Below are 1,153,433 nucleotides of genomic sequence, written 5' to 3' on the forward strand. Positions count from 1 at the left end.
TGTGTCCAAGAGCCACCATTTTAATTCCCAACAATACCCTGGAGCAATGCTATGACAGAGGCATTCTGGATAATTGAAATAGCACTTCCTGTATCTAGCCATTCAGGGGGGGGGGTATTGGTGGGGCTACTTATTACTGCCATAGGAAAGGCCCACCAGAGGACTCTTCATCAAAGTTCCCCTCAAACGTGGATCTGATCCTGTCGGAGTTCTGTACTATATATTCCCAAGTGTCTTATTCTGCATGTTTTGCATAAACAAGAAATGATAAGGCATAGGAGGAAGAAACACACTTGCAACCCACTCTGCAAAGCTCAGCGTCCAGGAAAACCCCATAGTACTAAATGGGATTTGGCCTGGCAGAGCACTCTGAAGAATGCAGTCTAAATCTGCTAATTAAATCACAATAAATAACAGGGATTGATGGTTGGTTTTACCATTTCCTTTATTGTCTCCGACCCATCCTCTTGCGTTGACAAATGGATCTCCTTAACCTCTGGTGGCAGCATTCATTTGAGCCTCTTTAGACAAAGATGAATGAGATGAAATCCTGGCAGTCATTCCCACACTCTTAAAAAATCAGTCATAAATCTAAGAACGCATAGGATTGTGTTTCCTGCAGATATAGCCTTGCATTTCTGCGAAGGCTGCCCCTAAAATATATGATATATGTATTCTCTTTGTTCTATTCTTGTCAGCTATAAATGTGACTTCATTCCAGTTTTGTCTTTGAAGGTTTGTTGAGAGGTTCCTCTGTTTGCTAGGTGCATCTCTATTCTCCCTTTCTGTATACTGATTCTCACTATTCTGGCACAACTTCTAGACTGTTTCCTTTTGGATATGCAGCTGCATATTACAGAAGAAGACTGGCGGTATGAACAAACAACCTTTCAGGTTAGCAGTCCACCACTATTGATTAAACCCAATAAACTTGTGAGAAAGCACATTTTATGCTAGGGATTTTATCATATGCATCATAGCTTGTTTCCTGCCCAAAATACACATGGGTCTGTGGGAATGGGTGGGGCTAGCTCTACCCTCCCAGTGCCACTGCATGTGCTAACATTTTTCTGAACCTAGAGTAAGATTTGCCACCTTCATCCCACAAAGAGTTTCCAGCACAGGAACAGCCCTTGTGGTTGAAATGCTTGGCATGATTCAGGTGGTTCCCAATGTGAGAGCCAGTGTGGTGTAGTTAGGAGCGGTAGACTCGTAATCTGGTGAACCGGGTTCGCATCCTTGCTCCTCCACATGCAGCTGCTGGGTGACCTTGGGCTAGTCACACTTCTCTGAAGGGTGTCTGTTGTGGGGGAGGAAGGGAAAGGAGATTGTGAGCTGCCTTGAGACTCCTTAGGGTAGTGATAAAGTGGGATATCAAATCCAAACTCTTCTTCTTCCTTTCAGTCTCAGCCAATCACAGGCTGGCTTGCTGTTGCTGGCGCATGTAGTATAATTGGAGGGGCAGGCCTAGGCTCAAGCATTCTCAAAGGCCCCTTTTGCATGTTCAGCAGCAAATGTCTGAAGAGTCTGCTTATGAATCTGCTACAGAAAACAAGGGGCTCTGCAGCATTATTGGTGTGTGTGTAGGAGAATATCTGGGATTTAATGGCAGCTATAGTGAATGGTGGCTGTACACTGCAATAGGATGGGATGAATTGTTCTCTGCATCTTCTAATCCTGTCTTTTATTTATTTATAAAAATATTTATATACTGCTATTTCATAAAATATATTTCTCTAAGGAAGCTGATCTCAAGAATTAGACCTGTTGAAAACTACTAGAATGCACTTTAGTACATATAATGCCAAGTTAAATAGTATGAAAAATATGAAGCATTCGTCAGAATGTTTTCCTTAGTTACCAAGACTGAAACTGATGGTATCCACAAAGAAGTACAAGGACACTCTGTGATATAAACTAGGACAATGGGAAGGTGTGTTTTTCTTTACCCAGTTCAGGAAATCCTGTGCGTCTTGCAAGGGAAAGTAACATTTTCCTTCTCTGACCTACAGCCTAATTTGAGGCAGAATTTCACTGCTACGAACGTCCCAGGCCAGGTTGGAAAAGGCCTGCAAGGCAGGGGGAAGTTCTCCCAGGACTCACAGCCAAGATACAGTGAAGGACAAGGTTCCTTAAAAGCAGCAGAGTGAATTTCAACAGGTGCAAAATTTCTAGACCTTTGCCCTTGCCAAAGTTGTATTTTCTTTACACTTGTTAAGAGCACAGGGACCCTGTCATATTTTGCATATAGTCCTCCTTGAGAGAAAGGAACACCGGTTGCTGGAAAGCACAGGAAGAGAAAGTGCTGTTTTGCTCAGGCCGTGTTTGTTTCCCACAGGTATCTGCTTTGCCACTGTGAGAACAGGATGCTGGACTAGATAGGCCATTGGCCTGATCCAGCCAGCACTTTTTACGTTCTTAATCTGCTGCAGAGGACTGAGTAGCATGGAGAATGGGTGAAGGGGGTGGAAAGCTGAGAAAACTGCCTCTTCCACTTCTGTGAGTAGTTGCCTCCATTGAATAGAAACCCCTTCCATGAACAGAAGGGTACCTTTACATGGGCCGCTGATCAAGCAGGCATTTCTTATGTTCTTACATTTAAGGATGCAGGTGAACATAGAATGTCTTCAAACAGATTATAAGTGGGCCCTGTCTTTCAGCTGAGGGTTAAATGCAGATTCCTTGATTTGAAAAGGGCAAGCGCAACTGTTCCAGAACAGAGGGCAGCCCTTCAAAGGGGGGGGGGAACATAAGCAGCATTTGGCAAACATTATCTTCAGCTGAAGTATCATTGTTTAGAATTTCCCGACGCTTGGGAAATAACTGGTGAGCGGAACAGAGGACTGCGAAAGTCATGGGAGATGCCTAAAGCAGTCCTGAGCTGCTTACATTTCTTCCTTTCCTAATAGACGAGCCTCAACGAAAGCACCTGGCTATTGCTTCAATATACCGCTATGATGATCTGTTCATACATGTATATGAAAGGGGGGGAAATCTGCCAGATACACTCATGCAAAAAAGGGTTATGTTGCATGAATGCCTCCGAATGACATTTTTGTGCCCCAGTGGAAATTACAATGATAATTTAAACACAGCTGTCCTGCTGTGTGTTTGTATCTGTGGCCCTGGAGGATGGTGACATGTCTTAATAGCAATGGCTGTCCCAGAACAAAAATAATGAGAGAAACATCTGTCTCCCTGTTACTCTTCGTCCTCCCCCCCCTCCCCGCAGACAAATGGCATTTCTGATTCAGATTTGATATTTGTCCTGGGCTGTCAGGAAACAAAACCAAACCTGCCTCGCTTTTATTTTCCCAGAGTCTTTGTTAAGAGCATAGCAATGGTTCCCACTTAACACTGCCATTTCTCTTATATATATTTAATATTCATTAATTTGGAAAAAAAATATCATTATTTCCTGCCTGTGGCTAGAAAGAACAGCTGAAACGTGGGAGACCAGACTGCAGCTGGGTGAAGAGAAGTTCTGAAAAAGATTCGGCAAGTGGAAGCTGCTGAGTCACTTTTGCTGATATTTGCGACCTCTTTTTATTAGTGAACTTCTGGAGTTTTGTGTTGAAGAATGTTAATGAAAGGAAAAGCAAAATAGCACAAGCCCACCATGTTCTCTCAAGATGTGTATGCATTGAGTTATCCTTTCACGTTGCTGATTGCTTTGCGTTCTCTCACATTTTCTCCACTTTAGTCAAACTTCTATCTGTACTATTATCACCTTCGTTCATTTCCTGTCACTTGCAGCTTGTATGGTTGCATGCTGGATACCAGCCCAAACGAGGCTGACGCATAAATGCTCAAAATATAGTGTGTGCTCATGCAAAGTATATAATTCTTTCTATGTATGGAAAACACTCATCCCTTCCATTAGCTACGTTTATATGCTGTATTTATTTATTTATTTCATTGCATTTTTATCCTGCTCTATCTAGGGATGGGTGAATCTGCCAGCTTTGGTTTCCTCTTCGTTTCTCATTTTTCCAGTTCTTTACATTTTCACATCAGTTTGTGGATTTCTAAAATAATGTCCTCATGAAAATTTATCAACCTTTTATTGCAAATTTATCCTAATGTTCACATATTTGTATGCAGTTTTGCCTAATATGGTTGTTGTGAGTAGAGAACTACACTGCAAAATTCAGAGAAGTGTGGATTTTGAAGGATAGGCTTTGTTTTGGGTTCTAAGATTGTATTGGACAGCACAGATTCTGTAGGTTTATTTGTCTTTAAATGTGAACTGAACTAAATCTCTTCCCCCATACCTAGCTCTATCCCAGAGGCTTGCAGGGATTGGATTCCAGGAAAACACCTTAAGTGCCATCTTTATGCTAATTCCTGAAAGCCTGCAGAATGGGAATGGGAAAAGTTCTTCAAAATGCTGGGGGTCTTGTCTTTATTAATAGACTTTTCATGGATCCCCATCTTAACCGTATGCTGTTGCATTGACTTGCCTTCTACCATATTTGGGGGGACAGATTTAGACAAGAGAACCCTGCCAACTTGGTCATATGATCATGTATGTGGTAGGATGCAGAGACAGCTGGCACTTCCCTTCCAAGAAACACAGCTGCACCTTATCCAGAATGAGGGCCGACCCACATAGGAGGCAAAGTGAGACAACTGCCTCAGGCAGCAGGATCCACAGAGGCTCCAGATCTTTCTTTTCCTTTTGTTCCTGATGTAGATCTTCCCTTACCCCTTCTTGCCTGCTGGGGAAGGGGACGCCATTTTGGTGTCCACCTCTGGTGCCAAAATGTCTTGGGCCAGCCTTGTCTAGCATCAAAGGAATGCAGCCACTCACATAAAGGCTGGATCTAGACACATCCAAGAAGGGTTTCAGTTTAAAGCATTGTAAATTTAAACAGGGAAAGCAGGTAGAGAAAAACGGGGCTCCATGTCACCATCTGGTGGCACAATGTTATATTCCACATACAGCGCATATAAATAGCTTTTTCTTTACCAGTCTAGCTGAGTCCAAAGCTTGGCTTCAGGGCCGTCTTAAGCGTATCCGGCGCCATGATGCAAATATCCCTCCACCCCCCCACACACATTTCCCTCCTGGCGGGCAGTGGCTGGAGGGTGGCTCCTCCAGTGGGGAGGAGGCTCTGGGCACGGCGCGGTATGGCAGAGGTGGGCGAGGAGGGCACTGCCGATGAGGCTGGAGGAGGCGGGCAGCAGCTGGAGGGCAGCTCCTTCGGTAGAGAGGAGGCTCCGGGCGTGGCGCAGCATGGCAGAGGCAGGTGAGGGCAGCGAGCTGACACCAGGAGGTGCCGTTTCCAGCCTCCACCTCTTCCCTGGCGCCCTCCAGAACTTGGCGTGGTGGCGCACTGTGCCAGTAGCCTCTATGGGTAAGACGCCCCTGCTTGGCTTACACAATCATTCCTCCATGCAACAGAGACCTTACATATGTACTCACATAAAGATACGAAGCAAGGCAATGTAAGCCGGCTCCAGAGTATGTCTTTGCTGCATCCTGGAAGCTGGAGGCTGTTCACTTTCCCAGACTCTAATGTTTACAAATGCTGGAGTGATCTCCTGTCATTAGATTCAATTAATGAAACCTCAGCAGATCATGCTGGACTAAGGAAAGGTGGTCTCCCAGCATTTTTGTTTTAACCTGTATCTACTAGTTTATTTAGGGACGCGGGTGGCGCTGTGGTCTAAACCAGAGCCTAGGGCTTGCCGATCAGAAGGCCGGTGGTTCGAATCCCCGTGACGGGGTAAGCTCCCGTTGCTCGGTCCCTGCTCCTGCCAACCTAGCAGTTCGAAAGCACATCAAAGTGCAACTACGGTAGATAAATAGGTACCACTCCAGTGGGAAGGTAAACGGCGTTTCTGAGTGCTGCTCTGGTTCACCAGAAGCAGCTTAGTCATGCTGGGCACAAGACCCAGAAGCTCCCTCGGCCAGTAAAGCGAGATGAGTGCCGCAACCCCAGAGTCGTCCGCGACTGGACCTCACGGTCAGGGGTCCCTGTACCTTTACCTTTTATCAGTTTATTCATTATCTGTTTTCCTGATTTTATTACTTGGGAAATCAGGTGACACAAGGCAGCTTTTCCTCTCTGACCGTTTCCCCTGAGTGCCGTTTTCCCATTTGGAAAACCAAATAATATGACATGTTCAAAGCAAGAAGACCTCTGGTTTTAGATAGTTAATATGAATTAAAACACACACACCCCAATAAAATAACCTAGCACCGAGAACTATGTTGTGTGACCAAGTCCTGAAAACTTCCCATGGACCCTTAACCTTTGCCCCCTTTCTATCTAATCTGTCATCTCCCCCCCTCTTTTTATATACTTTCCCTCTGTCTTGGAGATGAAATAAACTGTAGGAAGATAACACTTCAATCACAGATGGTACAACTGTAAAAAAGTAAAAAAAAACCTTTGCATTTTAGACAAATATAAATTAAGTCCATGTAATATGTATGTGTGGTGACATTTATATTCACACTCTTAACAGCCTTCTAAACTCTGAAGTACACTGACAAAAAAAACTTGTGAGATTTTCCATGGTTTTTTTTTTTAAGTTAACTTGGATTTCAAAGAAGGGACAGGAAAAGAAACCAAGTAAACATCCAGTTTTATACTTGGCTTGCTGAATGTAGGTCTGAGTCACATTTTTGTGTCAGCCTCAAGACCCTTCCTTGGGAGGAAGAGTTGCTTGTTAAGTACATCTGAGGAAACAAGATTTGGGAGGCTTAGTTTCAAGTCTTAGAACATTGGGGGAATTCCTCTTGTCAGATTTCCTGTGTGAAGTGGCATTCCTCTGATGGAGCTATGAAGTGGATGGACTCGGGAACCAAGGCAATGGCATTGCCTCTTGTAGAGCTTCTGAGGGCAGACCTTATTCTTCCTCTCAGGTCTTAAGGAGTAGAGTCCTTTGGGAATGGTGAGGAAATTTTCCCTGCCACACGAGACACAACTAGTTTGCGCGAATCTAGTTTCCTCTGCTTGAATCTAGTTTCCTCTCCTTTCCTAGTTTTGTTCAGTCCACTAGGTAATGCATCAGGCCATCCTTTTAAAAATTAAGGAAGCAAGAGTTCCTTCAGAACTTCCCTGAAAAAGTGCTCTGGTGAAATGAATTATATGGATTTTACAGAATCATGGGGACAGTAATTCAGCTTCCCTAAGAATCCTCTCAGAACTCAATGTCTCTGCATTTCATAGTTTGAGCCTTTGAATAGCTGTAAGGTAGGACTCGCAGTTCAGCTTTGCATTTAATGTGTGTGTGTATATATATATATATATATATATATATATATATATATATATATATAATATTTATTGGTTTTATAAAACAAAACATACAACACAAAAAACACACAAATTATACACAACAAAGCAAAATACAAACACTACAATAAAAATAACAAATCAATCTTCTATCATAAATCTTTATCGACTTCCTTAATTTTATATTTTTGTAAACAGTTTAGAGGTTTTCTTACAATCTAGATTTTGTGTAAATAAATAAGTATGGATGGTTCTGTGTGGGTCTAGCCCCACAACTACTGGAGTGCAGGCTCCCAAACAGTTGTCTACTGGGGTAATATAGCCCTTGAACCCACTCTGCATCCCAAATATTGCATACATACCACTGCAAAATTCTTGAACACTTTTCTTTGTATTTGCAAGGAACACACGTCTATCTCTCTGCTGAGCCACACACCCCAACCCACTTTGAACTTCTTGCAGATAACTGTGGCGCAATTGCACACTTTGCATAATACCGAAGGCTTTTTTCTCTGCCAGCTGCTCCCTGGGTGTGAGGGAGGGAATCCAGAGGACCAAATGAAATATGGCTCATAGACTAAGGGTTCCCCACCCCAGTATAGAAAAATGGCAAAGAATGTGAAGGTAGAAAACTTGTTGAGAGGCAGCAACTTTGGAGGATAGCATGAGAGAGGAAAGAGAGCAGCAAAGTTCAGATTTTAGAAAAGTGATGGCTAAAGCAGATCGAGGTTTTGAAAGCCCGAGGGAAAAAAGAAGTGAAATGAAAAACAATGAAATGCATTGGCTTGTTTTTTGACTGATATCCTAACAGAAAAGAAACCTCAGCTAAGAACCAGATTTATTCTTATAACAAGCGAGAGCAGAACTTCTGCCATACTTCATCCAGATATTGCCGGGTGGCGGTATAGCAATGTAACTTCAGGCACTGGGTTGCAAGTTGGTATAATTCCTGAAATTCAGGAAAGGTTAGGAAATCTATTGTGTGCAGATGCCCTCACAAACATGAAAACTGAATACTTTCTGTTCCTTTATACAATGAAGATGCCACAAAATCTGCTTAGTTATTTCTGCTGTTTCAAATTATCTTTAAAGCGGATGGAGTTGTTTTAAAAAGCCAGAAAAGAAAAGCAGCACACAACTGACACATTTAGGTGGGATTCATACTTTATTTAGGGAGGAAAGGAATTCATGATTTGGAAAGAAATGCAACATACTGTTTGTCCTTTAATGCTCATTACTTAAGCATAAAGGCGCATTATGAAACCGGATAAGGTGGCTCCCCATTGTGAATAGGTATTAGAGGACATATGCTAGGCATTCCTCTTAATGGCACTTTTTGGCTCTTGTGGGCTTATACTTATCGTGCTATACCTTAAAGATAATAGTCACTGGTATCTCAGTGGGACTGTTATATGCACACACAAAATTACAGGCAACGATCCCTTCTAAGTCTCTGAATAGCTGGTTAGGAAGTCACTTTGTAAGGGACAGCAGTTTTGCTATGAAAGGGATTTTCCCTTCCCAAAATCATTTTAGTGCATATGATTCTGCTGGGCAGGAGCAGAGAGACATAAAAGTGAGGTGGGAAAATCTAGGGGTTTAGGAAAGTGTGGAATGGCCAGGCATGGGACTCCGGGGTGGGAGAGAAATTTGATTCAGCTCACATTTAAAGGTGAATCTACCTAATTTGCATTTTCCAAAACAAAATCTGTGAACTGAAACACAGCCAGTGTTCAAGATTCACACTTGAAATTTTCCAGTGCAGTTCTCCAGGCAAGTAATGTGCATGAGAAAATGCATATATTGGGATGAAGTGTGCCTATAAATGCATATAATATATTGGTGTAAGTAACAGATAAAAGCACATTGTTTTAGGGGGAACTGCTTTGCAGCAATGTGTACATTAGTCAAAATGTGCATTTGGGGAGAAATTCGCACTAAAAGGCTTCTTCTTTTTTTTGAAGCCTTCTTTTTCAAAGGCTTCTTTTTTAATAAAAAAAAGTTGTAAACTGATTTAAAAGTGCAGAGAAGTGAATCTAAGATAGGGAAAGCGAGATAATGCACAGTGTACATGAACCAAAGCAGCCAGCTTTGTAGAATTTGGGCAGCAGTGTTCCCAGCCAAGGGAAGAAACAAACTATGGAGCTGAGCGAAAGATAAGCAGGTGTAAGCTGCAAGCAAATAGAGGGGCCACATCTAGATAAAGGAGAAAGCTAAGTGGAAGGACTGTGAAGCAGGACCTGCCCAAGACTTGTGAAGGACAAGATAACACCTCCAATTCCACAGAAAAAGCCAACCAGATTGTTAGTTTATTCCCCCCCCCCAATACTGACAGTATCCTTCATCACACCAGAGGGCAGCAGGTTAGCTTAAGGGTTGCAAGGCAGGTTGTGTAATGACAAGCACAGATCTTTCCCCCCAACACCTTGCTGCCACTCCTTGCTTTCCATTGTCTGCCGTTTGAGGTGATCACATCACCCTGCCAAGTACCGTATTTTCCTGTGTATTAGACGAGGGTTTTTTGACTCAAGAATCATGTCAAAAAACCAGAGTCATCCTATACACGGATAGTGGCATAGGGCGGGGGAAGCTGCGCACTGCCAGCCAGGTGGTTGGTGGGTGCGCAACTCTCCCCCCCCCATGTTTCTGCGGGAGGCGCGCGCTCTAGGGAGTGTTTCCCGCAGTGGTGTGGAGAAGCTGCGAGCCGCCAGCCAGCTTGTTGGCGGCCCGCGCTCTAGGGAGCTTCCCGCCCGCAGTGGCGTGGGGGGAGCTGCTGCCCACTTTGCCAACCCCCAGCAACGGCCCTGCTGGGGTGATGGCGCATGTGCAATTCCCGCTAAAAAAAAGCTCATCAACTTTGGGCCATCTCCCCTGATTTTCTTTAAATTTAGTCCCCAAAAATGTCCGCCTTATACACGGGAAAATACGGTATTAGGATTGACCTTGTTGAAAAATGCAGGGAAGATGAGGAAACAGGTGCCATTTAAGAAGAGGTCTTTGAGGGCATCCACAGAGATGAGGTTGTAAAAACCTTTGGATATGAGATCCTTGTTGTTGCAGACTGGAAAAACCCGACCCTATTTTCCTAGGCTCAGGTATCATGCGTCAATGGAGGCTGAGGAAATTGATGACATGCCAGAACTCGGTGCGAGCCTGGTCAGATCCAGTGTGCATGTGGGTTGGTGAAGAGTCACTTTCCATACTCTTTTCATGACTAGAGAAGATTCTGGAAATTTGCCCAGGAGCCCTCCCCCAAATGTGCTAGATTTCAAGTACCTGCAGAATTCGGCAGTATGTAACTCCAGATCTCATTTCAAAACAATCCCATGTAATCTCTTCTAGACAATTAGCAAATCTTTACTAATGAATCCAATCAGATGGCTGTGGATCTCTAGTGGGAAATCAGGATTTGTTAAAGTTTCACCACCAATTATATTATAACTGCAGAAAGCATTTGGTTGCATTGGTGCAACCCTAATTAAACATAGCCAAAGCACAAGTTGATTTATGTTCTTGCAAATAATCTACGGTACAAATATTTCAGCATACTTGTTAAGACAGAACACTTTGAGGTCAAGCTAAAATATTTCCATTTCAATCTATGCAACTGATGCATCAACTTTACTTGCCTCAAATTTTGTTAGCAGGTCAGATCTCTTGCATGTCTTTGCACCAACATTTTCTTTCCTGAAACTTTTGCATCCAGCTCTACTCCTGGCACATTTTTCATTTTACAGTACTTCTGTTTCACTCAAACTAGGAGTATTCATTTCTAGACATTTTGAAGCCATGGGGGAAAGTGGTTTTTTTTTGGGGGGGAGGGGGTGTTCATGGGAGAAGTGAACTTTATTGAGGATATTGAAATATATGCAATACCTGCTTTCATATCAAACCAAAACTTATTTTACTGCTTTAAAAACTTAAAATGCACATAAAATTATATTTTTCTGGCATGCTTATCACATTTATGAAACAATCCTATGTATGTTCACAAGGATGTAAGCCACACACTGCTTAGCAGTGCTTACTGTTAGGTAGGCATGCATATAGAATTGCAGCCTCAAAAGTATAAATGCACTACTGTTCAATTCTATACAATTTCCACAGAGTTCCGTTGGAATTTAATCACAGATAACTGCATATAGGATTGTAGGGTTTCGCTATGCAGGAATTTAATCATCTAATGCTGTAGATTGCCTGTTCAAAAAAATATTCATACTATATATTTTGAGTAAACCTTTGTCTTAAGCATTTCACTCATTTTGAAAGAGAACGTATTTCTTACAAGTTTCCTCTTCTTTTCAGTGTTCCCCAAATTTCATATGAAAAATGAGGGAAAGGTCTGGAGGGGGGAGGGACTCTGCCTTCTCCCAATTGCCTGCCCTTTTCCTCGATTTTATCAGCTCTAAATTACTCTCAAGCCCTGTGTGTGTGTGGCTGAGAGACAGTACATTGATAAGGATTCTACAGTTAACCGGTGACACTGGCAGGTTTGTGGTGGCTCCTTGTCAGGTACCTTCTTGCAGGGGGGAGACATCTTGCCCCCCCCTACTTTGACATCAGCAGCAGCCTGGTCTTTCCCCTGTACCTTTGTTGGGAGTTGGGGCTGATCCACTCCCACCTACTGCCAGTCGCCTCCCACCAATCTCCCCCTGTTGCTACCACCATGGTTTTGGGCCTACGATGATGGATAGATGTGGGCAAGTTATGCTGCAAGGCCACCTTCTGCTGCTCAGGGCCAGCAGATTCCTGCCACCATTTTAAATTACTGAACTGCTTGGTGCATGGTGGTGGTGGTGGTGGGGACGATGACTTATGCCCCCAAATCTGGGGCTAATGGTGCCATTGTAGTCAATACTTACAATTCAAGAAGCAGAGAAAGTTGGTCCAAATCTTCACTAAACCTAGAGTAAAGTTATTTCTATAGAATACATGGGACAGCAGTTAGATTTTTGAGCGATTAGCTGGGAATCTATGCTAACCCTGCAGAGCCAAACAAGTTCTTCATGCTGCGATCCTACTTAGGAGAAGAACAACCAGAGCCAATGGGGGTTGTACCAGTTTGTATGCATGCCATCATTTAGCAGGGACAAATTAGATCTTATTCCATATTGGGATATTATACAGAAAGAAAACAGGGAAGAACAGAGTTCCAATCTAACCTGCTCCTATCTTACTTTCAGTCTTTACCTGTCCTTGCTATGTCAAGGTAGAATGGACCTTTTGGGAATGAAGGGAGGGGTGGAATAGTGTTCAAGGCATGGGAAGAGCTTACCAGAGTGCTTCTGTCCAGTACGAAGCCTAAGAGACCATCTTGAGCTATTCTATATCTAGGTCACATTGCAAATTTAGAAGACCTCGGAAATCTGTTTCATCATTTTCAGACGCTTTTGTAGCCACCCACCCAAATCCACTAACAGTTTTGAACATTGTATGGCTCTCCTATCATCGAGGCCTCTCTTTCTTAAAAGCGCCATATGGAGTCATGAGACAGCCTGTCTCTCCAGAACTGGGGAGCGGGGAGAGAGCAGATTGGTGCTATTTAGCCCCACATGGCAAGTATTTCTTAATTACCAATGGTATGATCGGTATCATATCAAATACAGAGGTTAAGGGCTTGCCCCACATCTTGCCTGGTTGGGAATTGTATTCTGTGATGGCTCTCTGCCAACTTTGGTGGGGCAAATGGTCTGTCTCCTTCTTCTTTCCAAACTATGCCCACATCCCCACGAAGATATAACAGAAGACTGAGAATTATATCAGGATTTTCCAATAAAATTATATTCAGTTATCAAATTTTCAGTATGCCAAAAAAAAAAAAACACCGCTTGTATTTTTTGGCTTGGCTATTCCATACTAAAGTAGTATGCTAGAAGAATAGCTAGGAACACAAAAGGACACCTGTGCAGTGAGTGGAGCACATGGCATCAGAGGAAAGCATCTCTCTTTGGGTTATGGCAAACATGTGTCATCCTCCTTCCCTCATTGTAATCATGTATCTCATTAGCAAGTTTCAGAGTTACAGCACATTTAAAAGCAGAAAGTGAGTTAACACCGCCTAAAATCTCCTCTCTTTCTTCCAATCCTCTATATTTTGATAGTCTATGTTTTTAAAAAAGAATAAGGCTCTACTGATGGGGGCAGGGGCTAAGCCAGAGTCAAACAACTTGAGGCTTTTGCAGGAGAAAATAGGGGCATGAAATCCTGAATAGCAATAAAGGGCAGAGCATGGAATAGACTCAGTGCTTTTTTTTTCAATGGTACGCAGTACCAGCACTCCCCCCCCCAAAAAAATAAGGTAAATAGAAAGTGGGGTCAACAGGTTGCACTGTTCCCCCTCGGCTGCCCCGCAACGCGCTCTCTCCTGCTGGATGCGCTTGCCTCAATGTGCCGTGAGTGGCTAGGCGAGCATGAGCACGGCTTCCCTTTCATCTCTGCTGATTCTTTCCATGTCTGTTCAGCAGGGGAAGGGGAGGGGGAGAGAGAATGAAGGGGAAGGAGACAACAGCCTCGCTTGCTAGCACTGCTGTCCACCACCCTGTGACTGGGGCAAGCCCTAGAGGCTAAGCATGGACGGTGTGGCTGGTAGCTGGGAGGAGGGGAAGGGAGGAGAATATTTTGTGAGAACTCAGATATTGTCCAGCTGTTTGTTGGATGTTGACTATCTGTAACAGGTATGCTAGAAGGCATTGGATTTCAGTATTGGTAAGTTAACAGCTGGTATTTGGCATTATTTGATAAACATACAGTAGCACTGATAGTAGGCATCCAGGCATATCTCATTGGTGTTCAAACTTTTGACCTTCATGGAACACCTTTTGCAACGACCTCTCTCAGATTTATTTGTGCCTGCCATAGAATATGCAGAATTGGATTCTGAGGCACGTTCTACATTCATAGTACACACAGATGTTGTGAGAACTCACAATTCCAAGCTATGAAATGAGACTGTCCTAGAATGGGGAACAGGCTGAAGAAAGACTGGGCTCTACTATCAGCAGGTGATTTAGAGTAGATCATCAAGGATTTCTAAGAGTTGAGGTAACCCTGGAAGGAATTATTATGTGAAAGATTGGCGAGCACAGTTTTGGTACTGGAAACAAACTACTGGGCTGAGCATGTGCTCAGAGGCACCCAGTTCCTTACTTTAAAATATACGTTCACCACCTTGAACCACTATTTTGCACCTGGCTCTGGGCGATAGGCCTCAGGTTTCTAGTGAAAAACGAATGTTTGACTGCACATTACAGAGGAAAATCATTTGCGGTGGCCAACATGTTGAGAGCCTTCTGAGAAACTTTCAGAGAGCTTGAGGCACCTCGGAAAATAGCCTGAAAACCACCAATATATCAGATTTCACTGCTATTTTAAGACTGGCATGCAATGATATTGACAACTGACATTTAACAGCTTTTTAAAATCATATGCATTTGACAGATAACATACTTCAGCATTTAGTACCTGACAGCATTTAATAAATAGCAAGCAATGATCATTAGTATTTGATGACTGTTTGTAAGACTCCATATTTGAAGCCTGCTGCAAGTTAAAACAATCAAGCGTTGCTGACATCTACAGCATTCGATTTTCAATTTTTGAGCTGTATTTTGAATGTGAATTTTGAAATGTAAGATTGACCATTGCCTCCAAATAGTTTATTCTAAATTGGGAATTGCTGGTGAATTTTGAATATTTGCAAATATTTGTTTCAGCTCCAGCCTATGCAAATCAGAGAATTTCTGTTGGACGACCCTCTGAAAAGTGGCGGGAGTCAAATATTGTCTTTCTTTTAGCAAGTTAAATGTATGCAGGCATCAACAGACGGTGATTATGAGAAATCCTCTTGAACAAAGTAACAGTATTCCCTTCCCTCCTACCTACTGCCAATGGCACAAGAGTGGGTGGGGAGCTGCCCATAAATAGTCTGGCTGCTGTTTGTCAGAAACAACAGTTGAAACATCCTTTTAGAATTGCTACTTCAGCATGTGCTAAAAATGACAAAGCCGTCCAGATTAAATGGGTCCCCTGAGAGCCTTCATTCCAAGGCACAGCTATAAAACTATTGGTGGGTGGCCGACATCGCTGGCCCCCCTCATTATAATTTCATTGTGTTTATATGGCCTACTGCACCATGGAAGTCTCCAGTATTTTAATGTATTTCATTGACTGGGGCAGTTTGACATTCGTATTTATACATCCTTGTGGCATTGCAATGCACTCTTCTGTTCTTGGTGTCCGAAGCATTTCGTAAAATGGTGTGAGGAAGATGAACGTTCACACCTTGGCCCCATGAACTGGGTTATATTGTCATGAGGTAACTGAAAACTGTGCTGGTTTGCAGCATACCTATTATAACCCCACCTATTATTTTCAAATTAAACCAGAAGTAAACATAATATAAACATGTTTGTACCTTAGTATTAGTACCAAATTAGCAACCCATCAGCAAGAATACAAAGTTTTATAAAGTTATAGTTAGCAAATGCGCCTTTCTCTTTTTCTTTGCAGAACTTTTATTTCAAGTTATTTCTTGTCATGAATGTGGAGCAGTTGCCACCTTTGGTAGGACTGCCAGGTTGGGGCAATGTTGTAGGAAGAGGTTTTTCTAGCAATAAGCCAACTCACTAAGCGAGAACTTTTGTTAATCCCCACATTAGCTCTCCTCAGTATTTGGGAACAACAGAGAGGTAGTTAATGTTTTGCTTAGAACGAACATTACCCAGCAGGAGTGGCAACTTGAATGAAATATTGCGGGGACCCAGGTAAGCCCCACCCTGCATAATCGGTCACATGACACAGTGTGCACACACACACCATTTGAATGACAGTGCCCATCAACTTTTAGGGGCTAGGCCCCCTCAAATATTTCATCGTGAGAGCCAAAGCCCCCACAGACCCTAGGAGTTGACTCCTATGTTACTCCTACATCAGTTGGTCTGTTTATTTATGAATACTGTACAGAAAAGAAAGTACACTTGATTTCAGTATAATGTGTTTGCAAGCACATGGAACTGTTAGCTGACAGGGGTGCATTCCCCAAATATTGATATCAGTAGACCCTGTGAAAGGAATCCAGCAGGTTAAAACTATGGTGTTTTTATGTTTTTCCTTGGCAATCTGCCATAAATAATCCTATTATTATTATTATTATTATTATTATTATTAGGCTTTTTATTCCTATTACCAATACATATAACTATCTGTACTTTATTTCTGTATAAATAAAAAACAATAACAAATAACTGAGATTATGAGGTTGAATCCTGACAAGACAGAAGTACTGTTTTGGGGGGACAGGGGGCAAGCGGGTGTGGGGAACTCCTTGGTCCTGAATGGGGCAACTGTGCTGCTGAAGGAGCAGGTGCGCAGCCTGGGAGTCATTTTGGACTCACAGCTGTCCATGGAGGCACACGTCAATTCTGTCTCCAGGGCAGCTGTCTACCAGCTCCAACTGGTACGCAGGCTGAGACCCTACCTGCCCACAGACTGTCTCGCCAGAGTGGTGCATGCTCTAGTTATCTCCCGCTTGGACTACTGCAATGCGCTCTACGTGGGGCTACCTTTGAAGGTGACCTGGAAACTACAACTAATCCAGAATGCGGCAGCTAGACTGGTGACTGGGAGCGGCCGCCAAGACCACATAACACCGGTCTTGAAAGATCTAAATTGGCTCCCAGATGTCAAAGAAATAAACAACTTTCTGACGTTTAGAAGATATCTGAAGGCAGCCCTGTTTAGGGAAGTTTTTAATGACTGGTGTTTATGTTTATTATGTGGAATAATGAACTGAAGAGCAGAAGAGCATAGATGGCATCACAGGAAGAGAGACCACCTTTAGGTTCCTATGTCGATGAGTCTAGGTGCATTTATCCAAATACACTTAGTAGCCCCTTTCAGACCTTCACACACAATGCAAGAAGGTTGGGTTCAAGCTGGTACATGTGGGGGCATGGTGCGGGGAAGCAACCACATGCGTAGTCCTGCTTCCCCCTATGTGAGTTCAGGAAATAACATCTGTCCCTAGCTGATTCATCTTACGAAAGGTAAATTCACCCAACTGAGTATTCTTACAGTAATACAAATGTGCAGAAAATGATTTTTCCAGACCTTTGGCATAAGGCTGGAGTGAAATGGAACCAGTAGTGGAATTCTAATCCAAAAAGGTTGTTCCTGGCCCTCACAGATGATACAGGGTTGCACTGTAAAACCACCATAATCCGCACCACTACAATGTGCTCAAGAGCGAGAATGATGTGCAGAACCAGAAACTCGAGCATACGATCTCATCCACAGACTACACATCAACTCACAAAACATATATAATGTTCATCTATGAAATGCATCACGAGGGAATTGAACATTCATAAAATTAGTGCATTTTAAAAATTTGTCTTAGAGGGCAGGTCAGAGTATAGTAAAGAGTTCCAAGAGCAGCTGGTGAATCCTTGACAAAGAAAAGAGTTAAGAAAAGTGAACCAAGAAGTCACAAACTGCTCACCAACTTCACACACACATCAGACTGCTTAAATTATTGCCTGGCCTAGTCAAGCACTCAGCTGCACCCAGAAGCTTCGCGTTCCATTGATCAGCTTGCGCATTTGTTGCACTTTCCAATATTCTAAAACTAACTAACAGAGGGCTCATCCATATTGTTGTTTCATGTGGATTGTAAGCTTCCAGCAGCTCCATTAATATTTAAGAGGGTGTGGGCCATGGTGGGACAAACTAGGTAAAGGTAAAGGGACCCCTGACCATTAGGTCCAGTCGTGACCGACTCTGGGGTTGCACGCTCATCTCGCATTACTGGCCGAGGGAGCCGGCGTATAGCTTCCAGGTCATGTGGCCAGCATGACAAAGCCGCTTCTGGCAAACCAGAGCAGCACATGGAAACGCCGTTTACCTTCCCGCTGTAGCGGTTCCTATTTATCTACTTGCATTTTGACATGCTTTCGAACTGCTAGGTTGGCAGGAGCTGGGACCAAGCAACGGGAGCTCACCCCGTCACAGGGATTCGAACCGCCGACCTTCTGATCAGCAAGCCTTAGACTCAGTGGTTTAACCACAGCACCACCTGGGTCCAAACAACTCTTTGTTTTAAAAATGAGCAATCCTTTATACAGGAATGAAAGAAAAAACCCTCAAAAATGTACCAGGTAGCCAGGACTTTGGGCTAAAATATCATCAGTGTGCTGTGCACATTCTCAACTCCTCCAGTGTCCTGATGTGACATCAGGACATCACGCCAAAGGTCAGCCTCCCTCCAGTCTCCTTCACAAGCTGGTGCTCTGCTGTAAGGGATGGCAGATGAGATTCTGACAATAAAATAAATATTGTGCTTTCTTCTCAGTAACGGATGCTTAAGTGGTATATGGATAGAGGTGAGAAAGCCAAAGTCCAGCAGGGGAAGAACTATGGCTTTTCCTATCCTTTGTCACCAACATATTGATAATTCTAATTTTCTAGCAAATGGCACACATGTGATCTTAACTGGGTTTCCACATCTCTTAACACAGCAGGAATATCTATTTCCACTTAGAGCTGCCAAACTGTCTCATCTCTAAGCTTAAGCACACCAGGCAGCAACTCCTGATCTTAAAAGGCGGCAGGGGGGGAGGGCTGCATATATTAATACTGTAAACATAACATTTTATTTCATCAATAAAATATTGAGGGTGATATCCAATGTTAGTCACACTTAGAGGAGACCCATTGAAATCAAAGGCCTGCAAAAAAAATTACTTAAGTTTATTGATTTCAACAGTGCTTTTGTTGTTGTTAAAAAGGAGGTGCTTGTTCTCCTATCTTGATTGTGAAACGCCTCTCCCATCCCCTCTCCTCTTCCTGTGCCCCCTCTTCCCTTCCCTATAATTGATAATAACAATTATAAAATATGCTGATTTTAACCTTGCATTCTTCTGATCGTTCCATCAGCACAAACATTTTGTCTTGGCCAGATGGAACGATCCCTCCCTTCTCCTCCCCACTCTCTGCTGCTCCATGGGTTCTCCTGACCCCTCCCCGGCCAACTGGGGAGGAGGGGAAGACCATCCACAGGGTTTCTGCTGATAGGATTCCCAAAATATCTAATCATTTTTGAACAATGTTTATTACTTCGAGTGATAAAGAATTAAACATCAATGGTCACATTGCAGTGTGTAGCACAGCACACACTGTCTGCCATGGGTGTGTGGAATAGTTCAAAATAAAAAAGAGGTGGGTTCTTGATGCTCACCCCTGCCCCACCTCATGCCTACCAAGGGAAGCCAGTGCTACGTCTTGCTGGTCCTTGTTTGTAGCAATCACACAATATTGATTTTCCTACGCACACGCAAAAGCACACGCGGACGCTGTTGTTGCCTAATAACAAAAGGGAGCATTCCCAGGAACCAGGGAAAAGATACAAGGTGCACACTATCTCTTGCACACACATACCCACACACCAAATGCATGTATTCACCATACACATACAGGCCACAAACGTGCATTTCCCTGTCTCTGTCTCTCACTTACTCGAACGCCACCTAGATCTCTCCCTCTGTCCAAGTGCACCTCTTCAACCATCAGAAACCTCACATACGTATTTCCTTATCTCTCACATGACACAGATAACATCCAGATCTCTCCCTTCCTCCATCCCACACGCACATGCCACAAATACATCACTACCTATCTTGTGGAAATCACACATACGTACGTAGCTTAACCAATCATACACATGCTACATGAGCAGTCCTCCCACAATTGAGAAAAGCTCTTCCCTGAGGCAAAGGAAGTACAGTACCTGCTATGCAGGGATACCCCCACCCTGCTCCATCCTTCCCTCTTCAACCTCTTTTTTCTAAGCAAGCCCCAGCACAGGGCAAAGGAGGCACCTACCAGCGGCTGGTGCGACATTCCTGCTGCTCCTCCCTAGCTACTTTCCCTCCACTCCAGGTAGTCCTGGCATGGGATGAAAGAGGCACCTATCATAGGCAGGCAGCAAGAGGGATAAACCTGCCACTCTTTCCCTCCCTCCCAAACTTTTTTTTTATATAGAAAAAAGCTCCAGCAGAGGGTGAAGTAGTCATCTGTCTCTAGCAAGCAGACAGTAATGGCTGCTTACACAAAGGTGTTCTACCTCTGTTCAGTGTTAGGCAAGAAAATAGCATTTTGATGGTCTACTCCAGTGTTTCCCAAACTTGGGTCTTCAGCTGTTTTTTGGACTACAGTTCCCATCATCCCGACCGCTGGTCTTGCTAGCTAGGGATGATGGGAGTTGTAGCCCAAAACCAGCTAGAGATCCAAGTTTGGGAAACATTGGTCTACTCTAACATTAGATATTAGCCAAAATGTTCAATCCTTTGTTTTAAATGCGTAATTTCAAAATGAAAAAAGAACACAATAGATTGATACAGTGCCCTCCAGATGTTGTTGTGATTTCAATTCCCATCAGCCCCAGCCACCATGGCTGATGGTCAGGATTGAGCTCCTGGTTGAGGAAGGCTCCATTGGACTATCTGCCTGCCTTATATCTCCTCTTCCTGGACGGAGAGAAGCATTTGGCTCCACCTTGAACTTCACTTTCTTCCACCAATAATGGCATGACGTTATTAAATGGAAACTTGTATGATTATGCTTTCTAGGTCGACACTAGCTCAAATTCATCACCATGAGTAAATAGATAATGACTACATTGGCTTCATAGGACAAATTTCTCATGGTGATTAATATTGTGTCCATTTATTTTCTGAGGTCCCAGTGCACATATACTACATCAGCACAAAACATTTTGTTTTCACCAACAATAGACTTCACAGCTAGCTTTGTAATACAAAGATCCTCATATTTTGTCCTGCCTGCCCCTGTCTTCTGTTGTTCTTAAACCTGGCCTTATGTTTCAGTCTCACAAACTTCCAAGTATGGCACAACTTCTAAGCACATAGTAGAAAGTAACTCTCATTGAACTAAATGCTGAAATAAATGAAGGACAAGAAGCATATTAGAGTGTGGGTAATATTGAACCTAAGCTCAAATGAAGCTGCCTTTCAGTCCAATTTTATTGCCATAGCAGAACTAAGGAAACCAAGCATGCTAACTTTCTGACCCACTGATGGCACATTCTGAAATATCTACAATTGGTCTTCCAGTGCGTTGCTGTCTAAGATTTAACTTCTGTGCAAGAACAATGCCACTTAGTTTTTTAAATCTATGAAAAATAAATGGTTCTAACAAATCTTTGCTGCTTGACTATTTTGTTGTATTCTTTTGACCACAGGAATAGCAGTCTCTTCATCCCCCCCCCCCCAGCCTCAGTTCTGAATAGCAGGATCGGTTTCATGAGACATTTGGATGGGCCTATATTCACAAATGAATAAAAATGAGTAAAGTCTTCTGAATCAAAGGTAAGCCAAAACTGGAACCCAGAAGCACAAGGCAACCCAGAGAGCCCATCTGCAGCCAAACCATGCAGCAGACCCAGACACAGCTTAAAGGCTGGCAACAGGACTGCCTGCAAAATCTGCCAAGGAGCCAGATGCTGTTGCTTCCAAAGCTTGGCATGAGGGTCCCCGATTGCCATCCAACAGAGAGGGAAAAAGAGGAATGATATAATGTGGTGGGATACAACACATCCCACCTCAACCTATTTCATTGCTCATCAAAAAAAAATGTGGAAGATGGTATTGGAAACATATCATTGTTTTTGGAAATACATACATTAGCCACAACAGAACACATGCCAGTTTGGAAATGGAGTACTTGCTTAAATGTATGTGTGACTTTTTTAAAAAATAAAAGATTTGGGTATATCTAGATGTAAGGTGCATCCTCGTGCATTTCCTTACTATCACAGTGGTTATTGTCAAAACAAACACATACATATATCACAGAAACAATGCTGCCTTCTTGTGATAACATTTCAAAATTGTCTACCTTACTACAGCTGCCCTTGTTCAATTTATCTTTGGAACAAACAGAAGCAAGCGGATGATTTTAAAATGTTCGAAAAGAAGAAAAACAATTGCCATCTGAGATTCAGTGCAGGGAATAGCATTTATTAATGCTGTTGCATTGCTATCCTTTCCAATGCACCATTGAAATGCAAACCTATTAGGTCCTTTTAAAATATATATATTGTTTTTAACAGCAAAAAAAAAGTCTCAAGGCTATTATATTTGTTGCTTTGAAAAATTATAAACAGCAACCGATTCCCCACTAATATATCCACCTATTATTTTTCTTAATATATTCTCAGAGGATTTCTATAGCATAGTGTGAGATATGAAACAAATATTGTACATGGGAGCATATTAGGCAACCTGCTGGAGCAGTAATAATGGGTGCCCATTATTACTTTGAGAGTCCAAATGTTGGTACTGCTTCCAGCATAGCTGGTTCCCTGTGTGAACTGCTTGCCCAAGAATTCTCTGCAACCTTGAAGGAGTTATGAGGGGCACACTCAGACTTTTTCAGGTTACCTTGCCTAGCTTGTTGGTGCACCCTTCCTGCATGCATTGGAGCTGGTGTGTGTCTTGTCATAGACTTGTATATGAAATGGGAGCTGTTTGGCTAGGAACAAATACTAGTGCATGCATCTAGGTCACAAATGCTGAAACAGGAATGGAAGTCTATATAGCTGGAGTACATAATATGGCACCACAGGTGTTTATATAAGCACAAACCGGGCAGCTAACTGAGGTTACTTATATTAGGCCCTGCAGCCCCACCCTTGCTGGTCCATCATCAGGAGCAGGGCTTGGCGAATATGTCTCTAGTCTCCAGTACGTTTCCGAGCACAGTTCAAAGTGTTGGTGCTGACCTTTAAAGCCCTAAATGGCCTTGGTCCAGTATATCTGAAGGAGCGTCTCCACCCCCATCGTTCTGCCCGGACACTGAGGTCCAGCTCCGAGGGCCTTCTGGCGGTTCCCTCGCTGTGAGAAGCCAAGTTGCAGGGAACCAGGCAGAGGGCCTTCTCGGTGGTGGCGCCCACCCTGTGGAACGCCCTCCCATCTGATGTCAAAGAGAAAAACAGCTACCAGATTTTTAGAAGACATCTGAAGGCAGCCCTGTTTAGGGAGGATTTTAATGTATACTAGATTATTTTATTTCATTTTTCTGTTGGAAGCCGCCCAGAGTGGCTGGGAAAACCCAGCCAGATGGGCGGGGTATAAATAATAAATTATTATTGTTGTTGTTGTTGTTGTTGTTGTTGTTGTTGTTGTTGTTATATTATCTAGGTGAGTGGTCCACCATAGAATGTTTGGCAGTCTCCTGGCTCTTGAAGGCCAGGAAGTGATTGTGGGTGTCCCGAGTTACAGGAGGAGCCCAGGAAAGTAGAAGGGGATCTAAGGGTGGGATCTAAGCATGGAGAAAGGGCAAATCGTCCTGGTCTTAGGAAGTACTGTGGCCTGCAGGGACCTCCCCTTCCACCAAGGCTGCAGTCCTAACCCCACTTTCTTGGGGGAAAGCCTTATTGAATTCAACAGGACTTACTTTTGAGTAGACATGCTTAGGATTCTGCTGTTAGTTGACATTTTCATCCACTATGAGCCCAAAATCTTTATCCTGGTAAAGGTAAAGGTAAAGGGACCCCTGACCATTAGGTCCAGTCGCGGACAGCTCTGGGGTTGCAGCACTCATCTCGCTTTACTGGCTGAGGGAGCTTCCGGTGGCCAGCATGACTAAGCTGCTTCTGGCAAACCAGAGCAGCACACGAAAATGCCGTTTACCTTCCCGCCGGAGCGGTACCTATTTATCTACTTGCACTTCGTGCTTTCGAACTGCTAGGTTGGCAGGAGCAGGGACTGAGCAACAGGAGCTCACCCCATCACGGGGACTCGAACCGCCGACCTTCTGATTGGCAAGCCCTAGGCTCTGTGGTTTAACTCACACCGCCACCTGGCTAGTCATTACCAACTCAAGCGTTTGAATCCTGCATTTGAAGTTAAGATTTTTGCCTCAATGTACTTAATGTAGAATCCTGTTTTGCCATTTTGTTGCCCATCCACCAAGTTTGGAGAGATCTCTTAGGAGCACTTTACCGGCCCTCTGTGTTTTCACCATTTCTAAATAATTCGTTATAAACTGCAAACTTGGGACTTCACTGCCATATCATTTATGAAAAATTAAATAGCACTGGCTTTGATACATATCCTTGGGGAAACTCACTGCCCTCCATAATGAGAATTGCCATTTTACATCTAACCTCTTCTTCTTGCACAGTTGTTTGACCTAATATGTAATAGGAATACACAAACACTATTAAATCAAACTGTCATTATAAAACATCATGGTCCAGTGTCTCCTTGTGAGATGGATTTCTGAATTCACCACAGCTAATAAATGAGTAGGAGGGCTGACATCCTTTCAGCTTCCATTGGCATCAGTAGGTGTTTTGTCTGAGTAAAGGGTTAAAAGGGATTTTGGGATTTATCTCAGTAGGAGATAGATAACCTGGGCTTATACCATGATGAAATGGATGAAACCTGTCCTTAGTTGAACTGCTTTAATGGCTACTTAAGAAAGCAAACATATTCTCTCTCTTTTTTTTATCACAATAAACTGATTGCCACGTGTGCATTTACACTGACAACTAAAGTATATGCACTTTATTAGTTTACCTATCGTTTAAATATGAGGAAGAACTAAGGCCCCTTAAAAATATAATCGTGTAGTGACACTGACACCTTCCCTGAATCTCTGAAATGTTTTGAAGACAAATAGGGGGGCAAGTTAAAATCAAAGTAGGCAGAAACATGAACCTCCTATTTTCCAGAGCGGGACTGATATAGCTGCTGCTCATTGGATTAGATCAGCTCCAACCCAAAGAGCTTACTCTTCTCTTTGTTCACAGCTTGAACGTGGGCTTGTTGTGTCGGAATAGGTCTACTGAACCCAAACAGATGAGCATACTCCAGTGCTTAGGAGAACATTTTATACTCATTATGCAAGCAACAGAATGCCAAAATGTGTCCCCCTGGGATCAGAATATAAGGTAAAGAGGACATGCTGTAGTCAGAGGCCTGTAAATTTATGAAACCCAAACCCTATGCAGGGAAAGCTTTAAAACTCACCGGAATATGCTATCCATAAACACACACACACACACACACACACACACACACACACACCTGGCTGAAGATACTGCATTTGCTTATTACGGGACATGGCGTGTTCCTGGCAGATATTAAAGTGGCATTTGGGAGGACTGTGAATCTGGAGTTGATAAATGCTAGGGAAGGAATGTGATGGTGTCTTGATAGAGCCCTGACACTACCAGCATCGTTATTTTCTGCGGGAATTTTGACACGCTTGTCATACTAATTGGCACTTGACACGTTCTATGTCAATCCCTGTGACCACAGAATTTCAGAATCCAAAGGTCCCTGATTCCCGTAGAGATGGTGGCAAAGCAAGGGGATACTGAGCTAATGATAAACTGAGCAGATACTAAATAAGTACTGTAAATCAGACCTCCAAGTTGACTGCTCCAGGCGTGGTGTTGCTGAGAACATTCAGAGAAGGGCTTTCTGACATGGTAAACAAGGTGGTAGTGGGTGGGTGCATTCTCGTGTAAGGCCAGCCATATTTTTAAAAAATAGATGGAAGCGAAACATCAGCTAAACATCCCAAAATGTTATGATCTAAGCTCCAAATTCATCTCTGCCACAACTAAGGGACCATACATTCTGGAATGTCATGAGCTATCCATGATTTGTGTCATTGCAGAGGATGATAAATCACTGCTAAGGACATAACAACCAGCCTCATCACCACAACATAATAGATCATGATGTATCAGGATCTTCTCTGAAATATTATTTACAGTTAGCAGGGGGTTGGAATGTCAATGCAGAAACGGATATTAATCTTCCCTGTACTGTGCCAATGTGCACAGCCAGGTCCCTGCCTTAAGAAGAGCAGCAGCCATGATTTTCGGCTGCAATAAGGCATCTGAATGGAATTTAATGTTAATATCTGTGGGGAAAGTGGAGCAAGCTAAAAATAACCTCGCTAGTTATAGCTTCTTAACTTTTATTGGTATGGCATGATATAATTCTCTGTCTCATCTGAGGTATATATAACAAAGATTATACAGTATATGCTGAGAAAAAGCTTTCTTTTTCAAGCATCACTGTGGAAGTAAAGGTGGAGTGAAAAGGCTAACCTCACAGAGGGTATTACTGTAGCACTCTTAAGTCATGGAGTCATATTTCCCTGTGTGACAGATTTGGGAAGCATACCTATAATAATGTTTATCAGGGGTGCCAACGTGGTTCCCTCCAGGCACTGTGGACTACAACTCCTATCATCTGGGGGGAAACATCTGGAGGGCACTACATTGGCGAAGGCTGGTGTATACACTTTCCCCCATCTTTTCCTTTCAGCTTAATCAAAACTGTCGAAGTGTGCATGCACACGAAAGCTCATACCAAAATAAAAACTTAGTTGGTCTTTAAGGTGCTACTGAAGGAATTTTTTTATATGGGTCAATATCTGTGGCTACACTAGCTTTCCATTCATGGCTCCCTTGATGTACAAGGGATGTATGAATTCATTGTTACACAGATGCGTCATGAAATTCTCACAATAGTTCTCCCACCAAGGACACTGATTCACTATAATGGAGGTCTCACCTTTGTCTGACTGACCACATTCATGGTCACTCTTCCTACAGGTAACCTTTACCGGGTTTAAGAATGATCTAGAAGATAAATCTATAAATATATTCCCATTCTAAGTATGGCACTCTGACCCATAACATTTAACTTTTCTGTTTCATCGTAGCTGGAGTCTCTGTGTCATGCTTCTCTTCTTATATAACTTAATTTATGCCGTGTTTTCCTGAAGAAAATTTTAGTTTTGTTTAACAGTACTTAAGTAGTTTTCCTCTGGGATCTTAAAAGATTTTGTCTCGTGCAAAGTCTGTTTAATGCATGATCAAACCACATTACAGATATGCAGAGGACAAATTGCTCAATAGGTTAGAACAGCGTTTCTCAACTGCTGTTCCGCGGCACACTAGTGTGCCGCGAGACGCTGGCTGGTGTGCCGCGACGTGCGGCGACGAGAAGGGCGATTTGCATTGTCACGTGCCTGGTGGCCGCCAATAGACAGCGCTGACCCGCCGGAAAGTAATATTTCTCATCCTCTTTCCCAAAGCTCAGTGCAAACGAGCCTGGCGGCCGCCAATACACACCACTGGCCCGCCAGAAAGCAATATTTGGCAAGTGTTTCTTACAGTCATAATTATAATATAGGGCGGCACAGAGTTAAATTTTTTAACTTTTTTAATGGTGGTGTGCCTCGTGATTTTTTTCACGGAACGTGTGCCGTGGCCCAAAAAAGGTTGAGAAACACTGGGTTAGAAAGCCCTCTCTTGAAAACTGAGGTATACTGCAGCCCTAGCTCTCCAGTCTGTCCCATTGACCAGTCAATGACCAATCAAGATGACATGACTCTGCCTCTAGCACCAGAATTTATGCTTGTTGGCTAGATGTCAATGTCACACCTTCTAACTCTTTAAGGAGGGAAGTGCAGAAAAGGGCTCATCCTGCATAGCATTGTCTAGTGTGAACTCATTCTCATTTGCACACCAATGTGTAACCTCAGAGGGGACGGGCACATCTCAAATGCTGCTATTAGAAAGAAGGGTGAAGCCATGACTTTACTGAGGTAATTTTTTTTAAGGGGGCAGGTGATGAAGAGAATATTAACTACATTCCTAACTGTGAATTCCTGGGTCCCGTAATCCACCTGGATATAAAAACAGGTGTAGCAACAGCAGCAACTGGAGTTTGCCTCCAGTTGAATACTTACATTTACCCCAGAGTAGTTTTGAGAATGAGCATGTAGGCATAACTTTGCTCCTGTTTATTTGTTTGGGAAAGACCTAAGCACATGTTAATCTTTCCATTGACAGGAATGCTTTCGGGTCTGGACAGCAAGGTATAAATATTTGCAGATAAATAAATTAAAGCTGCGGGACATGGGTGGCCCTGTGGGTTAAACCACAGAGCCTAGGGCTTGCCGATCAGGAGGTCGGCGGTTCGAATCCCCGAGACGGGGTGAGCTCCCATTGCTCGGTCCCAGCTCCTGCCAACCTAGCAGTTGGAAAGCATGTCAAAGTGCAAGTACTAAGTTAAAGCTGCAGCCCTATGCACAGTTACTTGGGGGTAAGCCCCACTATGCTTGATTAGATTTACTTACAAGTAAACACATATATACGGTTGCACTGTAAACATACTTACCTTTTAATTAGTTCACTGCCACTGCATTCTGCATAGATCTCATAATTAAAATATGGATTATTATGTATATCTCAGCCCACAATCTGTCAAATTCACACACTGGCAAAGTAGTCTGGGATTTAGGCAGATGTACCTGTTTGTAGGATTACACCTTTAATCCATACTGTCATCATATAGGAATTGAACCCTTATTGTGAAAATGTTCAGGGGGTTTTCAGACCTTTGATATAAATCTCTTTTCAGAGCAAGAAACAAACACTGCCAAAATATGAAGAGCAAAAAGAAACTGTTTGGTCTAATAGTATTTAAAATACTCCAGTCACCTACATTTCAAAAAACATTTTTTGCTGTTTAGATGCTTCTCCAGAGATTTCAGATGGGAAAGCACACAAGCATTCTCCAGAATTTCCACCCTTGCTTTCTAATTGGATAGTATTCCTCATTAATGATGCTGCTTGAGCCTGGACAGTGCTAATTGTCTATGGTCCCTCACTTGTTTTCCTCTAAATGATCGGTCTTTTGTTCAAGCTCACAAAGGTTAATTTTTGTTCTCCCCACTGGAGTGTGGAACACATCCAACTTTTGTTTCATTTCACAAAGAGCTGAGTACAGAAAGCCTGGTGTCACGTCCCTAGACCAAATTTAAGTTGAAGAACCAAAATGCCCAACCTGTATTCAGAGTTGGCTATTCTACAGTTGCTGGCATTCTTTCAAATGTTCGATTTGCCAAAGAACTGGTGGTTCCACCTAGGCCTCCCAGCAGTCGATGTTTCTTTGAAGCACTCAAGTAGCCACTCTGAGGCAATCAAAACTAGTCTGAAGTAAATGGCGGAATGCAGCCTTGCAAATCTAGCATCCCAAACAAATACAAACTAAGTGAGATTCTAGGATTGAACAACCTATCCAAATTCTTCACCAAACTGTACATCTTCCCTGTCACTTGATTAGATTCATTCTCATCAGTTTACAAATTTGCTTAGGTACATTAATGAACATTTGATTACTAGTCACTCCCTTGGTAGGATATTTGTAGTATATATATATATATATATATATATATATATATATATATATATATATATATAATCTGTAATATATTCACTTATATATGAGACAGTAGTTGTCCTCATCACTGGGGATTTGACTGGCTATTTCATGATTATTTTTTAATCTACTTGTTTCATCATGAACTTGGGATGGTCAAGAATCCCAGCCTCTAAAAAAGATACAGCAAAGATTTTAAAAGTGTAATGCACACACACCACTTTTCAACATAGCACAAACTTTTGATACGGAATAACGGCTAAGGCTGCAATCAAGAGAGTTCATCCTATTTGAACTTCTTTGGACTTTTCTGAGTAAACATGTATAGGCTTGCATGGTACAAGTGTGAGCAAAAAGCCTTCAATTCAAATCTAATCTCAGCCACATTATCTCTAAGAGGCCTTAGTCAAGCTACCATTCTATCATCCTCAAGCCCCTATCTGATAAATGGGGATAATAAGTAATGGCAGCCAAGAAAGGGAGGCAATGCCCCCAAATTGATGATTTAAATGAAGATGTTCAAAATGAATCACATCATCTGCACCCTCAGGTGAATTATCTCCAACTTATCTGCCATGATATCAGAGACAAAGAGGTCTACCAGCTAAACTTAATGTGGCATCCCAGTTGGAATGGACACAAAATACTACACTCTGTTTTACAAGATAGCATGAAACCTCTCAACTGTCATGGCCCCAGAACAGGAATCCTCAGAGGCAAAGTCTTCCAATGGTGGTAACCCCATGGAACAGATGGATCCACACTCTTGATTGTCCCATTGGAGCTGCAGACCATGGAGCCTGCATCTCCTCCCCTAAACCCCAAGGATATCCCTATAACCCCACAACTTGAAACTCCAGGGCAAAGGAGAAGCCAATAGCTGTCCAGATGCAGCATTCAAAGAATGGGGACAACTAGTCAATGAATACTTATCCCAGGCTATAATGATTGTGTGTGTTCTGCCTTTGCTGCAGGATCATCAACTAAAATTCACGCTCTAGTCCCTCTCCAAGGTGCTGATCTTGGCTTTCCCAGATTGCTGGAAGGAAAATGTGCTGTATACCGTATATGCTTTGAACTGCTGATTTCATAGGAAGCCACTTTATCCCACGTCAGACCATATGTCTGTCTAGCCCAGCATTATCCATTACAATTAGCAGAAACTTTCCAGAGCCTCAGGAAGAGGTCTTTCACATCACCTCCTACCTGAGGTTTTTAAATGGAAAGCCCATGGATGGAACTTGGGATCTTCTGCCTGCAATGATGTACTCTGCTCCTGAGCTATGATTCTCCTTTGTGGTAGTCATCTGAAGGTAGGAAAATGCATCTTTCCAAACAGACTCCACTGAATGACCAAGAAACACACCAAGATGACTCCAGACCAATTGCTGAAGCAAAAAGCCATAGCAGGCATGTTGCATCACTGCTGGTTGAACAGGAACTAGCATTATAGAAAACTACATTCCAGCCCATTCCTCACCAAATTGGTGCTGCAGTGGCACAGGCTAAAAAATAAGTACCCAACCACAAGCCCCAATAAAGTTATTAATTCTTTAATAACCTGTTGGAGTTGGGTGTGAGCTCTATGATGCAGACATTTATCAGGCAAATGGGCCATGATTCCCTATCTCTTCTAGTAATTGGAAAATTCTGATGCAAGATTCCATTAGTTTTACTATAAGCCAACCACTTTGGTTTTATTATAAAATTGTTGTCCCTTAAGACAGGGTTATCCTCAAAAACATGTCAGAAATAAAGAACATTGGCCTTTTTAACATGGAGCTTCCTTGTTGGTTTTTCTTGTGTATTTTTATGGCTAGTTGATCTCCCTCATTATATTGGCTTAATAAGCCACCATGCCTTTCAGTCAGAAGAGAACCACACAGGGTTTGTGTTGTTTAATGCTGTACCACAAAAAGATAACTGCCCTCTACAAAATTATCTCTTGCTCTTCTGACAGAAGAAACAAGGCTGGAATGGCTGGAAACATATTTCTGCCTTTGACAGGGCACTAGACTATTCTCCAGTTTCCTAAATCTGCAGCTTTGTGCTGTATATTAGTCCTGCCAGTTATATAGGCTAAATGAGCTTGCATTTAGTTTCCCAAACATTATCTTTGCTCCATTGCTAGAAGGCTATATTTGGAGGCCTACAGTGTCTTGATTGGTTATTATCCAGTCACAATCACATTTACTCATAGTATGTCCCAGCAGTCACCAGCACAGCCAAACCTGGCAGATTAGTCTGATGCTGGCTGGCTTGATAAGAGTTGGAGTCTAAAACAACTGGAGGGCATGAGGTTTGGGAAGATTGCTCTAGAATGCTCTTGGGCAAGAGAAGTCTTGTGTAGAGAAGATGTGGTCACCTCAAGAGAATTGGGTCAGGGCAGGAAAAAATAATAGTGGCAGTTACAAAAACTGTGGATGGTAATCAACAAAGTTTTACTCAGAGGAGACCCACTGAAATAAATGAACATGATTAAGTTAGATCCATTGGGTGGGATTCAACTAATGAGTCCCATTAGCAGAAGCCTGCACAAGGACTTCTGCTTGCACAGTGTGGCTTTCCTCTTCCAACGCCCCTCAAAATTGGATTTGGGGGTTCAGGAGAATCTCAGAACAGTGCACAAGCGAAGAAGAGGGGAGGATCAACGCTTCTAGCTTGCTGAACTGCTTGCCCTGACAGAATGATAAACATAGCACAACATTAAATTCCTCCCAATCTATCAATTTCATTTCTCCACAGTTTCTCATTTTGCCAGTCGTAAGTTTAGATCTCCACATTACAATATCTGATTGCCTATTTCTCCTAATATACATATTTTTCTATGCAATTTTGTCTAAGGTACATATTTTTTGCAAAGCAATTTTCCCCCAATCCCCCAATCCAATGCTTTTTCGTATTTTTTCTTCACTTATATGCAGCTTTATGGATACTTTGCCCTTGTACAGTATATGCATATTTTTGTATGCATCCCTTGACTTACTTGGCTGGAGAACTGCATTGGCTGTGCTTTGATTTGCATGCTGTTGCAGAAAGTGCAAATTAGGTAGGTCTGCCTTGAAGTGTGAACGGAATTTCTCCCTGCATCCCTAACTCCAGCTGAAGACCCAGGTGAAGTAACTGGGGTCCAGAAGACTGGTGTTGCAAATAACTTCCAGATGCATGAAAGGAAAGGAATACTTACCTGCACCTGCTGTGAGGATAGTTGGTGATAAGAGAGTGAGATGCATTCCTCTAAACTGGAAGCCCCAGGGTCGGTCTCAAATGCAGGAAATTACTTTAGGTCTAACTGGAGTGTAACCTCAAAGTCCAATCCTATATGTATGCTTACTTGGAAGCAAGTCTTATTCAGCTCAATGAGACTCACTCCAAAGTGTGCACAGGACCACATTGGCTTAACATTAAAGCTGAATTTTGAATCGTCTCACTTTGAGCATGTGCCCTTCATCGCGTTCCAAAAATAAGTCCAAAAATATGGTCATAAGCAATGTGTGATGTCTGTTTCCCCCTTTTCCTTTTAGAAAGAGAAATCACTTGGATAAGAAGTATTGGGTCTATGGATGTCTGAAAGCCAGGAGTAGCAGACCTGTGCACATCCTATTGGTTCAGCTGCCAATGTATAAAGTGGCATATCTGTGTAAAAAATTTCCCGTGGTTCAACCTGGAATGGTGTGAGCTAAAGCCTAATAATACTGTGCTGAAGCGTATAGCAGGAAAAGGAACTGGTTTTTCCCCATCCCCACTCTTCTTGTGATACTCTCACATTTCTTTTTCATTTCATTTAGCGACAAGAGCTGTGAATGTTGTTGAGACCAGTCAATCTACTGTCCATGTGGTGAAATATGGATGTGCTCTTCATAAAGAATGGTGTAAGCTTTCATCCGTGTGCCTCCCCCCCCCCCACACACACACAATGTTATGTATATAGCTGTGGTTGGTTAAATCATATTTTTGCATTTTAACACTTACCTGGTCCTTTTTTAATGGATGGTAGTTGCAGTTTCAGAAAACTAAAGTGCTAATGAAAATCAGACTTCCTTTTTCCATCTAGAAAATTGGTCGAGCTTTGCATGATAAATATTTATTCAAGTAAAGCAGAATAGGCTGGCTATTATTCCAACAGAATTCTGAATCACTTTCATTGTCAGTTAAGCACGGGCTCCAAAATCTAACATGGAATTTCAATTATCTAGAGAACTACCCAAAAATTATAACCTGTCCAAGCAGAACTCTAGTGTACAAGCTGTGAACTCAGCAAGACAATGACCTGGAATGTGTTGATTTATTTTAACCTTTCTCCACAACGTGAATGCCCCAAAATGTAATTTAATTGATCTTTGGCAAGAAGAATGAATAAGCAGAGAACAGAGGCCACCTGAAAAGGGTTTTCCTTTCAACTAGTGGATGGGTGGCTTGGGCTAAAATCCCCGTGGAAGCAAACATATAAGAATAATAGTTCTCCATGTAGCAAACCTTAGCTACTCTGGGACTGTTGTCCTGTGGAGAAAGGACATCATGACTCTGCTTTTATTATCTAGCTGTGCTCCATGCTGTCTGTTCCTCTATTAATCTCTATGAATATACAGTATTTATAACTAACAAATCTTTCCCTGTGAGCCAGTGGTTGACATCATTTCACCAAAGGCAGCCCATAGCTCTGTGTGAGCTGACAACCTAAACTAAATTAAAAGCCAAGAAAACAAATCAGAAATGTCACTGGGGAAAATATAAAATCAGTGCATACGTTTATTGCATTTTATCATAGGATAGTGCCACTTCTCCTGAGAGGTGAAGATGGTTGTCTTTTTCTCCATCACCTTTGCTTTTCTGTCCTGAAAACCACACAGAACCAGTCCTTGAGAATGGATAATTGTCAAAACAGGGTGGGTGTTCTTTTGAAAAGGTTTGCTGTGTATATAACATAATTGTTTGGCATTTCATATTATGAGATTAGCACCCATGGCCCCAAACACTCAAGCAGCAACCTTTCCGGGACTTTTATGTGAAAATCACATAAAAATGAGTGTCTGAACCATCCCCTTTGACGCATCATGTGCATGGGCAACAGACTCAAGCTGCATCAAGCTATATGTTTCATGCTTCTTGGAAACCAAGCCTGGTCACTGACTCATATGCAAACGTCAGAATAAAGCCTCATTATTGGAGCTATGTGTGGAACACATAATGCCTGACCACACCAGGCAGTGTTATCACTCATTCTTTTCCATATGCCTAGGGAGAATTTAGATAAAAATAAATTAAACACATATGTACATTATGCAAAGAGTGTTCTTGAGCCTTGCTATATTTGGTTCCTGTGATGTGTGTCAAGTTTTGTAGGCCAAGGATGACACACAGCGATGTGAAGGATGGAAGGAAGCAAAGTAACAGTGACATGGGGTAGGCTTTAATGCCATTGTAGCTTTAAAAGCACAAGGAGCTACAGACAGGATGCTGGGTGGCATGCAAATGAGAGGACTAGATAGAGGGTCTGACTGACTGCCATATTTGGAACCAACATCTTAGCTAGCAATATGGGGCAGTGGTGGAAAAGAGTGTGTGTAAGGCATCCATAAACACACTTACCTAGGAGTGAGCTCCACTGAAAACAATAGGTCTTGCTTCTTAGAAATGTAAAGGTTTGCACTGTTCATGTATTTACTGCAGTGTAATTATTCTTCACTTGTGGCATACTTCATTCTACATTGTAAGGTTCACCCATAGCTGCCAAGTCTCCCATTTTCCCCGGGAAATCCCCATTTTTCCAGCTGTTCCTAGCTGGAAAACAGATTTTTTTTGTTTTTCCCCGGTTTATTCTGGCGCTGCGGCCATTTTGGAACTGGGCGGAGCATGCTCAGAAGCGACTTTTGATGCTGCTCTGCCCAGTTCCAAAATGGCTGCAGTGCGATTTCTGGCGCGGTGGCCATTTTGGAACTGGGCAAAGCAGCATCAAAAGTCACTTCTGAGCATGCTCCGCCCAGTTCGAAAATGGCAGCAGCGCTACTTCCTACTTCCGGTCTGCTATTTCGGCCCGGTCCCTTATTACTCTGACAGCAACTTGGCAGGTATGGGTTCACCGGAGGGGGAAGTTGTACAAGATGACCTTTTGCTTACTTCCTGTTCCATCATTCCATGAATTTTCTAAGGATCCATTTAAAACGGAAGGTTACTTATTTAGGCCCCAGCTGCATGCAGTGGTGAAGCTGCATGCTCCGCTACCGGGGGAGGAGAGCAGGCGGGGGCGTGGCTGGCATCCCCGGGGAGCGTGATGCACGCCAGGGGGCATGGTACGCCGCCCGCGAGGTTGTGGTGCACCACCCACAGGGGCATGGCATGTGTTCTGGGGGCGCGATACGCCACCTGTGGGATCGTGGTGGCCGGTGCGTGCGGGGGTACGCAGCGCCTGTCAGGGGGGTGCCGCAATGGCACCCTACCGGAATAGTGGTGCCGGGGGCAGTCCGCTCCCTCCGCACTCCTGTTCCTCCACCAGTGGCTGCATGATACATTTAAAGCAGCATCATACCACTTGAAACAGTCTTGGCTTCCCTCCAAAGAATCCTTGAAACTGTAGTTTGTTAAGGCAGCTGAGAGTTTTGAGGAGACTCCTATTCCTCTCAAGCAACTACAATTCCTAGAGCTCCGAGGAAAGAGGGACCAACTGTTAAACCACTCTAGGAAGGGGTTAATCTAGGGATGGAGAACACATGGCCCTTGAGATGTTGTTGGCCTCCAACTTCCATCACCCTCAGCAAGCATGGCCAACAGGGAGCAAAGATTGGAGTTGTCACACACCAACATCTGGAAGATTACAGGTTAATCACCCCTGGGCAGCAGGCAGCACATTCAACTGAGTGCTGTAGCATATTTCCAAATCAGGGGCACTCTGCCTTTTAGCCTGTGACCTATCTACATGGCAGTTAGCCACAAGCCATGTAACACCCTCATATGCCTTGTTCCAATTCCCCAACCAGGCCAATCCAAGACCCAATGAATTATGGCCTCTGTATAGATAGCATAAGCCACACAATTGCCCCTGCAATATGAATTGCCCACATGTAGATACTGTATAGTCATTTGCTTGGGCATTTTTATGCTACCCAACATACAATATACCTATCTCAGGGCAGTTTACAATACAAATATCAGTCAAGAACAATAATAAATCTACACTAACACCCTGGAAGAGGGGGGGCATACAATTAGAACATAGTATGCTTAATTTGTGGGTGGTGCTATGGGTTAAACCACAGAGCCTAGGGCTTGCCGATCAGAAGGTCGGCGGTTTGAATCCCCGTGACAGGGTGAGCTCCTGTTGCTCGGTCCCAGCTCCTGCCAACCTAGCAGTTCGAAAGCACGTCAAAGTGGCAGTGCAAGTAGATAAATAGGTACCGCTCCAGTGGGAAGGTAAACGGCGTTTCCGTGTGCTGCTCTGGTTCCCCAGAAGCGGCTTTGTCATGCTCGTCACATGACCTGAAAGCTGTACACCGGCTCCCTCGGCCAATAACACAAGATGAGGGCCGCAACCCCAGAGTCGGCCACGACTGGACCTAATGGTCAGGGGTCCCTTTACCTTTACCTTTATGCTTAATTTGCCTAGTTTTATGTTTAGACTTCCAAAAAGCCTGGCATGAACAATACATTGTGCACATTTAATTCATGCCCTATGATGAATGCCTGCTCCATTGAAAATATATCTTAAGTGCTCCTCGTTGTGAAGTTCACCTTGCTATATATATATATATATATATATATATATATATATATATATATATATATGTCCCTTATATTTGCAACATTCCACCTGCTCCCAGAGAGTTTCTGGGCTGTTGGATTTTCCATCCACGAACCGTTCCTCTTTCAGATGGCCATTTATCTGCATTTTAGATCCTGGAGGTTGAGAGGTATAGTTGAAACTGTGGGGACAAGAATGGCTCAAGTGCCAAAGAGTGGGTGCCATAAATATGGGTTCCTCTCTGCCAAGTTCTACTAACTCCCTCCTGTGACTCTTTCCAAAATGGAAGCTCCACCTTATTCCCATTTAGTTAGAGCTGGATCTAGCCTTGAATGCTGTGTGGAGATTTGGCAGCCAGTGGATTTTCATTGTTGTAAATTGCCATCCAGACACAGATGCCAAGAATCAAACTGCGGTCCACAAATCTGTGCTCAAAAGGCCCTGTCTCTGGCTCCTCTCACTCACTTGGAGCATGAGAGGGGCCTCCCAGGAAAGACCTGTTGAAGCTGATCTTGTCAATGTGAACAAATGACCCTCTTGAGCTCTGGTCAGAAATTAATAACAAATGAAAACCCAGAAGGTTCAGGCTTGCTTTCCTGTGACTTGTACACTAATCTCATTACCAAAATATTAACATTTATATCTAATAGTGGTAGGTGACGGTGGTAGGTGACGGTGACATATTGGAAAGGTATGCTGATCATAATCAGTTGAATTATGTGGTTCCGGTTTCACTGAAATGCATTTAAGCTTATTTAATGCATATTCTGTTTCACAGTTATCTTCACTACCTCAATATATAGCTTGATTTTGACACTTAAACATCTTTTTCCTTTTTTTTCTTGAAGGGTGGAGATCTTGCTGTATGCAAAAGATAAGTGAAATTTGTTCTCTTTTTGTTTAACCTGATACCGCATGATAGTCTGTTTTAGAGCATTTTTGTATGAGGCTCCTCATATAATCAGTTTTTAAAACCTCCATTATGTTGTTCACTGAGCTGTAAAGGCGCATTTGTGGATGAAACTAGTCAACAGACAAAATGCACTGTATCCAAACCAGCCCAGACAGAGTGCAGTGAGTGAGCCTGTGGCTTGCTAGTTATTAGTGAGGCCTAATCACTCACCCAGGTCTGACAGAGAACAAGAACTGCTACACATAATTCTACTGCTGATTTGAGAATGTGGTCTTTATATCAAAGATGAGGAGGACACTTTGAGTATGGATACCATTTGCCTCTGCCACATCAACACCAATGCCCTGTGACCCACTGATATTATGTATTTTTCGGAGTGAAGTCTCAAAACAATTCAAACAATTATGCGTCCTTGCCAAGTTTATTAATGATATCTACAATTAAATTGTATTAACCATCAGTATATTTACATTTTATGTACTGGACATAGGAGCCAACTCCTACGGTAGGAACCAAGGTCCCTTCTCTCTCTCTCTCTCTCTCTCTCTCTCTCTCTCTCTCTCTCTCTCTCTCTCACACACACACACACACACACACACACACACACACAATATAATATTTGAGGGGGCTGGGGGGTCCCAAAGTTGATGGGCATTGCCATTCAAAGGATGTGTCTTGTGTTTGATGATGTGAGACAGGCTTACCTGGGCCTCCCCAATATTTTATTCAAGTTGGCACCCCTGGTACTGGATGTTTTTGTATCATTTCATAAATTGTGTGTCTTCCCCACCCCACCAGTCTAAAATAAGGTAGGTCTGTGTTGTCGTCTTCATCTTACATATGAAAGCAACTTCAGACCCGGGTAAAATCCTGAGAGTGAACTTTCACATGTTCACGAACACATCGAGCAGTTTTCAGTGTTCAAAACAGGAGTCACAGTATAACATTTGGATGACATGCTCTCTTCTTCTCTTACGCCTCATCCCACTCTAGTTCCATACACACAAAATCCCATTTACCTGTCCAAAAGGAGTATAGAGATTCTGGGTCTTCCTTGCATTTGTAGTGTCTGAGTTGGGAGAGCATCTGATGTCTTCTCAGCCCCTTGTATGTTCCCCCCCCCCTCATTTCCCCACAACACATTTACATGGACGCACATTCTTTTCTTGTTTTTACCTTTTTTTCCTAGAGAAGTGTGAAGAGTTTGCTCCCAACCCTTCTCTTGGCCACAAATTCTCTGGCTGCTGCTTGGCAGCTGGCAGGCACACAATCAAACACCTGTGTGCCAGATATGTACAGCTGTATGGGTGACACATGATCCATCTGCAATCCATATCAAATGCCATTGCCAGTTGCTTTATTCTGGGCGGGTTGAGGGGTGTGTGTGTGGAAGACCACGGCCGCGCTCTGGAAAAAAATAAAATCACATTTTCCCTTATAATTGATTTCTTCCTCTCTTTTCATCTCATCATGCTTCTTTGTTCACATTTTGTTTATAAAGTGGCAATTGTGGCCATGATAAATGTGCTAGTTATATAAAAGCTTGCTCCACATTATGCCAGCCAGGGTTTGTCTGCTTAGAATGAGTAATGACTATCTCGCAGAACTATTGCTATATGGCTGGTCAGTTGAGTTAGGCTACCTAACTGGATTTTTACAGTCAAGCAGTGGGGAATGGGGCGGCTGCCTAAAGAGTGTGCCCAAACCTGTGTTTTAGTCACAATTCATTTCAGTTTGACCCCCGCTGTCCTGTAACAGGTTCCCCACCCCCATGCATAGCTGCCAAGTTCTCCCTTTTTTTAAGGGAAATTCCCTTATGCTGAATAGGCTTCCTCGCGAGAAAAGGGAAAACTTGACAGCTATGCCCCCATGTTTGGAATGCATAAGTGCTTCAACTCTCAGACTTGTGTCCCTGCTTTTCGTTATCTTAATGAAGAATTTATGCAATTGACCAAATATCCCCCCTCTCCTTTATTTCTTTTTTATATAGGAAAATGTATATATTTATGCTTACATGACATTTATATGTGTAATCAGGGAGACCAACAATCCATGCCTCATACCTCCCAAGGGACAGATGCCAATTATACATTCAAGTCAGCTTCTATATCCTCTTAGAATAAAAGGTGGGATGCATTTATTTTTTACTACTACTACTACTACTACTACTATTACTACTACTGTCTTCTTCTTCTTTTTTACTAAAAGTTCTGTCCAACACAGGCATATCACCAGTGTTAGAAGCTGACATATGAAAGCTAAATGGCACCTAGGTTATGGGCAAAACAACGGAATGTCTAGGCACACTTTTTAATAACAAGAATACAAAGCTGAAAATGGATGAACTGCAGTTAAAATCTAGGGTTGCCAGACTCAATAGAGGACAGGACTTCTGTGCCTTTAATTGCCCTGCTCTCTTTTGAGTCTGGAAACCTGAAAGAGAAACCAGCAAAGATGAAAGAAGAAAGCCGTTTCCCCTGCCTGCCTGCCCGCCCTAATAGTCTTAAGAGGGTCCCTGGGTGGCTGAAAATGGGGAGGCAGAAAAAAGTCCTCCTTTCCTTCCACTCTGCAGATAAGCCCTGAATTCTCCCTACACCCCGTTTCCTTCATATAAATATATCATTTTGGCACCACAATCAACACATATTAAAGGCCTATACAACTGATGACAAAGACACACACCGTGAGTATCCAGTTCGCAAACTCAAGGGTCTTTCAATGATCCCACTCCAAATTTTGTTTTGATTTTAAGCATCACTGTGAGAGTCTAGGGTAGATGACACTTTAACATGCACTACTTAAACCAGCATAAGTAGTATATTTCAAATTAAAAGCACATCACACATTAAAAGTACATCAAACAAGGCAACTAAAAGCTAAACAAAACATGCTGGGTTGAAAATAAAATAAAATAAAGTTTTCAGGTGCCCAATCCATGCACATTTTTCTTGGGTGGAAACCCCATTGAACTTGGTTGGGATTTACTTCTAAGTAACAGTGGCAATTTTAATCTGAACTCTTAGGCGCAGTACTGCAGCCAGAGCTCAGAAACTTCTCACGTTTATGAAATTCCCTGTCGCAATACGCTCCTAGAACAATTGGAGTTTTGAACGCTGCATATCACTACACCAAAAAATGTGTGGCCCGATACAAATTAGTTTTCCTAATTTATATCTTGGATCAGTAAAACAAAAACACTGTGCATGTCTTATGGTGGCACTTTTTAGTCTGCATGATTAATATGGGAATATAATGTGGTGTTGGGCTTTGAAGGAAACAGGAATATAATTTGGTCCTGTCTTAATCAAAATGATCTTCTGGTATTCAATTTTAATGGGAATATATTGTGATTGAAGTAGCAAGCACTGTGTTACATTTTGGGAAGCTTATAATTAAGAGGACCTTGTTATCGCCATGAATAATTATATTTGCTCCCAAAATCTCCAAATATTACTCATGCACTGCAAGTTGAAAGAAGTAATAATCATTCTTTTTTCCTAGGATTTTTTTAAAAACTCCTGCCTCTGGCCCCTGAACTATTTCTTTTTCTTGTGGTATTAAATAGCTTGTTAAAGTTTCCAGTCGACCATCCAAGAGTATATTTTAGTTTATTTTTAAGTATTTTCTCCATTGTCTAATGGGTCTTGAACATCGTCCTTACACCAGCCACCTTAGCACCTGAAGCTTTGTTGAATGCTGTCACGCAGAGTATAATTTACACCTGGTATTGGAAAATCAATATTAAGAGGTTTTAATACCAAAGATTTGGGTTTTCTAATATAAAAGTGAAAATGAATCTCGGCATGATTGCACCAAATATGTTGCAACAGAGCTGGTCACATGGAGGAAGAGAGGGACATGGGGAAGAAGTAAGGAGAGAGTCAACACATGATGTGCTCTTGTGAAGGGCTATCTATGTAGTTAAAGAGAATGGAGTGGCAATTAACTAACATTTCGTGGGCTCATTATGGCGTTAAAGAAAGCAACCTAGTCCAAATGCTAATGTAAGGGGGGGATCCTTATCATATCAACCAATAGAGTTCACATCATGACAGCCAACTGTATCGCTGAGTTTATATTTGTTGATACTGAGCAGCATCAATGAAATAAATGAGAATAGCAAATGAGTTCTTGCTCTGCAGCTCCCTGTCATTTCTTCTTATTTTTCTCTTCTTTACTTTTCACCAATTGTTATGTTAACAACATATGGAACATATTATTATTATTATTATCATCATCATCATCTTCATCATTAGTAGTAGTAGTAGTAGTAGTATTACATATTATTCAAATGATTATTTGTTGTTCTTTAGTCGTTTAGTCGTGTCCGACTCTTCGTGACCCCATGGACCATTGCACGCCAGGCACTCCTGTCTTGCACTGCCTCCTGCAGTTTGGTCAAACTCATGTTCGTAGCGTCGAGAACACTGTCCAACCATCTCGTCCTCTGTCGTCCACCTCTCCTTGTGCCCTCAATCTTTCCCAACATCAGGGTCTTTTCCAAGGATTCTTCTCTTCACAATATTACAGCATAAGAGAGAGAAAACCCATGCTTTGCATGGATCTATCATATTTCAGATTCAGCAAACACACACACAGAGGCTACTGAGACAGACCATTGGTCCATCTAGCTCAGGCATCCCCAAACTCGACCCTCCAGATGTTTTTGGGACTACAATTCCCATCATCCCTGACCACTGGTCCTGTTGGCTAGGGATGGTGGGAGTTGTTATTCCAAAACATCTGGAGGGCGGAGTTTGGGGGTGCCTGATCTAACTCAATGCTGTCTACAGCCCATTGATTTGCAGTAGCTCTTCAGAATTTCAGACAGGGGTATTTCCCAGCTCTACCTGCAGGTCTGAACCTGAGATCTTATAGATGTGAAACAGATGCTGTACCACAGAGCTACAGCCCTACACACACACAAAAGATGGATGCAACACATCTACCATTGACTGTCTCTTTTTTCTACCTTGGTACATATAAACCTAATGGGGTCCATCCGCAGATCCCTGGGGCAAAATTTCCACCCATTGAAGGGGAGAAAGCTTGAATTTGCTGGTATGCAATTGAATCCCACCCACAAAATAGCAACAGTGTGAAAGCAGCCCAGAGACACCATCATTCAATGGCAGAAATGGAGCCGGGCCTCCATGGAGGGTGTTGGCATGGTTTCTACTGCATAACTGCTGTGAGCAGAAGCATCCCACTAGACAGGCTTGTGTGTACTCTGAACCTGGCTTGCCCAGGGCTGGTGGGGGGGATTGTTCTTCTCAGAGAATGTAATTTAATGCCTGAATGGCAACCCACTGTGGCCAAACGGGAGGCATGACCCTGATCTGAAACAAAAGACTGAATCCAAGTAGATGGCAGAGAATGGCAGTGATGGAGCTTGCATGCTCTAGTCCCCCACGCCCAAATCAGGATCCCTGCTAAGAAGATCCTGCTGGATTGGACCAATGGCCCATCTAGTCTAGCACTCTGTTCTCACTGCGGCCAATCATATGCCTGTGGGAAACCTTCAATCAGGATCTGAGCACACAAGTATTATTTCTCCCTGTGGTCTCCAACAACTGGCATTTGGAAGCATTTCTGCCTCCACCTGTGGAGGCAGATCATAGCCACCATGACTAGTAGCCATCAATTGCCCACCATTAATATGTCCAGCCCTCTTTTAAAGCCATTGCTGCCTCCTGTGGGAGTGAGTTCCAAAGTTTAACTATGTGCTGTGTGAAGAAGTACTTTCTTTTATACTGTATATGTATTCTGTTGAGCTTCCTTGCTTCCTTCCTCAAGTGATCTGTTCTTCAGTTGGGACCTTTTCTTTTCTTTTCTTTTCTTTTCTTTTCTCTCTCCCCTTGTAGCCGGGCTCTCTATCCAAAGTGGGCTTTTTTCTTCTCTCCTTCGCCACCCTGCCTAGTCAAGGTCTCTGTTTAACTTCCCAACAGCTGAATCTACCTAACCTACAGGTATGTCTTCCACCTGTTCTCACAGCACAGATATCTCCACAATGTGCATGCCACCAGGGAACCAAGAACACGTGTCTGTTCATCAGCTGGTGTGATTGTGTGCCACCCGGATGACACAGCTGTGAAATAGCCAGCAGTTCCCTTGAGGGAACCTTCCTCATCTGTGTTGCTGGGCTCACCTACCCCTCCTGGGCATGCTGAGTCAATAGGAGCAGCTGTGTGTGTGTCAATGGGGTGCCTGAGGATGACAGTTCAGGAGGAGGAGGAGGTTGAGTCCAGCTTCTCTATCAGGGATACAGACATGGCAAGAGGGTTAAATTGGGAGTTAGGTTCCCAACTGCCCTGCTGCTGTCCACTTGGTGAGGGTCAGATGCAGCCAAATGAGGGGAGGGACCGTTGCTAAATGCCAGGTACTCCTGAATTGGAAGCGGGTGGGTATAAGCAGAGCCCCTGATGGCTCTGGAGCACTCAGTCAGACAGGATAATGCTGATGTTCGCAAGTGGACAGGCCATGTTCTGGAGATAACTTGTTGATGACATCAGTACTCTCAGCTTTTGGGCTAGGATGGCACAGGAATCCAAGCATTAAGTGCTGTGACTTATGGAAACAGCAACACATTGCAGCAGAGGCAACTTCCTGCCAGAGACCAGCCTGTCCTCACATGATATTAGTATTGCCCAAGTGCCCCAGATGTCAACACTTTGCTGATTTACCACTGGGCTCTCCCAGTCCCATTCTCTCAGGCTGCTGCAGACAAAGGAAGTAGGACTACCCCATGAGCTCTGCTGACAGCCAAACTCTGTTAGGCTCCCAATCCCCTTGAACTGTTTCCATTCAAGCTGGTCATTATAAGAAACACGAACATTTAAGAGCTGGTGCCTGAGTTTATTTGTTTTCCTTTTCCCTCCTCTTCCTCTTGTCCTTTTCTGCCATGTCATTTAGATTTTAAGCAGGAAGACAGGGACTACCGTCTTTGTTACTGATCTTATGTAAGCAGGTCTGGGGCCCTTTTTGGTTGAAGAGCAGGGTAAAAATGCTTTTAACCAAAGAAATAAAACTCCCTCTCGTGTGTCTCGCACAAAGTTGAGAACAGGAACTGGGCCAAGATTATGGACTAGCTGGCCTCTTTCTCACCCCCCTGTCCTGCAGTTGAATAGCAATTCAATAAATGTTGGATGCTCATATAGCGCACTGATTTTAATTCTTAGATCAGGGAGGAACAGATTAAAAATAATCCGTAAAAGTGCCCCATACAACAGAAAACCAACCAAAACACATTAATTCCTCACCTACAGCTGTCTTAACACTTCCCACCCCAATGCCACTCCATCATGCCCAAATTAAAATGTTAATATTTGCTTCTGAAGAATGCAAAAGTTCATCCTTAGGCAAGGCTCCAAAGACACCAAGTTCAATAGATGGAACATCATGTTGTCAGCTTACATCAGCTTTGTCTTTAGACTGGGATGATTATTTGGTATCAAAAAAATCATTTTTGTGTTTGTCCTTTTAAACTGTTGATACTCTTTACATTTAATCCTGTTTATGCCCTCTAGCTGTGACTGAATCCGTTTATACCTTGTAGGTTCTATCAGCAGCAGCATTAAAAACATGTGGGTTTCATTTTGTTTTTGTTTTGTTTTTTACAAAGCAGTCAGGTGGAATATTTTCCTTCTTTCATAACATCTCAGTGGTTTATCACATGTCACAAGCCAACTTATATCCAAAGTTCAATGGTTCAAATCAAAATGCACAGGTCTTTAGAAACCAGAGTTACAAGCCAACAAGAAGCAGATCTAGCCTATTAATAGACTTCCTGATGTGTCAAACCAAGACAATCTCAAGAAATACACCAAAAGAGAGCGCACCAGTATAAAACCCTTATTTGGCACCATCTTTTATGGTGTCGTCTAAGTTTTACTTGTATCATCTCTTAATGGGCAATCTGATTTCAATGGCAATATAATACAGAAATTGTATTTACTCTTTACTCTTAAAGGTAAAGGGACCCCTGACAATTAAGTCCAGTCGCGAACGACTCTGGAGTTGCGGCGCTCATCTCGCTTTAAAGGCCGAGGGAGCCGGCATTTTTCTGCTTCCGCAGACAGTTTTTCTGGGTCATGTGGCCAGCATGACTAATCCGCTTCTGGCGAAACCAGAGCAGTGCACAAGAATGCCGTTTACCTTCATGCCGGAGCGGTCCCTATTTATCTACTTGCACTGGCATGCTTTTGAACTGCTAGGTTGGCAGGAGCTGGGACCAAGTAATGGGAGCTCACCCCATCATGAGGATTCAAACCGCCGACCTTTCAATCGGCAAGCCCAAGTGGCACAGTGGTTTAACCCACAGCGCCACCCGCATCCAGGAATACCCCCTACTAGGATGAAAAAGCTAATGGGAAAAGCCAGAGAATCCATAATTTATTTGCTGAACACCCCCAATCCACCCCGTTTTAGATACAGTATTGAAATATCTTCCTCTTTTCCAGTTCATTACAATGGGATATTCCACCCAAGCAGTAATAAGGATAAATTATTTCTAGAAATCTAAATAAACCCAAACTCTTAATGACTCATGCTGGCTGGGTTTCATGGATATGGGTGTCCAACATCATCTGGAAGACCATAGGTTCCCTACTGCTGGTATAATATATTCTGACTTTTCTAAAGATTGTCTATCTGGATATATTTGTACTGTATTCTACAAATTTCTGGTATAGCCAATCCATTCTGTTTTAGTTCCAGGCACTGTAATTCACTCCTTTGTGTTGGATTTTCAGGACAATTCCTCACTTCCGTGAATTTGGAAGGGTCATGGTCAATGTCGCCAAACAACTCAACAATGCTTACATCTTACACCGGATCCTAGATGCCACTTGGAGTGGAAATGCCAGCCCAGAAGCATCCATGAATGCTCATAACAGCTGCGATGCAAGTGCTCAAGGAGAGGTCTGATTCAGTCCCTAGTGTTTCAGCACCTGTTGCGTACAGCACCAGCAGAGGAATATTTAAATCAGATCCTGTGTACTTCAGATGCAGAACACTGAGTCATAGGATCAGACTGTCAGGAATACACAATGAATACTCTGAATCCCTGAGAGACAGATGGGCCCAATTGTTCAAGCAGTGACTCCAGCAACTATGGGTCATGTGTCACGAGGGTCAGCCGGCTGCATGGTGTGCTTCACCACTGTATGGAGAAGCCATCACCTTCCATACAACAATAGATGAATGATTTCCATGCCCTCTCCTTCTTTGAGCTGGCAATGGGTTAACCTGAGTACAAAGAACAGAAATATGAGAGCATTTGGTCAGTTTTTCTTGACACTTTTATGTACATCATAGCTGACAGCCCAATACATTCATTTGTCCCATTTATGTGGCCAAGACGCCTTAAACCATGCCCTCCTTCCCTATGTTAACTCTCCCTTTTTATTTAATTTTTGTTTGAATTTTTATTTATTTGCATAGTACAGAAAATGGCAATTAAACATCCTCACAGGTTTTTGTTATTTTAATTCTATTTTATTGCTGTTGTTAAAAGCAGTGACCCTAGTGGTGGCTTCATAAATTTTAACACGTGGTGAAAAGCGGATGAACAAGAGCTCTCTACAAAATGTGGTCATGCACAAAAAGTGAATTTGTACACCTCCTCCGTGAGGAGATGGCATGCCTGAGTTTCCCTTTCAGATATGCATTTCCTGGCTACAGGGAGATGAACAAGTTTCTACACGGCAACATGAAGTTAAAAGTCATTGTGGTATTGTAGTTGTGCCAGATATTTAATTAGGAGACCTACCACACAGGGTTATTGTGAGGATAACATGGTAGAAGCCCCATGTGAGCAACCCTTGAAGGAATCATGGGATGCAAATGTTATTAATTAAAAGCCCAACTTCACTCACAAATCTGCCTCTTGCCAATTTGCAATGTGTGAACACACTCCGATTCATGTCCATGCAAAAATTTGCCGCTCAGATTCAGAGGCAAGCTTGTCTCCGTTTTACTTCTATTGTATGACAGAGAAAAACAACCACTCATTTACATCTTTTGTCTTTGCCAAGCTTTACAGATTTATCTTAAGCTCCTCGATCATGACTCTCCATGACGGGAAGTAACACTTTGACAGTTGATGTGATCGGCTGTCAGATCAGAACTGAACACACTGTGCTGCCTCTTGGGCCAATGAGAACTGAATGAAATGCTTCTGTCTGCCTACGTTCAAATGCCAACATGGCTTAGATCTGGAAACCTACCAGAAAAAACAGGGAACAAAAGTTCTCTATGACAGTAGTACTCCATGCTCCAAACTATGTTTTGATGTTTATTGGCAAACAGAGCCAAACCAAACAATAACTACACTGTTTTCAGTCTTCAGCAACTTCATTTATTTGCATTTGCTGCAGCCAGGGTGGAGCTGGACAAATTAGACAGAGTTGGGTTTGATTCATTAAACTTAGCAATGTCAAGATTTGTGGGTTGTTTTGGTTTTTTTAAGCAATGAAAAAGCAAAAAAGCATCTACTTTAAAAAGTACTTTAAAAACAATTGACTACAGCCCTCTAGCGCTACCAAAACAAGACTGTGTTCCATCTTTGAAGCAACGTCACCATCTGGTGGTCAAACAAATGCACATTTTCTTTTCGTTGGCATGTTAAAGTCACCAAACATTTCTTCTGTGCCCCTTCAGCACGGCTTTCCAAGTTATTTCCAGCAAACACTGAGGTTCCTCAATCAATGTTATCAGGTGTCTTCATGGAGAGGATTCCATAATGGAGGTGGACACACTTCCCTGAAAGATAATGGCAGTTTTGCCATACAGTTTTCACCCGTGGTGGAAACTTGGGTGTTGCTTGCAGTGGGACAAGGCCCAACAAGCCTGGAAAGAAACTCCTTTGAACCAACTGGACAATTTAGAATGCTTCCCAGAATCCTCTGCCATATAATAAGTTCCAGGACAGAGACAAAGAGAATCCTTGAATGGCAAGCTGGCACAGAAAGGGTCCTCTTTAAAGTATAAAAACATTACCTGTTTCCTCTACAGCGACCCTGTTTTCCAATATAGAACCTTACTAGTCTCATTTCTATAACATTTATTTATGTGGAGAAACATTATGTCACCCAATATAATAAAAAATATATCTAGGTGGCTTACATAAAAACTAGTTCAAAACAGAACAAAACGGATAAAACTGGCAGTACACAAAAACAGAGAATTAAAAATTAAGAATCAGTCAGTGCTTTTTTTTCCTTAAAAAAACGTTTAGGGGTACTCTCATTTTGACTCAAGAAAATCGCCATTTTAGAGTTCGAATCAGGAAAAATAAATACAGTAAATGGACAAAAGTACAAAGATTCACAGGAAAGGTTGGGTAAGCATGCAAGTCTTTAGGAGGTGCTTAAATACTTTTATTGTTTGTGCCTCGGGAATTACCCAAGGGTGGACATTCCAGTGAGGAGTTGCTATCACTGAGAAGGTCCACTTCCATAAGTCACCAAGTGACCATCTGCTGGCTTGGTCTGTAATGGTACAGATAGCCTGCTCCCAAGCTGTTTGGGGCTTTCAATGTCATCAACAAAACTGAAGTTTGTAGCTAATAGGCAACTAGCAAATCTATCAACACTGCAGCAATATGTATGTAAACCTGGATCGTCCCACAAAGCACCCTAGCAACTGCTTTTTGCACTTAGCTGCAGCTTCTGAACCAGGCGGAAGCGTAGGCCCACATATAGCACATTACAGTAGCCTAATTCTCAGGTCACCCGTTCATAGGCTACTGTAGGAAGGCTATCCCCAGGGCCGTCTTAAGCGTAGCTGGCGCCCTGGCGCCGTGGTGCGAACTATCCCTCCGGCGCCCCGCCCCATTTCCGAGCGTGCGGCTGTCTGTCGGGTGCAGCGCGGCACCCCCCTGGCGGCCCGGTGCCCTGTGCCACCCAGCCTTGCCTTAGGGCCGGCCCTGGCTATCCCTGTCCAGGAATGGTTCCCTCCCTAACAAAAATTGGTAATGGGGATTCCTAGCCACTAGTGACAGTGGTGGATGTAAGAACACCACCAAAAGATACTCTTTCAGAGGGAATGCAACCACATCCTGGGCAGGTGCCCAAGCCAGTTCAGAAATCTTGGCGCCACACATCCCTAGAATCACAATTTGCCAGGTCTCACCCAGCCCATGACTGCATCCTGACACCACTTTAGGTTTAGGGCATTCATGGCCTCCCCTGGTTCAGCTGTTACAGAGAAATAGAGATGAACATGCTAAATGACTTTAGCCTGACATGCTCCAAAGCTCACTTCCTCCCTTAACATCCCATCACAATCTCGGAGTTTAACCAAAGAAGGAGAAATTCACATAATACTGGTATATGCCATTGCGGTTGTGGGGAGCTCACTATGGAGCTTGCAAGCTGAGTGGGTGTTGAAAAATGCCTTTTCTTACTAACCTTCACTTGTGTTCAACCCCAGTTACCTAAAACATTCAGCAATCACAAAACTGGATAGCAAGGACTACCACCACTCTAACTGGATACTTAATAAATCATTTTTTTTTAAAAAAAAACATCCTAGCAAATCTCAAAAGCTATCTGGCTTCCAGAAGTAGATACACAAGCAAGTACCTAAGTATGGATAGGCATAGACTATGGTATAAAACAGTAAAGCTTCACTTTTAGGAACTCAGATTTCATACCAATTTCTCCTAATAAAACACATTTTTGTATGCAGTTTTGCCTTAACATTTTGCAACCAATTTTCCCTGATTTGATGAATTTTTAAATTTTATTTTCACCAATATTTTCATTTTTATGCACACTTTTACTTAATACGTGCATTTTTGTAAACATTGTTTGGTTGGAGAGATCCACTTACCTTTAATGGTCAGGTGACATTGCAGCCTGGCCACAGCCACATTCATGATCTGGCGGCTGGCTGGGGAGTATTGCAGGCCTGCCTGCAGATTGGCCAATAGCAGGCAGGCCTGGATGTGGGGATTCTCCAGGGGGCAGTCCTGGTCGGCCAATGGGCTCAGGTCCGCCTTGGGGGGGGGGGGTAAATTGTGGACACCACTACTGAGAAGGCCTTTGCCTGTTTTCCTGTAACCTCACTTCTCGCAATGAGGGAACTGCCAGAGGACCCTCTGAGGAGGACCTCAGTGTCCGGGTTGAACGATGGGGGTGGAGACACTCCTTCAGGTATACTGGGCTGAGGCCATTTTGGGCTTTAAAGTAAGGTTACCAGACATCCCCGTTTCCCAGGGACAGTCCCTGGATTTACAAATCAGTCCCCTAACAAAATCCATCTGTTTAGCAGGAAGTTGAAAAGTGTCCCCAGGTTCATTGAAAAAAATCTGGTAACCTTACTTTAAAGGTCAGCACCAACACTTTGAATTGTGCTCAGAAACGTACTGGGAGCCAATGTAGGTCTTTCAGGACCAGTGTTATATGGTCCCGGCGGCCACCTCCAGTCACCAGTCTAGCTGTTGCATTCTTGATTAGTTGTGGTTTCCAGGTCACCTTCAAAGGTAGCCCCACGTATTGCAGTAGTCCAAGGGGGAGATAACCAGAGCATGCACCACTCTGGAGAGACAGTCTGTGGGCAGGTAAGGTCTCAGCCTGCGTACCAGATGGAGCTGATAGACAGCTGTATGGATTTGATAGATTTGCCTTGAAATATGAACTGAATTGAATTTATCCCTCATCCGTACCCATGACGCATGATGTCATCTGTCAAAAAGTAAGCAGAGTACTCCTGTCAGCGGGTTTCATCTGGACAGTGTACCATTCAGCACTTTGTTTCCTCACCAAATCAAGAAAAGCTTCTGGCATTATCAAATATTTGTTTCCTTCTGCTTCTCCATATTTTATTTTGTTTACGGTAGTAGGAAGGGATTACTCTAGCATGGCCAGGGATTATGGGAGTTGTAATTTAACAATGGAGGTTGAGGCATTTAGAGGCACTTCTTTGTGTACTTTCCTATTTTGACTTCTAGTTTTGTTACATTTTGATCCAAGTCTTCATCTAAACAGCTCAAAATGGCATATCATGTTATTCTCCCTTGGCTGCTCACAAAAGCCCTGTGCAGTAAAGGTGAGGCTTAGAGAGACTGACAGGCCCAAGGCCACCTAGGAGGTAGGGATGGGCGATTTGACTCACTGTTCCTTTAAAGGTGACCTGCCCTATTCCAGACTTTCTGAAACAATGCACAAACTGAAACACAGTCATCTTTTGACATTTGCGCTTCTCTAAATTTTGCAGTGCAGTTCTCCAGCCAACAGATGTGTACAAAATACTTACACTGGGGCAAAGTGCGTATAAAAATACATATATTGAAAACAGCATACAAAATTCATTATATTACAGGAAATTTCTTGCCAAAATACTTATATCAGGCAAAATTGCATTAAAATTTAAAATATTAAGAGAAAAATGTGCTAAACACTAATGAGTTTTGATGAGGACTTTTTAAAGAAAAGATCCTCAAACTGATGTGGAATTGAAAGCAAACTGAACTGAGGAGAAATGAGAAACTGAGAGAAACCAAAACAGATTTGCCCACCCTTACCCAGCAGTCCAATGTTTTATACACTATGCTACACAACTTTTATTTCTATGCAGGTCTGGCTGCATTACTTAAATTTGACCAAAAGAGGCCACTGTCCTCTCTCCCACCATTCTGGTTTTTAAGCACTGCTGCTCTGATTAAACATCTCTCTCGCTCTCTTTGTACAGTGGTACCTCAGTTTTCAAACGTCTCCATTGCTGAACATTTCGATTTTCGAATGCTGTAAACCCAGAAGTAAATGCTTCGGTTTTCAAACATGCCTCAGAAGTCAAACATGCCACATGGCTTCCGCTGAGCGCAAGATCCAGAGGCCTAGCTGTCGGCTATTGAGTTTTCTGCTTTCGAACATTTGAGAACTCGAACAGTCTTCCAGAATGGATTACATCCAGAAGCAGAGGTACCACTGTATCTTTAAAACTGTTTAAATGCCAACAAACTGTAATGAAGTAACTTATTTGTGTGATCTTTTGTACATGCCCTAGAAGTCCTGCCTCCAATCCTTGAAGTCTCACCTGGATCTTTCAGACTCTGAAGGCTTCCAGATATCTTTGCATGCAATCCTTTTCATTTTCAGGTTCACTTAACAGGGTGACCAAGGATAACCAAGTACCTGCTTATGGAACCAGGTGAGCAGGTGTTCCAAAATAATTTTCGCAGTTTTGAGACCTGATTTTTACAGAGTGTACTAACCCTTTGCCTCCTCCAGATTTGGGTATATCTAGCCTTTCAAGTGAGGCATTTGGAGGTTTTGTTATAAATAGTTCATCAAAGTCCCACATATTCCGACAAATTGCAACAGTTGCCATGCCAGTTCCCCTTTCCAAAGCACCTACCCCCATCCCAGCACATTAACCCATTCCGCAACTGCAATTCAGTAACATATTCCAATTTCAGATAGAGAAAAGTCATTGCTAAATTAATAGCTAATTCATCTTTGTCACAAATGTGTAGGTCACCATGTGTACAGATTAGCCTATGAAGTCAGCACCAGGACACCTAATTATCCCTACCAAAACATTATTGCCAGAACTGTGTTTAAGGAGTCTTTGTATAGAAAGATGCTAGTATAGAAAGATGGGTGGTTTTAACTGATCTGAAGATAGATGTAGGTGGAATTACTATTAAGAAGGTGACATAATAATGTGCACAGTACAGTACTAGAATTTCCTGTTACAGTATTAGTAATTTGGTTATGTAATAAATCAGCAATTCTGCTAAGACCCACTCTGTTGATATATTCAGTTCATAGTTTGTGAGCACTGCTCTTTGTGGATGGACTAAGAAAACCAATATTCAATACTTATCGAGGGGGGAAAACAGAAGCCCCTTTCACACACTTACCCAGAGTGCAGCAGCCATATCCCAAGGCTATAATTTTACGTTACTTATAAAATCATAGAATCATAAAATTGTAGAGTTGGGAGGGATCCCAAGGGCCATCTAGTCCAACCCCCTGCCATTCAGGAATCTCAGCTAAAGCATCCATGACAGATGGCCATCCAACCTCTGCTTAAAAACCTCCAAGGAAGGAGAGTCCACATGATGAGGATTTTACCAGGACAAGGGGTGACAGCTCAACCAAATCAAAAACAAAAAACACCCCACCATGTGATTTGAAATATTGCCACATATTCCTGAGCCACTGTGGTGTAGTGGTTAGGGTGTTGGCTTGGGACCTAAGAGACCAGAGTTCAAATCCCCACTCAGCCATGAAGCTTGCTAGGTGACCTTGAGCCAGTCACAATCTCTCAGCAGTTTATGGAGACAGTTGTGTCTTCATAAAGCTGGTCAATTTTCATCATTACAAAAATGCAACATATTCAGGTTGAATGAAATAGATATGTATCCAGAACTCCCAGGACAGGATTTGTTTCCGTCTTAATTCATGTTCATAATCACGGCTAATGCACTGCTACTAGATTCTGATTTATGCTGTAAGCCGTTTAAAGTTCTGTCTCATCAATTTGGCAGAAAGCTGTGTTATGTATAGGTGAAAGCAACTGTGAAAAATGGGCCTACAATGTTTTATCCTTGAAATCTAACCTTTAGGTTTTATCATTGTTGGGTGCCCCTAATGTACTGTGTAAGCTTCAGTGTGTAATTTAACGGGTGAATGGGATTTGCACATCACTGAAATTGGTGAAATTCCACCAATGTTATGAGACTGCATCACTGCTAGTCATCTGTGAATCGCTCTTTTACAGCTTTGCCCTAAAATTTGTTGTGCCAGCAAAAATGTGCTTAGAAGAACAAGGCAAACCAACTGTTGTGTCAGCACATCGCTGGCCATAATATTGTGGTGCTATTGGCAGATGTTCAAGTATAATTGTGGGTGGATAGACAGACACACACACACACACACACACACACACACACACACACAAATAGTTAGCATTGGCATCTAAATGTGAGCTGGTGCTTCACCATCCATCAAATGAAAACTTTTGATTCCATCTATTTTGGGCCCTCTCAATGAAACATGACACTGAGGGAATCCTTTGACAGGTACAGTATGTGGGTGAGGCAAGCAAGAGAAAAGCACATCTTTCCTCACTTGGTTAAAATCCTGAAAGGCTTGCTAGCCAGAGGTGGGATAAAAAGGGCCAAAGAAAGCACTGGAAGGAAGGGACTGAAGCCTTTTCCTGACTCTATATTTTGGTATTCGGCCAAGCCAGAATGACCGCTCCCCACACGGGGGGGATTTTTGCGTGGTTGCGCGCAGCCCCCTGGACCATGCAGCGGCTACCTGGTAGTTCAGATCTGGCCACCACCTCTCCAGGCTGGATACCTGGGGTCTCCGCCTACCCCAGCCAATCATCCAATCCCGCCTGAGGAGGTGTTGCCAGGGGACAGGCCAGGTAAGGGGGAGGGACTTTCCAGCTCCCTCAATAGAATTTGAATCTAACTTGCAAGCAGCAGTTGGCTCCAGTGCTTCTCCCACCCTCCACACCCTAACTAAAGTTTTCTTTGCAGGTTAAACTTTTTTCCACAGGTACACGGGCGCTGCTACGTCAGGGTCTCTGTTGAAGGGCCGGAAAGGAATTTTCCTACATTGGCAGGTTTTGCCTTTCCCGTAGCAATACTGTGAGGAGTAACAAGTAACCAAAGGGTTAACTGTGTTCTGTATAGCACCTGACCACTGAGGAATATCATGTTACAGAATGTACCAGAAGTGTTTCTGTATGTAGCAGTTGGTTTCGTTTCTGCCTGGGAGACGGTCGCAAGATGTCTGCGCTCTCACCAGGTTGTTTGTTATTTTTCTCTCTAGAATAAACTTAAGTAGTTATTAGAACACTTTGGACTCTGTGTGTTCTTAAGAGGCTTTTTATCCAACGGCTATACAAGCTTTCGCTGTGTGAGAAGAAGAAGAACTCTGCTGTGTGTGTTTTACTGCCAGCCCGGTTCTACGGAAGCAGAGAAGCGGAGAGGAAGCGCGCCGGGCGATAATCAGTGGCTCCTAATTGAGTCATAAACAACTCAACGGAGCCCTATACCCGTCACAGGTTATGGGAGATAACAGGTCATGGACTCACCTGTCACAAGTTCTGGGTGACAGGTTATGGGTCATAGAACCTAATCAATCACCAAAGCAATAAAAGGTGATTGCAGCTGTAAAAGCCGTGGAGAAAGCCGGTGTAAAGAGCTAGCTGGGAGAAACCTGTTGTTTTGCAGTCGGCAATCAACAGATGCACTCGCTAGCAGAAAGACCCTGTACCAGAAGGCTGGGATCCGCAGTCTACCCGGAGGAGCAACGTCGGCTATTCTGAGTGAGTACACAGACACGGAGCCCGGGGGTGGACAAGATGGCGGAGCAGCTACAGGAGTCATTTGTCGTGCCGTTCCAGAGGTTGAATGGCGACAACTATGCAGAGTGGAGAGAAAGGGCCAGAATGTGGTTGCTAGGAAAGGATTTGTGGACTTGTGTGTTAAATCCTCCAACCCCTGTCGCTGATAATTCAGCAGCTGAAGCACAGAGGTTTGCAGCAGAAACCAGAAAAGACAATAAGGCTCTATGTGCCATTGCCATGAGCTGCGATGCTACGCAACTGCCCTATGTGCAAAATGCTGAAAATGCCAAGGAAGCCTGGGACAGTTTGGAAAGGGTCCATCAGAGAAAAACAGCTGGAGCTAAGCTGCATGCTATGAGGCATCTCTTTGAGTTGAGACTGAGACCAGGGCAACCCATTAAGGAGCACATTGCCAATGTGATTGATGCATTCCATAAGCTGCAGCGGCATGAGCTTGTGTTCAAAGAGAAGGAAAAAGTTTATATTTTGCTGTCTAGTTTGGGAAACACCTATGAACATTTGTGTTTAACATTTGAGTCAATGCCTGAAGCTGAACTCACGATTGCTTACGTTTCTGGGCGTTTGGCGGATGAGGAACTGAGACGCCAGAAAGAATCGGCTGAGAAGGGGGGCCATGGGCGCAGAGAAGCCAGTGGGGGTGCAGTAAAAAGCACTGAGGAATCCACTGTGAGTGCGTGCGCAACAAGGCTTTGCTATCGGTGCCAGCAGCCTGGGCACGTAGCGAGATTTTGCCCAGCTCCGGAAGCAGCCAAGGTCACTCAGCCAGGTGCCAGGCAACCCAGCGGACGTGGTCGTGGGACCAGCCAGCAGCGCCGAGGCAGAGGACGTGGGAAAACTCCAGATAAGCCTGTCAGCCGTCTTTCTGCTGCCTTAGCAACGATTCGAAACAAAGGACAGGACAGTTTCGCTTTTATTATCGACTCAGGCAGCAGCCATCATCTTGTACCGCCTTCAGGACAGATCCTGAACTGCAGGCCACTTGAAGATGAAAAAAGCCTGCATCTTGCTGATGGTTCTTCCGGAACAATTAAAAGCAAGGGTGTTTTTTATATGCAATGCTTAGACACTAACCTTGATGTTTATGTTGTACCAGGCATGGAAAATGGTCTTTTAAGTGTGTCTTGCTTATTGCGTGAGGGCTTTGAAATAAGTTTTGCTAATGGTGTTTGCAAAATTGCCAGAGATGGGGCTGAGCTGGTAAGCGTTACTGTTGGGTCTGATGGTCTGTTTGTCCTAGATGGGAGGGGGCAAGCAGGTGGAAGTAACACTGGTGATGCTCAGGCTAAAAGTGCCAATACCCCAAAGGGCACAGAGGGCGCTATCCATAAGGATTGTATTCATGCTTGGCACAGAAAATATTGTCATATGTCTTTTCCTTATGTGCAAAAAGCCCCTGATTTTGTCAAAGGTTGCAGGTTCAAGCCATGTCAAAAACACCTGCAATGCCGCGCATGTGCTAAAGCGAAGACGAAGAGATGCTCTTATCCTAGGTCTGAGAGGAAGAGCACAAAGCCATTTCAGTTAGTTCACTTGGATATTTCTGGGCCTATGTCAACGTTAAGTTTAGGTGGTTCAAAATATGTTTTGTGTCTTCTGGATGATTTCAGTCATTTTTCCTGGGTCATAACACTGAAAGAGAAGGGGGAGGCTGCCAGAGTGATACAGGAGTGGGTAGCCGAAGTAGAACTACAGTTCTCCGTCACTGTCCAGTGTTTCCAGAGTGACAGGGCGGGAGAGTTTTTGAGTGCAGAACTACAAGGGTTTTTCCGTAGCAAGGGAATTAGGCACAGAAAAACCGCTCCTTTTAGTCCACAGGAGAATGGTTTAGCTGAAAGGAAATTTAGAACGCTGTCTGAACTGGTGGAGGCAACGTTGTTTGATGCAGGACTACCCCAGAAGTTTTGGGGGGAATGCTATAAATTTGTGAATTATTGTTCAAATCGCGCTTTTAATTCAGTTGTGGACAACACACCCTACTACATGTTGTATGGCAAAGTTCCGAAGGTGCACTATTTCAGAACTTTTGGGTGTGAGGCTTGGGTTCTAATTCCAAAGCAGAAGCGCAGAAAGGGAGGATCAAGATCCAGAAAAATGATCTTCTGTGGTTACGAACCAAACTCAAAGGCTTGGAGGTTTGTACCAGCAGAGGGGGACCAAACCCGCGTTCACATTAGCAGGAGTGCTACGTTCTGTGAACAAGAGGGCTGGAGACGCATTCATGCTAACCCCGAAGTTCTTCTTGACTGGTCTTCAGGTTTTGACCAGGAAGAGGAAACTCAGGTAGCTGATGCTGGAGTTCCAGGTGCTGCAGGACCAGATCCAGGTCAGGTAGCTGGTCCAAGTGGTGTAGCTCCTAGGGAAGTGAAGCAAGAAGTCAGAAGCGCACCGACTTCACCCCAGGTCAAGCCTGGGAAGTACAGCAAACGTGGTAGGTCACCCACTTCACCCAAAGCAAGCCCAGAGGGGGCTGCAAAGCGTAGTAGGTCTCTTGACAGTGCTGCTAGTCCGAGAGAGCCACAGTCAGAGACAAGCAGTTCGGATTTAGAGGGGGAAGATGTGGGACCAAGGCGTTCAAAACGCACCACGAAAGGTAAACCGCCTGAAAGGTTTTCAGCTGTCAGTGTATGGGCGACCCTAGCAGTGTGTGAGCCTGAAAGCTTTGAAGAGGTGCAACAGTTGTCAGTAGAGGAAGCTAGTAAGTGGAAAGTTGCAATGGAGAAAGAGTTGAACTCCATGCAATCTCTTGGTGTGTATAGCCTAACACAATTGCCAGAAGGCAAGAAAGCAGTCAGTTGTAGGTGGGTCTACAGGCTGAAACCCACAGTGACTGGAGAGCCTCAGTACAAGGCTAGATTAGTGGCTAGAGGTTTTACTCAGAAGAAAGGAATCCACTACACAGATGTCTTTAGTCCGACTTCGAGAGCGGAATCTTTCAGGATGCTTTTAGCGACTGCAGCGCAGAGAGGCCTAGTGGTCAACCATTTTGATGTGGACACCGCTTATTTGAACTCTGACCTCCAGGAGGAGTTGTACATGTTGCCTCCTCCAGGGTTTGAGAGTGACGTGCCAGGTCAGGTGTGGAAGCTGCACAAGTCGATCTATGGTCTGAAGCAATCCGCTAAAAATTGGAATTCATGTCTTGATTCTGTTTTGAAGAGCCTAGGTTTCAGGAAGAGTCTAGCTGACAGTTGTCTGTATCTCAGAGGTGAAGGAGAACAGCAGGAACTGTTGCTTGTCTATGTTGATGACTTGATCTGCTTAGCAAAGAGCCAGATGCAAGTGCAGAAGTTTGCAAAAGAGCTAGGCAAGAGGTTCAAACTCAAGAATCTAGGTGCAGTGAATGTTTATCTAGGTGTGCAGATAGACAGAACTGAGGATGGAAGTTTTTTGCTCAGTCAGAAAGGCAAGATTGAACATTTGCTGGAGAAGTTCAGAATGTCTGATTGTAAAGGGGTCAGAACACCCATGGAGACAAACTTTGTGAAAGAGTCACAAGTGAAGGACAAAGTAGCGTTTGAGAGTCCTGAAGTGTTTCAGTCAGCGCTAGGGAGTCTGTTGTATTTGTCACAATCGAGCAGACCAGATATTGCTTTTGCAGTCAATTTGCTCAGTAGAGAAGCATCGAAACCTAGCGTGCATGCTTGGAATGGCATTAAGAGAGTGCTTAGGTATTTGCAGGAGACCAAAGAGTATTGTTTGGAGATGTCAGCGCAAGGTGAGCCACAACTCACTTGTTTTGCAGATGCTGATTGGGCCAATCAGGAGGACAGGAAGTCAGTGACTGGTTTGGTAGTCAAGTTTGGAAATGCCCTGATTGGTTGGCGGTCGCGCAGGCAAAGCCTAATAGCAATGTCTTCCACGGAAGCCGAATTCTGTGCGTTGTCTGCGACATGCACTGAATTGGAGTACTACAGATGTTTGGTCCAGGAAATCTGGGGTGATTGTAGCCAGCCCATCACTGTTTGGGGCGACAATCAACCATCTTTGAGACTGGCGGAGTCTGGACAGTTCAAGGCCAGAACCAAACACTTAGACATCCGCTTCCGAAACGTATGTCAGAGCATACAGGTAGGCTTGGTAAAGTTGAGGTATTGTCCAAGCCAAGAGAATCTAGCAGATGGGTTCACAAAACCCTTGAGTTTCCAACGGCATGGGGAATTCTGTGAAGGGTTGGTTTTGGGGTAAGTTTGGATACCCGCTGTGAGGGACAGGGGATATCGCGAAGTCCCTCCCCTCCTGAGTTCAAGCCAATCACCGAGCACAGGGGAAAGCAGAGAGAGTTCCGATTCCAGTAGGGAAGCAGGAAGTCGGGTCCGAGGCTCAGGCAAGGTAGAGGAGCCAGGGTCCCAGGCGGGACAGGAAGGGGCGAATAAGGGAGGGAGACCCATCCCCCCAACGCCAGAACTACGCAGAAAGAGGAGGGGAAAGAGGATGGGTCTGCCAAAGCTTTTGTGTTGGAGAAAGACGCGCCAAAAGCCATTAGGAGGTTCTGAAACCGACTGATCACATCACTCCGTGTAAATAGCAATGACTTTAGCACTGTAAATACGCAGCACCAATAAAAGAATAAAATGCAGAGCTGCGTAGCGTCGTTACTCTGAAGTAGTCCACTCCGGCCACTGTGACACCCGCTATCCCCAGTGTTCAGGTGAGAGGGGGTGTGAGGAGTAACAAGTAACCAAAGGGTTAACTGTGTTCTGTATAGCACCTGACCACTGAGGAATATCATGTTACAGAATGTACCAGAAGTGTTTCTGTATGTAGCAGTTGGTTTCGTTTCTGCCTGGGAGACGGTCGCAAGATGTCTGCGCTCTCACCAGGTTGTTTGTTATTTTTCTCTCTAGAATAAACTTAAGTAGTTATTAGAACACTTTGGACTCTGTGTGTTTTTAAGAGGCTTTTTATCCAACGGCTATACAAGCTTTCGCTGTGTGAGAAGAAGAAGAACTCTGCTGTGTGTGTTTTACTGCCAGCCCGGTTCTACGGAAGCAGAGAAGCGGAGAGGAAGCGTGCCGGGCGATAATCAGTGGCTCCTAATTGAGTCATAAACAACTCAACGGAGCCCTATACCCGTCACAATACATCACAACTTTGGCGGTTTCAGACCTTGGGCGGTTTCCTTTTGGCTATCTTCCTAAAGGGGTGTGTGTAAGGTGGTGACCTCACCCCCTTTGCGGCGTCAAGAACATTGGCCATACACCGAGTGGCTATCATTGCTTTCCCCCTCCAGTGGCGGCAAATGGGGGCGGGCTCTCTCTGCTTGAACATATGTTCTCCAGAGCTAGCCCAACCCCCATACATTCTGGATAACCCTGAAGTCCCCCAGATCCCCGGCTGAGGACTGGGGAAGGATAACGCCCAATTCCTGAGCCAAGGTCTTCCTACACTTGATAATCTTAATAAAGTTGTGGCCAATTTTAATCCCATAACACATTGCCTTGAGTCTTTATTCCGCTCAGAGCGTCACTTGGGGTTTGGGGGGGACTCTGCCTGTCCATGCAAATGAGCTATGGCTCGCAGGCTTGCTTTGGAGAACAAGTAGTTTTGAAGGAATTGCAAAACAAGCACTTGTACTATTTGAATTAGAGGGGGGAAGTGTGCAGGTACATAGCTCATTCGTGCAGCAGCAAACCAAGGTTCAGTTTATGCCTGAACTAAACCAGAGTAGGTAAATGGTGGCGGTGGTCTGTTTGAAGCTATGAAATCTCAATTAAATTGTTTTCATATGTGGCCTGCGGTTGGCACTGACTTCAGCCCCAGGCTACACATGAAAACAAAAAATAAGCTTCTCTATGCACTGGTTTTTAAATTTTGATGATTTTGCCTGTATATTATCGATAGTTGTTTTCTTTATTTTTGTGTGCATGAAACAGTTGACAATTACTCTCATTTAGTCCTAATCCTTTAAGCCAGTGGTAGGGAACTCATGGCCCTCCAGATGGGCTCCATCTCCCATCAGCCCAAGCCTGCATGGCCAATGGTCAATGATGATGGGGATTTTATTTTCCTACCCTTAAAGGTAAAGGTAAAGGGACCCCTGACCATTAGGTCCAGTCGTGACCGACTCTGGGGTTGCGCGCTCATCTCGCATTATTGGCCGAGGGAGCCGGCGTACAGCTTCCAGGTCATGTGGCCAGCATGACAAAGCCGCTTCTGGCGAACTAGAGCAGTGCACAGAAACGCCGTTTACCTTCCCACCGGAGCGGTACTTATTTATCTACTTGCACTTTGGCGTGCTTTTGAACTGCTAGGTTGGCAGGAGCTGGGACCAAGCAACGGGAACTCACCCCGTCACAGGGATTCGAACCGCCGACCTTCTGATCAGCAAGCCCTAGGCTCACGATGTACTATTCACTATGTCATACTGATCCCATATCTAGCTTTTCCTAACATGAACGTTTCTGAATAAATTGCAGCTGTGCTGACTCTGACTTCTTCCCAGCACTTCTTAACTGATTGTATCTACTGCATCACAATAGCACTTGCATCACAATGCTACACAGACCTTGAGTTCATGGCCTCAGGCAAGGATGCAATTTTCTTTCATCATCCTGCAGAGGTGGGTGGTTTACACCAGCGTTTTCGCATCTTTCAGCTTCAAGCGTGTTGAAATGACCCACAGTTAAAAATTCATTTCCAAAACTATAGGGCAGAGAGGTAAGAGAGTCTATCCATACACAACCTTGTAGAACGAGGAAATGTCACTTTAGAAGATTACTTGTGTCCTGCATCTAGACATATTATTAAATTGTACCGTATGGACTTTTAGTGCTTAAGAAAAATAAAGTGATGCCAGGCTCTCAAGTCAGTCTGGAAACAGCACTTTCTGATCTGCAGATCCTTTAGTTGCTAATGTGCTGGGATTCTGCACTTCCTCAGTGGTCATAAAAATGTGCTCAGCTTATTCAAGGGAGGTTTTTTTTCCCTTTTCATGTATCTCATGATTAAGCCCTGGCATTGAAAACAAGGTGTCAGGGCTGAGTCCCAGTACAAAATTTAATACATATTATCTTCATGAAAAATTTAATCCTCTCCCACAAACTAAGTTTGAGAAGCTACGTTTGTATTCGTTCTTTCCAGCAGTTGCACATTAGAAGCGAATGCTGCATCAGCAAGAATTGTTATTCTGGAACAAATGGTCTTGTATCACAGAGCCAACCTGAATTATTTGGTTTCTGACATCCTCTTAAATTGCTTCTCTCCACACTGCAAACTCTGCCAAGAAGTGCACCAGTGACGCATTTTCCTTCCTCTTTCATAAGTGAAACGACACAACCTTCCTGTTCTTCCGTCACAAGAGACTTGTCCAAGTGGACCAAAATTCTGCCCTGCACTCCCCCTCCCCTGTGAACCTTCAAAATCAGCATGGGGAGGGGGGAGAAGTACAGCTGATCTAGAACTCTGCACTAGATACAACTTGATGTGATCAACTCCACTCCCCCCCACCGTATTTTATTCAAGTTGGCACCTTTGCTTGCACGTAAGCCAAGGTCTGTTTCTGCTCTGGAATGGTAGGGATGGTCACATGGGGGTGGTTGTGGGGCCCAGGGCAGTCTCGAGCAGGTCGCGCGCCCTGGCGCTGAGGGGCGGAGATTGCTCCGGCGCCCCCGCCCTCGCAGGGCGCAGCATGGCTTCCGCGCGGCTTCGCTGTGCAGCGCCCTGCCTACCGGCCCTGCGCCACCGGGACTCTACCTAGAGCCGGCCCTGGTGGGGCCGCTCTGGCTATGCATGATTTTGGATTTACCTGCAGTTCCCAGAATGCAGCCTCAATATCGTCAGAGATATTTTGTCCCATGGATTTTTTTTTATTGCAATAGCTTGAAATTGGAACCTTTTCAAGTCAAAACTTTTTAAAATTATAGTCACAAGATACAATGATTTCAAGGTATCATTGAAGACTATGGGCACTGGTATTCATTACTGATATCTCAAATAAGCACTGGAACCAAAAGGAAATGCAGACCATTACAAATGGATTGTTTGGTGAGCAGAGCATTAACCCAAGGTTCTGCTGATGCACACTGCAAAGTCCAGAGATCTATCAAATGGCTGCTTTTGAATTCAAGCAAGCTGGCTACTATGGGCAATATTTTGCCTGTGCCCTTACAAAATAGCTCACTCCAATGACCATGAGTCATAATTGAGTCCGGCAGATAAGTGTGGTAAAAATAACTTCATTATGGAACTAATCCCCCCCCCCAAAAAAAGAAACCACCCAAAGAAGCAGATAACTCTGGTTGTGATAGAGAACAGAACTTTATTTAGATCAAAAAGTTAATTGGAGGGCTTATAAGAAAAGATGGCAAGCCAATGGCACAGTTCTGTGACCCCATTTAATCCATTCCACCTCTATAGCAATATATAATGGGTTGAATAGCTAGCGAGAGAAATATAATTTCTGTGAAACCTGCCCTGATTTTTTAAAAATTGTATCTAGTGCTGTCCTTACATGAGCAGAACAGCCTAGTGCTTCCACCTTCCAGAGGATTGGGAGACCCTCAGAGAAGCGTGCTTTCTTGGGGGGTGGGGGTTCGCAGAGGGTTGAAAGGGGAGGTGAAGCCTGCTCAAGTAACACTAGGTTACATTAATATAGCCATAAACAAACATTTTCTTGTGGCTTACAAGAACATACTGAAAACAATGTAATAATTAAAAACCAACAAATAAGACAGCAAAAACCCAATCATTACACTCACAAACATGTACATGTACATGTACATGCACACACACACACACACACACACAGAGAGAGAGAGAGAGAGAGAGAGAGAGAGAGAGAGAGAGAGAGAGAGAGAGGTGTGGCACAAATTATTTCTCAGACAATGCTCCTAAGAGTTATATATACTCCTAAGTGATGGAATGCACTAGTTTAAAAAAAGGAGTATGTTGACCAAGCAAGTGGACATCATTTCAAGATTTTATGAAGTGCACCAAGAACTTTTGGGTAAAATCTGCAAAGGTTTCAACCCATCATTTGTGTATAAATACCCACATATGACTTTTATGATCTCTTAATTTGTATAGCATGACATTTACTTGTACAAAATCGTTATCGGTGCATAGAAGTGTCACACCAAAAATGACACTTGACTAGAGAGCATGTAAATCAACAAGTTCTTCTTCTAGAATTTACAGGAAACGGGTAAAAGCTAAATCAGAAAATGTTGATGTGTGGCATGAAGGGGAAATGAAAGCTCTCATGGCATCACTGACAATTATGAAGGCAACTGTTGAGCATAACTGGCTGTCAGGAACATGAAAATGTTGGTAAATATAACAGCAGATCTCAACAGCTCACACTGTGTCTGTGTTTGATTGGAGTTGTCACTTTTAAACACCATCCTGCTACATGTTCCAAGGATGACTGAAATAACAAAACTTGAAAATATTTTGTAGACTATGGGTTGGATTCAGACCTGCTGTTCCACAAATGGAAGGGCTCCTTCTGCTCGTGGAAGTATGTTGGACCCAGTGGAGGTTTCTACTCCATGTGTGGAAAGGGGAGAAGCCCATTTTTGCCCATACCACACTACACCACTGCCCCATTGTCACTTCCCATTCTGTCTTAGGGCCACCAAATTTCCAATGCTGCTTTTTGGGAGGCATTTGGGAAGGAGAACCAACAAAATAACTTTCTCCCTCTACCATGCATCCAGTTTGGGAAGTTCTACTCTGACCAATGACTGCACTCCACACAACAGTTAAGGTGCATATTAAGAACCAAAATGTCACATTATTTAGTTTTCAACTGGGACTCTGTTTGTGAAAGATGGAACAGCAATATTATGTCATCTGTTATTTAGAGCCAACATAGGAAGAGCTTTTATTTACTTAGGACAGAGACCTAGAATTTTCTACAACTTGGCCTCTGATTCATCCTAGACACAGAGGTTTAAACATTTGCCTGTCTGGAAGCTGCTGTGGTATGGCCAAAACATAATTCGCTGGTGCAGTTGACAGACAGCATAATCTATAATATTTTCCAAATGCTAGTGAGTCAACATTTGTACAAGCCAGCCATGACTCATTCTTCCAAGTGAAAGCTTGTTACTGATATGTTAAGATATAAAGTAAATGGTTCTAGTAATTCATCCAATTCCAAGGTCTATAAACTCTAGATCTTTTTAGAAACATATAAGGCAGCTGGCCATCTCTTAAAATAATGGCTGGGATCCAAAAAATCTGGCCTTGAGACAGATCAGGAGATTTTCCCCTCTTGTACTAAGATACAGCACCTAGCATAGAATAACAGTGGCATGTTTCAAATGTTCCTACAGGAAGAAAGCGGTCAGGGCTTGGATACTGGCAGAAATGTCAAAACCAGCCAAATGTGTACCATTGAAACAGACAGCAATTTGAAACTTGGGCAAAATGTAGTCTCTTTCTACTTGTTTTATAAAGAACAGGTACAACTTAGAGATGAATGTTTATCAAAAATTATCTTCAGTCTTCACATGTGGGTACAAAACAGGTGAAGGGGCTTCTGAGAAAATACCAGACTAGCTCCATCCTCTAAATAAGGAATAGTCAATGTGTTGCCCAGCAGATGCTGTTGGACTCAACTCCCATCATTCCAGTTCATTGACCATGTGAGCTGGGGATGATGGGAGTTGTAGACTGATAACATATTGAAGCCACATGTTGGCTATCCTTGCCCTACAGGCATGCACCAGCTGATATCATTGGCACCAGACTGAAGGGACCCTATGGATTTTATGGGTACAGGCTCCCCTCATGTCAATCATGTGTCACTCAGAGGGCATGGACAAAATATGTTTTACTGTCTAGGGGCCAGAGCTAGTTGCAGGAGTGTTCTTCAAAGCCCCTTCATGAGGTCGGTGCCCCCCCCCCCAGTGCTAAGCAATTGGAATGGGTAAAGCTATTCTGTACTTTTAAAAACTGGTGGTTAACTGGTGAAGTATGATGTCAGTTGATCATATATTGCATTTATGCTTATTTATGCATTTATTTCTAGGTTTGTGAAATAAGACCACCGTCTAACCTACCTCCACAAAAGAGTTTTCAGTAAAAGTACAGTTTTAGAAGGTGAGTTTCTGGGAAAGATGTTGATTTTCACTCAGAATATTAATTTACCTAACCCAAATAGTTCTTCCAACAGATTTCCAAGTATACTTGTAACTGTGACTTTACATTTTGAATAAATACTGAATTAGTAACAAGAGACATTAATGTTCTATACTCTTTTTTTCCAGGGGTTAAAATGTCAGGCACAGCAATAAGACTGCGACAATTTGTAGATACATCACCACAAATGCCTCCAGGGTAAAGTATCAAAAACAAAGCCCAGTTCCTTCAAAAACAGGTTCAGGATGTCACAAAACATTACACTAACCAAGCAAGTTCAAGCCTGTCTGACAAATCCTTATTATAAAGGCTCAAGAATTATATTTGAGAACATCTAAACATTAAAATTTGCATTTCATGTACTTTGATAATCCCTGTACTATCACCTGGTAATCTGGAGAAAAAATTAATAAAAAAACTCCAGGCCCAATTAATTAATGTAAAAAAAATGAAAACATTTAATCTTGTATATAACAATCAGAAAAGTGCATCTACAAGGAACTTGAGAAATTTGCAATTGTCCTACACAGAACTTTACAATATACTAACAAACACAGCTACGGAAGACAACAAATGCTAGTTGTGTGACATATTTAAATAGTTCACGAATAATTATTTGTAGAGATTTATAGAGTTTCAGGCAGCAAATCTCAGCACAGAATTTGAATACTGAATCCCAATAATGATTTTTCCTTGCTTTTTCTAGGTATATTCTACATCAGGGAAAGGATGTCACTGGTTTCTATCCAGGGCAAACGGCAAGGGTCCATTATGAATATCCTCCTGAAAATGAGAGAAGGTATGAAATGTATTTTGAACAGCTGCTCACCCCTTAGGTGGTGTTCTAATTAATTAAGGTATGAGAAGTTGGCAGCAACTGCACACCGAGACGGTTCTGCATATGGCCCTTTACTGCCTTAACATTAGAAATTAATTGTGACATGTAGGAGACACAAAAGCTTTCCCCCTGCCTGTCTTGCACTCTTCCCATTTATCAGACGTTGAAAAGGTCAACATTGATAGAGCCTTTGTTACTCCCACCATTCGGCTCTCAGGCGACTGGAACACCTTATTAAAATACTCAAGAACCCCATTATTACCTGGGGGTGTCATGCATGTGCACACCACAGAATGGTGATGTGGATGGGAATAGCTTGCCAGCACAACCACTAGATCAAGATGACGCAAGCAACAGTCCAACATTTAGAGGCCACCATGTTGGCTGCCTGGTTGTTATTATTTATTGACCCGTGACAATCTTTTCAGTAGTGGTTTTCTCACTTGCTGAAAGCCCTCCATATTGTAGTGCACCTGCTTCCATCGTCATAAACTTTCAGAAAGAATTCGAAAACAGTCTTTCTTTATCCAGGCATTTGGTGGCTGAAGAATACCATTCCTGGCAATTGCTGGATGGAATAATGTTTTCAACTATGGCTGCTTTTATTTAGAATGTTTTCTAACCCGTACTAGAATGTTTTGTTTCTAAATTGTGTATCTGTTTGTGGCCTTGGGCTCCTTTGGGAGGGAGGTTAGGCTATAAATTCAATAACATAATAATGTCTTTGCTTTCCACGCAAAGAGAAAGTGTATTTGAAGTAAGCACTCGGAAAGTCCTAAGCCGTTAATTTGGCATAAATAGAGTCACTTCACACATCTAGAGGAGTCTGAATGTAAATTCCTCAAAAGTGTTCACAGAATACTTGGAATTAGTTAGCATCACCTGAATGGGGATTTGACCCTGGAGTTGAGGAACACACACTGACACACAAAAGAAATTTAATGCACACACAAACTAACTACCAGAGTGCTAAAGGAGGAGAGATGAAAGTTTGGGGATCTTGAAAAGGGATTGTAAAGCTTGGTCTATTTGACTCATCTAGCCAATTTGTCACCCTATCTTAAAAAGAAAAATGAATCCTCGAAGAGAGGAAATGTGGACTAGTGGTTAAAGCATAGGGTTCCCCCTCCCAACCAGAACAATTCTGGTTTGAATGTGCATTAGCCCTACATGACTCTCCATTAGTTACTGTTAATACTTTCGAGTATAAATGCGGGCCTTTTGTACTCTCATGTAATTCTTGATACATAAGTAAAGGTTTCTCACGAGGATACTTAATTTAAAAAACAAAACAAAAAAAAACCTCCAGCTAGTATTGAAAGCTATTTATTATATGTTACAGTAAGCTTCCACAACAGAATAAAATCAATGCAGTTTACTCTGCTGTAAGTGCAAAGTGCACAGCCTCATTTGCACTATCTCAAGAACCCGATATTCAGTTGGAACAAACAATAGCTTATTATGAGTCCGGCTGTAAGCTGCCATGCTGCTAATGCCTATTAGACTATAGCTGGATTAAAACTGAATGGTCCATTTCAATAGGATATTAGAATAAGTATTTAGATATTTGGCTACTCTTACAGGCAGCTCATGTTTTACCAAGCTGGGTGTCAACACAAGATTACTGATTTGTTTTATCTTTTTCATAAAGCCTTTATAGAAAAATGCAGACAGTCCCAGTAAAACATGAAACTGTACTTCAGCATGGCTATGACTATTTAGTTCTGAAGCAATATATTCACTACCAGAGGACCAAGAAGAAAGTCAGTGACTGGAGTACAACAACAACATACAGAGAATCATTCACATTGCCATTTTACAAATCAGGTGGGTAAATTCTTAGCCAGATAACATACACAACCTATGTTTTAGGTTAGGAAAGCTCTTCAATCTTATAAAAAATAACTTTATGTATTGATTTGCACATTCACTGTCGTATACTTTTTTTGCAATAAAAAGGCCAACAGAAGCTTTTGACCTTACACAGAAGCAAAGCACAGTAGTATCTTCCTTTTTAAGAAATAAATGTGGAAGGTAGCCATTAGGCTGGCTTAAAAAAAAAAATCCTTCACTGTTAGACATATTTATATAAATGTTGATGTGCATTGCATGCCTTCATCACAGCTTGGAAGGGAGCTAATCGTACTGTTCCCCACCTAGAGCAGGAGAGTAAATGCAAGAATATAGCGAGAGGTTTAGCCCAACAGTTTTCATGAAAATTAACCCTTGCATTAAACGTTAACAAGCATTTAACCAGCAATTTGCAGGGCTTTATTTCTTAAAATGAAAAAAAAAGTTTCAATATTTTAAAAATACATACGCAATTGAAATTAGTGCCAAAAAAGAAAAAAGAAAAAGACCTTCAGTCCTGCAAGCTCTGCGTATCAGGTAAAGTTATTAGCTCATGGATTAGCAGTCTACTATGAGATAATCCCAACGCTGGTATTTTGGCAGAATGCCCTTCTGCCCAACAATGGCCTACAGATTAAAATATCCTTCTTTGCCCTTTCCAGAAGGATAAACTTCTCTGAAGTATGCAGTGCTTGTCATCCTCTGAGAATATACAGGTCTGAATTCAAAGAACTCTAACGCTTCTGTGAACCCATGGGAGTTTTGGACCTGCTTCTCACAAGAAGCAGGGCCTTAAACTACAGGACCAAGTAGTATAATATGGCACCAGGAGTGGGGATGGGTGCCACACAAAGGGGGAAGTCAAGCCAAAGCTCTTTTTTAGCTCTGCAGAGGTGTTCCAAGCAATCATGTGGCTTTATATTTGAACTGGTGGGCAACTAAATTCATTTTCTGCAACAGTGCTCGATACAACTGTTACTGTTTCAATGTCTCTAGGTTAAGATCAGCAATGGTTTAATAGTCCAAGCTTTGTAGTTCTTCTTCCACCATTGGGCTGCGATTAAATAATGATTTATCAGTTCAGAATAACCAATCAAGTGGATGTGGAGGAGGAAGAGTTAACACACAGATCGGATGAGTCAAAGGCTAGAATGAGAAACAAAAAATGCAACAGCCATAGCAGGGCACATTGTTTTTGTTTTTTAATGTGATCTACAGAGCCTTCAGAAAAAGGCACATTGCTGAGGAATAGTTACATGAAGCGTCTGGTATATGCTTTTTTATGTGACTGGGGTATGTGGGATGGAAGTGTTAGAAGCTGCCAGCCAATTATCAACAGGTTTTGAATTCATTAATTCCCTCTGAATTCAAGCAGCAGGGCCAATAATGATTTTATGTTTAAATTATAGACATTGCTGAGGATTATCATCCAAAAACTGATGCTGAATCACAGTCTGTTTGGAAAAGTTTTTCTGCAAAGAAGAAAGACAAAACTAAACCTTCATTTATGGGAGTTTGATAAATTCTTTCAGCCAAGCTGTGTTTTTTTTAAAAAAAACACACACACACCGAACAACAAGATGGAATAACCTTTCAAGACTGCCTCCCACAAAAGTACTAAAGACGACTTCTTATACTATATGGATATTGTTTCAATTTTAAATATGATCTGAACTGCTTTGAACACTTCTGAAACTTGATTTTAGAGATAGAAAAGCTTGAAGGTAAATAGTATCAAAGTGGGGGGATACATATCTTTCAGAGCTGCAACTGCAAAGCACAGGCAGAAGTTAATCAGTGTTACAAAAGGCGTCTTCTCCCTCCCCCCCCCCAAACAAAATGATCATGGCTTCTTTGTCCCAGAAAGGCAGGAGTAAAAAGCAACGGGAGGTGTACTTAGATCACTTCTATCCCCTATGCATATTTCCAGGGAACTTACAAGGACTACCGTATATTCACTTCTGAGTGCCCCCGCCCCTGTCCCACAATAGTGCACAATGCAGGGCAAAATAAATCATACTAGGACTAAATGGGGAAAGGGATAGGATTCCATCCCCTCTTCCACCCCACTAGAGCAATACCGCTCTTCTTTCACCTTGCTCTGGAGATGTGGAAGCAAGCAGGATGGTCAAGCTAGAGCAGGCATAGGCAACCTTGACTCTCCAGATGTTTTGGAACTACAACTCCCATGATCCCTAGCTAACAGGGCCAGTGGTCAGGGATCATGGGAGTTGTGGTTCCAAAACATCTGGAGAGCCAAGGTTGCCTATGCCTGAGCTAGAGAGACCAGAAGCTTGAATGGCATTACTGTTTTGTAAAACTCTGCAAACTGTTCCCTCTTTACCCATACTAGTATGTTTAATACTGGAAAGACGTGTGATGCAGGGTATCATATATAGACCTATCCCAATTTTTGCAATATAGGAACACCTACAGGTCACTGGAAGAAGCAACCGTTCAAAGCTGTAAGGAAAAGATGAGGGAATGATACAATATTGTTTTAGGGCTGCTCCCTCCCTTCCTCCACTTGTAACTTGGGATAACACTTTAATGAATGATGGAGTGTTGTCTACGAGTGGTTGGAGTCAAAAAGATTAAAGAGAAAGTGAACACTTACTACCTCTGGAGAAGCAATTTGAAAAAGAGGGTTGTGGGTCCAAGGAGCTGAAGTGAGGAGGGAAGACAAAAAACCTGTTGTGTGAGTGAATAGCTACTTATGCAGCTCTGGATCCATCTCACTCTTTTCTTAACAGAAAATGTTTATTTTGGATTACCTACCCCTGGATTTCTGCATAAAGGTCTTCTTAACCAATTGTACACCAATTGTACACACCTGAAAGTGGTGTATAGTGCAATGTACCTCACAAGCAACAGTGGATGTGAAAGACCATGGTTATGTACAAACATACTCAGCAAGTGCATCAAAAATATTCAGTTTTTTAAAAGCTATTATGGCACCATGGTTTGTTTACCTGTTATATGGAAGCCCAAGCTTCCAATCGTATTCTAATCAAAGTTTGTCCTGATTATGATTCAGCATACACATTCAATAGTTAATGATATTCTCCTTAGGCTATTTTACTTTTACTGTCCCACAAGCTTAGTGAAGCTACACTAAAGCCTGTAATCAGTTTCCTTTCCCTTTAGTGATCTGGTTGCATTGTATTTTTGTTGCCTGTATGATTTCAAAATAAAATTCATTTAAAGGGGGTGGGGTGGGCATTGTAATTAGTGCTAGTATGTCAACAGCAACTAGCAACCATTATCTCATACAAAATGCCAGTTGATAAAAATGTAAACACAGCTCACATATTTAGTAGAGTTGTACACCAGATCTGGCTGAAGACTGAATCAGATTGGACCTATTCAGACTGATTTGTGCCCTATCCAGATCAGGCTGAAGCAGCTACAAACCCCTACAGAGTTGGGTTGTCCCAAACAGATTTGTACTGATCTGTTGCTCGAAACAGTCTCAGAAAAACAGATAGGACTGTGAGAAAACAAAGTTACAGCCATGTTGGTTTCACAATTCAAGCCAATGGGATTTCCAGAGATTTGTAATTTCCGCATTGCTATCTAGATTGCAAATCAGATGGGGGGAACCCCTAAAAATTTATTTCTGTGTACTGTTTCGGCTTACCTCTCTTACAGTAACTCTTAAAATATCACTGAAAAGAGGCAAGGTATGGAAGAATTTCAGCATAAAGGAGTTAGAAAGCCACCATTGTTCACCTTATAAAGCTGATGAATGATGTTGAGAATGTTACGGCATATAATAGGGACTGAAAATACTTACACATCTATAACACCGATAACTGTTGGAAAGAATGACTGACATAGCAGGCATGCAATGGAATCAAAAGAAAAGGCTTCTGCAAAAACAAAACAAAAGCCACAAAACACATACCAACAAACATGATTTGTACATCCTGTTATGTTAGGGTATTTGCCAAGATGATATATTTTTTTAATCTATTTACAGTAAAGTATTGGCTTCAGTATTTATTTACCTAGGTAGCCCAATGTGTCCCTAACAGGACTGCCAGTAGCTCGTGTATACAAGGACCAGACTATGCATCCAATTTCCGATAATCCTCTAAATATTTGAAACTTTGTGGATTTGGCACTAGGCTAATGAACTTATGGATCATTGGGCAGAATGAAAAAAAGCTGAAACGCAGAAGTATCATAACAGCTAAAAATGTATTAATGAACTCCTTTCAGTAGTGAGTATAATACACCTACAATATGTTTTCAGTATCTTAATTTATAATTTAAGTTGTTGCACTGTTTACATATTAAACATCCTTTCCAAACTATCATTTCATAATAGTTTTAATAAAAACCTGTAACAAAAAAGAGTTTTCTTCATCATTATAAAATCATCTCTCTCTTTAATCACACACTACTACAGCAGCCATACAGGTAACAACAGCTTTAGGAGTACAAATGAGGATGTAAAACTCTGTGCAAAACTGCATTAATTATTTTAAGCATCTAAAATTTCAGGAAGTAACACCACCAAAAGCAGAGACAATAAAGACATATGGTCATGAAAGTAATGCACAACCTTTGATTTAGAAAGATACTGTTGGGACAAACATCTGAAGGGGGTGGGGAAATCTGGTGGCACCTTGACAAATGGTGGCAATAGTGACAAATGCCCTGGAATTTGTGAAGTGATACTGATAGTTGCCAAAGTCTTTTACAGCAGTAACAATTGTTTGTCCAGACCATCTTTAGCTCTTAAATACAAGGTCCAACTTCCAAAAATCATTGCTGCTTAGGTTAAGAATAATAGATACAAGAATGGACAGTCTCTTTGTGGAGTGTGCTTTCTTTTCTTCCATTTATCTAGTATCTTTAGAAGAGCTGGATCATCGACTCCCTGGATTTTCCTACTCCAATCCATTTAACTGCAGAAAGAAAAATATATTTTGCATGATACTTTGAAGGAACAGATGACTTAGGATACAAGTGCAAATCCTACACCTGTCTACTCAAAAGAGTCTTACTCCCAGGGTAAGTGCATACAGAACTGTATTCTACAGATACTCTCAAAGACTTACCAAAATAATTGTTTTTCAATAGTCATGCAGCTACTTAAAGCTAACTGTGTGATATCCTGCTCTTTAATGTTATTTACCTGATGTCAGTAATTCTGTTCCCCCAAGGCCAAAGCTTTTCAAGCAATTTTGAAAAGCATTATATAATTGGTTACTCAAATCAGTAACTGGCATTTTTTTCAAGATATAATGTAAAAAAGCTCAGTATATTTCACTAAAACACTCCCTTTTAAATATTATTTCTATTTTTTCAGTTTTAACAATGACATCTAGCCAGAATGCAGAAGACGAAATATCAGAAATATCATGAGTAAAAACTTAGCAAAGCTAGGAGCATAATCTAACACATACAACTAGAAAATAATACTTTGATTAGAGAACAACAACAGCAATTACAGAATTTTATTCTCTAGTTACTCAAGGTGATTCAAAAGGCTCTTCCAAATCTATTTAAATTAATGTCTCAAGTTAAAACAATTTCATTTTCAGGACTCAAGATCATGAAGTGATCTGGAAACAAGTGAACAGGTTTACAATGAAACAGAAATGTTATCCATACTAGTCACTAGCTTGAAAGCCAAGACCTCAGATTCCTTGATTTATCTTTCACTGAGTGTGACTCTCTATAGGAATGACTAGTTCTAGAAATAGCTACCTACACAAATTATGAACTACTGTGAAGCAGTATACAGACCCTCAGAGCAACTTTACCAATTATGATGTTTTGCATTACAGACCCAAGTCTACAAACCGGCAGTTACAGACATAGTGATGAGTAATACTCTCAATGACAAAGCATTTCCTTAGAAGTACTTCTGCTTCTAATAGATCCCTGAAAACATTTTTTTTTTTAAAAAAAAACTGCTTTGCTTACCAGGAATTCCTAGTTCCATTTCTATAAATCGAACATAGTTTTGTGCATTTACAGGCAGTTCATCAAAAGTCCTTGCATTTGAAATGTCTGTGTTCCATCCTGGGAGGGTCTCATACTGAACCTCTACTTTATTTAAGACTTCTTGGTTTGCTTTATAATTAAAAAAAAAACCAGCAGTGTAACACAGATAATTTTACTGTTGCCAATAATATCAGACTTGTTTAATCATTCAGATAAGCGAATTTTACAACCTCAAGTCACCCAAAGGAATAAAAGATGAAGAAACAAAAGTATGGCTGTTCAAAACAGCTCAGTAACCAACTTAAACAGCCATCCCAAAATCCTTTGCATAAGTGAAATATAGGGAAAGGAAGTTGAACTACTGTGAGGGAAATGACAGATTCCCTGTAAAGCAGGGATGACGAACCTTTTGGGCCCAGAGGGCCAGATCGTAATCTCCACCACCATGCATGACAGGTTGGTGAACCTGTCAAAGTTGGTCCATGGGGAGGGAAACTCCCCATGGAGTACAGCAAGGCTGACTCCTCACGCAAAATTTCAATCCTGCTTTATCCAGGTATTGGCTGTAAGAGTAGCCAATGCAGCTGTATCTCTGCCTGTCTTAACACCCGATACCACATAGAGTGAGGGGGGGGAGTATTTGATCCCCTGCTAAATTTGCTCATTTGCCCTCTGACGAAGAAATTTTGGGGATTCATCTAACAAGTTCCATCAGTGGAAGCCTTGCATCATGATTTCAGCTTGTCCAACATTGTTTCTCCTCTGCACTCCCCAAAATTGGCTCAGGGTGTGTGTGTCAGAAGATCCCACGGAAGAGGGGAGGAGGGAGAGAAAGATGATTGTTCCATTTGGCAATTTGCCATGCTTGCACAGACAGGACAACTGAAAGAGTATAATGTTGAATTCCACTCTGACTACTCTTCTGAGGTGTAATGTATGATCAGTTGGTACAGCATGGGACTCTTAATCTCAGGGTCATGGGTTCCAGCCCCACATTGGGCAAAGGACTCCTGCATTGCAGGGAGTTGGACTAGATAACCCTCCAGGTCCCTTCGAACTCTACTATTTTATGATTCTGTTAAGTATTTATTTACTGTGTTTTAATATTTCCCGTAATTTTGTACGAATGACATTTTACATACTGCAAGTTGCCTTGTGACTTTTATATCAGTTGATGAATAACTTATAACAGAAGCAACAATAAAAACAACAGTAGTGAACCTACACTATAGTGAGGGGATACATCTAGCATTAAATATACCACAGGAAAACTTATAGTATGGACACACACATGATCACACGCACTCACCTGGAAAATGAGGTATGATTTTATCATTTATTCTGTAAGCAACACCAACTTTAATTTCTGGAAATACATCCAAAATATCCAATTTGGTAAGAGCCAATCTGTTTTAAAATAAAATATTGATGTGTTAGTTAGGTATAGACAAATACAAACTATAATCTTGAGAAGTAAATTTGTTTATTTTTAAACCCAGGAATTCCAGAATAAAAGCGAGAGAGACAGACAGACTGTGAACATTTAACATCAGATAACTTTCTTCCAGAAGGGGTATCATAGTTATTAGCATGGCAGCTGGCAAGTCTTACATGTCAAAGAGAAAAACAGCTACTTTTAGAAGACATCTGAAGGCAGCCCTGTTTAGGGAAGCTTTTAATGTTTGACACACTATTGTATTTTAATATTTTGTTGGAAGCTGCCCAGAGTGGCTGGGGAAACCCAGCCAGATGGGTGGCGTATAAATAATAATAATATTTATTATTATTATTATTATTATTATTATTATTATTATTATTACATCAGTACTGTGACCTTAAAAACCATTTTGTGTTTCACAGTGAGTCTTCAAAACATTGTTCTTTACTTGAAGGGTGTTAGTTTCATTACCATTACTTTGTATTGTTTCTAAAAGTATTATACTGTACTCTATTACGGTGCACTTGCTACCACTACAAACTACTCACGCAGTAAATCCATTGATCATGTGAGCGTATCTAAGCAACACAAGATCCAGCCAGCCACATCTTCTTTTCCGACCTGTGGTCACACCAACCTCTTTCCCACGTGTCTGCAGTAATTCTCCAATTTTCTAAGAAACAGAATATAGTCATGTTATACACTGAAGTAATATTGTTCATTTCTATGTAAACACAATTTAATGACAACAGAAAACAAAATATACATTTCCAACCCCACATAGTGCACAAAACTTTTAACAAGGATGAAGATACAAGTACAGGAGCCACCTTTAATGCCAGGTATCAATGTGAAAATACCATTGAGCAGGCCATTTTCTCAACACTCCATGTTGATTCCATTGTATAATGCCTACCTGCTACCTCACAGGAGTGTTGTAGCTCAGTTATTGTTTGTGAAGCTCTGAAATCCTTGGCAATCTTAAATTGCTAGTCCTGTTAATTCAGCTTGGAATCAAAAAGGCAAACTGGTTCACGTGCATCGTCACTAGTAATAAAGATTCTGCAACTGGAACTTAGTTAACAATTCTGCTGCTGATTCATGAGCAAGAACAGAATTCAGCTTGCTCTCCGACAGAAATATAGGCTCTGCAGGACTGAGGAATAAGCAGTAGTTAAAAAACTTTTAAAAGCACATATAAACCCAGGCAGCAGATCTGTGGACTGAGAAACTTACATTTCAGACAGAAAGCAGCAGCACTTTAAGGTATGTGGTATACAGAATCTGATGCCTGGGAGAGTACAGCCATGCATACCTTAAATCATTGGTCTTCAACTGATGGGTCAGGAGCCACTACAGGGTCACAACCTGTTCTGAGGTGGGTCATAACAAAAGCACTACCACCATACAAATATATGGTAAAAAAAAAAAGGATATGGGTCCCCAAATGCATATTTGGATTAAAGGTGGGTCCCAGGTGTGAATGGGTTGGAAGACCACTGTGTTAAATAATATTTCTGAGAAATGTACATTCATTTACTTTGCTCCAATAACTCACATTAATGTTAATGCTATACTTACATTATCTTGTTCTGTGGGAAAGGCACCAATTCCAACTCTAGTTGTGTATGCTTTCACAACTCCATATACTTCACCAACGTTCTGTGGTGGCATACCCAAGCCAGTGCAAACACCTCCCACAGTACAATTTGATGAGGTCACAAAAGGATAAGTTCCTGTATCAGATGGGCAAGGAAGAGAAGATAGGAATGGACTAAGAGTAGCACAATTATATAAAAGATTATCATTGCATCTTTCCACTGAAAGGTAATTGTATAGCAAGTAACACTGGTTGTTATTTAAAATGACAACACATCCTTAAAAATAGTGGTATAGTTTCAATGCCAAGATGTACAATTCAATGTACAAGAATGACTACAATGTAACCAGTCTTAAACAGCTGTATTCTGCATAGTCCTTCAAATACATGTGTGACAAATACTTCACACATTGTGACTATGATTAAAAAAAGACTTTATACATACCAAAATCAATGTCCAGTAGTGCTGCATTTGCACCCTCTACTAAAATTTTCTTTGGTGGGCCATGTAAAGCTTCATACATAAAGTATACACCATCTCTCACCATTGGTTTGAGCCTTTCAGTGTAACCCTAAGACAAATATGTACTAGAGATTAGAATGTAGTAAACTACAATATTCAAAACATACTGTAGACACTCTACTAAATAGGCAGGCAAATAATTATTCTAGTCTTGTAATAAAATAAAAGTTTCATTTGCTATTTGTTAGCCATGTCAACTCTAAGCTATTCTTTGTCTCAAGGAGAATGTGCATAAGAACAAAGCATATATATGTCATTCAGTAGTTCTTTCTTAAGTTAAAATTATTAAGAGTCCTGCTGGATCAGACCAAGAGTCTAACTAATCCACTATCTTGTATCTAACGTTTGCCAAATATCTGCAGAAAGCTCACAAAGAGAGCAGGAAGAAAGGTCTTCCCTTCATTGTCCCCCCTGCAAGCACTATTTAGGGATACACTATTTGTGAATTTTGAGTGTCCATTTAGCTACCACAGCTAATAGCATTGGTAGACCTATGCTCCACAAAATTTGTCTACCACTGTTATTGCAACACCTTGCGACAGCAAAATCCTCAACTGAGCTATGCACTGTGTTTTCATGTTGTCTGTGAACAGAGCAAGGTGGATGCTCCTGAGGAAGAAACCCAATAAAGGCAGAAGTTGCATGACCTGTTACAAATCCACTTCAGTCAGTGTACCTCTCATGCAGTAAGAGGAAGAGTAGAAATGAATGTGCTAGTTACTTCACTGTGTTGCTCACAACTATTATCCTCCACACGCTGGAGTGCAAACATCTGCAGTGGGGCATCTGCTGAACCTAGTAAGCCCCTTGTGAAATTGAGAGCCCTGCATAAGCAGAATTCTAAATCTCACAGGGAGGCTGCATAAGTATGACAGCCTCCCTGCTGCAATGACTGGAGAATAGCAAGGTCAGGCATGATGGGGCAACAAAGGTAACAGGTAGCACACCTGCCCCATTTTTGCTCATGTGATTCTACCTGTGTCAGGGAAACTTTTATCCATTTCCCTTGGGCCAGACTATCCCTCCTAAGTTCTGCCTACTTTTTGAAGAGCAGAAAGCTTTACAGGTCTAGTCCTCTGGCATGAAGTTTAGCACTCTATTACATCTCAATCAGCTTCTGCCTTATGCATTGTCTGTATTGCTGAACAGGCATAGGTTACTGTGATGTTCAGGGTTAGGGTCATGTCAAGTTTCAGTGGGTGACCCTGAGTTCCAATAGTATGAGAGAAAATATGTTTTGATCCATATATTTTCCCAATAACAAGAATGACTGTATGCAAAAAGGCTTTAACCAATGATTTTCTGATGTAGGGCACAAACCTTTACCAAGCTATACACTAGTTCTCAGCAAAATTGTCACATCAATGTAGAATATGAGCTTCTAAAAGATAAAAAGACCACAGGGTTCCTTTTCTACATGAAATGTAAGATTCAGGAAACAGGTTTAATTCAGTAAATAACTGACCATTGTGATAAAGCTACTGGGCCATTTGTTTCTGACTTATGATAACCCTAATGCAGGCAATTTGCTAGTTAAAGCCACAAGTTAACTGACTGCTGCTTGTATGTCAGAAGCAGTGTTTCTTTATATTTTTATCAGAAGAAACATACAAAGATAAATCCTTCTGTGTGTGTGTGTGTGTGTGTGTGTATATATATACAGTGGTACCTCGGTTTATGAACACAATTGGTTCCGGAAGTCTGTTCATAAACCGAAGTGTTCATAAACCGAAGCAAACTTTCCCATTGAAAGTAATGGAAAGTGGATTAATCCGTTCCAGAAGATGAAAAACACCCCCTAAAACAGCAATTTAATCCCCCCCACACACGTTTCTCGGCCTTTCCTGGCCCTGGGGCTTCGGGCAGCCAAGCGTCTTTGGAGCGACAATGCAGCAGCAGGGCGATAAGGCTGAGGCTCTTCGCCTCGCAAGGTCCCTCTCCCCTCAGTTCTCCTTGTTTGGAGTGGCGGTGGCGGCCTTCTCGGTGGGTTCCGGGCTCCCCTCGCCCTCTCCTCCGCTGCACCGGAGTTCCACTGAGCACATTGCCCTAGGCCACGGGGCTCTGGGGCTGCTCCCGGCCAACGGCCGGGTGCCGATGGTCGGGCGCTCTGGCTCCGATCCCGGGCTTGTGCGTTCGCCGGGGGTGTGTGACGACCCCTGAACTGAGCCACTGGGCTCCCCAAGCTCCCCTACCTCTCGTGGGATGGCGGCGGTGGACTCCGCGGCTCGAGGCCACTCGGGGGAAGTGCTCCCGACATCCAGCAATCCACCTCTCGTGGGGCGGTGGCGGCGAACTCCGCGGCTCGAGGCCGCTGGGGGGAAGCGCTCCCAACATCCAGCAAAGCAGCCGGCGTGTCCGCGCCCCCCGAGGGGCCCCGAGCCGCGGAGTCCGCCACCGCTCGTGCGGTCGCCGGGGCTGTTCGGGGGGCGCGGACACGCCGGCTGCTTTGCTGGATGTTGGGAGCGCTTCCCCCCAGCGGCCTCGAGCCGCGGAGTTCACTGCCGCCGCCCCACGAGAGGTGCGGGAGCTCAGGGAACCCAGGGCTCAGTTGAGGGGTCGCCACCCCTCCCCCGGCGACCGCACGAGCGGTGGCGGACTCCGCAACTCAGGGCTGCTCGGGGGAAGCGCTCCCGACATCCAGCAAAGAAGCCGGCGTGTCCACGCCCCCGAGCAGCCCCGGCGACCGCACGAGCAGTGGCGGACTCCGCGACTCGGGGGCGCGGACACGCCGGCTGCTTTGCTGGATGTCGGGAGCACTTCCCCCCAGCGGCCTCGATCCGCGGAGTTCGCCGCCGCCCCACGAGAGGTGGATTGTTGGATGTGGCGGCGGCGGCGAACTCCGCGGCTCGAGGCCGCTCGGGGGAAGCGCTCCCGACATCCAGCAAAGCAGCCGGCATGTCCGCGCCCTCCAAGCGGCCCCGAGCCGCGGAGTCCGCCGCCGCCATCCCACGAGAAGTGGGGGAGCTTGGGGAGCCCAGTGGCTCAGTTGAGGGGTCGTCACACACCCCCGGCGAATGCACAAGCCCGGGATCGGAGCCAGAGCGCCCGACCATCGGCACCCGGCCATTGGCCGGGAGGAGCCCCAGAGCCCCGTGGCCTAGGGCAACATGCTCAGTGGAACTCCGGTGCACCAGAGGAGAGGGCGAGGGGAGCCTGGAACCCGCCGAGAAGGCCGCCACCGCCACTCCAAACAAGAAGAACTGAGGGGAGAGGGACCTTGCGAGGCACATCCTCGCGCCAAGGACGCTTGGCTGCCCGAAGCCCCAGGGCCAGGAAAGGCCCAGAAACGTGTGAGTGGGGGGGGGGAGGGAGAGGCCTTGGGAGTGCTTCCGAAGCTGCGGAAGGCTCCGGGCCTTCGCGGAGCCATAAGAGTGCCTCCGCAGCTGCGGCCCAGTCTTCAGGCCTTCGCGGAGGCCTCCGTAGGCCTTGGACACCTCGGTTTACTTACTTCCGGGTTACAGTCGTTCGTAAACCGAAAGTTCGTAAACCGAGGTGTTCGTAAACCGAGGTTCCACTGTATATATATACATATATATATAGGCAAATAATTCACAACTCCCCTATAGTTTACCTTCAGTCTTTTCAATTCTCCTTCAATGTCTATCTCTAAGGTAGGGTAAACAGACTTGTACTGGTTGGCCAACACTTTGAATCTAAAAAGTAAAAAAAGTACAAATAAATTATGCTTGCAACATTTTTTAAATAAACTTGATAAAGATTTTAATTTTACAAATGTGAAAACAAAAACAGACTCACAAATGAGAGATCCAGTAAGGGATTTTTTAGAATATGAAAATCAGAATATACAAGCCCTAGTAATAAATTTATCTGAAATATTTACATTACTCTAGAGAAGTGGTTACCTTTCTGAAAATTCATTGAAGTCAGAAACTAGATCACACATTCTGAGCCCACTTCGAGCTGCTTTAGAAGAATACACTGGACCAATTCCCTTTTTTGTAGTTCCCAAGCTTTAAAACACAAAAATAAAAAACATACACATACTACACAATCTGTGACTATAATTCAACTAGGTTGTTGTTAAGTTTCTAAAAATATAATTACTCTGGAAGTCTGTTGTACATACTTGGTAGTTTAAAATTATCATTCACTGAGGTCAAACATTTCCCCCAGTGGGCACCCAGGAGAAGAGGGAAGATTAAGAAGAAACAGAATCCTGGCAGGTGGTGCAAAACATCCTCAGAAGTGTTATTTGTAATACTGATATACAAAGTACTTAAAAAGCTACAGTCTAAACATTATTTAGTATTTACCTTAAAGGATGAATGAACATATTATCACATTGTTTATATGTATTTCATATGCATTTCTTCTGTCCAAATCTCAATGAGTTTTCTTAACAGAGACTGTAGTGGTGTGACTCTTAGCATGCTAAAAGTGAAGAGCTTACTTAAAAGTAAAGCAACATACAGGGTATATCTCAAACGTGGTGGAACACAGCTGAGATCTGAGACAATACCAACACTATCATTCAATGTGGTCAGAATAGTTTATGCCTTTAGACCAAGGTTACTTGTAGTAAGGAGCTCATTATTTGCTGTTATATGACCTGCACTATACTTTTCTTCTCAGCATGGATTGGCCACTGCACATGATAAACCGTTAGCCTATCTCCACCCAAAGGCTATAAAACTGCTCTGCGCCAATCTTCAATTAAAAAGCCCATAGAATTGAGGAAACCTATTCCTGGGCAAATTATGAATCAAGGATATTGGATGCCTAACTGTAAAGCCTGTCTTAGAACTAACTGTGTTGCCTGAACCAAGGCTAACTAGTCCTTCTGTCATAGCAAGAGGTCTTAAGACAACTCCAACAATTGGTTTAACAAACTACAAGTTGTCCCACAGATGATCAAACAAACCATGGAATGTTTTCCAAATTTTTGTTTTGTTTTCCAGCTGCTTTTGCCTCAAGCCTTTAGTAGTCTGGTGAAAATCTGGGGTGGGATGAGCAAATACACCATTGTTAAGAAGGGTTCTGGGTTCATATGTAACAGCAAGCCATAATTTAAATCAAGGTTCATAAGCCATCATCAATAAACCATGATTACAGATTGTGATTTGATGGCAGTGAACAAACCATAGCTAACCTATTGGGGAGGTTCACACAAGACTAAGTTAAGGTTTAATAAACAATGGTTAGGCATTATTTGCAAAACAGACCAATGGTATCAATCAAGAAGTAGGACAGGTTGAGATTTGCAATGTTAAGAGTAAACAAATCACAGAGGAAAAGGGTGATGGAGAGGAATGTAAACACAGCCTGTTATGAGTCTCATACAGTGACCCAGTCAGATTTTGTTTTGTCTATATCACATTCTGTGATACTAGCAAAACTTCAAATATGCAAATTTACAATACAGACAGGCCAAGTTCTGTAAAATGGAAAATGTTAACAGCACAACCAACTCTTTCACAAAAGGAGAACATTTTCCTTAAAAGCGCCACTATCATTAATGCAGCAGGTTCATTCCCTGTCAAAGTAGAGCAACAACCTAGACTTCTAGAGTACATTTGCTATACTATTCCTAAGTATCAACGACAACCATAGAACTCTTGAGGTAATGCAGGAGCCAGGTTTGTGCTATTTTGATTTATTTTAAGAAGACATTATCAATAGTTCAATACTTCCCCATTCCATCCATATTCGCAAAAGGCAATATGTCAAGTTTGATTCTCCCCTTTTTAAAAACAATTAGCTGTGCAATTTAAAAAAATACTAACTGCATGGATGGAAATGAAACCAACATCTTTATGTTGTACTAGTGCCTAGGAATATACCAAGGGAGGGGATACCCTTAGATCTACTGATTTAGCACTGTCACCATTATTGAGGAAGGATACATAGCGAATAAACAAATCGCACCCTAGGGCAGGCTGACAGGATCCTGGCCAAGAATATTTCCTCTTTTGCCCATGACCAATCTAATTCTGAATGTACAAAGGAATCAAATGTGCCAAAACCCAGATATCATTCAGTATCATACCACTATCATTTCATTGGATCAGTGTGGCGTGGAAAAATAGAAAGCACACACACGAGCATTTTCCTAGTTCTGACCTTAATTCATTCATCATAACCTTATCACATGACATCACCATTACACACATTAGGTAACAAAGCTTAAGAGCCTTGAATCTCTGGAAGACACCCAAAATGTTCTGTACTCATTATGCTGTAACATGATCCCAGAGATTCAGATACATTTCCCATTTCTGCTGAAGAACAAGATTCACATCAGTGATAAAGAGCAACAGTTTTGCGGGTAGGCTACTTGGAATTTAATATATACTCTGCAAAAAAAAAATCCTAGTGAACTGCAAAGGTATTGAGGCTTACAATTTAAGAACAAAACTGTTGTGCAAAAACTTACGTCTTAAGTGTATTCTAAAGTTGAAGAGAATTTTGTTGCGCCCTTCGGGTTGAAAACAAACTAACTACTTTTGAATCCTTGACTCACATGTCTTAAAGTACGTACAAGTAAGTGGGAACGTACAGGTGTCCCAGACCTCCTTGCAAAAACATTAAGAAAGATTCTTATTGCAAAGCATTCTTAACAGCACACTCTATTGAATAGATTCTGGAAGTGCATTGGCTGAAATGCCCTCCCTGTCACTCAAAATTTTCTTCCAGTATTTACAATTAAGACATTTGACAATACACAACATACTTCTTTCCTGCTTGCTCTTGTCTTTGTTGTTCCTGGATGCCATCAGCAGCTTGATGGAAGTCAAATACTAGGAATTTGAAGGGTACAAAATGAACTCTGTTGTATTAATACCTGCATGAAGTACCAAACTAAAGTAAGCTATTTTTTCTTATTAATGTATGCCAAAGTATTTTGGAAATCATTATTTGCACTAGATATATAAACTTTAAGTAACAAGCACCTGGAGAAAATACAGCTGTTTAGTAAAATAATATTTTAGAAAAAGCACTTCAATTAGTGAAGACAAAAGTCAAGGCAAACAAAGTATGCCAATAAAGCACTACAGTATGCTGCAACTCAAGAGATGTCAGTCAAACCATTTCTGTTCAAAAACATTTGCATTTGTCAATGGCCACATGTGTTGAAAGGGGCCATAAACACACAATTATCTGAAGTGGAAACACATTCATAACATTTAAGTGAAAAGACTGGTTTTAACATACCCTGCTTTTATCAATATTAGGTAACTTTTCACTGCTTAACAATCTTTGTTTAAACTGGTTAATCTCTGTGATACAAAAGCAGTTGCTAGTGTTTTAAGGCAGGGAGGGGGGAATTGTTCCTGAGAAACTACTTAAGAACCAAGCTATTCATTGATGTTTTGCAGCACAGGAGGGGACAATCCAAGGGTAACACAATGCTTTCTTGTCTCCTGATCAGCTTAACTGGATAGATTAAGGAAATGTCCTCCATCTTCATCTGTTATGAGTTTGCTAGACCTTTGATGGTTGCAGTAGAAATCATTTTATGTGCAGAAGAGAAAGCCAAGATACTTCCTCCCTTGCATTTCTTGTTTGATGGAACACCAAAAAGGTAGATGGATAAAGACACGCTTTGGGCTAGATCAGGCACCCCCAAACTGCGGCCCTCCAGATGTTTTGGCCTACAACTCCCATGATCCCTAGCTAAGAGGACCAGTGGTCAGGAGTGATGGGAACTGTAGTCCAAAACATCTGGAGGGCCAAAGTTTGGGGATGCCTGGGCTAGATGTTGCTCATGTTGCCATTTGGTCACCCCTGGTATAAATTGCATTAGTATACAGTATAGAAGACATAGTGCACATTTATTTATACATAAGGCAATAAATATGATGATCCTCCAATCATTCATCTTGACGAGTTCTTGACATAAACATTCATTTGTGGAAGAACACATTTACTATAAAACAATTACCAGTTTAGATAGAAAACACCTCTTATTTAAGAGTTTGATTTCCACTTTGATAGCCAATGCAGTATTTGATAACAGAAAGCTAGCTTTAGAACCCTGTCTATTAGAGTTTTCATGCACAACCAAAAGGGGGAAACAAATGGCTGACAATCCAGACCTCCTTGGGAACTGACAATCACTTGTATTCTATTGTGCTGTTCTCTCATGTTGAATAATGTAGGGGGGAGTCTACATTTGAAGTGGGCACAACCAAAGGCCCCACTATGTGCATGGAACATTCCCCCACAGCCCTTTGTATTCTAACCTATACTACTGCTAGATATTTACAAATGAAAAACAAATCAGAGCTAGAGATTAAAAAAACACTTTGAATCATTTAATATTTTTAAATATTTTTTACTTACCAATATGAGCTCTGTCAGATATAATTAATCTTTTTTCCCAACCTTCCAATCCTTTGAAAAGCAACAAAAAATATGGGGGGGAAAACACATTTAGAAATCAGTTCCTTTTAATGGCTAACTACAAAATCCTATGCATTTTTAAAGAGAAGTAAATTCCACTGATTTGGTGGTAAAGGTAAAGGACCCCTGACCATTAGGTCCAGTCACGAATGACTCTGGGGTTGCAGCGCTCACCTCTTTATTAGCCAAGGGAGGCGGCGTACAGCTTCCGGGTCATGTGGCCAGCATGACTAAGCCGCTTCTGACAAACCAGAGCAGCGCACGGAAATGCCATTTACCTTCCCGCTGGAGTGGTATCTATTTATCTACTTGCACTTTTTGGCGTGCTTTTGAACTGGCAGGAACTGGGACCAAACAACGGGAGCTCACCCCATTGCGGGGATTCGAACCACCGACCTTCTGATCGGCAAGCCCTAAGCTCTATGGTTTAACCCACAGCGCCACCCGCGTCCCAAGTACTTACTTACTTACTCCCAAGTAAGTGTGCAAAGGATTACAGCCTAATTTGATCAGTTGAATGAAGAGACAGTTTAGAAAATATTACAAAACTAACTCAATGTATCTTGGAAAAACCAAACAAATTTCAGTCATTGCTATTTGTCTCAAACATACAATACATTGAAAATGGATCTACAGTATATAAAACATTGGCTTATGAACACTCTAACTCGCAATAAAAACTCTAGATATTTATTTACTATTACTTCTTCCATTTAAATTCTATTTCACCATGTAGCTTTTTAAAAAGTGGTGCATTTAGATAATTTGAACACTAATCCAACATTCTTGGTCACTGAAAATTTTAAAATTATATACAGTGTGTATTTGCATTTTAAAGTGTTGTAAACACCACTTACTTTAAGGTGTTAAATAGAAATAAATGAACAAAAGAAATAAATCTTTGAGAATTGGTTACGTTTTCCCCTCAATGCACCAAGTAGTACCATCAGGCAACTCAGGAGCAAAAACACATTGGTAATTACCAAGTTCTGCTATATACCAATGCAAGAGAATCCTTGCCATCTCCCTACAATACCTTAGTTGTTCTTACCTTTCCCTTTTTTAACATTTTTCTCTGCTTCTTCAAACAATCCTGGCAAGTGAATTACCACACCATTTCCTGGGGAAAGCACGAAAAGAGAGTGTTCAATGAGGAATAGAAGGTTAAAAGTCTCAAAACTCCCAATTTTGACTTTGCAAAAAGGAAAGGCATTTAAATACTAATATATATATTATATTACTTACAATTCAGTTAAAGTCTAGGGCACAGGTGTCAAACACAAGGCCCGGGGGCCAAATCTGGCCCGCCAGACCTCGTCATGTGGCCCGCCGAGCGCCCCAGCCAGCGGGACCCAGCAGCAGGACCTTGCTGCTGAAGCGCCGCGCTGACAAAGCGCCGACAAACAGCTGGGGGCGGGGGGGTAGAAAGGCGGCCAGAGCTGCGCTGCGTGTAGCGCCCTGAGCCACAGCAGGAGAAGGAGGAGGAAGCTTGCCGGGTCAGCGCCCGGCAGCGCCGCACAGAGAGTCCCGAGCCTCTGTGACGCAGCAGTGCTCTGTAGCACTTTGAATCCTCCTCCTCCCGCCACGGCTCGGCGCCTGGAAACGGCTACTGCTGCTGAAGCACAGACAAAGCACCCAGCAGCGCCGTGTGGAGGAGGAGGAGGATTCAAAGTGCTACAGAGCACTGCTGCGTCCCAGAGGCTCAGGACTCTCCGCACGGTGCTGCCGGGCACCGACCCGGCAAGCCGCCGCCTCCTCTTGCCTCACCTCCTCCTCCTCCTCAGCCTCATGAACGTGAGCTCAGCAGTGGCTCAGCCTCATGAACGTGCAACTCTGAGGCTTTACGCACTTCTCCTAAAACGGACACCCGCTGCCGCACGCTGCACGGGAAATGCTTTTTGCCCCTGGGTCCCTTCACGCTCTTTTCTGGCGCTGAATCAAGGCGGCGACCCCCCCCCTTCCCTTTCTTTCTTCCTCTCTCTCGTTCTTATTCTTTCTTTCCCTCTCCTTCCTTCCTTCTTTATCTCTGTCTTCTCTCCCTCTTTCTTTTTCTTTCCTTCTTTATTCCTTCTTTCCTACTCTTCTTTCTCTCACCTCTTTCCTTCCTCTCTCCCTCCTGCTCCCTCTTTTCTTTCTTTCTTTCTTTCTTCCTTCCTTCCTTCCTTTCTTTCCTCCGTCCTTCCCATCTTTCTTCCTCTCCCTCATTCTTATTCTTTCTTTCCCTCTACTTCCTTCCTTCTTTCTCCCTTTCCATCTTCTCTCCCTCTTTCTTTTTCTTTTCTTCTTTATTCCCTTCCTGATTTCCTACTCTTCTTTCTCTCCCCTCTTTCCTTCCTTCCTTCCTCTCTCCCCCCCTCTTTTCTTCCTTCCTTCCTTCCTTCCTTCCTTCCTCCCTCCCTCCCCTCCCTCTCCCTCTCCCTCTCCTCAGAAACATAGGATGCTGCTTTATACTTCTGGCCCTTAAACCCTGGAACCAGGAGAGCAGCTCCAGTGAGTCAACCTCAGCCAGTCCCTTTGGTGAAGGGTGGTGGCTCACTGGCAGAACATCTGTCCTGCATGCAGAAGGACCCCAGCATCTCCAGGTACTAGTAGCTCTGCAAAGGTCCTGCATGAAACCCTAGCGAGCCTCCACCACCCAGTGCAGTTACCAAAAATCATTTTTCAATAAATTGTACAATAATTGTACATTTGAATATCTACTTGCCGTTATTCTGACTATATTTCTGCTTTCAGAGCTAGTTATTACTTACATTATTACAAAAAACAGTAATAATTGAATGCAGTGACAATAATTTATGATAATAAAGAGTGGACACATAGTCCTACAGATACAACCGGCCCTTTCAGGATGACCAAACTGCTGATGCGGCCCCCGATGAATTTGAGTTTGACACCCCTGGTCTAGGGCTTCAATCCAATGGTGGCTTTGTAATCACATGTATAAGGCACTGAAAGCAGCCAATATTTGCGTAGTAGGGCGGGGGGGGGATCAGGCCAAGGGAGTTGGTGTTTGTCCACAGACAGCTTTCCGGGTCATGTGACCAGCATGACTAAACTGCTTCTGGTGCAACGGAACACCATGATGGAAGCCAGAGTGCACAGAAACACCGTTTACCTTCCAACCACATTTATCTACTTGCACAGGTGTGCTTTCAGACTGCTAGCCTGGCAGAAGCTGGGACAGAGCAACAAGAGCTCACCATCATCATGCAGATTCAAACCGCCAACCTTCTGACTGGCAAGCCCAAGAGGCTCAGTGGTTTAGACCACAGCGCCACCCGCGTCCTTTTTCCACTAAAATAAGCATCCATTGGATATAATCTTAAAAATTTGGAGTATTAATGACTGGACATATTTATTGACCAATGAGAACTGTCAGAGTTATTGCTCATAACTAGGCACAATGGTTTAGCCAGCAGTCACATCAGTGAAATTACGAGTTTCTAGGTTTTCTGGCATACTACCACCAATACTTGGTAACTAAGGTAATTCTACTGAATTCCCACAATTATATGGGCCTAACCCTGTATCTTGTTCAGGGGTGGGAATGTCTGGCCCATTTGACTTGTGAGGCCATTTTGGGCAAGCCAAACCCATCTGCCCTACAGCTGACGTCGTTAAGGGCATGTCTTGGACAAAGTCCCCTTGCATAGTTTTGAAGCTTTGAACCCAGTACTAAACAGGGTTGCCTTCCCCAGGCATTGGCCGATGCAGAGGGAGGACAATTCGGCTTGGTCGGGGTATTAAGAGGGAGCTGCCTGCAGGAAAATCTCTGGTGCACTCCAATCAGCTCAGTTTGGCCGCACTTTTGACTTCAAAAGACAAAACCCTAATGTCTTTTGCTTCCTAACCATTCATGATTAGATTTTAATTTTTTAATTTTTTGCATGTTGACACTCAGAGAAGCTCAGTATGTGTAAGGTCTAATTGAATGGTTAATTCCTACATTTCATGCTGGATACAAATGGTGTACCGTAGTTTGAGTCAATACAAGCTGGATTTTTCATGTGTGGGTCATATGCAGATGACATGCCCATATGTGGATATCCAATGTCCAAGAGATGAGACAATAATAATTCTACTTCTACTCCTTGCATCACGAGTAGATTTGCAAGGACTGGCACAGTTATTTAAAGCTAAATATATTGGTGGGCTGACCTAAGAATTCAGGTAATGCCAACAGCAACATTATTCACTAGGGCACTACAGAAAAAAGTTCATTTTCTTTATCCTCAAGCTAATGATATCCGTTTCATTGGGGGGGGGGGAGTGTTTCGAGAGCCTGACTTTGTCCACTATCCATAATGCTTAGTAATTATTTCCAGGAAATTGGATGGGGGGGGGAGAGATGCACCTTAAATGATTAGTCCAATCAGAAATAAACTGATGATTGGCAAATAGTCTTGGGAGAGGGATATGAGAGAATGAAATGAAACAGAGTCACTATACATATTTTGTTTTTTATGCATACAGTACATTTAAGATTTTTTTTGAGTTTATATTTGAAGTGTGAATACAAATATATTTGCAAACACATACATTGTACTCAAATCAGATCATGCACACACACGTCTAGTAGCCCCACGGTTGACTAAAAAACAACAACTCAGTGTGTGTCCTCCTCACTGGGACTAATAAGAGATCCTCTGATGGGATCCTCCTTCCCTGATATTCAATTGATCAAGAGACTAAGCCTTTAGTGTGGGAGACCTACTGTTAGAGGTTCGGTGGGAATAATCTCAGACTTCCTTCAAATTCTTTTGAACACTTTGGGGTTGTCAACCTGTTCCCTACCACCCGCTAGTGGGCATTTCAGGATTCTAGGTGGGTGGGTGGGTGGATTCTACAGCACAAGCTGAATACTCCTTCCATCGAGCGCTGGTGGGCAGTAAGGAAATTTTACCATCAAGAAAGATGCATTAGTGGGTGGTAGGTATAAAAAGGTTGACTATCCCTGGACTAGATTATCAGACTAAACTCTTCTGGATGTGACCCTACCCTTCCAAGTAAGCAGGGGTGCCAACTTGAATAAAATACTGGGAGGAGGGCAAGGATGTCAACTTTGGAGGGCACCCACCAGCGCTCAATGGAAGGAGGATTCAGCTTGTGCCGTAGAACCCCCTACCGCCCACCTAGAATCCTGAAACGCCCACTAGTGGGCAGTAGGGACCTGATATAGGGGTTAACAACTGGACAACAAAAATGGATTTTACGCACTCTAATGGTAGCCAAGAGGCTGATATTGATGAACTGGAAAAACAAAGACATGATCTCCTTTAATCAGTGGACTGATCATATGAAAAGGCTTGCAACCTATGAACACACTGCTTACAGACATAGACTCTGCTTGGATAAATACAAGAATATTTGGAACAAATTTATACAAAATGTAGTAGGCTATTAATATTTACATTAGTATTAGGATAATAATATCAAATTTATAAAATAATGTATGGGTTAGGGTATTTAAATATATATTCATATATTTTTTCCTTTACACAGTTGTGTGTTTTGTTTTTTCTCTTTATGTATCACTTACTGCTTTATATTTGAAAATTTTTCAATAAAACAATTATTTTAAAAAAAGACTTCAAACTGTAGAGGTACAGTATATTTTGAAAAATAGCACTTACCAATAAAAGCCGTAACTTTTGGATTGATGATACCACTGGGTAAGAGATGGAAATCATATTCCACAGAATCTACCACGACAGTATGCCCAGCATTGTTGCCTCCCTGGAGGTAAGATAGGATTTATTATTCTTCATTTTTTTCTTAAAATAGTTATTAAGAGCTCACATTAGATTGAACTATCAAGCCTTTCATACATGTTGTTCTTGTCTGTTACTTGGAATAAAACCAAGTCAAGCTACTTTTTGCTTAACTTGACAACATAAACAACAAATCTCAAACCTGTTACTAACAGTCTTGAATGTATTGACAGTTGATTGGTCAGTGATTTAAACTTGCTTCCAAGATGTATTTTCATTTACAAATACACCCATAGCTGTTCAATCAAATTCACAATGCAAAAACTATTTATAAATAAACCGTTAGTTCCAGTCGCGGACGACTCTGGGGTTGCGGCGCTCATCTCACTTAAATAAATGCAAAAACTAAGCTTCACTATGTGTGTCATCTGCAGTCAGTTGTTTTGACCAATGAAATACCTCATTACTCCTAAAGCATTCATCTATATATATATAAATGTAAAAAGGCCATGTTTGTGTGTTTCCACTTTTCTCCGAAACCGCTTGACTGATTGTGTTGAAATTTGGACACAACATGGCTTCCGCTCGTGCTCGTCGGGAGAAATGGCTGACCCGTAACATCTCTCCCGACTCCACAGGGAAATTTGGCGGCTGCTTGGGGAGTAGGCAGTCTCCCTACCCTCCTAGGATGCCGGGAGGGGCCGCTGGCCCGCTGATGCCCCTTAACCCACTCCGACCCTTCGGGGGAGGTGGGGGGGCCTGGGCCGAGCACCTGTGGGGGCCAGAACTCCTGGAGGCCACCCTGTTCGTGCACAAGTCCATGATTTAAGAGGAATAATTGTATTTAAATTCATGGACATGCTTCAAATGAAGAGGAGGAGGATACTGCCAGAAAATTCAGCCGTTGAGACACAAGAGAGTCAAGGAAATACTGTATTAAAGAATACAGTACTGTATGGACCGAACAGAAAGGGAACTCTTTTATTTTTATGTTTCAAGATTACACTTAACACCTTCCCTGGATGGACTGTCTAAAGTACCTAGAACAAGCGAGAAGTTATAAAAATATAAACTGTGTGGACATTGAAATATATACAATAGAGTATTTGAATTTGCTTAGATAAGCCTGTAAGATGAAAGCTTCCCTAAGGTGGTTACATCAACAACTGGAGCTTGTTAAAATTCTTTGTGGACAGTTTTAAGAAGATTTACGACTTGTGCCGCACTTTTAATTGAGCTTGCTAAAAATGAAGGCCAGGGAGTGGAGAGCAGTCAAGGGGCGGGGGGAGCCATGGGTTTGTCATAAGATGTGTGTTAATATCTGGATTTGGCTGACCCTGCCCAGAAAGACTGCGAATCTGCAACCAGAGGAATTATGATTTATTGGATCTTTAAGATGGCGTCTGTCCGTGATAAACAGTTGGTGGGGCTTGGAAAACATTCCAGTCTGGAAAAAGAATGCAAGGACTCATGGGGAAGCTGGACAGAAAAATCCTCACAGAAACATAGGCTTTGTGGTAAATCTCACTTGAAAACATTTCAGAGGCTGTGATAAGAGGAAGAGAACAATATTATTAGAACTGTTAGAAAAAATCTGGACTGTTGGATTAAAATGACTGGAAAGAACTTGGAACTTTGATTAGAATGGCAGCAACTATCAATATTCAGAACCCTCAGAATTTGAAGCATGGGGAAGCAAAATTTTTATAATTTGGCATAATATTTGGTTTAATAGATATATATTTGTATAATTTGGAATAATTGGTTTGATATGATTGATTTGTAAGTGAAAATTTAATAAAAATTGATTTAAAAAAAAGAAATTTGGACACAACATCACATTTGAATACGCAAATGTTTGTATATACTTAGATTGGACAGGTGTCACACCTGTGACAATTTAGAACATGTTTTCTAGAAAAACATGTCAAAGCAGCACAACTGAGGATGCATCAGCTGCTGCCATTGGCTGCAGACTATCTGTGACATGACAATAGCATGGCATTGCCTAGCATAACACAGCCAGGGGAGCAGGCCAGGCCCAAGATGCACATGGGGTGTGTGGGTGGGAGGGGGGGTCGGGTTGATGGGTGCCATCACACGGGTGGAAGATGACCAGAGATGAGCATAGAGAGCTGGAGGGAAGATGACCAGAGAGATGGGAGGGACCACAGAGATAGAGGTGTCGTGACGTCCGGGGTGTGGTGCGGGGCTAGGGTAAGGAATGGGGGCACTGAGTGGAGGTGGGCCATGCCTTTGGGGAGGAGGAATGTGTTGTGGTGGCAGGTGCCCTCACGCGGAAGGAAGGTGACGTCACGTGGCAGGAGGACCAGAGACAGGGGTGTGCGGCCGGGGTGGGGAACGGGGACACAGTGGAGGAGGCCCATGCCTTACGGGAGGATAAATGGGTGGGGGGATTTGCCAGAACCCATGTGCGAAGGGGGGGGGGAGAGAGAGCACTCAGGGTGCCGTCACGCGGGAGGAAGATGACTTCACACGGCGGGGGGACCAGAGACAGGGGTGTCTCAACGTCATGCAGCTGGGGTGGGGAACGGGGACGCTGAGTGGAGGAGGCCCATGACTGAGCCACAGCAACGCGTGGCCAGGTACAGCTAGTATTTTAATAAACTGTCATATTGAAACACTAGTTCAGAACCAGTGTGTTATGTTAACTATATTTTAATATATTTATATCTCATAAAATTTATACACCGCTTGATTGTAAAAAAACCCCAAAAACTCAAAGCACCAAGCAAATTAAAATGAATCCACTTGAATTGACAAAAGTGCCACAAAGAAAATTCACAACTTCTGCAGTGTGATTTTGATTTTGGAAGATATTCCTTGTAAAAATTATGAGAACCCACGCCTTGGATCCATGTTTTCTGGCATGGCAGCACTGGCAAATACTAGGTTTCTTATTTTTTTTTGTTCAGTCAACTGAAAGAAAATTGTCACATTTTCAGGAGAATCCATTTTACTGGCTCCAACCTGAGTGTGTGTGCCAAAGAAAGCGCACGTTGGTTTTTCATATTCTTCTTTCTCCTTTCCTCTTTCTTACTCCAGCCTCTCTTCCCCAACTCCTGTGTCATCCAACTTCCAGCCCCCTCCTGCTTCCTGCCAGTAATTCTACTTTCCTTTTGCAGTCTCCCACCCAGATAGTTATCATTTCTCCCAGTTTTCTGTTCATTTGCTCAAGTGTTGTTCTGAGGTTTAAAAACCATACAGAAATGAAAGAGGAAATGAGGAACACTTTCCCTACATTTCCACTGTTGTGTTGAACTGAAGCACACTTGGCACTTCTTTCAGCATTATGTATTTTTCAAAGAAAAAGCACAAGCACTATCGCCCCCTCAAGAAGAAGGGGGCTGCAGAGACTTTACAGGTGGTAGCTGAAGGAGTCATTACTGAATTAGTAACCAAACTTTACCATTTCGTAACCAATTCTAATGCACAGGTAAACCAGTACAAGGATGATTATTTTAACACAGGAATACTAATAATTTGGAGCAAATAATTGGACAGCCCTATGTGTGCCTCCTAAGTCCTGGTGCTTTCAATGGGATTTATTCACAGGTAAGTGAGCACAGAACAAGGGTCACACAGTGCAATTTTAAGCATTCTTGTTTAGAAGGAAATTCATTGTGTTCAATGGAATGATAAGAGCACATAGTCCTCTTTTGTTAATTAGATAATAGAGTACAATCCTAAACTCACTCAGAGTTAAGGATTGTACTCTATTATCTAATTAACAAAAGAGGACAATGCTTTTTTTAAAAAAATTAAGCCAGTTTAACTGTGCTGTGCAAGAAACACACAGAATGTTCAGTGAAGTTCGTGGTTGAATAGCTAGAAAAATATGCAAGCACAGCCTTCCAGTTATGTGAACATACTGGGCATATTTTTTCTGACAAGATTTACCTTGCAGTAGTCCACAGTGCCAATATTTATAGAGGTCTAGCATGCCATTTCTGTCATGCCTTAAAAGTTCAAGAGATTCATAAAGCATCCTATTGGCAGACTAAACCATTAATTCATTTGCCATGCCTATCTTATCTTTTTCATACATCTAGAAATTTAGAATCACCTTTTTAATCACCACATGAGAATTAGAAGGGGGTCCTATACATGAGTTTAGAAAAGAAGGGTGGTGTTCTCTACAAACTTTTATAATTCCACCCTATGTTACTTCATATTCTTAACTAAAGTCAAAAGAATAGTGGGTAAATTTCAATGAGTTGTGTCCATTGAAGTTGTCACACTCGTGCAAGGGTTTCTATTCATGCAGTAATACTTCCACTGCCATACGGAGGGGGGAAGCGCACCGCACTGGGTACCGTTTGGGGGGAAAGTGCCATTGCTGCCCCCCAGGACATGTGCCATGCCCTCCTGGGACACGCACCACATGCCGCGCAACCTTGGGACACATGCCACGCCCCCGCTCCGTCCGTCAACGTGCCGAGTGTCACACCCCCGCAGGCAATGCGCCACGCCCCCAGGACACGTACCAGCCACACCCCGCCTGTTCTCCGCTCCGGGAGCTGCAGCATGTTGCTCTGCCACGGAATACTTCCTGTCCATTTTACCTCCTCCCCATGCACCCCTCGCAAATATGTTCTGGACTTTCCCTAAGTATCCAGAGCGGACTGAGGTGGGGGGTAGGGAGAGCAGAGGGAAGGAAAGTTTTGTTATGTAAGCAGGAGTCCTCACAGAAAGAGGATGCTTTATTGATTCCCAATATTTGCCTACCCATCCTACACCATGGAAAACTAACTTCTTCATTCCAGTAGTTTTACATCTTTAGTTTCCACTTTTATCCTGGGCTGTGGAGTAGCAAAGCCACAGGTCTCTCAGAGACCTTAAATGGCTTATTTATAGGGTGTCTAAGAGAGGAGACAACATCAAAACTGGAAGGAGAGAAAGAATAGTATTCACACATCACTACCAAAATTTCCACAATGGCACCTTCACAAAACAGGAAATGATAAGCCTTGTAAAGCTCCAGCCTCCCCTGACAACCACATATAGTGAATTCAGACTTATTAGGAGTTCTATACCCTTTAAAACTCCCTGGAAAAGACCCTGATGTTGGGAAAGATTGAGGCCACAAGGAGAAGGGGACGACAGAGGACGAGATGGTTGGACAGTGTTCTCGAAGCCACCAACATGAGTCTGACCAAACTGCGAGAGGCAGTGGAAGACAGGGGTGCCTGGCGTGCTTTGGTCCATGGGGTCATGAAGAGTAGGACACGACTAAACAACAACAACCCTTTAAAACAATTTAGGTTTTATTTGATCTGGAAGAACTTTGAAGTTTAAGAAATGTATACAGAGCAAAGCCTTCTGCAAAACATTAGATTCAAAATTAGAAAACTATATTTGGCCTATGTGCATTGGTAGGTTATCTCTGCAACCATGTTATCTCTGCAACCATAAGGACTAAATGATAAGAACAGCGTCCAAAGCTCATCCATCATGCAGCTCTCCTGCCTATGCTGTTCTTGTAAGACATGATACTGTCTTGCCCCAAAATGGAAACTAGACACTCCATTTTGGCAACTGTAACCTTGGTTTAAACAGCTATTTGGTGCCTAGCTTATATATCTGCATTTCTAATGCTGAACATAGAAATCATCTCAAATTTCAAAGGGCGGCATACAATGAAAACCATATTGTAAACAGCCCTGTGACCCTTGGCTGAAGGGCAGCATAGAAATTTAACAACAACAACAACAACAACAACAACAACAACAACAGTAAATGAAAGTAACAGCCACGCCTCTGTGGGGAGGGAATTCCACAAGCATCCCTTTCTTAAGGAAATTAGTGATCAGGAATCCCTTATACTGTATCAGTGCCTAGACAGTAAATCAATACCAATGTTATTTTCAGGAATCTCAAAAAGACTAACTTTGGATTCCAAGTTTAAACAACATTGATCTGAATTTGTAATGCTATCATTTGATCCCATATTATCTTTTAAAATTGAAAACATTTTATACAAATAAGAAATGTTCTATTTCTTACATTCAAGAATAAGAAATGTTTCTCAAGTCTCTCTAGAGTTGCTCATCCAAAAAAGCTACAAAGTTCATGTCCTTACTTGAACTTCTTTCCTAGCAGTAACCTAATATACCAGTTTCTCTTGCTGATGAATAGTTTGAGCTACTTGAAACTGTGCAGGCATTTCATACATTCAACTTCTGGGGTGGGAGTGGTGGGGTGGGGAATCAGTCTCCAGTATTATCTCCCTTTAGTAAAGTGGGTCTCCGGCATCGAACCACACTGGGCACATGCAGCAAGAAGAAAGCCAGAATGGGTTCCTGGGAAACAAGGATCTCTTTAAAAATCTTACATTTGGGGAAGGGAATCTGCCTGCCTTCCCCACTCCAAATACTAGCTTAAATAAGAGTTGGCATGTGTGCACTTGCTTCTGTCACAGAAAGAGTTTCGCAGATACTGTGTTGAGCTGCCTTGAATGTACCTGTTAGAAAAAGAGGTATAAATTACAGGAACAAATTCATTCAGAAATTACTTTTTCTGAGCAGTTGCATGGGGCTAAAATCCCTGCCTCAATTACCATGTGTGGGCAAATGGAAGCAGATCCTCTCTACTCCTCTAAAGTGGTTTTTTGGGATATGGATTTCCCTCAAGAATTTTGCAAGCCAACATGCTTGTACTTCCTATTAATAGTTATTTGTTTAATGAATTTTTATCCTGCACTTCCTTCTTGGGGCTCAGAGCAGCATTAAAATAAGCTAGTGCATGCTACTGAAATAATGGAACTTTTATTCCTTCTTCCAGAGACGGATTTAGGGCAGTGTGACAGATTCTGCCACACTGGCCACCTAGCATAGTGGCCGCTGCAAAGCATTGCAACTATGACATAGTGAATTGAGCAGAACAGAAGGTGAGATGCATGGGGTGCCAAATTTTGGCCTTGCAGAGGGCGCCACTAAATTCTGAAAGATCAAAGTTCGCCCCTGCTCCTCCATTCCAACTGCTGCCATGTCAGGGAGGAAACAACTCTCTGTCTTGTTGTCACATGTGAATGTGGGTTTCCCCAAGCAAACAAGACTGTGGGTACTTTTCTCCCTGACACAGGTGCCTGAGATTTCAGCAATGGGCAGAAGCACACTGATTCTTCACATTAAATCATAGCTTATTTTAACTATGGTTTAATGTGGCATGCAAACTGGGCCAATGAGTTGCATTTAGATTTTCGGAGTGCACACAGTAGAGGAGGAGAAGGGGAAAGACAAGTCCGCCACCAATGTCACCCACCAACCGCTGCTCAAACTATGCTCCCAGACAAATAATTATGATAGCCATGTGGAAAACAATCACACAGCATCAAAACTAGCAGAGTCTTAGGCAACATTCTAGAATCCTTTCGGTCCCCTGGTCTCTACATTCCCACATAAGCAGCCTAATATAGTAAATAGTTAGAAGAGGAGTAGAAATGACAGGCTGCATAACATGTGTCAAATCCAGAGGAGCACTATAACTATTCTAGTATGAGCTGCACCGCAACTTCAACCATGCACATCTATAAATCACATTAGCTACGCTTATTATGGATATACTAAGTATCAAGTCTCCTGAAGGCTGCAGCTGAAAGGACACATGTGAAATCTTAGCCAAGCCTATGGATCACAACTACACTCTCTTAGTAAATTTCTGTTGAAAAAGTTAAGAGTATTTTCCATGAAATGGAACAGGATCAGACTTCAGAACAAGCTTTAAATCCAGGTTTTCCCAAGCAGCCAAATTCTAAATCCTATCTCAGAATGATTAGAAACCCATTTATTTATTTTACTTGTAGTGCTTATGCCAGGCATCCCCAGACTACAGCCTGCGGGCCGGATACGGCCCAAAGGGATCATTTATCCAGCCCGTGGCACACACACACACTCCGCTGCCGCCGCCCGCTCTTACCAGCGTGGCATGGTGCGTCTGCCCACTTCCAGGTCACAGGAGCATCAGAAATAGATTGCGCGCATGCACAAGCATCATTTCCGGCGCATTTCCGGGTCGGAGAAGGCCCGTGCACATGCGCACCAGCTATTTCCAGTGCTCCTGCAATCCGGAAGTGTGCCAGAAATAGCGTGTGCACACGTGTATGGGCGCGCACTCCCCTGCCCTCCAGTCCGCCGCACGATCGGCGCTGCAGGCACCGGCCCAAAGCCCGGTAAGTTTGGAGACCCCAGGCTTATGTCATGACCACTTAAGGCAACATAACATTTAAAAATAATTAAAACACTATGAAATAGATAATAGTTACTAAGATTGGTTAAATATGTAAATATGTTCCCCCCATCTCTTTCATGTTCCAACTTCCACTCACTTCTGAAACCTGCTGAGTCAACTAGATGTTACATCCCTCAAAGCTGCCGCTTCTTCACTGGGCTGCTGCTAACATCCCTCATAGCCTCTGTTGGCAGATGAAGGGGCACCAGAAGAAGCAAAAGTCTAGATGCCTTGGGGTTCAATATATTCCCTTCACACCATTTGCAGAAAAACAGTGAAGTTTTATACACAAAATAGACTGCAGTTATGGAAGAAACAATTTTTAAAAAAAGAATTGCCAATTGCTCAGATAATGTTTCAGACATGAATGCAATCCCTGACCACAAGCTGATAATCCTAAAGTATCTTAACTGCTATGCATGCTGTCTAGTTAAGTAAACATGTCAAAGGAAAAATGAGATAATATTTTAACAAATTAACACTTTACTGCAAGAAAGCCTGTTGATTTCTGGCATGGTACATTACAAAGATTATTTTACCACTACACTGTTGTTTGCAATCATATATGATCAAATAATCTGACAGGTAGAAAGAGAGGCTTTTTAAAAAACTGCAGATGTAATCACTGGGACTCATAAAAGAAAAAAATCTACACATTGGAAGCCCTTAGGATACCTAGAAGTAAACTACCTAAGAAAAGAAGTTTGTTTGTTAGTTTACACAAAAGTGTTTAGAATTAAAATCATTTCTATTTTTAACTTAAGATACTGTAATGGTATCCTATCCAGCTGAGCAGTCTGATCACTCCAAATCTGTGATATTTGTATCAGTTTTGAAGGGACCCTGAGCCACATAGCTCATACAAGGAGAATGTGATTAGCAAATGGATTAATGTGAGCTATTGGATCTGTTTCACCCTCAAACGACTGCATAATGCTACCCGTGATGACGAGCTTTTCCCATTTCCTAAGTTCATTAGCAAAAATGAATGGATGTTAATTGCACATAAAAATTAGGCAAACCTGGCAGTTGTGAAATTGTTGCTTTCATTTATTAGATACAAGGAAAATAAGCCTGATAATTTAAATCACTGGCATCAGACCATTTTCCAATGAAAAATGAAAATTACTTTTCACAAGTTTGATAATTTTCCTATACAAATTAAGGTAATTTTTCCAAAAAAGAAACACCAATGAAAACTACAGTTGAGGCTCATAATTTAACAACCTGAGAAAGTTAAAGTGGTGCATGAAGATGGCAACTGATTCCACTTAAGAACATATAACCACATTGGTTCAGTGCAGCAGAAAACCATGCACCAGTTCTGCACACTGTTGGAGGCATACTTCAAATCAAATTAACACACTTTTTTATTAAAAAAAGAAATTATTTTAAAAAGAAACCTCATATTTTCCCATGCTCACATGCTAATTTGAAAGCAACTGGACTTCAAAGCCAGTTCCTCTGATGTCACAGAAATAAAGCATGCTTACTCATGAGGCAGTCTGCCCAATTCACTAAGTCTTTGGCACCTGATAATTTTTGTCCACCCATCTACTTTATATGAACATAGGCAAGTGTTTAATAATAATAATAATAATTTATTATTTATACCCCAGCTTTGGATCCTATATAGATAAGTAGATAGGTAGGATGATAGAGACAAAAAGTCAAAGATCAGGTTACGCGTATGATAAAATCTGCAAAATGAAGGTGCCACAAACCCCTCTGTGGGTGGCTGCCACAGAGAATGCTTTTTCTCAGGGTACCTCACCACCTCAGCTTTTGGGGGCAGAAGAACTACCGAGAGGGCCCAGTGTTCTGATCTTAACACCAGAGTGTGTCTGTTGAGGAGGAGGCAGCTGTTCAGATATTTGGGGCCTAAGTCATTTAAGGCTTTAAACTCTAGTGTGAGCACCCTAAATGATGTATAAAAATGAACTGGCAACCAATGTAGGTGTTTTAAAATAGGAATTATATGAGTTATAAATGGAACTCCAACAAGTGGTTTGGCCTTTGCATTTTGGACCAGTTGATGTTTCTTCAAGGGCATGTGGGACAAGATGAAACCCTGCAGGACACCACAGAACAACTTTTTTTGAAACTATTCCTGGAGGTAAGAGCAGAGCTACTGAAGAACAGTGCCTTCAACTCCAACCTGCCTGAGAAGCTCCAGAAGAATACCATGGTCAACAGTATCAAGGCCACTGAGATCAGGAAGAACAAGAAGGGTTGCACTTCCCACATCTCTGCAACTAAATGTCATCAGCCAGTTTCATTGCTATGACTGGGCCTGAAGCCAGACTGGAATGGATCCAAGCCATCTCTTTCTCCCAAACATATCTGAAGCTGTGCCACAACACTCTCAAGCACCTTGCCCAAAGAGGGGATATTTGCTACTGGGTGATAGTTGTCCAACACATCTGACTGCAGGGAGGTCTATTTAAAGACCACTTTTTAATGCACCACTTCAAGGCGGGTACTACTTGCTCTCCTCCAGGGAAGCATTAATTCTCAGACACACCTAATCAACCCCCTATAGCTAAGTCCAAGAAGCCAAGACAGTCAAAGGTGAAAGGGGCAGGTGGTTACGGTAGTTGCATATTTTCCAATCAGCTTGCCACATCCTCAGACCACATTAATTGAAACCAATCCAGTACAGAAGGATCAAACAGCGCTCCATTGGACTTGTTCTGTGGCATCCAACTCTGTCCAAATTACAATTTGCCCATTATATACACAAATGCAACAGCTATCATTTCTTTCCAATGATGGCTGCAAACAAGCAAAGCATAATATGAAGAGATGCTCAGGGTTAGAGATGTGGTGGTTGGGGGCAGGGCAGACAGATTTTTTTAAACCCACCGCTTGCCTGCAATTTTTCCAGGCCTTCACATCTCTACTCTACTTGTTCCTAATGCTAATAACCCCTCATAGCCTAAGGTGCAATGGTTCTGTAAAGATGAATAGGAGAAAAAATATGCTTATGAAGTAATATAGCCGATGACTTGGTAGTATGTGATCTGTGTAAGAAAACACAGAATGTTGCTCAATGAGAAACTGATGTGTGGTTCTTTTTCCCTATTTCAACAGTTAAACAGACTTCAACGTTTAGCCTTTAATTGCACTTCAGTAGAAATCAGACTCACCACACTGATTTTTAGACACACTTTATGACCAGATTATCAAATGTACACATTTATACATTTTCATTTCAAGCAAACAAAAAAACAACGTGCAGCATATGCTGTACTGTATTGTAACACTGGCAATATGTTATCACTTCAGCAAATAATCTAATTTGCTTTCTCCTTATCTGAAAGTTGTTCCATCAAAAGCAGGCATTGGAAACCACCATTTTAATAGAACAAACTGGGATGAGAATTGTTAAGGTTTTACTATCAGATTTCTGTGAATAGGACTATTATTGAAGCCAGAGGTGGGAACTTGTGGTCTTCCAATGTTGTTGCAAAACAGAATCCTGTGAGAACAGAATACTTGGACTAGATAGGCCTTTGCTCGAATTCCGGCTTTTCTTATGCCCTTAACATTCAACATGAAGAAGTGTTCTACAAAGTTTGCCAACCATTTTACACTTTTTGGTTGTCCTAACAAAAGTGTATTAGCCTTTCAATCTTTTCCCTTCTTTCTCAAGTGATCAATTTACTTGAAAATTTTATTTTTCTAGTATTTTTCATGGGTTATTTCTCAAACCTTATTTATCTTGCAAGTTCATGCTAGACAGATAAAAAGCCAGGATCTTAACTGTTTTTGCCCCAAAGTAGCTAACAGTTCAGGGACGTGGGTGGCGCTGTGGGTTAAACCACTGAGCCTAGGGCTTGCCGATGAGAAGGTCGGCGGTTCAAATCCCTGCGATGGGGTGAGCTCCCGTTGCTCGGTCCCAGCTCCTGCCAATCTAGCAGTTTGAAAGCATGTCAAAGTGCAAGTAGATAAATACAGTAGGTACCGCTACAGCGGGAATGTAAACGGTGTTTCTGTGTGCTGCTCTGGTTTGCCAGAAGCAGCTTTGTCATGCTGGCCACATGACTTGGAAGCTGTACGTCGGCTCCCTTGGCCAATAACACGAGATGAGCGCCGCAACCCCAGAGTCGGTCACGACTGGACCTAATGGTCAGGGGTCCCTTTACCTTTACCTAACAGTGCAGCTTTTTATAAATGTTAAGACTTGCTATTTTTTTTTCAGCTTCTGCCAGTCACTGACAGTTTGCAAAAGATACCGTGTTTCTCCAAAAATAAGACACCGTCTTATATTTATTTTTCCTATAATAAAAAAAACCCCACGGTGGCTTATTTTCCGGGGATGTCTCATTTTTTTATTAAATATGGTACAGTTTAACCTACAAGGTTAAACTGCCTATCACTATGGCTAATTTTCAGGGTATGGCTTATTTTCGGGTTATGGCTTATTTTGGGGGTATGTCTCCTTTTTTTTTTGGAGAAACACGGTATCTTTATGAGGGCTGCCCTTGAGGAAAACTCAGAAACTTCAATGGGTTCAAAATGCAGCAGGCAGATTATTGTCTGTGTTACCATGTTCTAAAACAGTTGTTTCTGGGCTACCAGTTTGTTTGTTTTCATGCTAGGTTAATACTACAAATGACTTCAAATACGGTATGTGAAGGACTGTTTCCTCTACAGGCTCCCGCCCCCTTGTGAAGATCTGCAGAGAGCGGCATCTAGGTAGTTCTTCCCTCAGAAGTTGGGGGTGAGAAAAGGCATGCTCTGTGGCAGCCCCTAAGTGATGGAATTCTTTCCCCCAGAGGTGCATCTGCTTTCTTTTACAGCTTTCAGCAAATGTTGAAGATGTACCTCTTTACCCTGGCCTTTAACACCCAAGGTGTGTGTTTTCAGTACCGGACCTATTCTGTAATTGGTTCCAAATGTTTATAATTCTGAATTTTAAATTGCTGTAACTCTTCTGGTGAAGGGTAATAAATTTAATAATACTAATGACATGTAACTGAACCGTAGCATATTAAGTGGACATTTATTCACATATATTTGGGGCCCATTAATCCTACCAGCAACACTGGCTTTCATTGTCCCTCGGATCAATGTCAGCAATTATTGTGGTGTTTTGTCTCTCCCACCAGTCAATACACAAGGAACTTTAGGACTGGTAGTTCTCAAGAATCACACAGAAAGATTGGTGCTTCCCTGTCCCCCCAACTCTTAAGTCCTAGTTAAACTACACACAGGCCCGGCTCTAGGGGTAGTCTCGGTGGTGCGGGGCGCCAGGGCCAGCAGGAGGGCACTGCGCGGCAAAGCTGCTTGAGAAGGCCCTGACTACACAAACATATTATCTTTTAGAGAAGAGCATGGGTCAGCAACTCACTTTTCAAAATGTTGCTTCATCTGCCTTAATGTAGCTTCTTATTGGCTTCAACAGATCTGGTAAGATCTGGTCAACAAGTACATAAACACAGGGAAATAAATATAGTCAGGCATAATTTACAATTTACTGTAGTCCCATTTTCTCACTTAGAGTAAAGGGGTTGCAGCCTAAGCCGTCACTCCTCCAGATTTTCAGGCCATAGTAAAATAGGGTGAATTTACATTATTGGATACTGTTGTTAATAACCCAGGATAGTCAGGTGATAGATTTCCACCTGAAAAGAAGGGCCATAGTTCAGTGGTAGAGCCAGAGCCGGCCCGGCCACTAGGCAGAGTAACACCGCAGCCTGGGTGCCTTGCCACCTCTACCAGAAGCAGAGAAGCGCCACCACCACATTGGGCATAATCTCACCCCCAAATTGGCACTGATGGCGGCAGCACCTTGAGTGGCGAAATGGGACGTACTGCCCCTGGGTACAGCATATGCATGCCAGATATCACTGGTATCTTCAAAGCTAGGCTGAGGAAGGCTTCCTGAAAACACCTTATTAACCAGTGTCAACAATGCTAAGGTCAGACTTGGTACAAAGTAGCTTTCTATCTCATCCATCTACCTACCCTACAGCTTGGGATAATGCATTCTAGGAGAATGCATATCTGGGAAAGGGAACAAAGCGGACAGATCCATAGTTTTCAAGTAAGACACTAAATATGGGGTGGTAGGTATTCAAAGTAAGTCCTGCTCAGAGTAAACAGCCATGACTAATGTAGGTTCATTAACGTCAAGTTGATCTACTTTTGAGTAGAACTTAGCTGAATACAACCCATCAGTATTTGTGGCAAATATATGTACACAGGATTATGCACATACTTTCTTTTTTACATCTGTATAAGAGAACTGTCATGTACAAAGCAGTTGATTCAGATTCTTAAAAACAACAATATGGCAGCCTTAGTTTTTTCTAAGTAGTCTAGGTATGGCAAGCCTTTTGATTTTTTTCAACTCCTAAGCACAGAATTCCTATTTCATTGTTAAAGATTGAGAAACCACTTCTAACCTGAGCATGTTCTGAAATACACAGACTACAATTTAGAAACAAAGCACCCAAAGAATTGTGTGTGAACTTTTATGGATTCAACAGGGCACTTTGCATCACCACCTCTTGAGCTTCCTGCTTTCTCCACCCCTCCCCTGCCCTTCTGAAGACTGGAGAATCCTAAGACTGTGTAGGTAAGAGGCTGCATTAGTAAGATGAAAACAAGCCATGTTTTGTGTATGCAAAGCAGAGTTTTAGGTATGCACATGGTGCACTTTGGATCCTAGGTAGTCTCGGTTCCAATTCTGATAGAGACTGCAAGGCCATTACCTGTTCTTCGGATTATCCGTTTCCATCAAAATCACTTAATGAAAGAAAACAGACCTTTTAAAAGGAATTTTCAACTGAATTTAGTATCTTACCATTACCTGTATTATTTAAACATCATTATCCATGTACTTGGAAGAAATTAGCTATACCAGATTGACCATAAGAAGAGGGAGAAAAAGAGAGAAGCCAGGATCTCTGCCTTTAGACCAGGCATCGCCAAACTTAGGCCATCTGGAGGGCCGAAGTTTGGGGGTGCCTGCTTTAGACATCAAGTATCACACAGAGGTGAAGAAAACAGGAGGACGTTTGTTTCTTATTTTGGGCAGGCAACACAACAGCTGAACACCTGAGATTAACCTCTCCTCCCGCCAGTAAACTCATGATGGAGCCTCAAGGAAGACAACAGCCTCCTGGAGAAGGAGCTGGCCAAGGCCTTGCCAGCAGCTCGTTCAGCCGCCTCTTTTCCGCCGCTGCATTTCGTTAGCCTGAGTAAAGAGCTGCCGCTGCTGTACTGCAGGGCTGCCCGAAGAGAAAAAGAAGCGGACGGCGGGAAATGGCCGTAACCGTCAGAGTAGAGAGATAAAAGAAAGACGGGGGCTGGGGAGGGAGGAACAGGTCGCTGCAGTCCTTCCCCACTGCCGTCCGTCACAAAGCACCGTCGTCAGCAGGGTGGGGAGGCGGCTCGGCGGCTCCAGGCGCTTGCAAAGAAGAAGCAGCCCAGCTCAGTCACAACAATGGAGGAAGCGGGAAGAACCGGCTATGGGGGGAACGAAGGGGAGAGGCTCGCCCTGACGGCCAGCTGGTTAGACGGCGGCGGGTAAAATGCGCGGCGCCTGGCCTGAGCGCGGCAGTTACTATAGAAACCGAGGCGGCGGCGGGAAGAGCCGCGGGGGGTCCGCTCTCGCTCTCTCTGCGGCCCGTCGCCTCCCCGCGTGCGCCTCCGGGAGAGTTCAAGGTGACTCGGCCCGCCCGGCTCCTCACCTGGCACCTGCAGACGATGTCCGCGTCCTGCGCCAGCAAGTCCACCACTTTCCCTTTGCCCTCGTCGCCCCATTGTGCCCCCAACACCACGGCCACTTTGTTGCCGGGGTGCCGGGAGGCGGCCCCGCCGTTGAGGATGGTGGCGGCCGCGGCCGCGGCGGGCGTGGAGCCGCTTTCAGACATGGCTCCCGCAGGCGAAGGTTCCCGTATTGCTCTTAAGGCACATGCGAGGAGCAGAGGAGGAAGCGGCGCGCCCGAATCCGCCGGCGACGGCTACCTCATCCCCGCCTTCCCTCACAGTTGCCGCATCCCTCTCCGGCTCCTGCTGCCGCCTACCGGCCTCCCTTTGGCATCCTGCTCCTACGCGTGTCAGGAGGCCCGCCCCTTCATCTGCATAATATGTTAAATGCCGGCGCTTCGTGTCCATATATAGAAGGAACTACGCTGCCCATAGTGTCGCGCGGCTAACTTCGCAGTCTCGCCGTGAAATGACCGCGGGTCATGCTGGGAAACGCAGTCGCCCGGGATCTCGCCTCAGCTGGCGGGACGGCGCGCTACTCGCTCGCCCCAGTGTGGCCATCCGCGCTGTTATTGGTAGACGCAGAGCGAGCGCGAGGCAGCGTCGGTTGCTAACGGCGGTTTGGGGCCGTTCTTTCGGCAGCGCTGATGGCGCGCTTTTTGTCCCCGCTTGTGTGGGCCAAGCCCCTGCTGCTCTGCCTCTGGTTGAAGGGATGCTGGGCAGTGTGGAGGTGCGGGAGAGAAGGATGGCCCAGGGGGCTGAGCGGGTTGGGAAGGGGATGCCAGAGATGCAGGTTTAAGGGTGCGAGAGGAGAAACGAGGAGGTGGGTGGGGGTCATGGCTCAGGGTAGCGAGCGGCCCTCATGGTGAGTGCAGGTTGCATCTTGTGAAAAGAAGAGTAACAGACAGCCGGTCGTCCAGGGGCCGTTACCTTGGTTTGCTCACTCTACTCAGTCTGAGAGCCGCATTTGGAATCCCCTCTGAGGGTTGCATGCCAGTGGTGGGCATAGTGAAAGTGAGCACAGCCAGTGTGCCCACTCTCAGACATGGAGGGCTGCTGACAAATTAGGTGAAGGGAAGGTCCTCTGGCAAACAATACACTCGCTCTGCAAGGTTCGGAGATCTTTGTTGCTAAGATATGTTAGGACCTGACTCCTTACTAAGATACATTATTTGTCTGTAGTGAATAGGTTTATTAATGGAACCATGTTACCATGTTGGCAGAGATGAACTAAAGCAGGCAAAGCATCTTATCCAGTTAGTTCTCTGTTATACTTGTGCTGGCATGGCAGAAGTGAGTACAGAGTGGCATTTTCCCTCCTGCTGTTATTCCTGGTTTTTATTTTTGCAGCCAAATTCCCTCCCGTTATTTCCAGTGGAAGGGAAACTGCATGCACACAGGGCTAGCATATATTTTCCCTATTTCAGAAGCATGTCAGGGGGTGGAGAATGCTATGGATCCATTCATTGGAAACATGCTATCACCAGACTGCCCTCAGCATGCACCCTCTTTGCATCTACAAACACTGGAGCTTGTAGGGTTGGAAGGCAAGGAATAGAATTTTCCATGACAGCAGTGTGGGAACTCTCACAACAGACCTCTCTCTACCCTCAGAGAAGGATCAGTGGTCTCTGGGATGTCCTCCCAGGACATCCCTGGGACTGCCTTATCATGTGAGATCAGCAGAGAGGCCTTCAAATATTTTCTGCTTCTTTGTTGTTTTATTCAATTCATACCTGAGCAGGGGAAACAGGCCAAAAAATCCAACAGATATCAACAGATAAAGCAGACATCTGGATACAGTAATTCTTTGAGGAAGCAATGAATATCTAATTGATCAGACCAGGGTTCCTCAAGGAAGCCAAGATATTTAAATCACAAGCTGCATGTATAGTATAGAGGTGTGCGTGTGCTCATTAACATCGAAAAACTCTGAAGGGTTTTGCCTTTGTTAATGAGCACCTTGTTTTTTACTGTTTTTTCAGATATGAGACTGCAGTAGGACATTATATTCTATTTACTGCAAGAACTGGTGTAAGTACTTCATGTTTAAGACTACTGTCCATACATAGGCTAAGACCTAATTTGCCAAGTAGAACTGGGTCAAACCTTGAACCACCTTGTTACTGTAACTTTACACATTCCCACCACAAAAGTCAAGTGACTTTTGCCTGCCCCAATTTTCTCCCTTGCGAAGGGCAGGGAGGTCTGGTGGGGGCAGTGGGAAACAATGACACATCCCTAGTAACAAGGAACATCCCAGAATTTGGTCATTCCTCTGTCATATCTTTCAAAAATTTACAAAAGTAGGCTGGAGAATTCACTGCTAAATTCCAATTCATGCAGAAATCAACACAATAATTTGTGCCAGCATTCCCAATATTTGATTAAAGTGATTTTGGCAGCTTTGGGCTTGAGTGATTCCAAGTTATCTTTTCTTTGTCTAGATACGTTTAGTTTTTGAAGGGCCTGCATTTACTGAATGGGAAATTTCTGCATTATGTTCTATTGATGATAAAAGGTAAGGAATGCAAAAACGTGTAACACAGATGTGGGGCTGTCCGGGGGGGGGGGGTGGCTCCATGGGGAATATGCTCAAACATGAGCCCCGATTGAAGACAATACATGCTATATTGTCTACGCTGGGGTTAGCTCAGTTATTAGAGCATGAGGCTGTTGATCTCAGGGTTGTGGGTTCAAGCCCCACATTGGGCAAAATATTGCTGCATTCCAGGGGCTTGGATTAGATGAGCCTTGTGGTCCCTTCCAACTCTACATTCTATGATTCTAACTCCAGCTTTATTGGGCTTTCGCCCACAGTATAGACTCAGGCCCCTAATCTCACACTCCCTTCTTCAGGCAATACAGTCCCTTTAGTGATTAGACCGTTCCTACTAAGCTTGGTTAGGGACATGGGTGGCGCTGTGGGTTAAACCACAAAGCCTAGGGCTTGCCGATCAGAAGGTTGGCGGTTTGAATCCCCGCAACAGGGTGAGCTCCCGTTGCTCGGTCCCAGCTCCTGCCAACCTATCAGTTCGAAAGCACGTCAAAGTGCAAGTAGATAAATAGGTACCGCTACAGCGGGAAGGTAAACAGTGTTTCTGTGTGCTACTCTGGTTCGCCAGAAGTGGCTTTGTCATGCTGGCCACATGACCTGGAAGCTATATGCCGGCTCCCTTGGCCAATAATGCAAGATGAGCGCCACAACCCCAGAGTCGGTCACGACTGGACCTAATGGTCAGGGGTCCCTTTACCTTACTAAGCTTGGTTACTCAGTGAAAAGGTTTCCCCACCTTATGGTGGCTACAGCACAACAATATCCCCCTTTGAAAAGTTATGAGACTTGGGCAGTGATAAATTCAATGATCCTCTTATTAGCCCCTTCTGCAAACAGCCTAGGGTTACACATAGTTAGAAACCATTCTGTCAGAGGCAGTCTGCTGTGCATGTTGGTAAGAGGGATAGGCAGGAAAAAAATACGGGAGTGTGGAGAAGAAAAGAAAATGGAATTTGCCAGTACTGAAATCCTTTTGTTTTTTGTTAACAAGGAGAACTGAGAATTTTTCCGGACCCATAGAGCAGGTGGAATATTGATTTGATTTGTTAATGGGCGTGCTATACACACAGAAGACAAACTGCCACATGGAAACATGGAGAGGAATGTTAGAATGTTGACATGTTCAATGACACAAATTGTCCTTTAAATAATCTTGGTTTGGATAATAAGCTTTTGTCATAGAGATTTCTATCCTGTTACCTCACAGCTGTGTGATAAAGGTTAGATTAGGTCTGTGATGAAGAAAAGTCCTTTTGCAGGAGGTTATTGGTGTTACAGTTCTTCCACAGTGACTTGCAGATGGAAATAATGCTTTTTCAGGAGCCTCCAATTAGGCTTTCTCCCAGTTGAGATCAAACACCCTGGGATCTCCATCTCCTGCCTGCCAGTGGTGCCACTCAGGAGTGACCAGTGAAAGTCTCTTGGAAAGCCAGTGAGGGTTGGAAAGGAGCTGAACATAGGTAGTTGCCTCCATTCTCCTAGTGAAAATGGCAAAGATGTTTAGGAAAGAAAACAACAGATGCTGGAGATGTAAGGAAAAAGAAGAAACATTTTATCATATGTTGTGGAAATGCAAATGTATTAAAAATACTGGGAAATGAGATATAATGAATTGAAAAAAAATGTTCAAAATGAACTTTATTAAACACCCTGAAGCCTTTTTGTTAGGTATCTCAAACCAAGAGCTGCCCAAAGAAAAATGGATACTATTTATGTATGCTACAACAGCGGCAAGAATCTTGATTGGACAATATGGGAAGACGGAAGAAATACCATCAAAGGAACAATGGCAAGAAAAATCGATGAACTATGCAGAATTGGCTAAGCCAACAGATAAACTACGAGAGAATGACAAAAGGGACTTAAAAGAGTCTGGGAACCATTTAGTCTATTTGCTGAAACAACAAAATGGACTGGATTCACTGGCAGGGTTCAAATAAAAGTTCACAAACTTTATTTCAGTAACAAATATTTTAGAGAAATGATAAGGGAAATAAGGGAACTTGTATATAAGAAAAGCAGGATACAATAAATAAAGCTAAATAACTCAGAAGGGGAGTTGAGGGAAGTCTAGAGGAGGGGAGGGAGAACAATGGTATATAACATGATATATATATATAAATTCAATAAAATTCAATAAATATTCATAAATAAATGGCACCTTAAACCTAGGTTATGGGTGCAACAACAGGTAGTTGCCTCCATTCTCGAATGACATACAAGGGCTTAGCTGTTCCCACAGTTTCTTTTCCTGATCCTAAAAAGAACGTGTGGAAAGGGCTCAACTCCCCGATGGTGAAGACATGGCAGGGCAGCATGAGAAGGGTGCAAAAGCCACGCTTCCTCCGATCCCAGCCAACCCTGCACCGCTTTGTGAAGCTGGGATCTGATCTGAATGATTCGCTCAGTGACAGGATTTTGTGTCAGGCCTGCTAATAGGTCAGAGTTAGAAATCTGAGTGGAATAAATGAGTCAAAAGTACTGGGAACGTCTCTTATATTATCTGATTTCGCAGGTATTTCCTGTGGTAGGCAGACCAGGTTGATCATTTCTGCTACAGTATTGGGATCTGACTGATTGATGGAATAATCAGTATCTTGGTCACCTTCTAAGTGGGGGGGGGGTTGTCATTTTTATTTTTAGAGGGAAATATGTCCAGGACCTTATCAGAGTTGTTACAATTATTATTGGTCAAATTAATATTGCCAGCTCCAAACCTGTTAAGGGGTGTTGCAATATCCATCCGTTAAGCTGAACATTCTCTTAGGCAGTTTAACTGATAGAGGTCCCATCTGCTGGACTTTGCTGTGATTTCCTGTATTTGTTATAGTCTGGGGACTTCTTGAGTATCTTTTCTGTTTGTTCCCCCCTCTTGAGTGTCACCCCTATAGACTCAGTGTCACCCCTATAGATAATGATTTTCTTCCTTCATCTAAGAGCATTCTAATTGGGCATATAGGAAGGGAAGCAATAAACCTCTTCATTCTGAGCTGCATTCTGGGTATGATGGAACTTTCGAAGTAATTAGCAGCACTGTTCAGGTTTGCTTAATACCAGGGAGTTTCTCATACTGTTCAAGGTCAACAGAATGTGAATAAATGCATGGTAGATAGTTTAATTAATGAATAATCATACTTTTATTTTCCTATTTTCCTTGGCTTAGAGGCAGGGGTGTTGACTCCCCCCCCCCATTGATCTTCTCCCTCGCTGGTCCCAGCCTCCTGGGCTGCTGGGCGGGGGCTAGGGGGCAGGAGGATGATCTTTGCCTTCGCTCATCCCTGTCCCTATCCGGCTCCTGGGCGGGGGCACACAGAGGATGTCAGCCCCCTCAATATATGGGTGATGAGCACTCACCCGGTGGTGGGGGTGGCGGCCCCCTCAATATTGAGGGTCTGAAGTCCCTTCTGCCCCCTATACCCAGCACCCCTGTTTAGAGGGATATTTACAATTTGCAGCATTACTCTGTTACTTTGTAATATTAAAATGCTAGGAATTATCTCAGTGGAGGTTTGTCAATGCAAATATGGAAATATGATTCTAAAGCTGTTGATTATAAAATGTATAAAACTTAAAGAGGATCAAATTACAATTGAATGGCTCAATATATTTTTATGTAACTAATACATATACTTATATTTAGGGCTATAATATGGTGTCAGTGCTAAGCAACTTCACACTAGACATGTTTTTTTTTTTATTATGCTAGTTCACGTACCCCAGAATTGAATTGTCCAGTTGCTGGAACTCATATGGTTAAACCAATAATTCCGGGGGCTCTGGTAAGTTGTGAATAGTTTCTGTTTAGTTCCTGAATTACTACTGTGGTATACACAAAGTTCCCTCTTATAATATATTTAATTTTCAGGAGCATGATGTGGAGAAAATCCTGAAAATAAAATGTGTCTCTTTAAAACTCCAGTGTACCTGTCACAGTGGCCTCCCCTCCCCATTACATAGTGACCTGACTGACATGTTTCAAGCATTCTACAAGCACAAGTTAGAATTCTGCTGCCAGTACTTCTGTCAACTAGGAGTATCTTGGAAATCTCTCTCTGTCCTCACCTTTTACTTCTACTGTATCTTCCTGCCATTTCCACCAATGTTCTTTTGCCTACATGTTTAACATGCCATGTGCCAAGGGTCAATACTCTTCCCCTAGAGGTGTGCTTAAGGCTACATGGCTATACCTAATTTGAAAATCCTTCTTCCCATCAATCCTCTCCCCTGATTCCACAAGTTAAACATGGGGATTACCAGTATTTCTTAGGAAATCATATCATCTGTTGAACATCATGTGTGATCATTCCTTTCTACAAAAAAAGTTTGAGAATCCTTTTTAAGATTATGCTGTAAGTAGCCTATGTTAGACAATCCTCTACATGTCTGCTCAGATGTAAGTCTGCCAAATTCAGTGGGCTGTAAATTGCTGTAGGTAAATTGCTGTAGAATTGGAATATTACCGTAGATAGTAATGTGTTCTGTTTCTTTTTTATGCTACCAATCTGTTTTCTCCTTCATAATTTATATTTCCAGCTGTAATCTGAGTAAAATTTAATTTGGAAACTGGGGGTTGATTATATATATTTAACAACTCAGGGCTCATCCTATGGGCCAGACTACACTGTCATACTACATGATTTGGGTGGGGTGGGGTGAGGAAGTGGAAAACAGGCTGAAAACTTGCTCTATAGTGATTGAGTTAGCTAGTAGTAGCTCCCTATTCAAAATTAACCTACAGTTCTTGTAAGTTTTTCTTGCTCAAGTGGTAGGGTGAATTGAGTGGTGGCGTATATATATGTTATATATATGCATGTGCGTGTGCACACATTCCCTTAGGCTTTTTAAAGACTTTTTATGTATAATCCACTTTTAATATGTACCTTCAAAAAGTGATCGTGACCCAGAACCAACAATTTACTTCCATCTCATTCAAACATAAGTTGGAACTTTTGAGCAAGCACGTAAAGAGAGTATATTCTGGATACTGAAAAGGTTTTTTTAATGTATTTAAATGTTTTCTACTCATCTTAAACATCTGAGATTTGAATTACAGTAAAAAAGGCAAAAATAAAATAATAGGACAACTTAAGAAATACTCAAGACCATCGAAGGAAACTATCAACCAAAGGGATAACACATTCTTAGTTGGTGTAGAATCATAGATTCATAGAGTTGGAAGAGACCACAAGGGCCATCCAGTCCAACCCCCTGCCAAGCAGGAAACACCATCAAAGCATTCTTGACATATGGCTGCCAAGCCTCCACTTAAAGACATCCAAAGAAGGAGACTCCACCCCACTCCTTGGCAGCAAATTCCACTGTCGAACAGCTCTTACTGTCAGGAAGTTCTTCCTAATGTTTAGGTGAAAGCTTCTTTCTTGAAGTTTGAATCCATTGCTCCGTGTCCGCTGCTCTGGAGCAACAGAAAACAGCCTTTCACCCTCCTCTATATGACATATGACATCCTTTTATATATTTGAACATGGCTATCATATCACCCCTTAACCTTCTTTTCTCCAGGCTAAACATACCCAGCTCCCTAAGCCGTTCCTCATAAGGCATTGTTTCCAGGCCTTTGACCATTTTGGTTGCCCTCTTCTGGACACGTTCCAGCTTGTCAGTATCCTTCTTGAACTGTGGTGCCCAAAACTGGACACAGTACTCCAGGTGAGGTCTGACCAGAGCAGAATACAGTGGTACTATTACTTCCCTTGATCTAGATCAGGCACCCCCAAACTGCGGCCCTCCAGATGTTTAGGCATACAACTCCCATGATCCCTAGCTAAGAGGACCAGTGGTCAGGGATGATGGGAATTGTAGTCCAAAACATCTGCAGGGCCGAAGTTTGGGGAAGCCTGATCTAGATGCTATATTCCTATTGATACAGCCCAGAATTGCATTGGCTTTTTTAGCTTCTGCAACACAGTGTTGACTCATGTCAAGTTTGTGGTCTACCAGGACTCCTAGATCCTTTTCACATGTACTACTCTCAAGCCAGGTGTCACCCATCCTGTATTTTACCAGCTTCTTTACAAGAATATCATGGGGCACCTTGTCAAAGGCCTTGCTGAAATCAAGATAGGCTATATCCACAGCATTCCCTTAATCTACCAGGCTTGTAATTCTGTCAAAAAATGAGATCAGATTAGTCTGACATGACTTATTTTTCAGAAACCCATGCTGACTTTTAGTGATCACAGCGTTTCTTTCTAGGTGCTCAGAGACCGTTATCTGCTCTAGAATCTTTCCTGGTATTGATGTCAGGCTGGCTGGGAGGTAATTGTTTGGGTCCTCTCTTTTCCCCTTTTTGAAAATAGGGACAACATTCACCCTCCTCCAGTCTGCTGGGACTTCGCCTGTTCTCCAGGAATTCTCAAAGATTATTGCCAGTGGTTCTGAAATCACCTCTGCCAGTTCTTTTAATACTCTTGGATGTAGTTCATCTGGCCCTGGAGACTTGAATACATCTAAATTAGCCAAGTATTCTTATATTACCTCCTTACTTATTCTGGGCTGTGTTTCCCTTGCTGAATCATCTGCTCCATATTCTTCAGGTCGGGCATTGTTTTCTTTTTTGGAGAAGACTGAGGCAAAGAAGGCATTGAGGAGTTCTCCCTTTCTCTGTCCCCTGTTCGCATTTCACCATCTTCTCCTCTAAGTGACCCCACTGTTTCCTTGTTCTTCCTTTTGCTACGGAAATACCCATAAAAGCCCTTTTTGTTGCTTTTAATCTTTCCAGCAAGCCTGAGTTCATTCTGTGCTTTAGCTTTGCTGACTTTGTCTCTACACGTGCTGGCTATTTGTTTCAATTCCTCTCTGGTGATTTCTCCCTTTTTCCATTTTTGGTACCTATCTCTTTTAAATCTTAACTCAGTTAAAAGTTCTTTAGATAGCCACCCTGGTTTTTTAGGCACCTTCCATGTTTCCATCTCATTGGTATTGCCTGAAGTTGTGCTTATAATATATCCCTTTTAACAAACTCCCAACCATGATGAACTCCCTTCCCTTTTAGTATTACTGTTCATGGGATTTCACCCAGCGTTTCCCTAAGTCGGCTTTCTTAAAGTCTAGAATTTGAGTCTTAGTATGCTTGGTTGCTCCTTTCCGCTGTATAATAAACTCCAGAAGAGCATGGTCACTCCCACCTAATGATCCTGCCACTTCTACCCCACTAACCAGGTCATCACTATTGGTTAGGACCAGATCTAAAATGGTTGATCCTCTAGTTGCTTCTCCCACTTTCTGGACAATGAAATTGTCTGCAAGGCCAGTGAGGAATCTGTTCGACCTTATGCTCTTGGCTGAGTTTGACATCCAACAAATATCAGGATAGTTGAAATCCCCCATTACTACTATCTCACTTCCTTTTGAATGCTTGGCCATCAGTTCCAGGAAAGCATCATCTGTGTCCTCAGTTTGGCTTGGGGATCTATAGTAAACTCCCACAATGAGATCACTGTTATTTTTCTCTCCCTTAATTTTGTATCCCTCTATTACTACATTCCAATCACGAGACTCATCCCACCAGGTTTCAGTGATGCCTATTATGTCGTATTTAGTTTGCTGTACCAAGAGCTCAAGTTCATCTTGTTTATTTCCCATGCTCTGTGCATTAGTATACAGACATTGAAGACCATTGATCATTCCCCCATGTCTCTTATTTAAGGATATTTTCCTCCTACCATGTCTTAGATATGTACCTCTAAATGTTCTTGGCATATACCACTTGCATATACCACTCAAGTATTGCACTCTTCCATTTGGAACTGACTTAATCCATTAATTGCTTTGTTATTCAGATAGAAAGATCGATCACTGGTGGTTCTTCATCTTAGAGAGGGGGAAATTTTGATTAAGCTTGTACAGCGACTTGACAGCATTAGAACACATTATGAGATTTGATGGCAGAACAGATACCAGGCCACATGTTCTGTTACCTTAAGGGTATAGTCCTCAACGGTCATACATTGACCCTTCTCCTTGCATCTTCTGATGTAGTACAAGCAACTCCCCGTTTGCACATAAGCCTGTTCCACCCCCTTCCGGGGCCGAAAATTGTCATTCTCTGTAAAGAGAAAAAGAAATGTAGATAACAAAATAGGACATAAGACAAAAGTATTATTGGAGGACAGGCAAAAAAGGCAGTTGTATCCTTCTTGGGATTGTGTACAAATTTAATAAATAAATAATTGACCAAGTCATACTATAAGTTGACCCAGTGATCAGAGTTGGGAATGGGCCATAGCTCAGCAGGTCAAGCATATACTTTGCTTTCAGGTTCAGTCCTCTGTATTGCCAGGTCTGGAAAGATTCCTGCCTGAAACACTGGAGAGCTGCTGCCAGTTATAGTAGACAGTGAAGGTAAAGGACCCCTGGACGGTTAAGTCCAGTGAAAGACAACTATGGGGTGCGGTGCTCATCTCGCTTCAGGCCAAGGGAGCCGGCATTTGTCTGCAGATAGCTTTCCGGGTCATTTGGCCACCATGGCTAAACAGCTTCTGGCGCAACGGAACACCATGATGGAAGCCAGAGCACACGGAAACGCTATTTACATAAACACCATTTATGTAGACAGTACAGTACTTAGCTACTTAGTTAGTGGTCTGACATGCAGCTTTGTATGTTTCTATCTTAAGTCCATTGATTTCTGTGGATCTTCTCTGACTATGAGTGACTTAATTAGATAAAATTTGTAGACAAAACAGAATTGTAACATGCTACAGTATGTGAAATGCAAGATTACCAATACCAGTGGATTTCAAACTCCTTATACTCTAAAGCAAGATTATTTTATTTGCAACAGAATGAAATATCTAACTTCCTTTCCTTTCCCTTTTAGACATTTCAGGATAGGGAACGCTACTTGACTATAAATGCTGATTTAAATTGTTTCTTGTGGTATGTGTATACTTCCTTCGCAAGGTAAGATTAAACATACTTTTCAACATAATATATTCAATCGCTTACAGTTGCATTTTTCCTTTGAGAACATTTCCTCATTATACACCTTAACATGATAATGTATATGTGTATCAATAATGGAGATGTATTAAGCAGATGTATTAAGTTGAATTAACAACGTTCATTCCTTTTTAAAAAAATAAATTTTTATTGATTTTCTTTTCTACCATTACAGACATCACATATCAATAACATACATATTACACATCATCATCCCCTCCCTTCCTTTGGACTTCCCTCAGCTTCCATTTCTGATTTGTTGTCCTCCTTATTATATACTGCTGTTTCTTACAGTCCACTATATCATTCCTTCATCACATTAATTGTTCTCTATCAATAATGGTGTGAATGTTTATTTAAATCCTACCATCGAGTCAATATTCTTTTTTTGTTTCTGTAAATATAATATAAACGGTTCCCACTCTTTTTCAAAGTCACTGTTGTCCTTTTCTCGCAGTCTATCCGTCAGTTTTGCCAGTTCTGCATAATTCATCAGTTTTTCTTGCCATTGTTCATTTGTTTGAATTTCTCCCGTCTTCCAGTTTTGTGCTATCAAAATTCTTGCCACCGTAGTAGCATACATAAATAGTGTCCTCTTCTCTTTTGGCAGATCCTGACCTAAAATACCCAACAGGAAGGCTTCTGGTTGCTTAACAAATGTTATTTTGAACTTTTTTTTCCGTTCATTGTATATCATTTCCCAGCATATTTTTTACATTTTTACAATCACACCACACCTTCAGCCTTACACCTCCAACACTCCTTCTGTTCATTTTTATAAATTTTTACTAATTTAACCAGTGATACATACCATCTATATACATCATCTTTATATAATTTTCTTTCAACAATATACAGTCCATAATTTCAGATTTACTTTCCATAGTTTTATCCAATCTTCAAACTATATATTGTGACCTATATCTTGTGCCCCTTTTATCATTACCAACTTTACTTCTTCATCTTTAGTTTCCATTCCAAAAGGATGTTATATGCCTTTTTAAAAATAACTTAGAATTTTCTTCTATCACCTCCTTTTGGAATTTGGCGACTGTATATGAAAAACCTCTCTTATTGTCTTCTTTAAATATATCTTTTAGCTGTCTATGGTGCAACCAGCTTTGAATATTTTTTTTTTATTTCTACATATTCTTTGAATTTTAATTTTCCTTCTTGTTCTACCAATAACTCTCTATATGTTGGCCATTCTCCCTTTCTTTCCAAGATTTTAAGTGATAGTGCCTCAATAGGTGATAACCACCAAGGTGTCTTAGCTTCTAATAGTTCTTTATCTTTTTCCCATACTTTAAACAATGATTTCCTTGTTATATAGTTCTGAAATCCTTTAAGTATTTTTGCTTTTCCATACCATAGATAAGCATGCCATCCAAACCTTTTGTCATGTCCTTCCAGATCTGTTACTTCCTCTTTATCTAACTTGATCCAATTCCGGATCCATGTTAGGGATGCAACTTCATAATACAATTTTAAATCTGGAAGTGAGAATCCGCATCTTTCTTTCACATCTATACTATCTTGTTTTTTATCCTTCACCTTTTCCCATTCCAGATAAATCTTGAAATCTTTCTTTGGCATTCTTTGAAGCATGCATTCCCTGTTATTATTGGAATTGTCTGGAAAAAACAATAACATCCTTGGAAGTATATTCATTTTTATTGCTGTAATTCTTCCCAATAAGGAGAGATTCATCCTATTCCATATTTCCAAATTTCTTTTGACTTCATACCAATTTTTTTCGTAATTATCTTTATAAATATTTATATTTTTTGCTGTTAACCATATACCCAAATACTTTACCTTTTTATGTACTTCTATCCCTATCATTTCTGTTATTTCTTTCCTTTCAGGTTCTTTAAGGTTTTTTTAATAACAGCTTGGTCTTGCTTTTATTTAATTTAAATCCTGATACTTGTCGAAGCTCTTGTATTATATGCATTACTTTTGGGAGAGAATTTTTTGGCTCTTCTACAGTAATTACCAAATCATCTGCAAAGGCTTTCAACCTATGTTCACTTTTCTTTACTCTTATTCCTATTATTTCTTATCTTCTCTTACTCTTCTTGCCAATACTTCCAGTACCAGAAAGAATAACAGTGGTGACAACGGACATCCTTGTCTTGTTCCCTTTTGATACTACTTTTGTTTGTTATCACCTGAGTTACGATTATTTTTGCATTCTGTTCTGAGTAGACAGCCTGTGTCCCCCTGCTAAAGTTTGTTCCAATTCCCATTTCCTCCATCACCTTCATGAAGTCCCATGAAACATTATCAAATGCTTTCTCTGCATCTGTCAGGCTGGAGCCAGCAAGCGAGCAACAGCAGCTGCCAGACTTTGACAGCAGCCCAGGGGACAAAGGGAGGTTTGTTATGGGAAGAGCAAAGGAAAGTCCAGGGGGGAGTTCACAGCCCAGAGAAACACAGGACTTATCAGACAATAGCTTGTCCAGGCCAGTTTCCAAACCTGCAAGAACGCAGGAGAGGAGGGGTACAAGAAAAGGGGAAATTGACATCACAGAAGCGACGGAAGAGATTTGTTTTCACGTGTTGTTTCCATAGGAAGAGGAACAACACTGAGGATTTTGTTGAGTCATCATCAGGGTAGCCATAAGTCACGGGGGCAGGGAGCTCCAGACAAGTGGCATGTTTTTCTGGAATAAAACTAACTTTTAATTGACTGTACGTGTACGCGTTTTACTGCCGCCGCCACAGCATCTATAAACATCAACGCTGCTTTCTTCTCATTTCTTACTTCCAGGTATTCTTTGATATATAATACAGTTCTAATATTATCTTTAATTTGTCTACCTGGAAGGAATCCAAATTGATCATAATGAATATGATCTTTTTTTAAAAAAAATCAATCTGTTTGCCAAAACAAATGCAAACAGTTTATAATAATTGTTTAATAATGATATAGGCATATAATTTTTTTGCCAATATTGCATCTGAATCTTGTTTTGGTATCAAAGCTATATAGGCTTCTTTCCATGTTTCTGGGACTTCACCTGATTTTAAAACTTCATTCATTCGAACCGTGTTTGCATTCAACTTTAGTTGTAAAAGTAAATTCTGTTCTTCCAATTCATTTTGTCTCTCCGTCAGGCCTCCTGTTGCCCCAACCAAAGCCTGAGCCACCCTCATACCTTCAACCTTCTCTGCTGTTTTTTCCAGTTTTGCAACTTTCACTTCCAAAGCATTTACCTTTTCATCCAGTTTGTCAAATATCTGTGATAAAACCTTGCTATTCTCTATGTCCAACCTCACTTCCATAAATTGTTTATTCATTGATTCCTCCATTCCTTTTCTAAATTCTGCAAAATGCAAGGCCATAAGTTCTGAAATATCTGGTTTTGCTGCTTTTTCTGTATCCTCCTGTGCTGATGCTCTCCTCTTTTCAGCAGCTTTCTGCTTTGCTAACTCTTGTTTAAGTTTTTCTGACATGTCTGTTCTCAAAACAATTACTTCAAAACACTTCTAGCTCAAGGTCAGTATTCGGTCTTATCTCTATTTCACTCTTGGGCTTGTATGTGGAAATTTCCACTCTAAGCCCTGTCGTTACTGCTTTTTATCCCCAGCAGTTCTTCAAATGTATACAGCTCTAAAAATATATACAGCACTTTTTCAAGAAACCTATCCCTAAGGCAGTCCATATATATATATATATATATATATATATATATATATATATATATAAGCAATATCCAAAAATACCTAACAATTCAAAATATCAGCAATCAGGCTTTTTTTTAGCTGTTTAAATAAACAGGCAATGCTATAATCAAGTAAAATAAAAAAGTTGCAAAATAGAGTTTTTGAGAGCCTTGGTAAATTACCACATTTATTAAAGACTTCTCTTAATAGTGGTTTTGTCCTTAGGCATTCCAACTTTCTATTTCCTTAGAATATTTTCCAGTTCTCCAGTTCTGTTCCTGTATTTTAAATATTTTAGATGTAGCTTGTAATCAAAAAGTTTCCAAACAAAAGAAGACAATTATAATCCAAATGGTATTTATAATCCAAGTAATATTTGTAATCCAATATGTGATATTTTCAACAATTGTAGTTCCAATATATGGCCCGGCTCTTCCAAAGTTCAATTTTCTGTTCCTACTCCCGCTCTTCCAGGCACTTTACCTCCCTGAGATTACTCCCAGTTATGGCAAGGTGTTCTCCTGCCAAGCTTCAGTAGGACTTGCAAAAATCCAGGGTTTTTCTTATTTTATTTTATTCCCCCCCCCAATCAATTAGACCACCTCCATTCATAAAAACAGCCTCTTCATTCATAAAAAGCTTCACTCCTTTCCTAAAGGCTTCACTTTGAGCTCAAAGGGGCAACAGTTCAAGATCCAACTCTTTGTATCCAATAGAGAGAGGGTCTGTTAATATTTAGCTAGATGCAGTTTTAAAAGTAACAAAAGACTGATGTATTTCCAAGTGCTCTTTAATTCCATTCACAAATCTGTGCTGCAGAATCTGTCCTTCAGAAAACAGAAGTTGACTTCCTTTTTAGATTCCGTCTTCGCCAAATTATTTTTGGGGGTCCTAATTAATTAATTAAACAGTCAGAGAATTTGGCAATAAATGCCTTGTCTTGGAAGGTCTGCTACTTCAGGTGACAGATCGTGGCTTCAGCTTTTGGACTTTGATATAGCCATGAGTGAACTCAAGCTGCTTCTCTCCCCCCCCACCCCACCCCACCCCACTTGCCAATGCAGCGACGAGGCTCTATGAGCGTGGTGAGTTTTCCTCTCACTCAGCTGGTCCCATCGAGACCCCACTCTTCTGTGGGGCTTTTTAAGGGGGGTGTCTAACCTTGGCACGCACCTCTGACGTCCAAATAGCCTGGTAGCTGTCATCCCTTAAACAGACGATCCGCTCCATGCCACCATTCCGCTCCGCAGGCAAACCGGAAGTCTGCTATAAGCATTCCTAAATGATCTTTGTTTTGACCAGTTTTTGAAGTGTTTTTATGCTCACTAAACTTAATATTCGATTTTTTTACTTTGTAGATCATCAATAGATAGCAATGGTGTGGTAAGAACTCTGAGATATGTATGTGTCTTATTGCTTTATGTTGTGATTCTAAATACATGCCCCAATCTCAAATATGTTTGCAAAATTGCATAACCATCAGTTCTGTTGTATGCCCAGTACCAGTTAGTGGTGCTTTGCAATCATCAGCAGCACATCCCCACATCTAGCTAGGAGATTTTACTACTTCTCAGAAATTTAGAATCAAACTCTTGGGAAACAAGACCCATTTGTTTTAATGCGGGGAGGGCTACCCTGTGATTCTCCTGATATTGGTGAATTGCAGCTTTCACCATCTCTATCCAACATGGTCAATGTTCAGAGATGATGGGAGCTGTAGTTTAGCAATATCTGGAGGGTGAAAGGTTAACCACCTGTTTTAAAGGAATTTGTTTTTTAGAAACAAGCATCTAGGATTGAACTGGAGTTTGGAATATATGTATAGTGACAATTAATGGATTTCTTTATAGATAAATCGGTGATATGAATGCATTAGAAAGATAATGCATTTATCCCAGTAATGTTGATCTAGTGAATTATTCTATTATCTTTTGGCTAGGTGGCAATTCAGTGCACACTTCTGCCATGACTGAATCACGTAACATTTTGAATCTTTAACTTCGAAGTCCCAATTTTTGGGACTTCCAGCACTGTTTGAAAAACTTTTGCTGTATGCAAAGAGCTTTCAGACAGTCCTCTCTGGAGGCTCAAATGTGGCAGGGATGGTCTATCTGAAAGCCCATTGAAAAGACAGCTGTTTATTCTTCCCACGTCACCATATCAGGAGGGAAGAAAAAATGTGCCTTTTTGAATGATTGGCTGCAGACATCCTGCATGCAACTGATCCTTCCAAAAGGGTCTGCTTTGTGTGGCTGTGCATGCCTTTTCCCTCCTGTTTGCAAACAGCCCTTTGCAAACTGCGCCATGCTGCTCCTTCTAGAAAAGGATGAGCCCTTCTTGCATACCGTCTCACCTTTCCACCTATGAAGATTAATTTCCTAGCTTTATTAATTTTTTATGCTAAAACTAGAAAATCTATTGGATAAATTATGGCTCCATACTCAAAATGGCAATATATTGTTTTAATGGAGATTTTCATCACTATGTCCTGTTTTCTGTGACTTCACTAAACCACAGAATTATCTGATGTCTTTTTCTTAAAAACATAATGTTATCTCAGTTACTCTTTGCACCTGTTTTCAGCCATGAAATGCACTCTCAGTACTTTTGCACTTGGATTTCTTTGTTACAGGAAAATCAAATTTACCTTAATTCTTTTAAAACTTAAAACTTTAAAACAGCGACTATTAATTTGCTTTTAAATAGTCAGCTTACATACATGGTTAATATAGTTCTGTAACACAAAATGGCCTATAATTCACAGGAAGAAACAATATCGTTCAAATTCATCGAAATTTGCAACGTTTATCATTTTTTATTTGCCAGACTCTGGTTGTATGGATTTTTGACCCAGAAAATGCTGATAGTAAAGAAAAGAGCCATACTGCGAAAGTACCACCAGAAGTACGTATGTTATCCTCCCTTCATAAGCTAACTTGAAATGGGAAGTAAGGAAATGTCCATAGTCCTATGGAAACAAAGGGCTATATATTCAACTAAATAATTGCACCAGTATATAATTGTATTAATGAAACTTTAAAATATGTTGTTTATGTATTAGTTGTATTTTTTCATTTTTTCATAAACTGTCCTGGAAGCTCTGCCAAAGGATGGTATAAAAATATTTTAGATAAATAAATAATCACACCTTCTATTTAAAGCAACTTTCAGTGTAATTTGTTTGCCCAGTTTATTAAAGTATTAAGGTCACTAATTGCTTTCACTAGCAGGCCATTGATTCACATCACTGAAGCTAAAATTTCCTCTGGTCCAAGATAGCTATATTAGTCTCTTCCAACCCAATCAATTGATTGTTGACATGTAGAATTATCTGAAGGGAATGTCAATATCAGTATTTTTAAAAAAAATTAATATTTCAGGTTTGAGCTTGGTCCTGGAAAATATCTATTTCAAAGATAGCATTTTAGAAATGAAAACAGATAAGACTTTAAATATATCTAAGCAGATTTTGAAAATATGCAACTAATTCCATTTTCTAAACAGCATTCTAAGACACTTACCAGACAGTTCTTGAATTTGGGACAAGCACCTTCAGTTAAGTTGCTTCACATCAGTGAACACAACGGACACTATGAAGAACAATATACAGATGGAGGGTATTGCTCATTTGCATTTTTCTGAATTTGTCTTTTTAAAAATAATAATAATTAAATATTTTCTTGAATTACAAAAGTACATACAGTGTCTCAGTTCATAGCATTTTTTCAACAAATCAGTTATATTTGATGTGAGACACTAATGTTATAGGCAGTATAAGTTTGGGGAAGTTCACGTCCTCAGATCCGCACTGTGGGTTGCTGTGAGAGCATCATCCTTCCGGAGATCCACTTTGGGGACGGGGTCAGTTAAGGTCTCTTTCTTAGGCACCACCATTTATTTATTTATTTATTTATTTATTTATTTATTTCTCAAATGGGTGGGGTGAGACACAGAATGAGGGGGGGGGGTATCTCCTACCCTTTTCACAGGGCTAGTTCTGGGCCAGTGTGCGGCTGAGCCTCTTCTGTGCTTTGTAGTCCCTCTTCTTGCCTCTCTCCTTTTCCCTTCCTTCAAGGGTTAGATCCGCCTTCTCCCGTTTTGCACCCTTGGGTCCTGGGGTTCATCAGGTGATCTGGGAGAGAGTCTGAGGGTGCTCTCCTTAGTTTGCCATCTTGGCGGAAGCCTTTAGTTGTCTTTTATTTTTAAAAAATTGTATATAATCTTACTGTACACAGAAGACTGCTGATTTTAGTATATTGTGGGTATAATATGTATTTATTTCTTAAATTTCTATACTGCTGTTCATCTGAGGATCACAGGGTGGTTTACAATATAAAAACACAAAAATACCTAGCATAGTAACAAGCAAAAACAATAACCCCCAACACACACACACACTATTGAAAGACCATAAAAGGTAGAGGTAAAGGCCATAGATTGTTTAATTAGCTAAAGGCCTGGTAGAAGAGGAATGTTTTTGCCTGGCATCTAAAGATAAGTAATGAAGACACCAGTCAAGCCTCCTTTGGGGGAGCATTGCACAAACGGGGACCCACTACAGAAAAGCCCCACTCTCATGTTACTCTGCGGACCTCTCATGGAGAAAGCACATGAAGAAGGGCCTCAAATGATGGTTGCAGGGTCCAGGTCAGTTTATATGGGGAGAGGCAGTCCTTAAGGTATTGCAGTCCTCAGCCATTTAAGGATTTTTAGGTCAAAAGTAGCACTGTGAATTAGGAAACTAATTGGGAGTCAGTGCAATCAGGCCAGGATTGGATTTATACACTTAAAGCAGCCTCACATAGAACTTGGTAATCTAACCCAGAGGTATATGTGGCCCAGTATAGCAAGGGAAATCCATATAGGCATATCTGATGCACCTCCTAATGAGAATGTATATTGTAATTCATATGCATTCTTAACATGAGGAAAAGTCACTTGAGTGATGATGTGGAAGAGGATCAAATAACAACTTTTTCTTCTCCTGATTGCACCCCTAAAAGCAAGTTTATCCTGATCTTAGTTATCAAGCTAAGCATTACCTGCATTTCTGTAGAACAAATATTTGGGCCTCATGCACATTCCCATCAAGTTCCAGGAAGCAAAACATGCCTAGAGCCTTGATAATGGTCTTAATCTTATAAGCACCTTCAAAAAAAATTTCAAAGAGATATATGTTAAAATTGCATAAATTGCAATCCAAACTCTGCCTCCACCAGGCTGGAGGAAGGTGAGAATTTAGCACAACCTCCCAGTCCCCCAAAGAAGGGGAAGCCAAGGTGAGAGAAATCCAGCTTCCACCAACAAGCAGCTTGGTGGGCAGAACTCACATGCACTGCTGATACTCCTGGCGTAACAGTAAAAAGGAGGGTGTGCTACGGAGAGGTTTCCTAGGCGCCATTTCCAATCCCATTCAGACAGCAGCCATGCCTTCACAGCCAGGTAGACTGTTCTTGAGATGAGCCTAATTATCAATAAGCACAGCTCAGGCCAGGTATAAACCCTGTATGAGCCACCCACAATTATATGACACCTCTTATGGTGTGGGACTTTATTTATTTATTTATTTATTTATTTGCCACATTTGTGCCGCACTCTTCAGCTAAAAAGGTTCCCTGAATGACTCACATGCCTGTGGAAGTGGGCAGGCCCGGCTCTACGTAGACCCCCAGTGGCGCAGGGCACCATGGCGCCGGTCCGCTGCGCACGGCGCCCACCTGCCCACCGCGCTGGGAAATGGGGCGGGAGGGCGCCGGAGAGATTGTGCTGTGCCTGCCCGCCCGCCCGCCGCGCAGCAGCGCCGCGCCCACCCGCCCACCGCGTTGGGAAATGGGGCGGAAGGGCGCCGGAGAGATTGTGCTGTGCCTGCCCGCCCACCGCGTTGGGAAATGGGGCAGAAGGGCGCCGGAGAGATCCGGCGCACCATGGCGACAGGGGCGCTTAAGACGGCGCTGGAAGTGGGGGCCCAGCCTAGTACACTTGACCCAAGCCTCAGAGGACTAAGCTTGCCTGGGGGCACATCTTGTCATGCCAAAAACACCCTGGGGCTCCCAGCCAATTGAGGACTCAACACCCTGGGCCTCAGACAAGCTCTTCATGGGCCTACTCACAATCAATTAAAGCCTACCCACAGGCTTACAATCTAAAAGAATGTGACACACAAGGGAAACAGATCAGGGAGGGAAGGTTAGGAATCAAACTCAGACACCAACTGGGCCCACAAATGAACTGGCAATCAGTGCAGCTGTTTTAAAACGGGGGTTATATGATATCTAAATGAAACTCAGCTAGTAATCTGACTGCTACATTTTGGACTGATTGAAGTTTCCAAGTTGCCTTCAAGGGCATCCCCATGTAGAGCACATTGCAACAATCCAGTCTGGAAGTTACCAGAGCATGGAGTACAGTGGTGAAGGCATAGCTGGTGAACCCGCCGAAGCTGAAAAAAAGCACTCCTGGCCATCAAAGCCACCTGAGGTGACAGTGCTGAATCCAGGAACACCCCCAAACTGTGAACTTGCTTGTTCTAGTGGACTGTAACTGCATCCAGGACAGGCTGCCTCCCCACCTCCCAGACATGAGAACCTGGGACACATAACTCCTCTGTCTTTTCAGGATTCAGCTTCAGTTTTTTGGACCATTTGCAACCAACCCATCACGGCTTCCAAGCACTGGTCCAGCACCTCAGCTGCCTCTCCTGATTCAGATGGAACAGAGAAAAAAAGCTGGGTGTCATCTGCATACTGGTGACTCTTCATTCCAGATCTCCTGGTGACAGCTTGTAGAGGCTTCTTATACATCTTAAATAGTGTGGGGGATAAGATGAAACCCTATGGGATACTACAGCCCTGGATTTAGGCATTGAACTGCTGAAATACAGTGTCCCCAATCCCCACCTCTGGGATATGCCTCAGAAGGATTCTGTGGTCAACATAATCAAAAGTCACCAAGAAATCAAGTAGAATGAGTAGGGTTGTAGTACTACTCCCATCTCTCTCCCCATAAATGTCATCAATAAAGGTGACCAAGACAGTTTCAGTTTCAGTGCCATAACATGGCCTGAAGGCGGACTGGAATGGTTACCAATCCTACAGACCCAACCCGCTACGGCTAGTATTCCAAGATGGACAAGGATCAAGGAGACAGGTGGCCAGCCACACTTCTTCAAGCAATTTGTCCACACCCTCAGACTGCAATAATCTAAACTGATCCAGTATAGATGTCTCCGGCAAACAGCACTTGCTCTTTAAATCATATATCTAGTCCTGCCATGCTGCTATGATAGGTTTCATAACATTATACATTGGAGTGTCTCCAAAAACAGATCTTAATAAAATCAAATGTAATTGTAAATTAAGTTTTGCTCTGCTTCTTATCATAGAACCTCTGGGATGCAAATTAAAATAGTTAAAATGGTTTTTTAATATCAAGTTTGTTTTCATATATTGAGGTGCTCTTTGGAAGTTTTAAAATAGTGTTTCCGTGTCTGCTTCATTTTTTAAAAATTTTTTGCTCTGTTGCTGTTTCTTGATCTGTGGCCCTCACATCCATATATCCCCCTTTGATTCAACTCTTGAATCTTCCCAAATGTGCAACAAATGCCTTCTTTAATTCTGATCTGGTTACAACCGCAGAGTTTAATTGCTGCAGCCTCATCTTTATTCTGTTTTGTATTGTAGCTTTTGCCTCTCCATTTTGGCTCTTGCCTTTCCAGTGATATCGTTTTTTCATTTTGTAAAGGGCTGGGAGAGGATTCAACACAGTTCTTACCTGAAGCTAAATTGATCAAATTCATGCTTTCCAAAGCAATATGTGTACTGAAACCAGTCACCCTTCAAAATTCACACTTACTGTACAGAATTTGAAATTTGGTATGCAGATCTCCAACAAAACAGTGTTTACAAAAATGCATATATTAGGGGAAAGTGGACATAAAAATGAATATAGTTATGAAAATGACATACAAAAATGCATGGCATTAGGATAAATTGCAACAATGTGTGTATTAGTCAAAACTGCACACAAAAACATGTTTAGTAGGAGAAATTAACATTAAAATGCCATGAATTTTCATGATGATTTTGAAAAAGAAAATTCACAAATTGCTGCAGAAATATGGAGAACCTAAGACTGGAAAAATGAGAATCTGAAAGAACTAAAATTGACAGTTCTTTCATTCCTAGTTTTGAGCTTGCTGAGACTGTTTTCAGTATTTCTAAAGAGCTTGTTGTTGCCTACAGGACAGTGTGTAATCATATGATGCTTTTTTCTATTTTTAGATACTGGGAGATTGACGTGCCTAGCATTTCAGATTACATCATTGGAGAAGTCAGGGGAAAACCAGTTACTTTTCAGGGTTGTTTTGTTTCCCGTACTCCTTTTATTGTTGCAAAATCAGAAATTCCTCCAGTTGACATACATGATGTCTCTATCTCGACTCCAGCTGGTAGTGAGCTCATGATAACATGGTCTGCATGTCATCCAACTACAGTAGTTGTGATGACAGATTATGGAGCTTTCCTAACACATGATGAGTTCAGAAATTCAAAAGGAATCAAGTTTCCCTCCACTGTATTAGATCCGGCTGTAGCTCAGAAAGTAAATGATATAGCCATAACAGAGGAACACATGATATTTTTAATAGACGATTCTATTTATATTATAAACAATGACGAGATATTCAGAGCTGGAAGACAACATAAACTTCCAGAGAGCGGAATTCTTGGGATAGAAGCAAGAACCTGGTGTCTAAGGGACTATCCAGTTCAAGTGAGTTACTCAAAATATTTTATATTTTAGAGGGTTCATATGGACTTATTTTTTACTCATACCACTTAAAAGACATTGTGGCCTGTTGCTGCCCGGTGCTTCCGGGATGTGGTAGTAAAGCATTTCCTCTTGGTTGACAGGTAGCACACTCAGAAAGCACTGGCTGCAAGGGGAAGGGCTTTCCGTCAGTTCTCAGACTCACTCTGTCTGGTTAGTAGGCTAGCAGCCACAAAATAGCATTCAGCAGCAACTGAACTTAATGAATGTCAAGAAAAGGGGAATAATGTGACCAGGAGCCCAATGGCAGCAGTCCGTTGAAGCCACTCAAGTATGACCTTCCTCCTCCTGACCAAGAGCTGAGGCACATAGCTGAGACAGGCCAAACAGCTTTAGGGAAATGACTTGGACAGTTTATGTGCAAGGTTTTCCCTGCAGTTTCAAAAGGTTTCCTCTCCTTCAGGATTTTTGAGCAAACTCTTCATTATGGGATTTTTATATGCGTACCACTTGCCAAGTTTGTGCAGCATCACCCTACTTCCCTACAAATAGCCATTCTCATTAAGCACACACACCACTCTTATAGTGATGCAAGAAGCATCCAAAATGCAACTTTTCTATAATGTAGAACCAATTACCAATTGTAGTCAGGTACTGCCAAAAAAACAATATCCAGAAGAATTTTTAACAGGTGCAGTGTTTAAGGCTAGTAGAATAAAGTGAAAGGAGGATTCTAAATCCCTACTAGTATAAAAGTACATAGAGCCAAAGAAATGGGTTGTTGCATAATAGAAAATCTCAAAACAAGTATAAAAGGAACGGAGAAGGAAAAAATCCTAAATGTGTATTCACAGTAAAGGGAGGAAATAAATTGCCATGGCCAAATTTATAATTGTATGATGGCACTAGTGCTTGTGCCTGCAAGGAGCCCCAAATTCCAAGCTATAATTTTCTTTTTAAAATGTAGGCCTCTAGACCTACTGGATGGAAAGTTATAAAATAAAATGTGCAGGCATCCTTCTAATCAATTTTTCTAAGCCTGGCTGCTTCTATTGTTCTGGCAGCAGTTCCCTTCTGAAGGCTCCTAGGGCTGCAAGGTGAAAGGCAGGTGGAAAAAATCCATCCCCTGATGATCCAATACAGACTCTTTCACCTTTCCCAAGGTAGGCTGGGCTGGGAATTGGTGCCTGACCCAAGTTAGAAAGTGAGCAAAAGCAATGAGAAGTGTATCTAAATTTGAAACTGCACTTTTTCAGAGTATTTTCTTTTTGTTTGTGAAGGTTGCAAAATATTGTGTTTTTCTGAGAGTTCTGAAACTACATATGCTCAAGATGTTTTATGTGGTCTATGAAAGCTTATGTAATAATAAACTTGTTAGTCTTTAAAATTCCCCAATCCATATTTTCTGGGATCTTATTTCATGATTTCCTTTTATTGGGAAAGGATCCACTACTTTTTGGAACTGCACCTGGAACTCCCCACCAACTTAACCTCATTTTGTAGATTGTTTAATATCCCATTTCCTGTGAACATAGGAACATTATTTGTATAGTGCTCCTGAGGAAAATTGTTCTGAAATATGAAATATCCCTTTGAGCATGAAATCTTCCTTTAAGCATGAAATCTTCCTTTGAACATGTGGCATTTCATCCACCTTATCAGTTTAATTGGTTTCCCTGCTGAGCCCGCAAAACTGTTATTGTTAGATATCTGTAATAAATAGGAAGAACTTCTGAACAATGTCATGTTTAAAAACCCTTAAAAGGACATTATTTTATAATCCTATTAAGTACTAATTCTGCTCCCACTTGAGTCAATTTTAAAAATCCACTGATAATGCCTACAGTTAAGAGTCAAAGAGGAGCCCCCTTTGGGCAGATATGTTGATATAGATGAGAATGCCTCAAAGGAGCAAACGGAGATCTGTGATCAGGTCAGATTTCCTTACATTTTGGCAAATAGGAAAAATGCACGTGTATAGGCACACATTTTTCCTAATATGGCAAATAACAGGGTTTTTTTTGGGGGGGGGAATACTATTTATATTGGGGCTGACTCTCATCTGCATGCAACTCCATGCACTCATCTGCTACCAGCTGAGTGTTTAAGTGCAAGTCTGTTACATTTCAAACTGTTTTTACCGTATTTTTCTGTGTATTAGATGAGATTTCTTGACTCAAAAACCGTGTAAAAAAACGGGGGTTGTCCAAAACACGGATAGTGGCATGGGGTGAAGAAGCGGCGCACCTGCCAGCCAGCCGGTTGGCAGGACTGCAACTTCCCTCGATGCCGCAGCGAGTGGGAAACAATCTAGGGGGTGTTTCCTGCCCGCAGCTGCGTGTGGGGGGAGAAGCTACGTGCTCCCAGGCAGTTGGTTGGCAGGAGCGCAACTTCCCCCAATGCCGCTGCGTGCGGGAAACACTTCCTAGATCCTTTCCCAGGTACAGCGCCATTGGGGGAAGTTGCGCCCCTGCCAACTGGCTGGCCGGCAGGAGCACAACTTCCCCCGATGCCACTGCATGCAGGAAACAATCTAGGAAGCATTTCCTGCCCGCAGCTGCGTGGGGAGAGAAGCTCAACAACTTTGGGCCATCTCCCCTCATTTGCTTAAAATTGAGTCCCCAAAAATAGGAGGGGGCCTTGTACATGGGGGCGTCTTATAGCTGGAAAAAATATGGTACTTTTCAGTGAATGTATTGATATTGTTTATGATAAATTTAAGAAATACCTACAGTGTCTGAATTTTATTAATTATCTCTCCCACCGCTTCTCTCTCTATCTCATCCGACGCCCACGGTGCAGGAATCAAATTTAAGTGATGCACTCCTGTGGACACAAAGAGAAATATTCCTCCTGTACCCATCAAGAAAAATAACTGATATGTTTATTCTAATCATGGAAGTAGATGTCTTAAGGAGTGTAATAGGATTCGAAGACCACGTTAATTTAGCTGTAATAACTGCTTGCTATGATTCAATCCCTTCTGAAATTTCAGTCTTACTGGCTTGTACTGGATGCAAGACCTCCACACAATTATATGTGGTAGGATATAATGAAGACGACCCCCACTGGTTCTTGAGAGATTTTTCCCTCCCAGCTCCTACAAGTGACCCTATGCACATGAAAGCTGTGTTTGCAGCGTCATCATCTATGCTGCTGTGGTACAGTGACAAGATTTTTTATTCTTACAAAGGAAGCAAAGTCACCGGATATATTAAAGAAGCTGATACAGGCGCGGAATTATCAGCAAGAGCATTAGGAACAGTTATTCATCAAGTTGTTATTGGTTAAGTATAGTATATTTTAAGATAAATTACTAATGGAAATTGTAGTTATTGTAGTTGATTTTGGCAATTATAGTTTGTAACCTAAGCCATAAATGCATAGTGTTTGAAAGTACTACAGGTGACTCCCCATTTACACGGGTTATGTTCTGAACCCCTGCACATGTCTGTGAAATTGCATAAAATTGAGAGTGGCCTGTCAACTCAGCAAAGCCCCTCTGACTCGCAGGGAATAAGTGTCCCCACGTCTGCTGAGCCTGTCAATGAAGACCTGCTGCCCCTCCAGCTCCCGGGAGCCAAAGAGACAGTGGGTCTTGCACAGCTGATGCACGAGGAAGCTTCTTTCCTGCACGTCAGTTGAGCTGGTCAACCAAGCCCTGCTGCCCCAAAGCACAGCTAGGCTTTCCAGCTAACAGCTGATGCGTGGGAATGCACACTAGCAGCAGGCGCTTTCCTGCATTACAGCTGTTAGCCGGGAGCCTCAGCAAAGTCCCACTGCACCTCCGGCTCATGAGGAGACCCTCCCCGAAGCCCAAAGAGGGTGTCCCCTTCAGGCTCTGGCAAGGGTCTCCTCATGAGTCAGAGGCTCAGTGGGGCTTTGCTGTGGCTCATCAGGTCTCCCCCCCACACACATATCTGGGTTTCCAGGGCCACACGTATGCACAGTTGTGTGAATTGAACACGTGTAAATGGGGAGGGGGTACTGTATGTCACTAGATATGCAGGTGTTTTTATATTAAAAAGCTTCCAAGGAGGATGACACAGCTATGGCAGTTGGATACATCCTGTTCAATCCCTAGGGGCTGATACTATAATTTTCAGGTTGCTACTTTTTGAGTCCATTGTAAACAAAGTTCTAATGTGTGAACAGTTATATGAATTAAGCCAATAATGGCTTGGAAAAGCTTAATAAAATCCATTAAATTTACTATACATATCAGTGGCAGACCACTGGGGCTCTCCCCGTAATGTGTTCCTGTTATGTATCAGAGATTATGGCTATTAAAGCTGTAAACAAGATTCTGAATACAGTGGCATTGGGGGGCCCTCAAAGGAGGGGAGCTTAAGGCAGTATACCTCCATCTGTTCACCAGTGGTTCACCGGGTGGGTGGAAGCCACAACTGCCACTAATCTGCCTGGCATCATAATAATAGTAGTAGTAGTGGTGGTGGTAGTAAAAAGCTGTGTTGGGGTGGATACTCAACTGCTGCATCCAAACCCTGCTCAAAGCACCCTTGCAACTTGGAGTTAGAGTTGTTCAGCAGAATTCCTGATCTTTATCTCATGTAGAACTGGATTTTCTCCACTTCAAGAATGAGTTTCAAAGTTTTACTGTAGAACAGTCTTAAATACTAGTTACAATAAGATAAATGTTACAAGACAAGAAAATAACACATTGTAAACAAGCAATGAGGTTTAGTTCTTCCTCTCTGGTCCAAGAGGAAGGTCTTAGCTTGCTCATCATTGCAAAGCTTCTCTTTAGCTGCTGTTGCTACAACCTATCTCCAAAAAGCGCATTCTGGCTTCTCAAGTTTCAGCTTCTTGCTGTGAGAGCTCTGCAGCTCATGCTTCTGGTGATGAGTCATAGAATCATAGAATTGTAGAACTGGAAGGGATGCAAGCTCCTCAAGTGCTTTCACGTGGCTGGAATGTATCCAGGGCCATCTTAAGCATATCAGGCGAAGATCGCTGTGGTGCGAAGATCGCTCCGGCGCCCCGCCCCGTTTACCACTGCAGCTGTCTGGCGGGCGCAGCCGTACGCCGCCCCCCTGGCGGCCCGGCGCCCTCCACCACCCAGCCCTGCCTTAGAACCGGCCCTGAATGTATCTTTGAGTTCTCATAATGTGAAAAAGGCTGTGTGGCTTTTACATGTATGGGGCAAGTTTGTGTACTCCTGCTCTTGATGGTAGGACCTGAACCAATGGATTCAAGTTACAAGAAGGGAGATTCCAACTAAATATCAGAAAGAACTTTCTGACAGTAAGAGCTGTCCCTTGGAAGGTGGTGGACTCTCCTTTATTGGAAGTTTTAAAGCAGAGGTTGGATGAATATCTGTCAGCAGATTTGTTAGTTGAGATTCTTGCATTGCAGGGGGTTGGACTAGATGACACTCAGGGTTATCCAAAATGTACGATTGATCTTCTGTCACACAAGGCACAGTTAATACCTTTCTCTTTTGTCAGGGTACACATACTGATGTGTACCCCCACCTTCATAATAAGATAGTATAACTGTTAAATTATAAGAAAGTATCACAAACATTAGTTGAGGGCAGTTCAAACTTGAGAGAAAGAACATACTACAGTGGTACCTCGGGTTAAGAACTTAATTCGTTCCGGAAGTCTGTTCTTAACCTGAAACTGTTCTTAACCTGAGGTACCACTTTAACTAATAGGGCCTCCTGCTGCTGCTGCTGCTGCTGCTGCTGCTGCCGCCGCACAATTTCTGTTTTCCTGAGGTAAAGTTCTCAACCCGAGGTACTACTTTCAGGTTACCGGAGTCTGTAACCGGAGGTGTCTGTAACCCGAGGTACCACTGTAATCAATTACACATCTGCATGCACGTAATTAACATATAGTATATCATCTTAGTGTTGACATACATTCCAAGATCTCTCCCCACCTAGCGCTTCATACAGGAGGAGTGATCCTAGCTAACTTAACTTCATATACCAACTTCTGGACTGTGTACCTCAATTCTTTCCAAAATTCTGCCAGGGTCACTAGTATGTTTTCAGGAGCTTGTATACCTGAAATAAATAAAAGGTGTGGCGATTTGTGCCTTGCAAATTTTAGCTACCAGATGTATGTAGTGACATTATCCTAAGTAAGGGAATAACAATACCCCAGGTTTCTCTGGCAGAGGCTGCAATATAGCTCAGTTACAGGAGACTCACATTCATCCCTGAACCCTGGTTTGCCTGCATGCTGGGAGGGTGGCTGCCAGCAAGTAGCATTAATTGGTCATCCTGCAGCTGAACAGGATGTTTGTACATTGTTGTTGGATATGAGAGAAGAAAATGTGGCCTTTTGAAAGGAAGAATAATGTGTGTTCCCAATTTTAATTTAAAACAATGTCTCCCAGAAATCACCTTGGAAATGAAAGACACTATACAAATAATTTTAAGAAATAAATAATGTTTTGGAATCACAAGCATACATTTTCTATAGATAAGTTTTGCCACAATGCAAGGCAAATTTGTACTAAGGACAAACGTTTGGTTAAAACAATCAACCAGTATTACTGAAAAGATAAGAAAGAATTGTAGTTTTATTGATAACAGTAATATAATTATATACATAAACCAGATGTTATACTAAGCTCTATCTGTTTTTCCCCTTTTTATAGGCAGTGCTGGAAACACTGTGATCAAAATGAGAAACAATGCCATGTTTTTCTTAAAGTTTAATATGAAAGATGTTTTAAGGCTCAATGATTGGGAAACTGAAGCCAAAAACTTTGCCATATATGTGAATGCTCATGGTGACTTCTATTTGCTCATAAGCAATGGTACTCATGTATATTTCGAGGCTTATCCACTGAAAACTGAAGTACTTAGTGCCACAAATTCTTTAGGAGAGGTCTGTCCGTATATATCATTTCAGCACAATATGGAAGCAGCGACTTACTATCTGGATATGGGAACAAATATGACCTTTTGGACCCAGATTGTCTTTCTGGAAAATGTGGGGTTGTCCTCAGAAGTTACAATCTTTAGGTCACACTTGCTAAAGAAAAATAACTCTATTCAATATGAAATAGCACGTGGAATTTGTACTAAGAATCAGGTAGGTGGATCTTGCATTTTTCTTCCTGTTTGTTTCTTTCTTGGGTCAGGCTGTCTGGTTCAGACACGTTTCTGGCTACAGACACATGCAAGGCTACTAGCATGTTTCTAATTCAATGGGAATTCCATGGATGAACCAGATTTATGAACTCACACTTCTACATGAAACCTAAAGATATGGCTGCAATGATTTCCTCAGTCATAACAAAATAAAAAAATCATTCCAGTAGCACCTTAGAGACCAACTAAGTTTGCCATAGGTATGAGCTTTCGTGTGCATGCACACGAAATCTCATACCTATGACAAACTTAGTTGGTCTTTAAAGTGCTACTGGAAGAATTTTTTTATTTTGTTTTGACTGCGTCAGACCAACACGGCTACCTACCTGTTCCTCAGTCATGATAGCTCAGAAAGGAGCTATTATAGTACAATGGTACCTCAGTTTACAAACTTAATCCATTCCAGAAGTCCGTTCTTAAACCAAAACTGTTCTTAAACCGAGGCGTGCTTACCCTAATGAGGCCTCCCTCCGCCAGTGCCCTTCCACCATTCCGATTCTGTTCTTAGACTGAGGTAAAGTTCTCAAACCAAGACATTTCCAGTTTTGCTGAGTTTGTAAACCAAATCGTTCTTAAACTGGACTGTTCTTAAACCCAGGTACCAGTGTAATATTTTTATTTATTTATTTTATTAAATTTTTATTCACTCCCCCCCCTATCATTACATACATCTCATATCAATAACCAAACACCTCTGCCCTCCCCTCCTGGGCTTCCCCCAACTTCCACTTCTGGTTTTCCCCCCCCCCCTTATTTCATACTGCTGTTTCTCAAGAATACACTATATCATTTCTTTATTGTTTTAAATGTTCTTTGTTGATAAAGATGTGAATGTTTACTCAAATCCTACCATCAAGTCAATTTGTTCCTGCAGATATATTATAACCTTACTTACATTATAGGGATTCAAATGTCTAGGATAAAGTGGAGTTTATATTTTATATAATTTGAAGTTCTTTTAACTTTTAGTATCCTGTTTTATTCTAATATAATGAGTAATGTTACCTGCCTGCAGCCCTTAAATATATGGTGTTTTAAGACTTATTAATTATTGTTGTTTATTGTATCTTAAAGACTGTAACACTTTATCATGACTATGATTATTCAAACGAGGAAGAGTATGAAGATGCAATGTAAGTATAATGATAGTTAAAATATGAAAATGGTTAGCAATTTATTGGTTATATTTACATTTCAGAAGAGTCAATAGCATAAGCACACTGAAGGCTTATTGGAACTAGCTCAGGGCTGGGAAACTTCTTTTTAATTCCAAAGACCATGTTCCATCATGGGAAGCCTTCTGGGAGCTGTTAATTTGGGGGTCCTATCTATTCTTGGTTGTACAAGTGGGGCCATGGGTTTAGTCCAAGTGCCCTTCTGAGATGGACCACCATTTTTCTTTAAGATCTCCCTTTTTTACTATGATGCATTTTCAAATCATCAATTAATACTCTCAAATGAGGTAAATCAAGCACAATATCTTTTTTCAGTGTATCTATTTCAACAATGGATGGTTCAAAATTACACATATCAAAATATCAATACAGACCCAGCCTCCCAGTGAAATTTATTTTTGTTCCAGCCATATAAGTAGCAGTTCCCACAAATTAAATTAAAGGTGTTTGGTTAACCACAATAATATTCACAAGTTGTTCTCTGAGTAAAGTACATTCAGCAGCTGAATCATAAGGTGTCCTTTGCAGCTCAGTTCCTACCGGTAACTACCCCCTCTGTTGTCCACAAGGACTTTAAATATGATGTAGTTGTAATGCTGCTATTATCCAATTATGACAGGGGCCACTGGAGTTTAGGCCTCCCTTTCATCTAATCAGAACATGACCATAAGAAGAACCTGCTGGATCAGGCCAACAGCCCATCTAATCCACCAGACAAGTGCCTGTTGGAAACCAGTAAGCAGGATTCAAGCATAATAACACTCTACCCTCCTGTGGCTTTTCAGCAACTGGTGTTCTGCTGCCTCTGACTGTGGAGGCAAAGCATAGCCATCATGGCCAGTAGCCATCAATAGGCCTCTCTTCCAGGAGCTTATCTACTGTAATCCTCTTGTAAAGCCATCCAAGCTGGTGGCCATTACTGCTTCCTATGGAAGCAAGTTCCATAAATTAACTATGTGGTGTGTGAATAAGTACTTTATTTTATCCATCCTGAATCTTCCAACATTCAGCTTCAGTGGATGCCCACAAAGTTGTAGTGTAATGGAGAGGAAGAAAAACTTTTCCCTATCCACTTTACCATGCCATGCATCATTTTATAAACTTCTACCGTGTCACCTCTAACTTGTGTCTTCTCTAAACTAAAAAGTCCCAAATGTTGCAACCTTTCTTCAAAGGGGAGTTGCTCACCAAGAAGCAACCAGAACTGTACACAGTAACGCAAATGCTATCACACTATAATTCATATAATGCCATTTTGATACTGGCAGCTTTATTTTTAATCCCTTTCCTAATGATCCCTAGCATAGAACCACAATGTTCCAATGCAAACCAAAGATCTTGTGCTGGGGGTTAATGCACAGACATTTTTCTATTCTGAATTGCAGGCTGAAACCAAGAGCCTTGCTGTGGCTCAGTACATAATACAGGAAGAACAACAGTTCTCTGAATGGAAGGAAGTAGAAAGTGGAGTCCCCCCAAGGATTAGTATTGGCACCTGTGAGCTTTTTAACCTGTTCATAAACAAACTAAAGTTAGAACTAAGCAGTGAGGTGGCTAAGACTGATGATACAAATTTGATCCGAGTCATTAAAACAAAAAGCTTGCGGAGAGCTCTGAAAGCATCTCTCCAAACTCAGTGAATTTTACATATACTGTATGCTCATGGGGTCTGGAACTGGAGGTGACTGATCAGGAATGAGGCATTGAGGTCATGGTAAATAGCTCAATGAAGGTGTCAACCCAGTGTGTGGTGGCTGTGAAAACAGCAGATTCTTTACAACAGTGAAGTACTCTAGAAACAATTTATAAGTCTTTTTTATATAATGGAACTCCATCAAGATGTTTTATCTGACACCCAGCTTTCAATAAGAGATGCCAGCCTTGACCTTAATAAATAATCCACTTCACCTTCTAGCAGATGTACCCCACAGTCCAGCATATCTATCCATTTATCTATTTTCACCAGCAATTTCACTATTTTCACCATTACAATTTCTCTGTTGCTGTTTATCCTTGTTGTTGTTGTTTAGTCGTTTAGTCGTGTCCGACCCCATGGACCATAGCACGCCAGGCACTCCTGTCTTGCACTGCCTCCCGCAGTTTGGTCAAACTCATGTTCGTAGCTTCGAGAACACTGTCCAACCATCTCATCCTCTGTCGTCCCCTTCTCCTGTTTATCCTATCCCCCCCGTAATCTTTTATTGTCAATACACCCTGTACTGTTAAAATATGTGAATGAATATCCTTGCTATCACACTCTTGTTTCCACTCTTGTTCCCACATATAATCATTATCCAAATAAGCTCCAACAATTCAATAAATTGGCTTCTGAGCATGGAGCTGTTCCTTCAACACCTCTCCAAATTTCTATTAGCAACCTGTTGCTTTTTTAAGTTATTGTGTCAGAACTTTCACAGGTCCTTGCAATTCTGCTTTTTCTACTTTATGACCTCCAATTGGCATTGTAAATGTTCATTACAACTCTCCCGTTCAGGTCCTTAGGTCCTTCTCAGTTTTCTGTTCTGCATGCTAAATATACCCAATCCCTTCAACCTTTTCTCATAGGACTTGTTTTCTTTACTACCTAACATCTTCATCACCCCATTCTCATTTATCTATATTATTGCATGCCACCCTAATTTCCAAGCAGTGTAAGATTCCAGGCTTACCCAGGATTCAGTATCCATGAGGGACACTGGAGACTGTGGTATCTTTATGATATATGGTTTATTTACACATATATACAACATGAGCTTATGATGGACACCGCATTAACACCCCAAGAAGGTGTTGCTTCCCCCATTGCCACAGCCTTGGATTCAAGCAGAAATTAGGCATGGCTCCTCCTCCCAGCTGCCCAGCCTGCAGCCTTGCTTCTAGCTTCTAGCTCACTTAACTTAGACCTTCAACTCTGGCTTTTGTTTTTCTAACGACCAGTGAGTTGAAGTAAGGGGTCTCACCTATTTGTCATCTGGCACAGAGCCACTTCCTTTGCTGCCTTAATGATTCATACTTAGAGGGACACTACCCCACCAGAAAGCGAGCCTGGCTATTTCGGGAATTGAATCTACTGGTTTCAGGAATTAGGAGGGGCTCAGGCATACAGCCTCCCGCCTCCCCCAGCAAACCATATCATTCTTAAAGTGTGGTGTGCAGAACTGGACACAATACTCCCATGTGAGGTCTAACTAGTATAGAATAAAGTGGAACTACCACTTCTCATTACTGGGACGTTATGATTTGATTGAAGCAGCCTAAAATCACATTAGCCCCCTCGCAGCTGGATCACTTTGCTGACTCACGTTCAGCTTATGGTTTATTACAATCCCAAGAAATGTGTACTACTGCCAAGCCATGTTTCCTGCCATCTTTTACCTGTACATTTTAAAATGTATTGCCAAAATGCAGGTATTTGCATATGTCTCTTGAGTTTCATTTTGCGATTTTTGACCCATAAGCTCATTCTGATATGTTAGGTAGCAATTCTGAGTTTTGTGCCACTGGCAAATTTCATGATTCACTCCTTCCTTTCATCTATATAACTACAAAAAATGTTGAAGGAAAGCAGGCCCAGACTAGAGCCCTGCAGCAGCACATTCAAAGTCTCTCTCTGGGTTAATGAGGAACAATTGATGAGCACTTGTTCACACTTAATCAGTTTAGTAACCAAAATAATATGGAGACCTTTGTCAAATGCTTTTCTGAAAGGAAGATAAATAAAAAATCACAGCATTTCCAAAATCTGTAATCTAGTACAGTACAGTGGTCCCTCAGGTTAAGAACTTAATTTGTTCTGGAGGTCTGTTCTTAACCTGAAACTGTTCTTAACCTGAGGTACCACATCAGCTAATGGGGCCTCCCACTGCCGCCGCGCCGCCGCCTCACGATTTCTGTTCTCTCTTTTTTTTTTAAACATACTTTTTATTAATTTTACAAAATACAAAAAAAAGAAAAAAAATGGTACATACATAAACACCTTTTCCACCTCCTTCCTACCCACCCACATGGGTCCTCCCCTGCCACAGAAATATCCCATGTATGTGAACAGTCAGAGATGGTCCATTTTATGCTTGGATTTCTGTCCTCCTCCCCCTCCCCTGACCCCAAAGCCCCCCCCTGCCACCAGGGAGCTCCAGCAAACCAGGGCAGTACGCAGGAGGCCATCCATCCAACCATCTATTGTCATACCAAAAAAAGAGAAAAATAGAAATAAGAAAAAAGAGAAAAAAGAAAGGGCAAAAAAAGAGAAAAAAAACAATACAAAACAGAAAAAATTTTCTTACATTCATAATTGTAAAACCATATTTTGTGGGCTTCCCCTCCCCCCCCCCTTCCCCGGTTTTCATCCCTTTTTTATCATCTGCAACAGTTTCTTACTTTATAAAAATACACCTTTGTAACTTATACAACTTATAAATCAATTGTTAACATTTTCATCTAATATTCAAATCACTGAAAAATCAAACTCCCATTTTATCTTCCCGTGCCTAATTTTTTCTCCCTCTATAAGCCTCCATATTTTCACATTTTCCAAAATCCATTCACTTTTAAAACTATAACTATTCTCAATTTAACCTTACATCCCCGATTACCGGCTCCACCCCCCCAATCCAGCAAATTCCATAATCAGCAGACCAGTTATAAACCTGTTGATCCATCCTTATAATCACAACATCACTTTCCCTTCACCCCACCCCCTGTTTACAGTCTTTTGCCATCCAGGCCACCATACAGGACCCCTGAATTTCTTCTCTTCTCTGCATATTTTTTCCTTCTTCCCTGTGGGCGTTCTGGAGTTCCAATAATACCAATCGTGCCCCCCTCAAAGGCAGGGCACTCCATCCAACTTTTTGTAGAGTAAAGTCATCATTTTTTTCGTGGTGTGCTTCATTTTGTGTTGAATCATCACAGTCCTCATCTTCATCTTTTCCTTCCAAATCACAGTCACCATCATTGTCATTCTCACATTCATCTTTTTCAGTGTCAAAAGCTTCATCTTCTAAAAAATCATATTCTGCCATCACCATCTGAAATTTTTGCTGTAACTCTTGCCGTCGTGTCTCCTCTTGACATAGCTCTATTCTTGTTTCCCACATTAAGGTCAACACAGACCGCTGGAACTCAGGGGAACACTTTTTTGTTGACATAATTCAATCCTGCCAAGGTCAAAACTTGTCACGTGGGGTGGAATATGATCACAGTTTATTTTCTCGACTCCATTTTAACAAGCTGGCTGCATTCTTCAAGTCTTATTAACAATAAAGTTCGAACTCACATTTCACAAACATTTAAACCAAAAAAGAAATTCCACAAAGTCCAGAAATACAAAGTGAAATAAAAATTGACTTATAAATCCTGATCAACTCACTGGGTTGTCTGGGCTGCCGGCTCCCGAGGAAAAGAAAGGTTTTTCTTAGCCTTTACCTCTTGCTGCCGGGCAGTCATAAACCACAGTCTCTCTCCCCTTTCACCCTGCATCAAAGGGGAGATTCTCTTTGATGCCTTTGAGGGATCCTTTTGAATTGCAAATCTTCTGTTTACGGCTTCGGGTTTCTATTTACTGTCTCTTTTGTTGCCGTGGGGGGGGGGGTGGCTTCCTCTTTTCTCCCCTCTCTCCCAGATCCAAATTGTTTTATAATCCAAATCGTGAGGTTACTTACAGTCTTTTCCAATCGTTTTATTTTCGGAAGAATCCAGCGCTCTCCGCCTTCGGCTTGAAGCTTCTCCCTGCTAGAATAACGTGGGGCAATAATGGGGCCTCCCACTGCCGCCGCGCCGCCGCCTCACGATTTCTGTTCTCATCCTGAAGCAAAGTTCTTAACCCGAGGTACTATTTCTGGGTTAGTGGAGTCTGTAACCTGACGCATCTGTAACCTGAAGCGTCTGTCACCCGAGGTACCCCTGTAACCTAATTTTTAAAAATGAGTTTAGTAGTCTGGCAGGATTTATTTTTGATAGATTCATGTTGGCTTCTATTAATCACTGCTATTGTTATCAAGATGCTTACAGATTGATTTCTTTATAATCTTTTCTAGTAAAAAGGTAAAGGGACCCCTGACCATTAGGTCCAGTCGTGACCAACTCTGGGGTTGCGGCGCTCATCTCGCGTTATTGGCCAAGGGAGCCGGCATACAGCTTCCAGGTCATGTGGCCAGCATGACAAGCCGCTTCTGGCGAACCAGAGCAGCACACGGAAATGCTGTTTACCTTTTCTAGTATCTGCCCATAAATCTGAGTCCGACTATTCTCTATCCTTTTTGTGAAGATTAGTACATTTGCCTGTATGCATCCACCCTAAAGCAAGAGGCTTGCACTAATACAAGATTTGTTTATTTTTAATAAAACTAAACCCTTTGAACAGCTTGCTTCTTCCATGACACATCACAGCCTGTTTTTTAAAAAATTTGTCTCAGTTTGAAACACAATCTGTCACATGGCATGGGGAGCTGTTATAAAGTCTGCCTAGGCTCCAAGAACTAGTTTCACATTCTTTGGATCCAAGCCATAGTTTACAATGTGAAAACTCTGGGAAAATTGCATACCAGAATTATGCAACTTATTAGGGCTGTTTTTCCTTGGCACCATACGTAATTTAAATATATTTCTCCAGGACACCAATTTAAAACCATTTCTATTTGGGCAAACTGGGCTCTAGCATAAGATCCAAAGCCTAAAACTATTTGCATTCACAACTTTGGAAATCCAATATTTGAGGAAGCTTTAGAGAATCCTTAGACACATTTTTTTTATAAAAAAAAGTTTACCAATCAGTTTCTCGTGTACAAACAAGAGAAGGAAAAAGGTACTCTATGAATGGTGTTGTCCTTGCCACATAAACATAAATTGTATTACTTTTGTCTATAATGATTTACCCCAAACATATTGCTCAAACAACATTCAAGAAATTCCAAATTTATTTTATCTCAGCTCGGGTCGGGCACACATCTCTGAATAGTGAGTCTCCAGCTGATGCCACTATGTAAAGATTATAGGGTTCAGTGTCCAACCAAATCCCCCAAATTGTATGCTACCACCACTCCTGTTAAGAGTCCTTTCCTTCAGGCCCAGGAGACGCCTGTGGCTCTGTGGGATCCCTGGGAGGTTCCAGGAAGCAGGAGCTAAGTCACCATACTTTGCTGTCTGAAGCCTCCAGCAAAAGCAACCATTTGTATGGTAGCTAAGAATAATAAAATAATAACATGGAAGGAACCCTGTTACTAAATAGGAAGAAAATATTTTGGGAGAAGGTCAATTAAGAATTTAGAAACATAATGGAAAATACACTAAAAAAAAACCAAAAAAATCGGACAGCCAAAGCTAAGATACTTAATCATCACACTCTGACTTTGCAAAGAGATGTGGCTTGACAAGTCAGTTCAGCAACCAAAACTCAGAATACAAGATGGGGATAAACAGGAGGCTAGCAGAGGGGCTAGTTTGGGGCAAGGAATACTACAAGGGAGATGGCTTTTATATATTTTTGCCTGTTGTCCCACTTCTCAGCCAATCACAAGGCTACTTAGCTGCAAATTACCAGAACATTGGTTGGATGAGAGAGCCCTACGACAGCACAGTGGAAAAATGTAACTTTTGTTAGTAAATGACCATTTCTGTCCTTGTGATACTGGTACAAAATAAGCAGATGCAGTATATCTTGGGCCTGCTAGCAAGTAACTAAGGGTCAGAAACTGCTATCTCTTGCTTGAAGGCCTCACCCATAAGTCTGAACTTATTAATTTTTTTACCCACAAAGAACCAAAATTTGACACACAGATTCCCAAGTTGGGCACAAACCTGACATGGGATCTAAAAATCTTGATATCCTCATCCTGTTGCTTAGCACTGGATCCCTTTGGGGATGTTACTATAAAAGCTTGAGGTCATTATTTCAGATAGGAAATCAATATGTAGAAACAACAATTCTTATGCAAAGGGGTTTTTAGTTCAAAGGTCAAATGAATGATAAATACAAGTGGCCACACTGACAGTAAACACCACCACCAGATTTGTGTGGGCTCTTAGCATACCCCCAGCCGTGTCTGTGCGCCATGTTGCAATGGGTAGCCATGCTTCCACTCTCATATTCATCATCTCTATCCTGTTTTGGCTGCTTTGCCAGTGTATCTTTGCTTGTGGTACAGCTCTACTGACAGAGTGCTCTGTTGGCAGATTGTGGGAGTTCCACTGGCACATTGGTTATGCCAGCAATATATGTTAAATTCTGCCAGTATTGCGGTGCTTCCACCAGGTCCTGAAGCCCCCAGCCAGAATCTCAAGTATAAGACTGAAGTTTGTGGATTTGAATTTTTGGAACTGATAATGAAATAAATATCAATTGTGAAAGGAACATACAAGTATTATATTGAGGATTAATTTTAAGTGTCTTAAATATACCTGTTTTATGGCTGATACTTCCTTGTAGAGTTAGTTCAACGGGTATTATGACAATTGAAGTGGAACCTTCCCTCACTGGAAGAACATGTATGACTCCCAACAAGGTAAGCTTTTAGCATGAGATGCTAATATTTTTTTTTTAAAAAAGGATGAAAACAACTGAATACCATAGTACTGTACCTTAAGCACTAACAAATACACTGTTGCATAAACTTTCATTAAAAAAAAAACCCTGATAGATGTCTTTAATGTCTGACTTTATATCAAATGAAGATAAAGTTGGCTTGGAGGACCACATGGTTTGCAGAAGTAAAAAACAACAACATTAGAGGGGAAATCCTAAAGGGAACCCCCCCCCCCAAAAAAAAATTCTCAATAAGGACAGAGCTGCATACTGCTGCTTGAAGTGTGTAGGAGGATTACAGACATTCCCGGTGAGAAGAGGGATGGAATAAAGTATTGTGAGGTACAGATGGCTGATTGAACAGAACACAGGTTCATTCCACACATTTTGTTAAAGATTCTTTTTATTCCCCACCCCGGGGTAGCCCATTTCGCTGCCTGAGTTTAAATGGGAATTGCTGCCCCCCCCTCCACCACTTCTGCCGTCATGGTGCCCCCCTCTTACCGAACTTGACAGGAGCCAGGGTGGTGTGGCCCCTCTTGAAGAGGCCCTTCCTGAATCTAGTGGTTTTTAGAAAACTACCACCCAGTCAAACAATAATAGCTGATAGAGGTTGCTAACAACCTGCTCCCCATTTTTCAGTATACAGTTCTGCCATTCATATGGCTAGATTGGCCTCTACTAGAGCCAGGGCCTTTTCAGTACTGGCCCCAACCTGGTGGAACGCTCTTTCCCAGGAGACCAGGGCCCTGCGGGATTTGTCATCTTTCCGCAGGGCCTGCAAGACAGAGCTGTTCCGCCTGGCCTTTGGGTTAGACTCAGCCTGACCCCTGTGTTTTTCTCCCTCATGGCTTGGATTTATGGCCTACTTGAAATGAGGCTGCACTTTAAATTTTAATACTGTATTTTAATCTGTATTTTAATTAATTGTTTTTATGTTTTATTGTGGTTCTGTTGGTGTCAGCCGCCCTGAGCCCGGTTTTTGACTGGGGAGGGCGGGGTATAAATAAAAATTTATTATTATTATTATTATTATTATTATTATTATTATTATTATTATATTGGGTGGATAGAAGGACAGAGGTTATATCAGATATAAAAAAATATCCTGGCCACAACCTGGATAGTCAGGAGCAGCTGTACACTAAGCAACATTTGGCTGCATACATACTCTATCAAGGAAAATGCCACAGTCAGTGGCAAGGGCTCCAGCTTCCTTGCATCCTCCATCAACATCAGCTCAATTTTATCAAGGTGCCATTTTAGTCTTATTCTTCTTATCCAACGGACCGTAGCCTTCAGACACCAACGAGTTCAGGACCAAGGATGTTCTGGTTAAGGGACAATAAAGAGAAAGAATGAAACAGAAAGTTAGGCAATGTCATTATATTAAAGATATCAAACTCTAAAATTCCACATTCTCTCCCCCAGCAGTTTTGCATAAATATTAAATAACAAACATTACCAAATAAAAAGAGCCCCGCAAGACACAGTTCTGTCTCCACTATCTGGGTATATATTGAGAGGTTAAATTAAAACCATCTCATGTACGGTATTTGTCTTGGATAATCACTAGCACTATAATATCTGATACTTCAACGATATCAGGGACAAAAACCACTGAGAAGTCCAATAAAATCAAGATGTTGTTGTGACTTTCAGAGATTGTCCGCCAAAACGATCAAAATACTCACTGTTTTCAGGTAGCTGTTTGTTGAGCTTATTGAGTTTAACCTGATTTATTCACACTTTTTGTGGTTGTGACATATGACATTGTCATCTGGTGGTTGTTAGCATACACTCACCAGTGCAATTTTTGTTAACTTTCCCCTTTTTGACCTTTTTATGGTAAGATAAGTGGTGGAAAATTACACAAGATACCAACTACTAAATGGCAGTGCCATATAACCTCTTCACTAATTATGTGCACACAAAAAATCAAGATGAATGCTCAATAAAATGCCCACCTGGAATCACTGTCAGTCTAAAAATATTGCCGTCATATGATAAAGGGTTGAGGAGGACTCTCATCAACAAATGTGTTTGTTTTTTGTTTGTTTGTTTAAACATTTTTATACAGCCTTTTGCCCAAAGGCTTCAGAATGGTTTACCATATAACATACATCATAACATACATTCATAACATAATGTAACAATCATAAAATAGAAAAGATAAGAACTATTCATAATAAATGTCAAGTTATTCATAAATTATTTTAGTCATGGATATCTGAAACTGCACCACAGTCGCCTGTTCAATCAAATTTTCCCCAAGAGAGAAGTTGGAGCCTGGCCTAAAGTTAGAATGGCCATTCAATCACATAGATTTAAAGTTAGGGTGAATTTACTCTTTCAAGCACTTTCTTGAGCAGCAATGACACCACATAATTTTCTCAGCAATACATTAATGAGCCCTCCCAAAAATTGATTCAACCTCTTATCACTTGATTTGATCACCCTCATTCAGTTCAGTTTTTGAATTAGTAATCTGTAAGAGATATAGCCTGCTATTGTAGGTTTAAGATGTTTCAGTTTTCCAGGCTCAGTCTTATATTTAACTAACTCAGTGTAGACCCATTGAAATTTATAGCCATAACTAATTTAGGTCCATTAATTGCAATAAAAGTTAGAAAAAAATAGTTAAAGACAAGCCTAACCCCATATACTTGGAAATGAAGTGATCAGTGAGACTTATTCCAGAGTAATTATACTAAGGGTTGCAGCCAGAGTATTTTATGAATTTGCTTTCTAGCAAGAGTCATAGCTGCCAAGTTATTCCTTTTTTAAAGGGATTTTCCCTTATGCTGAATAGGCTTCCTCGCGAGAAAAGGGAAAACTTGGCAGCTATGGCAAGAGTAAGCAGTTTCTGGGAGAGTGAACTGCTTGACACCTCCAAATGAGGCAGAATTTAGCCAAAGTTATACATTGATTTCTTTAGGAGATAGTTAAGTATGTGATCAGTGGGACTTGAGTGCTTTTCTTTAGCCATGTTGTGCATTGGAATGCACATAAAATGCCTTATTTTATTTGTTACATAAATTTTAATACTGCATGCATGTACTGTAAATCACAAAAATTGGCTTTCAAATGTCAGCTTTTAAACCTAGATCTGTGCCGTCTCTCCTCCCTCTCTCTCTCTCTCTCTCTCTCACACACACACACACACACCGAGGGAGAGAGAGAGAGAGAGAGAGAGAGAGAGAGAGAGAGAGAGAGAGAGAGAGAGAGAGCCATTACAGTGGTGCGGGTTTGAACAGAAATTATTCTTTACACTTATATTTTGGCCATTGTGTGTGGTGGCAGAAACTGTCAGCTTACTAGAATGTGCTTCTTTTCAGGTAGCGCACATAAATGTTGGTTGTCCTGTATTTCGACACGTGGCTGTTGAAAAGCAAGTAACAATGCTATTTTTTCCTCCTTCCATGTTCTATATTGCAAAAAATAAAATAAAATAAATGTAGATACTATCATCAGATTGGGTGCTGTAGGGTTCTCTTTGACGTTGACTGTATTGTCTAACTTGTGTATTGAGTCAAAGGATTTTATATCTGTATTATTATTGTCTGTATTTGCATTAGGATAAAGTAACTGCCTTTTGGTTCCAGAGGGTACAGCTACTATTGGTTCATTTAAGCTGCTGTATTTGGATCCTCTGTCTTATTGGTTTCCTCCAAAAGGCAGCACTGTGATTGCCTGATATTGTTCCCTCCAAAATGTATCCCTTTCTAGCTAGTCCCCTGTCCCTATAAATGTAGCTTTGCTCTCCTCAGACCTCAGTCTTGTTTACTTTAATAAAGAAGTGTTACTAGAGAACTGTCTCCGGCATATTATGTCAAGAGAGCTGAAATCACAAACCCCACGTCACAACACTAACTGGTCTTATTTTGTTTATTAATTGCCGTTCACTATGATTAGTATTCCCTCTGAGAAGGCTTTTCGGTGGCACCATGCTTCCAAACTTGGGGGTTCAAGTTCGCTCTCTCAGCTAATACCGTAGCTGTTGATTGACTTAGCTTTCATAAACTTGCCTTGTCCCTTTAAGAGCCATCTAAGCCAGTGACTGTCACCACAGCTTGTGACAGTGAGATCTATTAATTATGCCCGCTGTGAAGTACTAACTTTTAGCAAATTCAGATAACTTAAAGTTCCTCCATATTAATCCTAGGCCCTCTGAGCCGGATTTTCCTGCTGCGGGAACAGTTTTTAAGCCCTTCACCTTGCTTATTGGGCTCTGGGGAAGTCATGCAAGGCCTCTGGAAGGCAGTTGGAGGCTCCTCAGATTTTGGACAGCCCACAGCCTTCCAGAGGTCTCATACATGCTTCCCAGAGCCCAGTAAGCAGTGCCTGGTGGGGGGCATGTCCTGCAGTCGGGGGCGGGGTGATCCACGCCCATGAGAGTGGGGCTTGGAGCCTCTCCACCACCTCCCCCTCAGCTGTAGGGCGACTGAGGGAGAGGCAGTAGGCACCCGCAAGTCCCACGCAGGTGCCTAAGCCACCACGTCACTCCTAAAAAGTTTTGTGAGCCCAATTTTTTTTAAAAAAAACCCCTCATTTTGTCACACACACCCCTCAATGATGACACCTAGGGCAGACCACACACCCCGCACCCCTCTTCCTCCGCCACTGCCAGTAAGATAGGGATAGTCAAGCGGTGGCAGTTTCAGGGGTCTTCCTGCCTTTGCATGCAAACTCTTGGAATGTTACCTGTGTGTAAGTTGCAGTCCTACTGAAATACAATAAACTGCATTCGTACTGATATTCTTCCAGCTTTAGAAGATGCTTCTGCCTATGTAGGCATTCTCTTGAACTCTTGACCAGAGTCCTCTGTTTAAATTGCTGTGTTATTTTAATTGGATTGTTTTATTGTGTATTTTAATTATGGATGTTTATATTTTAATGTTTGTGTAATTGGTTTTATACCTCGTAAACCTTTTAGAACCCTATTTTGGCATTCAGCTGTATATAAATGAAATGATAAGAATATTAATAATGTATAAAATGTAGAAGGACCATAATGAATTCTGTGCTATATTTTCAAACTATCATTTAATCATAAATATATTTATATAATTGTATTTCTCTTTTTTGTGTCCACAGACCCACAGATTGTAGCAATGAAACTTTTACAGTCAAAATACCCGCGTAAGAAACTTCATACAAAATATGGACAGAAATAGATTGTTTTCGACTGCTATTCTAGTTTATTTAAGTGTTTTGTATGTGGTAGAGTACAGGCATCAATTTTGGGTGTTTTTTATGCTGTCATACATCAGAGCTGCCAACTCTGATAGTGCTGGTTATCTCTGAGACTGACATAGTGAATCCAGATATACAATTCCTCCCTCCAAAAGATCACCCAAGCAGGCAGTATTTTAACTTTGCTGGCAAACCCGTTTAGTCTGTCCCAAAACACAATAGTGAGCTTGCTACTAAGTCTTTTGCTAAATTTATATTCTACCATATCCTTTTGCTATATGGAAAGTAAAGGTACATATATGTTATTTTATTGCCCACTAGCTGGCACTGCCACGCATTGCTGTGGCTAATCCCTGTGACTGCCCCCACCCTGTCCCGACCCATGACGTATCACGCCCCCTCCTCCCCCCACCCCGGCTTATCCCTGTGATTCCCCCCCACCCTGTCCCAACCCATGACGCATCACACCCCCTTCCCCCCCACCCCCAGCTCATCCCTGTGACAGGTCCCACTGTGTCCTGACCTATCCCGTCCCCTCCTCCCCCCAACCCTCACCCAGGTGAGTCAGTACCTCCATTCGGCCTAGTCTGTAAAGGCTTCGGCCTAGTATGTAAATGGGAGCCAAGGTGCTGTTGAGAGGAAAGGTTTTATAAGTGCAGTACCAGTGTAGTCTCCGCTAGAGGGCACTGGTTTGCAACCTGGTTATTTTCCCATAATGCATTTTCGTCTGAGTGGTGTGTTTTGAAATACGGGATTTTGGGGTTTTTACGTGGCACAGGTGTGACATCTGTCTTTGAAAACGGTATGGGCTTGCTCTCATTTTCGCATGCGGCATTGTGTCAAAATTTGAACGCAGTAGGTCAAGCAGTTTTGGTGAAACGTGGATACTAACGGACATGGCCAGTTTACATTTTTATATATATAGATAAGCTATAACAAAACTAACACATCAATAGAAAACAAAACTTTAAAGACATTAACTGCATAGGTATATCACAGGCAGATATGATAGGAACAATGAATCAATATATATGTTGTCAAGACTTAGATAATGATTCATTAAAACACTCCACTTTTACTGTACATGTTCCACTGCAAAGGCAAATACAGTGGTGCCTCGCTAGACGAATTTAATTCGTTCCACGGGTCTTTTCTTATAACGAAAAAATTCGTCTAGCGAATCCCATAGGAATGCATTGAAATTTTTTGATTATTTTTTTTTGCCCATAGGAACGCATTAATTGAATTTCAATGCATTCCTATGGGAAACTGCGATTCGCTAGACAAAAACGAATTCGTCTAGCGAGGCAACCTCCGCTAGAAAAAAACCTTTCGTTAAGCGAAAATTTCATTAAGCAGGGCATTCGTTAAGCGAGGCACCACTGTAAAGCCATCTTTCCAATTCTTTTTTTACTGTTGAGTGTTAAGATTTCTGTTTTGAATTGAGTTGTGCAAAACAAGTTTTGGGAATAAGCTATTTCATGTGTGTCTTAAGTCACTGTAAATAGAACAACTCAAGAAACAGTGGGATAGATCTTCTTAAGAAATATAGAAACTTGTGTAAATAAAGCAATGCTAATATTTCTGCATCAGGACAAAACCCATGCTTGCCATTTCCTGCCTTGCTAGTTGAAGTAGTCCAGCCCCTCCAAGTGTCCCTATTTTCCAGGGACATCCCTGATTTAGAGAAGTCATCCAGGTTTCTGATTTGATCCCAGAATGTCCCACTTTTCCTTAAGGTGTCCCTATTTTCATTGCGGCCTAGGACCCTCGTACCTACGGGACCGCCTCTCCTGGTATGCCCCACGGAGGACCTTAAGGTCCATAAATAACAACACTTTGGAGGTCCTGAGCCTCAAGGAATTTAGATTGGTATCAACCAGGGCCAGGGCCTTTTCAGCACTGGCCCCGACGTGGTGGAACGCTCTGTCACAAGAGACCAGGGCCCTGCGGGATTTGACATCTTTCCGCAGGGCCTGCAAGATGGAGCTGTTCCGCCTGGCCTTCGGCTTAGACTCACTCTGACCCCTTATATGGGATTTGGTATATAAATTTTCCCTTGGCTTTTTTGCTGGCCCATGTAGGGCTCGGGTGAATATCTGATGTTTCCTCCCTTAATGGTATTGATCTATGGGCCACTACTAAAATGAGGCTGCATTTCAAGCTGTATTTTAATTAAGTGGTTTTTCCCCCTATTATGTTTTATTGTAATTTATATTTGGTGTTAGCCGCCCTGAGCCTGGCCCTGGCTGGGGGGTGGGAGGTGGGGTATAAATAAAACTTTATTATTATTATTATTATTATTATTATTATTATTAGGGAAATTTTGGAGGGTATGGACTTCTGAAGGCAACCCTATACTGTATAGGGAAGTTTTTTAAATGTTTAATGTTTTACAGTATTATGTTTTTTTATATGTTGGAAACTGCCCAGAGTGTTGGGGCAACCCAATAAGATGTGTGGAATATAAATAGAAAAATTATCATTATGGAATGGGACATCCCTATTTTCAACAGAGAAATGTTGGAGGGTATGGTAGTCATTATCAGGAGTCTTCCTTAGTCATCAGTCCTGCATGACCTTTTTATTAGATGCATCAACAGCATCACTCCTGTAATTGCCCTTGACTAATCTGGCAGCTTGCCTTTTATCTGGAGCCAAATACAGCGATTCTACAAAACCAATACTCACCAGTTTGTTACCAACCTAAATGCAAGGTGCTAATTTTGTACTTAAATAGCCCTGAGTCTCAGATACCTGAGAGAATATTTCTTTTCTTAAGTAAACCCCACAGTCACAGATCAAATGGAGAGATACGACTTTGGATGCCAATGTTTCTTCAACTAAAAGCAGGGCGTTCTCTGTGGTTGCTACTTGTATTTAGGAGCTCCCACTCAATGGACATAAGGACATAAAATGGAAATTTTTAAGTGGTTGATGAAAACACTATTGTTTCAATAGGCTTTCTGAGATTGAAGAATTTTACTTCTGTGGGAAGACCTTTATGGAGGAAAAACACTTTACAAGTTTAATGATAAACAATAGAGAAAAAGCAATTAAAAATTTAATTCAATTTTATTTTACAGAATGCCTGTTCTCAGCCATGTCCCATAGCCTGTTTGTTTGTTTGTTTGTTTGTTTGTTTGTTTGTTTGTAGAATTTTTAAATTATTCTCTAGTGAAAAAAGGCTTCCAGGATGGTTTACAAAGATCAGTCATAAAATACCCTGGTCTTGGGTTTAAAATCTAAAGGCCATGACACAAAAGGGAAAGGAGGGTGGGGAAGCAAAATCAGAAACTAGTAGTTCTTAGTTACAAAACTCCTTATAATGAACAGCTGAAATGGAGGGGGGGGGGACAAGGAGAGAAGGAGCTGGAAGTTGCTGGTTTGCCAGCTAAGCTAGAATGGCTCTGTTTCCCTTCTCATCCTCAATCTGCTAAATTTTTACTGCTGATTTTCTCATTTCACTTCTTCCTTTTGAGGACTGAGCATTCAGGAATTGCAATGGAGTCCACAGCTATTTAGTACTGAAAGATGAGGAGGCAAATGGTGGAGCAGTAGTGATTCTAAAATTTAAAGTGTGAGACCTAATCATACACTACAGTATGGGCAATGACATCTATTATGAAGCTGCTGGGAGAGATCATCAGGCGGTTTGGGCTGGGCGTTCACCAGTATGCGGATGATGGATGGGTGGCGGCTAACGGATTGAGGTTGAATCCTGACAAGACAGAAGTACTGTTTTGGGGGACAGGAGGCGTGCAGGTGTGGGGAACTCCCTAGTCCTGAATGGGGTAACTGTGCCCCTGAAGGAGCAGGTGTGCAGCCTGGAAGTCATTTTGAACTCACAGCTGTCCATGGAGGTGCAGGTCAATTCTGTGTCCAGGACAGCTGTCTACCAGCTCCATCTGGTACACCAGCTGAGATCCTATCCGCCTGCGCACTGTCTTGCCAGAGTGGTACGTGCTCTGGTTATCTCCCGCTTGGACTGCTGCAGTGCACTCTATGTGGGACTACCTTTGGAGGTGACCTGGAAACTACAATTAATCCAGAATGTGGCAGCTAGACTGGTGATTAGGAGTGGCTGCTGGGACCATTTAGCACCAGTCCTAAAGGAACTTCATTGGCTCCCGGTGCGTTTCCGAGCACAATTCGAAGTGTTGGTGCTGATCTTTAAAGCCCTAAATGGCATTGGCCCAGTATACCTGAAGGAACGTTTCCTTCCCTTATTGTTCGGCCCAGACACTGAGATCCTCCTCCAACGGTCTTCTGCTGGTTCCCTCACTGTGAGAAGCGAGGATACAGGGAACCAGGCAGAGGGCTTTCTTGGCAGTGGCGCCCTCCCTGTGGAACACCCTCCTTTCATATGTCTAGGATGTCAGCCACTATCTGACTTTTAGAAGACATCTAAAGGCAGCCCTGTATCGGGAAGATTTTGATGTTTGATGTTTTAGTATGTTCTGATATATGCTATGAGCCACCCAGAGTGGCTGGGGAAACCCAGTCAGATGGGCAGGGTATAAATAATAAAATTATTATCATCATCATCATTAACATTGAATAACTCTGTTTTTTCCTCACATTAGGAAATATCGGTGGGTCAAAACAAAGGGGAACTACTGGGTAAGAACAACACATTTAATTTTCAGTTGTAGCTCCCACTAGTGGAACACTTTCCCTAACAAGTTATTGCTTTTGGCACCAGGTAAAACATACCGGTACCTCCAAAGCATTTGACAGATTATAATGGTTTTGCTATTACAGTCTTACCTTGGAAGTCGAACGGAATCCATTCCGGAAGTCCGTTCGACTTCCAAAACATTTGGAAGCCAAAGTGCAGCTTCTGATTGGCTCAGAAAGCTCCTGCAGCCAATCAGAAGCCGTGGAAGCACCGTCGAACATTCGGCTTCCAAAAATAGTTTGCAAACTACAACAGTCACTTCCAGGTTTGCGGCATTCCGGAGCCAAAATGTTCGAGTACCAAGTCATTTGAAAACCAAGGTACAACTGTACAGTAATGGCATTTTTCTGCTGAAGGTTTCGCTGCTGTTTTGTGGAGTTTGCATAGCTTTTATTGTAATACAATGTACTTCTTTCTGATTCTCTGCCATGCTTTATGCTTTTAAGTTTTGTAAGTCACTTGGAGATTCCTTACGTGCCAAGCAACTAATAACGTGAATACCGTAAATAAATATGTTAAGTATACTATTGATGCAAATAGAAGGCAAGGGGAGATTTATGTTAACCTACCTTTCTCCTAGGAGCAGGAGTACGATCTGGCACTATTTGGTTGCCCAATAGAGGTCTATCACGGAGATCCATTTCGTCCTACTGTTCTCTTGTAAGCAGCTTTTAAACACTTTAGACCCATGGGAAATATGTATTTGTTTGTTTGTTTGTTTGTTTGTTTGTTTGTTTATATTCATTAAGCCCTTTCTTTGATCATCCCAAATAGGATGAAAGATAAAAGAGTGATAATGCAGCTATTATCTTCATTACTACAATTCCCCACCAGTTCCATATTTTTAAAAAGTGCCTTCTTGGCAAGAACTCTGGCCCACAAAGTTCTATCTCCTGACTGTGGAAGTGGCACTTTGCTGAATGAAAAGCAGTAGTGTACACCCTTAGTATGGGTTTGTTTGGGGGGGGGGGTTGTGTCTTTTTTGTCCTTTATACAGAGACGTGACACTGTATTTCTATTCTTTCTAGATATGAGCATGAAGACATGATTGGGACTGTTGAGGCAGATTATATTTTGTGGGAGATTAATGGCAGGAATGACTACTATTATAACACAACAGTAGAAGAGGTGAGCAGACATTTGTACACTAACCTTTCAGGTTAATCAAGAATAAGAAACCACCTGCCCCATTTTAGACCTTAAGATCATTTAGATCAACTGGGGGGGGGGATATCATGGCACCACACACCCCATAAAATGTCTTGGGGCAATGACTTCAAAATCAGCATTTTCTGCTGTTGCTCCTCAACTGCGAAATGCCCTTCCATCTGCCATTCATGAAACAGCAACCACCAGTTGCTTCAGATAAATGTATTGTGAAGACTTTTTTTTTGTCCAGGCTTTCCCCGACATCTAAGATTGAAACTTGTTTTACATGTTTGAATCTTATAAATTTCTGCTTTATTCACTTTTGAATGCTTTTATATTGCCGTTTAACTGGTTTTAGGTTGTGTTTTTATTTTGGTGATATACTGTATACTGCTTAGACATCTTTGAAATAGTAAGTGGTATATAAATGCTTTTAATAAATATGAATTTGCATTTACAATAGGGTTTTTTAATGGATGTTGTTTGAATCAGTCTTTTATACAGCTCTTGACAGTGGTAAATTGATTTAATAGCAAATTCTTCAAAACTTTAGAAGCAACATGTTTTATAGACAAGATGCAAGTATTGAAATAACTGAATCATAGAATTGCAGAGTTGGAAGGGACCATGAGGATCATCTAGTCCAACACCCTGCAATGCAGGAATAGGCAGCTGTTCCATATGGGGATTTAACCTACAACCTTGGCATTATAAGCACCATGCTTTAACCAGCTGAACTTGCCAAATGCATTAAATTCCTTTTTTGTGTAGTATGGTGAACTACACACAACAATTTATTCAATACATGGTTTTTAATAACAGAACAGTTGTATACAGCCCAATAGATATAAACTACCGTATAAGCTGCCTGCCCAGAAATTGGTTAGTTCATTCCAATTAGTATGTGAAACTTAGCTGCCACTCAGAGTTATCCTCCGGCTTCTGGACTTCACTTCCCCCTTAAAGGTTATCTGTACTGAGTATAAATGTTAAACTGAGGGCCAAAACGTATATGCTATTGCATTTAACATGACATATGTAATATTTACATCTGCACTGTCCAAATTTGAGAAAACACCAAATACGAAAAATCTAAGGATCCATGGTCGGCACACTCTAACTGACCCTTCTAACCTCTAGACCAGGCACCTTATCAACACTACATTTTAAAAATTACCATGGGAAGAAATATCAGAATCTTCAGAATTTTTAAGGGGCACAAAGTCCACCACAGATTCCTAGCCTGGACCAGTGCCTTAGTTAATTGTTGCCCAAAGGTTTTGGAGGCAGTGTCCATTGGATATGGCAGACATAGGTCCAAACAGGCAGTGGAATGCAAGGAATACCTCTGTGTGTGTGTGTGTGCGCACACACACACACACACACACACACTATCAGAGAAGCAAGGAGATGTGGTGGTGGCTTCTGGCAAGCTCTTGTGAAAGCCCCCACGAGACCATATAAGGCTTCCAAATGCTGCACTGCACATGACCTTACCTGAGATGCCAGTAAGGTTGACAAAGTGTCAGGAGGCAAAACAGGATGGCCTGAAACCTATGCAGGGTTGTATTTGTGTTACAATGCTTTAAACTTTTATATTTTCCAGTTTCATCACTATCAAGCTTAAGAGATTGATAAAAAATTAAATATGCTGTACAGCTGAGACTTTGGGCGAGACTGTACATGTGATTTCTGTTTTACTTTGTGCATTTATATTCTTTGAACAGGTACGCTGTTTGTCCAAATCACAAAATATGTCTTCAATGGTTCCTCAGGATCTAGAAAAAATCACTGCACATACTATAGATCGCTATTGGGGGAGACATGTAAGAAAATGTATATAATAAGGAAATTAATAATATGAATTCTGAAGCTCTCATGGTATTTTACCTATGAATATTGATCTGGACACACAGATTAATATTCAAGAGGCAATGCAATAATACTTAGGGCACAATCCTGTGGTCACTGGCAGTGCATCTCTAGAGCTATATGATGTTTTGGATCTCCTTCTCCAAAGGCAGCAGGTGGTGCCCTACCTTGAAACAGGAAATCTGACCTTGTACCTACCGGTACCTTATCTTACAGATAGCAGTAGAGGTAAATAGGGGGCATGAATCCAAAGCCTTCCCCTTCACACGCCAAACAGAACAAAATATACCCCATGGAAACAATAGGTGGGAAATTGTAATGTTACCCCCACCCTCTCAAAAACGCCCAGAAAGGGAGTTCCACCCTTATATCCACCCTGTTTGTGTGTCCCAAGCAGAGCTTTTAAGTATTTTGGATCTTCCGTATTTTGTCTTCCTTCTACCTACCAGCTTTACTGGTGTTCTGGATTGCATGATTTGCCAATACTTTAAATATTGTAGTGTCTTAAGCTATACATAATTATTTTTTGCAACCCAACAACTACAGAATCAGCTACTACTTATTTATTAGGCAAATACTTTGGGACATAAAGCAGGTATATTATTTGTACTTACCATATTCCTCACGTATTATGGATGTGTGTCTTATGGTAAATTAATTACATTTTCCCACCCAGAATTACATATCCTGTTTTGTGAGTGGTGGTCCTGGACTTCTAGGAACACTACATAATCAATATGAACTCATGAACCATTCTGGCATCAACTCTATCATTTGGCCTGAGGACTATGCTGGCATTTTCATGTTCAGATTGAAGATAATTGATCCAAACTACAGGTTAGCTTTAACATAATAATTATTATCTGTATGGTTAAGTATCTTCTTCTTTCTTCTTCTTTGGTGATCACTCGTAGCTGAGTAAGATTGTCTTCCATAAACATGGTTTTAACAATGAGTCCGTAAGTGACTCATTGTTTTTCTTGGGAGAAAAGCAATGACAAACCTAGACAGCATCTTAAAAAGCAGAGACATCACCTTGCCTACAAAGGTCCGTATAGTTAAAGCTATGGTTTTCCCAGTCGTGATGTATGGAAGTGAGAGCTGGACCATAAAGAAGGCTGATCACCGAAGAATTGATGCTTTTGAATTATGGTGCTGGAGGAGACTCTTGAGAGTCCCATGGACTGCAAGAAGATCAAACCTATCCATTCTGAAGGAAATCAGCCCCGAGTGCTCATTGGAAGGACAGATCGTGAAGCTGAGGCTCCAATACTTTGGCCACCTCATGAGAAGAGAAGACTCCCTGGAAAAGACTCTGATGTTTGGAAAGATTGAGGGCACTAGGAGAAGGGGACGACAGAGGACGAGATGGTTGGACAGTGTTCTCGAAGCTCCGAACATGAGTTTGACCAAACTGCAGGAGGCAGTGGAAGACAGGAGTGCCTGGCGTGCTATGGTCCATGGGGTCACGAAGAGTCGGACATGACCGTAAGTGACTGTGGAGGCCAATTCTGGATCCATACGTCCTTCCACAGTGGGGACATTGGTTTCTGGGCAGGAGCTGATCATGGTGTGGATATGCCAAGCGTGCCTTCCTTTTAACACGTTTCTCCCTTGTGTCCTGAGTTTGAATGTCTTCAAAGCCCATGACACCTTTGGTAAAGGCTGTTCTCCAGTTGGAGCGCTTGCAGGCCAATGTTTCCCAATTGTTGGTGTTTATACTACATTTTTAAAATATTTGCCTTGAAACAGTCTTAAGAAGGAGGAGGAGGAGGAGGAGGAGGAGGAGGAGGAGGAGGAGGAGGAGGAGGAGGAAGAGTAGTAGTTTGGATTTGATATCCCGCTTTATCACTACCCGAAGGAGTCTCAAAGCGGCTAACAATCTCCTTTCCTCTCCTCCCCCACAACAGACACCCTGTGAAGTGGGTGGGGCTGAGAGACTTCAGAGAAGTGTGACTAGCCCAAGGTCACCCAGCAGCTGCATGTGGAGGAGTGGAGACGCGAACCCAGTTCCCCAGATTACAAGTCTACTGCTCTTAACCACTACACCACACTGGCTCTCTTTAAACCTCTTTTGTTGAATATAATTATACCTGAATGGAACATGTTTATAAAGTTGTAATTATGTTAATTCCTAAGTGTTTGGGACACATATTCAGAGTAGATCCATTGAAATCAGTGGGCTTAAGTTACTTAAATAGTTTGATTTCAATGAGTCTTCTTCGAGTATATATAACTAATATTGAGTGTCATATATGGTGTACATGGATCAATGCCTTGTCGTGGCGAAGGGGCTTGAATAACTCAGAGAAGCTATGAGCTATGCCATGCAGGGCCACCCAAGATGGACAGGTCATAGTGGAGAGTTTTGACTAAACGTGATCCACCTGGAGAAGGAACTGGCAAGCCACTCCAGTAACCCTGCCAAGAAAACTCCATGGACAAAGACAACAGGCATATAAAAGTTATGACGCTGGAAGATGAGCCCCTCAGGTTGGAAGGCGTCCAACATGCTACTGAGGAAGAGCGGAGGACAAGTACAAGTAGATTCAGAGCTGATGAAGCGGCTGGGCCAAAGCCGAAAGGACGCTCAGTTGCGGATATGCCTGGAAGCGAAAGGAAAGTCCGATGCTGTAAAGAAAAATATTGCATAGGAACCTGGAATGTAAGAACCATGAATGGAGGTAAGCTGGATGTGGTCAAAAATGAGATGACAAGAATAAATATCGACATCCTGGGCATCAGTGAACTAAAATGGAAGGGAATGGGTGAATTCAGTTCGGATGACTATCATATCTACTACTGTGGGCAAGAATCCCGTAGTAGAAATGGAGTGGCCCTCATAGTCAACAAAAGAGTGGCAAAAGCTGTAATGGGATGCAATCTCAAAAATGACAGAATGATCTCGATACGAATCCAAGGCAGACCTTTTAACATCACAGTAATCCAAGTTTATGCACCAACTACTGGTGCTGAAGAAAGTGAAATTGACCAATTCTATGAAGACCTACAACACCTTCTAGAAATGACACCAAAGAAGGATGTTCTTCTCATTACAGGGGATTGGAATGCTAAAGTAGGGAATCAAGAGATAAAAGGAACAACTGGCAAGTTTGGCCTGGGAGTTCAAAATGAAGCAGGGCAAAGGCTAATAGAGTTCTGTCAAGAGAACAAGCTGGTCATCACAAACACTCTCTTCCAACAACACAAGAGACGACTCTACACATGGATATCACCAAATGGGCAGCATCGAAATCAGATTGATTATATTCTCTGCAGCCAAAGATGGAGAAGCTCTATACAGTCAGCAAAAACAAGACCTGGGGCTGACTGTAACTCAGATCATCAGCTTCTTATAGCAAAATTCCAGCTTAAACTGAAGAAAGTAGGAAAAACCACTGGGCCAGTAAGATACAATCTGAATCAAATCCCTTATGAATACACAGTGGAAGTGAGGAACAGGTTTAAGGATTTAGATTTGGTGGACAGAGTGCCTGAAGAACTATGGATGGAGGCTCGTAACATTATACAGGAGGCAGCAACGAAAACCATCCCAAGGAAAAGGAAATGCAAGAAAGCAAAATGGCTGTCCAACGAGGCCTTACAAATAGCGGAGGAGAGGAGGCAAGCAAAATGCAAGGGAGATAGGGAAAGATACAGGAAACTGAATGCAGATTTCCAAAAAACAGCAAGGAGAGACAAGAGGGTCTTCTTAAATGAGCAATGCAAAGAAATAGAGGAAAACAATAGAATGGGGAAAACCAGAGATCTGTTCAAGAAAATTGGAGATATGAAAGGAACATTTCATACAAAGATTACCATAATCAAGGACAAAAGTGGTAAGGACCTAACAGAAGCAGAAGACATCAAGAAGAGGTGGCAAGAATACACAGAGGAATTATACCAGAAAGATATGGAGGTCTCGTACACCCCAGGTAGTGGGGTTGCTGACCTTGAGCCAGACATCTTGGAGAGTGAAGTCAAATGGGCCTTAGAAAGCACTGCTAATAACAAGGCCAGTGGAAGTGATGATATTCCAGCTGAACTATTTAAAATTTTAAAAGATGATGCTGTTAAGGTGCTACACCCAATATGCCAGCAAGTTTGGAAAACTCAGCAATGGCCAGAGGATTGGAGAAGATCAGTCTACATCCCAATTCCAAAGAAGGGCAGTGCCAAAGAATGCTCCAACTACTGCACAATTGCGCTCATTTCACACGCTAGCAAGGTTATGCTTAAAATTCTACAAGGCAGGCTTAGGCAGTATGTGGACCGAGAACTCCCAGAAGTGCAAGCTGGATTTCGAAAGGGCAGAGGAACCAGAGACCAAATAGCAAACATGCGCTGGATTATGGAGAAAGCTAGAGAGTTCCAGAAAAACGTCTACTTCTGCTTCATTGACTATGCAAAAGCCTTTGACTGTGTCGACCACAGCAAACTATGGCAAGTTCTTAAAGAAATGGGAGTGCCTGATCACCTCATCTGTCTCCTGAGAAATCTCTATGTGGGACAAGAAGCTACAGTTAGAACTGGATATGGAACAACTGAGTGGTTCAAAATTGGGAAAGGAGTACGACAAGGTTGTATATTGTCTCCCTGCTTATTTAACTTATATGCAGAATTCATCATGCGAAAGGCTGGACTAGATGAATCCCAAGCCGGAATTAAGATTGCCGGAAGGAATATCAACAACCTCAGATATGCAGATGACACAACCTTGATGGCAGAAAGCGAGGAGGAATTAAAGAACCTTTTAATGAGGGTGAAAGAGGAGAGCGCAAAATATGGTCTGAAGCTCAACATCAAAAAAACCAAGATCATGGCCACTGGTCCCATCACCTCCTGGCAAATAGAAGGGGAAGAAATGGAGGCAGTGAGAGATTTTACTTTCTTGGGCTCCTTGATCACTGCAGATGGTGACAGCAGTCACGAAATTAAAAGACGCCTGCTTCTTGGGAGAAAAGCAATGACAAACCTAGACAGCATCTTAAAAAGCAGAGACATCACCTTGCCGACAAAGGTCCGTATAGTTAAAGCTATGGTTTTCCCAGTAGTGATGTATGGAAGTGAGAGCTGGACCATAAAGAAGGCTGATCGCCGAAGAATTGATGCTTTTGAATTATGGTGCTGGAGAAGACTCTTGAGAGTCCCATGGACTGCAAGAAGATCAAACCTATCCATTCTTAAGGTAATCAGCCCTGAGTGCTCCCTGGAAGGACAGATCGTGAAGCTCAGGCTCCAATACTTTGGCCACCTCATGAGAAGAGAAGAATCCTTGGAAAAGACCCTGATGTTGGGAAAGATTGAGGGCACTAGGAGAAGGGGACGACAGAGGACAAGATGGTTGGACAGTGTTCTCGAAGCTACGAACATGAGTTTGACCAAATTGCGGGAGGCAGTGCAAGACAGGAGTGCCTGGCGTGCTATGGTCCATGGGGTCACGAAGAGTCGGACACGACTAAACGACTAAACAACAACAACAACAACATATGGTGTACAGTACATACAACAGGTCAATAGCAGAGATGACATCTAGCTGTTACTTAGGAACACAATAACATAACAGATTTTCAGTGCAGTGTGCTGAATATCACCCAGAAAACTTTAGTTATTGGATGACAAATACAGTAAAACAATTTAAATAAAATAAGCTACACAGAACTCTGAATCTTACCCATTTTGTGTTATGGGAGGGTCCTGGCATATCGCCTCTGCACATGTGCTAAACTGATTGTATCCAAGGAGGAAGACAAATTCAGTCAATCTGCAAGTATAGTTTGTTATTCTTTTACACACAATATTTTCTTAGAGTAGAAAAACCTCACACACACCCATGCAGAGAGTGTTTTTCATCTAATTTAATCTCTGTACAAACATCAGCAATTACAGCTTCTTATGTACATATGGTAAAACAGTTACATAACCAATCTCAGAAATGAGGGTGCTGGGGGAGACCTGCTGTGGTAGCATGCCCTTTTTCTTATATTCATGCAGAGAACACATGCTGATACAGAAGGAGAATCATCCTGTTCCTGTTGGTTAAGGCTATCAAGGACTACTAGTATCAGTAGCCCCGTCTCTGAAGGGCCCAAATGTATCTGTCACCACTCCTCTCACAGTATCATCACTGTCATGAATCTTACACTTGATTTTTCTGAAGCAGTAATCATCTAAAAATTGACCCTTTCGGGGTTCCCCTCTAATTATAAGATGGTTTCCCTCTCATTATAAGACTGTTGTAGTTTACAGTTATGAAAAAATAATGTTTAGTCTCTCATTTTTTATTCCAGTTTTTGTCCTTATGAAGCTTATTTTGCAGTTCACACACACGGCATCATTGAAAGGTAGGCATTAGTACCCTTGATTTGTTGGCATGAGATCAAGCATTAGTTCCCTTTCCTGCACAAAAGTTTGGTAAAAATCCGTTGAACAAACTCCATTTTTCTGAAATCTGGGAAGATGTATTAACTTTCTACATTCTTAAAAAGCCTAGAAGCTTTCAGATGTTTTTCTAGTTCAATGGAAGATTGATAATATGAATGTTAACATTCTCTATGTGTAAAAAATTGACTCAGAAAATTAGATCATGAGCTATGTACAATTTCACCTTCAGGTCCAACCCTAGATGTTTGATGTGGAGATGCTTTCAAAAAGTGATGCCTTATGCATATAAAAACCACACAGACTATGCTACATTCAATGTTGATACTAAGAAGTAGCTATTCATGATGATACACTTTTACTACAAATACACTGAAAATTCAAACAAGCAAACAAATTATGTTCCTCAATATTCCAGCCATGTGTTAAAATACCCACCCTACTAAAAACAACAACAAAAAGTGACACCTTGAAGACTAAGACATATTGTGGTAAAAGCTTTTGTCAGTTACATAAAAATACATAAAGTGAATCCTCCAATGACCGATGTGTGTTTCTACGCAGGGAATGTGGGGTGGAGGTGGTAGAATCCAAAATAAATGCATTTCTGACAATCTGTAACTTCCACCATCATTAGGGTTGCCAGACTCAATAGAAGACAGGAGTCAGGACTTCTGTGCCTTTAATTGCCCTGTTCTCTTTTGAGTCTGGAAACCTTAAAGAGAAACCAGGAGACCCTTTGCTTGGAAATTAAACAAAGGGTCTGCTGGTTTCTCTTTAAGGTTTCCAGACTCAAAAGAGAACAGGGCAATTAAAGTCACAGAAGTCCTGTCCACTGTTGAGTCTGGCAACCCTAACCATAGCTGCCAAGTTTTCCCTTTTCTCGCGAGGAAGCCTATTCAGCATAAGGGAAAATCCCCTTAAAAAGGGATAACTTGGCAGCTATGACCCTAACCATCATCCTTGGCAAACTTTAATAATAGAGCATTAATTTTGATGGAAGAGGAATTCTTTCTAACACCTGAGATAAAGGAATTTATTCCTGTATCCTTACCAGAATTCACCATTTTGAATAAAAGAACACAGCAATATATTTGTACAGTATACAAAGCGTATTTGCCATTTTTATCTCTATGGAGCTCAAACGGGTTGAAAGGCAGGATATACACATGAATTAACAATATTGAGCCAGTTACAGGTAGGTAGCCATGTTGGTCTGAGTCGAGGCAAAATAAAAAAATTCCTTCAGTAGCACCTTAAAGACCAACTAAGTTTTTATTTTGGTATGAGCTTTCATGTGCAAAGTTATCTGACGAAGTGTGCATGCACACGAAAGCTCATACCAAAATAAAAACTTAGTTGGTCTTTAAGGTGCTACTGAAGGAATTTTAATATTGAGCCAGTTTGTTTGAAAGTGGGGCAAATGTTTCTTGACACCTAGGGCTCTGCCCAGAGGACAAGGTGGAGCCATAATACAATCCCAGCAGGTGCACATAGGTGCTTTGAAATCCCATTGGACATGCAAGCAGATGGCAGAGACAGTTGTCTTGTTCACCAGCAGAATGAAGCCTTTGGAGCAAAATAGGAGCAAAATAAGATATGGGTTCTTTTGAGGTGGAGCTGAATAGGAACACTCAGGTAGCAGAGAGTCCCTGCTTCCATTACTGGCATTTCAATCTCTTCAGTTCCATTCTGAAGAGTCTTGTGGGGAGAAGATTACATGTAGGTCAATCCAGCAGTTGTTGCTGCAGTTTTGATTGGAGTCACTGCTCTGACTTCTGCAGTTGTGGTTGTAGCTATGGTGGCCTTGGTGGTGACACAGACAGCAGCTTATAAAAGTAAATGTCTTTGTGCCAGCATATAAATGTCTCTGTGCCAGCTGCATATTTTCCCCCGGAAGGAAAACGACTGGGAGATAAATTATTGGGATATTTAATAATGGGCTATATACCCCTTCTTGCCTATCTCCCTAGTCCCACCCACCCACAGTTTCTAATCTGTGGGATAGGTTAGCCATGCTGGGCCAATCTGGTTTTGTTCACTGGAGCAGTGCCTGGAATGGGTTCCGAATTCCCCCTCGAAGAAGGGTTGAGTATGGTATGCGTGGTGAGTGCCACAGCAGTGTCAAGTTTGGGTGAGAGGGGCACAGGCTGCTATAACACACCCCAGCTCTGTGCAGGTGTTCCAATAACATTCTACATGTATTTTAAGCTAAACAAATAATTACGTTCCATTCAGTGGAAAGAGCTTGCGACAATAAAGCATTTTTTTGTATTTTTAATATTTTGTTGGAAGCCGCCCAGAGTGGCTGGGGAAACCCAGCCAGGTGGGTGGGGTATAAATAATAATAATAATAATAATAATAATAATAATAATAATGGGACGCGGGTGGCTGTGGGTTAAACCACAGAGCCTAGGGCTTGCTGATCAGAAGGTTGGCGGTTCGAATCCCCGCAACGGGGTGAGCTCCCGTTGCTCAGTCCCAGCTCCTGCCAACCTAGCAGTTCAAAAGCACATCAAAGTGCAAGTAGATAAATATGTACTGCTCTGGCAGGAAGGTAAACAGTGTTTCCGTGCGCTGCTCTGGTTCGCTAGAAGCGGCTTAGTCATGCTGGCCACATGACCCGGAAGCTGTACGCCGGCTCCCTCAGCCAATAAAGCGAGATGAGCGCTGCAACCCCAGAGTCGTCCGCGACTGGACCTAACGGTCAGGCGTCCCTTTACCTTTATTATTATTATTATAAGGATCCAGCTGCTCATTGAATGAACACACACACACACTTATGTTCCTTTTTTTTGTATTTTAGCCTAAACATGCTTAAGATTGCCGGTTGGGCTTGTCTGATAGTTATTTTCTTTTGGGGAGTCCTTGCCTTCAGCTACTATCGGTATGTGAAATTATTTCGGGAACTCCATTTTGCGGACCCAATGGCATCATTTCATTCAGATATTTCTTCAGATGTTTCTTCAGAGGACGGAAAGAAATATGACTAATCCAGTTACAAATTATTACCTTTATTTATTAAACTGCATGTGAACATACTATAATGTAATGTTTTAAACAAATGCTGTAATGTTTTAAGCAAACGTAATGTTTCAAACTAAGATTAATACAAGTATACTTTTAAACACAATTTTCTACCATTCTCTAAAACTCTAAAAAGCTGAAAATCTTATATTTTTCAAAATCCCAATCCCAAATTGGTTCATTCCTTCTGTGTAATAATTTTTTAACAGTAAAATAAAATATTTATTCAGGAATGGTTCTGTGATGTTAACAATGACCTCTGGATACTCAAGAACTGAATTATTACCACTGGTTGTTTTTTTTATTTCATTTTTATTGAAGATTTTCTTGTGCTGCAAAATAAACAAATAGACAATGGAAAGTACATATACTGTCTCTACTTTCAATTTATAGAGTCTTTTTCACAGTAAGTGAATGTTCAATATGAGACACTAATCCTTAGCACTGTTCATAGTACAATTCATAATGGTGGTAGATAAGTGACAGGCTTGGGTGTTAGGAAAAATGTGTGTGAACAAATATTTATAGCAAGCAATAAACGTGTTCTCAAACTCTCTACCTTCCATTCCAATTTGATATAGCTTAAAATTACTGAGACCCACCAGTCACAAAATTGTAGCAGAGGGAGGCAGACTTTGGTGTAATCCGCTAGCAATTACTAACATCATTTTCTTCTGATTCTTCTTTGAAATTTCTCAAGTTTTTTACTTCAGCAATTTTCTTGTAACAAGGAGTTTCATAGCTCAGTTTCATTCATGCCAACAGCACATTGGCTGTGAAGGCTGTTGAAACTCAGCCTCTCCATTTTAGCCAGAAATTTGCTAATTTGGAGTAGAGAAAGATTTTGCTTTATAGTTCCTCCTCTCCCTCTTGTTTCCCCAAGCATTTTTATCCCTTGTCATACTTGTGCCTTATTCTCCGAACTGCCTGTTTGTTTCAACCCTCCTCCCTGTTTCTTTAGCATTGACTTCTTCCCTCTATAACAACTTTTCTATTACCACTTTGTTATTCTTTAAAAAAAATTAACTCTGTATCTCTTTCTCATTTCTTTCAGCATCTTTCCCCTGCCCTCAGATGAGGGACACCACATTCCCTCCCGCTCTTAACTTCTTTGTCTCCCAGCCACCTTTACCTAGCATATGGGGAGCTGTTGGTGTGGGTTTCAGTCCAAACAGAAGTCAATGGCACAATCAGGGGCAGGGGGAGGGAAGAGACACTGGGCAAGCTGTGGCACTGAAGTTCCCCATTGGTCCTTGATATATCATTTAATAAACACTAGGTATGGCAATATGTGGTTTAACATGATGGACCATTTAGTGTTTGTGTCCCCCCCAAGTGTAACTGAACTCCTGACAGCTCCATAGGAAGGTGCTTTATACCAAGCCAGATCATTGGTCCAACCAGCTTAGTACTGTCTACACTGACTGGCAGCTGTTCTGCAGGGTTTCAAACAGGGGTCTTTCCCAACCATACCTTGAAATGCTGTGGATTGAACCTGGGACCTTCTCCACACAAAATATATGTTCTATCATTGAGCTGCAGTCCCCAACTAACATGACCAAAGGTTAGGGATTATGGGAGCTGTGGTGCAACAACATCTGGAGGGCAACCATTTCTCCCTAGTTTAATATTTATTTATTTATTTATTTATTTTATAAAGCAGTTTGTTGTTCCTTACACTAAAATTCTCAGAATGATAAACTGTATCTTAAACAAGAATTCACCACCATTAAATAAACTCTCCCCCACGTCACTTTTGACATTCTTCTGAATTGAATTTGATAACTGTTTAAAAAAACATCTGAAAATAGCACATTGCAAGCTTCAAATCAATATCAAATTGGGAGCTGAAAGGGAACCTAGTAATGATCAGTGCAACAATCCATTGAAAGTAATTTACCGAAAATGAAAAAAAAGAGTGCGAGAAATGCAGCATTCTTGTACAGTTCATTGGTCTTTTGGCCTAGATTTTGAAACTAGACTGTCTTTTCTTTGGGTCCCAAATGCTATGTACAAAACAGGAAAGGAGATGGGGCACCAAAGGGCTGCTACAAGGTTTACTTATGATTCTTATGGCCCCATCCCTTTATTTGCATATTTGCCTCTGAAGGCAGCCCTGTTTAGGGAAGCTTTTAAGGTTTAATAGATTATTGTATTTTAATATCCTTCTGGAAGCCGCCCAGAGTAGCTGGGAAAACCCAGCCAGATGGGTGGGGTATAGGTAAATAAATTATTATTATTATTATTATTATTAGCACGCACACACACACACACGTATATGGAATTATGTTTTCCAAGGTGCTGTGAAATGGCTGTGGGTCATCCTGGGAAATATATTCTCACTTCAACCTGTGGGATTGAGCAGCCTGTTCACTCAAGTACAGTACAGCAATCAGGTGCTCTGTTTCTGTGCCACCATTGGTTGATACAGAGAGATCATGAGGTAGTGTTGGTTGCTACAATGGTAATTTGGGGACATAATTGGGCAGCACTTACAAAAGGCTGCTGGGCAGTGTGGGAGCAAAGGATGGTACTAGGAGACTAACTAAGCAATTGGGAAGGGGATGTCAGAGGAGTGTCATGCCAGGGGACAGCAGACCTTTCTCATGGTAATTACAGCTTGTGCGCACAGAGAATGAAAAAGTAACAGGAAGCAGAACACGACCATAGCCATATTTCACACCTGGAATGTTAACTGTATCCTTATGCAGATAACATGGATGTGGTGATCACCATCAATTTGTTCATAGGTTTAAAACAATGCTACTGTAATTAATTTATAGTCCTGTTCAAATTATAATCTCATTATGGCGAAACTGACTGTGAATTAGGCATAGCAACTGTCAGCGTCATGTGCTTTCCCTACTTCTGTTCTTTGTAGATGAGAAGAGCGAGCTGCTGCTTTCACTTTGGAAGAAATCACAGTTCTCGCCAACGGTCTTGAAAGACCTACATTGGCTCCCAGTACGTTTCCGAGCACAATTCAAAGTTGGTGCTGACCTTTAAAGCCCTAAACAGCCTCGGTCCGGTATACCTGAAGGAGCGTCTCCACCCCCATCGTTCTGCCCGGACACTGAGGTCCCGTGCTGAGGGCCTTCTGGCGGTTCCCTCGCTGCAAGAAGCCAAGTTACAGAACCAGGCAGAGGGCCTTCTCGATAGTGGCTCCCGCCCTGTGGAACACCCTCCCACCAGATGTCAAAGAGAGAAACAACTACCAGACTTTTAGAGGACATCTGAAGGCAGCCCTGTTTAGGGAAGCTTTTAATGTTTATTAGCAAAATAAAAAAATTCCTTCAGTAGCACCTTAAAGACCGACTAAGTTTATATTTTGGTATATATATTCATACCAAAATATAAACTTAGTTGGTCTTTAAGGTGCTACTGAAGGAATTTTTTTATTTTGCTTCGACTCAGACCAACACGGCTACCTACCTGTAACTAATGTTTATTAGATTATTGTATTTTAATACTTCTGTTGGAAGCCGCCCAGAGTGGCTGGGGAAACCCAGCCAGATGGTGGGGTATAAATTATTATTATTATTATTATTACTACTACTACTACAAACTTGGGACTGTCGTTTGATAGCCTGGTTTGCCAATTCCTTTGCTTAAACCGAGTTTCCCCAGGTAACGGGGAGTCTGTGATTTGTTATGAATCACATAACGGGAGTCTGCGATTTGTTATACCGTAAAAAGAACTTCCTTTTGCACATGAAGGAGAGGAGGCTAGCGATTGATGGTGTTAAGTGCCGCTTGCGAGGCGAGGGGAAGAGGAATGGTCAGAGTGCAAGTGGGTTTGCAGGGTGTATCTGAAGCGGAGGAAGTGGGGCGGGCCACTTGAACCCCCGCTGACCCGGGAGTAAGACCCACCAGATTCAAGAGTAACTTAATTCTGAGTAGGCACTGTTGGGATTGCATCGTTGGGCTCTTTCGGGCAGTTCCTTCCCTCGTCGCCTTGCTGCTGCTGCTGCTATCGGCCAGCCAGTTGCCCTCCTCCTTTTCTCCTGCTTGCCTCCCTTCCTAGCAGAAGCACTGCAAAGGGGCTTCCAGATGGGATCGGGCGCTGCACACTCCTCCTCCTCCCTAATCCAGCGGGCGCACGAGGCCACAAAGAAGCAAAAGGGCTCGAATCCTGCGTGCGCCCCGTTCTGAGCTGGCTGGCCAGCTGCTCACCCCGCCTCTCCTCCTGGGCTTCTGAGCGGCGGCGGCGGCTCCTTCACATACCGTCTCCCTGGCGGCAGCGAGGGCGCTCGGCCAGCTGCCCCCGCATCCCCCGCTTTGGGTCACGCGAGGCGAACTTTCGCGCGGAGATTCGGAAGGCCGTTGGTCGAGGAACCCTCTCGCATTCCAGCTGCCAGAAGAAGGCAGAACTGGGGAAAGGACTCCCGCTTCTTCCCTTTGGGCTGCGCGGCCTGCCCGGAAACATGCCTCCTCGCGCGCTGCATGCTGGGGGTTGTAGTTTGGGCGCCTCACCTCCCCGGTGCTGAAGATGTGGGCAAGCTGGAAGGGCTCCTTCGCGAAAGCTGTTGGCCGAGGGGGGAGGAGGGGGCGCGCGGGTGGCGCAACAGCCGCTCCTCAGGGAAGGTCACTTTCGCGCGTCCCCCGCGGCCCGTAGGGGCGGGCAGCGGCGGCGGGAGCAGCCCGGAGACAAACAAGAGAGGCGGAGCTGTTCTGAGCCCCACCCGGGTGCCGGTGGCGGCTTTCAGCTCGCGTCTGCCGGGGCGAGGAGACTTCGTGGGGACGCGGCCCCGGCTCCCCTCTTCCCCGCAGCGGAGGCGGCTCCATGCTACCGGCGGCTCCGTCGCGCCCCTCAGCCAGAGGCCGGACGAGGAGGCGGCGGCCGCCCGGGGGGCCTCCCGAGAGCGCCCTGAGGCCGCCGCCCGAGGCCTGAGAGGGACCCCTGCCTGGAGTCGCGCGAGGGGAGAATGGCGAACCAGCTGGTGATCCTCAACGTCTACGACATGGTGAGTGGGCGACGGAGCCGGCCGTCGGGGGCCTGCCTGCGTTTGTCCACGCAACTCCACTCCCCGCCAGGTTCAACCCTCTCACATTTCCCGGGCTCTCTCATCTTTCGCGCTGGGCTGCTCTTGCTCTGCCTCCATAGCTCCTTCCTTTCCCAAACGCCACGGGAGTGTCCTTCTGCGGCTCCTCGGCGCTCACGTTTCTTCCCCTCTCCCTCCTTCCATACAATGCTGCAACTGCAGGATGCTGGTTTAACTCCGCTGATGCTCCTTTCATTATCCCCTTCTTGCCCTGGAAAGGTACAATAACAATTCGGAAGCGAGGGAATTATTAAGGGTTCCAAAGTTATCGCAACAGGTGTGTGAATTTTCAGTTGCCTCTCCTTGGGTGTTGGATTCATGCCCATCTCCATCTTTGGTACTTTGAGTTGATCTTTGTAATGCCATGCCTACAAAGAAAGAATGGTAGTGTTTTAATAAGGATCTACCAAAGTTGGCCAGAACACAATCCTCAAGTTCTTACACTCTGAATTGCCTTGAGGACTACTGTAGAGCCTTCACTATCTTTGCATGTACAAAGAACCTAAGTGGGTTGCAGGGGGTGAGTACTTAAAAGATCAAATGACAAGACCTGGACACAAGTAGAAACATAATATCTTTTCAAACAGGTTAGCACTCGTGTAGTCACGTGGCCTTAAAGTCTAAATTATATTACTGTACTGGTTTATCATGTGGGGAAAACATTGGAGATATTTAACTCTCTGTTGCTTTTGGCTAAAGTGTTGCAATCTTTTACTTTGCCAGCTCATAAATGACACACACCATTCCTATCTAGTTTATCTAACTTCTTCAGCATTGCACAACAGCTTCTTAAGAATTGCAGGAAGCCATTGTGAATTGAGTGAATTGAATGTCAGAACCAAAGTGAGGAGACCTAGGTTCAAATGCTCACCCAGCCATGAAGGCCATTCACTATCTCTCTGCCTAAACAACCTCACGTGATCGTTGTGGAGATAAAAGAGGGATTGCAGAGAAATATGTATGCTCCCTTGAGCTGCTTGCAAGAATGATGGGATATAAGTGTATTTTTAAAAATAACTTGAAAAAATGTAGATAGGAAAACTTTGATGTTGTTGCAAAACAGTTGAAAATAGAGCAAGATGTGGTAATTTCTTTGCACATAAAAATGCAAGAAGGTGGGAAACACCTGCTTAGCTTCTAAGCATAAGTCCCCACTGTTCTTAAATGCTTGGATACACTTAAATAATATTGTCCTATTTTGTGTCACTAATGTAATCTGTTGTGCAGTGAATCTAGTTGTCAAAGTTTTTTGAATGAGTGGATGTTTTTATTAGCGACAATTTCTACAGCTCAATGAGTAAATTTTCCTTATTGTTTAAGTTCAGATACATTAGTTTAGCCAGAATGGCAGTCTATTGACATGCTATTCACCTTGTCCTAATGTTTTATACTTTGGCTAATAAGCAGCTGAAGCATGGGTTGCCCCATCAAGTAAAACAATAGAAATACTTACTGTAACTAACTGACTGATCACATCTGTTCTGCCCCCCTCAAAAGTCCTGTTCTCCCCAAGCTAAGTCCTGTGCCCCCTAACAAAAATCCTGGCTACGCCTATGAGCTGAAGTAAAATAGCTAGGGCTAGAAGATTTAAAGTGAGCTGGAACACTGAGAAGTGCTAAAGTGCACAGAAGGGCACTGCAGCAGAAGCCAGGAGAAGACCAAATGAGACTCAGAAGCTGAACAGAGGGTGCAAGTTGATAAGTATTGGCTTGGATAGGGAAACAATCCAGAAGACAAAGGGCTGGGTGCATTTGTTCCTGCTGTTTGTTTGTTAGCTCTGATATGTAGTTACGTACTTAAATTGTAAAGTTAGGACTGGATTCAGCTTGTGCTAGCAGGAGGCAGCACAACGAGTCCTGCTGGCACAATGGGGATTGTACTGATGGAGCAATCATAATAGCGTAATGTTGAATTCCACCCTTAGTTTTAATGAAAACTGTTCAACTTGTATTACTAAATCTTTAAGCATAGTTGCTGTAGGGGGGGAATCAGTTTGAGGTCTTGCTACTCGCTACATGCTTAAGTGCCATGTCACTCCTACCAGTATTAGGAAATGATTGAACTAGTTAAAGTTCATAAGGTTAAAGTTCATAAGGTTAAAGGGCTATTTAGTGGAGGCAACCAATTTAGTGGTTTGACTGGTCTGCTTGCCACTTTCCCTTCTCCCAGTGCAGGCTATAACCCAGGCTATCACGAAGGGGTTAGATAAATTCATGGAGATTAAGATTGCTAGTCATGGCTTTTTTACCTCCAGGGTTAGAGGCAGTGCAACTCGAAATATCAGTTGCTGGGGATCACAAGCAAGGAGTGTTATTGTGCTCATGTCCTTGTTTGTGGGCTTCCCAAGGACATAACAAAATGCAGGATCAGATGGGCCTTGGGGGGTCTGATTTTGCAGGGCTGTTACGTTTTCTAGTTTACCTTGTGGAAGTTTGCTATCTCTCCAGCTATCCCAGGAATCGCCAACATTTTTGGGCCTAAGGGAACATATGCAAATCTAAGAAACTGTTATGGGCACCACACACACACAAATAAATTCACAGAATAAAAATAGCTAGAACACCTAAACACCCCCCAAACAAATAAAACACAGACATGAAAAGCACATTAGTTGCACTCAAAGAAGCAGCCCCTACAACCAAAGAAGCCCCAAACCCTGATTTTTTAAAACAAAACATTGGGACGGAGTCTTGGCAGCAGCTGGAGAGGTATCTGAGGATGCCATGGTGCCCATCGGCATCACATTGGTGACTACAGAACTAACTTATCCTCTTTTGAGGATGAAAGGAAGGAACCCCTGCATTCCTTTTAAGAGTGAAATGTTGTAATTAATAAACAAATACAATTTCCTCCCCCTTTGCTTAATCTCATTTGTGGGTGCCAACTCCTAGAGGCTGAGAGGACTCCCCCCCCATAAAATAAAATATTTGAGGGGGCTGTGGCTGCTCAAGTTAATGGGCATTGCCATTCAAATGGTGTGCATGCACTGTGAAATATGATTGATTATGCAGGGCATGGCTTAACTGCCCACCCCTGAAATATTCTATTCAAGTTGGCACCCCTGATCCTATTGCTTTTTATCCCTCCCACTGGTTTAGGAGGTTTGTGTATTGCTACCAAAATATTTCCTCTTTACCTTCTTAAACTGCTGCTGAGTTCAGCTTCTCTCCTGTTCCATCCTCTGGTACTGTGTTGTCTTCTGCATGACACACATGGATACACACTTGTTGCACCAGACTTGGAATGCAAAAGGGTGGGTTAAAAAAAACCCATCTTCCTGTGGGAGCCTTGCAAATCTATTATTTTTTCATTTTTCAGAGTAATTGTGACCTAAATGTAGTAGTGATGTATATATTGAATTTTTGTGCCTTCTTCCAGAAGCTGTCTACTTCCCTGAGCATGCTATCAGAATGAACAACTTCACTGCCATTGTTGCTTCCATGTTACAGAATGCACATTATTTTTTTGTTTGTGTGTTCAAAAACAATGGGAATTAGCTCCCAGAAGCAAGAAAACCTTGCTGCTCTTGTAATCTTTTCCTGTTGTATTTTGCTTAATTCCATCCATTTTTCTTCCTGTTTGTATGATTATAAATTGACTTAATTGCCTTCTATAACGCAACATTTGCCTAGTTAACAAGAAATTAGATGTTATGGACATCTAAATTCTCTTTGTGTCTCAATCTTAATCTTGACAATAATCTATGATTAGGTAATAGTGCAGCCTTGTGGATTAGCCCCAGAAAGGAACTAGCCTAGCCGGATGGTGGACAGAGAGGTGTTTTGTGAAATTCATTATGTGAGGTATAACTTTCAGTGCATGGCGTTTGGGGGGACTAAGGCAAGAAGTGCTCTGATCCCTTGTTGTTGGCAAATTACAATTCCACTATTTTTTATTAACCTGTAAGTAGTTAAATGTATATGCAAACTGAGAATCCTAAAGCTATTACTGTACTGTACATATTACTGTACTGCATGAAGAAAATGCTCTGTAAAAGTCCCAATATGTAAAAGTCCCCAGAGTGTAAACTAACACCTAATGTATTCCCTAACTTTGAACAGTGTATCCTGGATCAGCAGAACCTCCCAAGTAAATTACCTTTGGGTACAGCTGTGACATATTGACTGATTATGGGGAGACTTACAAAGCTAGAGCGAGGGTGTATTGCTTTGTAGCAAACAAAAAAAGGCACACATCTATTAACTTGCTTATTTTTCAGTTTGTAGTATGACTGGTTTAGGAAAGTTTTCAAAGATCACCTAATGCAATCTATTGTGTCTAATATGCTCAAAACATACCAGTTTTTTCTATCCCTTGTTCAACCTTTTTAACATTTATTTTATATTCAACTCAAGCTGGATTTAAACTAATACCACTGATAAAAATCAAATTTTCCAGAAAGGAAGAGTAGCTAACCAAGAGGGCACATCCAAAAAACTATTTAAAAGGATATACCCAAGTTATTTAAGCAGGCACTCTGTGCCATTTCCAAGACAGGCAGTGAAGCTTCCTGATCTAGTGGTTGGGGGGACAGTTGCAGTGCAAGCAGAACCCACCAACAATGCAACCGAGAAAATTTCATCTGATTGCCTATTTTGACCTTTTTCGAACATAAATTGTGGTTTAGTATTATAGGCAGTTTCATATGAGTGTCAGGTTTGTGCACTTGCTTCTGGCATTGCTGTGAGACGTTTAGAAGCATCCAGGAAAAGAAATTCCTCGTTGGGTGAAACGCCTTGCCTATTTCAGTTCCCGTATCCCCTTTCTCCACCCATTATATGACTTCTCTTAATGTGCTCTTAATTACAAGTATTCCAAAAGAAGCAGTGGGGCCAGACATCTGGCATGATCCCACCTGGTGACCATTTTTTCTGTGAGCACTTTATTACCACAAATAGTTCCCCTTTTCAAATTAAGTCCATGGCAGAGGACATAATTTTCCTTGTTTGTGGGATAGTCTGAGGGAACTACTAGACATAACAGGACTAATGCAAGGGTGGTGGCATTTGCAGAAGCTCTGGACTCTGAAGAAGAGCTGTGGGGTGCATTTCTATTCACATTTCCCTGCTGCCCCTGCATTTCCCATACAGCTGGGTTTCTTCTAGTCTCAATTGTACTTTATATTTGCTGCCTGGCACTCAGTTTTGCAATCTTCATACATTTAAAGACATCTTTTCAGGGACTTAGTTTTGGTCCATACCATCAACATGGCTAAGCTTTCGATTCCAGGTACAGAAAGTAATTATTTGTAATCACCTTGCCGGGGCAGGGAGAAACGTAATCCCCTCTCAGTGAAGTTCTTATAATTCTTCTAATAGATTGGCTGCAGATACAGTGGAGCACAAATTCCATGGGTTTTTCAGAACGGATTACAGTTGTACTTCTTATTGTTTTATTGTTCAGTATGTGTTCTGCAACCTTGCAAACAAACACATGCATTATGTCAGTGTTATTTATCAATCACAGGTATTTTTAAGGAGAGGCTTCTTAACACAGTTTTGACACCTTGCAGTACTGCCGAGACAGGATCCCCTTCCTGTTTTTGTCTGTCCAGTCTCCTGCATTTTGTGTAGCAATGTTAACAAAGAGACAAACATTTATAGATGTAAAGGTTTAATCAAACAGCTAAGCATTGCCACTGAGCTGAACCAGAAATGAACTTAATATTTAATGGTCCAACTCTGCTATTAACTGATATTTCCAGTGGTGCATGAAGCCATCATCTTGCTGAACCTAAGTACTGTAGGTCCAGTTCTTATCAGTGCCTTGATGGGAGGCTGCTTGGAAATCACATATTCAGCAACTTGGGTTCTGTGAAGGAAGGTAAAGGTAAAGGGACCCCTGACCATTAGGTCCAGTCGTGACCAACTCTGGGGTTGCGGCGCTCATCTCGCATTATTGGCCGAGGGAGCTGGCATACAGCTTCCAGGTCATGTGGCCAGCATGACAAAGCCACTTCTGCCATTTATCTTCCCGCTGTAGCGGTAACTATCTAATTGCACTTTGACATACTTTCAAACTGCTAGGTTGGCAGGAGCTGGGACCGAACAACGGGAGCTCACCCCATCGCGGGGATTCGAACTGCCAACCTTTTATTTTAAAACAAAACAAAGCTTTCTTGATTTTTTTTTTACAGATTACAGAAATAAAACATAGATGTAAATAAAACATTTGTGATTATTTCAATATACTTAAATCCCCGATATATGTTTTTTTTCCCTTATCCCTCCCACCTATCCCTTCCCCTCCCCTTTTACTTCTCAGCCACTGCTATGTTACAATTTTGGTTATCATATCTAACTGCATACCTCCTTTCATGGTTTGTTTCTCTTTTTTTCTCATTTGTTTAATTATTTGAGCCTTTAAATATGATCGGCAAGCCCTAGGCTCTGTGGTTTAACCCACAGCGCCACCCACACCCACACCCCTTATTGTGAAGGAAAGTGGGATATAAATATAATATAAATAAATAAATAGTTTTCTGTCAAATGCAATCCAGTGCTGCCCTTTTGTACCCTGAAGGTTCTTTCAGTTCAGAGCTGTGGTCCTGTTGAGGCTCCCACTCATTAAAGGGGCAGGGGTAGGTATTTTTTGCCAATTCAGCCTCACCACTGTAGCCTCATGCAGCATCTTTAATTCTGCTCCAGCTCTCCAGAGCAAATTTTAAGTGAACACAAGAGACTGCAAGAGGAATCTGCAAATTCATTATGGAATCTGCAAAAAATCTCTCCCCTCTTTCCATGTGCAGGGCTGACCTCGTGAATAAGAAAACTGTAATCACAGTCAGTTAAGTTTCCTATTTTCCTTTTTAGTACTGGATGAATGAATACACTTCCTCTCTTGGAATTGGAGTATTCCATTCAGGAATAGAGATATATGGCAGAGGTATGTATCACACTTTAATCTCACATTGGTGCGAAGAAGCGGCTAATGTACATAGGACATGGGGTGGGGTGGGGGGAGTGGGGAGGAAAATAGCAGTGTCTCACTCCCTACATTTCACCATCTTATTTCTGCAACAAATATTCTAACGGTTCGTTCATGGTGTAGATCAGTATTGGGGACCCTGTGGCTCTGCAGATGTTGCTGAACTCAAACTTCCATCAGCCTCAGGCAGCATAGCCAGTGATCAAATCCAGCAGCATCTGGAGGGTTCCTCTCCCATGGTTTCTGCATATACTGGCCTCAGCGTAATTGTTATGGGAATTTAAATCAGTGTTCTCCAAATGTAACGTAAACTTTTATATAAATGTATAAAACACTGACATTTGTACATATAAACTACTTTGTAGCAGTACTTCAGTTTTAACCTACAGCTGATCAAATCATGTCTATAACATCACCAGAAGTGAAAGTCCTACGTACAATGAGTTTGTGCATAAAATCCTGATTTTGTATTTCAGAATTTGCTTATGGTGGCCATCCATACCCTTTTTCTGGGATATTTGAAATTTCTCCAGGAAATGCATCTGACTTGGGAGAAACATTTAAATTCAAGTAAGAAGTTTTTTCATTTATTGGTGTAACCCAAAATATGTTTGGGTGATTTAGATTCAGACGCCTGTTGACTACAACCTGCTAATTTTGAATACGGTAGTATGTTTTGAGCAACCAAAAAGTATCTACCCACTGCCTCTTAACATGAGATACAAAACTTAATGTAATGATTAGAGTGTTGGACTATGGCCTGGGAGACTGGGATTCGAATTCTCACTTTGGGCCAGTCACCATCTCTCAGCCTAACCTACCTCACAGGGTTGTAGAATGAGGAGAACCATGTACACCACCTTGAGCTCCTTAGAGGAAAAGATGATATATATAGTAATAAAAAGTGATATACAGTATAAAGCACTAAATAATTTTAATGGGCCTGTGACCGCATAATAAATGATTGATTATACATTTGTATGTACACAAATCTGGATTTACAGAGACATCTATTGGATAAGAGCAAGGAAGTGGTAGTGTAAAAGTAGCGAGGCCTTGTGGCATGACGTTCAAAAACAACCAGAGGACAAAAGCAGTGAAGTTCTATTTTTAACATGATAATTTTTGGAGGTGTGTGCATGCTGTCAAAAGCAAATGGGGAATTAAAACATATCCAGTATGATTTGCAACAACTTTCTCTCTCTGCAACTGCCTCCACCCTCTTTTATTTTAGAGAAGCTGTTGTTCTTGGAAGTACTGACTTCATGGAAGAGGATATAGAAAAAATTATAGAAGAACTTGGAAAAGACTTTAAAGGAAATGCCTATCACTTAATGCACAAAAACTGCAATCACTTTTCTTCAGCTTTTTCAGAGGCAAGTATTATTTGTTCAGCATGGGCAAATGCTTGCCATTACTTTTATAAACACTTTAGTACTTGTAGGCTACATAGGTTATATATGTAATATTAATGTGTTTTCAATCAAGGACTTGCTGGAAATAAAATGGTAGCAGCAACACTTTTCACTGCCACCTCCAGAGAGGACGCTCTGTGGGTTTTTAACCCTGCTAGCCAAGTTAGGAAGAAGAGTGACCTTGTAAGAGTAACCAGCCATTCTTTCTCAAAAGCAATTGGAGACCTTAACTCCCCCCAAGTTATTTCCATTCATATAATTGGAAAGAATGTACAAAACTGCATTTTATAGAGCTATACTTTACATATAAATGACTCATACAGAAAACTGATAATTGTAATTTTCATTTGATAATTTGAACTTTTGAAACAGCATTAATGAGTCACTAAATGATTTGTCATACACTTACTCTTTATCTTACTTACCTGGGAGTTAGCCCCATTGAACTGAAATAGAACTTCTGAAATGGCATGGCTAGGATTGCACTGTTTGGCGTAAAAAAGGTCATTCAAAAATAGGTTGAGTTTTTGATGCCCAGCTTACTGTTATTTTCAGAATGGACTGAGTTGTCTCAGAATTAGATTTAGTATTTGTTTTGCCTATCTCACAGGTAACATCAGGAAGGGTTCATATTCACTGTACTATAACTGACAGGCATTTCAAGTCAGTTTCTATACTTGAAATACAGATCATTGAAATGTACTAAAAAAAGCACTGGATAACTTGTGGCATTTCATATAGATTCTCTGTGGAAAAGAAATTCCTCGTTGGGTGAATCGCCTTGCCTATTTCAGTTCCTGTATCCCCTTTCTCCAAAGTTGCCTACCAAAAGAATGGCTTACACCTGCAGCTCTTCAGTCAAGTGTAAGCCAAGAGCTTCAGGAAGAACTGGAAGAAGCAGAAGATGCAGCAGCATCAGCTTCCTTGCCAAAGTCAGCGTCAGGGGCAAGAACTGGACATCATGCTAAAATATAGGTTTAGTCCAAGGTTTCATTACACTGAAGCCTTTGGAAGCCTTGTCAGTAACTGACTTCATTACAGAACCTCAGAGAGTGGCCATTTTAATGTCTTTGGTATGCAATTGATTCTCCAGCTCAAGATGATGGTGTTCCACTCAGGATTTTATACGTAGTGGGTAAAATGTTTATGGGGGAAATGGGAAGAACTTAAGGTGGAGCTGCTGTCTTGATTTTCATCTAATCAGCAAGCCTGGACTAACTGAGCAGAAATTAACTGTTTACAGTATTGTGTGCTGCTGTTTACAAGTCCCAAAGGGACACCTGCCATTGAAAGATACATTTTAATCAGCTCAATTAGGCCTACATGACTTCATCAGCCTTAGTGGATGAATGACCAGCTTTGTTTGTTGCTACCTTGGAATTGGGCAGGACAAAATATTTCACTTCCAACTGTTGCTGATAATGAAGCAGGGGAAGATGAATACTATGTGTAAACAGGGTACATAATTGTCAATACAAAGAAATCTGTCCTAGTAACCAAGGAGGTTACCTTAGTATGTATCTGAGAATATCTGTTCCTAAAACTGACTTCTCTGTCAGTTTTTATCCACTCATGCTGAGTGAATTAATATTTTACTACAAAGCTGAGTGTGTTCTCTCTGGTGTCAGATTTCAGCCTCCTTTTTGCCTCATGTTTTTGTCTGACTTAGAGATGCAAAACGTCATACTGAACATCAACAGCCCCCCCCCAAATTAAGATCAAATAACTGCTGTTTCACATTACCTAGAACTAAGGGGGAATACAGATGAATCATGCAATTAGATATTAACATTAGATAACATAACATGGTAACATTTGGTTCATGACTGAACTCACTTTAGCAGTGTGAGTTTTGCAGCTAACTTAACCAGATATAAGCTGCTGCTTAAGAGAAGAGTCTCTTAATAGAAACATGAAGAGAAATAGAAAGTGCTGTGTTTAGTTTTCCATCAGCAACATTCAACAACTACAGGGAATGCAAAGGTTTTCTCCAACTTCTTTCTCACAACAGAACCAATGACAGCTATAGGTGAGTTACCCAGATGTTTCTTTTAGTGACACAGTTTTCTTAACTATGTTAATCTAATAGCAACTATCAAAGATAAATTGCATTCATCAAGGTAACAGAGGAATTCATTCTATTTGGTATCTTTCCCCAATGTTAGCATGTCTTCTTCAGGGAGAAGGATACAGTAGAATTAATAGCAAATTGGAATAGGTTTTAGATTTTTATTATACATGCTGCCTTAAGGATCTTGCATTTAACTGGGAAGAGGCCAACTGAAAATTATGTACAAACGACGGTCTGGTGAAGAATATGTAAATAACTCTTATATGTGGTATTACATTGCTGGGTTTGTTGAATAAACTCTTCAGAGTAGATGACAGAGTCAGCTAAATTGGGAGGTATTTTGTTGCTGCACATATTGGACAACCTGAAGAAAAGAGGGCTAGTTAATTTGTTCATAAATTTACATTATGTTCTGGCATATTATTTTACAAATACAATCCCACTGAAGGTATAAAAATGCTATTGTTTCCAATTAAAAGGGCATTAGATATTTTTACATACACTCATTTGAGGGAGACTTTGTTGTAAACAAAACTCAGGTATGCAACATTATCCTGTTAAAAGTCAAACAATAATAATTCTCAAAAATGTGAAATAATGAGCATGTTCCATATTTTAACCAGCCTTTTTAGTAAGAAACTAAATTATCTTTAACAGTGCCATTATGATTGCATTTTAACCATTTTTGTTTTGTCAGTAGCCAGCACATTCTGCTAGGTTTTTTTTTACGCCACGTTTAACCCTACCCTTTCTTCTTTAATTTATACTTTTTGATTGAGATTCTGAGAATTGTACCCTTATGATTGACAATCTACTCACGATTGCCAAATTATATAAAGCATTTCTTAGTAGAATGACAATGGGATAGACGAGAGGATTTCTTTGAACTACAGGTGAAGTGGAAATGGAATTTTCCATCTTGGATCTGAAGCTTTTAATGAAGCTCAAATGTTAACAAGATGAGCTCTGATCCAGAGCTGCCTATGTGCTGAAATGCACACAGCATTCCTCCATTTGAAAACCTCCCAACTTATTTCAGTGGAAAGGGCAACTTGGTAAACATATTTATTGACACTTAAGGAATTATCACCTATGTTGAGGCCCTTGTGAGGACTTAATGAAGCAGTTGTGCCTACATCTGATTGCTGGATTTTGGTAATTCTGTAGCTTGTCATAGTTGTTTGGACAAACATTAGGAACTAGATTAATCTCAGTCAAATTTTTATCAAAAAAAGGCCTTTGTTCTGCTCATATTCACAGCACTGTATATGATACACACATACTTCCATACACATCGGTAGCATGCAAGCAATGCAAAGACATACACTACACAGTAAGTACAGTCATTTTTTAATAAATAACTTGGTGGTTCATTTTGAATATGAGTTCCCTGTTAAGCCATTTAGTAATGATCATAGCGCCATGAACAAACTTACCATTTGAACCTTGAATTTGGTACATCTTATGAAGTGGTGGTAGTCTTATATCTTACCACATGTGCTATGCTCGGTCTCCACTTGATTCTTTAAAACAAATAACCCTGCCAAAGGCTGTTCTCAAAGCAATAGTTCAAGTTACCTTTCACCAGCATTACTACTCAGCAGGGAGTACACTGTCTGCCAGTGGCCAAAGTGTGCATTTAAAAACTATAACACTATTCTCAGCTAAGAGAATACTGGATATCTGTGGGGGTTTTCCAACAAAAACAAACGGGTAGAATAAATACATTCAGGGTTCTCTGATCTGTCAAATTCCTAATACTTGATTATTTTTCTTTAAAATAGATTACTGTTGTTTGGTGTTCTGTCTTACTAAAGCCATTTTTATTAAAATGTCACTCTTTATTCAGGAAGCCAAAAATAAAATGCTACATTTTGTCAGTTTGCATCAGTAAGCTGTATAATGGTTTGATTATAACAATGCAGTGGGTTTCCTTTTGAAAACATGCAATAGAATTGTAATCACAATTGATAAGAGAAATTTCACTTTTAGACAGTTAGATACTGAATTTTCACTGACACACTTTTTGTAACTTAAGATAAGTTTACTGTAATGCATAGTATTTGTATGAAAGTCAGAGAATTTGACTTTTGTTACTTTGACATGTCAAACTATTATAAACTTGAATCCATCCATTTATTAAAGAGAAGTTTTTTATAGAACAAATTGCATGTGTTCTGTTCTTGTCAATTTAAATATTAGATTTCAATTCCACTTCTTTATACTATTGTATAATTAAATCTATTTTTATATTTTGGGTTAAAAGTATTAACATGCAAGAGTGAACAAAGACTTTTTACATGACGATATTCTTTTTAGCGGGTTTTTATTAAACAGAAGCAATACATAACTATATAAGGTCTTTCAAGACAATCCATATCCAGTGCCATACCATGATGAAGGGGTGATCACTGGAGAGTTTCAAATTAAACTATTTCAAAAGAGACAGCAGAGCAATGGGAACTGAGGGTGGGGTACAAGGATGGCTCATGTACAAAAAAAAAGAATCATCATAACATCAGAAGGTTCACAATATTTATTCTTATCTAGATATCAAAGAAAAAAGGGAAAGAACAAGAATTTCTTGGACAAACAACTTGCTATAAGATGTTTTGTGGGAAACTAGAAAAGCCAAAAACTTATTGCATTCTGGTACTGGCATTCATCAAAAGCACCTGGCCGCTTCAGCATTCTACTTGGAGGTTCCGACACATTTTCATGATGGTGTTGGTCAACTATCAACTCCCAACTGAAACACAACAGACACATATGCAACATACCAAAAGGAATTTAGTCTAACATTCAGTTCCAAGAGACAGTGGCAGGTCTCTGGAAAAAATGATGTTCCTTTCCCAAAAGGTTAAGAGCAAAAAGTAAGTCAGAAGGAACCAAGAGGAAAATGAGAACAAGAGTAGAAATTTGGAGAACAGGATGCAGAATGTAAGAGAAACTGGAGGTGGGGGGGAAGTGAAAGTTTTTAAGTGTCAGTTGGATAGAGTGAAAGGAGCAAGATGATTAGAAAAGAGCAGAACATGGTAAAATAGAGGGCATAAAAAGATCATACACAGAAAAGGATGGGAATAGAAATAGAAATAAATCAGCCCCTGCCTTTAAATAAAGAGGCAGCTGTATGATGCATCAAAAATATGTGAGGAGAGGGGGGGAAGTGGCAGATGAAGCCAGATCATCAGAAATGGGCGAGGGTCCATGCCTCCCAAGTGCACATGGACTTGCATATTCCAGTTGCCTTTTGTCATACTATCTTCTGATCTCACCACATAATGGAACTACCAACTTTTGAACCAGATGCAACAGTTGCTTGTCTCCTGCAGCAGAAGGTACATGAACAGCACATTTTAGCACAGGGGTCAGCAAACTTTTTCAGCAGGGGGCCGGTCCACTGTCCCTCAGACCTTGTGGGGGGCCGGACTATATTTTGAAAAAAATATGAACAAATTCCTATGCCCCACAATTAACCCAGAGACTCATTTTAAATAAAAGGACACCTACTCACATAAAAACACCAGGCAGGCCCCACAAATAACCCAGAGATGCATTTTAAATAAAAGGACACATTCTACTCATGTAAAAACATGCTGATTCCCGGACCATCCGCGGGCCGGATTTAGAAGACGATTGGGCCGCATCCGGCCCCCGGGCCTTAGTTTGGGGACCCCTGTTTTAGCACCTCTGAACTGGCCTTTCATTTACTGTGAAGTCACTAAAGCAATAGTGATGTCATCAGCTTTCATAGAAACAGAATACTAAAAATTCTCGGATAAATAGTTGCATTTCACTGCCAGATATATATTGTCCTGATCCATGGAAATCTATTCAGTTTAAAAGACAAAACAGGGTTATGAGGTTAGTAAAAAAAATTACGGTAATAGATACCTAATGATTAAAGTTTTGACTTAATCTACAATTAATAAGATTTTCCTGTCCTTAGACTTTGAAAGGAAAACACAAACTTCATAGAAAGACCTCTGAAGAATAATGGAATTTATTAATATGAGTGTGCTAGAACTGTCAGAAAAACTACCTCAGCTAAGAGAAAACGTCAAGAAACTGAATGACAGATTCATGGCTTTGCTAAACATCAACCCAAAAATGCAAAAAGCAAAAGTGGGGACTAAAGGGTACACCAGCAGTGATAACTACAGGTACTTTAAGCTATTTTTTAGAAAAAACCAACAACTTGAGAAGTACAAGGAACTGAAAAACAGACTTGAAAATAAAAAAGACAAGAAAGATTGGAGCAAAGGGAAATTTGCTGCTTTGTGGAGACTGTTTAAGAGGCTAAGCACCTGGGGAACCCAACATAAAGAAGAAATAGAAGAAGATCAGGAACTGATTCCGCTAGATTTATTTGATGTTTCCTGAGACACAACATAGGTTATATGAGTTTTCCTTACTCTTCTCCCCCCACCCATTACTTCTATGCCTATAAAAATAAAAAACAAAAACCCACCATCTCTGTTTAGATTGAAAAGAACAAACTCTGTGTCCAGCTTTTCAATATTATTAATGTACAGCATCTAGTTACTGGGAAAGTGATGATCTTTAAAATAAGTTGGAGAGAAATGCTATGAAACACATGTGATTAGTGCACAAAAGCTTGGGAGCTTATTTAGTTCAGCAAAGTAACAGGAATCATGCCCTTTGAAAATACTATCAAGACTGATCACGTAACAGGTATTTGCATAGAAGTCAGCTTTGCCACCAACACAAAAGGCTGTTTGTGGAGAAAAGCTCTGCATCCAGCATCTATGCTGCACATACTGCCTGAGGTGTGACCTGTGCTGCTAGTTTGAGTAGCACAATTACTTGGGGGGCTCCATTCACATATTCCTGCTTTCCTGAGAAGCTGTCAGCTTGGATGGCACTGATCCCGTCAAAGAGGGAAATAGCTCACTCAGCCTCCTGTTACATTTACAGTTTCATAGTTCGTCATTTGCCAGCTTCCATTATAGTTAATACATTCCTACCACATGTAAACCTTCTATTTAGACTCAGTGTTGCCCTGAGGAAGGGCAGCTTTATGAGCATTAGTTGACACTGCCTGTCATTGGCTCTTTTCACCTCCTGTTGGCCTCTCTGACATCCATCCCACCTGTCCCAATGGGCACTAGCCATCACTGACAACGTGTATGCTTGCCACCCAGAGTGGCTGGGGAAACCTAGTCAGATAGATGGGGTACAAATATAACAACAGCAACTAATGCACATCTTTACCTTTTTAAAGTTATTATGTGTCCAAATATTAACCAACCATGGTTGCAAGCCATGATTACATAATAGTTTGGAACTTTGAAATTATTTTTTAAAACAAAGAGATTTGAAACATAGCAAGTGTCAAAGCATAACTAAGCAGTATTATGGCTGCAAACAGGAAAAAACAAACTTTCTCTCGGTTCAATGTAGATAAAAAGACTATACTTCCACCCAAAGTGGATGAATGTGGGTCCACAGCAGGCTCACCTCTTAAATTACAGTTACAGGTAGGTAGCCATGTTGGTCTGACGTAATCAAAACAAAATAAAAAAATTCCTTCCAGTAGCACCTTAGAGACCAACTAAGTTTGTCATTGGTATGAGCTTTCGTGTGCATGCACACTTCACCCTGAGTAAAATGAAGAGACAAACTACTTTTTAAAAAGCTACAGCATCTTCACAGACAACCACTAGATGGCATATGGAACTAACTTTTCATTCACTGCAGATACAGTAGGTACCAGTTCAGTACTGTACTTGAAATCTGTATCTTACGAATGTCAGAAATCTTTTCAGTCAAATAACTTAGGGCCGGTCCGGCAGTCCCCTGTAAATTTGCGCTTTCCCCTAAATCTCTGGGCAGTGCTACACCAGCAAGTGAGGAAGTCACTGTAAACTTCTCTCCACATTCTATTGATTTTGTCAGCTGTCAATCACGCCCATGTAAACAAATTTACCTTGCTTTTCCAAATTATTCAAAATAGGAAGTATGATACAATAAAATAACCTCTTTACATTTTCTTGTACAAAGCCTAATCGTCTGTTTAATATATCTTATATAACTGCTAAGAAAAAGTCATCAATGTATTTTTAAATGAAAGGAAAAATGTATTTATTTTTGTTGTTGCACTTCTGTGTCTAACCCAGTGCTTTTTTTCTGGGGGGACGCATACCCCTAAATATTTTGTGAATCTTTGTACTTTTGTCCATTTACTGTATTTATTTTTTCCACTGTGAACTATAAAATGGTGAATTTATTGAGTAAAAATGAGAGTACCCCTAAACATTTTTAAAGAAAAAAGCACTGGTCTAACCCATAGTATACCATTCCATAATCCAATCCATAATCCAAGCATAAATAATTCAGTTAATATTAAAATTATGTAAAGTCCCATGTATTTTTCAGTTGAGCAATCTATAACTGCATGATATAAAATAAAGGATTATACCTAGTCCTCGGTACAGCTCCAATACTGCTTCACCATCACCCTGTTTCCTTCTATTTCATACCATACCACAGAATAACTACAGACAAAAGCAAATAAAATAAAATTTCAGTATCACTTCGTTTTCAGTGGTTGCAGTTCTTTTTCTCATAAACCACAAGTAACACATCAGTGAAAGTAATAATACAGAACTAATGAAATTATTACTGCCACTGGCAGGCAACCTACTAGCTATTTATGTGAGATAAATAATAAGCACTATTTCAGTTATCATGCCACAACTTGAATTTTGATTACTGAAATAAGCCTTAGGATTTTGATTACTGAAATGAGCCTTGATTTGTTTCCTGTGGTGAAAGGTGTGGGGGGGGGAATGTAAGCCTAGAAAAAATCCATCATAACTCTTAAGTAGAACTATTTCCATATGCAAATACAAAGAATTAAAACTATTTTAACTACTGGGATAATCTTTGTGCATATTGGATTTTGACACTGTAGATTCCTTTTCATCAGTCACTAACCTATGCAGTTTTTTAATATGAAACACAGTAAGAATCAATTATATCCCTTTGTAGCACTCTCAAATGACCACTATGGTAAGTGAAGGGAAAGAGGCTTTGTGCTGGCCAACAGGCAACGGCTTTTCCCATCTGCCTTCAGCCGTAGGAGCCTTCCTAAATTGAAGGGTAGCTTCTCTCCAGCCAATAGATAACGCTACTCAACTTACCGTATATCCTCTTGCCTTTTTTTTACCTCGTACTCCATAGAATCATAGCATGGTAGAGTTTGAAGGGATCCTCAAGAGTTATCCAGTCCAACCTCCTGAGGTGAAGTAAATTTTGTTGCCTTGCTAGTAAAAAAAACCCACCCACCCACCCACACAAACAAACAACACATGCTGTGTTTCTCTGTAGTTGTGGTGCCAAAAGGATTCTGTGTGTTTTTCACTTATGTCTGGACTCTGGAGGCAGATGTGGGTAACTGATGCGTTTTATAGAGGCCTGGACAGTGACGGATTTACATATAAGCTAAACAAGCTATAACTTAGGAGGGCCCCACTCTCTTGGGGGGCCCAGAAAAATTAAAGGAAAAAAACTCTTTAATAAAATACATATTTTGTTATATGCAAATGGCTTTAGATACCTATTAGGTCCATAAATTACCATATAGCATATATTCAACAGAAAAAACAGTGACAATTTGTTGTTGACAAAGGACAGCTGGACATATAAAGGGCCCCATTACCTTTAGTAGCTTAGGGCCTCATAAAACCTGGGCCTGGACATATGTGCTACTGTGCTACTGTGTTATAAGTCAAGCAAGCTCCTGCGGAGTAGGAGGAGGAGATGAGGGGCGCTTTGCTCTGCCCTTGGTGGTTCTGCTGCTGCTAAGCCATGGTTTGCGTTTAGGGAGTCATGCAAACTTGGGCTCTTCGGGGGTTGTCATTTACAACTGCGAGGGAGGGGAGGCTGAGAGAAATCCCTACGGGGCCTTGACAGCTGGGTCGTCCTACCGGTAGCCCACCCCTCGAGTCACTACTACACCACGCCCATGTTTCGCGCTTTCGTTTCGGAATTTTTCAAATTCACATGCTCGCCTTTCCGCAGACGATAATAAAAGTCCATATACTGTAATATGATATGAAGATTTCTTCCAGAAGCAGCAGCAGCCGTCGCGGCTTACTTGCGAGAACGTCCCGCAATTTTCTTGCCAGCCTTATTATGAAACACTTGTGGCGGCCTCGCTAGCCAGGAACGTGGCTGGCCCACCACCAACACCAACACCAGCCCGCCAACCGCCCTCGTTAGTCTTTTAATTGCCGCTGGTTTATCCTGAGGCGCTCCTCCCCCACCCTCGCCCCGCCCGCCATTAGGCGCCATCAAACACCCCGACGCGACGACGTTCGCGGCGAGAGCAGGACGCGGGAGCGCGCGCGCGCGGCTGCTGGTTGGGAGGTTGGGGGAGAGTGAGAGCGGAGGGAAGCGGCGCGCTCCCGCGCAGGCGCGCACACTGCTCCGTGACCCATCTCACTGAACAAAGGATTCCTTACTCGAAATCTCCTCTCCAGACCTAAAATGGCGCCGGCCCTCTCCGAGCACCATAGAGATAGAGGAGGGGCCATACAGGGGAAAGGAGGGGGGAGGGAGGAAAAAAACCCCGGGCAGACGGCAGAGACGGATGGGTAGAGCGGCCGCCTTCGTCTGCGCGAGGCCTCTCTGCGCAACTCAGGCTTTAGGGCTCTGTGGTTTAGCTGCGGCGGTTGGTCGGCTGGGAGAAGCCTGGCAAGCGGAGTTGTTATGGCGGGCAAGGAAGAGGCCGGGGACGCGGAGAAGGTAAATGAGCTGGGAGCGGAGGCAAGGCGCCGTCGGCGAGCTCCGCGGTGGCTGCTTATGGCCTCCCTCGTGTTCGTTGGCTGTGTGGACGGAGGAAGGGGCTGCGGCTTCTCTAACGGGAGCGGCTTTTGTGCTGTCAGAGCAGCGCGCCAACCGCCTGGATGACCAGGCTAGCAGGGTTCCTGGAGCCAAGTGTTGCCACCCCAGCAGCGGACTGGTAGCCTTTTCCCCGCAGATACACTGCCTCTGAGCGTGGAAGCTCTATTTAACCGTCGCGCCTTATCGCCCTGATAGACCGCTCCTTCCCTAGGAAACGGAGTCTCGCTTCAAACCACTTAATGCCCGATTTATTCCTGAGTCCACATAACGCGTCGCACGGCTATAAGTGGACCATAATATTCGGTTTGTTTACTCAGGTTCCTTTGTCACAATCTCTGGCATTTCTTTTCTTTTTAAAAATACTAATCATTTAAATTTGTTTTTAATCCTGCCTTCATCTCTGAGGATACCAGAGGGGTATACCGAAGACATGATAACGCAACCGTAGCTCCAAAGAAATTATGATCCATTGTTTTATGGCCTGACCCTGAATGTTTGGGCATACAAGTCAGGCTTTTCTAGCTGCAATCCAATGCACACTTGCATGGAAGTAAGCCTCATTGAACTCAGTGGGTTTACTTCTGTGTAGATGTTTATGGGATTGTGCTATACTTGTAACCTTTGCTATTGGAAGAAAATGTTTTCCTTTAGAGCAGATGCATCTGTAGACCTGCCAGCTTGCTGCATCCAGAGTTGGAAGGTGGGGAAAAGAATTTTTCCTCCCATTGTTCCGTTTCAGACCAATTTTGTGAGCATGTTGGGTGGAGGCGGGCAAAGCAGTCTATGGAACCTTCAGATCCATGACTCGCCCAATACAACCCCAAAATGCCTTGTTTAGACCTGCACTGCTGGTGAGACACCTGCACCTTCCATTTTCCACAGGCATACCAAGGGGCCTCAACAGCTTAATGTTGTTTCACCTGGAAACTTCTCTCCAGCTGTACAACAGCGCTCATACAGTTTCCTATTGCCGCCATCCCACAGGCCTTCAACTGGTTGTATGATTGCAGCATTAACACTCTCTCTCTCCCCCCCCCCCCAATTTACCAGTTAAGTTATTTGGAAGATTTTCCAAAATAGATTTATTTTTCCATGAAAATTATTCTGTTTCATAAATTCCTTAGTAACAATGAATGGACGCCAATTGGAAATACAATATTAGGCAGGCTTGGACAGTTCAAAGTTTTTGGGTTTGCTTACTAAATTCAAGTAGAATAAAAATGCCAAATTTAGATCACTTGTATTTTTTAAAGAAGGATGATGCAAAATGGAAATTTGTATAGGATTTTCTTCCAGTGCATCATGTGGTGCTCACACTCCTCCTGTCAAAACTCCAAGAAGGATAGGATCCACTGCAATATGGAGCCTTCCTACCCAGAAGGGTGGCTCAGTGTCACTGATCAGTGCATCAAATCCTGAGAAATTCAGCAGGATCAATATGGTCATGCTGCACTATCCAAACTGAAGTATCCCAAGGTATGGTCTGAAGGTATATGAGGCCACCATGAAGAAAGAAAAGTGGGATATCAATGTAAAAAGATATACAAAAATCAAACATAGCCTTTTATATAGAAGATCGAGGTGATTTGATGCATGCTTTGTCCATTGGTATGAGAATGACAATGAGAATAACAGAATAACTTTTCAACAACTCCCCCCCCTTTAAAAAGCTACTGGAGATAATGATAGTAAGATAAATTACCGTAGTTTCAATGGTTGTGTCCTTTTCTTGTCCTTTTGGCCCAGTGGGAAAACTACGGTACATGCTTTTTCTTTTTGCTCTACATCACTATTAAAAGGACAGGAATAATCTACTGTACAAAATGCAGCACTTCAGAAGGTTCTGTATATAACAAATGTGTTGTTTAATGTGATATATTTCATTTCTTTCAAGTCTTTTAAGCTACTGGGAATACTTGACGTCAGAAATGTCCCTTGTGCTCGAGAATCAGTGCTCTATGGCTCATTGGGTGGTCTAACTGTGGGTCTTGGACACTTTTTGGCAACTAGTAAGTAAATCTGCAGATACTTCTTTTTATATGTAATGTTTTCTTTGTTTCCATTCTCTCTCCATACTTGGTAATACTTTGCTCCATGCAGCAATTAATACAGCGCAACAGCTGACATAAAGTGTTGCTTACTTCCTCTCTAAAAGCCTTCCCAGCAAAGGTGTACATACAGCACAATCCGTCTCCAAAACATTGCATACCAATTGTTCTTTAAACTTCTTAGCAGTTGGGGTATTCATAAGCATACATCAGCAGCTGAGGATAATTAAGAGGGTTCCTTTTTTTAATAATAGTTTTTGTTTTCAATTACGATCCAATAATAGCCTCATTATAACAATACCAATTTATAAGTGTTCCTTTCTTTTTAGCCAGTAGTTTTAGAATCTAGTCTTTGTTTTGTTCAGCAGGCTTGTTCAACATCTGAGGTTAGTTCATATGTCAAATTACCCCAAATTTTATGCAGTTCATTCTGTTTAATGTGTTGTCTCATTGGTTTGTGCAACCATGGTATTATAAAGATTATGCAAATCCAACTTTATCTTCAGAAATAGTTTGATAAATACTTCTAAAATACATTTTCTATGTTGTTTTTCTATGACCGGTAGTTCCCTTATTGTCTATTCGTTATGCCGTCTACATAACTTACAAATGAACAAACTTCTTTTCTGCCTAGGCAGAGTGAGACGATCCTGTGACTTTGGAGTGGGAGGTTTTATCCTGTCAACATTAGGATGTTGGTATGTATGTTTCTGAAATTCTCAGACTTGTGTTGCAGATGTGAGCGGATAGGCTTTGGGTGGATTCTTCCTACAACCCTAGGAGCAGACTCCTAGGAACCGAGGTCCCTTCATGTGCCCCCTAAAATATTTGAGGGGACCAGGTCTCCCCCCCTCCCAAAGTTGATGGGCATTGCCATTCAAATGGTGTCACGCCTTGTGAATCATTATGCAGCATGGGGCTTGCCTGGGCCCACCCAATGTTTTACTCAAGTTGGCACTCCTGCCTACAACTCGGCACATGTAATCACACTAGTGTACCAGGCTATTCCTGGAAATATATGACTTATTTGCACCTTCTGCATCCTACTCCAGCTGTCCGTTGCCTGGGAGGGGTCTTTAAATAATATGGTGGTACAGTAGAACAATCCAAATTCACATCCAGTATCTTCACTAATGCAACTGAGAGATGGCAGGCTCCAATGTTGCATGAGTGGACTTGTTTTTGCTATGGGACATTGCTTTCCTCATCTCCCATCTGCATACCCTACATACCCCCCCCCCCAAGTGCCTTCTCTCCCAAGCAGTTTTGTGGGCATTGTTGTTTTATTAAATTTGTATACCGCCCTTCATCCAGATCTTAGGGTGGTTCACAACATAGGTTTTTTTAAAACCGAAAATAATAAAGAGCAAAATGACCAACCACCAATAAAGCTCCCTCCCACAAGCACTTTTAAAAGGGTGTAAGATGTTAATCAGCCAAAGGCCTGGTTGAAGAGGAATGTTTTTGCCTGTTGTCTAAAGGTGCATAATGAAGGTGCATATAGCGGATTGAGAGGAAGGTGAAGTCCTATTGTGCAGGCAGAAGTCTGTTCCCTTTGTACAAAGCTAGCTTCTAATTTTTCCCTATGTGCACATCTAATCTATATTTTTGTTTGCAGAAGAGTTACTTAAGAATAAGTTGTGTAAAGCATTTCTATCTTCAAAATACAGGCTGGTTCAATACTATGCCATCCGAATAAAACTGGGAGTTCTTATTCTCTAAAATAGGATGCGGATCATTCATTATTTTATTTTTCCTTTATTGAGGGTCTATTGTAGATACAATAATGCAAAACTAAGGATTCAGCAACGAATGGTTCAAGAAGGGATGAAAAAGAAAATTTTGTATGAAAGCACCCAGTTTGATCCAGAGAAAGAGAGAAGTGAAGAAAGCCGTTCTTGAAACACTTGGTTGTGAACAATATGAGCCATAGCTCATTTGCCGAGCATTAGGAAACAGTTCAATTGACTGCCCTAAAACTCCAGATTGTATTTTTCATGTATTCTCACATTCAAATCAAGGGTGAAGCATATGTAATCTGATTTACTTTCCTTGGGGAAGCGGCAGTGGATGACACTTGATGTTTAAAATAAAAAAATTCCTTCAGTAGCACCTTAAAGACCAACTAAGTTTTTATTTTGGTATGAGCTTTCGTGTGCATGCACACTTCTTCATGCATGCACACGAAAGCTCATACCAAAATAAAAACTTAGTTGGTCTTTAAGGTGCTACTGAAGGAATTTTTTTATTTTACTTCGATCCAGACCAACACGGCTACCTACCTGTAACTTGATGTTTAATCCAGGTTCTCACAAGGAAACCGTGATGCTTGTAACACTTCTTCATAATGTCTTAAACTAGTGTTGAGCTGGAAGCAATTTGAGTTTGCAAGGTTGCTCAATAAGTTACAACTTGTATAAAGTTGCATACAAACATCTTTTTCCTCAATAAAATATATCACTTGCATCATGTTCTTTCATTAGAATAGTTTGCGTTAAATTAAGCTAAAGGGAATAGTTCTAGGAAAGTACTCATTACCCTTTCTACTCCAGAGAAAAAGTTGTGCAAGTTTTCTGCACTGAAATAATGTAAAAAAACAAAAAACTTGTCCTTTTACAAAGCCTTTACCTAATTGTATATATGACAATTATAATAGCAATCCATTCTGTTCAGTCTGTTTGGTAATAGTAGTGGCTACTGTTTTGCAATACCTTTGACCGCTTACCAGTTTTGTATGCTGCTTGTACAATAATAAAATCATCCTTAATTATATTTGCCACCTGTATTTCTGTTTAGCATTGCAAGTGCTCCTTGCAATATTCTATAGAATCAAAATAAATTTAAGAGCTAGGTGGGGGAGTAGAAATATACTTGAGCATTGTGCGATGTTTTTACTGTTAACCATTCTTTGTGCTGCAGAGGTCTATTCTGCGGGGGAGGGGGTTGTAGAAAGTAGTTTGCCTCTGTTGCTTTTGAGAAACCCTGCAGCAAAATTATTTGTACAAATTGTCATCTAGGCCTTGCTTCCAAAGATAGCCCATTATGCTTTTAAGACAGTTCAGCATATCCTGCTGTTTTTCAGCAGTTCAAAAAGTGAACTTTCAAAAAAGAATAAAGTTCAGTAGAAATGATTGTTAAATCCAAGTGATCATTTTGTATCACTTGCTACTGTAATGTAGTAAGTTGTTGTACTACTTTGCTCCTGAATGAAAATGCAGAACCAGAAAGATATTTGTTCTGATGGGCTTTCCTAGCTGGATGAATGGGTATCTAGTGCTAACTTACTGCCTAAAGAGGGGTTTACAGAGCCCTGTGCCGTTGCTAATATGGCTTGCACAAAACAATTATACAGATAACAGCATGCATTAACAATTGAAAGGAACTTGGATATGCTTACAAGACCACACGTCTAACCAGAGCTAATGCAGAAGTGTGATCTCTACATTGACATAGAATCATGTTTTAATGCAAGCACACGCTTTTCCATGGCCCGTTTTAATTTTGTATTTTCATGCTGTGAACTGCCCTGTGATTTTTGGGTGACGGGTGGTATACAAATTTAGTATTATCCAATACAATATTCCTGCAAGCAGTAATTATGTTTGGCCCAAGGAACCATGAACTATAGTCGTACTTTGGTTCTCAAACATAATCCATTCCGGAAGTACGGAAGTACTTCCGAAATGTTTGAAAAGCAATGTGCGGCTTCCGTTGGCTGCAGGAGCTTCCTGCACTCAAGCAGCTGCGTTGGACATTTGGCTTCCAAACAACGTTCAAAAACCGGAACAAGTTTTCAGAGTTCAGGAGCTGAAATGTAAGAGTACCAACGCATTCAAGAACCAATGTAAGACTCTAAAACACTGTTATTTTTGATTAAATCCTTTTTAATCATAATATGCTGGACTCTTTGGTCATGGCATATTGGGTTGGTGAACCTTTGGGGGGGGGGGAACTTCTAACCAATGTTACAACTAAGTCACGATTCTAGGAATGTGGATTTGAAAGCATGGAGGCATTCATTCTGCACATGGTTTGCTTTTACACTATTTCCCCTAGAATTAGACTAGTCTCTGCAAGTTACAATCTTTCCATATTGGTTAACAGTATTATCTGTATAGAGCAGTGCAACTAGTTTCTTCTAGCCAGACACTAAAATCTTAGCATCTTAGGAATGGTGAAAGTGAATCTTACATGGCAAGAGCCATTTAGACCAGCAGACCCCAAGTACAGATGCAAGTCCAAGTCATTACACTGGCTTAGCTGTATTTTAATGAGCCAGAGGACATGAATACCTTACCTTAGTGACACTTCTACAAAACCTAACTTCTGAAACTTTCTGAAAGCCTTAAAGGTTGCCACTGCACATTTTAGATTCCCTGAAAGCGCATTAGTGGCACACTATGGATGAAACTAACAAGGGTTCAGAAACATTAGTCTGGCAATTCTATGACTCTTCTAAAATGCATAATCTAGCCTAGTGGTTTTACTTTCAGGAAAATGAGATTTGGGTACCACTTATTCCCAAACAGATTTAGCTGAAAACCCCAATTAATCTTCCCACATAAACTCAAGAGAATCTATCTGCAACAGAAACCCTATATGCACTCCTGGAGTAGGGAGGCCAGAGAATGACACTCTCAAGGCACCCACTCCCCACCAATTTACTCATCAAATTCAACTAGGATTCCAACCCCCTTTCCTACCCAAAAAGTGTGAACTGAAACTAGTCGTAGTGAGTAAACACATTTCAAGGTTTGGTCTCTAAATGGAGGCACCTAGATTCATTCCAGTTGTGACTGCGCAAGCACCACCACCAACTCCACCCCTTAGACCTCCTATCACAACCTGTTTCCATGTCAGGTAGCATGTTCCCAATGGGGGGGGGGCAGGCTGCAGCAAAGATGGGAGAAAGCAGGGAGAAACTCAAAAGAAATAAAAAGCTAGAAACTCCAGGCATCACAGCAGCTTGAAGACTATGATCTAGATAAACCTTAGCAAATTACATTTAGCATCAGTTTACTAAACATTAACATTTTAAACCTGTCGTTTCATAAACTTAGTAAAAGTACTCTAAAAAGTAGAATCCAGTGATAAACCTTGAAACACAACTACACTCCTGCAGATGCACCATTAGCTCACTTGGTGGTGTATTCACTGGGAACTCCAAATATTAAACCTGTATACAGTACACTAAACTTCATACCAAACTAATCCTGCTAAGTGTAGCTGTAAAAGTAGCTATCTAGCCAGGACATCTATTCTCTCTAGAAGACACCCAAACTAATTTGCCATTTTACATCAAATAGTCATTAGCTCTGGCTATGAGCTTCAATTGCCACCACTGCTGAGAGTTGTTAGCCTAAGCACCAACCCTGCAATATACAAATGCTACTGGCTATGCTTTGCAAAACTGTAAAACATTTGTGTACAGGTATATTGCCATCCATTTCATGAAATTCAGAAATTCCTTCCAACAAGGGACTACCGGATTCCGGATTCCAGAAGTCTTGCAAGTGTTTTAAGTTGCTTAAACAAAGCAACTGGTTCTCTTTATTATGTGAAAGCATGCATGTGGTGCATATACATCTCACTATATTTGTGTATCCTGCGCCTCAAAGTCATTAAAGGGATTTTAGACCAATGTGGTGAGAATCCCAGGACAAGAGTTAAATGATTTTATTTTATTGCAAACAAACGGCTAAAGTTAAATTTCTCCACCCACTTTCTTTAGATAAGTAAATCAGCAGGCTAAGGAGACACACCCATCTGAGAACTAACATGATTAAAAATTAGATATAAAATGGGTGAATCACAATTTCATTTACAAAATGGTGGAGTTACTACTACAAGCACACTAAATACACAGTATTTGTGGGGAAAAGGTTACAGACACACAGCTAACTTCATATAGATCCCATTAGACAACTGGATTTACAACAAGTTTGTTTAATAAGAAATGGGCAGAGCCAGTTTTTTTCAGAATCAAAATGCATAACAAATGGAAAAAGTTGATGGTGTGTACCTTCACAAGTTGAGCCTCCACAGACAAAAGCAACCAGGTTTTACATGCACTCCACCTTCACTATTTAATCTTTAGGTTTTGCTTTGCAACCCCACCCTCAACCCTTTGCCAAATTAAAAAACAAAACAAAAATACAACCTAGCTTATTGCCAAAAGACCATTCTTATTTCTCTCCCCCCTCTTCCATACCTAGAAACTGCATAGAGAGGATAGAGTGGAAGATGGAGTGTAATGAGCATTATTTACATAGTATTAGAATTCATGGGGCCACAAGCCTGGTTGCTAACTTTTCTGTTTTGATGACTCTCGACTGTTTCTTAGAATTTTTTTTTGGGGGGGGGAAAGAGAAGAGAAAATCTTTAATAAGAGGACACCAGATACAAAGCAACATTTTACTTTTGTTGTGGTAAAAAAAAAAGTCACATTTTACAGATAAAATGCAGAACCCTGAAATACTGACACATTCTCTTATCGTGCACAATGCTGAGGTTCTCTTAAGATTCACTTTAAAACTGCAATTAAAAATGTACAAAAAAAAATCAAACCCACAAAGCTTCTAAAAAAGGAACCTGCAGGCACTTCCTCTTGTGGAATGTTTAAAAAGTTAGCCTACTAAAGAAAACAGTCGACTTCTTGTGAAGGTTTTGAAGAAATATGGATCAGTTCATTTTATTTGGGAATTCAATAGTATCCTTGGTGATAATGCTGACTCCATGGCTTCTGACCCCAGAATTGCTGCAAAAACCAAGATAAACACTGTTAACCATTGTCAAATATCAGCAAATTTTATTTCTACATTCCGTAGGTATGAAAAACATCTGAAGCATGCAATTCGGAGTGAAGTGTGGACACTTGATAATACTTAAATCCCACTGCTATGATTGTTTACACATATGAAGTGCAAATGACGAACCAACTACATTTTATACCAATGTTACTCTTAAGGTATTTATATGCTCATAAAGGTTTACTTTAAAACATACACTTAATGTTACTTCCTATTTTGCTGCAGATTGAGAAAGTTTACTTACACCCTGCTGCCACTGGTTGTAGCCCTGAGATTGATTTTTGTAGCCACGATTGTTTCCCCTTCCTCTGAAGTTCTGTAACAAAAGTCCAAGAAATCGATTTGTAGTTACTTATTAAACATTTCACCAGTCAATGGCCAAAAACACATCCACAAGGCTATCTGTAGTAAACTCTGTAAATGTTTCAGTTAATAAACTTTCAGATGAAAGGACTTCAGTTGCTATTAATCAAATATTGCTAACTATCAAGGTAACATTCTGACAAGAGACATTTATTCCAAATTCTTCTTGCTAGTCAGTATTTACTCATATGCCAGTAAAGTACTGCCCCTGAACATATGCAAGCTGGGGAATTAGGCTAAACCAGCAAATAACAAATGTGTCGATTTTGCTATAAGTACGAATTACATGGTAAGTGATCTTATGATCATCGTCTGGATGATACGCTACCTAGCAGAGGGGTGGTGCAGAGGCTTGTGAGATTGCTTGGTTTGTTTTTTACTAAAATCATGATATTCACTTGAAAGTAATGTTTAGAGTAATTTTAAACCCAGGAATTTGGCACAGGTACAGGCTCATTCCTTTCAAACAAATAAATCATGGTCACTCAATGTCACTCAAAGCTATTTTAATTACTAGTTTATGGGGTGGGGTAATTCTGCTCTAACTACTATGAGCCAGAGATTCTTAAAGATCTCTAAGTTGTTCAGAGTGGATCAACCAATAGATTCTAACCTACTGGTACCTTCTGTCCATTGTTATCTATCCACAGAGGAATATGCCTCGTTAGAAAACACGACTTCATTCAAAAAGCACAGCTGCACTGTTGCATAAATTATATATGAGATCTGTGCCAAGAACCTAGGTTTCCAATACAGTGGTACCTCGGGTTACAAACAGCCTAGCCTATTAACTTTTTGGATTTCAAACACTTCAAAACCGGAAATGAGTGTTCCAGTTTGCGTATTATTATTTTTTTGGAGTGCGAACGTACTCAGTTCGGGGTGCACTTCTGGTTGAGTGACACACTTTCGTAGCCTGGCAGCGGAGAAGGGGGTCATCACAGTGTTTCCCACAGCTACAAGGGAGGGAAGCTGCGCACCCGCTAGCCATATGGTTGGCGGGCTCGCAACTCTCCCCCATGCCGCTGCGGGAGGCGCGTGCTCTAGGGAGCATTTCCCACAGCAGCATTTTTTAAGGGGGGGGGGTCCTGTTTGGATCCCAGTTCAGCTACTGATTGTGTGACTGTGGAAATGGATAAAACCCTCACATCCAAACAATAACTATCATCAGTGCAAGTAAGAATTTTGTTTTAATTTTAATCACCTACAATACTGTTTTATTTATTTTATAGTACAGTACATTGATTATTGCTTTCATTTTATGGATCAATGGTAGTAAAATTCATGTTAAATTGCTTATTTAGGGGTTGTTTTTAAAAGTCTGGAATGGATTAAGCCATTTTGCATTACTTTCTATGGGAAAGCGCACCTTGGTTTAAGAACGCTTTGGTTTAAGTACGGACTTCCAGAATGGATTAAGTTTGTAAACCAAGGTACCATTGTACATCTTTATATTGGTCTTGAGAGCACCTAATGCAGGACTAAACACTGAGCATAGACCTCATCAGTTCCTTCAGATGGAAACTACTAGGAACAGCATAAGACAAAAGTACAATTTTGAAAACTTAGGTTTCAGCACTATAGGATTGCACGTTACAACACTTCAAAAAAACATTGTACATCAAATACTCCAGGAACTGTATCGTTATTTATTAGTATCACACTTTTAAACATGCTTTTGAATACAGGTTCTGTACTGCTTGCTAAAGAGAGCACCAAGACCAAAGATTCAGCCCAAAATGCCATGTTCCTGACTACAGCAAATTACCTGGTTATAGTTCCCTCTGTTGGGCATTCCACCTCTGTTATAGCTTCCTCTGTTTGAGTAACCACCACCTCCGCCACCACCACCTCTGGTTGGAAAGACAGGACCACGGGGGTATGGGTAGCCTATTGCCCCACCACTGCCACCGCCTCCTCCACCTCCACGTTGGGGCATGTTACCACCTCTCCTGTTGTATCCTCCACGATTTCCAGGGACTGTGAAAAATGTTAAAATATTAATATTGACCCAATGACATACTTTAATTTGACTCAGGGGGTTGGGGAAGAGAAGTACAAGACTATTTAGTAATAGACATTAATTTCAGCCTGTGCACAAATTAGTTTTTTTCTAGTAAAGGAGCTCTGAACTTCGAAGGCAAAATTCAAATTTCATGGGGCAAGGCATCTGAAAACGGTTAGGGAGTCCAAACTGATGTTGCTTTAAGAACAGTTACGGGGAAAGACAGTGACAGCCCACTCCCAAACCACAGAAAACGTACTCAGCCCAAGCACTGGTGATTTCAGGATGCTGAATTACATTATCAAAGTCATGCCTGGGCCCCTCCAGCTTTATTTTTTTTTTCAGCAATGAAGACATTGTCTCCATCCACATCGATCTATTCTCAAAGTTCTGCTCTTCTTTGGGGCAAGCAACTAAGACCTTGGGTATAAACATTAAAATAGTTAAGAGGCAGTTTTAGGAGCACAGGATACCTCCTCCTCTGAAGTTGCCACGCATGTTAAATCCACCACGTCCTCTCTGTCCACCTCTGTTAAACTGGTTTTTACCACTCTTTTTATTACTTTTCTTTGAACCAGTGTTCTGTTTTTTCTCTGGAGGAAGGGCCTTCTTGCTTTCTTCTTTGTACTGTTCCAGAAGCTTCTGGGCTTCTTCTTTTTGTAACTCTACGTAGATTATTTCATCAAAACATTCTGACACCTCTGGCAGAGTAAAATTTCCTACAAGATAGAGAGTCCTGAATATTCAGTATTTATTTCTGAAGCCATTAGAAAAAGCCAAAGTTCCCCTCCTATATAAAAGGAATACAAGACAGGTAATCATCACTTCAAGCTAGGAGCAAGATTCCTGAAAACTTGACACATTCTCCCTATTAAGTTGAACTGGGAACACACGTCTGCTATAACACGTTTAGCTTCGTTTTCTAGGGCACTTTATGCCAAGACAGCTTTGTGCATCTGCATGAAGCATATCATGACTTTAGTATTAAGGGCTGCAGCAGAGGGAACACAATATAGTGTTGTCTTACAAAGTTACAGAAGTCTTCCAGTTTTTTTTAAAGAGGCATAACTGTTTTAAGGCAAGAAATTTTGAATCTTTAGTTTTTACATTATTCCTTTAAACAGATACTCAACATCCTAGAACACAGTATAGATTATGTTCCATGCCTTTCATTTTGAGCACTGCATGCTCTGGAAGATCTTTTCCCTCCACCTCTGCCTTCTTTTGTGTTCTTTGCTTGTAGTCTTCATCTTTTGGGCAAACAACAACTGCTTTGCGCTGGAAGCCTGCAAACAGGCACATTTTTCTCCTCTGCGCAGCTGCAGACACATTTGTCTGAAAAAAATGCAGTAACTTACTACACGTAGCTGTCATTGTTAGAGCTAAGTTAAATTAGTGTGCTTAGATTTCACCTCCACATGTATAAACGCAAAGAAGTTTACAAGTAGAAGGAAGTTATGTACATGTTAGGCCGTAGATGCTAGGATAACCATTCTCCCCCTGATTTCATATTACAAACCTAAGTACAATTGCTAATAATCTAACTTTATTGCCTCAATATATATATATATATACTGTATCTCCCACTGAAGTTTAGAATCTACACCCCCTTAAACAAATGGCAGCTTAACTCAATTTTGTAAAAACAATGAACTTTGGCCCCCATACCTGATCCAGAATAAAGTTCCGTTTCTTACGTGCAGCAATCTCAATAAACTTGCCAAGACACTGTGGTGCTCTCTGCAACAGTGTGTTGAGTTTTCCAGTATCAGCCATTTGCCGCTTAAAACCTGCAACCTATGAAAACAAAAGTTGCCCAGCATTCACTGCCATTAATATTCTTTTCATTTGGTATTTTTAAAAGCAAGAAATTGTAATTGCTAATACCAGAAACAGTTTAGGCAATGTTTTACAATACATGACTTGCTTTGAAAGAGTTCTAAATGCTCATGAGATCAATCCTAAGAATTAAACAGGCCAACCCAATTTATCCCATCATTCACTGCCTTGAATTTTTAATTCACACTTTACTATTAATATAACATGCAAATCTCAAACAAATGTGTCACGTAACAGCCTACAGCTAAACCAGGTTGAACTTATTTTTATCTGGAGTTCCAATATTTCAAGCAGGATGTGTATACTTTTAGGGGAATAAGAGCTTCTTCTAAGTTTCCAAATGAACAATCTAGAAAATCCTCCATAAAAATAAAGCTTTTCAGTGGGCCATCAACTGCTAAAGCAGTACCCTTAAATGAGTTACAAGACAGCTAAGCTTTATTATATAGATGCATGGTGGCTGCAAGTTTCCAAATGAGTTACCTTAAAATTGCAATCCTAAACACTTAAGGTAGGGAACAAGTCCCACTGAACATAGTGGGATGAACTACCCAGTAAGTAGGCATAGAATTGTGCTAAATTTGTGCAGTAGTTGGAACTTACCATCATTTTGTCCATAATAGTATTTGTTCCAAGGATATTGTACTTCCCAGGGTTCTGTGCTGCATGTTTGGTAACCCATGTAGTCTTCCCAGCACCAGGCAAGCCAATCATCATTACCACCTATTGAGTTTAGGCACAAAAAATGAAAACTCTTATTTTATACCCTAATTGCCCTACAGGCAAGGCTTGTCATTTGTGGTACCCTGATCAACTGCCTCAAGACAAATACTCAAGCTGGCATGCTTCAATGTGATTTCAAAATGGACCATTACTTACTTCACAGTCTTTCTTGTGTTCTGGTCCCTTGGGTCCTCTAACTCTATCTTCCAAGGGAACATTCTGGATGAAGGTGTACCCCTCTGGTATGGGGAAGTAGGGCTCATCCTTCTGGCCAAAGTTAAATTCAACAGCACAGTTATGGCAGAGAACATGGGGGAAAAGGGACTTTTCAGAAAGAACTTCCTTGCTGATTTTGAAAGCAACGCCAAGTTCCTGTCCATTCTTTGAGTAAGAAAGTTCCACTTCATCACCATCAAAATTCTGTTGTACAAAAAAAAAAGGTGTTAGCATAAATGACCAGGTTCATTAATTAGAAATAAACCAGAACTTAAGCCTTGAGTGGAAATTTAAAGGAAAATCTGAACACTTGAAAATTAAGCAAAGGTGCAATACCAAATTGAGAAAATAAAGATGTGCATATTGTTATAAAGCAGGTAAGTACACAGCAGCAGCAACTAGAAATTGACATTCCAAGTAAAGAAATACTTACAGCAAAACATCCGATCACATCATTTTCATCAAATTTCTCACCAAAGTCTTCAATCTCACAATTACATGTCTTTATTCCTTTCAAGGAGTATCCATAAGAAAACTCTTCCTCGCCTGATAAATTTGAACAGTTGCAATTGAGGTTTTCATGTTCTGAATTTGTAACCTGACATTCAACCTCAAGATTTTGTATGAAAGCTGCCCCATACAGATACCCCCACCCCCTGCAGAATCCTAGCACTGTGGTACACTGCAAAGTGAGAATGGCTCATGTGAGAGCTCAGGAAGCAACTTTAGTTTAGCGCACAGGTCAGATGGGAAAGTCCCATTATCTTCTTTCCAATCCAAGGAAATTAGCTGCATAGGATGTTGCTTCAGCTTCTCACCCAACTACGTACTCACTTCTGGCAAGAACACAATGAATTAGCGCGATTCCTACATGTGCTGGAGCCATTTCCTTCTGTACCAGCTCCTCAGGCGGACAGAGACATGAAATAGGGACAAATGTGAGGTGTGCTGTTGCTAAGGGGATTTGATTCAAAGCACTATTCTTTACCCAATATAAAAATAGAGGATGTCAGGTATGCTGGCACTTCACTATATCCCTTTTGACTAAGTACTAAGTGAGTTTTCTGGAACGGATTCCATAGATCACATGTAACTTGTAACTACCATTACTAACGAAAATAGTGGTTGTAGTTACCCTTTTTTCAAAATTAAGTTTTACCATGCATTTTCTGTCTACAGTGATTCACCATCTCCCTCTCTTAAGCACCCAGAAAAGTACTACACCCATTCCTACAAAAAGACGAATCACCATGACAATCCATGTTTTAAGGGAAAAGCTTACCAAGCAGCATCCCACTTGTGTTCAGTGACCAGCCAACTCTCACTTCATGTATGTCAATGTCTTTTGTATACAGGTGCTTGACAGGGATCTTTTCAGTTACCTATTTTTGTAATTTAAAAAACCAGCTATTAATTATAATAAAAGCATAGCTTAGCTAGCTTTGTCAATCAGGCTCCAAAATTACCAGTCTTTCATACACTTTTTTTTAAAAAAAATTTCAGCTCCTCTTATGAGCAAATCGCAGGCTAGTAAAATATATTGCAAGCCAGAAACAAGTGCTCTTTGCCTGCTCAACCAGGCACAGAGCATAAAGTGCAGCTTGCCATGTTTCTATGCTAAACACTATGTAGTCTACCAGCTGGGAATCTAGCATTTCAACAAAGCAGGCTAATAATGAAGGAACAGTGTGTTACCATGTTGGACAAAAAGTAAACACATGCCCTGGTCCACACCCAGCACAGAGACAAAGACTGTTGCAAGAGGGATCGATCATTCCATCCCTCTACTGGCAACTCATACCCTTACTTTGGTGAACTCCCTAGATGCCGATGCTGACCAGGTAAGCACATTATGTTGAATGATGGCAATAAGCATACTATGTGTAGGATCTGCTGCAAAATGCTAATACTATCGAAGAGACCATTCTGGTTTTTGTATGAAAGATTAATTGGATAGTTGCTTTAGTGTGTTAAATAACACTTTACTGCTTAAATTTTCCAGGTATTGATAAAATACCAGTTATGGTCTTGGCTATTTTTATTCTGAGTTGCGTAATACTCATACTTAACTGATTCTGAGTGTGCATGCCTGTGCAGCGAAGACGACACCTTTCATGCTAATAAGGGGCAGTATTGATGGGTGGGGGTGGGGAATTGGCACACACCCCAGAAAAATACCCCCAGTTCTTTTATAGCCTGAGCTTACCCACAAAATGCTGACTGTGTTAAGGAGCATATAGGTGGAAATAGACGGAGTATCTTGGAAAGGGGCATGACTGCCCAGTTGAAATCAATAATACATATTTTCCATAATAAAATGTACAGTTTCTCCTCTCGTTTAGCTTGATTTCAGCTGAAACTATAAGCATTCAGAAGCAATGTTGAACAACTGTCTTCAATATTGATCTGGCTTACCTTCATCTCAAAACAGACTTTTCCTTTAGAAACTCCATAGGATGCTCTCCCTCCAGCCCAAAGAAAGGCAAAACTTTCCATCGTCAATGAGGAAGCACTAAAACGATCTCTTGAAATTTTGAAGTGTAGATCACAGTTATCTGTCAATAAAAGAAAATCAAATTGTTGAAACCTGTTCAAATACAGTCAAACAAAAAAGTGGAGAACACTTGCAAGAATAAAGTTACATCAGTTTTATTCAGTTTAGTGGTATTCTCTGTCACAACAGGTAACTCTTGAATTAGTCAAAATTTAACCCAGTCCCCCTTTTACTTAAGGGGTTCTCAAGCAAAGTGATGAAGGAAGTTTGCTCAAGAGCTAAGCTTATCATCTTATTTCCCTCTGGAATCAGGATTGTCTATGTTTAACTTAGCTATGATGTATTTTCCCACATACCCTATGAAGTAATCATTTGTCTTGGGCTAGCTTTGAGTGCAAACACTTAAAATGTGCTCTTATCTGGTGCTCTGCCAAATCTCATTGTGTTTCCTAGCATATAAAACTTAAGAACCATGGGTGGTATGCAACTAGGTTTTACCCAAAGTAAACCCACTGAAATTAATTGACCTGACTTTGTAATGTTTATTAATTTCAATGGGTCTAATCTGAGTAAAACTTATTTTGATACCACTTTCCATGAATAAGCTGTAGACTGGGAAAGGATTTCAAGATGACAAATGTTCAGCAAAACACAGGTTGTCATATACTACAAACGTCTCAACACCTCAAGAGATTATTGCTTTTTATAGAGCCATTGAGTCAGACACTATTCAAACAGAGATAAAAACATTGTTATAAATATAAAGTATTCTATCAAACAATACTTTCATATTATGTAAGTGAAATAGAAAGTGTAGGCCTCACTTCCAAGGGTACAGAGGACTGCAGTTTAAGATGCAATTCTGGACATATCCAATAATAAGCTTGAACTCGACTCTGTAGAATTTACTTGAGTAAACATGCACATCATAAAGTTGTTTACTCTTACTATTCTTTATCTTGTGCTTCAGCATATGAATTTGAAATCTTCTAAAACACCATCAATCAGCAGCTTCACTGCCCAGTACTATCACTTTTCAAAAACGAGGATTAGTATCGCATAGCCACTTGGTCTTCTGGAAACACCTCCATAACCCCTCTATAAACATGTCTGTACAACCGTTCACTACTTTTCCATGAGCAATGCAAAGGTGCCAAAATAACTAGACTGTCCCAGAATAACTTCTCAGACCTTTTTTTAAAAGTTTCATTGTTCTCAATGAAGTCATTTTGAATGTGCATGAAACTCTAAAATGAAAGCTTATGAAATTACCTACAACCTCAAACAATGGCTTATCATTTATTAGAATACACATGCCCTTAAGTTATCATTTGGTAACACTTTTCAAATACATTCCCTATCAGTTTCGATTATTTTACCAATAAAACTCAAGATTGACTTGGGACTCCAAATATACCCCCCCCCCAGACAGCAAGATTGCAGCTGCCAACCAACATCTGCAGACATACTAAGCAATACAAGGTGGAAAATTCCACCACTTTCCAAAAGTAGTGTTACACAATATTAGTAATGTACTTGCTAGCATTTTACAGTAGTCTCTGTTAAAATTGAGCAGTTTCAAAGTTGCAATTATTTCCAATGAAAATAATTCTTAACATTGAGCAAAATTCTTGATATACACCTAATTTGTACTTTTAATGAAGCATCTTAGCTCAGTTAGTTTTATCTACTGAGGTATTTATGCAGGTATGGGAGGGGGCCCTTTGACTGCCTACACATCAATTAGCACACATCAATTAGCATATCCCAGGGATGTCCAACCTGTAGATGGTGATGGGTGCTCCAGGTAGATCGCAGTGATTACTGAGAAACAGCTTTGGCCTCCCCCCTCCAAAAAAGCTGAACTACTCAAGATTCTCTAAAAAAAATAAGCTCAACAACTTTGTCCCCCCCCAAAAAAAGCTCAACAACCCTTGGCAAATCTCCCCCCCCCATTTAGTTGCCACCTTTGGTAGATCACTGCCAGTTTTTTTTAAAATACTGGGAGTAGATCACAGTCTCTTGGGAGTTGGACATGCCTGGCAAATCCCAAATCTCCATTTTTCAAATAATGGTTCCCCTTAAAATTATTGGTTTACAACTTTTGGAACAGAAGAAGTTGAAATTAATATTCACGTTTGAAAGCATCAGTTTCTCCTTTTGTGCCTCACTTTTTGCACAGAACAACACTTTACATTTTTGTGTTCTCCTGATTAATTCAAAGTTAATGCATTGAAATGCTAAATTTTCAGAGCGGAGCAGAAATTGTACCTCAGGTACACAAATTGTACCTCAGTATGCACAAATGGCTCCCCCAAAAAAAATTTTTTTAAAGAATCAACAGACTGTCTTAGGAGTTTGTATTCAACGGCAAGCGTGTTTTTATACTTACAAGTATCAAGACAAACCACTGTGTCATCAAAGTGTTCATCCTCCTCTTCAACAGGTGGCTGAGGAGACTTTGCCCTGGCCAACAAAAAAGGTCAGTCATTTGAGTTCAACAAATCGAAATTATTAAAATCTTTCATGAAAACTTTAACATGCTAAAGTGATTTACCTGCTGTATTTGTTTTCTTCAATATACTCAAAATACCCTCGCCCATGGTCTTCACGTGGCCGCTTAACTCCCCTTTTTTTCTCACCAGGTTTTTGCTCAGTTTTAGTTTCTCCTTCGTTTTTGTTTGAAGAGGGAAATAAGATACGTTAGAAACCATAAAATCCAGCATACTTTTTTACTCTTATTAGGAAAACTTCAACTCTCGCGGCGCATTTGTAACAATGCTTCCCGTAAATCTTGGAAATTCAAGTGCACAGAAAACTAAAGGCCTGCCCCCCTGACGTCTGCCGCGGTCGATTTGACCTTCCAGAGTTAGCAGGAAAAGTCTTCACTTGGATCTACGATCGCGCCTAAGCAGCGGCTGTCAAAAGGCCCGCCTCTTCCTCATCCTTCCCCTCCCCCCCGCCGCGGCCTGATTTCGGCAGGCGCGCGCGGCCTAGGCTTTGCGAAAGGGATTCCTCCGCCTCCATTGTACTCAGCGTTTGAACTCGAGCCCACAGCGCCCCACGGGCGGATGTGACGCAGCACAGCACAAAACGTCCCCTCGCACGTTCCACAGCGCGCCCCAGCGGCTCCTGCGAGTCGCCCCTCCCCCCGCCTCACGCGCCCCTTCCTCACCACGCTCGCGAAATGGCGCAAAGCTCCCCCCCCCGGCCGCAGAGACACGCGGCGGGCCTGGCCTGGAAATCCCCAAAGGCAGGCGCGCGGGTAGGGCCTTCCCCACTTCCACCGAGTGGGGGGAAAGGCGCGGTGGAGATTGGGGGGAGGGAGGGAAAGAGAAAGATGGCGGCGGTCCCTGACCTCGCTGCTGAGCTCCCAACCGCCGCCCATCCGGGTCCCACGCACTACTCACCTCCCGGACGAGCAGGCCCGCCGGGCTTCTGCTGCTGGGCGGGTGACAGCTGCTTCGCGCCGGGCTGGGCCGAGGAGGCCGGAGTCGAGGCCGAGGCGGCAGCGCCTTTCCCGGCCGCCTCTTTGGCTGCGGCGCCTTGCTGCTGTTGCTGCTGCTGCTGGGCGCCGTGGCCGTTGGCGTTGCCGCTGCTGCTGCTAGTGGTGGCTGCGGCGCCGGCGGCGGCCTCTTCCTCCTCGTCCTCCCCTTCCTGGAAGCCCTGGTCGTCGCCGTTCTCGTCGTCCTCCAGGTCTTCGGCCGCCTCCTCGTCTCCGGCCGCCACCCCTTCGCCGTTCTCCTCGGCCAGCTCCATGCCCTCCTCCTCCTCCTCTTCCCCGGGGCAGGCGCCGAACTCGGCCTCCTCATCGTCGTCGCAGGCCGCGGCCTGGTCGCCGCCTCCTCCGAGGGCCTCCTCCTGGGCTCCGCCGCCGCTGCCCGGGGCGGCCTCGCCCATCTCCTCCGCGTTGCCGTTGCCGGGCTCTCCGCCGGCCAGGCCTCCCCCGCCGGCCTCCTCCTGGTCGAGCGCGGTCTGGAGTCGCTCCATGAGCTCGGCCTTGAGGCCCTTGTCGGAGAGGCGCCGCTTCTTGAGCTCCTCCTTGAGCTCCGACACCTTTAGCTTCTTCACGTTCACCGGGGAGCAGCTCATGGCGGCGGCTGCAAGGACTCGATGCGGTCTGGGCGGAGGTGGCTGGCTCGGGTGGCTGCGGCAGCTGCAGAAGAGAGACCCGCCTGGCGCCAAATCCTTTCACCTAGGCTCGCGAGGCAGGGACGGTGAGCGCGCCTCGCGGGCTCGAGCACGCAGGCGCTGTACTCAGCCCGCCCCCGCCGCGCGCCTAATATATCCTCGCCCCTCCCTCGCTACCGTAACTATCAAATTTCGCGCAGCTCTTACCGTAAGCGGTCACGGCGCAAGCAACCCGAGGACAAAGTGATAAAATGTTCAGGCCGCAAAGTAACACAGTGGTCGCGCGGCAGAACCAGTGGCGCCCCAAAGGCTGCGAAACTGCACACTTAAACTTGGAAACGTGTCGCATTCAAATGCAGTGCTAGGTGGTATTTATTTTTCAAGAATGCAGTTTTAGGATTGGGCTACAGGTTGGATATCAAAATGTTAACGTTCTGTGCTCTGCTCTGCTCCAGGCGCATTTAAAAGTATTTTGTATTGGGCAATAGCTTAGTGCCTCCTCTGCCCTCTGCAGACCTAAGCCCACGGCGGCTTCCTCCCAGATAAGTGTCCACAGGCATACAGCTCTGAATATGCTTTTAACAGAAATTGGAAATAAAAATCATCATCATAAACTTTATTGCACTAGCCAAAGACAATTGAATCATCCAAAAACATGGACTATCACTACATATACAATAAAGCCTCTGTTAAATCTGCTAAAATTCTTTGTTATATAGGATAAGAGATAATTCTTATACAAAATATACAAATTAATTAAATCTCCAGATCCCCTTTGCTAGTTTATCTAATTAGTTTGCCCTAATCTTCCTAGCTGCCAACTTCCAGGGCTTTGTAAATACTTTGTAAATTAGAGAGTCATCAGCGTCACTCAGCAGTCATTTCACCCTCTCTGCCCTGGATAAATTAATGTCCTTCGCAAACACAGGTTTTATAAATCAGTCCCTTGGGTCCATGGGCCTAACCAAGGCGGGCAGGGAGGCAAAGAAGTAAGTCAATAAAAAATACTTAACTAGGGTGGTGCTGTGGGCTAAACCACTGAGCCTAGGGCTTGCCGATCAAAAGGTCGGCGGTTCGAATCCCCGCGACGGGGTGAGCTCCCATTGCTCAGTCCCTGCTCCTGCCAACCTAGCAGTTCGAAAGCACGTCAAAGTGCAAGTAGATAGATAAGTACCGCTCCGGTGGGAAGGTAAACGGCGTTTCCGTGCACTGCTCTAGTTCACCAGAAGCGGCTTTGTCATGCTGGCCACATGACCTGCAAGCTGTACGCTGGCTCCCTCGGCCAATAACGCGAGATGAGTGCCGCAACCCCAGAGTCGGTCACGACTGGACCTAATGGTCAGGGGTCCCTTTACCTTTTAACTGAGGTTCTGCACACACGCACACACCCATAAATCCTGGCTATGCCCATGCTTGGGTCTGTGTGGCCATCGCAATAAGTAATGGCATAATATGTCCTCCACGCATGGTTGCCCCCAGGGAGTCTTTCCTCGTAGCATATTTTACTGTACTGTCCGTCCAGAAGGACTGAGGGCATCGACTGGAAGCACAGCTCTGTAAAGGTGATTCTTTACGGGGCAGACAAAAGATTTTTCAAATAACTAGCTCGAAAGTTTACAGATTTAATAAGTAGAAACCATGGTGAGCACTTGGAGAAAGTAATAAAACTCAGGCCTCTTTCCGCCTCAGACCCCCAAAGAGCCAGCCCCTCAAATGTATCCCATCCATGTTCTCCTGTAGTTGGTATTGGGTCAGGCAGTGTTGGATACCCATTTGGGAATAAAAATAGGCCCCTGAAAATTAGAAATCCATGTGAAGTTTTTCAACATTGAAATAGATAGGCCTAAGTATAATTTCAGGGATGCGGGTGGTGCTGTAGTCTAAACCATAGAACCTAGGGCTTGCCGATCAGAAGGTTGGCGGTTCAAATCCCCGCGATGGGGTGAGCTCCCGTTGCTCGGTCCCTGTTCCTGCCAACCTATCAGTTCAAAAGCACGTCAAGTGCAAGTAGATAAATAGGTACTGCTCTGGCGGGAAGGTAAATGGCATTTCTGTGTGCTGTTCTGGTTTGCCAGAAGCGGCTTTGTCATGCTGGCCACATGACCCAGAAGCTGTACGCCGACTCCCTCGGCCAGTAAAGCGAGATGAGCGCCACAACCCCAGAGTCATCCGCGACTGAACGTAATGGTCAGGGGTACCTTTACCTTTAAGTATCATTTCAGTGCAAAGAGTTATGTGTATAACAGCATAATACTAAAACCGTGAGAACCTTTCATTACTTAATCTAAACTTAATATGACCACATTATGCAGATCAGTGGTAGTTTATCTGGTGCCCTCTAGAAGTTGCTGGCCTACAACTCCCATGATCTCTGATCATTGAGTATGCTGGCTGGGGCTCATGGGAATTGTAATTCTGCAACATCTGGAGGTAGTCACATTGGCTACTGGTGATGCAGGTTAACTAAGCTTTATTTTTACACATAAAAATATACTGTAAGAAAGAGTGTGAAAGACCAAGAGATTTAGCTTTTTTGGATATTCCAGATATAAACTTATTATGGAGGCCTTAGGGCTCTAGAACCTGCTTTCTGAAAATTAATGGAATGTTTAATACAAATGATAGAAACAGGTTTCATGAGATTGTTTTGAAAAGACTATCCTCAATTCAATTCATTGATGAATGCAAACATTAGGTAGAAATATAAATAAGTTTCCTAATAGAGATGCAGTAAGTTAAGAGAATCACTTTCATTGAGAGACCATGATTTAATTCTCATTGAAGTCTTTCATGCAACTTCAGCAGACCATTGTGCCATTATATGTTATAAAGTAATTAATAAAGAATCATAGGGACGCGGGCGGCGCTGCGGACTAAACCAAAGAGCCTAGGGCTTGCCGATCAGAAGGTCGGCGGTTCGAATCCCCACAACGGGGTGAGCTCCCGTTGCTCTTAACCAGCTCCTGCAAATCTAGCAGTTCAAAAGCACGTCAAAGTGCAAGTAGATAAATAGGTACCACTCCGGCGGGAAGATAAACGGTGTTTCCGTGCGCTGCTCTGGTTTGCCAGAAGCAGCTTAGTCATGCTGGTCACATGGCCCAGAAGCTGTATGCTGGCTCCCTTGGCCAATAAAGTGAGATGAGCGCCACAACTCCAGAGTCTTCTGCGACTGGACCTAATGGTCAGGGGTCCCTTTACCTTTAAAGAATCAAAGAATTAGAGTTGGAAGGGACCCCAAGGGCCATCTAGTCCAACACCTTGCAATGAAGGAATTCAGCCCACAGCTGTCCCTGGGTGAGCTCAAACCACCAACCTTCTAGTTAACAGCCAGACACAATGACCAATTGTCTTCTGAAGACTCTTTTATTTACTTTTTTGTCTTTGTACCCAATAAGAGGGGCACATACAAATTGAAAATCTGGTAGGGACCTTTTCAGAAACTTTGTAGGACACACACACACACACACACACACACACACACACACACACACTTTTCATTGCATAACTAAGATTCTATAGAGCAGGCATAGGCAAACTCGTCCCTCCAGATGTTTTGGGACTACAACTCCCATCATCCCTAGCTAACAGGACCAGTGGTCAGGGATGATGGGAGTTGTAGTCCCAAAACATCTGGAGGGACGAGTTTGCCTATGCCTGCTATAGAGGCTGACCAGGTAACTTTTTCAGCTATATGAAAGAACAATTGTAGATAAATCACTTCTGACATTGTACACATGCTTATGTATGTGTCGGGTACCATCTTTGGTCAAACCAGTTTCCAAGCTTTAAAAAGCAACATGTGCTCTAGGAAAGGCAAAACTACAAAGAATATAGTGCCTGCTTTTTTGTTAAACAGAAAGTGTCATGTAACCCTGCACCCTTATTACTGGAAGTCCTATCTATGGTACCTTTCTTTTCCTTCCTTCCTTCCTTCCTTCCTTCCTTCCTTCCTTCCTTCCTTCCTTCCTACCTACCTATCTACCTATCTACCTATCTACCTATCTACCTATCTACCTATCTATTGATATAAAATTAATACAAATTGTATATAACTGGGGAGTTTGTTTTAGGGTAACATTTGACCAATGTATGTGGCTGTCTCATTGCCCCTGGTCTGTCAGAGATTTTGAGTTCCCCCCAACCTAAGATGTAGTCTGGGCTCGAGTTTGAAATTCTGCAGTGTACTGTATCTAGTCATTTTGAGGTGGCTCACCCCTTACCCTACCAATAAGAATAAAGGATGTGACTGACTCACTATCCACACCCAATAAGAGCAGGCCCTTGTCATGGCGTGGAGGGTTCATTCTGCCCACATGTCCATTATGTACTTTTCTCAACCTACTAGCCCCATGTGACAGCTTGACCAATAGCAGCACATATTTTAATATAGTTTGTAGAAGTACACTTATGGGACAATGCTATACATGTCATGGATAAGAACCCAAATAATAAGTGCATGCTTCCACTTTAAACTGCCATGTGTACACAGCACGATTTAGGAATGTGGCTTGCCTGGGTTTTTCAGATACGTAGATGGAAACTCTCCACAGCAGTACAAAAACAGGATGCTGTGAAGACTATAGTTATGTGCAATATTATGCAGGAGTGGCAGGTGATGAAAACAGAGGAAAAGCGAGTTGTTTTCTTTCCAGTTTCCAATCCTTACTTAACAGTAAGCCATGGCCATGACTACCACAGAGACTCTGGGGTCACAGTAAAAACACTGCATGCCACTCAATTCTATCCATACTTACTCAAATCTCATTGATCTCAACAGGCCCTACGCCCTAGTAAATCTGCATAGGACTGTGGTGCTGGGTAGTAATTAACATTAACTTTTGAGTAAACATGCGTGGGATTGGCGTGCGCATCAAAACTATTAGCCATGATGCCTAAATGGAATCTCCATCTTTATAGGAATAGGTGTCTAAAAATTATTGATTTAAACTAGCAATTGATTTTCAGCATCAACCAATCATATGTCACCTGGCTTGAGAGCAGTACATGTGAAAAGGATCTAGGAGTCTTGGTAGACCACAAACTTGACATGACTCAACAGTGTGATGCAGCAGCTAAAAAAGCCAATGCAATTCTGAGCTGCATCAATAGGAGTATAGCATCTAGATCTAGGGAAGTAATAGTACCACTGTATTCTGCTCTGGTCAGACCTCACCTGGAGTACTGTGTCCAGTTCTGGGCAACACAGTTCAAGAAGGATACTGACAAGCTGGAACGTGTCCAGAAGAGGGCAACCAAAATGGTCAAAGGCCTGGAAACAATGCCTTATGAGGAACGGCTTAGGAAGCTGGGTATGTTTAGCCTGGAGAAGAGAAGGTTAAGGGGTGATATGATAGCCATGTTCAAATACCGGTATATCAAAGGATGTCATATAGAGGAGGGAGAAAGGTTGTTTTCTGCTGCTCCAGAGAAGCGGACACGGAGCAATGGATTCAAACTACAAGAAAGAAGATTCCACCTAACATTAGGAAGAACTTTCTGACAGTAAGAGCTGTTTGGCAGTGGAATTTGCTACCAAGGAGTGTGGTGGAGTAAACTTCTTTGGAGGTCTTTAAGCAGAGGCTTGACAGGCATATGTCAAGAATCCTTTGATGGTGTTTCCTGCTTGGCAGGGGGTTGGACTGGATGGCCCTTGTGGTCTCTTCCAACTCTATGATTCTATATGTCTCTGTAGTTTGCATGCAGAACATGAAGAGGATACCATTCCCAGTTACTTGTTCCTAGCATCTGGTAAACAAACTGCATTATGTTGAATCCTGGTGTTCCTTGGAAACTGATCAAGTGTTCCTTTATTCCTGTATTGCAGGGGGTTGGACTAGATGACCCTCAGGATTCCTTTCAACTCTACAATTCTATGCTTCTATGAGAAGATCTGTAGTGGACGGTTTGTTTACACACCACTACTGATCTAAAATCAGGATTTGTAGGGAGTGTAGAGAGTGTTTTAGGGTAAGATTACCAGATTTTTTTTCAATGAATCCGGGGACACTTTTCAACTTCAATGTGTTATGAAAAATGTACCCCAAAATGTGTTGCCTTTTAGGAAGGACAGACGCGGGTCATAGCTCCAAAATTTGCACTAAGTTCAGCTCCGCCGGGAAAATGACAGAGACCACACGATGCTGTCAGGAAAAACAAACTGATCCTTTTATTACAGAAAAGAAAGAACTACAGCTGTAGGGCCCCTGCCTCAAAGAATGTAGGAAGGGAACCCCGGGAAATGGTGAACCTCCCTCTTATACCCTCCTGTCCCCACGTGAAAGTCCCTTTACTGGGAGGGAGGGGAAGGACAAGGAGGATGGGTGGTGATGGGATTAACTGGGTGCAGAGACGACTATTTCTTCATATGGTGAGATGTCAATCGCTCTCCTCCTGTTGTTGATGAGTTTCCCTTTGTTTGATCAGTCTAGATGGGAGTTGAGGTGGGGCCGTTCCTGGCGATTGCGGAGGGGTTGGGGTCCATCCGGCAGGTGTTTTCCTCCAGGTCATGGAAGGATGGACTACGTTGAAGATAAAATAAAAAAATTCCTTCAGTAGCACCTTAAAGACCAACTATGTTTTTATTTTGGTATGAGCTTTCGTGTGCATGCACACTTCTTCAGATAAGTTGAAGATGACATTCTGTTTGAATAAAGTTGTTCCAGCTAATCCCTCTATTGTCCATGTATCCTTGAATGGGTATAGGGTGGTAGTAGGGCAAGGTTCAGGTGGGTTGGGGGTCATACAGGGTTCATACAGAAAATATACCTGGAAAACATACCTAATACAGGGATTTCTAATTAAAAGGTAGCAGTCCTGACATATACAGTTCTAAGATATAAAACAGTAATTCTAATACAGAGAGATACTAGCAATTCTAATACAGAGGGATACTAGCTTATATAAAGCAGTAATTGTAATACTGAGGCAGCGGATAGGTTTTCCTAGAAACGTTGGAAGGCACATAATGAAGGAACGTCTAGTGGCTACATTAAGGGATACACATAAGGATTTCATAATAAGAAGACATATAAAATGAGCAGACATATAAGCTAAGAAGGCATATAAGGGGACAAAAAAGGCAGGGTTCATGGTAAGAGAGCATATAATAGGCTGTATTATTAACTTGAGTAGAAAAGTGTTGTTTTGGATTTGGGCGGCTTTCCCCCCTCCTTCTTCTGGAAACATTGTTTTGTTCTGGGCGGAGGGAAGGTGGAGAAGGGAAATGTGTGAGTTTATGGCATCCTTGGGAGATGTTTGCATATGCTGATCCTTAGGGCAGGGTTGCATCAGAGTGAGAGGGGTGCGGGTCTCTGGAGTGGAGCAGAGGCGAAGAAGGTGGTGTTGCGAGGGATTCTGGGTAACTGCAGCTGCCAGATTCGGTCACTCCTCTCTGTTCATTAGTAATGGTGTCCTGCAAACCCCCCCCCCCATATGATTTTATAACAAATGGATTTTGTATGGGGACTGATTTGTAAATCCGTGGACTGTCCCCAGGAAAGCGGGACACCTGGCAACCTTATTTTAGGGTGCACTTTCAATGAAAAATTGGGAGATTTGTAAGGCACAGGATTCATTGGTAGACAAGAAAATCATAGATGAAAAAGCACTCATTTGAGCAGAAGTACAGAAACATTAGCCCTCCAGATGTTGGACTCCAACTGCCATCGGCCCCAATCAGCATAGCAAACAGACAATGATGATGCAGTACAGTGATATGTATGTAGAGGGTCACAGGATCCCCAATCACTTTTTATATACTAGCCTATGTGTACCCGTGAAAGATAAAGTACAGGTGAAATACAAATGTGGAAGCCCATGCTGAAGGAAATGATTTGAAAGGGAACCATCCACAAGCAGAAGCAATGTTTGCAGACAAATCCTTTGTAATAAAATTTAAAAAATATCTTCCAGCAGCACCTTAAAGACCAACTAAGACAGTTTTTTATTTTGGTATGAGCTTTCGTGTGCATGCACACTTCTTCAGATACACTGAAAAGATACACTGAAACTTAGTTGGTCTTTAAGGTGCTGCTGGAAGATTTTTTAAAAATTTTTTCGAATACGTCAGACCAACACGGCTACCTACCTGTAACTAAATCCTTTGTAGGCTTCTTGAACCAACACAGCCCAATCATAGCTGCCAAGTTATCCCTTTTTTAAAGGGATTTTCCCTTATGCTGAATAGGCTTCCTCGTGAGAAAAGGGAAAACTTGGCAGCTATGAGCCCAATGTTAGAATGTTAGACTATGACAAAGGGGACTAAAAGTTCAAATCCCCTGCCATGAGATTTAGTGTGTTGTCATGGGTCATTTACATAAAATGGGGGAGGAGGGCATGTGCATCACTTTGAAGAAAAAGCAGGATGTGAATGTAATTAGAGCAACAGAGAGGCAGAGGTCTTCCAGTGACAGCAAACAGGAAGCCCACAGCTTACAGGAGAAAAATAGACAGAGGAATCCATCTCTTAGTATTTGAAGTCTTTACCAGTATAAGTACCTAGGATGATGGACAGAAATGAGGGTTATGTGGATAAGCTTTGCTAATCTAATAGGATATACCCTCAGATGTGACCAGCCTTACAGCCACAGTTTGAACCATAGTGCTAAGCAGATACTGTTCCAATAAGTGAGCAGCAAGAAAAAGAAAGAAAGAGTGAGAATTTGATCAGAATGTCCATTTGATATTCATGGGAAACGTTTCTGCAGACCCTTTGCTAGGCAGCAGGAATCTCTACAGACCTGGGATTTTACTCAGCTTTAGGACAAAGAGAAGCACAGCTCAAGAATTTTATGATTATTTAGGAAAGATAAGAAATTTCTCCTTAAAGGTTCTATCTGCTATAGTCTTCTATTTATTTAGGTGGGCTACTGGAAGAGATGAATGGTACAAAGCAGAATTGTCCCAAGCATGCCAAATCATCTTTTTTTAAAGGCTAAAATGTGGAGGAGGGAGCTGGGGCTTGGTGAAGAACAACTTTATAACTTGTTTGTGAGGACTATGAAGCTACAAGCCTGAAAGGAATGCTATTTTAATGCAAAACAGCATTTTAATGCCTCTGGGTAGAGGCAAGCATCACCTTTAGTCCTGTTAATATTGAAAGTCTGACTGAAGGGAAGCCATTTATTGGTGATGGGGAAATACCTTTGTAATACATGGATTACTTACCCAGTGAATGCTCTTGTGTGCTTTATTCTTAAATTTAATTGTAAATCTTTTTAGGTGTCTTTTCCTTAGGAAAATTTGAGCCAGTCATTTTGGCTATCATAGCAACTTATTTCAGCATAGTAGCAAATGTTTTATGAGAGGGCAAACTCTGCTGTGAATTTGACTGGCCTGATCACTGAATAGCCAGCATCTTTGACAAAAGAGTCCTAATGTTTCTTAATGACTGTGGATATTTCCTGAATGGGCAATTCATCTGAATGAATGAGGCACAGACCTGTGCCCTGGAGAGAAGGGTATGAGAAACAGCAGTTTTGCATTTGAAATGGGCAAAGAAAGAAAGTGAGCTGAGATCTAGATGACAAACAAGCTCTCTAGTACTGTAACACAACGGGTGCAGCATTCCCCATCACTGTTTTGAGTCTGGGTACAATCTTACAACCTGTTTACAATGGAAGATCTTAATAATAATTATCTATTTACAGTGTGCATGTTCTTCAATCTGAAGAACCATAGCAGACTCCATATATATGAGATTAGACAGTATGGCATCCAAAGTATGTAGCTTCCAGACTGATTTTAGCAGCATCCACACTCAGGATGCTGCCATAGACATCAGGGGTGCACAGACTTTAGCCTTCCGGGATCTACTATTTTATATTTATTTTTACTAAAACCCTGAGAGGCACCATCCAGAACTTGGTACAGAAGTTGTATACTAACAGCGCCATCCTAGTCATGTCTACTCACAAGTAACTCCTATTGAATTCAATGTGGCTTAATCCCAGGTTAAGTAGGGCTAGGACTGCAGCAATAGAATTAAAAAACTGAGCACAGGAATTTTAATACCAGAACAGAATAGAGCTCACAACTTTTTCACATAAAAATCCACCCCTTACACCAAGCTTCCTTCATTTCAGCAGTAAAAAATGGAAGGGGGAATTGCTACTGTTGCTAAATAAATGGGAGTCAGAAATCCTCACAGATCGACTGCAAATCACCCAGAAATCTGTCAGTAAATACAAATCTACTTTCTGCCCATCCCTGCCATATACACTTACCTGGCAGTAAGTCCCACTGACCTTAACAGCACTTACTTCTGAGTAGATATGTCTAGGAGTGCAACCAAGACTGAATTTTTGTGTGTTCATCAGCCATAAAAGACCCAGAGCTTTTGACTGAGAAAAAGATAGTATGCCTAATTAGGGCTTGGGGAGAAAATTTATATTATTGTTATTTGGGCACATGCTTCTGAATTAAACCATAATTTAAACAGCTTTTCGATGATGCCAAGGAGGTTTCCCCCAGCAAAGAACCAGAACATACCTCCTCTGCAGCTGTGTCAGTGTGCATGGGGCTCAATGTTGGTGGGTTTTTTCCCGTCTCCTGCAAAATGATAACTTACTGTGGGTGGGGTTTTGTTTTTTCTTACAGCACACTTATGTTAAGGTGATTAGAAAAAGTCTCTAAAAATGCCCTTCTCCCCCTTCTGCCCTCTCTTTTAGCAAAAAACCGTATCTTGGGCCTGAGAGTATGAAGTGTGCGCGAGAGAAATTGCGCGCGCGCATAACGCTTTGGAACTGGAGAGCTCTTTACGCAAGCAATGCAATGCAATGCAGCCGCTATGTGTACGATATACAGTATAGGAACAAGAAACACAGCGCATTTCAAACTGCTCCCCGTGCATTCGTTTCCTGATATCTCCCCGTGCCCGTTTTCTTTAGCACCCTCTCCTGCGAGAGCACCACGATGCAAGAACACGCAGGAACGGACCGACACAGAGAAATCCGCCTGTGCGCGTTGCCGCCAAATCAGGCAGCGCGACGGAGGCGCCAGAGGGAGAAGGCTCCAGCGTCTCCATGGCAACCGCTGAGGAAACAGCATGGCGACTGACGAAAGGGAAGCCGCTGCAGCGGGTAAGGGCAAAACCTCCGGGAGGCTGAGGAAAAGCAGCTGGCTGATCCTCTCGGCCTTTATTCCCGGTGCTACCCTTAGGCTGCGTCTTGTGGAGTAGTAGTGAAGCCCAGAGAACACAGGTTGGGCGGGCGGGTCGGAGCCCCGCTGGGTCCCCGCGCACGCCCTCCTCCTCCCTCATCTCCAACATGGCAGAAGAATTCAGCAGGGTGCCTTTTGAGAGCGGCCCCCAAATGTGGGAGTTGCAGAACTGCCTGAATGCGAAACTTGCTTCACAAGGACCAATATTATGTAGATCACATCTTGCGCTGGAAATATTGGCCAGCTGACTTCACACTGTCACACGCAAGTCATATGCAATTTCTTCAGTTCTTGTAACTGCTTGACGCACATATTTCCCATATTTCACAGAATCAGGAGAGTTTGCAGGGACCCTCTAAGGTCACCTTATCCAACCCACGGCAACACAGGAATCTTTTCCTCAACACGGGCATGACTGTGAGATTAAGAATCTCATGCCCTACCAACTGAGCTATCCCATATAGTTTTATTTTATACTGTATAATGAAATCATCAGTATTAAAAATATAATGTAATTTTTATAAGCAGGGCACACAATTCAGTTTGCTGGGGAAACCCAGCCAGATGGGGTGGGGCATAAATAATAAATATTATTACTTATGTCTCAGGCATTACACATTAATTCACATTTATCCGTATGCAATAAATAGAAGCCCTTTTTGGATGGTCGTGTCGCATATTACATTTATCCAGGGCTGAATGTAACTACAGTACGTACATGTTTTGCCCAGCATAACAGCAGTGTATTCCCACCCGCCCCAGCTGCAACAAAACATGTCTCTCCCATATCATTCTCTACAGCCACAGGAGGTGCTGTAACTCTTCAGTGGTTTGACTTCACTCTCAAAGGTGCAACCTTCCATTTTCTCCTGAGACAGACACCCACATCAATCTCCATTAGCATGTGTGGCTTGGTGGGCTATAATTTCTTTTTTGTCGGTTAGTAGGTTTAGTGGGCATACTGTATTTGTATAGCAAAAATAAAAATACACTGGGTTAGGCTATGGGTGTAGCCAGGCTGAATGTTGCGGAGGGGAGCGCAGGACCTCAGTTAAGTATTTTTATTGATTTACTTGATTGTGGGGGAAGCTGCCCCCTGCCCCCCCCCGCTACGTCTAACTTGGGTTAGCCTCAAGTTGTAAATCCCATTGATTTATATAAGATTTAAATTTAAGCAGTTAATTGCCATTTATTTAAAAGGTGTTTAAACATGCATACATAATCTTCTCTAAATTCCCTATCTGAAATAGGTGCCCTATACAGTTGATTAACAGAGTGTGTGTATGGTAGTGATTCACCTTTGTTATAACTTCTTAGCTGAAAACTTTAAATATTAGGAGGATGGGAAATTTGCACACTTCTCCCCAGCAATCATTTAATATTTCTGAAGACTTCAGGAGTGATCTAGTCTTCTACAATGGATATTGCCAATAAAAAAGCTGAACACAAAAAAGATAAAAGCTTTTTTTCCCTCAAAGAGGAAGGATTTATATAAATTGATTTGATGACTGGTTCTCAGAAATGTAAACAGCGTTTTCCTAAAAGCCCACTTTCAGAATTCTATGATACACAAGTCTTGGTCCTACTTTTTATTCTGTGAACTGATGCTCCTGTATAAATTAGAAATTTTAGTAGATGTTCTTTGTCTCTCTATGAGCAATAGCAGTCACAGTGTTGACTAATAATTAATCTTTAGGGTATTGTCATGCACAGTTTCCAAGAGCTTTCAAGGTTAAAGCATCTCCTGAGTCTTATTACCTTGAAATATTCTTTGTATGTCATTTTGATCAAGGTTTTGATATACAAAACATTTCGTCTACAATAATCTTCTTGAACTCAGTGAGACTGCTGATAAGTTAGTACTCTTTTACTGTAATTGTGGACATATTCTCATAGACCAGGGGTCAGCAAACTTTTTCAGCAGGGGGCCGGTCCACTGTCCTTCAGACCTTGTGGGGGGCCGGACTATATTTTGAAAAAAATAATAATGAAGGAATTCCTATGTCCCACAAATAACCCAGAGATGAATTTTAAATAAAAGGATACATTCTACTCATGTAAAACTACCAGGCAGGCCCCACAAATAACCCAGAGATGCATTTTAAATAAAAGGACACATTCTACTCATATAAAAACATGCTGATTCCCGGACTGTCTGTGGGCCGGATTTAGAAGGCGATTGCGCTGCATCCGGCCCCCGGGCCTTAGTTTGGGGACCCCTGTCATAGACATATGATGAATGGGCTCAACTGGGAGCCATTTCATCAGTTGTCATGTTTATTATGCTCTCAGTTGCAATGTTTAAGGCAATGACTATTATTAGGCATATAGCATACTTTTTTTTTTTTACTTCAGAAAGGTAAATTGGCTTTTGTGGCGTGTAAAGTAAGGTTTCTCTTGTCCCTGCTGATAGTGCACAAGCAGTATCAGTCCATGGTGTAGAATCTTGAATTGGGTCACAAAGTTGTCTTGTGAATATTGCCAGGTATGGCTATATCCTTGCGTCCAATACTGCATTTATATGCCTTGCTGGTTACTGGCAGAAATACCCAAACATACTGTACATATACTGTATTTGCTTCCATGGGCGGTCTATTTCGATCACAATGAAATTGCGTAGTGCAAGTAGTTCATACTTTCTTGTTAGTTTGGACCAAAATCATGTATTCCTAACTATTCTCATGTTAGCTCTGTTGAGTTTAGTACCAGTTCCTTCACTGTAAGTGTGAATGCTTTAGAATCATTGCTTTGCCTCAAGAGCCCAGTGTACCATGGAAACAGGAATTGCTCCACCTCAAGAGATTGCTGCGCTGTGAAGATAGGGGTAAACTAATAAATCTGAGTCCTGAGTTGTTGGGAATGCTGTTCCACAGAACAGAGGCAACCACACTAAAAGCCCTACTCTGAGTTACTGCAGAGCAGTTTCTGATATGTATGAAACTTGCAGGAAAAACTCTCCCAAGGATTGCAGTGATCTGCTGAGGGTGTAGGCCATCTCTCAAGTAACCTGATCCTGAGCTGTATAGGGCCTTATAGGCCAGTGCCAACACCTTGAACGTGGCCCAGTAGCAAATTGGCAGCCAATGCAAATCCTACAAGCAGAGTGTTCTATGCTGCTGGTAGTTTGTCCCTGAAGCAACCTACTGTAGCCATTTTGCTGTAGCCTCTGGACCAACCCCAAGGGTCGACCCATGTAAAATGAATTTACTATATTATGAGCACCCTGTGGTCCCTGAAAGCATATGCCACAATGCATTTGTTAAATTTGAAAACTGCCACAATATTCTTTGTTGGTTTTGCTGCAACAGATGGGCATGGCCACCATTCTGGAAGTCCTTATTCTGAAAATTAACATGGAAGAAGAGTACAACATGGTCTGTCACATTTCAGAGTTAGGTTAGATTTCTCCCCATCAGCTGTTTGGTTTCTTCTCTTTACCAATTGGGGTACTGTCATTATTATCCAAGCTAACTGCCTAGGCTTTCTGATGCTATTTGTTCTTTAAAGAATGTCAGTTTCTTTTGTGCATGTAAGGAATTTGCAGGATTTGAAGCTGAGATGATGATTCAACTGCATTGTGGAGCAGTTGGTGATACAAAACTATTGTTAGAACTAATGATGGAATCTAATAAGAAGGGAATCTGTTGGAAGCATTTTTTAAAAAGCAACAACAACTGATTGTTGTATCTGCACCTGTGTAATTGCTTCTTTTCCCTTCACTAACTTAATCAATGGTCTTTTGAAGAAGAAATTAGACTTAGAACAGATACACTGCTGCTTTGAGGACCTGGTATGCAAGGGAATACAGGGAGTAGGTGGCACTGGTGTATACCACTGAGCCTCTTGGGTTTGCCAATCGGAAGGTCAGTGGTTCGAATCCGCGCAACAGGGTGAGCTCCTGTTGCTCTGTCCCGACTTCTGCCAACCTAGCAGTTCAAAAGCATACCAGTGCAAGTAGATAAATAGGTACCACTGCAATGGAAAGGTAAACAGCGTTTTTGTGTGCTCTGGCACTCGTCATGGTGTTCTGTTGCGCCAGAAGCGGTTTAGTAATGCTGGCCGCATGACCTGGAAAACTGTCTGTGGACAAACGCTGGCTCCCTCGGCCTGAAGCGTCCAGGGGTCCTTTACCTTTTCACCTTACGCAAGGGAATAGCATCAAAGCTACTAGGTACTGTTGAGAGCAGTCAGAAAAGCTGATCTGAAAATTCCTGCCTTCCTGATCCTCAAAGAAATGGAACCAATATAACTTACAAAGAGTCACCTAAAGTTTCCCAAATATCTGGGACCACTGCTGATAATTCACATAGGTGACAACCCCAATAAAATATTAATGCAATTTGCATAGTTTATACTGTGACAAATAATCCCGTTCAATTAAAACTCATTATAAAGCTACCATTTAATTATCAAGTTTAAAATGCTGTGAATAAAAGGTCTATAGTTTTGGAAGTAAGTATGAATAATTTTACTGCTTACTATTAAGCTAAAAAAACCACACACATTGTAGCAAAAAATAAATAAATTAAGAAAAAGGTTCGCGTCCCCGCTTCTCCACATGCAGCTGCTGGGTGACCTTGGGCTAGTCACACTTCTCTGAAGACTCTGAGCCCCACTCACCTCACAGAGTGTTGGTTGTGGGGGAGGAAGGGGAAAGGAGATTGTTAGCCGCTTTCAGACTCCTTAGGGTAGTGATAAAGCGGAATATCAAATCCAAACTCCTCCTCCTCCTCCTCCTCCTCCTCCTCCTCCTCCTCCTCCTCCTCCTCCTCCTGGATTTGTCCTTCCAGTGAGCACTCAGGGCTGATTTCCTTCATAATGGATAGGTTTGATCTTCTTGCAGTCCATGGGACTCTCAAGAGTCTCCTCCAGCACCATAATTCAAAAGCATCAATTCTTCAGTGATCAGCCTTCTTTATGGTCCAGCTCTCACTTCCATACATCACTACTGGGAAATACACACACACACACAGATTCTCATACACACACACACACACACACACACACACACACACACACACACATTCATTGTTGTTTCATTTTGCAGAGTCTGCAATAAATGAAATCCATAAGAAGATCACCGAGGCTTTTGAGGTGTTCGACCATGAGTGTAATAAAACTGTGGATGTCAGGTCTGGAATATCTTCTTTCAGAACTATTACAATGTAACAGTGTTTTAGAGTGCAAGAAGCCAGAGTTGGTGTATATTGGTACAGTGGGACCTTGACTTACGAATTTAATCCGTTCTGAATGCACACTCGTAGGTCGAAAATTTCGTAAGTCGAGCTTCCCATAGGAAAAGCGGTTTCCCATAGGAATGTATTGGAAACGGAAAAATTCGTAAGTCGAGGAAACCGCAGCTAAAAATTCAGAAGTCGAGGAAACTGCATCTAGCCTCGAACGGGTTTATCGTTCGGACGTCGAAAAGATCGTAAACGCGCAGCCACTTTTTCCACTCGTAAGTCGAAAACGTCGGATGTCGAGTAGTTCGTAAGTCAAGGTCCCACTGTGTACATTTGCCCCAGGGCTTGTGAATTAGCCTCACTTCTTTTAAGGCAGCGGCAGCTGCCATTGACACTGCCTTGCCAGCACTCCCTGGAAGTTCCTGAACTATACAGTGGCTTTAGGGGGCGATGAGTGAATGGAGGTGGGGACTAAGCAGCTGGTAGTTTCCCTTTGCCTTATCTGAAGGACTCTTGGAATACTTCTGGCATTGGCACAAACTTAAAGGCATTTGTAAGGTGTTTTGGAGGCAAGGATGACAGAACTGTATAGGATGCCTTTTTAGCTATTTCAGTTTCTAGAAAGGTTAGCCACAGCAAAAGCTACAGCATTAGATTCTTGTGGTACCTTAAAGATGAAAAAAAATGTTTATTATGGCATTATAATAAATAGTTCATAAATTGCCAAAAGACTCCTAGACTCCTTTTTAGCAGTTGTCTCCTACTACAGCAACTTAATTGGGTTATAGCATCAATCTGTAAAATTGTTTTGTTTCCATACAGACATGTAAAGAAAAAAAAGGATTATCTTCTTTAATTTTCTTTGAGGGACACGGCTGTCCAAAATATCGCAACACTTTCTCAATAAGCACAGTTCCTCAATTTCAGCTTTAATTTCTTTATTAAAGAGAACTGCTGGTACATGTTTAATTAGCCACTAGGCTTGTATCTCCGGTCTCAAGAGCACTGACTAAATTTGAAGTAATTTTAGGTATCTAGTCACTGTAGGATGGGAGGTATTTCTTTGTTACTATGTTATGTATTTTTATGTTTTTATATTGTAAACCACCCTGGGATCATTGGATGAAGGGTGGTATAGAAATTTAATAAACAAACAAACAAACAATAAGCAGACAAAGAAACAGACAGACAGACAAACAAAATATGTTCATGCAAGGGAGGTTTCCTGTTTTCTTCTCCCCTCTGCAGTTTTCTGTGCCCCCTAAAAATCCTCTCTGGAGGATCAGGAGTCAGAACCTGTCATGAACTGGTTGGACGCAGAAGAATGGTGGGAGGAACCAGCTGGGAAACCACCAAGGGAAGAAGGCTCAGAGCCCAGGGAGTGGTGGTGGGACAACAATGAGTGATTAGAGGGGAAAGAGAAGGTGTCGGAAGGTGAACAGGTAACAGGGCTTAGTGAGCTGGGAGAGACTGTGGCAGAGAAAAATCCAGAATCAGAGGCAGAAGCTAAAGCAGGTGAGTGGGAGGAGGGAGGTCAAGAAACAGATGAGTCAGGCTGGTGATGAGTCACTGGTGTCTCTTCTGTTGAGACAAGCTCCCCTTCTCACTGACTCGCAGAGCCAGAAAAGGCATGAAGCAGGAGGAGCAGATGCAGACAAGGAGGTGCAGTCTCTGATTGCTTGGAAAAAGCCTGGAGAAAAGGGGACATAAACAGCTGAGGGGAGGTGGGGACCTTTAGTCTAGACAACTGATTTCATGAGGTAAGGCCTACCGAACTGCTGTACTCATTAGACCTGGCACACATCCAAGCATAGCTGCCAAGTTTTCCCTTTTCTCGCGAGGAAGCCTATTAAGCATAAGGGAAAATCCCTTTTAAAAAGGGATAACTTGGCAGCTATGCATCCAAGTCTGTAAAGATCATGTTTTTCCTGTGACTTACTGGCCAGTGTTTAAAGTAGGGTATGTTTAGGAAGGGTATGGGGAGCTGCTGGGTAAAAGAGGAATTGCCCACAACTGTAGCTGCTAAAGATTTGTATTGCACTGTAGATTTATTAACAAATATATTCTTTCTTTCAGGGAGATTGGTACAATCATTAGGTCATTAGGATGCTGCCCAAGTGAAGGGGAACTACATGATATGATTGCAGAGGTACTTTATGTGTTTTTTAAGTTCTATCATTTTATACAGGAAATCTGATCTCTCTTCCTAAATTAACAAAAGTTAGAAATACCACATGGAGGAATTGCCTTTATACCCATACCTAAAGTGCATCATTTGTACACAGTTCAGAGCCCTCCATGAGTGTGAGAGCAAAAAGACTGAAGCAGGGAATCTTATCTGTGGTGGAAACCCTTGCAATAATTAATATTCTGCAGGGACAGGACTTAGCTGTGCACCCTCATTCTCTTTGCATCTTTGTTTATAGCTGACAAAACCAAATGCCCAGATAGGACTAATGACTGTCATCTCAGGACAGTCTAATCAAATTGCCCCTGTGTAGTAAATACCAGTTTTCAGGAAATACTCAACTATGAAATTGATGAAGTAAAATAATGGCTCAGTAATGCTACAGGCTACTGCAGGCACCCCCAAACTGCGGCCCTCCAGATGTTTTGGCCTACAACTCCCATGATCCCTAGCTAACAGGACCAGTGGTCAGGGGTGATGGGAATTGTAGTCCAAAACATCTGGAGGGCCGAAGTTTGGGGATGCCTGGGTTACTGTATCAAAAATGAATGCAGTCAATGGGTCTTAGAAGTATAACTTTACTTTTGTGGATAAAGCACTTCTGTAACAATTCCTTAACTAGAGGTCTATTCTACACATTGTCACTAGACTGCCTCTGTTATTTTCTGATCTTGACTATGAATGGTATCCTGTTCTTCATGGATGGTTTCCTTCTTCCAAGAGAAATACTGCTTCAGTATAAACAATTTCATATAATAATATTTTATTCTTTCAAAAATTCTGTTTTGAAGGAGCAGTGTTTTGCAATAAATGTACTGTTACCACTAGAGGACAATGTTGAGTTACTGAAAATGCCCACTGTTGCTTGTCTCATGTAGTCTTGGGAGTATTATGATAATGAACAAATTGGATGTCAACAAAAATATGTTTAAAACAACAAGCTTTAGCCTATATAATTGTCAGAATCCTCTTAATATCCTTGTTAGAGTCTTAATTTTCATCATCATCATCATCACTTTTAATTTGTATACCGTATTTCTATTTTACAATACCCAAGGCGGTTTACAAGCTGAAGAAACAAAGAACCTTATAACAATCTAATCCAATACAAAATGCGATAATAAAACATAATTTTAAAATAAGCAACTTACATCAAATAAAGTAATATTCAACAATCCATTAAAATAGTATAGAATAATATTAAATATCCGCATATAAAAATTCAAGAGAAATCTGCTCTTAACAATTATAATAAAAATTTCTAAACTATAATCAGTAAAACAACGGCAAGTCACAGTGCATAAAATAATACAATACAAATTGAGAAGCAGAGACTGGAGGGTGGGGCAAGGCAGGTGGAAAAAGGCAAAGCAGTAATAAGAATGCATCCTATTAATGTTCAGTGATTCTTCCAGCATGTTTTCAAACTGAGATAGGATTGTCTGCCAATACAAAGTGTATTTAGCATATTTTATTTAGTGTATTATATTGAGTCATTATATTTTGCTATATAAAATTTCTATTTAAGAGTCTGCTCTGGTATAATGTGGAGACCAATCTCCCATGACTTTCCTAACATAGAAAAGCAAAGTGGTATCAGATAGCTTTCTGCACTGTAACATATCACTGGTGTCAGCTGACCCAGGTATTAGGTAAGTGAAATCTATCTATAATTGGCCTCTCATAGTATAATTTGTGCTAACGTGTAGGCTGCCTGCTAACAGTTGCAATTCTAGCAGGAGTTGAAATATGGAGGATCTACAAGTACTATTCCTAAGTTGCTTGGGGACCAGGTTTTTAATTCAATTGCAGAGTGCATACTTTGCATACAAAAGATTCAGAGTTCAAGACCTGCCAGGTATGGCTAAGAAAGACCTCATTCTGAAACCCTGGATAGTTGCTTCCGATCAGCGTAGATAGACCAACGGTCTGGCTCTGTATAAATCGGCTTCCTTTGTTCCTACACTGGCATCAGGGAAACCCCAAACTACTTTTAAAAAAATGGTGCAAGGTAGTTTAAAGGGGACATGTCCTGGTACATTCTGCAGGCATTCTGCTCTTCCTGTTTGATCATCCACTGATTCAGACTTTCAACATACACTCCTACCCTGATTATGCCCATGCAGATGCATACTCTGTGCCCCATGTTTGAGCACTCTGTGCTTTGTGTAAAGCAGGCATCCCCAAACTTTTGCCCTCCAGATGTTTTGGACTACAATTCCCATCTTCCCCGACCACTGATCCTGTTAGCTAGGGATCATGGGAGTTGTAGGCCAAAACATCTGGAGGGCAAAAGTTTGGGGATGCCTGGTGTAAAGGTAATCTGTATGTGGCCAGTGTCACTGATCAGCGAGGAAGGAGAGGAATGGGGACTGGTCTGGTGTATCCTCTCCACATCTGACTGCTCTCTGCTACAGATGACCTATTACCAACATCAGTTCTTTTCAGTTTGTATGTATTTCATCTTGCTTAATTTCAAGGGCGTACCCACCATGCGGCAAGTTAGGGCAGCTGCCCTACTCTAGAAGCAGGGCTGGTGGGCAGAGGCGGAGCACAGCCCGGCGGAGCGCGAGTTCGCCATTCCCGCCGCACCGCGCCGCACCCTCCCTCCAGCTCCCCGTCGCGCCCTCTGGCAAGGCCAAGCGCGGCGGGGAACCAGAGAGCGCGGCGCGGCGGGCAGGAACGCTGAACTCGCGCTCCGCTGGGCTGGGCTCCGCCTCCGCCCACCAGCCCTGCTGCTAGGGAGGGGCACAGCCCGGCGGAGCGCGAGTTCGCTGTTCCCCGCCCACTTTGTGGCCCCTCCCCTTCCGTGTCTTGGCCCCTCCCCTTGCCCCCCCCTAGTTTTGATCCTGGGTACGCCCATGTTGCTTATGTATTCTTATTTTTAGGTAGAAGAAGAAGAACCAACTGGGTTTATACGTTTGGAAAAATTTCTTCCCATGATGACTAGAGTATTGACGGAAAGAAGGTGATTTAAAAAAGGACCTGTTTATATAACTTGAGTCATGCATACATTTATATAGGGGGGCTATTGGGTTGTTGTTTTTATTATGTATTTTGTGGTTTTATATCTTGATTTTATTCTGTGAACCACCCTGAGGCTCCCGGGTGCAGGGCGGTATATAAATTCAATAAATAATGATGATGATGATGATGATAATGATAATTGATTTTAGAAGGCATCCTCCTATCTTGTTGCCAATTTCCATTCTTGGTAACATGGTTGTAGTGGTAGAGTCCTTTAAGTTCTTAGGCTCTATGATCTCTCAAAAATTGAATTGGTCATATAACATCAATATTATTATTAAAAAGGTACACCAGAGATTGTATTTCTTGCGACAACTAAGGAAATTTAATCTGCCCCAAGAATTGCTGGTTCAATTTTATAGAGGTACTATTGAAACTGTTCTCTGTAATTCTGTCTGGTATGGTACAGCCTCTAAGCTGGATAAGAAGAGGCTCCAACGAGCAGTAAGAACTGCAGAGAGGGTAATTGGTGTTAGTTTGCCTCCAATAGAGACACTTTATGCCGCTCGAGTCAGGAAGAGAGCAGAGAGAATTGCTGTAGACCCTTTGCATCCTGGTCATTACCTGTTTAATTTACTCCCATCCGGACGTCGGTACAGGACTCTATATACAAAAACGTCTAGGTACAGGAATAGCTTTTTTCCTTGTGCCATTAAATTGTTGAATCTGTAGTTGTGGGCGAAAGGGAGGCCAGTTGGTGGTATGGGGTTTTTTCGCTGTGCTGTTGTATTGTGAGGGGAATAGTTTGTATGAGCTACGTTTTTTCTTTACATTGCAATGTAGTCGAAGCAAAATTCCAAGTATGGTTGATACTTGGCCAATAAATTATTTTATTTTATTTTATTCTAATAATAATAATATACATTAATTTTATTCCAGGTTCTTTTATAAGCTGCACAGACAAAATCAGTTTTAAAGAATAAGCTTCACTGTGAAAAAAATATAATAGATTTGTTTTTAAAACTGGGCATGTCGATACTACTATTCTTCTGCTGTATTGACTTCATTGTGTATGTCTTTCTAGAGACTTTGTCTTAAATAAAATGGTAACAAATTCCATGGCAAGATATGTTGAGAATTTTTTTTCGCATGGATAATGACTTTACCTAATTAGCAGTACAAAGCAAGCATCATCATAAGTAATTCATAGATCTCTGCTTAGAGGTCTTTCTTAGAGCCCAGATTGCAACAACACTATTGCAACAACAAATTATACTCTTCTTAAAAGAGAAGAGCAAGGCAATGGTGCTGCTGCAGCAAAGAGACTGGGGCACAACTGAGATACATAACACCACTAAGTATTTTTTTAATTGAATCATTCCAGGTACCGCCCAATTCCAGAAGATATTCTTTTACGTGCATTTGAGGTCTGTACCAATTAAATTCTACTTATGGAGGAAAATACTACTTAAACCAAGAGAAGGAAGAGTAACACTTTATATTCTTTTTTTTTTTTAGGTTTTAGACCAGAATAAATGTGGATATCTTACTAAAGATGAGCTGGTCAAGTATATGACTGAAGAAGGTATATTAACAAGATGCTTTTGCTGTTCTTAAGGGCAGACTCCACGGCAATATGGTTACCTCCCACCTCTGCCTCTGATAGTGCAGGAATCCGAAAAGGGCTTCTGAGATGGGCCCATTAACTATGTGCAAAATGCTGCAAAACAACTCCAAAACTTTGGCACAGGTTTGGAGCGGACTCCAATTTTGGGGGTTCGTAGTTAATTTTACTTTCTGAAAATGATCTTAATAATCAGGCAGGTTCACGTGGGAGAAGACACTTGAATTGCAAGCCATTAAAAGTGAAAACCAGAATTTTGAAGTTACCAAGTTCATCTGTTATATGATTTTGTGTGTATGTGTCAGGGGGACTCCTTACCGGGACCCTCCCCCAGTCATCTTGACCAGCACTTCACCCAGTGATAGCGCTAGCAGTGGGTCAGGAGGAGGGAATGAGGAATGGAGCGGAGTGGAGAGGGGGGGCTCAGACGTGTCAGAGCCAAGGCACCGACCCAGCTGGTCAGAGGAGGAAGGACAGCGCAGCAAGGTATTGGAGCCTCTGCAATGCTCCAGCCAAAGGACGGGAGAAGGAACACAGCCCCTTCCGGTGCCCGAATTGAGGTGCGTGCCCACACGCAGGGCTAGGGGGAGGCGCTTTGGGGTGCCCAAGCTTTTATGCTGGTCCAAGACGCGACGGAAGCCATTGCCGAGTTCTGAATCGGACTAGGCAGTCATGCTTTCTGATTATTTCTGCACTGTAAATACTATGCACAATAAAACTCTTAAAGACAGAGAGGACTGGAGCGTCTTTACTCAAGAGTAGCCACAACAATCCCCTGACAGTATTCACTGAAAGAAAAAGTACCCAGGCCTGTGCTTTATTCTTCGTGTGATTGAAAAAAACTTAAATAGCAAGAATGCTTGAGAAGGCTGAGCAATAAAAATAAAATAAAAATGATAGCCATTTGCAAATATTCCTGTTTTTGCTGCAGGTGAGCCTTTCACTCAAGAAGAAATGGAGGAAATGCTGTCTGCTGCTGTGGATCCAGAAACAAATAATGTTCGCTACAAAGACTACATCTCAATGATGGTTGTGGATGAAAACTAAGCACTTCTTGTGTAACTCATATAGGTCTGAACCTTTTGCTTGGTGCTTGTTGATTAACATCATCGGAGTTGTTCTGTATTTGCCATGAGATTGCAGCAGAAGGTTATGTTGAAATAATTTATCTATGAAAATACTATCCTTTTATATACTTAGTAAAATTGTAAAAAGTTGTAAAGTTGTAAAAAGATAGTTTTCAAATGTTGATCGGTTTAGATAAGAAAATAAGAAAACTTCAGATTATGCAGAGGAAACACGAACCACTGGGTCCAGCAGGATTTATTCCCAGGTAACTAAGTATAGGATCCCAGCCAAAAACCACAGTATGAAGTATTATCTTTATTATTTATTGAATTTATACACCACCCTATACCTGGAGGTGTCAGGTCAGTTCACAGGAAACACGTACTAGGGAGGAAGTCCCATGAAACATAGCAAAACTCACTTCCAAGTAAACATGCATAGGTTACAGAACAAAACAATGAGGTGCAACATATTATTATTATTATTATTATTATTATTATTATTATTATTATTATTTGCATTATTAGTCTTTTAAAAATGAAAAAATAGAAATAATTTCAAGAATGAATTCAGATGCAGACAAAACTAGGAAGAGTTGTGCTTCAAGTAAATAGGTTATGATATAACTAACATTTTAAAAGCAAAGCTTAACATTGATCCTTATATTTTGGTCTGCATAGGTGCGAACTTACCAAATGTTTTGATTTATAACAAAACTCTCTAAAAATTGATGACTTTGATCTGACTTCATTAAGGAAGTTATACAAACTAGTCAAACTTGAAATCTGTGGAGGAGCTGTTATTGAAAGGATTTTCTGTAACTAAAAGCAGAGCACTGGTGAAGGCTCTTGACTTGGGAACACTCTTTCCCCATAGTTCCTAGAAAAGAAGTTGGTTGACTTCCAGGTATGCTGTAATGCTTCTCTGTTTATTCAAGGTATTTCTTCCCCCTCCATCCTAGGGGTCTAGTTTGCATTTAAGAAGATTCTCCTGACTAAATTGTGTTTGTGGTGGTGAAACTCTCTTCAGAGGTTTGCAGCATCACAATTTCTTGTTGATTCTCCTTAATAGCTATCTTGGAGTAGGCCAGGGAGGCCTGGTTAAGAGTTAGGCGGCAGTGTGCTTAAACCTTTTTACAAACACACTTGGAGATATAACCCTGCCCCAGAGAGAGCAAATAAAAGACAAAGTAGGGGATAAGATCCTACAAGGCCTCTCTTTGGATGGATTTACAGGAAGTAGATGTGAAAAGTTTAGAGCAAGTGAGACCTTGGGCCAACCCATGTGAAAAACGCTGGAATCATGAAATTATGAGTTACTTATAAAGTTCCTACCACAAAAGCAAATGCAAGTTTTGAATACTTTTAGAAGAAATATTGTATGTTAATTCACATTTACCGTACTCGCATTATCATGGTAAAAGTAACTTGGAGGCAAAATGGAACTCCTCCCCTCCGCTAGGAGGAGCGTAGAGAGAAGAATGCCACAGTGCACTTGTAGCAATGACAATCAGATGCCTTCACCTGCCCCACCTACAACAAAACATGTCTCTCCTGCATTGGTCTCTACAGCCACAGTAGGTGCTGTAACTCTCCAAAGTCTTGACTTTACCCCTAAAGGCACGCTCTTCCATTGTCTCCCCAGTTAGAAAGATGCCAACAACAACCAGATGGAACCCTCTTGGAATGGCACAGCTGCCAGTTGTCTAAGATACAATAGCCCAATGACATTTTATGGAACCATCCCCTTACGTAGGAGCCAAACCACTGCAACCTAGTGACTCCTACTCCTACAGAGCTTATCCTCAGGATACTATCAATCAATGGTATCCAAAGTCACAGGTCAAGAATAAGCAACAGGGCCACACACTCCCTGCCTTCTCCTAATAAAAGCTATCCATCAAGGTGACCAAGGGCAATTTGGTCCCACAGCCGGGTCTGAACCCAGACTAGAATGTGTTCAGATAATCCATTTCCTCCAAAAGTACTTGCAGTTGAACAGCTACCATCATAGCTGCCAAGTTATCCCTTTTTTTTAAGGGATTTTCCCTTATGCTGAATAGGCTTCCTCGCGAGAAAAGGGAAAACTTGGCAGCTATGGCTACCATCCTGCTGAGCACATTCTCCCACCCTGGGGATATTTTGCAGCAAGCCTCCAGTGCTGGCTTTTAAAGGCACAGTTGCACTACTCTGCATGGGTGTCCAAACTTTTTTCAAAGAGGGCCAGATTTGATGAAGTGACCATGCATGAGGGCCGACCGGAGTTGTTGCTAGGATTTTACCCCAGGAAATAAACTGCAACAGGGGCCAGATTAGGCCCCCGAAACGTACTTTGGACATGCCTGCACTACTGCTTCTATATGGGAAATAAGTAGAACCTCTTCATGTAAAGATACATTCATTACGTCATTCTCCACCAGCTCACTTGAATTAACTGACAAGCAAGCACTAAGAATGGAGGCAATTGCCCAGGCAGCCACAAGCACCTTGTCTACATCCTCAGGACTCAAAAGCTGAAACAGATCCCATAACACCAGACATGTTGGACATTTCAGCTGCATCTGTCTCAACTATGGTGTTTAAATTTACACAGAAGCAAGCAACTTTATCCTCAAAATGCCTTACAAATTTTTCATAGCAGGCACCCAAGGGCTCTGGACTCCGGAGGGGCCGATATTAATAAACCCCACACCATTTGGAAAAGCACTGCTGGGCAGTTAATTGAGGATGTAATGGAGGTGAAAAAGAATGATTTATTTGCTGCCCTCAACACCATACAGTAGGCACAGCCATGTACTCTAAAGTCAGCTTGGTCACCTTCCCAACAAATTTTGTGCCATATTGCTGTAGTTGTCACCTAGCCTGTTTCATCATCCAAAGTCCCCCAGGGAAACCAAGGAGCAGCATTGGCATCAGCATTGCTGAGGACTCTTATTCCTCCTAAGAGTCCTCAGCAATGCTGATGCCAATGCTGCTCCTTGGATTGCCCTCTGCATCTCACCATTGCATAGTGAGCCTGGGGCCTCGACAGGATTTCCAGTTCTGTTCACCAGAATTTTGCCAACTATGACTTACAATGTCTCTGCAGCATTGTGACTTGGCAACAATTACCAAGAAGCAGCAAGGGTCCTGAATTTTACACATTGACTTTAACCAGCTAATTCTTTGCAAACTGGGTTCTAGTTCTGCATGTATTCACATATTTAACTAATTTGTTTCTAATTACACATATTTTACCCACGTGTCTAGCATGGGATAATATGATTAGCCTTTAAAAAAGCATTATAATAACTACATTTAATTCTTAGGCTGTAGTGGCCGACTATAGAAGGAAGTCCAAAGTTAATTATTTACGTTTTTTCTAGAGCCTGGGTGAATAATACTACCTAATCATGGTATCTGTTACTGTTTAAACTACTCTGAAATCTCTTCTAGGGACTCTTTATCTCAAGACAGTAAATCAGATTTCTCACACTATGCAAATAATTCAGTTGCAATACAGGGCAAGCCTAGCCAATATATTGTGGGGCCTTCATAACCTCTATTTGTTCTCAAAAAGTGGAATCAAGGTTGTATAATAGCCAAGACAGGTATATGATGTCCAAATTTTGAACAATTGCCTGTTAATTTTAGTTATAAAATGCTGTTCCTTTACACCAGGCATGTCAAACCTGCGGCCCTCCAGATGTTTTGGCCTACAACTCCCATGATCCCTAGCTAGCAGGACCAGTGGTTGGGGAAGATGGGAATTGTAGTCCAAAACATCTGGAGGGCCGCAGGTTTGACATGCCTGCTTTACACAGATCTTGAGAACGTTAACTTGCCATTTGCATCTAAGACTATGAATAAACCATTATCAGAGACTAGTTTTATAGACTTGTTTCTTCTAGAACCTCTAATTAAGGCATGTGAAATAATTAAGATTGTTGCCTTCTGTATCAGTAATTTCTTCTTCAATTAAATTTTCACTTATGTTTTTAATAACTCCCTTCTCTGCTTACAATGCTAATGACTAATTAGCCCCAGATTCGTTTTGTTTCAGTGCAATAAACAAGTAATGCTACAGTTTATTGTTTTTTTTTCTAATAAAGAGCAGAAGTGGAGCACCCCTGAATGCAATGAGTAAAAGCAAATAAAGTCTGAATAGCCTAAAATGTAATGAGAAAAACTGATTTTGACTTGTCTTTTGATTTGCAAATGCTCTGCTTCTGAGAGTGGGTTTAGCTTAGCAGTTAGAAGACCATGTAGAAGCCAGGAGGTCCATGGTTAAAATCTCAGTTCAGCCATGAGCAAACTGGGTGACCTTTAGGCCAGGAAGTTTGCCATCCCAAGCCCTGTCCCCATGTTCAATCTCTAATCAGGATAATACAGACCAATTTTACAGGGAAGACACTGGCCCCAACTAGATGATCTGATGGTGGCGGCCTCGTCTCTCACACAATTGGGTTGGCACCAATTCCCTATTAAGTAAAGCAGAGAAGATTTAAAAGGCCACATAGACTGAAACCCACTGTACTGTCACATTCAGAAGCATTTCCTCCCAGCTATTTTTCTCACTGTGAGGCAACATAACAACTGCTGGGAGTTGGGTGGATGGGAAACATGGGCAAAGGAAGGGCTCACTTCTTCGCTTCTTCTGGTCACCTCTAAAAATTATGATTTCTTTCCCCTTAGAATCATAGAACTCCTCTTAGTCTCCTCTTTAACAGGCTAAACATACCCAATTCCCCATAAGGCTTGGTTTCTAAACCCTTTATTGCCTTGGTCACTCTCCTCTGCACACATTACAGATTGTTAATACTGTACCCTTAAATTGTGGTGCTCAGAACTGTGACACTACTTCAGGTGCACTCTGACCAAGGCAGAATAGGGTAGTACTATTACTTAGGTTGACTTGATTATACTTCTGTGGGTGCAGCCTAGTATGGCATTAGCTTTTTTTTTTTTTTTGCTACTGCATCACACTGTTGGCTCATGTTAAGCGTGTGGTCTATACTAAGACCCCTAGATCCTTTTCACTGTGTATTACATATACTACTGACAACTCTATCTTCCTGCCTAAATGTAGCACCTTATATTTGTTCGTATTGAAATTCATTTTGTTAGTTTGTAATTTAATTCTATATGCAATTTAATTCCCTTTGTTTCTAAGGTTAAAAAGAGCAATTATAATTATTATTTCAGTATTTGAATTTATAAACAGAAGGAAATGGTAGACCTGTCAATACAGTGCATCCAAATGCATGAAATTATTGTAGACTGTAAAATCTATGATGCATGCCTTCATAGTTAAATGAATGTGTAAAACATTATTTTTTTATTGCTCAGAAAACATGTATCAATATGATATTAATAAGTATGCATTGATTTTTGCTGAGGAGAGCGCAAGATTTATGAAAGCAAGTACTATTGCATGGCAAAAAATTAGAAAAGGGCTTTTCGTCCAATCAATAAAATATTATTTCTTCGAGATCCAGAGACAACTTCCCCATACCAATAAAATACGCCCACCTTGAAAAACAAATTGGCCTATGTATGCATTTATTAGGCCATTGGAATAGTTGCTTTGCAGTGAAATTAGAATCATTGGCCATGTCAGATATCCTTTTAGGAGAAAGAAAATCTCAAACACGAGAGCTTGGGTACGTAAGAATTTCCCCACCTGCCATTTTCCCACTGGAACTCCTTACTCCGCCTTCTTTCCCCTTTTTCAGCCCCTTCTCTGAATTTCCAGGGTTAGGCATGCATGGATGAACCCATGATTTGAATGGGGGGGGGGGGGAGAATGGGAACGGAGAGAGTCAAATATTACCTGCAACCATAGCTGCCAAGTCTCCCGCTGAAAAATGCAGGATCAGCAGCGGCGCGGTACCGGAAGTCGCTTCTACGCATGTCCAGACATGCGTAGAAGCAACTTCTGGTGCCACTCTTCTCGATTTCCGGTGCCCAAGCATGGGCAGAGCAGCACCCGAAATGGAGCCTCCCTGGCAGGTAGGAAATCCAGGGGATTTCCGGGATTCTTTTCTATTCGGGATAACAGCGGGAAACTGATTAAAATCCAGGGGTTTCCCGCAAAAAACGGGAGACTTGGCAGCTATGCCTGCAACATTCCATTTTCTTGAATGAAACTTGCGCCATCTAGAAACAGCTTTTGTGGATCAAAAAAACCACTGGAGTTTTAGGATGTATTAGAAGCTGTCTTATACCAACACAGAACTTTGGTCCATCTAATTCAGTATCCAATGCTATGATTCTAGGACCCTGGCTGGCGGAGGTTGCCCATAGAATTGCAGGCAGAACACTTTCCTTCCCACCCCTAGCTGGAGACACCAGGGATTGTACCTGGGACATTTTGTGTGCAGAGCATGTGCTCTGCCATTGAGCTGCAGACCTTCTCCTAAAGCAGGGGTGGAAAACTTCAGGCTAGGGGGACAAATATGGCCTTTCAGCCTTTTCCAGCTTAGCTACCATATGCTATGCCCTTCCTCTTCCTCTTCCCTCCCTCCTAGGCCACACCCCTCACTAGACCTGCTCTCTTCAAGTGCTTGTGTCCTTGAACTCTAACAGTGCAATGTACTATGCAAAGCAAAGAGTCACATCTGTTTCTCTGAATATCTTTCCCTCTGGCCAAACCAAGCACTGGCATGCAACCTTCGGAAGGATGTCCACAAGGAAACACAGCCCTCCAGTTGAACAGGATTCCCCATTGCTGCCCTAAAGTGGTGAGCCTCCTTACATGCATTTGCATATAGATGTTATTTAGACCCTGTAGTGGGGAGAGAAAGTAATATAGGATACCACATCCCTAGTTGGAGATAGTTCATCCAAACTGATTGTACTGCAGATTTAATGCCATTGTGTTTGCTTGACATACCATTATATATGGGTTGGTTTTTGTTTTTTTTTTTTGCAAGGATATTCTCCTAGATGCCACGTATGTGGTTTTGGAACCAAGCACCTCTAATTAGCAGAGACCATGAGAATGTATTTCTAGTGGCTGCTGACTAGCTCCTCATATATTTTACAATTAGTTCTCATTAAACATTCATTGGATTTTTCTTGTTAGTTCTCTTTCTTCTTGTTTGCATGCAGCCTTCCTCAACACAACGGAGCTGTCTTTTCTCTTGGGTCTCCCAAAAAGGGCTTTTAGCATTTTTATGAGACTAACTGCTAAGGTTTATTAGTATCAGTTCCCAGACTGCATCCTTCGATGTGAAGTGTTGTTGCCTCTTCAAAATAAAGCTGCTGCCGTCTTATTTACCTCGAAAGATTTGTTCGAAATGTTCATCCCGCGCAGCATGTACCTGATGTGGCCAACATTTTTTTTTTAGTACTAAACACTATTTGGAGACTCGAGCCAAAATCAGGAATTACAGAATGGAAAGACTGAGTGATGGAACAAAGTGAAGAGCTGGTCAAAAACATTTAGGAATCCCGCCCCCCGGCCCATAACTCCTAATTGGTCAAGTGTGAACACTTGATTGCCATCACCCCTATAAGAAATTCAGGACTGACCAAAGAAAGTACTTCCTCACACGATGAAGCAATGGAATTTGTTCCCACAAGATATACAGTAGTAATAGCCAGAGTGTCTTGAAAGGGGGTTTAGACAAATGAATGGGGAACAATGCTACCCATAGCTACCAGCCATGATGACTATGTTCTGTCTCCATTGTTGAAGGAAGTATGTCTCTATACTAGTTGTGGGGGTAAAGCTATTGTGGTCAGATCCCGCTTGCAGGCTTCCCATAGGCATCTGGTTGGCCACTGTGAGAACAGAATGCTGGATTAGATGGGACCACTAAAGAGCAAACTCTTCTTATGCTGTAATCCACATTATCCTATTCGCCAGTTGTCCATCCATACACATTCTTGCAGCATGTTAAGTTGAAACAGGGAATTTTGCCATTTCTCCCCAAACCTGCGAAACTTCTAAATAACACGAGGACAACAGTAGGTCAGATGGATTTTATATGTGTCAAATCAACACTTACCTAAAACACACTGCTTATCTAGGTCCAGGATATTGATTGGCCTTCACCATTTGTTTATCTTTTTTTATGAAGAGGCCAATTCATCCACCTCTAGTCATGCTGTGTCATAAACCCTATTATGTTGAACCTGGGTTTAAATGACTCATTTAGCAGCTCCCTTGTACAGCAATCAAGTACAATAGAAACTGCCCTTCTGGACTAACCAATGAAGAAATGGTCACAAAAACATTCAGTCCCGCTAGGGCTCTCTTTTTACAACTGTCTGCTTAGTAAAGTCTTTTGTATTTACCTTTACATTTCATTTTCAGGCAGTAAAGTAAGCTCTTATAATAATTTCCTTCCTATCCCACCTCCAGGTCACATAACAATGTCTGCAAGATGAGGATGATTGTTAGTTTTCATTAAATTTTTAAAATTTCAAATGCAAGTATGGGTTAATGTGTTGGAGGTGTATAAAATGATGCACAGTGTGAAGAAAGTGAAGAGAAATCCCCCCCAATAATGCTAGAACCTGAGATCATCCAAGGAAGCTGAATGACGCGAGATTTAGGACAGAGGATGCGCCACACTCAGGTTAGGACTAAATCAAATACTTGATAAAGTTCTTGATGTTGCAGAATACAATGTAAGCTTTATAGCCAAAGCCAAAGAGTCCTGCAGCTACGCCTTGCTCAATAACTAAGCACTTTAAAAGTTGCTTGGCAAGTCTCCAGAAGGTCGTATCTTCAGCAGGACTCCAGTAGGTCTTATATATGCACTGCATGCATAGCTTTCTAGACCCCCACATGGACAGCGGAGGCTTCTTTAATTATCTTTCTGGAAGATCACAGCACCCCCTGGCACAGGCCAACTCTTTGCTCCACGTGCATACCATTGCTAAAATTATCATGGAAATTAGATTTGAACCCACATAACCATCTGAGCAAAATACGAATTAACATTACTATGGCAAGAGGTGCTATCCATTCAATTTTGCATCACATTGCAATCTTCTCATATATGCAGTCACTGTGCTCGTTTAGCAATTGCATTCTAAGCCCAGTTGCATATAAAATTTCATCTTCTCCATTTCTACTTTTCCAGCACTCAGCGCCAAAGTACACATGTTTTGTGAGATAGGAATCAAGAAATGCAAACAAGCTAGTCAACTAAACCCAACTCATTTGTTCATGAAGTTACAGCTGAGAATGTGATATAGCGGTAAGAGGAAGGCATGCTTGGCAAATCCACACCGTGATCAACTCCCGCCCAGAAACCTATGTCCCCACTGTGGAAGGATGTGTGGATCCAGAATTGGCCTCCACAGTCACTTACGGACTCATTGTTAAAACTGTGTTTATGGAAGACAAGCTTACTCGGCTACGAGTGATCTCCAAAGAAGAAGAGAAGGAGGAGAAGGAGAAGGAGAAGGAGAAGGAGGAGATGATAGCAGTAACCACCAAAGTCAGAGACTCCTTGTCTTATCTGAGGAAGGCTTTAGAGAAAATACTGTTTAGAAGTGCTGCATCTTGTGGGATGCTAGGATGTGCGTGGTTCTTCTGGAAAATTACAGGATTTGTGAGTAAGTTAGACAGGAACGTAATGGGAATATAATAACAGCCTTGCTGGACCTTGCCAAGCGCCCATCTAATCTAGCATCCTGTTCTCACTGTGACCAACTCATATCTAGTTGGCCACTGTGAGAACAGGATGCTGGACTAGATGGGATTTGGCCTGATCCCACAGGGCTCTTATCAGTAAGGTTTTTTTGAGAGAATTGGTGGAACTGTTTTGGTACGTAGCTTAAGGGATCTATCAAAAGAGAATGTCCAATGTTGTCCTTCTTCTGAAGTGTTGATAGAAATGCCAAGTTTGCTTTTAAAAACTGGAGCATGAATTCTCTGAAATGTTACTGCAAAATTTCCCTAGGCAATGCAATCAAAAGAAGCAAAGCTTTTAGGTGTCACTCCACCTGATGCTATGCATGGTTGCTCTGAAGTAAGGACCACCATGTCCCAGGATTGTAGCTGAAATTCTATTACCATTTCTATATATATTTCCTGCTGATAAATTCACTAGGCTGGTGTGATAGTGTCTTAGATATTCTACCTAGGCAGATAAGATTGCCCCTCTCTGTCAAGGGAGGTGCATAGCAATATGCGTTTTGCATTATGCATTCCACTAAAAATGAATGCTAAGATTCTGCAGAGAATCTCAGAGGCTGCAAAGAAAGGGTTGCCTTTTTGGCTTGCTTAAAGTGGCTTGTCCCTATGAAGGTTCTGTACAAAGTAAATTAAACTAGAGACGGTGTGCATTGATCATACAAGTGGCTGCCTTGCAGTATTTGCAGACTTGAAATGTCTGCTGCGAGTCCTACACAGTGGGCCTAAACAGCTATAAAGTAAGATGGTCTGCATTTCACAACCTGTCCTTGCTATACCAACTTGAATATACATGAACAAAGTTAATTGTTTTAGTTGTTCATTTGAATGAAGAACTTCATCTGTCTTTCACGAAGAACTGGTGTGAGGTCTTGTGGCGTTCACACAGGGCCCCCGGTCGTTTCACGGGCTATTGACCCTATGTCACTGTGACGACCCGGGTCCCACTCTACCTTACTATCACTGCGACACAGGAATCCAGAGGGGAAAACACCCACCCTCTTCTCCTGCCGCCTCAAAAATAAACCCCTTTTCCTAATGGGTTTCTAAGTAAGGAGAGCCTTCCAGCCTACGTGGCCTGGTACCTTAAGAAACTCTAGGCTGTCCCCCAGGAATAACCTCTTGCCTCCTGTAAAGGGTCTCCCTCAGTTGGATTCCCCCACTGTAGAAGTTTGCCCTAGGCACTCTGGCAACTTCTTGGCACCTCAGGTTACCCTTCTAAGCCTCCTCCGTGTAACTTCAGGACACAAACCACCACCTCCCTGCCTGAGGTGAGTTTGGCCCTCTCTTGAGTCACCACGGCTGTGAGTCCTGGTACCTCGCTGGAAAAATACAAACGGACCTCTTGTTGGCAAAAACAGAGATGAAGTTTTATTGTGTTAAAAACATAAGTGATTCTTTAACGTGTCATTTATTAATTAGCTTTGTTCCAGTTGTACAAAATAAACTCAAACATTTAACTTTAAGTTTTCCTAGCCTCTTAACTGTCTTCATATAAGCCACCACATAACACCACACCACACCTTCCTCCCTCTCCCTCCTAACTGACCAAACCGACACTCCCTCCTTTCAAACCGGGCACAGTCCCGCCCCCATCAGAGTTCTATGCCAGTCAGGCTGGAGGTGGGTTAACTCTTTGCCAGCCGGGCAGAAATAAACATTTTAAAAGTGCTTCAATTTGTCACAGTCACCACTATTCCGCTGCTATCAACCAGGATCCCCTAGTAAAACACTGAGTCTCAGTCAGGATTTAAGTAAACCAAAGAGTATAGTTTATTTGCAAACACCAACAAGTTTTATATATTATATACACTGTTACACTTTATCCTCTCAGTCTCATTTCCGTCTTTAGCTCACTCTAACTCCTCTACCTCACCACCACCAAGTTCCACACACCAACCCTCACAGCCACCAACTACCAACCATTATTTCCCAACTGCAACTGCTCTCTAACCCCCCCCCCCCGGGCTGAGTCTTAAGTCCAATAAGCTCCGCCTCCGGCTTCCTATTGGACAGCTTGTTAACCCTTTTATCTCCACCTGCACAGTCCTGTTCAGAAGGGATAGCTAACGCCAAAGGTCTGACACATTGCTAAAATGTTAATGCAGTTATTTTAATGAAATAATTCCTTTTATTAAATAATTTTTTTAGACATACATATTAGCAGACCATTGACAACTGCATTAATTGCACCACTATTGTAAGTTGCTTTCGTGTGTCTACAGTGGAATTTGCTGCCAAGGAGTGTGGTGGAGTCTCCTTCTTTGGAGGTCTTTAAGTGGAGGCTTGACAGCCATATGTCAAAATAATGCTTTGATGGTGTTTCCTGCTTGGCAGGGGGTTGGACTGGATGGCCCTTGTGGTCTCTTCCAACTCTATGATTCTATGATTCTACACTATTTATAACAAGAGTAATTTTCAAAGCCAGTAGATCAATTCAATCATTACCTAGTGGTAAGATTATTGATCTCTCTTTTAAAATGTTGCTTAGAGTGCAGCATTTTACATGCCTGTCTCCTGCTGTATCCTTTCCATATTTAGGAAATCAGGTATCCATAATGAATTGCCATATTTCGAAGATGTACTGCATACCGTTACCAGTAGAGGGCGCTCATATACCACAAAATCTCTCCATGGAGGTTTTTATTATTATTATTATTTCCATCCCAATTTGACAAATGGACATTTATTTATTTTTAGATTTTCCACGCCACTTTTTAAGGTTCACTCATGCTGCAACCAGGCAGATAGCACCACGTGGCCGATAACAATGCTATGTCACTAGCTAGTGCTAGTTAATTCTGAAATATCTTTGGAACGGGAGCCGAAGACTTTGGATAAGGTGCTAACAGTGTCCATATGCTTCTGCCGTTCCTCCGGGATTAGCTCTGAGCCAGCCTAGAGAACAGACGGGAGCTTGGCATTTTAACCACCTTCAGATGGGGACCATAATCACTTATTGCATGGTATTGGCATATATGCACCAAGTGCCACACTTTCCCATTCCAGTGCAAATCTCCTTCTCAGGCGCTTTCCTATGGTGTGATGCCAGGGCCCCAGGCAGGATGTGAATGTAGCAACTGCTCAGTGAAAGCCCACATGCCACAGGGCAGTGTTCAAGGGCAAACCAGAGAAGCACCACTGTGAGTGCATGTGAAGGTATCTCAGGGAGATCGTGAGAAAATAAGAAAGACCCACCTAACTGGGTTATCTCCCTTAGTTCTGAGTGTGTGTGTGTGGGGGGGGGGGGAACGACCATGTAGTTGTATACCCGTGCAAATAATTTGGGGGGTTTGTGCACAGATCCTTTATTGGCACAATTGTTTTATAGGGAGCATGGATGAACAAGATAGCCCCTCTGAAAACAGTCGGCCATAGGGTGCTTCCTGCCCTCCAGTTGCTGCACTCGGAATTCAACAAACCTAAATAATGAATTCAAGGTGTTGAATTCCGATCCTTAATGACAAGAGTCTTGGTCATTGCTTTAATGATTCTCTGCACTCGCTTTCATTTTATGAATTATTCATTCTTCCTTACATTAAACTGCCTCGACACTGATTTTTATAGGAACGGTGAGATAAATGCTTATTAAATAACTGTGTTTGCACATTCTCACTGGCAGAAAGCCATAGCTGAATTATCCCCAGATTAGAATGTCTGAGCCACTGCTACCACTTCCACTACTAGTAGGGCTACTCTACACGTTAAATTTATCATGAAAAGGCCTCCTGAAACAGCTCACCTTCTGTGCATTGCTGCCAAAATGTGTTAGAACGTGTCACCAGGTGGACTGTTCATTTTGTGGCTGGTGCTGCTACAACATCACTCTACCCAATGAGCTGTGTGACAGGTTACAACTGTAATGGGGAGAAGACACCACTGCATGTCAGGGCTGGGGGCACTGACATGCAGTGGTTCCTCTCCTTCCTCCTGGGCCACATCCAGAAAGTGGTGTTGGGGGATGAGTGTTCAGACCCCTGGGCTCTCACTTGTGGGGTCCCTCAGGGTTCCGTTCTCTCTCCCATGCTTTTTAACATCTACATGAAGCTGCTGGGAGAGATCATCAGGGGGTTTGGGCTGGGTGTTCACCAGTATGCGGATGATACCCAGCTCTACCTCTCTTTCAAATCAGAACCAGTGAAGGCAGTGAATGTCCTGTGTGAGTGTCTAGAGGTGGTTGGAGGATGGATGGCGATGAACAGATTGAGGTAGAATCCTGACAAGACAGAAGTACTGTTCTTGGGGGACAGGGGGTGGGCGGGAGTGGGGGTTCCCTGGTCCTGAATGGGTGTGCCCCGGAAGGACCAGGTGCACAGTCTGGGAGTCATTTTGGACTCACAGCTGTCCATGGGGGTGCAGGTCAATTCTGTGTTCAGGGCAGCTGTCTACCAGCTCCATCTGGTATGCAAGCTGAGACCCTACCTGCCCGCAGACTGTCTCGTCAGAGTGGTACATGCTCTAGTTATCTCCTGCTTGGACTACTGCAATGTGCTCTACGTGGGGCTACCTTTGAAGGCGAGGTGGAAACTACAACTAATCCAGAATGCAGCAGCTAGACTGGCGACTGGGAGTGGCTGCTGGGACCATATAACACCAGTCCTAAAGGATCGTCACTGGTTCTTGGTACGTTTCCGAGCACAATTCAAAGTGTTGGTGCTGACCTTTAAAGCCCTAAATGGCCTCGGCCCAGTATACCTGAAGGAGTGTCTCCAGCCCCATCGCTCAGCCCAGACACTGACGTCCTCCTCTGAGGGTCTTTTGCAGGTTCCCTCACTGCAAGAAGCAAAGTTACAGGGAACCAGGCAGAGGGCCTTTTCGATGGTGGCGCTCACCCTGTGGAACGCACTCCCTTCAGATGTCAAGAAACATCATTCCAGAAGACATCTGAAGGCAGCCCTGTTTAGGGAAGTTTTTAAGGAATGATGTTTTTATTATGTTTTTAGATATGTTGTAAGCCGCCCAGATGGGCAGGGTATAAATAAAATGATGATGATAATAATGATTTAGCAGCTGCTGTATTATGATACGGGACTGGCTCGCCCTAAATGAAGGCACTAGCAGAATACATGGAACCCCTGGAGTTGACTGCACTGCCTTGCCCCCCCCCCGAAAGCTGCAGATGAACCTGGTTTTTCCCCCTCAAAACTCTTGCACACCATGTCCTGTAACCTCCCTCCATGATTCCTGGTGATATCTAATAGGTGCAGGTAATACATATATTTAAATAGCAGTCTTTCTCTTTTCTTTTTTGTAGATGCTGCCATTTCCTGAAGCATTTCCCCCCCCCCCCCGCCCCAAATGGTGGAAACCATCTGATATTTCAAGAGTCTTTTGCGCTTCCTGCTCCGCCAGTCAGCTGTAAAACATTGCCTCATTGACCATGTTTGAATTGGTGTCATGCATACTTACTGTTCCTTGTCGGCAAACTTTCGAGGGTAACAGCCACCAAGATGTTGCCGTTCCTGTGCTTCCTGGTGTGTGACAAGGTGGTAGCCTGCAAATTGGAATTTACAAGCAAGCTGGCCAATCTGCTGCCCCCAGCCCCAGCCCGCTTTGATCCTCGTATGCCTGAAATCTCCCATGGTAGGCATGCCGTTACACACAATCCGATGATCCCCAATGCAGCAGATGCAGTTCGGCAGGGACACCTAACAGGGTGTTAATTAAAAGGCTGATGAAGAACAAAGCAAACCTGCCTGCTCATCATGAGAAGTGCTGATTCTAGCAAATTGAAAGTTATATTCCGTGGCCTATGAAGCAAACGCTCACAGTGCCCATGCTGGAACACAAGCCAGGCAGCACAGCATTAATAGTGCTTTATCTTTCATGCCTTAATATCCCAATGGTCCTCTTTGCAAGAGGGAAACTACAGCATTTGCAGATCAAAATACACTTGGAAACTAAACAAAGGAACCTGAAAAGAAGAATGGGAGATGGATCAGACAAAAGGTCCATCTATTGCAGCTTCCTGAATGCCATGATCAACCAGGTGCCTCTGGGAAACCAAGAAGATAGGTCTTCTCCTGCTGTTATTCCTCAGCAACTGATTCCCTGCCTCTGACCATGGAAGGTCTATGTAGCCTCCATGACTTTTCGTCTAACAGTGCAGCATACCTGCACAAACGCTAAATATTTGCCCTTTTAAAATAGGTAATATTTTTAATACCAGGCTCTCTGATCTAGAGAGGGTCAAAGAACTGTCAGCCAACTGTACCTTTATAACAACCAGGTATATACACAAGATCGGAGGATAATTTCACATGGCTGTTGTGCAGTGCAACATCCATGGTTTTCCAAGTGAGCAAGCAACAGCCATGTACATATGCAACTCATCAAGCCAGCTGTAATTAAATCCCCACAACAACCTTGTGAGGTAGGTTAGGCTGAGAGGCAGTGACTGGTTCAAGGTCACTCAAGGAGCTTCCTGGCTAAGTAGGGACTTGAACCCTGGTCTCCCAAGTTTTAGTCTTGACACTCTAACCATTACACTATGCTGTCTCTTTGTAAAAAGCCTCTCTTTGCAAGGAAGCTGCTCCAAGCTCTTCATCATACAGTTGTCCCTTTTGCATACTTTGCCCAGCTCCAGGATATTCTCTTTGGGATCAGGCAACCAAAACATTACATATGTTGGAAGAATTAACACCATTACATATGTTGGAATTGTACATCGCGTTGAAGTCTCTGCAGAAAGCGCAGTGTGGAATCTGCCACCCTGTGGGGAGCCATATGTGTGTGAACTGGCTCATTGTGTAGCAGTATCATTTCTGCGCCAGTTCGAAAGCACACAAAAAGAAAAGTTCTTTTTTAGCTAGCATGGAGAAAACTGGCCCATGTGATGGAGCATTCCACACAAATGACTAACCACCAAAATGGCACAGTGGCTGAGAGAGGGAGCTTTGAATCAGGCACTTATCAGTTCAGAGTTAATCTCTGCTGGGAAACTTACTAGGTAGCCAGCCACTCTCTCTCAGCTTCAACCCCACATTCTCAAGGCGGGGATAATAATCCTGGCCTGTCCTAAAGGGTTGCTGCAACAATTGCTAAGCTAATGAGTATGAAGTGTTTTGAACACTAAAGTGGTATAAACGCTAAGTATTAATATGATAACAGGTGCCAGATGGAGTGATTTTAAATCGTTTCCATGTGGTAACTACAATGTGCAGACAGGCCCGAAGGCTTTGATTATGTAGAGGAAATAAATGCACCATGCATTACATAGCACTGACATGAGAGAGGTTGGGCTGGAAGCCAAGATCCCATTATAGCCAGGGCTATTAGTATGGCATACAGATTTGGTGTGGGACAGGCCTTCAGTTTCTTGAGAATCTCAGCCTCTGTGTTGCTGCAGGAAACCACACACAGGTATATAAATATAATTGTATGCACGCACACACACAATATATCTCACTCTCCCCGTTGTGCAGAGTGTTTGCCATTCACCTCACTGGGGGGTAGGTTTCAGTCCAGGTCTACAAATGGCTACCTAGGGTTGAGAAGGCAGAAATGCTGGGTGCTGCAGAGCCACTGATTCTTCCCCACCAACACACCAATGATTTTGCAAAATATATTGATTTCTAACATTAAAAAATCTCCTGGTAGGCAATGCAGATTTGGGATACAGGTGTCATGAGCATAGCTGGGGGGTGGGTTGCAGCTCTCCCCCTAAAATCAATAAAAATACTTAACTGACCAATTGCATTGCAGATAACTAGGTTCTTGCCCCCCCCCCAATAAATTCTAGCTACACCCTTGACAGGTGTCACGGATGAGGAGCTTGAAACAAGCCCCTCTGTGCATCTTCAAATGGGTGGATCTTTGTCCTAAGTTTATCAGTTTACCTATGTACTGCCAGCTGTTTGGGGATAATCCTTGTAGAAATAATAGGGTTGTCTTTTACACTTTGCGATAACCTGTGCACACATTCCTTCCTGAAGCAGAAGTGTTTAAAAACCAAAACCAAAACCCTGGTGTTGAGATCTTATGTTTGCTATTCTTAACCACTTGGTACCCAGAGATCCTTTTGTCTATGCATATAGGCATGAGGTCCTGTATGGAGGAAGGCAGGCTGGGTGTGTGTGTGTGTCAGGCATGCTTCCTACTTCATCTCATCAGAACACCCATCAGAACACTTGCAAAACCCAAACTGTCTAGCGCCTTTGAGCGCCAACCATGAATAACCAGCAGGCAAGCCCATTCCTCCCCTTTCTCTTAGGTGGGAGGGATTTGAGAGAGAAAAAAATCCACAAATGTCAGTCAAGAAATACTGCAACGAAAATGGACCCTCCACAGCCAGTCAACAGCCAGCCGCCTGTAGTTAAGCCCCAGCAGCGTTTTTGCAGCTTTCAGAGGTGGCTGTTGCCAGTGTCGCTTCTTCTTCTTCTTCTTCAGCAGCAGCAGCAGCTCCTCCAGGAGTGCTGAGCAGTTTTCCTCTAGCAAGAAACTGCTTGGCCAAAATGGGGAGAAAGATATTGGCTGCAAGCCTCGCGGAGGCTCCTCCCCGAGCCAGGATCCTGAGGTTTTTGGAGGATTTCTTTTAACTCCGTGGCGAACCTTGGCGAAGGAAACAAGTTGCCACACACCACCACCAAGTAGCAACGGGGAGAAAACGCTGCCTCTCCAGCGACACCCAGCCAGTCCTCCGCTTCTCTCCCTCTCTCCCTCTCTCTCCCCCTTTTGCTAAAAATCTACCTTGGATGTGATTGTTCCTTTTTAGTTGTGCAGGGAAACTGGCGCTGTCTGCTCAGACTGGGGAACGCCGATCCCTTGGATTTCTGCACACACACAAATGCAGAGAGTGGGAATAAACGAGAGAGAGAAGACAATGAGGGCAAACATGATCTGACGGGGGGGAAAGAAAGATACAATCTCACCCTCTCTTGGGGCTCCGGCAGCGTGTGTTTTTTTCTGGGATCGGGGATTTATTTTTATTGGTGGTATTTTCTTTGGAAAGGCAGAGGGAGGGGGAAATCGACTTCAAGTGCGGAGCTGCTTCCAGCTGGTGCGTGAACCTTGCCGGGTTTGGAAAAAAAATCCCCCCTTGGATACAAATTTGCAGGGAATCCTGCCGCGGGCGCCGAGATCATCACCCTCACCATGAATTCCGTGGCTGGGAATAAGGAGAGGATCGCGGTCAGCACCCGAAACAGGAAATATGGGGTAAGTTGCCCTTAAGTAAAGGGGAAGGAGGAGGAGGAGGGATGCTTGGGGAAAAAAAAATATCGACAGCGCTGGGCTTTCACACAAAAGGGCTGCGAGCGGACACGGATCCCCCACCCCCCGCGCGCACCTAACAAGCCGGTCGCCTTCTGAAGAAGCGGCACGGTGCCCCAAGCCAAGGAGCAGCCGGGGGTCCCTTAACCAGTTTCGCCCCTTGGACGCGGAACTCTCGCTTCCTCCGCGGCTGCAGACGCCGAGCGCTTGGGCAGCAGCAGCCCGAGGACTCCGCACTCCTTTAACTTTTGCAGCCTGGGGTTCCGCCTAGACAGGCGTCTCTGCGGGGCGAAACGTGCTTCGTGGATCTCTCCTCCGCTGTATATAAAATACAGTAACCTGACTTCAGAGGGGCTTTTTTTGCACACGTACGAGAGGGGCGCGCGGGGGGGGGGGATCGCCAGGGAGGGAGAGAGAGCGCGCTCCTTGGACTTGGATTAGAAAAACGTGCGCGCACCCACCCACCAATTCTGCAGGGAAAATCGATCTCAGGTGGTGACTTTTTTTTTTTAAACCCAGCTTCTTGGAGATCAGATGGGGCGGGTGTGCCTGGAGGTCAAAGGTGCCAACATGAATGAAATATTTTTTTGGGGGGAGGTGAGCCCCGCCCTGCATAATTGATCACATGATGTGGGGCATGCACATCATTTGAATGGCAATGCGCATCAACTTGGGAGCTCAAATATTTTATGGAGGGACCGGGGGCGAAGGGACCTCGGGACCTAAGAGTTTGCTCCAATGCGTGGAGGGGTGTTTTAGCTGACTTGGGGTAATTGTTACATCTAACATCTCCACGAGCCATTTGGTTCATATCAATGCAACTTTGCTGCCCTCCGTCCTTCCACGCCCCCGCTGATCTGCTTCCCTTCCCCGCCCCTCCTTCTCCACTCAGGTGAACGACCCCTGCTCCCCGACCAAACCCGCGGCTCCCTTCTCGCCCGAAAGCTGGTACCGGAAAGCTTACGAGGAATCCCGGGCCGGCAGCCGCCCAGCCCCGGAAGGAGCCGGCTCCATCCTGGGCTCGTCCGGCACCCCTTCCCCGGGATCGGGCACGTCGTCGCCGGGCTCCTTCACCGGGTCGCCGGGCCCCGCTTCCCCGGGGATCGGCAACAGCTCTCCCGGGTCGCTCGGGGGCTCGCCGGGCTTCGGCACGGGGTCTCCGGGCTCCGGCAGCGGAGGAGGCTCCTCCCCGGGCTCCGACCGCGGCGTCTGGTGCGAGAACTGCAACGCCCGCTTGGTGGAGCTGAAGAGGCAAGCGCTCAAGCTGCTCCTGCCGGGGCCCTTCGGCAGCAAGGTGAGCGATTGAGTGAGTCGGTGGCCCGATGGCCAGCGGGGCTTGAGTCTCCGACACACACACACACACGAACACGAGTGGAGAAAGCGTGAATTAACAAAGGAAGGCAGGAAGGAATAAATCTCAGAGCAAGGAGACAGGACATTTGGGGAAAGGAAAGGAAAACAGAGGGGGCCTTGAAAAGAATAAGGGGATCAAACTCCACCCCCATTATTTTGGAGAAAGAGGTGATCTCCTTTAACCTGTGGCAGGGTAGTGAGATTCCCTTCCCTCATGCAGCGCAGCTCTGCTCTGCAGCTGACCCCCCCCCCCAGCTCCAGACAAAAGATGTTTTTGACATGCTCAGCACAAAGTGAGAGGAAGCACCAAAGGTGTAATCTTCAGTTTGTGTTGTACTGGTTTGTAATGAGGACATGGCTGCATACCCGGCTTAAGGAGAGTTTGGTCTGAGTCAATAAATGCCTCTGACTAGTCAAATAATTAGTCCTGCAATATACCATTAATATGGTTCCCAAGGTTTGAAAGGAACCAGTGTTCGGTTCAAACTTCTATTTTCTTTCCCTTCTTGTCCATTTCGTTTTACAGAAAATACCCAGCTCTTTCTTGATTCTCATATGCACAGCTGCGCAAAAAGAAAAGAAAAGAAAAGAATTTCACATTTTGTTGTTGTTGTAATTGCACAAAAATGTAAACCCTGGTGATCTCTCATGGGTGCACATCTTGTGATGCGATGGGGTTGCTCTTTACGTCCTCGGTGTTGAGAGGAGAGCCTCAGGCTACAATCTTCTAGGTGTGTGCAGTTTCCTTGAAGGAAGCCTTGGTTAATGGTACCTACTCCCAGGTTACATAAAACTAGCCAATGGCCCATCTAGTCCAGCGTTGGGGCCAACCAGATATATGCCTGTGGGAAACCCTCAAGCACAACGCTCTCTTCCTGAGGTTTCCAGCAGCTGGTGTCCAGAAGCATTGCTGGCTCTGATCATGGAGGCAACGCATAGCCATCTTGGCTACCAGTCATGGATAGGCTTATCCTCCATGAATTAGGTTAGTTTGCCTCGGATTGCAGCCTGACTTGGGGGATAAGTCCCATAGAACTCGGTGGGGCTGAACTGCTGAACAAACATGGATAGTTAACTTCAGTGATGTCCAGTGGATAAAGAACTGGTCTGAGCTCACAGTGGTCAGCTCAAATTCTCATAATCTCCTCTGTATACGGCAGCTGTGCTTATGCTGACTCCCAGCCTGTAGCTGCTGTGGTGGTGCCAGTGTCATGGCAGCTTACCTGGACAGGTCAAGGCTCTGTAGACTCACCAGCAGAAGCATTGGATTGCTGCCACAAGTGCACCTCTGCATCCTTGACTTTGCTGTCACCTTGCCCAGCACCATTCAGATACCTTGTTAGGGATGTTGGAGGAAGAACATGAGAATATCAGGAGCGTCTGTGGAATCAGATGGTCTGTGTAGTCCAGCATCACAATGGCCAACTAGATGCCTGTGGGAAGCCTGCAAGCAGTATATGAATGCAACAGCACTCTGTCTACCTGTGATTCTCAGCGAATGGTATTTGGAGGCACGCGGCTTCTGACAGTAGAGATTGAACAAAGCCATTGGGGCAAGTAGCCATGGCTAGCCTGGAGGGCATTCCCACAGTTCTGTCCCACCAGTACAGCTGCTGCACACTAAAGCCACCACATCAGCACTGGCCCTACCATTGGGCAATGTGAGACAGTATTCTTAGATGACAGCTGCTGAGGGGCGAGGAGCAGGCAGGGAGCTGTGGGTGCTACATGATCTGCTCTGCACCCTCTAAGTTAGCCTGCTGCCCTCAAGGGCAGTGGAGCATAATGCCCTTATTGCCTGTGTTCAGGCAAGATTGGCTTGGCATTCGTCTGTGGAATGTGGAGGGTTCTACCTTGCACTTTGCTCAGGCGGCAAAATGTTTTGGGATGGCCCTGCATCATGAGGAACACCGGCCCCAGACTCTGCAATGGATTCTGAGATGCAAATGAAACACCAAGAGTTGCACTTAAAATTGCAATTTCTAACAAATGTTTTGGGTTCTTTGGTGTGTGGGGCGGACATTCACCATGGGTGAGCTGAGGGATCTTGGGTGAGCTAAGGGGAAGAAACCGAGACATTTCCATTGAGATTGGCGGTGGGATCACCTCCCATTGTTGAATGCTCATCTGGTTAAAAAAGAGTTCTTCCATTCCGAATGAAAGAAGGGTTCTTACATAGCCTTCTGCCTGACATGCTAGTTTTCTAAATGTAGTACAGTGTTTTATTGTATGAACGTTCTGTTGTATAAAGGAATAGCCATTTCTGTAAGCTCACCCCTCCAGTCACAGTGGTGCAGTCTAAACACAGGTTTACCATCTGCATGAGAACTGAGCCTTAGTTTGCCACCTATTAGATCACAGATGGGAATTCCAATCTTCTGTCTTCATGGTATAATTGCGTAAGAACAATAGGGAGTGTGGAACACTTCATAAATTAAATGTGAAATAAGTGTCAAAAAGCCATTTAATTTTGATACCATTTTTGAGGTTTTGAAATTGCTGGATAAAAATCATGCATTGAAAGGATATAATGTATTCTGTGCACACACTCCATGTTCATGCAGTTGAATTAAAATGCCTTATTCTGGCATTTTGTGTATTTTACACATCTGTGAGGTGTCCTCCTGCTTCATTTTACTACCTGCAGCTGGAAGTTAAAAAGGCTACTGTGCTCACTACTCACAGCAGCATTTGCTCAGTCTGGCATTTTCTTGAGTTTTTGCCTTTTAAATTTCAATTTACGTGGTACTTCCATCCCCTCCCTCATCTAAATCAAAGATTGGCTCCATGGCTCCTTCCTTTTAGTGTGCCTCCTCCATCATTTTGCTTCTACTGTGTCCATGGGTATATGACATCATCTCTCCCCACTATTTCCATTGCAATTGCACAGCAGACCGCTGGCAGGTCTCTGTACTCTGTAGTTCTACCGAGAGGCATGCACATTAAAGTGCCACTGGATGATCAAAGTTGCTCACATGCTATTTCATGTGTGTAGGAAGGAAAATGTGCCAGAAGAAAGCCTTGCCTTCCATTGTCAGCTCTGCAATATTGTGGCAGGAACTTCTGCAAAAAGTATGATTGGTGATCTGGGATGTGGAAGAGGAATGGAAGCGTACAAAAAGTGTGAAACTAACCAAAGGGTCAAGGCATATCCATGGTTTATGGTGTAACCTGTGATATCTTATGCTGAGGGCATCACTGAATATCATAGTCTGTTGTGAACAAATCTGCATTTATAACTTGCTTGAAGGGTCTAATTCTATACTGCACAGTCTTTATCTGAAGAAGTGCCACAAATAATGATGTCATCTAGGAGTGACAGCTTCCATAACACACTTGGGTTTGTTCGCAAGTTACGTTTCTGTTGTAATTTCTTTCCTACAGTGCTTCCACATTGCCACATCTGTGGTTCTCCTCCCTGAATGGTTATGACCATGGAAATTCCTTGGCTTTAAAGGTTGCTGACCTATAGTGAATACTTCACTGACCTGGCCACTCTTAAGCTAAACCATGGCTTAGCATGAGCATGTGTGCTGCTTTTTGCCAGTACCGTAGCTATGGGGGAGGAGAGTGGGGCTAGCTGGTTTTTTTTTGCCCTGGGTGAGGCCTCCAGAGGGGCTCCATTGAGGCTCCCAGCCTGTGTCTGTGTGTACACAAATGCACATGGGTGTGTGTGTCAAACTGGGTTTTTAACCCGGGTGAAATAAAGCCTAGTTTTGTCCCTGTTTTTGCTTATGCATCATGTGTCACCCAAACCTGGTCTCTTGGTTAAAATCTCTCCAGACTCTCCATGAGCTGTAACCCAGAACAAACTTTGGTTACAACTTGTGGTTGGTCTGGAGAAAGCTTAACCATGAAGCTGGGTGTAGATTACATTTAAAGCCAAACCTTGGCTTTACTGCACTCTTAACAAACTACAGTTCCAGGATTCTTTGGGGAAAAGTTACGAGCACTAATAGTGCTTTAAATGTGTGGTACGAATGTGGCCTAAGGCAGAAAATGCCATTCAGTATATAAAGAGGACCTTCCTCTCTCCACTGAATAGCCACTGCCAGGCCTCCTCTTCAGTGGCTGTGAGGCATACATTCCAGATCCGAGGTCATGATTTTAAGTGGGGAATGAGTCCTGACACCTCTCTTCTTAGAAATTAAACACAGTGGAAAAGGTTTTCTGCAGCTTGGCCACATCATCAGAATGGCTTTGCATGTTTTGTGTGACCCTTTTAATGCTGAGTTCTTTATTTGGATTGGATATCAAGATGTTTTGAGGTGAAATCTGGCAAAATCCTACTGCAGACGAGCCACTCTTTGAAAGCAGTGCGGCAGGATTACCACAACATATATTGCATAAAAAAGTTAACAGTCCCGAAAGCTCTGTCAGAGGAGATGCTTTTGAGCAGATGAAGTGTTAAAAGAATTGTAAGCGTCTCTCTCTTCCATGGTAACCCTGTGGATGTTGGAGAGCCAGTGGGTTGCATGAAGTGACACAATACCATTCAATTTGCACTGTCAGGCCCAAGTGTTATCAAATGGTAATATTTACTCTTCTGCTTCAAAGAGGGGTTGGTTTTCTTCTTCTGTGGCTTGGATCAAGAGGTATCAAGTGAAAACACTGATTGCTGTTGAAGGGTCTCTAGCACCGGTTTGCTGAATTGCATTTATCACTATTTATTTATGGTGCTCTTTGAATTAAAATATGGATGGCCCTAAAGGACTGACTGAGTTGAATCCTCCGTTTGCATAGCATATGGGATTATATGAATTGCTCACTGCTAAAACAGTTATTCCAAGTGTGCAAAAAGTAAATTAAAAGACTGACTCATAAACAAATTGTTCTACAAATCACGTGTTTTTGATAGCAGTAGTAAGTTTGTGGTTTTACAATCATTAGTTGTTGTTTAGTCATTTAGTCATGTCCAACTCTTCGTGACCCCATGGACCAGTGCACACCGCGCACTCCTGTCTTCCACTGCCTCCCACAGTTTGGTCAAACTCATGTTGGTAGCTTCGAGAACACTGTCCAACCATCTCGTTCTCTGTCGTCCCCTTCTCCTAGTGCCCTCAATCTTTCCTACCTTCAGGGTCTTTTGCAGGGAGTCTTCTCTTCTCATGAGGGGGACAAAGTATTGGAGCCTCAGCTTCAGAATCTAACCTTTTTTAAAATTCTGTCCCAGAACCTTACCTTCCAAGTTCCGGACTGCAGAATCTGGGACCGGCAGCCATTTGACACCGGAAGTTGCGTCAATGTAACTTCCGGTGTCGATTTGCCCTTCTATGGGCACCCAAAATGGCCGCCGCCGGCTTCGAAAATCGCTTGTGCACATGTCAGGAAGTGCTCCGCCCATCTATGGGCACCAAAATGGCCGCCGCCAACACCGGAAGTGACGTCTATGCACTTCCGGACATGCGTACATGTGGCTTTTGAAGCTGGTGGCGGCCATTTTTGGTGCCCATAGAAGGGCAAATCGGAAAGAAAAAAAAAGGCCGCCGGCAGGAGAAAATAACGGAGAAAAACGGGAGACGAAGTGATACGGGGGGCCACCGGGAAAAGGTAAGTAAAAAAGGGGTTTTCCCGGGGAAAACGGGAGACTTGGCAGCTATGCCCAGAACTGGTGACATATCCCACTGAGTGTTGCAAGTGGTGTGCAAGAGTTAAGCTGAATGGTGGAAGATTGAGGACAGATAAACAAATGTACTTCTTCATGCGGCAGTTAAACTATAGAACTCCCAACTCCTTATTTCCTGCAAAATGGGGGTGCCTCTCTGTTAGGGATGCCCATAGGATACTGTATAGGCTCTCCTTTTTTCAGACCAAGAAAATGGCTGGACTGGTGCTTCAGTAGCAGAAATTCAGAGAGGAGGGTTGGTTTTGGGTGTGAGTGTGCACAATAGGTACACAGAATATAGCTGTATACCTTTTTTTAAATGCAGTAACTGAAACTTACGTCTTACTACTGATTTCCAAATTGGTAAGATCAGCCTGTTTTGTATAAACCAAGGATGAGGAACCCTTTTCTCCTCAAGGGACCATATTCCCTCAGCGGAAAGTGCTCATACCAGCAGCAAGCGGCGCCAGATACCAAACTGGGTAGCGCCAACCTACACCCCGTTCTCACACACCCCATTCACACAATCACACATATCTAGCACACAAGCACAGTCTTATGCATGTGTGGATACGCAACCCTTCTTGACTCATGCACACATTAAAAATACACAGCGCACAGTCTTCCCTGTTCAGCCCCGCTCCCTCAATTGATATTTTTACGTAAACCTCTATGGCAGAAGTTGCTGGTAGTACACAACTGTAAGTGTAGCCTATAGGAAGAATAATCAAACGTGTGTTCTAATTCTTGCTCATTTATCATTTATGAATCCAGCTGACTTGCAAGGTTTCTTTTGGTGGGGGGGGGGGGGAAGGGACTCCTGCTGATAACATCCTGGAAATTACATTAGCTCTCATAACCGTTGTCAGCAAAAGAGCTTTATAATCAGTCAGCAATATATATTTTACATTTTTGAACTTACTCCTTCCTTAAAATGCATAAACCTTGGATAGTTAAGGCACGGCAACTCTTAATGTAACTATCCATTATCAGTTTTCACAGAAATATTAGGTTATTGATACTGATTGAATGAGAACCTTTTAAAAATTGAATCATGTACTTTGAAATGTTTGAATGTATATATAAAAAACCCTATTGGGTTGTAGTCATATTCAGAGTAGACTCACTGAAAAAAAATGGATTTAAATTAGTCCGGGTTCTATTCGGAGTATGATTTAGTCAGATACATCCCGTAATAGTTTACTGTTGTCATTGCGTGACCTGACTGATCTTTATGTATGAAACGATTTGCAGCCATACATTACATTTGCCGCAGCAAAATGAATGCTTAACCTAGAACATGGGTACCGTTGACTACCTCATAGCTATCACGGACGTGTGGAACGTTAACTTTAACAAGAAACATTCACTCACAATATGTCAACAGGAGGAAAACTGAGGGACTTCGGATTTTGGTTATGTTGACAAAGCTTAGCTTTTAATTACTACTACTACTACTACTTATCAAACCTTTATTAGGCATTTTACAAATAGAACCATAAAAGAGAAAATAACATATAAAAGCCTTGAAATGTATATAAAAAAGGCAGCAGTTGGCATATATATGTAGAATCTGGGTTTTCCTTGTTAACCTGCTCCTTGGAGGACAGCTACCAAAAACTCGACTACCCCCGCCATTACCCTTTGGTCAACGTCAGGTAGGCAGAATCCCACACTTTCACCTTGCTGGGGTTCCAGACCACCCAAAAGAGGGGACAGCACACGTTGACGGAGCGTACTGTACAATGGGCAATGAAAGAAAATATGCTCTACAGTGTCTGGGACATTCATAGAACATCTGCAGAATCTCTTGTTTCTAGGAATGTTTTGGTATCTTCCCCTGACAAAAGCCGAGGGAAAAACATTCAAACGGGCCAGCATAAAAGCCCTACATTGGGCTGGAATTATTAACTTAGTGACGTAATTGGCTCTGCTATCTAAGATATTTAAATCATAGAATATAGGGGAACAAATTTTGTTTACAGCTGCTGCCATAATATTTTGTCTCTCGACATCCTTTAGTCCAGTTAGGATATTATGGAAAATGTATTGCTCATTAGAATTGTACAGGGGCTCCAACTCGATGCCTAAAGATTCAATCTTTTTTTCAAGGTACTGATACCATCTTGATTTGTAGGAATCTTTGAGCAAATCAGCGAGCAGACTTGATGGGGAGCAGCGAAAATGGCAGCGTAACCAGTATTTTATTGAGGTGGTCCAAGCCCAATATTCCATTGTGTGTATGCCTATTTCTGCACACATTGTTTCACATTTGATCACAGTTGGGAGTCCAAGAATACGTCTCAGAAAGCTGGAGTGAATCTTTTTAAAATCACTGTTATATGCTTGGACCCATAGCGGGATTCCATAGAATATCTGGGATAGCACTTTTGTTTGAAATATCTGGTTGGCCGGAGGAATAAATTGATTACCTTTCTGATAATAAAAACGGGCAACTGCTGATGAGGTGCACTTTTCCTGTTTTATGGCATGCTTTTAATTACAGAAACACAAACCTTAATTTAACCATTTCGGCGCTTGCTTTAGATTGAAGAAGGGGACATACATCCCCCCCACTATTAAACATATATGAAAAGATATTATAAAATGACAAACATATTGTCATTTGTTAAGCGAATAAATGTGTCCTCAATGAAAAGCTAAGGCACAATTCATCATTTCTCCATTTACTTGATGTATCTCTTCATGTCCTGCTACCACCGAGCTATGAGCTCTCCCCACAGAGTCCCATGGGTAGATATTGGAGGACATACGGACATGGCTTTATTATATTTCCCTTTCTGTTAGAACCTGTGCATAATCCACTTTCTGTACCTTTCTATCATTTCTGCCCACATGCTCTTGATATAGCCTTTCCACTTCAGAGATGTTTGGTGGCCAAAGACTAATAATATTAATAATGAAAGAACCCCTGCAGCTGATATAATGGAAAATGGGTTCCTGTTAGCTTGTGGCTACTTCAGGGAGACATTTCTAGCAGAGACAGGACAGTAATGAACCTTTCCTGAAAGCTTAGCAAGTAGCAGAATAATGGAATTTCATTTCTGTTCAGACCTTTAATATATGAATAAGCACAGCCGGGCTGTATGGGGGAACTTAATTTTGTAGTGCAAAAATCTCAGTCACCTAATCATTTCATCCCGAGTCAGTGTAATGCAAATAGGATTATTGCATTAGAAATGTGATTTTAAATGGCCTGGAGCAGTAATTTGTCAGCATTTGGGAGGATTAAGTCCATTAAAGTTTAGGCAGCAACAGCCAGTCTTTTGTATTGCATCATAGGTCACAATACCAAACACTGAGCATAACTTTTTGAAAGCACATTTTGCAATTGCGGGTCTCCTGGCAGGGAGAGCACCTACCATTTGCCTGTGCCCTTACATTACAGCACCTAGAATTACTCCGATTGTGGAAGCAAACCAGAGAAATAAAGAATAGTTCTTAGACTTGTTGATGCTTCTCATTTTTATTATTATGAAAATCGAAGCTTTAGGCCCTTCTTTAAAATCAGAGCGATTTAAATAATGAATCTTGATCCCCCCCACCCCCCGGGAGATACCTGACCTGTGATTTTTAACATTTGCTATGAGAAATAATACACACAGGTCTTGCTATCCGAACACAATGCGTTCTCCGGAAATTGTTAGGTGAACATTCACATAACAAGTGGTTCATTACCATTGATTCCTATGGTAAAATTTCTAATGCATTCCCGGCAACAAAATTTGATCTCAGAATGAAAAAACCCAGGAAAACCCTCTGAAACCTTGCAAAAGTCAATCAAGGAAAGAAAAAAATGCTCTTCTTTAGCCGACCTCCCCACGCTTGCCACTATGGTTTCTGGAGAAACAGCTGTCATGGACCAGCAAAAGCTTGTTTAAGGCTACTTATTTGTTTCCAACAAATAAGTAGACCCTGATGTTGGGAAAGATTGAGGGCACAAGGAGAAGGGGATGACAGAGGACGAAATGGTAGGACAGTGTTCTCGAAGCTACGAACATGAGTCTGACCAAACTGCGGGAGGCAGCGGAAGACAGAAGTGCCTGGCGTGCTATGGTCCATGAGGTCACGAAGAGTCGGACACAACTAAACAACAAAAATTTGTTTACAGTACTACCTGCAGTTCTGGTTGTTAGGATACTGTATCTCAATCTGCACTGCTTATAACGATCAGATCCTAATTCATCATGTTTGGATAAGTGAATTTTTGTGTAATGAGTGTTCGGATAGAAGGACTTCTGTGTTCTGTCAAATTATACTCATTTATGTGCTTGGCCCTCTATTATAAAAAATTATTGGGGTGAAAAAGCACTCATCATAACTTTGGCTGGGTCATACCCTAGATTTGTTACCTAGGTTTGCTGCGTATCAGTTGCTGAAGTATACCAAATACAGTGGTACCTTGGTTTACAAACTTAATCCATTCTGGAAGTCCATTCTTAAACCAAAGCGTTCTTAAACCAAGGCGTGCTTTCCCATAACAGCGGGGGACTCAATTTACAAATGGAATACACTCAACAGGAAGCGAAACATGTTCTGTTTCGAAGGCAAAGTTCACAAAACAAAACACCTACTTTCGGGTTTGCAGCGTTCTTAATCCAAGTTGCTCATAAACTAAGCTGTTCTTAAACCAAGGTACCACTATTACAAATGTAATAGGACTGTATCCCCTAAATGTACCTTTTTGCTGGTAGAGTATCAGGTTTCTGCTTTTGATACATATTCCAATAACTTTGCTAATATATATTGAATTGTGAAGTATTAGAAATTGCATCATTTGGGCACAAGATTTGTGTACGTATGATGCTTGCTTTCCAGATGGCAGGGTAATGAACCTTTTGAAACTGAGATGGCTCAGCTTTGTAGTTCATTTGGTTTGATTGTTCAGTTTTTAAAGTACAATTTTAATCTGACAGAAGTTAGAAAGAACATAATCATAGTATCATAGAATTGTAGAGTTGGAAGGGATCCACCAGGGTCATCTAGTCTAACCCCCTGCAAGGCAGGAATCTTTTGCCCAACACGGGGCTTGAACCCAGGACCCTGAGATTAAGAGTCTCACATGATCTGTGCTCTACTGACTGAGCTACCACTTATTGTTTATGACTACTTTTGTCATGTTTGCAGTTATGTAAGCTGTAATGTGTTGTAAGATGCCCTGAGCATGGTTTTAACTTTGGAAAGGTGGCATACAAATGTCTGGCTGACTGGCTGACCACAATGCAGACACACAGCCAGCATATCACATAACTTAACAGATACAGAAATCCAACACAATCTGTGTGACAAACCACAAGCCAAATTACTTGCAAGCAGCGTTTAACAATGTCTTGCAGATTGGTCCTGTATTTTCCATTTCCTTTGCTTTCAGCAACGCCCAACAATTATAATGAAGTATTTATCCACTGTCAAGAAGTTCCAAAAGTGAAGAATACCTCAGTTATTTTTAATAGCCAGTTGGAGGCTGTGCAACGAACAGCTTCAAAGGCCTCTATTGCAATATTTTTCTGATGACTCTTTATAGGTGTCCATTATGGATATTATTCACCAGCTTTTGTACATCAGGCTGGTTAGCACAACCCAGGAAGCCAAATTGTGGCATGCTGGGATTGTGCAAACATGCACCCCCCCCCAGGAGCTCAAAATCAGTTTGCTGCTTCCTGGTCTTGTGCTAATGCAAGGTTTGGTTGGGCATGCCATCTGAACCTGAGCTTGTGGTTAAACTTTCTCTTTGCTAAATAACCAGCCTGTAGCTAAGGTTTTTCCTCATGCCAGAGTGAAAACGTCTGGGAAAATGTAATGCAGCTGTGAGCTCCTCTCCTGGAGCCCACATGTCCACACAGTCCTAGTATGCCATAGCTTGACTTAGTGTGTCAAGTAATAGCAGCCCGTGTGTTGGGGGGTGGCTGGAGGAAGAAGTCGTTGGGAGATGAGGCTGATACTCATCCGTATTCAATATTCTCACTATGCTAAGAGCTAAGGTGCATTTTTAACTGCTTCTAAAGAACCATTCTTGAAAATGTATTGGTGGAAGTACTATTACACCCATTTACCCCAGGGAGGAGATTTGTGCGTAGGGCAAGACTCTGGAGTGTGCTGTAGGATTCATGTATCCTACTTGGGAAAGGAGACTCCTTCATTACAGTTCTTTAATCACATTCTTTCCCTCCACAAACATTATGTTGTGGATCTGGTTGGTTGCAGTTGTTATGTGCATGTTTTTCAAAATGCCTAGCCCATGATCAATTATGAGGTTTTCTTTGGGAATGTTTGAGAATTCTGGGTGCTTAGTCCAGATCTCAAAGAACCTAATATCGCTTCTTCGTATTGTGTTACTGTTTTAGGGTACAACTTTCAGATCTCCTTAGGGAGAACAAGTGGGATAAAACTGGTTTTAAATAAATATACCGTATTACTTAAATAACCACATTTTGCCTCACAAGAAAGAGAATTTGTGGTGTTTGTCTTGTGGGTTAAGGAGAGAGTTTTATATATGTGCTGAAGAACTATTCCATAGCGATTTCTCCTTTATTACAAAAAGAAAAGAGCACCCACCTCAAATATGGGTCAGCACATTGTACTGGGCAGGCTGCCCAAATCAGCAGATTGTTAGAGCCAGAGTAGCTTTGTGTACAGAGGAAAGAAAACCGTTCACACAGACTCAGCTGCATCAGCAGTCTAATACCCTGGATTATTTTTGGAACATCAGATAATTGGGATAGTTCCAAACACAAAACTGAACAGCTTGTCGTGGTTTTCTGTGCAGAGCCCTAGACTACTGTACGCCCGGCATTTTTATTCAGGCCTGGTTTCAGCAATTTGTAATGTGTGACTGTCACAAATGTCAGAAGTGTATGACCTGTCATATATAATGTGCTGGTATGAAATCTGTTAGCTTTTAGAACTAGGAATCTTCACCACCTCTGTGTTACAGAGCTATGCACTGACATTTTCTGTGATCAGATGCCACAGGATAAACAGAAATGGATTGTTTATTCTTTGTACAGAACTCCACCACATCCATCTCCCCCTTCTTCCTTATTAGAAAGCACATTTCTTTGGGTGAAGGTTTGCAATATGCTGGTCATCTAACTTTGGCTCTGATAGACTCATCAATACCAATCTATACATTTAGAAATAGCATACTGTACTTGGGACCACGCCACTTTTAAATGTAAGCAAAGAGTTCATGTCTGAATGCTTTTCCATGTCAGCTTGTACACAGAGAAATAAACATGTCAGAGAATGATTGGTTGGAACGGATATGTTTGCTTATTTATGTTAGAGTGTTTAATTATGAGACCCCCCCCCCATTCTGAAGTAGCAGTCCTAGGAGAAATTTGTGGTTTTTAACACCTGAATCAGTCCCATACTGTTGCTTGTACTACATTTGACAATATTAAAGATATTCAGTTTCTCCTTTTCAGTGCTCTGTTAAAAGTGACAGCAGCCAGCCTTAGCTAAACCAAACCTTCTTTTCCAACCAGATTTCAGAAGCTGACTCAAAAGCCCATTTCTGTCCCATCCATCACAGAGGATGCCTCACCCGCTGCAGCCCCAATATGTACTGGTGCTGTAGAGTCATCCCACCTCTTAGATGCTATACTGTATTGCCAGAACAAAAGCTATTGCTCTTCATTTATCTGCTCATTTCTCTGCTTGCTTAACAGTGGCTGGCAAGAAGAAACAATAAAAGCCCATTCTGCAGCAAATTGGAAGTCATGACTCAAGCGTTTCTCATTCTCTAATGAATGTTATTAACAGTTAACAAGTTCTCTAAATCAGGTTAATATTGGTGGTATCACTCACAGTTGTCCCACTGGAAGAATTAGCACTCTCTTTCAACATTGTGGAGTGAATATTAGAGTCTTAAGAGGGGAGCTGGTGGGGGTTATCCAAACTTTGGCACTATTTAAGGCAAAATGTACCAATAAAGCTAGGGATGATTTTAGTATACTTCTCTGCCCCGCCTCCCTTTCTCAAGCTTTTTCATGCTGTGCTTTCAAAAAGGAACCCCTCCCATCAGTCAAAGGTTGTTTCTGAAGACTACCTGTAAACTGCCACTAGTTCAGTTTATAGATGTTAGGTTACTAACTGGGAAAGCAGCTTTCTTCCAATTGAAGCGCAGAGCGTTTGAGGACTGGGACGTTTACAGGGAAACCAAACTGCTTGTTTACAAAGCTATTGTACTACCAATTTTACTGTACGCTTGTGAAACATGGACCACTTATAAACGCTATCTCCAACTCCTCGAAGGATTCCAGCAACGGTGTCTCTGAAAAATTTTATATATCACTTGGGAAGACAGGCGAACTAATGTCAGTGTACCGGAAGAAGCAAAGAGCACCAGTGTCAAAACAAGGATTCTTCAACATCAACTTCGTTGGACTGGTCTAGTTGTTTGGATGCCTTATTATCATCTTCCAAAGCTATTCCCAACTCAAGAATGGAAAGCGAAATACTGGTGGACAAAAAAAGAGATTTCAAGACTCTCTCAAGGCAAATCTTTAAAAATGTAGTATAAGCACTCGCCAGCCACTGGGAAACACTGGTCTGCAAGTGCTCCAACTGGAGAACAGTCTTTACCAAAGGTGTGATGGACTTTGAAGAAGCACAAACTCGGGGCGAAAAGGAGAAACACACTAAGAGGAAGCCACGTTTGACAAACCCTCACCCTCACTCCCGCTCGGAAACCCATGTCTCCACTGTGGAAGGGCATGTGGATCCAGAATTGGCCTCCACAGTCACTTACGGACTCACTGTTAAGACCGTGTTTATGGAAGACAATCTTACTTGGCTACAAGTGATTGCCAAAGAAGAAGAAAAGAAGAATGCCAACTGGGATTGGCTGTCAGAAGCATATTTTTAGGTTGTGAAATGCCCTGAGATCTTACAGATATAGTGTAGTATACAAATTATTATTATTATTATTATTATTATTATTATTATTATTATTATTATTAGTGCCTGTGTGGTAGGAGATGGGTCACAGAAATGTGATGTTGCCACTTGGGTCACCCATCCCTGGACCCATTCCCTTCCTCACTGGACCGTCTCATCCCCCCAACCCTTTGGCTGGGTGATGGCTACGCCTAGGGGTTGGACTGGTTAGAGCAGATTAGACCTATCCCCCAGCCAAAAAGTTCTGTGGGAAGGGATGGTTCAGGACTGGTTAGTGTTTGCTAAAGGAAAGGCTTCTTTCCTCTGCTCTGCTCCTGGGTCATAAAAGAGGGCCTATGGCTGGGGTCGAACTTGTTGTTTTTGCTGCCTTGCTTCAGTAAAAAGTTCAGGAAGACTTCACAGGAGAGGGTGATTGGAAGATGTCTGTGCTGGATGGAATGCCAGTGGCTTTTCAAAAAACACTAAAAAGACATGGCAACCTTGTGGAGCTGAGTTCCAATGCTTCCAGGTGAGGATTGGTCAGTTGTTGGGGTTGCACCAAGATGGGAGCTGGATTAATGTGGGTAGGGAACAACTGCCAGAAAAACTGCAGTGTTTAGGACTTTTTAGTTTAGAAAAATGGTGAGTACAGTAAGACGTGACCTGTTAGAAGTTTGTAAACTTACTCCTCTCTCATTACATTATAACTTGTGAACATCCAATGAAGTTGAATGCTGGAAGATTCAGGACAGACAAAAGAAAGCACATCTTCATGGAGGGGAGCTAAACAATGGAACTCGCTCCCACGGGAAACAGTGATGGCCACCAACTTGAATGGCTTTAAAAGAGGACTGGATGAAGGCTAACTGCAGTGACCAGCCATGATGGCTATGTTTCACCTCCACTGACACAGGCAGCTTGCCCATTGCTGGACACTGCAGGCGGGCAGAATGCTGTTGTGTCCATGCCCAGCTTACAGGCCTCCCACAGGCATCTAGCTAGCCATCTATTAGAATAAGATGCTGGACTAGATCCAGGAAGATCTTCTCATGCTCTTATGTCTTGGTGGGATGGGTCCTGGGATACTGGCAGTGGGGGAGCCATGTGCTCTTTGTCTGGGGCAATGCAGACCACCGCCTTCGAATGCAACCTAAAAAAATGGCAGTAACCTGTTATGCCTTACCTTATTGACTCATGTTCCATTTCCTGCCCTTATAATTGCCCAAGTCCTCTTGTGTTCTGAATATTTAAACAAAACTGAGTGATGAATTGGAGGGAGTGGCTGGACTGAAGGAAAGACAGTCCCTGAAGCATCTTGCAAGGTAGCAGTACTGTATTGTTTTTCTTTTTAAAGACTGTGTGCCTATATGCAAGCAGTTTCTATCGGTGAGTAAACACATTAAGCTAGCTAATGCATATTTGTGATTGTAATATATTTTATGTTCTTAACCATAATACGCTTATTAAAATACGGTTATAATTTTGCTAATAGAAAGCAGCAACATGATTTATGAGTAATGACAAAATTCATTCCCATCCTCCAACATATTTAATATTTATGTGAAAATTTCTGTATTCAATTACATCTAAATTTCTAGCATTTTAACACTGGCCTATTCAGTGGAAGGTATGCACAATACATTTTGTACAGAGTAACGTTAAAAAACAAGCTTTATGGAAAGGGTCTTTTGCAGTGCGACACTGTGTAGATTTAGAAGGAGGAAACACCCACCATACTAAATGGGACTTACACCCTTGTAAAGGTAAAGGTAAAGGGACCCGTGACCATTAGGTCCAGTCGCGGACGACTCTGGGTGCTCATCTCGCTTTATTGGCCGAGGGAGCCGGTGTAAAGCTTCCGGGTCATGTGGCCAGCATGACTAAGCCGCTTCTGGCAAACCAGAGCAGCACACGCAAACGCTGTTTACCACTGGAGCGGTACCTATTTACTTGTACTTTGACATGCTTTTAAACTGCTAGGTTGGCAGGATACATCCTGATAGATCATAGTAATTTTTTTCTGAATTTGCATCTGTACATGGCAGGTGCAAATCTTACCCCTCCTTTGCATTTTTGGGGATGATGCATTTCTTCTCCCTCCCCCCCCCCCTTTTATGGCAATTTGTAAGTGGCCAGGATTTAAGTGGATCTTGAAATTTGACTTACCGGTACCCTGTTTGTACCACTGCCATGAGTAAAGGGTTTCCTGTAGCCTGCGTGTAGGTGTCTAATCCAGCCCTAACATACAATGTACTGGGAAAAACGTAGGGGTGTATTGTATTTCATAATGTCTGTGAATGTATCAGCATTTGTGGTCATTGTAACTAAGTTTTATCTACTTATTTTGATAGTTCTACCCCACCTTTTGGCCCCTTTCCCATGTTGAAATGCAGATTCTCCTATTCAGTTGTCTGACAAGCTGCTTCTGAAGGTCAGGGACGGTGCTTAGAGAGTGTCAGGGTTGCCATACAGTATTTCAAAAAGTAAAATTCCCGCAAAGTTGCTGAGCTTTTTGGAGGAAACCTAACTCCCAAATAGTGATTTTAAGCTTCTTGAGCTGTTTCTGCTGCATCCGGGTTTTCCCTGACATTTTGCTAATTCGGCAAAATTCCCCTGGCGCCTTTTTTACACCTGAAAACCAGGACATGTAAGGAATTTTCCTGACGGATGGCAAGCCTAGGGATTGGCACCTGATGCAGTGCAAGGAGCTATCATTGGAACCAAATGTCCCATTGTACATACAGTACAGAAAAGGATGAAAGGGCACAAACTAATATTTGGATTTCAGCCCTATTGTCATAGATTTAGACTGGTGCTGGTGCACCTTTTTCAAATGCATTACCCTTTACATTCCTTGAATCTTTGCAAAATTCTTGGGGATAGTAATTGATAGTACGTATCATTTGGAAAGGAACAAACTGGTGTAAGCAGAGAGCAACTTCTCTGGGAGACATTACAGCACATGGCAATATCACTTAGGTGACTGTGTTATTATACCAGACATTAGAACTTATGCACGGCTCGGCTGTTTTTGTTGATGAATTTATTCAGAGCTTTTTTTTAGCTGAAACTCGTTGGAACTCAGTTCTGGCACCTCTCAGGTGGACACCATTATCATTCTAGGAGAACGAGGGAGGCATTCATGGTGCATTCTGGCACCTCTTTTTCCAGAAAAATAGCACTGTTTATTGTTTTTCGCTTTTGGAATATGGAGGCTGAGTGAGCCAGTCCTGATGTGTTTTATGCACGGATAGAGAGGGGGCCTTGAAAACCTTGTAGTTCAAGGAGATAAGAAAGATGAAGCAAGAGAATAATAGTGGGCAGAAAATGACATGCCCACATTCAGATATCGGGTCACACCAGGTGGGATTGGTTCCTTATGTGTCCAACTCCCTGATACATGACCCAACCACTGGGCTGGATGGTCTGATATTAACAGCTTTGTCTGCTGCTGATGCAGCAGTTAAATAATGGATGTTGGTGCTTGAGTGCTCCCCTGTAGCTCGGTGTCTCTGTGTATTGCCTGTTTAATATTCCATTTCAGTTTAACCAAAGATGAAGCATCAAAAATGCCTATATCTTTCAGGAGTCATTTGCACTGCGCTGAATTCTTGTGGTGGTTCTGTTTAAAGCAGTGAATTGTACATCAATACAAAGGGAATGTAAAGAAGAAGGGACAAGGATGTGTGCATTTGAGAGAGAGAAAGAGAGAGGGAGGGAGGGAGGGAGGGAGGGAGGGAGGGAGAGGGTGCGGTGGGAGTCTGAGGGTGGGGGAAAGAGATTTTTTAAAAAACATTGTATTTTTTGGGGTCCGTTTTTAACAGCACAACAGCAAAGTCTCTACTCTTTCCTCTACCTTCTACCCTGCACTGAATCACAGTAGTTTGGATCACTGCAATAGGCATGTGGCAGGAAAGCCCAAGATAAGGGCTCTTTTTTTGTGGCTGGATTTCAAGGGCCGAAGAGGATTGTGTGGGAAGCCAGGGCAGAAGCAGCGCTGCTGAGGAACTAGTGTATAGTAATGCAAGTGGATGACACTGATAAATTGCTCCCCTAAGCCAGCATCTGCAGCAAATTGTCAGACTGAGACGAGTTCCCGGCATACCCTATTCCTCTGTGTGAATGAAATCTCAGTTGAACCATTATTTACCCATCTACCTGTGAAATGTGGGAGGATAGGATTCATTGCCCTATTGCAGGTTTCATTTGATTTTGCTTTAATACGCTCTCTCTCTCTGTGTGTGTATCTGTTCCTATCTATATCCATATATCTTTGTGTGTTTGTGTGTGTGTATGTTGCCTTCTCCAGTGATGGATAGTGACTAGCCTGTTTCTGATTAGCAACGTAGCTCTTTGGAGGGGAAAAAAAAAAGGCTAAGTGGTTTTCTGAGTAAAGTCCTGACTTTCCAAGGTCTGGAATCCTGTTTCCACTAAATGAAATGAATTTAATGGTCTTGACTTTGTTCTTCGTAGCTGAAGGAATGCACAGTTAAGCAACTACTTAGTATACTTTCAAGGCCCCCCCCTTCCCCACCTCCCCAGCATACCAAGAACTGAAAAAAGAAATATATGTATACACACACACACACACACAGGGAGAGAGAGAGAGAGAGAGAGAGAGAGAGAGAGAGAGAGAGAGAGAGACAGTGTTAGTTCACTGTCAGGGCTCATCCAAACTTCTGATTGTCCCATGCCTAGGACAGTCTGAGCAATTTCCCCCTTGTCCTGCTCTTTTCTCAAGGAAAGCCCACTCTTTAGTACTAAACGGAGCAAACGTCAATCCAATTTGCTGTTTGCTCCAATTCAGCACTAAAGAGCAGGTTTTCACCGTGGTTGCGGAAAGCAGCGGGACAAGAGCAAGCATAGATAAGCCCCCCAGTATCCTTCATTTGCTGGAAATGTGTAAAAAAATACCAATTTTTCTGAAAAGCTGCATTTACTTTCCTAGTCTTCTCATTGATCAACAGTGAGCATTCGCACAGGAAAAATCCCTACAATCCCTACAAGACTGATCACTCACCCTCAGTTTAAAAAAAAAAGTACAGCTGGAGTCTTAAAGTCTTGCTATATCCTAGTGTACCACAGCCACTTTGAAATAGATTTAAATCCAGTTCTTCTACAAAGGAACCAAAACATCAAACCAAAACTCCATGCAATTGCTGTAGCATTTTTATTTTTATTTTAAATCCGCTAAAAATAACTAATGGATGATGATTTAACCAGTATTGAAAATTAGATCTTGTAAAATGTCTGGAAGATGCTCAGGCTCAGACTTTCTTGGATACACATGAGAAGAGAGTTCTCCAACACTTATGTAAATCCTTCGATAGGTTCTTATTGTGACATATTTTCTACACAAATAGTTCCAGCTGATCCAACAAGCAATCTATATAAGGAATAATGCTGCGACCCAGGAGTGGAGGTTCTCAAACTTTCTACCCGAAGGGCTCACTTGAAATGGCTGAAAATTTACTGAGGCTCAACAGTCAGAAAACGATGGTGAGGGGCAGAGCCAGTCACAAAATGGTGGCAGAGCCTGGGCAAAGCAATTGCTGACACCATTTACTACTGATATATAATCCATCTTTGGAAATTGGCAAATACTTTGCCATAGCATTTTCATGGTGGCAAGGAGTTCCACAGCTCTTCTTCCTGAAGCTAAGTCCAAACATTTGCTCTGATTCAGCCTCTCCATTTTAGGCAGAATTTGCTGATTTGGAAGTTCTAAAGGGAGAAGATTTTTATCTTGTATAGTTTCCCTTCCCACCTTTACATGCCTATCAAAGTATTCTTTTTCTTTTACCCGTCTCCTGTAATTTCTTCTTTTCTCCTTTCACATTCTGCTTGTGCCACACTACCCCCCCACAAACTGCTGTTTTCTTTTATCCTTTCTACTTGTTCTGTTCACACTCACTTCTTGCGTATATAACAGCTTTCTTACCCTTTCCTTTCCATTTCCGCTGTATTTATTTATTTGTTCATAAATACTAATTTTGCCTCACTTTCTAATTTCCCTCAGCAACTCATTTGGCGCTTTCCCCTGAGAGGACAAAGGCCTCCCCACTCCTCTGTCTCCCAGACACCTTTACTCAAGGAGTTACTGCTGTCAGCACTGGTCCAACCAAACGACACTGGCATGGCTAAGGGGGCAAGGCAGACCAGTGGGCAGTCTGTGGCACTGAGTGCCACCTGAAAGCGGCTGTTGCAAGATTTTTCCTGGCCAGGACCATACCTGCCAAGTTCCCCTCTGAAAAATAAGGGACCTGACTGAAAGTAGCATACCGGAAGTAGCGCGGTGGCCATTTTTGAACTTGGCGGAGCATGCTCAGAAGTGACTTTTGATGCTGCTGTGCCCAGTTCCAAAATGGCTGCCGCACCAGAAGTCGTGCTGCAGCCATTTTGGAACTGGGCATAGCAGCATCAAAAGTCGCTTCTGAGCATGCTCCGCCAAGTTCCAAAATGGCCGCCGCACCAGAATAAACCGGGAAAAAACAAAAAAATACGTTTTTTCGGCTGGGGACAGCTGGAAAAACGGGGGTTTCCCAGGGAAAACAGGAGACTTGGCAGCTATGGCCAGGACACATGGGTGGTTCTTGGCCCACTGCTTGAGAAACGCTGTTGCAGAGCAAAGCCCAGCAGCAAATGAAGAAGTAGCCTGAGGGGAAGAAAGCAATAAGCTGACAAATATTACTGCTTGGCGAAGGAATGGAATGAGGAAAGAGAGTGGAAGTTAATTTGATAGGAGGAAATAGCCATTTTACCAATGCAGTCAAGCATTGATCTCTTGATAGGTCTCCTCAGACTTGCATTATAGTGCTCCATCCTGAGTCAGTTGTGGCCTGGGATGAATCCTTGCTTGTTAAATGCACCTTAATGTTTCCTGTTGTACTAAATAATACAGCAGTGGGTATTCTGGGCTCATACTCTGCTTGTTACTTATTATTTTGCACCCAGCCTGTGTCTCATCTAAGATCAAAGGGCTAAGGCCACGCTTGACATCATATAAATGCTAATAATCTGTATTGCAAAGAGTAGTAAGGGGAGCTTTGTCCCCATCTGAGGAATAGTTTCTTCATGTATTGTCCATGAATTGGATCCACCTACCTAGTTATCTGAAGGGACACGGGTGACGCTGTGGTCTAAACCACTGAGCCTAGGGCTTGCTGATTAGAAGGTCGACGGTTCGAATCCCCGTGACGGGGTGAGCTCCCGTTGCTCGGTCCCAGCTCCTGCCAACCAAGCAGTTCGAAAGCACGTCAAAGTGCAGGTAGATAAATAGGTACCGCTCCAAGTGGGAAGGTAAACGGCGTTTCCGTGCACTGCTCTGGTTCACCAGAAGCGGCTTAGTCATGCTGGCCACATGACCCGGAAGCTGTACGCTGGCTTCCTCAGCCAATAAAGCAAGATGAGCGCTGCAACCCCAGAGTCGTCCGCGACTGGACCTAATGGTCAGGGGTCCCTTTACCTTTACTTAGTTATCTATCATGGTTGTTCATACTGTAGCCTCTTTTGTAGAAGATGAATTAAAATTCTTCATAGTTTTATTGAGTGCTGTTTATGGCAACTGGTGTCTCATGTATGTTGTTTAGCTGATCAATTCCTCTCTTATCCCCTTTGCTTCATAGTTTGGCTCCTGATTTTTTTAAATGAATTTTTAAATTCAGGGAGGAGAGGATGTTGGTGATGTGGCAGTTACAGTGAGAACTTCCCATTTTGTTTTCTTATGATATGGCCTTTAACAAAATATTGGGGGCAGAGAGTATGTGCACTTCAAAGTGAAAGGGGCGGAAATCAAGCTCCATGCAAGTCCAGTCCTCATTTATCCAACTAAAAGGGGAAAAGAGCAGCGGCAGTGAATGTTGAGAGTGCAGTCATATGTGAAGGACATCTGTATATTGGCTGAAGCCCGTGCATCCCTTTATCACAGTATGGTGATGGATCCTGTCAGGATGGCTCAGGCATGTTAGAGCAATCAAAACATGAGAGGCCCCAATTTGCTACAACCCTCCTACTTTCTGTACATACTGCAGTTTCTTTTCCTCAAAACATGTGCACTAAAAACTTTAAACCTCTTTTCTTTTGTCTGCTAACTAATAGCTCACCTGGATAGGATTGCCCCTGGCTCTGTGAATGTAGCAATTAAGTCTAACCCCTAAGACAGCAGCCTGCTGTGTTGCCTGGCAGCCTGCATTTATAGGAGCTGATAAAACAGAACAGCCCAGGATTCTCTTGCTTTTGAGCTTGCCATACATTACTGTGAAGGGCAGGTGCTCATCTGCTCTTGAGGTGACGAAACAACTCTGAGATGTAGGAATCAAATTTCTAGTTTTGCTGTGAGTGGTGAAAACTCGAATGGATGTTCAACTTTTCCAGGGTGCTTTTGTGTGTGGCTGTTCCTGTAGTTCCACTTTTTTGTTTTTAAAAAGGATGAATGGTAATTTGTTACGGTCTTTTCAGTTCTGTCTGTTATTAAAGAAAACCTGAGCGGTGCATATTTTATCTGCACAGTGAAGGACTTCCAGAGCATTTAGATAACCAGATGTTCCAGTAAACAAAAGGAATCTCTACAGGGGCTACATTTGAGAGCATGCATGCATATATAAGCCCCACTGATTTAATCATCAAACAGTTAATTGACATGGGGCATGCACTGAATTCAGAAAAGCGGAGTTCTCAGATAACTGAAATAGTTCCGTACTATGATGTACCACCCAGTTTGCCCCCAGCACCTGAAAATAAGTGGTGTACTTGCCACAATTTACCCTGAGTTAGGTGTATTTAGCTCCACTGATTTCAATAACATCTTAATTAAGGATATCTGACCATGTACAGGCAACTCACATCTTTTGATTACTTACCATCTTGACTGTGAGTCCTGGAAGTCCTGCTCCCTTCCTTTCAGGCCTTTCCCAGCTGGCCTGGGACGGTGGGGCCTTGACTGACTTCAGCTACAAAAGCTGAGGCTGCTGAACAGAATCTTGGGTTGGGGTCCTGCTTAGAGGTTTTGTTGGGTGTGTGTGTTGTTGCTTTTATTGATACTATTTTTTTGTATCTTTCTTTTAGCTCTTTAGCTTTAGATTTGTGTGGAAATTGCAATTTGGTTGTACAGTATACTTCTTGATGTTTTATGAATTGTTTAGGAGGACTTCTGTTATGTTTGTAATTATGGGCCACTCATGTGACCCATGCAAGATTGTGGCCCCAGAAAAAGCACTTTTTTTCTGGGTGAAATTGCGGGGCCCAAAACGGACACCATTCTCTCATGTGAAAAAATGGGGTGTTGCAGTTTTCCCAGGACAGTTGAAGGGTATGCTCTTAGCCACCACAATTTAACAGCTCACGCACTAAGAAATTGGGGGGGGGGAGTGGGGGGATTCTCTTTATGCATGTCTGTTTGTTTTGTGTGTGTTCTGTCCCAATAATTTGTGATTAAAAGTCAATTTATGTGAAGGTATGTACTTTAAAAAAGATAATTTATAGAATCACAGAATTGTGGAGTTGAAAGGGACCCAAGTGCCATGTAGTCCAAGCCTTCAATGCAGGAATCTCAGCTAAAGCATCCATGACAGATGGCCATCCAACTTGTACTGCTTATATTGAATAGGCTTGTGCAGCACATTCCAAAACCAAAATCTCTCAGCACTTTAGAACTCCCAGCCAGAGTCAGCAGGAAGGATCACAGGTGTGAAATAAGGGCTTCCGCATTTCATCTTGAACACATTGGACTGGCGAAGATGAGGCAGGTTTTTTTCTTAGTCAATCTCTGTAGAGAACAAAAAAGGGGTCTTGGGCCTTTATTAGATTGCACATACTCTTATTAACTCATGATAATGATAGTTTCTCTGAAAACTGAATAATCACGAGAGGTGATGCACTGCTAGTACACATGTACGGTACCGTTGTTCCCAAGAGACTTGGGCAGAAGCTTTGGGGTTGTGTAATGTCCTTATACAGGCCTCTTAGTGCCTTTGTTTATGGCTGCGTATCTCTAGTAACAAATTTAAGGGAAATAAGAGCAGAGTCTCAGGGCTGCCCTTAGACACTTTACTGCCTGAGGAAAAGGACAAGAGGGTGCCCCATTCCATGTACAGTTCCATGAAGCTGAATTTTACTTCAGCACCGATGATAGGACAGCATCCGGCACTGCAGGCTGGCTCGGGGCACAAGACAAGGCTGTGTTGCATCTGCTGCCAAAGGCAGTTACCTCACTCTTGTCTCGTAGGGCTGGCCATGCATATTATTTTAATGATGAAGAGCCTGTGGAAGAAGTGTGTGTGATATCTCTGAATGCAAAAACACTCTGATGTGCCATGAGAGCCAGTGTGGTGTAGTGGTTGGAGTCTGACTCAGATTGAAGGATCACTGCAGTTATACCCTAAGTCAGGCATCCCCAAACTTCGGCCCTCCAGATGTTTTGGACTACAATTCCCATCATCCCTGACCACTGGTCCTCTTAGCTAGGGATCATGGGAGTTGTAGGCCAAAACATCTGGAGGGCCGCAGTTTGGGGGTGCCTGCCCTAAGTTGTAGCTGGGGGCCAGAGAAGAAGAGCTTTTGTTTTTGTTTTTAGAAAGAAATGTTAGGCTGCTAGTCTTTTTACCTGTGAAGATAGAAAGAAAAATGTAGAGGCTGCATTCTAAGTGCGGCTGCTCAATAAAAAGCAAATCTCTTCCTGTCCTACAGTTTTTTGGCCAATGACTACAAAGACACTGGGATGTATTGGACTGCATTTCTGGCTTGCAGATAAATTCCTTTGGTTTTGTTGCTTTTCTTCTCAGCAGGCCATACATATGGGTTCCAGTATACCCTTAGGCCTCCTCACCACAAAATTTCCAACAGAATGTTCGACCAGCATGTTGGAAGATTCAGCTGCCAGTCATCCAATATGCCATTTTTTAAAAAAATGGTTAGAAACTTTGCCTTTGATGTAGGGTGTGATTAAGTCCTGATTGTGCATTTGTCTGTAAGAGAGCAATGCTCCTTTCCTTGGCTATTATAACAAATACTTACAATGATGGTGATTAGTATAAAGAAAAGGAATCTACTTGGACATTTACTGTACCCCAATAGTACATTTATTCAGGACCCTATGTAGGGACATATAGCACTATATATATATATATATATATATATATATATATATATATATATGGGGTTCTGTAAAATTTGCATGACTCTGATTAGACTTTGCATTTACACTCTTTCATGGAATCTAATAAGATGTACAGATTTTTCAGGTTTCCACTTTTATTTTTTAAGTGCCAGTTTTTAGCCCTTATCCACCAACTTGGATGCAGCTCAAAGAGGATTAGGCAAATTCACGGAGGATAAGGCTATCCAAGGTTACCAGCTACGACAGCCATGATTTGCCTCCCTGATCAGAGGCAGCAATGCTTCTGAATTCCAGTTGCTGGAAACTGCAAGAGGGAAGAGTGCATCTGAAAGGATTCTAGACTGGATGGGCCATTGGCCTTATCCAGCAGGCTCTTCTTATGTTCTTTGGGGGGGGGGGACCTGTGAAAATGGACCAGAAAATTCCGGTTTAGACTCTGGGCCTGAGTTGGATCTAATTGCAAGGATTAATGGTTTCTACTCAATGTAACATCCAGGCTTTTTCCATTCCACCATTTCCTGCTCCCTTTTCCTAATGCTGTATGCCTAAAAGTCCCATGGACTGCAAGAAGATCAAACCTATCCATTCTGAAGGAAATCAGCCCTGAGTGCTCACTGGAAGGACAGATCCTGAAGCTGAGGCTCCAATACTTTGGCCACCTCATGAGAAGAGAAAACTCCCTGCAAAAGACCCTGATTTTGGGAAAGATTGAGGGCACAAGGAGAAGGGGATGACAGAGGACGAGATGGTTGGACAGTGTTCTCGAAGCTACGAACATGAGTTTGACCAAACTGCGGGAGGCAGTGGAAGACAGGAGTGCCTGGAGTGCTCTGGTCCATGGGGTCATGAAGAACACAACTAAATGACTAAACAACTACAACAAAATCCCTCCACCCACTCCTGTCCATTTACACTACATAATAAAGGATGCAAATTAAGTAAACCCATGATAATCTTCCTAATTTGTGTCATTTAGTCTGTTTTAAAAAAAAGAGTGCTGATTCCTAGACCCTGGCAGTGTTATGTCCAAGAGACAGAAATATGGCAAGAAATCATTTAGCCAAATGCCAAGACCAATTGAATTTGTATTTTGCTTGAGTGGTGGAAGAGCAATATTGCTGTGATTACATTTTTTGGCTTGCAAGGAAAGTTGCCCAGTTTTCTTCCTTTGCTCTCAGTGGGGCATACTCATGGTCTTCCTGCTTTACAACACAAGAAAGAACATGGTTACTAGTATTAGCGGAACGTTTACTTTTAAGCACAAAGAGGTGCCAACCATTTTGCTGCAAATACCAGAACACACAATCATATCTGTAGCAACAAACAGACTATACTCTGACACCATGACACTAAAATGGGGTAGAAATACCCTTATCTAGAATGGGAGATTTGCATATGGAAGCAGAGATGTTCATGTGGTCCCCACGGAGCTGCCTAGAATATGAATCTTTAAATGTGGATGGGGTTCTGTGTCCCCATCTGGGGGCGGGGATATATTTACCATCACTGTAATAAATCCAGTGTAGATTTTAACTCTTACAAACTATGCAACATTAAACAGGCGCTCTTAGGGCCACCTCACCCAGGATGCCTTGCTCTGAGGAAGGACCCTCAGAGCATGGCAAGCTCTGGGCGTGGGAAAACTGCTGTAGCAAATCTTGTTTAAAGCAGGGGTGGCTAACCTTCTTTGTCCTGGCAGCCTTATTGGGCTGACCAGCCTCTATGGGCCACATGCCAGTTTTATGTCCACACACATGTAGCACATACACTCAACAGGGAATGGCACAGACAAGTAACTTACACTGCTTGTATATATACTGTACAAACATGCTTGCTGGGGAGGACAGCGAGGAGACACTCAGTAACAGTGAACCACCTTGAGATCAGTGTATGAATGGCAGATGCACATCTAATAAAAAATATAACAACAACAACACACATAGTCACAAAGACCACATTCACACCACACACTACAACTTCCATAATCCTTTGGGGGAAGGCATGTCTGTTTAAAATGACATCATAGTGTATTGTGTGACTAGCCTTAGCCACTCAGTAGCCAGCTCCAGTTGAGAAATTCCCAAGTGCAGCAGATCCCAGTGGGTCTTCCTCCTGGGAGGTCTCAAGTAAGCCATTCCCATTAGGACTTGCATTTGGTGCCAAAATAAAAATGCTGAATGGAAGCCGTGCTGGCATAGGAATAGCCAGCAGCACATTGTAATGCTCCCAGTTGTGTTTTTGCAACTGCAGCTGGATGTGGTTACATAACATACTGGACGCTGTACGATACCAGGCGTGGGGCAGGTTGCCTTGGAGAAAATGACCTTGTGGGCCAAATGGGGTCCCTTGGTTTGCCTAATTAGACTTGTGGGCTGGAGGTTCCCTCCCTTACTTAACACACCTTTAACTTTTGTGTTAAAGCTTTTGTTGCTATCGGTTGCATTTCCTTCATTCTTTTATGCAGAGTTTGGATTCAGGTTTGAATCGATTGTAGCACTGTGCTTCAACTTTGTTTTATATTTAATGTATTCCACATTGCCTAGGAAAATTATTTTATGAGGTGCCTAATAAATATAACAGATAAACAAATCCATTTAGGCTACGATCTTTACAGCAACATCTCTCAAACATAGTTTTCTTTCAGAACCACTGAACTTTGCATAACCTTTAAACCTTGTCCGCGATTTATTATAAATAATGCTATTTTCATAGCTAATGGGCTGCATCTGACTAATGTCATACTTGTCATACTAGACTAGTGGGTCCCAAACTCTTCTCCCCCTAGACCACTTGAAAACTGTGGAGCATCTTAGCGGTCCACTTAAGGACTTTTCTGCCTGCTGCAGCAATTGCAATGTGCTGTGCTAGATGTTGTATATTTTTTAATTAATTTTTAAAAGACAAGTTGTGGATCGCTAGTGGTCTGCAAACCACGGTTTGGGGAACCTATGGACTAGACCAGGTATCCCCAAACTTCGGCCCTCCAGATGTTTTGGACTACAATTCCCATCATCCCTGACCACTGGTCCTGATAGCTAGGGATGATGGGAGTTGTAGGCCAAAACATCTGGAGGGCCGCAGTTTGGGGAGGCCTGGACTAGACCCATTGAAATAAATTGGTTTAAAGTAGTCATGACTAACTTGTCCATTGATTTCAATGGGTTTACTGAGTATGGCTTAGGCAGATACAGCACAAGAATTTCTATATTTCTAAGATGACTTTAAACACATGGTTACGTAGTATGTATTGCTAGTCCTATACAGAGTAGACCCATTGAAGCTAATGACTATGATTAAGGTAGCTTCATTGATTTCAGTGGGCCTACCCTGAACAGGACTTAGTTGAATTCAATCAATCTGCTATTGCTATTAACGTCATATACACCTCTTTGTTTAATAAAGCAAGGCTAACTTATTTTAATTGTGAGGGTGGAGGGTGAATTCTTTGTCTCCCCCTCCCTCCCTCTCCCTCTCCTTCTCTCTCTCTCCTTCCTTTTAACAGCTGCTGTTATAAACACTGGTAAACTTTAGCCTTAAAGGGCTATTTGCCACCTGGATAATTATGACTCTATAGCTGTTTTAGGACATTTCCCCCAAAGGCAGAGAGAGATAACTTAGGTAAATGACCTATGATTTTCGGCCTTAGATCTTTCACCTTGGCACATGTTCAGGATATTCTTCCAGAAACCCAGAGTGCAAGGGAGAGCATTGCTCTGAAAAATGAAAGCAGCTATTTTCACAGGTAGTTTTGAATGGTGACATTCCAGTGCTGCCTTTGAGCAGTAGTAATGGGCAGTTTTCTGTAGCTTACTCTCTCCCCTGGAAATAGTTATATATTTGTATGCGTCTACGTGATTGGAAGCACAACCTGAATGCACTTTCATCCTACGGTAAAAACCAATTTGCTTCCCAAAGCCCTTTGGAGGTTAAATCATATTGTGCCTGCTTGGACCTCTTCTTGTATTGCTGATAAATGGAATGAAACTGCTATTATTTGTTAAGAATATTCCAATAGTGTGGTATGATATTTTATTGATTTTGCTATTATTGATTACTGTTTTAGAGAAATCACTCTGAGGTTATGTTTGACAAAAAGTGGTATTTAAAAAAACTTTAAAGAACATTTGTCTATAAATACATGTATCTTATCTTGGGTTGTCAGCTTTTATTCTTTAATTTCATTAATGTTACTGTGTCTGTTCTAAGTATGACTAAGCCTGGCTCTAACCCACTGATATTTTAACCTGTAGTGTGTTGCATATTTCCATTTTTTTATTTTATGCTACAGGTATATAATATGTAAATGTATTTTTAGCTACCTGCTCTATAATTGTGATCTTTTTACTCATTCGGGAGCCTAGACACTCATGAAAGGGTCTGTTTGTACAGTAGAATTCTCTTCTGGTCCCTGGTGGACCCATTTTCTTGCTGGCCCCAAGGATACAGAAATGGCCACCTCTGATCTGCTTTTTAAAAATGGCAGTGAGATATTATCCTGCGTCTCAGATTGTGACTTTGTGTCTGGACTGGCAGGACCCTGACAAGTGTGTGGCAGAGGGTAGATACTGACCCAGAAGAGGGGGCCAGCAGTTTAGAGGGTTTGGTGCCACCTGCAAAGCAGAAGCCAGGGGAGGGGGAAGAGCAGTCAGAGATGAAGATGGGGGTGCAGGATGTTTTGGAAGAGGAGAAAGAGGCTGTTCATACGACAGGTGGGCCAGTCAAATTCATGCCACCCCCTGCCCCACTGTCTCCTAGAACCAGGAGGGACTTGAAGAGGGAACAGCAGTGACGACTTGCATGCAGAAGAAGTCTCAGGTTGCATGTGTGCACTCCATCAGACAAGGATACATAAGCCCAGAGATGCGTGGTCCCACTGTTGCATCAGAGGCTCCACAAGACACAAACCTGGAAAAGTTAAGGCCAGCTAAGAGGGTGCTTGAAGCATTTGTGTGTGTGATATATATATATCAATTATTATTATAATAACTGGTTTGTGTAGCATGAGTAATTCAGGCTCCACCCGTTCTCAACCAAGCCTTTCCATGTCTGAAGAGGCAGTGTTTGGGTACGCCAGCTCAGGGTCTCTGTGGAGTCCTCCTCTAAAGATCTACCACCATGAGCAACATACAAGAGGTTGGCATCCAGCTCTGAAGCAATGTGGCCGACTGAATGATTCAGAGCTCCGAAAATGTGCTTCAGTCCTGCAGCTCAAATTCTACTTCAGGTCAGCACAGGTCCGCAGTGATAAAAACTAATTACATTCTAATGGATGTTTAATGACTTGTGTGAAATGAGCTGATGGTTATCAGCAAGCTCCCATTGACCGGGGATTAGGCTTGCCACCTGGCCGGTTTAAAACTTCTCCAACCTTTGTTTTTACTTATTTTGCTTCCCAGATGCTAGTTTTTTTAATCTTGGCCACGATACTAATTAATACTATAATATATTAAAACCATGTACATGCTCCAGGTTCCCTGCCCCTCATTCATACGATGGAGAGAGGGCTTAGTAAAGCCATCTAGCTTTGGGCAGCTCAACCAGTAGCTTTCATTGCTACCAGCAACATTCTGCACCTGGTGAGTGAGGTGAAGTCGTCCACCTATCTTTTTCCGCAACCTTTCTGGCAAGCTTTCACCTGACAGAAATCCCAGACCCTATTTATCACACACCTGTTGGCAATCTTTCAATCTGCTTTCCCACAGAATACTTCAACAAAACCTCGTGGCGGGTTGTTTTTTTTAAGGCGATATGTTGCTTTGCCTTTCCATTGAACATTGCATTTGTCAGGGCCGAAGAGGTGAGCTTTTCAGATGCTTCCCATATATGTAAAAAGGTAAAGGGGCCCCTGACCATCAGGTCCAGTCGTGTCTGACTCTGGGGTTGCGGCGCTCATCTCGCTCTATAGGCCGAGGGAGCCGGCGTTTGTCCGCAGACAGCTTCCGGGTCATGTGGCCAGCATGACAAAGCTGCTTCTGGCGAACCAGAGCAGCACACGGAAGCGCCGTTTACCTTCCCGCCGGAGCGGTCCCTATTTATCTACTTGCACTTTGATGTGCTTTCAAACTGCTAGGTGGGCAGGAGCTGGGACAGAGCAATGGGAGCTCATCCCGTCACAGGGATTCGAACCGCCGACCTTCTGATCAGCAAGCCCTAGACTCTGTGGTTTAACCCACAGCACCACCTGGGTCCCATACTGTATATGTACAGCCAACTAATTCCCTGAGTGCTAGCTCAAGAGGAAGGTACTGGCAGGCTTGGAGGCGGCAAAACCCCCATATTTCCAAACACACCAAAACTTTAGATCCACCAAACAGCCCAGTGAGCACTAAACATGCTCAGTGGACTCAAAAGGCTCTGTCTGTTGGGGAAGAGGAATTACAGAAAACTGGGAAAGGAGTACCAGATTAAATCCTATGGAGGCCCCTAAGGCAGTCAAAAGCTTGAAAGGGCCCTCACAAATTATCTCCTCATCCGTTTTTTATTTTACCAACCAACAAGATCAAGATCAACTCTACATTATTTTGATCCGTTGTTGCAGGGCCCCTAAAAGGTGTGGAGCCCATAGGCTGGTGCCTCCTCTGCCTATTTGGTAATCTGTTACTGAATGGAAGGAAGTATTCTAGAAAAGAGTTTGGCTTGGCTGGCTGGAACCCAGACAATAGCATTTGGTTGGCTTCAGCTTGCTAAACTGCCGAGGAAGAGAAAGCAGATAATTGCAAATTTTGTTTGAAGCTCCTTGTTTAGCAATTACCTAGAGGACAGGGACCAGGTCCTTTCCAAAGGCAAAACTGTGTAAGGTTGTCCTTAATCCCCCCCCCTTATTTGCAGAAGAAAACAATCATTCCTCCCCTTATGTCCTAACTTCTCCTTTAACCTTTTCTAACCTTGTCTAACCTATTTTCTCACGTCTCAATTTAAAAGTCAATTATTTTATAGCAATGGCTTAGCGAATCTCCCCTTTAATTGCTTTATTAGTTTTTCTGGGAATAGGAAAAGGCAGTTCCCGTCACGTTTCTAAGCCTCCTTATTGATTGACAATCAAAAGGCTTGCTTGGACTGTCCTGCGTACGGGAATTTTCAGCCTTCTCTCAACATGATTTAGATCTTTGCTTTATTCTTTGTGCGTTGATCTCATTTTGAGATTGCTGTTTCTCCGCTTTCGCTTAGCTCTTTGGTTGTGCCTCCTATTTTTACTGGGAAAAGCCTTCAGATCTATCCCTGATACTTAGGTCTATCGTTAGGGGAGGGTGTTGCGGCTATTTTAACAGTTACAATATATAGTGTTGACCGGCACCCAGGTAGACCGGCCAGAACCATCCTCCTATTACGTTATTACCCTTAGGTTTTTGCTCCTGCTATATTTATGCCAAGTCTGGTTTGTATTAGTAATGATGATTTTATTCGTTAGTTTGTAAACCACTATGGAGTTCTTTGATTCATAGCTCTGTATAACTATTTAAAAATAAATAAAGAATACAGGCTCCATCTACAGTGGTACCTTGGTTCTCAAATTTATTCCATTCTGGGAGTCTGCTCAACTCCTGAAAGAGTGCGAAAACCAAGGCGCGGTTTCCGATTGGCTCTGCAGGAACTTCCTGCACTCAATTGGAAGGCTCGGAAGCCGTGTCGGACGCTTGGTTTCCGAAAAACATTTGCAAAATGGAACACTCACTTCTGGGTTTGTGGCGTTCGGGAGCCGATATGTTCAGGAGCCAAGCCGTTCAAGTACCAAGGTACCACTGTATTGGTTTGCTCAGGTAATGGCATAGGCTATGATCGCCATATCTGGAAGAACAAAAAAGAGCACAGCCCGAGCTGCTACCAGTCCCTTTCCCTGGCTTGGGCTGGCAGCAACTGCAGCATGCAGAGCTCCCGGACCAATGCACCTCTTTCCCTGGCTTGGGCTGACAGTGGCCGCGGCATGCAGAGCAGCCCAAACCACCTGAGCCCAAGCAACCCTCCCATGAATGAATGAATAAATAACCCCCCCCCCAAAAAAAACCCCCAGACATTTCATTTAAAATATAAACATCTCCCCAGTTGGGCATGTTGGCTCCACGAAAGGGGACATGTCCTGGATTTCCCAGATACATGGCAACCCTTGCATAGGCAGGAAACAGCCTTCCTCTGTACAAGAACTGAGAGCCACTATGGCTGAGGGCTGGGCTTGTCTTGGAAACCCAGGGTTCAAATACAGTCATACCTCAGGTTGCGAACGCTGCGGGTTACACGTTTTCGGGTTGTGGTCTGTGCTGAACCTGGAAGTACCGGAACAGGTTACTTCCGGGTTTCGGTGCTCGCGCATGTGCAGAAGCGCAAAATGATGTCATGTGCAGAAGCGCCGAATGGCATCACGTGCGTGCACGGATCCTGCACGGATCATGTTCGTAACCCGAGGTATGACTCTAATACCTGTGTCACGGGTGCTCACAAAACCCATGAGATGCAGAAGTGGGGGAGGAGAGGAACAGGAATCAGATGTTTCCTATGTGTACAAAGGCACTTGGCAAAGCAGAGGAGGTTCTTTGGATCCTGTTAACATCCAAGAACCTCTTTTGTCAGTCTCTTGGCCCACGGATGATGGAAACAAGCCCAAAGCCTAAAGTGTGCTGAGGAGGAGAAGCCTCAGGAAATTTGTTTGGCTCAACAAATGCTATGGACCAACAATTACTGTAACTGTTTGCCTACCTGTAAAAAATTTTTTTCACAGATTTTCTATTCCATGACTGAACAATACACTGCAGATATAAAGTGCCACAGGTTGTATTTTTATTATGAATGTGGTAAGATTAAAATAGAATACTTACGGTGCAGTGGATTGTCATTAATTATTCTCTAAATCCTCTTAAGTCACATTTCATTTTTGATCAGTAATGTTGGGTTTACATATTAAAATGTATGAAATGTTTTTTTGGGAAGCTAATAAGGTAGTTAACTTTTTGAAACAACTAAATTTCCCTGGGGATAGTCAAAAGCCTGAAGCAAGATGTTTAATACCTGATAGGATAACTACTTTGCAAAGAGATAATAATGACGTTTGACAAGCGAATGACTGATTATATTAACATTTAACACAGAACTCATGTAATGGAGCGAAGTGTTTTAAAAAGCCAAAGTTGTGAGGCAACAAGAAGAGGGGGGAACACCCTAATAGGACAAGTAGCAACAAACTCCTGTAAGCGAACAAAGATTCAGTGAAGCTGCAGTAGAATTTCCAAATTCTCTAGGAGAATAGCTGAAAATGAGCAAACATTGCAATAAAAATAATGACGTTTGGAATATATCTATATCTATATTTCTGAATCTGTATATTTAAAAGAATTAGTTTCACTGAATATACCCTGTAAAAAATGTTAAAAAATCAATAATGATCAAACCATGCGTTTTATGCTAAATTTCCTCTAAAAGGCTCTACCTCAGTCCAGTTCTTTTAAACAATTGTGAATTATCTCAGGTTGTGATGCATAAACTAATTAAGCTGGAGTGTTTGGCAGTCAAATCCAATACCCAGTTTAGTTAAAGTACGTGGAATCAAGCCAGCTTGTGGCACTGAGCCTTCACTGCTTTTACAGACAATTAAAAAGCCCACTTTTATTTTAGTGCGGTACTTGTGCTAGTGCTGATCAAGCACCCGTAATTTAATATCCTGCTGTCAAATACGCCTATCTCTTAGAAGTGATTTGTGCATGGTTTCACTCTGTTGTAGGGTGAATTGCCAGGCTCCTGACCTGGTGCTCACTGCATTTGTGGTAAAAGTGATCATCCGAATGCAGTGATTTGAACACTGGTTTCTGAGTGAGTTTTCGAAGGGTTTTTTTAAATCAGTCTGTGTTAGCTGTTAAACGTCATCCTGGTTCAGACATTGTGATTTGTGACCAACAACTCATAGTTTGTTGGGCTGAGAACCATCCTTTTGTCTACATGCTCCCTTCTTCTCTCCTTTACCTTCCTTCTCCTCTCACAGTTTAGATCCTGGTGCCCTGTCTTGGAATACAAGAAGCGATTAAACCAGGGGTCAACAACCTTTTTCAGCCGTGGGCTGGTCCAGCTTCCCTCAGAGCATGTGGTGGGCCGGACTATATTTTTTTTTGGGGGGGGGGATCAATTCCTATGCCCCACAAATAACCCAGAGTTACATTTTAAATAAAAACACACATTCTACTCATGTAAAAACACCAGGCAGGCCCCACAAATAACCCAGAGTTGCATTTTAAATAAAAACACACATTCTACTCATGTAAAAACACCAGGCAGGCCCCACAAATAACCCAGAGATACATTTTAAATAAAAGGACACATTCTACTTATGTAAAAACATGCTGATGGATTGAGAAGGCGATAGGGCCGCATCTGGCCTACAGGCCTTAGGTTGCCTCCCCCTGGATTAAACCATGGTTTCCTGATTTAGAGGTTACAAGAAACTGTTTTACTAAGCCATGATAGGAACACCAAGTGAAGGATGTTGCCCCTTCATCCACTGTTGGTTCCATCAGTATTATTTATGTGCACAAGAAAAAAACCATAATAGAAGCAGTTCAGTATCTATAGCCATGGGCAAACTTCTTAAAGAGGTAATACAGTGGATGGCAAAAAACTCCGGTGGGAAAACCGTAGTATGCTTATACTTGTACTTCAATCATTGAGAATTGGTTGCTGCTGGAAAATTTGCCCCAAATTTATTTGTCTCATAAGAGGCAAGCCAATTCTCTCTCTCCCAAGGCTTTCGAACCAATAAATCAGTTAACCAATATGAGGGCTCAGGTCATTTGATGATGAATTAAATATAAACATTAAAGTTGATTTAATTTTGTTTCTTTGCTGGATAAAAACCAAGTACTGAAATTTAGCATATAGATTAGAAAGACAGCTGTTGTTTATTTACTGTATTGTTTGTATTTGAACTGAGGGGTTATATATTTAAAAAAGAGCGATGGGAGAGGCAGGAAGACTGGAAAATGCAATTCGCAAAGGACCTGCTTAGAAATAGTTCTGAGAAAACACGCTTTCCTCTCAACAGCACTTTACTAATGTCAATATATTCTTGGTCTTCAAACCAAAGTGAATTTCATGGAAGGCTAGAACAGCGGAAATGGCCTTCGTAGCGCACAGTAGGGATGGACAGGCAGTTATGGGAAGTAGAAGTGGGTCACTGCTATCTGGGTGGGCCATATGCTCAGCAGAGGGTGTGGCGGTGCTTGTTGATTCAGAAGTTGGCGCTGGGAAGTAGTATCTCAATCTCTGAACAGTGGTTAGGAAAAATAATGCAGAGACTCACTCTTGCAGCAGGTTCTTCGCATGATGAAATTTATTTCTCTCTCTCTCTCTCTCTAGTTGATGTGTTTTTCTGGGTCAGTGGGATACTTCTCCATGTCTTCTGTACAGACAGGGTGATTTTCTTGGCAATCTGAGATTATAATTATGTGTTTGAAGCCTACAGTGAGGGATGATTCTTGGCCAGTGATAACATGACAATGATTGCACGTAATTGCTGAAAGCAACTTGTGAGTTTTATTAATGAGATGCTGCAAACATCGTATTGTCGATTATTGTGTCATTTAACAGCCAATTCAGAAAAGTTAAGTGTCCCATAATTTACATTTATTCTTTCCAGTTTATACTACAGAGGCAGTTAATGTCCACAATTGCCAATGTTTCAGATACAAAATTGCCATTTTAATGAGTGTTTGGTTTTTTAAGGAAAGCAAGAAAGGAAAAAAAAGAATAAAACCTGGGAGTCTCTCATTGTTGATTAATGTTGTCCAGGGTATGAGAGGCTTGGTTTAAGGAGCTAGCTGTTATATATGGTTAAATCATACCCCTTTGCCCAGCCTAGCCCAGCCTAGCATATCCCCAGACAGGGCATTCTTCTTAGCTGGAACTCGCTGGAACTCAGTTCCGGCACTTCTCAGGTGGGTGCCATTGCCATTATAAGAGAACAAGGGAGTTCATGGTGACTTCCAGCACCTCTTTTTCTAGAAAAAGAAGCACTGCAACAGGGCCGTCTTAAGCATACCCGGCGCCCTGGTGCGATCCCTCTGGTGCCCCCCCTTTCCCAGAGTTGACCCCCCACACTGGCGGTGGCGGCGGGAGCTGCGTGGGGCTCGGCGGTGATGTCTTCGTCACCTTGCGCTGCCGCCACGGCACCGCTGGCCGAGCTGCTGGGTGAGACGCTAGGGCGCCCGACGGCTCGGCGGTGCCCATGGCCTCGCATGTGGGGCTCTACTGCGGTGCCGGCAGCAGCGCAGCCGGAGCCGCCGCGGCGGCAGGAGCCAGAGCCGGAGCAGAGCCGGGCGCGCAGCTGGCCGCTAGCCTGGCCGCCTTCTACACGTGCTTCCAGCCGGCCCGAGGCAAAGCTGGAGCCGGAGCGGCACTGGAGCAGCGGCAGCAGCAACGCCTGGAGATCAGCGCTGGCAAGAAGCCATACGGGCCATGTTGACAAGCGCCGGAAGGTGGGCTCTGCAGATGGAACAGGGTCCTAGTGCCCCTGCTCTGCTTGCTTTGCTCCCTGCTCTCCCGTGAGCGGCGCGGCTGGCGGAGGGAAAAGGGAGGCCGCCGCGCAGCTCCCCCACTTGCTGGGGGCGCCCCTCAGCGCCCCCTGAGCACCCAGGCGCCATGGTGCACTGCGCCACCGGGGGTCTACCTAGAGCCGGCCCCACACTGCAATGTTTTAGGCTTCAATTCCCCTCATCCCAAATCATACTGGTAAGGGCTGATGGGAGACGGAGTTCAAAGACCCCCAGATTGGGGGAAGACTGGGCTGTGATGAAGAAAATATTTTAAAACCACAGACGAAGCTTAGCAGGCCTGACAGGAGCCTGAACAGGAGATTGCTAGACCTTTTGCATTAAGAGTTGGTCTTTAAATGTTTAGTGTTTCGCCCCAGAGGCCTTTTTTGTTATCCATAAAACTGAGTTCAAAATCCAGGTAGGCCCAGATTGCCTGGGTGGTTGTTTCCTTAATTAGTGGGGCATGGCTGCAACCCAAGCTAAAAACATACAAACTATTTAAGATTTTCATATATTTTCAAGGTTTCATTTTGCCCTGCTTTGAAAGTTGGCACCTTTGTTTTCAGTCTTTGCATGCCCTGCGCAGATGTTACCATTGATGTGGGTGTGAATGTGTGTGGAGTGATATTGGACATGTCCCTGCTTCCCTGTTCCACACCCAAGGGTAAGGAATATTTTCCAGCCCAAGGACTGCGATTCTTCTAGGGAACATCCTGCAGGCAACATGCTTGTGGTGGGTGGGGCTAGACAGGGCTGTCTTAAGCATGTCGGTCACCCTGGCGCCGTGGTGCGGAGATCGCTCCAGTGCCCCTGCCCCGCCCCGTTTCTTGCTGCGGCTGGTGGGCAGGCGCAGTGCCCCCTGGCAGCCCAGCCTCCCCCTGGGGCTAGAAGGAAAAAGTGGGCGGAGGAACAAATGCAAATTTTGCCTTTGTACCAGTAGGCTGGTTTCTATACACAATCATCCCCTTGTATCCTTCATCCAAACAAGCAAGAGGCATTCAAGGACACATTCCAGCCAGGCAAAAATATTTAAGGTGCAAAACAGGGCCAGTCAAGGGCATGGCCTGGTGAGAGTTCCAAGGGCCAGGCAGAGAGACCTGGAGAGCCTGAAGTTCCCCACCTCCACTTCAACGCTCAGTTGAATGTCTGCAGAAAGCCTGCGCACATATGGAATGTGACTCCACTCCTTCCTTTTATGCATTTATCATAATATCTGCATGGTGAATGTAGTGTACAAATGGAGGATTAACTTGTGTGTGTGTGTGTGTGTGTGTGTGTGTGTGTGTGTGTGTGTGTGTAAAATCAGTAATAACAGTCATAGACAATACTAATACTTACAACTGTTTCTGGGAAGAGCAGGATTTTTGTGAAATTGTATTGCACTTCAGCTGCATGCAGCAGCTAGGAGTATTTAGGAAGAACACCATAGAACTGCTTATGTTGTGTTTTTTTATTCTTACATAATCAACGGAAGCTCTGTGGAATGACACTGGCTACAGGACCTATGAGGGTCTTCTTAAATGAGCAATGCAAAGAAATAGAGGAAAACAATAGAATGGGGAAAACCAGAGATCTGTTCAAGAAAATTGGAGATATGAAAGGAACATTTCGTACAAAGATTACCATAATCAAGGACAAAAGTGGTAAGGACCTAACAGAAGCAGAAGACATCAAGAAGAGGTGGCAGGAATACACAGAGGAATTATACCAGAAAGATATGGAGGTCTCGTACACCCCAGGTAGTGTGGTTGCTGACCTTGAGCCAGACATCTTGGAGAGTGAAGTCAAATGGGCCTTAGAAAGCACTGCTAATAACAAGGCCAGTGGAAGTGATGATGTTCCAGCTGAACTATTTAAAATTTTAAAAGATGATGGTGTTAAGGTGCTACACCCAATATGCCAGCAAGTTTGGAAAACTCAGCAATGGCCAGAGGATTGGAGAAGATCAGTCTACATCCCAATTCCAAAGAAGGGCAGTGCCAAAGAATGCTCCAACTACCGCACAATTGCGCTCATTTCACACGCTAGCAAGGTTATGCTTAAAATTCTACAAGGCAGGCTTAGGCAGTATGTGGACCGAGAACTCCCAGAAGTGCAAGCTGGATTTCGAAAGGGCAGAGGAACCAGAGACCAAATAGCAAACATGCGCTGGATTATGGAGAAAGCTAGAGAGTTCCAGAAAAACGTCTACTTCTGCTTCATTGACTATGCAAAAGCCTTTGACTGTGTCGACCACAGCAAACTATGGCAAGTTCTTAAAGAAATGGGAGTGCCTGATCACCTCATCTGTCTCCTGAGAAATCTCTATGTGGGACAAGAAGCTACAGTTAGAACTGGATATGGAACAACTGATTGGTTCAAAATTGGGAAAGGAGTACGACAAGGTTGTATATTGTCTCCCTGCTTATTTAACTTATATGCAGAATTCATCATGCGAAAGGCTGGACTAGATGAATCCCAAGCAGGAATTAAGATTGCCGGAAGAAATATCAACAACCTCAGATATGCAGATGACACAACCTTGATGGCAGAAAGCGAGGAGGAATTAAAGAACCTTTTAATGAGGGTGAAAGAGGAGAGCGCAAAATATGGTCTGAAGCTCAACATCAAAAAAACCAAGATCATGGCCACTGGTCCCATCACCTCCTGGCAAATAGAAGGGGAAGAAATGGAGGCAGTGAGAGATTTTACTTTCTTGGGCTCCTTGATCACTGCAGATGGTGACAGCAGTCACGAAATTAAAAGACGCCTGCTTCTTGGGAGAAAAGCAATGACAAACCTAGACAGCATCTTAAAAAGCAGAGACATCACCTTGCCGACAAAGGTCCGTATAGTTAAAGCTATGGTTTTCCCAGTAGTGATGTATGGAAGTGAGAGCTGGACCATAAAGAAGGCTGATCGCCGAAGAATTGATGCTTTTGAATTGTGGTGCTGGAGGAGACTCTTGAGAGTCCCATGGACTGCTACAAGATCAAACCTATCCATTCTGAAGGAAATCAGCCCTGAGTGCTCCCTGGAAGGACGGATCGTGAAGCTGAGGCTCCAATACTTTGGCCACTTCATGAGAAGAGAAGAATCCTTGGAAAAGACCCTGATGTTGGGAAAGATTGAGGGCACTAGGAGAAGGGGACGACAGAGGACGAGATGGTTGGACAGTGTTCTTGAAGCTACGAACATGAGTTTGACCAAATTGCGGGAGGCAGTGCAAGACAGGAGTGCCTGGCGTGCTATGGTCCATGGGGTCACGAAGAGTCGGACACGACTAAACGACTAAACAACAACAACAACAGGACCTATGGAAGGAAATTGTTTTTTAAAAAAACAACTACAGTAAATGATAATTTTCATCAGGGGCGTCTTGCCCATAGAGGCAAGTGGCGAGGGGCGCCAAGTTCTGGAGGGCGCCAGGGAGGAAGCAGAGGCTGGGTGCAGTACCTCCTGGCATCAGCTTGCCGCCCTCACCCGCCTCTCTGAAGCAGTGCCGCACCCAGAGCCTCCGCCTCTTCCCCGGCAGAGGAACCACCCTTCAGCCGCTGCCCGCTTCCTCCAGCCCCGCAGAGCTGCCAGCAGTGCCATAAAAAGGTCGGCAACTCTGGGAAATTGGGGTGGGGGTGGGGGCGCCGGAGGGATCTTTGCACCACGACGCCGAATATACTTAAGATGGCCCTGATTTTCATCTATAACAATGCCCATCTCCATTCAGGTAGGTAGCTGTGTTGGCATGATGCAGTTGAAATAAATAAAAAAAATTCCAGTAGCACCTTAGAGACCAACTAAATTTGTTCTGGGTATAAGCTTTCGTGTGCATGCACACTTCTTCAGATATTTATTTCGATTCCCATCTCCATTTTGCTTTAAAGCGAAGTACAGCACAGAAGCACAAAGCTCCATTTCCTTGGTATCTAGTCAAGTAAGGAAATGCAAAATGTGTTTGCACAATGGACCATAACAACAGTGGTCAGTTGAGATGGGGCATATGCATGCTAACATGCAGACCTTCATCAACATACTGCTCAAATCTATGGACTTGCAGGGACACAAGGGACCACTTTGCAAATGCGTATACCTGCTTGCTCTTGTTGCTTCTCTTTGGCCAGGCAGTTCTCTGTCTAGTGAGCCAGAGATGGACCAACTTAAATATTTTCCTGCCCTTTGCAAGTGGAGCATTTCTGGCCCTGAACTATAGAATTTGCGTGTGGAGGTCCCCAAACCACCCTTAAATAAATCACCACGTAGACAGGATTAAGTTTAATGGTTTTTGGCATGAATTTGGCCACAACTTTATTAAAATCCAAAACAATGTGAGTGGTTGCGTAGGCATTGGTTCCCAACTGTCACCTAAGGACAGAAATGATAATAAAATAATAACTTGCCTTGTCAACACGGGGAAATCCCCACAGGGAGAGACGGGGACCGGGTGTACAGAACTCTCCCCTCTCCCTTCAGGCTCCCAGAGGCTTCAATATGCCGTCCTGGCCCCTACCTAGGGGTTACGGACACAGCATAGAGCCACTGTATTCCTGACCAGGATTTCCCCACCACTCAGGCATAAACTTGGGGCCAACTAATCAATAAGACCCTTAATACAACCAACATAACCAATGCCTAACCGCCAACCTTACAAGTTGTGACTATTTGCTATGCAGTAGGCGAAAACCCAAATGGCACCAGCCAATCAGCCAGATGGGAAAAATTCCTACCGGCCCCTGAATACAGGCGACCAAGAAAAGTCATAGCAATGTCAACACAGAGGCTTAAAAACAGGGAGGGAGGGTGGGGATCAGAAACGCAGCCAAAGATAAGGAAAAAACACAACATTTCAGTTTATATACCCCCAGGGCTTGACTTACCAATTGTTACATACAAATATGCCCAACAACAGCCCATATCCAATCAAACGGTGGCCACCTTTGCCACAGGCGTGGTTTGCTAGCCCCCACCGCAAATCGTGCTCTCTGTAATGGAGAACCCGTAATACCATACTACCGAGATGATGCCTAGTGTGATTAAATAGGAGAGATAAAGTTTCTCTTTATTTCCTTTGCTTTCAAGGTGCAAGCCTTACCTTTGTGCTGCCTTCTACAAGTCTTAATAGGAATTTCAAATTCGGGAACCGTTCTCCCAAAGGCTTCTATGTGACAGTTGCATCTTTGAAGCATGAGATAAAAAGCTTTGGCATTTTTAGCCTGTGCCAGAATACATGATTTGCTAATGAATGTCTTAACTTTATCTTCCAACAACAGCGTAAAAGGAGACTGAAAGGACAACCCTTGATTAGCTACAGAAAGGGCAAGAGGAATGTTAAAACAGAACCGAACACACCCTAGGCTGAAAACAAGAATGGGGAACCTGCGGCCCTTTAGATGTTGTTGGAATACAGCTTCCATCAGCTATGAACATCATGGCCAATGGTCAGGGCTGGAGATGAGAATTATAGTCCCGCAACACCTGGAGGGCTTCATCTCTGGCTTAAAAGCCTATGGGACAGGAATGGTTTTGAATGGGAAAAGTAGCTCCCACTATTTGTAGGACTTTATTGAAGTATTCCACACTTTTTGAATATCATTACACAACCCTTGATTTCTGCTACAGCCAATGCACATATAATAAGGTCTCCTGGTATGTTGACCCTGACTCTTTATAACAATAGTATTTATTTAGTGTCTGATTGGATTTTTTTATAGAAAAAAATAAAGAGACTGTATAATTAAAGTTACAGGTAGGTAGCCGTGTTGGTCTGCCGTAGTCGAAACAAAATAAAAAGTTCCTTCCAGTAGCATACCAATAACAAACTTAGTTGGTCTCTAAGCTGCTACTGGAAGGAGTTTTTATTTTTATTTTGTATAATTAAAGACAGGCTATATTCAATCAGACTTGTAATTAGCAATCATGGATTAAGAGAAAACAGCCATTGCAGGTTCTATGAAACCTAAAGGAGAGACCTCAGTTTGTAGTCTTGATGAACATAAATGCTTTAACGAATGGTGCTGATTTGAAAGAGGCCTCTTATAACCTTGAGCCCTTCATTTTGAGTATGTATCCCCAAAGCATTTCCACCAGGTTTAGTGTTGTAGTATCCCCATTGTTTGCAAAACAAAAATCTTCTTGTAAATTCATTTTCATCAGTACTGAAATTCTTCAGTGTGAATTTTTGTGAAACTAATTTAAAAAGTAATGATTATCCTGCTTTTCAGAAATCAACCTTTCTGCCAGACGTATTTGTCCTTATCATAGTGAAAGAGCTTGAGGTTTTTAGACTTTGCCCATTTTTGCACCTGTAGACAAACTATAATGTGGAAAGTTTTACCTCCTCTCTATTCATCCATCTTATTCATGCACTGGGCATGACTGTCATGGTATGTAAACACACAATCTGCCCGAACCACAAGACATATATTGGAGCTATGTGGAAGCAACCACAAATACACCAGTGACAACCGCTGACATGAAGCATTGGAACTGGCAAAAAGCAATCCATTCATAGCCTGAAAGCCACAAAATTATACTGGACCAGGAGATCCTGCAACTGAATGGAACAGTTAAATATCACAGGAGGTGTAGTTCCATAGGTGCCAACTCCCATCTTGAAAATCCGGAAGTCGCGCTGCGGCCATTTTGGAACTGTGCAGAGCGGCACCGGAAGTCGCTTCTACGCATGCTCTGCCCATTTCCAAAATGGCCGCAGCGCCAGAAATCACCTCTGTGCATGTCCAGAGACTCCAGACATGCGCAGAAGGAGCCTCCCCGGGCCGGTAAGAATCCGGAGGATTTACGGGTTTTTTTTAAATCCAGGCTGCCAGCGGGAAACGGCTGGAAAAACGGGGGTTTCCCAGGGAATACGGGAGACTTGACAGCTATGTATAGTTCTCATGGCACTGAGCTGCCAGTGCCTCAGGGTAACTGTGTCCTACTTTAGCTAAGCCAGAACTTTACTTGAAGGTCTGTCCAACCCAAGTGTGGTTTAAAGATGAAACTTAAGAGGGGAGAAATGACTCACCAACCTGGACAGTCAATGGAGCAAGCACACAGGTCATCTGATCACAGGTACCCCCACTATCACAAGATAAAATTTATTTGCATTCAAATTGTTGTTATTGGCATTTCCTTGCTGATGCTGGGCGTTTTGGGAACTACGCTGTCCACAGTGTTGCCTTGTGCATGCTTGGGAATGTCTAGGGCCTCAGACTGTGCTCCAGGCTTAAATGAATCTTACCCAGATTTGTTTTACTATACAGTCATACCTCTTGTTCCGTTTGCTTCACGTTGCGGCTTTTCGGGTTGCGAATGCGGCAAACCCGGAACTGTATACTTCCGGGTTTTGCCGCATGCGCAGAAGCGCTGCTCTATTTGCGTACTTTTCGGGGTGCAAACGGCACCCCAGAATGGATTGTGTTCGCAACTAGAGGTATCACTGTACAGTGGTACCTCAGTTTATGAACACAATTGGTTCTGGAAGTCTGTTCATAAACTGAAGCGTTCATAAACTGAAGCGAACTTTCCCATTGAAAGTAATGGAAAGTGAATTAATCCGTTCCAGATGGGTCCGCGGCGTTCATAAACCGAAAATTCATAAACCGAGGTTCCACTGTATCTTAAAACACGGAGAAAGGCGAGGTTGAGTCTGAATTCATATTGCTTGTCATTAGTGCCTATTTATTATTTATTAATACAGGTTTAAAGCTGGCACCAGTTAATGTATAACTCGTTTCCATTTTACACATGCCTTTTCACTTAAAAATAACATTTCCCACCCAGCAACATCTTATCAGTAGAATGCTAGTTCTGTCCATTTACATATTATCCCCAGAATGATTTCTTGTTGTTTTTACAGTAGCACTATGACATATGGTCCAGAAACTTTGCAAAAAGAAGTGTTTTTCTTTTGCAGAGGAAGCATTTCCTTCCAGAAGATATGCTTGTTTTTTTGTTTTGTTTCTCCTTGTGTTGTAACAGTGTTACAGAAATTGTTTTGCTTTTCAAATGGTTTCATTTAATAAAAAATTAGTCTTTTTCGTTCTTCCACCAAATTGTTTTCAAGATGTTCCAGAAGACAAAAGACAAGTCACATTAGCAGAGTTTACATTATGACATCGTAACTACAAAAGATTTGAAATAAAACCATTCCTCAAGGCATAACATTTAATTTATTCTCTTTTGAATGAGTTACTTGTTTATGAAGATTAACTAAATGGCTGAAGATAGACCACTGCAGCCAAGAAAAATTGATTTAGTGTAGCCTGTTTGTATTTTCATTTTGTATTCTGTGGAATTATGTTGGTTTTAAATGAAGAAAAATACATTTATTTAGATGGGATTAAGGCTTTTTTTTTTTCATCCGGAACTCACCGGAACTCAGTTCCAGCACTTCTCAGGTGGACACCATTCCCGTTATAAGAGAACAAGGGAGGTGTTCATGGTGATTTCTGGCACCTTTCTTTCTAGAAAAATAGCACTGGATGGGTTCCTCCCCCACTCTAAAAACATGACTGTGCTTGGGAAATTTAATTCAAAATTTAGTATTTTACACTTGCAATATTATTTTCCAAAGAGGTTTCTATGATATATTGTCATTTGATAGTTGCCTGAGAGAGGTGGTGTATGTGAGCCATGTGTGAGTGTGTGAACACACACAGACATGCTCACACACACTTCATTTATGTACAAAACCATTTTGTTCCAATGAAAAGGCATTGGTTCTGTGCCAGTCGAGTGAAACAGTACGCTTCAAGATAAAGACCATGTTTAAAACCTTAACTATGGTAAACTGAGTGAGTGATATATAACTGTGTTTCATGAACGTTGTATTTGTGATTATGTGGAGTTGGACACTGCAGCCCTGGTTGGAAGCTACCTGATCTTTAATGATGTATTGCATAAGGGGCTAGTGAGGAGCAGTTAAACGAAACATTCCTGGACGTGCACCTGGAGACATAACTACTAAAAGGGATATGAATGATGAAGCAGGTATAGAGGGAAGGCAATATGAAGAGGAAGAACATCACAATTGCCTTCATCTCATTCAGCTCTCTGATTCAAAGATGGCCTGCTGGTTAGAACTCTCTCTAAGCAGAGTTTATAGCCAACTGTGCAATTAGCCATAATAATATCCTAGAGCAATAAATTATTGCTAGGTTACAAATATATTGAATTATTCATTCATTATTCATATAAAGAAATTCTGTAAAAAAAAGTAAAAGGGTAAAGTACCCCTGGGCGGTTAAGTCCAGTCAAAGGCGACTATGGGGTGAGGCTCTCATCTCACTTTTCAGGCCAAGGGAGCTGGTGTTTGTCCACAGACAGCTTTCTGGGTCATGTGGCCATCATGGCTGACCTTTGCCACAATGGGACACCGTGACGAGTGCCAGAGCGCACGGAAACGCCGTTTACCTTCCCACTGCAGCGGTACTTATTTATCTACTTGCACTGGTGTGCTTTCGGACTGCTGGGTTGGCAGAATCTGGGTCAGAACAATGGGAGTTCACCCCGTTGCTGGGATTCGAACCGCCGACCTTCTGATCAGCAAGCCCAAGTAGTTTAGATCATCAATCAGTAATCTTCCCACTATTCGTTCTCTTCTCACATTTCATGTAGTGGTTAGAATATTGGAATGAGATAAAGGAGACTGGGTTGATATCTTCACTGAGCCATGACACTCACTAGTTTTAAGACTAGTCAGTCTCCTAGCTGAACAACCTCACAGGGTTGTGTGGATGAAAATGGGTAGGAATAACATGTACACTACCCTGAGCTCCTTGAGGAAAGGGTGGCATATACTGACATACATTTAAAGATGTTACAAACCTCTCCAACTTAAAAATGTTATTTTTAAAAAGATGTTGCAATCAGAATTGTGCATTGTACCACAAAAGTGTATATACCACCATTGGTATATCTCAGGGGTGGCCAACTCCGAAGACACTGCGATCTACTCACAGAGTTAAAAACTGGCAGTGATCTACCCCCTTTTGGGGTGTTCAGGTCAAAGTTGTTTAGGGAGGAGGAAAGCCTTGTTTTTTTAGGGGTTCAGGTCAAAGTTGTTGAGATTTTTAAGGAAGGAGGAAGGCCCATTTTTTAGGGGTTCAGGTCAGAGTTGAGCTTTTCTGAGGTGGGAAGAAAGCCCTGTTTTGGGAGGTGAAGGGCTAAAATGTTGAGCATTTTTAGGGGAGCCAAAGTTGTTGAGCTTCTTTGGAGGGAGCCAGTGATCTACCAGTGATCTACCACAGACGTCCAGTGATCTACTGGTAGATCACGATCTACCTGTTGGACATGCCTGGTATATCTAATAGGTTATGGCATTTGCTGTTTCCTTTTCATTCCCATTCATGATCATGCCTAACACTAAAATGGATTTTTTTTCACTGTAGTGGCCTGCTGAGCAGCTGTTTTCAGTGAGCCTTCTATTATAACCTAAAGATCTTGTTTCCAAAGTGGTTACACCCATTTTGAATCTATGGGTTGTGATTTTTTTTTTCTCGAGTAGCATGGCACAACACTGTGCACTCAGGCTGATTCTCACCTGTCTTTTTATGTTCTAGTTACTCAGTATGGGGAGACTTTTGTAGTGTAACGTTAAGCACATTTTCTAAGAAATTATTTTGCCCTGAGTTCAGTGGTATTTCCTCTCCAGTATGTGTAGGACTCTACCTCACTGGAGGTCAACCAGATGGCTGGCAAGGAACCCTCCAGTTCTTGGATGAGAAACATTGATTTATTGGATTTGAAAGTAAGGCTCAAGCAACAGAAGTGCTAACATAAAATGAGAACTGTTTCACTGTCATTCCAGTTAACAAAACTCTCATCAGTGCGTCTTACTAAGAATTGCAGTAGGCTAAAGAGCTGGGCAGCATTAATGATGAAGATAGCAAATAGAAAATGTATATGTACTTGGTTATGTTCCGCTGAGCCTCAGCTTGTTGTTTTGGTTCAAAATAGTATACAATACTGTATCCATTAATAAATTTGGTTTTTAACTTCTGGTTTAGATGAATCAGTTTTTTTTAATGCATGGCTTTTGGTACAAAATGCCAAATAATTAAAACAGGTGTTCCCAGAGTGTTTCTTTTTATCTCAGCATGCAGGCAACCCACATAGGTCCAGTTGACCTTGCTGTAACCTGACTAGTTGCTTATTCTGGAGCTGTTCAGACAGGGGTCTTGTAACATATCAACATGCTGTTTTAAATGGCCCCAGATGACCAGGTCAGTTCTGGGTTGACCGGAAGACAATGTGATTCTGCTCTTGTTCCCTTTTGGTTGACCTGAGAGAGGTCTAGGTCAGCTGGGCCTCTTGCTCTGTTGAATCCCCCACCCCACCCCATTAATTCACAAAAGGACACAATTAATCCTGAGTGCAAACTGATTTAGCCTTGATTCTGGAGCCATTGCCTCATTAGATCTGCCTTGGATCACTTCCAGCCATTTGGTATGGGGGGGTTGCCAGAGAAAAGAGATGGGGGGGGGGGTTAGGTTAGGCACACATTTATTTAGTGGTTAATTCAGCAGGTTCCCCGGTAGGGATGAATGGTAACTAGCCATCTCAGCAGGGGAGCCTCTTTGCTGTGTCTTGTGATACCTGCCTGCTTAAGTGTTTATAGCAGAATAAAGGCATGTTGTGTTACAACACCATGTGTTTTCTAACCAGAAGTGTGCCTCCTAGCCAGTCTTAATTGGTGTCTTATGCCCAGACAGATGAAGTCTGTGTTGCTTTTCTTTCCAATGACTATGTTTGTGTGATTGCGTGTCTCCTAAATTAAACTTGTGTACGTTTTCAGAAAACACTTGAAAAGTTAAATTCATACAGAAGCCCTTTCTTCCCATTTTAAATGAAGTGGGCTATTGTGAAGGCTCTCTCCTGGGGCCACTTCAATAACAAATTAATATTTGTATACTGTGCAAGCAGGCAAGATTACGTTGAGAAGGGGGTGGGGTCAAGAAAACAAAGCACAAGTTCCAGTTAAGAGGAGGACTAATTGCCTACCCAAGATGTTAATAAAGTCTCTCAAAAGTGACCTTTTTTTAATGGCTCCTCCTTTGATCAGAGTCCTTGCATGGTCCTCATCAGTGAAACATCTGAGCGTCTGGCAATCATTAGTGTACTCTCATCTCCCCCGCCCCATGCACCTTCCCCATATCCCTGTGAGGTATGGAAGCACAGTTATGTCATTTTACAGACAATGATCTGAAGCAAATCTTATGTTAAGTGATTTGCCCAAGGCCATGTTGCAATTCTGTATTTGAGCCAGCAATAGATAGCAGAGGTGGATGTTTCATATTGGGTTGCCAGACTCAATAAAGGACAGGACTTCTGTGCCTTTAATTGCCCTGCTCTCTTTTGAGTCTGGAAACCTTAAAGAGAAACCAGCAGACCCTTTGCTTGGAAATTAAACAAAGGGTCTGCTGGTTTTTCTCTAAGAGGTTTCCAGACTCGAAAGAGAGCAGGGCAATTAAAGGCACAGAAGTCCTGTCCACTGTTGAGTTCATATGTTCACAAGCAAACTGTTTCTTTCTGGAAACGGGCATATCTTGTGCAACACTGTCCACCAGTTAAAACATTTTTAGTTGATTACTCATCTCCCTTCTAACCAATTAGTCAGCCAGTAAATCAGTAGCATTTGGATACATTTGTATATGACAAGGGTGAGCTGGGGAATCCCGAGTCCAAATAGCAACTGAGCCACAAACTACCAAGCCACTGACCCCCGTTTGGAATAAGGGCAGCCACAGGCCACACTTTACAAAGGACAATCCTCTGTTTGAAGAACTCTCTGTTCCAAGTCCAGTTTAAAGGCAAAGAACCATGAGAAAGGAGAGCAGCTGCCCATTGGCAACAGCACCTGGGCATCAGACTAAGCAGGCACCCAGGAGATCTGGCCATATGCCCCCCTGATATGGTGAGATGTATTTATAATCAAATTATAGTAGCTATTTCTAAATTTGCACCTATACATATAAATTAGCACATGCCAATATAATAAAAATCTAGGACCTTTTTTGTCCTATTTTTTTTTCTGGGGGGGGGGTGATGCAATTCTTTGTTTTGAATGTAGAATCAGTGGCCACCCCATTTGTAACAAGAAAATAAAAATTCTAGCTTACCGTACGGGACTCTTGTAAGGACTACTGAAACAATGCACTTGAAGTGTTCTAAGCATTTGAAATGAGCTATATCAGGGCGGAGAGACTCCAGGCTAGTTGGATCTCCTTTTTTCTTTTTCTAGAACCCCAAAGGGGCCACATGCAAAATGTATACAGTTGGAATAAGAACAGGGTGCCTCTGTTCATCATTCTGAGCGTAGTAATTCATTTTCCGTTCCAGAGTTGAACTGCTTTCACAGTCGTTTCTCACAAAAGTGTGGTCCTGCTTAGCTTTCTTCATTTTTGCAGCCTTGTCTTTGATACTTACATACATAGAGTACATACGTATACAACATAATTTTATTTGTATGCTGCCTTTTCATCGTTAAAGCAAAGCTCAAGGCAGCTTACAACATAAAAGAAACATAATTACAAACATAACAAAAGTCATCATGAACAATAAAGGTAAGGTAAAGGACCCCTGGACAGTTCAGTCCAGTCAAAGGCAACTATGGGGCTGCTGCGCTCATCTCACTGAGGGAGCCGGCATTTGTCCACAGACAGCTTTCTGGGTCATGTGGCCAGCATGACTAAACTGCTTCTGGTGCAACGGAACACCATGACAGAAGCCAGAGTGCTGTTTCCCTTCCCGCCAGAGCGGTACTTATTTATCTACTTGCACTGGCATGCTTTCGAACTGCTTGGTTGGCAGGAGCTGGGGCAGAGCAATGGGAGCTCACCCCATTGCGGGGATTCGAACTGCCGACCTTCTGATCGGCAAGCCCAAGAGGCTCAGTGTTTTAGACCACAGCGCCACCATCCAAAAGCGAACAACAATTTTCACATGAACAAAATCCACAACAGCATATAAAATAAAGATACAAAAAAGAAAAATTTAATTAACAGCAACAACCTCCCAGTTGTGTCCAATTTGGCCCTAAGAATGTTGATCCGAAAACACTGATATGTGGAAATGTGGAAATTTGCTTTTACATAAAGGATATGGCGAACCCGTCCTAATATATTATTTCCTCTTCATACCCTGCTCTCTAGAGCAGCAAATGAGTCACTCGAAGAACAGGCCAAAAGGCAGGCACCCCCAAACTTCGGCCATCCAGATGTTTTGGACTTCAATTCCCATCATCCCTGACCACTGGTTCTGTTAGCTAGTGATCATGGGAGTTGTAGGCCAAAACATCTGGAGGGCCGCATTTTGAGGATGCCCTGGTAAATGCACTGGTAAATAAATGCCAATGTCATGTCTGCCACACTTGGCCAGACACTACTTGCGTGAATTTAGGGCAGGGGTAGGCAACCTAGTGTGGGCCGGATGCGGCCCTATCGCCTTCTCAATCCGGCCCACGGACGGTCCGGGAATCAGCATGTTTTTACATAAGTAGAATGTGTCCTTTTATTTAAAATGTATCTCTGGGTTATTTGTGGGGCCTGTCTGGTGGTTTTTACAAGAGTACAATGTGTGCTTTTATTTAAAATGCATCTTTGGGTTATTTGTGGTGCATAGGAATTCATTCATATTTTTTTTCAAAATATAGTCCAGCCCACCACATGGTCTGAGGGATGGTGGACCGGCCCATGGCTGAAAAAGGTTGCTGAGCCCTGATTTAGGGGCATCTGGAGATGCTCCCAGACAAAATGCCAGACAATGCTCTTTAAAAACTCGCTGGGAAAAGGTGTGTTGTTGTTAAACAAATGGAAATAAGAAACCCTTGTGATCCACTGTAAATAACCCAGAGATCTACTAGTAGATCCCAATCCACTGTCTCCCCCTCCCTAAGCTATATAAATACTGAACAAAATGTTATTCAGTAACGCTTCCTTTAAACTCTTTAATAGACTGCTTTGATTTCCCTTTATTTGTATATTCCTTTAAACCCATAAGTCACACATGAGCAACAAACTAGCAGCTAAAACTCCTAGGAATAAGTAGACAGATATCTAAAATATGACACAGGTAAGCTTTGATTTGAATAGTGCCACGGCTTAGTCATTTTGGAGGGATGCCAGAAACATTTCTGTCTTTAATCACTTTCAGTACTCTTTAGTCTGAACAATTTCTGGCACTGTCCACAGTGACTTCCATGAGGTTAGCAAATAATGGCAAATGTGGTGGAGTATAGTAGGTTTATTACTATGACAACCATAAGGACCACCATGGACTATGTCTGCCACTCTCTCGTGTGGTGGCATGAAATGAGAGCAGACTTAAATCTCAGGTCAGAGAACTTTGAGTGTCTTCTTCTGCATAGTTTTTCCAGGGCTGTTCCTACATTAGGCATTTAGTGTGCAATTTCCATGCTTCGTTCACTTACATTTTTCAGGGCATCCATACAATACCGTCATCCTGCATTTCCCCTGTAGTTCTGTCTTTTCACAGACCACAGAAAAGCCCACTTTTCTTCTTCTTCATATGATCAGCACAATCTCCACAATTACAGATGCTTTTAGCACTGCTCATTTATCTTTTTAAAGGAATGGGGGTTCAACATGTACAAGGAAATATCAAAGAGGTGAATCTACAACGGCTCAGCACACATTCATTATAACCCTTTTCCATTGTGATCTTTTATCACTTTATTCATTTTAATTACCTTTTAAGGACTGCTAAAAACCTATTTGGGATATATCTATATCAACTAAATGAAAGAATGTTATAGCGCTATCCAACGGAGAGTGGTCCATTAGGGCAAATGCCCCACCATCCTCAGTCTGTCAGCCAGCCCCCATCTGCCTGCCTTCCGGGGGGTGGTGGTGGTGGCATTGGCTGCTAGCTTCCCCTTCCTTAATCTGAATGTTGCTGTTAAAGAATTCAGCAGGTTATGAGGATGGGGGCAAACCTAGAATCAGGTGGCTCCACCTGTAATTGGCTCAGACTCCACACCTGTATTACACTATAATTCTATTTAAAAAAGAAAAGTGGAAAAGCTCACTTCTGATCACCACCATATTTAGCATCACCACTCATAGCAGTGTCAGCGACTGAGAAGGGTGCTTTTCCCAACTTTTTTTTAAAAATTTTTGTTAAGAATCTTGGGAAACCAATTAATATTAGTGCTATAAGCCACTAGTAACGAGGCAGCCCAGGGTATTATCCCTCCACACATCCCTCTGCTGTAGGAGTAATCAAACCTGGCATACAGACTGATTGCCTCTTAAAGCAGAAGTCCGACTTAGCCAGTAATGCTTCCTTTTTTCTGTAATCCTGGTCTAAGGACTCATCTTGACCATGCTGGTGAGTTTTCTACCATTGAAGCACTGTAGTGTTAATTGCAACACATAACAAGTTTTGGGTCGCCTTATGATGTATGCAACCCCAGAGTCGGACACGACTGGACCTGTTGGTCAGGGGCCCCTTTACCTTTATGATGCAGGGACCCAGGTGGCGCTGTGGGTTAAACCACAGAGTCTAGGGCTTGCTGATCAGAAGGTTGGTGGTTCGAATCCCTGTGATGGGGTGAGCTCCCGTTGCTCCATCCCAGCTCCTGCCCACCTAGCAGTTCGAAAGCACATCAAAGTGCAAGTAGATAAATAGGGACCGCTCTGCCAGGAAGGTAAACGGTGTTTCTGTGCGCTGCTCTGGTTCGCCAGAAGCAGCTTTGTCATGCTGGCCACATGACCCGGAAGCTGTCTGCGGACAAACGCTGGCTTCCTCAGCCTATAGAGCGAGATGAGCGCTGCAACCCCAGAGTCGGAAATTACTGGACCTGATGGTCAGGGGCCCCTTTACCTTTACCTTTATGATGCATGCAAACATAAAGAACAGGAGAAGTGTTGGCTTTCCCTAAGCTCTTTTCATATGAATCAATTGCCTTTCCCTTGAGACCTGGGCTAAGTGAACATTTCATATAATTAAAGGGGGGAGATGCTGTTTCAATACAGCTTTACAAACAGCAGGCAATGAGTCTGCTTTCCCCTTTATCTGCAGCATTGGAAATGCCTCTTACAAGTCACTCGTGCCAATCATCTCCCTGCACTTCTTAACCTCTGGAGAGGCTATTATTAAGACTTCTATTGAAGAGAATGGGAATGAATGTTTACCTGAAAGAAAGAAAAAGAAACCCCAGCATTTCTGAGCCAGAAGAGCCTCAGGTGTAAACTGCACAGCATGTGAAGTATGCAGCTAGTGTCTGAAAAAAATAAAAATCCAGATCAGGGTTTAACAAATTGTACGCTGCCATACTGTATGTAAACAATCGTGTTTGGGTTGGAATGTGATCAAAGTGTTTGTACTCTGAAATGCCTGAAAAATGAGCAGGTCAATGCCTGGAAAACGTAAAAAACGCCTAAATGAAAATTTTCTTTTGGAGAGTGATTAAGCAAGCTGGCCTTCTCCCAAGCCCCACCTGCTCTGCCGTGTTTCTTAACAAAATGTCAGGCAATAAATGGGACCACCGCCAATAAGTAGCAGCCTGTGTTTTTGAAACTCAACAATACTAACATTTACACAAGGAGGGAGGATTCTGATTTAAAATAATTAAGAGCCCAAATACAAAAGTTACTGTCAATCTTTACTCCAGCTCTTTCACGTTGGGCACTTTTTGATGTGACATATTATTGTGTTCCTTTACTTTTGCTGTCGGTAAAATTTAGCAAAAAACAACAACAACCCCCAAACCAACCCCACTACTGTATATCCCCTCCTCAAAAAAGAGTTGTATTCTACTGCATGCTTCAAAAAACCTCAGGGCTTCAAAAAGCTGGCTTTTTAATGAACATATTCAGTGTGATGGCACCTTAAAGCACACATGGTAGCTCTAACTCTACAAACCATGGAAAATCTGAGCTAGTCTTCCAGATTCCGTGGCAACAATCGCCGTCTTCTAAACCACAGCAGGCCTCATTGTTAACTAATCCTTGGTTAATGCAGTTTTGTGATTACATCTGTGGTAAACCTTTTGGCTTTTCTGCTGGATGCTAATAAACATTCTTCTAGTTTGCAGCCATTATTCAGATAGCTAATGAAATTCAGTGATTAGAATCACTCATCCCACATCTATGTTAGAAACAGTAAATTATGTGCAAAGGGAACCTCTTCCTCAATGCTCTTACTGCAGCATATTCACCATAGATTAAACAAGAAGTTTCTAGAAAATGCTTATGCCTGTATTTTAGCAATGCCCACTGCGAAGAAGTTTCACAAAACTGCAACAGATCCTGCAAGACATTTTCACATATTACAGAAACAAAAGGTGCCTGGCATTTGCACTGCAGGTTAGCCTTGTCTTTTTCATAATGCTGGAAAGACATCAATGTGTCTTCAGGGAAGGCTGGTCCATTAGGGCAAGTGCCCCACCAACCCCATTCGGCACTCCACCAGCCACCCAGGGGTTAGCTGTGTGTGTGTCAGATTCCTCCTCCTTAGCCTCCTTGTAGAACTGAACAGGGAGGAAGATGGGGGCAACACTAGAATTAGTCGGCTTTGCCTGTCATTGGTTCAGACTCCACCTCTGATTGGCCTCTGTGTCTTCTGGCTCACCAGTCCCAAGAGGCACCAGCCATGCACTGTCTGTCTGTCTGATATCATCACAGTGAATATATGACCAAGAATCACTGCCTCTGAATGCAAGCCACAAGGGAACAACAGCCATGCAATTAAAAATATTGTTTCACAACATTGCACAGGGTCATATTAAAATATTTGACTTTCTATAATGGATATTTCCATCTATGTTTATGATCAGAGGAGAATTGAAATGGAAAACATATATTTGAGGCAGTACGATTGTCTATCAAGCTTTGTGTGATTTCAAATAAAGTACATGATTTAGACCTGGGATACATTACATGGTAGGTATGTTTCAATATCAACTCTCCACAAATTCAGGCTTCGGTCCATGTTGTAAGCAGTGGAAAAATGTGTTAAATTGCTCTGTGTACCCTAGGTAGACAAATGTCCAAACAGGCATGATAATGAAAACTCAAGAGGAAATCCTGTTAAGCTTCTGTTAAGTTCTCCTTTGGCTGGAGAACAGGATGGAGCCATGGCCATGATCAACTAGTATTTCTGTGAATCTGTTTCTAACCTTATCTGGAATGACTTCATATGGTTAGAAACAATAAATCTTTGGAAGTACATTCAAATATAATCCTAAAAAAATGTTTAGGGGTACTCTCATTTTCCTACTCATATTGAAATACTGCCCCTCAATGAGGCCAAACTTAGATTCACAAAATGTTTATGGGTATCCTCCCAGAAAAAAGCACTGCATGTGTAAGATAATAATGTACTGGAAATTTTATAATGAAAGTTAGGAATATGATATATACAATGTGGTGTCTGCACGACACAGATGTGTGTTAAAACCAGTTTGTAGTTTTCTCTCTATCTTACACACTCCCACACACAAACTGTAATGCTGTTGCTTTTGTCTAGATTTTTGTGTGTGTGAAACTTTAGGTAAGTCAGTTGTATATTTTTCAGTAGATCTAACCTTGAACACTATTTCAGAAAGTGCAGTACTAACATACAACTGGAGGAGACTTTAGCAGCCTCTATCTTAACTTAGCTGTCAAAAAGATAAATTTTTCTCATTCCAAAATCTCTTTTATCATTTATCACTTCGATATTCTCAGCTCACGTTACCTACAAACAGAACTATGTATGATAAGAGTATATTTGTTGAATTGCTATTGGGGATATTTCTAGAGAAAATAACTGAATGTTGCCCATATTCATTTATCTTTAAAATACCATTTAAGAGAGAGAGAGAGAGAAAAATGCAAGAAATCTTAAGATAGGGAAAGCCACAGAGAACTTGGTGAAGTTCATCCCCTGTGGTGAATATCCAGAGGGGACAGTTGGGCTAGTATGCTATGAAAACAGCAAAGTGTCATAAAGACTAAGAAATTGTGGAATAAGCTATTGTGGACTTAAGTCCACTTTTTCAGTGTCATCCACAGTTGGTTTAAATATGGGTGTTAACTTTTACCTTAGTTTTGTGGCAAGTTTGATTGATTTGCAGAAGAGGGTGCTAAAAGTCTCCGCTCTCTATTCTTACGGCTCTTTAGCCTAAATCTTGACTTGGACCGAACTGTCCTTCAGATAGAGGTCACCCTCAAATGCAGCACTGTCTCCTTCTATGACGGAGAACACATGGCCCCTACATGAAATAATCTTCAACCTGTGGGCTGTTTGTGGTCACAGCAGGAATTATTGAATTATTACTTAATACTAATTCATGCACAAGACCAGATGAAGGTCAAGACAGTTCTGCTTTGCAGAAGAGGGGTTGGAAATTTCATAATATGAAAAGGGCACAATTATCTCCCCAGTTCCCAATATTTCTGAGTTGTAATCAAAGGTTATAGGCTAAAAAATACCAGTGTCCCAAAGGTATAAATATTGTATAGTGACACTATGGCAAAGTCCCTGAAAAAGCAGTTGGTATATGGAAATGATTCCTCTCTCCCCAAATCTCTTTTGGAAGCCCCAGAACAAGCCATAGCTCATTATTTTAGACACCATAAAGTAATCAAATACTTTAACCTCCTTACAACTTAACTCATAACATCAGATTTTGGTCTTGTGTGCCAAATATCATGTTATCTTTAGTGCTGTTTTTTATTTTGTTTTGACTATGACAGACCAACACGGCTACCTACCTGTAACCTGAATTTAATGTAACATGGAGAAGCAAGCTCAAAACAGAAAGAAGCACCACCTTTACATTTCTGTCAAAAAAAGAAGTGACAAAGGGAGAAAAAAGTCTGAATTAAAGTGTTGTAATTTCCTAATTTACTGCCACAGAGATTGCATTTTTAGTCCCTGCCAATCACAGATTTGAGGGGAACAATTTGTCCGTATTGTTCATTTCATGTCATCAGTCCCCTTTTCTGTAACACACATCAATCAACATGTCCTTTCATTTCCATCATATAGTATCATTCAGTGTTCGTGTCTTCCTATTTTCTGCCAAGTAATTTTACAGTGCTGTAGCAAACAGCAGAAGATTAGGAGCAACTCATTTTGGTGCATACATCTTTACACTAGAAAACTCATAGATACCATTAAAACTTCCATGCATAGTACATTAAGCACTGATTTACTTTTGGTATGGGGGGTGGAAAGACATCTCATGTATGTGTGTGTGTGTGGGGGGGGGGAAGAATCACACTTTTTCTTTGTTCCATAATATTGTGGGATTTATTTTTCCTAGAACCCTCAGACCCACCAACCATACCAAAGTGCAAGAGAAATACATTTGAAAAATAAAGAACTCTGAGCTGAGTACGCCAACTTGCCTCCGCGGTTGCGCTGCCTGGGACTGTGTGTCATAAGCATGCCATGCTCCCCGGTCACGTCTTTTTTTCCAGTCCATGTGAAGTAGGGCTGCCATACATCTGGAATTTCCTGGATATAGCCGGGTTTTGGCTGTTATAAACAGTGTCCAGGCCGAAATCGCTTAAATGTCCGGGGAAATCCAGACATATGGCAACCAATGTTGACACTCTAGATTTTGGTGAATTTATTCCAAAATACTGTAGCTCAAAAACTTCAATTATTTTTGAGTTTTTGCAAGAAAAAGCTCAACAACGTTGGGCAAAACTCAGTAACTTTTTGTGTCTGGATTTACACTTTTTGAAATATGGCAACCCTATGTGAGGACATATCTGAGGGCGCAGGATTTTGTGGACCTGGCTCTCCATGGGTTCACCCCAGAGGCCTTTTTTTGTGACCAAGGGAACCTCTGCCGCTTTCCTTGCTCTGCCACCAGTGTTCCAGTGGTGGCAGAGGGGAAAAACAAGTGTGTGCACGGCATGTTGGGGGGAAATTGATAGAAGTCAAAGCTGTCCTGTTTTCTGTGACTCCTCTAACAACAGGCCCACTCTGGAGCTGGTGTACTGTCACGGGTTGGCCCTTTCCGGCCTGCGTTGGACTGCCCTGTCTCAGACGTTAGTTAATAGCATTTTCTAGAACAGCAAAATCCTCCCCATTTCTTGATATTATGATCATGTCATTATGCTGTATGTAAGCCACTTTGTACCTGTAGGAACAGCGCATTGTCAGGAGCATCTTGAAGAGCACATGGTGCCTCTGAATGGATGTAGACATCACCATCAGTGCAAATTTCCCATGTCTAGACAAGCCCTCAGGTTGTTTCAATGCATTGCAATTTCTCTGCGGAAAATCTCCCTTCACTGTCAGACACCCATTGTACAGGAGACATTCAGTCTGCAAATTATCTGTTTCCCCTCGAAACCATTGCACCGCAAAACAGTGTGACAACAACCAGATAGCCTGACAGGGTTTTGCTCTCTGCGTTAGTTAACTGATGGAGGTTGTATTTGGTAGGATGCTGTTTATTGTCACTGGATTGCTCTGGCTATGTGAACGGAAGGTTACAGGCTGTATTTTATGAGGCCCAGCATGGGTTGTGTTGCATGCATGTATGTGTGTAATACAGAATATATCTTCTTTCTTTCTTTTTTTTCTAGTAAAACTTGGGTTTGCTGTTTCCCAAGGAAGCATTTTGCCATTTAAAAATTCCCTTTAAAACAATGTTTACAACCACTCCTTTGCCCTGTTTCAATAGTCATGAAATGAACACAGTCTATATTTTTTCCAAAACAAAACACCAGACTTTCTTTTAATCAAGATGATTCATTAACAGGTGGTTGTGAAGTGGGATCAGGTTTGCATTAAGATCTGAAGGGTAGCAAATTTCCAAACAATACAAAGGCTAAGATCCATAGAGCACTTACACCAGGACGGTGTCCTGCTGAATTTAATGGAACTATTTCACAAGTGGCTGCCTCAATCATTAATTAAAAGCTATGGGGCCACATAGCTAGTACAGTTGCTGCTACTGTTTTCTAGAGCACCATCAATTTATGTGTTGCTTTGAGGTAACATCAACAAAAAAGCGAGATCCACCCTGAGTGATTTGCAAACTAATTCTGATGGCAAGTGAACAAATGAAGGAAAGGAAAGGGATGGGATGGGTATTTGCAAATTACTTTATAGATAACTCACAAATAGATCCCAGATTTCCTGCAAACAGGAGAACCTGGGAAGCTTCAGTATTGTAAGGTTTCAGGATATTTTTATATGCTGCAGTGAAAACCCCAGGCTTAGTGTGTTGTACACATAAGGATATTCTGCTTACCTGCTCCTGCTTCCTTCGGTTCTGCTTATGAAATTCAAAGAGTTCTCTAAAGTACTGATAGGGATATCAATCACATTCCATATTAGGTTACTAGTAAAAGAGAGCCATTAGCTTTAATATGTAATAACTGTGCCATGAAGATAATAACATAAAATCCAAGAAATGCAATTTAGAAAGGCTTTCTGCTCCAGCCTTGTGACTTCAGAAAATCTTTTATAATCCTATCCCCAGAGTCACAGAAAATCTTGTTTGCGGTATTCTTTCAACTTTGTTGGGGGCGTCTTACTGCATCTCAGGCTCATCATCTGTCTCAATCTCTCCTCATATAGGCCTGCTAAAGCAGATAGTACTTAAATATATATATTGCTTTATTTATTTGCTATATATAAAGCCACCCAATAACATTTATTCTCTGAGTGCCTGTGAGCATGAAAAAAAACAACAATTAAAAGCACAATATCTTAAAATAGAAATTTGTAGCAGAAAAAAATCCAGTGTACAGAACAATGAAAGCAGATAACTCTCAGATACAGGGGTCACATAACAGTGGTTCAGAACACTAAGAACACAGGTTCTTAGGGCACATCACACCCAATATGTTACCACTAAGAAGGTCCTCTCCCTGGCAGCCAGCCATTTCACTTCACTTCATGGGGGCACATAGAGTGGGGCCTCTGAAGAGGATCTCACGTGGTACCATAATGTTACCTTGCCCATATTTTTAATGGGACTCCCACTGATGTACTTCTATATCTGGGGTTATGTCTGTGACTCTCTCCTTCATATCATCATCATAACTGCACTGTTCAGTTTCACATGCTTTGCATTTTGCAATGGGCTGTCAGACCCATAAAACATTTTGTGTTCTTATCCACCCTCTGTATGCTCAAGTGGGAATTCAGCCAAAGCAACAATAAGTTGCTGTTAAAGGTAGGCTTTTACCTATCACATATATTTTTTTAATCCATGCAGATTAAATTTGATCATGCATTTAACATAACGTCTAGCTTGGCTCATAGAAGCTAAAAGTGCTTATCACTACAGTAGTAGTAATTTTTGAAAATTGAATTACAGAATTGTAGCTTCAGAATCTTAACTGGACTTTATTCCACAGTTGCTCTTTCATAGCCTGTAACTATTATCTGGAGAATTTGTTGCACCAACAGTTACTCCAGCTCTGTTTTTAATAAACTGGAATGAAATATTGATGTAACCATTTAAGATCTGAAATCATTAACTGCAAACAATGGGATCCTTCTGCTCTCAGCTATATCAGCTACAGTAGTTTAAATATGGAGTAAGTTTACTGTAGCCACTAAAGTACTTAACTACTGATGCGTGATGCAATTTTGGGCCTTAGTTTCCATCTGTGGTGACGTTTTTGTCCACCTAGAATGAATAGCTATTGCTTAACATCAAAGATAACAACAAGAAAAAAAATAAACATGAGCATGCACACTTGGGCGAATTAAAAACTAGGTGGCAGCTGTTCAAGGGGCCGGGGAACTTTGTCTAAGACGATTCCACACTTCAAGATAATACAGTGGTACCTCTGGTTACGAACTTAATTCGTTCCGGAGGTCCGTTCTTAACCTGAGGTACCACTTTAGCTAATGGGGCCTCTCGCTGCCACCACGTGATTTCTGTTCTCATCCTGAGGTAAAGTTCTTAATCCGAGGTACTACTTCCAGGTTAGCAGAGTCTGTAACCCAAAGTGTTTGTAACCCAAGGTGTTTGTAGATAGTTTTTGATGACCACACTGCAGTGATTACCTGTGGACTGAACAGATAGAATAAGAGCTGCCAGATCACACAAAGGGCCAGGATCCTGCTTTTCACAGTGGTCAACAAAATGCCTCTCAGCCATGCATAATTTTTTTTTGGTCTCCCTTTATTCTTTGTACCCTGTTTATGGATTTCTGACAAATATTGCCTGTATGTGTGGAAGTTTCATTTAGTTATCCAGACTTTGGCTTCAATCCTAACCCCATTTTCTGGAAGTAAACTCAGTTGAATTCAGGTAGTCCTGATTAGGATTGCAGTTAAGTGGTTGTTGTTGTTTTTTTGCCTATCCTTTTAGAAAGCCCTCTCATGGCTAAACTACACATTGCACTTAACTATAGTGTGCTGCTACGTGTCTAGTTTTTCTTTAATTACAGACATATTGAGACTGCAGGACACAGGGGGCTGAATTTAGGCAAAACCTGTGCAGCTGTAAGGCTTCAAAAGGAAGCTCCCATTGTCTTTTCCCTTACATGCTTGGGTTTGGGTTTGTTTGATTTACGTGTGTGGAAAATTATCAGGGTAGCAAAGAGAAAATATAGATCCTACTCTAGGAATTATGCCATTGTAAAGATTCACTGTGGCCCAATCCCATCACTGACCCATGAATTCTGATATTCAATGGATAGTTAGATATAGTTGAGCAAATATTGGTTAATGTCAAAATCTAGAAACGGTAGATGGTAAGAGGCAAATGTCTTTCGTTTCTCCCCCCCCAGATGTGACATGTAATTCAAATAATTATAATACAGTGTATCCCTGTGTGTGCATTGTTGTTGTTTACGGCACCAAAGAATATGGTTTTGCAATATAATAGAAAAAGAGAAAATCTATACCTACCTTAAATGGGTCCAACAGTCCAGTCCTGTACAGATTTAGGTGCATCAAATTCTGCAGTTGCATTTTTCAGGTTGCATTTTTCTAGTGAGCCTAGATGGTTGTATCCCATTTTCTTCCCCTATCTCACACAGCCCACACTTCCCGAGTAGATTATGTGCATACAGATTGTGTGAACAGTTCCTTTGGAGCATAGAGATGCCTACTCTAAAATTCACTTGTTTGCTAACATAAAGGGGGAAATACATAGAAAACATGAAATAATATTCTTTGCAGGGCAGGTGATTCTGATTTTCCACATAAGCTTCCACATGCATCTTAGACAGCAGGAACAAACTGACTTGACCTTCACAGCCTTTTCGTTCAATTATTTTAAAATCTCAGTATGTTTCTATTGCAAAAGGGGAACCATTCTGTGGTTAATTTATCACCTGTGGTTTTCCATAACTGTTTCTCAAAGCCTCCTGGAGTAACTGTTTGTTTCACATATCAAAGGAAGTGAGATAAAATCTTGTTATGGTTTTATGTTTGTATTAAAATTTCTATTAACTCTCTTCCACAAGTGCAGCTTTATATTAATTAGTTCTTCAAAGACCTTGTAAAGGTATTAATGAAAAAAATGGCTGGAGGAGAAAGGAGGTGGATTTCTCTAGATTTTATACTTTTATTTTTCTTAAAGAAAAAATGCAATAGAAAATTAAGTATTATAGTAGCCACTGCCTGTTGTAATCTGTGCCTTCATGCAAATGAGGGGACTGTTACCTAGATCAAGAGTGAAGTGCAGTTCCAAATACTACCTAGCTCAGAATCTGAGGAATTTTCTACTAAAGCATTAGGAAATCTCTGTTTTTTATTTATTTAGGCTGTAATCCTACACCTAGTTTCCTAAGCACCATAGGATTTACTTCAGAGTACAGTCATACCTCTGGTTATACCACATGGGATACAAATGCACCGAACCCGGAAGTACCAGAACGGGTTACTTCCGGGTTTGGTATTCTCACATGCGCAGAAGCCCCGAATGACATCACACACATGCGCAGAAGCACTGAATCGTGCGGCAAGCATGCGCAGAATCGGCGCTTCAGGTTGCGCACTGCTCAGGTTGCAAACGGGGCTCTGGAATGGATCCCATTCACATCCAGAGATACCACTGTAGACATGGATATAATTGCACTCCCGCCAAACAGGCTGCCAATTACAGGCAAGACAATAAGTTACAATGAAAAACGCGACATCATGTACTGTAAATGACAGCCTAAAGTATCATAAAAATTACTTGTGTGGCCTCAGGTTAATCTCTGATCCCTTCATCTGCGCCTGCAAATGAAGATACCGGTTTGCATATGGCACAAATTGTATTCTCTTTTGCAAGTGAGGCAAAAAGGCAGATGCACACATAGTATGCCAGAAAGTCTTGTTGGCATCCCTGCATGTACTTTATGAGAAAAGTGTTAGAGATGAAAACATTTAAAAAAATTAAAATTACAGCAGATGTGGTGTTTCCTTGATGATAATTCAAAATGGAAACAAAGGTTCAGATGAATGCAGCATTTTTTACACTCTGTATATGAGACAGGGCTGTATTTATCTATAAAAATATTTATATACTGTCAGCTCATATAAAATAACAATAAAGACAGTACAAAGTAATTATTAAGAGGACTGAGGCCCATCTACACTATACATTTAAAGCAGTGTTACACCACATTAAACAGTACTGGCTTCACCCAAAGAGATCTGTACTTAAGGGTGCTAAGAGTTAGAAAGCCCCTATTGCCCCTGTTGGTGGGACACAGGTGGCGCTTTGGTCTAAACCACTGAGCCTAGGGCTTGCTGATCAGAAGGTCGGCGGTTCAAAACCCTGCGACGGGGTGAGCGCCCGTTGTTCGGTCCCAGCTCCTGCCCACCTAGCAGTTCGAAAGCACGTCAACGTGAAAGTAGATAAATAGGAAACGCTCCGGCAGGAAGGTAAATGGCATTTCCATGCGCTGCTCTGGTTCGCCAGAAGCAGCTTAGTCATTCTGGCCACATGACCTGGAAGCTGTACGCCGGCTCCCTCGGCCAGTAAAGCGAGATGAGTGCCACAACCCCAGAGTCATCCATGACTGGACCCAATGGTCAGGGGTACCTTTACCTTTTATTGCCCTCATAGAGCTACAAGTCCCCCCGGTAGATTATTTGGATCCGCAATTAAGGAAATAATTGGAATCAAATGACAATATAACACACGTGTGCAACCATCTCCCTGCAAAGGGTCAGGGAAATGTGATTGACAACCTATCCTCCCAAAGTAGTATGACCTTTGGCAGGAAACTTTATCTGACTCAGCCAACAATGTAAATTAGACAGAGGTGAAATAAAAAGTGGCTACGAGAGGCAGCGGTGGAGGAAGCCGCTCAGGCGCCTGGGGTGGAGCGAGGGCAGAGTGAGCCACCCATAGGGGCGGGGCGCTCCACAGGGCCTCTGGAGTCTGCCTGCCTCCTCCCACTCAGCCGCCCTACAGCTGGGGGGGGGGAGGGCAGCGGGCGGACCATTTGGGCAGTGCAGAGCCTGCTTGCGCCCAAGCCACCGTGTCTCTCCCAGGAGAGACGTGTGGCTTGGGCGCGCTGCAGGCCCCGTGGTGAGTGCCGCCCGGCATTTTGTCACCCCCCTCTGGTGACACCCAGGGCGGTCCGTACCCACCACACACACCTTCCTCCGCCCCTGATGACAGGGACTTTTCTCTTTCTTACATTACTTCTAATCTGGGAGAACCCAGGCCACCTCTCTCTCATTATCCTTTTGGTGAGGTCCCACAGTGTGTGCTTGCTCTCCCATTTTACTGTTTATTGATATGTGTGTCTTAATGATGAAAATTTAAGCCTTATTTATGAGATGTGTATATGTTTCTGCTGCTGTTACTCTCATTCTGGACAGGAGAAGTTTCTTTTCTTCTCTCTCTCTCTCTCTCTCTCTCTGAAGTGTTCTCAGTATTCTCTTCTGTATGTTTATGCTATATACCTGTTGGCTTATATGTTGTTCTGGTTTTATTGTACCTTTTTTTGAAATAAAACACAAAGCACCTGGGAGGGAAAGAAAAGAACAAAAACAAGACAAGGCTTCCATCTTTCACTTCTCAGGTTTTGATTTTGCATTACCTTATGTTCAGTTTTCAAGGAAATTGGGTGTTTTCTCCTGTGAGCTACTCTGAGCAGGAGTAAATTTGATTGTATGTAATAGCTCCATTACTTGGGCAGCATACGACAAACCAATCAAGACAACCCCCTTGGTGGTCTGCAGTTTCTCCCAGCTCACTACAAAGATTTTTTTTAAAAAAAACCACACACACACACACACACACACACACACACATTCAGATTCAGCATGATCAGGTGAAAGGTCTTTCTCCATAGAAACATGTACACCCCCACCCATATGAAATATATCCTGTGCTTATCTGGGCTGATATGCTCATGAAATTAACCTTTAATCATACTATTTGGAGGCCATTGTGCATTGCGATAAAGGTGTAGTATAATTTTTGATAGTGTTAAGGTCCTTTATTACAATTGTGAGCTATTTCAAGGTGCTGGGGAAAGTCCATTACTATATGGATTGAAATAAAGGCTTTTAGTTTTAAGTGGAAAACACCTGCTGATATCAATATTAGACTCTAATTGCAGACTTCAGTTACATCTTATGGGAAAGAGTATTAACACCTCTTAGCTCTGTAAATGCTCTCTTCTTCCGATCCATTCTGTGATCCGATTTACAGTGATATCTAGAACACACACTAGTAATTAAGTTCAGGTGTAGGTGTTATTATCTCTCACATATTCATATGATAGATACACTCCTGAAGTCTTTTTGCAAGTAGTTTAGTTCCTGAATAACAGGTTAGTTAGACTTATGTGTGATAGACCCTTTTTAAAGGATATACCTGACATAACTAGCCTTGATTTGGTTATTGGATTGCATTGTCCAGTCTTGCAAAACTATAAATGGGAACTTATTGGCTTGGATTCTAAGAAAATTTTACTTTAGGAAGCTCTCAGAACACCTACTTTTGGAGACTAACACCAGCCTTGCTTCAGCCAGCTTCAGCTCAGCTGCCTGAGTCAGGATGAGCAAGTCAGGCATATCTTGGGCTGAGCCAGGGTTAAGGACTTAATGCTAGTTAAGCCTAGTTGAGCTGGGAATCGGGCAGCTAAAATGGAGGTCCACTACATCCCAAGCTGCTCATCCCAGTGGATCTTATCATAGGATGGCCCCCTGAAACTGTTAGGTCTGCTTTTTGAAGCATAGATAATTTTTTATACTGTATATCCGAAACCCAGAATGTCAACAGTGCTGGGATAATGCCAGATTGATTTTTATTTCTGAATCACTTGATTGATTAAAAGCAAGAAAGTTAATAGTCTCATGGGAGAACAATGGGAAAACCTTAAGTAAGCTATTGAAGGAAATTGCAGACAAGCAGGGATGTAATCCTAACGCTATTTTAGTAAAGGAAAATTCAGTCTTTTAAAACGAAATCTAAGGTTTGGTTCTTTCAAACAATGGGGTCATTTTAACAGCATATAGACTTTCACTTCTGCCATCTGACTTCAGTGTAAACTGTTTGTGGTTGGAGGCAAAAATAGCAGATGCTTTCAGAGTTCCTGAAAGATTAGTTATTTGGGAGCTCACATTTTACAGATGATGGCTAATGTGGTTGGATGTTTATAGTGTTTGAAAGACCGTTGCATGTTTATGGTGAAATTTAATAAAAAAAATGAGGGGGGGAGATAGTTAATGTGCTTTAGATTAGTATAACTTGAGGGTTTGGCTTGGGGTATGCTTATAAACCTAATCAGTTGCAGAAAGCCTTAATTTAATACTGGGACATATTTTTTTCCATCAAGAAATCTGAGATACAGCATTGTCTTATTTTTAGCAGACTTCATCTATTCTTCACCGGGAGTTGCACAAATCCTGCCAATGTAAGTCTGTGAGCCAGAAGCACTTTGGAAAAGGAATGTGAAAGGCTAGTTGAACTGGACTTCGGCATCATTATTTGTTTGACTGAAGGAACCAGTAGGCATTTAGGTTAGAAGTATGGCTGGTGTGAGTTACCCTTTCGCAGGTGCATGGACTTATGTGCTGATGAAAATCACACACCCTCTCATGTGCTATTATTTTTATCATTTATTAAATCTGTACACTGCCCTTCACCCGAAGATACCAGGGTGGTTCACAACAGAAAAATACAAAATGAGAATGCAAAATACATAAAAGCAAATTAATAACTTCACTCCACAAACACATTTAGAAAGCTGTAGAATGTTAGCCGAATGCCTGGTTGAAGAGAGACAATTTTCTCTTTGAACATTTTTGCCTGGCACCTAAAGATATGTAGTGAAGGTGCCAGGTGAGTCTCCCTAGGGAGAGCATTCCATAAATGGGGAGCCACTGCAGAAAAGGCCTGTTCTTGTGTTGTCACCCTCTGGACCTCTCACGGAGGAGGCACACAGAGAAGAGCCTCAGATGAAGATTGCAGAGTCTCCACTGTGCATGTATTTCTGTGTGCCTGACAGAACTATCTCTACCTGCCTTCCCCAGGTACTGTTCTGGGGGTTCTGTTGACTCTTCAGAGCAGATTGGGGGGAGGCATGGGGGCACACAAAGGGAAGGGTGGGAAAAACTCCTTTGTGGTAGCAGGAGTTCCACTAATGTAACAGGATACTTAACTCTGGCCACCTGTCTCTTGTGCTTCCCCTTCCCCCTGCTGCTCCATGCAACCTATTCCCTGTAGCTGACTGTAATACTCTAGGGGAGGGGTTCTTGGGGACCTTAGGAAGGGGCTAATTTTTCTTTTTTTTTAGATCCATGAGCCACAGAATGGTTATGCAGGAACAGACCTCGTAACAACATGGGAGTGGATCGAGGTGGAGATTGGCATTATCTGCTGGCAATTATGCACACAGTTATCTGTTTATCTCTAATTCATCTCTGGAAATTGCTCGTTTCTTTGCAGTTTCCCTTTGGCAAGGAGTTCCATAATTCAGCTTTCCACAAGCTATGTACAGAAATAGGCTCTGAGAGTGTTGTTGATTCAGTCTCCTCATTCTAGGCAGAATTTAAGTATGTGTAGATACTGCCCTTAATTTTTGTGAAGAACACCAATCAAAGGGTAATTATACAATTAAAGATTCCAGAATCCCTCTTGACCAGCTTTGGAATGTGTGCAACTTATAGACTCATGATAAACCTGGGAGTAGGGGCATGTGCTTTGTGGTTATAGGGGGCAGTATCATAGCCCCCAGTCCTGTGGTTATCCAGTATTTCTTGTAAAAGAAACATTTCAGCCTGCGTGTGCAGTGTCATACTGTACATGTTTGGGGCTGATCTGCCCTGTGCATAAATATTTCTTCTGCCAATTTGTAGGATTATGTTAACATAAGTAAGTGCTACAAAGGAAGATATTAATCCAAAAATCTGAGAGGCTAGAAGGGCCTGTAGCTTTTGCTTGGCAGGCAAACAATATTCAGAATATGCTTCTAACACAATTACCATTCAGAATGGAGTTTAGTCCACAATAGAGTACTAAAACTTACAATGAAAATATAAGAGAGAAAAATAAAATTTTCAGACCCTCTCTAGGAAATGATGCAACGTGAATGTTCCATCTGTGCACATTTAATCACAATTTAAAACAACAGCTTGGAGGTTTCAATATGTAGTTTAAAATACACACACTTCTGCAATGCAACATAGAAACACGTGTTTTTATTTCAGAATTTTATTTGCCCTCAATTTTGGATAATGAATACAAAATCATTTGCTTTCCCTAACCATGGATTTTGAGGTTGTGATCTGGTAAAAATATTGCTGTGGTGTTAGCTTCCAAAGCAAACATGGCAACCCCACTCCCCAACTTTCAGGGGCGCTTCTGAGATTCGGCCAGTTGGTTCTCTGGGAACAGTAATATCTGTGAGTCATTGCAAAATGCTTAGAGAGGGTGGTGAGTTTGAGAGCTAAAGGGTCTAGAAAACTTGTGGTAATGACCAGAGTCACTAACACTTAACATTTAGTTGTACACTATCATCCACCTGGAAGCATCTCTGGAGCATAGTGAGAGTGCCAAGGTTCACATCGTAGAACTAAAATGTTCAAGTGTCTTGAGAATGACTATAAAGCCTGTTTAAATTGGTAGGGTATATATTAACTGAGAATGTCCTCTGCCGTTGCTTACAGCCCAAGCCAGCCTACACATGGGAGTGCAAATACAGATGTCAGTCCATCTATAATCAATATACACATGCCGGTAATAAGAAGTGATTTTTCTTGGCCAAGACCACAAAGATTGCACATGATCAGTTCTATCTATCTATCTATCTATCTATCTATCTATCTATCTATCTATCTATCTATCTATCTATCTATCATCTATCATCTATCTATCTTCATCTATCTATCTATCTATCATCTATGGTCTCACAAGACACCTGGCTCTTATCTTCATTTCAGGGGATTTTGCGAGTGAGGATGCTGGGTGCTAAGTTTGATTTGAGTACTGTCAAGGGAAGTCAGCTGAGGATAACCTGCTGCCTCTTGAATTTAAATAGGACTGCTTTCCTCAGAATGCTAGATCAATTGCAGAGAAGCTCAGGGGGAAAAGAAAGTGTTTGCACGTCTAATCAATGAGACAAAAATGGGGATGTAGCAGTGCCCAAGGCTACCCGGAGCACGAAGAGCACTTTCTTTCAGGTGCCAGCCACCCTCCATTTAATTATTGACTGTTGGTTACATAGCCAGCACTGTAATGTTGAATTGTGATGGGAGATTTTGAATCCTTACAAATAGTTGGGAGTCTCTTCTCTGAGCCCCCGGTTCTACTCCTCTTCCTCCCCCTGCCCTTACTTGATTAGAGAACTTTCCAGCTGACTCTGTAACCCAAGTAGGAGTGTATTTTGATTTGAGGCCTAGGTGGGTAAGATTACCAGCTATACTGAAAGCTTTTCTTCTTGTACTCCCCCTCCCTCCACAATTGTCAGGAGCAGGGAGTGGGGGCGCTTGGGGAATATTTTGGAAGAGATTTGTAATCTTAGTCTTCCTTGGACCACACAAGTCAAGAAGCCATTCTTCCATTCAGGCTTGTCAGCAGTTGACTTAATCAGAGTCAAGCTGGGGCTGGGGCGACGGTATGTTTTCAGCCCGCACTTGAAGATAAGCAGTACAGGGCCAGTGAGAGTGTGTTGTTTTGTAACAGGAGCTCATTCTGGGTCTCTCCCCTGTGCTCTGCCTTAAGGATCTGGTGTGTGTGATGTGTTTTGTGTGAGTGGGAGGGAAGTGGTAAAGGCTCTCGGCTCTGAATGGGCTCTTTCAGTCCTGTCAGGCTTACCAGTTACGAGCATTCATGCCCCGGATTAGTCAAATAGCCTAAGGAATAATTTTTATGAGGCAGCAAATGGATCGCGATACTTTGGCCATCACTAGTTATCAGGGGCAAATGCTGTGAGAGGCATTTGAGTGCATAAGCATCTCTTTCAGACTTTCTCTTGAAAGAAAGAACAACCCTGATATTCTGCAAAGAGGGCCTAATCATGGCACATAAAAAGGTAAAGGTAAAGGGACCCCTGACCATTAGGTCCAGTCGTGACCGACTCTGGGGTTGCGCGCTCATCTCGCATTATTGGCCGAGGGAGCCGGCGTATAGTTCCAGGTCATGTGGCCAGCATGACAAAGCCGCTTCTGGCAAACCAGAGCAGCACATGGAAATGCCGTTTACCTTCCCGCTGTAGCGGTTCCTATTTATCTACTTGCATTTTGACGTGTTTTCGAACTGCTAGGTTGGCAGGAGCTGGGACCAAGCAACGGGAGCTCACCCCGTCACAGGGATTCGAACCGCCAACCTTCTGATCAGCAAGCCCTAGGCTCAGTGGTTTAACCACAGCGCCACCTGGGTCACTTCACAGCAAAGAAATAAAAGGGTGGTCTTGCAGTGCTGTAGCAAAGGATCATTAAAGACCGCGGAAAGTGTGGTGACCAGGTGGTACAGAAGAGATGGCTTCTGTAGCAGTCACTAGCTTGTCAAGGCACAGAAAATTTCCTCTAACCCACTATGATTGAATGTACAGGTTACGCTGCCATTTGTCTGTCTCGGGAGACCATGGAAGAGTGCGCCTTCAGGGGTGAAGTAAAAATGTTGGAGAGTCTCTGCAACTGCACAGCAACTGCGGTGACTGTAGAGACCGATACGGAAAAGACATGTTTTGTTGCAGCTGGGGCCGATGAAGGTGTCCAGTTCTGCTGATGCAGGTGTACCATAGTGTTTCTTCTTTCTGCACTCCTCCAAGAGGTTATTCCTCCTCTGGTCACTGATGTGGACACAAGACCTGACTGTCTGTCTCCAAGTCTGATCATCTGCAAGGGATTCCCACATGTCAGGGTTGCCAGCCTTCGTGTCACGTTTGCAGACATCTCATAATGCAGAGTTGGGTATGCCAACAGGCATGGTACCGAAAGCCAGCTCCCCACAGAGCACATCCTTGAGGGTCCTGCTGGGAATGTGAGCTTAGGAGAGGTCATTTTTATGCCCAAAATCTACCTGATGCAGTTCATGTGGAAGGCATTAAGGTGTCTCTCCTGGCAATTATAAATTTATAAAGCAGTGTGCTTTAGCCATTAGCACCACAGTCTCCCATACCCTTTTGGAGAGGAGAACTACTGCTGTAGCTGCCTTTCCAATACAGTATGCTTGTCCAACTCAGCATCAGTGGAAAGCTTACTCATTATGATGGAGCCCAGGTAGACACAATAATCTACCACCTTAATCATGTCACCAATGCTGATGTGTGCATCTGGTTTATTGCATCTGGTCAGCCGTTGGAAGGCACATCAGATGAATTTTCCTTGGTGAGGTTTGTCACATAATGTTTTTTACTAGCAGACCAGTGTGTCAATAATGCAATAACTTGTATGTTTTGAATAGCATTACTGCTGGAATCTGGGCATCTATTTCTGGCATCTACAGCAGTGGGTGGGCAGAAGATGATCAGGATCTATTCATAGATCTCTGGGGGGATTGCAATAGACCAGCAAAGGTTTCTGATTCCCAGTTGTTTAACAACAGGACTCCCCTCCTAATTAGAGCACTGTTGAAATAAAGTAAGTTTGGAGTAGTTACAAAAGCATTTTGGGTTACAAGGACTGTGAACGAAGCTCAAAACAAATTTCAGTACTCAACAGCTGTTCAGAGGCACCATGTTCTTAATTGCTAATTGCAGCTGACTCTTAACTGGTGGATCTTGGGGTTTATGTAGAACATAAACTAGACCCTAAAAACTTGAAGTCTGCTGTTCTCTGATATACAGAATCATCCCCCCCCCCATTCTGCAATGTCTATCTCTCTACATCTTGGCTCCCAATGTTAGACTTGGAACTTGAAGTCTCACCACAGTTGTTATGTTTAAACATTTTACTATAAAATCAGTACAGCATCCCAACAGGTTACAAGTTTTTAAGGCATTGACAAAGCTCTACAATACATGGCTAGGCATATGTTAAGATATTGTTCTAACAATTGACACACCCTTGTGTTCTCCTTTTGAAGAATGGGGCAGCCACAGCTATTTGCGTGGTTAGATTTGCCATTGCTGAAATAACACCAACAATGAGGCTAGCTATGAGGAAATGTTAAATATTGCAAGAGATGTTAAAATCTCACTTGCACTCTTGTTCAATCACAACACCTCTTTGAGTTGCACTGAATTTTTTAAATCAATGCATCAGGACCCATTCATGCATCTAAGATGTTCAGTGCATATACTTATACATGTAAGCTGTGAAACAAATCTTTGCAATGTGTGTTTTATGCAGGTACATTTGTCAAGGAGTTGGGAAAGGCTCTGACTCATTGAAGCCCAAGTGTGCTGCCATGTAATGATTGCAATCAGATATTTGGCTGTACAGGCATGAAATTTGGCTTGTGAGCTCTCCCTTCCCATCTCTTTTAGCATGGCTGTGAGGTGAGATCAGAAGCATTTGTTTCCATTTTCAACTAACTGCCCTTACTCATTACGTATGTACAAACCCAGACAAACTGTGGTTCATGTTCACTATGTTTTAGCCAATGTGATAACCTCCAGATGTTGTTGGATTCCATCTCCCATCAGCTTGAGCCAGCACAACTAATGGTCCGGGATGATGGAATATAGAATTCAATAGTATCTGGAGGGCATGATGTTTGCTATCCCTTGTTTAAGGGGGGGACGACGACTTTAAACTATGGTTGATGAACCTGACTTGTTTTTGCTGGCCAACACATAGTTTGGTGTTACATGCAAACCATTCCAATGTATGAAATGTCCTAATCTACAGAATTGTTATTGCATATTACTTTCCCTTAAAATATTTACAGCATACTGCAATGCAGTGCAATATATCAGCGCGCGCACGCGCACACACACACACACACACACGAGAATTACATAATTTCACATTTAAATTCCTTTGGCCAGCACTATCATTAAAGTTATAATTATAGTTCCTATTACAAATTGAGTTAATGATAGCGTGAAAAATGTTAGATGCTTGATTAGATATATACAAGTGTAGCACTAGAATGCTAAATGAAAAGGAGCCAAGTGATTAGATGAAAATAATATGGTTTCTACTTAAAAGTGCTATGGCACTAATCCTTCATCAAGAATAGTATAAGGTGTTAACTTAATTGGCTCAAGCAGACTAATTCTCTTCACCACCATCTATTCTTTCTTTCTTTTACTTTTTAAAAACCGACTATCTAAATGTTATGTGAACCAGCTGTCAACATCCTGCATATCCAGGGAGTCATTGAGCTAGGGTTGTACTTTGGCTGGTTTTGGATATATATTTAAAAGCCCCTTTCTTCTGAGTTACAAACATAGTAGAAGAAGTATAAGAAGAGTGGGACAATTGGGTTAAGGCCCAAGATGCAGTTGAAACTTTTCGAAGGGTCCATCATTTCCTAATATTTCTTCCTTCTGGAAAGCCATGTCTATGTGACTATAATGGATTCAGGCCATTGTCAGAGAAAGACATCATTATTGCCTACATTTTTTATCCCCTCCACATTTTGACACCTGCTGGTCGTTAACAATGACACTATTCCATTTTCTTAGAAAATAAACATCGGCCCAGATTGGGTACGAGATGCCAGAAGTTACAGCTGCCTGCTGTGTCACTGTTGTATTATTTGAATAGAACAAGTCATAGAACTTTACACTGTGATCTAAAACACATCTGACAAAAAGATGTTTATTTTATAACTTTAGCTTTTTGTTGATGGATGGCGAGCCACAAAAAGGACAGATACTTAATTAAAGGATCTTGGTCTGAAATTTTGCGGTGTCAGATTTTTGTGAGGTTAGATATTTTTCTTACATTAAAGTTACTGTTTGCTAGCTAATTAACACCTGTAATAGGCTATAAAAAAAACCTGTTATCTGAATTCAGGTCTCAAATGACAACATTTGCCTCTTGATGTAATTCAGCTACTTTGTGCTGGAGTCTCCCTTGGAGGCTTCTTTGTTGAAGAATGGCTATTTTTAAGGTTAGCAGCAGAGAGTGTCTTGTAAGATTGAACTGTTCTCTCAGTGGCTTCTGAATATTGCCCTTTCTGGTGTCAGATTTGTATTCGTTTATTCTTTTGCCTAGAGAATGGCCTGTCTTGGCTTATGTAGAACACAGAAGGGCATTGCTGACAGATGGTAACATCTGTCATGTTGGGTGATGAACAGGTGAATGAATCTCTTATGTTGTGACTGAGTCTATTACGTCCTGTAACTGTGTTGGCTCTCTAGAGATGGGGCAGAGTTGGCATCTGTGTTCATTGCAGCATCTGGTCCTTGTATGGCCTGTTGTTGGCGGCACATAACCGTTTTGATTTAGGGGACTTTCTGTAAGCAAGGATTGGCCTACCACCCACGGCCTGTAAGAGGGAAGTATCATTGTTCAAGATGAGCTGTAGATCACTGGTGATAGCAGGGAGTTATTAGGTGGCAACAAAGTGTGTTTGTCAATTTCTCATCAAGATCTGTTCAGTAGTAGATTATTACTAGCCTGTCTCTCTTGACCTGTTATCCATTTCACTGGGTGGATATTGTAGTCAATGAAATGCCTGATGAAAATCCACACATCTTGAGTCTCCATCCAAACAATTGTGTTTGCATTGCAGTGCTTGGTTGTAGAAAGTGGATTTTTTGGATTGTTCTCAGTTGAAACTCAAAGCACGTCAGTACGTGTGTCACAATCAGTATGTTTCTGACATAAAATAATGCTGATATGCCCATTATTGCACAATAGTATCCAGGAAGTGGACCTGCTGCGTGGATTGGTCTAGAGGTCCTGGTAGAATTTCTCAAGTGCTTCCTGCTCATGGGTTCAGATGATAATGTATCTCAGGCAGAAGGGAGATTTTGGAGACATATGAAACGATGCAAACACCAATTACAGTGCCATTGATCTTTCCAAAGCTGAAGTAATTGAGGGTATATACAGAGTGGCAGAGGTTGGTAACTAGATGTGCAGTGTGTATCACCAGGGATGATATTTCTGGTAGCTTGTAGTCCATGTTAGTTGAATATACAGGTTTAAAGGGCCTCAACATCCATGATAGCTAAAATTCTATTCTCTGGCTGATCTTGAGAGGTTAGACCAGGGGTCTTTAAACTTACCCCGCTTTGGGCTGGTGCCTGCAGCGCCGATCACGTGGCGGGCCAGAGGGCAGGGGAGTGTGCAGGAGCATGCACCCATACGCGTGCGCACACGCTATTTTGGCGCACTTCCGGGTCGCAGGAGCACCGGAAATAGCTTGTGCGCATGTGCACGGGCCTCCTCCGATCCGGAAGTGCGCCGGATATGACGCTTGTGCGTGCGCGCAAGCTATTTCCGGTGCTCCTGCAACCCGGAAGTGGGGAGCCGTGCAGCAGGCGGTGGGGGTTGCCACAGGCTGGATAACTGCCTTTGGGTCGTATCCGGCCCGTGGGCCATAGTCTGGGGATGCCTGGGTTAGAATGCCTGGAAGCCGCCCAGAGTGGCTGGGGGAACCCGGCCAGATGGGCGGGGTATAAATAATAAATTATTATTATTATTATTATTACTGAGAGCAAGAGTTATTTGTCCAAGGTCACTCACTGATTTCATGAGCAAGGGGAATTTGGGAAGTCTTGGCTTCCATGTTAGGGCTGTATCCAACACTGCTGTTCTGCTTGTGCAACAGATCTTCACTTGCACAGTGGGACTTCTCCCTCCTCTCCTTCTTTTTGTAGCCCCCTTGTGCACCCTCAGAATGTTATACAGAGGGTGCAGAAAAGATGTTGATGATAAATGGAGGAGGAGAGGAGAGGAAGGGGTAGTCCCATTGTGTGATTGGCAGTCTGCTCCCATAGTGTTGGCTATATCTCAGAGTCCTCTATCCAGTGAATCTCACGGACTCTCTATATCAGAATATGGGCATGAGATATAACTATGTGACTGTACTCCATGCTTTTTTCTTGGCAACCTTTTATTCCCCCCCCCAGCTCAGTTAGAAATCTAGCTACAGTTAGATTTCACTTTTGAAACACCTGGGGGCCAGATGTGTGCAGTTGTCACATCCTTAGAACAAGCCTTAAGCAAGCAAGAAACCTAATTTATTTTCTCCTCAATGTACTGCATTTAATATTCTAACTATAATGAGAATATGTCAATTACCCTGTGGTGTACCACAAGGTTTAATTATATCACCCTTGCTATTTAACATCTAGATGGAATTCTGGGTAGTATCATCAGTATATTAATGACACCAAACTCTACCCCCTCTTCTGATCTGGGGGCTGAGTGGGGTTCTAAATCAGCAAAATAGGTGAAGGTGAATCAATTGGAGATGAATCCAAGGCAAATGAGTATTTGAAACTCAGATAAAGGAAGAACATTAAAAACAACAACAACACATTTCCTGTTGCAAAATGAGCGGGATTTGTATAACCAGATTATGTGACAAGCTCGAGGTATGCAAACTTTCCTTCCTAATAGGTACTGCTTGAATTTGATGAAAAATGGCCCTGCCTATTGGACATTCCACATGTTAATTTTTTTTAAATCAATGTATGTAATGTTTGAATGTGACAGAATGCATGTTTTCAATACTCTTGTATCATGAAGGGGCACTTGTGAGGAGCAGCTGTGATTGGCTTCAGCCCTGGGCTGAGGTTTCACTTGCTAGCAAAAACAGATCTGAAATTGTATGTAAGAGAATAGTTGGCACATGACACAAATTCTAAACAAGCAACGTATTTATTATATGATAGTTGCAATGATCCTGTTTGTGTGAGTTTGGTGATACCCTGCAAGACAAAAGGCATCATGACATCAATGTAGCTTTTTATGTTGGGTGAAGCAAACCCGAACTGTAAAATGTGAGAATATTTAGTCACCTTTCCTGCTTTTTGCAAGGTAATTTGTAACTGTTGCTAGTAGCAGTTTTGCTCATTTGTATTCACCGCGTTAAAACCACAGGCTCTGTTTGCTCAGGACTCCCACAGATTTCAGTTTATTCGAGCATTCTGTTATTTCAACAGAAATGGTGTCAGTCTAACAGTTGGGAGCACCAGTTTTTTTTAAGCAGTCAGATCCAAAGACTGGCAAAGGTGGCAAGTCTCCGTGGCAGTTAATCTGGTTTTAGAGAAGAGTGTGTGTCCTTAGGTTAAGAAACAACGTCATCTGGAAGTTGGCCCCGATGTATGGAATGTACGTGCACTCAAAATACACACAGTTTCCACCACCACAATCAAGAAATAAAGCTGTTAATTCTTCTACCCTGCTCTCTGAAAATATGGTAAAGGCATTGCTTAAACAAAGTAGCTTCTGTGCAAGCTAGAGGCACAAAACAAAATTCCTTAGAATGGTAAAGTGAAACGGCCCTTGTGGCTCCTATCAGAGAAACTGCATCAGTTCCCACCAGTGTTTCTTAATTAGTTTTCTTACCCCCTGCTGCAAGTGAAGGTCTGGAAGTTACATTTCTGTCAGGGTAAATATGTGAAGCCCTTGATCTCTATTCTTCTTCCACCTTTCCCAATGCTTGGTATGATTGATTGATCACCTAACACAGGTCTTTGCTACCTTCTCTGTTGAAGGAGATGAGCTCCTACACAGCATGACTCTAAGTGGGAGTTAATTTCCATGGCTCAGCTATGCTTGAAAATATATGGCATCTATTGTCTTACTTTTCGCTTATTCAGTTGCCCACCAGAATTTTTTTTTTACTTATTTACATACATACATACATACATACATACATACATACATACATACATCTTTCTAGGCCACTTTTCCACTCAAAGCTTTCAAGGCAGAAATCAGATAAATAAATAAAAAGAGCCACCACTATAAAACACTTTAAATATAAAATAAAATACAGGAACCAGTGAAAATTTTTGAATAAACCATCAGTAAAAGCCAACAATGCAAAGCCAGGACACTGAATACATTGAAGATCAATAGTCCAGCAAATTATGGCTTGACAATTTGCCTGGGGCATATGAATCTATAGGGCAGGAGGAGACAATATGGTACTCTCCAGATGTTGGGAGTATAACGTGGGAGTATAACTTCTTGCCAACCCTGACTATTGGCCACACTATCTTGGGCTGATGAGAGTTGCATTCCCTCTGGGGAACACCCCATTGGTTGCCCCTGCTTGGGCATCCTAACTCTCCTTGCCACTCCCATTGCGCATGGAGGGAAGGGCGAGCCGGCTCAAACTCATCGGCCAGCCCAGGGGCAGGGCACGGGCGGGCGTCACTTTGCTTGGTTGCGCCCTGCTCAGAATTTTGCGCCTGGGGCCACCCCCCTCTGCCCCCCATGCTACACCATTAGGAGGAAGGGGAGAAGCAAGGTGGAGGCAAGGTGGTGAGGTCAGGGCTGTCTGAGTGCCCTTGTGGGAGCAGCCGATTGGCTCTGCTGGTGCCCGTGTGCAACCCTGACCTCCCCACCCCTTTGCCTCCCCCCCTCCCACTTTTGGTAAGTGACAGCCATGCTGCTGCTGGGAGGCTATTGCTGCAGCTTAGACCTGTTGGGTGAACTGCTCCGTGGTTCAGCCCAGCATATTGTTAGTGTAGTGCAGTCGGTGTGACAAGGAGAGTTAGGGTGATCTACAAGGTAGACTCTACACATTGAAAGAATGCCTAGAATTACAGTGGCCATTTGTACTATGTCACAGAGGTCGGTCCTCTCTCTGGAGGGTCATCAGGGGATAGCCCTGTATTTGAAGGACTGCCGGTTTCAAGTCTGACTTAAAGGTCGGGAAGCATAAGGAGGAATTTCAGGGGCCTTTCAAGTGCCCATCAATGGTCAACACCTGGACAGCAATCCAAGCAGGCAATGTTCATTTGATCACATTCTTCCCCACTGTGAAATTCATTGCATTTCTATTAAATTATAGTAATTCTAAATTTGCACCTACCCGGTATAGATTATCAGATGCAGATTTTAAAGAGTCCACCCTACCTAAAACCTCTGGCAAGGATCAGCTCTCCATTTTGCTTTATGCTGAGCAAAATGAATGGCAAAGGGCTTCAGTCTCATTCACTGATAAGACACAGCAGGTGGATGACACAAGCAAATGGGGCAAGGAAAAGAAGAACAAGGCAGCAGTAGGGCTGGCATGTTTCACATATCCTAGCTGTATGGACAATATATAGCTCAGCACCTGCTTAACCCTTTTTAACTTAGACATTTGCGGTACAATTGTTTCTGCGACTCCTATTCATTCTGGAATTCCTTCTTTTTCTTATGGTTCTAGCTCATACTCATGATTCTGAGCTTCTGTTGCACTGAATGGTTAAATTCACTTTCGGTAGCTTTCTTCTCAACTTTTCGTTTGAAACTGAATCAAATCTCCTTTTGTTTGAAAGAAGCATATGGTTATAACCTTGAATAATTATCTCGGTTTTGAGCTCCTCTCCCCAGCTGGCACTTTGGAAATGGATGCCAAAATGCCGTGGACTTTTCAAGTCGACATGAAGTCTCACAAGCAGACCTATTTCTGTTACATTTCCTGCTGAGTTTTAAAGCCTAAGAAGCTCAAATAGTGTGCATAACTTAGCATCCTCCTGTTGCGTATGCTATGGAACCCAAACTGTACATAGCTTGAAGTCCTTCTGCCTGTTTTATACACACCTGTGGGACTAATAACTTGCTGCTCATTAAACCCACCAACATGCCCCCTGGAACTCATACAGAAAGTGTACTGATGCCAAAACATAGCAGTTATGCTATTCCAGCAATCTGTTTCTGGAGCTTTGATGCACATAATAGTGATCTAACTTCCTCCATACCGTCTGTAATACAGTATATGATGCCCATTCCAGTTTCAGTAACTTTTCCTGGCTTGATCTCTTAACATTTCTGCCAAGGATAAAGTTTTCTTAAACACTAGTTTTTCCGATTCTGTCCACTCCCAGAAGCCATGTTTTCAGGGGACCCTTGTATCCTATCCCATTCTGATTAATGTTCACCGTATCTCATTTGTAGCCTGAGTTTTGTTTCTTTGAAAACTGTTTTTTATCAGTAATGGTCAGGCTAACGTGAAGCTGGTTTTGTAATGTTCATGAAGGGAACTCTTGTTTCCTCCACAAGACATAGATCACTCATTACATTTCGAAAACTTCAAATGGGGAGTGCAGGAAACTCCCCGTTTCTGTGCATTAAAGGCATGCACAACTGCACATGCTCGAATCACTGTGAACCCGGAAGTGGCACCAAAAGGGGACAAAACGGCCCTAAAAGAGCACAGAACACCATTGAATAAGCCTGCAAACACTGCAAAACAGGGGAAATGGTACAAAAACTGCGTCTAGCAATCTCATGAGCCTTTGCAAGTGCAATCCTAGGAGCTCTTACATCAACCTTTGAGGCCTGTGGAGAGTTGGACTTTGAGCAATGAGGTTTGGAGGGAGCGATTGTGGTGTTTGCTGGCTTATTCAATGGTGTTCCCAATATATGTCATTTCACTTAAATGCAGAGTGCCTCAGAACGTAATCCCTGCATAAATGGGGAGTTGCCTGTATATTTATTTGGCAACGGGTGATCCAGATCATAGGATCCCTTTAGATACGTTTATGAAGCTGGGCCTATACACTCTCTGCTGTTTTCTTCCTGATGGGTGGTTTTTCATATGACTTCACTGCTTATCTTTATATCTTTCAAGAGTGGCAGGAGACTTACGTAACTTATGCCCATGATTAGTGAAATGAGGGATTGAGAAGATCTTATATGCACATATTGCGTTGGAAATGTGTGTGGAGGTCTGTCAGGCTCCTTGACTGTATCTGGGGCAGCTGCTATCCACTGCTGGTGGTGCTAACTATGATTGCATTGTCAGGGTGCATTGGATGCAATGGACCTGCCTGGCTTGGTGTTGCAGAATGTAAGGCTCTGTGTACCAGAGAAGTGGACACGGAGCAATGGATTCAAGCTACAAGAAAGAAGATTCCACCTAAACATTAGGAAGAACTTCCTGACAGTAAGAGCTGTTCGACAGTGGAATTTGCTGCCAAGGAGTGTGGTGGAGTCTCCTTCTTTGGAGGTCTTTAAGCGGAGGCTCGACAGCCTTCTGTCATGAATGCTTTGATGGTGTTTCCTGCTTGGCAGGGGGTTGGACTGGATGGCCCTTGTGGTCTCTTCCAACTCTATGATTCTACCCTTTGGAGGTCATTTACTAAGATATGTGCTTAATGATACCTGAGAAGGAAATGAAGTTCGTTTCAATATTGATTCAATAGTGCGCAGCCCTTGCCAAAACTGCTACAGTTCGTAGATGCTGGGCATACTTCAGAAAAAGCTTTCCTTTCCTAAGATTTATTTATAATAGTGTCTGGGGTCTTTCATGCTGAACCGTATTTGGAGATGAATATAGGATGTACCTACTCCCAAGTGAAGCCCTTTGCCAGAGAGTGGCTAAGTTTCAAAGAACAACACCAGGCCTGTTGTATTCAGGAGCTGAAGCAGGAGAACTGGCAGAGGTTTGACAGCCCTGACCAATCAAGCAGGTGGAAAACAAATTATACAGAAGGCAGGGTATTAGTCTTACTGCAATTCTATGTAACCTCCTTGGGGTGCTGTGGAGAAAAGCTCAGAGTTCCTCTGTGTCTTTCTGATCATGTGTGTGAATGGACTGAAAACAAGATGTGCCTCTTCTTTATATTGGGAACCAGCAGTGGCTGGTGCACACTGGAACTGGTAGGGTGGAATTCTTATGTCCCCCATTTGTATTGTGTACCAAGGATGTTAAGGAATGTAGTTCCATTAGTGAGGAAAGAGCTGATTCCTGAGATGCTGAATCTGGTGATTTCCTTATCAGTGTTACTGGACAGATTAGGTATGTAACTCTGAAGTAGTAGTAGTAGTAGTAGTAGTAATAATAATAATAATAATAATAATAATAATAATGCATAGTTGTTTATCTGTTTGATATCTGCTGCTAAGGCATTTCATAGGTTGGGTGCCACTACTAAAAAGACCCTCTTCCTGGTTCCCTGTAACTTCACTTCTCACAGTGAGGGAACCACCAGAAGGCCCTCAGAGCTGGGCTGAATGATGGGAGTGGATATGCTCTTTCAGGCAGTGCAAGTAGATAAATAGGTACTGCTGAGGTGGGTGAGGTGGGAAGGTAACCGGCATTTCCGTGTGCTCTGGCTTCTGTCACGGTGTCCTGTTGTGCCAGAAGCAGTTTAGTCCTGCTGGCCACATGACCTGGAAAGCTGTATGTGGACAAACGCCGGCTCCCTCAGCCTGAAGCGAGATGAGCACCACACCCCATAGTCATCTTTGACTGGACTTAACCATCCAGGGGTCCTTTACCTTTATCTTTACAGGGTATATTATCAGTTCTGCATCAATACAGATGTTTCATATCCTTGTGCCTGTGCATGAATGAGCTTGTTCACCTGTGATATAGTTTTATTGGAGGTTACCCATAAGTTGGACTGTGATATTTCTTTGAAGCGATGCGTGAACAGTAGGCTGCTGAGGCATTTTCTGAACTGAATTATCCAGCCTGTGACTTGATGCTTTTAGGTCCCCACCAGTGCTTCCCTATCGTTTCCTAGGCCCCTCTTGGGCATCTGTTGACAGAACTTCACTTCAGCCACTTTGCATAAAGAGGTATCATGATTTATTAATCAATTAATCACAGCATGCTGAGTAGCTGTTAACGGTATTTAAACAGTGAAAATAAAAATGGTTTAGCATATAATAAAGATGTAGTGTAATTAATACAGCCTCCCAACAGTGACTCCTCTTTTCCCCCTCCTTCCTAAGACCTGCTGCACATTTTCCTCCCAGCAAACAAGCATTAGCATTGTGGAATCTGTTTGCTTTGGTTGTTGGTTCAGGGTCCTGTCTCTTCTTTCCTCTAAGAAAATCATATCTATCAAAAATATAGAGGTTTCCTGGGAGAACTACAGGAAGTGACCATCACTGTCATGCCTTATTCAGAAGTTTCCAGAAGCATCTGTCTGGTTGCTGTTGAAAACATAATATTGCACTGGATTGGTTGTGGTCTCATTAAACAAACAAGTTGATATTCTTAAAAGACAAAGATTTTCTTGTGTCTTAAAGCAACAGGCAAAAGGCATAAGCTCTTCTTGAGATGGTGTAGAGATACTTAGCTTTCATGGAAATGTGATAGCAACCTTTCCCAACCTTATACCTTCTGCATTTTTTGGACTAAAACACCCATCAACCCCAACCAGCACTTAACTATGGTTTGTTTGAAACAAGCCAATTTCAAACTATGTTTAGTGAAGCTGACTTCTTTCAATTAACCATCATTAAGATGAGCCACATACTAGCTCCATCACTGCTTCTGGGTCTAGGAGTCTTCAGAAACTCAACAGGTCTTTTGTACTCATAGCTCTTCACGGTGGAGAATATACTCAAAGCATTCCATTGCCCACTTTCATCACAGGACTCCACTCTGTTTTGTTTTATATGCACAGAGTTCTCTGCTGAGGCAGCCCAAATTCCTTTGGTAGCTCTCCTCTTTTCCTTCCATCTCCACGTGTTGTAGATCTCTCTCTCCTTGGTCTCTAAACCATCTTTGCCCCCTTGTCTGCACTTCTCCTCAGTTGCCCCTGTCCACCTCCTCTGTCTCCTCCTTGCTGAGACCCAGAGAGAATGCTCTTAGATTCTGCAAACACTTTGGCTTTCAACCCTCAACTGTTTTGTCAGCTTAGCTGCTGAGTCAAGCAGAGAATGCAAGCATTTGTCAGAATCCTTTCACATCACAGTTTAGGGTTTTGATGTAATGCTACACTGTGGTTTACTGACTCCAGAAACCTAAGCTTCTGCTCTCCTCACTGGCAAGATGGAAGAGGGATGGAGTGGGAAGAAGCATGTGAGCCCAAGGTTTACCTAGTCTCATTGTTATCACACTAAACTATGGTTAAGCATGATGTCAGAATGCAGCCTTTGTCTCACTATAGCATGTCTTGATTTGTACTTGTACTGGTAGTTCTTGCATTCCTCCTCTGTTTGTCACATATTAATCTGGTAGAGTTAATTGTGTGTGCAGGACCCTGTGTGATGGGGTTCATTGTGTGAAGTACACAAGGTTTCATGTATGCAAGATCCTACTGTAGAGAAGGTGGTGGACTAGATATTTTGAAAGCTAAGATTTGGGTCTCCTTTAGGATGGTCACTCACATAGCTTCCAAAAAGAATAATGGGCCATGAGACAGAAACCAGTTTTTTGGCTAGTCTGGTTAGAGACTGTGCTATCCAAGGGCAGTCTTGATTATCTAGTATTACCAGCAATACTTGATTATTTTGGTGGTAGAAAATGGATTTCTTAAAAAGGTAAAAAAAATGGATAATTTTATTGATAGATTGATTGATATACTAACCTTCTTTCTGAAGAAGCCCATTAAGTTTGCACTATATTATGAAATTCAATATTAAAAGACTCTTAATGGGCAGCATTATATGCTTGGTTGATCAGTGGACACAACTTATGATCAAAGTACCTCTCCAGTTGTTGTTGGAAGCCAGCCAACTTGGCCAATGGTTAGGGATGATGCCCAATAACATCTGGAGGACCTCCGGTTCCCAATCCCGGCTCAGAATAAATACTTTCTTTTTTTTGTGTGAAGTTGGAGTAATCTTATGGGTAATTTTAGCGCAGTTTGAAAATGCAAATGGGAAAGATCTTCGCGAGTCAACTCCCAAATGAACCTCTCAGTGGTATTCAAAAATACGACTGCTAATTAAGATCCGGCAGAAGCATGGGGTTTTTTATATCCTAATTCTTTTTCACTTGTTAATAAAACGAATTAATAACAACCAGTGATAGAATTTGGATTTAAATTTTCACTTATCATCCAGTTTTAATTGTCTACTTCTCTCCTCATTCTCTCCTATTGTTAGGACCCGGCTTTCTCTTCTGCGATTCATGACAAGCTGCAGGTGCCCAACACCACCCGGAAGGCGTGGAACGAAAGGGACAACCGGTGCGACGTGTGTGCCACTCACTTGAACCAGCTGAAGCAGGAAGCGATTCAGATGGTGCTGACCCTGGAACAGGCTGCCAACACTGAACATTGCGATGCTTCTCCTGGCTCCCCTCCTCCCCTCCCCAACATCCCCACCTTGGTGGGCTCGCGACATATGGGCAGCCTGCAGCCCAGGGACTGGGCCTACATGTCTGCTCCTTATGCTACATCCAATTACGCTGGCTTTCTGCCTAACAAACTCAGCGGGAAACAGAACAACATAGGGATCGTTAATGGGATAGAGAAGAAAAATGGTTCCTTGGGACATCAGGCAAAGGTCAGTGTACAGATGGCCACCAGCCCCAGCAATGGTAACATCCTGAATTCTGTGGCTATCCAGGCTCATCAGTACCTAGACGGCACCTGGTCCTTGTCGAGAACAAATGGCGTTACTCTGTATCCCTATCAAGTAAGTAGCGTTAGAAAGGACACCCCCCCCTTAATATCTCTAGAATACTTTATGGATTTGAGTAATACATATTAAGAAGTTGTATCAACACAATCATATTATGGAACAAGCTGTAATTTACCTCATTTGTAAAAACAGGAAGCCAGCCCCCTCCTCCCCAATCACTCATAGCATACAGCCATATTTCTACAGCCTTTATCTCTGATAACCATCCCGTGATTTAGAAAATTAACACTGCAAATCATGCCAAAGGACCATGTGCTTCAACAGGCCTACTTGTCCCAAAAAAGCCAGAACAGGGTATTGCTTTATGGCTGGAAGGTTAATAAACATGGACTATTGAGACTCATTTATAACAGTATGGAAGGAGAAAGTTCAGAGGCACTCTTCCGTATTAGAAATCCTGCTTGTAGCAGTAGTAATAATAAAGAGAAATCCTGGTTGTAATAATTATGTTGATGGAAATTGGAGGAACATATAGTAGAAAAAGGCTCATGTAAATAATAATCAGAGTAGGGGTTTCCAAGATGAATACCCTGGCATTTGCATAGTTGATAATGAAGTACAATTCAGCATGAGATACGTGGGCGATTTTATTGTGAGAAGATTCGTGAACTGCTGATATCTTACTGGCAGTTAAAAAAAAAAGATGGGTCACAATTGTTCAAAATATCTGTAGAATCCATTAATTAGTGTCTAGATTTGTTTGTTATGTATCTTTTTGGAGAGTATGATATAATTATAGGATCTATTATGTTGGGAAGGGAATGAAATCGCTGAAGTTATGAAGTAGATGTATTAATATGATGTAGTAGTTAAGCAGCCTCACCCTAAAGCTGTTCAGTGGTACAAAGGGCCAGGTAAATATGGACAGGTTTGCAGGCTTGCATGATAAAATCTTACTTCTTTAGGCATGGTGGTATGCTTACCCTCTCCCCTCAGGCAGAGCTCTTGACAGGCAGAAATCTAACATCCCTGCCATGGAAAGCTGTAGTTGTGAAATTTCAGCATGCCATGTTGAACATAACATAACATAACATAACAACATGTTAAAAGCATAGTTACAGGTAGGTAGCCATGTTGGTCTGAGTCGAAACAAAATAAAAAAATTCCTTCAGTAGCACCTTAAAGACCAACTAAGTTTTTATTTTGGTATGAGCTTTCGTGTGCATGCACACTTCATCAGATACACTGAAACAGAAGTCACCAGACCCTTATGTATATTCAGAGGGTGGGGGTGATGGGAATGGGTAATGGGCTGATAGGAGTGGCCAACCTGTTGATGACTGTTAACGACTGTTAATGACTGCAATTGGTCTTGCTGGGAGGGGGGAAGCAAGGGCTGAGGTGCTAAGGAAAGCTTGATCATGTATAATGAGAGAAGATGTCTTTGTTCATTCCAGGTGGCTCCATGGTTTTAAGCTTGCTAATGAGTTGCAATTCAGCAACTTCTCTTTCCAGTCTGTTTCTGAAATTTTTCTGTAATAAAACAGCTGCTTTGAGATCTTGTATAGAATGTCCTGGGAGATTGAAGTGTTCTCCTACTGGTTTCTCTGTCTTGTGGTTCCTGATGTCAGATTTGTGTCCATTTATCCTTTGGCGTAGGGTTTGGCCTGTTTGTCCAATATAAATTGCTCATCTTCTAACATTGTGTATGCCATCAAATGCCAACAGTGCCCTTCAGCTCTCTATATTGGACAAACAGGCCAAACCCTATGCCAAAGGATAAATGGTGGCTTCTGTTTCAGTGTATCTGATGAAGTGTGCATGCACATGAAAGCTCATACCAAAATAAAAACTTAGTTGGTCTTTAAGGTGCTACTGAATGAATTTTTTTATTATGTTAAAAGCATGTTAGGAACTAAGCTGCCCCCAAAGGTGTTGATCCTGTGCACATGTAATAATTTTTTGTTCACTTTTTCTCCGTTCAAATGGTAACAGTGTGTCTGGGTAACTTTCCAGTTTTATAGCGTAACACTGGGGAACCTTAACTATCCCCTTGCTGGCCACAGTCAAAAACAGCTTTCCCCCTAATGATAATTGCTGTGGTGGTAGGGATTTTTGTGGAGATCATGGCTGACCGTCCTAATTAACCCCCCTCTCAGTATTAGCTTCCCCCACAAAAAAGAATGCTGATGTACATTTAACATAACATCATTAGGCATAACCTGAGGCTTTTGTACCATTGTAGTAATAATAATAATAATAATAATAATAATAATAATAATAATAATATGCCACCCTGCATCCAAAGATCACAGGGCAATTTACAGTATAAAACCACAAAATACATTTGCTATACAAAATCATGCTACAGGCTACCTCTGAGAAATGCTGAGCTAACGGGACCAGGAATAAAAAATAATCTCATTGGATAAAGAGCATTGCAGTTCCAGGAGTGGGTTCATTGCCCTCTGCATCATTGTTTGTCAGACTGATGCCCAGGAACAAGAGCTGTAGCCCTGGCTAGACTTAATGGCTCCCCGACGTGGGCATCTCCCCTTTGTAAATTAGCTTTCAGTTAGATAGTCTAGACAGCCTGCCAGAAATGGTTGACTGCTTTGAAGCCTGATCTTATTTTTCCTTCTGATTCTCTGCCTCTCAGATAAGAGGAAACCTTGGCATCATAATGGGATGCTGAACTTGGAGGCAGGCTTGCATATTGAGAAGGACACTTCTTGTCAGCAAGATGCAAAGGGTGTAGTTCAAGTTTATGGTAAATAGTTCCCAGTTGCCTATTTTTGAAGTCGGCCCCTGTGGATGTGCCCTTAGCAGCAGCTTCATCTGTATCAGTTAGCAGGTGATAAAATTCTGGTCCAGCCTTTTGACACTGTGTAGGGCAGTATGTGTGAAAAGGAAAGGGTTGGCTGGGGAAACCCAGCCAGATGGGTGGGGTAGAAATAAATTATTATTATTATTATTATATTTCACAGCTGCCCCGCTCTGGTCTGCATGCAACCAGTAGAGACTCCACATCAGGGATAGTCAACTTGGTGCCCTTCATAAATTGTTGGACTACAAGTCCATTAAACCTTGACCATTAGCCGACAGTTGTTAGACTACAGTTTCATTCACCTCTGACCCATTGGCCATGCCAGCTGGGTCTGATGTTTTCTTAGTTAGAGTGTGCTGCTGATAGCATCAGGTTGCAGGTTCAATCCCCACATGGGACAGCTGCATATTCCTCCATTGCAGGGAGTTGGACGAGATGATCCTTAGGGTCCCTTCTGACTCTATGATAGTCAAAAATTCTTGGGGCACCATTTTGATTTCCCCTGCTCTGCATGTCTATCCGTGTACTCACAGTTGGGACCCCTGCTTCATGCTTCATGCAGAGTTCTCAGTTAGGTAGAAGACAAATGTGGTATGCAGAGACATCTGTATATGTGTAGGTTTCTGTTCAGACCTTGCACTGAATATGTGGAGGCTGGGGAGATAGCAGGAGCTTCTTCTTCTTTGGCGATCACTCATAGCCGAGCAAGATTGTCTTCCATAAACACGGTTTTAACAATGGGTCCATAAGTGACTGTGGAGGCCAATTCTGGATCCACATGTCCTTCCACAGTGGGGACATTGGTTTCCAGGCGGGAGTTGATCACGGTGTGGATTTGCCAAGCGTGCCTTCCTCTTAGCACATTTCTCCCTTGCGTCCTGAGATTGAGTTTCTTCAAAGCCCATGACACCTTTGGTAAAGGCTGTTCTCCAACTGAAGTGCTCGCAGGCCAGTATTTCCCAGTTGTCAGTGTTTATACTACATTTTTAAAGATTTGCCTTGAGACAGTATTTAAACCTCTTTTGTTGACCACCAGTGTAACACTTTCCATTTTTAAGTTCGGAATAGAGTAGTTGCTTTGGAAGATGATCATCAGGCATCTGCACAACATGACCAGTCCAATGAAGTTGACGTTGAAGAATCATTGCTTAAACACTGGTGATCTTTGCTTCTTCCAGTACACTGATATTAGTTCACCTGTCTTCCCAAGTGATGTGTAAAATTTTTCGGAGACACCATTGATGGAATCTTTTGAGGAGCTGGAGATGGCATTTATAAGTGGTCCCTACCCCACGTGAGCATTCAGCCCACACAGGTTTGAAGGACTGAACATGTCCAATGTTTTAATTCCATGCCATGAAAGATGCTTCACCTGCTGATTTCTAGAAATGTAATTGCTTTGAAAAGCAAAAGAGCAGGTCAGAATGCTTCCCCCCCACCCCCGGTCAGGTGGCTATCCTACTCCTACCGTGTTTCTCCTAAAATAAGACACGTCTTATATTTATTTTTCCTCCCAAAAAACACAGCACGGCTTATTTTCAGGGGATGTCTTTTTTTTTTTTTGCTGTCTTTGCGGAGGGGGGGAGAGACTCACAAGAGCAATAACTTTGGGCGCAACAAGGGCACCGCGAGTCATTTTTCTCTTAGCCAGCACTGTCTGTTCTGCTCTGCTGAGGATGACAAGGGCTCTTTCTCGGAGCTCGTAAGCAATGCCCAAAGAAACGCGGTGGCTGTAAGAAACCCGCTCTCCCTTTGCACAGAAAGGAGTATGGAAAGGCGGCGACAGCAGCTGCCTCTTCCGCAGTACACCTCCATACATCCCCTCTTGCTCCAAACAGTGAAAGGGTTCTCCCCATACATCTCTCCCCTTCCCACCCGCCGCCCTCGCTTTGTGCACAGCGAGCCGAGCTGTCTGTTCTTTTCCCCTAAGGTCTCGCGCCGCCGGCAGGCAACAGCCCTCAGCTCTCGCGCGCAGCACACGGGGCTGACTGATAGGGCGCCAGGAGGCAGCCAGCGATTGTCCATTCGCAGCTAATGTTCTCCGCCGGCACTTGGGCTGGAAAATGCGCGAAAGCTACACTCACGCCCCGCCCGGTGCCTACTCACGCTGTGAAATCCGATCCAAGTCCAAGCGGCTGCACGGTCCCCGCGGCAAGAGGCGGCTGCACAGGAGCCGCTTCGGGGAGCACAGCGCAGCGCGAAGAGCCTGGTGAGAGGCAGCTGCGGCTGCAGGTGAAGCCCGGGATCTGCGTGGGCGACTGGGGACGAGCGCCCTGAGCGCTGCGGCGGTAGCGAAGAGGCGCCCGATCAGCTGAGAAGCGGGCTGATCGGGCGCCTCTTCACCACCGCCGCAGTGCTCAGGGTGTTCGCCCCCAGTCGCCCACGCAGATCCCGGGCTTCACCTGCAGCTAAGCGGCTCCCACCCCCGGCTTATTTTCGGGGGATGTCTTATATTTATTCTACTAACGAAAAGCCTGACATGGCTTATTTTTGAGGACCGTCTTATTTTAGGAGAAAATTGGATTTCTGAATGATATGACAAGTGCAGCAGGATTGATTCATTGTATTTTGAGTATAGCGGGGGAGGGATGTCCTGTGCAATTTTGTCCCATGCCTGGGGCTGAATATAAAGAAATATTTAAAATTTTTAAGAAATAACTATAGGTTTCAGAAGCACAGGTTGCATATAAAATTTGGCAAAAGAATGAGATCAAATTTATAATCTGAAGGATAGTGGATAGGAGTTTAGGTGGGGATAGTACAGTTGCACTTTCTAGTCGCACCTGTGACGTGGGTGTTGCTATTTTTCAGCTTTTGTTATTTATCTGTAACTTGGAAATAATTGTAATCAAATATGATCAAGAAGACAAAGATGCTAAAAGAATTTGCAGTTTCAGGATGCAGTGCATGTAAATTATAAACTTTATTCACTTTTATGTATTTGTCACTGAATTTACTGACAACCGTTCGTGCTAGAAAAACAAAGATCCTTTATATTGTCTCTTTAATATTCCGTTAATGAAATACACATATTGTTGTTCTTTCTAACATACTTAAACGGCAACTCCCAGTTTTTAATGCATCGTTTCCAGGAAAACAAGGCTTATGGAAGTCAGTGGAAAAAATCTTTTTACAGCCTTAGATCCCTGGAGTGAAAGGATGTGTTGCTAAACCCACACACTCAGTTTCCCCCTCCCCTGTTTCTTGTTGCAAACAAGTAGGAGGAACATCAGCAAAGGAATCATTATGACAGTTCTTTGCCACCCTAACATACTCAGTGCATGCAGAAACTTTCAGGACTTGCTATGTGTTTGTGAAGCAAAGTAGATTTATCATAACAGCCTACTGGGGCCATTAAAGTACATTGCTGTACTTCAAATGCAGTTTGCAGAGGTAGGATTATAAAAAAGGAATAAAACAGAAACTGGTGGCAGCTTCTTGCATGTATATTTAGGTACAGACACCCAAGCACAAAATACACATGTACTGTTGCATCAGTTGTGAAGGGCACATGTGGGTTTTTGCAGTCCACAAGAAAGTGATGGGCACTGGGTCTTGGCCACAACATTTATTTGAGGACCAATGCACAATTGGTAATTCAACATCAATTAGCATGGCAGGGAAGTAACGAGAATCCCCTCGGCTGGATTCCATTAACCCTCTGTGCTTGCAGAACCAATGGGGCTCCCTCCTCTTCTCCTCTGTGCCCCCCTGTGCCCCCCAAATAGACAGGGAGGACAGGAAGGGTGGGACTGGATGAGAGGGAAGGTCTTTCTACCTGGCAAGCAGAAATGCTTGCACTGAGGGAATGATCAGAAGAGTGTGGCATTGAGTGTTTTTTGTCTAACCCCCGCTTGGTTTTGCTGCCCTTCAGACAGTCCACTCACATGCTCCTGCAGCCTATGGTGAAGATTGTGGAGAATCCCAGGGCTGCTAGGAGTGTAAATGGCATATGATTGCAAATCACTTTGTAACTTAAAATGACTGGAAGTTAAAAATAGTAATATATAGATACATTCTTCTGTTGATTTCCAGAATTTCACAAACCATTTCATCCTCTTTCCCCCCTGGCTCTTTAGTGACTGCTGTTCTTCTAAAGAAATTGTTCATATTTATGAGGCAACCATTTATAGAGGCACTAACCAAAATATAGTTTTAAGTGGTTAGAGTTGAATTTTGTTTTTGTTTTTTTTGTAAATCATATATTAAAATTAGCTATAATGGTTAAAATAACATCTGTTGTGAACCTGGACAGTCCGACCACTGTCACCCATGTGCTGGTAACCTCTAGGCTGCTTCAATGTGATGGTGCTTGTGAGGTTGATTCAGAAGCTGCAGCTGGCGCAAAATGCAGTAGCTTGACTGCACAGAGGGGCATGAGATTGCTAACACATTGTCCCACTGTTGTAACAACTGCACTGGCTGCCAAATAGCTACCAGCATAAGTTCATGGTACTGGTTTTGGTGTCTAAAATCCTGTACTGTATGGGACCAGGACACCCGAAAGATCATCTTGTCCCCTATATACTCAAATGTTTACTGTGCTCTGAAGGTGAGACCCTCTTGCAGGTACCATCTTATCCGGTGGTGGATTCCACACAATGTAGGCTTTTAGGATACCCTTAGTATTAGATGGGCACTGTCTCTCTTATCGTTTCAGCAACTACTGAATACCTGCTTATTTCAGCAATTAAGCTGATATCTCTCCCAGTCTGCATCTGTATTGGAATTGTTTTTCAGGTGTTTCCTCAGACATTTAAATTGTTTTATCACTTGTTGCTTGCTGCCCTGGGCTCCTTTGGGAGGAAGTGAGGGATATACATACAGTATATATTTGTGTAGTCGTTTAGTCATGTCCGACTCTTCGTGACCCCATGGACCACAGCACGCCAGGCACTCCTGTCTTCCACTGCCTCCCGCAGTTTGGTCAGACTCATGTTGGTAGGTTCAAGAACACAGTCCAAGCATCTCGTCCCCTGTCGTCCCCTTCTCCTTGTGTGTGTGTGTGTGTGTGTGTGTGTGTGTGTGTGTGTGTGTGTGTATATATATATATATATATATATATATATATATATATATATATATATATCAATCAATCAAATAAATTGGGGGTGGGTGTAGTGGAATTTCTGCTGATTCCTCCTTCCACTTTCAGTCTCCACACCCTATTCCATACCATCACCAAAGGTTTTCCAATCTCAAGGAACAGGTTTTTAAGGAAAGTACAGAGGTTTGCAAGAAAGTGTTCTTCATGAATGTGAATCCTGTTCTGTCCACAGGCAGAAATTAAGGGTTTTTGAAAAAGGTATCTGGCCATACTTGTCAGCTGTCAGCCATCAGGTCACTAAGCAGTGGTGGAAATGCATGTGCGAACCAGCTTTTAGTCAAAGAATATGATTTCCTCGTTGGTTAATTTTTCCACAGATTGACAAAAAGGAAAATAATAATAAAGCATAGCTCCTAGTCTGGCTTTTTTGCACTCACTTATTGGTTTTTTTTGGGGGGTGGACCCTCTTGGCAGACTGCATCTTTTTTTAAAATAAAACATAAAATAAGTAATGAATAGCTTTGGTGGGGTCATAGGTCGTCAGCTGACCTTCTTACCATGAAGTCATCAATTGAGCTTGTGTATTACAGTAATTGGCTAATTATATCTGACTTTCCAACTAATAGTCCGGTTGTGTCCTTTTTTCTTTCTTTATACTATGAGGGGAAGTTGGATTCCATACTAATTGTATTATTATTATTATTTTTTACAATCACTCTGGAGTGATTTGATCTCACATGACATTTTCATGCATGGCTTCATGACCCTGGAATCATTCGTTTCCCCTTCAATATACCAGACCAAACAAGGGAAGTGAGAGGAAAAGAGTATCCCAGCAACTGAAAAGAGCTAAGGAGGCTTATCCTGTGAGTATGAGAGCCCCATGACTCTGCTGTGATGGGAAGAAGCAATCTGTGAGCTCTTTTTTTAAAAAAGTGAGATAATCCTTTAATATAAGTGCATGACATGGGATCACAATTAGTAAGGATTTGGATTCTTGACTTTATCCAGTCTAGTTTATTCTATAATACCGTACGAAACCATCTCCTTCCTGTGAGACTATCTAGAATAATTTGGGCCAGGGAAAGCTGTTGCCAAGGGCAAGCAACTCTTAAAATTTAGCGAAGCTGTGTAGCTCTCCTGATGGAAAGTGGCCACCACATCATCCTGTAAAGAGCAATTCGTTTTTTTAAGAATTTACCATAAGAAGTTTGAAGCAGTCCCATTGCTACAACTTTGGATATATGCAGTGCAGTTCACTTCATAAGTGGTTACAGGACTTTTGGTTAACTTTCCCCTCTTAATTAAATTATTTAATTCAAGTCTCTTTGAATGAAAAGGGAGATAAATGGGCCTTCAATAATGGAAGGATTTTCCCCTCATCTTTGTTTGCCTCTTGGGACAAGAACAAGGACATATTGTTTAGGGATACACAAACACAAAGTGTTTCCAGAATGTCCCAACTTACTGAGTAAAGAAAGAGAGCAAAAATACCTGAGGTGCTCTGACCATGCAGGCAAATGTGAAGACCTGCCAACTTCCACTTAAAATAACATTCGAGCATTGATTTCCCCGCATTGCATTTGTTGTGCTCAGTTCCAGCTTCCTTTCAGCTTCACTTATCTGATGAAGGGGACCCCCGTCCACAAAAGCTTATGGCATAATTAATGTATTAGTCTTTTAGCAGAAGAAAGTGGTTAACAATAACAATCCAAATTATTTTGCTTTTTATTATAAATTTAGGAATATCTGAATAAATGCAAAAATTAAAATATCACTGTGGTTTTATTTATTTTAGTTTAACTAGGGCAGTGGTGGGCAACCTTTTGAGCTTGGTGTGTCAGAATTCGCCAAAAAACCGAGCATAACTCGGGTGGTGTATCACTTTGAGAAAAAAACCATAATTTTGCGGTATTTATAGTTCAAATAACAAAAATGTATAATTGTAATATATAACTATATTTAATAAACCAAAAACTAATTATTTAACCAAACCAAAAAAACCTTATTTATCACAAGGTGCCCAGAGTTGTTGAGCTTTTTGGGGGGAGCTGCTGACCAAAGTTTTGGAGGTTTTTTGGGGTGTGTGTGTGGAAAGGTTGCTTTGCTTTTTTGGGGGGGGGATGCCCCAAAGCTGCCAGGCTTTTTGGGGGGTAAAGAGAAGAGAAATAAATGACGAATAATACCTTCACTGGAACTAACACGCAGCACAGACATAGTCTGCCAAAGCGCCAAAAAACCCAGCACAGAACGGGTTAAAAAATGAACGCTGTTACACCCAATCATAGTTTGCCGAAGCGCCAGAAAAAAACACAGCACAGAAAGGGTTAAAAAACCAATCTTTGGCTACCAGCTACAACAACAACGAAAAAGGATCCGGGTTTTAACAGCGGAGACAAGCTGTAGGAGGAGCGGGAGAACAAATGGGGGGGGGGGAAACCAACAACAACAGTGCGAATGGGCAGATGGGGCGCGTGCCAGCAGTGAGGGCTCTGCATGTCATGTCTGACACGCGTGTCATAGGTTCACCATCACTGAACTAGGGTGATGTTATAGTTTGACTACTACTGCTCAGTCCCAAACACCCCCTCCTCCTCCTTTTTTATTAAAGGTTTTCTTGGTTTACAAAGATAAATGTGCAATATCTCTCATAACATTTTTACAAATCAGTTTCATTTTTTGAGACATTGGGAAGAAAAGGGGAAAAGAGGTAGATGGGGTGGGGTGGGGTCGGGTGACGATGTTTTTATTTTGCTTAATATACGTGGGTTTTTTGTCAGCGTCGCTTGTGTAGGTTCTCTGCTGTTCGCTTGAGTTCCTTTGGTGGTGAGAGATGTTGGGGTTGGCCTTGAGAGAAGTGCTTGAGCGGGTGATGGTAGTTCAGCAGCAGACACGGAAAGACAGGAAATATATTACCTGGTTCCATTCCAGTCTGGGATCACACCTGTGTTTAGCATGGACAGAAGCTCTGTTGAATGAGAGCTGTCTGAAAGAATGTCCTTGGTAGGTTGTGTCCTGAATATCTCTCTTGATTTAAATATAATGTTGATAGACATCTGTGCTTATTCATTTATTAACACTTTTTATCTTGTCATTCAACAATAAAGGCCTCAAAGGTGGATCCCAACTATAACTAAAATACAGAATCATTATAATGAGCTAATATGTAGCATAGTGAGTGATCTCTGAAGTCTCTGGGTCACATCTTGCCTTTGCCACAAACTTATTCGGTAGCCTTAGGCAAGCCACTCTTTATAACCTCAGTTTTATATTATTTATTATTTCCATCCTTTTAGAAGGCAGGTTTGTAGTCTCTTTAGTGGCAGCCTCATGAAGAAGCTATCTTTGATTTTATCAAAATATAATTTCTTATATAATTGGTTTATTCTCTTCATAAACAATCACCAGACCACTTATAGACCCCTTATCTTCAGCACTGACTGTCATTTTGTATTGGGCAATATACAGTAATGTAATGTGTGAAACATCCCTTAGTCTGAGTGTGTCTAGTTCAGGGTTTCTGCCATAAACTGACTTTATGGAAGGTATGAATGACATGAATGAAGAATGCTATTTGACCAGCTGCTTCTAAATTTTATACGCGCACTGATTGTATTTTCCCAAAGAGCATAGAGAGGTTACACATGGCCAGAGGTGATGAAGAATCACTCCAGGATAATGGAACGACATTAAATGCAACTATCTGCCATAAGACAGAATGAGATGGTGCATCACAGCCATCTCACGTAGCTGGTTATCCCCAGAAGAGTTCAAAGATTCAAGAACAGAGGCTAATGACCTGTCACCTTTGAAAGTGTTAGACTGCCGGTCATGCTTAAGGTTACTAGGAGTTCTCGGCTGAACATCTATAACCTTGATTCATAAAGAGAAAGAGAGAGAGACAGGAAAAGAGAAAAGAAGAAGAAACCTCTGTTTTAATCATCCAAGTCTCCTCATGTAGATAAGTCTGCAGTTTTAATAAATATTTTAAAAGAATACTAGGTGATCTACATTTTAAAGGAAAATAATAATCAAAAGAGTGACCTTTTCTAATGCAGGAAATACTGGATTTCTGACTATGCTCTTGCAAATTAAAGCTCTAGTATTCATGTAAATGTTTTATATCGAACAGCTTTTCCTGTTCTTTTGTGCATACTGCATTCTGAATGCTTAATATTCAGAATTAATATATGAAGAGACTGAACTGTAGCAGACAGAATTTGTCTGCCAGATAGCCGGAGGTAACCAATATTTATGACTTCTAGAATACATGCATACATCCATACGGTAAGTATAGGACTGTTGACAAATTAAAGGGAAAAATAACCACCTTGCTTTTGATTGATTAAATTCATATTTTATTACTTCTGTATATGAGACAGCACAAGATAAATAATGAATTACTAGACTAGACTTGATAAGACTAGGCAAGAAAACACCAAAGCCTTTATCTTTTGGAAACTTTAAACTCATTTGTCCTAATACAGAAATCTGCTAACGCTTCAGCTCAGAGGTGCCAACTTGGGCCCCAGACTGTGGGTGCCCAGCGGCATGTGGGTGCAACTCAGTCTCAAGCTTCCGTTGCCACTGCTCTTTGTCGCCACTACTCCTGGGCGACATCATCTGCCATGGGGCCTCTGCAGTTGTGGACACAATGGGGGCGGAGTGGGGGTTCCCATGGCCCCATGGATATGGTGCTCCACCGCCCCACCCCTGCCACAGCTACCAGGCCAAGTCCTCTGCTACAAGGCCTCCACTGAGGTCCATCACAGCAGCAGGTGCACCCTGGAAGCACGTCCGCATCAGGCCCAAACAGAGGACCTGCAGCAGAGGTGGAGACCCTGGCCCAGTCACCACTGTGGCACCAGAGAGCCAGCAAAGATAAGGCAGCCAGGCCCTTGCAGAGCCAGGCAGAGGCCTGGGCCAAAGTTATGCTGACAAATAATTTTATTTCAAGGCTTGAACCGTATCTGCATATAAAGACAAAATGGAAAATATAGATATACAATAGTGCTTTTTAAAAATACACAGGGAAAAGGATTATTTTAAGTATTTACATTTAAAAATGCTTTCCTAGCTTTCTTTTCTGCGAATTCTTGAAGTGCACAGGAAAAATCAAGCAACTTGGCCTTATCGTGGTTTATGTTTATCATTGTTAAACCATTTAGGCGTTCTTGAGCCATTGTTGATCAATATATTGAAACTTCTCTCATTGGAGGCCACTGTAGCTGGTAATGGTAAGAAAATGTGTAATGCAATTAGAAGGTTTGGAAAAACGTTTTCCAAATTCAAGTTTAGTATTTGATCGGCAATTTCTTTTGGTGACGGAGAAATAAGTTTGAAATTCGTATCGAAAATTCGCTTAAGGAGAAGTACTTCACTCTGAATTTCATCACAGGAAATATGGTTCGAGTATCGCAAGTGAAACCGAGTGCATTTTTGTATCAGTTCGTCATCAATGAAGTTTTGGAACTTCCACAAAAAATTGAAAAGTTCACATATTTCCCTAACAGCAGTAAATCGCCGTGTCAGTCCAACAATAACAAAGTCAATTATTTTGAAGAATACATTCACTCTGAAGTCTTTTTCAGCATCCTCTTGCATTAGACATCCCCTGCGAGTAATAAAAGTATCTGAAACACCTAGTTTGACTGATACATGTTGACATTCTTGAAGTATGTTATTCCATTTCTCTCTAAAATTCAAAATGTCTGTATGCAGATGATCTATGTTGTCCCTTTCAACATCCAATGTGGCATTGCCTGATTCTATTACTAAGTTTATCTCATGTATCTTTGTGAGAAGTTTGATCCAAATACTTGACATTACAACACATTCAAAAGTGTTTTCAAGTATTTTTTTTATTCCCCGAGCATCAGCTTTACATTCTGCAGTTACATTTTTAAATTCACTGGTCTTGGATACTGCGGTTCGAATACCATCAAAATGGTTTGCAATTGGTTTTACACTATCAATTCTTGCTGACCATCTTGTTTTCGAGACTGAATGAAGTGAGGAAGGAACATTTTTCTTCAGTACCTCCCAACATGAAGGGCTTGCACTGAAGACATTGAACATTTTCTGAATGGTTCCAAGAAGGTAATAGCTTCTTTACAGGTTTCAGCGCAATCTGTACCAACGAGATTCCGAGTATGATTGGCACAACTAGAGAAAAGACAGTTCTCATTCTTTCCATTTAGAATAGCCTGTACACCTGCGTACTTTCCAGCCATGTTAGACCCATTGTCGTACGCTTGACCCACACAGTCTTGAAAGTTCAAATCGAGCCTCTCCAAGACGTCTAATATTTCAGTGGCAATTTCTTCTCCAGTCTTTATGGAAAATTCATGAAAACCAAGAAAGCGCTCTTCAATTACAAAACTTTTAGCTTCCCTCCTCACATATCTGTGACGCAAGCTGAACATGGGTGTAGTAAAAATGGCTAGGGGACTCCCATTACAATAATGTGGCATTTCTGTACGCTCTGGCTTCCGTCATGGTGTTCTGTTGCACCAGAAGCGGTTTAGTCATGCTGGCCACATGACCCAGAAAACTGTCTGTGCACAAGCGCCAGCTCCCTTGGCCTGAAAACGAGATGAGCATCGCACCCCATAGTCATCTTTGACTGGACTTAACCATCTAGGGGTCCTTTACCAAATGTGCTGGACAGACTTAATCTAAAGCCAAACCAATGTCTTCAGTCATTAAAGGTAAAAGGTAAAGGGACCCCTGACCATTAGGTCCAGTCGTGACCGACTCTGGGGTTGCGCGCTCATCTCGCATTATTGGCCGAGGGAGCCGGCGTATAGTTTCCAGGTCATGTGGCCAGCAGGACAAAGCCGCTTCTGGCGAACCAGAGCAGCACATGGAAACGCCGTTTACCTTCCCGCTGTAGCGGTTCCTATTTATCTACTTGCATTTTGACGTGCTTTCGAACTGCTAGGTTGGCAGGAGCTGGGACCAAGCAACGGGAGCTCACCCCGCCACAGGGATTCGAACCGCTGACCTTCTGATCAGCAAGCCCTAGGCTCAGTGGTCATTGCACCCCCCCCAAAAAAAAACCTTATTTAGAATAAAACCTGAATGCAGGTCATAGTTCAAAGAAAGCACCTTCCCTATATTATGGGCATCCAGATAACACGATAGAAAACTGCATAAACATATTTCAGAATCTGCTGTAGTAGGCAATGGAATGAATTCGTTCTGTTTGGTCCTATTCAGAACGTGTCATGAAATTGGTAGGGTTCCTACGGTAGGGTTCCTATGGTAGTGTATTTTAACCAAGACTGTGCTGCAGCATATTTGCCAGATTCAAATTTCAGAAAAACTCCAGGCACAAAATAGAATTATGCTATTTAAGAAGTGACACCAGTCACCTTTTAAATGACCTATGCACCCCCTAGGCTTGTGCATTGTGGGGAGGTAAGGAAGGGCAAGATGCAGCTGTCCTTATTCACGGACCCCTTTCCATGAATAGAAGCAGGCTTTATATGTGAATGGGATGAATGTGTAACGTGGCTCCCTCTCTCATATCTGTTTGACCCCAGTCATTAACCAGAGAAGAAGCAACTGCACGAGTTTGCTTTCTTTCCCTGTTGGAAAGGATTCTGCTCTAACCACTAGTTGCTATTGGGTTATGGAAGCAAAGGGGAAGAATACTCTGGCACCACCACCAGCAAAGCAGGGGAATTGTACTCTGTAGTTGTGCTGCCGCTGTCCAGGCAATAATAACCCCAAGGGAAAAATCAGCCTCGCCACAGCTGGATGCCACTTCCTGCTTACACCGCCCCACGTCATTCTGGCATTGTCAAATTGTTCTCCCTCCTCACTTTTCTGGATACTCCTCTCCATATGTCCACCTTGGCTTTTTTTGCTTGTTTGTCTATAAGCCCAAATCCTTCTCTGTGTGTTTTAAACTGATGTGAGATTGAAAAGTGAGATAAAATATATTAAACTGAAATTAATAGATTGGAAGTTCTGGATTAAGATCTGTTTCAGTTTTCTGAGAAATCAAGAGGATTTTCATTAACATTTTTTTCCTGGACCTAGGAAGCCATTCAGACCAACAAAGCTATTTGCCTTGGCTGAGCAGCATGGCCAGCTAAAAGCCTACGGCTTAAAATGCAACTTTCCATATCCAGACTTTTTCCTCTGAATGTCACTGATGGACATTTGAAAGCGCTGTAGTTTATTTGCTTAATCCAATAATGATTTTGGGGTGGGATTAGATGTTAAACCGGGAGATTAAGTTGTTGTTCTCATATAAAGAAGGTCTCTGGGATTTCCCCCCCCCCAAGGTGGGGAAAGGGCCTTTGTTACCTGCTGTCTTACCTGGTGACCTTGTCAGTTACCACAGGTGCCTACACCCTGGGTAATAATAATCCTGAATGCCTTGAAGCAATGTTAGCGGCTGAGGCTTAACTGAAGCTCTTGATTATCTCCCAAAGATTGTATTGCACTTTGAAGGCTGTTTTAAACATTGGCAGAGACCAGCTCACCTGTATCAAGTTTGTACTGGAAAGAAAAGTCAGCAGTAGGAGACACCTGGGCAGATAGTGGATAGTAATTAGGGTACCAGAGAAAGGAGAGCGTAAAGAAACGCTTGGTGTTCAGAAGTAGTGGATTTAGCAATGAATAAAACTCTGAGCAGAGAAACAAAAACCTATGACCTTAATACTACCCACTACTAATAGCAGCTAATGTGGAATGTGTCCATAACTTTTATAGCCCGAAGAAGAGTTTCTGCTTATTTAAAGAGGATGAGCTTGCTCTTATAGTGCTGTGTATTTCTGTCTCAATTCATGTGTTGACTCAAACGAAGGTACATTCATTCCCCCAATGATACAAACGGGTATGTACCTCTGGTTTCACAAACTCAGCCATTACCCTTCTATGTTCTGACTGATTTTTGACTATGGAGGCTTGCCTGCCACCTGCTCTGGTGTCATCTAGGCTACCTGGTAACTTTTGATTTTACCAGGCCTTTTAATTGGGTCTGTTTGTAGAGTTTTGATTTGCTGCTTGCTTTAGATTTACTGCATTTGGTATGCTGTTTGTATGCCTTTTAATTTATTTGGAACTTCTGTTGTTGTTGTTGTTGTTGTTGTTGTTGTTGTTGTTGTTGTTGTTGTTAAGCCACTCTTGGAATCTGTTTGAAGAGTAAGGTATAAATCCCCATAAAAGATAAGTAAATAAAAATGAATAATGTTCCCATATACTTTTTCATCGCATACTGTCCAATGCTTCACATGGGAGGTATTCTGAATGCATTTGCCCTTGGCTAGAATTAAACACGCTTGACAAATTTAAGTGATGATGACCTTTTCCATTTTGTTTCACCATCTGTGGCCAACTAATCTGTATTTTGGTTACAGGTAGGTAGCCGTGTTGGTCTGGATCGAAGTAAAATAAAAAAATTCCTTCAGTAGCACCTTAAAGACCAACTAAGTTTTTATTTTGGTATGAGCTTTCGTGTGCATGCACACTTCTTCAGATACCTACCACTTCTTCAGATTCTTCAGGTATCTGAAGAAGTGTGCATGCACACGAAAGCTCATACCAAAATAAAAACTTAGTTGGTCTTTAAGGTGCTACTGAAGGAATTTTTTTATTTTAATCTGTATTTTGTCAATGTGTGTGCCTTTCACTATATGTTCCTGAGGTTTTTGGATGTCCCTGTTCTTATCCAGACCAAGGAGGATGTTCCCTGATTGTCCACACCAGTGTTTCCCAACCAGTGTGCCTCCAGATGTTTTGGGACTACAACTCCCATCATTCCTGACCACTGGTCTTGCTAGCCAGGGATGATGGGAGTTGTAGTCCCAAAACATCTGGAGGCACACTGGTTGGGAAACACTGGTCCACACGTTATTTTGCTGTTCTGACTTTGCTAGTTGAAGTACAGTCGTACCTTGGAAGTCAAACGGAATCCGTTCCGGAAGTCCGTTTGACTTCCAAAATGTTCAGAAACCAAATCGTGGCTTCTGATTGGCTGCAGGATGCTGTGGAAGCCCCATAAGATGTTTGGGTTCCAAAAGAATGTTTGCAAACTGGAACAACCACTTCCGGGTTTGCGGCATTCGGGAGCCAAAACATCCGAATTCCAGGGCGTTCAGGATCCAAGGTACGACTGTACCACCAACAAAAAACAAGTATTTCTAATGCAATCTGCATTCTTACAATGAGAATGTGGCCCACAATATACAATTTGCACTGAACTAGCTTTTCTGCTTGTCAGGAAATTTACTGTGCAAGTAAACAAGCATTTCATGGGCACTTAAATTAAATTGTTGCAGGAATGAACTAAAGTTGAAGACAGTGCCACTTCTGCAATTAATACGAATTAGATCCGATTAGTAGAATTTAGTCATTGCCTCTGATAACACGTTTCTTTGCCATCAAATCTAGATTGTGCTGGAATGTTTTTAATTACATCTATTGTAAATCTGTTCCATATTCCCAGTTGGCCAATTAATTTAATCTTCTTGTTTGTTCATGGAAATATATAAGAGTATCAGTTCAGGAGAAATACATGGGTATGACAAGACTCTAAGAACAGCTTTCAAACACTACTTTTCTTAGGAACAGACATAAATGCAAATTACTGCCCTCCAGATTTAGTTTATACAGTGACTTGCAGCACTCCAGTGACTGGAAATTGCACATACCCCATAATCAAATTATAAGTAGGAACTGCAAATATTTATGAAACAAAATGTGTGAAGTGTAATAGTCGATGGTGTTACTTGTATGTAAGCAATCAACATGCATGTTTTTAAAATATAAATAGCTACAGGGAAGCAGAATCATGCCCAGGGAGTGAGGGACATCCCAAGATCTCTGTGCATGCTCAGATGCACATGTAGCAAGCTTGGTTCATTTCAGTGGTAGAAGGTGGGCCATTGTGGATGGAAGAGCTCATTGTGCCACCTGTTCTGCATTGCTGAGTTGCAATGAGTTAAGTTTAAGAACAGCAGCAAAACATTACCCTTTTGGATATCCTCACAGAACTCAATGGGTTATATTCTCATGGTTATATTACTGCAGTTACTCTATGTGGGGCTACCCTTGGGGTTGTTCCAGAGGTTGCAGCTGGCGCAGAACGTAGCAGCTAGGTTGCTTGTGGGGGCAAACTACCACCAACATAAAGCACCTTGTTTGCAGGATTTGCAGTGACAGCCAGTTTGCTACTGGGCCAAGTTCAAGGTGTTGGTACTAAGTCCCAGTACAGCTAGGGACTAAGTTACTTGAGAGAGACAGCCTTATCCCTTACCGTATCTTCTTCTCAGCAGTCTGCAGGGAGAGTCTCTCTTGCAAGTTCCAAAGATCTCAGAAGCTTTCTCCGCAGTAGCTCGGAGCAGGAGTTTTAGTGTGGCTGCCCCCGTTCTGTGGAATAGCATTCCTATCACTCTCTACACTTCCCAGAAACAGTTGAATACATGTTTGTTCTGACAGCTGGACAAATGGGTCTTTACCACAGGTGTCAACTTGTTAGGGTTTTAGCCTTGTTTGAAATGTATTGGTTGTTTTTGCATTTTCAATGGTTTTATGTATAAATTGCAATGAGATTTAGAAGGTGATTAATAAATTAATTGTAATAATAGTGGTGAATATCTCGGAGTCACTTTTCTACAGAACCCAAGCCCACGTGAACTGCCACTATGGCAGTCTGAAAGGAAAAGCACCTTCCTAGGACTGGTGAGTTAATCTTGCAGTCTGGGTTTCTTTGCCCCTTTCTTGATTTGGAAATATATGCGACTTACTACAAATACCTCCTTACAAGTATGCTCCTAATTTAGTTTTTCATACGCATTTAACTTTGGAGTTTTACATCTGTAGACACTTAGAAGAATCTTGGGCTAGGGGTGAAATTATCCAAAAATACTTAATTTGCACTTTCAAAGGAGAAACCAAACTAGCCAGCTCTAGGATTGTTTCTCCTGCCTGCTTCTGATTGCTGCTGCTGAAGTGGTATACTGACTGATGTGCTCTAGGGCAACATCACAAAACATGACATTATGCTGGCACTGCAGGTGGATGTGTGCCAGCGACAAATGTTCCGAATTGGATTGCTAAAGCATCTCAATTTCATCTAAAGCCAGTGCAATGTTGGCTCCTGCTGGAGTGCTTTGAGTATTGAACTGTAAATCACTTAAGCATTTCCCCTTTTTGCATCTTCTCCTTGTGCTGGCTATCAAGGACTCCTTTGCTTTGAGTCTTTTAATCAGTGAACAATAAATTCCAGTTGAGAGAATCGAGTCAGTCTCCTTAATGTTCCCAGCAGGCCCAGTGCCCTAAGGGAGAAGGCAAGAATGCAACATGTCTGGCATTCAGATGTTTTAGTGACGATAGATTATGATGGTCTGTGCAGATATAAACAGGAAAGCTTGCATACAGTGCAGTAAGACCAAGTTCTCCATTTAAATTAAAGGCAGTATCAGTTTCAGCTAATCTAGTGTTTGGTTGCCACTGTGCTATTACAGTTTTCCTGGATGTGCGCATAGACAAATTATTTACTGGAATTAGAGCTGCCTGTTTTTTGTTCCTGCCGAACCTCAGTCAGTGCTGCTGTCTTCTGAGCCCAGCCCATAATAACTCAGGAGTACTAAATGGCCTCGACACAACATATCTAAGAAACTGTCTCTACTCATGGCTCATTGTGAACTGTAATGTCATAGTCTTTCTCAAGTCTAACACCTGTGTTGCAAATTGGGATTGAAGGAACATGTTTAGTGGCCACTTCTAATTCTGGTGCTGGTTGTCAGTTCAGATTGGTTGACCCAGATATGTAAGCACTTTCTTGAATCTGAAGTAAAGGGGAACCCTCTGGAGCAAGGCCATAACTACAGCTGGGCGATATATTGATATATCGCCCAAAACCGGTTTGAAGTCCATATTGTGATATCGGTTTCATAATGTTTAACCTGGTAATATATCACAAATCATCATGTATGTGTGCTATGCAAAAACCACCATGCAGGAAAAACCATGAAGCCAGCCAGTGCCTCTACACATCTCCATACTTAATCCATAAAAAGGTAAAGGTAAAGGGACCCCTGACCATTAGGTCCAGTCATGACCAACTCTGGGGTTATGGCGATCATCTCGCATTATTGGCCGAGGGAGCCGGCGTACAGCTTCCAGGTCATGTGGCCAGCATGACAAAGCCGCTTCTGGCAAACCAGAGTAGCACACTGAAATGCCGTTTACCTTCCCGCTGTAGTGGTACCTATTTATCTACAGTGGTACCTCTACTTATGAATGGAGCTCCGTCTGCCATCTTGGATGTGGTTTAGATAGGATTTTTTTCTACTTACGAATTTTTAGATAGGGTTGCTTCTACTTACGATTCCCAATGCATTCCTATGGGATTCGACTTACAATTTTTTTCGACTTACAAATGTGCGTTCGGAACGCATTAAATTCGTAAGTAGAGGTACCACTGTACTTGCACTTTGACGTGTTTTGAACTGCTAGGTTGGCAGGAGCAGGAACCGAGCAACCGGAGCTCACCCCATCAAGGGATTCAAACCGCCAACCTTCTGATTGGCAAGCTCTAGGCTCTGTGGTTTAACCCACAGCGCCACCTTAATCCATACATCGTGATATATCAGTATATCACGATGTTTAGCTGGTGATGTATCACAGTGTTGAAAACCTTCTACTGCTGCAAGCAGTGACAGCTACTAGTTAGGTCATGAAACTACCACCCCCATATTAGACACATAAAGGTTTGGTTTCTGAGGAGATTTTTTTGTGAAACTTGTGTGCCAGATTGAAGATATTGTGTCCCATTCTGGCCATTGGAGCTGTCCAGCAGTGTCAGCAGTCAGTAGGCCTAGTGCTGAACGGTATGCAAGCTTCCCAGAAAGTAGCTAGACTAGGAATGGGTATATGGAGGTTATTGCACCAGTTTTCCAGGCAGCAAATAAAAATGTAAATGCACATCCTGACTTCCCCACACTGGTATAATTGTGGGGTCCTAATCCTGACTGTACTTATGGTTATAATTCCTTGTAATAAGTAGGACTCATACATGGGGTTGGACTAGATGACCCTTGGGCCGCTTCCAACTTCCTTGTGCTGCCAAGTGAGCTTTGTGCCATTGGGATTGAGCTTTTCTTCAGGCTCAGTGTCATCTCCATTCTTGATGACCAAGTGGTGACTGTAGGACTTTGAGATTCAGAGCTGCCTACATTTGGGGCATATTGGGTGTCCCACTTCTGCTGCTTTCTTGGGTTTCCCTGTCTGGAGGTTCGCTCCACAGAAGCCTCAATGGTAATAGTAATTTCCCCCACTGTAGAAAGGAAAGGGGAGGGGAGGGAAGGGGCGGGAAAGGAAAGGAAAGGAATGTCCTGCATTCTGAGTCATATGGTAAGTAAAGGCACAATATATGTATAACTGGGATTCTGACACCCTCCAATTGTTCACATTTCTTTTGTCTGCACTTCCAGGAATATATTGCTTGTAGACATCCTTTTTTGGTGGGGAGGGGAATTATCCTGTCCGTTGGTCTTAATGAGGGGAAACATAACAAAAGTACCTTGAGGTTTAAGTGGATTTGAGATATTAACTAAGTGCCTTTGGCATTGGAAATGTTTGTAGAAGGGAAAACTAAGTTTGCTGACCCGCAGAGCAACATCTGGCGGAGGGAGAGGGAACACGTGTGGAATAACAATGCAATCCTGTGCATGTTTACTCAGAAGTAAATTTGGTGGTTTCTAATGGGGCTTAGTCCCTTGTAAGTGCATTTAGGATTGCAGCCAAAAGTACTAATTAAAACCGAGCAGGTACCTGAAACTTGGCAGTTTTCCTCAGGAAAGCAATATGTGCCTAATGACTTCATTTTTGTGTGTAAGATATGATGACTATCCAGCTCTGGGAAAGGTGAAGAGGGAGCTCTTTCTGCTCAATGGAGTTGATACAGGAAAAAGATTAGGGAATAAACCTCCACTGTTTTCTGCAATAAGCTGCTGTCTTTTCACAAGGCTGTTTTGAACACAGAGGACAGTAATTTTCTTCCTGCCACTCTGGCTGTGGCAGAAGTTTGTCATATACTGTATCTTTTAAATAAAGACTAATGATGCAGTTTAAAATGTTGCCTGTATGAAGACATGCTAGTTCTTTATATGGCTTACTATCTTACTGGAGATTAGAAGGAAGCTGTTCCCTGGCTCAGTCGTGTCATTTAAGCAGAGGCTACACACTGACACACTTGGGTAGCTCCTGGTGCCATTCCTGTCAGCAGGGAAGCGAAAGGTCAATGGCTTACAGATTGCTTCTTGTGATGTGGCAGCAGTTACAGTAAGATCTCAACTTCTTACAATGCCCTGACACTACTAGCTGACAGCTCGCGTGCAGATAAGTGAAATACCTAATTATATATTAAAATACTTTAGACAAAAGTTGTGCAAGTCAGTGTGACTGTTCTGAAAGCATTTCATATTGAACAGCGTCAGTGATTGTTCAGAGTTTCTGCCTCTAAAGGGAAAGGTGGTGGTGGAGGTGATGATAGAGAAGCTGTAAGCTGTAAGTATATCTTATTTAATGGTTTGCTTTTTAAATCTGCCACATATCCCCAAATGAAGGTCCATTAGAGGGCATTTAAAACAGTTAATCATGAATTTATTTTTTAAATGTACAATGCATGTAAAAATTGCACTGACTTGCTTTTCTGGAAGCTCAAAATAACGAACAACTGAATAACTAAAAAAAAACACCAACAATAAAACAGAGCAATATAAAAACAGTGACAAATATTTTCTCCATATCCAGCCTTGATTACTAAATAAAAAAATAAAAGCTTTGAAAAGATGGTCAAGCTAGGGATATGGTAATGCTAGGGATAGGGTACATAATGGTAATCAACTTTTGGGGGTGTATAATTAAGACCGTAGAAGTGTACATCTAAAAATAGAAAGCATAAATGCAGTAAGCTGATGTTTGCAAATATGTGTATCACACAGGTACAGTTGTTGAGGAACAAGGGATAACTGAAGTTGTCAGCCAAGTGTAGTCAGTGGGTTTACTGACATGTAATGTGTGAAACAGCTTTACATCTCTAGGGGAGAACAGCTCCACAATTGTGGAGAGACTCATACTGATTCACACCCTTGATTTAGACTTAAGTTTGTCCATGGCCACCTATCAGGGTCTGAAGAAACTTTCCAATATCTGTCATTCTATTTGGCAAACACTAATTGTCATATGTTTGCCCTCTTAGCACCCCCATGCTGGATAGCAGGTCCAGTGTTGCTACTGCATAATGAGGACAACTGAGAAATGTTAGAGAGCAGTGGTGGCTTACCTTTGGTCCTCCAGAGGTTGATGAACTACAACTCCCATCACCTCTGATTGGCTAGGGCTGATGGCAGTTGGGCCGACAACATCTGGAGGACCATACGTTAGCTACCCCTCATTAGAGGATCAAACAAACAGTAACCCCTCCTCAAGCCTGTTTAAAAGCAACTGCGTGCAACTCTAAAAGAATGAAATTTTGTTCATGGTTTGAGCATTGTAACTTGTGAACATTCTGCATCATTTCAGCTCTTAGCATGATCATCATTACCATTACAGAGTATATGGTATCCTGATTAGGAAAAAAAACTCACTCATCTGTATTGTCCATCACTTCCAGGGAAAGTTATTTCTGTTTTCAATTCCTGTTATTTATTTTATTGAATTCAGGGATTAAGGGTTCATGGGATATGGTTACTTAAAGAAGGTGTCACTGGTACTATTTGTGTACTGACATTTTGCTTACTTACTATTCTTCCGAAAATCCAATTTTAATAAAAGCACAAGAAAGTCACCAAGACAACAAAGGCAAAAAATTTAATCAGTGGCTTTGAAAATATGGAATCCATATTGATCTGGCAGACACAAAGCCTTTAACTACATCAGATATTCTGAGCAGGGACAGAACGAGCTGTGGAGAGGGATTTGATATGCAGTAGCAAGCCTTGTATTTGACCCCTACATGTTGATTAACTTGGTGCAAAACAAAGGGCCCCGTATACAGAGCCAACCTGTATACAGTGTGTGCATGTGCAACTCTGTTCACACAGCTGATCAATGCATGGGAGGCCAGAACATAGCCATCGGGTACAATCCTGATTCTTCCCTCAAGTGTAGATTCTAGCCCTATTCAGAGTGTTTAAAGTGCATATGTGTTAGGAAATCATAGTTTCTTTACAAAAATGTAATTTCTGCAGCTATACATCTTAAATAGGTAATTGTGAGAATGAAGAAATTGCATATATAGAACTGATGAAAAGCAATTTGTTTATAGAGTCTAGCTTAAAACTCTGCAGAGTCAGAGCTATTTTATTATTAAGGCATGCTGCTGAAGCCCCACAGTGTTCTTCTTTCAAAAGGTGTTAGAAAATAATTCATCCAATTCCTGTCCAATTTGAACCTCTGCTTGTGAGGGAAGGCGGGGGGAGTCTGAGCCCAGGAAAGGAGCCTCAAAATGATAACAACTGGAGGCTTTTTCACACAATCTATCTAAATAGAATAGGGAAAGGGGAAATCTGGTTGATTTTTAAGTGAGCCTACCTAATTTACACTTCTCAAGCAAATATGTGAACTGAAACACAGCTATTCTAGGAAATTCGCACATCTCTTAATTTTTGGGATGCAGTTTTCCAATTTAATAAAGAGTACACATACGTGAGAAGACGTACCACAGCTTTGTGTCCCCTGAGTTCCTGCTCCACATTAATAACCTGTACCATTTGTCTGGGTTGTTCCTCCGTGGGTTGTTCAACTCACAAAACCAATTGCAAATGGAAAAACTTGTGTGACACGTAAGGATGGAATGATCATGTCAATTCTGGTTCCCTCAATTTCTCATTTTCCCCATCTTAAATTATATTCTTCACATTTCGCAGCAATTTGAAGCATGAAAATTTCAGTGAACATTTTAAATGCAGTTTTGGCTAATGCAGCTTTTTCTGCAAGCAGTTTGCCCAAACAGAATTCATTTTTGTATGTTATTTTTGCCAATGTATATTTGTTTTTGTGCACACTTCCCCCTAATTTATTCATTTGTGTAAACATTGGATGGAGAACTGCATTGCAAAATTCAGATATGTGTGTATTTCAAATGATAGCTGTGTTTTGGTTTGCATATTGTTTCTGAAAAAGAAAAATTGATAGGTTCTGCTTTAAATGTGTACTGAATTGAATTTCTCCTCCATCCCTAGCTACAGGAGAAGTTGAAATACTTTTAGGGCCATGTGAATAACAGTCTGAAGATGCTGCGAACGAATAAATCACGAGTGTTTAACCCACCCGCTTACATTGATTAAATCCTGCTTGTCTTCTCTGAGGTAGCTAACCATTAGAAGAAACCTGTGTGCATTAAAGACTTAGTTATTTCTGGAGTGGGGTGCAAAGGAAGTGGAGAGAAAAGGTCATTCTTACTGAAATATTTTGAAGAATGTGAGGTTCAAAAGAAACTATTATCATTTATTTGCTCATCTTTATTCCAAGTGGTGCACATGGATTTTGCAAGATGCACTAGCCAGACCTAGGCGTGATGTAATTTCCAAGAGAAAACTATATTGTTTTCAGGTTTTCACATCCCCTGTGACGTTACATAGCCTCCTGGAAGGGAAAGTAGGAGGTGAGCACCTCCACTTGCACTTCATGTATTTCTATGAAGCTAGGACTGGCACATCTCCATGCAGAGGTATGCAGTCTCTGGATTGAATGGAGAATAAGGGGAGCTTACACATGCTGCTGCTGTTTATTAATTGCCTTCCACATGGGACAAGATGACGTACAGCATATAAGAGCTAAAAACAGTTACAAAACAGCAAAAACATTAACAAAAATATGGGTTTAATAACTGATCTTACAACTCAGGTTTTCCAAAAGCATTGGTTTAGTCCAAAACTTCAGTGAAAAGTGAGGTTTAATTCTCATATTGAAAATAGTAGCTTCATGTCAAAACGCTTAGTGAGGAGAAACAAGTAATTTCCTAGGATAGTTCAACTTGGCTCCCATTTGAGGGCATCTGCTTGAGCTGATAAAAGGCAATAATCTGAGATGATTTCCTGATGTGGCTTTCTGTCAAATACTCTGGTATGAGGTGATAGTTTCAGTCACTAGGTGGGCAACATAACGTTTAAATTCAACCTGCTATGCCGAGGAGAGAATGATACTTTTCAGCCCATTTCTCCCTAAAATGTGCATTTTTAAAAACTGAAAGTACACCACAAAATTCAAAGAAGGGGGGTGTAATCAGAATGATAGCTCCATTCCAATTTGCATGTAAACCTGAGACCAACGGATTAGGTTGGTTCGCTTTAAATTTTGCAACAAACTTGTTCTTCTCTCCCTTGCCTCCCATCACATGGACAGAGTCCCTCATGCGTACAGCTCATTGCACTCAGTTTTGAGTGAGGTTACTGATTTCATGTTGCAGTCACACAGATTGACTATACTCTCAGGTATCAAACCTAAGATCTCTCGTTTCCTGAATCTTTACTGACCTGTGGCTCCGTGTGAATCCTCTTTAGTCCTCTTCCATATGGCTGGGTCTGTAAGGAGAATGGGAAGGAAAAAGAGGGTGTAAAAGGGGCATGGCTCTAAGACAGTGTTTCTCAACCTTTTTTGGGCCAAGGCACACTTGTTCCATGAAAAAAATCATGAGGCACACCACCATTAAAAAAGTTAAATTTTTTTAACTCTGTGCCTATATTGACTATATATATAGAGAGAGAGAGAGAGAGAGAGAGCCCAGTTTAGTTTGTGGGGTAAGTCCTAAATCTCAGTGAATTATGACTGTAAGAAACACTCGCCAATTGCTGTGTTGGTTGCAATCTCCTGTAATAAGGCTTCACAAGCCGCTGATTTCTCTGCCAGCACGTGCTCCTCGCCGAAGAGGCCGCTCACTCCCTCGTAGACGCTGCTGGCTGCCCTCCGGAGGCTGTTCTGCTTGTCGGCCCGCGGCCTCGTGCCGATCAAGCCCCGGGCGCCGCCAGCAAGACCAGCGAGAGCGAGACAAACAGCAGCAGCAGCACCCGCCGGCCGCCTCTCACGTCCGAGGCCGTGGTGGTGGCTGTTGAGAGCTGCGCTCGCCCCGCGTCGTGACCCGGCCGGCTTCCTTTCCGGTGGGTCAGTGTTGAGTATTGGCGGCCGCCAGGCACGTGACAATGCAAATCGCCCTTCTCGTCGGCGCACGTCGCGGAACACCAGCCAGCGTCTCGCTGCTCTAAGAGACACAAAAGCCCCTTTGTGGACCTTTTTTCTATCTGGTCTTATGGCTGTGTGTTTGTTCTTCCCATCTCCACCCTTTCTATTCAAAATTCTTCTTCCTGTAAGGATTCCCCACCACCATCAAAGGTATGCATTCGCTGATTGAGACCACATTCACATCTCCACTGGTGGGACTCAGACCAGCATCTCCTGTATCCCATTGCATCTTTCATTCCTCCTTATCCATGTGGACATCTTCCCTTTCCCTTGCAAAAAGTTGGCTTGTTCCCCTCCGTTTGACACCAATATACAGTGGTGCCTCGCTAGACGAATTTAATTCGTTCTATGGGTCAATTCATATAACGAAAAATTCGTCTAGCGAATCCCATAGGAATGCATTGAAAATTATTATTTTTTTGCCCATAGGAATGCATTAATTGAATTTCAATGCATTCCTATGTGAAACCGCGATTCGCTAGACGAATTTTTCGCAAAACGAATTCGTCTTGCGAGGCAACCTCAGCTCGAAAAATCTATTCGTTAAGTGAAAAATTCGTCTTACAGGGCATTCGTCTAGCGAGGCACCGCTGTATGTGCATTGCATTCACTAGCATTAGCAATGTGCATGTGGTCATTGACATCCCAGCAGGACTCAAACACTTCTCCTGGGAAACCACTGTCGTCTCCATGTGTATCTTGATTGCTGGGCCATGGGATGCCTCTGTCCGTACCATTGCTGTGGTTTCTACCTGAGAGCCCTCTAGTGTTTTTTTTGTGTGTGTGTGTGTGTGAAAAGAATGTATGTGTACTTTAGGGTGGAGAACCTCAGGTACAGGTGCCAATTAAGATCTTCCAGCCCTCTCCATCTGACCTCTAGGACTCTGTCCAGGCCAGGCTTACTAGGCCACACCCCTCACAGGCTCCCCTCCACTGATTTTACAGCAACAGAATGCATCCTCAAAGTGTGAACATACTTCTTACTTGTATTCTTTGGACAGTACCATGCTCTTAGCCACACATTCCTCTACCACATCCACCACTTGTATGTGACACCCACTCACTCACCCACCCACCCCACCCCAGAAGGTTGCCCATGGGAGAATGTGGCCCTCAGACTGCAAAGTGGCTCCCTCCACCAGAACACTGTGTGGAGTGATGTTCTTATGCTGTTTCTGCCATTGGTGCTTTCCACTTTGTGGCTAGACATCATTGGTGCAAAACATTGCAATTGGTGTGTGGTAGTAGAGTTGCCAGGGATACCATGCGAGTGGCTGCAGGCATTGCCACATTATCTCTTGTTTCTATTGCTACTTCTTTGCTCTTTTCTTTGCTACGGTGTGTGCATAGAATTGCAAGTACATTATACCAGCATTAGCCTTGGATTTAGCTGCTGACAGCATAGCCTCACTGTTGAGTTGCATTATGTTACTGCATGTCTTCCACTGGAAATGTGTGTGTGTGTGTGTGTGTTTTAAAAAAACATGTTAAGATATTTCCCCATAGATTTTAATATTTGATGAAGCTACTCGTTTCTTCTGGAAGATAGTTAGATGTTCATTTGTGTGAGAGATTTCTATTATCTATTATCGCTTTCTTGGAAAACAATTAATGTCTTTTAGTGGCTAGGATGGGATCTGTTTCTGAGTACACTATCAGTTGCATCTGAGAATTTTCAGTACAGGCTCCTGTTGAGTTATACACAATGATAGAACGATTTCCTTATTGCTTCTATTCATTGATGAGCTGCTGAAACTGATCAGACTGACCATTACATCCCAAATGTTTTTCACCCACGGAAAGGAACTTTTCATCCATTATGAAATAGTAGGAATGTACTGTAGTGCTCAGCAATTAAATGTGATCCAAATACTAGGATTAAAAAACAAAACAATTTTTGTCATAACAGGCTTTGGGGTATTTTCTTTTTGCAAAATCAGCTATCTCATTTTTAGAGATAATGGTTGCAATCCAGGATAGCTAATGTATCCTTCATCACCATCTTAAAGTTATAAGATGGGGGACCAGCATTTCTAGCTGGAAGAGCCACAAAATAATTACTTTAAATTATATTTAAAAAATTAACAAAGAAGGTAATTGTGCTTCTGAATGTTGCGTTAACTCATACATGTTGAAAGATAGCTGACAATATAGGTTTTGAAATGGTTTTAGATGGGTTTAAATTGTTTTTAAATGTTTAAAATATGTTTTTATTGTTTATATTGTGTGTGTGTGTGTGTGTGTGTGTGTGTGTGTGTATATATATATATATATATATATATATCCATTGGCAGATTGGCCAAGATAAAAACATAAATAATAATAATAAGCTTAAAGATCCCATTTCAAATTTAGCTAAGCCATGAACTATTTCGCTTACCTTAGGCCAGGGGTTCCCAACAAAATTTTATTGAGGACCCCTCATCGAGCCGCTATTGTGACAAGGACCCCCATTAATTCCTAATCCTAAAATTAAAAAGTGAGAGCCAAATTAAGAGTCTTTTTATATTTATACGTTTTTTACAGTTACAACAGAGTACTCCATCAGTATACAGTTAGTTTTAATTTTCAGTTCTTAATGAGATGAGTTAAATCTGTCCTTTGAGTTCATTATTTCTGAAATATTAGGTTCCAAACTTGAAACTTTCACTCTGAAATCCGACCGCATGTCGAGCCGATTCCTATATTTGTTTTTCATGAAACACATCTTGCGGACCCCTCTGGCATAGCTCGCGGACGCCTGAGGGTCCCCGGACCACCTGTTGGGAACCACTGCCTTAGGCAAACTACTGTCAGTCTCCATCTTTTATCAGTAGTAGTATGCTGATAATACTGGCCTACCTTATAGGATGATTGTAAGGATTACTGCATATTAAGTGCTCTGAACACAAAGAAAAAAAAGCACTATACCATTACTGAGAGAGCCAGTATGTTATAGTGTTTACACTGTTGGACTGAAACTTAGAAAACCAGGATTCAAATCCCTACTCAGCCATGAAGCTCACTGGTTGACCTTAGACTAGTCACCACCTCTCACTTTAACCTTGTTATGAAGATAAAGTGGGGAGGGATAGAACTATGTTTGCTGTCCTGAACTTCTTGGAGGAAAGGTGGGATATAAATAGAATAATGGAACAACCAATTGCCCTAAATGGGGAAAAAGATTATGTTCAAGTTGTTAGCTATAACCCCGTAAATAGCAGCTTTAATTATTTTAAATAAAGTTTCTAGACCTCACTGTTGTAGAGAAAATCTCAAAAACATGACGGCACCGTATGTCCCAAGAAAGCTTTCCAAAGTACCAAGTACCTAAATGTAGCCACTTGGGGGTGCTGTGATGGTGACTGTTCTAGGCCTCAGTTACTGCAAGGTCAAACTGCTTCAGATGAGGGACAGAGGTGCCTATTTTATGTCAGGAGAGGTAGGATATGACGGAGGTCAAGTTGAGCCACATGCTGGGAACAAATAAAGCGGAGTTATTCTTGGAAAAGCATTGAGATTTCTTGTTTTACTTATTTTGCCACCGTTGTTATTACCTGTTGTTAATACATTGCTGCTTACTAATGAATACCTATCATCAAATTAGTATATTATAAAAAAAAACCCCAGCGACTATTTATTTATTTTTGGTAGTTCTGTTTAGCAGTGTCTGCCTGCTTCAAAAAAATTCACTGTACCCAGTCATACCACAGGATCTTAAAAGAAACCAATGTTCAATGACTGCTATTGTCAAGCTGGAAGGGAATAGGTGGAGAAAGGGCGTGTGGTTTTTATACTTCACACAAGACAGAACAAAGAATGTGAATTTGGGAAGAACATATGTGTTGTCCACATGCACTTAGAAGTGTTTATTATTATGATGAAAGAATTGCATTCTGTTATGTTTTGTCTATTGTTGCTGATCTAGGCAGTGATGTGCTGCCAATACATTAACAAAGGCCCCACTCAAAACTTATCCCATTAACCTATTCTAAATCTTTGTTCACAAAGAATGAGCTTGCTGGCGGAACACATGGGTGAGGGAATAGAGAAACTATTTATTTGTCTAGTTTCCTTTTTGAACTGCAGCATGCTCTCAGAACCATATCAGAAGACTGAGCAACTCTTTTATGAAAAGTCTCTCTCTCTCTCTCTCTCTCTCTCTCTCTCTCTCTCTCTCTCTCTCTCTCTCTCTCTCTCTGTGTGTGTGTGTGTGTATTTTGCTGTTCTATTTTCCACAGAGTGAGAGGAGAATATGGGCACATTTTTCTCTTGGTTAAGAATGACTCTTGGGCACTGAAGTATAATGCAGTATAGTGTTTTCAAGCTAATTTGCAGAAATTATGGACTATTCCTTCTGGGGAAAATTTGCAATCCATTGCCAGGTTCTCTATTTACTAATATTAAGCGCGCGCGCGCGCACACACACACACACACACACACACACACACACACACACACCTTATTTCCTGTGGCATCCATAAATGTCACTTAAGTCAACCTGACATGCATTTGTCTCACTGCGGATAAAGCTTGTTTCTGTGTGCTGCACAAGGCCAAATAGCAAAGTCCACACTTGTGGCTAAATAGTTCCTAATTTTAATCCTTCTTTGTGGAACCCCAATAAAAGCTGAGTAATACTGCTTAGCTCATCTGTGGGAATTGCTATTGAGAGTATGTCATACAGCACTTCAGCTTGCAATAGTGATAAGTCAGCTTGTTTGCAGCTTGACTTATCTGTTCCATTGTTCAATGGGAAGATATGTCAGTTCTTGATCTTTTGCGTGAACGGATTCATTTTTTAACGGTGACCTCAGTTGAATTAGATGACAGGAAGAAAGCAGGATAACTACCATGGCCAACCAGTTCTAGTAACTTCTTTCCCTTCCTCAGAGGAGGAAATAATTTTTCATTCTGTTTCGTAGTCCCCACTGTGGACTGATTGCTGCAGCAATAGCAATAGGTCTTTGAACCCCCTTGAGCCTGGACCACTACACCACTGGTCTAAAACAACAACACAAAAGTACTGGGTATCAGGACAGAAAGGCGTGTTCAGTGTACAGTTGGTTTGAGGTTCAAAGCAGATTTACTTGGAAATGCAATCCACAGAAAGCAAGGCAACTGTGTATATATAGACAGGCAGCCCGCCTCCCCCCAAAAAATATATATGGGAGGGTTACATTCTGAGGCACTGTGTGCATTGGTGAAATCACTTATAATTGAAACCCATTGAAAAAGCCTGAAACACTCCTTCTCCACTCCCGTTCTGCTCTTTTAGTGACGTTTCAGTGACTCCTTTATGACATTTCCAGGTTACTTCCAGGTCTACAGTGCAATACATGTATACACGGTTGTGCACATATTGAACACACGTAAATGGGGGGCTACCTGTGCTGTAAACCACCTTGTGATCATTGGATGATGGGTGGTATGTCACTTCAATAAATAGTAAGTAAGTAAGTAAGTAAGTGAGTGAGTGTAGGATCAAGGTACAAGTAGGTCATAGTAGTAGCAGCTGTAAAATGAGGGTGCTGATAATAAGAGTGCCCCCCCAAAAAGTGGACCTGATAAGAAACAGAAAGTATTTTGGCATATAGATGAGAATATACTTCTTATATACTAGCCTGCTTTGCCAGGGCTCTGGTCACCTGTCAGGTTTAAGATATTCAGGATGTCAGATTGCCTGAATTAGTGAGAGGATGCCAAACCTTTTACTAAACAGGCACATGAGGTTCATCAAATGGGTAACATCTGGCCTCGTAAGAAAATATATTGTCTATTAAGCATCTGAAGCACAACTACATAACAAATCAATCAGGAAATAAATGCTCCCATAGACCTGGCCAAGTATGGGAAGTGCTTTTTATTTTTTAAACCTTGCATTCCGGTAAGAAGACCCAGTCACTTTTTACATAGCATAAATATAAATTGCAGGCAATTTTGGTTTTGAGGGGGGGAATTGGGGGTGGTGCTGGGGAGAAAGAGGTGCAACTGGGACAGATGCTGAGAATGCCATTTGACATGTGTGAGAAAGATGTATGTTAACTAGTATTTTACAGGACTGTATGGGGTTTTTCTTAGATTCAATTACTTTTGATTTTTTAATCTCATAATAAATTGCAGGCAGTAATATGAAACATACACATTAGCATCTTGCTTGAGTCAGAGTCACATCTCTTAAATGCTTGGAATACATGGAGATGCCTAGTACGTCCGGTCCTCAAGCACCCATCTTGACTTGCATTATGCACGGCTACGTTGCCACACGGGCGAATGTTTGTGGAGATTTCCTTTAATAAGTAGGCTTTGACTAATGCCTCCGAGTTCCCCACTGTGCTCAAATGAAGCAAGGATAATGGTTTACACTTTCTCCTCCAAACAGAAGGAACTCCAAAGCCATAAAGGAAACTTACAATGTCAGGGGGTTATTTTAGCTCATTACTTTTAATGGAAATGAGGTAAAGTCTTAGCCAAAGTACCACAGAACTGGATTGCAGAGCCAATAAATGCATTTAAAAGGTCACAGAAGTGTGCTGAATGCGATACTCTTTCCCTGCCTTCCAACACATGCAGTGGTCAGATGAAATAGCACCCAGTGAGCCTGTACCTTTCCCCCCTCTTTAGATTTCCCAGTTGATGACTGAGACTGGCCGAGAGGGATTGACTGAAGCTGCACTGAACCGCTACAATGCCGATAAACCCTCCTTGTACAGCTTACCTGCTTCCCAAAGCACCTGTGTTGCCAGTGACACGTCAACAGGCACCTCAGTGGCAGCTTCCTTTTTTGCCAGGTAAGATGGAAAGTTTGCTTGCTCTCTGCAGCTCTGATGTGCCAGGAACTGTGGGCATCCAGGTCTAAGGCTAACACTTCAAAGACTGATAAAAGGATTGGCTTATAGGTTCATTGCTACATGATGAAGTTTTAAGTGGAATGATTTGTTGGATCTAGAGCAACATGCAATTTTGCTTATTTCCCATTACCCTGCACCCATATCTATAGTCTCTTTAAAACAATAGTGAGAGATTAAAAACAACAACACTTGTTTTTCTTTATGAGTTTTCCTAGAACTTGAAAAGTCACATTGTTCTGTAGGAGTGTGATGGTGTCTCTCCATCACCAATGGGACCAAACAATAGAGTAGCTCACATGCAAATGTGCTGGAAGCTGGCAGCAGGCTAAGCACATGAACAGCATCTGCAGTGAGGGGAGGGGTCTGGTACTACGTACCCTTGAGTACCCCCTGAAAAAAAACAAGCACTGAATATGACTTACGTTAGATCCAACAATGTCAATGGGTCCACTCAGTTGAATATCACCCAACTGGAAGATGTTTGCAGGGCAGGAAATGACATCACATCTACTAATCATTTCCGAGGAGACGGGAGGAGATGTGGGGCTGCCATTCATTGTTGAACATATAGTTCTGGCATCTGGTGAAGAGACTTGAGATTCTCTTTCAAAGAATCTGAAAGACAGTGAATCATCAAACAAACAAACAAACAAACAAACAAACAAACAAACAAACACTGAAGCACACACACAATTGTTTACAACTGAGGGCTATATGGATGCCTGTCAAGTACAGAGCTGGCTGGTCTTGGGTTAGTTAAAATGAGGGAGGCTGAGGTAAGAGATAAGTCTATACATTGAAGATACAATACAATTTATTCCCCATGTTACAGAGGCTGAACTGGGCTCCACTATAAGTCGGGCATTTAGTACCACCTGTCCCATACTGTGGAACACTCTTCCAGCATAGATTTGGCAGGCATCCTTTTGACTTTCAAACATCTCTTGAAGGCCCTTTTATGCTAACAAGGCATACACAGATGTTAACATTGATTAACTAGGCACTTTAATTATATATTTTTATTGTTTTAAATTGTGTTTTATGTTTTATAGCTGCACACCGCCAGGATATTTTATGATATGGCGGCATAGAAATACGTAAATAAATAAACCTATTGGTATTTTGCTAAGAGGCTGAATGTGCACATTGAACAGTAGGAGGGACAAGATGGCTTGGCTAAATAAGGCGTAGGCAAATCTTTTGGTTTCTTGCTGTGCAAAGAATGCAAATCCTAACAGTATTTCATTGAAAAAACTACATCCAGTGGCAAAATTGTGGGATGACTTGTCAAACTTATGTTAAGAAATAGGGGTAATTTTTGGACTCCCCTCACTTTCTCTCTCTCTTAATGAACTACATTTTAATTTGCAATATATGACATAATAAGATTTTTTTTGGGGGGGGAATCCATTGGAATGTGTGGGGGAGAAAATTAACAACTCCTGTATAACACTTCCTCTGCTATTTCTAAAGCCCATTTCAGGGCTAGCAGACAGAGTGCCTTTTGTCAGCCTGAAAGATGTCTGTTTTCAGACTTTTCAGTTTGATTTTTCAAAAACTGACCCTCTAGCAGTTGAATATGGCTTTAATTTTAATTATAGCATTGGGCACTCAGCAGTTTTTTAAAAAGTGAAACTGTATTACACCAAATTAGAGACTTCTGTTGTACATTGAAGCCTTTTGTGGAATTCAACCTTTTATTGGAGAAAGGACTAGAGAAATAAACAATTACTGTCTCCTAATTATCTTGACTAGATTGAATCAAACCTCCCAATAACTGCAGTTATTGCAACCCAAGTAATGTTAACTTTAAGAAAAATGCTGCATAAGTGTTGGTTAGTGATATGGCCTTGATATTTACTTAGGTGTGAGCCAAGTCATACTGTATAAATAAGCCTTCTGATCTGTCAGGGCAAGCAGAGACAATGTGCATTGGCAACAAGCAACTTGAAATTGTTTACAGGTCTTTAAGCTTAGATTTTGCATTTTGCATGTTACACAAGATGTTGGACAACATGCAGGGAAATTTCTGAACTTAATGAATACTGAATCTTATCCCTTTGTATTCAGCCTAAAATTATTGAAATGACTGCCAAGCCATTGTACTCATTCTGCTAAGTGCTTACGCTGGAGTAGTTCCATTAATTTCCTGAGTGCCTGGAATTGAATACTTGAATACATACTGGTACCTTCAGTGCTTTTTTTTCTTTAAAAAAATGTTTAGGGGTACTCTCATTTTCCTACTCATACTGAACTACTGCCCCTCAATGAGGCCTAAGTTAGATTCACAAAATGTTTAGGGGTATGCATACCCCTGCGTACCCCCAGAAAAAAGCACTGCATATCTCAATATGTTTAGGGCACAGTGCATGCCCCCTAGTCCAGCTCCCTCCCTTTAAATCTGGGCTAGGCAACCCTTGGCCTAATATTACGCAGCCCTGGGCCAACTTTCATAAGCCTTCTACAATATCTCTGGCAAGAATGATCTGTTTTTCCATGGCAGCCTGCTAGGTACAGAAGAGAAGTGAGGGATGTCAAAAACAAAGAGAAGTTAGTAGAAAGAGAAAGAAAATGAGGTGGCCCTGCCCACTTTCGGCTCTGTCCGTCCCACTACTGCTGGCTTTGGCCTCACCCACAACTGACATGTGGCCCTTCTGTATTCTGAAGGAATACAGAAAAACAGGTCAGCCCCACCTGCTTTAACTGAATAGCATCTCTGGGCTTAAGCAGAACCATGATATTATTGTGACAACAACTTATCTAGAATAATACTCAGAAATAAAATTAGCTTCTCATGAACAATTTGCCAGCCACCAAGAGCAGAATTCTTTCAACCAAACAATTCACATGTTGTTTGGGTGTGGGCATTAAAATACGCCACGCTTGCTTTTGAAAGATGCCCGAGTGGCTGTGGTTCATGATTTTGCTCCAGTTGCTCCACCTGGACTGATGATTCTCAGTTACAAAGTGGACAGCAGGGTGAGTACAATGCCCTCTGCATATACTGCTGAGTATACCAGCCAAGTGATTCCTTCCTACCAATGTGGCCAACCTGCTGAAATGAATGGATGCTACACAAGAGGGTGCTTGTTCACGAGAGGCTCCTGGAGGATAATAAATTTAAAAGGAATGTTGAAAAGTTTTCAGGCGATTTCACATGAGTCTGTGAAAAAGGGAGTCTGTTTTTTATTAAGCACTGAAACTCTACCACATGGTCACTTTCTCTTGTACATGATTGGCCACAGCCTATCCTCAGCCATGCATGTTCCAGTATCTGCATGGAGAGACTATGAAGGAAGAGATAACACAGCCTAGCAGCTGGGAGCAATTTCTGCATTTCTGGCTGTGCTGTTTTCAGCAGCCATAATAGGTGGAATTATTATGACTGTATCCATGTCATATTTCAATTTCTCACAATTATCAGTAGGATCTACTTGTATGAGAGTAGAATAAATAACCTTGCTTTGTCAAGCTAGGCATAATAACATCAAGTTCTGGACTGTACAGGACAAATTTTTAAAGTTACTAGAGATGGTGATTTTTTTTTACTATTTCCCCAAGTCTGCTGGTATGGTTGATGGGCTAATGCAATAAACACTATTCTAGTCTATTTCCCCAATTCTACAAATGCATCTATAGAAGAGGAAGGGGCTTGTCTGCAAAATTGAAGACTCCCGAGTCACCTGCTAATTATGGAGCTTAGGTGTTAAATGTTACCTCTCAGGATTGTAAAAATGAAAATTAAGAGCATTAATCTGATTCTTTGTACAGTCATGGCTTAGTTTAATTATACAAATCACCTCTGACCACATTGATATTTGCATACTAAAAAAATAAACAAATGATAAATAGATGGTTTTATATGCTGATATGTTGACCATATAAAATATATTGATGATTTTGTGTATTTGCATTGATAAAGACTAGGCAGTCACAGATTCAAAAGATCATGTGGGTCCAATATAAAAAGTACTAAACCTTACAGTTTACACCTGTAAAATCTGAATTGCAATCCTTTCATCTGATAATGCCTTTCCCATTTTTGAAAATTACTGAATAAGATAGTTGTTGAAGCACAGCTGTAGAGTCTTTCTTTCTTTCTTTTTCTAAATTCCAGCCAAGATCTGCCATGTTGGCTGAGTACTGTTACAAGACTGCTAAAAGAACTAGTGTTTTCTTAAGACAGCACTTCATTCAGACAACTTTCCCCCAGCAATTAGTGGGTAAACATAAACACTGATGGCCACTTGAAACTGTAAAGGAACCTCTGTGTAACTTTGAGAAATTTAACATATGTCTAGTTGCTTTCAGTTTGGCTCAAGGGTATATGTCTATCCAGTATGGTTTTGCTTTATAACAAGACCACAGTATGCTAAGGGAATGGTAAAATGGCCATGCTGTTAACATGCTGAATACATAGCTGGCTTTGCAACATACCACAGTTTATGGGATAATAAGTCTTTGTATCTATTGACTTGTGATGCTCATTTTGTAAAGGAAATCACTAGACTCTAAATCCAGTCAAATAGTTCTCCAGAAGGCATTGCTTCCTGGAACAATAAAATTTCAGTGAGACAAGAGACTGATGTTATTGACTGTTCATCTCCATAATCAGTGAAAATGAACTGACTGATTGGAAATACAAAAGAGAAGGACAAAAATCCTATACAAACATTTATGTGACGGCTGGCGCTTCCATCGGGCAAATTTGCCTTAGGTGTCAGATGTAGCGGGTGGCAGATTAGCAACCTTGAGCTCCGGCTCACAGATCTTGCCAGTTGGCTCACCCATTCAGGTGCTGCTGCCACCCATATGGCCCTGGCAGGGCTCTTCAAAGTGACTGTCATTCCTCCATGTAAGGCAGAGAGGAGTCGGGGACAGAAAGACTGCCATCACCATCAAATTAGCAGCAGCATTTTTTAATATAGCAAGCAGGGGGGCAAGAGAAAGAGGAGAGGATGGGGGAACACTGGTAGAGTTTCTTATACTGGATAGTGGGAGGGGATGTTTGAGGAATCACAATGGTGATTACAGGTCCCGCCCCTTCCCCTTCAATCAGTCTTCCACATTAGAAGATGCGCATCATGGCTACATGCATAGAAACAACTCAACTGAATGGTACTCTGAATGGACAGTAGTGACTGGGCCAGGGCCATCTTAAGCATGTTGGGCGCCAGGGCGCCGTGGTGTGATGATCACTCCGGCGCCCCCGCCCCACCCTGTTTCTCACTGCGGTGGGCGGACAGGCGCAGTGGCGCGGCGCCCCCCCTGGCAGCCCAGCGCCACCTGGGCTTGCCTTACAGCCGGCCCTGGACTGGGCACACATTCAGAGAAATATAGGAATGGGTGTGGGGCTAATATATGGAAGACAGCAGGACCAGTGGCATGATTACAACCCCACCATCCACAGGACAAGAAGATCTCCGTATACAGTCATACCATGTAGAACAAGGGCTATGGAAATTACGAAGCTCCAATCAATTTCCCGTTTAGATGAAGCTCAGAAGTGGCTGTCCGGAGTAAAAAATGGCAGAGTCTTGTGGCACCTTAAAGACTTAACAAATTTGTTACAGCACAGTCTACTGCAGTCCACTACTTCAGATGCATGAAACTATCTCCTGAATGCAGTCGGGCACAACCACAGAGTTGTCCTCCCAACATAACCTTGATGGGGATGGAGCAGGAATGAGGTAGTGGCTGCTCTGGCATGCTAGCAGAGCCAATCTGGCACCGTTGCTGGTGTTCCTGTGCAGCCCCAAATCTCATAGCCACCTTCCACAGCCACCCTAGACCTGTGTCAGCAGCAGCAATACTGGTGTCAGAAGATTAGTTTTGAAAATCTGTCCCCCATTTGAGCCACTACTGGTGCTTAATCTTCCCCACCAAGGGTAGAAAAAAACTAACCCTACTTATGATGCCCTATGAGGAAATATAGGATATAACTATCCCTACTTATGATGCCCTATGAGGAAATATAGGATATAAATGTGACAAATAAGCAACTTGATGTGGAGAGGAAGAATTGAGGCATGGGCAGCAGTTAGATATTTATCTTGGCTAGTAGATATTTATCTTGGCTAGTAGATATTTATCTTGGCTAGATATTTATCTTGGCTAGCATGCTATCTAAGAGCCACTTGGTGTGAAGCGTCCTGCTGTGAATGCCCCAAAATGCTTATGTACATATGTTTTTCAACAACTTTTTTTCTAGCAGGCAATAAAGTGTGAGCATCTATCAATCTAGGTTATCATCTGCAAAGCATGCTGTCAGCTCCAGAGTAACCTTACTGCTATAAGAGAAACACCAAATTGCTAGTTTATATAGCTGCAATGCAAGACTTCACACACATGTGTTTGTTTGTTTGAGGATGGGTGAAAACAGAATTGACAAAGCTCAGTCAACATAAATGATGGGAATCTGGGGGCAAAGGCCTCCACTAAAATTTGCTTTGTTCACCTGTGAGAAGAGCTAACTGATAAGATGACCCCACCTGAGTCAATAGGATTAAGCCATTCCATGTGGTCTAAGTCTAGTTTGTTTGAGAGGTGTCTAGGGCAGAAAGTATCAGATTTTCAGATAGGCTGAGAACAGTTGCTGTTTCACATAATAGTTAAACAGTTGGATTAGTGATCTGCTTACATATAAAGCTCATTTTGAAAGGCTACTAAAATGCTTGAGGAAAGGGTATTCCATTCCACCCTGGTTTTTTGGGATATAATGTTCAAGTTAATCTAACTCATTTTCTAAAATTAAATTTAACTTAGTTAAAAATAGTATTTTATATTTTTTTTCCTCCTGCGTCCTGTTCCACTCTGTCTCTCCCTCATTCATTTCGTTGCTTGTTACTGGACTTTCTTCTTTCCTCATCTTATTTTATTTCTGTCTTTCACTATGGCCATTGTTGCTTTTTGGCTCATAAATGCAATCAGTTTTTCTTTTGTGAGTTTCCTGGTTTGTTATCAGTGATAAATAAGTGAGTGAGTGAGTGAGTGAGTAAGTAAATGTGTTTGGTTTTAATCCTTAACTTTTTTCAAATTTTTGATGGTATTTGTATTTGATCATTTATATTTAATTCATCTTAACACATGAGATTAGTGAGAATTGTGTCCAAAAATACACCTCTTGCAGCCTTCATGTTATTCAAGTCAAGTGTCCAAATCAAACATAACACTGATGACTCCTTGGAGCATGCAGGCCTGGGTTTAATGGAGACACTGAACATGTATTAACATGGGAGCTATCTACATAGTAATCATAATGGCTTTAAAAAAGTATATCATGCTTGTAAAAGTCATATCAGTTTCTGTGTAAAGCTCCTATCTGAAGGTGCCTGTTCATAGGAATAGCTTCCATGCAGTGCTGGTTGGGCTGCAAACTTGTAAGCAACTTGTAAGCATTGTGTTGATTACAATGTATGGTGATTTATTTGTTCCAAGATTTCACATGTGCTTCCTAGTGATATTGTTCATGAGTAAGATAAGAGAAGTGCCTTTCTGACCTGGAACAAAAACATGAAGACCAGATCTGTTACCTGATCATGGGAGAAGAATGATAGATGAGATCCAAATTTCAAGCAGAAGCCTCTTCACTGAAGTCATACTATATCTCTCTGTTTTGTGTCTTATACGGATCAGAGCACAAATTTGTTTTAATTCTATAATAGTTGGAAATGAGAAGTCACTTCATTCTGCCATGATTCTAGAGATCAATTTACCCTGTTTTGTGCCTTGGGGTTCTAAGATGGAAGATTTGAAGATGTCACAAACATCTGACTTAATAGTTTAGGAGAAAGTAGATATTCTGGAATGGAAAAAAATGAAAAAAAATTCCTTCCAGTAGCACCTTAGAGACCAACTAAGTTTGTCATTGGTATGAGCTTTCATGTGCATGCACTTAGATTGATGTACCTCTAAAATCCAATGTATAAAGATTTCTTTTTTAAAAAAACTTCTACACTACAATCCCCATCTACACACAGAAAATTGTATTATTTAATATAATACCTCAACTCCAAGGAAGGAACAATGTTCTAAATGAAAACAGATCTCTTCCTTTCTCCTTGTGCCAGCTCTTTGTTTAAGCAGTGAGGAGGTTGCTTACATTCATCCCAGATGTTCATGGAAACAATTCCTCTCTTAATTTACAGCAGAATCTAGCTTTTCCCCTTTGCCTCTTTGTATTTGTTATAACACTTATAAACATGTAAAGATCTTGTAGTGCCGTGATGCTATAGTATGTTTTGTCAAAAAGCAGACATTTAAATATTGTGGTAAATTCATAAAGCCCTTCTTCAATTATATAAGTGCTTTTTCAGGGACCAGGCTTACTTCACATGTTTTACATAAGATCAATCAGGAATAAGATGGAACAGAAAAGTTTGCAGTACTGGAACCATTGACACACAATTAATTCTTCATGTTGAGAATGCAGACTGAGTGGATGAGTGAAATAGTAGCAATTGCCCGATTTCTGTTTGGGAGTAGCAGTTTTAACACACTTTGTAGAAGCTCTTGGGGAGAGCCTAAAGGACAGTGGGAGAAATAGGCGTTGAATTAATAAACTATTGAGTTCAATCTCTCCAATGCAAGAGAACTAGGAAAGACTTCTGCTGCAAACCTGGATAACTTTGCCTGTCAGGTTCAAAGCACACATTACATTTCATGTGTGAGGTGCAGCCTTCTTTGTCTCTTAAATTACAGCTGTGAGAGCTCTCAGGATCTCTAGTGCAGAGGCAATGGAGAACTTTCCCTCTTGTCCTTAGTCACAGCCTACCCCATCCCCCAATCATCCCTCCACACATATAGCTATGAGACTTAGAGGAAAAGTTTCTGTTGGCACCAATGGAAACTTTTCTAAGCTTTGTAGCTATGCAGATGCCCTGGTTTTGGTGAGAAAGGTTGAGGCTGGAGAAAATAACCTCAGTTATTCTGTTCGTTTTGTGGCTGCAATTGAGAATCTGATATGATCCCAGAAAGCAGCTATCCTTTGATGTGTTATGTTTCCATCACCCCTGGATTACATATAGCACAGCATCTTGCCATTTAGCAACCTTTGTGAGTACATCAGTAAAAGCAACAAACGCATTTCAGTAAGTTGCCCACTGAGATAATGGTTACTAAGGCCACCGTAGACACAGAGAAACCTGCTAAAACAGAATGTAAGAGATGCTCAATATTAGTAATGAGGGCTTAAGAAGAAGACAGTTTGACAAATAGTCCATGGATGCAGAATATTGTAGACTTCATAAAATGCAATTTTCTGAAATAAATAAATAGCAGTGGCGTTGAATCAGAGCAAGCTCCACATTCAAATAACCTGAAATATGACAAGTGATGCTTGCAAGCATTAGAACTGAAACTGAATTTTCCTCCCTGGACACTTTAGAATAGGGGAAACTAATGAATTTTCAGGTGGAGGAAGGCAGTAGAATGGCACAAAGCCTTATGCAAAATCTGTAATTATTATTATTATTACTCCTCCTCTTCCTCCTCAATTTGGTGGGACTTTCTTTTTACAAAGTGTACTTAGAGTTGCAATATTAGTGATGAAGTAGAACCATTGTCTTCGTCAGCAGACATTTCAACCTTCAAGTGCTGGACTCTAAATCAAACTATCCTATCTTGGTTCCTAATCTTAAACTGGCACAATCCTTGACTGGGTGAGCTGATTTCCAATGTTCACTTTTCTGATAACAGCAGTTTCAGCCTTTTTGTTCAGTACTGTATTTCATTTATTAGACAGCTCATTACATTTCAATCGGAAGTGAAGAGTTAATTTGGCTTGACATGTGAGTGTTGGGGAGCTAGTAGTATCTCCATCTTGATTTCATGACTGAGACTTATTTAGCCCATGAACTAGTCCTCTGTTTTCCTTTTGTTTTTTTGTGGAATGCCCCTCAATGTCCGCTTGACTTTGTCCTTGTTCTCCCCTGCCCTCCACCAAGGGGTCATGTGTCATGTTGTTCAGCACAAATACAAGCCAGTGAGCTCACAAGCCTCAACAGCAAATGCTAATTGTGGCTTACATTGAACGTTTCCTTTTTGTGCCTTTGTTTGCAAACAGCCAATTATGTGCACACTGCATGGCTGGAGAAACACAAAGATGACACTGAAGTCTGAAAATCACTGCATGCTGCCAAATCATTTGAGTTTCTTTTCTAGTCTTCTTTCTATGCTGGCGCCAGATCTGATCTAGAAACTTGCCTGCACAATTGCAAGATTTTGTTTGTCCAACTGGATCCATCCAGCCTCACCCACATCCAGCCTATGTTTTGCTGGTGGCATGCACAGGGGAAGTGAATGCAGAGCAGGCCAATCAGTGTTTACCAGCCTCTGAGGAATGACATTGTAACAGCTACATAGTCTTCAGTTTAGGAATTGCACTCCAGCTGTTTAGAACAAGTTGCTCGGATTGTTCTATACTTGGCCCAGCACCCTTGCTCTCTTCCTCCTTCTTGATTACTTTTCCTCAAAAAGGATTGTCAGATCCCAGTCCAAAGAAATCAGATTTAACTTTAATAAATCAATGAGAGGTTCAAGAGATGAAGATTCCTTGCAGCACTATGATAATGCCTGCTCAGTTAGTACACAGATGTTGAAAAACTTCCAGGATTTCAGTCCTCAATATTCCTTTATATCCCTGTGCTGGAATTAAAGGGAGCTATCAAATATAGGTCCCTGGCACAAAGCATTGAGGTTAGCCCTATGTGGGACTTCAGGTTTTCTATTTTGATTGCCAGAAGATTGGATTCATTTCCCTCTTTGCTAAACAGCAACGGAGGTAAAGCTGTGCCACCTTTGATATATCAGTACTATCTGAAAGCCTGTTCTTAACAGCAAAGGGATCAAATTAGTATTGCAAATGACATTGATTATATTTTAAATTGCAATAGAATGAATATCCAGAAATCTGATTTCCTGCATGGATTAGCAAGACAAGGAGATGAAAATTATGTTTTCGGAACAAAGAAAAAGACCTAAACCAAGTCTCAAATATGGACTTCTTCAATCAATATAGGTGTAGACCCATTAAAATGATGAACTTTACTAAGTTAGGACAATTAATTTAAATGACTCTACTCAGCATAAAATTCAATTGAATATCACCCTGTTCATTAGTTCAGACACGCCCTTTCACCACAAAGTTGGTTCCACATAAGCTTTATGTTTGTCTCTGACCTAGATATTCCTTTGCTTTGGAATAGTTTCACATTCCCTTATAATGAAGATGGTTGTGGTCACTTGTAACATGGGGTGTAACACTGTAGTGGATTTGTATATTTCAGGATGACATCCTGTCCCATTATGCATGCTTTCTGGTTGGGTTAAACCTTTTGGAGCAATATACTTACAGGCTTCTCATTGTTTGTTTACATCTAGTGCCCATTTTTATCCTTTGAACAATTGTGCCCCCTCCCCTCAGCAGCTGCTTTTTGAACAATGGTGCGGCAGGTGGGAGCTGCTATTTGAGAAACAACCATTTTAAAAATGAGTTGCATGATTCTTTGGGGCTTACTACATCAGTCATTCCACACACACACACACACACACACACACACACACACACACACACACACCGTATCATGTATTTTGCAATAGATGACATAAGCAATAGGAGGGATCAGAATAATTTTTCTGTAAATAAAAAATAGAACTTCCAGCTTATTTTCCAAGCTAGCAACTGTTAAGTGTTTCCACATACAATCTCCAAGAAATGTTGATTTCTTTCTTTCTTGCACATAACAGAACTAGAGGGGAAGATCCTTTCTCAGGCTGAAACTTAATATTCAAGTTCCTTTGAGAACCATTTAGGATTGATCTCTGTAGGATGCTGGGATTAGAGCACATGTATTGGCTATATGTATAGCACATAGCTGTGCTATGTAAAGCAAACATGTTCATCTTGTTTTGGCAGCTCTATCTTATAAAGTGCAGTTGTATGTATCAGTTCTCAATGGACAGAAAATATATTGGGTGTTTTAGCAATACTCAGCATATGATGGTGAGCAGATGCTATTTCCTCAGTGGTAGAAAAGAGGGACAGTGGTTATGAGCTGCACTTTCTGCAGCACTGCCGCTTGATCAGCTTTTGACACATGAACAGTTCTTTTAGCCTATTTACTTCAGCTCCTCCATTGTTCTCCCTGGTAGAGAAATGAAAGCAATGAAACATTTTTCAAACATTTGTTGGCAAACTGTTCAATCGGTACCAAATTTATACATTCCACCACAATATTCAGCATGTTTTAGTCTCTTGTACTCCATTTGGATATGGAGCAAGGAACTGGAAACCTGGGGAGTCTCTTGAGATTTTGTGGGGAGGCCCTCTTTGGGTACCCCTAGTTAGGTGGGTGTTGACCAAGGGTTGGACCTGCTCTGTTCTTGAATGTTCCCCTCCCCCAGAACATGTGCCTGGCACAAACAAAAGCTCTTATGAGCTTCGGGGGTGCTTCTAGTCAGGTGTTTATCGTGGGATCAGTGCTCCTCATGCAAGCTTTTGGAGTGCCTACAGAGTGTTACTGTCATCAAAATGCCACTCCCTTCTTTCTGGGGGGAAACCACTGTTCAAAAAACACACACCACCCTAAACCCTGCTGCCAGAATTTATTTGTGGTACCTCAGTGACCCATTTGCATATTAAACCTTTGTCTGGAAGCATCAAGCAAAAGCTTCTTTTGATGTTTATTTTAATTTATTGCTTTATGTTATTACAATTCATGTAAGATGTTTAATTCCTTAAAATAGTTTATGGAAAAGGCAGGATAAAAGCAAATACATAAAGTTCTTACTAATGTTATGCTTCTGGTGCCTACTGCATACTCTCAATTTTCCATTGAGTCCCAAAAGGCACAGTAAGTTTTCAAGTGAACTGAGTGTGAAACTTAGCTTAGAACAAGATCCAAAATAATCTACAATGCACAGAGTGTTCATAGGAGACACCTGGAAATTCCTCAACAGATAAATCACTTGGGGGGGCAGGGTATTGATCTACGGGAAGAAACAAATATTCAGACTACAGTCATCAACATTAATATCCTGGTTAGCCTATAATATGGTTTGATTCTGTCCCCCTGCCTGTTCAGGTGACGTATGTTTACTTAAACCTTTGACCTGAAACCTATCACTTTGGACCTCAAATACCTGACCATTAGCTGAATGCAAGAGCGAGCAGCTAAGATAATTGTACTAGAAGTACACTTACTCATTATCTGCACCTTCTCATTATAACATTCATTGGTACTGCTTTTTATTATGAATTTTGAAAAGTGCTATGAGCCATTGAGCAGCTATTTGAGTGTAGGTTGCTCTGAATAAGCGATAGTGAAGAGCATTAACTCTGCTTCTTTCTGCAGATACTTTTAATTAAACTTCAATTGACCCAACCAAAGGAGGAGGAGGAGGAAGCTAATTATAGTTATCAAGAGGTATTTGTGCTGATGGTAGTCTGTGACGGGATTATGATGCGGTGTGGAGAGGAAATCAATCTACTGTGCTTCATGGTGTATTCTTTATATACAGTACGCTGTGCACAGGGTTTTTCCTGAGTGAACTTTATACATAATTGGAAAGACTGTGAGGAACTGGCAACTTGATATCTTCCAATATCAGGGGTGCAACACAAAAATAAGTTTTTTCACAGTGCATTCCTATGCGTGTTTACTCAGATGTAAATCCCAGTGAGCTCCCAGATAAGATAGTACAGTATAGGATTGTAGTCTAAGTCTCATTGAAGTGAATAGCTTTTATTTTATTTTTCAAGGAAAAGTGTCATTTATTAATCTAGAAGTTATGGTTTTCTCTAGGGATGGCTAAATTTGTCAATTTTGGTTTTTCTCTGTCATAAAGTCTGTTCTCCAGTCATAAAGTCTGTTCTCCACATTTCCACACCAGCATGCAGTTTCTTTAAAAGAAGTCCTCAGGAAAATTCATCAGCATTTCAGGGTGGATTTCTTCTAAAATACACACCAAAATTTGCAATTTTACCTAATACACACATTTTTGCAAATCAATTACTCCATATATAGTGAAGTTTTGCATATTATCTTCATTTATATGAAATTTTATGCACACTTTACTCTAGTGTGTGTGTATCTTTGTACTCATTACTTGCTGGGGAATGGCACTGCACAAACACTGGCATTTTCCAATATGCATGTGAAACATTTCCAGTCATGGAACTGGTTTAAACACTACAAGGACATCATTTACATGATACAATGAACTGTAGCTAACAGTTTGCTGTGAAAACACCTATCTTGGCCATATTGTTCAGGGGAAACAAACCACAGAGCAGCCAACAAATCTGTAGCCATTGTTTGCTTTTGGTATACTGACTCTGGTTTGTTTGTGTGAAACCATCCATGATCTGTAGAGGGGGTATAATACAAGAATCGTGGTGTGTTTCCCATATACCCATCAACTGTTCCGGTACAAGCCATTTTTCCACACAAGAGCCAGCACACATTTTGGGCACCTCGATCTTGCCCCAAAAAGCACTTTTTCAGGGCATCCTGGTTTTTTGCCTCAACGTGTTGGAGGGTATGCTACTGGGGAGAAGCCAAGCAATCCTGATCCTTAAATGGTTACGGTAAATGGCTTACCATGACATGCAAACTGACCACTGACTCTTAAGCAGTGATCTCATTTAAGCTAAATAAAAAAATTCCTTCAGATATCTGAAGAAGTGTGCATGCACACGAAAGCTCATACCAAAATAAAAACTTAGTTGGTCTTTAAGGTGCTACTGAAGGAATTTTTTTATTTTACTTCGACCCAGACCAACACGGCTACCTACCTGTAACCTCATTTAAGCTAGTCTCCCAACTAATTTGCTTTGGAACCCAAAGGAAGGAACCCATGTAATAGAACAAGGAATTTCAGCCACAGTTCTCTGACATACATAACCCCACCACTAATGGACCAGAATGTGGTCTAAACCCCCTTTAAATCCATACCGTGTTTCTCATATTATAAGTCATGTCTTATAATCTTTTTTTCTCAAGAAAATAAGCCTATGGCTTATTTTCGGGGGGTGTCTTATTATTATTTTAAAAAATTACAGTATGGTACCTCCCATGTCCGGCGCCCGGAACTGGCTGCTGCTGCGCTGCTGGGCGCGTTGTTGGCGCTTCAGCAGGGCACGCTGCTGGGTCCCGCCGGGTCGGGGCTTCACGCGGCGCGCGCTGAGGCTCTTGCCGGATCCCGGCTCGGAGCAGCGCGCGCTGCAGCTCTTGCTGCGTCCCGCCGCCGGGTTGGGGCTTGGAGCAGCGCCAGCGCCAAGCGCCAACCCAGCGACGGGACCGGCGGGACCTGCAGCGCGCGCGACAGGAAGAGGAGGGACCAGCGAGTGGCAGCCGCGGCGGCCAATGAAGGCTCGGCCGGGTGTTTTTTGTCGTTGTAGCTGCGTCCCGCTGCGTCCCTCCTCTTCCTGTCGCGGCTCGGCGCCCGGAACTGGCTGCTGCTGCGCGCGTTGTCGGCGCTTCAGCAGGGCACGCTGCTGGGTCCCGCCGGGTTGGGGCTCCACGCGGCGCGCGCTGAGGCTCTTGCCGGGTCTCGCCGCCGGGTCGGGGCTCGGAGCAACGCGCGCTGCGGCTCTTGCTGCGTCCCGCCGCCGGGTCGGGGCTTGGAGCAGCACGCAATGCGGCTCTTGCCAGTCCCGCCGCCGGGTCAGCGCTTGGCGCGGTGCATGCTGCTGGACATTTTGGAGGGGCAGCAGCAGCCGGTTCCGGGCGCTGACAGGCATCTTCCTCTTCCATGGCGCCATCCAGACCTGCTCCCACCACTACGGCTTATTTTTGGGGTATGTCTTATATTTCTTCAACTCAGGAAAATCCTGCCGTGGCTTATTTTGTAGGGATGACTTAAAATATGAGAAACACGGTATCAGCAAAAAGACAAGAACTCACTCTGAAACTCACTTACAGATGGTACCCAACACCACAGAAACTAGCGCTAATATGCCCAGGAAGCTCATCAAAATGCTGCAAAGGATGCACCTCCATAAGCACATACCTCCACACGTGGTGGGAATGTCCCAAAATCCACCATAGCCAGACACTGGAGAGACAAGAGTAAGCATGGACCAATGGTATCAAATAATATGGGAAACAGCCTAACTAACCAATAAACTGAAACTGATACGGGGACAAATAAAAGAAGATGCCTTCACCCTGATATGGTTCCCCTTTATCACATACACAGCCCAACAAGACAACAAGAAGAATCAATCTGGCTAACCTGATCCATACACACACACACACACACACACACACACACACACAAGTCTCACTACAGCCAACCAAAGGCAACCGACCACACCCTAAGTCACCCCCTACCTCTCTCACCACCAAGGAAATACAAGCAAATAGTAACAGAACCCACACAAGTGACGCTGACACAAAACCCCACATATACACTAAGTAGAATTGCCACCTGACCCCACCCCCCTCACCATTCCCCTTCCCCTTCCCCCCTCTTTTCTTCCTAACCTAACACTGCATGCAACACTAATGTCTCACAACAAATGAAACTGATCTGTAGAAAACATAACTTGAAAAAAGAGACAATGCACGTATTTTTGCAAACAAAGAAATCTTTAATATAAGCAAACAAAGTACACCAGCAGGAGTTGCTGTTAGCCACAACCTTGTTATGCCTGTATGTTTTCCACTCTGTTGCTAATAGCAGTTTGTGGGGGGAGGCAGATTTGTATTAGGGGATCTCTACCCCATCCCGCTCATTAAAATGTCTTGTGTAATTGGGCTCTTTTCCTGTCTTCATTCACAACTCCTTTTCTGATTATGTGGTTGGCATCCCAACAAATGTACTACAAGTGTGTGTGTTTGTGTGTGTAGAGGCAAGGAGCTAAGAACATTAAAGACTCTTTCATTGTCCTTTTATTTGCTTCAAGTAAACATCCCTCACCTAGTGGCTATGGTAACTAGTCAACTTGCAGTAAAAAGATCTCCTCCAACATTGCCTTTCCAGGAAGTGAACAACATTGATTTGCTTTTTTAAAAAAATTCTTCTTGTTTTGTTCAGTTTCCAGGAACTCTAGTCTCTGTAGATGTGTTCGATGCGCTAAGAGATTTTGTGATTAGGCCCTAACGATCAACTCAAACTGCCTAAACATATTTGTATTACTAAATAGCCCATAAAGCAGAGGGGATTATGACGTTGATGATTTGCAAGATAATTATCTATGTACAAGTTTCAGAATTCTGATATTGATGTTTACAGGTGTATGTCAGCCATTGCCTGTAACAAGTATCACTTGAAAGAAGCTTATTGCCAATGAATGAATTCCAGAATGTACACAATTTTCTGTCTGCCTGATTCTTTTTGAAAGATAAAAGGCAGTGCTCTAATTAAGTTGGCATTTTATTTGTTCTGTGGTAATTGAAATGCAATAAACAATGACCTTGTGCCGCCATTTTAGAAGGTGTTCAGAGTACAAGAGTACTTAAAAGGGTTGGAGTGTATTAGGCTGAATGGAAAGAAAAGACAATAATATTTTTTAATGCTTTTATCATGGATTGCCATCACTGGGACACAATTTATGTTCTCTTTATGAAGTACTTGCCTTTATAAAGTGATTAAGGCTGCAGTCCTATATGCACTTACCCAGGATTAAATCTCATTGACTGTAAATCCCATTTACATGTGTGCTTTAGGTTAGGTTTATTTAATTTTAACATTGCTTATCACTAAAAAATAATAATTCTGAAGCAATCCACAAGCAAGTAAAGAATATACGCAGGTAGCACTGTGGTCTAAACCACTGAGCATAGGGCCTGCCGATCAGAAGGTCGGCGGTTTGAATCCCTGCGATGGGGTGAGCTCCCATTGCTTGGTCCCAGCTCCTGCCTATCTAGCAGTTTGGAAGCACATCAAAGTGCAAGTAGATAAATAGGTACCGCTCTGGCGGGAAGGCAAACGGCGTTTTCGTGTGCTGCTCTGATTCGCCAGAACCCGCTTAGTCATGCTGGCCACATGACCTGGAAGCTGTACGCCGGTTCCCTCGGCCAATAAAGCAAGATGAACGCCGCAACCTCAGAGTCATCCACGACTGGACCTAACGGTCAGGGGTACCTTTACCTTTTTAAAGAATATAATAAGCAAATTACATAACACATTCAAAACAGATAATATATTGTTGGATCACTGGTGCTGCTCAGGTGACTAGGGTGGGGCAACTATATTTGCAATGATAAAGTTGGCAACAGACAGACTTCCTTAGGGAGAGCTAGTACAAAGAAGATTTGGCTGTGATCAATTGTGCCAAATTCTCTTGTGTTTGTGGTGATCGCTATCAATTTAAATGCAGGGGGACAATCTGAATTTGCACTTCCCCCACTGAAATGAATGGGAAGGCATTGTGGTTGCCTGGGAAAGGTCATAGTGCATCAGGGTGCAAATGAATACACGTTACCTCAAAACATGTTATAATTCTCTATAATTAATTTATCTATTAAATTTATATACCATCCTGCATCCCAAGATCACAGGGTGATTTACAACCCAATTTTTCATGTCCTGGGCTGCATTCTCTGAAATAAAGGCCACCCCAAGCCATTCCTATAATGTGAAAAATATTAATAGTAGATTAACTATTAATAGTAGATTAACATGGTAGGGCAAAACATTATAATAAATTTATTTTTGCCATGTCATTAAGCTGCTAGGAATGAGTAGAATTCCAAGTCCACAGATGAACATGTTTCTGGGAGTCTGGTTGAAAGCTGAATGTTTTTCTTTCATATAGATATTTGGAGAAGCCTGCCGGAACATGAATTAGCTGCTTTGATTATATATCACCAAGTGTGGGAAACCTGGAACTGTGGTTTCCAGTGCAGAAAGAAAAATAACTTCTGAAGTCTTTGGTGTTTAATTCTGTCTCCATAATGAACAAAGAGAACTGTGCAATTAATCGTCTAAAATTTGGTAACCTTGCTTAGACTGAAGGTAAAGACTGATCCATAGATTAGATCACATTTATATGTGTGTATATATATATATATATATATATATATATATATATATATATATATATATGCTGCCATTTTCACTATGTGTATAGTCATTGTTACTGGTGTTCAGAATATAAGACTCAAAGAATAAGATCCCTGTTGGATCAAACCAAAAAGTTAATCTAATCTAATCTGATACACCTCTTTCATTGTTCCTTTTGTTGTTGTTGTTTTTAAAACAAACAAACAAATGCTTTAGCTTTTTCCCCCACAGTGAAAATACAAGCTTTTTTCTGGGGGTGGAGGGGGAGAGTAGGCTATGTGCCAGTATCCTACTATGAGTTCCCTGCCCCACAGATACTAAACTGATCAGAGATGTGTAGGCCCATTAAAAAATGGAAAATGGGGGAGGGGATCCCCCCCCCAATTTTTACCCCCTATAGGCTTTCACGCCTATAGGACTGATACACTTTGAGTAGGGTTAATAGCCAGCAGGCATGTGACTGGGGCAGCAAGCCCATGCCCCTTTACCTATTCAACTCAATGTGATGCCTGTTTTGAAATATTAAGTTTAAGATTCCACAGGCACCACTGCTGACACAAGGTCCTGATAAATAGCAGAAGACCTTCGAGCTTAGGTTAGGATGAAAAAAGATTCTCGGCTAGCTGCCCAGAGTAGGTTACAGTTGCATCCTGAATAAAATGACATAGTTCCATAAAGGTATATGAATTTTCATTGGCACTTTTATGGATTACTTCATCTTGGAATTTGACCTGTGAGAACTGATGTCTTAGAAGGAGTTTATTTCTTTCCATATGCAAGAAATGATTTTTTTTAAAAAAAAAAAATAACATGATTGATCTATAAAGCCACATGTTTTCCTGTAAAAGAGATACAATGGTGTTTGAAAACTATTCTGGAATGTTAAAAAAAGAATTACAAAAGCTGAAGCGTTTTGCCTTGAATGCAGAATGGCTTTCTGGAGGTTCGCATTCACGTCAGTCCAATGCACACTGCATCCTCTGTAAGCCAGAAATCCATAGCAGCTGGATATATGCAAGTAATACGGTCTCATTTTTAAAAACTGGCAATGAAGGAAAATACTTGTAAGACAAGAAATTCTAAATAGGAACTTTAACTGATTGTTTAAAATGATTTAACAAGATAGCTGAAGGTGGTGAATAAGTGGTCTGCTAGGTGTAGCTGCAATATGTGTTACATCCGTAGTTCTAGAATTATTCCTCCCCCATGCCCCCATCTTGTTCATCTGTTAATTGGAACAAGCCTATAACTTTCAGGCTAGACAGATTCAAAGCTTGTTTTCTCATTGTGTTTCCAGGAAAAGATGGATTTGATTAGCTCTCCCATTGGATTCCACCCCAATGTATGGGATGGATTTACAAATGGTACCTGCTGTGACAGCAGAATATTATAGAGTGTTGATCTTAGTTTTTTATCTTCCCATCAATACCTAAATGAGTCACAATGAACTGTGGATCTCTGTTTTTTATTAATCTAACAAAATCAACATACCACTTTCAAGGAAATCTCCCATCCAGGCAGAACTGGGTCTGATTGGGTCTGATTAGTGGCAGCAGGGGGGCTGCCATCATATGCCCTTAAATCACACACTTATGGCATGATTATGCTTATGACATTACTTACAGTCTGTCATGTGGCAGGACCACATGATTTACAACATGCGTGTTTTCGTCTCACTATTCAGTGCTGTGATTCTCTTCGTTGTTGTTGCCTTAAATGAGATAGTTTATATAGTTCCATGTGTATTTGTATTACAAATACTACTACAGTGGTACCTCGACTTACGAACGACTCAACAACTGAATTTTCTGACTTACAAATGGGGCTAATGGCCGCACGATTACGAATGTCTCGACATCCGAAAGGAAACCACAGTGGTTTTAGATAGGGATTTTACAACTTACGAATTTTTAGATAGGGTTGCTTCGACTTACGATTTTTTCCGTTTCCAATGCATTCCTGTGGGAAATCGCGTTTCCAATGGCGTTTTTCGACTTACGAATTTTCCGACCTACAAAGGTGCCTTCCGAACGAATTAAAGTCGTAAGTCGAGGCACCACTGTACTTCTTACTAAGCAGCTGAAAAGGGAGAATGAGGCACTATTGCTTCTTGTCATAATCTGGTACTTCCTGTATACGTTAGCAGAATCAAATCTAAAATATGAGCTCCTTGCATTAATAGCGTAAGCTGCAATTAATATCGATACATAAAAAGGTAAAGGGACAATTAAGTCCAGTCACGAACGACTCTGGAGTTGCGCCGCTGATCTCACTTTAAAGGCCGAGGGAGCCGGCATTTGTCCGCTTCCGCAGACAGTTTTTCCGGCTCATGTGGCCAGCATGACTAAGCTGCTTCTGGCGATTGTCACATTATGGACTCCACATTGTGGTCACATCAAGTGAGATGTGATGTTACAGAAATGCAGTACGTATGTGATACATGGATTGTTTCAAAAGAAATATAGGAAGTAAAATATGCTAATGTTGTTGTTGCCATCCACCTGTCTCGAGAGACAATGGAGTGCGCCTCCAGGGGTGAAGTCAAACTGCTGCATTAGCAGCACCAAAGTGACCTCCCCAGGGTGCAAGCCTGGACAGTATGTATGGAGGTCATGAGCTGCCCAGACCACCAGACCCCCATCTCAGCCTTACTGATGTGGTCCAAAGGAAAGAAGGGCAATATGTTTGGTTACAGGAGTTGCTGGAAGGAGGCATATATAAGGCACCACCCTACTGTCTTAGGGACTCAATTTTTAAGGGATCAAATACATGCAAAAATCTACATATTAGTCCAAGAGGTGGAAATCAGATCAATTTGCTTAAAAATGCTAATGGAATTCTTCAGCTCCCTATCTAATGAAGTCTCCGTGTTATCTGAGACTCCACAAATTGTTCAATAGGACACAATAGATCTGAAAGAAAGACCCCCCAATACCATCTCCACATTCTCGGAAGCCACAAATAATTTTGTAGGGTACAACACAATAAACCTATTCATCCAACTTGATTCGTTAGTTGAATCCAAACATGAGCACCAGGAAGCAGGCTGTACCACCTAGTCCCACCACCTGGTATCCACATATAAGACAGAACACAGGGTGGTTTTCAGCTATGCTTTGCTCAGAATAGATCCATTGATATTAATGTCCATGAGCAAGTTAGGTCTATTAATTTCAATGAGTCTATTCTGAGTAAAACTTAGTTGAATACCACCCTGAATGTCTGCAGGGAGTGGGCTGCTAATCTTCATGTATACATATTTCCCATGGTGGGGCTAATTGGGGGATATTCAGTGTATTAATCTGGGCACCTGATTGAGATGTAGATTTGGAGGGGAGAGATTGCAGTCATTTTCTTAAAATCTGTACAACACAACTCATTTGTAAAACCATTACAGATGTGGATAATGGAACAGGCTATCCTACATGTGCTTGTCATTACCTGTTGATAACACTTAAAAAACAAACAAACAAACCACCAACTATTTTAAAATCCTTTGAAACAGAGGAAAAATGATACATGAGCTCCTCTTGACTTCTGTCAGATTGACTCAGACATAGCTGCCAAGTTTTCCCTTTTATCGCGAGGAAGCCTATTCAGCATGAGGGAAAATCCCTTAAAAAAGGGATAACTTGGCAGCTATGGACTCAGAGCTTCCTCTTCCCCAAAAAATAAGGAAAGAGATTGATTTAATTTGGGGGACATTTATAAATTTACAGATTTATCCCCCTCTCCCTTCCCATTGGGGGCTGATCCAGTGGCAATCCAGTGGCCAGCTGCAGGAAATGGAGAGAGGGAAGGGGGATTATTTCCTCCCACACCAAAAGGAGTGAGAGTCTTTTTGGTGGTGGCATCTCTTCTGTGCAACACTCTGACCAAGCAGGCTTGACTGATACCTGCCTTTTTATTGTAGTGCCAGTCAAAACATCTTTAAAGATTCCCATGTTTTAAAATCCCAGCTGTTGCGTGTTTTTAGTTTGATTAGACTCCTCCTTCTCCTCCTCTTCTGCTGTGCTGCTGTATTATTGCTAGAGTTTTTGAAGCTGCTTCTTGTAGTCCTGCAGTTAATTCATTTTGCAAGCTGTCCTATAAAACGTAGAAAGTGTGGGGTATAAATATTTGAGACGAATAAATAAATAAACTAATAACATACACAGTCACATTTCAAATAGCAAGCAGGTCATACATTCTTCTGGGGAAAGTCAGAAGCAGAAAGCTATGCTGTTCTGCTTCAGTAAGATGCACACTGGGAGCATGGTCTTGTTATTTTCCTTCCCGCCCACTGCCAGGATTGTTTTTCTGTGCTGTGCTGAAGACTGATGTCTATGTTATCTTTGGCCAACGATGCGTGTGAGTTAATATAACTTTGCAGATTAAAACTGCTGAGAGTAAGCTACATTGGCTTCACAAGGAATTGTGAAGTGAGCATGCATAGGATAAACAATAAGCAGTAGTATGATCCCACCTGTCACTTTCCTTGATTTCTGTCCTCAGTGCTTATTCTCCTGGTGTGCCTGCCCATTCTCAGGTAGCTCTTTGACCCCCAGCCTCCAGCCCATTTCTGGTCCTCTTGCCAACATATGTAACCCTCCTCCAGGGGTACTAAGGCTCTGGTGGGACCTCGTAGCCATAGTGATGCTTTTGGACTGAGATTGGCTGAGTGGTGTAGAGAACAGATTGGCCTGAGAATGGGAGACTGACAGAAATGCTCAAATGGATTGTGGAAGAATATGTGTGGGACTGGAAAGAGTGTGGCTTCGAGATTTTTGAGATAACCTTTTCTAAAAATTGCTTGGAGTTCCACTTGGGAGAGCTAAGCCCTGGTTGCTGTAATAGACCAGGCTCCACTGACTTTAATCAGGAAGTACAATGGTACATTGGGTTACGAATTTAATTTGTTCTGGAGGTCCGTTCTTAACCTGAAACCGTTCTTAACCTGAGGTGCGCTTTCGCTAACGGGGCCTCCCGCTGACACCACGCTGCTGCCGCACAATTTCTGGGCAAAGTTCTTAACCCGAGGTAATTCTTCCGGGTTAGCGGAGTTTGTAACCCGAAGTGTTTGTAACCTGAGATGTTTGTAACCCAAAGATACCACTGTAGTAGAAATGAGGAGAGGAAGCAATGCAACAAACTACAATACTAAGATTCAGCCTTGGCAATTCATTGTTTGTTTTCCCATTTCAAAGGTATTCTCAGTGTATACTCATAAGTCAGGGGCACCTTTGCTATACGTCATTTCATGTTGTTATTCAGGTACACCTTTTTTCTTTTTAGGTTCAGTGTTTGTCATTTTGAACCACTATAGTCGGCAATATCCTTTAACATACCTGAGACTAAAACACATTAGCAGTACAGTATTTTGTTTTCATTCTCTCTCCTTCTTTCTCTTTTCAAAGTAATAAGTTAGAATAGCTCCACATTTCTCATTTGCTTCCATTTCTCTATTCCTTTTCCAGGTGTTTGCTCTTGAATGCAGAGATGTTAAAATCACATCTATATTTTTGTGAACTGTAGAAGTGAAACAATCTAAACTGAATTGAAAGCCCACAGTACATATAAAGCAGTTTTATTTGTCCCTGTTTTTTGCAATTTTTCTTTGTATATCTGCTTCAGTAGGTTTTTGGAAAAGCCAACAAGCACTCTAAATGGATAATGCATTTTTTCTTCGTTTTTCTTTCCGACTACATGAACTGCAGTTGTGGATGTAAATGGCAACCAAGTATTCTAGCATAGATCACTTGCAAGTCAATAAGAAGGCAATTCCTACACAAAGATTGTCCAAAGGAAAGATGGTTGGGAGAGTCTTAATGCTGGAATTAGTAATGCCACTCAGCACAAACTAGAGGAAATTTTTTTTTCCACTCCTACATCAATGCATTTTTGTCTCAGCTGAACCTGGTGGAAACTCTGTAAAAGGCTTAAGTTCTTCAGAACTTTTAATGTTTTGTTCTTAAGAACTTTTTAATGTTGTGACTTAGATGCAACCTGTATTTGTATCACCATTGTTGGAGGGTAGCTTTCGATGTGTCCCTCCCTCCAGCCCCATAAAGATTTGACTGCTGCCATCTGTGGCTGAACTTGGGTACTGCATCAAAACTAAGGAAGCACACTTTGCTGCAGTGTTTGCATTTCCACCCTAATTGCTCTTGTGTGATCAGAGGAGTTGGAAATTGAATTGGAAACCTCAAGAGCTTCCAAAGCGATAAGACAGGCAGGGATGTGTAGGTTATCATTGTCAGCTCTGCATGCTTAATTAGAAGTTGAGGAGAAGATTATCTCTTACTCCACCAGAGTGTCAAAAACCATCATTGGAAATGAAATGGATCACAAAGAGCATGCAGAAAACAGGGGTTGTGAACCATAACTAAAACCTGTTTATCTGGAGCAACCACTGGAAAGGGAAAGGAAGGGAAAAGCCATGGCTGGCACTTCTCAAGCAGAACTTTGCAATAAGCGGTGAAATAATTAGTACTGTAGTTATAAGCCACTACCTTGCATAAAAGCCTGCAAACTGTATCCAACCAGCAAAGGGGGGTTGCCCCACTTTACTTTGTACTTTTTAACTGATCTTGCTTATTTCCTTCCCTAATCTTTATTATCGGGATGGCATGAGGAGAGGGTTTGGTTCTGAATGGCTAGTTTATAACAGTTCTAAACCACATGCCCTGTCTAGAGATATGCATAAAGAAACACTACCCTGATATTTTTTGAGAGGGTGGGAACAACAAACTTTTATAAAATAAATAAATATTTGGGCCTTGCAGGCATCCCCTTTTGGAAGTGCAAATTCTGCTCTACGTAAAGCACTCTTTTTCAGTCTTGTACTCTCTTGATTCTATTGGACTCTTAACTCCCATACGCCCCAGTCAAAATTGCTAATGGCCAAGGATAATATTAGCTGCACTTACTGCACTACAAAGCTGGGGAAGCCTGGCATAGAGGATTAGCAAGAACACGAACAGTTCGTAGCTGCTAAGTTGTGCACATAACTGTAGCCAGGACTGCATATGTCACTAGGAAGCAACCCCAAATTGACCCATTTCTATTAGGATGGCTGGTGGATTGTAATACTGGTGGGTTGGAAGAAAGGAAACAAATCATTCCTATCATTCTGCTCTGGCTATTCCAATTTAGACTGGTCTACTAGAGCATTCCCAACTTCATTATGAACTGCTTAAAATGTCCTGAATTGAACAGCCTGCATGAGTGTAGAGGCAAATATTAAATTATCAACTGAAGTTTGTACATGATTAAAGGGAGTGTCCCCTAAGCTCCAGCAAGGATCTTATCCTGCTGTATAAACTCGAGTTTGCAGATGCTTCTGGTTATGTTAGTTTTGATAATGAACCCATTTGCAATTTCACCCCCCAGCTGTTGATTTAGTCCAGTAGCTTTACATCAGATAACTTGCTGAAATGGAGCTAAGTGACAGGCGGGGGTGATGGTGGCAAGAAGGTGGGAAGCAAATTGAAATGTTTATGATATGAATGGGAGAGAATTGTGGGTTGGGTGGCTTACGAAAAGCATATCTAATTAAAGCCATTAATGTGCAGGATGCTAGAACGGAATTGCCCGAGGAATTTTTATTGAAATTTTAGAACAACTTTTATCTATGGCAGATCTGTGTTCACTGCTATAGCATCTGCAGGGAATTCATATTTTACTGAAGTTCAGAGGCATGATTTAAACATAGGAAAACTTCCTTGTAGTAAACTTCCTTACTGTTCGGTGTGATATCTAGTTACCAGTTCCATTCCTAACGTTACTGATTTGTGTTGATTGACTGATGACGTTGTTTCCCCCTTTTAAAAATGTTACTGTAGATTAGATCAAATATTATTTTGAAAACAGAAGTTTGATGATGTTGAAAGCTGCTTTTGGCCTTTGTTGTCAATCCTGTATCCTTCACATTTTCATATGGTTTTCTATATAGATTAATTTAAATGACTCCTCTTAGAAAAGACTACAGCAAAACTCTTTCCCAAGGTCTTTGCACTTTCTCTTAGACAGTGATGAGAGTTCCTTTCTCTGCCCCTTTAGAAATGCAAGAAGAGGATTCCTCGCCTGCCTTTGTTCAGCTGGAAATTCTGAAGTGTTAATAATTTTTGTCTTAAATCAACATGAAAGTCTAAGTGATATTATTTCCCCCGGATGATTTACTTTCCCCTTTTGGATACATTCCTCCATGTTCTGTGGAAATGCTACTGCTCCCTGAACTAAATTCCTAACCCAGCACAGGTCACATAATGGGATGAGAAATAATTTTGAGGTAAGTAGCATTAATGGCATCTGGTTTAATAGCTGTTGGCATACTGGATGCCTTGACTTTGAATGTGTTGGCAGCAGTTTCCATTATTTTTGCCAATAATTCGTCAGAAATGTTCTGGTTTCTCTCAGAACTATGTTGTATCTTACGTAGCCCTACCATCCGGTGTGGGCAGCTTAGTGTACTACCTGGTTACTAGGATTTAAGCTGATCTCGTTCATTAACCTTAACAGGGCTAAATTGGCTTCAGTACAAATATTTTGGTTTTAACTGGTCTGAGGATTGGGCTGGGCTGTAAGAAATGTGGCTGCTATCCAGTGTGGGGATAAACATGGATTAGTAAAGCCAACATATTATATATTCAGTTATTGATGAACTCATACAGGCACCCTGATCCCCTTTCTACCCTCCGTCAGAGTTCAGTTAATTACTTTGTGTGCAGTTGAACAAATTGCTGGAGATGTAAGATACTTTGCCAATTCATGTAATTTTAAGCTATGTCACTCAGTCCATTATTTAGTATACACAGTTGGGGGTACTACTTTTATTCATGAGTTAATTAGAAAACTTAAATTGTCTAGTGAGATTCTGTTGCTTTTTTTGTAAGCAAGGGTGTATAATGAATGAATGAATGAATGAATGAATGAATGAATGAATGAATGAATGACTGTGACTTGGAAGAATGACATATTTTCTAAAAATAAATTCTGTATGCCAGTGACATACAGTCATACCTCGGTTTAAGTACGCCTTGGTTTGAGTACTTTCAGTTTAAGTAATCTGCAGACCTGTCTGGAACGGATTAATCCACTTTCCATTACTTTCAATGGGAAAGTTCGCTTCAGGTTAAGTACAGACTTCCGGAACCAATTACACTCATACCTCGGGTTAAGTACGCTTCAGGTGGAGTACTCTGTGGACCCGTCTGGAACAGATTAATCCACTTTCCATTACTTTCAATGGGAAAGTTCGCTTCAGGTTAAATACGCTTCCCATTACTTTCAGTGCGAAAGTTCGCTTCAGGTTAAATACGCTTCAGTTTAAATACTCCACGGACCGTCTGGAACGGATTAATCCACTTTCCATTACTTTCAGTGCGAAAGTTCACTTCAGGTTAAGTACGCTTCAGGTTAAGTACAGACTTCAGGAACCAATTGTGTTTGTAAACCGAGGTACCACTGTGTGTGTATTTATGTTTGCTGCCAAATATTAAACAGTTAATACATTGATTGTGACTATCTACATAGTGCAGCACATGGGCTGCAGTTTTCTCCCCACTTGTACTTGTTTGCAACACAGTTTTATGCACACTTATTTGCTAGGGAGGCCGACTGAACTCAGTGAGACTGGTATTTGTTGTAAGTCATGAGACTGGAGTTTACACGTTTACTGAAGTTCATGAGTCATACCAGGCAAATACTAAAACAATTGACATTAGATTATAGCTTTTTTTTTAAAGTGGAATGTTCTTGTCTTTCCTTTCAAATCTGTCTTGGCATTCTTTGAAATGTCGAGTGATAGACTACAGAAAGTGGGAAGCAAAAGGTAAGTTTTATATGAGGGCATACTAAATTTTCTTTGCTAGCTTTTACTTGTTCTCTATAGAAACAGTAAAAGGGTGACTAAATATGATCATGCGTAATAACTCTGTTGTCCAAGTTAGGGGTAGGTGACACCTCTTAGTGATGGTTCCGGTCCAACTTAGATGGTCATTTCCAGAGGGTGATGCTTGGGGATTGTTCTTTGACCCATGGAACCTTCAATGTGGGGTTCCTCGGGGTTCAGTTTTAACCCCTGTGCTTTGCAGCAGATACACAAAACTGCTGAGTGGAATTTTGCAGTACATTGTCAGCAATATGCTGTTGACACACAGATCTACTTCTACCTTACATCTGCAGGTGTGGCAATGGATGTGCTGGACTGTTTTCTTGCCTCAGTAATGGACTGGATGCGAGCCCACAAACTCAAGCTCAATCCACGTAAGATTGTTAGTTAGGGCAGTTCCCTAGAACAGATGGCTGAGAGGTTGCCTGCTCTTGATGGGGTTACATTCCCTCTGAAAGAGCAGGTGCACAGCTGGGGAATGCTTCTGGATCAGTTGCTGTCACATGAGGCTCAGTTGGCCTCAGTGGCACAGCTTTGGCCACTTGAGCCTCAAGGGAAAGCGACTGACCTTCCATCAGCTTTGGCTGGTGGCCCAGCTGTGCCCCTGTCTGGATAGGGACAGCCTAACTACTGTTGTCTATGCTCTGGTAACCTCTAGGTTAGATTTCTGCAATGCATTATATGTAGGGCTGTCTCTGAACATGGTTCAGAAGATGCACAATTTGGCAGCCAGGTTGCTCACCAGGGCATATTACATGTTTGAGCATATTACACCAGTCTTGGCCTGACTGCACTGGCTGCCAGTTAGTTTCCAGGTCCAATTCAAAGTGCTGGTTTGGACCTAAAAAGCCTTAAATGGCCCAGGACCACTATACTTTAAGGACCACCTCTCTGCATATGAAGCAGCTCAGACCTTGTGATAATCATCTGAGGTGCTTCTTCATTTCCTGCTCCACGAGAGGTCTGGAAGGTGGCAACACAAGAAAAGGTATTTTCTGTGGTGGCTCCCTATTTCTGGAATGCTCTCCCCAGGAAGGCTTGCCTGCTGCCTTCATTCCACCCGACTTGATGGAACGCTCTCTCACAGGAGACCAGGGCCCTGCGGGATTTGACATCTTTCTGCAGGGCCTGCAAGACGGAGCTGTTCCACCTGGCCTTTGGCTGGACTCAGGGTGACCCCTATGTTTTCCTCCCTTATGGTTTTGATTTGAGCTACTTTAAAATGAGGCTGCATTTAAAAAATTTAAACTTAAATTGTATTTTAACCCATATTTTAATTAATTGTTTTCTTTCTGTCTTTTTACATCTTATTGTAATTTTACTGGTGTCAACCGCCCTGAGCCCAGCTTTGACTGGGGAGGGCGGAGTATAAATACTACTACTACTACTACTACTACTACTAATAATAATATCTTTAGGTGCTAGCAAAACTTTTCTCTTTAATCAGGTCTTTGGCTGATCAACAACTCGATGTCCCTTTGAATGTGTTTGTGGGAGGAGGGTTATTGCTTTGTTTTTCTTCTTGTTTTTATTATGTATTTTTGTTCTCATTTTGTTTTTAGAAAGTAAGTAAATGCGGGGCGGGCATTGGGAAGGGAAAAAGAAGGACCAGATGTAAAAATAAAATGAGATGTAAAGTGTTTGTTGCAGCTAGAGCTCTGCTTTGCTTGCTCTAATATCACAATAGTCTGCTCAGTCTGATTCCAAAAAAATCCCTGCTTTATAAAACCAAGAGGGGGAAAATATAAGTATTTTAATGGAATGTGAAGACTTTCTCACTTGACAAAGTGCTCAAGTGAAGGTTGCAGAGTGCATTTTTATTGGCCATAGGAGGAAGGTGGCTGGCTTTGCTTACAGACAAAGGCTTGCTTTGGAAAAGCCATAAAAGCAGTAGCAGCAGTGCAGAAAATATATTTTGTGAGCAGTGATGTTGAAATTCTAGTTCAACTTTTTAAAGGGACCCTTCAGGACAGTATGGAACTTAGCATCAGGGACTGCAGGGGGCTAACTTACCAAAAAGGTGGCTGGTCAAAATTAGTAGAGGACCTCCTCTGTTCCTGTCTCGTAGTATTCTGTGATAACTTCATGAAGCAGTTTAGATTACAATTTAGCCAGTACCACTGGAGAAGCGCTGATGATTAACAGCACACATTCATTGACTATGTTCTGTCATTCTCCTTGGATTCTGATTCAGAAAATATTTAGTGAAAGGCTTATTAAGAGGAATCAATGTATCTCGCCAAGTTTTAGATGTCAACTCTTATTTTTTCCATAAAAGATTTCCAGAGTGCAAAAAAATATAAAAAATGATTACAATAAATGATGGCTAACTAAAGCAGCTTTTTCCACCAGCAGTGTTCCATTTGCAGTGGATTTTGAACTGAAAATGTTCTGTGACAGTGGACTGTCATGGGGATGAATGTAATATATATCAGCAGCCTCAGCATATAAATCATCTGGTGCAAGAAAGTCATGACAGTCTCAGTGTGCATCTTTGTGTTCAATAGTGAATTAAGTTTTGACATGATTCTGTGTTCCTACCTGAGTTCTCCCTCATACAGCTTTCCTTTGTTGCCTCTGTCTTGAGCCATGATAAGCCAGGACTTTGGATGCATGGCTATGCATGTTGTGTTGTATCATGTTCTCCCCCTGCCCCCAATTAATTTAGTTGCTTTATGTGGAAGTCAGCAAAGCAGGTATTTTCTTCTATGGACCAATATTTAGCAGACCCTAACTGACATTTCCCTTCCCATCCAACTTCCCCATAGCTTCTTCTTTGGGGACACCCAGAGAACAGTTTCCCTTCTATCCTCCCTTCCTCCTAATCTGCATAGTATTGAAATAAATAATGCTTTCAACAATGCAAAACTCAAGTACCAGCAATTGGAGATGCAGTAGTTTAATTCCAAAGGTTTGAAGCATTTTTTGAGGAGACCCTAAAAAAGTGTACATAATTTATTTAAATATTTATAAAATTGAATCACAGAATTGTAGGGCTAGAAGGGCCCCCCCCAAGGGTCATCGAGTTCAACCCCCTGCTATGCAGAAATCTCAACATAGAATCATAGAATTGTATATTTATAGACTTAATGGCCTTTGCAATATAAAATAAATTTGTTTGCACACTTGTTGACTTGCAGTCCAAGACTAATTTCTGATGCAGTCTGTCCCTTGAGTATTACACTACAGAAAAGATCTGTTGAACTGGCAGTTAAATTTGGGCCTAGTGAAGTGCTGGGTTTATCCTTAGACATTGCATCATTGTCTCGAGCCTTGCAACTTGCTATTATTCGAGAGGCAGCAGACTCCTCTGAACTAAATATTCTTGTAGCTGATACTGTCCTGAGGATTTCCTTGAAGAGTCAGCTACGTTGTGAATAAATATTTTTGGAAGTCCTTTTAAAAATGGTACGTGAAATGCAACATGCCTCTCTGTTAGGGTGAGACTCTGCCTAGTCCAAAAATAAGTGCGTACTAGGTGGAGCGTCTCTAGTCTCTGCCACGGCTGATCTCTTTGGTGAAGGGATAATGTGGACCCCGAAAAGGATGAGGAACAAATGAGTTGCAGTTTTCTCTTTTTTGTTTTTTTCATTTTCTCGGGCAAACTATTTTTTAAAATAAAAAAAATACTTGAAATAAATAATGCACACACAGAGAGAGATTACACGTTCCAATTCTTTTGTGAGTGTTGCTTTTTCAATTTCCTTTTCGGAAAAACACGATAGATTGACAGCAGAACAACAAAAAAGCACACTAAGCTTCTATTGTACAGTAATATCTCATATTTCTTGAGCAACAGCTGAATGAGTATCCAGCTCTGTTAAAACTGTAAAGCTATACCCTGTAATGTTCTATTTTAAAAGTCTGCCTAAGTGTCATCCCCTCTGACCACAGACAATCACCCTGTAAAGAATGTGCACATTTTCACTATTTCATCTGGTAGATTCCTTTAGAAGCAGCTCCGGGTGTGTCCAAGGAATAGAGTGTTAACCACAGGCTGATTCGCATACTGCAGTTGCAGAAACCGCCCTGTCTTACAGGAGTATCTTGTCTTGTTTTTCTCCCAGAGTTCTGTGGGGGAAAGGAACCACTATCTTTCCGCTATAACTCAAGCACTGCAAATGAGCTCTGTTCCCCCCCTCCCAATTATCCTGAGTTGCTGTGAAATAAATGGTTAAAGTGTGACTGAGATGTGAGGATGGTGGGTGGCAGGTGGGAGGGCAGCCACATAGGAAAGTCTTATGAAGCCTATCAATTGCATCTCAAATGAGTTTATATCCTCAAGCAGGTCTGCCCACTGCTGCCACATCTTCCCTTTCCCCATCTTACCATGCTCCCATTCAACAATGTGTTGGTGACCAAGAGATGCCAGGCACTCTTGTTTGTTTCTCTCTTCATACCTTTCAGTTATGTTTTTCTAAAGATAAAGGACCCCTGACAGTTAAGTCCAGTCACAAACGACTCTGGGGTTGTGGCGCTCATCTCGCTTTACTGGCCAGGGGAGCCGACGTTTGTCCGCAGACAGTTTTTCCAGGTCATGTGGCCAGCATGACTAAGCCGCTTCTGGTGAAACCAAATCAGTGCATGGAAACGCCATTTATCTTCCCGCTGGACTTCCTACTTGCACTTTGATGTGCATTTGAACTGTTAGGTGGGCAGGAGCTGGGACCGAGCAATGGGACCTCACCCCGTCACGAGGATTCATACCGCCGACCTTCCAATCGGCAAGCCCTAGGCTCTGTGGTTTAGACCACAGCGCCACCCGGGTCCCTTTATGTTTATCTACCATATAGTTAATGCTTTGTTTAGTTCATTGACATCCCATCTTTCTTCCATCATGCAACTCAAGGTGGCATACAGATGGTTGCCAGGTGGCCTCCCATCCAAGTACTGACAGACCCAGAACTCCTTAGCTTCTACTTGCTCAACACAACTTCCCCCCTTTCCCAGCTTGTGACCCACAAAAAACAAAACAAAAAACTAGTCTGAAGGGTTAGTGAAAACCCCAGACTCTTTTAGCCAGTATCAAGTCTACCTACCAGCACTGCTAGGCCCCTTAGATTCTACATTTCTGGCTTCCAACAGCAGCCTTATTTATTTACTTGTCAGATTTTAGGACCACCTTTCAGCAGTGGTTTCCGGGATGGTTTTCCTGACAAAATAGATGTCAATTTAAAATAAATAAACAAACAAGGCATTAAAATAATAAATGAAAACACAAGCAGCAACCAAAACAAAGAGGTTCAATCCCCCAAAGCCAGGAAGATCAGGATTGTTTATGCCTTTCTCTAATCCGGCCAGCTCCAAATTTTGCTGAAGTCTGGGCAGGTTTCCCTTGGTGGTCCCCCATCACAGACTAACACCCGCCTTGCAGCAGTGCAAGCACTGCCTTTCCCCTTGCTCTTGCTTGAGTATACATAGCATGCTTCCCAGGGGCAATCTTGGGGAGAAAAGTGTTGTGGCAACTGGGGGCAGCATCTGCTCCATCCTGATATAGCATCATTCCAAGATGTGCAAGAGCAAAGTGGGGGGAACCTTGACCTCCTTGTATTTGCAGATAAGCTCCATCTCCAAAGTCGTAGAATTTACCCAATTTCAAAAGATTAATCCAATCCTTGGGCATTCCTTCCAAATCCTGTGAAAATCACTGGCCAAATATTTTAATCCAGCACTCAAGATTCATTCCCAGATGTCTCCAGATGGGGTTGGGGAAGACCTTGTCTGAAACTCTAAAGCACAGCTGCCCATCAATGCAGACGATGCTGATCTAGATGGACAAATAATCTGACTCTGTATAAGGCAGCCTCATCTGACTATGCAGTTGGATGGTTTGCTTCCCTACCCCACCCCAAAGCAATTGCTTTGCAAGAGAACTCCTAAGCTTTGGTATACTAATGGGAGATCTAGCAAGGTGTTTCTTCCCTTTTGCCTCTCTCTTGCACACGTACACACACACACACACACACACACACACAGCCGATCTTAATTCTCCCCCCTCCGCCCTGTACACACTTACATACAGGCATGCACATACATTCTTTCTCTCTCAGTCACACACACTTCTCCGATCACAGGGAAGAGAGAGACTGGTGCTGTTTTTCTTCAACTGCAGAGAGATCAGGTTGCAACATGTTAACGGGATCTGCAATAGATGCGGAAATTTGGTGATGGACAAGGTGCTGTATGAAATAAGAAGTAACAGTTGGTTAAAAGCCTGAGGCAGTATCTTGAGACTTGAGGCAGCCTAGGAGGACTAGAATTCCCTAGCGCTCAGGATTCCTGGGTTCCTCCTTAGAATACTCAGCCCCCTGTGGATTTTAATGTTTTTTCTTCCTTTACCTGTCATACTGTTGCACTTCCTGGCAACATGGCTGCAGATCTGCGAGCGACATTTGAGCAAGCCTTCATTTTAACTGGACTGAAGAAAAGGATTGCACATTTTTTAATTCAGGTTCTAATGTAGAAGTGCAGATGATGGACTGGAGACCCATGTAAGTGGATATGATTTTGTTTATTCAATCAGTGAGTCAAAGTGTTTGGTTCCTCCTTTTAGCTCCGCCAACATCTCTCAGCATATACCTTTTACAGATATGATTAAAATGTTCTTGGCTTTGCTCTTCGCTTGACACTGGCATGTTAGGAGTGCTAAAACTGTGCAGCCTTGTTATTGAATGGATGGCTGAGTAATGCATGCAAGTGACAAGCTTGAATCTATACTGTTCCTTATCTTTTTAGTACAGAATCTGCAATATGCTTGGATGAATCAAAAGCAGCCAGATGTAACACTCAGATTTATTGTAAATTATTGTTGTTTATCTGATGTAGCTAATTTTTAATAGATTCCTCTTCAACTGACATAAGACACTTTTGCAGACAGAGAATGTCTCGGTTCTGCTAGATAAGCAGGCACCTTTAAACACTGAGACAGGTTTCTGTTTTATATTTGCTGTATGACTGTGGTACAAACCAGCATAAAGTAAAAGGATTTCTTCTTTTTCCTAGCAAAAGACCTGGCTAGGTCCAGGTTATTGTGTCATATAACTAAGATGATTGACACAACGCATATTGAAACTAACCTGCTCAGAGGGAAGAAGGTTTTGGGAGTCTCTGTACACTTTTATACTAAACCTTTCAAGCATGGCCCTGATTGCAGTCAACTTGCATTTGCTCTTCTTAGTTTGGGGATAACTTCATACACCCAGAAGCAGCCATTATGCGGTCTACTACAGGATTCCCTCAGGACCAGTTTTCAGCCATGAATTGGGATGGAAGTTTAGTGCTAGATGGGTGGAGGTGATTATTCTGTGCAAATCTGAAGTACGGAAAATACTCTTTTCATGTTTTGAGTCGCAAGGTGAATAAAAAATACCCAAGTCAAGGACCCCAGAGTTTTCAACGGCTGTAATCTAGGAACATAGGGCGCCAAACCATTGGTTCATGTAGCTTAAGCACTGTCAACACTGGATGGCAGTGGTACTGCAGGGTTTCAGGCATAGAAAGGAGAAACTCTACCACTGAGCTATGGCCAAGGTCTAGGACTCTTAGTGGCTTGGGAGGGGAAGAGAGTATCATAATTTAATCTTGCAGCCAAGAGCAGCACACATGTTCTTTGCCTGTGCAGAAGGAAGAGGGGGCTCCTCCCATTTTTTGCTAGCTAGAATGTCCTGTGTCAGACTTGGGTGGAAGTGGTGCAATTGTGTTTATGCTTAAATGGCATGCAGCAATTGCTAGTGTGAGGCATTCTCCAAAGGGTTGGCCGTGATGGTGAGGGAAAACTCCTTATTCCCAAGCATATTTTTCAAGTCATAGTTAGGAAGCAGAACCAGGGGTTTTTTGAAGTCCATGGTAGGCACTTTCTTCTTGGTGGGTCACAGGTTGTACAGCTCTTTTCCAGGTTAAACACTCCCAGTTCCTTCATCCTGTCCTCATATGATCCCCATGCTAGAGTTCCTTATCATTGTAGCTTTTGTGAGGGGTAGGGATGGACCAAACTGTCAATTCCGGTACTATCAGTTTCTCATTTTTCCAATTGTAAATCGATTCCTCACATTTCTGCAGCAATTCTGATCCCTCCTAAAATATTCTCATTAAAATTAATGAGCATTTTAGTTTGATTTTCCCCCTGGTAAACACATTTTTGTATGCAGTTTTGACTAATGTACATATTTCTGTGAGCTATTTAACCCAATATGATGACAATACTGCATTTTCAAAAAAGTTATTTCCACCAATATATTTATTTTATGTACACTTTCCTTGAATACATGCATTTTTATAAACATGGTCTGTCTGGAAAACTCCACCACAAAATTCAATAAGTGTGAATTTTGAAGAAACCCTTTGTTTTGATTCACATATTGGTTTGAGAAATGTGAATTAAGTAGTTCTCCATTAAAATAATCTTCCCCCGTCTCTAACGAGGGGTATGTCCTTCCTAAATCAGTGCCCAGAATTGGACAAGGTTGGTGATTTTCAGTCTGCTTTTTCACTAAAATATTTCAAATAGTTCTCCGCAATGTATAACAGTTTACATTTCCACATGTTGAATGTTCTTTCTTTCTGCTCAGTTTTCTAGGACTGTATTGATGCCATTTAAATATTTAGCCTATCGTCCAGAGAAGCGTTCTTCAACCTTAGATCCCCAGATGTTGTTGGGCTTCAACTCCTATCAGCCCCAGCAAGTCTAGCCAAAGGACAGAAATAATGGGGTTGTGTCCCATTATGGTTCAACAACATCAGGCAACCCAAGGTTGAAGAAGACTGCCCTAGATTGTTTGTCACTCCCCTCACTATTTCATCAACTGCAACATTCAGATCATTGATGAAAATACTGGACATTACCAAAACTAACACTAATTAATGTGAGAAGTTGTTTTACAATGTAAAATTTACAGCATCCTTAGGGAGCACATCATGATATTTTAGGATCTATTTTGGCACTGTATAAGAACTTTTCCCTACATCGCATTTTGGTGCATCCGACTAACCATGCCGCCACTGCCCTTCTCCCTTGTTCAGACTTTCCCTCCCAATGTGGACTTTCTTTCATTCTCTGTCTCTCTTTCTCGCTGATGTATTTATATTGTTGCCACTGCTGCTAAATTTATCATGCAAAAGATTACTGCACCCAATATAATTAGAGACTAATTAAAAATAATGTTCTCCAAATGGCCAGGCATACTAGTTTCATAGGGCAATCTTTGAGTCTGCACTTACACTTTTGAAATAACTTGGCTGGATTCCAGCTTCATAACATGACTTAAAATAGCTTGGGCTCTCACTGCCCCCCCCTTCACACACTTAAAATATCTGGGTATTGGCACAGAAAAATGCAATACAGTTTGCCTATACTGTAGTTTCAACTGGCATTTCAGTTTGGCTTGGGGAAAAACACTGTTTAGTACATGCTTATCTAATTCTGCTTTTCCTTAGAATAGCAGGTCTGGGGCCATGACAGAGCTGGGCATGCTGTGTTCAGTGCACATCTCATTACAAGGCACTCGAGTCCATTTATTGTACAGATCCCCTTTGTAGCACACATTGCTACTGAGACAAGAACGCCGCCTTCATGGCTTTATTAAATTAGGCAAGACACTTAAACATCTATTTGTCTTTGTGGTTGAGGGGGTCCATGTTCAAACCCTCACTAAGGAAAAAGTAGAAAAGAAAACGCAGAATCTGGCTTTACAAAAGTTCAGTCCAGAGTTAACACAATAGTTCAGTACCCTGGTAATAAGACCAAGGAACAGGTGATCAGTGCCTGGTAGGGTTTACTTTTCCAGTAAAAAGCTTGTGCAAGTGAGCACATATGGTATCAGTTTTCATGTGATCTTGACTAGATTTACCGGCATGACTCCTCTCATTATTGAGTAAAAATAAGCATAATCAGAGCTAGATCTCTGTGTCATGGCAAAGGCATGAAACCTAGCAAAAGGCTGATCTTGTGGTCAGGTCATATTATTTTATCAGAAAGTTCCAGTGTAATTTACTTTTATACATCTTTAGTGGTTCTGAATAAGGAGCAGAATGTTGGATCAACACATTTGAGACTGGCATCTCCACATAGGCCTGGAAGGGCCTCCTGTCTGAAAGGCTGAAAACATACTGTCAGTTGGTATAGACACCACTGAGTTTGATGAACAAATAGTCTGATGTCCTATTTAACAACAACAACAACAACAACAACAACAACAACAACAGTTATACCCCGCCCCTCTAACTTCATACAAATAAATAATGCCCAAACAATACAATTTCCTTCTTCATCAGCTAAGGTAGCTGGACGTGTGAGCACCTCCAGTCATTATTAATTTGTTCATCTGGTGCATTAGCACTGGTTTTCAATTCAGTGGTGCCTCGCAAGACGAATTTAATTCGTTCTGTGAGTCAATTTGTTTTGCGAAAAATTCATCTTGTGAATCCCATAGGAATGCATTGATTTTTTTTTTGCCCATAGGAATGGATTAATTGAATTTCAATGCATTCCTATGGGAAACCGTGATTCACTAGACGAATTTTTCACAAAACGAATTCGTCTTGTGAGGCAACCTCTGACGCAAAACCCATTCGTCTAGCGAAAAATTAGTCTAGCAGGGCATTCGTCTAGTGAGGTACCACTGTTCTTTAATTCCTTACAGCCCCCAGCCTGATAATTTATTATTATTCATTTTACAGTTAGCATTTGAATAAAGCTGCTTAGTGTTTGCGTTCTATTACAGAAAATATGAACAGACAAGTGAGAAATAGGGAGACCGACCACAATAACTTAAGATCCCAAATAGCTGGCTGCTATCTCTTCAGATCTGTTCTGTGCCATCTATAAATGGCCCCTAATGCTTCCTATTAAACTTCCAGGAAGCCTATTACATTTGCTATTAAAAGTAAAATGATTAGCTGCCAAGGGCACTGTTTCTGAGAGAGTCTGCAGAGCAATTTTTCTTAGTGAGCAAGAGTTTAGATATGTTGCTATTTTCAAAGTGTCTTTCAGAAAAGCACTGATTGAAATCAGCAAAAGTGCCAAACGGTAAAATGGTAGAGTCAAGGTGAGAGGATAGGGAAAGAAAAAAAGCTGCAGTTTTCTCTAAAGAGTTTCGCATGTGATGCTGTTCAGGTCCCAGAAGCTCTGAACTGATAAAAGCAGCCAGCAAGATAAGTCTCAGGCTGATCAATACCTTGCAGATAGGACGAAGCTTTCATTTTGATCTAAGAGTATTTTTTAAAAAAAAGATAAATAAGAAGAGTTATTTAATTTTGCTTGGCTCCTCCTGATACACTCGGTTGCTTATGCTTTCATTGCTCCCCCTTTCTCCACACATTCTTGATCATTTCTACACCAGATGAAGTGGAACACAGGAGAATATCCAGCAAAAAAAAAATACAACCTCCAAATATTAATTTCCCTGGATAAATGTACAAAAGTGGAAGGTTAGCAGGACTTGTTAGATCATCAAGTCTCCTTCAGTGCTGGCAATCTTGGTTGTTGGGCAAGCATAAATATTGTGTGGAAACAATATTATTTCACCCAAGGCGCCAGAGTGTTTGAGACTGACCTTAGTAGAAAGAAGGCTCGTCCTGTCCCAGCTGAGAAACATAAACAAAACCCCAGGAGAAATTTTCAGAAGTTCCATGGAAACCTACTAGCTATTGGGGCAAGCTAAGACCATAGATCATGAGGAGTCTCACAAGTCCATTCCTCCAGGTATGCACTTTTGGGATATTTCCTTCAAGGGCCTATTTGGGATTTCTTGTTTTCTTGTGTTAAGTTCTCAGTGGAATATTTGTGATTGTTTATTAGATTTCTCACCCACACTTCAGCAAATGGTCCCAGGGTAGGTTAGAACAATACTAAAATACAAAATTAAAAGCTGATGAAACAATTTACAATCACAAGACTGGGATGGGTCCTAAACATGTATATTTATTGTGTCAAAGGCTGGGGTAAGGAGGTGACCTTCAACATACAATGAAAGCTATAAGATTAAGGTGCCAAGTGCAACTCTGTGGGAAGGGAATTCCACAGCTGAGGGGTTTTCCTGGGTTGCCACCCCCAAACCTTTGACTGCAGTGGAACTACCAAGAGGGCTCCAGGAGGGTCTGCAGGGAAGGAGGCAGGTTCCCAGATATTTGGGGCCCAAAGCTGGGAAGATGATGTCCACACAGTATTGATGTTGCCTCTGGTTACAGGATGGGAGACACCTGGCTTGAGACATGTGAAAAGGATCTAGGAGTCTTGGTAGACCACAAACTTGACATGAGTCAACAGTGTGATGCAGCAGCTAAAAAAGCCAATGCAATTCTAGGCTGCATCAATAGGAGTATAGCATCTAGATCAAGGGAAGTAATAGTACCATTGTATTCTGCTCTGGTCAGACCTCACCTGGAGTACTGTGTCCAGTTCTGGGCACCACAGTTCAAGAAGGATACTGAAAAGCTGAAACGTGTCCAGAGGAGGGCAACCAAAATGGTCAAAGGCCTGGAAACGATGCCTTATGAGGAACAGCTTAGGGAGCTGGGTATGTTTAGCCTGGAGAAGAGACTTTTAAGGGGTGATATGATAGCCATGTTCAAATATATCAAAGGATGTCATATAGAGGAGGGAGAAAGGTTGTTTTCTGCTGTTCCAGAGAAGCGGACACAGAGCAATGGATTCAAGCTACAAGAAAGAAGATTCCACCTAAACTTTAGGAAGAACTTCCTGACAGTAAGAGCTGTTCGGCAGTGGAATTTGCTGCCAAGGAGTGTGGTGGAGTCTCCTTCTTTGGAGGTCTTTAAGCGGAGGCTTGGCGGCCATCTGTCAGGAATGCTTTGATGGTGTTTCCTGCTTGGCAGGGGATTGGACTGGATGGCCCTTGTGGTCTCTTCCAACTCTATGATTCTATGATTCTACATCTGTGATTGCTAGCATGAAGGCTGAGCTTCATTTGTGTCTACATAATGGTGCTCCTCTCTTTTAATTAGACATTTACTTGTAAGACCTTCTATCCCATTACAAAAGCTTTATTTCAATTTATAAACCAAACAGCTGTTCCTTGGGAAACAAAACTAAATGTCAAAATTTTGCTTAATTATCCAGCAGGCATCAAATCAATGGGTAGTATCCCCCATAATTGAAATTAATTAGCTTTTTACTAAAAGACCGAAAGGTAATGAGGGGAGAGCTGCAAATTATAAAAAGCTATGCAAATTCTGCCTGTTGGTATCTTTCACCCCTCCATACAATTTACTGCTTTTGAGCAATGAATTACTCTTTTGAGCACAGCGTATTTAATTTCATGTCATTTTTCATTTCACTTGATTGAAAATAGAAGAGTGAGAGAAAAGGGTTTATTTAAATGATAGCACTAAAAGCTAACAACATCAGTGCATTACAGACTCATAATCTCCCCCCCCCCCCGCTAATTTAGTTTGTGGCACGTTTAAGAAGGAAAAGAGGTAATGTTCCTACATACTAGTGGTCTCCAGATTTTGGAGACCCAGTGCTATGTTTGGTAAACTTAGAAAACATGGGCACTAGCACAACACCCATTTTATAGCAAGGAAAACTGATGATGCTCGGAGAAATGCTCACATACTCCGAAACAGGAAAAACACAACACCACAACATAAAAATCTGAAGAAGTGTGCATGCACACGAAAGCTCATGCCTATGAAAAAACTTAGTTGGTCTCTAAGGTGATACTGGAAGGATTTTTTATTTTTTAATTTTGTCCTGTAAAATAGGGTCACTTGGAGGACCTGCACTTGACTGGCAGCACTTTTCCAAGATTTCAGGCAAACTTTTCTCCAAGCTAACTAAAGACACTTGGGAGTGAAACTGGGACCTAGTGATGGACATTCAACACCAGTTATTTTAAGGGCAAATGAAAGGCACAGGAATATTTAATTCTGCTTGAAAATAATGTGACAACAATCTGAATAGGGTCCGTTTTAACCCAGAGGAGAGAGCATGTGGCCACCCAGGCTTTGCTGGACTGCAGCTCATATCATCCCTGCCCATTCACCATTCTGCCTGGGGCTGATGGGAGATGGAGTCCAACAGTACCTGGAGAGCCAAAAGTTTCCCATCCCTTGTTTTAAATGTTTTATATAACACAGTAATTGCAACACATTGTTATTAAGAAATATTAGTAACTGCATAGTGTGGGGTCTACAAGATATAAGTATATTAAGCTGTTAAAAAATTGGACAGAGTTTTAAATTGTAATTCAACACAGAAGTCTGGCCTGCAGTGGTGGTCTTAAGTGCATTTTTAATGTGTGTAAATTAATGAAAGCCTCTTTCAAAATAAAGTGGCTCTCACAAATTTGATTGGCTAAAATGCAGAGATATATATCTACTGTGCCTCATTCCAGTTCCATGCACTTTTTCTTTCAACAAGAACATTAAAATATAAGAAATAGAGATGTAGTGTTGGGTCTGATTGTGCTCTTTTTTTGTTTCAGAGATCATGAAAGAGTTAAGTTGGAGGGATAAAGGAAAATCTCCAATATGTGGGGCCAAGCTTTCTCATGGGAGGTAGTGGAAAAGCGCAATCAATCAATCAATCACTTTATTTGTATGCCGCCTTTTCAAAGTTAAAACCATGCTCAAGGTAGCTTGCAACATAGAAAAAAATTACAGAACTGCAAACATAAGAAAATAATAAGCAAAACTTCAAAATTGATTCAAGCAGGGTATGACTGATACATGCTTTGCTTTCAAAACCTATTTCATCAAGGTGTTTGTTCTCAAAAGCATTTTTCAAATACAAGCTAGTACCGTAGGCGAGATCTGTGCTGGCGGATAAGACTATGGATAAGACTGTCAATATTTCATAAGAGGCTCATCTATAATATGAAAGCTGCTTTCCGTCATGTTGAATTGCAAGGCAAGGGGCCCAGATAGAACTTTGTGAATAGGAATAGGCTTTATTCTCAAAATCTAGGAATTCTAGGGGTAGGAAGAAGTTGTGATAGGCTACTGCACTTTCTACCATAAAATTGAATGGTTATCATTGTGCACTTGGAGGCACTGCTACAATAATGGGAAAACCTGTCGTCTGCACACGAAAGCTTATACCAAGAACAAACTTAGCTGGTCTCTAAAGTGCTACTGGACATTTTTAATATATATTTCAACTGCATCAGACCAACATGACTACCTACCTGAAAAAAAGAATCTCAGTTCTTTGTTATTAATAAAGTTTCTTATTCTTCATATAAAAAGCTAAACATCTCGAACAGATTGATTTAGGATCAGTTTTGCCTAATAATTTTAGCTGTTCATACTAGCAATATGCATCATTGGGGGGGGGCAATAACTTTATAGAAGAGCTTATGAAGGTTATGTACCTTACCATGCAGATGCAATATGGAAACAATATGGTTACTATCCCATTTAATGCCTTTAATTCCACTCCCCACTACATGAAAAACTCTTGCATGGAAAGTCCAATGCAAGGTAGAAAGTGTACCGTTGAATATGGGCACTCTTCAACAAGGAAACTGGCCAACATATGCTTTATCAATCCTGGTACACCTTCTGGGTATATTTCATTTTATTTATATGTTTATATTATTATATATTTTTTACTTTTTACATCCGAGCTTTTCTGGTATAACTTGAATGGTATTTTCGGGTTCCCCATTTGCCTTATATTTAAAAGCAAGGATGCAAGTAGTTTCTTGATTTTCTTTAGGACACTAAAAACAAAACACACAACTTTGCATTAAAATGGTGCATGTCAATGATGCACCAAATCAACAGATTCACAGCAAGTCTGACAGTTGTGTCTCAAATTAGAGGAACAACCCCACAGATTTCAGTATGTGCCTGTTTTGCAAAGCAGCCTCAACGTTTTCGAGATGGGGTCATAAGGCTCTATAACAGGACTATGAATTTGGCCTTGGCTTGGTGTACTAATTATGTAACAAGCATGGTGATGAATTGCTGAGCAGTTTCAGTGCCTCCAGCCGACTTAGGTTAGCAGGTACTGTTGGAGGCCAAAAGGCGAATGAGTTAAACCACCCAAGACGTAAAATAGAAATAGCTCTGAAAGGCACAGCTTGGATAGCTTTATTGTTGCTATGAAATTGAATACATACATAAAAAAGAAGAACAACAACAAGCGTCAAGTGTTTACTGGGCTTTTAGGAGTCATATTTATAGATCCTCACAGACGCACCATGATGTATGCAGAAACTAAAATTATATCCAGATATTCTTAAGTCTGTTTTGGAATCATTAAAAGCAAACAATTCAGGGCTTGAAGAAATTTAGAGACTGAGGTGATTTTCATCTGAAGATTTTCTAGTCATTCATGATTCATAACTAGTGTTAATACAATACATAGAATCCTGAAGCTTCCCTTCCCTTGTTTGCATAGACTGCCATCCTAAATTTACTTACTAGAGAGTAAACTGCATTGAACTCAACAGGGCTTACTTCTGAGTAGAGATGCATAAGATACAACACTAAACCTGGAAGTGACCCCAAAACCTCACTAAATGCCTTACTAAAAGGCCAGAACAGGGATGGAATTGGAGTGGGGCAGGGCTTAAGGGGGTGGGGTGTGTTTTTATGTGCTCTGCTAACATGCTCAGGGGCCAGGAACCCATGAGCAAAATGGTTGTTGACTGTATACAAAGCAAATGGCAGGTTTTCATAAATATTATAGAGATATAAATATCAACCACTTTGTAGAAATCTTATACTTTTATACATCTGAAATTGGAGAGTGACACCTTTCTGGACCTCTTTGCCAAAAGTGGGAAGTGTGTAGCTGTCATTTTGCTACCTCCCTTTCTTGGTTTCTTACTTCAGAGAGAGAGAAAGAGAGAGAGAAATGTAGGGCATACATTTTACATTAATTTTCCAATTATTGGCCAATATGAATCCAGGTTCTTCTGTTTTAATGCCATCCCAAAGGTTAGCACTGTCAAAATAGCATATCATTCTATAGTTTTGAAAAGGCCAGTTATCTTCCAACAATTGTTTCTTTTTCACTAAGGAAAAATGTCAGCTATGGACCTTTTGGTTCAATAAATGCTTTAGGAAGATTAAATCACTAGTTAAGGAAGCTAAACAACATAGGGCTAGAGTGTTCGACTGAAGAAACAGGAGAAAGTATGGATCAAACAGCTTACTGAGTATATTACAATAGTAGTATATTGGCCTTGAATGTAGGTATGACTATGTGTTAATACTAGAATTTGACCGAGGTAAACAGAACTGCTGTCATTCCTGGAAAGTAACTGACAAACAAACTCGATATGAATAAAATGGCTTCAAATTCGTATGGGGGCCTGTGTTTCAGTTTACTGAACTCTCCCCCTTCCCCCTTTAAGTAACTAAATTTAGGTCAAAATAGGAAATCAGAGAGCAGTGCATTGAAAAATGGGCAACTGAAATAATGTTTAGACAAAAGACATAAACAATGGAAGGTGGTAGTCTAGGATTAGGGATTCCCTTGGAACACACAGAGTCAGATAAGCAAAGTGCCAAACGCCTGTTGTGGCCTTTGTCAAACTACCTAGTCTCTATATGAAGGCAGGTTTGCCAAAGATGGGGGAAATAGGTGCAGGCAGCTGGCCCAGGAGCAATGCAAGCTTTTCTCTTATCCTTCTTCTAGTCCAACTTCTGTGAATATGTTGAATATGCTGGAAAATGAAAATAGGGACATTTTAAGGAAAAGCAGGACATTCTGGGATCAAATCAGAAACCAGAATGGCTTCTGTAAAGCCGGGACAGCCCCTGGTTAATAGGGACACTTGATGGACCTGCACTTGACTGGCAGCATATGGTAAGATGTCCCTATTTTCATCGGAGAACTGTTTGAAGCTATGGTTTCTGTGTTGTGAAACCGGCCTAACCTTATTTTGCATCATTTAGTTACACTTGAAATAATTTGAACAGCATCTTCGTGTATGTTTTTCATAGAATCATAGAATTGTAGTATGCCAACATGTCAGCCCTTCTTCTTGTACGAGAAGGGCTTCATGCCAGCCAGCCAACCAGGTGGTGGTGGGTTCTTCTATTTCTAACACATGGAATTCAGGCTGGTGTAACTGAGAGACCTGAGGACTGGGCTCTTTGAAGAACCCAAGGGCACTGCCATAGCCCACAAGGCTTTGTTTCAGGGCTTTCCGCTGGTTGCAACGTCTCTCCACTGCAATGTGATGAGGATGGGACTGTGTGCCATCCTAATCTTCCCATTCATCCATCAACTTTGGGGGTTAAGATTGCTTTAATAGACAACAATGTATACAGCTCATAGGGTAAAATGTATACAGCTTGTAGGGTAAAATTGTCAGGGCACTCATTTATTATTTTGTGATTAATTTTCTATAGAGTTTTTATAATTTATTTTGACTAACATAACACTTTTTGAATAGTTTAGCAAGAGTCTCAATTGATGTATATTCTGTAATTAGTGGTTAATGATATTGTAAGACAACCTTTTATTATTGGTGTGGTGTTATAATAGGAAGTGCGCTATGTGAAAAGGTTTAATTTAAAGCTGACTTCATTTGGGATGTCCAGATAATAATATCACTATAGAAAGTGTGAGTATGGGGACAAGAAATTCTGGGGAATATTTAATACTTTTTCAATGATAAGTTCATTATCAAATGCTGCACATTGTATATAAAAAATGCAGCTTAATATTTTTACAGTTCGACTGCAGAGAATGTCTCTTTTTTAAAATAGAAAGTATGGAAAACCTTAGTTCTCAGTATCAAAACCAAAGTATAATTTATTTAACCTACCAAATTGCTAGTTTGTAGGATTCTCCAACAGCTTTGCAAATAGCACCAAGGTGTTTGGGTCCCACATGTCAGGAAGTAGGCTAGATTTTTTATGAGGTGTTGGAGGTTTAAAATAGCTAGTGCTAGGCTTCTTATATGTTTGTTAATTTCACTTGGGCATTTAATAATGAGTATTAACATACGGTAATTATGATTGGCTGCTTACACCAAGATGCTCCACAGGTAATCACACTGCACCCAAAGACTTAGGAACGACAAACAGTTCTTTGTGAGCCAAAAGTGAATTTATGAAACTGAATTGTTTAACACAAATAGCTCTTTGTGAACCTTGTTAATTTGCTAAAAGACTACAACATGACTTGTGTTCTAAACAGAAGAACTGTATGGAAAAAGAGGATTGTATGTAACATGGAGCTTGCTTAACTATTTGCTATCTTCAAAACCATGGTCCAGTCAGCAAGATGCCTCTCCTTTTATGTAACTATTTGGTAAAATATTGATTTCCCTTTGGATTTCTTTCCTCTCCAGAGCTGCTCAGAAGTTGAACTTGTCATCCAAAAAAAAGAAACACCGGCCTTCTGCATCTTCTGTTTCTGAATCTCACCTATTTGCTACCAAATTCAGCACTATCCTACAAACCTCCCCTCCACCTGCTCCGCCATGTTTGCTGAGGGCAGTCAACAAAGTAAAAGACACTCCAGGACTGGGCAAGGTAAGGTTTAACCCACAACCAACATCTATTTTATTTTTCTTGTTATGGGAGAAAGCATATGTGCAAACATATTTGTTGCAAGTACAACAGTGTTTATTGCAACCAGAGCTTCTTTCTGTGACAGTCATTGCTGGTATGGAGCGCCAGTACTTCTTCTTTTCCTGCCTATGGCAGCCATTTTGTGATCACACCCAGGACACTTTTATCAATATATACTTCAAAAAAAAAAAAACAGTGCTTGTAACAAACATTTATAGCGCATACCATGTGCAACTGCTTACAAATAAGCAGCGCTTTTTTTCCTGGGAGGAGGCAGGGGTATGCATACCCCTAAACATTTTGTGAATCTTTATACTTTTGTCCATTTACTATATTTATTTTTCCTGAGTTGAACTAAAAATGGTGATTTTCTGGAGTCAAAATGATAGTACCCCTAAACATATTTTAGGGAGGGGGAAGCACTGCAAATAAGTCTCAGTGGAACTTACTCCCAAGTACGCGTTCATAGGGTTGTAGCCTAAAATTATGAAGAGAAAATGTTTATGTTTGTGCACAGTGCCCATGTACACAAAACTGGGGGCCTTTGATTTATATATTTGTTTAGAAAATTTATAATTCGATGGATCAATTTTCCAGGCAGCGCACAGATCAATTTACGTACAAACATCGTGAAAGCCCATAAACCAGTGAAAAAGAAATATACATAGAACCATTACCATTAAAAACAAATATAAAAGTCAATAACACTTTAAAACAAATTAAGTTGTGTTTGAATAGGCTTGCTGAAACAGGAAAGTTTTCAGCTAGCATTTAGAAGAATATACCGGTAGTTACACACCTGTCTAATGCCAAGAGACAGGGAGTTCCAGAGCACATGTGCTGTCACACAAAAGGAACAACTCCTTACAGATGTGGATTTTTGTGGCACTTGTAAAAGTGCTAATTCCAAAAATTACAGGGATTGAGTAGGCATGTATGCAGGGCCGGCTCTAGATAGACCCCCGGTAGTGCAGGGCACCATGGCGCTGCCCCGCCAGGAGGGCGCCGCGAGCTGCGCCCGCCCGCTGGCCGGCCGGTTCGGACAACCGCGCTGTGCCTGCCTGCCCGCCGCGCCGCCGCGCAGTAGCGCCTGTGGCAGCCGCGGCCCGCCCACCGCGCTGGGAAACGGGGCGGGGGGGGCGCCGGAGGGATCAGTTGCTCCGCGGTGCCAGGGGTGCTTAAGACGGCCCTGCATGTATGAAGGTGATTCCTTAAGTAAACCTGTCCTGAGCCATTAAGGGTATACTAAAAGGTTAGACTGATTGTCAGAGTTGTTCAGCGGAGTCCTTAATCTGGCCCTTGTGTAGATATGAATTCTTTCCACTGCAAGAATGCACTTCAGAGCTTTACTGCAGAACAGCCTTAAGTACAGTACTAGTTACAATAAGATAGGTGTTACAAAAAAACAAAGCAACACATTGCAAGCAAGCAACGACGCTCAGTTATTTACCGGTATGCAGTTCAGTAAACTTTCCTCTCTCTGGTCCCAGAGGGAGATCCTTAGCTTGTTCATCATTGCATAATTTCTCTGCAACCGCAGGGCTGCGGCTACTAGTCATCTCCAACAAGCACACACTGGCTTCTCAAGTTTCAGCTTCCTGCTGTGACAGCTCTGCAGCTGGTGTTTCCATGTTTCCAGAGATGAGTCATCAGGTAGCTTATCTCATTCTAATGGGAAAAAATACCAGTCTTCTCTGACGCTTTTGCCAGAGTGGAACCTTTTTGCCTAAGGCAAACTTGCCTTTACAGCATTTTAAATACAGTGCATTCAAACACAGCATTTTATGTACATTAAACTCGTAACTTTAACAATGATTACCCTGTAACATGTATGCTGATAATATATAAGCACTGCTATTTACTACAGAAAATGCCAGATAACAGTGATATGGCCTCGGGCAAACAAGCCTGCTGCATAAAGTGAGAAGCAGCTCTAGAGAGGGTGTTTTGGCACATTTCTTCATGTGTTCTGGGACACCATACACTTCTACAGACAAATCTAATTTAATACATTCCAAAATACTTTAAATTCAATTGCTTAATATATGAATTTGAATTAATAATGTACTACATAGTTTGTAAACTAACCTGTATTTTCAGCTAATCATAATTCAAAGTATGAGTGTAAGTTGGTAATTTAATTTCCTCTTAGAACAGAAAAAGGTAAATGTAATCTCTTTATTTAAGCTGGTCTACCCTGTGACTATTGATGTCTGAGCAGTCAAGCTCTTTGAAAACTTCTAAAAGGTTATGATGCCATCCTGCTCTCCTTGCTTTCTATCAGCGATATTTCTGCAACTTGTTCTAAGTTAGAATAGAAATAGGTCTTTGTGCAAGGCTGGTAGGGTGAGTATATAGGACTAGTAGCTGTTTAGGATTGTGATATATAGCTCAGACGCTGGCTGTGCAGGAGAAAGGGATAACCAGTAAATGGAACTAGGAAGAAAGAGAAACTGCCCCATTAAGGGACAGAAGGTTAATTTCCTCCCTGATGTAGCCCTGAAAAATACAAAGTGTGTCTACCAAAATATAAACAAACTCTTCCTCCCTAGCATGCCACTCAAGAGACTTTATATGTTACATTTGAAAGATGTTCAGATGCTTTAGGTAGAAAACCAGAGGAAAGGTTCTAGAGGTGGGGAGCAGCGACTGAGAATGCCAGTCTTTCTCTTCCTTTGTATAGTCAAAGAGAAGTATCAAGCGACTAATCTTTGGCTGACAATAGTGTAAAGGTGAAATCTAACTTTATATTTCCCTATTTTCATTTCTTGAAATGGAGAGGCCAGAAAATGCTCCACACAATTTAGTAATGTCGAAGATGAGATGCATGAACTATGGACAACTCTGCGATACTTTAAAAACCTTAAGTGTGTTAAATGTGTTTTCAATCTAAAGAACTGTGCAAGCAAATGAAATGGTCTCTGGAACTTTCTATGATTAGCTGCTCACACTGATGGAAAGGCAAGCTTCCCTTGTCAATGGTGAGAGCATCTGCAGCGCCCTTCGGCTTTGTACTTGCCTAACATGTATGTAGTTCTGGCCAACCGCTCCATCATTACAGAAGGAACAGCATGCTGACTTTGTATGTCTATAAGCATTGTCATATATGAGTAAATATATGTATCGTAAGAAATGGCCATAAAACATATAGCTAAACAACTAAAATATATATACTGAATATATAAAATATATACGGCATATATAAAATATATACTGCAGGATGATCTGGATTTAAGAGAATGTAGTGCGTATCTAGGGGATGAAGATATTGGGTGGACTGTTTCAGCATAATTAGCAGATGGTAAGTACCAAACCACATTAATGTAACAACTTTCTGTTTTAATTTGTGGTTAATTGTTGACACAGCTAGCCCTACCTGCTTGATATATATTTGCAATACAAATAAAGATTTGGCTATCATCCAGGTTTTCAGAGACATTAAAGGTTCTTTTTATTTCAAAAGAGGGAGACACAATAGAAAAGTATGTACAGTGGTACCTCAGGTTACAAATGCTTCATGTTACAAACACTTCAGGTTACAGACTCCGCGAACCCAGAAATAGTACCTCAGGTTAAGAACTTTGCTTCAGCACGAGGACAGAAATCATGCTTTGGCGGCGCGGCGGCAGCAGGAGCTCCCATTAGCTAAAGTGGTGCTTCAGGTTAAGAATGGTTTCAGGTTAAGAACGGACCTCCAGAATGAATTAAGTTCTTAACCTGAGGTACCACTGTACTGACTCACACGTTGCCACCAGGCTTCCATGCTGTGACTATCTCTTCACAAAGTATATTGAAATTTGGTTGGGATCCCAAAGCAGTATTGGTTTACTGTTATTTTACCTTAATTTCACTTTCTCTGCCTTCTAACGCCATCCTTCTGTTGCTTTTTAATGACGTTCCACCAGTGTCAAATGCAATGCTGCAGCTGGGACTCAAAATCTTAATGAGGAGCAACGAGAGAAGAAAATTGCATGTCATGGGTCTTCTCTGACCCTTCTTTTTCTTCTGGATCAATTCCCAACCAAATCCAATTAAAGTAAGAGGTGTGTGCTGCAATGAGCTGTATAGTGCAAATTGGTTTCCCATCTCACACAATGACACTCATCTCTGCACACTCATCTTGTCCAGAGGTGTTTCAATTTGTATCTGCAGGCCACTGTTGCAGGCCTGTAGCCAGATGTTTGTAAGGGATTCCCACAGAATTTAATTTTCCTTTATCGTCAAGTGCCCCCTCTTCCATAACAAAAAGCTTGTGCTTTTTCATTCACATCTCTTCTGCATTTCAGTCACTATACTATTCTTTGGTCTGTTCTGTATTGTGACTGAATGTACAGTTTGTATTTTGCATGTGAAGAAAGCTATTATATCAGAAGGTGCAGAAATTAGAGCTGATTTCAAATTCTTGTCTATATTGAAAAAACCATTTCAACATCATTTTAGATAACACTAGATGCTGTGTTTATATTATTTTAATGGTGTGCATACTTGCAGAGAGAATCTACAACAGAGAGACAACAGGAGAGAGGAAAGGCCAGGAACTGGCAAGGAATCACAGAATGTTCTCTTATTTCAATTTTTGGTTCAGGAGCATTACTTTCAGGGAGATGTTAGTTCACTTTTCCAGATTTCTGGTTGTTGTCGGGGAGATTAGGCTCTAGCAGAAGGGTTTGTGGCTCTGGGAGCTTTTTTATTCTTTTTGGCCACAAATATCTTTCACAGTGTATTAAGCTTTTCTGAAACCTGTGACCAGCTTCTGAAACATGTGCTGCTAACATTCATCTTGAGAACCTTAAAAAGGAAGCAAGAGGCATAGCTATCTTTCCTTCTGAAGCTTCAGCATTGGGACACATAGTAAGTCAAAAGCTAATTGCTGTAGGACAAATGAGAGCTTCAGCCATTATCCCTGGGAAACAATTTCTGAGAGGAAGAACAAAAACTGTTCTCCTCAGAGTTACCATGGTTACTGATGTAGGAAAAAGAAGGAATACCCCATGAGGCATTTTAAGAAGACATGTGCGTTCATCATTGTAGTCAAACCGATTGTTCTATAAATTAAACAGTTAGTTTCACTTGGAATGAAAGCCAGGTGGCCTTTAGCCCTCAAGTCAGAGTGGCCCCGTAACAGAGATATTCGTCAGGAAACAGGTTTGATGGATCTGACTGAGGCCTTTGTTGGCTAAGTTCAGTGTGCACTTTCAGAAATATGTTTATTACCTTTCCCTACACTTTTTTTTTAAACACACACACACACACACACACAACTTTAGTTCTTCTAAATAAAGGAAAAGAGCCATGAACACGATTTAATCTCTGGCTTCACCTTCCTCATCAGTTTCCCCAAACTTTCAATGAAAACTTTTTCTTTCTAAATAAAAGCCTCTGTCAATGTCCCCCCTAATAGTGTGGGTTAGGTTGTGTTTCTGTCTGGCTGCACCAGGAGTGCGTGTTTGTTAGGGCATGGCAGAAAAGCCCCAGTATGGGCCAAGTTATAATTTCAAAAACAATTTTAAAAAAGTTTACAATAAAAATATAACATGTTTTTTTTCATGACCTACAAGATAGCATTATAAGATGGGATTGTGGCATGAGTAGGGGCAGGGCCATCTCGAGCAGGTTGGGCGTCCTGGCGCTGAGGCACGGAGATCGCTCCAGTGTCCCCACCCTCGCAGCGCGCAGCACGACTTCTGCGCGGCTTCGCCTTGCAGCGCCCCCCCTGCCGGCCCGGCGCCCTGGCGCCCCGCACCACCAGGACTGCACCTAGAGCCGGGCCTGAGTAGGGGAGAGGGCATGTATTGCAAATTGGCATTGACGCCCACCAAATGATGCTGGGGCCCTGCTGGGCATGCATGTTTGTGTTCTGTCTTACAAATGTGGTAGCCATATGGCATTTCCTTTTAGGTGGAGTGGGGAACCTCAGTCTTTGGGACTGAATGAGGCCATCCAGGCCACTCTGTCTAGCCTTCAGGACTCTCTCCAGGCCACTCCCCGCATTTTAGGATACAGTACCTTTCTCACTGGCTCTGCTACTTCAGCGCTTTCACCTAGCTGGAATGTGCCCTGAAACAGGGGCATTCTTGCCATGATGGAGAATGGAGGAGTGCATGTTTGTGTGTAAAAAATAAAAATAAAAAAAAATCTATGGCTTTTGCATGGCTGGAATGAGGCCTATTGGTCAAAGTTTTTTTAAAAAAATCACATCTATTGCTGTGGCCACTTTTACCTCTCATTGCATGCATTGTCCAGAAGATTGCCTGCAAAGCCATGAGCCCACCCTTGTTTTAAAGTTCCAGATTTTATCTTTAAATAGTGGAAGAGTTCAGACTACAATGGAGTCGAACATAGCAAACTGCTACCTTAAATTAAAAGCTTTGGAAAGTTGTTACATATCCCAGCACTTATCTATACTGTAGCTATTTCTTTTTAAAAAAACAACAACCACACAACATTATTATTTTTCTCTTTGTTAGATCACAATTTCTACATTCTATGTTTCATAATATGCCTACTTTTTTCTTTGCACTAGCCTAGGCCTAGTTAATCAGTTCTAATTTGCTGTGCAGCTTTTGGAGCTGCATTTTGAACACAGTTCTAATTATTTGCTGAGATCTAAATCCCTGTGGAGAAGGTTATTACAAATATTAGGAAAGTCGTGATCAAATAGACTTAAAGTGAAAAGGTGACTCTAGTATGATGGTGGGTATAGATTTCAAACTTGGTTTCTTCCACACCTGGGATCTTGCAAAATATACAAGCATGTACAGTATGTGTAGTAAGTGTTTAAATAAAGGCTTGAATATGCATCTGCAGCCTTTCTCCTCCACAAGACGTCAGAACTTTTCTTTTGTTATTTGATTCCTCTCTGTGTGTGCCCATGAGCTTTGCTCTGTGGAAAGTGGCAGGATGGTAAAACTGTTGGAAGCTTCGCTATAGCAGTGCTGTAATAACAGAGACTAATGATCCAACTGAGTCTATTGATTCAGCCACAAGGTCACTCGGCTTTGCACTTCCTTAAAGACATCCTGACTAAATGTATGGCTGGTGGTGCATTGAAGAAGATCTGGAGATATACCTAAATAGTAGGGAGGAAGTGTGGTACTTTACTTTTAATTTGACTGAGAGGGATTTATGCCTGCATGCTTGAGAGGATGGATAGATATAGGTCTCCTTCAAATGCACATGGCCAGCTTTTCATGGTGCAACTCCAGATGGCTCAGGTATGTATGTATATGACTTCTGCTATTACAATGTGTGATGCCAGTGATGCGAGGCTTTCCTCCTGATGGTTGCATCCCAGTAAAGTAGCCATTGGGTAAGGAAGTCCCACAAATCTACCCATGTATGCACACATATACCATAGCCAAGGAGAATTAGGTATACTCTGGGAAAGTGGTTCCTTAGTGCATGCAAAGAGAGAATTTATATTCTGAGGAAGTGGGTGCAAAAAAGGGCTACAGTAACTCCCAGAAGAGGGTTGTTGTTGTTGTTGTTTAGTCGTTTAGTCGTGTCCGACTCTTCGTGACCCCATGGACCATAGCACGCCAGGCACTCCTGTCTTCCACTGCCTCCCGCAGTTTGGTCAAACTCATGTTCGTAGCTTCGAGAACACTGTCCAACCATCTTGTCCTCTGTCGTCCCCTTCTCCTAGTGCCCTCAATCTTTCCCAACATCAGGGTCTTTTCCAAGGATTCTTCTCTTCTCATGAGGTGGCCAAAGTATTGGAGCCTCAGCTTCACGATCTGTCCTTCCAGGGAGCACTCAGGGCTGATTTCCTTAAGAATGGATAGGTTTGATCTTCTAGCAGTCCATGGGACTCTCAAGAGTCTCCTCCAGCACCATAATTCAAAAGCATCAATTCTTCGGCGATCAGCCTTCTTCATGGTCCAGCTCTCACTTCCATACATCACTACTGGGAAAACCATAGCTTTAACTATACGGACCTTTGTCGGCAAGGTGATGTCTCTGCTTTTTAAGATGCTGTCTAGGTTTGTCATTGCTTTTCTCCCAAGAAGCAGGCGTCTTTTAATTTCGTGACTGCTGTCACCATCTGCAGTGATCAAGGAGCCCAAGAAAGTAAAATCTCTCACTGCCTCCATTTCTTCCCCTTCTATTTGCCAGGAGGTGATGGGACCAGGGGCCATGATCTTGGTTTTTTTGATGTTGAGCTTCAGACCATATTTTGCGCTCTCCTCTTTCACCCTCATTAAAAGGTTCTTTAATTCCTCCTCGCTTTCTGCCATCAAGGTTGTGTCATCTGCATATCTGAGGTTGTTGATATTTCTTCCGGCAATCTTAATTCCGGCTTGGGATTCATCTAGTCCAGCCTTTCGCATGATGAATTCTGCATATAAGTTAAATAAGCAGGGAGACAATATACAACCTTGTCGTACTCCTTTCCCAATTTTGAACCACTCAGTTGTTCCATATCCAGTTCTAACTGTAGCTTCTTGTCCCACATAGAGATTTCTCAGGAGACAGATGAGGTGATCAGGCACTCCCATTTCTTTAAGAACTTGCCATAGTTTGCTGTGGTCGACACAGTCAAAGGCTTTTGCATAGTCAATGAAGCAGAAGTAGACGTTTTTCTGGAACTCTCTAGCTTTCTCCATAATCCAGCGCATGTTTGCTATTTGGTCTCTGGTTCCTCTGCCCTTTCGAAATCCAGCTTGCACTTCTGGGAGTTCTCGGTCCACATACTGCCTAAGCCTGCCTTGTAGAATTTTAAGCATAACCTTGCTAGCATGTGAAATGAGCGCAATTGTGCGGTAGTTGCAGCATTCTAGTGTGGTTGCTGACCTTGAGCCAGACATCTTGGAGAGTGAAGTCAAATGGGCCTTAGAAAGCACTGCTAATAACAAGGCCAGTGGGAGTGATGATATTCCAGCTGAACTGTTTAAAATTTTAAAAGATGATGCTGTTAAGGTGCTACACCCAATATGCCAGCAAGTTTGGAAAACTCAGCAATGGCCAGAGGATTGGAGAAGATCAGTCTACATCCCAATTCCAAAGAAGGGCAGTGCCAAAGAATGCTGCAACTACCGCACAATTGCGCTCATTTCACATGCTAGCAAGGTTATGCTTAAAATTCTACAAGGCAGGCTTAGGCAGTATGTGGACCGAGAACTCCCAGAAGTGCAAGCTGGATTTCGAAAGGGCAATTGTGCGGTAGTTGGAGCAGAAGAGGGTGGAACCTGTAAAAATGTCCTTCCTGTAATTACTTTTCTTTTCATATCCTGACATGTGGATACATCTGGAAATTTGGTTTTAAATATTCCCTTCCTTGTTTTATTTTCTACTAGGTTTGTTGTTTTTATTTCTTGTTTGATAGTTTTTTAAATTTAAAAATGATTCGAATGTTGTTGAGATGGGTTTACTATTTACTGCTTTAAAAACTGGGCGAAGAAGGGGTATAAAAATCAAATAAATTAGTCGTTTGTTCACTCACTATTTGTTCACTCACTTGCCCACACTTCTGTACTCTTCATGTGCTCTTCCTCATTTTTTTGACCCCTTTCTGCTGATTGGTGATCTCATAACGCTATTGCCACAATAGTTGTGGAGTCCAACTATTTTTTTCAAAATCATGGCTTTCATGTAGAACTCGCTAGTGGTGGGTATAAATAATATGTGACGCAGGACACCTTTTGAAGAGTGTGTGGCTTTCTCCTTTGCTTCCCTGGGTGAAAAGCATTTTGGGTAATTCCCAGATTTGTTATTTAGATATTTGTTCTTCACTTTGCACCAGGTTGGTTTCCATTGGTGGTGGTGAGTATTTACAAAGCAGCCTCGCAAGTACAATAACTATAAGATAGAGCTAGATGAACTTTTTCTTTTCTAAGTATATATATAAATAAATAAATAAATAAATAAATAAATAAATATACAGTATAGCTTAAGTTTTTTGGGTAGTATTGTATATTGTAATTATTCAGTAGATGCCACTTGCTGTGTGAGGATTTTGTGAAGCTGCTTTACTGTTGTATTAAATTGTAGTTCATCAATTCCTCTGGGGACTTTAATTGACCATACTGTAGCATTCTGAATTGATTTCCCTTGGGGACTTTCCATTCTGGGGAAATGTTGCCATTTATTTCTACATTGACCCTTGGATATAGCTTTTCAGAAGGTGTGGTGTTACATTTAAATAAGCAGAATACATTTTAAAGTTCACAGAAAAGTTTGTTCTAACTGGCTTCTTCTAAAATATTAACTCCTTGCCTCTCTCTTCATCCTTTCTCAACCCACCCACAGCACGTTAAAATGATCTTCCTAAAGGGCACCTATGTGTTTACTTTCCCTGTTTACTTTTCAACCAACATCTCTTCAGCAGTTAGATGCACTAAATGTTAACACCTATTGCCAAGTGCTATTTAACATATTAAATTAGTTTATATAATGCTGGTGATTAAATATCAGGATGTGTGTAAGCAAGAACTAAGAGCAAGTTAGGAACCTCAGAACTATTATTGTCAGTACTTCTTCTTTACAGTAGTTAGTTTTTAAATATGAAAACAAATATTGTGATCAGCTGAATGATGCATGTACCGTATTTTCCGGCGTACTGGGTGTATAAGATGACCCCCAACTTTTCCAGTTAAAATATAGAGTTTGGGATATACTCGCCGTATAAGACTACCCCTCTTCCTACGATCGTCCGTGGGCTGGACATGCCCACGCTGCCCATATCCAAAATGTCCGCAGCACCAGAAATCACTTCTGCGCATGTCCGGAAGCCAAAAATCATGTCTGGACATGCACAGAAGCGATTTCAGGCACTGCGCTGCCCATTTCCAAAATGTCCGCAGCGCCAGAAATCGCTTCTGCGGCTGCGTATAAGACAACCCGGCGTATAAGACAACCCCCAACTTTTGAGAGTTTCCTGGGTTAAAAAGTAGTCTTATACGCAGAAGAATACAGTACATTGTTTTACAAAGTTTAATGCCTTATCCATGACATCTCCAGGCTGTTGTAGGCAATATATGTATATTTGTTTCTATTACCAGACAGCAGTATTCCAAATATGTAGAGATGGTCCAGCACAGACTTGTAAATTCTGCCCTGGTTTCTCCCGGAGGAAAATGCAACATGCCTATTAAAATAGTGTGAGGCTGTGTTTTCCGGCTCTGTGCCTAGATGGCTTTAGCCCAGGTACAAAATATTAAGAATAAAATGCTGTTGTTGGCTAAATCAGCCCCCACACCTTAATCCCACTCTCTGGCATTTGCCCTTCTCCAAAAGCTTTTGCCATGCATGCAAATAATTTAAACATTGGGTTTTGCCTTTAAATTACTATCATCTCTTAGGAGCGTGCTGAGCTATGTGTTGGCACTAGATCTGACAGCGGCACTAGGGATGTGTGTGCTTGTCTGGCCACACAGAAGGTGAAGGCATGCACACTGATTGATAACAGCATGTGCAGATGTGATAAACATAAGGAGGCCCACACTCCTTTTGGGAAAGTTGAACAGCAACCCAAACGAGGAAGCTGAGCTCCCCAGGAGACTCATACTCAGTGTGCAGTGAGTATCGTGAATCTTTTCAGATTGCAGGGAACAATTTATCATGACGACTATTATGCGGTGCGAGGCATTGCTGAAATTGAACTCCACCAAGCTATTTCCCAGCTTATCATGGCATATTAATAATGCAGTGATAATAATAGAAGTACAAATTAAAAATAACTAGATAGGGGAGATAAACAGCAGGTTTGAGACTCAGGGGAACTGAGATTGCTTTCTTTTTTTTTTTTAAACATAATTTTTATTGATTTTACAAATTACAAAAGATGGTACATACATATACACCTTTTCCACCTTCTTCCCACCCCCCTCCATGGGTCCTCCCCTGCCACAGAAGTATCCCACGCAGGTGAACAGTCAGAAGTGGTCCATTTTATGATTGGGTTTCTGTCCTCCTCCCCCTCCCCTGCCCCCGAAGCCCCCCCCCCTGCCACCAGGGAGCTCCGAACTGAGATTGCTTTCAATGAAACAGGACAGGACAATTAGTGTAGGAGGGGGAAAAAATATGTTCCACTTCCCTTACTCAGTCCTTTGCATTTGTTAAAGAATTTTTCTCTAAGCATTACTTACTGGTATTTCCTTTGGGATAACAAATATATTTGTTTAGGCTTAGGATTAGGTATCTGCTGTATTAGGTAGACACGTTTGGTTTAACCAGCTCTCCATAGTCTCATTCTCTAGGTCAGAGGTGGATAATCTTTTTCAGCTGGAGGGCTTCATTCCACCCTGAACAACTTTCTGGGGGCTACATGCCAATACTGGTTGGCACAAATGCCAAATGTGAATGGAGCAAGGTCATGGGCTTCTACACACACACACACACACACACACACACACACACACACACCCTTTCTATCTAGGCAAGGCATTATCATACTTGACCACTCCAATCCTGGCAGCCTTGCACTTCATTGTGCACTTTTTGTCTGTAGACTAAGGAGCCACCCATTACACAGTGTCTCTCTCCTTTGTGTAGTTGCAAGCAGCTATATTGGACCAGGAGAGTGGAAGAGAGCATTCATGGTTCATCCCCTAACTTTTCACCACATTGCTTTATTGTGTTCTGATGTGATCAACTTCAGAGAATCCCACAATACCCTGAAATAACAATATAAATAGGATACAGCATCCCAAACACTACCAGCTGCCTCTGATTAAAATAAGACCAACATGATGCACAACAGACCTACTTAAAATAGTGGTCCACAGACCTGCTCCAGCCCTTGAGCCATTGGCTGCTGGTCTACAGTGACTCCACCACAGCCCAGGTTGGGTGGGACCAAATATGGGACCAGTCTCTGGCACATTAAGGGGACAGGAATTGCTCATCCACCACATCAGAGAGTTTGGGAAGCACGGATGTATAATAAAAAGGATTCAATACAACACATTAAAAAACAAGTTCATGTACAATAAAGGCAAACCACGTGAAGGGCGTTCTGCTCAGGCCAGTGCAGCTAGTCTTTGCCCTTCTGTTGCATATCAATATCAAAGCATTGATCATAGATTTCTGCAGTGGGGTAGCCTATGAGCATAGACCCATATGCAACCTGAAGCTCTATTTAAAAAGAAGTTACATCCTATTCATCTTTTAAGTAGACAGAAGACTCTGCTGTGACAGAGTGACTCCACAGGAAATTACCTTCCTATCTGTATGCAGCCCTATCTGAGTTACACTGACTTTCTTAGAGAGAAGTTGATTGGTTTCAATGTTTAATACAAAAATACAGCTAAAGATGAAAAGGCAAGAATCGGCATACAGGCTGAGCAAGCACCTCCTCCATTTGTGAGGCTGCAGGTATGGGGGTTCAGGATTAGTCTGTCAGCCATAGTCTCCCTCTAGCATGCTCAGCAGCCGAAAGAGATTTTCCCTTGTTCAGTTAAAGGCATAATTTACTTTGCAAAATAATACATTGTGATCATCCCAGTGCTACAGAAATACTCTTTGTACGAACCGTTTTAAAGCCTCAAGGTCTATATCAGACACTCAACTAGGTTAAATGGGTGGAGGAAGCAAATACTAATTTTGTCTGCAGAGCAGTAGAAGACATAGCAAAAAAGAAAAAGGGAGATAAATTTAATAGCTTAAATCCTTCTCCAAGCATGAACAGCTGAACTATGTGTGGGGATTTTTCTCTGTGTTGGAAAGGATAGGATTTTCCTGGAAGGGGGTGTGACACCAGGGCTGCATTGCAACCTTATTCTCCACCAGCTTCTGTGGGCCTTACAACATACACATACAGCTAACAATGTGATTAGCAACCATATTATTTATCGCCACATCATGACAACATTTTTTGATTTGTTTTGTTTTGTCCTGAGATTGCAGTTGGGGAGGGAAGGCCTAAACCTCCCCTCCCTGTGGATTGTGGTGCTGGTGACTATTACCCACTTCTAGTATTTAATTGTTCATCATGTTGTAAGCATAGCATACAATTAGTCTTTCGTCTATGCAGTTTTTCAACCAGTGTGGCGTGGCACCCTGGGGTGCCTTGAATGATGGACAGGGGTGCCAGGGGCAGCACTGTCTTATCCTGCTTTCCTTCCCGTCTCCTCTGATGCCCCCTTGTGCCTCTGCCTCCCAAAAGCTTGCACAACTGTTTGTTGCAGCAGCCCTGGCTACAAGCTCCCCAGGCGAATGCTGCCTTGGGGACTGGCCAGGGGGTGCTGGTTGCCAGGAGCTGAAGCGGCCTCAGAGGGAGGAAGGAAGGAAGGAAGGAAGGAAGGAAGGAAGGAAGGAAGGAAGGAAGGAAGGAAGGAAGGAAGGAAGGAATGCCAGGGAGAGGATAGGGCTGAAGTGTGGGCTGTCTGAGCCCCAACCCCTGTCCCTCTGGGGTTGTTGGTTTTTTAAGATGATGTCCACATGTACTCGGTTGCCTGGTGCAATTACCACCAGAACTGACCATATAATTCAAGTTTCAAGGAACATGGTGCGATCCTTACAGATTGTAGTTGTGGTCTGTAGTCATAGTAGTCTTTGGCCCTGGGTGATTTCTTTGGAGGACTGATTCTCCTTTAGTGGAAATCTAGGCGTGTTTACTCAGATGTAAATGTGATTGTGTTTAATGGGGCATACTTCCTTGTTAGCATCTTTTATGATTACAGCCTTTGTTTTTATAATATTTATTAATTGGTATGTTTGCTAAGCAGCACATGGAAAAATTAAGTAGCAAATGGAGACTGATATTTTATTTACTGCTTTCTAGGGCTACAACTGATGTCTTTTAAACATTTTCCCCCTGTTGCCTGTCCCTTATATTCTATTTCCAATTTCACATTTGGCAACATAACATCTCAGAAACGTGATATAGATGTGAATGTTAATTTAATTGTCATTGTGTTGGTGCTCGTACTCTGGAAAGGCATTCGTTGCATGCTCCTATAAGCAGCACACACTTGTATGCCTTTGACAGATTGGGTGGGGGAAAGCATCTTCCGATGAGGAATTAGGTACTTCTGAAAACTAGTGTCTGCAGTCAAAAAGGCTAATTGTACAAATGACAGTTACACGTGCTGGGCTTTCCTCTTTGTCCAGCCTTGATTGAGACAAGATGAGCCTGCTGCTGGCCTTTTGCAGTGGGTAATTTTGCTAGAACAATATCCTCCAGAAAAGGCTTTTATACTCCAGGGATGACAAGTGTAGCAAATTGCTTACAAGGCCCAGTCCTGCAGGCCTCTCTTTCTACATGATGCCAAGCCCTTAATACAAGAGAACCACAAAGCTGGAATAGAAGAGGCTTCTGTTGCTTCTGGTAAGCAACATTCTTTTGTACAGCCGTGCTGAGTTTCCAATCGGATTTTGTGTGCATTAAGGGAATGATGTCTTCATAACAGAAAGAGAACTTTATCTTTTCCTAAGCAACATTTGCTTATTATTCGTGCTAGAGAATATTGGGTGTGTGTCTTGGAAATGTGTATCTATTTAATGTAATTGATGGAAGCATAATAATTCTTCCAACATTTCCAGTTGCTACAGACATGTGCAGGATGTGTGGAGGTTCCCTGCTAGTTATTTTTATCTCAGTTGCAGCCAATAATAGACATGACTCACTTAAGTATATCAATTTCAATGGGTCTACTCGGAGTAAAACTTAGTTGCTACAATCCAAGGGGTTAGGGTGGCAATTTGCTGTTGTTATGTAATTTGTGGTTTTTTTGGCCAAGGGTCTTTCTGTTATCCCAGTTGTGTACTAGAGTTTGAAGCACGGAAGAATGCTAATATTTTATGATAATCTTTGCATAGTTTAAGCATTGTAGCACCCATCATATTTATTTTACTGCTTTATGTATTGATGAGTTAGGGGGATTTTCAATAAAAGCATTGTAACAAATTATGAATTACATGTAACTAATGCATTGTTACATTACACGTAATAGATATCTTAATCTTAATACAGAAGTGCAGAACCTGTGGCACTTGCATTTGTCAGGGATGATGAGAGCTTTTGTCTAGCTAGCCACAGGTTCCCCACGCTTTCCTTTAACAGCAAGCTCTATGCCCCTCTGCCCCACTTCTACCTGACAAAGGAAAAGAATGGTGTTATGATTAGAACTAAAGCAGCCTCAGTGATCAATTCTGTTGATGCACAGCTGGGGCAGATTCCATTGGCCCAGGTGCATATTGATATAATGAGGACTTTCCAGGCATATTTTTGAGATGCTATTCTTTTATTACGTTTTACACCTTGACGCAAACATATGTGTGCATTATCTGTACCCTGGAATTATGTCTGCCTCTTCCCTGCTTTTCATTCAGCCATGTCTGCTCTGTGTTTTTCTCACCTATGTACTCTTTTTCTGCCTAACAATTCTTCTGAAATGTTACTAATTTGTTTCCCCCCATGAAGTTGTCTCTTTTCACAAATGAACTTTATGAATTTCATGCCTAATCAAAACATATCAGCATGATCCACCTATTTCTTAAACATGGTGTATATGCTGAATGATGGATTGCCTTAATAATAAAAAGGCAGGGTATACTGCTGTATGTAAACTGGTCCCTTATGGTATAATACACTTCTCAACCTTGTATCAACAGAGTGTTCAACAAGGCTCTCATTCAGAGTAGAAGGGGGGTGGGGTGGACTCACCTAGCCTGGAGATCAGTATTTGTCTTCATTAAATTGATGGTTAGTTGGTAAAATATACAACTAACCTTTGTCCAAATAGTGTGCCAAGTAGAAAAAAGGCCAGGAGTTAAATATGGGCATTTTAGGATGGAGAATCACATTTCATGACATTGAACAGTTCAATGGAGGGCATGTACTGAACAGGCTCAAGCCTAAAGCCAAAAGAAAGAGCTGCCCATTCTCTATTCTTTTGGTTTGATAGAGTAGAAAATAGCTAGGAGTGTGGGAGAATCACTTGGGGGGGAAAGATCTGCTTATTCATTTCAATGAAAGAAATTATGTATGCAAACAAACAAAAAATAAACATGCAGATATGCTTCCTCCATTGAGATGAATGGGTACACTGTTAGAGATGAGAGAGCTTCGTATGTGTGCCAGAGCAGTAGTAGTGACCGTACATTGCTTGATTGGTGGGAATGCCTACTTCCATTTCTGGAAAGGATTTGTGATATGAGTTGAAAGCTCCGGGGCAACAAGAAAAACTTAAATCCACAGAACTGTGCAGTGGTCAGTTGACAACTGTACTTGCTGCTGAAAGAAATATAGAAGGTGACATTTGAGAAACATTATTCAAATCACCAGTCAATCGTGAAGCTCACTGCATGATCAGGGGCGTTGGCTGCTGTCTCTCAATTTGAACCTGCCTCATTGGGTTGTTTGGAAGATAAAATGGGGTGAGGGTGCTGTTTATGCTGGCTTACGCTCACTGGAACAAAAGGAAGTGTATAAGCGTAATAAACATAGGAAAAATTGCATGTTCTTCTTTAAAACATGCACTATAGATGACATATTTCTATTGCTATTTATTGTTCTAGATGGTCAGTCTTCAATGTTCTATGTGCCTTTGTTGGTGGCTGATAAAGATAAGCAGGTGATAGAAAAAAAATGCAAAATGTTTAGCCACTGCTATGAGCACTAGGGAACACACACACACACAGTATCAGATAGTTATGCTGGGATGCAGGGGCGTACCCAGGATCTAAACTAGGGGGAGCAAGCGATGGTCATTCAGGGGCGGGGCCAAGGCACGGGAGGGGAGGGGCCACGAAGTGGGAATGTGGGCGGGGCTACGGAGCCCAGGTGAAACTGCCCCGGGGGAGAGTGCGAGTGTGCAACGGTTTCTGTTCCTGAATGCCTCGGGCGTGCGGAGCTGCGGCGGGGCTGGGGAGGAGATAAGCTTGGCAAGGTGGAGCATGGCTGGATGGAGGAGGAAGCAGCGGCAGCAGCAGCAGCAGCAGCGAGAGCCGTGCACGCTGGGCCCACGGAGGTGATCCGTGCGCCCAGGATTTCAAGGTCATCATGGCCAAAGAGCTGAGCCAAGCCGAGGTGCTGGACTTCCTCTGCCAGGCCGGGGGGGGGGGGAGCATGGCCAATGCTACCTTAGTGAGCCACTTCAGGCTCTTCTTGGGGATGTTGAATAAACTCAAGGGCTGTGTATGTGTGTGTATTGAATCAAGTCAAGGTGTGTGTGTGTATTTGTAGGGGGGGGGTGTTGAATCATAGAATCATAGAGTTGGAAGAGAACACAAGGGCCATTCAGTCCAACCCCCTGCCAAGCAGGAAACACCATCAAAGCATTCTTGACATATGCCTGTCGAGCCTCTGCTTAAAGACCTCCAAAGAAGGAGACTCCACCACACTCCTTGGTAGCAAATTCCACTGCCGAACAGCTCTTACTGTCAGGAAGTTCTTCCTAATGTTTAGGTGGAATCTTCTTTCTTGTAGTTTGAATCCATTGCTCAGTGTCCGCTTCTCTGGAGCAGCAGAAAACAACCTTTCTCCCTCCTCTGTATGACACCCTTTTATATATTTGAACATGGCTATCATATCACCCCTTAACCTTCTCTTCTCCAGGCTAAACATACCCAGCTCCCTAAGCCGTTCCTCATAAGGCATCGTTTCCAGGCCTTTGACCATTTTGGTTGCCCTCTTCTGGACACGTTCCAGCTTGTCAGTAACCTTCTTGAACTGTGGTGCCCAGAACTGGACACAGTATTCCAGGTGAGGTCTGACCAGAGCAGAATACAGTGGTACTATTACTTCCCTTGATCTAGATGCTATACTCCTATTGATGCAGCCCAGAATTGCATTGGCTTTTTTAGCTGCTGCACCACACTGTTGACTCATGTCAAGTTTGTGGTCTACCAAGACTCCTAAATCCTTTTCTCATGCCAGGTTTCTCCCATCCTTTTAAATAATACTAACTATGGCATCAAATAACGGGGTGGGGGTATTGAATATACTCAAGGGCTGCCTGTGTTTTTATTATTATTAAGGCTTTTCGTGGTTTACAAAGAAATGTGCAATGTCTCTCTTAGCATTTTTACAAATCAGTTTCATTTGTTGAGACATTGGTGAGGAGAGGGGAAGGAAAGTAGATGGGGGCGGGTGGGGGTGATAATGTTTCTATTTTGCTTAATAAGTAAAAACATTATCACTGTGTTGACGTGAAGTCTGGGAAGCTTTCCCACTGCCCTAATCAGCCCACAATCTTTTGATCTCTCTCTCTCTCCTCTCTCTCTCTCTCACACACACACCAAAGAAGCTGAGGTGCAGAGGTCTGCCAGTATGATCTTTTGAGAGAGAGGTCTCTCTCATGTTAAAGCAATTGAGGTGCAGAGCTCTGCCAGGATGCTTCCCCAATGCTCCAATCAGTGCAATCTTTTGAGAGATATTTGAAAACACTCCTCCCCCTCCCCGTGCTCCTCTTCTGCCACCGCCTGCCCTTTTTTCAACCTGGGAGGGGGGTGAGAGGGAGAGAGAGAGGGAGAGAAAGGCTGCCTCTGGGCGTTGTGCGCGCGCGGGGCTCCGAGTGGAGGGAGGCGGCTGACTGAGGGACGTTTCTCCCTCTGTGCTTTCCTGGCTGCTGCTGCTGCGTTTTTTTTGCTTTGCAGCCAGCGGAGCGAAAGCCTTTTGCTTCTGGGGGGCAGCTGCCCCCCCTGCACCATGCTGGCTACGCCCATGCTGGGATGTGCAGGTGTAGCAAAAGCAATATTGTGCATATATCACAAATTGAGTTGTATTCTATTTCTTCCCCAGATCGAATTGTTTGACTGGTTTACTTGTCTGGTTATAAGTTTTTAAAACTGTAATACAGTGGAACCTCGGTTTATGAACACCTCGGTTTATGAATTTTCGGTTTACGAACGCTGCGGACCCATCTGGAACGGATTAGTTCACTTTCCATTACTTTCAATGGGAAAGTTCACTTCAATTTATGAACGGTTCAGTTTATGAACAGACTTCCGGAACCAATTACACCCATGCTTCGGGTTAAGTACGCTTCAGGTTGAGTACTCCGCGGACCTGTCTGGAATGGATTAATCCACTTTCCATTACTTTCAATGGGAAAGTTCGCTTCAGTTTATGAACGCTTCAGTTTAAGTACTCCGCGGACTGTCTGGAACGGATTAATCCACTTTCCATTACTTTCAATGGGAAAGTTCACTTCAGTTTATGAACGCTTCAGTTTATGAACAGACTTCCGGAACCAATTGTGTTCATAAACCGAGGTACCACTGTAAAGCTGATTAACTGCTTATTGCTGAACTTTAGGGATCAACAGCATTATGCTCAGATTTCCAATTTCCATTTGCTATGTAACTAACGCTGCAGGAGCTCTAACCTGGGAACTCTCTTGGACTCTGAGGTGGCATGTACAGGAATGTGCTGTAAGTCACTTGCTTTAAAGGTTTTACAGCAGAGAGAAACTGCAACAATTTGTAGTCTATTTATAATCTTAGGGAAGATTCCTGTTTTTCAGAAAGTGATGATGCTAGGTTTGTTTTCATGAAATGAGAAGCTGTTATAACTGCATTAAATAAAGTTGACTGCGAAAATAATATTGGCCAAATGTGCGAATCAACCAAGAACAGAATAATTCATGTAAAGTAATCACTCTATGAAATTAAAATGATGACCCTGCACAGTTGAGGGTGGAGGGGTTCTGTGATACCAGGTGCTGACACTTTCTCTGGGTTAGACTGCAAGATTCCTGCTAGAAGAGAAACTTTTCATCTGTTACCCATTTCTTGCAGGGTTTGCAGGGGTGACAAGGGGAGCATGCTGAATTATAACTTGAATTGGCCTTGATACTGCTAGCTGTAATTTGAGCATCCCTGAGATGAATATTCACCTCCGTTCCTAAATGAAACTCTACTGAGTAGGATATGTGATATATAGTGGTCCTCAACCTTGGGCCTCCAGATGTTTTTGGCCTACAACTCCCATGATCCCTAGCTAGCAGGACCAGTGGTCAGGGATGATGGGAATTGTAGTCTCCAAACATCTGGAGGCCCAAGGTTGAGGACCACTGATATATAGTATTAGTGTTGTATGGGAGGGTTGATGGTCTTGGGTCCCAGGGCCCTCACTTGGGGTGGCATCCAATTAAATTTTATTCAGAGTAGACCCACTGAAATTAATGAGCATGGCTGGGGTAGGGCCATTAATTTCATTGTGCCTACTCTGGTTGAAGCTTAGCTGAATACCACCTTTGGTATCACCTGCATATTAAGCTGCATGTTGGGAACTGGGAGGCAGTAGGAAAGGGTCATTTGAATGCCTAGAGGCCTCCTACGGTATATCCTCCAACAAGTGCACAGTCCCAAGGTAAGGAGGTCCCTATCTCATTTGTGATGTAAGCCCCTTTCCTTTGAGTCTCTGACTGGGCAATACAACTTGTCAGTGAAAAATGTGTACGTTGTACCATGGCTACGCTTCACACATGACTTGGGTGGACTTTGTTGTGTCCTGTGCATGGATCTCTCTCTGTGTGCGTTTGCAAACTACAGCAAAATGGTGGCTCTGAAATTCTTTGCGCCCTCTTGAGAGCATTTGTGTGCAGCTCCTGCATTTTATTAGTTTATGAATGCCCTCCCTTGCTCTCAAACCCATCCAAACCCACCCCCCAATCATTAAAATGCACCAAACCGTAAAAGTCTGCATAATTAGATTAGCATTTTGAATGGCACAGACTTCATAAAGTTTGGTTAATAAAACAGAAAGAGCACTAATAAAATAAAATGAAGTTCTGTTTTTTTCAAAAGGTCACAGCAATGGAATTCACTGGATACATTTACTTGTCAGTTGGCGGCAAAACTCATGTTATGCTAGAAACATTCAGTAAACAGTTTGTCTTTATATTTCTTTAAGGGATCGTATTAAAAAGTCTGTGCTCTCAGATGGGAATGATTATTCTTTCCCTCTTGCCCTGGAAGACCTGATTCTCATTGACAATGTTTTCGCTATTTCAGAGTTAACAAATTCCAGAATGCTGCTCAAAGGGGCTTAAATGTACAGGTTGAGAATGTCTCTCTCTCTCTGTGATATGTATATGTGTGTATAGTGTCATGTTTGACATGGAGTAATTTTAGACCAGTAAAAGAGTAGGTATGGCACCACCTACATGAGGCTTTAAAAGTGCCCTGCATTTATTTCTGCTTTCAGTGAAGTAAAGTGGAGGATTTATCAATGGCAAAAAGTCAAACAACTTTACAGCCTAAGCCAAATGCTTCCATTGCCAGCTTCCATTACAGAGAAAGTTAGGAAAGAACATATTGTGTATTTTACATCTGTATGACAATGGAAATTAGATACAAGGGAAAAGGCAATAGCTCTCTGGTAGGTTCTCCACCTAGTAGTATTGATTTGCACCCATATGTACAATTGTATATTCTTTGTACCAAGAAATGCTAAATTCATTGGTTATCATAAAATGCACATTTGTGTGAATTTGGCTGTTCTGTTCACAGGGCATGGGAGACCCACTATCTGACCTGAAAGTCCTGTTTATTTCTTGTGTGGCTTAACAAGTTTATATAGATTTCCATAACTATACATTACAATGGACACGGAGGAAACAGCTGCTCTGTGACTATTTCTCCCTCCAATCTGTAACATGTAGTTCAGTTTTCTCCATGCCTTGATGCCATTATGATTTGGGTTTCACCACCCCTGCTACAGTGAACTGTAATGACATGGCGTAAATTGTACTGGATGTTAGAGGGGTCACAGGAAATTCAACAAGTGGCTGCCACCCATCATGGTGGCTCCATTCTTTTTGTAACATACAGTTCTGTATTGAAGTTCTAGAAACTGGCAAGTCAACCTGTAAACAGTGGGCATCTTTGTGAATGGAAGAGACAGGAAGGCAATGGTCTAAATAAAGAAATGGATCTCATTGCCTTTTGTCCATAAAGGACTCTCCTCCCTTCCAGAGGTGAGGGATTGGGGGGGGGCATCAGATTATTCAATATGTGATGTATCTGTGTTGTGTGTTGGAGGTCAGGTTAAGGCCATCACCTACCTCCTAGGGGTATCCCGTTAAGAGGATCCGGTGGTCGTGGATCCCGTCCAATGCCCCACTTGGGTTAGGGCCATGGCACGACCCCCGGTGACGTCAGGGGAAGCTTCCAGTTGTATTTTCATCAACAAGCTCCTCCCACTGTTCGTTAACCTTTAAGTGTCTCCACACCGGTAGGGTGGAGTCATGTGTTGTGTTCCCGTCCAATGCCTAAGCCAATACCACTCACATGCTTTAACCAATAAAGTTGTGGTCTTTATTTACCCATTAACCTAAAATCATGTGTCCTTGTGTCTTATTTACTCCACGCAGGTGACAGGTCATCGACGTGCAATTTAGGGTTACTGGACAGAGGGACTGGGGGGAATTAGGCCTCAAACTCCACCACATGGGTTGCAAATTATTTGTTCTGGAGTTTTGTGTGGGTGGATTAATAATTATTTTCTGCTGTTCCCTTTCCTATGTACGCTGTTTCCTCAGTCCTTGTATGTCTTTCCAGTCATGCTTTTAACTACAGCAAGCCCACAACTTATGTGGGGGGTTACATTCTGGAGATTGCGCCTAAAACCAAAATCATGTATGTCCAAAACACATTAGGTTCAATGGTGGGTGGGATTGCCAAGGTTCCCCCCCCCCAGATGCCCATCCACTTTCCATTTATTTTTATTTGCCAGGCACATAGAGCTGAATGTGTACAAGTTCAATGCACATGTAACTTTCTACACCAGGTATCGCAAGCAATCCGAAAAGTGTGTGTGCTGAAAATTAACAATTGCTTTCAGTTCTTTTTCTAGCCCTGCCTGTAACTATTTCTGTAGTGCTGTTGAATGGAGGTGTGTGTATGCATATGTGTGTACGTTTGATCCCTCAGATTTGCACAAAACCAGAATAATAATAATAATAATAATAATTTATTATTTATACCCCACCCATCTGGCCGGGTTCTCCCAGCCACTCTGGGCGGCTTCCAACAAAACACTAAAATACAGAAATCCATCAAACATTAAAAGCTTCCCTAAACAGGGCTGCCTTGAGATGCCTTCTAAAGGTCTGGTAATTGTTGTTCTCTTTGACCTCTAGTGGGAGGGCATTCCACAGGGTGGGTGCCACTACCGAGAAGGCCCTCTGCCTGGTTCCCTGTAACTTGGCTTCTCGTAGCGAGGGAACCGCCAGAAGGCCCTTGGCGCTGGACCTCAGTGTCCAGGCAGAACGATGGGGGTGGAGACGCTCCTTCAGGTATACTGGACCGAGGCCGTTTAGGGCCATTTAGAAAGCTGCAAAAGTGTATTACAATCACCTGAAGGCACACTTCCTGGGCAGGTTTCTTTTTAAAGGTTTTTTTTTCAAAGCACAGTTATCTTCGTTCATGTCATATCACTACTTAATCAGCATAATGGAATCAACAAATTATAAAGTGGGGACAAGCACAAAAGGGCCCCCTTACTGGTATAAACGGGAAAGACCAAAGCTGCTTTCCTATACAAATTTAAATATGTGTAGGTGTGGACTACTCTGGTTTACTTTGTGTAGGGGGGAAAGTAGATTAACAGTTAAATAATGCTCAAATGAGGACATGTCCATGTTCAAAGTTTATGTTTCTGATTACACCTGAAAGTCAGGTGTAATGTTTAGAAAATTATATATTTCTTAAATTGTGCTCACTGTGCAGGATGGAACCAACCTGAGTTGGTGATGAATAACACAGTGTTGGTGGGGTGGGGTAGGGGGGAGTTCAATGCCAAATGTAGCAATGCCAAAATTTCCCTGAAAGATAGTATGTTGAGGTTGTAGCAGTAACCATTGTATAACCCTAGCAGCTGAAATCTGAAAGGACAGCCTTGAGATTTCATGTATCAGATGTAAATTAAACAGAAATCTAAATCCCAGATGACCTACTAGGAGAGATTCCAAGTTTTTCATAACGGGAAGTTGCTTTTACATAAATCACACTTTCTTCCCCTTGGCTAAGTCCGTCTGGTCGGTTGCAATTACACATAAATTTCAGAAGAAGCTTTAGCCTGTGGATGTATATTCTCCAAGAGAACTATTAAATACATTTGCCTTACTGTACATAGCAGGGAATGGTAACAAAAGAACCACAACCTTCTAAAATCTGAATCATATACCAGAACATTTCTGAAGAATTATTACAGTCTGTAGGGAAAAAAGTGATTTGCATTTAAGTACTGTACTGCATTATGAATTGTCTAAAACGAGAGCCTCTCATATTGTATCTAATGTTAATGCTTTCAGGTCTGCGCTCTTCCTTGATATAATGAGTTTGTGCCTCTTCAAATAGAGAATAATGATCAGTGCCAAGGAAAGGAGAAGTACTGAAAGCCCAATGTTACTGGAAATGTTATGTACAATGACGTTATGTAAGCTTAATCTGTACAGCCCCCACTTTTTTCTTATTGTGATGCATAATTTAAGTATAAGAAACAGGGTTGCCAACTGACCAAAATAAAGTCAACCTGAGCTGCCCTAGTGCCCTCAACAGCAGCTTGATCTGGTGAAATAATTCTGTGAAACTTCTCATGACATGGAGATTTAACATCATTACCCACTAAAGTCATGCAGCTCAAGCTGTTACAAGGAACACAGGGCGGGCAAATAATAAAAAAGTTGACAACAACAACAACAACAACAACAACAACAACTTATTATTTGTACCCCGCCCATCCGGCTGGGTCTCCCCAGCCACTCTGGGCGGCTTCCGGCAATGATTAAAATACAATAAAAACAAAACTGAATAAAAATGGAATTATCATAGGGTTGTTATTTATACAGCACCTAAGCAATTAACACAAGGACCTGCTGCCTCAAGTACAAGGCACATGTGAAGACAACTGGCTGCACAATAATTGCATAATTACTGCTGACAAAGGACAACGTGATTGCCGATAAATCTCTTCTCCCTGAAAAAATACATCTTTTTGCTTTGATTATCACTGAATCACAAACTTCTCAGCATGCTGTTCTTCCAGTGGTGGCTGGTGACTGGTGGTGTGGAAGGCAGAGAGGTCAACAGTAGGTGGAGTCAGAACCAATGACCAGTAGAGCCAACTAATTCCAGTTTTGTTCCCACCTTACTGAATTCTGAAAGAACAGCACTGAGACTGAGGAGGAGGAAGCTGACAAGACTGGTTTTCAGTAAGAAGTCAGGCGGGTGGAAGTTGGCTGATATTGCAGGGCCCCATTTGCCCTGTTGGACCAGTCCCCCTGGACTCTTCAGCTTGCTTACATCAGTGGTTGAGGTGATTCTTTGCTATCTCAAACCCCTCCTCTACTTTCTGCTGGGATTGAAGTGCATGACTTAAAAAAAGACAATTAGTTTCTGCCATTCTGCTTGCTGTGAAAGTGTAGCTTTCTTTAAGGCAATTAAGACCTGGTTGAGCCTGCATTCTTCAGCTGTATGCCTGGATGTTAGGAGAGCCGAAGTATTATTTGCCATTTGTTTGGCTTGTGCTGTTCGCTCAATTGACTTGTTAATCTGTGGCTTTAAAATCCCAATGTAAAAGCAGTTTGCAAACTGATTTGGATTAAACAGCTCAGACTGTATAGAATTACAAAGAGGATTGTTTTAAAGCGCACCTGGAAATCAAGATAAAGTAACTGGATGTAAGAAGCAGCCTGGAAACAAAGTGCCATTATGACAGAATGTCCTTCTAATAAAGCCCTGATAATCACCATCACATGCATTCTCAATCAGACTTTCTCTTGTGTTTTTGTCATGGAGGAAAGCTAATTATGTGGGGACACAAAAACACATTTGTGGCACTCAGCAAAGTTAGATTTTAGAGTCTTTGTGGACAGCAGCTGCGGGGCATCAATCTGGATCTGTGATAAATGATTCTGACATTTTCCACAGGCAGAACTCACATGGAAGGCCTTTTTATTTATTCTCAGATGTCAGATTCTGCATTATTGATCAGGTGCCATTCATTAAAGGTTGGTACATACTAGGAAGGGGGGAGGTAGGGAACCCCTGACACAGCCCCTGAGCTACACATAACGTAATGAATTATTCCATGTAGAAAAGCTTCCCTGAGATCATATTAAGGTTGCATGATGAGAACCTTGTGTCATCTGCTCATACCAAATTATTAAAGGGGGGGAGAATGATACAGTTTGCCAGACAATGTTGATACAGTGAATGCTAACAAGCCATACATCCCATTCTGTGGCAATTAGTTTTCTGTGTCATTCACAGCAACCCTGTAACTTATTATAGCACTTAACAAGGCACTAAGCAGTGCTGGAGATTATTTACTCCAGTTCTGGCTAGAAAGACTGGATCCATTGTTTAGGCTTCCACAGTACTGGGCTGCTGCAGTCATCAGGATTAAGAGCCAGTTACACTATGATCTCATTCAAGAATACAGGTTGGCAGCACACAGCCAAGTAAAGCTCCGTTTTGTTTTCAAACTTATCTTTTTGCACTTAAATTTAACCTTCCTTAATCTGACAATCCTGTGCTTCTGGCGGTAGAAAGGTCAAATTGTAATCTACACTATTGTAAATTCCCTGACCTGTAAGGAGTGAATTACTCATTTTATGCAGCTCAAACATTAATAAATAAACTGAAATGTTCCAGTAATTTTTGTGACAACCATATCAAACTTAGGTTTAAACTCTGTTCAGTTCTTCAATCTTCAAAGATGTTCTTAGGAACTAGATTCCATAACCATGCATTAGTAAGATGAATGAATTGTATCAGATCATCTGATGATTTTAAAATAACTAAACATGTGTTTTCTTTTGTTGGTTGCAAAATATGGAGACTTGAATAAGTACTCCAGTTGCACAATACAATAAAGATTTGTGTTGGGAGGGTGTCCCCCCCCCCAAATTTCTTTTTTCAGCATCATTTTATAGTGCATAGAGAGGAGAATCTTTTAACCTGCTGGCACACATTTCTCCAAAGACAGTCTCTCCTCTAGGATATTTCTTTATAAGATTACTTATCCCCTCTTACTTACCCACTGTAAATTCTCAGGACATTGTTAGCATCTGTCTGCCTTGAGAGACAATGGAGTGTGTCTCCAGGAATGAAGCCAAACCACTGGAGAATCACAGCACCTGCTGTGGTCGCAGCAACTGGGAACTTGTAACCGCTGCTGTGTTTGCAGCAATGAAGTGACCTCTCCAGGATGCAAGCCTGGGCAGTGTGTATGGAGGTCCACCTGGACACTGCTTCTGACTGCAGTATTCTGGATATGTCTGGGAAATTACGGACGTATGGCAACATGAGTCTGACTAAACTGCGGGAGGCAGTGGAAGACAGGAGTGCCTGGCATGCTCTGGTCCATGGGGCCGTGAAGAGTCGGACATGACTAAACGAGGGTATGGAGGGCCCCAGATGATAAGACCCTCTTCTCAGCCTTGCTCATGTGGCCAAAAGGAAAGCAGAGCAATACATCTGGCACCAGATTGGCTGCAGAAGTTGTTGGAAGGACACATACAAGGTACCATCCAACTGTCTTAAGAACTCCACTTGGGATTTGTGTAGGGTTTACTCCTTACCCTTTTCTTTTCCTGGAGATGTCCCACAAAGCAGGAGGTAAGATTTTTTCCCCCTGGGGGTTTAGTCCTGAGGCCTTTCTCATAAGGAAGGAGAGTTTTCTTTCTCCTAGATGGGCTACCTTCTCAGGTTGACAAGTCCTATCTGCCCCACACTTCTCACTACAGCACATGCAGTAACCGCCTTCTTGACCATTGGACCCACACTAGGTCTCATCCGCTCAATCCACCAGAGCCTGTCTTCATATGCAGGGAAAGTCCCTAACTCTTGTTCACTTGGTGCCTGTTTAGGTCTAGCAAACTGATTGTCAGAACTGTTTTATTTTGCAACTGTTTTAATGGACTTGTTTTATTTGCAATTTAGGACTTATTCAGATTTTCCTTTCCTGTGCTCTTTCCAGGTGCTTTAAAGCTTTTTGTCCGAGGTGGTTTCTTTTTGCTCTGGAGCTTTCCCTACAAAACCCCCACTCTTTGAACCTCAATTGGAGCAAATGTCAATCTGCAGGAAACCTGAATTGACGTTCAGCTTTAAAGAGTGAGTTTTCACAGGGAAAGCTCAGGGTAAAAAAAACACCAAAAACCCTACGCTTGGAAAGAGTGGGGCAAAAGGCAAGAGTGGTTAAGGTTAAAATATCTATATTTTAGCCTTGTTCTGAAATAAATACAGAATTGCTTTTCCTTATGGGAAAAAAATCCCAATCCAGTTATTGTTTTTTAGATTGTTTCTTCCACTTCAAGAGCCACAATCCTGTATATATTCTTGTATGCTACCTATATGGTAATGCCACCCCTTTGGATTTATATTGAAACTCAACAGCAGTTCTGTCCTCCTGCCTGTGTTCTCCTTGACAGATGTTTATTGGTCTAGACAAAAGATTTGCTTTCCATCTAGCGAACTCCTACACCTCTCCCAAATCAGCCTCCTTTTATTGAGTGAATATGATTACCAGCTTCATTCTCCAGCTTGGAACATACTCTTACAAACCTGTAGGTCTTACATTGTAATTTAGTTTTAAAGAATCCTAATCTGATTGCATTGCTACTCATTATTTCCTTTGCTACATATGCAGACCTGGAAACCTTCTTTTGCATGTAATCATGGAAACTGTATTGGTGTAAATAACAACACCGAGTAGGATACTCTGCTTCTTTTGCAGAGCCTCAATGTCCTTTGCCTTCCTCATGCTGGAGTGGAATAGCTGAGTAGAGATCTATCACTGTTTGTTACACCCACCCAAATTAAAATTCTCATTGAACCAGACTGATTTCAATATACGGCTCCTTCACAGTGCTATTTTTAAAACAGTTTGGAATAGGATTCGGAGGTTTGGAAGCATCAAGAAAAAATGAAAAGAGCGAATCCTGTTTTGTTGTTTGGTTGGCTGCCAGTTCACAACAGCCAACTCTGCAGCCATATCAGTTCTGTGTATGCAGGCAAGATAGTTCTGAGAATGGTCTTTTGGGCTTTATCTGGCCCTTTGCACTGGAGCCTACAGTCTGTGGGGTGAAATGAATTCCACAGACCTTTCAGTTCAAAATATTTTAAATGGGTGAAGAAGTGCAGGATATAGAAAGGGGGAACATACTAAAACTTGCCGATTATATATATATATATATATATATATATATATATATATATATATATATAGTTGTGTGTGTGTGTGTGTGTGTGTTTTAGTCTACATACTGAAGAAAATGTGCAGTAGAATGGACTGTACAACTTCAGGCTACAAGTGAAAAATGCTGCATTTGAATGCTCACCTCCATTAAAATCAACTCCTGATTTTGGCAGTTTTCCATTTGCAGGTGGATGTTTCCTTTCCCCCACTTTTAGAGAAGGGATGGGGAACCCTTGGCCCAACAGGCATTGCTGGACTATAATTCCCATCATCCCTTACTGTTGACAATGCTATCTGACACTGATGGGATTTGGAGTCCCAACAACAACTGGCTACATTTCCCCCATTGCTGCTTTAGAGGGAGGTGAGCACTCAAAAATATGCTTTCCCTCACTTGCGCTCTAAGGACTCTTTCCCAGCTCAGGTGCATGTGCAGCTAATTCTAACTATTGCACCTAGTTCTTTTCTGATAAATTTTGAGTCCAGAATTTCTGTGCCTCTGACCAGAAGAGGTTAATTTTTGGATTTCTTTCAACTCTGCAGATGTGAGCCAATCAAGGCATAAATTAAGACCCTACTCTACAGCTAACAGCTCAACAAAGAGCCTAAGAGTTGCAGTAACTGTAGAGTAGTGTCTAAATTTAGGCCTTGATTGGCTCACATCTGCAGAATGAAAAGCCAAAGGCCTTCCTTTGAGAGCATCAGGCATTTCTCTACAATGGGGTGGGGAACCTCAGGCCTGGGGAGCAAATGTGGCCTGCAAGACCTTTTTTCTGGCCCTTTGAACTAGACCACAACGTGTCTCCAGGCCACACCCATCAATGACCATACTCCTTCCCCTCCTTGAGTGTTTAACTGTGATCGTGCCTCTTCCTTGCCAGAATGTAGGCATTTGTGTGTGTATAGAAACCTCTGACTTTCCTATGTCTTGAACACATCCTACCATACAAAGTGGATCAGTGGAATACAAGCACTTCTGGTTATGAAAATGCTCTCTTAACTCCTTCACACACTGCCACCCACGTCACACTACTGTAGTTGTTTGCCAGGTGAACACCCTAAGAAGAATTTAATAGTATTGGTGTAAAAAATATTGCGTTTTCTATGAGACCAGGCAGAGCTATATACATTGTGGTGATCAATTGGTTTCATGCCAGGGGATAGGGCGGCTATGCAAACATTATAATAGTAGGGAAATCCCTAGGTGAATTTTAATACTCTTGTATATTTTGTGTCAATTGCCTAGGGCTCAGGGCAGAATTTAATGGAACTAATTTGACACTTGCCAGATGTAAGAGAGGAACTAATTATCTCAGTCTTCTTTCTTTTCTTTTTTACTCAAAGATTTTTGATACCTTTCCACCTTCCTGGTGGTCAGAGTTAAGACGTAGCTGATTTTTAAAAACTTGTGTGAGGACCATGTGCCTTATGTGTTAAGAGGAATATTGTGTTAATACATACTCTTGTAATTGTCACTAGCTGTTACTGGAACTTGTGACAGTGCAGTTCATGGTGTGTGTGTTTTTTTTTTTTACACAATTTGTGATTATTTTATGATTTCATTTTCATGTTTTCAAGTGTTCTAAAATACTATTATCTGAAGAGGCATAATACATTTTGTTCATGATAAGTAGAAATGGAATTCAAGCAGCTGAAGATGCAAGAGTGAATATCTTAGTGTGTAAATGTGTTTACATCTGTTTTCTCCTCCCAATGTATTTTTAAATGCTTCAAGGCCATGAACCTTATGAAAAGCAAGAAAGAGAACAATGCATTATAGCACCAAGTGAATAATAATTGTAAAAGAATTACAGCATAATTACCTTTTCTGAAATGTTTTGAAGTTATTACAAAGACCCAACGGTCACTGACCTTTCAAAGGGGCGACCAGTTTTTATTTCCATTGTTTAGAGAAAAGAGAAGTGAAAGAAAAACAACAACCCATCAACACACTCTCTGGGTGCACCTACTTCATAGTACCAATTTTATCACTGTCGCTTCAGAACATGGAGACAGGCTTCAGACAGATGCTGCTTTTGCATGTAATTATGAATGTGTGAAAGCATTTTGTGGGTTGAGGAGAGGATATGGTTGCCAACTAACCTTTAAAAAGGCCATAGCCTGTTGCTACTTCTTTAACAACAGCTTGATATCAGGAATCAACACCTTCCATACCATGGAGATTGGAACTATCACTTGGCCCTCTGTTGCTGCATCTGACCCCAGGTATAGGTCCTAACACCTTTGATCCTGCCCTTTGATTTCCCTTTTCAAAACTTAACCAACTTCTGGGTTGTTGTGGTTGTTGTTGCTGCTGCTTTTAAATGAAGAACTTGAACATACTGCCCTTGAACATGTGAAGAAACCCATTGCTCTAGAACAGGCTGATCACTTTGAAGGTGTAGGCTTTGTGATGAAGAAGAGTTGAAACAAAGGGCTACAGTTCAGTAGTCTGCTTGGCATGCAGACGGTTCTAAAATGCAGTCTAAAAAAAATGAACACTCACATTTCCCCATATGTTCATCCTAATTGTGCTACCGATTGAATGACATCAAAGTGATGATAAAGAAATAAGATTCCAGTATGTATTTGTTTATGATGTTCATTTCCCACTCCTTTGCAACAAGCTTCTTTTGTGTGAAAATGTATGTAAGTCATAAGAAGATATAGATTTTATTGCACCATTCAATTTTGCGGTTGCTCTCAGCACAAATTTATGCTCCTTTCTGTTATTTAAAGCAGTGGCAATGAGGAATTACAAAGCCTACTCTTCATTAACCTCCAATAAGTCTGTTCCTATAGTCAGCAATTGCCATTATATTGATGGACTGCTAATATAGCTTGATAGCTCTGCTCTGCCTCTGTCTCCATGGACAGTGGCACTCCTGCCAGCCCCCTCCCCATGCAATGCGTGTCCAATAAAATGTGCCAAAATGACTGATGGGACAAGTAGTTCACAAAGACACACTGCTCAAAATGAAAGTGCTCCAGCTTTATGTATCGCATAAGCAACTATATAATCCCAAAATGAAATTTTGCAGTGTGGGTTAGAACTGCAAATACTGCTGACCGAGATCACTGAAGCCTCCATTTCTGATATGCTTAATATATTCCTACACCAAGACAGTAGCCTAAGTGGACTGCGAGTGGACTGCGAAATTCTTGGCGGAGCTTGAGGACTGAAAAGATCAGAAATAATAAGAATTATAGATTTAGTTCTGCTTGTGGTATAACCCAGGTGTAACTCTGCTGGGATCAATAACAAGAAACATAAAACATTTAAAGACATCTCATAAAATTCAATGAGCCTTACGCAAATCGGTGCCAAGAGAAAGCTTCCCATGTGACAATGTGGGATTTTGTTGGCTTCATATATGAAGAAACAAAAAACAACCCACCCACCCCCACCCCCCGAGAATATACTCCATAGATTCTTTTAAACAACCCTCTTGGTGTGACCTGTCTTCTAATGTATTAATAAATCCCAGCAAGAGGAATATATTTTGATCTCACATGGTAGTGAACCAAAGAGATTAAGGGGAGCTATTCAGTCTTATTTTCTACAGCATTTGTTGCTCAAGGTACACATATCGAAAACGAATTTGGAGTGGGTTTTTTTTTCTTGATGCAAAACAAATGCAACACAAGCTGATAGGGCCACTTACTAGATGCTTGCATTGAATATTGCCCAGTTTCCATTTTGGGTTGAAAATGACTATTTAAGAGTGGTACAAATTAGTCTTAACAGTGCAATCCTATACACTGAGTTCAAAGGAACTTACCCTCTAGTAAGTGAGTATAGGATTGCATTCTTTGAAAATGCAATGATCGTATGAAAATTCAGCTTTTTTCTTTTTTCTAAAAAAAATCCTGTTCAGTACAGTTTTTCGTCCTGTCTGTTGATTCTTTCTCCGTGTATAAGTCACCTGGCAATCCCAGCCAATTAGGAAGCTCATTATGAATGAAATGACATCACAGTGGTACACTGCGAATCAAATTGGTTATTTGATGCATCACATGAAGGAAACTGAGCATGAGGACAATGCTTCACTCATTATATACATTGGTGAACTCACTGGAGTGAGTGCAATGCATGATATCGCAAGAAGCATTCAGTTAACAGAATTTTGTTCCAAACCAGCCTGCATCCAAAACTTCATACCTGTATTTTATCACTTTCATACAAAGTACTCAAGAGTCTAATTATAGTTGCTGCTGATATTTGTATATATAGCCTAATGAAATGTGTGGGGTTTCTCCTTCCCTGCCCCTACCCTTTGTTTGCTTATAGGTGAAGGTCATGGTCCGCATTTGTTCTACCTTGGCCAGGGACTCCTCTGAATCCAGCTCCTTCTTAAAGGTTGATCCTCGTAAGAAGCAAATTAGTCTGTATGACCCATTGTCCTGCGGAGGCCAGAATGCCTTCCAAAAACGGAGCAGTCAAGTGCCACCCAAGATGTTTGCGTTTGATGCCGTTTTCCCTCAAGACGCATCTCAGGTAGGCAAACTGTGATGGGGATAATGGTCAAAGAATTGCATTACTGTTATTCAGAAGCTTCATTATATATTAATATCAGGTCGAGAATGAATTTCTTTTGTAACATATATAGTAAATGTTAAAACCTTATCCAATTCAAAATGTCTAGCTTGACTTATTCCAAAATGAGTGTGTGGGAATGTGTGTGTATGGAGCAAAACAGATCAAGGTCCTATCAGTATGTAAAATTTGACCGCTTCAGGTTTCAGCCTACCTGCTAGGTTTTGTGGTTCACAGCTGCCAAAACTTTCCTTGTTCCCTCAAAGGAAAGTGTCCATTGATATCAGCATGACAGGATCCTTTCTGTCCGTAGAAAACCCTTCTTTCCCTGGCTATCTGTCTAAGTATGTACCTCAAGCATCCCTCAGTTTTGCAGTCTTATAAGGCTTCCTAATTTATAGCAATAGTCATAATAAGAAGGCTGTGATCTTTTTTGTAAGACACCTGCCCCAAACTGTAATGTAGTATCTTAAAAAAACGAGGTAGGAGATAAGACAATATTCTGTTGCTGGGTTTTTTTTGGGGGGGGGGAGGGAGGATTTAGCAGAAGCCAGCCATTTGCTGGTTTGAAGCTGTTTTAACCCTCATCTTATTTTTTCTATAGATTTTGTAAATTATTATAACAAAAATTGTTTCAAGTATATATGTCATGGGGACTCTGTACAGGGACCCTCCCCCAGTCATCCTGACCAGCACTTTGCCCAGTGATAGCGCTAGCAGTGGGTCAGGAGGAGGGAATGAGGAATGGAGCGGAGTGGAGAGGGGGCTCTCAGACGTGTCAGAGCCAAGGCACCCACCCAGCTGGTCAGAGGAGGAAGGACATCACAGCGAGGTGTTGGAGCCTCTGCAACACTCCAGCCAAAGGACGGGAGAAGGAACGCAGCTCCTTCTGGCGCCCGAATTGAGGCACGTGCCCACACGCAGGGCTAGGGGAGGCGCTTTGGGGTGCCCAGGCTTTTATGCTGGCCCAAGATGCGACCTAGGCCATTGCCGGGTTCTGAATTGGACTAGGCAGTGATGTTTGCTGATATCTCTGCACTGTAAATAATATACACAATAAAGCTTTTAAAGACAGAGCGGACTGGAGCGTCTTTACTCGAGAGTAGCTGCAACAATCCCCTGACAATATAGATAAAAATAGCATTAAAACATATAAACTGTTATTAACAACAAATCTAACTTCTAGTTTTCTTTAAGCAAGATATTGATAATCCCATTTATATTCACATTTCCTCATGAATATATAATCTTCTTCCCATTATAACAGGCCGAAGTATGTGCAGGAACAGTAGCTGAAGTGATCCAGTCTGTGGTGAATGGTGCTGATGGATGTGTATTTTGCTTTGGACACACCAAACTAGGTTAGTAAGTTTCACATTCAAAGGATAATGTAGAAGGAATTTGTCACCTATAACCTCCTGTATCTTGTTTCCTTCAATATACCAGCCACTCTTGTATTTCCTGTGATTTTGATGCATTCCCTGAATACTTAACAGTGACCAGGTGGGGGGATGTTGTCATTCTCTACCCCACTTGCTCCTCACCATTGTTTTAGATTGGTTTAAGATCATGATGATTAGTTGAAGGAAGTAGCCACTTTTGAATTCCATGGGGTGCTTATGGATGAACACTAGTGGCCAGTATTAGTTTGAGAAAATGGTATCCATTGAAGATAATTAATGTTTATGATTATAAAAACTGCCCTTACAGATCTATCAGCTTAAAACAATATTATTTCAAAACCTTCTCACTGTCAGCATCCAATGACAGCATCCAAAGGTCTACCACTTGAATGGATATACCATTCAGAAATTTTATCCCTAGTATTATTTAACTTGGGATTGTAAATTTTATGTGGATGGACTCTGTTTATATGCTGATTCATATTTCCTATACATGAAAATGAAAGCAGTGAGCCTTACTTGCAGTTTTACAATTAAAAGTAGGTTGTATCACACCCAGTTTTGCCAACAGAAGACTGAGGTACAAAAATGAAATCAAAAAGTTAATAGAATCCATTCAATAGCTACAACTACTTTTCAAGTGTATTCCGAATCAAAGGGCGGAATCCAACATAGTGCAAAGTCTCTTGTTCAATCAGTGCAAGGATTTCTCCTTGCTCAACATAAAGTTCTGCGCCTTCCTTCCCCTGCATGTACCCTAAATCTGTTCTAGGTGGTTCCCCAACCCTTAGGAGCAGATTTGGAGAGGGCATGAAGCATGCATGGAGGGAGGAGAGGGGAGAAGTGATGTTGGGCAACCATTGACGGGACAACACATTGTTGCAGATCAGGATGTGCAGTATTTTAAGATCACCCCTAGGGTTCCTTTCTTCACATTTTCTGTTTGTGGTCATTATATTATCTTCCTTTTCTCTACTCCATTCCAAACAGGAAAATCCTACACGATGATTGGAAAGGATGATTCCATGCAGAACCTTGGCATAATCCCTTGTGCCATATCCTGGCTGTTCAAGCTGATTAATGAAAGGAAAGAGAAGACAGGAGCCCGGTTCTCTGTCCGAATCTCAGCAGTGGAAGTGTGGGGAAAAGAAGAAAACCTGAGAGATTTGTTGTCAGAGGTGGCAACAGGCAGCTTACAAGACGGCCAGTCTCCTGGGGTCTACCTTTGTGAGGACCCAATTTGTGGCATGCAGGTGAATACAAAACTTTTAAGTTATGACATATACCAAGTAGTGTCGTGTTTTTAACTACAATGGGTTCAATTAAAAAACCCTCAACAACCCTAAGCACAAACTTTTTCTAACTTGGAAGTGTTTACTCTCAGGCACACAAGAAACTTTATGACCTGCAGCTGCAGGGGCCATCTGCTCTCCTGGCCTAAATATTTGCGCCTTTGGCATAACTTGATGTTGAGCAGAGACCTCTGTTTGCTATAAAATGTGAAAGGATTCAGATCAAACAAAATTTGTCTCCTTCCTATAATAATTTCTCCAATGTATAACAACACACTAAAATATTTACAATATTGCACAAATAGCTGGAGGCCAATAATATGGCTGTTTATATCTTCACAAACTACATTATTTATAGTACTAGGCTTAGTAATGTTGTAGGAAGTATTAATAGCTACTTATTAATTGCTGCCAAGCTGTGAATGGGAGCCCTGGCCAAGCCAAGAACAACTCCCAGTGTTCTTTGGATAGGAACACCCAACTGGTTTAAAAAAACAACACAACACTTCCTGGCCATGTTGAAAGATACATGAGCTGCAGTAGCCGTTTGACTCCCTGCCCCTCCTTTAAATTATGGCTAAATCCTCTAGGCACCCTTGCTGGCAGGAGTTCCTTGTAGACCTCACATCTGAAACAAAATACCTACTGTTCTGCACATACAGTGACTACTGCCCTTATGGTGTGGGATTTTACCTTGCACTGAATGTGTTGGAGAGAGTTCCAGCAAAAGAGGAAGAGAGAAAGTAAACATTAATTAAACTCAGAAATCCTGAAAACACAAAGGGCCACACAGACTTCATTCGGGGTTTCAGTTAACTTGTCCAGTCCGTAGAGAATCGTGCCAAAAAATCGTTCAAAGCTTTCTTCAGTGCCTGCAGAAAATCTAAAGTTGCCCCTTGTACTACACCTCAGACTTCAGTTTATTGGCAAGCATGGGGGCACCAAGGTTAGGGGGCAAGTTAGAATTCTGATTAGGGATGGAGAGCATGGCCAATGGTTATGGGTGTTGGGAGTTTTAGTCTAGCAACATCTGGAAAGCCACAGGTTTTGCACTTCTGTTCTAGCAGAACATGCATATGCCCTGACATTATGATGCTCCATGTTTCCCCACACTGCATAAGGGGCAGCAAATGTTGTGCAGCAGGGATAGGGGAAAGCAGGATTGATTGATCTCAGGGGGAAAAGAAATTTTATCCACAGCTGTCATTTTAAGCAGGAACCATGTGTTTACTATCACACCTAGTTTGGACTTGGCAGAAGGTTTTGAGAAAGCAAATCTGCAAAGCAACTGTTAAGGGTCGGGGGAGTCTAAGATTGTCCATTACAAGACATCCACCTCTCAAAATAATTACTGGAAAGAACAGGGAAGTGTGGAGGTAGGCTTGCTTGATGGTAACCTTGAAGGCAGATGGAAGCTAAGAGTGTCAGTGACCAAAACCTGCCTAACTGGGTCTGAGAAACAGAAACCAGATCCAAAGGAGGACACCAGGTTCAGCAGCACAGATCTAGAGTGAAACACCTTGCTTCTTTGTTTTTGGGTTTTTGTTCATGTGGAGGCATTTCACTATGGGGATTCTCTTTTGCCAGAGATGTTCCGCAAAGCAGGATGTTCCCAAATCTAGAGCATGCTGTATTTTGGTGGTGCTAACAGAAAGTACCTTGCTAGTAAAGGTAAAGGTAAAGGGACCCCTGACCATTAGGTCTAGTCATGACCGACTCTGGGGTTGCGCGCTCATCTCGCATTATTGGCCGAGGGAGCCGGGGTACAGCTTCCAGGTCATGTGGCCAGCATGACAAAGCTGCTTCTGGCAAACCAGAGCAGCACATGGAAACGCCGTTTACCTTCCCGCTGTAGCGGTTCCTATTTATCTACTTGCATTTTGACATGCTTTTGAACTGCTAGGTTGGCAGGAGCTGGGACCAAGCAACGTGAGCTCACCCCGTCACAGGGATTCGAACCGCCAACCTTCTGATCGGCAAGCCCTAGGCTCAGTGGTTTAACAACAGCACCACCTGGGTCCCTACCTTGCTAGTACTGGATCTCAATAAGCACATTTTATGTGGTTTGTATCCTGTCGGTTGCCTTGCAGCTGCAGAATCAAAGTGAACTCCGAGCTCCTACTGCAGAGAAAGCTGCCTTCTTCCTCGATGCAGCCATTGCCTCGCGTCGTAGCAGCCAGCAAGATTGCCGGGAGGAAGATCACAAGAATTCTCATATGCTCTTCACTCTGCACATCTACCAGTACCGAATGGAGAAGAGTGGAAAAGGGGGAAGTAAGTCCCACTGTTTCCCTATCTTTTCCTAAGATATGCATATACTGCTGTCCTTTAAATGACTATGCATTTCCAGTGGCACCCTTGTAAATGTCCACGTATGCATATGCAAGGCAGTTCCGTAAAACTGGGTGCACAATACACAATGCACAGCTCCTGGTGAATGCGAGCTGTGCTCCTGAGCCATGCAGGAGGGCACTGCCACTGACTCCTGCAAATATGTCAGTGATCATCCAGGGCTATAAGGGATCAATTAACACAACATCCTTGAACCTGGCCTTGTAGCGTAAGCTTTTGAGTACCAGAGTTATGGGCTGGTGTCAGTCCGCCCCCATCAGCAGTCTAGCTGCAGTGTTTCCAATACATGAACCACTGTGGCCAGAGTATGCCATGAAATGTCTGTTCAGACATGTCACTTTACCCTATAAATCTCCAAACTCTACTCTGCCTTGGCTCATAAGGCTAAGTAATTCTTCTCCAACTGAAAAAACTTTTCTCCCTGTCCTGCAACTGCCTCCCCTTTCCTCCGGTTACTTGGTTGCAACCTGCTTCCTGTCTTCCAGACTACTACTTGACTGCGCCAAAACTAAAAGCACAACCAAAGGCATCTTTCTTCTGGCAGCATTAAAATGGAGGCATTAATTCAGTAGATCTAATAAACAAAATCCTCTCTCTTACCACCGAGGGGTGGCTTCCTTATTCACTCGGGAACTTGAAAAGCCACTATTTCCTTTACGGGTATCATTAAATGATTGAACCATTTAATCCCAAAGGTTAGCAATTTTTGTATTATGTCAGTTTGAATTGCTGCATTTGATGCCCTCTAATATGGAGCATGAGTTTGAATGAATATTTTTTGTTGTCAATAGTTATTTGATTGTTTTTGATTCAGATGCATGGGTGATAGCCAGCATTAGTCATACCCAGGGTAGACCTGCTGATTTTTGTAAACCTGTTGAATAACACCCTGTGTAACTATAAACACGGTATCATAGTACGCATACAATGTACACGAATCAAAGTGTCCAAACATATCATACAACTGAAATATTTTTTTCTATGTATTACAGTAATAACTCAGATAGAATGGCCAGACAGAACTTAACTCACAGTGGGCTTATTAATCATCCCCCTTCAGTTCAAAGGAGGACTATGGATGCTCAGTCTTTTAGAAATGAGAATGGCTTGCTTTAAGGAGATTGCCATAAGTCATGTAATTATCCATGTTTTTTATGTATGTGCCCACACACACACTTTGTAATTACTTTCTAATGCAATTAAATGAAGAAATCCTATCATTTTCTCAAAGCTTGATAAATTATATCAAAGAAAAGTCCCCCTGGGTTGCATTCATATTCTACCTCTGGGTGACCTATTGAGCTGGCTAGAGCCCAACATAAGCTCTGATCTAGTCTAAAGTTAGTTGCGATTAAGCCCCCTTAATTTCTTTTTAACATACTGCTCAGTAACATTTTTTTAGTATAAAATTGAAATAAATAAATTGAATGTTGTAGAACGGTAATCTAGCTAGCTAGCTAGCAGCAGAATTTTATCTATCTAACAATCAATAAATAGGTGGCAGTTATTAAAAATGTTAGTTGGTGATATCCAATTTAAGTCATAATCAAAGCAGACCTACTGAAATTAAAGGACTTAATTAATGGACTCAGACTAAGAATAACCTTGGATATCACCCAGGGTTATTTTTATGACTTCCATTTCTTAGTGTAACATGTTCACTTAATTGAAACACTTGTGCTACATGCCATGCTCTCAAAAACAATTAGTTTATTGAGAATCTAGTAGTCTGAGGGCAGGGCTAGACATTACAAAATTGACCACTAACATTATAAGCAAAGGCTAATCTCCCAGCCAATGTTCTGTAATCTGCAATCCAAGGAAACAACTCTTTATATTCAAGATAGCATACCAACGCTGGTATACGAAACCTTGAACTCACAGTCCATACGCTACCAAATCAAGGTCAAGGTTCTTGTATAAATTTGCAATGCACTTGACAACTTGGGTCCAGGATACACTAAGAACCACCTGATTCCTTATATCCCTGCCCTGTCTTTGGGGGAGTCACCATTAGTGGCTCGGACACATGGCTCAGTATAGTAGACCCAATTTTGTGGTACTCCTTCCTGACTGAGATCCAGCACGCCCCAGCATGCCTGGTTGAACTTTGGGCATTTTGTGAAGACCTTTTTCATTTCAGCAGGCATTTTAAGCAAGTTTTCAGAATTTTTGGTTAATTTTAATTGCTTTTATCTTTATTTTATCTTTTGTAAACGTACTGTATCCCAGAGGCTAGCAAACCATCTGGTAACAATATCCGAAGTGACCCTTCCTGAATCCCAAAATGGTTTTCGGCCTTCTAGGGGGACAGTGGACATGATTTTCACTGCTCGACAGCTTCAAGAAAAATGCAGAGAGCAAAACCAACCCCTGTATATGGCGTTTATTCACCTGACTAAGGCTTTCGACACTGTAAATCATAATGCCGTGTGGACTGTCCTTCTGAAAATTGGCTGCCCAGATAAATTTGTAAACAACATCCGGCTCCTCCATGATAATATGACAGCAACAATCGCAGATAACAATGGCTCTCAAAGTGAACCGTTCACAGTGGGATCAGGTGTTAAACAGGGTTGTGTTATTGCCCCAACTCTATTCATTATTTTCATTGCCATGATCCTACACTTTGTCGATGGGAAACCCCCCACCGGAGTAGAAATCATATATCGAACAGATGGAAATCTCTTCAATCTGAGGCTGGAAGCAAAAAGTAAGGTTACCGTAACTTCCGTCATAGAGCTTCAGTATGCTGATGACAACGTAGTGTGCGCACGCTCAGAAGATGACCTCCAAACCATCCTAAATATCTTTGCAGAAGCTTACAAAAAGCTTGGCCTATCACTCAGCATCCAAAAAACCAAAGTACTGCACCAAAAAGTACAAAATATCCCCTCTGCAGCGCCACAAATCCAACTCAGTGGTGTAACGTTGGAAAACGTTGATCACTTCTCCTTTCCACAAGGGCCATTGATGCTGAAATCCAGTATCGCCTGAGCTCTGCGAGTGCGGCTTTCTCCCGATTGAAGTGCAGAGTGTTTGAGGACCAGGACATTCGCAGGGAAACCAAAATGCTTGTTTACAAAGCTATTGTACTACCAACCTTACTATATGCTTGTGAAACATGGACCACTTATAAATGCCATCTCCAACTCCTCGAATGATTCCATCAACGGTGTCTCCGAAAAATTTTACACATCACTTGGGAAGACAGGTGAACTAATATCAGTGTACTGGAAGAAGCAAAGATCACCAGTGTTGAAGCAATGATTCTTCAACATCAACTTTGTTGGACTGGTAATGTTGTGTGGATGCCTGATGATCGTCTTCCAAAGCAACTACTCTATTCTGAACTTAAAAATGGAAAGCGTAATGATGGTGGTCAACAAAAGAGGTTTAAAGAATGTCTCAAGGCAAATCTTTAAAAATGTAGTATAAACACTGACAAATGAGAAACACTGGCCTGCGAGTGCTCCAGTTGGAGAACAGCCTTTACCAAGGTGTCATGGGCTTTGAAGAAACTCGATCTCAGGACGCAAGGGAGAAATGTGCTAAGAGGAAGGCACGCTTGGCAAATCCACACAGTGATCAACTCCCGCCTGGAAACCAATGTCCCCACTGTGGAAGGACGTGTGGATCCAGAATTGGCTTCCACAGACACTTACGTATTCATTGTTAAAAACCGTGTTCATGGAAGACAATCTTACTTGGCTACGAGTGATCACCAAAGAAGAAGGTGTTAAGCAGTGTATAAATTGTTAAAATTAATAAATAAAACAAAATAAACCAATTTTAGGAAGATAACTTCATGCTTCAGTGAACCTAACATCTACCTTTCTTTTTTGCAGCTATGGGGAGCAAAATATATTGTATCAGTTACATTAAATTTCTAAATATTTCTCAATTGCTTTTTGTGTGTATACAGTGCGCAAATAATGACATAATCATGGAAATTTGTTGAATAATACCATTTCATGCTCACATTAGATGGCACTCTATTTCTGAGCATATAACATGTCAAACACATGTCTTTAAGTAGCGTGTCAGCATTTCTAACAATACTTTTATGAAATATTCAGAAGCCAGACATTTTTGAACTGAGGAATATCATGTAGTAATGGTCATTAGGTTTTTAAGAAGTGGAAATTAAATACTGTCTGTCTTATCAGGTAGTGTTTCTTGCCTTAGTTTTTTTTAGCATATGTGGAATTCTGGCACATATATTAAAAGAGGTAATAACAGAGGAAAATGAAGTACAGTATAAAAACAACAGACACTTTCACTTGCCTACAGATGTAAGAATGGAGGAGGTGGGATTAGTCACAAAAAGGGGTTGAGAGGAATGAGTTTAACTCTCTCACGTTTGTTATTGTTTTAATGCTGGCTTCTTTGTTTTTGCTGTCTCTACTCCAGGAATCCCCAAACTGCGGCCCTCCAGATGTTTTGGCCTACAAACTCCCATAATCCCTAGCTAACAGGACCAGTGGTTGGGGAAGATGGGAATTGTAGTCCAAAACATCTGGAGGGCCGAAGTCTGGGGATGCCTGCTCTACTCTGTAGGTTATAAACATCATATCTCTCTCTCTCTCTCTCTCTCTCTCTCTCTCTCTCTCTCTCTCTCTCTCTCTCTCTCTCTCTCTCTCTCTGTGTGTGTGTGTGTATCTCCAATCTTAAAACCCATTGGTTTCAAGGGGCCTTACTCCCAGGAAACCACATATAGTGTTTATATATGCCAGCAACATACTTACATTAACCTAGGAGAATCAGAAAGCTGGCTCTTAATATCTCTCTCATTTCTTCTCTAATAGTGTCAGGAGGCCGTAGCCGCTTACATCTCATCGACCTGGGCAGCTGTGTTAAACCCCTCAGCAAAAATCGTGAAGGAGGCTCTGGACTTTGTCTTTCATTGTCTGCACTGGGCAATGTGATCCTAGCCCTAGTCAATGGCAGCAAGCACATTCCATACAAGTAAGTGATCTCTCACTGTGTCAGCTCTCTCTCTCTATTGTTGGCATCCGTCAGTCTCAAGAGACAATGGAAGAGTGTGTCATTGGGGGTAAAGTCAAACTGTTGGAGTGTTACAGCATCTGCTGAGGCTGTAGAGACCATTAGAGGGGAGAGCAGTGTATCTTTCCAAAATATATTCATTAATATCCTCAGCTCTGTTCAAGAAGTGGCAGGGGAAATAATTATAAAAATCAGTAGGGGCAGTACATGGTTGCATATTATCTGTCAACTATTCTAAACAGCAGAGAAGATTCATTTGGGAGACTTGCCTTTCCAATACCAAGAGAGATTTACTAAGTCTCATACAACAATCGTTTGGGTGCTTGTCCATAAATAGTAAGGATCACCTTCAGGTGATTAGGTATAGAAACTGTTTATAATTTGAAAGAGAGCTGAGTCTCCTTTCTTTCAAGTGTGAAATGACAAACACAGGTATGTGTGCGCCAGTGGGATACAAATTTTTCATAATGTTGTTGGCTTATTTGCAGGGCCTAGATGTGCTTCATCTTGTTTGTCAGCCAGAGCTGCTGCAGAAATTTGATCTTTTTGCTTATGATGCTGATGAAACTTTTATGATACAAAGCTATAAACAACAAACAGCTTATACAGAATAATAACATTGAATATTGAACAGAAGACCCTTTTCTAGTCCCATATTGCTAATTTATTTACTTATTTATTTCATAAAGTTTATATACCATTTGACTGTAAAGAAACCCTCAAAGCACCTTGGTTTAAGTACACCTCAGTTTGAGTATTTTCAGTTAAAGTATTCTGCGGACCTGTCTGAAATGGATTAATCCACTTTCCATTACTTTCAATGGGAAAGTTCGCTTCAGGTTAAGTACGCTTCAGGTTAAGTACGGACTTCCGGAACCAATTACACTCATACTCCGGGTTAAGTACGCTTCAGGTTGAGTGCTCTGCGGACCCGTCTGGAACAGTATGTAACACTAGTATGTTAATATTTATCATAATTTCTATTTATGATCTTGCTCACTATTCAAAATTGAACAGACTGTTTGGGATGAATGGGGTCTCATTCTATTATTTTTGTAGCATAATAAATAAAATCATTCCACACAAAATGTTGTGGTTTCACTAGCCCTTTGACGTTAAAAACAATACCTCTAGATAAGGCTTTTGATAATATCAGTTGAAATAACTCTGTAATATCTGCATGTCCCCCCCCCCTTTGAGCCTGAAAAAAGGCAGGCTGAAAAAAAAATGTGCGTTGGGGGGGGGCACACACACACCATTAGGCTAAACCTATCAGAACATTGATGTTGTTTAAATTGTAAACAGCTGTTTTTCTGGACAGGGAGAAAAGCAGCACCCAAAACGTCTTCCACTCCCCATGCTGGCATATCTCTTGTTGCTGTGATTCACAGCTGTTATTCTACACTTCTTCTGGGTTTCTGCAGACATACAGGTGCCAGAACACTTGTTCATGTTTGCATCTATCTCATGAAAAGAAACACAAAGCTTTCTCTCAGTGAGCTGTTACAGAATCTATTCCCAAAAGAAGCATTTGGCCTGCTCATATGGCTTGCTAGCCATCATATAGAAGCAGTCCCAAAGATATACTTTAGAGTGCACAGAGCTTGAGATACAGTGCCCAGTGTTGACTTCACTGAAGTCATAGGGAACCCGCAAAGTGCTTTTCATTAACTGGAGCCTATACACTCTTTGCACTGGTTCCCCGAGTGCACTTGTGGCCCCATGACAATGTCGCAAACATTTGTGCAGGGCCGTCTTAGGCATACCTGGCACTGTGGTGCGCCGGATCCCTCCAGCGCCCCCGCCCCGCCCCGTTTCCCGGCGTGGCAGGCACAGCACGGCTACCGCCTGGAGGGTCAGAGCTCTGCGCAACCCAGCCTGGCCATAGGGCCAGCCCTGGGCCAGGGGGCGCTGCCCACCCCCTGTTGTGATGCCCCTGCATGCGGCGGAGGCGGCCCCAGGCCTGCGAGCCTCCGGAGAGAGGCCTGAAACCGCTGAACAGCTGAGAGGCGTGCCTGGAGCGGCCTCCGCCGCACCTCTCAGCAGGCGCAGCGGCGCCCCTGGTGGCCTGGCAGCCTGGCGCCCCGCACCCCTGGACCCGGGCGTAGAGGCGGCCCTGCATTTGTGTCACCTTTTCTTTCTCCAAACCTTTACTGGGCATTACAGATATAGACCATCTTAAAACATCCATATACAATTTTTTAAAATATATATATACAAAGAAACAGCTATATAGCATATTTAGTATCAGAAATTTTCATTGGAGTGTCTTCCCACTAAGCTGTGCCATTTACCGCTATTGACAGAAACTCAGCCACCGTTGCAGTTACCTCCAGGTTAATATCAGACAGGTAGAATCTGATATTTTCATTGTGCCATGATGTTAAACTACCCAAAAAGGGGGAAAACACGTGTTTACGTAGCTGGCTGTACAGTGGACAATAGAAAAGAATATATGTTCTAGAGTGTCCGGCATTTTCAAATAACATCTATAATGTATCTCATTTCTAGGGATGTTTAAATATCTGCCCTTAACAAAAGCTGAGGGGAAAACGTTCAGTGTGGCTAACATAAAAGCCCTGCGTTGGGCTGGAATTATTAACTTTGATATATAGGTGATCCTGTTATCAGTTGTATTTAAACCATAGAACTTGGGGGAGCAGATTTTATTTACAGCTGACTTAATGTTTTGTTTTTCAATATCCCTTAATCTAATTTGGATATTGCAATAAATATATTGCTCACTAGAATTATACAATAATTCCAAATCAATACCAATAGATCTAATTTTGCTGTGTATGCGTTGGAGCCATCTGGATTTATAGGAGTCCTTAAGTAAATCGGAAAGCAGAATTGAAGGTTGGAATGAAAGTGGCAACACAGCCAGTATTTTATAGTGCTAGTCCACGCCCAATACAATATTCCATCATGTGTATACTGAATTCTGCACACATTCTCTCATACTTGATTGAATTTCGGAGCCTGAGGATATGTCTCAAGAAACTTGAGTGTGTCTTATCTAAATCACTATTATATGCTTGTATCCATATTGGGATCCCAAAAAATAGCTGGGAGATGTAAGTGGCCACTGTGAGGAAAAGGAGGCAAAGAGGTAGCAGGAAGAAGAAGAAGAAGAAGAAGAAGAAGAAGAAGAAGAAGAAGAAGAAGAAGAAGAAGAAGAAGAAGAAGAAGAAGAAGAAGAAGAAGAAGAGTTTGGATTTGATATCCCGCTTTATCACTACCCGAAGGAGTCTCAAAGCGGCTAACATTCTCCTTTCCCCTCCTCCCCCACAACAAACACCCTGTGAGGTGGGTGGGGCTGAGAGACTTCAAAGAAGTGTGACTAGCCCAAGGTCACCCAGCAGCTGCATGTGGAGGAGCGGAGACGTGAACCCAGTTCCCCAGATTACGAGTCTACCACTCTTAACCACTACACCACACTGGCTCACCATGGGTGGTTAGGAGTTGAGCTTGGACCCCCAAGTCTGGGTGTGATTTGGAACATAGAGGTTCAAATTCAGAGGATTCACTTTTCCCGCGCACGTTCCAAATCAGTACAGTTGCCTCATTCATTGACATGAACAAGGAAGCCTGCTCTAGGTATAACTAATACAAACATTTACAGCATGAAGTTTTATCAATAAAGGGTCCATTGTTTCTACACCAAGCTCTTAAAAAAAAATCCCCACTAACTTCAAGAGAAGATAAAAAAAAATCGCAGTCTGTCATAACTAAGCTTTACAGAACTTAGTTAAGGCAGTAATGAGAAGATTTTTTTACTAAGATATGTGTGGAAATGATTGCTGCTGCTTTGTTTCTCTAAATGTGTTCTATTATCTGTGTCTGATTTCTAAGATGAATGTGTCTCTGCAGTCCTCAAATGAATACACATTTGCACAAATTCCAGATACTAGTTTATACAGCTTAGTGTTAAAAGAAAAGAAAAGAAAAGATGCTCGTTGCTAGGCAGCAATGGTGATAATTCATGGTAATGCTGTTTTGGAAATAATCGTTTTATACAGCATAATGACTTTTGGAATGCAAGAGATGCGTTTAGAAAAGTGTAAGAATTTATGAATCCTTCGCTAAATAGCATCAGTTTAAATTTATTCTAGTGCGTGAATTTTTATTCTGGAGATGCATTTGAATCCTTTTGCATTTTTTATCCCTAGTAGTACCTATCAACATGGTTTGGGACTACACTGGGGTGCATTTCTATAAGCAAACTATGGAGGATGGCAGGGATTTTTCATCTTGTGGTGCAATACTCTGTAAAAATGGATTGCAGCACAGAAGAGGTGGTGGACCTCAGGCCCAGGAGCCAGATGCGAGCTCTCCCTCTAGGTGAGAGGTACCTTCTCTTCATGTTCAGGCTAAATGGTTCAGGCTTAGAAAGTGGATGGATTTGCTTGCAGGCTCTTGGTTGGAACATTATTACACATAGGAAGGTGCCTAGAGATTCCATTCCAACAGAGTACATAGGAAGAATTGTATGTGCAGTGGCATTTTGTTTGAGTAACATATGATCCTATGATGCTTTGAAGTTCTGCCGAGTTAAAAATTATGTCAGACAGGAGATGTAGTTAAGGAAAAGAAATGAAAAGAGGGGAAACTGCTTTACTACTCTTGTGCTATCACCTGTGTGCTTGTAAAGAAGTTTGCCGGGTCACAGAATATGTGATGTTGTACCTGTCAGTGCACCAGAAGCACTTGGCTCTCCGCACAGCTGCTCCATATGATGAGCCACAGAACTGCAGTTTTGAGCATCTCCCTAGACAGTGTAGGATTCTCAGGCTTTTGAACGGCCCCACCTATCCACACTGACCATTGAGCCCTTCCAGGAAGAGACAGAAAATGCTTCTAACTTGGGCAGAGATTTTGTTTGCACAACAAGTGTTCTTCCTGGCTTTAGGACCTTTTGGTCCAAAGCATCCTTTGACTTTCTTGTTCTGCTGTGTCTCCTAATGTTGCTCCTCTGCTCTGATACTTGGTTTCAGTGGCAGAGGAAGGGGGATGTGGTGGGTGTGGGCCGCCCCGGGTGTCATCACTGAAGGGTGTGTGTGGCAAAACGACAAAAATACGAGTTTAAAAAATTAAAATTGGGCTCACAAAACTTTTTAGTTCAGTCAATAAATGTAATGAAACATGGCTGGCACTGGGTGCCACACCGCGAGGGCCGGCACTTACCACGGGGCCTGCAGCATGCTCGAGCCATGTGTCTCTCCTGGGAGTGACGTGGTGGTTTGAGTGCCTGCAGGCTCGGCGCTGCCTGAAACGGCAGCGTGGAGCTTTGGTCCGCCCACCACCTCTCCCTCAGCCACCCTACAGCTGAGGGGGAGGTTGCGGAGAGGCCCCACCCAGCTGCAGGACATGCTACGCCGCTATTTGGCTTGATCCCTTGACTCTAACCCCCTCGCACAGCACCTTGAGACCTGGCACCCTCCTCTCTGACTGCTTCCAAAAGCTCAGCCATGTGGCAAACAAGCTAGAGAATACATTGTGCCTTGCAAGGTTACTTTACAGTAACCTTGGAGAGTTACTTTGGTTAACTCTCCAAACTCTGCATTTGATATTCTTGGTAATGCTGAAATATTTGAACCAAACCTTCAGTTTATTTGTGTTAAGCAGCCATTTTTCTCTTTTCAGCGCCAGGAGAACGTTTCTAAAATAGTGTGTTCCCTTCTGGGTATGTCTGAATAGGAACGATGTTGACAAATTGGAAAGGATTCAAAGGAGAGAAATAAGCATGATTAAAGGTCTGAGGGGATTGATTGATTTATGAGCAATGAGTACAAGAACGAAAGCTTCCTTGCTTTGGAAAAAAAAAAGAATGACTAAACATATGTGAACAGTTTACAAGATTTTCAAGGGTATCAACACAGAGGACAGGGAATCATTATTTGTATGTCTGCAAGTGGAATCCATTTGGGATGAAGGAATAGAAACAAATGAAGCAAAGGGAAATAAACCGTCAACAGAGAATAAATGCACCTGAAAGTCGGCTTTAGAGATGCAGGATTTTGCATGTTATAGCCACAACAAATTATTCAATGCCCTGTTTCTAAACTTAGTCTCTTTTAGTAGTGTATGACCTAAAGGTAAGTTGAGGTTGATTAAATATACCTCAGATCTGTAGCATCTGCCCTGGATCAAACTACCTCAGAAGGTGCTAGACTCTCCCTCATTGGGTTTTTAAAAACGGATGTTGGATGGCCCTTGGTCAGGTATTCTGTAGCTGTGATTCCTGCACCCTCGGGGTGCCTTCCAACAGTACAATTACATGAGTCTGTGAAATATCTGGAAATTGCATTGGTAGAATATTTTGAACAGGGACAGGTTTTACTATAACCTACTGAGATGTTGCAAACAGAAACCTTTGATTGTTATTTTAAATGAAGCAATCTGCAGGGTTTGCCAGCTTTTCAACCCTGCCAGTCTATCCGCTGCTTGCTCTTCCCATTACTTCTGTCCATTCTCCTGGCACAAAAAGTATGTTTAAAGGAATGGACCTATTTTTCACTTGTCTATAGGTTGTTTAGATTATTTTTCATGGCTGTTTCTTTCTTAATTCGTTTATAGCCAATTTCTTAGAACATTCCATGATATAGTAGCCAAATCAAACCCATTAAACTGGAAACATTCTCACTCCCTTAATTTGCCCCCAGTGAGAAATTTATACCACTGGGGGTGTTTATATGGCGATTAACAGTGCTATAAGAAAGAAACTTCATTTGAAACTTGGCAAAGCTGCCTTTTATAATGCCTTATATGAGTCTCCTATGTAACCACTTTAGTCAAATCCTACGTTTATATTTCCCATCTGGAATAATTTCTCTACATGCTACATAATTCTTCAGTTGGGCAGGCATAACAATTACAGAACTCAAAAACTGTTCTTTCGAAAACAGGAATTACGTCTTAGGCACTTTAGTCATGTGCAGGAAACCCAATGGGCAGGCAGATAGCTGTTGATCACGGCGGTTTTCTGTGAAGTTTAATTTTCAGCACAAATGTCAGTATGTAAAGGGGAGTGACGTTCCTGCTAAACTACAAGCCACCTCCTGTCAAGAATCACTCTTCATGACAAACAACAATGGCTCCTTGTAAGCATGGTTGGTCATCTTGTTTGGCACTACAATCCCTTTTGTGCTCCATGTTTTTCAGTTGTATGTTTTATCACAATAATGATAAGCAAAAACATGCTTTACCCCCCCCCCCCCAAATTCAGGAGCTGCATTAAGCATGTGGGCACAGAAACTTTCTGACCCCAAGACACCCTTGGGGCCAACCTAAAGGCAGGTCTCAAGAAAGGCACTTTCCCCTTTGAAGGCGCCTAAGGGTGTCCACCAAACCGTATCTACCTCATAGCTTCCTGTACCAACTGCCATGGTGGCCAATTAACCTATTTAATGACTACCACCCACTACAGTGGAACCTCGGTTTATGAACACCTCGGTTTACGAATTTTCGGTTTACGAACGCCGCGGACCCATCTGGAACGGATTAATTCACATTCCATTACTTTCAATGAGAAAGTTCGCTTCAGTTTATGAACGCTTCAGTTTATGAACAGACTTCCGGAACCAATTACACCCATGCTTCGGGTTAAGTACGCTTCAGGTTGAGTACTCCGCGGACCCGTCTGGAACAGATTAATCCACTTTCCATTACTTTCAATGGGAAAGTTTGCTTCAGTTTATGAACACTTCAGTTTATGAACATACTTCCGGAACCAATTGTGTTCATAAACCGAGGTACCACTGTATATACAGCCATCACATATCAGCACAGAGTAGGTGAAAACTTCTGACAGCAAAGCCAATCAGCTGACAAACAAAACATTCCTACTCTGTCCTCTAAACGCTAATCGGCCACTGCCTGCACTGCCAGTAGGATCGGAAGTGGCGGTAGCCCAATGAATGAAGAGGTTAGGAGAGGGGCAAAAAGGGCTTAAGTAGCCCACATCAGTCCCACCCTCTCCCTAGCATTGGTGCAGCATGTGACTGCGCATTGAAGCCTTTTGCAGACCTCCCTCATTCCCCTGAATGGCTGCAAAAGCCATTTGCCACCACAGTCGCCCGGAAGCAGCAGGCATGGGAAAGTGATAGCTTGCATAGGTGAATGTGCCATTACATAACAGGCAGATGTTTTATATCGACACAAATCATCTGCATGGCGGTTTTTAATGAAGTGTCCAGTCAAGTGTAGAGGAATCAAAATATGGAGGCACGTTTGTGTGAACTTGCTCTCTCTGTGCTGCTTAATGACATAAAATTGATGGTGGAAAATGCTAATTTACTTGTTTTGGTTTTTAAATTTTCTGTGGCATTTTTCTTTCCAAGGAAATTCAAAATAGCTAGTAGGACAGATAGTTAAAAATATGATCAAAGAATACTAACAAAAAGACCGCAGCACATTCTGTGTTCTGTATTTTATCAGCTGCATGAGTTGCATTGTCTTGATTTAATGTCACCTATCCATACTCCTTGATTTGTGCTAATTTGTCATAAATTTTCATTCCAATTGACACAATTAGGAGCTACTGTTCTTTGTGCCATTTACTTACAATGGCTGTGTTAAGTGATAAGGAGCACTACTTCGGTTTAACATACTACTCTCTTCACAACTCTGTTAGACAAGGAACATGGCCATTTTCTTGGCATCTCCCATATTATCGGCGTCCCAATGGTTTTTAACATTGCTCAATCTCTTATACCACATGGCATAAATCAAAGTTAGCCTTTTCACAGGAGGGCATGGAACAAACGGCAAAAGTTAGGCTTAATCTGACTGTCAGTGGTTACTGTAAAGACACTAGACCTTCTCGTTGTGTATTTGTTTAAAGTATAATTTGCTTATTTTTTAAAGTGATGCTGCCAAATTTGCTGTGGTTCAAGATTTGTTTGTCATGTGAATTTGTAATGCTTAGCCTTATCCCAAATCGAGTGCTATTTCCCTCTAAATTATTTTCCAGTAGGATTTAGCATAATCTAGGCCAAAAAAAAAGCCCTCCTTCCTGGCTCTTCTATTGTATCCTTTCTGGTTACCTGGTGGCTGTCTCAATAGCAGTTGTAGATAGAGAGGTACCTAAAGACATCCTGGGATATTCTTGCCCCAGAAATTCTGGGAGATGAAATTGTTCATGGTCCCCATCACCTAGGATGCTAACATTCCAGGCACCAGAGAAAGAGAAGTAGGGAGCTTTTCAAGCCTCAAATCTCTTATGCTGTAGACACTGCCATGCCTGGGAAGTGGTCAGTGATGTCATCTGGAGTGCAATAGGGTTTCCAAATATGAAATTGGGTTCCAGAACAACCAATTCCCCCCCCCCAACCTTGAGGAAGGTCTGCACATCACTATCATTTTAAATAATACTGATTTAAATTCATATTTCAGTCTTTTAATCATCGCCCAGGATAGGAGGCATTCCTGGCTGTTTGGCAGGTTCTAAATTAAAAAAAAAACCAAGATCATGGCCACTGGTCCCATCACCTCCTGGCAAATAGAAGGGGAAGAAATGGAGGCAGTGAGAGATTTTACTTTCTTGGGCTCCTTGATCACTGCAGATGGTGACAGCAGTCACGAAATTAAAAGACGCCTGCTTCTTGGGAGAAAAGCAATGACAAACCTAGACAGCATCTTAAAAAGCAGAGACATCACCTTGCCGACAAAGGTCCGTATAGTTAAAGCTATGGTTTTCCCAGTAGTGATGTATGGAAGTGAGAGCTGGACCATAAAGAAGGCTGATCGCTGAAGAATTGATGCTTTTGAATTATGGTGCTGGAGGAGACTCTTGAGAGTCCCATGGACTGCTAGAAGATCAAACCTATCCATTCTTAAGGAAATCAGCCCTGAGTGCTCCCTGGAAGGACAGATCGTGAAGCTGAGGCTCCAATACTTTGGCCACCTCATGAGAAGAGAAGAATCCTTGGAAAAGACCCTGATGTTGGGAAAGATTGAGGGCACTAGGAGAAGGGGACGACAGAGGACAAGATGGTTGGACAGTGTTCTCGAAGCTACGAACATGAGTTTGACCAAACTGCGGGAGGCAGTGCAAGACAGGAGTGCCTGGCGTGCTATGGTCCATGGGGTCACGAAGAGTCGGACACGACTAAACGACTAAACAACAACAACAAAATTTTAGAATAAAATGAATGAAACCTAATTCCTGCCCCCAACCACACTTCTTCAGTCCCTGTCCATGTATTCCCATTAAGTTTGTTTTCAAACATGGCTATGGAGTCTTTTTAAAAGGAAAGTTGAGCTGCAGTAAAACCTGTCTCTCCCTTATCAGTCTCTACAGCCACAGCAGGCGCTGTAACTCTCCAATGGGTTGACTTTATCCCTGAAGGATCACTGTTCCATTGTCTCCCAAGACAGATGCCAAGAAGTTGCAGATTTATTTATATGTTGCCTTTCAGAACATGGATCAACCCAGTCCAGAAGATCTACTAATTAATAAGTGACAATTTTATGAAACCTCGAGAATGCTCTTTAATTTAGCTTTAATACCGTGTTTTCCCACTCTGTTCTTAAAGTATTTAACATCTAATAGGAAAGAAATGGAGAAGGTGATAATGCTGAAGCAGCAGTCTCTTGAGAACATTGTTTTCAGTATATGAAACGCTTTGTGGTTTATATAGTTCTACAATACACCCATCCATGCAAGGGTGAATCATGTATTGGAACCACATATTGAAATGATCTTAATTAAGGCTTTGTCTGGGATGTAATAGTCTTTGATGTAGTAGTTCTTTGAAATTCTGCTTGTAGCAAGTTTCAATTTTTGCTTTGTGCTTTTAGGTTTTTCTTTCTTTCAGGGAGTCACAGGGCACTTTGGATCTAGTAATTTGGTGGACTTGTTAGAAAGAAAATACTGCTGTCAAAGAGCTAACTAAATTCAAAAAATATGACTAAGAGAATCAATCACTCATCAGAACTCTGCAACCCATCCATTGGTCTTGCTTGTGACAACTGTTGACATCAGTTGAGGACTACAGTAACACCCACCTCAAATAATACTTTGTCTAGACACGTTGACAACTTGGGAAAATGAAGATCATGGCTGTTTTTGGTTCATCTTTCTTTTCCTTTGTTTTCAGTGTAGCTAGAGCCATTACTGGATTTCACACTAGTGAGGCAGTAGGATGGCTACTGTATAACCAATTAAGTGAGAAATGTCCAGATACGTCATTGTACTATGGTTCAAGAGGGAAAAGTCGTATTTAGCTGTATCCTGCTGTCACAAGAGCCTTCACATGCCAGTTTTATTATTACGGTGGTTCAAGAAAAGAGCACAATGGGTAGGGAAAGCAACTTCTCCATTCATCTTAGGGCCCTACAAATAATCAGAGTGAAATGACCACCTCAGCAGTGGATACTTGGGCTAGGTGGCAATGACTAGATGTTGGAAAATAGTAAAATGAGCTACACTCCCTAAGCTAGCTTGCTGTCTTCAGGTGTAGGTGTGATTGTGGATGCTATTGCAATACCATTGTGGTCAGCTGATACTCAGCTGTATGTGAGATTAGGGAAGCCCATTTGTCCTTTACCCCAAGCAACAGAAGGTTATGGGCAACCCCTGATTAATCACAGAATTGTAGAGCTGGAAGGGACTCCAACTCCAACCCCCTGCAATGGAATCTCAGCTAAAGCATCCATGACAGATGACTATCCTTCCTTGGAGGTTTTTAAGCAGAGGATGGAGAGTCTGCAACCTCCCAAGGGAGTCCATTCCACTGTTGTATAGCTCTTATTGGCAGAATTTTCTTCCTGATGTTTAGTCGGAATCTCCTTTCTTGGAACTTTTCATTGGATTGAGTCCTACCCTCCAGAGCAGGAAGAAACAAGCTTGCTCCATCTTCCATAAGACAGCCCTTTATATATTTGAAGATGGCTATCACATCTCCTCTTAGTTTCCTCCCTACAAAGCTAAACATACCCAACTCCCTCAACCATTCCTCATAAGGCTTGGTTTGCAGACCCTTGATCATCTTGGTCACCCTCCTCTGCATACATTGCAGCTTGTGGCACCCAGAACTGGACACAGTATTCCAGGTGTGGTCTGACCAAGGCAGAATAGAGTGGTACTATTACTTCCTTTTATCTGGACACTACACTTCTACCACTTTTTGGTGAAATACGGCTACCATATGCCACTCCCTCCTCTGGAGAGTGGCAGGCATAGTTCTGTACACTGTACCTGCCAAAGCCACCTCAGAGTGTTCTGAGGTCTGCAACTGCTTTTGTTGCTCCTCTGGCCCTGAATTGGAAACTAGATTGCTGGCAGGGTAGAAGATTTGGGCCTCTAATCTGGGCATATTTCTTCAAGTATCTGCATTTGTAGGTGGTACCCAATTATTTCCCCTTTGTTAGAGCATAAAATAGATAAAAATTCAGGTCTCGGCCTGGAAAGGTGGAGGATGTTTTTCATTTGACAGTCTTAAACCCTAAGTAGTATTGCATAAATAAAACTAGCTGAACTCTTTACATTTTTAGAAATCAGCCTTGCTGCAGTCTGCGGGAGAGTTTCTCCTGCAAGTTCCAAAGATCTCAGAAGCCCCACTGAGCCAGTGTGGCGCAGTGGTTAAGAGCGGTAGACTCGTAATCTGGGGGACCGGGTATGTGTCTCTGCTCCTCCACATGCAGCTGCTGGGTGACCTTGGGCTAGTCACACTTCTTTGAAGTCTCTCAGCCTCACTCACCTCACAGAGTGTTTGTTGTGGGGGAGGAAGGGAAAGGAGAATGTTAGCCGCTTTGAGACTCCTTAGGGCAGCGATAAAGCGGGATATCAAATCCAAACTCCTCCTCCCCCTCCTCCTCCTCCTCCCCCTCCCCCTCCTCCTCCCCCTCCTCCTCCTCCTCCACTTCTTCTTCTTCTTCTTCTTCTTCTTCTTCTTCTTCTTCTTCTTCTTCTTCTTCTTCTTCTTCTTCTTCTTCTTCTTCTTCTCTACAACTTGGAGCACAGCCTTTAGTATGGCTGCCCCAGTTATGTGAATAGGATTTCTGTCAAGGTACAATAAGTGCCTGGTATCTACACTTTCTGGAAACAATTGAAGACATTATTGTTCTGACAGGCTTTCCCAGGTGGAAAAATGGGTCTTTACCACAAGTGTCTACCACAAGTGGCTTTAGCTTAGTTTTAAATCTATTTGCTGTTTTTGTATTCCTAAACTGTTTTTAATTATATTTGTTGTACATTGCCTTGCAACAGTTGTTTAGAATGCAGCTAATAAATCATTGATGGTGATAATGATAGTTTACAGAAGGAGTGGGTGATGACCTCATCACTATCAACATTCAAAAGGGTAAAACCATCACTGACAGCAGTGGAGCCAGAATTGGGGGTGTTCCTTCCATGTGACTTTGGCATGATATAAAGAGACGTTACCCGCCATGTGCTTCCACTAGTTTCTGTGAGGTTACAAAGGATAAAAATCAGGGGATTAAATTGTTTCTCTTGTGTGTGATCATAAACCCACTTAAAGTGATTAAGTAGATGCTGTCAAAAGGAGCTGTTGTTGTACACTGTTGCAAGAGGCATGCACCACATGGGAAAAATAAGTAAACCTGAACTATTGGAAGATGTTAGCAAAGCCATCATGTATTATACTCTCCAAACAGTCATTTAGGTATTGATTTTATTTATTTAGTGTTCATTGGACAACTTGCTATCTTTCAGAATTAATTGGATATAAAGCTAAAGGAATGCTGAGCGTACCAGCACAATTGGACTGCACAACAGTCTCAGGAAATCAGTGTACAACTTAACACACGTGTTACGACTTGTCAGTGGTGAGATGTAATTATGTGGAGGTAATGATTCCCCTGCAACTTACTGTTAAACAAACATCTATAAAGCAGTTCACTTGATCTCATTCTCTGATCATCAGGGATAGGCCTGCCTAGGGCAACTACCTTTCTGTAAATATATATCCCTGAAGCTCTTACATGACTTGAATAGTAGAACTAGTGCAAGAATAGAATCTTAATGCTTGGTATACTTTGGATTCTCAGTTGCTGGAGACAAAGAACAGGACACAGTACCCCCCTTTTCCCCCCATCCATGCCCCACTACTGTCCCACAGGTAGAGAAGGCAAGTGGCAGTGGCTGCTCCAAGCTACCCCTCCCCACCTGCACACCCAATTGTGTTGGGTGGCCTAGTGATTGCATCAGCAGAAAGAGCAGTGATAATCACTCATATGCCCTCTTCTGGCTGGCAGTGACAGCTATGCTTTCTGCTGCTACTGATTGCATGCCCTCTTGTTCGCTGAACTGATAGAGTGGGAAGAGTGCCAGAAATTTACCCTGTGTTTCTTAAAAACAACAACCCGAAAACTACTCATCAATTAATGAGAAAAGAAATTGCATTCCAAAATTATCAAAAATTGGTTGATAATTGGTTGGATGCTGAGCTTACTTTACCTAACTTGAGACAGCAGGCGTTCTCAAGTGTCCTTTGTATTATTTTGCCAACCAGCCCTTTGGTGGGCTGCACTCTGCAGTCTTCCCAGAAAACCCTATGGCATTCACAACTGGGCTTTCCTGTGAGACAAGAAAGCAGGGGCGATGCTAACTGTGCACCTGCGAGCTGGTCATTTTTGGCTTTTAAGTGAAGTCTTTTTATTTTAATAGACATCAGTGTTCAAAGGTTTTTCCCCATAAGGCTCAAGGAAGGACTCCTCTTAAAAACAAAACCAGAGAGTGTGTCAATCTCAGACATTTGGTATCCAGCCTCCCTATGCCTCAATTAAAGCTGCAGGGGAGGCACTGTGAGGTAGCTCTTTGTGTCCTGAACCCCAACATACCTGGAGACCCATCCCACTGGTGTATACAGTTCCAAGGGCAAATGCTAGCAAGTAGTCCAGCAATCTCACAGGTCAGGAAACACAGTCCAGGTTGAGTACAGCAAGCCAAGTCCATAGTCCAACAATCAAGCCAGGTTCCCACCTCTGCAGCCTATCCAGGGTCAGGGAACCTGGAGTTCAATCCTGAAAAGCACAGTTGACATCCTATGCCCTTTTAAAATGTGTTTGGGGGGTGTTATTGGGTTGCTTTAATTTTGATTATGTACTTCATGGTTTTATATTCTGATTTTATCCTGTGAACTGCCCTGACACTTGCGGGCACAGGGCAGTATATAAATTCAATAAATAAATAAAATAAATAAATTGTGCTACTCCCAGGACACCCAAGCCAGGGTCCCTCAACATGGGAAGTTGAGCAGATACAACACCTCAACTCTGCTTCCTTTTAATCCATTGAATCTTGATTGCAGCATCTGGGCTTGATGAGGCAGGTGACACTCACCTGTCCTGAGCCTAATCCAGCTGAGGAATCACACCCCTCCTCCCAGAACTAGTGAGCCCCACCTGGCCAGCTTAGAAGCTGAGCTATGGGCCCTTGCCTGCCTCAGACTCCTAGAGTGTACCTCCCTCTGCTCCCTATGCCTCAGAGCCTGCCATGCTTGTGGAGACGGGGGCTCTTCTGGTTCTGGTAACGGATCCTGCTCCTCTGGTTCCTGTGCACTGACTCCTATCCCCTCACCATCTTCTGTTGCCCCGTGAGTACTTTCTTTGCCCCCAACCTCTCCTTCTCCATTCCCAGTTTGCCCTGATGTGTACCAGTCATGGCTACACCCTTCTTCGGCGTCCTCTTCCTGCTCCCTGTCATCTTCTCGGGGCACTTCTGAAGAAATTGAAAAGTGCCCCGAGAAGAAGGCAGAAAAATAGAAGCCCATTTTGCAGGGGAAGTAATCTTCTGAGAAGCTAGAGGGCAGGCTTCAGTATGGCACTAGCACAAACCTCCCAGGACAGTACTGTTGAGTGAATGTTGGCTGTTGGTCTGACCCACACTGGTTGCTCGTTCTTTGCTTGTCCACTTGAGCAGGTAATCAATCAGTGGCAGAAGCAAATAATGCAATTGACTCTGTGTTCTGTGCAGACAGGGAGGGGACTCGATCCTAGAGAGAGAGGACAGGTAGTGGTAGCACCTGCTGTTTTCCCCCCTAAGAGGACCAAATAATATATTCTTAAGGCACACAATACAGTTCGAATTCTGGAGCTAATGGGATCCGACTTTGAGAAACATCCGGATGAGAGACAAACTAGGAACCATATGTAAGCTACCATGTTTTTCTTGGAGGAGGAATGGTATATAAATGTGACAAATATACCTTTTATTTCATATAGAAATGAAAATTCAAAAAACAAGTATACCTTTCTGTACTAGTTGATGGTAGCTTTCACCAACTTGCTGAGTGTATAGGCTTTCTTGGGCATCTACCACGCCGCAGTTGGAAACAGATGAACTTTTGATCTGAACAGCAAGGCATGTTTTAATACTTTCTAATCCACTCTTGATATAATCTTTTGCAATCTGTTGACACTGCACTCCTGGAACATTAGATTCACTATAAGCTTCTTGAACTCTTATGGCTTGCTCAGGTAAAAATTTAAGAGAGTGGCAATTTTGTTGCCGAATGCCTTTTGGGAATTCCTTCGCCTAGTTTTCAAAAGTTACAGAGTACTGTAATCTTTGGAACTTCAATGCCACACATCTTATGAAAGTATCATAGTAAGTGAAGAAAAATTAGTTGCCTTTTAAGGAGAATGAAATTCTGAAAACATGCAAAATTGACACACAGTATTTCTATACTTAAATTGTTTCACAAAGATGAAGGTAAATGTAGTTGGAACTACTCAAAAGCAGGGTACCAAGAGTTTCATGGCAAATGATATATATGTGTTGCAAATTAGTTTTAGAATTGAGGGATGAATACAGATGGTAGAAGTAGATCTTTATTCACACCAGTTTCATTAAAGTGAATAGCAGAAATGGACTGGTTTGCTGGAAAAAAATTAAGTTTGGATAGCCCCAAATATGCTGTTCTCTTTGGAGAACATCTGGAATACATCTGGAACACAAGTGATAACTATATTAAAAAATAATTGAAGGATTTTGATATAGCTAGCCAAGTTCTAATGGCCAGTGGGTATGAAAACTGTCCATTAGAAGCTGACTTAATTTGCTTGACATGTTGCCTGGCATTGGTACACAGAGAGAATTTTCTTGACACTAAGGCAAATCTTTTTAAAATAAAATTAAGACTAAAAATGACATAGGAAACTTCCTGATTTGTGTGCTGAGCCACAGCACATGAAAGGCTCACTACATGCAGACAGTTGCCATGGAGAGTGATTTCAAGCAGGCTTCATGTGGCAGCCATTTTGTGTGTGGTGGCTCAGGGTATATACAAAGCCTGTTCCAGGTGAAAATAATAGAAGTCCATTAAGTTTCCAGGTATATTCTTAACTTATATATTCCTGGTAAGTTCCCTAATTATCAAATGAAACGCTTCTGCTTTTCAGATTCCACCCCCTCCCCAAAGAATGGGAATGTTTCAGATAAGAATCTCCACATTATTTACTTCTATTCAGATGAGGTTATTTTTTATGTACAATCTGATTTTCTGAGAAAGTTGAGTGACCTCAGTTTTTGTAATGAACTCCAGATACAGATACTTGAGGGTGTTGCTTGATCTGAATTCTTAAGCAAGCCAACCTGATTTGTACTTCCCAGACAAGGATCAGTAATTATTTTCGCACTTAGTAGTGAATTTTGCAGTGCAGTTCTTTGATCGGAACTGCACATGATAATGTACCTTGCACATTAAAACGCATACAGAAATTCCTTGTAGGATAAATTGCATTTTTGTATGCACTCTCTTCTTTTAAAAAGTGAAAAAATACATTTGAAAATAATGTCAATAAATGTTCATGTTTGTATTTTTAATTACTCATTGATGCAGACACAAAACTGAATTACCTTATGAGCGAGCATGCGCAAAACTGACACTGACCAGAAACAGCCTGATCTGTTTATCCCTAGATTTCCCCTAAATTTTAAGTTGGTATACAAAGTGATGTTTTGTGGTTAATGGAGGTGAGAGACTGTTTGGACTTGACCCCCTTGGTGTTGTCTTCCATGTGACATACAGAGCTATGGGTCACCACAGATCAAAAAGCTTTGGAATATGTTTTTCCTCCTCTTTTATTTTTCCGTAAAAGACTACACTTGCCAGTTGTGATGTTGAGAATTGATTAATTGTATTCATGAGTTAATTAGGGATAACAGAAAATGTTTAAGGGCTTCCTGTTAGTGACTTTGGTATTCTTACCACATATAATGGAATGTTTTGGGGCTATTGTAAAATCATGCTTTTATTTGAAGGAATAAGTTGTATGAACATGTATAGGCAAGAAAAAATGTTTAATTCGTAGCACAGAAATACTTCTGCTTTTCCTTACTGCTGGGCTATGGTCTGAAAGCACCAGGATGCTGGCACGCAAAGGTTTTCTCCATCAGATGCCAGCGATCCTACCGAGTGACCTTCCCAGCTTCCTGGAGAGTTGCTCTATTTATACTGGTTGCAATTCCAATCCGAGTGGTTTGTGAAATTGAACAGCAGTCAATTTATTCTCAGGTACCACTTCATTTGGAATTGCAATTAGGATAACAAGATCAGTTCTCTAGTGCAGGAAATTGGGAAGGTCACGCTACAAGATGGTTGGCATCTTGATGGGGGCCCCTGCTACTTCAGATCGAGGGAATCTCACCCAACTCATCTAATTATGAAACCTTCTCAAAAGTTCATTAATATGCATGACTCAATCACCAATATTTGATGTTAATTTCACTTGAGGAAATAACCCTGATATTCCACGTCTGAGTTGTAATGATTCACAGCAGGGGAGTCCCGGGGGGGGGGGGGAGTTGTATTCTCCTGAACAGAGAGACTAGACAGTATTGAGACACGTTGTCCAGTATATGCTGTGTCAGTAAGGTCACAAGATATTGGCAGCATTTTTGCTGTCAGATATGAGGCCATCTGCAGAGTTTCCATGGGCTGCATTCACACAATGCTTTAGTCCATTTCCCCTACATTTCCCTAACTTAATCCCAGTGCTATATGTGAGCTTTTACACCGTGTAAAAGCCACTTCCAGAAAACTAATGGAATAAAACACATTTTTAGCGCTCATTTCCATGTTACCTGATTCCAGAAAAAAAATCTACTTGCAGTCTCCTTAACCCAGAAAATTGTGAGAGTAAAGTGATGAAATTTGGGTTGGCAGGGGGAGGCAGAAGCATGCATATGTGGAAATGATAAGAGAGGAGTGATGGTTTCCAATGGCACCTGTTGTTGAGCAACACACCCACAGGTGTGAATGAACTTTAGCATCAACCTTTCCCTTTTCTCCTGCCATTTCTGCCTAATGAAAATTGGGCAGAGAATATAGCTGCCAAGTCTCCTGCTGAAAAATGCGGGATCAGCAGCGGCGTGGCACCGGAAGTCACTTCTACGCATGTCTGGACATGCATAGAAGCAACTTCCAGTGCCGGCGCTGCCCGATTTCTGGTGCCCATACATGGGTAGCGCAGCACCGGAAGTCGCTTCTACGCACGTCCGGACATGCGTAGAAGCAACTTCCGGTGCTGCTCTGCCAGATTTCTGGTGCCCAGGCATGGGCGGAGCGGCACCAGAAGTCACTTCTACGCATGTCCAGACATGCATAGAAGCGACTTCCGGTGCCGCGCTACCCATGTCTGGGCACCGGAAATCGGGCGGCACCAGGACCCAAAATGGAGCCTCCCTGGCAGGTAGGAAATCCGGGGGATTTACGGGATTTTTTCCAATCCGGGCTGCCAGTGGGAAATGGTTTAAAATACGGGGGTTTCCCCGCGAAAAACGGGAGAGTTGGCAGCTATGGCAGAGACTACGAATTGTTTTGGACAATATGAATGAGAGTTGGCAGAGGAAGTGTGTGCATGTCACACATCCTTTGTGCACTTTCTGTGTAACATTTGAAGTTTCACTTTGGGGAGAAATATGATCAGTAGCTCTGTGTGTGGGAGCTAACATATCTCATCAAGGAGATGAATGGGTACCCTCTTTGGATAATATACAGGAAGCATCAATTTACAAATACTGTAAAGACACGCAAGTCGCTTGGAGATTCTTTGTGTTTCATTGTTAGCATGTGAAGTTGCTCTGTGCTTCATCTGTGAATGCAGCTGGTACCAAATAAATGTTCCAGTGGCTTACAACCAGCCATTTATTGCCATACATACTGTGCTGCTAAAGTCAATGAATTTTAACAAGCATTATCGAGTAATGTCAAGACTGATTGAGTTTGGAAGAGGTTCCTGTGTTGCCTCCTAAAGAATGCTATAGTGATTCCAGCTCCTTTGGGTAATCAGATCACAATTAATAACAGGGAAGGACATTTATTTTTGATGACAATATGTTATGTTTATACATGCATTCATCGATTATGGAGACAATGCCAGGATCCGAGTCTTTCTTCAAAATAAAGGCAAGAAATATTTTTTTAAAAATTAAGACCCTTGCCTTTGTGTGTGTGCCATGAGTTGTTGGCTGTATTTAATTATAAAAGGAACTGCTATGTATACACATATTTAAGAAGGGGTGAAATATTGGACATTCTAAGAATTCCTGATTTTGGTACTATGCAAATTTTAAAAAATGTAATCAGTCAGAAAGGTACACCCACAAATGTATGCTCAGCAGTAATTCACTTGACCAGCTGAAGTGATAACTATCGTATAGCAGGAGTATCACCTGATGTCTAGCTCTTTATAGATACATTAGAAATTCCAAACATAGCAGCTGCTTTATGATAGCCTTACTACATGAAAGCTATCATGTGATTTGCATAAGTCTGAGGAAATTTGCCTTCCAGTTGCATTAATATGACATGGCAACTGTGCTTCATTGCTCTTAGAAGCAATCTCTAACATTCTTGTTCCAAACAATGGTCAGGCATCAGTTGGAGAAAAGGAAACTTTCATTTTCCTCCTGGGGTTTTCTTTTTTGTAATTGCCCAGTGCCTGTGCTACCCTGTTTGCACAGGAGCTGATGTTTGTGCCATGAATGAAACATGCAAAGAAGGACAGCTGTTAAAATGTCTCCATGGTTGACCTGCCAGAGGTTTGCGGGTGCCTCTCCTTACTCCTGTTTGTGGAGACTCAAGTGCTTCCCTTTATTTTGGCCGCTCATGCACTCGACAGACTCCCCACTCCCCCACCCCTAAAAACTGTTTGGTTTCTCTGACTCCTCCCATGGTGCTTCTGTGACATGGGATTTATAGTGAAGGGAGAATCTAAACTCCTGGGGAATCTCCACATAGGATCTACCAGCTCAGAAAGTTCAGGAAGTTGCTCCTAAGGAGATACCAGCTTATGTAGGAGGCCACATTCTGCCTTGCAGACTGTACAGCTGCACTGACCCTGCACTGTCTGAATGTGACTTTTGCTTTCTAAATGCTTGTCCTAGCAATTCAGTTTGCAAGTCACTGAAACTGTGGCAGGCCCACAGTTCAGGCCTGGTCCTTTCTGCCTGTTGTTACTCTGCTTCTAATTCCCTATTCCCTCTCTCTTCCCTGAGAGCCAGTGTGGTGTAGTGGTTAAGAGCGGTAGACTCGTAATCTGGGGAACCGGGTTCGCGTCTCCGCTCCTCCACATGCAGCTGCTGGGTGACCTTGGGCTAGTCACACTTCTTTGAAGTCTCTCAGCCCCACTCACCTCACAGAGTGTTTGTTGTGGGGGAGGAAGGGAAAGGAGAATGTTAGCCGCTTTGAGACTCCTTCGGGTAGTGATAAAGCGGGATATCAAATCCAAACTCTTCTTCAAACTCTTCTTCTATATGGATTGTTGGTTGTGAGCATATTCTGATAATTATGAGTACAAAATGACTCATGTATGTCATTTATTTGTGAATATTGCAGTGCCTGGTGTGCAAGCACAATTACTCTAGTCATCTGTTGTCTGTAGTGTATAAACATCAGCACTATTTTAAAGATCCACCCGCAGTCAGCAGTATTTTAGCAGTCTGAATCTCGTCTCTGACATAAGCATCTGGATCCTAATTAGCTTTCAGTTTAACTGAGATTTCTTCTGTTATGATTAAATTTATTACAGGCTGCCCTCAATACAGTATAGAGATGTACAATATAATCTGTTTCTTTGCATTTTATCCTTATTTTTGTTGTTTTCTGGTAGTGCCTGTGAGATGGTTAAACAAGTAGAACATATAGGATCCACCTACTGGTGGCCTGGATGATTAAGTGATAGAACATAAGTAGCTTTTTTTAAATTGTATTTTAGCAGTGATGTTCACAGATACAGAAACTGCTCATCCTTCCAATGATGTGCCAAAGGCACAAGTTAGTTTCAAAGGACAGACAAAATGATAGATGAAGAGATTCATTGGTATCTGCTCTGAGGACTCTTGCTACAATCAGAGCTGGTGGAAAAAAATCATTTTGGTTAAACAAGTTTCACTGATAAAATCAGAGCTGAATTGTAAAAATGATAAAGAACAGCTGATCCCATAGCATAATAAAAAGTAAAATTTTGCAAATTATAAAGTACCTAGTTAAAGGTAAAGGGACCTCTGACCATTAGGTCCAGTCATGACCGACTCTGGGGTTGCAGCGCTCATCTCGCATTATTGGCCGAGGGAGCCGGCATATAGCTTCCAGGTCATGTGGCCAGCATGACAAAGGTTCTGGTGAACCAGAGCAGCACACAGAAACACTGTTTACCTTCCTGCTGTAGCGGTACCTATTTATCTACTTGCACTTTGACGTGCTTTCGAACTGCTAGGTTGGCAGGGGTACCTTAGGCTAATCTTACATAATGAAATGTTGAACAAGCAAAGCAGGGAACCCCCTTTTTGGTGGGATAGGAATAAAATCATACTCAAAAACATAATTTAAAACAGAACTGAAGATCCATGAATCTACCAGTAATATGTGTGAAAAACCTTTCAATGTAAAATGAACATATAAATGGTATAACCAAACAAAATAAAATACCTGTGACATGCTGTTAACATATGAACTGTGCCTGTCAGTTTCCATTCTTTTTAACTTCATACATACTGTTAGGTATTCCCAAATTCTCTGCACCATAAGATTTTCAGTGGTTCACTGCCTACCAGGGCTTGGTTTCCTTTGGAATTTTACAATTTATTTAATAGGGTGTGCAACTACGTTTTAGGCAAAATTGCCCCAAAGTGATATATATATATATATATAAAATCCATCAACAGAACCATTTAAAAGAGAATCAAAATATCCAATTCTATTATACACACACACTAGCACAAATAGTCCATCTAACTCTGGCAAGCAGCATCCAATAGCTCAGCCCCCAAAGGCCATGATGAAGAAAGGAGCCTTTGAGGCTCTTTAAAACTAACAAGGGAAGGAATGAGTTTACTGGAGGGTTGCTGGTGCTTTGTAATATTTGCTTTGTAATATTTGTGTTTGTTTAGAAACATAGAGGTTGAGCATAGATGGAGGTACAGTATTAAACACTCCAATGGCTGTCCTAGGTTCAGTACTCCCACATCAGTTTCTTGATGAAGGTGCAGGAAGAAATGCATGCCCCCTTCCCCAAAAAGGCTCTCCTCTCCCAGAATACTTACCAGTCATCATTTAAATGAAGGTCTACCAGTTATTCCCCATGGCTGGTGTAGTAACATTTGGCCCCCAGATGTTGGAGAATGACAACTTCCATGCTTACTAGGGCTTACTAGGGCTGATGGAAATTGTAGTTCATCAACATCTGGAGGGCCAAAAATCTCCACTCCTGCCCTATGGCAACCGTTCACCTTAGTTTGCCCAGCTAGACCTATTCAGCCAGGGTTTCCCCCCACACCTTATAGTTTTATTTTTACAATCACAAACACACAGGGTTGGAAGAGACCCCAAGAGATCACCAGTTAGTTCAACACCAAACCAGTAACAATGTATTTGCTAAGAAGCAAAAATTGTATTTCTTCTTATGCTTTATTTGTCATTTGGGCCCATAAACGTGTTTTCGTTATTTAAGAACTGGGAGTAATATTTTCAATTATAGAGAGAAACCATTAGTAAGATGATTTTGTTTCTATTTTAAAAATCACCCTGCTCAACTCTGATGTCCACTGTTGTTTAGCCCCAAATTCTGCTCACACAGTTTTTCTCTTGAATTTAGCTGCTGAGGCTAAACACACACCAGTTTGTTATGAAGATGAGGGAATGTGGAGGGGTATTAACTTTAGCCCCCTTTTAATCCTGAATAGATTCAGAGACATGATTATTGCTTATTATTGCTTATTGAAAAGGGCTCCACCCACATAGCCTTTGCAGGTGGGTCAAGGAGAGAAATGGCCATTGTACATAATACCCATTTGAATGTTCTGTTACTTTTCCAGTTCAGGGTACATCCACAATACATCTCTGACTCCTAGCTTGATCAGGAGAAAATATTTTACTGTAAGACTCTGGCATTTATATGCAATGTTCAACACTCTTTTCTGAATTCTAAGAGAGTTATGTTTTGTGCCACAAGTGGTTAATGACCCAGCCCCTTCGATTCTTTCTGAAACTCTTTGATTCTACCACCACCACCCCAGCTTGGAGAAAATAGAGTTATTATAGAGTGCGTTATTGCCTTTGAATAAGATCTTTTTTATTGAAGTTAAAAGGGAAAGCACCGAGAACCTCTGTGCTTAACCTCTCTCCCCCTGCTATGAATTGCTTTCTGTATTTCTGGAGAGAAATTGCACTTAATGTAAATGTGGCATTATAACACATGTATTTGACTGCCAGAAGTAAAGTTCACAGATGAACAAACTCCATTAAGCTTGTCTCCTGTTTCGGTGGTTTGCCCAGGGCACAAGTCAATTTCAAAGGACAGACAAGAAAAAAAAAGACCAAGGAGCTCATTGGTGGCCATTCTTCTGAGGACTCAGTAAAGCTTCTAGGAGCTCAGCAAGAAAATGGGAGCTGATTTGTGCAAATTACACAATTGAGCCTTTAGTATAGTCAGTCAAAATGCCAGGATTCCAGTGAATTATTTACACTTTCTGGCTGTTCTTCCCATTTCAGGAGACCAGTGGGAAGTATCACTGGTAACTCTCAGGAATTGCCACAATCTATTTATAATTCACCTAAAAAGATCTGAGAAAAATTCATCTGTTGTGTACTGGCTGTTTAGATATTTTGCAATAACACACTGCTTGTACAATTGTGTGGTGTGTTTTATATCAAATGAAGGTTGATGTAATGATATTTATGTATATGGTATATGCATTGAGATTTTAGTTACACTGCATATTTATCTCTCATCATCTCTTTTCAGGAGACTCCCATATTACCAGTATTTTCAGTGATGATTTTGCTATCTCACAGAAAGATATTTAGGCTAAAATATTCTGGATGCTTACATGCAGATATTCCTTACTGAATGTACAGCAATGTGGAATATTGGGAACAATGTAGATCTTTGTATAAATTATGAACTGTATTAGCTCTGTAATGGATTTATAATTATCTGATATTGGGGTTTGTTACATGCTGACTGAGAATAATTTAAAATTAATTTCTGTTGCAAGATTATGTGAAACTTAGTATAAGCATGACTGTTGTCTTACATGGTAGGCAGGCGTTACTGCCCAAATTTACTGGAAAGAGTCTTCTAATAATGAAAAGGGTGATGGCAACAATAGCTGTTAAAAGGTCTAAGTACTAGAAAATGAGAGCAAACCAAAGGGAAAAAGTATGAGTGAAGAAATTTGGGAATTGGTCAAACTGTATGTTACATTGAATGTGTGACTACATTTAATGTATCTGTTTGAGTTGCATATCTCAAATGGATATTCATGCGTATCCCAGCTGTGACCTGTACTAAAGTGACAGTACGCCTTATGCTTTTTAGGAACAAAGACACTAAACATGCCATTTCTATGAAATTTACAAAACCAGGTCTGTTTTTCATGTCTTAGTAACACCTTAGCTTACTCTGACATTCATGTTTAATCTTCCTTTTCATAGAACTGCTTGTGTACCAGAAATGACTATGTCATAATGAAAGACAAACCCCATACAGGCAATTTTAGCAAACAAGACTGTGACTATTTTTCAGTGCAATTGGTTGTCACAATTCCTTTCTCTCCCTCTTCCCTTTTTCTATTTCCTTTGTCTTTTAACCTGTAATCCTTCAAGAACTGGAATTACCTCTTATCTATGTTTCTCCAGCATACAAAAACAATTAAACCCCATAACTAAGCATAGTTTTATTCTGTTCCACAATGTAAATGTTTATTAAAACAGGAATGTCTACAGTTCCGGGCCAAGACATTTTGCTTCCTGGGGTGAAAATAGTACTGAAAGCATCTCACTCGGCCCAATGGTAGGTCTGGGCCTGACAGATGTATGGGATCATTGTTAGGGTATGTTGATGAGGACCCAAAAACCCCAGCTTGACTTCCTGCTCTTACAATAACTATTCTTAATTCCTGTCCATAAAACAGGGCAATAGCAGGGTTGCAACATTAATAAATGAATCAAAAAGTTCTAGCTCAATACAAAAATTGGAGCCGTGGAAATCTCTTGATCATCAAGTGGACACTGATCTTTAAAAGGATGTGTGCACATTCCAGGCTCAGCAGAAAATAGAAGTTTTTGCCAGGGAGATCATAATATACTAATGTTATCCTAACTCTTAAAACTCATGAATTGACTCACTGGATTAAATGGAGGTTCTACTAGTCCAGCATTTTCTTTCCAGCTATATCTGGCAGAACATTTCTGGAAGGAAGCTCACTAGCAGGACATGCTGTGAAAGTGATGTTTATCTTCTGTTTTATTTATATACAGCTTCTGATAACCCAAGGAATTTTGCCCAATTACACAGAGGTTCCATTATGCCATCATAGCTGATGGCCATTAACAGACATAACTTCCATGAATTTTCGTAATCCATTTATCAAAGCATCTAGGCTTACAGACATCAGCACAAACATCATCTTGCGTAGTAACATGATTCAGAACTTGGATGTTTAACCTGTCCCTCCCATTGAAGAGTATTGCCAATTACACTATGAGGAGTAGGGCAGGGATTGAACTATGATGCTTCACAATTTAGAAAGGGCTTAGCAGCAGGACCCACACCAGCCAAATACTGCTATGCTACACCGAATTTTACTTTTTCTTATTAGTTGACTAATATAGACAGAAGCAGGTGCAGGCATAATGTTTATATTTACTGACTACATGAAATATATTTACATTTGCTCACTTTCTGCCAATAAATTACTGCATGACAGCAGGCTCAAGGGCATACATCTCCTTATCATGTAATAATCACACACCTACGTGCTTAATAGCATTTGCCATTGGCCTGCTGCCTAGCAAGAAACCATGATATGTGATTTGGATGAGTAGGGACACATGCCATGGCATGTTATATGGCTTAATAAAAAAAGAAGGTTCTGTTTTCAGCTTTAATTTTGCTGTCACCGATGTTTGCATTCCTGTGTTTTTTTTTTATTGGTTGGAGTCCTAAGAGAAATGGAAAGGAGGAATGAGAGGGGGGAGGAAAGATAAAATATTTATGGCTTAATATGTTTTAAACCTGGAATAAATACATAAAATTGTCTAAATAATCTCCTAGGGACAGGGGAATCTTGAGCCAATGTTTTTAACTTGGTTCCTATTCTTTTGTATATTTCCTTTTCGTTTGGAAATAAAATCGGTGCTGTTCATCTTTTCTCTCTCTTCATAATCGCCTTGACAATCACGAAGACAGAACACTCCTTTCTGATCATTCACATTCAGCTCAAGGTGGGGGGAGGTACATCTGAATGCAAGGGAAGCATCCTGAATCCTAGTTCTCAATGAGGTAGCAGCTTTGTGTTTGGGCTTCTGATTGCAGCACTTCAGGCTTGCCGATAAGGGTTCCCAGGATGGGACGGCTCCTTCTCCCAAGGAGAAGGCTAGACTAGAATATTTCTAACAATAATTAGAGTGTGTTTATGGAGGCCCAGTACCCACCTGCAAGCCAAAATGGTATAGCCCAGGCGGTTTTATTACTTCAATGTCAATTACATATTTTCATTTTTTTTTAAGTATCCTTGAGTGGCATGGGAAGTCTCAAACCCATCAGCTGACTGGCAATTCTGTTCCTCTACAGCAGGCATCCCCAAACTTCAGCCCTCCAGATGTTTTGGACTACAATTCCCATCTTCCCCAACCACTGGTCCTGTTACCGGTAGCTAGGGATCATGGGAGTTGTATGCCCAAACATCTGGAGAGCCGCAGTTTGGGGATGCCTGCTCTACAGCTTACTGGGGCCTGTTCTCCATCAGTCCTGTTCCTTGCAAGGCTCCACTTCCAGCAAACATAAAACATATGTATCAGAACTAATTGTTCTGACTTGTCCATACCAGATTCCCACAGCAGCAAGGCAGGACAGTGGCTGAAGCACCATGGATAGATTCAAGTGAGCAATTTGCTGTGACAAAGGCCTTGCTTCCTCCAGTCCACCTTCCCCAAGGTTCACCCCACTTGAGCTAAAGAAGATGGCTCTTAAAGGGCCACATATTCCTAGTGTGTTCACTTGTCCCATCTGGCATGGTCCCAGCACCATTTGTCAGGTTGTTAGCAATGGAAGCCCTTTATTCCTTTGAGGAGTCCGGCTCAGGGGGCAGTATCTCTTGTATAACTCGAACAGTCTCACAACTGCCAGAAAGTCAATTATCTGTGATCAACAATATTGAAGAGTCTTCCCTAGAAAGGGTAGTTTGGCTATAGTCAATAACTGACTGAATAATCAACAACATTAGATGGTGGGCAGGGACCAGGTGATTACAGGGCTTGATGTAGTTGAGCCTGTACTGTGTCTAAATGGCAGCATTTACCAACTAAATCTGGGTTCTTCCATCTGTCACACATTTGCCCAAAATATTCCATCATCTAATGATAAGGAAGGATGCCTGGTGACAGCCATCAAAGTCAGCAGGCGTAATTCTCATAACTGCAATATGTCAAGGACCACCTCTCCCTATATGAGCCAACCTGGACCTAGCAATTATCATCTGATGCCCTTCTTTGTGTGCCCTGTACATGGAATGTCTGTAGGATAGCAACACGAGAACTTGCCTTTTCTGCAGTGGCTCCCCATTTGTGGAATGCTCTTCCCAAGGATGCTTGCCTGTCACCTTCATTGTACATCTTTAGGTGCCAGGCAAAAATGTTTCTCTTCAGCCAGGCCTTTGGTTGATAAACATTCTGTGTCTTTTTAAATATTGGGGGGGGGGGCATGCTATCAGTTTGTTTTGCTTTTGTTCTTATTTTTATTATGTATTATGTGTTTTTATTTTATATTTTTATCCTGTGAACCACCCTGAGATTTTTGACTGAAGGTGGTGTACAAATTAATTAATTAATTAATTAATTAATTAATTAATTAATTAATTAATAACAGCAACTATATCCCCCATAACACAGAATTCTAACTGCATCTTTGGGAACAGAGCTACTGAATTGCTGTCACGCAAGGGTACTTTAGGACAGGGGATTTGTGCCATCTTGAAAGGCCATCTTCAGAATGTTTTGATCCATTTTTTTAAATGCTACTTTTATTAAAGTAAGAGGGACCCAGGTGGCGCTGTGGGTTAAACCACTGAGCCTAGGGCTTGCTGATCAGAAGGTCGGCGGTTCGAATCCCTGTGACAGGGTGAGCTCCCGTTGCTTGGTCCCAGCTCCTGCCAACCTAGCAGTTCGAAAGCACCTCAAAATGCAAGTAGATAAATAGGAACCGCTACAGCGGGAAGGTAAACGGTGTTTCCATGTGCTGCTCTGGTTTGCCAGAAGCAGCTTTGTCATGCTGGCCACATGACCTGGAAGCTGTACACTGGCTTCCTTGGCCAATAATGCGAGATGAGCGCGCAACCCCAGAGTCGGTCACGACTGGACCTAATGGTCAGGGGTCCCTTTACCTTTACCTTTATTAAAGTTGAAGTCAGCAGAAATATCTTTTGATATAAAACGTGTTGTGGGGTATTTTTACATAACAATTATCCTTTTTCAAAGTACCTTTGATTGCCCCACTAGAAATAACCTAGCTTCTGAAAATATTGGCTTATTTTCCTTATTGAAATAAAGCACCCATCTTCCTTTATTCTGACAGAAGGATAGAATCAGCTTTCAAAAAAAAATACAGCTGCCCTGCGCATTTTTATACCTATTTGTCAGGTATATTTTGAAATATAATAGGTGTGATTAAAAAGAGAAAAGAATACAGAGATTTAAACTGCTGCAAAATCAAAGGAACAGAGGCAGCAACAAGGTGGCTTGTGTCTGATGGCATTTTTTCTGTCTCTGTGTGGGTTTTTTTATATAAAAAAATCATTAGCATATCTTATTGAAAGAGATAATTGAACCATTGAATTGGGAGGTCCAGATCTTGAATATAAAATGCAAAATATTTGCAAATTGCATGATTAGTCACCTTTCCTTTGTAGTTTTCTTTTTGGAAGCTGTTTAGCTAGCTATAAGAAAGGAGGCAGCTAACTGTAGCCTACAGCAAAGGGAAGATTATCAAGATAATGTTAATGTTTGAGTCTAATATGAAACATTGCTGGTTTTTAAAAAGCATCTGCTGTTATTTATAAGCATAATCTCAATAGATGTAGCACAGGAATGTGCTTAATATCATCTCTCTTCCAAGAGTAAGAATGCACTTCAGCATAATTCAGGTGACCTACACACATCCATCATTTATAAGTCTTGAGGAAGACCACACTAGTTTGCTGATGATGGCTGCATGACTTAGTTATTCTCATGAGACCTAGATGTAGTCTGTTGCCCTTTTGCACTGTCATTCCATGTTGTGCTTTGATGGACTCGTGAGTAAATGAAAGGCTTGGTATCGATTTCCATACAGATGTTAATAATTTCTGTGTACATCATCCATGGAATAGTGGTTACTCTTGCACAGAATTTGATATTGCAGTATTCCTTGATGAAGAGATGATGCATGAAGCTTGCACAACAGCCTTTTATCTCTTGAATCTGAGAAATGAATGCATTTTTCCTTGCTGCCATCTTAATGGACTTTTGTTTATATCACATGCCATCAAATACTGTAGAGGGATTGACTCGCTCTGCCCACAGGGAGCTGAGAACTGGCAGGTTCTGTGCAAAACAGAAGGTTGCACTTGAACTTTCTGGGGAGACTTTCCGACTTTTCGGTGGATGCTTTGTTTAGACATGATGAAATGGAGCTATTTGCTTCTGAATGAATCTATTTAGGATAGCAATATGTCTTGTACCCAGTGTCTTTAAACTCCCTCTTAAGAAAAATAATCAGGAAACAATTTGCTTATCTTGTACTTTATCTGCAAATACACACACACACACACACACACAATCACAATAGAGCTACTGTATCTGCACATAGCAACTCTGTTGTGTGTGTCTTTGTATCCCACTCCCTCACAGCAAGCAGTTCCTGCAAATTACCCCTTATGGCAGCAGGGGGAAGTACCAGTAGAGGTTGGTGCTCATTGGTTCTGGTAGGGCAGGGAAGGCAACGGTAGGCGGCACCAGAACCAATCACACCAGGTGTGTGCAGGCCCCAGGAGACCCCAGAGGGCAGCCTTTGCTATTTCCTCTCTAGGGGTGTGAGGATACCAGCAGAGCCTAGTATTCCCCAAGAGGCAGCTGTAGAGGCAGCATTGGGTGGGCATTGCTGAGGAGGAAGCAGATCTGACCTCCAAGGAGTGTGCCACGGCCACTGCTGCAGCAACCTCAGGCAGTGCATTCATTGGAGGCTGGATTTGCTGCCCCTGTGGATCCTGACACCTGAGGCGGTTGCCTTACTTTGCCTCATGAGTGGGCTGGCCCTGGAGACAACTAATTTTAGTTTTGTCCATATCCTCCTCCCTGCTGAGTTCTGCAGGGAACTAAGGATGATGGGGTATAAATAATAACATTATTATTATTATTATTATTATTATTATTATTATTATTGGAGCATAATTCCCATCCATTCCCATAGGACTCTCAAAGGACAAGTGCCTGTGAATTGTACCCTTGTTAATTGCATTAATAGAATGAATGGTTCCCACTATCATCACATAACACAGTGACTGTTTTACTCCTGAATTGTCTTGTGCATTGCTGACAAGAGGCAGAGTTTTTCTCCCCCCCCCTTTCATTCTAAATAAGTTTTTGTTGTTGAATTTTTGATGGCACGCCATCGCCTGCAGTAATAATTGGGGTTGCATTAATGGATAATGTTAGCAGAGTTTCTTCAGTGCCAAAGCAATTGTCATGCAATACCATTTGCAGGTCTCATTACAATCATTGGAAGTGATAGAGAGGTGGAGGTAGCAAGCTCTTCTAAAAATGAGTCCATTCAGTGACTCAGTGTGTGACGAGGAGAAAATGGGACAAACTAATTCCATTTTCAGTCATCAAAAAGAATGAGCAGAGGTGAAACTCGTGCTGTGTTTTAAGTGCCTTTAAATACAGCTGGTTTTTCTTTTAAAACTAGTTAGCCCAGAATAGGTTCCTGGTGACGAGGTGGCTTCCCATGCTAAAATACTACTGAAATGTGCTAGGAAAACAAGGCAGGCAGAAAACCCTTGAAAGATAAGAGACTCTCCATTTCAGGGCAGGGATTTTCCAGCTTGTTCAGAGGCAGATGTAGTGCATTAGAATCCCGAAGAACAATGCTAATTAGTATTCCATTAAAAAGGAAGAAATCTTGCTGAGACCTGGAGTCACATCCCGACAGTCGAAGTGAAACATGGCTCACTAATGTAGCCTTAATTCTTTTTATTTTGCAGAGACAGCAAGCTGACCATGTTGCTCCGGGAGTCCCTTGGGAACATGAACTGCCGTACTACCATGATAGCTCACATTTCGGCAGCTGCAGGGAACTATGCTGAAACACTTTCCACCATCCAGATTGCATCCAGGGTTTTAAGAATGAAGAAAAAGAAAACAAAGGTAAGGACAAGGGGAAAACTCTTTTGTTGCCGTGCTCTGGAAAGAGCATGGCAAGCTAGGGATCCGGAAGAAACGGGAGAGGCCTTGAAAGTGCAGCTTCTAACAAAAATCAATATTCTTAATTTCTGATGCTATGGCAGTACATCTGAGTGCATGAGGGAAATCATATGTTTCATTGTTAGATGAATGATTGGTTATAACAGGCTCAGAAATGGCAGAGAGTTCAAACTCTCATGTTGCTTTCTTGAAGTCTATGTAGCATGGAATCATGGTTAAAAGTCAAGCTAGTATAATTTATTAACATTCACATTAGCAGCCTAAGGATTGTTAAATGTGAGCTGAGATCAATTAACAGATTCTACAAAATATCACTGCACAACAATCTATTCCCAGAAAGAAATCTCTGCAACAGAGCATGCTGTAGTGTGTGACACCAATGTTAATTTCAATAGCATTTCCCTCATTAATCCTACAATGAGCACAAACTTTAAAAAAGAAAGAAACAAGACTAGTTGATGTGGTTTGGATGGTACTAATTCAGCCAGTGCTTTTGAAGCCAACATGATATTTTATCTTGAGAGTGAAAATTGAGAAGCTTGGTGTTCTGATCTGAATACTATATAGTTATTTAAGAGAAGATTGCATATACCAATGCTCAGTTCTGATAAAAAAATCAGAAGCTAACATGCATTTACAGCAAGAAAAGGTTGATCCAACACATGTTATTTTATATCTCTTCTTCTCTAGCCACCATCTAAATAAAACTGAATTTAAAGGGCCATGAGGACATTAATTAAAATTTGCAACAACTAAGTAAAACTGTGAGAGTTAGTTGCCTAAGACTTTTGTATGGAGAGTATGTGCCCTCACAGTCACTGAGACTTTTTACTTCTTTTTGAAGTTAGGCATGTGGGATCAGGACTTGGTAGAAGTGCCTCTCTAAGGAGACTTGCCTTGTTCCTACTCTAGACAATTTCTGCCAGCAGATAACGGCTTTTTAATTTTAGAAACTTCCTTCTCTTAAGCAAGCAATCAGCTTTTATTGCAGCTTAAGGCTGCAATCCAATACTTACCTCAATAGGACTTCCTTCTGTGCCAACATGTATTATGCTGCTAGCTGCTTATATTTTATTGCTGGGAGTGGTTTAATTGTTATTTCATTTGTAGTTTGTGGAAATCACTTTGAAAGGAGGCTCATAAAATGTATAAAGAAATAAAATGAAAGTCCCACTGTGTTAAAGTGTGTATCAGGAAACACATATTAACTATAATTAAAGAAATTGATAACTTGGACAGAGAAGTAGTGGAATCCTTTCTTAGAGATTTTTCAGGAAGTTACTGAGTGCATCTATTTGGCATTATTAAAATCTAGGAAATTTTAGTATTACCTGAGCTTTTGTTGCTAGAAACTGGATTAGAGGATCAATGTGTTCCCCCTCAACCTGAAATGCAGAGGTGAACCCTCTTTTATATAGTTAATGGAAGAAAGCCATGGGAGGTATGGTCTGGTGTTTTTTATTATTCCTCCTTTTCTGCTTTCGTCTCCACCGCTGTTATCACAGAAGTAAGCCCCCTTGATTCTAGTGAAATACACTTCCAAGTGTGCTTATTCCAGCCACCTAATTAAGTGATGGGTGTTGCTTACTAAATGCTCGTCCACTTTCAACTATTATGTTTCAGCTCAACATCATTAGCCTTTGGTTTTAGCTGTAGACTTCAGTCATCCATCTAAAGTAACTCCACTGTGATCAGTGAATGAATTTCAGAGTAAATAATTGCAAGAAGGCTTTTTAATGAATTTGTTTTAACAACTGTCAAAAGGAACACAGGGATCAAAGTGGCATGCAGCCCAATCTACGCATATTTAGTTGGTAGAGCAGCTCACTGAGTTCAGCAGAAGAATTGCAGCATCAGGCATTTTTCCTCAATATGATTGCACAACAACATACCCCAGTAAATGACATTGGTGTCTGACTGCATAGGTTATTTATAAACAGGCATGACCATACTATTGACAGCGCATGAGTTGGAGCTCTCCATGATAAGGATTTGGTCCATGTTATCTTGGGCAGATCACTACTGTCCAACCTCAGTTTTTCATATGAAAAATGGGAATAAGATTGACAAAACTCACAACCGAGGAGAACCTTATAAATGTAACATGTTTGAAATAAATTGGTTTTCATTTCACTTTAGAACTTGTTTTTACTCTCTGTGATTCTGCTAAAGCCCAGTGTGCATGGACAGAGGAGCTGTGAGTGAGGATGGAAGTCAGCTTGCACCTGTGGTCCAGAGTCACAGTAAGGAGAAGGGCAAGGTCCTGGGGAGGTCAGTGCTGTGCAGATGCACCTGCGGAGCCAATCTGCCCCTCCTGTTGGTGCATCCACACCATGCCCAGCTCCCCACTGCCTCACCCTTCTCCCTCCCAGTAAGCAAGTCCCCTCCCCACTAACTGCTCCTGTATGAACAAATAGAGCAATATGGCAGCTGCTTAAATCCAAGCACATGGAGCTGTTTGAAATGCTAAACCAGTTCTGTGCAGCAACCTGCCACGTGGACTTGGTGGCTTATCCCTGATGCCTGAAGCCACCAGCTTCACATAGCACTCTATTGCATGTCGAATGAGGCAATCTCCATGCCTGGTGGCCTTTGCGGTAGCCTCTGCATGCACAACAGCTTATATGAGAGCATGGGGTGTGGATTTTGGCTCCATGGAAGGGGGCTCTTTGAAATGCTAACCTTTCACCTGTCTTCCTCCTCAACAGTACACATCAAGCTCTTCTGGAGGAGAAAGTTCTTGTGAAGAAGGCAGGATGCGGAGGCCAACCCAGCTGAGGCCCTTCCATTCTCGGAACGTTGTTGATCCAGACTTCCCCATTCTTCACTTGTCAAGTGACCCAGATTATTCTTCTAGCAGCGAACAGTCATGCGACACCGTCATTTACGTTGGCCCCAACGGCACTTCCCTTTCGGATAAGGAACTGACGGACAACGAAGGTCCCCCGGATTTTGTCCCCATAGTTCCTGCCCTTCAGAAGACCAAAACTGAAGGCAAGCTGGAGGAGATGAGTGAGACAGCCCCCAGCACTTCCGAGAGAGACTGCTTGAAGTGCAATACATTTGCAGAACTCCAGGAGAGGTTAGACTGCATTGACGGCAGTGAGGAGACTGACACATTTCCTTTTGAAGAACTGCCTGCTCAGTTCAGCTCTGAGCAAGTGACTAAGTGCCCTGTGTCAGGCCAAGCAGCAGAGCTCACTAGTACATCTGAGCCGGGCAGGGAAGAAGGCCTGGCAGGCTGCCAAGAACCTGATAAAGATTTCAAGGAAAACCTGAATGCAACAGCCAACAAAATTCAGGGAAGCCATTCCCCTGTTCACACCGGGGTGCTTAATGAGGCACCCACCCCTCCATCACCTAGGAGTGTTACAGGCAGTCCAAGTAGCCACATGAACTGTTCCCAGCAATCCCACTCCACAGATCTGCAGAGCAGCCGAGAAAGCCTTAACACTTGCGGCTTTGTGGAAAGCAAGCCTCGGCCCATGGGTTCCCCGCGGCTTGGCATTGCAAGCCTTTCCAAGACATCAGAGTACAAGCCGCCCACTTCTCCTTCTCAGAGGTGCAAGGTTTACACCCAGAAAGGGGTGCTGCCCAACCCTGCACCACCACCATCGTCCTTAAGCAAGGACTCCGGGATGGTGTCCAGTGAGTCTCTGATGCAGCCAGAGATCCGCACTCCTCCCATTGGCATGAGCCCACAACTCATGAAAAAGTCAGTGTCTTCCAGCAGTGCTGATTATGGGGAGCCCATTGACAATGAAGAGCAGCAGGAGCAGAAACAAGAGTCGCCTCTTTCTCCTGAGTCAAAGAAGGAGATTTTGAGCACCACCATGGTCACGGTGCAGCAGCCCTTAGAGCTGAATGGAGAAGATGAGCTGGTCTTCACCCTAGTTGAAGAACTGACCATTAGTGGGGTTCTGGAGAACGGACGTCCAACAAGTATCATCAGCTTTAACAGTGATTGTTCTGTGCAAGCTCTGGCCTCCGGGTCTAGGCCGGTTAGCATTATCAGCAGCATCAGTGAAGATCTTGAATGCTATGCCAGTACAGCTCCTGTGTCTGAGGTCAGTATCGCCCAGTTTATGCCTCTTCCAAAAATAGGACTGGATCACAAAGCTGAAGAGGCTGAAAGCAGACGGTCCTCTATCAGCTCGTGGTTGAGTGAAATGAGCACCGGAAGTGATGGCGAACAGTCATGCCACAGCTTCATAGCCCAAGCATGCTATGGGCATGGGGAAGCACTGGCAGATGCGCCCATTCCTGAACTGGCAAGAGGCGTACAGAACAGCAGTGTGGTTTGTATAAATGACAAGCAAAAGCCAGTCAACGAGGAAATATTTGTACTGCCAGAGGTTACCGATGAAAGTATTAATAAAATGTCACCTATCAAAGGTTGTAAAACATCAGCCCTGGGAAAGACTATAGTCACAATATCAAACACCACAAGCCTAAGCAGTTGTGAAGGTTTCATTCCAATGAAGACCAACATTACTGTGTATCCATGTATTGCTGTTAATCCCTTTAAGGCACAAGAGCTGCCTGAGACCATATCTGCAGTGTCGTCACCAGCAAAAGTTCCCCAGCCTCAAGAGGTGAAGGAATCCAGTGTAAGAAAAGAGATAAAATTTGATGATCCTTGGCTAAAGAGGGAAGACAGTGTGAAAAAAGAAAGCTGTGGCCCCAAGGCTGAAGCCATCACTCAACAAAATAAGAAGCAGAAGTCAGCAGACAGGTTTAGCAGCAGTAGTGGAGAGACTTCTAGCTCCCCAGGAACGGAAAACCTAAAGAGGGTTGTAGATGGATGTGAAATAGGACTTCCCAGTTCCTCGGCCCACAGCCCAGCACTGGGAAGCTTTAAAAATGGCAGCCTCACGAGAGGCGTTCAGAAGGCCAGCAAGCTGGAAGAATTGGATGCTGTTTCCTATCATTACATTGAGGAGAACAGTGCCGTTAGCTGTTCTGTTGGGTCCCAGACTTCCAGAGCTAGCCTGGAAAGAAGGATTGCGTCCCCCAAACACTGCGTTCTCACACGTCCCAAAGGAACTCCGCCGTTGCCTCCCGTGAGGAAATCTAGCCTGGATCAGAAAAATAGGGCCAGCCCTCAGCACAGCACTTGCAGTAGCAGCACCAGCAGCCCTTTGAACCAACCAGCACCTTTCCTGGCTAGTTTTCCTGATGAGCTGAATGGGAAACAAAAGGGTTCCAGTATGGAGAGCGGTAACAATAGCAGCAGTAAATTGTTTAGTGCCAAACTTGAACAGCTGGCCAGCAGAACCAATTCCTTGGGAAGGTCCAGTGGGAGCCATTATGAGTGCCTGTCTTTGGAAAGGGCAGAGAGTCTGTCCTCTGTCAGCTCTAAGATGGGTCCTGGGAGAGACACCACAATGCCCAGAGCTGGGAGAAGTTTCAACCGCAGTGCAATGTCCTCACCCACAAACTCAGGCCTTTTTCAGTCTGCAGGGGCCTCTCCAAAGGCCAGTCCATCAAAGATCTCTGCAGTGAGCAAGCTCCTCTTGGCAAGTCCTAAGGCTCGAAGCCTGGCTGCCTCAACCACCAAAACACTTAGCTTCTCTACCAAGTCCCTCCCTCAGTCTGTAGGGCAGAGTTCAGGCTTGCCTCCGAATGGAAAGAATATGTCCTGGTCTACTCAGTCTCTCAGCAGGAACAGGGGCTCTGGGCTCTCCTCAAAACTGCCCCTCAGAGCTGTCAATGGGAGGATCTCAGAACTTCTGCAAGGAAGCACAGGCACCAGAGGGCTGCAGTTGCGCAGGAACTCAGACACAGATGATCGCAGCACTGTCCACGGAGAAGAGAAGCCAACTGTTCACCTGCTGCCTTCACCTTACAGCAAGATCACTCCACCTCGGAAGCCTCACCGCTGTAGCAGTGGCCACGGAAGTGACAACAGCAGTGTCCTGAGTGGGGAGCTGCCACCAGCCATGGGGAAAACAGCCTTGTTCTACCACAGTGGAGGAAGCAGCGGGTATGAAAGCATGATGAGAGACAGTGAAGCAACGGGAAGTGCGTCCTCGGCACAAGACTCTATGAGTGAGAACAGCAGCTCCCTCAGTGGGAGGTGCCGAAGTCTCAAAAATCCAAAGAAGCGTTCGAATACAGGTATGTCCTTAGACTTGTACATTGAGAAATAGCACCGAGACCTGCTAAGTAGGTTTCAGAGTTACTTACCTCATTGGGGGAATGCTAAAAATGTTTCCATAGGAAATTAAGGCATTTTAAGGTGATTAACTCAGGAGGAATTGGGCAGAAGAGGTTGAACGCTCCTGGGAGACCAAGACATGTGCCCAAATTGTGAACTAGAATAATATGTGACACTGTAGAACATCTTTACTGCTTGCATGGCATAGAAGTTCAGCTGGGGGAAATTTAACAGAGAATTTCTGTGCTGTTCAGATGGAAATTACTGTTCTGTGCCTAAAGCAATGACTCAAAGCATTTTGAACTAGAGCATGAGAATATTATTCTTTCAAGGCTACCATCAAGAATAATTCTCAAAAAGACATAACTATTTCCAATTTCCATTACTAGCCTATCTTAGGGTTTTGTTTTGTTTTCATCGTCTCTGCCTTATATTCAACAACCCAGCCCAGTGTCCTTTTTAGAATGGAGTTCTTTGTGTTTGTTCTTATCAATGAATGTGCTTTAATGAGAAAAGCAGGTTTTGTAGAGGCTATTTTCTTACCTACTGTCTTATTTGTTTTATTTATCACATGTTTATCCTCTTCCTTAGGGGATAAACAACTTAGGAAAGTATGTGGAAGATGAGCCATTTTATCTTCATAACAACCTTATGTTCACCCAAAACTTCCATGGCAGGAATTCAACCTATAGAAGTAAACAAAAAATTACAAGAACTCGGGCCAGAAAGGATAATTTCAAAAATTCTTCACAGAGTTTTATTCAGGATAACTTCCAGTGAACATCAACACCAGGACAAGGCCCTGTTTCGATGATTCTTCATCAGCGAGGTTTCTCAGGTCTAAGTGTACCAAGAATCATCGAATCCACGAAGAATCATCGAAACAGGGCCTTGTCCTGGTGTTGATGTTCACTGGAAGTTATCCTGAATAAAACTCTGTGAAGAATTTTTGAAATTATCCTTTCTGGCCCGAGTTCTTGTAATTTTTTGTTTACTTCTGAACTCACCAAGAACTCCAATTTCTACAGGAATTCAACCTATGGCTCTAGTCTCAAGTCATAGAAACCCCTCTGTAGTATCATGGAAAAAGTTCAACTCTCTGCCCATTATAGCATACCAACTCTTCCGATAGTATTGACTACAAAGATCTGGGGTGGGGGTTATGTGACATTCTAGATCAGGGGTCCCCAAACTAAGGCCCGGGGGCCGGATGCGGCCCACTCGCCTTCTAAATCCGGCCCGCGGATGTTCTGGGAATTAGCATTTTTTTTACATGAGTAGAATGTGCCCTTTTATTTAAAATGCATCTCTGAGTTATTTGTGGGGTGTTATAAGCAAAAATCTGCCCTTATTCCCTTATGGGGTACACAAAGCCCTTATTGGGTTCTCCATCAGTTGAATAATATAACAGAGGCCAACCAGAGAATTGTGAGAAGCAAAGCCTTTATTTTTGCTGTAGCAACAGGGTCCTTCCCCTCATGCAGGAGAACAATGAAGGAGCCCCAAACAAAGGTGTCAGATTTGGGTTCAAAGTTTTTCATCAGGGGCATAGGAATTAGTTCCCCCCAAAAAATTCAAACTATAGTCCGGCCCCCCACAAGGTCTGAGGGACAGTGGACTGGCCCCCTGCTGAAAAAGTTTGCTGACCCCTGTTCTAGATGTTGCTGGGAGCCCAGCCATGGGAAGATATGCTACATGTCCCTGTTCAATGGACAGCCTTAACTCAACTTTGCTCTTTCCCTTCCCTCTGATCCCAATTGGCTACACACTCTTCTCAGCTATTTGTGGGTTTTGCTAGTGATCCAGACCCACCTTTCAGCATTCCCCATGGATGGATTGACAAGAAATGAAGTAGATGTTCCACTAGAAGGGCTGCATAGGTGGAAAGGCCATCCAGTCCTTTTCCTCTGGACCACTGATCCAACAAGGCAAAAGAGAGATCGCATTCCAACAGTAGACTATTGGTCAATTTATTGTAGACCACCTAGATTCTTATAAGGAATGTTGGACTAGATGGGCCTCAGGCTGATCCAACAAGTTTGTAATTACTGGTTCAGAATACATATTTCTAATGCTCATGTGCATTATGAATCAAACATCATTTGCCATAGACATCCTTCTGCCACTTTGAGTGTAAAATAATATCCCTCAAATGTGCCAGCTGAGACCCATTCATTAATCAGTGAAGCTAAAGTGGATCACAAAAGACAGAAGCCATCCCACCCTTCACCCCTTGCTCCCAGTGTGCTGAAAATCCTAGAATACAAAGCTAGCACCCATACTAATGACCAAAGTATAGCAGGCTGAGTAGCAAGGAGAATTTTAATGTACATCAGATGGAGCTGATTTTTGCTTGACCTTGTGGAATGCCTTCATAGGTGACGGAATATATACTTGCCATTTCTAGCTCACTTCATCATCATGGGAGGCCTTAAATTTCCTATAATTGCAAATGAACTCTATTGGCTATGGCTGGTCTAAAAGGTATGTGGCCTATCCAAAAAGGATTTGTTTACTATCGCCAAGATAGTAGAGTCATGTTTGTTTTGAGCATGTTCTCAAATCCTTCCTCAAGAAAGGGAAGGGACTTGCTCTATTACAAGGCTGGCACACTCTGGTTATATATTTGATCCTTGACAAACTTTAGTTACATTTCTCCTGTTATGGTACAGGATCCACCTCTTTTTCAGAAGAGGCTGAATAAGCATCTGTCAGGGGTGGTTTCGATCTAGAAAATCCTGGCATAATGCAGGTGTTGGGACAGCTTGACCCTTGAGCTCCCTTCCAGCACTCAGATACAGTGGTGCCTCGCTTAACGAATGCCCCGCTTAACGAAATTCCCGCTTAACGAAAGGTTTTTTCTAGCGGCGGTTGCCTCGCTAAACGAATTCGTTTTATGAAAAATGTGTCTATCGAATCGCGCTTTCCCATAGGAATGCATTGAAATTCAATTAATGCGTTCCTATGGGCAAAAAATAAAAAATAAAAAAAATTTCAATGCATTCCTATGGGATTTGCTAGACGAATTTTTCGTTATAAGAAAAGACCTGTGGAACGAATTAAATTTGTCTAGCGAGGCACCACAAATGGCTTGCCCTGTTACCCTGATAGAGCTTGAATCCATTGACCTTCAGCACGAAGTGTGCAGCTCATCTTTACTAAACTGTGCAAAGCAGGGAATGTGTAATGGAGGGGGGGGGGGGCTTAAAGATTAATTTTGAGCTTGGATGCATCTATTTTTACCAGACCACCATTTTTAATGAATTGTACCCATTTCTAATTAAGCCTGGAAGTAACAGGTCATATTTTAACACCTTGTCATTCCTTTTAAAAAAAAGAGTCAATGCAAATATCTTTTTTTCCTCATTAAACATTTGTCAATAAATAAAGCCTTCCACTTTTCATAGCATGTTTTCTCGTTGAACCCCCCCCCCCCAAATAAAGTCATAATTCTGTATTGGAAGGAAGCACAATCTTTTACATGTCAATAGATTTATGAGGACATAAACATAAGATTATGACTGCAGCAGTGGGCCAGGATCAAACTGGAGTGGAATGGGGAAATCTGCTGACATTAATTTATAGACAAGAATAGTCTTCCTTCAGTTTTTTTCCCCTCTTAAAGGCAGATCTCCTTCCCTTAATACTAGTCCATGTATAAAAGATTGCCATTGCGATTTAAATATACATACTGTATCTATCTCAAAGAACCCAAGGCATTTCCTATTATTTTAAACTGCGGTGTCAAGAGCACTGGACCCTTCCAGATTTGCTGTCATGGATACACACTGCTATAATGGATATGGTGCTATAGATATGCTCATTTCAGGTCAGGTGACCTTGTCTGGTTTATTTATGATTATTATTAACGGAAATGCTAGCTGTCGGGCATGATCAACATGAATCAACAGAAAACCCCTTTTAGAGGCCACAAAGACTTTTAAGAAAATCACCAGCAGTCTTGTGAGGTTTCACGATTGCTTTTGAAGTTCTCACACACTGAAGAGACAGATTCCTCTCTTCTCCCTGCCTCCTGGAGATTGAGCTCTTGTTTTCTTTTGGTTTTCCTTAAGTGCATTACAGTACTTCTATATACTTAAGTAACGGTTTTTAGAACCTGAGCATCAAAGGGTACATAACAGGTTTTGAAAGACAAGAGCAATTTACCTTTCAGTTTTTAGTCCTGCTTAAATTTCAGGTTCTAGGTTTCATAAGCACAGGAAACTGCTTGCAGCTACCTGATCGTTACATAGCCTAAACAAACACATAGTGTTTAATCATACATACAGGCAAATACAAACACATCCTCCTGTTAGTCACCAACTTCCACCTACCATAACTATGTGTTGACTTTTCTTAGTGCTTTATTAACACTGGGTCTAAACCTTCCATTATTTGCTGCTGAACCCTGGTATTATCCACTCACTGTGCTGGAAGAATGAAAGGACAATTCATGGCAGGTCCACAATTCAGATGCAGTAAATAATGTTTAACCCTTGTTCATCCTTTTTCATTTTGTATGGGCTTCAGACTTGTTTGGCATTTAATTCCTCCTTCTGTGCAATATTACTGCTTCCTATCTCTACTCTCCTTTGAGCTCCACAGGACTTCCATCTGCATAAACATTACTAGGACTGGGCTGAAAGGAAAGTAAGAGTCAAGCTCACAATTAGATTTCAGCTGTTCCTGGTTCTTTGGCCTTGGACCCTGTTAACTGGACCACACATATCCTAAAGCCATTGCCATTTTAGAGCAGCCTAGTGCCTTTTTATAATTGTCTTTTTGTGACAGATCTTTCCTCCCTCACTACCTCCTGGCATCTGTGCAGCTATTTATTCTCTGGTTTCCTCCTCCCTCCTGTTAACCTCTGCCCTCTAAGAGTGAATAGGCACCATGGCCACTTTTTGTTCAAATAAGGAGGTGTGATTAAATAGCAACAAGATAGCTTAACCAAGGAGGCAAGACAAACACATATATTAGGCTGGTCACAAACCGTTCATTGGAAACAATTGCATTTATCCTGACTTAAAAGTGTGAGCCCTTGTAAAGAAGCCCCAGCATGGCCTGTGCAACAATGCTAGCTTCTGCAAGCTATAAGGTTATTTGTCTCACCAGTCTTCACCAACCTGGTGCCCTCCAGATACTTTGGATTATAACCCACCAGCCCCAGTCAGTGCTGGCTGAGGCTGATGGGAGTTGTAGTAAAAAAAAAATATGTGGAAGGTACCAGGTTGACAAAGATTGGTGTACACCAGGTTTAATATAGTAGATAGTGGGAAAGGCAATGAATGTACTAATTGTGGACATGGCCCAGGCAGTTGAGGACATTCATGTCCCATTGATTTCAACTGGAGTCTTCTTCTTCTTCTTCTTCTTCTTCTTCTTCTTCTTCTCTTCCTCTTCCTCTTCCTCTTCCTCCTCCTCCTCCTCCTCCTCCTCCTCCTCCTCCTCCTCCTCCTCCTCCTAATTTAGTTTATATACTGCCCTATACCCAGAGGTCTCAGGGCAGTTCACAGAATAAAATCAAAATATAAAACCACAAAATACATAATCAAAATAAAAACAACAACCCAATAGCCCCCCATAGGTTGTCCATGCTTCTCTCCCTCACCCTCTGTCCTTGAAAACAATACAGAACTCAGAAGGGCTAGATCATGCTTTGCCATTTTAAAATTAGGGATGCTATGCTGAAGGATAATCCAGTGTTATCACTTTTCTGGAAACTAGGTCTGTGCCAGAAACATGTTTTTTTCCGATAATGAGGTTAGTCTGTGGTCTAGATACCATGGCTTATTTTTATTTTATTTGAAGCATATGCCACTTTCCACCATAATTTTTTTAAAGGTGACTTCTAATAATAACCACATTCATACAAATGTAATTCATAACCAATTGAAAATTGAGAACAGCACACAGAGTGATCATATACCTGTATACCTGAAGGAGCGTCTCCACCCCCATCGTTCAGCCCTGAGGTCCAGTGCCAAGGGCCTTCTGGCGGTTCCCTCATTGCAATAAGTGTGGTTACAGGGAACCAGACAGAGGGCCTTCTTGGTAGTGGCACCTGCCCTGTGGAACACCCTCCCAGCAGATGTCAAGGCAATAAGCAACTATTTTACTTTTAAAAGACAACTGAAGGCGGCCCTGTTTAGGGAAGTTTTTAATGTTTGATGCTGTATTGTTTTTAATATTCGGTTGCAAGCCGCCCAGAGTGGCTGGGGAAACCCAGCCAGATGGGCGGGGTATAAATAATAAATTAAATTAAATTAAATTAAATCCACAGTCAGATTATTCCACCAACACGGGGCTAAGGGGCACTTAGGCATCTGAGGGTCTGATTCCCTCACTTCAGAAACTGTTTCTGCTGCTGCCAAAGTGAAGTCCGCCCTCTCTCATACACCATCTCTTTTTAAAAAAATGACATGATAACTAAATATGTTAAGATCATGTATTGTTAGGTAATTGCTAGTTAGGTGATTGTATTAAATATCATGTTCCTTTTAAAATCGTAGCCAACCCAAATGGGCATGAGAATGAGCTATTACAATTCTCTTCCAGAGTTGAGTTTGACTCTCTTGCAATGCAATTCTGTTCAACGCTCTTCAGAAGTTCAGTGTGGCTGAGACCTGGAGAGTGTACATAGGATTGTAGCCTTAGTCTGAATATCCATTTCCCCCCAGGTGCAATGCTATGAGCTCATGAGTCTTCGGAGGCTAAAGAATATAAGAAGGCCACAGAAGGCAAACCTGTGATTAGATTTACATTATACAACAGGCTCTCAGACATACACTTAAGCTCTCAAACAATCTTCACAGATACATTGGCTTTTTCATACATGCTATTTATTGGCTTCCAGTTCTTGTCCCCCTGTGGCGTTCCTAATCCCTAGCAAGCCCTCGAGCACAGACTGGGTATCATTTGCAACAGGATGAGGTTTTCTAAGGAAGATCTTCCTTAGGCAACTCCCCTCCCTGCAACTTTATTTGGTTTGTATAAAACAGGCTATAAGTCCATTTTTATGTATAGTTAGCTAGATCAAAGGGTTCTTGGGTCTGCCTGAAACTATGACTAATTATTGACTGTAATACTGGTTCAAGGGAGAATCCATTTCCCTTCATTAGGAGCATGCGGCTGCATCAGTTTGAAAATTGCCTGTGTGCACTTTCATTTTTAAGGCTTTTGCTTTTCAGTAAAGCAACAAGCTTGGAACTGAAAATGTGCAAAGTACACAAGACAGAGCTCAATACAGCAGAATCAGCATGGCTTGGGCAATTCCTTTTTTTCTTTTTAAAGAATAGGGCTTCATGGTCAATCTTTTAGAGAGCAGCTGGTTACCGATGGACAAAGGGCCCCAATGTAATTTGCTCCTGGCTGCCTGCCTGCTGGCAAGGGCTGGGCTAGAGCACTTGGAAGGGAGATCAAGCTCAGGGATATTGGAGCATATAATAGCTTATATGGTTGGCTGCTTTGGGAGAGAAAATCTAGCTATTGGTTCCTGAGATTTGGTTAGTAGGGCTTAACGTGGCCTCAGCTGATCTTGCATGTCACATAGCAGCAAAGACCACATTCTTAGAAAGAGAGACCTGTTCAGTTCAGTGTGGCTCATAGAAAGCAGAAGAGGGCTCAGGAAATGAAATTAAACCAGACCAGTGGAACCTGCAACAAAGTGTTGGCGTGTATTTGCCCTCCTAAAAGGAAGGCTTCTGTACAGAATTCCAGCCAGCCATTTCCTCCAAGCAGGGCATTTCAGGCTCCTCTTCCCTCTTTCTTTTCCAACTACTGCTCCACATTCGGCAGCTCCTTAGTGCGTGCACAGTCTTCATTGGCCAGACCTTACCTCTCTTGACAATGGCAGCTCCTCCCAAAGAGCTGGCCTATGTAGTGCCAAAAGGGGAGCGTGTCGGATGTGGCTGAAATTCCAGATGTTCGATACCACAGCTGGGGGAAGTCCTGTTACACTCATGTTCTGCTTATGGCTTCCCACGGGCATCTGGTTGGTCACTGTGAGAACAGGATGCTGGACTGGGTGGGCCACTGGCCCGATCCAGCAAGCTGTTCTTATGTTCTTAAAGAATCCTAAACCCTCCTGGTCCTCTTGTACACCCCTAAAAGAAAAACCAGGAGAAAAATTAGATACATTTTTGCCTTGCAATAGGTTGGACCAGCTGACTCATTGGGTCCCTTCCAATTTTACTCTTCTATGAGTGTCTAAACCAGGCATAGGCAGCCTTGGCTCTCCAGGATGATTTGGAACTACAACTCCCATGATCCCTAGCTAACAGGGCCAGTGGTCAGGGATCATGGGAGTTGTAGTTCCAAAACATCTGGAGGGCCAAGGTTGCCTATGCCTGGTCTAAACCTTTCCCTCCCCTTTGTTTCAGTGGAAATAGGAGGGAGGTAAATTGAGACCAGAAACAGACAGAAGAACACAACCCTTGGCTCTGTCTTACCAATAGGGATGGGCAAATATGTTGATTTTTGTTTCTCTCTGTATCTAATTTTTCCATTCTTAGTTCTATACATTTCTGCATCAGGGTTGTTGTTTTTTTAATTTTTAAAAAAGACGTCTAAAAATCCATCAGCGTTTTGCTGCAAATTTATCTTACTACACATTTTTTATATGCAGTTTTGCCAAATACGCAAGCAAAACATAATGGATCTTGTATGTCATTTTCACTAATATGTGTACTATAGTGTATGCATTTTTCTACAAATTATTGGGTAACTGCTTTGAAAAATTCAGATCAGTGCTAATTTCTAAGTATAGCTGTGTTTGGGTTCACATACTGTTTCAGAAAGTGTAGAATTGGTAAATTAGCCTTTAAATGCAATCTGAATTGATTTCTCCCCACCTTTGCCTGCCAGTGAGAGCCCAACGAACAGCACCTTTGTAATCCCCCCCCACACACACACTTCAGGGATTGTAGCTTTAGGCTTTTAAAACAGTTTTTGTACTTCTGTTGTACCTCTATTGTGACTACAATTCTGGTATTGCTCATCACTTATGTTCACTGTTGGAATAAGTGCTAAGCAACGTTTCCTAATATTTAATAATGCAGGTTTAGGGCCCATGGTGCTCATATCTGTTGCCCGACAATGTTGAATGTTTTAGGACAATGTCAGATCTGAGTGACTTTTCTTTTTCACTTTGCTTTACATAGGAACCTTTATGATTCCTTCCATGTTAAAACATTTTATGAATGGTGTAGCTTTTTTTAATATCGCAATTCATACTAAGTTTCCTCGCCAAGGCAATTGCTGAATGTCATAAGAGAAAAAGACTAAAAGTGCCAATGGTTAGATTAAGTGTTAGTCTTCACCTACATCTTGGTTTTAAGCTCTTCTAATTAATGGTGTCATTTGTAAGAAAGAAGATTCAAATTCAAAAATGGATATTTGAAAATAAGTTGTAATATCAATCCGGGTTTATTTGAGAATGAATGTAGGGGGAGGTATTGGATCTTCTGAGAAAGCTGGAATCTATCAATATCAGGGTCACTGGAAGCAACAAAATAATTTCTAAAATAGTTATGCATAGCTTTAGAACGTGAAGATACTAACAAATTTGTTTTGTTGCTGTTGTCTTTAAGTGTTGTGTTGCCATCCACCCCAAATTGAAAAGATCCATTCCACCCAAACTTTAATAATAATAATAATAATAATAATAATAATATAAAAAATAAAAATTATTATTTATTCCCCAGCCACTCTGGGCGGCTTCCAACAAAAGATTTAAAATACATTAAAATATCAGTCATAAAAAACTTCCCTAAACAGTTGCCTTCAGTTTCATCATCAGGCTGCCTTCAGTTTCATCTGTTGCTTCTTGATAATGAGTTAAGAAGTGTCATATTTTGAGTCTCCACTGTCCGCCTGGCTGCAATGCTTCCACAACACTGTAATCTGGATTGCATGACCAGTGCAGCTGAAACACAGACTATTCAGCCTTGCAATGAGGTGTGGAAAGGGGAAGGAAGGCAGGGTTGGACCAAGAGGTCTTTTGATTCCTTCCCATTTCACCACCCTGCTTTGTGCATTTTAATAATGGAATATCAAACACACACATACTTATGCAGATGTAAATATAAAATTGAAATGAAAAACTAAAAGCAGTTTCACACATTGCACAGGAAAAATGTTTTCCTCCAACAGTCTTTGAACAGAAATATGCCATAAGAAAATATGCTGTCAAAAATGAAGAAACAAACAAGCAGATCATTTATCTTCGCATTCAAAAGTGCCAGAATTCACCCCCCCCCCCCATTTCAGATGAGCTGCAAGCCAACAGAGATTGAAGTGTGGCTACATACACTAAACTCTTGTGTTGGATTGCAGTTGCAGTGTTTGGTTCAAGAGAAACTTAGTCGCATTTCAAAGCAGCATCTCACATACTTGCTTTGATGATGCCAACTGTGATGGCAATTCATACATAAAAGTTATTTCTTAATCTTATTGGTGATGTTCACAATAGCAAAAGGAGCTACTGTGTGTGTGTTTGGTGACCCTTTTAAACACTTAACTGCTGACTGGAAAGCAGAGATGGTGAAATGGGCCCCAATCACAATTTTTTTTTTGTTCATTAAAAACAACAGCATTGATTTTCCCAGGTCACAGCCAGGCCATTTCATGCAGCAAATCTGTGTTGAAAGGGATCCGGGTAATCATTTTTTACACGCTTGACTACCACGTGCTGGCACTGAGCTTTCTACCGCATGAATATAGGAATGATTTAATAGAGGAAGTAGCAGTGGGCTATTGTGCATGTTGAAGGCTCTGTGAAACATGCATGATTGAGTTGGACACCATTAGACTACTTGTAAATAAAACCTGCTAACTTGGCTGGCTAGGAATTCGCTTACAGGAACACAATTGCCACTAGCTTGTCTGGACCCTACCCCTTCTCTTTTGGGAAAGCTGGGAAAGGGACTGAGCTAATTCATTTTTTTAAGGTATGCCTTGGACAATAACCAGCTCAGAATCATCTCCATACACAATAGCATTCTACAACTGGCATAGCAATAGTGTGTTGAAATCCAGCCCCAGTGAAGCATGGGGGTGAGGAGGCGTGTTGCTATTCAATGGCTGGCTAGAGATGTGTGGCTGTTGGACACTGCCTGCTGTGACCTACATCTTCTCTGGGACTTCTCCCAAATTACTTGTCAATCTGCCATGCTCAATGAGGGACTGCCTCCTGACATTGCACCAGTAGTGCTCATTTACAGACTCTAAATGATCTGCCTCAGAACTAATGATGCTAGACCGGGGAACACAGGGCGGGAGAGGTTGTGGGTGATGGCGAAAAGCATTGCTTGGTACAATTAAACAACTGATGAAATAATAGTTACAGACAACAGTGTTGGTCTGACGTAGTCGAAACAAAATAAAAAAATTCCTTCCAGCAGCACCTTAGAGACCAACTAAGTTTGTCATTGGTATGAGCTTTCGTGTGCATGCACACTTCTTCAGAAAGTGTGGTATCGGAAGAAGTGTGCATGCACACAAAAGCTCATACCAATGACAAACTTAGTTGGTCTCCAAGGTGCTGCTGGAAGGAATTTTTTTATTTTGATAAAATAATGGCAGATAAAAATGTGGGTTTTTTTTTAATGGAGATTTTACTCAGCTTACCCCATGTGAAATGATGTTCAGTGCTGCCTCCCTAGTCTCAAATAATGCATTTATGTCACACTGAATACACGAACAATAAAAGAATTGTCCACATTATTGGTCAGTCTAGGAGGAAATAGTAATATTGTAAAAGTTTTATTTCATGAGATACTCCAGCCGTCCCCAACAGGGATGCTACTAACCTGCTTGCAGATGCAAACCTGGAGTTCAGAGAACAGAATAGAGAGCAAGTAAAAAATAACAGAAAATAACAGAAAATGGTCAACACATACAAATACTTATCTATCTGATCATAGCCTTTTATCCTCTTTCTTTGTCTCCATCCCACTTTGGGTTCTTTCCAATTGGCTCCCCAGTTCTTTGCTGTTTGGTGATAAACCCACACCCAGTTACTTGTCTTGCCATTCCAGTCTGATCAGCAAATCTGGACCCCTAGCACAGTACACCGTGTCCTACCCTTAGATTCCTCATTTAGACATTTGCCACACTGTTCTTACAAAAAACAAAACAAACCACCCTTGTGTGCATCAACTTTCTATTTAAAACCCTTGCCCAAGCATGTTCCTATATGCCCTGGTTTGCTCCTCATGTTGTAAATTCTATCTGCTTTTAGCTATCATATGCTTTTTGTCTCATGATTCCATGACTCCATATCTTAATTAGAAAATGATATGCTATCCATATAAATATATGTATGGGAATGTTGTTTTTGTTTAGTCATTTAGTCGTGTCCTAATGGGCATGTTATTCTAATCTTACACTTTTCACCAATTCCTTATGATTACTACATTTATTCACTGGTTGTTGCTATCCTGTCTGTGCCTACAAGGACTTCAGCTATCAGCCATATGTTACCAAGCTCAAATCAAGGTCAGCACTCAGATATTATTATTCATGTAGCAGAGCTTTAAATGCTGTACCATAACCTGCTGCAATATGATTCTGACTCTTTCAGGGTAGAATCAAATTGCTCCACTCCCCCTTTATGAGGGAATGTTTGGAACCAATCCATGACAGTTACTTTCACTCATAGAAAAAAGGAATCAGGATGGGTCATAAGGTAGAAATACTAGAAAAGGGAATCAAAGATGGATACGAGGTTGTTTTTTTTTAATGAGACACGCATTCCAATTGGCTCCCCAGTTCTTTGCTGTTTGGTGATAAACCCACACCCAGTTACTTGTCTTGCCATTCCAGTCTGATCAGCAAATCTGGACCCCTAGCACAGTACACCGTGTCCTACCCTTAGATTCCTCATTTAGACATTTGCCACACTGTTCTTACAAAAAACAAAACAAACCACCCTTGTGTGCATCAACTTTCTATTTAAAACCCTTGCCCAAGCATGTTCCTATATGCCCTGGTTTGCTCCTCATGTTGTAAATTCTATCTGCTTTTAGCTATCATATGCTTTTTGTCTCATGATTCCATGACTCCATATCTTAATTAGAAAATGATATGCTATCCATATAAATATATGTATGGGAATGTTGTTTTTGTTTAGTCATTTAGTCGTGTCCTAATGGGCATGTTATTCTAATCTTACACTTTTCACCAATTCCTTATGATTACTACATTTATTCACTGGTTGTTGCTATCCTGTCTGTGCCTACAAGGACTTCAGCTATCAGCCATATGTTACCAAGCTCAAATCAAGGTCAGCACTCAGATATTCTTATTCATGTAGCAGAGCTTTAAATGCTGTACCATAACCTGCTGCAATATGATTCTGACTCTTTCAGGGTAGAATCAAATTGCTCCACTCCCCCTTTATGAGGGAATGTTTGGAACCAATCCATGACAGTTACTTTCACTCATAGAAAAAAGGAATCAGGATGGGTCATAAGGTAGAAATACTAGAAAAGGGAATCAAAGATGGATACGAGGTTGTTTTTTTTTAATGAGACACGCAAGAAGTTTAAACCTAAACATTAGGAAGAACTTCCTGACAGTAAGAGCTGTTCAGCAGTGGAATTTGCTACCAAAGAGTGTGGTGGAGTCTCCTTCTTTGGAGGTCTTTAAGCAGAGGCTTGACAGGCATATGTCAAGAATGCTTTGATGGTGTTTCCTGCTTGGCAGGGGGTTGGACTGGATGGCCCTTGTGGTCTCTTCCAACTCTATGATTCTATGAGACAAGAAGAGCCTGCTGGATCAGGCCAATGGCCCATTTATTTCAGCATCCTGTTCAGATGCCTATGGGAATCCTACAAGCAGAACTTGGGTGAACAGCATCTCCCCTCTTGTCATTCCTAGCAACTGGAATTCAAAGGCACGCTGCCTCAAGCAGTGGCTAGGAGCCATTGATAGTCCTGTTCACCTTAATATGCCTAATCCTTTTAAAAAGAAGTACTTCCTTTTGTGTGTCCTTAGTAGTTCAATGTTGGATGACTTCAAGTATTATGAGAAAGGGAGAAAAAACTTCTATCTGCTTTCAACTTACCATGCATAATCTTATACCGGTACAACGTGGTTGTAACTTTTTATTGTGGTCATGTAGTTTGCACCTTATAGCTGTGGTATTACCCCTGTGGTGTAACTGAATATTATCACATATTTTCCATTGTTGTTTTAAAGTTGCCCGGGTTTCTTGTCTTGCTAGACTTTTCACAACCAATGCATCTGAACATAAAAAAAAAAATTACTTGATCCTCTCGGAAACAGGTGCAATGCATGCTGTTCTTAACAGCATGATAAAATAAAATTATCCTTCTGAGATTGGCAGTTGATTCAGTTAGACTGTATAAAGAGGGATTCACTCATTTTCAGATCGCAAAAGAAATCGAGATATAAGGGCGAGTTTTGCTGGGAAGTGCATATGTGTACGGATAGACAGACAGATGGACAATAACCTTGCCAAAACTCCCATTGCTCTCTGCTTGCTGTAGAGCAGATGCCCACTGTGTGTTTTATATAGATATAGAAGTATACTTGGTTCATGCTCAGCACTATAGAATATGTGTATTTACTGTTTGGAACCAGTTAAGTCTCTCCTTTCTGTGGTATCATGAAACCTTGGTGGCACTCGCCATAAAACACTACTGTATAGATATATTTCCTTACACAACCCATCTCAAGTGAAATCAGATAAACCACAGAGATTAAGTAGAGGGACTCTGGGACAGCAGGAATTCCTCTTAAGTCACCCTATACCTTCTGTGTCCAGACTAATAACCAGCTCATTAATCAATGCCTATTTAAAATAGATTGAGTTTCAAATCACCTTCTCTGCAAGTAAGAGAGACTTGTTTCTCTGCTTGTTGTTCTACAGGTAGGAGAGAAATGCTTTTTCTCATTTCCCCTCACACTGTTGTTCATTGTTTACAGCAACATGAATGAGCAGTTGCAAATGTAGTTCAAAATGTGAGGATCCAAGTAACACAAACACAGGATTCTGGTCAGTCAAGCTCACAGAGGCAAAATACTGGATCTTTAGCGGACGGTGAAATCTGAATCTGTTTCCAGAAGAGGAGATCATGGAAATGAGTGGATCTTTTGTGAGAAGAAGTGGGTTGGACCTGTCCCCCTCCACCAGGCTTGGCTAGCCATCTTCCTATTCTTCCCTTCCTGAGACAATCCTTCATGTCATTCTAATGCTAGCAGTTCCTGAGTGTATTGGACAAAATGATCAATTGGAAAAACAAAAGTCCCCCAATACAAGCAGAAACATTTAAACAGCAGTAGCAAAATGAACTCTGGCCTTACCTCCAGGTGGGATCATGTGGAGATTCATAGGGTGGACAGGTTTGTGAAAGGGTGTTGTCCTCTTGGTTTATGACCGTAAGTCAATCTGAGATGCCACAAGAGTGGTTCTAGTGCACCTTGAGTGGTGCTAGGTTAAACATGTTTAGGTCTGTATGGGCTTATCAAAGAACTGAGTGTGGAGGGAGAGATGGGGTCTGCGCCTGCTGGGCTTGCTTCCCTTTCAGCTCTGCCCACCCATGATTGGCTCAAGACATTTTGCTACCTGAGGCACTTCCTCACCTCCCTTCTGTCCCATTGTGTCTCTTTGTGAGAATGATGTATACTCTGAAGATTCGTTCACTCTTAATTATCAGACATAGTTCATGAGCTGTTGAGAGTGGGGCAAGGTGAAGGCAAGCAGCTCATTGCTCAGACCAGAGAAGGATCCCAACCGGATGCTAAGTGAGATTATGCTGTGCTAAACAATACTAGAATTTTGCAAGAAATAAATGTAGTGATATGTCAGCACTTGTGGACTGCAGTATTATTGTATATATGATGGTAATGTTCAGAGCTAAGAGGCAGCTTTCCTCAGTCTTGTTTACTTCCACGTTGTAAACTCTTGTTTGAAGAGAAGAACAAGTTTTGTCCTTTGATAACAAAACCTTATAACTGTGGCCTTGATTAGGTTCTCAGAGACGGAGACTCATCCCAGCTTTATCGCTTGACACAACATCTCCTATAAGGAAACCTACCAGCCCAGCAGTACGCTGGGTAGATGGACCTCTGAGAAGTTCCCAGAGAGGAATGGGGGAGCCCTTTGAGATCAAAGTCTATGAGATTGATGATGTGGAGCGGCTCCAACGACGACGCATGGGGGACAACAATGTGAGACATTCCTAATTTATTTCTGATCTTTAACTCTGAAGATGTTGATTCAATCTTACTATAACTTGTTCATATATGTGGGTTTCTGTCCGGCAATTCCCTTGGGGCGGGGTGGTTGAAGCAAATTAATAAACCCAATAGAACAGACAGAATTGTAATTCTCACAGAGATGGAATACCTGGCCAAATTCACACCTCCAAAAGAGAATCTATACAAGAATCCGATAATTCTGTCACTCCTACAGCAACTACAATGCTGGATGAAATTTGAGGTCCCCAAACCACATATCCATGTCTACTTCTGTACACAGAGAGCTTCCGCATGCTCCAGTTCTCTTCATCAGAGCAAATAGCCTCATGTGCAGATTCATATATGCCTAGAGCTGTGACTCCCACTGAAGAGAATTGAATCCCTTTGCAGAGGGGAGAGCTCTGCACAAAGATACGCATGAGAAGTCTCTGGTCTGAGAACTGTGAATGTCCCAGGCAATTCAAACCATTGAAGAGATGCCAGCTGTGTAGGCAAAAGGCTGAGCTGCTGGGTTTCCATTCTTTAGAGCCAGGAGTGTCAAAGCACACACATGGCCAGCAATAACATCCTCTGAATCAAATGTTCACCAGCCCCTAAACAGCATGGCCATTGGCCAAGGATGATGGGACTGAGTACAGGAACATCTGGAGGGCACCATGTTGGCTATCCCTGCTCTAGAAGCAGTTTGTCCAAAAAAATTTGTGGGTCTTGCAGCAAGATATCTTACCTTGCAGTACAGCATTTACTTGATAGGTGTAGCTGCACTCTGAAGAAAGAGGTTTCAAAGCAGAAGTAAACATTTTGTTGACTACTGGATTGTCCCAACCCCACATCTAAGATAATAGGATTATGAAAGCAGATACTTACAAGGAGGATTGGTCAGCAGGAGGAAAAGCTCCATGAGGCTTCTCTATTGTTCCCTTGCATATTGTTCCACCCCTCCCTGGGCTGTTTTCTCCCCGATTAGTTCATTTCTGATTTTAAATACCAGTCATGACAAAACACTGATCAGGTGGTATATTTGCAAGGAAGAAGAGGTGATGTTTGATTGGCTGAGTACATTTGTCTTAAAGGTAAAGGGACCCCTGACCATTAGGTCCAGTCGTGACTGACTCTGGGGTTGCGGCACTCATCTTGCGTTATTGGCCGAGGGAGCTTCCAAGTCATGTGGCCAGCATGACAAAGCCCATTTGTCTTACCCACTGAATATTCCTACAAATGCCTATATTACAAATAAGGAGTTGGGAAGTCTAACTTCTATCTCAGCCCCTCTGAGTTGTAGCCTCAAAGTTGAGTTTTTCCACTTTTCCTAAAGCAATCATCTTTTTGCAGTGACATAACAACCAGAGCATCTAATGCAGGCATCCCCAAACTTCAGCCCTCCAGATGTTTTGGACTACATTTCCCATCTTCCCCGACCACTGGTCCTGTTACCTAGGGATCATGGGAGTTGTAGGCCAAAACATCTGGAGGGCCACAGTTTGGGGATGCCTGATCTAATGAAATGTATTGCAGAGTACAATGTATTTGAATAATATATTTTAACATGTCATCTGCCGTTGAAAAGACCACAATAACCAATGAACCCCTCATTGTCAAAGGCTTATTTCTTTAATTTTTTGCTCCTTTTCCTGAGTTTCTGTGATAGTTCCTACCAAATTAAAGTTAATTTGGCTGGGGATGATCTAATCTAGCCTTTATTTCACACATCCCTCCCTTGACTCTCCCCTTTATATATCTTATTGAGCAGGAGGTGGTTTGCTTCAACGCAAAACTGAAAATCTTGGAGCACCGGCAGCAGCGAATTGCAGAGGTCAAGGCCAAGTACGAGTGGTTAATGCGGGAGCTGGAAGTGACCAAACAGTACCTGATGCTGGATCCTAATAAATGGCTCAGTGAATGTAAGGTTTTACTGCCTATAGTTGGTTTATTTCATTGACACAAAACTTTACTGGTGCTGCAGCTAAGCCATGAACTACTATGTTTATAAGCAAAGCCTGTGCTGATGTTTGACCTGGAGCAGATTTGGATGGACTGCATTTCTAAAACTGTTCCTGCATAATTCCTATTAAACTGTGACATTGGAACCAAGTGGGCCTATTTGCTCAAGAGTCAAAGCCAGGAATTGTACAGCATTCTAGTGAGGAATATTGCCATCACTAGATTAACGCTTATGCGTCTCACTCCAGAGCTTCTGAAAATGAGATTTCCCTCCCCCTCTTTGCCCTCAGATCACTCAGACATATGAATTATATTTTAAATCTGCTCTCCTGCTGTGAAATAATACTTTCGGGCAAATTTGGTTGAAATGGCTTATATAAGACAGTAATTTGTGGGGGTTTTTTTGCTTTTACATATAGCTAGAAAAGGATACAGTTCATACAGCTCATTCATAAAGAGATTAAAGAATCCCGTATTCAAATTAGGAAGGATTCTTCTAAAGAAGCAAACAAAATGTATAAAAGATACAGCCAAAGCTGGCTAAATTAATAGCTGAGGGTACCTCAGCTATAAAAGCATTTTGCTGCTAGCTACTTAGGGCAGAGAATTAACACTAAGGATAGGACTTTGGGCGCCTGAAAAAGAGGGCTTTAATCCACAAAAGCACATGTTGCAGCCAACCTGTTACTGTGCAATCCTAAAGTGGTGGTGGTGAGCTCCCACAGTTGAGAAAATGCTATTTGACATCAGTAGGAAGGGAGATCTCTATGCCAGCTCCAGGGCTGGCGTAGTTTCTGTCCTTTGGGATAAGGGTCAATGTGCCCTACCACTAACAATGCACCACTGACAGCGCAGAGCTTCCTGTGGGTGTACCAGGCACTCCACCACCCCACTGATGGAGGCCCTCTTTGCCACATCTCTTATGATGTGGCTTTAGGACTGTGCCTTAAGTCTTTTATGTGCCAAGAAAGATCCATAAAATACTTACTTTTCATCATGTGGTGCAGGGAATTTCATATTACTTGTTATGAGCACTTTCAACGGAGCCTGTTCATAAGCTCACTTGCCTTTCTGCATGCAGATGGTGACTTCTGAACTCAGGAGCATTGTATGAGGAACGCTAAAACAAATCTAACAACATTCTACCACTGAGGCCTACTATAGAACCTACCTGTCATAGCATTGCACAAAGGCTTTTATTTGAGCATTTCCTTTCCTTTCACAGTTCTTTGAATCCAGTCCCTTGGGTAACACACACACCTGTATATACATAAGGGTCTGACTCTTCTGTTTCAAGTGTATGTGAAGAAGTGTGCATGCACACGAAAGCTCATACCAAAATAAAAACTTAGTTGGTCTTTAAGGTGCCACTGAAGGATTTTTTTTTATTACACACACCTGTGTGAATGAGCCCTTAAAGAATAATAGCAATGTAGGGCTTGTGCTACCAATTTGGGTAATCTGCTGGGCCTTTTGCTTCCTTTCCCACAGTTGATCTGGAGCAAGTATTTGACTTGGATTCCCTGGAGTACTTGGAGGCTCTCGAGTGCGTGACTGAGCGACTACAGAACCGTGTCAACTATTGCAAGGCCCACCTCATGATGATCACCTGCTTTGACGTCACTTCTGGGCGTCGGTGAAGAATTAACCTCGAGAACATTTTGGACTACTGCCACTCCCCTTTCTCCCTTTTGAACAGCACCCCAAAGACCTAGAATGAGGATGAAGGTTGGTGTCATGTTTTGACTGTGTGTGGAAGAGATTTCCCCCCTCTTATTATGCTGAAGAGTGGTGCGTACATTGACTAGATGATGATGATGATGAAAAGCAAAGACGCTGAGAAATAAGGATGTGGAATCTCCTAGCCTGAAAGAGCACTTTGAGAAATCTTTAAGGACATGTTTGTAAATAGGAACTGCTGGCAGAAGTGACTTTACCCCTCGACAATAGCTGTAGAGGGAGGAAGAGCAGATGTAGGAGCGACTGCTGCTGAGAGCACCATTGAAGTAAAAATACACAGGAAGACTGTCTTAAGTGCCTTGCAAATCTTTATTATCCAAACATTTATGTTCATACTTTCTTGTGTACAGATGGTGCTAGTCAAGAAAAAGAAAAAGACAAAAAATCAAAACACATTTTCTGAAATGTATTTACAGCCTGTTTCCCCCTCCCTCGGTGTTTTATCCTATTTCTGACTTGCTGTTTCTACGTAACTTGTGTTTGTAGAGATATTTCTTAACCGATACAGCATATAAATAAGTGTTAACTGTCATTTATTGATACACACAAGAGTAAGGCCACTCAAAGAGGAAAAAAAGATATTAAACTGTGTACATTAAACCCAAAATATTTGATGATAATGGAAGAGGAGAGGTCCACTTTGTTATTAAAGAACATCAATATGGATATTCTGGCAAAATAACAAGACTTCAGTTGACATCACTAGGAAAGCAGAAGTCTTCACTGTTTTTTTTTTAAGTTGGCTGTTACTTTTTGTACTCAGTTTGTGGTGTTTACACCACCAGTTTTCATGGATGCTCAAATGAAGATATTTACTATTTCTCTTACTTTATGTTGACCAGGTATCTTCATTCTTTTCAGGCCCAGGATCCATTTTTAACCCAAACATGAATTTGGGGACCCATTTCTTAACCCTTTACCTTATATTTGCATGGTGGTGGTGCTGCTGTTAACCCACTAGCACATCTCAGTCCACCAGTTGAAGACCAGTGATATTGATTGACCACTGCCTCTTTTTTTCCTGAGGTGTGTCTAGGTTTGTCCTAGAGCTGCCTTCATTTGGTTACAGAGATACTGCAAATGATTCCCTACCTGTTGCGGCTCTAGGTCTATGAACATTGGAATGGTTATGGTAGATCAGACCAGCATCCTTCTAGTTTGTGGAATTCAGAGCAATCAGGTGTGGTGGCGGCTCTAGTTAGGATGGATTTAAAAGGGATTAGGCAAATTCATGGAGGTTAGTCAAGATTGCTATAGGGAACCTTTCAGTTGAGAGGTCAGTAGGCACTGAATACCAGGTGCTCAAGCCACAACAAGGCAAGTCTTCATGTCCTGCTTCTCAGAAACATCCAGTTGAGCACCATGAGAAACAGGATGCTGGACTAGATGGACCATTTGTATGATCAAGGACAGGGGTCCCCAAACTACGGCCCCCGGGCCGGATGCGGCCCAATCGGCCTTCCAATCCGGCCCGCGACGACCCCCGCCGCCCGCTGCCGCCGCCCGTTCTCACGGCGCGCGGCGCAGCGACGATCTAAAAAATCGGCAAAAAATCGCCGAAAATCCTTTGTGCGCATGCGTATGGGCCTCTCCCGACCCGGAAGAGGTCATTTCTGGTGCACTTCCGGGTCGGGGGAGGCCCATACGCATGCGCACAAGCGATTTTTGGCGATTTTTTTCCCGCCCGTGTGCGTGTGCGCATGCGCACGGGCGCGCACTCCCCCGCCCTCCGGCTCGCTGCGCGCGCACTCCCCTACCCTCCGGCCCACCGTGCGGTCGGTGCGGCGGGCACCGGCCCGCCGCGCGGTAAGTCTGGGGACCCCTGATCAAGGAGGACATGTATTATGTTTAGATGCACATCAATACACATCACACAGCATCAGCCAAATGACCTTTTTAAAAAGCTGCAAAACCTGTTCAGTAAAAAAGGTGGATCTGCAAAAAATGAATCCAGCCCCTTTTCTCCTTTCTGATCTGTGAGATACATTTTTAAAGAATTGAATAGCATATGTACTGCTCCATCTGCTGGATTGGATAGGAGACATGTTGTTGTTGTTTTTTGCCATATTTGATTCTCTATCAAGCTAGGGATAGGGACAAGGAGGACTGCTTCTGTATACATGTACATGTATTATGGATCAGAACCATAGCTGTCAAGTTTTCCCTTTTCTTGCGAGGAAGCCTATTCAGCATAAGGGAATTTCCCTTAAAAGGGGAGAGAACTTGACAGCTATGATCAGAACATAATACTTCAAAGGGGGAGAGTTAAATGAGCAACACCTGATTGCATCTCTGCTTGATAAACATCTTCCACTGTCTCTTCTAAACACTTCCATCAACAAACTCCAAAATTTGCCAATTTTAATTTTAGTAGGCATGCCAAGATGAGAAGCCGCTTTTTCTGTTTTCCAGTAAGTTATTGTGAGGCACCAAACAAGGCATTCAGAAATATTAAACAACTAGTATCACAATTTATCTTCACAACTGCTTTAGTAAAAGTTCATCCGATTATTCATGAGTCATTAGAGGAATCTACAGTACAAAATCAATAACAGAAATGTCTCACATCGGCTGTGTGTCCTGTGCAGACAGACAAAGACTTTCAAAAGCCTGGCCCTAAACATGTGGTCTTCCCTACCTGATCCAAGTGCATGTACAAAGTCTTTTTTTAATAACGGTAAAATTCTGATCTGAAATATGTTCTCACCTCACTATCTTCTGACCCGCCTTCATATTCCTTGAAATTTCCTGCAAAATAAATATTCGCAAGTAAGGTAACTTCCCAAGGCCCAAGCTTGCAACATTTGCAAAGCTACTTCATGGCCTCTTGGTGCCTGGTAAGAACACGTGTGCTGTTTAAGATAATTTCGCTAGATCAAACCAAGAAGCCATCATGTGCAAGTGTCACTTGCTGAATTACAGGCATATAACTTGGAAGCACAAAATGCTAGGGTCAAATTAAGTGTGGTGATGGAGGATTGGGCAGTGTCTTAAAGGCTAAAGGTGGTGTTTGGGTGCCCCAATGCTTCCTCTTTGGGAATTGGGGAATGCAACACTTTTCCCCAAACTATTTTCTAAACATAGAAAACATCTGAAACCATTTTCCACATGGGGCAAAATGCAGAGGAGGGTGGTGGAAATACCATTCACATGTCCACATCATATGCAATGTTAGTATGGTATTTTTTGTTTGCTGCCCATGTCAAACAACCCCCCCCCATTTTGCCTTATTTGCATTCCTAAACACTGACATTAGAAAACAAGTAACATCCATAGCACACACATCACCTCACTTTGCTGAGTTAAAAACAATAAGGGTAAGAGAGTGCATAGAAAAGCTGATGGAAATCTGTGCAGTGGTACAGCTATGTTTTATGTGTTTGAGTTAGGGCAGATACTTTCAAGCAGCAAAGCATAACTTACGACGCTCATTGCAAAGCTCTGTCCATAAAACCTTTACAGCCCCCACTCACCAGCAGGCTGGGCATTTATGCCACTGTATTTTATAGAAACTATATTTTAAAACGAGGGCTGTGTTATTATCTATGCATGTTCTCCTGCCTATAAAGCTGTGTGGCTGTATTTGCTTCGTATAAACCTTTGAAAAATGGTTTAAGCATTCATAGAAATGAATAGGAAAAAATGCATTTAGGTTTCAATAATTTAAGGTCAGGTGCACTCTAGACCTCTAGGATTAACTCTGCCACTATACGTATAATATAAACAGATAATGTGTGATCAAAATGGAGAGAGACTATTTGCTCCTTATAAAATGAAACAACACCCCCGTGCCTTTTGAGCCCCTGTGCAGCCCTTCTCTAATTGGCAGAGGACTGGAGAAAAACAGATGAGCTAAATTAGCTCACAAAATATTTCCCTGATCTATGTTGGGGGAAGGAGCTGTACCACAGACATTTTGGCATCAAGGCATGGAACAGTGATGTGCCTATGGCAAATGGCATATATGATGAAAGACACATGCAAGCAACATCTAAAATGGTTATTGTTGATCATAAGCAACATGTAAAACATTAAGCAAACTCTCATTAAATGGTAACTCACTACCACAGATGTCAGCGGAGAAAGCAGTGGCCCATATGGTCTGGTGACTGCACTTGGCGATCGTATGCTGCAGAGCCAAGAAAAGCCCTGGCTGTGATTCTTTGGCTTGTTTGACAATTTCCTAACAAATTTTAAGCTAATAACTTCCACCTTGCATGAAGGTTGCAAAATAATAGCTAAGCACCCATGATGCTTCATAGAATTTTTCCTCTGCTCTAGTTAATAGTCAAGAAATGAGAGCAACCAATTTGTTTCTAAACTATTTCCAGATGAAAGTTTTTATTTTATTTTATTGGAGCATCTGCCTCTGGCCAACTAAGCAGACGTGGCATGTTTCTCAAACCTCTGTTGTCAGACTATCCAAACTTTGCCACAAATTTGCCAGGGGAGTTGATACGAACTTCTTTTATGTGCCATCTTGAGAATACCTTTTGCTGCTGAATTCCTGGTACTCAGATTCAAGCATTAACTTCCAGCCTGCTTGCTCTAAATTGTCCAAGATGTTCCTGTTGCAGGAAAAATCCACGGGAGGTTATTTGAGCCTGAGCAACACCCATTCAAATTGACCTTTCAACATTTCCCAAGGATGGAGGATGCATTTGGTAAAACTTTGAGTGGCCCTACTCAACTTTGGAACATACTTTATAATAAAATGATGGTAATAAAAATGGTGCTTAAAGCAGTTTCAACTATATCTATAAGACATATACTCTCTATACGAATTTAGCCACCTTATATATTGTATAATATGCGTGTGAATGGGTATCTGAATAAAACACTCACTCGCCTAAAGATTTTATGTAAACATAGACACTACTTTTTCTAAATTTCAGCTCCTTCCCCAATTTCCCTAGCTGAAACTGCTCTCTGACATCCATCACCTATTTGACGTATGAAGGACATAATTTATTTGTAAACTCAGGATGTTCTTGCTTTATAGAATTGCTTGTACTTTATAATTTATTTAACCATCATGATTGGAAATGCTTATCTAAGTGCTATGCATTGAAGTGTACATTTGCTGAATCCATTTCATTCTGTCTGTGGCTGTGTCCTCTTCCATAGTAACTGTGGTATAATAAAGTCACGTAAGGTTGGAGAGAGACCCCTGCTGGGGGGAATCACTTCTACTGAGTCAGTCACGAGAAGTTCCACAAGAAGACAGATCTGCACACTAATCGTCTGCTATATCACCTAAGCTCCATTACAGGGGTGGGGGACTTCTTCCAGACCCAGAATCACATTCCCATCTGTGCAACCTTCCAGGGGGTCAGCCAGCAATGGGTGGGGCCAGAGACAAAAGTGGGTGAAGAGACAAACGTAAATGTTACCTTTGTACACTGGGCTAGCTTCCATGCAAACTTACCCACCCTTCCTTGATCCAGGCAACCAAGAGGCATTGTCGGAGTTCAAAGACCCATTCCAGTCAAGCAAGATCACTCAAGGAGGGCTGGCGAGGGTTAGCCTAGAGAGAGGGGATGTGGCCTGAGAGAGTCAGACAGAGTGGCCTGGGGGAGCAGCACTTGACCCCGGAGCCTCTGAGGTTCCTCACCTCTGCTTTGCTGGAAAAAGAACCAAGAAGGGGGGGGGACCCCAGACAGCAGTAGGACAAGAATGGAAAAGTAACGGAGAAACACAAAATGGAAACTGATTGAATGAATATGTCAAGCCTTTTGCCATTAAAATGTAAAGTTCACTGTTTGCTGGTTTTAAAAAAAGAATCTCTTACCTTTTGTGGTATATGAGGTGTGAAACATATTGTCAAAGATATGATGTTTAAAAGATATCAAAATATAGTGGCATTAAATGTTTACTTTTATCTTACCAATTCTTGTGCTTCCCTGGAAGTCTTCCTTCAGTGAAAACACTTGGTTCCTTCCCACAGGTTTCTGGAGCTGGTTTTCATCAGCAAATAATTACAAAGTTACTTTAGGAAATGTGCACATGAGAGTCAGCGCTGCCTTAAAACAACCAATAGGAATTGGATTCTTGATGATTCCACCACAGGCTGGCTAATAAATTAATCCCCAAGGAAGTAAGAGTCAAGTAACAGACATTTTAAGGGATTAAAAGATTTTACCACTAAGGTTACTATTTACTACAAGATCACTGGTTGATACCACTGTGGGGATCCAGAGGAAAGATTGCTGGGAAGGACTAAGATGATGACCAAATCTACATTTCCTCTCATCCTCAGCTATGTATATTGGTAAGGCCAAAACACTCATAGATTTGGCCTCATGAAAAGCAATCCGGACACCTGGTGTTCCAGAAGCAAAGCCGCATCAAGAAACACCCTCTCTGCTTTAACATTGTGCTACTGGACCACAGCTTCACACATCCTGCCAAAAAAAGAGGGAAGGAGAAGAGTGATCACGTCAGTTTTGGAAAACTAAATTTCAGCAGTGCCTCAATTAGCACTTCATCTCCCAACATTTCATTAAACACACCTTGGGTGTTTATATCACCCGCAGAAACACAACAAGGATCACTGCCTGCAAGCCTTGCCATGTACAGTATCAAGCATTGCTGACATTATATACTCAAATACATCCAGACTTCCAGCCTGCTCAATGCATGGTAGTGATGGAGTTGAACACTTACCGGTAATTTCCCTTCCACTGCAATTCCAGAATGGAAGACCCATGATTAGGACTGCTAGCTCAACAGGCTAACCCCTGAGCAAGAAAACATTTAATCCCAAGCACGCAATGTTTTAATATATACATTTAAAATTGCATGTTGACTAGCACTGATGCTAAAATTTGAAAAATGAGGAACAATGCCATGGGTGGGCGGAGAGAGAGAAGAGACAAAAACAATTCTCACCAGCCTGGTGACAGCTGTAATCAATCAATCAATTTCTTACAGTCAATGACCAGTATTAACAGCTGTAGCCACTTTTCCTGTTTCATTGGCTAAGATTATATATTTTGGAAAATAGCACAACCAGGAAAATAGCAAAGCATAATAGCAACAGTCTTTCTGTACTGGCTATCCCACCACCCCGTCACCATTTTTTTTTTCCAAGATCAGCAGCAAAATCCTTAACAGGTAATAATTTATTATTTATTAAATTTGTATACTGCCCTTCATTCAAAGATCACAGGGCAGTGCACAACGTAAAAATTCAAAATGAGAACACAAAACACGTTAGAAAAAAAACAAAAAAAAACCCCAATAACCCTCCGCTTCTAATAAGGAAGAACATGCCTTGTGTTGAGCGGCTTTTGCTGCCCTAAGAGAGGGCAGCTTGGATTGAGGCCAAGGCTTCGTCTTTGGGCCTCAGCAGCCTAAGCCGCTTGCCTTCCAAAGGTTATCTGTGAAGCCACCAGCTAAATAAAAATTAAAATTCTGCTGTTTGCAGTGAAATTTGTTGGAAGGCACCTAATCCTTGGAATTTTCAATGCTCATTTGAGCTCTGTTTAGGGCTGTAAGCAGAAACAATAACAACCCCCAAAAGGCAGTGGCTAATCCCATTCTGTTTGCAATTCAAAACACTTTCCAGTGTGATTTATTTACAATGAAATATGCACCAATGTGAGTGGGACCAATGTGATTTACAGAATATGTTCAGTAACAAAATCTGTCAAAGATTAAATTAAAATCCCAGCCTAGCAAGCAAGTCTCTTGCCTCTAGGCCAAGAGTAATGTACATAGGCAAAAATATTGATTTTGCATAAAGACTGAAGCTTTATTTTGCCTGATGCAACTCGGAATTGTTACTGCCATACGGAAAAGAGCTGATGAGATTTTTTATTTTCAGCCAAGTTCAGTTGGCCCACAACAGCATCCATGCTTCTGTATCACCAGCGCTTCCGGACACAGCCAACACAAGGACATTTGTCAGTGCTGTGAATGGGCTAAGAGGCACTCTGAAAAGTTGTAGATGCCTATCTTGTTAGTAGTTTCTTTGTGTGGCAGGTAAAGAAGCAAGAATGCTTCATCTTTCCTACCTGGTGATGCTGCTGTACAACTCTCATACTTCTTTGATTAATAAAGATGATTTTAAAAATCTGTACTTTTAATCATCCTTATTAACAATGCTTTTAATTTCTCTGCCCTGTTGAAAGCATAACACCTAATTAATACATCAATGGATTTTTATGTTCCATTTTTATAGCTGTATTTCTGACTCTCGGTAATCCTATGTTCAGCTTCAGATCTCTTTCGTTCCGATTCCGCCTTCATCTGATGCTTGTTATTATTCAAGTGGCAGACTTTGTACTTCATACTATTGAAATAACATTTCAGATGCCTGCACAAGCACAGCTCTCTGTCCACTTCCTAATCCCAAACTGTGATAAGCAGAAAGAGGATACCGGTAGCATCAGAAATGTAAGTGGGGGGGGGGGAGAAGATTCACATTCCTGATCAGCCATTAAGTCTGCTGGGTGACCTTTGGCCAGTGACAATCTCTCAGTATTTTTGAGAGGATAATTTGGGAGAAAATCCTGCACATTGTCCTAACATTTTTAGAGAAGGTACAAAAAGGCCGTAAGCAGAACTAGCATTTGTAGCCATCATCACTTGGGAGGAACGTAAAAATGTGATGAATCTCATTGTAAGTAAGTCTCTCTCCTGCACAACATGGTGTTTGCTTCCACCAAAGAATCCTGTTGTTTTGGTTGGGCTTCTCTTTTGTAAATGGGAACAGAGATTTCACTCTATCTACAGCTAATAATAAGTTATAGGAGTTCCACTGGTCCAGGTGTGAGATGTGTGGTGATTGTTGAAAAGACCAGAGCCTCAAAAATCTGGATGCTTCTCAAATTTGTGATGCCGTTGATTTAAAGAGGATCTTTGCAGGTGTGATGAAACGTGGACAGTTAGTGGGTAACATTGGGATCTTCTAAGAAGCTGTCTTGGCTTACAAAGAATCATATTATCAGGTGTTCTCGTCACTGATTGACTTGGCTTCATTTCAAGCTCACATGTGAAATCCTGGGTGTGGTACTTATTTATTTTTAAAACTTTCTTTAAAGTATTAGAATGCCTCAAAGGAGACAACATTAAGGACCGTTTCTCACTCCCCTCCATGTTCTTGAGTTGCAGACTTGCCATAAAGGGCAAAATGAATAAATATTCATAATAAGTACAAAATGGTATGAAAGGCAATTTCAGATTGTCTCTACGTTTTGCCATAAATTTTGACTAATTCTCACATAAAACGCTTTAGAAAAAAAGGGGAAGGGGACAATCACATTCTATCTCTTCTTTACAATGACCTTTTAAATATTATTATTTATTGGTTCTTTTTGCCACTGATTATTCAGAAACGAATCTTCCGGCTTCCCAGTGGCGAGGCATGATGAATTACTTTTCTCTGGCGGTTGTAAGCAGAACAGTATTAACTCTCCAGGAAGGCCAATTTTCTATCATGCTGTTTTTTTCTTACAGCTATAGGCAATACGTACAGAATGGGCTTTTGCATTACTTCGTTTTAACGTGTAAAAGGAGATAAAGGAGGGCACACAGGCATGAGGTATATCAGCAAATCTAGCTATGTAGCCTGTGATAATTCACTACTTTATTATTACATTTATATCCCACTTTTTTCCCAAGTAGCTCAACTTGGAGTGTTTTCCTCCTCCTCCTCCTTTTATCCTCACAACAACCCTGTGAGGTAGGTGTGGCTAGGAAAGTGATTGCTCCAAGGATACCCAGAGAGCTTTTAAATGGGGCAATCACCCTTGCCACCTCAAAACAAAAGCAACAGTGAGCGAGGGGCAGCAGAGGACGCTCTCAAGGGTGCCATTGCACAGACAAGAGCTACACTGGCAACCCCAACTCTCTCTATATGTACGTTTAAGAAGTTTCAATCTCATTAAGAGCTACTGGGAATGAGTTAGCTGCTCTAGATACACAGGATTGTGGGGAGCCTAATTACCAATACTGACTTCTTCATTTTCTTTGGAGAACGAATCTCTACGGTCCCTATTTAAAACCTACAATTTTTCGGAATAATTATGGGTAAAGAATTATAACATCCAGGGCCATTGCAAAAGCAAAGTAAATGTGTTGATTTTGTTCTAAGAAGAGACACCAGTAGGCAAATGTTAAGGTTATGTGACAGGATATTATATAGGCCCAAGCTGGGCTCATTCATTCAGAGGCACAATTTGTGAACCAGAATCTCCCTGTGGACAGTCCAGCAGTTGTTAGCTTGGTTCCCTTAATTCTTGCAGCACTTTGCCAAGGTGATGGCACAGAAGTCGTCTCATGTCTGAACTTCTGATAATCCTAGGCTACTGGTAATCTTCATGAAAATAAGGAAATTCAATTCAGTTCATACTTAAAAGCAAGCTTTTTTTCCCATTTTCCAAAGCCATTTGTGAACACAGCTATCCTTTGAAATTCACACTTATTCAAAATTTGCAATGCAGTTCTGCAGCCGAGTACCGTGTCCAAAAATTCACATACTAGTATTAAGTGTGTATATAAATGCATATATTACTGAAAACACACCAAAATTCATTATATGAGGGGAAATGGTTTTGTATCAGTGTGTACAGTGTGCAAAACCGCACACATAAAATGGGTAGTAGGATAAATTTGCACATTTTATGAGATTTTTTTAAAAAAACAAACCAACCAGAAACTGGTGTAGAAATGTGGAAAACTGAACCGAACTTTGGAAAAATGAGACACTGCAGGAACGGAAAGTGACACAATCACCCATCCTATTGAGAATAGAACTTATTTTTCCTTTGCCACAAAGGGGGGGAGGGGGGCGGACCACTCATGTTTTGATCCTAATATACAGGGCAAAACCTGGAGACCCTTAGAAGTGTACCCAACCCCACTAAAATGATTAGGTTTTAGTGTGTTTATGACCACCTTATGGAACACAGTTGCCCCTCCCTCCGAGGCAATATGCACAATTTCATAAAAAGACAACAAACTACAATAATTATACAATCAAAAGTACATTACAACCCCTTGAACAGTAGGAATTAACCCATCAAAAAGGAAAAGTGGGGGGAAGGAATTTCTTTTTTCCATTTTCCCATCTTGAAATCTTCAGGAAACCTGAAGACACTCATATTTCACGGGGGACAGCATTCCAGAAGTGTGGACCCAGAAGTACTGTCTTTGGTGTAGCAGTCAACATAATATCTTGCATTGTTAGAGCAGAGAACAGGATCTCAGTGGGACATTCACTAAAGAGCAGGTATGTGCCAGCAGCTTCCAAGATTTACAACCCTTAATGATTTGAACTGAAGGGCATGTGAATTTCCATGGTTCTGTGGCTTTCCATGGCTTCCCCTACGTTTTTTTTTTTTTGGCCTTTTAAGAAGTAATAAAGATGCAGCAGTCACTGAGAGAGTGAATCTGATCTTACTTTATGAGCACAGATGACCCACCCGTGGACTCAAGGAGAAAGCATTCTACTGTGGTAAAGGAAGCAACATAAATGATATTATACGACAAAGTCAGAAAATCTCCTCTTGTTAGATGGTTTTTACGGCTGACAAGCAACAGCAGAGCCTCGTGCCAGCATTCTAGGCTGCCACTCTCCAGTCTTCCAACAAATCAATTCTGCTGACTTTTTTACTCCCTTGGCTGCCACTAATATCTTCTGTGATGAATTTAAGGGAAGCTGTCAGATCAAATGCAACAGAAAATGTAGTTTCTGTGAAACTTCGGTGTGAGGAGTAAAAAAAGTGCTACCGTTTTAAACAGAGACGGATCCTTCAGCAAATTGTGTAGCATGTGAGAAGACAGAAATTGCCCTGTAGGTAGAGTTAGCATTATCATACATTACTGTATGCTTTTGAAACATGGAACACTTATAAACGCCATCTCCATCTCCTCGAAAGATTCCATCAACAGTGTCTCCGAAAAATTTTTACACATCACTTGGGAATACAGGTGAACTAATACCGTTATCAGTGTACTGGAAGAAGCAAAGATCACCAGTGTCAAAGCAATGATTCCTCAACATCAACTTCGTTGGACTGGTCATGTTGTACAGATGCCTGATTATTGTCTTCCAAAGCAACTACTCTATTCCAAACTTTAAAATGGAAAGTGTAATGCCGGTGGTCAACGAAAGAGGTTTAAAGACTGTCTCAAGGCAAATCTTAAAAAATGTAGTATAAACACTGACAACTGGGAAACACTGGCCTGTGAGCGCTCCAGTTGGAGAACAGGCTTTAACAAAGGTGTCATGGGCTTTGAAGACACTCGAACTCAGGACGCAAGGGAGAAACATGCTAAGAGGAAGGCACGCTTGGCAAATCCACACCGTGATCAACTCCCGCCTGGAAACCAATGTCTCCACTGTGGAAGGACGTGTGGATCCAGAATTGGCCTCCACAGTCACTTACATACTCATTGTTAAAACTGTGTTTATGGAAGACAATCTTACTCGGCTACGAGTGATCGCCAACGAAGAAGATTGCACTGAATTTGGTTCTGTTGTAATGTAGAAATTATACTGAACTGAAATTTCAGGTTTTATCATCTATATCTCTGGGCTGCATGTTATGAATTTTATTTATTACCCCAATCACAATATATGTATTTTTTTTATTTAGTAGTTTTTATCATTCTAATTCTAACTCTAACTCTAACTCTAACAATAATAATAATAATAATAATAATAATAATAGTAATAGTAATAATAATAAACACTTACTAATAGAAGTTATTGAGGTGGCTTGTGACACATTTCAAATACTGCATTTTTCGCTCCATAGGCCGCACCCGACCATAGGACGCACCTAGTTTTTAACGGAGGAAAACAAGGGGGAAAATATATTTTGCTTTCTTGAATTGTCCTAGGCATAGCAGCCAACTCCGAGAGGCCTAGGTGCCTTTGCCCCCCCTTAAAATATTTGAGGAAGCTTCTTTTGCAAAGGGGGAAAGCTCCATTTTTTAAAGGATCAGCTCAAAGTTGTGCAGCTTTTTTGCAAAGGGGGAAAGCTCCATTTCTTAGGATCAGCTCAAAGTTGCTGAGTTTCCTTGCAAAGGGAAAAAATCCTGTTTTTATGGGGTTCAACTCACAGTTCTGCAGCTTCTTCTATAGGAAAGGAAAGGACCCATTTCTTCAGTTTCCAGACAGATAATCTAAGCAGCCAGTCACATGTCTCCCTCTGCAGACAACAATTGAGGCCTAGGCAAGGGGCCAGGAGGGGCCGGGAAGGGAGCTAGCTCCCTTATCTCCCTCCCATATCTCTTGCAATCAGCTGCTGAGCGGGTTCCTTTCAGCTCATTCCCTCTTGTTAGCATTAGCTCTTTCTTTAAAAAAAAGGAAAGAAAGCATGATCTGCCTTTAGTCCCTGGGCAATTCGGCTCCAGAGACCACGCATTCGCTCCATAAGACGCACAGACATTTCCTCTTACTTTCTAGGAGGAAAAAAGTGTGTCTTATGGAACGAAAAATACATACAGTAAAATTGATAAGAGTACAAATTGCTATTTAACTAGTCAACACAAAGTTACTATTTAAATCTCATTGGTTTTGTTTTTCCAGCATCACCCACACTGTGTGTAAAGAACAGTGAGAGCAACAAGGTCCTCTCTGCCTTTGCTGCTCTCTGTCTCACTCCAACATTTACCCTGCAGAAATTAAATTGTCCAACAAATAACTCTCAAATGAAAGTAAATGTCTGTTTCATTTATTGCTCCTGCCGAGAGGAAACACAAAGAATGAAATAAACTGTAATCAATGAAAGGGAGTACTTTCCATTTCTATACAAAAGATGTGAAACTTTGACAGCTTCCACGTCAAATGTTAAGCGTACATTCTGGGAATGCCAATGTTTGTTTAGTCTGTTTGCAATAGACAAGTGTATCCTTTTCCTCACTAGGTTTAGTGGTTTAGCAGTTGGCCTCCATGCAACAAATAATTGTGTTCCTAATGAAACTGAATGTCACCAAAATGCATGGTATATCTCAATCCAGCACCTTCCCCTGTGGATTATTTGGGAACCAGATTAAAAATTAAAATTTGTTGTGCATTCATTTAGTCACCATACTTTCTCTCTTAGAATAAGAATCATTGTGACGTACTCTGGAACGTTTGTATGACAACATAGAAGGTTTAATACATTTAATGTGCTGCATAAATACTGAGGCAGGCATTCCAGATTTATTCATCAAACTGCAATCCTTTATCTACTCAGAGGGACTTATTTCTGAGTAGACTTATTGAGGATTGCACAGTAACAGATTGACAGCCCAAGTTAGGAATTTTTCAAATAAACGTAATTAGCAGTACAGTCGTACCTTGGATCCCAAACACCTTGCAAGTCGAACGTTTTGGCTCCCGAACGCCGCAACCCCGGAAGTGAATGTTCTGGTTTGCAAACGTTCTTTAGTACCTGAACGTCCGACAGGGCTTCCGCGGCTTTTGATTGGCTGCAGGAGCTTCCTGCAGCCAATCAGAAACCGCACTTTGGTTTCCAAACATTTTGGTAGTCGAAAGGACTTCCAGAACGGATTCCGTTCGACTTCTAAGGTATGACCAGAAAATAATTATCAAAGGGTCTATCTTTGTTATATGTGAGCACCTTACACACACAGTGGGTGTGGGTGTAAAAAAGATGAGGCGATGGCAGTTACATATTGACTAAAGTGCTGTGACTACCAGCAAAAGATGGCTGCCCTCAGTAGAGGGGGGGAAAGATATTAAAGATGTGCCAGTACTCCACTCCAGTAAGGACTATCACAATAAAGGCACTGCTTACACATATAGCGTACTAGATCTCCAAAATTCCAGAGATGTATGTGCCCAGCAGAGGTAGGAAATATAAAGGAAATATAATATGCCTTTGGGATATTCGTATAGTGATTTTCTGGCTTTTCCTTTCAGTAGGGTGTCACACCTCCTATCTGGAGACAGCAGCACCACTAAATGGTAGAATGAGCTGCCCATCTCTTTAAAACTTTGCAACTGCAGTAACACTGCTAAGAGCCAAACTAGAAATGGCACTGTGTGGATACAATTAAGATGGCACCATTAAAAAATGAAAATAGCAGCTGTGGGGACAGAAGCAGGAGCAGGACCCATGGGGACAGGTTTAACAGAGGCTTCCCAGCACTGCAAATAGCAGCTGCTGGGACAATTTTTGTTGAGCCTATGGTGAAAAGAAACTCCCTTTACTGGCTCACACATGGTTCTAAGACAGGGGTCAGCAACCTTTTTCAGCCGTGGGACGGTCCACCATCCCTCAGATCATGTGGTGGGCCTGACTACTTTTTTGGGGGCAGGGGGATGAACGAATTCCTATGCCCCACAAATAACCCAGAGATGCATTTTAAATAAAAGGACACATTCTACTCATGTAAAAACACACACATTGACCATCTGTGACCGGATTGAGAAGGCGATTGGGCCACATCCAGCCCCTGGGCCTTAGGTTGCCTACCCCTGTCCTAAGCCTATTAAGTGTCCCCCACACCTATTCTATGAGCACTTGTTTTAACATGCAAATTAATTGAATTCATGCAAGTAACTAAACTTCCAGTTTGGTCCTTAATGTCTGGATCTGGTCTACCCCCTGAACATTTCCCCTTTCTTAACAGTCATTAAAACAACAACAACAACAACAACAACAACAACAACAACAGTAGTTTTTGGATTATTGCATTTCTTGGGTGGCTGACATGACTCAACCTTTCCCGAAATCTCAATTTTTCAAGTGCAGAATGCTACACTCACCATAACTTGCTCAAAACACTTGAGGGGAGATGAGTCTCCAGCGTTTGCATTCATGAGATGAGGCTGTAAAGCATACCGGAGTGTTCATTTTCTCAGAAATGTATTCTCGCCGAATGGTGTCAAGTTACTGTTGTGAAGAAGCTGACTAGAGATTAATAAAATGACAGTCATGGATGGGAAGGAAGCAGTAAACTGTCCTGGTGGAGGCGGGGAACAGGGACAAACACTAAAGGCAGTATAGGGAAGTTTTAAAAGTTTGATGTTTTATTGTGTTTTTAATATTCTGTTGGGAGCAGCCCAGGGTGGCAGGGACAACCCAGTCAGATGGTTGGCATATAAATACTGATATTATTATTATTATTATTATTATTATTAAGTGAAGCTTTCAAAACATGTAAATGGTTTCTGTTTAAATTTCTCGAAGAAATATTTGGCTTTGTTAACATCCACTTAAGGCTTAAAAAATTAAGGGCAACTGCACTGGCTAAACTGTCTTGCTCAGTGGCAATTTCTCTCTCTTCCAATGCATTATTGTTGGTAACATAGAAAGCTGCCTATGCTAAGTCAGACCATTGGTCCGTCTCGCTCAGCATTGCTGCTGCAGCTCTCCAGAGCTTCAGACAGGGATCTCTCCCAGCCCTACTTGGAGATGCTAGGGATTGAACCTGTCACCTTCTGCATGCAAAGCAGATACTCTCCTGCTGAGCTATGGTCCTTCCTCATACTAAATATGAGGTGAAGGAATGGCTCAATTGGACATTTCCACCCTGTGTGTTATAACAGACTTTCCCAAGAACGCAGCAAACTGGGGTAACAAATAGCTGCTATCAGAAACAACGTGCTGTATTTATATTACTAGTGAAGTGACTAGTATCCATTGCAGATTTTTTTTGAAATTTAAGATTCTATTTCTAGCCCAGTGCAGAATCCAAGCTGCAAGAACCTTTTAGCTGGGTCTATTAGCTCAACACCCTGGACAATTGCTGCCAGTCAAAGATTGCTAGATCGACCAACAGTCTGAATTGGAATAAGGCATTTCATTGTTTCTTGGTTGCAAAGGAAGATATGAATGCATGCAGATTTAAAATAAAAATAAAAAAATATGGTAAGAACTGGTAACCACTTTTCCAAATACTGGGTACATGAAATCATATTCCTGGGCATCAGTATAAGGCTAATGTCAGGAGTGCATGCAGGAGCCAGGCCCTTTGACTGGTAGGGCCTCGCAGGACTGCAGCCTTCCCGAGTTTGGCCTGGAAGGGCAAGGCACGACTGGACAGGTGAGGCTTCACAGAAGACTTGTAGCACCTGGTGGCAAGGGCTGGGAGGGGTATATAAGACCAGCATTTCCCTCTGGCTCTTTGTCACAGCAACACGCTACCCACCTAGCTGTGCTTTGGCTTCCTGACTCCTGGTTTCCTGACCCTCAGACTCTTGGCTTCCTGTTGACCCTGGACTGCCGATTCCTGCTTCCTGATCTCTACCTCGGTCCCAACGTACCAAGCCAGGACTCTGACTGCCTGTAACCCGGACTGTGACAGCTAAGCACAGTGTTTGAATGACAAAGAAGGCTGGCATTTCAATCCTATGCATATTAAGACAGAAGAAAATATAATTATGTTCAGGTAAGTTTACTCACTAGTAATCAGTGTGTATATGAGTTCCTTCCTTCCTGTGAAACCTACCTCATCCCTCTTGAACCCAACAAAGCCAGAAAATTACCGCAAGACATGCAGCAAGCAAGCTCAGATGATATTAAGTCTGTATAACTCAGAGGAATCAGTATGGAGGAGCAGAATCGATTTACAACTTTAGAAGAACAGATTCAACTTGCATATGAAAATTCCACGGTTAAAAAATTAATGGTAATTAATTCTAGGCAAACTAAAACTGGAAAGGATGAAAAACAAATTTATCCAAAGGATCATTCCATGTCTCAAAATGACAGTATGTGAAAGGAAAAGAAGTAATGCAATGCAGGAGAGAAAGCAGCAATAAAAATGGAATTCAAATACTTTGGATATAAGATTTTATTTTTGTTTAATATTGGTTACCATGACATATAAAGGGTACCTTAACTACCCTGATAAATGAAGAAAATCATTTCAAGAAAATATTATTTTCTACATCATTAATAGTATATTGTACTTTTACCAAGAACTGTCCAAGTTTATTTGTCATGTTGTTTTGCAGACAGCTTACTTCTGGTAGAAATATCAAGAAACTGGGTGTGAAAGGTCTCTTGAAGAATTAGCAGAAGTAACAATGTACAGGTTACACACCAAAACAACTGGAACCTTTTCCTAACTGTTCTCTGATTAATGAGATCTTGACAGCTACATGGATTGTGTAGGGAGACATTTTCTTTCTCCCGTGTCTTCTCTCCATTCCCCTTCTGCAGAGCAGTGAGTTGCAGGTCTTCTTCATTCTAGTGGCAGGCCAGCCTCACAGTCTTCCTTGAGCATCATCAAGTCTTGCACTAGGCTATGTTCTGTCCCATGGGTGACTTTCATAATATCATAAGCCTGAAAAGACAGACAAGTAATCCATCATTCTTTATTGCATGCCTGTCAACTGCTCTGGCTGGAAAGTTCTGCTTTTTCTTTTAATTTTTCTTTTGTTTTGCAATGCTCTTCATCTGCAGATGTCCAAAGAGGAATACAAGCACAGGTGGCCCCACTAGAGGAGATTTGCCACATTATCAGCAGCTACTCAGCGCAGGATGACAGGATTGGTCATTAACATTGACGCCACCAGACCTAGAGTGGAGCAAAGTCATGAAGATCTAGGAGCTGTGGAGAACATGACCTCAGCACCTTCCATAAGCAGGTCCTGCTTCCAGAGAAGCTCATTTGCGAAGAGAGCAAGGGCACCGTAAGGTGCAAAGGAACTGAAGGAAAACAAAAATCTAAATTGAAAGATGGGGGTGGGGAAACTATGCAAAGAATAAAAGGGAAAGTGAGAGCGATAAATAACAAGAGTAGCCCTGATCATGCACTGATCAGCATGCAATGCTGCCAAAGGAACTGATTGAGGAAGCTGGAGCTATGCGCCCTGAACTGTGTAGTGTCCGGTTTGGGTTATATGTATGGGTTGATCAGAAAATGCAGGCACACTAACCATGCAATCCTAACCATGTCTACTCAGAAGTAAGTCATACTGAATTTAGTGGGGCTTACTCCCAGGGAAGAGGGGTTAGGGTTGCAGCCAAAGCTAAATATTGCAATGTGTGCATATAGAAGTCATTACACAGAAGCTCTTTCCATCTTCCTCCACAGGATAAAACAATCATAGCGACTGCTGAGCACTGTAGGACCAGTGGCTTCTCTCATGATTTAAGGAATTGGTTTTATTATTATTTATTATTACTGTTCTGTGCACACAAATATGAGACAGGCCACGGTATCAGAAGCCACAGTTGTCTTACCCAAGAATATAAAGCCTCATTAGATAACTGGTATGAATGTGTATCTGAATGCAAATAAAAGCCCAGCACATTCATTTGTGTCTAATTTGCATTGGGATTGGACAGGGTACCTAACATCAGCGTATGTAACAGTATGCAAATATGCTGCCGCACCGCTCAGTCATGATGAAAGGAGGAAGCAGACTCCATCATGCTGATGTGCTACAAAGCAAAAGGACAAAGTATTGAGGAAATCATTTCTGTTTCTCCTTTGTCCCTTGATTAAAATGAATGCCTGTTAGAAGCAGCAAAGGAAGGACAAACGCCTAGAAAGCAATACTCGTTTTACTTTAATCACACATGCAGTTAATAATGCACAGGGCAAGCTGGAAAGAACCAGTTCAAATGACATATAGTCAGAAAGAGTTCAGCATCACTCTGGAGCAGAAGGGCTTTTTGCTCATGCTCCTTTGAGCTTTTCCCAGCAGGGGATTGATACAGATGGAATATATATTTCGGCTGACAAGTTGATATATTATTATAATCACTCAGAACCAACCACCCTATATCACGTGGTATAGTGGCAGCAGACTAGATCCCCTTCCATGTGCAGGGAGGTTATATGCGACTGCATTCTCTGACATCTCCCAGCTGCAGTCTGAAACGGTGCAGCTCAGGAAGGACTATGCCATTTCTCTTGTGCACTATTTAAATAACGAGTCGGTTTCAATTAACTGGTCCTGGCAGGTGAAGCCCATGCTAGCGCAATGGGGCTTCCCCACTCCCCCCCCCTGAAAATGGCTTCGGGGAGGGTCAGGAGAATCTCCAAAACAGTGCAAGGAGGGAGGAGGAGGTCTGGTCAGTGCCTAGATAAGAGGCGACCTGGCCACTCTGTAAGCACACGGTCTTGAGTTCAACTGGATCAGTGATGTATTACAGAATTGAACACCATAAAATCCAACAACAATTCAAGTTCTAACCATTATCATGCATAAGTATTGCACTGGTTCATCTGAATTTCAGAATCCTCATTTGATCGAAGTCCTTAGCGAAGAAAGTCACACTAGAACTTAGGATACATTTACAAGTTTTAAAAGGTACAATTAGTGAAGCGCAGTGAACAAGGCATTTGTCAGAATGCTACACTGTGTATTCACAAATATGTGCCATGTACCTTGCACTTTGTGACTATCACAAGCTCATGATGAGAAACTCTAAATAAGGCAGCTGCTGACTGAAAGAAGCATAGGAGTAGCATGCAATTGAGCTCATGTGGAACAGCACACTATTAACAGAATGTGTGTGGGGAGAGAGAGAGAGAGAGAGAGAGAGAGAGAGAGAGAGAGAGAGAGTGTGTAAAGCTGTAATATTTTTCTCTAGGTGCTGTAAATATTCTTATCTGGGCTATCCTTTAAAGCTCAGGTGATAATTTTAATTCACTATATTGTATTAATATATAGGAATGTCTTTTGTTCAATGGGCATAACAGAGTGTTGCTACCTCTTAGAATGAGGTGGGTCACAGATTTAACAAATATGAAGTGATCACAATGCAAGAATGCACATACCATGTCCACAAAGCAGAAGTACTAAATGTTCCACTCCAAATATAATCAACATTTGTGCATTTAAAACAGATTTTAATCCTGAATCAGCCAGCAAACAATTAACAATTCTAAAAGGAAGTCTGTTAAAGTTTCTCTCTTTCTTTCTAAAAAAAACCCCCACTAATATCATACCCCCCCAAATTATCCTAAAATCCATTTTGCACTTGATTCAATTAGAATCCCTCTGGCAAATTGACAATATAAAATGCAGTACAGCCACCGCTGTCTTCCACTCACACTGACTTTTAAAAGACATTGTTAATTAAAAACTTGCCAGAATTCATGGGGCATTTGCTTTCCAACTCAGACTGCCAGTTGAAAGTCAGGTGTTATTGTCAATGGCAGCATTTGAACATGACGTTTGTCAAAAATCAAATTTTAGACGTGAACTGCTACTGACACCAGCCTACCGATTTAAGATTTTGGTCCCCCTCTGCCGTCTTTATGTTAAAATCCTAATCTAAAAGTTTCAGATCGATATAGTTCCCCTTCCTTGTCTAGGATTACCGACACATAGATGTGTTTTCACCTACTCCTTAGTCTGTATTCCTCACGCAGCTAGGCAGAACATAATCAATATTTTAAAGGGAGCATGAGAAGCAGACTAAGGCACTGAAATACTCTTTCATGCGTCCATCTTAATAGCTGCTTGCCACTCAAGGTTAGGGGTGATTAATGATACCCCCCAGCTACCGAACAGTAATTACCAACAACTGATATTAAAGGAAGTCTCCCCTGGAAACTAGGTAAGTAGCAATGACCCATCACCTCGCTGCGCAGCTATTGCCTACGGTACCAGTGTGGATAAAGAGAAATGTGGAGGTGGGGTGGGTGGAAAACGACTGGTGGTTAATATTTCAGCAGCGGGGGTGAGCTGGGAGGGTGAGGAAGATGGCAGCAGTTAGAGAGCAAAGGGAAAGGGAAAGGGTAGAAGCAGAGCGAGCAAAACTGACCTCCTTCAAGGTTTCCAGGGCCTGAGGAAACAAGTCGTGACTGCACTGGAGTTTGGCCACTCTCATCATCTGGACGGCCCTCAAAGGATGGAAGCCGGAATAATAAACCCTAGAAGCGTGGAAGGGAGAAAAATCATCATAGCATCTTTGTCAGCTCTCACCTTCACAGTTCCTGCCTCAGTGGAGAGCTATTAGGGTGGGCCTGCAAAGCCATTGTGAATGTTAATAAGGTATTCAGAGAAAATTAGCTACACGGCGAAGAAGTGTGGAATACTGAGGGGAATTAACAAATTATTATTTTTCCTGTCCCTGCAGAATGACTTTTACATTATCCTGTTAGACAGTGACAGGGGTGGGAGCAATTTGCACACCTCAGTTCGGCAGCACAATAGCTCCGTCTATGCTTCGTGTTAAACAAAGAGGCTTTCTATCTCAGTAGTGCTGAGACAGTTTCATTTCCATGGGAGGTTTTTCAATGTGGAGACTGGGTCTCTATTCGGAGTCTTCACATGGCCTGGGAGAAGAGTCCGTGCAGGACAGCAGGATACAGAATACACAAGGGTGAAACGTATTCACAACTTCAATTCTGAGGGCTACTTTGGGCTTCCGTTTCCCTAGCCACACAATAAAATACAAAATGTGTCTGCAGAAATGGCCAAGGGGCTTGCAATGCCTAAAATGCCCAGCGCAAGCAAACCGACCCTCAAAAAAAATAATGGCTAAGAGTGTGAGCCAGTTAAACCCCCAGTTCAAATCCCTCCTCAGCCACAAACTCAGTAATTGGCTCCAAAAAAAAGATTTGGGGGCAATAATACCGACCAACCTTACAGGAGCATTGTGAGGATTCCTGAAATAATGAACACTGTAAAGACAATAGATAACTAGTCAACAATTGCAGTAGCAGTTGCGGTGTTGGTGTGAAATAGGCACCTTTATTCATTTTCTAAATCCTTCTCAACACATGTTTATAAAGCAGCAACGGAAAAGGCCATTTCATATAGACCAGGAACGTCCAACTCCCAAGAGACTGTGATCTACTCACGCGATTAAAATCTGGCAGTGATCTACCCCTTTGGGGGGGGGTTTCAGTTCAAAGTTGTTAAGCTTTTGTTAGGGAGGAAGTAATCCTTAATTTAGGGGCTTAGGTGGAAAAAATAAATAAAGGTGCTCACCAAGAGATCACTGATGAGACAGTCAGCCTCGCTGCAAAAACTCTGACTTCCGCTATAGCGATCTAGAGCAGTGTTTCCCAACCTTGTGCCTCCAGCTGTTTTCGGACTACAATTCCCATCATTCCTGACCACTGGCCTTGCTAGCTAGGGATGATGGGAGTTGTAGTCCCAAAACATCTGGAGGCACAAGGTTGGGAAACACTGATCTAGAGGACAGGGTAAGGGGCCGGGGCCGGGTGGAGGAGCCAGGGATCTACTGCAATCTACCAATCTACCAAAACCAGTCAATCCCGATCGACCTGTTGGACATCCCTGATACAGACTGGTGACTGGGAGCGGCCGCCGAGACCACATAACACCGGTCCTGAAAGACCTACATTGGCTCCCAGTACGTTTCCGAGCACAATTCAAAGTGTTGGTGTTGACCTTTAAAGCCCTAAACGGCCTCGGTCCGGTGTACCTGAAGGAGCGTCTCCATCCCCATCGTTCTGCCCGGACACTGAGGTCCAGCTCCAAGGGCCTTCTGGCGGTTCCCTCACTACAAGAAGCCAAGTTACAGGGAACCAGGCAGAGGGCCTTCTCGGTAGTGGCACCCACCCTGTGGAATGCCCTCCCACTAGAGGTCAAAGAGAACAACAATTACCAGACCTTTAGAAGGCATCTCAAGGCAGCCCTGTTTAGGGAAGCTTTTAATGTTTGATGGATTCCTGTATTTTAGAATTTCTGTTTTGTTGGAAGCCGCCCAGAGTGGCTGGGGGAACCTGGCCAGATGGGCGGGGTATAAATAATAAATTATTATTATTATTATTATTATTATTATTATTATTATTATTATTATAGACCTAGATGCCGGTCAGCATCTCTTGACTATGGAATTTCATTCTGGGGCAACGTTCCGAAGTAAAGCTGAGGACTTGTGCTTCCTATTGCTTCTGACAATGCTTTACTAGCATACAGGATGGATCTAGCCTGATAACGGTTTATACTTTCTTTCCCACTAATCTGATGGGACCAGTACTCCCTATTAACTGCACTGCCATTATTCCTGATTTACACTCACACAGAGAGATGAAGACAGAGTTAGGGTGCTTGTTTGTAGCACAAGGCACACATGTAATGCCCTGGTGCCACTAATTACTTGCAATATTATGTATTGGAAATGTCAGTGTTTTAAAGGCAATCACTCTGCAGCTGCAAGATTTGTACAGTGGTGCAAACTATTCAGGATCAGTGTCATTCAGCAAAGGAAAACAACCCATTTGATCAAGCATTTATCAATTCTTGCTGGCAGTTCCTCATGCTATTTACAAAAATAATCTTGTAGTGTGCTACAGCAGCATGAAGAAACTTAGATACAAACCCCAAATGGCACCAGGGCTTTTCTTTTTTTTCTTTTCTTTGGGGGTGTGCTAATTTTGAAAATTATATATTTCAAAGAAACAAACATATAATGTAATGCAAAACATAAATAACATAGGATCAGTACAGCCATGGCACCATCTAATGGCACCATCCCTTTTCTATGAAACTAAATAGTAACCATTTGCAAATGGCCCAGGGGTCAATCTACCTTTTCGGTTAAGTACTCACCATGAGGTGGTTTCCCCTCTATATTTACTAGTAAAAACGCTCCAATGAGTGAAACACGTGCAACATGGTAAGATCATGTTAACAGCTTTTTCAGAGATCCTTGCTTTCTAGCTTTCGCATGGTGTGATACTTGGCGATTTTATCATATGGGAGACCTCTCATCACTTTGGGCTGGTCTGCACATGCGTGGCCATCACCTGACAACTGCAACATTAAGTACTGACTTGCATGTGCCAGTGACCCACCATAGATCAATCACTGCATTCACAAATTGTATACCATCTTGTGGGCCCACTGGATGGAAAGGTAGAAAGGGGTGGTGGTGATTAATGAAGGAACAAAATTACTCTGCAGTAGATTCAGTTCACATATTCATTCACAAATCATAATGTGTTGAGGAACCAAGTAATAACACATCAAGAAATTTAAAGAGATAAAGTATCTGCTTCGCATACAGAAGGTTCCAGGTTCAATCACTGGCATTGTCAGGTAGAACAGGGAAAGAACCCAGTCTAGAATCTTGTAGCTGCTGCCCGTCAGTAGAGACAACACTGACTTAGATGGACCAATGGTCTGACTCAGTGGATGGCAGCTTCCTATGTTTCTAAATGTATATGAACTAGCCTTTTATACTGAGGTGCAAAGCGCACTGTCCTATCATTGCTCCACTTGTTCACTTACTGTGAACAGGACTGTGCCCTGCCTGCCCTATGCTCCAGTTTCCATCAGCCATAGCCAACATGGCCAGTCGTCATGGATAATAAAATGTGGTCCAATGAGGCCCAGAGGCTCCCAACTTCTGTACACCCCCATTCAATATCCCAATTCCATTAGCATTCCAATGCCTCAAAGAAACAGAAAGGCTGCTTTGTGAGCTGAGTGAGCTGCCCTCCAGCTGCCTTGAGCAAGAAGGCACCAAAGCTAATAGGGGCTGTTGGAAGGAATGTGAGGAAGAGGAAGAAATCAGCATAGAACTGTTGGCTCTTTCACTAGCAGTGGGCTCTTTGCCCACCTTTGCCTGGCCACTACCTCCAATGGGTTACTACCACTGAGGCAGTAAATTCATCCTGTAGAGTCCCCTTTTACTCTCACAAGGGTTCCATTTAGCCTTAATGGAATAACTACATCCAATTCCTAAGGTAATCAGAGTTTGTGAAGATTTAGGATTATGGTACATGATACCAGAGGAAGCAGTAAGTAATTAAGCAATGCCAGGCAGACAACCAAAACCACTCACAACCATAAACCAAAGAGAGAGGAAATTTAAGAGGTGGAGGTAAAGGAAGCGAGCGTGAAACTGAGAGCACTGAGTGCATAAATATTTACAAAGCTGTTTTATTGGGCTGATTTATGTACTGGTCTTATGCATGTGTTTAGTTGCTTTTCACAAGCTTTAAAGCTGACATATAAAATAGCTGTTTAGTATCATTTTCTGTAATAAATCTGTTAAATTATTGGAGCATCTTCTGTGTAAGCACATTTGCCAGACCACCTTCCTGAGGAAACATGTACAATGTGAAATATTTTGGAAGATATCTGAGGGGAGATGTGCTAAGGTTTGGTTCCGTCTAACTTCATGTCTCCTATTGAAAACAGCAAACAAACCAGAAAATACTTTTAGCACCTCAGTTAAGTCAACATACTAAATGAGTTACCAAGATGAGCTCCAGGAAGGCTAGAACCTCAATCCGAGAGGTGCTTAAACCATTTAGAGAAGCACAAGCATGACTGGGCCCCGAGGACAATTGAGTAAGGCTGTTACATGGAACCAATTATTTTAAGGGTTCCTGTCACAAACCAAAGTTCAACCACCATCCTGGTTCTCACTTGGCACAGGACCTAGCTAGACGGCCATCTCTAAATTTCTCTGGATCCCATGCCAAGGGAAAATGCACCTACAACCTTACCAACTTGTGACTATACAAGGTTCTTTACATTTGTAGACATGTCGGTTCAGAGGCGGCATGCACTAGCCTGCACCTTAAGCAAGGTAAGAACACCATATGGATATGTAAAAAGGAACATTAACACACTGCTCTTCACTTAAGTAACTTCCTTCTCATTGATGCTACCCCAAACCATATCCTGTGCAAAGTAAGGCCATTCAATGCGAGCAAACATTTGGTGGATCAGATCGGATGGGGTCATTTATTTTAATGTTACTGTATTTAAATTTCTTTTACATTCTTCCTACGTCTATCTGAGCTCAGATATTATTGTAAATAATGGCATCAGGGTAGTAAAACGAGCCCACAGCCCTGGAAACAGATGCACATGGCGACAGCACCATCCAAGAATGCTGAGAATCATGGGGAATGTAGTTCCCATTGTTCTCAGTATTCCAGGGTGCTGCTGAGAATTGCAGTATTCTGGCAGGAGTTTTAAGAGAAAGCAGTTGCTATGTTTGACTTCACCGACATTCGGCCTTTTGCTATCATTTGTAGTGCAATTTTCTTTTGAGCTAGGAAACCCAGTAAGCCCAGTTTAGCATTATCTACATTGAGGCCAGTAACTCAACATATCCCAGAAAAATACATTTCACAGGCACTGGAGGGGGAAAGAATCTATACTTCCAATGTTTGTGGACATTATCAGTTCTTTTTAAAAGAGGAAACTGGATTGCATATTTGCCTTGATAATCTCTTGTGACAATCAAAATTACTAGCTGCCTTATTACTCTGGGAAGAAACAGTTCATTTACTTCGTTTGAAATGCACCTGTCATTCATTTCCTTGAGCATCCTGTGTGTTTTCACATTATAAAAGGGTATAAAAAGGAGAGGACTGGTGTTTTCTAGATATGTAACACAAGCTTTTAAAATCATACATCTGAGAGAACTTCTCTTTTCTTTGCTTTCCAAGTCAGTTGTTTAGAGCTTTTTTTTATCCTCTCATGAGCTTAGATTAAAAGCTTAGTACAGAGCAAAGAAAATGATGAACATTTCCAATTCCTCACAATTTAAAATAGGTTAATTGGTGTATGCTATTCTCCGTAAACCCATTTGCAAAGCAACATTTGTGCCTCCACCTTCAGCCTGATGGAATTTCAAACACACATTATTTGTAAGCCTTGTAAGTTTATAATGGAAGAAAATGCTTGTTAGAGGATTCCAGAGTCACCGAAGCTGTGAAGGTTTTGATACAGTCCATAATACTACACCTCACTAAAAGTTAAGAATACACAAAAGAAGAAGTACACAGCTAGGTATTTCCTTGCCCCCCATTATGGTGAAGGGTACCAGACTTCTGGAATAATGTTGAGTGGATGGAGTATAATAATACCAAAATCAATTTAGAAAGAAGTAGATTCTGCTCCAGTTAATGGGATTATTCTTGGGAAATGATGTGGCAATTTTGTTCCTATTATCAATTTGTGTTCCACCCTAGAATAACATTCTTTCTCCTCTGACGGAGCCCTTCCGAGTCAGCTCATGGAATCTTCCTGCCTGCTCTGTTTCAAGCGTGGTTGACTGCACACACCACCCCTCACAAACATAATGTTTTATCTGTCAATTTATCGGAAGCTGTTTGAAAAAATGGCAAGTAAATTACATTAAGGTGAGGCACAAATGAAGTAAGGGCGAGATGCCCATAGTTGCTGAATTACATGAAGGTCATGGTGGGTTGGGTTTTTTTGATGATTTGTGTAACTACCCTTCTTGAAGGCTGCAGTAGCTATAGGATTTCCAATTCAAAGTGTTGGTTTTAATCTATAAAGCCTTAAATTGCTCAGGACCGCAATACCTCAAGGACCACCTCTTGCCATATGAGCTGACCCAGACTCTGTGATCATCACCATTTGTATACTTCCCCCACAAGAGGTCTGGAGGGTGGCAACATGGACTTTTCTGCAGTGACTCCCTGTTTGTGAATGCTTTCCCCAGAGAGGTCCGTCTGGCACCTTCATTGTACTTCTTTATGCACCAGGTGAAAATGTTCTTCAACCTGGTCTTTGGCTGATTAACAGTCTGTGGACTTTAACATGTGTTTGTGGGAGGAGGGGTTATTGGTTTATTTTGTTTTTGCTCTTGTCTTTATTAAGTACGTTGTTGTTTTATTCTGTATTTTATGCTGTGAACTGCCCTGGGATCTTCAGTTGAAGTGCAGTATACAACTTTAATAAAACATCATAATAATCATGCAGGTCAAGGGATAGAGCCATGTTAAACTCATACATACTACTTCAACACATTCCCATTAGAATACCAGATATAGCACATATTGCCATAAATTATTGTTGCCATTATGGTTCCATAGGCTTAGGGAGCGTTCAACACAACAACTAATATTACAAGAGCAGCTGGACACCAAGATGCCGACAGAAACTGTGGTATCTTACATGGTGGCAGACCAGGTCACACTACTGCCATGCTAGATCTACTTAAATAAGTCCACCAAACTCAATTACTTCTGAGCAAACTTCTATAGGTTTGCACTGTGACCCTAGATTGGACAATGCCAGTTTAAAATAGCATCTGATCCAGAGGGAAACGCAAATTAAAAACAAAACAAGGAAGAGGTAAAGGTGAAAAAGATGTATGTGTAATTACAGTGTAATTTTGTGACAATAACCTTGGCCTTCATTATCTTCTGACAGCAAATCAATGACCGGCTGCTGCTACTAGACGCCCATGCTGAACTCTTAAGTGGTTTGTATTCCTTCAAAGTGCAATTACAAGGCCAGCATTAGGCATAGAGTGAGGTCCATGCACATAACCTTGGAAGGAAGCTCATTTCCCTTTGTTTCTTAAATGAGTGATTGACACAGCTAGACCCAAGATGCCACGATCTGAGAGACACATACTGTCAAACACTAAATACAAACGGAACAGCAAGAGACTTTATCCCCCTGAACATAGTCTACAATGCAAAGCAAAAAGTGGATAAAATCAGCTGCAAAGGTACTTGAACTAGGATCAATTTGTACAGATTAGATTAAAACTACACACTGAATCCTGGGGCACAATAGTTAGCATTCCTAAATTCTTAGTGGTAGGAATGCGTTGTAGATACAGTTGCATTTCTCTTGTACATTCCAAAATAAAGCTCCAAAGAATATTTTAGCTATTAAGTCTGAATTCCTGCAGAATCATGGGTACAATGAAGCCAAAATATTACCCTGTGTTTCTTCTCTGCCAATTAACTCTGGAATACTTCCTATCTCTAGATCTTGAATGGACACTGAAATTTTATTTAAAAGGCAATTCCCATGCGCAAAGCAAATAATTTTCTTTCCAATAGAATTCTTCCTTGTTTGATCAGCCTGATAACCACAAATTTATTCATTAATCTTATTTTGAGTTTCATTAAACAATTCTGTAATCTCATAAATACTAAAAATGGTACATTTCTCTTCTTGAGCTAGTCTTTCTGAGCCATATATAATAGGTTTAGCTCAGCTACATTATTAGCTCATTCCCATAGCACATAAACTACATGTCACAATTCTTTCTACACCTGGTCTATTCTTGTCCCAAACTGAGGCAGCAATTCTAGCCCCATTTACCTGAGAATAAGAACCACTGAATTTAGTACCACTTACAGAATCTATGGGTGATTTGACTTTAAATCAGATTTTTAAACATAGTTTTAGGCTATTTCCACTATGGTGCATTGCATGTTGGCAACAGGTCAGGTCCCAATATTCAAAGGGGGGGGGAGTACAGAAGGGTATCTACTCTCTCTCAGTGGAAAGTTTTTTGACTCATACCAGTACTGGTTTATCAATAAAGCTGTGTTCTGTTTTTGTTTCGCATTTGGTGAGTTGCATATTTCTGCCTACAGTTACAGGCACAAATATAATTTATAGGTGTGTCATGTCATTGAGATAGATGGTCATACCCAGACTCTAAGAGGACCTATTGGGATATATTAATTATAACAAAGCCTTAAGTAGACTGTAATCTCTTTGGCATGAGAAGCCCATCAAGTTGCAAAATATTTTGCAAGGTACAGCTGCTGACAGCTCTGATTGTATCAAAAATTCATTGCATGCCCTATCAGGAAAGAAGAGGGGGGGGAAACATTTCCTCCTTTCCATTTTGCACAAAAATCAAACAAAATTGAAAAATATTAAATTACCTCTCTTCTCCAAATCAAGTCACAGAATAGCAGTAAGGGAGCAGAGGTTGTCTATGCAGACGTTTTGATGTTCTGCCAAGCTGAAGCTATAATATAATTTGCTTGAAAGGAAAAGTCAGGAAAATTGCTTTTCGTCTACTGTTGTGCTGTTTTTGCAATCTGCTGTTCTATATTCATTACTTTACATGCTTGCCAGGCTGTGCAGCTTGGCTGACTTGTCATTTGTGGGCATCTCTGTGCTCATCCCTTTGACTCTGAATGCTTAACACAGAAGAGAAAGTGCTATTACAGTTAAATTTGTGAACAAGATGAAAACTGTACATCTTGATTCCTGAATAAGTTAACACTGCTTGTAGGATGAAGCTTCTTTAGGCACCGTCACCCAACCAGAATCAGTCAACTGTCCACCTCGCCTCCGTGTTGTTGGGTGTTTTTTTTACACATTTTCTACAGAGGTGAACATAAATACATCAACACAGAGTTCTCGAAGACCGGGAAATATATTGTAGTGTCAGCTTTTGAAGACTAGAATCTGCTTTATTAGGTATAGCAGGCTTAAATCTGATGAAGGGAGATTTTGCCTTTGAAAGCTCATGAATAAACTAGTCTTTAAGTCGTTGCAGAATTCTTTGTCATTTTTGCTGCAACAGACTTATGTAGCTACTTTTCTGATGATCAAACAGGTGTTCCTGAACTGAATAGAATCTTTCAAATCCTGCACAGCAGCCTGTACAGTACATCTGGCCAACTGAAGAGGAGAACAGTATCAGAGTTGCAAAAGAATAAAGAATGCAATAGTCAAAATTACATCATCATCATTATTTGCATTTATACCCCGGCTTTTCCTCCAAGAAGCTCCGCATTTAACGCCCACAAATAACCCTTTGAGGTGGGTTGGGCTGAGAGACAGTGAGTGTCCAAGGTCACCCAGTGAGCTTCATGGCTGAGCTAGGGCTGCCATGCGTCCGAAATGTTGTGCTTTGTCCTGGATTTTAGGCAAGTCAATCTAAAAAATGACCTTTTTGGTGTTTTTGTAAAAGAAAGCTCAACAATTTTGGGGGTTTCCTAAAAAAAAAAAGCTCAACTTTTGGGGTGTCCTGGTTTTTACTTTTTGAAATATGGCAACCAAGGCTGAGCACCGACTTGAACCCTGGTCTCCCAGGTCCTAGCCCAACACTCCATCCACTACACCAAGCTGGCATTACTCCAGGGAGGGAGTGCCATCAGATATTGAAATCAGTCTGAGAATATTTTGCACCATTCGTTTGCGTCAATATTTTGAATTGTAAACCACCATTGGTGCTTCAGCATAAAGGTAGTATATAAATGCAACGAACAGTATCATATAGCCATTTCTGGCTTATTTGAATAAAACTGGTTTTCAAAACTAAATTCTGCCCCCACCATAACTCGAAGTAAGGAGAAGAATAAAGTCTTGCCTTGCAAGTTAAGAGTAACCAGATCTCTATTCTAATGGCCAGTACTGGATCTGGCTTTAGTTGCAGAAGCACAAGCTCCTTTGAGTGCTCCTGCAATTAAATATAGGACACCTCCATTGTCTACTTCTGTATTTGACAGTAGACTTCTTCCTCCCCTTGCTTTCACCTAGATGCACATAATGCCATACTTTTCGCTATGGAACTGGCTGGAAAAAAACAAAACCCTCCTTATTAGTGCTCTAATTCCCTTTTCTTCTGCCTTCTCTCTTTTATTTTGGGAATTATCTGGAATCTAGCGGTAATTGCTTTTTATAGTCTCTGGGCCCTGCCAGTTGTCTGAATATAGTCTACATTTCTAGAGAAATCAGTATACTTGGTTAGGCTGTAACAATGGTCAAAGCAACTGGTACCATAGTTGTTGTTTTTACTCTCATTTAAAACTATGGTGTGTGTGTCTAATGGAAAACTGAAACATACTTTCAGTTTAAACAAGAAATTACTGCTCTACTCACAATGATGATGATGATGATGATAATAATAATAATAATAATAATAATAATAATAATAATAATTTATTTATACCCCACCCATCTGGCTTGGCTTCCCCAGCCACTCTGGGCGGCTTCCAACTGAATATTAAAAACAGTACAGCATCAGACATAAAAAACTTCCCTAAACAGGGCTGCCTTGAGTTGCCTTCTAAAAGTAAAATAATTGCTTATTGTCTTGACATCTGCTGGGAGGGCGTTCCACAGGGCGGGTGCCACTACTGAGAAGGCCCTCTGTCTGGTTCCCTGCAACCTCACCTCTCGCAATGAGGGAACCGCCAGAAGGCCCTCGGTGCTGGATCTCAGTGACCGGGCTGAATGATGGGGGTGGAGACGCTCCTTTAGGTATACAGGACCGAGGCCATTTAGGGCTTTAAAGGTCAGTACCAACACTTTGAACTGTGCTCGGAAACGTACTGGGAGCCAGTGTAGATCTCTCAGGACCAGTGTTATGTGGTCCCTGCGGCCACTCCCAGTCACTAGTTTAGCTGCCGCATTCTGGATTAATTGCAGTTTCCGGGTTACCTTCAAAGGTAGCCCCACGTAGAGCGCATTGCAGTAGTCCAAGCAGGAGATATAAAGGAAGGTGGTAGTTAAAAACAACCTAATATTATGACGAGATACTAACTTGCATTTTCATCTTTATTCTAATAGTTATTGCACATTCTTCACCTTCATTTCTATCAGTATTTATTGCTAATATTACAATAAATGAAAAATCTGCTAATGTGAAACAAACAAATCTGTCAATAATACCACCGTCCTAAAAATATGTTTTGCTGGCTCAAGCACTCACAAGAGGGATCTTGCAGCAACTGTCAAAAAGGTGGCAGAGGCACAATCTGTGGATCACATGTTGCTTCACCGCAGCCTCAAGACACACTAAAAAGAGTCCTGTAGCACTTTAATGATCAACAGATTTATTGTAGCATGTGCAGCTGTGGGCTACAAACATCTGGCCAAGTGGGCTCCAGTCAAAAATGTATGTTACAGCCAATCTGTAACTCACTATATTGACTACCCCACTGGAATCTGCCTGAAAACATTCCTGGCCCAAGAAACTCTTTGAGTCGTTTGCACAGTCAGGCCAACCTTGGTTTTCAATGGATTAATTTAGCTTCCAACTTTCTGCCTGCAGTGTGAAGACTGACGTCAAGCATTTACACCAGAGCAATCTGTTCGCTTTTCACATTTGTCGCCAGCCCTTCCTCCAAGGAGCTCAGCACAGACAATACGGGGCTCTCTCCTTCAAACCTCACAGAAACCTTGTGGGTTCAGTTCAGCTGAGATGCCAGAACTTGCCTAAGACCACCCAGTAAGCTTCATAATCAAGGGGGGGGGGATTTGCTGTGTGGTCCTCAACACTGAAACCCTAGACTCTGCCTGCTGAGCTGTGCTGGCTCTGTTGTGTTTCTGTATGGCATGCAAAAACTTTGCAATAATTCAAAAGGCGAGGAAACATAACACAGTTACAGTTATTTACAGGGAAACCCATGTCTCAGCTGAGCATGTGTATATTGGCTAACAAATATTTTGGCCCTTTAATGGATAGATGGCAAACAACTTTCCAATCAAGATGTCTGTAACTGTAAGGCACAACTGTTTATGAGGCCGACTACTGATATTAGTATTACCGTGCTATATAATGATCTCTTTTATTTTCAACACTACCTTTAAATAAGCTTTACCAAAAAAACCCAGCATTGACATTAATTTATGCACCCTCAATGAAGTGTATGGCACAGAGCTCTTTTAGCACTCCCATATTCTCATCCCACAGCTGTTATAGACTCATTTAAAGGTAAAGGTAAGGGGGCCCCTGACCATTAGGTCCAGTCGCGGACAGTGGCGTAGCAAGGGGGGAATGGGGGTGGGTCGCCCTGGGTGCCACCCTGGAGGGGGGTGACACTCGGCGCCCCCCCCACTGGGGAACTTTTTTTATTTTCTGTTGCATGAGATTTTTCAGCTGTTCTTATATGTTCTTTTAATGTTCATATCTGAAGTGGGTTTTGTTCTGTAAGCTCTAGGTTTTTTTGCAATTCATGTTTTTCACTTTTCACCAGAGCCAGAGCCAAAGCTGTTGGGGGGGGGGGCTGACAAGAAAAAAAATCTGCACCAGGTACCACATGGGCTTGCTACGCCTCTGGTCGCGGACGATTCTGGGGTTGCGGTGCTCATCTCGCTTTACTGGCTGAGGGAGCCGGCGTACAGCTTCCAGGTCATGTGGCCAGCATGACTCAGCCGCTTCTGGTGAACCAGAGCAGCACACAGAAATGCCGTTTACCTTCCCGCTGGAGCGGTACCTATTTATCTACTTGCACTTTGACATGCTTTTGAACTGCTAGGTTGGCTGGAGCTGGGACAGAGCAATGGGAGCTCACCCGGTCACGGGGATTCGAACTGCTGACCTTCTGATCAGCAAGCCCTAGGCTCAGTGGTTTAGACCACAGTGCCACCTGCGTCCCTATAGACTCATTTAGGTGGCTTCAATTTTGAGGATGTGCCAGTCCCTCAAAATACATATGCTCCAATTCTCTACCAGTCCAAGGGGTTGAAATGGATCATTGCAGGGAAAACATAGATTGTTGAGACCTCATGGTGTGCTTCCATAGGTGAGGATGGAGGTGTACTATAGGAGGAAAGATACTGGCTTTTATCTGGGAGACTTCCTGTGTTCTTTGTTCCCTGCTGCTATACAAACTGGGATCACATGTAGCTGGTTAGTTTTAACCATGCCAGCCTCCCAAATTTCTTGGCATTCCAGGTTTTGCCACTTGTGAGCTGCTGGTATCTGGTCCTCCCTCCCTCCCTCCCTCCCTCCCTCCCTCTGCCTCTCCTGTTATCTCTACCGAGAGTATATTTTGCTCTCACTCCCCCATATAAAGCTCCCTTTTCCTTTATATCCTCGGCCTGCCTATTTTTCTTGTTGCTTCCAACTCATCCTTTGCCTCCTTTACTGCATCCCCCCTGCTGTTCCACTGAGCATGTGCAGCTTGACAGAGTGAGGCTGAAAAAAATGTCCAGTTTCTGATCAGAGACTTTTCTCCAATTTAATCTTGAACCACACACACAAACAGCACAGGGCAGCAAAGCAGAAAAACGGTATGCTCATGCATACCATACTGATACCCTTCAGCCACTGCTGTAGGGATGCTTGTAACTAGAATGGCTACAAGAGTTAAAAGATTTGAATGAAAACCAGCTCAGCAGATGATGCATGCCTCAGTGCTGGAAGGTTCCTGGAAAGTGTTCAGCCATCTGATTGATATCAGCAATCTAACCATGATGCCTTGGCTCACAATCCTAACCCTGATATTAGCAGCCACTTTTTATGCATATCCTTGCATTGTATAATGCACGAGGGAGAAAGCATTTTTCTTTTTTTTAAAATTGTACTATCTGATTTATTCACCTAAACAGATTTTACTGCTTGCTCCTTAAGCAGTTTTAAAGAAGAGTAATAGAGACTATGAAGCATATAGGTATCACAAAATAAAGATTGAAACAGCTGGTGGATGCAAAAAAATGTGGTGTTTTTTTTTTACAAAGGCTTAATCAGTTGGCATTCCAACACATAGATGGCATGTTCAAAAATGCAAAGGTTTTATGGCATTCAGCACATGCAACTTCTACTTTATGCATCATATAGGAAGTCTCATATTAAGCTTCTTATATGCTAAATATGTAAAATTACAAGGATACCTAGAACAACTCAAAATAATTGAATATAACAATTGGAATGGTGGGCAGGCAGCAAAGCTTATATTTTGCTTTCCTATCACATGACAAAAGGAGTAAAAAGGAGTTACTGGTCTACTTCTTTAGCATATACTTTAGCACTGTCAATTTTAACATCTTGTGTGAACCAACTTTTAGCATCATTAATACCAGTAGCTAATTGTAGCTGGTTTTTCTCAAAGAAGAAGGCAGGTGATCCAAGCTTTGGTCTAGATTTTTTCAAGCCGGACTATGAAGCTTTGGTAATTGCAACAATTCAATACAGGTACTGAGGCAACTTGCTCCTTCCTGCTCTAAGCAACAAAACTGCTGCCCATGGTCCTGAAACCCTTCTTCTTGTACTCTGCCCCAGAACCCAATCCTTTCCAGGTTGTGCTTCAGCTTGGGCTGTCCTATTCCTTCTCCCATCATTTTGTTTTGTCTGTTGTCTCTTTGTGCCAACAGTTATGATTCAGATAGTGACATCACATGCTTTGCATTACATAGTTTTAGGGAATGATGACAGAATTGTGTGTGTGTGTGTGTGATGTTTTCAATGGTACACAAATATATCCCATGACTAATTCCAGCCTTCAGTTGTTTAGGAATCAAGAAAAGCCAACTAGTGCCTGAAATGTGCTAAAGAAAGTTCCCTTAATGATATTTCTAACAGTCACTGCTTCTTTGAAATAATAGAACATTACTCAGCTGCCTGTGCCTTTTGCAGCCCTAGAACAGAGGTAGGAAATCTCCAGCTTGCAGGCCAGTGGTACTTCTACTTTGGTCTGTGGGGCCATTTTTGCTAAACTACACCCACCTGTCAAATCAGGTGACATCACACTGATAGGTGGGTTCAATGGGTGCAGCTGATCCTTACAAAAAAGCAGGATTGAACCTCTTGCCCCCGCAGTTGATAAGGGGGGGGGAGTTCAGTCCTGGTTAGTCTCTATGTTTTCCATCACAACTATTGGTCAACCTTGACAGGGGGATGAGACTGCCAATCACCTGATATCATTATGACTTCAGATGACTGATAGATGAGTGGCCACACTCACCTGTCACATATGGTCCATGGGGGTGGGGAATAAAGATCTAGCCTGTTGGGCCAAAAGTACCCCTTACCCCTACACAAGAGCTTGAATAGCCTGCAGCATTAGGTACAATGCTTGATTCATCGCAAAAAAAACCTGTCCAGTCACCTGCTGGAAATGCTACACCCATAGTTGTATGTTCTTAAACAGTACTGACATACAAAAAGCCACTTTATTTTCAGATACCATTAATCAGTGCATTTAATGAAAGCTGTAGCAATAAACATCTCTGTCTTAGCAGCCCAACACTCAGGGAGCTGCAGCTTCTAATGGCTTTGAAAAAAACAGTCATAATCTACACCATGAAAAAATTAATTGTTCTTTAATTACCAGTTAGCTGAATAGCATGAGATATGCATGCCTTCAGTTTTTAATAGCTTCTGCCTTTTCCAGCAAATTGTGGAAAGTAATAATGGATGCCTTGAGTGTGCTTTACCTTCTGCTTGTACTCAAATTAAAAAGGGTGGAGGGGTAGAAATCTAGAAAATCCAAAATCTTATGGAAAAGGTTGCAAGCTCAGAGACACATTAACAATCGCAATGCTGAATGATCAAGTTCAGTTACAGTGCTCAGGTATGAAGCAAACACATCCTGCAAGGTCAGTGCACAAAGAAATGTGCTGCAAGGTTAGTGGATTTCCTGCTTAAGTGACTCAGGCTTGTTCTCTGGTTTGTTTCTCTGGGATATAATCATTGCGGTCTCATTCTGTGCTAGTTTCCCAGCTGTTCCTTTCTGGAAAACTAAATGAATAGTAGCTATAGGCATACATGGATAGTTTTAAACATCACTCTTTGTTGGAATAATTTTTGCAAACAAATGCACCATTAGAATAACAAGGTATTAGATTGGAACAATTGTGCAGATATGTTTTCTCTATCTCACTAAGGAAGCAGGACGCTAACAATCCTACAATGCTCTGTATTCCGCACGGTACAATTACTTCAGTCATTGGCACTTAAACAAGCTCTTCAGTGTTTTTCAGTATCAGAAACAAAAGATATTCTAATGTCATGGATGCAGAGAAATGGTGGGAGGAACAAACTGAGGACCCACCAAGGGAAGAAGGCTCCGAGCCTGGGGAGGGGTGGTGGGGTGATGATGAGTTGTCAGAGGGAGAAGACTGGGAAGAGGAGGTGTCAGAAGCTGAAGGGGGAACAGGGCTTAGTGAGCTGGGAGAGTCTGTGGAAGAGAGAAATAAAGAATCAGAAGTTGAGAGTGGCAGGTGGGAGGAAGGTCAAGAGGCAGAGATGAGTCATGCTGGTGAAGAGCCAGGGATGTCTCCCCCTCCTGCTGTGACCAACTCCCCTATCCCTCTGCCTCCCAGAAGAGGGCTGAAACGGGTGGAGCAGTAGCAGGCTGCAGGCAGGCGCAGTCTCCAATTGCTTGGGGGGGAAACCCCTGGAGAGGAGGGAACAGCTGTAGGAAGGTGGGGACTTTCAGTCTCGGCACCTGATTTCATGGAGGAAGACAAGTGGGAATGAGCTGCTGTGCTCACTAGGCCTGGCACTCAGCCAAGTCTGTGGAGATCATATTTTTGCTAATAAAGAGTTAACTCCAACCCTGAACAGTGTGATTACTGACCAGCATTCTCTGTGACATCTAAGTATCTCATAGATAGTGACAGGCTCTAAAAGGAGGAGCATACTGCTTGAATTGATCCTTAATTTCATTTCAGATTCTTGCAGACACTCCTAATTAAAGGGATGAGTCCTTTTCGTTTTGGTATGCACAAATATGAATCCAAAGGGCTAAGATATGCATGGCATACCAGATAATGCAAACAAGTACGCAGGGCCGGCTCTAGGGGTAGTCTGGGTGGCGCAGAGCGCCAGGGGCGCCGGCCTGGTAGGGGGGCGCTGTGCGGAAACCATGCTGCACGCTGCGCCCGCCCACCAGCCGCGGCAAGAAACGGAGCGGGGGCGCCGGAGCGATCTCCGCACCACGGCGCCAGGGCACCCGACGTGCTTGAGACGGCCCTGCAAGTACGTCTATGCAAAATGGTTCTTGTGCTGGTAAAAATAATGAATAATACTATTAGTGACTACAAAATGTGAAAAAGTAGGGTATTTAAAGGCAATATATGGAGGAGGGCTGGTGGTCTTCTCAGTGAGTTATGCAGTGTGCTGAATATGGGAAATCATAACGCCCCAGGGCATAAAGCCCAGCTATGGTATTACTTGCCTTCAGTTTCATGAGGGATGGCTCTGTGTTACCAAGCATTATGGGCCATTAAGGAAAGAGCAGAGCTGAAGCGAGCATTGCATTTTAAGCCCTATGGCCATGTATATATATATATAGGTGCTACTGTTCGCAAAAGTCCCCATATGGTACAAATTTGTAGCCAATGTTTGCATATGCTGGAACGGTTATAGATGATACTTTTGGGAACCCCGTGGCTTACAAAAGGCAAAATTAAATATAAAGAAGAGAAACTGGTCTCCTGGGAGCATATTGCTAGCTGCTTAGATTCAAGCAAGGGGGAAACATGGCCTTGTTTGGCACAGTATGTTAAATAACATGTTTAAAACCATTTTGGGAAAGGATCTGCTCCAAAGAAGACAAAGGGAAAGAGGGAAATACCTGCCAAAAAGTCACCTAGACAAATGCAGGAGTGCCCATGGAACCATGTGCAGCCACATGCTTGGGACAATGTCTGCACATTATGAGAAAACTCATCAACCAAAGAGACTGTCTACCTGACCTGTTCACAGGTGTATGGCTTAAGAGGAGGCAGGTTTCCTGGAATGATACAGGCAAGGTGCTAGCCGAACACACTTGTGCCATTACTGAAGCACTCATTACGGTGCGCCTTGGCCTAATTTACTGCCTTGTTTATGTATCGAAAACAGACAAAAATATGATATATCAGACTGCCATTTGTCAGAGGATTTTAAGTTCTGAAAGCCTCCTAGAGTGCACAGAATGCCTTTGAAGAGGAGAAAAAATACTGTTTGGGCAGTCATAAAATATGCTTAATTATTCATGCATTCTCATTTCACACAACCACATGTTTTCTGCACTTTTGCCAGTCTTTGCAGATAAGGAAAGATATTTACAAATTCTATTGTTTTCCTTATCCCTAGAACATGTTCCTGATAGAAGGATGCTTCACAATCCTGATCAGAGCAGTAAATGTATAATTGTTGACTTGGAGGGAAAGGCCCCATAGTTAACACTGACTCAACCATTTAAGTGTCAAAGTAATACTACAGATCAGTGATCGGGTACACTGCTGAGCTTATGCTGGATGATGATGTGACAAACCTGTCTACTGAGGCTCTCCTGCTTTTACAGAATTTCATTTCATTGGAGTTTTTGGTTTTAATTTGTGTAATGTCACTTCATTGCATTAGCACCATGAAAAACAAACACATTAAAAGGGGGTGCTTAATTCAGTAAGATAAATTTCCAGAGACACATTTTGCACATTAACAGCCATAATGAAGAGTCAAGGCCTAAGTTTCACAATAATCATATTGGAGAGAGATATTAATGTAATATTACTTACGTTACGGCAACACTGATTATTTATGTGACTGTGCTGAGCAAGTTTGGTGTAATGATTAGAGCGCTGGACCTGGGCGACCAGGGTTTGAAAAGCCAATGAACCACGAAGCTCACTGGGTGACCTTGGGCCAGTCACTGCCACTCAGCCTAGCCTACCTGTGGCAAGAGTAAAATGGGGAGAGGAGAATCACGCACACTGCCTTGAACTCATTAGAGGACAACGTGGTATATAAATGCAAACTTGGAACCGATGAGTCTTACTGTTCATTTTGAGATTGAATGACAGCAGGAGTAGATTGGGCAAGGTGTGCATGATCATCTCAAACATACATGAACTCACCAGTCAAAAGTGAACTGGGATTGGAGGCAGGGGAAGAATGCCAAGACAATACTAATGTTTATGAAAGACTGAGGCCTGTGTTGTCCTACTTCTGCAGGAAAACTCAACTCTTTGGCTTATTTTACTTCCATAATTGAGATAGTATAAATTATTATTATTACTGCACTTACTGTTCCCAACCCTAGCCCTGCGGAAAGCCATCTAATTAGACTTTAATTTGATTTTGACCTGTTTTTAGGAGGTAATTTAATTATTGTTTGATTTTATACTAATGTTATATATTTAATGTTAGCCGGCCTGAGCCCGACTTCGGCCTGGGAGGGCGGGATATAAATAAAAGATGATGATGTTGATGATGATGATGATGAATACAGGCACATTAAAGGTAAAGGGGCCCCTGACCATCAGGTCCAGTCGTGTCCGACTCTGGGGTTGTGGCGCTCATCTCGCTCTATAACCCGAGGGAGCCGGCGTTTGTCCGCAGACAGCTTCCAGGCCATGTGGCCAGCATGACAAAGCCGCTTCTGGCGAACCAGAGCAGCGCACGGAAACAGTGTTTACCTTCCCGCTGGAGCGATCCCTATTTATCTACTTGCACTTTGGTGTGCTTTTGAACTGCTAGGTGGGAAGGAGCTGGGACCGAGCAACGGGAGCTCACCCCATTGCAAGGATTCAAACCGCCGACCTTCTGATCAGCAAGCCCTAGGCTCTGTGGTTTAACCCACAGTGCCACTTTATAAATATATATAAATGTTATATATTTAATGTTAGTCGGCCTGAGCCCGACTTCGGCCTGGGAGGGTGGGATATAAATAAAAGATGATGATGATGATGGTGATGATGATGATGAATACAGGCACATTAGCAGTGATTAAAAATTGTGTGTGTGTGCTTTTACAAGAGAGCCCATGATTCTTTAAAATAAATGGTAAGGAAAATGAAGGAGCACTGAGAGGAAAGTAAAAGGGTGTGGTGACAGGGCTCAACCTCCCAAAATGTCACTGAACATGTCAACACCCCACATCTTCAGAAAGACAGAAGAGCAGCACAAGGGCCATCTGCATCTTATGAGAAAGTGCTATGGTCAATGCTTCTAAAAAAAGGTGGACTTTTGGAGGTCTGAGATAAGGTGGAAGAAACAATAAGAAAAGGCACAAGGGCAAATGTTTGATGGCGAGATCACGAGACTGCCCTGCAAAAATGTGGAAGAACCTCAGGTCAGTAATAGCGTTTCATGAAAAGTCTATGCTTCATACAGGTTTTCTATAGCCAGGAAATAATAGCATACCCTAAAACGGGGAAAGATGTGTTTAAATGTATATTTAATGCTTTTCTAAAACTGTAACAACTTTGGCTTTTGGCCAGGGAGGGGGGAGGGGGAGAGATCCACAATCATAAGTCCCATGTTTATGTCAAGATGCAGCTAATGAAAGAGATGTATGCTAAGCACTTTCATGAATCAGTCTGCCTTACAGCTCCCATCTGCTCTTAATTGCTTCCCAGCAAACATACACTGTGTCACCCTTTTGCATATTTCCATTGCCCTATCCTAAACACACTTAGGCTGCTGACAGATTAATGCTTTGTTCACTTGAGGTATACATTCTTTGGTTCTTACACATGTTCTTATAAGGAAATGGAACTCGGTAAGCACTTAATCACAAGTTCGGGTAATGTTATTGTACTGAAAACAATGCCTCAGCTTTGCTTCAGTATCAGACTAAGGTATCTCTGTATAAGCCATAGCTGTCACCAGGGCCGCCATGATCCCAGGAAGCTAAGTAGCTTTTGTAAATCTTGCTTAAACACGGACCACTGATATTTTGCCAAAGGATGACTAATGGGTCTAAAAATACAATGATAGGAGAAACACGGAGGTCACCAAATACATTGTTTGTGTCCTAATTAATGTTGAGCCTTAGAATCTGTTTTAAAAGTATGACACTCAACTGTGCAGAGGATAGAAATACTGGGAGATTTAGAGTCTTCTTCTTCTTTTTAAAGCAATGCATGTACTGTGGGCTCATATATTCTACACTAACTGCAGCTTCTGAACAGTCTAAATGAGCAGGCAAATGCAGAGTGTATTATAGATGCCCTGAGGCTACCAATGATGGCAGCAGACCCCTGTCCAGCAGAAAGGAGGGCAGCTGGTAGGAACATGGGAAGCTGCTTAACATCAAGTCAGGCCATTAGTCCACCGAGTGTCTCCCTACCTGGAGATGCTGGGGATTGTGCCTGGGACCTTCTACTTGCAAAGCAAATGTTCTACCACTGGATTGGTGTATTAAGATGTACCAGACAGAAACCAACTTGCTCCCTGGGTATCACTGGATCGAGGATCTCTCTCTGTTACATACTGAGCTGAATCCTAGAACAATAGGATCCAGAATGCAGCAGTCTGATTGGTCCACAGGAGCCACCCAATCGAGCTCCAGGTGGAAGTGAGTCAGCAACCTGATTGGCCTGCAGGAGCAGCCAATCAGGCTCCTGGATGAAGCGAGTCAGCAACCTGATTGGCCTGCAGGAGCAGCCAATCAGGCTTCTGGCGGAAGTGAATCCGCAACCTGATTGGCCTACAGGAACAGCCCTGATGTAGCCAATCACACAAGGCCCATTGTGTAAATAATGTATATTTAGCAGACGTTTTGGGGAAAGAGCCATTCTTCTTTTGCTACTACAAGCTGAATAAAGAGCATGAAATACACTCTCGACTCCAAGTATATTTCACTCTCCTACTTTATCACATATCACTTAAGAATTTCTAACTCCAATGAGTAGTCACACATTGGTCAGTAAATAAAAGGAAATGAACAAGCATGCCAAGCAGCACAATAACCCTGAATTTCCTATAGGTTGTACCCTTTTCTGTAATGTGTCATGGAGTTTTTAGAAACACTGTCCAATTTAAGTCAATATTAAAAGCACACCGGGGGGGGGGCAGATGTTTGTCCTAAGCTCTGTCTGCTGGTATATGAAAGTGAGGGTGAGGAGAGAGAAAGAGAGAGAGAGAGAGACACACAGAGAGAGAGACAGAGACAGAGACTATTGGCTATTTTAAAAACTGCTATTCCCCACTTGATATTTGTCCAGACTGAGAGTGCTGCCTAGAAGGCAGGCATGGCAGAGAGACAATTTGCAGACTAGTTCTGTCCAGAGTCCAGACAGAAAGCAAGAGATAAGAAGGTTATAGGCAGGATATTATCTTCCTAAGGGGTATCACATGCTTTCCACTCTAAAATGCCAAATTGGTAGTACTGGCTTAGGCTTTTAAAAACTATTTTGAACAAAGCAGAGGCTTCTAGATAAATATAGTGGGCAACTATAAAACGAGTTCCCTGTGATAACCTATCTCTGTTTCTTGACATGAGCCAGCAACTCATACACTGAATATATACCTACATGTTAGTCAGCCATGCCCCTGACTGTGACCTACCATGAAATTTCCTGGGAAATGGCATGAAAGTTGAAAGGGTTCAGGGTTTAGATAACAGGCAGCAGCAAAGCACAGTGGTATTTCAGAGCCATAGTGTGACCAAACATGAAAAATAAGTCGTTAAAAACAAACAAATGTATTATTGCCATTGGAACTGATAGATTTGAAATTAAGCTTATTTCAGAATAATTTAAAATGCTGTGTAATGCCTTATTTTTGTTGTATTCATTTTTATTATAAGAATGCCAGATTGCACTTGCTGCAGGGTGTAGTTTCATACATCCTCAGGAAGGAAAACAAACATAGTACTAACCTTGTGGGGCACCTTTTCAACATATAAATGTTCTTTAGAAATTAGTAAGTTGAACAAAATCAAGTGCTTTGCTATGGGCTCTCGTTTCTAACCATTTACAGCAGACGTCTGAAATGCCAGCCAACTTTAAAGAACACTAAGCAAATGTTGTGTATCACTTTCAGGGACACCTTTAAGTTACTACTGAAAGGTATTCATGACACGACTGGTGGTAATATTGAGTTTTCATTTATTATTCTTTAATTTTCCCCTAGTCCAAGGCAGCCAGCTGCCAAGTCCTTCAAAATGTGTACAACACAGCTGGGGAAAGCTGATACTGCTCTTTAGCAAAAGTTTTCAGTCGCGGCAGTGTTTAGGGTAGAACCTTTATATATAAATTATTATTTAGCATTTTGTAATGAGAGAGTACACTCCTTTCTTTAACAAATTGAAAGTCTAAATCTAGAGTGCAATTGAGCAGGAATCAACCACAAAAGAAACAAAGATGTGTGGGCTTTCAAAAGCTATGAATGGATGCACTTGTGTGCTTAGGTAGCTTAGAGTCTATTAACAATTTTTTACATAGTGAGATATAGCTTACTAGACAAACAACGGGTGCTGAATCTGATATGAAACAATCCCAATTATATGGTCATGAATCACAACCTTCTTAAAGCACACTGGGAGTTGGGGGATGCCCTGAAACCTGCTGCCAGCTTCCTATATACCTACTTCTTTATTAGATTTCTTACCCGCCCTTCACAGGTCCCAGGACAGCTTACAAGAGTATGATATATAATTATAATTACAGATGAAAGAAGTTACAGCTGTAAAGCAAATAAAACTGTTCCCAATAGAGCACAACAGTATAAATTCAGCAAAAGAGATGGGTCCCACAAAACAGTACCTTAAGTACCTTAAGTGTCAAAGGTGAGGGTAAAGAGGTGTGTATTCAGCATTTGGTGAAAGCTGTTCAGTGAACATGGTGGATGCATCTCTCTGCGAAGGAAACTGCCAGTTTGTGGGACTTGCCACAGAGAATACCCCCTCCTGGTCCACTATTCCCTGCACTTCTTCCCTTTTCCCCCCAGTCCAATTTTTTTTTTAAATTAAGGATTTTCTTGATTTACAGAAATATGTGCAATGTCTCTCGTAACATTTTTACACATCAGTTTCATTTGTTGAGACATTGGGAAGGAAGGGGAGGAAAGAGGTAGATGGGGGAAAGATGGGTAACTTGATGCTAAACACCCACCCACCCCACTCACAAATGAAACAAAAACCACCACAGCCAACCACAAATGCATAATCATACCCTAGGCCAACCCCATCTCTCAACACCAAAAGAACACAAGCAAACAACCAGGGCCGTCTTAAGCTCATCGGGCGCCCTGGTGCAGGGATCCCTCGGGCGCCCCTCCATCTTTAAAAAAAACAAAAAACACACACCGGGGACTGGCCCGCCATCGCCTCTACGCTGCGTTTCATTGGTAGAGCTGTTGCCATGTGGCGTCACCTCTACCAATGAAACGCAGCGCCGGGGTGAGGAATGACCCCAGCACTGCAGAGCAGAACAGGGTCCTAGTGCCCCTGCTCCGCTCGTTTACCTCTCCCCCCCAAGTGGTGCGGCTGGTGGGCATCCAGGAGGAGGGAAAGGGAGGCCGCTGCGCAGCTCCCCCACTTGCTGGGGCGCCCCTCAGCGCCCCGCGCCACTAGGGCCAATGGGCGAGCTGCCCCTGCGAACAACAGAGAACCTGCACAAGCGACGCTGACAACCCCCTCCCCCACATATATTAAGTAAAATATTCCCTGCACTTCTGAAGGTGATAGAACTACCAAGACATCCCCCTGTGCAGAACTAAATGCCTGAGAAGCTAGGGGGGGAGGGAGGTGCTCCTTCAGATATATGAGGCCCAAGTCATTTAGAGCAGGCACCCCCAAACTTCGGCCCTCCAGATGTTTTGGACTAAAATTCCCATCTTCCCCAACCACTGGTCCTGTTAGCTAGGGATCATGGGAGTTGTAGTCCAAAACATCTGGAGGGCCGCAGTTTGGGGATGCCTGTTTAGAGCTTTGAACACTAAGGACTTGGGCTTAGAAACAAACTGGCAACCACTTCAGCTGTTTTCAAACAGGGGTTATGTAAGCTCCACATAGAACCTTGGCCAGTAATCTGGCCACAGCATTTTGGACCAGTTGAAGTTTCAGAATCATCTTCAAAGGCGGCAGCAGCAGCAGCCCATTATAATACAACATACAGTGGTACCTCGGTTTATGAACACAATTGGTTCCGGAAGTCTGTTCATAAACTGAAGCGTTCATAAACTGAAGCGAACTTTTCCACTGAAAGTAATGGAAAGTGAATTAATCCGTTCCAGACAGTCTGCGGAGTAAGCGTTCATAAACTGAAGCAAACTTTCCCATTGAAAGTAATGGAAAGTGGATTAATCCGTTCCAGACGGGTCTGTGGAGTACTTAAACTGAAGCATTCATAAACTGAAGCATGGGTGTAATTGGTTCCGGAAGTCTGTTCATAAACTGAAGCGTTCATAAACTGAAGCAAACTTTCCCATTGAAAGTAATGGAAAATGAATTAATCCGTTCCAGATGGGTCCGCGGCGTTCATAAACCGAAAATTCATAAACCGAGGTGTTCATAAATCGAGGTTCCACTGTAAATCTATAATAACTATAGCAAATGAATTTAAAGACTGAAGCAAAAGACCATTTAAACCCCAATCGAAAATTTAGAGGTCCAAACTGCAGCAATGATTATTTCATTATTTGTTTGGCATTTTACGAGAGGTATTTCTATGAAGCCAGGAGGAAGGAATCAGATGACACTATTCACTTAAAACACACACATGTGCCCATTATGGTGATGGTGGTGGTGATAAACTAGACTGACATTGCAGGAGTTATTCCTAAATTGCATGTGAGGTTCAGGTTGTGGCTTCACTCCAAAATGGTAGATGGGACAAAGGGGAGGGACAGACCGCCAAAACATAGATTTCAAGTCAATTTTCATTCACAAATGAACATTTGAAGCTGCCATCTAGCCAAGTATTAACCATTATTACTGGCCGCAAATCTGTTTTCATTGCCTGACAAAGGTTTTCCCCAGCCCTGTGAACCAAAATCCTTTTAAACAGAGATACCAGGGATTGAAATTGGGATTTTAAGCATGCTAAGCATGTGCCCTTCCACTGAACTGAGGAACTGGCAGGATCTATCCCCAGCCTCAAAGAGATCAGCACCTTCAGGGACAGCAAAACATAAATTTTGCATTCACCTGGGTTCTGAATCTGTTTCGGCAGAATCAAAGTGTGTTCTCTCAGAAGCAGTATTTTTTACTTTTATTTTTCACTGTAATAAATTGTGAGCTCCTACAGCTTTCTTCCTCTTTCTCTCACTGCTGACGGCCCAGCACTCAGTCTCACATTTAATGATAGGTGGGTGCTCCCTGCAGACTATAAATAAGAAAGCCGTTCTGCAAACCCTCAAATAGGAGATATTTTCCTACCTCTTCTCTATCTCTTTCATGATTTGCTTGAAACGACTTCCTTTGCTTATTATTTCTTTGTCATTGCATGAGCATGCAGGATAAAGATTGATGTTTGATGTGGATGTTTTCCACAAGGCCAATATACTGAGTTTGTTTACTAAATAACCCTCGATAAGGTCCACAGTTCTAGTCACAATTACTGCTGGATAAATATTGAGAATTTTTGTCTTACCTTTCAATAAGACAAGAAATGGCAAATGCATACCTTCCAATATTTCTCCAATGAAAATACGGATGTCCTATTCCATAATAATACTTTAAATATTTTTACCCAGCTCATCTGATTGTGTTGCCCCAGCCACTCTGTGTGGCTTCCGACATACATTAAAAACATAATAAAACATAAAACATTTACAAACATTTACCAAGGGCCTTCTTGGTAGTGGCACCCGCCCTGTGGAACGCCCTCCCATCAGAGGTCAGAGAGATAAACAACCACCTGACATTTAAAAAATACCTAAAGGCAGCCCTGTTTAGGGAAGTTTTTAATCTGTGATATTTTAATGTATTTTAATGTGTGTTGGAAGCAGCCCAGAGTGGCGGGGGGGGGGACCCGGCTTTGGGGGGAGCAGATAACTCCATATCCTTCAACATTTCTCCAATGAAAATAGGGACATCCTACCATACCCTCCAACATTTCTCTGATGGAAATGGGGACACCCTAAGGAAAAGTAGGACATTCTGGGATCAAATAAGAAACCAGAATGGTTTCTGTAAATCTGGGACTGTCCCTGGAAAATAGAGACACTTGGAGGATCTGCAAGGGGATTTCTCTCTCTCTCTTAGCAGCAGCAGCAGCAGCAACAACAACAACAACAACAACAACAACAACAACAACAACAACAACAACAACGTCTTGTTGCTGCTTCAGGAGAAACCTTAGCTGCTTTAAACAGCCTGACCACATTCCTGGAATAGGAATGACACTGCATCGTGATATAGTGCCAGGATGAGGAACCGGGGGCCAATGTGGCTCACCACTCTGCTCTGCCTTATCCTTGAGACTCTCTCCAGGTCACACCCCCTTTCCCAGGCCACACCACTCACCAGCCCTGCTCCACACCCTCCTCACACTGTTGGTATTCCATATAGCTTCTTGTCCCACATAGAGATTTCTCAGGAGACAGATGAGGTGATCAGGCACTCCCATTTCTTTAAGAACTTGCCTTAGTTTGCTGTGGTCGACACAATCAAATGCTTTTGCGTAGTCAATGAAGCAGAAATAGATGTTTTCATGGAACTCTCTAGCTTTCTCCATAATCCAGCATGTTTGTAATGTGGTCTCTGGTTCCTCTGCCCTTTCAAAATCCAGCTTGCACTTCTGGGAGTTCTCAGTGCACATACTACTTAAGCCTGTCTTGTAGAATTTTAAGCATAACCTTGCTAGCGTGTGAAATGAGTGCAATTGTGCGGTAGTTGGAGCATTCTTTGGCACTGCCCTTTTCGGGATTGGGGTGTAGACTGATTTTCTCCAATCCTCTGGCCACTGCTGAATATTCCAAACTTGCTGGCATATTGAGTGTAGCACCTTAACAGCATCATCTTTTAAAATTTTAAATAGTTCAGCTGGAATATCATCACTTCCACTGGCCTTGTTATTAGCAGTGCTTTCTAAGGCCCATTTGACTTCACTCTCCAGGATGTCTGGCTCAAGGTCAGCAACCACACTACCTGGGGTGTATGAGACTTCCATATCTTTCTGGTATAATTCCTCTGTGTATTCTTGCCACCTCTTCTTGATGTCTTCTGCTTCTGTTAGGTCCTTACCACTTTTGTCCTTGATTATGGTAATCTTTGTACGAAATGTTCCTTTCATATCTCCAATTTTCTTGAACAGATCTCTGGTTTTTCTCATTCTGTTGTTTTCTGTTAATACCCCAATTTGAACATTCTAGCAAAAATCCACTTGTCCACTGGCTCACACTAACATCAAAACACTAGCAGCCTCTAGTGGTAATGTACACCGCTTCTATTTTCTTCATTATAATGTTTGTTTGTTTGTTTGAAAGGAGGGGGAAATCCTCACAAATCAGATAAAGTGTGCACAGCATTGACAGTACAGTGGTACCTCAGGTTACAAACATCTTGAGTTACAAACATTTACAGACTCCGCTAACCTGGAAGTAGTTGCTCCGGATTGCAAACTTTGCCCCAGGATGAGAACGGAAATCGCGTGCCGGTGGCACGGCGGCAGCGGGAGGCCCCATTAGCTAAAGTGGTACCTCACGTTAAGAACGATTTCAGATTAAGAACGGACCTCTGGAACGAATAAGTTCGTAACCAGAGGTACCACTGTATTTTTTGGGGGGGGGGGGACAGAGAAGGGCAAAAATAAATCCCTGGAAGGGAAGACTACTCTCTCACACAAAATGAAAAAAGAAGAATGGTGTCTGCACATTTTGTCTCATATCTCAGGTTCTACAAAGGCAAGATTTTTTTTTAAAGGAAGCTTGGAATAACGGCTCATCTCAGGGAGAACTGTCATTGCCGATCCCTCAGTGAACAACCATAAAGGCGTGCCTCAAATTCATTCCATATTTATTTGTTGAACTAATGGGCCATTCTTCTTCATGAGAAGAGAAGACTCCCTGGAAAAGACCCTGATGCTGGGAAAGATTGAGGGCACAAGGAGAAGGGGACGACAGAGGACGAGATGGTTGGACAGTGTTCTTTCTCGAAGCTACGAACATGAGTTTGACCAAGCTGCGGGAGGCAGTGGAAGACAGGAGTGCCTGGTGTGCTCTGGTCCATTGGGTCACAAAGAGTCGGACACGACTAAACGACTAAAATGGGCCATGGACACACTCACCGCACTTGCAGACCGCACACATATACTCATTGCACATGCACACTTACCACAAATATAGCACACACAGGCACACAGCCTTACAGAGTCAACATTCTTAAACGTGTCAGCATACAAGACGACTTCTTGAGAAACCAAGAGACACAAATATTCTTCTTACTGCATTCAGTTTCAACTACTCATATGCTGGCCAATCCAATTAAGGTGGCCAAGTGACAGACTTTGGTGAGGACCAGTGTAGAATCATAGAATCAAGGAATTGTAGAGTTGAAAAGGGACCCTGGGGTCATCTAGTCCAACCCCCTGAAAAACTTCATTTCTTGTGGTCTTCTGGACTCTAACGCCTTCTTTAAACCTGCTCCAAGCTCCTTTTAAAGTTGAATCCTGGTTGTTTTTAATCACTAAAAAGAACCTTCATTTTGGAGGGCAAAAAATATTTAGCATCAGTTAATTAGTTCACTACTGTGTGAATCTATAGCATAAAAGAAGCCATTAAATATGTTTGACGGATATCTAAACATGTCACTTAAATAAATACTCAGACTGGTTTCACATGATGGTTAAATGAAAACATGTGATCAAATACTGCACTTAGCACACAGCAGTGGATGTCAACCCTGCTGATCGCATAATGGAAACATACACAGCAAATACAGTCCCTGAAGTTAAAATGGTTTTAGAACAGTTCCTCGTACCCTTTTAAAGGTGGACATACCACCTCCTATTTGTATGGATGGCTTGTTTTTCAGGTGATTCCCTGCAGATAAGAATATGAATATTTTTTGCCCAGAGTTGAGGAAAGGAAAATAGATAGCTGTAATGGAACTGCAGGAGCAGTCAAGCAGTAGATTGATTCAACTGGAGAAATTCAATGCACCCCAACAGATTTGCTCAGATTTGATATCCTGCTGCTTCAGGCACAACTCCTTGTAATGAGAAACTGAAGATTTTTTTGTCAGGTGCGTCAAAGCTTGTAGTGATGGCTTGAAGGTAAAAAAAGAACTCGGGCTGAAAATGTCTCTTCTTGGGAAATGCTTTTGCACCTGGTGAGACTAAGAGCAACTGTCTTCAAGGTACATGAGAGGCCAGCAGCTTTACCACGCCAGCAACGTTTCATCAAATACATCTTAACAGAACATGTTGTTTCTCTCTCTCTGTGTGTGTGTGTGTGTGTGTGTGTGTGAGTGTAAGGGTGGTGGTGGAGGGAAGGTGAGGCGGCAGCGGCAGAATCAACTTGACTGTATAAGTAGCTCAGAAACTATGTCACACACCACTAAGCAAACAGGGAAAGAGATATTCGAATGATTGATAAAATTATAATTGTTTTCTACTGCAATGTAGCTTCATTGGTCTGAAGCATCACATTGACAGGTTAAAGGGTAAAAGAAGCATAGCTGAATGGAAGCAGTAAATAAAAAAATGCAAATTAAAAAGGGAAGCCATTTTGAAAAGAAAGAAAGACAGACAGAAAAAAGAAAGAAAGAAAGAAAGAAAGAAAGAAAGAAAGAAAGAAAGAAAGAAAGAAAGAAGGGAAAGCAGTAGGCAAAATCCTCTTCTCTCACTGACAAGTCTCTTTCACTGAAATTACTATAAATGCCAATATAATCTGATATTTTGCCATTGTGGCACAAACTAATTTCATGGCTAATTCACATGTTTTAATTTTGTTCGAACTTTTTTATGTTTTCTCCTTCTTTCCAGGAGGAGAAACTTACAGAAGACTGGTCATCATGAGAAAAGAGGGGAGAACCATTATGTCCCTCTTCAAAAATGGCCACAGGCGGCAAACCTAAAAGCAACCAAAGGAAACAGTTATGCCAGCATTTGTTTTAAAGTTCACTGTCTCAAAATTCAGTATTCAGGCAAAGGTGCCTTAGTAACCTTCTACCCTGCAATGCAATCAAAATGAAAATGGAGCTGCTCCAACCTTACAAGCACTTTAAATTATTGTTAACCTCTGCTGCAGCCATGCTATTTGAATACTACTTATTCCTAGCAACATAGCAAAACTCCATTGAAGTGGCTGCCTTTCCTTGAGAAAATAAGGAAACACGGCTATGATGCTAGCGGTGATAATGGAAGATATCAAATCTAAGGTTGCCCACCATCATTATTTCCATTTTTTAAAAAATGCATTTGGATGAACAAAAGAAACATGGAGGGAAAGAGTACAAAGCTGTATTTTCCCCTTTGATCATCCCGGTCACATTGCTATACTATACAGTTACTACCTGTTTCAAAGGAGAAAGCTTTTCTTTTGATCAAACCATATCAATCGAAACTAATTAGACACCAGGCTAAAACCAGAAAGTACCATAAGGAGTTAAGGAAGAACACGGTGCACTGCCAAAAATATTGTCTCTAAAAATGTACCTGGGAATATAGAGGTTTGTGAAAAGTACATGGGGATCTGAAGCAAAACACTTCAGAGTCCTCCAGGAACGTTTATGTCATAAACACAATGATCAAATGCACCAGTACATCTCAAACAATCTGCAATTCTGCATCACCAAGGGCAGAAAAAGTAAACCTATTTTTTTCAAAATGGTTCAGCTAGTGGCGGAGGAAGCCACTTGGGCACCCGGAGCGGCAAACATGATGTGCACCCGGTGGCAGGGCGTTGCTACATAGCGCGCATGTGCGGCGGCGCTATGTACGATGCATGCGGCATACGTAGTGACACCGCACATGCGTGCTACGTAGCGGTTTGCCGGCAGCACCACTCCAGCGCCGTACGGACAGTGCCGGGATTCTCTGCTTGCGGCTGCAGCCGTGAATGGAGGATCTTCCACATGCGGCTGTGGCAGCGTGATGGCTGCTCGCGCCACTGCCGTGGGGCACCACCTTGTCACCTCCAGAGACGTGGCACCGGGAGCGCCCTTGCGCCGCAATGCCACTGGGTTCAGCTGAGGAACAATGGGTTGTAATGTTCCCCTTTTCTGAAGAACAGCTGACATGTTCAATCAGTGCACAAGTCTGAGTTGCACTGACTACTCCTCGTCCCTAATTAGGGTTGCCATATTTCAAAAAGTAAAAACCAGGACACTCTGGAAAACCCCAAAGTTTATGAGGTTTTTTTGTGGGTTTGTTTTTTTTCCAAAATTGCCAAAAAACCATGGTTCCTCGATTGACTTGCCTAAGATCCATGGCAAAGCGCCACCTTTTGGAAATTCCCCCCAGATATCAATTCCGCCTTTGAAATCCCAATAATGCCCAGATGTATGGCAGCCCTACCCCTAATGCTACTATATAGAATAATTAACAAATAGTAACATTGATGCAGCCAGATTCTTGGTTCATACCCCCTTTCCTGGGCTGAAAGCGAATCTTTCAATAAATTACTGCATTTTTATCTTTTACCTGTAGGGCTCCAAAGTCCTGTGACCATAAAGCAAGGCTTCTTCCAAAAGGCCAAGATTTATACAGGCGTCCATGGCGAGGTCAAGTACTTTCAGCTGGTAAATGTTTGTGTCTGGGAGAAGAGTGGCATTGTTCTTTAGTAACGTCTGGCATGTCACAAGAGCCTGCTCCCATTCTGACGTTTATTTGGATTAAGGATTCATCAACAGTGTGCTATTCAAACAAAAGCTAATGAAAAATTACTGTCCAAGTTGGTGTCCCCTACTACATTTTCTGCTAAAAAAACTCATTATTTTCAATTCCGCTGTGTGTGAAGAAGTCTCCCCTTGTCTGTCACAAATCTCCCTGTACTTAGTTTCAGGGGATAATACCTGGATGCAGTATTTTCTCCTTCTCTCATAATTCTAGAACCAGGAGTCATCCCATGAAGCAGAATGTTGGGAGATTCAACACAGACAAAATGAAGTTTGGTGTCTGACATCTTGTGGCTTGTAGTGCAAACAGAAGCAAAACAGAAGGAAATGGCCTTTGCTGCAACTGTCTACATGCTTTTTATTAGATACTGAAAGACAGAAAGACATAGATCATTTGGTGGGGAACCTTCAGCCGATGGACCGGCTAAACTTCCAACATTTCTCCAATGAAAATAGGGACGTCTCATTCCATAAGGTTAATTTTACTATTTATACCCCACACATCTTACTGGGTTGTCCCAGGACTCTGGGCAGCTCCCAACATATGTGAAATCATAATAAAACTTTAAAAAAATTTTTTAAAAAACCTTCCCTATACTGGATCGCCTTGAATGGCTTGGGGGGGTTGGATAACTCTATACCCTCCAATATTTCTACAATGAAAATAGGGACATCCTAAGAAAAAGCAGGGCATTCTGGCATCAAATCAGAAACTGGGATGATTTCTCTAAATCAGGGACATCCCTGGAAAATAGGGACACTTGGAGGGTCTGAAATAGGCCTGTCAGACCCAGGAAGTGGACCAGGCTGGCTGTTCACATCTACTTTCCCAGGCCTGACATCAAATACGGCATCATGTGCAGAAGTTGCAGCTGAAGGAATGAGAATTATTTAACTGCAGGCAAAATACTTGGTTTTTCAGATTTGGCACCATATTCTTAAAAGGTGTCAAATTTTAAAAGTGCCTAGTTTTGCCTGCAAAGTGCACTTGAGAATACTCCCCATTTTTCCTGGACCAAATCCATGCTGCAAATACAAAGGAATTTGTGGAGGTACAGAGGAGCCATCTTTCTTTGCAGCTCCAGCTTGAAATTTCAATGGTCTGGTGTTATAAGAGTCCAAGTGACTTGACAAGTGGGTGGCTCCACCCACCTGTTAAGAGGTGAATCTGAGACCCCAGCCAAATCCAATTGCCCACTCTAACACAGGCACTGAGGGCAATATTTAAGGAACGAAGCAGTTCCATATTCTAGAAATAACAAGGAGGAAGACAGCTTTTATATGCTCTTGCCTCAAAAGAAAACCCATCTGCTGTTGGCCAGTACTTTGGCAATGAAAGGATACCTTCTTGCGACTTTGGAGCTCCCATTTTATTTATAGCTTCTTTCGCTTCTTTCCAGGCCTGCTCATCACCTGCCAACATGTCCGCATCCTGCTTTGGACAGAGACAAAAGCATTTGATTGAAAGAAGAGAAGCAAACAATGCCATCTTGGACCATGCAAATCTGAACAACAATGAGAAGCAAAAAAAGTTCAACTCAGCATGATGTTGGAAAGCAGAGGATTCAATGGTCTTATCCAAGATAATTCAACTGAAGCCAATGTCAAAACTGTCATGCAACTTCACACATCTGGAATGCACACATTAAACAAAGAGTTGGGGGCTTGCTTGAGCTGTGTTCATGTCACTCTTTGTGAATAATTTCTATAGATTTTCTAACAAATGAGCTTATGATGACAATGGCCCATCTAGTCCAGCATTGTGGTCTCACAATGGCCAAGAAGAACATGTGGAAAACCTTCATGAAGGACCCAAGCACAAGAGCATTCCCCCCCCCTGTGGTTTCCAGCAACTGGTATTCAAGTATTACCACCTCCAACCATGTAGGTGGAGTATAGCCATAATGGCTAGTTGCCATTGATAGCCTTATTTTCCATGAATTTGTCTTAATGGTCATAAACTGAACCATTTCATTTCTGTGAATTTTTTTAATGATGTGTCACTGGTAAGAAACCAACTTTAACAAATATGGCATTGTGCTCTCATTATGGTTCAGAATAGTGTTATTCCTTGATATGTGCTAATACTTAGGTAGCTGTGATTAAATACCACACACTCTAGCCTTTATCATTTACTGACACCAGAAGGTTCCTGGCCACTCATGAAGGTATCTGTGATCAATGTTATATCTTAGTAAAATAAAGTATCACATGAATTAAGCATTCATCAAAAACTCAAAAGTATACTATAACAATATTTACTTGGTTGTATGTTTGATTGAAATATATATTTTAAAAGCAAAAATTTAAAAAATGTATTTACAAATCACACTTTTGGGGAAAAAACCCAAAGGTATCTTTGTTGGCCCCTAAGAAAAAGGATGATGTTAAGGCAATACTTTTATTAGGCTAATCAAAATCACGTAAGAATTTCCAAGTACTTTGAAGTGCCACAACTGGAAATCTGTTATCTCCTCCTACACTCCACCTTACAACTTAGCAGAGGTAGGCATAGATATCTTGACAAACAGGAATAGATCCCCCCCCCCGTTATTCCTCTCCACCCCCCATTTCTTAACATCTAGCCTGATGAAGAGTTATGGGGAACTTGAAAGCCTGCATGGTGTTTTATTACATTCCTTATTATTACATTATTACATTCCTTTGCCTTATTACTATTATTTAATAGATTTTTATCCTACCCCTCCTCTCAAAGAAGCCCAGGGCAGGAAACAGCAAAATAATAATAAGAAACAATACATAGGGGGGTGCAGATCCATTGAAATTAATGGACCTTAGGCATGTTCATTCATATGAATGGGTCTAGGTAAAACCTAGGCCACATGCACAGCTCACAGTTAAAGTATTAAGATACCATGTTAAGTAGTCATGGCTTCCCCTAAAGAATTCTGGGAGCTGTAGTTGGTTAAGGGTGTTGTAAGGAGGCCCTTGTTCTCCCCCCAGACTTCTGTTTCAGTGTATCTGAAGAAGTGCGCATTCACACGAAAGCTCATACCAATGACAAACTTAGTTGGTCTCTAAGGTGCTGCTGGAATGCACTTTTTTCCAATGCATGATGGACTTTTGGTTATCTAGAGGTGAGAATTCAGCCTATTGTCACCATGATCTGCCCCCACACCTATGTATCTTCATTCATGCACAACATCTGTAAGAGGCTACTATTAGCCATTATCAAGGTGGAGGTGGAGGTAGAAGCAAACTGCATATTAAACCCAAAGTGTGAAAGCAAACATATTCTCTGCTATATCAGTCTAGCTATGCCTGCATAAGGAGGGATTTATAACTTGCTCTTCTTGTCATAGAAAAATAATACTCAATGAATGCAAATCACGTGAGGGATATAGTAGATAAAATTCGGGGGAGGGGCAGGACCCCTTCCACTAATATCACAAAAATATTTATACAAAAGGAGCGTAGGGATACTAATGCAATTTATATATCAATTATCATCCCAAGAGCACAGAAGTTAAGAGGTTTTAATCTGCATTTCTTACACAGAGGAGGGAAATTAATTACTGCGTGTTCCAAATAATAGAAAATATGTGCCCAGAGCCCATATTAATTTCATGTGTAGCTTTGCAGCAACATCTTCCCATTCATGTCCAAAGGGAAGAAATAGGAGGTGAACTCTTGTACTACCCCAAGAGATGATTGTATCAAAATGGCCTTGGCTGCCTTGGGATTCTATGACATTCCACATAAGGAAATTACAAAGAAAGCAGTGTTTCCCTTGCAATTTGCAAATGTATTTACAATAAATTCAGCTATCTGATCACAATAAGCTCACCTGGAAATAATTTGGTACAGAATGAAAGCTGCCACGGATAAAAGGTCAGCAGTAGGACAAAAAAGATCATGTTGCAGTAGCTATGTCAGTTATGTTAATTGTAAAGATCCAGACACGTTAAGCTTTGCATATGAAGCGAATGAGCTAAGTTTTGCCTCTGTCTAATTCAAAGGGCACAGCATCAATTACAGAGGAGCTGACTTGATGTATGTTAATATAGCTGAAAGCAGAAATGTGACCATAAAAGGTAATTACATCAGGGCAATATCATGGGTATTTGTTTATTTTCAGTATTTATATGCTGCTTTTCAGGGCACAGCCCTCCAAAAGTGGCTCACATAAATATCTAAAATGATAAAAATATAACTAATACAATCTCAGCACAACTGAGAAAATTGAAAACCAGCAGTTTATTAAACACTATCCAGCTCAGGACAGCAATGCAGATAGAACAGCCTTTGCCAACCTGGTGCCTCCAGGTATTTTGGATTACAACTCCCATCAGCCCAAGCCAATGCAGACACAGCTGAGATAAACATTTTAAAAAGCCAGGAAATTCACCCGCCTGTCCAAATACAGAACTGATTTAGACTACTAAATGTGGAGTTGAATGTACACAAATGTGGATTCTAATGCTAAAGGAAGGTGGCTGAGTGCAGCAAGGTAATTTTTTGATCAACAGCAAAACTGATTCATTTGGGGCCAAGAACAAAGAGCTGTGTCTAACTGGATCATACTTAAAAGGTAAAGGTAAAGGGACCCCGGACCAATAAGCCGCTTCTGGTGAACCAGAGTAGCACACGGAAACGCCGTTTACCTTCCCGCCGGAGTGGTACCTATTTATCTAGCTGGGACCAAACAACGGGAGCTCACCCCTTCACGGGGATTCGAACCGCTGACCTTCTGATCGGCAAGCCCTAGGCTCTGTGGTTTAACCCACAGCACCAGTAGACCTATTGACATTACTGAATGTATAATGACTATTTTAATTATATCTATTTCAATGGGTGTGTTGAGTATGATGTAGTTGGGATACAACAGCCAGGAGCTTGGGCTGGTGCGGAGTGCAGTAGAGCACTGGAAAGTTCCATTTTGCTAGCCTGAATCCTTGCACAAGCAGAATTATTTAGTTAAATACTTCCCATTGTTTTAATCCCAAATGACATGCCATACCCAAAACCTATAAGTGCAAGCCAACAGCACTTTATTTGTGATTGAGTCTGGGAAAAGAGCTTACCCAACTCTTTCTCTGGCCATGTGCCCCCCCCCCCGGAGCTTTTCTCTTTATGTGCTTTTGGAACCAACCAATTACACATTGGAAATAATGTGGGAGAGGAGGGTGGGGTGGGGTAGCTACTTACGCAGGGGCACAGCAGGTGGGAAAGGATTAAACACCCTCTCCCAGCAGCACCTCACTTTCCACTGTGCCCTCCAGAAGCTGCATTTAAAAATTTAAGAGATACTGTACATCAAAAGAGATGACCAAGGCAGGGAGCCTTGTTTCATGCAATCCTCACTTTTCCAGCTTGCCAAGAAAAAATGCCTCTGCCTTTCAGAGAGATATCAAAAGCCAGTGATGTTATAGGCATCATGGCAGTACAGTAGAAAACCATGCCTCTAGCATGACAGCAACCCTCTTTTAGGGGAGAACAGTTCTTCTTAAATTCAGAATTAGTTGCTCTCTGCACCAAAACCAATTCCTTGTTTAAACAACTGGCATTTTGCTCATTTCGGAAAATTTATTTAAATTGAACAATGTAATCCAATTGCTCTGTTTGGAGCTTCATAAACTGTGAAATATTTTGGAAAATACTGGTGTGGTAGAAAGCAAGAAAAAAACCTCTGTAATCATGTGTGGGGATCAGACCTTAGTGCCATGGCCTCCTTCCACTGTTGTTTGGCTCACATAGGTGTTTAACTCACCTGGCTGTTTTCCAATTTTTTTGCTGCTGGAGCCGCAACACTCACTAATAGGGCTCACTCCTGCTTACAGGGCTGGGTTCACTCAGGGCTTAATTGTTACTGGCAAGCTTTCCACATTTTTTTTCTTGTATGGAGGCAAGCTACAACAAGGGCATGTGAATCAGCTACTATGGACTGCAGAAGACCACAATTAGAGCTGATTATATTAGGTGATTAACGACGAGTGGTGATGAAAAGGGATTGAACAATGGGGGGTGATGAAAGATTATGATCACGTCAGTCGGGGACCTCTGGGAGCGAAAAGGTCTGATCCACTTTAAGTATGGCTAAACTGACATTTTTCCATGCCTGCAGGATAGGTTGCAAATGGATTGTAACCGGGTCTTTAAAACTAAGTGGAAAACTAGACATTTAGCAGAGGTGGGGATCTCAGGCCCAGAGGCCAAATGCTGACCTCTGTCTCGCCCACTGCACTCTCCACAAGCCACACCCCTCACCACACCCTTGTTGAGTGTTTAACTGTGGCAATGTCTCTTGCTTACCTGGATGGAAAGGTGTATGCATATGTATAACCCTCTGGCATTTTCATGGCCTACCATACAAGTGAAGAGTCACATCTATTTATTCTGTGTGCCTCTGACCACATCCACCCCTAGTGTTTGGCTTTTTTTAGTTATTAATCTTTTTGTCCGCTTTTTGCTTTAGTGGGTGAGGGGAGTCTGAACACCAACAGCTTTTCTTCTGTGAAATGGGAATTTGGTGGCATCTGTGACAGCTTCTTAAATTTCCATATGTGCCCCATGACCCAAAAAAACACATTATAACCAAAATTGAATGGTGTAAATAAGACCGTTCACAGAATCAACAATCATACAAATTTCATACAACGGTCACCTCTTTCTAAAAATATCTGTGTTGGAGTTGAGAAATGCTTTACTGAAGAATTAATGTTGCAACTTGAAAGAACCACCTATCAGTAAATATCATCCAATCAGATGCCTCAATTTAGTCAGTTTGTGGGTTAAGATTAAATCCCATACCATTGCATACCATATGTAAGTGTAAGTGGATTTTTCCCATCTATAAGCAAGTACTGTATGTGTTGCTAGCAACAACAAAAAATACTTGTGATGTACCTGCGAAGACAGGCACTAAGACAACCCTCAAAATTTTCAAGTAATAATAACATGGCTTAAAATTAAATCATAAAATAATTTTGCTTATTTCAGCATAAACCTGAGCCCTAAATCTTGTTAGAAACATTATAATTACACTGCATATGTGCTGTAAGAATTTTGCCCAGATATGTGTTGATCTTAAGCCTTCTTTAACAGAAGCAATAGCAATGTGTTTCCAGGGTTGCCAGACTCAATAGAGGACAGGACTTCTGTGCCTTTAATTGCCCTGCTCTCTTTTGAGTCTGAAAACCTTAAAGAGAAACCAGCAGACCCTTTGCTTGGAAATTAAACAAAGGATAACTTATTTTGGAATGGTGTGGGGCACATACAGGGAGAGGAGTGGGGGGAAGCCTGTTGCATTTGCACTAACCCTTTTGCTTCTTCTAACACAAGGATTTTGTTGACTGAGAGTTGTAGTTTACCAACATCTGGAGACTACAACTCAGCAACCCCTGTTGAATTATAGAGTTGGAAGGGACCCTGAGGATCATCTCAGCAATGCACTCAAAAAGAATGCCAGAGCATTCTTTGGGATGTGTAAAGAGACACATAAAGGAGGATTATATCTTTTGTATTAATTAAATCTCCAAAAGCCGTATTTCTATAACACCGAATCATAAGGCAAATGTAACTTTTTGTTAACTGAATGAACCTCCACAGATTAAGGCTGCGTCATGAATGTGCTTACTATTCCCGTTGAGTACAGTGAGATTTACTTCTGAGCAAACATGTCCTGCCATTGTTAATATGAAAGTAATCTCTTTTATACATATACGTTGTAATGAAATACTAAAATAATAATCTTATGGAGCAGCTCTCTTCTACACAGCAGTTTTAAGAGTATTAAGTTGCTAAATAGGGGAGATGTTATCTTATGAATGTGTTAGGATTAAAATAATATGGTGTATGATACACCAGACAAAAAGCACCTTTTGTTCAGGCCTGGAAATCTTTAGAGGGAGAAGACATTTTGCAGTATATTTCCATAAAATTATGTAATTTGTGTTAGCTAGTTAATGAGATTCTTCACTACCTCAGGAATTTTTTTAACTTTTTCTTTCCTTTTTGGTAAACAATACATATATGTTTCAAATTTCCTTTTAGCAAAATGTAGAGAATACAATTTATCTTACATGTAAAAAGGGCTATTCTTAATTTAAGATTACATCTCATCTTATCTTATCTTCAAAGCTATGGTATTATAACAGGTTCTTCTTGGACCACAGGTGGGTTTTTTCATCACTCCTTCCTACTGAAGGTTGTGGCCCAGAAAGAGAGAGGAGAATACTGGAAGGAAACCAATGGCTGCGGAGATGGTGTTTTCGGGAAAGGTTTGGCTTCGTGGACCACGTTGTCCACTTCTTTGAGAAAGGACTGCTGAGTTGCACCTTACAGCAGTTGAAAAGAACGTGTTTGCTAAGAGTATTGTGAACTCGATTAGGAGAGCTTTAAACTAAACCCTGAGGGGGAAGGAGACAATATTACAGACGACAGGGGAACACTTGGAACTGGGGATCAAAGCTTCATTGATGCCCAGGAAACTGAGGTGGTGCTCTAGAAACCTGCTAGAGGACAGGAAACTACAGCTGGGGGGAATGACTAATGTACAGAGTCTGGGAAATAACCAATATGAATTTGAGTTCTTAATACAAGATGGCAAATATTATGTAACAGGCTTTACTGAAACCTGGTGGGATGAGATTCGTGACTGGAATGTAGAAATTGAGGACTATAATCTATTCAACCTATTCACCTTGCCGACAAATCTATTCACCTTCCCGACAAAGGTCCGTATAGTTAAAGCTATGGTTTTCCCAGTAATGATGTATGGAAGTGAGAGCTGGACCATAAAGAAGGCTGATTGCCGAAGAATTGATGCTTTTGAATTATGGTGCTGGAGGAGACTCTTGAGAGTCCCATGGACTGCAAGAAGATCAAACCTATCCATTCCTGAAGCTGAGGCTCCAATATTTGGCCACCTCATGAGAAGACTCCCTGGGAAAGACCCTGATGCTGGGAAAGATTGAGGGCACAAGGAAGGGGACGACAGAGGACGAGATGGTTGGACAGTGTTCTCGAAGCTACAAACATGAGTTTGACCAAACTGCGGAAGACAGGAGTGCCTGGCGTGCACTGATCCATGGGGTCACAAAGAGTTGGACACAACTAAATGACTAAACAACAACAACCTATTCAAAAGGAACAGACCAAGCAGGAAGTGGTGAGAGAATGTGTACGCTTGTGAAGAGATCAATGACCTGCAACATGGAAGGCAGGTGGATAGTATATGGATCAAAACTGTAGAAATAAATAACAGTGACCTTACTGTGCATGTAGAAACCTCTGTTTTTTATTGCCAGGATGTAGTCTACTCTGTATAGGGACGCGGGTGGAGCTGTGGTCTAAACCACAGAGCCTAGGGCTTGCCGATCAGAAGGTTTGAATCCCCGTGACAGGGTGAGCTCCCGTTGCTCGGTCCCAGCTCCTGCCAACCTAGCAGTTCGAAAGCACGTCAAGTACAAGTAGATAAATAGGTACCGCACCGGCATAAGGTAAACGGCATTTCCATGCGCTGCTCTGGTTCGCTAGAAGCGGCTTAGTCATGCTGGCCACATGACCCGGAAGCTGTCTGCGGACAAACGCCAGCTCCCTCGGCCTATAGAGCGAGATGAGCACGCAACCCCAGAGTCGCCCGTGACTGGACCTAACTGGAACGTGACTGGACCTAACTTTACCTTTTAGTCTACTCTACAAAGGTAAGCGTTGCACCTATTGCCTCATCCACTTTTGCCTCCTGCCCCAACCAGAACTAGCATGCTGGCCCTTGAAGGCTGCCTATGAGAAAATGTAGTCACCAGGCTGGAAAAAAGTCCCCCCCCCCAATCCCGAGGGGGAAGTTCTAAGTGGAGGCGTAACAGAAGTGCATAATGTTTATGCAGGTAGATGACCTTTTCTCCCTTACTTAAAATATTAGAAGTTGGGGTCCCCCCATGAAATGGGTAGTAGATTCAGCACAGACAAATGAAGCAGATCTTCGCGCAGCACATAATTAACAGTATGAGCTGCGTTCCCACAATATGTGGTGATGCCCACTAGCTCACATAAGGGGGTTCCTGGAAGGAACATGGGTCTGTCAGTAGCTCCATTTAGCCACCATAGCTAAATGGAGCCTACCATAGCTAAATGGAGTCTACAGGTTTTGAGAATACATGCTTCTGAATACCAATTACTCGGATGTACACAAAAAGAGAAGACCATTGCGTTCATGATCTGCTTGCAGGCTTTCGAGACGCATCCAGTTTTTTATTTCTTTTTTATTAAATCCGTATTAATTAATGAACTCAGTTTCTCCAGTTCCTAATGACTGCTTTCTTCCTGATACTTGCCTATACCTAGCCATAAAAAGCAGGGAGGGAGAACACCTACCCCAGGCAATGCAGAGGATTTCACTGTCACTAAGAGCTCGGATATGCAGAGATGCTGAGATTGCTGGGCCACAAGCAATTTGGAGGTCTAGGTTCTGCTGATGCGTTTAATAGAGCCAGTGCAGCACTTTAATTACCATGAAGCACTCGGAGCTCAGCAAATCATTACATACTATTCTCTGCTGTAAATAATGACCACTGTTGGTAGATGTTCCTCCAGTCTTTAAATGACAGTGCCTAAAACAGTTTGCATGCAAATGAGTTCTTGAATCATCCAATTTCCTGAACCTTTCCATTTATTAATTATTAATCTGTTTCCACCATTATGACTGAACCTGCTGTCTAATGACAAGCTTGTTGCTCCTGAGGTATACTTGGGGCTTCAGAGCTCTTTACTAACCCTTGTACTGCCTGCTTTTGCATCCCCCCCCTCCCTTTGCTCATCATAACCTACCAAGACACCGATTCTATTATAGATATTACAGTAGGTCACTGGTATCTATATTTGGTTTTTACCCCCCTACCCCCTTTGACACACATTTTATAGTTAAAGGCTGGGAGCATCAAATCCCTTTCCCAACACAGGCTAAATTTAAAGTGTCAAGTTCAATTCAAATTTAAGGAACTCAATTTTGCAAGCTGCATTATCAGCCATTACCCACATTTCATAACCGGGGGACAGAATTTGAGAGGAATCGAAAGCAAGCAGTGAAAAGTATCCAAGGCAGAACACTATGGAGTATGCACACTTTCAGAACATACTTTCACTCACACTCACTGCTAACCTGCAGAAGACGCATCTGAACAAAGAAGAGTATACCTCTCATAAGCTGCAAGACATAACATCTACCACAAAATGTTACAAAGGTGTAGGCCTTTTCAAGCACCTTGTGTAATTTGATGTATAAATGAAGGACAATTTAGAAGTGGCCTTTTTTCAAAGTTTCACAGAGAGTCCTCTTTGAGTCCTCACCCACAGGACCTGTGACCATTTAAGACACATTGGACTGTAAACTTACCCCAGCTCTCCCACAATTTGTGTGACACACTTGATGCAAGATTGCAAAGCACATGGCAAACCCAGAGTATTTTAATTTTCTTCACTGTATAATGTAAAATGCTACACTTAAAAAGAATTTGTCTGCTGACTTCAAAATGTATCTAATTCTGCTACTGCACATGCACACACCAGCGCCCCTAATTTTAGTACATTTGCACATACCCCATCATTCTTCCTTAACAAATAAACCTACAGATGGGAACAGATTATAAAACTGTAAAAATAAATTCATTGTTCATTGTTTTAATATTCATTTTTAAGCAACATTCACAGCAATCTGAGCAGACTATTGAGCTGTTCTATTGTGTAAGCTGTGTTCAGCTAATCAGCCAAACCAGGAAAATGCTAACTATGTATTTCTCACTGTTCTAATAACCTTTATGTAATTGAGTCATATCTCAAGTCTGATACTTCTACCAAAATATTTACATAGCCAAATGGGTTGTATTTCATTCTGAATAGCGCTGCAGCTCGACCATGCTTTGTTTCCCCTTTAGATTAAAGCTCATCATTTTCACACTACCTTCCATACATGACTTCCCATGTTAATTAGCTAAGTACATGGCGGGAGCTCAGCTTACTCATTTTTCTCCTCCAAATAAATAAGTGGTTGTTGATTCACATTGTTACAATAGACGCTGAGCCAGCAGGTGTCCTTCAGGCAGGATTTTTAACAAGTAAAAAGTCAGCATCACATTATGATCTGGTCAAGGCATGAGTCACACTTATGCCTGGATATGGGAGTGGAACATACAACACATAAAGCGGTAACATTTGGATTTTACTTGACAAACCTGTTTCATCTGGAATTTGACTTCCTGTGTATCACAAGTGGACATCAGCCCAAAGATGCTGAGAGAAGCAGTTCTTGGAATGAACTCTTAGCTGTCCTAAAATGATGCTTATGCTGTGACTATTACATTTCCCGAATACTTGCAAGTTCTCATTTATATAATCACCATGGCCCAGGGTTTTAGTGAAAACTGAGACTACAATGTGCCTCAAATGTTAAATGAAAGAAGAATTCTGAAATTTCCAGGTTTTCTCTCTCTCTCTCTCTCTCTCTCTCTCTCTCTCTCTCTCTCTCTGTGTGTGTGTGTGTGTGTGTGTTCTGAAGCTAGCTGCTTGATCTCTTTGTGTCCGCATCTATAATTGCTAAGTGGTGAGAATAACCTTTTCCATTTATAAATGAAGTGTTGCTACAAGCTATAAATACTAATCTGCTGCTGTATGTGGCATGACCAGATCATAATATCATAATATCTCTCTTCAATTTCGTATTCCTTCCAGAAATGGAAAACTGTGGACAAGGTCATAAAGAATTTTAAAGAACCTAACAAAGAGGAACGTGGAGGAAATAGAGGAATAGAGGAAAACAATAGAATGGGGAAAACCAGAGATCTGTTCAAGAAAATTGTACATTTCGTACAAAGATTACCATAATCAAGGACAAAAGTGGTAAGGACCTAACAGAAGCAGAAGACATCAAGAAGAGGTGGCAAGAATACACAGAGGAATTATACCAGAAAGATATGGAAGTCTCATACACCCCAGGTAGTGTGGTTGCTGACCTTGAGCCAGACATCTTGGAGAGTGAAGTCAAATGGGCCTTAGAAAGCACTGCTAATAACAAGGCCAGTGGAAGTGATGATATTCCAGCTGAACTATTTAAAATTTTAAAAGATGATGCTGTTAAGGTGCTACACCCAATATGCCAGCAAGTTTGGAAAACTCAGCAATGGCCAGAGGATTGGAGAAGATCAGTCTACATCCCAATTCCAAAGAAGGGCAGTGCCAAAGAATGCTCCAACTACCGCTCATTTCACACGCTAGCAAGGTTATGCTTAAAATTCTACAAGGCAGGCTTAGGCAGTATGTGGACCGAGAACTCCCAGAAGTGCAAGCTGGATTTCGAAAGGGCAGAGGAACCAGAGACCAAATAGCAAACATGCGCTGGATTATGGAGAAAGCTAGAGAGTTCCAGAAAAACGTCTACTTCTGCTTTATTGACTATGCAAAAGCCTTTGACTCTGTCGACCACAGCAAACTATGGCAAGTTCTTAAAGAAATGGGAGTGCCTGATCACCTCATCTGTCTCCTGAGAAATCTCTATGTGGGACAAGAAGCTACAGTTAGAACTGGATATGGAACAACTGATTGGTTCAAAATTGGGAAAGGAGTACGACAAGGTTGTATATTGTCTCCCTGCTTATTTAACTTATATGCAGAATTCATCATGCGAAAGGCTGGACTAGATGAATCCCAAGCCGGAATTAAGATTGCCGGAATAAATATCAACAACCTCAGATATGCAGATGACACAACCTTGATGGTAGAAAGCGAGGAGGAATTAAAGAAACTTTTAATGAGGGTGAAAGAGGAGAGCGCAAAATATGGTCTGAAGCTCAACATCAAAAAAACCAAGATCATGGCCACTGGTCCCATCACCTCCTGGCAAATAGAAGGGGAAGAAATGGAGGCAGTGAGAGATTTTACTTTCTTGGGCTCCTTGATCACTGCAGATGGTGACAGCAGTCACGAAATTAAAAGACGCCTGCTTCTTGGGAAAAAAGCAATGACAAACCTAGACAGCATCTTAAAAAGCAGAGACATCACCTTGCCGACAAAGGTCCGTATAGTTAAAGCTATGGTTTTCCCAGTAGTGATGTATGGAAGTGAGAGCTGGACCATCAAGAAGGCTGATCGCCGAAGAATTGATGCTTTTGAATTATGGTGCTGGAGGAGACTCTTGAGAGTCCCATGGACTGCAAGAAGATCAAACCTATCCATTCTGAAGGAAATCAGCCCTGAGTGCTCCCTGGAAGGACAGAACGTGAAGCTGAGGCTCCAATACTTTGGCCACCTCATGAGAAGAGAAGAATCCTTGGAAAAGACCCTGATGTTGGGAAAGATTGAGGGCACTAGGAGAAGGGGACGACAGAGGACAAGATGGTTGGATAGTGTTCTCGAAGCTACGAACATGAGTTTGACCAAACTGCGGGAGGCAGTGCAAGACAGGAGTGCCTGGCGTGCTATGGTCCATGGGGTCACGAAGAGTCGGACACGACTAAATGACTAAACAACAACAACAACAAAGAGGAGTGGGGGATAGCCAGTTGCTGAGGACCTACTTTCTTTTGACTCCTAATTCCTTTTCCTGTGAAACATCAATGTTTAGTGACCATGTGAAGGGAGAAGGACCATGTGAAGGGCTTCAGCACAAACCTAATTAATCAGAAGAAACAAATGGAACATATATATAAAAGGTGTGCATATGATAGGTAGGGTTGCCAGACTCAATAGTGGACAGGACTTTTGTGCCTTTAATTGCCCTGCTCTCTTTTGAGTCTGGAAACCTTAAATAGAAACCAGCAGACCCTTTGTTTAATTTCCAAGCAAAGGGTCTTCTGGTTTCTCTTTAAGGTTTCCAGACTCAAAAGAGAGCAGGGCAATTAAAGGCACAGAAGTCCTGTCCTCTATTGAGTCTGGCAACCCTAATGATAGGCTTTTGACAGCTATTCATGGTAGGATTAGCCATATTGACTACAGGATGTGTAGTCTGATTTGTAGTTAAAATTATATTTTCTATGATAGACATTTCTATGGTATATTATAGATTTTATGAAATCATTTATAGTGCATTATTAATTTTTGTTCATGTTCAGGATGTGTAGAGTATCACAATCTGCCATCTGTCCTGTACATGTGTTTCTGGAAGTTTGGTTTCTCTGAAATCAATGAGGCTTACTTACTTATGCCAACTTGCACAGAAAAGCTGCTTTGTACAGAGGAAGACGATTCGTCCATCTAGGTCAGTACTGTCTCAGCACTGACAAATGTCTCTCCTGGGTTTCTGCTAGACGTCTTTCCCAGCCCTTTCCAGTCCTACCTGGATATTTTGAGAGATTGAACCTGAGGCCTTTTGCATGCAGTGGATGTTCTCTAAAACTGAGCTACAGCCAGTGCTGTAATTCTAGCATAATGAACTATTGCTACATTTTGGCATAATGGACATCCCAAGCTAGGATATAAAGTGTTAGGGCTTGTTTCCACTGCCCAGACACCAAATTCCAGTCAAGCCACTGGTCTGAGTCTCACAGGTCTCATGAAGGCCTGATGAAGGTATTTTGGCTGCTACATGGGACAATGGAGATTTTGTGCTTCTTTTGAGACACTAATTTTGTGGAAATAGCTGATGCTATCTGATGTAGATTCGTATGCATTTATTCCCTCGCAAGGCTATAGACAGAAAACAAAACAACAAAGCTGTAAAGTAATTGTGTGATGGAATTGGCCCCAAATAGTTAACATTTTGTCCTTCTCTTGGAAGAGAAAAAAGTCTGCTTAAATTATCTACCAAAAGGTTTACATTTCTTTCTAGGCTCCTGGCTTTGTGAGTAATGAGATTCTGTTCCTCTCAGATGACTACAAGACTGGACTCTCAGGAGAGTGTTGTATTCCAATCCTGTTTCAGCAATTCAACATACTAAGCCTGCCAAATTGTCATGCCATATTAATGCCAGTTTCCCCTTTCCAGTAGTCTCTGAATCTACATTTCTGGCAGACTTCTCAGAGTTCCCATTCATTTGTGTGAACTCTGCTTTATTTTCTGTGACCCCATGGCATCACAACCCACTTCGACATGTTCATAAATATTATGAACAGCTCCCTCAGAGAAAAGAGCCGTACAGCAACCAAGAGAGGTAAATAACCACTGGGGTCTCAGTCTCATTTGTCAAAGCCTGCCATTCGGTCTGAACTCAATGCTGACCAGGGTAAATCCTAGAAACCGGAAGCTGAAGGGGCAAGCTGGCCATTAAAACCAGAACTTAGACATGATTCCTGGGCTTTTAGTGACATTTCAGACTAAAATACAATACAGTGGTACCTCTACTTACAAATAACTCTACTTACGAATTTTTCTACTTACAAATGGAGCTCCGTCCGCCATCTTGGAAGCGGTTTAGATAGGATTTTTTCTACTTACAAATTTTTAGATGGGGTTGCTTCGACTTACAATTTTTTTTCTCCCAATGCATTCCTATGGGATTCGACTTACAAATTATTTCAACTTACAAATGTGTGTTTGGAATGCATTAAATTCGTAAGTAGAGGTACCACTGTATTGCATCTACCCTTGGCTACTCTGAAATACAAAGAAGGCAATGAGGCCTCTTGAAATTTAACAACAAAACCAGCTTGGCTGTCCGCAACAGCCATGTCACCACAGAATTACTGCCCCTGTTGAGATACAACAGCTGCCCACTATTTGTAATTTCTGGAAAGGATTGAAGACATTTCTCTTTTGATAAGTTTTTACAGCTGGGTGGAAAGGTGGGTTAGGCCGAGAGGCCTCTATTGGCCCAAGGTCGTCCAGTGAGCTTCATGGCCAAGTGAGAATTTGAAACCTCGTCTCCCAGGTCCTAGTCTGACACGCTAACCTCTACACAACACTGGCTCTCAATCCATCTCTCAGTCATAGGGCCTAAGATGGTTGATGATGGGGAATTGCTCCCTTAGCTACTTGGATCCCAAACTGTTTAGGGCTTTGGACACCAGTACTAACACCCTTAATTGGGATCAGTAGCCCAATGTGGGGCACATGCCCCACAGGGGGGCAATTTGATTTTAAGGGGAGCAATTCAAGAATGTGATATTAACAGTGAATGGCCTTTTAGGCTTCCTCTACGTGAATAGGAGTTCACTTTTTTAATAATAATAATAATAATAATAATAATAATAAATAATACCAGTGGTGGAGCTTCATGCTCCGGCACCGGGGGCGGGGCTGGCACCCGTTCTGGGGGCAGCGTGTGCCTCCCGGAGGGGCGGGGTGCATGTTCTGGGGGCGGGGCATGCATTCTGGAGGCGGGGTGCGCCTCCTGGAGGGCCATGGCGTGCCACCCAGAGGGCTGTGGCACGCCTCCCGGGGGGCACGATGCGCGTTCCGGGGGTGTGGCACGCCTCATGGAGGGGCATGGCACACATTCCGGGGGCGGGGTGCGTGTTTTGGGGGCGGGGCGGGCGCCCACGATGGCGCCCCTTGGAGCTTGCCGCTTGGGGCAGCCGGCTCCTACTGCCCCTATCTTCTTACGCCCCTGAATATGGCATGGGGAGTGGGGGGCATCAGAATTTTAGAGATGCTTAGGTGGCCAAAAAGGGGTTGGGAACCACTGTTCTAAATCTTCAGTGCCTTGACCAGCTTCTGAGCAGTCCCTGTTTAAAATATTTGCCACTCATATAATGTAATCTTAACACTGCAAATTAATGCACTAATTCAAGATAGATCAATGCTAGGGTTTCAGCTTATGAGCATGCATTTCCCCCCCTACATCATAAAATATTACCTGTAGCAGTGTATGTACCAAACAATACCACAAACCAAGGATACTGCAGGAGCAAAAGCTGATTGCTAGCAAGTACAGAGCTTCTGTTAGTTTTCAGTTTTGGATACAGAAGTAATAACCTTAAAGATATGGCTGAAGTGGGTGACACTAAAGCTGTAATCTATACATTTCCCACTAATATAGGCTCTCAAAGAAAACCATGTGCAGAATTTTGCATCGCTCACAGGAGACTACTGTGCTTTATTAATTCTGCACTGGTGAACTAGACTGCCAGACATTACAAAATGTGACAGGTCTTTTTCTTTTTTTTTACACATATGAGTTTGTTGATATAGTGGCTCATTATGTCAAATAGGAATAGCAGATATTCAAGGGGTAGATTTCTAAATTGATGCTGATGACTTATACATTCTATGAAAGACGATACCATAATTTTCTCTGTGGAGGTAATGCTTGTAGAATGTAGGCATTTAATACTTACCTGAAGACAAAACAAAGTATTCCTTTGCCAGCTTAGCATTTGTAATTTTTTCCTAATGCTATTTGTAAGGTACGTTAGCAGAGAAAGTTCTAGGGAAAAAGAAACCTCCTGTAGAATTTCTCTTCAGCTGCAGTGCTACGAAGGCAAAATATGGCAACCTACTATTTAACGTATGAGATTTTATGGGGCGCGCTGCTGGATGGACAGACTAATAATTACAAAAATATTTTTAAAACATTAGATTTAACCTGAAATTTCTGGGCTGGTAAAATGTAAACCAAGTAAACAGAGAACTTACCCAAACATGTGGGAGGTGCTGTTAAATCTAGCATTTTAATTTTATGAGCATCATTGCAGCGGTGTTGGTTTTGCTTTAATTTTACTATAAAAGGATAACTGATACAGAAATTCAGCAGCAGTACTTTTTGGTAGGAGACATTCTTAAAATGCTAAGCAAATATATGAAAATTCCAGGGGGAAGGGAAACTGTTTCAGAAAAAAAGGTCTGTTCTCACCTCACCCCACTGGCATAGGTTCCTGTGACCAGATTAGGCCATTGTGTTTGGTGTAACTATGTGACAACTACTGCCACTGAAAGTGAGTGACACATGGGGTCCTTTGGATATAGATGGCAACAGCCACCTTCTGTTCCATCAGGGAAAAGGGTAGGGTATAAATAAATACATAAAACAACAGCAGCAGCATAATAGCTGTCCCATACAGGGATCAAACCTGCAACCTTGGCATTATCAGCACCACGCTCTAACCAACTGAGCTATCCACCTGAGTGGATATTCCACTATGCTGCATGCAGGGAGTTGGACGAGATGATTCTCAGGATCCCTTCCAATTCTACAATTCTATGGACACCAGGCCCCAAGCAAGAATTTGGGGCAAGTGGCACAGATTGAAGTACATTCCCTATCATCTGCACCATTCTGCATGTTTTCAAACATCCCTATGCAACAATAAGAACTGTGCAGTGCTTATTGGATCACACCACTTGCTTTCAACGGTAATTGTAAGGATGAACAGATCATCCTTTCTCCTGTCCATGCCAGCTTCATATATCTTCATTCATAACTCTGTTCCCTCCCATTTTCACATACATCAACTGCCACAGTTTCCAGGGCCCCACACTCTGCAGAGTATAGGGCAGTTGCTGCTTCCTTCCTTCAGAAGCACAGGCTGCACACCTTTCCTGTCTTCCCATCAGACCAAGGAAGCCCTGCTCATCGTGGGGGAAAGCAGGCAATTCCCTACCAGTTCCTTATCCTCCCTTGCTCTGCATCCTGCCCTTTCCATGACTCCTTGTGAGGTGAAGAGACTAGAAACTTGCAGCTTCTCGTCAGCCCATCCTTACCCATCTGCAGCCCATTTGGGCTGTTTCTTAGTTGGACTAGTTGTGGGAGCAGTCAATGAGGCAGGGGTGCTTACCTGATCTCCCATCGCTGGCAATGTCGTGGGACAAGGCAGCAGTTATGTTGGATTCTTGGAGGTTTTTACACAGAGGCTGGATGGCCATCTGTCATGGATGCTTTAGCTGAGATTCCTGCATTGCCGGGGGCTGGACCAGATAACCCTTGGGTCCCTTCCAACTCTAAGATTCTATGTTGCCATGACCCAAATGTACTGCCACAGCTAATTTGATGTTTCTGCTGAGGTGTTTGCACTGCACTGACTGAGCCCCTCCCCCGTCTTAGTAAGCTCCAGTGTCACCAGTGATGGGACATTGGGTAAGCACTGCTGTCTCTTCACCTCCTTGCTAGTGGCTAGTTGTGAGCAAATAGCTGGTCTTGCATCTTCTCCCTATATCTGCTAATGGGATTTGAAAATCTGCATGAAACTCTAAACTTCCATTAGTTCCTACTAGATTTTTCAGACGCAGCATTTATGTCATGGGAAAGATCACACAAAATTTGGATATTATCAGAGAAGGAACCACCAGGAAAATTGAATTAAGTGCTGTCTGAACGCAACCCCGGTGGGACTTGCTAAGTGAGCATGCCTCAGATTGTGCTGCAAACACAGCTATAGCTAAATAAGCTATGGTGCTCTCAGGTTAATCACTTTGCACAAATAATTATATATTAAAATACTTAATCAAACAATATTGTACTTTAACGTAGATTGCTTGCACAAAACTCCTCCAAAATATGCCTTGGGTAGTAATTACATGTGAAACAAATAAAAAAGCACTAATCATCTTCTGATAATTATCAGAAAACAGCTGTGATAGGAAATTGGTTACAAACTGATTTTTCAATAGCCACAAGTGTGCACTCACTCATACAATTATTCAGCACAAGGACTGGCCAGGAGCCAGTGAAGGACGAAAATAAATCTGTTATCAGTGTAAAGAAGAGAGTTCAGGCCCAACATATTGCATACTGAGAGAATAACTGACAGCTTTATGAAATCCATGGCCTATGGAGTAACAGTTTGTAAAAAAGAAATCACTGTAATTGTATCAATACAGCTCAGTAGTTGCACACAGAGGGAAAAACCAAGATGAACACAAGGGAGTTAGGTCTGACCATAGATTTTAAAAGCCAGGGGAAAAAACTGTAAAGGGATTCTTCCTGGAGGGGAAATATATATAGGTTGCAGCATTTTACCAGGAATTCCTGTATGATGTCAATATTCTTTGGTTGAGTAAATTCATGTTATAGGAATAAATTCACGGAGATAATAGGGGTTGCCTTTAAGGATGGATTACTGCAATGTGCTCTGGGTGGGGCTGCCCTTGAACCTAGTTTAAAAGCTTGCAGTGGGTGCAGAATGGAGTCGCCAGGCTGCCGAGTGGAGAGCCTGGCTATATGTACACAACACTTGTACTGACAGGTCTACACTGGCTGCCAGTTTGCTACCAAGTGACATTTAAGGTCTTGTTATCCTATATAATAAAGTCCCTGTGTCTCTGCGTCCAGTCCCTGTGTCCGCGCTAGTGCGCATGTGCCCCACGGACACAGGGACTGGACGAAGAGGTGGGACGTACACACACACACGCGTTCTCTCCCCCCCTCAACCCTCTGCCTCCCGCCCCCCTGCAGCAGCGGACCAAGATGGTGGCATCGGGCTCCGGGGCCACGGCGGCGGGAGCCCAGTCCCGCCGCCGCTGCGGCCCCGGAGCCCAATGCCGCCATCTTGGTCCACCGCCTCCGCCTCCTGACAACCCTACCTGGCCCGTGGGAGGAGCGGCGGGGCCGCGGCCTTCCCTTTCTGCACTCGGCTGCGGGACACGACGGGAGAGCGCTTTGTTTAATTGCGTTTCCGGCGCGCCCCGTGGCCGAGCGCAGAAAGGGAGGGAAGGCTGCGGCCCCGTCGCACCTCTAGCGCCCGTTTTCTTAACGGGCTGAATGAGACTAGTTAATATATAAAGCCCTAAACAACTTGAGGTCAGGTTATCAGAAGGAACATCTTCTTCCATATAGACCCGCTAGGTCACTAAGACCTTTTGAGGATGCCTATTAATTGTGCCACAACATTATGGAATGTTTTCCCCTCTGCTATATGACAGACATTGCCATGGTTTTGCCAATGGTGGATGCACAGACATTTCTTGACCACTGAGGTGTATTTTTATTGTCTCTGGATTCTGCTGCCGATGTTTCAATATGCTATTTTACTGTGCTATTCTACCAAGAAGCATATGGCTGTTGGGTTGTGGGGTTCTTTTTTTACAGTTGTATACAACCTTGAGATTTTGACTTGAAATGAAAAGTAGTCTAGGAATGATTTTAAAATTTAAAAAATAGTTACCAAATGAAAAACAGAAGAACTTCAGATTAGAACTCGTCTGAGGGACTAATGACAGTACTGGGCATGTGGCCCTTAATTTTCTCTTGATAAAGCAGCATTACCAAAGCCTGCAAGATAGCTTGCAAGGGAATTTATCACTAGACCAATTAAATCTTCTTCTGTAAAGAGAGAGAGAGAGAAGAAAAGCAACTAAAGTGGAACCGTAAGCCTATGCAGAAGAGTCTATAGGAAGAATTAGAGCACTGTTTACTTTTCATTAGTGGAAAATATACCTTGTGACAAGACTTAATGAATGTAATGTGAGTAACTCCAAGGGCTGGGGTTCCAAATATGTGGATTTCATTTCATTTCTTTCTTTCTTTTTAAAATGCTATTTATTAGATATTTCATTGGTTATTCATATACATATTCAGTCCTTTCTTTTCTTTTCATTTACATATACTGTGCACATATATAGACCAGACACTTGTATTTCTTCACAAGTGACTTCCCACCACCTCATTGTGGCTTTGTCTGTTATTCTTTCTCTCTCACTGCTCTATCTAGTTACTCTACTGAAATCGCCTAGTAGTGCTATATTTTCATTACTACAATCCAATAATCTTTCCTGCAGTAATTTGTAAAATTCTACCTTTCTTTCAATTTGGGGCGTAGATTCCTATTACAATTATTTTCTCTCTTTCATATATTATTTGCACTCCTATAATTCTGCATTTTTCATCCTTAAATAATGATTTCAGATCTAACTTTGGATTAGCATAAATTACAATTCCTCTTTTTTTTTATATGTTGGACGAAATAAAATCTGTTCATTTCTTTATTTCTTAAAGGAGATAAGAAACACCAGCCCCTGAAAGTCAGCAGAAGAGTCCACTCATAGTCTCACCCTTTGAACTGATACTTATTTATTACAATTCTTTCATTCATATGGGTATTTTTTTCAGAATAAAAGCAAATACAAGGACAAGGGCCATTTGCAGTTAGACCCCAAGGGTACCATCAGAAAGGAAGGAAACTGTGTATCTATTGCGCTGCCCAGAGATGGGCTCAGACAACTCACCTTGCTTTGTGAATGGCACATAAGGCAGTCACATTCAAAACAATATTGGCGCTTCAGGTGCTGCTGGCGATCAGGAGTAGCCATCATTGTTTCAATATAGCTGATGGTGAGCTGCAGACAACAAAGCAGGGGAAATACTGTGGTAATTTGACAAAAGACTGCATAGTATCCGCTGCTAAAATAGGAAGGATCCTAAGTTTAAAGTATCATGCAATCATCTATGAATGACAACAGACACATCCATGAACGACAACCTAACCTACCACACAGGTTCAGTTGTGAGAATAAAATGGGAGGAATCCCACTGTTACTTTCCCTGCCCATAGAAGAAATGTTTGATGCAAATATCATGGACTAGATCCATTTGGCTCTTACTCTGGCTCTGGCACATGGAGGAGGTACAAAGCTTTTACTTCTGCTTTTAAATAAACCCCAGTTTAGTGTTATGTCTGAACCTTAAATTCTGGTTTTAACTATGGTGACTAAAACAAGCCAATTTGGTAGACTAAATTCTGATGTTGGTTTGTTTCAATAAGCCATAGCTAAGACTAACCACAGGTTGTCTGAGTTTGGATATACCCTGGACCCTAGGGTTACGTTACCTTTGGGTAACCCGTTACTTTTGGGTTGCGATCACGGCAAACCCAGAAGTGTATTCTTCCGGGTTTCGCAGCGTGAAGCAGAGCCTCTACTTGCGGATTTTTCAGGATATGTACGGACCCCTGGAACGAATGACATTCGTATCCAGAGGGTCCACTGTATTGCAAAACAGTTAATTAACAAGAGAAGCAAAAGCTTCTGAGAGGGGGAGGGTATGAGCCTGGCACTTATTCACATGATAACCTAGTTTATCATTACATTCACAAAATGCTCGTTTACAAAGCTATTGTACTACCAACTTTACTGTACACTTGTGAAACATGGACCACTTATAAATGCCATCTCCAACTCCTTGAAAGATTCCATCAACGGTGTCTCTGAAAAATTTAACACATCACTTGGGAAGATAGGCGAACTAATGCCAGTGTACTGGAAGAAGCAAAGACCACCAGTGTCAAAGCAATGATTCTTCCAACATCAACTTTGTTGGACAGGTCATGTTGTCTTCCAAAGCAACTACTCTATTCCCAACTTAAAAATGGAAAGCGAAATACCAGTGACCAACAAAAGAGGTTTAAAGATGCTCTCAAGGCAAATCTACAAAATGTAGTATAACACTGATAACTGGGGAAACACTGGCCTGTGAGTGCTTCAACTGGAGAACAGCCTTTACCAAAGGTGTGGTGGACTTTGAAGAAGCACAAACTCAGGGCAAAAAGGAGATATGAGCTAAGAGGAAGGCACGTTTGGCAAACCCTCATCATGATCAACTCCTGCCCAGAAACCTATGTCCCCACTATGGAAGGACATGTGGATCCAGAATCGTACTCCACAATCACTTACAGATTCACTGTTAAGACCATTTGTCTTCCATGAAAATGGTCTTAACAGTGAGTCCGTAAGAGACTCTTACTCAGCTCCGAGTGATCGCCAAAGAAGAAGAAAAGAAAGAAGTCTTCTGAATAGCAGGCATAGATTCTGCAGCCATAGATTCAAGGATGCTTAACAACTCATTAACTGCTTTGAAGGGGGCACACCGTGCTTCATTCATCATTTTTATTCTTACTCAAAGCTTATTTTGGTGGCCTTCAAACCTGTATAAGTTATTTTTTGGTAGCAATCAAAAGCATAAGAGGTATCCGATTATATTTGTGATGGTGCGTACATTAATGTGCTCAGGAAGCTGTATCATCCATAATCCATCCATAAAACATCTTGGGATTCCTTAATACATTATTAATTTGTAAAGTATTATTCACTGTGTTACCAAAAAGGGAATATCTACTCATAGAAAATACTGTTCTCCCAGTCCCAGCTGCAGGTTTTATTCTTTTTTTAAAAAAAAACCAGCATTTTTTCTCGTTAGTGGAGGGTTAATCAAAGGTGGTTGGATGGTGAACTTACTCTGAAAGACTGTCTGTTCTGATAACTGAAAAAGAGTATTCGTTTAAAGATATGAAATGTGACAAGCATTGGCTAATAGGCTTTAATTCAGTGCAGATAGGTTTGAAATACCTGCGCCTAGTGCTCTAGTTATTATATGAATACTATATGCTGAACATGAAGATTTATAGAGTGCATAGAATTAGATAGCCACCCCAAGGGAGCAGCAGAATTGGTTTGAGCAGAGCCAAGGCTGAATGGCAATTCAAATGTAAGTGAAACATTGAGATTGCTTAACTCGGAGTTACAGATCTTTAGAAAAGGAGCCAACTAAATATTTGATTTCTTTTAAATGTAGCAAGAAGTTGAATTTATGCCTAATGGCAGGCAGGCCATTAGGGCTTTCTGCTTTTTGTTCCCAACTTTATATTTTTGTTCCTTTTTCCTCTCTCTAAACACAGAAAGAGTTAAAACACTTGGAGCCTGACATAGCAGAAAAATGAAAACCTCTAACAAGGTTGAGGTGTTATAATTGCTTCTGAGTGACTAGGATCAGATTTGAGACTCAAGTAGCCTTGTAATTAGAAGCAGACAGACTGTCAATAACTACAGCTGTTCTATAGTGGTTTCAGTCTTCCTTATATTATACCCAGTTATATATGGGCCAGAAAGGGGCCCTATTGCTTCATCACAGAACAAGAATGTTAAGCTTGTCTTCTTGTCCTTGCTGATTCTGCCTTTACCAGTACTGCTGTGACTTCCAGGAGATTCCCTTTAACTAACTGTGTGATTGTAGGCATGTCTACTCAAGAGTTCAATGGGACTTATTCTCAGGTAAGCGGGTGAAGGATTGCAGACTAAGAGGGCTGCATTGGATGGAACCACGGGAGAAAATAACTCAGAAAAAGGTCCATCTTGTGACTTTGACCACAGAGGTTTGGGTAATTTTGCCTAGTCATTAAAGTCATTAAATTCGATGGCATCTTCCAAAGACTGGATTTAGAGACTCTTAGCAAGTTTACAGATAAGGACAGAAAGGCAGTGTGTCATTGAGAAGTTTGGTTTCATGGACAATCTGTATGTGCCTTGGGACTACCGTATATGTCTAATTTGTGTGTGATTTGTGCAATGTGTGATTGTCCTTCAAAATGCAGGGCATTTAGCTGACTCCATTTTGAAAAGACTCTCCCTTCCCAATCCATACCTAAGGCCCCACTGAACCTAGCTGTGACTTTTCATAATTTTAAAGAGTAATAGTCCTATCCTATGCTTTAAAATCCTGTGTTCAATCTGTGCTAGTTTAATTTGGGCCCCATTGGAATTAATGTGAAAGGTTAATCCCGACTAAGTAGTGTGTAGTGTCCCACTGATTTTAGTGGGAGCTATGTGCAGCTAATTTAGTCTGGCTCCAACCTCATATTTTTACCGCAACCTTAACACCAATGCTATTTATACTTGTATCACTACTACTGAGTGGGATGTTTTAATGTACAACACAAGTCCCCATTGCAATGTTGGAATAACAACAACCAACACTGGAGTTGGACTTATCGTTGGAATAAACAATTAAAATTGTGACTCAGATAAAAGGAGCCCCATATAAACTTTGCTGAGATCCAGCATTAGATAGCAAACCCAAGAGATGAAGTCTGTGAACTCAACACCATATTATATTCAGGTAGGTAGCCGTGTTGGTTCAGATATCTGAAGAAGTGTGCATGCACACAAAAGCTTATACCCAGAACAAACTTAGTTGGTCTCTAAGGTGCTACTGGACAATTTAAATAAATAAATAAATAAATAAATTTATTTCGACCATATTATATTTTGCAAGTAGCAATCTTCTGAGGGCATGCATTGGATATGCCCATATTTGAAAAAGAAAATGGTATGAAACATTTCTCTGATAAAGAACACAAATCATTTGGGAAGGGCCTTTCTCCAAGTCATTTTTAATAAAACTAACAAGGAAACGACCCCTGCCTTGTTACTTTTCTTGCCACTGAAAGGTTTACTGCTTCAGCATGGTTTCAATCTGACAAATGCTTATTGTTGCAATGATTTAGTGAATGAAGCATTCTACCCAGAAGTATCGTAAGTGTTTTTTATCAGGGTAAAGGCACTCAAATACAAACAAAATGAAGTGCCTAGAGGAGGAATGGAGGAAGAAGAATTCATCAAGACTGCCAGTGATTTATGAGAGGTAATGATTATGGGACCCAGACGGTGTGAAGAGAAGATTCCCTTTATCATCTTCTTCCTGATAGCTATGTGATAGGAAGAGGCATCAATATATCATCAAAGTGTTAAAGCTGGTGGCCCTGCAGTCTGGAAGTTATTTAAGGAGATGCAACTGCTGCAGGTGTCTGTGACGGAAGAGAGAACAAGCTAATTACCTCTTCACCCATCTCAATGTCTCGGATGGAGCGGAGGTGGAGCTGGGGACCCTCAAAGACTATCACGCAGTTGGGATCACAACTGTTGTTCAGCAACGACATGCTAAGGAAGGAAAACAACATCGGTTTAAAGGAAAGGGTTTCCAGGTGCAAATATGAAGTCTGGCTAGAGAAGCCTCCACTCCTCATTCCCTCCCTGGTGTCTTGAATGCTGTGTCAGCAGTATTTTAGGCCCAGTGCAAAGGGAGGAAAATGTAGTTTCCATGGCACCTGACATCCACATCAAGAATTCAGGCACATTGGAAACTTACATTTCCCAGGTTCTCTTGTGCCTGGGCTGCTGCTGCCGCAGTCCTGAAGACACCGAGAAGGAAGTGGGGTGCTTGGTTTACACACTGTGTGCTGGGAGACATGGAATCTATTTAAAACGCAGCCAAATACTAAAAGCTAGACAAGTTTTAATTCCAAGACAAAGTCTTGTGACGTCACCACCTTTCCCCTGGCTTTTGACACTTGAGATGTACTGTATATTGTAGGACTCACCCTATTTTTGAGACTGTAAGTTGTTTTGAACTGTTTTAAATGGCTATAACCCTTTCTGGGACAACAAGGTAAAGGGCAGACAATGATTTAAAACCATCATCATCATCATCACTTGTGGCCAATTGTCACTGATGGCATTTATGCCCCTTCCTACCATCACCCAATGCCAAAGAGGTGTTTGCTTCAATGTACCCAGGTAACTTTCAAGCTGCGTGCTCATTAATTTGAGTTCCCTCTAGTGGTAGAAAGAGTCTTCTTCAAATATACAATATTATGGGTTGTGTTCAACCAAGTTTTACATAGAGTAGACCAGGCATCCCCAAACTTCGGCCCCACCAGATGTTTTGGACTACAATTCCCATCTTCCCCGACCACTGGTCCTGTTAGATATAGATCATGGGAGTTGCAGGCCAAAACATCTGGAGGGCCGCAGTTTGGGGATGCCTGGAGTAGACCCAAGGAAATTAATAGACTTGGATTAGTTCTGTCTACTAAATCCAATAGGTCTACTCTGAGTATTATTAACATTGGATATAACCTCCTGTCTGATGCTCCCTTCCCAACCCTGAATGCTGGGAATTCAACAGGATCCAGTGCCATGTGGCTCAATTATCCAAGGCAGGGGGGAAGGAATTGCAGCTGTGGAATTTTCCTGTGAATTGTTTTCATTTCTAAAATTTCTTGATTCATTACAGTACCTGTTCCCCCACCCCCACCCCGAAGCCTGGGACTGAGTGCATCTCTGTGCAATAGAACTAGAATCCTGGAGGTTTTGCTTATGAGTTAAGGAATGCCCACAGTACCTGGGATAAAGGCCAACACCAACATTCTGCATCTCTCCATTGCTAATGCTGAAACAGTTGCAGGTCACCTGTAAAAACAAGGTTATAATCCATGATTAGTATTACTAGAGCCATTGAGAAACTTCATATCCGAGTGAAAGAAATGTTTAAAATACAAGGCAGCAACTGCTGGGTAATTAGAGTAGGGATATTCAAGTCCAGCACAGAGGTACCCTTTCATATTACAGCATTTAAATCTGAGACACAACCTCAAAAAAATAATGAAGCCAATTAGGTGCTGAAATGCCAGTGTCCTTTAAAAGGCTGCCAAAATACAAGTTTAGATATATGCTGAGACCCCATTTTCTAGTCAGCAAGAAAACACACAGACACACACAGTTTCATCCCATGGATGTTTGCAGTGTTACATTAATCAAAACTGAATCACAAAATCTGCCTACAGAGTAATTTCACATGTCTTGACAGGAAAGCTGATTTAAATGAATATACATACAGTAATAAAATGCCTTAACCCTCCCCCACAAAACACCCCACATTAATTAGTCTGTTATTTAACCCATTCATACTTCCCAACCATTTACAAAAGTCATACATCTTAATTATGTATCTCCTGCTGCTATTGGAAACATAATTCGAGACAACACTTGTGAGATATGTTTAGTCCATTTCTTTTATAAAAGCAATTAAAGTGTTACAAAAATATTGACCTTGTTTTTCAGTAAATAAAAAATAAACAACTCTTTCTAGGTGGGAGAAAAATTGTCCCATTTCTCTGAAATACCACTTTTCCTAAGTGTCTTACAATTGTGTGGCTTCAGCATTACAGAATGATTCATGCCAAGAGTTACAAGGCTGGTTAAAGCAGCAAGGCAAATATGCCCTGGCCTATTGCTCATCATCATGTGTTTGATGCCTAAGACTGCTGCTTTGGGAAGAAGAAATATGGAGTAGAGATCTTCTGTACATGTGGAGGAAGAGAGTGGAGAAGCAACAGGCAGTGGAAAGGTTAATCAAAATCCCCTTCCCTCGATGTCTACTCTGCTCCAAATCACACATCCCTTCCAGAGTTGCCGTTCCATTGTCAAAGCAGCTGTTGGGCTTTTGTTACACGCACAAGCTGCCTTGAGGACTGGGCCAGGTTGTCGTCTCAGAAGGCTGTTGTCATTCTAGTGAATCCTTCATTTAGTTATTACAAGCATTTCTAGACTGCCCTTCATCTCAGTAGATCCCAGAGTGGAATACAAATTACAAACTGCACAGAATCACATTAAAAACAATCCAAACAAAGAAAACAGTTAAAACAGCAAAGCAGCCTACCTATCACAAATTAGTTCTTACAAAAAAAAAAAGTGAAAATGCCTGAGCAAACAGTTGTAAGTCTTTCCCTTGATGCTGACAAGATAACAAGTGTGTTTCTCAGGGGAGGGTTTTACACCAATGGGGCATCACTACAGAGAGAGGCCCTTTCTCATCTCAACGTATGAACACACTTCCCCAGGAATGGTTATGCAGAAAAGAACCGCCTCTGGAGGTCTTAAGGCATAGGCAGGGTAAGCTCTGAGGTCCTTGAAGTTTAGAGGTTTGCCGGGAGCAAAAGCAGATAAAGGTATGCAGTGCTTTACCCCCACAAAAAATGTTTAGGGGTACTCTCATGTTGACTGAAGAAAATCATCATTTTATAGTTCAAATTGGGAAAAATAAACACAGTTAATGGACAAAAAGTACAAAGATTCACAAAATGTTTAGGGGTATGCGTACCCCTGCGTCTCTCCAGAAAAAAGGCTCTGAGGGTATGTCTAACTCTCAGTGGCCCTTTTCTATCAAGTTTTACGTCAAGGAAGTGAATAATGTACAAATAACACACACAAAAAGAGCTTTTGAAGATAAAGCCTTTTTCGGTGAGTTTCAAGACACCTTCTGGTATAACTCCATTATATTCACACACAAGAACTAACAGGGGTCCATCGACAGCATACAGTATTTACAGATCTGGAATACATGAATAGTAAGCAGGGCCATACGAACGATAGATGCAAGCAAACCATTGAAGCTGAGTAACCCTTTGACTGACCGAATTGAGAATGTGAACTCTGTAACTCCAACTGGTATTGTAATGTCTCAAATACATGGAGGTAACTGAGAAAATGCAGGTGTTCTTAAATGTTGTTGTCATAAGTATTAAGTTCTCGGAGTTTCTATGCAACTGTTCTCTGCTCTGAATCCACAAAGCTTTGGAGTAGAGTGTGGCGGAGCCACCTGATGAGAGATGCAGCTACAGAAAGGCTATTAGTGATTAACACCCACTGTGGATAAAGGGGAGGGGAACCCCACTAATTAGCAAGAAAGGCATTTTCCTTTGCAGCGTTCTTGATCTTGATATCTCCATACAACACATACACACTAATGATGGCACTGCTTTTTAAGCCTTTGCTATTTTTGCAGTCAGCCCCAGCCTTCTCAGGATGAGACGCAGCCTGCATCCGCGGGGTTCTTCTTTGTACCCACTAGGAGCTTTCCCCGCTTCCAATTTATCTAAGCGAAAGCAATCCAGGGGTGCCAACAAACTGAAGTTGGTTGATTTCATTTTAATAAATAAATAAAATAAAATGTAAAAGATCTCTCCCCCCCCACCCACTATTTCATGGAATCTGCAGAAGGGGAGGAACTACAAAACAGAAAAATATAGTGGAGAAAATGAAGAAAGGATGTAGAAGCCTTGTGTTAACTTATACATACATTCTAAAGATATTTCTTCTGCCTAAGTGAAGTACTTTTAAAAAAATTAAATACCGAATATACTATCATCACTATTTCTGTATTATGAGACGATTCATGTTCTAAAGACAGAAATTGCCCCATTATAAAAACTCCATGTTAAAATAGCAAATACTTGAAAGAGAAATCAGTCCACAAACAGCTCAGCAGAAGTCTTAGCTCAGTTGGTTAGAGCATGGTACTGATAAGGCCAAGGTTGCAGGTTTGATCCCATATGGGACAGCTGCATATTCCTGCATTGCACACTTCTATGATTCTATGGGCATACTAAGCACTGCCTTTTGGATAAGTCATTATCCTGTGGATTAAGTTTCTATCTGCAAAAGGGGAATAATCACCATCCTATATCCCACAAGGTTTTTGCAAAAAATTATGAAGTCATTTTCTTCCTAATATTACTGTGTATGCTTCTATTATAATACCACTAGAGATCACCTGTTTCAGAAGCAAATTATCTCAATGCAGAAAGGAAAGGAAAGTTACGCCTCTAACACTATACATGTTTTGTGAAATAATACACAGGAGCAATTAATATTAATATCTATAGCAACTACAGCATGATGGCAATAGCAGCCAGAAAAAGTGGGAGAGGCATGGCAGCATAAGATGGAACAGATGTGAAGGAGGTCTTATGCTGTAGTAATTGCTATGGAGGAGGACCGGGCACAATGTACAAGTTTGCTTTGTGCCTCTGGGAGCGTTCAAAACATTTTAATAGTTGTAAGTTCATACACATGGGTGCTGTATGCAAAAGCTAGAATTAAATTCAAGCACAAGGAGGGAAAGACACAGAAAACTGAATCAGATCATTGAGCTCAGTCTACACTGACCGGCACTGGTTCTCTAGGGCTCCAGTCTTCCTCTGCCCCACCTGGAAATGCCAGGGACTGGACCTGTGACCTTTTGCACACAGATCATGTGCCCTGCTACTTAGATAATGTCCTTCCCTTGAAAGAAAAACACAAAGAAATGAGGCAAGTGTTGGTTGTGTCTGGAAACCAAGCCTTATGAGGAACAGTTGAGGAAATTGGGTATGTTTAGCCTGGTAAAGAGGAGACTGAGATGAGATATGATAGCCATCTTCAAATATCTCAAGGGCAGTCACATGGGAAATGGAACAAGCTTGTGTTCTCCTGTTCCGGAGGTTAGGACCCAAACAAGTTACAAGAAAGGAGATTTTGACTAAACTTCAGGAAGAACTTTATGACAGGAAGAGACAGTGGGATGGTCCTCCATGAGAAGTGGTGAACTCTCCTTCATTCATTGGAGGCTTTCAAACAGAGGTTGGATGGCCATCTGTCATATCTGATTTAATTAAGATTCCTGCACTGCAGGGGGTTTTAACTAGATGACCCTTGGGGTCCCTTCCAACACTATGATTAGAAATCATACCTGTAACTATGATTAGATGGTTAGCCAAGTTCAGATAACAGGAAGCTCAATGACTTAAGCTGGCAGATAAATGAATGAAGTAGAAATTCAGATTTGTCTTACAATCTTTTGTTCATACAGATATTCCTAATGTTTTTGCTTGACGTAAACACTGCTTTGGCAGTTCTGACAGATTCAAGAACTGAAGAAGTAGATTACATACAATAGCCAACTCATGGGCCTAATATTTATCATGCCCTTGAAGTAAATAATGAAGGTATTTTACATGTGTCTAAGACAAGACTTTGTATAGTGCTCTTTTCTTTTCTTTCTTTCTTTCTTTCTTTCTTTCTTTCTTTCTTTCTTTCTAGATCAGGCTGTCATGCAGCATCATGACAGTCTCCTAAATTTCAAAAGGGCAATCCACAGGTGACCGTTGTTGAGGGTGGCCAAGAGAGAAACCCCTGTTGGGCATGGAGTTCTAACCATCCAATTCACTGGATAATGGCTCATATACTTTATTATTATAGTCCACCAAATCCTTCTGCATTAATCAGATTTTTCTGTTTACCAGAACCAGTCTTTGGACTGGACTTACCAAAAGATTCATCTGGTTGTTGAGAAGACTGAGCAAACGAGAAAAGGGACATTATGCTGTTGTGATCTGGTATCTCACATAGGTTTTTTCACATTTATTTTCATTAAGCATCAAAACTTTGCAAGTCATTAAAGGCCCTAACTTTTTCTAGTTCTGCTTCCATCCATTAATCTGTAAGTGTCTGTGGTTTGGCTGCTAGTCTGTGCTAATTTGTTATATTCTCGAATGAATCAGAATGATTTGCACTGATGCCATGGAGATGCATGATGCTGCATTACCTAAGAGCAATAACATGTTCATTTAAGAGTAATAAATGTGGGATTGTCAAGTACAGTACAGTCACATCCACAGCAGCACCTCCGTACTGAGCGATCGGGGACGACAACTCATAAGCCTAATGTTCACTATGACTCAAGGCATTTCATCTCTGATGACCACAAATACAGGTTCTTATTTATGCTGTAGGGTAAATAAAGTTTTTTCCCTAGTTCCACTCCCCTAGATAATTATAAAAAATTGCTTGTAGTGGATAGTCCCTCTAGCCAGTTTCTAGGAATGCTGTTGTCTTCAAACAAGGTGAAACAAAGAGAGATAAATAGGCACATTTGTTTTCAGTTTTGTGAAGAAAATGCAGCCACACATCTATCATATGCTGACACCATACCCCAGGTTTACTGGTTACAAATTTACTATTTAGTCTCTACAGAGATAAATCATAGAAATAAGCTCAGATTCACACTTCCACTGGGCAGTGAGTGGGATAGACATTGGGTTTGTGATGGGGATGTAGACCATATGGTGACTTGTCCACCTGGTGTGAAGGTTGTGGATGCCATGTGTTGTCCATAGCCTATAAATAGGGTTAGGAAAGAGTCAGGGATGGTGGTGCATATTGGCATCAATGAAGTGGGGAAATGTAGTCATGTGGTCCTGGAAGTAAAATTTAGGTTGTGACGTAAAAGGTTGAAAACCAGGTCCTTCAAGATACCTTTCTTTGAAATGCTATCCGTTCCATGAACAGCACCAGACAGGCAGAGCCAAAGAGTCTAAATGTATGAATGAGACAGTGGTGTTGGGAGTATAAGTTTAGTTTTGGTAGGCACTGGGAATCTTTGGGGACAAGTCCAGCCTGCACAAAAGAAATGGGCTCCAACTGAGCTAGAATGGAGATAAAAAAAGCTAGCAGAAGAGCTTTTAAACTAATTGCTGAGATAAAGCAGACAGGAGCTACAAAATGTTAAGTTTGGGCTAAATAATATTTTAATTCCCAATTCCAAAGAAGGGCAGTGCCAAAGAATGCTCCAACTACCGCACAATTGCGCTCATTTCACACGCTAGCAAGGTTATGCTTAAAATTCTACAAGGCAGGCTTAGGCAGTATGTGGACCGAGAACTCCCAGAAGTGCAAGCTGGATTTCGAAAGGGCAGAGGAACCAGAGACCAAATAGCAAACATGCGCTGGATTATGGAGAAAGCTAGAGAGTTCCAGAAAAACGTCTACTTCTGCTTCATTGACTATGCAAAAGCCTTTGACTGTGTCGACCACATGCAAACTATGGCAAGTTCTTAAAGAAATGGGAGTGCCTGATCACCTCATCTGTCTCCTGAGAAATCTCTATGTGGGACAAGAAGCTACAGTTAGAACTGGATATGGAACAACTGAGTGGTTCAAAATTGGGAAAGGAGTACGACAAGGTTGTATATTGTCTCCCTGCTTATTTAACTTATATGCAGAATTCATCATGCGAAAGGCTGGACTAGATGAATCCCAAGCCGGAATTAAGATTGCCGGAAGAAATATCAACAACCTCAGATATGCAGATGACACAACCTTGATGGCAGAAAGCGAGGAGGAATTAAAGAACCTTTTAATGAGGGTGAAAGAGGAGAGCGCAAAATATGGTCTGAAGCTCAACATCAAAAAAACCAAGAACATGGCCACTGGTCCCATCACCTCCTGGCAAATAGAAGGGGAAGAAATGGAGGCAGTGAGAGATTTTACTTTCTTGGGCTCCTTGATCACTGCAGATGGTGACAGCAGTCACGAAATTAAAAGACGCCTGCTTCTTGGGAGAAAAGCAATGACAAACCTAGACAGCATCTTAAAAAGCAGAGACATCACCTTGCCGACAAAGGTCCGTATAGTTAAAGCTATGGTTTTCCCAGTAGTGATGTATGGAAGTGAGAGCTGGACCATAAAGAAGGCTGATCGCCGAAGAATTGATGCTTTTGAATTATGGTGCTGGAGGAGACTCTTGAGAGTCCCATGGACTGCAAGAAGATCAAACCTATCCATTCTTAAGGAAATCAGCCCTGAGTGCTCCCTGGAAGGACAGATCGTGAAGCTCAGGCTCCAATACTTTGGCCACCTCATGAGAAGAGAAGAATCCTTGGAAAAGACCCTGATGTTGGGAAAGATTGAGGGCACTAGGAGAAGGGGACGACAGAGGACAAGATGGTTGGACAGTGTTCTCGAAGCTACGAACATGAGTTTGACCAAATTGCGGGAGGCAGTGCAAGACAGGAGTGCCTGGCGTGCTATGGTCCATGGGGTCACGAAGAGTCGGACACGACTAAACGACTAAACAACAACAATATTTTAAGGATGAGGGTGAATGTCATGCAAATCCGGACCTGTGATGTAGCACTACTACCCTCCAATGTGAGCTGCAGGATGACAGCCTTATATTTTCATGCACATAGGAAGACAGCACATGCATCTTTGCCACTTTAAAATATATTTATTTGTGTTTAAAATGTAAGGGTGATTGATATCCAGCTAAGTCTTGATTTAGTTGGATACTACCCTCTAATTTTTCCACTTTAACAAATAGCCAAAGCATTGAGAAAAACACAAAGGCCAATTAAAATAGACTAAAATCTTCAGAACAATATTAAAACTCTGTTTAAAACCAGCAAAAGCTGCCCAAGATCATAAACAGCACACATTTACCACATGGGCAAATATTATGTATTCTGTACTTGGCTATTGTACCTCAGTATAAATGGCAACAACAAAACCCTCTTTCAAAGCAGCCCAAAGAGATTGCTCTGATTACGGAGAGCACACCTATGCCATTTGAAAACAGGAATTTATCATGGACTGTGAAAGACTGAGACCTGACTTTACTAACATGGCAAAATGTACCATACTATATATATATATATTACAATTAAACCACAACCACTAATTTAATGCATTAGATATGGGAATAGAATCCACCTCTCCATAAAGTCTTGTCCTTTTACCATCTGGAAATGCATCAACTTTAAGGAACAAACTGAATATCTTAGTGTTCTCATCATTGTTTTCCTGTTCACAATAACTTGATGGGCAAATTATACAGCAAACAGCTGCCCTGTTTGATGCTGCCCTGAAGACTGTTGCCATTACTGGCCACTAACATTAAATATTAATAGAAATTGAATATGGAGGCAGAACGTGGAGAAAAAGCAGCACACTGAGGAAAATCTACAGGGCTGGATGACATCTTTCAAGCCATAACTCAAAAGCCCCTTAGATAAGAGAAATTATTTCACGCAAATATGTTTGTTGTTGTTGTTGATGACGGTGGAGTGTTAAAAGATATACTGGTTAGATAGAATGAAAACAAGCCATATCAAATGGCTCGCTCTTGATCACGGCATACCTTTTTTCTTTGCTACGCTAAAGAGTATTGGAAGCAAGACTTCACTATCTACATAGCTTTGGATTTGTTTTCTGGCACCCAGAGTGAATGCACTGCCTCTTAAACACATCCTTGCAATCCCTGCAGCCTTGCACAATCCATTTTCATAAGTTCCTACATTGAGCTTTCTTCAAAAGCCATCTCAACTGTGGACCAGGAGCTTTGGTGCACAGCCAAAATACTGGAATGATCCAAAGTGAGATGATGAAGAACACCTACTGGTCCCACTTCCTACTAGGATTGGTTTCCTAGAAATGAAGGTTATGTATGTAGGCCCTATTTGTGCCCTGATTATACCTATATTTTGGTCAACAACACAAGACCAATATGCCTTCTGGACATGATTCTGCTTGTGCATGGAAGCCTGTAAAATACATAGAAAATATGTTAGCTGCAATCTACTCTATGTCAACTATCTTTTCCCTTTCAGTTCCTATGAAACTGCTAATGCTGGATGTGGTTTGTACAAAGCGATGGCATATTTCCAAAGATACACAGCTTGGAAATGTGATATGATTTCTCTTTCTTTGGTTGGAGACTTCATTTCTGACAATTCACTAATATATAATGCTCATTTAAAGAAAACAAAAGGAAAAGGAATGTTCCATATTTATATGCATGTGTTTGTTTCACAAAACCCCATTATACCTTTCTCTTCATCCTCAGAGCACAAGCTATTAAATATTCAAAATCAAACCACATTAATTTTTAGCTCGACACTGCACACTAATGACATTAAGTCAATACTGGGACTATTTTGGTATTTCTCCTGAAAATTCCCAGTTGAATTCTTTCATTGGAAGCAACACATTGAAGAGACACAAATGAATTCTGCCCCCATCCTTTCTTAGATAATTGGCAGACCTAATACCTGCCTGAAGCAGGTCATTTTACTTACAAACACAGCTAAACATTATGTAAGTGTACAAGCTGTTCATAAAAATGGATGTGGACTTCATAAACCAAGCTATTCTGATCTTAAAACCTGCTCTTCACTCATAGGGGTCACTGTACACTTTCAGAAATGCCTTTGAATATACAGTAATCTGAGTTGCTCATTTGATGCAGGGCTTAAGCAGTGCTTCTTAAACCACATATGCACAATATATTTAAAGCACTATTCTACCACTCTAACAGTCATGTCTCCCCGCCAAAAAAAGAATCCTGGGAACTGTAGTTTGTTAAGAGTGCTCAAAGAACTTTGAGAACTGTAGTTCCGTGAGAGGAAATAGGGGCCTCTGAACAAGACCCAGCATCCTTAACTACAGTTCCCAGAATTCTTTGAAAGCCATAGCAGTTAAAGTGGTATGATAGTGTTTTAATGTATGGTGCAGATGTGGCCTTTTACTTTTTGAGCCTGGGCTTTCCTCTCTAAACTTCTGCCTTCTGCCACTCACACAACTTTGCACCAACCATCCATTTTCCATACGGTTGCAAATAATCCTTCACCCATTTTGCTACCCTATTTGCAGGCAGCACCAGCGAGGGAAATAATGGCTATTTTCCCGGTGGGTGAGGTGAATATTGAGGGGGATATGAAACTGGCCAGCATCAGTGTGGTTACAGATTTTGAAGTGTAGGAGCTTATCGTGATGGCTCCCAGAGCCACACCTCCAAGGGCAACAGTACATCACGTGGTATGCAATTTATTGGAAACAGTTGGCAGTTACAAGATGTTTATAAAAGTAAATGCAACTTGTGAAACACATTGACCTTTAACAAAAGAGCTCTAGTCATCTGAAAATAAACAATTAACTTTTAATTAGAAATGCAAACAATCATGCAGAGTAATATCATCATTTAAACTGCTTGTGTGAAGTGGAATCCCATCAAAGAAAGGTGGGGAAAGGTATCCAAGACACTGTTTGATTATTTTCCTCATTGGTGCTAATCAAGAAAAAAACTGACAGCCTCATTATCATCTCATTCACTTGCCCGAACAAGGAAGTTCTGTCCATTACCCCAAATCATGTCAGATCATCGTTCTTTCTTGGGAAAAACCTCCCAGAACTACATTTCACCATGTCCCCCACTCGCTAAACCGCTAATCACTAGTGCTGCTCCCAACTCCATTCCATGGAGCATAATTTAGAAAAGGCGCCCCCACTGGCCAATTAAACATTGCAGCTGACAGCCTGTGCAGGCCAGGAGGAAAGGCCACTGGGCCAATGCTTGAATACAGCACACCAGAGGCGGATTTAGGGCAGCGTGAAAGTGGCCTGGGGCAGGCAAGGAAATGCCTTTCTCATTGCTTCCTTCCTTCAGTCAGGTGGGGGTCACCAAAATCTAGCCTCACACAGGGCACCATATTATCAAAGTCCTCCCATGGACACACTTTATGCTGCAAGATGTATTTTACAGACTCAAGAACTTAGTGTCTTGCAAAGTTTTATTAGAACTATTGAAAAATCTGATATTTTTCCAGTTTTTTAAAAAATAAAACCCCCCTCCAAACCCTGATTTAGTTACAATGAAAAGGTTCAAGGTTGCTCAGAGAATGCAGAATATATTAATATGAAAAACTAAACCACAATGTATCACATTAAAGCAGCATAATCAGTGCCCAATTAATGAAAAACAATATCCCCCTTGCCAATGCATTTCCTCTTAAATCGCATAAGGTTTTAGCACTACTGGACTTCCATTTGTTTTCTTCAAAATAAGCCTTGCTATCAACTAATGGTGTGGCCGCAGGGAACTCACTGTCTGCTGCATCTGTAAATTGGAAGAATAGTGTTCTGCTTCACATAGATTTTTCCAAAAGTATTTTATACCTGGAAATGGTAGGTTGAACCGAGTAAAGTGCCCAATCTGAAATGAGATATTCGTTTCCCCCATACCTTTACATTTCATTCTTCTTCCGAATCTTCGTGTCCCTTTGTAATTTTAAAATAGTGATCCCCCCCCCATCTTCTTGAGTTGTCCCTTGGGTTTTAGAATCCCCCTTCTTCCTGATAATTCCAACCCTTTCCAGAATTTAAGGAGCAGCTCAGAATTTTATTCCAGTTAGTGGTTGCTTGACTATTACTAGGCTCTTCTGCCACTTATCTTTTTATTTTTATTTACTTTCCCTCCTTTCATGTTTGCCTTGATCATTTCAATTGGTCTTTCCTAACCTGGTGCTCTCCAGATAGTGCTGGACTACAACTCCTAACATTCCTGACCACTAGAAACCCAGCCAGATGGGCAGGGTATAATTAATTATATTATTATTATTATTATTATTATTATTATTATTATTATTATTATTATACCAAGCTGGCCAGGGCCAATGCAAGCTGTAGTTCAAAACATCTAGAGTATACCAAGGATGGAAAAAGCTAATTCAGATTTTAAGATTTTCAGCAGTTTTTAATAATGTACTGTGCTAAGTTGTTATAGGAACATATCAATCATGGTTATAATTATTATTGCAATCACACACGACACCTTTATGAAACTTTGGTCAAATATCCAATATTCCAAAGCTGGTAGGTAAGTTCAGGCTAGTTACAGATAGACATCAAATGGAGAGTTGAATAAAAATACCTATTCTTCTTGGAAGTTGCAGTTTCTCTTTTAATATTTGCTTTACCCATCAATTATATAAAAAAATATGAGATTGAATTGAGTTCAGGGCTATTACATACATAAGCTCTTGGAATATGCAACTTTCTACATTTCAGACATATCTGATGTCAATAATTCAAAGTTCAGAAGAAATGGGAATATAATTACCTCCCCAGATCAGTTCTCCAGGCTTCCCAGGAACTATTGTGAATTTACTCCACAGTTCAGTTCCCTGAATTATAAGTGATCTTCAGCCTGTCAGGCAATAGTTTAAACAAAGTTCACAGCTGAAAATCTATCACAGTGGACCTGTTTAGTCTCAAAGCAATCCAGGTCTGGTTCTCATATGATGATATACAGTCCACATATTTTTTATTTTGAGTCATGTGGCTATTGTAATGTGAGAAAGTTTTTGTACAAATAGAGAGTTTTGACAGTTGTGCGACTCTGCTCCATTAAACATAATGCAAGTTCCCACTATTTAGAAAGCTCATTTATTTTATATGTGGTCCACAAGATATAAAAGGTGGGTGGGTCAAACTCATATTATGCTCTAAGATACTTTGTGAACACGGCACACTTTCGTCCTTTGAAGAACACCTATTTAATCAGAAGAATCAAGTTCAGCATACCACTTCATGCTACAGGTGGAGGATTACTTTTTTGGAACTTATCCCACAGAAAAAAGAATTCCATGAAAAATGAAAATAGCACGTGAGGGAGAAGACTAGTCTAATTTCTGACAGTCTAGCTTTCCTTATGCATGCTGTTTTTGACACAGAGGCAGATTCAATGTACCTCTGCCCACTAAACTGAAGTGATACACATATTTCCACAAGGGGGAAAAATACACCATGTTAACAGTTGCTCCCAGTACATTTCCAAGCACAATTCAAAGTGTTGGTGCTGACTTTTAAAGCCCAAAATGGCCTCAGCCCAGTATACCTGAAGGAGTGTCTCCACCCCTATCGTTCAGTCCGGACACTGAGGTCCAGCACTGAGGGCCTTCTGGTGGTTCCTTCGCTGTGAAAAGTGAGGTTACAGGGAACCAGGCAGAGGTACCCGCCCTCCCATCAGATGTCAAGGAAATAAACTATCTGACTTTTAGAAGACATCTGAAGGGAGCCCTGTTTAGGGAAATTTTAAATGTTTTATTCTGTTTGTAATCTGTTGGGAGCCAGCCAGAGTGCTGGGGAAACCCAGCCAGATGCGTGAGGTGTAAACAATAAATTGTTGTTATTGTGGTGGTGGTGGTGGTGGTGGTGGTGGCTACATAGCAGAAGATGAGCTGACTGCATCTAGAGCAGGAGAAGGGAACCTTTTTTCCTGTTGGGGGGCCACATTCGGGGGGGATCTGTCAGGGGCCACATGCTGGCAGTTGGCACAGCTGAAAGCAGCAGTGGATGGGGTCATATAATTAGTGGCCCACCCCTTGTCTCATTCTCTTTCTGCCACCCTCTTTTCTTTCTCTCCGTCCCTCTCTGACACTCACAGAGGTCTGAACTAATGGCTTCTTGCCTTCCACTTCCATTTCAGCTCCCACCCTCACCAGATTTCCTTGCCAGAGCTTTCTTGCAAAGTGCTTTCCACCTTTTTTCATTGCTCTGCAAGATTTGTTTTCCCCTTCTCCATTTTCTCTCCCCCTCCAGGCTTCCCTCACCTGCAATTAGCTTAAGGACTGCATGTGGCTCTCAGGCCACAGGTTGCCCACCCGAAACCTAAAGGTAAAGGTAAAGGAACCCCTGATCATTAGGTCCAGTCGTGACCGACTCTGGGGTTGCGGTGCTCATCTTGCATTATTGGCCGAGGGAGCCGGCGTATAGCTTCCAGGTCATGTGGCCAGCATGACAAAGCCGCTTCTGGCAAACCAGAGCAGCACACAGAAATGCCATTTACCTTCCCACTGGAGTGGTACCTACTTATCTACTTGCACTTTGACGTGCTTTCGAACTGCTAGGTTGGTAGGAGCAGGGACCGAGCAACGGGAGCTCACCCCGTCACAGGGATTCGAACCGCCGACCTTCTGATCGGCAAGCCCTAGGCTCTGTGGTTTAACCCACAGCGCCACCCATGAAACCTAGAGGCTCTCTAAGTAGACTTCCACTACATGAGCTAATCTGCTAGAAATGCTTGACTTCGACAGATCCTCTCTCAACACAGGATACTCAGCTAGTGGCCTTTCAGTCATGGGATTCTGTCAGACACTGGTTGAAACTGCTTTTATTGGGGGGGGGTATTCTGATTTGTTTTTGTAAGTCACATTGAATTTATTTTGTAAAGAAAAGTGGGACAGATAGATATTGATATAAAGATTTTATTTAAAAAACTAGTATTATTTCTTTTGACACGATTGGAGCGTCACTGTTTCACACTAGCTGAAGATTTGCTGTGTTCACCCAGCCTGTGTGTTGGCCTGGCAAGGTCTGGATAGATCTAAGAGGCAACAGCTTCACTGTTCATTATGCACTTCCAAATGTGGAGCAATGCATTTCTTTCCCCTCAGGTTTTTCATTCTTTTACCACCTGTCAATGCACATTTTGTGTTATTTTATCAGTGTTGACTGAACCAGGTGCTCTCTTATATTGTGCCCTGTCCATTTCAGTAACAATTCATTTTTGTCTCTTTTGGATACACATTTCTTTTTAATATGACTGTGAACCTCATGGCCAAGCACTGGAAAGTTACTCCACCTGGACTGAAGTGCGATGTCTCACTCTGAATCCATGTCCACAAGCTACCTTTGCAGGTGAAAATATTATACTAATAAAGCTGTGTAGAAAGGAATGGAAGAACTTGTTAAAGTCCCATTCTTCCCCCTGCACCATTGACTTCTATGGAATTTCTAACCAGCTTTTTACCAGGTAAGGCTGCTTTCAAGTATAAGGTGAATATCAGGATAAGTAAGAACAACATCTTCTTGAGGGGGCCATGCCACTCAACTCATATTTAGCTAGATTCCCTCTACCAGGACACTGCTGCCCCATGCTGACCTAAGGGAAAGGTAGAAATGTCATTTGCTACTTGTTACATAGCACATTCTTATATAGCACACAGTCCTACTTCCATAGTGATATGTTGGTGATGAACCCAGAATTAGAATCAGAACTTTTAAAAGTAATTACTAAAACAACAGAAGTCTTATTCATCTCATTGACCCTGTTGGATTGTCATGCTATGATTTTTATTTTATTTTTAATGTAAGCTATTACTCTTCTCTCTCTCTCTTATCAGCAATGTTTGATCAGTTCCAGCAAGGAAAGAAAACATATTTCATTGTAAAGTATTTCTACCAGATGTCTTGGAAGAATAACAAAAGATGACGTATAAATTAGACAAACACTATGTTAAGCTCATAGCTCAAACAATTGTGGGTAGACAACCAAAGTTCAGAGATCTGCATCTAATCACTGTCTAAAGGACAGTTTTAAAGTAAACAATTCTCCTTTGTTATCACTACAAATTTCACCCCAAACTTGCATACCACCAAACACACAAATATATTTACATACCTTTTTCCATTGTATATTATGAATAACTTCATCATTACGAGGAATACTGTCTGATGATTATGCAGAAGCATGATTTCTATGCCCAGTCATAAGACAACATCTCACTAGTAGCATGCTAATAAAGTAAGTGGTGTGTCATTGCAGATAGGCTATAAAACTAGACACAGGCAGCATACATTGAGATGTAGTGTGGGAATTATTCACATCTGCATAGAGGAACTCAGAATCCTATCCACTCATTCTCATAGATTTTCTCTCCCAATGATCTGAAGTCACCCAACAACCAAGCATCTAAGACAGGGGTAGGCAACCTAAGGCCCCAATCGCCTTCTCAGTCTGACCCGCGGGTGGTCTGGGAATCAGTGTGTTTTTACATGAGTAGAATGTGTCCTTTTATTTAAAATGCATCTCTGGGTTATTTGGGGGTCTGCCTGGTGTTTTTACATGAGTAGAATGTGTGCTTTTATTTAAAATGCATCTTTGGGTTATTTGTGGGGCTTGGGAATTTGTTCTTTTTTTTTTCAAAATATAGTCCAGCACACCACATGGTCTGAGGGACAGTGGACCAGCCCAAGGCTGAAAAAGGTTGCTGACCCCTGATCTAAGACATTATAAGCTGGCATGAGTGGGAATATTTTTTGGGGGGTGGGGGAGAGCTAATACAAAAATAGTTAGATATTCCAAATTTCACAACTGCATGCATGAGCCTCTGATGAACCTGCCCAGAAGCTCCCATAGTAACCCATCCTTCACAAAAGCTCTCTAGCTTTGAATTGCATAAAACCTTTTGATGACAAAGTAAGAGTGTTCGTGTCATTTGACATATGCCTCTGTGTAGCCAGGTTACCTTATCAATGTGTGGCTCTTACTTCCAAAATGTCCTTCATGGAATCTATGTCATTATGATGCTCCAAAGGTGTGCTGAACCTCCTGTGTCATAGGTCTGTTTGTGGAGGTTGGTTATAAAGGAAGGGGCCATTTTCGCAGTGGAATACTCTCTCTCTCTCTCTGGTTCATCTGGCATCTATTCAGTTTCTTTTCGGTGCCAGGCAAGTTCCTTTTTATTCTCCCAGGCCTTTTAAACACCTTTTACTACCATTTGATATAATTCTATCGTTTTTTAGGGTAGGGTGTTGGACTAGGAGTGGGGATACATTGACCCAGCCATGAAGCTTGCTGCACAACCTTGAGCCAGTCACCAAATCTAAGCCTAGCATACTTCACACACTTACTGGGAGGATAAAAGGTGGGGGAACAATGTCTCCCACCTTGAGCTCCTGAAAGGAAAGAGCAGATATCCAACAAGAAGTGCATACAAATGTCCTCTGTACAGCACTCACAGAAATGTATTCTTAAAAACTATTTTCTGGGGTATTTTATGATTAGGTGTTTGTTTAAGTGCAGAGCAGAAAAATCTTTTGTATAAAAATTACTTTGACCCCAGTGCTGCAGAAGTGATGCTATGTACTACATGGTGGTTGTGTAAAATTAAAATATCTGATTCCTATTCACCTTCCCCTCTGCCCACAAGTTTCCATAGAAGTGCAAATATTTCATGTAACTATCAGCAAATTTGTTATCTACCTCCCCAGTACCTTTGACTTATGATCCTACTTCTTCATGCTGCACAACCCTGATTTTAGTGATATACTCTACACAGACACAATTAATAACCCCAGCGCCAAACAGGACAAATAAAAGCTGTCTTAAGCAATCTGGTTCTTCTCCTCTTCCCTTTTTTACTCAAAGGAATGAGGGAGAAGAATGTACACAGGCTAGTTTATCAACAAATACTAAAGATAGGGCCTAACCAAAGTGAATTAATATACAAGGCATTCAGATGTTCTAGACAGCATTCTTTTCCTTCAGTGAAATAAGAGACTACTGATGAAGTGCTGATAACCAACCACTCTTTGACCCCCCCCCCACCTCATGATTCAGGTAGGTAGCGCCTCACTCTGTCTAAAGACAGAACCAGCCCTGGGATCACCACTGAACCCACATACATCTGCTATGTACATCCTACACACAGGTAGGACCCTGGCAGAGACACATGCCCGACTGGCATGTTCTCTCCCTCTCTGCCTCTGCTTTGAACCGACCACAGGTCCTCCTCCTCATAAAGGCCATGTGACAACCTGGCTGTGTGCATCTTGTCTTTGACCAGGAACAGGCTGTCACATGGTTTGGGCTCAAGCAGTGGCAGCAACACACATGTGGGCGCATGCTGTTCCATCTGCTTCTCCTCCCCTTCCTTCTCCTTTCCCTCACAGAAGAAAATTCAGGGGCTGGCAGGGGACATAGAGAGAATGGGAGGCATGGGTGGGCAGGCCGGGGGACTCGACACAGCCAACCCCAGGGAGACACCTTTGCCAGTATAGGTCAAGGCTACTAGCCATTCAACGGCTCAGTGGAACCTCCAGGGTCAGAGGGATCCTATCACTCATAATAAGAGGCACAGCTCCCTATAAGATGATGTAGCCCAGTATCTTGTAATGTGATTTTGGTTTCAAGATGGTGGCGGTGGCAGCAGCGTCTGAGTTGGAGATTGAGGCGGTGAGTTCCAGCACGCACCATAGCTGCCAAGTTTTCGCTTTTCTCGCGAGGAAGCCTATTCAGCATAAGGGAAAATCCCTGTAAAAAAGGGATAACTTGGCAGCTATGGCACGCACCCCCCCCCCAAAAAAAGCACTGCCTGTAGCCCTATCGTGTTTGATAGGTGGGGCAGAAAGAGAGGCAGAAGAGACAGAAAGTTCTATTCTCTTCCTCCCCCCCCCCCACTTACTATACATCTGAACCAGATGGCAATCTCTGATTTATCACACTGAAATAAATGAGAAATCAGCAATTCATATCCAGCTGTACTTAAGCATAGTCCTACTCAAGAGTTTTGTTTCTTGGTCACGCCAGAGTGTTATAGGATGCTGAGACAATAGATAGATAGATAGATAGATAGATAGATAGATAGATAGATAGATATAGATAATAGTTGTCCATTTAATAGATAGTAGTAGCTTTAGGCTACTTGGTGATAAGTATCATCTTAAAAGGTGATTCGTGGTTCAAATTTGTATAAGCAGAATAACAAAGAAGAACATAAACAGTTACCTGTACTCAAATTCTGAGGATTTCCTTGAATATGTTTCTAATGGCAAGTGTTGCATATAAAGCTGATGAAACCAAAGGGCAAAATTGCTGAGGAAGTTTCTATGTTTGCTAATGTTATCATTTCCAAGCCACTGAACACTTTTGATCAATAGCAGTACTAGGGCAGCTCCTCACCACAGAGCAGTAAAGACAGACTGTTGCTAAGCATAACATTTCACAATATCTAAAGAATGCTTTCCGGGGTGGGGTGGGGGGGAATATACCACCCACCATAATCCTAATCTCCTTTGGCAGGGTTTACATCTATGACTAATCATTCTGCTGGATGAACCTCTTGGAGTCTATACACTGAGATTTCTATTAACTGATAAGGTGACAGCGGGGAATGGAGCACTCCTGTATCTTTTGCTGCTGCAAATTTACAACATGCAGCAACCACATGGGACAGGATTTGAGAGCAGGCGAACCATTGGTTTGAGCACATATGGCTGGTCCTGTTTGTAAATCAGTCTCCTTTACATCCCAGTTCCAAGCCTCTCCATCATATTGTGCTTGTCTAAACCAATGAGATACCACCTGGCAGTAACTGGCTGTTATAACAAGTACATGTCAGGTAAAAGAAATTACTAAACTGGCATAGATGGCTCCATGGTGGAAGACAAAAAATCATTAGAGTGGCTCCTCCTTTCCCCCAGCCATGCTCCATTACCAATTGTTGCTGCTGATTTTTTGCCACTTACTAGCCATGCCTAGCACTAAACTATGACAATTCTTGCGATAGTGGCTACCACAGTAACACAGTGACACTATTGTGTCAACTTGAAATGTTGTTTTCGGGTTATGGTTGGCTTTGGAATACATTCAAGTAGAATCAGTTTTGAATCTTTAAATATAATTTCTCAACAGAAATCTTAATAAATAAGGATGTGATACTAGTAGTATTGACTACAACGTAAATACAAGATGCCTTCAAGCTTAAAATATGGCAGGTTTTTAAAATTCAAGTTATATTCAGTTTGACAGTGTGTACTTTACTGCAACAGATATTTATGCATTATAGCAAACATGGCTTGTGATTTAGCAATATGCCCTTCAGCATAAATGTTACCCAAGAAGCTACATATCTAGCAGTTCAGGTATCCATAGTAACAGCCTGTATAGCAATTGAACTTTGATTTATCAGTTTTAAAATTATTCACAAATGAAACGAACAGCTACAGGTTTGAATTAATCCATATTTGAGCCTGCTCATTTCCTCGATTTGAATGAATAAAAATGTTTATCCCAATTAACACTGAGCAAATGATTTGCTCTAAATAATTTAGCTGGCATAGTCAACTTTCCATTTCTGTTTGTGGGACATATGCAAGCAGGTTTAAGAATTCTTGAAGCTTATTCAAGAGCATTGTGTTGTTGTTGTTGTTGTTGTTTTAAATAATTCCAAGCAATTCAAACCTATTTGATATGAGAAAATGAAGTTTCTCAAATGACAGCTGGAGCCCCAACTGATTAAAATTCATGTGCATAATATGTCAACAATCACAGAGCACTTCTTTTATTTAGTTATTTAAAATAGTAGTTGCTCTTTTACTGAAGATCTCGGAACAACTTACAATAAGAAGCAACAAAATGGTTCACAGAAACTATAGTTAGTGCTAAATGTCACAGCAGAGCAGAATCATATAACAAGATATTTTTTTAAAAAAACTCAGTCTGGTTAGATAAAAATAAAATCCATCTAGTAATGACATGGGAGCAGTCATGGGCGTACCCAGCATGGGGCAGGAGGGGGCAGCTGCCCCTCCCTAGAGAAGCAAAAAAGGGGGGGAAAGCTCCTGCGCAGCAAAAAAAAAACACCAGCTGGCAGCGGAGAGCAGAGTTGCAGTGTTCACCCTCAGTGTGGACCATTCCCTGGGACAGGGAAGGATTGCTGGGTCACCTCTGTTGGTTTTTGCATCGTAAAGGTTCCCTCTAAGTCCCTTTCTAGCCAGCAGCTAAATCACTCTAATCCTAGTTTCATTGTTTTGCTTTTGTTATTGTTGGTTGATTATTTTACTCTCATAGCTGCTAGTTTATGCTCGCCTTGCATAAAGAGTAAGTAATGCTCTATAATAATCAGTAGTAGTAATAGTAGTAGTAGTAATAATAATAATAATAATAATAATAATAATAATAATAAAATATTTAATATAGAAAATAAATAAAATTCTATCAATAATAAATTATATTTTTCAAACCTCCAGTAAATTGTCAAAATTACTAAATGACCTTTGGCCTAATTACTTAACCTAATCTTAGAGCTGTACCACAGTGAAGAAAGCCTGCTTTGCATGCAGAAGGTCCCTGGCATCTCTAGGTAGGATTGGGAATCTTCTTTATGAAACTTGTAGGTTCAATCCCCATATGGGAGAGCCGCATATTATTGCATTACAGGGGGTTGGACTAGATGACCACTAAGACCCCCTCGATCTCTGAGGTACTTTTCTGGGCAGAATAGTAGTGCTATTAACGCTAAGGTTGCAGGTTCTATCCCCATATGAGAAAGCTGCATATTATTGCATTACAGGGGGTTGGACTAGATGACACCCAGGGTCCCATCAAAACTTTGAGGTACTATTGCTGGGTTGACAGGATAATAGTGCTGATAACCCCTATGATGCAGGTTCAATCCCCATTTGGGCAAGCTGCATATTATTGGTTGGCAGGATAGTAGTGCTGATAAAGCCAAATTTTTGCAGGCCCAATCCCCATATGGGATAGGTGCGTGTTCTTGCATTACAGGGGGTGGGACTAGATGACCACCAGGAGCAGCTGTAGCTTGGGGGTCGCTTAACACCATAATCTTCAACATTTTCTGAGGGAAAGAGGGGCACCCTACCATACTCTCCTCTGGTGAGAGTACTCCTTAATTTTCCTACATCTTTAAAAGATGTGGTTATTGAATTCAGTTTTGTTCCCAGTGAAGAGTTTGTGTAGCACAGTAGTCTGCTTTAACCAGTGTACACGGTGGCAGGACTGTATATGCATTACTATACCACACAACTGCCGGTTTGTTTAGTCCAGGTACGTAAAAAGGCCGCACCAAACAAACCTCAACATTTTCTTCAAGCCCAAGAAAAATGATATTAGTATAAGACATGTAATTAGAATAGAAATTTTAAAAAATTCAAGCAAATAATTGTAATAACTACCATAAAACTACCGTAATAAAACACTGCTATAATTATATATAATAAAATTTTTGTTTCATTCGCCTTTTCGGTGCTGAAATGTCACAACCTGGATGACCATGGCTTGCCCCCCCCCCCAGATTTGTTCCTGGGTACGCCCATGGGAGCAGTAACAAAACCAGAGAAAATTCTCTGGACAGAGAATTCCAGAGGTGTACCACAACTTGAAAGGCCCTACTCTGGGAACTACCTGTTTTATTTCACCTGGACCTCTGAAGACCCATAGCTGGGCCTCAGAGGAACATCTATAAACCAAGGCAGGTTCATACAAGAGGGGGCCTCCCTTTAAGCACCCAGGTCCAAAGTGGTTCAATAATTTAAAAGCTCAAAACAGTGTTAGGAGATTGCATTGCTTTTTGAGAACTGATGAAGTATGTTTCATACTTCCAGCCCCAATTAATAAGCATGCTGCAGCATTTTGAGTTCACTTTCATTTCCGAACAGCCCTCAAAGACATCTCCAACATGATCCCTAGCTAAGAGGACCAGTGGTCAGGGATGATGGGAATTGTATTTTTGGGGGGGATCTCATATATGGATATGTCAAAAGTTTTTACCCTAATTGTTATTTTAAATTTGTTCTTGTAAAAACTAATAACAAATATTTCAATAAATAAATAAATTATTGCACCAACCTGCTTAATGTTTGACTATACAATTTACAAAATGCATGGGATACTTCTTGGGTGTGGGCTATATGGGAATTGTTTACTATAAATATTTCCATAAACTGAAAAATAAAGTTTAAAAAGATATCCCCCACCACGACATAGTGCAATAACCTAATATGATGTTACAAATGGCCAAGTGATCTTCATCCAAGGACGAGTTGCAGTTTTCAGACCAGCCTAAGATAATAAAAGGTGTGCCAAGCCACAGAGATCACTTAGACCAGGCATCCCCAAACTTCGGCCCTCCAGATGTTTTGGACTACAATTCCCATCTTCCCCGACCACTGGTCCCATTAGCTAGGGATCATAGGAGTTGTAGGCCAAAACATCTGGAGGGCCGCAGTTTGGGGATGCCTGACTTAGACTTTTAAGATATGGTCAGATAATCTAACAGATAAGGAAGTTGATTTTTTAGGTACAATCTTGAACACCATTGTCCCAATCCAACAAGCCACAAATCCACAGCACACAGATTGCACTTTCTGGCTTCACCCTTTCATGCATTGAGAGCAGGGCCGTCCTTTCCATTTGACTTAGTGGCGCAGTGCACATGTTCGGGGCGGCGGGAGCAGTGCCCGAAAGGGCTCCTTTTGGTGCGCTGTTCCCGCCAAGCCCCCTCGCAACAGCAGGCTTGCTAGCTGCCATTCCAACGGCGCCTAGCAAATGGGGGGGCACCGGAGGGATTTTGCACTACGGCGCTGGGTACCCTTAAGATGGCCCTGCTTGAGAGTAATTTCTGAAAGAGTCAACACAACTTGTTTGTACATATATATGCAGCTGAGTCCCTGGAGCATACAGCTTGCACACATGTAGCCTCTTTTAGGAAGCTGAATGTGTAAGGGGAAGGTTGAGAGACCGAAGGCATAATCCTACTACAATTCTACATGCATTCTGTGAACACAAATAGAAAATATGCACAGTCCCTATTTGTGTGCTTAAGTCAGGCTTCTCAACATTTCCTTAGTTGAATCAATTCTTAAACGGGTTGATTAGAAAACTCTGTTATGGCAACATCAATTATTACATGTGTGGCACATAAATCAAAGCAGAACTTAAAGACTGCTATCCTGACAGTATAGATTAAAATCGAACATTTCAGCATTTTAGGGCCTGTCATTCATTTACATTCGGAAAACTTTCAAGGGGAGGGGGACATCCTGGACAGCATCTTTGCTTTCAGATGCATTCACAAACATCTAGATGCAAAACATCTGTCACTATGAAAGCATCTTCAAGACAAATGCTCAAAGCAGCTGAATCAAATGCTTTTGGTTCCGAAACAAAACAAAACAAAAAGCTGCATTTAAAAAAGAGCCAATCAGCACAAAGAATATATGTCAAAATGATATTTTTCATATAATATTGAAACCATATGTCATTTCTGGCTCTTCAAAAAGTGTTGTTTGTGACTGAATTGAGAAAAAGCCCCCCCCCCACTTGGAAAATAATCACATTAAATCCTTAATGCACGCAGGAAGAATTTGGTCCTCGTTTCTTTATGAATAAGCAAAATGTGATCCCTTTCATCGGCAGATGAATCTTCCACTGAAATTACTTATCTTATTGCAACATTAGGTAAATGTTATGATTCATTCTGGTGATGTTCTTCCCACGCTGACCTGAACGCAGCTATTTAACGCTGCTTTGTTAAACATACAGTAAAGTTCAGGGATAGATCAAGTCCAAACAAAAGGATTGTCAAAATGGGGATCCTTACAAAGGCTTTTGTGAGAAACCGTTTTTAAGAAGGCACCATAAAAGACAATGTAGAACATATAAAAGGGCCGTATAAGACAATGAGGATGATAATATGTAAATTCCTTCAGTAGCACCTTAAAGACCAACTAAGTTTTTATTTTGGTATGAGCTTTCGTGTGCATGCACACTTCTTCAGATACTGGTATCTGAAGAAGTGTGCATGCACACGAAAGCTCATACCAAAATAAAAACTTAGTTGGTCTTTAAGGTGCTACTGAAGGAATTTTTTTATTTTACTTCGATCCAGACCAACACGGCTACCTACCTGTAACCAGAACTATGGAAGGCACCACATTGAGCCGCATGAAATGGAAGTCCATCAGGTATCTGAAGAAGTGTGCATGCACACGAAAGCTCATACCAAAATAAAAACTTAGTTGGTCTTTAAGGTGCTACTGAAGGAATTTTTTTATTTTACTTCGATCCAGACCAACACGGCTACCTACCTGTAACCAGATGATAATATGTGTAAATCATTATGGTACAGCTGGCACATACCCTCCAACATCCCACGAAGGAAAATGGGACATGCGTCTTTTGGAGCCAACATCCCACGAAGGAAAATGGGACATGCGTCTTTTGTTTTAACACTGAGCTCCCTTCCTAATCAGATGTTGCTTCCAATTAGAAAATGGAAGAACCTTGTTTACTGTACATAGTCGCAGACAGGTTAACAACAGTCTGTCTGAGTGACAGACTAATTTCTATGATGGCTTCTACTTACTACTACTGTAAATGAAGTATTCATCAAAGAAAGATTGTTTCAACTTAATTATACCTACATTTGTAAGAAGTAAAAATAAGCAGCTTATTATCTGAATCACAATGATATGGCAAAGGTTGCCTGTACAAACACATGCATAAACTTTTGAAGATAAAGTCAACAAATTGTGGTTTGGCCCTTATTTTCCTCTCTGCTGGGAAATGGTTGAAGATGACTAACCAAACCAAGGTTTCCCAAACTTGGGTCTCCAGCTTTTTCTGGACTAATAATAATTTATTATACCCCACCCATCTGGCTGGGTTTCCCCAGCCACTCTGGGCGGCTTCCAGCAAAATATTAAAATACAATAATTCATCAAATATTAAAAGCTTCCCTAAACAGGGCTGCCTTCAGATGCCTTCTAAAAGTCAGATAGTTGTTTATTTCTTTGACATCTGGTGGGAGGGCATTCCACAGGGCGGGCGCTACTACCTAGAAGGCCCTCTGCCTGGTTCCCTGTAACTACAATTCACACAATCCCTGACCACTGTCTAAGACCATACTACCCTGAACATGCCCAATCTCGTCTGATCATAATTCCTGACCACTGGTCATGCTAGCTAGGGATGATGGGAGTTGTGGTCCAGCAACAGCTGGAGACCCAAATTTGGTAAACCCTGAACCACACTAAAATAAATGATGATTATATCATTTCCTGATACTGCTACGTTATCTACTCAGAGAGTATTTTAGCCCCACAACCATCTTTTACCTTCATTTTCCAGTTCTGTTTCAGTTTATTCTGATATTTTAATACCTGGTGCTCTTGTAAAAGGTAATTCAAAAATATGTTTGATGCATTATTAAACAGAATTCTCAATGCCAGCACTGCAACAAAAGTTTCATTAAAAAATATAGCACAAGGGAGTTCAACATATTTTTGGCTAAAAATGATTTCAGCACAATTTTATACAGGACTATCAAATAATCTAATTATTTCTGTTAAGTAAAAGATATATTCTATTACTTGCCCATTCATCACTTTGAACTTTACCCTAATAGACTGTCTACTGAAATGCCAGCTGCATTAGGATGAACACTGGAAGTGGGAGGGAATCAGACTTTAAATGTTTCTAGTGCACCTTTTAAGTATAAAGAACAAAAAAGTACAGAACCCATCAGAATCCACATTAATTCATTGTAAAATAAAGGAGCATAGTTCCCAAATGGCCAAAGCCTGCTACCTGAATATGGCTAAGAGAAAAGTTAATTTCATTTTGTTTTCCTTTATTCTTTCTTCAGACAAAGGAATGTGAAAGCGCCAGCTACAAATGTCAGGGGACGGTTAAAGAGAGACACTGATACGGTAATCGCTGTAGCAAGTGATAATAAGAAGCCAATTTCAGCCAGTCAGTATACTGCCATTTAGAATGGCATTTTGTGATGTTTCATTGTACGGCGTACTTTTCTTAGTTTTGGTATATTATCCCCACTAGGATTACACAATCACTATTTCAATTTCTTTTCCTATCGTGACACTTTTGACATTCCACAGATACTGTATTCTACAAATGATTCCATCATTGTTCTTAACCTTTCCATGACATATTCAGTCACTCCACTTCTTTTACTTCTTTCATACAATTCATACACTTCGCACCCCTTTCTCTAACAGGGTCCGGGCTGCCATTTTTGCACCATACCATGTGCACTACAAAACGCAGAACTAGAACTGCAGAGCACACTGGCCCAAATAGATGTAATAAAATGCCCAACTCTGTAAATTTATGTTAGGGAGGCATCCAGTTATGTCCATCTGCTTGCATAATGGAAATTGGATTGCACAATGGAACTGGTTGCTTTAAAATCACTTCTTTTGGAATGCTTGGTTATGGGTACGTGGGGCTTATGGCTAGGTAGTAGTGGCAGATATCCTTGGCGAATTCTATAAACTGAACTACATAAGTCTTACAATTAAAACACCAATACAGGCTTAAACATTTCATTTCTTCCCATCCCCCAACTCTCTCTTGTATCACAGAAAGTAAAGTGGTATACACTAAGAAAATCTTTCACATGAAGATCTCATGGGCCCAATATGGGAGCCAACACAGCCATAATTGTAACTTTCTTAAGCTGGGAGACTTTAAGCAGCAAATCCTACTTAAGGGTGTCTGCTTTTTTAAAGGCCATACCTTTCTATGGCTAGATGGTTCTGTTTTGCTGCCAAGCCTTTTATTTTTCTCATATAGTAATGTTTTGATCTTCTCCCTTGAGCAGATTTCTCAGCCTTGACAACCTGGCTTCCCATCTTCAAGATTAATGAAACAGCTTCTTTCTGTGGTTTTTTTTTTAATAATAATAATAATGCAATTTTATCATTGATACTATGTTTCCCACTATAAAGATTTCGAACCTACTGCCTTCACTTCGGATTTCATAAAAGAATATGGTTAACAAGCAAAACCATATAGCTGTAGCAACTCATATCATTATGAAGGCTGACCTGCAAACCTCTTTTGGGTGGGTGTTGGAGGGAAAGTCGACATCCAAATCAGTATCAATTTGTAAAAAAAATAATAACGAGAAAGTGCGACTCAAGGCCAGATTTCATAGCTTCCCACGCTGTCATCTCCTTGTCCTCCACATTTTTTCTCATAATGCACTGATGCTGGAATAGACTTTGGTATAGATAAATATTATCTGATTCAGATTCTAAATATGCATGAAGAGTTTGATCATATGTCTTAGGAATGCCAGTGAATGTTAGACCTGCCCCTTATAACAAATAGTATATATTTATGTTATATTCGTGTTGAAATTTATTCTTTGCAAGAAAGGAAAATATACCAAAACTAAGAAAGACAAACCTATCTGTTAACTCCAGTTAAAAAACAAAAACAAATGCTAAACAATCTTGAATAGCCAAACTAGGAATGTGCATTACTAAATAATAATTTTTAGTTGAACCCAATGCCATTTGCCATAACAACCCTTGCAACTATATCCCAGGGCCACCATATTTCTCCAAGCTGTCAATGCTGATAAAAGATAGATGTGTTTTACAAGCCCTCTGGAATGGCATCGGGGATGTGAAATTTCTAACCTCATTCTGAAAGTGATTCTAGAGCATCGGGCAATTGCAGCAGGATTCACCTGCTGATGAATTCGCTTCCCGAGATGAGAGGGAAGTGAAGTGAAGCTTGATGTGATGACCACAGCTTGAAGGTTTGAACAAATAGAGGCAGTTCAAAGTATGGTGGCCTAGGTCAGGAAGGACCTTAAATGTAGGCACTAGGACCTTGAATTTGGGAGAGCCTTGGAGGCAGAGAGTATAGTTGTCACTGCCGTATGTGTAGCAGGCTCCAGCACAATTCTTTGCTGATAAAATTGTCCAGATCCAATCCTACTTTGACACCAGCTGCTGGGGTGCAACCATGCCTTCATGTCCTGATTAGCCACTGGTGGAAACAGAATGTAAATCAGATGGACCAAATGGTCTGAATCAACAGGGTCTTCATATGCTTTAGTGGTCCAATATTCTTGTTTTTATGCTTTGTTTAAATTGGTTGTCTACTTAGATTGTTTCTATGATGGGAACCACCTTGAAGTTTTCTATGGAATTGAAAAGGTGAGATAGAAGTTTCCTAATAAATAATGTTCAAATATATATATTTAATAGCCTTGCATGGTTCCCGCCTTCAAATCTATGCAAGGAAGAAGATTCCAATTCATTTATTTAATAAATATGCTTTCACTCTTTCCTGTACTGAAGACATTCACTTGCAAAACGAATCTTCTTTTGGAGACTTCACATCCAGATGGGTAATGTTCGCTTAAGCTGATAAGGTAGTGTTAATGAGTTGCTTTTTTTGATGGAAGAGTTGCAGTTCAAAGCCTAATGCTGCCTCAGGTGCAGAGTATGAAACTGACAATATGAATTCATGAATGCCTCCATGTTATTTGCATAATGCCAAGGATGTGCCCCTTGGGAAATAGGAGACATAGCTCTTTAAAATAAGAATACATCAGTTTCTGTCGCCTTTAAAGAGCATTCAGACACACACGGCAAATGCAGCTCACCATCATAATGTGGTCCATGATGGGGAATGCAAAAACTGCAGCTATGCTTCTTAGTAGGACTGTAGAGTCGGGCAGGCTATTGTGTCTGAGTGCAAAGCACCTGCATCAGGACCAAAAACTCAGGTGTGGCCACCACCAACAGAGAGCTCTTCCCACAACCTGCGTTAACAATGACGCAAGTTTAACTTGATTTTTTAAATGACAAAAACAGCCACAACCAGCAAACAAATGTTAATGTTCATCCAAGATTGTTTTTGTGTGCAGATTTAGTACCAGCATTTAGTTTTGCTGATAAAACACAGCAAAAGAGCAAATTTGATTTACCTGTGGTTGTATCCAGATCCCTCTTGTACGGTGTTTTCCAGGGTGCAGGGTGCAGGACCCTGATAAATTGTCCACATGGCCACTGAATTTCTTTCTCTTATTCTCAGGGCTCCATGAACTCTTGATTTTCAGTTTAGCCACCTAAAGGCTGTTTCATTTCCCTGTTTTGAAATCATTTCCACATAGGAAAAAGATGTTGAATAGCCACGTCCACCATCATGTATAAAGTATCATTTTGTTGCATATACCTTTAGTGGAAGTGGGTATACCAGGGTACAGAAAAGGCCACATTAGAACAAAATCAGCTTCATGGATCTTCTTTTATTTGCCATGGGTATGAATCATTATGCATGCTAGAAGTCTGAGGGGAAAGCCTCTGTGCTCCATTCATCAGCAAATATGCAGATCAGCTTCTGTTCTTACACAAATATTGATTTATTTCCATTCTGGAAACTTAATAGCTTAAAGGCATGCAGGAAAAACCAATTTGGAAACATTCCTGTTGGTTTTCTATTAGGCAGTACATTTATGTGACAGACCACGGCATGCAATGAAGCACCCAGATACCATAGGTAAGCTCACAGGCGGAGATGCAGTCAGATTAGGTGCAAAACTGGCCATAACAATTAAGAGTTTTCACTATGCCTTCTAAATACAGGTTTCTTTTGAATAGATGGATCTCAAAACAAGAGAACAATAGCACTAGAAGAGCTGCTTTGTGCTCAGAATCCTGCAGGAATCAAGACTATTTTTCATATATTACATAAATAACAATCCCTGTTCCTGCAGAACTACATGCTGTGTTTCCACAATACAACAACCATGCTATCGATTTTGCATTCAGCATCTACAGCAGACTTTTCTACAGATTAGCTATGTATGCTGCTGCATTTCAGGCTCAGTGTGCTGCAATGTGTGCACTGATTAATATAATAGTCCAGAGAGCTTCTTTTATATGCCTGCAGAGGCTTGAATGCACACAGCGCAGTTTTCCAAAGTTATTCCTGAACAGCAGCCTCTTTCCCTCTACATCCCCACCACCATTTAAAATTCAGGGGAATTTTAAGAGCTTGTGGCACTCCACTTCAGGGAGGTCTGTGCACTCTCAACTGGAGCCAATTCTAGATTAGCCAAACATATCATTTTCTTTCTTTTTAAAAAGAATAATTAAAGCATTTTCACCCCAACCTGCACCTGAAAAGGCTCCAAGAGTGCCTGATGTACACACAGTGGAACCTTGACTTAAATAATAATAATAATAATAATAATAATAATAATAATAATAATAATAATATATTATTTATACCCCGCCCATCTGGCCGGGTCCCCCCCCCCCCGCCGCCACTCTGGGCGGCTTCCAACACACATTAAAATATATTAAAATATCACAGATTAAAAGCTTCCCTGAACAGGGCTGCCTTTAGGTATTTTCTAAATGTCAGGTAGTTGTTTATGTCTCTGACCTCTGATGTACGGCTCTACTTACGTACGATTCCAGTTATGACCTTCAGTAGGTGCTTTGACTTACGAACTTTCCTCTAGATATGAACAGAGGCCTTGCCGGCAGCCCGGAGCTCACCCGGCCAGCTGTGGGGCAGTGCTGGGGCCTCCACCACTGGGGAGAGGCGTCCAGTTTGCCGGAGCTCACCCCGCCGGCTGCAGAGCAGCGCTGAGGCCTCTGCTGCCGGGGGGGAGAGCCCCCATCCCACCCCTGAAGCTGTGGAAGAGGTGCTGCCTGCAAGAGGCACAGTAGGGCGCACTGCAGCCCCAAACCCCGCCTGGCAAGAAAAAAAGTGACCCTGGCTGAAATGAATCAGCTCTTTACTGACCCTTGCCCCACCCCCAGCTTGTAGCCAGGTAAGCCTGCCCACCCTCAGTGCACGTAAGAAAAAAAATGTTAATTTTTTTCATCTACAATACTGTCTTATTTATTTTATAGTACAGTACATTGATTATTGCCTTCATTTTATGGATCTATGGTCTCATTAGACAGTAAAATGCGTGTTAAATGGCTGTTTTAGGGGGTGTTTTTCATCGTCTAGAACGGATCAATTCATTTTTCCATTACTTTCTATGGAAAAGTGCGCCTCTACTTATGTACGTTTCTAGTTATGACCGGACCTCCGGAATGGATTATGGTTGTAAGTAGAGGTTCCACTGTACAATCCATTAAAACAAGACAAGTTTTATTTTAAAGCTGAGAGATATTTTAATTTCACAACACTCTAATATACCGCTTGATTGTAATGAAACCTCAATATGGTTTACAAAAAATGACATCAACTTTGTGATGAGTACATTTAAGGCAACAACCCTATCCTCACTTACCTTAAATTTTTGATAGAATGCCAACAGAGCAATCTGAAGGAAGTGGGGGAACCAAAGGCAGACAAGCGTTCTTTTCCTAATACCCTGCTTGGTTCATGCTGGCAGGTTAGAAAGTGGGGAAATGCACTTCCTTCCCCTGTTCCAAGTCCTCTTCTGTTGCAGAAACAGTTTCATTTCCTTTGGCTTCAATGGGAGAGGAATAAATCACACCAGCTCCAAGGCAGCCGTGGTTTGTGCCCTGCTCTGGAGGCATGCCTGGGGAGCAGGAGGACTGTGGATCTTCCTCTCCTGGGCATAGCTGTCAACTCTCCCGTTTCTTGCGGGAAACCCCCGGATTTAATTCGTTTCCCGCTAGTCTCCCAAATTGAAAATTATCCCGTAAATCCCCCGGATTTGCAGCTCCTGTCGGCGCCAGCGACCATGTCCCGGCTCCCGGCGGGCTGCTCACTCACTTGGCTTCGGAAATCGCCTCTGTGCATGCCCGGACATGTGGACACGGGCAGCCCGGCACTGGACGTCACTTCTGCGCATGTCTGAACATGCGCATAACTGATTTCCGGTGCTGCTCTGCCCATGTCTGGGCACCAGAAATCGGGCAGAGTTGGCACCGGAAGTCGCTTCTGCGCATGTCTGGAGCGATTTCTGGTGCCCAGACATGTGGACACGGGCAGCCCGGCACCGGATGTCACTTCTGCCCTTATTTTCCCTTATTTTCCTATCCGGAAGTTGATGCCTATGCTCCTGGGGTGTCCCCAGAATACTTGCTCTTTGCCTGCTCTGATGTCAGAGCTTCGAAGTAAGAGAGGAACTAGCTGTGGACCTTTTATAGAGGCATCCAATGTCAGATCTCCTGCTCGCTCCAAATGTGGAGGCTCTCTCTTGGCCTCTTAAGAGAGAAAGTTGGATCATATGGCCCCTGGGATGCTGTCCTCCCAAGGTCCATAAAATTGCATCCTAAAGGTTTTTAAGCAGTTTTATCAGCATTCCTACTTAGGAGTGGATTTGGTATTGTATTCATGGTGCAACAAGGGCACTCCTTAAATCCCCAGCTGGCTTATTCAATAAAAGTAATATTTCATTATCATTGGTCTCCCAGAATACATTTTGAGGTGAACCTTATAAAAATCATAAATGTTGGAAATGTGATGATCCACAGGCTAAAAGGTAAAGGGGCCCCTGACCATCAGGTCCAGTCGTGTCCGATTCTGGGGTGTGGCGCTCATCTCGCTCTATAGGCCGAGGGAGCCGGCGTTTGTCCGCAGACAGCTTCTGGGTCATGTGGCCAGCATGACAAAGCTGCTTCTGACGAACCAGAGCAGCGCACGGAAACGCCGTTTACCTTCCCGCTGTAGCGGTTCCTATTTATCTACTTGCACTTTGATGTGCTTTCGAACTGCTAGGTGGTCAGGAGCTGGGACCGAGCAATGGGAGCTCACCGCGTTGCAGGTATTCGAACCGCCGACCTTCTGATCATGATCAGCAAGCCCTAGACTCTGTGGTTTAACCCACAGCGCCACCTGGGTCCCAAGCTACTTTGCTGCAAATGTTTTGGAAATGTCCTCCTATTGAATCTTCTTGGAAAGAGTTCACTTTCAGAATAAATTTAGTCTGGTCATTAAGTCTAGAACATTCATTCAACAACCTCATTCTGGGATACATTAATGGAATTTAGAAGCTTCCAAAATATGCCAGAGCTTTACTGGTATTATTTTGTGGTTTTCCAAATATTGTTCTGTGCTTGTAATTTAAAATTGGATTGGAGGCCTTTTTGACTTGTTTGTTAAAACACAAATTATGAAATTATAGGAGAGAGAAATGTGCACTATTTTCCTTATAAGAAATAATAAATGTAACCACTACTGTGATTCGCTACATCAGGAATATATTTAGGAGTACTTACATATTTGAATTTAATCCCTTAAATTGCTATACACAGCATAGCATAGTAATTTAAACAGTCGTTTCTTTTTTTCAACAGTTGAGATAATTGTTAGAGATCTAAGAGTACTCTTAACAACACTCCACTTTCTTATGTGACAGATACTGTATTTACTGGAGAGTAACTGGAGCTTGTCACTTAGGAAAATATCATGCATAATGTGCCATGTATTATGCATGCCTGTGCAGCTCAGCATAGCCAAATATATCCAAACAATTAATAAAACAAAGTATGAATACAGAATCAAAATGCTAAATCCGAGGGCACAAAACTGAATTTTGACAAGTAAAAAATTGCTCATTTACCAGGAAAAAATATTCATTATAAAGTAATCAGATTGCAGTCACTCAACCAACCTACAGTCTGTTAAAAAATTAAGTATTGCGACTATAAATTGATTAGTTTTTAATAGAAATAAATCCGCATGAAATTAGCCAGCCTTCGCTGTAGCATTAACCTTTCAAGGCAAGCAAACCAACTGCCAACTTACTTGAACGACTAATTGAAATGGGATCATTATTAATTATGTTTTGCCACATACTGCATTCTTTGAGAAATTGTCCCAACTTCATCAGAAACTGATAGGCTACACCAGGGGTCAGCAACTTTTTCAGCAGGAGGCCAGTCCATTGGCCCTCAGACCTGGGGGGGGGGGGGGGCGGCGGACTATATTTTGGGAAAGAAAGAAAAAGAACGAATTCCTATGCCCCACAAATAACCCAGAGATGCATTTTAAATAAAAGCACACATTCTACTCATGTAAAAACACACCGATTACCAGACCGTCCGTGGGCCGGATTTAGAAGGTGATTGGACCGGATCTGGCCCCCAGGCCATAGTTTGCCTACCCATGGGCTACACTATGAAAAAACTACTGCAGTGCACTCTACGTGGGGAAACCTTTGAAGGTGACCCGGAAACTACAACTAATCCAGAACGCGGCAGCTAGACTGGTGACCGGGAGTGGCCACAAAGACCATATAACACCGGTCCTGAAAGACCTACATTGGCTCCCAGTATGTTTCCGAGCACAATTCAAAGTGTTGCTGCTGACCTTTAAAGCGCTAAATGGCCTTGGCCCAGTATACCTGTAGGAGCGTCTCCACCCCAGTTGTTCCGCCCAGACAGTGAGGTCCTCCTCCAAGAGCCTTCTGGAGGTTCTCTCACTGTGAGAAGTGAGGTTGCAGGGAACCAGGCAGAGGGCCTTCTCAGTAGTGGTGCCTGCCCTGTGGAACGCCCTCCCATGAGATGTCAAGGAAATAAACAACTATCTGACTTTTAGAAGGCATCTGAAGTCAGCCCTAAGTTGGGAATTTTTAAATTTGATGTTTTATTCTGTTTTTAATGTTCTGCTGGGAGCCGCCCAGAGTGGCTGGGGAAACCTAGCCAGATGGGCGGGGTATAAATAATAAAATAATAAAAATAATAAAAACCTATTTAAATGCATAACGTAGCTTTCCCCAACCTGGTGCTCTCCAGATGTTTTGGACTACAACACCTGATTATCCATAACTATTGGTCATGCTGGCTGGGGCTCACTGGAGTTGCGGTCCAGGTTAGGGAAGGCTGGCATAAAGATGCAGAATCTCAAATAATCACAAGTGTTTTCCATTTTCGGACAGGATTTGTTTTTCAGCCTCTTTCCACTTTTGCAAAGCAGAGACACTAAGTTTACTGGCACAATCCGTATGAAAAATCTGCAAAACTGGTTATTTTCATTCACCTGTGCTCTGGAAGCCTCCTGTTGAACTGACAGCTGTGCGGGAGGAATTAAAAGTGTAGGATGTGTTTTCAAGCAATGGGGGCATGAGGGAGTGGAATGTTCAGCAAAGCCAGAGACTTTGTACTTGTAACCTCATATACAAGGTATTTATGTAACATTTTTCAGTGTAATTCTAAGCATATTCACTCAAAAGTAGGCCCTAATGAGTGCAATGGGACATAGGAGCTTTCTCTCATCAGTGAAGTTACAACTGCAGCCACTGTGTATTCAAAGAATTTCATATACATAGGGTGGTAGTCAACTAAGCTTTACACAGAAATGAAAAAGCATGGCAAAGTTAGGTCCATTAATGTAAATGGATCTACTCTGAGTAACCCAAGCCTGGGAAGATAGGCTAGGATTATTCTCTCCATATTCCCCTTTATCCCCAGATAACTGAGTTCGTAAAAACTCAATCATTTAATGTGGCAGCAGTATTTTAATTTCTGTATGCTTTAAAACATGGTGGTGAATCTTTCTTGATTTTGTTTTATCTTTTTTGTAAACCTCTTTGCAGCCCCGCCCCCCAATCAAGCAGCTTATAGATTTTATGAAATAAATAAATATCAAAAATTGGGGGGTGGGATTGGGAGAGTTCATGGCCAAAGATAATTTTGGTCCATGGATTGACCAACTCTCAGCTCATACTCTTTAGCTAACAGCCTACCCTAGGGCCACAATGCTGGTTTATATCCAGTGATTATACTGGTGTCCATACATTACTGTAATCACACAACTTCCTATGTGTAATCTTTAAAAATTATCAGCACCACCATTATCGGAATTTAACAAGTTCTGCATTTCTCAAGAACAGTTTCCCTTCATGCTTTTGCACTGCAACACTTACATTGAAAAGAGAACATGTCTGCCAACATAAGTAGCTATGAAGAGAGTGTTCTTGAAGAATCATCCCCATTACTTGCATTCTACAGATCGGGTCCTCCCTTAAAGAGGGCACATGTTGCGGTGAGACCTGGCAACCAAACCCTGTGTTGTGGGTGGGTATGATTGGATAGCCACAACACCCAATTGGTAGGTCCCTCGATGCAGGGTTCAATCAGGCCAATGGGACGCAGGCTAAACGGATCAAGGGACCTATATATACCTATGCACGTGACCCAGAGCTTCCTCTTTCAGAACGTGCATCGGAACACCCGCCCACCTCTCCCTACTGTTAGGGCTTGTGCGCTTTGCTATGCCGTCGTGTGTCGTCTGTTGTTGGGACAGGGGCACGGCAGGAATTTTCCCCACTTGGCAGATTGGCTGGTGCCACTTGGGTTTCGTCTGCCGCATAGCAAATCATCACAACTTGTAATGTTGCGGATAGGCTCTGGTTCAGGTGATAGGGATGGGGGAACGCTCTCACCATCCCTATGTGAAGGGTATTCTGTTAAAGGAATCCAGGGACTCAATGGTTTGGTCAATCCTGTGAGAGGGTTGTGCCCGTGCCTGAGTCCAGGGGGACATCTGGGTGGCAGACATAGCCTGTTCCCAGCTTTCCGCCTATCCAGGTGTCCACCCTAGGCTGACCTATGCTGTTGCCCTGGGTAAGCGCTACCTGCAACAGTGCAGGGAGCTAGTCGAACCAGAGCCTAGGCAACCACTCACTTGCTATAATCAATAAAGTTGTGGCCTAAATTCTGCCAAAAACCAAACCAAAATTTGAGTCTTGTCTGAATTTATTTAAGGGGGAGGTTTAAAGGTCTGAACAACTGGACTTTGCTCAACAAAACACCCCCCCCCCTCCTCTCTTTTGGTTACAAAATGTTGTGGAATCACATGGAGATTTTAATTTTTTTAATCGCTGTACGCAGCACTATTTAAAACTGTCAAGTCAGCACCAACATCTTTTTCACACTGAGACTTGTCTAATCCTCAGAAACTAATGAGCAGACAATGTATCACTTCCAAAATGGCAAAATAGTTGTCCGTGTTCATAGTTCGTTTAAGCTTGTATTAAGGCAATAATACATATTGCCTTAATTGTTCGACTTAATCAGACAAGAGACCTTTTAGGGAGAGGTTGAAAGAGAATTGGAACAAATTATCTGCTCACTAGATGGCAAATGTAGCTGGATATTCTGGGCATTATCTTTTGTTCCTACAAAGTGAAATTTTAAAGATCTAACTACAGTTCCCTTTTGTTCTCCACCTTGCACGTACAAACTGAATACAGAGATTCCTCACGCAGTACAGATTGAAACACCAACCAAATAACGGGACTGAGGGGGTGTGAAATTGATGCCCACCAAGAACTCCCACAGAATACCTCATTCTAGAGTGGCTGTGTACCTGACTCTGCTTGAACACATCTTCTATATGAAGGCTAAATTTGGATTAAAGATAAAGAACCATAACATAGGTAGGCAGGGGCCTTGAAGTTGCTCATCCTCAGTTAGTACCTGGACAGCACACAGGTCACCTGACCACACTCTCCCTCGCTGCATTTTGTATTCATTTTCCTATTTAAATTACAGTAACTATAGCAAATTTGCATCCAAAAACATATACATTTACATATGCAATTTTTATATGGATCTGTGCCCTCTTTTGTCCTCTTTATGGTGATGTAGTTCCCTCTTTTTTGGCCCACTCTACCACCTTCAAAGGGATGCAGGTGGCACTGTGGGTTAAACCACAGAACCGAGGGCTTGCCGGTCAGAAGGTCGGCGGTTCGAATCCCTGTGACGGGGTAAGCTCCCGTTGCTCGGTCCCAGCTCCTGCCAACTTAGCAGCTCGAAAGCACGTCAAAGTGCAAGTAGATAAATAGGTACCACTACAGCGGGAAGGTAAATGGTGTTTCCGTGTGCTGCTCTGGTTCGCCAGAAGCGGCTTTGCCACGCTGGCCACATGACCTGGAAGCTGTACGCTGGCTCCCTCGGCCAATAACACGAGATGAGTGCCGCAACCCCAGAGTCTGTCACGACTGGACCTAATGGTCAGGGGTCCCTTTACCTTTACTACCACCTTCATTCTTATCAACACCATACATTTAAAGTATATCCAGTGGACATTTAAAGTACATTACTTCCCCCAAAGAATCCTGGGGAAAGTAGTTTCCCCTCACAGAGCTACCATAATAATATTTATTTATTTATTTATTTATTTATTTATACCCGCCCATCTGGCTGGGTTTCCCCAGCCACTCTGGGCAGCTTCCAACAGAAAAATAAAACACAGTAATCTATTAAACATTAAAAGCTTCCCTGAACAGGGCTGCCTTCAGATGTCTTCTAAAAGTCTGGTAGTTGTTTCCCTTTTTGACATCTGTTGGGAGGGCGTTCCACAGGGCAGGCGCCACCACCGAGAAGGCCCTCTGCCTAGTTCCCTGCAACTTGGCTTCTCGCAACGAGGGAACCACCAGAAGGCCCTCGGTGCTGGACCTCAGTGTCCGGGCAGAATGATGGAGGTGGAGACGCTCCTTCAGGTATACTGGACCGAGGCCATTTAGGTCTTTAAATGTCAGCACCAACACTTTGAATTGTGCTCGGAAACGTACTGGGAGCCAATGTAGATCTTTCAAGACCGGTGTTATGTGGTCTTGGTGGCCGCTCCCAGTCACCAGTCTAGCTGCCGCATTCTGGATTAGTTGTAGTTTCCGAGTCACCTTCAAAGGTAGCCCCACGTAGAGCGCATTACAGTAGTCCAAGCGGCAGATAACCATTCCAAGCAGCCTTAGAAAACAACAAACAAAAGTGTTCAAGGAAAAAAATACTTGCTGTGAGATATAATCAGATAAACTAAAGTAGTATGCAGCTACTTTGAGCACATAAAGTGAATTCCCAGAGTAGTGGGGTAGGCCTGAGGTAAGAATTTATTGATGATATTCCTAAATGAGCAACTATTGCTGGTGCAGATCACCCTGCGGTGCACAGCACCATCATTTTCAAGTCAAGGAAGGCCAGATGAAATCAGAGAAAGATTGAAACAATATACTATTTTTGTAGTTAATAAAACTACAGTACCATACAATTGTGCAAATTTCACACGCACTCATCCACAACTGAGGGAACTTTGATATCAGAGATGGAATTTCCATTCTCTTCTTTCCTCTTGGCATGGATAAATGTTCTTTTCCACAGCATTTGAGATAATAGTAAATGTGCATATTACACTCCTTGAAAAATAGACACTGCTCTCTCCTGAGAGGACATTATACATTCTTACACTCTTACTAGAGAGTAAGCCCTATTGGACACAGTGGAGCTTACATCCAAAAAAAATATGGAAAGGGATTGCACTGTAAAAGAACAAAATTCTCTGTCAGAAGCAGAGCTGGGAGAGTGAGGAGGAGCTGTCAACCACATTCTGGGCCTCCTGGTTTTTTTTAAGAGTAGCTGAAATGTTACCAGTGAAATAAAAACATTTCACCAGATTTTGGGATTCAGTCTTCCTTCCTCCTATGCTGGATCACTCCTGAAATCTATCAGCAGAGCATAATTTGAAACCTTATAAGATGAGTAAGTGGGAGATCACCAAAACTTCTGTAGAACCTCATAATCCTATGAAATTCTAAATGACAAACAACCAAATGAGACTACCTTGTTACTCTCATTGCTAATCCAAAGACTGATCGTTTTGTTTCTTTTGGGAGTAGACACTGAAATTTAATTAGGACCTGAGTATTTTTTAAATAATTCCTTTTTGTAAACAACTTGGTCATCCTGTGTGCACAAGACTGCATCATGATGGATAGTCCTCACCAGACTCTCATTTAGTTCCCTTAAATTTAACGATGCCCTGATTTATTGCCTTGAATTACATGAGCTTCACTGATGCCAGAACTAATACTGTAAGGTTGTTTTTGCACTCCAGTGATCAACAGATAGCAATTTGCTGGGCACATTCTCAAGTTCCTAGGTCTATATCCTGAATTTTGTGCGTGCACGCGAACACAGACACACCTGAAAATGAGGAAAACCATTAGTAGAAGGAAATTGTGCCTGTTCATCCACGTTCACAGCCAGTACCTTAAATGCATGACTTCACCAGACAACTTTTCACTTGTTTTGTCTACTGTGCGAATTATTTTCAATACTGCTGTTTGCAATGATACCATATGTGTTCAATGGCTGAAGGCCCTACTGCTTTATCTTCTTTATTCATTTTTGTATGCACTAAAAAACACATAGTTCCTTTTACTTTCTTAAATGCATTTTTGATGGACAGCCTTTTGAACTTTCATTTTGTGAGTTCCAATTCAGGAAATTGCTTTGCTGAACAGCGGAGTTTTGATTTCTTTGGGAACTCCGATTTCTGTTCCTGGCCCCTTCTAATCATTTCAAGAGCAAAATTTCAGACAGCCCACTGATGTACGAGTTCTCAAATGACTCCCCAAAAGTAATGCTAGAGAGGAGTTCTGGAACCAAGTGTACTATCTTCATTTTCAAGTAAACTGACTGGGCCTGGCTTCCTGGAACTGCCACCACTTTAACAGAATGTCAAACTGAGTTCCTTAGAGGCCTGCAATCCATAGAACCCTGGAACCCAAGTCCCAATATATAAGCAATTTGCTACTCCATCATTTATGGACACAAGAGTTTGTTTTTGTGTTTGGTTTCTACACAACTGCTTATTTGTTCTTATATAACATTTGAAATGATGCTGTTCAATTTATTGCAAATCTATTCTTCAAAGAATACCCTTAGTATTTATACTACTTTTTAAACCAAGTCCCCGCCATAACCCTGACAACCAAGAAGACGCTTTCCCTAAGCCCTGGAAGTGAACTGCTGGCAGAAAGAAGATACAGCTTTGCAGGGAGAGGGATTCTTGATGCTGTTATTCAGTTCTCATTTCCTTTGGTGGCCATTTTTGCATCTCAGGCTGCCTAGCAGGCACCAGAACCTGATCTCACCTGCACTTCAAATCCAACTTTCATTGCCATGTTTGCAAAGGAAAAGAATGACAGCTTGCAAATGAGCACACATGTTTGTCCAGATTTAGTTCCTTTGTCCCATGAAAACAAAGGCTGAAAATGCACATGCAGCAGTTAAGTGCCACACGGTGAACAGATGAGCTACCATCTTACATGCTGGTATACTGTGCTGGCTGGTACTAGCTATCACAGCAAACTTGGTTGGAAAGGCATTAAATGTCACAGCTGGTTTCCAGCACTTGCCAGGCTTAAGACTGCCCAGTAGCTTCCTCACTGCAATTTACCTTATGCCAATCCACTGTACCAGGTGTTAGTCTCTGGAAGCAGGATTCTGCTGGCTTGGAATAAAAATTCTGCACTTTTATGTCTTAGAGATACCAAATAAGAAACCTGCACCAGCTTGTTTTAGCAAGCAGGATAGAAGTTTAGCATGAACAAGCCTAAGCAAACCTCAAGCTCATGCTCCTTCCTAATCTTCCTCTGCCATAGCTTTCACTTCCAGATTTGTTTAACTTCACCTTGCCATTCCATTCAAACCCACTAAATGTGGTTAATGTTAACTAGAGTGAACTTTACCAGTCTGTGTTTGAAACCACAAGTTGCAATTCAGCAAAAGCATCCAAGTGCTTCTTCATGGTTGCCCCAGAGAGGGGACAGAAGAAAGTGTGACATCAAGCAATGCCCAGGCTCAATCATTATTCAATTCGACCATCAGTCAGAAATAAACATTTATCCATACAAAATTTAGACATTCAAGATCTAAACATCTAAAAAACTTAAAACTGAAACCGACAATAAATTAGGCTATACATTTAGACCCATGATGCCCTAATATCATACTGAATTATGGTTTTGCATTATTATTACCTGCCCTTCACCCTAGGGCCCCAGAGCTGGTTTGATATCCAAGCACAGCCATATTGCACCCACAAAAGGTGGGGAAGATGGACAGGAATTTGAATCCATGAAACTGGAGATGTAGACTATCAGCTATTATAATCCAGCAGTCAGTGGTTCCAAGACTGGGGAAAAAATGCTGTGATGGATGCAACAAGAGCAACGGATAAATCACTTCCTTTACTTTTTGCAGTTTTTATTCAACAGTCCTCCTTCTCACTTCCTCCACCCTCCCCTTTACCTCTTTGCTTTTCTCATACTGCCTGCCTACAACCATGAAAACCAGGTTTCCATTTTCCTTTTTTTTGTGGCTATAGTAAACAACCAATAGTATCAGAAATCAATGAGCCCCAAGGCGGGTTCCTGCAAGTGCCCAGCATCCCACTGACAGCTGATCAGCTACTACAGATTCCTGCAGAGATATCTGCAGCCACTTTGCAACTTCTAAAGCCTTTTTCAGACATCTATTCGCCTTGCAGCTTCAACTCATTCATTCCTTTCTCCAAAAGCTATAACTGGTGGTATGCTCACGGTAAACTTCTACAAGAGTGAGTTCAAAATATGCCACTTCTCTGACAAAAGGATCAGTAACAGCTCACCCAAAACAAGAGTTCAACTTTCTTACTGCAGTGAAAAGAGTTTCATACATTTGTGCGTATATTACATTCATAATCCAAACAAGTGACAGTCATCTGTTTCGTTTCACAGTTTCTTGATTTCCCCCCCCCCCACACACACACACACACTCAAAACACACCATAGGGCCAGGGTTGGCTATGGCAGTGCCATTGGCACACCTTTGAATTGCCTCCCTCCCTTGGGTGTGGTGCTCACACCTCCCTCCCTCCCCTCCCCTTACAATGACAGTGGTGGGCTGCTGCTGCAGCAGCTACAAAACATCTATTTAATGATTGTATTTATAAGAGACTTCATCAAATTAGTTCTCTATGCATTGTAAAAAGTTATTCTAGCTGACAAGCGCTGCTGGCACCTGCCATTTTAATTCCCCACCATGCCCCTGGGATTCTGACAAAGGAAAACTGGATTGAATTGGCAGCAAGTTCAGCTGCGGAGGCCCCTCTAAGGACTTGGGTCATTGACAGTGGCAGGCCCTGCATTTGTACGCCATCCTATCTAAAGAAGAAACAAAAGGACTCATAATAGCCCCACACCACTGTATTGCTTCCAACAGCACAAATGGTTTGGCATAAGATAGAGAGGATCTGAATTAATAGATGCTGAGAACACAACAACATTGGATCAGATGCATTCCATTGAACAGAGGCGCTCAACTTTTAAAAGTTTCAGCAGCTGTGCATCTGCTCCAGGCGACACTTTTTTGGTGAGATGAATAGGATCACCTTCACAGGTTTGCTGCTGTAGGGTCTGTGTCAAGACCCCCATATCCTCAGGCCAACAGGAATGTCAGGCAAGGTTGTCAACAGCTCGGAGAGCGCATCACCTCTCATGAGCTGTCAGCGCTCTCTGAAGCAGTCGCATATGGCTAAATAACAAAAACTGTCAAACACCCTAATTGCCTGCTTGCAACTTTCAGAATGTGCTTTTCTGGCCTGGGACAATTTGACTTGGCAAGTCATTATTGAGAGGCTGTCAGTATTCTGACTTGAATCAATTACAACTGATAGGTTGACAGATTCACTTCTATAAAGTAAACAACAACAACAACAACAAAAACCCAAAACAAAAAAGGCCCAGGGTCTTTTATATTTAAATTCTGCAGACAAACCATTATTAAAGGCCCAGTTTTTAAAATTTTCCTTAGATGTAAGCTAGATGTAATAAGGAAATCTTTGGGGTCATGTAAATACTTTGCTACTTGGAGCACACTGTGTAGAATCATAGCTATGGACTATCAGTAGCAGAATTTCAAGGCTACTAAAAATAATAATCTTGTTTTGAATTCTTGTAAATCTTGAGTTACAAGAGGGGTGAAGAATCTGTGGCCCTCCTGATATTATTGGATTGCAATTACCATCTTTGCAAGAACTAATATTTATTTTCTTAATCTGTTTGGCTGTGCAACAGTGAAAGATTAAAAATAATCAAACCAATAAGCTTTATTATGTGAAACTTGGAGAGTTCAACTGCTCTCAAGCAGTATTTCACATAACTTGCTCTTATCAGCTAACACCCCCCAAAAAAGAATGCACCCAGAGCAACAGACCTGCAGCAATGGCACTAACTCCCCCCCAGTTTTATGAATGAGCATTCTCTACCTCAGGTATAAGCCTGGTGCTTTAGTAGTCTATCAGGATATAGTCTATCAGGCTTCTATCAGTAGTCTATCAGGCTTCCTAGCACACCCCGTGCTTAGCAGGTTACTTGGGAAAATATTTGGCACATAACACAACAGAAGATCACTTGACTCTGCGGAACACATTTGCTCTCAGACAAAATAATAAGGGGTGATTTAAATCAAGTAATTTAGGTAATTATCTTGCTAATGAAAAATGATCTCCTCTACCAGATTCATGACTAGCAGCAATGTCACCCCCATTTAGCATGTTTTGTATATAATTCCTTGCTCAGATCAGATGCCTGAGGGGACCTAGTGAAGATAAATATCTCTTAATCTTTTTTTAATGGAACTTAGATGTCTTGTTTGGAAGCTAAAATGAAACTTTAAACATCGAGGCCTGGGATCAGGATGGTTTAGCGAGAGCTCAGTAGACCCTCTCACAAGTTTCCCATCACAAAGAGGAAGAGAGCGAGGGCTAACTTGCCAGACTTCCCCTTCCATCACATTCCTGATGGCCTGCCCTTCATAGAGTTGGACATCTGCAGTGGGAAACTGGCTGTACTCATGGGGGCTCCCCATGCAGTTAGGCTTCTACAATGGCAGATGTGTGAATTCATGTTATCATGAATTTGGGCTATTGGCAGAGAGACTAGAGATATTTCGTTCACTTCCACACCATATGTTTATCCCTAAAGATTTCCAGGAAATATAGCTTGTTAAGGGTATTGGGAATTGTAGTTGTGTGATGAGTGTGGTGTTGAAGTTACCTAAATGTCTTTAGTCTCTTTGTTACCAACCCTAATTCATTGCAAGAACATGTATGGTGTAGATGTAGAACATGAAATCCAAGTGACGTTAAACCTTTTCTATGCATTTTCATTATAGCCAATAAAAGGACTTGGGGATTTAGCTATGAACCCCCCTCATTAGCAAGATTGCATAAAAAGAAAAAATGTAGTATAAATATAGGACATCTCTAACATGAAACATAACCTTGCAGACCCACACTACATTCCTTCTTTCCTTTGAAAGAACTCTGGGATAATTCCCTTGATTATTTTGCATTTCTAACCAGCTGCAGTCTCCCATAAGAAGGTTAGGCAAGAGGTGTTTTGAACATAGCTTCACTGTGCCAAAACTGCGAGGGAAAGTGCTGCAAAAGCTAAGCTGCAAAAGCTATGCTACTACTAACATCAGATCCAGTTCCTGCCAAGTAAACTGGGGTTATGTAGCATGGCAATGCCCAAGGAACAAGCCAAAGCTGAAAGGCAAGATAAAGCAGAGGCAGAAGCAAAGTGTGGCAGAGAGAAGCAGAGCTGTGTGCCCCTTTATTGCACATAACAATGAAGAAAAGAACTGAAATGCTCTTTGAAGCTCTAACAGGTAACAGACCTGGTAGGTCTTCCTGAATTCCATTCAGTTCCCATATCTATAGCCAAATGTCAAAGTGATGTATATAGGATGAATGGATTACCACATTATATTCTCAATGCCTCAGGTTCAATAACTGCTATGAACTCATATATGATAATCTGTGTTTTACTGATCCTAGATTCTGGCAAAGAATAGGTATGAGATGTCTTTCTTCTCCGCATCTGTCTTTCTTATGTTTCCATGATGCACATACCCATAACATGTTGGTGAGGATGATTGTGGTTGGTAATAATTATTATTACTGATCATATATATATCCCACCTATCCTCCAAGGAGCTGAAGACAGTATACAGTGGTAACTCGGTTTACAAACACAACTGGTTCCGGAAGTCTGTACTTAACCTGAAGCGTACTTAACCTGAAGCGAACTTTCCCGTTGAAAGTAATGGAAAGTAGATTAATCTGTTCCAGACGGGTCCACGGAGTACTCAACCTGAAGCATACTTAACCCAAGGTATGAGTGTAATTGGTTCCGGAAGTCCGTACTTAACCTGAAGCATACCTAACCTGAAGTGAACTTTCCCATTGAAAGTAATGGAAAGTGGATTAATCCGTTCCAGACGGGTCCGCAGAGTACTTAAACTGAAAATACTCAAACCAAGGTGTACTTAAACCGAGGTATGACTGTCCATGGTTCTCTTCTCCCATTTTATCCTCACAACAGCACTGTGATGTAGGTTAGGCTGAGATATGGTGACTGGACCAAGGTCATCTGGTGACTAGACAGTCAGAATAACAAACGGTGCTGAACAACTGTGATGGCAAGTTTAAACATTTTTTATATCTGCCGAGCGGTAGGCAAACTGGATGAATGAATCACCTAGTAGCCAATACCTGTTATAGTGCTCCCTACAGCTGATTTGTGCTGACTAAAAATTACCCTTCAAGTTCCAGGCAGATGTTCCACATCTAAACACTAGAGATTCTAGAAGTCAGGGTTGGGGAACATGGAGTGGTCCAGGTTTTGGACTACTGTTTCCATCACCCCTGACCTCTGGCTATCCTGGCTGAGGCTAACGGGACTTGGAGTCCAACAACATCTGGAGGGCTACAGGTTCCTGAGCCCTGCTTTAAGTGGGGAAACCACCAGCACTCTTAATATATCAGGCATGTCCAACAGGTAGATCATGATCTACCGGTAGATCACTGGACGTCTGTGGTAGATCACTGGCAGATCACTGTGTGCCCCCCCCCAAAGAGGCTCAACAACTTTGGCTCCCCTAAAAAAAGCTCAACATTTTTGCCCTGCACCCCCTAAAAATGTGGCTTTCCTCCTCTCTGAAAGAAGCTCAACAACTGTGACCTGAACCCCCCAAAAGGGGGTAGATCACCACCAGTTTTTAACACTGTGAGTAGATCTCAGTCTCTTGGGAGTTGGCCACCCCTATAATATATGAACACACACCATGGAGTTGTCATCTCTAAACATAGCCACTATTCTCCTGTAATACAATACGGAAAGGCCACGCTTTCTTATTCAAAGAACCTACTATAGGGGCAGAAAAGACTTATTCAGATGGTAATAGAAAACGTCTGTATAGATTCCATCTCTCCAGTTTTCCGGCTGTTCTCTTTTCCCTGGAAATTTGTGGTATAACCTCTTACTAGAGAAATTGTTGGATCTGCTCTGCAATGAATTGCAATTTGCCTCATCTTCATTCATGTTTACTGTCATTTCCACATCGCAAAGCAGAAAATGAGAGCTCTGCACTACCACAAGTCTCACTGAGGATCATTAGGATTCCCTACTGTTACTTAATCACAGATCATCCAATTGATACGTGAAGTCAATGGATATAGTATTGTCTTTTATATCTTTTATAATATCCTTTGCTAAACACAAATGCTAAGTCTTCTATTACAACTTCTGAACATATTTTAAAGCAACTATTAATCTGTCGGAAGTCTGCCGTTACAAAATATGAAGTTAGAAGGATGCTTGACTACAGGATAGGACATTTCACTACTGTCGTCTACTGATAACTGTGGCACTAATGAAGATAATAGCAGAAGGGCTGTAGTTCAATGGCAGAGCATACACTTTGTATGCAAAGAATCCCAGGTGCCATTCCTGTGCTTAGAAAGACTCCTGCCTGAAACCTTGGAGAGCTGCTGCCAATCAATGTCAGCCATAATGAGGTAGATGGAACAATGCTCTGATTCTGTATATGACAACTTCCTATGTCTTGATCAAATATTCCAGCCAAACAATTGAATCATTTTCAGATTTTTTTTCCCATGGGAACAAAACCTATTCTTACATATTCTCAAAGATATAGCAGAAGAATTTGGGTAATCCAGTTGGGCCTTAAATGTATGAAGTGTTTTAAAAGATAACTTAAATCATCTGTACATTCATTGGAAAAATCTTGCCCTAGATCAGGAGTCAGCAACCTTTTTCAGCCATGGCCCGGGCCACCGTCCCTCAGACCATGTGGTGGGCAGGACTATTTCTTGGGGGGGGGGGGGAATTGAACAAATTCCTATGCCCAACAAATAACCCAGAGATGCATTTTAAATAAAAGCACACATTCTACAAAGGACACATTCTACTCATGTAAAAACATGCTGATTCCCGGACCGTCCGTGGGCCAGATTGAGAAGGTGATTGGGCCGCATCCGGCCCACAGGCCTTAGGTTGCCTACCCTGCCCTAGATGTATCACAGTAGTAGCTTCATACCTGACACAGCTTGAGATTTCTAAGAAACCAAACCATCGGTGCAGTTTTAAACTCAGTGCAGTTTTGAGCAATTCAGTCTGCCAACTTGATTCAGAGTGGTGTCCAGTTGTAACCAAGCAAAGAGGAAAAGTTACTCCTTTATCTCAGGAACAATCTACAAAATTTGATTGCAATATCTGAAGAGGTGTCCAAATGCATAGTGAACAAAAAACTTTCCAAAATATATAGTAGAAGGAAGGAAGTTAGATCTTGGTAGTTGTCTATGGATAGTGAAGTTGGAATATCCAGTGGAAGGAAAGTTGGATTTTGATATGAGAGAACTGGATTCAAATCATACCCACATATCTGCTAGGGACTCGCTGAATGGCATTTGACAAAATAATTTTAGCCACATTTTTAAATAGGTTCTTTACTTATAAAATTGGGTAACAGAAAGTCTTCTCACAGTGTTGCATCAACTTTTCTCTACTATATATTTTGGGAAATGGGTTGTCCATTCTGTTCTCTATGCATTCAGATACTACTTGGGATTTTGAATCAAAATGGTGGACTGAAACATGACTCTGGCGTGACTTCACCTGATTTTCGGTGTGATGGGTCAAAACTCACAAATTACACTATCCATTTAAAAAATCACACTTTTGTTTTGTTTCTAAACATCACCAGGCAGTGCCAGGCGCTCCCTGCTGGCATAAATTATAAATTGTGGTTGCTGATTTATATAATATTTCACATTGTTCTTTTACTGTGGCCCACTAACTAGGCTAAACCAGAAAACTTAATAAAGCAATGCCGATGCTAGGCTGAAATTTTTAGCACACTTGAAATCAGTGAGACATAGCTCTAAATAAATGTAGGTGCGACCAGGAGAGGTCAGGGACGCTGCAGAACTTTCATTCCAGTGTGGCATTCAGAAGTTCTCTCCCGTACTCTGGGGTGGCACACCCAAGTGACTTCAGTCACAGAAGAAATCAAAATGGCCATTTATTAGTATGTAATGACAGCACAGCTGTTTTGAAGGTCAGCCACTTGGTGCCTATTGCCCTTGCCAGCTTTTCTGTCCTAACATTCAAATTTCCATCCATGTTGGCTATGCTCCCATCATTAAGTCTGCCTCTTGGGCTGTTTATGAAGCATACTGTTAAAAGATAAATGGTCAGCAATAAAGAATGAGGCTGTGATTGATTATTTTTGTAAAATAAAATTTAAAAAATCCCTCCCTCTTAGGTTGGCACATATCCTAGAAAATTAGAAGCAATTCTTTTCCTTGTGCTCTCACACAATCTCCATTAGCAGAGCTGCCATAACTATTTTTTAAAAAAAGTATTTCTCATTGGACTGTGAGTTTACAGTTACTTACAAATTTAAACATGCATGGACAGAGTAAGTGAGCATGGTCAGCTGCATGCAAACACAGCTGGCCTGTGTAAAACGTTGGGTATGTATTTGTCATCCATAACTAGCCTAGATGCTCCAGAATGTGCTTCAGAGCACCTGCTAGGGTGTATCCTGCCAGGGTGCCTATACTGTATATTATTTTCTATGCCTCTGTTGTGACCTTCAGAAAATATGTCTTTTACATATTTTGGGGGCAGTAGATCCCTACCTTTTAGAAATTTTGATGTTTTATACCGTATACCCAGTAGCTCACCAGGGATATAAAGTCAGATATGAATGAATGGTACCATGGGAGCTGTGGCTGGCTCTCAAGAGCTACTCTACTAATCTAGGATGCTATGTCTAATAGCTGGTTTTTGATTTTTTTAAAAAAAGTTACCTAACATAACCATCAGCATCTGGCTGATGAACAGCTATGACCGGCATGGCCAATTTCATGAATTAGGCTAAACATTGCATTTAATTCAGGCCATTTCACAAATTTGGCAGAGGTGTTGTTTGATGGATTAGGTGACTGATAATTCCATGGATTAGACTAAGACTGTTTCGTTGGGTTTGCTTTATCTGTGAATGAAACAATAATTTATTTATCCTATGGCTAGAAGAGCTTTCCAAAATCATGCATGGCTTCTATCTTTTGGGCTTCTTTCCAACAGTTTCTGTTATATGAAATCAGTATGGAAAGCCAGTGTTCCTCAAATGTTATAAAATCGGTGCTCCTCATTCTAAATTCACTTGATTTTCTATTACCCTACTAAGATCATATACCCCACTGGTGTGTGTGTGTGTGTGTGTGTGTACGCACATACACACACACCACCCTTCATCCATTGATCCTAGAGTGGTTCACAACCCAAAAATACAAGATAAAGAACATAAAACACATAATTAAATAAATCCTGGCTAATGGTCTTAAGATCAGTGCAGAGAGTGAAGACCACAAAAGGCTATGAATCTTCTTTATTCACTGACTTGTTAAACTTGTGCCCTACCCTTCCAGAAAATAGTCCCCATTTCTGTTCCTTCCTTTTCTTTAGGACCTACATTGCTCCTGCTGCTAGCACCAAACACCCAGGTACGAGTGTGAAAAAACTTTGCACTGGCACAACTTTAATTTGTTATGAAGCAGATAAGTAACATTACGAAGAAAAGCCCCCTTCAAGCTCTTGTTACCTGACAATAAACAAAAAATAGCTGGTTGTGTTTCCTAGCTTAAGCCAAGAACTTTGCAGACATCATATTAGATTCAACATAAGAGGAGCTAAGCTTTTCCACTTCTCTGCTCTGATCATAAGTGTTCTGATGAGTGGGAAGAAGAGAGACTTCAAAGCTTCTATGTGTTGTCCCTTTTCTACGTGACAAAAGGCAGAATTAAAAGTGTATGTGGGTGCCAGTTTTTGCAGTTACTCAGCCAGGACTAAGAAAACTAAATAGTGCTGAAACTATTCTATTTTTCATTTTATTGAAGGATTAAATTTAGAGATTAGTTAAAGCATCTCTCCACAGCACATACCCATACTTTAATACCAACAGAATTGGGGGAGATGGTGGCAGAAATTCAGTGTGGGAAGAAAAAAGAAACAGTAGCTTATCTTTGGGAAGGAGGATATCAGAGGGCGCCTTTAGCCCTGTTCAAGTGTTTAATACCCAAGTGTACTGAACATGTAACAGAGTTTCTGTGAATGCACCCAACTAGCCCTACTCCCTAGATACCACTGTATGTGCTGGCCATGCCCCCAGCTGGCACACAATCTGTGTCTGTCCAAGTGGAGGGGGGAGGGTGCCCTATATGAATGCAAACATATGGGCATGGGGTTCACTCCTTTCGGAGATGAAGTATGGCTTATCAGGATTCGCATCCCCACGGACAGAGCCCTATGCGCATACAACTGTTGTTGTTTGCTTTATATGTGACTGTGTTTATGTTATAGCGATTGCAGTGCTTGTTGCTCTTTAATGCTATTGTGATTATGGTGAGCCGCTTTGAGCTCAACATTTGTTGTTGGAAAAGCAGAATACAAATATGAAATCAAATTAAGTGCACAGTGCCCTTCACACTGGCACCTGCTGCATGGCTGTTGGCTATTGCCTAGCATGTGATACTTTTCTCTAGCATAGGGTACTCTGAGGGCATAGGGTATGGCCACTTTGCTAAAGATAAGGAGGCCTGGATCTAATTCAGAGAACAACTACCAGACTTCTAGAGGACATCTGAAGGCAGGTTTAACAGTTTAACAGTATTTTAATATTTTGTTGGAAGTCTCCCAGAATGGCTGGGGAAACCCAGCCAGGTGGGCAGGGTATAAATAAATAAATAATAATAATAATAATTCAGTGGCTGGATAGAGGTTCCTTGGGTATCTTATGGATGCCACTTTGAGGTCTATGATGGAAGTATAAGATGAGCTACAAGTGTATTAAGTAAATATTCTAAACTTACTGGTTCCGGATCTCCTTGGTTTCATGCTTGCAAGACTAGGCCGCTGGAATTTTGAGGGATTGTCTTTTGTTTAGTTGTACTATGATACAGCTGATATGAGGGTAATGTTATTGATGTGTTGGATTGTTTCTCCCTGAAGAATTAAAATCCTTTGATTTTTTTAAAAAAATGAGGATAAGCACAGCTTAGAGAAGGTAAGAGACCTCTTGAATTGGGGGTGTTTCTTGTCACGTTGAGACAAGAAACTCTCTTTCTAGCTTTGTGGACTGATCATGCTATTTCACCTTAGCTGAGCATGAAAATAATTGCTTATTATAATGAAAACATTGAGGTACAAAAACCTAAGGAAAATAGGTACCTTATGTAAGGAAGTCCTGGAGAATTATCAGGCATTATATTATTGTTAACCCATGAATACAGTGAAGACATTTACCATATCACATTTTTAAAGACTGAAACACAAACTGGGCTATAGCAAGAAGGAAAGCGTTTAAACCTCTCCTGTCACTGTTTCTGTAACCTTACAGTCACAATATTTAGGTAGGAGTTCTCATGAGTAACTGCAGTAAACATGTACTGAACCAATTTCATTAATGAATTTTATGTTTTTCAGGGATTGAGCAATGATTATGGATGAGTTCTTCATTTCCCATTTGGTTTGTTGCATTTCTGATATGTTGAGTGCCCCAATAATCTGGGTGTGCTGTGTTCCTTCCTACTATCTTTAGTTCCCACCTTCACCCCTCGTGTACCTCAATCCATCACTATCTGAATAAAATAGAATGCAGCTTATAAAAGCATATGTCATGCTAAATCTCTAAGGGGCCACCGCATTTGTCATTTGTCATTCCTACAGATTAGTGTGGCTCTTCTCCTGGAAACTTCAACTCAATTTGAATGCTTGCCTTTTGACATCTGAACATAATAACTGTTATCTTGAGCATTCCATATTGCCTCATACTCAAAGAACAACAACTTTTAATATCAGTATGTTTTCAGTTCTTTTTCAATGGAAACTTTACATTTCATCATACAGGAAATGTAAGTCTTAAACCACTCTTCGACAGTAAAATCTGACATACTTCCATAGCACATTATATTAATGGCCCACACTGGCCTGCGAGTGCTCCAATTGGAGAACAACCTCTACCAAAGATGTCATGGACTTTGAAGAAGCATAAACTCAGGGCAAAAGGGAGAAACGAGCTAAGAGGAAGGCACACTTGGCAAACCCTCACTGTGATCAACTCCTGCCAAAAAAACCCCGATGTTCTCACTGTGGAAGGACGTGTGGATCCAGAATTGTCCTCCACAGTCACTTACAGACACACCATTAAGACCATATTCATGGAAGACAATCCTACTCGGCTACAAGTGATGGCCAAAGAAGAAAGAATATAGCAGAGCGAACAATAAAAAAAATTAGGTGTATTTCTCTTGTTGTGGGGTAAAAGAGAAACATAAAATATCAGTTATGAACGTCAGACTATAACACACATTAGCTTGTGCAAATTGTCTTCTGACATGCCAGCACATTCCACCTCTTCTATATTCCACAAAGAAAGAAGTTATTTCAATTGTAGAGAATATGTGCACAGTATGTTTGAATACTGTGTAGAGGCTATTTGTACGGAGATGGTGGGACTTCCAATCAAAGTTGCCTATGGGTGAAAATAGAAGACTATCTACAGAGGACTAGAAAGGTGTTAGTTGAATGCACTACAGTTGTGTAATTCTAAATGTCCTCACATTTGAATTTTTTTTACAGGGAAATTACTTAACGTTGGAAAAAGAATGAAGCATACGTGAAAACTGCTGTGTGTGATTAATATCACACATGTGTATTTGCCATGTGTGTGTCTGTATTTGCCATGCAAACACACAGAAGCAGCAAATGACCCTGACTACCCAGCTTGCATATAATACATGTACACATCTAAATACTGACATTTTATTGATGACCAAATTTATGCATGTTTCGTGCCTTTCCCTGTAGTGATACGCTTTCTGAGAAGTTGAATGTATGACGATTGGCCATCTACCTCTGAGAAGCTTGCAAAAGATGGGAATTAGATAGGTACGAGGCATTCCCTCCAGCATCCTCTATGAAAGTTGCATTGTGATACATAAGCTCTGCATTTCTCTCAGTGGCTATTATTCCTCTATGTGGGACAAGAAGCCACAGTTAGAACTGGATATGGAACAACTAATTGGTTCAAAATTGGGAAAGGAGTACGACAAGGCTGTATATTGTCTCCCTGCTTATTTAACTTATATGCAAAATTCATCATGCGAAAGGCTGGACTGGATGAATCCCAAGCCGGAATTAAGATTGCCGGAAGAAATATCAACAACCTCAGATATGCAGATAACACAACCATGATGGCAGAAAGTGGGGAGGAATTAAAGAACCTTTTAATGAGTGTGAAAGAGGAGAGCGCAAAATATGGTTGATGTTGAAGCTCAACATAAAAAAAAACTAAGATCATGGCCACTGGTCCCATCACCTCCTGGCAAACAGAAGGGGAAGAAATGGAGGCAATGAGAGATTTTACTTTCTTGGGTTCCATGATCACTGCAGATGGTGACAGCAGTCACGAAATTAAAAGACGTCTGCTTCTTGGGAAAAAAGCAATGACAAACCTAGACAGCATCTTAAAAAGCAGAGACATTACCTTGCCGACAAAGGTCCGTATAGTTAAAGCTATGGTTTTCCCAGTACTGATGTATGGAAGTGAGAGCTGGACCATAAAGAAGGCTGATTGCCGAAGAATTGATGCTTTTGAATTATGGTGCTTGAGGAGACTCTTGAGAGTCCCATGGACTGCAAGAAGATCAAACCTATCCATTCTGAAGGAAATCAGCCCTGAGTGCTCACTGGAAGGACAGATCGTGAAGCTGAGTCTCCAATACTTTGGCCACCTCATAAGAAGAGAAGACTCCCTGGAAAAGACCCTGATGTTGGGAAAGATGGAGGACACAAGGAGAAGGGAACGACAGAGGACGAGATGGTTGGACAGTGTTCTCGAAGCTACGAACATGAGTTTGACCAAACTGCGGGAGGCAGTGGAAGACAGGAGTGCCTGGTGTGTGCTCTGGTCCATAGGGTTACAAAGAGTCAGACACGACTAAACGACTAAACAACAACAACACTTACAGAGGCCTGATGTGGTTGTTTTTGCTCGTGAACTGAAACATATATGTAACGTAAGAAATACAAAGAATATAGCACAATCCTTATCCCCTCATGGCTGGAGGGTGGGGAGGGGTTTAGGGCATAATGCAACCACCTCTCTCCACTGGCATCTTTCACTGTGTTGGAGGTTCTCAAAACACCCAAGAGGGCTGTAAGCTACAGCCAGCAGTAGCCAGCAGAAAGCCCCAAAATGGATCATGTGAATTCTTCAAGACGCCCAGTGTTCAAGTCCCTCTGCCATGCAAGTTTCAAGCTGCAGCGGCAAAAAAAATAGGAGGAACTTCGCCTTCCCATTTCCACCCTGGCCAACAAAAGCTGGCAGGCCTTCAAATGTGACAGAGGATCCGGCACTGCATTCTGTACCACCCTGGCCTCTCATAAGGACCGCTCCGAAAGAAACCAATAAAACGAATAATATATAGCTTCAAAATGTTTGTTTGCTCTCTTTCCTATGAGAAAATTGCTTTATGATGGTGCTATTAGAAATGGGTTCAGCAACCTAAGATTACATCTGGGTATTCATGAGTGACCAAGGTTTAGGTTCTTGGCTTGGGGTCTCTATAAAGGCAGCAGTCATAAAGTTCATATCTGATCCCAAGTCCCATTTCCATCCAAGGTTTCCTCGGAATTTTGTACTGTTGTTCCGTAGGCACTGCTGTTATCTTGCCAATAAGATAAACATGTAGAAGGGGGACTGGTTTAGATCAAAAGCTAAATAAAACCCTTCAACCAGAAACAAAAACGAGGCTTGCTCATTTTATATTAGCTTCGTTGCATTTAAGGGCATTAAGTACTCTCAGTTTTTAGCCTGTACAGGAGAAGTGGAAACATCTTGACAACTTTAATCTTTATGTATTTTCATCTTCATTTATAGACAAGAGGGACAATTACAAAACTCTCTCCCTCCAAAAAACACACACACAAAAGAACTTTAGCTTTGCATGGTTTGGCCACTACTCCAAGAATCATCAGCACTCATCAAGGTTTAGCATCAGTTATACACTGTAATCTGAAACTGATAAAAGTTCATTTTCATGAGCACATATTCAAACTAAAATTTTGCTGTATATTATCCATAACCTATCCAATAAACCAAAATAACAGAAGGGATACAAACAAACACAGCAGGTACAAAAGAAAGAAAAGAACACCAAACAGATGGAATTTATTTCCCCGTATATACATGCTTTTGTAGATCCAAATTATAAACTAAAAGAATTGCGCATCATCTTTCTTTGTGAAAGCCATACAGCTACCCTCAAGCATCAGTTCTTCAAAAAGATTGTTTCATTTCTTTATATATTTATAGGCAATTAACACTTCACTCACTCATAAAGGAAGCTGGATAAAACTGCATTAAAATAGTTTCCAAGTGCTAAATATAAAGGTATGCATTAAATAAATAAAAAAAACCTGAAATATCACACATTGCTTTTGGTGTCAAGACACAGATTTTAGTGAATCTTTAGCCGGGGGGGGAGGGGGGAGAGATATCTAAAGATGAAAAGAATAGCTCCACCTTCAACCACACACCCCTCCCAATATTCATGCCTGGCGTATAGGGACACCCAAGGCTGATTCACAGAATACTTACCCCAACATCAAGCAATCCTGAGCTTAGTTCACCAAAGCAAAAAACCAAATTTGAAGCCAAGGGTTAACAGGCACAGCTATTCCTGCAAGAGCAGAGGTTGGGGGGGGGGATGCTGCTTTGATTCTGGAAATTGCTTCTCTCTGTTTCCATGTACAGTTCACATTCAGTGTGCAATAATTGGACGCACACATGGCTGAGGATGGTTCAGGACTGCTCTGTGGGAGGACGTTACTGAGTGAACTGGTCCCAAGAGGATACTTTCAGGGAACCATAAAAAAAATTGATGGGTCATAGTGGAGGAGGGGCTTCTATCCTATTTATCCATAACTTCTATTCAAGATTCCTTCTAAAGTTTGATTTCCACAGGAAAACTGAGTAGATAAACTGAAGCAGGACAAAGAGAAATGATGATTTCAGCAAGGCCTTTGACAAGGTGCCCCATGATATTCTTGTAAAGAAGCTGGTAAAATGCAGGCTAGACAATGCTACCATTCAGTGGATTTGTAACTGGCTGACTGACCCAAAGAGTGCTCATCAATGGCTCCTCTTCATCCTGGAGAGAAGTGACTAGTGGGGTGCCACAGGGTTCTGTCTTGGGCCCAGTCTTATTCAACATATTTATCAATGACTTGGATGATGGGCTTGAGGGCATCCTGAGCAAGTTTGCAGATGACACCAAATTGGGAGGGGTGGCTAATACCCCAGAGGACAGGATCACACTTCAAAATGACCTTAACAGATTAGACAACTGGGCCAAAGCAAACAAGATGAATTTTAACAAGGAGAAATGTAAAGTACTACGTTTGGGCAAAAAAAAAAAAATTAAAAAAATGAAAGGCACAAATACAGGATGAGTGACACCTGGCTTGAGAGCAGTACATGTGAAAAGCATCTAGGAGTCTTGGTAGACCACAGACTTGACATGAGTCAGCAGTGTGATGCAGCAGCTAAAAAAGCCAATGCAATTCTGGGCTGCATCAATAGAAGTATAGCATCTAGATCAAGGGAAGTAATAGTACCACTGTATTCTGCTCTGGTCATACCTCACCAGGAGTACTGTGTCCAGTTCTGGACACCACAGTTCAAGAAAGATACTGAAAAGCTGGAACGTGTCCAGAGGAGGGCAACCAAAGTGGTCAAAGGCCCGGAAACGATGCCTTATGAGGAACGGCTTAGAGAGCTGGGTATGTTTAGCCTGGAGAATAAAAGGTTAAGGGGTGATATGATAGCCATGTTCAAATATATAAAAGGATGTCATATAGAGGAGGGAGAAAGGTTGTTTTCTGCTGCTCTAGAGAAGCGGACGTGGAGCAATGGATTCAAACTACAAGAAAGAAGATTCCACCTAAACATTAGGAAGAATTTACTGGCAGTAAGAGCTGTTCGGCAGTGGAATTTGCTGCCAAGGAGTGTGGTGGAGTCTCCTTCTTTGGAGGTCTTTAAGCAGAGACTTGACAGCCGTATGTCAAGAATGCTTTGGTGGTGTTTCCTGCTTGGCAGGGGGTTGGACTGGATGGCCCTTGTAGTATCTTCCAACTCTATGATTCTATTATTCTATGATGTTCTTGTGTTCTGTTCCTTAGCGGAAGCATTTTTATAGCAACCAAGGGGGAAACTAAACTGACAAAGACTAAAATTATTAACATTTACATTGCTTTACCAAACAGCTTTTAATGATAGAACAGAGCTATTCTACACAATGCACATTTCAAGATCCTAACTTAAATTATGCTGGCGTAAAGACATTGAGATGTTATTCTCCATTATCAAACCAGGTACCATTGTGTTCATTACTCCACAAGGGAAGATAAAGGTAAAGGGACCCCTGACCATTATGTCCAGTCACGGACGATTCTGGGGTTACGGCACTCATCCCACTCTATAGGCCGAAGGAGCCAGCGTACAGCTTCCAGGTCATGTGGCCAGCATGACTAAGCCGCTTCTGGCAAACCAGAGCAGCACACGGAAACACCGTTTACCTTCCCACCTATTTATCTACTTTCACTTTGACGTGCTTTTCAACTGCTAGGTTGGCAGGAGCTGGGATCGAGCAACGGGAGCTTACCCCCTTGTGGGGATTTGAACTGCCGACCTTCTGATCGGCAAGCCCTAGGCTCTGTGGTTTAGACCACAGTGCCACCCATGTCCCTCACAAGGGAATTTTTTTCCCAGGTTTACAATTATACCCTTTTTCCATTCTTATACAGTACTTCTGTTTGACTTCCCATGACAGTTCTTTTTACATATTGATTAGCTGCATATACATTAATTCCTTCACCTTAGTTTCCACACTCTCATATCTTTAATACTGTCAACTGTTCCCCCTACCTGGAATTTATATTTGAGGTCAAATTTTTGTAAATATTCCCCCAAGTACTCCCACTCACTCCTCATCTGTTTATCATCTTGATTTCTTATTTTAGATGTCATACTGGCTAGCTCTGCATATTCAATTAGTTTATATAGCCAGTGTTCTTTCCCTGGGGTCTCTTTTTGTTTCCAGCATCTTGCATATACTATCCTTGCTGCTGTTGTTGCATAGAAAAATAGCTTGTGGGCTTTCTTTGGTAACTCGTGCCCAGGTACACCTAGAAGAAATGCTTCTGGTTTCTTGGGGAAAGGAAATTTAAATATTTTATTTAACTTATTGTACACCATCTCCCAGAATTCCTTCGACCATTTCCATTTCCAGGTGGAAGGTAGTCTTTGAGACTTTGCACAATCCATAATGTGCTTGCCCAAACATTACAAAATGGTAGACCGCAGAACCAAACCACATCAACAGCTGCGAAGTTATGGGGCATTGTGCTCCAATGAAGTACATAGTTCAGAAATGTATATTTGTATGTACACACACACACACACACAAAAAAAAAAAAAATCTGGTTTCCCATGCTGCAATTCCATACTACTGTGAAATGTAGGCATACTGAGGTTCTATGTGTTTCTTCTATCTGATCTGCATCATTTTATGGGGATGACATTCAGGTGTGACGGACCACAGGTTTGGTCATGCCTACACAGTTGCAATATTCACACACATGTGCTGTGGCAAACAATTCCTATATTGTGTATGAATGTGCGATTGTGTGTGTGTACCCCTGATTCCCATAAGTCAAAATCTCCTGAATGAAAAGATTCAGCCAACCAGCATGGAACTAAGCATGGAACTAAGCATGGAACTAAGCATGGAACTAAGCATGGAACCAGCATGGAACTAAGCTATCTACTGATTTTCATACAAGTTATATGAAAAACTCTGTTCCATTTGACTAATACACAAGCTCTGGCAACAACAGTATTGTAATAGGGATTCTACCAGTTAGTACATATGTGCAACAGCATGTGTATGAAAAGCAACTGAAAGGTGAACAGCAACACCCAATTGTTGCAAATGTTCCCTCGTTATTAGATAGGAACAAGAAATCTCCAATACCAATTCTACATAATGCATTATTTAAACGATGCTTGTAAAAGGAGTTTTACTTCTAACCAAGATGCCTCTATTGTGAAGAGACATTATGTGTGCTTATCAATTTAATAATGATATTAAAGCAATAGATTTTAATTGAATACTAGCCTACCGAAAGACTGGGTATTGGGATTGCTTCTTAAATGATCTTGTGTCCTTTGTGACTTTGCTAGAAATAAAGGGAGGAAACCACTAGAAAGAACAACAGACAGCACCACAATACTTTGCAACACTTCAACAGCACTGTTAAGGTGCTCTCCATCACTGGTCTAAAAACCACCAGTGAGGTCACCTCACGAAATAATACTTTAACCCTAGACTTACACAACATGCTCTGCATCAGGCCAAAACTAGTCCAACAGCTATGTCTGGAGACACACCAGAATTTCAGTAAGGCTTCTAGTTTTGACACTTCCGCAGAACTGGAAAAACAGGGGCACTCTCAAGCACCTGATGTGCCATATGGCAACACATTAGGCCAGTGAACTGCATTTTGGCTGGTAGGTCAAAGGTTTTCCAGGCTTACTTGTAAGACAAATGGAAACATGATAAAAAAAAATTCCTTAGGTGAAATTACATTTTAGTCAAGTCATATAGCTTTGGGACAAAAATCCATTCTCAGCTGCTTTTGAGTCTCCCAAATCGTAGGAATAAGAAGCTGGAAGCTGATTCTGCATGTAAATCAGGAGATTTAATACTAACCAAAAAGTGGTTGGTCCCTTGATTTATTTTTATTTTTGCTCCACGATAACAGCAAGTTAATTGGTGTTTTACTGTTAGCCACAAGATAAATCAATATAACAATCCATTTAACAATGGGACAAATATTGATCTGCATCAGAGTTATTGCTTAAGTATTCATTTAAATGGTCATTAGAAACGTCAAAGCTGTTACTAGTCCCTCTCCCCACCATTATTTCTGTAACTTGTTTACCTGTTCCACAAGAAACTAGAAAGATACTTATTATTTCATAAGTGGAAATCCATTGGAACTGGATGGTAGAATAATAACACAAAGAAAAAACTGGTAAAATTACTTTGTTGACAATGTACACTTTAAAAAACAGCTATGAATTTTTTTATTAGCTTCCTATGTAGAGAACCGCTGTGGTTTTTAATAATTTCATCAATTAGTCTAGAGGAAATTATATAATTTATATTAATTACATTTTAAGTGAATTCCAATTACAACATCAACAATTATAACAGTGATCATATCTTTGATGAACAAATCAAGAGTGCTACAGATAGGGGTGGGTGTGGGTGGGTGTGTATAGGATCCGGGTGGCGCTGTGGTCTAAACAACTGAGCCTATTGGGCTTGCCGATCGGAAGGTTCGAGGTTCGAATCCACACAACAGCGTGAGCTCCCATTGCTCTGTCCCAGCTTCTGCCAACCTAGCAGTCCCAAAGCATACCAGTGCAAGTAGATAAATAGGTACCGCTGCGGCGGAAAGGTAAATGGCATTCCTGTGTGCTCTGGCTCCCGTCACGGTGTTCTGTTGCACCAGGAGCGGTTTAGTCATGCTGGCCACATGATCCAGAAAGCTGTCTGTGGACAAATGCCGGCTCCCTTGGCCTGAAGCAAGATGAGCAGTTAATAAACTTAACCGTCCAGGGATCCTTTACCATAAATATATATATTTAGGTAAGCAGAATTAACATTCAACTGGCACGAAAATGTGCCACAGCACCTCCTTATCCAGACACATCCTCATAAAATGAAATAAAAAATATGAGGAAATTGGGAATGGTGCTGATTTTCTTTTCAAGGCAACAGACTCTGGCCATTTTCAACAATACATTCTTACACATATTGCACTCTCTTGTACTCGAATCACCCAAATCACAGAAAATATGCACTTTAGGATCAACATATTCAACCTGTTGAAATCTTTTAGTTCCATTTATTGTGCTAGGTTGTAATTTCCTTTGAAGAGAGACAGCCACATGATTTGTGAGGCAGAGAGGCAGTGAAATGACGGGGCTGAAATCATTCATTTATATTTGCTAAGGTCTCTCATAAGCTAAGCACACAGAAATATATTCTCTTAGCCCTGGCATATGCTCAGTTCATGAAATTATCAGGCTATGCATGTTTCGTAAACTCCCTTGCTTGGACCCAAACTTACAGAAGCAATGAGAGTGAAAAATAAAGTACAGACGTTAGACACCCAACATTGTCTTTCAAATAAAATCATTCAAAATAACCATGACTCCACCAGAATGCCAACAAACATATCATCTTGAAAAATGATCAGAAAACAGAATTTTGCAAACTAACATATGGTTTTATGTATGATAAAATGGTCCAGTTCAGACTATTGTGAACAAGTGTCATGGCTGAGCACTCTCCTCAACCCATTACCGGTACATTGCAGTAAACCAGTGTTCCCTATTACTGTACTTCCAAATTGGGGGGTTAATGTCAGTAAATAAATGGGGAAGATAGTGGAATGTGATTCTGGCTTATTTCCATCATTACTTACTAACATTAAGTCAAAATCTGCTGTGATAAAAACCATGGCACATGACAGAATTATGAGATTTTTCACTTGAATGTAATATTTAAGACCATTAAGCCCTGAAAGAGCCTTAAAATTGTCCTTTTTTAATAGAAATAAATTTGATAAACACTGAATGTTTATGAAATTATCCAGAACTGGAAGGAGGAGATGGCAGTAGATGAATTTCCTGCACACTGCTCTGATGAATACTTTGAAGGTGTCTAAAGGAAAGAATATAGTACTTGCAGCAGCAGCAGCAGCAGCAGCACCCCCCCCAATTTACTAAATTCATGCTGATAGGCTGTAAGAAAAGGTTGCAGAGAGGAAGAAAGGAAAAATTGCTCCTTGGGGCCTGGTTTTACACTTTCTTGTTTTTTGTTTTTATGTTTGAAAGCTTATCCAGGATGAACAGTGAGTAAAGCTGCCTAGATTTCTCATTGCTGCTCTTAATTGTGACGGAACAACCAAGTTACCTTATGGCTGATTTCCGGTTTTGCAGAGGCTAGATCTCAACCATGAATTAAACTTAATCCACAGCATATTTCTAACTGTGGGCAAAAATCCAGTGCCACATACTACACTGTTTCTGGATAAGCAGCAGATCAAGGGACCACCTCCCACTAGTAACTCAGTTCCAAAAGTAAAAACCAGCATCCAAATCAGTCTCAATGGCTATATTCAGATGTCATAGCCACAACAAGCCTTGAGATCTTGTGCTCTTCCCTCACCCTCTCCTTCTCAGATGCAGCTGCGACCAGATGGGGAATTTATGTGCTTCTGTTTTAGATTATCTTCAGTTTGGCATGTCAGGCAAACCATAAACTACGGCCAATATTAACCATGTTTTGTTGAAACAAGCCAGTTCTATAAGCTAGGGTTTGAAATTAGTTTGCTTCAATCAAACCACCATTAGTATTAACCACGGTTTGTCAGGTTTAGACAAAATATTGTACATCAACAATAGAAGAAAAAGCTCTTCTTTGCGGTCCACTAAGGAGGAAAGGGAGGAGTGTGCAAACTTTAGGCTCACTGCAGCTCATCCTATCACAATAAACCATGGTTTATGCTATCACAATGGTTTATTGTGATGTTTGAATGCCGCTAATGAAGTCAAATAACATGATCAAGTGAAAACTTCACAAGCACAGGTGACATTTACTTCACTGGGTCTTTCATAGGAACTGTTGCTACATTTTTCTTCAAGGCACTAAATTAACTTAAATCCATCAACTTTGGCTTAACTTCATAGTGGAATGGGCTGTCAGAATTGTTTTGGAAGAAAATCGAAAGTAAAATGAATTACCCAGGTTGTGTTTTCAAATCTCCTGGAAATCAATTCTTCACATCCTAGAGATGGGACTGATAAAAACACAACTCATATGTATACATATAATTGGAACAAATACAGAGGCTGCAATCTGCAGTACAGAAAGTGGATTGCACACCATTCCATTTTTGTGTGTGTAATTATTATTTTTAATATGTAGGTGAGTTAAACAAGGACTGTATTTGGGAGGGGAAGGGAGAAAGGAAACCTGCTTCATACTATAGTGGAAGAAATCTAACCAGGAATGCCAGAATATCCTGCGTTTTTATGTAACTGTGAATTCAGGAGAGCTCTTGGCATGCTAGATTATCATCGTCATCATTCTTTATTCAACCATCAGTCAGAAAAGATACATTTCTCAGTACAAAGTTAAAACATCTAAAAACTAAAATAAAACACGGGCAGCATTAATAAAGGCTATACAGATAAACCTGCATCAATGCAGTCAATTTTACTCTTACGACGCTTGAGAGCTAGGAAGAGAAATTTGGCCACCAAGAAAGCTGTTTTCCCAGTGGGATTATTCAACAAATGTACAACCTGACTTTCTCTGGATAGACAGCTAAACTGAGATAGGCTATGAGACATTGTCTTAAATCTACATACGAAGGGCAACTCAGAAGGACTCTACCTCACCCAAAACACAATGGCAAGTTCTCTGATTGTATGGAACTCCCCTGCACCTTCCCCATAATACCGCAGATTCGAGGACGTTCAGTCTGGCCACAGTGAGGAGTCTGCGGTATTCCACATCATGGATTACCGCGAGATAAGGGGCTGGTGTAACCTGATAGATCTGCTGCCCCAGGAACACCCCTGGTTTCACGCAGGCTATGTCCTCTTGTCTACCATACTAGATTATTGGTCTCCCTGCATAATTTAAAATGGACTCATAGTACAGCAAAAGAGGAAGGAGAAAAAGATAAAAAAGTGTAGGTCCTTTATGCGAAATGGGGTAATTTCAAGATTATCCGAAAAATGTACAACCACTAGAAATCCTCAGCTTTGGAAGGTGGTTTACAGTGGGTGTTGGATGGTGTGGCAATCCCCGAAAGACCAAATATGTAGTTAGGAAGTGATCCTGGAGAAGATCTGAGTGCTTTTTATAGCTTTGGATAGTATCCCAACTGTGCTCCTATCTGGATTTGTGCTCTGATCACTTTCAAACTAGACTACTGAAAAGTGCTGTGTGCAGGGGTGCCTTTAAAGGTGGTCCAGAAACATCACCTAGTCTAGAGCACAGCTGCCAGAGTCCTTTTAGGAGCGAGGCAGTCAGCATCTGTGACTGCACTGGTTACCAGTTCAGCTGCTGGACCAGGTTGAAGACCACAGCTGCAAATATGAATGAAGCCTGAGAAGTGAAGGACCAAGGTGAAAACTGCAAAAAAGTGAGCTTGTCTGCTAACCAGGTAATCAGCAAGGGCTTGATTAGGAGATGGAACCACAACCTCATAAAAGGACCATAACCCTATTCCTTATGCAATAAAGTAACAGCAAGTAAGTGAAACCACAGTCCTTATAAGTAATCCTTTAAACAAACATTATAGTCTGTTAATGGTGCTATATGTTGATGGGGAGGGGGGAACCCCCTAAACCCAAAACATTAATAAATGGTAGTATTTTGTTTATTTGTAATATGAAGGGGGAAATACAAGTTGCACAGAGGAAATCCTGAGCTAGCCTATGCAAAACGACCTGCTCAAGCTAGGGTCATTAAGAAACAATACAGGGCCATTAAGGGCCATTGGCAATGCAAGAGAACTGACCTTCCCCCAACCCCAAGAGGTGTCAACAGAGACTGGGGATTTGGAAGTTTGCCAGGGTAGCTGGTTATGAGGTGACTGGGAAAGAGTGTCTTTAGCAAGGCATGCTGGGAAGAAGGAGGAGGGAAAGAACAAAGACAGAGACCCATCTTGGGCAGGTTGGATGGAGGCAGGCTGGAAGAGATGCCTTTCATTCCAGTGCTGCACTGCTATGGGGAACAAGCCATTATTGAGGTGACCATGCTATAAAATCTGGACTCCCTCCATCCAAACTCAGGTGTAAATATGTGAATAAATCACAATTCTTAAAGCTACAAGAGTCTCTGCCGCATCTTCAATTCTCCAAAGGACCACAAACCCCTGGAATCCTGTGCACATCTCAGCAGGGATTGAGGGTGGCCGCATCAATCTAGTACTTTGGTCTGTTTTCTCCCACATTTATCCATAGCTACTGAAACGTTAACCGCTATAGCAAAATATGAATGTTTTTAGCTCTATGGTGGCAGCAGAGTCAAAGGGGCAATGGTTTCCTAAAGTGGATGCTAGCAGTAAATAGAAAAATACTTGTTTACATACACACTGCCCCTCCATTACTGGATTCCTGTTTTTGCTGGAAAGTCAGGCATTTTAAACATATGAATTACAAATGGTTTACCTGAGTAAGAGAACATAGCACTGCAGTTTTATTCTAGAAAGTAAGACGAAACTCTCTTAATAAGCAGAATTCAGTCATTATGTTTACTGAGGTTGTTGCTGCTTGGATAAACCACAGGTGAAATAAATAACTCCCTATATATATATAGGGTCTGACACTTCTGTTTCTAGTGTATCTGAAGAAGTGTGCATGCACACGAAAGCTCATACCAAAATATAAACTTAGTTGGTCTTTAAGGTGCTACTGAAGGAATTTTTTTATTTCCCTATAGTTAATAAGTGGACAACAAAATTCCTCTGCAACACTCATCTATCTGCTTCTTACTGTTGATCTGTTGATTTGTATTCTGGAGGCATAAAGTGCAAAGCATTCTATTTAAAAATGGAATTAGCAATTATCACACCAAAAACATAATACAAGGATGCAATTACTGAAACAAATAGCAAAATCTTCGCTTGTCCCTTAGGTCTGCAGATAACATCGTGACACTCATACACAATAAAACAAATTCCTATTTCCACAGTTTGAACTCTCCTCCCCCCAATAACAATCTCTTATCCACATCAATCACAGTAACCAGATTACAACAAAAGGCTTTAACAATTTTCAGATACTCCCAGCAGTTTAGAACTACTTATTTTTATTTGTCCTCAGTAAAAATGTTGGGAACTGACAAACCAAAGAGCTACAGAATGGCAAATAATAGCTTTATGAACTACGTAATTGCTTTTTACCATTTTAATTTATCTCTCATGTGACCACCATGTACTATGCAATATGCATGTCCTTTAGCATGTCTTTCAAGGTCAACCCACTTAGCCAAACGCAACAGTGTGATGATGCACATCATTAGACCCCCACAGGATAGAAGAAAAAGCATATTGTAATAGGTGCATGGCAGGCAAATCCAGCAGATAAGCGAGTGAAAACAAGGGGATATTTTGCATCCCAAACAAACCTGTTGAGAACCTTGAAATTTATCACATGGTTTTGTATTTCAGAAGAATTTTGGGATGGGAATTATCCACTGACTAGCTAAAAGTATGGAAAGTAGTGGTATCTGAAGAAGTGTGCATGCACACGAAAGCTTATACTAGAACAAACTTAGTTGATCTAGAAGGTGCTACTGGACAATTTATTTATTATTTTTTATATTTTTATTTCGACTGCATCAGACCAACATGGCTACCTACCTGAATCTAGTATGGAAAGTAGAAACGGACGTCTCTGCACAAGAAGCACATAAATGGTAATAAAAGGGAATAGAGTGCCCAGACACACACACACACACACACACACACACACACACACACACATCCGGCCGCTTACTATCCCAAATTGCCTCCAGATGTCTTGGGTTTCTGGCTGGCTAATTTATGGAAAGCTGCTGTCATAGTGTTCTGGCAAGGGAACAATAATTAGAAATTTGAACAACAAATATTGCTTTGAAATTGTACCTACTAAGGAAGTCTACTTTGCAACATTATGTTCGCTACAGTCCACTCAGTCATGCTTGGCTGAGACTGTGGGAAACTGGATGTTGGGCTTGGTAGGCCTTTGGTGTCGTACAACACTTTTCAGGTTTAGTAAAACTTTCTTTTAGGAGACTACATTTGACCTAGAAAATAACTATTAAGACTGGTTACAGAAAATAGATCACACAAACAAGACAAATGGGTTGAAATGCGTCGAGGTGTATGCATTCTCCCAGCACCAACACCTCAATGCAAAGACTGCTTCAGGCAGCAACAATGAAAGCTTGGCTAGTGTAAACCAGTACAACAACTTAGACATATGTTTCTCAAACTTGGGTCTCCAGCTGTTGTTGGACTACAGTTCCCATCATCCCTGACCACTGGGTCCTGCTAGCTAGGGATGATGGGAGTTGTAGTCCAACAACAGCTGGAGACCCAAACCTTCATCAACGTGGGCTCCCCCCCCCAACTAATGTTTTGGATTACAACTCCCATCAGTCCCAGCCAGCATGCACTTTGTCATCCGAAAGTTGTAGTCCAAAACATCTGGAGGGCATCAGTTTGGCAAAGACTGCCCCTGAGCATTGAATGTTTGCAAAAGACCTGCAATCCAAAAACAGCAAGGTTCTTTTGGAGTTCACTTTGGCTGCATAGAACAGGACGCGGGTGGCGCTGTGGGTTAAACCACAGAGCCTAGGGCTTGCCAATCAGAAGGGTGGCGGTTCAAATCCCCGTGACGGGGTGAGCTCCTGTTGCTCGGTCCCAGCTCCTGCCAACCTAGCAGTTCGAAAGCACGTCAAAGTGCAAGTAGATAAATAGGTACCGCTCCAAGCAGGAAGGTAAACGGCGTTTCCATGTGCTGCTCTGGTTTGCCAGAAGCGGCTTTGTCATGCTGGCCACATGACCTGGAAGCTGTACGCCAGTTCCCTTGGCCAATAACGCGAGATGAGCGCTGCAACCCCCGAGTCGTCTGCGACTGGACCTAACGGTCAGGGGTCCCTTTACCTCCACCTTTAAGGGAGTTGGACAGTATTGCTCAGAATGAAGAATAACAGCAGGCCTTGAGTTTTATATATATTGGGGGTGGGGACCCAGCAACTGACTCACTGGCTAGAATTTCAGCTTGCTAGCTAGCAGTTATCCACTTCTGACTTTCTGCCATGGTGGCTCAGTGAGTGAATAACTGGCATCTGATGTCTAGGCACTTGGTCTAAACAACACAGCATCTAATACTGATGTTTATCTAACTTACTTCTATGCCTCTAATAACATTGCAAGCATCATTACAAGCATATAAATGTTTGCTGAGGTTGCTATCTTTTGCCAGTCATCATTTATGAAGGTCAAAAAGAAAAATAATTTATTTCTCTGGCAGCAGAAAATGGCTGACTGAAAAATTTTGTAAAATCAAGTGTAATTGGTTTGGAGATTAAAGTATCAAGATGTTACTGCTGTCTTATATAAGAGGCTTATCATATTGGGAGTGAATCATAAGCCATAAACTGTACTAAACACACACAAGAATCTGTGGGGGGGGGGAGATGTGTGTGTGTGTATTAGGAATGTCATAGAATTACAACAAAGAGGGAAATTGCCTATGTTTGCTTATTTATCCCATGTCCAGAAGGGAAATCAGTCTAGTGAATATGATTGGTATTTTCTATTGTTGTGGTTTTCAGTCTGCAAAGGTTACATAATTGACTATTGTTTGTTCTCTCTAATCTGCACTGTATTGCACTGAAATGAAATGGATGGAAAAGCATAATGACAATATAGCTTACATAATTAATTACGTAAGGATTGCAAGCTATATGATTTCACCACAGTAGACACTGAGACGAAAAACACCATTTTTGGTAGAATACGAATGGCAATGGAATGAAAACAGTACTGCATGCAACCAATACGGAGTGGGATGGGAAACAATGCCTTTGTACATCCCATGTGTGTGTACATGCAGACATGCAACAGTAACTTTGCACTGGCAGAAGTGGTTCCCAAAAGCTTCTTCTAAAGACTGAAGGGCCTTTTTGGAAGTGTATGAGATAAGGCACAGAGGGTTGCAATTGGTGGTTTGGTGACAGCTATGGGTCTTTCTTTGCATATGTGGAAGTGTTTCTGCTGCACAAAGCCACCAGTGGATACAAGCCATATAAATTTTATAGGAATTTGATAGATAAATATATTAAAAGCTTTCATACTTACAATCTCATGGAAGTTTACAAAAAAATAATAACACAGTTGAACTAGTTACAGGTAGGTATCCGTGTTGGTCTGAGTTGAAACAAAATTTAAAAAATTCCTTCAGTAGTACCTTAAAGACCAACAAAGTTTTTATTTTGGTATGAGCTTTCGTGTGCATGCACACTTCAGTTGAACTGAAAATATAAAAATGTAAAAGCCCCAAAATCATAATCAAACTGTCAAGAGAATTAAAATTACCTCTCAATAATTTGAGGGGGGGGGGATATTTGCCTGATGCCAAAAAGAAGCAGGCACCAGGTAAACCTCATATATTACAACTCGAAGGCCCACTGATAAGCCACAAGATGTCAAGGACACTCATCATCTTTGACAAAGATTTTAATATACTGGTATGGAGACAGGCAGCCCTTCAAAAGATGATGGAAACACAGATTAAGGTGGAGATCCATTATAGTCTTTGGAGAGAAGAACCTGAACTAAAATATGGAACTCTTAATATAGTTATAGTGAATATTGGGGAAGTTTACTCAGTAGTATGTGCCACTGTGGTAAACTGCAGCCTTGATAACTCTCAGCATACCACTAAATAGCAAGCATAGCATGTAATCAAAAGGCTGTTACACATGGTTTATAAATATGTCATTTTATGCTATTCCAAAATTTCATTGCTTATGGCAAATGGTACTTTACAAAACTGCATTACGCTGTAAGCCAAAACTGTTATTTTCATCAGGATTTTATGTACTCCACATGTACCACCAGAATACACATAGTAGGGCAATCTAAATAATGCTCTAACCCACCCAGATGGTCAAGCCAGGCATAGTGCCTGAGAAAACACCAAAGGTTGTGCCAGGCCATTACAGTGAGGATCCTATAATTCTTCTTTCTATGAAATATTGGAAGCAGTGTTTGTGACAGCAACAATTAATTTGTAAATGAGTTAATTAAAGAAACCGTGGCTAAATGTCCATACAAGTCTTATGTAAACTAGACATAAGTGTGAAAATAGAATTACTCACCCGTACTTAACTGAAGATTAACAGCTCACACCAAGAGTATATTCCCTAGCTGCATCTTTAAAATATGCATGGGGAGAAAAACAGACCACGCAAGTCTAAAGTATGGTCTTATGTCAATCTGCTACAGTTATAATAAAAGTGCTGCTGGATCAGACCAAAAGTCCATCTAGATCTGCATTCTTTTTCCAATAATGGACTAGAAGCTTCTAGAAATCCCACAAATAGGACAGGAAGGCAAAAAATATTATAATACAGGCCAGAATTCTAGCATTAAGCAAGCCAAGCTGCAGGTAGGATGGAACATAGGGCTGTGGGAGTTCCAATATCTCCTCACACTCTTGAATCATCAGATTTGCGTTTGAGGGACAAAACTTGCAAGAACGTTTATCAACAGCTGACATTCTATATCAGTAGTTGGTAGTCTGTATCTGGTACTACAGTTTACATTGGAAGCTGCCCTGAGCACATGTAGTAGAGAGGTGCAGTGCAAATATTTCATTAAACAAACACACACAAAAAATAAAAATTAATATTTAATATCAACTCTGGGCTTGGAATGGTAGAAGATTCTAGCTTTTTCCCTGAGCACCTGAAGAAACTTTTTAAAAAAAAAATTCAATGCTTGACAGGATTTTTTATACCTCCCTGTTGGCTTTGCATGAGCTATCTGATGGAAGAACTGTGTGGCAGAAGGGGCCTTGCCCTCTTGGCCAGGCGCAGGACATAGCCATCTGCTGTGCTTCTAGACCTGATGTGAGAGGAAAATGCTTCCAATGATGGGTTGCTCTCCAAGTACAGATGGAGAATTCACTCTAGCTCAGCTAGCTCAGCTGATCTGATCCAGGTGAATTCAAATCGAAGCAATGGTTTGCTTCAGAATCCAGTCCTGTAGCAGTTCAAGGGTTACATGCTATTTCCACCCTTCTCATAAGTATTTTCAAAGTGTGAGTTTCCAGATGGATTCTTAATAATTTTTCATCTGGAATCAGAAGGCAACAAACTTTGTCCATCCCTCTGTGAACTGGGATGCAGCAGACTTTCATCCCTATCTCCAAGAATCTGTGTAGTCAGAAGTTTATAAATGTGTCCTAAGAACTGTAAAACCCAACTGCCTTTTTCTCTCCCCACCTGTTTTAACTCAGGTCTTTTACACTGTAAGCCTGAGGGGCTTACAGAGAGAGACTGTCATATTACTGACTTTTGCAACCTGCTCTGGAAGCCATTTTGGTAAAGAATGGGATCTAAATGGTTTAGATCAGGCATCCCCAAACTTCGGCCCTCCGGATGGTTTGGACTACAATTCCCATCATCCCTGACCACTGGTCCTTTTAGCTAGGGATCATGGGTGTTGTAGGCCAAAACATCTGGAAGGTCACAGTTTGGGGATGCCTGGTTTAGATAAATAAATAAAATGTTTCACCATGCCCAGTAGAATTATTTTCCCCTTTGTAACATGCTGTTACAACTTAAAACATTGTTGAAATTGCAATATTGAATCCATCTGAAACTGGCTTGGACTTTGAGTTAATAGTTATCTAATGGCTAGTTCTGCTCTAACCTGTAGATTAAGCATACTCTGAAGTTCTATACTGTAGATACAATTAAAAATTCCCACTTTTTTCTTTCCAGAAGCTCAGAAAAACAAGATCAGTGTAAAGACTGGGTATTATTATGACACTAATTACCAAATGCCCTTGATGTGTTAGTCTAATAGCCCCCACAAAATCTCTAGAAAAGAAGGACTCCAGCAGTTGAACCTATGCAAATAAGAGTCTTTTCACTGATTCCTTGTACTGTCGGAATGATTCTCTCTCAAACCATCTAGGAGGCTCCCCAATGTAATCAAAGTTATTCTAACAGCCTTAGATGACTCTATTAAAAGCTGGTGCAAAAAATGGAAGGCCATTGGCTAATATGCTTTGCTGATCCTCATCATTGTTAAATATGGCCTTAAACATGGCAAGATTTGCTCTGGTATCCAGAGCAAAACTATCTCAAAAAATGAAGTCTGGAAATGATAAGGACTTCATCTTTAGAGAAAGGTCCAAACTTTCCTTAGTTTTGCTATGGATTAGGGCTGGATGGATATTCATGTACAGCTGGCAGGAAGCCAACCAAGTTTGAGATCTTTCTTACCGTCATCAAACACCTTGTAAAATAGGTTAGAATGGAAACAAAATAAAAAAATTCATTCCAGTACCACCGTAGAGACCAACTAAGTTTGTCATTGGTATGAGCTTTCGTGTGCATGCACATCTCTTCAGATACCACATTTTCTGAAGAAGTGTGCATGCACACGAAAGCTCATACCTATGACAAACTTAGTTGGTCTCTAAGGTGCTACTGGAAGGAATTTTTTTATTTTGTTTAGACTATGCCAGACCAACACAGCTACCTACCTGTAACTAGGTTAGAATGGATTTAGTGGACTAAAATCCAAATGGACCCTAGTAAATTTATTATGCCTAGATTAATTATTCCATGTAATAGAATTCAGTACCTGTAAGACAAAGTAGGTTATTGATTGCTCTTTACCCCATTGTGTAATAGGTTATAGTTCTGGATTGTTCACTCTGCTGTGACTTCAAAACACACTCTCTGACTACCCAACTCATTGTGCTATAACAGGTGGAAATGGAGTAGAGTCCAGGTTCCTACAGAGTCAACAGGATGACCCAAGGGCTAAGGACCTCTAACTCTACCTAGCATTCATTTGAAGTTATGACACCTCTAACAGGTAAAGAATACGCCTGTGGCAGCCATACTTCAACCACCCTTCTCTCTCTCTCTCTCTCTCTCTCTCTCTCTCTCTCTCTCACACACACACACACACACACACACACACACACACACACACCCTTCCCAGAATTTAAGAAATCATTAAACTGCTCAATAAAAATCAACAGCAAAAGCAGACGCAATAGATAAAAACGGGGGTGGGGGCCAACATCTTACACCTTTTATTTTTCAGTCAACAAAAGAAGGGGGAGGTAAGTATACATGTATACACATACAAAATAACAACAACAACAACAACAACAACAACAACAACAACAACAGAGGGCCCTTCCCAAAGCATTTATTTGTCATTCTACTGCCAAGTCCTTTTAAAACTATGTGCAGCTAATCAAACTCTGTTTTTGTTTCTCTTTTCTTTGGCTGCTTTCTTATCAAAACTTCACAAAACTTCCATTTCAGCCTCATGAGCCCTGCAGCTGTAAATTAATTGAATAAAATTTACAAACATTATGCACTGGTAGAGCACTTTAAAGGCTTTCCCCTGTTCAGTTGACTTAGCTTGTTGGCATGACAGTTTTGCTTGACACAAGTTCAGAGCCCCTGGAAACCTTCCTAATCCCACTCTCCAGGCCCGGTGCCTATTCATGAAACCATGTTAACCTAAATCCAGAAAATTAATAAACCTCAAATGGGTTTAAGCACTTGGAAATATCCCTTGACACTCTTTTCCACGTTCATTATATTGCAAGCATCTTTTTTTGCATCAGGAAATTTGTGCTCCAAAGGGCTAAATAGAAACTGGCAGAGTCCCCTAAGATATTAGCAGGCAATAAAATATCACATTTAAGATTATTGTGAGCTGAATCACAAATGAAAAATATGTTTACTGCAGTCACTCTATCTGCTAACTGCCAACGTCCTTAATGTCAGATTTTAATTGGATTCCTCTCAATAGAGTCAACAGATAATGCTTTTTTCATTATTGACTGTGAAAGAAAAGGCTAAAAATAATTTATCGGCTATATATTTCTTAATGTTAAATCTTTCAGCTACATTTCCTTTTAGCTGAATTTTGCCTAATTCAGATAATTCCATCTGTCAGTCAAATACATTTACATATCATGCTAAAATTCCTCAAAAGTGTACATAGACCAGGGTAGTGAGGAACCTTTTTCAACCTGATGAGCCACAATAGCCAAGACAAAAGTGGGTGTAGCAACAGATGTGGATTTTATCAGAATTCAAGGATACATTTCCAGGCAAAAACGCTCAAGGAGAGTGCAAAGCAGGGCTGGTAAGGTGGGTGGCTCAGGAGAGGGTGTGGCCCGGAGGGCAACATTTGGGCTGCAGGACTGACTGCCAACACATAATTCATGAGGCCATCATTATCCAGAGGCATTGCCTGAGAGGCTGTGATATCAATAAGTGTTCACAAAATTCTCTGAGCTGTTTTGCACATTAAGAGAATGTGGCAACAAAGGCCGAATCAGAAATTGATGCATCTCTTCTCACACTTCTCCTGGTGAGGATATAGCTCATCTATCCCACCATGTTTATGTGTTGCTGTTGTTGTTTTCTTCACGCGATACTCAGAAGCATAGGAAGCGAACGTGTGAATCATTCAGGAGTCCCTTAATGCTACTTCCACATAACACACAAAATGGCTCCCATGGACCAGGTATAAAATCATGTTTACTGCAAGTGCTGCCGCTGTGATAGAAAATTAGAATAATAGAATTGTAGAGTTCCGTGTGATACAGAACCAAGGAATGATGTGGGTTGTTAGTCTTGAGAAGCAAACGGGCCATTTAACTATCAGATTCCTTGACTTAAAAAAAAAAAAGTTCAACAACTTTGGGCTTTGTCCTAAAAGAAGCTCAACAAACAATGTTGGGGGTATCCTAAAAAGGGGGGGGAGAGAACTCAACAACTTTCGGAGTGTTCTGGTTTCTACTTTTTGAAATACGGCAACCCTAGCTTAGTAATATAGGCAGCGGAAGAACACCACAAAATGCAGCTGGGAAGGAAAGGGAAGTTGGGAAGACATGAGGCTTGTTGGCCTGGGAATGAAGCCTGCTGGGGTAGGAGAAGCCATAAAGATTCATTTCTTCTTCCTCTTCTTCTTCAAAGTAAATGGCTGGAACTTTGGATACAAGTTCCTAGTTTAACAACAGCAGAACCTACTCTGTTTGAATCTGCTGACTAATCCACTCATTATTAAGCTCGTATCAAGGATAACCAATGGAATATCACCACCATGGAATGAAAACACACGATACAGCCATCTTGCTAGAGCTAGGGAGATTTGGCTCTAGTCAGTGCCTAGATTGGAGACCACATGAAAACCCAATATATGTCACCTTGAGTTTCACAATGGAAGAAAGGCAGCATAAGAAAGTATTAAAAAAATAAGCACATACACAAAACTGTCAAAAGATCTCTACTGAAATAAATTGTTTTGCTGGGGTTCAAAGTTTCCATGCTGAGGTTTTTCATTCTTCCACATGCATGAGAAATATATGTAAATTCCCCAAATATGAATAAAATCTTGACTGGCTTTGGGAAAGAGCATTTCGAGGAAAGAACAATCAGTGAGAATATCACCCAGGCTAGAGCAGTTCTTTACCTCATTGTCTTTGTATGGTATTTTGGAGACCTATGCAATGAAGAATGGGACCCAGGTGGCGCTGTGGTTAAACCACTGAGCCTAGGGCTTGCTGATCAGAAGGTCGGCGGTTCGAATCCCTGTGACGGGGTGAGCTCCCGTTGCTTGGTCCCAGCTCCTGCCAACCTAGCAGTTCGAAAGCACGTCAAAATGCAAGTAGATAAATAGGAACCGCTACAGCGGGAAGGTAAACGGCGTTTCCATGTGCTGCTCTGGTTTGCCAGAAGCGGCTTTGTCATGCTGGCCACATGACCTGAAAGCTATACGCCGGCTCCCTCGGCCAATAATGCGAGATGAGCGCGCAACCCCAGAGTCGGTCACGACTGGACCTAATGGTCAGGGGTCCCTTTACCTTTACCTTTATGCAATGAAGAATCATCTAGACAATATTACATGCAATGGAGGTGATTCAAAGCAACAGAAGCTATCGTTCTTTTAAACGAACAAAAGATTTGTGTAGACAATCAGGTGTTTAATAGAGATAGGGCCAGCTGTTCTAGACAGCATCATTCCATAAGAAAATAGCATAAAACCACCATTACGCAAATAAAAAGCTGGGACTTTTCAGACAAAAAGCAGATGGAAAGAATACAAAGCAGTGCTAATGTGTTGGCTGTTTCATCATTCTTCTTAATATCATTTGCTTCAGCTCACTAAATCTATAGTTAAGATGATGCCATAGGGGTCCAAATGATATTGTAATGTATACTTAGCACTAGCCTAGACATATGGAATGCAAAAATATAAATCTTTAAGAAGTCACAATTTAATTTACTAATGGCTAATATTTCATAACTTCAAAAACCATACTGAAAATAAATCTCACACTTTAATATGGTTTTAAGAACTTTTTTTTAGAAGCACTCTACATTTCATATTTGAAACCACTTTTTAAGAATTCACAGGTTTCTCTTCTCCCATCATCTACTCATCAATACAAACGCTGTTCTTTTTGTGTTCAGAATGAGAACTCACCAGTGCCTCTTATACTGGTTAATGTGCTCGATACAACTGAACATGCCTAACAAGGATTTGGTACAGGCAGTTGATGACTAGAGGATGGGGTTGCCAGACTGAAAGCTCCGAGACTATTTTAGTTTTGAAAGCAATGTAGCCCGTGGCACATCGTGCGGATTTGGTACTTGGCCACTACCGCTGAGCAGCAACATCCTGAACAGTAGGTGTTGAATGGCAGCATCACATTTGTACTATGCAAACCAACTGGCTAGCCGTACCCTGTGAGGCCATAAGCTTGAGTCAGCTCCTGTTTTTGTGATGGTCCCTGTAGCTTGATGGCCAAACTTGGGTTGAGCAATGACTCCACCCCCACCCCCATGTCACTTGTTGTATCACCAGCTTTAAAGCAAAAAAAAAAAAGACCTCTGGGTTGCCAATATGTAAATCCTGCTAGACTGTGGAAGATAGAAAATGAGTAAGAGGAAAGAGAATTTTTTGGACTTGGAGAAAGGGTGGGGAAATGTGTGTGTGTGTGTGTACACACACACACTATAACTATAATCTATATATATAATGTTTTTAATTTGCTTCCCCTTCATAGAAACCTCTTTCTGGTTCATCAGTATAGGAGGAGTCGCCACCTTCCAGGGCAACTGCACAGGCTTTCCTAGGCAGGCTCATCTCCACATGGGGACGAGGGGGTGGACTACTTATTTTAAATATATATACTGCTTAACCACAATCCTATCTAAGTGGTATACAAGACATTAAATACAGAAAAGGTAAAAATCAGTTAAAACTATAAAACCAGACATCAATTAAAAGGCCTGCTGGATTCAGAAGGTGCCAGAGGTTCAACAGCCTGCCTGACCTCAACTGGAAGTTGGTCCATAATACCAGTTGCACAGTTCCTGCTTGGATACAAACTGCGCTTCTGAGCTTATGTAAGGCACTGGTTTGCTTCCATTGATAGTCTGTTTCCTGTTCTGAAAACTGCAGTTAGATCTTCACTACATCATAAAAAAGATAAAAATAAATTTAAAAGGGAGCACATTTTCAAGTTGAGTTCATGAAGTTTTATGAACTTGCTTGCAATGACTTCATTTGGCTCTACGTGCATCTCCGTATCTATTGATTCATTTGTTTATGGGCTGGGAATGAGCTTCTAAAATACCATCCCACACACGATACTGTGCACTTAAAATGCACAGCTGCTGCAAAATATTCAGATAACCTTTCTCAGCTGCCACCCAGCATATCAACACTTGGCAAGCTAATAGCCTTCTATTGAAGTAGATTTATGTGTTTATACTATTTAACTTTTAATAAGTAAATAGACTTATTCCGATTTTATTTCATGAAAACACACCTGAAATTAATCTGTTCTGCTTCCTTTTCACACACACGCACACGCACACACACACACACCTGATCTGAAAGCTAGCCAATCTTATTTCTATTCCATCTGTTTAAACAGAACATAAGAACATAAGAGCCAAAACATATAAGCGTCTGGCCCCGCCCCAAATAAGGAAGGCACACATCTAATAGTTAACTCTTTATTGGCAAGAGAAACACTCAGAGAAGCTCTCATAGTCCTCTGGATACACATGCACACACGCTTCTCGCCTGAGCCGCTGGCCACAGATCTGGACCCTAGGGAGCAGTTGCAGCAAGTGGAACCACACTTCCCCACTTATGTACCCTCATCTGATGGGCCATGCATGCGTAACCTGAGGCTTCGCCTACATGGAAGCTGTTGCTGCCCTCCCCTCTTCAAGACCTTCCTGGTTCTAGGAGAAAGCAGGTGGGGGTGGCGGGGATTCAACTGGCCCGGTCCTCACCTGAACAGTCTCTTCCTCCACCTTTGGCACATCCTGTGCGCTTTCCTGCATCTCTTGACTTCTCAGACACTTCCTCCTCCCTCTGCCCTGGCTCCGACCAAATCCCATAAACCACTAGTCCCTTCTTCTGAGTCAATCCCCTGACCCCCTGCCTCCACCACACACTTGTCAGAGCCCTGCTTGTCCCCGACACCATCACTAAGCTACTCATGTTCCCGACATTGCAGAAAACCTACTGCTCACATAACATCTAAAAATTCCTTCTAAAAGAAAGGTATCCTGCCAAACTTCTAATAGTTCCGCCCACACAATTGTCTAGCTAGTAAATGTCAATGCATTCTCCATGGGTTCTTTCCTGGATTGGGGTATCAATAAACAGTGCTTTTTTTCTGGGAGGACGCAGGGGTATGCAAACCCCTAACATTTTGTGTATCTTTGTACTTTTGTCTATTTACTGTATTTATTTTTCCTGATTTGAGCTATAAAATGGTGATTTTCTTGAGTCAAAATGAGAGTACGACTAAACATTTTTAAGAAAAAAAGCACCGTCAATAAATAAGCATGAGGAAAGCCGCTCCATTGCCTGCTACAGTTCCAATAACAAGGATGCTGTCAAACCCCAGAACCAGCTCATGAACAACAGTTGCGATCTGCTTTAAAGACCTGTCCAATGAGCTGCCGTGTTGATAAAGTTGCTAAAAGGATGAGGCTATAAACTGTGACTGAACTGTAATGTGATGTAAAGAACTAAATTAAAGGGAGGTGTTAGGGTCGTGTACCATAATCAAGGACCATAATCAAGGACAAAAGTGGTAAGGACCTAACAGAAGCAGAAGACATCAAGAAGAGGTGGCAAGAATACACAGAGGAATTATACCAGAAAGATATGGAGGTCTTGTACACCCCAGGTAGTGTGGTTGCTGACCTTGAGCCAGACATCTTGGAGAGTGAAGTCAAATGGGCCTTAGAAAGCACTGCTAATAACAAGGCCAGTGGAAGTGATGATATTCCAGCTGAACTATTTAAAATCTTAAAAGATGATGCTGTTAAGGTGCTACACCCAATATGCCAGCAAGTTTGGAAAACTCAGCAATGGCCAGAGGATTGGAGAAGATCAGTCTACATCCCAATTCCAAAGAAGGGCAGTGCCAAAGAATGCTCCAACTACCGCACAATTGCGCTCATTTCACACGCTAGCAAGGTTATGCTTAAAATTCTACAAGGCAGGCTTAGGCAGTATGTGGATTGAGAACTCCCAGAAGTGCAAGCTGGATTTCGAAAGGGCAGAGGAACCAGAGACCAAATAGCAAACATGCGCTGGATTATGGAGAAAGCTAGAGAGTTCCAGAAAAACGTCTACTTCTGCTTCATTGACTATGCAAAAGCCTTTGACTGTGTCGACCACAGCAAACTATGGCAAGTTCTTAAAGAAATGGGAGTGCCTGATCACCTCATCTGTCTCCTGAGAAATCTCTATGTGGGACAAGAAGCTACAGTTAGAACTGGATATGGAACAACTGATTGGTTCAAAATTGGGAAAGGAGTACGACAAGGTTGTATATTGTCTCCCTGCTTATTTAACTTATATGCAGAATTCATCATGCGAAAGGCTGGACTAGATGAATCCCAAGCCGGAATTAAGATTGCCGGAAGAAATATCAACAACCTCAGATATGCAGATGACACAACCTTGATGGCAGAAAGTGAGGAGGAATTAAAGAACCTTTTAATGAGGGTGAAAGAGGAGAGCGCAAAATATGGTCTGAAGCTCAACATCAAAAAAACCAAGATCATGGCCACTGGTCCCATCACCTCCTGGCAAATAGAAGGGGAAGAAATGGAGGCAGTGAGAGATTTTACTTTCTTGGGCTCCTTGATCACTGCAGATGGTGACAGCAGTCACGAAATTAAAAGACGCCTGCTTCTTGGGCGAAAAGCAATGACAAACCTAGACAGCATCTTAAAAAGCAGAGACATCACCTTGCCGACAAAGGTCCGTATAGTTAAAGCTATGGTTTTCCCAGTAGTGATATATGGAAGTGAGAGCTGGACCATAAAGAAGGCTGGTCGCCGAAGAATTGATGCTTTTGAATTATGGTGCTGGAGGAGACTCTTGAGAGTCCCATGGACTGCTAGAAGATCAAACCTATCCATTCTTAAGGAAATCAGCCCTGAGTGCTCCCTGGAAGGACAGATCGTGAAGCTGAGGCTCCAATACTTTGGCCACCTCATGAGAAGAGAAGAATCCTTGGAAAAGACCTTGATGCTGGGAAAGATGGAGGGCACAAGGAGAAGGGGACGACAGAGGACGAGATGGTTGGACAGTGTTCTCGAAGCTACGAACATGAGTTTGACCAAACTGCGGGAGGCAGTGCAAGACAGGAGTGCCTGGCGTGCTATGGTCCATGGGGTCACGAAGAGTCGGACACGACTAAACGACTAAACAACAACAACAAAGGGTCGTGTAGAGAGTTCTAAAATTTAGCAAATGGAGATTTTAGCAAGAGAAGCAAATCACTGGCGATCTAAATTTATTCATGATATAGAGAGGATCACACAAAACCCATGTATAGTTTATCTTGCTTCACTCCAAAATACCAAATGTGTGTTTTACACCTCACCCAGTATTGAGAAAATTAAGCCAGAAGACAATTCATCTCTATATATTTAGCAATCTAAAATTTATGCCTTAAAGATTAGCATACAACAGTCAGAGAATATAAAATGGATTTCTCCACAAGAGAGAGTATTTATTCTGCATTTTATATCTAGTATGTTAGCAGTGATTTGCATTATTGACAGTCCCTGACATATCTTGACACCTTCAATAACAGTTAATATGAGACTATTCTTACTTGGGGATCAATAGTCACCCCTCCAAGGCACCAGCCTGAAGATTGAAAAGATGCATGAAATAGGAGACACCTCTTCTGGAATTTGTATCTGGTAGAATTAATTATAAGGGATGAATAAGCAAGTATTGATTTAGCTCCTTTATACTGTCTAAGACCTTGTCAGAAGAAATAGTGACCCAAAAAGGATATATATGCTCAATGATCATCATTAATAAAAGAAAATAAACTAAGTACAGCTTGCAAAATGTTTTTTCTTTTTTCTTTTTATAGTTATGAAAATCCAACCAAAAACCATTTTAAAAATTGTTCATGTGATCACGTGCATGTCTGTTGAAAGATTTGTATCTGTAAATATCATTCAAGAAAACTTCATATTGCCAACACTATAGAACTGGGCAAGAATGTTAGAATACTTTTGAAATCCTTTATTTTTTTTTAATCTCTCCTTTGTTTATTAGAACACATTATATGGTTAATTTAACACATTTAGGCTACATTTTCCTGTATATTAGGGCTAAACAGGTGTCAACTATATATATCATTAGGAAGATAATACCATTTTGCATTTGACTGAAAGCACTTTTCAAACATTATGGAACTGGCTCTGTTCCCGAACCAACAATATATTATGAGTTGTTCCCTTCACTGTATAAAATCCATTGATTGAATGAGAAGGGCCATGTGGGTCTATTCATTTAGTTGTTCCTCTGATAAAACCAGGGTACTGCAGTAGTCAGCATGCTATATCTTGAGAGGTGACTGGCAGGTTCAAAAACCTGACAAGCCATGTAAATTCTCCATATTTCGTTGGTTATTAGACTGATTTTTTTTATTTTTTTGAACTTAAGCTTCCCTTCGGAATGTCTTCAGCTTTGTAAACCCTCCAACCCACAAGAACAATAACATGGTACAGGTCAGCATGTGAAAAAGTTTCTCATGTAGAATTGCATGCAGTCTCCTGCTGCATACGCATTTTTGCGAAGGTGTAATTGTGTGTCCACAAGGACAGGCTCCCAGCTTTCCTTCTAGCTATTTGTGCAGGCTCCTTGACCTTCTTTCTCCAACCTTCTATCTTCCCCTTTCCATTATAAGAGTAATTGCAGCATAGGATATGCCACTAGTCGTGCCAGCTGGCAGCTCCAGAATTGGAGGTTGTATGTGTCTGCATACTAGTTGCTGGGAAGAACTGCGGAGAATGGTTTTGTGTTGATGTCTTGTTTGCCAGCTTCCCGTAGACGTATAGCTGGCCACTATGAGAAATGGATGTTGGGCTAGATCAGGCATAGGCAACCTTGGCTCTTCAGATGTTTTGGAACTACAACTCCCATGATCCCTAGCTAACAGGGCCAGTGGTCAGGGATCATGGGAGCTGTAGTTCCAAAACATCTGGAGACCCAAGGTTGCCTATGCCTGGGCTAGATGGACCTTTGGCCTGATCCGGCAAGTCTATTCTGACATTTCTATTATCATGATCTTCAAAGCACAGTTTATACCTTTAAAGCCATATTACATTAACGAATACCAAACTTTCCAGTCTCGCTTGTTATAGATATTGTAAACGGTTCTTCTCAGGGTTTTTTTTGGGGGGGCCAAGTAATATAATAAAGCAAAATACAATAATAAGAAAGGCTTGCCCCCCCCCTTTCCGTTCCGTTCCAACATACCAACAGATGTTAAACCTTCTTCCACTCAAGTCTTTTTTGGCACCTCAGTGGCTGGGTTGTTTAGCAAAGTAATTCCTCCCTTCTTGCTCGAAGCATGTCCAAAACTTAAATCCAATTTTTCATCTTAAGAAATGGAGCTTGATTCACTCATGGAGACAGCGTCCAGGAGGGCCAGACTCTCACGGGAGCTTTCCATCCAGTGCCCCCTGGCCCCTCCTTCATTCCGAATTTGGGGCTGGGTTGTTGGGCATCCGCTGATGAGACTGTGTCTTCCTGTACCCCTGGGAAGATTTTGGGAGGCTGATTACTCCCATCTCAGCCTCTAATTACCTTGTTGGAGCCAGAGCGATGGAATTTTCAGCCAACTTCCATGGCGCCTCAAGCGGAAGTCTTTTCTCATGATCTTCAAAGCATTCTGATCCATGTTCACTGCTGATCCTGAATAAATAGGAAATTGCATTGCCTGCCTACAAAGAATATTCTTTCAGGTTATAAATGTGGTAGATGACCACACACAAATAAAATACTGGGTAGGGCTACACCTCCCCTGAAATACCACAGAATTAAAATCATCTTACTCTCATGGGACAAGGAGAGGAGAGAGGCAGACTAAAATGTAAATTGGCATATTGCTTTTGCATATTGAATATTTCTCTTTTGTCAGTAACAGCACAAGATAAAAACTACCCAAGGCATAAACAATTCTGATTCAGAAACAATGGGAAAGGGTATTTATATCTGGAAAGACAAAATGAGTTTTTGGAGACTAGGAATGAAAAGCGATTGGCAAGCATTCTTCTTCTATTTTCATGCATTGAGAATGGTTGCAAAGAAGCAACCTGCTGAGCAATTTGCATAGTTAACTTGGACTCGACAGGAATACTACTGAAATCTGGACTTCATTAAACAGGCATATCAAGAGCCCTGGAAAAAAAAATCCTAATACATTAATGCCACTGGCCACAGATCAATGCCATGTATAACTCAGCCATCAGCAGGGAACAAAAAGTTAATCATTTCTTCACAGCCTACTAGCAGTCCATCTCTTCATTTTGCTCTTATGAAGCTAAAGAAGGAGAAATAAATCTTGCTTTACCAAACCCAAGAAAAATGGCCAATATAAAAGGACAGGCTAGAAGAGACCCAGGGGTACTATAGACCTATTTGTAGAAACATAGTGAGAATTTAAAACAGACATATGTTACAGATCCTATGACTGACCATGAAGCATTAGATAACACCCAGTAGATTATTTCGATGTATCCAGTGTCTCCAAACTGGAATCGGGGGACCTGTGGCCCTCCAGATGTTCTTGGACTGCAGCTGCCATCATCCCTGACCATTGCTTGTGGTGTCTGAGGCTGACGATACAAAGACCAACAACACCTGGATGACACAGGTTCCCCACACCTTCTATATGCTCATTAATGTTTGTTAAATATCTATTGTTATCATATATATTCCAGAGAATCGACATCCTGGGTCTGGTTCTGAAGTAGTTTCAACTTTAGTCAACTCAAGAAAATTCACATGCTGAGTCCCTTGCTTGTCCAGCGTGAACACACCTCCAATACATCAACATTTTAAACATATATATATATATATATATATATATATATATAATGTTGTACATGGATGCTGCTGAAAAAGTGCATTATTTCTTTGTCATTTGCATGTGATGAACAAAGATTATCTAGTCCTATGTAAGGTGAGTATATATGAAGCCATTAAAATAAATGAGAAGCCATCAAAATGCTGAGTCACACAAAAGGCTTTATGCTATAAACCAGAAGTCCTGGTCACAAACTTATGGGTCTGGAGATCAGAGGTATAGCCAACAAGCCATTTCTCTTGTCCTGGTCGATGGACAAAAGGTTGCCATAAACATAGGAAATACTATTAGCCATATGAATGGCTATAAATTTCCAAATTATGTTTTACCAGACAAATGTGAGTCTAAGAACGGTCAGGACTAGGGGTGGGTGAAAAAAATTGATTCAGTTCGCATTTAAAGGGGAACCTATGAAACCCACACTTTCTGAAATAAGCCATGAACCAAAATACTGCCATTCTTCAAAATTCACACTTATCCCAATTTTGCAAGGGAGTTCTCATGCCCAGAAATATGTATAAAAGTGCATATACTAGGGTAAAGTATGCATAAAAATACAAAAATCAGTGAAGATAATGTACAAAAACACTTTATGTTATGAGAAATTGCTATGCAAAATTGTGCATATAAAAAAATTGCATACAAAAATTTAACATATTAAAAGAAATGTGCACTAAAATACGTTTATGTTGCGAACTGCTCCGTAATTTTTGAATGAAGGTTATACAACTTTAATAAATAAATAATACTGATTAATTATCATGATATCTCATTCTAATCCCACTTATGTGGAAATCTGGAGACTGAATAATAAAAAGCTAATGGGGAGAGGGGCAGAATAGTGTATTTGTACAAGTTAGTCAACTATAACTTAGAAACTCTGTGTGTGTGTGTGTGTGTGTGTGTGCGCACGCGCGCGTGTCCTGCTGCAATGAGGTTTCACAAATAATAGAGCTAGAAACAGTAACATACCAAATGACTTCACTAAGAATGCTATTATAGCAATCAAGAAGTCTATGCATGTATTTTCCATTTCCGTAAACCTGATGAACAGCAATTACTTCACAGACAAACACCAGTTTTCAGTTTCCGGCTTTTAAAAATGACTGTGTAATGCAGAATAATGGCTATACTGCCATAGCATCCATCACCTTATGTGCAAGCTGAGAGCTCGATCTACTTGGTCATTTAGTTAATGGGTTGAATTAATGAGAGTTAAACAACAACAACAACACGCTATAATAAATACGCTATATTAAAGGAGCTTTTCATGTTTCACCAGCTTTTTTGCCCTATTTTAAATTAGCATTTGCATATATAAAGGGCTTAATAAATGCATGTCTAGCTTTGGGCAACAGTGTAAGATAAACAATAGCTCACAAAGAGGAATGCGGGAAAAACAGATGTAAATTCCTCCGCTCCCCCTTCCAGCTTATTTGGATTTCAGTTTGGATTGCTGAAATAGGCTGAGATCCTAACCTTATTTAACTTGGAGTAAACCCTGCTGGGAAAGATTGAGGGCACAAGGAGAAGGGGATGACAGAGGACGAGATGGTTGGACAGTGTTCTCGAAGCTACCAACATGAGTTTGACCAAACTGCGGAAGGCAGTGGAAGAAAGGAGTACCTGGCGTGCTCTGGTCCATGGGGTCACGAAGAGTCAGACACAACTAAACAATAAACCCTGTTGCATTCAATAGGTCTTAGTTCTGAGTAGACATGCACTGTAAGACTTGAAGTAACAAACTGGTATCCTGCCAAGTAAAGTATATTAATCTCTGTTTGACTCTATACATTAACTTTATGCCTTAACACTTGGCATTATTAAAAGTGATTAGGCAACCAATATAGTGAACTTTCCATTGGTCCATCCATGCAATCACCATTCATTTCAATAGGCCCTCTCAATCCTCTGCTCATTGTGGCTGTTAAAATTTAGGAGGAGGGGGGATTAACTGGATGGGTCCAGGTTAATGCCTCGCTACCGGAGGGAGCTATGCACCTTGAAAGATGCAGTGGTCTGGCCACTCCTGAATAAGGCTCCCTGGGTTCCAGAGGTTTTAGAAAACTACCACCAATCTCTAATATTCCCTTCCTGGGCAAGCTGATTGAGAGGGTTGTGGACAGGCAGCTGCAGGAATGCTTGGAGGAAGCACAAGTCCTGCTAGCTAGGGATGGTGGGAGCTGTAGTCCAAAAACAGCTGGAAACCCAAGTTTGAAAAATGATGAGTCCCAGACCATTTCTTCCAGGCATTTGATAGTTGAAAGATACTGTTCCCAGTATAGTAACCTTGAAATGTTTAGCGGTTTTGAACTATTTTTAGGTGTCTGAATTGTTTTTAAATGCTTTAAATAACATATATTTTGTTTTTACTTGTAACTGTTTTACTAGTGAGTTGTTTGCCTCCTGGGGCTCTATCAGGAGCAAAATTAGGATAGAAATTTAATCAAATAAACAAAGTCTTAAGTGAAGCCTAGATAAGAAGAGCTGGCTCCCACCTCAAGACCTTCGGGGGGATGCCACAAGATGCCAGCAAGCCTGACCCTACTCTTCATCTCACCATGATAGTCACATGGAGAAGGAAGCATCGAATACATTGATCTAGGGTTGGGATAGGAAATGTAATTTCAAATTATTTAATTGGAGCCAGCTTTTCAGCCATTACCACATAGCACATACCAATGAAACTGCAAAATGGAACATCATTTCCAGCCATGCATATTAGTATAGAATACAATTTGGCGTAGTTGTTTTAGTATGTCAGCTTGGAAATTGTGGCATTGTGAAAGCACTGTATAACTTTATATAGAACCCATGAGAATTCTGGGTACCTGTTCTTCAATATCAATTAGATCTTATGAGGCTTAACTATCTCTCTATGCCATGAGAGATACTGTAATGTGGTATGGAAATCATAGTAAGATTTCTGTCACATCTTTTGCATTAAACTCTCTTTGAATTTTGTCTGAATGTACTTCCTCCCCCTACTTTTTCTCCCTTTGTATAGCAGAGAGAGGTGGAACTGATCATCAGTTGTTCTGAAGCTGTTTTAAGTCTTCTGTTTCATATATTACCTGAGATATTGACAGAGAAAGAAAAGGCTTTATGAAGTCAATGAGTAATACTGTCCCTCAGGAAAAATTAAAGAATTTTGCAGAGTGAGGATAAAAACCCAACTGCTGACTGTTGAATGAAATGCTCTCCTATAATCTATGGCAGTCAGTCTGATGAATACTTTAGAATCAGTAGAAACAGCTGCATTATCTGTCGGTCATGTTCCCATGCAAGACAAAGGAGTATTCTCTCTGTGCTTCTCTCTGAATCCTTAAATCTGAAGTGAACAACATGCATATTTTTTATATAATTGATTGAAGTTCAGGCTGGATTCATTCTAGATTTATAAAAACAAGTTCACTCTGGATTTATAAAACAAAGGAGGACTTGGGTTTACCTTACTATTGTATTAATAGCTCAGGCAATACAGCATGAGACTTTTAATCTGAGGGTGTTGGGTTTGAGTCCCATGTTGAGGATAAATGTCCCTACATTGCAGGGGGTTGGACTAGATGAGCCTCACGGTCCCTTCCCACTCTACAATTCTAAGCAGAGAGCTGTAGTGTAAAATCAGCAAATAGTTCACCTCTTCTTCCCATGGGAGCATCCAGCTTGCAAAGAGGGAGACACTGGATTCCAACACCTTTTTGCAACTGGAAGGAGCTCTTCTATACCCAGAACCCAGTCCCAAACGTTCTTTCTCCCTATATCCTATTTATTGTCCCTATAGTTACAAGTGTAGTAGGGTTGCCATATTTCAAAAAGGGCAATCCGGACATAAGAGTTGTTGAGCTTCTTTCTGCAAAATTGCAAAGAAATTGGACGTTTTTGAGCTGTATCTGAGGGAACTTGGCAAAAATGGAACTGCCAACATGGGCTGCTAAAGCTCCAGATTTATTCTGGATATGTTTGGGAACCCTAAATTATACTATGAGATAGCATGGTCCTCTATCAGGGGTATCAGGAACTGCAGGGTGCTGGGAAAGTGGTGAAAATTGCCCCCCCCCCAAATTTCCCTTTTCATTCAGAGGAATATCCAGTTTGCAGAGTTCTAACCCACACAACTATGGAGCCTAGCCAATGAGTCACAATGAGTACTGAAGCATCATACATTGATCCCCAGAAAGGTTTGTCCTATAAGCCTCTAATTCAGGCCTACAGCCAGAAATGTTTTTGTGAGGGGGCCTAAGGGGACAGGTAATCATTGCAGAACAGCCAGAACATAAAATACTGGTAGCCAAACAGACTTATTTTCAAAGGAGACTGGCTGAGGAATTACAGTATTTAGATTTAGCAAATACTGCACATGTGCCTGGAGGTCCAGGACCAACCAGGGGCGAGAGAAAACTTTATCACATTTCCCCACTTTCCTACAAGACCTTTCACAATGCATGCATGTCAGAACAGTTGCATTGGCCTGGGTACAATGTTTCGCTAGTGCAGGCATAGGCAACCTTGGCTCTCCATGTGTTTTGGAACTACAACTCCCATGATCCCTGACCACTGGCCCTGTTAGCTAGGGATCATGGGAGTTGTAGTTCCAAAACATCTGGAGTGCCAAGGTTGCCTCTGCCTGCGCTAGTGCAAGGATGCAGAGCGCCTGACCTAAGTGCACTGTTGTACTACTATTCACTAAGATTTTGCATCTGATTTTATCCAGAATTTTTGTTCTGCCTAGCAGCTGATCATAGACACAAGCAGAAATTTTATTAATTTATTAATCTGAAAAAATAGCAACATAAATGTGGTTTTGTGTTTGGGTTGGAACCCTGATCATAGTTACGTTGGTTAGATCCCATTAAGTGTAAACTGCCAATCTATGCACAGGATCTCAGCTTGGTTCCCCCATGGTTAATTAGGTACATGTTCCATTTAGTTCTACAATCTCCCACCCTTCTATAAAATTAAATATGGTGTTTTTATAGTTTGATGCGAATTATAGCAAGCAGTAATTTGGGTAATTTGATGCAAACTATGCTAGCAGCTTCTGAAGTCAATATTGATTTTTTTTTATAAAAAAAACCCATTGTAAGTATCCACTGGATCATACTTGCAAATGATTTTTAACATTATGCCTCATCCTGATCCAGAGCTCCTTGTGTGCTCTGATGTGCACATGGAACAAGTTGCACAAATGGCTTCCTTGTTCATCTTGTGAAGGAAGAAGCTTCTCCCAGTATATCTCCTGGCTAGCAGTCACTGGATAAAGCACATAGCTATTTATAAACACACACACACACACACAAGCTTTTTTTAAAGACATGGTTATTCATCATACTATGCTGCTGACAGGATTTTCTGGGTCTGGATATGCTATTTATATTCAGGCTTTTCTCCATGGAGTGTTATTCTTGTCCTATATCCATAGTCAGTCCACTTGTGTCCTCCACCCCTGTCTGTAGCCTGAAGTCTGTGGACTGAGTATCAGCTTAGTGCTTCATCCTTTTCTCCAGGATCTGGTGGAATTAATAAAGCAGACTTCGGGATCCTTCCTAGGTTGAAGCCTGCATGTGCATGCACAGCCAGCCACCCCACTTATATATAAATAGGATAATGATTTAAGCAAAATTATAGACTCCTGGAGAAAAAAGTTATCAGTCTTGTTATAGGAATGCACTGTTGACATACAACATGGCTGCCCATGTAGATCAACCATTTTGTTAGGTTTTTTTTAAAAAAATATGCTCATGGTTTTGACAGAAGGTTTGAACATTTACGCTCCACCATGTTGGTATATTAAATCTCATTGTTAGAGTGCCAAGCATCTCTTGTAGAAGACATATTGAAGGCTACAAAGACATAAGCCCAGTTTGCAAATCATGCCAAACCCATAGTCATTTGCAGGGATTTCTCCAGGGTGGCAGAAGTGCTGTCAAAGTAAACACTTTGGTATAAAAAGTGATATAAAAATCAGAGAATAGGTTTAACATTTCTGTTACACCTGGTTACTGAGCAGTGGCAACAACTGAGTAGATCTGGCCTCTAAGAAAATTGAATTCTAGGTCTATCCCTTGGTTAGTTCTCAATGGATAGACCAGGTGTCCATCTACAGGTGGGCTTGGTATCCAGACCATGTCTTTCTGCTCATGTCTGAAACTATCAATTATTACCTGGCTCCTTGACCTGCTCTAGCCCTTAATTGCACTGCTGCTACAAAGAACTTCACAGCCTTTGCCCCACTGCATTTCCCTTAAAACACACACACACACAGGTGAACCACATTGGACTACACTCCTTCCTTCTTTCAGAAAAATGGGTATAACAACACTGTACCCATTCTTAAAATCTATAAAATACATTACAGGAAAGGGGTTAGATTAGTAGGGATATTTTTTTAAGAAGTGAGAAACGGTTGTATCCTATCCTAGACCCACTCAGAAGAGGCCCATTGAAAATAGTGGCCTAACTAACTTGGGTTCATTGATTTCATTAGCTCTTTTCTAAACAGGACTAACATGGGATACAACCCAGAGTCTGCTCATCTATGAGTCAAAAGAGAAGTCTTCCCCATCTTCAACTCTGCTACATGGCAGGAACAGAGAGAAAAAAATCTCTTCTCCCAAATCTCTTCTCCCCAAACAGTTCTAACCACCAGACAGAATCTGGGCACAAATGAGCTGCGCTGTGTTTGCTGAAGAGAACAGCAGCATCTTAGTAAACCTATAATCCACTGTGACAACACTGACATCTAGCTGCTCATGTATTCAAACTACTCCATACATTCTACAGTGGTGTAATGCACTGATCACAGGCTACACTACACTTTGGCAGTTATAGATGCAACCACACCATCGCAGGTGCTAAGTATTTCTCTGCTTTTAACTCTTCTCACAATCTTGTCACCAGCATAAAACCACCGCTTGAAAAAGCAGCATACTGCTTCCCCGAAGTGTTCGGATTAGCTGTTTGGCAAGCCTCTATCAAAATGCTGCTGCCAATGCTTTTGTAAATGTATGTGGGTGGGATTTTCCTTGCCTTAGCTACTCTCCCTCCAGCCCCAGAAGACGGCTTGTTATCCAATAGCAGAAACAACACACTGGATCTCCTCCCCCAACACAAAAATCTTGCAACACAGCAATTGCTACCAAGCCCAGGAGATTTCAGAAATGGCAGCATATGAAGCAATTTGGCAAGAAGGATTTGGATTCAATTTCATCCAACCTATCAATGCAACAAGCCAATGAAATGAAACAATGTGTGCTCAGTGCCTGACTCACCTTTAGAAACAATCACAATTTGATTGACCCATTATTACTAAGGGAGGGTTTTTTTTTAAAATGAAATACTACTACTGTACATCATCATGATTTCAAAATATGCAGCTGCAAGTGATTAATTATACTCTGGAAGAACCTAACAACCAACTCTTCTATTTAAATTACATATGGCACCTATTAATTTATTTGCCCTAATTATCAAAGCAGGAATGCTGTACTGCACCCTCTCTCACAGAGTCTGCTTCAAGAATTTGCTTGTTCCCCCCTCCCTTCCTTTCTATTATGTGGCTCCACTAATGGCAAGAGTGTATCATAACTTAATTAGTTAGCAGTGATTTGTAATCTGCACACTTCCGTTTAATTGGCATTTTTCACGGCACCAGCCTTAATCGTATGTTTTGCATAACTAGCAACCTTTGAAAAAAGGAAACCCTTGGGGGAGGGGAAGCTGTAGTTTTTTTGTGAAAAGTGTGCTTGCTGTGCCTTGCTTCAGAGCCACACAGCCTCTGAAATCCATACAGGATGCATCATTTTCTGGGCATGAAAACTACATGGCTATGCAGGGCAGATTAACAAAGAGTTTGTTTGCATGACACAGTATACCATAGGATAAACAGACAATGAATTCACATTAAGAGCTGCTTACTCTGGAGTGATATGCTAGTTGACTTCAGAGTAAACTCTGGTAAAGCATGGCCTCTCTAGAGAGAGTGCTGATTTCGTAAGATGCTAGAAAAGTCATATCAAGTCCCTCACCCTGCCACCCTGATTTCTGTTACTATTCTAATGGTGGAAATGAAGTTCTTGCTCCACCTCCAGGCTAATGACATTTGAGCACTCATGACATTTGCACTAGTAATTGTTTGCAGCCATGACATTACTCACTATGCCAACATTTCCAGAAAAAAATGGCTGCAATTTAACTTGTTATACATTATCTGTCTGTAAAAATAATAGGTGTATAAACAAGCCCACAAATATCCAAATAGGTAGCTCGCATTAGAAATATGCCGAACACCACCCAGCTCTATTCTGCATCATCCAGGCTGCCTTGCCCACCTGCGCCTCCTAGATCTTCAGTCCTGGAGGATGGTTTTATCTGCAGGGAAGAAGGCTCTACTATTAAGCAGAGTGAGCCTTCTGCCTCAGCCTACTGACTCTGGGAAAAGGCAGAAAATTGTTAATGAATGTGTTATATTATTGATCCATGGAGTTTCTTGCCAAAATACTGGAGTGGTTTGCCAGTTCCTTCTCCAGGTGGATCACATTTAGTCTAAACTCTCAGTTATGACCTGTCCGTCTTGGGTGGCCCTGCACAGCATAGCTCATAGCTTCTCTGAGTTATTCAAGCTCTATCACCACGTCAAGGCAGACAGCATCTTAAAAATGACGAGACATCACCTTGCTGACAAAGGTCCGTATAGTTAAAGCTATGGTTTTCCCAGTACTGATGTATGGAAGTGAGAGCTGGACCATAAAGAAGGCTGATCGCCGAAGAATTGATGCCTTTGAATTATGGTGCTGGAGGAGACTCTTGAGAGTCCCATGGACTGCAAGAAGATCAAACCTATCCATTCTTAAGGAAATCAGCCCTGAGTGCTCACTGGAAGGACAGATCCTGAAGCTGAGGCTCCGGTACTTTGGCCACCTCATGAGAAGAGAAGACTCCCTGGAAAAGACCCTGATGTTGGGAAAGATGGAGGGCACAAGGAGAAGGGGACGACAGAGGGCGAGATGGTTGGACAGTGTTCTCGAAGTACCAACATGAGTTTGGCCAAACTGCGGGAGGCAGTGGAAGACAGGAGTGCCTGGCATGCTCTGGCATGGGGTCACGAAGAATCAGACACGACCAAACGACTAAACAACAACAAATATTGATTATTAACTTTTTACTCCTAGGGAGTAAACATTCTTTTTATTTACAGCACAGTCTGCGTCAGCCAGCAAAAAACATTTGTCCAGACTTGAATACTGTGCCCCTTGACTTTGGTAGGGAGCAACAATTACTGTTCCACCTAAGGCGCCAAAATATATTGGGCCAGCCTGCTTTTTGCCCAATTTATTGCCCTCAATTTATTGCCCTCAATTTATTGCCACCAAAGGTGATGACAACCACTAGCTTAGTTTGCTTTCAAGGGGCCATTCCTTTTCTCTGTTCTAAATCTCCAGAGTATAATTGCCAGGTATCCGTTACAGCTGTCCTGCACACCCACAAACTGCTTCTTAAGACACATTTTGGAAAGTTTACTTTCTTCAATGAAGAGTTTCAATCCAATAACCCAAAATGAAAAAGTGTGGCTTAGTTCCTATGCATTTCATACTAGTCTCAGCTCTTTAAAAGGCTACTGGAGTCCAGAATTCAGGTCCAGTGTTAACAGCATCCAGGATCATTATAGGAGTTCTGTGAACCACAATAAGATGGTGTGCCATGATTTACAATGTTGAAACATTTGCACTGTTTTGAAGGCTATTTTATAGAAGTTAGTCATTTTCCTTTGACAAGAGAAGAGACTTTGGATTTCTTGGATTTTAGCATGATTCCAACTGTGTATATTTTTTTAAAATAAAGAATGGCTCCGCTGGAATCTTGCATGATGGTCATTTACATTTATTTTGATCATGAAAAACTGAGGATATTGTACACTTTTCAGAAATACTATCCATCAGCCTGAGGCAAATTTATCTGCTAGACATTGACAGGCAGACAAACAGAAGTTCAAAAAGTTGACTTCTTTAGCCAGTAAATATCAATCAGTGTTATTCAAATCAATAGCTTATGCTCTGGCATTATCTTCATCTCCTGCTGAATTTGCTGAGGCACATGTTGTGAAATGCATCACTAAGTGGTTGCATTATCTTATTACTTTTTGTGAGAAGATAATTTTTTATTATCTATATTCTGCTGTGGCCTGTGGCTAATACAGAAATAAAACTGAGTGGAAATTAAACAAACACAATCTGAAGATCGGCCTTGAGCAGGGATTCGGAGTACCCTGTCATCAGTATGCTGGTAACACTTAATTCTCTCTCTCCATTCCATCTGAATTAGGAGAGGCAACTCAGATGCTTGACCATTGAATGAAGGCAGTAATGGGCTGTATGTGAACCAATAAAATGAAACTGAATCCAGACAAGGCGCTATGTACTGTGTGTTGCAGGTTCTCAGGTCTGAGAAGCAGGGAGAGAGCCAGTTCTTGGCAGGATTGCACTCCCCTGGGGGGGAAGAGGAGATGTGTAGCTTGGAGGTACTTCTTGGTCCACTTATGGTGCTAGAGGCACAGGTAACCTTAGTAAGCAATGAATGCCTATGGCTAGTTCAACAGCTACAAGTCTTCCAGAATAGGGATAGCTTGGCCACAGTGATCCCCAATCTGGTAACAACCAGACTGGACTAATGCAATATTCTTTATGTGGGTCTGCCTCTGAAACAGCTCAGAAGCTGCAATTAGTGCAGAATGCAGCAGTGAGGCTGTTGATTGGTATATTTGGACAGCTACGGTACATATTAACAGGTCAGATTTCCAATTTGCTACAAAACCCAAATTAAGGTGTTAAGGCCGGTTGGGGAAAATGGAACTTGAGTGGGGAGGAACAGAATAGAATTTCCAGTGAAACATTCAGCATTCTGGTTATGGTCAGACCAGTGAAGGCTGGAGAGAAAACTTAGCTAACAGTATTGGACAGGAAATAAGAAGCTGGGCTGCAAGTCATAAAGCTTATTGTCTCATTTGTAATAAAACAATTTAGGGGATTATTAGGAGTAATTGGATGGTCTCATGGATGCCAACATGAGCTCTTTGGATGAAGGGTGGTAGGATCTAATTGTACAAGAGTCTTCTGCAGATGGGCTGGTTGGACAAATGAGGGCTATTCCCACTATATGTCAACCTATTTTGTCTGCTCTTCCAAATGGCTTTAGCATGGGAGAAACAGATTAATACCACACTATTCCAAGGCTGAGCAATGAAAATGTGGTCAATTCTGAGCCTTGGTCTCACTATTGGACTGGACTGATCATACATTTTTAGAAAAGAGAACAAGCCAAAGTATAATTTATTTATTTTTAAGGTGAAAATAAAGAACACAGAAGTACCATGTGGTCAAATGTTTTGGGGGAAATAGTGATTATTGCAGACATGTTTAAAATTACCCTGTGGCTGTTGAGGATCTCTTATGCTGTGCTTTGAGTTCAGCAGACAGTCGTGCATGTTTTGCAGAATTATATTCCCCATCTTGTCTTTTTTAATTTATATGCAAGGTACTTGCTAGTCCATGGAGAGAATCTTTTCAAGAACAACTACTCAGTATTTTTGTACTGCGTTGATGAGATGCTTTCAAAATCTGTAAAGCATCAAGGTAAAGTATCTGTAAAGCCTTTGCAAACCTAACAGCATATTTTAATATACAGTGAATTCTCCAATTTGCTTCTACAAAGCACAATTATAATCTAAGCAATGTTACCAAGAATGCTGAATACTACAACTCTACTACTGTTGTATCAGAAAGACACTGAGTGAAAAAGAGCCAGGAAAGTATGATTTACATGCAGCATAGCAAAAAAGGATCTTTGGTCTAGATTGAGGAGAACAACCTTATGGTCTTCCTGGAAAATGCCTTTTAATACAGTACTGGATTAATTTTCCATTCAGATATTTCAGCTATGCTTCAGTTACACAAAAACTTTTCACACTACCTTTTAAAATAAAATTATGAAAGCAATCATGTACTAGCACCTAAACATTTAGGAAAATGTTAAAAAATAATTTTAAAATTTGTTCCTTAAACATTTTTTTTCCTCAGGAGAATGTTCTTTTCTCCACTCTCAGAACTATGTTCACTAATGTGGATGGAACATAGTGAGACGTACACACAAGGGATGTATTTTACAGTATATGTAACACGGTAAACCTTGGTTCACTGCTATGTGGACAAGCTGCCATGAGCCCAATCATAGCATCAGGCTTGCATCTCCTTTCCTACAAAGTAGCTGGGAAGAGGACTTCTTGGGAGATTAGTTTCACTTTCAAAGAATGTCACCTGGGTAAGTTGTACAAACTACAAATCTGGCTTACAAGAAACTGAAAAATTTCAGACAACTTTGCCACAAGATTCTTTGCTAGTTTTGATGCGCAAGACTACTTACCCCTCTGAAAACTCATTACCTTTTGAAGGGAACACATAGGAAAGGTAAGTGATTTGTAAATCTGTATTATTGATGACTAAGATATGCATGTCTATTGTGTGCTACGTAAAATAAAAATTTTCAATTATGGGTATTCCCACATCAACGGACGCCGAAACGGAACACAGACTTGTGCAAAATAAACCAATTGCAATGGAATGGAAAGTTCTAGATGAATGTACAAATTTGTATCATAATGCATTGAGACATCATTCTACATTTCTAGGAAGCACTAGGAACTGCCAGTCTGGGAGCATCCCTTGATAGCTTTCTTGAAATCACATGGAGCAGGACTGGAATTTGATGGCAGATAATAACAGAGCCCTGCTAAAGTGCAAAGAAAGTATCCAGGCCAGAGACTGTTTTTGACATAAAGTATGATTTTTCTACTTTTCCAGTTATGTGATCAAACGTGCCACAAAGCATGTATGGTATAGCATATTACAATATAATGATTTTATGAATGCTATATTGTCAAATTATCTTTTCAATGAAGACTGAATTCAGAAGGGAAGGGGTTACCAAGTCTGTGATGTGAGCAAAAATTATTAAAAGAGTGAAGGAGGCAAGGATAAGCTGGTTTTATTATTATTAATTTAATACTTTCATAATCTGCCTGATTTACTGAGGCAAGGCATGACTTAGCATGATATGATCCTATGTAATAAGTTTTATGGAATCATTCAGCTCAGGGGTTTTGCTGTTATAACTGCACACATCCCAGCTGCACCAAATAGATGGTGAAATCAGGGACTTAGCTCTGTGTGCCCATGTAGGAAACGAAGAGCCAGAACAAAGGCATATTTGTCACTCTCAAAATGAGTACTGAAAATCCCACGGAGCAAACATACACTTTAGGGGAAAAGCTGGGGTTTTCTAAAATACACCATTAGGGGTGTATTATAAACAAAACAGGATGAGTCTGCATATGTAATGTGACTACAAGATGTTATCTTGACAAAAACAATACTGATGCAAAGTACTGTTCCTCACACTGTGTTTTTTTATTAAAAAAACTGGGATGCTGTGAGCTCCATTTTGTGTCATTAGAACTGATCTGTATTCTCTGTTAGAATTCTCAAGTTTACATGAGCTAAAATTGCTAAGAGTTCACTAGCCTATTTTAGCCAATCAGAAAGGCCACTGAAAAACAAGCAAGACTGCACTGTAATAATACAGGAGGATATGACAGACCATGAAGGCTAATCCATATGAAAAGCAGGAGAGAGGAAAGATTTTTTTTCTCTCACTTCTAAGAGCTAAAACAGATGAGGAGAGGTCCCTGGCCGTACCATTTCAGATAGCAGATGAGAAAACCAATGTTTGACTGCTGCTCTGTATGGAATTCTTCCAATAAACATGAAGCTAGTACGTAAGGAAGGTTCTAGGTTAGCAGTCTAAAGTGTGAGCGCTCAGATACATTTTTCTGAACATCTAGATCAGGCATAGGCAAACTCCGGCCCTCCAGGTGTTTGGGACTACAATTCCCAACATCCCTGACCACTGGTCCTGTTAGCTAGGGATGATGGGAATTATAGTCCCAAACATCTAGAGCAGGCATCCCCAAACTTCAGCCCTCCAGATGTTTTAGACTACATTCCCATCATCCCCGACCACTGGTCCTCTTAGCTAGGGATGATGGGAGTTGTAGGCCAAAACATCTGGAGGGCCAGAGTTTGCCTATGCCTGATCTAGCTCTTTTAAGCTCTAAAGAACAGGGAAGCAGAAAGAGCCACAAGTGAGTGGGGCTTCCTCTTTCTGATTTTCCGGTGTAGCATCACTCTATCTAATAGCGAACTCAGGTGGTTGAGTGTCTTTCACTTTGGAAGGTGTACCACCCACCCTGCCGCCCAATGGCATCCTCATACAAGCCGGCAGAGGCTGTCTCAATGGAAAATGAAGGCTACAAGATCCAATGGAAACCCATCCAGGTTAATATGCCGCCTCCAAGTCGGGATCTTCAGAGGTTCATCTACACAAGTCAAATCATGATATGCCACAAACAGAGAGTAAAGCAGATTAATGGCTCCAACATAGCCTACTTTAGTTTGCTGCACATTCTGCAAAACATCTGATATGTGACTGCTTGTAAACCAGGTTTGTTCACAATATACATATACTTTTCCTATGATTGCAATGATATTACGCGTATGCATATAAAAGTTAAGCTCTGTGGCAACATTCGAGACAAATCAACATGGAGTGCATATGGTTATGTAACGGGTTAAACATGCTACCAAATATGCTCATACTACTGAACTGTTCAACAAACCCAAGGACAACACTGTTTCATTAATTCTTGGCATGTATAAAAATATGCAGATGCTATCCAGGTAGTGAGCATAATTAAGCCGGTGACATTAATGTGTCTTTCATAATTAGTAATTGAGCAATAAAGTAATAGACATAAGTTAATGCTGATAAGGACAAAGTAATGCACACATGAAAAAATAATCCTAGAAGAAAATACACGGTTTTGGTTACTCTGGGGCTGGACAGGCATGGAATATAATTACAAATGAGTTGAAAAGTCAGGAAAGATGTTGCAATTTGGAAACTGAAAGAAAATACTATGCTGATAAATACTAGTATAGAAAAAGTACCTGTCACAGTGGCCGGAGTGGGCTACTTCAGAGTAACGACGCTACGCAGCTCTGCATTTTATTCTTTTATTGGTGCTGCGTATTTACAGTGCTGAAGTCATTGCTATTTACACGGAGTGATGTGGTCAGTCGGTTTCAGAACCTCCGAATGGCTTTTGGCGCGTCTTTCTCCAACACAAAAGCTTTGGCAGACCCATCCTCTTTCCCCTCCTCTTTCTGCGTAATTCCGGAGTTGGGGGGATGGGTCTCCCCCCCTTATTCGCCCCTTCCTGTCCCACCTGGGACCCTGGCTCCTCTACCTTGCCTGAGCCTCGGACACGACTTCCTGCTTCCCCACTGGAATCGGAACTCTCTCTGCTTTCCCCTGTGCTCGGGGATGGGCTTGAACTCAGGAGGGGAGGGACTTCGCGATATCCCCTGTCCCTCACATCCACCCCCCTCCCAAGCTCTCCTTCACCCCTCCCCAGGTCCCCCCCAGGTGTCGGTGACGACTGGAAGCCTAAGAACTCAGTGCTTTCCGAGCCCGTTGGTGTGAACACCTCCCCCCAGTCCTGCGAGCCCCCCCCTTCCGCCTGGGAGGACGGGAATCCCAAAAAGTCCGTGGCGTCAGAGCTGGTGGGGGTAAAAATGTTCTGCCAATCTGCTCCTTCCTCTGACTGGGTGGATCTCGGTGACACCCATACCTCATCCTCTGGTTCCTCAAACTCCGCTTCCCAGCGCCATGGTGAACTGCTCTCCCGTGCTTCCTCCCCCTCCCCCTCCCTTTCCATGTGCCAGGGCTTGGGTCTATGGGGAAAGAGGGCGTGAAATTCTTCTACCAGGAATTCCTCCTGTATCTGAGTGGCTGGGACCCATTCATTCTGGGACGGTGGAGCATCCTCCCATGCCATGAGGTACTCCAGGCCCCCCACCCCCCTCCTTGAATCCAGGATGGCCGTGGCCTCATTGAGTTGCTCCCTGCCTTCCCTCTCCCCCCCTCCCTCGGGGGTTTGTTCGCTGCCTCGGAGCCTGCTGCTTTCCCTGTACGGCGACAGCAGCGATCTATGAAACACTGGGTGCACCCTCATGTCCTCTGGCAGTGCCAGCCTGTATGCCACCGGGTTGACCTGTTGCGTGACCGTGAAGGGGCCCAACCTTCTGGGCGCCAGCTTTTTGCACCTCCCTCTGATGGGAAGGCCCTCCGAGGACAACCAAACTTTGTCCCCCACCCTAATGACCTCCCCCGGTCGCCTGTGGCGATCTGCCCCCTTCTTGTACGCTTCCTTGGCTCTCTCCAAGTGTTCTCTGAGCTGCTGGTGCACCGTCTCCAGTTCCTCTGCCCAATCCTCAGCCTGTGGGCCCTCCTCCTCCTCCTCCCCCTCCCTCTCTGGGAAAGATCTGAGGTCGCGCCCGTAATTGGCCTTAAAGGGCGACACCCCTGTGGAGACGTGCACCGCATTGTTGTAGGCAAATTCTGCCAGTGGCAGGCGATCCACCCAGTCCGTTTGCCGCTGGCTGACGTAGCATCTCAGGTACTGCTGCAGAATGGCGTTGACCCTCTCCGCCTGTCCATTGGTCTGCGGGTGTCTAGCCGTCGACAAGCTGACCTCCACCTGCAGGAGGTTCATGAGCCGCCGCCAGAACCTGGAAACAAATTGGCGGCCACGATCCGAAATAACCCTTAAAGGTAATCCATGCAGTCTGAATACGTGATCCACAAACAGTTTGGCTGTCTCTTCTGCAGAGACCGCCCTGGCACACGGTATAAAGTGGCACATTTTGGACATGAGGTCCACCACCACCAACACTGCGGTCTTGCCCCTGGACGACGGCAGGTCTGTGATGAAGTCCATGGACCCTACTTCCCACGGCCTGTGTGGCGTGGCTAATGGCTCCAGCAACCCTGCTGGTTGTGCTCTGACCACCTTTGCCCGCTGGCAGGTGTCACAGCCCCGTACATAGTCTCGAACATCTTCCCGCACCCCTGGCCACCAGAAGTGTCTCATGACTAGGTGAGTGGTTTTGTCCCTCCCAAAATGACCCGCCGTCTGGTTGTCGTGCATCTGCTTGAGGACCGTACGTCTAAGCTGGGTGGTGGGCAGGTACAGTGCACCCTTGTAGAAAAGCAGCCCCCTGCGTTCTGCAAAGTCTTTTGCCTGCTCCCCCCCCTCTCAGTTCTCTGAAGATGCGGTTGGCAAATTCATCCGCTGCCGTCAGTGCTGTGAGTTCTGCCTCGCTCACCACTGCTGCTCCGCAGGACCATGCTGACGGGGGGAAAATGTGCCTGGGTGCCGGTGGCGCCTCCTCCTTCATGTACTCTGGCTTGCGGGAGAGGGCATCCGCCCTGACATTCTGCTCTCCCGGGATGTAGTGTATGGAGAAGTTGAAGTTCGAGAAGAACTCTGCCCACCGTATCTGCCGCTGGTTGAGCACCCTGGCAGTTCTCCAGAACTCCAGGTTCTTGTGGTCTGTGCACACCTGGATGGGGTGCTTGGCGCCCACCAGGAAGTGTCTCCAGTGCTGGAACGCAGCGTGGATCGCAAGGAGTTCCCGATCAAACACCGTGTAGTTGCGCTCTGGCTGGGTCAACTTCCTGGAGAAGAAGGCACAGGGTCTCCACTCCCTGTTGGCGTCCAGTTGCAACAAAATGGCGCCCACAGCTTTATCAGAAGCATCTGTCTCCACGCGTAGGGGCGCGTCCTGAACCACGTGGAACAGGTTCTGGTCTGAGGCGAACACCCTCTTGAGGCTTTCGAACGCTGCTTGCGCCTCTGGTGTCCACCTGAACTTCTGCTTGCCTCTCAGGCAGTCAGTGATGGGAGCCGTAACGCGAGAGAAGTTCTTGATGAACTTCCTGTAGAAGTTGGCGAAGCCTAGTAGGCGTTGGGCATCTTTGCGCGTCCTGGGGCTGTGCCAGTCCAGGATGGCCTGCACCTTGTCCTTGTCCATCGCCAGCCCCTTGTCTGACAGCTTGTAGCCCAGGAAGTCCACCTCCTTGGTGTGAAACTTGCACTTCTCCAGCTTCACATACAGGTGGTTCTCCTTCAGGCGCTGCAACACCTCCCTGACATCTTTCACATGCTGCACTGGGTCATCGGAATAGATAAGGATGTCATCTAGGAAGACCAAGCATTTCCTGAAGAGGGGGGACCCCAGGACGTGGTGCATGAAGGCCTGGAAGCATGCTGAGCCCCCTTGCAACCCGAAGGGCATCACCAGATATTCAAAAGAGCCCAGAGGCGTGAACATCGTGGTTTTCCATTCATCGCCTTCCCGGATCCTGATCAAGTTGTACGCCCCCCTCAGGTCTAGTTTGGTGAAAATCTTGCCCCTGCGTGCCGCTGTCAGGAGATCATCCACTCTGGGCATGGGGAAAGCCACTGGCTCTGTCACTGAATTCAGCCGTCTAAAATCCACCACAAGACGGCGCTGTTGCGTGTCTTTCTTGTCCACCCAGAAGACCGGGCTGCCCCCTGCTGCCTTGCTTTCTCTGATGAACCCCCGCTTGAGGTTCTTGTCGATGAAAGCGCGCAGATCCTCCAGTTCCTGGTCTGACATGGCGTACAGCTTGGCTGGGGGTATAGTTGCCCCCGGCACCAGGTTGATCTGGCAGTCAAAAGGCCTGTGTGGGGGTAGGTGGTCGGACTCCGCTTCGCTGAAGACCTCCTGCAGGTCCCAGTACGGCTTGGGTATCGCCTCACCCCCTTTGACGTGCATGGTGGCCACCGTGGCTATCGGAGGCCCCTCCCCTGGTTGGTGCTGCATGCAATGTTCCAGGCAAAAGTCCGATCCAAAAGTGATGCATCTCTGGTGCCAACTGATGGAGGGGTCGTGGCGCGCCAGCCAGCTCATGCCCAAGACGATGGGGGGGTCTGAGATGGTGGTGACGTTGAATGCCAGTGTCTCTGAGTGCCTTCCCACCGTCATTCTCATGGGGGGGGTTTGATGAGTGATGGCCCCTCCCAGCAGCTCTCTGCCGTCAATGGTTGCCACGTGCAGAGGAAAATCCAGCTGCAGAAGCTGGATCTGGTGCTCTTCTGCAAAGTTTCTCGAGAAGAAGTTCGCTGACGCCCCACTGTCAATTAGGGCGAGGACCGTCAGGGGATAGCCATTTGGGAGCGTGAGCGTCACTTCTAGAACCACTCCTGCTCTGGGAGGGGTGGGCTGGCTCTGCTCCTCTCTGTGCGGGTGGGTGGGCTGGGGCTGTTGTCTGCTGACTGTGCCTGGCTGCTGCCCCTTGTCTCCTGCAGCCAGGCTTTCCCGTTTCCCTGCTGTGGTGCTGCGTCAGTGGGGGAGGGCACAACCGTTCCCGCCTTTCCTTGCCACTCCCTGCGATGTGGGCAGTCTCTGACGAGATGCTGGGGGGAGTTGCAGAGAAAGCAATTCCCACCCCTTCCCTCCTTGCGTCTTGGCGCCGCTGGGGTTTGAAAAGCCCGCGCGCGCGCGCTATCAATCTGCATGGGTTCCTGGTCCTGGCTGGCCCCAGGCGTGGCTTGAAAGGGTTGTTGGGGGAGTGGCTTCTCCTGCGACCGTGGGAACCAAGCCCGCTTTGCGCGCGTTGCTTGCTTGTCGCTCCACCGGGATTCCTGTCTCACCCCCACCGCCAGAGCCGCTTTGCTCAGCTGATCCATATTACTGGGCTTTGGACCTCTCGAGAGCTCATCCTTCACCTCCTCATGCAACCCCAAGTAGAACGCCGCTTGCATTGGGGGTGACTCTAGTTCCCACCCCAATCTGTGCACCAGCATGGTGAATTTCGCCCAATACGCGCGAACTGTCATATTTCCTTGGCGTAAATTATGAAGTTCCTCCTTAGTCTGGTCCATATGACTATCGGACGAATACATCGTTTTCAAACCTTCTAGAAATAGTTTGACATTCTTCATGCAAGGATTCTTTGTTGCGATTAACGGTCTTAGCCACTCCCTGGCTGCCCCGGTAAGGTGCTCCACAATAAACGCTACCCTGTGCTCATCATCAGGGAACTCATCGTGGTGCAGCTCAAGAGCATACACAATCTCAGTCTCAAAGCCCTGATATTCTCTCGGGTCTCCATTGAACTTGCTTACTAGGGTCCCGGCTCTCCTTCCTGGCAGCACTTGGACTTGGGGTGCCCCTCCCGCCTTGTTTTTCTCTGCATCCAGCTTGTTTTGGAGGTCTACCGCCACCGCCCTTAATTCCTGCTCTCTTTCCTGTAGCGCTCTCACCTGTTCCGCAAGTTGTAGCCGGTCGTCCTGGACCTTCTTAGTCTCTTCTTTAGCTGCCTTCAATTCCCCCTGCGCCTGCAGCGACAGCTGCTGCAGTTCTTGCTGGGCTTTCTCCGCGATCTGCCGCCATCTCTCCGCCTCTGACACGCTCATCCCGGCAACTCCAAAGTAGCCCAAAAAAGGATTCGGAGGTTGCTGTCACAGTGGCCGGAGTGGGCTACTTCAGAGTAACGACGCTACGCAGCTCTGCATTTTATTCTTTTATTGGTGCTGCGTATTTACAGTGCTGAAGTCATTGCTATTTACACGGAGTGATGTGGTCAGTCGGTTTCAGAACCTCCGAATGGCTTTTGGCGCGTCTTTCTCCAACACAAAAGCTTTGGCAGACCCATCCTCTTTCCCCTCCTCTTTCTGCGTAATTCCGGAGTTGGGGGGATGGGTCTCCCCCCCTTATTCGCCCCTTCCTGTCCCACCTGGGACCCTGGCTCCTCTACCTTGCCTGAGCCTCGGACACGACTTCCTGCTTCCCCACTGGAATCGGAACTCTCTCTGCTTTCCCCTGTGCTCGGGGATGGGCTTGAACTCAGGAGGGGAGGGACTTCGCGATATCCCCTGTCCCTCACAGTACCAAAGAAATTGTACTCTGATGCAAATAAAACCGGATACTTAATTAAGTTGTCAGAACAAGAGAAGAGAAGGAAGAGCTCCAGAACAGAGTGATCTGAACGTCTCAGCATGAACAGCAAACAAATTTGGGGGTGGAGGAATAAAGCATTCCTAATACCACTGAAAGCAATCCATCTTAATTTCTATTGACTTCAATCAAACGTAAGCACACTTAACTTTTTCCCACTGCGAACTCATAAGGAAAAGATGAAGAACCTAGAGATGAAAAGAAAAAGAAATAACATGTAAAATATATGCTCAGAGACTTTCTTTCACCTAACCATAAAAAATAGAGTTCTTTCATTCTGCAATTACCGCTTGCCAAAAGCAAGGGTATGCTCATAATAATTAGAAAATCATTTCAAGTAAGGCTACATATTAAAATAGCAAGTGGCATTATATTTTCTCTAAGGGCCTCAAAAATGAAATGAAGTCGATGGTGGAAATAATAATAGTAATAGTAGTAGTAGTAGTTTGAATAGCCTCTCCAACGGAATGTGAACCATGTTGTTGAGTCAATACAGTATGTAGAGAAAAACAGATATATTTGAGGGTCTTGCTATTCTGTCAACGTTCTGTGCGTAACCCACCAGATGCTGCTACCATGGAAGCCTCATTAAAATTAATGGGAGTCACTCAGGAGCAGCGCTCAGTGGATTTCTCCCTCTAACACTTTGTTATTACTATTGCTATGATGCATATCGCTGCTTTATGGCATTCTCTGTGAATTTAACGGTTTTAAAATAGAATCTGTATAAAAAATTATCTAATATTTTCAATGCACGGCAAAGGAAGAACAAGGGCATAGTGAGTGAGAAAAAGGTGAGAAAGAAATAAAACTGCAGGTAATTAACAGTGATTCATGGCTTTACTCGGTCACAGGCTATGTCAAAAATGGGAGGGAGATAAAGCCTGAAAACTACACAACCACTCCCAGAGGGGGGGGGACGACGACAGTGGATTAGTTATTCGGTCCAGCATCCTATTAATACTTCAGAGGTGTAGCATCTTAAGCGGATATCAGGAGGGACTGAATAGTTTAGCATATTAGAAGTTACAAGATAAAAGAAACGGTGCGGGGGGGGGGCTATTTCACTTGTGCAAATGGTTTCCAAATGATCCTTCTCAGCCATCCCCATTACACATGTGCTTAGTGTGTACTGTTGTTGTTGTTTAGTCGTTTAGTCGTGTCCGACTCTTCGTGACCCCATGGACCATAGCACGCCAGGCACTCCTGTCTTGCACTGCCTCCCGCAGTTTGGTCAAACTCATGTTCGTAGCTTCGAGTCGAGCCAGTGTGTACTGGTGCTCCACAAATATACTACCGGAATGCATAGGATAGCACTGTTCATTTTGAACTGTTGTCAACAAAACTAAAGCTATATATAAACATTTCTAGGATTTTCTTTCAATACATGTTCAGTGGGACCTCGACTTACGAGCTACTTGACATCCAACATTTTCGACTTACGAGCGGAAAAGGTGGCCGTGTGCTTACGATTTTTTCAACATCCGAACGGAAAACCCGTTCACGGCTAGATGCGGTTTCCTCTACTTACAAATTTTTCCGTTTCCAATGCATTCCTATGGGAAACCACTTTTCCTATGGGAAACTCGACTTATGAAGTTTTCGACCTACGAGTGTGCATTCGGAACAGATTAAATTCGTAAATCGAGGTCCCACTATAACTTTGAACACGGCTTGCCTTCTTTCAGTTATCTACAGGAAAATGCCCAGAGGTAGTTCTCATTAAATTATTGTACATTGCAGAAAGACTGAGACAGGAAAGCAAATCTTCTCCCTGAGAATAGTCAGTTTCTGCCTTTTATGTACAAGTGAGTTTTCCCTAATTATGTAGGTAATTCAAAAAACTATACCACAGAACTATAGGGGCATATAGGGGCATATTCTCAGTTAACTTGCAAAGTTTACTGGAAACTTTAACATAGGAAACTTACCACAACTGAGCCCCCAAAGGAGGAAACAGCTACTCACCTGTAAAGAATAAAACACCCATTAGATATATTACTCCCCACAAATGGAGTAAAAAGTAATGCTTTCTATGGGGATGAGTTACAGAAAAACAGCTTGAAATTACTGACTACATTTCATCAGAGTGTTATGTTGCTTTTTCCATTGAAATCAATGGAGTTGAGCACAGATATCTATCAATGGTTTTAAGCACCCCAAACCTGGTGCTAGATTGTGGCCATTATATTAACAGCACAATCCTATGCATGGCCACTGGTCACATCACCTCCTGGCAAATAGAAGGGGAAGAAATGGAGGCAGTGAGAGATTTTTCTTTCTTGGGCTCCATGATCACTGCAGATGACGACAGCAGTCACGAAATTAAAAGACGCCTGCTTCTTGGGAGAAAAGCAATGACAAACCTAAACAGCATCTTAAAAAGCAGAGACATCACCTTGCCGACAAAGGTCCGTATAGTTAAAGCTATGGTTTTCCCAGTAGTGATGTATGGAAGTGAGAGCTGGACCATAAAGAAGGCTGATCGCCGAAGAATTGATGCTTTTGAATTATGGTGCTGGAGGAGACTCTTGAGAGTCCCATGGACTGCAAGACGATCAAACCTATCCATTCTGAAGGAAATCAGCCCTGAGTGCTCACTGGAAAGATAGATCCTGAAGCTGAGGCTCCAATACTTTGGCCACCTCATGAGAAGAGAAGACTCCCTGGAAAAGACCCTGATGTTGGGAAAGATGGAGGGCACTAGGAGAAGGGGACGACAGAGGACAAGATGGTTGGACAGTGTTCTCGGAGCTACGGACATGAGTTTGACCAAACTGTGGGAGGCAGTGGAAGACAGGAGTGGCTGGCGTGCTCTGGTCCATGGGGTTACGAAGAGTTGGACACAACTAAATGACTAAACAACAACAACATGCATGGGCAGCTTTACCTTCTTCCCAAATTATGAAAAAGTAAGTGTGACGTGGGTTAAGTTTTTACATGTCCAAGTTGAACTGCACTGTTAACAAGGTGTCTCAAGTGAGATCAAGGACTCCTAGCCACTCTGTGGTCTCAGGTTGTAAAGCAACCACTGCATAATGATAATAATATGTGCACAGTAAGTGAATAATAATGTGAAATGCTGCAAACTTGAGCAGAGAGTGGGTGGGGAACATAGAGGAATCATCCTTTTTAATGGACAGGTTTAGGTTTTAATCACAGTGAATACCCAGAACACTCCCAGTTACAATGATCTGGGAAAAATATGTTGAAGTAAATAAAGTGTTTGTTTTTCATATGGAATTCTGCTGCTTCTCCACACAACCACTTCCCCAACGCAGATTCCTATGCTTAGCGTGTGCTCAGACACCTTCTTGTGCCCCACAAAACACTATTTTTGCACCTCATAAGGCAATGGATCTTGGGGTTCTATACTAAAAACCAAAGCAGATCCCCTGAAGTCTGCTCATCACTGCTGTAAGTAACAAGGTACTTGACTTGGACATTCTCACCCATTATGTCAGCTCCTTCCCCCCAAATTTCCTTGTTCCCGCAAGGACAATAAAGATCTATTCTATTCTATTCAAAGAGGCAGATGAAGTAAACAGAACACATGACATGGGGAGCCATGGCAAAAATGGCTGGGTATTTCAGAGTTAAAGGCCCAGCAGGAAATCAGAATCTCTTATCTGGAGTAATTTAAAGAGACCCTTGGTTTCCTGCCCGTCTGGATCTCATATGCTCTTTTATAGGAGGACAAGCTTTTAAAAAGAAGAGTCTCATTTCTTCTGAAGGATTAACATAGGGATCTTTTTAGAAGGCTGGAAAGCGAAGCCCTAGAGATATGAAAAATGTTTTTATAGACTATGTTTTGCTATATCCACTCTCCAGCTAACTGAAAGTCTAACCAGAGACTCAACTCTTCTCCATCTCTCTTTAGAAAATTTTGCAAACAAACCTAAGTCCCCCAAGAGGGTTTCCTTTTAATAGTTTGAATTTTTTGCTGGATTTTCTACAGCTCTCTAGACTCCAGCCCTGCCTAAGGCAAATTCATTCTTCCTTGTGTGATGAATGGCATAAAGGCTGTTTGCTTTCTCACTCACAAAAGTACCCTCTGCAATTGAAGTCCCATTGATTTGCCACACACACACGCACACACACACACACACACCTTTTACAAAATGCACCATTTTATGGGTGAAACAGATGCACATATATCTGTAGAACATTTAAAAATAAATTCAAATATGTTAAGTTTGAAAGGTATATAGTTTTAAGGAATGGTTTTCAACTGGTTTCTTAAAAAGCCATTTTTAAAATACAGACTAACTACAGAAAGAAGTTTAGCCATGCTTGCAAGGCACATGGCACATTAATGAAAGCTGCATTTACCCTGCTTTGGTTCTGATGTGCCTCATCGCACTCATAAATGTTCCAGGCTTCATACAGACCTTTTAAGCCTCTGTTGCTCAGCAAGCAAAGGGACTCAAATTGGACCATGACTAAGGTTGGTAAGGGGCAACCCTTGTGTAGACATGGCCAACATTACACCCATCTGTCCATACCTTGTGGGTGGTTCACATTCACATAGATAGACCTGAAATAATCAAAGTCCCAGTAATCTCTTGAAGATTATAAATTGCTTTAATGTCGGGGCTAGCTATAGAGAAACAACAGGACTGAAATCTTTATATGATATTATACTGAATTAAAAACTAGGCTACAAATAAGCGTTTAAAGACAGATAAAAAAGCATACTAGGCAATTACAACAAACAAAACATTTTTAAAAGTCCAGTTGCTATATTCCAAAAATTTAAAACAATCATGGATAAGGAGCAGCCAATTTGCAGAGTATGTAGGGTATTTTTAAGAAATGGTGTGAAGCAATATTGTTGGTATCTCTTGTTTTGATAAACTAATATTAGAACAACATACAGAGCAAATCCAACAATATCATATTGAATTTCAATGTTTTACCAACACTCAAGAGAAAACAATGAATGAAAACATTGCTATAGAGAAGATTGAATCAATAACACCTTCTTTTAAAAATGGAAAAACACTTAGTCTTGGTGGTATACAATTGATTATTACAGAACATTTTCACTCAGCTCAGCTTTTTTTAAAAAAGAAACTTAACAAGTGCCTATCAGTTTGACAGGTATTGTTTAGGAGGTTAATTCAACCTGCCCCGCCAGAGCCAAGCTGCACTGTAGGATACCTCTTCAAAGCAAAGTTACTGCAACAGACCAGCTTGGCATATTGCATATAGAGGTGACACCTGGTTGAGCTTGCCTGGAATGACTCTTGCTTTCCCTAGTCCAGATCACACTTTGCCTTCCAGCATGACTAATAGTAGCAAATCTGCCTCTCAAGCTGCAGAGAAGTTTAATAAAGCGAGGAAGAAGAGCAGAGGGCAAACTATACTCATTCCCAGGGACTGGGTGAAAACTATTGATAAAAAAGATGCCTCTCTTGAGCTTGGCAAACAAGTAAACACACTCAAGCCTTAAATTAATAATAAAAGTCATTTCACTGTATGATTTTTTAAAAAAATTGGAAGAACTTCAGTGGAAGCAGGGGCAAAGTTCAATTTCAAGGTATCCCAGTGGAATCATTTTTAATGGGTTTCACCCAACAAGCACCGAACTAGAAACTAAGAGCCCAGGATCTCTCTTTTCTTAATATGTCCATGGGAGGGGTACTTCATACAAATTTACAATTCTTATATTTTGCAATTTGCCTGATCCAAAGCCATGAATCTAAAGATCTGTACACTGAATAATTTTATAAATCTCAGAAGCAGTGCTAACTGCAGAGCTATGTGCTCAAAATACCTAACATTGTCTTCTATAAATCAGTAAAACACTGGAAATGCCAGTGTAATTAAAAACAGCATTATGTTAAACGTGCATAGAAACAATATCTCTTCCACCATGATTAACAGTACAGGTATTCATTATGATTGCTATATGCAACCTCTTGGCACTATGTCTCTGTAGAATCAGTTGCTGGGGTGTAACAGCAGGAGAGGGCTATTGCTTTAAGCCCTGCTAGTGAGCTTCTGATGTGTCCAGCTGGACATTGTAGGAAACGGTGCTTGGACTGCAGGATGAGTCAGAGGAGCCCCTAGGAGCACAGGAAGATTCCTTCTACCCAGTCAGACCACTGGCTCCATCTAGCTCAGTATTGTTTACACAGTGACTGGCAGTGGCTCTCCAGGGTTCCAGGCAGGCTCCCTCCCAGCCCTACCTGAAGACACCAGGGGCTGAACCTGGAACCTTCCAAGTGCAAAGCAGATGCTCTACCACCCTCTCCATTTGTGCTGGTCCCGAGACCTACTGTTTTTAGAAGGCTGGGCAGGGCCCCGCCCCCTACAACCAGGAAAGTCAGGGTAGTAAAATAATGGGATTTCAGCAAGTGGCCCCTGCCTCCCTGGTTTGAGCACTGCTGTAGGAGAGAGGCAGAAGGCAGTTTTGCTGAAGGCTGATATTCTGCTGGTACAATGGAAATACCTTGTGATCTCCATCAAGGAAAAGTTGCGCAGACTAGGGGAAGCCAGTAGATTTTGAAGTCTTTATATCAGTCAATGACACTGATCCCCTAGTACAGGGATGGGGGAACCTGTGCACCTCCAGAAATTATTGGACTATAATTCTCACCATCATTGACCATTGGCCATGGCAACTGAAGCTGATGGGAATTGTAGTCCAGCAGCACCCAGAAGGCCCTGGTATCACATGACCTCCCAGGCAAGGAGGACTGTGCGACTGCATCATCAGGAATGGCCCAGGTGAATTCAGAAAGTCAGCATCTGATCTGCCAGACAACAACTTGAGTTCCACAGAACATGACAACCCAATGCAACTTCGAAGATTTAAGCTCCAAATACATTTTCCTATTTAGTATGCTGGATGCTTATGATATAAGAGTCTTGAAACAGAGGGCTGTTTCCCAGATCCACTCATGCAACAACCCGGCCCTCTGTGATTAATCTGCCACTCATCCAGAAACTGTTATTTTAACTAATAGAGATCTTGAAGAGATTATCATTGCCGAGGACTGGCTATAGCTAAATGAACTCCATGCATACATGGGTGTAAAACACAACAAAGATAATTATAAAATTGTATTACCATATTTGGGGACGATATCCTTTTATTTATTACAAAAGCAGAAGATAGAATTCCAAAAATTATGGGGAAAATAAAAAAAACTTTGGCAGAATATGGGGATATTCCATAAATTTGACAAAATCAGAGATTTTACCAATAGGGCCAAGGGCTACATTGTATAGAAACCATCAATTTAGGATGTACAAAGACTTTATTACATACTTGGGTATAATGATTTCATCAGATATAGATCAAATTGTAAAATTAAATTTGAATCAAATTATAAATGAGATTTCTTTTGATATTGAAAGGTGGGGGACCTCTAAACCCCTCCCTTTGGGGAAATGTTAATGTCCTCAAAATGAATGTTGTTCCAAAGCTTTTATACATTCTTAGAGGATTACCAATATATATTCCCAAATTATACTTCCAAAAAATAGATCAACTATTTAGATCATGTCTGTGGGGTACAAAGCCACCAAAAATATCACTATACAAAATGCAACTTCCAACTAAGGAAGGCGGCTTTGGGCTCCCAAATCTGGAATCATATCACCAGGCTTACCTCCTGAGTAAGCCTAATTATTAGAGAGCTAGCAGGAATCCCAACTGGGCTACTCTCGAATATAGTTTCTTTGAATCTCTTGTAGGGTCGACTAAACTCGGCTCCAATTTTATGAAATATCCTAAATAAAAAATCCTTCCAGTAGCACATTAGAAACCAACTAAGTTTGTCATAGGTATGAGCTTTTGTGTGCATGCACACTTCTTCAGATACACTGAAACAGAAGTCACCAGATCCTTATGTGTAGTGAGAGGGTGGGTGGGGGGTGATGGGAATGGGTGATAGGCTGATAGGAGTGGTAAACCTGTTGATGACTGTTAACGACTGTTAATGACTGCAATTGGTCTTGCAGGAAAAAGCAAGGGCTGAGGTGCTAAAGAAAGCTTTTTCATGTATAATGAGATAAGAATCCAGTGTCCTATTATCCTGGAGACTATTAAAGCTTCTATAAAAATTTGGATGAATATAAATATAAATAATAAGGATTACCCCTATCAGCATGAGAAATTAACAATATGGGCCAACCCAAAATTAAAAATTGGAAATCAAGTAATAATTTGGCAAAGTTGGATGAAAAAAGGTATTTTGACATTGAATCAATTAATTGATGAAAATCAAAAATTTGTGGAATATAAGACTTTGCAAGTAAAGTACGTATTAACCAGTGAAACACAATGACAATACATCCAATTGAAACATATGTTGGAAAGGCATTTTGCCTTGACGCTACAGCAGCATCGGAAACACCCATGCTGCTACAAGATTTAATCTCTGCAACATAAACAGAAAATTCTACAGTTGCACTATATAAAACCCTACTAAACAGGAAGAAATATGATCTAGAATATGATAGACAAAAATGGAGGGAAGAGTTAGAGGTACAGATAACAAATGATGTATGGGTGTCAAGTATGAAATCAACAGAAATAGCCTCTATGGATCTAAGACTAAGACAGAAAATAATATTCAGAGTCTACTGGACTCCAGCAAAACTATACCAAAAGAAAATAACAAGTGCAGACAACTGCTGGAGATGTGGAAGTAAAAATGTAAACTTAATACATATGCTGATTAACCGGCCGATGATAAGATCATTTTGGTGCGAGGTGAGGACATTTATAGCAAGAGTTATAAAAAGAAATTGTTATTTAGGGGAACTGAATTTAATTCTAAATTATATTCCGGAAACATGGGAGATTTCAATGGGTCAAAAAAAATTGATGTACCATGCTATATTAGAAGCAAAAAAACTTGTTTTGATTAATTGGAAGAGCTGCAAAAAGATTTCATTGATAATATGGATGGACAGATTAGCTACCTACGAACGAATTGCATGTCGACGTAAAGTAAGAATGGATAAATATGAAGAAATCTGGAATGAATATTTAAGTGATAAGGCAGATAGTGGTAGAAAGTAGGGGGGAGAGAGAGAGAGAGGTGGGGAAAAATTGTTTAAAAAAGGTGTAGTCATAGGTATATCAGTGTATTCAAATCTGAATTGTCAAATTGAGTTATTACTGTTATCATGGTTTTTGTTGTATGTGTCTTTTGTGGTTGATGTTTGTATCAGAAAAACTGATTAAATAAATAAATATTAATATAAAGAACTCCATGCATACATTTGCAAGATGAATTAAAATGCTGGCGCTGGGTATCACACAGCTAGAGCAACTAATAATAGTTGGGGATATGGATGTGGCACTTGATTGCATGGGTAAGGGTAGATGAGCTTGATTTATTTTTCTCAGCAGTTGCATTGCTAATCCAGGGGCTTGCTTCATGTTATCCCTCCTCCTTTTGTTACTTTCAATAGAATTAATTATTTCAGCTTCCTGTTTATGCAGCAGCAATTCCGATAAGACAAGAGATGACGGTTCTTGCTTGAGGACATTCTCAAAAGAAGCACAGGAAGGTGTGACATACCTTACTATTCTGTTTGCTAGGAAGAAGAAGAGGAGGAGGGGGAGTTTGGATTTGATATCCCGCTTTATCACTACCCGAAGGAGTCTCAAAGTGGCTAACAATCTCCTTTCCCTTCCTCCCCCACAACAAACACTCTGTGAGATGAGTGGGGCTGAGAGACTTCAGAGAAGTGTGACTAGCCCAAGGTCTAGTCACACAGCAGCTACATGTGAAGGAGCAGAGACACTCAGATTATGAGTCTACCGCTCTTAACCACTACACCACACTGGCTGACCCTCAAGCTCAATTGTGATGCGCAGTGTAAGAGCACCTCAGAAAGAAACTGAAAAATAGGATGCAATGGGACTGAGGTGTATACAGACATAGAACTCAATAAGTGAACCCACTGTACAACTGCACACGTCATGTTTTGTTCAAACTGAGCAAGGGCAAAACCAGTATTCTTGCAGCAGAACTGGCTATGCACAACACTGATTGGCTGCCACCCACTTGTCCCACTCCAGGCACTTTTTCAACATTATAAAACTGCATTGTGCTTTAAGGAAAGGGGAGATAGATATATCAGTAAATGCGCATTCAGTGCTTTCAAAGGAAGACCAGAACACAGCCCACTCAAGCATGGGTGGCCTTCTCCAGCACTGCACTCCCAGTTATGATTGCCCCCCACTGCAAGGGGGGCAATTCTATGAAGGCAATTCTGTTTGGAAAGGGATAGAGCCGATTCCTAGAGAGAAGAGAGAGACCATAAAAATTTCTAGAGAACAATCCAGCAAATTGCTGAGCTAATTACAGTATATAAATCATTATCTGGCCAGGATGGCAACAGGATGGATCATCTACAACTGATGAAAGTGAGCAGTTATGCCATTAAGTAGTGGGGTGTGTGGGTGTGTCAGATTTTCTGGGCTGGGGAAACAAGCTGAATTTCAGGGAAATGTGATGGTGGTGTTTTGCTAATGATGCTGTGTAGAAGCCCTATTAAAAAATGAATAAAGCATGGCTGTTCCACAGTAAGTGCCCAGTGTAGAAGCAGCCCAAATCCAAACCGATTTATTATCCATTCACATGCAGTCTGCTCCTAGCAAGAGTTCCTTTTTTTACTCCTCTTTGATTAGCATTCTCAGCTGTATTCTTACCTAAGTATAAACATACACAATGTATCAACCAATTTTCGTTCAGTTTTGGCGAATTTTTATATTATGGAAGAAACAGGATATTTCCCCAGCTTGATTATTCCCAGTTATGCAAATATGAGTTCACCACACAAGAATTTTAGCATGTTTCCGAAAGAAAGAAGAAATTGCACCAACGTATATTCCCTTGTAAATTATGCTGTCAAAGCTCTGAAACTGTAGGTCTTGCAATTAAAAACATATTTCCCTTTTCTGAGCTATAATCCAAGATGATATCTTGTCAGACAGTCAGCTGGTAACAGTATTGCTTGTCCGTGTTTTACAGTTATTTCCACTTTCCAGATACTTGGAACCACTCCCAAACCTGTCATATAGCAGTGTGGATATGCGCTTGGCATTTTGCATCCTTTCACAGCCGTTGTAACATACCACTTGTTATCTTCCTCCTGTTCTGTGGGTGAGGACTTATTGGATCGTTCTTTGTCTAGCTCCTCCCCTTTGACTTCACCACCCTGGGTGACTCCCTGCTGGGAGTGCAAAACTCCTGACAGCTTCGCTCACAAGGGTCATAGGAATGTGCAAGCCCACTCCCCACGACAAGGTGATGATCCAGGGAGTGAGCTTTCAGACAGCACTCACCTTGTAACTGTGCATTGCCACAGCGCAATCAGAAGCAAGTCTTAAGTTCACATGTGCCACCTCCCAGCCAGCCACCACATTAACATGATATATCCCATTATCTAGAATCCCAAGCTTAGTACACATAGGATGTGGCAGCAATATCTTAAACTATACTAAGAAAGCTATAAACCTTTCAGGGAAGGATGGGTCTTTAAAAGTCCCAAACCGGGTCAGACTTTATACATTCTATAGGCAACTTCCCATTTGTGTGTGATCAGCACCTGTGTGGCTGCTAACGTGTGCACTGTTTTCAGAACTGCAATGGGGGGGGAGGTGGAACGGGGCAGGATAACCAGTGTCCCACCAATGCACACAGTGCCTCAGAATGCAACCCCCACATAAATGGGGAGCTGCCTATACTAAAAGTTAAAATTCACTTCTAGGAAATTCACATTCTAGGAAAGTACTATAAGATCCCATCACATATGTCACATTTCAGTTCTGCTGGGGATGCTTGGCTGGTAGTTTCAACCTTAAGTGAAATCCCAGGGATCAAGCATTCAGCAGAAGGTCTTCTTGGCAATAACACCTCATAATCCCTCTAGAACAGGCACCCCCAAACTTCGGCCCTCCAGATGTTTTGGACTACAATTCCCATCTTCTCTGACCACTGGTCCTGTTAGCTAGGGATCATGGGATTTGTAGGCCAAAACATCTGGAGGGCCACAGTTTGGGGATGCCTGCTCTAGACGTTAAGAGTGGCATCGACACTGTAAACCAGGGGTGGGGAACCTTTGGTCCACCAGATGTCGCTGAACTACAATACCCATCAGCCCTAGCAAACACACCGATTGTACAGCTTTGGGCACCTGCCATGTTTGGACAAGTCTTTCTAGGCTGTAATGTTGGTCAGTCTAGTGACAAATCAATGGACTATTGATATTATGTGGTGCATTATTAGTGTGTTTTATGTAGAGATCACTAGACATTTTTTCATGCTAAAACTGGCAGCTAATTGAATTCAGTTAGTATGTCTAGGAGAAGTTATTTTTAGTGTAAAACTCGTGGCGTGCACAGGATCCTTAAAACAATGTCCCTGCGTATTGCAATGAGGGTTTTTTTTTGGTTTTTTTTTTGAGGGAGGGCGGTTAATAAATCAAAACTAAGGCTTTCAAGGTAGCACTTTAGATAGTTAGGTTCAGTTGCTGTTAAACTAACTGCCCATGTCTTATCTTCATTTACTAGCCACCTGTCTAAAACGAAACCACCTTAAGAACTGTAGCTTAATATATAGAATGAAATAAAAACATCAGTGGTATTGAACAGTGTCTAATATAAGTGTCCAGTGTGATTTATTTCTCTCCTCAGTGCCTAAGGGAGGGCAGTAGAGGTCAGGTAGTCTTTGATAATGGTCTGGAGAAGGCTGAGAATTACTTTCACAGTGCAAGAAAGTCAGCCCTGGTGTCTTTTATGCCAGGAAGAAAACCTCACTGCTTTTGCAGACATAGCAAGTCAAGGAAGATGGCAGCGATTATTTGAAAAAGTATATTGAAAAGAGTTGTGAAACTGACATTAGTTTGGCAATTCCTACCCATAGACAAAGATTATGCATGTGTATCAGACAGGAATGCCTGGTCCATGGTGTCACAAAGAGTCGGACATAACTTAACAAACAACAAATCAGATCTTAGGAGCACAAAACATGCTTCCCAAACACTTCTCATAACAAAGTAAGTTGTTTATTGATTTCCTCAAAGCTCATTATGGCCAAATGTTAATACACGTTTTGCATGCATGCGTTTATGTTCTTATCAGGAATGGAAAATACAAACATGCTTTGTAAGGCAAAATAGATGTTTGGACTACAGGAGCAGCCAGCTTAAGGGTGGATGTAACACTAGGTGGAATAAGAACAACGTAGTATGCCCACACAATGGGACTTTCTCCCACTCCCTGTCCTGAACCCCTGGCCTACCTGGCAGAAAGTGTATGCCAAGTCCAAAGTCCAGTGGTCAATCCACACAAGCATAGTCCAAAGGCCAGGATAAGCAGCCCAGGGTTAATCCAAGTAGCCAAGTCTGAAGTACAGCAGTTAGGTTTACAGCCCAGAGTCAAACCCAAAGCACGGTCCCATAGAGGTACAGGTGCAACCAACAAGGTCCATCAACATGGGCTGTTGAGGAGACACAGCACCTCAGCTCTGCTTCCCTTTTGCACTTTGCATGCTGATTGCAACACCCGGGCTTGATGAGGCAGGTGACCCTCACCTGTCCTGAGCCTAATCCAGCTGAGGAATCACACCCCTCCTCCCAGAGCTAGCGAGCCCCACCTGGCCAGTTAAGGAGCTGGGCTGTGGCCTATTAAGCAGGCAACAACCAAAGTCCATGGGCTAGGCAAATGTTCACATCCAAAGCAGTGTTCTGGCAAGCTTTTCCTTAATTTATTTATTTAAAATACTAATATGTCACATTTAATGATTGAAACCCTTCCAAGGTGGCTCACTATAACATGTGTTAACAGACCAATCTGCCTGGAGCTTATGGTAGCCCAAGGCATCTGGGGGGGGGGTTGGGGTTGGGGAAGATTACACCAAAGAAATCACTAACAGAACCAGCCATGATACTCAAAAACAAACCCAACATTAAAAGTTGAGCTCTGTAAAATACTAACTTCCAATAAATAAATACAGATCAATTCAATTCAATTCAGCAACACAGTAAAACCTATTTAAGCTACAGAACAAACACGTCTGTAGGTTCTCCTAAAGGCCTGAAGTGATGGGGCCTAATATCTCCCAGTTGGCAACACGTTCCACAAACGTTCAGTAGGGCTGCCAGAAAGCTGCAACCAAGCAAAATAAATGCACCCAATTCCTACTGAGGCATGAAGGCCACTGAGTGATATGGAGCAAATTGCTAGCTCTGTTTTCCTCCTCTCTACCCGAAACACAACTCCAACTTCCAATTGCCTCAGGAAGCAGAAGTGGAGGGAAGCACACTCCATGCCCAGGGACCAAGGGTCTCTGGGAGGATACATGCCTGCCTTCCAAGATGAATACCACAGCAAGAGGAAGGTAAGTGTGGCACCAGCCATCAACCAAAGGAGTAGCAGTTGCAGCCTGGAACATGTTTCCCCTCCTTTCCAGAAAGAATGCTTTGCCACAAGCAATAGTGTGCATACTCTGTCACTGTTGAGATGAATGAGGGCTGATGGGTCGATTGCAGCATCTCTCTTGAAGCAAGGGAAGGTCAGCCTGGACCCAACTGGATACTTACAACTTACCTCTTCACTCTGGCATCATCAAACTAATCTTCCTCCTCTACTTCTTCCCGCCATTCCTCCTTCTCTTGTGTGTCTTGTCTTTTTTAGATAAGCCTGAAGGCAGGGTGCGATGCCTGAGCAACTTTGAGTTAGGGTAGGACCAATATATAAATAAGCATGGTGCTGTAGTGTCCAGTTCAAGGGCTGCCCTCCAGCAGAGATACAACAGAGCGGGACTCCATCCTGTTATATGGTGTGTAGCAACCGCATGTAGGTCCGTGACAAAGAACAGCAGAAAGCAGTGAACCTTTGTTGCTTGCCCATTTGTGTTAGGAAAATATTTATTGTGAAGAATTAAGGCTCTGAGTACTGATGTGAATGTTTGGAAAATATACACCATATTATATTTATTCCCAGGAAGATATTTTTCCAGGCAATTTTGGTTGTGTAAATGTGAACAGATGAATAGGTTGTCTGTAGTGCTTTGTTTGCCGCACGCAGGAAAAAGCCAAAACAAGGCTTTTGAGTTTTCTAGCTTTTCACAGCAAAGACAGGCATAATCACAGTTATAGAGAGCAATAAAATGGCACACAATGGGGGAAAGGAGCAAGTTCTGTAGTTCTAGATAATTTGACATATTCAAGCTTGGTCTGACTCTGGAGGGGGGTGGGAATGACCTTGAAGATAATTAAGCTGAATTGTAAGGCTGGGGCTCAGTCAAGTATGGCAATACTTTCACATCTTCATAACAATGCTAAGCAGCCATGAAACAGAGTGGAGTATTGATGCTTTCTTGCAGTCAATTTACATTTAAACCACATTTGGGTTTTATACTTTGTAGCTGCCCCCCATTTCCAAACCAGTGGTTTCTGCTTGAAAATGTTTGGTGCAGAAAAGTTGTACTTCTATGAATTTCCCAAGAAATGTTTAGCCAGGATTCCTGTCTAGTCTGCCCAGCAAAAATTATGTCAAAACCTCTGTAGGAAGAAAGTACCCTATGTTTTTCCCCTGGTTTCTGAGGATAAGAAACACATACTTAATATATATATAAATGAAAGTTTGAACTTCTGAAGCTGCCAAAAAATCAAGAGAATACTGACAGCGTTGATCAAAACTTCCCCATACTGCGTGGAATTAGCTCAATCTCATTTTGCAGTTTTATAGCTGGTAAACCTACTAAATAGTGCCTGTAGTGATGAATTGCACAGCCTGAAGGAACAACTGAATCTCTGTGGCAGAAGAACCTTCACTGTTTGAAGAAAGTAGGCAGAAGCTTCCATTTGACACTAACATACGACCAGTCATAAAGAAGCTCATAACTTTACAAAAGCACCACTGAAGAGTTAAGAGGATGAGCTGGACTTTATTCTTTATTGATGCCCTAACCTACACTTTACCTCCGATTGCAAATGCAGTTCAACTTCTTCTTTAAAAGCTTACAGACAGTGTATATGTATAAAACCTGTCAGAGATGGCTGAAACTCATCATCACTTCCAAACTCAGTTTAACTTCTAATGCTAGTTATTAATTGTTGATTCAGCTTGCTGGACATGCAAGTGGGGAAAGGATCGGCTCCCTGCTTACCTCAGTTTTAAAGTTGCAACATGCTAAAATTACATGCATACACATTTTGTGCAATATGCGCTGCTTGTATTTCGGTATTAAACTTGATCACAAAAGCATTTTTGAAGCAGCTCCAAAAATACAATACAAATGTCATTTGGATAACAACTTTCTTTGCTGAAGTGTTGCTATTTAGCAAACTACAGTATTTCGAATTTATTTTTTGTAATTATCCACTCATAAATCAACTTAATAAAACAGTCCAAGCATAAAGAAAATGTATCAAATATAGTATCCATCATACTATAAATCACACTAAGATGGGGAAGTTAATAGGCCGCCTCCAGGCTTTCTTTTACAACTATAAAGCCAGCATAAATATGGAGCATAAAGCTTTTTGGTTGGCAGTATGCTTTATAGTAAACCACCCTTGGGATAAGTTGCCTATATGTTCTATAAATTCTTTTTCAGTGACAGAACCTTAGATTGATACTGAAGTGGTTTCAAAACTGCAATCTCTCTTTGACAATTTGAAACTGAGATTTTCTTTAAGGATCCACTACTGATTTTCAAATTAGCTTTCATTTTGTATGCACTACACTACAGTACTTCATGGATACATAAAATCCAAGGTCAAGATGGTGTTTCATTTATTCCAATCACCCACATAGGATAGTAAATGACAATACACCCAGAATAGCTGGGGCAACCCAGCCAGATAAACGGAGGCTGGGTATGTTTAGCCTGGAGAAGAGAAGGTTAAGGGGTGATATGATAGCCATGTTCAAATATATGAAAGGATGTCATATGGAGGAGGGAGAAAGATTGTTTTCTGCTGCTCCAGAGAAGCGGACACGGAGCAATGGATTCAAACTTCAAGAAAGAAGATTCCACCTAAACATTAGGAAGAACTTCCTGACAGTAAGAGCTGTTCGGCAGTGGAATTTGCTGCCAAGGAGTGTGGTGGAGTCTCCTTCTTTGGAGGTCTTTAAGCAGAGGCTTGACAGGCATATGTCAAGAATGCTTTGATGGTGTTTCCTGCTTGGCAGGGGGTTGGACTGGATGGCCCTTGTGGTCTCTTCGAACTCTATGATTCTATGATTCTATGACAGTAACTGGGAATATAATGTCTTCAACACTTGACTGCTGTAAGAGAGAAAAAGATGCCAGGGAAGCCACAATTGAGGGTGCAAAGCAGGATGGGTTAAGTTGGCGAGTAACACTGTTGTTCTCCCCCTATAAGAGAGTTTTAGGATGCCTGCAGAAGGTGAGTTTCTTGAGTCACTGTAACAGCCTGCAATTCCTGCTGTCGGAACGCAATGCATGCATACACTGAATATTTTCTCTAGAGGTTACTGTCCACCTGAGCTGACTACATATTTGCATTAACAAGCAATCTTTCTCTTGCTCTGTCTATTGCTCAGAATCAGCTACTGTATATTATAATTCTGCCAGACAAAAATGTTACATTTTAATTTGAAAGGTTTTCAGATTCAACCATGTGCATCTGAACCTACAGATACTGGTCTAGTTAAAGAGGCAACTTTTGTACCTCCCTGTTTCAAAATGCACATGGATTATGAGAATAACAAGCGTGGATGTATAATGCTAGACCTTTTGTGGACTGCTGTGCTTCTTTGTTGCCCCACAAGTTAGGCTAATGATGTGGCATTCAAAAAACAAATACAGTACTTCCTTGGTAAAGTAGATTAGCTGCAAATTAGGATCACATTAAGCCTTTTAGTACACAATTCAGTAAAACAATCGGACCAAAATAAAGATTTACTGTGTACAGATTAGTCTTTAACACACACAAAAGGGGGGGGGGGTAATGTTTGGTTCACTAATTGCTGGGGGGGGAGAGAAACAAAGCTATGTAAACAAGCTCCAGCAACACAGTGAGCTAAACTATGGCTTACTGGGACTGTGTCGGCTTCCTGAAAGTACCGTAGCTCAAAGCCACATTGTTCACTCCCAGTCCTTTTTTGCTTCTGCGCTGAACAAAGTCAAGAGCAAACCTTAGCTATAGCTCAGGGTTACTGAAGACAGAGCTTAACCATGTCCCCGTCTGGATGACACACTAAGCCAAACTTAGCTCAGCTTGACAGTAAAAAGGACTGGGGAGGAGAAAAGGTTCTGCAAGCCACACTCCAGGAGCCTGCACATTCACATGGTCCCAGGATGCCATAGTTCAACTTCCTGTGTTGTGTCAACCAGGCAAAGTGCAAGGTAACAATAATCTCTCTTATCTATATATGGCTTATCCACCAACAGGCACAATGAGAAACAACTATTAGTGCTCCCAAACACCACATAATACAGTACAGCCAACCTGCTGAAGCTGTTTCCAAAACCTAGGTGTCTCTTTGCCTATCACATTATCTCTTTTCCGCATATCACAATTTCCACCATGATGATGACGCTTTGCAATTTTGAGCATTTCACAAATTACTTTTATTCCATTCCGAGTTCAAACAGAGTCAGAAAACCAGAGGCAAGTGCAGCTACTTTCAGTTCACTGTCATAACGCAATTGCTAATATCACTCCACAGCTAAACGTACAGTATATGGGGAAACTCAGGCATAGGGATGTCTCAGTATTCCACAGCTTGAAGACTTTAAATGCTATGATGTGCCTCTTGCACAACAATGCATAAATGAAAACAAGTGAAAAATGTCAAAGGAGGGGGAAAAGAGATTTAAATGTAAAACTTGGCATGGATTTTCTGCTTAAAATGTATATAGGACTTGAAAGCCAAGTTAGCAATCCACTTCTCTTATGGGATTTGACCCATCCTTAGGCAGAACTAATTGAGACTCTGAAGGCCACAAGTTTACCACAGGTTGCTGCTGCTGTCATTTAACAAATTTATAGACCACTTCATAGCATAAAGTGGTGTACAAATTAAGAACAGAATAAACCACAAAAGCACCTGTTCTAAAACAGTATGTGCAATGCTAGTAAGGGGTGTACCATCATTGTTCAAATGGTGAAAGCGTAAAGATTGGGCTATTTAGTCACTTAGAAATTTTGCATGGGAGTTCATTGTTGTACTGCATCTGATTTTTTTCCTCAGTTTTTTTCTAGTATAAAACACTGTAGAGTGGCACGGAGCGGGTGGCACTGTGGTTAAACCACAGAGCCTAGGGCTTGCTGATCAGGAGGTCAGCGTTTCGAATCCCTGCGACGGGGTGAGCTCCCCTTGCTCGGTTCCAGCTCCCCCCAACCTAGCAGTTCGAAAGCACATCAAAGTGCAAGTAGATAAATAGGAACCGCTACAGCGGGAAGGTAAACGGCGTTTCTGTGTGCTGCTCTGGTTCGCCAGAAGTGGCTTTGTCATGCTGGCCACATGACCTGGAAGCTGTACGCCGGCTCCCTCGGCCAGTAAACCGAGATGAGCGCTGCAACCCCAGAGTCGGTCACGACTAGACCTAATGTCCAGGGGTCCCTTTACCTTTACCTAAATTCCTGGCATCAAACTGTAAAATCTTTTGATGTATCCAGCATCACCCCAATACCCGCTGCCCCGATATGAAGATGTTTTTAGCTTGATTTCTTATCCAACAATTATATTGCATGGTAGCAATCAACAGTCAGCTGACTACTGGGGATGTATTTCTTTAAATACAGCCCAACGTGAATTGCACACTTTCGTAGAACTGGCATAAATTGCATCCGAAACATAAGAAACCATAAAGGGGGTTTGACAGGGTCTAACAGCAGCTGAATACTACTACAGCAAGAGAACACTTCCTCCTATAGTCTGTACATCATGAGGGTTCTATTTGCTTCCTGGTGATAAAGTAGTGACTTAAGCTGTGAAAATTACTATCATCCATCTCACCCCATGCATTCCCATGCTTGGGAAGAAGAAATGAATGCGATAGTACGTGTTTTGCAAACAAAAAGCTTCTGCTAGCTTGAAAGGAAAATGCTTTTTATGTGCTGTGCCAAGAGTTATCAGACAGCAGGCAAAGGAACTGCAGGCACCCACGCAGCCCAATGGAACTGCCGTTGTGTTATGGTGCTTCAAAGAAACTGCATCTTTTTATGTGTTGGACCCAATTCAGTCCTGCTGTGATCTGGCACAGTTTCTCGGAAGTCAATGAAGTTGCAACAATCCCCTCACTTCATCTAAAACCTTGGGTTTTTTTAAATTTTAATTTCTGAGCTTCATGGGCAGGAAATATTTCCTCTTAATAGCATGTTTACACATAAAATGAAGGGCTTAGGATTTCCTGCAGAAGGATTCCAAGTGCTCAGAATGCAGCGGGGAGTGCATCGTCCTACAGAGGATGTTGCCTTGACTTCAATTAAGGTGTGTTAAAGGGTAGAAATTATAAATTCATTATTAAAAAAAAGAAATGTTTTTTTATGGTTATATAAAGAAACAGACCCTGGAGCATACAGTCAGGCCCCCAATTAGTGATTTGCAAGGACTTCCGGAGTGGAGTGGGGAATAAACACAAAAATTATCAGCCAACTGGAAGGGAAACAATGACAACATAATAGACTCAAAAGAAAAAGTAGGTGGGCATTTAGAAACACTCAAAGTCTTTATGCCACACTTTGGCTCTTTGGAATACAGTAACTATTGCTACGAACATGAGTTTGACCAAGCTGCGGGAGGCAGTGGAAGACAGGAGTGCCTGGCGTGCTCTGGTCCATGGGGTCACGAAGAGTCGGACACGACTAAACAGCTAAACAACAACAACTATTGCTATGATTAGAATAAAAATGAAATTGCCATTTTTCCTGATGGAAGCACATATACGCATTTAGTAAGTTGAACCACATTAAGAAACATAACTGAAGGATATGCATAAGGCTTTTGTAAGCCTGCCAAGTTGCAATTCATAACACGGTATGCATATAGTTCTTGTAGCCATTATTCAATAGTACACTGGTTGCTATCCACAACCAAATTTAAAGGATTCCTTTAGAGTAGGGATCTCAACAGATCATTTCAAAGGAGAACCAAGATCACAAAATAATAGAATCGTAGAATTGTAGAGTTGGAAGGGACCCTGAGAGTCATCTAGTCCAAGCCCCTGCAATTCTGGAATGTGAACTAGATCATACATGGCAGGTGGCCATGCAACCTCAGCTTAAAAACCTCCAAGGAAGGCGAATCCACCACCACTTGTGGGAGTCTGTTCCACTGCCAAACAGCTCTTACTATCAGAAAGTTCCTCCTCATATTTAGGGGCAGCCAATGAGGTATCATTCATATGTTATTAGACTACAATACCCATCATTCCTGACCATTGGCCTTGTGGGTTGGGGCTGACGGAGTCCAGTAACATCTAGGGGGCACTACACTGGCTATCCCTGCTGTATATAAAGGCTAAACTAGGCATAACGAGAGAGTCTTGTTTGATGATGTTCACACGTGTCTCCCCATTAACGCTTAAGGTGGTGGTGATAGCAGATTTTAATTTCGAAAGTGGCACTGGGTGAGGGGAGCAAACTTCCCCCCCTACCTTACCTCACTGGAGGGGCTGGAAGAAAAGTGCTCAGGCCAAAGCAGCCTATCTATGCTCCACTCTTCCACATATTCCTCTTCAGTTCTTGCCTTTCCTTTTGATGTCAGTTCCTCATCCTTCCTTTTTACATGATTTGGGCTGGCACGTGAGCAACAAACATGGCTGCCTCGTCACATCTAGTAGGACCCCAAGGCATTTTTCAGTGTTGTGATTCAAAGAGAGACTGTAAGCACTTGTTGCTATTTAGGTGGGGGGAGGCAGGTCATAGAGGGCATTTTATAAAGCAATATCTGAAAATAACATGGTAGTAGTATTACAAGGTCAAGCAAATTATACTCCCTGGAGATTCTAGAAGTCGAAATGTTCCTTCTTGTTCAGTACTTTTTACTAAAAACCATCAGAGGAAAATCACGACAGAAAAATTGCATAGAAATTGCCACAAGTCACATGACATAGCCGGCAGGAAGCTTTACACTAACATTTTGAAACATTAATGGACTAAGCATCCCCATACAGGATGAAAAGAGTATTTGGGAAAGCAGTAAGTTACCAAATTATATGGAAGATTTTAGATTTTTTTTTTATGTGAACATTAGTTTTGAAAGCAACAGAATAAGGGGGGAGAATCTGTAGGAAATTACATAGCATGCATTGACCTCATAAATAATTACATTCATGACTAAAACACGGGTGCTCAGTTTATTATTCTTTGTCGATTTTATTGCACAGCATCTTATACTCAGGAAAGCAACCCAAATTACTGTTGGGAGTCAGTAAAAATGAAAGCCCAGTGGATCACATCATATGCGTTAGAATAAACTAGTCCAAAAGGTTACTTTAATATCAGACAAAAGCAGTATAATTAAAAGAAATTAGGGAAACACTAAATTGTACAACCAAGGACACAATCAGATACTCAGTTAAAATACAGGATATAGGTTCAACTGCCTACTATATTTAAGGCACACAAATATCTTATTTATTTACAAATTATTACAGATTATACAAAACAAGTATATAAATATAATTATCAACATACACAACGTAAAGTGTGTGTGTGTGTGTGTGTGTGTGTGTGTGTGTGTGTAATACTTACTGGAGACCAGAGGGAACTAACCAAACACATTTGAAATCTGGCAGGAATCTGAAGGGTGGGCAGAGGAGCAGGATGATGATCTAGGGCAGGGTCCCCAAACTACGGCCCCCGGGCCGGATGCGGCCCAATTGGCCTCCCAATCCGGCCCGCGACGACCCCCACCGCCCGCTGCCGCCGCCCGCTCTTACAGCGCGCGGCGCGGCGGCGATCTTCAAAATCGGCAAAAAATCGCCGAAAATCCTTTGTGCGCATGCGTATGGGCCTCTCCCGACCCAGGAGAGGTCATTTCCAATGCACTTCCGGGTCGGGGGAGGCCCATACGCATGCGCACAAGCGATTTTCGGCGATTTTTTCCCGACCGTGTGCGTGTGCGCATGCGCACGGGCCGCACTCCCCCGCCCTCCGGCCCGAAGCCCAGTAAGTCTGGGGACCCCTGATCTAGGGGAAGAGGCCAGTGATTTGTTGACTTGTGGGCCACCCATGAATTAGGGAGAAAAGGAAAGAGTCCAGGCAGTCAGAGGCTGGAAAAGAGGAGGCAAGGGAAGAATTGCAGGGAATCACAGAGGCTGAAGAGACATTCCCATAGAGAGCTCCATCTCCAAGTACAAGGAGGGGCTTAAAGCAGGCTTCCTCAACCTCGGCCCTCCAGATATTTTTGGCCTACAATTCTCATGATCCCTAGCGAGCAGGACCAGTGGTCAGGGATGATGGGAATTGTAGTCTCAAAACATCTGGAGGGCCGTGGTTGAGGAAGCTTGGCTTAAAGAAACAGGAGTAGCTGGAGCTGCTGTACAGGAAAAGTCACTGATTGCTTGTGCATACTGCGTCAGAAGAGGGGGTTTAAATGTGCTGATGGAGGCATGGAGGCTGTTACTCCAACTGTCCAGGTCTGAAGAAGGAGATGCCTAGCTCGCTATTTGCGTGTGGAGACCCTTTAACCTAGGCCTAGAAATAACTTCACACGACTCATAATTTTGGTTTGGTTTCTGGCAGAAGTTAGGCCACAACTTTATTGATTACAAATCAAGTGAGTGGTTGCATAGGCTCTGGTTCCAAAAGCTACCTAGGGTAGCTGTGACTCACCACCATGAGTCAGCAGCCAGGTACACACCTGGGACGGGGTTACCCGACTGGCGCTCACCAGCCAGGCCCTGATTCCCCCAAATGTGCCCAGAACACTGGATAGGGCAACCCCACTTGGGGGAATACCAACCATCGGTCCATGGATTCCATTAAGAGGAATACCTGAGGATAGAGTGGTAAGGTCCTGAAAGACCTACATTGGCTCCCAGTACGTTTCTGAGCACAATTCAAAGTGTTTGTGCTGACCTTTAAAGCCCTAAACAGCCTCGGTCCAGTATACCTGAAGGAGCATCTCCTCCCCCATCGTTCTGCCCGGACACTGAGGTCCAGCACCAAGGGCCTTCTGGCGGTTCCCTCGCTACGAGAAGCCAAGTTACAGGGAACCAGGCAGAGGGCCTTCTCGGTAGTGGCACCCACCCTGTGGAATGCCCTCCCACCAGAGGTCAAAGAGAACAACTACCAGACCTTTAGAAGGCATCTCAAGGCAGCCCTGTTTATGGAAGCTTTTAATGTTTGATGGATTTCTGTATTTTAATATTTTGTTGGAAGCCGCCCAGAGTGGCTGGGGGAACCCGGCCAGATGGGTGGGGTATAAATAATAAAATATTATTATTATTATAAGGGATCATTCCACCCTATCAGCATGAACCAGAGCCTATCTGCAACCTTACAAGTTGTGACAAATTGCTACATGGCAGGCGAAACCCAAGTGGCAACAGCCAATCAGCCAAGTGGGGAAAATTCCTGCCGTGCCCCTGCGTCAACGGCAGACGACACACGATGGCATAGCAAGGTCAAGCAAAAGCCCTAAAAGTAGAGAGTGGTGGGCAGGTGTTCCAATGCAATCAGCCACGTGCAGCGGTTAAATACAGGTCCATCTGACTCTTTGATTGGCATGCCCTCAGTCCAATTGCACCCCGTTCAGATAGACCACCAATAGGGAGTTGTGGCTGCTCCAATTGTCCCCACCCCAACTCCTAGCCTGGTTGCCAGGATCCACCGCAGCACGTGCCCCCTCTGCAGGGAGGACCCGGTTTAGCAGGAGTGGTGCATGCAATTGTTGCACCTTAGGAGCTGATGCAATCAAGTGCTTTGCCAATAAAGAACTACACTTCTAATCATGGGTCTTCATTGGGGATTCAGTGTGTTCAGGACACACATTCATCTAAAGCCAAGTAGTAAATTTCAGATGTTACAAATATAAAGAAAAGAAAGTCTCCCATATTTATCAGCAGTGCTTTTTTCGGGGGGGGGACACGGGGGTACGCATACCCCTAACCATTTTGTGAATCTAACAGGAGAAGAATTTTTAAAAAATTAAAAATGTAGTTTCTTCTCTACCACGGTGAATTGTCACAGCTATCAACAGGAGAGTCATGAAGAGTAAGGAATTACACATACTTTTGTGGAGGTGTGTCTTTTCAAGGCAGCTGGCTTTGGACACCTGATCTTCTGAACACTGCCTTCTACTGAGTCAGACTACTGGGTCTGTCTAGCTCAGTACTGTGCAAACAGTCTGGCAGTGCTCATCAGGATTTGCAGATAGGTAGCATTGAATCCAGTATTCCATGTGTAGAAATGAACATGCACAACTGTGCCACTTTGCACTAGGGCTGCAAAAGATGAGGAGCATCTCTGCAGATCCATTTATTGAGGCATATAGGGAAAAAGTTTCAATACATAAAGAACTCTTTCCAGGCAGGTAACAACTACGTGTCTTGTTCATGCCCCCAAATTTAAATCCTCTTATTTTAGGAAGTACATTTCATAAAAGTGCATTTCTAAATATTTTTTCAGATAGTGCCATTTGCACGGGGTGAACACATCAAGCTTGATGCCCCCTAAATGAGTAGCCATTGCTTCCTCTGCCCCCTCACACTTAGAGAGCACCTAGGTCACATCTATGGGGAGTGGAGGGGGGCTCTGGTTCCCCTGCCCCCCATTGGCCTGGACACAGAAATTACCTCCCCCTGTTTTCTACTTTCTATCTTATTTCCAAATGCTTTGTATCTAAGAATTCCACATATTTGTATTATATGATAAACGACAAAATAAAGCCAGTAATATAATAGCCCCCCCCCCAAAAGATTATCTCTATCAGTATTTTAAGCATGTGATACACTAAGCATGCACGCCTTACCAAATTTGGTTTTGCCTGTCTAGAGTTGTAATAATTATGCATGTTTAGGGCACTGACATTTTTAAAAGACCACCATTCTTGATCCTTGAACCCCCACATGACTATATTTTAAATACAGGCTAGACAATTTGCTATTTTACTGCTGCAAACATTTCCATCACATGAAAACCTACAAAGATGCACATAATTCACTCCATCTGGTCATAAATATCACTAGATGGTGATGTTCTCTGGGGCATATAAGCCTTATAAAAAAATCAAAACCATTTTCCTTCTGAAAGTACATAAAGCTCATTAATGTGTTTCTATTAAAAGATGACAAAAAGCATCTATTAAAAGTTGACACACACCCCAAAAAAGCCCCTACCGCAATAATGTTGAAGCGAAACTAGATAGTTTAAAAGCATGGAAAATGTATAACATAGATGGAACAGTGACATCTTATGTTGCATTAACAAACCTTTAAAAAAGCAAAGCCTGCATGAGGGGAAGCCACCCAGGTTTTTACAACCATAAACCACCAAAAGGAAAAATAGCAATTTATTTTAAATCAGCCCTTTCAAATCTGTGGCCCTGAGCCATACACGACACACCAGCCCAGACCTGTCCGGTGCCTAATAAACCCCCTCTAGTTCAATGGTTCAAAATTGGGAAAGGAGTACAACAAGGTTGTATATTGTCTCCCTGCTTATTTAACTTATATGCAGAATTCGTCATGCGAAAGGCTGAACTAGATGAATCCCAAACCGGAATTAAGATTGCCGGAAGAAATATCAACAACCTCAGATATGCAGATGACACAACCTTGATGGCAGAAAGTGAGGAGGAACCTTTTAATGAGGGTGAAAGAGGAGAGCGCAAAATATGGTCTGAAGCTCAACATCAAAAAAACCAAGATCATGGCCACTGGTCCCATCACCTCCTGGCAAATAGAAGGGGAAGAAATGGAGGCAGTGAGAGATTTTACTTTCTTGGGCTCCTTGATCACTGCAGATGGTGACAGCAATCACGAAATTAAAAGACGCCTGCTTCTTGGGAGAAAAGCAATGACAAACCTAGACAGCATCTTAAAAAGCAGGGATATCACCTTGCAGACAAAGGTCCACATAGTTAAAGCTATGGTTTTCCCAGTCATGATGTATGGAAGTGAGAGCTGGACCATAAAGAAGGCTGATCGCCAAAGAATTGATGCTTTTGAATTTTGGTGCTGGAGGAGACTCTTGAGAGTCCCATGGACTGCAAGAAGATCAAACCTATCCATTCTGAAGTAAATCAGCCCTGAGTGCTCACTGGAAGGACAGATCCTGAAGCTGAGGCTCCAATACTTTGGCCACCTCATGAGAAGAGAAGACTCCCTGGAAAAGACCCTGATGTTGGGAAAGATGGAGGGCACAAGGAGAAGGAGATGACAGAGGACAAGATGGTTGGACAGTGTTCTCGAAGCTACCAACATGAGTTTGACCAAACTGCGGGAGCCAGTGCAAGACAGGAGTGCCTGGCGTGCTCTGGTCCATGGGGTCACGAAGAGTCGGACACGACTAAACAACAGTTCAATGGCAGATCACCTGGCAGGCTGCATAATGGACTGAATGTGCTGCCTACAGTCTGAGGCTGCAATTCTGCATGTCTGGTGGTTGTTGTTTAAATTAAATGCAGTTTAAAGAATTGAGATCTAAAGAAAAAATTGTATATAGTCATTCTGTCTAACTTAGAATGCCTCAATGCAGCAAATATTGTGTGTGTGTACATACATATATATACACAGCTATATACCAGTAAATTTCAGTTTTATTTGAATAGGTGTCTACGTTGGTATTCCGAGGACAGATTCATGTGTTACAACTTCCCTACAAGGTTTGAGCCAAGTTTCAATATTATGCAAACAAGTACTCTATGAATCGGGAACCAAGCCTAGTCAGAAAATCCAGAAAATCACAGCTGCATCAGAGCAAAGTATGGTGACAGCTCACTGGCAAGAATAGAAAAGAGGTGTGCATGAAACAAACCATGCAATAGGAATAAACACAGAATTTAAAAATGACAAGTATTTAAGATATTCAATATAGGCAAAACAGTCAGTTCCCCCCCTCCCCATGGGATAGTTAGCGCTGCTCAAGGGTTACTAATGTAATTACAGGCATACCTCATTTTAGCGCGCTTCACAGAAACTGTCTTTATTACAAATTGAAGGGCTGGAGGAGCTGGTGGTGGATTGGTGAAGAGGCTGCAGGATCTTTCCCTGCTGCACAGTGGCTCCTGCAGCTCCTTATATGGATGCAGGTGCAGCTGCAGGCAACCTTGCTGCTTCCATAGGAACAAAACTCACCATCACCACTCCCCCTCTTCTGGCCACAGGAGTGGAGCTGGCTAGGGCTGGAGCTGAACTTTTTTAACAGCCTGCAGCCAGTATAGTGTAAAGATAACTTTTATATGCAGTGATCTGGAACCGAAACCACAATATCTCTGAGGCATCCTTGTATATCACTCACCAGAGCATTTCTAGGCCTAGCGGATCTCCAGCAGCAATCCATGCCTCATATTCTTTGATAAATATTAAACACTAATACTTAAATAGTTCACTGGAACAAAAGATCCTGAAGCCGAGGCTCCAATACTTTGGCCACCTGATGAGAAGAGAAGACTCCCTGGAAAAGACCCTGATGTTGGGAAAGATTGAGGGAACAAGGAGAAGGGGATGACAGAGGATGAGATGGTTGGACAGTGTTCTCGAAGCTACCAACATGAGTTTGACCAAGCTGTGGGAAGCAGTGGAAGACAGGAGTGCCTGGCGTGCTCTGGTCCATGGGGTCACGAAGAGTCAGACACGACTAAACAACTAAACAACAACAAAAATACTTCAATAAGGATTACGTGCAGACTCAACCCAACCCACTCAATATTTACTTATATTGTAAATATTTTTCTGTAAGTAATATGGTTTTTTTAAAAAAGTTCAATATAAATCTTCTGGTTTGTCTGTCTTGTGCCCATAGCCTAATCAGGGATGCATGAATTCTCCAGTCAAGGAAGCAAAGGTTTATAAATTCTTCAATAAGGTGGTGGCTCCAATAGGAATAAAAGTAGACCTTCACAGCTGGTGATGCCAGAGCAGTGGGAAGGAAACCCACCATCTTAAACATAAAATAACAATGAAAAGCTAATGGTTTTATCTGATGAAGCCATACTCTGAGTATATTGGTGGCAATCAACAGAAATTACTAACTCGAGTCTCTTAATTCCAGTGGATCTGTTCTGAGTGCAGATCCATGTCAGACATTTAAAGCACATTCAGTGCGCATTTAAAGCAGATGGCTTTCCCCAAAGAATCCTTGCAGGAAGCAATGGAAGACAGGAGTGCCTGGCGTGCTCTGGTCCATGGGGTCATGAAGAGTCAGACACGACTAAACGACTAAACAACAAGGGGGCTGTGAATTGCAGATCCATAAGGGGGAACTAGGAACCAACTTCAACCTTCTGTAAGAAGACAACTCATATACACTCAAAGCAAACTGTAAGATGAAAGTCAGAACCCCATTATTTTTAAGCATCTTATTACTAGTTTCCACTTGCTCTTTTTTCTCTTTTCTTCTTTTAAGCAAAGGCTACTACCAACTTCTAATCTGAGTCAGTGTAAAAGGTAGTGTGTGTAATAAATAGAAATTCTGTGACAGAAGAAAGAATGATAATGCGCTATGAAATTTTCATGGCCAAAAAAGCGCTTTGATTTGAAAATGTCATTTTGACATGTGTAGATGCAGATGCTTTAAACTAGACGCACCCGTGTTAGGAATATGTTTTACAATATTTAAACTTCTGCATGCAAAATCGTGGCATTGTTGCTTGTAAATATGCTAACTACCTCCTGTAGCGTCTTGTAAATATGCTAAGCACCTCCTGTAGTTAGTCCCCTACTTCCATTATAAAGAAGAGCAAAACAACAAATGCCACTACTCTTATTTTATACTTGCTTTTCTCAGGTGTAAATCTACCCTGTTTGCTGCTACCAGGCAAACACAGTGACTGACAGGTTTTGCAATTTTACCATAATTGTGAGCTTTGCTTTCAATCATTGTGCTTTTGAAACAGCAGGGAGTGATGATGTATGTTCGGTTTTAAAACAGCAAAGGGCATCACAATGCCAGCACCTAATAAATCATAAAAGGACACATACTGCTGTGCCTGCATTTTCTGCTCCCCCTCCTCTTCCAGCATGCTAAAAAAAAGGCAATTCCAATTACTGCAACATTTTACCTACAGTCTTTGTACCAGCATAGTTCTATGCTGTTGTAGGGAATATTTGGCAGAGGTTACATTTGTGTTATATAAATATATACTGTACCTCGATTTCCAGGAGTTATTTTTAATTACCAGGATCAACCCTTATTTAAAGCACATGACTTTCCCCCAAAGAATTCTGGGAAGTGTAGTATCCCAATGTCTTATTTCCATGGAAGTTCAAAACAAAGCTCGGTCAGTCAGCCTAACTGAAGCCTCTACAGCAGGGGTGTCAAACTCAAATTCATCGGGGGCCGCATCAGCAGTTTGGTCACCCTCAAAGGGCCGGTTGTGTCTGTAGGACTATGTGTCCACTCTTTATTATCATAAATTATTGTCACTGCATTCAATTATTACTGTTTTTTGTAATAATGTAAGCTCATTCCCGCCCCCACGCGGATCACATTCCTGCGTCATGGCGCGTGTGTGGGAGGGGATGTAAACGAGGGAAATTTGAACAAAAGGTGGGGATCGACGGCTTCCGGGGGGGGGGGGGGGCTCAACTAAACCTTCGGCAGGAAGGAGAAAGCCACTGCTGGGATTAAAAACCTGCAGATGGAAAGAGGGCTTCCCTCTCCCGCCCTGCGCACACCCAAACCCCGCTAGGCAGGATGCCACACGCTGCAACCCACCCCATGCTTTGGAGAGGAGCAGGAACATGCGGTGCAGCGCCAACTCCCTGCTTTGCTTTTGCATCCTCCCTCCTCAGCGCCAGAGTCCCTTGCCCTCGCGCTGAGGGAGGGCAGCGGATTTCCCGAGGAGGAAGGCGGCGGCAGCCCCAGCGGACATGCATCTTCGCCTCAGAGCTGCTCTTCCCCCCACCGTCTTCGCCGCCGCCGCCTCTCCCTACCGGGACTGCAGGCAGAGGAGGCTTGAAAACTCCCCCCCCCAAATTCCCCTCCCACCTACTCAAACCGCGAGGCGACTCCATCTGGAGCCCTACATCACAAGGGGCTGAGAGGAGGCGGCGGCAGAGCAGGAAGAGCAGGAACCCGTGCCGTCGTCGTCGCCTCCCTCCCGGCCGCCCCCCCGGGGAGCAGCTCCGCCGGAACTGAGAAGCCAAAGGGCGGCTCGGGGGTGGGGGGCAGAGCAAAAGCCAGGCACCCTCCCGAGTATCTATGAGGAGAAAACGAGGGAAGAGGGAAGGGAAACCCGGCTCCATCAAGAGAGCGGCTGTTGCGCTTCGCCTACTTCCCCCTCAGGCTCACTCCGCGTCCCTTTCGCCCGCTCGCTCGCCCACCTCCCGGATGCAGCCGAGGAGAGGAAGGGAAGCGGCGGGCGGCGGCTCCCAGTGCCGCCTCGCTCGCTCTCGGAGACAACAGCAAAGCCCGCCAAAAAAAAGAAATCCAGCGCTGCTCCGTCCCGGCACCAACTTTGCCGGCGGCGCCTGTAGGGCTTTCCTACCTCCTCGGCGGGCTTCCTCCTCCTCCTCCTGCATCTCACTTCCCCGTCTGGCCGCTGTGCCACCGCCTCCCTCAGCCTCATTCGAAATTGAAATTCCCTGGCCAAGGCCGTCAGCGCGGCTCCAGCGCCCCGGCCTCCGCCTGCAGCCCCGCCCCCGGTTTTGACCCTCGGCCAATTGCAGGCTCCAGAACTACTGTCAGCGGATATTGTCGGCGGCGGCTACGCGGGCCACATGACGAGGTCTGGTGGGCCGGATTAGGCCCCCGGGCCTTGTGTTTGACACCCGTGCTCTACAGTGAGGGGGGAAAGTATTTGATCCCCTGCTAAATTTGCCAATTTGCCCTCTGACAAAGAAATGACCAGTCCATAATTTTAATGGTAGGTTTATTGAAGCTCTTAGAGACAGAATAACAACAGGAAAACCCCAAGAAACCCAGAAGACAAAAGTCAGAGATTGATGTGCATTACAATGAGGGAAATAAGTATTTGATCCCTTTGCAAAACAAGACTTAGTACTTGGTGGCAAAACCCTTGATGGCAATTACAGAGGTCAGACGTTTCTTGTAGGTGGCCACTCACAGGAATCCAGGATCTTACTGCCCATATGCCTGACTGAAGAGGAAGGTCTTCAGCTGCTACTGAATGATAGCCAGTATTGGCACCAGCCAAACTTGGGTATGGGAGTGGCGCAGGGAGACCATTCCGAAGCTGACAAAGCTTTCCTGCAAGTCACAGAGGTATGTATCTCACTGAAAAAATGGTTCCACCAACAGGTCTTATCCAGCTGGTCTTAGAGCCCTAGCAGCACAGTACAAGGTGAGGGGCTTCATCAGGTAGAAAGGACATAAGCTGTTTATTTGTTACATGTTTATCTCGGTCTTATGGGGGAACCCATAATGGCTATACTGTATAGTTTCAATCAATCACAAAGTTTATTGCACTAGCCATAGGCCATGACAAATCCATAAAATCAGAAATGCTTTAAAATACAAAGCAAACAGCTACGGTGTAAAGTACAAAATAAAAGATAACAGGGATACCACCATAGCCAGGACTGACAAAATATCAGTTTAGACCTCCGGATCCCGCATACAATTTACAGCTATTTTATCCAGTTCCTTCTACCTAATCTTTCTTGCGGTCAGAGTGAAAGGGCCACTTTATGTGTCACAAAGGCACTGTTATCACTCAAAGGAAACTAAACCCACTCAGCCAAGGAGAACTTGGCTTTCTTGTGTGAGCAAGGGTTTCAGAACATGCTCCTTTGGCTCTGCTTATAAGGGACAAGGTAACATGTATAAAGGGAAATATCTTCTACCTGATGTTGCCTACATATACAGAGTCTGTCTTCATGTGCTATCTTATAATATTGACCATCAAGAACTGCAGAGGGCATCAGTTGAAAACACAGCTTAGTAAAAACAGTTGTAAGTTAAGTTGGAAAGAGTAACTTGCTCTAAAAAGTTCTGCTTTTAAAAGTGGGTACCAAGGAGAAAAATCAGATTTTCTCTTTAGTTGGGGATCCCTTATGGATTCCATCTAGAAGAGTCAGTCCTTTAGTTGCCACTTATCCTAGTTCATAGCAGAGTTTATTACTAGTGCAATCTCATAGTTTATGAAGAAGGTGTCAAGCCTAAAGATTGGAGATGTCTAGTAGGCTAATTGGGCGATAATTTTGTGGGTCATTTCTATCCCTTCTTAAAAATTGGGGAAATGATACTCATTCCATCGAGGTAGAATTTGACCCATGTTATTTATGTAGGAGAATTAGCCGACCAAGATGGGTAGCTACCATTCCATGGGATCCTCAAAAGGCTTAGGGGGTGCATATCTTCAGCAGAAGCATTATTAGATTTCTGACCAACAGTAAGGGGTTTTATTTGATTACTAGTGTATTTCAGCCCATTCAATAACGGGCGCTAGAACATCCCGGGGTTCAGAGAAGCGTTTGCGCAGCGCTTCTCCGAACCCTGGGACCTGTCCTTGCTGTCAGCGGCAGAGGGACAGGAACGAAGGAGGAGAAAGCAGCCCTTTCTCCTCCTTCCTTTCTCTCCCTCCGCCGCCGACAGGCCTTTCTCTCCGTTCGTTCCCCTCCCACCACCGCCGACAGAAAGCACAGATCCCGGGGTTGCCGGCTCTGTCGGGTGGGGGGAGGGAGAAGCAATCCGATCCTCTGCTTCTCCCTTCCCCCACCTGACAAGAGCCAAATGCCGGCTCTGTTGGGCAGGGGGAGGGAGAAGCCGAAGACCAATTGGATCTTCTGCTTCTCCCTCCCCCCCCACCCGACAGAGCCGGCAACCCCGCAGCGGGGGCTTCTCACCGTTTGCCTTCCCCCCAGGGGGAGGCAAATGGCGAAAAACCCCGCCACGCCATACTTCGGCTCCGGGACTGGCTTGGCGGTGGTGGGAAGAAGGGGAGGAATTCCTCCCCTTTTTCCCGCCGCCGCCAAGCCAGTCCCCCAGCCGAATTGCCCACTGCCGCTTCGACTTCCTCAGCTACGGCAAGCAGGCAGACAGCTCGCCTGCTTTCCTTCGCCCAGGAAGCGCTGTCCCATGCCAGCGCATCTCCAGCATGAGACGGGGCTTCAGAGCGGCGGTTGGCGGAGCGGCGGTTGGCGGTTGTCTCTGCCTCCAATCCCTGAGTCCCTGGCGCACATGCGCAGTACCCCAGGGACACACGGGACAACTTGGACGCAGGGACAACTTGGACTTTATTATATAGGATTAGAGACTGGTTGCCATTCAGGTAAATTTGACAGATCTTTACTCACTACTGATGCGTGAGATTGCCTTGATTGAACTCAAACTATGTTAGAGAAAATTTTAACCCAACCTGAAGAGGGAATTGAGGCTTTAAAAGATTGTCTCAGTTCATTCAAGCCCTGGGATACTAATTCCCAGACTTTATCTTCATTCTGCTCTGTCATGGCTAGACCCAGTTCCTGCCACTGCCAGCTTTCTTATGTTTAAGCAGCATATCATTTTGAAGTCAAAACCAAAACCTTGAGGGGCTAGTGATAAATTAGATCAGATCCATTATAGTCTCTGCATTTTGCATGTTGTTGTCTATGAACTGTCTTCAAGAACACCCCCATGTAGAGCAAATTGCAGTGTTCCAAACAGAAGGTTAATAGAGCATGGGCAGCTTATACAACTTTGGCCACCTCATGAGAAGAGAAGACTCCCTGGAAAAGACCCTGATGTTGGGAAAGATGGAGGGCACAAGGAGAAGGGGACGACAGAGGATGAGATGGTTGGACAGTGTTCTCGAAGCTACGAACATGAGTTTGACCAAACTGCGAGAGGCAGTGGAAGACAGGAGTGCCTGGCGTGCTATGGTCCATGGGGTCACGAAGAGTCGGACAAGACTAAACGACTAAACAACAAAACTATGGGCAGACTATCTCCGTCCTGAAATGGCAATTGTTGACATCCATCTGTCTCAAGAGATAAGTGTCTCCAGGGGTGAACCACTGGAGACTTTACAGCATTGGCTGTGGCTGCAGAGCCTGGTAAATTGTAACTGCTGCCTCACACATTGTTTTTCCTGCATTAGCAGCACTGAAGTGACCTCTCCGGGGCATGAGCCTAGGCAGTGTGTATGGAGGTCCTGGGCTGCTCAAACAACTAGACACCCCTCTTGGCTTCACTGATGAGGTCCAAAGGAAAGCAGAGCATTACATTTGGCACCAGCTTGGCTGCAGGAGTTGCTGTAAGGAGGCTTACAAGACACCATCAAACTATCTTAGGGAGTCCAATAGACTGGCAATAGCTGAAACACTTAATGTAGGGCCTGCAAATGAGCTGGCCATCTGCACGAAAGCATATCAGTGTTAGGTTTGCCATCTGGTCATTTTAAAAGGTGGTATGATGGGTTCCTTTGAATCCACTGGCCATTTGTCTGTAGGTCTCATTCTGTTGTTGTGCTGGAGTGTACTGATGTAAAAGCATTTCAGTGGCTGGCTGCTGCTGCAAGAATTATTGAATGAGGCAGGGGAGAGAGATGTCTTCAGTCCTTAAATAATTATTTGCAACAGAAGTTAAAAATTGAGATTAATTGGAAAACCAGCTCCTTGAATAGGAATATTCTATTTCAGGGAACAGAAATACCTGTGTGCTTGCAACATATGGTACATTGCTAATGAATATGTTCCCCAAAGAATTTATTCCACTAGAAAATTTCCTCCTGAAAATACTGTGCCATTTAGATAAATGCTGCAGCACCAGCTAGTAAATTCTTAAATGTTCTGTGTGCCATATGATAAGCCAAGGATGAAATGCTACACCTAAAGCCAATAAGCAGGCTATTGATTGTACCTCTCTAAAGTGCTCCTTCAGTCTATATATTTTGCTATCCAATGTTATTCTACATCCCTCAGCCTCCGCCCCCCAAAAAGTGCTGCTGCCCAACATCATCTGCTTGTGCATTTGCCTCTTCCTTCCACAGTGTAACAGTTACAGTTCTCCTTGCTGAATTGCATTATGTTGCTCTCTGGTTTGCTCTCCTGTTTATTAAAACCATGCTACATTTTTCACCTGCCCTCCAGAGTATTTGCAATCCCACCTAGTTCTGCTTTGACTGATAAGAGTAACAGAGTCCTGTAACCTATACCATACAGGGAGCCTGTGGCAGAGAGGAGGGGTTTTAAATGAGGTCTCTAGCAGGAGTGTGTGTGTGTGTGTGTGTGTGTGTGTGTGTGTGTGTGTGTGTGTGAAAACAAGTCTCTTGCTCAGAACAGAGAAACAATTCTGATATAGCCTAAGGCACAGGTGTCAAACCCAAGGCCCGCGGGCCAAATGCGGCCCGCCGGACCTCCTCATGTGGCCCGCCGAGTGCCCCAGCCAGCAGGACCCAGCAGCGGGACCTTGCTGCTGAAGCGCCGCACAGACAAACAGGCCGCTATCTGGAGGCGCGCGGGGAGCGCTCCGCTTGGAGACTACAGCTCCCAGGGGCTCCTTTCGGGAAACCGTTCTCGCCTCTTACTCTCGCGAGATGGCCCGCCGCCGCTCCCTTCCCCAACCCCACCTCTCGCAACTTCGCGCTCGCTTTCGGCGCGGTGGTTGAATGTGGGGCGGGGCGGTGGCGGCGATGGCAACGCGCTCCGCTGCCGCGTCGTCTCCTCCGACGAAGCTGTCCTTGTCGCCGTTCGTCCGGAAGCTCCGCAAGTCCTCCAAAGTCCCTCTCCCTTTCTGGCTAGAGGAGACAAGCACGCTGGAGCCGCAGCCGCGGCTTCCAGGGGCGCCGGAATGAGCGGCAGAGGCAGGGCTGGCTGCTGCTGCTGCTTCTCCCTCTCGCTCGCTCGCTCGCTCTGAACTACCCAATGAAGGGTTGCTTCGCTGGGAGGGATCAAAAGAGCAGCGAGGGGTGTGGGAAGGGAGAGGGGTGGGAGAAATGCAACAGTGGAGAAACTGAGGTCGGGCTGCCTTTAAATGGGAGTTTTTTAAAAAAGGTTTCAATCCAAGTGGGGGGGGGAGAGAAGGAAAAAATCAACTCCTCCTGATTCCCGAGGAAATCAGAAGCAGATTTCAAGACATTTAATCACACACAGGGTGTCACTCTTGTGTGTGTGTGTGCGTGTGTGTGTGTGTGTGTGTGTGTGTTATGCTTTTCAAAATCTGCTTCACCCAACAAGGACAGCGAATTTGGGTTTCTTGTAAATTTCCCAAATGGAGAAGGATTGATTGGCGAAAAAGGGGAGGGGGAAGGGGTGGGCGGCTAGCAAAGGAGCGGAGAAGAATGGCATATTATCTGGCAGGGGAGGGGTGGCAGGAGGGAGGCAGCCCTCCATTCCTCCCTGGATAGTTTATATAGATCAGGGGTGGCCAACTCCAGAGAGACTGCTTGAGTTGTTGAGCTTTTTTTAGGGAGATATATGGTCCGTTTTCTGAGGAACGAACAGAAGCAGCCACTAACGTTACGGAAAGGGTTAAACTCCAGCTTCACTTCTGCACAGGGAGAGGGGGCGGGGTCAGAAGGGCAGAGCCTCGCAGGGATCGACCAATAGACTAACTTGCAGGCTGCAGCTAGCTGCAACAGAATATTCTAAAGTAGAGCGGTTTGAGAATTTGTTGAATATAAAACATTTTTACTTGTCCTAGATACCTGCGTGCTTTGCTGATTACTGGATCCATGGTCCCTTGTGTTCACATTAATGTTTGCATATCGTATGACTTATGAGGCTCAACCCAAGGCTGCACTTCCACACCCATTTATACCATAGCTGCCAAGTTTTCCCTTTTCTCGCGAGGAAGCCTATTCAGCATAAGGGAAAATCCCTTTAAAAAAGGGATAACTTGGCAGCTATGATTTATACAAACCTATGCTCCATTGGGTATTAAAGATACATAGGCTTGCAGTGCAGAGAATTCTTACATTTGCCCTCTGCTCCATGAAGCGCCAGAGCAGGAGCCCCCCCAGCCCCCTTCTGCCCCCCCCCAACCAGCAGGAATGAGGAAGGGCTGAAGGCTTCCTCACTCAGCCCCACACCCAAGCCCCTCTCCCCAGAGAACCCTGTGAGGCGCAGGGGGATGATGGGGGACCCTTGTAAATCCATCTTCCTGAACAGCAGCTCCAAGCGTTTGGCAATATTTGTATGTTAAAAAAAAATACTGTCTGTTACCAAAAATCATTTTTCAATAAATTGTACAATAATTGTACATTTGAATATCTACTTGCCATTATTCTGACTATGTTTCTGCTTTCAGAGCTAGTTATTACTTACATTATTACAAAAAACAGTAATAATTGAATGCAGTGACAATAATTTATGATAATAAAGAGTGGACACATAGTCCTACAGATACAACCGGCCCTTTGAGGGTGACCAAACTGCTGATGCGGCCCCCGATGAATTTGAGTTTGACACCCCTGGCCTAAGGCCTATATCACATTTCACACAGGGCTGTTTTTTATTTCTCCCCTCTATGCTATTGTGTCCGCCCTATACAGTGGTACCTTGGGTTATAAACACCTCAGGTTACAAACACTTCGAGTTACAGGCTCCGCTAACCTGGAAATAGTACCTCAGGTTAAGAACTTTGCTTCTGGATGAGAACAGAAATTGTGCGGTGGCAGCAGGAGGCCCCATTAGCTAAAGTGGTACCTCAGGTTAAGAACGGTTTCAGGTTAAGAACGGACCTTCCTTGTTGGACCTTCCTTGTTGTAGCTATAGTTTTGGATTAGGACAGGCTGAGTGGTGCAGAGAAATCACTGGCCAGGGAACAGGAGACAATTCAAAAAGTGGTTTAAATTTGTGTGGCTTTGAGAGGGGAACATTTTTAAAAATTTGCTTGGCATTTTCACTGGGAGGTTCTTGTTCCAGCCCCCCCCCCTCCCCGTGGACTTGGCTCCACTGCCAACAGAAGCACCTAAAAGAATCTTAAAATGTACTTGAATCATTTAAGACATTAACATCTCATTGCTTGTGGCAAGCCTTGCTCCAGACACTATATTTTAAAAAGACCTCTTGATTGTGGTCCTCAAAGGCACAAATCTTTGAAAATGTAATATGCTGGACAAAATAAAGCATACTGATGGTTGGCAGAGCTCTTTACCACCATACGTAAGTTGTAGTTAAAGTCATCAGCTAGTTCGTACATTTCTCAACAGAAGCAGAAAAATACTTTCTCTTGTCCTAAAAAAAATTACACTGTAGTACAAAGATTTATAAACTGTAGCCCTCACAACAATAAACACAAATGGAGCTAAAGCCCAGAATCCTTTTGCTTCTAATACATTCTTTCATATATGAGGATTTTTTTTAAAAGAGAGAGAGAGAGAGAAGACGAAGCAGCAGAGAACACACAACAATCCCAGTAATCTGAGAGTTAAATCAAACCATACAATTTGTGTGTTATGCGCTGACCTCAATAACATTGTGACTTTCAGGTTATCCATTGATTTCGGGGAATCAAAAATGCAATGCAAATTAGGCATTGCCAGTCAATTAGTTCTTATCACAGTCCAACAGTCTCTAGTAATGGGCTGACATGCCATTCTGCATAACAATAGGGGGGAAACAAGCCTTTTACAGCCAGGTACCTGTCCTCAAAGCAAGATGTGTCCCTTTCCCAAGAACAGATGTAGCCAGTAATATGATTAATGCCTTTGCACATGGTACATGTGCTGACACTAACAGCTGTCAGCAATTTCAGGTGGCAAGGGCTGAGACTCTGCTCTCGCCATATAGGCAGGATGCTCAGATCAGACGAACCTTCTGACGGAACTTGCTGTGCTCTCTTTGTGTTGTTATTTTTAAGGAATCAGCAGTTGCAATCTCAGTTTATGACACTTAGCGTGGGAGCAGTTTTTAAAAACTGCCCATAGCCTACAATATGTTAATTTAAGCTTTACAGGACACTTAAAATCATTTTCTGTGATTTAATATCAGTGGGTGCTATAAAACGGAATATTCATTATGGCCCCTTCAGTAGCTATTGCCGAACATCTAAACTACCCAAGTCATTAAAAGGCCTGTCATCATAGACCACCAGAACCTCTGGCTCTTGTAAATTATTGGGACTTAGACTGTGGCTGCAAGTGCTAATCTCATCATAAAACAGAAAAATAAATTACTGGTATCAATTATCTGCAGGAATAATTTCCATCAGTAAATTAAGTTTTTCTACAAGTTACACCATTACTGCATACATACCTTTATTGAGTCATTCATAAAATCTTCCAGAGCTAACTGAATAGGCAAAAAAGAATTTAAAAAATAACTTTCGGGCTCTTGAAACAGCAACTGAGAGCATTTACTGATATTGTTAATATACCCCAGTATTTTCAAATGATAAAACAATTGCCTGTTGTGCATTTTGTTTGCACTCGCACTCAGTTCCTCAGTGTTCACATTATTTGCCATGCAAAAATGGAAGAGGCATAAACCAAAGTCCACTGAGAGCAGTGCAAATATTTTCAGTGGGCTTTTAACATGTCCCGAGACAGAAAAGTAGAGAGGTCGCGAAGCCCCATTTTGTTGCTATGCTACCTCTTCCTGTGGTAGCTGTCATTACTCACCACTATGCAGACTGCAATGCACACCTCGTAATCATAAATCCTGTGTGATCATCTCCTTTGCTCTCTTCGCACCTGCTGGAGTGTCCATAAAAGCTTACTATTTGCTAGATTGCAGGGAATTTAGAGCTACCATTACTGTTCTGGCAGAACAGTAGCTCTTTCTCTTGTGCCAGTACTGTGAGCCATGTGCACTAGCATTGATCAGCAGCAGGCATCCCATACCTCCAATGTGCAGTGTGCAGGTGATTGGCACTGTGATTTAGACCATTGAGAGCCCACTAACTAGTTCACTTGAAAGCACCACGGGCCTATGCAGAAGAACTAGCTAAGGAGATATATAAATAAGCAGATGACATCCGTTCTTAATTTTGAATTGAGAACTAGATTCTGCCATATTTCTGCTTTCTACTTAGGATACTGTCATGATGAACTAAACAGATGGTATATGAACTGTATGTGAAACATTTAATTAGGCCAGCAAAATCAGTATAACACCAGCTGCCACCCTCTTCCTCCTTCCCTCCCTCTCGCTTCTCTCTCTCCAGTCCAGGGACTCCAATAAGAGGTTCTCCTATTGCTTCTCTACCATCTGGACAAATGGGTTTTAACATGGCTGTCTACTTGGTGGGGATTTGTTGTTGTTGTTTAGTCGTTTAGTCGTGTCCGACTCTTCGTGACCCCATGGACCATAGCACGCCAGGCACTCCTGTCTTGCACTGCCTCCCGCAGTTTGGTCAAACTCATGTTCGTAGCTTCGAGAACACTGTCCAACCATCTTGTCCTCTGTCGTCCCCTTCTCCTAGTGCTCTCAATCTTTCCCAACATCAGGGTCTTTTCCAAGGATTCTTCTCTTCTCATGAGGTGGCCAAAGTATTGGAGCCTCAGCTTCACGATCTGTCCTTCCAGGGAGCACTCAGGGCTGATTTCCTTCAGAATGGATAGGTTTGGTCTTCTAGCAGTCCATGGGACTCTCAAGAGTCTCCTCCAGCACCATAATTCAAAAGCATCAATTCTTCGGCGATCAGCCTTCTTTATGGTCCAGCTCTCACTTCCATACATCACTACTGGGAAAACCATAGCTTTAACTATACGGACCTTTGTCGGCAAGGTGATGTCTCTGCTTTTTAAGATGCTGTCTAGGTTTGTCATTGCTTTTCTCCCAAGAAGCAGGCGTCTTTTAATTTCGTGACTGCTGTCACCATCTGCAGTGATCAAGGAGCCCAAGAAAGTAAAATCTTTCACTGCCTCCATTTCTTCCCCTTCTATTAGAAGGAGAAGGGTGGGGATTTAGTCTTGTTTTAAATGTGTTGTTTTTGTGTTTTCAACTGTTTTCAATAATGTGTAAATTGCCTTGAGATGGTTGTTAGGTGACTAATAAATCAGTGATGATGGTGATGATAATGAGAATAAATATGGCTGCCTCGAAAAGACTATCTGTGGGACCAGCTTGTGCAGCAAGTTGTCTCATGCTAATCAGCATCTGATATTTAATTAACACAAAGGGAGTGAAGCGATGAGTGTTTTCACCTCCTGCCTACAGGTTGCCCATCCCAGATTCTCCTAGTCTCACCGCTTCCTCTTGCCTTGTATTTGCCATTTCCTCTGCTGTTCTGCTCTGCTTCCACATCATACTAAATACCCACACCTTTAGCACTGTCTTTGGCTTATAGTTACAGGTAGGTAGCCGTGTTGGTCTGCTGTAGTCAAAACAAAATTTAAAAAATTCCTTCCGGTAGCACCTTAGAGACCAACTAAGTTTGTCATTGGTATGCGCTTTCGTGTATTTGAAGAAGTGTACATGCATACAAAAGCTCATACCAATGACAAACTTAGTTGGTCTCTAAAGTGCTACTGGAAGGAATTTTTTTATTTTGTTTCGTCTTTGGCTTATAGTTAGCACTTTCCCTCTTTGACAACAGTCTGCCTACTTCAACCTAGCAGTTCGAAAGCACGTCAAAATGCAAGTAGATAAATAGGAACCGCTACAGCGGGAAGGTAAACGGCGTTTCCATGTGCTGCTTTGGTTCGCCAGAAGCGGCTTTGTCATGCTGGCCACATGACCTGGAAACTATACGCCGGCTCCCTCGGCCAATAATGCGAGATGAGCGTGCAACCCCAGAGTCGGTCACGACTGGACCTAATGGTCAGGGGTCCCTTTACCTTTTTAATGTTGATCCCAGTTCTAATAGCCCTACCAACCACCTGGCTCCATAACAAAGACTGGTCAATACATGATCCAAATTAGACTCCAATGTCCTCTTCCTTCCTTTCCCCTGAGTACATAGAAACCACTTCCTTATTTTGAGGTGGGCTTGTTTTACTTCTAAACTGATAGACACTCAACCACTTCAATTCTGTATACTGGCTAAACAGTATTCAGAGGCAATATGCAGCTGAATCCTCGTTGCTGGACAGGAATACCAGGAAAGGACTACTGCCTTTGTGTCCCAGTTATAGGCTTCCTAGAGGCATTTGGTTTGCCACAAATAGAAACAGAATGCTGAACCTGAATGATCTTTAATCAAAACTCTAAAAAAATGACTCTTATTTTGTAGTTATGTTCTTATGGAGATGCTATTTGCATTAACTTCAGCCTTCAGATACCTGATGCAAATGACTTCTCCAACTCTTAAAATAGTGGCAGCATTTATTTTGAGGTGTTCAAATCACAATTGAGCCAATCATATATCTCATTCAGTCTTCATACGATAGCATATGGCACAATCTGTATGAAACTAGAACAAATTACTCTTCTAGAAAGCTGCTATAAAATACAGAGCAAAAACGACTACTAAAAAGTCAGTCCCATTTCTAGATTTTTGCACTTCACAAAGGTAATTATGATAGAGCCTGCACCAATTCTCTACCTCAGCATTATCATAGACAAGTAGATTTGTCATTCTCACTGACAAATGGTGAACCTGCTGGCAAATCAGAAAAACTTTATATTTAGTTAGCTGCCACCAGAGAAAAAGATAAAGAAATAGATAAGAGAAGACCAAAAGAACATAAGAGCAGCCTGCTGGATCAGGCCAATGGCCCATCTAATCCAGCTTTTCACTATACACTTTCTCCATGTGGTGGATGCTGGGACACTGGGGCTAAGGAAGCAGTGCCCCAGCAAACTCCTATTTCCCATAGCCAGCCTTCACTTGCTTGCCTTCTTACAACCCAGATTGTAACACTGGGTTTGTGGCATTGCCCATCACTCTCCTCCTCCTTCGTCTCTGCATTGCCCTTTTAAAACACAGCAGGGAACGAGGCAAAATTAGAATGAGTTGGCTCCTCCTGTCATTGTCTCTGGCTCTGCCAGAGGGTTGGTCTACTGCCCTGCCACCCTACCAGTCTCAATGGCCATCAGCCACCACTGTCTCCATGGCACGCATAATTTTATAAGGTATTATGTCAGCTCCTGCTTGTCTTTTTGCTAATCTAAAAAGTTGCACATGCTGCTGCCTTTCCTTTCTTTAGTGTCAGATATGTTGGATGCTAGGAATTAATATCAGTCTAAGAGAAGGGTTGAATAAAAAAAATACTGATTCCCATTTACAACAGGGGAAAACCATGTTGTGTTCATATACATTGGGTGGTATTCAACTAAGTTTTACTCAGAACAGACTCATTGAAATTAATAGGCCTAATTTAGACATGTTCATTCATTTCAATGGGTCTACCCTGAGTAAAACTTAGCTGAATGTTACCCAATGACTCAGACCCTCCAAGTGTCCCTATTTTCCAGGGACAGTCCTGATTTTACAGAAGCCGTCCCGGTTTCTGATTCAATCCCAGGATGCCCTGCTTTTTCTTAGGACACCCCTATTTTCATCGGAGAAATGTTGGAGGGTATGCAATAGCTTTGGGATGCGTCGGTGGAGAGAAAAATCATTTGGAGAGCACATCCCTCAAACACGGCCTATTTCTGTCCTTTTCTCAACTCTTGCGACCAACACCAGCAAAGCTGTTCCAAAAAAGGCCGCAGACACCAGCAGACTTGCCAAGATGTAGGATATTATTATATAACATAGTTCAGCCCTATCATGCTGATAATTAACTGAAATAATTATGTGAAAAATGTACAAATATCTCCATTACAGAGTACACAGATTAATTGTTTGATTAGTACAAGCATTTAAAAACTTTAATGTGCTAGTGGCTTCATGCACAGTGTAATCTCCATTACAATGCAGAATATATGGCTATGTCAAAGGAAGAATTAGAAAAAGGGTCAAGAGTTTTAGCTGTAGCAATAAATTAAAGGGCTTACTTAACTTTTTTTTAATTGTATGAACTCTCTGCAAAGTCAATTCTACAAGTTGAATAAATGAATAATTATACTGTATAGCATGTTAATGATCAATGTGCACTCATTTGGATCATTAAAAACCTCATTATCCTTCTAGAAAGGAGGACTTTTGTTACATCCTCATCTATGGCTACCACAGTTAGCCCAAGGGCATAGTCTGAGGGCACATAAGGAAACAACCTTGTTAATGCTATGACTGCCATATAACGTTCTATTATTTGTATGCCAGTTTTTATAAAGCTCCACTTATTTCAGTAGTAAATTTGTACAAAACTAAAAGGACCATGCCTATTTCATCCTATCACCATGAGTTTCAGGGTTACTGACTTTTATAATGAAAAGTTCATGTTGCAATATATTTCAAATACGTCTGGCCCTAATATTGGCATACATTTGTTGGAATAGGAAGTAGTCTTTAATTAATACCCAATGTACAGTATTCAGAAAAAGAAAACACAAAGGGGTCGATGTATCTGTGAACAGGGGCTGGTTGGCTTTCCTGAGTTATGAACTTAGCTTTTCCCTTCCCTTTTTGCTTTTCTTTAGAATACATAATGTGGGAGATTTTAAGTCAAACCTAACAATCTATATTTGCTAGTTGGTATATAGAGGGACGCAGGTGGCGCTGTGGGTTAAACCACAGAGCCTAAGGCTTGCTGATCAGAAGGTTGGTGGTTCGAATCCCTGCGACGGGGTGAGTTCCCGTTGCTCAGTCCCAGCTCCTGCAGTTCGAAAGCACGTCAAAGTGCAAGTAGATAAATAGGTACCGCTCCAAGCGGAAAGGTAAACAGTGTTTCTGTGTGCTGCTCTGATTCGCCAGAAGCGGCTTAGTCATGCTGGCCACATGACCGGCAAGCTGTACGTCGGCTCCCTCGGGCCAATAATGCGAGATGAGCGTGCAACCCCAGAGTCGGTCACGACTGGACCTAATGGTCAGGGATCCCTTTACCTTTATATGAGGGGTTAATGAACACAGAGTTCTAATTTCTAGAGTAGGCTCAGTGAGTTCACACCCCTCTTCTCTGGAGAAGGAGGAAGTAGTTTTCTGTACCTTTCTCTTTTCATGCAGCAACAAAATATGTCTGAGTCAGAATATTTTTACCTGCTTATCACCTTGAGTAAATTTTTTTTTTAGCTGTGTCTGCCTTCCTCGAAATAAGACAAAGAAATTAGTCTGCAACCAATTTGAATATAATGCCAGTGATTTATCTCACCTGCCTGGCATCAGATCTAAACCCAATTGCTGGCTTCTCTATGTGCAGCATTTGCATGAAAGCATAGTGGGCCAAAAGATCCCTGGGCCAAAAATCCCTGGCATACTAACCCTGTATGCAGAGACAAGGTGACCTGCTTGAGACCTGACACTCTAACTCTCAAGTCAATAAATTCTGGTTGCTATATACTTGGATCAGTTGCTGCCAAGTACTACTCTATGGCTGCTGACTATTCTCCTGAGATGATGAAACATTTCAGTTTCATATTGCACTATGGAGCTGCTGAAGTTGAGATTGAAAAGCATTTTATAGGCGTTGAGAAGCTTCCTGAACAGATTGTCCACAGCTGAGCAAGTTTTTTTAAAAAAAAAACCCATCAAAGATCTAGGCTTAGACATTAAAAATGCTTCTGGACAATGCTATGACAATACTAACAATTAGTCTGGTACAATTTGTATGGACTTGAAGCGTGAATATAGACACTCTCCTTGAACTTGGTTGATTCCAACCTTGCTGCGTTGGTGTGAATACAATGGAAAGATGCTGGACTGCAGCTGTTTGCGGTTCCCCCCCCCCCACTTTTGTGCAACCACTGTACAATTTCTGTGCATCATCTACTAAAAGGAAGTCTACGAAGGCCTTACAGCTTGGGAGAATGAGACACCTGTCACACTGTGCTTGATGCACAGCCAGAGCTGTATCCACCAAAGTTCTCTACCACAATGATAGAGAAATCTATTCACATCGTAAAAGATTTATGGATGACAGGATAGAAAAATGGGCAACACAAAATGATACAAGGGCAGTAGCAAAAAAATAGAGAAACTAGGTATCACTTTCCCAACCATATTGTAAGCCACCATACTTGAAAGTATAAATGTTACAAGCATCAAACAACAAGAAGAAATGCTAGATATTGTGCTGGAGTTCTTCACTGCCGCTGTGGCTGTTTTGCACAATCACTCTGAAAGCTTCAAGCAAGAAGTGCTTGAGCTTAGTGATGTGGTACACTTGTTGTTGTTGTTTAGTCGTTTAGTCGTGTCTGACTCTTCGTGACCCCATGGACCATAGCACGCCAGGCACTCCTGTCTTGCACTGCCTCCCGCAGTTTGGTCAAACTCATGTTCGTAGCTTCGAGAACACTGTCCAACCATCTTGTCCTCTGACGTCCCCTTCTCCTAGTGCCCTCAATCTTTCCCAACATCAGGGTCTTTTCCAAGGATTCTTCTCTTCTCATGAGGTGGCCAAAGTATTGGAGCCTCAGCTTCACGATCTGTCCTTCCAGGGAGCACTCAGGGATGATTTCCTTCAGAATGGATAGGTTTGATCTTCTTGCAGTCCATGGGACTCTCAAGAGTCTCCTCCAGCACCATAATTCAAAAGCATCAATTCTTCGGCGATCAGCCTTCTTTATGGTCCAGCTCTCACTTCCATACATCACTACTGGGAAAACCATAGCTTTAACTATACGGACCTTTGTCGGCAAGGTGATATCTCTGCTTTTTAAGATGCTGTCTAGGTTTGTCATTGCTTTTCTCCCAAGAAGCAGGCGTCTTTTAATTTCGTGACTGCTGTCACCATCTGCAGTGATCAAGGAGCCCAAGAAGGTAAAATCTCTCACTGCCTCCATTTCTTCCCCTTCTATTTGCCAGGAGGTGATGGGACCGGTGGCCATGATCTTGGGTTTTTTGATGTTGAGCTTCAGACCATATTTTGCGCTCTCCTCTTTCACCCTCATTAAAAGGTTCTTTAATTCCTCCTCGCTTTCTGCCATCAAGGTTGTGTCATATGCATATCTGAGGTTGTTGATATTTCTTCCGGCAATCTTAATTCCGGCTTGGGATTCATCTAGTCCAACCTTTCGCATGATGAATTCTGCATATAAGTTAAATAAGCAGGGAGACAATATACAGCCTTGTCGTACTCCTTTCCCAATTTTGAACCACTCAGTCGTTCCATATCCAGTTCTAACTGTAGCTTCTTGTCCCACATAGAGATTTCTCAGGAGACAGATGAGGTGATCAGGAACTCCCATTTCTTTAAGAACTTGCCATAGTTTGCTGTGGTCGACACAGTCAAAGGCTTTTGCATAGTCAATGAAGCAGAAGTAGACGTTTTTCTGGAACTCTCTAGCTTTCTCCATAATCCTGCGCATGTTTGCTATTTGGTCTCTGGTTCCTCTGCCCTTTCGAAATCCAGCTTGCACTTCTGGGAGTTCTCAGTCCACATACTGCCTAAGCCTGCCTTGTAGAATTTTAAGCATAACCTTGCTAGCGTGTGAAATGAGCGCAATTGTGCGGTAGTTGGAGCATTCTTTGGCACTGCCCTTCTTTGGAATTGGGATGTAGACTGATCTTCTCCAATCCTCTGGCCATTGCTGAGTTTTCCAAACTTGCTGAGTTTTCCAAACTTGATGTGGTACACAGAGTTTTCAAAAGCCAAAAACCACCCACTTCTGCAAACTCATGCCCAATGAAACACGATAGAATGCACTTGTCTTGGAAAGTTATCCAAAGGAGAACCATGCTATCCAATTATGGATAAATTATCCACTTGCGAAGGTTCCCATCTTGGCCTGCAAACTGCACCAGACAAGTTTGGATTCCTCAGCATTTTTATCGAGATGTCAAATGAACACACCTTCAGTTCTACTGAAAATTTACAAGGCTGTTACTCCAAACACCTTGATAAACCATTTCCTGAAGAATTTATTCAGTTCAAAAGCTTTGAGAAACAGTCACTACAATGCTTAAAAATTATACAAGGTCCCCCCCCCAATGTAGACATTGCCTTCCAAATTTACTTCTACTTGCCTGCCATCAGCTGCACTTTTAAAAAATGCTGTTTTATTAGTGGTTCTTTTTAAAATCAGAATAGTACACCACTCAGTTAGGTGTTACAGTATACAAATGTATCCAATAAAATAAATATTGGATAAATGATAGCCATGTTCAAATATATGAAAGGATGTCATATGGAGGAGGGAGAAAGATTGTTTTCTGCTGCTCCAGAGAAGCGGACATGGAGCAATGGATTCAAACGTCAAGAAAGAAGATTCCACCTAAACATTAGGAAGAACTTCCTGACAGTAAGAGCTGTTCGGCAGTGGAATTTGCTACCAAGGAGTGTGGTGGAGTCTCCTTCTTTGGAGGTCTTTAAGCAGAGGCTTGACAGCCACATGTTAAGAATGCTTTGATGGTGTTTCCTGCTTGGCAGGGGGTTGGACTGGATGGCCCTTGTGGTCTCTTCCAACTCTATGATTCTATGAAATAAATGTTAATTCAATAAGGTGCTTTTTTATTATTTCATGTGTACCTTTCTGGAGGAACAGGGGGCCTTTTGCGGGGGGGGGGGATGTATCAGGGCTGACATATTCACAGCCTACTAACAGGAAACATAGTCAAATATTCAGGGACTCTAAATTTGGAGGCAGCAGCATACCTCTGTGGCCAGCAGTCCAGCCCAGAATGTCATTCTCACAATTGTCCTAAGACTAAATGGGCCTCTCTCTGCTTGATGTGATCTGAAGAGAAGAATTCAGATTGGAAGCTTACCTTCACATCTGAATCCCATCCACTCCCTTCACACACACACCCTGAAAGGAGTAACTTGTCACATCCAGGTTGCCAAAGGATCAGCTTGGAACAAATTGTTTTTGGTACCTGATGGTTTCTGTTTTTGGCTGCTTCTTACCATGTTTTATGGTCCTTTTGTCTTTCACACGGCATGCTCCAAGGTACAAGTCCAGAAAACTATCAGGTAGATCAGGCACCCCCAGACTTCGGCCCTCCAGATGTTTTGGACTACAATCCCCATCATCCCTGGCCACTGGTCCTGTTAGCTAGGGATCATGGGAGTTGTAGGCCAAAACATCTGGAGGGCCGCAGTTTGAGGAAGCCTGAGGTAGATGAAAGTATTCATTTATTCTGTTATATACTATTCTGTCTGGTATTAGTCAAGATGATGAGGATGAGGATATGCAAACACATTTATTTATCCATACCTTGGGAAGTATCAGCAAAAAAAAAATTAATACTCTACGCCTCTGTTTCTTTTTCTATGTGGTATTGATTTTCCTTGTTTGCCCAAAGTCTTCAGGTGTGGTCAAAGAACGGGGAGCACAATATACCACACGTTGAGATGACTAATCCTCCCTATGTGTGTCCTCAATGGAATCCAGCTGTCATCCACATTAATAAGCTCAGGAGAAATGTGTTTCCTTTCTTACCTGTGTTTCAGTATAACTTCCTTCTGCTGCTTCTGCAGCCAGCATTTTATGTTGACAGAAGCCAGAAGTGCTGGCATTAAACAATCAGGAGTCCTGTGTGCATCTGCTACGAAAAAAGGTTGCTAAGCAACAGCAAAGAGAATTCTTTGCCCTCGCTATTCTACGGCAGATTAGGAGAAATCTCACCACAACATTCTTAAACCTTAAATTTCAATAGCCAAATGGATTTAAAATAAAGTAAAATAAAATAAAATATGACTTGAAACTGTTTCTTATTTAGCGAAGAGAAGTGCCAGAGGAGGTTGGTGTATGAACCACAAACAGAGGGGAAAGAGTCTTCTTTGATGTAGAAAAATTCTTTTGACAGCTCATTGAGTTTATTTGCTACACCCTATTCTTCTGCCATTTCAGCATCCATTGCAGCAAGCCCACGGGAACCAGAAGCCATTAGTGAATTATTATTCAGAATGCAAAATTGACAAAGTAACATAAAATATTCAAGGTTTTCAAACTCTCTAGTTAGTCTTAGCACATCTCCCCTGTCAAAGGTCAAATATGATTGGATTTTAGTGGCAGAATTTTCCCAACCTATGTACTGGGAACATGGGATATATATTGGAAACATTGCATTTACGTGAAATGATATTCATTAGCCAAAAGAATCAGATCACATGGCCAAACTGGTGGATACATTCAACTGTCTGGTTATTCCCAAAATCCTATTTTATTGAAAATATTTTATCACTGAAAGTATTCACTAGGGATTGGAAGGGTGAGGCAATATTGACGTTAGCCATACTGCTACCTTACTGGTATTGGATAGGTTCCAAAGAATCACAAAAGCAGCATGTGTCTTCTGAAAGTGAGGCAATTTCAAAGCAGTTTGTCGTACATCATGGATATCAGCTGCTCAAAGAAAATAAGTCACATTTTTTTCAATTGGGCTACCATGGGTCTCTTGCATTAGCCAATCCAGGTCTTTGAATGTGCATTATGTACAGCTGCAGTCCTGCCCTCAATTACAAACACAAATTCCATTAATTTCACTTGCTACATTGCTAATGTGCATGTAATTGGCGCATGGCTAAAACGTATGCCTTGATAGGTAGACCAGCCATATCGAATGAAACCATTTTGATTCAAAATGTGTTAGCGTTATGAAAGCTTAGAACTGAGACACAAATAAGGCATCAGCCAATGTTCTGCTTTCTCACTGAGAATCAGCATCTAGCACATTGCGGGGTCTTCCACAGCTTGTGCTGTTACTGTTGGGCTACTAATGTTAACGTCATTATGGGGGCTGGGTGTTGCTGTTTAATAAGCTAATATTTATATGATTTTTCCCCCTTTCCTATTCTGTTTAATAATGCATTTATGTATATGTTATTCAATGTAAGTTGTTTAGAGACCTGTTTGGTACCAAGTGACTAAAAAGTTTCATAAATAAAATTGAACTTCAGCTGGTTGTCAATTACAGCGCATCCCGTTTGTCCGCCTGTCTCAGTATTGTCTGGTCTTACTGGAAGCATATTTCCAGAGTCCTGAGGTAGAAGGACCAATTGTCTGGCTCTATATAAGGCAGTCTCATATGTAACCATCTCCCCCATTTGGCAATCTTTTCTGAAAGCAAAATGAAAGTCAGACTTTCTCCATTCTGTAGTTTCCCTGTTCATTTTCTTGTGAGCAAGAACACTGAGAATTTTGCAGATCATAGGAAAAAAGGCTTGAGGTAAATGTCAAACAATATATTGTAAGAAAAGTACTGTCCCCCCAAGACAGCAAATTATAGGTACCCTGCTAGTGTTTCATTTTTCTTGCATTCAAAAATATATACTACAGAACTTTTGCAGACAGGACTCATTAGTTAAGTCCCACCCATCATATTTTATTTTATTTTACCATAAGTTGTAAGTAGATAAATAAATACTTATAAAATCAACAAGCCACTGTTCAAATGTTACTTGTGAAAGCACCAAGCATACTTTGATTTTCACCTGGAGGTCAGGCTTCTTTCTATCTAGGGATGGTGTCATTTAACCATCACACTATTCCTTCAGAAGATCCTCAGGAAAGAGTTTTTTTTAAAAAGAAAAGAAAGACACAGACAGACAGACCCCAAAAGGTCACACTGTTCCCTTCACATCCCCATGAACATAAAGGACTTGAGGGGCAAAAGTCCACACAAACAGAATATGAAGCTTCTTAGTCTGAAATCTTTATCAGTAGTTGAGCTTTTGAGTGTTTTGTCCTATCAAAAGCATTATGCTTGCACAAAGCATTCTAGCTGCGTAGCATCTTACAAGCTCTGATGGGTCCAGAATTTGTGTGGTGTATTAGTATTTGTGACTTTTCTGCAGCACATTTCCCCCCCCCCCCCCGCATTTTCCATAGCAGGAAACTTTTGTTTGTGATCTGGGAACTTGAAAACCTTTTGATGAGGAATCTGGAAATTGCCAATAGCATTCCAAAAGAGCAGTGAATGCTCCCTAAAGGGTTCAAAGCATCAAGGAGTGGAGTGGGGAGACAGAAATCTGCAAGAAAAGCTTGCCTGAAATATGCCAACAATCCTATGTATCCCAAAAGTATGATTTAGGGCTGCGAAGCACAGGGTATGCCTTATGTATGTAAAGAGCAATCTAAATTCAAAAATATTGAAATAAATTAAAATGCATTACAGTACTTGAAAACGGCAAAATGTGCAGCTTTGTATTTGATTGATTTAATAAATCATGTTCTCAACATTTCTGAAACTTATAGCTGTAGTAGTTTAGAAGAAGAAGAAGAAGAAGAAGAAGAAGAAGAAGAGGCGCTTTATCCCGCTTTATCACTACCTGAAGGAGTCTCAAAGCGGCTAACATCCTCCTTTCCCTTCCTCCCCCACAACAAACACTCTGTGAGGTGAGTGAGGCTGAGAGACTTCAAAGAAGTGTGACTAGCCCAAGGTCACCCAGCAGCTGCATGTGGAGGAGCGGAGACGTGAACCTGGTTCATCAGATTACGAGACTACCACTCTTAACCACTACACCACACTGGCTCTATAGGTTACAAATAGCGCTGGCCAGTGCTATTTCTCTAGAAAAATGTGCTGGCATTCACCATGAATTCACCCTTGTGCTCTTAGAATGGCAATGGTGCCCACCTAAGAGGTGCCAGAACTAAGTTCCAGTGAATTCCAGCTGGAAAAAAGCTGGCCTCTTAAATCACACTAGCCAAAATATCTTCCCTCCTGCCATCATCCCCAGAAGCCAACCAATTGCTTGAGTACAAGTGTTGCTTTTTCAGATTTATTATTATTACATCTTATTTTGCAGCTTGACACAAAAGCCTCACCATGCCACATCAGAAACTACCCAAAGCCCTGCTGGGCACACAGATGTAGCTGAGCAATTCTTTATATTATGGCCAACAAGTCTAGCAGTAGGCTGTAAATCAAGCAAGGAGAAAAGAGTAGCCATCTGACACTAAAAATCAAATTGCCATAACAAACCATAATTAAGTACGCCTGGAAACCCTAATTCTGCAGGGACTTACAACCCACATAAAGCCAGTATAGATAGTTAAGATTTGAACCCTAAAGCTTGCAATACTTTTCTTAATGCTCCCATTTCCAAATACCTTGCTTACCTCAGTTTGCATGTGTGCACTGTACCATCCTAGAGGTAGTCTTGCCTACATTGCTACAGTCCAACCACGGGGCATGGTGTGCTGCTGAAAAGGCCCACCACTGCCCCATCAGCTGTAGCCCCTCTACTGTGGCCTGGGGGACTGGAGGTGATCTGGGGAAGCCCTAGGGCTCTGAAGGTGGCGGGGGAGAAAAATGGTGGTTGGAGAGTACCAGGTAGTGACCAGTGGTGGTCCTGCACTTCCCAGGCAGCAGCCATGAGAGACAAGCTCATGAGGCAGCAAGTGGCACACTCCTTGGGAGCCAGTATGGTATAGTGGTTAAGAGCGGTAGACTCATAATCTGGGGAACCGGGTTCGCGTCCCCGCTCCTCCACATGCAGCTGCTGGGTGACCTTGGGCTAGTCACACTTCTCTGAATGTTGAAACTCCTTAGGGTAGTGATAAAGCGAGATATCAAATCCAAACTCCTCCTCCTCCTCTTCTTCTTCTTCTTCTTCTGGGCCCAGGCCTACCACCCCTCCCTAGCCTGCTGCCTGAGGTGACTGCCTCACTGAGGCCAATGGGTAAACCAACCCTACCACAAGGCATGCTCCATTGGAGAGCCTAGCCTAAGTTTTCCTTACTTTTCCTTTATTTATTACTACATAATCTTCATTGGTTCTCCAAGAACATGCAACTTCCACACACACAAAAAACCCTATAATAACTTGATCTCATGATGCAATAGGACATTGTCCATGATGTAGCCTGATGTACAAAATTTCTTAGTCACTTGGTCAATTATGAGAACGGTTATGTAAAAACTATATCATATATTGCAATTTTCTGGTCTAACATCCTTGCAACACGTGAATCCTTTATGAATCACTTCCCAGTGGATCCCCATTAAATAAACTCCTTGAATGACATTAAGGTGTTTAAAACTTAAATAAAATGGATTGTGACTTAACAGGGAGACCCGAGCCAGTGTGCTTCTACCTTAACAGGATCTACTTTGCTCCAGTCTGTCACCTAACTATAGCTTAGACTCCTTAGTTAAGATATTACTGCCATTCTCAAAGGTTCAAAATTAAAAAGCAGGCCTTAACATACATGATCAGGGTTTGTGGTTTTCTCAGTTTCAATGTTTTAGCCAAATGTTATCATTCTACTCGTAAAACTCCATGAAGAAATTTGGTCACAGGTCAGCTAAGCAAATGGAGATCAGTGCAAGCAGCAGCAACCTTTTTTTCTTCTTTTTCCACCAGGCAGAAGCCCCTGGGGAATTTCAAACTCAGCTTGCGATGCAGCCTGGCAATTGGCAACTCAGGAGGCACACTCAGGAGAAAACATATGTTTGCTGTGCAGAAACCAATCCTTTGCACACATATAAAGGGGATCAATGGACTGCAGCTTTCGCCCTCAAGGATCGTCTGGCACTGTGCATGTAGGATGCCTCCTCATTTTAACAGATTCATATGCAGGACTGTCCATTTAGGGGAACAGGCTATCCTTTTATGAGCAGGCAAGTTCACTGTGCACAACAGATACCTGTGCACAGCCATAAGTTCCTGGAACTCTTTTTAAATAAAGTTTATATGCTTTTCTCTGTTTCTGGATACTGGGGTTCAGAAAGCTTCTTATATTATCACATTCCAGAGGAGTAACTGCATTCATCTGCTGCAATAAAAACAGTCGTGTGGCACCTTACAGGCTAATAAATATGTTTGAGATTTAGGTTTTCAACACCTTTTCCTCCCTGCAGAGGTGGGGGACCTATTAAATTGGTCTGCCCTCGGAGGTCGATGAATCCAATCGGCTTCCAGGCAACTCTGGAGTATTTTCCAGTTGATATGACTGGTGCTCCTGTTGAAGCCCTGGCTGATTTTTTTGGAACATGTGAATGGACAGCGCAGTTAAAATGATTTTTTTGGAACATGTGAATGGACAGCACAGTTAAAATGATTAGCCCTTAGCATTCTCACCCACTTGGGTCCTTCGTATACACCAGAGCTCAGGGCAATGAAACAAGCTGGGAGACAACTGGAACACAACTGTAGAAAAACACCAGCCTAATGTGATCAAATACAGGTGAGTGGTCACTATTGAGCCTCCTCAGTGCCAGTGAAGGCAGCAAGCAAGGCAAACTTTGCCACTTCCAGTGCATCCCCACAGAGCTTTTCTAGGCTGTAAAGGGCCTTTCACTGTCAGGGCCAGTGTTGTCTTGCTGTTTGCAAAGCATTTTGAGCAGGTATCCCCAAACTTCGGCCCTCCAGCTGTTTTGGACTACAATTCCCATCATCCCTGACCACTGGTCCTGTTAGCTAGGGATCATGGGAGTTGTAGGCCAAAACATCTGGAGGGCCGCAATTTGGGGATGCCTGATCTTTAGGATAAAATCACTTGCACCAGGATCTTGACTCTACTGTTACAGCAGATGAGTCCCAAGAGGTGTTCAGAGCACCTGAGTCCTCTTGCCGTAGGGGTTTCAGTGAGTAAAGCTCAAAGACATGGAGAAGATGCTTGGTCTGGGTCCAGGTGACCACATGTGTTCTTGCCCCTTGCCACACATGGCTGATAAAAATGAGCGGAGAGGGCATGGCAGGATAAGCCAGGGAAGTGATGGATGTCTCCTTGAGCTGCTTGAGTTGGGGGTGAATGAAACCTCCTTGTGGAGGTTACAGTCACACCTGGACAGTCATTTTTGGAGGGTAGTGTTTAAGGAAATATGGTTTGGTCCCATGGAACCTTCAGTGTGCGGTTCCACAAGGTTCGATTTTACAATCCACTCTGTTCAACACCTACATGAAACCGAGCAGGGGTCATGCAGATGTTTTCAGCATTTTAATGTAGCATAATGCCATTGTGTTGCTTTTTCCCCTGTTCTTTCAGAGTACTCTCACATAATGTTGTATCATACTTCATATTACATCACAGCCTGCTTTTTAAAATCTGGTTTTAAAAAATTGGCTGACATTTAAACAGATGGGTAATTTTTTATTAGCTTGTGTATTTGCCAATAATCTCAAGGGGCTAAACTAGTTCCCAAATTAAGCTCTCGCACAACCACAGAAAATCACAAAACAGGAATCAATATTGTATTAAGTCCCTTCTTTTAGACATTAGTGCTGGGGAAATGACAAATTCATCTGGCTATTTACGCCCTATTAACACTTTACAATCACATTGACAGGACATACAATACTCATTCGCAGTTTCAAGGCAGTGGTAATCTCAGTGAAGGAGAGAGAGATAAAGGGAGGGGAAGAATTTTCACAGCTTGCAAAAATCTGTGCTTAGAGCTCTGTAAAATCGAGGTCCTCAACATGCTCATGCTAAAAAAGAGCAAAGCATTCAAACTTTGAGAAACACAATGAACACATATAAATGAAAAAATCATGCTCAACATAAACTCATCCCATTCTCATATTGCTAAGAAAGTCTGACTCTCCAGCCTAACAAAACCATTCAATGTATGCTGCATGCATTGTCCTAAAAGCCTGCCTTTCCACCCACCTTCATACCAATTTATCTCACTATTAATTATGTGATATGAATTAAACATGCAAGGGGAAATTATGGCACAATCCTTTCTGAATTTACCGCTTCAGCCTGGTATGTTTGAGGGATGTGTGTGTTTGTGTGTACAACTTCACAGATGAATGCACTTTTATTTCATGTAAAAACATGGAAAGCAAGCATTTCAAGAGAAGGGTTTTATGTTAGTTTTCTTCCTGATACGATAGCTGTATATGAGAAGGTTTTATACATGGGAAGCATTCAAATAAATCATCCCCAAGATTAATAATTTGACGTGTTTTACTGCTCATCTTTTAGTAGGGACGATAGTTTATCCTCTGCTGGTGGATGAACATATTTAGTATTATGTATTTTTATGGCATCTTTGTATGGAAAAACATTTTGAGACTCATTCTTAAAAAACAACAGCATGATGAATAATAATTATTTGTACTCTGCCCATCCGACTGGGCTGCCCCAGCCACCCTGGGTGGCTTCCAACAAATATATAAGCATAATAAAACATCAAACATTAAAAACTTTTCTATACAGAGCTGCCTTCAGATGTCTTCTAAAAGTTGTAGAGTTACCGTATTTATCTCCTTGAAATCTGATGGGAGAACCACTACTGAGAAGGCCCTCTGCCCAATTCCCTTTAACTTCACTTCTTGCAGGTAGGTAGCCGTGTTGGTCTGAGTCGAAGCAAAATAAAAAAATTCCTTCAGTAGCACCTTAAAGACCAACTAAGTTTATATTTTGGTATGAGCTTTCGTGTGCATCTGAAGAAGTGTGCATGCACACGAAAGCTCATACCAAAATATAAACTTAGTTGGTCTTTAAGGTGCTACTGAAGGAATTTTTTTATTTCACTTCTTGCAGTAAGGGAAGCGTTAGAAGGCTATCAGAGCTAATTAAATGTATTTAGTTAGCAATCACCATGTCACCCAGTGAGCTTCATGGCCAAGTGAAAACTTGAAGCCAGTTTTTCCGTGCCAATTTCTAGCACTCTTAACAATGGCAGCACATGAGTGAGTTTCTCAAATTTCACAATTCTTTTTCTGAACAGTTATTCCCAGGAAAACATACAAACTGGATTCGCTACCGCCATATATTGGGCTGAAGAGACTATTTCTGGCTACAGCCCTTTCAAGATGAAACTCTTTAAAAAGAATTACTGTGACAGGCATAAATATCAAAGTTGTGCAGAAAGGCAAGAAAAACCTGGAGTCAGTATGAATACTTCCAGTTCACAGGAAGTCTGAGAGCAACCAATTAAGGACTTTATCTAAAGGAGAAAACATTAATAAATATACTGACGTGTTTTAATCACCCAATTATTACTGAAAACCTTAGTTGTACCAATATGCTCTGAGTGTTAGATTATTTTATTTTTAGAATATCATTTCAATGAGCTAATTATCATCATACGCCTCTGTAGGAGATCTTACTTCAAAAAAGTAGCTCTGATTTTTCAGCATTGCAAAATGAAAATATCCTTTGTGACAGTTGCAGAGATCTGTTATCAGTGGAGAGGAATGGAGTTAATAAACCCATTTAGTTGGGGGAGAGATCAAACTATAGCACTGTCTCCTTGTCCTCTTTTGAACTAGCTGCAAACTGAAAAGGTCTCACACTCCTGGTAGCCATGCTAAAATATCCAGAAGGTGACTGGCTATTTTATATAACCAGCATTTCTTTTAAATGCAACCTCATATGGCATGATCTAGAAATGTGCTACATCCAGAAGAACTTTGCCTTTGCGCTGTTCTACAGAATTTGATCAGGTTTCAAATTCCTAATTTATGTTTGTTCATTTTTAAGTTCACTATGCAAAACTACTGGGCAATAGCCATCTGATGTTGAGCAAAGCTCAGATTGAACAGATCACAGTCCAGAACCACGAGCTTCAGCAAAATTATATATGTACAAAACAATAGTCACTTATCCAGTCTACTCATATTCTACTCTTCAAAGGCTCTCAGAGCAACTTACATAAAAATGTTGAAAATCAGAAAGGTATATCTGTTTGATGAACAGGAGGTCAAGCTTTAAGAAATCAAAACAGATAAAAATAGAGAACCTAAGAAGTCTGGACAAACAAAAAAATCTTCTCTGACTGCCAAACCGAAATCAAATGATGCCAAGTGAGCCTTCCTGAAATGGTTTCAAAGGCAGGTGCAACATCTGAAAAGGGCAAATATAAGATGATGTGAGGAAAAACTGAATTTTGCAGGTTGGATGAAACAGTGACTGAAGCAGAGCAAAGAGCTTGTTGAAGGGCATCTCTCTTTCTCTCGGTATCTGATGTAGGTGTAGGGTAATGGATCTTGTGCCTTAGAAGAGTGCCTCTTTGTTCCACTTGCACTCTCCTTGTGTATTAAAAATAAGGCCAGTATTACAAAACACCTGAAGTTTCTACCACTCTCTCATCCAAGGAAACCAAACTCATGTACCTCCATCTCTAAAACTGCTTACCATCTTTGAGAAGTGCTTAACGATATTCTTACAGTTGCAAAGATTTCTATTATGACAGAAAGCTTATCGTTTCTATGTTCAGCTTGCTTTTGGTAAGGAAGGGACAACTCCTAGAAATTTTAAAGGGCTCCTAGAGCTGTCAAATTCCAGATGCAACTGCAGGACTTGCGGTTGGATTTTGCTTTCCCCTCAAGGCCAACCTGTCATTAAAAAGGGAGTTCAGCTTTCAGGTAGGAAAAAAACGTGTACCGCTCCAGAATGGATATATCTATTTGTAGCATCAAATAAAAGTGTGGAAACCAGAAAACATGCACAAATCCTCATCCAGAAATCCTCACATGCAGAAAAGTAAAGACCTGTTTTGACGATAATAATAATTTATTATTTATACCCCGCCCATCTGGCCGGGTTCCCCCCCCCCCCCCGCCATTCTGGGTGGCTTCCAACACACATTAAAATATCACAGATTAAAAACTTCCCTAAACAGAGCTGCCTTTAGGTATTTTCTACATGTCAGGTAGTTGTTTATCTCTCTGACCTCTGATGGGAGGGGGTTCCACAGGGCGGGTGCCACTACCGAGAAGGCCCTCTGCCTGGTTCCCTGTAACCTTACTTCTCGCAATGAGGGAACCGCCAGAAGGCCCTCAGCGGTGGATCTCAGTGTCTGGGCTGAACGATGGGGGTGAAGACGCTCCTTCAGTTATATAGGACCGAGGCCGTTTAGGGCTTTAAAGGTCAGCACCCACACTTTGAATTGTGCTCTGAAACGTACTGGGAGCCAATGTAGATCTCTCAGGACCGGTGTTATGTGGTCTCGGCGGCCGCTCCCAGTGACCAGTCTGGCTGCCGCATTCTGGATTAGTTGCAGTTTCCGGGTCACCTTCAAAGATACTCCAAGCAGGAGATAACTAGAGCATGCACCACTCTGGTGAGACAGTCTGCAGGCAGGTAGGGTCTCAGCCTGTGTACCAGATGGAGCTGGTAGACAGCCACCCTGGACACAGAAATAACCTGCACCTCCATGGACAGCTGTGAGTCCAAAATGACTCCCAGGCTGCGCACCTGGTCCCTCAGGGGCACACTTATCCCATTCAGGACCAGGGAGTCCCCCACCCCCGCCCACCCCCTGTCCCCCAGAAACAGTACTTCAGTCTTGTCAGGATTCAACCTCAATCTGTTAACCGCCATCCATCCTCCAACCACCTCCAGACACTCACACAGGACATTCACCGCCCTCACACTGGTTCTGATTTAAAAGAAAGGTAGAGCTGGGTGTTTAAAAATGGGCCATGCTGCTTGAAAGTCCCCAGTTCTCTCCTCCTCCTGCTCCTGGCCATGCCAGGAACAACAAACCACAAGCCTTGGTTTGCCATGTTGTCTAAACCTGGCCTTGGGCTTCATTTCTCCTAAACAAATCACAAAAGGCAAACCAACAACAAATGCTGCCTACTGCTCGTGGTTTGTTTGGAGAACAAGCCACCACAGCCGGCCCACTGATGAGGTGGGGTAAAGCACCCACATCAGGCCACAGTGGGGGGGCAGCATTCCAGTGGCGGCAGAAGTGGGGGAGGGGGAGGTCAGAAGTGGCACATTCCCATTTCACCTCAGGTGGTAAAATGGGATGGACTGCTGCTGCAAGCCACAAATCTGGGTAAAGGTAAAGGGACCCCTGACCATTAGGGCAAGTCGCAGACGACTCTGAGGTTGCGGCGCTCATCTCACTTTATTGGTCAAGGGAGCCGGCGTACAGCATGACAAAGCTGCTTCTGGCGAACCAAAGCAGCGCACGGAAACACCGTTTACCTTCCCACCAGAGCGGTACCTATTTATCTACTTGCACCTTGACGTGCTTTTGAACTGCTAGGTTGGCAGGAGCTGGGACAGAGCAACGGGAGCTCACCCCGTCGTGGGGATTCGAACCGCCGACCTTCTGATCGGCAAACCCTAGGCTCTGTGGTTTAGACCACAGCGCCACCCACATCCCTACAAATCTGGGTACAAAGGACAAAACAAAAGAAGCCTTGTAGTTTAATGCTCAAGTCCAGTGTGGCTAGTGGCAAGAAAGAAGTGAAGCAGGAATCTGAGTGTTCACATTAAACCATAGTTGAACATAGGTCCACATTGCAGCCCTTCGGTGCCCAACCACCAGCAATGATTTCTCGGAAGATCTCACCCGGAATCTGATATATTTTGCCCAAAATCAGTGTCAATGTCATTGCCAGTTCTCTGTCACTGAGGCAGGAAGTAAGGCAGCCCCTACCAGTTAGAGTAGCACACATGCGAGGGAAAATATCCCCAGAGCCCAGACTGTTGGAGAAGTTTTGGTCAGTGGGGTTGAAAGATGAGGCACTCAAGCAGATCAACATCATAACTAGTTAAAACAATTGTTAAATTAAAGCTACATTCACTGACTTGGGATGGGGGGGCGGAACAAAGCAGCAAAGAACTTAATTAGATTCATGTTTGTCACTGCCAAACATGCAATAATGCAACTGTGGAAGAGCAATAGGACTCCTGCTGTAGATCTCCAGGACAGTACACTTTGGGAAATTGCCAGTGTGGAGACATTTTCACATCAAATGACGAGTAAAACAGGCCACCTTTTTGCAGAACTGAATAGTTCTATTTTTCAAATAAATAAGACTGATAGCAAACTTCCAGCTCAACATGCCACAATTTGGGGGGGGGGGATGTTTTATGTTTATGATGCCTTAAATCCCTCTGTCTGATGATCCTAATTATAATATTTCTGGGTTTTACCATGAATGTGCCCAATCCATATACAATCAGACAGAGTATTACAGCTTTATTTCAGCTTCAGGCAAATTCCTCTAAATTAACTACACCACTGCCAAACCAACCAATTGCAGAGGGACAGGCGGGAACTTATTTTCAATAAAGATATTATGCTGCAAAGGACATTTTGTTTTTGTTTTTCACAGCTTAAAACCATAGGTCTCTTTACATCATTGGCTCGGTTTTCACAAGTTTCATCAGAAACCCATTCAATATTTTTAAAGGCTTAAGACATGAATAGCCTTCATTTCCACTCTGTTTTGTCAGAATGAGTTATGAGAATAGCGTTTCCACAACTTGGCATTCAACTTCAATTTCCTCCTAAGAATTTGGTCTTTCGCGCATACCACAGATGAAAACTTCTGTTAGCATTAAGATTTAATACTGATGGCACAATGCTATTTTATAAGAGAAGTTAAATCCATCATCTCACCTTCATGTGGGACTCCAGAGAATTCTTACATTTCGGGTGCATCTCTCCCCCCCCCCAGCACACCAGCCAGTTATCTTTGGACCAGCTGCCTTTTGCATCAGTGAATGTGAGCTGTGATGCAGGTATCTCATGATTTATCTGTATTGTCCAGAGTTTTCATGTTGGAGATCTGCTTTTTCTCATTATTCAGCATCTCCCAGTGTAGATAATCTAGAAAGGGCGCACCAGATTATTGTCTGTACAGAAGATAAACCTCTCCAACACCCTCTTTCTCCTTTTCCCCCCCTTTCCACATATTTTTTGTAGGTGTTGCAAGTTAAACTCAAGTCCACATTGTGGGGCGATACCTAAAACGGCTGAATGTGTACCTGAGAACATCCATCTTTCCTTTTAGGCAAAAATCTAAAAACACCTTATTTGCTGTGACATCACATAACACAAATCTAAAGTGGATTAAAAAATAATGTGCCACTAACTCCAGGCCTACTTTATTTCCTACAGGTGCTTATTCAGGATTTGCATTTGAGATTTAAGGGATTTGCATTTGAGATTTATAGCACTCAGCCAACCTAGCACTCCTCAAAATCAGACAAGCTCGTAGCAAATATAATAATAATAATAATAATAATAATAATAATAATAATAAATCAGTGAGAAAGCAATCACTCGTGCCCTGAACACCTTCCTAAAGAGGAAGGTTTTAACCTTCCTGCAGAAGGCCTTTGAACAAAGGAGCAAGACAATACTCCTTCAGGGAGGAAATTCATGAGGCTGGGCATAGGCACTGAAAAGGCTCTCTGCTCTAGTTCTCACCTCTTATGAAAACATCTCCCAATACACAATTTCTCTTAATATTTTCCTTGCTCATTTATGGCAGGTATAAAAGTCTGGAAACCTCTCCCATCTGGCAGACCTTTTCTTTCCCCCACCTAAATGCCATCCTGCCTACTAGAATTGCTTTGTCCTCCAATTCCTTTTAGTTTGAATTGCAACCGCGGGTGGACGAGAATGACTGCTCCCTCTGATTCAGCTCTAACACCCATAAAGGCTCCTGAGTGAATTTCGCCCTTGATTTGCTCTAAAATATTCTGCCTATCAGAATGTTTAGGACCCTGATCTTTGGCTGAAATTCAGCATGGAATAACATCCCTGAAAAGAGAGCTCCACCACCAAGAAGTATGAATTTTGTTTGCTAGATCCTGTGTGATCTAGTGAAGTTGGAAGGACGCATACAATACAACCTCCTTCATGGATCACTGCCTTGTTCAAGGGGCTTGAACAACTCACAGAAAATATATGAGCTATGCTGTGCAGGGCGACCCAAGATGGACAGGTCATAGTGGAGAGTTTTGACTAAACGTGATCCACCTGGAGCAGGAACCAGCAAGCCACTCCAGTATCCTGCCAAGAAAACTCCATGGACAAAGACAACAGGCATATAACAGTTATGACTCTGGAGAGTCGCATGGATTGCAAGAAGATCAAACCTATCCATCCTGAAGGAAATCAGTCCTGAGTGCTCACTGGAAGGACAGATCCTGAAGCTGAGGCTCCAATACTTTGGCCACATCATGAGAAGAGAAGACTCCCTGGAAAAGACCCTGATGTTGGGAAAGATTGAGGGCACAAGGAGAAGGGGACGACAGAGGATGAGATGGTTGGACAGTGCTCTCGAAGCTACTAACATGAGTCTGACCAAACTGTGGGAGGCAGTGGAAGACAGGAGTGCCTGGCGTGCTCTGGTCCATGGGGTCATGAAGAGTCGGACACGACTAAACGACTAAACAACAACAATACAATACCACAGCTACCTATAATATATCTGAATAGACTAGGAGTGGCAAAATCGAACCATGCAGTAGCAAAATAATAAGGTAAATAACAAATGGCCATAGCTGTACTTAAGTCTGATTTTCCAAGTTCTGCTCACGGGTTATCATAAAGAACTTATTTAATCATAGTACTGCACCCACAGTCAATAGTCATCATCATAACTGCTTGTTGGTCAATACTATCCAGTCAATTTTATTTAGCTGTTGTTCATAAACTGTTGTGTAAAACTTAATTGGCATTTTGGGCAATGCTATAAACACAGAAGCTGCTTAGTTGAAGTGCAACTACGGTAAGTGCAGCACATGAGTGAATAAAGTTGCACTTTTATCCTGCTACACAATTTCAGAGGATACTTATTATTAGCATGTTTTAATGAGGACATCTCCCATGTTGGAACAGAAGACATGCCACCAAAAAAGAAGTCAGTCGGGATTTCCCCTTAGAATTGTATTATATTGTATTTTGCAAAGAAAATAGCTGTAGCAAGTGGAAGCAAAACATCATCACCTGGATCAATGGTAATCAAGGCCATACTGCATACTGCATATGCAATAATCACAGGGAATTACTTTTGCTTCTTTAGCCTTCTCACCAATAGCAGCCACTTCTCTTGGGCCTACGTGATGGCTATTTCTCAAGTAAGCAATGAAGGTGCCAACTTTTCCCATTGCCACTATCTCCAAGGTGAAAGGCAAGTAGCAAATGTTTTTTTAAAAAAACAAACCACTTCCTTCAGAAAAGCTGCTAACAGCTCTTCAACTACCAGATCTGTCTATGAGGATTTAAGCAGGCAGCAGGTTCTGAATGGTAACCTGAGAGTTATCAGGTAGAAATTCTGGCCAAAGGAAAGGATTGCAAAGAGACCAGCCACAGAAGCCTTTGTGTAACAATAGGCCGGAGAAAATTGTCACGGCTAAAAAAATTGGCCGCTGTTTCTTTAATGCTAAAAGTACTAAGTCAGCATGAGTCAGCGGCCTACAATGACTCATGCAACCTTTCACCCAATTTTACCTGTATTGTATATATAGAGTGGTCAATGTTAGTGTTTGGTGTGGGTTGGTTGGTTAGTTAGAAAGCTGGTAGTGTTGGTGTGTGTACAGTTGGTCGGTCATTTTGCAGATAAAGACTTTTAAGAATAAAAGCAGAAAATCCTCTGCAAGGACACTCTTCTCGTGGACTCTTTTATGCAGACAAGGGTCTGAGGACCAGGCTGAGGAGACAAAGGAAGTCAGGACCTTTGCTTTTTTCAAACACTGACAAAAATAAGATGCTGGTTCCAAACCCTATAAAAGCTTCCAGGTCAGGCTTTCTTCCTGCTCTGAACAATTAGAAGATGTGCTGGGTACATTGAGGACTCAGCTATATAGCTGCAAATAAAACGGTTTTGATGTGTTGTAAACTGCAATATACAAGTGTGACATTAGATAGCGACAGTGAGCTATGCAAAATTCAATGTATTTTTCAAAAAAAATCGAAAAAGCATTTTCACAGCATTTTTTATGTGTGTGTAGATTCCACCCCAGTCTCTGATCTCACCCTCAGGTGCCCAGGAGATACATCTGATAACCTGAATGGGGCCAAGATAAGCAATGGATGTGATTGGCCACAGTGAGGGCTGTAGAATTATAATATATTTAAAAGTTGGAAGATAAGCTATATTATCTCTTGTGTAACTCAGACTTCTGAAATTCCCATTATCCTTACAATATGAAGCCTAATAAGCCTCCAAGATGCTCAAATGGGGAACACTCAATGAAGCTTAAATTCTAAGAAGTCAAAACAGTTTCTCCCCATTGAACTATCTACAGTGAACCGGCCTCATTCAATATTAACAACAATGCCCACTTCCCTTCTGTCTTATTCAATATGATCTATTCTGTTTGATCCTTCCTCAAGTATTTTCAAAGTTATTTTACCTCTGCTGATGTACTCTCTTCTCTAGCTTTTGCCTCTGTAAGGCCTTCACCTGCAGACTTCCAGATTAGAATCTTGCCAGTTTTAAAGTGCTAATAAACAACATTCTACATGTTAATTGGTTCCCACATTTACAGTGGGTGCATTGCAATTAACTCCTGGGTGCCATTATGATAACTGAGGTCTGATCAAGGAGATACCCCAAGGACTAATTTACATGCCCATGTCTTGCAGACATAAAAACAGCCTTCCTCTTGGGCGTGTATGACTTCAGAATGCAAGCAAGGAATGGTAGGATTGACTGGACCTGTCATCAAAAATGTTGTGTCTGTGGAAAGAAGAGCACTAACCTAGACTTCCCCTGGCATGCTACAGTAGCTGTCTGTATACAGGATCCCAGTCTGCTTTCTAAATGGGTACAGCCCCAAGGCGGCTGCATCATGTTTCTGAAGCTGAAAATCAGCTCCGAGTGTCAGCTGCAGAAGCTATTGGAAACTACAATACAGTGGCACGTCATAAGGTTGAGTCCCAAGACCGAGTAATGGCATGATCTCATTATAGCATCCCTGTCATCTCTAACAAATCCTTCATTCCCCACCCCACCCCACCCGCACTCTGTTTGGCACCCAGCATGAGTAGCTGGGGTTTATGACTTACATTTCTCTTTGCTGAAAATGATATCATTCTTGATCATATATAGTCTAAATAATGAGGATACTCACAGTGTGGTTTAACTGCATGCCAACATAGGAGTCATTGCTTTAGACAATCAGGTGAGTGGTGTAACAGTTATTTCCATCGAGGGGTGCCACAATACTGCTTTTTTAAAAAATCTGACCCATTTAACCAAAGATATTCTTATCATATATTTGGCAACACAAATGATCTGTAATTGGCATTCTATATGCCAAAGCTTAGCTTTTAATTGTACTTTTTTCCAAAGATGAATGTTTCTACATAAAGAGACAGGGAAGATGACAGGAATTATGCTAAAACAGTTTATTACCTTGGCTTAATTTGTCTCAGTGGTGCAGCTTGCATTTATTCAATACAATATAATTTTACTATGGCAACAGTTGCATTGCATCAGATCACTCTCTCTGGTATGCTAAAAGCAATTCTCCCTTCCTCCTCCATTTCCCAACCCACTCGCTGCCACCGCCGCCACCACCCCAGCACTTTCATTTTATTGCGGCTTCCCTTTAAAACACCAGTTTTCCATATTTTTATTTCTGTGCTAACAATGCATATATGAGCCCTCCTTACAAATGCTAGGGCATTTTGCCCTAGTTATTTTTAATGTAGCAACACTATCTCCTTTGCAAGCTCAGTTACAGTGCTAAACACACAGAGAGACACCCCTCCCTCTCAGTGGTTATAGGGTTAATGAATGAAATGGATGACTGGGCTAAAAATAAAAATCTGTGGGGGGGGGTTTTGGGGGGAGGCTACACCAGGAGTATTAGGCACAACATCATATTGTAACTACTGAGAATTCTCAACTGTAAAATAAAGCCTTGTACTCCCAGAGTTTTCATTAGTTTTCCAGTAGTGCCAGACGCAGTGTGAATTATAATGACCTAGAAAAGCAGTGGTTGCTCCCTTTAAAGAGCATGCACTGTATACAGAGAGAAGTCTCCCCTCCCCAACTACCCCTTTCGCTTTTAAGAATGTGTCAGTTACTGGATTGGGGATACTGCTACCTACCTGTACAGTTGTTGTTTTTATTTTATTAAGATTTTCCTCATTACTGAATGTTACATGCATCCTGCCAAGGCAATAAATGCCACCCCCACACAAAAAAATGAGTCACATTGAACTTCAAATGTCCAATTTACAAGATAGAGAGCAACAGAAATAACCCAAAGCAGAATGCAGCAGCATACTGTACACAAGAAGACAGTAGACACTATTATGTATTAAACATAAGGCTGAAGACTACTAAGCAAAATGGAAGTCAATATGAACTCCTAACCTCCTGCTTCATCGTAATATACTTTTCTCCTTGCACAGACAATAAAAATGACTTGGGGGGCACACAATGTAACTAGTCAGCAAGTGAGGTATTGTGGTTAAGAGTGCAGTCAGACTAGGATTAAGTTCAAATCCTCTCTCAACCCTGAACCTCACTAAGTGTGCTTGTTTGCTCTCAGTCTAACAGACCACATACAAATGTGGTACATCAAGACAATAACGATGTTTCCAAGTGAACTACAACTTCATCTCTCTAGCATCTGTAAGCAGCTAAAAAAAATAAGAGAACTCGGGTTTATATGCTTCACTTCTGGAAATCACATCTTAAAATACTCTTATTAACATGGCTGCCAAGTCGCCCGCTGAAAAATGCGGGATCAGCAGCGACATGCGTAGAAGCAACTTCCAGTGCCGCGCTACCCATGTCTGGGCACCGGAAATTGGGCAGCACCAGCACCCAAAATGGAGCCTCTGGCAGGTAGGAAATCCGAGGGATTTCTGGGATTTTTTTTCCATTCAGGAGAACAGTGGGAAACGGATTAAAATCCAGGGGTTTCCCACGAAAAACGGGAGACTTGGCAACTATGCTTATTAACCCAAAGTCGGTAGCTCAATACAGGTGCTGCAACCTCACAAAAGTAGACTTGAATTATGGCAACAACAAGGCCTCATTTGATAGCTTTGCCCCCTCTGTCATGTCCTGGTCATTTGGTGTGGCCCCGCTCCATGTGCTGGGGGCAAGATGTGAAGCGCATAGCCAGCTTGATGCAGCATGCAGGCACCCCACACAAATGAGAACTTTGCATAGTCAATTCTCAACTTGCACACAAGGAGCCTACCTATAGAGAGCAGGCTCCCTGCTTCAGACCTTCCCAAAGATGTAGAGGCTGGTTGGTGGAGACATGGCAGTGGGAGAGAGACCAATGAACACAGCCCTGCTCTTCTTCTTGTGCAATTCTCATTGTGTGAGGTTCACCCAAATAGGGCTTAAATGGTTTCAATGTCGTTTGTCTAGTGTTGGCTCTGAGTTGGGGTAGAATCAGGGCCAGATTTAGGTTTGATGAGGCCCTAAGCTACTGAAAGTAATGGGGCCCTTTATATGTCCAGCTGTCCTTTGTCAACAACAAATTGTCGGTGTTTTTGTGTTGAATATATGCTATATGGTAATTTATGGAGCTAATAGGTATCTAAAGCCATTTGCACATGCAAAATGTAGGCACCCTATATATAGAAATGAGCAAACCAGTGATATTTTAGGAAGCAGGCTAGCAGGTGGGGCCCATTAGGAGCCTATGCAACACAGAACACTGTTGCTGTATGTATGTTTTGTTTTGTTTTATTTGTTTTTATCCTATCTGGAAAATTACATCTTTTTTTCCTTTAATTTTTTTGGGGGCCCCCAAGAGAGTGGGGCCCTCAGCTATAGCTTGTTTAGCTTATACGTAAATCCAGCACTGGGTAGAATTGTTGTCCCTTGGTAAGAAAAAGAGCTCTTGTCAGAAGGCTAGTCTAGCAGTGAGAAAGGAAATGTCAAAAGCAAAAGAACAGTCAAGCCTTCACCCAAAAGCTTGAGACTCCTGACCTGATTTCTTTATTGGTCAAGGACAGAAGCTACATAGACTATACTGGGAAAGGGCATCTTTGTACAATATGGACTTTCCCATTGTGTCACCAAGAATGTGGAGCTCCATGCCCCAGGATGTTCATTTAGCTCATTTTTTTGATGATGCTCCATCAACGACCTAAGATTTTCCTTTTCCATCAGGATTTCATCTGCTCACTGGAAATTTTCCATTTGATTATTAGCTCTCCTATTGCTGTGCTCTTTTAATTCTAAAAATCCTGCTGTTTGTGTATTATTCTGCAGCTCACCAAGTGTCACTTTTAAATTGTTTAATTGGTTTTTAGTTACGTAAATCACCTTGAGTATTTCCACTTCTGGAACTGGAAAGAAGGGATACACATTTGCTAATTAATAAAATAACTCCTGCTTCTTAAGCGCATAAGTGAAGCCCTGGTAGATCAGACTAAAAGTCTATTTATTTCCCTACCATGGTTGCCAAGTCGATGCCTCTGAGATGCCCACAAGAAAGAAATGAGGGCAACATCCCTTTCCTTCTGTGGTTGCCCTAGCAAGTGGGGTGCAGAAGCATGTTGCCTCTGATCCAGGTGGCATATACGGTAGCAATCACAGCCAACAGCTTTAACTGCGAATTATTCCAAGTTAATACTCATCCTGGGCTAAAGAAGTCACATGTTATGAAACTTGGGGGACTTGTTGCATATCCCAAATACACAGGGGTGAAGAACCTTTTGGCTTCACGGCGCAGATCCTTATCAGGGTCGGTCTCATGGGCCAAATTTATCAGGTGGGCATGAGAACCTATATCTGTACACACCTACAGTATTCTTTAAGGGTTCTGCTGCAGTATTAGTAGCAGAAGCTGATTAAAAAGGCAAGCCTCTAAAATCAGGCTTGACTCTTCTGCCGCTGTAATTACTGCTGCAAAAGATTTCAAACAAAGTGTTGGCTCTTCACATGTTCCTCACATGCGCACATGCATATCTAATTTGGATTGTGGCCTGTTTCTTTTGTTTATAGTATAGAAACAACAATAAAATACATTGTGGAAAAACTTTTAAATGTTTTTACATATCTTAAAAGATGCACAAAAGGGATATTAAGGTAATTGGTTATGAGTACTGATTATGTTTTGCCAGGTGTTTGGCATGATTGGAGTGCTCCCCATTTGCATAACTTTCTGATTACCTAGGCATGGAGAGAGAATAAGTATAAAGGAAACCTGATGATTTATCAAGTGCTTCTTCAGGAAGGAAGAGTGATTTTCTTACACATGCCATCTGCACAGCTTACTATATAAATAACAATTCGCTGCAAGCCAATCTCGTTTTGGTTTTTTTACTTGCAAGTTTAACATGTACAGAAGATTCCCACTTCCAATTCTGTTTCACTACCCGAGGATTCATTAAGGTGGAATTATCAATTAGCACAACAGCTACACTAGGAGGTATATATGAATGAAGGAGGCAAAAACACAATTAGACGGATTAAATTATTTCTCCCCCTTTATGGATAAACCTTTTGAAGGTGCTAAGAGCTAAACAAAAGGTGTACTGTTTTTGCCATAATAGAAACCCCAAAACTAACCTGTATATTCCTGCGTATAAGACTACTTTTTAACCCAGGAAAATCTTCTCAAAAGTTGGGTAACTGCATAGAATTGGCATCTTCTTAATAAATCTATCGGGGGGGGGGGTTTCCCCTATTTTGTTTATATGCATGGAATTCATCACTATACTGTCGGAGTATAAAAGCGACCAATCTGTTTTCCTGTGTGTATACAGATTTGTATCTGCCTACCTCACGGATAAAATAAGATTGTACAGCTATTTTTCCCTTTCTTATTCTCCCTTGCCCTGCAGAAACAGTATGTCTAATGGTGGGCAGGGGGAGGAGACGGGAAGGAAAGCAAGTTTAAAAGCAAGTCTGATCCTAGCCTCCATTTTAGCTAACAGCTAAAGTGGCTTTTGACCCAAGGCAAGCAGACCAAAGCCGCCCAACCTGCCTCATGCATCCTCTGCAACTAGCACTCCTGGCAAAAGGTACTGGCAACTCCAGTTCAATGCAAGATCTTCTCCACCCCTTCAATACAGCAGTGGCTGCAGGGAGAAGCTGCAAGTCTGGTGCATGGGTCAGACTCCTTCCACCCACAGACAAAGGGACAAGGTAAACAGAAGAGAACATGCAGACATTCTTACAGGGAGGCAGTGTAGTGCAGTGGTTAGAGTGTTGGAGACCGGAGTTCGAATTCCCACCTGGCCACTAAGCTTACTGGGTGATCATGGGGGCCAATCACTGCCTCTCAGCCTAACCAACCTCATAGGGGGTTGTGGGGATTAAATGAGGAGCAGGGGGGGAGAGTCATGTACACCACATGGACAGAGGGAGGAGAGAGAGTTGTGTACAGGTTTCGTGTGGCGTACAAGCACTGGGTAAGTTCCTGCAACACAGCAACCATGCAACTAATTGCTGGCATGCCCATTAGATGGCCTGCGGCAAATTATTGTCTTTCTTTACCTTGAGATAACCCAAGACAGGCTTTTCTGAGAAGATGAGAGAAAGAAGTTTTGTTACTTGGCCTCAGCCCCAGGACCAACTCAGTGTGCTAAGGTTTCTCAGGATCCCAAGATTGGCAAAAGCACTTCCATTCCCACATTGCACAGAAATTTAAGAAGCAGTATGACAGAGTTATCTGTTTGTATGCCCTAACTTCTGGTTTAAGATGGCCAATGGAGTGCATATCGCTGTCAGAAAGGGAGATGTCCAACCATCAAGTTATGATGGATTATAAGCCTAAATAAATATGTATGTAAACGGGGAGAAATGCAGTTTAATTTTGTGATCTCAAGATGGATTTGCAGGGATGCTAGATAGTAATACTGTGTTCTCAGCAAGTGCAGCAGATACTTTCTATAACACTGCTCTTTAGCAGAGGCGAGGAACCTCCAGCCCGCAAGCAAATGTGGGCTTACCAGGGAGTCAAATTTGGCCCATGAGGCCATTTTCCATCACTACTGATATCAGTTGATGGGCGGGACTTTCTCAGAAAGCCCACACTACGTCTATCCCCTTCAACCTCCAAAAAGGACCAGCACTGGGCAAGCATTCCAAAAAAAGATGGATCTGCTTGCTTTCGCTGTAAGTGCTGTGAATGCAACCAGATAAAAGACATACCATAACATGTAGAAATGGACTGTACTCAGTTTTCCATCACGAAGAATGAAGCAGCCCTGTAGGGGCTGAATAAATTAAATGGTCCTAATCTGCAGTCACAAACCTTACTGGCCTTAAGGATGATGGGAGATGGAAACTGATAGCTTATCTGATCTTAATGCAAGTGGCCACACTATCGTTGGAGCGGCACTAGATTGTTTTCCACTACACCCCAGTGGAAATGCAATGAAAAATTAGCTGTTCCACATAACAAATTGCCTTGCGCTCAGCTACAGCAGGTAATGGCATTTCAAGGTGCATGTGTAACATGGGAGGGGGAAGGGTGCCAAGTCTGTGAGACTCGTATCACCCTTGTTTTCCTTCAATTTTTAATACAGTATAATGCTTCACATAGAAGAGTTCGTATATACTGTTAAATTGCAACAACCACAATCAAGGGTACGTAAAATACATTAGTGAGGTAGAGAGAAGTGATGCTTTAATCAGCTTCCCTTCTACATCATCTAAAGCAGATTTGCTTGGAAGATAGTTCCACTTAATTGTCTCAAAGTGGCAATAAAATAGAACACTTTAGGGCACGTAACTCATTCTTCAAGGGAGACAATATTATATTCCCACTTGCTGTTACATGCTATCTGTATCAGAGTACGATGTAGTTGTACACTGTAGGTCTCCTATAAATTCATATTTTCATACCTAAATACACTAAAAGGCCAGAAATAATACACATAACACAAAACTAACATGCATCACAAGTTCTTGGAAGTATAAAAGCAAATGTCAAACTATCTGAATTGGTCAGAAAGAAAAATAACCCTATAAAATAGGCCCTGTTGTAGCCCTGCGCTACCAGCCATGGCAGAGCTCAGTGACAGGAGAAGCCAGCCAACCAGCCAAATCTAAGGGGTATGCTTACCTGGAGGCAGAGTCTTTATACCAGGTTCAATCCGGTCCTAAGGACAAGAATGTCTCAGTTCATGTAAGAAGCAGAAAGGTCTGACCAGGAACAATGAATGTTGTTTCCAGCAACTGACTGAGGCTAGAAACCCTGCTTAAGAAAGCTGGAGCCAGCTAGTTCTCATCAGGAGCAAGAAGGCTGATCAGCAGCAGGTGGAGTCACTTTGCCTTCTGCTCAGCAGGTGAAGCCAGGCCCGGCTCTAGGGGGAGTCTTGGTGGCGCAGGGCGCAGGGCCGGCAGGAGGGTGCTGTGCAGCAAAGCTGTGCAGAAGCCGTGCTGCGCACTGCGCCCGCCCACAAGGGCGGCTTGAGACGGCCCTGGGTGAAGCTGACTCCTGGCCCATGACACTATCTACCTGAACATTAACCCTACTGAAACAAACCAAAATAAAGTAGTTGAGCAAAAGTTAAACAAAAAAACCAATGTCCCTTCACATTCTATTAGATCCAAATAATTCAGAATGCACAGAGAAAAGAGTGAAGATTAAAAAGTTTAATGTATTGCACGATTTATGAGAAACTGGTGAAATGGCTTGTCATGTTTTTTCTAGAGAAAAGACCAAGGCTGACATGATTTCAGGGTGTAAACATAGAAACAGCTGCTTATAAAAACAGGGTGTGATTCAACTATTCTCAGGCCAGAACATGTTAAGGCTGCAGACCCAAATAGTAGAATGTGGGTCATACCACATAGCTGTAACATGGTGGAGGGCAATTTCAATTAGAGACTTATGGTGACAAGAAGTGACTAATTCTTTCTCTACCCACTGCTTATTATTATTATTATTATTATTATTATTATTATTATTATTATCATTATTATTTATTGAATTTATATCCCGTCCTTCATCTGAGGATCACAGGATGGTTTACAATTTAAAAATACATAACATGGTAACAATTATCACCCCCCACAGTTTAAAAGGCCATAGATCAGGCTTTCTCAACCTTGGCCCTCCAGATGATTTGAGACTACAATCCCCATTATCCCTGACCACTGGTCCTGCTAGCTAGGGATCATGGGAGTTGTAGGCCAAAAACATCTGGAGGGCCGAGGTTGAGGAAGTCTGCCATAGATTGTTTAATTGCTTCTACTCTATCATTCATTTCCCCTATACCATTTTCCCTTTGCTGGGTTTATTTTCAGTCTTGCAGCCCGAATATGAAAAAAAGAGGAAAGGTTGGTGCCACTGCTGTACAAAAGAAGTAAACATTTTGCAACACACGCCATGTGCATTTATAAAGCAATACTGAAAGGATTACCTTATTCAACATTTAGGCAGTAAGAGCAGTTTAACAGTGCAATGGACTCCCTTGAAAGGTAGTGGACTCTCCTTCCTTGGAGGTTTTTAAACAGAGGTTAGATGGCCACCTGTCATGGATGCTTTGGTTGAGATTCCCGCATTGCAGGAGGTTGGACTAAATGACCCTCAGAGTCCCTTCCAACTCTACAATTCTATGATTCCTCCCAATACATTTTGTATTTGGATTGCACAAAATAAAGTTTTTAGGTGAGGACAGAAGGGGATGAATTTGCTGCATTACTTAAACTTGGATCAACATAAGTGCTAAGAGTAAAAAGTAGGTGTGTAATTTGGTACTGAATTCATCAGATTAGCATTAATCTTGTTTGACTATTGTAAAACACATTAATCTTTATATTCCAGGTTCAATACAGCATTATAGTGCAGCAGAACAAAGGTTCCCAGCAGAGGCGACATTGCTTAGGTTTAAACACACAATTGACCTGAAAATTTCCCAAGAGGGTGGGACAAGGGAGACTACCAGTAAATGTTTTCAACCCACCTTTGAAAATGTTTGAACTTTGCTTAGTTATAATTTGCAAAGCCCATTTGTGGCTAAGAAAGGTCTTTTAAACTATTTGACTAGCCTTTGTTAAAACCCATATCAACCCACAAATGCACAATTGCCACAGCAGCATGAAAACAACAGTAAAGTTGCCTGTGAAAGGTTTGGTACGTAGGCAACATATAAAAACATCATGTGTAAAAGCAGTTTGACTTGAGATTAAAAGTCATTCTGTGTGATTAAAAAAAAACAACCCAGCATGACTTCCAGCATAATGGTAAGCAATGATGTGTGGAATATTTCAGGACTATTTAAAACAGGGGTGTCAAACTCAAATTCATCGGGGGCCGCATCAACAGTTTGGTCACCCTCAAAGGGCCGGTTATGTCTGTAGGACTATGTGTCCACTCTTTATTATCATAAATTATTGTCACTGCATTCAATTATTACTGTTTTTTGTAATAATGTAAGCTCATTCCCGCCCCCACGCGGATCACATTCCTGCGTCGTGGCACGTGTGTGGGAGGGGATGTAAACGAGGGAAATTTGAACAAAAGGTGGGGATCGGCGGCTTCCGGGGGGGGGGGAGGCTCAACTAAACCTTCGGCAGGAAGGAGAAAGCCACTGCTGGGATTAAAAACCTGCAGATGGAAAGAGGGCTTCCCTCTCCCGCCCTGCGCACACCCAAACCCCGCTAGGCAGGATGCCACACGCTGCAACCCACCCCATGCTTTGGAGAGGGGCAGGAACATGCGGTGCAGCGCCAACTCCCTGCTTTGCTTTTGCATCCTCCCTCCTCAGCGCCAGAGTCCCTTCCCCTCGCGCTGAGGGAGGGCAGCGGATTTCCCGAGGTGGAAGGCAGCGGCAGCCCCAGCGGACGTGCATCTTCGCCTCAGAGCTGCTCTTCCCCCCACCCGCGCTGTTGTCGTCTTCGCCGCCGCCTCTCCCTACCGGGACTGCAGGCAGAGGAGGCTTGAAAACCTCCCCCCTCCCCCAAAAAAATTTCCCCTCAAACCGCGAGGCGACTCCATCTGGAACCCTACATCACGAGGGGCTGAGAGGAGGCGGCGGCAGAGCGGGAAGAGCAGGAACCCGTGCCGTCGTCGCCGCCTCCCTCCCGGCCACCCCCCCGGGGAGCAGCTCCGCCGGAACTGAGAAGCCAAAGGGCGGCTCGGGGGTGGGGGGCAGAGCAAAAGCCAGGCACCCTCCCGAGTGTCTATGAGGAGAAAACAGGGGAAGAGGGAAGAGAAACCCGGCTCCATCAAGAGAGCGGCTGTTGCGCTTCGCCTACTTCCCCCTCAGGCTCACTCCGCGTCCCTTTCGCCCGCTCGCTCGCCCACCTCCCGGATGCAGCCGAGGAGAGGAAGGGAAGCGGCGGGCGGCGGCTCCCCAGTGCCGCCTCACTCGCTCTCGGAGACAACAGCAAAGCCCGCCAAAAAAAAAAATTCCAGCGCTGCTCCGTCCTGGCACCAATTTTGCCGGCGGCGCCTGTAGGGCTTTCCTACCTCCTCGGCGGGCTTCCTCCTCCTCCTCCTGCATCTCACTTCCCCGTCTGGCCGCTGTGCCACCGCCTCCCTCAGCCTCATTCGAAATTGAAATTCCCTGGCCAAGGCCGTCAGCGCGGCTCCAGCGCCCCGGCCTCCGCCTGCAGCCCCGCCCCCGGTTTTGACCCTCAGCCAATCGCAGGCTCCAGAACTACTGTCAGCGGCTACTGTCGGCGGTGCCTACGCGGGCCACATGACGAGGTCTGGCGGGCCGGATTAGGCCCCCGGGCCTTGTGTTTGACACCCGTGATTTAAAAGGTTCTAACCTGGACTCTCTTGGTTGTGGTTTTTTTAATGTTTCATTTTGGGGAGAGCAATGACATCTCTAATTCATTAAAACTCTGATTTAGCAGGCAGGAATTTGCAAACTATCATGAGTAAAAAAGAAATTTTTAAGTACTCTAATTAAAAACATTCCTGCATGAAAGTTTTTCAGGACCTGAAGGTGCTCATTCAGTTATATGGACCTTTTCAAGGCATACATAGATCCTCTGTTTCTCTGCATGGCCGATTAAGGAACAAAGCTTTTAACACACTAGGCCAAGAAACAAAAAATGTTGTGTTGATCTTGCAGCTGGCAGGTTTGATACTTGACACTGCTTTCTCCCTGTTCTTGAAAACACAGCTCCTCATACTATATGCTAATGTGATGCTTAGCACATTTTAAAGACTGCTAATAAGCAGTAAATTAAGCAAGCAGTAAAGCTTGAGAGGGTAGGTTTTAAGTTGATGTAAAAACTTCATGCCTTTGTTATGTCACTTTGTCCTTAAGCCCTCTCTCCTGAATGAAGTGTTTTTGGCTCTCTTTTGGCAGCCTACAATTATGGCACAGAAAGAAATGAAATCCCACATATCACAAACAAAGGCCTCGTCTGCACCTTACATTTAAAATCAGTATTATGCCACTTTAATCAGTCATGGCTTCTCCCTGGGAAATGTGAGTTGTTAAGAGAGTTGTTAGGTGGCCCTCACAGAGCCTTAGTTCCCAGAGTTCCCTGGGAAGAGGGATTACGTGTTACCCTCCCCTAAGGCTTTATCCGGTTGCACTTGTAGATTCCTAATTTTATAACTGATTTTAACATTGTATTTAATCTGCATTTTAATTGAATTGTTTCTTTTACGCTTGTTTTGATATTCTTGTTGTTAGCCGCCCTGAGCCCGGTCTTGACTGGGAAGGGCGGGGTATAAATAAAATTATTATTTTATTTTATTACTATTAATTATTAATAGTAAATAGTATAGTAATTACTATTACTATACTAGTAGTTACTATTATTAACTATATTATTATAGTAACTATAATAGTAGTTACTATTATCATTATTACTACTACTACTCTGGAATTGTAGCTCTGGGGCAATATGGGGTGGTGTGTTAACAAAGCCAGGACTGTGCAGCAGTCTAGTGGGGCAATTGTCTGATTTGCCCTGCCATGGCAACAACACTGTTGCTAGGAAGCTACTGTATTGCTTTGGTTCTGGGGAAATTGCTCCTGTCTTACACACATCGCTTGTGTTCCTCCTTACTTGCCTTTCTTGTAAACTCAAAATCCCCAAATGTTGAAACCTTTCTTCATACCAAAGTTTTGGTTGCCCTTTTCCAAAGCTTTTCCTGAACTACGATATGCTTTTTGAGGTGAGGTGATCAGAATTACACACAGTACTCAACAGGGCCGTCTTAAGCATCCCTGGCGCCCTGGTGCGGTGGATCCCTCCGGCGGCCCCCCGCCCCGTTCCCCTGCGTGGTGGGTGGGCAGGCGCAGCGTGGCTGCCGGGCACTGCTGCGTGGTGGGTGGGCGGGCACAGCACGGCTGTCGGGCGCTGCTGCGTGGCAGGCGGGCGGGCTTAGCGCGCAGTGTGGCTGCCGGGCGCAGCTGCACGGCGCCCCTCCTGGCGAGAGGGCGCCCTGGCGCCCTGCTCCACCCAGCCTGGCCGTAGGGCCGGCCCTGGTATTCAAAGTGATAACTGCATGTCAACCCATTTCCTGATTACTCAAATCACGGAATCCACCCTTTTCACCGCTGCTACACAAAATCTGCACCACCAAGCCACAACCCATGGCTCAACAACTGGTGGCCTCGGTGCCCAATCTGCATTTTGAAGTCCATCATTTGGCCCTTTCAAGTGCATCAAGGACTCAAAGCTACTCACCTCCTCCTGTGTGAAAATGAAGAAAAAGCAAGGGCCAGGCTATATGAAGTTGGGAGTGCCCACCATTCCCACTTTGATGGGTTTGGGTATTCAGCTAAGTAAGAAACATCACGAAACTCTCTCATATTCTTCTCCTGGCCTGGTTGTTCCACAAAACTATCATATTCAGGGCTATGTCAAGACATTTTGCTGCCCACAGCAAAGCAGAAAACAATAGCATAGCACACCCATGCTCAAGTCAAGGTGCATAGTACCCAAGACAGGCCAAGTCATAGTTCATCACTAGAGACAGAAAATGCTGCAAGTGCCATTCTCTGAAAATAAGTCCAGAATAATAATAAAGTAAATAACTAACAATCTGTGAAAGATTCAGGGTTGACTGACTGACCAAAGTTTTCTTGGCACACACCTGAGATCTCCAAAGATGTGATGCAGCACAGAGTGCTTATGTTCTCTAATAATCTGCCCTGCATTGAACAAAAACATTTTACAAAATTATCCCAAATTACCTACCATAGATTGCACAGAATTTACTATTTACATTCTGTACAAGAAAAACCCTTGAGACACATGTCCATCACAGATTTTCTCTATCTTAAATGTACCGTAATAAATGTAAGAATATCAAAACTGGCATGAAAAGGATTTGGGAATTTTTCGAAATAGCAGAGGTAGGTAAATTAAAGTAGGTTGGGCTTAAGCAATCGTTCAGGGAACCTTCAAAATTTAATTAACAGCCATCTACAGAGAGAATTCATTCAAACTTTATTAAAGCCTGCCTAGCGCTATCCATGTCTATATTCAAAACTGTCTTTCAGAAATGTTCTTGCAGATGCACCAATGGTTCTCCAGTATTGCTGCATTCTAAGCAGCTTCAGAATTAAGCTCTCTCCACTCCTGCAACTTTTTACGCAAGATATTTCTTATGCAAGAAACCAGATACAGGGCCAGAAACTACCTGGCCTTGGATGGGGGTGGGGGCAACAGCAAGAATGAAACACAAAATACTGAAGTGAAGTGTCTTTAAAATAACTAATGTTCAGATGAATTCCTTTTCAAATGTTAAATATACAGTGGTACCTCTGGATATGTACTCGATCCATTCCGGGGTGCCGTTCTCACCCCGAAAAGTACGTACTGGTATCTGGAGCGGCGCTTCTGCGCATGCGTGAAGCGTGGCGGAACCCAGAAGTAAACACTTCGGGGTCCGCCGCGTTCTTAAGCCAAAAAATACGCAACCCGCAGCAAACGCAACCAGAGGTACAGTATTCAGAAATCTAATATAGAACAGTATCCAAAAGGGGAAGGTGTCAGGATAGAGATCTTATAAATATGCCACACTAGTCTGACCTCAGTGCATAATAGTACTTGAACAGTAGTATTCTGGCAGATGCTAGGCAACTGAGGGGCTAGGGAATGTATTGAACTGCTTGGAAGTCCACAGCACTTTTCATTACTCCCAAGACTCACATGCAGCCAAGAACATAGGAAGCTGCCTTATACAGTCAGACCACTGGTCCATCTAGCTCAGTATTGTCCACACTGACTGGCAGAGTCTCTCCAGGTTTCAGACAGGGGGCATTCCCACCCCTACCTGAGAATGCTTGGAAGTGAACCCGGGATCTTCTGTATGCAATACAGGCCAGGGTTTCCCAAACTTGGGTCTCGAGCTGTTTTGGACTACAACTCCCATCATCCCTAGCTAGAGACACCCTGCACTAGACCATGGTCTTCTCTGCCGTAAAAGGAAGATGAATTGGGAGTCCTCAGTGAAGAATGTTCACCTTCACAGCTATACTGAACCATGGAATTGGTAAACCCAACCCTCTTACAAGTATATTCTTTATCCGTCTCTACTGTAAAGCAACCCTGTTCCTTACTTGGCATTTCTCAGAGGTGAGAAAAGTAGGACAAGAACTATTGGAGTAAAATCAGCTGCTTTGATGCTGCGGAGCAGACTGGGGGTGGGAAGCAAGGACTGAAGTGAGAAGAAGACTACAGAAGAACACCACTGTATGAGCAGGGGGGGAAATATCTGAGAAGAAATTAGCAGGCACACGCAAAACAAAACATGGATACTGTAATTTTGAAGATGAGAAACTACAAAAAATGCATTAGTAAGGCCTGATGTGACCATACCAAGTGCAAATGTTCATATGGGACACATAATTTTTCACTATACATAGTGCCAAAATGATGAAGCAATTAGCCAACATTACCTAGCCCAGTTTTACTATCCCAATAGTCCTATTTACAACTAGAGAGTCATTTCATATCATTTATCCCATCAATTATGTTAGAAATGCACTGTGTGAAATGCTAGACTAAACTAAATACATATTATTTAAGATTCAGTTGCTCCTACCCTGTGCTTATCATTAAATTGATGTTACAATCACATTTTTTTCAAATTAATTTTGTAAGCTTAGTTACCCTAATTTTAAATGTTTTACTTTCCCCCCGATAGTTCTCAACAAAACTGAGTGCTATAATCTAATGAAAACAAAGAATGAAGGTTGGAGCTTATTAAAAACCTCAACTACCATCAGGAATAAGGGATAAGAGACACGGGTGGCGCTGTGGGTTAAACCACAGAGCCTAGGGCTTGCCAATCAGAAGGTCAGCAGTTCGAATCCCCGCGACGGGGTGAGCTCCCGTTGCTCGGTCCCAGCTCCTGCCAACCTAGGAATTCAAAAGCATGTCAAAGTGCAAGTAGATAAATAGGTACTGCTACAGCGAGAAGGTAAACGGCGTTTCCATGCGCTGCTATTGTTCACCAGAAGCGGCTTTGTCATGCTGGCCACATGACCTGGAAGCTTTACGCCGGCTCCCTCAGCCAATAACACGGGATGAGCACCGCACCCTCAGAGTCGGTCACAACTGGACCTAATGGTCAGGGGTTCCTTTACCCTTTATATTTATCATCAGAATCTCAATAGAAAACCCACTGCAGATGGAAATATTAGCAATAGCAAGAAGAAGCAAGTGGTAGGCCCTCTGAGTAGAGAAGACGGAGAAGTAATAATACCACTCTATTCTGCCTGTGTCCAGTTCTGGCTGCCAAAAATAAGGAGGATATTGACAAGCTGGAACGTGTGCTGTGGAAGGGAAACCAAGATGATCAAAGGTCTGGAAATGAAGCTTTATAAGCAACAGTTGAGGGAACTGGGTATGTTTAGCCTGGAAAAGAGTAAACCAGGTATAGGCAAACTCAACCCTCCAGATGATTTGGGACTACAATTTCCATCATCCCTAGCTAACAGGACCAGTGGTCAGGGATGATGGGAGTTGTAGTCCCAAAACATCTGGAGGGCCGAGTTTGCCTATGCCTGGAGTAGACTGAGAGGAGATATGATAGCTATCTTCAAATATCTAAAGGGCTGTCAGATGGAAGATGGTGCAAGCTTGTTTTCTCCTGCTCTGAAGGGTAGGACTCAAACCAATAGCTTTGGAAAGTGGTGGACTCTCCTCTTCCTTGGATGTGTTTAAGCAGAGGTTGGATGGCCTCTGCCATGGATGCTTTAGGTGAGAGTCCTGCATTGCAGGAGGTTGGACTAGATAACCCTGGGGGCCCCTTCCAACTCTACAAATCTGTGATTCTATGCTCTGCCCCATTTCCGCACTCAAAATGAAGAGCTGTGCCCAGAAAATTCCAGGAATAATCAAGAATATGATATCACTACCCCGCTGTGAAACAACTACCAGACTCCTCTACAGGAGTCACAACGGCTCCCGGTCAGGGGGACAGAATGTCATGTATCTGCAGAGCATCTGCTCATACCAGTCATCAATCACCAACCGAAACTATTGCCAATTGTTTTGTGACAGATATGCCATGCTGTCTTGCAACCAGACACATGTATGGGGTTCAGGGCTAGCCTAAGACATTTTGCTGCTTGAAGCAAGAGCCCAAATCCCCCCCCCTCTCCAACTAAGCTCAACACAGTCTTGCTGCAGCATTCAGACACCAATTCTTGCCTTCATTTTTCTCCCCTCATGGTGTCGCTTCACCCTCCTAAATGGCAGAACCAGCCTCCCTAAGGTTTCTAAGCAGGGCAAGGAAGCATACTACTCTACAGCGTTGCATGGCATAATGGAACTGAAGATCATACCCGTTTCTTATTCTTGTTCAGACATTTGTTTATTGGAATAAAGTCAGTAGTAGTTTTATCTGGCTGTCCCTCGTTGTGATAAATTGTTTTACTTAAGGTCAAAGCTGATTTAAATATGGCTAGGCAAAAGGCCTTACATGTGTGCTTAAATAACAATTTCTCATTATGTTAGAACTGCCTCAATCTTAACACCAGTTGTCAGCTATAGCAGCTTCATGGTATGATGATGATGATGATGATGATGATGATAATAGATTGATTCATCTTAAACTGGCACCAGACCACCAGACTCCACAACTATGGGGTAAGATTCCACCATTGCTGTTATTTCAGCATCAGGCAAATCCTCTTTTCAACAAACATTTGAGTTTTTCTGCTTGTGGGTAAGGTTTATTATGTGTTTGTTCTTTATCTCCAAGGATTATGATTTTATTTTTTGTTTCTTTAGCTCTGCTGTTTATTTCTAATTTCTCTTATCTTTCCTTTTTCTTTCTTTCTTACGTGTATGTATGTTAATGACATGTAAGCTGTTTGCAGGTTTTGGGGAACCCAAAGCAAGAAACGCAAACAACTAAACAGATTGCACTGGTATATACTGAAAACAAGAACATTTGAAGGAAATGAGTTCTACTTACGTGTTGTTCTTTTTGTTAAACACAATCCTAGGCCATAATTTCGGTTGCCGGTCTTTACAGAACTTCTTTTGTCCAAGGATAATTTTTTTAAGGTTATCATTTTGCTGTGTCCTTGCAAAACCAGGATTTCAATTACCCTGTCCGAAATATTATCAATTTGCGAGAATCATACTGACTGCTACAATAAGCAGCTAGTTCAGCAAGAAGGCTTTTCCTATTAACAAAAAAGCATTACTGAAAATGGCTTGCTTGCAACTTACACAATTATATTATTTCTGTAAGTGGGGTGGGGGTTTTTTTGCTTTATTTAATAGGGCACATAGTCACATAATAACGATCAGGCTTCCATGTATGAATTACCCTTTCTGATACAACCCCACACTGGGCAGAAAGAGTGACAAACAGATGGCCAGTGATAGCAGCTCTTGCTAACAACAATCACTTGCTTGAAGGTCCGAGGGGGGAGTCATTTCATCTTCCCCCCACCCTGCCCTCTTTACCATCAGGTAATCAATCAGTGCTGTTAGAGATGGCAGTGCCAAACTTTGCATCACATTGGGAAGCAACAATTTAAGCACAAAAGATTGCTGCTGTTTAGCGCACACTAATCACCCTACACTCAGAGTGGTGTGTCTAATTGCAGAGAGGTAGCAGGTGTTTGTCTGGTGTAGGGCTGGGCAACGCACCCCTTCCCACCTTTGACATAGGTGACAAGCAGGGAAATCAGCTGCATCCATGGAGGTGAGAGATAAAATCGGTTTGACTCTCAGGAAGAGAAGAAAGATGAGGTGGTTATTTGAATTATTTTCTTAATTATTTCCATTAACTTCCTTAAACGTTGATGCAAATGATGCTATGCAAATGATGTCCCCCCCCCTACACAGCACCTGGAAATGTTAACTAATCATGGGGCTTCAGTTCCAGGGACGTTAAAACCCCAATTTTGAAAGTGCAAAGCAGGAGCTCCGCAAAGTCCACCTGCAACCATCCAAACATGGCCCATCTCTTTCTACCTTCAGAAAGTGTCTCTCCCCACCCTGCAACTCGCTCCCAAATATCACCAGGCATGGCTAAATGTTTGGCTCATATCTACTCTGTTGTAAAAACCAAAAGAAACAGCAACAAAACTCTGCAGCACAATAGAGGCTAACAGATATAATAGTGGCAAAGTTTTTATTGTACAGTATTTGCAACACACGAGCAAACGCCCTGTGAGGTTACCACTGCAATGAGCTTCAAAATGTAAGGGAATGGAAGAGGCCTTTAGTCTCCATTTTTCCTGAGGAGAAATATTGGAGAGCTGCCCCAGATATATATTGGAAGGAGAGAGAAAATATTTTGAAGTTTTGTTCATGGATGAGTTATACAGAATATCCATGAATCATGACTTGTAGCTGGAGCAATGGTACGATCCTAAGGGAATTCACCTTTACAGAGAAACTATTCATATGTGGCAACAGGCTCAGTCTTATAAAAAAATGTCAGTTAACAAAATGCACTACATTTTCTGCCATATGTATCGTTAATTCAGAAATTTAAATTCCCTTTTCTAATTAAAAGTTGAAGTATTTGGCAATGAATACGGCGTTTTAATTGCATTTTTGTTTCCATCCAATTGTGCAGAAGACAGCGTGCTCTAAATAGGAAGCAGTCCCCTTTGGCATCTTTTTTGCCAACATCCAATTTTCACTCAAGCTGTCCCGCAGTTTATAGTCATATTTCAAGAAAATATAGGTGAAGAGAGGATAGACCCCAAGCTATTTTCTGAATGATCTAAGGTTTAGATGACAGGAACAAAAGTGGAAAAAGGCAACGGATTCATTAAGAATGGTGGAATGTTAACAAGTTATTTCCTTGAAACAAAGTGTGAAATTCCATTAGGTTTAGATATATGGAGACAAAATAGAGAGTCTTAACATCACCTTGTGAATGGTGACTGTCACACCAGTCTACCTACATTTAAAGAGTGTATTTAAAGGAAGTGTGTGCATATGTGGTGAATTTAACAGAATTTTAATTGTTTCCAAACCAATTATATTACGGCTGTATTTAGTAAAGTAGGGGAGCAATTTGGGAGTGCATGAATTTCACATAAATTCATGGCTAAGACTATGAAAAAAGATAATAACCTTAGTTGTGTAATCTGAAGTCTAAAGAAGTTTTTGACTTTCCAAAACAGACACACCATCTGTGCATCTTAATTAGATCTATGATGACTATCAAAAACCAGAAAGCAATTAAAGTTCAAGGATGCATCTGACAAATCAATTTTATTTTATTTGAAACTTAGATTCTCACAAACATTCCTAATTAATATCAAAGAGACGCCTACACACTTCTCTGCAGAGGTTAGCCAGAGTTCCTTGCAGATATCACTTCTGAATAAATATGGAAATTACACTTTTGGGTCCACACATTCAGCTGTGTGGTAAAATTGATAGGCGAATGTTTTCTCCATTCTACTACCCTCTCCAATTAAAAAAGAATAAAAATCAATATGAGTGTAATAGTTCAGGAAAAAGTAATTTGCACCAAACTGACAGAGGATGTGAAGATTGAACACATTCTCCTTCAAGAAAGGGACTTACTTTATTGTACTCAGGGAGTGAGTATGGTCTTCAGTCTTTTCCACGTGGAAACCATATAGCAGCCACTGGTTCTTGTGGTCTCAAATAATGTGCAAATAGCATATAGCTCCATTGCTGGCATCTGTCTGTTTCAGGAGACAATGGAAGAATGCACCTCCGGGGGGGGGGGGTGGCTGACTGACTCCAGCTTCAAAAGATAGGTCCCCAAGTAGAAGCATATTGTAATAATCACCCATGCATTAGTATGAATTATTTGTGCATTGTTTAATATTATTAATTTCTTAATATGAATGTTTCCACCTGTTAATATTAGTATGATTATTTAAATACTATTATGTTGTATAATTGTTAGTAAATTCTCTTGAAATGTTGCTATATTTTATTATGCCAATTTGACACTCTAATGATGGGCTACCATGAAAGGGAGTATTCAAATAAACATGATTATGATGCATACATCCCATCACTAACTTTGTCTAATAACAGGTAGGTAGCCGTGTTGGTCTGAGTCGAAGCAAAAATAAAAAAATTCCTTCAGTAGCACCTTAAAGACCAACTAAGTTTTTATTTTGGTATGAGCTTTCGTGTGCTGAAGAAGTGTGCATGCACACGAAAGCTCATACCAAAATAAAAACTTAGTTGGTCTTTAAGGTGCTACTGAAGGAATTTTTTATTTTTGCTTTGTCTAATAAATTATTGCTTTTCCTGTTGTTGTTGTTGTTGTTGTTGTTGTTGTTGTTGTTGTTGTTGTTGTTGTTGTTAAAACTTCTATACTGTCTATCTGAGGATCCCTGGGTGGTTCAACAATCACAAAGCTACATAACATAATAACATACAAAAAACAATACCCCCCCCCAAAATTTAAAAGGCCATAGATTGTTTAATTAGCCAAAGGCCGGGGAGAAGAGGAATATTTTTGCCTGACACCTAAAGGTATGTAATGAAGGCGCTAGGCAAGCTTTCCACGGACGAGAAGTCTCTGCAGAAAAGGCCTCGTGCTGCCGCCCTCATGTGTGGAGGGGACACATGAAGAATAGCCTCAGAAGATGATTGCAGGGTCTGGGTCGGTTCGTATGAGGAGAAGTGATGCTTGTAGCATTGCAGTAGTGAGGCAGTTAAGGTTTTATAGGTCAAAGCCAGCACTTTTATTTGGGCCCGGAAAGTAATTGCATGTTCAGACCCAGAAACCTCCCCCCTAAATAAATTCACACATGAATCAAATTTTGGTTTGGTTTTTGGCAGAATTTAGGCCACAACTTTATTGATTACAGAAAGTGAATGGTTGCATAGGCTCTGGTTCAACTAGCTCCCTGCACCATTGCAGCTAGTGCTGACCTAGGGCACCAGCATAGGTCAGCCAAGGGTGAACAGCCACATAGGTGGAAAGCCGGGAACAGGCTATGTCCACCACCCAGATGACCCCCTGGACTCAGGCACAGGCACAGCCCCCTCACAGGGTTGACCAAACCATTTGAGTCCCTGGATTCTTTTAACAGAATACCCTTCACATAGGGATGGCGAGAGCGTTCTCCCATCCCTATCACCTGAACCAGTGCCTATCCACAACCTTACAAGTTGTGACGATTTGCTACGCAGCAGGTGAAACCCAAATGGCACCAGCCAATCAGCCAAGTGGGGAAAATTCCTGCCCTGCCCCTGTCCCAACGACAGACGACACATGATGACATAGCAAGGTCATGCGCAATAAGCCCTAAAAGTAGAGAGAGGTGGGCGGGTGTTCCAAATGCACACACGAAAGAGGAAGCTCTGAGTCACGTGCATGGGCCTTGATCCGTTTGGACTGTGCCCCATTGGCCAGATTGAACCCAACATCGAGGGACCTACCAATCGGGTGTTGTGGCTGACCAATCTTACCCACCCACAACACAGGGTGTCGATTTCCAGGTCTCACCGCAACATGTGCCCTCTTTGAGGGAGGACCCGATCTGGCAGCCAGTACAGTTCGGCCAGGATTGTTATAGTTCTCGTTATCAGAAGCTCCATACAAAGTTAACCCAGCCCTTAAATGACACTCTTGCAGCTAGCTAGACTGACTTGCTGGACAATCTACTTTCAGCCAAGTTGATACAGAATAAGGCGTATGTTTAAAAAAAGAACCAGAGGGAAGGCTCAGGCTGTTGCCTCTGTCAACTTTTGGTCTATTTCTGACAACACAAAAATGAGGCTGACCAGCAGTGGCTCCTGAACAGCACTCATCAACTGAGAATGAGTGGTGTGAAATACGGACCTGTAATAGTGTCCATCTCTACCTCTTGTTACATCAGAAGTTGGATCCAAGTATAGTTACAGAACAGAAGGAAATTTGCTGTTATCTATCCGAAAACTGGATGACACAACACAACACAGCTAGTAAAAATTCTCAAAGAAACAATCATGCCTTGTTATTCAGTTGCAAACAGTACTACAAAGTAATATTGTTTACCTAACTGTAAGACATGCCAGTATTTCATGTGCAAAATTGGTACATCTATTTCCCTGGATCCCAAAGTACAGATGGAAACTGCAGTGATTATTTCAGAAGCTTTCTTCATGTTATATATAGTTTATAAGCACACATACACACACATATATGGAATTTTACTGGTATTAAAGCGCCCCCTACTGAGTATGAATTCTGATCCTTGAATTAAAACAGCCTGGCAAGTATCAGATTGCATTTGAGTAAAAACTACGTATGTCGGTGGCATCCAAAAGCATGCCAGTAGTTTCAAAATTGAAGGACTGAGCAAAAAGAACAAGAAAATGAAGAGAAGAGATGGGAATTAGATTGTGTAAGCTTCATGAAGTAACTGCACTGTGAACAATGTGGTATGTTCAAACATCAGAGATGCGATAGTCATCACAGACAGCCATAAGACAACCAAAAATCAAAAGAATTCATTTAAATTCAGCAGAATTGAGTTGTTGTGTACAAATGACTTGAGTAACAAGAAAATTCCAATAACAAGTATGGTATAAAACGGTGAGTCGCTATCTAAGCAGCAACACTTCTGCAACAGATTTGAGAGTTGTAACAGATAGCAAGTTCAATCTGAGTCAACAATGTAATATTGTGATTCAAAAAGCCAATGACAACTCATATTGCCTCAACAGCAACATTGTTTCCAGACCCAGGAAATTACAGTACCATTCTTCTTCACACTATTGATAACTCATTTGGACTACTGTGGTCAGTTCAGAAAGGAATTTGGTTCATTCAGTAGTCCATATCCCTTTTGCATGAGTTTATTCAGTAGTCCATTCTCAACAATTTATGCACTAATCTGTGCTTTTAAAAATTCCATTGGAATCTGTATTTAAATACATTATTTCTTTCTTTAAAATACACATTTCTAAATGTATTTTATTAAACACACACACATTTTAAAACTCATTTTTGAGCTGAGAACTGCAGCATGAAGTTCAAAGATGTGCAGGCTCTGAAGGACAACTACATTCCAATTCGTATTAGTCAAGTTTATTTCTCAAACATCCCTAATTGGGGTAGCTTTGAATATATCCTCAAAACAATTCTCCCATTTCTCCTTATTTTACTGCCTTGCAACCCCCCCCCCCCCATTGTCCTTACTAATCTGGCCACCTGTTTCTCTGGTCTGTCCAAACCCCACCACCATGGGAAAGGTAAGCCAGAGTTCTTTTACAAGGCATTTTCCCAATGAAGAAGTGAAGCAGAATGGCAGAATAGTGAAGGGTGCCCCCATTCCCAACACATAAAACAGAAGAAGCACTAACTCACACCAAAGACCCACCTAACACAGCATCCTGTTCTCATTGTGGCCAATCAGACACTCAAGGGAAGACCAAATCAGGACAAAAGCACAACAGCATTCTCCCTGCCTGCAAGTACAGGGGTTTTTTTTTGTCGGTCCTGAAACTTTCAACATTCAACTTTATGGGATGACCCTAGTTCCTAGCATTGTGAGAAAACATATTCATATTCTGTTTCTGAAGCTAAAATGTTGTAAATCTATCTATATAAATAAATGAAGAAGGTCCATGTTTGCTAAAGCCCACTTTTCTCTGAAACCGCTTGACTGCGTTCAAATTTGGCCACAACGTCACATGGGAATATGCGAGTGTTTGCATGCACTTATATTGGACAGATGTCACACCTATGGCATGTAAAGCAGGTAAAACCCACTGTTCCCAAACACAAAACTCAGGCAGCCGGGGATGCTAGGAGCACAGGAGAGGTTGCAAAACAGCACCCTCTAGCGACAGCTACACTGGTACTGCAGCTAGGAAAGCTTCCCTCTCCACAGCATCTCGGCTCTGCTTTACAGACTGGGCCGAGTGGAGGTGGGGGCTCCCCTGGGTGGAGGATGGGGGTAGGAGGGGGCAGGATAGGTCATGGGTCGGGACAGGGTGGGGACAAGCACAGGGATGAGCCGGGGGTGGGGGAGGGGGAGGGGGATACCTCATGGGTCAGGACAGGGGGGGGAGTCACAGGGATGAGCCTGTGTAAACAGAACACACGTAAAACATTTCAAAAAAATGAAGGGGCACTCTGAAGGTGAGGGGAGTCAGAAGGGGGACTCTGAGGTTCCATTTAACAGACTGACCCACAGCAACGTGTGGCCGGGCCAGCTAGTATTGTAATATTTATTCATAGGAGAATAAGTTACAGCCTCAGGATCATTTGGTTGCTTGTTTCTGAACCTTGCCTGAAGCCTTAAGAGAAACTGTAATCTCCATATTCTATTTTAGGATGGTCCCAGGTTCCTGGAACCTCTGCTTAAAAATCATATCCGATAACAGGACTGGAAATCTTAGAGAACTGTGCTAAGCCAGACTAAATAATATTTGGCTTATGGGACCAATGGTCTTCTCTCAGCATCAGGAAGCTTCACATGCTCATATGTGATTTCTTGGGTACGACTCACTGCTCATTTTAGAATTGGTATTATGGGCCCTGCAGAGATCCTCTGCGCCTGGGTTAATGGTTACTCTCCAGAATCCTGATAGTTCCAGTAAGATGCACAGCAATGCAATAACATTCCTGCCCTCGTGCAAATAGCTGACGTGACAGGAAGATGCACATCAGATGCCAGTAGGAAATCAGGGCATGCAGCAGGTTTTGAATTTTCCTTTGGGAAATTCTGAAATAAATCAGTAAGCTGCTGTATTTGTGTTTGCAAGATGCATAATAAAAAAGCAAAAGCATTTTGAATCTGACCATGACAAGTTATTATCCTTTTCCACTTTGGTAAACTGAATCAGCTAGGCACATTTCCCATTAGCGACAAAAAGATGCAAGGCATTTTTTATTTCATTTTTAAGCTATTGGTTCCCCCACACCCATGGAATAGGCATTATTGCCCAAAGTGATGAAACTTGCAAAAATTGTTGTCTGCTGTCAACCACCTACTGGGGAGGTGGGGGGGGTGAGTATAATTCTAGCTGTACATTACCAACAACCTCATTTCCAGATGGCAAATATTCTAAGCACCCATGTGGAAAAGTTATTTTACAAGGAAATGAATTAAGACCACCATAAAATAAGCCTCTGTATTTTTAGGGAAGAAAAATAACACAACCTGTTTGAGTAAAGTCATGCAAGAGTGAGTCTATTTCTCAAAAATAAATTTCCAGATTATTTTCTTGTGTATGCAGTAGAGCAATCAGTAAATAAAACATCCGGTGGGAGAGAGTCAAGAGATCAGTGTTCTCTTCTCTGGCTATTCTACTGGCTCAAGCTTTCTGGAATTGTGCAAATCAGTTACATTTGAAGCCATATTCTACTTCCATTTTCCTTTCAACACTTGGCTCTGATTCAGTATTTTTGATCCACACTATTTCATCCCCTCAGTTAATTGCTTTTTGAGTTCTGCATATGTAGTTATCTTTCCTCATGAACTGACCCATGGGGTTGGATCCAGTAAGTTGTACTTAGGTCCCAGTGAAATGAATGAGACTAAGCAAGATCAATTTGGTCATTAGCTTTCACATTGATTTCAATGGAAAGAAGCATGATTAATTTGATCTGGATCCAACCCATGAAAAATACAGGTGTCCTGTGCAATTGACATCAATAGGAATCTGCAATGAAGTATTAGGTTGCATTAGGTTAGGTCTGTGTTTCATAAATGTCTTGGGGTAAACCTGGAGTTGACATTTCCAACATTATAGTTTTTCAAAATTCACACAATTAGAAGTGTACTTTCTAGGGTACCAAATCTGCTCTGTTTGGAGCAGACATGCAGCATTAGTTGAAAAAGCAAAGTTTAGCCTTTCAATAAAGATATGTGGCTTTCCTTTTTTTAAAAAAAATGTGTAATTAGTACAAGACCAATTTTTAAAATTTTCAAAGGAGAGCAATCACAGTTATGCTTCTCCATCTCGCAGTGCAACCTAAAGAACCCTAATCCCAACCTAATTTAATCTGCATAACACCTTACCCAATTTATCTGAAGATTACTACACACTGAATCTGAGCTGCTTCTTTTTAATCCATACCCACCAATATTATCTCTCTCACTCCTTCCACGCACACCTTTTTGTTTTGCTCAGCATGTTGAAGGATTTGGAAGAACTCAAAAATCTGATTGCTTCTTTGTTGTGATTTTCTTAAATTAATTTTCAAACAGACCAAGGCAGTTCCCTGCATTTTTTTTTTATCTCTCCGTATATCTGATATGAAATCCTCTCTCATTCAGGTCAAAATGACGTCATTTTGTCAGAATATCATTTGGCAGAATCTTCAAAGCTAAAGAAAGCTAAAGAAATTTAAAAGACTCTGGATGTCAACTCTCTTGCAGTGCCTGTAAAACAAATCGGTGCTTCTCATATTGGCTTAGTAGTCATCAAGGAAGACACAGCTGTGCTGATATCCTACTCCATCATAATCACATCTGTCCATTTAAGTGAGCAACCCATTGAGCCTTGTCCTTCTTTAAAAAGACAAATACTGATATGAACTGTTAAGTGAGGCATTCCTCGTGTTGATTCCAATTCTTATTCATTTGTGTAAGAAAAGGATGTATACTTAGCACATTACGATTTGGCAATGACACCATAGCTACTCGGGTAAATAAAATTCCAGGAAAGTTTAAAGAGTCCACAATGGGAAAGCAAGAGCATACCAGGCCCTTTGTATTGGAATTGAGCATATGCATTGAAAGCTACCCTTAATATATCAGCATCCATTTATTTTCTCCCAAGGCAAGCTGCTAACACTTAATGGTTCAAAGTACGCGTTCTGCAAAACTTCCAGATGTCTCTCATCAAGGTTTCAGACTACTACAGACACTGCAACCACTGCAGACCCTCCAGACCAGTCTTATATTAGTCCAAATGGCTATAGAAAGTACAGTGGTACCTCAGGTTACAGACAACACTTCAGGGTACCCCAGAAATAGTACCTCGGGTTAAGAACTTTGCTTCAGGATGGGAACAGAAATCGTGCGGCGGCGGCATGGCAGCAGCAGGAGACCCCATTAGCGAATGTGGTACTTCAGGTTAAGAACAGTTTCAGGTTAAGAACGGACCTCCAGAATGAATTAAGTTCTTAACCTGAGGTACCACTGTATTTGCATTCTGTGCTTGCCAAGGTTTCCAAACCAATCTGATCTGGAGGCTACCAGAGCATGGTTTACTGCGGCAAGAAACAGCTGTAGCTAGCTCACCAGCTAGATTTAATAATAGGTATTCCTTGCCTATTGCCTTTTTGATATTTTCCCTTACCTTCCATTATTTATTCTTGTTCAATTAATCATGCAGAGCAGTCAAGAACTAGGGAGAACACTGATGGGCTGTTCCACATGAGATCGCACTCCCTTTTCAACTAGCAGGAATGTAATTTGGGGTGCTATCTGCTCTTTCAAGGGGAATGTGACCCCTTCTAGAACTAGCCATCTAATCCCAAAGCATCTCCATCTTGTTAGGATTCCGATTCAGTCAGATCCCCCCCCCCCTGCACTGCCTCACTTGATTCGGGTAATAAGGATAAACAGAGCTGGGTGTCATATTGGTGACACTGTGCTACATACAACCCCCCTAACTTCCTCAATGGCTTCATATAGTTAAAACAGCACGGAAGACAGGATGAAACTCTTTGGGATCCTGCAGGTAACATTCAAGAGCAGTCCTGCAAAGCCACCCTCTGGAAATGGTCCCACAGGAGGGGTGGAACCACTTTTAAATAATGTACCTCTCATGTAATTTCTCTAATGTACCCTCAGGGAATAACTGAAGGAAATAAATAGCATTTTTATATGAAATAATTTATTTACAGGTGGTGAAATGCTTAGAAAATGTGGATTAAAAACAAGCAGCTGTTGTGCTGACAGAGTTGGAAAGGGCAATACTAGCATCGTCAACACAAATGTCCATATGTCTAGAGACCTTTGAGAAATGGCCGTAATCGGCACAAACAGAATGGGGAATCCATTTTATATTTTGAACCGAACAAAAGTGGAGCACATGGCCTCATTATTTCACATTATATAGCCCTTGCAGAGGGAGTACAGAAAGGCAGGCAAGAACCAGAAGCACAAAGAGGATAACTGCTTTGTTTATTAGCCTTCAGAAATCTCCCAGTCCAAGACCCCTCTGATCCTGAAAGACACTTACCGAGAGAAAGGTATCAATTTGTTGTTGTTTAGTCGTTTAGTCGTGTCCGACTCTTCGTGACCCCATGGACCATAGCACGCCAGGCACTCCTGTCTTCCACTGCCTCCCGCAGTTTGGTCAAACTCATGTTCGTAGCTTCGAGAACACTGTCCAACCATCTCGTCCTCTGTCGTCCCCTTCTCCTAGTGCCCTCCATCTTTCCCAACATCAGGGTCTTTTCCAAGGATTCTTCTCTTCTCATGAGGTGGCCAAAGTATTGGAGCCTCAGCTTCACGATCTGTCCTTCCAGGGAGCACTCAGGGCTGATTTCCTTAAGAATGGATAGGTTTGATCTTCTAGCAGTCCATGGGACTCTCAAGAGTCTCCTCCAGCACCATAATTCAAAAGCATCAATTCTTCGACGATCAGCCTTCTTTATGGTCCAGCTCTCACTTCCATACATCACTACTGGGAAAACCATAGCTTTAACTATACGGACCTTTGTCGGCAAAGTGATGTCTCTGCTTTTTAAGATGCTGTCTAGGTTTGTCATTGCTTTTCTCCCAAGAAGCAGGCGTCTTTTAATTTCGTGACTGCTGTCACCATCTGCAGTGATCAAGGAGCCCAAGAAAGTAAAATCTCTCACTGCCTCCATTTCTTCCCCTTCTATTTGCCAGGAGGTGATGGGACCAGTGGCCATGATCTTGGTTTTTTTGATGTTGAGCTTCAGACCATATTTTGCGCTCTCCTCTTTCACCCTCATTAAAAGGTTCTTTAATTCCTCCTCGCTTTCTGCCATCAAGGTTGTGTCATCTGCATATCTGAGGTTGTTGATATTTCTTCCGGCAATCTTAATTCCGGCTTGGGATTCATCTAGTCCAGCCTTTCGCATGATGAATTCTGCATATAAGTTAAATAAGCAGGGAGACAATATACAACCTTGTCGTACTCCTTTCCCAATTTTGAACCAATCAGTTGTTCCATATCCAGTTCTAACTGTAGCTTCTTGTCCCACATAGAGATTTCTCAGGAGACAGATGAGGTGATCAGGCACTCCCATTTCTTTAAGAACTTGCCATAGTTTGCTGTGGTCGACACAGTCGAAGGCTTTTGCATAGTCAATGAAGCAGAAGTAGACGTTTTTCTGGAACTCTCTAGCTTTCTCCATAATCCAGCGCATGTTTGCTATTTGGTCTCTGGTTCCTCTGCCCTTTCGAAATCCAGCTTGCACTTCTGGGAGTTCTCGGTCCACATACTGCCTAAGCCTGCCTTGTAGAATTTTAAGCATAACCTTGCTAGCGTGTGAAATGAGCGCAATTGTGCGGTAGTTGGAGCATTCTTTGGCACTGCCCTTCTTTGGAATTGGGATGTAGACTGATCTTCTCCAATCCTCTGGCCATTGCTGAGTTTTCCAAACTTGCTGGCATATTGGGTGTAGCACCTTAACAGCATCATCTTTTAAAATTTTAAATAGTTCAGCTGGAATATCATCACTTCCACTGGCCTTGTTATTAGCAGTGCTTTCTAAGGCCCATTTGACTTCACTCTCCAAGACGTCTGGCTCAAGGTCAGCAACCACACTACCTGGGGTGTACGAGACCTCCATATCTTTCTGGTATAATTCCTCTGTGTATTCCTGCCACCTCTTCTTGATGTCTTCTGCTTCTGTTAGGTCCTTACCACTTTTGTCCTTGATTATGGTAATCTTTATACGAAATGTTCCTTTCATATCTCCAATTTTCTTGAACAGATCTCTGGTTTTCCCCATTCTATTGTTTTCCTCTATTTCTTTGCATTGCTCATTTAAGAAGACCCTCTTGTCTCTCCTTGCTGTTTTTTGGAAATCTGCATTCAGTTTCCTGTATCTTTCCCTATCTCCCTTGCATTTTGCTTGCCTCCTCTCCTCCGCTATTTGTAAGGCCTCGTTGGATAGCCATTTTGCTTTCTTGCATTTCCTTTTCCTTGGGATGGTTTTCGTTGCTGCCTCCTGTATAATGTTACGAGCCTCCATCCATAGTTCTTCAGGCGCTCTGTCCACCAAATCTAAATCCTTAAACCTGTTCCTCACTTCCACTGTGTATTCATAAGGGATTTGATTCAGATTGTATCTTACTGGCCCAGTGCTTTTTCCTACTTTCTTCAGTTTAAGCTGGAATTTTGCTATAAGAAGCTGATGATCTGAGTTACAGTCAGCTCCAGGTCTTGTTTTTGCTGACTGTATAGAGCTTCTCCATCTTTGGCTGCAGAGAATATAATCAATCTGATTTCGATGCTGCCCATTTGGTGATATCCATGTGTAGAGTCGTCTCTTGTGTTGTTGGAAGAGAGTGTTTGTGATGACCAGCTTGTTCTCTTGACAGAACTCTATTAGCCTTTGCCCTGCTTCATTTTGAACTCCAAGGCCAAACTTGCCAGTTGTTCCTTTTATCTCTTGATTCCCTACTTTAGCATTCCAATCCCCTGTAATGAGAAGAACATCCTTCTTTGGTGTCATTTCTAGAAGTTGTTGTAGGTCTTCATAGAATTGGTCAATTTCACTTTCTTCAGCACCGGTAGTTGGTGCATAAACTTGGATTACTGTGATGTTAAAAGGTCTGCCTTGGATTCCATCTTGGGTGGCCCTGCATGGCATAGCTCATAGCTTCTCCGAGTTATTCAAGCCCCTTCGCCACGACAAGGCATTGATCCATGAAGGGGAAGGTATCAATAGGCTATATAAAAAGGCTTCCTGTTTCCTGTGCGCAAGGAATGGATGCCTCTCCAAACACCATGGAGAGAGACAGAAGGAGATGATCAGAAAATGATGGGGGAAATGCATTTTTGCATTCCTCTTCGGTTGGAAGTGGAACCTGGCTCTCACCCACAGTTTGCCTGGCGGTCTGGCACTCGCTTTCCTGTGGAATTTGAGGGCAGGCAAAGGCACTGGGTGCATGGAGCACTCCGGCTGCCCTGATTCCCCCCCCCCCCGATCCTGTTCCTGGAAGCACAGGTTATCCTGCTAATTGGGTTTTTTTAAATTGGAATATAGAACAGGAGTGCCTGGCGTGCTATGGTCCATGGGGTCACGAAGAGTCGGACACGACTAAACGACTAAACAACAACAACAAACAACAATAGAACAAGCATGTGCTAGAGATGATGAGATAAGAAACTGCGAAAATGAACACAGCTACAAGGATTTAAAAGGTTTGGATTGAGAGGAGATTTCATATTGGAAAATCAATAAACACATTTTTTAAAAAAAACAATAGGCTATATTTTAAAAAAAGGCCAATGAAGACTGACTGCACTCAACAGCTATTGAATGGTGATTGGCAGGGGAGATGTGGAAAACCAGGAGGAAAGGGAGAATAAAATGGAATGGAGAAGCCATGGGCATGGGCAGGATCCTCTAGATCACGTTTCATTACAGGTCCCACATGTTTGCCATAGTTGTGACATCCATGGCTTATGGAAGAGATGTTTCAGCAGGATTGGAAGAACCCAAAGGCTTACAGGGATATAAAAGTAATTGAGGGAGGTCCTAAGGGGAAGAAGCAATGAGGACTGAACATGCTGATTGGATGCAGAATGCTGACTGTCAGAAAAGCCGAGAATCAAAAGGGAATGAAATGAAGCAGCTGGAATCGTGAACAGGGAGCAGTCCATTCCACTTGTAGGTGAAAGGTCTACCCTCCATGTATTTGTCTAATAATCGCCCTTTAAAGTCAACTAAACTGATGACCATCACTACGACTTGTAGTTGTCATTCCATAGCTTACAAACATGTTGTATGTGAAGGAGCACTTTTTTGTAATATTTGTAGTGTCCACCTACGGCGGCATTGTTTGGTTTTATAGGGGACATCCAAGTTTCAACCCAACTCAAGCTCTGCTACTATTTACTCTTAGCAGAAAAGTCACTCAGGTATATATATATTATTAGTTTCTCCTTCTTATTTTGCTGGTGCTTTCTTCAATTTTAAACCTGAAGCAATATACAAGCTTAACTCTCGGTAATCAGTAGAAAATCTTTAATGCCATAAAAAAAAAATTTAACAAGAAAATCCCAATATCAAACATGTCAGGTTGCCACAGTGAAGGGGGGAATCAATTTTGAAATCATGATGTTTATAGGCTTCCGAGACAAAATACAGCCCAAGAATTCAATAAAGAAGCTGACAGACATAAGCCCAAGACACTGTCATTTTTAGACAACTGTCAGCATTTAAATATACAGCAGCAGACCCAGAGGTTATGGTGCCAGCTCTACCTATAAAATTAAAAGATTTTGACCTTGACACCAATAGTGGATGAAATCACAAGGCCTACAGAGTAAGATTCAGTGAGCAGCAAAGATTAATCGTAAAACAATTGAGATGACAGCAAAAGCAAAGGTGATGTGAATTCGCAGAACCAGAACAAAGAGCGTGCTGAAAGGCAAGCACAGCGATTCTGCAGTGCAGGACCCTCTGCATAAAATGCAGCCATCTCAGATTTGCTGTTCAGCTACAAGTCTTTCCGAGTTTCGAAGTAAATTTTATAAAACCCAGAAAGAGCTTTCTGAGGAACAGAGGTATTTGAGTTCCAGCAGAAAGGATTCCTGGACAGATTGCATATGCAGTAAGAATAGATTAAATATGCCACAGAGCAGCTGCAGAGACCATTTTTCCCTGCACCGAGCATGGAGTTCCACACATTAAAAAATTAGGATGAAGACTCCAAGTCAGAGGGTGGCGGTTCTAAATACACTTATGAATCTTAGCATTATATCCCTACAAATAGCAAGTCAGGTCTCTCTCTGTCTCAATTCCAACACTGCTTCTTCCAGAGAACAAGTCAGATGTCTCTTTCAGCTAGTGGAGAAGGGGAAGAGATGCCTGCTTTTCTTGCCTGGGCTTCTTTGGACTGAAGGGTGGCATAAAAATGTAATAATAAATAAATCTCCCAGAAGTGTTTTCAGCTGCTTAGGTTTCTGTGGCAACTTAGCAGAGAAATTTCAGCAGTCCCCTTTTCTCTAGAATCAATGTCCTGCTATTCCTGATTGAGGAGATCACACAATATTGATTTCTCAACACACACTAAAAACATGATGCTACTGCCATCTAATAACAAAGAATATTCCCCCTTACAGGGGACATACGGTATACAAGATGGCCTCAACACACAGCACACAGACACTGGTGTTGGGTTGGTGATCCCAGACGTAAGCGCATTTAGCAGAGCTGCAAACCTCAGAAATACGGTACATTTGATCAACTGAACACTTTACTTCTTTACTCATATTCACTTTTCACCAAACTGGCGGCCCAGACAGAAAAAAAAGTGAGGAGGAAGAGAAATACTGTATGATGACATCAATCATACAGAATACAGAAAGGAATTATCTAAATCCAACAGAGAGCAGGGGGGAAAGCTACATGGCAAACAACTTGGGAAACAGAAAAGAGCTTCAAAAGTAGTTCGGATGTGGCTTGCAGAACAGCTGATCAATGAATTTAAAAATAAAAATAAAAATACAACTTCCGCTGGATTTGTGAAAACTCTTTAGAATAAGCCTGACCACCACTTTGGATTTCAGCCTATTTTTCCAGGCTAAATAGAGAATAGGCCCTTATAAAAGCACAATAAATTTATTGACTTTTTCAAGGATATTAACTAATTTGCTAAGCATAGAATTGTTAGTTTTGCTCTTTTCCAAAGAGTTTTGAAAGCAAAGCCAAAAACAGTGGCCCAATTCATTTTTTGTAATTAATCTTCTAGCATTAAAGTAGTTTTTAATGCTTAGTTTTTGTTCTCAAAAGAACAAAGGCGGTTATATTTCTGAATACTATTTCCATCAGATACCATGACAAAAAAGGTTCTCTCCCTTGGCATCTTTTAAATATAGAGTTTTCATTTATATTTTGGCTTTTAAACTCTGTAGGCCCATTATGTCAGACCATAGTGAGCTATCGTATCTCCCAAGGATTAATTACAGTTTTTAATTAAATTATAAGATTCTTCTTTACATGACCTCCATATCTTTTTTTTTTAAAATATCATTTTTTATTAATTTTTCAAAGATAGAATATAAAGTAGAATACAAACAAACCATAAAAGAATAACACTCTACAACAAAGAAATACAGATAAGAATACAGCAAAATAGAATAAAAATATAAAAGCTTCTTATAACCTTTACTAGTTCCTTTCTTGTATTTGGTGACTCCCTCCTTCCCTCCCTCCACGTTTCTAGTATTAACTATATCAGCGCTCTCGTTTTCAACATTCTTAACTTTTTCTAATACCAACCTATGATTATTATCATTTCCATTCTTCTCATCATTCTTTACTCTTATACATTGAATCTTATATACTTTTAAAAACAAATATCTTCCTCCTTACTTCTTATATACTAGTGCCTCTATAGCATCTTCGTACTTCCACTCCCTTACTACTCAGTTTTAATCTTATAATTCTTTTCCAAATATATCTTAAACTTCTTCCAATCCTCTTCTGCCTTCTCTCTTCCTCTGTCGCGGATTCTCCCAGTCAGTTCAGCCAGTTCCATATATTCTATCAACTTCATCTGCCATTCATCAATCGTCGGGAGATCTTCTGTTTTCCATGTCTTTGCTAATACAATTCTAGCAGCTGTTGTGGCATACAGAAAAAAAGTGATATCTTTCTTTGGTATCTCTTTCCCTATAATACCAAGTAAAAAAGCCTCTGGTTTTTTAACAAATGTGTTTTTAAACACCTTCTTCAACTCATTGTAAATCTTATCCCAGAAGTTTTTTACTCGGGGGCAAGTCCACCACATATGGAAAAAGGTCCCTTCCGATTCTTTACATTTCCAGCACTTATTGTCTTTTTTATGATAAATCTTTGCCAATTTCACTGGCGTAAGATACCATCTATACATCATCTTATACAAATTCTCTTTCAACACATTACAAGCAGTGAAATTCATATTATATTTCCATAACCTTTCCCAATCCTCTATCATAATATTATGACCTATATCCTTTGCCCAATCAATCATCACCGATTTCGTTTGTTCATCCTTTGTATGCCATTCCAGCAACAATTTATACATTCTTGATAGATTTTTAGCTTTTGGCTCTAACAATTCTGTTTCCAACTTAGACTTTTCTTGTTGAAAACCAATTTTCTTATCCATTCTATACAATTCATTGATCTGATGATACTGCAGCCAGTCACATAATTGATCTTTTATCTGGTCATATGCTTTTAACTTTATCTGTTCATTTTCAACTATTAGTAGATCTTTATATCTTAACCATTTTTCTTCCATATTCAACTTTTTCCTAGTTTTTACCTCCAAGGGTGAAATCCACCTGGGTGTTTTCCTTTCTAACAAATCTTTATATCTAATCCAAACATTGAGCAATGATTTCCTTATTATATGGCATTTGAAGCCATAATGAGCCTTGACCTTATTGTACCAAAGGTATGCATGCCAACCAAATACGTTATCAAACCCTTCTAGATCTAAAACATCAGTATTTTCTAGTGTAAACCATTCCTTCAACCAGCAAAAAGCTGCCGCATCTGAATATAACTTTAAATCCGGCAGGGAGAAGCCTCCTCTTTCTTTAACATCTGTCAATAACTTATATTTAATTCTTGGCTTCTTCCCCTGCCAAATAAATCTTGATAATGCTTTTTGCCAATCTCGAAAACAAATCTGTTTCTCTACAATCGGTAACGCTTGGAACAAAAATAACATTTTTGGCAATACATTCATTTTTATCACTGAAATACGTCCTAACAACGACAGTTTTAATTTTGTCCAGGTTTCTAAATCCCTCTTTACTTCGTTCCACAATTTCTCATAATTGTTTTTAAACAGTTGTATATTTCTAGCTGTCATATTTACTCCCAGGTATTTCACCTTATTTACAAATGTCAGTCCAGTTGTTTTTTGTAAGCTCTCACTCTCTTCAACAGTTAAATTTTTACACAATACTTTGGTTTTCGTTTTATTCAATTTAAATCCTGCTAGCTGTCCAAACTCCTGTATTATTTCTAAAGCTTTATATACACTTTTTTCAGGCTCTTGTATTGTCAAAACCAAATCATCAGCGAATGCTTTTAATTTATATTGCTTTTTTCCAACTTTTATCCCTAACACCTCCTCTTCCCTCCTAATCCTTTCCAACAGTACCTCTAGAACTGTTATGAATAAAAGAGGAGAGAGTGGGCAACCTTGTCTTGTTCCCTTTTCAATCCTTATTTGTTCTGATATGACACCATTTACCACAATCTTGGCTTTTTGTTCAGTATATATCGCTGACAACCCCTTAATAAACTCCTCCCCGATACCCATCCTTTCAAAGTTAGCTAACATAAACCTCCAAGAAATATTGTCAAAAGCTTTTTCGGCATCAATGAAAATCAATACTGCTCTTTTATCTCTTCTTGCTTCCAACAATTCTAATATATCCACTATGTTTCGGATATTATCTTTCATATGTCTATTGGGTAAAAACCCCGCCTGGTCCTTATGAATATAATCTTTTAATAATCTTTTCAATCTTGATGCCAAAATAGTTGCAAAAATTTTGTAATCCACATTTAGGAGTGATATCGGTCGATAGTTTCTCATCTGTGTGACATCTGTATCCGGTTTTGGTATTAATGTTATAAAAGCTTCTTTCCATGTATCTGGTGCCTTCTCTCCTTTAAGTATAGTATTGCATAAGTCCGTCAGTGGTTCAATTATCCAGTCTTTCAAGGTTTTGTAGTATCTTGCCGTTAACCCATCTGGGCCTGGTGACTTCCCTATTTTTAATTGCTTGATTGCCTCCTCCACTTCTTGCTTGTTTATTTTCACGTTTAATCCAGCCCTTTCCTCTTTTGGTAATTCCTGCAGTCCGTATTTGCCCAGGAACTGATCGATTTTTTCCTGTTGTTCTTTGTCTTGTTTATATAATTTTTTATAGTATTGCTGAAATGCTTTTCTTATCTCCACTGGGTTCTCTATTGTTTTTTCTTCTGTCTTTATGCTGGTGATGGTGCTCTGTTTCTGTCTTTTTTTTATTTGCCACGCCAATAACTTCCCACATTTATTCGCCGATTCAAAACTTTTTTGTTTCATCCTTTTTATTTTCCATTCAATCTCCAAGTTTGTTATTTGGGTTAGCTGTACCTGTAGCAATTTTATTTCTTTCTGTATATGTCTATCTTTAGGCTTTTCTCTCAATCTTTTTTCCTTCTCTTTTAATCGCTGCAAAATATGTTCTCTCTTTTCATTTCTTTGTCTTTTTAACATTGCACTTTGCTGGATCATGAATCCCCTCATTACTGCCTTGCTTGCATCCCAAACTGTTCTTAGATCCATTCCTGTTGTCAAATTAATCTCAAAATAGTCTTTTATTGTCTTTTGGGCCTTTGCTACTGTGTCTTCATTACTCATCAGAGCATCGTCCATTCTCCATCTGAAAGAACCCTGTATATTAAACTTAAATTCCATCAGCAAAGCCTTATGATCTGAAAAAGTTCTGGGTTGTATCTCCATTTTTGTCACCTTAGATGCCATGTTCTTTGTAATCCATATATAATCGATCCTGGACCAGGTTTGCTTAGCTTCTGAGAAGAAAGTACTGTCCCTTTCGAGTGGATTTCTCAATCTCCAGATGTCTCTACATGACCTCCATATCAAGCCCAAATGTATGTTATCTCCCCTTAGACTTGTCTCACAGGACAGTAGCTTCCAACATTTCAGAACAAGACAACTTTGCCATTCCTTGTATTCGCCAAAAACCAGTTTGAAATTTAATTTCCTAATTTATTCATGAATACAGTAAGTGGGTGGGTTTTTCATGCAATGACTATTCAGTGCTATCAAGTCTTTACTGGTGTTTTTAGGGGGGAAATGATAAAAGATGGGCTGATTTAAAAAATCATTATTTGGGGGGGCTGTGGGATGTTTCAAACCAAGTTACAATAGAGATTATATTGGAGGTTTTCTAAACTTGTTTTTGCTTTTGCTTTATTTTAATATTGAATGCTCACTAATAATTATACCAACAGCAACAATTTATTACTTATACTCCACGATCTGGGCAGCTTCCAACAGAATCGAAGAAACATATCAAAACATCAGACCATTAAAAACTTCCCAATACAGGGCTACCTTCAGATGTCTTCAGAAAATCGTATAATTGTTTATGTCTTTGACATCTGATGGCACAACGTTCCACAGGGTGCCACTACCAAGAAGGCCCTCTGCCTGGCCCCCTGTAACTTCTCACAGTGAGGGAACCACCAGAAGGCCCTCAGAGCTGGACCTCCATGTCTGGGCTGAATGATGGAGGTGTGGATACTCCAGGTATACAGGGCTGAGGCCATTTATGGTTCTTTGTTCAAAAGCTAAGGTTTATGGAAGATAAGAACAACTATAGTAAGCATAAAAGTGACTTGCATTTTACAGAAAATGAATGAATGAGAGTGGGGTTGTCTCCCAACTTCTCTCCAGCTGTTTCCCCTTACTCTCACTGCTTTTGCTGTCTCTTCTTTCACCCCTATGTGTTAACATTCTCTTCCTTCTGCAGAAAAAGTAAACATGAAGCAGGTAGAACACTCCCCTGTGCTGCTTCAGCCAAAGAAGCACAGCAGGATCCCATAGCTGCTGCCAGCCTCCATAATCTCTACTATCACAATGTGCTACATCATGGGTGTCAAACACAAGGCCCGGGGGCCTAATCCGGCCCGTCAGACCTCGTCATGTGGCCCGCGTAGCCGCCGCCGACAATAGCCGCTCACAGTAGTTCTGGAGCCTGCGATTGGCCGAGGGTCAAAACCGGGGGTGGGGCTGCAGGCGGAGGCCGGGGCGCTGGAGCCGCGCTGACGGCCTTGGCCAGGGAATTTCAATTTCGAATGAGGCTGAGGGAGGCGGTGGCACAGCGGCCAGATGGGGAAGTGAGATGCAGGAGGAGGAGGAGGAAGCCCGCCAAGGAGGTAGGAAAGCCCTACAGGGGCCGCCGGCAAAGTTGGTGCCGGGACGGAGCAGCGCTGGAATTTTTTTTGGCGGGCTTTGCTGTTGTCTCCGAGAGCGAGTGAGGCGGCACTGGGGAGCCTCCGCCTGCCGCTTGCCTTCCTCTCCTCGGCTGCATCCGGGAGGTGGGCGAGCGAGCGGGCGAAAGGGACGCGGAGTGAGCCTGAGGGGGAAGTAGGCGAAGCGCAACAGCCGCTCTCTTGATGGAGCCGGGTTTCTCTTCCCTCTCCCCCCGTTTTCTCCTCATAGACACTCGGGAGGGTGCCTGGCTTTTGCTCTGCCCCCCACCCCCGAGCCGCCCTTTGGCTTCTCAGTTCCGGCGGAGCTGCTCCCCGGGGTTCCTGCTCTTCCCACTCTGCCGCCGCCTCTGCTCAGCCCCTCGTGATGTAGGGCTCCAGATGGAGTCGCCTTGCGGTTTGAGTAGGTGGGAGGGGAAATTTTTTTGGGGGGGGGAGGTTTTCAAGCCTCCTCTGCCTGCAGTCCCGGTAGGGAGAGGCGGCGGCGAAGACGACAACAGCGCGGGTGGGGGGAAGAGCAGCTCTGCGGCGAAGATGCACGTCCGCTGGGGCTGCCGCCGACTTTCTCCTCGGGAAATCCGCTGCCCTCCCTCAGCGCGAGGGGAAGGGACTCTGGCGCTGAGGAGGGAGGATGCAAAAGCAAAGCAGGGAGTTGGCGCTGCACCGCATATTCCTGCCCCTCTCCAAAGCATGGGGTGGGTTGCAGCGTGTGGCATCCTGCCTAGCGGGGTTTGGGTGTGCGCAGGGCGGGAGAGGGAAGCCCTCTTTCCATCTGCAGGTTTTTAATCCCAGCAGTGGCTTTCTCCTTCCTGCCGAAGGTTTAGTTGAGCCCCCCCCCCGAAGCCGTCGATCCCCACCTTTTGTTCAAATTTCCTTCGTTTACATCCCCTCCCACACACACGCCACGACGCAGGAATGTGATCCGCGTGGGGGCGGGAATGAGCTTACATTATTACAAAAAAACAGTAATAATTGAATGCAGTAACAATAATTTATGATAATAAAGAGTGGACACATAGTCCTACAGACACAACCGGCCCTTTGAGGGTGACCAAACTGCTGATGCGGCCCCCGATGAATTTGAGTTTGACACCCCTGTGCTACATCAACACCCATAAAACAGTACATTGTGTTGGGAAAGGGGAAAAGAGGACAGTGGATGGCTTTTAACTAGAAGGCCACATTGTACATGGGAAGGAATCACCCATCCTCCCTCACATTATCTAGTTGAGATTCCTGCATTGCAGGGGATTGGACTACATGAACCTCTGGTTCCTTCTAATTCTGCAATTCTATGATTCAATGAGTCATCAGCCATGCCTACCGGAGCTGATAGAAACTGTTGTCCACAACATGTGGAGGTCTGCCCTAGTCTGTCTCAAGGTTCACACAGGCTGAGCCAAGTGAATAAAAGAGGCACACATGAAAAGAGAGCATATGGAACATAAGCATTCATTCCACACTAACCAAGAGTTCATTTCAGAGTCTAGGCAGACAATGTTATAATAAGTCATAACTTCCAAGAAGAGATGGTATATTACTTTTACATGGGAACAGATTTATCACTCTCCTAGTCTTGCATCAGAGTTAGTGGTAAGCAGAAGGCAGTTCAGGAAATACTGATATCTACCCTGTTTCTCATATTTTAAGACATACCCATAAAATAAGCCAGAGCAGGATTTTTAAGCATTCAAGGAATATAAGCCATACTCCGAAAATAAGACATAGTGATAGGCGCAGCAGCAATGCCGGCCACGGCAGGAGGAGGAGGAAAAAAATAAGACACCCCCTGAAAATGAGCCATAGTGTGTTTTTTTGAGGAAAAATAAATATAAGACAGTGTCTTATTTTTGGAGAAACACGGTATCTATATTACAAACAATAATTCATTATTGAACATTTGGACCAGCCTTCTCCAACCTGGAGTCCTCCAGATATTTATGATTCCAATGCCCAGCCACCATGGCCAATTTTCAGGGATGATGCGGGCTTTCCAACCACATATTGAAGGCATCATATTGGGTCATGTTGATACAGAATGTAAACATAAGCTTCAAAATATCTTATAACTATTTTGCTCTTTAAAAATTTGGACTACCTACATTAACCCTGCCCAATAGGTATGAGCTGGGGATTCGCTTTTAGGAAATGCTTCACCTAAGTATTGTTAAGTACCCATGCCACTTATGTTACATGCAAGCCTCCCAGTTGCTTGGATTATATACGTATATATGTTGCACTAGCAACCGAGAAATCAAAACATAACACTACAACATCTGCCTCTTACTGAAATGGCAAGAGAGAGAAATACAGAAGGCAAGTGCTACATAATAAAGAGAACTAAGGTAAACAGATGCGGTCCAACCAGTCCTTCTCTCCCACATGTTCCACTAAAATGAATTTTGTACAAAAGCTTTCATTGTAGTGTGTATATATGAGGTATTACTAGCAGACAGTTCCTTGTGTACAATGAATTTCAAACACTGCTGCCTTTTTTTTCTTTTTCTTTTGGCTGTATATGCACACTGTTGTTGTCTCTGCATTACAGCCAGAAATTATTAGCCCTTTGTCATGGCCAATGGAAAAAGAAACTTTAGAGGATTTGAAAAACGAAGTCATAATCATGTTTATATGTTTCAGTCTTTTATTGAGAAATCTCATCCTGTCTCTTTTTATATTTTTAAAACTCCTTTTTAACCTCTGCACACTTTCTCAGATATTTTCTCACTGGGAAGTACTATGTTATAGGAATAAGTGGGGACCACAAAAGGACAGCAGCCAAAACATGTATCCTAACACATTAGAAATTCTTGAATAAAACCCCTTCTTTCTTGTACTCTGAATAATATGGGCTGCAAAGCAACATATTAAACTGGTGGCTGAGAGTTAGGCACTCATCTTTGAGTAAATGTCCTGTTGCAATGCTGCAACTTCATTTTTCACATTTACCAAAAAAAGAGGCTCTGTTCATAGGAAGGAATATTATCTATGTTCATAGAAGGGTGCCACATAACAAGTCAGGTCATTGGTTCATCTAGCTCTGTTTTATCTACACTGACTTCCAGCAGCTCTCTCGGGCTTCAGACAGGAGTCATCCACAGTTCAGATGCCAGGGATCAAACCTGGTCCATTTTGTAGCCACATCATGTGCTTTGCCACCAGGTGATGGCTCAATGCCCAATTCATTTACTGCACACCACATGTACGGCGTGTGCTGCATATGAAGAATAGTTACCTTTTGAATACCATGTTCCATCTATGAATGTTTAAAAATTTAACCTTTAGGATAAAAACAATGAAAGGGTTATTAAGCAATTTGTCCCGTATAATGGAATATTCATAGATATCAAAGAGGTAAAGTAGCCTGCCTATATAAATGCATGTCTATTTCTAAAGTAAATCTCATTTACAGGATAGAAGCTACATTTTTTAAAAAAAACACCCTCTTTTATGTATCACAAGATATAAAGACGGGGGAAACCTATTTCCACTTGTTTGTGCGCTTGCAAAATTTCACCCAGAAGCACTGTTCAGCCATAACAAAGTCAAATGGCTGACATTCTCATTACACCCACAAAGTCACAGTTGATATATGAGTCAGTCACTCCAAGCACTAGCTTTGCAGTTTCCTTGATGTCTCTCCTTACAGAATCTACATTTTTATTTATCACAAAATCAAACTGCCAGGAGTTATTTAAAGCCCTTTGTTCATTTCAAACATTAAACAGTATAAAGTCAGCTTTAGTTATCTGTCCAATTTCTACTTTATATTTAAAATAAATTAAGAGAAGAACGGGAAGGTGGGTGACACAGCTACATAAACCCTTCAATGCTGTCATAAAGTGGGGGTGGAAATACTGCAGACCTCCGATCGTGAACAGAGATCAGAGCCACTCAGGGAGCCTTGCCTGTTCCTCAAATTGAACCATTCAACTCATTTTTGAAAAATTGGAGAACAGGTTTTGCCACTCAGGTTCGGCAAAGCAGGTTCTGTCCGCAACATGGGTTGCGGAAGGGCTAACAAGATATCCCAGGGCCTGGGTGGGCGGGTCAGTTTGGATGACATCTGGCATCTGATTGGAGGGAATGGTTGTTGCTGGGGAATTTAGCATGTTGCAATTGCTTGATTGACAGCCCTGGCAATATATATGCATACTGAGCAGTTTGTGCCACCTCTTTGCTGCTCGCATCGAATCTCCCGCCCGCCCTCCGCTATGTTTAGGCCCTTTGCACTGACCTTGCGGTGCCTGTCATGGGGTCGCCTGTATTCAGGGGCCTGGTAGGAATTTTGCCACTTGGCTGATTGGCTGGTGCCAGGTGGTTTTTGCCTACTATGCTGCAAATAGTCACAACTTGTAAGGTTGCAGTTAGGCATTGGTTCAAATAAAATGGACGAGGGGTACGGATTTTGGCTGGGCCTGACCCTCATTGATTGCTGCTGCCATATAGAAGTATTCCGTTAAAGGAATCCTGGGGCTCCACATCTTTGTCTGTTTAACCCCGCTAGGGGACAGGCCGCGCATGAGCCTCGGGGAGCAGCTGGGGAGAGGACAAGAAGAAGGGCTTGTGCCCCCTGCCCCGTCCTCTCTCAGGGGGTGCTTACTTACTGGCCCCCCTACTAGGCTAGAGGGAGTCAGATCTGTCCCAAGCAGGGGACAGATGGCTGGGGAACCAATGCCTAAGCAACCACTCACATTATTATTTGTATTTTAATAAAGCTGTGGCCAAATTTAATACCGAAAAGCTTAAACTAAAATTACGTGTTTGGTGTGAGTTATTGGGGAGATATCTTGGTGCCTTGGCACGCAAACACATGCGGGGGCACAGAGACAAGCAGGTTAGCCAGGGCCGGCTCTAGGTAGACCCCCGGTGGCGCGGTGTGACAGGGCGCCAGAGCCGCGCGGAAACCATGCTGCGCCCTGCGAGGGTGGGGGCGCCGGAGCGATCTCCGCCCCTCAGCACCAGGGTGCGCGACCTGCTCGAGACTGTCCTGAGGTTAGCTCCACACAGACATATTCATTGCCCTCCATAAGTTGAAGGATAACTGTCTGATTCCTCAATTTTAGAAACATTATGTCTACCTTCCCACAGGTAGGTAGGCAAATAGACAGTGGAGTTGACTGAGCTCCATCACCTTAGAGTCACCAAAAATGATCCTTTAAAACATGGGTAGGCAAATTAAGGACCGGGGACCGGATCCGGCCCAATCGCCTTCTAAATCCGGCCCGCGTAGGGTCTGGGAATCAGCGCGTTTTTACATGAGTAGAATGTGTCCTTTTATTTAAAATGCATCGCTGGGTTATTTGTGGGGCATAGGAATTCGTTCATATTTTTTTCCAAAATATAGTCCGGCCCTCTCACAAGGTCTGAGGGACAGTAGACCGGCCCCCTGCTGAAAAGGTTTGCTGACCCCTGCTTTAAATGAGATGCTGCAAAGACCAATTAAAAACAAAAAATTACAGCATCTATGAAATGCTATAACAATGTTTTCAGTTAGAGAAAACAAACATTTCTTGCTGATGAGCTGCAAACATGAAAACGTGAAAAACATGCATTTCACCCAACAAACCCTGCAACATCTTCTAAAATTTCACTGCTAAATTCCCATCACTTTAAAAGCGGGGTGGGGTGGAAGAGGAAGAGACATTCTGCAGATTTGAAGAATAACCATATAAGTAAATGGTCCGTCAGCAAAGATTCCTCCTTGAGAGAAACCACACTACAGTTGTATTCAGCCTAGAGACAGATTGAAGAAGCACTATCGGGGGGGGGGGGCAACACACCTGCCACTTCAGCACATTTCCCAAATGTGTTTGTGCCTGTTACTCTTCACAAGTAGTGAGGTTTAATACACCGTGCCAAAAATTGGATATGCATTGCTAAGCAATTGTAAGGAGGCCACACAGGAAAAGCATTCATTATCAAAATCAGTAGAATAGACAGGGCTTATACCAATAAAGATTCCTAATACTTGTTATAATTATGGCTTATGTAAAATAAAAAAATGTCTAGAAACACGAATCACAGACAACCAGCAAAAAGAAAAGAAAAGATAATCCTTTTGTGAAGGTAAGAAAAGAGACAGAAAGTTCTTCATCCTAGATTTTGTCACTGCAATTCAGCAGCAGCAGTAACCGCAGCATGATGAGCGCTCTCAGAATCCTCTCTGCAATCATGAACCCAGATTGCATGGGGTTCTCAAAGGCACAGATTATTTGAAACAAGTTTAGCTGAACAAGTTCAGAATCTCCTTCAGAAATAGAAGGAAAGGGGCAGCAGTATATGCAGGAATGGGACACGGGTGGCACTGTGGTCTACACCACTGAGCCTCTTGCGCTTACCGATCAGAAGGTCGGCGGTTCGAATCCCCGCGGCGGGGTGAGCTCCCATTGCTCGGTCCCTGCTCTGCCAACCTAGCAGTTTGAAAGCACATCAAGTGCAAGTAGATAAATAGGTACAGCTCTGGTGGGAAGGTAAACGGCGTTTCCGTGCGCTGCTCTGGTTCGCCAGAAGGGGCTTAGTCATGCTGGCCACATGACCTGGAAAAACTGTCTGCGTGCGGACAAACACTGGCTCCCTCGGCGAGGGAGATGAGCGCCGCAACCCCAGAGTCGTCTGCGACTGGACTTAAATGCCAGGGGTCCTTTACCTTTACCTTTATATGCAGGAACATTACTGCAGGGCCAACATACATACTCCAGTGGCCCCTACACATTTTGACAGCTGTAATTGATCCTGACTTACAACCCCCTATCAGAGACAACCCAGAAAGACAGGTCTCTGTGAGTTCCACTAAAGGACATATCATTTCCCTCCTCATTCCCTTCCACAACCCCCTACGTCCATTGGGTTGTTCAACTTGACTGTCATGATTTGCCAGGCAGCCTACAGTGATGGGACTTTCCAATGGCACTGTCATCGTAGCTTGAATCTAATCATATCAGGATAAGAGAATTTTCTTGCATTCCATTTCTATGAAACTATGTACTGTATATAAAGATACAGAGAGCGCACATGGCTATAATTAATGTGCACGCCTTCACCTACTCCACTTGCAAAATAGTCCAAATATATCATTTATTTTGAAACATTACACAATTCAAAAGTGTGCGGCCGCAAAGGGAGTTAAGGTATCAAGCTTGTTTACTGTGAACAAAGGAGAAATGTCAAAAGTTTACAAGCAAGAATGCTAAATAGTCGGGGTAAAAATTTATTGGGCTAGAAATGTAACTGGCTTGACATGGACGAGGAATTTTGTTTTAACTTCAATGAATTTAGAAGTAAATACTAGATGATTCAATGGTCTACATAAATAAAGCATCCTTGAATGGCAGGGGGTTGGACTAGATGAGCTTTGAGCTACCTTCCAACGCTACAATGCTATGCCTATGAAATTTTATTACAATCTTAAAATAAAGCAGTTCTTCAAATGACAATATTATTGTCAGTGTAACACACATTTGTCTAGCAACTGGTATATATCACAGAATAGTCCCTGGTTGTTGTTGTTGTTGTTGTTGTTGTTGTTGTTGTTGTTGTTGTTTAAAAAATCCCAACAGTCTAATAGAATTTTAAAAAGTAGATTTCCATACAAATATATATTTGAGTTTAGTGAATGTAGCTTTTTTTCCCCCGAAAGTTTTCCTTCTATTTAATACAAAGACCTAATCACCCACCTAATAACAGCAGCCATGCTGGAGTTGGCCGAGCACTGGAGATATCATTCCCAATTCACTCTAAAGGGATGGTGGAATATACAGTAATATGTATGGCAGGTGGCAGTGGTAGAAGAAAATCACGGGGGGAAATGGACAATTTAGAGGGGTTAAAAGTAAAAGCATCCTTCTCTGCTCCTCCTTATAAGGTTCCCAGTTTGGGGAGGGCAGGGCAGGTGGAAAAGCTTGCCTCTTGATGGTCCCAGCACAATCCCCTGTAGCAAAATCCTTGCAAAGCAAGGATTGTACCCGAGGGCACATTCCTGTACATTCCTGAACAAGTAGCAAACAATTAATGGCCAGGGGCTTCTAAATACCAAAACTTCTATTATGGCTTTTCCTGGAAAGAACTGAAAATGTTTATCCTTTTCTTTTACTTCCCAGATGGGAACTGAGTACTTCTAAAATCTGTCTTAACCAACATAACATTCAGAGTACTGTATCTGAATTCCCAGAACAACTGCATGTTCTGTGAGGTTGTTTTTCTCATGCAGAGATAACAGACCTGATTTGTTTGCTTTCCGCCCTCTTTAAAACCACTAGGAGATGCATTTATTTCAAGGAACAAGGAAGCGTTCAAGTTTAAGCTTGCGAGATCTGAAATAAACAAAATAGTCTTTCAAGCAATAATAACAGGAAGAAAGACTCAGGGATAGCTGCCTTTCTAGCCACCTATTAGCACAATTAAATCACAATATGCTGATCCAACTCAGCTTAGGTTTCCCTTTTTAAGAGACTGTTACAGGTGCCAAGGCTCTGATGTAAATTAAACAGTCTCTCCTCCCCCCCTTCAGAAGCGGTCAGGTTGTTTGGAAATAGAACGTTAATAAAAACAAAGCCCTCTTTGACAAAGAAGATTCTGTTCAAATACTATTTATGTTATTCAGAGGAACTCACACTGGGCTGCAAAAAAAACCAGAAACCTAAACCCAACCTAAATTCATCTTTCTGGAACACAGGAGTCATTTGCCTTTTAATCATGTCTGCATCACTGTCATCTCTTTGAAGAAAGCCTAAATGCCTGCCAACTCCTAGCACACAAATGCACATACAGCAGACGACAACATCCATATCTGCAAAAGAAAATTAACACAGTCTCCGTAGCTCTCCAAGAATAACAGCAGAAGGTGTAAAGGTAAAGGTAAAGGGACCCCTGACCATTAGGTCCAGTCGTGACCGACTCTGGGGTTGCGGCGCTCATCTCGCGTTATTGGCCAAGGGAGCCGGTGTACAGCTTCCAGATCATGTGGCCAGCATGACAAAGCTGCTTCTGGCAAACCAGAGCAGCACACGGAAATGCCGTTTACCTTCCCACTGTAGTGGTACCTATTTATCTACTTGCACTTTGACGTGCTTTCGAACTGCTAGGTTGGCAGGAGCTGGGACCGAGCCAAGGGCGTACCCACCATGCGGCAAGTTAGGGCAGCTGCCCTACTCTAGAAGCAGGGCTGGTGGGCAGAGGCGGAGCACAGCCCGGCGGAGCGCGAGTTCGCCATTCCCGCCGCACCGCGCCGCACCCTCCCTCCAGCTCCCCGTCGCGCCCTCTGGCAAGGCCAAGCGCGGCGGGGAACCAGAGAGCGCGGCGCGGCGGGCAGGAACGCTGAACTCGCGCTCCGCTGGGCTGGGCTCCGCCTCCGCCCACCAGCCCTGCTTCTAGGGAGGGGCACAGCCCGGCGGAGCGCGAGTTCGCTGTTCCCGCCCACTTTGTGGCCCCTCCCCTTCCGTGCCTTGGCCCCTCCCCTTGCCCCCCCCTAGTTTTGATCCTGGGTACGCCCATGGACCGAGCAACAGGAGCTCACCCCGTCGCGGGGATTTGAACCGCCGACCTTCTGATTGGCAAGCCCTAGACTCTGTGGTTTAACCCACAGTGCCACCCGCGACAAGTTCTTGGAAGTGGGGTCATTTACAAATAACTATTAATATATATGTAGATATTTGTTCACCATGTTTTGTGCAATACCATTGGTCCAGTTTGTGAGACAAACTACAGCATCTGACAAGGCAGAGTTGAGCCAACTAGTATATAAACACCAGCTCCGTCCTGGGAATAATCTTAACATGGAAATTGTTGAGTCATGGATGGTACAATAATTCTGAGCACCTAAGCTAATGACAAGTGGCAGAGCACAAGCAGCAGCAAGCTGTCATTCTTTGAAGACAGATTAATACGTACAGGTGGCATATTACAAGAGGAATTGCTCCTGTCCTCTCGAGACCCATGCACAACCTGCGTTCTTCCATATCAGTAATAATCAAATTCATAATACCAACAGGCTCTGTTCAAGTTGAACTTCTGTCTCAAAGCGCAGAGGGAGGAAGACATGGAGAGTAGTGACTCTGCAGTCTAAGAGTTAGACGCTAAATCAAGCAGAGACCTACCTGTGGGCACTGAACTGTAGTCCTCTGCTTCAGTCATTTACACACAGTACCCAAATAGGGATCCGAATTGCTTTTGAATGTCTTCAGACATTCTGAACTTTCTTAAATGTTTCAGATGTTTTACAATGGATTTGAAATCTTTTAAATAATGTCTGTATTTCATTTAAGTTTCAACATTTTGATATTTGTCCCCCCTAACCCTTTGGGAGGAACGGTGGGACAGAAATTTAATAAATGAAATAAAAACAAATGTACAATGGGGGAGTATTTCTTGTATTCCTGCAATCGTTTTATAAGCTGCCTAATGGTCAAAGCCCATCAAAGCAGTGTTCAATTAATATAGGGAATTTTTACTTACACACACACACACACACACACACCGGTAACACGTTTGGATCTCATTGCTTTATGACACAACAGGGTTAGTTAAACAAGCTCAGGATTGTGGTACATGGTTTCCCCCCTTCTCATCCACTTTATCCTCACAGCAACCCTCTGAAGGAGATTAGGTTAGGAGATTCGGGCTGACCCAAGTCACAGCAATACCGTTAAAATACCGTTTCCCACAAATGTGCTAGCAAGCTTCATAGCCCAGGTGTGATGTGAACCCTCGTTTTCCATTTGTAATTATGGCATCTTACCCACTGCCCCACATTTGCTTCCAGGCCTAGATTCTTGAGCGCAATAAGGGTGATTCTCCAGCTCTGCTTCTTAAGTGTGGCATTTCAGCACTGCGTGAAAGACCGAAACTCAGTACTGACTGCATTGCTACGTTACTGAGAGAAAACTGCAGCCACTCCCCACTACATTCCTTTATACTGTATTCCCTTTCTCCTACCTTCTTCCCCTGCATGCAGCAGCAAAGTAGATGCCAGGTGTAGTAAGATTATAGGTAATAAGCCATTGAGGGAACAAAGGAAGCGGATCTGTGCCAGACTGCAAAGGATTGGGCCCCTTGCCTCCACTCACTCGTAGTTAGAAAGACAAAGAGAGGAGAGTGGAGTGATGTGAGCGAAAAACTAGAAGTGGAAAAGCAGCAGACTGGGAAGCCAGAGAGAGAAAGAGGGTGGGGATGGGGGTGATGCTTCACGTCTGTTTGAATCCAAGGCTGTGGCTATGGGGGAACAAGTTCCTCTTGGGGTGTTAATGCTGTGAACCCCTCCATTGTAGGCTCAGGTTGTATATATGTGCAAATAAATCATATACCACAAAGACAACACAATCTCTGCTGTCCCTCACTCCAAAGGAAACACAAACCTGGGTAAATGCCTGGAATCCCAGGAATCTTGCACCATTCAGAGACTGGGCTGGGGTGCAACCATAGGTACCAAGGGCACAAGGTGAGAGGGGTGCCGCCTTCATTCCCTCACCCCACTGCAACTGTCATGGAATTTCTAAGGGTATGAATGTCTCAGTTGCAATTCGGCAACCTCAAACAGTATTGATGTAGCAACCTACTATGCTGGCTGCACTGTCAATCACTTGGAGACAGTCAGCTCAAACTGCTTAGGGCTTTCAAAGGGTCAGAAGCAGGAATTTGATTTATTACAGAGTTCTGCTTAACACCCCCCCCCCAAAAAAATTCCCCTTTCTTAAAACCAGATCCAGCATTTCGAATGTTTTTTTTTTAAAAAAAAGCACACAGACTACTTGTTCAGCTCGTCTACCATGCCTTCTTGGAATGCAGCTACCATAGAAAGAAGGTGGAAAGAGCCTTGGCTGAAAACATAGGTCAGTGTAGATACTGTAGTATTGAGCCACACGGAATATTGGTCAGGTGTGGCATCTTCCTCATATAGAGGGCTTTGCCAGAGGCACAGCCATCACAGAGCTAGTTCTCCCATCTGTCCAGACTTAACAAAACCTATGGGTCTGACCCAGGTTATATGGCTCTACTTTTTGCTTTTAAAATGGTATCCTAAGGAATTGCTCGAAAAAATGTACAAACCGTTTAAAAAAGAATCAGAGGTAATTTCACATCAGGGCAACATTCCAAAATTGGACTCAAGATTCTTCATGGAGCTTCCTCTCCTTGACAGTATCTTTCAATACAGAGACACCTTGGTAGCAGGTCACGCGACGGCAGTCATTTTAAACAATTTAATCAAGGATAGATTTCTCTAGAGAGCACTAGATGTGTCTGCTACGTCTCACTTGAATTCCAAACACGTCTTACTCTAGGTACACAATAAAAAAAAAAGTTGAAATGGTGAGGGAATCCACTGACATGGGAAAAGATAAAAGGCAAGGACATATCGTCAAGTCTTTCAGCATTTTAAAGAACAGCAGGGCAGAGTCATGTGTAAGTATGAAGATGATATGGAAATTTTGGTTTATAAGGCTGCCCTGGCTAACGTTCTAAGAAATATGATAATGTTGCAAAGCACACCTTACTCTGAAGTTCAATTGCTAATACTTAAATCCATTAAATTTTCTCTAAAGGTGCATGAAAAATAGTCTAGCATACGTGTTTTAGGGGTAGGAGTCCCTGGCAAGGCTACACCGTAGACAGCTGACAGAAGGGAGTCAGGGCAAAGGAACCAAGTGAAAAATAAAAGCTGGCAAACACACTAGATCCAAGAAGACCATTGTTTCTCAGGCAAAAATCTCAGTTCAAACAGGAAGCCTTTGCCTAGCCTGGATAGGCAAGACTATCTGGAGCCTGAGAACATTTCACTGCACAGGAAGATGCTCCAATGTGAAATTTTGGTGGCACTTCCCTTTTGAACCAAAGGTTCTTTGTTACGGCTCAAGTCAGTCCTCCAGCAACGATGTCATCAGGCTCCACTATGGCTGGAAAGGGTCTGAGTATTAAGAAAGCCCTCCTGACTTCCCGAGAGAATGTCCCAGACGGAGAGGCCCAGACAAAAAAGCAGCATGATGCACCCCTTCAGCAGCCTCCCTCACAGCATGAAATGGGGAAATGCCCCACACGTTTCTGCAACATCTTCTGGGGAACCTTGCCATTTCCTGCAGGGAAGGATGTTGCCTGCTCAAAAACAGTAATCAATTACCTTTTGTCCTTGGCAGTGCTACATCCAAATGCCACTCGCAGCTGTGCTTAGAAAAAAAGACTGTAGGAGCAGATTGAAATAGCTGGCCAAGTTGCTTTTAAGCTGCAAGCTGACAGTGAGCCGTACCTGGCCTTCGGGGTAGAAAGGTCACAGCTGCAGAGGTCACAGCTGCAGACATCATTTTCCAGTCAACAGGCTACATTTCATTTTTTTGCTATAAAATCAGAGGAATTGTGTTTCTTGCCTAGGATTTTATGGCCAACATATAGAGCTCCAGTTAATAACGATATGTTAGGGCAGAGAATAATCGACCATCATGTCTTTGTCATCCTACATGTTTTGTTTGCGTGTTTGAAATGTTGCATCGTTACTGCATTGAATGACTGGTTGACTGCATTGACGCACTGTCCCAATAGCTGACAACTGGGAGGAATATGCATTCCTAACATAAGAAGAGATCGAATGGATACTGGATTGTGTTCCAATCATTCACAGTTACAATCGACCAGAAATAACAGTGTAGTTCAATACACCAAGCTGTATCCTATGGCAATTAAAGAGCCAAACAGCACTTATTTCCAGTGTCTCTGTTAGGATTGGACTTCATAACCCAAGTTAACAACCAGCAGAGGAGAAAGCAGTGGCAGATGATGGGGCCAAGTGGAGCAGGAGCCTTAGCAGCAGACACGTAGTTGCACAACATGCCCACCTAAATGAAAAAAGGGCTGTGCTGTGGTTGTTGGGAAACTTATGGAGAGCAGATGAGAGCAACCAGGGAGGTTGTGACAGGAGGAGAGGGCAGTAGGGACCTGGGAAGAGAGAAAACATGGGGCAGCAGTGGGGCAGCCAGGACATGTGAAGGCAAGGGGAGCAGCCAAGAGGCACTTTACCCCGAGTCCTGTCAAACCCGGCACTGCCACTGCTCATCTCCCCTTTCTTCTCAGCCTTCATTCCCATCCTACATTAGCAGTTCCATTGTTATGCAAAACACTGACAATTCAGGGGTTATTACAATGTAAGATTATGGTGAGAAATTAATTAGTAACACTACAGTAATAGCAATGCTAATTAAAACGTTAAAAACCTTGCCCATAGCAAGAATGTATGAATAATGGCATTGATGCTTGTGCCTCATATCAAAGATGTCCTCGTTCTAATTAAAAATGTTATGTTTTCCCAATCCCACAAACCAGCCAAATCAACTACTTATTAGAAATCAGCCACTTGTAATTGTAATATTTACATCTCTAGACAGACATGACTTTAGTAAGCTTTCAAGAAATCTTCCTGTGGAACAATGATCTCTACCTGGAAACTGTTTCCTACAGTGTTTTTTGATACTTTGTTTATTACATTTATATCCTGCCTTTCCTGCAAGGAGCTCAAAGTGGCATATATGGTTGTGCTCAAAATTCTACAAGGCAGGCTTAGGCAGTATGTGGACCAAGAACTCCCAGAAGTGCAAGCTGGATTTCAAAGGGCCAGAGGAACCAGAGACCAAATTGCAAACATGTGCTGGATTATGGAGAAAGCTAGAGAGTTCCAGAAAAACATCTACTTCTGCTTCATTGACTATGCAAAAGCCTTTGATTGTGTCGACCACAGCAAACTATGGCAAGTTCTTAAAGAAATGGGAGTGCCTGATCACCTCATCTGTCTCCTGAGAAATCTCTATGTGGGACAAGAAGCTACAGTTAGAACTGGATATGGAACAACTGATTGGTTCAAAATTGGGAAAAGAGTACGACAAGGTTGTATATTGTCTCCCTGCTTATTTAACTTATATGCAGAATTCATCATGCGAAAGGCTGGACTAGGTGAATCCCAAGACGGAATTAACATTGCCGGAAGAAATATCAACAACCTCAGGTATGCAGATGACACAACCTTGATGGCAGAAAGTGAGGAGGAATTAAAGAACCTTTTAATGAGGGTGAAAGAGGAGAGCGCAAAATATGGTCTGAAGCTCAACATCAAAAAAACCAAGATCATGGCCACTGGTCCCATCACCTCCTGGCAAATAGAAGGGGAAGAAATGGAGGCAGTGAAAGATTTTACTTTCTTGGGCTCCTTGATCACTGCAGATGGTGACAGCAGTCACAAAATTAAAAGACTCCTGCTTCTTGGGAGAAAAGCAATGACAAACCTAGACAGCATCTTAAAAAGCAGAGGCATCATCTTTCCGACAAAGGTGCATATAGTTAAAGCTACGGTTTTCCCAGGAGTGATGTATGGAAGTGAGAGCTGGACCATAAAGAAGGCTGATCGCTGAAGAATTGATGCTTTTGGATTATGTTGCTGGAGGAGACTCTTGAGAGTCCCATGGACTGCAAGAAGATCAAACCTATCCATTCTGAAGGAAATCAGCCCTGAAGCTGAGGCTCCAATACTTTGGCCACCTCATCAGAAGAGAAGACTCGCTGGAAAAGACCCTGGTGTTGGGAAAGATGGAGGGCACAAGAAGAAGGGGACGACAGAGGACGAGATGGTTGGACAGTGTTCTCGAAGCTATGAACATGAGTCTGACCAAGCTGCGGGAGGCAGTGCAAGACAGGAGTGCCTAGCGTGCTCTGGTCCATGGGGTCACGAAGAGTCGGACACGATTAAACAACTAAACAACAACATATCCTGCCTTTCCTGCAAGGAGCTCAAAGTGGCATATATGGTTGTCTTCCCCTCACACACCCCTAATTTTATCCTAACAACAACCCTGTGAGGTAGGTTAGGCTGAGAAACAGCGACTGGCCCAACATTACCCAGTGAGTTTCATCATGTGAGAAGGAAGTTGAACCTGCACCACCACCCCCCACTACAGTTATAGTTTGTAACCACTAGACCAGGCTCCCTCAAACTCAGCCCTCCAGATGTTTTGAGACTACAATTCCCATCATCCCTGACCACTGGTCCTGCTAGCTAGGGATCATGGGAGTTGTAGGCCAAAAACATCTGGAGGGCCAAATTTGAGGAAGCCTGCACTAGACCACACTGATAAAGTAGAGGGTGATCAGGTTTAAACCCAACTCATATATTGGCACAATTTAATAACTTATTTATCCCTTCTTCTCTCACCCACAGGTGCATATACTCTTTTCCCAAAATCTCATACCAAAGCAAAAAACATTGCTTAACAGAGTTTCTGATGACCCAACTATTTCATTTTTAGCAATGAAGATTCTGGCAGGATTGTAAAACAGTCATGGGCCAGGAGAAATTGCCAAGAGACAACATAATGTTCATTGACACTAGAGATTAAGTTATGCACCTCTGAAAATGCTGGATCAGATATTCAAAATTGCTCCAAAATTTCATGGAGAGAAGAAGAAGAAGAAGAAGAAGAAGAAGAAGAAGAAGAAGAAGAAGAAGAAGAAGAAGAAGAAGAAGAAGAAGAAGAAGAAGAAGAAAAGAGTTTGGATTTGATATCCCGCTTTATCACTACCCGAAGGAGTCTCAAAGCGGCTAACATTCTCCTTTCCCCTCCTCCCCCACAACAAACACCCTGTGAGGTGAGTGAGGCTGAGAGACTTCAGAGAAGTGTGACTAGCCCAAGGTCACCCAGCAGCTGCATGTGGAGGAGCGGAGACGCGAACCCAGTTCACCAGATTATGAGTCTACTGCTCTTAACCACTACACCACACTGGCTCTGGTAGTGGTATTAACTGGGCTATACACATGAGAGGCAGCAGGACTTCTCCAAGATTATAGCTGGCTATATTTACCACTGACCATTCTGGCCAGTAAGTGGATCGTATCTGCAGCCATAATATAATAATGTTCTGTGTTCAGTCTGGCAAACCCTATCACACTGCAGTACAGTCATACCTCATGTTACGTCCGCTTCAGGATGCGTCTTTTCGGGATACGGACGCGCCGAACCCGGAAGTCCCGGAACAGGTTACTTACGGGTTCATCGTGCGCGCATGCACAGAAGCGCTAAATCATGCTTTGCACATGTGCAGAAGCACCAAATTACGTCACGCACCTGCGCAGATGCGACGCTTCAGGGTGCGGCCTTTTCATGTTGCAAACGGGCCTCCGGAACGGATCCCGTTTGCAACCAGAGGTACTACTGTACAGATGCCTCCTCTAAGATAATGCAAAGGCAGCCCCGAGATATGTTTGCTCCAGTTGTTCAATAGTTAATAAAACATTTGTTTTTAACTGGTCTTTAATAAGACAACATAATTTCACTGCAGGGAAGTGATTTATGAGTATTTTAATGTGGCTGTTTAATCTATTTATTTACTTTGTTTCTTTGTCATAAAAGGAGTCCAAGGCACAGTATAAATGCTAGCGAGTAAAGAGAGGAAAGGTATACTTTGCTTGAAATCTATGTGCTGTGCCCTCCCCTGACCTGCTGTTATCATCGTAAACAGTTTACTATCACAGTAGTATCAGAGGCAAGCCCAATTTACATGTGGATGATCTTGAACTGTTTGACTTAGGGAGCCTCATTAAAAGAAAATTTCAAAATTTCTGCACTGCATGACAGCAAACTAGGATTAAATTGATTCAGAGCAGACAAGCTGAAACAGTAAATTTAAATGTACTGCTACAAATGTGTTTGATGAAGGAAAGGACAATAGCAATTATGATAGATGAAGGCAAAATGAACTCTGCAACCCTTGAGGATTCCTTCCCAAGATATTTTCATGCATTTTTTCCAAACTAAGCTTACTTTGAAATAATAAATTGACCAACTGTACCCCATTATCTTAAATCCCACCATTAATCATTGTGTGGATATAATCAAAACCATTTGTTTACTTGCGTTAAGCCACCAGTTGCCCTCTCTCTTGAACTCTTTCCTGGCGAAGCTTGATCTTCAAAAGAATGGGAAAAAAGAGAATAGCCACTGATATATATGGATTGCTTCTTGCTTATCAAAAGATGAAATTAAGAGGTACTGTAATTATAGCCTGGGAAAGCTTCCTAGGCCAAATAAATTTTGACAAAGGGAGATTGAAAAATATGCTGCATTCATGGTCCAGGTCTAAAGGAGGGGTGGGGAATATGCAGTATTTTAAAAACTGTAGGCACTCACCAAGATGTGCTCTTAATATAAATTGCAATGATGTCAGTGCTTACAAAATCTACAGAGGGCAAGTACTTTCTCTCATACCAAAGGGGAAATTTCCTTTGAAATAGATAAAGGACCCCTGGACAGTTAGGTCCAGTCAAAGGCGACTATGGGGTGTGGCACTCATCTCGCTTTTCAGGCCAAGCAAGCTGGCGTTTGTCCACAGACAGCTTTCCGGGTCATGTGGCCAGCAGGACTAAACCGCTTCTAGTGCAATGGAGGACCGTGATGGAAGCCAGAGTGCACAAAAATGCCATTCACCTTCCTATCACAGCAGTACCTATTTATCTACTCGCACGGGCGTGCTTTCGAACTGCTAGGTCGGCAGAAGTTGGGACAGAGCAATGGGAGCTCACCCTGTCGCAGGGATTTGAACCACCGACCTTCTGATTGGCAAGCCCAAGAGTCTCAGTGGTTTAGACCACAGTGCCACTCGCGTCTTTTACCTTTACCTGAAGTAGTACTTGCTGCAACACAAACAGAAACCTCCCTAGAAGAGCTGAAGGCCAGTAAAGAAGTATTTTAGATAATCTAATAAATAATGCTGCATTCTTCAGAACTACCATATTGGCCTGAATATAAGCCGCACCTAAATATAAGCCACACCTTTAAAATTCAAGGGGGGGGAAGACAATACCCAAGTATAAGCCGCTCGCTTAAAATTCCGCAGGCACTCGCACCCGTTCCGTTTTACCGTATGTCTGTTTCAGCAGCGATATTGTAAAAGCCCATTTTTGTAAGGTTGCGAATTTAAGCCGCACTTTAACTTTTCGCGGTTGGAATTGGGGGGGGGAGTGAGGCTTATAGCCAAGCCAATATGGTATTGCTTTATTCACATGCAAATATATGTGGATTTAATAAAATAATTCATCAACCAATTAGAGGATAGTTTCTTTAATGAAGTAATAGCTCTAAAATTGCATTTTCTGAGCATTTCAGGATATGAGTACCTGGTCCGGGGGCTCCGCAGCTTTACAATAAAAAATTCAGGAGATCTAAACATGAATCACTCACAGCACATGAGGAATGGCCCTAGCATTCACACCAGAGAACTTTATTTCCACTCAGCAACACATGCCAACCAGATAGATTGGGAAACAGCTGAACTAGTATATTGAGCTTCTGCAACAGACACGGAAGTTTATTCTTGCAGTTACAATTTCACAGTCAGATAGGTTTGAAATTATATCAGGAATAATTAGCAAATGCTGCTCTGGACTGTGATAGCAGAGCTGCTATATAAACAGGAAACCCACATAGCTCTACCTCGCTAAGCACAATCCATATTTATCACTGACATGGACACAAATCTGCTACAGAAAAGCTAGGCAGTATTACAGCAGAGATATTTCTCCCCAACTCAATTCCAGTTTCTGAATATGAACTCGTTTTCTTAAAATGACAACAGTAATAATAATAAGGCATTGCTCACATTAACCATGAAAATGAAACCGAGAAAGCGGCAACAACTGCTCAAGCTCATTCTGAACTTGGGCCAAAATTCAGCTACATTCAGAATTCTGATATTTAAATCCCTGGATTTTAGGTTAAGTTAAAAAATGACAAAAAGCTAGGAGATAAAGGAGAGACGGATAGAACAAGGGATTTAAGCTGAGAAAAGACACAGCTGTCACAATTCACTAGAGAGAATGTTTTCCAGGATTGCTGTCTCCGTTTGTTTCCAACAGAACTTCACAAGGCTTAATATAAATCTGGTTTTCAAAAGATGAAACAAAGCAAAATATAGCCCAGCATACAATGAGCAAGTATGGACTTAAGTAGGAGTTTTGTAGATTTCTCAAACTTGATGACAAAAGAGGACATAGGTCATCATCATTTTTCTCCCAAAAATGAGAGCCTATAATTGGACAAGGCATTTCTTCCATTAATATGTTACTTTTTTAAAAAAAAAAATGCCAACAATATGTTTAGTGATGCATGTAGCTCAGAAGCACTTTGTGCCCTGTACCAACTAGGTTTTATGTATGCTACCTATTGATTTTTGCTGGGAGTGTCCAGGATAACTGAGAGATTTGGATGTTTGGGGAGAATCTAGAGAATTTGGGTGTATGGCAGAATTTAGGTGTTTCTCCAAGTGGCCTGCAAAACAGCCTCCTTCGGACTGAGCCTCAGGTCAGCTTGGAGCTGTAGGATCTCTGAGCCTGTAGGCTCCTGACTAACCCACACCTGTGTGGTTGTTCTCTGCCTTTGGATCGCTGCCCAAAGTATGTAGTAATTTGGAGGTGACAATGTTATTCCTACCCAGGTGGTATAATAGTCTGAGAGTTTATGCATGAGCAGGGCCTACTATTGCTTCTGTTTAATCATAGCATTAGTGGAGTCGGGCTTTGCTCAGTCATTCTAATAAACAGAAAAAAGCTGCACTTTTGAAATGAATGGTTTTGAAAGGTTCAGTGTAGATTCAAAATGGCATCCAATTGTATCCAAACATGGACAAAATCTTGCTCCTTGGTTTCAGGAAACAACATGCTAATTCTGGTTCAGATATCTTACATCATGGTTAAAATCAATGCAGCTCTGAAAGGTTCAATCCACCATCTTAATTCCAAATTATGTCCAATTGTATTGTGGCACTCAGAACTGGACATAGTACTCCAGGTGTGGTCTGACCAAGACAGAATAGTGTGGTATTATTACTTTCTTTGATGGGGACAGTATACCTCTGCTGATGCAGCCTAGACTAGCATTAGCTTTATTATTATTATTATTATTATTATTATTATTATTATTATTATTACAACAACAACAATTTAATTCTGCTGCATCACACTGTTGACTCATGTTAAGCTTGTGGTCTACTAAGACCCCTGGATTCTTTTCACATGCAGTACTGGCAAGCCAGGTGCCCCCCACCTTATATTTGTGCAGTTGGCTATTCCTGTAGATAACCAGATTCCTTGTAGAGCTGTGCAGCTTTGCTCAGTACAACCCCCTGCAACAGACTGGCATAATGGGGGGACTGCTCTATAAGTCATACCAAGCGTAGACCCGCAAAAATAATGGACTTCACTAACTTAAGTCCATTGATTTCAATGGGCATACTCTGAGCATGATTTAATCAGATAGGACCCAGAGACTAAAGAAAGCAGATCCTGCAATGGCAATATCACATACAACCATCAACCAATACAGGGTTGTAACTTGTGAAAACCGCAAAATATATGAATGTATTATCAAGGGAATAACTGAAATGTTCAAATATTGCATACTGATATCCATGAAACAGAAGAGTAGGTAGCTGTGAGAGATGCAATGCACAGCTACTGAGGGGGGGAGGGGAGGAAGCTCTTTTTTGTTGGCACAGCAAATTGATAAATGGGAAGGGACCTTGAGCGCAGCCCAGAATTGAGTACTAATTCCATGCAAACTTCCATCTGTTTTCCTAAGCCTGGTTAAACAAGTTTTAGCTAACTCTTTATAGCTCATCTCTGTAAGTCTGCAAATTAAAAACAACAACAGCAGAACTCTGTGTGCTAGGAATGGTAATGAAAAGAGAGCGGTCTTAAGATAATTAAGTCATTTTAAACTGTTGCTAAATGGAAATTTGATTACATCTTTTATTAATTATTACAAGTTGACATTTTAAATAAAGATAAAAGCCTTTCAGAATATTGTGGACATTACAGGTGCTAAATAAGACAGAACAGAACTGATTGCGATCTCTTTTCGCCTGGCTTATGCTGGCACAGGAATATCTAAGCTACTATTTGCATAATGCATGGTTGCTACCACAGGTTTCTATGCATCACCGGTAACGATACTGAAAGCAATGGCCTAGATGTCTGTCAGTTCTTGCTTCAAGGGGAGATTGACAAATACTTCTTGATGGACAGTTGACTCCTACCAAGACATTCTAACTATCTATAGATGTATGTCATGAACTAGAGACTGCTATGGACAATCCCACATGCTTGTAACTCCCTAGCCTGAAACATTCTGAGATGAAGTCTTAATACATCTCAAGTGAATCTTGGCCAGCTGGACTTATCTCCAAAACCCATGACAAATAACAGCCACCAACCTATTGACAGTGGGGAGGAAGGGGTTCCCTGTGGCTCCGTAAACAAATTGAGCCTATGCAGCTTGATCATGTGACCTGGCAACCTGGTATAGAGCACTATTTTAAAGGCTTGTTTTCCCTCTAAGCAGAGCAGCAGCAGCAGACCTCTGAGGAATAGGACTTACAGTGGTACCTCGGGTTAAGAACTTAATTCGTTCTGGAGGTCCGTTCTTAACCTGAAACTGTTCTTAACCTGAGGTACCCCTTTAGCTAATGGGGCCTCCCGCTGCCGCCGTGCAATTTCTGTTCTCATCCTGAAGCAAAGTTCTTAACCCGAGGTACTATTTCTGGGTTAGCAGAGTCTGTAACTTGAAGCGTCTGTAATCTAAAACGTCTGTAACCCGAGGTACCACTGTACTTACACCAGCTTGATTTAGGCCAGCTTCATGTGCATAAGATTACTCCCTAAGAACTCCCACATGCCAGCTGACTTACTTCAGCTACTAATTCCAAAGCACAATATCTAAAATCATGAACTATGAATGCAGAGGCTAAAATATAGGCTTGTATTTTAAGAAATGCCTAGAAATCATACAGAATGTCTGCCATCAATTGGCCAATTCCAATCAAACCTTCGGCAATATCTTATAACTTTGGGAAATAGTAGGAAACTGACATCCGCATCACAATCCAGTTACACACATTCACAGACACAATGGTTGAAGCACTGACTTGGCATGGATCCACTCCACTCACTCCACTTAGAATCATAGAATCGTAATGTTGGAAGAGACCACAAGGGCCATCCAGTCCAACCCCCTGCCAAGCAGGAAACACCATCAAAGCATTCCTGACAGATGGCTGTCAAGCCTCCGCTTAAAGACCTCCAAAGAAGGAGACTCCACCACACTCCTTGGCAGCAAGTTCCACTGTCGAACAGCTCTTACTGTCAGGAAGTTCTTCCTAATGTTTATGTGGAATCTTCTTTCTTGTAGCTTGAATCCATTGCTCCGTGTCCGCTTCTTTGGAGCAGCAGAAACAACCTTTCACCCTCTTCTATATGACATCCTTTTATAAATTTGAACATGGCTATCATATCACCCCTTCTCTTCTCCAGGCTAAACATACCCAGCTCCCTAAGCTGTTCCTCATAAGGCATTGTTTCCAGACCTTTGACCATTTTGGTTGCCCTCCTCTGGACATGTTCTAGCTTGTCAGTATCCTTCTTGAACTGTGGTGCCCAGAACTGGACACAGTATTCCAGGTGAGGTCTGACCAGAGAGGAATACAGTGGTACTATTACTTCCCTTGATCTAGATGCTATACTCCTATTGATGCAGCCCAGAATTGCATTGGCTTTTTTACTTGGCAGATTCCACTCACATAGAACATTTCAGATGGTGAAATCATCACATGTTGGAACACAGTGATTTCTATGGGGTTGCATCCATACCACTAACACTCATAGCTCCATGTAGGTGATCTCATGTAATATCATGTTTAAAGACTTGGACTGTACATACCTCGTTTAAGCACAACTTACTGTCATGTTGAAACTCTACACCAAACATGAATTGGTACAAAGCTCACAGACTGGAGGGTGAGCATTATCTTAATGATATATAAGAACAAGTTTGATCCTAGCCATTACCACCCAAAAAGCCTGTTAGATATTGGGTCAAAATTAGGTACATGACTAGAAGAAGGGGCATCATCTTGTGGGAAAATAGATCAATGCTTTGTTCTTAATTACTGGCTTAGCAAATATGCTAAAAGACCACCTTGTGGCATTTGTCTACCTTACAGCAGCCTTCAATAGGATCAATCCTGATAAATTGGTTGTGGAGCACAAGTATCAATTGACATTGATTTACTTTGATTAGAATGATCCTCATGGGCACATCAATGAGAATGGGTCCCCCAGGCCATCTGAAATAATTCCTACAACCAAAGGTGTGAGAATAGTCAGTCCCTTAACCCTTTTTTATTTCATTTGCACACGAATGATTTGGTTCTTGAATTACATCCATCTTTTAGTACAATTACTGGAGACTGATGATCAGGAATGGGAAAATCTGTCAAATTCAGTTTCTAATTCATCCAGTCTTAGTATTTCTAAATCAATTTTCAATTTTAAAAAGTCATCATGAAAATCCATCAGCATTTGTATGAATATACACGTTTGTATGCAAATTTGCCTAATACAGAAATTTCCCTTAGTACAACACATTATTTTATGTTATTTTCACTAATAAATGCATTTTTATGCACACACTTTCCTCAATTTTGTGCATTTTAGGGGGCAATGTGCAGAGAAGAGGGAGGGGGATTCCTGTGTGCAAACAAAAATTGGTGTGCTGACCACCTATTCTTAATATGGCTTTATTACTGTGGCCTGAAATCAGTTTATTTCTGAGCTCTGTGATGACTGAGCTAGACTTGTAATAATTTAGGCTGTGGATAACAAGGATACAAAGAAAAGAAAAGAAAAGAAAAGAAAAGAAAGTACTATTAACTCATGCATGGTAAAGGTGGTTTTGTTTTTTTGTGTTCAATTGTATGTAGTGTATGTTACTTAATAATAAAGATGATTTTAAAAGGATTGCATACTAGTCATATTCTGACTTGCTTTTCCATTTAATCATTGTGTTTTATTTTACCTGCATACACTGATTCTTGTATTTTCCCTTCCACAACATTCATTTGTGTACAATGTGTTTTTGATTTCTCTTTGATATTCATAAACTGAAATGCATTCACTGACCTTCTGTGGATGTGTTTCAAATATATTTTTCCAAAGCCTCTGTTCATATGTGATCAAAACTCTCTTGAGGGTAAATTAAGGAGCCGGTTTTTACTTTTTTAAAGCTAGTTTCACTAGAATCTCTTTCTAGAAAATGTCAGGAATTAGCCATCTCAGTGAAGGTCTGCTTGTTTTTCTCTTTTGACTTCTTGTCTCTTCCTTCTTATTCTTTAAGTTACAGCATCAAACAGATTATGACTGACCTTCAACGGTAGCTTTCTACAATTTCTGATTGATCAGAAAGGAAAGGAAAAAATGGAGGTCAGGCTTAGAGCAAGCATCCAGTGAACTTGAAAGGAATGTGTTGCAAAGTCCGAAAAACAATATTACAACAGGATAGCACATACTGGTTGTACTACATTCATAAGAAACCATGAGCCCATTTGGCACCATGTAAAATTCACAACACGTCTTTGAAATGCTACATAGGATTTCACTTCTCTCACAGATAGTCCTAAAGTTAATAAATTGCTCTGTATGACATAATGAGCCTTATATGTCATTCATATAAAAAGCAGAAGGTCAGTTTATTAAACACAGTATAGTGAATACATGATACTGCAACAGCCTACAGATGGTTCTTGTAAGCTTGACTTCTATAACAAAGATTTCTTTTCCTTTGCTTACAACCAACTAAATTCTGCTTTTACACGCTGAAAACAAAAGGAAGGAAAGAGAAGGAAAACCCAGTTGCCATCACTATTTTTTTTAAAAAAATTATTAAGGGTTTTCTTGGTTTACAAAGATATGTGCAATGTCTCTCTTAGCATTTTATAATACTCAAAAAAAGATGTCTCCTCAGGCCTCTCCTTGGTCACTCCCAAGCTATTCCCTTTAAAGGAACAGCATAAAAGTTACAACATGGGAACAGCAAAATAAAAAATTCAAATAGTGGACACTGGACTCATAACTGGGGGAAAATGCAGAAAATTGATTAAAAGTAATTTTGTTAAGTATAGTAAGACCTGCTTGATGTCCTACATTTTGCACACTTCTTTTGAAAAGACTATCCTCATTGCATTTAGTTTTTTCGGCAAAGTGGAAAAATGAAATCATTAAGGTTGACTTCCATAGCTACACACAAATTATTTTTATCAGCATATTATGCTTAATAAAATTATATCAATGTTTAAATAGCAAGAAAGAAACCTGGAAAATAGTTTAAACGCAACAGATGCAGCTCAACAAGTGACAAACTCAGGGCCGGCTCATCATAGACCCCCGGTGGCGCAGGGCACCATGGCGCCGGCCCGCCAGGAGGGCGCCGCGAGCTGCGGCCGCCCGCTGGTCGGCCGGTTCGCTGCGCAGCTGCGCGCGGCGCCCACCTGCCCACCGCGCTGGGAAACGGGGCGGGAGGGCGCCGGAGAGATCTCGCTGTGCCCGCCTGCCCGCCCGCCGCGCAGCAGCGCCGCGCCCACCCGCCCACCGCGCTGGGAAACGGGGCGGAAGGGCGCCGGAGAGATCCGGCGCACCATGGCGACAGGGGCGCTTAAGACGGCGCTGGACAAACTAGACACATCGCAGTATAGTCAAGCCTTGGTTCCCAAATGGCTTAGTTGCCAAACAAATAGGCTCCCGAACGCCACAAACCCGGAAGTAAGTGTTCCGGTTTGTGAATGTTTTTCAAACACTGAACATCCGATGCAGCTTCCGCTAGAGTGCAGGAAGTTCCTGCAGCCAATCAGAAGCCGTGCCTTGGTTTTTCAAATGGTTTCGGGAATCGAACAGACGACCAGAACAGATTAAGTTCAAGAGCCAGGGTACCACTGTATATATAAAAGCTGTTTCCATCTTTCTTTTACACCCAGAAATTGAATCGAGGGTGGGGCTACGCAAATAGTTCGCACAGTTCTCAGTGGATCCCATTGAGTTCTAAAGTATATAGTAAACTGTAAGGTAGGAAATATTTGGAGAGGGGTCAGAGGGGAAAACTGACCATTTGTCACCATGAGTAGTTTAAGTCAAACTCTAATGGAACACACCTCTTTACATTTTCTCATTCATTCCAATGGGGAATAGTAAAGTGATATACTTGGGCATAATGTTTCGCCCATACGCTGCACCCCACAAAACAATGCCCCTGAAATAATACATAGGCCCTCCTTCCACATATATCTCTCCTGCTATGATGACCACCGGGGGTGGGGGGAGATTGTTTCACCTGGCAAGCTGAAATGCTTGCACTGACGGTACATGGAACATAGCTGAATGCTGAATTCCTCCCACAACTTTTGTGGAAGAAATATGACTCACACCGCATTCCATCAGCTTCATTATGATTATGTAACTACTAAATCCCAGGACATTAATATTTCAGGATTAAATAATACATATCTACTTTGCACTCTCAAGTAAAGACTGCAATTTATAGACTGAAAAAACAACAAGCCAGGAATATGTAATACACAGTGTTACTAAACTCTGAGCCATCACTGAAATAGTTAGAAGTTTCTTAAAACACTGAAAAAAATCTAATATGTTAGATGGCAGTGTTCCTACTTATTTCAACTTATCAGTTATTGTAAAATAATGAGAATTATAAAATTAGCAGTATTTTGAGAATTTGTTAGTAAAAATTACTCTTAAAAAACTAATTAAAAGATTAAGCAATTGCCCATTTTAGAGCATAGTCAATTTTGATTTGATTATATCTAGTAACCAGATATAAATAAATAGATACTCTGAAATAGCTGCTCATCGCTCCCTAGGGGGGCTACGGTTGTGGACCCTCGCGCTCCTGCTTCAATTTCTGCTGCCTGGCCACATGCACTTCCCAACAGCTGTGGGAAATTCCCCATGGGCCAGATCTCAGGAAATTTCCCACAAAAGAAGGGCTATTCAAAAAGGCTAATCAGTAATGCTTTAAAAGGCCGACCACACCAGGAAACCTCTACAGCGCAGTCAGCCCGAAGAACAAAAAATGAATGGCTATTATTTAAAAAAGATCCCCAAAGTATTCTAGGAAGCCATCTCTTCAACTTAGGCCAAAAGTGGGCAACAGCAAGGATAGTAGTGTTTGCCTATAATAAATCTAAGTGTCAGATGGTTTATCAAATGGGGGAATGGCCAGATGTAGCTAATTCTGGAATTCACTGATATATTGTGGAACATATCATCATATAACAACATGAGAAAAAACACAAAATATAAATGTATCTGCCAAACAGATTTTATTCGGCAGAAATATACAGGTTTCAAAAGAAAAATGCAAAGCATAAACTGTAAGATCATTTTTCCAGAAAGCAACACCTTATGGTGGATAGAATTTGTCTTTAACCGTTCCAAGTCATTTTTCAATATCAGCATTTTATGCTATCATTGTTCTCATTTTTAATATGCCCATTCCTTGCTGCTTAAATTAAAAACAAATAATTCAATTATATATATATATATATATATATATATATATATATATATATATATATATATATAGTAAATACTGCTCCCAGGCACAGAATTTGTTTAATTACCAAAGTCGAACATAACATTTACTGTTCACGCTGACATATGGCTATATATTTTGGTTTTGCATGAAACACAAAAATTAAGAACATGGGAAATGATAGAACTGCCAGGAATCCAGTTTTAACACTTACTTTTGCGAAGGTCTGAAAAATATCTAGAGCAGGTGGCAGCTCAGAAGCTTCTTTGATCTCCACTTTCAGATACAACTGCAGAGTCCTTGCAAGGTGCCCAAGACCATCTTTCATTTCTTCACTTAACTTGTCAAAATCTTTAGAGGAGGCAACATAAAGCAAAGGGTGAACAGAAACTTCCACCAACATCTTTATGTCTGCCCAATGGCAGCTTTACTGTTTTTGGACTACAACTCCCATCATCCCTAGCTAGCAGTCCCAGGGGTCAGGAATGATGGGAACTGTAGTCCAAAAACAGCTCAAGCCCCAAGTTTGGGAAACGCTGGTCTATATATTTCCAACCCCAAAGATACAAAATGTGAGACATATACCACATTATTTGTTGATTGCTACCTCTCACCATCAGGTAGTTGTTGCTAAACTGTGCAAATGTTGTGTAAATGATAGCTCAAAAGCCTGGAACTAAAGGATATCCAAAGATTTGTAAAATAGCAAAGCAGGTGGCTGGATTGTCTATTTTTCTGTCACCCAGAAGCACAAGAAGAGGACTTGGGTTGATTTCATTCTTCAAATCAGTTCTCAGAAAATACTACTAAAACTAAACATAATGGGGATAACACCTTAGAAGAGCTTAATAAAATTATGGAAGGCTGGAATTATAAAAATGCATGTAATAAGAACATATTGGATGTTTATCTCTAAATATGACAGGTAATAAATATGGCGAGTGTTAACAGAGAAACCATGGGCTGGATCCAGATAAAAGCCCAAAGAATGGAACTAGTGGAAGCCCACTCTTCCCTTTAGGATTCTTTTCATCCATCAGCCAAAAACCTTTTAGTGATGGTTAGAAGGTCACTGTGAGCCAGGGAGCTGAGGTGAAAGAGGGTGTTTCAAAAAATCAGGCAGAGACGCCTTCAATGAGCAGGAGCCCCACTAGGAAAAATTATCTGCCTAATTTGGGGGTATTCTCCCCTTCCCCCCACAGCCACAAGCCCACTCTATTGAAGAATGTCCCTCAACCCTAGACTGGCTGCTGGGGAAGTCAGGGCAAGAATCCAGCTTCTACTAGCCCCTTTGGCAGGCTTCTCTCTTCATCCAACCCAGAAAAAAATCCCCACTTTGCAAACCAAATCTCTGTAGCAGGAAATGATTTAAAAGAATCTGCAACCTTCTAACCACATCTTAACTGACATGGTCCAAATCAGAAATATAATATCCATGCATAGTTTATTCATAGTGGTCCACATTTTATTGGAAACCGAGTTATTAGGCCGGGGGGAAATGAAAGCTGATCCGATCAATTATTTACATGTTATGATTTCTGTGGTACCGAATCTGGAAACAAGAAACAAGAAACCAAGTGTCTTTGAGCCAAACTAGATATTACAGTAATTGTACATTAGTCCAAGGATGCTTTTAAAGTCAGAAAAGGCACACAGGGTTTCAAGTGTGTAGGAAACCACTTGGCAATCAACCATAAACGTCTAGTGGAAAGAATTCTTTACCTTACTACTGAAAGAAATTTTTGACATTTAAGGTATAAGAATATGGTTGTTTTTTCCTTCAGTTTCTTTACCACTCACAGCTAATAAAAAAGTAAACCGTGCCTCCTCCCAAATCTTATGAAGAAAGGTGTAAAATTATGTCCACCATTTAAAACACTGCAGGGGTGACCGGCCATGGGAAAGGACCAACTAATTTACTCACGTACAGTTATACTAACTAATAACAGAGCTCCAGAATTGCTTCCAGGTCTAATGACACAGAAAAATTAACAGTGTGCGTGATCCCACACACATTATGTTTGCGCCTTGTATATCCCCATTCAGCTCTCTCCCACTGTTTGGTGAAAGTTACTCATGCACTTGCACTGATCAGAGGGGAAGGCTGGATGTGGAGAACGCCACAGACATCCTGTTCCTCCAAACCAGCTGGGATAGAGCTCTATTGAGCATAAGGCATCTCAAGAGTGCTGCATTTAAATGGAGTGGGTCCACAATTTCCAAAGATCAGCCACCCTGGAGTATTATGCAATAGGGATCCAAAATACTCAAGAGGCACTGATGTTGTAGGCTGCTTTGTTAAAAGGTTAGGAAGGACGATTTCCAGTTCCCCCACTTCACTGTCTATAGAAGGGGGAAGCCTTAAGAAAGTACATTGAACTATACCCCCCCCCCCAGGGAAATGCAGTGCCATTACACTTGTGTCCTTGTATTACAGCTTTCCCCTGGAAGTGGCCCCACATTCCTCTTTCCTTCCATTTTTACATTTTAAGAACAGGATATTATATTTAAAAAACAACAACCACCTATTCAGCCCAAAGGAGCACAATGCACATTGCAGAATTTATTAATTTATTTCAGAGGCAGGCAGGCAGTATTAACTGCACCCATCGCTGAAGCAAAACCACCTCTGGGATGGAGAGTAGCAACTGTTTAAGAACGCAATGTGGGGGACATTTCAGTTCAGGACAGATGCTAACAAGAATAATATATCCGTCCAAAACTTTGGGGAGAATTTAGAGAATCAAAAAAACAGAGGGCAATTATCCAGACTGGAATCTGGCCAAGATGTCAGAATTAAACATTGTCTGAGAAAAATTGTCCCATAAGAGTTTTCACAGCAGGTGATCAGAAGCTAACTTTCCCATCTCACACTGAAGACAAAGAAAGTAAAAAGTGAAATGATATCAAGTAAACGAATTGTTTTAATTTTCTGGGGTTTAGAAAATTAAAATTGTTCCATTTCCGGGAAGATGAAACGCTGCAAGAAGTATGGCTATGAATAGTGTATGCAGCCCCTTTTTCACATGTTATAGTAAAAGGACCACTGAGCCCCATTCTCACCATCTGTGCATATGATGGTGAATATTGCGGAAGCAGGATAGAAAGAAGGAGAAAACTTGCTTTTTAATAAAATGGACATTTCTAGGAAGATGCAGGGAAAAATAAAACATGATTTAAATGCCACATGTGAACACTACCTTTGTGGTGCAATTTTAAGCATGCTTATTTGGAAATAAGTTAAAATCAGGTCAATCATCTTTGGATTGTAATAAGATGTTGTCCTGGGGGCTCCTGTGGGCAGAAAGGTGGTATAAAAAAATAAAAAATAACCTATTACTGTCGTTAATACCAATAGTAATACAGTGGTACCTTGGTTCTCGAATGGCTTAGTAGCTGAACAACTTGGAACCCGAACGCTGCAAACCCGGAAGTGTTCTGGTTTGCAAACATTTTTTGGAAGCCAAACATGCTCCGTTTTGAGTGTTACGCTTTGGATTTGAGTGCCACGCTTCCGTTCTGAGTGCTGCACTGAGGTCTGTCTGTTTTTGCTATTTATTTTGCGTTTTTGTTTGGGGGGCTTTTTTATTTTTGTGACTGTGTGGAACCCAGTTCAGTTATTGATTGATTGATTGATTGATTGTGTGACTGCAGAAATGGGTAAAAGCTGCAAAGTACAGTACATTGTTTATTGCTTTCATTTTATGGATCATGGTCTCGTTCGATAGGAAGATTCATGTTAAATTGCTGTTTTACTTTGTGCATTATTTTCCATGGGAAAGCCCACCTTGGTTTGTGGGACGGACATCCAGAACGAATTAAGTTTGAGAACCAAGTTACCGCTGTAATAATGTGTATTGATTATATATTCCTAAAAATCTGTCATCAGCCCATCATTCAACAGTGGTTGAAAGTAGTTTAGGGCATCCTCAAGAAGGTGATGGAACAAGCTACCAAGAAGCTCACAAAATTTTAGAGCAATCTACTTATGAGCATAAGAGCAGTCCTGCTGCATCTGGCCAAAGGCACAACTAGTCCATTACCCTGTTCTCACAGACGACAACCAGATGCAAAGACAGAGTGAATAAATGGATTCCAATACAGAATGAATTTCCAATGCCGGAAACATTTGTTCTTTGATTTCCAATTGTCTGTATTTTTCTTCTAGATCACTTCTGAAATTTAATCCAAAAGCACTGTACACCCAAAAATGAAAACATATTAGTTAGCATTAAAAAAAACCAAAAACACTAACTCGAAAAACAATCCTTCTAGCTCTTCTCTCAGGTGTTACTTAGTCGAGCCAAGCTTTAAGTTCCAAGAGGAAGTTAAATCTCAGGGTGCTACACAATAAACATGGGAAGCATTTACAGAAAAATATGGCTAACGTCTACTTACTTGACTGAAGATCAGAAAGAGAGTAGAGCTCTTCAGATGGACATGTTGATTGTCTTAACTGGTGAGCATAATAATAATGAATTAAAAGGATGTTAGAGTAAATCATTAACTCAATTTTTAATCATTCTTTTAATCCTTTATGTATAGCACTAAAAGAGCAATCATTAGCATTAATCCGTTCTTGTTCATGTTTGTGAAAACATTAGTAGCATTTTGTTGTAAGTTACAACTCATTTATTCTTATTCTCTGGATTTTCACACCTTGCTTTGCAGAACATCATTTCACCCATATGTTCCATAAACTGAGTTCCACACTGAGTCAAGCACAGCTGAGGTGGCTGTTACAAGCCTTTTTGAATTCATTCACTGACACAAGGTATTTATTTTACTGATATGCAACATTTGTGAACATTTGTGAACATGTGCAAAAGAAGCCCCCTTGAAACTGATGTCAGTCGATGAGCCTCCCATAGAGATCTGAGCTGTGGAAATTTTGAAACTATGAGTAAACATACAACTTCTGGATTCATCTAAGATCAAGCTAAGGACTAAAGTCTGAAGCCAGCACTAATTCCACCAATTATAATCTTTACAGCAAGTTTGATTCAGTCAGGACTTCAATACTGCTTACTCAAATTACTATACTGGTGCAACTTGCTTGCATTTTATGACATATATTACTTATGAATTTATTCTTCTGAAGTATGGTCTGTCCTTCTGCTTCTGCATTTCCATCCCAGTGCCTAAGGATATATTTGTAATAAATCCAAAAGCGGTCCACACAAATGTGACCGTTTTCTGCCTTTTTGCATGCATGTATCTTAAAAGTCGAGTAAGTGATGGCACAATAGTTTCATCCCTGCTGCCAATTGCAGAGGATGTTGCAACATGAACAGAAGCTACCTACATCCACACTGAACTACGTAGGCAGTCAATTCAAGAAGTTCCACTTGAGGTCATTAATATGCCAGGCTCTCACTGGCAGGGAAGGAAATTTGCTTCGGCAAGGAGCATAGGGAAACTTGGGAGGCCAGTTCTTATCCTAGCCCCTCCCCAACAAGAGCTATTATGAAGCAATAACAACTCTGTGAAATATAGGCCTCCTCAGCCACAGAGTCAGGGCACACACCTTTTCAATGATCAATCACAGGTAGAAAGTTTACTTACTAGTTTGAAAATGATCCTTCCAACAAGCCTCACTGAGTCTGGGGGGAAGTTAGGCTCAATGCTCTTAATACACTTGCATTCCCGTTTGTGGTCCTGCCAGGCTTCTTTCTACGAGTTGCGATAAAACAGAAGTTATTTTGCCAGGAAACTTTTCAGATATTGAAATATAATAAATATGAATTATTACTGCAAGAGACCAGTGCACAGATAAAAGTGATTTTGTGCAAGCATAAGAATATTTGGATCCAAGCCACTGATTACGGTTGGACATATGGTTTTTGCAAGAAATGCTGTTGAAACACTCGGTCTATTTTTACAGTAAGGTATGAATTGCTATTAGAACTTCCAATCATTTAAATGTTTTAGCTGATCAACCATCTGTCTTTTACATCTAAATAATTTTGCATATTACCCAAACCTCAGTATAAGTGACTTTGTAGGATTCTGGAGACATATTAGAATTTGAGCAGAATTCTACCACTGTGTATTAAATGAAAATATTTTCCCTATTTCTGTAATATAAAAATTGCCCTTCCATTTTAAGCTCTCTGACAAAATTTCACCCCACTGATTAAACTAACATTATCTGGGGGGGGGGGCAACCCACATACTAACAACTTCCCTATATAGTTGTTACATTTCTTCTTTCAACTGTTTTACAGACCACACTAAGCTACTCTGCCAGGATACTGGGACCTACCAACACATGTGCTGAAACTGCACCTAGATAAAGGAGTTCTGGACAAAAGTATTTTCTGCGATCTCACTCATAACCAGACAAACGATTCATCCCCTCCTCTTGTTTGACTCTTTTGAATTTGTAAATTTGGGTCAAGATCTGAATAACAAGGAACTGATCTCACATCTTTCAACTGCAGCCTAGGCCAGAACTGCTTTGATTTCAATAATCTGAACTATTAGACTATGTCAAGACTTGGTAAATCAGAGTTATTTTTTTTAAAAAAAACCTCACATAAGCTAAAAATGTCTGGGTGCCAAAGTGCTCAAAATTGCTTCTTCACCATTTGGTTTAATTTTATTTCATATACAAACTGGATTGTCATGTCCCACAGGTCTATGTAAATGTCTGGATTTAGTACAGTTTATTGATACTTTTTGGGATGCGGGTGGTGCTGTGGGTTAAACCACAGAGCCTAGGGCTTGCCAATCAGAAGGTCAGCAGTTCAAATCCCCATGACAGGGTGAGCTCCCGTTGCCCGGTCCCAGCTCCTGCCAACCTAGCAATTCGAAAGCACGTCAAAGTAGATAAATAAGTACCGCTCCAGCGGGAAGGTAAACGGCGTTTCCGTGTGCTGCTCTGGTTCACCAGAAGCGGCTTTGTCATGCTGGCAACATGACCTGGAAGCTGTACGCCGGCTCCTTCAGCCAATAATGCGAGATGAGCACCGCAACCCCAGAGTTAGTCACGACTGGACCTAATGGTCAAGGGTCCCTTTACCTTTATTGATACTTTTATCTTTTGTGAAATAGACATTTGTAATTGTTTTGATGTAGGTTTTGTAATCATAAACTATATATCCTTTCCCTATATCTCCTTATCAGCAATTTTTGACAGCTTATTATTTTTAAACTAATTTTTCTTGCGTTATTTCCCCCCTGTTGTTATTAAAATTCAGTAAAAAATAAATAAATGAAAAAACAACAAACAAACTGGTTAATATTAACTATGATTAGCTTCAAACAAGCAAATTTCAAACCATGGTGTGTGAAGCTTGCTTGTTTGAAAGGAACTGCTGGTAAAATTAACCACAATTTCAGATCTAGGTGAGACCTGTGAATAATCAATTAATGAAGCAGAAGCTTCCACACTCCTCTTCCCAGCTGTGTGGGAGGGAGGGAAGTGGTATCTCATAAGCACAGGAGGAGGCTAAGCTTGTTTATGTAAAACTAAACTGTATGTCACGACACAGTAGAGTGTTGCAATGTGTAGGTATGTTGCACAAATGCTCACCGTGCTCCTCCTGAGCCTGGAAAGGGGTTAGTTTAACCTCTGGGTTGCTAGTAAAACTGAATTACTGTGTCGCAAAATGATGCATGTCTAAAAAGTGTGTCACCAACATAAATGTTTGGAATGCTCTGGTTCAGAGTAACACCTGAATCTAGCCAATATGTACCAATATCATCCAATTTCCTACATTCATAGGTGAGTGTGGATCCCTAAAGTAGACAAAACAGACCATTTCAGCAGATAAGGAGGTATTTGGGGGGTGGCATCTAAAATACCTCCTAAAGAGAGTGGGCACCCCAGAACTAGCCTAATGAAGACTGATCACATTCAGTGGTCACAGAAAGCTGACTGACTCTTGGGAGGGGTGCATAAAACAGCGTAGGAAAGGAATGGGTTGTCCTGACTAGCTAGAACACTCAAACAGCAGTAGTCAGTCTGGTTGCAGGTCCCCCTTATTTTTCTCTAAATCTGATCTCCTATGGAAAAATGATCAGGAACAAATCTCTGCCTTTTGTAAGATGCCGTTCTTTTCAGTGGAGCTTTATGCTTTGCAGCAACTCTGATCCTGGCCCAATGGAATCAGTAATCCTCTCCTCAGAATATTTATGTTCAGCCTCCAATTTTGACTGTCCCTTGATTTCTACCTCAAAAAGATTTTTCTGGGTTTTCGTTGCTGCTGCTGCTGCTGCTGCTATGCCAGATTTCTGCTTAAGGCTTTGCACAGAGGCGGGCAGGCAGGCAGACAACAGAAGCAAGAGGCATGACATGGGATTAAGGAGTGCCACTACACACAAATCTGTAAAAGCAGCTGAATGGGCTAAAAGCATTTGTGTTTCTGGCATATGAAATAGTGATTTAAAATTATATAGCTCATATTTTAATTTCATCCTTGATGTCTTTGAACTAGGCCTGCACCAAATGTTCACAATATTTTTAGTGTGAAAGAAGAATTTTTGGAGAAGCCAAAATGGCCACTAAATCACTCCTCAGTGCACACCTTCCAGAGTGGTTTGTACGTTGTTCACTACCCAATGGGTGATTCCTCATGTACCATTATTTTGAAGGGGTGGTTTCTTTATTCTGCCAACACAATTCCAGCCACTCGGAGATCATGTAATCAATGTGAAGGTGCACAACAACTTAATTCAGAGGAAAGATTCAGGGTCTCAGGTTCAATCCGCAACATCTCCAGCTAAAAGGGCTCTTGATAAGATGAGCCCTGCCAGTCAGAATAGACTTTACTGGGCTAGATGGACCGATGGTGTGACTCAGTATAAGGTATATTCGTATAATTCACATCGTATAATTCACATACCCTAACAGATTTGATTTCATGATGCTAGAAAGCCATTTCAAAGTGAAGGTGTGCACAGAAGATTAACCAGGCCGTCTCTGAAAAACTGCTGAAAGCTAATTGTGCAAGTTTTTGTGAAAAGTTCCCACTCTCAACTTGGTTTTACTCGCCCTTACAAATAATGGTTTTGAACTTCACGGAAAGTTCACCCTTCTAACTGTTTCGCATGGACTACAAAGCGAGAGCTATCGGAATATAACTGTAACTCAAAATATCCAGCAAATAAAGGTTATATGAATCCAGTTTCTTTCACCCTAAATAAACAGTCGTGTCTCGAATCATTAAGACATCATTCTGCATAACGTAGCTGTACTGGCATGTTCCTCCCGAGCCAACTAAAATTGTTCTTTGAAGCCAGCCTTTATCTGACATGCTTTGTTCCTAAAATAAATGCTGGGAAGGAGTTTAAAATATGCTAGAAGTGACACTGAGATGATCAACTGTTTATGCAGCCTTTAAAGGAGCAAGGAGATGAAATATGCAACATCACACAAAATCGTGTGTCTCGTTCTTCTAATCTTAGCAGTGCTTTTTAAAGTTAGAAAGACACTGGAATCACATCTTTATGATCACTGCCGATCTGAATCCATTCACAGAGTGAATACGGACTGCTTCGAAGCAGGCACAGCCTTTCCTAGTTTAGGCACTGTCATGGCTGCACCTGCTGCTGCAGAAGAACACAGTAACCCTGTGTGTATTTTGCATGAACAGTTTAACTTGGTGAAGTCCGACCAATGTAACATAGTGCTTCTGGTTGCATTTTTAGGCAGGTGTTTGGTTCGGTTTTTGTTATGGCTAAGTATTATGTAGCTTTTTAGTTACAGTTAATTTGTATACCGCTTCATATTTCAATAGAATTGTTTAAGCAGCTAATAAATCCTAGCAAAAAAGAACCGATACGTAAAAAATGCAAAGCAAGTTCCACATTCAAAACCCTAGAATACTACTATTACTACTACTACTACTAATAATATTAAGCCAGTGTGGTGTAGTGGTTAAGAGCAGTAGACTCGTAATCTGGGGAACCGGGTTCGGGTCTCTGCTCCTCCACCTGCAGCTGCTGGGTGACCTTGGGCTAGTCACACTTAGAATCATGGAATCATAGAGTTGGAAGAGACCACAAGGGCCATCCAGTCCAACCCCCTGCCAAGCAGGAAACACCATCAAAGCATTCTTGACATATGCCTGTCAAGCCTCTGCTTAAAGACCTCCAAAGAAGGAGACTCCACCACACTCCTTGGCAGCAAATTCCACTGCTGAACAGCTCTTACTGTCAGGAAGTTCTTCCAGTCTGAGAGATTTCTCAGCCCCCCTCATCTCACAGAAGGTTTGTTGTGGGGGAGGAAGGGAAAGGAGAATGTTAGCCGCTTTGAGACTCCTTCGGGTAGTGATAAAGCAGGATATCAGTTCCAAACTGTTCTAATAATAAATCATTTTTAAGTACCGTAACATAATTCAATATATCAGTGTACAGCGGACATAAGTAAATTAACCAAGAACCACAAAAACAAAACAAATACAGAACATCAAAATATATCAAGTTACATCAAAATGCAACATAATGACACTGTACCATAAAAAAATTCATTGTGCATGTGGATGCATGTGTAATTTTTGCTGGCCATGTTAACCAATTTCATAGATCTTAAGAAGAGTTAATGGGGAAAATATCAAGGCTAAAAGGGTAACATATTAGCATTATTCATTTGCAGCTAATTATCAGAGTAATGATTACCTGACAACGTACATCACAGTATCTTGCAACTTTGCACTGAGAACACCTAAGCAGTCGATCCTTCCTGTTGCAAATAAAAAAGGGGGGGGTGAAATACTTTGAATATTTAAGACAAATAACTTTCAGGTAAACTTTTAAAAAAGTATAAAAAGCCTAATGCTAGAGTAGCAGTCCACAATCCAGGGAGCATTTTTAGAACCAAGTTTCAAAATTGGTTTTTGAAATGGTTTACAAGGCTGCTTAATGGAGTGAAGCCGTTTTGTGGTCTGACTCGTCATCTGAAATAAAAACTGCAGAGAAACAACTTGCGTCCTTGTGGTTGTACACATCACCTTTCTATTGTGGCCAGCTGTGTTTCCTAAAGTCTCAATAAAAAGGAACTTGAGAATTCTAGGTCAAAAAAATGACCGAGAATATTTACAACTTCTATTTTTGTATGTTCATTGGGCATAAAGTTAATTACTTTAACTCTGTTTGATTATTAAACAATTTATTTTCCAGGAGAACAAAAAGATTGAAAGTCTCAGAATCCAATGTTCATGCTCCACTTGAACAATTTACAGCTTTTGCATCCTGTATGTAAATAATTCATAATATTTATAGGGGCTCCTCAAGCAATACCTGTTTGCTGAAAAATGAAATGCTACAATCCGGGTAGAATATATTTTACCTTTTATTGGGTGCAACAGTAAATAAAAGAAATAACCTTTTTATTTTATTGTTCTCTTCTCATACACTCAACTATGTTTGTGTTAAACTATGTTTAACACAGGAAAAACCCCAAGCTGAATTGCAGTAAACAACACAGTGGGATGTAGTTGGCCTTTTGAGGTCAAAAACGTGATATTCCATTGCAAGCTAAAATTCAGTAAATCTTAGTCCATTTTTATCTGCCTTAAGCAAAATTCTTGCTGTGAATGCGCACATTGAGTTGCGGCATATATTTGTACTCTGAATTCCCCATCAATATAAAATAGTATTAAAGTTCTATCTAAATTGTTCCAGGGCCTGTAAGGCAATTGGGGGGGGGCATACAATCAAAAGAGATGGGAAATTTAAACTAGAGGTGTATTTGTATACTGTTACCACACTTGGTAGAAGTTCTTTTTTTATATAATTCCTATTGTTTTCTAAGTAATAAAAACATGTAATTTAGTCGGTCAGTTAGCATGCTCAACAAAACAGCACAAAAAGATAAGTGAAAAAATAAATGACTAAAATATTATCAATCTTAAAAAAAATCTTTCCAGTATGTGATTTTAACTGTAACACTTTAGTAGGGTTACAAAACTTTTAGTAAATCGATTAGTTAAATGAAAAGTAGCTCCAAACTTTGAGGGCATTAGGAGAAGGGGACGACAGGGGACGAGATGGTTGGACAGTGTTCTCAAAGCTACGAACATGAGTTTGACCAAACTGCGGGAGGCAGTGCAAGACAGGAGTGCCTGGCGTGCTATGGTTCATGGGGTCACGAAGAGTTGGACACGACTAAACGACTAAACAACAACAACAAAAGCTCCAAACTCATATGGAAGCAGATTTTTCTGATTAATTAATTAAGTAATTAAAAACCACATCCTGCACTGACAATCTGCCAGCTGAGGTCCATGGAGCCGTCAAAGGGTTCATATACAAGGAGAATGCACAGGTATACACAGGAACATCCCAGATATGCCATCAGAACAAAGTTGTTCTGCTTCTGAAGATGGACAGGGGGAGACAGAGTGCAGCTGTGGGCAGAAGGCAGGTAGGATGGAGAGAAACACACATCATATATCCCGTGCCCCTTCACTGCACAGTCATGCTCTCCAAATGACCTAACTTTACACCAGCCCCTCACATAGTGCAAATAAGGCAAATAAGGGGAGAAATTTTAAAAGCTGCCTCTGAATCAAAGACTGAGTCACACCCATGTCACCATGACAGAGTATAATATACGGTGTAACAAAGCACCAACACATAGCGCAGTGCCCATATATGAAACCCAGACAGGGAGCTCATAACTCAAGATCACAGGGCATACAAAGCGATGGCAGAAAAATTCAGTTTGCTGGGGTGCCAGCTTGAATTAAATATTGGCCCACATAACTGATCACATGACATCGTGCACGCACAGCATTTGAATGGCAATGGCCATCAACTTTGGGGGCTCCTCAAATATTGGGACCCGGCCCCCTCAAATATTTTATTGGGGATCCGAAGACCCCTTGACCCCTAGGAGCTGATTCCTACAGTTCCACTTGAAAAGACATGGGCTGTGATGCATGCATTGCTGAAGACACAAGGGAATGAATGAATGAATGAAATTTATTACGGTCCCAGACCAGATTCACATACAGTACTAAGCAAACATAAAACACAATAGAATTAAGACACAAGGGAAGTATACTTATCTGCTAGGAGCTAGAATAGGCCCAACCCACTCTGGAGCAATCAGTTTTGTTTTGGTTCAGATTCAAGATGTCTACTGTACTAGTAACTACAGGGCTGGCTCAATCATGAAACAGAGTGAAGCAGTCAACTGAGGCAGCAGAAGCCCAAGAGGCAGTGACCCTCCAGGCACTCCACCTGCACTGCTGCCATGAACAGAGAAGCGAGATCTTGCCAGAAACTGCCGCTTCACAGGCATACAACCCAGGTAAGAGAAGCTGTGATGGTGGCATCACGTTCCTGTCTTGCCTCAACCTTTTTTTTTTGGCCATACTGCCAGCTCCCTACAGCATCTGAACAGTGTGACATCTTACTAATACTGTGCATCTCTCTAGCTAATGTGCAGACCCGATAGACTGATGGAAAGAAGGTGGGTGCAAATAATAGTCTGAACTGCAGGCTCACGCTTCTCTCCCTCTCACTACTTTCATCTTTGAGATTCATATCAGTTATTACTCTCACTACTGTAACATGTGTGAAAATAAGCAGCAGCTGCATTTCACAGACCATTATTCAGGATCAGCACAAAATTCAGCTGTTTTGAAGTCAAAACATATTAATAGATCCAAACTCTTAAATCCATAAAAATTGTAGAGTTGGAAGGGATCACAAGGGTCATCTACGCCAACCCCCTGCAATGCACTCTGGGGCTCAAACCCATGACCCTGAGATTAAAAGTCTCATGCTGTACCAACTGAGCTATCCCAGCAGTCACATAGCATTTCTGAAATAGTTGATATTAATGACCTGTGCAGGATTTATAGATCTTGATTTTCAAAAATGTAAACCACAAAGTGATGACAATTAGCATATTAATTCAATCTGCTTTTCTTGGCTTTATGCCAATGGCACCTACACAGAATTCAGTGAAATCCATTCAGGTTAAAACAGAGGTATTTTGGTTTAACTGGATTGTACATTGGGGTGTCTAGATCACTACAGGATTGTTAAAAATTTATTAGATAGCTTAACAGTAAAACTTTAAAAGATAGGTAAGGAGGGACATGGTGGATATTTTTGTAACCGCAGTACAAAACAAGCAGATAGCAAGAACCTTTTTCTCCTCTCATAAGACTAAAACTCAGGGCTACCCAGGACAATGGATTCAGAACAGACACAAGAAGCAACTTCTTAACAGAAAGCAAAACTTAGGAAATTCACTGACACAGTATGTGGAGATGGCCAATAACGTAAGAAGGCTTTAAGAGAAACTCATGAAACAAAGATCTATTAATGGCTGTCATGGTGGCTATATCTAATCTCCATGTTCAGGGAGAGTATGCCACTCGACACCAGCTGCTGGGAAACAAAAAAGAAGAGGGTTGATGCTTTCAAGGGTTGTTGCGGAGAGGGGGCTTCCTGGAAGCATTTTGTTGGTCATGGTGGGAAACAGATGACTGCAATAGGCAAGACCTTTGGACCGAGCCATCAGGGTGGTTGTTATATTTGTATAAAGCTATATCTATGTGAAACTCACCCACTGGCCCACGACCTGCAATCCCCTGGCAGCTCAGGACTCGGCTCACCCATAACTGTGGAGCTAGGCCTCCAGGCAGCTGGCTACAAGCATCAACAGCTTAGTAGAGCTTAGGTGCAAATGTTTGAGGCTTTTGTGGAGGGCCATGTCCTCCACTGTCCCATGTGTCAAATAAGCAACATATTTTAGGTAAAAAATAATTATCCAAGTTCTGGTTTTTATTTTATCCACTGTTTTCTTCTGCATCCTGTGGGGATGATTTGTGCAGTGGTCTGGCTAAGATGGTGAACAAACAAATTTTCTTTCAGTGTGGTATAGGTGATCTTTCAAGGTCCTTTCCCCAGTTGTTGTTTTTTCAGCCTGCATGTTGTCACGTTGCTCCTTCAGATGTCCCACTGCTCTGCGTTATCAGTCATCACAAAAACATCAGCACATCCCTGTGTCTATTACGTTCACTGCTAGAGGCCAGGCTGGCCTTGGAAACTACCCTACCTACGAGTCATTTTTCTCCTCTGTGCATGCCTAACCTTTCTTTTCACCGTACAAACAGTTCAAGCACACAGCGAAGATAAAAGAACAACAGGAATTTGAGGAGCTATTCAGGACTTTGAAATAAGTTGAGGTGTGTAAGAGTTCAGCAACAATGCATCAATACTGAAAAGAAGATGGAGCACGGCATGAGTTACGATTCTGAGGGTCTAATCCAAAGTCCTGTTGAATCAATGGCATGCCTGCAGCATATTTCAATAGGTTTTGGTCCATGCACTCTGTGAACTGCAGTAATTATGCGAATGCAGTCTTTATAAAAACACAGGGCTCTCCATTTCCATACAAAGACGTTTTTCAACAATACTGTTGGAGCTTTACATAAGAAACGGCAACCTGGTTTGGATCAAGGCCCAACTAGCAGAGCTTTCCATTTTCAAAAAAATGTCCCAATCAGGTATCTCTACAAGCTTGCAAACAAGGCTATAAGGTGATGGGCATGTATGGCATTTGCCCCCAGCATTGTAAGGATGTGCCTTGTATCTCTGTGTTTAAAAACAAAAGAAGAGCTGATCTGTTTCTGAATTGCTCTGTAGCCTCTCAGCTGCAATCTGTGTTTCATGTTCTGAGCTGCTCCATATAAAACAAAGTTCTGTGTTCCCCCATTCACTATAAAGGGGAATCTAAAAACAGCTCTAACTCCTTTTGACCAATATGGACGAAATGCACTTTCACTCCATAGCTCCTCCAGAATAGGTTAAGCCTGCCAAATTGCGATCAAATGGGTTCAAGGGCTTTTTGCGGGGGAAGTAAAAGGGACTTTCTTTCTTTCACAATGCCTTGGAGCTGGGGTCTGTCTCTTTCTGACCTTAATTAAGAGGTGGTATATGTATTTGTGTGTATGTGTAATTTTGCAGCTTCACATCAGCCTTTCTGTCTAGTGGTTGGTTGTGTCCTCCAACTGACCAATAGGCCTAACAATATGAGACTGCCTAGACTGCTGCCTGCAGAGTTCTGAAGAGCTCAGGGTTGGTCTGTGGGTTTTTGGATTTTCTTTTCTAAAAAGTTCCCGTTGTTCGGTCCTAGCTCCTGCCCACCTAGCAGTCCGAAAGCACGTCAAAGTGCAAGTACATATATAGGTACCGCTCTGGCAGGAAGGTAAACGTCGTTTCCGTGCACTGCTCTGGTTCGCCAGAAGCAGCTTAGTCATGTTGGCCACATGACCCGGTAAGTTCAGTCAAGGTAAGTTCAAATAATTACGGTAATATCTCCTTATCTCTCCTCTTCACATGTAACCTTGGGATGATGGTATGCTGCTTTCAAAACCTTTGAGACTAAAAAAAAATCTGAGGATAAGTGACTTCTGTGAGTAAAACAAAGCCTTAGGCAAGTTGGATACATGAAGAGCAAACCATCTAGAGTTACTTTTTAAAAAATATCATTTCTGTCAATTTACTTTTTAGGTTAGCCTTCACTTTTGGGGGGGGGTTGCTTCAAAGTGCATTTCAAGGTTATATTGTCACTCACAAAAGGTTCTTATGGTACCCATTCCACCTGATCTCTAGATCAGGGATAGGGAACCTGTGGCCCTCCAGATATTGTTGGACTACAACTCCCATCATCCCAGGCCATTGCCCATGCTGGCTGGGGCTAATGAGAATTAGGAGTCCAATAACGTTTAGATGGCAACAGGTCCCCCAACCCAGTTCTTGGTAATTAAGCTTTGAGGCATTTAATTATCTATTTCCTTACTTATTTTATATCCCAAATATTGCCTTTGTGTCCAGTTGAAGACCTGCAAGTACCAGTAAAATCCCATTCTATTATTGTGCTGCTCACTGGAAGGACAGATCCTGAAGCTGAGGCTCCAATACTTTGGCCACCTCTTGAGAAGAGAAGACTCCCTGGAAAAGACCCTGATGTTGGGAAAGATTGAGGGCACCAGGAGAAGGGGACGACAGAGGACGAGATGGTTGGACAGTGTTCTCGAAGCTACGAACATGAGTTTGACCAAACTGCGGCAGGCAGTGGAAGACAGGAGTGCCTGGCGTGCTCTGGTCCATGGGGCCACGAAGAGTCAGACATGACTAAACGACTAAACAACAACAACAACATTATTGTGCTGCAGTATTGCCAGAATGGCCAACCTAGAATCCTCTGGTGCCAGACCCAGGTCCTATCCACTGAAGGAAGGAGAAAGGGAAAAGGCGTGCCTGCAGTAAATGAAGGTATCCTTTTTAGTCAGATCAGCAAGGAAGCTAGAGGCAAAAGCCTTAATGCAGTTCAGGATTTATTAGCTGACACACTGTAGCCTATTGGTGCAAGGAGTTTTCCTTGGCTAATCTCCCTAGTTTTCCCCTGTAGACAGCATAAATTTCTGCCTAATCCCTGACTGCCATTCCTCAAATCATCAGTTCAAGTGCTGCCTAGGGAGCAAGCCATGGTAAGTCTTGCCATTTTTGAACCCTTGTCCATTTCCGCTCTGCTTGCCTTGCAGGTTATAATTACAGCGGTTGAGACACATTCATCTGTTACAGCTGAGTTAGGATAGTAAACCAGTTTTAGATTATGTGGACAAAGTCAAACTTCAGTTGCACCAACCAGAGAGAAAATCAAGCATAGATGCAAGAATAATCATAGGGTAAATAAATAATAAATCTATACTAAATAGAGTGTGGTATTACAGTGCCCCTATCCTTATAATGAGGAGTAGGTTTCACACCGCTACTGAAGCAGAGCACCAATAATTCCAGGAACAGATGCTTGAAACAGTTCAGTTTCCCATACTTTCAATGCACATTCCTTTTTGTGTGCAGCAATGCTAGCATTTGACTTCAAATGGAACTGTAATGTTGAAGCCTCTCTCTTTTTTCCATTTTATATATGGAAATCAACAGAAATCTCATGTCACTTATCCAGTAGATCCCAATGAATCCAACAAAAATATCCATGTTTACATTAATGAGAAGGAAGAAGCCAATGATCAGTTGAGTAGCAAAATCAGATTATTGGTCTGACAACTGATACTGGTTTGTCAGTTTTAACTAGTAACTAGAGAATATTTTGATCTATAAATTATGCATTTTTCAGGCTCCTGAATTATTGCTGTGAATAAAGCTTCTTATCGCACTTGCTCTGCTATGCTTTGCCATCATGGGTATTCATTAGGAACCTGGAGGCTTTTCCCTTTTTCCTTATTTGAAAATCATACATATTTAAGGTTATTTCAGTTCAGGCAGGATTTGGTGGGAACCCGGAATAAATTGTCTTCTTGATATGCCAATTTTAATGGGAATTAACCCAGTAACTGGGTGAAGTGACTGCACACAGATTTTGATCTTTGTTTTGTTTTTATTGTTTTCCTTGTATAAATATGGTTCCTGTGCTAGAAAACCTGCCAGATGATCGTCAACACGATTAGGCAGAAGCATGACTGCAATACAGAAGCAGAAAAGCTGAAAGAGTCATGCATGGGTGGCACAGGAAAGGAATATAGTTGCACTATTTTGCATAGCCCTTCCATCAGTGACCACACCCGTCAACAGGGCAACTTCACACCAGGCCTACAGTAGATCTGGCACATGCTATTTCCCTCCCATGGACTTCAATAGGAAGGAAGAATGGGATATTAAGCAAGCTGCCCACCCACATTGCCATGAACTATGGAGAAAGGACACATTGCATCCAAAGAGTGGATTTATACAAAACAGCCTCCAGAACACAAACAGGAACCTCAGCAGAATTCTGATGCTTCTGTGCCTATAGCAGGTAGCCCTGCCTCAGGACTACAAACACAAAACAACACTCATCAGAGTTACTCAGGACAACCCGGGATCCCAAGACGCACATCTCCCCTCCATGGTTCCTCCTACCCTCCTTTACTACATGTGAATACTGTGTCTTGCCTGAACCACATTGTTCGGCCTCTGGCAAGCTCCGTTAGAGATGGGTAGCTGAATCCATGAACTGCAAAGCTGTCAAGTTTTTCCTTTTCTCATGAGGAAGTCTATTCAGCATAAGGGAATTTCCCTTTAAAAAAGGGAGGACTTGACAGCTATGGTGAACTGACTCCATTAAAAAAATATTGCCTTTGACACAAGGCAAGATGAAATTGAAGTTCACTTTCCCTGCGGTGAGCCATTCGCACATGGAAGTAATGGTTTGATAATGCAGTTAAGTGATGAATATGCATGCATACCCAGCTAAGTGGGTCTTCATTGATGGCGGTGGATCCAGAAATCGCATCACTGGATGCAATCCAAAAGCAAGCAAGAGTTGAATCTAAAGCTTTCATCAACGTACACAGCACTCTTACTTGTAACTGAACCTGCCAAAATACCTTATCCAAATTCATTTGCACATTACTTTACATACACACCTGATTTTATTTGTATGCCACCTTTCTGCGGTTCAAACCAGGCTCAAGGTGGCTTACAACATGGAAAAAATACTTTAGATAAGACTAACATCAACAAAAACTCAATTGTCACAAAAATGAAGGAGAAATGAATAAAAAATGTAATATAAAAATTTTCAGCTTCCTATAGTGTTGAATTCCATCCCTACAATATGCATTCATGCTTTAATGAAGGGTTGTTTGCTTGTATTTTTAATGAACAAGCTAAACAAATCCTTAAGATAGCAATTTAACATGTTCCTCTCTATCTGCACTCTAGTGACATCCCATGGTAAAAATTATAAATTGATCATATAATTTCTGAATGTTCTTTTTTCACACTATCAAACATGTAAAAAAAAAACAAATCAACTCACCTAGCAGAACAAAGATACACATATGCAACCACACAGTTAGAACCTGTTGATGTTTTAACTACAGACCAACCGCACCTTTAGAATGAATAACTCGGGGAATTACATGCCCTCGCATGCCACTTTTATTTAGCCAAGTAAGCAGTCAACAAACAGCCTTTGTCTTCCTCCCATATGTGCTTCTTCATCATGTATTTTTTTAAAAAAATAATAATGGCTTAAAACATAATAGTCTTTAACAATCGTAAATGCTTTGTGTTGAAAAGTGTTTTTTTCCACATATTTCTAATACTTTTTAACCCTCGCTATAGCAGCTTTTTTCCTCTTTGACTCAAGAAAAGCCTCCCTTTCACTCTCTTATGAACCATTTCTCAGGGCAACAACTTGTATTGCCTCCTCTTTCAGTTAGGCAATTTTCAATCCAACCCATCATTTTTAATAGCTCTAGGAGGCAGAAATTCAACAGCTGAAATCTCCAGTATCTCATGTTGCATTTTTGCCTGTTTTACAGCTGTTAAAAGTAAAAATTTCCACCTGCAAAAAGCCCGACTTCTAGAGAGACTCACTCATCTGCAAGGCTGGGAAGGTAGGCTTCTATGTAAACAGTAGCGGACTCAAAATATCACTGCCAGCTTGTCATACATATTTTTGGAAAGCTGGCTTATCTAGGCTGCTCCAATTAAAACAGAATCAAAACACATTGTCTTCCGTCTTTTCTCTATAGCTGGGGATATGCCTGTCAATTGACAACTTAGTTTGCTATAATTTTGCCTGTTGTTGATTTGTTCTATTGATTGCAGAGTTGTGTTGTTGTCAAGACACTTGGAATTTTGTAGAAGAAATAAAGATTGCTAAATCAGTGTTTCTCAACCAGTGTGCCTCCAGATGTTTTGGGACTACAACTCCCATCATCCCTAGCTAGCAAGACCAGTGGTCAGGAATGCTGGGAGTTGTAGTCCCAAAACATCTGGAGGCACACTGGTTGAGAAACACTGTGCTAAATAACCACACAGAGAGAAGGCTTCCCACCATTGCTCTTGATTCAGAAAAAAAGGCTCACATTTTTGCAACATCTAAAGATTATACAAAACAAATAGAATCTTAAATTAAAATTTTAATTAAATCTGCAATACTTAAATATACTTGCTTGGATATATAGATTCCCTTATTAAAATCAATGCAACTTATCTAAGAGTAAACAACTTCAGGATCGGGACAATTATGTGAAATATAAAAATGTTTCAGATTTACTAAATTTCTAATGTGTAAGAGCTTTTCTCTTCAGAATCTACTCTGGTTCCTCTTCTCGTGTTTTTCTTTCTTGTGCCATCCTGATATACTAAGGCTGAAAAGAATATTTTGCAACCATTAATCAACATTTCTGTTGAAGAAATATATATTTATAATTTCTATTTTACAGATAAGATTTCCATATATGACCATATTTACAAGTTTGAAGGAAATTGATCAATCAATAACAGTGGCTCAGAACAATTCAGATATGCCCTAAATCCAACACAGGTAACTGTTTAAGGTCAATAGGCTTAACCATGCCTAACTGTTTTGAATTTAGGCCTATGTTTATTGATCAATTTGGATTCCAATGACTGAGAAGGATGACATCTCTTTGGTTTTATTGAATATCCCAGAATGTGAAGAATATGGAATACCTTCATAATGGAATAGAGATGGGATGGTGGACATTTTTCAGCCCAAATGTCACATTCCCCCATGAGCAAACTTCACGGGTTGCATGCTGAGAATGGGCAGCACCTGAGGCAAAAAACTGGGCATATCCAATAAAGGATGTGACATTCCAGGCTTGCAAAAGCCAGAGGTATCTATACATAACATGCTCAACTCCATCCTGGCCCACATGAAGCAGTCACAGTTAAGCACTCAGGGAGGTGGTGGAGCAAGCCCAGGAGGGGACTAGCATGGAGTGAGGATGAGGCCTAGAGAGAGACCTAAAGGCTACGTAGGCTGGAGGGACACATTCTGCCCCTGTGCCTGAGATTCCTCATTCCTGGAATGGAAAACAATTACAAATACTGTATTTCAATTTACAGGCAGAAAACCAAGGATGGAAAAGAAGCAACTTCTGCAAGCCACTCTGCATGTCTATGGCCCCAGTAAAGCTCTAAAGGCAAGTCTCTCAGAGCCAAATGTTATTACTCTGTCAGCTGGACTGCTCTCTGCCTAATGAAGTAAATGGAGCAACTCAGTTGGAGGAGTTGTGCATGCATGTCTACCCCGTCTTTTACCGGAGAGGTCAAACTTATTCCTATTAAATATGCAAACCATCCTGTACCGCAATGCAAACCTCCTGCTCTGGCACCATATATCACTGTATTCAACATACAGTACACAAAATGGTGTGACAATTGCAAGCCAAATGACATTGGGAAAGTTCTCCTGAATAGCTAATAATCATCATCGACTGCAAAACCAATTTGCAGCATTTCTTCCAGCTTCTAAGCTTTGCTTCTCAGCCTCTCCTGCGCTGATGTCTCTGTCTCTCTATATATACATCCTAAGAAGCCGGAGTAGCAGTGTCACTGTTATCTGTCACAAGAGGAGAGATTGTCAATAACTCTCCTGCTCAGTTGGTCCAATCACATCACATCAGTGAGCACATTTCCATTTCAAAAATTGCTGCTAGTGTTGAAGTTACTTCAAAAGAGACACGGGCACTGCAGCACAGTATGAATTGGTATGAAAATGCCAACCTGACATGGCGTGTTCCTGGATGTTTGAGACAGATTTTTCCGGATAGATTTAGCTAAAATTGTATTTTAGGTTTGAAAAATAACTACATGTTCATCACCGAGCCAAATTGCCTTTTGCCTTGAGCCCAGAAGACATGGGCCTTTAATCATCCTCCAGTAGTTTACAGAGTGGGTTTTCAGTGAAATAAGATTATTTGGTTTAGCTTGACAGCCACGGAATTAGGCTCTGCACAATAAAGAGAAAAGATGTTTTATTTTCTATTAGCTATGGCAAGCTTTCGCTCAATGGTCAAGGATGAAGAACCAACCAGAGGTTTTCACTCACCTGTACCAACAATCCATTTTGGAAGAAAATGGTCTGAATCTAGAGCCATGCTGTGGTCCGCGGAGTTAATGAAATACCAACATAGTATCACTTTTGGAAGCATTTAATTTCAAGAACAAACAACAGGTGACCACAACTGGGTTAAAAAAAAAGGAAATGGAAAAGGTTCTCGGCCACTGAGCTCTTACTGCTGTTGTTAAGGAAAAAGGATAGACACTGTAAAGGATGACAGTGTGTATGTGTACATGTATTTATAGGACACTGCACTCTCATGTGTACTGTACCATCAGAGTTGGGAAATCAGTGGCCCTCCAGATGTTGTTGGCCTCCAGTGGTCATGGATGATGGGAGTTGTAGTCCAACAACATCCAGAAGGCATCAAGTGTCCCACCACTGTGGTACATAAATTGAAGTGAACACAATAGAATGAATAGCAGACTTGCAATGTTTCCGAATATCAGTTGCTGGAAACCATGGGAGGGGAGAGTGCTCTTGTGCTCATATTCTGCTTCCTGATTTCCCACGGTCATCTGCTTGGCCACTGTGAGAACAGGATATTAGATTAGATCCAGCAGGCTATTCTTATGTTCTCTAGGAAGAGAGTTCCAAAGTCTGGGAGCTGCCACCAAAAAGGCTCTCTTCTGTGTCCCTATCAAGCATGCCTGATAGCAGAGGCAGGTTCATATGAGGGAATGTGGTATTTCTGAATAAGCACTTCCACTAGTCCTTTTCTACATCTAGCTTCCGGATAGGCATCTGGTTGTTCACTACTGGAAAAGGTTGATGGACTAGCCTTTGATCTGACCTAACAGGGCACCCAGGTTCTTCGAAATTTTGCTTTTAAAGGGGACGGACGGACGAGATAGCACTCTCCAGAAATAAATCACCACATTAGGGCACTACAAAAATAAAAGCCTAATTGCCTGTTGAAGTATAGCGCAATTATACCAATCTGGACAGCAGGAATGTTGAAGAGCACTAATCAGTTACATAATTCCTCTCAAAAGAGCATGCTACAGTGATGAAATTAATATATTTTATTCTTTGTTTATCTAATATCACCAGTGGCTACAACTTTAAGCCATAAACCATGATTAAGCAAATTAGTCTGTTTTCCTCCCTTAGTTGAGCTGAGAAACAAACCATGAAGTGGCTGACTTAATGCCACATCCAACAGAGCTCGAGCTTTGTTTCTCCCAAGCCAATCAAGAATACAGTTTAGGTTTTCCCATGTTAAGGGGTAGAAGTCAAGAACAAACCTTGGCTTAATATTGTGATTTACTTACACTAAGTAAGTTTGCTGTTTCTGACATAATGGTAACCGAGCTGCTCAGTGGTTTGTTTCCCTGCTGGAGGAAGGGAGGAGGCAAAGCGGGCTATTTTTTAAAAAAAATATGGATTTATAGCTTCGTTTTATGCCTGAACACATGCAGCAAACAAGAAAGACAGGGACCTATAATTTAAATTTCAATAAAGGTAGATACAACAGATGGAGAGAAGAATGATAGAGGCAACGGCAACAAGAAAAGCATATGTATAAATTTCTTGGTAGGTAAGGAAAGGAGAATTGTTTTGATAAGAGGAAAGCCTGTGGAAGAACAAAGAACAAAAAAGTATTTCTGTTAAAGACTTGTATTAGAAATTCATATAGTGACCTTACTTCCAAACAGTAGAAAGGCACACACCTTATATATTTAGGTATTTAATTCAATATCTTATGGACAGATGTACAAAACAGATTTTAATAATATTTGGCACAAAAAAATCTTTGTGTTAGCATACCACCAAAAAAATTCAAACTAAGACCAATGGCTTCACTAATGTATATAAATGACTGCCTGAAGGTTGCACAGATGCTCCACTGTACATCTGCAATGACTTTGTGGTCATTCTGAATAGTTCCCTTTCACAATTTGTTACAGTACGCTTGTTTCTGGTTCCCTGGCTTATGAAATAATCTTCATAACCAAATGACTTGCTGATAATTGCTTTGCTATCAGCTTGCTCTAAATAAAATGGATGATACTGCTTTGCCTTAAGAATTAGACCAGTCAGAGAACTGACAGTAGCATTTATGAAGATTATATACAAAGCAGATTAATGTATTTCTGAACTCTAATATAGATTCAGGCCTCCAGCAGCAGCACATATATTTTCCCTTTCAACCTCGGTCAACCCCACTGTCTCAGACCACTAAATCATGGAGCAATAAATGGTACCCAAATCAAATATTAGTCCAACACTCCTTGGGAGCAGCAAATCCACTAAATGTCAGAAACATTAATCTTAGGTTTAAACCAAGGATTTTCCCAGCTTGTGCATTCACGTAACTATAAATAGGAATCATTCATGAAAAAATATTTCAAAAAGTTTTTAACTCATTTATATTTAGATAAGCTTCCCAGTCGATTAGCGAATCAATGACTACCCTAACTACTACACAGGCGTGCCATCAGCTACCTGGTAACAATAAAAAATATTAAAGAAACAGAATTTGAGGGAATAGGGAGGGACCATGATATTTTGTTGCCTGAGGCAAAGACAAGATGGCACCACTTCCCCTTTCCATATACAGAAAATAGCAGCTTAATTTCTTTTCAACACGGGCAATGAAGCAGCCTCAGTGGTGCAGGACAGGCCATGTGGCACATACAGGTAAATCCTCCACCACCTTAAGAATGCAAGAGCCCTGAAGGATCAGACAAAAGTCCCATCTAGTCCAGCATCCCATCCTCAAAATGGCCTACCAGGTGCCTGCTCAAACAAATGCTGCAATGAAGCAGCAGCAGCAGCAGCAACACCAGTTTGCATCATGTAAGTAGAGCAGTCTATGCACATTGGTAATGCCCACTACATAGTATGGCCTAGACTGGCCGCCTGCCTGCTCAGTTAATCAGGACCTTTCACAATGCCACTGCCTCTGATGTATTGGGAGGAGGCAAGTCGGAATGACAGTCAACCAAGGACAGCAGCAACAAGCATTCTTAGACGGATGGAAATAGCCTGGGGAAATAGCCAGGGGGTTGCCACTCCACAGCAACTTAGTTGTGAGAAGCAAACCAAGAGCACCATGAGCCTCGGTTTGGACATAATGCTACACCCAAAAGTGGCTTAGCTCCCGGCAATAGGCTATAGCAGAAATGCAGGAACAGCAAAGTGCCCAGAGTTCCAGTGGCATGCACGAGCATGCTGCACTGTCACCTTTAAATTGCCGTTAACTATGGTTTAAAGCAGGAATGAGGAACATGTAGCCATTCAGATGCTGTTGGGTGACATTCCCCATAGTCTCCTGACCATGGGGCATGCTGGCTGGGTCCAATGGAAGTTCCATAACACAGGGAAAGGCCATAGCTCAGTAGTAGTGCATCTGTTTTGCATGCAAAAGCTCCTAGGTTTGGTTTCTGGTTTCTTCAGGTAGGGCTCAGAAATACTCCTGCCTGAAACCCTGCGGAGCTGCTGTCAATCAGCACAGATGATACTGAGCTATATGGACCAATGGTTTGACTCAGACAGCTCCCTGTGTCCACAACATCTGGAGGGCAATACGATCCCCATCCCTGGTTTAAAGTGGCATGTGACCAAGGTCTTTGTCTGCAACTGGCATATACAAAGTAGCTGCTCAAAGAAGCACCTTTCACTGTGCAACACTCTCTTTTAATGAGAGATTTAGTTCCCTTTTATGATGATGAGTTTGGCACAAGTGCAGCAACCTAACAAGATTGGATAGTGTTGAAATACAGTCATACCTTGGTTCACAAACGCCTTGCAACTCAAACGTTTTGGCTCCCGGACGCCGCAAAGTGAGTGTTCCGGTTTGCGAACGTTCTTTGGAACCCAAATGTCCAACGCGGCTGATGCGACTTCTGACAGTGCAGGAAGCCCCTGCAGCCAACTGGAAGCCGCACATTGCTTTTCAAGCGTTTTCGGAAGTCAAACGGACTTCCGGAATGGATTCCGTTTGAGAACCAGGTTTTTTCTGATTGAAAAGGAAACAAGTATCACTAAAAATTGTCAGCATGAGCAACATTTTACAAACCAAATAAATACATTGCTTTGCAAAACAAATTCCACAGTTGTTATTTTGAAGAATTTGTTATGAACTTAATATCACCTTGCAAATTAAAGACTTGGACAGATTCAACAAGCACTAGAAAAGTGCATAGAAACCGCTATCAAATGAATCATGTCATCAGCAATCAATAAGTGAAAGGTGCTAGTTCAACAGAGCATAACAGAAACCTGTCATATATTTGACAACTGGCCAGTTAGATAATACAGCTCCAGGATGACCTCTGTGGAAATTTAATTATCTTTGTCCCTGCAAATTCTGTTATAACAGATTCCTGAATCAACACCCCCAATCACAAATATACATTCTGAATTTTTAAAGTGACCCTTTATTCTATTATTCAAATAGTCATTTGTTTGCTTGCTTGCTTGCTTGCTTGCTTGCTTGCTTGCTTGCTTGCTTGCTTGCTTGCAAGACATTAGTCTGCAGTGCATGAAGCTTTTATCTTAAAGTGTATCTGCCTTTAAAATATAGCAATGGGTGCCCGTTTAAGAGCCAATTATAATTGCTGATTTGCCTTTACTGCTAAGAATGATGGACATGTTTTAGTTATTATATTTCTAACTGGTCCTCCTTTAGAAAACTCAGAGCAGTTACAACTGAACACAGATGCACATAGAGTGCTCAAGCTGCTGCAGAATTACATCCTCCGTTTTTTATCAGACATATATGCTTCTTAGAAACGAACAAGTTCTGTGAAGTTTCCGATAGAAGCGGATATGCACATTGCTGAATGATTGGGGACTTGTGTCACCACATCTCGCTTTTCCCCTGAGCTGCTTTTCCATTAAAAAAAAGACAATGGTGTGTGTATGTGAGAGAGAGTGCACAAAGAACAAAAAATGGAAGTGGGTAAACTCATTAACGGTGCTTCAGGCAGGGAGGGGAGTGAGCAACCCACCTAGAAGGGGATGAAGAAGCAAAGAGGAAGGGGATATAAGAATTCATATGTAGACAGTACATGTGTTATCTGAATGCAAATGTGGGGCAAACATGCATAAAAATAAAACTTTCCTGGTCCTGTTTGCAAGTATGTCTGCATATCGTTTGATGGTCTCCCTTCTAGACACTCAGCTTCTACAACGGTGATGTCTCCCAGGTTATTCAAACCTCCAGTTATTTATTTCATTCCTTAACTGGCCAAATTTTAGATTTATCTTACACTGAACACGAAGTTGCATATTTTTAAAAACTGAAAATACTGTATATTGAATATTACCTAGCATATTATTATGAAATAACTCCATGTTATACACTTCTCAGGCTTTTTGATAAGATTAATAAATTCTGTACATGTTCACTTTGAGAAGAAATGTTATGGCTGTGTAGACAGCAAGCCATGTTGCACATTAGCCCTAGACATTGCAAGCTAGATGTTTAACGGAGAAAAGTATTTTAAATGTCAGCTGAAGACAAATAAAAATTATGATCTATGGCTATGGCCACTTTCAAATTCACTCTACATTAGAACTGAAGAGCAAATGAAGTGAATTACATCACCCACTATAATGTTAACCAAGAATCTTTGTATTACTCTTAGCGAACAGTTTATAAAAGTCAAGCCATTCGGTTGTAAGATCCAAAGGCCACGAAGATGTGAATCAGTATTTACACTTGATTACTTCTTGGGACCCAGGTGGCGCTGTGGGTTAAACCACAGAGTCTAGGGCTTGCTGATCAGAAGGTCGGCGGTTCGAATCCCTGCGACGAGGTGAGTTCCCATTGCTCAGTCCCAGCTCCTGCCCACCTAGTAGTTCGAAAGCACATCAAAGTGCAAGTGGATAAATAGGGACCGCTCTGGCGGGAAGGTAAATGGCGTTTCCGTGCGCTGCTCTGGTTCGCCAGAAGCAGCTTTGTCATGCTGGCCACATGACCCGGAAGCTGTCTGCGGACAAACGGTGGCTCCCTCGGCCTATAGAGCGAGATGAGTGCCGCACCCCAGAGTCGGACACGACTGGACCTGGTGGTCAGGGGCCCCTTTACCTTTTACTTCTTTTTAATGGGCACAGGAAGGGGGCAAATGTCAGCTAGGCCTCTTTACCAGGGGCCCAGCTCCCCCTTATGTACTGTTATACAGGCATCCGCTCCACTTACACATGTTCAAGTCATGCACAACTCACATATGCACTGTGCGCCAGAAACCTGGAAGTGGGGAAAGATACCTGGAGAGCCTCAACAAAGCCCTGCTGCACCTCCAGCTCATGAGGAGCCCAAAGAGGACATCTCCTTTGGACTCCAGGGAAGGTCTCCTTGCAAACAGGAGGAGCAGCAGGGTGCTCCCCATTTACACGCATTTCACTTCTGTGCACAGGGAGCCAGAAAGTAACCGCTGCCTAAATGGGGAGTTGCCTATAGTGTGGCTCCCAAAAGCAGCACTATCAGGCCAAACCCCACCTGCTATAGTGAAGGAGAAAAGGTACCAGGAGTTTATCAATTAATGAAGGTAGGAGGAGAATGCTTGGATTTATTATAGAAAGAAGTTAATATATTCCTATGTATATAGGACCATATAGGGTTCAAGGTGATAATTAACACATGGTCTTAAGCCCAGAAACAATTTGGTAGCCAGTGCCACTTTACAGGAATTTCTAGAGAGTGTTTTTTAATATAAATTAATATAATTTTTATATAATTTTCCATCCTTTAAAGCACCGAACAAACAAAATTGAAAGCATCCACTGGTAATGGAATTTTCCTGAGCAATTTCCAATGCTTACCAAATGCTAACTTACATAACATCAAAAGTGTAGGCAGCACAAAGCTAATAAACCACAATTTATTTACATCTAGCATGTTTGTAAGTTCAAAGTTCTATATGTGACTGAACTGTCAGTCAGACAATTATGCAAAACAGCCTTTTCTTTACAACAAAGTGAATACAAATTAATGTTTTTCCCATAATGTTTATGTCACATTTTATGTGAATGCTTGCCCAAAAGACTGAGATCAAAAGTAATCAGTATACAGGGTTTTGTAGTCAAAGCTCATCAAATTGCAAATTGATTTCCAACACCCATTTTCATCTTACATTATATTGGCCTCATAACACAAAACAATGGTGTATTTTCAGTGGCAATTTTTCAGCTACAGAACTACTACTTTTCAACAGGACCACAGTAATAGCATAGATACACATAGATAAATACAAGGAGAAGGGGATGACAGAGGACGAGATGGTTGGACAGTGTTCTCAAAGCTACCAACATGAGTTTGACCAAACTGTGGGAGGCAGTGGAAGATAGGAGTGCCTGGCGTGCTCTGGTCCATGGGGTCACAAAGAGTCGGACATGACTAAACAACTAAACAACAACAACATAGATAAATATTTTTAAATACTTTATCAAATGAAATATAAAATTCCATGTTTATAACAACGTACTGGAGAAACCTGACTCTTTGAAGATAATTTTCAGGAAGCAACTGCTTTTTTGAGAGTTGAACTATACGTAAATGCTAATAGTAGCTAAAGCCTAGTACAGGCATGCTAAGCAAGTTGGTATGCATAGCTCCATATTTTTGATACCTACACTGTTACTCTGACACCAAACATTATGATTTTCACCTAAATTGTTGCAATATGATTTGACGCAAACAAAGCAATGGGCAAAATATTTTCTTCTAAAGCCATGTGATTATTTTTCCGGATCAACCTTCATTCCCAGAAACTTAGCATCACATGTAAATGGAGTGGTATTGACTAACTCTCACTGCTTTCCCCAAATCCATTGCTGGTTACTGCAATGAATGCGGAAAGAGGGTGGAAAGCATAAAGAGAAGTATGTGAGGAGATACACGATTGCAGATTCAGTGGTAAGGAAATGGTACTAAGTGCATGCTCAGAGGTACTTTTCTTCCCATGTTCCAGGTCTCAACCCTGTTATTAGGCTAAGCTCTGGTTGACACCAATTATTTGGGATGAGACAGGGGTGGTGTGGGGGAATAAGCAAAAGCAGCTTGCCTATCACAAGAATGGACGGAGAGCTGTAGAAAGAAAAATGACGCTTTTTTGTGAAGAGTTGCCAGAGGAAAATGAGGAGTGGATGGGGAGGGTGGTGAAATGTTTGCTAGAATTTAAGTAGTTTATTCATATGCCACTTTCCCACGGTGAACTATGACCAAAAGACACTTACGTCATCTTTATCAAAGTACATAACATCTGAAATAGTTTGCTTCAAAGCATATGAATCTAATATGTAATCAATAACAACAGCAATTCAGGAAACAAATGATGAATTGAATATTACTTAATCTATCACAGACACAGAGCAAAACATAAATGTTAATGTGTAAAAAAGAATTAAAGGTACCCCACACTACTTGTTCCAGTCTTACTGGAGCCCAATGAGCTACAGCAGCATGACTGAAATGCAGACCAGAAGAGATGGGTTTTTCTCACCAGACTAAATGGTTCACAGCGGGCTCTCTCATCTCTACTCCTAATAATTTCTGAAGTGAGAGGTTGTGGGACTTTCATCTGCGCAGAAAAAATGCCATTACTGTGCAAGTCCAGATTCTTAATTCTAAGTGGCTGGAGAAAGGGGAGGCTGTACAGTGGTCAGGGGGAAAGCACTCTGAATATCCCCATAGGCACACACTGTATTATTAACAGGGGGGTATGGGGTTGTATATTTAAAAGCTCCCTGATGAAAACAACTCGCTACACAGATGGACACAAAAATAGCATTATTAGTGAGAGACCAAGCTGAATCTTTCCCCCCAAAATAGGTTCATTTTCTCTTTGTAGGGGTAAGGATGTGTTTCCGTAGAGGAGTATTCAAATGTGCAACCCTTTGCTTGAAAAATGCTGTACCACTGACCTCCCCCCCCAAGATGCAAGCATAAAAGTTTAGATAAAAGAAATCTTTCCAGAGTTCCAGAGGCCTATATAGCATAGCAGTTTGCTATTGCCTTTATTCTTTTGTTATATGCTAAACATGTGTCTTCTGACTACCCATCATAAAATCACTGAAGACAGACTCCAACTAAACTGATACCAGGCGTCCTCTCCACCTCTACAGTGATCATCACAAGTCTGATGTGGCTCCAGTCAAGGCAAGTTTCCGTATCAATTACCATAAAAGAAGGTGCAAGAAAATAATTCATACCCCCACTGAAGAGAGGGGGAGAGAAATTTAGTCTAGCATATTACTGAACATATTAAATCAAACTATCTTAGAAGCAAATATTCTGAGAAATGATATCATGCATTAATTACAATTTGTGGCTACAATAAATTGATATCCATTTATCAAAGAGAGAATTCAGCGGACAACTGGCAGGCTATTTCATGCCTCAAAGAATTTATAGCAAAAGGGACACAGGGACATACTCAGCACAAGCAATTCTGTGTTATTATTTCTTAAGCTTTTGCACATTTGGAACAGAAAATAGACCAGTGCTTAAAATGCCTGGAAAAAAATCCCAATTTTAAAAAACGATACTAAATTGTAATTTACTTATGACTATGGAAAATGCTTACTATTGCAATTAAGAATGAATGTCTACAGCTCTCTAATGAAAACATACTACCAGTTATTTTTACAATTAAAAACTAAATGCATACATGCATGGCTGAATATTAAATAAACCTACTATCAGCACCCATATTTACATGAGTAATAAAGAGTGTGTACAGGCAGATATGATAATCATTAATTTATATGTGAAGGAAGGCAAAAAACAGAAAAGGAGAAGTAAAATAATTAATTAGCCTGCAGGAGAGTTGTTCCACATGAGCAAGCCGTGAAGCCCTTACTCTAACAAAAATAACTTACGAAGGGAATAAGGACACTAGAGAAGAACCTGGATATGTCTGTTGAAATATTGTTGAGCTAGCCAACTTTGTTGAGAAGCACAGATCAATTGCATACGATAGTTGCACCCAATACAGTTTTTTGTACACTCTGCCCCTGCAAATAACAGCGTCCCCAAGTTCATCTCCCTATTAGTCCTCATAGGAATGGATGGCAACCATCCACTTATGTAGGAGATAATGAGAGCATGCAGTCTGGAACATCACTATGGTGTTGATTAGAATGTCATTGTGTGATCCTATTGGGTGGAATAAGAAGCATGTTTGAACCTCTTTCAACTCCTTTCCAGGTGACAGCCTCCTTAACTTTCCCCACACTCTATCAGAGCACTTAAGAACCAAGTCAGCACATATTTGTACAGTCCTGTTTTCTGGGTTCTGTTTCTCAGATGCACTAGACCAGGGATGAGGAACTTGTGGCCCTCCAGATGTTGTGGAATGGCAACTGCCATCAACCCTGAATGGGTTGCTTACAGGGGCAACAATATTTGGAGGGCCACAAGCCTGTACACACATACTCTCTCTGTGTGTGTGTGTGTGTGTGTGTGTGAGGAGCATGCTTCCCACCAGCTCAAGCTACATCCATTGCCCCCCCCATCTGCTAACACATATTGCCCTTGTAGGCAAAAATATGACAAAACACTGAGAAGCAAATGTTCTATAGATGTGCAAAAACCTTACCTTAACAGGGACGCTTGTTAACTCCTGTGACGCTATAATTAATCTGAAGTGACAGCATTTCAACCTCTCCCAGGAGGTCCACGTGCATTTTTTTATAATTAATAATGATTTCAGCATTAAGTGAGCTCCAGATTCACCCCACGTTTAGATAGAAGAAATAATTGCTTATACAATTAGAAAACTTCAAAACTGAGTACAAGTTGACCAGCATTTACCAGCTGAAAAGGTATCATCTAGTTTACTCCCCATATAATAAATATCTTCAGCCAATGCCTCTTCATTTTATCTTCCCACATCTAATAAAAGAAGTTTGTAGCATTCCCTAGTAGCTGTCCACTGCTGAACAGCTCTGACCATTAAGAATATTGTAAATGAAATCTACCTTCCTGTAATTTAACATCATTGTTTATGACCTATAAGGAACAGTATATAGTGAATAGCTATTCTCTCCCATCTTTCTGAAATCATCATAAAATATTTGAGAATTAATAGTTAAAGATTTCCCATTTTTAAATTATTTCCTTACATTCGAAGTTGGTATTTTAACAGCCAAAAGCTGTATACATTACAATATTGCCTTGCTAGCACATTGTACCATTAAAACATATTGCTCAAAAGAAATTACCAGTGAACTTATTAGTGTATCCAAAGCAAGGAGACTTCTGTGCAGTTCTTAAAACATCAGCAGTCTTCTACATGTTTCATTAAAAAATTTATTTAAGAAGCATTGGCTTATCAAGACATAAAACAAGGGATTATCCACAGCAAATACTTAGGGTAATTCAATCAAAATGACTGCCAAGGAAATAAAACCTTTCATGGGAGCTCGCAAGCCATCTACTTGCAATATCCAAACTGTTTGAAAGGACAGCTATTAGCCAAAAAGCTACATCATCAAACATTTGACAATCTGCCATGCACCATTCCTTCATTGTGAGCTTAATTTGTCCTTCAGGGATGAGCCAGTCTGGCTCTGACCTTCTCCTGTATTATCTGTGTTGTCTCCCTCCCAAATGCTTACCTGGCAATTCCAGGTGGAATACTAAGGGGATCAGGCAAAACACCAACACTAAGCTTGACTGCAGTCTTGATTTCTACCACAAAAAATATCTTCGACAAACAATTGAATTGACTTTCTTTTTGTCCCAGACAAAATGCTAGTTCTGGTTCTTTGGATATTCTCCCATTTTAGCAGCAATACCTGTTGCAGCTGGGAAATAGGAATTTTAATTTAAAGAAACAGCCAGTCTGATTTCAGGACCACTGTTTCACCCAACATGCAGAATTGTGTAAATTGCACATAGAAATATAGCAGGAGTAATCAGCATGGTAACCTTCAGATGTTTTGGACTACAGTTCCTAACACCAGCTGATGGGAGTTGTAGTCCAACAACAACTGGAGGGCACCTCATTGGCCACCCCAATTTATAGTTTATAAAATACTGTCTTTTCAAACATTTTACTTAGACCTGCAATAATACTGTGTTTAATTAATTTTCCATTTAACTGTGCCACTCTATAGATCAAACATTTCAGATCAAAATAATTTACCATTTATTTAGATACAAAAGAATTGATAGCCTGTCTTTCTAACACACGTGTACCGGTATTACACCAATTAAAATCAAAAGATAAAAATATCAACAATACAAAAACAAAACAACATATATCTATAACATATTAAAAGCAGATCAGCATTATCAAACAAACGTGACAAGGTTAAGCACATCAGATAAAACATAGTTTCCCATTAAAACCAGATCAGCATGACAAATGAAAAGCTGGCTGGGAAAGATAAAAATAAAAATTCTAAAGCTGGCAAAAGGCTGAATCAACCTCATGGGGCAAGGTTTTCCATAACAGCTGTTGCAATGAATGAGGCGGTGCTGTTTCTTCTCCAAATCAACCTTACTTTCACCTTAGGTAGGTAGGAGACAAGAAACTAGATACCAGGAAGAAAAGCACTAACCTCAGCATGCCACCTTTCTATATACACAGGGTTTGTCTTTTGAAAAATAAGTTCTTTGTTGTAGAGAGATGCATTAAGTCATATGAACACCCTCCAGTATTTCAGATCTACATGCAACATCCATGGATACAGTGCAGGGGGGGGGGCAGGAACCGCAAACATTCCTGGAGTGTTTTTGCCCTGCTAGAACGTGTCCATGAACTTTGACAACTCCTGTTATTCAGGATGGAGGATGGAGAACCGAGAGAGTACTGTACAAAAGTAAAATTTACATTTGTTGCCCCACCCATTATTGCCTCTGTCTCTGCCCCTGGAAGATTGCCTAGGAGGAAATGAAGCCCTCGGGCAGAAAAAAGTTTCACACCTCTGATGTGGTGGATGTAGCTCAGGTACAGAGGCTCCTTCCCAAAGTCTAGCTAGTGCTTTCCCAGCTTTGGGAAGGAGGTAGAAGGGCTCTAGGACCCTGCCAGAGCTTTGCGCCTCCTTCCCAAAGCCAGGAGCCTCACTTAACTAGCTTCGGGAAGGCAGCACAGGCTGGAGGGGTGTCAAATTTTGGCTTTGCCTCCCGCCTCCCCATGCCAACGACAAGGTATTGTGCAGCTCATGGGTTCTGTGTCAATGTACTCTTGTGCTTGGTATGAAAAGTTGGAGTGCCCTGTCATAACAGATAAGACTCAAGGCCACTTCTGAAAACACCTCCAGGCAACAGAAGATTTCCCTCATGAAAGGCATCATCCAAATATTGTAGTAAAATAAATTCCCAATTTCCATCAAGCCAACAAAGACTCTTAAGGGCAAACCAAGCTGGATGTAATGAATCCCCAACTGCTCCTTCTTCCTTTGCAAAGTGCCTTCAGGAGAGAGTGATTTGTATCAGAGAAAGAATAGGAGGGATTTCCCTCAAAACATTCCTCTGGTATCCACTCACATTTCCCTCTTTACAGTTCCAGGCCTATGTTTCTAAGGTAAGCTTGAGTGCAGAATGCTAAAATGGGTCAAAGAAGCTGGAGAGAAGATGTTTCAGTGGAGGAGAGACTTGCAAGGCTTTATTCCAGGAGTACATTGCAAGGGAGAATGGGCCACCAGGGTTTTATGAGGTATGCCCCAGCTTGAACTTGACACAAGTCTTGTGGAGGGAATACCAGTTACAGACCAATGTGGACACAGATGGCCTAGACTACAAAACCATGCAAAGGATGAGGCTTTAGCCACTGCAAAAGGGATCCACTTACCCAAGGCAAGGCAACTGTCAGCCACCCCCACTTCCAATCAAGGGAACAGCTCCATAACAAACCTAGGTCAGAAAGGTCTGAGTACTGCAAGGAGTAAAAGGTAAAGGGACCCCTGACCATTAGCAGTTGTGGCGCTCATCTCGCATTGTTGGCCAGCTTCCAGGCCATGTGGCCAGCATGACAAACCCACATCTGGCGAACCAGAGCAGCGCATGGAAACACCGTTTACCTTCCCGCTTGGAGTGGTACCTATTTATCTACTTGCACTTTGACGTGCTTTCGAACTGCTAGGTTGGCAGGAGCTGGGACCGAGCAACGGGAGCTCACCCCGTTGTGGGGATTCAAACTGCCTACCTTCTGTTCAGCAAGCCCTAGGCTCAGTGGTTTAACCCACAGCGCCACCACTGCAAGGAGACACAAGACTGATTCTGGAAACAATTATTCAAAAGTCCCACCAAATTTATTGGAACTTCCTAGCAAAGGAGTTGCATCCAGTGATTCCCCTTACCTGCATTAGAGTAACAGCCACTTCTGCTTACAGTAGGAAATGGGAGCAAACCACATCTTATGCGATACCATCATATCCCCTGCTGACTTTCAATCATGAACCGATTTCCCATATCCTTATAACTTCTCTTAAAGGACTGTTAAAAGCTTAGCCTACTTATGGTAGAAGATTTTATACTCTATATAAACTGAAGTATAGCTCTGCCAGAACTGATTATACATATAGTAGAGATTAAGGAGTAAAGAGAAACCACTACTTGTTGACTTTAATGGAAAAAAATATTCCATCATGCTATGCGTAGGGAGGAAATTACACTTTACTATAACTGGCTGTATTGATCCAAGGCTCACAACATATAAAAGAACCAATCTTGGAAGCTGGAGATAGCCTTGTTCTGTAATATAGAATGGAGCTATTACAGCGAGCTTTCGGCTATCTATCAGTCTGAGATATAACATGCTCTGGCTGTTTATGTGTATTTATAACTACAAAAGTGACTCAAACCTATCCTTATTAGCTGTGGAATCAAAACTACCAACAAGCTGTAATACTTGGGTCTATAAGCAAATCTTCTTCATTCAGGCATATCCCGAATCACAAATTGTAATATACACCAATTTTCAGAAAACTGTTGCGAAGAATATTTATACTCCAGGCAGGTTATAAATCAAAACAAAGCATAAAGATATCCTATCCAAGATGTAAAGAGACTCTGAATAATGTAGGACTTTGAAAGCAAGGACATGATACAACTGGGTGTGTGATACAAACAAGAACAAAATTAATTGACAGCAGGAGAGGCATGGGTCAGAACGATAAGAGGAAGAGAGATTATAAATAGGAACACATGTTTTGAAAAGGCCATTGTTAGCATTGAAATTGCTAAAGGAACATTACTGAAGCAGGAGGTGTTTAAGCCATGGAAAATATATTTAAGGATAAAAATAAATACATCAAAACTATTAGGAAAAGACTCCCCAACTGTGAAGATAAATGAAAATTCACAACAGAAGCAAATATGAAATCAGGTAATGTTAGACTCCGGACATTACAAAAACTTTGCTCCTTACTATTACAACATGCCACAAAACTAAAATATATGTGCTTAAGTTTCCAACTAAGCAAATAGTGCTTTAATTGATCCACCAATTATTCCTTATAGCCCAACTCAGAATGTTTGTTATTTAAATTTATTGCATTTGATTCCTTGATATACCTTACATTGCATGTGTCCAAGAAATCTATACCTAATATAATCTGCACCTGAAAACTACCCTTTATTCCTAACACAATCCTTGGTCTCTTCTACAATCAGACTAGATCAAGGGTCCCCAAACTTACCTTGCCGAGGGCCGGTACCACCAGCGCCGATCACGCTGCAGGCCGGAGCGCGGGGGAGTGCCCATACGCGTGTGTACACGCGATTTCCGGCGCACTTCCAGGTCGTCGGAACACCGGAAATAGCTTGTGCGCATGCGCATGGGCCTCCTCTGGCCCAGAAGTGTGCCAGAAATGACGCTTGCGCATAAGCTATTTCCGACGCTGCAGCAACCTGGACGTGGGCAGCTGCGCCACGCCACGCCGGTAAGAGCAGGTGGCGGCAGCGGACAGCAGGGGTCGCCGGGGTGCCGCATAAATGAGCCTCGCGGGCCGCATCCGGACCATGGGCCTTAGTTTGGGGAAGCCTGGACTAGATTAAGTTAGCACACAAATGGCCTCATGTCTTACTTTCCCTATCCATCTAGATTCAGATAGGTAGCCGTGTTGGTCTGAGGCAGTCAAAATAAATAAATAAAAATAATAATTGTCCATTAACACCTTAGAGACCAACTAAATTTGTTCTGGATATACCCAGGATAAACTTAGTTGCTTTCTAAGGTGCTACTGGACAATTTTTTAATTTATTTCCCTATGCTTTTCAGCCATGTCTGTAAAAGAACATGCATTTCTAATTCACTGGGAAAGCTGACTGCATTGAGAGTTCATACAGGTCTGGGGGATGAGGTAGAGGGGAGATGCAAAAGGTCTACTTCACATTAAGGCAGCAGCAAGGAGACAGGAAGTAGAAGGCATTTTAGCTTCCTGTTTCCTCCAAAATCTGAAACAATTCTCAGAAACATTTCAAACATTAGCCAGGATGCTACTTTATATGAACCTACAGTGCAATTGTTAACATTTTTATTTAAATACTACAAACTCATATCATACCACAAGTGATTTTGAAAATCCCCTGAAAAGATCTGAAGATGGAAACGAGTGTGGAACTCCCATAATTATTTTGTCCTTTAAGCAAACTTCCTTAAAGTTGAGACAGGTTTTCCATGCAAGATGTGTAAGATAATATGTTAAACATTATAAATATTCAAAATAAGTAGAATAATTTTTTCTAGGCCACAAAAACTAATATCATTTTTATATATGTACAGTTACAATAATGTAATATAATGCAAAACTTCCAATGATCTTACATAAAATACCCCCCTTTTACCTTCAGAACAATAAATGGAAACTAATTTGCAACTGCATATTACATTAGCTATTATCCATATTTTAATATCTATTTTTCCCTCACAGCACTTGTTTTCATTATGAATTTGAGAAAATAATAATTTACCCTTAAAGAAAAATAAGTGAAGCACTGAGTGTGTGCTAATTTGCTATGTTACTGCCATTTCCTCTTGTCCCCCACCCTCTTATGTGTTGAGGATATTCCTTTGGCACATATTAATATTTATCGAGTATAGAGATTCCACTTTTTTATTTTACATGAGAAAATGGCCAGCTCAGTTTATTTCTTTTAGGCTGTGAAACTCACCTTTATTCTGAAAACATTTCCTATCCAAATAGCAACATTGTTACATTGTCTTACATATCACATATGTAAACATATATTTTTTAAAGAAAGCCTATCATCACTCAATAGTTAAGAGTGGCTCTAGAAACATTTTACTCTTTTTTAATGTATCAACAAATAGACCTTTTGTGTTCATGTACTGCCACCTATTGGATATTTGTTATAAGAAACAAAAATACAAAGCCACAAAAGTTTATGTCTAATGATGCTATTCCAAGTCTACAAAATTCTAGTGAACAATCTTATAGCCAAAATAATAAAACTTATGGATACATCAGTCTAACTCAATATCTGGCACCTTCTTAAATTCTAATGGTCCATCACTTGGAACAACTGTGGAAAAGGTAAATAAATTTGAGTCTGACCTAACAATTTGAGACCATTTAGCTTATAACAGCAAGAAAGACACAGTAAACAGCAGGGAAATAACAACAGGAAAAGAAGAGAAGAATGCCAATGTGGAGAAATGAGGGCAGGGGGCGGGGAATCAAAGACCAGTCAGTGCCAAAGCTGAGATAAACTTTTGTTGGTACTCCAATTGAAATTTCCAGTTGAACAATCTTGTGGCATTTACCTCCACAACTTGCATATGTGAGGGAGAGCTTTTCCCCTCAGAATCTGCACTGCCCTTTCATTCCACCATTCCCAACAGGTGTGAAAGACATTATTATTTAACATCTATTAAGTGTGGGACGTGGGTGGCGCTGTGGTCTAAACTACAGAGCCTAGAGCTTGCCGATCAGAACATTGGCAGTTCAAATCCCCACGATGGGGTGAGCTCCTGTTACTCGGTCCCTGCTCCTGCCAACCTAGCAGTTTGAAAGCATGTCAAAGTGCAAGTAGATAAATAGGTACCGCTCCAGCAGAAAGGTAAACGGCGGTTCCGTGCGCTACTCTGGTTTGCCAGAAGCGGCTTAGTCATGCTGGCCACATGACCCAGAAGCTATACGCCGGCTTCCTCGGCCAATAAAGCGAGATGAATGCTGCAACCCCAGAGTCGAACGCGACTGGACTTAACGGTCGGGGGACCCTTTACCTTTAACTTCTTCTAAGCACTGTACAGCTATGAAGGGATCACAGACAGTCCCTACTTGCAGGCTTGCTATGCAATATGATTCAAAAGCAATGGAGAGGGAAGCCGAGGGCAAACTTTGGACCCGCTACTACTTCACTGGTCAATGAAAATCACTTCTTCCAAAATCATAGGATGAAACACTTGCATGTTTCAAGTCATACCGTGTTTCCCCTTTTTTAATACGTAGTCAAAAAGTAAGGCATGGCAGGGTTTTTAACCGTTTGAGAAATGTAAGTCATACCCCGAAAATAAGCCATACTTCCGCGACGTGCAGAGCAAGACCACTGAGCGCCCCAGCCAACTAGCGGGACCCAGCACGGCGGCCGCAGCAGGAGGAGGAAGCCTGCCAGGTTGGGTCGGTGCCCGGAAGCGGCGGCGGCTGCTGCAGCGCCAATGAAGCGTGCAGCAGTACCGCACGGAGCACGGAGGGCACAAGCCAGCAGGACCCAGCTCCTGCAATGCCGGCCATGGCAGGAGGAGGAAGCCTGCCAGGTCGGGTTGGTGGTCGGAAGCGGCGGCGGCTGCAGCGCTGACAAAGCGCGAAGCAGCACCGCTCTCTCTCTCTCTGTGGGTGTCAGTCTCTTTCTCTCTGTGTGCGCGCGCGTCTCTCTCTCCCCCCCCCCGTGCGTCTTTCTCTCTCTCTCCCCCTGTGTCTCTCCGTTTGTGATCGCGTCTCTGTTTGTGCCGCGCAGGTTCCTCTTCGGCTCGTCATTCAGCTGCTCCGGCCTCCTCGCCGAGAGCTGACGCCGCTCCTCTCCCCCTCCTTCCCTTTCCCCCCTCCCTTCCCTTCCTTCCGTCGGTCGGTCCGTCAGTTGGGGTTGCGCGCGCCAGAGGCGCAGGCCCTAACCTGGTCCCCCTCGCGCTTCCCTCACTAGCGTCTTGGAGCGGGACGGGTCCCAGCCTCCCTCCCATTCCCCGGCCAGCATGAGAGAGCCCGGGGAGCAGCCTCTATACCTCCGCGCGCACACACACCCGGCCGCCGCTGCCTTTGAAGCCATGGCGGCGAGCGCCAAGCCGAAGCAGGAGGAGAAGCACCTAAAGCTGCTGAGGGAGATGGGCAGCTTCGTGTATACCTCCTGCTCTGGCATCCTATGAGGTTTAAATCCACCTCACAGAGTGAAGCCCCCCCCCCCTGTGCACGTCTGTCTCCTAGGCAGGTGGACATCCAGCCTCTGCTTAGAAGCCTCCAAGGAAGGAGAGCCCTTGACTCAGGATGGGGAGGAGGGGAAACGGAGAGAATAGAGGAGGCAGAAAATGCACGCGGAAGAGAGCGCCAAGCGTCCTGAGCCAGTGGGACCCAGTTGTACTGGCACTTTAAAATTAAAAAAAAGACACCCCCTGAAAATAAGCCACCGTGTGTTTTTTTGAAAGAAAAAAGTTGTAAGACGGTGTCTTAAAAAGGGGGAAACACGGTAGCTTGCGTATATAAATGTGCCATCACAAATCTAACACCACACAAGAGCACTTTCATATCACCTCACACTCTTTATCACTTGAGTTAGTTCCAGCATCTCGCCACAAACCATCAAGTGCTGAATAACATTGTGAGGATAGTCCCATGGGCGTACCCAGGATCAAAACTAGGGGGGGCAAGGGGAGGGGCCAAGGCACGGAAGGGGAGGGGCCACAAAGTGGGCGGGAACAGCGAACTCGCGCTCCGCCGGGCTGTGCCCCTCCCTAGAAGCAGGGCTGGTGGGCGGAGGCGGAGCCCAGCCCAGCGGAGCGCGAGTTCAGCGTTCCTGCCCGCCGCGCCGCGCTCCCTGGTTCCCCGCCGCGCTTGGCCTTGCCTGAGGGCGCGCCGGGGAGCTGGAGGGAGGGTGCGGCGCGGTGCGGCGGGAATGGCGAACTCGCGCTCCGCCGGGCTGTGCTCCGCCTCTGCCCACCAGCCCTGCTTCTAGAGTAGGGCAGCTGCCCTAACTTGCCGAATGGTGGGTACGCCCTTGGATAGTCCCCTTGTTTCATCATCACATCATAAAAACAAGGGTGGCTACCCTTTGGCCTTTCATATCCTTGGGCTACAATTCCCATAATCCCTTACCACTGGCTGTTCTGGGGCTGGTGAGAGCTGGAGTCCAACTTGCAGGACACACAGATTGGTCCTAAGTCTGTGCCTATCTGGCCAAAATGCAAACCCACCCCACAAGGAGGACGGCTATCTACTGCCTCAGTGGCTGTGGCAAGTTTCCAATACCAGGAGGCTGTCTCAGTCTGTGCACGCAGCATAGACTGTTCCTGGTTAAAAAGTCCTTTGGTAGATTTGATTGACATCTTATGACCTTTGGGGGTTTTTTGAGGGGGGTTATTGGGTGGTTGTTTTTATTTTATGTATTTTGTGGTTTTATATTATGATTTTATTCTGTGAACTGCCCTGAGACCTCTGGGTATAGGACGGTATATAAATTCAAATAGTAGTAGTAATAGGAATAGAGCACTGGGTCCACCCAGAGACAGCCACTACACTTCACAGCGTTGCCAGGACCACTTCTGTTTATGACCTATACTAAGGAACAGTATATATAGTGAATAAATATTCTCTCCCATTTTTCTGAAATCATCATAAAATATTTGAGAATATTGAAAGATTTCCCATTTTTAAATTATTTCCTTACATTCCAAGCTGGTATTTTAACAGCCAAAGGCTATATACAGTACATTACAATATTGCCTTCCTAGCACATTGTACCATTAAAAAATATTGCTCAAAAGAAATTGCCAGTGAATTTATTAGTTCACTACAGTAGTAACTTATGAGGGTATCCAAAGCAATAAGACTTCTGCGCAGTTCTTAAAACATCAGCAGTCTTGCACATGTTTCATTAAAAAATTAATTTAAGAAGCATTGGCTTTTATATTTTATTCTGTGAAATGCCCTGAGACCTCTGGGTATAGGGCGGTATATAAATTCAAATAATAAAAGTAGTATTAGTAGTAATAGAGCGCCGGATTTAAGTCCACCCAGAGACAGCAGCTACACTTCACAGCGTTGCCAGGACCACTTCCCGCCCCACCCACTTCCAGCCGATTCGCCATTGCCTGCTGTATTGACGGGCAAGAGACTCCACAGCCGCAGCAAGGAAAGGCGGTGCTGGAAGGGAGCTGCGCCGCATCAATACCATGCTCTGCCATGCCCTGCGCTGCGCAAATGTTAGCAGCACAGCAGCGCCGCCCAGCCAAAGAAGGTAGAGCGAGCGGGCGGGCGGGTGGCGGAGCCGGCGAGGGACGCGGAGCGAGGGAAGCCCAGCCAATACCTGCGCAGGCAGCGCTCGCACACGCCTCCCAGGCGCTTCTTGCTGACGGTGTAAGCGAAGGGCTCCGCACGGTACAGCAGCTCTCCCGGCTTCACCGCCTTCGAGGACCGCAGGCCGTTGCCTTTGCCGGGGCTGGCAAACTTCTCCATCGCGGCTTGCACAGAGCGAAGAGAGGCGCCCGGGCCCACAGGGCCCTTCCCGCCTCTGGCCCCACGTGATGCCGCTCGTGTCGCCGCCGGAACCATCTTTGGTACGGGCAAAAGGCCCCGGCTTCAGGGCACCCCCACCACGCGGCGCCATTCACGCTGCAGCCGCGCCAAGCGGGATGCGAAGCGCATGTGTACCCCCCCCCAAAAAAAAACCGGGTTTAGACACGCGGGGATGTGGGCTTTAAAGGAGAAAAAAGGCAATTAGAATTATATCTTGCACCGGCTGTGGGCGGCTAGGCTCTTCCAGAATCACACTGGGAAATAATTTCCCAATTTCGGGCTGCATTCCGAAACGTGCTTTACCTGGAGATGAACCTCATCAAATCAATGGAGATTACTTCTAAGTAAACATATTCGGGATCGGGTTGCAAAAATCAGATTTAAGCTGCCCACTGCCTTAAGATATTGCCCACAAACAGTTACTATGACAATCACCATTTCCAGATGCATAGCTGCCAAGTTCTCCCTTTTTTAAAGGGAAATTCCCTTATGCTGAATAGGCTTCCTCCTGAGAAAAGGGGAAACTTGGCAGCTATGGGTCTGTGTCGCAGCACAACCCTAACCAACATCTACTCAAAAGTAAGACATACTGAATTAATGTGGGGCTAGGACTGGAGCCTTAGTCTCAGGGTTGGCCCACTCATGAGGCAAGGTGAATGATTGCCTCAAGTAACATAAGGCACAGGGCTGAGCACATCCCGCCTGCAAGAAATGTATGGCCCACTGCTGCCTCCTCAACAGCTGCCACGTGCTTCTTGGAGGCCAGATCTGCCACCTCCTTGGCAGCCCTCCCCATTGCCCATTGCTATTAAGGAATAAGAGGAGCTTCTGGTCTCCCACCCTCCTTCCTGGTGTAGATCTTCATTCGCCCCTTCTTCCCTGGTGGGTCCGTTGCAGGGGGGGGGGGCAGGACAGAAAAGAGTCTTGCAACATAACAAAGCATAAAAGCAAGAAAGAAAGCCATCAAAAAATTAAACAGTAAAGTGTCACAGCCCTGGAAGGGCAGAAGGACAAAGATACAGATGAGCTCTGAAAGGATAATATTAACTCATTCCCTTTACAAATAAGAATTAAAAATAAAAGTATTCTCCACCAGTGAGTTCCATCATACTGAGAATAAAAGTTCTATAAAGTCTTAAATGATCCAGACATTTGCATATAGTGATGGCATTGAGTTAACAAGTGCCATAGGTTAAAAAAAATATATCATTTGAGCTCTGCCCTTTAGATACCTATACATTTAGGAGATATCTCTTCAAGAAGGACAATTTGCCAAACCCTTTAATACCAGCAATCCATATTATTAAGATGGGCTTACTTGCAATTTGAATGCTGTTTTCTGCTCCCTTGGGCTGAGATACCAGAGACAGAAACCAAAACATGTGGTCTGCCACAGAACTTAGTCCCCCAATCCTGGGCTTGTGGAACTTGTGCATATCAAATATATCAAATATAAAAAACAGGATCAAAAAATATTCTTATATGCAACTGCAGCCGCAAGAATATTAATAGCCACCTATTGGAAAAGACAAGATATACCAAAAATTGATGAGTGGCAGGAAAAATTATTTGGATATGTAGATTTAGCAAAATTAAACCAATTCAATTAGAGGCGGCAGTAAACAAAATTTTGAACAAAATTGGGGGAAATTCGGAAATTATATGAAGCTACAATGTCACACATTAAAATCCTGGATTCATTTCTAGAGACTAGTACTGTAGGTAAAGATTATAAAACAAAAGGAAACACAGGTGAAACATTGGGTGAGGGAAGCAGTAATTTATCAAAAGCTTAAAGAGACCAAGATCAAGGCAAGAGGAAGTACATGGAAAAAGAGAAAAAAATTATCTGTTACATATGTTTAAGAGAAATATTAAGTGTATGTTTTTTATTTGGATGTTATAGAGCAGGCACGTCCAACAGGTAGATCGTGCTCTACCGGTAGATCACTGGACGTCTGTGGTAGATCACTGGTAGATCACTGGCTCCCCCCAAAGAAGCTCAACAACTTTGGCTCCCCTAAAAAATGCTCAACATTTTAGCCCTTCACACCCCCCCAAAAAAGAGGGCTTTCCTCCCACCTCAGAAAATCTCAACAGCTCTGACCTGAACCCCTAAAAATGGGCCTTCCTCCTTCCTAAAAAATCTCAACAACTTTGACCTGAACCCCCCAAAAGGGGGTAGATCACTGCCAGTTTTTAACTCTGTGAGTAGATCGCAGTCTCTTTGGAGTTGGCCATCCCTGTTATAGAGGAAAAGACTAGACAGGAAGGTTTAGTCAAATTATGTATTAGATATCAATTACTTTTCAGATGCAAATTTGGAGTTATGATATCTGTATGAACTTTTATATTTTGAGCTGATTTGTTTTAATTTGTTTTGTTATGATTTGATATGTTTTAATTAAAATCTCAATAAAGTTTTTTATTTTATTTTTAAAAAAACAAATATAATTTGGAAAAGAAGTATTGTGGGGACACATGAACACAGGTTTGAAGAGACACATGAGATCGGTGTCAAGTGTGCCCTTAACTGAAACTCAGTGTGGTGCAGCAACTAGAACAGCGATAGTCAACCTAAGGCCTGGGGGCCGGATGCGGCCCAATTGCCTTCTCAATCCGGCCTGCGGAGGGTCCGTGCTTTTACATGAGTAATAATAATAATAATAATAATATATTTATATCCTGCCCTCCCTGGCCGAAGCAGAGTAGAATGTGTGCTTTTATTTAAAATGCATCTCTGGGTTATTTGTGGGGCATAGGAATTCATTCATTCCCCCCCCAAAAAAATATAGTCTGGCCCACCACATGGTCTGAGGGATGGTGGACTGGCCCACAGCTGAAAAAGGTTGCTGACCCCTGAACTAGAATGTTAGATTTAGAACTAAGGGGCATACATTCAGCTTCTCATTCAGCCGCAAACTGCACTGAAAAGGCAACAAAGAATGAGTGACTTTAGGATAGTAACATCACAACTTAGTTTACCTTATTGATTGTTATGATAATAATATGATAATAAAAGGTTGGAGCTCTGAGCTCTTGGGGTGGGACAACAGGATAAAAATAAAATTAGCTATTTTTATTTTTACAGTCAAGCAGTATATAAATTTTGTTAAAGATTGTCCCTTGCCTAGAAAGACTGTAAACTAGCACACATTCCAAATGACAGACAGGTGGCACAACAACACAATTTCTCAGATTCCTTAGCTATTTCCTGCTTTAACTTTGATTCAAATATTAATATGCAGAGTCAAACTAAAGAGATGCTCTACAAAAGTGGATGTATTTAAAATAATGTAAGGTGCTAAGATGTTATTTGCTTCTTTAATGAACAACACCTTAATTCATCTCTGGATTAAAATATAGTTGTTTAAAGATATACAGGTAAAACAATACAAATGTTTCAACAGCCTATTTCAAGACTTTTTTGTTATATAATTTCAGGCTCTGCATACTTGCTTTAATAAAGCCTGATGAAGATAGTGTTTTAGATTATTTTCTGACCTTCAAGGATAGTTGTATAATGTTGCTCCTGTAGTGTTCTTTGTGACTTACTAGCATGACATTGTATCATTGTCAAATGAGATCATGTTGCTAAGAATAGTGTTTGCTACAGGTAACCGATTCTACTTTGTAATGCAATATGACTCCTTATTCTCAAAGGAAAATTGTCCCTCCTTAAATAATGCAACAGTCAGACATCAAAAGTTTTCTGAGCACTTTTACCAGGTTGTTAAATTAAGATTACATTTTTCCAACCATGTTGTCTGGAGGAACTTGGTGTGCATTGTAATGGATAATTCTACCATCATTCTGCCACCCCCAATCTTTCTCCTGGTCTTAAAAAAACCAAGAAAACAGTTGTGGTACTTCTAACATGAGCCACTTAAAGTCAGGGTCCAACTCACAATTTAAAAGACCAGTTATCTAGGTCCCATTTCTTGATGTTCAGCAGTACTTTCAAAATATTTTCTGCATGTTCCCTGTATTTGGGCTCTTTTATCAACACACCCCTCTGCCTGCCGCCTCCTCCTCCTCCCTCCTTCCTTCCTTCCTTCCTTCCTTCCTTCCTTCCTTCCTTCCTTCCTTCCCCTAGCCCACGCAAATATGTTTCAACGTATTTTATTTCTGAAGCATTGCTCTAGCATATCAGTTGTCCCACACATTAAGGATTGCTTTGCCTGTTAGTGGTTTACATAATGTTGCTTATATAATGCTGTAAACTGGCTTGGGCACTTGGGAAAAGAGGGAAATGAATTATTGGTTCAGATTAATATCACAATCCTCTACATATGTACTTGCAGCATGAGCACTTTTAGATGTTGTTTTAATTTTTTTGACACATTTTAGTATCTTTATTTAAAAAAAGTAAGTCGCTTTGAGACATTTTGTACAATGAAAGAAGTAAATAATAGTCATAATACAAGGAAGCTCATAGTGTTCAGTGTTGCTTATTCCCAAGTAAGAGCACAGAACTGCAGTCTTCGTTAATTGGATTTCGATACCGTTAAAATAAATGTGAAAGTTAGTAATGACTTAAGCCGCAATACTAGCCCTACTTACCTGGGAGTAAGCTCCACTGACATAAATTACTTACTACTTCAGAGCAGGTATAATTGGACCGTTGTTAATTCCCACTGAAATCAAATGAAACTTAAGTACAACTAACTTAGAATGCAATTCTGTACATGTCTACTCAGAAATCATCACTGAATTCAGGTAAGTACTGTGCAGAATTGCAGCTTTAATCTGAATCCAACACATTTTAAAGAAATAAAACGGGAGTTCAACTACTCCTTTTAAATTACTGTAACCCACTTTAGGACCTACTAGTGAATCTAATAATACTAAATTTAATCATCATCATCATCATCCTATGTTCATTTCTTATGATTGCAGATTTCCTTGTGCAAGGAGTGTTTACGAGTCCTCCCATTTTAGTAATCTCTCCTCTCCCATTTCCCAACTGTCTTTGGCTTTACATACATTGCTTCCTCAACAGCACAAACAGTACCCGCAAAGAAACTTACAGTATCTTTCCCCCGCCCCGCTATGGCAGTCAAACAACAAACTAGTTCTTAGAACAAGGACTTCGGGCTGTACAAGTTTCCTTCCTCTTCCTCTGCCGCAGCCCTCTAGAGCAGATTTGGGGGGAATGAAGTGGAAAAAGGGAAGAGCGATCAAAGGGAAAGTTTTGCTATACAGATGGAAATTTCTGCATTATCAGAATTACTTAATTTGATTCTAGCTATTATATTTAAGAAATTTTCATACAGCTCTTCAACAGCAGTGTACAAGGGCCTGGATAGACAGAACAATACAGTTGCAAAAGAAATCAGTCTCTTGACTAGAAATAGTGTTTTATTGCATTTTTAATGAAGATATTTACATTTTTATAAATTAGAAAAAGGTTTGTGATGAGACAAACCTCTTTTAGTTTACATAGTAGTTAATATCCTGGTCAGAAAACAGGATAACTGAAGTGCATTCACTATATACTATTTACATATGCTTATACAATATATATATATAGAAATTTTTGCAAACATTTTTCCATGTGGGGGCCAGTTCTAGAGTAACTCAAGTATTTGAGCACAAGTCTTTAATCCAGAAATATACATTTTCTTGCTTCTTTTGGCGAATTTTTGGTTTACAGTTCCTGTTTTTAAAAAGAAAATGTGCAAGTCTATGCATTTCAAGCTTTGTATTTATTTTTGAGACAAACTGCAGAGTATGCCATGTTTGCCTTATATTCCAAAAGTAGCTCTGCTATAATACAAGGAATAAAAACAAGACTGAAAACAGTTCACTATTTTGTCTTGCACCTTAGAAAATGCAATGACATGAAATTTCCCATGGAGGACCAATCAGGCATGTAAGGTGTTGAATTTTCATATGGCATCACCTTCATCTAATAATTTATCAACTAAATTATCCTTGCTGATAAAGAGGTTTCAGGCCACTATCATTTGCACCATAACAAGCTTCTTTTCAAAATAAACCAGTTTCAGTTTAAAAATTGATGCCCCTGCTATCCTCTAAAGAATCTTCATCATAGAGCCAGCTTTGGTCAAATTCATTAGCTTGTTCCATAATCTCAAAAAGGCTTTTGTACTGCTCTGGATATAGACTACCCGTTGTAATGTTTTCTGGTATCTCCAACTGTCTCAATAATTCCTTCCCACCTTGGGAACTCCAAAAACTGAAACAGAAGAAAGGCGGGGGGGAGAGGGAATCGGTCACAATGGGATAGTTAAAGCTAATGCTGCTCAGTACCTTATTAAAACAAAGCCAAACATTAATATGGATCTCATCAGATTTCATTCCTTAAAACGTCATTATTTTCCATTAACGGTTAGATTGTGAATATAACTCCAATGGCTAAACTAATTATGCAACAAAGTGTCTCTTGTCACCATCATGAAACCCCAAAACGCAAACACTGAATTCAGTGTTTAAGTTGATGCTTCACAGCATGTTTCCAGGATGTTTTTGAGGATAAAGGTAAAGGGACCCCTGACCATTAGGTCCAGTCGTGACCGACTCTGGGGTTGCGGTGCTCATCTTGTGTTATTGGCCGAGGGAGCAGGCATACAGCTTCCAGGTCATGTGGCCAGCATGACAAAGCCGCTTCTGGCGAACCAGAGCAGCGCACGGAAACGCCATTTACCTTCCCACTGTAGCAGTACCTTTTTATCTACTTGCACTTTGACGTGCTTTCAAACTGCTAGGTTGGCAGGAGCTGGGACCGAGCAACGGGAGCTCACCCCGTCGCAGGGATTCAAACTGCCTACCTTCTGTTCGGCAAGCCCTAGGCTCTGTGGTTTAACCCACAGCGCCACCCACGTCCCAGGGATATATGTATCCTTTTGAGGATACATGTATACAAATGAAGACTGTCTAAAACATAAAATGGCCAATATTTAAACCTCTGGCGGTGGTTGGAACTTACATTTATCAAGCACCAACCTACCTTTTCTTATTGCTGCAATGAAAGAAATTCCAGAAGCAGCTTTTGGTATGGCATTGTGACTCCTGTTCAGAGTAAACATTCCTACCTTAGGCATGCCTAAAATAGATCTTTGTTCAGGATCCAAATAACCAAGCAACTAGTTCTACATTCCCAAAGGGCTTTGGCCTTGTGTTTTCCATGCCAAATAACCAACCATGTTTAAATAAAAGCAGCTTTTAAACATAGTATTTGATATGGCAATGGGATGGAGAGCCTCTGCTGTTTTAAAAAATTCAAAAGTCAAACTGGCTCAGTAACCACTTGGCTGCCAGCCACTGTGCTCAGGTATCCAGCCACAAAGCTGACTAGTCTTCCCAAACTTTAGTCACACATCTAAAGATGTGCGGCATTTTGAAACTTAAGCAAATTCTATATAATATTGTTCAGGTTTACGCCAAGTGCCATATCCTACTAAATTCTTTTCCACGCTGGATGTCAGCTAAAGAAATTGACTTTTACTTACTTTAATTTATCTATTAGTTTAGTCTTGCTTTTAGCAAGGCATTGTTTCACCATCACAACAAATATTCTTGAATTACTAGTTGTCAAGCTGTCCGTAAACAAATTCTTCCGCGGCGTCAGCCGTATTAAGCACAAGTGGTCATTCTGCAGCAGCTGCATATAACACAAAAAATTAAAAACATATAATTATTGAATGAATGAAAATAAATAAATAATTCATGTGCCTTTTACCCGATAAGTCTTCCAGAAAGGGCAAACCAACACTGCAAGTGTATCATAGTTCAGTGTGTGGGGAACCCCTCATACAACAGGGGTCTCAGTTGCTCATTCCCTCCCCTGATGAGTTATGGTAATTCTTAATCCATGTTTTATGTGCATCTGCTCATATAAACAGTGAAACTGATGGAAATGTTTAACTGATGGAAATGCCCGACCCTCTGATCTTGTTGCCCGACTGTTACAAAAGACATACCCGGTTTTTCTAAATTATTCTTTCTACTTTTCGTGCTGCTATCTGGTTTGCCCACTCTAAGTACTGGATTTGGTCTACCACCCTATGTTGACAACTATGAATTTTGATTGCTCTAATATGCTAGGAACTTATTTCACAACTAGATGGGCTGGAAGGAGACAGGAGTTGTTACTTATCTAGATTGATTGCTTTGTCAATGCTGCTTTTTAATTCAATGACAAATGTTAACCATATGCAAATCATACCCAATTAAACATATTTTACTGAATACTGTATTAATTCCTATATATATATACTATTTTTCCATTTTTTATATTACTGTATGATTCATAATTCTATTTCATATCATTTCCATTTTTCATTTATTTCCAGTTCAATAAACTGAATAACACATAGAATCATAGAATGGTAGAGCTGAGATTCCAAGGGTCTTCTAGCCCAGGCATCCCCAACCTTCGGCCCTCCAGATGTTTTGGACTACAATTCCCATCATCCCTGACCACTGGTCCTCTTAGCTAGGGATCATGGGAGTTGTAGGCCAAAACATCTGGAGGGCCGCAGTTTGAGGGTGCCTGATCTAGCCCAACCCGTGTAATGCAGGAATCACAACTAAAGAATCCCTGACAGATGGCCATCCAGCTACTATTACAGTTACAATCGGTATTCTTTACGCTCTCTCTTTCTCTTTTGATTTTTTAAATGCTATATTAATCATTTTCTGTATATATACAACACGTAGTTATATTCATTTCAGTCAGTCCAATAAGGATCTCTATGTTCACAAAGAAATTACATATAAGAGCTCCCATTCTCTCCATGTTTCCCTTTGTAATATTCATATTACTTTAATTTGTCATTATTATTTTTAAAAATTCTCTTCTCTATTTTGATGTCATTTTTGTTTATATATATATTATTTACAGAAATCATTCAAAGGCAATACTAAAGGCTTATACTACAACTATTTTTCAAGTAGTTCTTGAAATTATCCTATTCTAGAATGAACTCCTGTCTGGGTTTGTCTCTGGATTCTTTCAGAAAGAGGCTAATTCCGCATATTCTGTAAGTTTGAGTAACCATTCTTCTCTAGTAGGAAGTTCGTCATCTCTCTCTCTCTGTGTGTGTGTGTGTGTGTGTGTGTGTAAGCTTTACTCCCTGTTCCACTGGGCTGCTACCAAGTAAAATCAAACCTTCACTGAGGTCCAATAAACGTTAGTTTGCTCACTAGTCAGGATTTTGCATAATGTGCACCAATTTTGTTTGGATCACCGTATTAACAACCCCCAACCCCATTCAATGACAATGATGTGGAAATTATTGCAAAAGTATAGCAACAAAGATGTTTTGCAACCTGGATTTTCAATGAGTGCTGCCAATATAGATTTGGCTTACGCGAAAAACATTTTGGAGACTGAGAGCTGATTACTAAGTGCACAGCTAAATGAGCCTGTGCGTGTCTCACTAAAACAGCAATCTGGACAATAGTTAAATGAATTTGAGAATGTTTGCATTCACACAGCATTTCTTTAAGCATTCAAGCACCGTATGTTTAGCTTACCACACTCTTTGGTATAGAGAGTCCACCATTTTTTGAATTAGTCAAAAATGAAGGCCAAGGCTCCTAGAAGGAAGGGAACAGTAATGCAACTTAGTATGAATATTCAATAAGGACATGCCACAAAGCACTGGTGGTCCAAAGGCCAGTTTGGGAACACCTGCTCTAGAGGTTCCCTCAACTTTCAGCAGCACCTATTCAGAGCAGCTCAAGGCTCCCCGTCAGTGAAGCATGTGGTGTTCAGATCATACATGAGCAACACATGCAGCTCTCTGGCTTCTGATTTAAGAATGTAAGCATTTGTACAGCAATAAGTGCTAAGGAAATGACAAAATAACTGCTTGAGAAATTATAACAAAGATCTGGAAGAATGGGATCTAAAGTGCCATAGGTAATCTTCCTTTTACACACAAGGTATTTAAGTATTTGCTTCCTGTTGCATGCCTGCGGGGGAAAAAAAAGCTGCTCCACAAAATCAAGGGACCCTCCTGAGTGGCATCCCTTGAAGGCACATCCTCACCTGTGTGCAGGTGGAAGCGCTTCCTGCTTACAAGCAGGTGGGTGGGAGTTTCCAGCCAAGTGAAACCTGGCACACTAGAAATGTCACCTTACCATTAAGAGCCATAAGAGCAGTATTATTGCACTACTATTCATTGCATGTATTAAACACTCACCATACGCAGAAGTTGGATGTCACAGGCTGTTTGCCATAGTACACTTAGTGCTTGATAGGTTCTTGTTTCCTCAGGCTTTGCAACAAGAGTCTGGCAAGGGGGGGGGGGAATTAGCATTTATATTTATGCAAAATTTCTGACTTTATCATGAACACTGGAAGGCTTGATTAAAGCAGGAAGTTCCAAGTAGCATCTGAAAGTTGAATCAAGGTACATACAAGTCTCGCTTGTCCAAGGCTATATTAGAAGCAATGTTATGTTATGCTACAACAGAACTATAGTACTATTTTCAGTCATGATTCAAAATACGAAACCAATTGTGCCAACTCAGTAGCTGTACTACTGTTCCCTTTCTTCCAAAACAGTTGCTAGAGTTCTGAAGATATAATTGTACTTTATATATACATTTTGTATCATCTAATATTCTATTTCTGACCATCCAAGGAGAGTGTCCGTCCTTATATGGCAAGAACAGCAATATCCACTCACTCATTTTCTGGTTCTTTTAAAATGTCGTCAGGAACAGAAATCAATGGAGAATCCCATTATCTTAATGTACCTCAGATTGTGTACCAAGTTGTCAACCCCAGTTCCATTACATAAGATACCCACAAGGTAACAGAAAAGAATTAGAGTTCCTGCTCTTTCTAATTTAGCTCATATTTGAAATGTTGATGATTCAAAGCAAAACCAGTTCATTCACGTTGGAAGGGATCAAGGGGAAGAGGGGTTTATGACAATCCTGGGCTTTATATGACAACAATGAATACAGCTCTGGGTAGTCTACAACAACTCTGCAGTACTGTATAAAAGCAGCAGATGCCTACTGCAGGTGTGGCTAAAACAGAGTACAAAAATGTACAGACAATGGTTTTACCTCTATACCTCAAGATGGGCTGGGAGAGAACCCTGGGGTACAGTTCACTGTTAAACCCTTATTGCAGGTTGGAGAGCTATGGGGAATCAGAGGAGCTTATAGTAGCCCTGTAATGTAGTCCACCATTAATACTGCAGGTCAGAGGTAGGGCTGGGGCTCTTTTGGATTTCTCTTGGGATGGAGCAAAGTTCAATTTAATTAAACTGCCCCCTCAGACCTCTCCCCAAGCCAAATCAAGTCACTGCATTTGGAAGCCCCATGTCTTACTGACTTTCAAATATTTTGAACTTTCAAATGTTCACAAAAGCAAAACCACAAGCTATCTCAGTAAGTAGTTTTGCACATGAAGTAAGACCCAAGTTAGAGCACGAAAACTCATTTTTTATTTTTAAAACATTCACACACAAACCTCAGTCACCAGTTTTACATGCACACCAGGAATATACCAACATTTTGTTGCAGTGCTCCACCTTAGTGAAGTATTAGCTTAGCAGATGAGAGATGCCATGGATTAGTAAAATTACGGTGGTACCTCGAGTTACAAATGCTTCAGGTTACAAACTCTGCTAACCTGGAAGAGTGACCTCGAGCTGAGAACTTTGCCCCAGGATGAGAACGGAAATTGTGTGCCGGCGGCACAGTGGCAGCAAGAGGCTCCATTAGCGAAAGCACGCCTCTAGTTAAGAACAGTTTCAGGTTAAGAACGGACCTCCGGAACGAATTAAGTTCGTAACTAGAGGTACCACTGTATTCCAGAGTTTTATGGCAAACAACACTTCTTATACCTTATTGCATCTGAAAGGCAGTGGTGAAAAGCAAGTAGTAAAATAAAAAAGTTCTTAGTAACAGTAAAGTGGCAAATGTGACCATAATTGCAAAAAGCACTATATGCAAATGAAATCATTTACATACAAAATGGATCATTCTGAATTAACCCTATTGAAGAGGCAGGACTTGATTAGATTAAGTTTTTCAATAATTCTTGTTTGTAACCAGCAGTTGGGTTTTCCAGTTCCTTATCCCACACCACTACACTGAGTGCTTGTTGATCATTACTGTCATCTCCCAATACTTGCCAGAGCTTAATTATATTCTGTGAAATTAGTCCAGAGAACCTTAACTTAATACAAGGGCTTTGTTCCTCTGAGTATTTGTCAAGTACATTTCCCCCCAACTGGGATAAAATTTTCCTAATAGGCATAGAACCTCTGTTCAGAAATTGTCCACTGATATTTGGCCTACTGAAAGAGGAAGCCAACTCTTTAGGACTGCCACCTATATTTTTCCTACTTGCATCAAAACCAAGGTTATGTTTCATTATAAATTTTAAAAATCTGCACTTGTCTATTCATTGACTGTGCAACACATAATTACTACCCTTCTTGCTGCCAATACAATTTGAGAGTCATTTTTTAAAAAAAATTGTTCATGGAACAGACAAGTACAGAAATGTTTTTTGCTTAAAAATTAAAATCATTAATATATTTGCACATTGCATTAAAATAACTTTTACGAAGTATGTTTGATTATTTTAACACAAACACATAGCAGCTGGCATATTGTTAAGGTGCCTTATACATAAATACCTTATATTCTTTTTCACTGACAAAGAGGTTCAGTTCTGTTCTTCCATATTTAAATATAGAACTGCGTTCATATAAGGCATAGAGAAGCTTCCAAATCAGGTTCCTTTCCTTTCTTTGTGGCACAATTCCAATCACTTTTAGAGTAACATCTGTTCAGAAAATCAACCAAAATGAATGAAAAAAAAGTATACGTTCACCGCTACTAAATAAAATAACCAAATAAATAAACAGACAATAGCAGAATCATTACAAAAATACCTCCCGCTTCATTAATGCCTTGAATATTGCTACCCTTCATATGAGACCCCTTAAATCCTCTAGTGAGTCTTTGACATTCAAATATTAGATTGGCTACCCACAAGATACAGGGCTATCTCCACGGTGGCACCACAGTCATTTTTCTATTTATACACAACCTTTGGATCATAATAGTTCCCAAAGCAGTTATGGAACACTCCCTTGGGAAGCCCATGAAAACTTTCCTCTTCCTAAAAAACTTTGGAAAAATGTGTTTAACAGGTGCCATTTTACAATGTATTGAACTGCTGTTGTTTCATCTGAAGATAATCTGCCTCAAGCACACCAAATGGAAAAAGCCGAATAGAAACAATTAAATATTGATCTGCTATTATCTACAATTGATATGTACCAATTCTAAGTACCTGCTGTCCAAGGAACTGTTAAGATGCCCAAGTTCTCAAAAAGTCTTTCAGAATACATAAAAGGTGGCTTCACGGATCCAAAACCCACAGGGTCCAATCTGAAAAAGTCACAATGTACCACTTCTAGCTGGCCATCTGATTTTTCCTTAAGAGACTAAACAGAAACAAATCATTAGAAGGTGAAATTAACATCTAAATTTGTTTAACCCATCAAGCCAAATATTGTCTACTCAGAGACATCTCAGCATCTCTCCAATGTCTCATGCAGTGATTTTTCCAGAGCTGCTGCTCAAGATCTTTTAACAGGAGATGCTGGGATTTATTCTGTGCCTTTATCTTGGTTTTTATTAATAAAAATAAATCTTGTTTTTTAAATTTTTTACCATAAATTGAGTGATAGAGACATATTTGTAACCAAAAGAAAACAAAAAAAGAAAAGAACAATCAACGACTAACCTGTCAGGAAAACAATATACTTTGAGATAAATTAAATCTCTCATTTTTGTCCTTTTTCAGATTTTTGTGAGAGGTCCAGGTTCTAAAGCTAAACCATCAATCATCTCCTTATCTTTTTGTTTAGCCACAAATTTCAGCCCCCCATATACAAACCTACCTCTAAGTCAGGAAGAAATGACTTATTACTCTCCAGAGCTATCACATGGGTACCAGCATTGAGTAATGTTCGGGTTAAGACTCCAGGCCCTAAAAGAAATTATCCAGGGTTAAACACCAGCATTAAACACAGTTTTAGTTTAAAAGAACGACCAAGAAGAACCCAAAGGCCCGGTAAGTTAGGAAGAGAAAAATATAAATATGAATGTAAACATACAAAACTTCTCAAGGGACTGCATTGGATTCTATCCTTTGCAACATATTATATACAAGCATAAAGAAGAAATAAAAATTGCAGGAAATGTGAAAAAAAACTATTGAAGGGGCAACTTTTCAATAGTATAACCTTCAACTGAAGACAACTGGAGGAAAACAATGGCCAACTTGATATACTTTGGGGTTTCTGCCAGCATATTTCTCTCTATAGCCAGCAATCACCAACAACAAATTTTATAAAAGAAACTCTGGGACATTTATATTAAGAATGAATATCAGACCATGGCCAATTAGACTAGCATCCTGTTCTCACAGTGGCCAACCAGAAGCCACAAAGGAGGACATGAGTCCAACAGTACTCTCCCTTGTACTCTCAGGAAGCTGGCATTCAGTGGCATACTGCCTCAAATTCTGAAGGTTGAACAGGCATCATCACTAGTACGGTAGCTACTGATAAGATTCATTTTGCATGAAACTGTCTAACCCCCTTATAAGGTTGTCAAAGTTAGTGGTCATTACTACATCTTGGGCTAGCAGATTCCATAGTTAAACTATGCACAGTGTGAAGAAGTAGATGTCTGCTTGGAATCTTGCAACATTCAGCTACATTAGATGACCCCAACTTCTAGTATTATGAGTGGGGGAAATGTCTCTATGCTCACTTTCTCCATATCGTGCATATTTTATTTGCTTTTACCATGTCTCACCATACTTGCCTTTTTTTCCAAAACTAAGAAGTCTGCAATATGCATTCATTCGATCATGATTTTGAAAGCTCTCTTTCACATATCTTAGTTATTTCAATTAGAGAAGCCTAAATAATTGGCATCTGAAATTTCAAGAAATGGCTTGCACTGCATTCAACAGAGAGTTCTGAAGTTCACCTTGTAAGCTTAACACTGTATGTAGGTTCTGTGGAAGATTTTGTTAATTAATTTTACTGCTCCATTTCCCAAGAGAGCAAACTGGGGTGAGTTTCACAAGAGAAAAAGGGGAAGGAACAACTGGGCCTTAGATGCTAATGGGAGCTTCCTGAGTACTGTCTAATCCAATAGCATAACAGTCAAGGTAGAGAATCACAAGACAGAAAAACATTTGGTTAAAATCTAGGCTCTGAAAGTAATTGAGATACTGTTGGCAAACTCTCTGGAACACTGCCTATATATCGGGCACGCCCGGCACACACAGACAGAATGTATGCTTTGCATGCAGAAGATGCCAGGTTCATTTCCTGGCATCTCCAAGTAGGACTGGGAGACCCTGGTCTGAAACCGCCGAGCGCAACCACTGCCAGCCAGTGTTGTTGATGATACAGAACCAGATCAGCTAAGGGTGTCTGACTCGATATAATACTTTTCTCCTACGGTAGGTTCCTACATTGAAAACACCCAGTTTCTTTCTAAATCTAGAAGAATTATTTGCAGGTGGTGCAATCGGTCAGTGCATCTGGCTGTTAACCGAAAGGTTGGTGGTTTGAGCCCAACCAGGGATGGTTGCGGGCAGGATTCCTGCATTACAAGACTAGACTAGGTGGCCCTTGGGGTCCCTTCCAACTCTTAGCAATAAGATCCCGAGGCACTGATGGCGCAGAGAGTGATGCAGAAGCCGAAGTAACAGGTAAAAGGGGCCATGCTACTAACTGGGACCGAGCGTCTCTAACCCTCACCTGGCTCGCATTCCAGCACCACCGTCTCCCGCTCCTCGGAGCCCCTCCCGCTTTGCAGACTAGAGGCCACGGCACGCGCGAGGTCGGGACAGGCGATGAACCTTCGCAGCGGCGGCGGGGCCCGCGTCTTCTCCGCCACCAAGCGGGCCGTTTCGGCCACCTCGGGGATCCGCAGAGGAGGGAAGCGGGGCTTTGCCGGGCCCCGGCGCTGCTCGCTCTGACCCGCCGGGCCTCGCGAAGAGAGCCGCTTCCCAGGCGACAGGCTCAGAGCCGTCAGCAGCAACGGGCGCCCTGGCAGGCCCGACGGGGCCAAGGCCGCCACCGCCACCGCCGAGCGCAGCATCCCTCCCCAGTTCAGCAGCCCCGCTCGTCCGGCGCCCGCACGTGGGTGACCTTGCAGGGTACGAGGCCGACCAGCTTGCGCGGCACCCGGACGACTTTAGCGGCGGGGCTCGGGCAACCAGTTCCGTTTCCGGCACCGCTGTTGCTGGGGCGGCGCTCTAGTCTGCCTCTTCTCCGTGGTCGGGCTCCCTTCTAGGCGTTGCTGAGCTCTGTGGTGCTCACCTTCTCGCCGTTGCCGCCGGCGGAGTCTCCGGAGTCCGCAGCCGGGTCACAGGTAGCTTCGTTCGATGTCCATTCTGAGCCCAGCTGTGCCGGCGCGAGGGGCGAGGCGGCCGCGACCTCAGGTGAGTAGAGAAGGAAGCCGAAGCTGCCATAGCGGCCGCTGGCGGAATCCTCCTTCCTCCCACCTCCCTTAGGGGAGCCTCCGCGGGGTTGCGTGTTTTTCTGCCTCCTGAAATGAAAACCCGGGTTTTAGGGCGGCGTGAGCGGGGCAAGAAGAGGAGCGGGCAAGTAACGAAGGGACGGTGCGCGTGTGGCACAGGGTCTCCTTCGCGCCACCTGGGATTTTTTTTTGGGGGGGGGTTGCTGCTAGTTAGGCTGGAATGACTCGGAGGTGGGGGACGACGACGGGAAAGGTCTGCCCTGCGTGGGGAGAGAGTATCAGGATCATCCTTGGGTCTGGGGCGGCTGCCTTCCTCCCCACCCCATGAACGGCCAAAGCTAGCCAGTCGCTGTACTTGTTTCTTCGTTCCCACGTCCCTCTCTTGTGGATTCAATATCCTTGTTTTGAATTACTGTACGTGTGGGTTTTACGTGTAAGTTGTTAAGTCTGTTCCGAAGAGCGCCGGGCACGCTGTGCTCTCCCTTGCTTCGCCACGCTTCAGTCTCATCCTTCCTCTAAGGGAGCTCAGGGTGGGCACTGGGCAGGCTTTGGAGTTGTTGCCGTATTGTTTGTTTGTTTGAGCCAACCGAGATCACTACGTTAGTGATGTGGTTGTTGCAAGGTTACCTGGTCGACTTCAGAGCGGAGCGAGAATACTGGTTGGTACTGTATACAACTTTGGTCCATCTGGCCCAGTGACCTGTCTCTGGAAAGCGCAGAGATCTAGCCTGAATGAACGTATTGGTAAAATGTACACACAAGCACAATCACGTGTTCGTGTCTGAATGCAATTTTGCATGCTTTTCCCTAAATTGGGATGTTGCTGTGTAAGTAATGTTTGAAAAAAATAATGAACCGCATGAGGAATAATAACAGAGTGTTGTAATAATTACTTTTCCCTTATTTTAAAGATCTACCGGTATTCGTAACCACCTGACTTCTGTTGGGCTTTGGTTCTGTTAATATTCCCCTATTTATCAGATGAATGTAAGGGGTTGAAATAAAACTAGACAGGTAAGTGAGGTGTGTGACTAAGTGTTTACAATACTCAAGTACATTCCTAAACATAGTCTACATTCCTGATCGTTGTGTCCCTTCATAGTTGCCTGTGAGCTGCCCAGATCACTGTGTTTTATTACTCTAGCATCAGACTGACAAATGTTGCTGTAGGCCAGGGGTCAGCAAACTTTTTCAGCAGGGGGCCGGTCCATTGTCCCTCAGACCTTGTGGGGGGCCGGACTATATTTTGGGAAAAATATGAACGAATTCCTATGCCCCACAAATAACCCAGAGATGCATTTTAAATAAAAGCACACATTCTATTCATGTAAAAGCATGCTGATTCCTGGTCCATCCGCGGGCCGGATTTAGAAGGCAATTGGGCCACATCTGGCCCCCGGGCCTTAGTTTGGGGACCCCTGCTGTAGGCTAATGGGCCAAAGGGTTTTTGGTTTTTTATAGAAGAGGCTTAAATTTGGATCAAAAAAGGGAAAAAATTAGTTCCAAGGCTGGGAATAATCTGTCAGATAAAAATATGAGAAGGTGCATAGATGGCATCTGGAACTAAGTATACCCTCTTATCTAATCAATTTGTGGTGTTCTCAATTGAGGATTTTCTTTAAGAGCTATGCAGCTTGATAGTTGGAGTGATACTTCATATAAAGGGGAAATGGCTGAACGTTTGTTTCCTTTTAATTTGCTTTTTTTCTCTTGAATGGAAAACTTTGTTTTGATCTTTATTGCACAAAATGTACTCGTTATAAATCATTTTAAATTAGATCTCTTTGCAACAGGATATTGATAATGAAAATTGTGCCAACCAGTTGCTCAACTGCATGAGTATAGTACTGTACTGTAGTCATACTTGATTTTGCGTTATGCAGCAGGTCTAGTCAGATTCGTATTTCATATCAATTGTCTGATTCATATTAGCAGCCTTCTAAATGCTGGCTAAATATTTGCTTTTCTGCCTCTCTCTCTTTCCTCCAAATAGTTGATTTGTTCCTATATTCATACTGTTGGCATAGTTTCCAAAAGAACTATCCCTTTTTTCCTTTGCCTGCTTGAAGTAGTAGTAGGCTGGGATCCAAAGAATGCTGGCAGCTGATTTTCCATGCTCAATTAAGTTTTTGGACTTGTGTTTCTTAAAGAAAAGCATACTCTGCCATCAGTGTCACACAGCAACCCCCTTTCAAAACTGGGGGAACTTCTAAAGCTGTTTATGATGTGGCATGTATTCAAATTCAGAGTTCTCAAGTAAAAAAAGCAAAAAAAAGCTGTATTTTCTATTTTCCTTTCTTAAACTGAGATAGACAAGTACAGTAATGCATATATTCCAAATGGATCAGTCTAACTGTACTAATAAATGTTTAATTTGTAACATGCCTTGGGGAAATTGGTTTTAGATTAACTCTGTCCTATCTAGTAAGACAGCCTATCCCCTTGACTTGAATAAATTTCAAGCCTTACCATTTCTGTAAAGGCCTATGCTCTGCACATTTTGATCATGACTCACAAAAACTTATTAAAAGAAAACCCAACAGGGCTGTTACTGTTAGTCAATGGAAGTTTTTAGGCTTTCTGTCAGTACTGTAATGGTGATTGAGTTTGTTTCTGTACAGCACTTGTTATATACAGTACTACTGTTTGTAGAAATGAATAAAAATTCTTTGTAAATGGACTGTTGTTCAGAGCCCATCTCTTCGATATCTAAAGGTCAAAAGATTCACCCAGATGTACCAAGAGGATGAATTATCTCCCTCCATGTTAAGGAATAAAAACTAATTAGTATTGCATTCTGGAAGTTCTGCATTTCATTTGGTTGGTTATTTCTTATAAGATATATTTTAATTTACATTATTTCCCCCCTCTTATTTCTCTTTCGGCAGAATGAACAGATACCAGACAGCTCTGTATTAACTCTTTGTTGCCTAAAAGCATCTCCTTTCCCTTGCAATACCTTTGAGAACCATTTTGAAAAATGGTAAGTACTGTTCTCTGGGTTAGAAAGAACAAGACTCAAGGGAATGGTAAACATGCTTGTATATTTTAAATATTAAAATCAGTTGAACATTTTTCTTGTTTTTTGAAAATATCATTACACATATGAAATTAGAGAGATTAATAGTAATTTCTATGAATTTTTTTTTGCTTTTTTTATTGGCAAAGGCACGGCAATTTATACCGACTTTTGCCAACAGATAAAACTGTAGGAAGTAATTCAAGGGGTAAATAATATTGATACTTAAGATTTATCTCAGGCTTCCTCAACTTTGGCCCTTTAGATGTTTTGAGACTACAATTCCCATCATCCCTGACCACTGGTCCTGCTAGCTAGGGATCATGGGAGTTGTACGCCAAAAACATCTAGAGGGCCGAGGTTGAGGAAGCCTAATTTATCTTATGTAAGTAAGGATTATTCAATTAATCTATTATTATAATTAATTGTAAAGTATGGAAGCTGTTAGAACTGTAAGCCCTGGAAACTCTTTAACTATGGAGGTGCTGGTACTTAGGATCGAACATTCCTCCATGTCACCTCTCTCTTCAGGACTGGGCCTTGGCACTAGCACTAAACACGCATTAGGGGACCACATTCTTTTTATTATTATTATTACATATTTGCATGCTGCTGCTGCTGCTGGCCTCCTGGGTTTCAAGCACTTCCGCCAGTAGTTTCGCCACTCAATTGGTCATCCCTTTCCCTAATCTTCTGTACATTTTCCCTTCTTACCGATAGACTTTAGCCATGCAGTGAAGCTCTCATGGTGTAAAACTCATCAGTGGACCATTTCTTGTCTTGTTTCCAGCTTCTCCAAAAGCCTCTTAGATCTCTCTCTCTTTCTTTCTCTGCTTTAGCAGCTGTGCATGCTACGCCCTGCCCTGCCTATTGAGGCTGCATTCCTGGAACTGACCTCAACTTGACTTCTTGAGCAGAAATCCCTAAGTAAAGCATATTGATATGTTTTTCTTACTTGGGATGATCTACCCAGGAAAGTAGCATCTGCCCTGATTTTGCAGGGAGGGCGCTGATCCACCAACATAACAGGACCAATATAAAATGTTTGCGACTGAAAAACAGTGTGCTATGATTATTCATTTCAAAACATTGGCATGTGTTACACTGAGTATTCGTGATGTTATGATACCTCATGGAGAGAATTTGTAGCAGTGATAGTAATCAAAATATCTGACATTGATTATGTCTCTAGGCCATGTGACTTTAGTTGCAAACCTTCCACCTGCTGTTGTTTGTTTACATATCCCTTTATCCAAGGAGCATAATTTACATTAACCTTAGTTTATAACAACCCTGTGAGATAGGTTGAGTTAGAGACTAACCCAAGGTCGCACACATTGAGCTTCATGGCTAAGTTGGAATTCGAACCTGTGTGTCCCCAGCCCTAGCTTGGCACTCTTAACTACCATACCATGCTGGTGGTGAAAACTGTCATTTGTTATCACAGGTGGAACATGGGACTTAATGTTTGTGTGCATAGGAAGGCCTAAAGTCTGATCCTAAAGGCAGACCCTTAATTTTCTGAAAATCAGTATCGAGAAGCTCTGCCATATAAGGTTTAATCTTTCTACAAAATGGTTCATCCCAGCCCTATATAGTAATAGTAAATCTGTTCCTCTTGAAGTATGATTAAAATAAAGACTTGGATCTTAATTGTTCTTTCTGTGACTGGTAGGACTACTCCCACTTAAAGGAGACTTTGCATGTAGTGGAGGATCTCCCTGGCAGAAAAGAGGAGGCCATTTTTGGCTGTTTTTACTTCAAACTGGAAAATCCTTTCAAAAAGGAAGGAGAAATAAGCACAGGAAGTCCCCCATTCTGCTGGTGAGAGTGTTCTGCGAACAGAACTTTGATCACATTAGTGGAAAGGAGTCCAGCCATGGTATTTTACAATCCTTTGAAGGATGAGAAACATCCCACCCTTCTAAGATTCAGGTCTGTTGACATACATCAGATTTTTCTGTAATAGTGTGTTCAATAAGAATTTGTATATGTGTTCAGAGAAAGAGATAGGCACTCTTTAGAAATGAAAACAAACACTTAGCCAGAAGGAAGGTCAGTATTTGCTGTTGCACGCAATACTTTGTTTACTGAAACCATATGTCATGGCTTTTGAGAATGGTTAAATTAAAATCTAAACAAAACAGTAGGAATCAATAATGGTTCCAATTGTGCATCAATAGAATTTTAAATTATTTTTTTAATATTGAAACTTAGAGGTAATACATGATCCCCAGATAATAAAGGCAAAGCTCTAGATCCTATTAAGTGTAAAATGTTAATACTGAAAGAAAAGAAAATGGTATCTTTGAAGAAGCTTTTGGTATGCAGGTTCCTGAACTATAAGAGCACTTCATCAAACAAAATGAAAAGATACGTCATTTTCAGCTATATTTGGAGCACATTTATATACCAAGCAAATATCATGGGTCATATAATTTAATAATAGGGTTGCTACTTCTTACATCAGACAACTGTACATTGTCCTTTACGTTAAAAGTTGAAGCAGCAAAAAAGGCAGCAGCTGCTCTTCCACAGCCATAACTCCTTCATCCCTCACCTGCTTTGCAGCCATTTTTTGTTACGAAGATGCTCAGTTCAGCTGGCACTTTGCATATGCCCTAAAACACCTTTAGCTTCACAGGTGACTGAAATGAGCAAGACCAAGAAAGCAAATCTGGTTGCATATTGGCTGTCCTCATTTATTTATAAGTCTTTGGACTGGGATGAGCAAGAACTGCAAATGTATGCTAAAGCTTATCTGTGCACCTGATCAATGTGCTAGCTGCTGATACAGTACAAGTATCCTCCTCCATTTTGAACATTAATTAGCCCACATGAAACAGTAGTCTCCTTCCAACTGGCACAGCCCTACTGTTGACTTTAATTGGTGTAAATTATTAAGTTATGTTTCTCTACCTCTTTGTTTTGCATGTGGGACGGCCTTGTTACGCAAGTTGAAACGTGGTATGGCATGTTGTGATTGACACATGACATTCTCCTTTGCCAAATCATACTGCTGTGGGAAGCATGTATTGTCCTACCTCGTGTTGTTGGCATAACACCTTTTATCTAAGCATCCTGTCTTTATCTCAGTCTAATCTTCCATCTCAGAAACAAAATTCTTTATTTCATTTAAAGATTGCATTATTAAGTCTTTCTTTGTCCTCTCATCACTTAAGCTGCTCCACATTTTGCTGAAGTGTGCTCTTTTCCTTGCCTCTCTTCTATGTTATGTTCTTTGGGTTAGTCAAATCGCACAGTGCAGGCCTCAAGAACAACAAATGAAAGTACCTTTGTTCTATCCCCCCAGATCATCACCAGTATTCTTGATGACACAAAGTTTGCCTTTCAGTAACTAAACTTGTGCCTCTAGCTGCTCTGACAACTTTAGTTTATGCCTATGATTCCAAATCCTTGGATCATGCTGAAATTCTGTTTCTCCCTCTCCTAACATGTAATTATTAGTGTTTCGCTCCTTCCATTTCTCTGCCAGTTTCTTAAATCTAACTATCTTTCTGCTCTCACGTGGCCCAAGCCTGTGTCTTTTGCAATCAGGCATTCCTCAGGTGTTTCTAATGCCACTTCCTGTTTCCTGCAGCAGTAAGAATTCTCCACCCTATTTCTGTCTCTCTTTGTGAGAAGCAATGTTAGCAGACAAAGGGTAACCATGTACTCTTCAATCATAGGCACCAACACCTAGCTTCAGTGCCTCAAATATTTTTTTGAGGGGCTGGGCCCCCTCAATATCAAAGGACGTTGCATGTGCAGACACCTCACACCTTCTGGAGAAGCTGGTGCCCTTCTTGTCAATAATTACTGAATTTGGGCAATTCAAGCTGCAAAAGTCATGTCACTCTTTAAAACCATGTCTTCTATCATGTCTTTCCCCATCTCTACTCCATGGTCCTCCACAAGTATCCCACACAGGAGAAGGCCTGGGGTTACATTATGCTGCCACTCTTGATTAAATGATTGGGAGCAGACCATAGAATGACAATGCTGCTCCTTCATGAATTCTGTTCTTCTTCCCTTGTTTGTTGTATAGCATTGTGTCTGCATCAGTGATAATATCTGCATCAATCATCTGCATAACTAACACTTCTACAAGTGTCATGCAGTGCCTGTACTGCGTTCGTTAGTTATCACACCTTACTTTGGAACTCCAAACTGACATTAGGCAGGTGCCATCATTATATTCTTTAGATGCTTGCTGAAAATATTTGTGTTTCGGACAGCGTGTTCAGACGCATGATTGGTTGCATTCGTTTATTTATGAGTTTATAAGCTCTGTTTTGATTTTTAAAGACGTTTAGAATGGAGTATAACATGAGAATAAAATGTTTCACTGTGTTTGATTGTTTTTAGATGTTTTTATTACTAAACGACGAAACAACAACAAAATTACAAATATATTTGCTGCCTTTGGGAGGGAAGGGTAGGATGTAATTTTGATAGATAAATAGATAAGGATTAAGTTTGAAGATCATATGATTTTCAACTTACACGTAGCACAGTTAGTATAAAACGTATTGCTGCATATTTTCTACATTTTGAAGGGAGCTCAGAATTTGTATGTTCAATTCAAGCTCAGGAGAAGGGGGAGTGAAGAAATAAGGAGCTTACTTCCCAAAGAGTTTACAGAGCAGTATTTGTACTCTCAGCACATTATTTTGTGGAGAGAAAACATCCAGCTGACATAAACAGTCAAGAGGTTAGATTACGGAGATTTTCTGATAGCGAGCATACTCACTAATGAGATTGTACATAACACAATCATCTCATGATGAGAGAAACTACTAATGAGGCCGCATTGTGGGGCTGTTGCACTGAGTGGCTATTATCTCTGTTGGAAAGTTGGACTGGAAAGAGATTTTGCAGCCTAAATACTTCTTTTTCCTCTGTCTCTCCCCCGCACCCCTTAGCAAAACAATCTGGAGCAATTCCCATTGAATATCCCTATCTTTATAATGATGATCTTGGTTTATTGATTGTTGAGAATTATTCTTAATTTTACGAAGGTGGCATTGTGTGTTTTTAAATCATCATCATTATTAAACCAGTGTAAATGTTGTGTGCTTCATTTATGTAGTGCACTTCATTTTGTAGTGCACATGTTGTGCAATTTAGTATAAATGAGACTTTATTGGTTAATCGTATTTCAGATTATTAGCCAGAATAATCTGAGATTTTCCTGCTAAATCCCTTAACCAGAAGTATTGGGCTAAGCAAATGATTTGTTAGTAGCCTGTTGAGGATATATGGATTAACTTGTATATATTTTTACCTTAATTTCATTATGTGTAAAATAGGGACAGCACTTGGTTTTTTTTGTGGTCTTTAATCCGCATATGAAACAACAGGTGTCAAATGTTAGTCAAGGTTCAGCAGTTTTGCCATGCAGCTGAGAGACCAAGAGCCAGATGTTTATTTCTCTCCCCATATACACACTTGTGGTTCATTAGCCTAATCTGGGTTCAGAATACAAAATTTCCTTAAATCCTATTCCTGTTCATATAAAAGTGTTGATAAGAGAGACAGAGTTAAAGTATTTGTTTTAGTGAAACACCCTTAATTGCAGGCCCCCCAATAGATCACTATTTTTCTTCCATCATATGAATTGTTGTTGTTGTTTCATCGTTTAGTCATGTCTGGCTCCCCGTGACCCCATGGACCAGAGCATGCCAGGCACTCCTGTCTTCCACTGCCTCCCACACATCATATGAAGAGCCAGTACCAATAAAAAACCAACCCTGCCTCTTACAGAGCATATTGTGGAGTTTAATTCTTCAGGGTGCAATGAAGAGCTGCTCGGTATAATTAGGCTAAAACAGAAAAAGGTTTGTGCCACATTGCAACCAATTGAAATATCACAAAGTAATGAGCAAGTTTTTGCGAACTTGTCTTCAGATTAGATGTGAAGGGGAGGAAGGGTGAGGATACTGCTGGGTGAGATTTTTAAAAAGCCCAGTCTGCAAATCTGCAGCCATTTTAATATGGAATAGAGGTGCTCTGTAGACTGAATTAGGCTGGATCATTCCTGATGCAAAAAAAAAAAAAAGTATTGGGTTATTACTTATAAGTACGTACTTACTTATTTATTTAATTACTAAATTTATATGGCCATGCAACAACACGTTACCTGGGTGGTTTTACAAATAATTAAAATAATATTTTAAAACCTACTAAATGCAGGGTGGAAATCTTTCTAGTACAGAGTACAAGTTACACATTAAAATGCAACTGATACAGTAAGATGTTTGTTTAAAAGGCTACTTGTTTAAAACGTCTGTGTGAATCAAAAGCCCTTCACCTGACACCAGGGTCAGCCCTTTCATAAGCCACGTTGAGCCATGTTCCATAGGCGGTGAACATGCCCTCTCATATATTGCATGCAGGACCACATAACCACTCAATGGTTGTGGCACACTGGCCAGCAATCAGGTAGGCTGGTCGCTGCTATTACTATTTCAGTCCCCTCTCTCCCAGTGAGCTCCCTCCCATTTCTCACATAATGTCTGTGCCACCGCTATCTGCCATAAGATTTAAAGTTAGTGAAAACACATAAATGACCTAAAGCAAAACACAGTATACCCATACCACAACCCCTCTGCTGGGCACAACAGTGAAGAGGTGACAAGTTCTTAGGTGGCACATTCCCTGGTGCTGAAAATAAGACATGTCAGACCAATCTGATTTCTTTTTTTATGGAATCACAAACTTGGTGGATCAGGGACATGCTGTGGGCATAGTGTATCTTGATTTCAGTAAGGCTTTTGACAAAGTACCCCATGATATCGCAAGGAAATTGGTAAAATGTGGGTTGAACTGTTAGGTGAATTTGTAGTTGGTTGACTGAACCCAAAAAGTACTCATTAGTGGTTCCTCATCATCCTGGAAAAGGTGACAAGTGGGGGTGCCACAGGGTTCTGTCCTTGGCCCGTTATTGTTCAACGTCTTTATAAATGACTTGGATGAAGGAATTGAGGGGATGCTCATCCAATTTGCAGGTGACACCAAACTGGGAGGGATAGCTAATGCCGCAGAAGACAGAATCAGAATTCAAAATGACCTTAACAAATTGGAGAACTGGGCGCAAGCTAACAAAATGAATTTCAGTAGGGACAATCATAAGGTTCTGCACTTAGGCAGGAAGAACCAGGTGCACAAATATAGGATGGGGTACACCTGGCTTAAAAGCAGTACATGTGAAAAGGATCCAGGGGTATTGGTGGACCACAAGCTTAACATGAGTCAAAAGTGTGATGCAGCAGCAAAGAAAGCTAATGGTATTCTAGGCTGCATCAACAGTACAGTGGAACCTTGGTTTATTAACATCTCGGTTTATGAATTTTCGGTTTACGAACGCCGTGAACCCATCTGGAACGGATTGATTCACTTTCCATTACTTTCAATGGGAAAGTTCGCTTCAGTTTATGAACGCTTCAGTTAAAGTACTCCGCAGACCGTCTGGAACAGATTAATCCACTTTCCATTACTTTCAATGGGAAAGTTCGCTTCAGTTTATGAACACTTCAGTTTATGAACAGACTTCCGGAACCAATTGTGTTCATAAACCGAGGTACCACTGTATAGTGTCCAGATCAAGGGAAGTAATAGTGCCACTCTATTCTGCCTTAAACCACACTTGAAATACTCTGTCCAATTCTGGGCACCAAAATTTAAGAAGGATGTTAACAAGCTGGAACGTCTGCAGGGGAGGACACAACCAATATGATCAAAGGTCTTGAAACTAAGCCTTATGAGGAGCGCTTGAAAGGCTGGGTATGTTTAGCCTGGAAAAGAGGAGATTGAGAGGAGATAAGATAGCCATCTTCAAATATCTTAAGAGCTGTCACATGGAGGAGGGAGCATGCTTGTTTTCTCCTGCTTTGGAGGGTAGGACTTGAACCAATGGCTTCAAGTTGCAAAAAAGGAGATTCCGACTAAACATTCGAAAAAACTTTCTGATAGTAAGAGCTGTTCACCAGCGGAACAGATTCCCACGAGAGGTGGTGGACTCTCCTTCATTGGAGGTTTTTTAGCAGAGGTTGGATGACCATCTGTCATGGATGCTTTAGCTGAGATTCCTGCATTGCAGGGGGCTGGACTAGATGACTCCTGGGTCCTTTCCAACTCTATGATTCTATAATAATGTTGCGCCAACTGCTTTAGTGAGCATGTTTGCTGGTATTTGCTCATGCTCAATCATCCTTGCTAATAAGCAAGGAAATTTACCAAACAACACCCAGGTAGAATAGCTTGAGCAAGTTCACTTAGTAAGCGGCTAGTGGTTCAGCAGGAAATGTTAGTCAGCCTTAGCTAACTGGAAAGCTTTGCTGGAACAAATATACTAGAGCAGGCATCCCCAAACTGCGGCCCTCCAGATATTTTGGCCTACAACTCACATGATCCCTAGTTAACAGGACCAGTGTTCAGGGATGATGGGAATTGTAGTTCAAAACATCTGGAGGACCGAAGTTTGAGGGTGCCTGTACTAGAGGAAGTAAATGGGAAGATGAGTTAGATTCAGTAAAGCTAACGGTACAATAAATAAAAGATACACACTGGATACTATCAGCTTCAGTTTAGAAGTCAGAATATAGCTTTTTAAGTAGTGTAAAATGTGAAATAATTTAACTGAATTAAAAACTACTGCTTAGATCCAGACTAAGCTCCCATTGGCAAGAGTGTCCCATATCTGCTCGTATGCCCTGCATGCTAGAGTGTTTTACAGCACTGCACTATTAAGATTGCAGCTTGTCCTATTCTGCTGTCTTGTTTCCTGAACTAACAAGCCTTGGGTGGGTGGGTGAATCAGTAAATAAACAAATAAATAAAGCTTTCTGGTTTATAGATTATATCCCGTGTTGATCATATTCAGAAAAGACCCACCAATATATTGCTTTCGGTAGGTTTGCTCTGAATATGACTTGGTTAAATATCTCCCATTTGTATGTGAAGTGGGTGTTCAAAGATCACAGATGTTCATTTGTTTAAGTACAGTCTTGCCTGATTTCCTCTTTGTTAGGCAGTCATTTAAGTATTTCTGCTTCATTTTCCTCCATTGTAAAAAAAAAAGAGTGTAAAAGCCAATGCCTGCTTATGATAGCAGTTGTGATGTTTAAGGTTTGCAAAGTGCATCACAAATGTGTAATTCATTTAATTGCTAAATGTTCAGACTGTTAGGACAATTTTCTTAATTATATGGAGGCCCTTTCTTTAGCTAGTCATATTGTTGTTAAATAGCAGATTTTCGATTAGTGGGTGGATATGGCTAATCTAGGTAATTTGTAGTTTTAACAAATATACATCTGCATATTTCTGAGTGTTAAGCTTTTATTTGAATTTACTACTCCACAAAGTATGGTGCTGGTATTTTACCACTGAATGCTACTCTTCTTGGATTAAGTTGCCAGAATGATATGTACAGCAGAGGCGGGTTTAGGGGAGCTAGACCAGTTCAGTTGTACTGGGCATGGAGCCTTAGGGACGTCACAACTATGATATAGAATGACAGGTGAGAAGTGGGGGTACTGAATATTCCCGTCACACAGGGCACCACTGAAATATGAAACTGTAAAGTCTGCCAATGTACACAGTTTAGTTTACTCTCATAAAATCATAGAATTGTAGAGTGGTAAGGGGGCCCGAGGGTCATCTAGTCCAATCCCTTGAACCTCTTTGACTAGCCTTGTGGAAAAACAGAATCCACAAAAGTTAAAGGCCTGCAAAAAAAACATTGCTTGCCTCTGGAGGAGAGTCAGCACCTGGTTTCCGTGGGGAACTGTCCTGTGTTGATGCCTGCCATGTTCCCAGTTAATTTCCCGCACAGCCTGGCACTCTGAGCAGCACAAGATGACCCCTTTTTATATTCCACAGTGTGCCATACAGTGTCACTCTGGGGCATTGTTGGGAATCAAAATGGTGCCAGTCCCCTCAGCTGCCTGGCTCTGCTGCAAGGTCAGCCCTTCAGGGCCCACTGACAGAGGAGGGAGCCCATCAGATATCACCCTGTGCTGCTTGCAGAGGAGTGTCCGAGGAGTACTGGAGGAATGACAGAGCTCTCGTCAGTCCTTTGCCAACCTGTTCTCATTGCCTGGGTGGAATTCCATGCACTCGCTTACATGCGGTTCCTGATTGCCTATCCTATGGTAACCAGGCTAGTGCTTAAATACAAGGCTAGACGGTATAATCTAATATAGGTAGGTAGTCAAAACATGACTTGGATTTTGATTATTATAAATCTCAATGCCTTTCCCCCCTCCCCTTTCTAGAGCTGAAGATAATTTGTGCTAAGTGGATATAAAGTTCACTCTAGGAACGCTCTAATGGATGACAGGGAATCTCCTACAAATGACCTGCAGTTAAGTTTACAAGGCTCACTTCGTACCGACACACTTCTGGAAAAGATCAAAGCTTGCTTAGGTTCTTCACCAGATGAAAATGAAAATCAGCTTAATGGAAGCAAGCACGATACTCTGAAAAGCAGTGACGACACAATGGGAAAGGTTGAGCAGGACAGCATAAATAATAATGAGGATAGCGGAGACTACACGTCCTCCTGCCAAGAAGATGAAAGTGATAAGCCATCTAGAAGCTTCGCTGCAGATGAAATGCTCATTTTAGAAAAAGGTGGCTCTGAAAAGAGGAGTTCAAGGAAAACGAAAAGTTCCAGCAGGAAAGGTACAGCAACTTCCACAATATACAACATTTTGTTTGCTCATAGTACAGGCCTTTAACCTATAACGTGACTTGGGTGTATCTCCTCCTATGATTACTGTTCTCAAAAAGTGTGGTCTTTCTATATCTTCTCTACAAGGCCACTACCTTCCCAGCCAACTCTGCAATCATGACAGGTGAAGCATGCACCTAGAATGCGTTCACCTAGAAGGCAAACATTAACAAGCCGTTTTCTTACAAGAGAAAGTGGTGTTTGAAGAGTAAATGCTATTAAAAACTAATTTTTGTTTTCAATCGATAAAAATAATAGGAAGGAATTTCAGTGTCATACTGATTTAATCGCTCTGTCAGTGCAAGCGTTTCTGCTTGCCAGGTAGAGTTATCTGCCGGGAATCTGAGGTGAGATGCCCATGTAGCAGAAGTTGCCCCCAGTTCTAGTCGCCACACAGAGGCAGCTTAAGGTCTAAAATAGTTTATTTCATGGCCAAGTTCACACACCACACTCAGGTCCATGGTTTGCTTCTCTCCCAACAAGCCGCAACCAATATTCAAGCTTGTTACTGGTTTACAACTTGTAGCTCGTTTTTGGGGGGGGGGGTAGGCAGTGAGCCTGGATTCAGACAAAATGGCAGGCCAGACTCTGGCTTGCTTGTTTATGGTGCAGTGACAGTAACAACAGGGGAAGTGTGAGATGAGAACTCCTGAGCAGCATGCTCCAAAACATTCTTCACATTAAACCATAGTTAGCTTTAAATGTGGTTTAATGTGACCTATAAAGCAAGCCATACAGCAAATATAATAAATGTAATGTGTTGAATACACCTAAACCTTTGCCATCTGCAACTCCCTTTCATGATACTTCTTCCATGAAATCTGTCACACCCTCTTTCATAAGGTGTTAGTTAACCCTTTTTATTTTCTGCCTCTGTATGATTTTCTACACTGTATGAAATGAATTCTGTTGAACATATTTTTTTTAATGGCAGTCTCTCATCTTCGTCATCCGGTTAGATGGCGTTACCATATTAAGAAGTACTGAACTTGCAAATACTTGGGATGTATAGAAATGGGTATATGATAAGTTCATATTTCCATTTTGAATACTGTCTTGTGGAAACTAAGTAGAAAGACAGCTAATTAACTGCTTAAAATAAGACAATTTAGATTTGCATAGTTGAAGACTGAAAAGATACTTTTCATACAGTCTAAGCTCTACTACAGTGTTAGCTTGGCCTGTCATCTGAACTAGGAATCATAGATTATAACAAATTTTGGTTAGTTTCAAAGCATGCCAACTTAAAACTGAGATTTCTGAAGCTGGCTTCTTAGCCAACACAAAGGGTTTAGTTTTGCTCTAATTAATACATTCTTGTTCATTTGACCTGTCAATCTTCTTGTTTTGAGTTTGTTTTTCACCTATCAGCTGTGGTTTCTGTGACCAGATAAAAATGAGATGTCACATTTATGTATGTAAAGGCAATGCATGTTTGTTTTCAGGAATGTAGAGATTTCAAGGGAGCGCAGTGTTTGCACAGTGTAATAAATAAGTCAAGGGTTGAGCTGAGCAACAATCTTCTGTAGTATCTTTTCCTAAGAAAGAATACTACTGTTGTCTTACAGATCTGTCTTAGGAACCTAATTGGGTCAGTTCCATTCTGAGAATTCACATTAACTCTAAATTCTTCCTGTACCAAAAACAATTTTCGGCGCTGTTCAACAAATGCTGTATGTTTATGTAAATGTTTATGATGTGGATAAAGAGAAACAGATATTTTAGTCTCCCAACAGGTGGAACAATCAAGTTAAAGATTAAGCTAGTGATTGCAAAGGGATTAGATGTAGAATTCAAAACTGGTGATCTGTGGTGTATGTTGGAAAACAGAAACAAGAAAGGAGGGAACTTAACAGGTGCTAGGAAAGGGTTTGTAATGATGAAATGCTTTCGTTCTCTGTACCAGAAAATGCCCAAACAATGAGGGCACATGTTCTTTTGTCTTGTGTTGTAGGTTTGTGTCTTCCAAGAGTAGGTACAGGTGCTTTTTGTATTCTGCTCTTTTTATCTGTGTTGGTAGTGGCTTTTATAACAATAATTGTAGTTTTATAATTACGTTGATGAGACTAGCTTTCAGGTAGTGGTCCTGAGTAAGGACCATAAAGGTTGTTGTTGTCGTTTAGTCGTGTCCGACTCTTTGTGACCCCATGGACCAGAGCACGCCGGGCACTCCTGTCTTCGCCAGGCACTTCCTGTACTGCTGAATTTTTTCAGCCTGAACTATATTAATTCAAACAGGAGTGACGGGGGGAATGGTTGTAAAATTTAGTCAATATTTGCATCAACAACACTGTGAAATCAATTTCCCATAAAGTTAATTTTTTTCTTCCATTTTAAGTTTATTTGAATGCCACTTCCATCATTATATGCAACACTCACAATTAGCTTCACGAATGGCTTTGGAATATCTGAAATATATCTGAAAGATATTCCAAAGCATGATAGCACTTTTAAACAAATGGTAATTTGGCATGGCACAAGCATAGTGAAGGTCACACGTTGCCATGAAAATAGTCAATTCTTTTGAAGGTAATATTTTTATGCCATCTCTAATACAATATTTTATAGTTTACTGGAATAAATCCTGGCTCTTGTTAATAGTACTTCTTGACTAATGCTCCTTTGGGGTCACTTTTGACCCCAAAGGAGCATTAGTCAAGAAGTACTATTAAGCTATACCCATTTTGTAGCCAATGTGGCCTCTTTTGCTACAGCCCATTTCCCTTCCTAAATGGCCCTTGACCCCCAGAGTGGCTTTCCATGGGCTCAGGGAGGAGAGATGGGAAGTCCCCCTGTGTGAGCAGATGTTTGCCCATGCAATTTTGAACAGAACCCTATATGTTTAAATGTTTCTGAGACTCCACAACTGTTCTTGTTGAACTCTTCTGCAGCAGCTAAGCAAGAGAAGACTGGCATTACAGCAACAGGTTCTACATCAGATGAAGATGGAAACAAGACCAATGCAAACTTTCCCCAAAAGGATCCAACCCAGACTTTGCAGGCCCTCTTCTCTCTTCTTCGAGAAGAATTTGAGCAGATGGATTCAAGAGTCCTCCCCCTGTGCCTCCATGAGGTAGTAAAAAAAGACCTATCTTGGTTTTTCTGTGGCCATACTATGAGAGATTTTATCAGCTGAAATAATGGAGAGCCACTGCCAGTCAATATGAGCAGTATTGAGTTAGGGTGACCAGTGGTCTGTAAGGCAGTACCCTATGTTCCTAGTCCCATTGATTTATGTGGGAGCGAATTTAGTCTGGATCCAACCCATTAGATTGTTGAGGCACCTTAAAAACAAGGAAACCTATCATGCCATAAACTTCTGTAGACCAAAGACTGTGATGAAATGTGGATTGGTCCATAAAAGTTTATGGCACAATATATTTGTTAGTATTTAAGATGCCATAGTAGTTAAATACCCCAAGTATTTGCTTTCCAGGTGTGTGTGTGTGTGTGTGTGTGTGTGTGTGTGTGTGTAGAAGGTTATAATCCTGAGGACTGCAGCAGAAGTTCTTGAAGATGTAGAGGTTGGAAAGTATATAAACTTTGTGGCTATAACTCTTCTCTCTCTGTATATGTGCTGCTTTGATAAAATGAGTAGAAAATAAATTTAGTGCAATCATCTATACACGCTTACTCAAAAGTGTTCACTGGAACTTAATCTCAGATCAGTGTGCTCAGGACTACAATCTTAATTTATTGCATATATGAAACATCCAAACATATATAATCTCGCTTCTCACAAATAGTATATTCAGCCATGGTTCAGGGCACAACATTCATGTACATTTTTGGCAGGGTATAGATTCTGGAGGATGATATAAAGGGTGATAATGGTATAATAAATATCTGAAAATGTTAGTTGCTTCTTTGCTTTCTGTTGCAGATTGCTGAAACGTATTTTCAAGATGGAGAATGTATCCTTTTTAAAATCAAGATTGATTTATATGCCATTGCCCTCAGCATATGGCTGAAGGTTTCCAGCAACAGGTCTGGTTAAAGCCAAAGTGGAAAAATTATGATTATTTAAGTGCAGTTATTCATATTTCTTAATTTCCAGGGCACACAACTATAAATATGAAATTGTTATCTCAAATGTGTAAAGAACAGTGTAAAAAAACAAAAAACAAACCACTAAGGTGTTGTTCATGAGCCATGAGTGTACATGAGCTTGTTCAATCTAGCTTAAGAGCTTGAATCTAATATAGGAGGTGCTTGCATTTAGTCAGGCTTTGCATAGATTCAGTGTGGTATAGTGGTTAGAGTGCTGGACTAAGACCAAGGAGACCAGGGTTCAAATCCCCAGTCAGCCATGTAACATAAGATGTTGATTGCTGCTTAGATTTTCCTCTTTTGCACTTGCAGTCTGAAGAGATTGATTATGTTGGTGCTATTTGCTAGCTTTCGCCCCTTAATTCTAGATGTGCAATCAAAAACTGAGAAGCTTTTACCGTTGAAAAAGAAATTTATTTCATTTTTTAATTTGGTCATTTGAAGAAATAAGAGCTTCCAGGTGGTACTTGGTTGTATTTTTTCCATTAAATCGAGCAACTTTAAATGTGAATGGCAAATTACTGCTGGAAACACTCATCCTAGGAATTCATTGCCCAAAAAAGGAAAACTTTCTGACTGCAGGGGGAAACGATTAAGAGAGTTGATTAGTGGGTCCATGTAGCGCCTGCATGCCAAGTTTTGAGCACAATTATGAATTATATCTATGCTGTGCTTTTTTCTGGGGGGGGGACGACGCAGGGGTATGCATACTCCTAAACATTTTGTGAATCTAAGTTTGGCCTCATTGAGGGGCAGTATTTCAATATGAGTAGGAAAATGAGAGTACTCCTAAAAAAAAAATTTAGGGAAAAAAACACTGTCTATGCTCGACTGTCATTCTGTGTCTGCATTTTCCTTTAGTTTTTTATTCAGATGAGAAAGCCATGAAATTTATTCAGCTTGAACGGTTATATCATGAGCAACTACTTGCAAATCTTTCTTCCATACAACAAGAGTGGGGTAAGTGTGTCATAGAGTTGGGAAATCTCTTGTTTTTATTATAATAGAATAAGTCGTGGGTTGCAAAATAAAAATAGCTGCACATTTCCCTAGTGGTGACTGTTGTGTGTAGGCACAGTGATCAGTGGTTGTTCTTTATTTTATCATGATATATTTTCCTTGAAAAGGAACATCATTATTTTCAGTTAGGTTTCTGGCTTTTAATGGACTATTGCAGTTATTCTGTGCTGTAATATTTGTTTTTCCATTATGTTGAATCCACTTTGTCTAGAGGTTATTCAAAACATTTTGTTTTTGAAGACACTGAAATATTTTTAATATACAAAAATATAAAATGATGGTGTCTTGTTGCAGAAAAAAAATGGAAAGCAGCAGCATCTAACGAGGTTCCAGCTCTAAAACGTTCTGCTAAAGTCCTGAATAATGAAGAGTTAGACAAACTTGCTAAACTTTGCACATCACATCAAGAGTAAGTATTAAAAATAATAATACAGTGGAACCTCGGTTTATGAACACCTCGGTTTATGAATTTTCGGTTTATGAACACCGTGGACCCATCTGGAACGGATTAATTCATTTTCCATTACTTTCAATGGGAAAGTTCGCTTCGGTTTATGAACGCTTCAGTTTATGAACAGACTTCCGGAACCAATTACACCCATGCTTCAGTTTATGAACGCTTCAGTTTAAGTACTCCGCGGACCCGTCTGGAACGGATTAATCCACTTTCCATTACTTTCAATGGGAAAGTTCGCTTCAGTTTATGAACGCTTCAGTTTAAGTACTCTGGAACGGATTAATCCACTTTCCATTACTTTCAATGGAAAAGTTCGCTTCAGTTTATGAACGCTTCAGTTTATGAACAGACTTCCGGAACCAATTGTGTTCATAAACCGAGGTACCACTGTATTAGTTCAATTAGTTCAATTTTCTTTTTGTGTGTGTTTTGTGTGGGAAGCAATGTGTAGAAAGAAAATGCCCATAAAGAACTGTTTTTTTTAATTATAAAAAAAGACAGCTGCCTTCCCCAGCGCTTATAATATTGGATAGCTTTAGCATACTCAGGAATCAAAAGTTTTGTGTCTCTTTTGTAGGAAATATATACTTTTTTGTGCATTCTGCAATCTCCCAGGTTTGTGTGGCCCCAATGAACACTTGACTGTTTTCTTTTAAAAGCAGAATAAAGTGATTGAAACTGTTTAGATTTTCAAAAGCCACTTGCCAACTTAGCACAAAGAGCTGATGCTCAAAGGGAGAAAATGTAAAAAAAACAAAACAACACCCCCCCCCAAAAAAACCCCCACTAAGCATGAATTCTGGGCTGTGACTGGATTTTTAGATTAATTACTTTATTTTCTTTGCTTGTAATACTTGTGCATTGTTGTATTTCTTGATAAGAAAATTTTAAAATTATTAGAAGATGAAATTGTCAAAATCTTCATGTTCTCAATTCAAATACCGTGTTAGGAATCCTCCAAAACAATGGTTTGGAAGAATAAAGAATATATGTGCAATGGGCTCCCTTTTCTTTCCAAGGTTGCCTAACCATAGTTTTGCTGTTGCAGCTGAATAGTGCAAATTGTGTTTAACATTAACCATGGTTTCCACATCTTAACTGATTACTATGATTAGTGCTAACCAGAAAGGGGAAGATGAAATTGTCATGTGACAGAGGAGGTTCGATCACATGGTTTGGAAGATCACTAACCGTTTACCCAAATTGACTGCTGAAGATAAGTGTTTTAAATTCAAAGTTTGGTGCCTGAAGTATTTCTAAGTTAATCAAACATGAAGGAGACTCCCACTTTCATGTGTTTTTATACCACTTAAGACGGTCTCTGATGAGTTAACAAAATAGCAAATACAATTAGAATGTATAAGAAGCAATGAAACTGAGAAACTACAATATAATATAATACAATGCACTGTAATACAACTACAATATAAAACAATAAGATGCTCCCAAGATAAAATCATAGCAGCACATTTTGAAAACATCTTAAGATCCAAGGGTCCTTTCCCTCTTGTCAAAGGCACATCCTAGCCCAAAACATGCAATACTCCCCCCCCCCACTAACGCATCACACCCAATTCTGACTCATACAGGTAACTTGCAACTTGCACACATTTAACTTGAGAGCATTACGATTTATATGCTTGGCAGGAAAAAAATGGAAAGGGTGTGAGGGGGGGGGATGACTTTGGCAATCCCACCCACCATTTAACTCAATGTGTTTTCACTATACGTGATTTTGGCTTTACACACTATCCCCAGAACGCAACCCCCACGTATTTGAGAGTCGCCTCAAATACGTTTACAGAAATCACGTAATATATGTTGCTCATTCAATATCATTCTATTTACACACCTCACACACATCTACCAGTGGACATAAACATACCATCTACCCAGTTTTAATCTCTGTGCAGTATGGTTCAGTGTCGGTTTCCCACTTTTTCAGCCATAATTGTTCCTGTTTCTTCACTATCTTCTAGCGCAAATGCTTGGACCCAGAGAGTAAGAATACATTGGAAGCACTAAGTTTCCAGGCCAATCCTAGAGTGGAGCAGATGATATTTGCTCCTGGGGATGAGTTAGTCACCGGCACACAGTTCTTTTTACAGACAGCTGGCTTGAGGCAGTTGGAATGCTCACAGCCGCCAATGTCAGTAGTGATTCTTGCTGGCTGTGCCTGCATGGTGGTCTTGGTAATGCACACCAGGTCACACTCAAATCCAAGATCAAAGTGTGGATTATATTTGCTTGATCAGGAGTTAAACAGCTGCAGACTTCATGGGTGACTGACAGAACTTTTTGGGTACAATGAATTGGTTGAAATGCCAGAAGAGGACACAGGCACTAATTGTCTGTGTGGTCCCCTTCTTACAGGTACCATCCAACTCCATACTTATTACATATTGGATCATGTTATGTACACCTTTTCTGAGTCAGTTACATTGGCTGCCTATTAATTTCCAGGCCTATTTCAAGGTGCTGGTTTTTGTCCTTAAAGAATAGTTTGGGACCACATTATCTGAAGGATCACCTACACCTGTATGAACTTACCCAAGCATTAAGATAATCATTGGAGGCTCTGCTCACTGGCCTACCAGCAAGAGCCATTCATGGTTGCCCCACATCTTTAGGTGTAATAATAATAATTTATTATTTATACCCCGCCCATCTGGCTTGGTTTTCCCAGCCACTCTGGGCAGCTCACAACAGAATACATTAAAAACACGATAAAACATCAAACATTAAAAACTTCCCTAAACGGGGCTGCCTTCAGATGTCTTCTAAAATTTGGATAGTTGTTTATTTCCTTGACATCTGATGGGAGGATGTTCCACAGGGCAGGCACCACTACCGAGAAAGCCCTCTGCCTGGTTCCATGTAACCTCACTTCTTACAGTGAGGGAACCGCCAGAATGCCCTCGGCGCTAGACCTCAGGTCTAAGGCAGCTTCACATATTTAACAATAGAGAAAATGTTGAACACTTAATACTGATTATCCCAATACCAGTGTTGGGAACACACACCAAATTTGCTAAGGGGACTGGGCGGAGTGGAGAGTCAGTCAAATAGCCCAGGAGAGCTTATGACGTGAAGAAGAAAGTATACAGGAATCTTACTTCCACAAAGGGGAAAGGTTGGTACTAAACCTTTTCCCCACCTTCCACGTTTCTGCTTGACAGGTTGCCTATCATGTCTCCTATATGCCACTTTGATTTTGTTTCCTCCTATTACCCTTTCTCACCTCTATCATGTCCCTGCCCCCTCCTCATTACCTGCCACTGTTCCGGCCTTCCAACATTCCTGTTAAATTACCTTTCTCTACCCTAGTTCTTCGGTCCCCATACTTAACTCTTATTGCTGTATCCTTCACCGTGTCATTCATGTACTGGCTGAACCGTCCACTGCTGCCTTCCTTCCTTCCCCACCCCCTGCTTTTCTACCATTATTAACACTGTCGCACAAACCCCCAAAGTAACTATTTAAACTCCAGCCCATGTTTAATGAGAAATGTATTTTTAGCTATTAGATTTCTGGCTGCCCCAGAAAGCCTCATCTTCTCCAATGTGAGGATTGTTAAAATGGGTTAAGGGGGGAAATACTCTGTCTGGTTTTCTGAGTTCCATTCCTAATTGCATGAGCGCTGGAGATTCTCCCTCTTCCACTCATGTCCTGCCTTCCCCGTTGAAAGCTGTTCTGGGAAACTTACGCTGGCCAAAATTATGTCCTTGGCATGACTTGGCTTCTTTTGTGCTGCTGTTATGAGGTAGACTTTTTCCACTGTTCTTTTTGTGTACTACAGTACTGTAGCATAAAAACCTGAGAGTGATGTAATACAAATATCACCCTGGCCAAAAATTCACTAGGTGGCTTTCAGACAAACCACTCCCAACCCCTGTCTGACGTATGGGGATAATACTGGCCTACATTACAGGATTGTTGTAAAGTTTGATGAGAAAGCATGTGTTTTTGAGAAATAAAAATATCCAGTTTTGAGCCTTCTGTAATAGTCAGTGTATTGGTTTTTAGCTTCCTGTGTGTTGTAGATATCCACTGTAATGTGGTGGGCTTAGAATGGGGAAATGCGGGTTTAAATCCCTGCCTTTCCTTGAAACTCACACACAGAGCAATCCAAACCCCCTTGTGCCAGGCAGGAATGGGGTAGACTGGTTAGAGATATCCCTCCAGCCTGCTCTCCTGGCCTCTGGTGGCTTCATGCTGGCTGCAGAGTGATGCCAGTGTCATTCTGCTGATGAGGGGCTCCCTTTTCACCTGCCAAATGTGTGGGCTGGCAGATGTGCCACTGCCAGCATCCCCACTGGTGGCAGGCAACAGAAAGCCCCAAAACAGGACATTCCGAGGGTGAAGAGAAGGCAGGGCTGAGCTGGCTGGGGAACCACCTTATCCCAAACTGGCCCTCCTGCCGTCACATGACAGCATTGAGTTCAATCTGGTTCTGATCAAAGGGCAATCTGCCTGCCTTTCCACTTCAATCACTATGCACAGCAGGGCTATGGATGCAGTGCTAGTCCCAGCACCCCCATTTAGCTCTGCTGGGAAGACGGGGTAGTTGGGATTGCTGCCTAAGTATCTTCCCTAAGCTCACCATCTTATAAGTGAATTGCTCTCACAATGCTGTAAGGATAAAATTGCCGGGGGAAGAAGTTACGTACGCTGCTCTGAGTTCCTTGGAGCAAGGGTGGGATAGAGAATTAATAAATGAGTCAGTGTGGACGGGGCATTGTTCTTATGGATAATAAACGGTTATTCAGCTAGTGCACTAAGATCCAAGAGCATGGTTGTGTTTAATGTTATTCTACTTACCAGTCACAATATTTTTGATCTGAAGAAGTGTGCATGCACACGAAAGCTCATACCAATGACAAACTTAGTTGGTCTCTAAGGTGCTACTGGAATTTTTTAAAATATTTTTAAAGTAAGTGTTATAGGTCTATAGTTGCATTTATCAGATCAGAGGCTCCAGTAATGAGAGGCTTCTTTGTCACATGCACCAAGAATTGCTTCCAGAACATTTAACTCCCCCACCTCCACCCCCCAAAAATGAAATCTCTCTTCAGTGCATTTGAAGCAGCTTCTCACTGTTTCAGAATTTGCTTGTCAAGTGCCATATTGAGGGAGAGAATTCTTAGAGTGCCAATGTGGAATAGTGGCCAGAGAGTTGGATGCAATCCAGAAAGACCTGATCTTACATAACCTCTTGGCCATGAAACTTATTGGGGATCGTGATTGTTTGAGGACGCTGTTCTGAGCTGCTTGGTGGAAAGGCAGTGTAAAAATGTGATATATAAGTCACAATAAAATGAAGGTGCTTGGGAGTCAGAAGCACTGTTTTGCATGCAGAACTCATCGTGCAGCTCTGGACTGCATTGTGGACAAATTGCTTCTTGTCAATGGTAAGAATTGTGTGCAATTAACATTTTAATAATCACCTGTTTGTCTTAAGCATATTTTTTTACTTTATAATTTGTTTTATTGGAAATAGGCTTTTGAAGTATAAAGCACAACATTTAAAAGGTTGAGCTGTGCTGCCAGTTGTTGAGATTTTTATGGTTTTCTTCCACTTTTGATATATGTTGCTATTTCTGTGGAAGACTAGAAGACTGGCCATTGAGCAAAATGGGGAAACTGAGTGTGCTGCCTATGTGCTGCAAAATATTAGGAGAGGTTAATTTTCCACAGCTTCCCATCCACTCCTAAGTCTCTTGTGTTGCTAGAAACAGGAAGTAGTGCTATTCAGGTGGTACTTTCAGTGATCTAAAAAGCACTGTTAATTCCACTGAGTGGTCGATTTCAATTCAGGACAATTTTTTGAAAGCGGATACCTTTGTATAAACACATTCTATAAGAGCACTTCTTGTATTGATTTCACCACTTTTACTACCTTATGGGCCATTAAGTAATAATTGGCAGTTTGTAATGACGTTAGCATATGGTCTGGCTCTGTGCTTTAAAACTGTGCTGGCACAGATAGTGTTTCAGTGTTGGAAACTTCTGTGCTAATATTAGAGCATGGAAAGAACCAATCTGATTTGTCGTCTAGTTTTGATGATGTTTTTTGTGAATAATATTTTGATGGAAGCAGCTATTTATCTTGTATTTTCTTTTTTGTTTGCAGGCCGCTGGTCTTCCGAAGCAAGGTAAACTGTGAAGTTTTTTTCTTGGCATAGTTTTACAAGTAGATGTCTGGGTGTTTTCAAATGTGCTAAATGTAATGTGTGGAGCTTACACTGCATAATAACCTGTACTGCATGAAATGAAACAAAAACAAAATTCAGTAATAGGAATTCTGTTGTGTTTTTCAGCTAATAAGTAAAGAAAAATCCCTGAAACGTGAGAGTTTCATAGGGTTAAGGATCTCTGAAGATCTTAAGGAAAGAGGTGCTGCTGCATGTGATTCAGGTATCCCTCTTGTAAATCGTTTCAGTTTTATTTTTAAAACAACATTCCAGTGTTTGGAAAGCTTTAATTTAGAATAGCACTAGCTAGGCATTATTCTAACAATACAGTGGAACCTCTACTTACGAATTTAATCCGTTCCGGATGCACATTCGTAAGTCGAAACGATGTTTCCCATAGGAATGCATTGGGAATGGATTAATTCGTTCCGGAGCCTAGGAAAAAGACCCTTTAAATGAGACTTTAAAGACTTTTAAGGCATGCAAACTCCACAGCAACATTACCTTTCAGTGCAGGGAGCACGGGTGAGGCGGCGGGAGACCGGTTAGTGGTGGCGACGGGGGCCTGATCCGGCTGTAGGCCGGCTAGTGGCGGCGGCGGGGCCCGATCCGGCCATGGGCCGAGTCTTGGAGGCGGAGGTGGGGCCTGATCCAGCCGTGGGCCGAGTGCCGAAGGCGGCAGGAGGCCGCTATTGGCAGCGGCGGGGCCCGATCCAGCCATGGGGCAAGCGTGGAGGCGGCGGGAGGCCGCTATTGGCAGCGGCGGAGCCCGATCCAGCCATGGGGCAAGCGTTGGAGGCAGCGGGAGGCCACCATTAGCGGCGGTGGGGCCCGATCCGGCCATGGGGCAAGCTTTGGAGGCGGCGGGAGGCCGCTATTGGCAGCGGCGGGGCCCGATCTGGCCATGGGTCAAGCGTTGGAGGCGGCGGGAGGCCACTATTGGCGGCGGGGACCGATCCAGCCTTCGGATGCCGAAGAAATTCGTAAGTGCACCCCAATTTGTATCGTTCGTAAGTAGAATTTTTCGTAAGTAGGGTTATTCGTTAGTCGAGGTACCACTGTAGTAATATAAGGTGATTACGTTTTTGATGCCTTAGACTTCTCTTAGAAAACATAGGAATGTTGTTGTTGTTGTTGTTTAGTCATTTAGTTGTGTCCGACTCTTTGTGACCCCATGGACCAGAGCACGCCAGGCACTCCTGTCTTCCACTGCCTCCCGCAGTTTGGTCAAACTCATTTTGGTAGCTTCGAGAACACTGTCCAACCATCTCGTCCTCTGTCATCCCCTTCTCCTTGTGCCCTCAATCTTTCCCAACATCAGGGTCTTTTCCAGAGAGTCTTCTCTTTTCATGAGGTGGCCAAAGTATTGGAGCCTCTGCTTCAGGATCTGTCCTTCAGGGCTGATTTCCTTCAGAATGGATAGGTTTGATCTTCTTGCAGTCCATGGGACTCTCAAGAGTCTCCTCCAGCACCACAATTCAAAAGCATCAATTCTTCGGCGATCAGCCTTCTTTATGGTCCAGCTCTCACTTCCATACATCACTACTGGGAAAATCATAGCTTTAACTATATGGACCTTTGTAGAAAGGTGATGTCTCTGCTTTTTAAGATGCTGTCTAGTTTTGTCATTGCTTTTCTCCCAAGAAGCAAGCGTCTTTTAATTTCATGACTGCTGTCACCATCTGCAGTAATCATGGAGCCCAAGAAAGTAAAATCTCTTCCTCCCTCCATTTCTTCCCCTTCTATTTTCCAGGAGGTGATGGGACCAGTGGCCATGATCTTAGTTTTTTTAGAGTAGCTCAATTGTTACAGCATGAAACTCTTCATCTCAGGGTCGTGGATGCAAGCCCCACGTTGGGCAAAAGATTCCTGCATTGCAGGGCATTGGACTAGATGACTCTTCTGGTTCCTTCCAACTCTACAATTCTATGTGAGCACTGACTTCAAATAGACCTCATTTCTCTAACATTAAATGCTGTCCAACTTCTGTACATCCACCACTGTTGCTAAAAATTAGCATGGAAATATAAAAAGAGGCTGAAGGTGGCTGTGGAGCAGTCGGCTGCAGAGATGTTGTCTGCCTGGATGTGTACCTCCCAACTGCCTACAGATTTTAGCCGTCTTGCTGGTGTGTGGCATGCTTTAGGGTTTAAAAGACTGTATAATCAAGGAATCCTATACCCAGTATAAGAGTCAGCCTCATTGCCAACCACAATGGGGGATCATTAGCAAACAATGGTTTTCTGCTTGTGAATATAATTAACACCTTTGGTAAAGGGACATGGCCAGTGTGTCTGTGATCTTCAGGTGGAAGTAAAACTGGATCTTTTCCAGTTAGCCCAAGGAAGGCTCTGCTGATTCCAGAGTGCCCTAAAATCAAATACAGTGGTACCTTGGTTCTCTAATGGCTTGGCTCCCAAACAAATTGGCTTGTGAACGCCAGAAACCCGGAAGTAAGTGTTCCGGTTTGCAAACTTTTTTGGAAGCCAAACGTCCGACGCGGTTTCCAATTGAATGCAGGAAGCCTTAGTTTTCAAACTGTTTCGGGAGTCAAGCAGAATCCCAGAACAGATTAAGTTTGAGAACCAAGGTAGCACTATAACTAGGGAGATTTTGTTGAATGCCTTGGTATCAACTTGTCTTCATCAACACAAGCTAGTTGTGTTAGATAATTCTTGTTTAGACACGTCCCTCTGCACTAGCTTTTTCTCTGTGACTATTTTCAGCACAGCTAGTATACAGAAACCTAAGCTGCTCCCTATGCTGTTCTCCAATACTGAGGTCATTCAAACAAAATGGGGGTGTTTCATACAGGACAATGTATGAATCCTAATCAATCAATTCACTAAAGATCAGGAACATGTGCTCTCACTACGATCACATTTCATCTCAAGCAAACTCTTAGCCTCTTTGACCCCCTTTAGTAATATCTTGTTTCGGTTCCTTGTGGTCTGTGTTCTTCAGGTCCTCTCTTCACGCTTCATATATGTGGCCCTCTGGTAATGTCATCAGCGGTTAAGTTACATATATTTGTCTCATCACATTAGCTTATGTTTGTTCCCAAGCAAGCTCTGATCTGCTGATTGCCACACTGTGCAGAAAAGGGTTTTGCTAGGCAGTGCATCCCCTTAGCATCCAGCCCCCTGGGGAGGCCTATAGTCCTACTAAGGAAGTTTCCTTTGTCAGTGACTTTTGGTGCACTCAAGGAATGACTACTTCACGCTATAGAGGCATGACCAATGATTTTGTTGTGTAGACTTTCATGTTTCCACAACAAAGCTTCTAGCTGGAAAAGAGAGCTGGAAAAGTGCATTTTTATCTTTCTACGTAGAAAATGTCAAAATATATATTTGTTCTTATCAATAATTATGTTATTCTGAGAAATCCTAATGGTTCTGTCCTCATGTGACCTTATAGGAAGGTAGCCAAGTTTTTGTGCCTGCATTTCTATGTATCTGTTGCTCTAAAATCTGTAAGTTTTATCTAAATATGGTATGGAAACTGAGCCCTAGCATTTTATTCCCTGAGGCTTCTGGTTATGCTTTGCTACTGATTTTTTTTTCCTACATGAGAGATCTTTTTGCTTTGGCGGTACTTTTCATTCTATGAAAGTTGTTTTTTTATTTTAAAAAAGTATTTAAAATAACCATGTGAGACAGGTTGCATCAATGAATCAAAGTAAAATTTAAGGGAGCCATCCTATGGCTGATGGCCTAGTTGTAGCAGAAAGTTCCTCTGCCATTGCTCCTTCACTGCTGATGACAGTAAGGAGTGAAAAGGGGCATGTTGGGTAGACCAGAAGATGCCTCCCATTCCCTTGACACACATACCTAAACCAAATACAGTGGTACCTCGGTTTACAAACACAGTTGGTTCTGGAAGTCTGTACTTCACTTAACCTGAAGCGAACTTTCCCAATGAAAGTAATGGAAAGTGGATTAATCCGTTCCAGACGGTCCATGGAGTACTTAAACTGAAACGTACTTAACCTGAAGCGAACTTTCCCATTGAAAGTAATGGAAAGTGGATTAATCCGTTCCAGACAGGTCCGCGGAGTACTTAAACTGAAAATACTCAAACCGAGGCGTGCTTAAACCGAGGTATGACTGTAACTAACCACAGAGCTGGCATAGTTAATTTGTTTAGAGTCAATGGGAGGGAAATTAGGAAACATCTGTCAATAGCAGCAGGTGGTGGGGAAACAAGCATCTCCCACCTGCCACCTGGCAGGGCTTAGGAATCCGTGGCTTCTCTGCCAAGAAATCTCCCCCCCCCCAAAAAAAACCCTTTACTCTGCCCAATAACAACCCATTGCATAATTAAATATAATTATTAATAGTACCTATGCATACTTAGTGGTGCATAGGGCTGCAGCAGTAAACATAATGGAGATTTCATAATCTTTCATATGAATGTGTTTTTTTATTTCAGTAAACAGTATGGTTTGTACCTTTTTAATTATAGTCACTGAAGCTACCATTATATTTTTAGCAACCAATATTCATCACAGTTTCCCTTCGCTTTAAAATGTTTAAAGCAATTTGTATTTTTCTGTATAAAATACTTAAGTGAAATCAAGCCACTTCGTACCAAAGCCCAAGGAAAACTTGCATATATTTAACTAATCACACCCTTTTTCAGCAGGGTATGTAGAGGTGTCTTTAAGTGCTCTAAAAGTCAATAGAAAACGTTAGCTGCTTCACTTTAACTATGATTTGTATTTTACACATGAAAATTAGGGGAGCAGAGTGATTGCTGCCAGACAGGAATTCAGTCAAAACATTAATAGGTTGTTAATCAGGTTGTTGATTCTTCTTCTTCTGCTGCTGCTGAAGTATTGAATCACTTCTAAATGCTTGAACTCTTTTCCTGTTGCATTAGATACTCAGACTTGGCCTGGCACTGAACCAAAGAAAGAGAACAATCACAAAGAGAGTGAGAGGTGTGAGAGCTTCCAACCCGAAAAGCGTCATCGGCTTGAAGAGAAGGCAAGTCTTCGACTTTCTGTGGGGAAGCACCACATGGAGGAGGGGCGCTGCAAAGCTGAATCAACACTGGAGCCACCCACCCGGTCCACAGAGACACTGGGCACGCCTCAGCCAGGCTGTTTATCTACAAAGGATGCTAGTGAAGATGACAGTCTGCAGCCAAGAGAAGAGCAGTTCTCTGAGGATGTAGCAAAAATAGAAGCAGCTGCTGAGGAGCCTGCAGCAGAGTGCTCTAGTGAGCCAATGGTAGACACATTGGTTTTGACAGATGCCGATTATATGCCTCCTGATCTAATTTCCTCAGATGAAACTGTTCAGTCTGAACAAAACTTACTCAGGTCAGCTGGCTCTATTGTGATTTCCAGTACTCAGTTGGGGAGCAACGTATTAAACAAGCACCAGCAACAGACAGCTTATGGAAGTGATAGGAAATCTGTGCAGGGCAGAACACCAGACATTTCCGAGGATGTACACACTGAAGGTAACATGCCTGAACTGGGCAGTGTTCCATATGAAGGGATACAGGAGGAAACAGCAGTACTGGAAGAGGAGCGTGAAAATGAAGAACCAGAAGACCTCTTTGATCGGGTTTTAAATGGTTGCATAACAGACAGAGAGGAGTCCCTTAAATACCTAGCAAGCCAAGGGGACTCCGAAATTCTTCCACATATGCCTCCTGAACAAGCACTTTATAGTTCATCGGAAGGTTATTCACTGGATGAAAGCTTTTCTTCACTTGATGAACTTGCAAAACGAATAGAGATTGCAGAGGTAAACACTGGCAAAAATACCTTCCAACATTGTTGGCACTATTCATGGTTTATATCATTTGTGTTCTTTAGCATGAAAAAAGTTGATTTTTTTCCCCCTGAAAAGAAGGCATGTTTAGGAGGACGTGTTGTTTGTTTTTCCTTTCCAAGTTTATTCATTAAGTTTTAGGTAAGTAAAGTTTTCTTTATGAAAAATGAGAGGATAAAATAAATAAACTTATGCACCTTAAGAGGCCAAACAGTAGCAAAAGTAAACATGAGGAGGGGGCGCAGAATGAAAAAAGCTCTCTGGAGCATTTGTAAAAAAAATACTTGAATATTTCAGACCTTTTTGCTTTACCTCAAACTGAGGTTAACAAGAACATTTCAGTTATTCTAGTCATGGCTGGCTGATGAACAATTGTGAGTGTGTTTTATTCTCTTTGTGAGAATATACTTGGGTCTACCATTGCTCTTTTAAGTTGAGCAGCAAGGAAATAGGCAGAATGACTTAGCAAAGGAGTTTTAAGCTATTCTGATTGATTTAGGTACAGTTGGTAAATGAAAAGGCCTGAGGATATAATGGCTTATCCTTTTTACTGCTGTTCCAAAGCACATAGTGCGAGCATCAGAAGTCAGAGATTAAGACAGAACACACCATACTTTTATAGCTGACTGACATATTTGAGGTCACAGTGTACTTCTGGGCATGCTAAATGAATCATCTAGGATATTGTTCACCAAAGGCTATCCATTATGAACTGCTCTGTAAAAGGTTGAAGGAAGAGAGCCCTCTGTTTAGTTCTGCCTCCCCCCCTCAAAACTCTTTTGAAGGCAAGATTGACCCCTAAGGCTAATTTTCAGAAGCAGAATAAATAACTTGTCTTCAGTAGTCAGTCATTTCCATTTTCGTCCAGTAGCAGTGGCACAGTTTGCTAACTGGAACAGCACAGCAAAGAGATGTGTTTGAACAGAGTATTTGTTTTTGAAGTTTATTAGCAATATTTTAAACATCCTTCTTATAAACCTTCAGTCTTAATACCTACTTTATGGGTAAGGATTACAATTGGATACATTTATTATCTTCTCTCATTTTTTTGCCATGTCTCAAGGGAATATTGTATACAGCAAAAATCTGCTCCAAAATTACATCAACTTCTATATTTCTAAATACTGGTACTTAAGAGGAACTCCATCTTTTATGTTATCTTCATTATCCATAAACATAGTGAGCCCCACACCCCGTGTTTATTTATTTTTTGCATTTCTAAGTACCATTTGAATGCCATTTGTTCCTACTTCCCCTCATCTTATGTTTACTGTGAGAAGGCAAAAGCTGATGATACAGTGTTCTTATGGGAAACATTATGTAATTCCTAACTTACGCTGTTCTCTGGGCTCTGACTTCTTTGCAGGCAGACTTTGGTCTCTGAAGAGGGGACAGAGAGTACCTTGCATCATTCAATAGCAATCTCTCCAGGCCAAATATGGAATAATATTGGCTCTCTCTAGAGGGAGTTTGTTCCCTAGGCTGTGGCAACTGGAGGCATGTGTTTCAGAGATACATAAATCAAGGAAAAGCAAGGGGATGGTGTTGGAGAAGGGCTATGTCTTGTACTATGTAAGCCTGTGTAATGTTCTGGCTTACCTGCCTTGGCTATGCATTCACAGGGGAAGCAAGAGCAATCCAGTAGTTTTATTAGGTTTCCTGTTTTATTCTGATCAGATTTACAAGCATCAGGACTGGAGTTGGCGTAGTTGGGCACCCGCCTAGATTCACATGACCCCCCAAAGCCTTTGTCTTGCTTTTGCAGCCTATTCACCTGCTCTCCCCAAGCATGACAGAAGGGACAAGAGCAAAGATCAGGAGAAACCTCCACTTGCCTTGCTCTCTTTTTTACAGGCAGTGGTGTGATTTGGGTACAGAGAGAGAGAGGGACAGCGACCGGGTGGGCCCATTTAGGGATGGGAACCCACTGAGGGAGTCTTAGCCAAGGACCCTCAAAAGCTGGAGCCAACGCTGATAAGAATAATTTAGTAATTGGTTGAAGCCTATGAGTGATCAACTGTTCAGTATTCATTGTTTTTAGAATTTGACCTTTGCTTTGTTTAGTTCATAAAGACAGGGGAATTTTCTTGACCGTAGCATTAAAAGTAATGCCAGTAAAGATTCTCTTGACATTTTAACACATAATTTGACCTTTGACCCACCCTCATGCTTGATCCGCATGTGTGTTCAGCATGAAGCATTGAAATATGCTGTGTCAGGATAAGAATAATGTAATGTACAATGACACCCCACTCGTTATTGTCCACATTTAATGTTCAGAAAGCAAATCTTTGTGTGAAACTAATGGTGTGGGGAAAACCAAAAGCATGTCCATACATTAAAACAGTCTGCAAGATATATATGCACACCCCTTATTTGCTTGGAAGTAAGTCCCATGATGTCCAGGGAGGCTTACTCCATTATTTATATACAAAGCCTTCATTATTTATATACAGTAAGTTGTGGTGGTCTATTGTATCCATGCTCATTCATTGCACAATGCAATTCCAAAGTCAAGGCAGGGTAATAGCAAACTACTAGGAACTGAAAGTTTATTTTCAGATAAATGATACATGTTGCAAGTTGCTTGGAATATACAACATATTGTGAAGTATTTAATATTATCAGTTACCTCCATATCAACGGCTAATACTCAAGGTCGCAATCTTCCTGTTAGGCTTTATATTATTAAATAATACAATCCAAAAAACGGCGATCAATGTTTTGTTTCTAGCTTGACCACATAAAATTATAATAGCAGTAGCATGTGCGCAGCAGCAGCCTTGAATGTTGAATAATTCATAAAGTATTATTAATGGTTTTGCCAAAATAGCACAAATAACTTCTCCCTCTTCAGAGACAAGCTACTAACATCTCTGCTCGGGGTACTTGTGCTTTTAGAAGTTCAGCTTATTGATTTTATCTTTTCAGATAGATCTAAAACTATTAATAGCAGAAGAATGCATTAGAGACATTATAAAAATGTGCTTTGTAATTGTGCATTTTGCTTTCAAGATTGCGCCCATTCTAATGCTCTGTTACATTCCCAGCATCTGAGCGGGGGGGGGGGGGGGGACTTGTGCAGCGAACTAGCTTCCAACCTGTGCAACAGTAGCCTGTATGCGTCACAGAAGAATCAAACAGTGAATGAATTTATCTACACAACCAGCTGAAAGTGGGCCCTTGCGTTTTTCACTGGTCTCGCTCTTTCCTCAGTCTGCCTCACTATTCTCCTTTTATTGCTGGATGATATACCATCAAAGCAGGGAATGACTCTCACCAACCATGTAGTCTCAAAATAAAGTGTCGGGAAGCTTTTGAACATGCCCAAGGCAGAGAGTCCATCTCAAGTCTCACTGCAAAATCTGAAGATTTGCTTTGTGGGTGGAAACTGAGAAGGGTTGTATTCACACTTTATCATGAGACTAGTTACTTTCAACTCAGCCATTTCTTTGCATAATGAGCTTTGGTGTTAGTTACAGTGTGGTAGGGGCAGCTGTGATTGTTTCATTCATGAGAAGTGATGTTGTTAGCATTTTCCAGTAAGGAATTGTGATACTCATGTGGTCATATTCCAGACAGCAGAGAGTTACCTTGTGATTTGGCGCTGTGGAGCTGTAATAGGTACAAGGACCCGGGTACAATAGGGACCCAGGTGGCGCTGTGGTTAAACCACTGAGCCTAAGGCTTGCTGATCAGAAGGTCGGTGGTTCGAATCCCTGTGACGGAGTGAGCTCCCGTTGCTTGGTCCCAGCTCCTGCGAACCTAGCAGTTCGAAAGCACGTCAAAATGCAAGTAGATAAATAGGAACCACTACAGCGGGAAGGTAAACGGCGTTTCCATGTGCTGCTCTGGTTTGCCAGAAGCGGCTTTGTCATGCTGGCCACATGACCTGGAAGCTATACGCCGGCTCCCTCGGCCAATAATGCGAGATGAGCGCGCAACCCCAGAGTCGGTCACGACTGGACCTAATGGTCAGGGGTCCCTTTACCTTTTACCTTAATAGGTACAAGAGCCCTTAAATCAGGAACCTATGCCCTCCTGATGCTAAAATTGCATAGAGATGTACACTATATAAATATATAAAGAGATTGTAATCAAATTGAATAAAGGCAACTTTTCAGCTAAGAAAAATCATATATGTCTATTCAGACTATATGTTACGTAATCACAGTATAGCACTACCTTTACAGTTTATGGTGATTTAGGGGGAAATTCATTGCAAAATAATCCATGTTAATTATAAGCTCCAACAATAGCAAAGTTTAGAAGCAAATGTCATAGTTTAGCAATATAAATTATATAATGCTGCATAATTATTGGAATGTATTGGTGCAATTATGTAGCAAATGAAATACAGTGGTACCTCTGGTTAAGAACTTAATTCGTTCCAGAGGTCCGTTCTTAACCTGAAACCGTTCTTAACCTGAGGTACCACTTTAGCTAATGGGGCCTCCCGCTGCTGCCGTGCCGCCACCGCACGATTTCTGTTCTCATCCTGAAGCAAAGTTCCTAACCTGAGGTACTACTTCCGGGTTAGTGGAGTCTGTAACCCAAGGTGTTTGTAACTCGAGGTACCACTGTTTATAGAGCCAAACATAGCGGCCTAATTTGAACATCAAGGGGAAGCCAAACCATGGCTTACCAGGACCACACAAACTTGCCAACTCCTAGAGAGAAATTCGCATCTGCTTTGCTCCTCCCTGATCCTTTTAGCACAGCTCAGTGTACAGCTAAGAGCTGGATTTAGGGTGGTACAGGCGGTACTCCCGTAAAGGGAACTACCGGTAAGCTGAGGGGTGCAAAATCGAGAAGATAAATAATTGAGAAGATCCATTGGGGGCGCCAAATTTGGGACTCCTACAGGGCACCATATTATGAAAAATTACCAAAGTCCGTCCCTGAGCTAAACCAAGGTAAGGCCTCTCCTCATTAATCATGATCAGTAACCATAGGACAAAAATTTGCCTATTGATCATAGGTAAGGAGGAGATACCTGAACCAGACAAGATGCTGTTCTTAAAAGGACCAAGGAGGAGCAAATAAATATGAGCTCTTCTCTGGGGGCCAGCATGTTTATACAGCCGCAGTAAACCATAGTTTACTCTATTGTGATGTGCAAGGCAGTCCAGTCATTTAATAGTCTGTCATTAAAAGCACCTATTTTATCTTTCCTGTTAGAGTGTTCCTGCAGAGGGGCTTGTGTCAATATTAAAGAAGAGAGACGACAGTGATGCTCAGATCCAGCGGAGAGAGTCTAAAAGAAGAGTAAGATTTCTAGAAATGGAAGACACATTCGACCAAGGTACCCTGCTTTTGTTTATCACAACCCCCCGCCCCTGCCCCCAAATTACATATTATGAGTTGTATTCACCTGAGTCATACTTGAAATCTGTTGAAATCAAGGGATCGTCATGTCTCCTGCTTAAGGATGGACACAGACTAGTTCTTGTGTTTCCGGGAAAGAAAATTAGCCATTTTATGCTTTTTGTTCACAACAGGCACTGGTGCAAACTGATACCTGCATAGCCCTACATAGCATCCTTTGAATATCTGCTAGGTCCTTCCCCATTCCATCATAAGACTGATACCAGATCCAGATTCCATGGCTTCACCTTAGCCAAAATATTTTTGTCCCTCTCTTCTCTCCCCACCCCATAGTTGCTGTGTTCATCTAGCCTAATTCTGTAGAACTAAAAAACTTAACACTGTAGTCAGTGATGTTAGGCATTGCCCTACATTTTAACTACTCATGGCATAGATTATTATAAATTGTTCTCTTCCCATTTTGTTTCTATATTTTTATCGAGGGGAGACAACGACATACACAGTACAGACATTCCATTTCATGCAAAGTTTCACTCAGAGTTTCCATTTCACGCAAAGCCATGTTGACCCATAGTAAGGCAATGCCTTTGTTACACCAACCCACGTGCCACAAAACGGTGAGCAAGGTGCTTTTGAGTCCTCCAGAACTCAACCTCAGGCTGGGTGGTAAATGTAGGGGGTGGAGTGTCTTGTAGAAACAAGTGATAAAGCCATGCATCTTTATCTTGTAAGAGTCCAAAAGTAGTTCGGTTGCCTGCGATTTCATCAGCTGTGTGTTACGTATCTTATCTTTACAGAGGAAGTTGGAGGTGGCTCCTGTGTTCTGCTCATCTTATTATGCGTAGCAACTGTATTCCTTAGTGTTGGAGGAACTGCGCTGTACTGCACGCTTGGTGACACAGAATCTCCTGTATGTACTGACTTTGCCACCAATATGGACTTTTATTATACCCGAATAGTGCAGGGTGTAGAGGAACTTAAGCACTGGCTATCCTTCACATAGAAGAAATTGCTGACAGCTCGCTGACAATTGTTGAAGAGAGAAAAATATTTCAAGCTGCTTGTACCATGGCACCTTCAGAAGAGGTACAGTGAATGACATAGGAAGTACCTCTGCATAGGAGATACTTTCCTGTAATCAGGGGTGCATAAGTGGAATTCATGCTACTATATCATGAGGCAGCATGACGGACTGTTAAACTGCCTTACTGTTACCTTTGTGAGATGCTTTGAACAGCGATCCACCAACCTTAGGAAATGAAGAAGAGAAAAAGTTTTATTACCTACCCTACAGTTTCCAGTCCCCACATAATTGTATGCAATCCATGTAAACTTAGAGCAAGACTATATTGTATTTCTGGCTGATCATGCAAAGATGTTGTCTTCAACTATCATGCAATAAGTCCATATTTTATGGAAACGTACCTTATTTGGGTTTAATTACTGTTTGTCCTGATTTTTAATTGTCCTAGTGAGTTTTTGTAATTTTATTAGAGTGGTGCAGCAGAAATCAGAGTCCTCAGCCTAGTTGTTAATTAATTTGTCTTACATTTCAGATTGTAGCAGCTGTAATGAGTGGGTGCATCCATTACTTCATATACAGCTTTTTAGTTGTAGATTCCTTGAAAGTAGATTTTTAGAAAACATTTGCCACAACAATAAAAAGTGGCATTTTAAATAATTTTTACGGCCAATAAATTGTACCATCTGCATCCCTTGTAAACGGCTATGTCAGACATTTCTTTTTTAGATATACAACTATTAAGTTTTAAGTGTACATCTAAGAATGAAAACAACACAATTGCAAACACCACTATCATGTCCAGGGAGCCATTATCAGCTACACTTCCCCACTGAGTGGCAAGTATGGTTTCTTCTTTGTAGTGAGCAAAATAAGCCTCAGTATCAAAACTGCCTTAGCTTTAATAAAGCAACTGATTTCTCCTTGACCAAATTATGAAGGAAAAGGGAAAAAATAATGAAGAAAGCTCTGAAAAAGCTTGCATATGAGCTTAAAAGTTGAGTATCTGATATATATTCTCTCACCCATGAAAAAGATGAGCTTCAGTCTATCTTGTGGCGACAGTGCATTTTTAGTTTTCCTTTTAGCTGAAAATTTTGTTAATTCCATAACTGAAAATGACAACAAACACTGGGCTCATGACTGACACCTGCCGAAATCTGTTTGGAACTTGGTTCTTATTCAGTGTCGGTAATTTTTTTCCTTTTAAATATCCACTGCATGCTGATTCCTTCTAATCAGCATTTCTTAAGCTTTCTCATAATGATATGTGAGACTAGAGAAAAGTTGGATAAAATCCCTAATTCTCTCCCTACCAAGAAGAAATTGCTTATATAATAAAGCATAAGAGCCCACTGGATTAGGCCAGTGGCCCATCCTATCTAAGGTTACCAGATTTTTTCCAATGAATCCAGGGACACTTTTCAACATAAGTCGGAATGATGGGATTTTGTATGGGGACTGATTTGTAAATCTGGGGGGTGTCCCCGGGAAACGGGGACATCTGGTAACCTTAATCTAGTCTAGCATCCTCTTCTCCTGGTGCCCAACCAGATGGCTGTGGGAAACCCCCTGCCATTTCCAGCAACTGGTATAAATATACATTTGTACTGTAAAACTGGAATATAATGTCTATTTTTTTAAATTAATGGTATAATCTGTTAGTTGATAATGAAATTAAAGGCTTGATTGAGGCTCGCAGTCAACAGTTATGCTTGTATTGGAGGAAGCGGGTCGGAAGGCAATTTTTGCTAATCTCCCTCCCCCCTGCAGTCTTCTTTGTCCCCTGAAAACCTGTCCAGAGTGTTTTGGAATTCTCTGAAACAGGGTGGGAAGTAGCTTTGGGGCAGAAGACAAAAGAGGGAATTGGCGAGAATCACCACCACCCCTTCCTTCATGGGCAGCATCCGCTGGATCCCAGTTCCCTCTCTAAAAGGAAGGAGCCTTTCTGTTCCCAGAGGGGCAACTATGGATCCAGCCTTATATCTTCAGAAAGCAGTCTCCAGGGCTCTAGTGCATTCCACTAAAGGTGTGTGCAGGATATGCTAGTGGTGTATGATGCAGAGTGTACCAATATTAAGGCCTTAGCTGTGCAGAAAACAAAAGTGCAATGGCAGTGAAAGTTAAATTGTGAAAACGGTGTTCTGAATGTTAAACTTCACAAGGGAAGGTTTGGGGGCATTTGAAAGGATATCCATCTTAATGTGAATTGGTAAGAAAAAGAATTGTTTTTATATCACGCTTTTCCTTCAGAAGAATGACATGTTAACTACACTGGTAGTGCTTCTTCTAGGGATGTCCCCTCTCTGCTAAGTGGCCAGTGTTAGGCAGCTAAACTTTTTTACCTGTCTCTATCTATGTGATAAGAGAGAGAGGGAGGGAGAGAGAGAGTGCATATCTGGCACACCTGTTTAATTAGCAGGCTGGGTATGTCTTTTGGGTTGGATCTCCTCTTTCTTCCCAACCCTTCTTGGAGAAGACTCTTTTGCATTTTGACCTCTGGTGCACCAATCCCATTTAGTTCCATTGGCTGGCCGGCCTGCAATGTTGGCAAAGCAGTTAGTTGTAGAGTTATGTTGGCATAGCTGTTGGTATACTTCAGCCTAAGGTTAGGATCCAAAGAGCTCCTTAGCTGCCTGTGCACAGATCTTTCCACATTAGCGTTGCCCTTTCTACCCCCCACCCCCACCCCAGCTACAGTTTCTCACACCGCACCGCCAGGGATTATTCTTGCAGTTCTCCAGGGTATAGGAAGTCGTTTTGGTGGAGGCGAAACAGCTTTTGAAACTAAGGATTCAGAAACACACTTGCTCACCCTCCCAACTACAGTGGTCCCTCGAGTTACAAACACCTCAGTTTACAAACGCTTCAGGTTACAAACTCCGCTAACCGGGAAGAGTGACCTCGAGCTGAGAACTTTGCCCCAGGATGAGAACGGAAATCGTGCACAGCGGCAGCAAGAGGCCCCATTAGCGAAAGCACGCCTCTAGTTAAGAACAGTTTCAGGTTAAGAACGGACCTCCGGAACAAATTAAGTTCGTAACTAGAGGTACCACTATACTTGGATTTCTTGGCCTGAGGATTTATGTGCTGACAGAGCAAGTCTTACAATGGGACAGTAAGCAATTTTACATGTTTTGTGTCTAATTGGGGGGGGGGGAACCCTCTGTTATGTCTAAACACAGTTTTCCATGTGCACTCCAAATGCCTTTTGTGTTCCACTATAGCAGTGCTTGAAACTTCTAAAAGGGAGGCATGAGTTTTAAACCTGGTTACTGGCTGGTTCAGTACATCACTTTTGTCTGCTCTTATTAAGTTAGCTTGATCTGTAAAGGAATTTTCTTATTATTTTATTTTGTAATTTTATGATGGATTGTTGATGAGCATGCCTTCTGTAGCTATAATGTTGTATCTATAATTATGTAGTTACTATATATTTTGGGGTTTTGTAATTTTCAGTTTGACGTTCTGTTGAATATTAATGTTTAAAGCAACCACGAGTTTCACCTCCGTTTTAAATGTTTGTGCTCCTGATCACCAAAAACATTGAGAATGATAACTTGATTTTTTTTTTTAAGTACGCCATGAACAGAGATCAAGAAGCCTTGTACTTAGGTTCATTTTGGCAGAAGTAATGTTAAAATTATTTTTATTGCACATTTAAAAGAGAAATGCAACACAGATTTTAAAATATCTCACTTTGCACTAGGGTTGCCAGATGCCCCTTTATAAAAAAAAATAGTTGTTTGATTTCAGATCACAGCAGTACCATAGAACAGAATGGATCTCCTTTATTTTGTAACACCCTGCTCCACCAGACTCTGTATATTTTTGAATTTTTACTATGGCAATCCTATCATTATACAGTATCACCTTAAACTGACATACTCTGTAGCCACAGAGCCCAGGCCACAGCACCCATACTGCCCTTGTTTGAGGTGGAGGGCAAACAGAATAGGCAGGTGTCCTGAGCTGGGTTTAGAGCAGTCTTATGGTTGATCTCATTTATTAGCACTATATGGAAGCAGTCTCGAATGTTGCATGTGCTGCTTCATCTCTCTGCTGATCATGTGATCCTGACCTGTAGCTAGATATTCCAGTTGGTTCATATAAGAAATTAAAACATCAGTGAAACGTTGGTACTAATTCTTGTTTGGTATGATGGTTCACATGCTGTGTGGTGACCTTTCAGATGGTTGGCTGCATAACAAAATTTGCTCTACCTGGCCTTTAAAATAATGCAAAAGTTGCTCTCCATAGTATCTCAGGCTCGGATTCTGCAAACATTTTATGCAAATGCGACCGATTTGAAAGAGAATGCTCTTGTATAAAGCTATGTTGGGTCTCGACCTCCATTTTGAAACCGCGCTAAATGAAAAGGGTAGATAAAACAATCTTACTTTTCTATTTGAAAATACTGAATAAATTAGAAGCGCATCTCCAAATTGCTGTAAAATTGAAAGGAACTAGAAGGTAGGAAACAGTCTTTCTCTTTCATTGTAATTCATGTATGCAAAAGGCCTTGAGCTATAACCTATTTCACATGGTTGTTTCCTCCTAGTTGTGAATGGCTGGGTCTTGTAAATAAAGCTAAATGTGAGAGAGCAGAAAGCTAGGACAATACTATTAGATTGTTCCAAATTATACTATAATACATGGGATGTGGAACTTTTATAAATTTATATATAAAAACAGTTGGCTGAATATTAAGCTACATTTGTTTAAAAGAAAAATCAATTCTAGTTATAAGTTGCTTCTACTTTAATAAGGCACATTTTGTCCAATCACTGCCTCCCAGCTTGCTAATCTTTATACAGTATATTGTACATGTGTGCAATTGTGCCTCAGTGGATGTGCAATCAGTTACTGCCAACAATGGGAATGCCTTAAGCTTTTTTCAGTAAAACGCAAGTGAAAATCCTAAAGCCAAATTGGGTATCAAGTTGAATTTTGTTAGTCTAGCTAGCTCACATGCTATTGAACTTCCAATAAAAGGGCTGTTACACTCGTAAGAATAAGAAAACATAGCAATTTAACTTCTGCTACCATGTCAAGGCAAATCAAAGTCAAATAATAGATGTGATAAATCAAACCTTAGCTACTAATAACAAGGGAGGAAATTGCTATTTGAAAACATCAACCAAGCTTGTGATTTCTAAATATAACGAACAAAAATAAAGTGTCCCTGAGAAAATGCATTGAGTCTTTTGAGTGCTGTGATTAATAAAGGATGTAGACCTTAATAATGTGTTTTGGATAACTATTTGCCGTTGTTCTCAAAAAGCATTTTAGTAACTCTATTATTTTACAGTGACTTATAAGGAATTACAAGCAGACCTGCAACCAGGCCTTGGAATGAACTTGTTCATTTGAACAAAGTTCACTGAACTACCCATGAGATTTGTTACCATAATTGCTAGGTGAATTAAAGGCGAATTAAATTTATGAATGATTTCTTGTTCATCTTCACGTTCCTTCCCTTCCCCCACCCCTAGCACTCTGCATTAAGGAACTCTCAGACCCAAACGCTTACTCTTTAAAAATGAAAGTTACGGTAAGTTGTTTTTAACTACTTAATTCTATGGAATTGTGTGATTTCTCTGCCATTCCTAGTCCAGGGCTGCATCTGCTTCAGCCAAGAAATGGTGGCCCCATTCCCTGCTCCTATTGGAGCGCAACAAATATTTTCCATACAGTCACTTAAGAACAAAGTTGTGATTTTGTTCTAATTAATCTATTTATCTAATCTGGAAGATCATATTTTGTCATGTTTTCCAATACACTGCAGTTTGTGAGAATTATTATTTTATTCTATGAAAATATGTAAATACAAAAGTTGAATTGCAGCAGATAGTACTACTTCAACTTTTGTTTAAGATGCAACTCCGACAATGTGGGTGGAGTTACAGGTAGGAAGCCGTGTTGGTCTGCCGTAGTTGAAACAAAATAAATAAAAAATTTAAAAATTATTACAAAAGAATTTCAGAAACAGACTGGAAAGAGAAGTTGCTGAATTGCAACTTATTACCAAACTTAAAACCATGGGAGAGACCTGGTCTGAATAGAGACATTGGATTCTTATCTCATTGTACATTATAAAGCTATTTTTAGCCATCTCACCCCTTGCTTTTTCCTGTAAGACCAATTGCAGTCATTAACAGTCGTCAACAGGTTTACCACACCTATCAGCCAACCACCCATTCCCACCACCCTTCTGAGTAATACCCCTCCCCTCCCTACCCTCTCACTATATATAAGGGTCTGGTGACTTCTGTTTCAGTGTATCTGAAGAAGTGTGCATGCACACGAAAGCTCATACCAATGGCAAACTAAGTTGGTCTCTAAGGTGCTACTGGAAGGAATTTTTTTTATTTTGTTTCGAATGTGGGTGGAATTCAGCTGAAATTGCAAAGGAAGTGTTCCAAGAGGAAACTAGTGCTAATACCGGCAACAATTGTTCCACCATATGCTTTAAATTTTCTGTTCCAGTATTTTCCCCACTAGGCATGCACTTTGCAAAGCTTACAATCGATAAGCTAAAAAAAGATAAGGGGCATTACTGCCTAGAAATGGGAAATACAAAACCACACAAATGTTTTCTCGGTCTGCCCAGTGTTTTGACTGAAGCCTTTACTGATTGGCCTGGTTTGCATGTCTCATTAAACCATGGTGTCAATAAACTACTGTATAGCTTATTGTGCCAGTGCCCACTCCTCAATAGCAGGCACTTCACACCTCTCCTGTTCTTACTGGTGCCACACCAGCAAGGAAATCGGCTATAGTCTGGCTTATCATTATGTTTAAACTCAGGATCATGGTTTGTTTCTCTCCATATGAAACACAAGCAGTAGCCAAGAACAAACCTTACCATTTACAAGACCTGGATTATAATTTACAATTATAGACCTGTGATTTGCAACGTAAACCACATTCTATGTACAATAAGATGTATGCCTACTGCATCTGAAAACAGTAACATGGGGTATGTTGTGCAGGCACTTAGGGAATTGTCTTAGTGTAATATCATCCTTGTGTAAGGCCAGCCCTGTGAATACCTTCTTGGAACTAAGCACCACTGATTTCAACTACTAGATGTCTGAAAACCAAGTAAATGTGCATAGGATTACATTTGGAAAGGCATCTTCCTATAAATTAAGCCCACATGGAAATTTAAGATCTAAAATAGCCCTAGTCCAGTAGAGGACAAGTCTTCTTTTCTTCTATCTGACCATCCTTCCTGGATCTGAGGAGTGCTCCCTTGTGCCCTCCTCTGAGTCTGTTCAGATTTGTCTCTGTCAGGAATGGAGAACTATGGCCCTCCAAATGTTTTTACTCAAACTCCCATAAGGCCCAGCCACCATGGCCCATCAGGGATAATGGGAGTTGTAGTCCAGCAAGATCTGGAGGGTCGCAGGTTCCCCATCCACAATATCTCGGGGACCACCTTTCATATAAACCAACCCAGGCTCTGTGATGATAATCTAAGGCCCTTTGTGTGCCTCCACAAGAGGTCCAGAGGGTGGCAACATGAGAACGGACTTTTTCTGCAGTGACTCCCTGTTTGTGGAATGCTCTCCCCACAGAAAATTGCCTGGTCCCTTCACTATATATCTTTAGGCGTCAGGTGAAACCGTTCCTCATCAACCAGGCCCTTGGCTGTTTAATATTCTGCAGCCTTTTGAATGTGTTGAGGTGTGTATGTTTTGTTTTGCTTTGCTTTGTGTGTATGTTTTGCTTTATTTGTGTTTTTATCCTGTATTTTTATCTTGTGATCTTTGGGTGAAGGGTGATATATACATTTAATTAATAAAATAATAAAATAAAATATATCCCTCTTAACTATGGTGCCCAGTACTGGACACAGGTGTATTCTGACTCATGCAGAGCAAAGTATAATTATTCCCTCTCGTTTACTTGGAAACAATGTTTCTATTAATACAGTCTAAGATCCCATTATCCTTTTTTTCAGCCAATTTCACATTGCTACTATGTTCAGCTTGTGATTGGTTACCATTCCAAGATCATTTTCACATGCACTCAGTTCTAGAAGTCTACATTCAAGTTTTCATAATTATATTTTGCCTAAATGCAAAACTTTTACATTTTTCTCCATTGTTTTTATGTCAGTTTTCAGACCAGATTATTTTTGGCTAATCTATAAATTAATCCCAGATACCATTATTATTCTCTAGTGTTGTTGTTGTTATTATTATTATTATTATTATTATTATTATTATTATTATTTGCTTTGGCAAACAACTGACATCTATTTAAAAGTGAACAAAATATATTAGGGGAAACTGCTTAAAAATAACATCAATGTCTTCAATCCAAGATGGAGGAACTGGAGTAGGTACCTTGTGTAAATGAAAAGCAACCATTCCCCCAAACTTTGGAGGAGTCATTGCCTCTGAGTGGTGAACTTCCTCTTCTCCAACCACCTCAAATGTAGTGGCTTTTTAAAACAATGTGGGTTTGCTTTGAAAGCAGCATGTAAGTAAGCATGTACAGTGGTGCCTCGCTAGACGAAATTAATTCATTCCACGGGTCTTTTCTTATAGCGAAAAATTCGTCTAGCGAATCCCATAGGAATGCACTGAATTTTTTTCGACTTTTTTTTGCCCATAGGAATGCATTAATTGAATTTCAATGCATTCCTATGGGAAACCGCGATTCGCTAGATGAATTTTTTGTAAAACGCATTCGTCTAGCGAGGCAAGCTCCGCTCAAAAAATCCTTTTGTTAAGCGGAAATTTCGTTAAGCAGGGCATTCGTTAAGCGAGGCACCACTGTAAGTGAAAAATGAATGCGTAACATTTGTTCTCAAACTATTGATTAATGTAATTGCAGAATAGTGGAGTGCTTTATTTCCTCATGTTCTCACTGCCGGTATCAGCATATCTATTCTTTCCCCAACAAAATTTTGCCTTGACTAATTTCCCCCATATGATAGGAACCTTTGTACAACCTTTTCCTAGTTGCATAAGAGGACATACCTCATTGTATTTTAAAAAGCAGAATTCCTAAGAGGGTCACAGGAATACAGTCACATGGTACTATCAGCCTTAGACCAGGGGTCAGCACACTTTTTCAGCAGGGGGCCGCTCCACTCTCCTTCAGACCTGGGGGGGGGGGGTGAACGAATTCCTATGCCCCACAAATAACCCAGAGATGCATTTTAAATAAAAGCACACATTCTACTCATGTAAAAACACGCTGATTCCCGGACCGTCCGCAGGCCGGATTTAGAAGGCGATTGGGCCGGATCCGGCCCCCGGGCTTACTTTGCCTACCTATACCTAGGCTTAGACAAACACTCTCTACACAATAAGTGAAAACAATGCCATAGTGCCACCTAGTGACTTTAATTTACAAAGTCACTGTCCCATCTCCAGTCCAATGGTCTCCTATGGTCAGTATTCTTGCGGTATATAACTTCAAATGTGGATATGTCCGAATTCATTGGCCACAATGTCCCAGAAAAGAAGAAGAATGCTGTTTGTGTTTTCCATATCTCATTGCCTGTCCTTGCCTGTCCTGTTCAGAACTGTCTAAGAACCCTGCTGGATCAGACTGAAGGAGCATCTAGCTCAGCTTTCTGTTTTTTTAATAGCGGCCAACCAGATGCCTATAGGAAGCCCACAGCAATAATTTGTTTGTCTATTGCAGTGGTTCCCAACAGGTGGTCCGGGGACCCCCAGGGGTCCGCGAGCTATGCCAGAGGGGTCCGCAAGATGCTATTAGAATAAAAAATATATTAAATATATTTCGTATGATAACAGATTTAGCATTCTACTAACGCTCACCTCCCCAAGATGCTTTGCGCTCGTCGGCTTCATTTGTGCGCTACTGCGCAGGTACCCTGTCTTCTCCATTCCCCTCCCTCCTCCCTGGCGCGTGCTGCCTCTTTGCAAAACAGTAGTGTTTGTAAACAAAGCGTTGTTTTTCGCGGAAGCTACAGTTCACGTAGCTAAAAATGGACCGTTGGTTAAAAAGTGGTTCGTTAAAACGACAAAGGCCTACAGATGAAGAGGAAGATAATGCATTTGATGTTCAAGCAAGTAAGTCAGTGACTCTCGAACCGATCTTGTCAGTGTCCATTGAACCTAAATCGTCGGCGTCCCTTGAACCTAACCCTTCCAAGATCAGTGTTAAGCTTACTGGAAAAATTAGATTAGGAATTAGGAATTAGATTTAGGATTAGGAATTAATGGGGGTCCTTGTCATAGCTGCCAAGTTATCCCTTATTTTAAGGGATTTTCCCTTATGCTGAATAGGCTTCCTCGCGAGAAAAGGGAAAACTTGGCAGCTATGGTCCTTGTCACAATAGCGGCTTGATGAGGGGTCCTCGAGAAAATTTTGTTGGGAACCCCTGGTCTATTGGCTGTTAATTTAATTTGGAGGGGGGGAAGAAAGTAATTTGTATAATAAATAGTTCAGCTGATTGCAGGGGAGCAAAACTGCATGCAACTGTTCCTCACATTTTAAAAGTTTTTTGTGTGTTTAGCTTCTTGGCAATGGATGTCTACCGGTAAGTGTAAACAATACAAGAATTCAAACATTTGTCATGTGTATGGCTTAATTTCTAAATAAGAGGTATGATGTCATTCTTTACACATATAAAATATTTTTATTGATTTGCAACAAAATAGGAACCAAACATTTAGTTTTCTCCAGTTCCACCCACCTGGAACAGAAGAGTAGTAATGTGTCAGATTGTACCATAAGCTGGTGGGTGCCAGTCTTCCAAGTGTTCATTCAAATATTTATAAAGGGGCACCATATTTCAAAAAAATCATCTGCATCGGGTGTGTTGTTCAAGGCATGCACCCTTTTTGTCAATTTTTCAGCTACGGCAATAATCTATACATTCTGTCGCCATCATGTGATATGTAAGTGTTCAAGTCCTTTCCAGTTTCGTGCTATGAGTAACTGCTGCCACCAGGAGAAAAATGATGAGTTGCTTATGGTATGAAGTAAATTGAACTGATCTTCTTTACATATTTTTAATAAATCCATGCTTGGATTGCATTGTACATGCTGATTTGTAATCACTTATTTCCACAAATTAAGTATAAATTAACTTAAAATAATTCTCCCTTTTGCAAATTAACACTGATTTTAAAGGGTTTTTGGCCCATAAATTGTTCCAGTCCACCACTTCAGTGCTGGCACCTAGGACTGTTTCTCACAATTGCTTGGTTGCTGAGCATCATCCAATTTTTTTGGAATGCACAGTTGTATTCAAAATAAAATTTTCAAAGGGTGTCAATGGACAAAGGCCATGGAACTTAACTGCTGAGCTTGAAATAAGATGAGTAACTAGAAAGACAAATAACTATTTCACATTGCATCCTCCCATCTTTTCCATCATTTGGTTTTGCTGTGAAGAAGTTATTTTTGTGTAAATAAATCAATCAATATATATGTCTTTTTCTTGTCATTTAGATTTCTTTCAGGTGTGTAGAAGGAAGGATGCAATGTGAGTCATACTTGTCTGAAAATCAAACCTGGGCCCTCTTACTTGGAAGCTCTTTCTCTGTCAGTAGTTGTGCAAAGAAAGGGAGAGACAATAGCATTCTGCACAGTGGCGGAGCTTCATGCTCCAGCACCGGGGGGGGGGGGAGCGGAGAGCAGGTTGGGACATGGCTAGCGCATGTACTGGGGTGTGGAGTGCCGCCTGTGGGGGCGTGGCTCCCAGCATGGGCGGGGAGGCAGCCACTATGGCACCCCACCAGGATCATGCTGCCGGGGGTGCTGTGCTCCCCCCGCCCCCCTCTTCCTCCGCCATTGATTCTGCACATGTGTAACTGTATACTTTCCTAAGTAAGTGCTTCACAAGCCCTATTGTGATGAAGACAGCAAGGTTAAACACTGTAGCCCTACCAAGTCAAAATGTTACCAGCTGCCACTGCCTGCAACCCTCATCCCACAATGTTTGGGAGAGGGCACCAACCTTCCAGAACACCCTTCCTCTGACAAAAGCATCCCATGAGTTTTGCTCACAGGAATTCTGAATCCAGCCCTGGACAAATAACAGTAGTAAATTAGTCTCTAAGAATACAAGAATACCTGCAATAACCAGCAGAGGGTGTGGTTAGGCCTCCATAGATTTCACTGTTTATGTACCACCTTTGACTATGCTTTCAGGATTTACGCTGCTTCAATTTTCAGGATTACCTGTGTTACGGGTTACGAGCAAAACAGCAAAGTTTATTACTGCGCAGCAGGTTCAAGCCAAGACTGAACACTGAGAACAGGGTTACAAGAACTTTTAAAACTTCCCACCTGAATCCCATAATGCATTTCAAAAGCGTGATTCCTACATCACTGTTACATAGCTAAATGTCAGAAAAGGGGAGGTACAAACAATATTAACATACTGGTAAACAAGATTAACATAAGGGTAATGGTTCAGGGCAAAAGTAAATGTGTGATAAGTACCGGGAGGAACTTCTTGAGTATCCACAGAAAAAGAACAATAAGGGCCTGGCTTTGCATCCTCTGTCACCTGGGTGGGTCTGATTATGGGGATTAGGTTTGGCCAACAATCAGCTCAGCAAAGTACCTCTGGGCACTTCTTGGAGTCCCTTTTCATGGGCAAAATAGTGTTGGAATGGAGAAAACGAGTTGATTTTATATGATTTTTAAAACTAGGTAACTTCCCTGAGCTGTCAAGTCGAAATGATACATTTATGCATAATATTTATAATAAAGATGTCCGTCCCCCCGGTGATTTCCATAACACCTGCATATTTTTATTTTATTTTTTACTTTAATCCACCAGAGTTTCTCTTCTTTCTACCTCTTCCACACATTCCTGTTCTTTATCCCTAAACAAATCTAGCTTGACTTCTTTGATCTCTCCTAAATTACTTCTTCATACAGTATTCCACTGTTCCTCTTCACTAATCCATGAAATCTCTGCCCTTCCCAAGGCAGTCTTTTCAGTCAGCCCTCTGGATCACAACAGTATGTATTAATTAGCTGTGTTCATTTGTCCCTGTTGGTGATAAACATTTAGTAATAGTAATATTGCCAAACATGCAAAATGCTGTATTACTGTACTGTTGAAATACTAAAGATATGTTAAATGCCTCTGGCTTCAGGTGTATCTTTTCCTCACGCTTTGATATGTAGGAGTGAGCAAAGTCAAAGAAGATATGGTGAATTAAAGGTGAAGTATTTTTAAAGTATTGTTACACACTACCCCAATAGCCAAACAGGGATTGCAGGCATGCTTTAACCCAGGGTCTGTTTTCCCTTTTGGGCAATGAGGCACAGCAGAGACTGTGATGTCTTTATGATATATGGTTTATTTACAAATATATACAACCTAAATCCAATGGAGGGATCTCCAGCATTACATTCCATGGGGTTCTGGCATCTCCCAAAGCCACAGCACTGGATTCAAAACAGAGATCAGCATCCTGCTTTTTGACTCTCTCTCTCCAGCCACTGCTTAGTAACTCTGTTTCTTAACTCCTAACTGCCATTCTGAACTCTAACTTCCCTAAAATACTGTTACCGTACTTTCTTTAGAACTGTAGCAGGGCCCCAAAGGGCCCCGATTAAGGTGATAATGTAAATCCCTATAAATCCTAGAATATGCTTATAATAGTGAATTATGGGAACTTGTTGCTTTAAGAAAATGATGATCTAGCAAGATGCCATTCTTTTACCAGAGCAGAAGGTCAGCTAACACGCAAATCACAAAGATATAATTCATAAGCTAGAACACAAATTGTTACATAATACACGTAACACAGGTTCCCAACACGCATACTATCTCACAATGTAACATATTATTGAGAATCAAAGGCCTAGTTAGCAATCCTTGGCCTAGTTAGCAATGCTTATTGCACATGCGTATTAGATTAGGTAATGATATACGTATTAAATATGAAATGAGATAATGATGAATATTAAAATGTTAAATGATGTAATGCTTTGTGTGATTGGTTAAATCAAAATCCTTTGTCTGAAATGTTATAAATTCCTGCCCGACCTTTGGGCGGGGTTGCAGTATTCCGAAAAGATTCGACTGTAACCTTATTGCTTTGCAATAAACATAATGGACTCCTAACTCCTCTTGTCTCTGAGTTTTATTGGCTAACTCATTTTTTGGCTTACAACAGAACTAAACCCTCAGTTGAAGGAGGAAACACACATTTGCAAATGTGATTTGTCCTTTCAACCTCTGTGTCACACCTGTGGTTTATCTCTACGTAAGCCAACACAACAAAGGTTAATTAACTTTTACACTTGGCTTTGTTTTTAACCTTAACTGGTAGCCTAATAACCATGGTATCTGAATATTTCCCAATTGAATTTGCATCTCATTAGTGGTAAGTGGTTGTCCATCTTTGTAAAAATATTTCAAATAATACAACTGTTTTATTTCCACATATCTATAATTATAAGCTCTATATTTATTTTGGGAGGCCTTGGATTAGAACCTATTCTCATTTTGTCCAAATATTGAAAGTTGAGTGTAAATGGATTTGTAAGCCAGTGTAAAGAGCAGAATTTATTTTATTTTTTAAAAAAGAAGTTATTACTTTTATGCGGGCACCATCTATTTCCCAGTTCTCTAATGTGCTCCATTGAGTTCCCTTATTGCCGCCAGACATTAGATCTGTCATGTTGCTGAGTTGACATGCATTGTAATCAATGGTTGGGTGAAGATACAGCAAAGGAGGTTATTTTAATGTGTGATATTGAGGGCACTAGGAGAAGGGGACGACAGAGGACAAGATGGTTAGACAGTGTTCTCGAAGCTACCAACATGAGTTTGACCAAACTGCGGGAGGCAGTGGAAGACAGGAGTGCCTGGCGTGCTATGGTCCATGGGGTCACGAAGAGTCGGACACGACTAAACAACTAAACAACAACAACAACAACATGTCTGATTGAAATATGAATTTTAAGTTTTGTTCGCCATTTGGACATATGGCCTGGTAGGATCCAAACTGGTAATGTTTGGAATTAAAATAATACTTTTGGAACAAGTGCCATTTTAGTTTAGTTCCATAAGAGAAAGTTTCATTTTGTTCCAGTGTCATATGCCCATATTTATTTTCCATACTTTGCTATAATTTGTCTGATATGATTTGTTTAAATTATAGTAAGTAATCTGAATACCTGAAACTTTTTCTAGCTATTGGGATTAGTAAAATGTTGGGAGGTTTCCCAAATTTGCAGGGGAGTATGAAAGAACATTACTGTACTTCCAATTTTTGAAAATTTACCTTAAGTCGAGAGACATTTAAAAAATATCTCCAATTCTATACTCAATAACCTTCTAGCATTTGCCGGGTCTGATGAATATAAAACAATACGGTCAGCATAAAGTCCCAGAAAGTATTCCTTTCCATTGAAAGTTACACTCTTTCCTGTAATCTCGTTGTTGGGGGTTCTATAATTAAAGCAAACAATACCCATAAATCTTTCTAAATTGTCTGAAGGAACAGGCCATCCCAAAGTGAAACTTGGCAACTGATAGTTAACCTACTGACAGCTTTGTAATGTAAATCTCTACTGCAACCCACGCACTTCCCACATACCCATGGGCTGTAATTTGTTGCACCACCAATTTATTAAATATAGAGACGTTATATCTCTAACATTGCAGTTAAAGGTGCTGCAATTAGTCTTTTACAACATTTTGAAACTCATCTCAAGAACACTAGCCTACTGTGAAACTTGTTTGGACTTTCAGAGCATGGTGGATGTATCAGGAGTACATTGCACTTACCCCTGAAATATGTTCATGTTTTGTTTACACTGACATAGAATTTGACTTCTTTGGCTCAAGAATTTTAAAGCACTTTAGAACGCAATTGCATCTGTTTATTTTGGAAAATATTAGTGCTAGGTTACATGTGCAGTTTCTGTCATGCTTCTCTGCCCTTGAAATCTGCAGCAGTTCAGAGGATATCATATTGGGCAGATTACTAATACTCTGTTCTCCTCTCACTGAGAATATGGTCACTGCACCATGGCTGTAGAGAGGATACTACTCCTGCAAAGTGGATACTCTCACGTAGGAGTACGGTATATTACTGTATTGTTGTGTTATTGAGGAAATTATAAACATGAGTAGCAGCCACAGAACCCTCTAGATGTGTTTTTTTTGGGGGGGGGGAATCCTCTAGATGGGATTTTTGGAAATAATTGAATGCAAAAATTTCCTAAACAAATGATTTGCAGATTTATTAACTACTTCACAAACACAAGCTACTGAAGCAGTGTATAAAGTAAATTAGGGCTAATGCTGTCTGTCCCAGCATTTGTTACTGAGCAAGTTTGCTGTCCCCTGTCAGTTAAGTAAGCACCAGAGAGGTTGCACCCCTCCACCAAAGATGTTTTGAGCTATCCCAAGAATACACCCCCATTACTGGGAGTCTGAATCCCATGATAAACACATATTTTGCTTACAACAGTATTATACGTGGTCCAGTGCTTCATTTCACAGAAGTCTTTACCTGGCCTGCTGCTTCGAACCCAATTACTGCCCAAGGGGGGTTAATTCCTCAGAGCAAGACACACTTGTAACATGGCTCTAGACATGACCCTTGGGCACACTTTCTGTACCATGCACCCAAGCATAGCTGCCTATTTGTGCTAAATCACCCCTATTTCCCGAGATGTTTATTGTAGAGAGACCCCAAGAGAAGACAGCAGCTGTTGTGAATGTATTTATTAATTATTATTATTATTATTATTATTATTATTATTATTATTATTATTATTATTATTATTATTATTATTGCCCTCAGGAAGCGCAGCTCTTGCTTCGAGGCCAACATGCAGCCCTTTTGCCTATTTGTCCTCCATTTCGCGGCTATGCCTTCTGCTAGGCTAGGCTGGCGAGCATTCTCAACCATGCGGCTCAGGCACGAGCACGCACGTCGCCAGAGCCCGCACGTCGCCTCCCCAACGCGTGGAGAACGAGGCTCTGCGGATCCACTCCCGTCTCCTGAAAACAGGCCTCACGGGGCGCGGCAGTGACGGGTGTGGAAGGAAAAGCGGCCAACTGCCAGGACCAGCCGAGAGTGGCAAAGGCGCTGCGTTTGAAGCGTGCGCGGGGGGCGGGGCGCCTCTCACGGCGGAGCCGCTGGTGGGCGGGGCGCTGGAGGCGGGTATTGGTCACGTGAGGCTGCCGCGAGCTGGGACCGTTGTCCGCGGCCCCGCCCCCTCCCCATCGCCAGTCGAGGGTTGCAAGCCGTTGCGCAGCGCCTCTCCGCTTCTTCGCCTCGCGCTATCTGAGCGCGGCGCCCTCTTCGCGTCCCCATGGCGACCGGGCGGCCTTTCCAGGTGGTGGTGTTCGGGGCGTCGGGCTTCACGGGGCAGTACGTGGTCCAGGAGGTGGCGCGGGTGGCCGGCGAGGATGAGCTGTGCGGCTCGCTGCGCTGGGCCGTGGCTGGCAGGAACCGAGAGAAGCTGCAGGCGGCGGTCGATAAGGCGGCCGAGAAGCTGGGTAAGGGAGTGGGCGAGGGGGGGCTGCTGCTGCTTTCCCTAAAAATGAGAAGCGGAGTCGGGGGCGACGTGGCCCCGGACCCTGACCTTAGTCTGATGGCTTCTCTCCAGGTGATGGAAGGGAGCGAGCGATGACGGTGTTCCTAGCGCACGCATGTTTCTAGGGCCTAATCCGGCCCGCCGGTCGGTTTAACCCGGCCCCTGCGGCAGTTTATTTCCTCAACAATTTCAATCCAAAAAAAGTCAACAACTCCAACCCCTAAAAAAGGTCAAGATCTTTGGGGTAAAATCATAATAAAAGCTCAACAACTTAAATCCTTTTTAAAAAACAACTTTGGTCGGTCTTCATGGCCCTTCACTTCATCAAGTCTGGCGTTCTTTGAAAAAGTTTGGACCCCACTGGGGGTAGGCTGCTCACTGCAAAACAGCCAGGTCGCCCATGTCAGCAGCCTGTGCGGGGAAGAGCCCTGCTAGACCAGACTGAAGGACCACCTAGTCTGGCTTGCATCTTGTTTCTCTGCAGTGGCCGGACAGGGGACTGCAGAAGCCCACAAGCATAGAGCCATGACTTTCAGCTGTCATGACCAGAACCGTAGCTAGGTGATTTTGCGCCCTTCGCAGGACCGTCCAGATTGCTCCCCCTAGCCACGGGCAAATTAGCTCTTCTTTTCGCCTCTCCTCCACCCCCACCCCCCGCAATATGCAATTCATCCTCTATTTAAAACCATTTCTTATGAGGCAATAATCTATATTTATGGACATATTTATAGCTGATTTTGCGCCCCCATCACCTGTGCCCCTGGTGGCGGCCCACCTCACCACCCCCTTGCTGTAGCCCTGGTCATGACCAGTAGTTGCTGATAGACAGGATGGGCCCGTGCAGGATAGGCCTAATTCTCTTTTGGAGCTATGTGAACGAGTGGTGGTTCCTCCCATCTTACTGATCCAGGGCAGGTGAGTGTGTAGGGAGCATATCACTGTGCAGCCATCCTCTCCCAAGTTCAAGCAAGCTGGAGGATTTCCATCCCATTTAAGGGCAGGGGTGATGATAGCAGCCTATTACAAATCTGATCCAGATAATAGCCCTTCCAAGTCCAAAGGGCTTTATGGTTTTTATTGTGCTTATTCTCACAGCAACTTTAGCTGGGAAGTTGCCATTGTTTGCAGAAGGGAATTGGCAAAGAGGCCTGTGTATCTCCTGTGTAAATTAAGCTGTTTCCTAACTGCTGCTGGCAGGGGTGTGGGCAGGGTACGCTAGACATTTGTGGGGTGAATTTAGTTGCACCTTTATTTTTGGTGCTGTAAGTTTCACTGAGTTCAAGCTCCATGAGCGATTGAGCGATGAGTGCAATTTCCCACCCTTAACACACCCCTTTGTGCCTCCCAAGCCAGCTTTCCTTACTCCAGCATAGCTTCCTCAGTCTATGTAAATTGTTACTCCAGGGTAAGCCCATAAGGCTATAGGAAAAGGAGAGATGGGAGTGCACAGTGTTCCCATCAGCTCCTGAATAAACAGCAACTTCCCTCCCCCAGCTGTCTGTCAGGCTGTGAGAGAGGGGGAAATGTAACTGCAGATCCTCTTCATTAGCTCTGCTGAAAGAACAGCAATGTTTGACTCCTCTCCAAATTTTTCAGTTCTTGCTGCTCATTGCAGGGTCTCTGTAACTAAGAATTAGTACCTGAGCTTGCTTTTTCCCTACTCCTTCCCAGCTCCTTTTCCTGTTGTGTCATGTCTCTTTGATTGCGAGCCTGAGGGCAAGGACTGACTTTTCTTTGCAAGCCACTCTGGCATCAAGAGAGTAGGATAAATATGCTTGATAATAATTTATGCTCATTAATGCCTGGCAACTGGGGCGATGGGAAGATACACAATGTGCTAACCTCTCCCACCCATTTTACCTGGGGATTAGGATTGCACTGTGAAATCAAGAATTTGTGATATGGCCATAGAAGAGGGGGATATTGAACCCAAGTTTGCCAAACCCAGCTGGATGATGCTGTTTGTGATACATATTTTTTACAGCAAAGGGTTGTTTCCTTTTTCCCCCCTGACCAATGACCATAGTTATTTCTGGTTTGCTAACAACTGGAATGTTTCCATGACTTAAAATTGTAGCTTCAGGGAGCAATTCTAGCACCCATCTGAGAGCAGCAGGGCTGGACTCTGCTGCAGAGCCACTGCCACTTCTGCAGTCCTGCTACGTATGCTCACAAGGGCAGAAGCAGCTTCATTACATGTTTTCCTCTGTCGTCTTTAGGCAGGCATTTCAGTTGCACCCAGATAAGGTCTATTGCCTGTAGCTGGACCAGCTTAAAATCTAGTGCCTCCTTGGCCAGCACAACCGGTCCTCTTTCCCACCCTAGAAAAGTTTGTTTCAGGGGTTTCTGCTTGTTGGTGCTAGCAGTGATTTCTGCCCAGCCATGGTTTTGATAAGGATCTCTGCAGTTGTGGAAGCCCCCCCCCCCACCAATGGAGTCAGGCAGTGCTAAGTGGAGAGACACCTCTGCTACATCCAAACATCCTCCAGTGCAGTGTATTGGGGCCTTGTATCACAATGTTAGTTGCATACATGGGCCCATTTCTTGTTTAAAATGTCAGTTTTTTCTGTGTTGTTTGTCATTTTGTGACAGTGTGAGTTCTCTGGTTCTTGCTGTTTCAGACATTGTGCTTCTCCAACTATTGATTCTGTTACTTTGTCCTGACTTGTATATGCTAGCCTTTTCTAGTTGGAGGTTCCCACGCTTGTTCAGTATAAATGAATCAAGCATTGTTTCAGATTTCTTAGCCCACACAATTCTTCTTGTGAAAATTCTTGTTGGTTCATTAATGTACTTGTTGCATTCTTTTGCTTTATAGCCCATGCCTTTCTGGGGTTGGGAAAATGCATTGGTGATATTGCATGAATAAATGCAGTCTTGGAAAAAGGTTGTGTGGTGCTGAGGTTGCTAGGTTAAAACGTACTTAAGGGGGAAAACACTATTGAAACTGATCTTTAAAACCAGAGTTGTTGCTCCTTCTAAGTCAATGGCTAAAATAAAATGTCATAGTGATAATCTTGTGACATGCACTTACATGGTTGACTTACTGCATTGTATTTCTCTTAAATAGGTTTCAATAATTTCTTGAGATTTTTCTGGTCATCTTTTGTAGCAAGAAGTCCCATCTTCCGATGTGCACAGTTGTTTTATACTGAAAAAGCATATTTGGGGGGTGGATGTTTGAATTTGTATCAGAACAAAGTTACCTATTTTGCAAATGTACTGTAGTTGAAAAAATAAAGGATTTTAAAATGACCTGGGTTTGATCCATTCATCTAATAATTCATAACTAAATAATGAAGGTTAAGAAAAAGCAATGGGTATATTAGAGAGCAATTATTATACAGTGCCAGGCTTCTTTTATAACATTTCTCTTTTACATTTTCAGGGAAGACAGAGCTGAAGTCAGAAGTTGGCATAATACTGTGTGATGTCAGTGATCCATCCTCTCTTGCTAATATGGCTAAACAAGCTGCTATTGTTCTGAACTGTGTAGGCCCAGTAAGTATTTTCCTCTTTTGGAAAATGAATAAGTATAAAGCTCTCATGAGACTAAAAGCTTTAAAAATGAAGATTCAATATATTGCAATATTTTTATTACCTTAGCAAACATTGAAAAATAAATCTTTTCAAAGTATGTCAACCAAAATATTTTCTGGATGAATAAAAGTTAAAGGGGCAACTCTGCTGTCTGCCACTGTGAAACAAAGGCATATATTAATCCTATATTTTTACTTATTAATTTATAATGTTTATATCACTCTTCTATAGTGGTGATCAGATATTAAAAGTAATTATGAGGCAGTTTTTATCAGAAAGGGTTGTAATTTAATAATGTTGTTTGGCATTTGAAGTACAGTAATCTCTCAGTTTACAAAAGGGTTCAGTTCCAAGGGTTATATGTGTAGGCAAAAATTGGGTACAGTCAAACTTGTGGAGCTGCCCTGCAGCAACCGGTAGCAGGTGAGAGGGAGAGAGAGCGCACCCCCAGTACTCCCAGGGCCAGCACACTGAGCAGGTCTTGCCTAGCAAGCAAGGCCAAGTGCTTAAAAGCTCTTTTCATGCCAGAGTGTTTGGGTTATTCAGTGTGAAAAGAGCTTTTAAACGCTCTGCCATGCTTGCTGGACAAGACCCGTTCTATGCGCTGGCTCTGGAAGGCTAGTTGTTCATGCAAGATTTTGCATCCTAGAGGCAGCCTGCATGTCAGGCATGCCTTGCCCAGCAAGCCAGGCAGAGAGCTTAAAATCTCTTTCTGTGCCAGGTAACCCAAGTAGGTCTGATGTGAGAAAAGCTTTTAAGCTTTCTGCTTTGCTTGGAATTTGACTTGCGCGATTTCACTCAGCCCACCTTCAGCTACAATGGTTGAAATTGTGCAAGTCAGATGTGCATAAAATCAGGGATTATTCTAGTTTGACTTTGTGAAATAGGCTTATGCCCAGCCCTCACTAGCAGATATTAAGACAGTGAAGTAACTTCATTAAATAGGTTAGAATGTGGGCAGAGTGATTCCTAGTTTCACCATTCCACCACTACGTTTTTTGCAAGCTTAGAAATCAGCAAGAAGGGCCTGGCAGTCCTTCGAGGCCATTGTAAAATCTACAAGACTGTATTAATAATAGCAGCTGAACCAATTCAGTTTCTTCCTTGACTCTTAACCCAGTGTGTGTAGTGAACATCTAAATAATTCTTGCCATAATTAATTTCCCTCTGTTTATACTAATCATACTTGCAGTTATTAAGTAAAGCAAATAGCTGATAAATTGCTGTATGTGGAAAATATGCTGCTGCTTTTCCCCAAAACAATGCCTATTGCATCTGTGTGTGGTGAGGCTGTGGGAAAGCAGATGAAGAGGAAGGCATTGTTGCTTCATTCTCAGTTGCAAAGTTCTGCCAGCTCATTAAATCTAGAGTAAAGGTTAATAATTGAAATGTGAATGCTGTAGTTGTGGTAGAGGAGGTTGGAAAGGATTGCATGCAGAGGGAGATGTTTCTTAAAATCTGAATGCGAATTAAATAGTTTTAATCATTGTGTTTATTGATTAAATGTTCATTATAAATTAAAATTGCTTTAAATAACCTTGTTCAAATATGTAAACTTAGTGAGATAACTTACTGTCTTTATTAAAGTAGCATAGTATAATTTATTAAAGTAATAATTGTTTTATTTGTTCTTACAGTACAGGTTTTTTGGTGAGCCTGTGGTGAAAGCTTGTGTTGAGAATGGTGCAAGCTGTATCGACATCAGTGGAGAACCTCAGGTATGAGAAACTGAGAAAACAAGCCACATTCACAATTGTATTAAGACATTGTTCAGATTTGTACAAGTTTACCATCATGCAGGTGGGAATTTTATTTTTTGTGTCCAGCTTTGTGATACTGCCATTGAATAGCAGCTCCTGCACCATCCTAAGCATCAGCAGCCAGGGATACAGAATTTGCTTGTGGTGGATCCTCCTCTGTCATCCATCTCAATAAATGTTTTGATAATAATATAATAACCTTCTGTAATGTTGCAAAATGGAGCATCAGCCACTGAATATAGTGTCAGTGACACAGCTATGAAAGTTATCATCTTAGCTTGAACATTGAGACAGAATATTATCTATTTTTCATTACAATGTTGTTTCATTTCTTTCAGTTCCTGGAAGGAATGTATCTGAATTACAATGACAAAGCTGCAGAAAAAGGAGTATATATTATTGGAAGCTGTGGCTTTGACTCTATCCCAGCAGATATGGGAGTATTGTACACCAGAAACTCTTTGAAAGGTGACTCTTAAACTTAATCACAATTTTGATAACGTGTGCAGAAATTATTTTCCTTGTGGAGTGTTGAAATGATATTTGAGTGGTTAGGAATAATAATATGCTCTGCATTCTGCTTCTTCTGTAATTCTTCATAAGGACTGATGTTGCTACAAAATATTTGTTGTATTAATATATTTGCTGTATTAAGCTATGCAGTTATAAATATCTTCAGTTACCTTCATCTTAAAATAATGTACATGACCTTCTGTTGCACTAGCAAAGAATAAAAACTTGGAGCTTATGCTCCTTAATGGAATGGAATGGAGTATGGAGCTAGAAAGGGATGTAGAAATAACACAGACCGCTGCATTTCTGTAGTGAGTTGCTTGCACACATTCCAAGTAAAAACAGGGCTTGTTATGGCCTATGGAGATTTTTCCAACGTCTAAAGTGTGCTTGATTATAAGTTGCATAATTCTGGAAAGACTTATCATTAAAATAGGTTGTGTGTGACTTAAAACAAGGTGACAGGTTCAGTACTGATAGAATCTCAAATGAAATGGTGAGCAAGCTGTTGCTTCTCAGTACAGGATTTCCAATGTCATGGTATCTTCATTTACAGTGGTCCCCCGACTTACGAATCACTCAACATCCGTAGTTTTCAACCTACAAACGGGACATATGGCCGCACGCTTACAATTTTTTCTACATCCGAACGAAAACCGTTGGCGGTTTTAAATGCGGTTTCCTCGACTTATGAATTTGTCTGAATATTTTTTTTCCTACGGGAAACGCTTTTTGACTTACGAACTTTTCGACCTACGAATGTGCATTCGGAACGGATTAAGTTCGTAAGTCGAGGGACCACTGTATTTGATGCCATGACAGGCTGAGTATAAATTGCTGATTAATTCTTTGTTACAACCATACTTAATGATTAATTTTCTCCCCTAAAGGTACACTAACTGCAGTTGAAAGTTTCCTGACTGTAAAATCTGGACCAGAGGTTGGTTGTTTTCTTGATTAGCTAAGTTTATTGTATAGACTATCATAGACAGATAAAAATAAATTATTACACTGGTTGTTGTATTGGTAGTGGTAGCCTACAAAAACTGTCAGAAGAACATCACTCTTTAATGCTTGTTCTGCTATAGCGCTTCTAGTACTCAAGTAATGCAATACCAGTGTGATAGCCTTACCTAAGCATATGCTTTCTGTTTTGGTAAGGTTAGGTGGTAAGAAATTGCTTTATTGCTGATGTTGGGTAGATAGCTACTTAACATTTGTTAAAAATAAGTGATTGGGGAAAGCGCGGACAATAACAACATTTTAGAACACTGTTGGAGGAGTAGATGCAATATTAAACTCAGCCCAGTCTAGTAAGACACATCCTTGAGTAGAAACAGGTTACTTTCCGTCTATGCAGACGGTTCTTGTGGGGTGAAAATCCTGCAGACATACATGCTGTGTTCTCATCAATGCTTCACACAGCTAGCCACCAGAGAAAACTAATGCCAGATTAGTCTAGACATCACTAGAATGCATTCACACTCCTGCTTCCTACAGGAGACGATAAATGCCAGAGGAGCAGACACACTAATCTTTGCAAGGGCACAGGAGAGGTGAAGTGAGAAAATGGTCATGCTTAGGATCAAGTACATAGCTCTCAGCTATACTTTGATTTAGTCACTGAATCAGGTGTGTAAGTAAGGTATGTTTTCATTATTGTGGCTGATGGTATAGATGTGTTGTGAGTATAGTATATTGAATTAACATAGCATTTAAACAGGGTTCCTGCATTCATGATGGGACCTGGAAATCAGCTATACATGGCTTTGCAGATCAAGACAGTCTGAAAAAAATTCGAAGGCAAATAGGACACAAACCCCTTCCAGTGACTGGAAGAAAGCTTAAGAGAAGGTATGCTACTTTTGTGGATTAGAATTTATTGTTTACATAGCTCAGAAGATTTTTCCAGAAGGAATGCCTTCTTCTTCTCCCTCTCCTTCTCCTTCTTTGGCGATCACTTGCAGCAGAGTAAGATTGTCTTCCATAAACATGGTTTTAACAATGAGTCCATAAGTGACTGTGGAGGCCAATTTCTGGATCCACACGTCCTTCCACAGTGGGGACATTGGTTTCCAGGCAGGAGTTGATCACGGTGTGGATTTGCTAAGTGTGCCTTCCTCTTAGCATGTTTCTCCCTTGCGTCCTGAGTTTGAGTGTCTTCAAAGCCCATGACACCTTTGCTAAAGGCTGTAATTGTAGGTGCCTTATATTTTCCTGAAAGGAAGCATTCTGGTGGAATTTCTTTATACAGATTTGTGTGCTTGAAAGGACAAGTTTTAGATAGTGCTTTGTCTCAAACACACTTTGCCAAGCTTTGTTTTAATTGTCTTGGCTTCTGTTTTTGCAGAGGTGCAGTATTCTACAGTAACGAACTTAAACAGTATTCCATTCCGTTCATGGGATCAGATGTCTCTGTAGTAAAACGAACTCAGCGCTATTTGCACACAGACCTGAAAGAAACACCTGTAAGTTTTCATAAACATCTATTTTAAAAATGTCCTATCATCAGTGAAATCTTTGAATCTGATACTGTGAAACTTGCAATAATATGCATAGTTGCCCTGAGGGGAAGTCATATTGAATTCATGTGCCTAACACTGCAAAGATTACAGGCCTATGCTACTACTTTATGAGCTTCTGGAAAATCTTATTACTGTTGAATGTCTGTCACCACTGCCACATATGTGGGTATATTCATGTAGCTCTCTAAAATGGGAAAAAGTGTCAAACAGCAAGGCTGTCATCACTCTTCTGCAATGGTGCCACATCATAACATATTTGTGTTACTGTAATTGTAGTACTAAAATAACATTATATTTCTTTTAATGCCTTCAGCTGCTCTTACAGTGCCCACGGTTAAAGCTAACAATCATATCTAGCCTATTTCTGGATTCATTCTTTGTCACCTATGCAAGGCTTGGTTCTTTGTGAATTGTTGCTCTTTAAGAGCTGTATTCTGGAACAGATTATACATAAACTGACAGTTTTTCATTGATAAAAAATTTCTCTTCTTTTTAGGTGCAATATGCTGCTTACGCGACTGTGGGTGGTCTTGGATCTGTTATTAAGCTAATGTTTGCTGGCCTTTTATTTCTAATGCTTGTGAAATTCAACTTTGGAAGAAAGCTCCTGCTAAAAGTAGGTTTTGTTTTAAATACTTTGGAAGTTTGATGTGTTTTTTTCTATTATTCTGGAATTTATTATTGGTTGTCTTATTTCAGTATCCTGAATTTTTTTCTGGGGGACATTTCACAAAGGAAGGACCAACAGAAAAACAGGTAACTACTTTTGTTCTTAGGTGATTGTATTTTTGATGTGACAGTTTTCTACATAATTACAGTGTCACAAGAATACTTTTATTATGTGTCAGTAAAAAGCGGCTGTTGTTTATATCTCTTTTGATTATGCCTGATACCTTTGTGTGTACGATTATGCCTGATACCTGTGCATCAGGTACAGTAGTATATTGTGACATGTGGACTAGCTTACTAATTGCAGCAATAGAAAATTCCTTAATTCTATGTGAGTTTGTAGTTTAAATACTGGGGAAATTGTGGAGGAGGAGGCATATTGGGGTCTTTCAAGTGGAATGGGTAAAGGAAAGGGATGATGGATGGTCTGATGTGGAGTATAATAAGCCCACAACTTACGCTGAGGTTACATTCCAAGGATCGCGCATAAAGCCAAAATAGTGTAGTCAAAACCCATAGAGTTCAATGGGTGGGATTGTCAAAAGTCAAGAACACTGCAGCCTTTTCATTTTATAATAATTATTTTGCCAAGTGCATAAAGCTGAATACGCACTAGTTTAATGTGCTTAAGTAAACGTTCAGCACACATGTTTAACCCATATGTAGCAATAAGTTCTCAGGTGAGCACTAGGAGAACAAGCGAACAGTAGTCCTCCTGTTGCTTGAATGCAGGAAAATGGCATCACTATAATAGAATCTTTGACCCACCCCTTTCTTGAGGTGACAGTTTGTTTTCCTGCCTTGTTTGAAGTGGACCTATCTCTTGTTGTGGTGTGTATATTGGGTGAGTGTGTGGTGTGAATCTTTCCTTGTGTTGGATGCAGTGCTTACAGTCTTCAATGAAAGTTGACTGGAAAAAAATATCAGCTTAAATCTGAAACCCATATCTACTCTATTCAGACTATGAACCTTTTCTACCTACGTTTGCAGTTTCTTATTCAGAAACTAGCTTAAAAGCAGTATTTGAGACCAAACTTGTGGATTATTATAGCAAAGACAGTCTGGAACCTCACATTTATTTTATGGGTGGTAAGGTAAATACCACACTTTTTACAGTGCAAGTCACACTATTCCGCCAAATCCATTGTCCGGTAAAGTACTAATAACTGGCTTATTTTGCATAACATTTTACAGGGGGGGGGTTTGTGCACAAACTACTCCCTCAACTTTGGTTGTAGTTCACTGTAGTTAAACTGGAATGAAATTCAGTGGTATAAGCAGTAATGTGTGTTTGATAGAAATTGGCATTGCCTAGAGATTTGGTGCTGTTTCTTTCTTGTCTTTTGAATTACAGATGGAAGGGTCATCCTTTGAAATGACCTTTTTTGGTGAGGGATACAGAACACAAGAAGATTTACAACTGGGCAAACCAAATGTTAAAATCTGCACCCAAGTACAGGGACCAGGTATAGCAAATTTTGTATAAGAATATACCTTCACATATAGGTTTTGTACAAGATTTGCTCAGATGCCCTTCCTGTTTAGGGGCTTGTTGAGGAAGGTTTGGCTGCTTTTTATGAAATGCTTTCAATTTAGCTGAGCACAGTGGTGCTGTTTGATTCTGATTATACTGTGATTTGTGATTGAAACGGGCAGATGATTGCTTTATGTACTGTTCCTAAAGTTATTGGGAGATTTAGATTGTGTGTGTTACTGTCATATGTTTATTTAGCTTATATACTTGCTGAAAATAAAGCAAGTAGTACATATATGTAAAGCCCTGGGGGAGAACGCTAGCTAGATGGTACTGGCCCAGTGTTTAGGAAGATGTTTAATCTTGAATCAAAGGTAATTCTAGAAACGATAGAAACAGAAGTAATTGTAATTTTATTTGTATGTTGCCTTTCCACAGTTCAAACCGCACTCAAGGAGGCTTACAACATGAAAAAGTATATAACTGCAATAACAAAAGTAGTCATAAACAATAAATAAAAAGTCAAAAATACACAACCTTGCTGAACAATTTCCACATATCTCATAAGCGCTAAAATTAAGATAGAGAACACCAACAGCAACACCCCCCCCCAAAAAAAACACCTCCAAACACCCCAGCCCAAGAGTCAAAATAATGAGTGTAATTGAAGTGTTTTCCTCTCCCACAACTTTTTGTAGAGGCTGGCTATGTTGCTACACCTATTGCAATGGTTCAAGCAGCTGTGGTACTTCTGAAGGACAAGTCTTCTCTTCCTAAAAAGTAAGTCTTAATTTTCTTGATGTGAAATAGCTTACACTTTCAGGGTTCCTTTCCTAGCAGCCTTTAAACTATTTGGCTGTAATAATATCTCATTTCTTTCTTTTTTAAAAAACTTTGTATTCTTACTATTTCATTTGTTTGCCACCCCGGACTCTTTGGGAGGAAGGATGGGATACAATTGAATAAATAATAATATATTAGCATCAAAGTGATTGAAAGCACTGCACAGTTCTGTGGTGTAGTAACTTCCCTTTCTCTCACTTTGTCAGCCAGCATAAGCATTAAACTTTCTGTCAAGTTGAGTTATTGCAAACATGTGAAAAAGTGCTTGAGTGATAATGCCATTATATCTGCGAATGACCTTAATTCATGTTGTAAGGTGCAAGCTTTAGGTCATTTAATCGTTTGTAAATCACAATATTTATTTATTAAGAAATTTCATATCTTAATAGATTATACCAGAGTTTGCTTTTGTGCATGTGCGAGCGCCGAAACCCGGAAGTAACTTGTTCCGGTACTTCCGGGTTCGGTGCGGTCCGCAACCCGCAGCGTTTGAACCCGAGGTATGTCTGTATTATATGCATTGTTCATGAATTAACTTAAACAATTGTTGAAGGTTTACAGGGGGGAGTGGAACTTAACCCATTTTCAGTAAGTATTTGTTCATAATAAGTGTTAAGCTTGCTTGCAGCTCATGTCACTAACCCCAAATGTGTGGCTGTTTTACAGGGGTGGTGTCTATTCTCCTGGGGCTGCATTCTCCAATACAAAACTTATTGACAGGCTCAAGCAGCATGGAATTGAGTTTTCTGTTATTAGCCAGCCTGAAGTCTGAAACAAGAAAAAACATCCTGAAGGCTGCATGATTAACAATCTCCGTATGGCACTTGTATACCAAAAAGATCAGCTACAAATGGTTGCTACATTTAATAAAATACTGACATAATCTTATGTAATGTGAAAACATGTTTCATATTGTTGCTCGAAATGGGAGTAATACTGAACTTTTACTACTGGAAATGAATAGTGCTAAATAGTGCTTTTTAGAATCAAGGGCTTGACTGAACTAGCTGTGGTAACTAAAAAAACCAGTAAAACATTACAACTACAGTATTTTTATTCAGAATTGTTAAAGTTGACTTTACTATAAAATCTGTGCCTTAACCAATTAACTCCCTATGAAGATCAGTAGTGAAAGTAATGAATAAGCAAAAGTGGCTTCAGTAAGTTTGAGTCAGTTGTGTGGGCATTCCTTCAGACAGGTTTCCCCAGCCTGCTATACCTTGTCATGATTAATACAGTGGTGCCTCGACTTACAAATTTAATCTGTTCCGAAGGCACCTTCGTAGGTCGAAAAGCGCCATTGGAAACGTGATTTCCCATAGGAATGCACTGGATACAGAAAAATTCGTAAGTCATAGAATCATAGAATCATAGAATCATAGAGTTGGAAGAGACCACAAGGGCCATCCAGTCCAACCCCCTGCCAAGCAGGAAACACCATCAAAGCATTCCTGACAGATGGCTGTCAAGCTTCTGCTTAAAGACCTCCAAAGAAGGAGACTCCACCACACTCCTTGGCAGCAAATTCCACTGCCGAACAGCTCTTACTGTCAGGAAGTTCTTCCTAATGTTTAGGTGGAATCTTCTTTCTTGTAGTTTGAATCCGTTGCTCCGTGTCCGCTTCTCTGGAGCAGCAGAAAACAACCTTTCTCCCTCCTTTATATGACATCCTTTTATATATTTGAACATGGTTATCATATCACCCCTTAACCTTCTCTTCTCCAGGCTAAACATACCCAGCTCCCTAAGCCGTTCCTCATAAGGCATCGTTTCCAGGCCTTTGACCATTTTGGTTGCCCTCTTCTGGACACGTTCCAGCTTATCAGTATCCTTCTTGAACTGTGGTGCCCAGAACTGGACACAATACTCCAGGTGAGGTCTGACCAGAGCAGAATACAGTGGTACTATTACTTCCCTTGATCTAGATGCTATACTCCTATTAATGCAGCCCAGAATTGCATTGGCTTTTTTAGCTGCTGCATCACACTGCTGACTCATGTCAAGTTTGTGGTCAACCAAAACTCCTAGATCCTTTTCACATGTACTACTCTCAAGCCAGGTGTCTCCCATCCTGTATTTGTGCCTTTCATTTTTTTTGCCCAAATGTAGTACTTTACATTTCTCCTTGTTAAAATTCATCTTGTTTGCTTTGGCCCAGTTGTCTAATCTGTTAAGGTCATTCTGAAGTGTGATCCTGTCCTCTGGGGTGTTAGCCACCCCTCCCAACTTGGTGTCATCTGCAAACTTGCTCAGGATTCCCTCAAGCCCATCATCCAAGTCATTGATAAAGATGTTGAACAAGACTGGGCCCAAGACAGAACCCTGTGGCACCCCACTAGTCACTACTCTCCAGGATGAGGAGGAGCCATTGATGAGCACCCTTTGGGTTCGGTCAGTAATCCAGCTACAAATCCACTGAATGGTAGCATTGTCTAGCCCACATTTTACCAGCTTCTTTACAAGAATATCATGGGGCACCTTGTCAAAGGCCTTGCTGAAATCAAGATAGGCTACATCCACAGCGTTCCCTTCATCTACCAGGCTTGTAATTCTGTCAAAAAATGAGATCAGATTAGTCTGACATGACTTATTTTTCAGGAACCCATGCTGACTTTTAGTGATCACAGAGTTTCTTTCTAGGTGCTCACAGACTGTTTGCTTAATGATCTGCTCTAGAATCTTTCCTGGTATTGATGTCAGGCTGACTGGGCGGTAATTGTTTGGGTCCTCTCTTTTCCCCTTTTTGAAAATAGGGACAACATTTGCCCTCCTCCAGTCTGCTGGAACTTCGCCTGTTCTCCAGGAATTTTCAAAGATTATTGCCAGTGGTTCTGAAATCACCTCTGCCAGTTCTTTTAATACTCTTGGATGTAGTTCATCTGGCCCTGGAGACTTGAATACATCTAAACTAGCCAAGTATTCTTGTACTACCTCCTTACTTATTCTGGGCTGTGTTTCCCCTGCTGAATCATCTGCTCCATATTCTTCAGGTCGGGCGTTGTTTTCTTTCTTGGAGAAGACAGAGGCAAAGAAGGCATTGAGGAGTTCTGCCCTTTCTCTGTCCCCTGTTTGCATTTCACCATCTTCTCCTCTGAGTGACCCCACTGTTTCCTTGTTTTTCCTTTTGCTACGGACATACCCATAAAAGCCCTTTTTGTTGCTTTTAACCTCTCTGGCGAGCCTGAGTTCATTCTGTGCTTTAGCTTTTCTGACTTTGTCTCTACACGTGCTGGCTATATGTTTGAATTCCTCTCTGGAGATTTCCCCCCTTTTCCATTTTTTGTACATATCCCTTTTAAATCTTAACTCAGTCAAAAGTTCTTTAGATAGCCAGCCTGGCTTCTTTAGGCACCTTCCATGTTTCCGTCTCATTGGTATTGCCTGAAGTTGTGCTTTTAATATCTCCCTTTTAACAAACTCCCAACCATCATGAACTCCCTTCCCTTTTAGTATTACTGTCCATGGGATTTCACCCAGCGTTTCCCTAAGTTTTCTGAAGTCGGCTTTCTTAAAGTCTAGAATTTGGACCTTAGTATGCTTGGTTGCTCCTTTCCGCTGGATAATAAACTCCAGAAGAGCATGGTCACTCCCACCTAATGATCCTGCCACTTCTACCCCACTAACCAAGTCATCACTATTGGTTAGGACCAGATCTAAAATGGCTGATCCTCTTGTTGCTTCTCCCACTTTCTGGACAATGAAGTTGTCTGCAAGGCCAGTGAGGAATCTGTTCGACCTTATGCTCTTGGCTGAGTTTGACATCCAACAAATATCAGGATAGTTGAAATCCCCCATTACTACTATCTCACTTCCTTTGGAATGCTTGGCCATCTGTTCCAGGAAGGCATCATCTGTGTCCTCAGTTTGGCTTGGGGATCTATAGTAAACTCCCACAATGAGATCACTGTTGTTTTTCTCTCCCTTAATTTTGACCCAGATACTCTCAATTTGGCTTTGAAGTTTTAAATCCTGGATCTCTTCACAGGTATACATATCCCTAACATATAAAGCTACTCCTCCTCCTTTCCTGTTTGGTCTATTTCTCTTAAATAGATTGTATCCCTCTATTACTACATTCCAGTCATGAGACTCATCCCACCAGGTTTCAGTGATGCCTATTATGTCATATTTAGTTTGCTGTACCAAGAGCTCAAGTTCATCTTGTTTATTTCCCATGCTCTGTGCATTAGTATACAGACATTGAAGACCGTTGATCATTCCCCCATGTCTCTTATTTAAGGATATTTTCGTCCCACCACTAGGTCTGCATGCTGCTTGCTCCATTTGGTCCTTGACATTTGGATGATCATCTTCAGCATTTGATAGACTCCTACCTTCAGGACCACTGTCTCCCTCCCCCACATAAGTCAGTTTAAAGCCCTCCTGATGAGGTTTTTGAGTTTTGTGGCAAAAACATTCCTCCCAACTTTTGTGAGGTGCAGTCCATCACTTGCCAGAAGTCCATCTTCAAGAAACTGCAGACCGTGATCTAGGAATCCAAACCGTTCCTGTTTGCACCATTTGCGAAGCCAGTTGTTCACTTCCCCTATTTTTCCCTCTCTCCCTGGGCCATGTCGTTCAACTGGGAGGACAGAAGAGATGACAATTTGTGCATCTAATTGCTTCAACTTCCTGCCCAGAGCCTCATAATCATTTTTGATCTTCTGTAAGCTATGGCTTGCAGTGTCATTGGTTCCCACATGCACCAAAAGGAAGGGGTATTTGTCGGTGGGTTTTATGATTCCTTGCAGCCGTTCTGTTACATCTTTGATCTTGGCCCCAGGTAGACAGCACACCTCTCGAGACATCTTGTCAGGCCCACAGATCACTGCTTCTGTACCCCTCAGTAGGGAATCCCCAATCACCACTACACGCCTCTTCATAGGCTTGGTTGGGATTCTTCTATGTGCTGTCCCTTCCAAGGTTACCTGCATATTTCCAGAGGACTGACTTGGTTGCTCGTCTTCATATTCCTCATCAACTGTGATGAGGGAGAGATCCTCAGGTGGAGTCTGTTCCTCGTCTTCCATGAGCACTTCAAAACGGTTGTGTAATTCTAAGCACTCAGAGCGATCCCTGGGCCTTCTACTTCTATGAGTCACGTTCCTCCATACATCTGGCTGCTGTGTTGGGGAACTGACCTCCTCCTCAGGGAGATCCCCTGTCTCCTCCTTGGTGCAGACAGTGTGCTCTGCTGCATCCAAGAAAAGCTCCAGCTCTTTAATTCTCTGGAGCGTAGATACCAGTCGAAGCAACCCCATTTAAAAATTTGTAAGTCGAAAAAACCCTATCTAAAACTGCCTCGGTTTCCGTTTGGATGTCGAGAAATTTGTAAGCGTGCGGCCATTTGCCCCATTCGTAAGTCGAAAAATTTGGTTGTAGAGTTGTTCGTAAATTGAGGTACCACTGTACTGTAATCTACACTCATATAGACTGGGATCAAGTCCCCTTGACAACTGCAATTTCTATGAGTAAACATAGTTCTCTTGTCACTAATGGAATCAATTCATTATGCTTGTTAGGTCTCATGGTACTTAGCTAGACTCTGCCTGCAGTGTTTTTTCTATATGAGCTTGGTGGAGGGGAGCGTAGTAATATTCTTGCTTGAATTGGTAGCTTCATTGCATACCTGATCAGTTAACATTCCTTTCCTGTGTACTGAGACATCCTCAAGGCAGGGAAAATAGGTCTTTGTGAAAGGAAATTTCTAGCACTTATTAATTCCCTTTGTTCTCATTTTTCAGTGTAATAAAAGAGGGTTACAAATTTGCTTGGTTTCTGTTTAACTCAACACAGATCACTGTACTTAAAGGTCAACCGTTTTAATTAGCGTTATCTAATGTGCTTAGAATAAACCATGCCTTAAGCAATAATCCACTGTCATTTTTAGTAGACCATGAAATGGAACTAGAATACCAGTTAAGTCCCTCTTTTAAGGCCAAATTACAGTTAGGGTACTAAGGGTATTGCATGTAACAGCAAGGGCCCTTTTGTGTAAATGAGTTTCTGCTTTTCCCTTCTAGCTGTTCTAGCCTCCCTTCCACACATTGCTACCTTCAGGAACATGGGGCTGTTTTAAGGAACATAAGAGGACATCCAGGTGGCGGTTTGTTTTCTGATCCACTTTTCACTATCAGTTGGGGGGGGGGGGAAACTGTGCCACCCCAAATAATGTGACATGCTGCTTAAAAATAAAATTTTGCTAAAACTGAAGCATAGGATCACCCATACCCCAATTACATTCCCAAGTGTTTTTCAATTAACTAGCAGGAAGTGCACAGGGCTGCCCAGGTATTTTTAGAAACCAAAAAATACTGTGATTTTTAAATGGCTCATGCATTTTGGACCAGTGCCACCAAAATTCAGGTGAAGTCATATTTTGGTCCACCAGTTGGAACAAAATTGTGCCCAGCACCCAAACAGTGACAAAGACCCCCACCTCAGGAACCCTTGTGCTTTGAGTTTCGTGACAACACCTCAAGAGGCAGAAAGCCTAGATCAATAAATGTCACACCAGTCACATTTCAGTCCACCACTTTGATTCAAAATGGTACCTGGTGTTCAAATAGCGGTATAACCTACTACCTCCCACCTAAAAAACCCTCGTGCCAAGTTTGGCACCCCTATAGTGAGAAGCGTCCTAACATAGAGAACAAACACGTGGACAAATGACTCTTCCAAATACTGATCAGTATTCCAACACTGCTTATTCTGAATAAGGCATTAGTGCACAAATTTGAAAAAGTGTATAAACATTCCTGATGGAACAATTCCTCCTATGTCTGTGTGAGAGGAACACTACAATGGTCAATGGAACTCTCACTCTCCTGCCACAGACACAGTACAATGCCTGAAACTGTTCAGAACTGGCAGACCCATAGCTGTTTCCCATCTACTTCTCAGGACCTATGAGTTACAGCAGGAGTAACTTACATACAGGGAGCTTAGGAACACTTATGTAGAGATATCAATGATACATAATGACCAGCACATTCTAATGCTCTCATGCACTATTATTTTCTTACATTTCTATCCCACCTTTCTTCCATCACGGAACTGAGGGTGGTATATATCTGGTTCCCAAGGTGGTCACCTACCCAGGCACTGACCAGATCCTGACCTGCTCAGCTTCAGCAAGGGGATGGCCTCAAGTGCCTTCAGATCATATCCTGGAACTAGATTCTTCCCCTCTTGCAGCTGTGTCCAGGGTGGGTCTGGTAAATACATAAGTTGTCCTCTTCATTTGTAGTGACACAAAACAACATATGCTTTAGCACAGTTAACAATTATACTGAAACACTACTGTTTTATTTCGTACAATGACTTCATGGTTTGCTGCAACCTAGCCTCTCCCGTTTCTTTTTAACTATCAAAGCAACATCATTTTTCAGTTTACTTATACTTGACTCAAGCTGCTCTCCAAAGTCCTTTAACATATGTGACTGTCTCTCAGCAAAATGTCGAAGTAGTTGCACGTTATCTTCTTCCTGGAAATGAAATACAGAAGCTGCAGTGTGAAAAGGAAAGAATAGCTTACACCAGCAAATGGGCAACTTAACTCAGCAAGGAAGAACACACCCGAGCAACAGTTAATCCTAAATGTGGGGTGAACTATGAAGGCAGTTCTACAGCTTTATTCAAAAGCTCTTCTAGTCTTGACAATGGAAGTAAAAGAGGCACACTCTGCATTCCTATGTCCCAGTTTCAGCCTTCGTAAATAAATAAACCCTCTCATTGGAGACAAGGTGCATGTGCCCTGCAATATAATACATTTACAAGTCTGGAAAACAATAAGTACTTCATTATTTGGCTCCTATGTGTGAGGAACACTTGAGCATTCTTAGAGCTGTAGAATTTAGAGAGCAGTAAAAGAGGAAAGTTAAGTCCTGGGAGGGTTTTCTCCTGGTTCACTGTAGATGTTTTCAAAAGGATTGTAATGATTATTATTTTGGGGGGAAAGAATTAAAGATAGATTCAGCCTTTCTTTTTAAGAATCAGATAAGATATATATACCGGAGCTCTGCAGTGCTTTATTTTCAAAAACTGGCCTCTGATCACATTCATATTCTGGTAGAAGGCTTTGAGGGCTTTGGCAAATTCTGCATCGCAGCTCATCCGAGAATTGCAAACTGGGCGAGAATCTTTTGATGGCGATTGAATTACCTTAGCAGCTTGGGGTTTTGTAGATTTTAAGATCTTACCTAAAACAAAGATGTGAAGATTAGTATCAACAGACAGTTAAAAGGAAAGAGCCACTTGAGGCCAGAATTTTGGTGTTCTTGCTCCCCTCCAGCAATCTGTACAAAACTGTATGCGAAAGCTAAACGCTCCATACTCCATACTCAGATTCCTGGCTTTCACTTACAGCTCTATTCTCATCTTCACTTCCTCTAAAAACTTTTTTAAATTTGAAGTTACTAGCAGACTTTTGCAGTCAGGGGCAATGCCAACTTCCTGTCCTGAGTTTCAATCAATAGATGTAAATAATAATAATCCTGTTTTTGATCATTTATAATAACCAGAACATCTTGCACAACACATGTAAATCATTTTTACATAGATACAGCAATGCATATATTAATGCAAAATTTGTTTGAGACCTTGAGGTGGGCCACTACTACAATAAATCAAGCATGATAATCTCACCTGAAACCTGCCATCTGTCACCTGTTCCAAAATGCATTAAAGTAAATATGAGCAGTTAATGCTCTACGGCTGCAATTCTATGGCCCTGGGAGGGCATGCAAGAGGACATAGTATACACTGGTACTCCCTTCTCCTACATAAGGGAGGGGAACCTCCCTTCCTGCTACCAAGGAAACCTCCAACACCTGAGCCTACCAGCATTGGAGCTCTGACACCTGTAGGCCCAGTAGTGAGCATGTCACAGGGAGAGTTTGGAGGAAGAACCAGATAATGGCTTTAATCTGAAGGATCCAAAGTTGCCTCAGCCACCTGACATGTTTCCAAACCAGAAAGACACTTAAACTAGCTTAGGAGCTGATGTAAATATCTCTTGTACTCAGTTCGACCCTGTTGGAAAGAGCCCAGCAGGTCTCAGGGTATGGAATTAAACAGCCTTCAGTCCCCACCCCACCCCCAGGATTGCAGTCGAAGAGTGTCAAATTTAACATAATTAAAACAGAAGTAAAGGGGGTTGTGTGGCACTGTGGTCTAAACCACTGAGCCTAGGGCTTGCCAAACGGAAGGTCGGCAGTTCAAATCCCCGTGACGGGGTGAGCTCCCGTTGTTCGGTCCCAGCTCCTGCCCACATAGCAGTTCAAAAGCATGTCAAAGTGCAAGTAGATAAATAGGTACTGCTCCGGCGGGAAGGTAGACGGTGTTTCCGTGCGCTGCTCTGGTTTCGCCAGAAGCGGCTTAGTTATGTTGGCCACATGACCCGGAAAAACTCTGCGGACACACGTCGGCTCCCTCAGCCAGTAAAGCGAGATGAGCGCCGCAACCCCAGAATCGTTCGCAACTGGACTTAACTGTCAGGGGTCCTTTATCTTCTTAAAAGGGGTCAGGTGCTTACTTATATGGGTTTCCATCTCGCACGCTTTCAATTTATCCTTCAGAAGTACATTTTCTTCCCTCAGAGCTCTGTTAATATCTCTAAGCAGTTCAGTCTCGTGCTCTAGGTTTAACAGCTTTTGGTAAAGTTCAGCTATCTGGTTTTCTGTGTCCTAAAAATAGAAGAAATTCTTATCACAAATAAGTGTGTACATATGCAATAATTCACATGGAAACGGGATTGGTTTCATGGCACATTTGGCCATCATATTGCTGCATACCCTCCAGCTGTCCCCATGTACAAGGAAAGCCCCTATTCCCTTGAATTTGTCCCTAGTAAATAGTTATCACTTTTTTGTCCCTAAGTTTGTTTCTGGGGTTTTATATGTTTATGTTTTGGTTTTTGTTAACCTGAGTTGGTAAATCTGCCATTCTTTGGGTTTCAACACTTTCCCTAGATCTCTTTCCATTCTCAACGGCAGTGGGAAAGCAATTCATGTTAGCAGCAAAACACACCTGCCATATAAGCTACTGTACATGAAATTGGGACACTGTTTGGTTATGATCTTTGACCATATGCAAGAATACCAAAAATACACTTACCAGACTGGTGTGTCTCAGAACCTCAGCTCTGGGATTATCAATGATAAAAGAGTTCTCCCTTGTTAATGCCATGTCTTGCCGAGAGGAATCCAGTTGTGCACATCCTTCTGAATTATTGGGAAGATATTGCCATTATAGATTATACCCCCCACATTCCCATTCTACATCACTTTAAACATTGGTAACAAAGAACAGCATGTTCCTAGAAAGAGCATCATCAGCCCCCCCTTAATTACCCCTCTTTCCCCTAAAGCTACCTTATTCTGCTTCAGGTGTCTGCTGCCACTCCACTCCTGTCTAACATGTGCCATTATGATACTGCACATGCAAGGTATCCTAGGGAAACAAGGGTGCTGGATACAGGTGACAGCATCTCCTGGGAGAACAAGTGCACTAGACTAGTGACTGGTCCTAGGTGGGGTTAGAGTGTGGCTGCTGAGTAATGTAATTAACTCTAAATACTTTAAATATAAGATAGGTCAAAGCCGTGTAGCTGTCGTGGTCTCACAATGAACAAGCAGAATCGGCCAGCAAGAGTTCAAAATGTTTTGTGTCAATAGTTCAAAGTGTAAAGAAGAGCCAGAGGGATTTAAACTCAAGGTCTACCTAGCATCTTGCATAACTGAGCACTCTTTATTCTATCATAAAGAGCCCAACTACACAGAATCAAGGTTCAGGGCTAAAATTCAGCATGACCTTACTTGCAGCACCACAAAGATGTCCAAACCTTCAATTCAGTTACAACACATACCAGAGATTAACATTAAAAGCAGGGGTGAACTGCCAATCACCTGATGTCAGATGATGTGGTGCTTTGAAGCCTTGATTGTCAGGACTTCAGAATGTAGCATGGGACTGTTTGAAAGCCCTTTTACAAACAGCCCCATGCTGCTGTGTAAACATGGAAAAGCTGGAGGTTCAAGGAGAAGTGCAGGGCAGCTTGAAAGACCTTTTGCTTTCACCATGCCATAGTCTGCTGCTTGTAATGCAGAACAGCAACTAAGAGCACAGTGCCTGAGAGTTGAATCAGGCAGTTCTGGTTTGACAAGACAGTCCAATATACAACAGGGTGATTGGTGAGTAGGGGAATAAAGCTGATAGACTGTGGCAACGGAGTGGAGGAGAGGAATGGAAATAAATTCTATACTGTAAAGAACTTCATGGGGCAAGGAAAGGGAGTTGGCTGTTGATTACAGCTGACTAAAAACGCCAGGGACATTTCCAGACACTGTCCAACAGGAATGGGAAAGAGGAAGTGCCATGAGTTGGACACCACAAAGATTTTTGAGACAGTAGGTGGAGAGACAGGAGATGGTGGAAATAGCCAGGGGGACGAAATGACTCAAGGTATGATGAAACAAAGGTTTGCTTGATTGTCCGTGAGGCAGCTTATGGCTTAATAAACTATTATTGAACTGTGGTTTAATGAGATGCACATGCCATGCCACTACAAGTTGGAGTAAGCAAGCCTAGGCAAGAAGGACCAATAGTTTGACTTCGTACATGGCAGCTTTATGTATTCATGACTATGTTATCTTTCCAAACAATACTGGAAAACAATGTTGTTCCATTTGCAAGCCATGCTTTTAGATACAAAGTACTGAATATAAATGTGTATACATAGCTTTATCAAGATAAAAAATCAAAAGCATACCTTGAAGCCCCCACAAATCAACAATTAGAGCATTTTTCTGCAAATAGTTCAAAAAATCATGGGACATATTAAGGGTTGAAAATTTTACTAGCTCTTCTATCTTCGGGTTCACATTTTTCCAAACAGGCTTTGTGTATAATGAGCATGGGAGATCATAAAATTTATATCTAAAATAGTAAAACAAACGAACACCCAATTAAAAACTAAGGTCTGTGTCCAAAGAGATCAACTGCTTGAAATAACAGAAATATGACAATCTTGAAGCAACATTTCAAGGTTAGATTTTCCTTCCTACTTATTAATTGTCTTGCATGCTCAATAAATTTCATGAAATGGTTTCTTAATTTCTTCATGAGAGTCATTTTTAATACTGTTTTTCGGCAAAAAATGTCACAATTTCCCAAAAACACATTTCCCTTGAAGATATCTACAACACAGTTCTAATCTTGACTACTTGAAACAACCTAGCAGGCCACTGCATATGATGGCTAGTGCTGATGAGAAGTAGAGTCCATTAACATCTGGAGGACATCATATTGGCTACTCCTGGTTTACAGTGCTGTGCAATACTAGGAGTTGAAAAAAGCACAGGCTGATCCTGCAACAAACCATGGAGTTGCCGTGGAGATCATTATAATCTATTATTTATAAAGCTAAATTATTTACTAAATCAGCAGCAACAGAAAAGAGACAAGCAAGTCAAGAATGGATTTAAGTGCATAACTGAAGAAATTCAGATACCCAACATTATCTGAAAAGATTACTATCTTGGGTAATGTTTACATGCAAAAGAAAACTCAGTTGTGAAATTGTTATTCACTCCGAAGAGCCAAACAGAGTATTTCACAGGAAGCTTTAAACTAAAAATACCCAATCTGAATCCCTCTCTGTGCCACTTCTTTTATCCATTTGACTCCAAGGCATTGTAAAATGTGAATTTGGAAATCAATTCTTTTGCCCAGCAATTCCAAAGGATCAATGACCATATCATCCTCTCCAAAGGCTCTATTTAAAAATAAAATGGGGAAAATGGAAATTAATATGCAAGATGGTAGTGATTTTGATCTTATTTGGATGTAACTCTAAACCAGCACTGCGCTCTGGACTATAGAGCTAATTAGGTCCAGCAAGGGTCCCAGTCTAACTCGCAATACAGTTTCTCCTCAAACCATACCCATTTCTCCCACACCTGATGTGATAAATGTCATCAGATGTAGGGCATGTAAAGATCATATTGGAACTTAAAGTATACCTTGAATCAATCAACTGATCAGTGCTGCCCAAGCCCCACTGATATCAGTGATGCTACGGAGTTGCTACACAGGCAACTGAGTTTGCTCTCAGCTTGTCCGCTGATCAAGTCCAAAGCTAGTTTAATATAGACCAACAAAGAGATAAGGTAAGAGATAGTAAACCTGTGGCCTTCCAGTTGTTATTGGACCCTATCTCCCATCAGCCTTAGCCAGCATGGCTGATTGTCAGGAATTATGGGAGTTGGTCCAACAGCATTTTGAGAGCCATAGTTTCCCCATCCCTGGACAAGGTTAAAACTGATCAAAGTATGACTCTGCTCTATGGCTTGGAGTTGAAAAATGCTGCACAGATGTCAGAGGCAGGACTTTGTTGGTGATGGCCTTGCACTTGTGGATCTCATTCCTTGTGGAAATCCATATGGCTCCATATCATTAGCTTTGTTTAAAATAGATTTTTATTTCAATCTGCAACTTACTCATTGCCATTTTGGGCCAATTTTTACAGTTTAATGGGTGAATGTTTTAAACAGATGGTTTTATTTGTTTTATTTCACAACTGTGCACCGCTTTGTGAGGGCTATTATGCCCAGAATAGTGGTTTGGAAATATTTATAAACAAATGTATAATAAATTAATACCTAGTCAGACTTCAAATGTTCTCTGTCACAGTTATAATTTTTATCTGCAAGCTTCAGAAGAGGCAGTAAGAAACAGGGTTGTCAAGTTTCTGCCTCAAAGTTGTTAAATGTATAGGCATGTTTCCTAGGCAGTAGGAAAGATACAGCCCCTCCCCCCGTCTTCTGCCCATCACTCCATCAGCCTCTGCCCATCCTAAAGTCATGTCTGTTGTACAACAAATGGGAGAGGAAAGTAAGCAACAGGGCTGGCAAAGCAGTGAGGGGAGCGGAAGGCACAGCAGCTGCATAATTTCTTGGTGTATCACAGCTATTAAAGTAGGTGTGGCTGACCTATGCCCCTCCAAGTGTTATTGGACTATAGGGCTCCATCAGACCATGGCCAATAGTAGAGGATGATGGGAGTTGTAGTCCAACAGCGCCTAAAAACCCACAGGTTAGCAACCCCTGTTTTAAAGGTAAAGGCATAAATCTTCAAGTTATGCCCAAGTAGTCTTTCAAGAAAACAAACAGCAGATACTCACCTGCCATTTGGAGAGCATGGAATTATACTGATAAGTATGATGGCTTCCTCCATTCCTTCAGAATTTAGGAGTTCTGTTTGTTCCTCAAGTTTCATGCAATAAGCAAGGGACTGGAGCCAGATGTGAGCAGATCCTAAATGGATTACTTCTACGGGATCCCAGAATGGATCGCTTTCTTTGTCAACTTGCACATCTTCTCCATCTAAGAAACGCTGATAGAGCTCTTCCATTAAAAACTTCCTGTTGATGAACTTGGGTTTTGACCAAACCCATATCTAGGGAAATGAGGTGACTTGAATTATTCTAGTCATAATGACTGATCTCTGTCAGCCTAAAGTGTAATAGTTCACTTGGGAATCATAAATGTTCCATATAAGTATAAAGTTGATGAAAAGAACACCAATGAATATCAACTTTATACTTATCTGGAACATTTATGATTCCCAAGTGAACTATTGCACTTTACACTGACAGAGATTAGTCATGTTTGTACACCATTGAATGTATGTGTCAGGTCATTGCATTTGCATAGATATTTTGTTATTATTATTTACACTATTGCAAATAATATATTTAATATTTTTCACTGTCGATTGCCACCACTTTCTGTTTTTTGTTTGGTGTAAAATAGAATAGCCTGTGAAGCTATCACCATAACCTTTCTCAATACAACTTGCCATAACTAATGGTTGAGACTACTTTACCTGGTTTGTAAATTTGTGTGCCACTTTAACAATGATCTCCTTTTGCAGATCATAGCCTCTAGAGTCAGAGGAAGCCAAATTTTTCACTTTCAGTTCCAAAATTAGGTCCTGTTTTTAAAAAAAGAAACCACACCTTATCAAAAATGTTTTTCTGTAGCTGACTAGCTTTCAATTTAGAAAACTAAAATAGACAAATGTCTCAAGAATCATTAAAATCAGGTATATATGCAAATCACTATACTGCAAATTCCTTTTTAATGGTATAAGAGGTAGATGACATAAACAGTAGGGTGTTAATAGGTAAGATAGATAAGCTCTCTCACAGTTTAAAGACTTGGACTAAATCACAGCAAAGGGAGTTGTCTTGCAAAAAAGAAAAACAGGGAGATGCCAAGTAGTTCTTGTGGTTGCCTTCTCCTGTCTAATAATGTAGTTTTATTTTCTAGGAGAGACAAAATCATAAATTGTGATATTTCTGAAAATGGAGAAAAATTCCACCATCTTCCACCAGCGGGCTTCCACTATCTCCCCCTCAAAAAAAAAAAAAAAGTAGGCCTCATCCTGCAACATAGTACAACGTAGTATATATTGAACAATGCAAACAATATAGCCCATCAAGGGAATGTAGCTATGCAGATAGCTGCAGCACCAGCACGGGCTGGAGGCCCAAACACAGAGAGACAAAAATCATCAAAGGCACTGGACAAGTTAGTCCAACCCCTGAACACACTTTCAGGAACATATATTGTTAAATGCAGCCCCTCTCTATTGTAAGAGGCATTCACTTTATGTACTCCTTTTGTTTCACCATGTAGTACAGGATTGAGAATTAGGCTTGCAAGCTTTATTCTCCGCCCTACAGGAGGAGCCTTTTCTCCTGAAGAAAATAAATTTGTTATTTCCATGTGATGATCTCTGGTTTGGACACACAGAATTACCCAACAGGTGTACTCCAGACTTTCGCCTGCAGTAAACAATGGCACATGCAAACTTACCTTCCTCAGCTCCACACTCATTTGATTGGCTTCAGCAACCAAAGGCATTAACTTAAGATAATCATGGAACACAGCAAGGACGCTGGGATCTGGCTTGCCATCCTTCCTGTTTGCAGCACCTTTGGGGGGGGGGAGGAAGCACCTTATCATCAAGTCTAGACAAGAGCAGTTTTCATGGCTATGGCACGAGAAATAAATGAGTAGGTTATTGAAATTTCAGCTGCTGTGCATTGTTGAAACATACAATAATCATGGTAGATTAAGATTGGTTGAAGTCTTAGAACTGTACTAATTGGCAGGGTTGGACTACCCAGAAAAATATGGACATTTATAACACAAAGATACATCACTCTGATTAAAGGAAGAAAAAATTGATGCCTATGATGCAGAACAGTCATGTGAGCTGGTGACCAACCCAAGTTAGGAAGTGAGCAAAAACAATGAGAGGTTTAAAATACGAAACTGAAACTTGAAGTATTTTGTTTTTTGCTAATTTTATTAATATATTTCAAGATGTATTTTCGGCTACTTTATTTCTTGCATTCCTTTTTGGGGGGAGGTAGGGGGTGCCTTCTTTTGGGAACTGCACTAGGGCCCCCAAACACCTTAATCCAGATTGGTTCATAGCATATTAATTTAGCACCATGTTTAATTTGTGTTAGGATTAATATGTAGACCATAGCCTTCAATCAAGTTATCAGGGTAGGTAGCTTACCATAAAATATTAAGGTGTAATAAAATAACAAATAAGCGAGGATCAACAAATCTAGAAAAGCAACAAGAAAACTAATATATTATAATGCTTACCAAGTTTATCTACACTGAAACCTTCTGCTGCTGCCAACTCTGACTGAATGAAATCATAATCGTATCTGGTCAGGTCCTCGCTGTTACGATCTGAAGGTGGTCCAATGTAGAGGTATGCACTATTTGACCCCAAAATAATACGGTCCTGAGGGATTGAGTATACAGGGCTTGCTGAAAGCCTTTCTACTGCACAATTGGTTGTAAAGCATTATATTTAATTATATTTTCAGAGCCTGAAAGCTGTCTCCAGAAACCTGGTCTTTACACAGCAAAAGTTAGTGTAATAACTAAGAAACTGAGCTATATACACAGTACACCGAAGCACAGGGAAATGGTTAACAAACAAAGAACTTACCAGATGCTGCAGTTTAGTTTTCACAGCAATGGGGACACCATTAACTATGACTTTACACTTATCCCGAGGTGTTATAGTAACTTTACCATCAGCATTTGTGAATGTTGCATGCTTATCCAAAATGCTGAAAGACAGTTGTAAAGCAAGCTATTCAAAACCGTGACAGACATCTTTCACTGCACCACCAGACTAAAATTAGCATTGCTTCATTTCTAGTAAAAATAGGGAAGGAGAAGTAAGGCACCATTTGGAATAAGATGTAAGGAGAAGTGGACGGGAAGGGTCTCAAGCTCAGAGTCCAGATGCTTTCCATGACACGGGTCCTAAGCTGGATCCTTCACATCTCCAATTAAAAGATCTCAAGGTTCATTAAAAAATCTGCCTAAAACCTTAGAGAGCCCCTACCATATGGAACAAACAGTTAGATGGGTTAGATAGACAAATGGTTATTAATATTATGTACTTTAATGCAAAAGTAGGCATTAAATAGGTGTAAAACCCCAGTTACGATAAGCAGAGGAAATGAGATCCCTTGTGTGTTTGAGGCTGCATTCAAGTTTGTTTGGCATTCCCACTTCTCAACCATGTAAACACAGGACTGGTGGTTATATGACCCTCACTTATAGAAAAGGCCAAATGATCCAAAACAAACTAAGAGAAAGCAATAAATTAAATCCACATCAAAGTTTTGAATGAAATATCTTGCAATGTTAGACAGAGCCTTAGTGACAGGGACAGGTAATAATTTTAGTAAGCATCATCTAGTAGTATATTTATCGTTTCTATCTCCCTCCCAACTAATTATAATCAAAACCAAAAAAAAGTTACAGCATTGTTGATGTAATTTCCTGCAGAAAAGGAATAAGCTCATCTACATACCCTAAACCTCGGAGAGTTATTGCATTTGAGGATGATTGACCAACATCCGAAGAACCTGAAATAAAATGTTTCCTGTGTAAAGTTTGCTTTCGAAAAGTGTGGTGAACATCTTTTTTACGGAGTATATAAACACGATTCCCTGTGAAATGCTTAAGACAAGAACAATCTGGGTGGCTAGCAATGAGCTTATTTGGGAGATATAATTGCATTTGGTTAATTTACAAAAAGAAAAAAGCTTTATCAATATGCTAGACAATAAATTAGAATAAGGTATACATTTAAAAGCATACATAACTGAAATTATACATATTAATCTCATTTTAAGCATTTGTATGCAGTTCCATAACTCAATATCCTTTGATACGCTGCACTACTGAATTACCCTTTCTTCCCTTCCATCTAGTCTCCCCAGTGGTAAACGTTTTGTTTGCAACCTCCTTGGAAAAGGACTCACTTGTTTTGGTTACATTACTCAGATGTGTAATAATATAAAATGGATCACCCACCTGAGCAACACACATTTAGCACTTAAACAAAATAATACCGTCTTGAATGAAATATTTGAGAACGCCTGAAAGCTGAGGGTCTTCATTGATATTCACAAGATAAGGGCATGTCTCCATCATCCATCTTTCCTGTGGAATAAATGAAACCTTATTTCAGCACACTCTTCCAACTAAATGACAGCCAACAACACATGTGACACATGGCTTCCAAATAACTAGTCTCTTCTTTCCAGAGACTGCACCTGCTATCATAAACAAGGCTAGCAATTCTTCCTCTGATGAAAAATTTAGCTACTTTAATCAAAATGCTCAAGGTTAAATGTAAGAATAGGTAAGAATTCATACAAGACATAGCAACTGTGTGGCTACCTACCCCCCCCCCGGCCCCCGTCAGTCTGTCACTATTATGTTTCTCAAGATTAGATAGTAATTGCATGGGACTCCTTGTTCCTATATTTTTGGTTCCTGATAACTAATAACACTGCCCCATGACCAAATACATGTTTCTGCAGCTATCAGCAACAGAGAGGCCTTTTTCGCAATTGCTGTTTCCCATACGCCTGCATGTATTTTAAATTTGTTGCACCCAGTCCCCATATGAACTGACCTGGACCCTGCAATCATCACCTGAGGCCCTTTTTCATTTGCCCCCTCCACAAGAGGCCCAGAGGGTGGCAACATGAGAAAGGACAAAATCAGGTGGTAGCTACTTGTTGGTAGAATGCTCTCCCTAGGGAGGCTTGCCTGGAGACATCATTCTACAGTGGTACCTTGGGTTACAGACGCTTCTGCTAACCCAGAAATAGTACCTCAGGTTAAGAACTTTGCTTCAGGATGAGAACAGAAATCATGCGGCCTTGGCATGGTGGCAGCAGGAGGCCCCATTAGCTAAAGTGGTACCTCAGGTTAAGAACAGTTTCAGGTTAAGAACGGACCTCCAGAATGAATTAAGTTCTTAACCAGAGGTACCACTGTATCTCTTTAGATGTCAGGCAAAAGCTTTCCTCTATATCTAGGCCTTTGGCCTTTAACTATCCATGTTTTTAATGTATTACTTTTCCCTCTTAGTTTTAAGTAACATGTGGAGTTTCTTCTTTTTCTCTTTTTTTTGTTTGTAAGTAACTTTGGATTACCCTGGGCAAGATACAGCAACTAACTAATTCAATTAATAATAATAATAATAATAATATAATCTTCCTTCAACACTGTAGTCCTATAGAACGATATTTTCTCAGCACACACGCTGCAACATTTTATAACCAATATTCCAAGGGTTGCATATTTGCTGCTATGGAGGCTGCTATGAGAAGCATAAAAAGGTACCCCTGACCGCGGACGACTCTGGGGTTGCGCACTCATCTCACTCTATAGGCTGAGGGAGCAGGCGTTTGTCCACAGAGTTTTTCCGAGTCATGTGGACAGCATGACTAAGCCGCTACTGGCGAAACCAGAGCAGCACATGGAAACACCGTTTACCTTCCCACCGGAGTGGTACCTATTTATCTACTTGCACTTTGACATGCTTTCAAACTGCTAGGTGGGCAGGAGCTGGGACCGAACAACATGAGCTCACCCCGTCACGGGGATTCGAACCGCTGACCTTCTGATCGGCAAGCCCTAGGCTCAGTGGTTTATACCACAGCGCCACCCGCGTCCCTTATGAGAATCACAGCTGTCTTATTAATATTATCAGCCATTTCTCACCACAATCCAATATGTTCTTCAAGTTGAAGGTGCCAACCTGTATTGTAGTACCTTCCTACACCAGCAAGAGCTCTCTCAGTCATTTCAATAGGAAAGGAAGTTTTGTGCAAGCATCCTTTTTTGCATGACGGGGTGCCCTCTCCCTTGAAATTAATGGGGAAGCCTGCTTGCACAAGACTCCAAGTACATGGTATATAGTCATGCTAATTAGGTACATATTCTTTTAAAAACATTCAGAACAGGACGGCCTTTCTGAACCAGATCAAATGAACATTTCGGGCACAGCTTTTCAAACTCTGCTTTGCGACACATTAGTGTGTCGGCTGCAGTATGTAGGTGTGTTGCACGAACACTCCCAGCGCCCCTCCCAGAGCTGGAAAGGGGTTAGTTTAACCTCTGGTTTGCTAGTAAAAATGAATTACTGTGTCACAAAATGATGCATGTCTAAAAAATGTGTCACCAACATGAAAAGCTTGGAAAGCTCTGGTTTGGGGTGTATACAAACCATACATTTAAAGTACATAGCTTCCATCAAAAAATCCTGGGAAATGTAATTTGCCTCTCAGAGCTATAGTACCCAGCACCCTTAAACTAGTTTTCAAGATTCTTTGAGAGGAAAAACAGAATTTAACTGTATAGTCCAGCACTTTGCTCCAACAATTGCTACTTTAAAAACACTGGAAAGCTCTCAAGCTGAGGAATGATGGAGATGGACATCCAGTGTCCAGATGTCTTGACCTGAGTTACTGCAGCATATTGCTGCTCCCATTCTTTCCGGGCTTCTTCCAGGCGATACTCCCAGGTAGCCTGAATGGCTTGAATCCGCAGCTCATTTTCAGCTAGCAAACAGCGAAGCTCTTCTAGAAAGAATAAACAAAACAAAACTAATTACAGATGCAATATGAAAACAAATGAATTCTCCAAATGAATTCTGCGGTACCTTCAAATGAATTCTTTAAGCCACCCTGAAATAGCAGGCTTGAAATACTCAGATATTTATGATTCTTATATATTCCGTAACTGAAACAAACAGTGCTTGAGCACTAGTGAAATATTTATAGCCAGGAACTTTAGTCATATGTTCAAGTGCTTCTATCCTACCAGAAAAAAAACTGATGAAAGGTTTCTGGATGTACAGTATTTTACAACCCCTAATTTATGCATATTGGAGATCCTTGAAGTAACTTTGGCTCACATTACCTATGTCATGTGGTAGGCACTGTATTACAAATGTTGTCTACTTATAAGATCAGGTATAGAGTATTTTATACAGTATTTCAAGGTCTGCACTGCTTGCAGAAGGAATAATCCTTTTCAGACTGAGGCTCAAGCAGCACCGATCCTGTGAGGTTCAGCGTGTTTTTAGCTTTAGGGCGGGGGGGGGGGTGAGGCCATTTGCTTCAGGCAGTGCATCTGACCGCCTACCCACCCCCACCACTGCTGCCAGCCTCACTGTTGCCCTCACAGCTGGCGCTGCGCCTTTACTGCCGCTGTTGCATTGTAGCAGCAGTGCAGGCACAGTGACAGGTGAGGGTACAATGTGCGGTGACAGAACTGGCACCAGTGCAGGCACAATCACACGAGCAGAAAGGGGGAGGGGACCTGGATCTGCAGGGGTGCAGGGCTACACTGAGGTCCACTCACGAACAAGCACTACAGGGAGAGGTGGAATAGCTACCAGGCTCATGTTTACAAGCAAGCAGGCTTACTTGGTGTCAGTAGTGTTGCAACGGTGCATTACAGCGCTGCTGCTGGGTAAAGCCCGTGAGTGAAACTGCGGGGGAAATGGGGGAGCTGGCAGCTGCAGGAGTGCTGCCACAAGGGGGCAGGCAAGATGCCAACCCCAGTGGGCCCCAAATGCCTCAGCATTTAGCTCTTGCGTGTGAGTGACCTGTTTCTAAGACAGGTATAACATACCTAGCTCCGTTCACCGCCTTAATGCACTCCTGATAGGTTCATTCCCTTAACAACAATGGGTTGGATTCCAAGGACCGCTACAGCCCTCTCCACCACCTCCTTGAAATCTGCTCCTGAGGGGCTGGGTGACCTCCTGAAACAGATGGTAGGTCCTCTGTGGGGCTGTAGTTAGAGGGTGGGGTGGGGAGTGTGCTAAAGAGAGTGTGCTTGAGCTAGATGCCTCAAAACCCAAGCCTTGCCACTGTGTATAAGTCTCTCAGAAAAGGAAAACAGTAGAAAAGACAGCAGAATGGTAACACGAGGTCTTCTAATACATGGGTAGGCAAACTAAGGCCCGGGGGCCGGATCTGGCCCAATCGCCTTCTAAATCCGCCCCGCGGACGGTCCGGGAATCAGCGTGTTTTTACAAGAGTAGAATGTGCCCTTTTATTTAAAATGGACCTCTGGGTTATTTGTGGGGCATAGGAATTCGTTCATTCCCCCTCCCCAATATAGTCCGGCTCCCTACAAGGTCTGAGGGACAGTGGACCGGCCCCCTGCTGAAAAAGTTTGCTGACCCCCGTTCTAATACAATAAATGTGGTTTCTTTCTCGAGAATACTTACTTGTTTCATCTGCTACCGTTTTACCAGAGTTTCCAAGGCCTGACAATCTGGACAACAGATGACAATTCTCTACCTTCAGCTCATTTATTAGTTTCGCAGTTGGACCTGCATTTATCACAGCTTTGTTCTTTATCTTTTTGGTTCTTTCAGATAAAAAAAAAATGGGGCGGGGGGGGGGCACGACGACTATTATTGTGCTGTATAGCAAAAGCAAATGAAATAATCAAACGAAACATACCCCCACCAAGATTCAGTGGCAATTTGGAGGATGCAAAAACGATAGTCATGGCAACATGATTTGTTGTGTGCTGTAAGGCCCTGGTTTTCTCTTGTAAGATAATAAGCAGCCCAGCCCAGTTCTCTTTCTCCAGACAGTGAGAAAAAACACATCCCAGTCTCCCTTGAACTGCTTCCCCTCCTCAACACTCCCTTTTCCCTGGGCTGCAGCAAAGGATTGACATGAGATATAATTAAAACACAATAATGACTTAATTTCCAGAGGGGTTCCCATGTTACTTTTTGCTGCAAGACTAAGACAAAGTCTTGTGGCAGCTTGAAGACTCACAAATTCATTATGACTTAAGCTTTACTGGAGTATAGTTTACCCTATCAAATGCATGAAACATTATTATGAGTTGCAGATAAATATACACCCAGGATTGAACAAATGCACTTAGAAATAAACGAAATGTAGAAAACTGCAAATGGTAATAATTAAATTCTTAACAGTGGCTATTCACAAAAAAGTAGTCAATCCCATATAATGCTAATGATTATTTAATTTCTTGCTCTCCTTTGAAATCCATTTCAATCACTTCTCTTATAGGATGTGGAAACAATATACCTCTCAGCATATCGCAAAGTTGACAGGGTCTCCTCATAACACATGTCTGCTGGACTAATAGCTGCAATCTGCAAATATGTTAAAGGAAAAGTTTCTTTTCAGTTATTTGTTCTCTACTGCGACTACTACCGTACTCAGAATATGAATATGAATATGAACAGAATATGAATTGGTAACTGGGAGACCTCTTAGTCAAATAAACCCCTCAGATAAATGTTGATAACAGAATACAGTGGTACATCTGGTTAAGAACTTAATTCGTTCCGGAGGTCTGTTCTTAACCTGAGGTACCACTTTAGCTAATGGGGCCTCCCGCTGCTGCCACACAATTTCTTTTCTCATCCTGAGGTAAAGTTCTTAACCTGAGGTACTACTTCCAGGTTAGCGGAGTCTGTAACCTGAAGCGTTTGTATCCCGAGGTACCACTGTACTGTAAACAAACAACAACAAAAAACAGATAGCAAGCCATGCTGCTCCATTGTGGGGGTGCATGGGTGGAGAACTTCCAAAATAATAAGTAGAGAAATGTTTTTAGGAACAACCAAACTAGCAAACAAACTTTCTAAAGCAGAAAGACTTTGTGGCTTTAATTTCATGCCAACTTTCGATTTGCTCCCTGTCTCCACCTGCCCTGTTTTTCTTCACATTCAACTTAATGCAGAGTTCTGAAAAACATGAATGCTTAACACATTTTTGTGTGACATATGGGCTGGTCGTAATTGCCTTACTGCATATTTTGGAGTTTGCATTAATGTTTCCACATGGCACCTGTGTTCCAAGAATGGCTTTGACTGCACATAATACAGGAGAAAGCGGTTTTGCGAATCACTAATGTAGCCTTTGGCAACCTGTTGCCTTCTAGTCGTTTTGTATTACAACTCCCATCCTCCCAAGCCAGTATGTGCTGTAGTCCAAAACATTTGAAGCTTTACAGGTTGCTGAAGGCAGCACTAACATGACAAGACACAACAACCTCTTTACTTTACCTGCCAAAATAACAGCTTAAGAGAATCTGGCTGTGAAATTCTAAATGCCTCACAGTGATTGAAATGGGGCGACCGGGGGGGGGAGGGGGAGAGGAAAATATATGCAAATACAGTTCAGTAGCCAGCATACAACTCCCAAGTAGCCAGTGTCTCAGATTTTTTTCAGTCCTTTTAACTGCACCCAAACAGCAAAGAACACAGAATTATGTACACCATCTCAAATGTGTTTACAGAACAGGAAACTACACATTTTCATCTTCTAGCAGGGGAAATTGCTATAATTTACTAAATTTACCCAAAAAAATAGCTTTACCATAATAGTTCTGCTATTTCCTCCCAAAGCAGATTGCAAGAGTTTTGTAAGAACTGAATCTCTATATGGGACGTGCAATACTTTCTTCCCTACAGCAGCCTCAGCCAGGGCACTAGAAGAACAATAAATGATAGAAGGGAAAGAGAGTGAACAGGAGATTTATTTCTTTAAAATAAATCAATCATATATCTGAGTACCATATTCACTGAATATGTTGCAAAGCTAAAGAGCACAAGAGTTTCTATTTGTTAGTGTTACACAGGGTCCCCAAACTAAGGCCCGTATGCGGCCCAATCACCTTCTAAATCCGGCCCATGGACGGTCCGGGAATCAGCATATTTTTACATGAGTACAATGTGTCCTTTTATTTAAAATGCAGCTCTGGGTTATTTGTGGGGCCTGCCTGATGTTTTTAGATGAGTAGAATGTGTCCTTTTATTTAAAATGCATCTCTGGGTTATTTGTGGGGCATAGGAATTCGTTCATATTTTTTCCCAAAATATAGTCCACAAGGTCTGAGGGACAGTGGACCGGACCCCTGCTGAAAAAGTTTGCTGACCCCTGGTGTTACATATGAGAATTAGTCATTTAAGGTCACTAGATGGGATGTGGGCTGATGTTCAGGAAATGCTATAAAAAAGTGGCAATACTTAAAAAGTTTAATATCCCAAACAATACATTAAAATATTTATTTGTCAAAAACATCCCTTAAAGGAAGTTAGCAGACAAGTGAGATTCTCTTATCTCTGAAATAAGGGCGTACTACTTAGGGAAGTTTCTAAGTTTGGATTTCTAAGACTGGAAGCTTCGCATATATATTTACTGTAAGGATTTAAAAAAATATATCATATGTACCTGGTACTTTAAAGACTAATGAACAAAAAGACAGGAGCCTGCCCTAAGATGCTTATTATCTAATTGAAAGTTATTATTCATGCAATACCCAACGGATGGTTAGGTCACTTCACAAAATCTATTTTGTACCTGATAACATTTCCTAAGGTGGTCAAACTTAGATTTACACGTGACCCTTCCCTCAGCCTGTCTCCTTCGGATCCTGATGATTTTTGTCTTTCACTTCCAGCCAAGTCTACCAGATTTATAATGGATTGCTTAGTGATGTCTTCTCTAAGAAAAATCTACAAGAAGCAGCATTGGGGAAAGGAGAGAAGGGGAACTTCATCAGTGCAAGTCTTTTAAGTTCTCCTCCTCTCGACCGGCATTTGCAGAGGAGACATTACTCCTGGACTCAGCACATCCAACTACAGTACATGCTTCACAAGTTGATAGGGCTCTAACCAATCAAAGCAAAATTCTGTTGGCTTAAAACAAAATAAGTAGTATCCCAAATTTCAAAACATGCAAAACAAATTCTTGAAATGGCAAACCTAACCCAAAAGATGTTGCAAACTGTTTAGTGGTTCTAGAATCCCTCTTCCCCCCCAAGTCATTTTTCCTTCTCCTGTCAACCATGGCAGGGGCCTGCTTAATGTTATTGCTTAACATCCAAGCCAATGATTTGACAATGGTGTGCCACAAGCCAAGTCCACAAAATACCAGATAGCAGCTCAATTTTCAGGTCTTGTCCGCATGTACTAGAAACTCTTGCATGTGCCACAGGGTCACTATGCATGGCCTATTAAGGTAGTCCTTTGTTTTGATGGTCTACAATATATCCATGGAAATAGCACAGACCTCACAAGGAATCCAATGCTTTAAGATCTCTCTGCATACATTTGGCCACACCTAAAGCGTTTTGTACATACCTGTTTGAACTGAATGGTGATGACCATGTGAGAGCGACTGCTGGTGGTATTCATGCTGGTTGAAGCAGTGGTTCTTATTTTGGTACCTTGTTCCATTAGCCTCTCAATTTGTGCATAACTGTCACAGGGCACCAGTTTCAAGCCATCCACATAGAAGCCTTGCTGTTGATCTTCCCGTAACTTGAGTCCACCCCGCTTCTTGATTTTAGAGAGCAAGTCTATAACCTTGGATTGCAAACAAGTGTCTTATCAGAGTAATTTTTTATTGAAAAGAAGGGGAGTTCCTAGCAAGATTTATATATATATATACAATTGTGCATATAATTAGGATTAATTGGCAAAAGAACAGTATATTTCAGAAGTATTTTTTAAAATACCTGCAGTAATGCCACAAAAACACATCAAATAATCTCATTCCTGGACAAAAATAATTGCACCCTTGCTACATGTAGCTAGAACACAGGCCCATTTCATGGTTTATAAAACAATTGCAACACTGTGTTGCAACAAGTTGGCAGGAAATAAGGATACTCTCGAGGAGTCACGTGATATGAAGTAAACATGTGCATATACATGAGACATAAATACAGTATTTGTGCATGTACACTGTGTACATATGATTCTCCCCCCCCCAAACATGGTGCCCATGCTTCCCAAACTATATAGAACATTTACAATATACATACCGTGTTTCTCACATTTTAAGACATGTCTTATATTTATTTTTACTCAAGAAAATAAGCCTATGGCTTATTTTCGGGGGGTGTCTTATTTTATTTCTTTTACTAACCGGTAAGTTGCTGCTGCTGCTCAAGCACCGACAAAGCGCCCAGCAGCGTGCGCCGCATGGAGCCCCGAGCCAGCGGGACCCGCTGAAGTGCCGACAAAGCTCCCGGCAGCGCTGCGCAGAGCGCCCTGAGCTGCAGGAGGAGCACCGTGGCTCTCGGCCTCTCCGCCGTCCCGTTCCTGTTTCCGCCGCAGGCGCCGCCGCCTCCTGCTCCCTCCCGGGGCGTCCCAGGCTTCGCCGGCTCGGCAGTGCTCCATGCAAAGCCAGGGGCGAGCGCAATTCCACCAGGAGGTTCCTCCGCGGCACCCGTAGAGACCATAGAGGAAAGGCGCGCGGCAGACACACCACTTCCGACTTCCGTTACCCTCACCCACTCCTGCTGCGGCTCGGGGCGCTCTGCGCAGCGCTGCCGGGAGCTTTGTCGGCACTTCAGCGGGTCCCGTGCCAAGGGGAAAGGAAGGGAGGAGGGGAGAGAGAGCGGGCAGAAAGGGAGGAGGGGAATAATCGCTGACGCTACATGGTGAAAGAGAAAGGCAAGTTATGGCTCCAGGTGGAGCGACTGTCCCGAGATAATTGGAAAACAATCCTGCACTGTGTGAGCGTTTCTGCAGACCACGAGGAGCTGCTTGGCCCTTCCAGTTTGCTGCTGCTGCACGCCACAAACAGCGGAGGGTGAAAGGAGCAGCGCCGGGTAGCCAGAGTAACCTCCACAACCCCACAGCCACGTTTCCCAGCACAGGATGATTGAGGCTTTGTCGGCGCTTCAGCTGGGTCCCGCTGGCTCGGGGCTCCACACGGCGCGCGCTGCTGGGTATTTTGGCGAGGCCCTCCAGAACTGCACTTACGGTAGCACTACGGCTTATTTTCGGGGTATGTCTTATATTTTTTCAAAGCATGAAAATCGTGCCATGGCTTATTTTATAGGGACGCCTTAAAATATGAGAAACACGGTATTTTTAATACAGGTAATAACATTCCCAATAATAGCCATCACACTTGTAGGATATACTCAACACTTTTCAGTTAAATGTACATGACTGAGACTGCCAGTTTGCTATAAAGTCAATTCATTACTCAGCTAACACAAGGAGATGGACAGCTTACAATGCATCTGATACCAACCTCAAAGAGGATGGGGCTTGTAGATTAAAGGGGGAAATATTATGTATACATAATATGTATTATGTATACATATGTATACATATACGTATTATGTATTATGTATACATACATGTATACATAATATGTATACATATGTATACAAGCCTGTGGAAGCAGCAATATTTGAAGAATGAGAATCCGGCAGTTTAGTATAGAAATGGTTTCTCACCTCTCACCCAAAGTGCTATTAATCTGGCATTACTTCTCTAAATATTGGCCCACACAACACTGAAGGTAGGCTACTTAATACTTAATACTTGAATATGCAAGATTGGTGCAGTGTCACATGACCTGGGTGTAAATGACTGGGTTTATTTTTGAAATAGTAATGTCTTTCTGAACAAATTTCAAGTTCTCTGCTATTAGAAAACATCCTTCCTTGTATAGGTTCTAGGGGAGAAATGCTGAAAAATAAAAAAATGAAACAGTGTCATTTACTGCAATTACCTGTTCATTGTAAATTTCCAGCATGCTAAATGTAACCTGCAGGTTGAACAGCAAAATACAAAAAGTCACCGTTTCTACTATGAACAGTTTAAAAATCAATTTAGCAAAATTCAGCCATTTCATATGCCAATCTGCATTGAGTGCACTGAGCCTACTCAGCTATAGTGGTTTTTCAACTCCCTCCACAACCAGTTTCTCTCTTTCTTATTGCATTTTATTCACACTCTTGATTTTTTTAAAAAGTTCAACTCTCAACAACAAACTAATACATCTTATAACTTTGTGATTTCATACACACACCCATTATAGTAATTATAACTTTTTTGTCACTAGAATCTTTACATGATTAATCTCTATGGGTTTAGCTACTCAGAATCACTCCTTTTAGGGCCTAATCTGTATCATCCTTCATTCAGCACCATGGCAAAATATGTTTAGGTTTACATATATACACCCCTGAAACACAAAAACTGCAATGAATATTGCCTAAATATAGAGTATGTTTTAGGCATCCAGCAACGCTGGAATTTACAAACTTTTATACAACTTGAACAAACCTGATATTGCTTGTTCTGCTCTTGGTTTTGAATTGTTTTAAAGAGCTCTTCACACACCACTGGGATTATGCCTCTGTTTGCGCCATATCCAACCATGGAATAGCTCTTCCCTGAGCCTGTCTGACCATAAGCCAAGAGGGTAGCATTGTAACCTTGCCAAGCGCTGTCTAGAACTCCCTGCCCAAGGTCACGAAAAACTTCCTTCTATAATGGGGTTCAAAAAAATAAATCTAAGAAAGATTTATAAGAAAACACACAAATAAGCTGTCTAATGCACATCTGCACAGGATCTTACTTGCCTGCTCCAGTGCTGCCTTAATATCCAGGCTCAGAAATGTAAGAAGAATGGTAACCGGTACGACTTTTCATATGCATGTGAGTTAGTGCAACTATTTTGGGAAAGGTATTCACAGAAATAAGCAAAATCATAAACCAGAATATACGATGTAATCCATGCCTAGGTTTATTATTAGGTTTATTAACAATCTTCAACATAACCTATTACACAAAGAACTTATCATCTTTCTTCTGGTAGTTGCCAAAAAACTGGAAAGGACTTGATCACTTACACATCACACAATGGAAACAGAATGTATGGACAATTGTTTTATCTGAGATACTAATAGAGTACAAGCCCTGAATGACATATCTGATATGGATTATTTTTTTAAAAGGCACTCCTTTATAAAATATTCAAATGAACACTCTGATCGCTGGGGACCCAGGTGGCGCTGTGGTTAAACCACTGAGCCTAGGGCTTGCTGACCAGAAGGTCGGCGGTTCGAATCCCTGTGACGGGGTGAGCTCCCGTTGCTCGGTCCCAGCTCCTGCCAACCTAGCAGTTCAAAAGCACGTCAAAATGCAAGTAGATAAATAGGAACCGCTACAGCGGGAAGGTAAACAGCGTTTCCATGTGCTGCTCTGGTTTGCCAGAAGCGGCTTTGTCATGCTGGCCACATGACCTGGAAGCTATACGCCGGCTCCCTCGGCCAATAATGTGAGATGAGCACGCAACCCCAGAGTCGGTCACGACTGGACCTAATGTTCAGGGGTCCCTTTACCTTTACCTTTACAAATGAACACTCTGATCGCTGGCACCCACCAACTGCACACATAGACTTAAGAGAACATTTGATGCATTAGTCTTCTGTTCTGGTGAGAGGGAATGGGAAGGCAAGGGAACAAATTATTTTGATAATGCTTATGTTTGTGTTTTCCTTGAAAATCAGTAAACTCTTTGAAACAGAAATGTGAGGAAAATAGTCCTCAGTACCAGAATAGATGCCAATGTGTGTGTGTACAGTGTGCGCTGTTGCACACACTGGGAAGGACATTTTACTTCTTTTGGTGGCAGCCCCTTGGATATCATGAAGCACTGCAGGTATGGATAGGTTGGTCTTGGTGCACTGACCATATCAGATACTCCAAAAAGTTCAACAATAAGGTGCTCTAACACTGTGCTCAGAGCAATGACAGTTGTAAATATGCAACCCAAGTGCAAATGTGAAAATCTAGGCAAAGGAGCTGGGTTTTTAAATTCAGAACTTTAGTTTTCTTACTGAATCCAACCTCTGCTTTACCATCCTGTGAACTGGTCCTAGTGCAGAATGAGTAGTTGTGCTTTTAGCATTGCACTGCAAAAAAATAAATCACCGTATGAAATGCATTTTACCTGTCCCGCATATTTGCTGTTTGGCCCAGCTGAAATGAGCTTGCCATCTTGGTCCTTTAAAAATCCATTGTGTGACCAATACGCCAGGTCAAAGGTAAACGTTTTTACATGGCTTGGATTCTTAGGATCATGTATGCTTGTAGTGCTGCAGTTCATAGAAATCACACATCTGCTGCCTGCATTCTTCTCTCTCTATTGAAATTTTAAAATTCACATTAATATTTAAAAATTAAAATTCACTCTCAAGAGTGGTTCAACAATTCAACATTGAGCTGAGAATTGTAGCTCTGTGGGAAAAATAAAGACAGTAAGAGCTGGACAGTGTTCTCGAAGCTACGAACATGAGTTTGACCAAACTGCGGGAGGCAGTGCAAGACAGGAGTGCCTGGCGTGCTATGGTCCATGGGGTCACGAAGAGTCGGACACGACTAAACGACTAAACAACAACAAAGAGCTGTTCGGCAGTGGAATTTGCTACCAAGGAGTGTGGTAGAGTCTCCTTCTTTGGAGGTCTTTAAGCAGAGGCTTGACAGCCATATGTCAAGAATGCTTTGATGGTGTTTCCTGCTTGGCAGGGGGTTGGACTGGATGGCCCTTGTGGTCTCTTCCAACTCTATGATTCTATGATTCTATGAAATACGGATCTCCTGACAACTCTCAGCATCTTTACTGTTCCCAGGATTGTCTGGGGGAAGCCGTGCTTGTTTAATGTGGCATGATACTGCTTTAAATGCATAGTACAGACAGGGCCTTGTTCAACATTTCATCTATACTGCACATTTCAAATGGTCATTTATAATGTATCACACACTACCAGAGATCTTTGAAAATGTTAGATTTTCATATAATGGAGTACCTCCCATCACTATACACATAAATACACCCAAGGGCCCTGCAACACTACAATCCAAAACCCAGTCGGGCAGCAATGGGGCTGCCATTGCATCTTTGCTCCTCACTCTGGTACAAAGGCAGTGTGGGAAGGCAAATAGCTCCTCCAACCTGGAGCTAGCGCAGCAATTGAGCCTGATGACATCAAGTGATGACAGTGGGCTCAACTCAGTTCCTCACTTCTGGAATGCCCTGTTTAAGAGCTTCCTGCTGGCATCATTTCTACCTGTGGACAGAATGAAGAGCTCTGTGCCATCAGAATACTTTCACATCAGAGGCCAGCAGGGCAAGGCAGTGGGATGCCTCTGTCCAAACCTCCCATAATAATAGTATCATAGAATTGCAGAGCTGGAAGGGACCAAGAGGGTTATCTAGTCCAATCCCCTGCAATGCCAGAATCTTTTGCCCAGTGTGGGGCTTGAACCCACAAGCCTGAGTCTCAAGCTCTACCAACTGTGCAGTTCTCACAAAGGGGGTTTAGATGGTTTCCCAAAGAAGATTGAGGGCAAAAAAAATATTCACATGCTAAACCAGGCATCCCCAAACTTCAGCCCTCCAGCTGTTTTGGACTACATTTCCCATAATCCCTGACCACTGGTCCTGTTAGCTAGGGATCATGGGAGTTGTAGGCCAAAACATCTGGAGGGCCGCAGTTTGGGGATGCCTGTGCTAAACTATCCAAAAATGAAACACATCACATTTATGTTCCAAATTTACTTAGAAGTTAGCTATATTGATTGTAATAAGATCCATGCATGCTTAAAACTGCAAGCTTAAGCAGCAATTATGATTCTGTTTCTTATACTGTACTCACGATCTTTTAAGTGCTGCTAAAAAAATGAGCAATTTAGAGGAAGTTGAAGCTTAATGCCTGCATTAAAATGTTGTGGGATGGGGAGGGAAGTACACATCATCACATCCTTATGAGACCTATTCAGGAGTTCAGAATAAGGCTTAAAACTTAAAAGTAATCATGCCAGGAGAGAAGCATGCATGAGCAGAGACTTGGAAGAAACAGTAAAGAATGGATTTTGGACATTCAGAGTTAAATATGAAATGCTTTGGTGATATCAGTAAGGACATTTCTGCCGGAGAAGACCTTGGGATCTTTGCCTCCTGTGAAAAGCTGCTTCCAGATTTGGTTGCTGATGGGAGTCAAGATTAATTAAAGCCGATGCAGAGCAGAGAAAGTAGAAGTTTTGCAATGCAAGAGTGACTAATTTTTCTTGGATCAGAGGTCTGAATTCACTCTCGGACAACCCTCTGGAGGCCACATGCCGGCAGTCACTTTGAACAGATGGTGGGCAATGGATAGGAATATAGGAAGTGGTCTTACCATTGCGTCCATCTAAACCCAACATTGTCTACACTGGCTAACAGCTGCCCAGGGTTTGTAGGGAAGGGTCAGTGTACTCATGCATACCCTCCTGCGCCTCATATGCTTACTTAAGCCTTGGTCAGAATGCCTCAAGACAGCTTCATATCTGTATTCAGTCTGAAATATCTCCATTAGTGAGTCACATTTGCCTCACTTCTATTTTCAAACCTTTAGGAGACTGAATTGCTCTAGGAAACTGAAGAGGTTCGGTACTATGCATGCTATCAGCTGAAGTGAGGAAACCAACTGTGAGGGTGAAGGTTTTGTTTTGTTTAGGTTTTGTTTTGTTTGGCAGCAACAGAGCCATCTCTTTCCAGCTTCCACCCACCCCACCCCCAGGCAATATCCATGTTTGTTTACGTCACTCCAGACAGCTGAGACAAGCTTTTAGAGCAGTGGTCAGCAAACATTTTCAGCAGGGGGCCAGGACTGTCCCTCAGACCTTGGGGGGGGTGGACTATTTTTTTGGGGGGGGGATTAACGAATTTTCTATGCCCCACAAATGTCCCAGAGATGCATTTTAAATAAAAGCAGACATTCTACTCATGTAAAAAACACCAGGCAGGCCCCACAAATAACCCAAAGATGCATTTTAATAAAAGGGCACATTCTACTCATGTAAAAACACTCATTGTCCATGGGCCAGATGTAGAAGGCGGTTGAGCCAGATCTGGCCCCCAGGTCTTAGTTTGCCTACCCGTGTTTTAGAGAGCCTGGCTTTGCCCCATTGAAAAGCTGTATGACTGACAGGTGTCCAACAGGTGCAGATTGGGAAAAGCTGCAGCTGTTTACACACTTGCTTGTCATACGCATTTAAGAAAGCACAGAAGCCCTGGCAGAATGAAGTAGATGACTTTCAGGCCTAGGGCCAAATGGATCCATTAACTGTGAACCAAAAAGTCATGTTACTTCCCCACCCCACAGAGTCCATGCAGTAACAGCAGCCTCTTGCAAATATTAAACTAGCCTTTTAAAAAAATAAAAATAACACAAAGGCAGAGGAGAGTTCAGGGTCCTCAGGAAAACAACACTTTGGAATCAAGGGACTATGTTATAAGTTTCCAATGTTACAACACCAATACCAAGGGCGAATCAACACTGGTTAAAATTAAAATAAAATAAAAAATGTGACACCAGCGGGCACGGTAGAGCAGCAATCCGCCGGCAATGGGAAATTGCAGAGAGCTATACTACTTTTCTTTTTTACAGCATTTTTATATATCAGTGTAGATCCAGCCTAACTCTAAAATGGTTCCTTCTCCTGTTACTGTTACAGTAAGATAAGAAAAGCAACCTCAGCTAGATTCTTACTTTTATAGGAAACCTTAAGGACCTATCAACATGCATACGAAGAGACATTTTCACAAACCTGCCTGAACTAGCCAGACATGCCTACCACGCCCAGAGAAAGGCACACTGAGATCCAAGCCAGACCTGATTTGCTACATGAACGACTTACAGTACTGTGTATGAAGGACTGGTAGCAGGGCAGCTGTTCCAAGCATCACTCTCCCCTCTCTGCACCCCCTCCATAGCAGATGTTTTGCCCTCTAAAAAGTGTCACCATTATCGGAAGGGCTCCTTCCTCACCTTACCAAGTGACACTTCCTCTTTTCTGAAATGTAGTCCCCAGCCTCTCCCATCACCAACCACTCAGCTGCCCCATTGTGATCTTAAGCCTGAGTTTCAGTGAAGACAAAACAAGTTACTAACCTTACTGAAAGGTCTTACGCGTACTGCCACTTTCACACTGTCTGAACCGGGCATGCTTCTGCCGCTTTAACTCTTCCAAGGAATTCAGAAACAAACAGAGTGCATCGCTCAAGTTTTATCTTCAGGACCTTGTTTTGGAAAAAGAAAAGGGTAGAGTGGATCCTAATACAGCTGCTACTTTGTTCCTCAATTATTTATGTGTCCACTCATTACCTGAATGTTACCCGATACATTATTTCTAAGAGGAACTCCAGAAGGTCACATTTGCCAGCAGTGTGTACCATTTCTAAAAGAGGCAACTGAATATTGGGCATCCTATGTAAAACTTCATTTAAAGTACTTGCCTCTTTCGGCTTCTCTCCGAATTTGAACCATAAATCTGATTCAACCTGATTCCACTTTCTCTGTGCTGCAGTGATATAGGTCAAACACTACAGGAGAATGTATATTTCCAGACCATTTTATTTTACCAAAATTGTGGTAGCATTTCTCTATTAACCACAAAGTCTATAAAACATGCATCATTTCAAAATATCAAATTTGGGGGCAAATGTAAGGAGGCGAAATCCCTGAAAGTGTTGAGTCCCATGGTGAGTAATTGCAAACATATAAATATTTCTAATGTTAGAGACTCCTGCTGATGCAGCAAATTGAAAGAACAATGAAACATCTGAGGTGAGATTTTGTTTTATAAACTGAAGAGCAGCTTTCCCAAGTTAAGACAAATACAAAAAAATATTGCACAGCTTCAATACAATTGTTTACATTCCGACTTCAAGAAGGTACATGTTCAACCAGAAGAGTAAGGAACTTGTATGCAATGGATAACCCCTATTACCAATTCCCAAAAGGTTAAAACATTTTCTATAAATTCTAAAACTGCCAAATTTTAATTTTCAAAAACATTGCAAGATCAAACTGTTAAAAAAGAGTAGCCTCCCATTAGAGAAGCTCCAACAGTGACAAGCCATCATTAAAATCCTCTTTAATTTCTTTGCACCACACCTCTTTTATTCTTTCTCTCTCTCTCAAAAATCTAATGGACAATAATCGCTGTTAAGTATACATTTTTATTTAACATTCCTAAAATAAGATTATTTACATATTATATAAATGTATGAAGTCTTATAAAATAGAAAACCTGCATTGACTGAAGAAATCACACTCCATACGGAGTTACTTATTGAAGACCTTTAGTTTTCTGAAATTTTACAATAATTTATATAAATTATCTTCCAAATTAATGATTTTTTCTTAATATTCCACACAATTCTGATGACTTTACAAGCATTGGTGTACAATACACATATTTAAAAACAGTTATAGCCTCTTCTTCTGAACAATTGGCTTTGGAAAGCTAGTTATTCTCTCGTTCCTATGAACAGTCTTACGAACAGTCTTTTCTGCTTTATCCACAGACTCCTTCTGTTTGCTTTTTGCTCCATCTACTGGTGTGCCATAAGGAGAAATGAATTTAATTTCCACGTGTGGCGATGACCAACCGCTATCTTTCCCTAGGACTCTGCAAGGAAGAGGAATGAGAGGATACACTGACAAGTTATGTTTCTGTTTAGATGAATGAAGACTGAATAATTAGCTTTAGGCTCAGTCATAGTAGTCATCGTAATAATAATAATAATAATAATAATAATAATAATAATAATAATTTACTACTTATACTCCGCACATCTAGCCAGGCCTCGCCAGCCACTCTGGGCGGCTTCCAATAGGATATTAAAAACACAATAAAACATCAAACATTAAAAACTTCCCAAAATAGGGCTGCTTTCAAATGTCTTTTAAGTCAGATAGTTGTTTATTTCCTTGACATCTGGTGGGAGGGTGTACCACAGGGTGGGCGCGACTACCGAGAATAATAATAATAGTCGTACCTAGAGATGGAAAATTTCCAGAAATTTTGAAGCTCGGAACCCCCCCCCCCGGGGGGGGGAATGGAAATTGAAAAAAATGCTATATTAGCACTTCTTTTTTCTTTTCCAGATTGAAAGTCATTCTGTTACTTTAGAAACATAAAATATAACTATGGACAATTTTAATGGTCATAAAATTAAAACAACTAGAATATTAAAAAATATAGTGTATCAGAACTGAAATTTAACATGTCATTCATCACTGTTTGCTATGCAACATGCTTACTCCACCTCCCATGTTTTGCCCATGAGACCTTATGTATTTCCTCACACTGATGTGAGTGGTCTGTTAACCACTTTAACTACTACTATATGCTTAAATTAGTTTATTACACTTTTTAAAGACTGTTTTACAGCATTTAATGTTTTAAATATTTTCATTTATTTTTTTCTTTCATAACACTTCTCTGATTGCCACGACAGAACATACACTTTCAGGCCCTTTTTGTTGCTCTATATTTTCTTCCAGTGCTTTGAGGCCTAGTGAAGAGGAACAGAACCAATGCATACCACATGCATGCAAAAACAAAACTGAAACCTTTTTCTTTTCTGGCGACAACAGCACCTCCTAAAGGAAGAAATGTATCTCGTTCTTGCATTGGAGAGTTCAGTTTGTAACCTAGGACTTGCTTGTCCTCACAGAAATTAGAATAATCTGATACCATACATATATTTTTTTAAGGATTTATAAAATCTTTGAACCCCTTATCTTAAAATATTTTATTCCTCATGATAAAATAAAACATTCCATAATCTATTTTTTCATTTTTTCCAATTTTTCAGAAAAAAACAAAAAAGGCTTCAGGGAGAAAAACGGGGGAAAACCGGTTTTTTTCTGGGCCTTCACATCTCTAGTCCTTTTGCATCCAGGATCCATTCTGGAGCCCCGGACACTTGACGAAAAGGACGCTCAACAAAGCGCCGCTCTGCGTATGCGTGAAGCACAATTTAGCACTTCTGCACATGCGTGAGCAGCAAACCCAGAAGTAACCCGTTCCGGTACTTCCGTGTTTGCCGCAGACATTCAACTAAATGGACCCTAAACAGAGCGGACTCAAAACGAGGTACGACTGTACATGCAAATGGTCCCATGTTCAATCCCGGGCATCTCCACATAAGGCTGGAAAAAATGTCCTGTTTGAAAACTAGATTTCTGTTACCAGTCAATATTGAACTAGATGAACTGATGGACTGACTTGGTATAAAGTATTTCTTATGCTTTAGGGCAGGGGTCCCCAAACTACGGCCCCCGGGCCGGATGCGGCCCAATCGGCCTTCCAATCCGGCCCGCGACGACTCCCGCCGCCCGCTGCCGCCGCCCGCTCTCACGGCGCGCGGCGCAGCGACGATCTAAAAAATCGGCAAAAAATCGCCGAAAATCCTTTGTGCGCATGCGTATGGGCCTCTCCCGACCCGGAAGAGGTCATTTCTGGTGCACTTCCGGGTCGGGGGAGGCCCATACGCATGCGCACAAGCGATTTTTGGCGATTTTTTCCCGCCCGTGTGCGTGTGCGCATGCGCACGGGCGCGCACTCCCCCGCCCTCCGGCCCGCTGCGCGCGCACTCCCCTGCCCTCCGGCCCACCGCGCGGTCGGCGCGGCGGGCACCGGCCCGCCGCGCAGAAAGTCTGGGGACCCCTGCTTTAGGGCATAGGTGGGGAACAGAGGCCCCTTTAGATGTTGACCCCTACTCCAATCACCTCCAGCCAACATGGCCTATATAATGGAAGCTAGGAGTATGGCAACATTTGAAAGGCCACAGAAGACCAAATTAATGTCTTTTTTTATTACGATAAAGGTAAAGGTACCCCTGACAGTTAGGTCCAGTCGAAGACGAGACTGGGGTTGCGATGCTCATCTCACTCTACAGGTCGAGGGAGCTGGCGTTTGTCTGCAGTTTTTCCAGGTCATGTGGCCAGCATGACTAAGCCGCTTCTGGCAAAACCAGAGCAGCGCACGTAAACGCCGTTTACCTTCCCGCCGGAGCGGTACCTATTTATCTACTTGCACTTTGATGTGCTTTCGAACTGCTAGGTGGGCAGGAGCTGGGACCGAACAACCAGAGCTCACTCCGTTGTGGGGATTCAAACCGCTGATCTTCCGATCGGCAAGCGCTAGGCTCTGTGGTTTAAACCATAGCACCACCCGCGTCCCTTCTTTTTTATTTTTATTTTATTACGATACCAAATGCCAAATGCATTACTGCGATAATTTCTGCACATGACTGCTTTTGAAATAACATATTTGGGGGGGAATATAGAATCATCCCATACTTGCTTGCTGTTTTTGCTTTTGACCTTGTAGCTCTGCTTCTCTTTACTTTCTGCTTCTCTGAAGTTTCTATTGAGACTGCATCCTTCTCCTCTTTAACTGGTAATTCCTAAAGGACAAATGTAGAGTGGTAAACCTAGAGTGAAGCCGTTTCTCTGCCATCTCCTTTTTATTTACTTTTTAAATTTATTGTCCACATACGAACGTGTAGGCACTAGTAGTGACACTGCTAAACCAGTGCCATACAGCAGTAATTTAAAACATTCATACTCAAAACAGAAAATACAAAACCCCTTAAAGAAAGCCAACAACAGAGGCAAGGCTGGGACTAGGGTGCACGGTGCTAGGCCAATCTATTCCCATCTTTCCTGCCTCCCCCATCACTCATAAGCCAGCTTCCTTTCCTTTATGTATGGACCCTCCACACAGACAAGCTGGATAGTGACCATTGGTTCCATGGGTACATGATGATATATGGCTTCCAATTTATCAATACAAACTCCTTGCTTTTCCATGTAATTTCTAATATTGACTAATGCAGATAAAAAATAAGCAACGTAACTGCCCTGTGTTGCTTGCTGTCAGCAGTTCTTCAAACGCTATATAATGAGCCTGAAAGCTTGCTTTAAGTGTGTTAAATATTGCAAAAGCTGGCATCTTTTAATCTTTTAAACCATTTGTCATTTGCTGTATAGCAAAGGGGTGATGCGTATATTGTTTTCACTTGTCATTTGAGTTACCCTCCAGAAGTTGTTGCACTGTTCCATCAGCCCAGCCAGCATGATCGTAGAGAATCATGGGTTTTTCAATTACAGTTTAAAACTTAAATAAAATTAAGTACCCTATATACTCGAGTATAAGCCAACCCGAATATAAGCTGAGGCACCTAATTTTACCTATTAAAAAAACTGGGAAAACCTATTGACTCAAATATAAGCCGAGGGTGGGAAATGCAGCAGCTACTGGTAAATTTCAAAAATAAAAATAAATACCGTCCTATGCCTTTCCCAGCTGTCGGCAGTGGGGTGGGGGGAGAAGCAGCGAGGACGGATCCCTTCCTCGCCGCTTCTCCCTCCCCGCCACCTCGCACAGAGCAGGCATAGGACGCGGGTTTGGAGAGTTGCGGCGCAGCCCTTCTCTGAAACCGCGGCCCTGTGCCTTTCTCTGCCACCGCCCGCCTCACTCAAGTATAAGCCGAGGGTGGCTTTTTCAGCACATTTTTGTGCTGAAAAAGTAGGCTTATACTCGAGTATATACATACTTTAAAAAACAGTAAAAACCAATTAAGTGCCCTGGACACCCAGGAAGCAACAGCTCAAGCTGGTTCTAGCAAGCTGCAAAAGGTGTTGAAAAGATCCACTGCAATTTTTGCTGGCTTGTTCTCTTCAGATCTTTGGAGAAGGGATCAAAAGCTTTACTTACCAATTCTTCCACAATCCTTGAAATACTGGACACTTGTTTCTTCCTAGATCTCAAAGCAGGGGGCGAGAAGACAAACTGAGAAGTCAAGTCTGCCTTGAAATCTTTGAGTTGCACTGGCGTCACTGCTTTCTCACCTAGAATCAGAAAACATGCATTTATTTTTCAACTTGAAACTAAGCATTCCAGGCATGCAACTAAGTCTGCAATCCTGAATAAGCGGAAAGCAGGGTGCAGAGGAGCTTTCCATATAACCACAATTTAGCTAATCTTTCTTTGAGCTTCTTAAAAAACCTGGCATGGCTTTGTTACACAAAGACCCTTTGAACCTTGTACGCTGACTGCAAATGGACAAGGCAAAGTAAAAACTAATGTCTTATGGAGGGCTGCTCCACACCCTATTGCACTAGTTGTGGTCTATGGCCTTGGAATATTTTGTTGCAGAACACCAGCTCATTTTAAGGCTCTCTTCACATTTTACAGAACAGATGAATCCTAATGTCTCCTCTGCATGTTAACTGGGTCTTTTTTGTAATGGATGAGGAAATACATATATGCAAAATGCTGAAAATGCACTCAGAAGTCACAACTGGGTGAAACTTTTGGGTACACAATTCCTATATACGTGCCTATGTCAGGTTTGTGAGGGTTGATTAAAACAGCCTGGTGAGCCAAATAGGAAGGCCCAGCAGGCCTAATTAGGTCCATGGGGTAGAGGCTCCATACCCACTAGATGGCATACTGATATCATACACTGATGTGGGAAGGGTTATAGGCAGTCTTGGTTTAATAAAAATCCCCAGTATTTATCCTGCTCTGGTTTGGTTTTGTCCCTAATGGAATTTATGCATAGTAAGCAATTTTAAATAAGCAAAAAGGCCTTACACAACCAAAGGCAACATTTCAAGTACCTTTAGATTTTTCTGTCAGTTTTGTAAGAGGAGGAGAAAAACAGAAGGTCTCATTTCTATCCAGGGTGGGACTCTGTTTCATACGCTTTCTGATGTATCTGGTCCTTTTCACAAGAGTACCACGATGTGCCAAAGTTTCCCCTGTTTCACGAAGCTTTAGTTTGGTCATGTCTGTGGAATGCAATCCTACTGCAATCTCAGCTGCTTGTGGCAAGTGTTCCTCTTCCTCTGTACCTTCCTCAGAGAGAGACGGTAACTGGCTTCTCTTTCTGATTGCAGTCATCGACTGTCTCTTTTTAGAACTCCTTGCTATAGTCTCTGCCTCACTTGGTTGTACAGAATGTTCTTCTAGAACACATTTGTCTGCATCCATTTTCTCTATATTTGTATTTGTTTTTTCTGTTCTCGCAGATGCAATTCTTGCAGATTTCCTCTTTGTGGTGTCGACTGGAGTCTTTTCTTGAATAGATCCTCTCCTAGTAATTCTTCTAGGAGTGACAAGAGATTTACTAGGTGTTGGAGGGGGAGACGATAACAGAGACAACTCTAGTCCCAAATCTGCTGACACATTCAAAGGATTCTTTCGTGGTCTGCCTCTTCGTCGCACAGGCAACTGTTTAATAAGCCCAGTCTCTTGATCAGAAACAGTTTCTGATATACTTGTGCTTCGTGCCCTCTCCTGCTCAGTTGATATAGGTAGCTGTGGTTTACTTGGCTGTATGTCATGTTCAGAAATGGCTTCTGGTAGACTTGACTTTCTATGTCTGCCCCTTCTAACTGGTGAAGGTAATGGCAGCTTCCCAGCTGCAGTTTCTGACTGGGCCATCACTTTCATTTCACCATGCTTTCTTGGCCTTCCTCTTCTTGGTTTTGTACTCAGCTGCTCTTCACGAGGTTCTACCTCCTGATCTGAAATCACGTTCTCTGCCAGGTGGAAAGCAATGCTTTTTAGTTTTCTTGCGCTTTTAGGATTTACCATCATCTGAATTGTATGGTCAATGATAAACTGACTACCTTCTTGATCCCCTACTAAACTTCTTGTACTTCTGGGAGTCCTTCTGCGAGCAGAAGGTAGCTGTTCACTTGGATGCTCATGAAGATCTGATGCAAGCTCTTTTGGTTTTCTAACCCCTCTTCTTGTAGCAATGGTTGCCTGAAACTCCTGTGTGAGGGGATGAACATTTGTTGATATTTCTAAGTCACACTCCTTTGTTTCCTTAGTATCTAAGACTGGGAAAGCAGGGACCTGTGTTGTCTGTTTTTCTTGAGGTTCTTGTTCAGAACCAAGGGGAAGGCTTTCAGGAATCTTCAATGTTTCTTTTGCCCGTCTAGCACTTCTCCTTGGAGTTGATGGTAGTGGCAGATCTGGTTTATCTATCTGTCCCAATGGCTGACCATCAGGTAATAAGTCATTTACATTTTGTGCCATCTGTTCCACAGTGCTGGTGCTAGACGTCACTGAATCTTCAACTTGACTTAATTTTACATCTTTACTTATTTCGGTAACATTTTGCAGAGGTGCCTGTGGTGAACTTAATACCTTCTTACTAATGCTTTCATGAAAAGACTGGTCCGCAACCTCACTTGAAACTTCTTTACCTCTTGTGTCTTTGATTACATCCAATAGGTTCTCAGCAATAGCCATCTGAATAGGTTCAGGTACATAAGGCAACACCTCAGCAGTATTCTGTGATATCTGATCACTAGTTACAGTGGACACTGTATTTGTGATGAATTCTGGGTTGTTACTTCCAGCACTGTTTACAGAGGCACCCTCTAACTGGCTGGCTGATTTAAGAGGGAAAGTATGAAGTGCACTAGAATCTCCTATCTCAGCTTCTTCATCCCCTTCTAATATTAACGTAAAATTGTCTTGGGACATCAGCAGATCTCCATCTCCTCCAGCATCTTTCTTGAGTAATTCACATGTGACTTGCTGCTCTATAGCGTCACTGCTGTACTGATGTTTCAGACTGCTTGAAGGACACAGCTCGCTGTATGGAAGTGCCTCAACTACAACTTCTGAGATGTGTACTTCACATGGTCCATCACCAAGCTAAAAAAAAGGATATAAATTTAATTCCAATACACATATTTCAATAAATTTAATGAATGCAAAGAGTTCTTCAAATTTTAGAGGACTATTCAACTGGTTTAAAGTTAGCCATTGTGAGGCTCCAAAACTTTGGCCACCTCATGAGAAGAGAAGACTCCCCGGAAAAGACCCTGATGTTGGGAAAGATTGAGGGCACAAGGAGAAGGGGACGACAGAGGACGAGATGGTTGGACAGTGTTCTCGAAGCTACCAACATGAGTCTGACCAAACTGTGGGAGGCAGTGGAAGACAGGAGTGCCTGGCACGCTCTGATCCATGGGGTCACCGGACACGACTAAACAACTAAACAACAATAATTTGTACATTGCTCCACACAGTACAGCTCTAGGAACACAGCCACATGGAATTGGTTTTTCAGCAGTTGCATGCAAATGGTCACTGGGAAGCAGCATCTGCATCTGTGGGTGCTATGGGACAGAAACTGTCTCCTCCTGCAGCTGCTTCCTTAAGAGCTGTCCCACATGTGAAAGTTTACAAATATCCAAGGTATTTACACTGGCAAACCAATAATTCCAAACAGATTTCAAAGAAAGTTCAGAAGTGCTAAATGAAGCCCTTACATTTACTTCTTGACTTGCAGGTTCAATGTTAAGTGGTGTTTTCTCTTGCAGGACTGCTATATTTTCTTCACTCTCAGCTTCTTTTGACCCATCTTCATCTAATGCTTCTCTTTCTTCACGTTCATTTTTGGAATGAACACTGACAATGTCTTCACTATCAGGAATACTTATGACAGCTGAAAAAGGATTGTCATCTCATTACTTTTCTTATTTTATTGTTTCCACATTAAAACTTTTCAGTGATGGATATTATGATGAGACCAATAATATTTAAGGAATTGCCTGGCCCTCTGCTCACTTCTGCTTTGCAGAATCAGAAAAACTGAGGTTTTTCTGAGCTATTGTGCCTCTCAGCCAGCAAAACAAAGCTACCAACATACAACAGAAGTTTGATAAATATTTGTTCTTCCAATAAATAAGCAATTAGTGCATTTAAAGTCAATTATTGTTAGCACAATTGTGCCTCCTAATCCAAAGGAAAAATGTATCACCAATTACAGCTTTTGCAATGTCTGAGATCATATCCCATTTTTTTAAAAAAAGATGTTAGTCTTTTGCAAAAACATATCATATGCTAAAAAGTCATCCCAATCTGCAATTTTATTTGGCATGTAAGACAGTAGTGCTTTAGTCCAAAGTTAATTTAATAGCTTAGAATGGCTTCTAAGTCCTTTTTAAATAAAATAGAAGCATATCCAGATTTCTACGCAATTACGGTCAAATTTCAAGTTTGTACAGGATTTGGAGGTGTATCACTTCCTGCACTGTAGAATACTGTATACCAAATTATACAACAGCACTGTAGAATGTGAAGCACAGATCTTAGTAAGTAGAAGAAATGTTTTTGGGGTATATACTTATAATTAAACATTTCATTTAATAAAAAATGGGATCTTGAATAGTTCAGAAGTTACTATATTAACATAAAATAAATATACCAGGCACACAGTGAGAATCAAGTCACACAACTTCAAGCTTTTCAATATTATTTCCCTTGTCTGTTTGAAAATTTGCTCGATTATTCAAATTTTTTTTAATTTTAAAATGCTTTCTTTTATTATTAATATATATAAAATGTACATAAAAATTAACACCTACATACACATACATAAACATATACAAAAAAGTAAAGAAAACCACTGACAAAAAAGTAACAAAATGATTATATATATAACAAAATAATTTCAAAATATAATTGAACCAAAAAAACAATACATACACTCATATATAAAAAGACAGAAAAAGAAAAAATTTAAAAGAATTGGACATTTCTACTTTTGTCTTCTTGACACCCCCCCCCTAAAAAAGACTTCCAGCCATCCGTTTGTCCTGGACTATCATTATTTCTTTAACTTTGTACATGCTTTCCCCTCTGTTCTCCCTTTATTCTATTTTGTTTTATGCCTTTTGTACTTCCGCTAGGAGATTGGGTTTTTCAATCTGGTTTTTTTTATATTGTCTAAGCATACTCCAATTTTTCTCTAGCTTTTCTTCTTTTATACCTTTAGCCCTCCCCGCTCTAATCGTTAAGTTTTGATAACCTATCAATTTTTCGACCCAATCCTCCCTTTTTGGTACTGTTTCACTCTTCCAATTTCTTGCAATGAGCATTCTACCAGTTGCCGTCGCATGCATCATTCAAATATTCAATTATTCAAATATACATACATTCAGCATCTGTTCCTAATGGCTCCAAAGCTTGGGGACTTGCTTCATCAAGGAGCTGGTTGTTTTCCAACAATGGCAGCATGCTGGACTCTAGGACATTTGTTTGACTTTATAAGAAGAAAGTAAGGGACAGTTTCACTTACAGTTTTTTAATCAAATGAGTTTCTAAAACATTTTATGAAAGCTACTAACACATTTTTGTCAACAAATACCTTAAACCATTCCAATTATTATTGAGCTGTACTGCAAATGATACTGCAAAGCCAGTTCTGTGGAAAAGACTGGAATCTACCCCTTTGTTATATGCAAATTATAAAGTTCTGCAGATGAGGCTAACTAGTCTAATTTTTACTATCCAGTTTGTTTGATTAACCATTCTCAAGTATTAATGTGCACAACTTTATCCTATGCATATTTCCTCTGAGTACACTTCACTCAGGGCAGTTGCTATACAAAATCCAAATGCACACTACTGTCTAAGAAAAAAATAAGTTTTCCTCTGAGTGGCAAATTTGGCAACTTGTCAATTCCTGCCTTAGAGTGGGACATGAAAAGAACTGACTAGGGCAGGGGTGGGAAACCGTTTTATACTCAGGTCAGATCCTTATCTGTTCCCACCATGCACAGGCCAACCTGGACACGTGGATAGGATAACTCACATATCAATCACCCAATTGCCATTATGATGTCAGATGATTGACAGGTGGATGGGACAAAGGTCCTTGAACTTGCATTTATACTAGTCCTATGCTCTGTGTTTGGGAAGCTCTGTGCAGAGTTCTATGTAAGCCCTCTGTCTAGTGCTTCCCATGTGCTGAACATACAGCTGGCAAAACTACTTTTTGCAGGGACAGGCTATTCAACAGTGTTCTCCAGCAGAAACTCAGTCACAGAGCCAGTGTAGCAGGCTTGAAGTCACCATTCATCAGGTGATGGATAGTGTCTGCAACCATGCTTTCTGCAGTGCCCCAAAGAGGGGCTACGGAAAATGGCCTTGTGTGCAAATTTGGCACACATGCCAGGCTGGAGGTACCCCCATTGCTGGTTTAGAGAGAGAGGGGGGGGGGAAATGAAAGAATGAATGAAAGAAAGAAAGCTGAACAATTGATAATGCTATTTGTCAATCTATCAAGATTATCAGGGGATCAAAATAGAAGCTTGCAACTATCAGCATGCTGTTTGGGAGATAGTTGGTCACAGGAAACAAATGCGAATAGAGAAAACATTACAACCAAGGCTGTGAAATGGTGCTCCAGCTGTGTCCCTTTTCTCACTAATAAATATATCATAATCACAGTACTCAAGAAACTGAATGCAAAAAAATGTAAAAGGTATGAAGCATGCTACATCTGGTTTTTTTTTAAGATGTACTTGACATGTTCACCTTTCATTAGATGGCATAGAAGAGACCGTAGTGTCAGGAATAGCATTTAAGTGATGCACCACAAATACTTCATCCTCAGGAAGTGAGCCATAGCCTTCACCTTCTCTTTCAGGTAGTCCTATGAACAGGAGAACCCATAAACAAACAGAAAGATTGCATCCTTCATGCTAAATTTTAAAAACTAATACAGTATAGCTGCAACCACTAAGTCTAGATTTTAGTAGCAATAATTTACGATTTTGGCTTGGCTGCCACCAACCACAATTTTTGCTGCTACTATTTCCACTTTGTAAGCTTAACTGCCACCAGTAATCTTTAATCTCACAGGTTCTTGTTTGGCAGTCCACACCCCCACCCTCTTCTTGTGATTCACAAACTGTTATACTTCTGCATACCTTGGATGGCCCCCAAATATATAAACCCACTGCTTCTTTTCCTAATTGATGTGTCATCAGCCACCTGAGTTTGCTATTAGAGGGAATCAGAACATTTCTCCACACACACCCCTTTCCAGTATCTGCCAGATGTACTGTTTCCAAATATGGTGGCTGTGTTTTGGCTATCTCCATCATGCCCTATTTTGGAATTTGAGGATCTATTTTACCAGTGTTGGAGAACCAATGCTGGATTAGATGGATCTCTCCTATGTTACAGCATGCCCTATTTCTTATTAATTTATTTGCATATCTGTAGATCACATACCAGCCGACTGTTCTCCATCTGTAGATGTTTGCTGTTCCATTTGCAAAGGATCCCTTGCTAATGCCTCACTGCTTTCTCTCTCAGCTGACACTTGTATGTTTACAAGATCTTCTGGGGATAAACCTGCTGGCTGAGAGACTCTGAAAGTATCACTGTTGTCACCTGGCGATTTTGCATCTTGATAATCTGAAGTAGTTTGATCTGACTTTACAGAACCAAAACTAGTTTCTTTGGAAGGTTCAGTTTTATTCAAATCATTTCCTGGTATGCATTCTGATGACAAGCCTGCATCTTCATAGTCTTCCTGAAGATTGCATATTGAAAAGGCAGGAGTTTCTCTAGTCTTAGACCACATACCTTCCATGTGAGCTTCAATAATGCATTCAGATGAAACTGTGTCGTGTTTTGTTTTACTATCTGTCATCTAAAAAAAACAGTCTAAGTTACAACAAGCAATACCATTTCCCCAGTGAGCAGGAAATTCTGACTGTGCAATGCCTTGATCCAGAAGGCAAACCCTGAACTCCCTGCTCAAAATAGTCGATGTTTTTACTTCTAAAGATGGAGACGTGCACATTTTTGAACAAGCAGGCTCCAGCTACTAAAATTTATTGACCAATCCACACATGCATACAAGGGCTTTGCACATCTGGAATGGTAAAGGTAAACGACTCCTGGACGGTTAAGTCCAGTCAATGGTGACTATGGGGTTGCGGCACTCATCTCGCTTTCAGGCCAAGGGAACCGGCATTTGTCCACAGACAGCTTTCTGGGTCATGTGGCCAGCATGACTAAACCGCTTCTGGTGCAACGGAACACCATGACGGAAACCAGAACTCATGGAAACGCTGCTTACCTTCCTCCCACAGCGGTACTTATTTATCTACTTGAACTACTAGGTTGGCAGCAGCTGGACAGAGCAACAGGAGCTCACCCCATCACGGGGATTTGAACCACCAACCTTCTGGTTGGCAAGCACAAGAGGCTCGGTGGTTTAGACCACAACACCATCCATGAATCCCTGCAACAGGGTGAACTCCCATTGCTCTGTTCCAGCTCCTGCCAGTCTAGCAGTTTGAAAGCATGCCACTGCAAGTCATGGTGTTCCATTGCGCCAGAAGCAGTTTAGTCCTGTTGGCCACATGACACAGAAAGCTGTCTGTGGACAAACGCCAGCTCCCTCGGCCTGAAAACGAGATGAGCGCCGCAATCCCATAGTCACCTTTGACTGGACTTAACCATCCGGGGGTCCTGTACCTTATATCTGGAATGCAGATATAGTCCATGAGAACATGACGAGGGCTTCCTGAATTAAAAATGTTAACTTACAGAACACAGAAGACTGCAAAAGAGGCTACAGGCCTGGGAATTAGCATACATCAAAGTACACAAAATGCACTGTTTTAAAGCTCCAGAAAGAAATTCAATAACAGCTGGAATATTAAGGGACTTTTATGCCTGTATGTGTTGGGCTCTACACATTTGGTTGTCATTGGAATAGGACAGTAAATGCATGGATGTCAGCAGACCTAGAAACAATCCCAATCACCCACATCATTATTATTGTTGCTGCTGTTTTATTATTTATACTTCATTCCAGAAAAGTGAAATTCAAAGTGACTTACAAAGATGAACCTAAAATGCACAATGTATGGATATATATAAACCAGATTTAACTAAAGCCCACTTTGCCAAAAGGTAAGCAGAAAATTAAGGTCCTTTGCACAACTATCAACTTGTCTGAATATGGCTCAAAATGTTCTACTTTCTTGCATCTGTTTCTTCCAACCTACCCCAGCAGTCCATCCTGAAGCTTTGCTTTCTTCCATAAATGATATTTTTGTTTCTTTTGCACGCAGAGGGGGTGTGATAGACCTTCCTGGAGATGCAGTTGGAGTAGCTAAAGGAGTAGTCCGAAGGCTGGATCTCAAAATAGATTGAGGAGTAAAACCAGGAAAGCCAGAGGAAGATGTAGAAGTCAAAGCTTTAGCTCTCTAAGAAGAGGAGGAAACATGTTAATATGGGAGGCAGAACCCACTAATTACATGGCACTTCAGCCTCTGTATCAAACCTTCACAATTCTACATACCCTAACAACCAGAGGAGTTTCTAGCAGCTTTAATTCAGGTGCTCTTCTACTGCTCTTATATAGAGAGCACCGAGGGCTGGAATGCAATGGACTAGAAAGCATACAGGATGCAGAAGCTCTTGGCGACATGTGCAGATTGCTTCGAAGGGAAGGTGAATCAAGAAGAATAGGCTGGACCACCAAGTCAAGCAATCTGCAAACATTTCAAAATATTTAAGAATTAAGTTGTATTAACAAACAAATGTAAAATGGTGTTGCCATAAAAAGGATGGCAGTTTAGCCATCCCTGCCCTACCACTATGACCCATCTAGGCCAGGCATCCCCAAACTGTGGCCCTCCAGATGTTTTGGCCTACAACTCCCATGATCCCTAGCCAGGGGTCCCCAGACTACGGCCCGGGGGCCGGATGCGGCCCAATCAGCCTGCCAATCCGGCCCGCGACGACCCCCGCCGCCCGCCCTTACGGCGCGCAGCGCGGCAGCGCTCTTCCGGGTTGGGAAAAAAGCGCCGAAAATCCTTTGTGCGCATGCGTATGGGCCTCTCCCGACCCGGAGGAAGTCATTTCTGGTGCACTTCCAGGTCGGGGGAGGCCCACGCGCATGCGCACAACGGATTTTCTGCGCTTTTCCCACCCTGGAAGCGCGCCGCCGCGCCAGTAAGCGCCCATGCTCATGCGCATGGGCGCGCACTGCCCCGCCCGCCGGCCCGCACAGGCGCGCGCTCCCCTGCCCTCCGGCCCGCCGCGCGATCGGCGCGGTGGGAACCGGCCCAAACGCCGGTAAGTCTGGGGACCCCTGTCCCTAGCTAACAGGGATGTTTGGGGGTGCCTGATCTAGGCTTTTCTGATTTTAAAATCTGAAGTCACTTTATGCTTTTATCAATAAATTATCACAGCTCACCTGTCATTTCAGTTTAGTAATTAAAAGAAAAAAGAAGCACCTATTAAAAATTTACCTGGAGCGCTTTCTTAAAGATTTAGTAGCTGGTGTCCCAACAAATGGATCTGGTATCTCTGTGTCAGTGCAAGAATCCACTGTTGGTGGTTGTTCTTCAGTTCTAGGATTTGAAAATACAAGAGTGGCAAGCTCATGAAAACCACTAGATGCACAAGTACTGTCTTCCCAAAGAGGAATAAATAAAGCACAGTCAGGTAATTATGTTCAAGTTCAGGTGAGGAAGCAACGGTTAAGCAATGAGTTGCTGCCTTTTCAACTCTTTTGGCTCAACCTTATTCCCCCTTCTTTTCATACAAAACTATTATAAAAGAGCATCACACTGCTTAGTATATTACATAACGGTGGAGCCCTAGTATCTGTCAAAGTTTCTACCCTAAAAATTAACACTTTTGTGTTAGTATCAACACCAGGCTATTCATTATGGTCAATGGAAAGCAGATGAAGAATATGGACAGCTGTGGTGAAACTCCTAATTTAGTACTGGGCAACTTAAGATGCAGTAATTTCTTTGACAACAAAATGAATACTTACATATCATTTTGAAATGACTTGTTTTTCTGTTCAGTTCCCACCCACACCTCTCCAATTTTGGATAGTACATTATTGATTAAAGTTGCTTTTGTGATGACATTTCCTGCAGTAACTTTCTTTGCAACTGTTGACAGTGGCTTTGGTCTTAAAACTTAAAAAAAGGAAAAACAACATTAAACATTTAAACCAAGTTTTGAAAGGTATCACCACCACACACTGAAAATACTTACTTTCCCGCCGTAGTGAAGTTGGCAAGTGGTAAGGCTTGGCTCGCTCTACAGCAAGCTTCCTTTGTACTCTGGGTAGAACTTTCCCATACTGGTCTAATATGGAATTTCTGGCAACTGATCTCTCTCGCCAGCGGGGATCGCGATCATTCTGTTTAAGAAAGGAGTGGTAAGAGGAATTTAAGTGAATATTTTACAGAAATACATGAAATAGTAAACCCAGGGTTAGGAGAGGCAGTTCCACAGTCAAACTGTACAGAACTGCTTACTCATGGGCTCTTAAAGCTGGGCAGGAAGATTTTTCTGACCAATATTAATAGATCAACAGTACACTATGCAAACTATATATAAAAAAGGTAAAGGACCCCTGACAGTTAAGTCCAGTCGCAAACGACTCTGGGGTTGCACTGTTCATCTCACTTTACAGGCCGAGGGAGCCAGCGTTTGTCCGCAGACAGTTTTTCCGGGTCATGTGGCCAGCATGATTAAGCCTCTTCAGGCACAATGAAACCAGAGCAGTGCATGGAAATGCTGTTTACCTTCCCGCCAGAGCGGTACCTATTTATCTACTTTCAAACTGCTAGGTTGGCAGGAGCCGGGACCGAACAACGGGAGCTCACTCTGTCACAGGGATTCGAACTGCCGACCTTCTGATTGGCAAGCCCAAGAGGCTGAGTGGTTTAGACCACAGCGCCACCCGTGTCCCATGCAAACTATAATAATGGATAAACCTGGATGCTGAAAGGGTCTCTTTGTATTAAGACTACTGTAATACTGTACTAATACTACCCCACATACCCACAGTCTATTTTATACAAGCAGTTCTGCTTATCTTGAGCATTGAGGGTAAAACAACCTTTATAGTATGCCCTAGAATAATTCATTCTAGGACACATATCCACATTGACGCTGCCTTGTCTGGACCAGTCTGAATATTACCTAGTTATAATATACCATATTAGATGCCCCCATGTATAAGATGGTCCCTATTTTCTGAGCCCCAAATTAAGAAATAAATATTTTAAACACCAAACAGAACAACTTTGGTATTTTACTAAGTATTTAAAATACCGGTATATTTAGTACCGTATATTGAAATAAACAGAACAACTTTACTGATATATTTGGTATCGTAATTACGGTAGGTAATTTTTTTTATTTTTTGGAGCTAGTCAGCATTATTATAACGTACGTCGTACAATATAAGAACTGGAGTGGCGGCAGCACTGGTGCAGAGCTGGGCAGCTGAGCTGGAACGAGAGCATGTTCCCAACGGCAGGGAACTGGTCAGTGCCGCAATGCAAGAATCATAGCTAAAGAACCCTTTAAGAGGGAATTCATATGCTGCAGATGTCAAATTGCATTTTTCTGCTCCTCTCAAACATCCAGGGGAGCGAACTGCACTCTGCCCCTAGGGCCCAAATGGTCTGTCCGCTGCCTCTCCCCCCAGCTGTAGGGCGGCTGAGTGGGAGGAGGCAGGCAGACTCCGGAGGCCCCACAGTGCACCCTGCCTCTATGGGCAGCTCACCCCGCCCCATGTGTCTGAGTGGATTCCTCCGCTGCCGCAAGGAGCTGCAAGTGCCAGAGCTGCCTGAGTGTGCTTGGGAATGGGGGGGTCTGGGTAGCCAGGGGGCGGCTGAGGGAACCAGGTGGAAGGCACAATGTGGGGGGTGCTGCGGGGAAGTACCAGACCAGGGTTTGTCATGAGGCCAATAGTGAGGGGAGGCTGGGGGGAAATAATATGGATGGCGGCATGTATTTCTTTATGTATTTAATTGCAACATTCCGTGTACAAGACGATCCCCAATCGTAAACTTGAAAAATATGGTAATACAAACCCTGATGAGGTTTGTATTAACTGTGAATGACTCCCTCTGCAGAGGTGGGGGACCAGTTAGATCAGAGCTGTCATCTGTGGATTTGGAGAATGGTGTCATCAGTATGCTGATGACACACAACTCTATCTCTCCATTCCATCAGAACCAGGAGAAGCTGTGAAGGTGTTGGTCAGGTGTCTGGAAACAATGATGGAGTGAATGGGGACCAGTCCTGATAAAGAGCAAGTGTTGTGGGTGGGTGGTTCCCATGTCTGTGAGATACATCCTGTGTTCTTGGAGAAGTTGCTCCACTGAAGGATCAGGTTTGTAATTTGGATTCAAACTTCTCACTGGAGTCTCAAGTGCCTTCTGTGGCTATTATGCTCAAGCTTAGGCTGGTCCACCAGCAACCGATATTCATGGACTGGGGACAGCCTGGTCTCAGTTGTCTATGCTCTAGTAACCTCCTGATTGCACTACTGTAATGTACTCTATGTGGGCCTGTCCTTGAAGACAATCTGGAGGATACAGCTAGTGCAGAATATAGCTGCAAGCAGGGCACTCTGAAGAGACTACTTAACACCAATCCCAAAAACACTGCATTGGAGATTAGTGAGCTACCAGAACAATTTCGATGTGTTAGCAGTAGCATATAAAGCCCTAAATGGCTTGGGACCCAAGTACCTATCAAAAATTTCAGTCCCCAAAATTGGCAGGTCTTGGTGGTGGTTGATGCTGACCTGTAACATGGCCTGTTCAGTGGTGGTTCCCTGGTTGTGGAATGCCCTCCCTAGTGCAGTATGCCTGTTTCCATCACTATTAACTTTAAATAAATGGGACCTGAAACAAAATGCTGTGGCATGGAGTACCGTGGTTCAGAATTCCAGCTATTCCATGCCACTCCTCAACCCATCTGAGATTTTATGGGAAGCAATTCATAAATGGAATCAATTAAAAAATATTAAGGCTTACCAAGAGATTTGCTTTCAGTGATTGATTCAGCTGTAGCGCAGGAACGTAGTTGGCATGCTGAAGATGATGAACTAAGAGGAACTCATGATTGTTAACACCAGTGCTTGTCCTCAAGAACTTCTCTAGACACTCCTAAGGGGGGGAAAGGATTTAGAATATTAAGCTTCCTTTTCTGGAACAATAAGGGTCTAATTATGCAAACACATATGCACATAGTGTCAATGAGATTTTCAATCACTTTTTGGAGTAGAATTGTACTTTCAGAAGTTATTCATCCCCAAGATTACCTGTTCAGTTTCTGTGAATGGTAGCTTTAGCAAATCTTCCATCAGTCCCAGCCCCTGACAGGTTTCGTATACATGTTTAAGCATGTCTTCTACATTTAATCGAGTAGAATGCTGCCGCAGCACACTCCAAGCTTCCACCATACAACTGCAATCAAAGCAGGTTAATGTGACAGATATTACTGCTACAGGAAAATTGCATTAAAAACTAGTATTACAGATGTGCCAAGGATGTAGGTGTTCATCCAATACATGCTATCATGGCATTTATTTATTTTATTATTTTATTTTATTTAAAAAGCACGCCAATACCATAAAAATGAATATTAGTATCTTATCAACTGGGAAACATTTTTCTTCTTGAATAGTGATAACACAAAGAGTAAAAATAATAATAAATGCTTCACTTTTTTCACCTGTTAAACAGCAAGACAGTAAGGTGAAGTGTTACTTCACTGTTGCTCATCAATGATGGTTTCATTGTTTGTATGTATCGGAGGGCTCGCCTGTGCTCTCCTTGACACATCAAGAACTGAATTATTCTTATGTGTTGCCAAGGCAATTTGATTGTAGCTGGATGAAACAGATAGGTCAGAGAATTCTGCAAGAGTCCAAGATAATATTCAGAAACCTCCCATGCACTTTCAATCTATTCTCTACTAAACCGTTTCTACACTGAAATGAAATTATGGAATTCAATGTATACACCAATTCTATAGGACAGCAAGTTAAACAAGACACTGTAAGCAGGTCAATTAGTTAGTATAGCTAGTGCAGTGATGCTGAGAGCCGACAGCTCAAAGCCAGGTGATCTATCCCCATTCTATCCTCATCTACACTGAAAGGGACTGTTGCCAGTGTAATAGTCATGCCCCACGCTGCTGCAGCACCAATAAGCTACTGGCAGCATCAGCCCACTATGATCCTGAATAGGCAGCTAATACCGAAACAAATGCACTAGAAAACATTATAATTTTATTCAATTAGTATGCCATTAAATTGAAGAAGGGCCATAGCTCTGTGTCAGACTATCTGCTTTGCATGCAAAAGTTCCCAGGTTCAATTCTCAACATCTTCAGCTAAGGCCCGTCTGAAATCCTGAACAGCCACTGCCACTGAGCTAGAAAGACCAATGAATTATCACTTTATATACCCACCTCAAAGTCATTGTGATCCAAACACCAAAAACCTTGGATTAAGTTAACCAGACCTATAGGAATTGCAAAGGCAGTTGGGAAGGAGCCCACTGACGTATCAGCCTTGTTTGGACAGGAATGCATGATGTCCAATAGTAAATAAATTGTCTAATTATAAATATTAAGGGCAATCATTATTTGAATTTGTTTTCTATGACGTGCTAGAACAGACACATTGTACAACATAAAACTATCTTTCCTGCAGCTTCTTCCTTTGGTTTTTTGTCTCCAATAATTAGTATCTTGTGTTGGTGATTTGGATGAGAACAACCGAAGTCCAAGTACTGTATATTCTTGTTTGCTCAACCACTTACGGTATTTGAGTTGAAGCATGCAAACTGCTGGGGAACCTGATATAAAACTGCATGAGTTCCACTGAAAGCCCTTGTGGAACAGCAGTAGCTGTTATTTTCATTTTGCTTACACTTCTTTTAACTATAACCTTATGCTTAAGTAAAGTAGATGTATTTGTAACAGACATCCTGACTGAGAGAATACAGTGCTGCACAACAGTATTATTTAACATATACAAATATCCCACAATTTTTTTGGAATGCAGCAATCATTTAACAAGAAATTGCATTACGAGAGAGAAAAATGCTAGAATTAAGCAATGCTTGACATAGGTAGCTGACAAACCTTAACTTTGTGTATGAAGCAAAAAATAAAAAAGAGAGATCTAAAGAATTAGGAGGCTGCCGGTAACAATGAGATTTACCAAATATTTGAATTTTATATAGTTTCCAACTAGAGGTCCGTGCATTTTGCATCATCTTGATAGCCAAACAAAATTTGTTGATGCAACCAACCCAGGCCACTAAGTTTATTTATTGCCTATGACACTGGGCTGAGGATTAGCAGCCAAGTGAAACTACAAAGACAAACACTTGCACCTCCCCCCTAAACAAAGCACTGAGCCTCAAAGACTTAAAAGGAGCTACACTTGCAGCACAGCAAGATGTCATGCTTGCTTTATAAATTCCTCTGTGGTTCAGATTGAGGTCTGGGAGATCTGAGGGTTTCTCACCAGAGTAAGAGAATTGCAGAGTAAAGTGTCCAACATAAAAAGATGGGGGGGGGGGAAGAGAAGCAAATCAATGTTATTCCAATAAGATTCATCGAAACAGTTTATGTTAAAAGGTTATATTTCAAGAAACAGATTATGCTTATGATTATGTGAAAATTATGAGGTCCCAAAAATACTACTACTACTACTACTACTACTACTAATAATAATAATTTATTATTTATACCCCGCCCATCTGGCCAGGTTCCCCCAGCCACTCTGGGCGGCTTCCAACAAAATATTAAAATACAGAAATCCATCAAACATTAAAAGCTTCCCCAAACAGGGCTGCCTTAAGATACCTTCTAAAGGTCTGGTAATTGTTATTCTCTATGACCTCTGGTGGGAGGGCATTCCACAGGGTGGGTGCCACTACTGAGAAGGCCCTCTGCCTGGTTCCCTGTAACTTGGCTTCTCGTAATGAGGGAACCGCCAGAAGGCCCTCGGCGCTGGACCTCAGTGTCCGGGCAGAACGATTGGGGTGGAGACTCTCCTTCAGGTATACTGGACCCAGGCCGTTTAGGGCTTTAAAGGTCAGCACCAACACTTTGCAATTAATTTATATGAGGGGATTGGGGGGGGGGGGAGAGTAGAAAAAGCTAAAACTGTAAAGCTTTTAAATAATGATTTAGTTTAGTAATTTGAGATCCTTGGTTATGGTGTGCAATACATGCATAGGTGATAGGACTGGCGGTTCTGTTCCTCACTTTGTAGCACAGTCCTCAGGTTGCTATTCTCTAAGTCTATGAGATGGCAGATGCTGCTCTTTTTTGCAATTCCTTGCTTTTGGACATCATAAGTTTTCTTCTTCATATGCCTTAAATTCTACACATTCATGAATTCCCAATAAAAGGCTATTCTCTGTATGATGTATTTTAACGACAACATTACATTTAAGTCTTTGAAAGGATACAGTTGCATGCTTGTAGAGATCTTCGATATTTTCCAGTAAGTAGAGATCAAGTAGTGCCTATAATGGAGAACACACTGAGTCAAGTGTTCCATTAGTTAAAATATTAGAAAATCTTCACCAATCATACTTACATGTAATGTAGGAGGAGGGTATTTTCCTGTTCCTCCATCATCTCTCTGCCACAATTTCACTACGGAATGGCCTAACTGGGAAATCAATCCATCAATCATCAAACAATCAGGGTTCCATTTGCCTCTACAAATAAAAAAAAGTTGGTGTTTTTTTAAAAAAAACATATTTCCCAAATGTTGAAAGCATATTTACCATTTCTATTAAATGACTGTGCAATTTAGATTTCTCTCATAGAGAGCAAGAGATCTGAAACAAAATTGGTATAGGGATCTCTATAGGACACCTTTCAGCCTGGTTACAGGTAGGTAGCCGTGTTGGTCTGGATCGAAGTAAAATAAAAAAATTCCTTCAGTAGCACCTTAAAGACCAACTAAGTTTTTATTTTGGTATGAGCTTTCGTGTGCATGCACACTTCTTCAGATACAGTGAAATGGAAGTTTCCAGGCACTTATGTAGAGAAGGGGTGGGGAGGGGTGGGGATGGGGATGGGGAGGGGGGATCACTCAGAAGGGTGGTGGAAATGGGTGATTGACTGACTGATAGCTGTTGATGACCGCAAACGACTGCAAATGGTTTTGCATGAAAAAGCAAGGGTTGAGATGGCTGAAGATCGCTTATCATGTATAATGTGATAAGAACCCGATATCTCTGTTCAAACCAGGTCCCTCCATGGTTTTGAGCTTGGTGATAAGTTGCAATTCAGCAACTTCTCTTTCCAGTCTATTTCTGAAATTCTTTTGTAGTAAGACAGCTACTTTGAGATCTTGTATAGAATGTCCTGGGAGATTGAAGTGTTCTCCTACTGGTTTTTCTGTCTTCTGGTTCCTGATGTCAGATTTATGTCCATTTATCTTATAAATGTCCATTTGTCTTAGAATTAAGAACCCTCTTCAATCAACTTATCCCACAGAATATGCCAGAAAACTATGCCACACTTTATCTAAGAAACTGCTGAAACATCTTATCGGCGTTCTGTATTCCAAACAGAAGTTAATAAAGGAGGAACTCTCTGCACTGGAGAACTCCATCAGGAATCACCCGGCCTGGCAGAAGTTCCACAAGGAAAAACAAACCATTTACCACTCTCAACTGGAGTTACTGAAGAACCAGAAAAATAAAAAACTCTGCAACCTTTCCAACCTACAGGCCACCAATCAAAACAAGATCAACAACATTGTCAATCTTTCACAGCAAACACTCAGCCCAGCTGAGGAATCCGTCCTTTCACGGGGACTATCATTCTGCCCTGCCAAATCCCAACACATGATTCAGTTCTGCGGGGACCTGGAAGCATTTTTCCGCCGTTTACGCCTGAAGGAGTATTTTCATCACACACAAGAACAAGACAAAGTAGAACAAACTACATCCCCACAACACAACACCTCTCAACTTACTGGGGAACAACCATCACCCTCCAAACGCATCAATGAACAGAACATTGACCACCAACTACCACCGAAAAGAAGTTACACAAAAAGGGACTCCACATGGACCCCTCCTGATGGACGCAATACCACACTAGATCTGTACATCGAATGCTTCCGCCACAGAATCCAAACGGATGTGACCAGAAAACACCATCGCTTACAACAAAATCTAAACCATGCTGAAAGGAGAGCCATGGAAAATCTCAGGAACAACCCAGACATTATAATTAAAGAGGCAGACAAGGGTGGAGCTGTCGTCATCATGAACAAAACTGATTACATCCAAGAGGCCCACAGACAACTTTCCAATACTGCCTTTTACATGAAATTGGACTCAGACCGCACACAAGCATACAAAAAAGAACTGAACAAGATTATTAAGGAGCTACCCCTACACATCCAAGAACAGATCCTCACAAACACACCAGCGGAACCTCGGCCAGGAACTTTCTATCTTCTACCCAAAATACACAAACCAGGAAACCCAGGACGCCCCATCATCTCAGGTATTGGCACCATTACAGTGGGTGTTTCCGGCTATATGGACTCTGTTCTGAAACCATATGCTATCAGTGCGCCCAGCTACGTACGTGACACCACAGATTTTCTGAGGAAAATACAATATTTGAACAATCTTCCTAACAATACTATACTAGCCACTATGGATGTGGAATCTCTATATACCAACATCCCACACAATGATGGTTTACAAGCCATAAGGAACACCATTTCAGATAAAACCACAGCGGACTTTGCTACCAAACTCTGCCACTTTGTCCTTACCCACAACCACTTCAAATTTGGTGATGACCTGTTCCTCCAGATCAGCGGCACAGCCATGGGCACCCGCATGGCCCCACAGTATGCCAACATCTTCATGGCAGATTTAGAACAACGTTTCCTTAACTCCTACCCACTCAAACCTCTCCTGTACCTGCGATACATTGACGATATTTTTATTATCTGGACACATGGACAACAGACCCTGGAAACCTTCCACCAGACATTCAATGACTTTCACCCCACCATCAACCTAACAATGAACCAATCTATGCAAGAAATACATTTTTTGGACACTACTATAAAAATACAGGATGGACGTATAGACACCACCTTATACAGAAAACCAACTGACCGACAAACATATCTACATGCTTCTAGCTACCATCCCAAACATACCAAACAATCCATCGTATACAGCCAGGCCTTACGTTACAACCGCATCTGTTCCAACTCTACAGACAGAGAATCTCACCTAAGAGATCTACAGCAAACCTTTTTAGAACTAAAATATCCACCTGATGAAGTTAAACAACAGATCAACAGAGCCAGACAGATACCTAGAGAGAACCTGCTGCAAGACAGACCCAAAAAAGAAAATAACAGAACACCACTAGTCATCACATACAGCTCCCAAGCTAAAACAGTACAACGCATCATCAGAGATCTACAGCCTCTCCTGGACAATGACCGCTCCCTTTCTCAAGCTCTGGGAGGAAGACCTTTCATTGCCTACAGACAGCCACCCAATCTTAAACAACTCCTCACCCACAATAATACAACCACCAGACTTAACATGGACACTGGTACCAGAGCCTGCAATAAACCCAGATGCCAACTTTGCTGCCACATACACCCAGACAACACCATTACTGGCCCCAACAACATCCAACATACCATCTCAGGACTATTTAATTGCTCATCCTCTAACATTGTGTATGCCATCAAATGCCAACAGTGCCCTTCAGCTCTCTATATTGGACAAACAGGCCAAACCCTACGCCAAAGGATAAATGGACATAAATCTGACATCAGGAACCAGAAGACAGAAAAACCAGTAGGAGAACACTTCAATCTCCCAGGACATTCTATACAAGATCTCAAAGTAGCTGTCTTACTACAAAAGAATTTCAGAAATAGACTGGAAAGAGAAGTTGCTGAATTGCAACTTATCACCAAGCTCAAAACCATGGAGGGACCTGGTTTGAACAGAGATATCGGGTTCTTATCACATTATACATGATAAGCGATCTTCAGCCATCTCAACCCTTGCTTTTTCATGCAAAACCATTTGCAGTCGTTTGCGGTCATCAACAGCTATCAGTCAGTCAATCACCCATTTCCACCACCCTTCTGAGTGATCCCCCCTCCCCATCCCCATCCCCACCCCTCCCCACCCCTTCTCTACATAAGTGCCTGGAAACTTCCATTTCACTGTATCTGAAGAAGTGTGCATGCACACGAAAGCTCATACCAAAATAAAAACTTAGTTGGTCTTTAAGGTGCTACTGAAGGAATTTTTTTATTTTACCTTTCAGCCTGACAGTGACATTCCCTTCTGTATAACCTTCTGGGAGCTACATCCGAGTGGTGGGTGGTGCCAGAGGCAAAAGTGTGTGGGAGAATGAATGCAAATTTTACCTTAGTAAAGTAGCCTAGTTTCTATGCGCAAACATACACATACCCTTTTTATCTATCTAAGCAAGCAATAGGTATCCTCAGAGTTCAAGGACATGTTCCAGTCATGGAGAACATTCAAGTGGCATACGAAACAGTAAGGGAAGAGTACAGCTTGGGAGAGGGCATGTGGCTAGGAAGAGTCCCAAGTGGCATATATAGTGGAGGAATGCATTTGGTCCCCTTGCCTGAGGCTCCTCACTCTGACTGTAGACGTTCCTTCTGCAAAGCCACTGAAACCAATTTAAGCTTTCCTGAATATAGGAAGCAGCTGGATTTTATTAGGCATTTTTATTGCATGCTACAACAGATCCTGAGAGAACAGCTTACAGTTCGACAATATAAGAGAAGTGAAGAACAAAAACTGCAGTTATAGTGCTTGTAGAAATAATGCTTATATAAATATTTTGCAAACAATGAGTGTCCATAGGCAAACATTTTGCAATTTTTGAAGTGCAAGCGAGTCCCTTAAGCAATCTTGCCTACACCTTGGTGCTTATCTCCCTGAAAATGAAAACCCATAGGCTATGACGTAATTTGAAACTTCATTTACTAAGAGATTACCTTGATAAACGTTCCAGCTTCTGACGACACCCAGCATAAAAATGTTGTATATGTTGGTAATTATAGAATGGTTTTGACAACTGCATATCTTCATCTACCAACAAGAGAGAAATGCTCATTTTAAAAACATTGTTAAATGAAAACAACTAAAAACAGAACACATAGAAATGATTGTCTTTGCATTTTGAGAACAAACGGCCTCGGCCCAGTAGCAGCACCTGCCCTGTGGGACGCCCTCCCACCAGATATCAAGGAAATAAACGATTATCTGACTTTTAGAAGACATCTGAAGGTAGCCCTGTTTAGGAGTTTAAAATGTTTGATTCTATTTTTAACATTCTGTTGGGAGCCGCCCAGAGTGGCTGGGGAAACCCAGCCAGATGGTTAGGGTATAAATATTACTATTACTATTATTATTATTAACAGTTGAACTCTACTGAAGCAGAGAAACTACCAGTGTTACCACATTTTAAAAAAAACTACCTTTGCAAGCCACTTGGCTACTCAAATCACTGAAAAATATAAATGCTGTATTAGTCAAATTTTAGCCAATGGGATTAGAATTAAAGACAGGCTTGTTCATGTTTCAGGTTATTTTGATGCAACTGAGTTGTGCCTGAGAACTGAAATACAATTTTTAAAGGCTTACCTAAGCTTTCTGGAAGAAGGCTGGATCGACAGAACCAGATGACCACTTGCACATACAGTGAAAGAAGACTGGTTACAACCTGCTTATTTGTCAGATCTGTAATGCCTGAAAATAAAGCAACAAAGTTATGTCAGCTTTTAAGCATAATGCATCATTTTGAAAACACTGATAGACGACAGCAGATCATTCACTGGTAAACTGTTATTATGACAAGCTCTCATCCTCTATCTACTTGGTAGATTAACAGTCTGCTTGTGTATGCATTCCTTCTCGCATCTTGGTGAACAGAGCCATCAAGTCTGGCTCTACTTCCCTCCAGATTGATTTTAAAGCATACTACTCCCATCCCAAATACAGCCATAAAAAGATACCAAGCCAACTGCATTAGATGTTCAAGACCCAGAATTAGTCTAGAAATTCTGAAAAAGCTTTCCTTTAATCTTTTTGGTATAAACATACTATGATTTTGCAATCAGACACCAGTTGTTATTATTATTAAAATAAAGTTTTTAAAAAGAGGCCCTCTCTCTTCACCAAGGAGATAAAAGAGATAAAATTTAAAATAGCTGTAAATACACATATATAAACTGCCTTGCAGAAGGGGGGGGGGAGAATAACATTCCTGTTCATTAGAAAGTTACATAAAATGTGCACATTAGATTTGATCTCATTTACACACCTTTTTCTGTGAGTTCTTGTGCTTCCATTACAAAACAGCTCAAAACAGTGCTAAGGTTGCTAAGAAGTAACTCGCAGTGCTGCAAAGACTGTAGAGTTTGTGGACCAATAAAGTTAGATGACCCATCAAACAGTGGGACACCTTTTAAAACAAAGACAAAAATTATGACAATATTAGTTTGAAGTGAGCTTAAACATGCTTTCCCTTAACATCACTAGATGAACAAGTAACCCAGCCCATTTAAAGTTCAACAGAAACTTTCATACCACCAAATCACACTACTTACATAGTCGAACAAAGTCTTCCTTAGTGCTAACCACTTTATTCCATGTCCATTCAAGAACAAAGCGCAAATTAGGGGCAGAATCTGGTTGCTCTTAGAAAGAAAGAAAAAAGCAGAAGTTATGATAATAAGTTTTACGTGCTAGAGGAAATTTTAATCAAATTGTAAGGCTTTATTTACCTTCAGCAGTCCACTGTTTAATGAAGCTAGTGAGAAGACCTAAGGAACTAGTTTGGATAGCAGCTGACAATACAGCTTCAAATTGTTCTTCCTAAAATAAAATAATAATGAAAACACATTGATCATTCCTTCTAATGCTGATTCAAGTATACTCATGCTTATAACAGATAAAGTAGAGTTACAGTTACAGTTACAGTAAAGGTAAAGGTAAAGGTAAAGGACCTCTGGAACAGAGGAATGTGACTGGGAAGATGAAAAAGGGAGGAAAAACAGCTATCAAAAGGATCCTCACAGTGTCTGGATAGGTCAGTTCTTGGGTTACACCAAAAAGCTATTTGAAAATGTGTCTCTAGCCCTTAGATATGAATGGAGAAATCTGGGATCTGGAAAATTAATGCTTCCCTCCATAACATTTTGTGGCAGGGCCTCATTTATAAAGTTTTTATGCAGATGTTAAAGTCATGAATACTATATAACACTGGTCAGGCAGGATGTGCATCACCAAATGATCCAGACAGTCAATTAAAATGAGACCTGAGTACACACATTTAAGCCTACTTTCATGCATGCCTCAATCAGGAACAATATCTGAATTTAACTAGATTTGGGTGTTTAAAAAGAGAGACATTGTGAAAACACTACATTTTCTTTTTCGTATTTGTCATGGACACACCTGACTCAGACTTGAAGGCTGTACATCGATAAATCTTGGAGAAAGCAAGCCAGCGACGAGACATCTGTTATAACTATCAGGAATGGCTTCATTTAAGGAACCACCAAATTTTTTTAAGAAATGCAATGTCTGTAAATAACAAAACACTATTTATTAAGACAGCAAAAATTAAGTTGTCAGCAGTAAATTGCAAAACACAAGTCATAAAAAAGATTAAACACTCCCTGACAAAACAAAGGCCGGTGAGTAGTAGTTATACTTATCACTTTTTCTATAACCTTAAAGGGAAGATTTATAGAATTCATTGTTTTCTTTCTGTGGATAGGAAGGCTAGTAAGAATCTTGGAGCCAGGAACTTCTGTGGACTTTTTTGCAAGGCTGTGTGTTACTGCTCTTGAGTGCCGTTTTGGCAGCATTCCATAGAGATTCATGGACATTTAATTACTGTAGTCCTTACTCAGGGTGTTGCTCACTGTTGAGCCTATGTACTACTGCTGTTAGAGGTATACTGGATACAACTAGAAATATCTGGGGACTGGAATCCAAAGAAACTTGTACATGCATGGAAAGCACTCTGAGTACACACAGACACAGGGTGCTTGTTTTCTATTCCACCTACAACTTACATAAACTTTCACAGTGGAGGGTCTCCTGACCATGAATAGCCTTTCAAGGTTAGGGGGAAGGATGCATCAGGAAAACCCTATTACGAAGCAGGACTACTTGCTTCTTCTGCATAAAGCACTCTAATGCATTCTGTTATTCATTTACCCATCATCTTCCAGGGGCAGTGTGCAGAAGTATGAAGATTCACAAAACATATAAATACAGTACAGCATTTCTTTTTAAAAATTCAGGCTAAACGCATAAAGCTAAAGAACAACAAAAGGCAGTTTCAACTAAAATTCGACTTAAAATGCCTGAGCAAACAGGTCAGTCTTAAGTCATGAGCAAGCTGGTATGGGAAGAGGCACTCCCCTCAAGTGTCTGGGTCCCTATTTAGGGTTTTGAAGGTAAGGACCAGCCTTTAAATTGGACCCAGAGCTGAATAGGCAACCACTGAAATTCTTGTCACAACAGGTATAATATGGGCCACCCTAGCTGTACCAGCTGAATTTCTCCACTAACTGAAGCTTCTGGATCATGTTGAAGGACAGCCACACATATAATACATAACAGTAATCCCACTCAGAGGGTAACCAAAGTGCGAATCACCATGACAAAGCTATCCTGCTGCAAAAATAGTCAAGGTTGGCAAAACCTCTAAAACAGATAAAAGGTGCTCTAGGCAACCAAGGCCACCTGAGCCTCATGTGGCAATTATGGATCAACTAGTATCAACTGCATATCTGGTATTTAAGGGGAAGAAAAAAACCTGCCTGAATACCAGTTACTGAGAGATGAGAGCTACCTACCTACACTGCCTTCTCAGGATTCAGTTTCAGTTCACTGACCCTCATTCCAAGTCATTATTAAGTGCAGAATTGAATACTTCTGATAAATTTATATAGTACGATCAGGTAATCACAATCTGACCTTTGATTGGGAAGGCCTTTGCTTGCTTTCGGTGAACATTCTCAGAAACATTAGAATAAAACTGCCATGGTACAACTTACTTCTACCAAATGTTATACGCTGATGACTGTCAAAATTTGTAAAAATGTGAACAGGAAAACATCATAATGAGAGCAACAGAGAATTAAAACTTACATCCTTTTGAAATCCTGTGCAAGTGAGATGAACAACCCCAGTGTTCAGCAAACAAGTGGCATCTAAAGAATAGAAAATGTCATTAGATTATATTGCTGCCAGCAACATTAAATAGGTATAATGCTCAATTAGCTGAAAGGTAAGACATGTTCCTTACTTGCTTCCTATTCTGACAACTTCCAAGCTCTTCTATAGATACGATTTATGACACAAATTGTGCAAGAGACCCAAAGCAATACAGATTAACTATTTTTAGAGGGATTTCTTAGAAATGTGCAGGTGTGCTTGCAGCATACATGCTGGCTGAGAGACTGAAAGGGTGTCAAACTTTGAAGCAGAAGTGCTCAACTACATAAGCACCTCTGCTTATTATATGCAGAACAGAGGCAGGCACAGCTCATGTTCAGTAAGGCCCCCTTAAGTCTGATTGCATGTTCAGCTATCTCACTTCTCCTATTTGCCTACATACAGACTACATGAATGCCTTTTCTAAAATAGTGCAGGGAAAGTTATAAGATACTAGTGCAGTTCACAATATAGAAACACATTAAAAGTTATACAGCCACTATAGAGAAGAGTTCATTTTTCCTCACCAATGATATTATTGGTAACAGCCAATAAGGACTCTGTGACACTAAGACAACCAATTCCATATGAAAGTACAGCAATGTGTTAGCTGGGTAAAGAATTGGATTTTTCTACCTTAAAAATACCAAAAACAAAATGAAGAAAAAATTGCTTTCCCCTCAAACAGAGATTTGGACCACCTGTAATAGAGCAAGGGCTGTGCATTTTTTGCCTAACAAATCATCTAGACATTCCCTTCAAGTAGTAGCAGTCCTAATTGCTAGAAATGATACACAGAATACAAATTTCATCTTTGAATGTCTTACTGAACATGTTCCTATAGAAGTAACTGATGGTACACATACCAAAGTTGTAGGTGCTTGGGTTAAAAAATTGTTCAGGTGGAGGATACGAAGGAGGTACTCCACGACTTAAGCTTCGCTCATGTACCAAGACATCCAGAATGCGATGTGGAGAAGTCATGCTCACTACAGCATCCAGGGACCATAATGCAAAATAGGGGCAATTGTGTAGAAATTCCCCAGGCCTTGAAAAAGCAGACCAAAAAAATAGTTAGACAAGCTGTTAACATACTAGATATTATTTTTGAAAATCTACGAAGAGAAGCTGCCATTTCTTACCTTAATGAATCTGGCATTTGAGCATGATACCAGCGATTTATGTCAAATATACCTAAATAGGTAGATGGATTGCCTTGACCATATGTGTTTACTTGCCAGCTGAAGATTGATACACTTGTATCAGGTGATATGACTAGGAGGAAGAAAGAGATGGTACTACTATAAAAATGCTGGCAGCTACAAATTACACAATTAGTACTGCTCAAGAGCAGCAGTTCAGAAACCTTTACTTTATCATTATTTGTTGATACAGCACTGGAAATATTAACCAAAATTTATGCAGGAACGCATTTATCACAGAATACTCAATGCAGAATTAGGAGGTTTTTACACAGCATGTTCTCATTCGTAGTTCTTTCTAATGGTAAGTTTTTTAATGCTTGCTATACCAACCTTCATTAATACCATCTTCTCTGTCAACATGGCTTCGAAATTTCTCTACTGTTTGACAACCGATCAATTTGGTGTTGCTAGTCTGCCCTCTTAAAGAGAAAACTCCACCTGTGAGGTCTAGACTGTACCTTTCTTCACAGTATTCTAAACCCTGAGGGGGAAGGAAGCAATCACATTAAGTCAATGTGCAGTCTACAGGTTAGTAAGATATTAAGAAGTTCTGTTTTAATAATAAAAAAGGAATGCTGAAAATTAATATCCCAATTATGACACAGAGGAGTCAGATTAATACAAGGTATAGTTAAAGCTATGGTTTTCCCAGTAGTGATGTATGGAAGTGAGAGCTGGACTATAAAGAAGGCTGATCGCCGAAGAATTGATGCTTTTGAATTATGGTGCTGGAGGAGACTCTTGAGAGTCCCATGGACTGCAAGATCAAACCTATCCATTCTGAAGGGAAATCAGCCCTGAGTGCTCACTGGAAGGACAGATCCTGAAGCTGAGGCTACAATACTTTGACCACCTCATGAGAAGAGAAGACTCCCTGGAAAAGACCCTGATGTTGGGAAAGATAGAGGGCACAAGGAGAAGGGGATGACAGAGGACGAGATGATTGGACAGTGTTCTCGAAGCTACCAACATGAGTCTGACCAAATTGCGGGACACGACTAAACGACTAAACAACAACAACAAATACAAGGTAAAGTACACAAAAAAGGAGGGAAAGACTGATGCCAGCAGCAGTCTTTTTGCTTTGGTTATACATGTTGACAATTTTCACATTTTTTGAAAGGATGTCAAAGACAAAACTAGTTCCACCAAGCACAAGAAGCATATTTAATTATGAGAATAGCCTGCAGGAGCATTCCAACAATGAAAGAATTATCCAGGAAAGCTATCCTATGTAGGTATTTTAAATAAAAAGTTGGTGTTCAGAGTTGCTTTAGGGACAAAAATATCCTGTCTCAGAAAGTGGAGCTCTGATTGTATGAGTTCTCATATCCTGTAAACATACCTGTTGGTACACACTGCAGCATTCCATGAAATTGAAACAGTTTGTGACATCAAATAATAGTCACTCAGAATCCACCCACTGACATAAATAGGGTCTATTCCTAGTATGACCCACACTGGTTATCACTCAGTGAAATCTGCTATATATTCTTAGTAAGTCGTAGACAGAATGATAAGACAAAATCCTGTTGGCATTAACTAACTGGACCAAGTAAACAGAACTAAACACCGTCAAATAGAGTTAGAATTAATTTCATTTTTTGACAATCAAAGAAAATTGCTGTGAAATATAAATGTGAACATATTTTTCCTGTATCTTGAAATGTTTCAAACAACAAACATTTAATTATTGCCAGAGAATGTAAAGTTAGCATAGCTCTGGAGATAAACAGGAGAAGGAACCTTTGCATCTCTGCAATATATACTGTGAAAGTCATTGAAGGAACCAGTATGAAAAACATGCAATGCAAATGGTAACTCAAATATCAAAAGTAATCTCAAATAAAAATAAGACAGAAGAGGTGTCAAGTCAAAGTTTAATCAAAGTTAGGCCTTTCTGTGAGGTTTCAACAGTCCTTATGAATTCATGTCAATTTGTTAGGCAAATTGTGCTTGGGCTGTCTGAGTAGTATAGAAATATAACAGTATTATGTTTAAATTAAAGCAATATTACAAGAGGCAAACCCAGGAAAAAATCACTTTATAATGACAGGATGTTGAAGCACATGACAAACTAGGAAGCATCTGAGGAATTAAGCCCGGGGGAAGAAATAAAACACAAGCATGAAAGTTCTTTTTAAGCTAGCCAGAACGCTTGGGGCGCTGTTAAAAAACAAAACTGAGAACTCATACAATCAATGACTGACAGGCAATAAAAATACCTGCTCAAAACACAAGTAGATAAATCCAGGATTTTGTTTTGGCTTTTTATGGCAGTACCTGAGCCTCAAACAAACTAGAATAGAAGTAATGACTTTTGCATGCAGGACAAGTTGATCATTTATATGAAGCACTGTTACAGAAAATTCAAATCACTATAAAGAGATCACTGAAACAGCTTCCAGAGGTTTGTTATTCACAGGTGCCTCAAGTCTGGAAGCTGTTCACCAAAAGAAAAGTCTTTTGCTAGTGCAATGAGCTCTATTTCATGCAGTCTAACTGACTACATACACCTTTGGGTAGTATGCCAAGGATTATTTCCCACATATTTGGCTTCTTATAGATTCATTGCCAGGAACACTGACAATGGGTGGCAGGAAAGAAAGCTAATTTACACTTATTTTTAAGCCAATTGCATGATATCATTGTGCATACAAGTTTCATTTTATGATTACATTTTTAAAAAAATGCAAACTCAGTGATGCAAGCACACTCCAGATTTGTTAGTACATCTGTAGCACGGTAATAAATGCTATCTAATTTCTGAGATGAATGGAGTAAAATCTTAAAATCTAAAGTATTTCCTATTAGCAAGATTACAGGTGGACTACATATTTAGAACTCAGTTGTAGTTTTAGACAACACCAGTTCAAATAAAGCAGTGTTGAATTTTAATATATACAAATACTTTACCTCATACATAATTTGTCCTGATGCCAAACGCCTTCTGTCACTGAAAGCCAACTGCAGTAGATGTAAACTAACAATATCCCCTTCACTAGAAAGAAAAGTTAAGAGTTTAGTATAAAACCTAGGCACCTTTATTTGTCAGATAATACTACTTAATACAGTTACTATAGAATATTTTGAAACACAGCTGCTATATAATAAATATTCTTAATGTTATGCTTTAAACCAGAAGAAATGCCAAGTCTCTGACCAGAAAAACTTTGTTATGCAACTGTAGCAAAGAGAACTCTGATTAGACAAATTTTAAAAGTCCTCTAAAACAACCTGCAGTTTAAATGGAGTAGAGGTAATTGGATAGTGGTTTAGTACAGAGGTAGAAACAACAGCGAGTCTACAGACACCTCTTTAAAGCAACAGAACCATTTGTAAGCAGTTATTAAACTAAGTATTGTTATGTAACCAACTAAGTACTGTTATATAACCATAGCCAACCTGAAAATAAACCTATTATTTTTATCACAGTAAACTTTAGTAAGCTTTAACAGAATTTGTTAACTTTCAAACCATAGCCTCCTAGTTTGCTCGTGACATGCCTATATTGGCATGGCCTCTGTGACATGTGCATAGAAATAGAGTCCAGTCTAATCTGTACGAACATTTTGTTAATCACATACATTCATTCCACTGAATTGATGGGAAACCCTTGCATGCAAAACAGATCTGCAGGCACTTTTACACCCCCACAGCAATCAAGAATCAGGCATATTATCACTTGAACACTTAAAATCTAAAATAGTGTCTAAAACATTCCACAAAGTCTGTAGTATTCCATTTGTAAAAAATCCAACTTTCCTAGTACAGTATACAGGTTCTCAACAACTATGATGAATCATTCATTATTAAATTCTTCTAAATATTTTCTGCAAGATTCACAGATATAGCTAACCATTTTAAATCCAGTTTCTAAAATAATTATTCATTTCAATCATCATCAAATTATTTTATCATATTTCACAGGCAGAAGTCAAACAAATGAATCTTGCCATTGAAGTTCCCTAGCTTTTGTTACCAAGACCTTAATTCTTCACTTATATTTCAATTTACTTCTGCTTTGAAAATAGTTATTACAGAACATGAGTGGGGAATAGAGACCTGTGGGGCTGGCTGGCTGGCTACAACCTCTGAAGCCATACAAATGTTTTTTCAAGCCTAATTGTGACATGGGGGTCTATCTCACAGCTAGGGGTGGGTTTAACCCCTCTGTGTACTGTGACCACCTGGCAAATACAGCCCCCAGTACTGCAACTAACTTTGAAAACAGCCTTTTATTGGTGCAAATGGGTTAACTCTTCCCTTTCCTGCTGCAGTCTCCATAAAGACCATCCCACTTTTAAAAAATTCAAAAGCTTGGGGAAGGGAGCAATGAGAATCTGTACTGCATGAGGTCTTGATTGCAGGAGAGTGAGATTATCACACCCACTCTTGTTTTGGCCTCTGTTACTGTTGGCAAGCAGCCCCCCAAATGGTTGGGTCAAGAGACAATGCAGCTCTCAGGCATTAAAAGTTCCTTATGCTAGCTACAGAAGGCTTTGGTAAAGGATTTCATTCTGACCAGAAGATTAGGTACTAGAACGTAGAATAAGATTGACTGTGCAGGAATAAGCAAATTCATGCAAGCAAAACAAATTAAGATTTAACTTACATGCAATTTATTATCTTGACAATAGCCAGCTACTATTTTCTAAATTTGTCAGAATGCCTATACCTACCTTTCTTGTGTTGACTGAATAGCCCACAAGTAACAACAATTGCGAGGATCATTTTCAGGTTCTTGAAAAGTAACAGTGTACACAGGAATTCTACCTCCTTCTAACTGGGAGTGGTATCTAAATGGGTAGAGGAGAAAGGTAGGTGGATGAAACTGTAAATCTGTAGATTGTTATGCATTTAGTAATTTAACTGCTTTTTGTTTTGTATTGAATATGCATCTAACTGATGTACCTTTATTCCATAATCCAATATTTTATGATCAGTACACAAAACTATCAATACCTCCATTCATTAATGAAATGCTGCACTTTTCAGATACATATACTCACTCTTTCTTCAAACTTTTCATATTCCACAGTGAGAGATATCCATCAGAAAACCCCACAACTAACTGGTTGCTCCTGTGTATGTATGAAAGAGTAGTCACAGGAGTTCCTGATGGGTTCAATAACTGGAAACAAAGATGGCGACCTTTCCTTGTTATAGCTTCCCTTATTTGGGGGATTTCAGGAGGGATTCCAGTGATGACTTCTAGATCTGTATATGAAAGTATGCAACACAAACACACAATGCCATGCTTTAAAGTAGCTAGCCTTTAAAATGTTGGTTCAGAGTGTCAAGCAGGCACTACAGTTAGTTCAATTGAGGAATGTACATGTAAAAAGTTGCCTATCCCATTAATTTTCATGATTACTGTATTATTTATTTTGTTTTTCATTTGTTTTCATAGTCTAACTCTGGATGCACACCTCTGATACAAAAGTTAGTATTTCTTAATATACTGTCAGTTTTTGATAATTTGTTCACATCAATCAATACACTGCTTCCTACTCCAATATCTATATAAGCACATATCACAAACTGAAGGTTCACAATATAACAACCCCAAAATCAACTTTGTCCTTTTAGCTAGGTTCTTGAAAAAACAGGGAGGTCACTGTATTGTGCCCCCTAATTTTGACATAGGTTTCAGCAGCAGCAAAAAGTGTTTGTTTAGTAAGCCAACCAAAATTTGTGGAAACTCCTCCCCATGAATGCAAAAGAAGATTCCCAGGTGCTTTCAGGGCCAACCAAGGTTATTAATGCTTTAGATGAACTTCAAGTCAGCCTATTGCAGACAAAATTGAAAGCCCAAATCCATCCATCCAAACATCCAGCCTAGAGAACTGATACAGTGAACCTACTGTTCTGCCCCACCATCCATGGCAACTACAGTGAAATTACCAAAACCTCAGGTTTTTCTATAGCCAAAAAGGATATGCACTTTATAGGTTGACAGACCAAAGCCAGCCATCCTATTGTAGACCAGCAGAGACTGAACTCTCATTTTAGCAATACAGGCATATTTCCTAGCCCACTTATCGCTGGAAGTTGTGTTTACTAAAATACGTGAAACTGCACACAAATTGTGATCAGATGCTAAGGCATGGTATGTTTTAACCATGATTTAAGCAATCCAAAAGTCATCTCACATATTAAAAAACTACCGTAGTCATGTATTGCTTCTCCAAAGCTTAGCTCCCCCCACTCCCACCCCTCCTGTTTCTGCAGCTTGGCAAACATCTGGAGCAAGGTTGCCAAACAAATGAAAGTTAAGCAAGATTGCTGGATCTGGATAGTATACAAAATTATGGTTTAAATAATTCATGGTTTGCAAGCCAACAACAAAACATAACTTAACATCACAGTTTGGTGCCAGAAAACCAACTATATTTAGATTGATTGGCTGAATTTGGACATTCAAAGTAACTGCTTTGGCTAGACATACCATGGGTTGTGTGAAAATCAGGTCACTATCTAGGAAACTTAACTCTTGTTTTTCAATAAGCAAGCAATATTACACGGAAAAATTAACTTAATTTACCAGATGCCTCTATTTCATTCTGGCTACATGATAAGTCGTCCAGACATAGATCAATCAGGAGGACATGCCCAACGTCTGTAACCACAGCAGCCACACCGAACAGCCACCTGAGACTCTGGTGCAAGTGTTGCGTTGTCAAGCTGGCTCCTCCATGGTTAATTATGGGTTCAATGGCAGTAACCTAGGAAAAAACTGAGTATTACTTAAAATATTTGACAAATTGCAAGGTAAGCAACATGTATTCCATTTAGTTTTTGTATTTAGTCCAGCTCTACCACCCAGCATCGCAATCCCAGGTATAAGGATTTGGTCATGGCTCCATCCATATTTGGCATTCCCAGTATTAACTTTATTCCCCCCCCCATTTTATTACATTTATATCCCACCTTTCTTCCAAGGAGTTCAAGACAGGAAACATGGTTCTCGCTCTCCCAGTTTAATTCCAACCACCTTTTGCTGAGAGACACTGACTGGTTGAAGGTTACCCAGTGAGCTTCATGACCAACCAGGGATTTGAAACCTGGCCTCCCAGGTCCTAGTCCAACACCCTAACCACTACACTACACTGGCTCTTTTTGTTATTCATACTAAGGATTTTTGCCCAGTAACTGGGTATTATTGAATTGTTCCATCTCTCATGTCAAGCAGAGGATGCACCTTCAGCCACAGATACATTAATAAGTCCTGGAAAACATTTTAAATAGGTTTTTTCGTTTTTCAATGAAAGTATGTTATTGGTCAGCTAAGTATCATCCAAGTAGTTATATTAAGTACTAAAAATTTTAAAGCTTTTAACTCTGGCCAACTTTTAAAAGTTATTCATGCTATGAGACCTACTGTCCTAGGTTATTGTGTGAACTATTATATGCACCTTTTCAGTTAGCAGAATAAAAGTTGTTTTCAAAGGAAAGAAAGTTTTCCTGAGTTCCAAATAATTTTTGAAGCTAATGAGATTTGATGCACTCTTAAAACACAAGCCATTGTGCTATAGATAACTCTTTTTGGACAGAACACAATTGCTCATTGAAATGCCTCACAAATTCAACACTATCTGGACTCTGCTTGTCTTTGAAGATCTGAATTAAGCCCCCTCCCTTAAAAAATAAAAGCTTCCTGATGTTGGAGCCCAGAACTCTGCATACTTTGACATTTCTTCAGAGAAACATTTCTATTTACACACAACTGCTGCTTTAAAAGATAAAACCAAGGAACATAAATGACCAGAATAAACATTTTTATACTTGTGAGAACTGTGGCCTTTATTCTATTTTATTAAGATTATTCAGAGGCCCTCAAAGTGGGATTAAGACTGTGTCTCTTGCTCATTGTAGAAAAAGTGCAGAGAGATCTCATATTTATTTGAAAGTGAGATCTCCATGTCCTTGCATGCAAGATCCCATCCCAACAAGACAGAATATTTGAGAATTACTTGGATTCAGGCGAGAACATTATACTGCCACAAAGAAAATGTATCCTCAAAGTAAGCTGCTATGAATTTAGGAAGTTCCTTAATACAGAGTAAGGTCATCTGTCCAAACAGTTTAGTGTTGCCTATGCTGACTGGAAGCAACACCCCAGGGTTTCAGACAAGGTTATCTCCAGCCCTACCTGGAGGCGTCAAGAGAATGAACCTGGGGCCTTCTGCATCCAAAGCAGATGCTGTACCAGTGAGCTACAGTTCTTCCTTTAGAAGAAGGGGAAACACCCCAATTCAAGTATAAGGCTGCATTCAATTCTGGGTGATTCTTTCCTCCTCCAGCAGGTCCCACAATCCTTTCCATGTTTTTGCAGATAGTCCCCCTGACCATCAGTACAGTCTTTTCAGGATTTATAATGGAATGTAGCAGCAGCAATGGGAAAGATTTCCCAAGTGTGACAGATTGCTGTGCTGACATCAGAAAGGATGCAACTCACTATTCTGACAATACTACTGTTGACAGGCAAAAAAGCAAGGAACACTCCAGATAACGGAAATATAGTTTATCATATGCACAATGCTTCTCAGAAAACTCCTTTAGGGGCATGTTTTTAACATTTCTCATATCCAAGGTTTGTGAGATAACTCTTGTTCACTGAGAATTGTTATTAAGAATGTGACCATGAGGCACGAATTTTCCAAACTACAATGATCTAAAAATAAGCTACTGTTCTAGTAACGTCTTCCTTTTTTTGTGTATTTATCAGTTGTGCCATTCCAGTTTTCAATATGCTTGATAGGCAGTAGGGAAGTTAGAGCAGCAGAAAATAAACCCAAAACAAATCTGAACTCTTTCAAATGGACTGAAAAATAAGTTCAAGATGCCAAAGTGGCAAATGGTTGGCTTCACACACAAAAAGCACTTTTGTCTTCTGTGAAGATGAGAACATACAGCAGAGAATGTCCATCAATACAAAGATCCCTGGAGTGTCCACACACCTTTTAACATTCCATCTGGCTCAAAACTATGTTCCACCAAGAGCTGCATTTCCATTTTCACTAGGCGACTGGACTGCTTAATGCCCTCATCCTTGGGTGCTACTACACTCATGCAATTGATTTCACAAATCCTATTAAAGGATCTTAAACTGCCTTTCACTTGCTGAGAGAAAGTTGAGTTTGTCTAATCGCTGTGAAGATAAGACCTGGATTTCAGTTTTAAAGGGTATCACTAATACGTATGGGAGAATTTCGTTTGATGACAACAGCAAGAATCAAAATATAAATAATATCTAAAGTATACAACAAAGCAAAAGTCTTGATTTTTATATTTAAAGCCATGTATGTACCCTTCCAGGAAGAACAACTGCTTTGACGACTCTTGATATTCCAAGGTCATACAAACACAGAACACTCCCTTCTGCTTCTTCCAAGCCAATTAGTAGTCCAGTTCTTTTTTGCCAGGAAAACTCTTTCACTGCAAGGATAGTGGGAGGTTGTTCAGTCACTCCACTAAAATGGTATGCAGACAGCCGTTCTCCAGTGACTGGGTTTACTACCTCAAGCTGAGGCCCACAAGCCAAGCAGGCCAGTCCACTTCGTCCTAGAAAAAAACACAGAAGAAATATACCTAAGTAACAGGAAAAATGTGGAGGCATTATTGTAAACCTAGAATCTGTAAAGAAGGGCTGAAGAAGAAAAGTATCTTTCCTCCTACAGGGATATGCTTACACTCTAAGCAGCTACTATTCTTGTACTCTTAGTAACTTGAATAAACATACTCAAAAATAATGCATACACTGCATCTGCGGATGAAAGGTATATACAATTATTATTAAGCCTCTTTGTATAGTATTCTCTCTCTCTCTCTCTCTCTCTCTCTCTCTCTCTCTCTCTCTCTCTCACACACACACACACACACACACACACACATATATAAATTTCTCATATGTGTGTGTGTGTGTGTGTGTGTGTGTGTGTGTGTGTGTGTATGAGAGAGAAATATATATGGCTTTTCAAATGTTTTTTGATTCATTAAAATATATGGCTTTTCAAATGTTTTTTGATTCATTACATCTTACTATAAGAGCATTTCCAAAGAGTTGGGACACTTTGCAGAGAAACACCCATGCATATTTACAAAAATATAGGCAACACTGCACACAAGCAAAGTTGCTTCCCAGGGGACCACTGTACTAGCCCTGAAGTTATCTTCAGAATGAAATCAAAGAGGACAATGGGACTAAAATAAGGAAGGGGCAAAATTACTAGCAAAAACTTAGAAACAATTGTCTTTTGCCTGGACACAAAAACTCAGGTCCAGGTTTATATTGACTCAGGTACATGGGAAACACAATGCCAATGAATATTAAAGGGGGGGGGATGAGTTCCAATTCTAGATCTACTCCTGGAAAGTGCATACACTTTTAGTCAATGAAAACCCTTCATACTGAAAACTTCAGTGAACAGCCAAGCCTTCTTAACTACAGTTTATCTGTTCTGAGGTACAACATGGATTTTTCTCAAGATTACTGCATTTAACAGCTCAGTCGGTAGAGCATGAGACTCATGGGTTTGAGCCCCACATTGGGCAACTGTCACCCTGAGTTGAGCTAGAAACTAAACCAATGCAAATAATCCAAGATAGGAGTGATTTGTTCTCCTCTTCACATGAGTTTGGTTTGTTTGGTTGCTGCACTCTGTATTAGCTGAAGCTTCCAATGTTCAAGAGCAGGCCAAGATTGGACATTTTATAGAAACTAATGAGAAGTTACTGTCACATGTGGCCCTGTTTCTCCAAAAATAAGACAAAGCCATAAAATAAGCCATAGCAGGATTTTTAAGCATTCAAGGAATACAAGTCATACCCTGGAAATAAGACATAGTGATAGGCGCAGCAGCAATGCCTGCCGCAGCAGCAGGAGAAAAAAAATAAGACATCCCCTGAAAATAAGCCATAGTGTGTGTTTTTTCAGGAAAAATAAATATAATATGGTGTCTTATTTTGGGAGAAACACGGTATATGAAAGGAAATCAGCTGGTGCATCTACCCAAGCTAGTAAAAAAGTGTCCCTTAGCCCACTGCTACCACCTAGGAATCAAGCATCAGAGCAGTGTATTTCTCCCTTCATGAGCATCATGACCCTGCTGTAAATGGGCAATATCTGACAACCATTAGCAACTCCATCCTGCCAGAATTTAGCTTCGGTGTCTATGAAGATAGAACTGCTGCAACATTAAATTCAGTTCCTGCATTTGGACTCACACAGATGACCAACTGCTCACTGTCTTCATTGTGGGTTCTGATAAACTGCTCCCTACATGGACCCAATTTGTTTTCCCCAGTTAAGGGCATTCTTCTTTGCTCTAGTGATCATATTACTGACTATGCCTTTACACATTAGAACAAACATTTAATGTTCCTAATGGATAAAAAATGAAATCTCAAAGTTTTACCTCCAGTGAATTTCCCATGAAGTACCGAGTCTATCATTATTTCATCTTCCCCAAGAGCTTGTATAGTCACTTCTGGAAATTGCAGCAGGCTGCTGGTTACGTGAGCTGTTAGGTCTCGCATGCTTCACTGTAGAGACACAATAGGAAGTTTATTCAGCAAGCAGACTGTTCCAGTAAGTTATTACAGCTACTACAACACTCATGGTCTAAGGGAACTCAAATTCAGCAGTCAAAATTGCTTTTTCTGCGTAATTTACTCCGTTTCAATTATCCTTATCTGTAAATAGCAGAATTTTCTAGCAAAGCCTAGAGGAAGTAAAGGATATTAATCTTAGGTGATAACCAATGTTACTCAGAGGAGACCCATTGAAATCAAATGATTTAACTGACTTGGCATTAGATATCACCCTTAATTTTAGAAGATGGTAATCTGTAGTGATTACAGATGAGAGTCAATAGTAATGGATCTATACATGGTTCCAAAGTATATCTTATGGAACAGACACATTTCCCACAAATTGTAAACTTTCATCAGTAGCCAAGAATAAAGTTTACTAATCACTAGTATTACTAAGGTTCATTAAAATAAATGTCAACAGCTTCAATATGTCCTAGCCTATGCCAAACACTGAATTTGTAAGACAAACAGGTAGCACACACAACCTTATTGTATTGTTTTTCCTGTTTTTGAGCACTACAAATAAAATACAGTATGTGCAATATGCATAGGAATTTGCTCATATTTTTTTTTCAAACTACAGTATAGTCTGGCCCCCAACAGTGTCTGAGGGACAGTGAACTGGCCCGTTTAAAAAGTTTGAGGACCCCTGCCCAAGAGGAACAGTAGTTTAGACCACAGCACCACCCACGTCCCACACAACAAAGAACACCTGATGAATGCATGAATGAGTACTGGAATGGATTAAGACATATTCATACATCCCTACTAGTAGTTCTAGGTATGACACAGAACTAGTTACCAGGCTGCTGCTGGTCTGTGATACAGTATTAAGTGTATTACTGTGGCTAGGAGTGCCTTCTGCTAGGTTTGTCTTTTCACTACCGGTAGTTATGACCATTCCTGGACAGGGACAGTATGACCATTGTAGACCAGGTGCTGCTGGTAACCTCAAAACTAAGTTAATGTAATGCACTATGTGTGTTTGCACTTGGGCCTGGTCTGGAAGCTTCAGGCTGTGCAGAATGTGGCTGCTAGGCTATTGATAAGATCAGTTAGCCAACAACACACAACTCCATTGTTAAAACATCTGAACTGGCTGATCTGCTGCCAAGCTAGGTTTAAGATTCTTGTATTAATTAATAAGCAACTTAGGTACAGAGTACATTAGGGACCAGCTGAACCCTAATATCCTAGCTCAATTACTGAGAGCATCTATAGGAGTGTTGTTGGTTGTCCCTTGAGTTGTTGAGACTCATCTGACGTCAACATGAAACAGGGCTGGTTACAGGTAGGTAGCCGTGTTGGTCTGGATCGAAGTAAAATAAAAAAAATTCCTTCAGTAGCACCTTAAAGACCAACTAAGTTTTTATTTTGGTATGAGCTTTCGTGTGCATGCACACTTCTTCAGATACAGTGAAATGGAAGTTTCCAGGCACTTATGTAGAGAAGGGGTGGGGAGGGGTGGGGAGGGGGAGGGGGGATCACTCAGAAGGGTGGTGGAAATGGGTGATTGACTGACTGATAGCTGTTGATGACCGCAAACGACTGCAAATGGTTTTGCATGAAAAAGCAAGGGTTGAGATGGCTGAAGATCGCTTATCATGTATAATGAGATAAGAACCCGATATCTCTGTTCAAACCAGGTCCCTCCATGGTTTTGAGCTTGGTGATAAGTTGCAATTCAGCAACTTCTCTTTCCAGTCTATTTCTGAAATTCTTTTGTAGTAAGACAGCTACTTTGAGATCTTGTATAGAATGTCCTGGGAGATTGAAGTGTTCTCCTACTGGTTTTTCTGTCTTCTGGTTCCTGATGTCAGATTTATGTCCATTTATCCTTTGGCGTAGGGTTTGGCCTGTTTGTCCAATATAGAGAGCTGAAGGGCACTGTTGGCATTTGATGGCATACACAATGTTAGAGGATGAGCAATTAAATAGTCCTGAGATGGTATGTTGGATGTTGTTGGGGCCAGTAATGGTGTTGTCTGGGTGTATGTGGCAGCAAAGTTGGCATCTGGGTTTATTGCAGGCTCTGGTACCAGTGTCCATGTTAAGTCTGGTGGTTGTATTATTGTGGGTGAGGAGTTGTTTAAGATTGGGTGGCTGTCTGTAGGCAATGAAAGGTCTTCCTCCCAGAGCTTGAGAAAGGGAGCTGTCATTGTCCAGGAGAGGCTGTAGATCTCTGATGATGCGTTGTACTGTTTTAGCTTGGGAGCTGTATGTGATGACTAGTGGTGTTCTGTTATTTTCTTTTTTGGGTCTGTCTTGCAGCAGGTTCTCTCTAGGTATCTGTCTGGCTCTGTTGATCTGTTGTTTAACTTCATCAGGTGGATATTTTAGTTCTAAAAAGGTTTGCTGTAGATCTCTTAGGTGAGATTCTCTGTCTGTAGAGTTGGAACAGATGCGGTTGTAACGTAAGGCCTGGCTGTATACGATGGATTGTTTGGTATGTTTGGGATGGTAGCTAGAAGCATGTAGATATGTTTGTCGGTCAGTTGGTTTTCTGTATAAGGTGGTGTCTATATGTCCATCCTGTATTTTTATAGTAGTGTCCAAAAAATGTATTTCTTGCATAGATTGGTTCATTGTTAGGTTGATGGTGGGGTGAAAGTCATTGAATGTCTGGTGGAAGGTTTCCAGGGTCTGTTGTCCATGTGTCCAGATAATAAAAATATCGTCAATGTATCGCAGGTACAGGAGAGGTTTGAGTGGGTAGGAGTTAAGGAAACGTTGTTCTAAATCTGCCATGAAGATGTTGGCATACTGTGGGGCCATGCGGGTGCCCATGGCTGTGCCGCTGATCTGGAGGAACAGGTCATCACCAAATTTGAAGTGGTTGTGGGTAAGGACAAAGTGGCAGAGTTTGGTAGCAAAGTCCGCTGTGGTTTTATCTGAAATGGTGTTCCTTATGGCTTGTAAACCATCATTGTGTGGGATGTTGGTATATAGAGATTCCACATCCATAGTGGCTAGTATAGTATTGTTAGGAAGATTGTTCAAATATTGTATTTTCCTCAGAAAATCTGTGGTGTCACGTACGTAGCTGGGCGCACTGATAGCATATGGTTTCAGAACAGAGTCCATATAGCCGGAAACACCCACTGTAATGGTGCCAATACCTGAGATGATGGGGCGTCCTGGGTTTCCTGGTTTGTGTATTTTGGGTAGAAGATAGAAAGTTCCTGGCCGAGGTTCCGCTGGTGTGTTTGTGAGGATCTGTTCTTGGATGTGTAGGGGTAGCTCCTTACTGGCCCCAACAACATCCAACATACCATCTCAGGACTATTTAATTGCTCATCCTCTAACATTGTGTATGCCATCAAATGCCAACAGTGCCCTTCAGCTCTCTATATTGGACAAACAGGCCAAACCCTACGCCAAAGGATAAATGGACATAAATCTGACATCAGGAACCAGAAGACAGAAAAACCAGTAGGAGAACACTTCAATCTCCCAGGACATTCTATACAAGATCTCAAAGTAGCTGTCTTACTACAAAAGAATTTCAGAAATAGACTGGAAAGAGAAGTTGCTGAATTGCAACTTATCACCAAGCTCAAAACCATGGAGGGACCTGGTTTGAACAGAGATATCGGATTCTTATCTCATTATACATGATAAGCGATCTTCAGCCATCTCAACCCTTGCTTTTTCATGCAAAACCATTTGCAGTCGTTTGCGGTCATCAACAGCTATCAGTCAGTCAATCACCCATTTCCACCACCCTTCTGAGTGATCCCCCCTCCCCATCCCCACCCCTCCCCACCCCTTCTCTACATAAGTGCCTGGAAACTTCCATTTCACTGTATCTGAAGAAGTGTGCATGCACACGAAAGCTCATACCAAAATAAAAACTTAGTTGGTCTTTAAGGTGCTACTGAAGGAATTTTTTTTATTGAAACAGGGCTTTCAGTGTTATTGGTCTAATATTATGGAATACTCTGCCAATAGAGATTCAGCAGGCCTCTTCTGTATTCATTTTTAAGCATTTGCTGAAAAATTCTCTATGCTGCCAGGCTTATGCAGACAATTAAAGAAAAAATATTTCTGCTACAGTAAGCCAGCAGTCTGTGATTTTTGTTTTATATGGTTTTTATTGTATTTGTTGCGCACTGCTGATAATAAATACTTATATAGTGCAATTTCATTTAAAAATAAGCCACTATTTGCATTTTTCTAGGAGTACATATCCTATTGATGTACTCTTCCTGAAGTATTTGCACATACTTGCACACACAATCAATGGATTTGTGACTCACGATTTTTCAGTCAAAGTATTACCAAATGAACTTTCTTAAGCCAAAAAAGAACTTTAGTGCAGTCCAAATTGGATAAAAATTACAGGGAGAATATGGCTTCCACCACTTGTGTCATTAATCTAGAATTATATCTTCTACAGGCAACCTACTCTCAACCTGATGGAGAGTCTGATCTGTATTACATAGGTTCAAGATGTGGAAGTTAATAGTCCCTCTTTGTCCTACCCTGGAAACTGGATAGATATCCCTTTTTGTTCCCCTGAAAGGTATTAAATCTGGACACACACATATTTATAGAGCAGCAGTACTTGGTTGCCAGAATCTATTAACTGCTTTTTCTGGCAATTAAAATATTCTTAGTCTATCAAAGCTCTGCAACTTTATTGTTTAGTATTTGTTCCACTTTAACTGCTTAATATATTTTTGCATTTTGCTTCTTCAAAAACAAAATTGGATTGTGTTTCACAATTTTGCAAACCTTGATAAAACTTTTTTAAAGAGTTCATCAAGCTCCTAATAAGCTTTTGGTCTGGAAGGTCACAAGTTGTGCAATAAGCAAGTTGAGCAAAACATGGAAACATGGCCCAGACATACAAAATGTACATCATCACTCAACATTTGCAAGGCCAGGAACAGACCTGGTTAGCAGATAAGTTTCCTGGAACCTCAAACATTATAGCCAATTAGATCCTGAATGTGAGCACTAGCACCATCCAGCAATACAGAAACATTTCCTTTACAGAGAGTGAAAAGACTTATCACACTTCTAATGGTGTGTGTGTGTTATGTGTGAATATAACCTGCAATCTCAGTATTCTATTTAAACCCAATTTAAGACTAGGGACTCATTAGGTCTACAAGAGAATTATTTATACATGCCAAGTTTTGTAAGTGTTCCGGCACAGGTGCATAGAAGGATCTGATGTGCTCTGGTGAAAACAGACTGAATAGTTTCATTGAGCTCACCGTGACCGCTAATTTTACAGAATGTCCTCAACGGGCATTTGCCTTTACCAGATTAGACCCTAGGGTCTATGCCCTGATTTCTCCACCACTAAAGGAGAACATTGTTGTAAGTTTCAGTGACTGCCAAATCTGCAAAGCCCAATTACTCCGCCTCCTTCCAAAAGTCAAGATACGTTTCTTCTAAGTCTCTTTTTTCTAGTTAACATTATATTATCTGTAGGAGCAACATGCCATTTAGTTTAAAAAAATAAGTACCATACAAATGGAGACATTCAATATCATTCAATGTATCATAAATCAACATGTCTATACATAGACACAGTCACTTTTTCACTGTTTTGTATCCTTTTTCCACAGCATGTGAAGTGCATCAGCACAAGCATTGAACATGGCAAATGGAACAAGAATTGGATTTTAAAAAAATAACTTTTCTTTATAACTACAATGTTTTCCTTAACAGGAAAGCACAAAAAGCTAATCTCTCAATTTTCTTTAAAAGCCATGTACACACTGTCTACATCTGTGTTTACTAATCAAATGCGTTATCTAGATAGGTAGTTCTCCTTCTCAACACATTAAGGGTACATTTTTGGTCTGTAGGGAAAGGGAAATGTTAGTAAAGTCACACCCACACCTTAAAGCACCTGGCTTCCCCTAAAGAATCCTGGGATCTGTCGTTTGTAAAGAGTACTACAAATTGTAGCTCTGTGAGTGGTAAACTACAGTTTCCAGGCTTTTAGGGGAAAGCCATGTGTTTTCAATGTATGGTGTGGATGTAGCTGAAGGCTACAATTTTATCAGTGTTAGACACTCAGATATATAAGCTAGGCACCAAATTGCTCCCTAAACCAGGGTTACTTGCCAAAACAGAATACCTAGTTGACATTTTGGAGCCAGACAGCTCAAAAGTCGAATTTTTCAATATGACTTTTTGGTTCCTGAAATTCATTCTGATTGTGCAAAATATAACAGAATTCTACAGGATGTGTTCCTAGTGTGTGAAAACAGTCAAGATCCAAGGATCCCCAGGCATGCACCTCCAAGTAGTGGAGACCTCAGGCACCATCCTTGGTCCTGGGCATCTTCACTTGGTCACAAATAGCCTATACCCATGTGCAAAATGCGCCTGGTGAATTTTAAACACTTATTTTGATATACATTTACTTGGGCATAAAGACTACTTAACTTTGCAGGACTTCCTTCTCAGTTACAGAGGATCCCTAAATGACCAATGTTTTAGAGGATCTCTACTTGGAAGGAATGTATATCAAATATAGATCTATTTCTCTCCAACTCTGCTTATGGAAGCAAGTAAGGATTTCCCCTTCCATTTTTAGATTAACATTGAATAGCTGTTCAAATGCAAGTCAAAGAGCAGGATTTTTATCCTGAAGACCACAATCCAGCAGACTGACAGATCACTCATTTGTGGCTTGCAAAAATTTCTGACTTCAGGCTACCACCTTCTGAAAGAGTCAAACGTTCACTATTTTTCTATTTTTATTTAAGGCATTTATATCTCACTCTTCAGTTCTGGATAAGTTGTTCTCCTTTAGCAGCTACTTAGTTGTTTCAAAATATTTTAGAGTTGCAGTAGGAAGTTAAATTTGATGAATGCCCAGAAAAATAATAAAATCTGTAGCATTAGGGCTGGTTGCTTTTCTATTCACACTGCAATGGGGTCCATGGGGCATCTATAAATTAACTGTCCATTCTATTAAAATCAATTTTCTGCTTCCCCACCCCAGGATATTTTTACATCTATTTTGATTCCAATCACGCTGTGTGGTAGTCTATTGCAGTGTACAGTACTGTATTCTATGTGCCGTGATGTGCTCCTTACCAGAGCTATGATGAGCGCTGACGACTGCTGGACAGATCACCGACTAATACGCTCCACGATGGCTATCAAGATTATACCTCAACGCAGGCTTCAAGGAAGGAAACCAAGGCGCAAAATGAACACTCAAGCCCTTCAAGACCCCATTAAGCGGGACTGCTTCCAAACGACTCTTAAGGACCATCTGCTTTCAGAATTCTCTGATAACACTGGACCAAGCTAAAAACATCCATTATTGCAGCCTGTGAACAAACTATTGGATACCAAACCAAGAAAAACCAGGACTGGTTTGATGAGAATGACAGTGAGATTGAACGCATGATTGACAAGAAAAGGAAGGCACTTCAGACCTGGCAAAGAGACAGAAACTGTGCCACTAAGGAAAAAAAACCTATGCCAACGCTAAGGCTGAGTTTCAAAGAAGAACCAGAGAACTAAAAAACACCTGGTGGATAAAAAAAGCTCAAGAGATCCAGCACTTAGCCGACACTCATGATGCACAGTTTCTTTAAAGCCACAAAGACCATCCATGGGCCAATAAATCATGGCATATGCCCCCGACACTCAGCAGATGGTAACACACTTCTAAAAGATAAAGACGCTATTGCACTGCACTGGAAAGAACATTACCAACATCTCCTTAACCGCAACTGTCCCGTAGCTGCTGAGGTCCTCTCACAAATTCCGCAAAAACAAGTTAGAGATGAGCTTGCAATATCTCCAAATCAGGGAGAGTTGTGTACAGCTATTAACCAAATGGAAAACAACAAAGCCAGTGGACCTGATGGGATACCTGCCGAAATCTTCAAAGTGGGCAGAATTGAACTTACATAACAACTTCACAAGCTCATCGAAAAAATCTGGGAAAGAGAAGAAATCCTAGCAGACTTTCGAGATGCCAAAATTATCAATCTCTTTAAAAACCGTGACAGGACTTATTGTGGAAACTATTGAGGCGCGGCTGGCAAAATTCTTGCAAGGATCTTAGCAAACTGTCTGGTAACAAAATCCGAGGTGACCCTTCCTGAATCCCGAAACGGTTTTCGGCCTTCTAGGGGGACAGTGGACATGATTTTCACCGCTCGACAGCTTCAAGAAAAATGCAGAGAGCAAAACCAACCTCTGTATATGGCGTTTATTGACCTAAGGCTTTCGACACTGTAAATCGTAATGCCCTGTGGACTGTCCTTCTGAAAGTTGGCTGCCCAGATAAATCTGTAAACATCATTCGGCTACTCCATGATAATATGACAGCAACAATCACAGATAACAATGGCTCTCAAAGTGAACCATTCACAGTGGGATCAGGTGTTAAACAGGGTTGTGTTATTACCCCAACTCCATTCATTATTTGCATTGCCATGATCCTACACTTTGTCGACAGGAAACTCCTCACTGGAGTAGAAATCATATATCGAACAGATGCAAAGCTCTTCAATCCGAACAGGCTGAAAGCAAAAAGTAAGGTTACCGTAACTTCCATCGTAAAGCATCAGTATGCTGATGACAACGTAGTGTGAGCATGCTCAGAGGATGACCTCCAAACCATCCTAAATATCTTTGCAGAAGCTTACGAAAAGCTTGGCCTATCACTCAACATCCAAAAACCAAAGTGCTGCACCAACAAGTACAAAATAACCCCTCTGCAGCACCACAAATCCAACTCAGTGGTGTAACGTTGGAAAATGTTGATCACTTCTCCTACCTAGGCAGTTACCTTTCCACAAGGGTCAACATTGATGCTGAAATCCAGCATCGCCTGAGCTCTGCGAGTGCGGCTTTCTCCCGATTGAAGTGCAGTGTTTGAGGACCGGAACATTCGCAGGGAAACCAAAGTGCTTGTTTACAAAGCTATTGTACTACCAACCTTACTATATGCTTGTGAAACATGGACGACTTATAAACGCCACCTCCAACTCCTCGAAAGATTCCATCAACGGTGTCTCCGAAAATTTTTACACATCACTTGGGAAGACAGGCGAACTAATATCAGTGTACTGGAAGAAGCAAAGATCACCAGTGTTGAAGCAATTATTCTTCAACATCAACTTCGTTGGACTGGCCATGTTGTGCGGATGCCTGATGGTCGTCTTCCAAAGCAACTACTCTATTCCGAACTTAAAAATGGAAAGTGTAATGATGGTGGTCAACAAAAGAGGTGTAAAGACTGTCTCAATGCAAATCTTTAAAAATGTAGTATAAACACTGACAAATGGGAAACACTGGCCTGCGAGCGCTCCAGTTGGAGAACAGCCTTTACCAAAGGTGTCATGGGCTTTGAAGAAACTCGATCTCACGACGCAAGGGAGAAACGTGCTAAGAGGAAGGCACGTTTGGCAAATCCGCACCGTGATAAACCCCCACCTGGAAACCAATGTCCCCACTGTGGAATGACGTGTGGATCCAGAATTGGCCTCCACAGTCACTTACGGACCCATTGTTAAAATCGTGTTTATGGAAGACAATCTGACTCGGCTACAAGTGATCGCCAAAGAAGAAAAAAGAAGAAGATTCTATGTGGGGCTGCCTTTAAAAATGGTACAGAAACTGAAGGTAGTTCAAATTACTGAGACTGGACATTTGATTATATTACGGAAGAGTTCTACCAATGCTGATTTTAATCCAAAAAGCCCTAAACAGTTTCAGGCAAGGTCACTTGAGATATTGCTTTTCCCGCATATGCCTGCCTAAATCCCCTTCAGGCTCTGCTGCAGGTGCACCCACCAAATGAAGTTAGGTAAGTGGTTACCAGACAGAGGACAGTGGTAACCTTTTACAGAAGTCTCTCCAAAGTAGCTTGGCTGGGACATTCTCTATGGTCTTTTCAACACAAGGTCAACACCTTTTTTTCCAATCAAGCTTCTTACTTGCATTTTAAAATTAACTTCAAGCTACTATGGCTTACCATGGTTTTAATTTGAGTGGCATACTACTTACACTGTCTCCTATAAAGGAAAGTATTTGTTATCTTATTGCTTTTTGTTGATTAAAATTAGTATTTTAAAAAATACTGTCATAATTGTAAACTACCCAGGGAATATTTACTGATGGGGAGCCATACGTATTTAATAAATGATAAATAGAATATATTCCAATGCTAGGTAAGAGTAGAAATAGATGACTACCTTACAGGTTCCAAAATCACACACCCCGTTTCACCCTTCAACTCCAGTCCAGGGAGGTTCACCAGGTGCCTTCATTATACACCTTTAGACACCAGGAAAAAATGCTCCTCCTTAACCAGGCCTTTGCCCGTTTGACATTCAATGCCCTTGGGGGAGAGGAAGGGTTATTGGGTTGGTTTTTTATTTATTTTGATTATGTATTTTGTGTTTTTATCTTGTGTTAAAAACCTCAAACTGGTAAGACATTTTCTGGCCTACAGACTCAAACTCTTCAGCGGCCATGCTTTCAAAGATGTTTACTACATCTTCTAGGAGATAAGAAAGCTCAACTCAGGAATGGCTGACATTATAAATAATTTTTATTTACAACTTTAAAAGAAGAGGAGACCTAGTCATTAAAGATACCTTAGGTTCTTTTCCACTGGGTTATTATACACTTCACTAAATGAGTCATAAGCAGAGATCCAAGTGCTTGTACAGAAGAAAAACAAGCGGGATGAGGAACACATTTATACAGGAAGTTCATGTAGGGCAGTCACAGTGTTCACTCCATATTGAACTGATTCACAATTTCACCCAGCTAATGAGCGGACCAAGTATTTCAGGACAACGGGATTCTACATGTTGCGCACCTTGTAACTTTATAGGAAACATTTGACTGAAACTCACAGTAAGCTGTTTCAGATTGATGCAGATGAAACATTTGAAGTTATGGACATATCTTTGATGAAGTGAAATACTTATTTTACATTTAAAATGTAAGTGGGGAACTTGTGGCCTTCCAGACATTATTATCCTCCAACTTCCATCAGTTCTAGTCAATGGTCCAGGATGTTGGGAGTTGTAGTTCAGCAACATTTGGCAGGTCACAGGTTTGCCAGCCTTGATTAACAGGCTTCTCTATAAAATAGAAATGTTTCCAGGGCACCTAACAAATTATATTTTAGTTGTATACACGCAATAAAGGTGCAGCAGATATGAGCAGAATAGTACAATTTTAAAAAGAAGCCTAGTAAAATAAAATAAGAGGTATTTGCCTATTATAGAAAAAGACCAAGTGGGCACTGAATCTACCAGGTCACAATTATGGCCCACACAGGTTGTATCAGTTTATTTTGTTAGGACCAAGAATTAGTATTGTTCCCACTATATCAGCAAACATATCTAGAAGTATGCACAATAAGCCCAACCAAGGACCCAACAGTTACACCTGACCAGAGTCTGTACTGAAACAATGAAAGTCAATTTTACAGTAAACCCAAGGATAGTAAACAATAAAATAAGGACATAGTATACTTATTATTTGGGGTATTATTTTACACCAACCTCTCTATAGTCCTGCCAAATATGCATGCTTTTAAAACACACCAAGAGACAGGCACTAGAAAGTTACATGGATTTCATGGCAATATTGAACATCATCTATATTGTAGTCAAACATTCACAAGAGAAGTTGAAGTTCTCTGGGTAATGTATTCTGGTACTGTATAGTTCTTATTGTACAATGAATTCAAAGCAAGATACCAGTCACCTATACCCATCCATTGATACAATTTGGTTGCCTATGGATCCATCAGCATCTGCCACTTCTCAAATCTAGATCTCATCCTATCATGCAACTCTAAAATGATCAACTTTTGCACACTGGCTAAGTATCAAGAAACAAAAGAACATACAATAGGATGGTTTTTTCTAGTCTCCATTCAGAAATGCCACCTCCAACCTGCAGCCTTAAGAGGCGATATCCACCCTGACTCAATTCTACCACACCATTCCAACCCAATAACATCATGATTCTATGATGCCGAGATAGAACCAAGCTCAGGTTATTTCAATAGTGCTTATTCCCAAGTAATTAGGGCCTGCTATGGCACGCACGCTTCCTTGCAATCAAGTCTCGCTGAAAGACGCAAGCTTTGAACCCAGAATCGGGCTGCCCATGTGTCCTCAGCTCAAATTAAAACCACCCAGCCTGCAGAACCAGGAATCGGAAAGCAAATTGTAACTCGACGCAATGGCCCTCGAGGGGAAAAAATGGCTGTTCCCCCACCGTTTCAGTTGTTTGTCACGAGCTGTCACATGTTCGCCGTGTTGAAGTTTTAAGAGCGCAGGTTCAAAGCGACAGGACCGCGAGCGGAACACGAACCGGGGAGCCCCCTCGCCTCAGCGGGCGGAAGAGCCCCTTCAGGCCGCGCCCCCGTCCAGCCACGCTCGCTTAAGTCGCTCGACAGGAGCACCCCACCCCCCACCCTCCACCGCCTGCAGTTGCCGCCTTGCCTGCCTCCCCCAGCCCGACTGGCCCCCTCGGCGTCCCCGCGCTCTCGAGGGCAAAGGGCGAAAGAGAGGCCTCGCCCCCATCAGCCTTTGAGGCTGGGCGTGTGCGACGGAGGCTTCCCCGGAGAAGGCAGGCGCCTGAAGCGCCCGGCAGAGCCATGTGGACCACCCGCAGACGCTTACATAAGCAGCCTGGGGGTGGCTCGCCTCAGGCCGCCCGGCCCAAAACCGGGCCTACAAGCCTGGTCCGCCGCCCGCCTGTCTGCCTGCCCGCCCTCGCTCGCTCCTCCCGCCTACCCACCCGCCGGCCTCCTTCTTCGCAAGCGGTACCTGCTGCTCAGGCGGGTGTCGCCGCCTCCGCCGCCGCGCCGCTCGGCCTCCCGTCAGAAAGGCGACATCTCTCTCCCTCTGTCGCACCCGCCGCAGCGGTTGGGGAAGGCCGGCGAACGTGCGCCCCTCCTCGGGCGGGCTCTCTGCGCCGGGCCTGCTCAGTCGCCGGTCGCCGCGCGCGCTCTCGCTCGGTGTCTGTCTGCGCAGCAGCAGCAGCCTCTCCGTCGTCGTCGTCGTCCTCTTCCTCCCCCCCAACCCGCAATCACTCACCGGCAGGCTGGAGGCGAGCGGGGGGGGATGTGGGAGGAGGGAGGGGGAAGGCTGACCTCTCGCGAGAACAAATCACAGCCTTCGCGGGAATTTTCAAATTCTTGAGCTCTTGCTGTTGTTTCTTTTAATTGTTCGCCTTGCGAAGCCTGCCGAAGCAGTACGTAGTAGGAGCTGAAAGCACCCGGGCGCTGCCTTCGCCAAACTACAAGGCCCAGCATGCACCGCTTCGAACGTAGCCGCAGAGGAGACAGTCTCGGGCGTCTTGAAGGCGGGGGTTTTCCTGGAAGGTTTAAAAGGCGGCCGTGGGCTTTCCGTTGGCCATGTGCTCACGTGGGCCAGATGCATGTTTACTTAGCAATAAGGGCAGCTGTGTACCATAGGAATTACTCTCCTTTTCTTTTTCTTCTATTTCCTTTCTCCCGGTTTCTTCGTTTCTTTCCTTTTTTGTAGCTGTTTTTTAAAATTATTGTTTCCATTAGTTTTCTCTCTTACCGTATTATGATAAAACTTTAATAAAAATCTTAACGTACACACAGGGCTTACTCCCAAGTAAGTCCTCCTAGGGCATTATTATATTTACATTAGCTTTTGACAGGTGAGCAGCTCCCAAGACTCTTGTGAACTCAGCCGCAGTGAAGTTTATTTATTCACACATTTAACGTAGCTAGAGTTGTATATTGCTGTCCCTGTTACACAGGAAAGGCCTACTGTTCATTGCAGTTTTCACTTGGATGACAAAGAAGTCATGATTTGGGATGAAAAACAAATGCACAAAAAGATTACCTATGATAGAATGGATGCCTATTGTCCTATATTTTGTTAGTGTTCAACTGCAAACGTCATAGTTGTGCATTTCCATCTGCTTACATTTACACATTTATTTTTGTTAAACAAATTTGGCGACTAATAACATTGCAACAGTGGCTATGTTTGTTAATAATTTCCAAAAATATTTTTCAACTTTACATAGCATTGTAGAGTTGGAAAGGACCCCGGGAGTCATCTAGTTCAGCTCTCTGCAATGCAGTAATCCTGCCCACAGCCATCTCTGGGTGGGTTTAGATCATAAAAATGCATTGCTCTAGTGCTGCTGAAGGACTGCCAGAAGCCATTTGAAAATGGCAACCTGTACAGAATGTCTCGCCATTCCCCCACTCTCCAATTCAGAGCCTATGTCTCATATGCCATGTAAGTGGAAATCTCCATTGGTAATAACTTTCCTATAAAGTCTATTACAGGGGCAGCACTGGTAGGTGTGTGAATGTTTTCCTGTTCAGTTAGTCCATGATCACTCCAGAAGTGAAGATTGTAATTGGCATTACAGTACAGTACTGTAGTGCTGTTCTTAGGACCTCCTGGAGTTTTTGCCCAGCCCATACTGACTGACTGTATTCAGATGTATTCAGCTGCATTCACATGAAAACCAGGAAGTGATGAGGGTCCAAGATACATTATACATTAACTGCATAATTTGCCTTTTTGTTTCTGATCTTTTCCTTTTTCAAAAGAGTTCTGAAGCTACATAACTGGGCTGGAGGAGCAATATGAATGCTTGCCTCTTGTGCTACAGCCCTTATGAAAATTGCCCCTCTACCCCAGCTAGTATTTGATATTGTTGGGAAACCGTTACTGCAAGCTAGTATTTGGAATTGCCAATCAATTTGTTTTATCAAATCTTGTCAATTGGCTAAAAACACACACATACAAATTTGGACCATAACATTATTTTTATTTTGTGTTGACACCAGAAATAAATGCACGTGTACTGGGAAATAAGCTTAATTGAATTAAGTGAGATTTACTTTTGTGGTAAACTTTGTATAACCAACATGTTTACCAGTAAGTCTAATTAATGCACAAAAGGGTTAGGCCATAGAGTAAGCTGTCCTGCCAAGCTTAGCTCTCACCTTGGAGAGACTAGGTAATCAAGGCTTTGTTACCTGAGAAGCTCAACCTGTGAAGAGGCTAAGCTGGAGCATCCAGGTTAGTTGCATGACTCTCACAAGCCATTCTTGTGTTCCTATAACCAATAATTTAGGAGCTTTCACTGCTTTGAAACTAAGCCAAGTTTTACTGTCTGTGCAGCTTTCTGAAGTACATGAATCTGACCTTTGAAGAGTTTGTAGGTAAACCATTTTAAACCTAACCAAATGGGTGGTAGGGGAAGAGGGAAATTTTAGAACTCATAATGGCACATTTTAAAGCTCTAACAGTCTATATTTTCATGTCTTACTTTGCTGCATATTTTGTTATTTTAAATCTTTGCTGGGGTTCTCTCACCAAAGATTACTTGCCCCAAACTTGGATCTTAGCCAGGAATTCTTCTTTTGTATACCATTTTTTCCCTTGAACCAACAACTTTCACGTAAGTGTGCATAAACAGACTTGCCTAAAGTGAAAACCAGGCACCCTCAAACTGTGGCCCTCCAGATGTTTTGGCCTACAACTCCCATGATCCCTAGCTAACAGGACCAGTAATTGGGGAAGATGGGAATTGTAGTCCAAAACATCTGGAGGGCCGAAGTTTGGGGGTGCCTGGTGGAAACTAATGCAACCACCACACTCATTTGCTAACGTAACAGAATATTTTACAAACATAAGAATTACAGCACAGGCAGACATATACAACTTAACACATTCATACATACATACCTAATGATACCTTGTTGATAGGTCAATGTTTTTCACGTATGAAAAACTTATCCCTCTCTGTGTCAAGAAAGAACACCACAAACCTCTATGCTTCTGTATAGATATGAGCTAGTATTAATTGTGCGTGTGGCCTTGCCCGCCCCCCAAATGTTACAATCCACTTTCTTGATATAATATGTGCTTCCTGACAGCATTCATAACCTTTATGCTTTTCAGTAAAACAAAGAACACTTATTAGGCAGTGCACAGTGGAACAGAAAAGCTGCCTTTGCATTCTATGGATAAAGTAAGATTGACAGCCATGAATACATTACGTATCTGGAAGCCTTTTGTCCCAATGCTTTGCCTTACATCGTTCTAGGATAACCATGTTATGTAACCGATTAGAACTTAAATATATACCATTATTTACTTCCTCAGGCAGAGGTAATGCTTTATACCTTGTATACCTTACTTCCTCAGGCAAAGGTATATATTTTAATTTAATGCAGGTCTTATCATAAAATGATGTCATATTTAATTTAAACAAGTTTCTTTTTTGTTTTGTACTTTGGCATTTGGGAAGTCTATTTCTAGTGCTTGTAAAACAAGTCAAAAGGAAAAAGGGGAGAAATACTGTTCCTTTGTTCAAATGCATTCATAAGTAATGAGCACTTTTTATTATATAATAGTATTCCTCCACAGACCTCACTATATTGTATCAGCTTCTGACACAGATGAGACCACAACTGAGTACTCTGAGCTAAAGTTCAATGGGACTTTAGTGTGCTTTTGTTGATTTGTGAGTTGTAAACCACCTTGAATGCCCACCAAGTAAAATGGTGGTGCAGAAATGTAAAACAAAGAAACAAAATTATTAATGAGCATTATTAGACCCACACCTATAAACTAGCCTCCAGTATGTGTTTCAGATTTACAGATTGCTTGGGAGTACTGTATTAGATATTATGGGTTGTATCCACTGCTGCCTTCAACTCAAAGTCAGGCACAGTTTTTGCCAATTCCCGTTAAATATTGCAGCCCTCCAGACTATTGGAAGGATGCTAGCCACAAGAGCCTGAGAGACCCTACTGCAGTATTGCCTATGTGATATAAAAAGCCTTCAGCAGTTTGGTTTACTTTGCAAAAAAAGGAAGGCAAGGCGGCTGATGGAGGAATATTGGCCAACTCCAGGGAGGTGATATCAAGTCTTGTACGGGTAGGACATATCCAATCAAATTATAATTACAAAAGGCTGCCCCTCTGGGCCCATTGTTTGAATCCAAATCCATTCATGCCAGGGAGAGACTGGCAACTAAAGAAACAAAAAACAAAAAAATCTAAAGGAACAGGATTAACTCTTTTAGTGTGGCAGCACCTACTGCTTTGGAACTCCCTGGAAGCAAGAACCTTCGCTGTGTTGTTTTTGGCGCCTGCTTAAAACATTTTTGTTTAGGCAAGCCAAATGGGATCAAATGCAGTCCCCAGACCACACCACAAATTGGCCCTGCTCCACACCTTTCTCAAGTGCTTTTGCCTGGTTGGAAAGTCCCCTTGAATTGGGATAATTCCTCTTGTTTGCCTATATGAAGGTTTCCCTTGCTTATGGTACTGTAGTTTTGTTTCATTTTTTTAAATCCTTAATTCAGCAAGATCCTGTACATGCTTGACAATAATGGTTTAGAGTAAAACATGTACAGTGCAGGGGATTTTGTAAAAAATTTTAAACAATGCTACATAAGATTCTGTTTTACTGAGAATACACTAGCCTAAAAATGGAGACGCATCTCAGCCTTCCTGGCAGGATTGTTAATTGCATGCTCACATGATATTTCTGTGTTGACTCTCCTTACTGGCAGCTATTCAACCTTGGTAATCAATAATAGATGTGCTTTGCAATGTGTAATCAATGCATGTATGTTTTGTTTGAAAGCTGTGCTCATCTGCTGATTAAATGTTTAATCGGTGATAAATGGTTACTGACATCAAAACCAAAGTAATTACAGGCTCAATGAGCCAGAAACAGCATAATGGGAATTCTACTGTTCTCCAGTAGAGTAGGGATAATTTAATAGAAGAGGGCATTGCAAAACCTAGAAAAAAGGAGACCTAATTGGTGGCAGAATGAGCTGCCTATGAAAAGTGACTGAAGTCACTGAAAGCGGAACTTGGAGCATCGCTCCCAAGAGGCATTTTACTCCCTCATACTCTGTATAATTAACTTATGGGATTTACTACCTCAAGATCCAGTGATAGCCATTAGTGTCACAGTTTCAAGTAAAGCTTAGACAAATTTATGGAAGAGAAGCCTATCAATGAAAATTAACCAGATAAATTAATTGCACATCCCACCTTTCCTCCAAGGAGTTCAAGTTCTCATATTTGTAGCTAGTGATGAAAATAAGATCTTTTCTTCGGGTCTACTCACCAGACTTCATATTCCCACTGGAAGTTTCCCCATAAGCATTTGGATGACCATGATGGGTAATAGGCATAGCTGCCAAGTTCTCCCCCTTTTTAAGGGAAATTCCATTATGCTGAATAGGCTTCCTCGTGAGAAAAGGGAAAACTTGGCAGCTATGTTAGTAATAGGATGTTGGACTAGTTAGGCCTTTGGTCTGATCCAGCGGGGCTCTCCTTTTAACTGTTACAGTCTGTTGTTTTGTCCCCGTGAAGTCCATTTTGCCATTTAATATTAGGAGGAGGACTACATAAACCACCCTGACCACCTTGGTGAAAGGGAGTTACATTGCATATAAATGTAACAAAAATAAAATGAACCCGAGTTAAGAACCCTTAAAGAGGCCTTTTAGATTCTATCTGCCTCTTCAACATTCATACAGATAAAAGTGGAAATGGGTACAATGAGATTGTTTGTCACCCATAAAACAGCAGGTATGCAATCAGTTGATTCTGTCTGTGTAACTCCAAGTGTCATACAGACTACTAATAGATGTATCTGGTCCCTTAGTGATTTTGCAGCTCGATGGACCGTTGGAACAGCAACAATATATTCAAATACCATACAGATCCATGTCTGTGCAGGAATTCAAGTCTAGCAGGACTCTTGAGTCTATAGTTTCCTAGCAGTGTCAAGCTCACTCCCATCTCTTCTCATTCTACTACACATTTGAGTGAAGACAGCTTGGCTGAGCCTGAAAGTTCAGCAAACTTGTTTGCTGAGTATACTTGCCTGTAAGGTGCCATTTCAAGTGATCTGAAAGGGAGGACTCATCTGATAGATGCCTCCCTTATATGAAAATTATTTCGGTACAGCACCATTTATTTTACAAGCTCAAACACAAGTACAAAGAGTCTGTTGAGTATGAAATGCATTCCATTGGAACAGACACATTTGACCTGGGGCACCTACAAATCTAAGCATTCCTGCTGCCTGCTGGCCATTCGTATGAGAATCTTATGGCACTAATCACTACCAGGAAATAGGATTTCAATTTGCGTCATGCTGGTTCAGATATTGCTTCCTTCATGATGCTGCATTCACGGGACTGCTCTGTGTGGGCAGTGTTTGAATCAACCTAAAATGTTATGGTCAGAAGACAGAATTGTCAACTCAAAGCTTTGTTTCAAACGCAGTACTTTAAAAGCATCAGAAAGTGATCTGAAAGCTGTGCTAAAGTTAAGCAGCTCTGCCTTGATGGAAACCTCTGTATGCTTCATAGGAGCAGAGGAAAATGACCTATACCGAGTAAGACAATTGGATCATCTAGCTCAGAAATGTCTGGCAACAGCTATCTAAGGTTTCAGGCACAAGTTTCCCTGGACGGTTAAGTCCAATCAAAGGTGACTATGGGGTGCGACGCTCATCTCGCTTTCAGGCCGAGGGAGCCGACATTTGTCCACAGACAGCTTTCCGGGTCATGTGGCCAGCATGACTAAACTCCTTCTGGTGCAACAGAACACCATGATGGAAGGCAGAGTGCACAGAAATGTTGTTCACCTGTACCTGGACCGTCTGCATACAAAACGCGTACTCTGCCACTAGGTGACAGGCCTCCCTGAAATTCTACCTTGAGCTCTATGGAGGGCTGATAAGATATAAATGTAATGAAATACAAAACTCAAGGAAAACGTTTTAAATTGTACAGTAATTACTTGGTCCAACACAAATAATTGAACATTAATATAGTGGGTCATAGCTCAAAGGTAAAGTACATGCAGTTGGTCCTCCTTTCTTCCTAATGTGTTTTAAAGTATGTATTATATTGTAAGCTTTCAGGCAGGACCTGATTTGAAATACAGTGGTACCTCTGGTTACAAACTTAATTTCATCCGGAGGTCTGTTCTTAACCTGAAACCGTTCTTAACCTGAGGTACCACTTTAGCTAATGGGGCCTCCCGCTGCTGCGCAATTTCTGTTCTCATCCTGAGGTAAAGTTCTTAACCCGAGGTACTACTTTTGGGTTGGCAGAGTTTGTAACCTGAAGTGTCTGTAACCTGAGGTACCACTGTACTTGTTTCATTTATTATTTAAGTAACATTATTTTGGCCCTGGCATATTATTTTTCTTGTCTTAAGTGTAAGTAAAAGTGGATGCTTTAAAGCAAAGAAATCTGCATGATATGAAAGAGCCAGAAGATAACATTGAACAAGTTATGAATAAATCCATATATTGTATGATACAAGATAATATGATACAAGTGCTCTGCTAGAACAGGCTACCTGGGCCATTCTTTTAGCAAAATGAAATGCTACGTTTGGAACAAATTTTTTATTTCTTATTCAGTTAACATGCCATGTTTTACAAAGAAATGACACATTCTCTTAAATTACATAAGGGTTTGGGGAATACAGCAGCCCATTCTTGATCATAATCAGTTCCAACAACAGTCCACCTGGAGGGGGGGAAATATGAAATATTGTTCTCCATCAGCAAGAGACCTTGGAACCAGGAATTACTTTTTCATAGATGCCCTTTTGCTCTTTATAGGGAAGACCACAGGAGCAGAATAAAAAGATTACCAGTAAAAAAAGCAGATCTTTTCTTTCAGAGTCTTCAGTATAGCTGCAGCAGTGACGACTACATATAGGCCCAGATGAAACTTCAGTGATTCCTACTAACAAAAAAAACAGCATTGCTAGGGATAAAAGCTGTGTGTGTGTGGACATTTTGAGTGGAATAGTGGTGCACAAGAAAAGCATTAGGTGCCTCCCCAAATCACTGACACTCTGCTCAAGAAAAAACTTGGGGGTTTTTTTTGTTTAAAAAATCAAAACTGTGAAGATGAATCACAGAACTGTGATTACTTGTTTCCATCCAGCAACAACACTCTGTATAAGTGGCAACATAACACTATTCAAGTTTCCTCCCCTTTGAAACTCCCACCAGCATTTTACACATTAATAATAAACTTCATAATTAAAGTTATACAGTAAAATAACACACAAAACACACCCCGCTGCTCAAAAAGTCCAGATAATTGGCCTCTAGAATATGAATGGAATCAAGGCTTTTCTAGATCTTGGATAGCCAGTGAATCTCTTGTGATAGTACCTGAAAAGACAAAAGGGACACAATGAAAACAAAAAATGGCCAAAATGATATAGTCCTGCACAGATTGCTTTAAGAAAGTAGAATCTCATTTTTCAACATCTTATGCTGCTTGTGGCAAATATTTAAAATGTTTTGATTTTAACTTGGAGTTTCCATTCAACTTTCAGATTTGAGCAAAGGAGAACATAAGTATTGCAGTGGCAGAAATTAGACATCAAACCAAACTATGGTTTAGGATGCTTAACTATGATTTAGTGTGATGTCTATATTGAAAACCCATAGTTTCTGACAGGCTAGCAAACCAAAATCAAACCATAATTTGATTTTGTTACAACCATGGGGTGGTGTGACGTACGAATTTACCAAGTATACTTACAGTCAATCCTCCTCCAGAAGCTGCTGCACCATGGAGATGGGAGTGAATTTAAGAATCTATCAACATGAGACCCAAGAAGACAAAAAACAACAGCGAACCAACAACCCTGAGCTATCTGTGTGTTGTACATTTAGAACAAAGAGCAGTTCCATGCTTAAAAATCATGCCCTCTAAGCCATCTGACACCAACTGCCCCGTGGGAAGGTTATTGATGATGTTATGATATTATTTCATTGTATTTCAGAACAGATTAGAAAACAAAAACAATTATCATCCCAGCAAATGCTTGCTGGATTTTTTTTTTGAAAAATACTAGCTGGCAGAAGATAGTGAAAGAGGGTAAACTTGATGGGGCAAGGCATTCCACACTTTGATGTAGCTACTTGAGAGAGCTCCAACTCTTGCCACAGCCAACCAGGGTTCCACAACAGGTGAGATACGTCTAAGGGTTCCTCCATCAGATCTTAGGCAGCAGGCAGGCTGATACAGGAGGAGTTGACTGGTAATCAGGACCCAAGCCATTAAGGGTTTCAAAGGAAATTATATTGAATTGTGCAGTTGTTTGTCTGTATAGGGCTGCATACACACAGTACAATTAAAGCACATTTCAAGCACCATGATGGAAGTGAGAGTGCACAGAAACACCATTTACCTTCCCGCCACAGCAGTACCTATTTATCTACTTGCACTGGAATGCTTTCGAACTGCTAGGTTGGCGGAAGCTGGGACAGAGCAATGGGATCTCACCCTGTCGCAGGGATTCAAACTGCCAACCTTCCAATCAGCAAGCCCAAGAGGCTCAGTGGTTTAGACCACAGCACCCCCCGCTATATATATCTTCTTCTTTTTTCACTTTATTTTGTGTAATTAATTTTTTAAAAATAAAATAAGAATAAGGGACTTCCAGTGAGGCAAGATGGTGAACGCCATGGCTGCGCGGAGCTCTTGAGGACCACCAGCACCAACTGCGCTGCCTGGTGGCGCCAGAGTGGGCCAATACTCATATCCCTACCCTAATACTCCAACAAACCAATAATATTGGTAAAAATACTGACAACATTGCTTATAAACTTTACACCCAACACAAGCACTTGTCACTGTCTCACTGACCCACCCCTATCGCAAGCAAAAGGGGGGATGGCCTCTTCTCAAACAAGGCCATCCATGCCAGCTGAGACACAGGACCAACTGGATTAGAGCCAAATGGACCAAGCTACCCCAAGCAAACACCTATATAACTACATATAGGCTACTCTCTACAACCTCACCCCCAATCTTCAGCCCATCCCTAACTCTAACCCCCCTCTCCCCCAACCCACCACACTATATGTCAGCACAGCACAATAGGTTCAAGAATATAAGGTGAGAAACACAGGACAACCCAGATGGGTTGGCAGGGAATCATCCTATAAAATAGACATACAAAATGGCTAGCTTAAAAGCAATTACACTAAACGTGAGGGGATTGGGAAACCCTATCAAAAGAAAACGCATCACCTCGTATGTAAACACCATGAAACCACACATTGCCTTCCTACAGAAAATACACAACCCACCCAAAGGAAGCAAACTCCTGCTTCAGTCAACAATTGGTGGCACATGGCTCAGGAAAGGCCCACAGAGTAGACATTATACTCAGTGGAGACCAAAATTTTAAAGCCACAACAGTGCTAAAAGACAAAAAAGGCAGGTTCGTTTTTGCTAAAGAAGTACTAGATGGCAAAACTAAACTGACAATTGGCTCCAATCCATACAGTGTATGCCCCAAACACACACAAAAATACTAGAGTTCATCTAGAAAACACTAAATAAAGTCATCTCCTTCTCCGAAGGGGAAGCAATCCTAGGAGGTGACCTCAACCTAAATATGAGAGGCACATCCCTAAAAGACATCCATCCTACAACCTTGGCCACCTTCCTCAGAGGGAAACTCCAAACAATTAGAAATTCTTACAAACTACTAAAAATGCTAAAATGATGGAAGCCTTTATGACATCTGGGGAGAAAAGAACCCGGGAGACACCAGCCACACATTCCAGTTTGGATGCCATGGCACAATGTCCAGACTGGACAGCATTCTGCTCACATAAGGCCTGTTCCCCCTGGTAGAAACAACAAACATTGGTAACATTAAAGCCACAAACCATGCCCCAGTAGAAGCTACCCTCAAAATAGGAGAGGAAGCACAAACTATGTACCCCATCGTGGTCCTTCAGCCCCATCCTAACCACAAACCAACTTGCTAGAGAGGATCTCTTGAAAACTCTCCAAAACTACTTTAAGGACAATGATGTGGGTGACATAACAACCACTTCCTCTGGGATACAATGAAAATGGCCACCAGAGGAGCCTGCATAAAGGAGAGTGTATCCCTTAAAAAATGAACCCCCTTTGGAAAAAAAAAGTAAATTAGAACAAGACATTAAGCCCCTCTCATCACAGTACAAACAAACAGGAGCCAAAAAATAATAATAAATAAATAAGAATAAGAATATAGAAACAGCATGCTTGATACCTGTGATGGTGATAAGCACGAGGCCCAATGAAGCAGAGTGTGAAAAGGGCAAAGGCAAAAGCTGGCAGGCACCAGGTTGCTATAGCATAGCCAAACCATTCCAGTATCTCACCAAAGAAATTTGCTCCTGATACATATGCAAACAGTCCTCCTGCATGAAAGGGAACTAGTATGAGCACATTTGAAAGTGAGCATCATTTATACACCTTAGGGATGTTGCCATCAGGGCTGTCGTTAACCCAACAGGGGTTCCTACTGCCATTACTGCAGCCATGGCTGTGGCCAGATGGTCTCAACACCCCCCTAGCCATTACAGCTCTCAGGGCCCATAGCCAACTGTAAGCAATTGCAGAACAATGTTGTACAAAGTTCTTTTGCTAGTGTGGCAATAGCAAAAAGAAGTCTTGGGGGCAGAGTTTTGACATCAAGAGAATTTAAAGAAGGCCAGACTGGACTTGATGGGCCTGTCATCAATTGTTCCACTAGGCCTGGACTACCAGATGTAGGTTGGGGGTCTTGCACAGTCCAAGAAGCCCCCAAACAACTGGGAACATGTCTCATCAGTAAACCACTGCATTTGTTGCATTGGCAGCTGAGGCTTTAGACCCAGGGGAAGAGTGGCAGCGGGCTCAGCCAATCAGACACAAAACAGGGCCAATGGGGCAGTAAGGAGGGTGCTTAGTTTGTCCTCTTACTGCTCTGGCACTCTCATTGGCTCCATGACCTCAAAGGTAATAAATGATTGGTTGGCCTCACCAGGACCTTTACCTGTGGTCAGAAATGTTTTAGACTTTCTGCTCAGATAAATTATTCTAGAAAGCATTCTCAGCTTCCCACCATGATCCTATTACTTCAGGGGTGGTGAATCCCCAGCTGGCATGACCAATAGCCAGGCATGGTGGAAAATGAAGTCTAGCAACATCTGGAGGGCCACAGGTTTCTCATTCCTGCATTACTCTGCTTATTATTGGCCATTTCTGATGAACGACAGGTGGTGACTAATGGTGTTACCTGCTGGTGTCTTCCTCACCTACCCTCATGTTTCTCAAACCATAGGGGCAGGCTCCCCACAAGGAAACTGGGAAAAGAATGACATACCTTGTGGGATTTTGTAAGTGAGCTCCCCAGGCTTCCTTAGCTGGCGCAGAATGAGGTCACTGTGAATATTGACTCCCATGCCAAACAAGAACAACAAGAGACCTAAAAGCAGAGAATGGAGTATTTATTGGTTGGGTGACTAAAATATTTGATTTCAGGCCCTGTGCTCAAACAGCCAGCCTGTTTAACAAGCACTGTTAATTGCCCCCATACAGGCAAGTAAGGGGAGGGAGAATCCATATTATAATGAAACAGGGCAGTTTGAGAGCAGGGAGACGGGGGTCTGCAGAAGAGGGAGACTGCTGAGTTTCTTTGTTAAGGAAATAGCCTTGGCCTGGTGTGTTCAGGATATTGTTTCGTAATGTAAACCTGGGACAGAGCATTGCCACAGAAACTAGATAGCAGGAGAAACTTCTGGAAGATGACTGTTGTGACATTCTTTCTTTCTTCCCCATTTTGCCTGGCTAAGGTGATGTCATCAAGGGGTGTGCGTGTGTGTGTGTGCGTGTGTGTGGCAGTCTTGGAACTGGGTCTGGAATAGAGTTGCCATCTTTGTTCTGGCAAAATACAGGGCAAGGAGGGCAGTGATTTTTTTTTGGCCCCTTTGGAATTCATCACATGCACATGAATTTGGAAATCTGTCTGTGCTTGGCTACTCAGAGCTTAAATACATGATCTTTCACACAGCCTCTCAAACACATGCATTTGGAGAGGATCCCTAACTTGGCAGAGAGAGAGGGGGGGGGGAGAGAGAGAGAGAGAATGAGAGAGAGAGAGAGAGAGAGAGAGAGAGAGAGAGAGAGAGAGAGAGAGAGAGAGAGAGAGAGAGAGAGAGATGAAATACAGGACAAAATTGTCTTGATACAGGATGTAGCATTTTACATTGGAATACAGGACAATCCTGTATTATAAAGGGCAGGTGGCAACCCTAGTCTGGAAGAAGACATAAGACGCTCTCTGTCGGTGAGGAGCAGTGGTGGTTGGTGCCCATTGAGATTGGAAAAGTGAAAGAATACCAAAAAAGGAAGAATGGGTAGAAAAGATAATAGCATACCAAAACCTATCAATCAAAGCGGGCAGGCAAAAAGGTATAAAAGAGAGCAGTTTAGAAAAAAATTGGGGACCGCTAAAACAATACCAAAAAAGACAGATAGAAAAAACAAACCTTTTGGCAGATATATAAAAGACACAAAATTAAAACATATCTAGGGAAGTACAGGAAAATAGGCGTGTGCATATAATTGATCAAGAATAACAATAGACCAAGGTAAAAGGTGATTGGAAGTCGTTTTTTTAATTGTAGGGGAGGGGGGAGGGACAGGGGTTTTATGGAGAATTGGAATTTCCCTTTTTTCCTTTTTTTGTCTTTGTTGATGTCAAGAATATAATTTAGAATGAATGATTAATTATTTTTTATATATGATTTAAATATGATTTGAGTATGATTTGAATTTGATTTATTATGATTTGATTCAGTTTGATATTATTTGATGAATGTATGTGTTGTGTTTATTTTGTGTTATGTTGATTTTGTGTTATGTTGACTTTGTATGTGTTTTTAAATGAAATAAAGTTTATATTTTTTTTAAAAAAAGAGAGATGGGTAGAGAGGAATGCAGGGAGCTCAGACAGTGGGTGAAGCCAGAGCCAATGTCAAAGCCAGATTTCTTTCCATTCCTCTCCCTGCTGAATTCTACAAGGGCAACACTAAGACTGAGAAAAAGGGAAGCTGGCTGGCAGTGTCACCCCCTGGGCCAGACCTAAGTAAAAAGACAGCCAGGTGGTGGCATGGAAACTTGGTACTGGCTAACCAGTCCTCTCTCTCTCAATTTGGAACAGTGTCTGCAAACCAGGAGACACTGTGTAAGAATGCACCATGCAGAAGGAGGCTTCCTGAATAACAGCACCTCCAGTATCTGACGAAGTGTGCATGCACACGAAAGCTCATACCAAAATAAAAACTTAGTTGGTCTTTAAGGTGCTACTGAAGGATTTTTTTTATTTTGTTTCGACTCAGACCAACACGGCTACCTACCTGTAACTAGCACCTCGAGTGTAACCATGTTTACTGCTGGCCAACCTCTTGTAGTTCCTTTTGCCTTTCGGGACCACAGCCTGGCCATATGGAGCAGAACACATGGCCACTGTACACGAGAGTGTTTACAGGGTAAGTAGAGGTAAGTATTACCTGTCTCACTCTCCTCCCCCAACAGGAGGAGGCAGGCTGGGCAAGGGGACTGGAAGAGCATCTGGGCAGCACTGCTTGTGTATTTAGCTCAGGAACGGGGTGCCTGCAGCCCTCCGGAGGTTGCTGGAATACAGCTCCCATCTTCCCTGACCACTGGTCAAGTTGGCTGGGGCTGATGGGGGATGTAGTCCATCAATGTATTGAGAGCCACATCCCTGATCTAGCTGCAGAAAGCACACACTGCAGTGGCTGAACTTTCCTCTTCCCCGGGCCATGTCTCTCTTGGCTTTCCATGGTCAGACCTCCGACAGGAGCAAGCAGAGGCAAGCAAATTCCTCCTCCAAGTGTCAAGCAGACTAGAAGTGAGGCTTGCAGCAGTGATCAAATTGCAAAGTGATTTCCCCTATAGTGATGCATTTCTGTATGGCATTTTCACTAATATATGTATTCAGCTGCACAGGGTTTATTTGTTTACCCAGGGTTTCGTTGGAGCTACGGTTCAGCCCTAGAACTTAATTTGCTTTGGGGGTGGGGGGAACCAGGAAAAGTTTTTTTTTAAAGTGGGTGGTGGTGGGAGAGAAGACATGTAGAAGGAAAAGAACAGATAAAGCAAATAGAGGATGACTAGCAAATGCCAATTGTGTAAGTCTGAAACGTGCAAATTGCTCCCTCTAATGGTCCATCTTTATGATTACACAGCTTGTTCCCCATGTGTTTTCTCTTCCACAAGGGCAGCTGTGTGGGCCTGTTGCAGCAACAGTAAGTCTTTTGGCACCTTGGATTTTGCAAAGTGTTGCACTGCACCTGCTATTCATACTATTGTTTTCCTGCCTTGACATTTTGACAATATTGTCTATGATTTGACAGTCTGTAAATTTGGCGGAGCTCATATTAACTAGATGGCCAGATGCTTGACACCTTGCAACTATAATTACCTGATGTAAATCTGATGTCATTGCACCAGTCCTCTGGGTATTCAGCACAGTAAATCATGTAGTAACCCTGAAGGAAGCCATTAAAGATGCAGAACAACACACCAAAAAACAGCGTCTCCAATGGGAAAGGCCTGCCTCTTCGGAGGAAGGAGTAAATGAATGTCCTGAAGTGATTTTAAAAAAAAGGGTAGGGAGCAGAAATGGGGGGAAAGAAAAGTGTGGGAGAAGATACAGCATTAAACAGTTGGAAATACAAACCAATGTACCATATATAACATGTCTGAGGTTGTCATCAATAGTCTCAGCATGCTGGGAGGTATCCCAAATTTTGCATGATTTCATTGTGGCCCACAGAATAATCACCTTGCAACTCACTGTTGATCACCTTGCTTCATGTGCCATTGACATGAACTCAGTAGGCTCCAGATTCTAATCTACTTCAGTTTCAGTTCTGTTCACACGGCCAGCAGAAGTAGAGTTTGTGAAGCTCTTATCAGCACACATCATGTATCCAGGGGCATTGTTTCGGGGTGGCCCGTGCGTGTTTGTTGAACATTATGCATCCCTAAGTCTTATGCACTGAACCACAGATCTCCCTCTTTTTTAAAATTCAACTTCAAGAAACAAAACACTTTGTTTACAGGGTGGCTTTCCCTCTGAAAACAACCTAAACATCATCATGCCTCATTTATGCTTGTGCAGTGAAACTCCTCCCCCCTCCTGCCCCTGTGTGCACATCCTCCCCAAACCTTCTCAGGCTTTTTATGGGGGGGGGGAGAACCCCTAGAACAGATTTAAGGGGTGCACACAGCGGGAGGAGAGGGGAGAAGTTCCATTGCACATGCAGAAACCTTTGCACTGAAGCTTGCTACACTACACAGTCCCAAGGTAACCTTTATATTCATTGCTCCACCCACTTTCACCTCTGGCCCCACCCACCACTGGCACGTGTGGCCCCCAGAAGGTTGCCCTGAAGGGAAGGTGGTCCTCAGGATGAAAAAGATGCCCAAGCCTTGGCTTAGAGAGATATCCATGCCTAATATTGCAGATAACCTCCGTGCAACCAGAAGGAGCTGTGGAGAATGCATACCCACCCACTGACATTTGGGCTCTTGCTCCAGACCCCTTCACTCCACTAGTGCTGTTTGTATTATTGCATATAATTAGAAAAATGCATAATAAATAGAGATGCTTCACACAGGAGAAACTACTTAAGCACAGTTCACTGCTCTATGGGGAAACTGTTGGTTCTGTCATGTGCAGCACATATAACTCTGCTTTCTATTTTGCTGTGTGTATCTTGCCTGACCTGCTTTCTTGGAGAGCTAGAGCTGCATCTGCAAGACTGCCAGGTCATGGTGATGGCAAGATTCAATTACCTCTCTTAATGCTTCTGTAAAAGAAGTGAAGTGAGAAGTACTTTCCAGCCATTAAGCGTAATCCCAAATAAACATTTTGCTTTTTAAGATGGGGAATCCAAAAGTAGGTCAGCAACCCGCTAAGGCACAGTAGAAATGGGATCTCTCAAGAGTGGCTCCATTAACCAATTCAAATATAACACTCTTTTAGCACCAGGCCAGTATTGGAATTTCAAAAGCTGCCGGATTAACAATTTATGCTACAGAGGAGCAAACAGCAGATTCAGCAAGGGAAACAACCTGGCAACTTTTCAAAGAGAAAATAAATCTGTTCCCAGACCAAAGGGAGAACAGGGTCCCTGCCAGGATAACAGTGGTTGGGTTGCCTGCCAGGAAGAGAACAAATTGATTAGCAGGAGAAAATGCCTGGAATATTGTTTTAGCAGGGATATTCAACCTTCCATGATCACAAGTCCGTATGGACCTCACCAGAATATTGCATGAGAGACAGGAGGCATGGCCTTGTAAGGTAAGCAAAGTGGGTGTCCTTACTTACAGCACCAGAAAGAGGGAGCAGTTTAACAGAATTCCTTCAGAGCCCTAAGTCTATTCAGTATAGGAAATACTGGTGAGTCACTCATAGGAAACTTGAGTGAGTCAAGTTTAGGGACTGTATAGGAAACTTGGTGAGTCACTCATACTTTTACCAAGGAAGTCTGTGACTCTTTTCATCATAAGGTTCCTGGGAGGCTTCACTGTGCAGTGGCGAACGGTGCCGCTTGGCTGCCTGGAATGGCACCCCCTGGGGGCAGGGCGTCGCTCCGCAGTGCACATGCGTCGTGACGTCACGACGCACGCGCCAGAGCGAGCCAGGACAGATTGTCCGGGTTGGTGCTGCTGCTCTGCTTGGCCGGCGGCACTCGGCCGGCACGCTCAGCTTCAGAGCGCGCTACTGCAATGGCAAACAGGTAAATAAGTTCAAATGGCAATTGCTCAGGCGGAGGAGGAGAGGGGCGGGCCAGGGGCTGCCCCCGCCAGACTGGAGTTAGGGGCAGCCCGCCCCCTACGCCTCTCCCTTGCTACGCGTCTGTCACTGTGCAGTTGTAATCACCAAACAAAGCTTCTGTAAGCACTTTTCCACACACACCCAGGTATCGCCAGTGCCTGGAGCTCTGTAGTTGCTCCGCTTACAGTCCTCTATTTTAGTTGTTCCCACTTTTATGTCTGTCTTTTCCCTCACAAACTTCTGTTGGTTGTTGCTGCTGTGTTTGTTCCTATCATTGCTTGCCTCTCTACTCCACAGCCAGGTCATCACCTTATACACAAGCAGAGGCAGAATCCACATCTTCAGACTCCTCACTTCCATTCCAGCCATGTTTATTTCTGACTGCCTCAGATCACTTATGGACTCCCCTGACCATCAGAGTTCCCCTGTTTTGTGTGTGTTATGTTTACATAGGGGCATCCCTGTGTCTCCCCCACCACCACTCTGTATTGACCCATTAGGTATCCCGGTCTCCTATTCTGCCTCCCCCCCAGTAAGGAAAGGGTTGACCTATTCCTGTCTCGTATTTGATTTGGTCCCCACACCCCATCCAGGCAAGGCCTTACCTATCCCTGCCCCCTATTCCGCCCCCCACAGCCCAGCCAGGGAAGGGCTTACCTATCCCTGCCCCCTATTCCGTTCTCCCCATCCCACCCAGGCAAGGGCTTACCTATGCCTGACCCCTATTTTCCACCCCCTACGCCAACCAGGCAAGGTCTTACCTATCCCTGCCCCCTATTTGATTTCAGTGCAGTGTATGGGGGGTTGGATCTCCAGGGCTGGCTGGATCATGGGGTGAGTTTGATTGGGGTGGGTCTGGTTGGATCGCAGGGTCGGTTTGATTTTGGTGCAGTGGGTGGCGGGGGTGGATCTCTGGGGTTGGTTGGATCGCGGGGGGGTTGATTTCGTTGCGGTGGATGGTGGGGCAGGGTGGATCTTAGTGAGGTGTGTGGATCTCGGGGTCGGGGCTGTCTGGATCGTGGACTGGGTTTTGGGCCTAAATTTCGTTGGTCGGTCTGGATCTCGGCGGACTGTCTGGATCTCGCGGGAGTATGCTCCTATTCCACCTATTCCTTTGATGTCCACTGGAGGTTGCTATTTATTTTGACACAAATTCACATACCGTATATACCTGCCATAGGTGTGCCATCTGTCCAATCCAAGTTGATAGGAACACTATGCCATCCGCATGTGATGCTATCAACTTGGATTGGACAGATGGCACACCTATGGCAGGTATATATGTGAATTTGTGTCAAAATAAATAGCAATTTATTTGGCCAAATTTGATCGCAATCGAGCAAGCGGTTTCGGAGAAAGGTGGGCTTTAAGAAAACACATTTTCTATATTTTTATATACCGGTATATAGATATATAGCACCTGTTGAATACCTTTTCTATGCTGCCAATTTATGCTGGCAATTAAGAAATACTCTTCTGGAATAGTTGATCTCTGATTTTAAAATTTTCATATGGTTTTATTGTATTGTGTTATGTATGATTGTTGTAAACCACTCTGACATTTTTTAATGAGTAGTGATCTAGAAATATATTTATAAATAAAATAAATGAATAAATAAATATCAGCCTTCTCTCTGCTGGCTGGGGCAGATGGAAGTTGTAGTCCTGCAACATATAGAGGGCACCAGGTTGGCAAAGGCTGATATATATGTTAGAACTAATAAAACACTTGAGATGGCAAGCACCATCTTAAGAGCCATTCTGACTTTCATCTCACATTGGAGGGGATGCCTCTTTTAAGATGGTACCTTCTAGGACCCAGCTGCACACGATCTAAATACATCAAAGTATCATTCTTGCTTTAGAAATGCTGCAAAATTTAACCATCAGATTAATTGCCAAAGGATGTAATCATACATCCATTTACCTGTGAAATCAATTGAACTTATTTCTAAGTAGACATGTATAGGTGCTATTTGAAGTCATGATTAATTTATCAAGGTTGCAATGCAAACCGCTATCGACTTACTTGAGAATAAGCCCCTCAAGGAGACATACTTCTCAGTAAGCATGCATAAAATTGCACAGTAAGATTTGTTTTTAAATTAGGTTTGCAACTCTCTACAAAAAAAAACCCCTTGTCGTGAAAGAGGAAGTGGTTGCAATTTAATACTCCAGCTACTGTAGTGGCTAATAATAAACTGCTACTTAAAAATGTGCTGAATTGTATGCATGCATATCAAATAATACTATGACTCTTGGGCAAATGATATCCCCCCCCCCCAGAAGTTCAGTAAACTAATGCTTCCATAATGCAATGTCATTGTATTCTGAACATCTAATCAAGCACAGTCTAATTAAGGAAGCTGGTGCTTATCAGCATCCAATAAATGAGCACTTAAATTCGGAGACTCAATATCAGCTGTAGGGACCCTTCAGCCTTTAAGATGTTGCTCAGCTACAACACTCATCATCCTTAGTCATTGGCTATGCTTGCTGGGACTGATGGGAGTTGTGATTCGGCAACACCTGGATGGCCAAATGTTCACTACCCCTGCTCTGCATAATAGAATGCATTTAAAAATGTCAGGAGGTTAAAATCCTCAACATGCTTCTCTATTTTGTGTTGACAGAGCGCCAGGAGATGAAAAGACCACAGACATCAGAAAACTATCTGAATTCCCCTGACAACCTCCAAAGTAGGTCAGAACTGAATGGGGAGGGCTGGACAATTCTATATGTTGTTGGAACTTTATTGCCTCTATTTACATTTCAACACAGAAAAGCTTTGAAGACAAGGTGGCATGTGACTTTATTCCTACGTCTTTGCTGCACAGACATACAGGTAAGCAGCCACTGGTCCATGAACACTCTCAAGCTGCTAGAGGGCAACTGGCAACCTGAATGCCTAATGACATACAGGTAAAAGAAAGGCAGATTGGCAAGGAAGGTTAAAAAGTATGTACTTGGCAATTTTGTTGCATCTGTCATAGTTAAGCACAGGGCACATGTTTAAGGTTAGCACTGGCATCTTTACCATCTCCAAGACATTACATGTTGAAGAAGAAAACATTTGATCTCGGAGATCCTACTGCTAAAACTGCTATTGAGCAGGTAATTTCAATCTGTTTTAGCATTTTAACTTGTATATGTTTTAAAGTACAGTTGTTGTTGTTGCTGTTTACTTTATTGTTTTATCTTCTTGTAACTGGCTTTGAGGTTCTTCTTACAACCAAGTAGTGTGTGTGTGTGTGTGTGTGTGTGTGTGTGTGTGGTATATAAAAATGTAGGCATTGCGCACGCGGAGGTCACAGCCTTTCTCCGTAACTGCTGAACCATAATGTAACAAATTTGGCCACAATGTTCCATGCCCATCAGGGAGGGATCTGGCATAATTTTTCCCCAAAAAACCACACCTTTCACACCTAAAATAATGATTAAACACAAAAAGTGGCACCCAAATTAGACGTCACCACCAGAAGTTCTGAAGACTCCAGCAGCATCCAATAGAAAGGCAGATCGCACGCTGCTGCCTCCAAAACTGTGCTGCTGGATGACATCACAAAATTCCACAGCAACCAACTGAAAACAGTCCTTTTGCAGCAACAAGGCCCAGCTTTTTCAATAGGCCGCAGCATTGCCAAGCAGGGAAAAACAAACAGAATAGGGCCTTTCACAATGGGGGTGGGGCACAGGGATCAGGCACAACAAAGGGAGGGGGGAAACAGAAAGCCATGGGGGAGGGAGGACCCTGAGTCAGCCAAAGCAGTGGGGGGGGGGGTTGGGACAGGGAAAACTGAGTAGGCGGAAGCATTGCCCAGCAGGGAAAAATGAGTAGGCCTCACCATTGCCCAGTAGGCCACAGGCAAAAACAAACAGAATATGGGGCTTTCACAACAGGGTGGGGGGGTCACAGGGATGAGACACAACAAAGGGAGGGGGGAAACACATAGCCATGGGGGGGGGGAAGGTAGGACCCTGAGTTAGCCAAAGCAGTGGGGGGTGGGAACATTTTCAGGAACACGCGTGGGTGGGGGAGTCTTATTTTTGAAACTTACAGTAGGGGAGTCAGGGTTGGGACAGGGCAGGTGAGGGGACTCTAAAGGGAGACTCTGAAGGTCCATTTAACAGGAAAAGGTACATTTAACACAAAACCCCACAGCAACGCGTGTATATATAATGAAACAAACAAACAAAGTCCATAGAACTGTCATCACACTGAGAGCCAAACTACACACTATGCTGATTGGATTTCCTTTTTATTTTTTGCTTTAAAGGTAATCATGGAGAGTTTCAACTTTGACCTGACTAGTGATTATTTGAGTGGGGGATGTCTAACCCTTTCTTCCATACAGCTTTCTGTGATCTAATCGCTGCTCACCTAGTTGCTGTTAGTGCTGAAGCAACAAAACCAAACTTTCCCAGCAGTGTTCTTCCTTTAAAAGCTGGAGCTCCCCACTCAGTGGGATTAGTCCACAAGGACAAATGGAGCTCCACTCCACCACTGTCAGTCTACCCTCGGCCAGCCCCCACTTGCCTGCCTTCTTACTTGCAGCCAGTCAAGGGTGTAGCATTCCCCACCAGCTAACTCCTCCTTAGTCTCAGTGCTGCCCCTGTAGGGAGGAGGATGGAGCGATAAGTAGCATTCATTAGCTCTACTTGTCATTGGTTCTGGCTCAACCTTACTGTTGGTCTCCCTGCCTTCCACTCTACCAGTTCCAATGGGCACCAGCCCCCACTGCTGCTTCAAAGTAATCATTTAAAATGTTGGGAGAGCCCAGCATAGGTCTCCCACCTAATGTGTAGTTTGGCAGCAGTGTGGAAAGAGCAGCAGAAGAACATGGTTCATGCAGGTTTGGGCTTTGTGCGAAGGAGTCTAAAGTCTGCTCTTCTCTAGGAGACTGTGTGGCCAATCTGTAATCAAGCCAAGGCTGTGGCAGAAGGCAACATCCATTGGTTGCTACCATTGCTCCACCTGGCTAGCTGCCCAGCTCCTTCTCAACCCTGCCAAACTAAGCGCTACACAAATGAAGCATGTTGCTTCTCGGAAAGCTTACATTCTTTAACAGATGGACAAATCTGCTATGGCAAACTTCACTAAGTTTTTTGTCCCATTCACATCACCAACACCATATGGATCAGATTCTCACTTTACCAGCAAGGATCAGGAGCTGTCCACCAGATTAAGAAGCAAGGTTTTCAGAATAGCAAGGGAGCTGTCCAGCTACAGATCCACGCTGAGCTGAATAACAGGAGATGTTACATCAGCAAGTGCTAGGCACCAGCTGGGCAGCTTTAAAGCCAGCTTTGCTGCTCCACTCCTTTTTGAGCATCAAATTATGCTGGAGACCCATGATTGGATTTCCTTTTTATTTTTTGCAACCATGGAGAGTTTCAACTTTGATCACCACCACGATTATTCCATCTCTTTTGACAATCGATGGTAGTGCCACCCAAGAGGTGGAAATGCATCTTGTTCTTGCATTTGAGAGCTGTAATCTCAGTCAACAGCTCAGAACTTGAGAGCCAGTGTGGTGTAGTGGTTAAGAGCGGTAGACTCATAATCTGGGGAACCGGGTTCGCATCTCCGCTCCTCCACATGCAGCTGCTGGGTGACCTTGGGCTAGTCACACTTCTTTGAAGACTCTCAGCCTCACTCACCTCACAGAGTGTTTGTTGTGAGGGAGGAAGGGAAAGGAGAATGTTAGCCGCTTTGAGACTCCTTCGGGTAGTGATAAAGCGGGATATTAAATCCAAACTATTCTCTTCTTCTTCTTCTTCTTCTTCTTCTTCTTCTTCTTCTTCTTCTTCTTCTTCTTCTTCTTCTTCTTCTTCTTCTTCTCCTCCTCCTCCTCCTCCTCCTCCTCCTCCTCCTCCTCCTCCTCCTCCGTATATTGGAATTGTAAAGATATGATACTGTACATAACCTCATGTAAAAGTATCCCGGTTACACACTTCGAGAGATTTTTTTTGGGGGGGGGGTATATGAACACCTTAAACATTTTGTTCATCATTCTAAAAGAAAATATTTAACAATGAAAAATCACCCCTCCCCATTTTTCATAAAGAAATGAAGAAAGAAAGCCTTCAGAGGAAATGAGGGGGGGGAAATACCCCCAAAATTTTCAGTCCCCCCCACCAAGACCTCCAGCCATCTTTCAGCACTCCCTTTCTGATGCCCCTCACAATTCAAACTGAAAATAATAAAAACAGGAGTCACCAACATGTGTTTCACTCCCTGACCTAACTCAGGCGATATTTCAGGCAAGCCCATAGTTACAGACTCAACCAAAAGTCATAACACCAACCTGTCCTACAGGAAGCCGATCAGATAAACAATCTCATAAAAACCTGCCAAGAGTTCATGCTGTAATGCCGCAAATGTAGCTTTTATCTTATTGTGCATATTAAGCAATGAATCAACCAAGCACATGCTGTTTTCCTCCATTTATGAATTGGAGCTGAGAGCCAAGTCTCAGGCAATTATGAGAGAACTCCATGGGCAAAGGAAGCACCAAATGTTTCCAAAGATAACAGCAAAAACACCAATGTACCATTCCCCCCCCCCTCCACCAAGATTGAAGTACACTCAGGAGGCAGCATACATAATACAAAATATGACTGCCAATTCAGTCCTACAGCACACAGAATATTTATGAGACGATAGCGATAAACACAACTTTCACTAGCAAATGAAAAATTATCTAGTGACCATACTTCAGTTATTATTAAACGTGTATGTGATAAATTTACATTAGAAAGTCAACTGAGGGTGAGGGGGGATATCTCTGGTCTTCCAGGTGCTGTTAAATTACAACTCCCATCATCCCTGGGCATTGGACATGCTTGTTGGGGTAGATCTGGACAGCCAAAGGTTCCCCACACCTGCCATTAAATAAAGAGATTTTATCTAAGAATAAAAAATGGCAGTTCCTCAAGGACTGCCTCTCCCCATAGGAGCCTACTCAAACTCCTACTGGTAGCTCTGTTGAGGGAGTAGAAAGGCTTATGGCGCCACCTAGTGCAGGCATCCCCAAACTGCGGCCCTCCAGATGTTTTGGCTTTCAACTCCCATGATTCCTAGCTAAGAGGACCAGAGGTCAGGGATGATGGGAATTGTAACAGATTGAGGTTGAATCCTGACAAGACAGAAGTACTGTTTGTGGGGGACAGGAGGCGGGCAGGTGTGGAGGACTCCCTGGTCCTGAATGGGGTAACTGTGCCCCTGAAGGACCAGGTGCGCAGCCTGGGAGTCATTCTGGACTCACAGCTGTCCATGGAGGCGCAGGTCAATTCTGTGTCCAGGGCAGCTGTCTATCAGCTCCACCTAGTAAGCTGGCTGAGACCCTACCTGCCTGCAGATGGTGCATGCTCTAGTTATCCCCCGCTTGGACTACTGCAATGCGCTCTACGTGGGGCTACCTTTGAAGGTGACCCGGAAACTACAACTAATCCAGAATGCGGCAGCTAGAGTGGTGACTGGGAGCGGCCGCCGAGACCACATAACACTGGTCTTGAAAGATCTACATTGGCTCCCAGTACGTTTCCGAGCACAGTTCAAAGTGTTGGTGCTGACCTTTAAAGCCCTAAACGGCCTTGGTCCAGTATACCTAAAGGAGTGTCTCCACCCCCATCGTTCTGCCCGGACACTGAGGTCCAGCTCCGAGGGCCTTCTTGCGGTTCAGTCATTGCGAGAAGCCAAGTTGCAGGGAACCAGGCAGAGGGCCGCCTTGGTGGTGGCGCCTGCCCTGTGGAATGCCCTCCCAACAGATGTCAAAAAGGAAAGCAGCTACCAGATTTTTAGAAGACATCTGAAGGCAGCCCTGTTTAGGGAGGCTTTTAATGTTTAAGAAATTAGTGTATTTTAATGTTTCTGTTGGAAGCCGCCCAGAGTAGCTGGGGAAACCCAGCCAGATGGGCGGGGTATAAATAAATTATTATTATTATTATTATTTAGTCCAAAACATCTGGAGGGCTGAAGTCTGGGGATGTCTGACCTAGTCTTTCCTATTCCTGCTCATTTTCCAGGCCCTGAAAGAAAGATAATAAACAGACACATACATACATACATACATACATACATACATACATACATACATACCAGTACATGCAACCAGCAGAACACAAAGATTTATCATTTCGCTTTTAAGTCAGATAATACAATACTATTTATTAAAGCAAATACCTTAAAGTTAGATTTTAACTGCCATGGCCCCTCTCATTCTGGCAATTGTTGAACACAACATGCTGACCCATTTGTCCTTTATTGCACAGTATGCCACATTGGAACATCCAAGCTGAGTCAAGTGGCGCTGGAAGTTACCACAGATCAGCTACCGGTACAGAGAACTGCCAGAAAAGCAGAGCTTGAAGTCAGCGCAGCAGCTGATCAGTGGTACCTTCAAGCCCTACTTGACTAGACTGGACTTGGATTTTCCTTTCTGGTACAGTGTGCCCTGCTTCAAAGGGGTGGGTGGATCGGGTCACCTGACATCACTGTTCTGTCAGATGATTGACAGGTCGGTCAACCCACCTATTACAATTGTCTGCCGAAGGGGAGGAAACCCAGGGGTCAGTTCCGCACCCCTGTTCTAGAGCCTCAAAAAATGTTCCAGTGCAAACTGGAAAAGGTTCAGATGCAAATTGCTCTATGCAAATTATTCTAATGGGCATAGGAAATTTCCACATAAATGATCCTTTGACCATCTTTCCAGGTACTTCCCTTTGCCTAACAAACTTCGGCAAGATGTTGTTGGTTTATGATTTAATAGTGCTTCAAATGGATGGTGCATACTAAATGCAATGGATCTATGTTTCAACAAAACATCCCTTGCTATTCTTCTAGAAAATAGCCATTTGACATTTTATGAAGGCAGATCAGTTTGTTCCTGTTGCTATACTGTGTGTCATATATCTGCCAAAATAATGAAAATGTGCCAGAATGACTTAACCAGACCACAAACTTCAAAAAGTTAGTGCTTTAATGGAGCAGAAAGTTCCAAGATTTATTATGCAAGCTTAACTGTGGGAAGAACAAAAAGGGACTGTTTGCTGTGTTAAAAATGGAAGACAAATGTCATTATTATATGTAAGTTTAATCCTCCATGTAGCAAAAAGCGTAATTGCTTTTTTGTAACAGGCCTGTGCACACATTAAATGAATAAGGGGAACACAAGGAATTTGGTGAACATTAGTGGTTACCACCCCTAGCTGCAAAAGAAAGAAAGAAAGAAAGAAAGAAAGAAAGAAAGAAAGAAAGGAAAGAAAAGAAAAGAAAAGAAAAGAAAAGAAAAAGAATGTGGGACTGAAATGGATTTTTAAAGAAGCAATGTAAAAACTTTTTTTGATTAATTTGTCTCTTGGCTTCTGCTCCTATAAGTCAGTATATTACTGTGGCCACATTCCCATCCTCTCATCTGCAAATAGGAGAGGAAATGACAGATTCTTGATTTCATTTTGCATTTTGATAAAATCTTAAATCATGAGATGTTAAATAATTCTTTTTGGATATAAACTGTTGTTTCCATACTAGTTCCATCAAGCAAGAGTTTCTTTCCAAATCTAATTTAGTATCTGACTGAAATTTTGATCACAGGCAAGCTGTAAACAGTTGTCCTGTGATATTTTTCACTTCTTACAGACATTCAGAATACCAGTGGATGTTTGTTCTCAGTAAAGAAGATCTGATAGCCCTGAAATTACACTTTATACCAGCGTGCCATAGGAGACACTGTAGTGCAAATCTTAAATATATGCACAAGCAATGTAAGTGAGTTCGCTCATGGTTCTCCGTCACAGTTGCTGTTGCAAAACCACTTTTAAAATTTCCTGTTTTCAGGGCCTACAGTAGGACTCCTATGCACACTCAATGGGGAGCAGTAAGTGCACAGGAATCTCAGTCTTCCTGAGTAAGCATGGGTAGGATCCGTTTTTGATCCTCAACATGCCATGCTTAGCCCATGTTTGTGCTGCTCTCACTCTTCGGCACTGCATGTGCAGGTTATTTCAGGGCAATGCGCACTGTTGGAGACGTACCAGCCTAGCATAGAGGCACCAAACTGGGAGTGTGATGAGCTTCCATGCACAGGAAGTTTAATGCTACAGGATGTGTACCAGTCCCAGCAGAGTCATACCAAAGAATCAGACGAGTGTCAGCTTGCTGACCTTCTAATCTAAAGTGCACTTGGTTCATCCTGCTTCTGTTATAATGCTGTCTCTTCGTAATTGATGGCTTTCTTACCAAACCCAGATTTATAATTACAACAGCACTGAACAACCCCCCCCCCAAAAAAAAAGTAATTTACTCGAAAGCACAGGAAATGGAAATCTCCAAATGCCATATTGTAAGATTTCACTGCACCCAACTCGAACTGCTTAGGAAGGATTGTACCAACCGCTTCCACAGCAGAAATGCCAAAAAAAATTGTGGTGACGTGCTGCTATCACATGCAGAGATGTTAGAGGAATGGTTTGTGAAGAAATCTGGCTGTGCTTGTATTAGCACAATGATTTTGTAACAGCTCTAAAAGGACAAAAAAACCACCCATGTGCATTTGAACCAGTGACTTCCTAACCATGTATTCTTCTTTCTGGCCTACACCACAGGGTTCTCTTGCTTGTTGATGCTGCCTGCTTATATGTTTTTCTTCCAGTAAGGACTGAAGGGAGGAGGCAAAATGTTTTGCTCAGAGGGGTGCTGAAAACCAGCTTTTAATAGACCTGTTTTAATACAGTGCCATGGGGACACTTCTGTTGGCTTCACAGATCTTGCAGAACCCTGGGAAACCATGCAAGGAGTGCAAGCACCCTCTAGTGGAAGCAGAAGCTTGAGAGTACAGTACTCATTCTTGCCCTCCTGCATTTGATTTTGACAGCTTCCTGAATGCCTGAAGAGAGTGATGTTTGTTCTGCAATCCCTTCCCTTGGCTTTGTTTTTAATACTCAGTTGACCACGAGCAGCAGCTTTGAAGGCTTTGATGTATGATGTATGTTTTGAGATGAGGCCTCACACTTCCTAGACAACGTGACCATGCAGCATGCTCCCAAGTGAAAAGGGATTTAAGTGTACACAAGGGGGATCCTAACCTAACACACATTATAATCAAAGCACATAGGCTAGGGGAGGAGCCTGCCCTCTTCCTCTTCTGTGACCCAAAGGCCATGTTTGTGCACAATGGAGCTACCATTTGGCAGTCACTCAAAAGCAGCCACCTGTCAAAGAAGCAGCCTGTTTAAAACCAGAATCACGTTGCTTCAGGTTTGTTACCTTACCAACACTGCCAAAAAAGTCTCAGTCCATTTAGCATTTCCCATTAGCATTTCCCATTTAGGGAACCAGCCAGAGGGCGTTCTCGGTAGTGGCACCCGCCCTCCCATCAGATGTCAAGGAAATAAACAACTATCAGACTTTTAGAAGACACCTGAAGGCAGCCCTGTTTAGGGAATCTTTTAAAATTTGATGAATCATTGTATTTTAGTAATCTGCTAGAAGCCGCCCAGGGTAGCTGGGAAAACCCAGCCAGATGGACGGGGTATAAATGATATATATTTATTATTATTATTATAGCATTCATTGGTGTTATGTTAATAATTTTTGTCCCTTTTTCACACTAGCCAATTTAAGTTTGCCTTCTTCTACACAACTTTATTCATTTCACCCCACTTAAAGGATCTGCCAGACCCATCGCTTTAATCTCAAGAAGCCAAACTCAAATGTCATATTATTACATAGCTTAATGTTACTGGCTACATTCTCCAGAAGTCAATAAAAAGTCTATTTAGGAGTATACTTTCATTTTATCCTTGCCAACATTAAAGTGTTGATAACAAGATTAAAACCATCCTCAAATACTTTTTAATGAAATCACATTTAACATGACATTTAGAGAGTGCCTTTAACACACACATTAAAGGTTCTACTTTTGCTTGTTCTTTCAAAGCCAATCTTAACATGAATTGTAATGCCAGCTTTATTGGTGCATTCTAAGTCTTAAACAAAATTGACTGAAAGCAATCTCTATTAATCACAGCTGAAATCTGCAATCCAATGCACAGTTCCATGGAAGTAAGTCCCTTTGAAACACTGCTGGACTGATTGCATTTGGAGCCCAGTATGGTTACTTTTTTTAATAAATAAATAAATAAATAAATAAATATGTTAAGAGATCCAATCATAGCTCTCTCAAGCAACACCTAGTTTGGTCCCAGGTTTAAACCTATTGCCTGAAGACAGGGATGTTGTATAGGGGTTGTCCAGCATCTTGAGCCCCAATATCTTTTCTGCCAGGCTCTAGATCTTCTGCCCCTGCCATGATTAAAATGCATCTTGTAGCTATAAACATGGTTTCGGTAAGTTGGCAGCCCTAATAAGCAGAAGCACTTGACTAGGGCCAACTTGTGTGTTTGGCAACCTAGGAGGCTACTGTTTGTTGGAGACATTTGTGCATATAGCATATTCATATGCAAGCTTTTAAAACTTGTATCAAACTTGTTTATTCTACTCTATCCTTTCAAAAGTTAAGTACAGTTGGGTTTAACCCAGTTGGATTGAAAACGTAAGTTGTGAGCTTTGCAGAGTGGAATTATCAACTTTGATTAAGAAATAGTTCTAGCTGTAGTGGCCACATGCTAGGGTTGCCATACGTCATGTTTTTCCAGGACACACCCACTTTTTCAGGTCTGGTTGCAATATGGTCCTCTTTCCTCCCAGAAACATCCTCTTTTTCAGGACTGAGATTTCTGCCCGGGTGGATTTTTAAAATTTGGCAAAATGTCTGGAGGGTTTGGTTTGGTTTTTGGGTTTACAGTAACCCAAGAAAAATTGTCTAATGCATTAGACTCAACTCTAAGGCACCTGGCTAAGCTAGTCTGCAGAAGAGAATAACAGCACAGCAGTGTCTTAAACTAGCTACATACTGTATAAATTCCTTCTGTTGTGGCTGAACTCAAAGGATGCTGGCTCAGCTACAAGATCTCAAAGGAGTCCGGGAGGTCTGGGAGGGCAAGAATTAACAGCCCCCTGCCTTTAAGGCAAGTCCATATGTTACATGTTAAGTTAAACATGTACATGTGCATGTTTAACAAGTTAATTATTGTATTTTAATATTCTGTTGGAAGCCGCCCAGAGTGGCTGGGGAAACCAGCCAGATGGGCGGGGTATAAATAAATTATTCATTATTATTATTATTATTATTATTATTAACAACAGTATAATAAATTGTTCTGTGCACACTTATGTTCACAAAGATGTGAACATGAGCCCAAGTACTTTCATGTGGCAAGTGAGGGAGCAATATGTATGTATGTATTATTATTATTATTTTGTTGAAAGTTAAGAACATTGCTACTAGCAATATATCACAGCTTCTATAACCTCAGGTTGTGATCTGGGTGTACATCCTGGTATCTTTGCATTCCCTTTTGCAAAGAAAAATTCCCACACTGTACGAGGCCAGATCAACTTGGCATATGCAGAAAAACAGTTTTAAAACAATTCACAGCTGGCACTACATACTTGTGCAATCACAGAATCATATAATTGTAGTGTTGGAAGGGATGTCCAATGTCCATGGAAGGAGGGTCCACCAGCTTCCAAGGTAGTGCAATCTCATTGAATGGTTCTTACCATCAGAAAGTCTGTCCTAATGTTTAGTCAGAGTCTCCTTTCTTATAATTTGAATCCACTGGTTCAGGTCTTGCCCTTTGGAGCAGAAGAAGACAAGCTTGCTCTACCTTCCATGTGATAGTCCTTCAGCCCTTGAAGACAGCTATCATACCAACTCTCAATCTTCTCTTATCTAGGCTAAACATACCCAGCTCCTCCTCATAACATGGGCATACCCAGCATGGGGCAGGGGGGGCAGCTGCCCCCCTAGAAGCAGGGCAGCTGGAGAGGACAGGCAGGGACACTGCCTGCTGTGCTCTGCCTCAGCCTGCTTGGCTGAAGCGAAATGGCAGCAGTGGCAGCGAAGCTGCCTTCGTCGAGGGGGACCTGGAACTGGGCTAACTTCAGCCCACACTCCTTCAAGTCACAGCGAGCACAGCACAGAAAGTGCTGCCCCACAATGTTCTGTGGCACCTCATTTGCATACATGCAAACGAAGTGCCATGGAGCATGCTACAAAACGCAGTAGCAATGAGAAAGCAGGCACTTGCCATCATAAATTTGCCGGGAAGCACTCTTGCACATTGACACAGATTTATGTCATGGAGTGTGTCCCAGTCCATTAAATACTTTGCACTGCCCTAACTAGCAAACCTGTCACAGCCCTCCCAATAAACTCTGATTTGTCCATGCTTATAACAAATATCTTTACATTCATAAGCCAGGACATCCTGTGCACATTTGCTCAGACAGAGCCTTCCAGTGCAAGCTTATGCATGCTACTCAAGTCCCATTTAGTTTCAGGGACTTGGTCAAAGGTAGTGTGTATCAGGGAGCAAGCCTCACTGAATACGATGGCACTTAGGATTGAATAGAATCACAGAACCCTGTGGGGCCATGGGGTCATCTAGTCCAACCCCCTGCCACGCAAGAATCTTTTGCCCAACAAGGTGCCTGAACACACGACTCTGAGATTAAGAGTCTCCTGCTCTACCGGCTGAGATACCAAGGTGCAATAAGCGATTTATGATCCACTTTTCTTGCAAGCGGTCAAAATCGTAATGTTTACATTTGCACCATCGGTCCCATCGGTGGGATGGGACCAAAGCTGCAATCCTAGCCCCACTTACCTGGGAACAAGAAAGTTCCTTTACTTCTGAGCAGGTTCTGTCACACCTCAGCCGTACTTACCGGGCAAAGCAAACGCCCAGCGACGACGCGGATTGGGACGGCTAAACCGCTTGATGCCCGGGCACACTCGCGACTGAACTAGATGAGAGCAGAAGTGGCGCGCTCGGCGTCGCGAGAGCCAATCAGAGCCCCGGCGGGCAGCCGAGAGCAGCATTGGACCAGAGAGGCGCCTGGCTGCAGAGCGGTCACCCCAAAAAAAGCGCCACCGCGGTGCCCTGGCCTCTCCGGCTGCCCCTCGTCCCCTGAGTTACCTGTGGAAGTAGTGGCCGCAGAACATGCCGCCCAGGAGCCGGCAGCCCAGGGGCGCGAAGCGGGGCGGGTTGCGCAGCGCCAGCAGGAGCGCGGGCACCAGGAACGAGGGCAGCTCCTGCAGGAACCAGGCGCAGCGAGCGGGCAGGTGGGCGCGGGGCCTCGGCGGAGGCTTCTTCTCGCCGTTGTCCGGGGGCGCCGGCGGCGGCTCCTCCTCCTCCTCCTCCTCGTGCTTCCCGTAGCGGCAGGGTGTGTGGCCATTCAGCCACAGGTGCAGCAGCCCCAAGGACACCAGCACGGAGCTGAGGGACCTCACCAGGCTCGGCGAGCATTGCATGCTCCTCGCGAGGGGGCGCTCGGCGCTGGCGGCCGCGGCAGGGCAGCCCTGCCATTAATAGAGCCGCCCGCGCGCCCGCCTCCCCCTCCGCGAGGAGGCGGGTGAGGTGGGGGCTGGCTCGCTCGCTCGCTGCTGAGGCGGGAGCCAGAGGAGGGGCGAGCGAGCGCGGGATGGCCAGAGCCCTTCCTCGAGGTGCGCTTTCTCCATCTCCGACCGAGAATAGACTTCTCGCTCTGCTCAGCCCCCTCGGAGAACCAGGAGCATCTCTCTAGCTGCACACAGAGAAAGAAAAAGAGCGAAGGGCCCGAGCCACCAAAGCCGCGCAGGACGAGTTGCTCCACGCTCCTCTGTCTAGTCCCAGAAGTGCCTCGTGTGGCCCCTCGCGATTGTCTTCGTGGGGCCACGAGGTTGCTTGTTGTTGCCGTGCTCTCCGTAACAGACAGACGGTGCTTCCCTTCTAGGATCTTGTCAGCCCGGTGCTAAACCTGTTTTGGTTTTTGTTTAAAGAGCGGTGGGCAAGGGCTGACCTGCAGCATAAGAGCCAACTCCTAAGGGCAGAGGTCCCTTGCACACACCCCAATAAAATATTTGAGGGGACCGCCGCCAAAGTTGATGGGCATTGCCATTCAAATAGTGTGGGTGGGATCATGTGATCGATTATGCAGGGCGGGGCTTACTCCCCCCCCCAATATTTCATTCAAAGTTCGCACCCCTAGCCTGACGCAAAATGGTTCCCCATTTCCATTCCATGAGCAGACTGGCAGCTGAACCTGACCTCCAAGCAGCGGCAAAAGTAGGCTTTCTTTCACCCAGGTCAAAGAACCAGTTTGGCGCACACACACCATATGCATTCGCACAGACTTTCATCCAGTACACCCTCCTTGCCTTCTGGATCCCTCTTATAGGGCAGCTCCTAGCAGCAGGATCTGATGAGAGGATACTGCAGTGCCAAATAATGGAACGAAAGGACCTGAGAGTTCAGCTCCGTCATTCCCACCAGGAAAAAAATCCCACAGAGAAATGTCACTAGCAAAGCTGCCCCAATACACGTTGCTGCCTGAGATAGGTAAAATGGCATGCTCCTTCGCCCATTCCACATACAGAATCCAATCAGATTGGCACTTGAATCTTATTTCAGCACTGTCCTTCGCACCTGAGGGTGTCAGGCTAGCTTAAGCTCTGTTTTCCTACCTGATCTGATAGGGTAGAAGGAGTGGGTAGGGTAGGACACTGAAGAGACACCCCTTCCCCTTCATCAGTACAGAGTTGAATTGCCTCTTACAAGCAAGTGTCTGGTCTCCTAATTAAACACCCTCTCTCCCCCTGCTGCTTCCCTGTTCAAAACTGCTTCTTCCCAAACCTGATCTTCTCAAATAGAATGTATTTGTATATGTACATGTATTTGCGTATAATGTGTAGTTCCAACAGCTGCTACAGTGGTACCGTACCTTGGTTTAAGAACAGCTTAGCTTATGAACAACTTGGATTAAGAACGCTGCAAACCCGGAAGTAGGTGTTTCAGTTTGTGAACTTTGCCTTGGAAGCAAAACGTGTTTTGCTTCCTGTTGAGTATTCCATTTGTAAATTGAGTCCCCTACTGCTGTGGGAAAGCACGCCTTGGTTTAAGAAAGCTTTGGTTTAAGAATGGACTTCCAGAACAGATTAAGTTTGTAAACCAAGGTAAAGGTAAAGGGACCCCTGACCATTAGGTCCAGTTGCAGACGACTCTGGGGTTGCGGCACTCATCTTGCTTTATTGGCCGAGGGAGCCGGCGTACAGCTTCCGGGTCATGTGGCCAGCATGACAAAACCGCTTCTGGCGAACCAGAGCAGCGCACGGAATGCCATTTACCTTCCCACCAGAGCGGTACCTATTTACCTTCTTGCACTTTGATGTGCTTTCAAACTGCTAGGTTGGCAGGAGCTGGGACCAAGCAATGGGAGCTCACCCCGTCGCGGGGATTCAAACTGCTGACCTTCTGATCTGCAAGCCCTAGGCTCTGTGGCTTAACCCACAGCGCCACCTGCATCCCAAAAACCAAGGTACCACTGTACAAATAAATGTCAGTCAGGAATTGTTTGAATCCATCTCCATTAGCTTAGGTATCAGCAAACGTTTGGGGCCAGTGGGTTATGTGGGTACATCTTGAATTTGGAGAGTGTGCTATAGGCACCAGTCACAAAATGGCTGCCATCGGAGCTTGACATAAAGCAAAACTAGAGTACAGTCAGGTTGACCTACTTGTAATTCCATAATCGAAGAAGGACTCCTGTTCTAAAAGGGAAGGTTAAGTGGTGGGGGATACCAGAAATGCATGTGTAAGCAGTTTTATTGGTGGTGGTTAAGAAATGTTTTAGGGGTAAGCTCCTGTGAAAGGACCTTGAGAAAACTTGTAAGGAACTGCAGAGGACACATACGCAGAAGAGCAGAGTCTGCAGATTTGCTGCTCTGTGTGTGAAAATGACCTTAAGAGCCATTAGGTTTCCATTTCTCTTTGCACGCTAAGCACTAGCAGTAGAACCACAATATAATTGACTCTTTATGTGGAGGAAGTTGTGCCATTCATGATTTGTGATGATGGCTCTAAGATCGGGAGGGGGGTCCACTTTCCAAGCAAAAATGTACAGTGGACGCTCGGGTTGTGAATGTGATCCATGCTTGGAGGCACATTCACAAGCCACAGCATTCGCAACCCGCAGCGCCGTGACTGCACACATGCGGGTCGCAATTCAGCACATCAGTGAATGCGCAAAGTGTGATTTTGTGTATCCGCAAGTGCCAAAACCCGGAAGTAACCCGTTCCGGTACTTCTGGGTTTGGCACGGTGCGCAACCCGAAAACACGCAACCTGAAGCGTCTGTAACCTGAGGTATGTCTGTATTACAGCTTGATTTGTGATATTCCTGAACCAAAAGCAGTTCCCTCATGGAAGACATTTGAAAGCAACAGCTAATGAACAACTGCAGTGCCTGATCTTGTAAACAGATGGCGTCAAAAGGTACTAGAATTTTGTGGTCTTGATAGTCACAATACTCTGTTAATCCCAGTTAGTCAACAGATTACAAGCATGGAATGTATATTTAACATGACTAAAATGTTTGCTTTTATAAGCTATCTTTACAGGTGAAATTTAGGTTTAGAGGAAAACAATAAAACAAATCCTCTGCAATTTGGATTTTGAAATTGGACATCAACATACCGTAGAAACTTCAGCATCAAAAATTAACACACAATTTGACTGGTTTGTTTCCCTTAAAGGATAAGGATGCCAAGTGTCAAATCCAGAGATGTGCTCGCAAAACTTGTAGAGGCGTATTCCATCTCCCATGCCTGGAAACTGTGGTGGGTCAAATTCATTTCAGCATTACCAATTTCCTTGTGTCCATTTGAGAGCCAGCTATCTGTTATTTCTGCCTAGTGGAGCACAACCCATAGGTCTGCATAGCCCTTTGCCAAGAGAAGGAAGTTTTTTCAATAATGATACAGATATATTTTTGTGTATCTTGACAGTGTTACCATAATAGAGACAGACTCTGCCTCCACAGCTGTGGCCAAATCCATTACCTAGCCACATAATGTGGTCTTTCAATGGACAGCAGATGTAGTCCACCACATTCTTTTTCATTAAGCCAAAAGTTATATTAATATCTAACTAGGCTCACTGCACAGATTGTCAAAAGAGAAGCTGTGAATCGTAGCAGTCGTGAAGAATGTGATTTGGGAAACATTAACAGAACAACTGAATATTGTAAAAGCCACACAGAAAAGGGTCAAGTGGGGACAGAGTTCATATTACCTGACTGAAACTGAGCACTATTGAACGACAAGTTCATTTCTTTTGCTACTGGAATCTCATGTCCTATTGAACTTTTTTTATTATTATTAGCCTAATACAGTAGTCTTATGTCTGCCTCTGCTCCATTACCAGATTGGCATGTATTTTATAATGGAACACAGCATACCTTCTAGTCTTCCTGCATTCTAAAAAAATTTGATGGAGTAGCTGCCTTTTCAAGCTTCCAATTTGTTTGCTCCGGGCAATGTAACAAACTATGCAGGAATTATACATGTATAATGTAATCTTGGAGTACAGACAGAGTTCTGTCTAGCAGTTGGGGAGAAAAGATATAATCATCCTATGGGCAAAAAGAGGCATGTACTGTACACTAACTTCAACCAAGGACAAGATAACGCTATTTAGTACAATTAAGGGTGATTCCTGACTTACTATTTTGTGGGAAAGTTTCAAGCACATGCTGGAACTTTAGATTTGCACAGTTAAAGGGTATTATTATTATTATGGAAATATGGTGAGCAAAATAATTATGCAAATGTGTATACATCTCAAAATGATGAATTTGGCATACATTTACTTCTTTTCCACACCACAATATCCCAGTCCCTTAGTGTATTCACAATAGGGCAGGGGCTAGAGTGAATTCATCTCCCAATAGAAAGGGTCCAGAGAGAGAAGCTGAGAGTGACAAGGACTGCAGAGATCCTGCCAAGCAATTGCTGGATGCTTCAACCAAAATAGTTACTAGTCTCTTCATTTCTAACCAGGCATGGCCTATCTTCAGCTTGAAATATTTTCATGTAAAGTTGTAGCAGAAGTCTTAAGGATATTGTATGAGACATATGATGTAATTCCGTATTCCAAACTACCGTTCATTGCTATAAGGCAGGGATGGGGAACCTCGGGTCTGGGGGGCAGATACAACTATCTGGCCCTTGGAACGTTCTCCAAGCGTACCCCCACACTAAGCACACCACCTCTCCCAGGCGACACTCCTCCTCACTGGCCCCACTTCACACTCATTGACCATTGGTGTAAAAGCTATTTCACTGTACAAAGGTAAAAATTACATCCATTGCTCTATCCTCCTATGCCTCTGAACCCGCCTACAACTGGCATGTGCCCCCCTGAAAAGGTAGCCCAGAAGGAAATGCAGCCATTGGGCAGAAAAGGTTAGTCACTCTGCCACCCCCACTATAAAGGGACATTACTGTCAACATTGTTTTCCTCATCAAAGATGGGCCAGGATCCAAATAGCTTATCCTGGCATGCCCAAGGGCTTGGATATGCCCCATAGGGTTTTTGACTTCCCTGTCTACTTTGAATAACAGACACTCATATGCTTTTAGAAATCCAACCAGGTTCAAAAAGAGTTTTCTAGTGACGTAAGCTACTGATGGGGTTGGGGAAATCAAGCACAAAAAATCCTGGGTGTGCAGCCGAGGTCCCTTCAGCCCTCCCAATAAAATATTTGAGGGTGCTGGGGCCCATCCAAAGTTGATGGCCATTGCCATTCAAATGGTGTCTATGTACAGTGTCATGTGATCAATTATGTGGGGCAGGGCTTATTCAAGTTGCTGCTCCTGATGTGCAGAAATAGTCAAGCAGTCCTCTGGATGCTGACCAAGGAATATGCCTTATTACATGGCTTTCAACATCTATCTGTGTTGTGAAAGGTGCCTCATTTAAAAGATATGTTGGTATTTATTGCAACTAAGTACTGTCTGCTTTGCTCGCATGCAAATGGAAGGCTGTAGTAGTTTCACTGGAAAAAGCAACTAGTTGCACTGAAAAGCAAAATGTGTGTTACATTTTGATACAAACTGGAAGAAAAAGCTAACTTTTGTTTCTTTTTCATCAAGTTTGCAATACAGTGAGGCATAGGAGCCAACTCCTAGGAGCCGTGGGGGGCTTTGCCCCCCCCCAATAAAATATCTGAGGCAGCTGGGCCTCCCCAAAAAAGTTGGTGGACACTGCCATTCAGATGGTGTGTGTGTGCACCATATCATGTGATTGATTATGTGGGGTGGGGCTTACCTTGGCTCTACAATATTTTATTCAAGTTGGTACCCCTGCAATGAGGAAGGAGATAGTTAATCATGGCAGCCTGCAGGCACCAGGTCCTTCAAGTGTCTCAATGTTAGAAAGAAACCACATTTTAATCTACAAAAAGATCTTTGCCTACACTGGTGGGAAGGTCCAACTGCACTCTTGAATAGACATGTATAAAATTACACTTTTGGTTGGTCAAGCAATCTGGCAATTAACACAGGGTTTCAACTAAATGGTGTGTGATAGCTCTGAACTGCAACTGGATCTCATGCTAAAAAGTAGGTTCAGAGATTGCCCTTGATCTGGAATAATTCTTGCTTCCATCTAAATAAGATGGGGAGGGGATAGGGAACCAGCTCTCTCTGTTATGTTCCCCACTACCTGTGCTTATGCCTACAATAAAAGCTTTTGCATTCAGAAGCAGTAGAAAAGCAAGCCCTTATCTGCACACCCAAGCTCAGTGGAAGACACTGAGTATATATACTGTGACTGCCATCTCACCAGTATTGCAGAGACCAGATATTTACTGATAACCTACATAGACACTTCACTAAACATTTTGGCACAACCATCATGGATTTCAACCTGATTAACAGGAAGACTTGTCCCCAAATCTGCTTGTCAGTGTGCCAAAATGTCCTCACGCTTTCCCTATAATAAAGAATTGAACATCAAAAGAACAAAATAACCTTTCCCACATGGTCTCAGAGTCTGGCAGCCATTCGCATCAAGGAACAACCCCCAAATTCCAACTGCAGTTAAGAATACTGACAAAACTCTTCTCCAGGGATGCCTCTGGGATTTCTGTGTAGACTACCTAACCATAGTGCCTTGGTAGCTTGTCCTGGAGTGGAGACTACTGGTCTCTTTCTGGCATTGTTTGTGGAGAGCTTGAGAGTATTGGGTTGAGTGATGACACACGGCCATTGCCATCCCTGTATGAAGTCTTTTCTGCATGGTTGATGTATGAGCATCTTTGGTGACCAACGGTCATGATTGGTGGATGGTAGAAGAGTTACCAGGATGCTATAGGAGTGTCTGCCAGTGTAACCATTCACTTTTACTTCTACAGCAAGACAGGGATCAGATATTTAAATCTGAGCCAAAGAGTTTGGGACAGAAAATACTTGCCATGTATTAGAGGCCAGCGCTACTAGTCCCCACTCCCACCTCCATTTGCATCTTGAAGTCTGGAAGTGTGAAACAACAGCTAATACACATCTTGGTTGTTAGTCCTGGTAGACCTGCTCCTGCCTTGCAACCAGGAAGGCGGGTCCTGGTTGACTTCAGCTACAAAAGCCTGGTCACCTCATCTGTCTCCTGAGAAATCTCTATGTGGGACAAGAAGCTACAGTTAGAACTGGATATGGAACAACTGATTGGTTCAAAATTGGGAAAGGAGTACGACAAGGTTGTATATTGTCTCCCTGCTTATTTAACTTATATGCAGAATTCATCATGTGAAAGGCTGGACTAGATGAATCCCAAACCGGAATTAAGATTGCAGGAAGAAATATCAACAACCTCAGATATGCAGATGACACAACCCTGATGGCAGAAAGTGAGGAGGAATTAAAGAACCTTTTAATGAGAGTGAAAGAGGAGAGCACAAAATATGGTCTGAAGCTCAACATAAAAAAAAAAAACAAGATCATGGCCACTGGTCCCATCACCTCCTGGCAAATACAGGTAGAAGGGGAAGAAATGAAGGCAGTGAGAGATTTTACTTTCTTGGGCTCATTGATCACTGCAGATGGTGACAGCAGTCACAAAATTAAAAGACGCCTGCTTCTTGGGAGAAAAGCAATGACAAACCTAGACAGCATCTTAAAAAGCAGAGACATCACCTTGCCGACAAAGGTCCGTATACTTAAAGCTATGGTTTTCCCAGTAGTGATGTATGGCACCTAAACCTTTGCATCATTGTTTTAGGGTAATTTAAATGCTATCACGCCAGCAATATCGCCTTGAATTATGTTTTGTTGCTTGTCTCTGGCATTTTTGTATTGTTTTATTTTACTATGGCTGTATGCTAACGCAATAAAAATTTGATCTGATCTGATCTGATCTGGAAGTGAGAGCTGGACCATAAAGAAGGCTGATCGCCGAAGAATTGATGCTTTTGAATTATGGTGCTGGAGGAGACTCTTGAGAGTCCCATGGACTGCAAAAAGATCAGACCTATCCATTCTTAAGGAAATCAGCCCTGAGTGCTCACTGGAAGGACAGATCCTGAAGCTGAGGCTCCAATACTTTGGCCACCTCATGAGAAAAGAAGAATCCTTGGAAAAGACCCTGATGTTGGGAAAGATTGAGGGCACTAGGAGAAGGGGACGACAGAGGACGAGATGGTTGGACAGTGTTCTCGAAGCTGCGAACATGAGTTTGGCCAAGCTGTGGGAGGCAGTGCAAGACAGGAGTGCCTTGCGTGCTGTGGTCCATGCGCTCACGAAGAGTCGGACACGACTAAATGACTAAACAACAACAACAAAAGCTGAAGCTGCTGAAGAGGCCAGAAATCATCTTGGCTGTTTCTTAGTGCAGACTCTGGTCATTGAGCCTGAGCTTCCAGAGCTGCTGCCTGCCACGCACCACCATTGGCAGGATTGGCAGCAACAGGTATGCACTATGCTTATAATATTTTATTCTCTTGCAAATCATGCTGTCTTAATATCTGACTTCCTTTAGAAATGCCTTAGAAATGCTTTCTTTTGGAATGTTAACACTTTTTGTTGTTTACTTTGCTGTGTTAAATATGCATTCTGCAATTGACCTCCTTTGTGAAGTTAAGATAATATTTTAGTTTCCCATTTTAATTGCATTGTGTTTAATGTATACTTTATATTTGCTTTTCTTCTGTCATGTTTTCTTCTGGATTGTTTTATTTGCAGTTTTATTGTGTTACAAACAGGGCTTTCTTCAGCCGGAACCCACTGGAACTCAGTTCCAGCACCTCTCGGGTAGGCACCATTTTCATTATAAGTTCTGGCACCTATTTTTCTAGAAAAACTGCACTGGATAAACCACTTTGAGGTTTTTTTCCTCTTAAAAATTGAAAGCGGTATGGAAATTAATAAATTAATAATGTGCTGCTAAAAGGATACAGAGGCTCTCCTCAACCACAAACTATCTGGTGGGATTCCAAGGGCTTTCTTCCTCACAAATATCCAGGTGACTAAACATTGGGTCCATTAATGCCTCCTCTTCAGTAGGCATCTTTTGTGAGTCCCATTGCACACTACTGCATAACAAACAAGTGCACTGATTGGCAAGCATTCTATCAGGAAAAAGCTGTTCCCACGTTCAAAGCAAAGCTTTGGCAATTCGGTTCTCTTGGGAATTTTCCCAAGTCCTGAAATCTGTAATTGTGGCTGCTTCTGTCCCTGGGAAACTAGCCAAATTGTTCAATCTGCATTAGGACATTGGTTTCATCTGCATACTATCTTCAAAGGGAAAACGTTACACTTTTGGACTGACATCCAACACTAAGTGTTTATGAAATTTCTCCTGGAGCGCAACTAGTCCTGGTGACTAACTGCGGTGAGCTTGCTGATGCAGTGCAAAGGTGTACCTTGAAGCTGGCAAAACCAGCCCTCTTCCATCCCTAGCGTGAAGTGATTTTGTCCAGATTTCAAGCCAATCCCCATCATTTTTCGTTTCCTCCTCTGCAACAGCCAGCATTCCATGCCTACTAAGCATGCTCAGTCTTCACCAGGGCAGCTTTTGGGAAGTCTCCACCCCTCCTCCTCATTTTTTATTCTAAATATATTATGCCCTTCTGCAGACTTCCAAGTCCTCCCTCACAAGCATACTGGAACTTCCCTGTTGTGTGTGTGTGGGCCGATTTTTGGCAAAATAAAGAAGGCACTCGGAGAATTGGGAGTACTCTATACATGACTAAGCTTCAGTGTTCTTGGGAAGCTTGTAACTCATTCATCAGTTCAGGTACACATTAAAATACATATTATTTGCTTTATTAACAACATAGAACAATGATATGTGTTCAGGTACACATTAAAATACATATTATTTGCTTTATTAACAACATAGAACAATGATATGTGTAGGTGTGCAGATGGTGGAACATCACATGAAAGTTAAGGCAGTCTGTCCTTTCCATACTATGATGCAACAAGATGGGGAGGAGAAAGCAATGATGTTTGCTTATATGAAATGGGGCAGAAGGAAACTAATGCAAATGACTGGCCTTGGAATGGGTGCTGAGTAGCACAGCAAAATAGGGAGAGAAGCCGTTATGGCCATTGCAGGGGCAGTCTGGGTGGATCCTTCTTGTATGTAGCATAGATGTCTTGCTTTGGGCAGGATTGTTTTAAGTCTATTAACATTCCTTGGAGCCTTCATTAGCAATGATGGGCTTTGCATTGCATTCCAGTTACATAACTGCAGCCCATTCCCCTTCTGGTTCATGGCTCATGCTTTGCACCTATCTGAGTAATAGGTGTGTTCTTTGGACATTCAGTGATGCAACATTAAATGGAGCAAAACTTCAGATAATGGCCTTTGGAAAACACACACACACACACACACACACACACACACACACACAGGCTGTTCACTACCATCTGGATCTCTGCAAGCTACAAATAAGTTGGGGGAAGATTTGAAATGTTTTGTTTTACAAATGGCCTGGCCCAGCTTCTCATCTGAACAGCTGAATTCTAGGATAGTTAGCAAGTTAGCATTTTCTTTAGGCGGATATTCAGACCTAGATTATCGTGACCAAAAAAAGTTTGTTGGCCGGGACATCCTGGCTCTTTTCTGTTTTCTGGGTAAAAGCTCAAAATAATCAGTTCTGTTCATCTCATCACATTGAGAAAGTTGAAGTGTTTTGAGTTTGGCTTTCTGATTATCTTCCCGGACATTTTTCAATCTCCAAGTACAGACACAGTTTTTATACCAAGCCATAAACATTGTACCTCTGTATTTTATCATCTGCCTTTTTTTGCTGAAAAACCTCATCACCCACACTGGCCCTCATTTGTAAATTCTTCACAATCCGTACCTGAAATCATTGTTTGCCTACTTAAAGGGTTTTTCTTTACCATTCCCCAGGAATGCCAAACTGATTTGTTTTGCAAACCCTATAAAAATCTTGTGCGATAAAATTTGTTGCAATAAGTCATGTATACAGAAGAGGAAATTGGATGGTAGTACTGGGGGGGGGACTTTATAAGACATCCTTTTCAGTATAACAAGGCTGAGGAAACCTTTCTTAGCCCAAAGACCACATCCCCTTCTGGGCAACCAACCAGAGTCCTGCAGATGACTCTTTCTGTCTCTTGCACCTCTTCCCAGACCACACTGCCCACTGGTCTTTCTTCACATCCTCCTTGATTGATTTTGCCTGGCTAAAATATGTCCCTGGTCTTTGATAGTGACTTTTGCTTGCCTGGAGAGAGTGTGGGTAGAAATTTTCCTGTACTGTACAACATACCCTCCAACATTTCTCAATCCGTTGACCGCCCTACATCCTCCAACGGCCTCCTGACACCCACACAGGATTTTTCTGCCTTCCCCCAGAGTTGTTCGCAACCTTTCTCTTTGGATCCAAGGCCCTCAGGGCAAAAACAAAGACTTGTTTAGATGATTTCCATAAATCAACCTCCTTTCGTTTAAGTGTTTTGCTGACTGGAGAATTTCCGCAGGCCGGTGCAACTGTGGTGAATGTGCCCACTTGACTCAGCCATCTCCCAAGTCCTTTTCCAAAAGCTATTGAAGGCTTGTTTATTTGCCAGATGCTCTCAGGGAATCAGCTGTGGGTTTTCCATTTCATACATTATCTCCTTCCTTTCTTATTTGTACCATTTGTTTTAATGTTTGTATGTGAGGTTGCTTTTTACTGCCTTATGTAAGCACATTTTTATTATAGTATGCAGGCCATAAATTGCATTTTATGGCATTACGTAAAGTTCCAACTGTTGGAGTGGCCAATATGGAAATTAAATTATTTTCTGCATAAATTAGTCTAGCTCTAGAATGCCAAATCTCCTGCCTCCCAGCACCACATTTTAAAAATGCACAGTTGCTCATTACAGGCAATGACCCAGGCAAGACTCTTACGTGCTCAGGCAAACAACCAAATAAACAAGTTCACCTAACCTAGAAGTTCTCTTACTATAAATAACTTTTCACATGATATACTTTGGCCTGTCCCTGGTGCTTGGCTAGACCAGGGTCCTCTCAAATGTAGGAGAAATTTGTCAGTATAGAGCCCCACAACAAGCCCCAATTGGTCAGACTTTATTCAGTAATGGATTACAGGACAGAGTCCAAAGGGTCTGTAAGATCTTTCCATTAGAACATACTCTATATAGGACAAAGATGTTGTCTTAGTGGTTTCATCCTCTGACCAACCACCTTCTGCCACCCATATCTCTTCATCCAACTACAGTCCTTGAAAAGCAACTTAACCCAAAATATTCTCTGTGCAGAACCCTCTTTGTATCTTACCTGGAGTGGTTTTTCACTCTGTCAGTGTTAGGTTCTTAGCAGTTTTTTAAATCAGGCCTCAGATAATGGGTTTTTACAGAATTTCTACCTCACCAGGCTGGTGCAACATGCCATGGAAACAAAAAAGGGCATTAGTGGTGGGTTTAGTGATGCTTCCCCAGTGCTACTACATCATTGCTGTCTGGAGGGGCTGTGGTGCAACAAAAGCAGGATAAAAAAATAGATTAAAACGTGGTTTCTTTCTAACATTGAGACTCTTGAAGGACCTGGTGCCTGCAGGCTGCAAAGATTAACTGTCTCCTTCCTCATTGCAGGGGTACCAACTTGAATAAAATATTGTAGAACCAAGGTAAGCCCCACCCCACATAATCAATCACATGATATGGTGCACACACACACACCATCTGAATGGCAGTGTCCACCAACTTTTCGGGGGAGGCCCAGCTGCCTCAGATATTTTATTGGTGGGGGGCAAAGCCCCCCACGGCTCCTAGGAATTGGCTCCTATGCCTCACTGTTTTGCAAACTTGATGAAAAAGAAACAAAAGTTAGCTTTTTCTTCCAGTTTGTATCCAAATCTAACACACATTTTGCTTTTCAGTGCAACTAGTTGCTTTTTCCAGTGAAACTACTACAGCCTTCCATTTGCATGCGAGCAAAGCAGACAGTACTTAGTTGCAATAAATATCAACATATCTTTTAAATGAGGCACCTTTCACAACACAGATAGATGTTGAAAGCCATGTAAATAAGGCATATTCAGCATCCAGAGGACTGCTTGACTATTTCTGCACATCAGGAGCAGCAACTTGAATAAGCCCTGCCCCACATAATTGATCACATGACACTGTACATGGACACCATTTGAATGGCAATGGCCATCAACTTTGGATGGGCCCCAGCTCCCTCAAATATTTTATTGGGAGGGCTGAAGGGACCTCGGCTGCACACCCAGGATTTTTTTGTGCTTGATTTCCCCAACCCCAACAGTAGCTTATGTCACTAGGAAACTCTTTTTGAACCAGAACGTTTGTGGCATTAAAAGTTGCAAGATTTCATGAGGAAGTTACGGGATATGTACTGATTAGTAATGAAGCAGTGTGACTGCCCCAAAACCTCTTCAGGCACAGACAGTACGGAAAGCAGGAACGTTTGTGATTGTCCCAATACCATTATGAGCCCAAATCATCAGGAATGCAAATTTTTAAAAAAGACATCCAGAGGACTCCTTTGTTGCAATGACCTGCCACATTCCGGTTTCTTTCTCTAGAAAGCTCAGGGACACCAACATGCCACATGCAAAGATATATAATCAAATCTCAGCATTTTTGTTTAAATTCTATATAGCCTGACTTTGATTAGAGGATTTGACCTTTCTTCCTCTGTGTTTCAGCCCAATCTCTAATGTAGCATCCCAAGAATCCCCCACATATATTTTAATTTACCACTCACCTTTACCCTAAATTCCCCACATTTCCACATCCATTTGCATTTTTTTAAAAAATCCTTATGGAAATTCATTAGCCTTTAAAAGTGAATTTATCCTACTATGCACACATTTTTGCAAAGCAATTCCCCCACCCAATGGTGCTTTCCCCCACTAATCTGTGTGTTTTTATGGACACTTTACTCCAGTATATCCATTTTTGTACACATTATTTGGATGGAGAACTGCATTGCAAAATTCAGAGTGCACATTTTGAAGGATAGCATACTCATTCCACCTTTAAAGCAGATTTGAAGCACGTTCTTCCCCTCAAAGAATTCTGGACACTGTTGTTCACCCCTCATAATCCCCAGTGACCCTTAATGAACTATAGTACCCATAAATCTTTGAGGGGGGGAAATGTGCTTTAAAGATATAGTATGTATGCAGCCTAGAACCCTCAAGCGCCACAACCTGGAGCCAGATGCAAAATGGCTCAAAGGGGGTGGTGTGCACTCATAATTAAAAAATTAAGTGCCTCTAAGTGCAAGCTTAGCCCAAGCATTTGTGATTAGTACCAGAACAAAGCTCATAGGTCCTTTCACATTGAAAATTTCACTCCTAGTTTGTCCTCCACTCAGGATTCTTTTTCAGCAACCTAATTTTGTAGTTGTGGTGGACTCTGTAATCGTTGCCATTCTTAGAAAACTGGAAGTTTCTAAACTACTGCAAGTCCTCCAGGAATCTACAACAAGCTCCTGATCTGCCAGTTACTCCTATTGTTTAATGAAACCACTATAACGTACCATTTTCTTGGAATAATATCCCCTCTGCCTAACGTTCATGTGGCTGTTTTTAAATGTTTCTTCCAGAAAGCCAAACCCCTTCTGTCTATCCAGAACTCCCAAAGGCACACAGTTTATTAGTTACTGAAACCAGGGCCAGATTAAGACCCTTAGAGTCCCTAAGCACTGAAAAGATTATGGTGCCCGCATCCCATGTAAATCAAGATAAAGGCTACTTTTAAAAAGCAAATTACACAACACTCACTATTTTATATATACACTAGCTGGCCCTGCCACACGTTGCTGTGGGTAATCCCTGTGACTGCCCCCACCCTGTGCCGATCCATGATGTATCCTGCTCCCCCCTCCCCCCAACCCTCCGGCTTATCCCTTTGATTCCCCCCACCCTGTGCCAATCCATGATGTATCATGCCCCCTCTTCCCCCACCCCCCGACTCCTCATCCCTGTGACTGGTCCCATCGTGTCCTGACCTGTCCTGTCCTCCCCCCACCCCCACCCAGGCAAGTCAGTACCTCCATTCAGCCTAGTCTGTAAAGGCTTCGGCCTAGTATGTAAACTGCAGACGAGGTGCTGTTGAGACTGGTCCCATCATGTCCTGACCTATCCTGTCCCGTCCTGTACTCCTGCCAACCCCCACCCAGGCACGTCAGTACCTCCATTCGACCTAGTCTGTAAAGGCTTCGGCCTAGTATTTAAACTGCAGCCAAGGTGCGGTTGAGAGGGAAGGTTCTATAGGTGCATTACGTGTTGCTGCCACTAGAGGGTGCTGTTTACACAACGCCCACTATTTTATATATACCTATATATGAATCAAGTATGTATAACTCAGAAGAATACATCTCTAACAAAATGTAGGTTTATTGTAGCACCTGACAGGATCTGATTTCCTTGCATTATTTTGATCTATGTTAGTAGGACACCCCAGCCCAGCCCCGTTTTCCGTTTTGGTGGGGAAATGTAATAAAAAGATAACAGAAAACTTGGGGGAGTGTGTGTAGTGCAGCATAAGGAAAGCTACCCAAGTTATGTTTTTTCCATGATGTGGAAAATGATGCTTTGTTTCGGAAAGGTCAAATGTCAAATTCTTTCCAAAAAAACATTCTGGTTTTTGTGTGCATGCTTTTGTTTTTGGCCCTCTCCAGTGTGGAAGAAATGCATTAAGTGGAATAAATTAGTCCAATGGCTAAAACCACTAATCCTTTTTATTATGGTATAATAAAGCAATAGCACGTTGTGGACTTGTCACAGAGAAAGCCTTCCCAATAATTAGTATGGGAGTCTGTTGAATTTAATGAATTTACAAAGAGCTTTTAGTGGCCCCACCCAGTCAGCCAGACATGGTGTCTGCAAAGCAGGAGACATTGCATAGACACTTTGATACAGAATCCAATGCCACCGACTAGAAATACATGGACATAGGGAACCTATGGAGTCTGGTCAAACCAGTGATTCAACCCAAAGGTGGATCTTAGCCCACCTGAGCATAGATGCAAAACCCCACAAAGGCTCACCTCATGAAGTGCCCCAGAAGCTGTGATCATTCAGAGTTATTTGCATAACATAGCAGTGGAGGACACACCATGGGGCCTCCGGAGTCTGCCTGCCTCCTCCCACTCAGCTGCTCTACAGCTGTGGGAGAGGTAGTGGGCGGACCATTTGGGCAATGCAGAGCCTGTATGCACCCTAGCCACTGCATCTCTCCCAGGAAAGACACGTGTCTCAGGTATGCTGCAGGTGAGTGCCACGGTGAGTGCCACCCAGCATTTTGTCACCCCTCTCAGTTGTGACACCCAGGGCGGCCCTGCACCCACTGCACCTCCCTTCCTCTGCCCCTGGCATAACATAGCAAATATATTTCAAGGACTCACCAAGCCCCACAGGTATGCAACTCTCAAGGCATAGGAAGGAGGCACTCTTTTACCTGGTAGGTGAGCAGAAGCTGGCTGGGTCTTCAAGAGGTATTATGTTACAAGTATGTGGACCTGGTCTCATGCAGCCAGCACTCCTTATTTTTTCCCTCTGTGTGTAGATCCAACCCTGGTCTACAGAGGCTGTAGAATGAGCTGGTAGAATTTTGAAAAATTATGGCAAAACTAATTGGGAAGCAGGTCAAAACATTGGCAGGATTTTAATCACACTTGTAAAGCAATGGAAAGTATGCAAAGGAAAAAAAGAATAATATTCTTATACGCTGCAACAGCAGCTAGAATACTGGCTGCCAAAAAATGGAAAGGGGTTGCGCGCTCATCTCGCATTATTGGCCAAGGGAGCCGGCGTATAGCTTCCAGGTCATGTGGCCAGCATGACAAAGCCGCTTCTGGCAAACCAGAGCAGCACATGGAAACGCCGTTTACCTTCCCGCTGTAGCGGTTCCTATTTATCTACTTGCATTTTGACATGCTTTCGAACTGCTAGGTTGGCAGGAGCTGGGACCAAGCAACGGGAGCTCACCCCGTCACAGGGATTCGAACCGCCAACCTTCTGATTGGCAAGCCCTAGGCTCAGTAAATTAACTGAGATAATTAGGGGACAGCCAACCCAAAGGTACAAAAATGAATGGGGAATTTATAAAGAATATTTAATTAAACATTGTCTACAAGTGAAAACCTGGAACATGTTTTTACTGAACTCCACAAGTTACAAGTTAGATTAAGAATACATGAGACATAATACAGTTGTACCTCGGGTTACGAACACCTCAGTGTTTTCGCCCCGCGCGCGTGCGCAGAAGCGGCGCGCACGCGGTCTGCGCATGCGCAAAATGGTGCTGCGCTGTGTGTTCGGTTTACGAACTATTCGGGTTACGAACTGCGATCCGGAACGGATCGCGTTCGTAACCCGAGGTATTACTAGAAGAAAGAAATTGACAAAAGGAATACGGAAACAGTGATAACAAAAAGGGAAAAAAGGATGAACCCTCAATGAGGAGGATGGAAGCCAATTGGAGGAATTAATAATTTGTGAATTAAGAAAAAGACTCAAACAATATAAGTCTCTTTTAGGAATTGAAGGATTTGTATATATTGGTTTATTTGGAAATTTGTTTTTTGTGTTTAATTTTGAATGTATAATTTTTGTCATGTTGGAAAATCAATAAAAAGCAATTTAAAAAATGAAATTATGGATAATTTAGAAGGATAAACATTTGGATAAACATTGATATGGAGTTGTAAATATTATCATTAGGATCCATGGAAGGGATGGGGGAAGTCAGGAGATTCAGAGTAATCTCGACATTTGGATTGTGACTTATTTTTTGTTGTATGTTTATACTTGTTAAAATCAAATGGGGAAAAAAACTACAAAAAAGAAATAATTTTGAAAAAATGCATGTCTCTCTCCCCAAGGTGCACGTACAGTATTTATAAAATCACTTTCAAGAGTTGTTCCCAGCAGCCAAATGTCTTGTGTGCTTTAACAGCAAATGCTGAACTACTTGTCTAAAGATGGCATTTCAGAAAAGCTTAAGAAAAATGCCAAAAATGTGGTATTCATGAGCTGGCAACATCTGAACCATAACATGTTTTTATATTGACTAAACTTAGGTTTCATGCTGGCTGGCTGCTGCTCACTATACCATTACACTTCTGTAAAAATTAAATGGAGAATTAGTTTCTGCTATTTACAAAAGAGCTTTTTGGCTTTTGACCAAAGTCTTGCTCACCACAAACAGCTAGTGGCATAGGATGTATTTCTAAGAAGTAACAAATGAATAAATGAGAAACAAGTGTTCAAAAGTGCTTGAAAAGTGTTGGAAAACAGGACAGTTTAAAGCAATAGATCATGCATATAGACTCATGCACATACATAATGAGATCCAGGGTAGTTAGCGAGTTCCCCCAATTTCCAGATTTTGGAAACATGTGAGAAAATGCACACATGTAAGGACAACACATTTTAAAAATGAAAAATCCAGATGTCGTATCTGGATTGTTTTGCTTCCAAATAGGGACAGAACAGAAATTCAATTCAGTATGGATTTAAAACTGAATCTATCAAATTCACACTTTCTGAAACAGTATGTGAAGCAAAAGACAGCCTTTCAAATTTGCACCTCTCTGAATTCTGTGATTCAGTTCTCCAAACAAGCAATGTCCACAAAATTGCATATAGTAGGGGAAAGTGTGCATAAAAATGGACATATTTGTGAAAACAGCATACAAAAACACGTTGCGGATAGTTTCTTGCAAAAAAACGCAGACATCAGTCAAAACGACATATAAAATATCTCTTTATTAGGAGAAATTCACTCTCAAATGCTGATGAGCTTTCATGAGAAACTGAGACAATCAAAACTGACAATATTTCCATTCCTTCTCCCAATGAGTTATCCCTCTCTCTATTTCTTCCTTCCTTCCCTCTTCCATCCTTAATAAAATACGGGGGGGGGCAGAAAAGCCCCACATAGAAAGCCCATCAACATGGGGGGGGTGACTCTTTAAAATACAGTACAGTCGTACCTCGGGTTGCGAACACCTCGGGTTACGAACAACCCGGGTTACGAACTTCGCAAACCCGGAAGTATTTTCACCGTGCGCGCATGCGCAGAAGCGCCGCACGCCTTTGCGCATGCGCAAAGCGCAAAAATAGCAGAAATAGCAGTTCGGGCCCTTTTCGGGTTACGAACTTTTCGGGTTACGAACTGCGACCCGGAACGGATCGCGTTCGTAACCCGAGGTACCACTGTATTTACCAGTAATTGGGGGGGGGATGCACCTAGGCCTTTAGGAGTTGGCTGCTATGCCTAGGAGTAGGACAATTCAAGAAAGCAGAATGATGCATATGCTATGGCTATATATCAATAGAATCATAGAATTGTAGTCGGAAGGGACCACAAGGGTCATCTAGTCCAACCCCCTGCAATGCAGGAATTTTTTCCTAAGGTGGGGCTTGAACCCACAACATGGTTGAAATATTATGCTGATATGCAGCAACGCCTTGGAGCCGTCGTGTCTGTGGCCGTGCCTTGCCTCACCTTCGCCCGCCCTGTCACCCCCTCTCGCCTGCCCATCCTCTCCAGCCAAGCAGGGTAGCCATCGATGCTGCCAGCCCCAGAAGCACAGCCCCAGAAGCTGCCGCCGCCACGATATCATCAGGCCAGCTGGCCCTGTAGCCCCGCCCACGTTCCCACTTCGGGGCCCCGCCCCTGAACGACCATGGCTTGCCCCCCCCCCCTAGTTTTGATCCTGGCTACGCCCCTGTTTTCCTTCCCAAACTCAAACAACAGTGTGTCTACCAGGAGCACCATATTGGCACAGTGGAGCCAGTCTCCCCACTGCCTCCCCTCCTGGTGAATAACAGGAACCCAGGGGTGAAGCTAGCTGCTCCGGCACCCGGAGCGACGGGGGCTGGGCGATCTGCCCACGGGGGCAGGGTGATCTACCCGGTGGGGTGGGGTGATCTGCACAGGGGAGCAGTGCAAACGCAGGCCCCATGCTGCCGTTTCAGGGAGCGCGGGACCCCGAGCTACCACATCACTCCCAGGAGAGACGTGTGGCTCAGGTGCACTGCAGGCTAGGCCCTGCGGTAAGTGCCCCCCCCCCGCAGTGTGCCATTTTGTCACCTCCTCAGGGATGACACTGGGGTGAACCACACACCCCGCACCCCACTTCCTATGCCCCGTCACTTGCCAGGAAGCTAGCAGAGCGGCTCTGTCTTACCTAGCGTGTGCTGTGCATTTACAATTTTATTTGGTAGAAGCTGAATTATGGTTTGGAGGATTTGGATTTTATTGAATTCGGTTGTTTAAACCGAATTAATTTTAATCTCAATTTTAATTAATTTGTTTGCTGCTTTAAATTCATCAAATTGTTTTGTTAGTTGTATGATGAATGCTGTATTGTTACGTAGATATGGGCCTATGGCTGTAATAAACTTAAACTTGAACTTGAACTTACCTAGCAATCTGCTTCTGGAGCCAAGAGACAATTCTGGCTTTGGCGAGTGCAACAGGCCTTGTAACTACAAGACAAAAATGGCACCTTACAAATCCTGCAGATAATAATCGACATTACACTGCAGGGAGCCGATTCACAAGAGGAGTCATTCCCTGCCCCCTGCAACTGGTACTATATCAGTTACAGTGGGACATTCAGATAAATGAAGGTCCAAGCATAAAGAATTGCATCAGGGTGGGGGAAATCCAGTCTTGTCTGTGTGTCATTATTACCACCGGGAACATCCAACATGATGGTGAAAGAAACTGGCTGTGCTGTGCCTGCAGCACAAGACAGGACTTGCTTTTATGGCCTGCCAAGCTCAATTCCTGAACCATATATGAGATGCCCTCCGTATATTGTGACTGATCCTGGTCAGGCCACAGATATGCAGAACACGTGGTTATCTAGAACTTGGCAGGCTGAAGCACATGGTTGGTGTGCTTATACTGCATGAGAAAAGCATACAGGAGTTTGGTGGACCTATTCAGAAGACATCTGAAGGCAGCCCTGTATAGGGAAGCCTTTTAATGTGTAAAGTTTTGTTACATTTTTATATATGTTGGAAGTCAGATGGGTGGAGTACAAATATTACCGGGTATTATTATTATTATTATTATTATTATTATTATTATTATTACCCTTAGACTTCTACCTCTCTCTCACTAAGTGTATGTGTTTATGTTTTGTTTCTCATGGGACTTTGTGTTGACAGACTATGATGGTTAAAGGAAAACAGATGCTCTGGATATGTCTCCTTAGATTGATGCAAATGATAACCAGCCCCCATCCCAAAAGCTCTTCGTGCCCTGCCAAATACAAGCACCGTGAACAGTGTCACCCGACTGCTAAGCAACAATGTCTCCCCCACCCGCAGTTGACCTATACTTCCTTCTGCTGAAAACACCTGCAACAAAAGAACATCTGAGCCTTTCTAGATTTCTCTGTAAGGTCACTTTAGCACATATCCAGAGGTGTTTGCTTTTTTTAAGGAACACTGCTTATGAAATATGCTTACCCTTTTATGGAGATGAGCAGAATCATCATGAGAGAGGCATTTGTGTAGCTGGGACAATGCCAGCCAGCACATTAAGGCTGCAATCCTATGTGCAATGTGACTTACTTTGGAGTAAAATGTACACAGGACTTAGTTATCAGGTGAGTGGATTGAACATATTCAGGAGCAGAGCTCACGTGAATCAGTCCTAAGGAATTTGCCCTAGACATGAACAAAAAATTCCACTCTAAGCCTACACCGGCATGACAAAATCCAGGAAAATTACTTCCCAAAAGCTCAACAATCAAAAGGCTGATTTGTGATTGTACAGCCATGAGATAATCAGCAGCTGATTGGGATGGGAATGTGTCAGATCTGGCTGAGTTCAGTCTCATTTTCATCAGACCGTTTTATCTATACATCAACAGAAATTGTATTTGATGGCTGCACTTTGTTATTAAAATGTCAGCCTTCACACTAAACTCTCTTTCATTGGAGACAATTGTCTTCTCAATGAGCAAAAGACCCAAGTAGTTTCCTAGGTATTGTTCACCTTTTGAATTAATGAATACAATCCTAACAGAAACCATATATAATACCAAGGGCTGAACTTCCCTTCCTTGTCTCAACTCTAGGAGACTTTCTTCAGAAGGTATTGTCTACCCCAGGGCTGGCTAACCTGTGGCCCCCCCAGATGTTGTTAGACTCTTGCTCTCATCAACACCAGCCAGCATGGCTAATAGTCAGGGATGTAGTCCCGTCACATCTGGAAGATCACAGGTTCCCTAAACCTTGCCTAGAAAATAGAGCAAAAAAAATCCTAACACAGCCACAATGCGGCTTTAAGTGAGAACTGTGGCGTGAAAAACCAAATAGCCAAATATGTTTTGACCATACCTTCTTCTGATAAGAGTTCAAGTTCAGGGTGTGGTGATTAACCTTCTCCAGAGTTCATTCTAAATTCAGGCTTACATGTAGTGAGATGTTTTGTGGAAGAGTCTGACCTTTTGGGGTTTTCTAGCTTATTGGACTCTATGCGCTCTCCTTGACATACAGTGTGACACCACCTCCAGTGCACCCTTTCCTGTCCTTCCAATCGAGTTTATATCCAGATCTAACTAACTGCATGAAACCATTTGGGGGAAAGGACAGTATAAATGTTTCAAAGCAACGGAAAACAAGCATAACAAAATTTCTTCAGCATTGGATATACAACAATATGAGCATGGTCCAACCAAAACACCTTTTAAGATTCTATGGGTTTCAATGGAAGAAAATAAACTGTGCCATTCATTAACTAATTTTTTTTAAAAAAAAATCTCATTTGGTGGTGCTGAGGATGATGTCCCAAATATATTGTAAAAAGGATTTTTGCGGGAAATAAATAAAAACAAAAGTTTGCATGGCAGCAAATGAAGGGCACATTAGATGAAACAAGGAACTGATACACGAAGCAAATGGTTTAAATATAATCCAGTTTAAGAACCACAGGGTAATTTTAACACAAAATCTAGATTTCTCTGTAAGGTCACTTGAGGTCCAGAGGTGTTTTGTTTTGTTTTTGAGAAAATTGCTTATATGCTTATCCTTTATGGAGATGAGCAGAATCATCGTGAGAGAGGCATTTGTGTGGCTGGGACAATGCCAGCCAGCACACATTTGTGTAAGTTAAACAAAAATGCATTTACTACACAAGTCCTTTCTTACAGGGAAGTCTGAGGAGATGTTTCCTATTTCACTCCGGGAGCCACTGCCCTGAAGGTGAAAGGTCAGTCAGGTGTGACGCTGTTTGTCCACTACCCCTTAGCTCATGGGTAGGCAAACTAAAGCCCAGGGGTCAGATCTGGCCCAATCACCCTCTCAATCCGGCCAGCGTGTTTTTACATGAGTAGAATGTGTCCTTTTAAAAAAAAAAAGCATCTCTGGGTTATTTGTGGGGCATGGGAATTAGTTCATCCCCCCGCCCAAAAATATATATATAGTGGACCGGCCCCCTGCTGAAAAAGTTTGCTTACCCCTGCCTTAGCTTCATGAACATTCATGGCTTGGTACTTAAAGGAACCAGGGCACAGACTCATGACACAAATCTACATGCAATTGCATATGCTAATTTATAGGTATCAGTATCTAAGACATTAAGACAGTATCTAATACAGGGGTTCCCAACAAAATTTTCTCGAGGACCCCTCATCGAGCCGCTATTGTGACAAGGACCCCCATTGCTTGAACATTAAATGCATTATCTTCCTCTTCATTTGTAGGCCTTTGTCGTTTTAACGAACCACTTTTTAAGCAACGGTCCATTTTTAACTACGCGAACTGTAGCTTCCGCGAAAAAACGCTTTGTTTACAAACACTACTGTTTTGCAAAGAGGCAGCGCGCGCCAGGGAGGAGGGAGGGGAATGGAGAAGACAGGGTACCTGCACAGTAGCGCACAAATGAAGCCGACGCGCACAAAGCATCTTGGGGGGGGGAGGTGAGCGTTAGTAGAATGCGCGCGCCGCCTCTTTGCAAAACAGTAGTGTTTGTAAAGCGCCACCTAATGGCATACAGCAGAACTACTGCCTCTATCCAATTCTAGTTTTACGTTAGACTCTGCTCATGCAGGAAGCGGCCAAAACAAAAAATCTGTTATCATACGAAATATATTTAATATATTTTTTATTCTAATAGCATCTTGCGGACCCCTCTGGCATAGCTCGCGGACCCCTGGGGGTCCCCGGACCACCTGTTGGGAACCACTGATCTAATACATTACGTATTTTAAAAAATCCTTCCAGTAGCACCTTAGAGACCAACTAAGTTTGTCATAGGAATGAACTTTCGTATGCATGCACACTTCTTCAGATACCTGCTGATAAGGTGCTACTGGAAGGATTTTTTAAATTCTGTTTTGACTACGTCAGACCAACACAGCTACCTACCTGTAACTAATTCATTAAGTTGGGAAGTGATTGGAGTCTCACTAGATCTATGTATTGCAGTGCACTCCACTGCCATAAGTAAAGTTGTCTTTTTTTAATAAAAAGTTTGTTAAGCTTAAAAGTAGAAAGGGAAGGGGGCAGGAGATCATGGGCCTCCTGCTGCAAAAAAGTAAGACTCAATTCCATTTTGCTACTTCCTAACAATGACCCTAATTCAGCGTCTCCTTAGGCTTTGCCCGTCGTCTACCTGCTAACAGGTTACTTGGAAGCAAGGAGGGAGAATAATTTTTGAAAGTGATGCCCCTGTGCAGCCTTTAGAGTAGAACGCATGGTGTCAGCATTTTTTTAACATTTCCAAGTTTAGTACTATAGCTTTACGCCTACATGAAGAGCTGGCATGCAGCTCTTAACAGGTATAAAGCTACCCAGGCTTCACATAACTCTCTTCTGGAGTTATGGAAGAGCCAAACTGTTTTGACCAGCAACAGAAACAGCATCTTGCCATAAACAGACCTACATTAACATGCAATTTAGAACAGGTGCATCTCTAATAAACAATGGCCTGACCAGCAATGCTATCCCTTCAAAGTTTCATGCTAATCATGTAAAGATGTAACGACCACCTTTTTGGTGGGGTTGACATTTTGAAGCACCAAGAGCTCCCCCTCTTTGCACAATACATTGCTTAAACAGGTTTGGCTTTGTGTGTGTGTGTGTGAGAGAGAGAGAGAGTCAGCCTACAATCTATGATCATATAAGAGAGACTATATATATAGGGCAGAGCTACTTATTACTTGCTATTAATCAAGAGCAAGAATGACCAAAGGACCAGAGCATATCCCAAAACAATTTTATGTGGCTGGCAATTACCACATTTGACTCAAGATTTGCTCAGTTTTACATGCAAGGAAATGTATTCAGTCTATCATCAAGAAATATATCATGTTATGTTTCCCTTTCTTATTTTAAATACATCTTATGTGACTGGATGCTTTCCTGTTATCACACTGTCACAATTTTAAGGGTGCTACTATTATTTGCTTTGCCTAGCTAAAAGACATGTACAAGCAAAAGAGGTCCATTCTCATTTTTTTTCCTCTCTCTCTTTCCCTGCCCCCAGCTTGAACCTTCAGTTTCTCATCTATTGCCTCTTACCATAAATGATTTATGGATTCAGTATAGCAGCCTTTGCCAACCTGGCACTCTTCAAGTATTTGGGACTACAACGCCCATCAGCCCCAGCCATCATGGGGCTTGTAGTCAAAAACATTTGCAGGATGCCATGCTGGCAAAAGCTAGCATAAGGTAGGCATAATGTAGGACAGGCACCCCCAAAGTCGGCCCTCCAGCTGTTTTGGGACTACAATTCCCATCATCCCTGACCACTGGTGCTGTTAGCTAGGGATGATAGGAGTTGTAGTCCCAAAACAGCTGGAGGGCTGAGTTTGGGGATGCCTGATGTAGGATTTCTCTGCTAGTTCAGAGAGTTGAGGATCCTTGAAAAAGCCTAGCCATGTCAACCAAATGGGACCTAGTAACCTTTGCATATTTTGGCGTTTGTTCTCAGCATGAACAAAACAACCTCATAAAAGGCAGAACTGCTGATTTTTGCTACAAAGCATGGAGTCTGGTCTCCAGCTGTGCTTTCTTTGTCTCCACTATCTCCCACTGTCAGCACTATAACTCTTTGACTTTGATTTACAATTTGCCCTGGTTCACCTCTCTCCTGTTAGTCTTCGGTGCTATTATGTGTATTTTGCTTAAGAAGCGCTCTGGATCTCAAGTCTCACTTAATGGGATTTATCTATTTTTGCATTGGTCTCCTCTTTCAAATGTACCATAAAAAACAAACAAGAGAAATGTAGGCAACTGAAGAAGAAGTCTTGAAGCAGAAGCCTCCCTGCGGGTTCTTGGAAAGTCCAGTTCAACATCTGGGTGGGCTGTCAAGCTCACAGCAGTTGGTAGCCACTTAATATTTATTAAATTTGTGGAGCAGCCTATGGTTTTGGTTTTTTGACAGAATAGTTTATGTATACAATGTGATGTAGTTAGCTGGCTCAATTCCTACGCAAAAACACTCACTCAAGTATTCCGTATGAAAGTAGTTTTGGCAGCTACATCACTTGCACCTTAGGGCAAGCCCTGCTGAAGTTTAAATAAAGGCTATAGTTCCACACCCAGCTGAACATACTAGGACACTTCCAAATACGTAGCCATATGTGCAGGCTGGGACAGAGGCGGGCCTGATCCACTCAGAACATCTCATGTGCAAAAACCTCAAATTAAATTAATGAACTCTACACAACATGTCTGGACATCTGAGCAAATCTTTTTACTTTCTGTAAGTCTTCTGTAGAAGCCCTCATCTTTCTTGATGTCCCTCATCCATCATCTGTAACAGAGGTGGGGAACCATTCTTCCATCATGAGTCATTGGTGTTTTTCTCTCTCCTAAAATTCTAAAAGAACAAATCATTAGAATAATTTATGCCCATTTGAACAGAAGGAAGTGCCTGTTCCAGAGGATGTTTCCTGGATTCCCACTTCACAGTTTGAAAAGATTAATAGGAAAACACAAAATGAGACACAGGAATCTAAGTGTGTTTCACCTTAGAGAAAGGGTAAAAGAGTACTGGGAAATGATCCATAATGAATTGAAAAAAGTGTTTAAAAGTACTCCAGAAACAATGAGAGTCCTTTCTGTTGGGGATAATTCAGACTGAAATTCCCAGGTGTCAAAAAAAAGGCTATTTATGTATGCTACTACTGCAGCCCATGTTTTGTTAGCCCCCAAATGGAAAACAAGTGAGGTCCCAACTAAAGAAGAATGGCAACTTAAGTTGACAGAATATGCACAACTCGCAGACTTAACATATAGAATAGGAGAACAAGAAGAACACATGTTTAAAGAAGATTGGAAAACATTTATTGAATATATGGGAAAAAATTGTGTGCAGTTGAAGGACTTCCGGTCTGCCGCCATCAGCCGCCGGCGGGGTTTGTTTCGGTCTCCGAATCACCCACTGCTACCGAGGAGGGGGTGAGTCACGTGGGCGCCGCGACCACCCGGAGAATCCTCAGATTGTGCGTTCTGAGGGCCGGATACCCAGCGGGCTCCAAAAAAGCCATGGAAACCGCCCGGAGAGCCCCCATTGGAGCCTCCGAGAGCAGGCTGTACATGGCGGAGCCTTGGGACCATTGCTACCTCAGCAGCGGAAAGCTCCGAGCCGGAGACAGAGGAGCGGCAGATACCTTCTAATTATGATTCGGACTGTGAGTAAGATAATATATTGTTTCTAAAAAAGAAGAATTTGGACTTGGGAGGGGAATAAAAAACGGAGGTCGTTCCCGCCCCCCTACCCGGAAGGCTGTGACACAACTAACTTGCCTGCAGCCGATCGAAGAGAAGGGGTGCGGATCCCCCTGAAAAATGGAACTTGTATCCCCCCTTGGAAGGCAGAACTGAGGGGGGGAAATATATGTTTTGGACTGCATTGATAAATTTACCATTGTGATAAAGACCCCCCCCCCCGGAAATCGGGGGCAGGAACCTAAAGCCACGACCAGCTGACAATACAAGGATTTATAAAGAGTAATCGTTGTGATTTTGTGATATCTTTTGGATTATATTCAAGTTGACTGATGGAACAAAGTGGAGAATTGGAAAAGTTTGAATTAAGAATTTGAACTATAAAGGACAAACATGGTTGGAAGTAAACAAAGGAACTAGCCTGGGCACTACAGCACCATCTCTGGCGGATCAAGTTACAATTCCCACGGGAATATATAAGGACAAAGAAGGCTGCCAGCCAAAACAACCCTCTTAAAAATGGAGGAGGTCGAGCTGCAGTACATTCTAGACTTTATTAAAGAAATGACAGAGGAAGTACGTTATGGTAAAGGAAATATTCAGACTTTAAAAGAAGACCATCAACAGACATACCCAAGAGAGACTCTAGAATTGGAAGAAGAAGAAATCATTGAACAACAGACAGAAAATAAGGAGCAATGGACTAAGAAATCAATGCAACCTGTGGGAGAGGAAGCATTGACCACCTATGTGATTTTGGATGCCAAGGACCAAGATGGACTCTGGGACCTGGTCCGCCCAGTGAGAGAGGGTGGCCAGATCTCAGAAGGAAACAAACAAACTGAAGAGGGAGGAAAGAGTCTGGCCTTTGCTCCCCCAGTGAGAGTGAGGGGATGCAGGCCAGACAGAAGACTGGAAATAGGGGGCAGTGGAAATAAAGATGAGGGTGGGAGGCTGGTGGAAGAATTAAAACAATGGAGGGGGAAGAAGGAGGAATGGGGTGGTTTAGAATGGCTAAGAGTGGGTGTGGGGTGAAGAAGGAATATAAGGCAAAGGAATGGATGGATTAAAAGGTTTGAAATTGGATAGTATGAAGACGCTGGCTGGGGAAAAGGGGAAACTGCTACCTGGGGAGGGAGGGGGTGGGATTTGAGGATTGGCTAAAAGAGTGGATAGAATCTGAATCAGGAAAAGATATATCTTTTTAGGGGGAAATTATAGGCTAAAGGAAATTATTAGAAATAGTTAAAAGCAATATAGTTTAAAATATAATAGAAATTATTGTGTGGGGTATAAAAAGAAGTTGTGAAGTTTGACATGGAATTGACCCGGGAGGGGAGGGACGGGAAGTCGGGGATAAGATATTGTTAAAGATATTATCTTTTTTCTTTTTCTTTTTTCTCTTTTTGTGCTTTTTCTTTTGTTTTTTCCTTTTTTAATTTTTTCCAAGCTTTTGTAGCTTTGTGTTGTATTTTTTATTGTAAAAAACCTCAATAAATATAATCTATAAAAAAATTGTGTGCAGTTGAAAACGCTGGCAGCATTAAGAATTTTTTTTTTTTTTTGTAAAATATGCAGGGGTTTATTATATGTAAAATGAACCATGGAAAGAGAAGAAGGGAAGTCATAGATATCTTAAGGATGTAAAATGAATACAGTGGTACCTCTACTTACAAATTTAATGTGTTCCAAACGCACATTCATAAGTCGAAAAAAAAATTGTAAGTCGAATCCCATAGGAATGCATTGGGAGAAAAAATTCGTAAGTTGAAGCAACCCTATTTAAAAATTCGTAAGTAAAAAAAATCCTATCTAAACTGCATCCAAGATGGCGAATGGAGCTCCGTTCGTAAGTAGAAACATTCGTAAGTAGAGTTATTCTTAAGTAGAGGTGCCACTGTATTTTAAATTGTAAAACAGAAAACTTAATACAATTATATACAAAAAAGAGAGAATCATTTCCTCAGCATCTCAACAACAGTAATTTTTTTAAAATCTGTTGTAGCTGCAAGGGTACAATGTTAAATCTGAAAGGAAGTTTCCCACTCAGTCTCACTAGATTCTCAAGAGTTAGGAGAAGATGTGTCCGTGGTCCTATTTTTTTTCTTGCACTATCAGTGTGGAACTCAGGAAAGCATGGTAATGGGGTCACATGGAGCTACTACCGGTAGCCAGGATTAGCTATGTTCCATCTCCATTGTTGGAGGTAGTATGCATCTGAACGCCAGCTGCTAGGAATCATAAGTGGGGTAAGAGCTGTTGTACTCTGGTTCAGCTTTTAGGCTTCCCAAAGACATTTGGTTGGCCACTGTGAGAACAGGATGCTGAACTAGGTGGACCACTAGTCAGATCCAGCAGGCTCTCCTTATATTCTTCTCAGACAACATAAAAATCCCCTCTATTTCAATCTCAGTGTTACACTTTATAACCAGACCCAATGCAGAATCAGCCCTAATATATTCTGCTTCCACAATATTCATTGCAGAAGGGGAGGAGAAATAGCGTTTTCACCAGGTTTTCTTGGGGTGCAAAAAGCCCCATGTTCAATTCCTGGCATCCCTCAGGAAAGACTGAAACCCTGGAAAGCTGCTGTCAGCCTGTGTCAACAATACAAAGTTATAAAGACCAATGGCAAATAGGTACTGCTGCGGCGGGAAGGTAAATGGCGTTTCCGAGCACTGCTCTGGTTCGCCAGAAGCAGCTTTGTCATGCTGGCCACATGACCCGGAAGCTGTCTGCAGACAAACGCCGGCTCCCACAGCCTATAGAGCGAGATGAGTGCTGCAACCCCAGAGTCGTCCATTACTGGACCTAATGGTCAGGGGTACCTTTACCTTTAAGGCAGCTTCCTATGTAAGATTACAGACAATTAAATTATTATCAAATCAAAAGATTGCACATTGTTTAACTACAGAAAGAGGGAACACCATTTTGTTTTTGCAACGTTAGCCTGCCTGAAAGGTGAGCAAATTTCTGTCTGCTTACTTTTTCTCTTTTTTTAAACAATCTACTGTGCTGTTGATATTTGCATAGACCACCTGCCTTGCTATCCAATCCACATCCACCTCTTGCTGAGGAAGAGACCAATCGGGAGAGAGATGTGGCAATCTGATTCATGAGGTCACTAGCTATGACTCAGGAGGAGTCCCCAAATGTTTTGAGCCAGTGAACCCAAATGTTGGCTAAAATAGAAAACACTTGAAAAAATGAGGACATAATGCATGGTAGCTGTTCTGCATCATAACATTTATGCAGTAGTCCAGAAATGGTTAAAATTCAGAAAGTGCACACCTACAAAAAGGCAGTTTCATATTTGTACATCCTTTCTGATCTCCTGGCTTGATCTGTAGCCCGATACTAACACAGGTAGCTTCCTTGAAAGGAGCAACTGACATGCATTTTAAAAACCCAATGGCGACATCTGCTGTTTAAGCTGCACATTATGCATTTTATACTTCCTGAATATACCAATCAGTTGATGGTACTATAACAGATCCATCATTTGTAAAGCAGTTTTTAAATTTTGAATGGGACTGCATTATAGCAGTTTCATTATCACAAGTCCAACTAGGATTTTATAAGTCTGAATGACCTGCTCTGCACCTGCCTTTTATTATATTATCTTCATCATCCTGATCAATAATCAGTAATAAAGCATCACAATTACTAAGCATTGTACTAAGCATATTCAGAGGAGGAAAGAACTACAGTATATGCACAGGCTTCTGGCTTCACTATTTTGGAAGGCAACAAGGCTACAAGGATGTGATGTTTACTCCATTGTGCTTCAAACATTAGCAGATGTAAAGGCAAAGGAAAGGCAGCATACGACATCAACATCCATCTGTCTTATGTACAATTTCTGTTGCTTTAGAGTGTCCCCTTGGCAAGACTTGCTTATAGCAATACATATGTCACTCAGGAACAAGCCAGAAGAAACAAACTCCATATGAGAAAATTCACAATGAAAGACCTCAGCTAAATTTAAGAGACCTTTTCTAGGCCTCCTTGGATCTTATTGCACTAAATATGGAACATTACAGCTGGCATATGCAAGAGTGTAGTGTTTCATTTTTTGCATATATGAGACGCCCCATAAACTAAATTCCTTAGATGATGTACAAAGATTAAAAACAATGTAACAAAAAACACTCTAAACTTAAGAAGCAACCAGCAAAAAAACAACCACCACAAACACAAACTCTGCACAAAAAACAGTACATACAGCACAGAACTAAAACAGCCATCAAATGCAGACACAAAAGAGGTGCGGAAAACCTTTGGCCCTGAACTGCAACTCCCATCAGCTCTGGCAAGCATGGCCAATAGGCGGGGATGACAGGAATTGTAGTTCGGAAGCATCTGAAGCAGGGGGGCCAACTCGATTAAAATATTGTGGGGGTCCAGGTAAGCCCCGCCCTACATAATTGATCACATGACACAGTGTGTGCGCGCACCCACCCACATATTTTATTGTGGGCAGTGGCATAGCTAGCTGCTTGGGCTAGGGCCAGGGGTCAGCAACTTTTTCCAGCCGTGGGCCGGTCCACCGTCTCTCAGACCATGTGATGGGCTGGACTATATTTTTTTTTTGGGGGGGATGAACGAATTCCTATGCCCCACAAATAACCCAGAGATGCATTTTAAATAAAAGCACATTCTACTCATGTAAAAACACCAGGCAGGCCCCACAAATAACCCAGAGATGCATTTTAAATAAAAGCACACATTCTACTCATGTAAAAACACCACGCAGGCCCCACAAATAACCCAGAGATGCATTTTAAATAAAAGGACACATTCTACTCATGTAAAAACACGCTGAGTCCCGGACCGTCCGCGCGCCGGATTGAGAAGGCCCCCAGGCCTTAGGTTGCCTACCCCAGCGTTTCTCAACCGCTGTTCCACGGCACACTAGTGTGCCGCGAGACGCTGGCTGGTGTGCCGCGACGTCCGGTGACGAGAAGGGCGATTTGCATTGTCACGTGCCTGTCTTGGGAATGGAAGAAAAGTCTTCACCTGACACCGGAGAGAGAACTACCTCAAGATGGGATTATTGTTCTTCTGTGGGATGTTTGTTGATAGGAGGGAAACCCTGTCAGCATCTTACACCGCTGCCCAAAGAGCTGCACTTGCTGACAATTTGTTACCAGGCCAAATTCAAGGTGTCAGTATGCAAAGCTCCCAACACCATGAAGCCAAATTACTTGAAGGATTGCCTCAACCCACACAAGCTGCTTTGATCCGCAGAACTGGTACTTTTACAAGTGCTGCATAATGCTTCTTCCACACTTCCAATGATGTGACCCTTGTGTGTGGCAGCATTCGTGCTCTGAAGCTCCTTGTCTATTAATATTAGTGCCTTTGTTGCACGGCTTTCAGTGCCTTACTTAGACCAGCCTACTCAGACATGTAATCTTATTGTACAGTGGTACCTCGGTTTACAAACACAATTGGTTCCGGAAGTCTGTACTTAAACTGAAGTGTACTTAACCTGAAGCGAACTTTCCCATTGAAAGTAATGGAAAGTGGATTAATCCGTTCCAGACAGGTCTGCGGAGTACTTAAACTGAAAATACTCAAACCAAGGCATACTTAAACCGAGGTATAACTGTATATATTTGCTTTAAGATTGCTGATTTTATTTTATCTAGTAAATTTTGTTTGCTTGATTTTTTTTAAAAAAAGTTTTATAAGGTATTTTTATGTATATGTATGGGCATAGCACCCCCCCCCCGTAAACCAAGTAAATCAATTTAATTACTTAACTGAGGTTCTTCACCCCCCCAACATAATTCCTGCCTAAACCCATGTGTATGGTATGTTGTTTCATGTAAAATGCTTAGATGCTGGTTAGACAGTTAAACGACATATAAATGTTGCTCGGTAAAAACAATGCACCATATTTTACTTCAAAAATAAAGGCTAAAGCCTGAGGCAAGATGAGTCCTTGATCCTTTTATAGCACATCCATTCATCTCCAATATGAGATGTGACAAGCAATTGAAACCACCTCTCCAGACCCACAAAAACACCTGGAGAGACTTATTGGACTAGAGTCCTTAATATGCATCATAAACTTGTTGTAAACAGTAGTTCCAACTGTAAACTGCTATTAAGCTAAGAAATGACAGACTAGCTGTTATTGTTGCTTTCTATGGCATTTTAAATTATGTGTGAAAAAGCAATGAAACATATTTTTAAAATAATAATAAAAGCTAAAGAAAAAATGGGTTCCACAATGCTTTGACCTATTATCTAATGTATTCAACTGGTATTCTACATTTTTCCAGTAGCGATACTCATATTGTATAACAGAATCAAAACATTATTTAAAGGTAAGCTGTATATTCCTGCCAACCTAGCAGTTCAAAAGCACGTCAAAGTGCAAGTAGATAAATAGGTACCAGTTTGGCGGCTTAGTCATGCTGGCCACATGACCTGGAAGCTGTACACCCTTGGCCAGTAAAGCGAGATGAGCACCACAACCCGAGTCGTCTGCGACTGGACCAAATGGTCAGGGGTACCTTTACCTTTAAACTATATATACAAAACACACACCAAACTCTAGACTTTGATAGGGAAGTACAATTTGCATGTCTTCTAACGGGAGGACAAGGACTCCAATTTTCTCCAGGACTAGAGGAAAGGTTCTACGGTATGTAGTTCCAGCCAAAATCTATTTCTATTAAGGTAAAGATTAGCTGCAAAATTTAAGACTAAGGATTTAAATAAAGCAAGGTGGCAGACAGCCCTCTAGGCAGGATGTATTAGCATATATATATCAACACTAATACTACCTGTGGTATATGGAATATGGACAAAAAGGCCCAATAAACATATAAATGAATATATGATAATAGAGGGGACAAAAACTCATCAGGATTAATACTGTTACTTAGGAGCTCAGCCATGCTGCTATTTTAAAATATCTCCTTAAGTACCTTGACTGTAAAACTCTATTTGTCTGGAAAGATAGATAAGCTCATGCTGACAAAACAAAGGCATGCATAGTCTTGTGTTCCCTCTTCAAGCTTCTGCCAAAAGACCCTATATCAAGGCTAAAAGTATCTAGGCATATAATTATTATTATTTATTAAATTTTCTATATTGCCCTTCATCCAAATATCACAGTGTTGTTGACAATATAAAAACACATAAATACATAACAAAATACCGCAACCCCCCCCCCAATTTAAAAGGTCATAGTTTAATTTTTGCCTGGCTTCTAAATATAAATGAAGGCGCCAGGCAAGCCTCCTTGGGGAAAGCATTCCACAAACGGGGAGCCATCACAGAAAAGGTCTGTTCCCCTGTTGCTGCCCTCGGATCTCTCACGGAAGAGGGCCTCTAATAATGATCACAGGGTCCAGGTCGGTTCACATGGAGAGAGGCGGTCCTGGAGGTATTGCGGTCCTGAGCCATTTAAGGCTTTATAGGTCACAACCAGCACTTTGAATTGGGCCAGGGGAACTAATTACGTAGCAGCCAATGCATTCAGGCCAGGATTGGCATTATAAACTCATACTAATTTGCCCCTTTCCTCCTTTAAATTTTCAGATAACTCATGCTGCCCCCTGTTGTTGTTGTTTAGTCGTTTAGTCGTGTCCGACTCTTCGTGACCCCATGGACCATAGCACGCCAGGCACTCCTGTCTTGCACTGCCTCCCGCAGTTTGGTCAAACTCATGTTCGTAGCTTCGAGAACACTATCCAACCATCTTGTCCTCTGTCGTCCCCTTCTCCTAGTGCCCTCAATCTTTCCCAACATCAGGGTCTTTTCCAAGGATTCTTCTCTTCTCATGAGGTGGCCAAAGTATTGGAGCCTCAGCTTCACGATCCGTCCTTCCAGGGAGCACTCAGGGCTGATTTCCTTAAGAATGGATAGGTTTGATCTTCTTGCAGTCCATGGGACTCTCAAGAGTCTCCTCCAGCACCATAATTCAAAAGCATCAATTCTTCGGCGATCAGCCTTCTTTATGGTCCAACTCTCACTTCCATACATCACTACTGGGAAAACCATAGCTTTAACTATACGGACCTTTGTCGGCAAGGTGATGTCTCTGCTTTTTAAGATGCTGTCTAGGTTTGTCATTGCTTTTCTCCCAAGAAGCAGGCGTCTTTTAATTTCGTGACTGCTGTCACCATCTGCAGTGATCAAGGAGCCCAAGAAAGTAAAATCTCTCACTGCCTCCATTTCTTCCCCTTCTATTTGCCAGGAGGTGATGGGACCAGTGGCCATGATCTTGGTTTTTTTGATGTTGAGCTTCAGACCATATTTTGCGCTCTCCTCTTTCACCCTCATTAAAAGGTTCTTTAATTCCTCCTCGCTTTCTGCCATCAAGGTTGTGTCATCTGCATATCTGAGGTTGTTGATATTTCTTCCAGCAATCTTAATTCCGGCTTGGGATTCATCTAGTCCAGCCTTTCGCATGATGAATTCTGCATATAAGTTAAATAAGCAGGGAGACAATATACAACCTTGTCGTACTCCTTTCCCAATTTTGAACCAATCAGTTGTTCCATATCCAGTTCTAACTGTAGCTTCTTGTCCCACATAGAGATTTCTCAGGAGACAGATGAGGTGATCAGGCACTCCCATTTCTTTAAGAACTTGCCATAGTTTGCTGTGGTCGACACAGTCAAAGGCTTTTGCATAGTCAATGAAGCAGAAGTAGACGTTTTTCTGGAACTCTCTAGCTTTCTCCATAATCCAGCGCATGTTTGCTATTTGGTCTCTGGTTCCTCTGCCCTTTCGAAATCCAGCTTGCACTTCTGGGAGTTCTCGGTCCACATACTGCCTAAGCCTGCCTTGTAGAATTTTAAGCATAACCTTGCTAGCGTGTGAAATGAGCGCAATTGTGCGGTAGTTGGAGCATTCTTTGGCACTGCCCTTCTTTGGAATTGGGATGTAGACTGATCTTCTCCAATCCTCTGGCCATTGCTGAGTTTTCCAAACTTGCTGGCATATTGGGTGTAGCACCTTAACAGCATCATCTTTTAAAATTTTAAACAGTTCAGCTGGAATATCATCACTTCCACTGGCCTTGTTATTAGCAATGCTTTCTAAGGCCCATTTGACTTCACTCTCCAAGATGTCTGGCTCAAGGTCAGCAACCACACTACCTGAGGTGTACGAGACCTCCATATCTTTCTGGTATAATTCCTCTGTGTATTCTTGCCACCTCTTCTTGATGTCTTCTGCTTCTGTTAGGTCCTTACCACTTTTGTCCTTGATTATGGTAATCTTTGTACGAAATGTTCCTTTCATATCTCCAATTTTCTTGAACAGATCTCTGGTTTTCCCCATTCTATTGTTTTCCTCTATTTCTTTGCATTGCTCATTTAAGAAGACCCTCTTGTCTCTCCTTGCTGTTTTTTGGAAATCTGCATTCAGTTTCCT

The 1,153,433-nt window shown here is 42.0% G+C and overlaps 15 protein-coding genes and 1 long non-coding RNA gene across 38 annotated transcripts; 8 read left to right on the forward strand and 8 right to left on the reverse strand.

The window, feature by feature from the left end:
* The first annotated feature begins 67,726 nt into the window (after positions 1-67,726).
* On the forward strand, positions 67,727-71,798 carry SPMIP3 (sperm microtubule inner protein 3). Its single transcript, XM_035110656.2, has 4 exons — positions 67,727-67,788; positions 68,297-68,398; positions 70,089-70,255; positions 71,689-71,798. Exons 1-4 carry the CDS (start codon positions 67,727-67,729, stop codon positions 71,796-71,798), a joined length of 441 nt encoding a protein of 146 aa, XP_034966547.1.
* ADSS2 (adenylosuccinate synthase 2) lies at positions 69,723-110,177 on the reverse strand. 2 transcript variants are annotated; one of them, XM_035108344.2, is made up of 13 exons: positions 109,830-110,176; positions 93,799-93,901; positions 89,217-89,285; positions 88,106-88,156; positions 86,493-86,559; positions 83,665-83,772; positions 83,373-83,454; positions 79,724-79,850; positions 79,260-79,414; positions 78,227-78,351; positions 77,550-77,647; positions 76,220-76,369; positions 69,723-75,195 (listed from the first exon to the last, which is right to left on the reverse strand). In XM_035108344.2, the coding sequence occupies exons 1-13, from the start codon at positions 110,010-110,012 to the stop codon at positions 75,143-75,145; spliced, it is 1,371 nt and encodes a 456-aa protein (XP_034964235.1). In that variant the 5' UTR covers positions 110,013-110,176; the 3' UTR covers positions 69,723-75,142. The 2 variants fall into 2 exon arrangements, with proteins under 2 accessions (XP_034964235.1, XP_034964237.1); XM_035108346.2 differs by lacking the exon at positions 83,665-83,772 and having other exon boundaries at positions 109,830-110,177.
* Positions 110,178-110,317: 140 nt separating this feature from the next.
* CATSPERE (catsper channel auxiliary subunit epsilon) lies at positions 110,318-172,902 on the forward strand. Its single transcript, XM_060273275.1, has 20 exons — positions 110,318-110,578; positions 111,787-111,882; positions 112,296-112,369; positions 116,112-116,184; positions 121,245-121,328; positions 123,602-123,747; positions 126,397-126,421; positions 127,865-127,942; positions 128,543-128,655; positions 133,192-133,807; positions 136,607-137,090; positions 140,438-140,877; positions 142,011-142,069; positions 150,534-150,609; positions 161,087-161,166; positions 161,535-161,634; positions 163,383-163,481; positions 164,204-164,364; positions 169,818-169,871; positions 172,716-172,902. Exons 1-20 carry the CDS (start codon positions 110,318-110,320, stop codon positions 172,900-172,902), a joined length of 3,306 nt encoding a protein of 1,101 aa, XP_060129258.1.
* A 4,306-nt stretch (positions 172,903-177,208) lies between these two features.
* Positions 177,209-190,557, forward strand: DESI2 (desumoylating isopeptidase 2). The gene is made up of 5 exons (XM_035108343.2): positions 177,209-177,900; positions 184,791-184,863; positions 185,382-185,475; positions 186,140-186,281; positions 187,062-190,557. Exons 1-5 carry the CDS (start codon positions 177,862-177,864, stop codon positions 187,293-187,295), a joined length of 582 nt encoding a protein of 193 aa, XP_034964234.1. The 5' UTR covers positions 177,209-177,861; the 3' UTR covers positions 187,296-190,557.
* Positions 190,558-196,990: 6,433 nt separating this feature from the next.
* Positions 196,991-201,392, forward strand: LOC118081841 (cytochrome c oxidase assembly protein COX20, mitochondrial). Its single transcript, XM_035108342.2, has 4 exons — positions 196,991-197,163; positions 199,157-199,271; positions 199,945-200,008; positions 201,077-201,392. The coding sequence occupies exons 1-4, from the start codon at positions 197,128-197,130 to the stop codon at positions 201,210-201,212; spliced, it is 351 nt and encodes a 116-aa protein (XP_034964233.1). The 5' UTR covers positions 196,991-197,127; the 3' UTR covers positions 201,213-201,392.
* Positions 201,393-204,971: 3,579 nt separating this feature from the next.
* Positions 204,972-218,003, reverse strand: HNRNPU (heterogeneous nuclear ribonucleoprotein U). Its single transcript, XM_035108341.2, has 14 exons — positions 217,170-218,003; positions 216,317-216,428; positions 216,152-216,225; positions 213,681-213,820; positions 212,548-212,647; positions 211,699-211,811; positions 211,206-211,469; positions 210,930-211,049; positions 210,156-210,284; positions 209,654-209,822; positions 208,961-209,206; positions 208,251-208,462; positions 206,364-206,435; positions 204,972-206,067 (listed from the first exon to the last, which is right to left on the reverse strand). The coding sequence occupies exons 1-14, from the start codon at positions 217,849-217,851 to the stop codon at positions 206,014-206,016; spliced, it is 2,487 nt and encodes an 828-aa protein (XP_034964232.1). The 5' UTR covers positions 217,852-218,003; the 3' UTR covers positions 204,972-206,013.
* A 10,907-nt stretch (positions 218,004-228,910) lies between these two features.
* EFCAB2 (EF-hand calcium binding domain 2) lies at positions 228,911-245,004 on the forward strand. The gene is made up of 7 exons (XM_035110709.2): positions 228,911-228,968; positions 234,095-234,179; positions 236,307-236,379; positions 239,307-239,386; positions 240,770-240,812; positions 240,904-240,970; positions 241,941-245,004. Exons 1-7 carry the CDS (start codon positions 228,935-228,937, stop codon positions 242,054-242,056), a joined length of 498 nt encoding a protein of 165 aa, XP_034966600.1. The 5' UTR covers positions 228,911-228,934; the 3' UTR covers positions 242,057-245,004.
* Positions 245,005-260,011: 15,007 nt separating this feature from the next.
* KIF26B (kinesin family member 26B) lies at positions 260,012-538,600 on the forward strand. Of its 3 annotated transcripts, none has more exons than XM_035108339.2 (15): positions 260,012-260,866; positions 261,813-262,214; positions 349,623-350,156; positions 384,782-384,948; positions 433,165-433,348; positions 467,770-467,976; positions 469,283-469,376; positions 470,409-470,671; positions 472,801-472,984; positions 477,871-478,030; positions 510,780-510,942; positions 513,708-517,119; positions 533,157-533,356; positions 535,137-535,287; positions 536,819-538,600. In XM_035108339.2, exons 1-15 carry the CDS (start codon positions 260,804-260,806, stop codon positions 536,965-536,967), a joined length of 6,333 nt encoding a protein of 2,110 aa, XP_034964230.1. In that variant the 5' UTR covers positions 260,012-260,803; the 3' UTR covers positions 536,968-538,600. The 3 variants fall into 3 exon arrangements, with proteins under 3 accessions (XP_034964230.1, XP_060128865.1, XP_034964231.1); XM_060272882.1 differs by having other exon boundaries at positions 349,623-350,024; XM_035108340.2 differs by lacking the exons at positions 260,012-260,866; positions 261,813-262,214; positions 349,623-350,156; positions 384,782-384,948 and adding an exon at positions 419,918-420,381 and having other exon boundaries at positions 536,819-538,598.
* Positions 538,601-554,801: 16,201 nt separating this feature from the next.
* Positions 554,802-907,462, reverse strand: SMYD3 (SET and MYND domain containing 3). Of its 10 annotated transcripts, none has more exons than XM_060272884.1 (14): positions 907,262-907,388; positions 889,560-889,789; positions 873,609-873,660; positions 868,539-868,646; positions 867,372-867,429; positions 863,188-863,324; positions 727,693-727,731; positions 620,671-620,738; positions 619,325-619,427; positions 614,946-615,056; positions 593,246-593,336; positions 591,708-591,882; positions 558,766-558,874; positions 554,802-555,325 (listed from the first exon to the last, which is right to left on the reverse strand). In XM_060272884.1, exons 2-14 carry the CDS (start codon positions 889,718-889,720, stop codon positions 555,224-555,226), a joined length of 1,314 nt encoding a protein of 437 aa, XP_060128867.1. In that variant the 5' UTR covers positions 889,721-889,789; positions 907,262-907,388; the 3' UTR covers positions 554,802-555,223. The 10 variants fall into 10 exon arrangements, with proteins under 10 accessions (XP_060128867.1, XP_060128866.1, XP_034964225.2 ...); XM_060272883.1 differs by having other exon boundaries at positions 873,597-873,660; XM_035108331.2 differs by having other exon boundaries at positions 554,803-555,325; positions 593,246-593,333; positions 873,597-873,660.
* On the reverse strand, positions 827,470-834,259 carry LOC132591913 (uncharacterized). The gene is made up of 2 exons (XR_009557375.1): positions 833,220-834,259; positions 827,470-829,577 (listed from the first exon to the last, which is right to left on the reverse strand). It is a non-coding gene; the product is annotated as an uncharacterized LOC132591913 (long non-coding RNA).
* A 4,067-nt stretch (positions 907,463-911,529) lies between the features above and the next one.
* On the reverse strand, positions 911,530-923,727 carry TFB2M (transcription factor B2, mitochondrial). The gene is made up of 8 exons (XM_035110524.2): positions 923,265-923,727; positions 921,384-921,472; positions 920,771-920,924; positions 920,109-920,257; positions 917,646-917,735; positions 916,975-917,037; positions 914,946-915,097; positions 911,530-913,672 (listed from the first exon to the last, which is right to left on the reverse strand). Exons 1-8 carry the CDS (start codon positions 923,605-923,607, stop codon positions 913,483-913,485), a joined length of 1,230 nt encoding a protein of 409 aa, XP_034966415.1. The 5' UTR covers positions 923,608-923,727; the 3' UTR covers positions 911,530-913,482.
* Positions 922,815-966,794, forward strand: CNST (consortin, connexin sorting protein). Of its 8 annotated transcripts, XM_035108325.2 has the most exons (14): positions 923,810-923,950; positions 924,900-925,002; positions 926,877-926,971; positions 928,683-928,942; positions 937,285-937,693; positions 940,634-940,815; positions 941,626-941,656; positions 942,666-942,752; positions 943,107-943,221; positions 949,403-949,424; positions 949,590-949,686; positions 954,345-955,222; positions 960,431-960,554; positions 961,375-966,794. In XM_035108325.2, the coding sequence occupies exons 5-14, from the start codon at positions 937,339-937,341 to the stop codon at positions 961,578-961,580; spliced, it is 2,097 nt and encodes a 698-aa protein (XP_034964216.1). In that variant the 5' UTR covers positions 923,810-923,950; positions 924,900-925,002; positions 926,877-926,971; positions 928,683-928,942; positions 937,285-937,338; the 3' UTR covers positions 961,581-966,794. The 8 variants fall into 8 exon arrangements, with proteins under 8 accessions (XP_034964214.1, XP_034964217.1, XP_034964216.1 ...); XM_035108323.2 differs by lacking the exons at positions 923,810-923,950; positions 928,683-928,942 and adding an exon at positions 922,815-922,963; XM_035108321.2 differs by lacking the exon at positions 928,683-928,942.
* An 11,991-nt stretch (positions 966,795-978,785) lies between these two features.
* On the forward strand, positions 978,786-991,661 carry SCCPDH (saccharopine dehydrogenase (putative)). The gene is made up of 12 exons (XM_035108319.2): positions 978,786-979,080; positions 982,507-982,619; positions 984,296-984,376; positions 984,757-984,886; positions 985,822-985,871; positions 986,655-986,785; positions 987,282-987,399; positions 987,953-988,072; positions 988,156-988,212; positions 989,480-989,591; positions 990,298-990,379; positions 991,109-991,661. The coding sequence occupies exons 1-12, from the start codon at positions 978,894-978,896 to the stop codon at positions 991,212-991,214; spliced, it is 1,287 nt and encodes a 428-aa protein (XP_034964210.2). The 5' UTR covers positions 978,786-978,893; the 3' UTR covers positions 991,215-991,661.
* A 4,086-nt stretch (positions 991,662-995,747) lies between these two features.
* On the reverse strand, positions 995,748-1,025,664 carry LOC118081834 (kinesin-like protein KIF28). Its single transcript, XM_060273276.1, has 24 exons — positions 1,025,611-1,025,664; positions 1,021,629-1,021,820; positions 1,019,957-1,020,160; positions 1,019,400-1,019,435; positions 1,017,005-1,017,229; positions 1,016,223-1,016,377; positions 1,015,239-1,015,350; positions 1,013,911-1,014,007; positions 1,013,781-1,013,793; positions 1,013,096-1,013,238; positions 1,011,313-1,011,434; positions 1,008,909-1,008,999; positions 1,008,365-1,008,419; positions 1,007,486-1,007,609; positions 1,007,131-1,007,275; positions 1,006,324-1,006,442; positions 1,005,329-1,005,436; positions 1,004,625-1,004,899; positions 1,003,083-1,003,217; positions 1,002,213-1,002,379; positions 1,000,559-1,000,665; positions 999,978-1,000,128; positions 998,456-998,643; positions 995,748-997,929 (listed from the first exon to the last, which is right to left on the reverse strand). Exons 1-24 carry the CDS (start codon positions 1,025,662-1,025,664, stop codon positions 997,768-997,770), a joined length of 3,180 nt encoding a protein of 1,059 aa, XP_060129259.1. The 3' UTR covers positions 995,748-997,767.
* Positions 1,025,665-1,026,281: 617 nt separating this feature from the next.
* Positions 1,026,282-1,083,436, reverse strand: AHCTF1 (AT-hook containing transcription factor 1). Of its 4 annotated transcripts, none has more exons than XM_060272892.1 (36): positions 1,083,041-1,083,436; positions 1,070,069-1,070,195; positions 1,067,962-1,068,215; positions 1,065,196-1,065,376; positions 1,063,661-1,063,868; positions 1,063,331-1,063,447; positions 1,061,565-1,061,649; positions 1,058,979-1,059,129; positions 1,058,586-1,058,718; positions 1,058,310-1,058,491; positions 1,057,378-1,057,439; positions 1,055,668-1,055,796; positions 1,054,995-1,055,085; positions 1,054,818-1,054,907; positions 1,054,532-1,054,672; positions 1,053,853-1,053,957; positions 1,053,204-1,053,297; positions 1,048,755-1,048,878; positions 1,048,624-1,048,680; positions 1,046,606-1,046,752; positions 1,045,865-1,046,049; positions 1,045,452-1,045,596; positions 1,045,165-1,045,296; positions 1,042,379-1,042,526; positions 1,042,149-1,042,299; positions 1,041,616-1,041,717; positions 1,040,661-1,040,853; positions 1,040,365-1,040,565; positions 1,038,929-1,038,995; positions 1,037,870-1,037,987; positions 1,036,486-1,036,592; positions 1,034,818-1,034,993; positions 1,032,142-1,034,197; positions 1,031,234-1,031,367; positions 1,029,814-1,029,920; positions 1,026,282-1,027,132 (listed from the first exon to the last, which is right to left on the reverse strand). In XM_060272892.1, the coding sequence occupies exons 2-36, from the start codon at positions 1,070,187-1,070,189 to the stop codon at positions 1,026,931-1,026,933; spliced, it is 6,696 nt and encodes a 2,231-aa protein (XP_060128875.1). In that variant the 5' UTR covers positions 1,070,190-1,070,195; positions 1,083,041-1,083,436; the 3' UTR covers positions 1,026,282-1,026,930. The 4 variants fall into 4 exon arrangements, with proteins under 4 accessions (XP_060128875.1, XP_060128872.1, XP_060128873.1 ...); XM_060272889.1 differs by having other exon boundaries at positions 1,038,572-1,038,995; XM_060272890.1 differs by lacking the exon at positions 1,083,041-1,083,436 and adding an exon at positions 1,082,487-1,082,670 and having other exon boundaries at positions 1,038,572-1,038,995.
* A 7,148-nt stretch (positions 1,083,437-1,090,584) lies between these two features.
* SRD5A2 (steroid 5 alpha-reductase 2) lies at positions 1,090,585-1,116,329 on the reverse strand. The gene is made up of 5 exons (XM_035108317.2): positions 1,115,978-1,116,329; positions 1,098,569-1,098,732; positions 1,095,446-1,095,547; positions 1,094,348-1,094,498; positions 1,090,585-1,091,456 (listed from the first exon to the last, which is right to left on the reverse strand). The coding sequence occupies exons 1-5, from the start codon at positions 1,116,310-1,116,312 to the stop codon at positions 1,091,390-1,091,392; spliced, it is 819 nt and encodes a 272-aa protein (XP_034964208.1). The 5' UTR covers positions 1,116,313-1,116,329; the 3' UTR covers positions 1,090,585-1,091,389.
* Positions 1,116,330-1,153,433: the final 37,104 nt, after the last annotated feature.

Source organism: Zootoca vivipara, chromosome 3 (genome assembly GCF_963506605.1).
Source record: "Zootoca vivipara chromosome 3, rZooViv1.1, whole genome shotgun sequence".
In the NCBI taxonomy this organism is placed as follows: domain Eukaryota; kingdom Metazoa; phylum Chordata; class Lepidosauria; order Squamata; family Lacertidae; genus Zootoca; species Zootoca vivipara.

Bases quoted from the DNA above. Each gene is read 5' to 3' on its own strand.
- LOC118081841 (XM_035108342.2), top strand. From the start codon at position 197,128: ATGGCGGGCAAGGAAGAGGCCGGGGACGCGGAGAAG. The intron at 197,164-199,156 runs GTAAATGAGCTG...ATTTCTTTCAAG, and splicing joins AGGCCGGGGACGCGGAGAAG to TCTTTTAAGCTACTGGGAAT. The intron at 199,272-199,944 runs GTAAGTAAATCT...TTTTCTGCCTAG, and splicing joins TGGACACTTTTTGGCAACTA to GCAGAGTGAGACGATCCTGT.
- DESI2 (XM_035108343.2), top strand. From the start codon at position 177,862: ATGGCGAACCAGCTGGTGATCCTCAACGTCTACGACATG. The intron at 185,476-186,139 runs GTAAGAAGTTTT...CTTTTATTTTAG, and splicing joins GGAGAAACATTTAAATTCAA to AGAAGCTGTTGTTCTTGGAA. The intron at 186,282-187,061 runs GCAAGTATTATT...CATTTCATATAG, and splicing joins TTTCTTCAGCTTTTTCAGAG to ATTCTCTGTGGAAAAGAAAT.
- SRD5A2 (XM_035108317.2), bottom strand. From the start codon at position 1,116,312: ATGCAATGCTCGCCGAGCCTGGTGAGGTCCCTCAGCTCCGTGCTGGTG. The intron at 1,098,733-1,115,977 runs GTAACTCAGGGG...AAATCACTTCAG, and splicing joins TGCGGCCACTACTTCCACAG to GACATTCATTTACTCCTTCC. The intron at 1,095,548-1,098,568 runs GTAATTATAGTT...CTCTGCTTTTAG, and splicing joins TGACATCAGATTTACATCAG to GTCTCTTGTTGTTCTTGTTT.
- KIF26B (XM_035108339.2), top strand. From the start codon at position 260,804: ATGAATTCCGTGGCTGGGAATAAGGAGAGGATCGCGGTCAGCACCCGA. The intron at 510,943-513,707 runs GTAAGGACAAGG...CCTCCTCAACAG, and splicing joins TGAAGAAAAAGAAAACAAAG to TACACATCAAGCTCTTCTGG. The intron at 517,120-533,156 runs GTATGTCCTTAG...GGCCTTGATTAG, and splicing joins AAAGAAGCGTTCGAATACAG to GTTCTCAGAGACGGAGACTC.
- TFB2M (XM_035110524.2), bottom strand. From the start codon at position 923,607: ATGCTGCGCTCGGCGGTGGCGGTGGCGGCCTTGGCCCCGTCGGGCCTG. The intron at 915,098-916,974 runs GTAAGCTAAACA...TGTTATATGCAG, and splicing joins TCTCTATACCAAAGAGTGTG to CTGCTGCAGAATGACCACTT. The intron at 913,673-914,945 runs GTAAGTAAAAGT...CTTCTGTTTCAG, and splicing joins AAACTAATAGATAAATTAAA to TTTTTGGAGTTCCCAAGGTG.
- CNST (XM_035108323.2), top strand. From the start codon at position 937,339: ATGGATGACAGGGAATCTCCTACAAATGACCTGCAGTTAAGTTTACAA. The intron at 942,753-943,106 runs GTAAGTGTGTCA...GTCTTGTTGCAG, and splicing joins TTCCATACAACAAGAGTGGG to AAAAAAAATGGAAAGCAGCA. The intron at 955,223-960,430 runs GTAAACACTGGC...CTTTCCTGTTAG, and splicing joins AACGAATAGAGATTGCAGAG to AGTGTTCCTGCAGAGGGGCT.
- AHCTF1 (XM_060272889.1), bottom strand. From the start codon at position 1,070,189: ATGCGAGACCTAACAGCTCACGTAACCAGCAGCCTGCTGCAATTTCCA. The intron at 1,053,958-1,054,531 runs GTGTGTAAATGA...CTTTATTTTCAG, and splicing joins ACAAGAACTCACAGAAAAAG to GCATTACAGATCTGACAAAT. The intron at 1,045,297-1,045,451 runs GTAATCTTGGGG...TCCCCCCCTTAG, and splicing joins CATTCACAGAAACTGAACAG to GAGTGTCTAGAGAAGTTCTT.
- EFCAB2 (XM_035110709.2), top strand. From the start codon at position 228,935: ATGGCGACTGACGAAAGGGAAGCCGCTGCAGCGG. The intron at 240,813-240,903 runs GTCTGTACCAAT...TTTTTTTTTTAG, and splicing joins TTCTTTTACGTGCATTTGAG to GTTTTAGACCAGAATAAATG. The intron at 240,971-241,940 runs GTATATTAACAA...TTTTTGCTGCAG, and splicing joins CAAGTATATGACTGAAGAAG to GTGAGCCTTTCACTCAAGAA.
- HNRNPU (XM_035108341.2), bottom strand. From the start codon at position 217,851: ATGAGCTGCTCCCCGGTGAACGTGAAGAAGCTAAAGGTGTCGGAGCTC. The intron at 213,821-216,151 runs GTAAGTATAAAA...TTTTATTGACAG, and splicing joins AGTGGTTTGTCTTGATACTT to ATAACTGTGATCTACACTTC. The intron at 209,823-210,155 runs GTATGGGGGCCA...CATTTTTTTCAG, and splicing joins GGAACTTTATTCTGGATCAG to ACAAATGTGTCTGCAGCTGC.
- SPMIP3 (XM_035110656.2), top strand. From the start codon at position 67,727: ATGTCAGGCACAGCAATAAGACTGCGACAATTTGTAGATACATCACCA. The intron at 67,789-68,296 runs GTAAAGTATCAA...TGCTTTTTCTAG, and splicing joins TCACCACAAATGCCTCCAGG to GTATATTCTACATCAGGGAA. The intron at 68,399-70,088 runs GTATTTTGAACA...AAGCCTTTATAG, and splicing joins AATGAGAGAAGGTATGAAAT to AAAAATGCAGACAGTCCCAG.
- ADSS2 (XM_035108344.2), bottom strand. From the start codon at position 110,012: ATGTCTGAAAGCGGCTCCACGCCCGCCGCGGCCGCGGCCGCCACCATC. The intron at 79,851-83,372 runs GTAAACTATAGG...TATTTGTCTTAG, and splicing joins GAGAATTGAAAAGACTGAAG to GGTTACACTGAAAGGCTCAA. The intron at 79,415-79,723 runs GTATGTATAAAG...CATCTGATACAG, and splicing joins ACTACTGGACATTGATTTTG to GAACTTATCCTTTTGTGACC.
- CATSPERE (XM_060273275.1), top strand. From the start codon at position 110,318: ATGACCGCGGGTCATGCTGGGAAACGCAGTCGCCCGGGATCTCGCCTC. The intron at 133,808-136,606 runs GTGAGTTACTCA...CCCACGGTGCAG, and splicing joins TAAGGGACTATCCAGTTCAA to GAATCAAATTTAAGTGATGC. The intron at 163,482-164,203 runs GTAAGAAAATGT...TTTCCCACCCAG, and splicing joins ATCGCTATTGGGGGAGACAT to AATTACATATCCTGTTTTGT.
- SMYD3 (XM_060272883.1), bottom strand. From the start codon at position 889,720: ATGTGCGGCTTCCAGTTGGCTGCAGGGGCTTCCTGCACTGTCAGAAGT. The intron at 593,337-614,945 runs GTGAGTTGTCTG...CTCTGTCCAAAG, and splicing joins TGTGCCATTCACAAAGCAAG to CAGGATGCGGACATGTTGGC. The intron at 555,326-558,765 runs GTCAGTTTTGCT...CTGTCTTTTCAG, and splicing joins CCCTGGAAACCTTGAAGGAG to GCTTATGATATTATGAAAGT.
- LOC118081834 (XM_060273276.1), bottom strand. From the start codon at position 1,025,664: ATGCCCGGTTCAGACAGTGTGAAAGTGGCAGTACGCGTAAGACCTTTC. The intron at 1,021,821-1,025,610 runs GTTAGTAACTTG...AAATTTCAATAG, and splicing joins GCGTAAGACCTTTCAGTAAG to AGAGAGAAGAATGCAGGCAG. The intron at 1,007,610-1,008,364 runs GTATGTAGATGA...ACTGTCTTTCAG, and splicing joins ATAACTCTCCGAGGTTTAGG to CATTTTGGATAAGCATGCAA.
- SCCPDH (XM_035108319.2), top strand. From the start codon at position 978,894: ATGGCGACCGGGCGGCCTTTCCAGGTGGTGGTGTTCGGGGCGTCGGGC. The intron at 985,872-986,654 runs GTTGGTTGTTTT...GCATTTAAACAG, and splicing joins CTGTAAAATCTGGACCAGAG to GGTTCCTGCATTCATGATGG. The intron at 988,073-988,155 runs GTAGGTTTTGTT...GTCTTATTTCAG, and splicing joins GAAGAAAGCTCCTGCTAAAA to TATCCTGAATTTTTTTCTGG.